This window comes from Moschus berezovskii, chromosome 10 (genome assembly GCF_049115385.1).
Source record: "Moschus berezovskii isolate FMDL1 chromosome 10, NW_MosBer_1.0, whole genome shotgun sequence".
In the NCBI taxonomy this organism is placed as follows: Eukaryota; Metazoa; Chordata; class Mammalia; order Artiodactyla; family Moschidae; genus Moschus; species Moschus berezovskii.
In genome coordinates this window covers 11,342,131-12,495,563 of record NC_142469.1, presented here as the reverse complement: position 1 = coordinate 12,495,563, position 1,153,433 = coordinate 11,342,131, and the positions used below count along the sequence as shown (strand labels likewise).

Genomic DNA, 1,153,433 nt, shown 5'->3' with positions numbered 1-1,153,433 from the left:
AGGTGCTCTGCAAAATTATTTTCAGTCTTAAAAGAAACTCTTTTTTTTTTTTTTTTCTAATTTTTTCAAAAACAATGTTAGGAATCTTTAGTTAAAAACAACCTTATCTTAAAATGGAGTAACTTTGGTTTTACGAGCAGCAAGCAAAGTACAGAAGCAAAAATGCATTACAGGAGCATTAAGTTCTACATTAGGTCACATCGTCTAATCTGAAATCACACCCATAATATCACTTTTCAGGATATCTGGGAAATAGTTATTTCCAAGGATGTCTGAACCATAGCTACTCTATTTTGACTTTTAATTGTAAAAAGGAAAAAAAAATTTTTAATAGCCAAAGCAGATTTCACCATTAATGACGTCAGTGTTTTTCTAGGTATGAGGAGATGCAAGAATTGGAACTCATAAAACCTTTTTCTGAAAAGATCTAACTATCTGAAGGCCTGTTCTGCCAGTTTTTTTTTTTTTTTTTTTCAGAGCACAGAGTGCCTCATTCCTGATTTTCACCCTGAAATTCTTTCAGGGGGTGTTGTAGGTCAGCAGCTTGCAATGGTCATGATGTAATTTAAAAGAAACTCTTTATCCGTATTTCTGTCTCTGTTTGTGCAGAAAACATCTTGAGGCTGCACCCAGACTTCGGCATAATGGTAAGGAAGAGACAGAAGTGAGATTGGTCTTGGGAAATACTCCCAGTGTGCCTCAATACTCTCTTCTATTGAACCTCCACAGCCCTTGATGGAAGTCATTTAAACTGCCAGTTTGCTGCCCAGCAATAATAAACAGCACATAAGGTGGTATGTAATGCAAATTCCACACTCGTTATACTGGCATACAGCCTGCTACAACCTATTCTTCTTGTCTTGTCTTCCATATCCTTCACTTCTGTCATAACAAGCCTCTCATTCCTCCCCAGATGACTTTTGCCTCTCCAGTGACTCAGTCGCCTTGAGTTTGAGCCAGTGCTGGGAGATGGTGAAGGACAGGGACACCAGCTGTGCTGCAGGCATTGGAGTCACAAAGACTGGACCTCCCTGCACATCGTCATTATCTCTGGTTTCTAATCTACACAAAATTTGAGATGCCATCGCTCTATGGTTCAGATCATATATCATCTTGATCCATTTCATTTCAATGGTATGAAAATTTCACGTCTTCAAGATCAGAAACTGGTTGGAGAGTTTTCATGTTCACTTAGTTCATTTCAGTTCAGTTCTGTTCAGTCACTCAGTTGTGTCTGACTCTTTGCGACCCCATGGACTGCAGCACGCCAGGCTTTCTGTCCATCACCAACTCCCAGAGTCTACTCAAACTCAAGTCCATTGAGTCAGTCAAGGGCTGTGGAGGTTCAATAGAAGAGAGGCACACTGGGAGTATTTCCCAAGACCAATCTCACTTCTGTCTCTTCCTTGCCATCCAACCATCTCATCCTCTGTCATCCCCTTCTCCTTCCACCTTCAATCTTTCCTAGCATCAGGGTCTTTTCCAATGAATCAGTTCTTCACATCAGGTGGCCAAAGTATTGGAGTTTCAGCTTCAACATCAGTCCTTCCAATGAACACCCAGGACTGATCTCCTTTAGAATGGACTGATTGGATCTCCTTGCAGTCCAAGGGACTCTCAAGAGTCTTCTCCAACACCACAGTTCAAAAGCATCAATTCTTCAGCATTCAGCTTTCTTTATAGTCCAACTCTCACATCCATACATGACTATTGGAAAAACCATAGCTTTGACAAGATGGATGGTTGTTGAGTAATGTCTCATCTTTTTAATATGCTGTCTAGGTTGGTCATAGCTTTTCTTCCAAGGAGCAAGTGTCTTTTAATTTCATGGCTGCATCACCATCTGCGGTGATTTTGGAGCCCAAGAAAATTAATCCTATCACTGTTTCCACTGTTTCCCCATCTATTTCCCATAAAGTGATGGGACCAGATGCCATGATCTTAGTTTTCTGAATGTAGAGCTTTAAGCCAACTTTTTCACTCTCCTCTTTCACCAAGAGGATTTTGAGTTCCTCTTCACTTTCTGCCATGAGGGTGGTGCCATCTGCGTATCTGAGGTTTTTGATATTTCTCCCAGCAATCTTGATTCCAGCTGTGCTTCATCCACCCTGGCATTTCATGTGGTGTACTCTGTATATAAGTTAAATAAGCAGGGTGAAAATACACACCCTTAATGTACTCTTTTCCCAGTTTGGAAAAGGAATCTGTTGTTCCATGTCCAGTTCTAACTTGCTTCTTGACCTGCATACAGATTTCTCAGGAGGCAGGTCAGGTGGTCTGGTATTCCCATATCTTGTCCGCGTATTCCTCATTAGATAAATGCCCAAGCCATGCTTAGCTATGACCTTTAAATTATTGGTCAGGTTTAGGGGTAAAAAACTGAACAATCTTGGGTGCCATTCTGATACTGTTTGGTTCGTGGAATAAAACATATATAAAATACAGACAATTGCAGGCTCCCAACCCCAGCCACTGGAGATGATGTCTATTTTTAGGGGATAAAAGGGCAGAAGTTGTGGTTTCTGATGAGACTATTCACATCCTCCTTGAGTGTTAATCCCATTAATTCTTATCAGGAGGCAAAGTTTCAAGTGAATCCTTAAACTAATAGAAGGGATTAGCCTGGAAAATGGAAATTAAGAGAGAAATTTGGACTTATTAGCAGTCCTTCATTTTTGTTTGCTTTATTTTTTTTCCTGATTTATTGATTTCTGCTTTTATCTCAATTTCTGTTGTAGTTTCTCTGTTTTGTTTAAATTTTTATTTATTTTTCATTTTTTGGCCATACTACATGTCACATGGGATCTCAGTTTCATGACTTGCATGCCCTGCATTGGAAGTGCAAAGTCTTAACCACTGGACCACCATGGAAGTCCCCATTAGCCCCATCTTACAGACAAGAGTGGAAACATCTCCATATTTACTATAAGATCCGGGATGTAAAACCTGGGCTTCTATACTCACAATCGCTCTTTGCCTGTGACTTTCTGATACATCATTTTAAAGTTATCGGGTTTCACAGTGGTTCACAGTATGAGTAATACCTGCAACATATAATCCTGGCAGGTTACCTCGTGAGCCAACCAACTTAATTACCTCAAAATCTGGCACATTTTAAGGCATTGTTAATACCTGCAACTCAATCTCATAGCTATGATTATATTACGGAAGAACATTTTATATCTTATTATAGTCTCCCTTTTTTAGTGAAAACATGCAAACATGTCACAGAAAAGAAATGGGTGCAGTGATCTTTGACATGTTTCAGAACAATAGCCATATTTTGATTAATATTATTTATTACAATAAGAAAATAATTATATAGCAGGGTGACAGCAAGTTCGGGATTTTCTTTAAAATATCCCATAAAAAACCTGCAAGCTCTACTTTTAAGTTCAGTTTTTATTATACCTTCTAACTCTGCCAGGCAGAATTAATTACTTATCTTTTTTGCTTCACAACGTTTAGTTAGTAATAGTAGTTAGTGTATTGTACTCTATCCTAATTTATATTTCTGTCTTCTCAGGACTATGAGCTTCTGGAAGAATATATGGTATATATCTGTGAAGAAAAGTACTTCAAACAAATATCAGCTTTGGATAGATAGATTATTTGTGATATTTGAAAATAAGTTATTTTTGTTTCTGTTTCTTTAAATTTTTTATTCTTTCTAATCAGTTCAGTTCAGTCACTCAGTTGTGTCTGACTCTTTGCGATCCCATGGACTGCAGACCCCATGGACTGCAGAAAGAAACTATTCTTTCTAATACTTTGTCTTTTGTTTTCCCCGGCAAGTATGTATCGGCTTTTTGTCAGTTATTGTTCTAGGCATGGGCTTCCCCAGTGACTCAGCAGTAGAGAATCTGCCTGCAAGTCAAGAGTCCCAGGAGATGCAGGTTCTATCCCTTGGTTGGGAAAATCACCTGGAGGAGGGCATGGCAACTCACTCCAGTATTTTTACCTCTAGAATACATGGGCAGAGGAGCCTGGAGGTCTACAGTCCATAGAGTCACAGAGTCAGACATGACTGAAGCAACTTAGCATGCGTGTACACACATTCTAAGCATTAGGTAATATATTGAGGGAAAAAGAGAACAGAATCCTTTTTCTCATGGAGCTTATATTCTCATGGGAGGAATCAGACAAAAAATGTAAAGAAGAAAAAGAGGAACGAAGAGGAAAAAAGGAGGAGGAAGAGAGAAGATGGAGAAGAAAGAAAAACAACAATAGTAATAGAGATCAGCAAAGTTTGTAGATAACTTGGAGGTGAAACAAGCTAATGAATGATTTCTAATGGGGAAAATCTTGTTAAAGAGGGAAGAACGCAGAGAAGGTATAACATATCTGTGTGCTGGGTCAGACTTCTAGCTGTGAAAATTTCGTTTTAGAAGAAAACAAAAGAAGTACCCGAAACCTCAAATCCAAGATGTGGAAAAACCTTTCTGCTGCTGTAGGTGGTGGATAGAGATCACTAGCATCTCAATCTCCCCCTGACAACTCACTGGCTGTCTTTTTCCCTGAAGAAATAGTGATGTAATACACAGCATGGTGACTGTAGTTAATACTACTACACTCTATATTAGAAAGTTGCTAAGAGAGTAGGTCTTGAAAGTTCTCATTGAAGGAAAACAAATTCTGTAACTATATATGGTGATGAATGTTAACTAGACAAATTGTGGTGTTCATTTTGCAAAATATATAAATATCAAATCGTTATGCTGTGTACCTGACAATAATATAATATATCAATTATATCTCAACAAAAAATCTATTGTCTGTAGACTTGCCAGAGAAGGTGGTAGCATGTATTTGAAGGTAAATATTTAAAATATGAAAGAGTGGGTAATTCATCGGGTCAATTTCTCATTTTTTGGCCAAGTCATGTGGCACACAGGATCTTAGCTCCCCAACCAGGGATTGAACCTGTGCCCCTGCAGTGGAAGCATGGAATCTTAACCACTAGACCACCAGGTAAGTCCCCATGGGTCAAATTTTTATACAGACAGGTTAGGATGTTTAGAACACAACTTTGAAGGGAAAGCAGAACATAGTTTGTCAGAAAGAAATAAATATGAAAAATGGGGAGTCTGTCAAAATGTAAGGATCATGTTGATTGGAGGAGTTTTTGCCCTGTCTCTTACATCTAGAATTATCATCAAAGCTACAACAAGGCTGATTTATGTTGAGGTTTGACAGAAAACAGAAAAATTCTGTAAAGCAATTATCCTTCAATAAAAAATAAAAAAAAAGAATCACCATCATCTTTAAAGTGACGAATGGCTTTTTCTTAACATTATTTAAAATGTAAATAAGTGATCTTTAGAATAATTTTTGTTCATTGGTGCCAAACAGTATGATATCATTAAAACCAGTGCACTCGCTCACAAATATAGTATTAAGATGTGATCCTTTGTCTTTCCTTCCAGGAAGATTTCCACACTACAGCACTCCAGCTTAGAGGTCAAAGGGAAGGGGAAAGAGAAGTCACATTGGATCATTTCATCCTTCTCAGGAAAAGTAGAAGATTGACTTGAGAAAAGGAAAAAAAAAGATGTCTGGAGGGGCAATGAAAAGTGTCACATAAACAAAATGGATTTTCATAATGTAGCTTACAGACATTCTCAATCCTTACTACTTAAAACAAAAGAAAAAAATCTTATTTTCTTCCTTATTAACAGTAATGCATAAGTAATACTCTTGCTACATCCCTGAAAATTTATTCATTTAATCTCAAAATACTTATTTATCTTGGGTCATAAGTATTGCTATTATTATTGTTTGTGTTATTTTTATTTGCAAATATGTACTACCAATCCACAACAGTAGCAAAAGTGGTTAGTGTTGAACCACCTAGATGAATACCAGAATTCTGATGAAATAAGATTTCAAATAAAGAGTAAAGATGATGAGGCCCCTTTAATACACTGGGAATAAGTCAAAAGTTGGATGTGACAAAAACATCTAATGTTCCAAGAAGATTGTTGCTCTTATCATCTATTCTGTACTGGGATCATGATGATGATAATCTATTACCTGTCCATCCAAGGAAGGTAATTGTTATATCTAATGATTGCTTTGGGGAAGAAAAGGGTGACTATTCTTAGGTGAAACTGATGCTTCTACCGTGATGCAGATCTGGGACTAGGAATTTAGTGGATGTGACAGTTCCTTTGCTGGAGAACACTGCTTTTTAGCCCTGGAGTCAGGAAGTAGTCAAAAGGATCGATCAGGTAACATCTGAGTTCCATATCTTTCACTCTGTGAAATAGAGAATTCAATTCCTTCTGTTTGGGAAGAAGACAATGTGATTTAGTCAACTGTGGAATAAAGAAATAATGAAACATTCAAGCCTGAAATAAGAGGACATGCATGCATGCTCAGTAGCTTCAGACATGCTCGACTCTTTGCGACCCTACGGACTATAGGACAGCTATAGATAAAAGTAAGATCCTTCCATGTAAAATCCTCCCGTATTCAGGAATAGACATCAATCAACCGTTTCCACCTCTTGGTTTTCCCTCTCGCTCATTCCCGGGGAGATGCCCTCCTTCTGTGGCCTGAAGAGCTGGACGCCTTCTTGAGATGTTACCTGCAGACCTGCCTTTCACAGGCTGCTTCAGACCCAGTCTACTCTCTCCTTATCAAGATCCCCAGATTTTCTTCTCTGTCATCATGATATCACACTGGGTTTTATGACCTGAATATCTCCCCGTTACCCTCAATTCACATGTTGAAGTCCTAACCCTAGTACCTAAGAATGTGACCTTGTTTGGAAATAAGTTTGCAAAGTGTTGGCAGATAATCGGGGTAAGATAAGATCATTAGAGTGGGCCCTAGTCCAACATGACAGTGGCCTTATAAATTGGGGAGATGTAGACACAGAAGTGAATCACAGAGAGAACACAGTGTGAAGATGCAAGAAGAAATTGGGTGGTGCCTCTACAAGTCAAAATAACCCAAAGATGGCCAGCAAACCACCAAAAGCTAAGAAAGAGGCATGGAACAGACATCAGACATTTGAGAAAAGCCTGTAACATGAATATAGAGACCCAAAGGTAAATATCAGGAAAGCAGAATTTGTGAAATGAACTCCAGAGACAATACAGGAACAGAGGAATGGATCAACAAATTCTACACTATTCACAGAAGAATCCTGGAAGATGTTGCTTCTGTAATAATGATAATAATAACAATACCCAGGTAGCTATAAAAGCAGGTATACTATTCTGTAAAATGAAAAGAAGTCTCAGAAATATAAAATACAGTAGCAGAAATAGAGCACAGCTAATAGACATAAAACATTGAAGACATTTTTCAAAAAGTAGGAACAAAGGATAAAATAGGAACAAAAGTGATGGAAAATAGGAGAATATATATTTAAGAAGCAGAGGCTCAATCAAGGAGTCCTAATATTTGACAGATCAGGGCTCTGGACAGCGAAACCAGAGTCAATGGGACAGAAAAGATAATCAACAGATCTGTCATACAGCCTTCCTGTTGAAGAATCCACCCAATTTCACGCTGAAATCACCAGCTGAATGTGAGGACAGAAGAAATACTTTTTATACATGCAGAGTCTCAAAACTTTATCTTCTTTATGTTTTCTTAAGAAATGGATTGAGAAAGTGCTCCACCAAAACTAGGGAGTAAACAGTAAAAGAGATGATGCAGGGTCGGAGGACAGAGGGTCTTAACAAAGGAAATGGGAGAAGGGAATTCCAAGCCTTCTGGTGGAGGGAGGTGCCAGGCCTTCAGCTGGACAACCCTGGGTTAGAGCAGGGGAACGGGGGGCCACGCCCTGGAAGTCTCCCCCAAACGATCACAGTGGACTGGTGAGATACCTGATGTGTCCATACTGAGATGAATCTTAGCTAGGAGATATTTTTTAATTGTTTATTTTTCACTGAAGGATAATTCCTTAGTGATGAATGCACAGAAGACTAAGCAAGCAAACAAAACCAAGTAAACAAATAAGCAACAGTAACAAACAAAAACACCCCTGTCAAATATAAACACTAGGAAAAGTAAATGAAAATTAAATATTACAAGGAAAGAAAATATAATTACATATGTACTATGTGAATGAACTGTAACAATGTATATATAATCACAATTTTGTTAAAAATAAATATTGACTTACTAAAAAACTATGATATAGCCATATTGTGAGAGTGAGGTAAGATGCACATATGTTTAAGAGATGTGGTTTAACAGATTTAAAATGCATTTTTAAAACATGTGGTTTAAGAGATTTAAAAATGTGCTTCTGTGTAGGATGCCAATTGATAGTATCTAAAAAATAATGATATACTATTTATAAGCCTGCTATTTAGAAATGGGAAGAAAAAATATTAGGATAAAGAGAGGAGCTCAGTCACTCAGTCATGTCTGACTCTTTGCGACCCCATGGATTGTGTCTGTGGGATTTTCCAGGCAAGAGTACTGGAGTGGGTTACCATTTCTTCCTCCAGGGGATCTTCCTGACCCAGGGATCGAACCCATGACTCCTGTATTTGCTGCATTGACAGGCGGATTCTTCACAGCTAAGCCACCAGGAAAGCTCAGAATAAACAGATACTATAGCTTAAAATGGTAGTGGATATAACCGGTAAGGAAAGATGAGGCAGGACACTGATATTTTTTGTTGGAAGCCTTGCAATTGTATTTCACTTCTAAAATGTATGCTCTTCTTTAGTCACTAAGTGGTGTCCACCTGTTTATGTCCCCCACAGACTGTAGCCCACCAGGCTCCTCTGTCCACAGGATTTCCCAGGCAAGAATACTGGAGTGGGTTGCCATTTCTTTCTCCAGGGGATCTTCCTGACCCAGGGATAGAATTCACATCTCCTGCATTGGCAGGCAGATTCTTTACCATTGAGCCACCTGGGAAGTCCTCTAAAACTTATGAAAGTGCAAGTGTTAGTCGCTCAGTCCTGTCCTATTCTATGCGACCCCATGGACTATAGCCTCCAGGCTCCTCTGTCCCTGGGGTTTCCAGGCAAAAATACCGGAGTGGGTTGCCATTCCCTTCTCCAGGGAGTCTTCCAATCCCAGGGATCGAACCGGGTTCTCCCACATTGGAGGCAGATTCTTTACTGTCTGAGCCACCAGTGTGTCTTTTTCGAACAATCAGGGAGGGAAGGAAAAAGGAAGGAAGGAAGGAAGAAGGGAGGGAGGAAAGGAGAGAGGGATGAAGCAGGAGGGCGGGAGGGAGTGAGAGAGAGAAAGAGGAAGAAAGGGAGAAGAAAAGAGAGAGAGTGATGGAGGGAATGAAAAGAAGAAAGAAGAATTCCGAGGGGGCAGACCCCACAAATCAGTAAGAAATGTATAAAAGACCCAAAACTCCAACAAAAGAAGATCAACAAAAGGCATGGAAAAAAGACGAGGCAGAGCAATGACAGCATATAATGGAATGATTACGAGTTTCACCCGCGCAGAATACATCAACTACTTGTGTGTGTTATGAGGATGCTGGGGTAGAGACGAAGGGGTGATCTTTTCCTCTTAGGAGCTGAAATCTCCAACTCTTCGTCATTACGGTGAGAATTCAACACCCAGCCTCACTTCCATTGACACGGGAGCACACCACCCAGGCTGATGACGGCTAGCTCGTGCTTCTGTACAAAGCGATTGGTTCAGGGATGGACACATCATTGACACAGATTGATACGGATGCTGCGGGAGCGTGTCTCTTTTTCCTCTGGTTTTCTTAGTTCTAACCTGGGGTTGCTGGGGATCATCTTTGCTGTCATGTGACTGAATCTTCCCGGAATACAGCAGACGTAGGGGAAACCGGAGGGTAGAAATAGTCTCAGATATGGGATGATATTGTACCAAGATTTTATCATGCTTGAACTTTTGTGTCAAGAAGTCCTTGGTTACCTCTGCCAATGTATCTCTTTTGTGCTTTGGCTAGTTTGGTCTGGCTTCTGCCCTCTGCCCGCTAGTGTCCTCAGCGTCTCGGAACCTTAGCCACATTCTCCAGCTCCTTATCCTTTGTCCCTGGTTTCATCACACCACCAACTGCAGGCACCCAAAATTCTCTTTCGTGAAAATGCACATTCAAAAAAATCTTCATAAACCTAGTTTTGAAAGCAAATTAACATATTACCTTATTTGGAGGTATCTGAATGTTGATATGGCATGAAATATAGGTGACTATTATGGTGTTCTTTTTCGTTTTCATTTTTTACAATATTTAATTTACTTATTTATTTCCTGGAGTATAGCTGATTAACAATATTGTATTAGTTTTAGGTGTACGACAAAAGTTATATATATATATATTTAAGATTCATTTCACTTATAGGTTATTACAAAGCATTCAGTATAGATCCCTGTGCTGTACAGTGGTCCTGTTGGTTGTCTGTTTTTTAATAATTTGTCTATGTTTGACAGTTCTGGGTCTTCATCACTTTTCTCTAGTTGTGGAAAGCAGGGGTACTGTCTAGTTGTGGTACATGGGCTTCTCATTGTGGTGACTTCTCTTGTTTCAGAGCACAGGCTCTAGGGCATGCAGACCTCAGTAGCTGTGGCTCGTGAGCTCAGGAATTGCAGCTCCTGGGCCCGAGAGCACAGGCTCAACAGCTGTGGTGCACGGCTTAGTTGCTCCAAAGTAAGTGGATCTTCCCAGACCAGGGATCTTCCGCATTGGCTGGCAGGTTTCTCACCACTGAGCCACCAGGGAAGCCCCGGTTATCTATTTTACATATAGTGCTGCATGAATATTCACCCCATACTCCTAAGTCACCCTTCCCCTGCTTTGTTATACATTTATATTTACAGTGATGACTTAATAGTTTGATGCACATGTCCATAGTGGAATGATTACTACAGTCAAGTTAATTAGCATATCTTCCCCCATACCATTTGTGTGTGTGTAGTGAGAGCACCTGCAATCTATCCTCTTAGTAAATTTCCACCTTAAATCCACTCTTAATAACCACAGCCATCTTGCTGAACACTGGATCTCTAGACTCTTTCATCCTTCATAAGTGGAACTTTGTGCCCTTTGACCAATCTCTCCCATTTTCCTCACCCCCCTGGTAATCACTGTTCTACTGTTTCCATGTATCTGACTTTTTCAGATTCCACATATAAGTGGGATCATGCAGTTTTTTTTTTTTTTTCTTTCTATGTCTGGCTTATTTCTCTTAGAGTATATCCGAGGGTGGAAGGGATAAAATTTGTCCACTGAACTGTGGTATATAATACCACAATTTCCCCAACAATCCACTGATGAACACATAGGTTATTTCCATATCTTGGCTATTATGAGTACTGCTGCAAAGAACCTAAGAGTGCAGATATATTTTTTCAAGATTCTGATTTAATTTTCTTTAACTATAAAGCCAGCAGAGGTATTGGTGGATGAAACTACAGCTATGTTGTTAGTTTTTAAAGAAACATTATACTGTTCTCCGTTGCAGCTGCACCAGTTTGCATTCCCACCAATAGCATGCAAGAGTTCCCTTTCTCCACACCCTCACCAACACTCTTTTTCCCATCCTTAGGATATTTTCACTGTCTGACAATCTATGTGATAATTAGTTAAGCTTCAGAAAAAATAAAGAAAGAAGTACACTTTAATTCTTCCAAACAACCTGAAATGTTAGCAAAAGCTGAGGCTACTGTTAAGTCATTGACCTTGTGGCTGAATTAAAGAACTTATTTCAGGCAATTATTTGTATCTTTTTAGAAACAAAACCATATGTTTAAAATGAGTAGGTAGTCAAATAATTGATTTTTTCTTTTCAAAATTCAGACACATGCCACGTATATATGTAACAGTACTTTTCAAATATTTCTCTCCTTGGTCATTTTCATCCCTCCTATCATCCTATCATTGATAGAAATTTTAAGCCAACTGGAGATAATTTGTTGTTTCACACTTTTTCTCCACCTCCTCTTTCTCCAGGGTGAGTACCTTGACTCTGAGCTGGCCATGGTGACTAGGCATGTGTGAGATGTTTTCTTTGGATTGTTATAATGTTTGTACAGATTGCTTTTCTGAATGAATTTTTCTTGCTGAAAAGCTAGCAGAAACTGTAGTTAAGGGAGCATTAATATATAAGGCACTTTGTGATCTCTGGACTCATCCTGTTAATCAAAAAGAAGTCACTGAATTGAGCCTCCTAAAAATTTTTAATTGGAAAGTTCTCAGAAGTCAGCTGTAATATAAATTCCCAAATGGAAAAACTGAAGATCAGCAAAACTGAAAATGCACTTAACTAGATAAATGCACTTGTGTTTATTTTGCACACCCTGATTATAATCATAAAATATCTGCCATAAATAGGGTGAAATTTTTGGTAACTTGGCACAATTGTACATATTTACTGCTGATGGAGTCTTTATTTAGATTTTATGAACTCTTCAAATTCTCAGTGACTTAGCCTGAAACAACACTCTCTTTGTGAATGAGTAGCTTTCTATTCACAAGTATAGCATTTTTGCAGAGTACTGTTGTCACACAATCTCCTTCCTGTGCCAGGTGAAGGTCAAGCTCAGGAACTTCCTGTTGTGGTTGCAGATATTACTGTGGAGCCTTCATCACAGGAAAGATAAAGGTCAACCTGGAGCTGAGCCAGCACACATGTTATGTGGAAGGAAATGTCAGAACGAGATGGAGGGCAGTGGAATTTATATCCATGATGTAGGGGTGACCCCATCACTCTTGAATGGTTCTGCAAATTGGCAATGAGGACATCTCTGTGTGTAATTAATGCAAATTCTTCAGCATGCAGTATTTGTGACAAGTTCAATTATGAAGCTTTCCATGTTTAAACTTTTCCAGAGTTTAAATTTAGTGGTAACTGCTCCTAACTCCTCACTCTTAGGATTCATGCTGCATCAGAATTGACCTTCAGAATTATGAGAGAAACAAGAAAATGAGATGTGTTTTCTTTGCAATTAACCTATACGCATAGAAAAGTTATCCTCCCCCCTTCTTCACTGTCTCATTTTGACATCTTGTTCTTTCTTTGCATCATAGAGATTTCTAATAATCAGCATTAGTGTTTTAAAATAGTAGCCCATATACTATTGAAATAAAAAATTATTTTTAGGGAAAATATTTCCCAGAGTCACTGAAAGAAGAATCGCAGAATATCAATTCTTAAGTGCAAACTGCTAGGATAGTTTTCTCTGATACCAAAGCAACCTAAGATAGATTACCATGCATCCTGCTCCCAGGGTCTCTGAGTATGGAGACTGTACTAATGTCTATAGAAGCCTCTTTCTTCTACTGGAGGATAATTGCTTTACAATGTTGTGTTGATTTCTGCCATACTACAATGTGAATCAGCCAGAAGTATTTACATATGTCCCCTGCCTCTTGAGCCTTGCTCCTACCTCTGCCTCCCAAGCCTCCAGGTCATCACAGAGCACCAGGCTAGGCTTGTGTTACATAGCAGCTTCCCACTATCCATTATACACATGGTGCTGTTTGTATATCAATGACACTTTCTCAACTTGTCCCAACCTTTCCTTTCCCTGCTGTGTCCACAAGACTATCCTCTATGCCTGTGGGTCTATTCCTGCTCTGCAGATAGGTTCATCAATACCATTTTTCTAGACTCCATACATATGCATTGACATGTGATATTAGTTTTTCTCTTTCTGACTTACTTTACTCTGTATAACAAGTTCTAGATTCATCCACCTCATTTTAACTGACTCAAATTAATTTCTTTTCACGGCTGAGTAATATTCCATTGTATATGTACAACAACTTCTTTATCCATTCATCTCTTGATGGACATCTAGGTTGCTTCCATGTCCTGACAAAGAAGACATACAGATAGCCAACAAACACATGAAAAGATGTTCAACATCGCTCATTATTAGAGAAATCCAAATCAAAACTATGATGTGGTATCACCTCAACAATAAAAATGGCCAGGCAGAATGGCCATCATCAAAAATTCTATAAGTTGTAAATGCTGGAGAGGATGTGGAGAAAAGGGAACCTTCTTGCGCTGTTGGTGGGAATGTAAATTGATGCAACCATGATGGAAAACAGTAAGGAGATTTCTTTAAAAACTATTAGTAAAACTACCATTGTAGTTACTGTTGTTCAGTCAATAATTCACATCAGACACTTTGAGATCCCATGGACTGTAGCACTCCAGGTTTATGTGTATTCCACTATCTCCCTGAGTTTGCTCAAACTCATGTCCACTGAGTCGGTGATACCATCCAACCATTTCATCCTCTGTCACCCCCTTCTCCTCTTACCCTTAATCTTTCCCAGCATCAGGGTCTTTTCCAATGAATTGGCCATCAGGTGGCCAAAGTATTGGAGCTTCAGCTTCAATATCAGTCTTTCTAATGAATATTCAGGGTTGATTTCCTTTAGGATGGACTGGTTTGATCTCATTGCAGTCCAAGGGACTCTCAAGAGTCTTCTCCACTACCACAGTTCAAAAGCATCAATTTTTGGTGCTCAGCCTTCTTTATGGTCCAACTCTCACATCCATACATGACTACTGGAAAAACCATAACTTTATTCGGATCTTCATCTGCTAAGTGATGTCTCTGACTTTCTGAACCTTCCTTTATTTCTAGCCTGATATTAATGATGTATTGTACCCCCCCTTGTGGAAGTGTCAAATTTCTTTATCCTACATTGATGAGTATAGCCTCATTAAGAACACAAAATGTTTAAATACTTCAGGAAGAGGAAAGCTATTTCTCAGCCAGCTTGACACTGTTGTGTGGAGACACCTCCTCAATCAGTAGAAATAGACCAGCAGTTATGTTTAACAAAAACTGCCAATCTGAAATTCTCTTCAAATTTCATATGCATTTACCTGCAGTTTATATTTTATCACATTTATAACACATACGTATGTTTATTGTGCATCTTCAGTGTGCTAGGCAGTATGTAGAAAGGAAGCATAGTTTTAGTCTTTGTAAGATTCTGGGGGCAAAAAAGGCTTTGCAAAATTGCATGTCACAAACATAATATGCATCTGTATAAATATGGTCACATGTGTTTAAAATATATAAATGCTACAATTCTACTTTTCTATTTTGGCACTTAAATTTTTTTTTCTTATTAAGTTGTTTTTGTTTAGTTTCTCAGTTGTGTCTGACTCTTTTGTGACCCAGTGGACTGTAGCCTGCCAGTCTCCTCTGTTCATGGGATTTCTCAGGCAAGAATACTCGACTAGGTTGCCATTTTCTTCTCCAGGGGATTTTCCCAACCCAGGGATTGAACCTGTGTCTCCTGCCTTGGTAGGCAGATTCTTTATCACTGAGCCACCAGGGAAGCCCCACTCTTATTAAGCAGACCCAGGTAGATACAGAGAACAGTATCAGACACATGAATCAAAATTTGAGACTCACTGCTTCCCAGACTCATACTTTTTCCGAAATGAGCTTGAATTTTAAAAAGAATTTTTAATGAAGGAGAAATGATGTTTTAACAGATGGCAGATGGGAACTTGTTCGAGGATTTTGAAATAGCATAAACTGTCCTATAAAGTATCTATAGAAAGAGAGACAGAAGGGGAAGGGAGTCTTGTTTTTTGACTAGCGCACGGGAAATAGGTGGGGGAAGTGATCACGGTTTTACAGGTAGCTGGGCTGCGGAGAGTGACGTGGACGCCAGACTGACTGGCAATTGAGGATAGAGTACCATTGAGAGCTGTAAAAGAGGAAGATCATTCTTTTGCCCAGCAAATGAGGAGTTAGCTGTTTTCTAAGGGAGAAGAGACAGAATACAGAAAGTGAAAAGAGGAGATTTAGCATATGGTGAACATTCAACCCCTAGAAAGCACTGCAGCAGCCCGCTCTAACTGCCCATTATCGGCTCAGCACCATCAGCCTCTGTACTGAGTGCAATGAGAAGCTGGTTTAACTGAAGACGCTCTTCTTTCCATAAACACACACCCATCAGCAGCCCCACGCAGGCATGCTTCAAGTCCACCTTGCTGTACTCACACTGGTCAAAAGGAGAGGCTGGCCCCAGACCTACGGAACTTGTAGTCTGGGGAGAGACAAGAAAATAAGTAAGCGAGCAAGCAAATATCTAATCAATTATGCTATTAATAGATGGTGTGAAAAGGAGATAATGTGCAGCAAGAGAGACTATTGGGAAATGTTGTAGGGGGTTATAAAACTGTTTTGGACAGCATTGTATTAATAGAAGGTGCCCTAGGGAGGAGATATTTGAGATTAGTCATGAGACCCAAGAAGTCTGCCATCAGAAGAGAGTGTTTCAGGTAGAAGGAACCTACCTTCTACCTTGAGGAAGGGAAGAGCTCAGTGTGCTTGAGAACTAAAATAGGCCAGTGTGGCTGGGGCAGGAACCCAAGAAAACGAAAGGAGAGACAAAGCTGGGCCTGATCGCAGTCCTGTAGGCTTTAACAAATTACTTTATTTTGTTCTAAGTGAAATGGGAATCATTAGAATGCTTTTAACAGGAGTGTGACATGTACAGACTTACATTTTAAAAGACTGCTCTGGCTACTGTAGTGAAAATAGCTGTAGTAAAGTAGGAAAGATTATACATAGACTTTATAATAACTTAGGCAAGAGTCATTAAAACAGTGGCAGCCGAGAAGAAGAGAATCGAGATAGTTTGTTGTTGAGTGGACAAGACTTGAAGATCGACTAGACATAAGTGCTGAGAAAGAAGGATCAGAAACAACCCCAGGGGAGTGGTAGTGCCACACAGGAAAAATTGTGGAATATATACAGCAAAAAAACTGGGGGTTGAATATTGTAGGCACTATATTTGAGATATATATGAAATTTGAGATGCCTGTAAGACATTCAGTTGGAGCTATCAAACAGCCGTCTGATATCACAATGAACATGTGAGTCTGGAGCTCAGGGGAGATGTCCAGTTACAGGCACACAGGTGGACTTTACCAACATGTATGCCATAGAGGAGACATTCATGCGGACATACACCTATTCTGTGGATGCGAAACACTCAGGGCATGTAAACGGGTATCAGTTGAGTTCAGATCAGTCGCTCAGTTGTGTCCGACTCTCTGCGACCCCATGAATCACAGCAAGCCAGGCCTCCTTGTCCATCACCAACTCCTGGAGTTCACTCAAACTCATGTCCATCGAGTCGGTGATGCATTCCAGCCATCTCATTCTCTGTCGTCCCCGTCTCTTCTCACCCCCAATCCCTCCCAGCATCAGAGTCTTTTCCAGTGAGTCAACTCATCGCATGAGGTGGCCAAAGTATTGGAGTTTCAGCTTTAGCATCAGTCCTTCCAATGAACACCCAGGATTGATCGTAAACGGGTTTATATCTTACCATAAAGTTAAATTTGCCATCTTTGCTATCTCAGGTCCCCTAAACTTTGGATTTTACTCTAGAATGGGTTTTAGTGCCTAACAGAATTTTGTGAAAATGTCAGGATACATTTAAAGATGGAAGGATTACTTTGTCTTGAAGACTATGCTCTGCCAGGCAAGAGGTGAAGAATCCAGTTAGGACTGTCTAACATGAAGTTCAATCTTTCCTCAGTTCTGCATTTGCTACCTTGCTTCTGCTGTTGGGCCCAAAGGATTTTTTCTTTATCCCTTTCACAGATGGTCGAGGGCATCTGCATTAAGTCACCAGTTAAAATCACTGCATTATATTATTCTTTTTGCCTTTTAGCTATTATGATAATAATCAAAATTAGCATTTGGAGTGATCATTTATAGCTTCAAATTGTTTTTAAAAACATGAACTAATTATTCCTCAGTACATTCTTGTGTAACAGAGTTTATGGATGTAAAGATGGGAGAGCAGGTAAATCGATACTGTTTTGACAGATGTTGTTTATTCAAACCAGCACTGAAATTGCTGGGTGAAATTTCTTAGCTGATAAGTACAATGCATTTACTTTTAAAAGAGTGGCAAAGAATGAATTCATGGCCATAGGAAAGTTATATTTCAGTTATTCTGAGAACTAAGACTGAATCCTAAATACATAATTATATGGATAAAATTACATATAATTACACATTCACTTAAACCTTTATAATGTTATCTTTATTATATATAACTGTACCTTTATATGGGCCTCCTAAGTGGCACTAGTGGTAAAGAACCTTCCTGACAGTGGTGGAGACATAAGAGATGAGAATTTGATCACTGGGTTGGGAAGATCCCCTGGAGGAGGATATTGCAGCCCACTGCAGAATTCTTGCTTGGAGAATCCCATGGACTGAGGAGCCTGGTGGGCTGCAGTCCATGGGGTCACAAAGGGTCAGACGCTATTGAAGTGACTTAACATGCACATACCTTAATATATGATATATAAAGTATAATTTTATATATAACTATATATATTGCCTCTTTATGAGTCTTGGAATGTCAACAATTTCACATAAAATACCGGAATAAACCTTTACATCTTCTTAATCAGAACTAAATAAACATAATTTAATGTTTTCTAGATACAGGATCATCATTATAAACATTCATTGTTTAACTGCCCTGCACTATGAGGCCCACGTCCCAGGAGCTGTAGATTTCCTTCTGGTTTCCCCACAAGAAGACAAAAATGGGGAGCACTCTTGCCTTCATCAGCTTTTGGCACTTTGCTCCATGATCTTGCCTGTAACTATTTTCCTAAATTCTCCTTCATTTAGTTATTTCTCATCAGTCTCATGCTCAAGCCAATGCCCAAGGAACTCTATTGGGTAAAAATCAGTAAATTTTAGGAAAATTTTTTTTTCCTACATTTAAATTCATTTTTTGTTAAGTTCCTTAGCTCTGTTGGAAAAGTGAGCTATAATCAGAATAATAGAAATCCACTGTATTTATACGTATACATGCATGAGGTATGCGTCATATATCCACAAAAAAATGATTCTAGATTACTAAATTCAGATGGCCATTTGGATTATTTTCCTGGTACCCCAAGCTAAGATGGTAATATAATAACTTCCTGGAAATAGTGAGCTCCATAGAGCCTTGAACATGGCTAATTTAAAATTTTGCTTGCAAATGACATGGATAGACCTAGAGATCACCATGCTGAGTGAAGTAAGTCAGACAGAGGTAGAGAAATATCATATGATATGCTTATACGCAGAATCTAAGGAAAAAAACTGATACAAATGAACTTATTTGCAAACCAGAAACAGGCTCACAGACTTAGAGAACAAACTTAGGGTTACCAGTAGGAAATAGTTGGGGGAGATACAGATGGGGAATTTGGGACTGATATGTACACACTGCTATATTTAAAATAGATAACCAATAAGTTCCTACTGTTTAGCACAGGGAACTCTGTTCAATGGTATGTAACAACCTAAACAAGAGCAGAATTTGAAAAAGAATAAATACATGCATAACTGAATTAATTTTCTGTACACGTGAAACTATTATAACATTGCTTACCAACTATACTCCAATCTAAAATAAAAAGTTAAAATTTTTGCAATATGGATTTCTTTCAGGAATGTATGATTTAATAACTTTAAAAAAATTGATACATGTTGCAGCACTGTTTACAATAGCTAGGATATGCAAGCAAACTTAATTGTCCATCGGCAGACAAATGGATAAGGAAGTTGTGGTACATATACACAATGGAATATTACTCAGACAGATTTGAGTCAATCCTAATGAGGTAGATGAAACTGGAGCATATTATACAGAGTGAAGTAAGCCAGAAGGAAAAACACCAATACAGTAGATTAACACATATATATGGAATTTAGAAAGCTGGTAATTATGATCCTACATACAAGACAGGAAAAGGGACACAAATATAAACAGACTTTTGGACTATGTGGAAGAAAGTGAAGGTAGGAAGATATGACAGAACAACATTGAAACATGTATATTACCATATGTAAAGTATATGACCAGTGCAAGCTCGATGTATGAAGCAGAGCACTCAAAGCTGGTGCTCTGGGACAACCCAGAGGGATGGGGTAGGGAGGAGGAGGGATGGGGTTCAGGATGGTGGGACACATGTGCACCCGTGGTTGATTCATATCAATGTATGACTAAAATCACCACAATATTGTAAAGTAATTAGCCTCCAACTAAAATAAATTAATTCAAAAAAATATTAATAGATAGAATTTACACCAGACCACCTTACCTGTCTCCTGAGAAACCTGTATGCAGGACAAGAAGCAATAGTTAGAACTGGACACGAAATAATGGACTGGTTCCAAATTGGGAAAGGAGTATGGTCAAGGCTATATATTATCACTTTGCTTCTTTAACTTACATACAGAATACATTGTACAAAATACTGGGCTGGGTGAATCATAAGCTGGAATAAAAATTGCCAAGAGAAATAACAACAACTTCAGATATACAGATGATACCACTTTAATTCCAGAAAGTGAAAAGGAACTAATTAACTCCTTCAGTTCAGTTCAGTTGCTCAGTCGTGTCCGACTCTTTGTAACCCCATGAATCACAGCACGCCAGACCTCCCTGTCCATCACCAACTCCCGGAGTTCACTCAAACCCATGTCCATCGAGTCAGTGATGCCATCCAGCCATCTCATTCTCTGTTGTCCCCGTCTCCTCCCACCCCCAACCCCTCCTAGCATCAGAGTCTTTTCCAGTAAGTCAGCTCTTCACATGAGGTGGCCAAAGTATTGGAGTTTCAGCTTCAGCATCAGTCCTTCCAATGAACACCCAGGACTGATCTCCTTTAGAATGGATTGATTGGATCTCCTTGCAGTCCAAGGGACTCTCAAGAGTCCTCCAGCACCACAGTTCAAAAGCATCAATTCTTTGGTGATCAGCTTTCTTCACAGTCCAACTCTCACATTCGTGGCATGACCACGGGAAAAACCATAGCCTTGACTAGATGGACCTTTGTTGGCAAAGCAATGTCTCTGCTTTTTAACATGCTATCCAGGTTGGTCATAACCTTCCTTCCAAGGAGCAAGCGCCCTTCAATTTCTTGATGAGGGTGAAAGAAGAGAGTGAAAAAGCTGGCTTAAAACTCAACATTCAAAGTAAAAAAAAGAAAAAAGAAATAAAAGAGATCAATAAAGATAAAAAATTACATAAAATGTGAAAAAAAAAATCCCTCAACATTCAAAAATGAAGAAAATGGAATACACTCTCATCACTTCATGGCAAATAGATGGGGAAACAATGGAAAGAGTGGCAGACTTTATTTTCTTGGGCTCCAAAATCACTGAGATGGTGAGTGCAGCCATGAAATGAAAAGACACCTGCTCCTTGAAAGGAAAGTTATGACAAACCTAGACAACATATTAAAAAGTAGAGACATCTCTTTGCTGACAAAGTTCAAATAGTCAAAGCTATGGTTTTTCCAGTAGTCATGTACAGATGTGAGAGTTGGTCCATAAAGAAGACTGAGTGCCGAAGAAGTGATGCTTTCAAATTTTGATGCTGGAGAAGACTCTTGAGAGTCCCTTGGACTGCAAGGAGATCAAACCAGTCAATCCTAATGGAAATCAACCTTGATTATTCCTTGGAAGGACTGATGCTAAAGCTGAAGCTCCAATACTTTGGCTACCTGATGCTAAGTGTCAACTCATTGGAAAGATTGAGGGCAAGAGGAGAAGAGGGTAACAGAATATGAGATGGTTGGATGGCGTCACTGACTCAATGGACATGAGGTTGTGCAAACTCTGGGAGGACAGTGAAGCCTGGTACACTACAGTTCATGGGGTTGCCAAGAGTCAGACACAAATTAGTGACTGAACACCAACATCCACATTAATAGATAAAAGGATAAAAATAATTTTATTATCTCAATAGATACCTATAAATATCTGAAATTCAACACGCCTAGAAAACTAGGAATAAAGGACAAAATCTTACAAAGGTTAGCTACTAAAAACTCTACAGAAAACATACTTAATAGTGAAATATTGAGGGCTTCTTCCTGAGGTTAGAAATAAGACAAAGATGTCCATTCTCACCATTTCAAAATAAAATAAGTCATTGGGAAGCCTTTTATCTGAAGGTGCATTCCATCAGAGAAGAGATCACAGTAAGAAATTACAAGGTATATAACAAAGTCCATTACCAGGAGAGAAAGGATTTATTCTCAAGAACAGGAAACTATACAGCAATATGAAACAAAGGTCAAAATAACTATGTTTAAAATTAAAAGGATAAAGCAAGTGTTCTTCAGAGAGAATAACAAAGAAATAGAATCCATGAAACAAGACAAAATATTTCATGCATGTATGTTTGTAGGTATGTTGTCTGTATCAATCTATCATCTTTCTCTCTCCCTCCATTCTTCAAGGTCTGTTTAAATCTAATGTCCGTGTCTTATTCCTTTGTTCCAGTAAATTGCCTCCATAAATCATTAAAAAATTAGGGAAACTATTTCAATATCCATACTGTTGGTATTGAAGTATTTAAAGTTAGATTTTTGTGAAATAATTAGTAAATGTAGTTTAGAAAGTTGAACATGTGTTATTAAATCTAAGAAATATTCAAATTTATATTCACAATTAGTTATTTTCAAATATTAATGAGATATAGCCATGAAATGTTTTAAAACTGAAATAATTGAATCTGACCAGTATAAGATTACTTTTTTTTTTACCTTAAACCTAAGCTAAAAACCTCATTGTCTTTTGGTGCAGGTTGAAAAGTACAGGTTGACTTTTTAATTGTACTTGTTTAAACATAAATATTAAGTTTCCCCATGAAAGAAACTAATAATACAATGAACAAATTTTGTAAACATGGCCAATACAGTATTTTGCATTTTTCTGATACCTGCCTCCCAAAATGTTTTATCTACTTTGACATTCTGCAGATCTACAAAGAAAGTTTGTAGGGTTAGCACCTTTCAGTTGTTGCAAAGGAATATAAATAAAATGTGTACAAGATTGTAAGAGTTTATTGTTTGTATACCAGAATGCTAAACTCTGGGTCATAACAATCTAGTAAATGTAGCTATAAAAATGAGTTAGGATGCAGACACTGACCTTTTAGCCAGAAAATGAATCACTTGATAGGCTCAGCAGTATAATGAACTTACGATTCAGAAAATTCACGAGGATACATTTTTATCTTATAATGCAGACAAGCGATAAATTTGGGCAATATGCTATATTTTACCTTTTGTTTCATTTTGGAAATTGTTACTGAGGGTGATTTATTGAAAATATTTAAGTTAAGTTTTTTTACACTAAGTGATGGATTTTTTTACTTGAAGAAACAAAGTATAGCTTAGTTGCTTTGTTTTGTATCCTGAAGACTTTTGTGTTGAGTAAAGCTGCTCTCACTGATCGCCGAAGAATTGATGCTTTTGAACTTGGTGTTGGAGAAGACTCTTGAGAGTCTCTTGGACTGCAAGGAGATCCAACCAGTCCATTCTAAAGGAGATCAATCCTGGGTGTTCATTGGAAGGACTGATGCTAAAGCTGAAACTGCAATACTTTGGCCACCTCATGCGACGAGTTGACTCCCTGGAAAAGACTGATGTTGGGAAAGGTTGGGGGCAGGAGGAGAAGGGGACGACAGAGAATGAGATGGCTGGATGGCAACACCGACTCTATGGACCTGAGTTTGAGTGAACTCCGGGAGTTGGTGATGGACAGGGAGGCCTGGCGTGCTGTGATTCATGGGGTTGCAGAGAGTCGGACACGACTGAGCGACTGAACTGAACTGAACTGAACTGAAAGCTGCTCTCAGATCCAGAAGAATAGAGCTAATCCCATGTGAGCTGACATCTGTGCTCTTCTATTTCCTCCCTGACACTTCATTTATGATTAGTGTTAACTTTTCAACCATGCAGAGTTGCTACATTATGGAAAAGACAGCCAACACTCATCCAGGGAGATGTGGGGGCCAGAGTTAGCTAGACTGTGGATATATTCCCAGGTTTGGGAAAGTTAGTCCAGTATTAGACTGAAGGAAGCAAGGATCTCCATGCATTAACAGCTGGTGCTGTGGTATCTGCCTGTATCACAGTAAAGAAAGAGAATTTATTTTAATTTTTTACCCATTTTGGAATGGTATTCTGGTAGGATTACTTCTAGATGTCTAGTATTGGCTGGGAAGGAAAGGGCATTTATTCTGGATCTGAGATTTGGGGTGATAACCAATCAGAGAACCCACACTCCTCATATTATTCAATTATCCCAAAGTTCACTGTCCACTTGTGCTAAGTCGTGTCTGACTCTTTATGACCCCATGGACTATAACCCACCAGGCTCCTCCGTCCATGGGATTCTCCAGGCAAGAATACTGGAGTGGGTTGCCATGCCCTCCTCCAGGGGATCTTCTTGACCCAGAGATTGAACCAACATCACCTGTGGCTACTTTATTGCAGGCAGATTACTGCTGAGCCCCTGAGGAAGCCACCTCACCCCTCACAAAACTTTCTGCTTTAATGATAATAATATTAATAGAAGTTATTATTTATTGAGCCTTGAATAGGAAAATTTTGTCTTAACCTAGTTGATTAAATGAAGCTAATGTGGACTTATTTCAGTTTAAGATATTTATGCTTTCATTTGGTTTTTGCATATATTTATAAAATATATTCATATTTCTGTTGCAAATATGTTTAAACGTCATATTTTTAAATTACTGTACAGTAGTTGTGCTATGCTTAGAAAATTTGGCCCTTTCTGCTCTATGTGGGTCCAGGCAAGTGTTGTTATCTGAGTTATATTTGAAACTGGTATCATTTATGATTAGTTTTGTATTACTGGGCCCACTGCCTTATCTAATGAAGATAATTGTGCCAGCTCTGCTGGGTTGTTATGACACATTTAGGACAATGTGTGACAAAGAACAATACACAACAGGCAGCTGTTAAAATTCTTTTTAACATTTTAACAAGGCCTTCTTTTCACAAGGAAAGTTTCTAGATATCAGGGGTTATATTCTCTTGGTAAAATTCCCAATACTGGAAAACATCTCAGAAGACTTCTGATAAATGCTGTTCAGCTTCTTGATTCTGAATGATCAGGTAAGAAGGATTCAGAATTTCGGAGCTTTCTGGTGCCACAGATAAAAGAGTCAGTAGAATGTAGGCTAATAAACTGGAAGATTCCATGGCATAATTTAGTAGCCTTTCAATGATCTCCTAGCTGTTCTTTGATAGTGGTGTTGTCCTGCCTTAACCAAATTTACTACTGACATAAAGTGGGGAAATTAAATTCCTGTGATTATCAACATCCTATTGCTTAGCATCAAAAGGCAGCTCTCTGGTGGGATTGGGTGTTATCATAGACCTTAGGCCTTAGAACAGGAAGGGCCATCACTTTTAGGGGAGCATCATGGAAACGTCTATTGACTGTGGAGGTGTCAGTAGGTATTTATAGATATTACTGTTTCTTTTGCAAGGCAGGCTCTCCCCCAATAGATACACATTCTTACTTTTCTTAAATTTTTTAAAAAAATAAGTGAAAACACAGACCACTGGGGTGGCATGGAAGGCAGTGTCACTGTCATATACTCAATTTCATCTCGGAAGAGATAGAAGACCTCCACGTTTCAATGTTGAGCGTCTTCTAATGGTTCTCTCCAGAATAAGCACTGTAGTTCCATTTTAGACCCAGTCATCAAATTCTCTTTGGAGTTTTGACCATTCTGTTAACTCAGAAAGGCTAATGTCTTTCTATTAGCTAATCTACAATTTATGCAGGAATTTTTTTTCTTGTGACTTTTTCAGCCACATAACTGGTAAACTGGGGTGATCCTTTGTGTTTATTTAGTTTTAAGGCTTTTCGTTCCTCTCTTTGCACCAACTTTTCTAGCATCATGTGCTTGATATAAACTTCAGATTTTAACTTCAAGATAAAATAAAAATCCTTTCCTTTGATAATTTCATAATATGTCATTGCTAAAATGGCTCATTATGGCTAGAAAAATTATATATACATATATCTATAATACATATATCTTTATATGTAATTTTCATATAAAGATATATGTATTATTCATATTTATCAGGGAGAAGGAGATGGCACCCCATTCCAGTACTCTTGCCTGGGAAAATCCCATGGACGGAGGAGCCTGGTGGGCTGCAGTCACTAAGAGTCAGACACAACTGAGCGACTTCACTTTCACTTTTCACTTTCATGCATTGGAGAAGGAAATGGCAACCCACTCCAATGTTCTTGCCTGGAGAATCCAAGAGATGGGGGAGCCTGGTGGGCTGCAGTCTACGGGGTCTCACAGAGTTGGACACGACTGAAGTGACTTAACAGCAGCAGCATCAGTTCAGTTCAGTTCAGTCGCTCAGTCGTGTCCGACTCTCCGCGACCCCGTGAATCACAGAATGCCAGGCCTCCCTGTCCATCACCAACTCCCGGAGTTCACTCAAACTCATGTCCACAGAGTCGGTGATGCCATCCAGCCATCTCATTCTCTGTCGTCCCCTTCTCCTCCCGCCCCCAATCCCTCCCAGCATCAGACTCTTTTCCAGTGAATCAGCTCGTTGCATGAAGCAGCAGTATATTTATCAGCAAATTCATATGAAAAGCAAGAAATGTGTTTAATAGCAAGCATTATATAGAAATGTTAACACCATGGGGTAGGAGACTGATTTCACTGACATTTTTAAGATAAAAATTATACATTATAGGAATTCTAACCTTCTCTATTTTACACAGGGAGAAACGGAGGGACCAGACTCTAATTTTTGTTTATGTACTCTCTTCCCAAGATTGATTTCAATTTCTAGGAATTCCGGAAAGAGATAAGGAAGAGAGAAAGCCAAAGACCTTCAGATTTTTCTCTCCTTTTCAATTTATTTTCCTTTGAATTTATTTTTGGAAAGTTGTACAGGTATGTTAGAAATTTAGCTTTGCTGATAGTTGAATGTGTTGCCGAGTCCTCTAAAGAGTGTCAAAATAATCTTTCATTTTGGTGACCCTTTAGTTTTATCTGCATCTCCTCTTTTCACCTCCAATTTTTTCTCATGTAGATCTTTTTGTTTTTCTGCCATCAACATACTTTACAGAAAAAGTTAAAAGGCAGTTTTTTTTTTTTAAATCAGTGTAGTACAGTCCATTAACTGCCTATGCAAATGCCATTCTTTCCTACTTCCTTAGGGGAAAACCCTGCATTTCCTCCAAGCGGTGATGTGTATCAGGTAAAGCCTCTCCTGGTCACAGCCTGCAGACCCAGTGGCCATGAGTGTTAACTGGGCAGGACTCCCAGCAGGCTCCTCACAGGGCTTACCTTGGAATGAGGCAGGCCCTTTGCCCACCCTCTTTCATCCCTCTTCCTGCCAGGAATGCAGATGGAATGGACGATAAGGTGTCCCCAAGCAAGGAGCGCATATTCTACTTGTAGAACAAAAAGGTATGAAGAGCCCTGGCCACCGGTAACCTGGACCTGCCAGACTCGAGACTCCCTACCTTCAGACCTCAGTCAAGTGAGAGAAATAAACCTTTGTCTTGTTTAGGCAATGTATTAGGATTTTCTATGTGAGCTGTCAAATCAAATCCTGTATATGCATAAGTATACATGTATACAGGATTTGATTTGGCTGCATATCAGAGAATATGCAAATATATCTCAAGTTTTTAAATGTCTATATTGAATAGAATGTATGTATGTGTGTATGATTTGTGCATAACATACACCTGCATATACATATATTCATTGTAGAAATTTGTCAGAATATGAAAGAGCATAACAAATTTATGTAGAAACCACTAATAACTCCATCACAGAGACCTACATTGTTAAAAATGTTTCCTTTTCCTTCCATTCTTATTTTTTAAGAAATTTTTTAGCAAAACTTTATTTACTCTATATCCTTTTATAGCCTGTCTTTTTTTCACTTACAGTTATATCATTAAATTTTGTTCCAAAATTTAATTTTAATAATCACACAGTTCTCTATTTTTTAGAGCCACTGCAATTCGTTTACCTAATCTCCAACTGTTGCATATATAATTGTCTCCAACTTTTTACTAGGCTAATTTTAAATCAATCTTTCCATACATTTATAATTATTTCTTTAGAATAAATTTATGAAAATGACATTGTTAATCATATTTTAAAGTGGCACAAGCATTTCTAAAATCCTTGGCAAATTTTGTCAAATGGTCTTCTATAAAGATCATTCTCTTCACCACTACTACAGAGTAGAGCCATTTAAAATATCTTGTGTAAGGAGGGAAGAAGATAGCCGAGGAATAGGACGGGGAGACCACTTTCGCTCCTGGGAAGGGAGGCTTAAAAAAGAGAGAAGTTTGCAAACACCAGGAAACACTCTCACTGGCGAGCCTGTGGTGAGCCTTGGAGCCTCAGAGGGCAACATAACTGGAAGAAAAAAGAAAGAAATAATTAAAACCCACAGATTATGTGCCCCTCGGTAACTCCCAGCGGAGAAACAGCACAGACGCCCACATCTGCCACTAGCAAGCAGGGGCTGGGCAGGGAGGAGCCTGCTGCATTGCTTAGAGGGAGGACCAGACCTGAATGCCTTGAGGGCAATCTGAGAGAGCTAACTAGAGACAGTTATCAGACTGTGGCAAGAGAACATTTCATGCAAAGATGGGCCCGATAAAGGACAGAAATGGTATGGACCTAACAGAAGCAGAAGATATTAAGAAGAGGTGGCAAGAATACACAGAAGAACTGTACAAAAAAGATCTTCACGACCAAGATAATCACAATGGCATGATCACTCACCTGGAACCAGACATCTTGGAATGTGAAGTCAAGTGGGCCTTAGAGAGCATCACTACGAACAAAGCTAGTGGAGGTGATGGAATTCCAATTGAGCTATTTCAAATCCTGAAAGATGATGCTGTGAAAGTGCTGCACTCAATATGCCAGCAAATTTGGAAAACTCAGCAATGGCCACAGGACTGGAAAAGGTCAGTCTTCATTCCAATCCCAAAGAAAGGGAATGCCAAAGAATGCTCAAACTACCGGACAATTGCACTCATCTCACACACTAGTAAAGTCATGCTTAAAATTCTCCAAGCTAGGCTTCAGCAATATGTGAATCATGAACTTCCAGATGTTCAAGCAGGTTTTAGAAAAGGCAGAGGCACCAGAGATCAAATTGCCAACATGCACTGGATCATGGAGAAAGCAAGAGATTTCCAGAAAAACATCTATTTCTGCTTCATTGACTATGCCAAAGTCTTTGACTGTGTGGATCACAATAAACTGTGGAACATTCTGAAAGAGATGGGAATCCCAGATCACCTGACCTGCCTCTTGAGAAACCTGTATGCAGGTCAGGAAGCAACAATTAGAACTGGACATGGAACAACAGACTGGTTCCAAATAGGAAAAGGAGTACGTCAAGGTTGTATATTGTCACCCTGCTTATTTAACTTATATGCAGAGTACATCATGAGGAACGCTGGGCTGGAAGAAGCACAAGCTGGAATCAAGATTGCTGGGAGAAATATCAATAACCTCAGATATGCAGATGACACCACCCTTATGGCAGAAAGTGAAGAGGAACTCAAAGTCCTTTTGATGAAAGTGAAAGAGGAGAGTGAAAAGGTTGGCTTGAAGCTCAACATTCAGAAAACGAAGATCATGGCATCTGGTCCCATCACTTCATGGGAAATAGATGGAAAAACAGTGGAAACAGTGTCAGACTTTATTTTTTTGGGCTCCAAAATCACTTCGGATGCTGATTGCAGCCATGAAATTAAAAGACGCTTGCTCCTTGGAAGGAAAGTTATGACCAGCCTAGATAGCATATTAAAAAGCAGAGACATTACTTTGCCAACCAAGGTCCGTCTAGTCAAGGCTATGGTTTTTCCCATGGTCATGTATGGATGTGAGAGTTGGACTGTGAAGAAAGATGATCACCGAAGAATTGATGCTTTTGAACTGTGGTGCTGGAGAAGACTCTTGAGAGTCCCTTGGACTGAAAGGAAATTATTGGCCACCTCATGCGACGAGTTGACTCACTGGAAGAGAGTCTGATGCTAAGAGGGATTGGGGGTAGGAGGAGACGGGGACGGCAGAGAATGAGATGGCTGGATGGCATCACCGACTCGATGGACATGAGTTTAAGTGAACTTCGGGAGTTGGTGATGGACAGGGAGGCCTGGCATGCTGTGGTTCATGGGGTCGCAAAGAGTCAGACATGACTAAGTGACTGAAGTGAACTGAACTGAACCCTGCGAAAAGGTGAATAGCCCTAACCTATGACTCGGCCAGAACCACTCACAGAACAAAGGACTGAGCAGAGCTAGCCGGCTGCAGATGGCCCATGCCCCACCGAGACAGGCAGGGGAGGGCAGCCAGAGCCGGAAGGGGGCAATCACAGCCCCAGAAAGGCATCATCTACCAAACTGCAAGCAAGCTTCATTGCTAACCAAGACTTCTTGGTTTTCTGGCCGGTTGACATCCGCCTGAAAAGGTGCGCCAGTTGTACACCCAGAAAACTGAGTGGCAGGGACCTGAGAGGTGATAAGTCTCAGTGACCGTGCTCGCCAAACACCTGGTCACCTAAGCTTCTCAGACCAGGGAAGGGCACAAAACGCAGGCCCAACCAAGTCTGTGCCTTTGTGGAGTACCCGAGTACCTGAACCTGAGCAGCTTAGACCTGGGATGTGCATACAACCCAGTGCCAGCCTCAGACAGTTCCCAACAGAGCAACCTAGAGCCTGTGCAGCATAGATCAGGACAGCACACAAGCCGTGAGCAGGGGCAAACCCAGTGTGGCCGCGACACTGCGAGCACTCCCCACAGATGCCAGTGATATTTATCTGCAGGGCACCTCCCTCCCCACAGCAGGACTGAACAAGTGAGCCTTAAAAAGTTTCCATCACCTTTCTAAATTCCATACATATGCGTTAGTGTATTGCATTTGTGTTTTTCTTTCATGTCAATGTATGGCAAAATCAACCAATATAATATTGTAAAATAATTAGCCTCCAATAAAAATTAAAAAATAAATAAATAAAAAGTTTCCATCACCTCCCCTTAGTGTCAGGGCAGAAATTAGACACTGAAGAGACCAGCAAATAGAAGGAGCTAAAACAGAGGGAACAACCTTGGAAGTGACAGATGGAGAAGTCTTGAGGCTACTGCAAGAATAATACTGAAAACCAAAGACAGGAGGCTTAAGTCCAAATCCTGAGAACACCAGAGATCTCCTGACTCCAGGGAACATTAATCAATAGGGGCTCATCAAACACCTCCTTACCTACACTGAAACCAAGCACCACCCAAGGATCAACAAGTTCCAGAGCAAGACACACCACGCAAATTCTCCAGTAACACAGGAAAATAGCCCTGAGCTTCAATATACAGGCTGCCCAAAGTCACTCCAAACCCATTGACATCTCATAACTTATTACTGGACATTTCATTGCACTCCAGAGAGAATAAATCCAGCTCCACCCACCAGAACACCGACACAAGCTTCCCTAACCAGGGAACCGTGACAAGCCACCCGTCCAACCTCACCCACAGGGAGGAAATGCCACAATAAAGAGAACTTCTGCCAGAAGACAGAAAAGCCATCCCAAACACAGCAATATGAGCAAGATGAAGAAGCAGAGAAATACCCAGCAAATAAAGGAACAGGATAAATGCCTAAAAACCCAAACAAAAGAGGAAGAGATAGGGAACTTACTTGATGAAGAATTCCAAGTAATGATAGTGAAAATGATCCAAAATCTTGAAAACAAATTGGAGTTACAGATAAATAACCTGGAGACAAATATTGAGAAGATGCAAGAAAGGTTTAATAAGGATCTAGAAGGAATAAAAAAGAGTCATTATACAATGAATAATGCAATAGATGAGATCAAAAACACTCTGGAGGGAACCAACAGTAGAATAACGGAGGCAGAAGATAGAATAAGTGAGTTAGAAGATAGAATGGTAAAAATAAATGAAACAGAGAGGAAAAAAGAAAAATGAATTAAAAGAAATGAGGACAATCTCAGAGACCTCTGTGACAATGTTAAATGCCCCAACATCCAAATCACAGGAGTCCCAGAAGAAGAAGACAAAAAGAAAGACCATGAGAAAATACTTGAGGAGATAATAGTTGAAAATTTCCCTAAAATAGGGAAGGAAATAATCACCCAAGTCCAAGAATCCCAGAGAGTCCCAAACAGGATAAACCCAAGGTGAAATACCCCAAGACACATAATAATCAAATTAACAAAGATCAAACATAAAGAACAAGTATTAAAAGCAACAAGAGAAAAGCAACAAATAACACACAAGGGGATCCCCATAAGGATAACAGCTGATCTTTCAATAGAAACTCTTCAGGCCAGGAGGTAATGGAAGGGCATACTTAAAGTGTTTAAAGAAAATAACCTACAACCCAGATTACTGTACCCAGCAAGGATCTCATACAAATATGAAGGAGAAATCAAAAGCTTTACAGACAAGCAAAAGCTGAGAGAATTCAGCATCACCAAACCAGCTCTCCAACAAATACTAAAGGACCTTCTCTAGACAGGAAACACAGAAAGACTGTATAAACTCAAACCCAAAACGATAAAGTAAATGGCAACAGGATCATGCTTATCAATAATTACCTTACATGTAAATGGGCTGAATGCCCCAACCAAAAGACAAAGCCTGGCTGAATGGATACAAAAACAAGACCCCTATATATGTTGTCTACAAGAGACCCACCTCAAAACGAGGGACACATACAGACTGAAAGTGAAGGGCTGGAAAAAGATATTCCACACAAATAGAGACCAAAAGAAAGCAGGAGTAGCAATACTCATATCAGATAAAATAGACTTTTAAAAAAAGGCTGTGAAAAGAGACAAAGAAGGACACTACATAATGATCAAAGGCTCAATCCAAGAAGATATAAAATTATAAATATATATGCACCCAATATAGGAGCACCACAGTATGTAAGACAATTACTAACAAGTATGAAAGGGGAAATTAACAATAACACAATAATAGTGGGAGACTTTAATACCCCACTCACACCTTTGGATAGATCAGCTAAATAGAAAATTAACAAGGAAACACAAATGATAAATGTTACAATAGACCAGTTAGACCTAATTGACATCTATAGGACATTTCACCCCAAAACAACGAATTTCACCTTCTTCTCACATTCACATGCAACCTTCTCCAGGATAGATCACATCCTGGGCCATAAAACTAGCCTTGGTAAATTCAAAAAAAATTGAAATCATTCCAAGTATCTTTTCTGACCACAATGCAGTAAGACTAGATCTCAGTTACAGGAGAAAAACTATTAAAAATTCCAACATATGGAGGCTAAACAACACGCTGCTGAATAACCAACAAATCATAGAAGAAATCAAAAAAGAAATCAAAATACACATAGAAACAAATGAAAATGAAAACACAACAATCCAAAACCTGTGGGACACTGTAAAAGCAGTGCTAAGGGGAAGGCTCTTAGCAAAACAGGCATACCTCAAGAAACAAGAAAAAAGTCAACTAAATAACCTGACTCTACATCTAAAGAAACTAGAAAAGGAAGAAATGAAGAACCGCAGGGTTAGTAGAAGGAAAGAAATCTTAAAAATTAGGGCAGAAATAAATGCAAAAGAAACAAAAGAGACCATAGCAAAAATCAACAAAACCAAAAGCTGGCTCTTTGAGAGGGTAAATAAAATTGACAAACCACTAGCCAGACTCATCAAGAAACAAAGGGAGAAAAACCAAATCAATAAAATTAGTAATGAAAATGGAGAGATCACAACAGACAACACAGAAATACAAAGGATCATAAGAGACTACTATCAGGAATTATATTCCAATAAAATGGACAACTTGGAAGAAATGGAAAAATTCTTAGAAAAATACAACTTTCTAAAATTGAACCAGGAAGAAATAGAAAATCTTAATAGACCCATCACAAGCACGGAAATTGAAACTGTAATCAGAAATCTTCTAGCAAACAAAAGCCCAGGTCCAGAAGGCTTCACAGCTGAATTCTACCAAAAATTTAGAGAAGAGCTAACACCTATCCTACTCAAACTCTTCCAGAAATTTTCTGAGGAAGGGAAACTTCCAAACTCATTCTATGAGGCCACTATCACCCTAATACCAAAACCTGACAAAGATGCCACAAAAAAAGAAAACTACATGCCAATGTCACTGATGGACATAGATGCAAAAATCCTTAACAAAATTCTAGCAATCAGAATCCAAAAACACATTAAGAAGATCATACATCATGATCAAATGGGCTTCATCCCAGGGATGCAAGGATTCTTCAATATCAACAAATCAATAATTATAACCCACCACATTAACAAAATGAAAAATAAAAACCATATGATTATAACAATAGATGCAGAGAAAGCCTTTGACAAAATTCAGCATCCATTTATGATAAAAAACCCTCCAGAAGGAGGGAATAGAAGGAACATTCCTCAATATAATAAAAGCTATATATGACAAAGCTACAGCAAACATTATCCTCAATGGTGAAAAATTGAAAGCGTTTCCCCTGAAGTCAGGAACAAGACAAGGGTGCCCACTCTCACCACTACTATTCAACATAGTTTTGGAAGTTTTGGCCACAGCAATCAGAGCAGAAAAAGACATGAAAGGAATCCAAATTGGAAAAGAAGAAGTAAAACTCTCACTCTTTGTAGATGACATGATCCTCTACACAGAAAACCCTAAAGACTCTACCAGAAAATTATAGCGGTAATCAATGAATTTAGTAAAGTTTCAGGATGTAAAATCAGCACACAGAAATCCCTTGCATTCTTATATACTAATAATGAGAAAATAGAAAGAGAAATTAAGGAAACTATTCCATTCACTGTTGCAATGAAAAGAATAAAATACTTAGGGATATATCTACCTAAAGAAACAAAATACCTATAAATAGAAAACCATAAAACACTGGTGAAAGAAATCAGAGAAGACACAAATAGATGGAGAAATATACCGTGTTCACAGATTGGAAGAGTCAATATTGTGAAAATGAATATATTACCCAAAGTAATTTATATGTTCAATTCAATCCCTATCAAGCTACCAACGGTATTTTTCACAGAGCTAGAACAAATAATTTCACAATTTGTATGGAAGTGCAGAAAACCGCGAATAGCCAAAGCAATCTTGAGAAAGAAGAATGGAACTCGGGGAATCAACCTGCCGGACTTCGGGCTCTATGACAAAGCCACAGTCATCAAGACAGTATGGTACTGGCATAAAGACAGAAATATAGATTAACGGAACAAAATAGAAAGCCCAGAGATAAATCCACGCACCTATGGACACCTTATCTTCGACAAAGGAGGCAAGAATATAAAATGGACAAAAGACAGTCTCTTTAACAAGTGGTGCTGGGAAAACTGGTCAGCCACTTGTAAAAGAATGAAACTAGAACACTCCCTAACACCATACACAAAAATAAACTCAAAATGGATTAAAGATCTACACATAAGACCAGAAACTATAAAACTCCTAGAAGAGAACATAGGCAAAATACTCTCTGACATAAATCAAAGCAGGATCCTTCATGACCCACCTCCAGGAATATTAGAAATAAAAGCAAAAATAAACAAATAGGGCCTAATTAAAATTAAAAGCTTCTGCACAGCAAAGAAAACTATAAACAAGGTGAAAAGACAGCCTTCAGAATAGGAGAAAATAATAGCAAATGAAGCAACTGACAAAGGATTCATCTCAAAAATATACAAGCAACTCCTGCAGCTTAATTCCAGAAAAATAAACGACCCAATCAAAAAATGGTCCAAAGAACTAAACAAACATTTCTCCAAAGAAGACATTCAGATGGCTAACAAATGCATGAAAAGATTCTCAACATCACTCATAATCAGGGAAATGCAAATCAAAACCACAGTGAGGTCCCGTTTCACACCAGTCAGAATGGCTGCTATCCAAACGACTACAAGCAATAAATGCTGGAGAGGGTGTGGAGAAAAGGGAACTCTCTTACACTGTTGGTGGGAATGCAAACTAGTACAGCCACTATGGAGAACAGTGTGGAGATTCCTTAAAATACTGGAAATAGAGCTGCCATACTACCCAGCAATCGCACTCCTGGGCATACACACCGAGGAAACCAGAACTGAAAGAGACACATGTACTCCGATGTTCATCGAAGCACTGTTTATAATAGCCAGGACATGGAAGCAACCTAGATGTCCTGCTGCAGATGAATGGATAAGAAAGCTTTGGTACATATATACAATGGAGTATTACTCAGCAATTAAAAAGAATACATTTGAATCAGTTCTAATGAGGTGGATGAAACTGGAGCCTATTATACAGAGTGAAGTAAGCCAGAAAGAAAAATACCAATACAGTATACTAATGCATATATATGGAATTTAGAAAGATGATAACGATAACCCTGTATACATGATAGCCAAAGAGACACAGATGTATAGAAGAGTCTTTTGGACTCTGTGGGAGAGGGCAAGGGTGGGGTGATTTGGGAGAATGGCATTGAAACATGTATATTATCATATGTGAAGCGAATCGCCAGTCCAGTTTTGATGCATGATGCAAGATGCTCAGGGCTGGTGTACTGGGATGACCCAGAGGGATGGGATGGGGAGGGAGGTGGGAGGGGGGTTCAAGATGGGGAACACATGTACACCTGGGGCAGATTCATGTCAATGTATGGCAAAACCAATACAATAATGTAAAGTAATTAGCCTCCAATTAAAATAAATAAATTTTAAAAAATATCTTGTGTAACTTGACTGATAAAAAGTGACTGCTCTTTTTAAAGTTGTGCTTATGTAATTACTAACGAAGTCAAATCTCAAAATCATCACTTTTTATTATCAGTTTATAAAAGTGCATTGTAGATTAAGAATTTTGACATTTTGGGTTGGATTTGCATTGTATTTTCTGACACAATACTGGCACCTGGTAAGTACTAACAGATGTTTCCTTTTTTTTCTTTGGAAAGAAAGCTGTTCTTTGAAATTTTATTCTCACATAACCATAATTACTTATTAATGAATATATGAGACTGTTGGAAACTGCACAACTTCTATTTTTTTCAGAGTATAGTTATTTTGGGTGGCTTCCCAGGTAGCACTGATGATAAAGAACCCACCTGCCAATGCAGGAGACATAAGAGATGCAGGTTCAACCCCTGGGTTAGGAAGATCCTCTGGAGGAGGGCATGGCAACCCTCTTCAGTATTCTTGCCTGGAGAATCCCTTGAACAGAGGAGCCTGGCGGGCTATGGTCCATAGGGTTGCAAAGAGGAGGCCATGACTAATGTGATTTAGCATATAGTTACTTCACAATGCTGTGTTAGTTTCTACTGTACAGCAAAATGAATTAGCTCTACATATATAAATATTGCCCTGAAGGAGGGCACTGCAATCCATTCCAGTATTCTTGCCTGGAGAATCCCAAGGACAGGTCATGGGGTCACACAGAGTTGAACATGACTGAAGCCACTGAGCACACACACGTGCATACACATATCCCCTATTTGGGGGGCATTTCTTTCCCATTTAAGTCACCACAGAACATCGAGTAGAGTTCCCTGTTCTATACAATAAGTTCTCATTAATTATCTATTTTACACACAAGATCAGTAGTGTATATATGCCAATCTCAGTCTCCCACCTCATCCCACCCCTCCTTTCCCCTTTGGGATCCATATGTTTGTTTTCTCCATCTGTGATTTGGGGCATTTTCTTTTAATATTTAAAGATAGGAACACAGGAAAGGGGAACATTTTGGTTTGCGGCAGAATATAAAAAAGAGAAATTCTGTTTTGGGTAAACTGTTTAGAATGTCGATAGGGCATCTAAGTTAGAGTTGTCCACTCAGCAGTCTCCAGGAAGGGGTTGAGCACTTATGGTGTATGGAGAAAATCTTAGAATCTCTGATTACGTTTATTTCTAATTTTTTATGAAAAGAATTAAAATTTACTAAATGTCATCATGGACGAGCACTGGGTTTCCTGGTTTGTCAGTGTTTCTTTCTTTCTTTTTTACTAGGACTGATTATACATAGTAAGATTCCCTGCATGTGGAGTAATTTTGCACTGAGATTGGGCTGACAGTGGCCCCTCACAAGTCTAATCAGGGCCCTGCCACACAGTAACATTATTGGATAAGTGGATTTACCAAACCTATTACTGAGTTTAATAAATATACCTCAGGGAACAGAAAAGAGGCTTAAAATATTAGTATAGAGATTACAGCTTGAAAATGATGTCTATAACATAAGCACCCATGCACACAAGAAATTGTCAGAGTAACACTTGTGGCTGGAGCTCTGTGTCAGCCACACTCCATGGTTATAAACAGTGACAGCCTGGTCAGATCTAATAGGGTCTGCTAAATGCATTCACATTTTCCACATTAAGTTTTCCTTTTTTTTAATTGGAGTATAATTGCCTCACAACATTGTGATGGCCTCTGCCATACATCAACATGAATCAGCCGTAGGCATACCTGTGTCCACCCCTTCCTGAACCCCCTTCCTCTCCCTCCCCCCAACCCCTCCAGGTTGTCACAGAGCCCCGGCTTTGGGTTCCATGAAGCATACATCAAACTCCCATGGCTGTCTATTTTACATATGGTAATGCACATATTTCAGTATTATTCTCTCAAATCATCCCACTCTTTCCTTCTCCCACTGTGTCCAAAATTCTGTTCTTTATGTTTGTGTCTCCTTTGGGGCACATAGGATCATTAGCATTGTCTTTCCAGATTCCATATAGGTATACACATGGAGTTTTGTAATAACATTAAGTGAGAAAATAACTGCCTTTTGAACTATAGAGAAAGTATATGAAAGTGAACATCTGGATGTCCTTCAATCATTGAGCAACCTGTGCTATTGACATACACATACATAAACACACTTATACACTCAAATGTACCACACATATTTCTCTTTTCCCCGTACACATCCAAGAAACTTGGAAATAGAATATTCCAAATACAAAAAAGATCTTCATGACCCAGATAATCACGATGGTGTGATCACTCACCTAGAGCCAGACATCCTGGAATATGAAGTCAAGTGGGCCTTAGGAAGCATCACTATGAACAAAGCTAGTGGAAGTGATGGAATTCCAGCTGAGCTATTTCAAATCCTGAAAGATGATGCTGTGAAAGTGCTGCACTCAATATGCCAGCAAATTTGGAAAACTCAGCAGTGGCCATAGGACTGGAAAAGGTCAGTTTTCATTCCAGTCCCAAAGAAAGGCAATGCCAAAGAATGCTCAAACTACCGCACAATTGCACTCATCTCACACGCTAGTAAAGTCATGCTCAAAATTCTCCAAGCCAGGCTTCAGCAATATGTGAATCATGAACTTCCAGATGTTCAAGCAGATTTTAGAAAAGGCAGAGGAACCAGTGATCAAATTGCCAACATGCACTGGATCATGGAGAAAGCAAGAGAGTTCCAGAAAAAACATCTATTTCTGCTTCATTGACTATGCCAAAGTCTTTGACTGTGTGGATCACAATAAACTGTGGAAAATTCTTAAAGAGAAGGAATACCAGACCACTTGACTGCCTCTTGAGAAATCTGTATACAAGTCAGGAAGCAACAGTTAGAACTGGATGTGAAACAACCAACTGGTTCCAAATAGGAAAAGGAGTATGTCAAGCCTGTGTATTGTCACCCTGCTTATTTAACTTATATGCAGAGTATATCATGAGAAACTCTGGGCTGGAAGAAGCACAGGCTGGAATCAAGATTTCTGGGAGAAATATCAATAACCTCAGATATGCAGATGACACCACCCTTATGGCAGAAAGTGAAGAAGAACTAAATAGCCTCTTGATGAAAGTGAAAGAGGAGAGTGATAAAGTTGTCTTAAAGCTCAACATTCAGAAAACAAAGATCATGGTCTCCAGTCCCATCACTTCATGTCAAATAGATGTGGAAACAGTGAAAACAGTGACTGACTTTATTTTCTTGGTCTCCAAAATCACTGCAGATGGTGATTGCAGCCATGAAATTAATAGATGTTTACTCCTTGGAAGGAAAGTTATGACTAACCTAGACAGCATATTAAAAAGCAGACACATTACTTTGCCAACAAGGTCTGTCTAGTCAAAGCTATGGTTTTCTCAGTGGTCATGTATGTATGTATGTGAGAGTTGGACTGTGAAGAAAGCTGAGCACCAAAGAATTGATACTTTTGAACTGTGGTGTTGGAGAATACTCTTGAGAGTCCCTTGAACTGCAAGGAGATCCAAACAGTCCATCCTAAGGGAGATCAGTCCTGGGTGTTCGTTGGAAGGACTGATGTTGAAGCTGAAACTCCCATACTTTGGCCACCTGATGCAGAGAGTTGAATCATTTGAAAAGACCCTGATGCTTGGAAAGATTGAAGGCAGGAGGAGAAAGGGATGACAGAGGATGAGAAGGTTGGATGGCATCACCGACTCAATGGACATGAGTTTGAGTAAACTCCGGGATTTGGTGACGGACAGGGAGGCCTGGCATGCTGCGGTTCATGGGGTCACAAAGAGTCAGTCATGACTGAGCAACTGAACTGAACTGAAATTGTATAAAAATATTTCATGTTATTTGGTATTTGAAACCCCTTGTTAAAAATATAAACAAGCTACACAGTCTAATGAGTTTCGAGCACAGTCAGATGAGATCAAGGAAAAGCATATTTAACAGTTGAGTATTTGCTTTTAATGATGGCCATGGCCAAATGGAAAATGCCTCCTGTAGATATAAAAATAAACTGAACTTAGAAACTTACCTGGAATCTAATTAAGCATAACAAAATATTAAGCCAAGATGTTAAAAAATAAGGCAGCATATTTAATAACATTGTACTCAATATATTTGGGCAGTTTTGATAAATAAAACTTAAAAGTACTGAAAAGTATTACTTTGAAAATTTTTATTTAATCTCAAGGTAAAATTATTCTATTTTTGGACAAGTGTCACAATGTATGCAACAGTTAATATATTAGTATAAAATGATCAATAAATATACATGTATTGGTATCGCATTGTCAAAAACTTATGGACATACGGGAACATTAAGTTCAGAAACCACTGATTCGGGAGACCACTGGCAATAAGAATGTGAGACTGTCCTTTTGAAGATAATTGGGTGATTAAAGTCATCAGGGTGTACATGTCAGACGAAAAAAGGATTAATCAGAGAGCTCCTGCCTCATGACCACTTAGAATCAGATTCTAGAGTAGAAGCCTAGAGGACACACAGTCCACAGAATTGACACTAGGAATGAGGGTGAAAAGATCTCCCCACATTCAGTTTTGCCCCCACCATCTCTCGTTGTATAAGTCTGAGCAATGAATTCCTTAGAAATTTAGACTCTGTATTCACAAAATATAAATGATACCTAATCCTTAGAATTACTCTGAGCATTTCTGAGACAACCTGTGCAGGATACTTCACCTCTCGCCTGGCACCCTGTAGGTGATCAACTGTGGCAGTGTTTCTCATGGCATCTTTACAAGTACATTTTCAGTAGCCTGTTTGCTCAATGTGATGTTTGTTGTTGGAGAAACTGGATAGCCTACTAATTATCAGAAAAGGCTGAATTTCATTTGGGAATAGGAGTCACTCCTATTTCTTTTGTTTTCATGACTCCAGCAATGTGAATTGGTATTTACTCCAGTTTTGAGGTTTTGTGATGGATGTGGTTCTGGCTGTTGGATAAGATTATAAAAGGCTCATATTACCTATGCTGCTCCTGCTGCTGCTAAGTCTCTTCAGTCGTGTCCAACTCTGTGCAACCCCATAGAAGACAGCTCACCAGGCTCCTCTGTTCCTGGGATTCTCCAGGCAACAACACTGGAGTGGGTTGCCATTTCACATTACCTATAGTGGGCTTCAAATAGCATTTATGTTTAATATCGTCTCTGACCCCAGTCCGTCTTGAATTTAAACCCTTTTATTAGATACCGCGTCCTCTTACCTTTCCCCTGTGCTGTTTATTAAATCACATTGCTTTATAAAAGCATCCCTGTGCACACTTATCTCACTGCTACGTCTCTCCATCCATCCCAATGTGCTCAAGATCCCACTTCTAGACCATCTGTTTCTGAGACACAACACTGTTACTGAACAGTGCTGCTTCCCTACCAGGAACTCTCAAAAACATCTTTTGTAGGCTTTCTAGTCTAAATACAGGGGCTGAGAAATTCATATTTTATCAACCTCCAAGGGTCCAAATGGCACTCAGAAAATGCAGCCTTCAACCGATCTTTGTCCCTAATTGTTGCTGTCAGTTAACTGTCAGAAGAAACAATGGCTTCACCTTTGGCTTTTCATCATACATCTAAAGGTCTGGGGACTTCCCTGGTGTTTCAGCGGTTCCCTACTGGCTCATGTTTCCACTACAAGGGGTGTGGGTTCAATCCCTGGTTGAGGAACTAAGATCCCACAAGCTGTACAGTGAGGCCAAAAAATAATAAACACATAGAAAATAAAATTAAAAAAATCTGCACCTGAACAAATAAAAGTCTGGATGAAGGCAATCAAGAGAATGAGGTTGAGGGTAATGGTAGCTGACCTGAGTTTCCACCCAAGTCTTCTTCCCTCAAGTCTTTCCCACCTCCTGGAAGCATCCTTTCCTTGGGACTCTTAGACACCTCTGTGGTTGGTACCTCTGTCTGCCTCCTCTGAAGCCCCAGGGCCTTGGCTGACATCCACACCTCAGGCCCCATGACATACAGAAGGGGAGCAGAAATCACCCATGGTAAGAGCTCTCTGTTGCTTTTTATTGAAATATAATTGATGTAGAACATCATGTAAGTTTACAGTCTATGAAGTATGGAATCAATACATTTATATATCATGATGTAGCAACCACTGCTAATACCGCATCATGTCCCATCATTGTCCTGTCTTTTTTGTGTGTGATTAAAACATTTAGGTCTAGTTTCTCAGAAACTTTGAGGTTGTTAGACACAATCACAGTGCTGTGTACTAGATCTTCAGAACATATTTATCTTCTAACTGCAAGTTTATACCCTTTGGCCAATATTTCCCCAGTTTCTCCACTCTCAGTCCCTGGTAACCACCATTCTATTGTGTTTCTGCAAATATAGTATGGTATCGCTCGTACGTGGAATCTAAAAATGCTCTATATTCTATGGCAGGAAAAAATATTTTTTAATTCTGTTTTTAAGATGTTCAAATGGAATGGCGTTTACTTATTTATCTTTTAAATATGCTACTAGTATTACATATTTTATTTATTTATATCTCTGTTTCTCCAAGATCTTAGGGCAAACTCTGTAAGATAGATTCAAGGGAAAGATGAGAGAAATGCTCATGTTGTTATACCCCCAAGGTAATTGTTCTTATACCTGGCTGCATATTATTATCATTTGGAAAAGGTTTTCATCTCTTTTACTGCTAATTGATTAAGCAATAAGTAAATTTTATTGAAGTATCATTGATTTATAAGATTAGTTTCAGGTATACAATGTAATGATTCAATATTTTATTGATTATACTCCATATAAAGTTATTACAAATTACTGGCTATATTTCCCTGTGCTGTACAATATATCTTTGTTACTTATTTTATCCATAATAGTTCATATCTCTCAGTTTCCTATACCAATCTTGCCCCCTGCCCCACCACCTTACCTCTCCCAACTGGTAATTACTAATTTGTTCTCTACATCGGAGTCCATTTCTATTTTTCTATATTCATTCGTTTTATTTCTTAGATTCTACATGTAAGTGAAAATATGCAGTGTTGTTTTTTTTTCTGCGTCTGATATTTCACTAAGCATAACACCCTCTACGTCCATTCATGCTGTTGTAAATGGCAAAATTGTATTTCTTTTTATCCTGAATATTATTACAGTATACAAATATATAATGCACCTATTTTATTCATTTCTCTGTTTCTGGACACTTAAGTAGTTTCCATAGCTCAGCTATTGTAAATAATGCTGCTATGAACACTGGGATTCATGTCAATGTACTAAAGATCCCTTTGTACCACATCCTCATCAATATTTGTTATTTGTAGACTTTTTGATGATAGCCATTTTAACAGATGTGAGATCATATCTCACTGTGTATTTCCCTGATGATTAGTAATGTGCGTTTTTTCATGTGCTTGTTGGTCACCTGTATAGTTTTTTTGGGAAAAAAAAATATCTATTAAAGGTCTTCTATCCATTTTAAATCAGTTTTTTTTATATTAAGCTAATTAAGGAGTCTTCTATCCTCTTTACTTGATTGGAATAGATATTAGTTCTTCTTAAATATTTGATAACATTCCCTTGTGAAGCAGTCCAGTCCTGGACTTTTGTTTGCTGGAATTTTTTTGGTCTGCTGCTGCTACTGCTAAGTCACTTCAGTCGTGTCTGACTCTGTGTGACCCCATAGACGGAAGCCCACCAGGCTCCCCCGTCCCTGGGATTCTCCAGGCAAGAACACTGGAGTGGGTTGCCATTTCCTTCTCCAATGTGTGAAAGTGAAAAGTGAAAGTGAAGTCGCTCAGTCGTGTCCGACCCTTAGCGACCCCACGGACTGCAGCCTACCAGGCTCCTCCATCCAAGGGATTTTCTAGGCAACAGTATTGGAGTGGTTGCCATTGCCTTCTCCATTGCCTTATTTTATTGGAATAGATATTAGTTCTTCTTAAATATTTGGTAGCATTCTCTTGTGAAGCAGTCCAGTCCTGGACTTTTGTTTGCTGGAATTTTTTTTGGTCACAACTTCAATATCATCACTAGTGACAGATCTGTTCAGACTGTCTATTTCCTTCTTGACTCCAACTTGCAAGGTTGTATGTTTCTAGAAATGTGTCCATTTCCTTTGCATTATCTAATCTGTTGGCATATAACTGTTTATAGTATTCTCTTATGGTTTTTGAGACCTCTATGGTATCAATTGTTATTTCTCCTCTTTCACTTCTTATTTTGTTTATTTGGGACATCTCTATCTTCTTCTTGATGATACTGGATAAAGGCTGATAAATTTTGTTTGTCTTTGCAAAAAACTGTTTTTTGGTTTCAATGATCATTTCTATTTTTGTCTCTATTTTAATTATTTTCTAATTTTTATTAATTGCTACCTTCTGCTTACTTTGAGCTTTGGTTATTCTTTTTTATAATCCCTTTAAATAGTAGGTTAGGTTGTTTTATGATATTTTTCTTATTTCTTGATGTATTGCTTCTCTCTTAGAAGCTTTTGCTTCACTTCATAGATTTTTGGACAGTGGTGTTCCCATTTTCATTTGTCTCAATGTATTTTTAAAATTTCCTCTTTGATTTCTTCTTTGATCATTTGGTTTTTTGGTAGAATGTTGTTTAGTCTCCATGTATTGATAGGTCTTTCCCTATAATTTTTAATAGTTTCTAATTTTGTGCTTCTGTGTTCAGAAAAAAATGCTAGTATAAGTTATATCCTCTTAAAGTTGTTGAGACTTGCTTTGTGGCTTAACGTGATCTATCTCAGAGAACGTGCTGAGAAAAAATGTGTATTCTGCTGTTTTTAGGTGGAATCCTATAGATATCTAAGTGCAACTTGTCTATTGTGTCATATTAAACCAATATTTCCTTAATGATTTTCTTTCTGGATGATTTGTCATTGATGTCAGTGGTGCATTAAAGTTCTGGACTATAATTGTTTTATTGTACATTTCTCTCTTAATGTCTGCTACTGCTTGCTCTATATATTTAGGAGTTCCAGCATTGGGTGCATATATGTTGATAAGTGTAATAACTTCTTGTTTTGATGTCTTTATCCATATATAATACCCTTCTTTGTTACAAACTTTCTTTTAAAGTCTACTTCATTGGATATAACTATCCATGTTTTATTATATTTTTCCATTTGCATGGAATAACTTTCCTTTCCCTCACTTTCAGTCTCTGTGTGTCTTTAGCTCTGAAGTGAGTCTCTTGTAAGCAGCCTATAGAGTTTTTAAATAAATCATCCACCCTATGTCTTGTGTTTGGAACATTTACTCAACTGACATTTAAAGTGATATTGATAAGCATGTACTTCTTCCTATTTTGTTCAGTTCAGTTCAGTTCAGTCCAGTCACTCAGTCATGTCACACTCTTTGCAACACCATGGATGCAGCACACCAGGTCTCCCTATCCATCACCAACTCCTAGAGTTTACTCAAACTCATGTCCGTTGAGTTGGTGATGCCATCCAACCATCTCATTTTTCTGTCATCCCCTTCTCCTGCCCCCAATCCCTCCCAGCATCAGAGTCTTTTCCAGTGAGTCAACTCTTCACATGAGGTGGCCAAAGTATTAGAGTTTCAGCTTTAGCATCAGTCCTTCCAATGAACACCCATGATTGATTTCCTTTAAAATGGACTTGTTGGATGTCCTTGCAGTCCAAGGGACTCTCAAGAGTCTTCAACACCACAGTTCAAAGGCATCAATTCTTTGGTGCTCAGCTTTCTTTATAGTCCAGCTTTCACATCCATACATGACTAATGGAAAAACCATAGCCTTGACTAGATGGACCTTCGTGTTTTCTTCACAAGAGAAATATAGATTTCTTACAGGTCCATATCAGTCCCACTGGATTTTAACCAGCTGAGTGGACTCCTCTTCCCTGGTATTGGATCCCAGGACTGGGTTTCCAACACGTGGCTCCAACCACTCACTCTCCAGGTGGTCACCAGGTTTGTGATCAACCTTTCCCTCTGAGCTCCTTCCTGTGCTCCCAGAGCCATGGGTCCTGACCTTGTCACGTCTCCTTTCTTACCTGGATCTGTTTGAATCTTTCTTACAGCCTTGATTGTACAGGAGTCTTTCTCCCAGTCTCCAGTTTGCTATCATTGAGCATTGCTCCATTTCTAGATGGAGATGTATTTCTGATATGTTTGTTAGGGGAGGTGAGCTCACCATCCTCCTATACTGCCCTATTGATCTCTCCAAGAAATTTTTCTTTAATTGTATGTTTTGAACCCTAAATTTAAGTTCCTGAAACTTACTGAAAGCAAATGTGTGTGGTGGGTCCCAAGAGCCCACCTGATACTTCATCCATGAGTGACAATCAGTGTTTCTGAACTGCATTCAAAAACCGTATTTTCCTCCTGCCCAAGAGCAAGGTCTATGCTTCTTTTCTCCTTGGTTCCTCTCTTTGCTTTTGTTGTTTAATTGCTAAGTTGTATCTGTTTCCTTGCAGTCTCATGGATTGTAGCACACCAGGCTCCTGTGTCTTTCACTATCTCCCAGTTTGCTTAAATTCAGGTCCACTGAGTCAGTGATGCTATCTAATCACCTCATCCTAAGTCACTCTCTTCTTTTGCCTTCAATTTTTCTGAGCATCAGGATCTTTTCCAATAAGTCAGCTTTTTGCATAAGGTGGCCAAACTATTGGAGCTCCAGCATCAGCATCAGTCCTTCCAATGAATATTCAGGGTTTATTTCTTTTAGAGTTGACTATTTTGATCTCTTTGCAGTCCAAGGGATTCTCAAAAGGATTCTCCAGCATCAAAATTCAAAAGCACTAATTCTTTAGTGCTCAGCCTTCTTTATGGTACAACTCTCACATCAGGACATGACTATTGGACAAACCATAGCTTTGACTAGATGGACCTTTGTCTGCAAATGATGACTCTGCTTCTTGATGTGCTGTCAGAGTTTGTCATAGCTTTCCTTCTAAGAAGTAAGCATCTTGTAATTTCATGGCAGCAGTCACTGTCTGCAGTTATTTTGGAGCCCAAGAAAATAAAAACCTTCAGCTTCCAGTTTTTCCCTTTCTATTTGCCATGTTGTGATGGAGGCCATGATCTTAGTTCTTTTTTTTTAATGTTGAATTTCAAACCAGCTTTTTCAATCTTCTCTTTCATCCTCATCATTCTCTTCATTTTCTACCATTAGAGTGGTATCATCTGCATATCTGAGGTGGTTGATATTTCCCCTGGCAATCTTGATTCCAGATTGTGATTCATCCAGCCTGGCATTTTGCAGGAAGTACTCTGTGTAGAAGATAAATAAGCGGGGTGACTATATACAGAGTTTTTGTACTCTTTTCCCAATTTTTAACCAGTCCCTTTTCCCATGTCTGGTCTAATTGTTTTTTCCTGACCTGCATGCAGGTTTCTCAGGAGATGGGTAAGATGGCCTGGTACTCCCATCTCTAAGAATTTTCAACTATTTCTTGTGATCCACACAGTCAAAGGCTTTAGTGTAGTCAATGAAGCAGAAGTAGATGTATTTCTGGAACTCCCTTGCTTTCTCCATGATGCAATGAATGTGGGCAATTTGATCTATGGTTCCTCTGCCTTTTCTAAATATAGCTTTACATCCTTTAGTTTTCAGTTCACATAATGCTGAAGCCTATCTTGAAGGATTTTGAGCATAATGGGAAATGTGTTCAATTGCATGGTAGTTTGAACATTATTTGGCATTGCCCTTCTTTGGGATTGTAATGAAAAATGAACTTTTCCAGTTCTGTGGCCACTGCTGAGTTTTCCAAATTTGCTGACATATTGATTTCAACACTCTAACAGCATCATCTTTTAGGATTTTAAATAGCTCAGCTGGAATTCTGTTACCTCCACTAGCTTTGCTCATGTTTCCACTTGACTTCACACTCTATGATCACATCTCATCATGATTATCCGGGTCATTAAGACTTTTTTGGATAGTTCTTCTGTGTATTTTTGCCACTTTTTCTTAATCTCTTCTGCTTCTGTTGGGTGTTTACCATTTTTCCCTTTAGTATGCCCATCCCTGAGTGAAATGTTCCCTTGATATCTCCAATTTTCTTGAAGGCAGCTTTAGTCTTACCCATTCTATTGTTTTCCTCTATTTCTTGCATTGTTAATTGAAGAAGGCCTATTTATTTCTCCTTGCTAGTCTCTGGAACTCTGCATTCAATTGAGTATGTCTTTCCTTTTCTCCCTTGCCTTTTGCTTCTCTTCTCTTCTCAGTTATTTGCAAGGCCGCCTCAGACAACCACTTTGCCCTCTTGCATTTCTTTGGGATGCTTTTGGTCACTGTCTCCTGAACAGTGTTACCAACCAATGCCCATATTTTTTCAGGCACTCTGTCTACCAGATCTTATCCCTTGAATCTATTTGTCACTTCTTCTGTGTAATCATAAAGGATTTGATTTGACCTATCCATCTTGAGTGGCCCTGCATGGCATGACTCATAGCTTCATTGATTCATGCCAGCCTCTTCGCCACGACAAGGATGTGATCCATGAAGGGGTTTCCTCTCTACAGTCTCCTTTTTGGAGCTTTTCCATAAGTGGTCTTCATACCTCTCCTCCCTCATTACCCATGACTGCATTAGTTAGAACAAGGAGATTAGTGTTAAGGTATAATTGTCATGACAAATTTAAAGTAAGAAGTCCAATTCTCTCTGCAGAAAATAAGAAAAGAGACGTCCCTTCTATAATTTATTTAGAGCACTTGCTTTAGTAAGTTCTTTCCATTCTGTAAGATTTTATAAATCCTTTTGAGTGCTAGATAGGCTTTTGGTCAGCTTTATGACACAGGAATGACTTTCTCAAGAACCATCCTTTGAAATGTAAAGATCAAGAGTCATACTGCCCAGTCTCTCCATCTTTGTGGGAAGGCTAGAGACTAATTTTGGGGGTGCCTGCCTCCAAGCTGCAAAACTGCCTCCTGTCACAAAGAGATGAGGAGATTATTTTTCCCCTGGATAAAACCAATTAGCTAACACAAATGGTCACCCTAGTAACCAGTTCAGGCAGGATGAAGTCGGTGTAACAAGCAATGCTGTCAAGCCCTCTTACTTAAGCACTAGTCATTGTTTATCTTGCACAAACATGGAGGATGCTATATTTGCTCTGAGGTATAAAGGGTGAGATTTCTGTCTTTGTATCTGTTTGTGGGCTGCCTGTGATGCACATCACACTCTGGTTTAATGCTTATTCCATAATGAGGCTGTTTCCTTTCTCCTCTTCCTCTGTGGGAAGGTTTTCTGGGTTGGGAAAAGATTTTGTTTTTAATTATATTTTCCTAACATAATCAGTGGGAGAAGGCAAAATCCCATGGATGGAGGAGCCTGGTAGGCTGCAGTCCGTGGGGTTGCTAAGGGTCGGACACGACTGAGCGACTTCTCTTTCACTTTTCACTTTCACACATTGGAGAAGGAAATGGCAACCCACTCCAGTGTTCTTGCCTGGAGAATCCCAGGGATGGGGGAGCCTGGTGGGCTTCCGTCTATGGGGTCACACAGAGTCGGACACGACTGAAGTGACTTAGCAGCAGCAGCAACATAATCAGTGAAGGGAAGACTCATGAAGTAAGGAAGAATATTTACAGTGAATAAGATAAATTTTACAGCTGGAAAAGTCCCTGACAAAGATGGCAGTGGAAATATGGAGAGTGGTCTATAATAGGGTATCAAGGAATGGATGGGAGCTGAAGTGTACACATGACCTAAGACACCTGAGAAGAACTGCTACCTTCAAAATAAAAGACAGTGTGTAACTTTTGTTCCTGTTCCATTGGTGCTGAGGTCTCAGAATGCTCTGTGGGCTTCTGGCTTTTCTAATTTTCTAAAGCAGGCAGATCTGGGTTGAAAGTGAGAAGCCAGATGAAGGAGTATGATTTCTGTCTTAAACCAAAGTTGTCAGAAGCAGTGCAAAAAGTCATAGCTTAATGGTATAACTTAATGACATACGTCATTAGGTCATAACTTAATGACTTGATATTAAGTCACAACTTAATCACATATTCTCTTTAAGAAAAAGAGAACTTCTAACAAGAAATTCAAGAAAACAACTAATGAAGAATTCAAGACAATTTGAACAAAATGTTCAGTTCAACTTGGAGAAGAAGGCTTTGGGGATCTGGACAGGAACTCTTTCACTACAATAAACAAAAGACTAGAGAGCTGTTCTGTTCCTGAGCCATCTGACAAACTGCTGCTTCTTCCGTAATTTCACTCCCTCTACAGTAGGCGACTGTCTGTCTCCCCGGGAGGCTGGCCTTTGGGCTACCCTAAATGGTGAATGCAGAGAATTCGGAGCAAGCAGCTTTCACGTACTCAGAAATCAGTGTTCATGTGGTTTTCACTCACTTCTACTTCCAGCAGCTCCTGGCACTTATATATAGGTAGGCTTTTGACCGACCCTGAAATCAATTCATCTGTAAAAATGTTCTAAGGGCTCTGCTGTCAATTAATGTGAAGAGACAGACTACACATCACCATTTAAGAACTGCAGACTGGGTTTGCATAAACAGCCTTATTCCTTGTTGATAAACAAGCTTTAATCTACCTTCTGTAGTTCCACAGGGAGCAAACTGCCTGTGTGTTGGCTCAGGAAACGTTTGAGCTCTGATGTTCAAGTCCTTCACAAGTCAGTACTTTCTGTTTTCTTCATGAGCTGGGACAAATATAAACAGTGTCTGAGTAGCATTTAGTTCCAGCATTTAAATATATCTGTTTAATATGCAATCACCTTGGCAGAAGGTATGGCTGTATAGCTTCCAGGGCTTCAGAGCATCTCATAAATAAAGGGAAGAACTTGAACATAGAATTGACTTACTCACTTCAGTGAGAACATGGCACACCTGGCCAGTTTATTATCCCTCAAGGTGATGTTCATTTTTTCATGATATTGTTACTAGATAGCACACAACTCTGCCTAAATGTCCATCATATACATTTTCAAATGACTTATCCTGGGACAGATTTTCATTTGTATAGTTTGTACATTATGATTCAGGTGTTGGAAGATATTCGGTGCTTAAAGAATGAGAGCTTGTGAGCTCATGAGTATGTATGACTCACTTTTGCCAATACTTATTCAAACAAATCCATCAAACAATCTGAGGTTATGTATGGGGACCCTGGAAATAGAGATTAAACAACAACAAAAAATAATCCTAATCTTTCATAAATCTACATCCTCTTTGAGCACAAAATTTCAAAACACATTACTCAAAGAATGTAACACAGTTGCCCAAATTCATTGCACTTGTTCTTAAACAGGAAAAGAGATGGAAAATACTTCAGGATGTGGCTAGAACATCAGCCGCTTTGACTAGTTCATACAATGTGGTCAGATGGACAGGAGACTGAAAGATCAGTCCAGCATGAGCAAAAATATGGAGATATGGGAGTGGGCATGGCTGATTCAGCAAGTTCTGCAGGAGAAATTTCCTATTGCAAACTGTATCACTTGGGATGAGTTACAAGTGTGGAGAAATCCTAATCATTGGAGGATTTTGTTTAAAATGGAATTGCATGTTTCTCACATAAAATCCCAGAGCTATGTGACCTGAGGGTGGTATAAACACTGACACCAAAACCCAGGATCTTTCTATCCTGTGGCTCTGCCATATAGTAACTCCACGTCAGAATCATCTGGTTGTACATGCTGGATTTTCCAGTTGTATTGGCATCATTCTAGCTGGAAGGGAGGAGGTAAAGAGACAAAAAAGAGACACTTCTGTTCTTAAAGACACTTCCTTCTTTTGAGGACAATTGCTGGAAATTGCGCACAGAAGTCCACTGGGTTCTCAAGGATTTCGTTGGGACACAAGGGAAACTAAAAAATGTGGTCTTCATTTCACACTGTCATGTGCTTAGTATGATAAGCACATGAAAAAAAAATAAAGATTTTCTTTCTGTTAAAAGTAGAAATAAATATAGGCATCAATAAGAATAAACTAGACATCAGTGCCACAGAGAATAATGTAGAGTAAAGTGGAGTATTTAGAATGACTCTAGATGAGGACTCTGCAAATGTTTTCTCTCAAGGACTAGAGAGCAAATATTTCAGGCTTTGTGAGTTTCTGATATAACTTCTCAACTCTGCCACAGACAGTAATGCAAAAGCAGCCATAGACAATAGGTAAGAAAATCACTGTGGCTGAGTTCCAAAAAAGCTCAATTTCCAAAAAGCATGAGGAGATCAAAACTTGGCCAATGTACTATATATATATATATTTTATTTCTGGTCTAGATTATAAACTTTTCTTGGAAACGCTGTGTACAGGACAATGTGAAGAAAGAACGTGCCATGGTGGAAGGATCTCTGAACTATTATTTGGAGACCTGGGGTCCAGTCCTAGTCTATCACAGGTTAGATTTGCAAATTTGAGGAAGCTATTTTGCCAGTATGGACCTAACAGAAGAAGAAAATATTAAGAAGAGGTGGCAAAAATACACAGACTTGTACAAAAAATGGTTTTAATGACCCAGGTAATCACAATGATGTGATCACTCACATAGAGTCAGACATCCAGGAGTGTAAGTCAAGTGGGCCATAGGAAGCATTGCTACAAACAAACCTAGTGGAGGTGATGGAATTCCAGGCAAGCTATTTAAAGTCTGAAATGATGATGCTGTTAAAGTGCTGCACTCAATACGTCAGCAAATTTGGAAAACTTAGCAGTGTCCACAGGACTGGAAAAGGTCAGTTTTCATTCCAATCCCAAAGAAGGGCAATGCCAAAGAATGCTCAAACTACCGCAAAATTGCTCTTATTTAACATGCTAGGAAGGAAGTGCTCAAAATCCTTTATGATAGGCTTCAGTAGTATATGAACTGAGAACTTCCAGATGTTCAAACTGGATTTAGAAAAGCCTGAGGAACCAGAGATCAAATTGCCAACATCTGATGGATCATAGAAGAAGCAAGGGAATTCCAGAAAAACATCTACCTCTGGTTCATTGAATATGCTAAAGCCTTTGACTGTGTGGGTCACAACAAACTGTGGAAAATTCTTTCAGAGATACCAGACCACCTTACCAACCTCCTGAGAAGCCTATATTCAGGTCAAGAAGCAACAGTTAGAACCAGACATGGAACAGCAAACTGGTTCAAAATTGGTAAAGGAGTACATCAAGGCTGCATATTGACACTCTGTTTATTTAAATTATTTGCAGAGTACATCATGTGAAATGCTGGGCTGAATGAAGTCCAAGATGGAATCAAGATTGCCGGGAGAAATATCAATAACCTCAGATATGCAGATGGCACCACCCTAATGGCAGAAAGCAAAGAGGAACTAAAGAGTCTCTTGATGAAAATGAAAGAGGAGAGTGAAAAAGCTGATGTGGAACTCAATATTCAAAAAATTAAGATTGTGGCATCTAGGCCTATACCTCATGGCATCATGGCAAAAATAGATGGTGAAAATGGAAACAGTGACAGTCTATTTTCTTGGGCTCCAAAATCACTGTGGATGGTGACTGCAGCCATGAAATTAAAAGACGCTAAAGGGTGGGATGATTTGGTTGAATGGCATTGAAACATGTATATTATCATATGTGAAACGAATCACCAGTCCAGGTTTGATACAGGATGCTCAGGGCTGGTGCACTGGGATGACCCAGAGGGATCGGATGGGGAGAGAGGTGGGAAGGTTGTTCAAGATGGGGAACACATGTACACCCATGGCAGATTCATGTCAATGTATGGCAAAACCAATACAATAATGTAATTCTGTTCAGTTCAGTTCAGTTCAGTCGCTCAGTCGTGTCCGACTCTCCGCGACCCCATGAATCACAGCACGCCAGGCCTCCCTGTCCATCACCAACTCCCGGAGTACACTCAAACTCATGTCCACAGAGTCGGTGATGCCTCCAATTAAAATTTAAAATTTTTTAATTTAATTTAATTAAAAAAAATAAATAAAAGACGCTTATTCCTTGGGAGAAAAGGTATGATAACCTAGACAGTGTATTAAAAAGCAGAGACATCACTCTGCTGACAAAAGTCCATATAGACAAAGCTATGGTTTTTCCACTATTCATGTATAGATGTGTGAGTTGGACCATAAAGAAGACTGAGTGCCGAAGAACTGATGGTTTTGAACTGTGGTGCTGAAGACTCTTGAGAGTCCCTTGGACAACAAGGAGATCAAAACAGTCAATCCTAAAGGAAATGAACACTTAATAGTCATTGGAATGACTGGTGCTGGAGCTGAAGTTCCAATACTTTGGCTACCTGATGCGAAGAGCCTCAACTTCTTGTAAAAGACCCTGATACTCGGAAAGGTTCAGGGCAGGAGGAGAAGGGGGCAACAGAGGATGAGATGGTTGGGAGGTATCACTGAACTCAATGGATAGGGTTTGAGCAAACTCTTGGAGATAGTGGACAGGGAAGTCTAGCGTGCTACAGTCCATGGGGTCGCAAAGAGCTGGACAAAACTGAGTGGCTGAACAACAAGTTTTGCCTCACAGAGGAACAGTGTCCTCATTTTTCAAATGAAGAGATTGAATAGAAAGTCTCTAAGTGAAAGTAAAAGCTGCTCAGTCATGTCCGACTCTTTGCAACCCCAAGGACTGTATAGTCCATGGAATTCTCCAGGCCAGAATACTAGAGTGGGTAGCCTTTCCTTTATCCAGGAGATCTTCCCAACCTAGGGATCGAACCCAGGTATCCCGCATTGTAGGCAGATTCTGTACCAGCTGAGCCACAAGGGAAAGTCTCTAAAGTGATTTTCAATTCCAAAAGATGAAGGAGACAGTGGAATTAAGATGTCTAGTTGGAAAAGCGTTGCCCCTGCACCAGTTTGTCTGATTGTGAAGATATGAATCTTGCAGCAAAAGTGGAAGAAATGGAAAAAACTGGTGATTAGTTAGATAACGTGATTAAGGTAAATCATGACATGCCTACCAGATTTTCAGCAGTGGGGCTGAGGGTTTGGTACCACATCAAAGACAGAAACAGAGGGAGATTCCAATTCAGTAAAAATGTCAGGAAGAATGATTCTTCCCCACTCAGATTTGTCTCCTCTTTGTCAGGTGCCAGCAAACTTTCTGCAAAGGGCCAAAGAGAAAATGTTTTAGGCTTTCCATGCCATATAGTCTCTGTCACAGTCAATTCTGCCCCCGTGCAGTGGCAGCAGATGTAGACAACATGTAAACAAGTGGGCATGGTTGTGTTACAATAAAACTGTATATATGAACTCTGAAATTTAAGCATCCTATAGTGTTCAAAGGTCACATAATATTATTCACTATTTAGTTTCTTTTTTATTTTTTAAATTAAGAAAGTATGATAACACATTTACAGGAGACTTGGAAAATATAAAACTTGACTATATATTACAATTATTTTTAGGTAGATAATTTAAGATTTTAATTGAAGTTTCAATATCAAACTCTCAAAATTTTATAGAATAAATAGACTAAAAAATGTAGAAGGATAGAGTATACCTGAAAAGCACTATGAAGCAATTTAATATAATTAAGATTTTATATAATTTCCACACAACAGCAGGATACAAGTTCTATTCAAGTTCCCATAGACTTTAAACCAAGAGACACTGAAACACATTCAGGAACATAAAACAAGGGGAAAAGATGTCATGATCTAAACGTATTGAAGTCACACAGAATTTGTTCTCTTATCACTGTGGAATTATGTTAGAAATTGATATCATAAGATATCTTAGAATAACCCACATATTTTCAAGGGCAATGTGACCTTTACCAAGAGAGATATTTGACTTAATCATTGAAAATCTCAATCAAGTTAAGACTGAAAAGGCACAGAGGGTGATTGCAGAGAAGAAAGCATTTAAAAGAAAAATAAATATCAATGTGAGAAATTAATATCAAACATACTTTAAAACCCCATATTTTTGGAAATTAAATGTTCACTTCTAAATGATGTGTATTTGTAAGAATCCTTAACAAGGAAAATTAGAAAATATTTGTAACAGAATAAAAATGAAAGGAGAATTTATCAGAATTTATTGCATGCAACTGAAACTGCTCAACGCAACTAAATACAGTGTGGAATCTTGAATAAGGTATGAAAACAAGTAATGGACACATAAAATTTTGTGAAATTTGAACAAAATCTGTACTTTAGTTAATAATACTATATCACATGTTAATTTTTTTTAACAGCAGAGTATTATTTTATATTCTCAGAATTGGGTTAGAAGTTTCAAGCCTAATTCAATTTTTTAAAAAGTCACTAAAATAATAAGCTTTCCAGACTTTTATCAGTAATGGTATTGCCTGAATAAATGGAACTATATCAAAGTTTTGCGTGAATATATATTAGAGATATAGCATTCGATTCATACTTAGTCAAACAGTGGAATCAACATATCATAATTTTTTAGCTAGGAAAAATTCATACATTTTCTAAAATATATATTATGCATTATATATATATATACACACACACAAAAGATTTATTACTATGCTTAATAAAGGCTTGAGAAAGAACAACAACAAAAAAAGAGACAGAAAACTGGCAAACATAAACTAAATGAAATGGTACAACTGAATATGAAATATAAAAAGTGAGACAAACTAGACAGAAGTAAAAAATCATCATATAGTTCAATTCAGTTCAGTTCAGTTGCTCAGTCGTGTTCGACTCTCTGCGACCCCATGAATCACAGCACGCCAGGCCTCCCTGTCCATTACCAACTCCCGGAGTTCACTCAAACTCACGTCCACAGAGTCGGTGATACCATCCAGCCATCTCATTCTCTGTCGTCCCCTTCTCCTCCCACCCCCAATCCCTCCCAGCATCAGACTCTTTTCCAGTAAGTCTGCTCATCACATGAGGTGGCCAAAGTATTGCAGTTTCAGCTTTAGCATCAGTCCTTCCAATGAACACCCAGGATTGATCTCCTTTAGAATGGACTGGTTGGATCTCCTTGCAGTATAAGGGACTCTCAAGAGTCTTCTCCAACACCACAGTTCAAAAGCATCAATTCTTTGGCGATCAGCTTTCTTCACAGTCCAACTCTCACATCCATACATGACCACGGGAAAAACCAGAGCCTTGACTAGATGGACCTTGGTTGGCAAAGTAATGTCTCTGCTTTTTAATATACTATCAAGGTTGGTCGTAACTTTCCTTCCAAGGAGTAAGCGTCTTTTAATTTCATGGCTGCAATCAGCATCCACAGTGATTTTGGAGCCCAAAAAAATAAAGTCTGACACTGTTTCCACTGTTTCCCCATCTATTTCCCATGAAGTGATGGGACCAGATGCCATGATCTTTGTTTTCTGAATGTTGAGCTTCAAGCCAACCTTTTCACTCTCCTCTTTCACTTTCATCAAGAGGCTTTTGAGTTCCTCTTCACTTTCTGCCATAAGGGTGGTGTCATCTGCATATCTGAGGTTATTGATATTTCTCCCAGTAATCTTAATTCCAGCTTGTGCTTCTTCCAGCCCAGCGTTCCTCATGATGTACTCTGCATATAAGTTAAATTATATATATATATATATATATATACACACACATATAGTTCAGGTGTTATTAAACATGGCTACTTATCAGAATCATATCTGGAGCTTTGCAGGAAAAAACAATATCTGGGCATTTATATTTTTCAAAAAATTCCAAGATAATTCTATTGTGCATCTGGATTTTAAAACGTAATTACAGGTTTTTCTATTAAATGGTAGTTTTAGTGTTAAATAATTCTATTATTTTCTTTTGACCAATCATCATACAACAGTAGTATTAAAAATATAAGTTACATAATCACAATAGTAAATAATGCTTAATAAGTTTTCACAATCAATATCCAGACAAAATATAAAAGATAATTACAATTGCAAGTCATAATGGAAACATGATTAACCTAACAGTGTAAATTAACTACTTACAATTTGGGGACTTAAGTAGAGTGATGTGATAAGCAGAAGTGCTTACATGCACACGTTTTCACCCACAAAGCCAGTCTATATCTTTTGGTTGGTGCATTTAATCCATTTATATTTAAAGTAATTATCAATATGTATGATCCTATTACTATTTTCTTAATTGTTTGGGGTTTATTTTTTTGTAAATCTTTTCCTTCTCTGGTGTTTCCTGCCTAGAGAATTAGCTTTAGCATTTGTTGTAAAGCTGGTTTTGTGGTGCTGAATTCTCTAAACTTTCACTTGTCTGTAAAGATTTTGATTTCTCTGTCAAATCTCAATAAGAGTCTTTCTGGGTATTCTTGGTTGTAGGTCCTTCACTTTCATCACTTTTAATATTTTGTGCCATTCTCTTCTGGTTTCTAGAGTTTCTGTTGAGAAATCATCTGATAACCTGACAGGAGTTCCCTTGTGCATTGTCATTTTCCTTTACTATTTTATCTTTGTCTTTAATTTTTGTCTGTTTGATTACTATGTGTCTCAATGTTTTCCTCCTTGGGTTTATCCTGCCTGGGACTCTCTGTGCTCCCTGGGCTTGGTTGACTGTTTCCTTGCTTATGTTAGGGAAATTTTCAGCTGTTACCTCTTCAAATATTTTCTTGGGCCTTTTGTGTCTTTTTTCTCCTTCTGGGCCCCCTATCATGCAAACGTTGGCATGTTTAATGTTGCTCCAGAGGTCTCTTCATTTTTTAATTCTTTTTTCTATATCCTGTCTTGGGGCACTGATTTCTACCATTCTGTCTTCTCTGTCACTTATCTGTTCTTCAACCTGTTATTCTGCTATTGATTCCTTCCAGTGTATTGTTCATCTCTGTCCTTTAGTTCTTGTAGGTCTTTGGTCGGAGAAGGCAATGGCAAGCCACTCCAGTACTCTTGCCTAGAAAATCCCATGGATGGAGGAGCCTGGTAGGCTGCAGTCCATGGGATCGCTATGAGTCGGACATGACTGAGCGGCTTCACTTTCACTTTTCACTTTCACACATTGGAGAAGGAAATGGCAACCCACTCCAGTGTTCTTGCCTGGAGAATCCCAGGGACGGGGGAGCCTGGTGGGCTGCCCTCTATGGGGTCGCACAGAGTCGGACATGACTGAAGTGACTTAGCAGCAGCAGCAACAGCAGGTTTTTGGTAAACATTTCTTGCATCTTCTCCATTCTTTTTCCAAGAACTTGGATGATCTTCAATATCATTATTCTAAATTTTTCTTGAAGGTTGCCTATCTCCATTTCATTTAGTTGTTTTTTCTGGAATTTCATCTTGTCCCTTCATCTAGGACACAATCCTCTGCATTTTCATTTTGCTTAACTTTTTGTGATGTGGTTTTCTTTCTGGCCCCTGCAGGACTGTAGATTTTCTTGCTTCTTCTGTTTTCCCTCTGGTGGATGAGGCTAGGAGGTGTCTGTAAACTTTCTGATGGGAGGGACTGGTGGTGGGAAAAACTAGGTCTTGCTCGGGTGGGCAAGGCTGAATTCACTAAAACTTTACTCTGATTTTCTCTTGATGGGTAACACTGCACTCCCTCCATGTTAGTTGTTTGGCCTGAGGCAACCCAGTCCTGGAATCTGCAGGTTAATGGTGAACACCAAGAGGGCTTATGCGGAAGAGCACCTCCCAGGACTGTTGCTTTCATTGCCCCTATTCCCACAGTGAGCCCCTGCTAACCCACACCTACACAGAAGACCCTCCAACACTAGCAGATTGATCTGGTTTTGTCCCCTGTGGGGTCACTGCTCCTTTTCCCTGGGCCCTGATGTGTGCAAGATTTTGTTTGTGCCCTCCAAGAGTAGAGTCTCTGTTTCCCCTGTGGAAAGTCGTGTGGAAGTCCTGCAATCAAATCTTGCTGGCCTTAAAAGTCAGATTCCACGAGGATTCCTATTCCCTTTGCCAGATTCCCAGGCAGGGAAATCTGACACAGGGATCAGATCCTTCAAAACAGTGGGAGAACTTCTTTGGTTTTATCATTCTCCAGTTTGTCGGTTTCCCACCTGGTGAGTATGGGATTTGATTTTATCATGGTTATGCACCTCCTATCATCTCATTGCATCTTCTCTTTTGTCTTTGGACATGAGGTATCTTTTTTTGGTGTGTTCTAGTATTCTCCTGTTGATGCTTGTCAACAATTATTTGCAATTTTAGTGTCCTTGCAGGAGATGAGCACATGCTCTTCCACTCTGCCATCATGAACCAACTCCCCCACAAGATATTACTTTTATATTCATTTTTTTCAATCATTAAAAAATGGACAACATATTTTTAGTTTGTAGGCTGTAGAAAAACATGCGATGGGACAAATTTGGTCTGTGGACCATAATTTGCTGACTCTTAGTCTATGTGTAAGCAATTCTCTAGATTTCTGATCTTTCTACAAAGTCTTGGTTTGGAGCTCTGGAAAGAGAAACTGGGCATGTATAGCTCTATCTCTTCTGTTCTCTTTGCTCTTAGAAGCTAGTGGTACACTCCAGTTTGCTCCCACCAAACTGGGGATGTAATACAGCACATAATAAAGCAAACTACTCTGGTTAAGACAAGGTACTTCTATTTATTTCATTTGCCTTCAGATATAAAATGCACTCTCCGACCCAGATTTACCTGCGTGCTTTCTGACCTGCAACAAATTGATATTACTGGATCCAGAATTTGAAAAGAAGAGAGCTATTTATCAGGCAACCTCAAAGAATTTGGAAGTTGACACATCTTCCTAGGGGACAACAAGTCATTGCTTCAGAGACTTGGTCACAGACAGTAGTGACTGGACAAATGCCTAGGACTTAGGAGTTACTGGGTAGATGACTGAATATGTGAATACAAAAGTGTGGGAATGTCCATCTTGATACTAGAAATAGGATTCTGAAATGGGGGTAGGGGACAGAGGTAGGTTGACTGTAACAAAAGAAAAGAAAAGAAAAAACTGGGGCTATCCTCCTTCAGCTCCAAAGCTTCCCATCAGCTGATGTACAGAATAATCAATGATTTTGACTCAAGCCATCAGGATCAATAAGGAAGCCTGGGACAATTAAGAACTTACTGGAAATCATTAGGCTCTTCCTGTTACAGAAACATGGATTTGACTTTAGAGACATGAACATAATCAATATATATTTTTTAAATTTTGAGGAGCTGTTTGAGAAAAAAAATCGTTAACTCGCTTTTACTAAAAAGCAAATTTTTGTACATCTCACGGGAGTGAAAATCTCTCAGTCATGTCCAACTCTTTGCAACCCATATATTCTCCATGCCAGAATATTGGAGTGGATAACCTTTCCCTTCTCCAGGAGATCTTCCCAACAGAGGGATTGAACCCAGGTCTCACACATTGCAGGTGGATTATTTACCAACTGAGCCACAAGGGAAGCTCTCAGAAGGAAAGAGGGAGAAAATTAATTAAAAGAGATTTATTTAAATTCTTAAGTAATGTGTATAAATACAACAGGCAAATTGACAGGAATTATTGGAACTCGTATGCAGATTTAAAACCAGTGCTAAAGGAGCCTGCATTTTAGTTTTGTAAGCAATCTGGTTTCTTGTTTTCACTCACCTTTTCTTCAGGTTTTCTTGCTCTTCTAGAGAAACTCGTCTAGAAAAGACAGGGGCCTGTGTCCCACTCCATGCAACTGTGCATGGTGTTCCCCTTACTTGGTACACACTTCACGTGGTTTGTCCAAATGCAGCCCTCTCTTCAACACAAAGTCCGAGTTTCACGTCCTTTAGGATGCATTCCTTGACTACCCAGCTGGCATTCATGTCTCCTTTCTCTAAACTCTTACAGCTCAAAAAATCTATTCTCTTTGTTCAGCAAGATGGATGCTGTGAACATTTAAGACCTACCCCCATTTGGAAAACATGAATCTTGACAAACTAGAGGGGAGTATTTTCTGAATGTGCAAACTTATTCTGTTGCACAGTATTTATAAAATCACTTAACATATGAGTAACTATAAATGGCATACTGTTAACAGTTACTATTTGTGTGATTGTGCCTAATTAAGACAGGTTGTGACTCATGTTCATTCTTCAGGATTTTGATGTAACTCCATCCCTTTTTCTATTGAAGGAAGCCTAGCTGAATATGAGTGAAGTGTGGTATTATGTGGTATTCCATGTATCTACTGCTGGGAAAGAAACCAGTCCAAATTTTGTAGCTTCAAACAACAAAATCGATTTTGCTCACAAATCTGCAATGTCGACATAGCTGTTGGGATGGGTCCACTTTGTGTCACTAGGGGTGGCTCAGCGGAGGGTTGAAGGGTCTACAACTAAGCTCATGGATGGAACACTGATGGCAAGCTGTTGCTGACAACTGGTCGGAAGAGTAGACTGAGCAAGGAGGTGAAAGCCTCACCTCCTTCCATGTGGGTCTCTCCATGCTGCTTGGGTTTCTCACAGGGGATAGCTGATTTCCAAGAGCAAACATCCCAAGGAAAGAAGGCGAGGGCACGGGGCACTTTTATGACCTTGCCTCAGAAGTCACATGAGTCCCTTCTCCATTGGTTGAGGCAGTCTCAGAAGCCTACTCGGGTCCAAGGGGAGGGAGCAGAATGTGGCCTCTTGATAGGGAGTAGCGAGATTCTAGAAGAAGATTGGTATAGGAGGTATTGCTACAGTTTTCTTTGGCGTGTATACCCTGTCACAATGTGTTTGTTTTGAACGAATGGATTTCAACCCGCTAGTATTTTAACCCCACTTTTGCTGGTTTATAATCCAGTGTTCTACATTTAATTTTATATTGGCCTTAAATTATTTTCTGCTGGTCTCAGCTGTATGTGGCTTATTCCCCAAAACCAGTTTAAAGAGCAAGGACCACATCTATAGTTTTTAACTGCTCACTAGGTTTGCTGAGATGCTGGACACCTGCTGCTGCTGCTGCTGAGTCACTTCAGTGGTGTCCGACTCTGTGTGACCCCTTAGACGGAAGCCCACCAGGCTCCCCCGTCCCTGGGATTCTCCAGGCAAGAACACTGGAGTGGGTTGCCATTTCCTTCTCCAATGTGTGAAAGTGAAAAGTGAAAGTGAAGTCGCTCAGTCATGTCTGACCGTTAGCAATCCCATGGACTGCAGCCTACCAGGCTCCTCCATCCATGGGATTTTCTAGGCAAGAGTACTGGAGTGGCTTGCCATTGCCTTCTCCGGCTGGACACCTAGGCAATTCAAAAATACTCATTGGAATGTGAACAGAGTTTTGTGCCATAAATTTTGTCTAAATAAAAACTGGTGCTTTAAGCAAAACCTGAAGAAGTAGTTAAAAAAAAAAAAGACTCTCCTACAGCCTTTCCCTCACCTCACTCACATCACACACTTGTCTCTTATACTCAGGAGTATAAAATGTTACAGAATTCAGAAAGCAATTATGATGGAGCAATGGTGGGGATCAAGCCGAGTGTGACTACACACCCTGAACCATTTGATAAATCCAGAAAGTTGGGCAGAGGGAAGCAGTTATGAAAGTCAGATGGTTTCTATCTCTGTCTTAAGCATCACTTTTTTTTACAAATTTAAAGAAATGCCATGCATTATTCTGCTCCCATCTTGAAACTCCTATATTCTAAATCTCTGTCATCCATGAGTATGTTTAATACCTTGGAATGATTGTATACCTTTGAGGAAAATTACTTTTTAAACATGTTATTATTTATTTCATCTGAGCAGGGTCTTTGTTGCAGAGCTCGGGCTCTTTGTCGTGTAGGCTTTGCTAGTTGCAATGGGCTCAGTTGCAGACTGAGGGCTTAGATGTGGCATGTGGGATCTTAGTTCCCTGACCGAGGAACAAATCTGAGCCCTCTGAATTGGGAGCACAGAGTCTTACCCACTGGACCATGAGAGAAGCTCCCAAAATTACTTTTAAAATGGAGATTAAAAATTCATAAGGCCTTGGTTAAAAAAAAGAAAAAGAAAAAAGTTTGGTTCAGGATGGTGGACTATAAGGATATGTCTTCATTTCTTCCTGTGAGAGTACCTAAATCACAACTAGCTGTTGAACAACCATTGACAGGAGGACGCTGGAACCCATCAAAAATAGGCACCCCACACCCAAAGATGAAGGAGAAGCCACAATGAGATGGCAAGAGGGGACAATCACGGTAAAATCAAATCCCATGCCCACCTGGCGGGTGACCCACAAACTGGAGAACAGTAATACCAAAGAAGTTCTCCCACTGTTGTGAAGGCACCGATCCCCATGTCACACCTCACCCCCAGTGTGGGGAGCTCACAAAGGGACTGGGAATCCTCAGGCAATCTGACTTTGAAGGCCAGTGGGATTTGAAATGTAGGACTTCCACAGGACTGGGGGAAACAGAGATGGCACCATTGTGTCATTATTGGTCAACAGAAGTAGTAGAGTTTTATATCACTAAAACTACCATTTAATTTTAAATAAGTGTAATCACCTTTTAAAATCTAAATGTACATTAGAATTATCTCGGGGTTGTTTGAAAAATGCAAATGCCCAGGTATTATTTTTTTCTAAAGCTTCAGATGTGATTCTAATGATCTGCCATGTTTAAAAACACCTGGACTGGATGGTGATCCTTTGCTTCTATCTAGCTTGTTTCACTCTTTCTGTTATATTCAGGTCTCTCATTCCATTTAGCTTACATTTTCCAATTTCTCTGTCTATTTTTTGTTGTTCTTTCTCAAGTCTTTATCAAATATAGTAAAAACTGTTTTGTATATAGTATATAAAATATATATTTTAGAAGACTTGCGAATTTTTGCCTAGCTAAAAAATTATAATATTTTTATTCCATGTGTTTGACATATGAATAGAATATTATATCTCTAATTCGTCTAGTCAAGGCTATGGTTTTTCCCGTGGTCATGTATGGATGTGAGATTTGGACTGTGAAGAAAGCTGATCGCCAAAGAATTGATGCTTTTGAACTGTGGTGTTGGAGAAGACTCTTGAGAGTCCCTTATACTGCAAGGAGATCCAACCAGTCCATTCTAAAGGAGATCAGTCCTGGGTGTTCATTGGAAGGACTGATGCTGAAGCTGAAACTGCAATACTTTGGCCACCTCATGCGACGAGTTGACTCACTGGAAAAGACTCTGATGCTGGGAAAGGTTGGGGGCGGGAGGAGAAGGGGACCACCGAGAATGAGATGGCTGGATGGCATCACCGACTCTGTGGACATGAGTTTGAGTGAACTCCGGGAGTTGGTGATGGACAGGGAGGCCTGGCGTGCTGTGATTCATGGGGTCGCGGAGAGTCGGACATGACTGAGCGACTGAACCGAACTGAACTGAACTGAATTTATATTCACTGAAAACGTTGATATATTTCCATTTATTCTGGCATCTACTATTACTGCCAAAATTCTAGAAAGCTTATTACTTTAGTCATTTTTTTAATTGAACAAGACTTGAAACTTCTAATCCAATTCTGAAAATACAAAGAATACTCTACTGTAAAAAAAACAAACAGGAAATTAACATGTGATACAGTATTATTAACTAGAGATTTTTTTCAAATTTCACAAAATTTAGTGCTAGAGCCATTATTTGTTTTCATACCTTATTCAAGATTCCATATAGTATTTGGTTCTACTGAGCAGCTTCAGGTGCATGCAATAAATTCCGATAAAATTTCTTTTCCTTTTTATTCTGTTATAAATACGTTCTAATTTTCCTTGTTAAGGTCTTCTATACACTTTTCATTTAAAAGTGGACATTTAATTTCTAAATACACGGAGTTTGTTAAGTATCTTTGATGTTAATTTCTCACTTTGATATTAATTTCTCATTTAAATGCTTTCTTCTTGGCAAGCACGCTCTATATATTTTCAGCCTTTTAACTTTATTGAGACTTTCAATGGCTAAGTCAAAGATCTCTTTTGGTAAAGGTCTCTTTTGCACTTGAAAATAGGTGGTTTTTCTCAAAAATCTCTTCATACTGATTTCTAACATAATTCCACAGTGATAAGAGAATGGACTCTATGATTTCAATACATTTAGACCATGACATTTTTGCACCTTGTTTTATGTTTCTGGATGTATTCCAGTGTCTTCTGGCTCATAGTGTGTGGAAATGAATAGAATTTGTATCCTGCAGTTGTGTAAAAATTGTATAAATGTTAATTATTTTGAGACTTCCCTGATAGTTCAGTTGGTAAAGAATCTGCCTGCAATGCAGGAGACCAGGGTTCGATCCCTGGGTTGGGAAGATCCCCTGGAGAAGGAAATGGCAACCCACTTTAGTATTCTTGCCTGGAAAATCTCATGGACAGAGGAGCCTGGTGGGCTACAGTCCATGAAGTCACAAGGGACAGACAGGGCTTACTGACAAAACCCCCCAAACTCAGCTGGTAAAGAATTTGCTTGCAATGAAGGAGACCCCGGTACAAGTCCTGGGTCAGGAAGATCCACTGGAGAAGCGATACTGGCCACCCACTCCAGTATTCCCTGGTGGTAAAGAATCCACCTACAATGCTGGAGGCCTGGGTTTGATCCTTGGGTTGGGAAGATCACCTGGAGAAGTGAAAGGCTACCCACTCCAGTATTCTGGCCTGGAGAATTCCATGAACTGTATAGTCCATGGGGTCGCAAAGAGTCAGACACGACTGAGTGACTTTCACACTTAATTATTTTGAATTGGTTCATAGTGTTTTTCAGGTCTACTATATTCTTCTACATTTTTGCTTATTCATTCTATTAATTTTTGAGAGTTTGATGTTGGAACTCCAACTAAAAATCTTAATTTATCTACTTAAAAAATAGTTGTAATATATAGGTGAAACTATATGTAAATTTGTTCCATATTTTCCAAATCTCCTGTAAATAAGCTATCATAATTTCACAACTTAAAAAATAAAAATGAGGAAAAAAATTAAAAAGCCTCGTGATGAAAGTGAAAGATGAGAGTGAAACCAGAGGGATGGGATGGGGAGGGAGGTGGGAGGGGTGTTCAAGATGGGGAACACATGTACACCAGGGGCAGATTCATGTCAATGCATGGCAAAACCATTACAATAATGTAAAGTAATTAGCCTCCAATTAAGATAAATAAATTAAAAAATAAAAAATAAAGCTTATATGCTGACACTCTAAAAAAAATAAAATAAAAAATAAAATAGCTGGCTTAACACTCAACATTCAGAAAACTAAGATCATGGCATCCAGTCCCATCACTTCATGGGAAATAGATGGGGAAACAGTGGGAGTATTGGCTAACTTTATTTTCTTTGGCTCCAAAATCACTGCAGATGGTAGTTGAAGCCATGAAATTAAAAGATACTTATTCCTTGGAATGAAAGTTATGACCAACCTAGATAGCATATTAAAAAGCAGAGACATTACTTTGTCAACAAAGGTCCATCTAGTCAAGGCTATGGTTTTTCCAGTAGTCATGTATGGATGTGAGAGTTGGACTGTGAAGAAAGCTGAGCACCAAAGAATTGATGCTTTTGAACTGTGGTGTTGGAGAAGACTCTTGAGAGTCCCTTGGACTGCAAGGAGATCCAACTAGTCCATCCTAAAGGAGATCAGTCCTGAGTGTTCATTGGAAGGACTGATGTTGAAGCTGAAGCTCCAATACTCTGGCCACCTGATGCGAAGAGCTGACTCATTTGAAAAGATCCTGATGCTGGGAAAGATTGAGGGCAGGAGGAGAAGGAGACAACAAAGGATGAGATGGTTGGATGGCACCACCGGCTCAATGGACATGGATTTGGGTAGACTCCGGGTGTTGGTGATGGACAGGGAAGCCTGGTATGCTGTGATTCATGCTGCGGTTCATGGAGTTGCAAAAAGTCAGACACGACTGAGCAACTGAATTGGAACTGACTTGTATAAAGTATGTACAAATATCTTTGAGTTATTGCAGACTTAGTTCCAGACCACCAGAATAAAGCAAATATTGAAGTAAAATTATCCAAACAAAATTTTGGAGGTATATAAAAGTTATGTTTACACTGTACTGTAGTCTATTAACTGTGTAGTAGCTTTATGCTTAAAAAACAATGTACATATCTTTAAAATACTTTATTTTGCAAAAATACTAACTGTCCTCTAAGATTTTAACATTATGTCTAAAAAACAATTTACATACCTTAATTTAAAAATATTTTTATTGTGAAAGAACAGTAACCACCATCTAAGCTTTCAGAGAGTAAGAATCTTCTTGTTGATGGAGGGTCTTGTTTTGATGTTGGTGGTTGCTGATTGATCAGGGTGGTGGTTACTGAAGTTTAGGGTAGCTGCAGCAATTGCTTAAAATAGGACAACAGTGAGGTTTATCACATTGGTTGATTCTATCTTTCATAAACAATTTCTCTGTAGTATGCAATACTGTTAGATAATAATTTACCTACAGTAGAACATCTTTCAAAATTGGAGTCAATCCTCTCAAACCCTGTTAGTGTTTTATCAACTAAGTTTATATGGTAATCTAAATACTTTTTCATCATTTCAATAATCTTCACAGCATCTCCACCAGGAGTAGATTCCCTCTCAAGGAACCAGTTTCTTTTCTCATCCAAAAGAAGCAACTCTTTATCCATTAAAATTTTGTAATGAGATTGCTGCAATTCAGTAGCATCTTCAGACTCCATTTCTAAGTTCTCTTGCTCTTTCCACCACATCTGCAGTTACTTCCTCTACTGAGGCCTTAAACTCCTTCAAAGGTTGGAATCAATTTTTTCAAACTTTTGTTAATGTTGATAGTTTGACCATGAATCATAAATGTTCTTAATGCCATCTAGAATGGTGAATCCTTTCCAGAAGGTTTTAAATCTATTTTTCCCAGATCCATCAGAGGAATCATTATATGTGACAGTTATAGGTTCATGAAATTCATTTTTTAAATCATAAGACTTGAAAGTCAAAATTACTCCTTGATCCATGGGCTGCCAAGTGGATGGTGTTCTAGCTGGCATATAAACAACATTCTCATTGTCCATCTCCATCAGAGCTCTTGAGTGAACAGGTGCATTATCAATGAGCAGGAATATTTTAAAAGAAATCTTCTTTTCTGGGAAGTAGTAGACTTAAAATATTCAGCAAACCATATTGTAGATGGACGTGCCATCATCTGGGCTTTGTTGCACCATTAATAGAGCACAGGCAGAGTGGCCTTAGCATAATTCTTAAGGACTGTAGAATTTTCACATGATAAATGAGCACTGGCTCCAAGTTAAAGTCACCAGTTACATTAGCACCTTACAGGACAGTCAGCCTGTCCTTTGAAGCTTTACAGCCAATCATCAATGCCTCCTTTATAGCTATAAAAGTCCTTGATGACATTTTCTTCTAGTTGAAAGCAGTTTCCTCTACATTGAAAATCTGTTGTCTGTGTAGTCACCTTTGTTAATTCTCTTAGCTACATCTTCTGGATGACTTGCTGAAGTCTCTACATTAGCACTTGCTAGTTCACCTTGCACTTTCTTTAAACTTCATTAACTAACATCTTTTTGCCTTTTCATACTGTTCATGGGGTTCTTAAGGCAAGAAAACTGAAGTGGTTTGTCATTCCCTTTGCCAGTGGACCACGTTTTGTCAGAACTCTCCACCATGACCCGTCCATCTTGGGTGGCCCTACATGGCATGGCTCATAGTTTCATTGAGTTAGACAAGGCTCTGGTCCATGTGATCAGTTTTGTTAGTTTTCTGTGATTGTGGTTTTCATTCTGTCTGCCCTCAGATGAATAAGGATAAGAGGCTGATGGAAGCTTCCTGATGGCAGAGACTGACTGAGGGGGAAACTAGGTCTTGTTCTGATGGGCGAGGCCATGCTCAGTAAATTTTAATCCAATTTTCTGTTGATGGTTGGGGCTGTGTTCCCTCCCTGTTGTTTGACCTGAGACCAAACTATAGTGGAGGTAGTGAAGATAATGGCAACCTCCTTCAAAAGGTCCCATGCCGCACTGCCGTACTTAGTGCCCCAACCCTGCAGCAGGCCACTGCCAATCTACGCTTCCACTGGAGACTCCTGGACACTGACTGGCAAGTCTAGATCAGCCTCTTGTGGGGTCACTGCTCCTTTCTCCTGGGTCCTGGTGCACACAAAGTTTTGTCTGTGCTCTCCAAGAGCCTGTTTCCCCAGTCCTGTGAAAGTTCTGTAATCAAATCCCACTGGCCTCCAAAGTCAAATTCCCTGGGGGTTCTCAGTTCCTTTGCCAGATCTCCAGATTGGGGAATTTGTTGTGGGTCCTAAAAGTTTCTTAACAGTGGGAGCATTTATTTGGTATAATTGTTGTGCAGTTTGTGGGTCGTCTGCTCAGCAACTCTGTGGTGGGGTTAATGGCAACTTCCTGCAAGAGGGCTTACACCACACTCTGTGTGACCCAGGTCTACTACAGCTAGAGCTTCTGCCCCTGCAGCAGGCCACTGCTGACCCACATCGCTGCAAGAGACACTCAAACACTCAAAGGCAGGCCTGCCCTTGTCTCTGTAGGGTCTCTGGGTCCTGGTGAGCACAATGTTTTGTTTGAGCCCTCTGAACATCTCTGGTGGGTATGGGATTTGATTCTAAACAGGATTTTGCCCCTCCTACCATCTTGCTGAGGTTTCTCCTTTGCCCTTGGACTTGGGGTATCTTCTTTTGTGTGTGGGGTCCAACATTCTCCTGTCAGTGGTTGTTCAGCAGTGAGTTGTAATTTTGGAGTTCTCACAGAGAAGATGAGAGCACATCCTTCTACTCCACTATCTTGATTCAAAAAACAAGTCCAAAATGCAGCACTAGGGTGCAATCTCAAAAATGACAGAATGACCTCTGTTCACTTCTAAGACAAACATACAGTATCACAGTAATCCAAGTCAATACCCCAACCATAAATGCTGAAGAAGCTGAAGTCGAATGGTTCTGTGAAGACCTACAAGACTTTATAGAACTAATACCCAAAAAAGATGCCCTTTTCTTCATAGGGACCGGAAATGCAAAAGTAGGAAGTCAAGCATTACTTGGAGTAACAGGCAAATATGGGATTGGAATACAAAATGAAGCAGGGCAAAGGCTAACAGAGTTTTTCCAAGAGAACACACTGGTCATAGCAAACATCCTCTTCTAACAACATAAGAGATGACTCTACACATGGACATCACCAGATGGTTGATAGCAAAAGCAGATTGATTATATTTTTTGCAGTCAAAGATGGAGAAGCTCTATACAGTCAGCAAAAACAAGACTGGGAGCTGACTGTGGCTCAGATCATGAACTCCTTTATTGTAAAATTCAGACTTAAACTAGAGAAAGTAGGGAAAACCACTAGACCACTCAGGAATGACCTAAATCAAATCCTTTATGAATAAATAGTGAAAGTGACAAATAGATTTAAGGGATTAGATCTGATAGACAGAGTCCCTGAAGAACTATGGATGGAGATTCATGACATTGTACAGGAGGCCATCCCCAAGGAAAAGAAATGCAAAAAGGCAAAATGGTTGTCTGAGGAGGCCTTACAAATAGCTGAGAAAAGAAGAGAAGGGAAAGGCAAAAGAGAAAAGGAAAGATATAGCCATTTGAATACAGAGCTCCAAACAATAGCAAGGAGAGATAAGAAAGCCTTTCTCAGTGATCAATGCAAAGAAATACATGAAAACAACTAGATGGGAAAGAATAGAGATCTCTTCAAGAAAATCAAAGATACCAAGAGAACATTTCATGCAAAGATGGGCACAAAAAGGACAGAAATGGTATGGACCTAACAGAAGAAGAAGATATTAAGAACAGGTGGCAAGAATACACGAAAGAACTATAAAAGATAAAAAAAGATTTTCATGACCCAGGTAACCACGATGGTGTGATCACTCACCTAGAGCCACACATCCTTGAATGTGGAGTCAAGCGGGCCTTACCAAACATCACTAGGAACAAAGCTAGTGGAGGTGATGGAATTCCAGTTGAACTATTTCAAATCCTAAAAGATGATGCTGTGAAAGTGTTGCACTCAATATGCCAGCAAATTTGGGAAACTCAGCAGTGGCCACAAGACTGGAAAAGGTCAGTTTTCATTCCAATCCCAAATAAAGGCAATGCCACAAAATGTTCAAACTACCACACAATTGCACTCATCTCACACGTGAGCAAAGTAATGCTCAAAATTCTCCAAGCCAGGCTTCAACAGTATGTGAACCGTGAACTTACAGATGTTCAGGCTGGATTTAGAAAAGGCAGAGGAATCAGAGATTATATTGCCAATGTGTGTTGGATCATAGAAAAAGCAAGAGAGTTCCAGAAAAATATCTACTTTTGCTTTATTGACTACTTTTGCTTTATTTGACCTTGTGGATCACAACAAACTGTAAAAGTCTTAAAGAGATGGGAATACCAGACCACCTTACCTGCCTACTGAGAAATCCATATGCAGGTCAAAAAACAACAGGTAGAACCAGACATAGAGCAACAGACTGGCTCCAAATAGGGAAAGGAGTACCTCAAGGCTGTGTATTGTCATCTTGTTTATTTAAATTATATGCAGAATGCATCATGAGAAATGCTGGGTTGGATGAAGCACCAGCTTCATCAAGATTTCCAGGAGAAAATCAATAACCTCAGATATGCAGATGACATCACTCTTATGGCAGAAAGTGAAGAACTAAAGACCCTCTTGATGAAAGTGACAAAGGAGAATGCAAAAGCTGGCTTAAAACTCAACATTCAAAAAAACAAAGATCATGGCATCCAGTACAATCACTTCATGGTAAATAGATGGGGAAACAATGGAAATGGTGACAGACTTCTTCTTGGGCTCCAAAATCACTGCAGATGGTGGCTTCAGTCATGAAATTAAAATACTCTTGCTACTTGGAAGGAAAGTTATGTCCAACCTAGATGGCATCTTAAAAAGCAGAGACATTACTTTGCCAACAAAGGTCATCTAGTCCATCTAGACAAATGTCCATCATAGTCAAAGACTATGGTTTTTCCAGTCGTCATGTATGGATGTGAGAGTTGGACTATAAAGAAAGCTGAGCACCTTAGAATTGATGCTTTTGAACTGTGGTGTTGGAGAAGACTCTTGAGAGTCCCATGGACTGCAAGGAGATAAGATCAGTCAATCCGAAAGGAAATCAGTCCTGAATATTCATTGGAAGGACTGAGGCTGAAGCTGAAACTCCAATACTTTGGCCACCTAATGAGAAGAACTGACTCCTTGGAAAAGAACTTGATGCTGGGAAAGACTGAAGGCAGGAGGAGAAGTGGATGACAGAGGATGAGATGGTTGGCTGGCATCACTGACTTGATGGACATGAGTTTGAGCAAGCTATGGGAGTTGGCGATGGACAGGGGAGCCTGGCGTGCTACAGTCCATGGGGTCGCAAAGAGTTGGACATGACTGAGCGACTGAACTGAACTGAATCAACATCTGCTAGCTCCAAAATTTTCTTCCATAATTTCCTCACCTTTCTCAACCTTTAGAGAAAGGGAGTTAGGGCCTGGTTCTGGATTAGGCTTTGGCTTAAGGGACTACTTTAGCTGTTCTGGTCTTCTATCCAGACACTAAAATTTTCTCTGTATCAGCAATATGACTGTTTCATTCCTCGGTTGTTTGGCACAAGAGGCCTAGCATTCTGTCTATCTTGTCTTTCGACCTGCTTTCTTCACTAAAATTAATCATTTCTGGTTTTGATTTCAAGTAAGAGATGTGTGCCTAACACTTTTCCTTTCACTTTAACACATGGGTTATTCAGTTCAGTTCAGTTCAGTTCAGTCGCTCAGTCGTGTCCGACTCTCCGCGACCCCATGAATCACAGCACGCCAGGCCTCCCTGTCCATCACCAACTCCCGGAGTTCACTCAAACTCATGTCCACAGAGTCGGTGATGCCATCCAGCCATCTCATTCTCCGTCGTCCCCTTCTCCTCCCGCCCTCAACCTTTCCCAGCATCAGAGTCTTTTCCAGTGAGTCAACTCGTCGCATGAGGTGGCCAAAGTATTGCAGTTTCAGCTTTAGCATCAGTCCCTCCAATGAACATCCAGGATTGATCTCCTCTAGAATGGACTGGTTGGATCTCCTTGCAGTATAAGGGACTCTCAAGAGTCTTCTCCAACACCACAGTTCAAAAGCATCGATTCTTCGGCGGTCAGCCTTCTTCACAGTCCAACTCTCACATCCATACATGACCACGGGAAAAACCATTGCCTTGACTAGACGGACCTTGGTTGGCAAAGTAATGTCTCTGCTTTTTAATATACTATCAAGGTTGGTCATAACTTTCCTTCCAAGGAGCAAGCGTCTTTTAATTTCATGGCTGCAATCAGCATCTGCAGTGATTTTGGAGCCCAAAAAAACAAAGTCTGACACTGTATTAGTTGGCCTAATTTCAGTATTGTGGTCTCCATACTGAACAGGGAAACAGGGAGCCCCAAGCAGAAACGAGCTGGGTTGGAGGGCTAACTTGGGAATGGGGCAGCCAGAACACAGGCAACGCTTATTGATTAAATTTGCTATCTCACATGGACACTCTTCATGGAACCACAAACAACTGCAGTAGTAACATCAAAGATCACCGATCACATATCACCATGATAAATATAATAAGAATGAGAAAGTTTGAGATATTGCCTAGATTACCAGAAACACAAAGTGAGCAATAGCTGCTGGAAAGATGGTGCCAATAGAATTGCTCCATGAAGATTTGCCACAAACTTTCAATTTGTGAAAAACACAATATCTGTAAAGCACCATAAAGACGTGCAGTAAAATGAGATGTGCCTATAATTGTACAAGAGGAAAATTTTTCCCTTCTTCCTTTCCAGATTATTTGGTTGGTCTAATGATTAAATTGACATAAGACTCATTGGAGAAGACCCTGAAAAAGATTGAGGGAAGGAAGAGAAGGGGATGACAGAGGATGAGATGGTTGGATGGCATCACCGACTCAATGGACATGAATCTGAGCAAACTCCAGGAGACAGTGGAGGACAGAAAAGCCTGGCATGCTGGGGTTCATGGGGTCACAAAGAGTCAGACATGACATAGTAACTGAATAAAAGTAACAAGACACATTAACGAGGCGGGGGAGAGAAGAAGCAAGTTTAATTTTGTAAATGTGGGAACTTGAAAGATACAAGACTCTCTGACAGTTAATTGTGGTTTATATATCATCCTGGGGCTTCCCCAGTGTCTCAGTGGTAAAAAACCCACCTGCCATGCAGGAATTACAGGAGACACAGGTTCAATCCCTGGATCAGGAAGATCTCTGGAGGAGGGCATGGCAACCCACTCCAGTATTCTTGCCTGGAAAATCCACTGACAGAGGATCTTGGCGGGCCACAATCTATAGGGTCGCAAAGACTCAGTTTAGTTTAGTTCAGTTGCTCAGTCATGTCTGACTCTTTGCGACCCCATGAATCACAGCACACCAGGCCTCCCTTTCCATCACCAACTCCCAGAGGTCACTCAAACTCACGTCCATTGAGTCGGTGATGTCATCCAGCCATCTCATTCTCTGTCATCCCCTTCTCCTTCTGCCCCCAATCCCTCCCAGCATCAGAGTCTTTTCCAGTGAGTCAGCTCTTCGCATGAGGTGGCCAAAGTATTGCAGTTTCAGCTTTAGCATCAGTCCTTCCAATGAATACCCAGGGCTGATCTGCTTTAGAATGGACTGGTTGGATCTCCTTGCAGTCCAAGGGACTCTCAAGAGTCTTCTCCAGCACCACAGTTCAAAAGCATCAGTTCTTTGGTGCTCAGCTTTCTTCACAGTCCAACTGTCACATTCATACATGACCACTGGAAAAATCATAGCCTTGACTAGACGGACCTTGGTTGGCAAAGTAATGTCTCTGCTATCTAGATTGGTCATAACTTTCTTTCCAAGGAGTAGCGTCTTAATTTCATGGCTGCAATCACCATCTGCAGTGATTTTGGAGCCCCAAACAACAAAGACTCAGACATGACTAAAGCAACTTACCATAGGCACACATACCATGATGAGCTACAGACAAGGGGTAGGGGTCTGGGTGGAAGGGAGGAAGACAATTCACAGGAAGAGGAAGATGAAACGATCACTAAACAGATGTTTCCCATCAGGTGTTGTGGGGAGAGAGAAAATTAGCCAAGATGGCTTGGTCAGTCTTACAGGCCTCACGTTTTGTAAATAAGGACTATGTAACAGCTGAGATCATTTATAGCACTGCGCATGTGCATCACGAGGTACTCATGTGGACACAGGCTACTTTTGTTGTATGAGCTCCACCCAAAAAAGTGGTGTCATTACTGCTGCCCCATGACTGTGTCCATTGGTCAGCCACGAGAGAAGAGAATATAGCGTGTCTGCTGCTATGACTGCTGCGTCAGCCAGGAAAGAAGACTGTTATGGCTGCTCTGCCAGCCAGGAGAGAGGTTGTGCTGTGTTAGTTTATGCCATGGCTGTTGTCCTGAGAGAATAAACATGTCTGCAGTTCCCACGGCTCCTCGAGTCATCTTCCAGCCTCTTAGTTCGCGCCTTACCTACCCTGGTTCAATGAACAGTGTGAACAGCAATGCAATTGGCATCATGAGCAGGCTCAGCTCAACTTTTTCTTACATAAAAAGTTTTCTCTGGTAATAGTTCTGTTCCCAGTCTAGGCTCCCTGTGTAAACTTTTTTAGGCAGTTAAAGAGGAGGCTAAAAAAAAAAAAAAAAAACTAAAAAATCTTTTCCTGAGCAGCATATTTTAGGGTCACTTTTTCTTCTCCTGTTCATAGTACATCTCAATCTGAGCATTTTTTAATACACAACTTCATGGTGTGCAGATTTCTAAGATAATGTTCACACCTTTGCTTAATTCCCTCTTTTGAGTATGGGTGGAACCTAGTGACTTGGACCTAAAAAAACAGAGTGTATTAAAGTGATAGGATGTCACTTCCATGATTTTATCACCAAAGACTCTGCTCAATATCATGATGAGATTTTATCTCCTGCTAGAAGGTTCTCTCTTGCTTTCTTGGATTTCTCACTTTGATGAAACAAGTTACTGCATTAAAGAGTTTCATATGCTAAGAAGCCAAATGTGGCCTCTGCCAAGAACCAGGAAAGAAGACTCTCTGTGCAAAACCCAGAAGGAAGGAGGAATTAATTCCTTTCGTCAAACTCACAAATAAGATTGGAAGTGGATTCTTCTCCAGGTGGGCAGCCTGTTCAACACCTTAATTAGAGCCTGTGAAGGACCCTAAAGTAGGGAAAGCAGCTAAGTTTCACCTAGTTTTCTGACCTGCAGGAATAGAAAGATAATGAATTTTGTCACTTGAAGCCACTAAATTTTAGAGTAATTAGTTACATAGCAGGCAATGGCAAGCCACTCCAGTGTTCTTGCCTGGAGAATCCCAGGGACGGGGGAGCCTGGTGGGCTTCTGTCTATGGGGTCACACAGAGTCGGACACGACTGAAGTGACTTAGCAGCAACAGTTACATAGCAATAGCTAAATAAAGATAATGAATACACTGTGATGACTATCACTTCAGTTCAGTTCAGTCGCTCAGTTGTGTCTGCCTATTTGCGACCCCATGAATCACAGCATGCCAGGCCTCCCTGTCTATCATCAACTCCTGGAGTTCACTCAAACTCATGTCCATCAAGTCTGTGATGCCATCCAGCCATCTCATTCTCTGTCGTCCCCGTCTCCTCCTGCCCACAATCCCTCCCAGCATCAGAGTCTTTTACAGTGAGTCAACTCGTCGCATGAGGTGGCCAAAGTATTGGAGTTTCAGCTTTAGCATCAGTCCTTCCAATGAACACCCAGGACTGATCTCCTTTAGAATGGACTGGTTGGATCTTCTTGCAGTACAAGGGACTCTCGTCTTCTCCAGCACCATGTTCAAAAGCATCAATTCTTCGGCAATCAGCTTTCTTCACAGTCCAACTCTCACATCCATACATGACCACGGGAAAAAACCATAGCCTTGACTAGGCAGACCTTTGTTAGAAAAGTAATATCTCTGCTTTTTAATATGCTATCTAGGTTGGTCATAACTTTCCTTCCAAGGAGTAAGCGTCTTTTAATTTCATGGCTGCAATCAGCATCTGCAGTGATTTTGGAGCCCCAAAAAATAAAGTCTGACACTGTTTCCACTGTTTCCCCATCTATTTCCCATGAAGAGATGGGACCAGATGCTATGATCTTCGTTTTCTGAATGTTGAGCTTGAAGCCAAACTTTTCACTCTCCTCTTTCACTTTCATCAAGAGGCTTTTGAGTTCCTCTTCACTTTCTGCCATAAGGGTGGTGTCATCTGCATATCTGAGGTTATTGATATTTCTTCCAGCAATCTTGATTCCAACTTGTGCTTCTTCCAGCCCAGTGTTCCTCATGATGTACTCTGCATATAAGTTAAATAAGCAGGGTGACAATATACAACCTTGACGTACTCCTTTTTCTATTTGGAACCAGTCTATTGGTCCATGTCCGGTTCTAACTGTTGCTTCCTGACCTGCATACAGGTTTCTCAAGACGCAGGTCAGGTGGTCTGGTATTCCCATCTCTTTCAGAATGTTCCAAAGTTTATTGTGATCCACACAGTCAAAGGCTTTGGCATCGTCAATGAAGCAGAAATAGATGCTCTTCTGGAACTCTCTTGCTTTCTCCATGATCCAGTGCATGTTGGCAATTTGATCTCTGGTGCCTCTGCCTTTTCTAAAACCTGCTTGAACATCTGGGTGTTCACGGTTCACATATTGCTGAAGCCTGGCTTGGAGAATTTTGAGCACGACTTTACTAGTGTGTGAGATGAGTGCAATTGTGCGGTAGTTTGAGCATTCTTTCCAATGCCTTTCTTTGGGATTGGAATGAAGACTGACCTTTTCCAATCCTGTGGCCACTGCTGAGTTTTCCAAATTTGCTGGCATATTGAGTGCAGCACTTTCACAGCATCATCTTTCAGGATTTGAAATAGCTCAATTGGAATTCCATCACCTCCATTAGCTTTGTTCGTAGTGATGCTCTCTAAGGCCCACTTGACTTCACATTCCAAGATGTCTGGCTCCAGGTGAGTGATCATGCCATCGTGATTATCTTCGTCCTGAAGATCTTTTTCGTACAGTTCTTCTGTGTATTCTTGCCACCTCTTCTTATTATCTTCTGCTTCTGTTAGGTCCATACCATTTCTGTCCTTTATCGAGCCCATCTTTGCATGAAATGTTCCCTTGATATCTCTAATTTTCTTGAAAAGATCTCTTATTTTTCCTATTCTGTTGTTTTCCTCTATTTCTTTGCATTGATTGCTGAGGAAGGCTTTCTTATCTCTCCTTGCTTTTCTTTGGAACTCTGCATTCAGATGCTTATATCTTTCCTTTTCTCCTTTGCTTTTCACTTCTCTTCTTTTCACAGCTATTTGTAAGGCCTCCTCAGACAGCCATTTTGCTTTTTTGCATTTCTTTTCCATAGGAATGGTCTTGGTCCCTGTCTCCTGTACAATGTCACGAACCTCCATCCAGAGTTCATCAGGCACTCTATCCATCAGATCTAGTCCCTTAAATCTATTTCTTACTTCCACTGTATAATTATAAGGGATTTGATTTAAGTCATATCTGAATTGTCTGGTGGTTTGCCCTACATTCTTCAATTTAAGTCTGAATTTGTCAATAAGGAGTTCATGATCTGAGCCACAGTCAGCTCCTGGTCTTGTTTTTGCTAACTGTATAGAGCTTCTCCATCTTTGGCTGCAAAGAGTATAATCAATCTGATTTCGGTGTTGACAATCTGGTGATGTCCATGTGTAGTCTTCTCTTGTGACTATAGCAAATCTTAATCCTAACTTCTATAAGAAAATGAAATGTAACTCTTTTGGAAAATATAACTACCCCAAATCAAGTTATTGATATGTAATTATATATTTATTTTATTTTTCATGACCGTTATTCTTTTCTTGAAATGGTCATCAATGAAAAGACTGGTATTGGAGGGAAAAGACAAAATATACTATGTTTAAAACCACTGGTTGCCAGTGTAAATTATTTCAAATTTCTTCAGTTGCTGAGTTTGGGTAAATGTTTTCAGTAGCATTTTCTTTTCACTCTACACTTAATGATACAAATTTATGTTTGACCTCAATGATAATTCTGTCAGTAAGTCTATATCGTAAACAAATGCTGGTTGACTAGAAAGCAATAAATGTAAGAACAAGAACAAAGGTGGTTTGGGGTTTAGGTAACTCGAGCAAATGAGCCATCCTGTGGGCACCAATGCAATGTGTAGGATCGTAGAGTCCATGTAGCAACAAAAATTTATATTTAGCATAAATTTCATTGCAAATCTCTTTGGAAATCCTCCTGCCAATCCCATGTTGGAGGAAAATCAGTTAAATGAATTCATTTCCTTCATTAAGAAATAATTGTCCCGTGATGTTAAAATGATGATTGTATAAAATGTCAATTAGTCATTATTTCTCTCAAAACTTTGGTCTCACAAATCAAATTTGAGTTTGTCAGTCTTACTTTGCTTCCTTTGGTGTGATGAAAGTTAGCGTGTAACATGACAAGTTGCTTATGGAGGAGTGGGAAGCCCTAAAAAGGCAGGAATAAGTTACTTTTCCATCAACAGATGACAGTAGCTTGCAGTGATCTTTGATCTTTGTTGTGTGTATGTTTTTAATAAATATGTACCCTTTTATGGATTAGAAACATTCATCCTGTGCTATTTGTACCAGATTCATGTTGTTTAACTGTTTTAGTCTATGAACTAGATGTTCCCGGGAGATACCTGTTATGAATGAGTTATTAAGATAACCTCATGGGAAAAATTTAAAAAGAATGATTGCTTTTCAATGATGACAGTTTGTTTAATGGTGCAATATTTTTCCTTACAGAACTTATTGCTTTCTGACTAAGGGTAAGGAGTGAACACAGGCAGAGCTGCAGCCTGACTGGTTATTTTCAGGTTGTAAAGGGTGGAAAATTGCTCCCGACATCACCTGTAACTGACAGTGGGAGTAAAGCTGCTGCTTTGGAATGGCTTATGACTTTTGGATTTTGTTTTCACAGAAACAATTTGGGCAGGAAAATATAAATCAATACAGAGAGTTTGCTCTAAGTATCTGGAATTTGGTACAAAAAATTTATGTGAAGAGGGATATGCTTTTGCAATACCAATGATTAAGTAGGCTCTTTTCCTTCAACTCTTACAAGAAACATTAATATTCATCTTTATAGTTATACAATTTATGGGATTTACTAATAACTGCTAATTTTGGGATTTTTGGAGAACATAAAATATGCACAAATATGAAACAAAAATGATGCACACTCCCACTGCTTAGAGAAAACACAATGTTATTTTCTGACATAAATGTGTGTATGTGTGTCCAGTTTTGTCTCTTACTGTTTAATTTTAAGTGAATAACCTAATCTCCCTGAGCTTTGGCTTCTCTATCTGTAAAATGATAACAGGATTTTCATAAGATTGTTGTGAAGATTAAATTTATGCACAAATAAAAGCTATTTTCTTATGGATATAGATTTTTATTCAAATTGATATTATGTTCCACACATGATTTTTAACGCATTAGAAGTATGTTAGGAAAATTACTACTAGTTCATGAAATAACCTTTTATGATATGATTTAAAAGAGCTAGATAGTATTTTGTCAAATGAATGGATCATAGTTTATTTTACAAATACCTTCTTGTTAAAGATGTAATTTTGTCATTATAAAAAACACCCACTCCTGTTTTGACTCCATATTTACCACAGCTCTGACTCTTTCTTTAAAATAAAGAGAGGAAGTGCTTTCTTAACATTTATTTATTTTTAATTGAAGGATAACTGCTTTAAAGTATTGTCTTGCTGTCCACCAAACATTTTTTTTATTTTATTGGAGGCAAATTACCTTACATTAATATATTGGTTGGTTTTGCCATACATTGACACAAATCTTTGACAAAGCAGGCAAGAATATAAAATGGACAAAAGACAGTCTCTTTAACAAGTGGCGCTGTGAAAACTGGTCAGCCACTTGTAAAAGAATGAAACTAGAACAATTCCTAACACCATACACCAAAATAAACTCAAAATGGATTAGAGAGCTAAATGTAAGGCCAGATTCTATAAAACTCCTAGAGGAGAACGTAGGCAAAACACTCTCTGACATAAATCACAGCAGGATCCTCCAAGACGCACCTCCCAGAATATTGGAAATAAAAGCAAAAATAAACAAATGGGACCTAATTAAAATCAAAAGCTTCTGCACAGCAAAGGAAACTATAAGCAAGGTGAAAAGACAGCCTTCAGAATGGGAGAAAATAATAGCAAATGAAGCAACAGATAAAGGATTAATCTCCAAAATATAGAAGCAGCTCCTGCAGCTCAATTCCAGAAAAGTAAATGACCCAATCAAAAAATGGGCCAAAGAACTAAACAGACATTTCTCCAAAGAAGACATAAAGATGGCTACCAAACATTAACATGAATCGACCGTACAAGAGGGGAGATTATTTAACCCAATGGTATTTATGATTTTAAAGATTCTGCAAATATTGTCCAGTTACTCACCAACCTATACTCCCATAGGAAATCTCTGAGACTTCCTTTTCCCCAAATCCAAATGATATAAAAAAATTAAAAAATCCCTCTTACTCTTCTAACTCCTTAAAAATCCAAACAAATACCAAAACCAAAACCTTGTAACAAAACCTTGTAACAAATTAAATATTTTAATTTACATTTGTTGTTACTAGGAAAGCTGATTTTTGTCTTTATTGCTTATTTCTATTTATTTTTGTTGTTTTGGTCTGAATGGTTACCCTAGAATGCTTTATTAGTTGCTTTAGATATAAGTTTAGAGACACTGATAAGGAAAGAAAAAATAATTATTTTCTGTATCTTTGACTAAGGGCACACAGCCAATGCCACAGCAACCTGCTACTCTGTTAAAACACAGGTAAATTAAGTTTAAGTTAATTTCAGCTTAACTGAAAATTTAGCTTAAAATTTAACTTAAAATTACCTTTAAGTTAACTTAAAATTTAATTTAAAATTTCAGCTTAACTAACAACTGACAAAGCTTATTAAATCGCTAATGTCTTTACTTATCTGTTTTAAAAACCAAATTATAAGTGAGATTTACTTGACTTGTGTCCACACAAGGGCTCTGAATGTTGTTAAACGTCACTTCTGGAGGAAACTTTTCTTTTTAGGGAAGATGCTTAATAGTAAATCTCATTTGATGATTAAATACCTTGGCTTTTAGGAATGTACCACTATTCCATGTGAAATAAAATGTAAAGAAAAATGTTATAGATGATATGATTAACTGCCTAGAAAATCCAAGAGAATACACAAACTATTAGCGTGACAAGTTGGCTGAATACAGAAATCACTGTATGCATTCATGGTAAGTTGCTTCAGTTGTGTCTGACTCTTTGTGACCCCATAGACTGTAGCCCACCAGGCTGCTCTGTCCAAGGGATTCTCCAGGCAAGAATACAGGAGTAGGTTGCCATTTACTTCTCCAGGTTACCTTCCCGACCCAGGGACTGAACCAGCATCTCTCACCTCTCCTGTACTGGCAGGTTCAGTTCATTCAGTTCAGTTCAGTCGCTCAGTCGTGTCCGACTCTCCGCGACCCCATGAATCACAGCACGCCAGGCCTCCCTGTCCATCACCAACTCCCGGAGTTCACTCAAACTCATGTCCGCAGAGTCGGTGATGCCATCCAGCCATCTCATTCTCGGTGGTCCCCTTCTCCTCCCGCCCCCAACCTTTCCCAGCATCAGAGTCTTTTCCAGTGAGTCAACTCGTCGCATGAGGTGGCCAAAGTATTGCAGTTTCAGCTTTAGCATCAGTCCTTCCAATGAACACCCAGGACTGATCTCCTTTAGAATGGACTGCTTGGATCTCCTTGCAGTATAAGGGACTCTCAAGAGTCTTATCCAGCACCACAGTTCAAAAGCATCGATTCTTCGGCGATCAGCTTTCTTCACAGTCCAACTCTCACATCCATACATGACCACGGGAAAAACCATAGCCTTGACTAGACAGACCTTTGTTGGCAAAGTAATGTCTCTGCTTTCTAAAATACTATCAAGGTTGGTCATAACTTTCCGTCCAAGAAGCAAGCGTCTTTTAATTTCATGGCTGCAATCAGCATCCGAAGTGATTTTGGAGCCCCCAAAAATAAAGTCTGACACTGTTTCCACTGTTTTTCCATCTATTTCCCATGAAGTGATGGGACCAGATGCCATGATCTTCGTTTTCTGAATGTTGAGCTTCAAGCCAACCTTTTCACTCTCCTCTTTCACTTTCATCAAGAGGCTTTTGAGTTCCTCTTCACTTTCTGCCATAAGGGTAGTGTCATCTGCATATCTGAGTTTATTGATATTTCTCCCAGCAATCTTGATTCCAGCTTGTGCTTCTTCCAGCCCAGCGTTCCTCATGATGTACTCTGCATAGAAGTTAAATAAGCAAGGTCACAATATACAACCTTGACGGACACCTTTTCCTATTTGGAACCAGTCTGTTGTTCCATGTCCAGTTCTGACTGTTGCTTCCTGACCTGCATACAGGTTTCTCAAGAGGCAGTTCAGGTGGTCTGGGATTCCCATCTCTTTCAGAATTTTCCACAGTTTATTGTGATCCACACAGTCAAAGGCTTTGGCATAGTCAATGAAGCAGAAATAGATGTTTTTCTGGAACTCTCTTGCTTTCTCCATGATCCAGCGGATGTTGGCAATTTGATCTCTGGTGCCTCTGCCTTTCTAAAACCTGCTTGAACATCTGGGAGTTCACAATTCACATACTGCTGAAGCCTCGCTTGGAGAATTTTTAGCATGACTTTACTAGTGTGTGAGACGAGTACAATTGTGCGGTAATTTGAGCATTCTTTGGCATTGCCTTTCTTTGGGATTGGAATGAAGACTGACCTCTTCCAGTCCTGTGGCCACTGCTGAGTTTTCCAAATCTGCTGGCATATTGAGTGCAGCACTTTCACAGCATCATCTTTCAAGATCCAGTTGTGGATGTGACAAGTGATAGAAGCAAGGTCTGGTGCTATAAAGAGCAATATTGCATAGGAACCTGGAATGTTAGGTCCATGAATCAAGGCAAATTGGAAGTGGTCAAACAGGAGATGGCAAGAGTGAACGTCGACATTCTAGGAATCAGTGAATTAAAATGGACTGGAATGGGTGAATTTAACTCGGATGACCATTATATCTACTACTGTGGGCAGGAATCCCTTAGAAGAAATGGAGTAGCCATCATGGTCAACAAAAGAGTCCGAAATGCTGTACTTGGATGCAATCTTAAGAACAACAGAATGATTTCTGTTCATTTCCAAGGCAAACCATTCAATATTAGAGTAATCCAGGCCTATGCCCCAACCAGTAATGCTGAAGAAGCCGAAGTTAATCGGTTCTATGAAGACCTACAAGACCTTTTAGAACTAACACCCAAAAAAGATGTCCTTTTCATTATAGGGGACTGGAATGCAAAAGTATGAAGTCAAGAAACACCTGGAGTAACAGGCAAATTTGGCCTTGGAGCACGGAATGAAGCAGGGCAAAGGCTAATAGAGTTTTGTCAAGAGAACGCACTGGTCATAGTAAACACCCTCTTCCAACAACACAAGAGAAGACTCTACACATGGACATCACCAGATGGTCAACACCGAAATCAGATTGATTATATTCTTTGCAACCAAAGATGGAGAAGCTGTATACAGTTAGCGAAAACAAGACCAGGAGCTGACTGTGGCTCAGATCATGAACTCCTTATTGCGAAATTCAGACTTAAATTGAAGAAAGTAGGGAAAACCACTAAACCATTCAGATATGACCTCAATCAAATCCCTTATGATTATACAGTGAAAGTGAGGAATAGATTTAAGGGACTAGATCTGATAGATAGAGTGCCTGATGAACTCTGGACGGAGGTTCGTGACATTGTACAGGAGACAGGGACCAAGACCATCCCCATGGAAAAGAAATGCAAAAGAGCGAAATGGCTGTCTGAGGAGGCCTTACAAATAGCTGTGAAAAGAAGAGAGGCGAAAAGCAAAGGAGAAAAGGAAAGATATAAGCATCTGAATGCAGAGTTCCAAAGAATAAGAAGGAGAGATAAGAAAGCCTTCCTCAGTGATCAATGCAAAGAAATAGAGGAAAAGGACAGAATAGGAAAAACAAGAGAGCTCTTCAAGAAAATTAGAGATTCCAAGGGAACATTTCATGCAAAGATGGGCTCGATAAAGGACAGAAATGGTATGGACATAACAGAAGCAGAAGATATTAAGAAGAGGTGGCAAGAATACACAGAAGAACTGTATAAAAAAGATCTTCACGACCAAGATAGTCACGATAACGTGATCACTGATCTAGAGCCAGACATCTTGGAATGTGAAGTCAAGCAGGCCTTAGAAAGCATCACTACGAACAAAGCTAGTGGAGGTGATGGAATTCCAGTTGAGCACTGGCAGGTAGCCTCTTTATTACTAGGGACAGAAATCACCACAAGAAATAAAATGCATTTCTATATACCGTCAAAACTAATTAGAATGAGTAATGTTAAAAGTTATTTTGATATATGAAAAAGCCCTAGGTAGTAACATTAAAATATAAACTGAGTCACATTAAACTTTTCAAGAGTTAGTTCAGCACACATCAATTTGAGCTAGGAAGCTTGGCTTTCCCTGGTGGTACAGTTGGTAAAGAATCTACCTGCCAATGCAAGAGACACAGGTTCCAATTCCTGGGTCAGGAATATCCCCTTGAGAAGGAAATGGCTACCCACTTTAGTATTCTTTCCTAGAAAATCCCAGGGACAGAGGAGCCTGGTGGGCTATAGTCCAGAGTGTTGCAAGAATCCGACCCGACTTGGTGACTAAACCAGCAACCACCACCAGCACCAAACCAGAAGTGGTTAAGAATGTTCTAACACCAGGAGCTAGGGAACAGATTTTTACAGAGAAAATATGGAAGTCAAGCCAGAAAATTGTTCTACTGACTGTGACTTAAGCAGTTACCTTATTTGGGAAAGTCTGGTTGGCTGTGATTGGTTTTTATTGTTTGATTTTCTCAGACTTCAGTGTGCTAAATCGGAGGTTTTGATTGCTTATGTAGCTACCAAGGTATTGGGGCTGCCTCAGTTTTACAGCCTCCTTCTTTAATTATGTTCACAGTATCTAGGGATAAATATAGCTAGTCATTTGGATCTATTATAGAGAAAATCGTAAACCTTTACTGATGATAGACCTTAATAAATAGAGAGAACTCTGTGTTCTCCCTGGTTTCACTCTTTGTTGTTGTTCAGTCACTAAGCCATTCCTGACTGTTGCAATCTCAGGGCCTGCAGCACACCCGGCTCCTGTGTCCTCCACTGTCTCCAAGAGTTTGCTCAAATTCATGCCCACTGAGTCAGTGATGTTATCTATCTTATCCTATGCCACCCCCTTTTCCTTTTGCTTTCAATCTTTCCCGACATCAGGGTCTTTCCAATGAGTCAGCTCTTCATATCAGGTGGCCAAAGTGTTTGAGCTTCACTTCCACTGACATTCAGGGTCGATTTCCTTTAGGATTGACTGGTTTGATCTCCTTGTAGTCCAAAGGACTCTCGTGAGCCTTCCCAGCACCACATTTCAAAAGCATCAATTCTTTGGTGCTCAACCTTCTTTATTGTCCAGCTCTCATATCTGTATATGACTACTGGAAAAACCATAGCTTTGACTATGTGGATCTTTGTTTGCCAAGTGATGTCTCTGCCTTTTTGATACACTATCTATGTTTGTCATAGTTTTCTTTCCAAGAAACAAGCATCTTGTAATTTCATGACTGTGGTCACTGTCCACAGTGATTTTGGAGCCCAAGAAAATAAAATCTGTCCCTGCTTCCTCTTTTTCCCTTCTATTTGCCATGAAGTGATGGGACCAGATGCCATGATTTTAGTATTTCGAATGTCGAGTTTCACACCAGCCTTTTCACTCTCCTCTTTCTCCTTCATTCACTTTCTGCCATTAGGATAGGGTCATCTGCATATCTAGGGTTATTGATATATCTCCTGGCAATCTTGATTGAGCTTCATCCAGCCTGGTATTTTGCATGATGTACTCTGTATATAAGTTAAATAAGCAGGGTGTAAATATACAGCCAGCCTTAATGTACTCCTTTCCCCATTTTAAACCAGTTTGTTGTTTCATGTCTGGCTCTAACTATTGCTTCTTGATCTGGATACAGGTTTTGCAGGAGGCAGGTAAGGTGGTCTCGTATTCCCAACTCTTTAAGAATTTTCCAGTTTGTTGTGACCCACACAATCAAAGGCTTTATCATAGTCAATAAAGAAGAAATAGATGTTTTTCTGGAATCCTATCGCTTTTTCTATGATCCAGCAGATGTACCAATTTAATCTCTTGTTCCTTTGCCTTTTCTATATCCAGCCTGTACACTTGGAGGCTCTTGGTTCATGAACTGCTGAAGCCTAACTTGAAGGATTTTGAACATTACCTTGCTAGCATGCAAAATGAGTGCAATTGTGCAGTAGTTAAACATTCTTTGGCATTGCCTTTATGTGGGACTAGAATGAAAACTGAACTTTTCCACTCCTGTGGCCACTGCTGAGTTTTCCCAATTTGCTGACATATTGAGTACAGCACCATAACAGCATCATCTTTTAGGATTCTATATCTTTAACCAAGACAATTTTAAAAGAGAAGGATGAGGATTGTTTATTTCCTTCAGATTAAAGAAAACATACAGTCCATACTAGATAAATAGGTCAAAATGAACAGATTGTTAAAATCTAGGAATAGGCTCATGTTTATAATAACTTGTTAAATGCTGAGTTTTCACTATGAATTAACTGAGAAAGTAATATATGGTGCTGGAAAAAAATCACTATATATGATAAATGATAGGATTCCATTTTCAACTTAGACTTTCTTTACCTCAAAATTGCAGGTATAGTAAAGGATCAAATATAAAAAAATAAATTCTAAAACTTTGTTTGACAATTTTTGTGACATAAAAATAACGAAGAGTTTCTTAAATAAAATACAATGTGCACAAACCATAAATGAAAATATTGATCAATTTCTCTATGTCAAAAGACATCACTGAATGTGAAAATAAATTACAGCTTTGGTGAAGATACCTGTAAACTATAGATGTGATAAAAGATTAGCTTCCCAAATATGTAAGGAACATCTACCTTCCCTTAAGAATAGGAACACATATATCTGTTATCTAGCTAGTTAACTAGCTACATACCTATGATTCAGAGAAGAATACTGAAAAACCAATAACTGAGGGTTGAAAATAAGTTCAACATCCGTCATTGTACAGTCAGGATACATTATTTATACCAAACATTTGAATAGGGAGATTTTAAAACAAAAATTTAACTCTTAAAGTGGTTAACTGAAAACAGAAGTTAGAAAGGACTCTAAGGGCATGGAAGTTACTAATGAAGAAAGCAGCTACCACCTCCAGGCTGAGGGAAAATGAACAAGAAAGGGACTTAGGCTACTCTGCCTCCCTTCTCTGTAAAGTTGCCAACGGGAAGAAATTTTCTGGGAAAGGGGGACTAGAACTGGCCTATAAGAGTGCCCAGCCAGGTGGTTGAGATGCTTGCCTAAGGGAAAGGGTAGGTTGGAGTCAGGCCCCCAGGCCATTGAAGTGAGTACACATCATCAGGACTCTTGCATACCAGTGTGCTGGCTGCTGTGCTAGACAAGAAAAGCACACTGCCCTGAGAGAGGGACATCCCTTCCTCTTGCTGTGGCTTTACACTCCCTCCAGGGACCTCTTCAGATAGAGCCATAAGAGGATGAAAATTTAGAGGGTACTGCTCCAGTACCATAGAGTAGGATAAAAAGGGTGGACTTGGAGCTGAGAATCAGTAAAATTGGTGCACTGGTAATCAGGAAAATGTACATAAAACAAGTGGTCACCACTAACAAAGCTTCAAGTGGTTACCACAAAGGTATGGTAACGATAGCAGTCATACCTTGCTGATGAGAATGTAATCAGTGAGGGTTTTTTAAAACCTAAAAGACTGTTCCTGGTTTGTTTTTGGCTGTGCTGGGCCTTGGTTTCTCTGTGGGCGCTCTCCAGTTGTGGTGCGTGGGTGTTTTCTTTATTGTGGCATCTTTATTGCATGGGCTTCTCATTGCGTGGCTTCTCTTGTTGCAGAGCACAGGCTCTAGGCCTACGTTCTTCAGTAGTCGCTGCACCCAGACTCAGTAGTTGTGGCTCGCAGGCTAGTAGTTACGGTGCATGGACTTAGTTGCTCTGTGGCATATGAAATCTTCCCAGACCAGGGATCAAACCCATGTCCCTTGCATTGGCAGGTGAATTCTTATTCACTGCACCACCAGGGAAATCTGGAATTTTTTTTTTTATGTATTTCTTATTGAATGAAAAAGTCCTTAAATTCTGTAGTGCTTTACAATTTTCGAAAGGTTCACAGACATGATTTCATATACTCCCATGATAATCTTTAAAGAATCTCCTGCTGTGTGTTGCCCCACTCCCCTTTCCTCTCCCCACTGGTAAGCACTAGTTTGTTCACTGTATCTATGGGTCTGTTTCATTTTTGTTTGATTCACTACTTCTGTTGTACTTCCTAGATTCCACATACAATATTTGTCTTTCTCTTCATAATACCCTGCAACTCAATCCATGTGGCTGCAAACAACAAAATGTCATTCTTTTTTATGGCTAAGCAATATTCCTTGATGTTCCATACACACACACACATATACAATGGAATGAAGAAGATGTAGTGTGTATATATATACACACAATGGAATATTAATACACATAATGGAATATATAATATTATATTCTATTGTGTATATATATATATAATCATATCTTTTTTATCCATTCATCTGTTGATGAAGCAATCTAGGTTGCTTCCATATGTTTACAATTGTAAATATTGCTGCTACAAACACTGGGGTACATGTATCTTTTTGAATCAATGTTCTTGTTTTTTTCAGATAAATACCTAAGAGTGGGATTACTGGGTCATATGGCAGTTCTATTTTTAGTTTTTTGAGAAGCCTCCACATTGTTTTCCACAGTGGCTGAACCAATTTGCATTCCTACCAACAGTGTTAGAGGGTTCCTTGTTCTCCACATCCTTGTCAGTATTTGTTGTTTGTCTTCTTTTTGATGATAGTCATTCTGACATATGTGAGGTGGTATCTCACTGTGGTTTTGATTTTCATTTCTCTGATGATTGAGCTGAGCATCTTTTAATGTGCCCATTGGCCATCTGCATATGCTTGTTGGAAAAATATCTACTCAGTTTTTCTGCCCATTTTCAAATACCCAGGTTGTTTGTTTGCTTGTTGCTGAGTTGTTTGTTTATGTATGTTTGATGTTAACCATTTATCAATCATATCATTTGCAAATATATTCTCCCATTCAACATATTGTATTTTCATTTGTCAATGGTTTCCTTTGCTGTGAAAAAGCTTTTACATTTAATTAGGTGCCATTTGTTTATTTTTGCTTTTGTTTCCTTTGTTTTAAGAAATGGATCCAAAAAAAATATTGGTGTAGTGTCAAAGAGTATACTGCCAATGTTTTTCTCTAGGAATTTTATAGTATTCAGGTCTTTAAGGCATATTGAGTTTATTTTTATATATGGTGTTAGAGAATGTTTTAATTTCATTCTTAACTCTCATTCTTTAACATGTATTGCCGCAATTACCCAGCACCACTTACTGGAAATACTGTCTATTCTTTCCTCCTTTGTTTTTGACTAGTTGGTCACAAGTGTGGGTTTATTTCTGAACTTTCTATCCTGTTCAACTGATCTATGTCTGTTTTTGTGCCAGTACCACACATTTTGATCTCTGTAGCTTTGTAGTATAGTCTGAAATTGGACAGCATGATTCCTCCAGCTTGATTCTTGTTTCTCAAGATTGTTTTGGTAGTTCAGGTTCTTTTGTGTTTCCATAAACATTTAAAAATTTTGTTTTCTAGTTCTGTGAAAAGTGTCATTGGTGATTTGCATTGAACTTGTAGATTCCTTGTACAATATGGTCATTTTAACAATATTGACTCTTTGAACCCCAAAACAGTGTATCGTACCATCTGTTTATGTCATCTTCAATTTTGGGGGGTGGGTTTGGCCCACCAGGTGGCTGGAAGGATCTTAGTTCCCCAACCAGACACTGAACCTAGGCCACTGGCAGTGGAATTGTGGAGACTTAACTGCTGGACTGTCAGGAAATTCTCTTCAATTTCTTTCATCAGCATCTCATAGTTTTCTGACCACAGGTCTTCTACTTCCCTAGGTAGGTTTCTGCCTAGGTATTTTATTCTTTTTGATGCAATGGTAAATGGAATTATTCCTTTAAATTAGGTAACTTTGAATAGTAATTGTCAGTCAAGCAAAGCTGAAGATGTGCAGATCTCATCACCTATAATTCCACTTTCAGGAACACACAATACAGAAGGCCTCCCACATATATACAAGAAGATGTGTATGATGGTATATATTTACAGATGTATCTTTGATGATGAAAAATTCAGCGGAAAAAAATGTACACAAGGGCATTACACAATAAATTGTGGCTTTTTCAGTATTTATGCAATAATTTGAAAGTATAAAATGTCTACAGATACACATATTGATAATTTTCAAAAACAATATGAGTTTAAAAAACACAAGTCACAGAAGCCATCTTTAACATGACATCATGTATATATATATTTTAAAGATGCAAACTAGTACTCTATATCGGAGATCAGTAAACTTTTCTGTAAAAGGCCAAACAGTAAATATTTTAGTGAATATATAGTCTTTGTTGCATATATGTTTATTTTTTCAACCCTTTAAAAATATAAAAACTATTCTAACTCATGGGCATACGTAACAGGCCATGGTTGGATTTGATACACAGAGTATATATTTTGTATACTTCTTCTCTGTTTTGTTTATGGAAATGTATGCATGTGTGTATTGCTAACCATCCTGTTTGTGACACCAGTTGTCCCACAGCTGTTCACACTGTCCATACTGTTCACTGAACCCAGGGTAGGCAAGACACGAGCTAAGAGACTGGAAGGAGATTTGAGGAGGCATGGGAACTGCAGGCATGTTTATTCTCTCCTGGCTGGCATGGCAGCCAAAACATAGCCTCTCTCCTGGCTGACGCAGCAGCCATAGCAGTAGCCATAACATAACCATAATGTAGCAATAAAATAGCTGTGGCATAGCCTCATAACCATGATACTACTCTAATGTGGCCCTAATGCTGTAGCAGCCAGGGCCCTTTGGTGAAGCTCTTATAGGCACACCACACAAAGCAGCTCATGACCTAGCGAGTACCTCGTAACAGAGTGAGTACCTCCTGACGTGCATGCACAGTGCTATCAGTGATCTCGGTTGTTACATAGTCATTATTTACAAAACATGGGCGAGAGGGCCTGAACACTCCATTTTGACTAATTTGCTCTCTCCCCACAGTGGGAAAGCTACATATACAGGTATACAGATATGTGAGAAGGCTACGTAACAACTTTACAATTGTGGCTACTTCTCAGAAAGGAGCAATAATATTGGATTAGTAGGTTGGAAGGACTGATGCTAAAGCTGAAACTCCAATATTTTGGCCACCTCATGCGACGAGTTGACTCACTGGAAAAGACTCTGATGCTGGGAGGGGTTTGGGGCAGGAGGAGAAGGGGATGATGGAGAATGAGATGGCTGTATGGCATCACCGACTCGATGGGCATGAATTTGAGTGAACTCCAGGAGTTGGTGTTGGACAGGGAGGCCTGGCGTGATGCAATTCATGGGGTGGCAAAGAGTCGGACATGACTGAGCGACTGAACTGAACTGAGGTTATGGTAGAATGTTAATATTTTCTAGTCTGGGGAAGCGAGTGCATGATATTTCTCCCTTATTTTGTACCTGTATTTTCTGCATATTTAGTGTGTATTTCATAATTAAACATAATCCAAAGAAACTATAAAGAAAACCATTCACGTACTGAGCTAACAGATTGGGACTAGTATATTGCAGGTATAATCTAGTTGAAATAGGCAATTGATAATTATTTTTCTATTAATTTTTTTATTATTTATATAACTATTAGAATTACAACTGAAAGTCGTGTCATTTTTACTGTTTGTAGTTGCTTTCCATAATATTTAATAAGTGATAAGGGAAAAACTACATAAGAAAACAAAATGTGAAGAAGATAAAAGTGAGGTCCAGAGATAAAAGAGAAAATTCTTTGAGACAGCTATGGCCCTTGTGATGAAAAAAGATAGAGAAGGTATAATAACAGAGTAAACAACCATTTAAAAAGATGAGCTTAAATGGAGGCATTATCTTCATAAATAATGCCCATATCATGCATTGGGGGATAAGAAAATTGTTTCTGTTCTTAAATCCTTGTGGAGAAGCACTAATACTTGAATTATAGAGTAAAACTCATGACAGATTTTATTTAACAGTGGTAGCTATTTGCATTTTAAAATATTTTGGAATCCAGTTGTTTGTTATTGGTTTGGTAATGATAAAATTCAGGTCACAGAGAGCCATGCTTTGCAGAAATGCCAAGGAGATTGTCATAGCTCCTTGTCAAATGGTTGGCATTCTTAGGTTTCTATTTCATTTTTGCTGAAGGTCACAGCACATCCTTAACTTATGAGGAGTGTAATGTAGTTTAACATTAAAAATGAGTGTCTTCTCTTAATTGTAACTTACCTAATATCATTGTATTATCTGCCAGGAAAGTAATTTTAAAAGCAATTTTTAAAATATGACCAAGCCAAAAATAGAGATCATTATGCAGAAGCTAGCACATGTTCAAGGAGGTCAAATGCTCTTTAGAAGTGTTAATTAAAAGTTGTAGCCCTCTAGAGAAGTAAATAAAAATAATTTTTCCTATAGAGCAGTAATCTTGACAGAGTAGAAGATTGTATTAGTGTGAACCTTAGTTCAAAGTCAAACGATGAGTCATTAACAGGGATGCATAGAAAAGTCAAGATTCTCCTTCCTCTTCCCTTGATAAGTTCCTGTACAACTAAGTCTCTAGGTGCTAATAACCAAGGAGACAGACAAACAAATAAAAAGACGATGAAGTCTAGATCTAACTATAGGACTTACATAATGATACAGGTCCTACTCTGGTTTAATCACCACTGTCCTAGCCCTCCAGGTTTGATTTCGCTGAGTATAGTTACTGCTAAGTACTCACAGGCATTCTCGGTTTATTACATGATACATGAGAAACATCTTTAGCCTTGGGGAAGAAACCTGCTCCAGAAATTTGACATTTGTTTTAGGTGATGAAACAGGTAATTACATCTACCGATGTAAATGAATTGCTCATCAAGGGTACATGTACAGTTATGTTCACAATAAAGTGAAAAGCATTGTGCATGAGGAAGTTTAACCATTTACACAAACACTTGAAAGATAGGTCTTCTAGAGCATTTAAAAATTCATATTTATTATATTTCAGGATGAGGGGGTAATTATTTTCAGGTTCTATGATATATGGACAATAATCCCTCAGCAAGATTATTAGCCAGATATGTAATTGATACACGGCAAAATTCCAGAATTAGTCATATGGAATAAAGGAATTATTAACCATACATTTTTGGTTGTAAATGGGACATCCCATTGTCAAGACTGACAAAGTGATCACCTGTTAGTGGTCATGAACAAGATCAATTGTTTATTAATATATTTATTTTAAATCAGTAGGTTCTGTTTAGAGGCTTCATTCAAGAATTTGTTTTCTTAAAAAGGTATTACCATTGCTCCAGCCAATTTAAAAACTTAATAAAATCCAACCAGCAAGTATAGGAAAATCATTCACATTAGAACACAATTTAGCAAATTTCCTCATGTAATTAATTTCATGGAATATTGCTGGGCTGGCTTCTTTCCTTTTCTACTGCTACTGAAAATACTAGACAGACAGGGCAGCAACCCTTAGTGCAGGGTTATAATAAGAAGTCAAATTAAGATAAAACAGCATTTAATTAAGATAAAGCAATGGTTTAGCTATGAATTTGGCAGCACCTCTTCCTCCGTGTTGCCAAAGTAATCTCATGAGTGTGTCTCTCAGCTTGTATACAAGAGCTAAATGTGGGTAGTACCCTTTCAGGCTTCCTTGAGGATCATGTGCTTTCCTCTTGTTCAGGCCATTTTCATGTTTACTCAATGCAATTGTTTCTAAACCTCTTGGGACCAGTAAAGTCCCATATTCACTATCTCAAACTCATAACTATGATATTTATCTAAAATCTAGACTCATGTGACAATGAACATTTCATGATTTTGCCACAGGATGAGGAACTTCTCATTCTGGGAAAGACTGAGGGCTGGAAGAGAAGAGGGCAACAGCAGAAGAGATGGTTGGATGGCATCATTGACTCAATGGACATGAGTATGAGCAAACTCCAGGAGATAGTGAAGGACAAGGAAGCCTGGTGTGCTGCAGTCCATGGGGTTGCAAAGAGTCAGACATGACTTAGCTACAGCACAACAACAACAACAACAATAGTTGATTTACAATATTGTGTTAGTTTTAGGTGTATAGAATTGTAATTCAGTTATATATATTATATAATGAATATATATATATAATTTTTCATTATAGCTTATTATAAGATATTGAATATAGTTCTCTGTGCTATAGAGTAAGTCTTTGTTACTTATCTATTTTATATATAGTTCAGTTCAGTTCAGTTCAGTTCAGTCGCTCAGTCGTGTCTGACTCTTTGCGACCCCATGAATCACAGCACGCCAGGCCTCCCTGTCCATCACCAACTCCCGGAGTTCACTCAGACTCATGTCCATCGAGTCGGTGATGCCATCCAGCCATCTCATTTTCTGTCATCCCCGTCTCCTCCAGCCCCCAATCACTCCTAGCATCAGAGTCTTTTCCAGTGAGTCAACTCGTCGCATGAGGTGGCCAAAGTATTGCAGTTTCAGCTTTAGCATCAGTCATTCCAATGAACACCCAGGATTGATCTCCTTTAGAATGGGCTGGTTGGATCTCCTTGCAGCCCAAGGGACTCTCAAGAGTCTTCTCCAGCACCATAGTTCAAAAGCATCAATTCTTCGGCGATCAGCTTTCTTCACAGTCCAACTCTCACATCCATAGATGACCAGGGGGAAAAAAAATAGCCTTGACTAGATGGACCTTGGTTGGCAAAGTAATGTCTCTGCTTTTTAATATACTATCTAGGTTGGTCATAACTTTCCTTCCAAGGAGTAAGCGTCTTTTAATTTCCTGGCTGCAATCAGCATCCGCAGTGATTTTGGAGCCCAAAAAAATAAAGTCTGACACTGTTTCCACTGTTTCCCATCTATTTCCCATGAAGAGATGGGACCAGATGCCATGATTTTTGTTTTCTGAATGTTGCGCTTCAAGCCAACCTTTTCACTCTCCTCTTTCACTTTCATCAAGAGGCTTTTGAGTTCCTCTTCACTTTCTGCCATAAGGGTGGTGTCATCTGCGTATCTGAGGTTATTGATACTTCTCCCAGCAATCTTGATTCCAGTTTGTGCTTCTTCCAGCTTAGCGTTCTTCATGATATACTCTGCATAGAAGTTAAATAAGCAGGGTGACAATATACAACCTTGACCTACACCTTTTCCTATTTGGAACCAGTCTGTTCTTCCATGTCCAGTTCTAACTGTTGCTTCCTGACCTGCATACAGGTTTCTCAAGATGCAGGTCAGGTGGTCTGGTATTCCCATCTCTTTCAGAATGTTCCACAGTTTATTGTGATCCACACAGTCAAAGGCTTTAGCATAGTTTATGAAGCAGAAATAGATGTTTTTCTGGAACTTTCTTGCTTTCTCCATGATCCAGCGGATGTTGGCAATTTGATCTCTGGTTCCTCTGCCTTTGATATACACTACTACATATATACACTACTATTATATGTAGTAGAGTGTATCAATCTTCTAACTTATTTCCTATCCTGCCTTTCTCCCTTGGTAACCATAAGTTTGTTTTCTAAGTCTGTGAGTCTGTTTCTGTTTTATACATAAGTTAATTTGTATCTTTTTAAGATTCCACATATAAGTGATATATGATATCTGTCTTTCTCTGACTTACTCACTTAGTATGATAATCTCTAAGTCCATTCATGGTGCTGCAACTGGTGTTATTTCATAATTTTTTATGGCTGAGTAGTATTCCATTGTTTGTGTGTATCTTCTTTTATTGTATATGTATCTTCTTTGTCCATGCATTCATTGATAGACTCCTAGGTCTTTCATGTCTTGGATATTATAAACAGTGCTGCTATGAACATTGGGGTACATATATCTTTCTGAATTAGAGTTTTCATATTTTCTGGATATATGCCCAGGAGTGGAATTGCTGGATCATATGGCAGCTCTATTTTTAGTTTTTTAAGGTATCTCCATATTGTTCTCCATAGTAGCTGTACACATTTGCATTTCCACAGTGTAGGTGGGGAAATTCTTATTTTTCACCTGAGGGCTTAGAGACCTTCAAATATCAGATTCATCACCTGCATATGGGAGCACGGAGAGAAGTAGAAATACCAATCAACTCCAGCAATTTACTACATTTTACTGATTTGAACATGCTCAAACTGTAGTCTGTGGATGATTAGAATACAGATTTGTTAAGACATTTGAAATTAAGTCCAGAGTCACTCTCTTTTCAGGAATGCCCTCTATGAGATACCTCATGGATGAATCTTGCATTAGTCAATGTTTCTGTAGTGACCAAAAAATCCTCAAAGATAGGTGGCTGTGACTCTGGTTCATATGTCTTCTCATTGCAGGACTGAGGCTGAGGAAATATCCAAATTTAGGACATGCTAGCTTTGTGGCCAAGAGGGAAAAGCAAGAGAGCCTGCAGGAGACTCATAACACCTCTTTAAACTTAGATGCTGCATAAAACCTTGCTACTCAGAGTTTGGTCTGATGACCACCTGTTGTGACATCACTTGGGAGTTTGTTAGGAATACAGTATCTTGGGCCCCTTCTAGACTTATGAATATGAACTTTCTTTTTAACAGGATGATCAATCTATCTGTAGACACATTAAAGTTTCAGAAATACTGAAATACATCACACCCCCTCACAATCATTGACCAAACTCAACATGGATCAGGGAAGTACACACCCACAGGGAGACACTGCAGGTCACATGACAGTGGGCAGGGATAAGGAATCTTTCAGGAAGCAAAACCTGGCACAAATAAGACAGTCTACATTTCTCAAGTTGCCATGTAAAACGAATGAGACTATTTCTTGAGGCAGTTCAACTGTTGAAGGTGTCTGCTCATCTGATTTTCATCCGTTGATCTGACTCACGTCTGTGGCAATGAAGAAAGCACCTACTCCCTAGTCCATGTAACTTTGATTCAATCAGTTAAATGCAACACATGTGTCCAGTCCACTCTCCTGGGACCCCTACTTGGTAGCCAAGTTATTCAGGTTGGGGAAACTAGAATTGAACCTGACCCTTTAATATTTGCCCAGCACAGAGAAGAGTGAAGCTATTTAATCCTTCTTTATCAGAATATAATACTTCTATAAGATGAGTTTTCACTAGGTTTATAGTGATTGTGTTTTTCTTGTGGGCTGTTAGTGTGTTTGCTCCATTTTTACATAAGTTTTCATATTGTATTCCTTCAATTTATCTATGGATTTATTAAACAAGCATGCATGTGGGGCAGAAGCACATCCAGGTCTGAGAAACCTGAAGCTTAGTATTCTGGAGGAGAGCATGGGAACCCACTCTAGTAATCTTGCCTGGAGAACCCCATGGAGAGAGGAGCCAGGAGGGCTACAGTCCATGGGGTCACAAAGAGTTGGACATGACGGAGCAACTAAGCACACAGCACACAAGCTTAATATAATTCTAGGAATCATTTTTAAGGGAAAAAATGCTATGAAATAATAGTTTCCCAAATGTCACAAAACTGTTCCAAAGGCTTTGAAAGTGAGCTATGAGAGTGAGGGCCTCTGGAAGTTAAGAATAATTAGTTCCACGGTAATTCTCCCACTGAACTTCGGATATGATGCATGAAAAATTGAAGAGCTGAAGTGTCACACAGTGTCAACACACTTATTTAAAAAGGTATCTCTGAAATGGTAACACAGAAAGAAAAAAGAGAATATGGGTAGAGAGGATTGAAAAACAGTTACCTTTAAGCTAAAATCAGGAGCTTGAGTGAAATGGGCAATTAAAGCTGGAGTAAGACCAATTTTCCTTCCTTCTATATGTTCCAGATAATGAATAAAAATTATAAACCAGACAGGACCATTAGAAAATTCAATAAAATACTAATTAAGAAAACAATAAAAATGTACTTGTGTGAATGTGTGTATATATATTCTCTTTTATCTTTCAGCCATTTAATGTTCTCGTATTGAGGCCAATGAATTTCCGGTGGATCATGTATTACCTGTACTTTATGCAATGCAATCCGTTCCTTAGAAAAAGTCCATCATTCTAATGTCATAGTTTCATTAAAGACACACATACAGTTGACCCTTGAACAGCAGGAGTTTGAAGTGTGCAGGGCCACATAATCATGATTTTTTTTCAATAATTTTATTCTACGTTACTACACAATCTGCAAAGGTTGAATCCATGGATGTAGAACCACAGATACAGAGAGTTGGTGCCCCTAGTCCCTTTGTTGTTTGAGAGTGAACGTGAAAGTTACTCAGTTTTGTCTGACTTTGTGACCCCCAAGGACTACATAGTCCATGGAATTCTCCAGGCCAGAACACTGGAGTGGGTAGCCTTTCCCTTCTCCAGAGGATCTTCCCAATCCAAGGATCAAACCTAGGTCTCCCGCATTGCAGGCAGATTCTTTCCCAGCTATATGATAGCAAAAGAGGTTTTGGAGGGTTGGCCAGCGAGGAAAAAGTGACTTTTGTCCTCAAGCTAGTAGCACCAATCTTTCCAGTTCATTTCCACAGATTCCACAAAGGAATATCTAAGGAGTTGAGACCGAAGGCACTGGAGAGCTTTGTTTGGTCTGCTAAGAGCTAATGCTACCAAAGGAAGAAGCCCATTGCACTTCCAATCTGAGCAGATCCTTCAATGTCCGATCTGTGTCCTCAAAAAACTCATGGTCACCAGCAGTGCTTCCATCCATATAATTTGGAAGCACAGCTATGACAAGGACTTGCTTTTAGGACTCTGGCCCCATATGGAAGCAGTCAAGAGACGCTGCTGGAGCGCGAGTTCCAACTCGTTCCTGAACGTGCTCCGAGCAAGTCTAGGTTCCCCATGACTACCAAGCTTGGGGTCTACACAGTAATGGCATGGATCACAAGTCCCTTGAAAGTCTATGATCTGACAGATTAGGTTAGTAGTTCTAATTCCCCACGCAATTACAAAATGTTCAAAGAGACAAGGAAAATTTGATCGAGAAAGGAAAGTTCTGTCCACACAGTTTGCCCACAGGTTTTTAATCACTCTCACTCACAGGCACACTGTAGAGTTAGTAAAGTAAAGCAGAAAACGTGTTTACAGCAGTCAGGCTAGTGCTCTGAGTGTTCTTAGCTTGTCCTGAAGATCCTGGACGAGCCCCACAGATAATAGCCTATGGTAAACAGTGTCAGATTCGTGATCTCTGAAGAAGAATATTTAGCTTCGGGACCAGGGACCAGGCTTGATCAGTCAAGAGCTTTTCTGTAGCAGAGTTTTATTAAGGTATAAAAAGAGACAGAGAAAGGTTCTGACAAAGACGTCAGAAGGGAAATGAAGTTTTTGAGGGTCAGATGTATTATATTTTTACTTCATTATAATTTGTTTTTTACTGTATTGGGGCTGTCTCCAGAGGAACAGAATAAATAGGGTGTATACATATTAGTATCAGTTCAGTTCAGTTCAGTCACTCAGTCATGTCTGACTCTCCGCGACCCCATGAATCACAGCACACCAGGCCTCCAGGTCCATCACCAACTCCCGGAGTTCACTCAAACTCATGTCCACAGAGTCAGTGATGCCATCCAGCCATCTCATTCTCTGTCGTCCCCTTCTCCTCCCGCCCCCAATCCTTCCCAGCATCAGAGTCTTTTCCAGTGAGTCAACTCGTCGCATAAGGTGGCCAAAGTATTGGAGTTTTCAACTTCAGCATCAGTCCTTCCAATGAACACCCAGGATTGATCTCCCTTAGAATGGACTGGTTGGATTTCCTTGCAGCCCAAGGGACTCTCAAGAGTCTTCTCCAACACCACAGTTCAAAAGCATCAATTCTTCAGTGATCAGCCTTCTTCACAGTCCAACTCTCACATCCATACATGACCACTAGAAAAACCATAGCCTTGACTAGATGGACCTTGGTTGGAAAAGTAATGTCTCTGCTTTTTAATATACTATCTAGGTTGGTCATAACTTTCCCTCCAAGGAGTAAGCGTCTTATAATTTCATGGCTGCAATCAGCATCCGCAGTGATTTTGGAGCCCAAAAAAATAAAATCTGACACTGTTTCCACTGTTTTTCTATTTCCCATGAAGTGATGGGACCAGATGCCATGATCTTTGTTTTCTGAATATTGAGCTTCAAGCCAACCTTTTCACTCTCCTCTTTCACTTTCATCAATAGGCCTTTGAGTTCCTCTTCACTTTCTGCCATAAGGGTGGTGTCATCTGCATATCTGAGATTATTGATATTTCTCCCGGCAATCCTGATTCCAGCTTGTGCTTCATCCAGTCCAGCATTTCTCATGATGTACTCTGCATATAAGTTAAATAAGCAGGGTGACAATATACAGCCTTGACATACTCCTTTTCCTATTTGGGACCAGGTATTCAGGCCTCAAGTGGTTGGATAACTTTCACTCACAGTGTGGAGGGCAATCTGTTTTAGTCAAAATTAATCCACCAATCTAAATGTTAATCTTACCTAAAACACACCCTCATAGAAACATCCAGTATAACAGTTTGATCAAATATTTGAGCACCATGGTCCAGACAAGCTGACATATAAAATTAACCAGCTCATTTACCACCATGACCATCAGCTGGAAAAAGACTTGAAAAAACTTATTTGTGACTCCAATTGCTATTTTCTACTCAGGTCTTTGAAGTTCTAAGAATTTTGTCTAAGTCCGGGACAATTTGGGTTCATTCTCATAATAGGGGGGAGATGTGTCTGGGAGACTCTTTTCTAGGAGCTTCCCTGATTGCTCAGTGGTTAAAGAATCTGGCTTCCAAACAGGAGATGCAGGTTCAGTCCCTTGGTTAGGAAGATTCCCTGGAAGGGGAAATTTTCCACTCCAGTTTGGAAAATCCCATAGACAGGGGAGATAGTGGGCTACAGTCCAGGGTGTCACAAAGAGTCAGACACAACTGAGAGACTAAGCATGCACACGCACAGACAACTACATAGAAAACTGTGTAAGTAGTAGGAGAGACTCTGAGAGCTGAGACTATTGTGGTATAAATTACAATCCTTTGTCCATATTGTTTTGAGAAGTTGAAGCCTCATTGTGTGGAGTCACCAAGGTGGGTGGGAAGGCATGTAAGAACAGTCTTCAAAAGAACCCTTGCAAAGTCTGAAAGGCATAATGTTCTTTAGAAACACATGGATTAAGATCAAAAATTGTTTTTCGACTCTGTAGTGTGTAGGGGGGCTTCCCAGTTGATGCTAGTGGTAAAGAATCCATCTGCCAATGCAGGAAACTAAGACATACAGATTCTATCTCTGGATCAGGAAGATCCCCTGGAGAAGGGCATGGCAACCCACTCCAGTATTCTTGCCTAGAGAATCCCATGGACAGAGGAGCCTGGCAGGCTACAGTCGGTCCATAGGGTTGCAAAGAATCAGACGTAGCTAAAGTGACTTAGCGCAAATGCACATGGTGGGTAGTAAGTGGCGCTAGTGGTAAAAATGAACTTGCCTGCCAATGCAGAGATGTAAGGCACACAGGTTTGATCCCTGGGTTGGGAAGATCCCCAGGAGGAGGGGACCCACAACAGTATTCTTGCCTGGAGAATCCCATGGACAGAGGAGCCTGGCAGGCTACAGTCTACAACATCCTGAAGAGTTGGACACAACTGAAGTGACTTAGCGCACACACATACGAGGTAGGAAGAGGCACAAGAGGAAGATTTTAACACATGCTTTGTTCTCCACCTCAAATTTTATGGAAACTTCTGACCATTTGATTTTTTAAAAATCCTTGTGTATCCTCCAATAAATTTTGTATGACATCTGAATACCTTTGTTATAATTTCTACATACCCTTTAAAAAGTAGACTCTATTTTTTAGGGTAGTCTTAAATTCACAGAAAAATTTAGCACACAGTACATTTACATTTATCTACTGCCTCCACATGTGCACAGCCTCCCCCATCATCAGTCCCCTGATTTTATATTTTTCAAAATATAAAATCATGGCACTTTTCAAGGACAGTAAGACAGCCAACCTTGTGGGCAGTGAGGCTCCTCAGGGATGGTCACTGGGTGCTTCCTCACTGCCATCTTCTGGTCTCTGCTAGGTAAGCTTTCCCCTGAACTTTGAGTCTGCAATTATCCAGATGAATCTTCCCAGTACTGTGAAGGAGACTACCATCTATAAGGGTTGTTGGGCATCAAGGGGATAGTTTAAAACCACTGCAATTAGCTCCTCTTTCATCAATATTCACATCCATCACAACCTGGGAGGTGTCATGATATCAGTCCATACACAACCATTTGAGGTGAACAGGGATCACTTTGCTTCCTCCAAGACAATACTCCAGGAAGATGGAACACTTCACAGCCAGCCCTCAAGAGAGTTTTAACCACCTTGATTTAGCTTTTCCTCCCAGGGGTGGTAATGAGACGCTACAGCTAGTGCCAAGGTGTTTCATTAAATACTGTTTCTTCATAATTTTTCAGAAGGTGCATCCTTAGCCTCTGCAGACCAAAACTCACACTTGCTTTTAACTTGAGGTTGTTTCTTTTTTTCCAAATCCCATTCTTTTCCTCTCTAACTTCTTTACCCTGCCTGTGGTTCTCTCCCCTCCACAGAATCATTTTCTTCCTCGTTTCCATTCCTCAATGGGCAGGACCTCATAGTTTTGTGGTGCATATGATAATCAGTGATATAATTATTATTATAATTATTGGGCTGGTTTATGGTAAGTGTCCATAGTTGTAAAAACCATTTACTAGGTGTTCACTCCGTGTCTGGTCCTGTAAAAGCACCTAAAAATACTCTCTCGTTGTGTGCCTCCATGTATGTGGGTGTTTGGTTGTTCAGCTGTGTCTGACTCTTTGCAACCCCATGGACTGTAGCCCACCAGGCTCCTCTGTTCATGGGATTTTTCCAGGCAAGAACACTGGAGTTGGTTGCCATGCCCTCCTCCAGGGATCTTCCAGACTCAGAGAACCCATGTCTCCTGCACTGCAGGCAGATCTTTTTCACTGTGACATCTGGGAAGCCCACTATCTCATTATCTCATTTAAATCCTTACATCAACCCTGAGGGGTAGTTACTATTATCTCCCTGACAGATGATGCAACCAGGGCACAGAGAAGCTTTTAAAAATTTAGTTATTTATCAACAATAATAGACACAGAACACGACATAAAAAACATCTTTTCATGCTGCGTGGATGGTGTCATTTTGTCTCCTCACTTCAATATCTTTTGACATGACTGCATGGATACATGCTGTGAGAAGAACACCCATGACTTCTGTTGACAGGTACCTGTTCAAGGCCATCCACACTGCTCTATGAAGGGACTTATGGTTACTGTTCTAACCTGGATTTCAGACCTCAGCAACAACAGTCTCTGTGCAACAGTGAATTCCATATCAGATAGAACTCTATTTAATAGCCTGAAATCACTTTCTTTCAATTGCAGGGGAAAGTCTCCATTCAAATAGAAGTTTCAGAGAGTTCACATTGCTTTAGATGGGTTGGAAAACACAGTTGGGTTTAAATGCTCACATGATGCCTTTCTTTCTATCACTATATAGTTTGATCTATAAAGCCACTTACTGGGAGCCACTCTGTCATAGTGATTAAGTGAGCAGGCTTTTGAGTTAGCCTGGCTCGTCCTAGGCCTGCTTCTTCACTGTCTGGGAAATGCATGTGGATTGCAGAACCTAAGTTTCAGTGTGTTCCTCTGTGAAGTGGGAAACATGACTGAACCAAACTCATAAAATCATATGAATTAAATAATATATGTAAAGCATTTAGTACAGTGCCTGATATATAGGAAGCACTCAAAATATACAAGAAACTATAATCATTAATGGGCCTCCCAGGAGGCACTAATGGTAAAAGAACCCTCCTGCCAATGCATGAGACTTAAGAGACATGGGTTCGATCCCTGGGTTGGGAAGATCCCCTGGAGGAGGGCATGGCAACCCACTCCAGTATTCTTGCCTGAAGAAACCCATGGACAGAGGAGCCTGGCAGGCAACAGTCCATAGGGTCACACAAGGTTGGACACAACTGAAGCTACTTAGCATGCGTCATCATTAATAATAATTATTATTATATTCATGAATAACATGATTAACAATAAATATGTGACTTCATTCCTTTATATGCAGCACAGTAGTTAAAAGTCTGGGCTCCAGAGCTGGGTCCACATTTTCTGTGACACAGAAAACCTCCTTCACTACCTGACACTTGGTATCCTCACCTGCATAATGAAGCCAATAAGAACACAGACTTTATATGGTAGTGAGACACTATTTTAATGAAATAATATACACAAAACACTTGCCCAAAAACTCGATAATGATTGCTATTGTTATTTTTATCTTTCCTTCTTGCAATACGTATCTGTGATGGTTTCCTCCTATAAATAAAGAAAAAATATACATGTATATCATTTATTTCAGCAAATAGCAAATGCGAAGCTTATCTTGTTATAGAAGTGCCCTTTTCCTAACAGGGGTTTAAGTCTCTGCACAGAAGAGTTCATGCTAACGTTGCCATGTGCCTAGACTGCCCCACATACAACTCTATGTAATATTTGCCCCTGATTGACAGCAGTGTGCATATCCTGTATGAATGCTCAGGAGATAAGTCATTTTGAGGGACTTGTATATTATTCATTCTTTTAACATACATATTGAGAATTAGCCTATTAGCACCGTTGTAGGTTCTGGGGCCACCACAGCACAGAAAGGGGATCCATTTCAAAGAAGGAAGTTTGGTGTATCATCAGTTCAGTTCAGTTCAATTCAGTCACTCAGTCGTGTCCGACACTTTGCAACCCCATGGACTGCAGCACGCCAGGCCTCCCTGTCCACCACCAACTCCCAGAGTTTACTCGAACTCATGTCCATTGAGTCGGTGATGCCATCCAACCAGCTCATCCTCTGTCATCCCCTTCCCCTCCCACCTTCAATCAAATAGTCCTTCCTATCAGGTGGCCAACCTATTGGAGTTTCAGCTTCAGCATCAGTCCTTCCAATGAATATTCAGGACTGATTTCCTTTAGGATAGACTGGTTGGATCTCTTTGCAGTCGAAGGAACTCTCAAGAGTATTCTCCAACACAAAAAGCAACTATGAAATGCATCAATTCTTTGGCGCTCAGCTTTCTTTATAGTTCAATTCCCACATCCATGCATGACTACTGGTAAAACCATAGCTGTGACTAGATGGACCTTCATTGGCAAAGTAATGGCTCTGCTTTTAAATATGCTGTATATAATGGTCATAACTTTTCTTCCAAGAAGCAAGTGTCTTTTAATTTCATGGCTGCAGTCACCATCTGCAGTGATTTTCAGTTCAGTTCATTTCAGCTGCTCAGTCATGTCCAACTCTTTGCGACCCCATGAACCGCAGCACACCAGGCCTCCCTGTCCATCACCAACTCCTGGAGCCTTCTAAACTCATGTCCATTGAGTCGGTGATGCCATCCAACCATCTCATCATCTGTTCCCTTCTTCTCCCACCTTCAATCTGTCCCAAAATCAGGGTCTTTTCAAATGAGTCAGCTCTTTACATCAGGCTGCCAAAGTATTGGAGTTTCAACTTCAACATCAGTCCTTCCAAAGAACACCCAGGACTGATTTCCTTTAGGATGGACTGGTTGGATCTCCCTGCAGTCCAAGGGACTCTCAAGAGTTTTCTCCAACACCACAGTTCAAAAGCATCAATTCTTTGGCACTCAGCTTTCTTTATAGTCCACCACTCACATCCATACCTGACCACTGAAAAAACCATAGCCTTGACTAGACAAAGCTTTGTTGACAAAGTAATGTCTCTGCTTTTTAATATGCTGTCTAGGTTTGTCATAACTTTCCTTCCAAGGAGTAAGCGTCTTTTAATTTCATGACTGCAATCACCATCTGCAGTGATTTTGGAGCCCCCCAAAATTAAGTCAGCCAATGTTTCCACTGTTTCTCCATCTATTTGCCATGAAGTGAAATGGATATCTGGGGAGGCCTTACAAATAGCTGTTAAAGAAAAGAAATTATAAGCAAAGGAGAAAAGGGAAAATATTTCCATTTGAATGCAGAGTTCCAAAGAAGAGCAAGGAGAGATAAGAAAGCCTTCCTCAGCGATCAATGCAAAGAAATAGAGGAAAACAATAGAATGGAAAAGACTAGAGATCCCTTCAAGAAAATTAGAGATACCAAGGGAATATTTCATGCAAAGATGGGCTCAATAAAGGACAGAAATGGTATGGACCTAACAGAAGCAGAAGACATTAAGAAGAGGTGGCAAGAATACATAGAAGAACTGCACAAAAAAGGATCTTCATGACCCAGATAATCTTGATGGCATGATCACTCACCTAGAGCCAGACATCCTGGAATGTGAAGTCAAGTGGGCCTTAGGAAGCATTCCTACAAGCAAAGCTAGTGGAGGTGATGGAATTCCAGCAGTGACTTTGGAGCCCTCAAAATAAAATCTCTCACTTTTTCCATTGTTTCCCCATTTATTTGCCATGAAGTGATGGAACCAGATGCCATGATCTTTGTTTTCTGAATGTGGAGTTTTAAGCCAACTTTTTCACTCTCCTCTTTCAGTTTCATCAAGAGGCTTTTTAGTTCTTCTTCACTTTCTGCCATAAGGGTGGTGTCATCTGCATATCTGAGGTTATTAATATTTCTCCCGGCAATCCTGATTCCAGCTTGTGCTTCATCCAGTCCAGCATTTCTCATGATGTACTCTGCATATAAGTTTAATAAGCAGGGTGACAATATACAGCCTTGACATACTCCTTTCCCTATCTAGAAACAGTCTGTCATTCCATGTCCAGTTCTAACTGTTGCTTCTTGACCTGCATACAGATTTCTCAGGAGGCAGGTCAGGTGGTCTGGTATTCCCATCTCTTTAAGAATGTTCCACAGATTTTTTGTGATCCACGCAGTCAAAGGCTTTGGCATAGTCAATAAAGCAGAAGTAGATGTTTTTCCAGAACTCTCTTGCTCTTTCGATGATCTGATGGATGTTGGCAATTGGATCTCTGGTTCCTCTGGCTTTTCTAAACCCAGCTTGAACATCTGGAAGTTCATGGTTCAGATACTGCTGAAACCTGACTTGGAGAATTTTGAATATTACTTTGCTAGTGTTTGAGATGAGTACAATTGTGTGGTAGTCTGAGCATTCTTTCGCATTGACTTTCTTTGGGATTGGGATGAAAACTGACTTTTTCCAGTCCTGTGGCCACTGCTGAGTTTTCCAAATTTGCTGGCATATTGAGTGCAGCACTTTCACAGCATCTTCTTTTAGAATTTGAAAGAGCTAAACTGGAATTCCTTCACCTCCACTAGCTTGTTTGTAGTGATGCTTCCTAAGGCCCACTTGACTTTGCATTCCAGGGTGTCTGGCTCTAGGTGAGTGATCACACCATCGTGGTTATCTGGGTAATGAAGATCTTTTGTGTTTAGTTCTTCTATGTATTCTTCCTGCCTCTTCTTAATATCTTCTTCTTCTGTTAGCTCCATACCATTTCCGTCCTTTATTGTGCCCATCTTGCATGAAATTGCTGTAACTTACTCTGGTAATTTGGGGTTGAGAACAAGCTGGTGAAGTATGAATGTGGAGAAAGGAGTCTGGAAAATGTCTGCTGATGAGACACTGAGATTGGGAAGTTCAGATATTGATAATGTGGGGATGCCTGAGGTGTTTTATCCTGAGTCATGAATGTCTGTCTCTGCTCCCTTTAGCAGCGAGATTTCTCTTTCCCTGTCTTATTACTGCAGTCCTGCTCCAGTCCTGCTTGTCTCCCTGTCCACCACCCATGACCGCGGCATTTATTAAACTTCTCAGTGTCTAGGATGTTTGCTAAATTGTGTCTCTCCTTTGATGTTTGTCTGATATTTTCATACGGGTCAGAGAAAGGACCTGGTTTATCCCTTTTTCCATTTTTAAGTTTGGTAATTATTGATTAGAGGTAATCAGATCCACTTTCTATGGTGTTTTTGTTTCTGTGATAGCCATCTGGCTAATTTATAAAGATCAATCTATGCTTAAAGTGCCCAATGATGACGTTCTCAGGGACTACATTTAGGTCATATGTACTGCCTCGTTTTATGAGGAATGAGGGTGGAGAGGAGAGATATTAGGTAATGAGAGCTTCATCTTGAGCAGATGTCTCTAAGCTTCTGACAAGTCAAGAATTAAAGAGGGCTTTTCTTTTTGTTACAGTTGTAAAAATCTAGGGTCAGCAAAAAACCTGCACAGAGATGCTCTATTTTTTAACTTGTTGTTTTATATTGGAATATAGCTGATTAACAATGTTTTGATAGCTTCAGGTGGACAGCAAAAGGGCTCAGGTATATATGTATACATGTATCCATTCTCCCCCAAACTCCCCGTCTATTCCAAGCTGGCACATGACATTGAGCAGAGCTCCCTGTGCTATAGAGGAAGACCTCATTGGCTATCAGTTTTAAATATTGCAGTGTGTACATGTCAACACCAAACTTCCTTACTATCCCTTCTCCTCACCCTTCCTCCCTGGCAAACATAAGTTAATTTTCCAAGTGTGTGAGTCTGTTCTGTTTTATACATAAGTCCATTCATATCATTTCTTTTTAGATTCTGCATATAAGGAATGCCATATGATATTTCTTCTCTGACTTACTTCAACTGCATGACAATTTCTAGGTCCATCAATATCTCTGCAGATGTGATTATTTCGTTCTTTCTAATAGGTGAATAATATTCATTGTATATATGTACCACATCTTCCTTATCCATTCCTCTGCCCATGGATATTTATGCTGCTTCCATGTCTTGGCTATTGTAAACAGCACTGCAATGAACATTGTGTTGCACGTATATTTTGTTTAATTTATTTTAATTGGAGGATAATTACTTATCAATATTGTGGTGGTTTTGATGTGAATCAGCAATGGGTGCAAATGTGTCTCCCCATACCAAAACCCCCTCCCACCTCTCTCCCTACCCAATCCCTCTGGGTTGACCCAGAGCACCAGAATTGAGTGCCCTGCTTCATGCATTGAACTTTCACTGTTCATCTATTTTAAGTATGGTATTATACATTTTTCAATGCTATTCTCTCAAATCATTCCACCCTCATCTTGTTCCACATAGTCCAAAACTCTGTTCTTTACACCTGTGTCTCTTTTGCTGTCTTTCATATAGGGTCACTGTTACCATCTTTCTAAATTCCATATATACGCGTTAATGTATTGTATTGGTGTTTCTCTTTCTGACTTACTTCACTATGAATAATAGGCTCCAGTTTCATCCACCTCATTAGAACTGACTCAAATGTGCTTTTTTTAATGGCTGAGTGATACCCCATCTGGAAAAGACTCTGATGCTAGGAAAGGTTGGGGGCGGGAGGAGAAGGGGATGACAGAGAATAAGATGGCTGGATGGCATCACCGACTCTGTGGACATGAGTTTGAGTGAACTCCGGGACTTGGTGATTGACAAGGAGGCCTGGCGTGTTGTGATTCATGGGGTCGCGGAGAGTCGGACACGACTGAGCGACTGAAATGAACGGAACTGAACTGAACTGAATACCCCATCTTGTATACGTACCACAGCTTTCTTATCCATTTGTCTGCTGATGGACATCTTAAGTTTCTTTCATGTCCTAGCTATTGTAAACAGTGCTGCAATGAACACTGGGATACACGTGTCTCTTTCAATTCTGGTTTCCTCAGTGTGTATGCCCAGCAGTGGTATTGCTGGGTCATATGGCAGTTCTATTTCCAGTTTTTTAAGGAAACTCCACACTGTTCTCCTTAGTGGCTGTACCAGTTTGCAGTCCCACCAACAGTGTAAGAGGGTTCCCTTTTCTCCACACCATCTCCAGCACTTATGGTTTGTAGACTTTTGGATAGCAGCCATTGTGACTGGTTTGAGATGGTACCTCATTTTGGTTTTTATTTGCATTTCTCTAATAATGAGTGATGTAGAGCATCTTTTCATGTGTTTATTAGCCATTTGTATGTCTTCTTTGGAGAAATGCCTGTTTAGTTCTTTGACCCACTTTTGATTGGGTTGTTTGTTTTTCTGGTATTGAGATGCATGATCTGCTAGTATATTTTGGAGACTAATTCTTTGTCAATTGCTTCATTTGCTATTATTTTCTCCCATTCTGAAGGCTGCCTTTTCACCTTGCTTATAGTTTCCTTCACTGTGCAAAAACTTTTAAGTTTAATTAGGTCTCATTTGTTTATTTTTGTTTTTATTTCCATTACTCTGGGAGGTGAGTCTTAGAGGATCTTCCTGTGATTTATAACCGAGAGTGTCCTGCCTATGTTTCCCTCTAAGAGTTTTATAGTTTCTGGTCTTACATTTAGATCTTTAATCCATTTTGAATTTATTTTTGCATATGGTATTAGAAAGTGTTCTAGTTTCATTCTTTTACAAGTGGTTGACCAGTTTTCCCAGCACCACTTGTTAAAGAGATTGTCTTTTCTCCATTGTATTTTTTTGCCTCCTTTGTCAAAGATAAGGTGTCCATAGGTGTATGGATTTATCTCTGGGCTTTCTATATTATTCCATTGATCTATATTTCTGTCTTTGTACCAGTATCATACTGTCTTGATGACTGTAGCTTTGTAGTATAGCCTGAAGTCAGGCAGGTTGATTCCTCCAGTTCCAATTTTCTTTCTCAAGATTGCTTTGGCTATTCAAGGTTTTTTGTGTTGCCATACAAATTGTGAAATTTTTTGTTCTAGTTTTGTGAAAAATATTGGTAGCTTGATAGGGATTGCATTGAATCTATAGACTGCTTTGGATATTATGTTCATTTTCACTATATTGATTCTTCTAATCCACAGACATGGTATATTTCTCCATCTATTTGTGTCCTCTTTGATTTCTTTCATCAGTGTTTCATAGTTTTCTCTATATAGGTCTATTGTTTCTTTTGGTAAATTTATTCCTAAGTATTTTATTCTTTTCATTGAAATGGTAAATGGGGTTTCTTCCTTAATTTCTTTTCCTGTTTTTTTCATTGTTAGTGTATAGAAATGCAAGGGGTTTCTGAGTATTAATTTTATATCCTGCATTTTTACTATATTTTATTTTTTTAATCATATTTTTCTCCAGATATATGCCCAGGAGTGAGATTGCAGGGTCATATGGTAGCTCTATTTTTAGCTCTTTAAAGAAACTCTATACTGTTCTTCATAGTTGCTGTACCAATTTACATTCCCATCAACAGTGTAGGAGGGTTCCCTTTTCTCCACACCTCCAGCATTTATTTGTGGAATTGTATGTGATAGCCATTCTGACTGGTGTGAGGTGACATAGAAATGCTGTTTCACTCACAAGACTTTTGGGTAAACTATGGCCTATCTTCCACCAATCTTATCATATTTATTCTGTCATCCAGCAGTGTCTGTTTCCCAAGTAATTTTTCATTCATTTCCTTATATCCTGGGGTATTGGGATATGATGTTCAAAGAGCAGCTTGATACTTTCTGAGAGAGTTAATAGCATCCCTGTTGGTCACTTGGATATGTTTAATGGCAAAAACAGTAATGCTGGATTGGTGTTTTTTTTTTCCTCAAGTTTGACCTAGTCAGCCCCTGTATTTCTACCTATCACACAAGGGATAAATCTCTTTTTATCTTTACCCATCTCTACTCCTTCTGATCTGGAATAATATCCTGAAAGGAAAATTTCAGTGTTTTTAACATTATGTGCATTTTTCTTGCCTCATTGCAAGCCCTCATAATTGAACATGGTGCATGCATGCATGTTTAGTCCTGTCCAACTCTTTGTGATGCCATGGACTGTAGACCACCAGGCTCCTCTCTCCATGTAATTTTCCAAGTAAGAATACTGGAGTGGGCTGATATTTCCTACTCCAGGGGATCTTCCCAACCCAGGGGCTGAACCCACATCAAATGCAATTCTTGCTTTGGAGGGCAGATTCTTTACCACCTGGAACATCCAATTGAATATGCTACCATTTCCAAATGTACAATAGGTCTTCATGAAGTTAATCTGCCTTATCTATAATCTTGACATCATTCCAGAGAACTCACAGAAATCTCACAGGAAGTAATCAAGACAAGAAGCTTAATTTGACAACAAAAATAAAATAAAAATGAGGTTGAATGACTGTATAATAAATATATTTATTTATTTAACACATACATACTTATTGTGTTAAATAAATAAATATATTTATATATATAAACACAACCAAGACTAGCCTGTTGTTTGTCATCAGATATTTTCAGCATGGATAAATCTGCCAACTCACTGAAAGTTTTATTTTAAAAAATGTAGTAAACTTAGGGTCTTGGGTTTGGGATTGGATGGGGTGGATGAAACCTTGGGAAGTACAGGATTCTTCTTTTGTTCTATCATTGACTCTGAGAGGTCAAGACTGGAGATGTTCCATCAGAACTGTAAAAATCCATTTGGTTCTCAAATTAAGATTTTGAGGGATCAAATTACTCAGTAAAATGATTTATTTGGGGTCTTGGATGAGAGAATTGACTGATAGCAAAAATATCTGTTTGGTATGTGATTTTTAAAAACCTTCACTTGTGACTAATATTTGTGTATTTTTATGTTATTTTTAGGGCAACGATTTAAGAATTTTTTTTTTAATAGTAGAGAATATAAGCTTCAAAAGCAAACATTTAAATGAAACTTCAAGATATCAGCAAAGCATTTTTCTGCCTGATATTTTGTCTCTACTCCTTTGCCCCAGGGGTTTGTAGACCCATCAGTTTGAAAGTCACTATACTAAGATTTAAATTTCTAACAGGCTACATAGACCAGTGGTCAAGAGGACAGGTCCTGAAGATAAATGAATTTAGGCTCTAATTTTATCTCCTAAGATTTATTAATCTTGTGAACTTGGGAAAGTTATTGAACTTTCCATGCCTCATTTTCCTTACTTCAGAAATGAAGATGATAATGTTATCAATGTCATAAGGTAGTAAGAATTAAATGAGACATTTTAAGTGTTCTTAGCCTTTTTAGGTGCCATGGAACCCTTTGGTGCAATTGAAGATAGGATTTTTCAATTCATAAAATAATGCATATAGAATTAAAAGAAAACAAATCATTTTGAAATAGCAAATATGAAAGATTGTGTGCCATAGTAATATTCATGGTTCTTTACACATTAAATAGAGACCTGATGACAAGTCTAATAACTCATAATTTCAATGTAGTAATGAGCATAAATATTTCAAAGTATCTGTTGTAAGTGTGATGAAAATATTTGTGATTTCTATTGAAATAATTGCTAAACTTCTGTTGAAAGAAATTCCAAATTTATGTTAAAGGCTAGTGAAAATAAAGATGTATTTTTCCCTTCAAATTTACAGACCCTTGAATTATATTGGATTACTATTTAAGAACCCTTGTATTAGAAAGTCTTAGCATAGTATCTTATAGGTTAGTGGCTTAAGATATGTCTGTTGTTGTCATAATTATTACCATCATCATTGCCACCACTGTCATCATTTCAGAAGGCAGGAACATATATTTGGAATTATTAATTTAGCAATAATGTTTGAAGTTTCGTAGGAGATACTGCAAATAGTTTAAAAGTTGAATATTCACTAATAATATGGAATAAAAAATGGCAGCATCAATTTGGATGTTTTCTTAAAATCAAAACACAAAGGATTTTAGAAATAACAATTACATGACTTGTAATCTCAAAAGCTTTTTTCATTTATATCTTGGGAAAAGTTTTCTTTCTTTTCAATTATAATTCTAGTATGTTATTCCCATCTCATTACTTATTTCCATATTTTGTCACTTTAAATAGGTAAATGATTTGACTTTGTAAACAATTGAAAGTTATATAAATCTCTTCAGAAGCTTCTCGAAGAGGCAGCAGTGGGATAATTCTATGGTGAATATTCAGTAAAACTTCCTAAATTCTTCCTAACCATCTCTTAACGCTTAACCCATTTATGGGTGTTACTCCCACCAGTAGATCCTTTCTTCCTGTGGTTCACAAGTCATAAACATATAGCTCAACAAATTCTTAACAAATTGAACTTACAAGCACCTTGATCAAGAAATAAAACATTACCTGAAGTCCCCTCATGATCTTCAGTTCTGCTGGCCATCAACAAAGTAACAAGCCCTGACTTTTAACATCTTAGATGAATTTTGTTTGTTGTGCTTTTAGAAACAGACAGAACTCTTTGAGTCTACTTTAATTCAGTCGACATCACGTTTCTGAGATTCACTCACACTAATTTATGTAAACATATCATATTTTGTCAACATATCATATTTTTTCCATTTTCTTTATACGCATTTGGATATTTTACAGGCATTTTGGATTAAGAATAGTGATGCTATGAATGTAAACTCCTGGGCCTTAGCTGAAGTCTGAGTGATTTCTGTTTGGTATTTACCTGCGAGTGGAATTATTGTGTCTGGTTGTATAAGCTAACACACAGAAGGAACTATCAAGTGAGAGTAACATAAATGACAGAGATCTTATCCCTAAGCAAATTTACTAAATAATTTTAATTGGAAGGTGACTGACAATTTCAAAAAGACCAGAGAGAGGTCAGGGCATCAAGGATTGCTTCTTAGGTCCTGTCTTCCCTTGTCCAACGTATCCCACTAGCCCAGCATAATAGATGAGAACTCCATTACATTTGCAGGGTCACCTCAAATGTTCAGTTCAGTTCAGTTCAGTTCAGTCCCTCAGTCGTGTCCGACTCTCTGCGACCCCATGAATCACAGCACGCCAGGCCTCCCTGTCCATCACCAACTCCCGGAGTTCACTCAAACTCATGTCCACAGAGTCGGTGATGCCAGCCAGCCATCTCATTCTCCGTCGTCCCCTTCTCCTTCCGCCCCCAACCTTTCCCAGCATCAGAGTCTTTTCCAGTGAGTCAACTCGTCGCATGAGGTGGCCAAAGTATTGCAGTTTCAGCTTTAGCATCAGTCCTTCCAATGAACACCCAGGATCGATCTCCCTTAGAATGGACTGGTTGGATCTCCTTGCAGTACAAGGGACTCTCAAGAGTCTTCTCCAACACCACAGTTCAAAAGCATCAATTCTTCGGGGATCAGCTTTCTTCACAGGTTGGGAGCATTTAAATTGTGAAGCCACAGAGCTATGTTGCTTAGGTGAGATTCTCCAGAGGGCCATTGCTCATGTATCTTGGGGTCTTTTTCTATAGGTAACCCTTAACTAGGGTATCCTACCAAGGGCATATCAGATTTAAGATCTCTTCTCCCAAATATTATTAACCTATTTATCTGGAGGTCTTATTATAAAGGATATTAGACTGGATGACCTCAAGAGCCTTTCTCCCAAGAGTTCTTCTTGGTAAGGGCATTGAATGGATTGAAACCCAGTTACTGTAACTCCCTTCTCTCAGCACGGGCAGCTTTAATAGTCAATGAAATTCAATCAATGAAATTTAAAAGTGGTTGTACTAATTTACTGCACCAACAGTACTGTGTGAACACACTCTGATGCTCTACATTCTCACCAACAGTTACAGTGCATTATCCTTTGCTAGTTTTTTTTTTCCTTTTCACCCTCATGGTAGGTATTTGGTGAAATCTCCATACACCTGAAGATTTCATTTCTGTGATGACTGATGAAATTGAATATCTTTTCATATATTCACTGGTTCTGTAAAAAAATTCAAGAATATCTACCCATTTTCTTTTTTAACAGTTTACTTATTTTTATTGGAGGATAATTGCTTTCCAATATTGTGTTGGCTTCTGCTATGCGACGAGTTGACTCACTGGAAAAGACTCTGATGCTGGGAAGGATTGGGGGCAGGAGGAGAAGGGGACGACAGAGAATGAGATGGCTGGACGGCATCACCAACTCTATGGATATGAGTTTGAGTGTACTCTGGGAGTTGGTGATGGACAGGGAGGCCTGGCGTGCTGTGATTCATGGGGTCTCAAAGAGTCGGACACGACTGAGCGACTGAACTGAACTGAACTGATACATCAACATGAATCTGTCAGAGTTATATATATATTCCCTACCTCTTTGACTGTGTGGATCACAACAAATTGTGGACATTTCTTAAAGAGATGGGATACTAGACAATCTTACCTGTCTCCCGAGAAACTTGTACACAGGTCAAGAAGGAACAGTTAGAACCAGACATGGAGCAACAGATTGGTTCCAAAATGGGAAAGGAGTACATCAAGGCTGTATATTTTTCACCCTGCTTATTTAACTTATGCACAGAGTACATCAAGCAAAATGCTGGGCTGGATGAATCACAAGCTGGAATCACAAGCTGGGAGAAATTTCAACAACCTCAGATATACAAATAACACCATTTTAATGGCAGGAAATGAAGAGGAACTAATGAACCTCTTGATAAGGATGAAAGAAGAGAGTGAAAAAGCTGGCTTAAAACTCAGCATTCAAAAACCTAAGATCATGGTATCTGGTTCCATCATTTTATAGCAAAGAGAAGGGTTAAAAATGGAAACAGTAACAGGTTTTATTTTCTTGGGCTCCAAAATCACTGTAGATGGTGACTGTGGTCATGAAATTAAAAGATACTTGTTCCTTGGAAGAAAATCTATGACAAACCTAGAGAACATGTTGAAAATCAGAGACATCATTTTATCAACAAAGGTCCAAATAGTCAAAGCTTTCGTTATTTCAGTAGTCACGTAGGGGATGTGAAAGTTGGACCATAAAGAAGCCTGAACACCAAAGGGAAATCAACACTGAATATTCATTGGTAGGACTGATGCTGAAGTTGAAGTTTCAGTATTTTGGCCACCTGTTGTGATGAGACAACTCATTGGAAAAGACCCTGATGCTAGGGAAGATTAACCGCAGGAGAATAATCAGGCTACAGAGGATGAGATGGTTGGATAACATCACCAACTCAATAAACATGGGTTTGAGCAAACTCCTGGAGATAATGAGGGACAGGAAAGCCTGGCACACTGCTGTCCATGGGGTTGCCAGAGTCAGGCAGGACTTAGGGACAGAACATCAATAATAATTCTTGAATCTCCCTCTAATCTCCCACCCAATCCCACCCATCTAGGTTGTCACAGATCACTGGGTTGATCTCCCCATGTCATATAGCAAATTCCCACTGGCTATCTATTTTACATAATGTAATGTATGTTTCCATGTTACTCTCTCAGTTCATCCCATCCTCTCCTTCCCCCAATGTGTCCACAATTCTGTTCTGCAAATATACCTATTTGCAGTATCATCTTTATAGATTCCATATATGTGTTCATATATGATATTTGTTTTCCCCCTTCTGACTTACTTCACTCTGTGTAATAGGCTCTAGGTTCATCCACCTCATTAAGACTGACTCAAATGCCTTCTTTTTTATGGCTGAGTAAAGCTGCTACTGCTGCTGCTAAGTCACGTCAGTCGTGTCCGACTCTGTGCGACCCCATAGACGGCAGCCCATCAGGCTCCCCTGTCCCTGGGATTCTCCAGGCAAGAACACTGGAGTGGGTTGCCATTTCCTTCTCCAATGGCTGAGTAATATTCCATTGTATATATACCACAGCTTCTTTATCCATTCAACTCTTCATAGACATCTATGTTGCTTCCATGCCCTAGCTATTGTAAATAATGCTACAATGAAAATTGGGGTACATGTGTCTCTTTTAACTATGGTTTTCTCAGGGTATATGCCCAGTAGTTAGATTGTTGGGTCATATGGCAGTTCTATTCCTAGTTTTGTAAAGAATCTCCATACTGTTCTCCACAGTGGCTGTATCAATTTACATTCCCACCAACAATGCAAGAGAGTTCCTTTTCTCCACACCCTCTTCAGCATTTATTGCTTGTATATTCTTTAATGATGGCCATTCTGAAAAGTGTGAGGTGATGCTTCATTGTAGTTTTGATTTGTATTTCTCTAGTAATGAGCGATGTTGAGCATATTTTCATGTGTTTATTAACCATCTGTATGTTTTCTTCAGAGCAATGTCTATTTAGATCTCCTGCCCAATTTTAGATTTTCTTTTCTTTCTCTCATCAAAGTTTTGCAGCTTTATACAAATATATAAATCTTGTAAGTTTTGTTAGATTTAGTCTTATGTACTTCATTTTTGGATTATTAATGTGAATGGTAGCATTATTTTAAATTCCAGTTTATCATTTCTGATATACAGGAAAGCAACCAACTTTTGTAGATAAGCTTTGTATCCAACAACATTTCTGTAATCACATATATTAATTACAAAGGTTTTTTTGTCAATTATGGAGGATTTTATACATAGACAATCATATCATTTGGAAAAAAAAAAAGACAGTGTTTTTCTGTGTTCCTGATCAGTATATATTGTATTTCCTTTTCTTGTCTTATTGCAATGGTTAGGACTTTCAGCACAGTTTGAATAGAAATGATGAGAGACAGCAACCATTCCTTCTCCCCATTTTCAGGAGATAGCATCGAATTTCTCATCCTAAGTATAATGTTACCTGTAGGGCTTTTTTGTAGATGTCTTTAGTTTGGTTTGAAGAAATCCCCCTCTATTCTTAGCTTGCTGAGAGTTTTTATTGTTACCAGATGTGATATTTTTCAAATACATTTTTGCATCAGTTGATATTATCTTATGTTTTTTCTACTTTAACCTGGTAATATCTTAAATTACATTGATTGATGTTTGAATGTTGAAACACTCATGTCTGGCTGGAATAAATCTCACTCGGTCTTTGTTGTATAATTTTTATTTACATTGCTTGATATTTTTTGCTAATATTTTGTTGAAGAGTTTTGCATATGGTGGCTCAGTGGGTAAAGCATCTGCTTGCCATGTGGGAGACCCAGGTTTGATCCCTGGGTCAGGAAGTTCCCCTGGAGAAGGAAATGGCAAGCCACACCAGTACTCTTGCCTGGAAAATTCTATGGATGGAGGAAGTGGGTACAGTCCATGGGTTGCAAAGAGTCATACACTACTGAGCATATTCACTTCTTCATACAAGTTATGGGTTTCAGTTTTCTTTTGTCTTTCTTGCTTTTTCTTTTTTTGTATTAAAGTAATGCTACTCTTGGTTGGCAACCAAGGTCCGTCTAGTCAAGGCTATGGTTTTTCCAGTGGTTATGTATGGATGTGAGAGTTGGACTGTGAAGAAGGCTGATCGCCGAAGAATTGATGCTTTTGAACTGTGGTGTTGGAGAAGACTCTTGAGAGTCCCTTGGGCTGCAAGGAGATCCAACCAGTCCATTCTAAAGGATATCAATCCTGGGTGTTCATTGGAAGGACTGATGCTAAAGCTGAAACTACAATACTTTGGCCACCTCATGCGACGAGTTGACTCACTGGAAAAGACTCTGATGCTGGGAAGGATTGGGGGCGGGAGGAGACGGGGACGACAGAGAATGAGATGGCTGGCTGGCATCACCAACTCGATGGACATGAGTTTGAGTGAACTCCAAGAGTTGCTGATGGACAGGGAGGCCTGGCATGCTGTGATTCATAGGGTCGCAAAGAATCAGACGCAACTGAGTGACTGAACTGAACTGAACTGAACTGAATGCTACTCTTACAGAATAGTTAGGAAGCATCTCTTCTGCTTCTATTTTCTAGGAGAGCCTGAAAGAGATTTCTTCCTTAAATGTTTATAAAAGCTATCAGCGAAACCATCTGGTCCTGGCATTTGATTCAACTTCTTAAGTAGACATGAAAAAATTGAAGTTTTTCTATTTGTCCTTATGAGTTTTCTGGTAATTTTATCTTTCAAAGAATTGGTCTATTTAATCTGAGTTATCAAATTCAGGGGCATGATGCTGCTTATAATATTTTACTTCCCTTTAATGTCTATGGGCTCAGAAGTGATGAACCTTTTATATTTATATTTTCTTGGCTAGTCTAGCTAGACATTTATGAATTTTATTGAACACTTCAAAGAACCAGCTTTTGATTTTGTTGATTTTTAAAATGATTTTCAGCTTTCAGTTTTACAAATTTCTCTGCTAATTATTTCTTCTCTTCTATTTGCTTTTAGTTTAAATTAGTCTTCCCTCTCATCAAAGTTTCCTAAGATTATAAATGTTTAGATCATTCTTCTTTTCTAATATTTACATTTAGCACTATACATTTTCTTCTAAGCATCGATTTTCTGTATTTCACAAATTTTGATGTTCTATCTTGTCACTTAAGTTCAAAATGTTGTAAAAAAATTTTTTTGAGACATTTCTTTGACCTACATGTTACTTATTAGTGTGTTATTTAGCTTAATTTACAAACATTTTTGGATTTTCAAGCTTTATGTTCAGTTAGTTCAGTCTTTCAGTCGTGTCCCATTCTTTGCGACCCCATAGACTGCAGCATTCCAGGCTTCCCTGTACATCACCAACTCCCAGAGCTTCCTCAAACTCATGTCCATTGAGTCGGTGATATCAACCAACCATCTCATCCCATGTCACCCCCTTCTCCTCCTGCCCCCAATCCCTCCCAGCCTCAGAGTCTTTTCCAGTGAGTCAACTCATCGTATGAGGTGGCCAAAGTATTGGAGATTCAGATTCAGCATCAGTCCTTCCAATGAATATTCAGGACTGATTTCCTTTAGGACTGATTCATTTGATCTCTTTGCAGTCCAAGGGACTCTCAATAGTCTTCTCCAACACCACAATTCAAAAGCTTCAATTCTTTTGTGCTCAGTTTTCTCTATAGTCCAACTCTCATATCCATACAAGACTACTGGAAAAACCATAGCTTTGACCAAACAGACCTTTGTTGGCAAAGTAATGTCTCTGCTTTTTAATACACTGTCTAGGTTGGTCATAACTTTTCTTCCAAAGCACAAGCGTATTTTAGTTTCAAAGCTGCAGTCACCATTTGCAGTGATTTTGAAGCCTAAGAAAATAAAGTCTGTCAGTTTCCACTGTTTCTCTATCTATTAAAAATGGAGTTATAGGACTGATGCCATGATCTTAGTTTTCTGAATGTTGAGTTTTTAGCCAACTTTTTCACTCTCCTCTTTCCCTTTCATCAAGATATTCTTTATTTCCTCTTCACTTTCTGCCATATGGGTGGTGTCATCTTCATATCTGAGGTTATTGATATTCCTCCCCGCAATCCTGATTACAGCTTGTGTTTCATCCAGCCTGGCATTTCTCATAATGTGCTCTGCATATAAGTTAAATAAGCAGGTGACAATATACAGCCTTGATATACCCCTTTCCCAATTTGGAACCAGTCTGTTGTTCCATGTCCAGTTCTAACTGTTGCTTTCTAACCTGCATACAGATTTCTCAAGAAGCAGGTAAGGTGGTTTGGTATTCCCATCTTGAAGAATTTTCCACACAGTAACCCAAACCAATGCCCCAACCACTAACGCTGAAGAAGCTGAAATGGAGTGGTTCTATGAAGACTTACAAGACCTTCTAGAACTAACACCCTCAAAATATTTCCTTTTCATTATAGGGGACTGGAATGCAAAAGTAGGAAGTCAGGAGATATTTGGAGTAGCAGGCAAATTTGGCCTTGGAGTACAAAATGAAACAGGGCAAAGGATAACAGTTTTTCCAAGAGATCGCTGGCAAGTTTGCACTGGTCATAGCAGACACACTCTTTCCAACAACACAAGAGAAGGCTCTACACATGGACATCGCCAGATGGTCAATACCGAAATCAGACTGATTATATTCTTTGCAGCCAAAGATGGAGAAGCTCTATACAATCAGTAAAAGCAAGACCGGGAGTGGACTGTGGCTCAGATCATGAACTCCTTATTGCCAAATTCAGACTTAAATTGAAGAAAGCAGGGAAAACCACTAGACCATTCAGATATGACCTAAATCAAATCCCTTACAATTAAACAGTGGAAGTGACAAACAGATTCAAGGGGTTAGATCTGATAGACAGAGTGCCTGAAAAGCTGTGGACAGAGGTTCAGGACATTGTACAGGAGGCACTGATCAGACCATCCCCAAGACAAAGAAATGCAAAAAGACAAAATGGTTGTCTGAAGAGTCCTTACAAATAGCTGAGAAAAGAAGAGAAGGGAAAGGCAAAGGAGAAGAGGAAAGATATACCCATTTGCAAACAGAGTTCCAAAGAATAGAAAGGAGAGACAAGAAAGGCTTCCTCAGAGATCAATGCAAAGAAATAGAGGAAAACAATAGAATGGGAAAGACTAGACATCACTTCAAGAAAATTAGAGATACCAAGGGAACATCTCATGCAAAGATGGGCACAATAAAGAACAGAAATGGCATGGACCTAACAAAAACAGAAGATATAAAGAAGAGGTAGCAAAAATAAACAGAGGAACTATGCAAAAAATTCTTTATGACCTAGATAACCACAATGATGTGATCATCACCTACAGCCAGACATCCTGGAATGTGAAGTCAAATGGGCTTTAGGAAGCTAGTAGAGGTGATGGAATTCCAGTTGAGCTATTTCAAATCCTAAAAGATGATGCTGTGAAAGTTCGGCACTCAAATTCCAGAAAATCTGGAAAATTCAGCAGTGACCACAGGACTGGAAAAGGTCAGTTTTCACTGCAATCCCAAAGAAGGATAATGCCAAAGAATGTTCAAACTACCACACAATCGCACTCATCTCACACACTAGCAAAGTAATGCTCAAAATTTTCCAAGCCAGTCTTCAACAGTACATGAACTATGAAATTCCTGATGATCAGGCTGGATTTAGAAAAGCCAGAGGAACTAGAGATCAAATTGCCAACATCCATTGGATCATAGAAAAAACTTTATATTATTGATTTCTAATTTAATTGCATTGAGGTTCTAGAACATATTTGCATGATTTCTATTCTCTTAAATTTCTTATGGTATAGTATGGCCCAGAACATTTCCTGTCTTTAGCCATATTTCATATCAGTTTGAGAAGAATGTATATTCTTCTCTTCTTTGATGGAATATTCTATAAATGTCAATTATGAACACATCTAGAGATAGAAAGTGCTATTAAGTTCAACTATATCCTTACTGATTTTTTGCCTGCTTATCTGTTGATTACTGAAAGAAGGATGTTGAAATCTCCAATTGTAATAGTGGATTTGTCTATTTTTCCTTGAAGTTCTATCAGACATTTTCTCATGTATTTTGGTGCTCTGTTGTTAGGTTTACCTGCATTTAGGACCATTCGGTTTTTTTACAAATTAATCCCCTTATCTTTATGTTAATGTCTCTTTATATCCCTGATTATTTTCTTTGTTCTGAGATTGGCTTAGTCTGAAATTAATATAGCTACTCAAGCTTTCTTTTGATTAATGTTAGCGTAGTTTATTTTTACTTTCAACATATTGCTTAACATAAGTGGGTTTCTTGTAGACAACAGATAGTTGGATCAGTTTTTTTAAAGTCTACTCTGGCATGATTTGGGAGAATGGCATTGAAACATGTATATTATCATATGTGAAACAAATCACCAGTCCAGTTTCGAGGCATGATACAGGATGCTCGGGGCTGGTGCATGGGGATGACCCAGAGGGAGGATAAGGAGAGGAGGGAGGTAGGAGGGGGGTTCAGGAAGAGGAACTCATGTACACCCGGGGTTGATTCATGTTACTGTATGGCAAAACCAACCAATATAACATTGTAAAATAATTAGCCTCCAATAAAAAATAAAAAAAGAAATACATAGTAAAGAATAAAAAAATAAAAAAAAAATAAAAGTCTACTCTGCCAGTCTCTGTCTTTTAATTGGTGTATTTAGACTACTCACATTCTGTATTTAGACCAAGTATAATGTCATGTATGGATGTGAGAGTTGGACTGTGAAGAAGGCTGATCGCCGAGGAATCGATGCTTTTGAACTGTGGTGTTGGAGAAGACTCTTGAGAGTCCCTTATACTGCAAGGAGATCCAACCAGTCCATTCTAAAGGAGATCAATCCTGGATGTTCATTGGAGGGACTGATGCTAAAGCTGAAACTGCAATACTTTGGTCACCTCATGCGACGAGTTGACTCACTGGAAAAGACTCTGATGCTGGGAAAGGTTGGGGGCGGGAGGAGAAGGGGACGATGGAGAATGAGATGGCTGGATGGCATCACCGACTCTGTGGACATGAGTTTGAGTGTACTCTGGGAGTTGGTGATGGACAGGGAGGCCTGGCGTGCTGTGATTCATGGGGTCACGGAGAGTCGGACACGACTGAGCGACTGAACTGAACTGACTGAACTGATAATTTGATTATGGATGTAATAGAATTATTATTTTCCACACTTGTAACTGTTTTCTCTTTGTTATTCTAGTTTTCTTTCTTTCCTTGTGGTGGTTTAGTCACCAAGTCGTATCCGACTCTTGCAACCCCAGGGACTATAGCCTGCCATGCTCCTCTGTCCATGGGATTCTCCAGGCAAGAATACTGGAGTGGATTCCATTTCCTTCTCTTTATTTTCTGCCATATCAAGTTTGGATTGAGCATTTTATACATGAGCCCATTTTTCTCCTCTCTTACCACATCAGTTACATTAAAAAAAATTCAGTGGCTGCCTTACAGTTTTCAATATACGTATACAACTCATCTAAGTCAACTTTCAAATATAGTTGTAACACTTCAGGTTAGCACAGGTAACTTATAGTAGAATATCCCCAGCTTCTCCCTCTCATCCCATAATGTATTGCTGCCCATTTCAGTTCAGTTCAGTTCAGTCACTCAGTCGTTCCGACTATTTGCAACCCCATGAATCACAGCACGCCAGGCCTCCCTGTCCATCACCAACTCCCGGAGTTCACTCAAACTCATGTCCATCGAGTTGGTGATGCCATCTATCTGCCATCTCATTCTCTGTCGTCCCCGTCTCCTCTTGTCCCCAATCCTTCCCAGCATCAGACTCTTTTCCAGTGAGTCAACCCGTCGCATGAGGTGGCCAAAGTATTGGAGTTTCAGCTTCAGCATCAGTCCTTCCAATGAACACCCAGGATTTCACATTCTTGAGTTTTTCCTATAACAAAGGCCTGCTCCTCAAGGAAAAAGACTTTATAAGCTCCTTATCCTACTTGGAAGAAGGGCATTGACCCAACTCCAGTCTGCTCTACCCTTCCTGTCTTACCTGAGGGGAGAAAAAAGAGTCAGGGACACTTGTGAAGGTCACTGCTCAGGGACACAAGCCCACTGTAAGACTGAGGTTTAATCACAACATTATAGACCCTCCCTCCAACCTACCACCTCAGCAAAACTCCAGGGAATAAATAGTGGACTATAGGCAACGAGCTACAAGCAACAGACTCCATTTAGGAGAAGTTCTTAAGGAAACAGACAAAAGAGGGAGGGGACGGGACAAAACCAAGGATATGAGTTTGAGTGAACTCCGGGAGTTGGTGATGGACAGGGAGGCCTGGCGTGCTGTGATTCATGGGGTCACGGAGAGTCGGACACGACTGAGCGACTGAATTGAACTGAACTGAACTGAACTGAAGACTTTGGAGCCTGCAACTACAGCAAAAGTTAAAGCCCAACACCTAACCTGCTTAACATAAAACCATAGTAAATTACCTGATACATTATGTTTGACTGTCAACAAAAAATTATAAGCCATACTAAAAAACAAGAAACAGAATAAAGAGACAAAGATCAGAATCAAACTCAAATAAGACAGATTTTGTAATTATCAGATACTTATTTAATGTCAGGATAATTACTATGCTAAGGATTTACTAGGAAAAAACTAGAAAATATGTAAGAACACATGGGCAAGGTTAGCAGAGAGATAGAAACTCTAAGAACTTATCAAAAGGAAATACCAAAAATCAGAAGTACTGTAACAAAAATGCAGAATACTTTTGATGGGCTCATCAGTAGATTGAACATGGCAGGGGAAAGAATCTGTGAGCTTAAAAATATGTCAATAGAAACTTCCAAAACAGAAATGCAAAGATAAAAAAGAATGAAAAACAGAACAGAATATTCAAGAACTGTGGGTCACTTTAAAAAGGTATAACATACACTATTATTAGAAGGAAATATCAGAATATCAGAAGGAAAAGAAAGAAAGAAACAGAGGAAAAGAAAGAAATGATTTGTGTTGTCACTTCAGTTGTGTCCAATTCTTTGCGACCCCCACGGACTTTAGCCTACCAGGCTCCTCTGCCCATGAAATTCTCCAAACATACTGGAGTGGCTAGCCATTCCCTTTTCCAGGGAATCCTTCCCAATCAGGGGTTGAACCTGGGTATCCTGAATTGCAATCAGATTCTTTTTTTTTTCTTTTTTTTTTTTATTGGAGGCTAATCCTGGGTGTTCATTGGAAGGACTGATGCTAAAACTGAAACTGCAATACTTTGGCCATTTCATGCGACGAGTTGACTCACTGGAAAAGACTCTGATGCTGGGAAAGGTTGGGGGCTGGAGGAGAAGGGGACGACAAGAATGAGATAGCTAGATGGCATCACCGACTCGATGGACATGAGTTTGAGTGAACTCCGGGAGTTGATGATGGACAGGGAGGCCTGGTGTGCTGTGATCATGGGGTCGCAGAGAGTGGGATACGACTGAGCGACTGAACTGAACTGAACTGAATTACTTTACAATATTATATTGGTTTGTTTTGCCATACATTGACATGAATCCTCCCCGGGTGTACATGTGTTCCTCTTCTTGAACCCCTCCTCCCACCTCCCTCCTCCTCTTATCCTCCCTCCGGGTCATCCCCATGCACCAGCCCCGAGCAACCTATATCATGCGTCGAACCTGGACTGGTGATTCATTTCACATATGATAATATACATGTTTCAATGCCATTTTCCCAAATCATCCCACCCTCACCTCTCCCACAGAGTCCCAAAGACTGTTCTATACACCTGTGTCTCTTTTGCTGTCTGGTATACAAGGTTATCATTACCATCTTTCTAAATTCCATATATATGCGTTAGTATACTGTATTGGTGTTTCTCTTTCTGGCTTACTTCACTCTGTATAATAGGCTCCAGTTTCATCCACCTCATTAGAACTGATTCAAATGTATTCTTTTTAATGGCTGAGTAACACTCCATTGTGTATATGTTCCAAAGCTTTCTTATCCATTCGTCTGCAGATAGACATCTAGGTTGCTTCCATGTCCTCACTATTATAAACAGTGCTGCAGTGAACATTGGAGTACATGTATCTCTTTCAATTCTGGTTTCCTCGGTGTGTGTGCCCAGGAATGCAATCAGATTCTTTACTGTCTGAGCAATGAGAATTTTCCAGCATTAGTAATATCAAACCACTGACGCAGGAAGCTCAGAGAACATGAAGCAAGGTAAAATTTAAAAATCTAGATTTTTCATATTCAAATTGCAGGAAACCAAAGACAAAGAGAAACTCTTAAAACAAGTAAAAAGTCAAGATGTTGGGAGAAATACTTAATTATAGTGAAGCAATGATATGAACTATCTTGAACTTCTTGTCAGGAAATACGTATCAAGGGGAGAGTAGAATGCAATATCTACAGTGTTGAAAGGAAGAAACAAAGCCTTTTGAAGCAAATAAAAACTGCCTATGAAAAATTTTAAAGGAAGTTCTTCCTGAAGGAAGAAAATAATATAGGTCAGGAAATATGGATCTACATAAAGAAAGGAAGAGCATAAAAATCTTTTAGATTTTAAATTTTTATTATTATTAATTGATCTAATCGATAACTGTTCAAAAGAATAGTATAGGGTGATATTAGTATATGGATTACTTTCCTCCTCCTTTCTCAGAAATGTAAGGGTGTTTTCTTTGAATCTTCCCAGTGAGAACCTGCTGGGGTTCCCGGAAGTAAAATTTGTGAACTTGTGTCAGGAATTCTCTTCAAGTTAGTCCACACTCAGTCTCCAGCAACTCACCAGAATTACCATTTAACTGCTTCTACCAAGTTATGGTTTCAGCTGCTTCTGCTCCAAGTGAATTGGCCTCATCTGTGATTTTCTATATTCACCTTATTTCTCCAGCTCTTGAGGTGGTGGTTTGCCCTGTGACATCAAACCTGTAATGGGTCCAGTAAAAGTTACTAATTTTCAGGTTGTTTGGCTTTTTTCTTGTTGTAAGAATCAGAGCAACTACTTCCAAGCTCTTCACATGTCAGAGCTGACACTGGAAGTTCAAAATCTTTTTTAAAATTAAAAATTATATCAAATTTTGTATTTTTTCAAACTTAGGGCCAAGTAGAATACCTTTTTTATAATTAAAAATATATAAAACTCTGTTTTATTCAACCTTAGGCCCAATATAAAATTTTCACAGAGATGCTTAGTTAAGATGATTTTAAGATGGATAAAACTGAACATACTTTTCAGTTCTGTCCCTCAGTCATGTCCAACTCTTTGTGACCCCATGGACTGCAGCACTCCAGGCTTTCAAGTCCATCACCAACTCCTGGAGCTTGCTCAAACTATGTCCATGGAGTCAGTGGTGCCATCCAACCATCTCATCCTCTGCCATCCCCTGCTCCTCCTGCCTTCAACCTTTCCCAGCATCAGGGTCTTTTCCAATGAGTCGGCTCTTTGCATTAGGTGACCAAAGTATTGGAGCTTCAGCTTCAGCATCAGTCCTTCCAATGACTAGTCAGGACTGATTTTCTTTAGGATTGACTAGTTTGATCTCCTTGCTGTCCAAGGGACTCTCAAGAGTCTTCTCCAAAGCCACAGTTCAGAAGCATCAATTCTTCTGCGCTCAGCTTTCTTTATAGTCCAACTCTCACATCCATACATGACTACTAGAAAAACCGTAGTTTTGATTAGACAGACCTCTGTCAGCAAAGTAATATCTCTGCTTTTTAATATGCTGTCTAGATTGGCCAAGGCACAAGTGACTTTTAATTTCAACATCTGCAAGGATTTTGGCGCCCAAGAAAATAAAGTTTGTCACTGTTTCCATTGTTTCCCCATCTATTTGCCATGAGGCAATGGGACTGAATGCTATGATCTTAGTTTTTTGAATGTTGAGTTTTAAGCCAGCTTTTTCACTCTCCTCTTTCACTTTCAAGAGGTTCTTTAATTCCTCTTCGTTTATGTAAGGCACTTATGTATTCCACTTATGGCATAATTTTCTGCCATAAGGGTGGTGTCATCTGTATATCTGAGTTTATTGATACTTCTCCCAGCAATCATGATTCCAGCTTGTGCTTCATCCAGCTTGGCATTTCACGTGATGTCTGCATGTAAGTTAAGTAAGCAGGGTGACAATATACAGCCTTGATATACCCCTTTCCCTATTTTGAACCAGTCTGTTGTTCCATGTCCAGTTCAAACTGTTGGTTCTTGATCTGCATAGGAGGTCATTTTTAGGAGGCAGGTAAGGTGGTGGTATTTCCATCTGTTTAAGAATTTTCCACAGTTTGTTGTGATCCACACAGTCAAAGGCTTTAGTATAGTCAATGAAGCAGATGTTTTTATGCAATTTTCTTGCCTTTTATATGATCCAACGAACGTTGGCAATTTGATCTCTGGCTCCTTTGGCTTTTCTAAATCCAGCTTGAACATCTGAAAGTCTTGGTTCAGATACTGTTGAAGCCTGACTTTTAGATCATAATGTAACTACCAACAAAATGTTAGGATTTAGAAGTAATTATACTTATCTTTAAAATAGACCATGCTTTCTACCTTTGGGGGTTGTATTTTAGGGGAGTGGGGTGGGGAAACAGTATATCATTACCAATTTTTTTTTCACATTCACCATGTAATTGTAAAATGTACATAATTTATTAAACCACATACTTTAAAGTAGTCAAATCTCAATCATTCAAAGCTGGTTTTACTTATAGATTGTCAGTAGCTATGCTTTCTCATATTTTGCTGGAGTGTCTGATTTGGGTCAGTGTTCTTACTCAAATAAGACTTCCTAAAGTGGTTGGGAGTGGGGAAAAAAGAGGAGGGGAAAAAAAAATCCAAGCCCTTTTTTCTCAGTTAAAAGCATCAGGTAAGCAGTGAGGAAGAAAATAGAAACTAATAAAGTGAAGTGTCCAGATTGTGGAAATGAGTTAGACTCTACCTTAGACTTGTTATTATCCCTAATTGAGTAGGGGATATAGAATTTAGGACTGGAAACAGTTCGGTGAATGTTATTAAGGAAAAGACCTTGCAAAGTACGAGATTCATTCTCTTCACCTTGTGAAAATTTTCACTCCATTCACAATGGCTAGCAGAGTTTTCAAAGACTTTAAATCATTTTCATCATCAGAAAATGTTATCCTATTCAAGATTTGACAGTCTTCTAAAAACCCACTTCTGTGACAATATGCCTCCACTAAAGAGGGAGGGTTATACATTAGCGTTTTGGTGTTATCTCTCAGTTCCTATGAGCTATATAATGAGGTCTTAAATTATTTTCCTGCAGATGATCAGGTGAATCTTTGGAGATTTGTTTCTGAAGAGCATAGTATAAACTAAGTTGGAAGGCAAATAAAATGCTTCTATAAGAATTAACACTTAATTGGCAAAGTATAGCTCTGTGATTTGCATTTACAAGAAAGTATAATTTAAAGCAATTTAGATGTTAGATTATGGTTACTGCTTTCAAAACACCCCAAAGTTTAATGGCATAAAATGATAGTAATTTTTACTGAGTTCAAGCTTGTACTACTCCCCACACAACAGGCCAATAAAATAACAGATGAGTTACTGGGTCAAGGAATAGAGACTTTATTCGGAAAATCAGCAGACCAAAAAGATGGTGGACTCATGTCCCAAAGAACCTTCTTGCCTGAGTTAGAATGCAGGCTCCTTTTATACTAAAAGAGGAAGGAGTAAAGCCAAACATTTCCTGATTCCAGTCAACCTCTGCAAGAAATGTGTTCATTCATCTTTCCAGGAGCCATTGACAGGTGGGTCTGGTCAGGATGTTTCCTGTGATCTTAACAAGGTATTCTAGCTCGTGCTTATTACCAAGGAGGAAGGGTTCACAGAGGTGGGCCATTTTAAGGCTATAGGCAATCTCCCTTTAGTGATAAACTCATACTAGAACACAAAGCTTCTTCTCTATTACATAATCTTTTATCTTTCATGGTTTTTGTAGGTCAGGGATTTGAAAAGGGCTCGCTAGGGTGAGTTTTCTCTTGAGGATTGCAGGAAGTGGTGATCAGATGCTGGCAGGAGCTGCAGCATTATCAAAGCATGCCTGGGGTCGGGGCTCACTCAGCTGGCACTTTAACGCTGGCTCCTTCCATGCAGGTCTCTGCAGTGGGCAGCTTGAGTGTCCTCATGGCACAGTCACTGGCTTCCCCCCAGAGTAAGCAACCATCTTAGAACCCAAACGCCCAAGGTGGAAGTTGCAGTGCCTGCTATAACTTCACCTTAAAATTTACAGTAATTCCCACTGTGCGCTGTTGGTCACCAGTAGTGTGATTCAGCACAGGAAGGTGCTAAGCAGGGCAAAATTGAAGGAAGCATGGCTCGCTGCTGCCTGAACTTCCATTGCTTGTTTTAATGAGCATGCAATAATTGAGTTTTAAATTTTTATTTATTTTTGTAATAATTCATTTTTCAAATGTGTTATTCAAAATTACTTCCCCTCAACAATCATTCCTTCGAAGCAAACCCATCACTATTATTCAATTTTCTTATACTTCTGCAATTATTTCATTTTTAAACAGTGCAGTAGCATAGTGGAGGGGATTTCCTTAGTAGCCTAACTGGTAAAGAATTTGTCTGCAAAGCAGGAGATTCCAGTTAGATTCCTGGGTGGGGAAGTTCCTCTGAAGATGGGATAGATTACCCACTCCAGTATTCTTGGTCTTCCCTGGTGGCTCAGAAGGTAAAGAATCCTCCTGCAATGCGGGAGACCTGGATTAGATCCCTGGGTTTTGAAGATCCCCTGGAGGAAGGCATGGCAACCCATTCCAGTGTTCTTGCCTGGAGAATCCCATGGACAGGGGAGCCTGGTGAGCTACAGTCCATGGGGTTGCAAAGAGTTGGACAGACTGAGCGACTAAGCACAGCACAGCAGCCTAATGGACTAAATTTTATTCTCATTTTTCTCTCATCAATATTATTCTTAAAAATAGAAGTAGAAAAATATTTCTTTGTAATATCAATATGAAAAACTTATTAGAGCCATTGACTAAAATCCAGTTCTGTGTCTATAGGAAAACAGTCCACATCTATATTTCCTAAGAGGTTATTCTGTGTGCAACAAGTTTCAAAGTCAGATACAATTGTGATATTCTGGGTCTTGCAAACGTAAACAGATTTTGTTTTATTTTCTAGTTGGATTCTTTCACAGCACTAATCTTTAATATGCTACATTCACTGCAGATTTCTAAGACGGGAATATAACATGGACCATTTTTCAAAGTTACACTACCATGGGACAGTTTCCCCTTAGGACATTTTGCATTGGTGTTTTGTGAAATATATTCTAGGAAGTGCTTAAATATCTTGTTTCACCTATGTGTTCTCTCCCTGTTTAAAGCAGTATTTGGGTTTAAATCATTTTGCATGCCTTCCTGTAATTCATTTCCCCTTGCCACAGCCAGCATAGTCTTTAAAGGAGATCAATCCTGGGTGTTCATTGGAAGGACTGATGCTAAAGCTGAAACTCCAATACTTTGGCCACCTTATGCGACAAGTTGACTCACTGGAAAAGACTCTGATGCTGGGAAAGGTTGGGGGCGCGAGGAGAAGGGGACGACCGAGAATGAGATGGCTGGCTGGCATCACCGACTCTGTGGACATGAGTTTGAGTGAACTCCGGGAGTTGGTGATGGACAGGGAGGCCTGGCGAGCTGTGATTCATGGGGTCGCAAAGAGTCGGACATGACTGAGCGACTGAACTGAACTGAACTGATCCCCCAAGTACATCCAAAAATTCAAATAAAATTCCAGTTTTGCTTATGGTTGAGTCCAGTCTCCTTCATGAGCACTTACATGGTCTGGCCCCTCCATGAGTGGGTGTGCCTCCTGTCTTTACTGGGGCACACTTGCCTTCCCTTGGTGTTTACTGCTTGCTATGCTTTTCCCACCACGGGATATTTCATTGGTTCCATCTTCTACCCTTTTAACAGTTCTGTGTATCTGATTCCAGCTAATCCTTCAGATCTACATTCAGGTGTTAATTGAAATTAACTCACCTGGAGCCAGACATCTTGGAATGTGAAGTCAAGTGGGCCTTAGAGAGCATCACTACGAACAAAGCTAGTGGAGGTGATGGAATTTCAATTGAGCTATTTCAAATCTTGAAAGATGATGCTGTGAAAGTGCTGCAGTCAATATGCCAGCAAATTTGGAAAACTCAGCAGTGGCCACAGGACTGGAAAAGGTCAGTCTTCATTCCAATCCCAAAGAAAGGCAATGCCAAAGAATGCTCAAACTACAGCACAATTGCACTCATCTCACACGCTAGTAAAGTCATGCTCAAAATTCTCCAAGTCAAGCTTCAGCAATATGTGAACTGTGAACTTCCAGATGTTCAAGCTGGTTTTAGAAAAGGCAGAGGCACCAGAGATCAAATTGCCAACATCTGCTGGATCATGCAGAAAGCAAGAGAGTTCCAGGAAAACATCTATATCTGCTTCATTGACTATGCCAAAGCCTTTGACTGTGTGGATCACAATAAACTGTGGAACATTCTGAAAGAAATGGGAATCCCAGACCACCTGACCTGCCTCTTGAGAAACATATATGTAGGTCAGGAAGCAACAGTTAGAACTGGTCATGGAACAGCAAACTGGTTCCAAATAGGAAAAGGAGTACGTCAAGGTTGTATATTGTCACCCTGCTTATTTAACTTCTATGCAGAGTACATCATGAGGAACGCTGGGCTGGAAGAAGCACAAGCTGGAATCAAGATGGCTTGGAGAAATATCAATAACCTCAGATATGCAGATGACACTACCCTTATGGCAGAAAGTGAAGAGGAACTCAAAAGCCTCTTGATGAAAGTGAAAGAGGAGAGTGAAAAGGTCTGCTTGAAGTTCAACATTCAGAAAACAAAGATCATGGCATCCGGTCCCATCACTTCATGGGAAATAGATGGGGAAACAGTGTCAGACTTTATTTTTTGGGGCTCCAAAATCACTGCAGATGCTGATTGCAGACATGAAATTAAAAGACACTTATTCCTTGGAAGGAAAGTTATGACCAACCTAGATAGCATATTAAGAAGCAGAGACATTACTTTGCCAACCAAGGTCTGCCTAGTCAAGGCTATGGTGTTTTCCCGTGGTCATGTATAGATGTGGGAGTTGGACTATGAAGAAAGCTGATCACCAAAGAATTGATGCTTTTGAACTGTGGTGTTGGAGAAGACTCTTGAGAGTTCCTTGGACTGCAAGGATATCCAACCAGTCCATTCTAGAGGAGATCAATCCTGGGTATTCATTGGAAGGACTGATGCTAAAGCTGAAACTGCAATACTTTGGCCACCTCATGCGACGAGTTGACTCACTGGAAAAGAGTCTGATGCTAGGAGGGATTGGGGGTGGAAGGAGACGGGGACGACAGAGAATGAGATGGCTGGATGGCATCACCAACTCGATATACATGAGTTTGAGTGAACTCCGGGAGTTGGTGATGGACACGGAGGCCTGGCGTGCTGTGATTCATGGAGTCATGGAGAGTCAGACACGACTGAGCGACTGAACTGAACTGAACTGAACAGTTCTGTGTGTCTGATTCCAGCTGATCCTTCAGATCTACATTCAGGTGTTAATTGAAATTTGCCTCACCAATCTTACTTGGTTAAATCTCCCAACTATAAGCATGTTCTACACTTTGAAGTACTTATCATATTGACAATTTTGTAATTATTTGTGTTATTATTTGATTACAGTCTGTTTCCCACAGTAAATTATATGCTCTCTTAGGGCAGGATTTTTGACCACTGTATTAGATGTTCCATCACTATTTGTAAGAGACTAAAGGGACTGCTATCAGTAATTCCCTTGTTCTTTCTGTCAACATTCTCATGTCAACATTCAGGCTTTTATCATTTCTTCCTTGAATTGCCGTTGACACCTCCTAGTAAATTTCCTTCATTCCAATTTATCTACTTTCTAGTTCTTATTGAGCACCACAATCAGACTCCTCTTCTGAAACTACAATAATCCATATGTTGCTCTTTTATGAAAGTGCTTTAAATGGCTCTCCAGGATTCAGAGAAGGATTTACAAACTCAGAAACCATCAGGTGAGGTCAAGTGGAAAACATTTGCTGCTGTTAAAACCTTCAGACCACCAGTTTATGACCTTGATTTATAAATGTCTAAATATGATGTCTAAATCCCTTAGCTTTATACTCAGGACTCAGAATTTGTTTTGAATTTCCGGTTCTAATCTGCTAAACTGATACATCAATCACTGCTGCTGCTGCTAAGTTACTTCAGTTGTGTCCAACTCTGTGTGACCCCATAGAAGGCAGCCCACCAGGCTCCCCTGTCCCTGGGATTCTCCAGGCAAGAACATTGGAGTTGGTTGCCATTTCCTTCTCCAATGCATGAAAATGAAAAGTGAAAGTGAAGTCGTTCAGTTGTGTCTGACTCTTAGCAACCCCATGGACTGCAGCCTACCAGACTCCTCCATCCATGGGATTTTTCAGGCAAGAGTACTGGAGTGGGGTGCATCAATCACAATTTCAGTCAGAAATCACCTCTTTGATTATCACCTCCTGAACAACTTTCACCCTAACTTCCACACAACTCTCTGGTCACCACATTCCTTAGGCTTAGAATCCTCTTCTTCCAGATATGTACCTTTCAGAGACTTCAAAAGCAGGAATGTTTATCTCCTAAATCACCGACCCCACCAAGGTTTATTTCTATCCCTTCATTGCTAGTTAGCACTAAGATATTAAGGCGCAACAAAAATATCACTACTATCTGCATTTCCTTGTCCAAAATGTCCTTATTTAGAGAATGCATAATAAATGTTTATCAATTATTTTCTTTAACATTCATCAGCAGCTGCAGTTAACAGGCGAAAAGGTAGCAAAAGCTCCTGGGAGCATTACTTGTTAAGCTGAGAATTTGTCATTTCTATTTATTTTCTTCTGTGAAGCCACCAAAGCAAATTTCTTCAATTTCCCCATTATTAACACCAACATGTATTCATTCAACTATGTTTAAGACACTATAAATATTAGAAAAATAAAAATAGTTTTTAGAATGAAAATACAGCCAAAGGGGGTGCCATCCTATCCCAAAGAAAACAATGGAGAAATTTTACTTATGTTACTTCTGCTGATTGCAGGGAAAAGAATGCATGAAATAAATTTGAGATAGAGCATTGTGAATGCTGCTTTTCTGGAATGTACAGAAAATATTGAACAGAGCAGCAAACAGATTTCCAAGGAAAGCACCGTGAAAATCTTGGGAATAATCCAGTAGTAAAGCATTTCTGAGCTGGGTTGGCAGTTCCATCAGTGATGGACTGGAATCTGAAAGGACCTGTGTGGTGGTGGGGAAGAAATGCATCCATAACAGAAAGTAAGGACTTCATAGCAGAGTCAGGACTTCGATGTTACTGTTGGATCCTAGAATTATTGACCTATTAAGCTTGCCATGAAGGAAAGGCTAATATATATTGCCCACTTTCATTTAATATACTCTTATTGTGCTTTGTTTTGAACAACCACAATCTCTTCATTTAAAGCAGAATCAAGAATAGTCTTATGAATAGAGGCAACAAGTTTTTGGAACTTTTTTTCTCGCTGGTCAGGTAGCATGGAGTCAGTCATTAGGAATCTTTTTTCACACCCAGAAGTAACCACATTAAAAGATCTCACCAGAGAAAATTCTTAAAATTGTGTGATATTTTGAAATGGAAATTTTATATTTCACTTCGGTAAATGGTGAGGCAGCATGTATATTGTATAAAGGATCTTCTATGTCTAGTGTTCTGTTTGTATGATTCATGTAAGCTTTATGGACAATACTATTCAAGTTATCATGTGTAATTAATGTTATTGATTTTAATGTAAATATACTACTTTATTGATTTTTGTGCCCAAAGGCAGCATCTATATTTTCCTGCATTGATGTAGACTACATTATGACTAATCTCCACATTTTCTCTTCACTAACCTCTAGTCGATTTTCCGTTCCTACGGCGTATTAACCAGATTGGCCCACTCAGCACCATTCCATCCCCTGCCACACTACAGAAACTAGTGGTTTGAATCACACCTGGAGACTCACTTGAAGCTGGGGTTCTGCATGTTTGTGGGTTCCTCCAAGCAGATAAACCCACAGAAAACTGGAGGCGGAAGTGAGCTATCAGAAGAAAGGGGCACCATAAAGGGAGGGGATTTCTGCTGGGCGATATGTTCCAGAAAAACCATGCAGTTCATATGCTGGAGCAGAACAGGTGTCAGGGGTGTCTTAGGTGGTAGAAGTGGCAATCACATCCTGTAGGCACTTGCAAATGATTTTAAAGCCTTTGGTTTCACATTGAGTGATATTGGAAACCATGGAAAATTTTGAATAGAGACATCATCTGACTTCATTTTAGAAGAACTGCTTGAGCTGATGTTGAAAACAGATTGTAATGCACCAGGGTGGTATGACCCATTTAGGAGGTCATCACAAAAATCCAAGAGGGAGGTGATGACGGCTCGAGTTGGATGTCAGCAGTGGAATGGGGTGGGGAAGGAAATGGCAACCCATCCCAGTATTCTTGTCTGGAGAATCTTGTGGATGGAGGAGCCTGCTGGGCTGCTGTCTGTAGGGTTGCACAAGAGTCAGGGACGACTAAAGCGACTTAGCATGCCTGCATGCATTAGAGAAGGAAACAGCACCCCACTCCAGTGTTCTTGCCTGGAGAATCCCAGGGACAGAGGAGCCTGGTGGGCTGCCTTCTATGGGGTCGCACAGAGTTGGACATGACTGAAGCGACCTAGCAGCAGCAGCAGCAGCAGGAGCAGTGGAATGGAGAGAATAGTCAAAGCCCAGATATATTTTGAAAGAATGCAGAAGGGTTCCTGGGTTTTCTCAACCCAGATGACTCTTCCACCGGAGAGTTGCTGAGTGTATCCAGGAGGGTGTACACACCCATGTCAAGTGCCCACCAGCTGACGAGGGGGTGGATTGAGAAACTGGCAATGTGGATGTTACAAGTGAGCAAGGTAAGAGTGGTTTGGGCATAAAAGACACATTGGAATATATTGAGAGATAATCGGAGGACAGTTGGAGGCAGTGTAGATAGTGCTGTCAAGGAATTTTTTAGAGCAGTATGGTGCTATCCGGCAACAGGTAGACAAAGAAAATCCTTAATTTTTCAGTATGGGATAAATAACAGTGCATTTTAGTGCTACTAGACAAGCAGAGAAAATGTACTGATGCAAGAGACACAGAAGAGAATTTCTAAAACCATGCACTCAAGGAGGAAAGAGAAGATGGGGTTTCGATGGATGTCCTGGCTTTGGATGGAGGAAGGGATAGCTCGTTCCTAGATGAGAAGGCAGAACCCATGGGTACAGATGCAGGAAGGGGCTAGAAGCTCTCTTCCAGTTGCTTCAATTTTGTCAATGGAAGGACTCAAGGGCCTTTGAGTTTGAGTGAGTTTGAGATGATTATTGGGTCAATTAATGAGTAGTTAGACAAGCAGTGATGTATTGCTCTCAGGTTAGTTTAGGCTGAGTCACATCTTTGCCCACTGTCTGGGCATGGATGGATGGAGAGCGGGGAGGGTGAGTAAGAGAATGGAATCTGAATTTTGCTAGGGGGACATTAGGCAGGAAGTGGGGCCCGGCACCAGGACCCGATTCAGGAAAACTGGGGCTCAGGAGATGTGGGGATGGCAACCATGGGTAGGATCTGGGAAACTATGAAAATGAAAGCGAAGTGTGGGGTGGTATTGGATAAAGAGAAGGGGCTCAGTTTTGTGTGTGTGTGTAGGATCCAAAGACCCCATCCCAGGGAAAGCTAGCTCCCAGCAGAGACCCTCGCTCCCATCCTACTTCTGTCTGCTTAGGTGCTAGCGGTGCTAAACTGACTCCCAGAAGCCCTTTGTTACCTGGAGCTTGAGAATCCTGTTGAAGCAAAGAGAAAACTGCAGAATTCAATTTATTTTTCATCTATCTAGATAATAGTGGAACCCTATAAATTATTTTAATGTTTTTCCACACAAGCATGTAAATTTAAGCAAATAACTGAACATTGGGCTTATTGCAGTATGGCCTCTGATATCTCAAAATAAGACAGTAATTTCTAAGTAAAGCAGATAGTAAAATGTTGTGATAATACGTTGCCTCTAAACAACTCAAATGTTTGTATACACTATAACATGTTATTCTGGGAGGCATGCATCATGGTAGCTGAGAATGCTGTGTGTTAGAGAGTTTAACATCTAAGATCACAAAAAGATGATTGACAGATCCAGACCCTGTTTCTGATTCAATGAACGTGTTCTATGCTGCTATGGGCCAGATACCCTGATGGGTGCCTTGTTTCAGCCTCTTTATCTCCAGCCTACTACTCATTCCAAAAAAGATCATCTCAACAAAGCTCCATCACCAAAAGGACTATTTTTGATTTATGCTAAATACTGTGAAACATTGCTCATGCCTTCCATTGACCAATATATTTCCATTATTTTCACCCTAAGTGATTTCAAATTAAATCTGCAAATATTTTCACAAAAAAGCTATAACTATTTCTTCTGCAGAATTGTAATTGCCTACATTCTGATTTTTTTTTAATATCATCTTCTGAAGAAGTCTTTTATAAAATGGAGACTGTTTTTGATTTGTCTTTCAAAGGAGAAAACTGCTGGTGTTTTTAGTGGTAAGGCAATTAATAGCAGTGAATTCATATCCTGCCATTCCTCCAATGAATACTCTGTTCTTGACTTCAGACTAACGTGTGCAACAGAAAAATCAGAGGCAATAAGAGAACTGTGCCAATTTTGCACCTGCATTCATCTTGGAGGCAGGTGTTTATAGCTACTATATATGGGTGTTCAGATAATATGGTGCATTTTGTCATAACTATGTCAGAGCAAGTAATCAGACTTAAGAAAGAGATCTGTGCTTAAAGAAAACTGTCTAAGTTGACAAAGTTGATCTCTATAAAGAGCTAATGGGTTTGACTCTTTAACTGCATACGTGGAGAACGTTATGAAGACAAAACTTCGAACAATGCCAGAGGCAGTGTAGGCAAAAGCTTCAATTATTTACCGTACTAGTGTTTTAAGATCAATATTCCTTTAATTTATACAGCTTGGAGCCAGGATAGGACTTTATATCTCAGTTTTTCACTTTACTGTCCATAGAGGTTTTTCTTTAAGAATATATGTGGCTATTTGAAAATCCCATCATGTGTGAGACTCGGTATGTGTGATAATAAAATATATATATTAAAAGTCTTTCTTTGGGGAACATGGTGCCAGAAATTGGTACACGTGTTATGCTCTAAGTTTATTGATCACGTTTTCTGATTTTCCTCTGCCTAGCCATGTTGCTTATCTGAAACTGGGTTTCTTAATAGAGTAGTGCAAAGTCCAATGGGCATAATTACTTTAATAAAGAGCTAACACAATAGAAAAATCCTATAGGAATTTTCCAAAGCCCATATTTTAAAATTGGTTTTCCTTTCAAAAATCTAAATAAACTAGAATCGAGTGATTGCATACCACCTTCCTTTAAATTTTTGTACCATTTTTATTTAGGTTTTGAATGAATAATGCTTTCATATATTTCAAAAATTAAAACAATATAAATGTATACATAGAAACACAGGGAACTCTGCTCCATGTTATTTGGCAGCCTGGATGGGAGGGGAGTTTCGGTGAGAATATTGTTGTTCAGTCACTCAGTTGTGTCCATCTCTTTGCATCTCCATAAACTATAACACACCAAGCTTCTCTGTCCTTCTATCTCCCAGAATTTGCTCTAACTCATGTCTACTAAGTTGGCAATGCCATCTAACAATCTCATCCTCTGTCATCTCCTTCTCCTCCTGCCTTCAATCTTTCCCAGCATCAGGGTCTTTTCCAATGAGACGGCTCTTTGCATCAGGTGGCCAAAGTATTGGAGCTTCAGCTTCAGCAACAGTCCTTCCAATGAATATTCAGGACTGATTTCCTTTAGGATTGACTACTGGTTTGATCTCCTTGCAGTCCAAGGGAAGAATGGATACCTGTATATGTATGGCTGAGTCCCTCCGCAGTCCACCTGAAACCATCACAACATTGTTAATCAGCTATACTCCAACGTAAAATAAAAAGGTTTTTAAAAAGATACACACAGAGAAGTTTTGCTACTATCTCTGTTTTCCTCCATCTACAATAAGGAATAGTTGCAAAAAAAAAAGAGAATGCATTTATTTCCTTGATACTATTTCTTAAGAATCTCTGTGTTCGCTGGGAAAGTAGCCATTCTTCTCAAAGGAAGATCTATTCCAAGTGAAGCCAAGTGAGGTGTGTTCTTGTTTGTTGTTTCATCAAGTAATTACAACAAATACTATGCAAACAAAAGCTATAGAAAGCATGTGTGTTTCTCTTTCCCTCTTGGTCTGCTTAAACACATGAGCATATCATCTCTAACAGTGGATGAGTCCATCACTCCATGGATTTTAAGCACAATAAAATCAGAGTATATACTGGTAAGTAGGAAAGGATTCCGTTGTTCAAAGGGAGAAATCAAGTCAGACAAAACAGCCCCTGCGGAACTGACTTCTTCAATAAAAATGACCAAGTTTTAAATAAATCTAATGTGTCTCTTCAACAGGACTCAAGGTGGTCTTTTGAGTTCATACAAACAGAAGAATTAGAAAGTGGGACAGCTTTATTTCAGATGACTTTTGATTACTGAATTTGAAAAAGCAGTCACTGAACAGCAAACACCAAAACCTGAATCAGGGAACTAGAAAAGCAGCTCAGGAAAGTCTCAGAGAAGAGAAAGAAAATAAATAAATAAATAAAGGACTAGGGTACAAAGAATGTGGAGAGTAGATACAGAAAGTCAAATATAGGCATGATGAAAAGTACCAAAATATTTCTCTAATGTAAATGAGTGTGATGGCCACCTGGACACCTGAACATTAATTATAAATTAGAAATGGAAAACATGTAAGCCTAAAATTGTTCAGTTCAGTTCAGTTGAGTTAGTCGCTCAGTCGTGTCCGACTCTTTGCGACCCCATGAATCACAGCACGCCAGGCCTCCCTTTCCATCACCAACTCCCAGAGTTCACTCAAACTCGTGTCCATCGAGTCGGTGATGCCTTCCAGCCATCTCATTCTCTGTCGTCCCCGTCTCCTCCTGCCTCCAATCGCTCCCAGCATCAGACTCTTTTCCAGTGAGTCAGCTCGTCACATGAGGTGGCCAAAGTATTGCAGTTTCATCTTTAGCATCAGTCCTTCCAGTGAACACCCAGGACTGACCTCCTTTAGAATGGACTGGTTGGATCCCCTTGCAGTCCAAGGGACTCTCAAGAGTCTTCTCCAACACCACAGTTCAAAAGCATCAATTCTTTGGCCATCAGCTTTCTTCACAGTCCAACTCTCACATCCATACGTGACCACTGGAAAAACCATAGCCTTGACTAGATGGACCTTGGTTGGCAAAGTAATGTCTCTACTTTTTAGTATGCTATCTAGGTTGGTCATAACTTTCCTTCCAAGGAGTAAGTGTCTTATAATTTCATGGCTGCAGTCAGCATCCGCAGTGATTTTGGAGCCCCAAAAAAATGAAGTCAGACGCTGTTTCCACTGTTTCCCCATCTATTTCCCATGAAGTGATGGAACCAGATACCATGATCTTTGTTTTCTGAATGTTGAGATTCAAGCCAACTTTTTCACTCTCCTCTTTCACTTTCATCAAGAGGCTTGTTAGCATAGCTTAAAAAGCCAAACATATAATGTACTGAATTAGAATACATGTACTATCCAAAAAGAAAATAATAATAATGATAATCTAGAATTTTTCATTTATTTTTTAAAAACATCTTATCCATTCATCTGCAGATGGACATCTAGGTTGCTTCCATGTCCTGGCTATTATAAACAGTGCTGCAATGAACATTGGAGTACATGTGTCTCTTTCAATTCTGGTTTCCTCGGTGTGTATGCCCAGGAGTGCGATCGCTGGATCATATGGCAGTTCTATTTCCAGTTTTCTGAGGAATCTCCACACTGTTCTCCATAGTGGCTGTACTAGTTTGCATTCCCACCAACAGTGTAAGAGGGTTCCCTTCTCTCCACACCCTCTCCAGCACTTATTGCATGTAGACTTTTGGATAGCAGCCATTCTGACTGGTGTGAAATGGTATCTCATTGTGGTTTTGATTTGCATTTCTCTGATGATGAGGGATGTTGAGCATTTTTTCATGTGTTTATTAGCCATCTTTATGTCTTCTTTGGAGAAATGTCTGTTTAGTTCTTTGGCCCATTTTTTGATTGGGTCACTTAGTTTTCTGGAATTAAGCTGCAGGAGCTGCTTGTATAATTTGGAGATTAATCCTTTATCAGTTGCTTCATTTGCTATTATTGTCTCCCATTCTGAAGGTTGTCTTCTCACCTTGCTTAGAGTTTCCTTTGCTGTGCAGAAGCTTTTGATTTTAATTAGGTCCCATTTGTTTATTTTTGCTTTTATTTCCAATATTCTGGGAGGTGGGTCTTGGAGGATCCTGCTGTGATTTATGTCGGAGAGTGTTTTGCCTACGTTCTCCTCTAGATGTCCATCTGCAGATGAATGAATAAGAAAGCTTTGGTACATATACACAATGGAGTATTTCTCAGCCATCAAAAAGAATGCATTTGAATCAGTTTTAATGAGGTGGATGAAATTGGAGCCAATTATACAGAGTGAAGTAAGCCAGAAAGAAGAACATCAATACCGTATATTAACGCATATATATGGAATTTAGAAAAATGGTAACCTGAACCCTGTATAAGAGACTGCAAAAGAGACATAGGCATTTAGAACAGTCTTTGGGACTCTGTGGGAGAGGGTGAAGGTGGAATGATTGGAGAGAATGGAATTGTAGCATGTATATTATCATAAGTGACCAGTCCAGGTTCGACGCATAAATTCTCCTCTGTTCACTTCTTTGCATTTGTGCTTTTTTAATAAAATTCTTTTTTAGATATAAAAAAAAAAATCTTAAAAAATTTCCAACTCTCAGAAGAGTTACCTGAATAGCATCACGAATTCTGGAATACCCTTCTCCCAAATTCAAGTTTTGCAATTGTTCTAATAATGTTCTTATAGCAAAAGTTTCCGGAGAAGGCAATGGCAAGCCACTCCAGTACTCTTGCCTGGAAAATCCCATGGATGGAGGGGCCTGGTAGGCTGCAGTCCATGGGGTCGCTACAAGTCAGACATGACTGAGCGACTTCGCTTTCACTTTTCACTTTCACACATTGGAGAAGGAAATGGCAACCCACTCCAGTGTTCTTGCCTGGAGAATCCCAGGGACGGGGGAGCCTGGTGGGCTGCCGTCTATGGGGTCAGAGTCGGACACGACTGAAGTGATTTAGCAGCAGCAGCAGCAGCAGCAAAAGGTTCCATTCAGGACCACAGATTGTATTCAGTTGTGACATCTCTCTAGATTCCTTCAGTCTAGAAGAAATCCTAGTCTACCTTACTTTCATGACTTTGTTATTTTTGAAGGTCATCTATTTTGTAGAAGCTTTCTAAATTTCTGTTTGTTACTTCCTCTTGATTATAACCATGTTATGATTTTATTTGCTGAAATAATAGAGAAATGATGCTGCATTCTTCTCATTATTGTTTTGGTTATTTTTTTTTTCTTTTAAGGACAGATTATTTCAACAAAATCTTGGAGATGGGCAGAAAGGAGGTAAAAATATATTAAAAATATACTAACCTTTCACTTTGCATGTGGTTATCAATAAACATAGCTTACTTTTTACCTTGATAGACAATACATGTTAAAATGTAATTAAAATTTGAAGGTGATATAGGTTAGCTGGATGCACAGCACCTGAAATAAAGACTACATTTCCCATGCCTCTGGGTAAGTAGGTGTGGCTATGGCACCAGAAATGAAAGGGAGAAAATGTCAGAAGAGAAAGAGACACAAGGATGAGCCTCCAAATCTGTGGACTAATTTCTCAAATTCTTGCTTAGCTCCAGAACTGCACGTGTTCGGAAGATGCCAGCATGCCCCAGGAGGAAAACAGCAGTTAGAAGGTTGAGAAAAGCAAAAACAAGCAGTTCAGAAATTTTAGCAGCTACCCTGATGCTGGAGAGATAGAGTTTGAAGTTTGATTCCCATCAGTTTAATGGTGTTTGGGAAACAACCCAGGTTTTCCATGGAATCCAGAAAGCAATGTTTAGGAATGAGATCCATGTCTCAGGAGTAAGGGCAGAACTAGAATGGACCTGCTTTATTTTGCAAAGCCTGATCAATTTAATTGTTTTCAGGAAAAAAAAAAAAAAAACAATACTTTTCAGAGGAAGATAACAGTTTTTTACTGGAAGCCAAGTGCACAAATAAATCAGTAGGAGGGAACAGCTCAGAAATAAACCCAAATAAGCATAATGTATTAAGAGTCTCTGATGCTGGGAAAGGTTGGGGGCGGGAGGAGAAGGGGACGACGGAGAATGAGATGGCTGGATGCCATCACCGACTCTGTGGACATGAGTTTGAGTGTACTCCGGGAGTTGGTGATGGACAGGGAGGCCTGGCGTGCTGTGATTCATGGGGTCGCGGAGAGTCGGACACGACTGAGCGACTGAACTGAACTGAACTGATTAGGTAATACTAGGTTTGATCACATTTAACTGGAGAAAGAAACAAAGCAAATTAAAACTCCTCACGATAGTTGCTGTTTAATAGTTCCACAATTTACCATCTACGAGTCTTTGTTGTGATTGTTCAATCACCCAGCCATGTCCAACTCTTGCGACCCCGTGGACTGTAGCACACCAGGCCTCTCTGTCCCTCATCATCTCAAGTGCATGTCCATTGCATAGGTGATGTCATCCAGCCATCTCATCCTCTAACACCTTCATCTCCTTCTGCCCTCAATCTTTCCCAGCATCAGGGACTTTTCCGATGAGTCAGCTGTTCTCATCAGATGAACAAAATATTGAAGTTTCAACTTCAGCATCAGTCCTTCCAATGAGTGTTCAGGGTTGATTTCCCTGAAGATTGAATGATTTGATCTCCTTGCTGTCCAAGGGACTCTCAAAAGTATTCTCCAGCACCAGAGTTCAAAGGCATCAATTCTTTAGCACTCTGCCTTCTTTATGGTCCAGCTCTCACAACTGTACGTGACCACTGGGAAGACCATAGCCTTGACTATATGGACCTTTGTCAGCAGAGTAATGCCTCTGCTTTTCAGCACACTGCCTAGGTTTGTCAGCTTTCCTGCCAAGAAGCAAACATCTTCCGATTTCATACAATAAAAAAATTTCTAGGCATATAATAAAAAAGAAATTGCAATTCATAGTCAAGAGGAAAATATGGTTAATAGAAACAGAACTGCAGATCACCCAGATGATAAAATTAGCATGATTAAAATGTTAGAAAATCTACATGGAAAATATGGCAATAATGAGAAGGAATTAAGAAAATTCAGGAAAAAGAACCAAATGGAAATCCCAGAACAAAAAAATTACAGTCTCTGAATAAAAATTTAATTGTATGATATTAATAGATTGTATATGAACCACTGTTTGGCAAAAAAATATATATATATTTCTACCTGACACTTTATATCAGGTAAAAATATGTAAAGGAAATACGTAATCTTTGTATAAAATTATAAAATATAATTATAAAATATTTAAAGCAAATCATGAAAGATTACACAAAATGTAGGTAATATTTATATTATCTCAAGGTGGGGAAGGCTATTCTCAACGTGGCACCAAACGTACAAGCAAGTTTTTAAAAAGTGAAAGATTTCATGGATAAAAATGTTTTTATTATAAAATTAATATCCCCTCAAGTTAAAATACAAAGTATAAAAAAAGGAAAAGCATTGGTAGCATATATATGTTACTGGTTTTATTGGACTGGAAAAAAATTTTGTTCAGGTTTTTGAAAAAACTTGAACAAACTTTTTGGCCAACCCAATATTATAAAAGTATCAATTAAAAAATCACATTTCAAATAGAAAAGGAGACAAGGAGCAGGGAAAAACTTGGTAAATGAAGACGTATAAATGGATAAGAAAGTATAAATGGAGTAGAAGCATGTGGGAAATGTCCCATCTTAACAATAGTGAAAGATGCCCCTGAAAACACAGGAGTTTCCATTGCATAGCTGTCAGGTTAGCAAGTTTATAATGTTTACAAGATTGGTTGACAGCAGTGTGGAGACTGGGCAAACACATAATGTGTTTAAATGCAGGATAGTTCAACCTTTCTAGAAGTCATTTGTGAAGCTACGCATGAATATCACTATAACTACAGCATTCTTAGACTTAACATTTTATTAATAATTCTAAAAATTTATGCAAAAGAAAGAAATATGTGAAGATAGATATTCAATAATAATCAAATGTGCATATTTATGGTTCAAAAAGAGAAACTCTAGTCCATTGGCATTTAAAGTGGTTATTGTTAAGTATATACTTCTTGCCATGTTGCTACTTGTTTTTGTAGTTCTTTTCTGTTCTCTTCTTTTTGTTTCTTTCCTTGTGGTTTGATGATTTTCTTTAGTGGTTTGCTTGCATTTCTTTCTCTCTAGTTTTTGTGTACCTATTTGTATTTGCAGGTTTTTGATTTGTGGTTAGCATGGGCTTCATATGTGTTTTGTAACTGTATCTACTCCTTTGAAACTGTCATTTAACTTCACACTTATTATAAAGATCATCTTTTACTCTCCTTTCACATATTTTTGTCTTAATGTTATATTTTATATATTAATGCCCACACTTCACTGTATTGTAGTTATACAATTGTAGTTGATTTTACAGTTTTTGTCTTTTAACCTTGTCCTAGCTTATTTAAATGAATGATCCACAGCCTTTACTATACATTTGCCTTTCCTAGTGGAGTTTTCCTCTCCAATAACTTCTTCCTTTTTGTAGTAACCTTTTGTTTTCTATCTAAAGAAGACCCTTTAATGTTTCTTTCAGGATAGGTTTAGTACTGATGAATTCTTTTGGCTTCCGTTTGAGAATTTCCTTCTCTCTCCTCCTATTTTAAATGATAATTATGCTTGGTAGGGTATCCTAGTTTGCAGGCTTTCTCTTTCAAGAGTGAATGTATCATGCTGCTGCCTTCTGACCTGCAAAATTTCTTCAGGAAAGTCTTAGTATTATGGTCGTGGGTTCCCTTGTAACTGACTTTTTTTTCTCTCTCTCTCTCTTTCTGCCTTTAACATTCTCTCTTTATTTTCCAATTTTGCCACTTTAGTTATGAAAAGGCTTGGTGTGGAACTGTTTGGGTTCATCCTGTTTGGAACCATCTGTGCTTCCTTGTACCTGGATATCAGTTTCCTTCTTCAGGTTCAAAGGGTTTCAGCCATAAATTCATCAAATGCTCTTTCGTCCCTTTTATATTCTTTGGGGATCCTATAATGCAAATATTGGTATGACTAGTGTTGTCTCAGAGGTCCCTGTAATTGCTTTCATTTTTGAAACTTTTCCTTTCTTCTGTTCTGATGATTGGGTGATTTCCATTATTCTGTCTTCCAGGTCATGTATGTATTCTTCTGTGCCACCTAGGACACAGTTGATGAGACTGACCCTTGCCAAGTCGTGCTTCACTGATGCAATGGGTAAAACCATTAGTAATTATAACATAGGAACAAGCTTCTTGCTATGATATCTCTAATATGTTAAGTGAAGAAAATCAGGTTTCAAAGCAAAATGCATAGTATGATCATATTGTGTTAATAATTAACATTGCACACATTCATACAGATGAGTACAGAACGAAATCTCAGGTTTGCTAGATATACAATAAAAAAAAATCTCTTGTGATTTGAACACCCACAGATGACCCTGTTTAATATTTTGAGCCTTATTATATGACTGAGCTATTTCACTTTCACTTTTCAGGTTTGCTAAGCAAAATAGAATTTAAAGATGGTTTCTGTAGACTTTTTAGGCGCTTCTTAGGTTCTGGCTATATGCCTTATTGTGAGCATATTGAGTAAAATAATCTTTAGAAAAATGAAGGTTACTGCCACATAACAATTATCATCACATTTGAGGGGCACTTTGGGTTAAATAGGTTTTAGTGGGTTGGTGTGCTTATTGCGTATAATGCTGTCAGAAGGGGAAAATGTGTCAGGGTTCCAATAACATTCTCAGGGATAAAAAGTATTGCAGGACAGGAACTTCTCATTCTGTTCTAGTCACTCTGTCCCTTTGGCAACCGTTTGCTCTTTGGGCCATTATGAGTCTCTGAATAAACAAGAGACAATCTGTGTTCATACTTTGAGTGGCAAGTTTAATTCAGACAGTCTGAAAATTTAAGAAAAAAGATTCCATCCACTCTCTCTGAGCTTTTTTTCTGCTCAAGTCAGCTAAAATTCTTCCAACTTTCCACAGCCACAGTGGGGCTCAAACTTGTGTACGCTGAGCTCTTCGGGCGCGATTCAGTGCCAGCATCCCATGGAACTCAGTCCTAAGCTGTCAAGAGCTCCTTTTAGAATCACATCTTTGGTTTCCTGGGTGATGTAGGCAACTGCACTCATGTGAGAACAATACATAACTTTGTTACCAGGAGTGTGAGCTGCTTGAGTTCTGTACAGGAAGGAAGAAAATCAGCACCTGCACTACTGGGAATTAAACTTGGAATATGGCATTTTGCACTGAAATATTAGAATAAATGCCCATAGGAACAATATAGTTAAAGCACAATGAGTGAATAAACCTCTTTCTTCTCTCCCCAGTTTGGAAAACTACAGGCCCCTTTCAGCTATTGGTGTTGATTTTTAAAAAATTGTTATTACAAGTCATCCTTAATTTGCACTGCTGTGCAGGAGTATTAAATGGCTGTGCAAGCTGACACCATGCATGGAAATCTAAATCACAGCTGAGAAAACTTATGATTGCTCTGTGACTATTAGAAATTGTCATTAAAATCTGTTACCTTTGGTCTTAAGTGCAGAGAGAGCTGTTTTTAAAGACTAAAACTAATATTTGCTTAATATACTGCTATTTAAAATGATATAAAGTGTTTATTTATTTAAAAAAAAAACTTATCAAGGGTAGGTTTAACAGTGATGCACTTACTGTTGTTGTACAACTGCCCTGGCCAATTATCACATTCCTTTTTAGGTCTGGATCAACTTCCCATTTGTATCCTTTCAATGTTGTGAAATATCTCCAAGAATTCTTTTAGTAAGACATTTTGCCAGCATCACTTCCTCTGAGACATCATCCTTCTTTTCCTCACCACCGTTTCCTCCTGTCTGTCAACAGCCTCACTTCCACCAGGCTTTCTGGCTGCAGGTCTGGAGCCTCCTCAGTGGTAGCTGTGCCAACATCCCCACAGTCAGTGAGACTCCATGTGAGTTCCAGTCAAATATCTCTCCCCATGTAATCACTTCTGGTTTCTCTGCTGTTCCTCCATTTGTGTTGATCAGCTCCCTCTTTGATGATCCATTTTGGGAACAAGTCACATGAAAGGAGCTGGAATCTTTACCACTGTAGGAACAAAAGGGATGGCACGATGTTACTGCAACTACCCTGATGCGTGTATGAATGAATGTGTGTTCAGTCACGTCCAACTCTGTATGATTCTATGGACTGTAGCCCACCACACTCCTCTGTCCATGGGATTTCCAAGGCAAGAATGCTGGAGCAGGTTACAATTTCCTTCTCCAACCCTGATGCATATATAGCCTGAAATATCATGCCATCTATAGGCTCATTCACCTCATTAGCAGCAGTAAAGTCAATAATTTTCATAATTTGAGAACCATTTACATGCAAACTCCTCCACTAATGAGAAGTTTCAGTAGTCGAGCCTACTACTAATAACCTAGAGTGGGAGACAAAAAGGTAACACAGGCATGTGTTTTCCTACCTGTGATCTGAATGGGCTCTGCAATGACAGGCTTTGAAAGAAGTGACATGACTGGCCATGATCATGAAGCATGCCTGTGGTCTCTTCTTTACTAGGTGATTTGTGGATGGCAGCTGGCAGCCAAGTGAGTGCTTCGTGCATTTGCTCACAGTGATGACAACAAGGTAACAGGAACTTGAACTGTGTGGTTGGGGTCTGCTGCTTTTTAAACGAAACTGTGATGACTAAAGTTCTTACAAAGTGAGAACAGCCAGTCCTGGATCAGAATTACATCCTCAAAACTTAGGTGAGAAGAGACATAGCTCTGTATGGAAAACTAGAGCCACTTCTGGATTTCTAGGGGCAAGACCCTTCTGAACTGTCGAACCTGAAGTTGTGGATTTACTAACAAATCACTTTGGTAATCCTAAAGACTCAGTTGCGTGAATGAACTGTCACATGTGTGAAACTTTTGAAATGTGATGATGGAGAAGACTCTTAAGAGTCCCTTGGACTGCAAAGAGACCCAAGCAATCTATCGTAAAGGAAATCAGTCCTGAATATTCATTGGAACGACTGTTGCTGAAGCTGAAACTCTAATACTTTGGCCACCTGATGTAGAGGGCTGACTCATTGGAAAAGATCCTGATGCTGGAAAAGACTGAAGGCAGTAGGAGAAGCAGATGACAGAGGGTGGATGGTTGGATGGCATCACCAACTTGATGAACATGAGTTTGAGCAACCTCTGGAAGATGGTGATGGACAGGGAGGCCTGGTGTGTTGCAGTCCATGGGGTTGCAAAGAGTCAGACATGTCTGAGTGAACTAAACAACAGAAATCGTGGAATACAGCTGATATGACCCAAAACTGACACTTAGAGTGAGCCTATTGGCAGAACTGTGGGCTTCCAATATGGTGCTACTGGTAAAGAACCCGCATGCCGAAGGAGACATGAGAGAAGTGGGTTCGGTCCTTGAGTCGGGAAGATCACCTGGAGGAGGGCATGGTAATGCACTCCAGGGGAGCCTGGCAGGCAACAGTCCATAGCGTCACAGAGTCAGACACAGCTGAAGTGACTTAGTAAGTATTGGCAGAATTGTAGAAAGGGGAAAAAGCTGCTTATCTCAGTGTAATCAGAAGGAAATGAGGAAAACTGGAAAAACTGTGGAGTGGTTCTGAACCTCATAAGAAAACTGGTTGTTGTTCAGTTGCAGTCGTGTCCGACTCTTTGCAATCCCATGGGCTGCAGCACACCAAGCTTCCCTGTCCTTCACCATCTCCTGGAGCTTGCTCAAACTCATGTCCATTGAGTCAGGGCTGCCATCCAACCATCTCATTCTCTGTTGCCCTCTTCTCCTCCTGCCTTCAGTCTTTCCCAGCATCAGGGCCTTTTCTAATGAGTCAGTTGATTGTATCAGGTGGTCAAAGTATTGAAGCTTCAGCTTTAGCATCAGATATAATATTATTAAGGATTGATTTTTTTTTTATGATTAACTGGTTTGACCTTGCAGTCCAATGGACTGTCAGGAGTCTTCATCAACACCACAGTTCAAAAACGTCAATTTGTCTGCACTCAGCCTCCTTTATGGTCCAAATCTCACATCAATACATGACTACCGGAAAAACCATAGTTTTGACTAGATGGCTCTTCATTGGCAAAGTAATGTCTCTGCTTTTTAATATGCTGTCTAGGTTGGTCATACCTTTCCTTCCAAGGCACAAATGTCTTTTAATTTCATGGCTGAAGTCACCTTCTGCAGTGATTTTGGAGCCCAAGAAAATAAAGTCTGTCACTGTTTCCATTGTTTTCCCATCTATTTGCCAGGAAGTGATGGGATGCTGCAATCATCTTCATTTTTTGAATGTTGAGATTAAAGCTAGCTTTTCACTCTCCTCTTTCACCTTTATCAATAGGCTCTTTATTTCTTCTTTGCTTTCTGCCATTAGGGTAGTGTCATCTGCATATCTGAGGTTATTGGTATTTCTCCTGGAATCTCGATGACAGCTTCTGCTTCATCCACCTGGCATTTTGCATAATGTACTCTGAATATCAGTTAAATAAACAGATGACAATATACAGCCTTGATGTACTCCTTTCCCAGTATGGAATCAGTCCATTGTTCCATGTCTAGTTCTAACTGTATCTTCTTGAAATTCATACAGGTTTCTCAGGAGACAGATAAGGTGGTCTGGTATTCTCATCTCTTTAAGAATATTCCACAGTTTGTTGTGATCCACATGGTCAAAGATTTGGATATAGTCAATAAAGCAGAAGTAGCTGTTTTCCTGGAATACTCTTGCTTGTTCTATGATCCAATGGATGTTTGCAATTTGATCTCTGGTTCCTCTGCATTTTCTAAATCCAGCTTGAACATCTGGAAGTTCACAGTTCACTGTTGAAGCCTAGTTTGGAGAATTTTGAGCATTACTTCGCTAGTGTGTGAAATGAGTGGAATTATGCAGTAGTTTGAACATTCCTTGGTATTGCCCTTCTTTGAGATTGCCACTGCTGAGATTTCCATATTTGCTGGCATATTGAATACAGAACTTTAACAGCATCAACTTTTAGGATTTTAAATAGCTCAGCTGGAATTCTATCACCTCCACTACTTCTGTTTGTAGTGATGCTTCCTAAGGCCCACTTGACTTCGCATTCCAGGATGTCTGGCTCTAGGTGAGTGATCACACCATCGTGATTATCTGGGTCATAAAGATCTTTTATGTACAGTTCTTCTGTGTATTCTTGCCACCTCTTCTTAGTATCTTCTGCTTCATTCCATTTCTATCCTTTATAAAGTGCCCATCTTTACTCTTATTTCAACAAGAGTTTCCCACAGGGCCCCCCGGTATTGAAGGAAGTAGATTACATTAACATTTTCTTCTTGTCTTTTCCTTTGTAGTACAGTGAATGCTTTTTCTGGGGTCTTTATATTATACCAAAATAAAAAATTTAAAAAATTAAATGGCTAACATACTATCTAAATAATTAAAGTAAAATTTGAAAGAAGAATAATTTCTAATAAATAGGGCAAGCATTGTGTAGTGAACAAGAAGATTTTTAAAAATGACTTGTGTTCAAGAAATCAATTAGCAAAAACATTTAAAACTTAGAATAGGAAAGAATTTGTCAAAATAGCTTTTAGGAAAGTAATGAGTATACTCAAGAATATTAAACACTCAAGATACCAGATCCTGATTTTGATGCATTTTGTGAATCAATTTTGGAGATGATAAAATGCAAGAATTCCATGAAGCATACAATTATTTGCAGCTTCATGAAAGGCAGGCAAAATAAAGGACAGATATGGTATGGACCTAACAAAAGCAGAAGATATTAAGAAGAGGTGGCAAGAATACACAGAAGAACTGTACAAAGAAGATCATAGTGACCCAGATAACCATGATGGTGTGATCACTCACCCACAGCCAGACGTCGTGGAATGTGAAGTCAAGCGGGCCTTAAGAAGCATCACTATGAACAAAGCTAGTGGGGGTGATGGAATTGCAGCTGAGCTATTTCAAATCCTAAAAGATGATGCTGTTAAAGTGCTGTGCTCAATATGCCAGCAAATATGGAAAACTCAACAGTGGCCACAGGACTGGATAAGGTCAGTTCTCATTCTAATTCCAAAGAAAGGCAATGCCAAAGAATGTTCAAACTACCACACAATTGCACTCATCTCACATATCAGCAAAGTAATGCTCAAAATTCTCCAAGCTAGGCTTCAACAGTACATGAACTGAGAACTTCCAGATGTTCAAGCTGGATTTAGAAAAGGCAAAGGAAACTTTATTTTCTTGGGCTTCAAAATCACTGCAGATGGTGATTGCAGCCATGAAATTAAAAGGCACTGTAGCTCAGACAGTAAAGAATCTGCCTGCAATGAAGAAGACCTGGGTTCAATCCCTGGGTCAGAAAGATCCTCTGGAGAAGGAATGGCAATCCACTCCAGTATTCTTGCCTAGAGAAACCCATGGACAGAGGAGCCTGGCAGGTCACAGTCCATGGGGTTGCAAAGAGTCAGACATGACTGAGTGACTAACACTACTACTGTGCCTTGGAAGAAAAGCCTTGACAAAACTAGACAACATAATAAAAAGCAGAGACATTACTTTGCCAACAAAGATCCATCTAGTCAAAGCTATGGTTTTTCCAGTAGTCATGTATGGATGTGAGAGTTGGACTATAAAGAAAGTTGAGTCCTGAAAAACTGACGCGTCTGTGTTGAAGAAGACTCTTGAGAGTCCCTTGGACTGCAAGGAGATCAATCCAGTCAAAGGTAAAGGAAATCAGTCCTGAGTATTCATTGGAAGGACTGATGCTGAAACTGCAGTTCCAATACTTTGGCCACCTGATGTGAAGAACTGACTCAGAAGACCCTTATGCTGGGAAAGGTTGAAGGCAGGAGAGGGGATAACAGAGGATGAGATGGTTGGATGGCATCACTGACTTGATGGACATGAGTTTGAGCAAGCTCCTGAAGTTGGTGATGGACAGGGAAGCCTGGCGTGCTGCAGTCTATGGGGCTGCAAAGAGTCAGACACGACTGAGTGACTGCACTGAACTAAAAGAAAGGTAAACACATGAAGTTAATATTAGGTGAGATGACTATAGAAAAATGGTGCTAGTGGTAAAGAACCCACCTGCTGATGCAGGAGACATAAGCGACGTGGGTTTGATCCCTGGGTCAGGAAGATCCCCTGGAGGAGGGCATGGCAACCCATTCCAATATTCTTGCCTGGAGGGCTACAGTCCATAGCAAGAGTCGGATATGGCTGAGTGACAGAAGAAGCTGAATTGTACATATAGGAGCAATAAGTAAAATACTGTGAGAACAGGTGAGAATAAATTCAATTTCATCTTCAACTTTGGTTCTTTCCCAAAGATATTACATTAGAAAATACACAGAATGTGCCTCTGCATCTGAGGTTTGCTGGAATAATTGATAGAGTGTCTTGTGAATTGGATTTATTTCCCAAAATGGGTTTAGCAGGCTTGGAGAAAGGGCAGCTGGGAGTACTGCAATCTGGCTGACAAACCAAACCCTTATGATGGATGTGAGTGGGTCCAGCTGGAGGGAGAAAGGAGGTGGTGGAGTGCCTTCCCAGTCACTATTAGATATGATCATAATTAGCATTTTTATTAGGGAATCTGAATAAGGAGTCAAATTAATGGAAAGGCTGAAAAATGAACTAGGAGCATAGTTTATAGCAGTGAGGAATATCATAAAATACAGGTAGGGGAAACTGAAGTATCATGAGAAAAATAAAAGAAAAAAAACAAATAGAAATCTAGTTCTGTAAGATGAATCATTTCCATAGAGAGTTTCATCTGAAGCTTAATTATAAAGTGCTCTGAAAATGGATAATAGTAACTAAAGTTACCTGCATAGACAATAAACTTGGGCATATGTTGCGATCAGGGTTTTGTCATCTGTAGTGAATTAATCATTCTGCCCACCTACACCCATATCTCATCTGTACTGAGAAAAGGCCGGGATGAAATGCCTGGATTGGAGCCTCTGTAGCCAGAACTTTGTATGTATTTTCACACACACATCCAAATGGGATTTGACAACAAATCTCATAAATATTCCCATTGATTATGAGCTAACACTGGACTTCTTTTATTAATGTAATCACAGATGTAGCAAATAATCATAGCATCATCCAAAGGCAAATAGAGGGTCTGTCCTGAACTCCCCCTCAGGTTGGGCCCTGAAGGAGGGGTCTTTTATAAGAGGAGTGACAGCAGACAAGCTCCTGAGGAATAGCTCCATGCCTTCCTCCTCTGTGTACCTCTGTGAGTTTTTTCGTTTCCTCCTCATACATCTGGATATCCAAAGAAAACACGATGCTGGCTGTTTTTAATATCTAAACTCCCTTTTGCAATACAGTTTCAATTCTCTGATTAATCGAGAACCTTCAATGGTAAAGGGATTTCAGTGCCTATACTTTAAGACCATAGATCTATTTTTCTAAAAGGGTGTTTTCTGAAGCTCTTGGTTGTCCAGGCAAGAACCAGCTTATTGTAGTTCTTACTTAATACCAAATACAAATTCCAAACATTTTTCTAACATTTAACATTTATATAGTTGCTCTTGTGTTCATTTTGATAGTGGAATGGGCAGACAACATTTTTAATTGAGCAGCAAATCTAATGTAGCCAGTGAAAACCAAATTAGAACTCATAAATTCACTTGAGAAGGCTTCCTGGGTTACAGCCCCCCTAGGTAAAAAGAGAAGCATTATGAGCAAACTGAATTAAGGGTGAACGTTTTCTTGGTCTTTAAGGAAAAAAATTTTCTTTAAATTTTATTTCATTTTTTGCCTTTCTGCTCTTAAGCCAGTTGAAATCACAGTTATAAGAACAATTCTGACAACTTTGTCCTAACAGCCAAGGCATTCAACCCACTCAAATCCATTCCGTCCTAGTGTGACACTTGTTCTATTTTTCAACCTCAGACTATGCGTCCACTCAACAGCCTGACAGATTCTTTTGTTGTCTCATTGTTGCCTCTAAACACACCATGCCCTTACTTCTCTTGAATAAAAGCATTTTGTGAGTGAAAATGGTATGAAAGTAAACGTTTAACTCTCTAAAATCTTTACCTTTACATCTCTACTGGAGATAAAAAACAAAATGAAAGCAACAAAGTGAAACAAAATAAAACCCCAAGGTAAACAATACAAACAATCAATGGCAAAAATAGAGAAAACAATCGCAAAACATCAGGAATTTTAAACTAAGGGTGCATTCAAATCAAGGGGGAAAATTAACACAAACCACAAAACAAAACTAAAATCTCTTATTGCTTATTTATGAATGCTTCTTTTGTGTGTAGTTACAACAAGCAGTTATCCTACTAGTTAAGCCATATAGATATTATACAAAGAAACAGATTATTGTATCAATCCTTATAACTTCCCAAGAGTACACTATCATTGTTCCTACTTTGCAGACAAGAAAGGAGACACAGAGAAGTTCAGAACTTGCCCAGAGACACAGAGGCTGAAAAGAAGGTGTCTAAGGATTCATGGGGTCGCGGAGAGTCGGACACGACTGAGCGACTGAACTGAACTGAACTGAAGGACCCACAGTCAACCAGCTGTTCCCACTCAGCGAGCGCCTTTTATTTCCCACTTTTGGTAACTCCATACTTAGGAACTTAAAAAAGAAACATATCCACTCATTTATTTTTTTCTCTGAAAGGGCTTTATTTTTAGCCTGAATAACGGGAAGTGAGTAAGACAAGAACATGTAGAGATCTGAACCATTGATTAATAAAAGAGTTTTCCCAAGTAATATGTTAACACTGAATCCATTTTAAACAAAATTGAACATATTACATTCCTGAGATACAACCTAGTGATTCCTGGATGGTACACCAGATAACTAAAATAGCTTCATCACTAATGTGTGATACATTTATCTATTCATTTTATTTTAATTTTTTAATTTTTCAAAAACAATTTTAGGAATCTTTAGTTAAAAACAACCTTATCTTAAAATGGAGTAACTTTGGTTTTACAAGCAGCAAGCAAAGTACAGAAGCAAAAATGCATTACAGGAGCATTAAGTTCTACATTAGGTCACAGCGTCTAATCTGAAATCACACCCGTAATATCATTTTTCAGGATATCTGGGAAATAGTTATTTCCCAGGATGTCTGAACCATAGCTACTCTATTTTGACTTTTAATTGTAAAAAAAAAAAAAAAAAATTTAATAGCCAAAGCAGATTTCACCATTAATGTCAGTGTTTTTCTAGGTATGAGAAGATGAAAGAATTGGAACTCATAAAACCTTTTTCTGAAAAGATCTAACTATCTGAAGGCCTGTTCTGCCAGTTTTTTTTTTTTTTTTTCAGAGCACAGAGTGCCTCATTCCTGATTTTCACCCTGAACTTCTTTCAGGGCGTGTTGAAGGTCAGTAGCTTGCAATGGTCATGATGTAATCTTTGTAGAGGCAGCTGGCAAGTACCAACAGTCAGCAGGGTCCCTTCATAGCCACATATCTGACCATGTGACACCATTTCAAGGCCATTGTGTCCCACAGTGCTGGGAAGGCTCATTCCCAGGTCTAGGGCAGTGATGGGCCACTCAGTGTGCTAAAATTGGACCAGGCCTTTCAAGTAGCAAAAGTCTCTGGACCACTGTCTTACTAGCCTCCTGGTCCAGGAAAATATTTCCTCTTCTTGCTTTTTCCCATACCCAGAGTCACATTATTACAATTATTGATCTCATATGGAACTGTCAGTTCAGCATTATATCACAGGCTCAGTGAAACAAGTGACATAGAAAATAATATAGCCATCAGTTCAGTTCAGTTCAGTTCAGTCGCTCAGTCGTGTCCGACTCTCCATGACCCCATGAATCACAGCACGCCAGGCCTCCCTGTCCATCACCAACTCCTGGAGTTCACTCAAACTCATGTCCACAGAGTCGGTGATGCCATCCAGCCATCTCATTCTCTGTCGTCCCCTTCTCCTCTAGCCCCCAACCTTTCCCAGCATCAGAGTCTTTTCCAGTGAGTCAACTCGTCGCATGAGGTGGCCAAAGTATTGCAGTTTCAGCTTCAGCATGAGTCCTTCCAATGAACACCCAGGATTGATCTCCTTTGGAATGGACTGGTTGGATCTCCTTGCAGTCCAAGGGAATCTCAAGAGTCTTCTCCAACACCACAGTTCAAAAGCATCAATTCTTCGGCGATCAGCTTTCTTCACAGTCCAACTCACATCCATACATGACCACGGGAAAAACCATAGCCTTGACTAGATGGACCTTGGTTGGAAAAGTAATGTCTCTGCTTTTTAATATACTATCAAGGTTGGTCATAACTTTCCTTCCAAGGAGTAAGCGTCTTTTAATTTGATGGCTGCAATCAGCATCTGCAGTGATTTTAGAGCCCAAAAAAATAAAGTCTGACACTGTTTCCACTGTTTTTCCATCTATTTCCCATGGAGTGATGGGACCAGATGCCATGATCTTAGTTTTCTGAATGTTGAGCTTCAAGCCAACCTTTCCACTCTCCTCTTTCATTTTCATCAAGAGGCTTTTGAGTTCCTCTTCACTTTCTGCCATAAGGGTAGTGTCATCTGCATATCTGAGGTTATTGATGTTTCTCCCAGCAATCTTGATTCCAGCTTGTGCTTTTTCCAGCCCAGCGTTCCTCATGATGTACTCTGCATATAAGTTAAATAAGTAAGGTGACAATACACAGCCTTAATGTATTTGGAACCAGTCTGTTGTTCCATGTACAGTTATAGTCTGGTGTTATTCTCCTGGTTGTACATTATGGAGCATCCGACCTTTATCTGAAGATTAGTTACTGAGATAAGCCTTAGAAACTAACCTAAAGTGTCCTTTTTAATAACTTAATTAAATCTTTTAGCAGTATCATGTAACAAGGAACTGTCTCATCAGTGAGTCTTAGTAAACACTAGACATTAACAAAACTAGAAACTTAATTTAACAATTTACAAAACTTAATATTCCGTGATTTTTCATTATGGAGGCCCTGTAGCCAGGGAGGCTTTAACCCATCAAATAAAAAATGAGGTTTGTCAGGGAGCTGGGAAAAGCCAAGCAGCCATTTTGGATTTTCCATAGTCCTGACTCTGATTTCCAGCTATTGTTTTTAATTTTCCAATTTAGACGCAGACTGTTGCCATGGTTTAAGGACATTAGGATGGCACAAGTCTAACAGAGTTTTTGTATAAGCAAAATGAGCTTTTACATGTCTACAAACCCAACATTTGGATTAATTTCTAAAACTAGCATAGGATCAGGCCTATGGTAGAAAAGCATTTGATTTATATGCAGAAATCCACTCATTTTTAAAGTAAGGTTCAGTGATGCAAAAGACTCAGTGGCAGTGCAGAGTGGGACTCCTCACTGCTGGGTGAAGCAAAGTGTTTGTGCTGTGTTCAACTTTCTAGTTCCAATTTAATTTCCTATAGCACCAGATGAGTGTTTATGCTGAGCTGCCCAGACTCTGCAGAGCAAGCAAATGATAGGGAACCTTAGTGGGGAGATATGCGAAGAGCTGACTCATTGGAAAAGACCCTGATGCTGAGAAAGATTGAAGGCAGGAGGAGAAGGGGACGACAGAGGATGAGATGGTTGGATGGCAACACCGGCTCAGTGGACATGGGTTTGAGCGAGCTCCGGGAGTTGGTGATGGACAGGGAGGCCTGGTGTGCTGCAGTCGATGGGGTCACAAAGAGTCAGCCACAACTGAGTGACTGAACTGACTGATATGCTAAATTGTGATTGACGGGAAGATTTCTTGCATTCTTTCTCATGGAGGGAAGAGGCAAATTGATTATGGACCTTCACGACCACTGTAAAAATCCTTTTTGCCAAATAAAGTAACATAATCATGGGAATGAGATCTTCCACATTAAGTCTCATCCACTCACAAAGGGAGGGGATACACAGAGTGCTTGCACAGACAAGCAGGGATCTTGGTGGGGCGAGTTTAGGATCTGGTTACCACAGAGGAAGAGAAGCTTCTGTGAAGTTTGTTTTGGCTACTTACAATAGAAGGGAAAATAACCCCACTGATTATTACATGTATCTGTTGACAATGTTGAACTTTCCCCAAAAGATCCCGGGAAACAGCTGTGGTCAAGATAGCTTAACCCCCAGATTTTTGTGTTTGGGAAACTGCTAGTGAAAAGACTCACTCTTCCCTGTATGACTTCAGTATACAGTTCAGGGATACTGCCTTTGTTTACCTATGATTAGACAGACAAAGACCTTCCAAATTGTCACTCTGCTTCGTAAATGATCGGCTAGCCTGCTTTGTCTCTACTAATCAATTGAAGCAAAATGCCCATGAATCTGATTTGATCAAATTTGGTTAAATTTCTCTCCTTCCCCCAGGCCCTTGAACTTTGGTCCACCATCAGCTGACAGTATCTGCAGCCATGAAATTTAAAAGACCCTTGCTCCTTGGAAGGAAAGCTATGACAAACCTAGACAGCATATTAAAAAGCAGACACTACTTTGCTGACAAAGGTCCATACAGTCACAGCTATGGTTTTTCCAGTAGTCATGTATGGATAAAGAAGGCTGAGCACTGAAGAACTGGTGCTTTTGCACTGTGGTGCTGGAGAAGACTCTTGAAAGTCCCTTTGACCACAAGAAGATCAAACCAGTCAATCCTAAAGGAAACCAACCCTGAATATTCATTGGAAGGACTGTTGCTGAAGCTGAAGCTCCAATACCTTGGCCACCTGATGCGAAGAGCCAACTTATTAGAAAAGACCCTGATGCTGGGAAAGATTGTGGGCAGGAGGAGAAGGAAGCAATAGAGGATGAGATGGTTGGATGGTATCACCAACTCACTGGACATGAGTTTGAGAAAACTCTGGGAGATAGTGAAGGACAAGGAAGCCTGGCATGCTGCAGTGCATGGGGTCACAAAGAGTCAGACATGACTTAGAGAATAAACGGTAACAACAGCCTGCATCAGGTCCCCTGCAAGAGTAGACCCACCCCCAGTAATGTATCCTCTGACCTTCTGTCCTCTCACTGGCATGTCGAGCCCATCTTGACATCCGTCCACTTTCCTGGAGCAGGCCCCCTCTGGTTAGCAGATCTGACAGGGAGGACATCCTCCCTACCACAGTAGCTCCTAGTCTTCTCTCTTGCAATAATCCTTCTGAATAAAGTCTCTCTTTAAATGAAGTGCCGGTGTGTGGGGTTTTTTTTGTTTTGTTTTTTAACATACATCTGTGCCTTTCAAAGGAATATTCTATTCAACTAATGCAATATTTTAAGCCATTGCTCTGAGAGCAGGACAATTAATCCTCCATCTCAGCTGCTGTGCACTGAGACAATGGTCCAAATGGGTCCCACGGAAATCTCCATGGAGTCATAGTCCCTTTCCTTGGAGCAGTTAATTAAAAATCACCCCTCTCAGACACCAGTGAATTTAATCTTGCCAGCTAAAATTAACACAACTGAAAGTAAGTAAGAATTTCAAGGAAGAAAACTTCAAGGAAAGGTCACAACAGTTTTAAATGTATGAGATTGCCATAGATGTTGGCAGTGTGGGAAGACTATTTTTACTTAGAGGCTGAGACAGGATGGAAGTTATCCTACCCCTCTTACTGAGTTGCACCCTGGCGTCCATAAGACAACAAGACCTCATAGCCTATCCAGAAACTATTAAAACCGCTGCATTTTCATTTGGAGCTTTTTAGATTTCTGATGAGGACAATTTCAAGTTATAGCTGGTTTTTAAAATTTTTCATAAAGCATAGTAGTTAACCATTATTACTTTAATAATCAACTCTACTATGAGACACAAATAAAAGATGTCAGTTACATTTACAAGGACCAACTTATTCTTTGATGTTAGGTAGGTCCAGGTTTTTAAAACTTGGATTAAGAAAGCCCTTTGGATTATTGAGGAAATTTAGACCTTCTCTGTCAAAGTCTAAGTATTCATTTCAAATTTTGAAAGCCCCATTTCTACCCAGGAGAGTTCACTTACCAGACTAAGAAATTTAAAAAGCAAAATAGAACTCAAAGCTTAAAACATATGGAGACAGGTAAGTTTTAAAATCTCTCCTGGGCTGAATTCTCAGTAATAAACATTTGATTTTTAGACTTGAATAATGTTATTTGCTATTCAACATCAATCATACAACATAGTTTATAAATGGAAAAGAAAGAAAAACAAATCAACTTAATGTATGTGTGATCTAAGACCTGATATATTTCTCTAACCACTAGCAAAACAGAAAATCTGCTTTATTTAAAATCTCTTTTTCTTTGTTGGCTTCCCTAAGGGCTCAGACCGTAAAGAGTCTGTCTGCAATGCAGGCACAGATTTGATCCCCGGGTTGGGAACATCCCTCCTTGCCTGGAAAATCCCATGGGTGGAGAAACCTGGCAGGTTTCAGTCCATGGGGTCAAAAAGAGTTGGACAGGACTGAGCCACTAACACTAACAGTTTTGTATGTTAGCATAAGCATAGTGGTAATTTGATAAAGGGTATAAGAAGACTGACTCAATGGGAATTAAGAGAGCCCATGTCAAGTCCTGTCGTCATAATCTCCACCTATTTCTTGTTCACATAGGAAGGCTTTCTTATCTCTCCTTGCTATTCTTTGTAACACTTCATTCAGATGGGTATATCTTTCCTTTTCTCTCTCCTTTGCCTTTCTCTTCTCTTCTTTCCTCAGCTATTTGTAAGGCCTCCTCAGACAAGCATTTTGCCTTTTTGTATTTCTTTTTTATTGGGGATAGTTTTGATCACTGCCTCCTGAACAGTGTTACATACCTCTGTCCATAGTCATTCAGGCATTCTGTCTATCAAACCTAACCCCTTGAATCTATTTGTCACTTTCACTGTACAATTGTTAAGGGATTTGATTTAGGTCATACCTGAATGGTATGAAGCACAAACTGGGATCAAGATTGTCAGGAGAAATATCAATAACCTCAGATATGCAGATGACAACACCCTTTTGACAGAAAGCAAAGAGGAACTAAAAAGCCTCTTGATGAAAGTGAAAGAGGAGAGTGAAAAAGCTGGCTTAAAACTCAACAAGAGCTTTAAAAGGTGTTTGCTATGACCAGTGTGTTCTTTTCACCAAACTCTGTTAGCCTTTGCCCTGCTTCATTTTGTACTCCAAGGCTAAATTTGCCTGTTACTCCAGGTATCTCTTGACTTCCTACTTTTGCATTCCACTCCCCGATGATGAAAAGGACATCCTTTTTTAGTGTTTGTTCTAGAAGATCTTGTGGGTCTTCATAGAACTGTTCAACTTCTGCTTCTTCAGCATTAGTGGTCGGGGCATAGACTTGGATTACTGTGACATTGAATGGTTTGCTTTGGAAAGGAACTGAAATAAAATACTGCATTTTGGATTCTTTTGTTGACTATGAGGTTTACTGCATTTCTTCTAATGGATTATTTTACACAGTAGTAGATATAATGGTCATCTGAATTAAATTCACTCATTCCTGTCCGTTTTGGTTCACTGACTCCTAAAATGTTGATCTTCACACCTGCCATCTCCTGTTTGACCACTTCTAATTTACCTTTATTCATGGACCTAACATTCCAGGTTCCTAAGCAATATTGTTCTTTATGTGGAAAAGCAGAGGAACCAGAGATCAAATTACCAACATCCTGTGGATCATAAAAAAAGCAAGAGTATTTCAGAAAAACATCTACTTCTGCTTCATTGACTATTATAAAGCCTTTGACTGTAGATCACAACAAACTGTGGAAAATTCTTAGAGAAATGAGAATATCAGACAACCTTACCTACCTCCTGAGAAACCTGTATGCAGGTAAAGAAGCAACAGGTAGAACTGGACACAGAACAACAGACTGGTTCCAAATCAGGAAAGGAGTACATCAAGTCTGTATATTGTCAACCTGCTTATTTAACTTTTATGCAGAGTACATTATACAAAATGCTGGACTGGATAAACCACAAGATGGAATCACAATTGTTGGGAGAAATACAAATAACCTCAGACATGCAGGTGACACCATCCTTATGGCAGAAAGTGAAGAAGAACTAAAGAGCATCTCAGTGAAGGTGAAAGAGGAGAGTGAAAAAGCTGGATTAAAACCCAGCATTCAAGATGGCGGAGGAATAGGACAGGGAAACTAGTTTCTTCCCCACAAATTCATCAAAAGACCATTCATATGCTGACCAACTTTCACAAAACAAATTCTGAACCCTGGCAGAAGACACCAGGAGCCCAGAAAGGCAGCCTGATCTCTTCAAAAGGAGGTATGACAAAATATAAAAGACAAAAACAGTGACAAAAGGTTTAGGGATGGAGGCTCGACCTAGGAAGGGAGTCGTGAAGGAGAAGTTTCCTCACAGTATGAAACCCTCTCACAGGCTTGTCTATGGGGAGTTTTGGAGTCTCAGAGGGCAGCATAACCAGGAGGGAAAAACAAAGAAAACCCAGAGAATACATGCCTAACTGCAAATACAAGCAGAGAAGGAGAAGTGGCCCAGATGAAAATGAAAACACAACAACCCAAAACCTATGGGATTCAGTAAAACAGCACTAAGAGGGAGGTTCATAGCAGTACAAACTTACCTCAAGAAACAAGAAAAACATCAAACAACCTAACCTTACACCTAAAGTAACTAGAAAAAGAAGAAAAGAAGAACCCCAAAGTTAGTAGAAGGAAAGAAATCCTAAAAATCAGAGAAGAAATAAAAAAGAAACAAAGGAGATGAAATCAACAAAACTAAAAGCTGGTTCTTTGAGAAGGTAAAGAAAACAGACAAACCATTAGCCAAACATGTCAAGAAAAAAAGGGAGAATAATTAAATCAATAAAATTAGAAAGGAAAATGGAGAGATCACAAGAGACAACACAGAAATACAAAGGATCATAAGAGACTATTATCAGTAATTATATGCCAATAAAATGGACAACTTGGAAGAAATGGATGAATTCTTAGAAAAGCATAACCTTCCAAAACGGAACCAGGAAGAAACAGAAAATCTTAACAGACCCATCACAAGCACAGAAATTGAAGGTGTAATGAAAAATCTTCCAACAAAAGCCCAGGACCAGATGGCTTCACAGGTGAATTCTACCAAAAATTTAGAGAAGACCTAAAACACCTATTCTACTCAAATTCTTCAAGAAAATTGCAGAGGAAAGTAAACTCCTCAACTCATTCTATGAGGCCACCTACACCCTAACACCAAAACCAAAGATGCCACCTGTGGCCAATATCACTGATGAATATAGATGCAAAATTCCTCAACAAAATTCTAGTAAACAGAATCCAACAACATATTAAAAATATCATACATCATGAACAAGTGGGCTTTATCCCAGGGATGCAAGGATTCTCCAATATTTGCAAATCAATCAATGTGATATACCACATTAACAAATTGAAAGATAAAAAATGTATGATTATTTTAAAAATGCAGAGAAAGCCTTTGACAAAATTCAACACCCATTTATGATAAAAAAAAAAAACTCTTCAAAAAGCAGGCATAGAATGAACATACTTCAACATAATAAAAGCCATATACAACAAACCCACAGCAAATATTATCCTCTGGTGAAAAATTGAAAGTATTTCCTCTAAAATCAGGAACAAGACAAGTGTGCCCACTCTCTCCACTACTATTCAACATCGTTTTGGAAGTCATAGTCATAGCAAGCAGAGAAGAAAAAGAAATAAAAGCAATTGAGATTAGAAAAGATGCTGTTTGCTTATGACATGATCCTCTACATAGAAAACCCTAAAAACAGCACCAGAAAATTACTAGAGCTAATCAATGAATATAGTAAAGTTGCAGGATATAAAATTAACACACAGTAATCCCTTGCATTCCTATACACTAGCACTGAGGAAACAGAGAAATTAAGGAAAAGATCCCATTCACCATTGCAATGAAAAGAATAAAATACTTAGGAATATATGTATCTAAAGAAACAAAAGACCTATATATAAAAAACTACAAAACACTGATGAAAGAAATCAAAGATGACAAAAATAGATGGAGAAATACATCATATTCATGGATTGGAAGAATCAATATAGTGAAAATGAGTATACTACTCAAAGCAATCTATAGATTTAATGCAATTCCTGTAAAGCTGCCAACAGTATTTTTCACAGAACTAAAACAAATAATTTCATAATTTGTATGGCAACACAAAAAACCTCGAATAGCCAAAGCAATATTCAGAAAGAAGAATGGAACTGGAGGAATCAACCTGCCTGACTTCAGGCTATACTACAAAGCTACAGCCATCAAGACAGTATGGTATTGGCACAAAGACAGAAATATAAATCAATGGAAAAAAATAGAAAGCTCAGAGATAAATTCACACACCTACTGACACCTTGTCTTTGACAAAAGAGGCAAGAATATACAATAGAGAAAAGACAATCTCTTTAAGAAGCAGTGCTGGAAAACTGGTCAATCACCTGTACAAGAAAGAAACTAGAACATTTTCTAACACCATACACAAAAATAAACTCAAAATGGATTAAATATCTAAATGTAAGACTGGAAATTATAAAACTATTAGAGGAAAATATAGGCAGGACACTCTCTGACATAAAACACAGCAAGATCCTCTATGACCCGCCTCCCAGAGTAATGGAAATAAAACTGAAAATAAACAAATAGGGCCTAATTAAACTTAAAAGCCTTTGCACAATGAAGGAAACTATAAGCAAGGTGAAAAGGTAACCTTCAGAATGGGAGAAAATAATAGCAAACAAAACAACTGACAAAGAATTAATTTCCAAAATATACAAACAGCTCATTCAGCTCAATACCAGAAAAATAAATGACCCAATCAAAAAGTGGGCCAAAGAACTAAACAGACATTTCTCCAAAGAAGACATACAGATGGCTAACAAACACATGAAAAGATGCTCAACATCACTCATTATTAGAGAAATACAAATCAAAACCTCTCACGCTGGTCAGAATGGCTGCCATCAAAAAGTCTACAAACAATAAATGCTGGAGAGGGTGTAGAGAAAAGCGAACCCTCCTACACTGTTGGTGGGAATGCAAACTAATACAGCCACTATGGAGAACAGTGTGGAGATTCCTTAAAAAACTGAAAACAGAACTGCCTTATGACCCAGCAATCCCACTTCTGAGTATACACACCAAGGAAACCAGAATTGAAAGAGACACATGTACCCCAATGTTCATCACAGCACTGTTTATAATAGCCAGGACATGGAAGCAACCTAGATGTCCATCAGCAGACAAATGGATAAGGAAGTTGTGGTACATATACACAATGGAATATTCAGTTCAGTTCAGTTCAGTCTCTCAGTCGTGTCTGACTCTCCTCAACCCCATGAATCACAGCACGCCAGGCCTCCCTGTCCATCACCAACTTATTACTCAGCTATAAAAAAGAACCCATATGAGTCAGTTCTAATGAGGTGGATGAAACTGGAGCCTATTATACAGAGTGAAGTGTTTCAGAAACAGCAACATCAACACAGTATACTAATGCATATATATGGAATTTAGAAAGATTATAACAATGATCCTACATGCAAGGCAGCAAAAGAGACACACATATAAAGAACAGACTTTTGGACTCTGTAGGAGAAGGCGAGGGTGGGATGATATGAGAGAATAGCATTGAAATATGTATATTACCATAAGGAAAATAGATGGCCAGAGCAAACTCAATGCATGAAGCTGGGTACTCAATTCTGGTGCTCTGGGACAATGAAGAGGGATGGATTAGGGAGGGAGGTGGGTGAGGAGTTCAGGATGCGGGGAAACATGTACATTCGTGGCTGATTTCTGTCAATGTATGGCGAAAGCCACCACAATATTGTAAAGTGATTAGCCTCCAATTAAAATAAATAAATAAAATTTCAAATTAAATTTAAATGCAGAAAATTAAAAAAAAAGAAACTCAGCATTCAAGAAACTAAGATCATGGCATCCAGTCCCATCACTTGATGGCAAATAGATGGGGAAATAATGGAACAGCGACAGAATTTATTTTCTTGGGTTTCACTGTTGATGGTAACTGCAGCCATGATTTTAAATGACACTTGCTCCTTGGAAGAAAAGCTATGACAAACCTAGATAACATATTAAAAATCAGAGATATTACTTTACCAGAAAAGGTCTGTATAGTGATAGCTATGGTTTTTCCAGTATTCATGTATGGATGTGAGAGTTGTTCCATAGAGAAGGTTGAGTGCCAAAGAATTAATGCTTTCTAACTGTGGTGTTGGAGAAGATCTTCAAGAGTCCCTTGGACTGCAATGAGATCAAACCAGTCAATCCTAAAGGAAACCAACCCTGAATATTCAATGGAAGCACTAATGCTGAAGCTGAAGCTCCAATAGTTTGGCCACCTGATGCGAAGAGCTAACTCATTGAAAAAGACCCTGATGTTGGGAAAGATTGAAGGCAGGAGGAGGAGGGAATGACAGAGGATGAAGTGGTTGGAAGGCATCACCAACTCAACAGACCTGAGTTTGAGCAAACTCCGGGAGATGGTGAAGGACAGGGAAGACTGACGTGCTGCAGTCCATGGGGTCACAAAGAGTCAGACATGACTGAGTGACAGAACAACAACCTATTTCTTCTTTCCTAGCCCATGTTTGAGGACAGGGTCACAAAGAGTCAGACATGACTGAGTGACAGAACAACAACCTATTTCTTCTTTCCTAGCCCATGTTTGAGGACACTGAATAACAACACTCAATCACAAAAGCTGATATGATGGGTTAATATGAAATTCTTATTATTAGGGTACTTATATATTTAAACATTTCTACAATTTACTGAATCTCATTAAACTTGTAGTATCAGATGAATATCTTGTAGATCAAAACATGGAAATTTTAACATAGTAGGATTTTGAGCACACTAGGACCAAAAAGGAACATAATTTGCTCCTCAAATGTAATTCAGGTACCATTTCAGAAGAAATAATAGGAGGAACCAACTTTGTCAAGATAATTCAATTACTAGAATATCAATACTATCAGTCTTTTTAAATTTTTTTTAAATTGTGGTAAAAGTAAAATAATATAGAATGTATAATTTTAACCATATTTAACTGTACAGTTCAGTGGCTCTAAGTACATGCACATTGTTGTGCAACTCTCACCACCATCCATATCCCAAATTTTTCACTTTCCTGAACTGAAACTCTGTCCCCATTAAACACTAGGTCCCCATCCCCACACCCTACCTCCCAATCCCTGGCATCTACCAATGTACTTTCTGACTCTATGAATTAGACTATTTTATGTACCTTGTATAAGTAGAATCAAACAGTATTTGTCTGCAGCTACATTCTATATTGGAATGCATTTTTAAGGTTAACCTAATATAAGTCCGACAAAGAGATTGCACCTCTGCCACCCCCACCCTCCCTCCACCCCCTTGCTAGCTAAATTATTGTTACCCAGTGTGGAACCATGATGTCAACATCATCACCGTTTAGAGTCAAGACACAGCCAGTCCCACCACCAATTCCTATGACCTGATCTCAGTGGGACCCACACTTGCGTTCAGTAAACCTTTCTTTACCTTTAAATGGCCACTGGATGCATCTTTCATGGTATCCTGAGCATGGTGCTTTTCTTGTCTCTTCCAACTTCATCTCCACTCTATTCTCTTTGCTCTTTGTTGCTGATTGCATATCAAGACTGAGATTCATTACATGATTTATTTACAGATTTTCTTTATCTCAAACTTTCTGCTTCTGTTCATCACATTCTTTGCCTTCACCCCAGAACAAGTGAATTCTTTATTCCATTCCCTCACTCACTCAGGCACCATGTATATATTAAATCATATTTCACTGGCTCCTATCCATTTGCCTATGGATATTGTCAAGCCATTATTTTTTTTCACCTTTTACTTCATGCAAAAACTCTGTCCTCTGCAGTTGGCTATTTCCCACCATCAGTGACTCTCAGCATCTCCACTGGTATCTAGTTTACAAGTCTTGAGAAAGAAAAGAAAGAGTAGCCCCTGAGATCCAAAAACACTCCACAACAGGGCCTTGCTTATAAGCTAGTCTGACTCTCATAGCAAGGCCATGCTGCTCTCTTGCTGGACGCAAACCATGTCAAAGAACATCAATATCAGAAAAAGTCACTCTAAGACCATCATAAATGGGATGGGGAAAAAAAGCACACAAAATGCCAAACATCCCTTCTTAACTAACGTGAGTGACTACAACTTCTTTACCAACTACATCTTTATCTATATAAAGTTATCTATATGGAGAACTACCTTCTAGTTTGCCATCCTTATAGATAACATTCATTGAGATACTCAGGGTGTGTGTGTGTGTGTGTGTATCTGTGTGGATTTCTTGGATCAAGTCACTGTAACACATCTCCTAACAAAGATGTCACATTTCCTCTCTACATGGAGAAAAACGCTTGATAGTGAGAAAGAAGAATGAAGCCAATAAGCAGAAAACTGGGGTTAGAAATGGAGTGTGTCCTGAGGCCTCCATTGGGATTCCTGGCCCCAAAAGTTCATGAGGCTTCATGCATCTCTGCCTTTGCAGGAGTTTGTGTATTCAGCTGTTCCTCAGATTCTGAGGATTCATTTGTTTATCTTATTTCCTAAGCTCAAGCTGGGTTTCTGTCCCATGGAATAGAAATATTCCAGATTGATATAGTTATTCACATTCTTCTGCTGGGCTGCTCCTCAGTCTTTGCAACCAGACCTTTATAAAGAAGATGACCCATGTGTCTGGCTGAGAATTATAGAGGAGGCTGTACTTCAAAGACAGACCCCACTGACTTTGACCCTGATGTGTAGTTTGGGTAATTATCATTGTCATGCATAGATAATATCTATACTAGATCTTTCTATGATCCTCCAGACATTTTTAATTCTGGAAAGATTTTCTAAATGAAAAGTTACTTTTTTTGATATGTACCACCCTTAGAAGATTTACATGAGATGAACATGATGGGAAAGTAAATGGTATATAAACTTCTGAAAAGGAAAAAGAGACATCAACATCTAGTTAGATAAATTACATTCTGACTTGAATTTCCACGTTTTTCTAAAGAAACACACTTACATTTAGGTTACAACACTGCACTTTGCAGAGATAGTAAACTGAAATCTTAGTAAATTAAAATGAATGAGATCACTAACAGGTTTCTTATTTTGTTACCAGAGTTCTCCCTCGTCATCTGGAAAAAGATCACTGGTGTTAGTTCTAACAAGTGACTCAATGCAGGGAAAGGGACAAGTCTTCATAATTAATTCTAGGCAATCTCTGTTTGTGATGAAAAATGGTGTTGCTGCAATCAATTGGTTCTTTCAAAATCTCATTATTTATAGACAAAGACTTACCAGAAAGAGCAAAAAAGAAAACTAGAAGAAAAGATACTTGATTTCTTGAACACAGTCAATGTTACATTTCAATTAAGGAGTAATAATTAGGTGAAAGAAACGTGGTTTCCTTTGATATTATATTCATATGTAACATGGTCCACTAGAGAGTCCTGAAGGGTAGCACTGATTTTAGGAATCATTTATTCAGGAAGTTTTTATTGAGCACTTGCCCTATTCCATGGGCTATTCTAGGTATTCACAATAAAGTGCCCTATCCTCAAGGAGATCACATTCTCAGGTGAACAACAATCTATCAAGAATCCACAATATGACTGGTCTTCATGTTTCTAGACAGTGCTTGTGAAAGTGATCAACATCTTTCTACACACATGAGAAAGTTACACAATCCAGATGGAAGTGCAAAAGCAGGTGTCACTCAGCAAATTTTACAGAGGAAGCAGGACACTTTGGGTATGCTCTTGCTCCTGAATAGCTGTTTTGCCACCATACTGAGGCTTGGTCACATGGGGTGAGGTCTTTCTTCTATTTATAAGGGAACGATATAATTCATTTTCCAAACTAGGAAACATTAGAAAGTAAAAGGAGGCACTGATAATAATTATGTCCTGGCAGCCTTCTTCAGATCCCTTATTCCCATGCACTCCCTCTTCTGGTGAGGTCTGAGACTTTAGACAGCCATCCTGAACCATCTGGCAAGATGCTGGAGCTTCCAAAAAAGCTGGTTGACTGTAGAGATACATAGGAGACTCCAGACAAACTGTCAGCAAGGAGCCCTCGATATTTTGACAGCCTTGTCCCCAGTTCTACAAGGGGGATGACGTTCTCTCCAAGAAAAGACCAATCTTTCCTGTTTTATCAGCTTCAAAAAAGGCTAAAGTAGAAGTTTGAATTTTGAGTCCCTGGGAGCCTGAAAATGATGAGTGAATTGTGTGAGAGCTCCCTACAGCACCCCTGCTGGGTAATTGAGCACATAACAAACTTCCTGAGGCTGCCACACCAGAGTGGGACAAGATGATATGACTTACAACAGCCATTCAGTTTCTAATATTTATGACATAATATGTAATGCTTCATAAAGGTTACACTTGTACTAGTCCAGGTAATAAAGCATGTAATCATTTTGCTTGACACATGTTAGTGCAGGAGATTAACAGCTCTGAATAGATTGCTATTATTTATTATGTTTTAACCTTGATTGCATTCCACTAGAAAAAAGACAAAATGGTTGTCTGACGAGACCTTACAAATAGCTGAGAAAAGAAGAGTAAAAGACAAAGGAGAAAAGGAAAGATATGCACATTTGAATACAGAGTTCCACAAGATAGCAAGGAGATATAAGAAAGGCTTCCTCAGCGATCAATGCAAAGAAATAGAGGAAAACAACAGAATGGGAAAGACTAGAGATCTCTTCAAGAAAATTAGAGATACCGAGGGAACATTACATGCAAAGATAAGCACAAAATAAAGGACAGAAATGGTATGGAGAAACAGAAGCAGAAGATACTAAGAAGAGGTGGCAAGAATACACAGAAGAACTGTACAAAAAAAATCTTCATGACTCAGATAACCACAATGGTGTGATCACTCATCTAGAGCCAGACATCCTAGAATGTGAAGTGGGCCTTAGGAAGCATCACTACAAACAAAGCTAGTGTAGGAATTCCACTTGAGCTATTTCAAATCCTAAAAAATGATGCTGTTAAAGTGCTGCACTCAATGTACCAGCAAATATGAAAATCTCAGCTGTGGTCACAGGGCTGAAAAAAGTCCATTTTCATTCCAATCCCATGGAAAGGCAATGCAAAAGAATGTTCAAACTACCACACAATTGCATTCATCTCACACATTAGCAAAGTAATGCTCAAAATTCTCCAAGCCAGACTTCAACAGTACATGAACTATGAATTTTCAGATGTTCAAGCTGGATTTAGAAAAGGCAGAGGAACCAGAGATCAAATTGCCAACATCCATTGGATCATTGAAAAAGCGAGATAATTCCAGAAAACATCTACTTTTGCTTTATTGACTACACCAAAGCCTTTGACTATGTGGATCACAACAAACTGTGGAAATACCAGATGGGAATACCTTGTAAGCCTGCCTCTTGAGAAATCTGTATGCAGGTCAAGAAACAAGAGTTAGAACTGGATATGGAACAACAGACTTGTTCCAAATCGGGAAAGGAGTACGTCACGACTGTATATTGTCACTCTGTTTATTTAAATTATATGCAGAGCACATCATGTGAAATGCTGGTGGAAGAAGCACAAGCTGGAATCAAGATTGCCAGGAGAAACATCAACAACCTCAGATACGCAGATGACACACACTTATGGCAGAAAGCAAAGAAGAATTAAAGAGTTTCTTGATGAAAGTGAAAGAGGAGAGTGAAAAACTTGGCTTAAAACTCAACATTCAGAAAACTAAGGTCATGGCATCTGGTCCCATTACTTCATGGCAAATACATAGGGAAACAATGGAAACACTGATAGATTTTATTTTGGGGGGGCTCCAAAATCACTGCATATGGTGATTGCAGCCATGAAATTAAAAAATGCTTGCTCCCTGGAAGAAAAGCTATGACCAATCTAGACAGCATATTAAAAAGCAGAGGCATTACTTTACCAACAAAGTCTGTCTAGTCAAAGCTTTTGTTTTTCCAGTAGTCATGTATGGATGTGAGTTTTGGACTATAAAGAAAACTGAGTGCTGAAGAACTGATGCTTTTGATCAATTGCTTTTGGTGCTGGAGAAGAATCTTGAGAGTCTTGAGAGTCCCTTGGACTGCAAGATCCAACCAGTCTATCCTAAAGGAATTCAGTCCTAAATGTTCATTGGAAGGACTGATGCTGAAGCTGAAACTCCAATACTTTGCCCACCTGATGCAAAGAACTGACTCTTTGGAAAAGACCCTGGTGCAGGAGGAGAAGGGGATGACAGAGGATGAGATAGTTGGATGGCATCACCGACTCGATGGACATGAGTTTTAGTAGGTTCCGGGAGCTTGTGATGGTGCTTCAGTCCATGGGACCACAAAGAGTTGGACACGACTGAGCAACTGAACTGAACTGAATTGAGGGACTTCCCAGGTAGTGTTAGTGGCAAAGAAAGAATCTGCCTGGCAATGCAGGAAACATAAGAGACTCAGATTCAATCCCTGGGTCAGGAAGTTCCCCTGGAGGAGGGCATGGAGACCCATTCCAGTATTCTTGCCTGGAGACTCCTATGGACAGAGGGGCCAGAGCTACAGTCCATGGGGTCACAAAGAGTCAGACATGACTGAGGTGACTTAGCATGCACGCACGTGCTCCACTAGTATAACTATTCAATAAGACAGCCTTTGTGCTTTAAGAAAGATCTATTATATTATTTAAACTCATACACATGTTTGTGAAAATCTGGGAGTGCGGAAAGGGTGGGAGAGATTTAGGGGGAAGCTTGCCTTATCTGGAGGTGAGGGGCTTCACTGGTAGCTCAGAAGATAAAGAATCTCTCTGCAAAGTGGGAGACCCGGGTTTGGTCCCTGGGTGGGGAAGATACCCTGGAGAAGGAAATAGCAATCCACTCCAGTATTCTTGCCTAGAGAATTCCATGGACAGACCACGGGGTTGCAAAGAGCTGGACATGACTGAATGACTAACACTTTCACACTTGCCTTATCTGGTGGCGGGGAGGGGGAGGTAGGGGGAAGCAGGTAACCATTCAGTAATTACCAACAACCAATTGCCTTCCTCAATCAGAAAAGTATGATGTGTTGAAGAACCTCCTCCAGCCTATGTTGAATGTTCTGCAAAGACAAATTATTTATTTTTATTTTTTTTATGTAATTAATTTATTTTTTATTGGAGGCAAATTATTTTACAATATTATATTGGTTGGTTTTGCCATACATTGATATGAATTTGCCCCGGGTTTACATAAGTTCCCCCTCCTGAACCCCCCTCCCACCTCCCTCCTCCCTTTATCCTCCCTCTGGGTCATCCCCGCATGCCAGCCCCGAGCATCCTATAACATGCATTGACCCTGAACTAGTGATTCGTTTCACATATGACAACATACGTGTTTCAATGCCATTCTCCCAAATCATCCCACCCTCACCCTCTCCCATAGAGTCCCAAAGACTGTTCTATACATCTGTGTCTCTTTTGCTGTCTCGTATACAGGGTGACAAATTATTTAAAATACACACTGATGAGTCAAGGAAGTTTGAAAATGAAAATGAAATGTTCACCCAACAGGTTATAAAGGCATTGTAAAGCACCAACTGGATGATGGTTTACAAAAGGTTTAGAAAAATGTCGATGACATGAAACAAAAGGGTAAAGAGATATACAAAATTAAAATTATGGATCACCCTTTCTATATGTCACTTTAGCTAATCAACATTATGTAATCTTGGGCTGGCTATTCATTGGCTGCAATAACTTAAGACTATCTTCACCTAGAGTGTTGTTACCATTGTGATTTAGACATTCTCCTTGAGATCAGCTTGCCTCCACCACACTTCACAAACACACATGTTCATCTCTCATCCAAATGTAACAGATCTAAAACATGTCACCTGACAAAGATACAGAGAATGCCCACCCTGAGCTCATCCCCTTCTGAGGACAGATTTCTTAGCCCCTCTGAAAAAAAGATAGGTTTATATTTGAAAAGATGTGATAATATTATGGACAGGTCATTTCATACAGTAAATCTGATTTCAGATCTCTTTATTAACATAAGATGAAGGATAAAGCAACACAGGAGACAATAATGTGAAGTGTAAAATAAGACATTTGTCTTGCTAAGGATCATCCCTTAACGTAGAATCTCAGTATTCTCCTGGCTCTAATAAAAAATTTCTTGTTTTTATTTTCTTTTACTTTTGAAATGTATGTATGCCTCAGTGCTCTTCAATCTGTCTTCTTCTATTTATATTATCACATTATGGAAAGAAAAGATGCCAAAGACATGCAGAGGCCAAGTCCACCCAATTTGATATTCTAAAATACAGAGGAAAAATAACTCCCGATGATGTGCGGATGAGAGGATTCCTGGTTCTGGGGCAGAAAACAGACTTCACCTGCTTCTCTGCCACTTATTTCACTGGGCTTGCTTAAAATATATAGTAAATGCATAGCTTTGCAAAGGCACAGCAAAGATTCAGAAAACGTGGATAAGCTGAGCTGGAGAGATTTCATGCCTACCTCTCTCTTTCCCCATGTTGTGAGCTTCCTCAGGGTTGTATTTATTTATTTAATTTTATCCCCAGTACTTAACAGAATGTTTGGCACATGAAAAGTTGGTGCTGAAAAATGTTTGAATGGATGAATATAAAATACGTAGAGATGAGAATTAATAAGAAAAATTGAGACAAGCAAAGGGACCAGTCAGTTTGCCATCCTTTACAGATACACGTTTTTGCTGGAGGTTACCGTGAACAGGAAGGTCTGGGTTCCCTCTCTTTCTCCTTCTCCTATTTATCATCATAGAAAAATAAAGCACATTTGCTATTCACTCTTGTTTTTGCCAATTGTCTGTTGCCTGAAGGTTCTGACTCCTGTTCCAAAAGAAAATATATTCTCTTGGTTTTGCTGTTTTTTGCTAGAAGGACTGTTTTTCCTACTCATGCTCAGTTGCTTCAGTTGGGTCTGACTCTTTGCAACCTTATGGACTATAGCCTGCCAAGCTCCTCTGTCCATGGAATTCTCCAGGCAAGAATAATGGAGAGGGTCTCCATGTCCTTCTCCAGGGGAGCTTTCCCACCCAGAGATCGAACCCGGGTCTTGTGTGTCTTCTGCATTGCAGGCAGATTCTTTACCACTGAGCAACTGGGGAATCACAATTACCTTGATCCCGATCTGAATGTGGCAGGTTCTCATGTTGGAGACTCAGGAGAGATCATGAACATATACATATACACTACACACACACACACACACACACATATTGAATTACTGAATAAACCTAGTTTTGCTCAAGGGTTCTCAGTGATCCATTTCCAGCTAAAATCTTCTTCCTATTTTTTCCATATACTTGTGTTAACAATGAGTCATATATCTGGTTTTTCTTCATCACTGGGGAACTTTATTGATGAGAACATCACCTTGAATTCTTTGAGTTAACCATCTTTGCAATTATTTCACTAAGAAAAAACATGACATTTATTTAACTATATTTTTGCTCATATTTTATGATTTCTTAAAAAAAACTTCATTGTAGGATAACTAGTGTATAACAAACTGCACATATTTAAGGTGTATTAGTTGGTTAAGGTTTGATGTATATATTCACAGGTGAGGCAACCATACTCAAGAGAATTAGCATACCTGTCACCCCAAATTGCTGTTTGATCTCCAAGCCCAGTATCTTCAAGGTCTTGGATCATTTTTGAAAGAAGTGAGGTAAAAGAGTGGATTCATTTTTTAAAGTTGTTCCCTCTGTCCTACTCCGTTCCTGGGGTATAAGTAAAACTCACGAGAGAAGCGTTATTTTTACCGTTTGTTGTTGTTGTCCAGTTACTAAGCAGTGTCCAACTCTTTGAGACCCCATGGACTGCAGCACACTAGGCTTCCCTGCCCTTCACAGTCTCCCAAAGTCGGTTCAAACCCATGTCCATTGAGTTGGTGATGCCATCCAACCATCTCATCCTCCGTTGTCCCCTTCTCCTCCCACCTTCAATCTTTCCCAGCATCAGAGTCTTTTCCAATGTGCTGGCTCTTCGCATCGAGCAACCAAATTATTGTAACTTCTGCATCAGTCCTTCCAATGAATATTCAGAGTTGATTTCCTTTAGGACAGACTAGTTTGATTCTTCTTGCAGTCCAAGGGATTCTCAAGAACTTTCCAGTACCACAATTCAAAAGCATCAATTCTTCAGCATTCAGCCTCTTTATGGCCCAATTTTCATATCCATACATGACAACTGGAAAAACCATAGCTTTGACTATATGGATCTTTTAATATGTTTAATAGGATTGAAGTCAGGAGGAGAAGGTGATGACAAAGGATGAGATGGTTGGATGGCATCACCGACTCAATGGACATGAGTTTGACAAGCTCTGGGAATTGGTGATGGACAGGGAGGCCTGGTGTGCAGCTGTTTATGGGGTAACAAAGAGTCGGACACAACTCAGTGACTGAACTGAACTGAACTAGGTTTTTCATAGCTCTCCTTCCAAGGAGCAAGTGTCTTTTAATTTCATGGCTGCAGTCACCATCAGCAGTGATTTTGGACCCCAAGAAAATAAAATCTGTTACTGCTTCCACTTTTTCCCCTTCTCTTTGCCATGAAGTGATGGGATCAGATGCCATGATCTTGGACTTTATTACTTCTTTTTTACAGCACTGCTGAGGGTTTCATTTGTTTCTTCATGTGGCAGAGAGAGCTGGTTTTCCCCTAATATCCATGTTTCTGCTTTTCCTTAATAAAAGCTACCCTGCATTGCAGCTGGACAGGAACATATCTTCTCAACTGACAACCAGGTTTCCCAGTTTTCCTTGCAGTTGGGTATGACCAGGCTCAGTCCCATGGGGTGTAGACAGAAGGAGTGCCCAAGAGTGTCTTCAAGGAAGGCATGTACGGCTCCTTTAGCCTCCCTACTGGCCAGATGCATTTCAGACCAGCAGACGGAAGTTGGAAGCTGAAGCTGGGAAAAGAAAAAAAAGAAAACACTATCTCAGCTTGGGACTTTTTTAGCAATTTGTAATGTGGGAGAAAAATAACTTTCTGTCTTCTTTAAGATACTGTTCCTTGGGGATTTCATTGTTGTTCTCGTTACCATATCCAAACATATTCTAATTAGTACCCTTCTATTTTATAAATAAGGAAAACTTGGACACAGAGTGGCTAAGTTAACAAAACTGCTTTGAACTATGTTATTATAATAATTATTTTTTTCCTGTAAAACTCAAGGATAAAGTCTACAATTTGAAATCATTCCAGTGAGAGTCATAGAATCTCAGACATCTATTTAGGAAAACGTTCCAGCAAGATTGGAAACTTGAAATGCTTGCATTGCTGCTTCTTTACAGGCTTCAATATAAATCCACAAAGTCTGTTCCTAAGAATTGTCCTTTGGACAAATACTTGGCTAGATATACTAGCATCATTTATTATATACAAAACATTAATATTCTTCTTATTTCTCTAGGCCTGTGCTGTTTTGCCTTCATGAGAGTGCAGTTAGAAACTTTTGTAGATTGACAAGAGTTGATTTGATATCATCGAGGAAATGGCCCCGGAATGATGGTTCCTTAATGCTCTGCCAGGAAAGACTGAGTGTTAAATATGTCATCATTTTATACTTTTTATACCCAGAAAGTCTCATCTGACATTATCTCAGTGCCACAGCTGCACTGATTTTCCTTGCTACCCTAACACCCCTCAGCATTTGGAGCTCCTTTATTAGAACGGTAGATATTATGTAATGAAGGTGGTTCTGAAAGACCATAACATAACAGACGTTTACTGCTGCTGAATTGAAATATCAGGTTCAGCAGATGAACATGTTGCCTAGCAACCGATACTGCAGGCTCCAGCGACTGCTCATGCCCACTGAGATTGACAAGGGAGTCATCGCAGGCTGTCTGTACCTTCCTGTTTAGCAATTCTGACAGTGAGACCAAAGCCCCTGAAGCGAAAGGGAGTGATTGAATATTCACATTTGAAGAAAGAAATATATATGTATATACCATTTATATACAAAATGCACTGTCTATAATACAGTTAGAAACTTTTCTTAAGGAAACACTATATTAATTGAGAGAGAACAGGAGTGAGAGAGAGAAAGCCTAGAGACGAAGGAAGTAGATTAGGATTTGAAAAAGATCAAGATGGAACAGGGACCTACCACGGCCTTTGGCTGTCCATCTTACACTGAAGTGCAGTTTATTCTGGCTGTGAGCCTTATCTGATGCATGCATGACTAGGCATGTCCAGGAAAATTTATCTTTGACTACAGCAACCATGAAATGACTTTTGAATATCTGAGCAGGTGGAGCGCTGTATTCTGTATGCTGGTTTATATGCAATCATAGCTATGACGTGTCTGTCCCAATTGTCCAGCAGTATAGCAGTGCACATTTTCATCCAACAGGAATGAGATTTTATTTTTTATTATCGTCCAAATAATTACTATGAATGATTTATTTTCTACACTGTTTCACAAACGGCATTTATTCTCTGAAGTTTGTGAAACATGTAAACATGAAGCACCATTTAAAATGTATTTCTTTGAAATAAATATAGGGTTTATTGTTTATGACAATCCTTTTGTAAAATGTTCAAGCAGGGAATTAAAACCTCTTTGGTTTTAGGGGAAAAGAAAAATTCACTTTAAGATGCTCCATATTTTGGAAGTAAATCATTGATTATAAATTCTATCTTATATCAAATAAAATTGAATTCATGTTTTGCTCTTTTGAAGTTAATATTTTTCACCTCATGGATATAACACACATAGCCCAACTAGAGTATTTTAAAAATACATATACCTTCTGGCCTAACCGGAATTTATCTCAGAATGTGTTTCTGAATTTTGAAAACATATAAGTTCAAAGATTCTCAATAGAGTACTGATAATAAGAACAAAAATTTGATAACTTAATGGTCTATTAATAGGATACTATTGACATAAATTATTGTATAACCATAAAATGTTGAATGAAGAATCTATTTTATATATACATATATGTATATGTATATATATGTGTGTATGTGTGTATATGTGTATGTATGTATGGGTGTATTACACGTATGTCTGTGTATATATGAGCTTCCCTTGTGTCTCAGCTGGTAAAGAATCTGCCTGCAATGCAGGAGACCTGGGTTCGATACCTGGTTGGGAAGAACCCCTGGAGAAGAAAAATGCTACTCACTCCAGTATTCTGGCCTAGAGAATTCCATGGGCTACAGTCCATGGGGTCACAAAGAGTCAGACACAACTGAGCAACTTTCACTATTATTCACTATGTGTGTATATATTAATATACATACACATACTTACAATCTAAAAATATACATTTTTGCAGGAAATATATTCAAAATGCATTGTTAAGACAAAATTTGACAAAGACAATATAAAGAGAAAAAGAATACATAAAATGTTTATATGCCTTTACAGCAGTTATTTTCAGAGAAATTTTTAGGGTACACTGAAAGGTGAGTAGGGGGCTGTATTTTGCTGTTTACCATAAACATTTATGCCTTTTAAAAAAGAATCACAAACATGTATTCCTTTTATAATAAAAAGTGCTAAAACATGCATTGCTTAGTACCAATACATTGTTTCATTTCTGCTTTGTGCAGACATATGCAAACTGAAAAAATTTTTTCATATCATTTCAGCACAGCATCTTTACAATCATCTTGTATTCAATAATCCTATTAGGGAAAAGATCTCAGAGCATGTCTCAAGGTCTTCCTTGGGTCTTATGTGTGTTTCTGGGGTCTTAAGTAAATTAACTCATGAACTTTCTGAATTACAGGCAATTATCTTTTAAAAAGTCTTGAGAAGAGTTAGGGGATTAGGAAGGAACACATGTAATACTGATCTCTTTCTTTGGAGCACCAAAGCCAGTAATATAATTACCTTCTGTTTAGTCTATTTCATTCCCCAGTAAAATAATGAAGCAAGCAACAATGAAGTGGCCCTGGAGCCTTGATGATCTCTTGTGCAAAGAGCGATTATTCAGGGATCTGCAGAGTCAATATTCTAATTGGGAGGAAACCCTGTGTCCGCCTTGGATGGTGTCTCCCCACTGACTGCTCCTATGGAAACAGAGCTCACACATCTATTAGAGAAAAGCCTTGGACGACTTCGGTGCTGGAATTTTGACTGCTTACAAGAATAGTCTGATTTTTTTGGTGGTTTCCTAACCCTGATCTAAAATGAGATGGTTGAAATACCATCAGTTTTTTTTTTTTTAAATTACAGCCAGAGCATCTAGTTTCTGGTTACCAAAGATCTTCCAGAGGGAATGTTAAAGTACATAAGCTCCTAAAGGTATGTGGTAGCCAGTCTGTGGCAGGCTAAAGGAGAAAAGTGTGAGCTATTTAAGAATTTGCACAAACTAACTCCAGTTTCTTTGTAATATCCAGGTTACCCCGTGGAAAATCAGAGTCACCCAATGTGAAATGAATGAATGAAGAATATAGCTGATTTATCCCATACTGTCCTCCAATGGGGATTACTTCATGCAGGCTTTCTTGAGTATGGAGAGGTCTGTATTAAGCCAAATGCTACAGTGGACTGTCCCCTCCCATACGCCATCAGCACTTCCTGACTACCTGTATTCATTGTGTATTTACTGTAGTAACTGACTTTTCCTCCCACACAGGTCCAGAAATTTTTCTTATAAACACCAAGTGTTGCTCTATCCAAGTCATCATTGCTGTGTAACAGACAACTCAAAACGTAGTGGTTCGAATCCATTACCATTGATGGTGGTCAGAGATTCTGTGGGTCAGGAACTTGGAAAGGGCACAGCAAGGGTGGCCTGTCCCTGCTCCTTGTCTGGGGCAGCATTTGAGGGGACTCAAGGGTTGGGGGGCACTGACTTGTTTGGAGGCTCTTTCACTCACATGTCTGTGCTGGGGGTCAAAGACCCACACAAGGCCCGGTGTGCCCACGATGTGGCCTCTCCATGTGACTTATTTTCTCAAGGCATGGGGGCCACAGAGAAGGCCAGCTCACATGGGCACTTGAGATTCTAAACTCAGGCCTCCAAGTACACAGCTGAGGCTCACAGTCCCTTTATGGCCCTGCCCCGAGTGTCACATGGGTCAACCCTACTGAGCACTGTTGGCCGAGGCAGCCACCAGCCTGCACAGATTTCCGGGATAGAGATGCAGACTCTGCTTCTGAGTTGGAGGAATAGCATGGGGTTTTGAGATTGTGTTGTAAATTACCACATTCTCATTTTCAGAGACATAGTGACATGTTTTGTTGCCCATGGAAGGTTTCTGAACACAAACAAATATCATCCACAACCAGACCTCTGAAGGCGTAATTATGGAGCATCTGCTCTTTGCCAGCCCTATATGAAAAACCTGCTATGTAATACCTCTACTTAACTGTAGCATTTTCAAATTGGACTCTGAAAAACATACCTTAGAGTGGATAGATTAGATTGGAATTTAGGGAGCCATTTTGTGTAACTTTCCATGTAATACAGAAATCCTGTCTGCACTGCCCTCCCCATCCTCAATTAAATTTCCCTTGAATCTCCCTGCCACAGGGAGCGCACTCATTTACGAGGAGAACTGCTCCACCACTATAAATACTGTGACTGTTTTCATTACATTGAAACACATCTTCATTTTCATCTTTGGTCTTGATTTTGCCTATTATGGCAATACCAATAAATATAGTACTCTCCTGTGTGATTGGTTCTTCTTAAACAACTGAGAAAACGGATATATTTGCTGTGAGCTTTCTTTTCTCCAAGCTAACTATCTTCAGAGCTTCAAGCTTTCAGTCAGATATCTGAATTTCAGGACATGTATGTTCTGAATTATCTTTCTCTGAGTGCTTTCTGCTTTGTCCATGTTCTTTCTAAAATGCAGTTCCAAAACTAAACAGCATCCACATTTGAGTTAATCAGTGAGAAAGCAGCTACAGCTGAAAATCTCCTCCTTTGATCTGGACAGTATATTTCTATGAATACAACCCAATATTGCATTTGTTATTTAAATTAGCCATATCCTGCAACCGGCTTAGCATTACTCATGCCAGACACTTCTGCCCAGTAATTGCTTGTGCAGTCCCAGAGTCAGAGGCTTGATTTGACATCTTAGGTTCATTTTTTCTACCTATATTACCTTAGACTAAACACTCAGCACCTCAGCCTTCTCATCTATAAAATTAAGATGGTAATAATATGGCTGTGACACTACATATAAAGTATTTAGTGCTGAACTTGGAACAAAATCTATAGTCTGTAGATATTAGCTAGTCAACCAAATCTAATTTACATAAATTGCTGTTAAATCAGCTCCCAGTCCTCCCAGAACACCTGTCTTGTGCAGGGTTTTGAATATGAAGTGACCAGGTGGATCAGTGGTAAAGAATCTGCCTGCCAATGCAGAAGACATGAGAGGCATGGGTTCGATCCCTGGGTTGAGAAGATCCTCTAGAGTAGGAAATGGCAACCCACTCCAGTATTCTTGCCTGGAAAAGTCCATGGACAGAGGAGCCTGACACGCTTAGTCAATGGGGTTGCAAAGAGTCAGACACAACTGAGCACACACTGACGTACCTTCAAATTATCCCTCTATATTCCATTGTGTTAGCTTGGAAATCAAACCAACTGGCATATATTTTATTCTTGTTCTGTGTTCTGTTGTCTTAGACATTTCCCCTGTTTTGTATCATTTGCTGACTTCTTTGCTGTATCTTCTCTGTCTTTGTCAAAGCCACTGATAAAATATTAAATGCACCGGGATGTTAGGGCAAAGAACCAAGGCACTGCAAACCATTCTCTCTTTCTCCTCTCCCCTCACCCCAAAAGCCCTCCTCACCCTGTAAGTGACCTTTCTGGAGTGTCCTGTCCAACCACCAATATCATCACCCAACAACCCGACCTCAACTGTATTATTCCTTCCAAGTCTGCATTCCTGAGGTTCTGAACAGTCCTGGTCCATCGCAGGCAGTCAGAAAAGAACCAAGCCATCACTGCAATCAAAGTAGAGTTCCCTACTCTACTCAATACTCTGCAATGACCTATATGGGAATAAAATCTAAAAAGGAATTCATGTGTGTGTATGTATAATGGATTCACTTTGCTGTACACCTGAAACTAACACAGTATTATAAATCAACTAGACTCCAATGGAAATCCAACTTTAAAAAGTGCTGTGGACACGTGAAAGAGACATCTATGAATACAGCCTTCGGGAGTAAGAGAGGACTTCTTGGTGGCGGTGATGTTAGGGCTGGGCCAGGGAATCAGGAGAGTTGTTCCTGATGTTGGTGCTGTTTATAGACAAGAGTCCAGTAACTCCAAACCCACAGGGACAGTCCTGTACTGGGGCTCTGAGGGGAAACGCTTGTTGCTTATATTCAGAAAACTTAGCCCTAGGTGATTAGAGTCGATAGAGGGAGTGTGTGTGCGTGTGTGTGTTTGTGCGTGTGTGTGTGTGTGACAGGAGGGAGGGAGAGAAGCAGGGAGGGAAGGAGAGCGTAGGAGATGAGGCTGGAATAGCAGAACTCGATTCTTCAGGGCTTTAGTTCAGTTCAGTTCAGTCGCTCAGTTGTGCCTGACTTCTTGCAACCCCATGGACTGCAGCACGCCAGGCCTCCCTGTCCATCACCAACTCCTGGGGTTCACTCAAACTCATGTCCACTGAGTCGGTGATGCCATCCAGCCATCTCATCCTCTGTCGGCCCCTTCTCCTGCCGCCTTAGAGTTGTGCTGAAAAGCTGGCCTCCCTCCAGTGGGCAGAGTGGCACCGCGGAAGGTTTCCTAAAGTATGACTGTGAAATAATCGGGCATTTGGTTTAGAAAGGTAACTGCAGACAGGAATGGGTAGAGAACCGAACCCGGGCAGTGGCAAAGGGAGAGGAGATAACGGAGCTGACTGATGCAAGAGGGTTTTGCAGGTGGAATCCACAGGGCCTGGCGGCCCACGGAAGCGGGGTGGGGAGCGCAGGCAGAGAGTGGCGCGGACCCCATGGGCCTCAGCAAGGGTAGGTGGGATGGGTGAAGGTGAGCGGCCACTGACCAAGGCAGCGGCTGGGGCTGGGAAAGACAGGGGCTTCAGTCCTGTTGCCTTGGGAGTCTGCGTCAGCAAAGGCAGACAGCAGTCAGGTGTTCAGGCCAGGGAGGAGGTGACTACCCATGGGCTCAGAGTGCCCAGCGTGGACCCGAGGAGCCCAGAAATTTAGTGCCTGGACGTCTTTGAGGATTACCTGGCCTGCTCAGGCCGGGCAGCAGACTCTTACGTGCTTATACAGATGTGAGCGCCTATGACATCATCTACAGGGGGTCCTTCTTTAGGATGTTAAGAGAAGACTAGAAGGAGGAGTTGAAAATAGCAGCCTCCACGCTAGGAAAGGAGAACTAAACACGGTGAAGTTCAACCCAGTGATGGGAAATCTCTAAATAGCAAAGCTTGGCACTCAGCTACATCCAAGACTAGATGTTTTTTTTTTGTTATGAAACTGGTGAAAGTCTTCTTTCAAATGGGGCAAAGGTAATTATTTCTTTTCCTCTGGGTTCTACTGATCCTATTCTACATTCCCTGCTGTTTTTGTCCCACACCAGAAAGTGCTCAGTGCCTGCACATTCATCTGTAATTGCTCAGATTTCAATCAGAACTGAGCCAGTATTGCATTCAGAGGCTCTTTATTTCAAAGGCCTTATGCTAGAGACATGCTTTCAGCTGTTGCTCACTCCTGGGCTTGCTTTCCCGCATGACTGGTCTCCTCTCCTCACCCCTCTGTCTTGACGACTCCTCTTTATTTTGCCCTTGGGAGCTTGGTATTCATTCCCTAGGGGAGTAACAAGGAGCTAAGGAATACTGAATAGAGAAAGTATTCCTCCTCCCTTTTCCCAGAAACAGATGAATTCCCAATTGTAATCAAATTGTGTTACCCCCACTGGCCTGACATTTGCAAGTTATAAGGCTCCCTGCATGATTTATTAAAACGTTTTACTCTCTCCTGTACTTGTGGGGTTTCACCATCTTCTTTGCTACCCTTGAGTTATAGATAAAGGCAGAAGTGTGCATGGACATCCTGCTGAGCAGACTGTAGGGGTGTGAGGGGTCCTGGTAAACAACCACACACACCTAAAGAGGAGCGTGCAGCTTTCTACTCTGGTTCTTGAGAATCATCAGTTCCACTTCTTTCTCTCTGAAATTATCATAAGCCATGCACTTAATAACCTGTTCCAGAATTCTGTGGAGACGGATACTAAGCACACTGATGTGTGGTTTTTGGAACTCCTGGGACTCTTGCCCATCTTGCCAAGCACATCCCTCAATGAATACACTCAGAAGCACCGAGTTCAGCGTTTCTCTGCACCATCCATCTGTTCCCCGAGGCTTGTGTCCATGCAGAGGGTGGGTGCTCTATCACCATCTTTTTGCCTCTCCTGAAAATGAAAAGTGAAAGTGAAACTCGATCAGTCCTCTTTGCGACCCCATGGACTATACAGTCCATGGAATTCTCCAGGCCTGAATACTGGAGTGGGTAGCCTTTGCCTTCTCCAGGGAATCTTCCAACCCAGGTCTCCCACATTGCGGGTGGATTCTTTACCAGCTGAACCACAAAGGAAGCCCAAGGATACTGCAGTGGATAGCCTATCCCTTCTCCAGCAGATCTTCCTGACTCAGGTACTAAACTGGGGTCTCCTGCATTGCAGGCAGATTCTTTACCAACTGAGCTATCAGGGAAGCCCTCTTGCCTGTCTTATGAAATCTAAATCCTGAAACTTCATATTAATCTTAGAAGTTATCTTTTAACTCTATGCTATGGAACAGAAAATGTTGGGGAGAAATGAGACGATCTTAAACTGTATAAAAAACATATAATGCAAAAGTTACATGTAATGGTCCGTATAGTCAAGGTTATGGTCTCCCTAGTGGTCACATGCAGCTGTGAAAGCTTAAAGAAAAAAGAATGCAGAATGCCAAAGAATTGATGCCTTCAAAATGTGGTGCTGGAAAAGACTCCTGAAAGTCCCTTGGACAGCAAGGAGATCAAACCAGTCAATCTTAAGGGAAATCAACCCTGAATACTTGTTGGAAGGACTAGTGATGAAGCTCTACTATTTTGGTCATCTGATGTGAACAGATGACTCATTGGAAAAGCCTTGATGCTGGTAAAGACTGAGGGCAGAAGGAGAAGAGGGCATCAGAGGATGAGATGGCTGGATGACATCACTGATGCAATGGACATGAACTTGTACAAACTTCGGGAGGTGGTGAGGGACAGGGAAGCCTGGCGAGCTGCAGGCCATGCGGCCAAAAAGAGCTGGACACCACTGGGCGACTGAACAACAACAGTGGGAAAGTTATTTGATCTGCTTATGCTAAATTTAATACTCTAAAGTTGTACTTTAGAGCAGAGATCCTTCTCTAAATCTGTTTTACTTAATGTTCTTTTAGAACATTATTATGTCAAACTATCAAGTTCCATCACCTCTCCTCACCCTTAAAGTCTCACCTGGATTTTACCTCTGCTGTAATTTTTTCTTGGAATCTTCTTAAGACCCTTACTAGCAGGGGTAAATGCATACACTCAAAGCCCATCAAAACTACCTGGATCTTTCTCTTCCTTACAAGTCAGAGAAGTCCAGTAGCAGCAAGAACTCTTATGGGTGTTCAAGTTGTCAGGGACCCAGGTGCCTCCTCTCCAGCTGCTCCTTTTACTCTTAGTATTTCGTTTCACAGCCCCTGATGCAGCTTCACACTTGTATTACAATCAGCAGAAAGGAGCCATGGGCAACCTGTCCTTTTCATGGGGATTTCTAGGAGCCCCAGGTGATATAGTAACTTGTCACATCACACGGCCACACAGCTGAGAAGAGGTTTGGGACACATACCCTTTGACCAAATAATACTGTAACCAATTAAAAATCTAGATTTTATTTAAGAAAGAAAAAGAAAGGGAATTCCTGGCAGGCAACCAGCTGTCTTTGCCATATTGTTGTTCCTGATCACTGCTGATGCTGATTGCAGCCATGAAATTAAAAGACGCTTACTCCTTGGAAGGAAAGTTATGACCAACTTAGATAGTATAATAAAAAGCAGAGACATTACTTTGCAAGCAAAGGTCCGTCTAGTCAAGGTTATGGTTTTTCCCGTGGTCATGTATGGATGTGAGAGTTGGACTGGGAAGAAAGCTGATCGCTGAAGAATTGATGCTTTTGAACTGTGGTGTTGGAGAAGACTCTTGAGAGTACCTTGGACTGCAAGGAGATCCAACCAGTCCATTCTAAAGGAGATCAATCCTGGGTGTTCATTGGAAGGACTGATGCTAAAGCTGAAACTCCAATACTTTGGCCACCTCATGCGAAGAGTTGACTCACTGGAAAAGACTCATGCTGGGAAGGATTGGGGGTGGGAGGAGAAGGGGACGACAGAGAATGAGATGGCTGGATGGCATCACCGACTCAATGGACATGAGTTTGTGTGAACTCCGGGTGTTGGTGATGGACAGGGAGGCCTGGCGTGCTGTGATTCATGGGGTCACAAAGCGTCAGTCACGACTGAGCGACTGAACTGAACTGAACGGAACGGAAAGTCGCCTTATACTTGTCAAGGGAAGTAAAGTTAAAGTCACTCAGTCGCGTCCGACTCTTTGCGACCCCATGGACTAGAGAGTCTGTGGAATTCTTCAGGCCAGAATACTGGAGTGGGTAGCCATCCCTTTCTCCAGGGGATCTTCCCAACCCAGGAATTGCACCCAGGTCTCCTGCATTGCAGGCGGATTCTTTACCAGCTGAGCTATGGAGGAAACCCTAAATAAATACATTTCTGTGAAGTGAAAGTCGTTCAGTTGTGTCTGGACCTTTTGGGACCCCATGGACTATAGAGTCGATGGAATTTTCCAGGCCCGCATGGCAGGCAGATTCTTTACCATCTGAGCCACCAGGGAAGCCCCTCTTGAGTGTAATTTTTTTTTTTTTTGTAGTCTTAGTCTCCTTTCCATAAGACATGCAGCTTTGTGGGTGCGTCTTAGCTCAGCATTGGATGTGTCATTCTCAGCTCTTCTCACAGCCCCTCACAGGAGTCAGGGATGTTGGGGGTGAGTGAGAGTCCCCTGATCTTTATATTAAGATTCCCATGATGGACTGTATGTGATGGGTAAGCTCCTGTTTGGATTTGGTAAACACTGGATAGCAAGTCATTAGAGAAGAGCAATTTTAACTCTCACCTAGGGGTTCTCCTGTGTCTCTAGGGAACTCCAGACCTTCCCTATGTAGAAATACAGAAACATGGAAACCTATGCTGGGCGTTCCTTCCATCACATGAAGTTGCCATGTGGGATGCACAGCCCGCATCTGACTGTTTCCTCCCCGCCGCTTCAGCTGTTCTCTGACACTCAGCATTTCTCCCTCTCCTTCCCCATTGTGTTAGAGGTCACAGTTCCTGAGTTCTCATGTCCCTCAACTCTGGGGCTGACATCTAGGCCACAGGTTCAGGACTTCCATGGCCGAATGTTCATGCAGTGCCCCTGCATTGAAAGCCTTTCCTTTGCATTGCAGACTGAGGACTGCTCCTCTGTTGACTGTCTCCAAAGATATCTAAAATTAACTAAGCTGCCAACTAAACTTTGCAGACCCTCACCCATCACTCTACTTTATGACCTTCTTCAGGTGTCATCTATCTGGTGACTGCCACCACCATCCCTGTGGCTGCAGAATCTAGACCTAAGGAAGCATCTCTGCAGCTTCCTCTTCCTCCCAACCCTAAGTTCTGTTAATCTTACTCCCTGAAATCCAATCACTCTTCTTTGTCTTTTCAGCCACGTGACAGTCACCTTTCACTTACTCGGCCACTTGCTAATGTGTTTTTCACGTCTACCCCTTACATAGCTTGTCTCTATGCCATACCCAGAGTAATGCCTTCAAAAGACAAATCAGAAGACAATCACTCTCATGTTTAAAATACTCGAAAGCGTTCCCCATTTTCTCTTGGGTCTAAAGACACAGTTCCACAGCACCATTTACCACACTCCATTCAGTGGAGGCTCAAATGCATCCTGAACACTCACGTATTCTTCAGCACATGTTCTCCTCTGGATATTTCATTCTGGTTTACCCTTGATCACAGAAACTTTACACACACTGCTCTCTCTCCCCTCAGCCTCCACCCAAGTCACAGGAACCAGCTCTTCAGCGTCACATCACTGCTCCATCATCACTACAGACATGCTCTTGGAGTCTGCAACAAGGTCTAATCCTGCTTTTCTTTGCTCTCAGGGCACTGATACTAGCCTTTCCCTTTTTCATGAAGCTTGTTTTAGGAATTCCCTTTTAACAGCAGTCTCCAACATGAAACTGCAAGCTCCCCAAGGTCTGGGACCATATCTGTTTTCTCCATTGTGTCATCAGTCCTTAGAACAGCTCCCGGCTCATAGGGGACATTCAATACCTGCTTGTTGGATGCATGGAGCTGCTCTAGTAAATCCTTTATAATGACAAGAATACACTCTGTAAGACCTATGCTGCTTTTGGATGACATGCAGGAGTTTAAGGCAATCTCCAAGCCAGTGGGCAGCATTGGTAGTGGAGGTTTAGATGGGACTGGGTGTCTACCTGTGGTTCATACTTGTCCACAGGAGTCTGATGGTAAACACAGCTGACTCTAAGCCAAATTGAGATGATTTTGGTCTCTTTCTGTGCCCCCTTTCTACCTTTCTGTCCCTTTTGCTTCCTGTTCTCAGATTCCTTGCTTTCTGTTAAAACTGGAATGCACCTGACACCAGACACTTCACTTATCTTCATCACCAGTCTCTGCTTTCTCTGCCATTTTTGCCCATTGGTATTGATCCTGTACCTTCCGAATTTCAGGCCCTGTTTTCAGGATCTGTCTTCTATTAAAACAAGTATAGTTCTGAGTGGGGTCATGTCATCCTTCCTTGCCCTCCCGTTTCCTAAGTTTTGTTCTAGGTGGGAGCAGGGCCCCTCACGGGCCAGAGCTACTGGACACTCATTGCGGGGGGTGTGTGAATGATGAGAAGTGAAAGTGACAGTTGTTCTGTCCTGTTGGACTCTTTGTGACGCAGTGGACTGTAGCCCATCAGGCTGTTCGTGTTCATGGGATTCTCCAGGCAAGAATACTGGGCGATGAAAAGGGTGGGTTCAGGATTAGACCCCCAGGACTCTGCCTGTCAAAGCGGCTGAGGGTGCCTGGTGCAGGACTTTTCCTACAAGAACATTTGGCCAAGTGGGAGCGTGAAATCCAGTGCATGCCCTGTGTGTGTGGGAGCCCTCACCCAGGGATGCAGTCACTGTGAGAGCCACAGGCCCTGCTGTGGCCTCTGCTCTGATCCCAGGGGGTGCTCAGCCGGGCTCCCTCCAGCCGTGACCTTCAGGCTGCTCCGGTTCTGTCCTCTCTGCCTTTCTCCACTGTCTGATTCCTCCCTTCAGCTCCTCTCCTGTCCTTGCTCATTCTTTCACCCACACCTCCCACATCCATGTTCTATCTTTTTCCCCACTTCTGATGCAATTTTGTTTTCTATTTCTTCCTGTAAATTTGTCTCCTAGTTTTTATTAAAGTCATATGTACACATTTCTCCAAAGAAGACATACAGATGGCCAACAGTCACATGAAAAGATGCTTAATATTGCTAATCATCATGTGCTTGTGTTAGTTGCTTTGACGTGTCCGACTCTTTGCAACCCCACAGACTGCAGCCCACCAGGCTCTGACATCCATGGGATTCTCCAGGCAAGAACAATTGAGTGGGTTGCAATTTCCTTTTCCAAAAGTAACTAAAGAAAGAAAGAAAGTGAAGTCGTTCAGTTGTGTCCAACTCTTTGCAACCCCATGGATGGTAGCCTACCAGGCTCCTCCATCCATGGCATTTCCTAGGCAAGAACACTGGAGTGGGTTGCCATTGCCTTCTCCATTGCTAATCATTAGCGAAGTGCAAATCAAAACAGCAATGAGATATTATCTCACACTGGTCAGTATGGCCAACATCAAAATAGCTATAAACAATATATTTTGAAGAAGGTGTAGAGAGAAGGAAACCTCCCTACACTGTTGCTGGGAATGTAAATTGGTGCATCCACTATGGAGAACAGTACAGAGGTTCCTTGAAAAACTAAAAATAGAGCTACCATGTGATTCAGCAATCCCCTTCCCAAACAGATGTCCAGAAAAACTGTAATTCGAAAAAACATAGGCGTTACATGTTCATAGCAGCATTATTTACAGTAGGCAAGACATGGAAACAACCTAAGTGTCCACTGATTGATGGATAAAGGAGATGTGGTATATACATGTACATATATGTACACAATGAATACTGTATACAGTGGAATACAATGGACTACAAATGACACTTAGGTTTTATATATTATATATATATGTAATATATACGCACAGGGGAATACTACTAAGCCATAAAAAGAATGGAATAATGTCACCTGCAGCAGCATGGATAGACCTAGAGATTATTATACTAAGTAAAGTCAGCCAGACAGAGAAGAACATATATCACATGATATCACTTATATGGGGAAAATAAAACATGATACATGAATGGATGTGTCAGATGTAACAGATGAATGGATAAAGAAGATGTGGGACATATATATAATTATTCAGCCATAAAAAGGAATGAAATTGGGTCACATGCAGTAATGTGGGTGAACCTACAGCCTGCCATACAGAGGAAAGTAAGTCAAAGAGAGAACAGCAAATATTATATGTTAACATGTATGTATAGAATCTAGAAAGTTTCTGCTGTTTGCAGGGCAGGGATGGAGACCCAGATGTAGAGAATGGACTTGCGGACACAGCGGGGGAAGGAGAGAGGGGCTGAATCCAGGGAGTGGCATTGACGTGTGTGCACTACCGCTGGCAAGACAGCTAGTAACAGGCTGCTCTGTAGCATGGAGCTTAGCTCAGTGCTCGGTGACAGCCTAGAGCGGTGGAGTGGGGTGGGGCTGAGATGAACTCAAGAGGGAGGGGACACATGTGTCCCCACAGCTGATTCACACTGTGGCGCAGCAGAAACTAGCACACACTGTAAAACAATGATTCTGCAATTAAAAAACTTTAAAAAATTAAAAATGATACAAACAACTTATTTATAAACAGAAATAGATTCACAGACATAGAAAATAAACTGACGGTTACCAAGAGGAAAGGAAGGAAGGGCTAAATTACGAGTTTAGGGTTAACAGAAACACACTACTGCATATTACATAAACAACAAGGACCTCCTGTGAAGCACAGACTCAATATCTTCCAATAATCTATAACGGAAGACAGTCTCATATATATACGAATCATTTTGATGCATATCTGAAACCAGCACATTAGAAATCGGCTATGTTTCAAAAGTCACACCTACACACACTGAAACGTCAGATGGTTCTGTAATCTTGTGAGAAACTGTAGCCTTTTCCCTGTATAACTCACTCTTCTGCTCCTCATTCAAGCGTAAGTTCAGCGCGTATGTGTGAGCCCTTTCTGCAAGCGGCATAGCATACCAGGCACTCTGGATACATTGGGCACAGAGGTCAGGCACTCAGCTGTGTCTGACTCTTTGCAACCCTATGGGCTGTAGCCCACCAGGCTCCTCTGTCCATCGAAATTTCCAGGCGAGAATACTCAGAGGAGATTGTCATTTCTTCCTCCAGGGGATCTTCCCGATGCAGGGGCTGAACTTTCTCCAGATACATTAGTATGCAAAAGAGTTGAAAGCCCCTGCCAGCATGGGACTTCTATTCTTTCAGATCAGGAGCACAGATGAAAAACAATACCAGTGATAAGCAAGTAAATTATATAGTATATACAGTGGTGGGCAGAGCTGTGGGGGAGAAAACAGAGCAAGGGGAGGGGACTCTGAGTGCGGGAGGGAGGTGAGGCTATTCCAAGATGAGCCTCATTGAGGAAGAGTCGAGGAGGTGAGAGGATAAGTTCAGTTCAGTCACTCAGTCGTGTCTGACTCTTTGTGATCCCGTGGACTGCAGCACGCCAGGCCTCCCTGTCCATCACCAACTCCCGGAGTCTACTCAAACTCATGTCCATTGAGTTGGTGATGCCATCCAGCCATCTCATCCTCTGTCATCCCCTTCTCCTCCCGCCCAAAATCTTTCCCAGCATCAGGGGCTTTTCCAGTGAGTCAGTTCTTCGCATCAGGTGGCCAAAGTGAGAGGTTAGCTTGCAGGTAGATATATGGGCTAAGTGTGACCCATTCAGACCAGACAAGGCAGCAAAACAAACCAGGCAGCAGAGCTGGTGCAAACAAGGGAAACTAGGAAGCCAGTGCAGCAGGGACCGAACAAGCAGAAGGCAGAGGAAGGGATGAGAACAGACACGTGAGGGAGGTGAAACCTCGGAGGGTGGTACAAGTCGGAACAGCAACTTAAAACTCTTGGAACAATTTCCTTTGTTATGATGCAGGTGCTGTAAAATAATAATCTGGTTAATTTTGATTTTTAGGTTTTAAATGATTATTTCTTTACTTCTCATTTCAGATGCCAGAGTTTAACTCTTTCAGGGGCTTCCCTGGTGACTCAGATGGTAAAGAATCTGCCTGCACTGCAGGAAACCTGGGTTCAATCCTTGGGTCAGGAAGATCCCCTGGAGAAGGGAATGGCAACCCACTCCAGTATTCTTGCCTGGAAAATCCCATGGACGGAAGAGCCTGGCGGGCTACAGTCCACGGGGTCACAAAGAGTCAGACAGGACTAATACTTTCACCTTTTTTAACTCTTTTACCTACCAATACCCACCACCAACATACATTTCACCCCCTCCCATTTTCCCAATATAGTTATGTTGTAATTTATTTAGACCCATATCAATGATTTCATTATTAAAACCATGTAAAATGCTCTTCACAGTTGAGCTATGTGGTACATTTTATCATTTGATTTCTGTGTAGGGTTGCTACCTCAGTGGTTTCTCTTTGAGTGGTTCCTGCATCCTGAGGGTCCCCAAGATCCTTTCAGGATGTCCAAGAGACAAAACTGCTCTAACAATGCCAAGACGTTATTTGCCTTTCCCACTGGGTTGATATTTGTATATTAATGCTGTAAATGCAACAGCAATAAAACTGCTAGTGATTTTTAGCTTAATTCTGTTTTTCTAACCTGCAAGGCATTCTCAATAGAAAAGCAAAACAAAAATTAGTAAAAGCAAAAATTGCACAAAGGCAGTTTCACATGAGAATGGCATTCATGAATCTGTAAAAATTAACTGTACTAAATCTTGACCCTGAGCACATGTTCTTTTAGTGTTGTATAGGGTAGAATCCCGAATTTCTAACCTGTAAGTCACTAGAAACTAAGATATAAACTGAATAAGCTACTTGATTTGGAAAGTAACACGTTTACTTGAAAGAATGAATTACAAATAGCTATCCTTGGGGATTTGGGAGACATTTTCTTGAAACTGAACAAAATGAGCCTACCACTTCAAGAAAACCGACTGACAGTATTTGTTGCCAATGGTAAAATTTTAGTGTTTAAGTGAAAACTAGAATTTTGAAAAACTCAAGTCTGCCACCACAAGCTTTATAGCTTCCCCAAACTTAAAGAATGGTGGTGATATGAATAAACGTGATTTTTTGATAGTATATAAATGAAGTGTTTTAACATTAGGAAGAACTTCATAACTTGTGCAATATTTTCTAAATGATCAGAGTATGATATTACAAAACCATTCAGTGTGCAAGAAACATTCAAAGTACAAGACACACCAATGCATTTAACGTAAGAGAATATGAATTTATAGCTATGATTTCAGATTCCACATTAAACTAACTTTTAAGATACTCTTGCTGCTGAGTTTTGGTATAGTATCAAAGGAGAATATCCAGAATAATCAGAAAAGACTCCTTCCTTTTCCAATCACACACCTTTGTGGCCTTGATGTTCTTCATCTACTTCAACCAAAGCCGTGTGTCAGAACACACTGAATGGGTGCACTGAAGGAATACAGAACAGATCTGAGAATCCAGCAGTTTTCTCTTCATCCAGGCAGTCAAGATATCTGCAAAATATCTAAAATACTGCTATTCTTCTCATTAAATTTTATTCAGTTTTAGAAAATAGATTGTTTCTAAAATATGTGACTTATGCTAACAGGTTATGGATTTATTATTTTTTAAAATTTTACTTTTTGGCATACAATATGCAGAATCTTAGTTCCCTGACCAGGGATCAAACCTGTGCCCCCTACATTAGAAGCACAGAGTTTTAACCATTGGGCCAATAATAAAATATTATTGTTATTTTTAAATAAATACAATTTGAAGTGATCACATTAGATTTCTAATCGGCATAGTTCAGAAATTTTAATAAAGAAACTATTTGGGGGATGGTCAGGAATTTTTAAGAGGTCCTGAGAACAAGAAGAACTGGGGAGCCAGTGTGTGTGAAGGACCCAGGGCTGGGTGTCCACTCTTCATAGCCCTGCAGCCTCTGCTAGTACCCCGAGAGCTTGACATGTCGGCTCTCCCCTGATGATGCGCTAAGGAACAGGTACTGTGAGATTATTTAAGAGGAACTGTTTTCATTTCAAGAAACCTGAAAATGATTTCTGTATGTGGCAGAATCATGATACAAGCCTCATCACTCTGGCAGCCACAGCTCCGGGGTTTGTATGGTTCCAGGTTGGTCAAACTCCCAGAACGCAGGTGAGGGTCAGCTCCATGGCTAAAGCAAAGCAGAGATCTGAACCAATTTTTCAGAACCGTTTTTTAACCTTTAAATTTTCTTAAACATCTCTCTTTCTGGAGTAGGTGATACTTCAGAAACAGTTTGCTGGTCAGAGTGTTTTCGTTCTTATTTTACGCTTTGAAATATTTGGGCAATGATCAGAGGGAAAGTGAGGTACCTGCTATGGCAAATTTCTGTTCTACAGTAAGTTGTGCAATCAGTGTTTGGGGATTTTAATGAAAACATTTTTTTTTTCTTTTGGAAATTGAAGAATTCAATTGGAGTTTACGCTGATCATCAAATGGTGGTGAAACCATCTCCATGAAACTCTAATTTCAATCATTTGATTGGAAGCAATTTACCAATAGAAAAACCTGTGAAAAGTTTTTTCAAACCTGTTCTAAAAAGTCTTTTAGAAAAATCTGTAGTTAGATAATATTTTTAAAGGGCAGCACTAGCTCTCATTGTTGGACAGTAAATGGCTGAAGGGAATTCTCTGCATTCCTTGAGCAGATCAAGGTCCAAGAAGCCTGCTCATGGATGGAATTTCAAATCAACACTGGCAGATTATTTTTCTTCCTGGGCAATGTTCTTTTTCTAAGAAATAAGAAATCCTTGTGTTTGTTTTTAGAAATAATAAATCAAGCTCAGAGGTCAACAAAACATGACTGCTGTGCTATTTGCAAATATTCCATTATGTCCGGAGAGCCTGGAGTCAGTCACTGAGGTGGAGGAGCTTTTCTAGAATGTTCCTGGATACGGTGTGGTGGACAAGGTAGACTCAGGTTTGGGGAGAAGTTGATGATGGCTGCAGTGACCCTTTGAGCTTCAGAGCTTGGCAAGACAGGTTATGCAGGGCTCAACTCATCAGGAACAGACTAGGTGAAAGCAATTACTTAAGTGAACACCATCAGCTTGTGTTAGAAGAATTGATTTGAGAAGCCAGATTCAACTTGTAATCAAATGGAGAACAGGCCTTTTAGAGATAAGGCAGAGGAAATAAACGAGCACACTTCACGGGGTCTGTGCTCCCTGTCACCAAGCGGTATTGGTGAGTCGTGGTTTTCTGTCACTTCCAATCCTTCCAGCCGATGTCCCCAAGCACCCTTTCAGCTTGCTGATCACATCAGGAAATGAGTTGGCTACCTGATTATCTGCTTTTTAATAACTTAGTTCCTAAATGCATTTGTTATCCTCGCCAGAAAAGAAAAAGATTTCTTTATTCTCAGGAAAAGGAGTAAATCATTGCTGCTAGTGGGTATCTGCACAGTCTTATCTTGTATATCAGCAGCCTTTTACTCTCTCTGAAGAAACACAACATTTTCACATCACTTCTCTGGTAAGATTATGTAACCAGATTATGTTACCAAAACAGCAATGGACTCATTGTTGTTCCCTGTAATGTGGTAGTGTGTGATGATGCTCTTAAAATGTTTGCAGTCCAGTTTGGGAGCATTCATAGTTTCACTTTCATTAAAAACAAAAATTCAGTAAAGGAAAAAACTGTATAAACTTCCAAGGGCCTTATCAAATAGTAAACTGAGGCATGTACTATGAACTTCTCTCCCAAGGCAAAAACAAGGCATAATTTTATATTACTTATAAGCCAAGGGCTGGTAATGAGATGGGATATTCCATGAAGAAAATTTATATTCCAGAAACTTCTGCAATGGAATAAAAAATCACATTGCCTCTTTAATGACAGGCATTTCCTCAATATGATCTTTATGTATTTTGAAAATATTCCTCAGAGTGTTTATTTTCTTGGGTTCCAAAACCCCTGTCGACAGTGCCTGCAGCCATGAAATTAAGACTCTTGTTCCTTGGGGAAAAAGCTATGACAAGTCTAGACAGCATATGAAAAAGTAGAGATATCACTTTGCTCAAAATGATCCATATAAGACTTGAATGGGCAGATTTAATTCAGATTACCATTATATCTACTCCTGTGGGCAAGAATCCCTTAGAAGAAATAGAGTAGCCATCATAGTCAAAAGAAGAGTCCAAAATGCAGTACTTGGGTGCAACCTCGAAAACAACAGAATGATCTCTGTTCATTTCCAAGGCAAACCATTCAGTAATTCAAGTCTATGCCCAATCCAGTAATGCCAAAGAAGCTGAAGTTGAATGGTTCTATGAAGACCTACAAGACCTTTTAGAACTAACACCTAAAAAATATGTCTGTTTCATCATAGGGGACTGGAATGCAAAAGTAGGAAGTCCACAGATACCTGGAGTAACAGGCAAATTTGGCCTTGGAGTACAGAATGAAGCAGGGCAAAAGCTAACAGAGTTTTGCCAAGAGAATACACTGGTCAAAGCAAACACCATCTTCCAACAATACAAGAGGAGATTCTACACATGGACATCACCAGATGGTCAATACTGCAATACTGAAATCAGATTGATTATATTCTTTGCAGGCAAAGATGGAGAAGCTCTATACAGTCAGCAAAAACAAGACCAAGAGCTGACTGTGGCTCAGATCATGAACTCCTTATTGCCAAATTCAGACATAAATTGAAGAAAATAGAGAAAACCACTAGACAATTCAGGTATGACCTAAATCAAATTCCTTACAATTAAACAGTGGAAGTGACAAACAGATTCAAGGGATTAGATCTGATAGACAGTGTGCCTGTAGAACTATGGACAGAGGTTCATGATATTGTACAGGAGGCAGTGATCAAGATCATCCCCAAGAAAAAGAAATGTAAAAAGACAAAATGGTTGTCTGAGGAGGCCTTACAAATAGCTGAGAAAAGAAGAGAAGTGAAAGGCAAAGGAGAAAAGGAAAGATATACCCATTTGACTGCAGAGTTCCAAAGAATAGCAAGGAGAGATAAGAAAGCCTTCCTCAGTGATCAGTGCAAAGAAATAAAGGAAAACAATAGAATGGGAAAGACTATAGATCTCTTCAAGAAAATTAGAGATACCAAGGGAACATTTCATGCAAAGATGGTCTCAATAAAGGACAGAAATGGTATGGACCTAATAGAAGCAGAACATATTAAGAAGAGGTAGCAAGAATTCACAGAAGAACTATACAAAAAAGATTTTCACGACACAGATCACAACAATGGTGTGATCACTCACCTAGAGCCAGACATCCTGGAATGTGAAGTCAAGTGGGCCTTAGAAAGCATCACTATGATAAAAACTAGAGAAGGTGATGGAATTCCAGTTGAGCTATTTCAAATCGTGGAAGATGATGCTGTGAAAGTGCTGCACTCAATATACCTGCAAATATGGAAAACACAGCAGTGGCCACAGGACTAGAAAAGGTAAGTTTTCATTCCAATCCCAGAGAAAAGTAATGCTAAAGAATGCTCAAACTACACACAATTGCACTCATCTCACATACTACCAAAGTAATGCTCAAAATTCTCCAAAGCAGGCTTCAACAGTACATGAGCTGTGAACTTCCAGATGTTCAAACTGGGTTTAGAAAAGGCAGAGGAACCAGAGATCAAATTGCCATCCACTGGATCACAGAAAAAGCAAGAGAGGTCCAGAAAAACATTTACTTCTGCTTTATTGACTATGCCAAAGCCTTCAACTGTGTGGATCACAAAAAACTGTGGAAAATTCTTAAAGAGATGGGAATACCAGACCACCTTACCTGCCTCCTGAGAAATCTGTATGCAGGTCAAGAAGCAACAGTTAGAACCAGACATGGAACAATGGACTGGTTCCAAACTGGGAAAGGAGTATGTCAAGGCTGTATATTGTCACCCTGCTTATTTAACTTATATGCAGAGTATATCACATGAAATGCCAGGCTGGATGAAGCACAAGCTGGAATCAAGAATGCCAGGAGAAATATCAGTAACCTCAGATACACAGATGACACCACCCTTATGGTAGAAAGTGAAGAAGAAATAAAGAGCCTATTGATGAAACTGATAGAGGAGAGTGAATTGTTGATTTAAAACTCAATATTCAGAAAATGAAGATCATGGCATTCGGTCCCATTACTTCATGGCAATGTTGAACAATGGAAACAGTGAGAGACTATTTTGGGGGGGCTCAAAATCACTGCAGATGGTGACTGCAGTCAGGAAATTAAAAGACGCTCACTCCTTGGAAGAAAAGCTATGACCAACATAGACAGCATGTTAAAAAGCAGAGACATTACTTTGCCGGCAAAGGTCTGTCTAGTCAAAGCTGTATTTTTTTCCAGTAGTCATGTTTGTATGTGAGAGTTGGACCATAAAGAAAGTTGAGTGCCGAAGAACTGATGCTTTTGAACTGTGGTGTTGGAGAAGGCTCTTGAGAGTCCCTTGGAGTACAAGGAGATCAAACCAGTCAGTCCTCAAGGAAATCATTCCTGAATGTTCATTGGAAGGACTGATGCTGAAGCTGAAGCTCCAATACTTTGACCACCTGATGGGAAGAACTGACCCCTTGGAAAAGACCCTAATTCTGGGAAAGAGTGAAGGCAGAAGGAAAAGGGGACAACAGAGGATGAGATGGTTGGATGGCATTACCAACTTGATGGACATGAGTTTGAGTAACCTCCGGGAGTTGGTGAAGGACAGGGAAGCCTGGTGTGCTGCAGTCCACGGAGTTGCAAAGCATTGGACATGACTGAGCGACTGAACCAAACTGATGGTTTTTCCAGTAGTCATGTATGGATGTGAGAGCTGGACCAGAAAGAAGGCTGAGCACTGAAGAATTGATGCTTTCAAATTTCAGTGCTCTAGAAGCTCTTGCAGAGAAGGCAATGGCAAGCCACACCAGTACTATTGCCTAGAAAATCCCATGGATGGAGGAGCCTGGTAGGCTGCAGTCCGTGGGGTCGCTAAGGGTTGGACACGACTGAGCGACTTCACTTTCACACATTGGAGAAGGAAATGGCAACCCACTCCATTGTTCTTGCCTGGAGAATCCCAGGGACGGGGAGTCTGGTGGGCTTCCGTCTATGGGGTCACACAGAGTCGCACATGACTGAAGTGACTTAGCTTAGCAGAAGACTCTTGAGAGGCCCTTGGACTGCAAAGAGATCAAAGCATCAATAATAAAGGAAATCAACACTGAATATTCATTGGAACGACTGATGCTGAAGCTCCGATACTTTGGCCACCTGATACGAAGAGTTGACTCATTGGAAAAGACCCTGATGCTCAGGAAGGTTGAAGGTAGGAGGAGAAGAGGGAGACAGAGGATGAGATGGCTGGATGGCATCACTGACTCAACGGGCGTGAGTGTGAGCAAACTCCAGGATACAATGAAGGATGGGGAAGCATGGTGCGCTGCTGTTCATGGGGTCATAAAGAGTCAGACATGACTTAATGACTGAAGAGCAGCAGCAGCAGTGTTCATAAATTGAATGTGTCAAATCCTTCTTGGGAATTAGAGACACTTCAAGTGAGAACTGACTCTAAAACATCCTCAGATTCAGCACACCCTTCCTCGGGTAGTATAGTTATTATTAGATCTAATTTGCTGTCCTCCTTTCTACATAAATAGAAAGCGATCATGTCCATGTACACATGGTCCCTCCTGTTTTCCTGTTGCTATTCTTTTTCTCCTCAGCCACATATTTTCCTGTCCAATGGACTGTTTTTTCATCTCTTGCACACATTTGTTCCTTTGGGCCATGGGGTATAGTAGTGTTTACTTTTGTAACCCAGTCAAGAGTTTAGACTAAATGAACTCTTGAAGGTAAGAAACTGTATTCTTAATCTTGATCAGTACTTTGGAAAAATATAAAAATGGACTTCAGGCAGATGGAAAACATTCAAGCATTAGTTTCTAGATACAATATTTCTGTGGTGCCGTAAATATGTCTCCCCAGTGAGTTTATACCATTTACTAGAGAACCAATTTTCTCTAGACACGGAGGTAAAATATCTGTATTGGAAGAGCAATTAAGATGTTTTATTTCTTGTTCACAGCCGCAACTAGCCCACAGCTGGAAGTTCCCTGGACACCAGCCCTCAAAAAGGACCTGTCGCTGAATATCCCGTTCAGTGTCTCGGTGTGTCCTCCATATTCCGTTACCTCCTTGTTTCGTGTCTTCCTGCCCTGCCCTTTGCCTTCAGGACACTAATAGTGCTGCTTGCCTTTCCTTTGGTGCAGCATTTCACAAGGACTAGATTCTTTGTGATTCCCGTGAGTCTTCATTCTCTGGGCTAGCAGAGAAGCTCATGTTTGTTTGCTCGTCCCAAAATGCATTCTACGTTTGCCTCTTCTATTTCTCCCAGCTTCGCTCTCAGTTCTCATCCTGATTGTCTATCTCTCTCCCTCTTTTCCTACCTCCCCTTGCCTCTTCGATTACCCCTCTCTTCCTCAACCAGCTCCTAAAGTTAACAGTCGTGTTTTGAATCCATGTGTTGCTGGAAAACACAGGTCACCATGCAAAGTGGCAAAGCAATATTCATTCTCTGATTAACATTTTTAAGGCCTTCTGGAAAAGGCTTTTTATACACTTTTGAATAGCAGGAAAATTTTGATATACAAAAATTCAAAACATCTAGGCTTATATAGGGGCTTTGCTGGTGGCTCAGATGGTAAAGAATTTGCTGGCCATGCAGGAGACCTTGGTTCGATCCCTGGGTTGGAAAGATCTCTTGGAGAAGGGAATGGCAACCCATTCCAGTATTCTTGCCTGGAGGATTCCATGCACAGTGGAGCCTGGTGGGCTGCAGTCTATGGGGTTGCAAAGAGTCAGACATGACGGAGCAACTAACACTTTCCTCCCCAACCTCCAACAGGCTTATATAAGTAAAACTTGAAACTTAGAAGAAAAAGGAGTCATTTCTACTTGACCTCTATTCCTGCATTTGTGGTGGTGAACAGGAAGTAGACTGGCTTGTTTAAGCTCCTTCACCCTGTACATAGCGAGCATTTTTGAGGAGGCTCTGGTCGGACTATGCAATTTTGCAAGATTATGATCTGTGACTAGATAGATGCCTGTGAATGCCTACTGGCTTTTCTTGGATGCATAGTTAAAAGAAGCAAGATGATTTCTTTTAATGATGAAGTCATTTTTAGAGATTTTTTCCTTTGACTGTCAAATAATAAATTCTGGGTGGGGGCGGGGGAAACAAAACCTACCATGCTAGAATTACAACATTGGAAGTTAATTACATGAATTCAGATTGGGTCAGAAAGGTCTCTGCACAGCTGCAGTGAAGTGAAGCATTGGAAATTATGGACAAGGGCTAGCATCTTGCTATATAAACACATGGTCTTCATGATGTTGATGTCAACAGGAAGACGTGCTCTGCCGCCTCTCAGGAAACACATCAGGTAAATGCTTAGGAAGGGTCTCTGCTTGGGCTCCTGAGAAATCTGGGTGCTATGTGCTTACTCACCGTTTCTTGACTGCTCCAAAATAGCACTTACACAATTACTTTTAAAAATCAAGATACAAAATAATCTCTAGAATATGATGGCCTTTTGATAACATCATATAAATTATTTTAAAAGCCTACATCCCGCCTTACAATTCAAGTATTAATATTTTGAAGAGTCTAATACAATTTTTTACAGGGTAGATGATCTGCTCAGTTCCAGGAACCATGCTGAAGACAAATGCCAGAGGCCTGCTAGGATGCCCTAAGATGGTTTTCTGTGAAGTCGTCTCTAATTTGCTACCAAGGATGGAGGTGGTCTCTTCCCCGAGGCCTTTCCATGGCCAGAGGAGAGAACCTGACCCACACTGAGGCTGCTGCCTCACCAGCTCAGTCGGATTCTGTCTCAGCTCTGGACAGTTTCAGAAGCATCTGGCAAGTGGGTTTCCCAGCCACTGAGGATGCAGCTGGGGAAACTGGGGACCGTGATTTGGATGGGAGAGCCTCAGTTCACAGTGTGAAAGGGTGTGCTTTATATTTACACCAGGACCCAGGTAGAAAAGTGAGTCCACTTTTCATCTGTCTGATAAATGACCAAAAGTGAAATTGTGCAAAGAAAGGGCTTGATCCAAAATATCCCATGGGCTGGGCCATTTGATGTGGCTGATCTGTCTGGAGCTTGGGTCTAAGGAACCCAGGAAATGAAGAGGAAAGGGAAAGGTACCCAAAAAGCGGCTGTACTCCAAGATCCAAAACAAAGAGGTAAGAAAAATCAGCTTCGTGATGGCCTAAGAGGGGAGGCCATTTGCTCAGAGCATTCTGTGGGATCATCTCTCTTTTTTAAGGAAGTCTGTCTGCGGAGATGATGAGACGGCTGGACTCAGAGATGAAGAGGCCTTGCCAGGAGTTCACTTTGTTCTTTCTTGTTTTTCTGAACTTTCATCTTTTGGTCTTGCTGTGCTGTCTGTGGGATCTTAGTTTCCCTGACCGGGGATAAACCTGAGTGCCGTACAGAGGCAGTGCAGAGTCTTGACACTGGACTACCAGGGAAATCCCTCCCTTTGTTCTTTACTCTGCTTTCCTGATCCTTAGGTCCCTGGGAAGTTTAGGCAGCAAAAGAATAATATATATGTTGTTGTTTAGTCACTAAGTCATGTCCGACTCTTTCTGACCCCATGGACTGTGGCCCACGAGGCTCCTCTGTCTATGGAATTCTCCAGATTAGAATTCTGGAGTGGGTTGCCATTTCCTGCTCCAGGGGATTGTCCCAAACCAGGGATCAAACCCATGTCTCTTATGTCTCCTGCATTGGCAAGCAGGTTATTTACCACTAGTGCCACCTGGGAAGCCCCATGAGTATATATATATATATACATATATATATATATATATGTCTATGTATAGAGATAGATAAATATGATCTGCTTTAGTAACTTGATAACACTAAGCAAAGCTCACTTTGAGGTAAAGCCCTGGGGTCTCATTCTCTCACCTTGTGCTGAAGCAGACCCAGTTTTGTGTTCTGGGGAAATTTCTGGCAGCTCTTACTCAGCATCTTTCTGATAGAAGAGGAGAGGTCTTCTGGATGGCCATGTCTCTGCTTGATTCTGCAGGCCTGCCCTTCATTCATTCCAAATACTTGCCAGTGAGTTTACCCTTGAACTTCCTACCCCCTGAACATTATTCAGTTTTCAGCAGAATAATTGGGAGCTTAGTCTCTGGGGTCAAACTCTGGCGACGTGTCCTGGCTCTGCCATTTGCTGCCTTGTGTTGTGTTGGATCCCAAAAGGGAATAACGATAGAACAGGCCTCCTAGGCTTATTTTGAGGATTAAATGAATATTTATGCATAAATTATTCACAAGCATTCAGAAAGAGCTTAAGATTATTACCAAAATCTTGGTTTTTGGAAAGTCATCTTCATGGGTGATTTTTGGAAGCAGAATAATGTTCTCATTTTTTTTTTTTTTATTCAACCAGATAATGGGGAAGCTTTGTAATTGCAGAACAATGTTGACTGTGAGAAACTGGTTTTAGTGATTGTACTTACATCTTAACTATTTACTTTTATTAGGATTCTCTAAAGGAAGATAACCAATAGGATGTGTGCATGTGTCTGTGGGTATAATTTTTTTAAAAGAGAGATTTGAGAAATTGATTCAGGTGATGGAGAGGGTTAGTGAGTCTGAATCTGCAGAGCAGGCAGCAGCTGGAGACTTGTGGAAGAGCTGGTGTTACAGCTCTAGTTCTGAAGCCATCTAGGGAAAGAATATTCCCTCTGTTGGGGAGCCTCAGTCTTTATCTCTGAAGGCCTCCCCTTATTTCATAAGGCCCACCCACATTACGGAGGGTAATCTGCTTTACTCAAAGTTGTATTGATTGGAATGTTGATCTTTTCCAAAATATACCTTCATCACGATAACCAGACTGGTGTTTGGCCAAATATCATGGTCTAGTCAAGTTGAGACATAAATTAATCATCACATTATCCTTCACAAAGAGACATGTCAGACACAGGAAGACAAATACTCTATGATATCACTTATGTGTAGAATCTAAAAAGTACAACAAACTAGTGATATAACAAAAAAGAAGCAGACCCATAGAGAACAGACCAGTGGTTACCAGTGGGGAGAGGGAAGGCGGACAGCAGGATAGGGGTCGGGGAATGGGAGGCACAAACTACTGGGGATAAGACAGGCTCAAGGGGAAGACAGCTGATATTTGGTAATAACTGTCAACGGAGTGTAATATTTAAAAAGTTTGTAAAAAATAATAAAAAATATTTTCACGATCTCCTACATATGTATATTGGTCTTCCCAGGTGGCACAAGGGTAAAGAATCTGCCTGCCAAAGCAGGAGAGAGGAGACATGGGTTTGATCCTTGGGTGGGGACGATTCCCCTGGAGAAGGAAATGGAAACCCATTCCAATATTCTTGCCTGGAGAATCCTATGGACAGGGGACCCTGTAGTTTACAGTTCACAGGGTCACAAAGAGTTGGCCACAACTGAGCATGCATGCATATACATATGTGTACATTTAAAATAAAACAGGGTTTGCATAAAGACAAAAGGTGGGGGTATGTGAGAATTATGTCTGTAGTGTTCAGGAAATTTATAAGGATGCTATTTATATAGAATTCACCTGCAGCATGAGGGTTCATGAGAAACACCTCTTGGCCTTTTGTGTTTATAGAGGAGATGTTGGCCTTTATCTTAGGGACACTGCAGAAAGAATTGCAGTTTCTATATTTGCACAGGTTGCTAGGGAGCTCAGAGCTGTCACTTGCTTGTAGTCCCAGAGAAGAGTCTAGAACCTTGAGGCATATATTTTAAGTGCTATCTCTGTGTCACCTTGATCGTCCTGCCTCGTGTTTTTTTACTTATGTATCAGTGTCTTTCCCAAAAGTTCGATAGCATAAATCCATCAAATTATTGTAATTCTCTTTCTTGGTCTGTCTGTTCTCAAAGATACTAAGTCCCTGAACATAGGGATCATGTTTTGTTCACTACTGAATCACCACTTCTTAGATGCTATGTTAGTATCTAGTCTGCAATGGACTCTAAGTATTTGTTGAATTAATATATTAATGTATATATATTTTATAAACTACCCACCCCAAATTCACTTCAGAATAAAGTGCAACATAATTACTACATAAAATTGCCTCTTTCAGTTCAGTTCGGTTCAGTTCAGTCGCTCAGTTGTGTCCGACTCTTTGCGACCCCATGAATCACAGCACGCCAGGCCTCCCTGTCCATCACCAACTCCCGGAGTTCACTCAAACTCATGTCCATCGAGTCGGTGATGCCATCCAGCCATCTCACTCTCTGTCCTCCCTTCTCCTCCTGCCCCCAATCTTTCCCATCTCTACTTAAAATTCTCAATGCATTTTAGGACTGAACTTCTAGATTTGACAGGAGAAAAAGAGAGCTCCTGGGTGATGCCAAGCATTCATGTGAAAAGATGACACAATAATCTTTGTGACTCTTTCGTGGAAAATTGATTATTAAAAGTGAGCAGGCTCTTCTTCCTGGAGTTTAGTGGCTTTGGTGAGAAGGAAGCTCTCAGCAGACTCTCTTCAAGAGGGCTTGAGACCTCAGACATTGGTAGTTGCCACCAGAAGAGTCATTTTCAAGATGAACTGCTGTCTTTTGGAGGGATGAGAAGTGCTTGATGCTTTGAGGTAATGAACGCTAGTGGATTAAGCTTGTGGATGTCTTAATAGTTTAGTTAGTTTTCAGGTGTCAGTGGTGAGTTTACCTGTGACCAGGAAGATCTTAACCCTCCCTCACCTGACCAAATTTCTGACAGGATTTTCCTGGACTCTAGGACCTTGACTTGCCTTATCCTGGAGCTCTTATTAAGAGAGAAATTGAAATTGTAAATTCCCTGCCTCTGTGAGATGCAGGTATTATTAAAAGCTTCTTGCAGGTTTTACAACCCAGGAATATCTTTCTCAAGTACCTGCACCAAGTCTATGAAAGTGATATTCCAGGAAGGTGACCCCTCCATCTCCCAGTCTGGAGGGAGGGGGTGCAGGAACATAGAATTACCAGGAGTCTGTGTCAAAGGAAAAGTTACCTCTTCATACTAAGCTGAGCAAGTCTGAATTTCTTATGGGTAAGGCCAAATAGCAATCTGCACCCATGTCCCAGCTCTATTTGAATTACAAACCAAAGTGCCTTCGTTTTGCATTTTAGAGCAATATTTCTGAACCAACACCTCAAAACCAGCAAGCTGTGTGGTTGAAAGAACAAGAAATCAAGATGACGCGATGATTGATGAATTTGCAATTAAAGAAGTGTTCTCACCTAGCTTTCACTTTGGAAAGCTTTTTGCTTAAAGAGCCACAGCTATTGTCAAATGAGAAAAATCCTTTAATTACTGCTGGTTGAACATGGACAAGTCTTGAACAGTTCTTCTCATTCCAGTGGGCTTAGTTTCTTTTGCTGTGACAGTGTTGAACTTCACCTGAACCCTATGCCTTTGGAAAACAGCATTGGTTAAGAAACTCCCCTGCCCTTCTGTGTTCTGAAAAATGCCCCACTGCCAAGAACCACCCTGCTGGCATCACTTAGATGAGATTCTGAGATGAACCTCTTGTTTACATATGACAAAAGTTAGACATAGATCATCCAAATTTCTATGCTTTGTCTTGGAGATTACTAACGGAACTGTCTGTGCCCATGGATCACACTGAATAAAATACTTGCTAATTTAACTTGAACAAACTTCAGTTAGATGTCCTGTTTTTCCTGTGCCCCTGAACTTTAGCCCATCCTTGAGTTTAAACAACTATGAGATTAACAGGTGGTGCTAGTGGTAAAGAATCTGCCTGCCAATGCAGGAGATGCAAGAGGCGTGGGTTTGATCCCTGGGTCGAAAAGATACCCTGGAGTAGGAAATGGCACCTCACTCCTGTATTCTTGCCTGGAAGATTCCATGGACAGAGGAGCCTGGTGGGCTACAGTCCACAGGGTTGAGAAGATTCGGACATGACTGACCATGAGCATGACCACGTGCAGGAGATTAAACGTCGAAGATGGAACAACCTCCCCTACCTGTCTGTCTGTCCCAGAATTGTCTGGTCACCAAGAAAGACACCCCCTGTTCAGTTGCCTGGTCCCCCCATCTGCTCATCTCACTCTCTGATCCAGTTCTTTCTTGTCTTGCTCAATCTTCCCTCCTGCATGATGTCTGGGATGCGCTGGATCTCACAGGTGGAGGGTTCCCCCTACGTCAGCAGTCCCTCGGTCCTACTGCAATAGTTTTTATAAATAGAGGCACTCCTTACCTACATCTGAACTTGTTTTATGACACTAAAAATATGACTGTCGTTTTCATCAGTTGCCAAAATTTCTTCAGCCTCCGTGTTCTTCTCGTTCTCTTTTTAAATAAATCTCCCTTCTGTTGTACTACACCGGTTACAGGTAACTACAGAAGTATCTCAGGAGGGAAAGGTGACTTTTTTCATCACTTAAAACTCTGTGTAGATTGACATGCCAGAGACATGTTTATCCCATGTTCTTCAATGAAGTGCTCCAACATGATAGAATTTCATGAATTAATTTTGACATAGATACCTCTGGAAAATTAAAACAAAGTTTTCATAAGAAGCTGAGAATGATTCAAAATTTACAAGCTGAATTTTCTGAAACAATGGCTACTGACTACACCTTTTTTAAAAAAAGTTCTTGCGATTGTGTATTTTTACCAAGTATCTGAATCCAGTCTGAAAACTCAGGTTGGATTCTCTCTTCTAACTCCTGTTGCATGTGTCCAGGTAAAACTAAACACATTTCAAGTGGGTTTGAGAAGTCAAGCAGGTGCAAGTAGAACCACACAATGGATTCTAGATCCAAATCTCTTTAAGACCATCTGTTATTTTGGATCAGCCATGCTTTTCTGCTCCCAGAAGCTCCCAGGCTCAGCATCCCCAGGGCACCTAACGCATGTTTTCAGTTCTTTGCCTCTGTGACGTGCCTGAAAAACATCTCCACTTATTATTATTTGATTTGGGAACTTAGTAATCTAGAAGAAAAAACTGGAAGCACTATGGAGTCACAGGAATGGTCCCAGAGCAGAAGTCAGAAGACCTGGGCCCTAGTATTAGGTTGTATTTATTTATGGTGATCTTAGGTCACCTGCTAAGGCGGTCAGCTGCTTCTGAGCTGTATCTTGGATAATTAATTCTTTCCCATTTGGTAATCTGAAGGACAAAATGATGATATGGGGGTTATAAGAGCTTCTTAATATTTAAATAATATAAATACTTGTTCCACATGCCATCTCATATTTATTTATTTGTTTATTTTTGGTGCACAAGGTCTTCATTGCTGCCTGTGGGATTTCTCTAGTTGCAGCGAGCGGGGACTCCTCTTCATTGTGATGGGAGGGCTTCTCACTGTGGGGGCTTCTCTTGTTGCAGAGTGCATGCTCTAGGTGCAAGGACTTCATGGGTTGTGGCCCACAGGTTCAGGAGTTGCAGCTGTGGGCTCTGGAGAGCCAGCTCAGTTGATACACAGGCTTAGTTACTCCGCAGCATGTGGAATCTTCCTGGGCCAGGGATAGAACCCTAAACAGAGTATAGACTTACAGAAATACACACACAGTAATTGTTCAGTAAACTTTTGGGGACATGTGACTTGAGACATATAACTGTAATCAATACTAAAATAAATTCCACAAATAATTCAACACATGTTTATTGTGTGCACATTATTGTCGTAGATCCCTTATGAGATACAAAAATGCATCAGACATGAATCCTGCCCTCCAGGCACTTACAGTCCATCAGAGAATATCAGAAATGTGTATAAGTAACAAGGTAGAAGATCTAGATCTTAAAAGTCCTAGGAGAGGTACAGAAACAATGCCATAGAGTTCACAGGAGAAATTATTTTCTAGCTTGGTAAATCACGAAAAAGTTTGTGAGGATAAAATATGAGGTGTAACTTGAAGTGAAAGTGTTAGTCGCTCAGCCGTGTCCAACTCTTTGTGACGCTATGGTCTGTAGCCCGGCTCCTCTGTCCAGGAATTTTCCAGGCAAGAATGCTGGAGTGGGTTGCCATTTCCTTCTCCAGGGGATCTTCCCCACCCAGGGATCAAACCCTGGTTTTCCATGTTGCAGGCAGAATCGTTACCATCTGAGCCGCCAGGGAAGCCCCATAAGTCAAATCTGGTCGTGAGGCAGGGACTATCCGGTCCAAGGGCACCAGGACCCTGGCAGGTGCTGAGTGGGCTTTGAGGGGCGTGCCCAGATTGTCGGGGGACCGCTGTACTCAGCACTGTGCCTGAGCCCATGTGCGTAAGTCCAGTGCACACTCAGAAGGCATGGGCTGCAAGAGGGCCGCCTTACGACTGTGATTCCGTGAGAGTGACTGATTTGCATTTTCTTCTTATAGATTAAAAAACAAACGAAAGCATCACTATGACTTGGCGTCCCTCTTAGAGTAACCAAAACACCTACCCTAACATGTTTAAGTATGCGATTTTTGGTTAGGTTTCATGTATTACTCTAGTATTTAGAGCTATCAGAACTAGGGGAAAATGGTGAAAAAAAGTAAGTTTTTGTTTTATGGCCTTGAATATCATGATTTTAGAAGAAATATTCGTCTAATATATTGAATTTATGTTTTAAACATATAGAATTTTCAAACCTATACTTGTGATTTTTTATTTTCCATCAAGATTTTACAGTTTGGAATGGAGAACTGTGTATATGAATTTTATTCCCTCTAGAGGGTACTAAGATGGAGCTGAGTGTTATGGATTTTATATACATATATGCACCTATGTACAGGTGCATATATGTACATGTATATGTATATATGCACACATGCATATGTGTGTGTGTTTATACATAATAGAGAAAGTGAGAGAAATTACTAAACATTATTCCTGTCACCAGAAAGTCACCTGATAAATTTAATAAGCATTAAATATTACAGTTACATTATAATTAGCATCAAGTTTATTTTATTAAAAAACAGTCCTTTGTTATGTTATATGCTTTTTAGCATAATGATGTCACTTCATTTTTAAAATCTGATCAAAAATATACTTCTCACGCCTGGAGCGCAGGAAGGGTGTCTGACAAGAGCTGGGTTTTAAGGCTCGGCTCAGAGGCGCGGCTGAAATTGAAGCACCTTGAAGTCTGCCTCGTGGCCCATGGGCTGGGGTTCCCTGGTCAATGGGAGCAGGAGCCTGTCACAGAAGACCATGCAGCGCAGGCTCAACCAGCAAGCTAATCTAAATAAACATCCGAGAAGCTTGGAAGCCCCCGATCTCCTCCCCACTCCCTTCATTTTTCCCTCAGACTGTAAAGCACAATCTCCTCATTCCCTAAAAGGATGAGGAAATTGCCCGAATCCTCCCCACCCCAGGGCTCCCAGGTTCCTCTGGTGCCACTTTGCAGGGTGGGGGGCATCACTGTGCAGCTCCAACGCCAGACAGAACACCAGGGAGCCTTCTGCAGTTGGCTCATCTCAGAGTCTTCACATCAGACAAAGCGTCTGCCAAGCACATCCACTCCCCTTTCCTTCCGCTGGAGGATGTACAGATAAATGAGTTTTCTAAAATCCCAAGTTAAGTTCATCTTCCCATATGCTATGAAGAATAGTAGTGCAAGTAGTTTCTTTTGGGGAACATGCAGTGAACTTCATTACTTATGACAAACATTGTCTCTGCATTATTTTTTTGTATGGCAACTTACTGTTTTCTACTAGCAGTTGCCGTTTTTGTTTGTTTTTTTTTTTGCCACGAGATAGAAAAAACATATTTACGTAAGAGTATGATGCCAGCAGATTTCTGACAAGCCCCATTTACATGGTACATTGTTCCAAAGGGTGTTTAAGTAGAAAATACAGAAGCACTATACAAACCTACTATTACACTGGAGAAATCATTAGCCTCAAAGGAGTAATAACGGTATGCTATTAAAACCATGAATACATTTTCAGTATCTGTAATGAAAAAAAAACTTTATAAATATGTAAATTTCTGTTCAACAAATCCAAAATAAAATGCACTAAAAAACTGATATGTAGACAAAAGTTTATTTACACCATACAACATTTTAAATATTTTATACACAGCTGCAGCAGAGAAAGCTACTCAGAGCTTTCTAGAGAAAACTGCAATAATAAAGATGTGAAATATATTATTCATATAAAAGTGAGATTATTACTTTATTGCATTTAAAGCAATGAAGAATGTAGCTCAACAAACATTCATTTAATGACAAAAACTTTGCTTTTATATTATAAAGTAAAAAGTGTAGTAATGGCCAAACAGACTGTTATAAACTTTAAAAACTGCATAAATATGTACATTGTGCTTCATGGTGAAGTTTTTTGAAAACTAAACCATATGAAGCGGTTACAACATGAATCGTTGCTTGAGGTTTATCTATAAAGATTACCTTACAAATCCATTCCACGGGTACTTACAACACAGGGCAGTCAGGACTGTACACCTGGGTCTCTCTCCACTCGCCTGACCAGGGAGAAGTTACCAAAGCAAACACCACTGACATTTGGCACGTGGAGGTGCTGACATAGGAGAGTCGCATTGTCTGGAGAGAAATGTCAGGCTTCCCAAGTCTTAAGTGTCAGTGCAAATACATTTTGTCTCCACCGCAGTCCATTTTGCTTCTGTTAAACTTCTGTTTGAAAGTCCCCCTCCTGCACGTCCAGAGGCAAACTCAGACATTTCTCCCACTCTGCTGGTCTCAGTTCCAAAGCATCTTTTGCCTCTGTGTCTAAGACATTGATTGTGGTGTAATGTTGGTATTCACTGGGGTTTTTGAAAGTGTCCCATGGATTCTTGTTTGGTGCTGGGTTTTCCTGTCAAGAAGAGAGGGGAAGGGAATCATTTATTTGATGACTTGGATGGCCGCTTGTTGAAATTTCCAGGAAGAGAGCCTGTTTTAAGTTTAATCCAGTTTATGTGATTCAGAGATGACTGGAAATTGTGGCCAGCTGCAGGAAATGGTTTTGATTTCAGTTTTCTTTCATTGAACAAACTGATGAACACCTTCTTTGAGTTACCCTAAAATGTTCCAGCAATCAAAGGAAGTGAATAGTAATATAGTAGGCAACGTAGATAATGTTTTGTTTGGGAGCATCTTGTGAAGTGTCGGGATGGCTATAGGTTCAGGTAGGAAGGAGCACTAAGTTACAACTAACATAAAATATAGGACACTTACATATTTTGGCAGAATCTTTCGTGTGATTAAAAAAAATTGAGGCTATGTCATAGGGAATGTTGTGTAATATTAAAAACTATAACCCAAACTAGCCTTATTTTATAAAATAAAATTTTAGATCCCTATCTTTGCTTAGTTTTTCTTCAAGGAATTACCCTTTATAGAATATGAAAATGCTATGTGTGATCTATTTTTTTTTCTGCTGTATGTTCTTCAAACTTTCCTATATACTTGTATGACACACTACCAAAAATCCTTTCAAAGAGCACAGCTTTTTGGAAGACATATCCAGCAATATAAGGGTTTTTTAAAAAATGTCTACAAGCCATTTCTTCTGAAGTTTCATAGTCCACACCATCTAATCACCTAAGATTTAAGATCTGCCTAATTATAACTCCACCAAGAACTTCAGTGTTGTAGGTGCTTGAGAAATGTATGAACAGACATCATTTGTGGTTTCTATATCCTGATACTGGCTAGAAGTTAGCACTAAAATTGCTTTACTTTAAATAAATGTCATTTAAAGATTTCTATAAAGTGAGGGGCTTTGAACAGGATTTACTAAACTGAGCAACATCAAAGACAAGAAGAGAATCATGACTGAAATCTCCTTAGAAAGAAGGAAACAGTTCATGGTAGTTGAATCCGTTTCTTACCCCTCCACCCACAAATTCTGGCCTTCAACTAACTAAAATCAATTGGCAGGGGGAATAGAAAACATGTACTTGAATAATTGTTTGGATTCCACTCAATAGATTACACATCATTCTCTAGTATAGTCAAAAGACACAGTTTATAGAAATATTTATAACTAGATTATTTTTCTTTTTTAAAAAATTGATTTATTTTTAACTGGAGGATAATTGCTTTACAATATTGTGCTGGTTTCTGCCATACATCAACATGAATCAGCCATAGGTATACATATGTCCCCTCCCTCTTAAACCTCCCTCTAGAACCTCCCACCCATCCCACCCCTCTAGGTCATCATGGAGCACCGGTTTGAGCTCCTTGCATCACACAGCAAATTCCCACTGGTTATCTATTTTACATATGGTAATGCATATATTTCCATGGTACTCTCTTAATTCATCTCATCGTCTCCTTCCCCCACCGTGTCTACAAGTCTGTTCTCTATATTTGCATCTCCATTGCTGCCAGCAAATAGGTTCATCAGTACCATCTTTCTAGATTACATATATATGTACATAAGTAGAAATTACATTATTAAAATTCTCAACATGTTAGCTATTTTCAGCACTTGTTAGCCTTAATCATGAGGACACATAAGAAAAAAAAATAGCTAATAGTAAAGATTTTAAAAAGGTAAAACTTTAGGGCATGTACAGGGGGTTAATACCCTAAAATCTCATGAATTACAGTCCTAGAACTCTCCCCTTCTCTCTCTCTTTTCTTTCCCCATCTCCCTCTTTGCTTCTTTTCAATCCATGTTTATTTATCAACTGCTCTATGCTGGCAACTTATTAGGCGCTCAGGAGAGAAAGGTGATACATCAAATATGGAAAAGCACACGGTCCACGAGGGAACATAGATTCAGAGCTCAGGACACACAGGGATACACTCCAGTTGCTCCATTCCATATGAATGTGATCTGGAACAACTGACTCCATTTCTCTGAACCTCAACTTTAATATTTGCAAAACAGGTATGCTTTGTTATTTGGGCCAAAGGACTTGGCAAAAGGTGCAGTTCATCACCTACTTTATGCAACTCTTTGCAACCTACTTTATGGGTTGCAAAGATAAGAAGAAAAAAAAAAACGTAGAGAAGCTGAGCATAATATTTGATTTCAATAAATACTCACTAGATAGTAATTATACTTGTTATAAAGGTGTCAATAGTTAAGTGGAGGTATAAAATATATAAACACACCTACAATCCAGAAAAATTACTGTGGGAGTTTGGAGGAGGGTGGAAATATAGCTTCCTTTTGTGGAAAGTACAGAGACTTTTTTGAGGAAAGTGACATTAGGCCTGGCAGAGAGAATGTGCTTTGTCAGGAAGACATATGAATGGCTGGAGGTCAGGTGGCTGGAAAAGTATGTGTACTAAGTTCAAATCCAGACAGTGTAGAAATGGGGCCTCTCAGAACACAGACCAATTTATTTCAGTTGGAGTGAAAAAGAATATTAGGAAAAAAAAAAACAAAAACAAGCAAAGATGACTGAAAGCCAGATGATAAGAGGCTTTGTCTGCCAGGCTACTTCTCAATTTGGAATTTATTTTGTAGGCAATGAGGAATGGTTGGACCTTCTGGGGCACTATAGGGATCAGAACCATCAGTCATCAGTGAAAGGGTTCATTGGTAGAAATTTTGCTGAATCAAGCCATGGAGTGGATTTATCCACCTTGGAGGGGGGCTGTCTTAAGGAGCTTTCAGGGAATCCTAGGTTTGACAGAAAGCTAATTAGTTCAATCATAAAAAAAGTCAAGATACATAAAGTGCTATTACTTAGCTTTAAAAATGACTTCCACAAATATTGTACATTAACGCATACATGTGGAATCTAAAAAAATGGTATAGATGATCTTATTTGCAAAGCAGAAAAAGAGACACAAATGTAGAGAACAAACATATGGATGCCACAGGGGAAGGGAGGGTGGGAAGAACTGAGATTAGAAGTGACATATATACACTATTGATATTATGTATAAAATAACCCATGAGAGCCTACTGTATAGGACAGGGGACTGTACTCAGTGCTCTGTGGTGACCAACATGGGAAGGAAATCTAAAAAAGAGGGGATAGGTATGTGTGTGTGTGTGTGTGCATAGCTGATTCACTTTTCTGTACAGCAGAAACTAACAACATTGTAAAGCAACTATACTCTAATAAATATAATTAAGTGTTTCATTGTGTTTAGAAAAAGTGTGATTTTCCTTTTATATTTTAAAGATCCAGCACTGAGGATACAGGAAATAAAAAGCCTAATTTTAAACTTTGCCAGGATGTCTTGTTTCTAATTTCAAAGAGTATTATTGCCAGTACATGGCTGATTGAATTTCTGAGTTAGCAGTATATTAATGAATGAGGTTCATCTCCTCTGGCATCCTACAGCACTCCCTGCTGAGCTGCGGGTCTCACCATGACTCACAAGCATGTGTGTGAACACCGCTGAGTGGAGAAGGACCACCACAGGCAGCAAGCAGGGCAGGAGGCCAGAAGCTGGGGATAGCGCCCCCGGGCCACCCATCTCCCTCTGTGGTCTGCGGGTGATGGACTGTCATGGAGAGACTGTGACCTGTTCAATGGTCCAAGGAATGATCAACCCTGGAACAGCCTATTGGGTTACTGAATTCAACAGGGAGAGCCACCTGGGCCAGGAAAGCTTCCAATGGAGGCCTGAATCTTGATACAAAATTCAGAGTTAGAATAAGTTCCTGAATTGATGCAGTTGTATTACATTCATTTGTTTGTTTTAGAGCTCAAGTGTAGAATGGAGATGTACTTAAACTGACGCATGTGTGATAAAAGACTAATAAATTATAAACTCAATATAAGCCAACATGCATGAGGCTTCCAAAAATGCTAATGTGGTCTTAGCCTGTATAAATAGAAACAGAAAGTTCATAGAATATGAGAATTCAGAGCCACCTGAAACATGCCTGTTTCCCCAGATTTCCTCGCCAGGGCAGACAGGTAAGTAAGACAGGTGGGTAAGTCCCTCCCGCCTCCATCCTTCCCTCTTTTCCCCCTTCACTGATCTTTTCTTCCCTCCCTCTCTTCTTTCTTTCCTTCTTCTAACCGTTTTTTCTGGGGGAAAAGCGAAAGACCCCTATGTTTATTCTATATGATGATGGGGCTGTTAACCACACCTATTCCTTGTAGGAGATTGAGGTGCTGTCCTGCCTAGAGGCAGGGAGATAGATAGAGTGGTCTTCTGGTTTCCCTTTAATTCCCCAGATTCTACATAATTACAGTCATCTGCATTGAAAGGCAGGTGTTGTGAGTTAGTAGCCAGAAAAAAAAAAAAAGGAAACAGACTTTATTGAGGTTTGTGTTTTGAAAATGTCTTTCTCCACCCAATTAGGCACTGTTTCATTAGCAACATGCCACTATGAATTATAGGATAATAAACTCACTCACATGTTCCTTATTAATCAAAACGGAATAAGGGTGTTTTTTTCCCTCTGTTCACATGTATTTAGGACAATAGTGAAGCAGCAATGACAACTATCCTCCCCACTCCTAACCTCCCAAATGATAAATATTTATAAATCTTTTCTAGAAAAGGTAGGCTGCTGCAGAGATGTGCTGTAATTAGGATGCTATTTTGGTTGTCAGGAAACTGAGATACAGATATTTGTGCCATTAATGATTTAATACCCAGACCATACAAGGGGAAATTACAATCATATTATAGCAGTCAGCCAGCTGTATCTGTTGCATAAGTCTTTCAAATTTGTAAGCATAACCTTCTCCTTTTAAAAAGAAAACAAAAACTTTCTTCAATTCAATGTTAGCTTTCAGGATTTCAAAATGAGTAGCTAATGAGTTTGGAGCTAATCTCAATGGTGCAATTTTCATTTTCCTGCTAACGAAAAATTGACAGTTTAATATTTGGTGGTGTGTGTGTGGGGGGGGTGGGTAGATGAGAAAGAAGCACTCACTGCTGCTGCTGCTGCTGCTAAGTCACTTCAGTCGTGTCCGACTCTGTGTGACCCCACAGATGGAAGCCCACCAGGCTCCCCCGTCCCTGGGATTCTCCAGGCAAGAACACTGGAGTGGGGTGCCATTTCCTTCTCCAATGTGTGAAAGTGAAAAGTGAAAGTGAAGTCGCTCAGTCGTGTCCGACCCTTAGCGACCCCATGGATTGCAGCCTACCAGGCTCCTCCATCCACGGGATTTTCTAGGCAAGAGTACTGGAGTGGCTTGCCATTGCCTTCTCCGAACCACTCACTACATACAGTGTTTTCTGTATGCTTTGTGTTGATGATTCCACATAATGCATGATTCTTGCTGTATGAAGGAAAATAGATTGATATACACAAACTGTTTAGAGACCAGTGAAGAGTTAAAGTCTAAAATACTTCTTATAACCTTCATTTAACAAATGCAGATTAAACTATTCTACATGTAAGAAATCAAGAGTGGCCATTTATTGATAACTCACCGTGTATGGCCATCATGCTTTTTAGTACTATGAGGAATACAAGCAAAACACAAAGACACATAAATTCTTCCTCTTGATAAGTGAATGGCATTAATTAGAAAGCCAGGACTAAGACTCACATGTGTATGAAAGAATTACTGACACGAGAAGGTGACCAGAAACACCTGAGGATGTGTATTTCAGAACACCAGAGGCTGGGAGGAGGACAGCCAGCCAGGGTCTGCAGATGTGTGAAGCTGAGAAAGAGCCACAGTTGGAGAGAAGAGTGGTCTGAGGGCCGGCCATCCCAGCTCTAATTCTCAGAGCTGAGTCAGAGAGTTAGCTAGTGACTGGCAAGGCCCCTCCTGCTTTGGCAAGTGTGAAGATTCAAGGGTCACATTATCAGGCTACTTTCTATGCTCAGTTTAGGTGAAAACTGAGCTTCAGAAATTGAGTTGGGTAACTTGCTCAAGCTCAGATAGTTCTTGGCTGAGCTTTCTACTATAGGTCTTCCTCAACTTACCATGAATGAATGGTAAGTTCATTCCCATGAATCTCATCATAATTGAAAATAACATAAGCTCAAAGTGCATTCAGTACACCTAATCTACCGACCACCATAGCTTAGCCCGGCTTTGTTGTTGTTTGGTCACTAGGTCATGTCCAGCTCTTTGCGAGCTCAGGGACTGCGGCACACTAGGCTTCCCTGTCCTTTGCCATCTCATGTAATTCATGGAACACTGCACTGAAAGTGAAAAACAGGGTGGCTGTCTGGGTAGAGAATGATTGTCAGTGTGTGGTTGTTCCTCCTTGTGGTCTCAGGGCTGACTGGGAGCTGTGGATCTCTGTTCCTCCCCAGCATCGTGGAAGAATACTGGACCATACATCACTAGCCAAGGAACACACCAAAATGCAAAATTTAAAGTGTGACTTCTTCTGAATGCACATTGCTTTTGCACTATCATAAAACTTAAATATCTTGTTGAACCATCATACTGGTTTCTAGACCCATGATCCAGAGCTATCACAAATAAGGACATAGCCTTCTCTGGAGCTCTGACCATGCCATGCACATAGTAGTTGCCAAATATCATTGTATTTGATTAAGTCCTATACTAGGATCATAGTTAGAAGGACTGAGTGAAGACAGTGGTCAAAACCAATGATCAGAGCCCCCAGAGCTGATGTGTATCCTGAAACTCTGGGGGAAAACCTACCTCTCGAGTTTCACGTAATAACTCTCTCTCTACAGATAGGCGTGCTTATTATCTATATGTTATATATCTATAATACATCTTATTTATATTATATAGGTTATATACATTACATGTTATGACCTTAAAATGCCAGGCATTCAAATGAAAATATTTAATCATCTCTCTGGAAATTTGAATTAACTGGCTTTTAGCTCTTATTATAAAAGGGCCAGGTGAATCCAGCACATTTTTTTTTATATATATATAATAAGGTCATTCCAATTAGACCTTATACTTGAGAACATTTGAAATATGAACAAAAAACTTTAAAATTCTGTTATTCCTAATTTGCCTCTGAGTACAATTCAAAGAACCATTGGGGGATTTTTTTTTTTTTCCATTCCTGTATTCCCAAGACAGCACCAGCACCAATGAAGTGATGTACACTCACCAGACTGCTTGTATTTGGTATATCCCGAAATCTGTCCAGAGTTTGAAATTTCTGATTGAGTTCCTGAAACAGCTCCATGTGCCTCTTCCTTGTATGCATAACCTTCTGCAAAAGAAAGCACGATGGCTCACATTTCTGATCTGATTTATGCATTAAAAAAAGAGATTTAATATTTTACTACACTAATAAGGGAAATCAAGTTTTGCAGGTACTAGGAGGTCCCAGAAGATGCCACAAAGCCAAATGAGCTACACCAAGCCCTTGTCTTATAGTCAGCACTTCTAGAACATGAAGAATTGGCTTTTTCTTCCACGTAGAAGATGAGCAAAAAATAGTTTTCTCTTGTCTGTGAATAAAAATGTAGCAGTCATTTCTGTGTAAGATTTTCATCATTTAAAGTTAAAGCTGTTTTACAAAAATTGCTACAATATAAAGAATGTTTAAAAATTTCAGACTGTAAAGCACCAGAGTCTCTCACTGTTTGTCATGGGAAATATTACTTTTTATGTTTCATTTCTATGAATACTAAAATCTTGGCTGGCTCTACTAAAGAGGGAGCAAAGTCCCAGGCTATGCCAATTAAGGCTAACTCAAAGCAATAAAGTGTCTGAAATATAATGTTAGAACTAAAAATCTTACACTTTCCCTGTGAATAATGATTGAGCTTCACAGAAGGAAAATCTGACCCAGAAGTTTCATATATTTGTTTACAAAATGGTACAGAATCTTAACAATTAGAATTCAGAGCATAAGTTGTGTGGTTGGTGAGCTTCTAAAACCATAGATACAAATACATTAATATTCTTCATCCCCAATTACATCCTTTCTTCCAACTTCATCACAACTCAACAAATAGAGTCAGAAATAAAAATGACCTAGAGGTAAGTATCATGAGCTGAATCTTTTTCTATTACAGTGCATTTAAAGGAGCACTAATAAAGGAGGACTGGGTAAAAATTCCCCTGTGTTTATAAGTGTCATTTCAAATGAGAAAATGCCTTCCTCAATTGTGATATTTAAAAGTTAAAAATATCAAAGTTTTGGTGGTTCTCCAAGATTATGCCTTCATGTTTATGTAAGATTTTATAGTCTTTTTAAGCATGGGCTTCATAACTCACCATTTGCTCTTGCAGACGGCATAGGTATACCATATTCATGTCTGAGCTATGATCTGAACATTTGGTCTATTGTTTTAATTACCAAATATTTTCAAAAGTAAGAATTTGTTTTGAAAAAAAAAATGCAACTTTGGGGAAAGAGTTATAATGCCCAATTAGAAAACTATCTCCTGGAGAACAAAAAAGGCAAAAGAAAAATGCAAATGGTATCTTTAACATTTTAAAAAGGCTTGTTGTTTAGGCAATAGCTAATTCTTCTGTTTTCACTAGCCTATTTTAATACGAGAGAATTCTGCCGTTTTAAGTGTTGCTCTACTGGATTATTTTCACCTTGGCTCCTCTGATTTCTAGGAGTTTGATGAATAAGGTGGGGAGGATGGGAACATGGCGTCATCACTCATGAAAGGAGCATAAACATAGCATGAAGCTGCAGGGTGATTAACTTCTCTTCAGTTTTGGGGAGAATACAAGAAACAGATCTGTAGGATTTACAGAGAAACACTGGGCATACATCACTTGACTAGTGATGGCTGATGCAGATTGCTGTGAGGCGAGGATTTGCAAAAGCAATGCAATGGAGGGATTTTGAGGACCAAGTAGCTGGCAAACAACGCCATGCATTCTATCCTGAGGGAGGCAAATATTCCCAGGCAGCATCTGGTCCTAAGACACTGTCTAAAATATGGGTCTGAGTCACAGTGAGTGCTTTAAAAAAAAAAAAAAAAAAAACTATAGTTGTCGGTATATTAACTTCGGCTTGAACTACCATATAGTGCTTTTCATGATAATGAATCTTATCACAGTCATTCTGTGTTAGGGTGCAGTAGGAGTGATGTCATAGTATCGACATTTCTCTAAGGAGATTTCATTCTGTCAGCTAATACATATTCATGACATCACATATTGAGATAGACACTGGAGTAAAAATACTGTGCAAAATCTGGTAGAGTCGCTGCCCTTTTATAGCTTGAACTATAATGGAGGACACACTTCAATCACATAGTTTAATTAGACTATGGTGAGGAAAAATAAGACATGCTGTTATAGGAGTAAGTGATTGGGGAATTTGCTAAGAGAAATCCAAATGACTCAGATTCCAAAATCTTTACGTATTAAAAATTTTTTTTTTTTTTTTAATTTGGCCATGCTACATGGCATGTGGTATCTTAGTTTCCTGACCAGGGATTGAAGCCATATCCCCTGCATTGGAAACATGGAGTCTTAACCACTGGACAGCCAGGGAAGTCCTACACATTCATTTTTAGGCTGCAAATTCTCAAATCAGTTATTCCTGCAGTTTGTTTGTTTTCTTTCTTCTGTTTTATAAAAGAGAAGCCCTACTGGAATTTTTAATCTTATGCCCAAATTCCCTTTCCTCAGGGAGATCATTCCTTTCCGAAAAAGACTCATTCTCTTGTAAGATGGTTGATATTATTGGTACCACTTGCCGGCTCTGAGGTGGCCCTGTTTTGAGTTGGTATGGGCTGTCTCTTTCCACTCTTGTTTTAGCTCATGAGAGGGGTCTGACTTTGCATTGGGAAACTGTCAATCAAGGTCCTAACCATCCCCTGCCAAGAGGTGAATTTTTACGTATCCTTCCAACAAAGTTCTCTTTTGTCTATCAGTCAAAGTCACTCTGTCTCTTGCAACCAGATATCTCTAACGGATAAAGCATGTTTAATAAAGCCAAGCATCAAATATATTCCATGGAAATGAGGATACTGATTGGAGTTTTAAAATCATATGCTCTGATGGAATGAGGAGCACCTTTTTCCGAACCGGGTGAATTTTGAAAAGTTGGATTGTTTTGACATTCTTGTATATATGGTGGGCGCCAATCTGATGTAACCAAAGAGTAGTTTTATGATGTTCTCCAGAAGCTCATAAAAGCTACTCTGAACAATAAAGCTCAAGGACCCTGAAATTAATATAAAATCAAATGAAAAATTTAGATGCTGAAATGTGGGCCCCTTCCTACCTAGAAAGATAACTGCAAAAACATCCTCAAGCCAGATCATCAGCCTAGTTTGAAACTGCCACCTTGTCACGGCCTGAAATCACCATAGCTAAGATGGCCTGCTGGTTCCGAGGAGTACCATATTACGGCTGCCAAGGGACAGCTCGTGCATCGGTCTCAGTCTCAGTGTGACCTTCCAGGCATGATTTTCTTGTTCAAAGACTAAAGTACATCTTTCAGCTTTTTTAGTGGGGAAAGATCCACTGACAGTAAAGCCAGCATCACAGTGAATGCTGGACGGTTTCTAACCCAGTGATGTTCAGGGATAAAAACTTAAGCTGCAGTTTTAGTTGTCACAGGTGATAAGGGATTTGTCTTATTTATTTGCCTAAATATTTAATTATTTGAAGCAATTACACCTTTGATGATTTTAATTACCTAATTAGAGAGTTTCATACTTATAAATCTTACTGATCCATTTTGATGGCTTTTTCTGAATTTTGCTTTTTTGCTGTTGTTGTTCTTGGGGTTTTTTTGTTTTTTTTCTTTCTGGACTTTTACTGACCTAAGAGTTTATCCATTTACCTTCTTCATTCTTTCATGAACCAAACACCTTGCGTCGCAAAGAAATTGAATTCTGTGACAAAATTGCAGCTTAAATAAGTGTATTATTTAAATAGTCAAATATATTTAATTGGCAACACCACATAAAAATCAGTTCCTTCAGTTATAATGCCTGTCAAATATTACAGGCATCTTTTGCAATAAAGACAAATACTGGACAAAACTCGCTTTCACTTAGATTATTATCACTCAGCCTTTTTTCAAAGCTGTGCTGCTATCCCATTCTAAAAGGACCAGCCACCTAACTGCACAAATGTAGTGTCTCCTGAATAACTTTTTTAATAGCACTTTTATCCTTCATTGTTATCTTTGTAACTCAAGGAAGGCAGTCTTTGTGGCCTTTTAATTGTTGAAATTAGGGGGGAACTGATATGCTGTCAAGCACTTTTATGAAATTTCAGATATTTGAGAAAACTTAGGATGTAAATAAACTTCATGTCTTGAGGTCCTACTATATCTCAGATGGGCTTCTTGATTAAATACTTGTCAAAGCTAGTAGTTATAGATCTGAACAAGCTTGGATTTGGATCTTAGTTCCACGGCTTTCCACTTGTATGGTAAGAGACAAAAAACTCAATCTCCTTTAGCCAGAGTTTCAGTTGTCAGAATAACCTTGTAAGGTTGCTTTGAAGATTTAAAAAGGGTTCTAAATCACTTATCACTGGAGCACACAGACAAGAGTCACTTAAGAAAAGGTAGCTGTTATTATCTTTCCTGATCCTCACAATAATGCTGGGAGGTAGTGGTCATTATCTCACTTGACTGATTAGGAGATTTAACTTGAGAGGTCAGTAAAGCTTGCAGCTCACACAGGTGGTGGGAAGCTGAATCCATTCTGAATCCAAGTGAATTCTCTCTGCATGCTGCTGTCTTAGGTGGACCCCATGGATTCAGGGAGCATCCTTTATCAGACTATCCAAGTTTGTGATGATGCCATCTCATTTTTCAGATGAAAAGGAGATTAAAAAATTGAGGGTGGATGAGAGGGCTTCTGCTGAGAGCTCATGAACTCTGTGGATATCAATCACCCTGCAATGGCCTCATAGCAAGCACTGCAATTTAGGCTTGAAGGCTATTCTCATCTTGTTCTCTGAACATCTTGTGGGCAGTGACTTTGAATCCCTGACACCCAGCACAGTGCTTGGCATTCAGCTGGTGCTCCACAGACAGGTACAGAATAAAGTAAAGGAATGAGGTGTCATAGATACACAGGTAGACAGACACACAAGGCCACCACCAACCTCGCCCTCTCTCCTCCTGTTTGAAGGTTTTTCTCTTCCAAATTCAGAGTCTAGAATCATAAAGTTGGAATCTCTTTAAGTTTGAATTACAGATAAGATAGGTATTACCACTGCACATATTAATTTTTTAGAAATGGAAGGAAATGATTAGAAAAAGTTGGAGAATCTCCCAGCTATAAACTTTAGACTCTGGGGCTGGGAAATCGTGTGCAGTTAGGAACTAGACACCACTTGGCCTTTCCCGTGGTCATGTATGAATGTGAGAGTTGGACTGTGAAGAAAGCTGATCGCTGAAGAATTGATGCTTTTGAACTGTGGTGTTGGAGAAGACTCTTGAGAGTCCCTTGGACTACAAGGAGATCTAACCAGTCCATTCTGAAGGAGATCAGTCCTGGGTGTTCACTGGAGGGACTGATGCTAAAGCTGAAACTGCAATACTTTGGCCACCTCATACGACAAGTTGACTCACTGGAAAAGACTCTGAAGCTGGGAGGGATTGGGGGCAGGAGGAGAAGGGGACAACAGAGAATGAGATGGCTGGATGGCATCACCGACTCGATGGACATGAGTTTGAGTGAACTCCGGGAGTTGGTGATGGACAGGGAGGCCTGGCGTGCTGTGATTCTTGGGGTCACAAAGAGTCGGACACAACTGAGCGACCGAACTGAACTGGCCTTATAGAGCTCTTCTGCCATTGTCCATATAATTAGTATAAAATTACGGTTATCTTTCTTCTTCTTGCTTCTCTGCATGTGAGTTTTTAATTCAGTTGCTGCTGCTGCTGCTGCTAAGTTGCTTCAGTTGTGTCCGACTCTGTGCGACCCCATAGACTGCAGCCCACTAGGCTCCTCTATTCCTGGGATTCTCCAGACAAGAACACTGGAGTGGGTTGCTATTTCCCTCTCCAATGCATGCATGCATGCAAAGTCGCTTCAGTCAGGTCTGACTCTGTGCGTTTCCATGGACAGCAGCCCTCTAGGCTCCTCGTCCACAGGATTCTCCAGGCAAGAGTACTGGAGTGGGTTGCCATTAATTCAGCGTGGGCTGTTGAATACTAGTCTGCAGTGGTGTTAAAACTCATGTGAAGGAAACAACACATACTACAGGAATTAAACTTGATTCTCAAAGTCATATTGTGGGAAGGGTACCTTTCTTTGGTCAGAGTCCCAATGTACCCGTAAGACAGAATCTGTTGACCCTTGAAATGCCTGGCATTACAGTGTCAAATATGTTTCTATTTGAATCAAATATGTACCCAGGGCTTAAAAGAAACCAGACAAAGGGTCTGAAAAAAATGAATGAGGTGTATATGCATATGTGTATATATATATACATACACATACATACAAATATACATACACATACATACAAATATATCTGAGTGACAGTTGCTGTCACTCAGAGTATACTTGCCTACAGACAAATAATTTTGCAACAGTAGTTTAAATTTAGTAAGCTAGAAGAGAAGGATATAGCCAAGTTTTCAGTGCACAAACTTTTCCTCCCAAAATATACTGATTGCATAACAGAAGGCACACACGGCTAGGGGCTGGGTCAAAGCAGGAAGGGGTCTTTTGTGAATAAGACATTTGTAAGAAATCATAAGCTTTCAATTTAGAAATTAATATAAATATTTTCTTTTATATCACAGCTTAGCTGTGTTCATAAATGATATAAAATCAGTATAAAATAATATTTTATCTTACTTGACTATGTTCCCCCAAATCTTTCAATAAAATCAAGTGCCCACTAAGAAAGGTCACAATTACTCTGGGTCTGTGCTGTCTTGTGCCCTCTGCCAAGTGGGAGAAGCGTGGATTGACTAGGTGTGGGGGCTCACCAGGAACTTCAAAGAAACATTCTAAGGTGTGTTTAAAGGCTGCATGGTTCCCATGGAAGAATGTGACAAGGTTTATCCCCACATTTTTGCAAGAGAAGATACAAAAAATACACCTCTCTCTATGTATTTTTAACATGGAAATGGTAAAAATATATATTACAGTTTCAGGAAGGAAGTTTGTAATTCTATTCCTAACAATTCTTTGAGCTTTGTCCTCAATCCAAGACAGACAGTTTAAATCACCTGCCAAATGTTTTTAATTTCACATCATCTGAGGCACCTTAATCCCCCAAGTATTAAAATGCAACTCATCCTAGCTAGATGTCTCCTTGGCTTCCCTGGATCTGTTTGTGGTACTAGCAGAAGTTCAGGTTCAGACCTGCAGAGCTGTCTTTCTTTGGCAGCCCTGCCCTGTGACCTTGACTCTTCAGTGTCCTTTTATCCTACCACCTCTGCTCTCCTGGGCTTCCCTGGTGGCTCAGAGGGTAAAGCATCTGCCTGCAATGTCGGAGACTCGGGTTCGATCCCCGGGTTGGGATAATTCCTTGCAGAAGGAAGTGGCAGCCCACTCCAGTACTCTTGCCTGGAAAATCCCGTGGATGGAGGAGCCTGGTGGGCTATAATCTGTGGAATCACAAAGGGTCGCACACAACTGAGCAGCTTCATTTCTGCTTTCCTACCACCTCTAGGAAGTGGATGGTCATTTCTTTTCAACTCCCTCCCTCACTTCTCCTTCCTATTACTGCCATATTCATCTTTCCATAGCTCAGATCAGAGCTAAAAAAAAAATCTTATTAAAAGTAAACAAAACAAAATACAACAGAAAAGACTCAGGGACTTTTGGTAAGAATTAGGTAAAACTTGTTCCTAAGGTATACAAGCCCTTCAGATGGTTTATCAATCGCCGCCTCTGTCTGTTCTTGTCTCCCATACTCTCCAGGTTACAGTGAATTTTGACATGCTTCTTGCTCACTAAACATGCAAGGGCAACCTCCATGCCTTTCCCCCTCTGGGGATTTCTATCTGACATTACTAGTTCCTTGAATTATATATGATGTGGATATCTTTGAAGTCTAATGTGGCTATCTTTGAGGTGTTGCCTCCATTGTGGTCCATTTTCTATACTGCTTTCTGCTCCAACTCAGATATAGTGTTTGACCATGTTTTATTAAAGCAGATCAGATTAAAAATTCAAATTTCCATCACTCACTCCACAAACACTTATTGGAGGGTTACGTATTATACCACCTCTCTGCTTAGAGTTGGGAATACAAATTCAGTAGATGGTTTGGTCATGAAACATAGGGTCAACACTACAGTACTTTCTGTATACTTTCTAGAAAGTAAGAATCTATATTCCACAATTTTATGACCAGTTAACTTGCTGTGTTCTTTGCTCAATGCTGTCTTGCAGATCAGGGCTATGAAACGGCTCCTCCTATGTATGACACTTACCCACAGGGTTTTTTGGATATGTGAGTTAAGAGAATGTTGTTATCATGTGTGGATTCTGGGGAGTGAGGCCTTCACCTGAAGGGAAGATGCCTTTAGGCATCCAGCAGGCAAAGTTTGTCTGGCAGTGGTTTAAATGTCTGAGTTGGCCCTTGTGTGGTAAAACTAGCAGGCTCAGGTGGGCATTATCAGAAAGTTTGACATCAACATGTTTAATTTATTCAGAATGAATTAAAACAGGGAGGAGACAACTTGGACTCATCCTCAAGGACTATCCAGAGAGAACAGATAAGATTGTATTAAAATTCATCAGCATTTAAATGCATCAATAATTTCTCTGAACACAGTCCATGAAACATCTGCTATATAATTGTAGTTGGACATATACTAACGGGGGTAGTATTAAACCATTCAAATCATACATTAAAGCCATTTCCTGGCAAAACTTCACACCAACAGAAGTCATGCAAGAACCAAAGTAATTAAAGAGCACAAGAAAATAGGCAGAGTTGCAGTGTCGTAACTTTTTGTTATCTTTTTGTTATCAGCAGATGTTTTGATAATATCCTGGTTGTATGTTGGAATCCAAAGCACAGGAAGAAAGATAAGCTTAAGGAGTCTGTTACCAGTTGCCACAGAGAAAATTTTAAAAAAGAACAGTTCTTCTAATTTTCCAAAGGACACAGATTTTTCAGTGCAGGCAATTACATAACTTTAGTTGGTTATACTGAGGCTTAATTTTAGATCTAGGTTTTTACTATATTTTATTAGGATGCCTAGTGGGTTACTCTCACTTCTTCCCTTCCCTACTAACACAACAACTAATTCCTTTCAGGAATATGTATATACACATATATATATATATATGTAGAAACATACACACACACATACATATATCAGGAACATATACATATACAGGATGATGCTCTCTTCTGGCTACCTGAAGAATTAACAGGAAAAAAACCCTAAAATATCCTTTCCTTAAAAGGTACTAAAGAATCTAAAAGTGAAAAGGTTTTGCTTATTTTCTCTTTGAATTTATAGTCTTGATACTTTTATCTTAAAATTTTAGTCTATAATGAAATATCCGTCCTGTGCCAGGTTAATATTGATGCAAGTGAGCCACATCATTACTAAAATTTGCCATATCATCACTGAGGTCAGATTCATCATCACTATTTTGTATCCTATACAAATTCTACTAAAATATGTCTTTAAAAAATCCAATTCTCCTTGGACTCTATTCAAGGTAAATGCTGGGCTTGTTCAACACTGTAGTAAACAGAAACTACTGTCTCCCTTTTGATACTTGATATGCATTGCTGGGTTACAATATTCATCTACATAAATGAAATGGTGGAATTATGAATTTCCATGTTCTGGGAGGCTTCTAAAATTTTAGGGTATCAGCTAAGAGTATTAAGTTCTATGTAGGCATCACAACAGTACAAAGATGCTGGAAAAATTGATAATGCTTTATATCCAATTATGTCAGCAGGCTATGAATCATATCCAATTATCAAGATGCATAAGTGCATTTTATGTGATGCTCAAACATCATTAATTTTGTGCTTAGCACAAGCTGCTCAAATGGTATGATTTCAGTAATTTCTAGCATCAATATTACAGCATCAATATAAATTCAATGCAAATTGGAAAATGAACATCTTCATCTTGTTTATATCTGTGAAATAGCATTTACCAAACAGAGGAGCACGTTGAAACAACACTTGCTATTGGAAAAATGAGGCTGTAATGTACCACAGGGAGCCTGAGTCTGGCAAGTCAGTCCCAAGGAAACCTAGCTATCCAGCCAAAGACCCCTCACAGCCGCTCTTCACATCATCACTGAAGTAGAACAAACATGACCATTTTAAATATGAAAAATATTTAGAATATCAAGAAACCAAAATTCCTACTTCCCAACAAACTGAGGGATTTAAACAAATTGACCAGCTTCAACTCTCACCATAAATAGCCCACATGTCTTAGCATTATGAAATGGAATCTTTAATTGTATGTAATATCTCAGACTCAGCAAACATGTAAAGCAATCAGAACTTACATTTTTTCTCTAAAACTAGTTATACATTACAGGTTTTAATGAAAAACATTTGACTTCTCGTTTTAATTAAAAAATGTAGAACTCTTACATAGCTGCACAGAATAATATGTTTAAGTAATTATACACCAATTTCAAATTCAAGTAATTAAAATTAAAACAAAAATAATTCTCAGACACTTACCTCAAAGTCAAGGTCTGAATATCGTGACTTTCTTCTCTGTTAGATATTTTTTAAAAAGAAGAAAAACCAAAAAAGTTATATTTAGTATTAAAATAAAAAGGATTATTTTCAATAAGATAATCCTGTTTCTTTGTGATATAAATATTTCCTTCACAAAAGAATCTCAACATTTTTATGATCTCAAACTATACCACCCACATTGTTCCATTTTCACTTTGGATTTCCTTTAAAATTGAAGAATATAAATTTATAATATATTTCTTATCTTGGCCTCAAGTCTAATTTTTTTCAATACAGAGAAATTTTTAAGGGAAAATTCACTTAAAAGGTTCAATCTTGAAGGAGACTTTAGGTCTACTACAGCAAAACTACTTTACAGACACAAAGGATTCAAAGCTGTGGAGGAAAAGCATCCAGTCATCTCAACACTTTCCAGCCATCACCCCCCAACCTTCATTTCTACCAAATTCTACCTAATCTTTTGTCTACAGGCCAAAATTCTCTATAGGTCTCATCCACAAATTTCTCCGTATTTGGTAATCTTCCCTGACAGCACAATCTTTCTCAGGGCTAGGCATGAAAGTATTTGCTCTTATTTTTCTTGCCTGCAGAATCCCCACGGACAGAGGAGCCTGACAGGATGCAGTCCATGGGGTTGTAGAGTTGCACATGACCGAGCGACTAAGCACAGCACAATAAAACAAGTAACAAACAGTCTACATCCCAGTAGAACACAGATGTAGACGCAAATACCTCACTATGCCTCAGAATCTGTTAAACACTTCCTCAATCTAGTTACATGGTTAAAATGAAATTAATGTGATTATTTAATATTAGTATAGGGCTGGGAATTCTTAACATTTTCTCTAAAGCATTCACTGAATTCTTAGAATTATTAGGTATAGAAGGAGCTATCTGATAAATATAGAAAGTGTCCACCAAATTACTGGAGCTCAAAAGTTTCCAATACAGGCTTTTTATTTGGTTTGAGAAAGGAATGTAAAACAGAGGAAATTAATAAATATTAAAAAGATGAACTATCCAGGCAGTAGGGAAGATATATAAAACTTTGGACAAACTTCTTTTTTTTTCTTTCCTCTTCTCCTATCCTAATAGCTATAGTGTGAAGTTCAATAACCTGAGGGAGTCATGTCCAAGATAAGGGAGAGATTCTTATAACTGTTGAATATTAGGAGAGAAAGAAAGGAACAAACGCAGTTCATTGGAAAATATGACTAAATTTCTGTAGCCAGACTTAAAATTGTCCCTATAGACCCTGAACCTTCCCTGATAACCAACTTTCCGAAGCTTGCTGCAGTAAACAGAAGGTGATATACCCAAAGAAAGATTATGGTTTAAAGAAAAAGGTTTAAAAGTTCTGAAATAATTTTATTTTGGTGGAGCTGCTTAAGATTGAGAATCAAATCCTTCAGTACGGTCAAAGAGAGGCAGAGAAGGAACTGCTTTATTCAAGGGAAAGTCACCCTTCTGACCCCGCTCTGCTCCGTGTCCCAGTTCTGGTGGCATCCTGGAAGGAGAAGTGTGTGGGGGAAGCCCTGTAACCCAGGCTTCCTTGGCCACCCTCTGCCGCTGTTATCAGCTGACCATGATATATGAGCCAGGCCTCAGTGCCCTGGATGTTAGACGAAAGGTCAGGGCATCCCTTCTGTTCTTGGGCGCTTTGCCTTCTCAGCACTGTGACTCACCAGGACACTTTTGTCACTGTACATTAAGCAAATTTCTTTTCTAATACAGCAAAATTCAAGCATGGAAACACTTAGTGTTAAGCAATAACTACAGAACATTAGTCACGCGCTTTGGGTTCCATTTGAAAATTAAATAGTGAGACCTGATGGAAAAGGTTCAATTATCCAGCAAAGAGGCCCGTCCACTGCATGGGCTGAGGGCTTCTCTGTTGCAAAGATCCTAACAGCCATATGTTGTCCTCCTGTTTCTGAATGCAAAGCTGTGTGGCCTAAAAACTGGAAATGCGGATGGATACATACTGCTATAGGCTCCAGATTTCAGGCCCAACAGCAAAAGATGGGAAACCAGAGGAGCAGCAGAGAGGGGTTCTCCCTCGAGAGCGGGTGCCGCTTATGCGGCTGTGAAATATGGAAAAGAAAATGGAGGTACACCCATAAATAAGTTTCTGTTTCATTTCATTAAAATAACATTCTAATGTAAAGGTATAACAGAACTAGAAACTTTGAGGGATTAGCCTAAGAAATGAGCACGTGAAGCAGATTTCAATTAAATAAGTCCAAAAGATAGTTGGGGGGTGATGGGGGGTGGGTAGGCTGGAAAATTCAGCAGTGAAGACTTGAAATTAGAGTTGAAAAAAAGTGGCAGAGTTTTAGAGTCCAAGGGTAATAAAATATGTCTAATATTGACCAAGTGTTTCAACCTTTTATAAAGTGCTTTCACGTTTGAACATGCTAGCTGGCCTGTGGGTTGGTTAGGAAAATATTATGCAGTTTCCCTGTTTATGAATGAGGAAAACTGAGGACCAGAGGAGTTCAAATAACTCTCCTGCTTTACCAGGGTAGTAATCGCATGAGCTAGGATTCCCACTCAGGTCTCTGACTGCAAAACGCGGTGTGTTTTCTCCACTGTCGCCCAGTGACTACCCCATGGTACAAGGTTCATAGCCAGTGTGGTTCATAGCCAAGATTCATGTGATAGTTCGCTGACTGTACCTGGAACTCAGCAAGAATAACATTATAGGATGCAGTCAACCCCAGGATGACAGCAGGAGGGCTGACATGCTTTGACAAGCATGAAGCAGAATAAAGCATATGAACTGTTACATGTCAATTATATCTTAAAAGAGAAAAAAGTCTGATGGCAATATACAATAATTTTGTCACATAAAATAACTTAAAATGACTCTAACATGGGATAGTTTATGAGCCAAGATGCAACAACACAGTGGCAGACTTCACTCCACGATGGGTCATTGAAAAATCAATTTTATCTTAAGGAAGTATTTGCATTGGAAAATCTGTGATGGAATGGAGGGACCAGAATGGTAACTTCTGTTCTTCACTTCCTCATGATAACACTCACCATCTCTCAGTCTGTCTTGCTGTGTATGGAAGAGTCTTTCAAAGCACTGAAGTCTGTGGAAACTGTGACTGCCTTACATGCTTATTCAAATATACCTCTGAGCTCTCAGAAAGTTATTATAAGGGAGGACAGTGGTTAGAAATAACTGTTACATGTTTAAAAGATGAGAATCAATGAAGAAAAGTGATCAAGTCAAAACAACTTTTCTGATAAGCTGATAACTGAATACTATATATAAATTTAAAATAAGTCAGGATGTGGCTGCATGCATAGTCAGTCATGTCTGATTCTTTGCAACCCCATGGATTGTAGCCTGCCAAACTCCTCTGTCCATGGGATCTTCCAGGCAACAATACTGGAGTGGGTTCCTATTTCTTACTCCAGGGGATCTTCCTGACCAGAGCTTGAAAAGTCAGGATGGTGCCAACATATTTTATGAAGATAAAAATACCCCTCTCTCTATAGCCCCACATTCCCAAATAACTTGATACAAATTGGCCTTTTTGCCATAGTAGATGATGTTTCTTCTATGCTGTTTCCTTTCCTTAATTTCCCACTTAGAACTCATCCCAGCTTGTATTCTGTCCTCAATATTCCATTAAAATTCTTACTGAGGTCTCAGAAGAGATCTATCTGGTCGATTTCCAAGGTTATTTTTCTCTCCTCATCTTCTTGGACTCTCAGAAGCTTTTGAGAGTTAATCACTTCCTCATTAAAGCACTCATCTGCTCAGCTTTTCCATTTATTTTCTTTCCCTCCCTCTTATGTGCTGCAGCTCAGCCAAGTCTCCATTGCTGGCTTTTTCTCATTGCCCTGCCTTCTAAATGTTGAGTTGCATAGTTGTCTTTTTCCTCACATTCTCTTTTGGATGAACTCATCCATTCCCATGGTTTTAAATACCATCTCTTAAGTTGCAAACACCTTTCATTCCCCTGTCTTCCCATCACAGGAAATGTTGCATATCTAGTTCGTTGAGTGAGACTCTTTGGCATCACTCTTCAGCCCTTCTTACTTCTCATCCTGCACATCAAATCCACGAGCATTGCCATCTGTTCTGTGTTGAAAACACGTCTTGATCTGCCCAGTCTTCTCCACCTCTGCTTCTCCTCCATAGTTATGGACATCCTTATCTCTCATTGGGATGGCCTCAGCGGTCTCCTAACTGCCCTACAGTTTTCTGTTCTACACCTTCTCCCATTACCACTGGATCCTAATCCTCTCTCTTCCACACTATCAAAGTGACGGATGAATGGATGGAGAAATGACCATGACAAATGCTTATCTGTCTCATTTGCTTCTCTTGTTTTACAAGGCTCTGAAGTCTTGTCTCTTCTTCCTACTCCAACTCCATAAGAAGCTTGCCCCTCACTTCACAAGTCTTCTAACCCCTGTGAGAACATTCCAAGCTCTTTCCTACCTCAGGGCCTCTTCACTTGCGGTTTCTTTTTCTTGAAACATCACCTGATCCCTTAGCACCTCACAAAACATGTTCCTTCTTAACTCCATTTTTCACTCTATGGAGGTTTGGAAGTCTTCTCAGGTCTCCTGATCTAAAGAAGCCTCTCTCTCTCTCTCTCACATTTCACGGTTATTGCCTGGCACACCACACCTTCAGATTATTAATTTGTTAACAGTTCACCTTATTTTGAGAGAAGGATAACTTAGGTATGGCATTGGGTTTTTTTTCTTTTTGCAGCTTGAGGCAGTTGTAAAATAACTTAATGTAGCTTTTTGCAACTGTGTATTCTATAGTATTTTTTTCATTTGATGAAATTTTAACTGTTAATGTTTATGGCATTGTGCTTTGTACCATTTATTAAATAAAAATTAAAAAAAAAAACACAGTTCACCTTCTGTCTCTTCCATAGGGATTATTCACCAAAGGGGCAGGATCCACATCTGTTTTGACCACTTTTATATCCCAAGCACCTGAGCCTAGAGGCTGGCACAGTAGTAGACAATCACAAAATTAATGATGAAAGATCGAAGGAGCTACGCTATGGAAGCCAAACAAATTCAAAAGAATGTGACTTGGTTTTTTGGTTTTATTTTTCTCAGGAAGACTCCAGGAAAATTTGTATAAGCAGGTGGACTATATACACAAAGAAAACATTTTGAATAGATCAGCTGACAGCCAAGTGGATCAAGACCATTTAGAGGAAGGCAGGCCTGTCACTAATAGAAGGAAACATTCTTTAGGATGAAGTCTGAGTAAGAAAATGCCCACCAGTATGGGGCTACTCAGGGGAATAGGATGTGCACAGAGGTGTCTCTGCACAGCAAAGTCTTATAGAATGATAAATAATTTCTCAAAGGGAATAATTCATTGTCTATCTTTGCAGATTAAGCTGGACAAGATACTAGAAGATTCATAGTGAGGAATAAATTCTGTGGACTAATAAATGCCAATATGACTGCCATTAAAAGTTTCCATTACAGACTGAGCAATGAACTCACTCAAGTGAGAAAGCTTTGATGTCATATCCATTCAAAATATCTGAGTAAATGAAACTTGAGAATCATTCATTTTGAAAAATTACTTATTGGAGCTAATTTTGCTTGCCTAATTTTGTGTGCCTGCATAAAAGACAAAATCCCTTAGCCCAGCAGCAAAAACAAAACACTGAAGAAGGAAAAGGTTTTCTTTCACCACAGCTACATGAGGGAAAAAAGTTTAAATAAGAAAAAGATGCTTCTGCCCAATGGTCAGTTCTATAATTGTTTCTGTTAGTGACGGAGTCTCTAGTTCCCAAGCATGGCCACAATATTTTGTCTAATATCCTGAATATTGAATTAATTATAGCAATCAAGTTTCTACAGCAATATTCAAGGTATAATGGTAATCAAATAATAATCGCACAACCTTACATCTAAAGTGCTCCTTATAATTTTCAAAGGATTTTTCACGTACATTATCCAATTTGATGTTCACTACAGCCATAAGGGAGGCACCTGTGATGTGACATTATAGCTAAAATGTTTTACATTTCAAAACCATTATATTGAGATCTCCAGAATTCACGTCCAGGGGAAAATTGGCATATAAAAGGATAGCACAGAACGCTGTCCCTTTTTACGCACTTATAAACTGAGAGAGATTTGGCTGACCATGTTTTGAGATACATCGTTAAATTTATATCTGAATGCTCAGAAAACCTGGAGAAGCAAAACTTTGTTTAAAACTGCAATTGTGTGATTGACTATCTAATTCTGTTTAGTTAAGAGAAAAGCTAAGGCCAGATATGTCAGGAGAAGAAGAGAAACCACTTAACGTGCTTACACTGGAGCAAAGCGTTTCACAGGAATTCAAGTGATGGAGGAGCTGAGAAGCCACATAAGGGGCCACAAGGGAACCCAGGGATTCACAGGAGAAGACACTGCCCTCCCTCCACAGGAACGGACAAGGGAGATGGCACAGCGACCTGTCCCCGGGGGCTGAGGATCTAGCCAAGGCTGGAGGCACCACAGCACTGCAGATGAAGACACAAGGTGCTGCCCGAAGCACAGCCAGGAGGAGAGACACCTTGGCCTCCTCTTCTAACCAGCCTGCAGCCTCACAGTGTTTCCTTGCGGCCAGTCCTCTCACCTAGCCAGCAGCCTGCGTCAACCCCCGAGAGACCCAGGGGGATGGGGAAAAGATAGACTCTGGAGCCACACCCACGTTGAGAAGACTTCTGAGTGAGGAAATGTGTCCTATTTAGATATACCAGCTACCAGCCACAGAGTAAAGAGCAGTGTGACCAAGAGTCCAAACAAATACTGACCTATCTTCTTACACTGATATATCTATAAGTTTTCAAAAAATAAATGGAACCACAACCCAAGGTTTAAACTACATCTCAGAGTCCTCAGTGGCTTGAGAATACAGATGCCTCCTTTCCCTCACTTGCTTCACAGCGCCTTGCAGTTACTGTCTGTCTACACACCATGCACTCTACACATTTTGCTCCTTAGCTGAAAGGGAAGGACTTACATCCTAATGACAACATCATCCTTCTCAGCTTTAAGGAAAGCAACTAGATGATATCCAGGCCTGAAGCCATCATGAGAAATTCTACCATGGGCATATTGCAATGAATCCGTAATTGTGGAAATCTAAAAATTTTCAGAATTGCTTAACAAGTCCATTCTGGGAATGGATACAGTTTGGAAAATGGCAGCTAACATATTTCGTGAAAGAAAGAAACCAGAGAGTATTAACAGGGGAGAGAAGTTGGGTATGCTTTTATGCAAAAAAAAAAAAAAAAAACTTGATGCATTTATGAAACTTTCTACATGGAATAATTGGGGGTTAGCTGCACAGGCTCCCCTGGAGGGCGGGGCCGGTTCTGCGGGCACTGCCTCGGGGCTGGGGAGCCGCCCTCTCGCTTCGGTGCCTCCTGCTTACTTGAATAAACACTTCCACCCACTCTTTGGCTTTGTTCTCGCTCCTTTGCCTCGTGCTGTTCCTCGCCTGCACTCTTCCTCAGCAACACTGTATTCTGTGCAGCACTGGCAGCTTTCACCCTCTTCTCTTTCTTCCCCCCACCACTTTCCACCTCGGCAAATTGCGAACTCCCACTCCTCTGGAGGCGACTTTCTGAATCACTGTGAACCTCTTTTCATGACACCCTTGAGAAGCTCCGGGGGCATCTGGCTGTCCTCTGCCGCCCCAGCTTCCCAGGCAAGAGGCCCCTGCGGCTGAGCCCTCCTTTCTCACTCCGGGAAGACTCAGGCTGCGCCAGGGCCTCAGGTCAGCCGGAGGGCCGCTCACTTTTGTCTTCATATGGTCTTCCAGGTCTCAAGACACATCCTGGCTACTGCTGCTCCCCATGCTCCATGTTGATGCTCTAGGCATCTTTCTGCTTCTCTAGCGTCAGAATATTATCTTCCCTGATGGTTGACTACAGACAGCGTGGCAGTTAACCACTCACTCTGCCCACAGAGGAAGTCACAGCGGACTGGACCTTCATGGCCGCAGTCCTGTTCCCACACTCTGCTAGCTGTACACATCTACGCTTCATCCCTTCCATGTCATTATTCCATATGATCAAGCGTCTGACCAGGGTTAAATGAACTTTATAAAGTGACTCTCATGCTAACAGTCAGGCACATGACTGTCTCTTTGAGTCAGTGTAAAATGGGTCAGGACAGAAAGATTCAGCTCCGAGATCCTCTGTGCACTTGCACGGTAACCTTGAACAAATGACTTAACTTCAAGAATTAGAACAACTTATGCATTGTACAGAGGTGTTGTGAAGATTAATTAACTCATATTTTAAGGTGATTTGATGATCAGCTAATGAAAGATGCTATATAAATGCTAATTTTATTATTCATTCCCACATCTATATATTCAGCTGCCTCCTAAAATGGTCACCCTAAGCAATTACTATTAAACTCTTTGAAAGAATGAAAATGAAAAACTGAATTTTCATTCTGAATCCTGAATTTTCTTCCTTTTCAAGATGTGAGGCTTGTGATTTCTAACTCATTTAAATGCAGATATTTGGCTGAATCATACTTATATATGATGCTTATATTTAATATAGAGATTTGGAAAAATTATCATGGAACAAGGCAGAACTTGGAAATCCAGTCTATTGTTCAAGCACACACAATCTACACAATATCAAACCCAGAAATGTTTTTAGGCTTTTAGACATAAAACATTTTTAGAACATGCAAAATATTGTAATGTTTCCATTCTAACCCCTCTAGCACAGTTTAAGGAGTCATTCTATGTAGAAGAACCTCAAATGGTCATTATGATTATTTATGCTGTTATGTTCTTATATTCATAATCACTAAAATTCTTTTAGAAACTTTTGTGACTTTGAATAAATGTTATGTAGTTTGCGTTTACGTGATCATTATTGTGATAGACCTGAGACGGTCAGGGATATGCAAGTTAGACCCAGTAGCTATTCTGCTAATTCAGAATGATAGAATGTGTTTGTCTTGAAGGAGCTCCAGCCACTCAGGACTGAACTTGGACTCACTGCCCCTATGCCTTTGGTTCCAAGGAATGATTTTCCTCAGAAACTGTATTTTGGTTAACACTGATTTGGAATTCAGGGATTTATCCTAGATCTCATCTGCATGCCTATTTTGGTCTAGAACTTCCTCAACCCAGTTGGGAATAACCTCAAAATTATACCACACAAATTATATAAACTTTCAGGATCTCTCTTCATCTTGACATAGTACAAGGCACAGCTTTGTGGGGAGAAGGGAGGGGTAATTTTCTCTGGGCACTTTTGAACTCTAGAACCTAAGATTATCAGCAAACATCTGATAGAAAGAGCAGGCAACCAATTATGGTGTATTGTGAAATAATTTGTTATGTTAAGACAATTGGAAATGCATATAAAATAATGCATGTATTGCACTATACTGAACATATGCAATATATCAGTAGTGTTGTTGTTGTTTAGTTGCTAAGTCATAATTAACTCTTTTGTGACACTGTGGACTGCAGCCCACCAGGCTCCTCTGTTCGTGGTATTTCCCAGGCAAGAATACTGGAGTGGGTTGCCATTTCCTTCTCCAGGAGATCTTCCTGACCCAGGGATTGAACTCGTGTCTCCTGCATTGCAGGCGTATTCTTTACCACTGAGCCATGAGGGAAGCCCATATCAATAGTGGGTTTATAGAAAAATTTCAAGGTAAAGAATATAAAAGTCACATACAAAACAGTAACAGGCTGTCTATCAAAGACTATTATACATGACTTGTCTTATTTGACTTAGATATTACTTGATTAATTGTTATAAATATGAGTGATATTGATACTCTTTGCATCGCTTTATGGGTAAGAAAGAAGCTGAGGGGAACTTGCTTTATTGCAAAAGTCATGTGGTTGGACCTCAGAGTCCTGACTCTTGGCCTGCTTAATTTATATGCCTCCCAAGAGTTCACAATTTAAGACCAAAACATTTAGTGGTCATAATTCTGCAAGAGCTAAAAGCAAAATACTTATTCTGAAAGATATCAATCTATGGTAATCATACGTTTATAATCAGTGTAATGGTAGACTTCATTGAGACATTCCAATTTTGTTATTTCAAGAGCTGCCCTCACACAAAAAGTCCAGACCTTGGTTAAAGTTTGTAATGTCATCCAGAAACTACTTCAACCATCAAAAACCTCTCGTACCCGAGAAACATCAGGAGGATATTTTGTTTGTTCAGGAATGCTCTTATTGGTTCCCATTATGAAAAATTATTACATAGAAGTATCTTTTTAAAATATAGAGGGTTTTGCTAGAAAAATGTAGTCTTGAGAAAGGGGATTCTGATGCTCTACTGGAAAAAAAAAGAATTTTAATCCCAACATACCAATACAAAAGCGTAAAAGCTAAAGCTAAGGGCACTGCACTTCTCCCCAGTGCAGTGCCCCATGAATCAGTTTATCTAGTTATCTATATCTATCTCTCATCTATCAATCAGTCTATCTACCAGTCTCTCTATTGATCTATCAACCTATTTATTGATCTATCTACTTATAAGTATCTATCAGTCTATGAATCTATCAATCAGACTATCATTCTATCTGTCTTTCAAATATTAAGGGAAGACTTGGTCCATTGCTTACTTCTAAAGAACTCATCGATATCGTTGATCCAGTTTCACTTCTTGATAATCCTGCATTTTCATCCAACTCAGAGGCCATGAAGTTCTTCACAGCTGTGCGAGGCTCAAAGGGCAAATTCTGCATATGTTCCTGGGGTGCGAGATGTTGCTCTAAGTTCATATTGAACTGGTCCATGACAGGAGGATTCATGTTGAATTCAGGATTTACTTTGTAGTGCAATAGCCTTTCATGGGGCAGGGTTTCCATGCCAATATTCATTTTGCTTTCTTCTTTCATTGATGGCTGGGTATTTACAGAACTTCTGGGCATCACAATATAGTCACTCTCCATCATTCTCTCTTGAGGATGGACTATGTCCATATCCGCCCCTCTCAAATTATCATCCGTACATAAGTACACAGTTCTCCGCAATTCACTGTTCTCTTTTTTCAAACATTGATTGCCCAGCTCATTCATACCCATGGGCATGTGTAGACCTGTGGGCTGTTGAATAATGACTTTCGAAATGACGTTTCCAGGCAATGTTGAATAGCTAAGTGCTTCAGTGTTTGTTCCTTTTTCTTCTTCATCATCATTCAGAGAAATCCTGGAGAGGGTGCCTGTTATTGTTGCTGCTCTGCAGGGACCAATATCCTTATGAAGAACTGTGAATTAGAACATAAAAGCAAAACAAGAAAGTTAATGCATGCTTATCATTTATTATTATATTCTGTTGTTCCTCATTTTACTAAATATTTCCCTTAATAAAATAAAAATTATCAAAAATCGCATTTCTATTTTTTGTACCCGGTCCAGATTAGTGAATCTTTCTATATTGATTGTGATATGCTCTGATTCTGATATGATAGATCTCAGGTGGCTAAAGTATATTTGAAAACTGATAAACAGATTTTCAAAAATCTCAGTGCCCTAACCTTAAATAACTCTGCCTTACTTTCACAGGACAGGAAGTTTCCCTGAGAAATTTTCTCTGTCAGTGTACTGCAAAGGGCTTTATAAAATTATGGATATATTCACAAGAGTTTGACGTTTTCTTCAAGGGTTCCCCTCTGAAGTATTCTACAAGTTCTAAATTAAAATACTTTAAAATAAAATTAAATTAAAATGAAAATACTTCTTGAAAGAGGTAATCAATGAGAATTTCATCCCACTGTGTCAGAAATACCTTCAAACTTTATGCATGTTGAGAACTAAAGAGTATTTATCTATGAAGTCCATATGGTCAAGTAGATACAGGGTTCAAATGTATTTATCATTTTCAGTCCCATGCAGGAAAAGCAAGGCCTTTTCTTTTTACAAGATCAATCCATCCATATGCTCCAATGCTCATGAGGGGGTATTAAAAGTGCCAACTGACTTTAAGCAGAAAAAACTGTATGAGCCTCTACAACTTTCATTTTAAGCCTGTGAAATAATGACTTAGAAAAGTTAAAGATGCATGATAGCTTGTAGTAAGAAAGAGAACAAAATGAAAACATAAACCCACATCAAAGAAAAAACCATCAACAGAATGGTTCAGAATTATTTATTAGAATATATTTTGGTTGTTTCTCTTTTCTGCCTCTCTGTAAAGAAGGAAGCCATATTTTATGTGTAATGGAGGCAGAGTGACTTGAAGTCTGCTTAGTTGTGACAGCTGTCAGTTTCAAAGTCTAAGAGAATGAATTTCTGAAGAAATATTCTTGGTGATGGCCGTGTTGAAAACAGACAGACGAGCACTGTGTGCATATTGGTTCAACATGGGCTCCCAGTGCTGCCTTATCAACAGGCAGAGCCATTTTCACTGAATGTTTCGTTAGGCATAGATAACTAAAGTATTTGGTTTATTATCTCCTCGTGAAAAGTCTCAGACATGTTCAGGGTTACCCATCATTATCAAGTTTTCAAATAGCATCCTAATTATTATGCATCAAAGCAAGGGTTGAAAATAGAAAATTCTGAATGTCTTTCCCTATTGCAAAGAAGAGATGATTTCAAATTATTTCAAGACAGGTATCATTCACGTAATATCTCTTATCTTCGAGTTACGGTATTTAATTTTGCACTAGGTTTCTCTTTCTTTTTATATATTAAAGATGTTATTCAATTATAGTCCAATAAAAATTTTTTAAAAGAACAGAAAAAAAGCAAAAAACAAAACAAACAAAGATGTTAAATCTACATCACATATTTTTATTAACCCACAATTTGGTGTGACTTTTTATATTTAACTATTCTATTTAAGAATTAGAATAATTCCATTTTAAAAAATTATTTCCAAACATCTTAATGTAATATATAGGTAATGAATTGGGATTGTCAGGAACAATTTACATAAAAATATTCAGAAATAAAGTATGTTAAATTAATGGATTGAGTAATATTCCAAAAAGAAGCCCTTAAAATAATTCCAAATTCTAGCAAGAATATTTTAAATCTTTAACTGTAAGCAAATATTAATTCAAAGTTTACAGCAATATAATTTAAAGGCTAGTTATGGAAACAGATTCTATTTTATTAAGTACATATAGATAATTTTTTAGTTTTGTGAGTGTGTCACAAACAAAGTGAATCTTGGTGCTGGATACCTGCATTTCCCCGGTGTCTCACTCAGTAAAGAATCTGCCTGCAGTCAAGGACACCCGGGTTCAACCCCTGGGTCGGGAAGATCTCCTGGAAAGGAAATGGCAATCCACTCCAGTATTCTTGCCTAGGAAATCCCATGGTCAGAGGAGCCAGGTAGGCTACACTCCATGGGGTAGCAAAGAGTTGGACACAACTGAGTGACTAACACTTTCAATTTCAATCTGGATTTGAATAACATATGTTTAGTTTCTATAAATATAATTTGTAGTTATAGTGGCACATTTTTGAGACAGCCATCTTTACTGAAAATTTGTATATCAAGTATTTGGGGAAATACAATTCTTCTTATGAAGGAGTGTTGACTCTATATGAGAAATGTAACTATTTCTTTGACATGCTCAAAATGTGGATATCCAAATTTTGAATATACAACATAAACAAATCGACACCACCTACACATGCAGACACGATGTTGAAGTGATCAGACTTTTGAGAGAAATAAATCAAGTAGTGAAAGGCAAAATGCAAACAAATCCAAAACAAAGCAAAAAGCACTTGAATATTTTGCATAATCAGATATATGCGCCACTCTTTGGGAAAGCAAATTTCAACAAAACTTGGAGAAAGATTACACAGAGACCAGGAATTGAGGCTTTGACACTGAATATACAACGTGGAAGGAAATCTTCAGAAAAACACAAGAGCAAGTTCTTTTTAAGCTCAGCTAAAAAAGGGCACAGACCGAAAGTGAAAACATTAAAAGATTTTTTTTTCTAATAAAATAATGGTACTCGCCTAATATTAAGAATACTAAATCTCTGGATACAATGAATCTGGGGAAATGCATATTTTAACAAAAGAGAACAAGATGAGTATCATTCCTTTATTTGTAAAGTTTGGAAGAAGACTTATTTAGAAGGCATTCTTATCAAAGTTTCAACGGCCAAACAATTTCAAATGGATACAATGCTAACATATAACTAGTAAGATAATAACAAATAGAGATAAATGCAAAGTCTAGTTTTTCTTTAAGGGAAAAAGAAAAAAAGCAGAACCTTTATATAATCATAGATTAGGAAGTCCCTGACAGCTACTACAAAAAGTTTTGGGGATTTTAAATGATAAGCAGTTGACATTAGTATTTTACCAGCTGCTATGAAGTCAGATGTGAATGTACATAACATTAATATAAGGAAAAGAGCCAACTCTGATAAATGCTGGCTAAAATGGGCACCACACTTAAAATTTGTGGTGTTGGAGAAGACTCTTAAGAGTCCCTTGGACTGCAAGGAGATCCAACCAGTCCATTCTAAGGGAGATCGATCCTGGGTGTTCACTGGAAGGACTGATGCTAAAGCTGAAACTCCAATACTTTGGCAACCTCGTGCGACGAGTTGACTCAATGGAAAAGAGTCTGATGCTGGGAAAGGTTGGGGGCGGGAGGAAAAGGGGACAACCGAGAATGAGATGGCTGGATGGCATCACCGACTCTGTGGACATGAGTTTGAGTGAACTCCGGGAGTTGGTGATGGACAGGGAGGCCTGGTGAGCTGTGATTCATGGGGTCACGGAGAGTCGGACACGACTGAGCGACTGAACTGAACTGAACTGAATTTTAAATGACTGACTCCAGAAGGCAGGATGTCTGCCTGGGAGGATGCTGAGCAATGAGTGAAGGAAAATAGTTTGCTTAATCTTAAAAAAAAAAAAAAAAAAAGACATGGATTGGGTTACATAATATCTGGATGAAGGTCTTATTCTCAAAGGCACCATTAGAACAAATGAATAAAAAATAAAAGAAAGTATATATTTTTTTCCCAGTACAAAGAAGCATTATTCATCTGCTTTTGGTGGTGTTCACAGGCTGTATGTTGTCACCCTGCTTATTTAACTTATATGCAGAGTACATCATGAGAAATGCTGGGCTGGATGAAGCACAAGCTGGAATCAAGATTGCCGGGAAAAATACCAATAACCTCAGATATGCAGATGACGCCCCCCTTATGGCAGAAAATGAAGAAGAATTAAAGAGCCTCTTGATGAAAGTGAAAGAGGAGAGTGAAAAAGTTGGCTTAAAGCTCAACACTCAGAAAACGAAGATCATGGCATCCAGTCCCATCACTTCATGGCAAATAGATGGGGAAACAGTGGAAACAGTGGCAGACTTTATTTTCTTGGACTCCAAAATCACTGCAGATGGTGACTGCAGCCATGAACTAAAAAGACACTTACTCCTTGGAAGGAAAGTTATTACCAACCTAGACAGCATGTTAAAAAGCAGAGACATTACTTTGCAAACAAAGGTCCATCTAGTCAAGGCTATGGTTTTTCCAGTGGTCATGTATGGATGTGAGAGTTGGACTGTAAAGAAAGCTGATCGCTGAAGAATTGATGCTATTGAACTGTGGTGCTGGAGAAGACTCTTGAGTGTCCCTTGGACTGCAAGGAGATCCAACCAGTCCATCCTAAAGGAAATTAGTCCTGAATGTTCATTGGAAGGACTGATGAAGCCGAAACTCCAGTACTTTGCCCATCTGATGCGAAGAACTGACTCACTGGAAAGGACCCTGATGCTGAGAAAGACTGAAGACAGGAGAAGAAGGGGACAACAGAGGATGAGATGGTTGGATGGCATTACTAACTCAATGGACATGAGTTTGAGTAAGCTCCAGGAATTGGTGATGGACAGGGAGGGCTGGTGTGCTGCAGTCCATGTGGTCGCAAAGAGTCGGACATGACTGAGCGACTGAACTGAACTGTCAGGCTGGAGGGCAGTTATTTGGGACATGGTCACCAGGATCCAGGTCTCTAAGCAGGGTGTGTGCATGCTCTGTCATGGTCCACTCTCGAATACAGCAATAAAGCTATAGTACACACACACACACACACAATGGTGTTTCATCCTTCCTACATGGATGATGAACCTGAGGCACAGACAGACATCAAACTGACTGGCCTTGCACCTGACAACCAGTGAGAGGTGGATGGAAGGCTTCCATCTCCAAGGCAGTGCCTTCCTGTGATCTGTGCTCCCAGTCAACCATTTTCACCTCCTTCCATTTCCCATTCATATTCTCTCTATCTGCTATTACAATGCTCCCAGCTGACTCAATTTGCCCCTGTATAGGAATATATGATGTGTAAACCACAGCACTTTCTTTAAAACAAACAGAAAAAAGATTCGACATTTAATGATTGCATTTTCAAAATTCAAATATTCTTACCTGATCGACAAGCAATGTCTACATCCTTTTCAAAATCTGTCTGTAATAAGAAATAATAAGACATAGAATCATCATTTAATGAAGACCTCAAGCTTATACTGACCAGATTATCTGAAGTTAACAATATCTGACTAGGCAATACCAGGATATTGTTAATATTTTGTGCAAAGGAAGTTTCTCAAGGAATAATCAAATTGCTTTCAAGAGTATTTTCTAGCGACCATATGTTGGATAAAATCAGTTGGAAATATGTTGTACAGTTTTAATAAGGCAATATTGTACCTATGGTCCTCTAACACCAGATATGAAAGAACAGAATTTTAAGGCAATTCCTTAATGAAATTAATTAAGGAATTTCAATTCCACAATGAAAATACTAGAATGTGAAATATTGTGAAGATACTTAAATAAATGTCCTTGTTATTTACATTTTTAAAAATTCACTTTGAATATATTGTTAATAATGTAATATCTTATAGCTTCGTCAAACCCTTAACAATCAAACTAGGGTTTTCTGATGATTCCTTTTTATGCAAATCTGACAAAAGACTTAGGGTTTAGGGATTAAAGTTGAAGATTAAACAATAATAATCTGGCCCAGAACTTGCTAGAGTTTAGTTCCATCCTCATATTTTCTCCAAACTTTTATTGTAAATGAATAGTTGTTTCTGTTCAGTTGCTAAGTTGTGTCCAACTCTTTGCAACCCCATAAACTTCAGCATGCCAGGCTTTCCTGCTTCACTATCTCCTGGAGTTTGCTCAAACTCATGTCCATTGAGTCAGTGATGCCACCCAACCATCTCATCCTCTGTCACCCTCTTTTCCTTCTGCCCTTAATCATTCCCAGCATCAGGGTCTTTTCCAATGAGTCAGCGCTTCACATCCGGTGGCCAAAATATTAGAGCTTCATCTTCAGCATTAGTCCTTCCCAGTGAATAATCAGGGTTGATTTCCTTTAGGATTGACTGTCACTATTTGATTAGTTTATTTTTAATGGTGAAATTATATTAGCCTGTTTTAATCAATATTTAGATTCAAGATAACAGTATTTATCTCTTTATTTTTAAAGAGAAATTACTCTTTCTCCTGTTTTAGTTACTAGCATATCATTTAGGCTATTTTTGTGTTGCTTAATACAAACACATTGATAATAAATCAGGTATATTATGAAGAAAACTCTATTAAGCCTTGAGGTTAATGACATACCTTAAAGCTCACTTCATTTCTAAAATATATGGAAGTGGTTATGTGTAAAGTATCCCTTATCTGAACAGCAGTCAGAACTCATGTACAGTGGTTGACTGTTCTGCTGGGAGCATGTTTGCCCTTCCTGCTTTTAGGGCAGTGGTCCTTGTCATGGATCTCCCCCCAGGCCAGGTCCCACCCCAAGGATCTTAGTTTCCTTGGTCTGCAGTGCAGCTCCTCTGAGGAGTTTGAAGGGCAGGCAAGGTGAGGACCATGCCAGGTCTACATTTCAGGCCAGAACTGCAGGTGCAGCATGTTTTGATCTGTAAACAAAATGATCCTACAGATACACTGCTAGCCCTAAATCTGTGTGCGGATGAACATACCCGCCCCTCCGCCCCCGGTGTTGCCCAGAAACCCCACACTCAAAACACCAGTCTGCCAGTAACGCATCCAGGACTCCCAACCAGTCCGGACACAACCATCATCTGGTATCGAAGCTCCAAGTCTGTGACTGATCTAGAATCAAACTCAGCAGAGAACCCTGACACTATTTTACTAGTAAGAATAATTGTTCATTCCCTTGAGAAACCATGACTGAATCAACACTCAGAGGGGAAGGTAAAGCTCACCATGATTTGAGCATGCCCGTTGGGAAACGAACCGGAAGAATCAGCATTGATTGGGTCCTGACAGTTTCTCAGTCGACATCTAAATGCATCCTGAACCTGTGAAAAAAGGACAAACGTTCATTTTCATCTCTCTTGGTAATTACCGAATACTGTCTATATTGGCAATTGACGGAGAAAACCGTTATTGCTGTTTTCATGATCGAACACACATTTTGTTTGCTGTTTTCTATGACCAGAGAATTCATCACTTGCCATCATCACAGACGGAGGTGCTGGGGACTCCTGAGCTGTGCCTATGGCTGTGTCTGGCTCAATACTAATCATTCTTGCCGGAGGGCAGGCTTATTTCCATTGCTACAAACAATATGCCTGTCTTTCAAGGGGGGATTTGCTATTTGGTATGGCATAATCTCCAAAATGGCTTTAAACATTGTGAAAAACGAGATGATCTGCTGGCCAAAACTGATTTGGGATTTTCCTTTTTTTGCCTTATGTAAGACATACTGGGGAGACCCTTTCTTGTCTCCCTTCAAGTACTATATGCCCTGATATCCCAAACAAACAAACATATAAACAACGACAGAAAAAGACAACAACAAAAAAAAAAAAAAAAAAGGAAAGAAACAAAAGCACTTTAGCAAAGCCAAACTTATTTACAACTGGATTCTGAGCAAAGAGCAAACACATCGAAAGGAAATGAAGATCGTTAAAGCCGTCATTAAACACCATGTGGGTTAACCGGAATAGCTGAAAGCAAACACACACATCAACGCAAGCTACTCTGATCCCCGGTGCCCCCTGGCCAGCCAGTCCTCTAGCTCCGTGACTCACCAGGTCCCTAACGATGGGAGGGCGTGAGCATAGGCTGAGTCAAGGGCAAGGTCATTTTATGAACATCTGGCTTTTCCAACCTCATACCATTAATATTTCCTCCTTGTTTATTATGATCTGTCTTTTGGGGTTATGAAACAAAGCATAGATGACGTGGCAGTCTACTTTGCCGAAGCACGTGGTAGAGACCACCCAGGGAAACACATAATGATGTCCAGTATTGAGAAGCACTGGTATAAAATATCCTGTCACCGTTTTGTTTGTGAGATGTGCAGAGCTTGTCTATTGGCTATTAAGCTATCTATTATCTATTAAGTTGTTTTCAGCTTCTCTCATCCATTTCATAAATTGTTAGCAGCCTCCTTCCTAAATGGCAAGACTTGGAAAGTGATATGAAGCTTAGTCACCACTGAGCCCTGGCTGAGCTCCATCATGAGAGCTCCACCCACATGGATTTTGCCCCTCAGGTTCTGATCCTCGTGATGCAACCACTGTGTGTGTGCTCACTCAATCGTGTCCAGTTCTCTGTGACCCCCAAGGACTGTGGCCCACTAGGCTCCTCTATCCGTGAAATTTTCCAGGCAAGAATACTGGAGTGGGTTGCCATTTCCTCCTCCAGGGGATTTTCCCGACCCAGGGATCAAGCCCCTGTCTCTTTGTGTCTCCTGCATTGCCAGGAGGATTCTTTACCACTGCACAACCTGGGAAGATGCTTACTTAATACATTGCTCTGTGTTATTATAAGGCTTCCCTAATAGTTCAGTCGGTAAAGACTCTGCCTGCAATGCAGGAAACTCGGGTTTGATTCCTGGGTCAGGAAGATCCCCTGAAGGAAGGCACGGCAACCCACTCCAGTATTCTCACTTGGAGAATCCCATGGACAGAGGAGCCTGGCAGTTGACAGTCCATGGGGTTGCAAGAGTCAGACATGACTTAGTGATTATATTCTAAGGTGTGTGCTAATCAAATCATTTTGAAAAGCAAACTGAGTCACTGGCAGTACCAGCTATGATTTCATAGATGTTTCAAACTTACATCTCCTGCATTGGCAGGTAGATTCTTTACCACTGCCCTACCTGGGAAGCCAATGTAACCCCTATAGCTGTGAATTAAAAAAGGTGGGGATGGGCTCCATATCCTCGGACTTCTCTTCTATTCTCTGATTCTAACTTTTCTTTCTTCAACCATTTTTAATTGAAATACAGTTCATTTACAATGCTGAGTTAGTTTCAGGTGTATTGTGGGGTGATTCAGTTATACATACATATGTGTATATGTGTGTGTTAATCGTTCAGTCATGTCCGACTGTTTGCGACCCCATGGATAGTAGCCTGCCAGGCTTCTCTGCCCAAGGAATTCTGCAGGCAAGAATACTGGAGTGGGTTGACATTTCCTTCTCCAGGGGATCTTCCCAATCCAGGAATTGAACCTGGGTCTCCTGTATTGCAGCCAGATTCTTTACTATCTAAACCTCAAGGAAGCCCGTATTCATATATACTTTTTCAGGGTCTTTTCCATTATAGATTATTACAAGATATTGAGTGTAGTTCTCTGTGCTATACAGCAGGTCCTTGTTTATCATTAATGTTTTATATATAGTAGTGTATATATATCGAATACCATTTCTGTCCTTTATCAAAATGGTATTCGATATATATACACTACTATATATAAAACATTAATGATGAAAAAGTGAAAGAAGAGAGTGAAAAGGTTGGCTTGAAGCTCAACATTCAGAAAACAAAGATCATGGCATCTGGTCCCATCACTTCATGGGAAATAGATGGAAAAACAGTGGAAACAGTGTCAGACTTTATTTTTTGGTGCTCCAAAATCACTGCAGATGCTGATTGCAGCCATGAAATTAAAAGACGCTTGCTCCTTGGAAGGAAAGTTATGACCAACCTTGATAGTATATTAAAAAGCAGAGACATTACTTTGCCAACCAAGGTCCGTCTAGTCAAGGCAATGGTTTTTCCCGTGGTCATGTATGGATGTGAGAGCTGGACTGTGAAGAAAGCTGATCGCCGAAGAATCGATGCTTTTGAACTGTGGTGTTGGAGAAGACTCTTGAGAGTCCCTTGGACTGCAAGGAGATCCAACCAGTCCATTCTAAAGGAGATCAATCCTGGGTGTTCATTGGAGGGACTGATGCTAAAGCTGAAACTGCAATACTTTGGTCACCTCATGCGACGAGTTGACTCACTGGAAAAGACTCTGATGCTGGGAAAGGTTGGGGGCGGGAGGAGAAGGGGACGACCGAGAATGAGATGGCTGGCTGGCATCACCGACTCTGTGGACATGAGTTTGAGTGAACTCCGGGAGTTGGTGATTTACAGGGAGGCCTGGCGTGCTGTGATTCATGGGGTCGCGGAGAGTTGGACACGACTGAGAGACTGAACTGAACTGAACTGATATATATCAAATAGGCTTTCTAGGTGGCGCTAGTGGTAAAGAACCAACCTGCCAATGCAGGAGACAGAAGAGACGCTGGTTTGATCCCTGCATTGGGAAGATCCCCTGGAGGAGGAAACGTCAACCCAGCCCAGTATTCTTGCCTGGAGAATCCTATGGACAGAGGAGCCTGGCGGGCTACAGTCCATAGGGTCGCACAGAGTCAGATATGACTGTAGTGGCTTAGCACGCACACATATTTTAATATTTCTAAATCTGGAATTTTCTGGAAAAAAAGAGCAAGGAGTTGCCTCATACAACCAGGTGAGGCAACTTCCCAGAGTTTCTTTCAGACACATCAACAGTAGTTTAGGCTCAGTGAAATTTAGCCTGGATGTGTTTTCCTGAAGAACTGGATAAACACTGGGAAATAAATTGTCCAGCTTCTCCTTTGAAGGAGACATCATGTGGACTAACTAGACTCTTTAGAAGTGAATACTTCTTAGATTAAGAAGTCATAGCTGTAGGTCACAAAAATACACAATTAATAATCTGAAAGATCATTACACACTAGGGTAATGAGTCTACTGTTAGATGATCTGTGTACTGTTTCACAAAAATCCATAAGAACAAAGAGGAGATGACAGCAAGCTGGAGTGATCCATGAGATTCCAGGATGTGAGAGCTGGTAGGTGACTGGTAACCAACCAAGCCTGTCCAGGTGCAGCCACTGAAAGGGGCGAGAGACGCCCGGCTCCCGGCGGCGCAGACGCGAGAGACGCCCGGCTCCCGGCGGCGCAGACGCGAGAGACGCCCGGCTCCCGGCGGCGCAGACGCGAGAGACGCCCGGCTCCCGGCGGCGCAGACGCGAGAGACGCCCGGCTCCCGGCGGCGCAGACGCGAGAGACGCCCGGCTCCCGGCGGCGCAGACGCGAGAGACGCCCGGCTCCCGGCGGCGCAGACGCGAGAGACGCCCGGCTCCCGGCGGCGCAGACGCGAGAGACGCCCGGCTCCCGGCGGCGCAGACGCGAGAGACGCCCGGCTCCCGGCGGCGCAGACGCGAGAGACGCCCGGCTCCCGGCGGCGCAGACGCGAGAGACGCCCGGCTCCCGGCGGCGCAGACGCGAGAGACGCCCGGCTCCCGGCGGCGCAGACGCGAGAGACGCCCGGCTCCCGGCGCAACCGACCACGTGCAGAATCGTGGCTGAGAGGAGCTGCCCCGCACCCAGGGTTAGGGCGGTGGCCGAGAGGAGCTGTACCACGTCCAGGAGGCGGTGGCTGCTTGGGCACCGGAGGGCCGAGAGGAGCTGATCCACATTCAAAGCAGGAGGGGCGGCCTTGAGGAGATACCCCTCGTCCAAGGTAAGGTACAGCGGCTGCGCCTTGCTGGAGCAGCTGGGAAGAGGTACTCCACGATCAAGTGGAATATAAGAATCCAGTGTTCTGGGGAGGAAGGAACAAGATGGCGGAGGGATAAGACGGCGAGACCACTTTCTCCCCCACAAATTCATCAAAAGAACATTTGAATGCGGAGTAAAGTCCACAAAACAACTTCTGAATACTGGCAGAGGACATCAGGCTCCCAGAAAAGCAGCCATTGTCTTCTAAAGGAAAGAGAAGAAATCCAGCTCCACCCACCAGAACACTGACACATGCCTCCCTAACCAGGGAACCCGGACAAGTCACCCGTCCAACCCCACACACAGCGAAGAAACTACATAATAAAGAGAACTCCACAAACTGCAAGAAGAGGGAAAGGCCACCCCAAGCAAAGCAATATAAGCAAGATGAAGAGGCAGAGAAATACCCAGCAAGTAAAGGAACAAGATAATTGCCCACCAACACAAACAAAAGAAGAAGATATAGGGAATCTACCTGATAAAGAATTTCAAATTTTGATGGTGAAAATGATTCAAAATCTTGAAAGCAAAATGGAGTTACAGATAAATAACCTGGAGAAAAGGATTGAGAAGTTGCAAGAAAGATTTAATAAGGACTTAGAAGAAATAAAAAAGAGTCAATATACAATGAATAATGCAATAGATGAGATCAGAAACACTCTGGAGGGAACAAACAATAGAATAACAGAGGCAGAAGACAGGATTAGCGAACTAGAAGATAAAATTGTAGAAATAAATGAAACAGAGAGGAAAAAAGAAAAACGAATTAAAAGAAATGAGGACAATATTAGAGCCCTCTGGGACAATGTTAAACGCTCCAACATTCGAATCATAGGAGTCCCAGAAGAAGAAGACAAAAAGAAAGACCATGAGAGAATACTTGAGGAGATAATAGTTGAAAACTTCCCTAAAATAGGGAAAGAAATAATCACCCAAGTCCAAGAAACCCAGAGAGTCCCCAACAGGATAAACCCAAGGCGAAATACTCCAAGACACATATTAATCAAATTAACAAAGATCAAACACAAAGAACAAATATTAAAAGCAGCAAGGGAAAAGCAGCAAATAACACATAAGGGGATTCCCATAAGGATAACAGCTGATCTTTCAACAGAAACTCTTCAGGCCAGAAGGGAGTGGCAAGACATACTTAAAGTGATGAAAGAAAATACCCTACAGCCCAGATTACTATACCCAGCAAGGATCCCATTCAAATATGAAGGAGAAATCAAAAGCTTTACAGACAAGCAAAAGCTGAGGGAATTCAGCATCACCAAACCAGCTCTCCAACAAATGCTAAAGGATCTTCTCTAGACAGGAAACACAGAAAGAGTGTATAAACTTGAACCCAAAGTAATAAAGAAAATGGCTACGGGATCGTACTTATCAATAATTACCTTAAACGTAAATGGGTTGAAATTTTCAAAAAGGCTAGGAAACAATTCTCATAGCCATCAATAGTTCAGTGTTGAGTTCATGAATAGTTTTTAAAGTTTGGGACAAACTGTAGTATTTGCTATTTGAAGTGCTATTTGTAATTGGCATATTACGATGTAACATTGGTCTTCATTTCCAACTTAAAACGCCTAAAAATGCCTAACAGGTTTTTAGATTTGTGAATTTTAGTTGAAATGTATTTTACGATGTTACTAAACCTGCAGAAATATTGAAATATTTCAGAGAACTTATTCACTGTACATTTAATTTATTTTATTTATAAAAGTTATGAACTGTAGAAAGTTTTACTTGTTGGGTCAAATGCTTGTTGCTTCAAATGCTTGTTGCATTTGAAGTGCTAGTTACAAGAAAATCAAATACCTTCAATGTATAAATGCTATTAAGTTTTTAAAGGACTCTGGAGTATAAGTAAGTTTGTTTAAAGAAATTTAGTCTATTCAACCTGAATCAGCTCTGTCAAACATTAATTAAAAGCCTCATTTTAAAAAAATTAAAAAAAAAAAAATTTGCATTTGGGGGACAGCACTAAGAAAGTATATATGTTTGTAGAAGAAAAATTCTAAGTATTAGCGTCAGAAAAATAGGTACTTGCTAATTTTCTGTTTGTGCCCCAAGGCAACTGTTAAAGAAGAACAATTTATAAAGGAAGATAAACAGTATGTTAGAAATGTTGCTTCCAGGGGCTGGTCACACGAGTGTTTTTCAAGTCTGCTTCTAAACACCAGCATATATAAAATATGAAAGTGGCCCCTGGTAAAACCAAAACGTTAATTTAACTCTTCTTCACCAGCCACTCTCAGGTCTTTGAAGTGCAGCTGTCAAAGATATTTTTGTCTGACAATGAAATATGGAAAAGCAACTCCTCTAAGTTTCTTTTCAAAATCCACTCTCTGATTGCTTGAAGGAAATATAAAAGAAATCTCTTTTTCATAACACACATACAAAAAATCAATACCTTAAACTACCAAACACTCAAATATGACAATGGATTAAGGGCACATCTATCCTGGAGAATGATGTCAGTTGCATGAGTCAGTCAATGCTAGTCACAAGAAATATAGAACAGAAAAGCATAAAAATTCTGCAGTAAATTCAAGGTCATTTTAATGGTCATCTATCAATAAATGCCATGATTTAAGTGTTAAATTCTCTGACACTTTTAGTGCCTCTGTTCCTTCTAATTCAGAAAGGAATTAGAAGAAATTCCTCTTAGCAGAAATTCCTCTGTTTGATTAAAAAAAAAAAAATCTTATGATTGCATTTAGGCAATCTAGATGAGCTAGCCTTAAATATTTATTGAATACTGACAGGGAAGAATAATTAAGACTAGATTTCACACCACATACTTTTATCACAGAAAAGAATGTTTCAAGCAAGATAGTACCTGGAAGATGCATCTGTAGTTATTTGGAAACATTTTGATAATTAAATGAATGTTCTATCAAGTAAGCAAAGAGACTTTTATCTTTGGTGAGTTAATTTAAATTGTTTTCATGAAGAACAACTAAAAGTTTTGAAAAAACAAGTCTCTGAGGACTTTAATTCCAAACAAGGAGAAAGCATAAAAACAAACAAAAGACAGAATTCAGATATGACTACTGCATGCTGAAATTAAAGTTTTCTGTGTCAAAAGTCATATTTACAAGACTGGACAACAATAGTCCTGACGTTTTTCCTGCTTTGTGATTAAGATGGAAGAAAAAGAATTTTTAGAAGATTCAGATATTCACTATTTAAGCAGAGTCTTCCCTGGTGGCTCAGATGGTAGAGAATCCACCTGCCAATGCAGGAGACCCAGGTTTGATCCCTGGGTTGGCAAGATCCCCTGAAGAGAATAGCAACCCACTCCAGTATTCTTGCCTGGAGAATCCCATGGACAGAGCGGGCTCCAGTCCATGGGGTCGCACAGAGTCTGACACAACTGAGTGACTTTAACTTCACTTCACTCCTTATGTTGACCATCTGTGGAGGACAAGTCACTTACTTTAGGTACCAATTTAAAGGTTCTTTTTAGATACTAAAATCATTATACCTCTGAGTTCTTCCAATATCAATCAATTTTTAAACTTATGTAGGACCAGTAAATATAATTCTTAAACAAAGCTGTCTAGAATAATTATTTAACACAAATTGCAGCACAGTTACTATCTAGATTTCAAAATGTCCTATTGTTATAATACTCTGCCACAGATATTTCACCTTAATTCACAGCCAGACAGAGGGTTAAAAAGCATCACTGGTGTAGCAAAGAAGAGATATGTGAATAGCCTTGGAATATTTAGGAGACTTTATGGAAAGCTGACATCATGTTGTGAAATAAAAAAAGAGGTGTCAAGAAACATCTTCAAATATATAGTGAGGTGACCACAGCAAGCTATCAGGTGTCTTCTGAGAGAACCCGCCAGGCACAACCAAAGTTACCTTGGCCAGATCTTTCTTGGGGTGGCTCTAAGATCTTCTGAGAAAGCTATCCCCCCTTTTCCTGTGGATGGGTTCCTAGGAAAGAACAGTGTTCAGAGGTCTGCAGGGTGTATCTCGCTCCTGCCCCTCCCCTGGGGACAGTGGTTCAGTTCATCTCAGCAGCAGCCAGCAAGAACATCTCTGCTGGTCCTTGCTCTGAAGACAGCAGGCAATGTCACCATGAAAGTCAGTGCCAGATTTAGAGTCTGCTGGGGAAGAACACGGAGCAATGCGTGGCGGAGCTGCGATTTAGAGGGAGCTCCGGGAGAGAGCTGCACTGTTGGAGACTGGCTCTGTATTTAGCCACAGACCCCAAATCTTCACCTTTTAAGAAGACAGCTTTACCTCAGGGTTGTCTTCCTTACTTTCCAATTTTCGAGGATCGTTTATTTGTTAGACTAGGAGAAGAGCTTAACTTTTTTTTTTCCTTTCTCAATCTAATATCAACTATTGTTTCTATTGATTCATAATTGAACAAATGGCTTTTAAATTACATTAAATTTCATATCATTTCACCAGTAAAAGAATGAGCATTGTCAGTTTCATGTGTATTATACGTTTGCAGAAGCACCATGAATAACTACACAAAATTTTAAAAAAAGTATTATTTGACCTCTCTGATAGGACAGGAAATGAACAAACATGGTTAATCATTTCCTATATGTTGAAGGAAAAATATGGACTCTGGTCTCAAATTTCAGTCCTAATGACTTTTTATTGGAACTCTCTAACACTCAAGGTGCTGGAGAAGACTCTTGAGAGTCCCTTGGACTGCAAGGAGATCAATGCTGGGTGTTCATTGGAAGGACTGATGCTAAAGCATCAGTCTCACCTCATGCGACGAGTTGACTCACTGGAAAAAACTCTGATGCTGGGAGGGATTGGGGGTGGGAGGAGACAGGGACGACAGAGAATGAGTTGGCTGGATGGCATCACCGACTCGATGGACATGAGTTTGGGTGAACTCCGGGAGTTGGTGATGGACAGGGAGGCCTGGCATGCTGTGATTCATGGGGTCGCAAAGAGTCAGAAACGACTGAGCAACTGAACTGAACTGAACTGAACACTCAAGGGATTGTCACTTAGTCTCAAAATTGTTGCAGAGTTTTACGTTTCCTTGTATCGGGTTTAAGGGTCACAGGAGCTGCCCTAGACAGCATTTCACATGTGTGATCTGAAAAAGTGTAACAGCATTTCTTCAGCACAGGAGAAAAAAAGGTAAGGGAGTCACACACCAGACACCTCCACCCACGCCTTCCTGGAAGATACTTTGAACTTCCTGCTGTCCATGTCAAGGCAGAAAACAAAAACTTTATTCATGAACTCTTACTTCTTACATTTATTTTAAACCTTTATTCCAGATGTACTCAACTTCTCCTCACCAGTTTAACACTGTTGCAAGCTGGGGCTCTGCGGTCTGAAAGGAGAGAGAAGGGAGCTAGAAAGCCGTGGCTGGATGCTACCTGGCAGACATGCCAGAGTTTGCCAATCTCTGCCATGACCTCTGGGTCTTAACTTGTTCACTCAAGCTCTCCTGTGAGTCAACCTGGTTTCACCCTCTTGTGAAGCTCTCTATATGGAGTTGGAAAACCACACATGTGGATCAGGATGGACAGAAATATTCATGACAGAGCTGAAATTATGCTCCAATCAGAAAAACCAAACTTGGAACAAAAAGTAAGACTAATGGTCTGCTGACTAAGAAACGGGATGACTCCTGAGTGTAGGGAGGCGGGTGATATCTGGGAGAAGCATATAGGGCTACACATGGTCCTTGCCTGCTTGTGTCTACGTGCCTGTTTAAAGGCGTCTCTGTGTTTCCTACCCTCTGTTCCAACTAAAATTCAGCTTTATTGTGGTACCTTTAGCCATTCTCCCATTTCCAGACACACATTCTGTCTTATTAAAAACTAGACAAACAAAATAAATCTTTAAATGCATTTTTCTTTTTTTTGGAAGCTTCAATTCAACCTGCCAAAGATGAAGCTCTTAGCAACCCACCTCACTCTCTTTAACCCAACTCCACTCCGAGCAAGAACCCTGACCCTCCCCACCCTGGGCTACTCACTCATTTTCTGAAATCTCTTCCTTGTGACATATAGTGGCATCTTTTCAAGGCCTCTGCTCACCATAAAGAGAAAGCTCTAAAACGCCACTTAGTGATGTGCCCTTAAATGTCGACGGTTCTGTTTTTCTCTTGGTGCCATGGTCAGAGCCATTAACAAAAAAAATTCATCCTGTTTTCCAGGATTATGTCATCACTTGCTTTATGCCTCCATGGGCCCCAGGTGGTCTCAGAGAAGCAACTCTCTGCAACTCACCACAAGCTTCATTTCTAGGAAGCCATACGCCCACAAGCCTCTCTCCATTTTCCTCCATGTGAAGCTTTCACTTTCTCCATCAGGACCCCTTCAGGTTCTGAAGCCTTCTATCATACACCACCGTCTTCCAAGACCACTGAAGCCCCTTCCCTCTTTGCACAGGGACTACAATGCGCCTTCTTTTGTGGTACACAGGTCCTACCTAATTTCCCTGCAAATCAATCTGGAAGAGTCATGCAACTCTCCATCTGAACTATATTATGTGCAATACACCTCTTTTCAAATTGCCATCAAGTTATTTCACCACTACTGGTTTCATTTTTCTTAAAAATGATGTATTTGGGAGAGAATATTCATTTTAACTGAGATAGTTACAGTGGCTTGTCTGCTTTGTATAGTCACTGTCATATGCTTGTAAATAACTTTGCTCATCTGTATTTTTATGAAAATGGGAAGTTGACAGAAAAAAAGAAACAGAGGGGCAACTGGGAGGGAGTGGGAGATACAGAAAGAAAGAAAATCCTGTTCACGTTATTTTAAGCATTTGCTACAAAATCGCTTCCCAGGTTTGGATGAAGCTTCTGGGACCTCATCTGGTGTAGCCCAGCCCTCCTGCCAGCAGCAGGGAAAGAAGAGAGAGGAGCTTGGCCCTGCCACTGAAGCTTCGGAGCGGCCCCAGCGTCCTCACACACTGACACAACAAAATGATCCATTTAGGCACTCTCTGTTCCCCCTTCCTTTCAGCGAGAGGGTTTTATTGTAGCTTTTTTCGTACCACAGTCTTGTTATTTCCCCCCTCTGCCATCAAGCTGTACGATTGTCTTAGATCCAGGCACAGCCAGAGACAGCAGCCATGAGAAGAATTTGCAGCACCAGGGAAGCGGTTTCCTAGCAACAGGAACTATTTAAAAGCGTTCACAGGCTCTGGTGTAGTTAGGATTTCCATAGCAATGCAGAGAATAGTAAACAGTGGGTATGTCGTTATGTGCTTAATGCAAATGAATTCTAATCAAGAAAGTACACGGAACTCTCCTCTGTGCTCTGTGGCGACCTAAATGGGAAGGGAATCTGAAAAAGAGGGGATACATGTAAACATACAGCTGATTCACTTTGTTGCACATCAGAAACCAACCCAACATTGTAAAGCAGCTCTACTCCAATAGAGATTAATACAAAACACTTAAGATGGAAAAAAATGACGGGAAATGAAGGAAACACCTATATTTTCTATTATATCCTTATTATTTTCTATTAGATCCTTATCCTTATCTTATTAGGTATGACACATTAGCTTTCAAGATGTAGGTTTTTTTTGAAAGTCATGTGTTGTGATCAGATGGTTTAATTTTTTAAAAATTCTCATTCCCTCTTTGCATTTTCTCTTTTGTCAGAGACATCTGCTAAAACAATTTAAAAGAGGAGCTTCAGAAGAAGAAACCATACTTCAAGAATACACATGTTATGAAATTTAAACATTAAGATTTCAGTCTGGAGTCACAATAAACTACTAGGCAAATAATCAATTTATTTTTTAGAAAAGTGAAATATAATTAAGTTGAGATCATACCAGAATGATCCTTTCTCCTTTCTCTCTTGACTTGGAATAGTTTAGAAAAATTGGACCCATTGAAAGCAGTGGTGCTTTAAAAATGAAGGAAGAGACCCCCCGTTAACATTTAAAATGCCAGTGTTTTTCAGTATCTTATTTCTTTTCTCCTTCTTAACCTGCAAAGCTCCCTTCCTCCCCTATGCACACCCACCTGCCTCAGAGAAGACTGCAGAAATAGACACCAGGAAAGCCTTTTGAATCATGCTGGATGAAACATTAAAGACTAAAAACAACCAAATTATGTTACCATGTACCAGAATACACAGAAACAGAAATATGTTTATTTGTATCCAGCCTCTCTCTAAATTGAAGGAACTATTCCTTAGTTTGTTCATATACTTTTTTGTTTGTTTGTTTTTTAAAATAGCTTTATTGGGATGAGATTTACATATTGTAAAGGTCACCCACGTAAGGTGTATAAAGGCTTTTAGTAACCACCCTAGAATCCAATTTGAAAATCTTTTCATCACCCCCAAAAGAAACCCAATACCCACCAACAGTCACCCCTTATTTTCTACCAACCCCCACCCCAGCTCTAGGCAACTACTGATGTCCTTTCTTACTATATACTTTTAGAAAGAAGACGTCCAGGGAATTCCCTGGCTGTCCAGTGGTTAGGACTTTGTGCTTTCATTAAGGGTCCAGGTTTGATGGCTGGTTGGGGAACTAAGACCTTATAAGCCATATGACATAGTCAAACAAATAGATTAATTAAAAAATTTAAAAAAATAAACATCTTGCATAGGTGCTGGCACATAACAAGAACACCATAAATTTTAAAGAAATAAAAAGACAAAGAGTACATACAAATTACTTTGAATTGTTGTGAAGGAAATGTTTTAAAGTGAAAAAAAAGCAGTAGATATAAAACTCCTATCAGATTATCAAGTAGAGTGATAGATTTGAGTCATTACCCAATATTTTACAGGTTGATATTGAGTTCATTTGCTCAGGTGTGTTTTTATGAAATGTTTGTTCACAGGAGACACAAAGGACAAGGAAAGGTGCCTTGTTCTCCTGGACTGTAGTTAATGCTAGGGCTGTGTGTGTCCACACACACAGCCAGATAGATCCATTGCTAGTGTCTGGCAATACACATTTAGAAGATCAAAAAAAAAAAAAAAGCTTCTATGAATTCAGTAAGATACCCTTATGATGCATTCTTTGGAATTTGCAAAATTTAAGAGGCTTTTTTGATTTTTCAGTAACAATTTCCGCTGAAGAATTCTGAAAGAGAGTTGCCTATAACTGAAATCTTCTCTGTGTATTTTAGCAATGTTACAGGGTATTTTTAAGGGTCAGTGCAAAACTACTGAATATGCAATTTATGATTTCAGTGTTAAAATGAGAGACATGACACTCTGCTATTAATTTATCAACAATAAAATTATTCAATTTAACTAATCATTGAAAATGCAACAACAGGGCCAAAAATCCATATTTTGCTTCCTATTAATACTGAAAATATATATTTACAGACACGTATTCTAACAGAAGTATTTCTACATGATTTAACTTAATTACTCTTAAGAGAGTCCCTTGGACAGTAAGGAGATCCAACCAGTCCATCCTAAATGAAATCGGTCCTGAATATTCATTGGAAGGACTGATGCTGAAGCTGAAACTCCAATACTTTGGCCACCTGATGTGAAGAACTGACTCCATAGAAAAGACTCTGATGCTGGGAAAAATTGAAGGTGGGAGGAGAAGGGGATGACAGAGGATGAGATGGTTGGATGGCATCACCAACTCAATAGACATGAGTCTGAGTAAACTCTGGGAGTTGGTGATAAACAGGGAAGCCTGGCATGCTGCAGTCCATGAGGTTGCAAAGAGTTGGACATGACTGAGCGACCGAAACTGAATTGAACTCTTAATTAATGTTTTTGATAATTTTTAATCCAATTAGCAAGTATGGAAAAGTTCTGGTGGAACTGAATTTTTGTGCCAAGTATTTTTCTTCATGTAAGCAGCACAAATTTGATAATCAGCCAACAAAATATCTGTCACTTTAAAACCTGAATATCTTGATCATAGCCTAAGGCTTTTTAGAGAGCTTATTCTTGAAGAAAAATAAAGACTTAATTTAGAGATGGGACATTTTCTCCTCTTTAACACCTAAAGTATTAATATCTTCTGAAAATCTTAAGGAGATAAATCATGTATCTTCCTTACAGCCCACATTGTTCATCCTGAATCATCAATCAAAAAAGTATCGTATCCACACACTTTGAACAATTTTGTTACATAAACATATTAAAGATAATATTAACACAGAAGACTCTCAGGACAGTGAGAGAATCAATTCCTAGGCAGATTGATAATAAGTCCAGGGTACCCAAGAAGGAGAAAGGGATCTGGAATTCTCAAGGAGGAGAAAAGGACAAACTTTTTTTCTCTCTATATTTGTCTTAGTCAAGTACACAACTCAGTTTAAACTGTACTGCTGCTGCTGCTAAGTCGCTTCAGTCGTGTCCGACTCTGTGCGACCCCAGAAGACGGCAGCCCACCAGGCTCCCCTGTCCCTGGGATTCTCCAGGCAAGAACACTGGAGTAGGTTGCCATTTCCTTCTCCAATGCATGAAAGCTTTACTAGGGATTATAAAACAACAATGTATCTGGCTGGAGGACAGTTTCTCCTTCCTGAAAACCTTCTGACTAATCCTGGTATCTTAGAATGTATTATGCAAGTGGGTCTGGTAGGATCTTTCTATTGTTAAATTCTAATCTTGATATCCTAAAATGTAAATTGTGGGAGTGGGTCTGGTAAAATTTTCACAAACGAGACATTCTTTTGATTCATTGTAATAACTAATTAAAAGGTATATAACTCCATTGCTAACACTAGCAAGGGGGTACTCTTTCTGCCCCCTTCTGATGTCTATGTCAGAAGCTTTCTCTGTCTCTTTCATACTTTAATAAAACTTTATTACACAAAAGCGCTGAGTGATCAAGCCTTATCTCTAGCCCCGGGTTGAATTCTTCTCCTCAGGAGGCCAAGAATCCCGGCATCTTTTCGTGGTTCGGCAACAAACTTTCAATAGTTATGGGCAGATAAGAACATTTTTATGCAACTTTGGTCTATGAAAAATTCAACACTTAAAAGGTTTTTATGCTGATATTCTAGGTAGTAATTGGTGATGTCCTGGCAATGGTGAGCTGGATCAGATCTTTTAAATGATGAAATTCCCTTTCCCCTTGCAATGTGAAGTCATTCTTCTGTTTTCCTCTTTTTCATCATACAATGTTCTTGGAATACACTTGTGGGTTTATGGCTGACATCTGTATTATACTAAAAGGAGCTCAGAAATGTTGTTCTCATCTAGTAAATGAGGTTAAAAACTTTGCTTACCTTTACACATCACTGTAAAAGCTATGGGATGTGTACTCGGATGCATGTGTCATTTTGCAATATGCACATCATAATAAAGTTCTCATGCAAGCTAGATAATACAAAATGACAGTGGATACCATCTTCTCAAAATTACTAACATGGCACTGTGTCACTGTGTTTTAGTCACCACCATCCCCAGAGTAAATGCTAAAATGACTCAGAAACCTTGTAAACACTGTGTCGGTGCTTGCAAGCACTCAGAATAATTTTTGCATCAGCTGGAAAACAATATTTTATCCCTAAACAATTTAAGTGTGAACTCCATCACTCATCTGGATAGATTTGGTACAAATCAGTCTAAGTTCATGAAGAATAACTTCCTTCTCTCAGTGCTACCAGCAAACCTCACCAGAACCTGGAGAAATGCTGTGATTACAGACCTACGGTCCTTGGGGACTGTCCATCACGCTCCACTGTGGCCATTTTTTAGAGGGGGTGTGTGTGTGTTTTCTAAGCATCAAATCCATATCAAAATCATCCCCTTTGAGTAATCTTAACCACACCTTAGTACAGAGACAAAAGAATTGCTCACTAATCTTCAACATTTTCTACCTAAAAAATTAGTTAAGTATGAGGAATGGGGTTACGCTGTGTGTAGAAGCACAAGTTAGGGAACAGCTTTAAGAAACAGCATCATATTATCTTTTACAGATAGGCCGCCCACCCTCTTACCTATACCTGTGATTGCATCATAGCCTCTCTTGGCAACTCTGCTGGTTTTTCCCCTTGCTTCATCCCATTTGTTTTAATCTGTCACTTTCAGAGTCCAAGGAGCACCCTTTGCCTTAACCTTTTCCTTTAGCGTTGACTCTCAAACAATTGTCTTTAGAGGAGACCAGCTTTAATCTCAAGATCCAGTTATTAAAAGGAAAGATCCTATTTATTAACACGGAAAATACTCTTCTAAGTACCATTCTTCATTCCTGCAAGAATGATCTTTCTCACCTCTCTTCGAAGAATGCAGTGGACCATGACTATCACAAAGCCTTGTAATGAATCAAACACGGCAAAAAGTATCTGAAACAGGATGGAGCGTTTGTCTGTCATGGCCAGAACTGCAGACATCCACGTCAGAGCCAGAAGGGGCAACACCACACAGGAGCTCCAGAGAGATGCCCTGTTGGAAGAGAAGAAGCAAAATTATGTAGCTGCACGTAAGCCTCAGGCCATAACCTAATCCCCGTTCAACAAAGCTTTCTTGTATGTGGCACCAATATATTAACTTGGAAGCCACAAAGCAGATTAAATTCCACAGTTTTACTTATTTTTTGATAAGCAATCCCACAATAGTTATAAAAGCAGTTGCAAATTACAAACATTTAAGTATGTTCTTAGTTCTAATGTTAGCAAATATGATTTATTTTCCATCATAGCATTTTCTCACATGCACAGTAAAAGATTTGTAACAAGAAGATGTAAATGATTGGGACTAACATGGCGTTACTGGCGGTGGTGGCTGATAAAGCTGTTGTTGAAACTACTCCACACTTGGCACATTTGAGCGTCAAACCGCTATGAGGCTCACTCATCTGACTGCAAACAAACAGAACACCCACAAAAAGAACAAAATATTGAATTGTCACCAAAAAAAAGTTGCTGCCATAAGTTAGCTTTTAAATATGATTTCATGTAGAAAAGCATATTTATCAAAGAGGAATTCTCTTGGTTGTGTTTAAAGATGCATTTACACTACACATTATTTTTGTAACATTAACCTCTTAATAATATGGGCCTTTATTACATGCAAAGCATATTTCGATCATTTATACCATAAATGGCCCTTGTATCTACAAGTCAAAGTTGCCCAACACAGAGTTAAACATAAGCATGTATTTGTGTGGACATACAGTGAAAACCCTTTATTCAGACCCTTGATAATCAAACAGGTAAGGATTCCTAGTTTCAAAGATTGTCAGTGTTATTTACAGGAGGAACATAATATCAATTAAAACCGTCTGAAATACACACAGGTATCTCAGAACTCCAACATAAGGAGATACATATTATAAGCTTTTAGTCCTATGAGGAAATGTAGCTTTTAACCCAACATATTTACATTTTGAAATTTTATTTAGCATCAATGTACTGCCTATATTTTAGGATGATCTGAAAACAGAGGCTGATAAATTTGACGAAATATTAGTTGATAGTAAATAGAGTGGTAGTTTAGCTTTAATAAGACACATTTAATATAGTCACTAAGTTCAAAACGTTCTTTCTGAACATTTTGTCACAGACTCAAACCTAATAGTTTTTAAATGGTATATTCAAGTCTAGAGGAATCTGAAGATAAATTCAGATTCAATCTACTATCTCATAGAAGCAAAGTCACACTATGTAGAAAAATGACATATTTTTCTTTAGAAAAGAGTATTTTGTAAACGAATGGTTTAACAGAACCTTACCCTCTTAGGAGAAATCAAAATAAAATTATTTGAATCAAACTTCAAAACACCTTGAAATAATTTTCTTTGGTCTTTCATCCATTAACTTGTGATGTTTATGTGTAAAATATAGGCTTTCCCTGTATTTCGACATTTTAGGAATCAGTGAACTAAAATGTATTGGAATGGGTGAATTAACTCAGATGACCATTTTATATACTACTGTGGGCAAGAATCCCTTAGAAGAAATGGAATGGCTCTCACAGTCAACAAAAGAGTCCGAAATTCTGTACTTGGGTGCAGTCTCAAAAATGACAGAATGATTTCTGTTTGTTTCCAAGGCAAACCATTCAGTATCACAGTAATCCAAGTCTACTCCCCAACCAGTAATGCCAAAGAAGCTGAAGTTGAATGGTCCTATGAAGACCTAGAAGACCTTCCAAACCTAACAGCAAAAGAAGATGTCCTTTTCATCATAGGGGACTGGAATACAAAAGTAGGAAGTCCACAGATACCTGGAGTAACAGGCAAATTTGGCCTTGGAGTACAGAATGAAGCAGGGCAAAAGCTAACAGAGTTTTGCCAAGAGAACACACTGGTCATAGCAAACATCCTCTTCCAATAATACAAGAGAGGACTCTAAACATGGACATCACTGGATGGTCAATACTGAAATCAGGCTGATTATATTCTCTGCAGCTGAAAATGGAGAAGCAACATACAGTCAGCAAAAACAAGACTGGGAGCTGGCTGTGGCTCAGATCGTGAACTCCTTCTAGCCAAATTCAGACTTAAATTGAAGAAAGTAGGGAAAACCACTAAACCATTCAAGTATGACCTAAATCAAATCCCTTATGTATGATTATACAGTGGAAGCGACAAATAGAATCAAAGGACTAGATTTGATAGACAGAGTGCCTGAAGAACGATGGACAGAGGTTCATGACATTTTACAGGAGGCAGTGATCTAGATCATCCCCATTAAAAAAGAAATGCAAAAAGGCAAAATGGTAAAATGGTTGTCTGAGGAGGTCTTACAAATAGCTGAGAAAAGAAGAGAAATGAAAGGCAAAGGAGAAAAGGAAAGATATACCCATTTGAATGCAGAGTTCCAAAGAATAGCAGGAGAGATAAGAAAGCCTTCCTAAGTGATCAATGCAAAGAAATAGAGGAAAACAATAGAATGGGAAAGACTAGAGATCTCTTCAAGAAAATTAGAGATACCAAGGGAATATTCATGCAAAGATGGGCAGAATAAAGGACAGAAATGGTCCGGACCTAATAGAAGCAGAAGATATTAAGAAGAGGTGGCAAGAATACACAGAAGATTTTCATGACCCAGATAACTATGATGGTGTGATCACTCACGCCAGACATCCTGGAGTGCAAAGTCAAGTGGGCCTTAGGAAGCATCACTATGAACAAAGTTAGTGGAGGTGATAGAATGCCAGTTGAGCTATATCAAATCCTAAAAGGTGATGCTGTGAAAGTACTTCACTCAATATACCAGCAAATTTGGAAAACTCAGCAGTGGCCACAGGACTGGAAAAAGTCAGTTTTCATTCCAATCTCAAAGAAAGGCAATGCCAAAGAATGTTCAAACTACCACAGTTGCACTCATTTCACACAATAGCAAAGTAATACTCAAAATTCTCCCAGTGAGGTTTCAATAGTATGTGAACCAAAAACTTACAGATGTTCAAGCTGGATTCAGAAAAGGCAGAGGAAGCAGAGATCAAATCACCATCATCTGTTGTATCATAAAAAAGCAAAAGAGTTCCAGAAGAACATCTACTTCTGCTTTATGGGCCAAAGCCTTTGACTGTGTGGATCACAGCACACTGTGGAAAATTTTTCAAGAGACGGGAATACCAGACCACCTGACCTGCCTCCTGAGAAACCTGTATGCAGGTCAGGAAGCAACAGTTAGAACTGAACATGAAACTATGGACTGGTTCCAAATTGGGGAAGCGGTATGTCAAGGCTGTATATTGTCACCCAGCTAATTCAACTTCTATGCAGAGTACATCATGAGAAACTCTGGACTGAATGAAGCACAAGCTGGAATCAAGACTGCTAGGAGAAATATCAGTAACCTCCGATATGCAGAAGACAACACAATTATGGCAGAAAGGGAAGAACTAAAGAGCCTCTTGATGAAAGTGAAAGAGGAGAGTGAAAATGTTGGCTTAAAACTCACATTCAGAAAATTAAGATCATGGCATCTGGTCCCATCACTTCATGGCAAATATATGGGGAAACAGTGGAAATAGTGACAGACTTTATTTTGTTGGGCTCCAAAATCACTGCAGTGGTGACTACAGCCATGAAATTTAAAGATGATTGCTTCTTGGAAGAAAAGTTATGACCAACCTAGACACCATATTAAAAAGCAGAGACATTACTTTGCCAACAATGGTCCATCTAGTCAAAGTTTTGGTTTTTCCAGTGGTCATGTATGGATATAAGAGTTGTACTATAAAGAAAGCTGAGCGCCAAATCATTGATGTTTTTGAACTGCGGTCTTGGAGAAGACTCTTGAGAGTCCCTTGGACTGCAAGGAGATCCAACCAGTCCATCCTAAAGGAAATCAGTCCTGAATATTCATTGGACGGACTGATGCAGAAGCTGAAACTCTAATACTTTGGCTACCTGATGTGATGAACAGGCTCATTTGAAAAGACCTGATGCTGGGAACGATTGAAGGCAAGAGGAGAAGGGGACAACAGAGGATGAGATGGTTGGATGGCATCACCAACTCAATGGACATGAGTTTGAGTAAATTCCAGGAGTTGGTGATGGACAGGGAGGCCTGGTGTGCTGCAGTCCATGGGGTCACAAAGAGTTGGACTAAACTGAACTCATCAAGTCTTCCCAGTAGGTTTTTTTTTTTTTTTAAAATATTGTGGTGGACCTGGAGTACCATGTTTAAACTAAAAATTGTAGAACAGAAAAACTGACAAGGGGCTCATAATTCAGAATGTCTGCTTTCTTTTAAAGAGGTGCCTTCGTTGGTGAATTAAACTTTGATAAGATGATAAATCTGAAAGTTATTATGTAAGCAGATTAATCAGTAGACCCCATGAGAAAGATCAAAACTCTCAGAGTTAGATGTAGGGGTGGAGAATATGACTCTAAACTATTCACTTTACTAATTCAACCTAGGGCAAAGGTACTAGCCACAAGTATCCAGACTTTTCCAAATAATAACTAATAACAGTCTACCCAGTTTGGCTCATGAATGCTTCAGTGGCCAGTGTGTGTGCATCTCTCCCAGGAGAATGCCTATACCAATATTCTTCACATTATACACTTCATAATAGTAGACAAGAAAGCTCCACTGCAGGAAAAAAGGAGAAAATGAAATATCTTATTTGAGATGTTCTAAAAGACACATGTCATTTTATCTTATTTTCACTCTTTTCCAAATATCACTTTATGTAAGACATGTTGATATTTGCAATAAATTTCCCCTTGGTAACTAACTATACTTTATGTATTAGAAAAAGTTATTCTAGTTTGGGTATTATACAACTTGTCAAAATATTGTATTATTGTTTTAATATGCATTCACCCATTCTTCTATCAATCTTTATTGAGCATAAACTATTTGCTTGGCAGTTTCTAATAACTGAAGATGAAAAGAAGAAAGGAGATAAAGAAGTAGGTAAAATGGGAGGAGGAATATGTTGATACAATAGAACATGTTGGTACTATATTTGATTCCAAATTATAGTTTCAAAAAAAGCACTTGGTATATACATATATATATACACACACACATATGCATATGTATTTATGTGTATATATATGAGTGTATATATATATATATATATTCTAATAACCCGAAATGGTTTATATTTATAATTAGAGAATCCATTAAATTAATCAGTTAGCTTCTTGACTAATGTTTCTTTAGATAATTCTGATTATCTGTTCTTCACTGAAGTCTGTGTTATTGGCCTCACTGCTTCTCTGGGAACTAAAAATTAGCTGCAAATGTTCAGATCTGAAAAATTCATTCAGTCACACACTGGCATAGAGAGCAAATTTCAATCTTTAAGCTAAAATAGCATTTTCTATTATAAAAAAATTTAAGCCTAGAATCATTAATTTATTAATAGTTTTTTCTGCTTTGTACAGTAACCAACATTCTGCTTTTTTAGCTTGTATTAACTTTATTTCTATTTCTCCAGTACTGGTCTTTGAACAAGGGAAAAAAACAAACCTGTTTGACTCAGTTTTCCCAGTAAAACAGATGCAACTTCTATGAAAATTTTAGAAACAGGGATTTTAAAATTAATGTGTAGACTGAAATGGATAATTTCTATATTCATAAGGATAATGTCATTTCTCCTAAACCCATGTTCTGCCTTACAAAGAGTTACATGAATCAAGCTGCATATTACATATAAAACAATCAAATGAGAAAAACGATACTGACTGACTTTAATAAATCCTTAGTATTATGCTTATTCTGATAATCTCATCTCTTTTTCTGACCTCAGTGTCATGAATGGTGGAATCATGGGTGCTTGCTTGACATAAGTTCAGGGTCCTTTACAAACAAGCTGTCCAGCTTGGCTTCTTCATCTCACCCATCATAATAAGAGTCACCAACGCTGAGTGAGTGCTTGCTTGCTATTTGCTAGATACTCTAGTGAATGCTTTATACACATTTTTTTTTCATATACTCTATCATGAGGCAAGAGTTACTACCTCCATTTTATAGGTAAGAAGACTGAGCTGCACAAAGATGAAATAACATGCCCAAAGACACACAGAGCTAAGAAATTGCAGAGCTAAATACTGAGCATGATTTTCTCTTTTACTTCCAAGCTTTATCTTAACCACTAACCCACTCCACCCTCAATTTCAGCAAGTAATTATACAACTTTACACCACTAGTGGCAGAAACGAGTTTCTATATCCAGTACCCAATATGAACAATTTATTCTAACATGATTAACCTAGGCAGAAGTACCTGTTGCTCCAATTCTAACCATACATCAGACTATCGATTAATAGTGTGAAAGTTTCAAGTTTAAATGGCATAGGAAGCTCAGTGTCTATGCAAGCTCAAGTCTGCCTGTTTAAAGTTGCTTTAGAGACTTATCTGAAATGAAAGAGGTCTACAGTTGGGAAGTGATTCCCCCTCAGAAAGGAACCACCAATTATGTGTTTATTACATTATTGCAGTTCTAATGTTTGATTTGAATGATATCCAACTTCATACTGAAAGCCATTAAACATAATCTTTTAATAGGGGAAAAAATGCCCAGCCTATCTTGTCTCTTAAATTATTACATAGATTATAAACACATGAACGACTTAAAATTCCCACTAGCCAGTGATAAAATACTATGACCATTAAGGATACCATAGATTATTAAAGAAATGAGAACATCTGGGGTAAGCTTTGAATGGGGGTACAGTTAAACAGAAAGGAGAAAGCTATACACTTTTTATAAGAAAAGATACAAAGGAAATTCAAAGACATTACTATTTCATTCAAGGTTTTACAAATTTATGAGTTAATGATATAACTTTAAAAAGCTGCTATCAACCTGCTTATGAAACGTTATTAAGTCATTAGATATGGTGATATTATAATAACAGTAAAATTAAAGGAGATACTCTGTAAAATTTTATAAGTGTTTAAAATGTGCAAGTGAAAATTGTGAGTAACTTTCTAGCAAGTTATAGTGAAAACACTGAATGAACGTATGATAAAATGTATGATAAAACTAGTGTTTCCTGATTATTTCGAGTGAAGAATTTTTCTGATATATACAATGAACAAATAAAATGCAATATTTTTGCCCTATTAAGGTTTGCTTGTCCTTATTCTGTCATGTCCCATACTGAAATTAGGTTCAATCTACCCTCCTGTCCTTTGTGACTAAAACTAGGAGGTCTTTGAAACTCTCACCCAAGAAAAATTATTTCAAGTCTAGCCTTAATATTTAATCTTCTTATCTTACAAACAGGCAATTCACATAAACAAATACAGATTTTCTTAATGGACTTTTTAATTATTTTCAGATTTTGCTGACACCTCTTAAGAACAGCCCATTGGAAGCTCGAATGGCATAGTCCAACATACACACCAGTTTCTCAAGAACAAAATCCAAGGCCCAGTCAAATGCAGTCGGTGATCTGGGACTGGTATGTGGGACGCGCTGTAAAGACCCTTCAAAATCCACCAATTGCAGCTTACCCGGCTCTGTGTTTGAGCTTTTTATCTAGGATCCCATCTCTTGAAACAAGTTTATTAAATACCAAAATGCCAATCACCATGTTGACCTGTCAGACAGAAACAAAGGTTGAAGGGAATCAGGTCCCTGATTGTTCCCGAGAACCCACTTTTATCCATTCACAACCTTGGCAGAATTATGTACTCACAATGGTAGTGACAGGAAGCACCTCTCAAATACTTCATAAGTGCATACAGGAAAATAGGGCAATTTAACAGTAGTGTTAGTGTCCATCCCTTAAAGGAGTCTCGTGACTTGGCTAGGTGGGTTACTTCAATGTTCTAAAGTACATTCAGCCCATTTAATGTCCATGCTTTGCAGTTGACGCTGAGGAAATTAATATTGCACGGCCTAACTTTTAAATTGCTTTATTATGCCAATCTAGCATTCTTCTCTCTGAATCATCCTTGAATAAAACAAATGGACTAATGAGCTTTACACTATGTCTGGGTGTCAGAAGATTATGTCTTGAAACGAGTAGCCAGGGTGAGTCCTGACAGGCGAAGGTGCCCGGAACTGGGAGAGCACAGCGCCTCAATTCTTTGGGCTGTGCAACTGTTTTCTCCCATGAGACTGGGGGCATTTTAATGCACCTTGCTTTTCTGGACAAAGGGGAAAGCTTATTCAGTTCACCAGCATCCTTTCTGATGGACACTTACACTAATTTTTATAATGTGCTCTATTGAACCAGTCTCAGCATCTCTAAGATTCTTCTATCCATTTAAAAGGTCTCTTGCATAACACAACTGAGATGCAATCACACATATTCATCTTTCTCAAGTCAAATTGTAAAAAGTTGTAGAAAGAGCTGTGGTCTAGGTGTAGCAGCTTTATTATAAGTGTGCTGGGTTCTCTAACCTACTGGCACTTCCTGATAAAGGAATCCAGTACAATGCTGAAACCAAGATAATCAAGGAAAAATACTTTCTCCTTTTTTGCCTTCCTGCCCCTTACCCTCCACGGTCAAAAGAATCTTCGTGCGACACCATTGCAAATGGTGAAGCCTGTACATTGCAACTAGGAGCTTGCGAAAAATCTGTTTTAAATGAAGCAGGATGACTAGTTGATAAAAAAGAAACCTCTACTTCTCCAATATACTTTGAGCAGATGGAATATAAAGCTAGAGTCTGCTTAATTATTGGTGTAAAGAAGATCCAAAGAAACTGTTAGGTAAAGAATTAGAAGGTGTCACTCTTCATAGCTTCCGAACAAGATACCATTTGACCAAGCGAAGGACTGACCCATCTTCGTATTGCTATTATTTGAACTAAAAAAACTGTATTCTGTGGATTCCGTTAATCTACAACTTAAATGTGAGAGAATTCATCACCGCTCCAAAGACCTTTTTTCTTTCAATTACACACATACTCATTGTTTCTTCACTTTAGGGTTATATGTATATTAATCTAGAAGCCTAGGGAAATAATTCAGTTGATTAAATACAAATTCAATGCAGTGGATAGAACAGTGTCTGATAGTTTTAGTTTTCCTATGCTCTTCTAACACTCATGCCTAAATTTTCTTGTAAATCACCAACAGTTTCTGCTCCCTTTTATAATTTAGAGGAGGAAGAACAAACTTTAAAGAAAGAAAAACCACATAGAGCTATTAAGAAAAATATGTCCACCTTCCAATTTATTGAATAAATCATTCAAGAATCGAAAAGGTAACTTTTCAACTAGAAATCTGATTATACAGTGAAATGCATCTTTGTATTTAATTCAGGTTGTTTCCGTTTTCTCTGACATTTTTCAAAGATTTATTAGAAAAGAAAGATTTGTAATCAATAAATTCAGAGACACAGAAGAAAGGCAAGTTAGTGGAAAATTTTCATGTTCCTATACATGAAATAATAATAATGCAAAGGAATTATTTTGTGATTCAAAATAATTTTGATTCAAAAAAGAAAAAAATGTAAAACTTCATGCATAAATACGTAGGGGTTCTTAACTAGAGGGGGGTGATTTGTACCCTCAGTGAACATTGCAAAATCTCTGGAGACATTTTCTGATTATTACAACTTAAAGGGTATCATTGCTATTTAGCAGGTAGATGGCAGTGGTGCTGATAAATATACAGGGCAGCCCCACAACAAAGAAATGTACAGTTCAAAACATCTGCAGCAGTGAGGAGGAGAAACTTTGACACATGAACATACACTCTCTTGTTGATATTTGGTCTCAGCCCCAGTTATTATTAAGAGATCTGAATATCATATTACGAAAATATAAAGGTGTAATCGTGTAAAGGTGAAATAATAATAAATGAGGAAATTCTACATGTTAACAAGGAAGAATTTACCGAAACTTACTCAAACTTCTTTACAAATGTGAAATTCCTGAAAGAGAAACCCCATACTCCCACGCTTAATATTCTTCAGGCTTCAAAAAAAGAATATTTTAGTATAATAAAGCACCGGATAGACGTCAACATTAAATTTTAAGTAATGATTCATCAAACTTTAAAATTTCTGCACGATCAATACGAAAGTGTCACTCTAATGGAAGCGGAGTAGACTTTCTTTGTTAAGAAAAACAATTAAGTTGATTTTGGTGTTTACCAGGACAACAGCGGCTGCAGGTCCCACAAAGGCGTAGAGAAGACCTCCTTCAAGAGAGAGCCAGCAACTGGAAAGAACATCAGACAAAAACTAACACCAATTAGTGACACGTATTAGATCACTAATGTGTGACACAAACAGTTTGGACTATGTGCTTAGTCTTGGGATTCTGGCATATTTCAAAGGTTCATAGTTTTTTAAAAAATACATGGAAGATATAGAACAAAGCTAAAATCAGTGCACTTCGTGAGTAACAAATACCATATACCTTTCACAGAAAAGAAACTTTGATTATGAGGCTTTACTATCAGGCAGTTAAAACATTTTAGACAAATTACTATTGCAGTGAGATTTTTTACAGTGACTTTCAGTACAAAGGTAACTATTAAGTTATGCAAAAGGCTGCTTTATATCCATTATGGAATTTTTCAAGTTTACTCTGAAGCAGGAACAGTGTGTTTTTAGAGACTTATACGTGCCATTTACCTGTTCTTCCTTGAGGTCATTGAGATAGTGGAAGATATTGGTTTAAAAGCCATCACTGCAGGGAACAGATAATCTACATTTTGCATGTTTTTTTTTTTCTTTCTTCCAATTTAACTTTTTCCCAGACTGCTAAAAAATCACTAATGATAAGCTTTTGAATGAAAATAAGTGTAGCTGTGTTTGTTTCAATTACTAGATTCCCCAAGAGTTTCAGGTTTTCATGGACAAAGACAGTAACCATTTAGGTACAAATGCTCATTCTATCACAGCAAAGGACTGTCAAGAGGTCTTCCGGATGCGGAGTCATGTCTACCACTTTATGCACCTCTCCTTGACCTCTGACCCTTTCATGTTAGTTCTCAGTCCCCTGAAACAGCATGCTGCCTCCAAAATGAACAGCAATCAACAATCAACAATACCTGGGGCTTCCTTGATGGCTCAGTGGTAAAGAGTCCACCTGCCAATGCAGGAGAGACAGGTTTGATCCCTGACCCAGGAAGATCGCACAGGCCACAGTGCCACTAAGCCTGTGCGCCACCACAATTAAGCCTGTCCTCAAGAGCCCGGGCGCTGCAACTATCGACCCCACATGCTGAAACTACTGAAGCCCTTGCTCCCTAGAGCCCACGTTATGAAACAAGAGAAGCCCCCTCAGTGAGAAGCACCACAACTTGAGATGAGCCCTTGCTCGCCACCACCAGAGAGAAGCCCGTGCAGCAACAAAGACCCTGCACAGCCAAAAAAACAAACAAACTTATTAAAAAGAGCACTTCACAATGCTGTTCTCTCCTCTTCTGAGAACTTTTTTATATTGGCTGTGGTGGTGGTTATATGACTCATGCATTTGATAACTCACAGGATTATATACATCCAATAGTGGATGCTACCATGTAAATCAGTGTGTGTATGTGTTTTCAAAGTCTGCATCTAGTTATTGCTCCTTGGTCTTAACAGCAAATTAATAAAATTCTCCTTTCCCACTTTGAGATCAACAATTTAATGTCTATTTTTAAAACAAAATACCTGGAGGAAAAGCCCTTAGGTACGATAGAACACTTCAGTTTGGCATCTCCAAGACTGCCACTAAACTTCTCCTGAAATTTTGTGTAAATTCATCTTCAAATTGATACTCTCTTGCTTCTACTGCATTCATTTTCAATCACACACTCCTTGAGAGCTGGAACTGTGCCATCTATAATCTTACTTCTTTCCATATCCCCACCACAGTGGCTTTCAAAGAGAGTCATGCTATTTTGAAAAATAATAGATTAAAGGTAACAGTGCTATAGGAAGACAGCTCTACAGCAGTTCCATGCTGTAGGTTTTATGAGAAAAACAAGTGCTCTGATGATATGAATTCTTGCAATTCTTTGGAGGTTTCCTTGGGGTGGCAGGTCCAGTGGTGTCTCTTGGCACACTTTCCACTTAGATGAACTCACCAAGGGCCTAATTAGCCCCAATTCCTATCTCAAACCTGAGGACAATTAAATAGGACATGTCCTTTTAAGACTTATACTTCTAACAAGATGCCATCCTTTTTCCCATTTCTAAGCTGTCTCCTCTACTTTAAAGAGCACATGAAGCAAAATATGAGAGTGCATGGCTTTACATTTGAAATATTAAATATAAACTTGACATATTCTCCCACAGAATGTTCTCAGTATTATAGGTCTGATTAGGATAGGCTGGTACCACATTCCCCTTTTACTTCCTTCTAATTTCTTCCATAGCCCAGGCATTCTATAATGTGGTCTACTGATCCCCTGGCCTTTGAATTTGAATACATATCTCCCTAATACAGCAACAAAACTTGAAGTAACATGACAAAATGTGGTTGCTGCCAGTATATATTATCATCTGTGAAATCAGAAGCTCAGATCAGAGTCCTGTTTTAATATGTAAATGTGTCAAGATTTATCTAGTTCTTTAAAAATGCATCTGAGATGGAACATGAAAAGAAAATATAGAAATAGTTTACAAATTATGATTCTACTCAATACTGGAATGACCTATATGGGACTAAAATCTAAAAAAAGATTGGAAATGTATATATATATATATAACTGATTCACTTTCTGTACAGCAGAAACTAATACAACATTGTAAATCAACTATATTCCAACAAAAATTAATTTCAAAGAAAGAAAGAAATTAAGACTCTGGTGTTACAAAGAAATGGGAAGTTGAAAGAATTCTAAACAGCCCTGCAGCATTTAATGCTGAACTTTTGTGCATTTAAGGCACATTACATCATTCCTCGTAATGTGACTTCAGCCACTGTTACTGACTCAGTGACAGAGTACAAGCCATCAGCAGTGCCAACCAAGATTAATGAAGCATATTTGACAGCTTACTTAATTATAAATAAGACTTATCACCGTGGACGGACTTACTAGTGATCAGTGCCGTATCCTTTTGTCCTGGTGAAGCCTACGGATGTGGCCACCACTAACGCTGGTAAACCTGCAAGGAAAGCATTGTCACATTTCACGCTCGGCTACCGTCAAGTGCACACGGGCTCAAGCAAAGCCAGGACCAATGGGAACACGGAGACTGGAGGAACTGCCCATGGATGGATCCCTTCATAAAGTATCATAAAATTTTTTTCAAGTACAAAAATATGAGCGTGATAGCTGGGTTTTTAAGTCAGTGCATTTCTCTGATGTTGCTAGGTTACCACTGCATTTGACATGGGTTTAAAAGAAACTCATAACAGAGATTTAGTACATCTTTTTAAGTTATTTTTTCCGTAGGGGATTACATTCCTATAAAGGAATTTATAGTTATAAAATCAGAAAGAAAAAAAAAAAGGATGTTCTGGGGTGATGGAATATCACATAAGTGGAATGTACAGTTGACCTCATATTGATCCACATCAAGCTGTACTTATAATAAGACAAAAAAAATATATCTCATCATTTAACTCTTTATGATTTACTTATACTACTAACAAGAATGTAGGAACAAGGTTAAGCGCCCTGAGGAATTGATCTTTAGGCTTCCTACCCATCCTCTTTTCACAATCCTGAATGAAGGTCAGAGATTTATGCCAATTTTTCTCCATGGTAGGTAACACTGCATGCCTTAGTCCCTCCCTGTGTTTGGTGAGTGGGATTCAGTCCGACCTAAGCTGCTAACATTTTTCCTTTCTGAAGTCCTAGAAGACCATGCCTTTTTTTTTTTCAGGGCCCATGCTTGTCTTTTTCTGATTGAAAAGTTCCTCTTCTGATCATCTACCTGGTAGAAAAATGTTAGCAGCTTAGGTCAGACTGAATCCCACTCACCAAACACAGGGAGTTTCTGTTGAACTTGAACAAGGTAAGCATGATTCATAGAAACGTAATGGAAAAGATGTCAGGTCAGAGTTGCTACAGGGATGCTGGTACTTGAATACCAAGAGGTACTTATATACACGGTCATGAATGTGCGCGCACACACACACACATATGTAAAATATCTCCTCCTCCCTTTTTCTTTTCTTCTTTCTTGTCCTTTTCCTTTTCAATATAGTTGACTTTTTTGATTGACTAGACCAAGTTTGTCAGAAAAAATCCTCCTCTGGGTCCTAAGCTGAAAAGCTAACAGTCTTCATTCCATATAATTTGGATTAATTTTTTTTCTAAATTATTATGTTGCACTTTGCCATCATGAAACTCATATGCCAGTATTCTGCTCACTCTCAGACTTCCTCACAGTCTAGAACCATTGGTTTAGCTTTTTCACTACCCAGAAAAGTTTCATATTAGCTGTAAACTTGGAGACCCTGTAAAGCTGTACACCCTTCTCCTCAAGATCACCGTTGGTAATGGTGCTAAATAAGCTAGCTAAGGTTCCTGTAAACTGCTATTCTTTATACTTCAAGGGAAGTCTTCATTTCTCTACATACTATAGTTCTTGGACCTAGTCAAACCCTGATTCAGTACCATTCCAGCTTTAGATGGTCTTTATCATGAAATTCAGACAAAAATTGTAACACAGTGTAAGAATATTGCATTCTCCAGTCTCTTCTTAATGGCTTTCCCACTTGCCTGTGCAGACACAACAGCCCCTGGCTGAAATCTGATGGATAATCTTTGTGCTGTTGCTCCTGTGTTTTTCTAGCATGAATTATTCTGACATGGTAATAAGTCCACTTGTTTGTGATTCTTCAGGCTCCCTCTAGCATTCGTTTGTTTTTGGTCCAAATTTCCTCATTTTTTTTAGTTCAAGTCTTTTGAAACTCAAAGGCAAACGTGAAAAAATCCTGAGCTTTTTCTAAAACTAGCTCTTTAATAAATTCTAATGAAACTAAATGAATTCACTAATTCCAGTTAAACTTCAGAATTGGCCCTTTGAAATGTATAGGTCCTCCAGATTCCCATTTCATAAGGCAATGTGAGAGGAACTTTTTCTAGTGAAAAATTAATTCATCTTCAGCCTGTCGGCAATTTTTGTGTTTCCTTTGAGAACTCCATGGACTAGCCATTTGGTTTCATTCATGGTCTAGATGGCTTTCTCTTGTGTCGTGAATAGCTCTTGAAATGGACTCTTCAAAGCTTTCTTGTGGGCAGTATAAGATTAGTGTATATAACAAGAACATCATGTTTTGAGCACTGAACTTCTTAAGACATTTTGCATTTTCAGAACCTCTAGTAAAGAATACTTTTGATTTCTTGCCTGTAGATACCTTAGGTCTCATTTACTACCACGTGGGCATTATTGATTACCAACTGACCAGCTACATGGCCATCCAGTATTCACTCCTTTTAAAAGTTCCACAACCTCAAAGAATGTTCCAATATGACTGGCATACTACATTTCCACTTCGGCATACTGAATTAGACACAAAGAAAAGTAGCCTGGGGATAATCACAGTTTCCAACTTCATTCATTACAGCAGTGTTCAAAGTCATTTTAACAAGAACACGAAATGGAATAGCAATATGCTTACCCCATCCAAGGCACAAAAAGCGTTTCCTTATAAGCCGTGTTCTAATTTTTCCAGTTACAGCCATATATGATTGCCAAGCTTCAGTCAAAACCCAGCAGAATGAAGCCAGGAAGAAAAAGTGCAAAAATGCTGTGGTGGTTGTACAGATGCTCTGTGGAAACAGAAAAGACTCAGCTCAACACAGGGGGGATCATGTGTCTTTCAGGGGGTTGCTAATCTCCAACTCATTGCTTTTACTTCAAATATCTACTTCTTTGTGACAGAGTAATTGTTTACAGAAATTAGAAACCCTGGAGTCTTTAAGCCGTACAGTATCTTACAGAGTAAAAGTTCTAATGTCATTTGTGCATTCAATATTTTATGACAAGAAGCCTGAATGTAAATTTAAACTCAAGGGAGATTAAAATTACTACTTTCCTTGATGTTTTTTTTCTCTTGAATCATAATTATGGGAATGGTACTTTTTTTAGTTTAATATAAGTTACAGACATCTTGCATAATTATTTTGGCTACACTGTTCATCCCTCCTTTTAAACCAATAAAGCTTTGCTGTTTTATCTACTGATGTTCGGATTATATTGCCACAGTCTCTCAAAAGAAAAAAATTACTTTGCTTTTATACAATGTGATATTCAAAGTATAAGAGCAAAGTACAAAATGAGATTTGGCTAATAGCCTAGAACAAAAATAACATGTATTTTAAAGTACTTAATACATTGTGTGTGTGTGCACAGTCGCTCAGTCATGTCTGACTCTTTGCATCGCCATGGACTGTAGCCCACCAGGCTCCTCTGTCCATGAAATTTTCCAGGCAAGAATACTGGACTGGGTTGCCATTTCCTTCTCTAGAGGATCTTCCTGACCCAGGGATCAAACCTCTGTCTCTTTGCGTCTCCTGCCTTGGCAGGTGGCTTCTACCATTGCACCACCTGGGAAGACACTTACTTAACACAATGCTCTGTGTTATTATACACTGCTCTGTGTTGTTATAAGTTGTGTCATAATCAAATCATTTTGAAAAACTAGTCACTGGCAGTACACAGCCATGATTTCATAGATATGTTTCTTTGTGTAACTTAATCAATTAAATGTGTCACCATTAGTTACTTATGACTCATCTGCAAAGATGAGTTGCTTCATTTGGTAAAGGCTGCTACTTACTTCATTACTGGTATAATTTCTTTGTGTAAATCTTGTTAAAATGCAAGTCTTTGTAAACTTTCCTTTGTCAGTTTCAGCCTTGGTTATTTCCAAAAATTGAAAAAAGGAAAACATGGAGCTACAAAAAAGATCCCTAAAAACTCATAACAAAGAATTTAAAGTATTAATACAATCCCACCCTTCTCCCTCCACTCTGATCCACTGTCTTTAATACCTTAGCTCAAATTATTAATATTTTTAAATCTTTAAAAATTCACCAGATGTTCAGTCCTTCTTATCCTACAGAAAGACCTTGATCATGTTTATCTCATCAGGTTGCTTTAATGAGGAGGGATAATATACAGATGCCGAGTAGGACCATACTAGGCACTCAGCAAGTGCTTAACCGCTTACGACCATAGTCATCATTATTTTAAGTAGAACAAAAAAAGGGTGTTATCAGTTTTCAGCCTGGGGTTCCTTATCTCACATGGTACTTAAATACACTTGGTGCTTAAGTTTATTCTTCTAAAACTAATAATTTTCAGTCTGAGAAAGTCATGGATTTCCAGCATCCTCTTCCTCATCAGTTTACTCCTGTTTCAGCCAGAATGTAGGAGCTTTACCCAACTCTGATTCCTTCTGTACTTGAGGCACTGAGACTCTTTCCAAGCTGAAGTTTAAACATCCGCAGGCTGATTACTTTGCTCATTCCTGATCTGCAGTCTCCTGCAGATTTGAACTTCAAAGATAACTTTTCCATTCAATTCCTGGACTAGTTACACATTCTAATTCACCTCTCATTTCCTTCCATCCTTTTGTCTCACCTCAGTAGTTTGTGTCTATTGATTTATAAACTATCAATACAGGGTTACCTAAAACAATGTAAAATGCTGAAGTATTTAAATGCTAAGTGCTAGATGCACGGAAATTTTGTAAGAAATAATAAAATGCTCAAGATCTCAACACAGAGACTTTTAATTTGCTCTCTCTATATTATGTTTATTACTTTGGGACTTCCTTTAATTCTGATACAAATTGACATACTACTAATAAAAATAATTTGGGGCTACTGACATTCATATTTTAATAATTCATGTCTCTCTGGACAAAGATATGGCCACAGCATGTAGGGAGAATAAATAGTAACTAGAGAAGCAAGCCCCTATGGGTGGTTGCATTCTACTATGGTCAGGTAAACATTCATAAATGACTAGAAAGTGCTCCAAGTATGGAGTTAAGCTGTCTCAACCTAAGCAAAGTGTATATGTGAACTGAGTTCTAAAATCAAGGGTGCAGCAAAAACCTATGATGCTGGGAGAGAGAAGTAGCTACATTCTGCTTCATTACCATATGAAGGGTCAGTATAAAGTCAGATACTGCACTTCAGGAAACACACATTGATCTTTCTACTGATGCATTCGCTAACTTGTCTTTTAAAGTACAACTTTTATAAACAGCAGTATTCAAGTAAAGTCTGTTATTTGCACATTTGTTACATCAGTTTCCACAAAGTGGCTATTCTAAGTTTGGTGCTCAGGATTTTTTAATTTCTTCTCTGGTAGAACCTAAGTCCCACCTCCATAACACACAGAGATCAACCATCCTTTGGATCCTGCAGTACTGGGATTTTTTCACTTATAAAGTCAAACTTTGATGTTCCTTTTCTATAAGTGTTGATATCTTGCCATCTGCTCACCTCTTCCTACCCAGACACACTAAGGTGACCTCTGCTCTCACACTGTTTTCTTATTCAGCCTGCGTGTCTGCTCTCAGCTCCACCACAAGTGGGAGTTCACAGCTCACCACTCCGAACACAAGACTCACTAGATCCTCCAGCTCTTCAAGTCAATTCTTCAACTCCTTGCCAAACCTCAATGTGGTCCCGCTCTACAAATGATGAGTGTTGCTGACAAATATTAGAAAACTTGGAAAGGTACTTAAATTGGCAAACTGATGGTGGTTTATACCTATAGACTTCACATACACTCTTCATCCCAAATCCATAGGAATGATAGAAAATGTTTCATAAAATAACTGGAAAGAAAAATACGTAAACAGTGGTAGACTAGCTACTACAAGGAGTGTCTGAAAAACAGAAAGCCAATGAAGGTAGGATGAATACCAGGGTTAAATCTACCCATTAGGAGCAGAGATTAAGACAAGGAAAGTAGGAGATTTAAGATATATGAATGGCACAGAATTTCAACACCTGCTGAAAAGTATTTTCAGAGGGGAGAAAAAGGGAATTCTGGGAAAAAGGAGCATTTAAAGAAATCTTATGGGCAAATTTCTCATAACATTAAAGATTCTTTAGCTGAACGATAGCTAATACACACACACACACACACACACGTACACACACCCTAAGATATATTGCAATGAAATTTGTGAACATTAAGGATAAAGAGAAAATCTTGAAAGCTGTCAGAATCAAAAGAAAGATCACTTACAAAAGGATAACAATCAAACTGACATCAGACTCCTTGTGAGCAACCCAGGATACCAGAAGACAACAGACTATCTTCAATATTTTAAGGGAAAATAACTTTGCTGAATTCAACACATAGCAAAACTATTATTTAAGGAGAGGTAGAAATAAAGACATTTTTAGAATGGTAAGGAACTTTGAAGTTTATTACCTTAAGAGTCTCTCTGAAAGAATTGCTAGACAATATAAACCAATAATAATAAGAAATCCAGAAGTGCAGAATGAGACAAAAGCTAGTCTCATGAATATCAATATTAAAATATATTAAGTCTACACAAATGCTTATTAAACAATAAAATATATATTGATAACATAGGCACTTGGACATAAAACTCAATTTATATCCAAAAATAAACTCCGTCTTATTTTATTTGCAGGAATATTTCAGATACTGATTAACTCTAGATTAGAAAAGCATGTTTGAACATCTATATTAATAATGTTAAGGTTACCACAAAAAGCAGACACAAATAATATATTTGCAAAATAGTAGAAAAATAGAACTAAGAAAAATTTATCAGTCCAATTAAAGGTAAGCAAAAGGACAACTAGAAAATATAATAAACAGAAAAATCAAATGATGATACAGAAATTTCCAATTACAGAAATCACAATAAGTGGGAATTATTTAAGTTCACTAGTTAAAAGTTAAGAACTTTTATCCCGGATAAAAAAAATCCAGTAATGAATTTATAAGAGACCTCAAATGCAATGACAGGAAGACTGAGAATAAAGAGATGAAAGAGCTATGTTAAGCAAATGCTAATATGCAAAAATCAGATGTCACGATGCTAATACTGAAAAGAGCATTAAAAGAGATGAAGGACTTTTCACACTGACAAAAGGAGCAAGCCATAAAGAAGTTTCCAAAGTAACATATTTCTAGGAAACTCATAAAAATCTTCCAAAGTATATGAAACAAATATACAAATATACTGAGAAAACTACAAGGATAAATGTCAAACTAAGTTTAAAATGAAAGACAACCTATAGCTCTCAGAAAGTCATGGAAAAAGTGAAGAAAAATAGTAATATGGAATACTATGACAATCATAAAAGTGATTAATCTTTTTTAATATTATAGATAAGAAAAAGAACATGTGCAATTCTTTAAAATACAAATAGGATATTTACAGAAGTTAACTAGTTCTAGGACAGAAAGGAGAATAAAATAAACTTAAGAAGTTTGATAACATATAGAACATTTTCACAAACTATAGCACAATGAATTTAGAAATTAACATTTAAATTCTGTACATCTTGGGGGGAAACTTTTAATGACTAATGATTTAAAGAGAAATTAATATCCAAATTATAAATTATTTAGGACTGAAAAACAAAAGAAAAACTTGTACAGTTTTTGTATGACAGTAATCAGGGTTATAAAAGCCTTAGATAGAAAACAATACAAAATGAAAATAAATAGACCACTTAAAGAAATCAGAAGGATTTAACAAAGGCAAAAGCAGAAATTATAAATGAAAAATCTTAAATATAGTAAAAATGATCCATAAAATCTAAGCTGATTTGAGAGTCTGATAAAGCAGCTAAATCTTTGGCTATTGTGATTTTTTTTGAGGGTAGAGGAGAATGAAAAATAAGTAACATTGGGTATATAAAAAGTTTTTTTAATTATCATAAAAGAACAGCAGGCACTGTATATATAAAATTGAAAACCTACGTAAGATGTACATTTTTCAAGGAAAACATACATGATCTAAATAGGACGGAGAGTAAAAGTGTGTTTACTAAAACAGGATGATTTCAATATTAAAAATGACTTCAATAAAATTTATTATACTAACAGATTAATGAATCCAAGTGATCATATCAATAAATGTGAAAGAATTTGATAAAATTCGATTTATCACTTAAAATATCTTCATTACATATTATGAATAAAGGAGAACATTTGTACTTCATAAATGTTATCTCTCCAAAACTTATGATGAAAATTGTACTTAACAGTGAAATATCAGAAGCATCACAAATAAAAGCAGTATGGCCAACATCACCTCAACAATTCTAAGTTGCTATATGAGGTCCTCACCAAAACAATACAAGAGAAAGCAATAGGAAAGGAAGAAATCATATTGTCATTATTTTATAAGTATGTCTCCTTATTAGAAAACCCAAGAGGATCAATTTTTTCAGGGTCGATGCATGTTACAGGATGCTCAGGGCTGGTGTGCGGGGATGACCCAGAGGGAGGATAAAGGGAGGAGGGAGGATAAAGGGAGGAGGGAGGTGGGAGGGAAGTTCAGGAAGGGGAACTCATGTACACCCGGGGCGGATTCATGTCAATGTATAGCAAAATCAACCAATATAATATTGTAAAATAATTAGCCTCCAATAAAAAAAAGGTAATAAAATAAAATAAACAATGGAAACAATAAGGAGAATCAAGAATGTGGCTGGAAATAAGATCAGCATACAAAAACTGTATTGTACAGTGAGATCAATACAGAAAACTAACTTCCTAACGCACCAACAATGTACACTGGAAAATGTAATATAAAATTTACAATGAATCATGAAAGATTCATATCTCTTCTCCTTCCCAAGCCACGTTGAAACGACCAAGTTTCAAGCCCCAGGAAAAAAGAGAATAGGCTGTGGATAGGAGTGCTGACATTCAGAAGATGCTGAGGGAAGAAGGGGTGACTGACTTAGAGTGGCAGAGAGAGTTACATCCTAAATGCTTGTAGGGGGCAGACAGTGGGGGTGGAAATTAAGATTGTAATGGAGCCAATTCGCTCTGAAGACCTTCTGTGGGTTTCACACTTACCCATAACACTTGTACTCCTCCAGAAGCAGAAGGAGGCCCTAGTTCTGCAGGGGACTGAAAAAGAGCCAGGCTGGCTGAAAAATCTACCTACAGAAGAGCTGAATCTATTTCCTTCCAGCTCGGGGCAGCCTAGTGTAGTCACAGTGAGGTTTAGTTTCTGGAAAATTCAGTGGTTGGGTTCTGAACTCAGACACCAGTTTCATTAGGGGTACAACAGATACAAATGTATGCATTAACTATTGGCTCCTCCCTCTAATTCTCCTTCATTTCTACTCTCAAATTGCCAGCAGGTCAGAGGTTAAATTTCTCCCCCAAAGGGGAAAAGTCTTCATACTCTGGCTCATCCTTGATTAACACACTACACAACCTTTCAAAAGGTCCATCTACCCTAGTAGAGAGCTTCAAGTCACTTTTGAGGACTTTGCTTTTATACATAAATATACAGTCAAGGATAATCAGATAGCTGAGGTTATCTTCCAACATGAGAGAAAGAAAAACAAAGCCAAGCAAAGGAAAAAAAAAAGTGAGGGGTGAGGAGAGATAATAGGGGCAACCAAAAAATAAAAACTTCTAAAACAACTTAAGTCATTCAGAAGCTGAGAAAAGATATTGCACTAAAAACCAAAATCACTAGGGAAAGATTATCAGATGAAAGAAAAATTCCTTATTCATATTAACAACTATAAAACACCTCAAATACATTTAACAAAATGTACAGGAGGTTTATATAGAAAATTATAACATTTAATTGAAGAACATTGAGTGTCAAAGAATTGATGCTTCTGAACTGTGGTGTTGGAGAAGACTCTTGAGAGTCCCTTGGACTGCAAGGAGATCCAACCAGTCCATTCTAAAGGAGACCAGTCCTGGGTGTTCATTGGAAGGACTGATGCTAAAGCTGAAACTCCAATACTTTGGCCACCTCATGGGAAGGGTTGACTCACTGGAAAAGACTGATGCTGGGAGGGATTGGGGGTAGGAGGAGAAGGGGACGACAGAGAATGAGATGGCTGGATGGCATCACCGACTCGATGGACATGAGTTTGAGTGAACTCTGGGGGTTGGTGATGGACAGGGAGGCCTGGCGTGCTATGATTCATAGGGTTGCAAAGAGTTGGACACGACTGAGCGACTGAACTGAACTGAAACAAGACATAAACATATGGAAAATATGTACATGAATTGGGAGCTTCAATGTCATGTAAATGTCAGTCTTCTCCAAATTGATAAATATGCTCAGTGCAATTCCCATAAAAATTTTTTAAGTTTGGCAAGTCAATTTTAAGTTATGGAGAAAACCAGATACAGAGAATTGTCTAGAAGTCTAAAACGAAAAATAAGCAGGATAGAGGTTTTCCTAAAGGCATAAAACAGAATAATATGTAGACAGATGTTCACGACCCCCACCAGGCACACAATGCTTTTGAGACACTAAATAACTTGACCAATGATTCATGGTTACTAAATGAGGAGGAGGGGTTAACACTGACCCCAGAGCTTGTGAAAATCGCTCAGTTGTGTCTGACTCTTTGTGGACCCATGAGCTGTAACCCACCAGGCTCCTCTGTCCATGGAATACTCCAAGCAAGAATACTGGAATGGGTAGCCATTCCCTTCTCCAGGGGTCCTTCCCGACCCAGGGATCAAATCCCAGTCTCCTGCATTGCAGGCAGATTCTTTACCATCAGAGCCCACAGGGAAGCCCCCAGAGTTTGTGCACTTCCTCAACTGCCATAACTACACTGCCTTTAGATGATATTTTTTGCTCATTAATAGCCTAATCCTCACAGTTTTTTCATTCTTTTCAGGCCTCAATTTCCCTCATAACTCTTATATCAGATGAGTTTGCCTTCAACATTGCTGATGAGGTACAGACCACCAACAGTACTGATACTCTTCATATTCCCTGGGACCCTTAGCTTCCTCTACACCCTCCTCCTTTCCAGAGCTGACGTAACAGAGCTAAGACAAAGTTTCACACACTGCTTCATTTACTGTAAAAATGAGGATACTGACAGCACCTACAATGTAGGATTGTTGCAAAGATTAAAATGATATGATCTATGTGAAGAGCTTGATACACAGTAACTACTCTGGAACTTACATTCCGTCAACTCTATATTCTCCCCCTTTAATTAGCTCCTATATGCTTATAAACATAGTCTCCTAGCCTACAAATCTGTTAAAACATTTACCTTCAACCAACACACTAATCAATCAACCTTCTTTTTATTGACTTTTTTTGCACTGGTTCTCATTGGTATGTTTTCTCTCTTTCCAACAGTCAAATTTCTTGAAAGGTTAATCTGTTTATCAATTTATGACCACCTCATGCATTTTCTTCCTGTCAGCCAGCATCAGCCCTGAATTGCCCTTCCACAAGAATTACCCACAACTTCCTAATTTCCAAAGCTCATGAATGAAATTTCTTTTTAGTTTGCCACGAACACTTCGGACCTCAACATTCTCATGTGTGAATCGTGAGATTTTTACTATGTGACCCTTAAAGGCTTCCCTAACTCTAAACTTCTACAGAACTATGAATACTCTCTAATGAAAGCTTTTATCAGGATACTTCTTCTTGAGCTAATTTAGTTCTTAATTAATGGTGGACATTTATGTTTTCCCAGTAAATTATTGGGACTTCCCTGGGGGCTCAGTAGTAAAGAATGCAGGTGGCACAAAAGATGTGGGTTTGATCCCTCGGTCAAGAAGTTTCCTTGGAGCAAGAAACATCCATTCACTCCAGTATTCTTGCCTGTGAAATCCTATGGACAGAGGAGCCTGGCAGGCTTCAGTCCATGGGGTCACTGAAGAGTTGGACACGACGGTGACTAAACAACAAATTATCCATTTCATATATATTTTCCAATGTCTTACTATCTGACTGTATATAATGTTCTCATAAGTTTAAAGAAATACCATTTGTTTATTTCTAAGATTGCATATCTGTTTCTTTGTTCTTACTAGGTTTATTAAAGACGTCTGTTTTAATATTTCAAACCTTAATGATTCTTTAATTCTAACTTGAAAAATATTTTACATTATTACAGTGATGAATTTTTCAAAGTGTGAAATATAATTATTTACTCTCTTCATTTGGCAGATCTTCAAAAATTCTAAGAACAAAATACTGTGTTTACCTTATTTCCAACATTCAAATAAATCAGAGAGAAGGGTGTTAACTCTGAAAAGTAAGTAATCTTAGAAAATTATTTTATAAATGTTTCAAAAAGCTAAAGAGAAAATGCTTTTGATGAGAGATACATGATATAATAAAACATCCATGGAATAGAGAATTCAGATAAACCTGATTTTCTTACAAACATGAAAAACAGAATATTAAGATGAAGCATTCCAGTAAAATACTTATAAACTCTCAAACACTATCAATATCTGTATACTTTAATTGAAGTATTTATGGAAAAATCAAGCATTATTGCAGTTATCACAACATTTTAGCAATCTTAGACAAAGTGAAATAATCCTTCTTATAAATAAATTCTTGTTTGAATTGTTTTAACTTTCCTGTATTCGCGCACGGAATTGTCCATAATAAATGAATTATAAATATGTGTATTTCGCTATTTCCAAGCAATAAAACATGTACAAGACACATACAATATAATTTCTGGATGCACCTATAACTCTTTCCATATGAATATTGCTATGGAAAGAAACTACAGCTCATCACCATCATGATTTTCAAAGACAGTTCTTTAGAGGCTACACTAATAATTTCCTATTTATAGTATTCAGAAAGTGATAGTTCTTAGATTAAATTGAATTATTGTGGGGTGAAATAAGATTATGGATAAAAAGGGATTTACAAAAAGGAAATATATAACCACATATACAGTAAGTACACAATAAAATTCTAGGTGCTAATAACAAGATCATAATTAAAGCTTAATCAAATACATGAATTGACTTTAATTTGGCAAAACCGACTTATTTGAAGATGTTTTACTACACTGTAAAAGATGAAGAGAAAACTAACTTGTCAAGAATCTTCTCTATCTTAAACATCAATTTTACAGCAATGCTACCAGGTCAATATTTATAATTAGTAAATGAAGCCCCAGGAGGTCGTGTCTGTAGTTACACAAGTAGCAGGTAAAGAAGCATGGGGTCTTTTCATGCAATACACTGCCTTGTGCTATGAAGTACCTGATTTCACTAACATTTATAAATATAAATATGGTTTTACCATATCATTTCAAGCCACCAAAAATTCTTTTTGAAATAAATGTATCGGTTTTAAATAAACAAATGTTACTAGAAACAAGATGATATTATGTGATTTGTCCTCACTGTTCAAATCACTATCAACTCAAACAGAAAAATGTACCATTTAAAAGTATAACTTTACAGTAACAAACTTTGGTGAGGACTTAGAAGAGGGAACCCTAGGACACTGCGGGTGGGAATGTAAATTGGTGCAGCCACTGTGGAAAACAGTATGGCAGTCTCTCAAAAACCTAAAAGTAGAGCTGTCCTATGATTCACCAACTCCACTCCTGGGTATATGTCCAAAGAAGATGAAAACACTAATTCTGAAAGATACACACACCCCAATATTCACTACAGCATTATCTATAATAGCCAAGATATGGAAGCAATCTAAGTGTCCATCAACAGATGAATGGATAAAAACTACTCAGCCATAAAAGCAAATGAAATGTTGCCATTTGCTATAACATGGATGGACCTGGGGTACCATGCTTAGTAAAATGTCAGATAGGTAAAGACAAATAATGTATATTACCACTTATGTGTGGAATCTAAAAAATAAAACTAAAGAATATATAAAACAAAACACAAACAGACTCACATATATAGAGAACAATCTTGTGATTAAAAGTGGGGATAGTGTTGGGGCAGAGGCAAGATAGAGGCTGGGGATTAAGAGTTAGGCAAGTTAGTTTACAAACTTAGGTAAACTACAAGGACATATTGTACAGCACTGGGAATACAGCCAGTATTTTTAAGTGGAGTGTAATCTATAAAAAGAATGAATCAGCATATTGTACTCCAGAAACTAATATAAATCAGCTAGATTTTAATAAAAAGAAAAAATTGTTGAGAGAGTAGATTTCATATTAAGTCCTCTATTAAAGAAAACAACAACAAAGAGACACAGGCAACTTTGGAAAGCGTTGGGTGTATCCACTACCCTGATGGTGCTGATGGTGTCATGAGTATTTGTGTATCTTTAAACTCTCATACTGTGCACTTTAAGTATGTACAGTGCTTTAGTTATCGATTAGATCTCAATAAAGCTGTTTAAAAAAACATAATTCTTGCTATACACATTTCATCGACACATATGCAAATATTGGATGGGATGAATCAATAAAACCAGTAAGCACCGTGGCCTTAAACATCATCATTTCACACAGTTAAATGAAAATTTTATAGTATTAAGGTCAATCAGAAACTTTCTGTTAGTGTCACTTTATTTGACCTCCTCATTCTATAGTTACTGTGACATCCTACATCAACAGCAATGTCACTTGTAAATAACAGACAAATGCCTCTTATAGACCCAAATACTTAGATTATGCATTGTTCTCCTTGGATGCAATAGAAAATATCAACAGAAGACATGTGATGGACTTTAGTTCTCTCCTGGAAACTCTTGGGTCACCATTAAAAGTTGTAATACTCAGTTAAAAGCAGTGGCACAAAACTATGATGAGGAAATATTGTATTACTATCTCTCTGATTCATCTTTTCTGACAAAATATTGAAGAACAGAAGACATTGTTAATAGAAGAAATTGCTAAATAGACATGTATCATATGCAATAGTTAATGAGTGCTGCTGCTGCAGCTGAGTCGCTTCAGTCGTGTCCGACTCTGTGCGACCCCATAGACGGCAGCCCACCAGGCTCCTCTGTCCCTGGGATTCTCCAGGCAAGAATACTGGATTGGGTTGCCATTTCCTCCTCCAATGAATGCATGCGACCCCACAGACGGCAACCCACCAGGCTCCTCTGTCCCTGGGATTCTCCAGGCAAGAATACTGGAGTGGGTTGCCATTTCCTTCTTCAGTTAATGAGTAAAGGAACCATATCAACATTTGCTAAACATGAATACCCCAAACAATGGTAACTCTTATTTCCTAGATTTATATAATTTCATATTAAAATAAAGCAGTACTATTAAAAAGAAAATCAATGCTAGATAGATGTCAGAGACACAAGCCTATTCCACAGATGTCAAAAATATGGATCTTGCAAAAAATATGCTCATAATTTGCAGACCTTGGAAAGTTTGTCACATATAACAGGGAAATCTGGTTCTTTGAAACAGGTCCTTTGGGAATCCAAACATTTGTACATCACACACAGCAGATGCTTCATTATATACTGTTATCTCCAGGCTTAGGAAATAAAAATTTTATTCAAAATAAAATTTAATTAGACCACTTACTAAATAAGGCCAAGAGTTCATCTAAAGCTTTATTAATAACTTGAAATCTTCAAAATGTGTTATAATCTCTAAGATATCTCTTAAAAATAACTTAAATTATGTTCTGCATCTGTAGAGGAAATCATTCATCAGTGAGTTAGCATTCTTTGGTGTAATTAAGCACCATATACAGTTGCTCGAAAAGGGGTAATAGTAACTCGAGTGTAAAGTTGCCTTCAGTGTATAATAGCAGAGCAAATAAAACGCTATAGCCTTGTTGCTAAGGTGTCTATGTTTTGAAAACATTTCTTTGATGACCTGGAAGGCAGAGGACAATGACAAGAAGACATTTTTATATCAAGAAGACATTTATTTATTTACTGCTTATCAAGTTTAATCAACAGTTTCTTTTGTGTTATAAGACTATTTCAATGTGGACTGAAAACAATTTTTGATCTAGATACACCATGGTGTGAAAGGGTTCCAGATTTTGGAAGCAGGCTAGTATTTATCAACCTTGAGTGGACTGTGTTATCACCTAGGGAGCTCTGAAAAAATATGCATCTATCAGTGCTATTCCCTAAGACTCTGAAGTAATCAGTTTGGGGTGTAACCTCACCATTTTAGAATTAAGGTCCCCCTTAAGATTCCAATGTGCCTCCAATATAGTCAATGACTCCAAACAAATGATCTTGCACGAATTACTCAACCTCTCAAAGCTTCAATCTTTCATCTGTCAGATAGAAGCGAAATATCCACTACACAGGTTTATAAAATTACATATAATAGATGCAAAGTGATTAGCTCTTTGTGGGTTCTGAAAAGGATTACTGATAATGACTATCCATGAGAATTCTCAACCCATTACAGTAACTTATCTAGTCTTCAGTTCAGTTCAGTCAGTTCAGTTCAGTCGCTCAGTCGTGTCCGACTCTTTGAGACCCCATGAGTCACAGCACGCCAGGCCTCCCTGTCCATCACCAACACCCGGAGTTCACTCAAACTCATGTTCATCGAGTTGGTGATGCCATCCAGCCATCTCATTCTCTGTCGTCCCCTTCTCCTCCCACCCCCAATCCCTCCCAGCATCAGATTCTTTTCCAGTGAGTCAACTCTTTGCATGAGGTGGCCAAAGTATTGGAGTTTCGGCTTTAGCATCAGTCCTTCCAATGGACAACCAGGACTGATCTCCTTTAGAATGGACTGGTTGGATCTCCTTGCAGTCCGAGGGACTCTCAAGAGTCTTCTCCAACACCACAGTTCAAAAGCATCGATTCTTCGGCGACCAGCTTTCTTCACAGTCCAACTCTCACATCCATACATTATCACGGGAAAAACCAGAGCCTTGACTAGACGGATCTTTGTTGGCAAAGTAATGTCTCTGCTTTTTAATATGCTATCTAGGTTGGTCATAACTTTCCTTCCAAGGAGTAAGCGTATTTTAATTTCCTGGCTGCAATCAGCATCTGCAGTGATATCTAGTCTTAGCTGGTTCCTAAAATTCTAGAAAGACTAACAAAAATGGACCCCTCTGCTATGCATTCATGTTTTAATTTATAATGCTATTAGAACTAATATACTTCTTTACAGAACCTCTTATGAAAAGAGAATCAAGCTCCTAACAATGACCAGTGTGGAAAACAAAAATGAGCAAAGCAGAGTAATGCTGTGCTTCGTGGTGTTGAGGAGGAAGGCACCTCCGCAAATACCTGAGGGAAAAGGCCTGATGCTGAACACCCCCCACAGCTAAGATATGCAGTTCACTCAGTCAGTTATGGGACTCTGGGAATGATGAGTTACAGAAATCCCAAAGAACTTCTCCACAGGACCAGGTTTGTGTGTGTGTGTTATTTATTTTTTATTTTTATTGGAGGCTAATTATTTTACAATATTATATTGGTTGGTTTTGCATACATTGACATGAATCCTCCCCGGGTGTACATGAGTTGTCCCTCCCGAACCCCCCTCCCACCTCCTTCCTCCCCTTATCCTCCCTCTGGGTCATCCCCGCATACCAGCCCCGAGCATCCTGTAACATGCATCAACCCTGAACTGGCGGTTCGTTTCACATATGATAACATACATGTTTCAATGCCACTCTCCCAAATCATCTCACCCTCACCCTCTCCCAGAGTCCCAAAGACTGTTCTATACATCTGTGTCTCTTTTGCTGTCTCGTATACAGGGTTATCATTTGCATCTTTCTAAATTATATATATATGCGTTAGTATATTGTATTGGTGTTTTTCTTTCTGGCTTACTTCACTCTGTATAATAGGCTCCAGTCTCATCCACCTCATTAGAACTGGTTCAAATGCACTCTTTTTAATGGCTGAGTAATACTCCATTGTGTATATGTACCAAAGCTTTCTTATCTATTCGTCTGCAGATGGACATCTAGGTTGCTTCCATGTCCTGGCTATATGGACACCTTATCTTTGACAAAGGAGGCAAGAATATAAAATGGAGAAAAGACAGTCTCTTTAACAAGCGGTGCTGGGAAAACTGGTCAGCCACTTGTAAAAGAATGAAACTAGAACACTTCCTAACACCATACTCCAAAATAAACTTAAAATGGATTAGAGAGCTAAATGTAAGACCAGAAACTATAAAACTCCTAGAGGAGAACGTAGGCAAAACACTCTCCGACATAAATTACAGGAGGATCCTCCAAGACCCACCTCCCAGAATATTGGAAATAAAAGCAAAAATAAACGAATGGGACCTAATTAAAATCAAAAGCTTCTGCACAGCAAAGGAAACTATAAGCAAGGTGAAAAGACAGCCTTCAGAATGGGAGAAAATAATAGCAAATGAAGCAACTGATAAAGGATTCATCTCCAAAATATAGAAGCAGCTCCTGCAGCTCAATTCCAGAAAAATAAATGACCCAATCAAAAAATGGGCCAAAGAACTAAACAGACATTTCTCCAAAGAAGACATAAAGATGGCTAACAAACACGTGAAAAAATGCTCAACATTCCTCATAATCAGAGAAATGCAAATCAAAACCACAATGAGATACCATTTCACACGGGACCAGTTTTGACCTTGAGATCGCACGGTTCCATCTCTGTTCACCTTTTAGATATCTATTTCCACATCTCTGAGCCATCCAGCTCCAGATATTTCAAGTCCAATACGTCTAAAAACAAACCCCTTCACCCTTCCTCTCTAGTTAGTTTCTCTTTCTGTGTTTGCTATCAGTGAAACAACACCCTCGTGCTCAAGTGAAAATCTAGATATCATTCTTATAATACCACCAATCCAAACAATCACCCATTCCTATTTGAATACATTTGATTGGGAAAACTTTCCCTTTCTTGCTTGCTTTTTGATTTTTTTTTTTCTCAGCTATTTTTAAAGTGTCCTCATACAACCACTTTCCCTTCTTACATTTCTTTTTCTTGGGGATGGTTTTGCTCCCTGCCTCCTGTACAATGTCACGAACCTCCATCCATAGGTCTTCAGGCACTCTGTCTACCAGATCTAATCCCTTGAATCTATTTGTCAACCTCCATAGTATAATCGAAAGGGATTTGACTTAGGAGTTCCAGAGAATAGCAAGGAAAGATAACAAGGCCTTCTTCAACATACAATGCTAAAAAAAAATAGAGGAAACCAGTAGAATGGGAAAGACTAAAAATCTCTTCAAGAAAGATATCAAGGTAGCATTTCATGCAAGGATGGGCACAATAAAGGACAGAAATGGTATGGACCTAACAGAAGCGGAAGAGATTAAGAAGACGTGGCAAGAATACACAGAACTATACAATAAAGGTCTTAATGACCCAGATATCCATGATGGTGTGGTCCCTCACCTAGAGCCAGATATCCTGAAGTGCCAAGTTAAGTAGGCCTTAGGACACGTTGCTACAAAAAAAAAGCTAGTGAGGGAGATGGAATTCTAGCTGAGCTATTTTAATCCTAAAAGATGATGCTGTTCAAGTATGCAATCAATATGTCAGCATATGTGGAAAACTCAGCAGAGGCCACAGGACTGGAAAAGGTGTTTTCATTCCAATCTCAAAGAAGGGCAATGACAAAGAATGCTCAACTACTGTGTGACTGTACTCATTTCACATGCTAGTGAAGTTATGCTCAATATTTTTCAAACTAGGCTTCAACAGTACATGAACGGAGAACTTCCAGATGCACAAACTGGATTTAGAAAAGGCAGAGGAACCAGAGATCAAATTGTAACATGCGTTGGATCATAGAACAAGCAAGAGAATTCCAGAAAAACATCTACTTCTGCTTCATCGACTAAGCTAAAGCCTTTAATTGTGTGGATCAAAAGAAACTGGAAAATTCTTAAAGAGATGGCAATATCAGACCATCTGAGAAATGTTATGCAGGTCAAAAAGTAATAGTTAGAACAGCTGACTGTTTCACAAATGGGAAAGGAGTACAACAAGAACATATATTATCACCCTGCTTATTTAACTTCTATGCAGAGTATACCATGCAAACCACCAAGCTGGATGAATCACAAGCTGGAATCAAGATTGCGGGGACAAATATCAACAACCTCAGATATGCAGATAGTATCAGTATGATGGCAGAAATTGAAGAGGAACTAAAGAAGCTCTTGATGAGGGTGAAAGAGGAAAGTGAAAAAGCGGGTTTAAAACTCAACATTAAAAAAAAAGACAAAGATCATGTCATCCAGTCCCATCACTTCATGGCAAATAGAAGGGGAGAAAGTGACAGATTTTATTTTCTTGGGATCCTAAGTCACTGTGGATGGTGACTCCAGCCATAAGATTAAAAGACACTTGCTTCTTAGGAAAAAAAAGCTATGACAAAACCAGACAGTGTATTAAAAAGCAGAGACATCACTTTGCCAACAAAGGCCCATATAATCAAAGCTGTGGTTTTTCCAGAAGTCATGTACCAATGTGAGAGTTGGACCATAAAGAAGGATGAGTGCAGAATTGATACCTTTGAACTGTGGTGCTAGAGAAGACTCTTGAGAGTCCCCTGGGCAGCAAGGAGATCAAACCAGTCAACCCTAAAGGAAATCAACCCCAAATATTCATTGGAAGGACTGATTCTGAAGCTGGAGCTCCAACACTTTGGTCACCTGATGCAAAGAGCCAACTCATTGGAAAAGACCCTGATGCTGGGAAAGACTGAAGGCAGGAGGAGAAGGTGGCAGCAGAGGATGAGATGGTGAAATAGCATTGCTGATTCAATGGACATGAATTTGAGTAAACTCCAGGAAACAGTGCAGAACAGAGGAGACTAGTGTGCTGCCGTACATGGGGCCACAGACGAGTCAGACACAAGCTAGTGACTGAACAACAGCAAAAATCTGAATACATGAAATAACAACATATTGACTCCACTGACCTCTTTCTCCAACCTTAGCTGGGGCCACTATGCACTCTCTCCTGAACTCCTAGTGATGGAGTGAGATTTCCCTGGAGAGAGCACTCTTCTGCTGGCTGCACCTCCAGCTCCTTCAGCAGCTCCAGAGTAACGTCAGCCAGATGTCCCTGTCCCCTCCCCTCAACAAATTAATCAAGGAAAGGTCTTAGGATATCCCGGGCCGGTACAAAGAGGAAAGATGAGGTTCAGTTCTCATTACCTTCATATTTGTTCGAAGGGGTTATGAAGACAAAATTTATTTTCACAATCAGAAATACTAAATTATGTGTGAATGTTATGTGAAGAATCCAATAGAGAGAGCAACTGTGAATCTGGCATGAGAGAAAACTGATTACATCAAGTTTGGGAAAAAATTGGACAGAAATGCAATCTGAAGCACATGAGAAGAACAAACCTTTGAGAAGGTACTGGTTTAAAACAGGGAAGAAGAAAGACTAAGTGAAATATAGAAAAGATGGCATATTTGCGGTGGGTAGGTAAGATCATTCCTCTCTGTGATGGCTGGCGGGTTCTTTCTGGAGGAGGGGTTGAGACAGTTGCTGAAGTTACAGAAGTAGGAAGAAGGTCAGAGGTTTGAGTTCATTCAAAGAGTCAAATTCTCTCTGTTGAAAACTGGAGAGTGAGATAACATGGAATTGCTAGACAGCTCTGAAGCCTCTATCCAGCTGAATGACCATGCATTTATCTGCTCATCTCCACCAGAAAACCAAAGAACTAGAGCATAGACCCCTGTCCGACTCTGAAACAAGAGTTCCAGCCCCCTGCAAAGGATTCTTCCTGGGTGTTTCACTGGGTTCCATCTTCCGTGGACCATCCAGTACACACAAGCTTCGGTTTCCTCCCCCTTGGACTTCCATTACCCTCCCTGTAGTGCCGTGCCCTCAGAAGACTGAACCTAGCTCCATGGAAACAACTCACACTACTGCCTGGATGGGCAAATCGAGGTTGCAGTTCACGGGTGGGGTATTCTGAAATCACGCTGTAGCAAATCCCTCATTCTGAAGCAGAACGAAGATGTGTCTCAAGCTGCTTCTTATCTTTTAATAAACAATTACTTTTGAAAGTTTGGAACCCTGCCAGGCTAGGTTCTCAGCTTCTCAGCATGTGGGACAGACGACTATGGTCAGAGTGCTGTAGAACAGACCGGACAAAAATAACAGCTGGCAGAACAAACTATTTCTAGTATCATTACTTTTATAAGAAATGACTAGTATTTACGGAACACATTCATATATTGGCAAAGAATAGTTTAGCCCAGACAAAACCAAGGCAATCTTTTCTTCTTCTTTACCATGTCTTAATAGGCTTTGCTGTTGAGAAATGTAGGGTCAAATATTTATTGAGGATCCAGTGTATGGAAAATCTTGTATTAGGCAAATTACAAGCATTTTATACAAGAACATAAACGCATAAATTATTTAAGCATAACATACACCTGCAAGCAGTTATTACACATGTGTGTGTTTAGAAGGATTACTAAAAGGAGCAAGATCAAGAGGCTAGTTCAGTTCAGTTCAGTTCAGTCGCTCAGTCGTGTCTGACTCTTTGCGACCCCATGAATCACAGCACGCCAGGCCTCTCTGTCCATCACCTACTCCCGGAGTTCACTCAAACTCATGTCTATCGAGTCGGTGATGCCATCCAGCCATCTCATTCTCTGTCGTCCCCTTCTCCTCCTGCCCGCAATCCCTCCAGGCATCAGAGTCTTTTCCAGTGAGTCAACTCATTGCATGAGATGGCCAAAGTATTGGAGTTTCTCAAGAGGGTAAGGACACTTCAAATACTGACTTTAAGTTGTTGGGTTTTTTTGTGTGTGAATAAAACACATTCTTAAAATCACTTAATTTCTTTTGTTAATACAGAATAATAGCTAAATTTTATGAGGACAATTCTCTTTTAAATCTGGAGCTCAAATGACACTAGCAAAAAGTTGATTGAAAAGAAGGAAGCAAAAACATTATTTTGTTTTATTTTCTGGGCATTAAAAATTAGCAGCATATTATATAATAGCCTCACATTTTGTTTAGAAATGGTGACAGCTGAATCACAATGTTTCTGGGTTGGCCAAAATTTTGTTATTAACCTCCTTTGGTTTCAATATGACATGTCATTCCTATACCATTTGCTTTTATCATATTTAAATTTTTTTTGTAAAAGCAAAAAAGTGTCAACAGGAAAAGAAGCAAAATTCAAAAGGCTTAATAGTAAAAAATAAGTTTCACTAAATATTTTAAGTATAGTTCTTTATTCTTATATCACGACTTTTAAATTATACAGTTTAAAGTAATGTGGATGAGCTGAGAAACTCCCTGTGTTTTTACTGGCAAGTAAGAGCACAAATGAGAGGGATCTGGGCTCAGGGATGAGGGGGAGAGTGTGAGGAGAGGGGAGGAGGAGTTGAAATGTGTTCCCAGGCTCCTCCAGAGAGCTATAATTTCATTCCCCTCATTCTGAGAGGGTGAAAACTGCTCCTCTCACCCCACCTCCGACCTTGCCTCCTTCTATTCTGCTGCATGCATTTCTGCCTTCTGAGGAGAGGCATGGCAGCAAAGTTAGTATTGGAGGAAGAAAGAGAGAAGAAAGAAAACGCAGTTATATCTGGCAAACTGTCCTCCTCCTTTGACTACAATGTCTTAATGCCAGGATTCCTCAAGATGAGAGATTTGCTTCAGAATCTACTCAACTCCAAGAAACCAAATATTATATAAATAATGGTATCATTTCAAATTCAGCTAATATTACATAAATAATATCTGTATTTTCTAAGTACCTACTTATTTGTCTTATTCAATTCAAAATGAATTGCCAAGTGTACGTTTCTAAGAGAAATCAGACTATGAGTCACATTCAGTTCTGAATTACAGGCTCTCAGTGCTCGAAACATTCTCTTGTAGTAAATGAAGCATTTTCAGAGGAATACACATTCTTTCAGGTTTCTAGGATCCCATTTAATCCATGACTATACGCAATAATGATTGTATCTCAGAATAACATAACACCTATGAATTGAAAATAATTTTCTCTTGTTTATTATTGCATGATCTGCTGGAAACATATTTTTATGGCAGTTTCATAGATTATAGCTTCCAAGGATCAGGGGATTTTCATTTTTTTTAATGCCCAGTGGAATATATGGCCCATAGATTTTATCTACTAATTATTTGCAATATTAAAAAGAGAATAGCCCTGTTATCAATAATTTTAAAATTATTGGTCTGAATATTTAATCTGTTCCTTGGTGGTGATTAAGCGTGAGCAGTTACCTATCATTACTTTGCGAGGGTGAAAAGCTTCCTTTGATACTTGTTCATTCCTCGCTTTCATAACAGAATCTCAAAAACAAAACAAAACAACAACAAAACATGTGGGCACATGGGGCTCCAGAATAAAGACTGAATTTTTCAATCCTTTGTTTGAAGGTTATATGATTAATCTTATAATCATAAGGTTATGATTCTTGCCAATGGAAGATAGATAAAAGTACTGTGGGAAAGTAGTATGGGAAGTGTGGAAAATGTCTTTTTTTCCCCCTCTTCCTTTTTGTTGTAAGATGGAAGGTTTATATCATGGCTAGAGCTGGAGCAGCCAGCTTAGGTATTGGGAGGAAGTTGCAATGACAGAAAATAGTCTGAAGGAATTTGGTCCCTAATGATAAGGAGATGCCTACACTTATGTTAAATATGGAATAAACTTTTATATCTTTTAAATCACTCTTGTTTTGGGTTTTCCCATAACTTAGAGCCAAATTTAAGTCTAAATATTACATTTGGTTGTTGCTGTTCAGTTGCTCAGTCATATCTGACTCTTTGTGAACCCATGGACTGCAGCACTCCAGGCTTCCCTGTCCTTCACCAACACCAAAAGCTTACTCAAACTAATGTCCATTGAGTCGGTGATGCCATCCAACCATCCACCCTCTGTCATCCCCTTCTCCTCCTGTCTTCATTCTTTCCCAGGATCAGGGTCTTTTATAACGAGTCAGTCCTTTGCATCAGGTGGCCAAAGTACTGGAGCTTCAGCTTCAGCATCAGTCCTTCCAATGAATATTCAGGACTGATTTCCTTTAGGATTGCCTAATTTGATCTCCTAGAAGTCCAAGGGGGTCTCAAGAGTCTTCTCCAACACCACTGTTCAAAAGCATCAGATCTTTGATGCTCAGCATTTTTTATGGTCTCACATCTACTCATGACTAGTGGAAAAACCACAGCTTTGACTATGCAGACTTTTGTTGGCAAAGTAATGTCTCTGCTTTTTAAAACACTGTCTAGCTTTGTCGTAGCTTTTCTTCCAAACAGCAAGCATCTTTTAATGATATTTGGTATCAATAAGTAAAAGACATATATTATCATGCTCTTAATTTATATAATACTATATATTGTGCTTAATGCAATCTGTGAACCAGTTGGAATGAATTTCACAAACTTGCCAAGCACGGAAGTAAATCCAAATATTTGCACCCCAGTTAATGTACTCTGAATCATATCATCCTTGACTCCACTAAATCTCCCTTTACTTAGCAATAAATTATATTTGTGAAGTTTGGTAGGCTTTACATAGTACATTAAAACCCAGTATCTGTACATGTACAGATGTAAGAGTTAGACCATAAAGAAGGTTGAGCACTGAAGAAGTTAATGTTTTTGAACTGTGGTATTGGAGAAGACTCTTGAAAGTCCCTTGGACAGCAAGGATATAAAATCAATCAATCCTAACGGAAATTAACCCAGAATATTCATTGGAAGGGCTGATGCTGAAGCTGAAGTTTCAATACTTTGACCACCTGGTGCAAAGAGATGACTCAATGGAGAAGACCCTGATGCTGGGATAGATTGAGGGCAGGAGGAGAAGGGAGCAACAAATGATGAGGTGTTTGGAAAGTATCACCGACTCAATGGACATGAATTTGAGCAAACTCTGGGAGATGGTGAAGGACAGGGAATCCTGGCTTGCTTCAGTCCACGGGAATGCAGAGTTGGACACGACTTAGCAACTGAACAACAACATCTCCTTTTATTCTTTCACTTCACAGAAAAAGAAGATATAAAAAAATCACTATAATTTTTATCGTTTTGAAAAATAAAACATGCCCAGTGAAACTGAATGACTTTCCCAAAGTCACACAGTAGGGGCTAAGCGAGGATCCAAAGCCATGGTTTTTTATTTATTCCAGATCTCATTTGCTTTCCTGGATCTGTTTCAGTTGGAAATGACCAATATCATCTATAATTTATACACTAGATCAGATCCTAGACATCTAAAACTTCTTCCTAAGCAAAATTCTCACCTTGTTATTCCCTGCCTTTCTAGCAGATGGAAGTCAAGATTCCTGGGCTTCATATTTTTCCTAGTGTGATACTGCCACCAGAATTTACACGTAGTTCCAAATTTAGTTCATAACTTGGGATGAATATTTTACCAACATATTTGAGACTGGGTTCTCTGTGGCAAAGAGAATAACATTTGTGCAGTCACATACACCAACTATTCCCCCATCTGCAGGACCAGTGACCCAAGTTCTTCCAGTGGGGTGACCAGTTGGCTTGGGCTATTGTAATGAGTTAGAGCAGCTGGGTAGGTGATCTTCATCACAGATCTCCAACCCAGAACTTGGTAGGTTCATAAGGAGGAAAGTTCTTACTTGCTTTAGCGTATAAAGGCAGAACTAGGACAAGTAGAGAATTTCTAAAAGGGTCAGGGAAGGATGAAGAAGAGCCATCCAGAAGATGTGGTTACAATGCAAGCTCCCTTAAGCTATTAGTTTAAACAGGATACTGCAGGAACTCAAAATGTATCAGTGTTCAGATTATTCAAAATCCAGAGATTATGATACTTGATACTTTTTTAACCCGATTTATTGCTAATGTGGATTACTCAAGCATGAAGACATCTCTTAGCTTTGCTTAAAATGTAGCACTTAGCACAAGTGTGACTCTGAAATCCGAACGAAATTTAACTACATTTTTAATCAGTTTCCATGTAATTGGTTCTTTAATATAATCACTTTACAGACGATAATGACATTAAGAAATTTTTGGAATCAAACACACGACAATGAAAAGGAGTAACTGCTGAGAAGGCAATGCGACTGGGCTTAGAACTCCAGTGTGAAACTAGAGCATGAGCACAGCTAGGAAAGCAAGAAAGTTGTTAGTGGCATAAAAGAGTTGTATTTACAAATATAACCTATACAACACCTTGAGAACAAAGCACCGAGTTAGGAGAAGGAGGGGGTAGCACTGCCCTACAACGTGGCAGGGCTATAGCAAGAAGCTACAATCTCACAGTGAGTAGGAATGAATGAGATGGGGAACTGGGAAACCTCACTGGATCTCCAAAGTCTACCACCTGTCTTTCTATGTTCCCAGGCACCATCCTCTAGGATAAGCACCACTGTGTTATCACAACTTGTTTAATTTTCTGTCCACCCCTAGCCACATGCACGTTAAGATGACAGGACCAAAGAGGGAGCTTCCGTTTGCTGTAATTTTATTGCTTTAATTTTATTTGCTGCAATTTTATTGCATCATGATTAGCCTAGAATCAAGCCTAACCTGTGTTAGGAAATAAAGGCCCCCAGTTGCAGAGTGAGTGAGTGAATCACGAATGAATGAGCACCTTCTCTCTTCACGCTGCTCCGTTTCTAGTTGCTAAGGTGCCCGGCTTCTCACTCTGGATGCAAACCTCCTGAAGCAGCTCTGTCTCTAGTTCCCTTCTCTATATGTTCTTGAGTCTAGCATACAGGTTCTCAGTTGATGAACCCGTGATGAGAAGACATTCTTAGCTTTCCCATAACTGAGAAGAGGCAGCATTTTCTATTCTATGTTTGAGAAAGACTGGTGACTTTGGATAAAGGCAAAAGGAAAGATAAGTGTTATTGGTCTTGCTTTTACAAAGAAACTATATGCTGGATGACAATACATCAACACATCACTGAGCTTACGGAGATAATATTATGATGGTGCTGGGTGATTACTGACACACTCCTGATTTCTATTCAATAAAAGAAAATTCATGGTGATTTACCAATCCCCACTCAAATAGCAACAAATATTTAGAATCAATGAAAACAGACTATATGAGGAATTGAAGAGCAGGAAAAAGCTCTGTGGTCAAAGAAAAAGCCTGATATAGATTACTCTGAGGTCAGGTGGACTATTTACTTGCAGCTCCACAAATGTGACCACAGCCCTAGGTCTGGTGCCTGTGTGGGCTGGTTGACTCTGTTTTACTCTCCCACCGCTTCACACACTCTGATACACTTAAACTTGATGGGCCCAGAGTAACTGTGAAGGAACTTATGTGTAGAAAAGTGTAAATCTAACCTGAGTTCTAGAAAAAAGATTAAAGTGACCTGGGAGCCTCTCCTTTTCAGTAGAAGGGCTACAAGCAAAGAGAAATAAAAGATGACCTGATCATTCAAATAGAAAAGTAACTCATCTTCTATCAGCCAGTCATCTCTATTAATCAGGAAAAAAGCAGACTATGGGCCTGTCACAATTGAACATCTTGCAGTTAATAATCAGTTCAGTTCAGTCACTCAGTGGTGATGGAATAAATAATGTAACTTTGTCTTAGGATCAGATATATTTGGAATAAGTATAATTTAGGAATATTGTATATTCATTAAATGTCTTTGTTTTAGTTTATTTTATTTCACTTTGAATGGCTGCTCTGGGCTTAGACTTTACAATGGTCCTTCAAGGAAGTATTATCACTTGTTATTATTATTACCATATACAGATGGGGATAGTGAGGACAGACAGGTTAATCAACAAGCTCAAAGTCCAGTAAAATGTAATGAGCTATGTTCAGATTCAAATCCAGACTCACAGAACTCCTTAGGCCAAGCTCTTAAACTTCCTCTGAAGTATTTGAAAATTAGGATTAATGTATGGTACACAACAGGCTTAGACACCAGAACATGCTATTAACTAGAATACTTCATTTGAAAACCATTTTAGAAAATAGACTAATAAATGCCATCAAAACTGACAATGCTGATAGAAAGAGCTACCCTTACTCTAAAGGCAGATAAACTGAGAAAAACAAAGAAATACTATACCTCCAAATATGCAACAAGTTAAAATAGGAGTATAATTCATTACCAACTTCTGAATAGTCAACTGTAGCATTCAGTATGGCAAAAATGGAATAGTATAAGAAACAACTGTTCTGACATACAAAGACTGACAAAATATAACTACCAAATAAGAAAAAAATTAACTTTCACTTGAGTTTAAAGTAGCTAAGATTTCAAATCAATAGACAGCTGGTTCCAAACTTACGGTTCAATTTACAATTTTTAAACTTTATGATGGCGTGAAAGTGATAGTATTCACTTCACTTTCAACCTTACTTCAAAGTTTGATTTTGATCTTTTTCTGGGCTAGGGACATGTGGTCCGATACTCTTCCATGATTTGGGCAGGGGCAGAGATCCACAGCTCCCAGTGAGACCCAAGGTCACGAAGGTGAACAACTGATCCAGTGACAACTATTCTGTTCCCAGACAGCCATTCTGCTTTTCATTTTCAGTACAGTATTCCAGAAATTACATGAGATACTCAGCACTTTATTATAAAAGACTTTTCATTACATGGTTTTGCTCAGCTGCTATAAATGTCTGAGCATGTGTAAATTCAGCTGGGCTAGACGATGATGGCCGGTAGTTTAGGTGTATTACCTGCACCTTCAGTTACAATATTTTCAATGTATGATGGGTTTTTTAGGACATTAGCCCATTTTAAGTCAAGGAAGACCTGCAGTTAAAACAGAAAGAAGACAGTTGCAGCATCTAAGATACCTATTCGTAATTTCATTTTAAGCTCCAGGAGCTGTACTTTGCACTCCCAGGTGAGTAGGAAAAGAGTCTAAGAAACAGACTGTCCCAGGGAGGAGAAGAGAGAACATTTGATTTAAAAAAATTCTTTGAAATCCTAATATCAGAGGATTGAGTTTACTTAATATGTTCAAGTCACGTGGATGATATATTTTTGTTTTGATTCAAAGTCTGGAGAAAACAAAGGAGGTTTTCTATGAAGATTTAATAATGCACTAAACAAAATTTTGAGGAGAAAACCTACAACATTAATAACCCAAGGATTAAAAGTTTGAGTTGGTTTGCTATTCAGTTATGAAAGTGGTAAAAATGTGGTCAAACTTGGAAATTAGAAGTGTATAAACCCCTTTCCTTTAAACTTACGGTTTGTCTAAAATGTTTTGCTTAGAAGAATATTATTGAAAGGAAAAAAACCAGAAAAGTCAAAATCATATAAAATCTGAAAGTCTACAGTGGAGCTGTAGCAGCATGTGAGCCCAGAGAACACTTACAGGGTGAGGAAACTGCGCTGAGGTCAAGGCCAATGTCCTTCAGAGAAGAAGCACACTTCATAGGCTACAATTAAGCTAACGATGTGCTTCCAGTGTATGACTAAAGCAAACACCAGAGTCTCGAAAAATAAAAGCTGTCATTCCTAGGCCTCCCATGAAACAAAGGTCATCTAGAGATAGGTCAGTTCTACGGATCGTTTTAAAAATAATACCTTTTATTGGGTAGGAGAGAAGACCTAGAATGAAAGTCAATGAAACAAAACAACCAAGAAACGCTGAAGAGAAAATGGACTCCAAAAGGATCAGATGATGTGAAAGGAAGTGAATAAAGCCACAACTTTGTGAAATGGAAAAACGCTGAGTGTAAGGTGCCTGGGATACCCATGGTGAGAAGGATCACCAAGGTCTTCCCACCCCATCCTGGACTAAATGTCAGACAGACTTCCTCTAACTGCAGGGAGGTCCACCTTCCTTTCCTTAGAGCATTCAACCTCCTCCGCCCCAGGGCTTCTCCAGTCCCTAACCCAGTGTTCAATAATCCTCTCACTTTTTGATTCAGCAGAGTTGAGTCGATCTCCTTGTCCTGTTGCAAGTGTCTTTTTCCTCTATTCAATAAAAAGTCTTCCCTGACATTTTTAATGTTTGTCCAATGCATTTATTTTTCTCTTTTTAAATTTATTCATTTTAATTTACAAGAGGAAGACACTTAGTGCCATGGACCGCCTAGTGCATAGTTTCATATGACTCACAGTAACTCCTGAGTGGTCTGAACTCACAGAAACTCCCCGAGGCCAAGTAACAAAACTGAACATACTTAATAAGTGAAGGAACAAGGTTTAAACCATGAGCTCTCTCTGTGGAAGGCCACAACTAATGGCAGGAAGGATACACATTAAAAAAAAGTAATTTGACAGAAATTTACTTTGAATGTATCTTTCCTGTTAAAAACAGTATCATAAATAAGCAAAACTAAAATGTCTATTTCAAGTACAACTCAGAAAGGACCCCTCCTGTTCATTTGCTTTGCTCCTTCTCCTGAACACCAGCTGATGCCTTTCCTTTTGAGTCCATCTTAAAGGATACATGAACCATCTCTTGCAAATGTGCAGTTCTCCTCTCATTTATGTTCAAACCCAACATCCATCCTCCCTCTCTCTGTACCAGCTTTAGCCACCTGACTGCTGAGCGTGGGGGAAGATGTCAGAGATTTTCCTTTGCCTTCCTCACACCCTAGTGATAGGAAATGAATGAACTTTAAGTAACTTAACCTTAAAAAGTATCCTCAAATAGAGTTTTCTTGAGGTAGAGGTTTCCATAAACTTTTTAAAGTGATCTATAGTATTTTATTAATAAAAAGCTGGCAGGAATTTATAGAGTCAAATTTCCTTAGTATTTATTGGGCTGGAATATATTGGTTCTGTCAATGTCACATAATGAGAAACGCTGGACTGGATGAAGCACAAGCTGGAATCAAGATTGCCGGGAGAAATATCAATAACCTCAGATATGCAGATGACACTACACTTATGGCAGAAAGTGAAGAAGAACTAAAGAGCCTGTTGATGAAAATAAAAGAGGAGATTGAAAAAGTCGGCTTAAAGCTCAACATTCAGAAAACTAAGATCATGGCATCTGGTCCCATCACTTCATGGCAAATAGATGCAGAAACAGTGAAAACAGTAGCTGACTTTATTTTTTTGGGCTCCAAAATCACTGCAGATGGTGACTGCAGCCATGAAATTAAAAGACGCTTACTCCTTGGAAGGAAAGTTATGACCAACCTACATGGTATATTAAAAAGCAGGGACGTTATTTTGTCAAAAAAGGTCCATGTAGTCAAGGCTAAGGTTTTTCCAGCAGTCATGTATGGACGTGAGAGTTGGATTATAAAGAAACCTGAGTGGTGAAGAATTAATTCTTTTGAACTGTGGTGTTGGAGAAGACCCTTGAGGGTCCCTTGGACTGCAAGGAGATCCAACCAGTCCATCCTAAAGGAGCTCAGTCCTGGGTGTTCATTGAAAGGACTGATGCTGAAGATGAAACTCCAATACTTTGGCTACCTGATGCAAAGAGCTGACTCTTTTGAAAAGACCTTGATGCTGGGAAAGATTGAGGGCAGGAGGAGAAGGGGATAACAGAGGATGAGATGGTTGGATGGCATCACAACTCAATGGACATGAGGTTGGGTAAACTCCAGGAGCTGATGATAGACAGGGAGGCCTGGCGTGCTACGGTTCATGGGCTCGCAAAGAATGGGACACAACTGAGTGACTAAACTGAACTGAACATCACATATTGACAAATAATCTCCATAATCTCTGTTGGGAACAACCATGATCTCCACTATCATCACCATAAAACTCAAAGTACCAAGTGTTGTTGACCAAACTTGTAGTTTTAATGGTTGATTCAGATGTGCATCAATCAGGTTGCATTTATCCCCAAGTAAAGGTCCAAAAAAGACAGGAGTTGGGCCAAATGTTGCTTCAATGTGGCAAGACAATAATCTAAGCCTGCGATAACCAGGTTTCCCAGGTAGTGCTAGTGGTAAAGAACCTGACTGCCAATGCAGGAGATTTAAGAGATGTGGGTTCAATCCTTTGGTTGGGAAGATCCCCTGGAGGAAGTGACGGCAGTCCACTCCAATATACTTACATAGAGAACCCCACGGACAGAGGGACCTGGCCAGCTACAGTCCACAGGGTTGCAAAGAGTCAGACATGACTAAAGTGATGAAGCATGCACACATGCATGATATAACCAAACTCTGATTTTAGTCTGTGGACATGCACATGATATCCTCAGAACAACTTTGTAAAAGGCAGCCACAAATTTTCACAGTGAAGAATGTATATGAATGGGTCAATTATAATACTAGTATGGGGTCTAATGAGCCCTGAGGTCCCATGAAATTGAAGACAAGTCGCAAGGTGGTTTCAGACTTTTCTCTTGAGGGTGCCATCAAGTATCATATCTTGGTCTCCTCTTCCTTATGAAGAAAGAGGGTAGGACATGTACAAGGAAAACACAATTCAAGTTTGTTTTTTTTAAAGCTTGGTAAGTAAGGGGAGTTATTTTTATTACTTTGAGAGTGGCCATCTGTTTTTGAGGAATTAAAGTGAGAATATGACCATTCACTTGACACGGAGTAATTTTCAGATAATAAATTTTCATCACCTTCTGTGCTGGAACATTAATTTGAGCTGAAAGATACTCTGTCTCATATTTCTCTGACATGTTGAGGTATCTAATTATTTTTAAGAAAGACATAAATTCCTATTTAAGCTTGAAAAATATTGCCGTGTCCCAAAATGTGCATTTGGGAGAAGTGGGGTAAGCAAGAAGAAATAAAATAAGTAAGAAAATAATGATGAGACTGGAAATAATGCTGAGTCTCTTGTTTGTAACATTATTATAGGAAATAAACATCTATGCTGGTTATTTAACATGATTAATCTTCATGAGTTCACTTAATTTCTTGAAATGTGTAGTGCAATTCTGTCAATTGTACTTATTACAGCTATTAACAATAATAACCCCATCTCACTTTGAGAATTCATCAACTTAGTTAACATGGATATTATGTTTGGTGGGAGTCACCAACAAAGCACAGTTTATCAGTTGGCTTAAATGCCAACAGAAATAGTGAGGGTAACACAGCAACTCAGACTAGCTGGAAGATATCATTAACACTCTACATATGCAAACATGATGCTCCTAGTCTATCCAATAGAAAACACATTCTCTGATCCCCCACCAAGACATCAACATGACTTCTGGCCAACATTTGGAATAGAACAAACAGCTGGAGAAAATAAATATAAGCACACAACTCTTCATTATTTTGCAGTTGATGATATAGTTTATAAATGATTGATTTTCCTTCTTTGACTCCTTGAAGAATGGTCTAGCACTGTCAACAGTAAAGGTAGAATATTGCACATCTTTAACAGTTCAGGGAGAAGGAAAAGGCAACCCATTTCAGTGTCCTTGCCTGGGGAATCCCATGGATGGGGGAGCCTGGTGGGCTGCTGTCCATGGGGTCAGAAAGAGTCGGGCATGACTGAGCGACTAACACACACTTAATAGTTCAGATCAAGTGTTATGGAGGTCTGCTCCCTGCCCTGTTGCTTGCATGAGGAAGCATCTTCTCCCAGGATGGAACAGCAACCATGGTGATGACCGCAATCACCTCTCTTCTCTCTCTGTTGAGTGGTTTAAGGAGTTAAACATTATTGTTTCCATATGTTATGCCTTCTCTCAGCCTTGGGGACAGGCTGCCCACTCTTAGATCACTCAGCCTCTGGTGAGAAAACTCAGGCCCTCTCTCTGACCTGCCAGTGTGTCCAGGAGACGGTGGGGGGAGCAGGATTACTAGTCACATAAGAATGAAAGCCAAGTTCCTCAGGCCAGTTTTACCTGCCTCAGTCCTGACCTATGGCTTCACCTGTTTCTCAGCCACAAGGCTCTGATAACTACTTCAGAAATCCTGACTAAAAAATACAGGAAAAGTCTGTGACTATTGATCACATGCAGCTCTAGTTGTTTTGTTTCTATTGTTGTTTGTTATTTATAGACTAGGTCTTGATTTCAAAGGTCTTTTCATCTCCTAACATGGATAATTGAAAGTTGGCTGCAGTTTTTAGTATCATCCAGCAGTCAAGCTGATTACTTTCCTTTTACCTCTATTTTCAAGTCTTGGCAGTGTCTGCCAGGTCAGCCAGAGCATGTATGCTGCAGTGATAAAGGGTTATAAGCAAAGGCACAGAAGAGGAGAAACAGTACATGAAAAACAGATCATGATTTTTATCAGTAACTATGTTCCCAGTGATGATCTGGATATGGTGACAGAATACAGAATAGAAGTTTTTGCACTCAAATTAGGATTTTTAAAAATATAAAATCTTCTTTAGTAAACAAAAGATCAGAAGTCATATATGTCAAATTCTTGTGCCTTCCAGGAAAAAACAAAGAACAACAAATCTAGGAACTGAATCATTATGTAACCCAGGCAGCATATCTCCTGAAGCGTTATCAAGAGAACAAATGTGAACATTTCCAGGCCCACTGCACAGGTTTTATTTCCATTATATAAGTACCATATGTGTAAGTCTTATTTTAAGAACTAGCAGTGCACTGCCCCAGTAGAATGACACGTGAAAGAGGGCCAATGTGGGAAGTGTCAGAGCGAGTTGCAGAGAACCCAAAGGCTGCAGCTCACCATCAAAGGCTCTATATTAGGTAAGAGGCAGCATTTAGTTGAATCACTATCACTTTCCCACCCCTCTGCCTGGCATGCTGAAATATCCCACTTCTATTTTTCTCCATCTGTCCTATTTACCTTGTAACTGCACAGCAAATTTAGGTACATCTAAATATATAATGCCTTCTGAAATACGTATTATGAAATGTGCATGTGTTGGTAAAAGATTTCAACTGTCAGAAAACATTTTATATCTCTGACTCTATCTCTGTCAAGGGGCCTGTTCTCTTTAGTTCAGATACATGCACAGAATTACCAACTGTGCACAGAAAAGATCACTGCCATCTACACTTTTTAAAAAGCTTTTCAATGAGCTATATCAATCATAGTGCAATCAGGAAAACAGAAAACTTTCTAGGTGTTTCAAACAGAAGTAATTCAATACAGGGGATTGGTGAAACATGGGCGAGATGAGCTGAGGAAACCAGCAGAGCACAGTGATGTGACCCAGAAGGGAGACGTGTGGGAAGCTGACATCATTACCATCCTCAGGGGACTCCTCAAAGCCTTAGACCTGGGCAAAGTGAAAGCTGCTCTGGGCTCTTCACGTTAGAAGCCCCCCCTCTGCTCCTCCCCAGTTATATTCCTTCCTGGCTGGAAAGAACTTTCCTACCTTCCAGAGAGAGAGAAAAAAAAAGACCTCTGAGTCAAGAAGACACACCTTCCCAGAGCTCAAGCTCTGCCCCTTCCTAGACCATGTTCTAGGCAAACAGGTCCTGGCGTTCCCATCCGAATGGACAAAGTTTGCCTCTAGGGCCGGAAGGGGCCTTTCGCCTGGGTCTGTTCTCCCTCAGATGGCACAGATCCCTGAAGCCAAGAGCAGGCAGTTATTTTCAGAGGGGAGTTGCTGGCAGTGTTCGGCAGGGTGAGCATGGGGTCTGTGGTATCCGTGTAAGTGCACCTGAAGCTCTTCACAGTGTGGACAGGAACCAAGAGAGGCAGGGTACAGGGTGGGCTGCAAGCTCACGGCCTGAGAGCTCTGAACCTGAACCTGGCCTTCCAGTTCCAGGTTCCTCTGAGGAACATAAAGCGTCAGTGTCAACGCGATCAGGGGATTAGTGGACACCTGTGGGCAGAAAATTCTTGGACTGGATTGGCTAGAGTAAGGCAAAATCTCCACTCATGGGATTCTCAGAGATCCTACATGTGGAGAAGAGGAAGGACAGACATAATCTGTTGTGTGTGGCAAGTAAATGCCCCACCCTAAGGAGCAAGGAAAAAAGGGATATTTATCCTGTGGGTTCCCAAGCAAATGATTTTATTTTTAAATCTGTCATCATACAGGTGTATTTGTCAAACAGGATGGTGGGAAATGCTTTGAGCTTGTATTTGCTTCAAATAACTTTTGATTATTTGACATATTTGGGGGCATTTTTTTGCAGCCTCACCCTGGGTCCTGCAAATGTTGGGACAAGCTGGCCAAAGTCCAGTGCTGGAGCCTTCCAGTGGGAGCTGAACACATGTGAGGGCTGAAGGGTGGGAAATGGGACAGCCCAATGACAGAATCCCAGAGGTGGTGCAGCCACTGTAAGCAGAGAAAGACTGTCTTCTCACCACCTCCTCTTTCTAATCCTCCTCCAGAGTGTCCCACGAGCCAGCCTGTCTAGGAGGCAGGAGGCAGTAGAGTGTGACAAGTACAGTGCCCTGAGATCTGGGTCAGAATAGAGTGGAACCAGGGGCAAGGAATGGAAGTGAGAGCTGACAAAAGATATTCCACAAAACAAGCAAATAAACTAGTGCATTCTGTTCAAGACTCCTTGATCTGCTTCAGAAGCCTTCTGAGACCAAAATGGATACTATGTACACATTCTTTCCAAGTCTGCATTGGAGCAGCCTCCGGGAGAGATCACATGCTAGGCCACAAAACAAATCTCAACAAATTCGAGAAATTTAATCAAGCATTGTTTTCTGGCTACAACAGTAGGAAACTCGAACTCAATTACAGAAAAAAGAGAAGAGCAAACATCTGCAGACTAAATATGCTACTAAAAAACAATCGGTCAAGGACAAAATCAGAAAAGAAACCACTTATATGTGGTATCTAAAAAATAAAATGTATATCGCAAAACAGAAACAGAGTCATAGAAAAAAACTACTGGTTACTAGCAGGGGAGAGAGCAGGAAGGGGCAAGATAGGAGTACAAAATTAAGAGATATAAACTACTGTGCATAAAGCAGATAAGCAAGAAGGATATATTGTATTAATACAACGCAGAAAATTACAGCCGTAATCTTACAATAATAATTTAATGGAGTATAACCTGTAAACATACGGAACTACTATGCTGTATGCCTGAAATAAATGTATGTTATAAATCAACTATGCTTCAATAAACAAAAAGAACAGTACAGACACACACATATATATACAGATATACACATACTGTGTCTTCTATATTTATTGCTTTCTAAACAAGGGAGAGAGTTGGGGTGACCTAGGGAACAATCTGCAACTTCTCACTGTACTTCTTGATAAGAAGCTTTCATTCCACTCCCACTATCTCTAGGAAATGTTTGCCATTAGGTTAGGGATTGCTGATTGCTATAGGATTACCTCATTGAAGAAACCACAATCTATACAAAATTGGGGAATTTCAGTAAACTTGGCTTCATAATAAAAAAATAAGGAAAATATTGTGAGTCACTCCATTCTGAATATTAAAAAATAAATGCAATTATTTAATTCTGATGGTACTAAGGAAGCTGAATTCATAAAAATAATTAAGGGAATGTAAAATAGAAGCAGCAGAGTCTTTGGGGGAAAATTATGTATTTCTACATTTGAATCCTAGTTCTGCTGCTTAACAGTGGGTATTGTATATCTTTCAATGAATTACTAAAGCTCCTTCTACTTCTTCAAATAGGGTTAATAACATCCACCTATTTAGTGACAGGGCTTCCCTGGTGGCTCAGAGGTTAAAGCGTCTGCCTCCAATGTGGGAGACCTGGGTTTGATCCCTGGGTCGGGAAGATCCCCTGGAGAAGGAGATGGTAACCCACTCCAGTATTCTTGCCTGGAGAATCCCATGGACGGAGGAGCCTGGTAGGCTACAGTCCACGGGGTCGCAAATAGTCGGACACGACTGAGCGACTGAACGGAACGGAATGAATTTAGTGACAAGTTATAATCCATGCGTGTAAGCACACATCTGTTATGTAGCAGACACACTCAAATGATGCTTATCAATATCTATGATGATAAGAATCACATTAATAATAGAGATCATTGATAGAATTCTGAGGTTTATTACAAGAAAGACACAGGCTAAAATAGCCTTCATTTCTATTTTCCAGAAAAGCAAACAAAGACATTCTCACAAAAATGTGAGAAACATTAAGAAGAGGATGACTAAGTTCCCTTTAGAAATCCATTTCTAGTGTTCAGTATTTTATTTCTTGTTGCTAATCTTAATGCTTCAGTCAAACTTTTTCTGTCTATACAATCAGTTTAGACTAAAGTGAAAGCTGAACATAAATGGAATATCTGCTATCATTCCAGTAAAGGTCATAAACTTTGGTTTAGAATTATCCTAGGGGAAGAAATACTAGATGTTTAGAAAATATATTTTGAGTAAAGGTCAGCCTTTTTAGGAGCTTGCTTTAGATATTTTCATGTTAACGTTAACATATCTTTGACAAAATTATATTACTTCCTTAATGAGTGTCACAGGATTTTGCCTGCGGCCCTGTTATATGTGGTAAACTCATAATGGCTAGAAAATTCCCTAGCTAGGGTTTTAGATTTTGCTATGAAATGTATTTACTTATTTGTTTGAAATAAAGACTGTTTTTATTACAACACTAGCTGGGTGTTCATTGAAAGGACTGATGCTGAAGCTGAAACTCCAATACTTTGGCTACCTCATGCGAAGAGTTGACTCACTGGAAAAGACTGTGATGCTGGGAGGGATTGGGGGCAGGAGGAGAAGGGGACGACAGAGAATGAGATGGCTGGATGGCATCACCGACTCAATGGACATGAGTTTGAGTGAACTCCGGGAGTTGGTGATAGACAGGGAGGCTTGGCGTGCTGTGATTCATGGGGTCGCAAGGAGTCGGACACGACTGAGCGACTAAACTGAACTGAATGCTTGTTGGAGAGTAAAAAGGAGATAGAGCTACATGAGTGCGTTTGAACATCACACACTTTTGAATTTAAGGAGCGTTAGTTGTATACTGATGAATAGAACTAAAAACTTACTCAAGTTAGTGAGTAGTCATCCACATCTGCAGGACAAACAAAACGTGAACTGAAGCCACTAGTGACCTACGCTTGGGGTGACCTACCTGTCTCCCCAGCTTTTTCCTCTGCATCTCCTGCCTTCAAGGGTTAATGTTTTGACAACTCCACCGCCAACCTTGTTACTAAGTATTTTAGAACCACCGCTGCAGCACTTCTGCTGGGTGTGATTGCTGCTTTCCTGTTTCTGTCACTCCCTTCTGTAATTAACCTTGCTATTTTTAGCCACAAAGCACAAATCTCGTGCCAGGCTCCTCCAGGATTCTATTTTCTATTTCAATGGCCTGTTCCTGTCTGATTTTCTCCTGGGAAAGGATCTGTAATCACTCAGTTATGTTAATGATCTTGCCCCATCATACCCTTTTCACTCTGATAATCTTCCACACAATTCATTCTCTGAATTTAGCAACTGGAACTGAATCGTTGACTTGCAGCCACAATTCTGGCCCTGAGGTGTGTGAGCATCAATAACTGGTGACAATTAAAGTGCCTACTAAGAAAATTCATAAAATTCCATACGGTTTTAACAGGCTTCTTTCCTGTTAACCAAGAAGATGAGGTCGTTTTGCAATGGCTGTATCTTGCACAACCATGCATCACGCAGCTGCTGACCTTCTGTAAATGAGGTACACAAAATGCAGGGCAATTCGTTACAGACAGAAGCATACCTGAATGCCAGACCCTGCTCTGGGCTTGGGCTGCAAAGCCCTGTTTGCAGTGGAGCCAACAGTGCATGGCCGGGGGTGATGGGGGAGGTTATGGGATAGAAAGGCACACCTGCATTTGTCACAGATCCTATGCTGAGGCCTGGGGTAAGGGGGCATCAAGCCCATGCACACCTGGCAGAAACTCTCTTTGGTGCCATGTGCATGTACGTATCAGTGAGTCACAAACAGGCTGTGTAAATGGGTGGCTGACAGAGCGGCAAAGAAGTCTGAGGCAGAGCTACAAAGCTTGAAACAAATCTATTCTTACTGAATTATGAAGGGGAACAGACAGTGAAAAACATCCCCTACCCCTTTTCTTTTTCCTTTTGGTAGAGAAATATAAAAGTGCTGCTGCTGCTAAGTCGCTTCAGTCGTGTCCGACTCTGTGTGACCCCATAGATGGCAGCCCACCAGGCTCCCCCGTCCCTGGGATTCTCCAGGCAAGATCACTGGAGTGGCTTGCCATTTCCTTCTCCAATGGATGAAAGTGGAAAGTGAAAGTGAAGTCGCTCAGTCGTGTCCGACTCTTAGCGACCCCATGAACTGCAGCCCACCAGGCTCCTCGGTCCAAGGGATTTTCCAGGCAAGAGTACTGGAGTGGGGTGCCATTGCCTTCTCTGATAAAAGTGCTAAGATGGAATTTTAGTGGTTTGACAACTTGGGCCTTGACAGGTTCACCCCTGTCTGAGGAATGGCAGCTCTGTGCGGGTTCTGGTGTCTGGAGGTATATTCAGGTGACTTAGGCTGTGATGTGTGTGGCAGCTGAGGTTCTAAAACACTGGCATCATCTGATTCTCTCCTTCCTCATTGATTGGTTTAAAATTCACACAATTGATGTCATACTCTTGGGGAGAAAACTGGGCTCTGTCTCGGGAGGGAAGTCAATGGTGGAGTGTCCTCATCTTCCTCAGGAGTCACAGGACAGACATGGTTCTCTCAAGCTATTTTAGTATTTCATTAGATACCTGCTTTTTTCTTTGCTTGTTGTTTGGGGAGGTTGCAAACAGACCACAAAGAGAATGAAGGTATGCTGGAGATGGTTTACACTGGGAGTATGGGTGCACATAGGGACGGAAGGCCATGGAGATGGTCAAACAGAGTGGGTTCAACTGCAGGACAGATGGCTCTGCTTGTAGCAACCATGGTGCCTCCACACAGTATGAAAAGTAACTTGATAGAAGACAATTTTTTTCTACCATCCCATGTACAGAGGTGCCATCATTATCAACAAAAATTGTGAATCAGGTCTTTAATTTCAAACAAACAAATGAACAACCCCAGTGGGAAAGGGAAAACCACAAACTTGCCCAGAAAGTACACCAGCATTTAAGCTAATGACTCCCTCGGGAAGACATATCTGCAAGAATTGTCGTTAGACTGCTGAAACTTAAGCCAATCCATCAAGATGTAATAATGGAAGAAGATTGGAGGGAACCGTCATTTCAGCCTATAGAGAATGGTAATAGTGAACCTGAAGGAAAGCAAACATTTTCAGTGGCAATGTAAAAGGTACTGTCAGGAACCACGTTGGATTGCTGCACACGGAGAATTCAAATATCCACCTTTGTTTTTTTTTTTAATGCTGTTTCAGAATGTTGCCATGTAATTTTAAAATAATTTACCCTAAACATTAGAAAACAAAATGATTGCACTGAGACTTCTGGAGATATACTTTTGGGTTTTGCAATTACAGATTCACACAGAAATTCAGGCAATCATTCAATTTACTTTGATCCACAAGACCACAGTTTGGTTTATTGGAGGAGAGACTGAGGCAAGTTTATATTCAGAGAGGAGTGTAAAGTGGAAGAGAGTGTGGGGTTGGGGTCCAGGTGACAGGATTAAGTCCTGACTCTCACATGTATTCCCTCTGTGACCTTGGCCTTTATGAGCCCCAGTCTCCTCAAGAGTGAAAAAATGGGGCAATTACACTGTCACTGAGTTGTTGTGGAGTTTCAATAAATCAACACTTGTGAAGGTACTTGGCTCGATGCCCACCACATAATCAGCTCATTTTTCTTTCCTACTGCAATAGTTTCTTCCACAAGAAATGGTGGTGAGCGCTGACGCAACTTATTTCATTTTTTAAACAGAATCCACATGTTAAAGTGTTCCCATTATCGCCTCTGCTCAGAGGAAACTTTAATCCACTTGGAGACTAGAGAGTTTGTGGCCCCTCCTCACCTAGTGTCCTCTCTACTCTGGGGCAAGTGTCCAAGGGCAGTCAGAGAGGACACAGCACAGCCTTGCTGGAAAGAGCCTGCACACGTGCACCACACGCCACACACACGGAAAACCACACTCACCACACACACACACACACCTCATGCCTCACACTATACACACCACATAGCACACACACCACAGACATACCACACACCCCCACACACACCACACACACACCACAGCCCCACACACATCACTCACCCCCACCCCTACACACACACCACACACACGCCTCATGCCTCACACTACACACACCACATAACACACACACCACAGACACACCACACACCCCCACATACACCACACACACACCACAGCCCCACACACATCACTCACCCCTACACACACACCACACACACGTCAAACCACACCCACACACCACACCCACACACCCACACACATGCCTCATGCCTCACACTACATACACCACATAACACACACACCACAGACACACCACACACACCCCCATAAACCACACACACATCACACCACACACACCACACACACATACACCACACACACCACACTCCCACACACATCACTCACCCCCACACACACACCACACACACGCCTCATGCCTCACACTATACACACCACATAACACACACACCACAGACACACCACACACCCCCACATACACCACACACACACCACAGCCCCACACACATCACTCACCCCTACACACACACCACACACACGTCAAACCACACCCACACACCACACCCACACACCCACACACACGCCTCATGCCTCACACTACATACACCACATAGCACACACACCACAGACACACCACACACCCCCACACACACCACACACACACCACAGCCCCACACTCATCACTCACCCCCACCCCTACACACACACCACACACACGCCTCATGCCTCACACTACACACACCACATAACACACACACCACAGACACACCACACACCCCCACATACACCACACACACACCACAGCCCCACACACATCACTCACCCCTACACACACACCACACACACGTCAAACCACACCCACACACCACACCCACACACCCACACACATGCCTCATGCCTCACACCACACACACCACACTCCCACACACATCACTCACCCCCACACACACACCACACACATGTCAAACCACACACACCACACACACATGCCTCATGCCTCACACTACACACACGTCACACCACACACACCACACACACATCTTATGCCTCACACTACACATACCATATACCACACACACCACACATGTCACACCACACACACCACACACATGACACACCACACAGACACACATTACATACATACACCACACACACCACACCCCCACACACATGCCTCACACCACACACACCACTCACACCCCACACACACCACACACACATCAAACCACACAAACCACACACACATGCCTCATGCCTCACACACCACATACCACACACACGACACACATGTCACACCACACACACCACACATACACCACACACCCCCACACATACCACAGGCACACCACACCCCACACATACACCACAACCCCCCAAACACACCACAGGCACACCACACACCCCCACACACACCACAGATACACCACACCCCCACACACACGACTCATATCACACACACGTCACACCACACACACCACACACATGTCAAACCACACACCACACACACACACCCCCACACACATGCCTCACACCACACACACACCACAAAACCTCCCCATATACATACCTCATACCACATACACTACACACCACACATGCACCTCACATACCATAAAACCCCCACATGCCACACACATCCCACAAACACCACACACACCTCAAACCACACAAACCAACACATATCCTGCACACTCACATACCACACAACTCCCCCACACCCCGTATCACACACACACACACACCATATACACCTCTCACCAACACAAGTACTGCACACACACATACTCAGAAACCACAGTCTTCAAAGCATTTTCATTTCTCTTTGAGAGCACCTAATGTTGCAAGGAGAGATAAGAAAACCTTCCTCAGTGATCAATGCTAAGAAATAGAGGAAAACAACAGAATAAGAAAAACAAGAGATCTCATCAAGAAAATTAGAGATATCAAGGGAACATTTCATGCAAAGATGGGCTCGATAAAGGACAGAAATGGTATGGACCTAACAGAAGCAGAAGATATTAAGAAGAGGTGGCAAGAATACACAGAAGAACTGTACAAAAAAGATCTTCACGACCAAGATAATCACTATGGCGAGATCACTCACCTGGAGCCAGACATCTTGGAATGTGAAGTCAAGTGGGCCTTAGAGAGCATCACTACGAACAAAGCTAGTGGAAGAGATGGGATTCCAGTTGAGCTATTTCAAATCCTGAAAGATGATGCTGTGAAAGTGCTACACTCAATATGCCAGCAAATTTGGAAAACTCAGCAGTGGCCACAGGACTGGAAAAGGTCAGTCTTCATTCCAATCCCAAAGAAAGGCAATGCCACAGAATGCTCAAACTACGGCACAATTGCACTCATCTCACACGCTAGTAAAGTCATGCTCAAAATTCTCCAAGCCAAGCTTCAGCAATATGTGAACTGTGAACTTCCAGATGTTCAAGCAGGTTTTAGAAAAGGCAGAGGCACCAGAGATCAAATTGCCAACATCCGCTGGATCATGGAGAAAGCAAGAGAGTTCCAGAAAAACATCTATTTCTGCTTCATTGACTATGCCAAAGTCTTTGACTGTGTGGATCACAATAAACTGTGGAACATTCTGAAAGAGATGGGAATACCAGACCATCTGACCTGCCTCTTGAGAAACCTGTATGCAGGTCAGGAAGCAGCAGTTAGAACTGGACATGGAACTACAGACTGGTTCCAAATAGGAAAAGGAGTACGTCAAGGCTGTATATTGTCACCTTGCTTATTTAACTTCTATGCAGAGTACATCATGAGGAACGCTGGGCTGGAAGAAGCACAGGCTGGAATCAAGATTGCTGGGAGAAATATCAATAACCTCAGATATGCAGATGACACTACCCTTATGGCAGAAAGTGAAGAGGAACTCAAAAGCCTCTTGATGAAAGTGAAAGAGGAGAGTGAAACAGTTGGCTTGAAGTTCAACATTCAGAAAACAAAGATCATGTCATCTGGTCCCATCACTTCATGGGAAAAAATGGGGAAACAGTGGAAACAGTGTCAGACTTCATTTTGGGGGGCTCCAAAATCACTGCAGATGCTGATTACAGCCATGAAATTACAAGACGCTTACTCCTTGGAAGGAAAGTTATGACCAACCTAGATAGCATATTAAAAAGCAGAGACATTACTTTGTCAACCAAGGTCCGTCTAGTCAAGGCTATGGTTTTTCCCGTGGTCATGTATGGATGTGAGAGTTGGACTGTGAAGAAAGCTGATCACCGAAGAATTGATGCTTTTGAACTGTGGAGCTGGAGAAGACTCTTGAGTCCCTTGGACTGCAAGGAGATCCAACCAGTCCATTCTAAAGGAGATCAATCCTGGGTGTTCATTAGAAGGACTGATGCTAAAGCTGAAACTCCAATACTTTGGTCACCTCATGTGACGAACTGACTCACTGGAAAAGACCCTGATGCTGGGAGGGATTGGGGGCAGGAGGAGAAGGGGACGACAGAGAATGAGATAGCTGGATGGCATCACTGACTCGATGGACATGAGTTTGAATGAACTCCAGGTGATGGACAGAGAGGCCTGGCATGCTGTGATTCATGGGGTCTCAAAGAGTCAGAAACGACTAAGTGACTGAACTGAACTGAACTGAATGTTCATGTATTATGAACAAAGCATTCTATGACATGAGTATAGGATCTAAAGCTGCAGACTTTGAAATGGTTGCTCACGTGCAATGACTGAACAGACTTTATAGAACCTGTGTTACATGGACTTGATAAACAGTAAGTTAAAGAAAAACGAGCAGCATGTTAGTCATGCCAACTTTAATCTTATCAGAGAGGTTAACAGAGTTGGTCACTAACACTACGCATGTGTAATAGTACAGGTATCATATGGTGATTTAATTCCTGAGAAGACTGTGAAGATTCTACAGGAACTCGATTCTACCTCCGTTTTTTGAGTTTCTGATTCCTTTTGCTTATAATAATTTACTCCCAAATGAACAGTAAAATGGATTCCATGGTGGATTTAAATATTAGGGTTTTGAAAACAAAACATATCTACATTTCAGTTTTGAAAAGGCTCCAACACAATTTCTCCAGGTTTAATACTTGCAGGGATAACAGCTGCCTCCTCCACTTGGATCCAAGGTTGTTCTTTGGCAGCCCTTTCTCTGGATTATTCTACCTCACCTGACAGTCCAGTCCCCTGCACTGGGGGTGTCTGGCACACACGGCCGTGGTGACAGCAGCTAAAAAGGGACAGGTCAGCAGCATCTCCTTGTCAGCTTGGGGTTCCCACAGTGCCATCAGAAATGAGCCCTTGTGATGAGGAGGAATTAGGATAAACAAGTAGGTGAGGAGATATTAAAGCGAAGGATTAAGAGAAAGGAAAAAGATGCCTAGTGTATGAGGGACAGTGAGATCAGGCAAATGTTAAAGAGAGATGGGAAAATATAAATGAAGGGAATATTTCTGAAAGGTGTCTAGAACTAGAAGGAAAAAACCATGATTAACAATGAAGAATATCAGGAAATGCTAACCAATGTCAGCCTTTCCTTGGAAAACCTTTTTTGTGTGTTTGCTTATTTATCTGCTCCCCCCTTTTGTTTAGCAGCCTGTCTTGCAGAAGCACTAGTGGAACGAGAGTGGGCCAGCGTAACAGGGAGCCCGTGACTCAGAGGCGGGAAACCGAGTCTGGGCACGAGCTGTATAAGGAAGCAGAAGCATGATTCCTTTGCCTCCTTTCATCAGCGAAGAATTTAATCAACGTCAAGCTCTTGATTTGCTTGGGACGACCAATGTTGGTGGTAGAACTAAGCCGGTGTCTGCCTCAAGATAACAGGCAAGCACATAGGCCCAAGTTCAGGAGAAGGTTCATGTAAGGAAGAGGTAAGAGGCAAGGCTGCACAGGGGAGGTGTGGATGGTGATGCAGAGTCTCAAAGCACAGAGAGAGGCTGGAAGGTACTGTCACCGGTGCTCCTGGGGGAGGAGACCGTCACATCAAAGTCCCACTTTAATAACCCAAGCGCTCGTCGACAGAGGAGTGGATAAAGAAGATGTGGAAAATATATACAATCGAACTCAACATAAAAAAGAATGAAATCTTGGTATCTGTGACAACATGGATGGACCTAGAAATTACATATTGAGTGAAGTAAATCAGTCAGAAAAAGACAACAAGATATCACTTATATGTGGAATCTAAAAAGTGATACAAATGAACTCACTTACAAAACAGAAAAAGACTCATACACATTAAAAAAAAAAACAACTTATGGTTAAAAAAGGAGAAAAATGGGAGAGGGCTATATTAGGCATTTGTAATTAACAATATATACACTACTATAAATAAAATAGGCAACCAAAAAGGACCTACTGTGTAGCACAGGGGGCTAGACTCAGTATTTTTTAATAATCTATAAGAGAAAATAATCTGAAAAATTTATATATTCATTTCATATATATAAAATGAATCACTTTGCTGAACACTTTAACATAGCATTGTAAATCAACTAATTTCAATTAAAAAAAAAAAGATTGGGGAGTGAGTGGACTGTGTGGAAGTAGGGCTGTGTTGAGGCTGTTGCAGGAAGACGGGTCTGTGGAGATGCAGGTAAAGGAGCCATGCCACAAATGAACTTATGAGAGGAGGTTCACATTCTCTTGACTCATCACTCACTCTCTAAAAGCAAAGTCACTTCTGCTTCCTTTGGTAGAATTTCTCTGTAGACTTCTTAATATTGGAAAATGGTACCACCATCTCAATCTCCATGGAATATTTTAACATTTATGCCTCTTGAACAAACAGACCTAAATGAAGAACCCATAAACGGTAAAACTTTCTGTATCTTATTACTCCCCAAGGTGTTAATTTTTTTATTGTCAACTTTAATCTTTTTTTTTTTCATTTTCAGTGAGTAACTATATTCTTAATGCTTTTTTCTCTGCAATTTCTTGCCAATTTCATTTATCAAATCCAACTTTTTATTTCCTTAGTGTTTTTCTTATAATTCTCCATTCTCTTGATTGGTTTTACACACCTACCACAAAGTCTTAATAATAATCCTTTTTTTCTTTTCTCCATGTTTTTAATGATTAAGAGTAAACTAAGTCACACTAAAAATTGGTACACACCCATGACTAGACATTTCAGGAAGCCCCTTTAGTCAGGTTAAGTGGCAAAGTTCAAATAAATCTAAATAAACCCAAGTTATTTTTGAAAGCAAGATACACAATGCCAAGAGAAAGTTCCACTTCAGTTTGCATTTCTGCTCCTTCAGAAAGATTCAGAGAAAGAGCCAGATGTTGAAAAGTCATAACCAGGACTCTTTGCCCAATTTCATATGATGCCAACTCGGTCTTCGCTGGGTAAGCTGTCTTCATTCTGACAGTTTGCAGCCCTCTCAAGTTGCCCGGGTAGGAATCATGATGCAGCTAGTTAAGCAGTTCAAGTCAGCTGACCTTTACCAAGACTACAACAAGGATCAATTATTTTCACTGCCCAATAGAGTCCAGAGAAAAGTTGGACTACACACATAGTGGAAAAATATGATGACTTTGCACAAATTATATGCCTAAAGGCAGTGGCCAGAGAAAAGAGGTGGAAAGTGGGAGCAAAATGGGGGCAGCCAAGGAAATCTCAGGACTCTATGTCAGGCCAGCACTGCCAGCTCAGGAGAGGGGGGATGGACCTTCAGTTCTGCTCTGCTGGACAAGGCTCCAAAGAGAAATCTTAAGAACAAAGGAGATTAGAGCTTCTTTGTCAACTATGGATAATAGAAGCAAAAGTAGTCTTGGGTAGAAGAAGCATCATGCCAGAGCCCCTTTTTGTGGAATAAACCAGTAGCCGATGAGTCACTGTTATTTTTCTTTTCAGGGAAGCGATTACAGATTCTAGGAAGTGTATCATGCTCTGGATTTTAGTAGGGGAATATATGTGAAGTTCAGCTGTTGCTTGACACCACTCTGCCTGAACATGCTTCCTTGGTCTACCAATGTCACAGTTGAAAACGTGAAGGCCTTACGCACTTGGACTGAGACTTCTTTGGGATATCTGTAAATCTCTTGGAATGTGCATCAAATTAAGGAGAGTTCAGTGAACATCGGTTTACTGAAAAGGATATTCATGGACCCAAAGCAAATTTACTGTCTATAGTTCCTACTTATAGTCACAGCTGCTAGCTACTGATTTTTTTTCATATGCCAACCAATGTGCAAAACCTTCTGAACAGAAGAAAACTGAGGTGTGAAGAGTTCAGCAACCTGCCCAAGTTCTTTTAGGCTCCACTACAAGAAACCAATACAAGGTCCAGCTTCTCTGGCAGGTCTTCCCTTGTAGGCTGGAGAAGCCCTGCTTCCTGTTGCACCTTGTCTGTCTGCACAGACACGGCAGTTCTTACACAAGTGGCTGGGTGGCATGATATTCATGCTCTGACCCCTGAAGAGAAGGCTGAAGCATGCACTGTCTAAGCGCCAGGACTTGCTAGCTCTTTGCTGATATCACTGGCAGATCAATCTTGATTTTCATTACAGTCTCATCTCTTGCTCAAAGCATTTTCTAATTGTGTCACTACCCCGTTACCAGACAAAAGCAAAAAAAGATATATCTTTTAATATGTCTCCTAGTCCCCCTGGCAATCTTCTAGAGAGTAAAGTTCCAATGATTTTTCCAGGTGCATCTCCCTTTGTCCTGTTTCTGACACCCTGTGTCTGAAACAGCCACCAGACTGCTAACCATAGTTCTCTTCCTGCCTTGTTTTTCTCCTCTGCACTTTTCCTCATTAGTCTACCTCAATCTATTTATTTTCTGTCTACCCTTTCTTTGCTGGCTCACAGAATTTTACCTGAACCACCCAGCTTCCATGTATCTTAAGAAGCTTTGAATTGCAATATCACTTTGCTTCTGTATTTTAAGCTACTTAAGGGCAGATACTGTGCTGTGTTCATTTTTCTCTCTCTTACATGGTTCTAATCTAGTGGGTGGGAAATATTAACATAATTATTACTAAAGCTTCCACCCCAAAAAGTCAGATTTAGTTTATGCAATTTATGGTCATCTGATAAATACTGGGCAGTTTAAACCTCAATCCCATTATTAATTCTTTTACATATTTTCCCACTGTTAATCCTTTTACATACTATGTGAGGTTTTATGTAGGCTGGGACTCTTTCATTGCTCTAGAATCTTGTGTCTATCATCCTTTCAGTCTCACAAAGGCCATCTCTTTATTTGGTTCTGGGAACAAGTATCAAGCAACTCACAGTGGGTGCATTTCTATGCTTAAACCTCTTTTTAAGTCAGATACTGACATCTATCCCCTTTTCCAAGTGATTCTCATCTTGTGCCCTTTTTTTGGGAAAACTGAAGGGGAAATGGAAGCAGGACCCTGTTGGGGGGTTGGGAGAGACAGATCAGCATCCCAAGCTTCTGAGCTCCTGGTACTCAGGCAGGGTCTTGGTGGATGCATGCTGTGAACAGCCCTTGACGACTTGTGATACCTGCTTGCTGAAGGCGAGTCCCCTCAGTGAGCCCCTATTGAGCTTTGTTTGTTCCCTTTCCCAAGAACACATCTGGATAGGGACCTGAATAAATTCACAAGGAAGCTAGCTTATCCTCACCATCAGGGAATTTGTGTTTTGATTCAGGGATATGATCTGCCATGCAGAACACAACAGTCACATTTCACCCTTGGTCATAGCTTTCCCTCATGTAGCTTTATCTGGCATCCAATACAGGGCAAGGCTTTTCTTATGCCTAAGAGTGGATTCTCACAAAAGGAACTCTCCCACACTGTGGGTGGGAATGTAAATTGGTGCAGCCACTATGGAGACAGCATGGAGGTTCTTTACAAAACTAAAAATAGAGCTACCACATGATCCAGCAATCACATTCCTGGGCATATATCCAGAGAAAAGCATAATTTGAAAAGATAGCGGCACCTCAATTTTTCACAGTAGCACTATTTACAAGAACCAAGTCATGGAAACGAGGTAAGTGTTCATCGACAGATGAATGGATAAGGAAGATGTGGTACATATATACAGTCAACCATTACTCAGCCATGGAAAGAGTGAAACGATGCCATTTGTAGCAACATGGAGGGACCCAGAGATTATTCTAATAAGTGAAGTAAATCAGACAGAGGAAGACAAACACCATATGATCTCTCTTATATGTGGAATCTAAAAAATGATAAAAATGAAAACAGTTGCAAAACAGAAACTCACAGATTTCAAAAACAAACTTATGGTCACCAAAGGGAATGGTAGGGGAGAGTAGAGATAAATTAGGAGCTTGGGATTAACAGATAAACACTACTGTATTTAAAAGAGGAAAACAACAGGACCTACTATATAGCACAGGGACCTATACTCAATATCTTGTAGTAAACTATAATGGGAAAGAAACTGAAAAAGATTATTTATATATACATATACATATATATACATCGGAGAAGGCGATGACACCCCACTCCAGTACTCTTGCCTGGAGAATTCTATGGATGGAGGAGCCTGGTGGGCTACAGTCCATGGGGTCACTAAGAGTCGGACACGACTGAGCAACTAAGGAAATGGCAACCCACTCCAGTGTTCTTGCCTGGAGAATCCCAGGGACGGGGGAGCCTGGTGGGCTGCAATCTATGGGGTTGCACAGAGTCAGACATGACTGAAACGACTTAGCAGCAGCAGCATATATATATGTATGTATGTATATATGCACGTGTGTGTAACTGAACGCTTGCTGTACACTTCAAAAAAAAAGGAGTGGATTCTCCTAAAATGAGCCTTTCTCTGTGGGCCTCTTTATGTGGCCCTCCCGGGACTTGCTCTCTCATCCAAAGCAATTCTGGAGGGCCACGGGTGGTTCCTGTTTAGCGGAGCTTGGAGCTGAGCAGCACAGGCATTCTGAGAAGATGCTACAGGGGCTTGTTGTTGCTAAGTCACGTCTAACTTCTTGTAAGCCCCTGGACAGAAGCCCACCAGGCTTCTCTGTCCATGGGATTCTCCAGGAAAGTATACTGGAGTGGGTTGCCATTTCTTTCTCCAGCGGATCTTCCCGACCCAGGGATCGAACCTGCATCTCCTGTGTCTCCTGCATTGGCAGGCTGGGTTTTTACCAGTGAGCCACCCAGAAAGCCTATAGGGGTGTGAACGCCTCCCAACCTGAGTTGGGCCTCTGGGGTCTGCAGAGGGGAGACCCCTCCATGCTGGTTGCAACTCTTCTATGTGAAGTACCCACAGCCACAACACATTCACTGTGGGTGCCACACTTTCAAGACACTCTTTCACCAGTTTCCTTCTTCAGTCCCCACATGCTCTATTACCTGTTTCTTGGTAAGCGAGTCAAAGCACTCATACTCTGAGAATCAGTATATGTGTCTGAAAGTGGGTTCACTGTTGGTTAGTTGCTAAGTCATGCCTGACTCTTTGCAACCCTATGGACTAGCCTGCCAGGCTCCTCTGTCCATGGGATTTCTCAGGCAAGAATACTGGATTGGGTTGCCATTTCCTCCTCCAGGGGACTGGCCCATCCCAGGCATCTAACCCGTGTTTCCTGTATTGGCAGGCGGATACTTTACCTCTGGGCCACCGGGGAAGCCCATATTCTCTTGTAAGTAGGTACCAGAGCCTGGTAGTAGATGCTGTTGGTCCCCCCGGGTGAGCAGAGAGGGCTAGACAAGCAGCAAAGCAGACCGGAGAAGGCCTGCCTTGGAGCCCACGCTCCAGTGGCCGAGGATGCTCTAAATTACTATCAATGCTCTTCTTTGGTCTGTAGCTTAATTAAATGCTACGAGGCTGCCTGAATTGCTTAAGTTCTCCAGGTAGCATTGTCCTTTCCACTGAGCTTCATATTAATTAATTGGCCTGCTGCTGTATTTCAGGAGGGGATTCAGAAACGCCAGTTACTAGGACATTTTAGTTTGATAGAAAGGAGATCCCACTGAGATTCTGTTTCTTTTTACGGAGAATTCTTTTTTTTTTCCCTTCCTTTTTTCCTCCATTTTCTTTCTTATACATTTTGGACTTTTCTTCTGGTAGTCACAGAAACATGCAATTTTATTTTGCCATTAAAGCCTTCTTGGATGTTTGCTGTTTGGACTTGCAGATAGCTTTGTCTTTGAGAACCAAGTTCAATACTCATTGTGTGCCAGTCATCATGCTGGGTTCTTGGGATGAGAGAGATTGATTAAAATCTGTTGCTTTCCAAGAAAATAACACAGACCCTTGGCTGGCACTTACTGTGTGCCAGGCACTCTTCTAAGTGCTTTTCACATATTAACTCATTTTGTCTTCACATTAATATTAAATAGATATTATTCCCATTAGAGATAGGTAAATGGATAGGTATGACAAGTTGACTCACTGGAAAAGACTCTGATGCTGGGAGGGATTGGGGGCGGGAGGAGACGGGGATGACAGAGAATGAGATGGCTAGATGGCATCACCAGCTTGATGGACATGAGTTTGAGTGAACTCCGGATGGACGGGGAGGCCTGGCGTGCTGTGATTCATGGGGTCGCAAAGAGTCGGACACGACTGAGTGACTGAACTGAACTGAACTAGGTAAATGGATGGATGCATAGACAGAAAGATAGATGGACAGATAGACAGACAAGGTAATTGGGCCTAGAGAGGTGAAAACACATGCCCAAGGTCATATAGCCATGGGTGATGAAGCCAGGATCCAAAACCAGGCATTCTGAGGCCAGAGTCCTCAATTTTAACTGTAAGACAATACTGCCTCTCAGGAAGACACAGAGAAACGGACATCTGTACAGCACTGACTTTGGTTTCTCAGTGGTGTGGGACCCCAAACAGGAGCAGAAGGGTCAGTTCTATCTGGCGAGGTCAGGAAAGGCTTTATAAGATTTGTGAGCTACAAATGTGAAGGGTTTTGTGGCTTTGCCCATGGAGATCCATAGGTGATCTGGCCTCGACCTCCTATTATAAGGAAGACCATTGCTCTGCAGAAGCAGAATTGGGAGCCACAGTGAAAACCAGGAATTCTTACTTTTAAAAGTCCCATATCTTGCCCTCCCTCCTTCTCTGGCCATCAGCTGGCCCCCGAGGAAGGAATCTCCTGCCCATCTCTAGGGGGTCTGGCCAGGAACCAGGGGCACAGACACCCCACAACCATGGGAGGCTGGTGACTGAAGCAGCAAGGGGCTTTCCTCTAATATATTTCTTCCTCCAATATATTTTTTCCTCCTTGGAGGTTTTGTGGGAGGACAAGACACAAAGAGGGAGTACTGGCTGCCAAGGGTAAGAAGATGAGACATGAAGGTGGTTTCAGTTTAATGTTAAGTGAAGAGATCCTTCCCAACCTCACATGCTGCCCTTTAATTCTGGGAACAGGGAAAACTTAGCTTCTTTCCTCAAGAGGGCTGCATTCTATAGGCATTGCGATTTTACTTTGTGGTCAGAGGGGTTCATATTCCAACAGAATTGGCTATGCTAGCAGGTATTAGGAGAAGGAAATGGCAACCCACTCCAGTGTTCTTGCCTGGAGAATCCCAGGGACGGGGGAAACTGGTGGGCTTCCGTCTATGGGGTCACACAGAGTCAGACACAACTGAAGTGACTTAGCAGCAGCAGCAGCAGCAGGTATTAACACTGACATTGGTAATGTCAGGATGAAGCCTTTTTATCACAAATTTCAAAATCAGTTGTTCTGGTATGCAGAGAAATATATATATATATATATATATAATAACTAAAAGATCGGAATCAAAGTCAAATTTTAAATGTAGGCAAGGGGACACTTTTTGAGAAACAGCTAGATAAATATACACATATATTTAAAATGCCATGTGAGGTGTCGAGGAATCAAGGAAGGGAAGTGATAAGTGAATTCTTGGAATAGAATTCTTGTTATAGGACTGTGAAAATCAGAACACTGCAATAAAAAGCTTCCATTTTCTTTCCCAAGAATTCCATGAAGTTCCTTACTTTGGGATCATATCTAAATGTGCTATTAGTGAGAGTTTAAATACAGTGAGTACTTTCCTCTATGCCAGGGGCTGCTAAGTATTTAATGTATCTCTTTGATTATCTTTAATCCTCCAACAACTCTCTAAGACACACAGTAGTAGTACCTCCATTTCACAGATGAGGAAATCGAGACCAAATCAGAGTAGGAAAGCAAAGATGCAGGAGTTTGAATCTGGAACCCACTCTTCATCAGAGTGCTGAGTTAGCTCTCATAGCTGACTATGAGCACATGCTTAATAAAGTTTGTAAATCTGGTTGTCATATCTTAAGCCCAAAAGAATTATAGATGCAAGAAGGTTGACACAGGATTTGTAAAATTTATGCTTATGATTAGCTGTAGATACTATTCTGCAAAAAAAAGATTGGATGCGGTAAAGAGCAGTGTGAGCGTGCATGCATGCTGAGTCGCTTCAGTCCTGTCCAGCTCTTTGCGACCATATGGTCTGTAGCCCACTGGGCTCCTCTGTCCTTGGGTTCTCCAGGAAAGAATACTGGAGTGGTTTTACATGCCCTCCTCCAGGGGCTCTTCCTGACCCACGGACCTAAATCACATCTCCTGAATCTCCTGTGTTGCAGGCAGATTCTTTACTACTGAGCCACCAGGGAAGCCCAAAGAGCAGTACAAGGCATCAAACAGTGAGGGGAACATAACTCATGAGATAACACAGGAATTGTAATATACCAATTGTCAAAACAATTTAATTCATCACTAATATTCTAATGTTTTGCATCATGAAGAATTTATCAAAGTTCACTAAATTCAAATGTGTGATGATTAACTCTTTTCTAAGACCTTGAAGTGAGGAAGAAGTAACAGTGAAGTTACTTGCTTTCTCATAAAAGCAACTAATCATAAGATATGAATAATTTTAATGCATGAATATATAAAACTGCCTTTCCAGAATTCCACAGGGTTGGAAAATGTTAAACATCAGCCATTTTTCCACAGTGTCTGCATGGTGCATTGACGCTGGAATTCTGTGAAAGTGGTTACGAATTTCGTATTGCAAAACCCAATTATTTGAAGAAACATCCTATTTTCCCTCAGAAACAAGTTCATCAAGCATCAATAAGAAAAAAAGACACAGTGTGTGCAGAGCAGGATATTAGTAAAATGTAGCATGAACGTCTCCAAGGATAGAACATTATTCACGTTACATGATAAACAGCCCTAACAGTAATCGTTAACATCCATCAAATTCCTGCCACATTCCAGATACGATTTAAGCACTTCATTGAGTTATTTCATTTAGTATTTAATACTACTACAGGTGAGTTCTATGATCACCTTCCTTTTACAGATTCTGAAGCTACAGAAAGGGTGACCACGTAAGTTGCCCCAGGTCTCACTCGTGCAGCCAATGAGCCAGACCACTGGCTTTGTTCTTAATCATCATTTCTTCCGTTTCCTAATGATAATGATGGGGATGATGATGGTGGTGATTAGGGGTGAGAGGAGCATTATACCCTGGAAGTCATGATTAGCAGACCACAAGTCTAAAGCGTGACTACCGTCCTACCCAAAACTCATACTGCGGCAGTTTCTGAGATGACAGCGACAAACCCCTATGAAGTCTTTTGGAAAAGCTTACACTCCAAATCCACAGTCCCACTTGAACCGAGCCAGCTCCATGACAGGCCACACAGTCTGATGTCCTCTCTCCATCAGTGCATAAAATGTGTTTATGCTGATACTGGACATGAAGGACAATGATCCATTCAGCTCACGAGAGGAACAGTGCAACCAGTTAAGAATAGTGTTCCAAAATCCATTTTGGGTACACAGATTGAACAGGGGTTAAGACTATAGTAATGATTTTGTATTCCTAAAGCATCCTATGAATAAGAAGACGCCAGAAGGCCAGAAGGTCCTTAGGTGGATAGACAATGAGGGGAAAGCAGTGCGTGAACTAATTCACATCATCTGCACATCAGCAATGAATTCATCCTCAGAAGAGCGCTATTGATCCCCCACTGGTGGCTGATGAAAAGACCTTGGAAAGTCTCCTATGGGCTCAAGAAGAGGAAAGGTTAAACATAGTATGTGGCTGTTGTTCAGTCACAAACTCATGTCCAACGCTTTGTGACCTCACAGACTATAGCACGCCAGGCTCCTCTGTCCTCCACTATTTCCTGGAGTTTGCTCAAACTCATATCCACTGAGTCAGTGAGGCCATTTAACCATTTCATCCTCTGGCTTTCTCCTTTGGCTTTCATCTTTCCCAGCATCAGGGTTTTTCCAATGAGTCCTCCCTTTGTACTAGATGGCCAAACTATTGGAGCTTAGCTGCAACATCAGTCCTTCCAATGAATAATCAGGGTTGATTTCCTTTAGGATTGACGGGTTGGATCTCCTAGCAGTCCAAGGGGCTCTCAAAAGTCTTCTCCAAAACTATAATTCAAAACCATCAGTTCTTCAGTGCTCAGCCTTCTTTATGACCTAATTCTCACATTCATACCTGACTACTAGAAAAACCATAGCTTTGACTACAGTGACCTTTATCAGCAAAGTGATGTCTCTGGTTTTTAATGTCTCTTCTTTTTATGACAAATGCTGTCTAGGTGTGTCATAGCTTTCCTCCCAAGGAGCAAGCATCTTTTAATTTTGTAGCTGAAGTCACCATCCATAGTGATTCTGGAGCCAAAGAAAAGAAAAATCTGTCACTGCTTCCACTTTTTCCCCTTCTATTAGTCATGAAGTGATGGGACCAGATGCCATAATCTTAGTTTTTATTTAATGTTGAGTTTCAAGTCAGCTTTTTCACTCTCCTCTTTCATCCTCAAGAGGCTCTTTAGTTCCTCTTTGCTTTCTGCCATTAGGTTGATATCATCTGTGTATCTGAGGTTGTTGATATTTCTCTGGCAATCTTGATTCTGGCTTGTGATTCACCCAGTGCAGCATTTTGCATGATGTACTCTGCATATATACAGCCTTATTGTACTCCTTTTCCAATTTTGAACCAGTCAATTGTTCAACATAAGACTCTTACTGTTGCTTCTTGACCTATGTACAGGTTTCTTATGAGAAGGTAAGGTGCTCTGGTACCCCCATTCCTTAAGAATTTTCCACAGTTTGTTGTGATCCACACAGTCAAAAGCTTTAGCACAGTCAATGAAGAAGTAGATATTTTCCTTGAACTCCCTTGCTTTCTCCATGATCCAATAAATGTTTGGCAATTTGATCTCTAGTTTCTTTGTCTTTTCTAAACCCAGCTTGTACATCTAAAAGTTCTAGGTTCAGGTACTACTGAAGCCTAGCTTGAAGTATTTTGAGCAAAATCTTACTAGCATGTAAAGTGAGCATAATTGTATAATTTGAATAATCTGTGGCATTGTCCTTCTTTGGGATTGGAATGAAAACTGACCTTTTCCAGTCCTGTGGTCACTGCTGAGTGGTCCAAATTTGCTGATATATTGAGTGCAGCACTTGAAAAGCATCATCTTTTAGGATTTGAAATAGCTCAGGAAGAATTCTATCACTGCCTCACCGCCACTAGCTTTGTTTGTAGTGATGCTTCCTACGGCCCACTTGACTTCACACTCTAGGATGTCTGGCTCTAGTCAAGTGATCACACCATTGTGGTTATCTGGGTCATCCACATCTTTTTTGTATGGTTCTTCTGTGTTTTCTCGCCACCTCTTCTTAATATCTTCTGTTTCTGTTAGGTGCTTACAGTATCTGTCCTTTATTGTGCCCATATTTGCATGAAAGGCTCCCTTGATATCTTGAATTTTTCTGAAGAGATCTCTAGTTTTTTCCCACTCTATTTTCCCCTCAATTTCTTTGCACTGTTCATTTAAGACTATTATTTCTCCTCGATATTCTCTGGAACTCTGCATTCAATTGAGTATATCTTTCCCTTTCTCCGTTGTCTTTTACTTCTTTTCTCAGCTTTTTGTAAAGCCTTCTCAACCACTTTAACACTGTGGGTGTCTTAGTCATGTCCAAATCTTTGGCATCCTAAGGACTGTAGCCTGCAAGGCTCCTCTCTCTGTGGGATTCTACAGGCAATAACACTGGAATGAGTTGCTAATTCCTCCTTCAGGGGATATTCTCAACCTAGGGACTGAGCCTGTGTCTCCTGTGTATTCTTCATTGAAAGCTGGATTCTTTACCACTGCGCCACCTAGGAAACCAAGGACAATCACTCTGCCTTCTTGCATTTCTATTTATTTGGGATGGTTTTCTTTGGGATGTTTTGCCTCCTATACAATGTTATGAAGTTCTGTACAGTAAGCCAAAACAAGACTGGGACCTGACTGTGTCTCAGATCATGAACTCCTTATAGCAAAATTCAGACCGAAATTGAAGAAAGTAGGGAAAACCACTAGACGTTTTAAGTATGACCTAAATCAAATCCCTTACAGTGGAAGTGACAAATAGATTCAAGGGATTGGATCTGAAGAACTATGTGTTTTTCAGAACTCTCTGAACTTCTTAGTGCCTGAAGAACTTTGGGTGGAGGTTTACAACACTATACAGGAGGCAGGGATCAAGACCATCCCCAAGAAAAAGAAATGCAAAAAGGCAAAATGGTCGTCTGAGGAGGCCTTACAAATAGATAACAAAAGAAGAGATGCTAAAGGCAAAGGAGAAAAGGAAAGATACACCAATTTGAATGCAAAGTTCCAAAGAATAGCAAGGAGAGATAAGAAAGACTTCTTCAGTGATCAACGGAAAGAAATAGAAAGATGATAATGATAACCCTGTATACGAGACAGCAAAAGAGACACAGACGTACAGAACAGTCTTTTGGACTCTGTGGGAGAGGGCGATGATGGGATGATTTGGGAGAATGGCATTGAAACAAATATATTATCATATGTGAAACGAATCACCAGTCCAGGTTCGATGTATGATACAGGATGCTTGGGGCTGGTGTACTGGGATGAACCAGAGGGATGGGATGGGGAGGGAGGTAGGAGGGGGGTTCAAGATGGGGAACACATGTACACCCAGGGCAGATTCATGTCAATGTATGGCAAAACCAATACAATAATGTAAAGTAATTAGCCTCCAATTAAAATAAATACATTTTAAAAAAAAAGAATATAAATGTAACCAGAACACCGCTGAAGACACACAGAGGAAATTTGCTTATTTTTATGACTATTTATGCACCCAGGATTAGGAAGAATTGACTTTTTTTGGCAATAATACAGAAAAAAAAATTAACCCTACATTAAACTGAGGAACAGTCATCTTCAATTTTAAAGAAGCCAAAGAGACCCATATTATGCATAGCATTTCCTCCAAAGAAGAGTTCTGCATATCCATGTTTGGACTAAACAAGTCATGGTTTGTATCAATTAATAATCATGTTGATGTATTTTGTGGGTGAGGTGTATTTAAATTTTGTTTTCAATGTCAAAAAAAAAAAAAAAGTAATGAAAACAATAGAATGGGAAAGACTAGAGATCCCTTCAAGAAAATTAGAGATACCAAGGGAACATTTCATGCAAGATGGGTGCAATAAAGGACAGAAACTGCAAGGACCTAACAGAAGCAGAAGATATTAAGAAGAGGTGGCAAGAAAACACAGAAGAACCATATGAAAAAGATACTAGTGACCCAGATAACCATGATTGTGTGATCACTCACCTAGAGCCAGACATCCTGGAACGTAAAGTGAAGTGGGCCTTAGGAAGCATCACTACAAAGCTAGTGGTGGCGATCCAATTCCAGCTGAGCTATTTTAAATTTTAAAAGATGAGGCACTTCAAGCACTGTACTCAATATATCAGCAAATTTGGAAAACTCAGCAGTGACCACAGGACTGGAAAAGGTCAGTTTTCATTCCAATCACAAAGAAAGGCAGTGCCAAAAAACGTTCGAATTACTGCACAATTCACTCATCTCACACGCTAGCAAAGTAATGCTCAAAATTCTCCAAGCTAGGCTTCAACAGTATGGGAACTGAGAACTTCCAGAAGTTCAAGTTGGAATTAGAAAAGGCAGAGTAACAAAAGATCAAATGGCCACCATCTGCTGGATCATCAAAAGAACAAGATACTTCCAGAAAAACATCTACTTCTACTTTATCGACTATGACAAAACCTTTGACTGTGTGGATCACAACAAGCTGTGGAAAATTCTTAAAGAGATGGGAATATCAGACCACCTGACCCGCCTCCTGGGGAATCTGTATGGAGGTCAAGAAGCAACAGTTAGAACTGGACATGGAACAACAGACTGCTTATTTAAAGTATATGAAGAGTATATCATGTGAGATGCCAGGTTGCATCGATGAGGCAGAAGATGGAATCAAGATTGCCGGGAGAAATATCAATAACCTCAGATATGCAGATGACACCATCCTTATGGCAGAAAGTGAAGAGGAACTAAAGAACCTTTTGATGAAAGTAAAAAAGGACAGTGAAAAAGCTGGCTTAAAACTCAGCATTCAAAAAACTAAGATCATGGCATCTTAGTGATGGGATGCCAGTCCCATCACTTCATGGCAAATAGATGGGGAAACAATGGAAACAGTGACAGACTTTATTTTTTTGGGCTCCAAAGTCACTGAAGATGGTGACTGCAGCCAGGAAATTAAAAGAAGCTTGCTCCTTGGAAGAAAAGCTAATGAAAACCTAGATAGCATATTAAAAAGCAGAGACATTACTTTGTCAACAAATGTGTGTCTGGTAGTCATGTATGGATGTGAGAGTTGAACCATAAAGAAAGCTGAGAAGCAAAGAATTTATGTTTTTGAACTGCGGTGTTGGAGAAAACTTTTGAAGAGTCTCTTGGACTACAAGATCAAACCAGTGAATCACAAAGGAAATTAGTTCTGAATATTCACTGGAAGGACTGATGCTGAAGCTGAAGCTCCAATACTTTGGCTACCTTATGCCAAGTGCCAACTCCTTGGAAAAGACCCTGATGCTGGGAAAGACTGAAGGCAGGAGAAGAAGGGGACAATAGATGAGATGGTTGCATGGCATCACTGACTTAATGGACATGAGTTTGTGTAAGCTCCGCGAGTTGGTGATATACAGGGAAGCCTGGCAAGTTGCAATCCATGTGGTCACAAAGATTCAGACACTGAATTGATATTGATACAATGTTGTGAACCTCCATCCATAATTCTTCAGGCCCTCTGCCTACTGGATCATCTGTTTGTCCCCTCCATTGTATAATCATAAGGAATTTATTTTAGGTCATCCCTGAATGTCCTAGTAATTTTCCCTATTTTCTTCAATTTAAACCTGAATTTTTCAAGAAGGAGATCATGGTGAGCCACAGTGAGTGCCACGTCTTGTTTTCGATAACTGTATAGAGCTTCTCCATTTTCATCTGCAAGAATATAAAATAATCTGTCTCATTTTTGTGCTCACCATTTGGGGATGTCCATTTGTAGAGTTGTCTCTTCTATTGTTGCGAAATGGTGTTTGCTATGACCAGTGTCATAGCTCTGTTAACATACAGAGCTCTGTAAAACTTTGCCCTGCTTCATTTTGTACTCCAAGGCAAAACTTGACTGCCATTTCGGGTTATCTTTTGACTTCCTACTTTTGCATTCCAATCTCCTATGATGAAAAGAACATCTTCTTTTGGTGTTAGTTCTAGAAGGCATTGTAGGTCTTCATAGAATCGGTCACATAATATGTATGTTAAAAAAAACAAAACTCTGGCCATCATTAAAATGTCTACAAATAACAAGTTGTAGAGAAAAGGAACTCTCCTATACTGTTTGTGGAAATATAAATTTGTGAAGCCACTATGGAGGTTCCTTAAGACACTAAAAATGAAGTTGCCATATGATCCAGAAATCCCACTTCTGGGCATACATCCAGACAAAACTATACTTTGAAAAGATACATGCACCCTTGTGTTCATAAGCACTATTCACAATATCAAAGACATGGAAGCAACCTAAACGTCCACTGACAGATGAATGGATAAAGAAGCTGTGATATATGTACCACTGAAGATAACTCAGCCATCAAAAGAATGAAATAATGCCATTTGCAGTAACACAGATAGACCTAGAGATTGTCATACTGAGGTAAGTCAGAAGGAGAAAGACAAACACCATATTGTGTCACTTATGTGTGGATTCTAAAATACAATGGTCAACAACAAAACAGAAGTGAACCCACAGACACAGAGAACAGGCTTGTGGTTGCCAAGAGGGAGGAAGGTGAGGGAGGGAGGGACTGGGGATTAGAAGACGCAGACTACTATATATATAGGATGGATAAATAACAAGGTCCTCCTGTATAGCATGAAGAACTGTATTCCATAACCTGTGATAAACCATATGAAAAATATGAAAAATAATATTCATATATTGAGTCATATAACTGAGTCACTTTGCTGTACAGAAGAAACTAATACAATGTAAATCAACCCTATTTCAATAAAATTGAAAAAACAAAGCTTTGACAATAATTCAACCATCTTCCTCTTTTACAGATACTCCCTTCCTCTCCACCTGCCTTGGAGTACTTTTATTTTGGATTAGGTCAAATGTGAACTAATATATGCCTGAGAGGTTGCTTACTAGCTTCTTTTTTAAACTTCTTTGAACGCCACCTGATCACAACCCTGATTTCATAAGATAGCTTATTTCTTTTCTTCTCCTCCATTTGGCCCTTTGCTAATTTCTAGCTTTTCATGTCCTTTGTGAACATACTTAAAATGATTCCAGTTTTCCACTTCCTGATGGTGTCCACTCTCTCTCCTAAGTATAAATGAAGACATTTTATGGAAATGAGGTGAATACCAGATGCTATAGAAATCTAGGGGAATCTTTTTCCAAATCACCATTATCTTTTTCTATGTTCTATCTACATTTTTTACCTTATGAAAATGTTCAGTGGCATGCAAAATTTGAATGAAGGGATATTTTATTATTTAATATAGTTCAGGGCCATGCAAAGGGCCACAACTAACACTTGATTACCACGGAGATGTTGCAATTCAAGTAAAAAGGAAGAATGGCTAGGTCTTATTTACTTGGATTTGGTGAAATGATACTGAAAGCAATCTTATAGCATATGTATTGAATATGCTTATCTCAATGTGATTTTTTGTATTCTTCTTTGTTCCATAAAGTATTGACCACTGAAACTCAGGAGAAATTATTCCATTAACCTCAAAACACTCAGAGGTCACTGTAAATAAGTATTTTCATATAATCGCATGTGCTGAGAAAATGTCTGCACATCTGCTGAATTTTGTAGTTTCACCTAGCCCTGGGCACTATTTGACTTACAATTATCATTTTTTATCTCAAAGGTCTTCTTTAACCACAAAATATCAAAGATAAAAGAAGGGATGAATCATGGCATATATTTTACAGGAAGAGATTTTCTGATTGAGTTTCACAGTGGTATCTAGATCATACAGACCACAAACTCAGGTCCGTCGCCTCCTTCCCCCAACCCTAAGAAACTAAAGTTTAAAAATCACCCTACACAGAGGCTACTGTTGGGAATTTTAGACCAATGAGGAATTATCATTACTTATATAGTAATATGTCTTCCTCCTCTCCCCCTCTTTTTATTTATCATGCAAATTTTAGTCTCCTGAGCACTTTTTTCCCTAAAGAATTGCAGTTGAAGTAAAGATGGATGAGAAAGCTATAAAGCAGTGACAACTCAAGATCTGAAACTTTTGAGATTTTGAACAAGGATTTTGAATTTGACCTATTCCATGTAGTGGTCAGTAGGATTCTGGACAGAGGCAATATTGGTCAGATCTCAATGTTCTTGGCATGCCAGGCATACATTGCAGCACTGGCTTGCCTACTAGAAGCATAGGATGGTTAGTCTCTAAAGCCCATGACAGCCCAAAATGCTCACTTTCTCTGTCAAGAAAAACTCTCCTCCAAATCAAAGAGGACTGTGTAGGATCTAATTAGGGAGTCCACTGAATGCACAATCTAAGTGGGGAGGAGGAGCATAGTGATATATTTCTAAGGCTTGGTTTCGTTCCTCAGTGAAGGGTTCCATTGAACTTTTACTGTGGCTCTTTCCAGACCCTCCTCAGTGAGTGCCACATGGCTTCAGTCCTGTCCGACTCTGTGCAACCCTATGGACTGCAGCCCGTCAGTCTACTCTGTCCGTGGGATTATCCAGGCAAGAATACTGGAATGGGCTGCCATTTCCTTTTCCAGGGGATCTTCCCGACCCAGGGATTAAACCTGGGTCTCTTACATCTACCTGTATTGACAGGCAGATTCTTTACCACTAGCGCCGCCTGGGAACCCTGCTCAGTAAGATGATGCAAAAAGTATTCCCCTTTCTTTTGCCTGATTGACTTCTTTCAGAGCGCCACCTCATCTGTCCAGTTGGATTTAACTCCACAGTTCTTTGCTTCATGGAATGAACATTGCAAGTCAGGTAAAAACGTTTAGCTACGCGTGACCTGGGGATGGAAGGGTAAAATCTCACAAAATTGGTTTGGCTTAGAACCCAAAGAGTTTTCCCAGAGGTGAAAGGTTTGTGTTCCAGCATCACAAACATTGATTTTTGTTTCTTTCTTCGAAGATATTTTAAAGTGCAACTTGGAACTGTGAACATTTCAGGGTATGGATAATGTTTTCATCTCCTTCACCTTGTTTTGCTCAAAATGCCCATTTCAGCTCCCTTTAGGTTTAAATAGAAATTTGAGAACCTGGGATGTCTCTATTCACAATTTTACTCCAATGTCTAAAGAGACCCACCAGCATCACACCTCCTAGCTGACTCCCACAGACACAGCTTAGAATCCAGAGCTGTCCTTCCTATTCTAATTCAATGCATCATCATCTGTATCACAGGGTAGCTGATAAGTGATGTGAATTTACCCCAGGAAGACATGGTTTTCCATAATCACAGTCCATATGGAGATAAAGGTTCATGTACCACGACCCTGACCTTTACCAGAAACAGAACCGCATCACATCTCAAGTCTCTGTAAAACCTTCCACAACTACCTGAGGCTGTCTTCTTGATTTTCCTCAGCATTAGTGATTGCACAGAGTCACACAAAAAACCCTTGAAAGTCACTGCATTATTTTTAAGTGTTTAACATGCAATATTTCCAAAATGGGCCACCAAAGAAAATGACCAAAACCATGGGGAGAAACAGCTTCTGATGCTGTTTACCCCCACACCTACTCACTTCCCAATTCTGTCTTCTACACGCTGACCCCAGCTGTTGGCCTGAGTCTTCAGATTCTTGGGTAACACAAACGGCCCAGACGAAGGATTTCCAGGTGTATAATAAAACCCACATGAAACTAAATTTTCCATTTTTCTAAACTGCAAGCATTTGCCTTTCTCATCATACTGGAGGTGGTCAATCAAATTGCAATTCTAAGTGGCCTCCTTTTCTTTTAGAGAGAACTGAATGTGGTAAATGGGATTTATACACGTTCCCATAGGCAAACTGAAACTTGAATTAGCAGAACCCTGGTGGCGCAGATGGTAAAGAATCTGCCTGCAATGCAGGAGAGCTGGGTTCAATCCCTGATTTGGGAAGATCCCCTGGAGGAGGAAATGGCAACCCACTCCAGTATTTTTGCCTGCAAGATTCTGTGGACAGAGGAGCCTGGCAGGCTACAGTCCATGGTGTCACGAAGATTTGGACACAACTGAGCAACTACATGCGTGAGGCATAGAAATGGGTTTTGACAGGAAAAAAAAATGTATTTATATGGTAATAAAGCAAACAATTATCAGGAATATAATAGAGGGGAAACCTGACTCACGAAATGACTGAAAATTATTTGCTCTGTGCCCAGATCATACCAGACGCAGGGGAACGGGTGAGGGTCCGGGCTGATGGTGAATCTTTCTGTCCACTCTTCTGCCCCCCAGGCACCCACCTCTCTAGCCGCTCAGCCTGGGGCTCATCTCTCACCTTCCGTGGCATAGGCCGCCCTTTCCTTACCCGTCTCTACTCTCTCTTGACTCAAGCTCCTGCCACACACTGCGGCCAGCTTGGTTTCTCTCGAGTTCACTTCACCCCTATATCTGTACCACGACACAGGGATCATCTGAACCTGGCTCCCCTCCTTCCCTCCAACACATGCTCTGGGTCCTGACTGCACTTTGATGCTGAGGAGTGATCACTGTTTACCCCACTCTGTCTTTCTTTCTTGTCAGGCAAATTGCCACGGATATATACCGACTGAAAGTGTTAGTCACTTTGTTGTGTCCAACTCTTTGCCACCCCATCAATGGTAGCCCGCTAGGCTCCTCTGTCTATGAAATTCTCCAGGCAAGAATACTGGAGTGGGTAGCCATTCCTTTCTTCAGGAGATCTTCCTGACTTGGGGATTGAACCCAGATCTCTTGCACTGCAGGCAAATACTTTACTGCCTGAGCTGCCAGGGAAGCCCCTTTGATATGCCAAGTCCTTTGCCAATACCATGTCCTCTGTGGAGCGTTCCTAACATCTATCTCCTCCCCACTCCCACTTGTGCGGTGCAGATTGACTTCCCATCTTCTCTCTTGAGCTAGACAACAGCCACACTGTGTCCTAATTATCTGCTGACCAGCCTGTCTCCTCCAGGGCAGGAAGTAAACCCACTTGTTTCTGCATACTTAGCACCTGACAGAAAGGAGAGCTAAAACAATAATTCTCAGCACATGCTCCAAGTTCAGATGGAAATTTCTACAACTGTTTGGACCAGATTTTCTTGTACCTATCTACTGGCCAGGATGTGTGTGTGTGTGTGTGTGTGTGTGTGTGTGTGTACCCAAACGCACGTGTGCATGCACATGGGCATCATTGCTTTTGGTTTATATCTATTTCTCTTTACTTCTTTTTATTCTTAATTTGCTCAGAAATATTTTTGTGAGTTACTTTTCACCTTTCAGATAAAAAGAGATGTGTGGTATCTGCAACCATAAGAAATGCTGCAATTTTGCTAATAAACAAGGAAAGATTCAGATCTTAAATATGTCAAGAATGAATTCATATTTAAGAAAGCAAGACCAAATAACAAGGCTGAAACAAATAGTCTTTCTTATGAATCTGAAACCCTAATTATAATATTCTATCCCAGTATTTAAGGATGTGGGTTTACCTGAGCTTTCATATAGAACAGAGATATTCAGCCATAGTAAGGAGAAGGGGTGAAGCTTGGGGAAGAGAGAGACACGGGGTGGGGACATGGTGGAGGAGAGAGACGAATTCATTTACATCCTTTCTGATCCGAAATAAGTTAGATAATATATTTTACATGATGCTTTGACTTTAAATAGAAAACTAAATTTCAGAATAAAATGCCATACTGCTACAGAATTAAGGGAAAGCTGATGCTATCTTGTTGATTTATATTCTATCCCAAATATTATTTATAAACAGAAAAAGAATCTGGATGAATACATTTTTTAAAAAGTTTATTTAACTTTTTGGACCTCTTGGCTTAATCTTGATCTGTGGTCTACAAAAGTCTCATCACTGTGTGGTTCTCTCTTTTCATTCACTGACCCATTCATTCACGAACGTACTAATAATGTAGCAAGCACTCGTGACCAAGCCACCCAACACAAAAGACAGAACCTTTAAAATACTTTTTATACAGAGGACCAGAGAGCCATCTGGTCCTCTACCAACTGACCCCCTTGACTCTTACCCTATGGTAACCAAATCTAAACACACGCTTACTGTGATCACCCTTTCCTTATTACTCAATTTAATTTTATTTCATATTAATACTTTCTCACATTTAATACCTCTCCTATGGGTAAAGGATACTCTTTCAGTTTTTATGACAACAATACTGAAGAATTCTTCCATTAATGACACAACTTGTAGCTTTTCTGATTTGAGGCAAATTACGCATGCCTTTGTGATAACTTAGCATTTGAAGGAGATTGCTGTCAACTGATCTACAGCCAATAAAGAGACTTCTCTCTGAGTCAGCCTTTCTTCTTGTCACTGTGTAGCCAACAGAGTGCTCCTCTACCATTAATTCATTTAACTGGTGAATGTATTGAACATTATGTACCCGAAACTCTAATCTGAAAAGTCTGGTGATCTAAAACCCAACTTTGACAAGAATTCACTGCTGGAAGTCTAACATCAAAACGTCAGCTACAGTGGAGGAACCGTGCTCATTAAGAGCAGCAGGCCCGTCACAGACTCCAAAAGCTGCCATAATCAAGCATACAATGCTGATGAGTCGAGGTGTATAGAAAAAGAATGTGTCTTTTATAACTTTGCATTCTCAAATACTGTCCCTTAATTAACAAAATTGCTCTCAAACCTTTAATTTTACATGCTACTTATCATATTTAGAGAAAGGATTCTATAGGACATTGAAGTGTGATGTAGCTTCTAAAACACATCTGTTCTTTGTAAATTTCAGAAGGAAGTTATTATATAGAGAATCCTATTTAATAAATGTAAAGTACCAAGGATATTATATAGTAACTAAATGAAACGTTTTAGTGATATAAATTTTACTTCTTGGACCATTTCTTAGTCCTTTCCCATAAAAATCACACAATACTACAAAATGATTATTCCTGTAAGCACAGCAATAATGATAATTCTGGATTTGGTTGGAGATATAAATGATTTAATGTTAGTACTGATTATTTTAGAAATGTCAAAGCTAATGCAAACTAAAGAAATATAAAACCTATTTGATAGCTGTGCATTTATGCAATTCAAATTCTGATAAAGGAGAGCCACTTGAAATATAACTAATGTTGAATGAATGATTATAAGTGTAAACTACTTTGTCAAAATGTACATATCAGCGTATTTCAAACTACAGGAACAACTATCACTTTTAAGATGAATTTTTCACATTTAAAGACATTTTTACATGATGGATCTTTTTAATATTTTTTTTTAATCCTCTTCAAATGAAATCTCAAGGAATACCTGCATTCAATGAAGACAATTTTTAATACCGCATTTTTCTCTGCATAATCTAACCAGTACCTCGGTGTTCTGCTGGAGTTAGACAACTATTCAGCTGTTTTTGGAGTTCCACAAACTTAAGCTTAACACTTGATTCTGTCTGAACAGCTGTATGACCTTTGGAAAGATTGCTAACATTTGTATGTTTCAGCATATTTATTTATATAAGGGGAGGGGATGAAAGAACCTATTTGAATGAATAATTGGAGGACAGAATGTGATGATTTATGAAAATGCTTAGCATGGTATGTCACAGAAAGTAAATGCTGAATACATATTGGGTGTGATAACAATACTTATGGTGATGATGATTATAACTAGCAGGAGTAGCAGACCAACTGCACATTCGAAATATTTGAACCAAAAGAACCTTTTGACCATCTGTTCATCTCCTTTTAGAAATGAAAACATCAAGACCCAGACAGCTTCAGTGACAGCCCCACCATGTCAGCCCTCGTGTGCTCTGTAGCGTGCTCTGTTAACTACCCAGCCGGCCCTCTGCCAGTCAAGGGTTTCCCTAGTGAATCAGTTGGTAAAGAATCTGTCTGCAATGCAGGAGACCACCTACAATGCAGGAGACCTGGGTTTGATCCCTGGGTCTGGAAGATCCCCTGGAGAGGGAAATGGCAACCCACTCCAGTATTCTTGCCTAGGAGATAGATGGAGGAGCCTGGCAGGCTACAGGTTATGGGCTCATGAGAGTGGGACATGACTTAGCAACTAAATGATCACCAATGCAGGGAAATCGCACTAATGTCAAGGTAACAATAGGCCTTGCTCTAATGAACAAAGAGAGATCACGTATGATGGAAGAGCAAAGTTAAATCACTCCATAGATTGCTCAGAAAATCAACAGAAAGTTTCTATCTTAAGAGCTGCTTCAGAGCTCAGAAAAAGAGGTCGCAAAGTCTGAGTAATAAAGGGCACAGCACCCCCAGGACAGGATTTGTCAATAGTTGCCACGGATGCCCATGATGCCCTGGTGTCTGAGAGCAAACCAGTCCTCTGGCTGCTCTAAAATGTGGGGTCATCTTGTCAAAATGGTGATGGCTTAGAGAGAAGTCTAATAGGAAAGCAATAAATTCAACTGGATATAATGTCATAACCATTCAATGTAATACACTGGGCCTGACTCGGACTTCCTACTTAACCAAAAGGAAGCAGGTTCTTTGAGAGTATAGCTCTTCTTCAGCTTATGATGGGGTTACCTCCTGAGAAACCCATCGTAAGTTTAAAATACCGTAAGTCAAAATGCATCTAATACACCTCACCTGCCAGTCATTATAGCTTAGCCTAGCCCACCTCGCACGTGCTCAGACACTTACATCAGCTTATAGCTGGGCAAAATCATCTAACAAGAAGCCTATTGTATAATAAAGTGTGAAATATCTTGTGTAATTTTTTAATACTGTACTGAAAGTGAAAAACAGAACGGCTGAATGAGTACATAATGGTTGTCAGCGTATCAACTGTTCACCCTCACGATCTTGGGACTGACTGGGAGCTCCCAGCATCATAAGAGATGACAGGACTGCACAGCACCAGCCCACAAAAAGATCAAAATGCAAAGTAGACTTTCTACTGATTGCACATGGCTTTCACATCATCTTAAAGTGGACAGATAGAAATTCAAAACTTTGTAGTTGTGGACTGTCAGTGCTTAGTTCAACACTCAGAAAACTAGGATACGGTCATTACTTTGGCTTTCAAACAATTCTATTCAGAACTTGGATTTAATACAGTTGGACATTATGAAAACATAAAAACAGAACCTCACATTTAAAAACATAAAAATTATATAACAAATCTTCAACTACTAATCCAAATGCTACCGCTGGACTATTCAAATTCTTGTTGTCTGATTTTTAATAAGATTCAAACAGTTGAAAAACATAACACAACCACACATAGATCTAAAAACACTCTAAATGCTTTCCAGGGTCAGTTATTTTTAAAAAAGGGAATCTTCACATCTTCATATTTTACAAATTGAGTGAGTTGATTATGCTTTTTGGTTTGTAAATAAATATTATACATTTCTGAGTATTTTAATAAAAATCAGAAAGAGACAACAATAGTGAATCAGGATTTATTTACTGATGAATCAACCATTACACAAAAGAGACATTATTATCCTCAGGCCATAATTTTCAGGGCTACTCTTAAGAGTTTACAGTCATCAAAGGGTGATGGCAACACTGCTCAGTGTTTTACTGCTCAGTGGCCAGACAGAGAGCATCAATGCTTATTGCAGCATGACCTGAGTTCCAAACCTAGTTAAAATTGCTTAATCTGAATCTCACTGAATATTAAATGGAACTAAAACCAATTTTTCAATTGTGCTAAGTAACTGATTTTATTAGAGCAATAGTTTTTTAACTATCCAGTGGCTTCTACATAAAATAAGCATTTTATTTGATATTTCAAGTTAAATTATTATATATAATTTATACATGTATACATATATAAATAAAATGTGGCTTTTACAAATAGTTTAATGGGAAAAGATTATTGACTAGCTTACTGTTGAATAAAATGTGACACTGAAACTGGTGAACAGATTAATAAGTGGACAAGTACAAATGACTCTTACGTTCTGTCACAAAAAATATTTTGTAGACTGAGATTAGCCTACTGTGCCAAGATCTCCAGAGAAAATAATGTGCATTGGCCCTCAGGGAGGGATGTTCTATCTATATCTCAGTAATGCTCCCAAAGACTCTGGGCTGTTCCCCCACTGTTGCAAAGTGTACACAGCACTGAAAAACTAAAATAAGTACCCTTGAATTAAAAATAAGCAAACATGCAAACACATTCAGATTATGCTTTCTTTTTTTTACCATTACAGTCAACACAAAACAAACCATTCACAGCCCTTTGACACACACAAATATCTAATTATATTCTTTATCTATCCAGTAAATATTTCAAGTTAGTCAGTAGCTCTGAACCATATTTTCCTTTTCAATTTCCTCTCTTTTTGAAATTATCAGGCAGAAAAATCAAACATAAAACTTATTGACATAAAAGTACTACTCTTTCAAAAAACTGTTTTTGTAAACTCTCTTTTTCTTAATATATTTTTTGAAAAATTCAAGCAAGTTGAAGTTATTTTTTTATGTACTTTTTTTTAAAATGTAATTTTTTTCAGTTACTAAGCATGTAAATAATAGGCCATGGAATGAAGCAGGGACTGAGGTAAACAAGCTGCATTTGCCTTGAAGGAATCATTTGTCTTCTGTAGAAAAGCAGGTTATTTCCAAAAGGGAGGGCAATCTGCTTACTTCAGTCCATCGTAGATTTGGGTTAAGCTAATTGAAAATGTGCTTCAGGACACATGAGGAGATAGCATTTGCAGAAAACAGAAAGAAAGGAAGTGACCAGGAGCAATTTCTTCTAAAATTAACCAATAAGCTCAGGTTTTTGAAATCTTGGACTACAAAATCATATTTGGGAGTTTTAAAAACATTTGGTCAAAATTATTTATTTTTGGAACGTATAATTTGGTAATATTCATCTACATGAGGGTTAAATTTAGAGATGTTTCATAAGTAGGTTAAGTTTTAATCAAATTTACAAATTTTCTTTTAAAGAAATATATCATGTTAGGCAGTTTTCTCCACTTGGAAAATGGGGGTTGTTGGAGGAATGAAATGTGAGAGAATTTTCAGTCATGCTAATGAGGATTTTCCTCATGAAGGCTGGGGAGGTGGTGAGGGATGCTATGTGTGGCTCCCTGCTCTAGAGACAACTGACTATCCCATCCGTGTCAATCATGCTTGTAACCTTACAGGGTCTGTTAGTAAACTATGTTCCCCTCTGGCTGCAGAGCAGCAACACTTGTGATGCTTCGTATGGCCCTCATTCTCTGATCTCAGCCCCACAGGCTCTTATTTAGACAATTTCATGGATCAGTCCCAGGACTCCCAGCTTTAGAAAGCTCAGTGAGTTAACTCCAATGAGCAACCAGGGTTGAGAACCACTGTCGAAGGCAATGTTTCAGTTTATTTGTTCCCGCTGAAAGGCTATTATTTGGACTTCAGCAAGAAACAGAAGGAGGGAGAAAGAGAGAGTAAGAAGGCTAATCATATTTTGGATAGTGATCTTACAAAGAGAGAAACCAAAGGAACCATGTTTCTTGAAAGTCATGATTGACTTTCCAGAAATTTAGTGCATCAATAGAACACAAAGTGAATAAAAAGTTGAGCATGCCTTTGGACCTCCAGTTTACAAACAAGTGGATATTTTTCTGACAACGAGGAAAAGATGATTCTTTTTCATGTTGGAAAGAACTCTCATCTCAGTCCATTGTTGTTATTTTATATCCTACCGGAGAGCTTGGTGAGTGAATGTGAGCTGTGATGCCTGCCATAAACAGGCACTTCTGAGAGAAGACCTAGGGAAAGGATGCTAGTAAGAGCTCATGCAGCAATCTGCGATAGAGGATGTAGCACCAAATGGGTTTTGTAGCAAAATATTCAAGTTATTGTATAAACCCCAAAGAAAGGGAAAGGGGGAAACATGCCTGTCAAGGTAGAAAGATGGTCTTAGGACAAAGAAGAATAGAAAATTAAAAAGGTGAAAGATATACTAAGAAGATACAGTAATAAAAATAGAAGTGAGAAAGAATATATTTTTCAGACTTACTGTTCAAGTTAAGACTGATCACACTGAGAGTTTTTAACACACGAAAGCAAAGCCCTGCTGGGCTTGAAATAGCCATGGTGGTTTCCAGGTATAAATTTCCTTAGTCTATGGATCACAGATATACTACTTGTATTTAACTTCTGTACTGCGAGTAAGATAAATTTCCCTAGAGAGATTTCCTCCTCACTTTGTAAATTGGTTTTTCCAAGAAATTTTAATTGGATATAGTTTTTGCATAATATCTGTCTTAGATTTGATTTAAAAAATGGGGAGAAGCAGTGAATAACGATAGCTGTGAATAATGATATGTCCATTCCTGATGAGCGCATTTCTGTGTCCAAGGATGTTGTTCCTGAGCCTTCAGTTTTGACTTCAGAGTTAAACTGGCTGCTATGAAAAATAAGGATATCAATGGAGTGGGAGGAATATTTTATTTACACAGGAGATATCTAAGTGAGGTTCACCTGGTCAGCATACAAATGGAGGAAGATGAGTTGTGTTTTTTTTTTTTTCTGTTTCTGATTATTTGCTTTGATCAACTATCTACCTCTCTGCTTACTCATTTGTAAAGTGAGGTGGTTTGAGAAAAGTTAATCATTAAGACATTACAGTTAACCCTTGAAGATGTGGGAGTGAGGGGTACTAACATTCCTCACTGCCCAGAACCTCCGGACAACTTACAGTCAGCCCTCTGAACACACAGTTCCTCCATATTGGGGATTCTTCATCTGCAGCTTCATCTTACTGTGCGTGGAGTAGTACTACAGTATTTACTACTGAAAAAAACTGCTTTATAGGTGGACTCAGGCAGTTCAACACATGTTCAAGGGGCAACTGTGTGTAAATTCCTGTGAGACACCACATCTACTGCCTTTACCATTCAGTGTACCCGGAACCTCACTTTCCCATGAAGCTTCAAGTTAATTAAAAAGCAGACAAGTGACCTGTCCACACTTTAACATGAACGTGGACCTTTGAGGCCTGCAGTTCTTGAATTTAGCCTTACCTGCTAAACATAAAGGTAACATACACAGGACGGACAAGTAGGCAACTACAAAGCAAGTATCTCTGCTGGATCGTGTGGAGTCCAGAACGTGCTGCACTGAGAGGACCTGAGAATGCTGCTGAAGAGAATCTGCCTCAACCCAGGACTCAGGCGATCACTCTGTGTCAAAATGCCAAAGTCCTTTAGGGGCCACTGTGCAAAAATGTCCCTTCTCATCATCATGATCTTGGAAAGAAAACTTGAAGTTTTTTGGAAACATAATTAAGTATCAATCTTAAGTGTCAGTCACTCAGTTGTGTCCAACTCTTTGCGACCCCATGGACTGTAGCCTCTGTCCATGGAATTCTCCAGGCAAGAATACTGGAGTGGGTTGCCATTCCCTTCTCTAGGGGATCATCCTGACCCAGGGTTCAAACCTTGGTCTCCCACATTGCAAGCAGATTCTTTACTATCTGAGCCACCAGGGAAGCACACTATCTTAAATACCTATCTGTCTTAAATATCTACCTTAAATATCTATCTTAAATATCTTAAATTCCCTGGTGGCTCAGTTGTAAAGAATCTGCCAATGCAGGAGACACAGGTTTTGATCCCAGGGTTGGGAAAATCCCCTGAAGAAGGAAATAGTAACCCACTCCAGTATTGCCTGGGAAATCACATGGACAGAGAAGCCTGGCAGGCTACAGGGGTCCATGTGGTCCTCAAGAGTCAGGCATGACTTAGCAACTAAATAACATCAGTCTTAAATTCAGCAGATGCATGAGAATGAGGATGTGTGTCCCTGACAGGTATCAGTAGTAGCATAAAGAGCACTCACTGAATCAGGGACACATGACTGCGTGAAGACATAGCCGCTTCCTTTCTTTGTCTTACAGTGAACTGAAGAAAGTCCCAGAAAAGTGATGCCCATAGCTTCCCAAGAGCTACTTTCCACTGAAGATAAATGATACTTGCAATTAACTCTAACTTTAGGCTCTACTTTTTAATAAATAGATTCATTATACTTCTTGAAACCTTTTCAGTCAACCAAATGGCTCCCTTTGGGGGAAATTTGACATCTGTATTAGAAAATGCTATGTGCAAAGTCTCAGATACACTTAAAACAGCCTCAGATATACTTAATTATTGGAATTTTCATGTGAGACTGTTGAAAAAAACTGAGGACCTGCCAATAAGCGATAATCTTTTTTTTTTTTGGAAAGATAGTTAGAAGCAATTAAAAAGAACATGTCTTGAAAACATCCTAATCACCCACAGAGAATATCATTTGTGTAAGGAAAGAACTGGTATTAATAAGAACAAGAATGAAAAAAAAAGAAAACTATAAAAGATTTCCTCCTCAAAATAAAAAATAAAACATCTTTCATATGCTTTTAAGTCTGCTTATCTTTTCTACTGAAGACTTCTGGTTTCTAAGGTACCAAAACTTTATATATGTCTAGGGAAAAAACTGAAATAAAATGAAGATTCAAGAATTAACACAATAATAAAATTATCCATGTTTCTTTAAGATAGTTCTATGACCCACAATGAAATTCTAAGGAAGAGCACTCTATTCTATTCACCAGAATTCATGTATCTTGGACCCCATCCAAAGTGTGATGACTTACAGACCAGAAAGAACTGGTTATGTCTGACCCTCTATTACAAATTATGTTACCTTTCCTCCTACGAAAGTTACTTTTCCCCCTATATATTCCTAGGAGATATGGAATGCCTTTGAAGACAAGGCATGCCAACATTGACTATAAATGCTTATAATCTATTAATACAGACCCTATAATTTAATCTCAATTGTGTGATAAACATTCAATGACACTATATTTTTCTAACACTAACAAATCAATGCCAATGTACATAAGGGATTCTCAGTTAATCTTGCTGCTGCTGCTGCTAAGTCACTTCAGTCATGTTCGACTCTCTGTGACCCCATAGACGGAAGCCGACCAGGTTCCCCCGTCCCTGGGATTCTCCAGGCAAGAACACCGGAGTGGGTTGCCATTTCCTTCTCCAATGTGTGAAAGTGAATCTTGGGGTCTTTCAATTCTGGTCATGTTTGACTGTATACTATAAAATATTCCTTTATTCAAAACCAATATAATATTAGAAAGCAATTCCTCCAGTTTAAATAAACTAAATTTCAAAAAACTGTGAGAATGCTTTGGCCTTCATTGGCAATTTTCAATATGAGTGATTCAAATAAATTCTACGTAATCTAAACCTGGGCTTCCCAGGTGGCGCTAGTGGTAAAGAACCCACTTGTCATGCCAGAGATGTAAAAAATGTGGGTTCAATCCCAAAGATCAAATGGAAGATCCCCTGGAGGAAGGCATGGCAACCCACTCCAGTATTCCTGCCTGGAGAATCCAGGATAGAGGAACTTGGCGGGTTACAGTCCATAGGGTCTCAAACAGTTGGACAGGACTGAAGAGACTTAGCATGCTTGCATGAAATATAAACCTATCATTAACGACCAATATAAAACATCATTATACATAATGACTTGGAAAATCATGCCATCACATGAAACATGGATTCACACATATGCATTTATTCTTTCAGGCTTTTGTCATTTTACATGACACCTGAACAGAAGTATAAAAAGGTTCTTGAATAAAACACTTGAATGATTTTATTGAGACTCCACAATTTTCTAAAAGATGAAAGAAACATATAGAAATTGGCCTATTTATATAATAATTGGAGTTATCCTGGCAGCTCAGACAATAAAGAATCTGCCTGTGATACGGGAGACCCGGGTTCAATCCCAGGGTCAGGAAGATCCCCTGGAGAAGAGAATGGCAATCCACTCCAGTATTCTTGCCTAGAGAACTCCATGGATGGATTCAGCAGGCACTGAATCTATATTTTGAGGTCAAAGTTATTTTCAGATCCACACAACTGATACTTCTTCATTCTCGATAAACTTTGATTCCAAAGGAATATCTTACAATTTTTTCATTTCTGCTAATATAACCTAAAAAAAGAGTCCGAAATGCAGTATTTGGATGCAATCTCAAAAATGACAGAATGATCTCTGTTCGTTTCCAAGGCAAACCAATCAATATCACAGTAATCCAAACCTATGCCCTGACCAGTAAATCCTGGAGAAGCTGAAGTTGAACGGTTCTATGAAGACCTACAAGACCTCCTAGAACTAACACCCAAAAAAGATGTCCTTTTCATCTTAGGGGACTGGAATGCAAAAGTAGGAAGTCAAGAAACACCTGGAGGTTTTCTTGAACAAACAGGCAAATTTGGCTTTGGGGTACAGAATGAAGACTAATAGTTTTGCCAAGAGAACACACTGGTGATAGAAAACACCCTCTTCCAATAACACAAGAGAAGACTCTACACATGGACATCACCAGATGGTCAATGCCAAAATCAGATTGATGATTTTCTTGCAGCCAAAGATTGAGAGGCTCTATACAGTCAGCAAAAACAAGACTGGGAGCTGACTGTGGCTCAGATCATGAATTCCTTATTGAAAAATTCAGACTTAAATAGAAGAAAGTAGGGAAAACCACTAGACCATTCAGGTATGACCTAAATCAAATTCCTCACTATTATACAGTGGAAATGACAAATAGATTCAATGGATGAGATCTGATAGACAGAGTGCCTGAACAGTTATGGATGGAGATTCATGATATTGTACAGGAGGCAGTGATCAAGACCATCCCCAAGAAAAAGAAATGCAGAAAGGTAAAATGACTGTCTGAGGAGGCCTACAAATAGCTGTGAAAAGAAGAGACCCGAAAGGCAAACGAGAAAAGGAAAGATATATCCATTTGAATGCAGAGTTCCAAAGAATAGCAAGGAGAGTTAAGAAAGCCTTCCTCAGTGATCAATGCAAATAGAGGAAAACAATAGAATGGGAAAGACTAGAGATCTCTTCAAGAAAATGAGAGATACCAAGGCAACATTTCATGCAAAGATGGGCTCAATAAAGTAAAAAAAAAGGTATGCACCTAACAGAAGCAGAAGATATTAAGAAGAGGTGGCAAGAATACACAGAAGTGAAGTGAAATAAAGCAAAGTGAAGTCACTCAGTCATGTCCGACTCTTTGCGACCCCATGGACTGTAGTGCACCAGGCCTCTCCATCCATGGAATTTTCCAGGCACGTGAACTGGAGTGGGTTGCCATTTCCTTCTCCAGGGAATCTTCCTGACCCAAGGACCGAACCCGGGTCTCCCGCATTGCAGGCAGACGCATTACCACCTGAGCCACCAGGGAAGCATATATGGAGGAACTATACAAAAAGATTATCATGACCGAGATAATCATGATGGTGTGATCACTCACCTAGAGCCAGACATCCTGGAATGTGAAGACACACAGGCCTTAGGAAGCATCACTACAAACAAAGCTAGTGGGGGTGATGGATTCAAGTTGAGCTATTTCAAATCCTGAAAGATGATGCTGTGAGAGTGCTGCACTCAATATGCCAGCAAATTTGGAAAACTCAGCCGTGGCCACGGGACTGAAAAAAGTCAGTTCCAATCCCAAAGAAAGGCAATGCCATATAATGTCCAAACTATCACAAAATAGCACTCATCTCACATGCTAGCAAAATAATGCTTAAAATTCTCCAAGTCAGGCATCAACAGAACGTGAACTGTGAACTTCCAGATGGTCAAGCTGGAATCAGAAAAGGCAGAGGAGCCAGAAATCAAATTGGCAACATCTGCTGGATCATTGAAAAAGTAAGAGAAACTTCAGAAAAACATCTACTTCTGCTTTACTGTCTATGTCAAAGCCTTTGAATGCATGGATCACAAGAAACTGTGGAATATTCTTAAAGAGATGGGAATACCAGACCACCTAATCTGCCTCCTGAGAAGTTTTATGCAGGTCAAGAAGCAATAGTTAGAACTGGACATAGAACAACTGGTTCCAAATCGAGAAAGGAGTACATCAAGGCTGTATATTGTCACCCTGCTTATTTAACTTATATGCAGAGTACATCATGAGAAATGTTGGACTGGATGAAGCACAAGCTGGAATCAAGATTGCTGGGAGAAATATCAATAACGTCAGGTATGCAGATGAAACCACACTTACGGCAGAGAGAGAAAAAGAACTAAAGTGCCTTTTGATGAAAGTGAAAGAGGAGAGTGGAAAGGCTGGCTTAAAACTCAACATTCAGAAAACTAAGACCATGGCATCTGGTCCCATCACTTCACGGCAAATAGACGGGGAAACAATGGAAACAGCGAGAGACTTTATTTTTGGGGTCCAAAATCACTGCAGATGCTGATTGCAGCCATGAAATTAAAAGACACTTGCTCCTTGGAAGTAAAGTTTTGACCAAACTAGACAGCATATTAAAAAGCAGACACATTACTTTGCCAACAAAGGTCCATCTAGTCATGGCTATGGCTTTTCCAGTGGTCACGTTGGATGTGAGAGTTGTACTATAAAGAAAGCTGATCGCTGAAGAATTGATGCTGTTGAACTGTGGTGTTGCAGAAGACTCCTGAGAGTCTCTTGGACAGCAAGGAGATCCAACCAGTCCATCCTGAAGGAAATTAATCCTGAATATCCTTTAGAAGTATTCATGCTGAAGCTGAAACTCCAATTACTTTGGCCACCTGATGGGAAGAACTGATCCATTGGAAAAGACCCTGATGCTGGGAAAGACTTAATGTGGGAGGAGGAGGGGACGACAGAGGATGAGATGGTTGGATGACATCACCGACCCTATGGACATGAGTTTGAGTAGACTCTGGGAGTTGGTGATGGACAGGGAAGCCTGGCATGCTGCAGTCCATTGGGTCGCAAAGAGTCATACACACCTGAGTGACTGAATTGAAATGAACTGAATAAAACCAAAAAAATCTACTGCAAACTGAAGTTATGGCATTTTTGAATTTCTATCAGTTCTAACAGCTTGAGACCTTTGTGTTACAAAAACATGCATTTCCCTGCAGGGTTTTGAAAAGTTTCCCAGCAACACCCATTAGGAAAGGCCACAGCTATAGATTAGTTTTGCTGCTACTATTTTCCTTTAAAAATAGACCATTTTCTATTCAGTACTGCATCTGCATATTATTATTCAAATACAAAAGTCTGTTGTAGAAGAATGTGAAAATGATGCAAAATCATCAAAATCAAGTGAACTGCTATGACTTTAAGACACAATTTTGTCCTTCACTGTATTTACTGACAATTACCATTAGGAAAGATTTTTGTTTAAGAAACTGAGGGCAGATTTGGTATGCAGGTAGACAATATTCCTAAATAAATTTTAGATTTAGGAACTGATTCAGACGTATAAGAAACAAAATGATTTGCATCTCTAGTGTGCTTATATATCATTACCAAGTTGTTAGGAAAATGCAATAGCAACTGCTAATGTCTACATTTTAATACCAGGACACAGGGAAATTAGAATATATGAATAAAACAGGCTAAGATGGAGTTTATAGAAATCACAATAAAAATGTTAGACAGAAAATCATTTTTGCTTCTATGTAGGAATCCTAGACCCTTTGAGCCATAAGGAAATGAAAGGCAGCTTCCATTTAACCCCTGCAAGCAGAGTCCAAACCCCCCCTTATTTCATCCTGGCCATCTAACCTACATCAAACATATACGCACATATTTCCATTTTGCTGTTAGTAAAACTGCTGCTGAGACAAGCTAGATTTGCCTAAGATCATCTCTTGATGAGTGACAGGGTTAAGATTTGGTACTGGAACCCCTTTTTGCTGTGCCAAGCTGACTGTGAAACGACATCTGGGAGAAGGTCTGAATACTAAGTAAGACAAAGCTAAAAGACTTATTTCTGCTCGCAATGAGTCAGGTCACTCCTTAGAGAAAGCCTGGTGAAACATATGGAAGTAAATGGCCTCACTATATAAAAACATAGACATGATGGACTATAGCCCACCAGGCTTCTCTGTCTATGGAATTTTCCAGTCAAGAATACTGGAATGGGTTGCCACTTACTATTCCAAGGAATCTTCCCGACTCAGGGATCAAACCCATGTCTCCCACATTGGCAGCCAGATTCTTCATCACTGAGCCACCTGGGAAGCCCATTACACACAAAACAATTCCCCTCAAATCTGCACTTATCCAGTCTGGTCTGCTACGTATTAAAAGAAAAGGATACTTTAAAATTTATTTTTAACTTTTCATATGTTCCTCCCTCACATCCTCTCTCCCTCTGTAATATAATTATCAAGAAAAATAAAACACCCTATAACTCAGCACAAAGTAGAGCACACGTACATACATACATTCATGAATATGATTTTATTTAAAAATAGACTTTATACAAAGTATCCCCAGGAAGAGATGGTTTGTGTTCTCAAGAATTTTAGTTTAGAAAGATTAAGTCTTTTTAACTTCTAGTTAATTTCTCTCCAGTTGCCAACTATAATTTTATAGTCAGGAAAATATGGATTATCATAACCTAAAAGTGAAAGATTACCCAGCTTAAAAAACTCTAGAACTTATTTTTATTCTCTGATATATTCAATGCCTTCTTATATCTGATTTCAGAAGCATATATAATATTTATATGTGTATGTAATATTTACATATTTGGACACTATTGAAAACAGAGAAGTAGGGAGAGAAATCTACCAATATATTCTTGTTAAACTTTTCAAGGTGAAACTAAATATGTCCCTGAACACAGGCACAGGAGAAATATTAATACATGCAGTCAGAGGGCTGACAAAGTTGGCTGCAACAAGGTTAGTCATTGAAGACGTCCATCTTTTACTTAAAATTATTCTCCATGTAGGCCCAGCTATTGTAGAGTCTCATTTGCTTGGAGCTTAGAACTTGCATTAATTTTCTGTGAAAGTACTGACTCACTTTCTTATTAAGAAAATTTGAAATGATATGATATTTTTGGCTTTGCCGAATTCCTTTGTCTTAATACCTAGTGCTTTCTCCAGGAAGGTCAAAGAGTTAATATTAATCTTCATGACATTGCTGTGACATAGTCTTATCCTTACCTGACACATGGTAAAGCTGAGGTCAGTAGAAGATTACACAGAATTGATCAACACTGGAGAAGTACAAACAGAAGAACTTCAGCCTTGCATTTCTTACCCAGTTTTGCATTTTCTTGTACAAGCTCTGAGACTAGTAATTCTGAACCAGGATGCTCATCAGAACCACATGCAGGGTATTTTCAGTCTATTCACACCATTCTTGAGGGCAAAGTCTGGGGAGGATTCGGGGACAGTGAAAACCCTCCATGTGGTTCTAAGTGCCTGAGCTCCTTCACCAGAGTTGACCGCCACTGCTGTGGTGGTAGTTCCCTAATACACGCACTTTGGTTCTTTGCGATTGACATGTACACTCTAGTATATTTAAAACGGATAATCAACAGAGACCTACTGCATAGCACAGGAAACTCTGCTCAAAATTCTGTGACAGCCGAAACGGGAAAAGAATTTGAAAAAGTAATAGACACATGTAGATATATAAAACTGCGTCTCCCTGCTGTGTATCTGAAACTAACAGAACTGTTAACCAACTATACTTCAATATAAAAGTTCAAAAAACATATTTCCCTTTATAAATCATCTTTTAAATGCTTATCCCGTTATGACAATTTAATAATTTCTACAGTGGGACCTTGGACTATATACTGTTTAGTCTTTAGATAAATGGTTGTGATTTCTAATATCTTTGACATATAAAGGTAATTTATTTTTTATTGACTTTGTAATATTCACTTTATTGAATGCATTAACTTTAATATTTTCAGTACTCCGCATAATTCTCAACCTTTTTCATTTCTATATACCTATGGATTCAACATGCAGACATTCCGTATGTCGACAAATTGTCCCTTTTGTGGCTCAGACTCAGTTGTGTCTGAGTCTTTTCCTAACTCAGTTGTGTCTGATTCTTTTGCGATCCCATGGACTGCAGCCCACCAGCTCCTCTGTCCATGGGATTCTTCCAGCAAAAAAACTGGAGTGGGCTGCCATTTCCTCCTTCAGAGGATCTTCCGAATCCAGGGATTGAACTCATGCCTCTTGATTCTCCTTCACTGGCGGGTGGATTCTTTATCATTAGTGCCACTTGGGAAGCCTGTCTCTTTAAAGCATTCTATGAAAAGGACTCCAAAATTATATCTTATTCATGTTCCCTTAAAGTTCCAAGAATAAGAAATAAGCATGGCTGGGTGGGATTACTCTTTATATTTAAAAATATAAAAAAGCAACTCTTCTCTATTAACAATATTTTCAACTCTGAAACTTGGTAGTTTTTCTACAATCCTCAAGAAGTTCTTTACTGATCTTAGAATTCTCTCTACCAGCAGAAATAATTGTCTCTTTTCTCTCCTTCCTTGTGAATACAATTCCATTTCTGAAAATGGAGCCTGAGCATTTTCTTCATGTTGCTAGCTATGGAGATTTCATTCAAATTCTCCTCTTTTCCAACAAAGAGGAACTCGGGTGCTCTTCATGGCTGGACTTGAGGCTGGGGAAGAGGCATAAACATACTCCAGCAATCTCCACTGTAGACTAATGACCACATCTCTATAAATAGTTATATTTGCCAACAGGCGTTAAGGATACTGTCTGAGTTGCCCTCCATGAATCCCCAAAGAATCTCATTTCCCCTTGAAGTGAAAGCTGAGCTCTATTATCACAAGATATTACACATAGGCATCCAGGGAAGAATGCACGCTGAAAATGCACTTTGCTCACAAAAATCACACCAGCTCCTTTGGAGACACAAATGCAGACCAGTCAACTCAATCTTGAATACAATCAGCAGACAAAAATGTAAAATAATTAACTTTCCCCCCATCTTTGGAACGCATTTTTGTCATTTGTTTTCAGTTGAGTTTATCACTGCTTGCAAGTTGTGAAAATATTTTGTTTACTTCAGATGGCATTTTTTACTTACAACCAATAGTTAATAAACCCCAGAATGAGAGGACTGCCGGATGCAGGACTGCCAATGATGCAAATGGGTGCAAGATGGAACCTACATACGTTTCAGGGAAAAAAAACATGTCCTTATTGAATAACAAAAAACATTTAACAAAGAAAACCTGGGAAATAACTATAAGCTTTTTAGCTGTAGGATTTAATGATCAAAGAAAATGCATCACTTTTTCTTGACCATATAGAAAGCAAAAGGAAAAATGATAACATAGAAATAGCTATGTTACATATTCCTATTTCTGTGTCTCTGAAACAGCCTCTCAGGGAAAAAGAGAAAAGGCTTTCTCATAGTAAAACACAATTTATACTCCACAAGGTCCTTCCTAGTATTTGGGAAAAAAATAGGCACATTCATGGGTTGCACTTTATTAGGAAAGAAGGAGCAGGCCCTATTAATGATACATGGGTAACTGTCTTATTTTACCTTTTGAATAACAACATTCATTATGTTTGCATTAATAAGCAAAGAGTGGCTATTTTCAAGTATGTGGATGCTGAGCAATTTAAAGGAAGTCAGATAGCAGAATATTACCTACACTTCAAATAAAAACCCAGTCAGTGAAATTTAAAATATCAATGGTTTCCAGACAGAATATTCACTTACTGGATTTTTAAGCTTATTCATTCATTGGAAATGAAGTCAAAAGTGGTGGTCTGCTTGGCACAGATTCTGTTTCTTGTGCTCTTTCCTTCCCCTCAATCTGAGAACTGCTTTGCTAGCATGCAAAACTGTGCCTCTCACTCGCTGGAGGGGAACAAGACGCTCACTCTCTAATTCTCTGCCAAGTCTTTTTGTGCCTAGTCATAAAAGGCATCAAGAGACAGGTTTGCACGCCTAAAGAGAAAGTGGTCTGTGAACTTTTGATCTGAGACACAATTTTGATTCAGCTGGTAATTAACAAGCTCAGGAAATGTAAAGAAGATAAATTCAGTCTGTAATTGCATATGTTTTGATGAAAACAGATGCCATCTTGGAAGGAAAATGCTCCACATTTTAAAGAAAACATATGTAGGAAGTAATCAAGCGAAAAGTCCCCAAAGAGTAAAGGATTAAAGAACAAAAGCAAGGGGAAAATTGCTTGGAGAAGAATATTTTCCCTAGAGCAGGACACAGATCCCCCGATGGATTCCTCTCAAATGTTTCTCCCGTTTAAACAGGAACATTACATCAGAGGCAAAACAACACTGCGGTTTATAACTCTATTTTCTTTCTCCACATCCTATCCAACTGGTCACAAAATCCCAATGACTCTACCTCATGAAGTCAGTCCGTACTCACTGCTCCTAATCCAGTAACGGTCACTGAAAGCAGATACCAGCTCCTCCCTACATTAGCCAGCGCTCAGTGCAATGCCAACGAAACCGCAAGCTTTTTTGCTGTTGTTGCTGAAACTGACATGTTGATTTTAAAATGTATCTGGATATTTAAAGTTTCTGGATTAGGCAAATCTAGGAAAGGATCTAGATTAGACAAACAATCTTGAAAAAACATGAAATTCGGGAACTCAAACTTTGATTTCCAGACTTACTATAATTTTATTTTCTACAAAGGTACCAAAGCAATTCAAAGGGAAAAAAAAAGTCCTTTCAACAGACAGTGCCAGACAGTTGGGTATCCATATGGAATAAAACTGGACTCCAACCCCTATATGTACAAAATAATATAAAAACATTATTTCGTTGTACCAAAGACCTACATAAAGCTATGACTATAAAGTTCACAGAAGATAATTTAGAAGAATATCTTTATGACCTAGAGGAGTGAACAAGGATCTCTTACAGAATACTCACAAAATAATAACCATGAAAGAAAAATGTGATAAACTAGACTTTACAACATTAAAAGCTACTTAGCAAAAGATGCCATTAGTAAAATACAAAGCCAAGCCACAGACTGAGAGAAAATAATATGCATCTATATATATCATATATGTGAAAAAATATACCCAGGTCTCCTGCAATGCAGGCAGATTTTTTACTATCTGAACCATCAGGAAAGAGCCAAAGTGAAAGTGTTAGTTGCTCAGTCATATCCGACTCTTGGGACCCCATGGACCACAGCCTTCCAATCTCCTCTGTCCATGGATTCTCCAGGCAATATACTAAAGTGGATATCCCCTCCCTTCTCCAGGGGATCTTCCCCACCTGGGGATCAGACCTTGGTCTTCTACACTGCAGGCAGATTCTTTACCATCTGAGCCACCAGGGAAGCCCATAAATGTGCGTCTGTGTATATATATATATATATATGACTCGTATTTAGAATACTTTAGTTTAAAAGCCCCTTACAAAGCAATAATAAAAAGACAATCCAATTTTAAAAAGGGAAGAAATACTTAGAGATTTCACAGAAGTGGTTCTAAAATGGCATAAAAGCACATGAAGAAGAGCTAAAAGCTCTTAATAAGCTACTACTTATTAAGATGTAAATTTAAATGTTCACGAGTGTGAATACGAACTATCTTGACTGCTGGAACAAATGTGAAATGGTACAACAATTTTTAAAAACTGTTTCACAGTTTTGTTTTGTTAAAAAAAAACCTCTAATTTATCAATATTCTGTGGTAAACTATATGAGAAAATAATATGACCCAGAGGGAGGATAAGGGGAGGAGGGAGGTGGGAGGGGGGTTTGGGAGGGGAAACTCATGTACACCCAGGGTGGATTCATGTCAATGTATGGCAAAACCAACCAATATAATATTGTAAAATAATTAGCCTCCAATAAAAAAAGAGAAAAAATAATAAATATATATTACAGTAAGAACAAAAAAAAATATACACCTGAAATTAACACAGCCTTGTAAATCAAATATACTTCAATAAAATTGAAAAAAAAAAACTATACTTCTTTTTAACTCAGCAATTCTACTCCTAGGTATTTAACCAAGAGAAATGAAAATACTTGTCTGTCCATAAAGTTTTATAGGAAATTTAAAGCAGCTTTATTTTAAAAAATTAAAAAAAAAACTAAAGCTGGAAATAATCCAAATGTCTCTTAATTGGAGAATGGATTAAAAAATCGTGGTACAGTTGTACAATAGAATAACACTCAGCAACATAAAAGAACTAACTCCTAATACACACAACATACAGCTCAGAGACACTAAGATGAGTGGAAAAGGGCTGAATGGAAGGTATTCATTGCTAGATTCCATTTACATGAACTTTCAAAACAGACAAAACTAAGGTATGATGACAGAAACCAGACCAATGGCAGCCTCTGGGCAGAGGTGGTTGGAGGCAGGCAGAGAGCGTTCCAGGTGGGGAGAATGTTTCCAGTCTTGACTGTGGTGTTGCTTCCTTGATGCGTGTCGGTAATAACACCCATTCCATCATTCACTGTACCTTTCCCTGTATGTACACTGCACCTCAAGTAAAAGCTTGCTGTCTGCCAGACACTGTCTCAGGTGCCACTTAATTTGATCCCCATAACATCCCATCCCCAACTCTGGAAGGGAGTGCTAGACCTCCTTTTCATCCATTGAGGAACATTCGAGAGGTGTCTGCTGTTTCATCGCGGGCGCTATGTTGGCATTGGTTACACAGCAGACGATGCCCCTTCCCTTCTTACGGAAAGATAAGAGGACCAGTCACGGTGATGGTGATGAAGAAAAATAATGAGCTCCTTCAAAAGAGCATCGAGCAACTGTACTACAGTGAAGGAAAAAAATAAATGAGCAAGAAGAAAACGTGAGAGTGTTCTGGTTTGAGGAGTGGCATTCTAGGGCAGGTCTCTGAACAGGTTAGATGTGAGCTGCAGCCCTCTGTCAGTTTGCTCAGCTGGTGCAGGAGTGAAAGGCTGAGAGAGGAGCAGGGACCCAGCCCTGAGACGGCAACAGAGCACGGCCAGGCCCGGCAGACAGAGGTGAATGCGTGTGAGCGGCCTGCGGGCCACTGGGCCAGGATTGGAAGAGAAGTGTCACTTCTTAGCTGAAGGACTTAAAGCAGACAAGTGTCACAGTCTGATCTACAGCTTTAAAACATCATGAGGCTGGTATGTGGAGAACGGTTAAGCAACTGGACAAAGGACACAGAGCCAGTGGGTGACAGAGCTTAAAAAGTTCACTTGAGGATGAAGGAAGCTTCCACTCCACCTGCCTCCAGCCAGGCAGCCTCCAGATGACCGTGGCCCTCACATCTGACTGCAGCCCCAGGACACAGGCTGAGCAGAGTGGTCCACTGAGTGAAAGTGGAAGTCACTCAGTCGTGTCTGACTCTGCGACCCCATGGACTATAGAGTCCATGGAATTCTCCAGGCCAGAATACTGGAGTGGGTAGCCTGTCCCTTCTCCAGGGGATCTTCCCAACCCAGCAATCAAACCAGGGTCTCCTGCACTGCAGGCAGATTCTTTACCAACTGAGCTATCAGGGAACCCGGGTCCACTTACGTCATGCCCAAATTTATTACTCAGAGGACGGCAAATAATTCTTTGTTTGTAGGGCCACTAAATTGGAGGGAATTTGTTTCACAGCAATTGATTAACCATTTCATCTATACAAAAGGTGCTCTTCCTTTGGTATACAGGATTCATATTGTAGCTTTCTTTCAGAAATTACAAAAATTTATAATAGAAGTTTCTAAACAGAGAAAAAGATGCTCATATTTTTAACAAAAAGAAAATAAGTATCTGCACGAGTAAAAAAGCCAGAAAACCAGAACTAATTTAGATTTTGTAAAAGTAATATATGTCATTCTTTTCTATTAGGAAAATTTATTTTAAAATACAAATAGAATTTAATTAACAATAAGAATGTAAAATAGACACCGACATGATTCATTCAAAATTCTTCATAGTCCTATGTGTCATCTACCACAGACACATCTAGAGAGATCAGCAAAAACTATGTGTATTGTAGTTTGACAGAGAACATATATCCAGGTCCTTATCATGAATATTTGTGAATTAAAATTTAATTTCACATATAATTTAATACTATATGTAATTAAAATGATCATTTTATCATACAGTTCTACTGCTTAAGCTAATGACTTTTTACATTATAGTTGAAACGTTAATCTTTCAGTTTGCTAGCAGCCTAGATAACTATAAATATTTTAATTTATACACTTTGAATGTCGTAAATCTTAAATTTCATAGTTAGGACCTAAATGCAACTCAGTCATATGCCTAATTCATTATTTTAAGGCTTAAGATTTTAAATGAGCCAACTAGCATCACAAAAGAAGTTTAATCTTCAAACACGTGCATGTTTTTCTGGTAAGAGGAATTAGTATTTGTGCTTTAGTTCTAAGTTTTGCTATAGCAATGCTTATGAGCTAATATACATAATAATTAATCAATTTTTAGGCTAGAGTGAGGACCAGAGGCTGAGAGGTGAAAAAAAAACATTTATGTTTGAATTCAGTGGGAATTAGCTGGACTCTGCCATCCCTCTTTCCTGCGTCAGCTGTTACCTTTATGTCCAAGACTGTCAGATAAGAGACATTCTTTAAAAGGGGTTTTACTATTTATTGCTGTACTGTAAGAAGCTTTCTTTTACAAAAAGCTAGCTTTGTTGCCTGATGCACTGGGCATTTGTTAGCTGCTTTCAGCTTCTTCAGTTCATAAAAGGTCCTGGTTGGCTGAGAGTGATTTGATTCACATTTTATTCTAATTTTGAATATACTGGTAACCAATAGTCACCATATGTGAAGAAACTCTGTGTTTAGTCATTGCTCCAAAGAAGGAATTCAAAGTGCTTTCCCCTCCTTTTTATCTCTGCAGAAGCCTTTTCAAAAACTGTCAAAAATCTCCTGTTCTAGTTCTGCAGGCTATAGAGACAAAACCTTGGGTGGAGATTCAGAACTGAATGTCATTTTTACATAAAAGCATTAGCCTAAAAATGGATTGGCCTCAGCTGACATTGTAGTTCTTCCATTTACTTGTACAGTAGATGCTTCTAGAAAACTCAAACTGCCCACAGTTGGCAAACAATGACTTTATGCCGAATCCAACCATATCCATGGCCTAATGCACATGTTGTAGCTTTTGAGCTACAACAGCTATGCTGAGGGTTGTGATGGAGGGGACATGGCTCACAAAGTCCCAAATATTGCCCTTTATCCTCCAGACTTACAACCCTTTGAATTAGATTCAGAATTATTTATGAAAGGAGTTCTCTTTGGATGCAAATTAGCATAACAGACTATTGAAAAATTTGTTATCATCTTATCTCAATGGACTTTCACTTTTGTGAGAATCTGATTTAAAATGGTTCATTTTAGGGGATCATTTTTTTTAGTACTTTAGGGTATATTCAGAATTCTCATAAACATTATCAGTCATAATTATACAACACAGTTCCCTTGTTGACATTAGACACATTTCTGACCATTTCACGTTTTGTACCAAGAAGAGGGAAAGTGAAAAAATCATACACTGGGATAAACTTGTAATTCATCTGCTGGTTTGATTCTAGGAGATAAAAACAGACAATCTTTAACCTTTTGTCGTACTCTTGGAAAATCATTCAATGTCTCAAATTCTCTCTTAGATAACTCAGCATCAAGTTAAAATATGACTTACGGTGATCATTAAAAAGACCATAAATAACAAATGTTGCCAAGGATGGGAGGAAAGGAATCCTTGTGCAGGGTTGGTGGGAATGCAAACTCCTGCAGCCATCATACAGAGCAGTATGGCGGTCCCTCAGGAAACTAAAAATAGAGTGACCATATGATCTGGCAATCCCACTCAATGGGCATATCTGGAGAAAAGATATAAGTGCCACAACGTTCATAGCAGCACTATTTCTAACAGCCAAGAGATGGAAGCAACCCCAGTGCTCGTCAACACACGACTCACCTAAGAAGAGGCAGTATATATACATATATATACACACACACACACAATTACAAAAGAATGCAATAATGAAAAAGCCATAAAAAGAATGAAATAATGCCATTTGCAACAACATGGATGGACTTAGGAGGATATTATGCTAAGTGAAACGTTACACAGAGAAAGACAAATACTGTATGATACCACTTATATGTGGAATCTAAAGAATAAAACAAACCAATGACTATAACAAAACAGATGCAGAGTCACAGACGTAGAAAACAAACTAGAGGTCACTACTGGACAAGGGATGAGGGAGGGGAAGAAAAGGGGAGAGTCACTTGAAGGTACATACAAACTACAATGCATAAATTTAACTACAAGGGTACATTATGCCACACAGGGAATACAGCCCATATTTTATAATAACTGTAAATGGAGGATAATCTTCAAAAATTGTGAATCAGTATGTTGAATGCCTGAAACTTCCCTAATAGTGTTTATCAACCATACTTAAAATAAGTTTCCAAGTAAACACACAAAAAAAACCCCAAAACTGACAGCAAACCATAGCACTATAAGCTGCCCCAATATTTTGCAAAATATTTTAGCTCTCTTTGGAGAGAGGACACTGTAGGAATGTGGAACCAAGTCATTTCTAAGATTATCTGAGACTTAATCACAATCTCTTTCCTACTGTCTTGCCATGCTCTAATCACTGGAAAACTTGGCATTGCTTATAGTAAATCATATGACATTTAAACCAAAAAGAGTAGATGAGATTCAGAATGTCAGGGAAATTATTTATTTATTTTCCATGTATGCAAGGCTACTACATCAAAAGAATATACAACCCAGTACTATCAGCCATGATATGCCTCCCCCTCCAAAAAAAAAAACAACCCGCAAAACTTATCAAAAACAAATGAAAAATTGAACAGAAAACAGGTAAAACCTGGAGTCAGTTCTCCTACTGTTGAGCCAGAAGGTTCTTAAAATGTGATTCAACTAATCATCTCTTATCAAAGAAAGGTCTCAGAACAAGCCTTTAGGGTTTCTCTCAACTTCTTTTTCTCATCATAAAACAACAATAACATAAAAACTGATCTAGGCTGAAATTATTCCAAATAAGCCCCCCAATGTACAAGTGACTTTACTGCTGTTATGTGACCCCTCATCTCACAGACAGAGCCATAGACAGCTTCATTCACTCAACATTTATTGATTCCATACCATGTTTAAACAAGTACTAATACTAGTGGTTTTAAAACTTAAAAGCAAAAAAAAAAAAAAACCATTCAAGAATCAAGACTTTGTGAGTGGGCAAAGTCGATCAGTAAATGAAAGTTATAGAATAATGTTGTTGGTGCTAAATACAGAGGTATATACCACATGCTAGGGCTTCCCTGGTGGCTCCTGCAGTGCAGGAAACCTGGGTTCAATCCCTAGGTCAGGAAGATGCCCTGTAGAAGGGATACCACTCCAGTATTCTTGCCTGGAGAACTCCATGGACAGAGGAGCTGGTCACAAAGAGATGGACATGACTGAGTGACTGACATGTTCACTTCCTTTCCACCACATGCTGTGGAGGTGTTGAAGCGCTACACAAGGATGCTTTACCAACTTCCAGAGGGCAGTAGGAGTTTATCAGGCAAAGTGAAAAGTAAGCACAGAGGCAAGGATGGGTCCCTAGCACACGGGCTAGGGTGCTCCTGGAAGCACAAAAATGGCCCCAGAGTGGGCCAGAGAGCAGATTTGGGAAACCAGATGCTCTGCTGGAGGCCACCTCAGCCTGGAGAGACATGAGTGCTTTCATAACTCATCAGCCCAGAAAGAGTGCCCTGTTTTATGTCCTACAAATCCAGTTTACATACTAGAAGCAGCTCTGAATGTGGGTGATGTTCAGAATGTGGGGTTAACCTCATGAGTCCTGCAGACCCACTGTAGAGCTAGGAGAAAGACTTAATTGGGTGGGTGCTTGCTTTTCCTTTACATTTAGGAACTTTTGAACAGTAATAAGCTAATACGAACAAAGGCTAAGTGAGCAGACCAAAGTAGGAAGAATGTTCTGGCATTTTAGAACTAGAAATCATGAAAGCCAGGTCTAAGATGGGATGGCTGGGATAGACACCAGTGATTGGCTGACTTGAGGAGTTTCTAGGTTATCTGGAAAATATTTTTGCACAACTGCCTAAGAATAAATGAGCAGAAATAGCTGGAGTATGTTTGACACTCCCAAAGCCCTGCCAGCACACATGTCTCCCTGATTATTTCTTGGGGAGTTTTGTCCAGCTCTGGAGATCGACCTAAGAACACAAATTGAATGTCAAAACTGGCTTCCTTGTCCTTCAAGATTATTTGCTTCCTGATACTACAACCATTTGAATCACTCCTTACTGTTAAATCATTCATCTTTCATCTCCTTCGCTTGTTCCAAACCCATTCTTCACATTGATTTTTTGCCCTATTTTGAAGTTGACTTCAATAATGTGGTCCTTGGCTCATACCACACAAAATTGGAACCATAGTCACGGGTCAAGAAGGTTGAAGTGGGTCAAGAGAGTCTCTCTAATCTCACTGCCTCCACTCTGTAAGCCCCACGCCATCAGGATACAATAAACCTGACTGCCAGGAGCCAGAGGAAATCAGGAAACTAACCTACTCTTCTGTTCCGTGGTCTAATGGTTTTCAGGAGCCCAGGAGAGTCCTGGTAGAGTGAGTAAGATATCTCAAAATGGACTCAAATGAATCACATGTAAGTTTACTACATCCAAATCCTTTTACAAACATCATAGCAAGTCAATAAATGGGATATAAAACAATCTAAATAAGTAGCTTTGACTTCAGCCACAGGGATCACAAACACATTTGAGACAAAATGGACCGGCATTTGGGACATTCCTGGCAGGAAGTGACTTCTATGAGTAAAAGTATGAAAAAGCACATTTCTTTTGAAGGATGAAAACATTATTTTACACGACTTCTCAAGTGAGAATATTCACATTTGTGGGCTCTCAGAGTTTCTTTAACTAAAAGCCAGAAACCAGATTGCCTTTAAAGCAAGTCATCAATCACTCAGAGCTTAAATCGGGCCTTTAGAAAATAGTCTTGATCACCATGTTGCCCTAGATTCTGTCTAGAGTCGGGGACCCTGATCCTTGTAAAACTAACCACAACTATTAGCTTCATCATAGCCTAACTGATGAATTCAAGTAAATCCATTTACTTAATATTCAATAAAGATCTATTAGATATTTACTGTACTCAGGTCCTATGTTGTCAGTGAATTTAAGAATGAATATAACCTATCCCTGCCCTAAGAAGTGGATAGCCTGGTTGGAAACAGGTAATAGAGTACAAGACAGTAGTCCTGCACCAGGAATCACAGAATCTCAGAGCTGGTGAACCTAAATGTGGAGGACAGTGAAGGACTTCCCAAAGGAGGAAGAGTATCAGAGGATGAGTACGAGTCAGATGAAGATGTTTTGGACATTGGATGGGGTGCGGGGGAGTAACAGTGTTCCAAGTGGGAGGAAGCAAGGAATAAGCGACCTCCATGATTCTGATGAACTATAAGCAGATTGGTATTGCTACTGTGATAAAACAAAAGTCAATAAAGTAGAGCAAAAATGGAAAGGTCAGACCAGGTCATGTTTAACATTTCTCAAGTTTGATAAACTGCAGAGCTATTTCTGAATATAATTTATTCCTGCGTCCTGATATATTAATGCAAGAAAATAAGTGACTAGAAACCTTCATAGATAAATAAAACATGCTCATTTCGTGTGTCTGAGCAGAGTCTGAAAATCACTGCTGTAGTAATTCAGACAATAACAAATGTTTGTCCAAGGCAGTGGAGTAGTCAGATTTCACTTTTAGCTCCATGACTTGTGTTACAAGGTAAAGAGTGGGTTAATGATGCTGGAAGCAGTAGACTAGTGAAAGTGATTTGCAGCTTATGGAGGCAAAAATCTGGATTTGAGAAACATGTGAGAGTATATCTGGCACAGGGCTGGTTTATTAGATTTACCAAGTGAGGGAGAAGGAGACAACTCTCGAGAGTTCCAGCATATGTAGCTGGGTTGGAGAGGACAGAAAACACACACAATTTATACTGTATAAAACACATACATTTGTGTATAATGTGTTTGAGTGTGGGGTGGAGACAAAAGGGGGAAATTCAATGGTGAACAGATAATTTGACACAAGGACATGTGACGCTCAGATGTATGTCCATGAGTCATCATCATCACCGTCCCTATGATCACAGCGACTGTTTGAGGAGTCTCACGAAGTGTCGCATACATACTGTCGTGTGATCTTGACAGCAACACTATAAGGGAGACACTGAGAAGAAGCTAAGGTGTAGGGAGGCTGAGCATTGAGCCCAAGATCACACAAATAGAAAGCAGGAGAGGGTAGGGTGCTTGGGTCCCTCTGGCTTAAAATGCCTGATCTTTACTTTTACCCCTAAGCGATGGATGTCTCCAGGGAAACCTGGAGAGCTCTGACCTTCAAGAGATGGGCAGACTGTTTCAGAGGGTATCAGGAGAGACAGATGGGTGGATGAAAACACACAGTCAATATTCCTTCCCAGAGGCCAGGCATGGAAGTAAATGTGTGAAGAATGTGGGTCTCTGGCCAAAGGCAGCCATGGGAGAAATGGCTGAATTAGGGAGTGCTTCACCCAATGAAAGTATTCGAATTCAAGACTTTATTTTAGAAAAACACAATTCTGACAACGCAAAGACATCTTCATTAGAATAATCACAGCGTTCTAGTTTGGCTGTTTTACTGATTATCTCTACACAAACTATATGACAAAAACATGACAACATTGATAAAGGTTAAGTAAGCACCGAATGTAGGAAGAAAACTGTGTACAGTTGGTGACTTTTAAAAACTGCTCCAACACAGTTTCTGTATGTTTTGCAAGACTGAATTAAAAGACATGGCCTATTATGTAATTCAGTAGTCCAAACAAAAAGAACTATGAGAGAAATTCCTTCCAAAGAGTGATAAAATGTGTCTGCATATCTGAAATAATTTGTGAAGTTTCTCTTGACCTGTCAATGAGAACTTTTGCTAAGTCTCCTAGATCTCCTGGGATTAAAGTTAGTATCTATCTTCACCCTCTAACACTTAACTATTATTTTTTAGAATAAGGATGTCTATTCAGGATGTCTGTAATTTATTTTATAACTTTGCCTTTTGATTTAGGTAGACCTATCCACAGTCAACACTTCAATTATGAGTTAAATACAAAAGATTGATCTTTACTGATGAACTAGTGTCTAGGCAATTATTATGGTGGATATATCAAAGGCTTCCCTTCGGTGAACATAAAGGTATTCACATATGCAGATGAGATATTATAGCTAAACATGTCTTAATCTAAATGGATTGCATGGAAGATTCCACTGGAGCCTATATCCTGTACCTTTTAGAGATGAGGCCCATAGTTTTCTCCCCAGTTGTACTGAGTCCAGACACTGGGTTAGGAGGACTCCTGATTGAAAGATGCTGACTAAAGGCACAGATGCTTGCTTCTAGAGTGTTGCTCTGTCCACCTGAAGTGAGCGTGCTTATAAGATGTGATCAAAGTATCTAAAATGACAGAGACCCACAGTTTCACGGTGTTTACAGAACAGGTTTTGCTCTTGATTTGCTAATAAATGTTTATCTAATAAATATCTGACTGTCTGATTGAAATTAGGCTTGGCTTGCTTTCATTATAACCTGGTAGTGAGTCTGTGGTTGTGGGGAGAAGCTCTCTCTCAGAATCTTCTTGGGTGTTCACTACTATCTAACTAAAAAAACAATTTTGCTGATTTTGGCTTCCATCAGTAAAAAGAATATTATGAAATGGTTAATATGATAAATCATCTCAAAGTGTTTTAGAAAAAGATAGGTATACATTTTTGTGATAAAAAAACTATTCTCTGAATATATGTTTCCAAAACACTAGGTCCAAAATAATCTACATGGCTCAACAGAAAACATTTGCATACTTTAAAGTACAAAGAAAATTCTAAAAATAAACAACATCTGAGTGATAAAAGAACATCCTGGTTGAAATTTAAAATGCACAAAGAAATCAAAGGGCAATGACATTTTATGAGATAGCTTGAAATACAATGAAGTCAGTTATAATTACATTTTATCACTGCATTTTAAGAAGAGATATAAGAAATTGCATTTGAGTCCTCTCTCTACTGCCAGCAATTGAATCTGTAGTTCAAAGATTTGAATACATCATATTTTAAACAATGGATCATTTCAGCTTGTTTCTATCCCAACTCAAAAGAAGGCAAAGATATTCGGTAGTGAGATAATTGAATCAGTTATAATTCAGAAAGCAATTCGGAGAAAAATCACAGTCTGACACTTCAAAACTATTCTGGACCTCAGCATCAAATACGTTTCTACACAAACTACCCATGACACCTCTGAGAGACAATACCAAAGAACCTGTTCATCAAGAAGCCCTCTCAGATGTTTCCAAGTATGGAATGTTAAAGCATTAGTAAGTGCTTACCAGGGAAATAAAAGATAGGAATTTGATCAATTACAAAATGCCCAGGGCAGTGATGGGATCCTATACACAACCTAAAAAATATACTGTACTCACTGGTCATATCTTACTTTTTAAAAATATTCTTTTGGAGTTTATACAGATCATAAGTTCATACAGATATTTCACTTTGCATGTTTTCTTTTCTTTTTTAATCATTGATCTCACAACAGTAAAGCTGGTACAGCTTTTCACAAATTGCTATTTCACATAAAAAATAAAGTGAGGTTGATTAAATTGAATTCAGCACGTGTATCACAATCAAATATACAATTATTTCCCCTGGAAATCCGATATTGTTGAGAGTGATTACGAATAAAATCCTAGTGTGTTACATTTTTCTTTCAAAGTCACTCCACAGTGGATTGTCCTAAGCTAGGAAGATCATTTACTCAGACTTAATAAAGCAAAATTAACATAGCATGAGAAAAAAACCAATAATTTTTCATTTTCTTCATCATCACCACCACTTACCACTCGCTACTCCCCACAAGCATAAACAACTGTAGGAACAGAAATCAGCACAGTCTGTCTGGAACAGAACCACCAGGATCCCAAAACCACATAGAATCTATTCTACAAAAACAAAACTATGCTGACTTTTTTTTTTTTAATACCAAGCCCAATGCCAGTCATGCTGCATAATCAGAAATGAAAAGTAAAATTAGACTTGTCTTATCTTGCCTTTGATGTTATAATAATCACAGATATCCAAAAGACATTCTAACTAAAAAAAACAAAACAGGACGTTGAGAAACTGGAAAAGCTCAAATGGGCAAGTAGAATGTAATTTCTCAAGGCTACTCTAGTTTCTAAGTATTACTATGATTTAGACCTATTCAACACAGCAGTCACTTGCCACATGTAGCCACTGAGCACCTAAAATTCACCTGGTTCAAACCGAAATGCACTATAAGTATAAAATACAAACCAGATTCTGAAGACTTTATAAAAAAATGTTTTAAAATATCATATTAACATTTGAAAAGTGTTACTTATATGTTAAAGTGGACATCTTTTAAATATACTGAGTTAAACACATTATTAAAATTGATTTAGCTTATTTATTTTTACTTATTTTAAAGTGACCACTAATGGATCACTATCAGATATGTAGCAGGCACGTGTGGCCAACACTGTATTTGTATTGTACAGCAGTGATCCAAAAGAAATAGACAATAACCATTACAACATGTAGAAAACCTCGTGGGAAATTCTACTAGTCAAACCATTTGGCTCAGAACTTGTAAAAACTTTGGCACATAGTATAAAACAGTTTTTACAGCATATTTCCTACGGAAGACCATGATGTTGGGAAATAAGAGTGTTTGGAGGGTAAAACATGACAGAAAGAGAGGCTTTGGTGGGAAAAATCCCAACTTCAACCACCAGCTAAAGCAAATTCTAGCTCAACTTTTTCTGGTGCCCAGATCCAGCAGGTGACTTCTGCTTCAGAGGGAAACTCTCCTTTTGTAGGGAGGTTCAAGGATGAAGAGTTAAAAGAATTATGACCAGGTGAGAACAAGTTTAGGAGTTCTTCTAAGATCCTGCTCAGGGAACAGTAAGAACAGTGGTGAGGTGGGTGATGATTGCCTGCTCAGTATTCTTGGGCTTCCCTGGTGGCTCAGCTGGTAAAGAATCCGCCTGCAATGCGGGAGACCTGGGCTCCATCCCTGGATTGGGAAGATCCCCAGGAGGAGGGAAAGGCTACCCACTACAGCATTCTGGCCTGGAGAATTCCATGGACTGTATAGTCCATGGGGTCGCAAAGAGTTGGCCACAACTGAGGACTTTCACTCCACCTCACTTCTGGGTCCCTGGGGGGCAGGGTATCTCCCACCCTACACCCGCATGCTACCCCTCACTGCCCTCTCTCCTTTCCTCCCCAGCTAGTTTGAGCCCACCCCACTCCCCTGTGCCACCCAGCGTCCCCTTGGCTGGCTGCTTCTCACACTTTTTTCTCCTCTCAGTTTCAACTGCACTTCCCTCTCTGGCCTTTCTGTCTGACTTTCCTTTTTCCATGCATTTCTTTGCAAACTTATATTAAAGAGTCAGAAGGGAGATCTGAAATATATTTTAATAGACTTTGCTTTTTCTTATCTCATCACAGGAAAGAAATAGGGGAAAAAAAAAAAACCTCTAAGCACTCAGATACATGAAAGGTGGATGCACCTTTTACTTCTGTAGGGCCCCTTACTGGACGCTTACTGCTGTTCCCTGTTTTGTTTCTGTCTGACCCTTCACTGTCTCCCAGTCTTCTTGCAGCCCAGACAGAATACGGGTCAAAACAAATCTTCATCAGAATCATTTAAGTAGTTTCCCAGGACTCTCAAGACCCAAAATCAGATCCTTTGGGTGGGAATCGGATTCTGAGGAGTGCAAGTTTAGTAAAATAATAAAACTATTCATAATTTTCTGATGTTGATGTCTGTCCTACAAATAACTAATATATTAAAAGAACCAATTGAAAAGTACATTGGAAGCTCCTAGAATGACAGGGTATAGGGGAAAAAATTCAATTATTGACCTTAGTATTTGAAAAAAATTAAGAACAGGCCCCAATTGACAAATATTATTAAAGCATTTTCAACATAATTTCTTTGAGATTAGAATCATTTAAGATTTCTATTATGGGTTTCTTGGAATGTATTTCAAAGTCATTTAGTAAAAAGACTGACAGTCATTCCTCAAAACACATGGTTATTTAACTCAAGTCATACATTTTTACATTCTGCTGAAAGTGATTATTCAGTTAAAGAACTATAATACTGTTTAAGTATAAAACTACTTTTTGATTAAGTTAAAATTTTTTGAAGGGCATAACATGTAGAGTCACTTTCACCTAATGCTCTTTTCAATTATTGTCAAAAAAAGCTTTTTGGTAGATTTTCAAGAGCTATGTTACACTTGCTAGCAATTTACAGTTGAATTTAGGAATCAAAATGTTAATAAATTAGGCCAAAACACAGAAAATCTTTTTATAATTAGGATAATGAATTAAAAATTCATGCTTTTGATGTTTCAAAGGTTTGAACTCATAGAGCTTTGATATAATGTTTAATAAACACATATTTCTACTATTATAAACAGCCTCTCAATCCCCAAGTAATTAAGTCAAGGGCATGTATTTCTGCACTGGAATACATAATACTTTTATTCAGACAAGATATTTTTACTTTTAAAAATAATTTTGTCAGAAATTCCCCATTTTATTAAGAAAAAACATTTAGATTATCAATAAGCAACTTTAGGTCACAACATAAACACAGAAAGAGAATCAAAATCATCACCAATCATACCTTATTATGTGTCTGAGTCTGTCCAACCAGGATGAGGATATTGGATGAGATGATAGACAGGCAGAAGTTAATTAGAATTATGGACCTCTCAGAGCGGATGTACCTACCCAGAGAGAGAAAGAATGCCCAACTTTAAAGTTCAAAAGAAAAATTCTCTATTATACAAATTGGCAGAATTCATCCAGAAAAACATACACTAAGCTGCAGGCTTTACATGAGAAAACATATAAAAAACAGCCGTTTTTAAGAAAGATTATGACAAAAACCACCACAATATTGTAAAATGATTAGGCTCCAATTAAATATAAATAAATTAATGTAAAAAAAGAAAGATTATTCTTTGAGACACAATTTTATAGTGACATGTAATATCCAAAAGACCTTTAAATTTTCTTTTCTTATAGACCTTAGTGTCGACAACATGGCATTTCTGACAGAAGCTAAATTGTACCTCTGTTATCACCGTACATTTTTTACTAGAAATAAAATTTTTTTTGAACTATGTAAATTAGTATAAGAACTTTTACTATATATGTATATATAATATGCTAATTATCACGAAAACTCATCAATGGGTAAAACTCTAGAACCAAAAAGAAAAAAAAATCCACCCCCTCACCATTTACTAGAAAGATGCCATTACTTTCATGAAACCACAAGCATTTTCATCCACTACGTCATTATCTCAAGTTTTTTTAAGGACTTAGGTTGTTACTCTTTACATTTTTCTTTTCCTGGGTAATTATTCCAAACCAAGAAAAAAGAAAAGGAATCTTTATTGCTAAAAACTAACCCAGTCCACAAATTATTCATCATTAGGCTAGAAAATTACTTGGCAAAAAAAAAAGAAAATTACTTGGCATCTGCCATATTTTACCCTTACGAAGAAGAGTTTATATACGGTCTGTCACATAATTTTTAAGTGCATCAAGAATGTAATTCGAGAAAACTGCTCAGAATCAAATGTTCTACCAGCTCTTTACCCTAACAGGGTAGCAGCTATTTTGCTTTCCTGTACCCAGTGGCAAATCACTGAGTGCCAGTTAAAAAAAAAAAAAAAAGATGTATTTGTTCTTGCTGTGTATTTGAGACTGTTCGATTTGTATTAGAACATGACATGAAATCACTGTCCACAGCAGGCGTGGGTTTCCCTGTGCAGGGTTACATGGGGGTGCGAGATTGGGAGACACTTTAGAAAGTAAAATCTATCAAAGTTCTTTCTCTCCGTTGTGAGGAATATGAAGGCAGAGGCCCTACATTCCACCACATAGTTCAGAAAAGAGTGCAGAACAGAAACAAGAGTAAAAATAAAATATTAAAAGCAATGCTGAATATAAGAGAAACTTCCTTTCTTCACAGAACATAGAAGGAGCCTAAGTTGACTCTCAATTAAAAAAGAAAAATGGGCTCAAGAGTAGCTTAATCTTGTCCCTGCATCATCAATATCTAAAAATATAATAAACCACACACTGGGATACTGAAAACAACATCAAATGTTAAGTTGCTTATTTTGTGGGTGGGATATGTATCACAAAAAGTTTAAGGACTGCATAAAACTGACCCTTTATGTGATATGAAAGGTTTCCATGATACCACAAGTACATAGATAATATTTAAAAGTTTTCATTGATATTATTTACTCAGTAAATAGAAGAATCATGGTAATAAGGACCTACACTGACCAACCTGCAGAGTTTTTCCATTTTCATTTCCATTGTAGTATTCTTGTCTTAAAATTGTATCAGTTATCTCAACTTTGAAAACTTTTTATAAAAATGTTTTATGTTTTAAACAAAATTTGTGAATGCATCATTTCAATATATGGGCTGAAAGGACATGCTCAGTTGCTCTTTGATGTAATAACATAACTAAACAGAATATATTTGTAGGTTGAGAGAATGTCACAGTGTATTCATTTTTTGATGAACATTTCTGATAAGCTATATGAGGCACCAACAAATTTCAAAGTAGTAATTATATATAAAATAATTCTGATATTCACACATTTTATACATCATTAGAAAAGCAAAAATTATAAATCTCTTATTAAAAAAAAAAAAGGCAGTTGGATCCTGAGCATTCATGCTATGAGCCACTTAATATCAATAGTTTTTGAATTTTGAAACTTCTATCAAATTATTAATATTACTTCAATTCTTCTACCTGTAGACATGAACTGATGGCCACTAACTGTTAGGAATTCAAATTTACGTTGTTTCTGGGTACTGTCTTTTATACTTCTAAGTGTCATGTCAAAATTGCGTAGACACTTTCAGTTGGTAATTCCTGGAAAACTCTTACAATAGGTAATTTTCCTGGATTTTCTGTAGTACAGAAAACTTTACTAGGGACAAATTAATCCCATACTTCTTGGATAAACTTTTTATATCATTTATACCAGCAGTGTTTGTGCTAGCATTCGCCATATGTGTTGAGGTGTGAAGAAAAGGTGGAACTGGTGGCTGAACTCTATGTAATGAGAAATGGAACTTAGTCCTGAATATCTCAGTGAGTATGAATTATGATGCTATCGATGAACTGTGATACTATTACCTAGTATCCTGGCCTGTAAACGCTGCCTCATTTCCTTAGAAGAACCTTTTAGGCAACTGTGGGAGAGAAAGGCTTCTTTCCAGTCTTTGCCTGTCTTGCTCTTGTATCATCAGGACAATGCCTGATCGACTGAGCCCCGAACCCAGGATTCTACTGTCTACTATGCCATGCCTAGACCAAGCATCTCTTTCATTTCATAAGACTGATCATAGATTATTAGATTGTCTTTCTTAGCATTTCACTACCCTTCATGGGAAGGCAGAACTTCTGTTACAAATCTGCACCAACAGACCGAGAATGGATACATACTTTAGTTTTGTATGAAGCATAAGAATTTTAATATCTTTGACAATATAATATCCTGGACAATTAACTTTTGTCTTCAAAAGAGCAAAAAATGTAACAGAAAATGTTTCCTTTTTTCCAAAAATAGATGTCAATCAAATGACCTTTCCTTAATAAATTATAATTAATTTTTGGACAGAATTGGTTTTTTATATTAAGTAAAAGATAAGTAAAATACTAGGGCTGGCATCTTTGCAATTTTAATATTTTAACTATTCAAATAATAATATGCAATTAACTATTTACTAATATAGCAATTGTTTTTAGAATATTTTTTACTAATAAAATGGATATAAAAATGTTTAACATTTAAAAATTTATTGGGAAGTTTCGTTACATACTAGCTAACAATATGTCAGTAGACATAATAAGCCTTACAAGTCTAATATTCTCATTAATTTAATAAGAACAAATTTTAGGAAAATACTACATTTTCACATAATATCAAGCAGATGCAATTTCATGTATTATAGAACAGTATTTTTCAATCACTTCCTCTTGTCTATGTATTTTTCTGACTTCTTTTTTCAGTTTGTCAAAATCTGACTTATTGGAAACATTCAACCAAGAAACCTTTTCTAAAACTTTATGGTATCTATTATGTTAATAATATTATAGAAGATTTTACTCATTGTCTGGGACACAGTGACTGTATGTGTTTAAAACAAGAATTTGTAGACCATATTTCTATAAGAGAGAAATTAATTCAACTGTATCAATTAAACTCTCAAACTCAATAGCAGTTGGGATAAATAGAAACCACACATAGACTGAATTTGGGGTATTAAGAATACTTGGGGATAAGCAACTTGTTGAAGACTACCATCATTTGAATTAAGTGTGTGTATGAGTATGCTTCGCTTATTTTCTTATCATAGGAAAATATAGGGAAGAAAATTAAGTAAACACTTACTTAGCACTTTTTAGTTCATTTATTATTTCAATCAAAGCAATTATAGTTGTTTTAAAGGTCCTTTTTTCAGTAAATCAAGAAAACATGAGACATATAATAGTTATCATATTCTCTGATTTAACTCTGAATAACAGCATTCCATTTGAAGTGTGTTAACTGATTACATACCTCCATAATGCTGCATAGACAACAGCGAGGGTGACCAAGGCCAAGCAAGAAAGGCCACTGCCTACGATTAGGGTAACTGAAGGGGTACTAGAGGATTCCATGATCTGCAAATTAAACAAAAGAAGCACACAAAAAAGAGAGAGGAAAAGAGGAGTTTTAAAATAAACTAAAATAACTTGTAAACTCAACCAAACTATCCTGACACTCAAAAATAGCCAATATAGTTGTTATAGTAACCAGATAATTACCCAGTAACCACTCTGTTCACATATTCTCAACCCCTAAAATGACTAATTCTAGCTACTCCCTCTCTCCCACTGTGAAGTAATGAAGGCCTTAAGAGTTTTCAGTGTTTGATTGTGGCATATACCCACTTATTGCTTTCTAAAATAAATCACTGAAGCTACAACTTGGTCAGCATTAATGTGTTAAATTTTCTCTAGCTGATATTTGAAGCAGTATTCATTTTTCTTCAACTAACAACAGTAGAGTTATTTCACAATATGTGTTTTTAGTGAAATGTACCTTGATCCTCTTATTTACAATGCATTATGTTATACAAATCTGATAACTAGATATTGACAAATGTTCAAACTTTCTGACTTTTGACAACTTTGCTTTAAGTCAAGTATCCTCTCATTTAATTTCAGTAGCTTGGCCTCCTAGAATACAGAGGCAAATCAAATTTCAGATATAAGACCTAGAATGTATTTTGAGATTCTTTTTTCTGTGAACAAAATATAGTTAATTTTCACAGTCAATATCATTCTCTAAATATATGACCTTGAAAAATAAAACCTTATATTTTTAAAAAAATGTATAAAGATCACAAGCAGTCACCTATTTGAGAGATTTCTTTCTTCAGGCACTAACATGGTACTAACTAGTAAAATCTACTACTTTTCATATTTTTAGTATTGGAAGTTTAAAGAAATATACTTTAAGATCAAGTGTGTTCCAAATCTTAGATATGCACAATGAATTTTGTAGATATTTTTGGTTATCAAAATAAGTAAGTGATGCATATTTAGGCCAGATTTAGACAGAAAGTCACATTTATCTTAATAATTATTTCTCACCATTTCAATTTCTGAAATAATTTTTCAAAATACCTTAGATGAGGATATTGTTTTTCTTTCAGACAGTTTATATAGCTGCTTGTTTCAGAAACTAGTTTTGCAAACCTATATACTTCTAAGGAATGATTTTACAGTTTCTGATAGTCCATACTTTCACAAAAACTTCATTTAATGTATTAAAAATAAATACCCAAGGACATCCCAGAAAACCTGTACTGAAAATATCCAATGCAGATATGCAATGTGTTTGGCTATAGTGTCTGGGGTCTTCATTCTACTAACAACAGTATCCTTACAAATTCCCCAGAACAGATTTTGAGTTCTAAAATAAAGGTTAAGCTGACAGTTATTTTTATTTGAAAGTTTGCAGCATATTAGCAATATGATTGGACTAAATACTTAAAACTATACTGCAGAAATTTCAAGTTAGAAGACATAAAATTGAGTAGAATTTAGTTATAGCACAGCAACTAGAATTCATTTCACCAAGCCACTGTAGCTAAGGAGGAGACGAACCCAATTTTGCCACCCTGCAACATTTTCCATTTCCCCATTTAAAATGCAGTTCCCTGGAGAAACACTCTCCACAACGTCCCTGCCTTTGCATTAAAGCCGTGTTTTCCCTTTGTTACTTACTATTTCTCTAGGTTGCTGAGCCAAAATGGCGAAGGTAGAGAGACGATCACATAAGCATTTCGTATGGGATGCATCGGTAAGCACAGTTTTACATCCCTGGGTGGACCACGTTCCCAAAGAATCGTTCCTGCAAAGTGTGGGGGGAAGATCGGGATAAATACGCCTGACGGCCAATTCCGTAAAGAAGAAAATGCAGTTTAATTGAGAGAATCGTCTACTGTAATTCCCGTACAGGAAAAAGGAAAAAAAAATCTACTTGTTGTTGAATAGGATGTAATTTAGATGCATCTCCAGTAAGGCAAAGCCAGAGTGTTTGGAGGAAGCAGGCGGGCGGCGGTGCAGCGTGCAGAGAGCTGTCCAGCGCCGGAGGTGCTGAAACCGGGACTGACTCTGTCCAGCCCTCTGCGAGGAACGGCGGCAGCAGCGGCGGCACAAGCAGCCGCCAGAGCGTTGGCAGCCACTTCCTATGCTCATCGGATCGTTTCAAACACTCAGAGTGTAAAGAGGCTTTTCACATTTCATACCAGCTCTGATTCCCGTCCCGTATTTTTGGATCGTGAATGTTGGCTTTTAAAACGAGGATTTCTCTGAAAAGCCTGCCTAAAAGGTTAGATAGCTCGTGTTGGGTGATAGAATCTTCTCCGCTGTTGGTTAGGGATTTTTTTTTCTCCCGTTAGAATTAGCTGCTGTGAAAATTTCACCCTGGAAATGGGAAGCAGCAACAGCAGCAGCGGCATCAGCTGGTTCCGACTCTCACTGCCTTTGCCTGGTATCCAGGGGAGGGGTGGGTCTCAGACATAAGCTTCCCACTCCACACTTCACTCAGCCCGAGCTCCTCTGAAGCCCTTGACATTGCTCCCCCCATCCCCACCCACCTCTCTTCCCGGGGTGGGGCATTAAGCATTAAGCTAACCTGGAGTCTGCTACAACGTTTAGCAGAATAACTCCACCTCAAAGTCTGGTAGGAAAGGGGAAAGAGGGCCTGCTTCAATGTTCCCTTTGGTGTAGCCATTCAAAATTCTAAAGCATATGGTTTATTTCCCACCCCAGCAGAACAATAAAAATGGTATCAACCTACAGCCTTCTTGAGGGGGGTAAAGATGGGGGAGAATCCTTCCACCCACTACTGAACTACTCCACAAGAAGAGGAAGAAAAGAAAAAAAAAAAAAAAAAGAAAGCTATGGAGTTCAACCAATCAACTTGATTATCATTACACGTGTTATATACTGAATGCACCAATTGTCACCTCCCCTCCCCCAGGCATGGAAACTCTGCAACGAGCAAACCTGTGTGCATGTGTGTGCTTGAATTTCAAACCAAGCTACTATCTATGTTAAAAAAGACTCTAAAACTCCAGAAGGAGAACACATGGCTTGATGTTAATTTTGATAAGGTACTTTTTATTTCACTTACTCCATATCTCTGAATGCCTAAAGCTATTGGGCCAAATATGAATGCAGTCTATTTCTGAGCTATTTCAATGACAGAGGTTTCAGTGTGATAGCTGGACCTCCAGGTTGAGTTGTAGAATATAATTCACACTATCCCTAGTTTGGTATTCTGTTTAACATTCATTAATTTTAATATTATTTGATATCATTAATATTCATGACTCAAAATACTGTTAGTTACAACTTTTTTTTAAAGAGAAAGAATGACTATACTTGGGAACAGGCACATAAAAATTGTAACTAAGTTTACCCAAGTACTTCTAAGTATTAGCCAGCTAATATGAGTCAGTTAAAAATTTGGTAGGTCTCTTTTCTTTCTCCTGATGTCGTAGAACCATGCAATATATGTGTGTGTATATATATATATAATTGACTGTCTCCTATATCTTATCTTCTTGTGACAAACAGTTAAGGCCAAATAAAGAATGTTTATCTCAGTAGATTAAAGTTTAAAGAAGAACGATACATTTAAGAGAAACTGACAATTTTTAAAGCATAACATTGCATTATTTATCCTGGATGGCAGCGTATTCATCCTGGAAAGCAGTGTTTCTGCTCTCAAGATGGAGTCCAATACTTACTCTTTTCACATTATGTAGCTATGACCAATAAACCAAAACAAAGTCTTAACCAGGAAAAAAACTTTACTGCAAATAAGACCTCATATGAGACAAACTGGCATGTTTATATTTAGGTAGCAAAAGCTTATTTACTCAAGAAAATGTTAGCTATCACTAACCTCTGACTGTCAGAAATAGTCTATGTTCAATATAATGCTGCTATACTCTGAAGATCATGTAAATTTTATATGACATCTTTAGAAAAGTAGGTCAATTTACTTTGCTCTGTACAATGATGTAGTGCTGACCTGATCCAGCCCCAGGCAAAACTGGGAAGTAAGTGACACTGGTTTCCATTTTTTAATCTTTCATTCCCCCCAAGCATGAAATGTTTCTAATCTCACTGGGCCCCTTTTGGTGGGTCCCCTCTTAAGGTTACATAACCTCTGTCCTTAGTTTTCTTTGGAATTATTATCCATATGTTGACTTTATCTAATTAAACTAAGATAATAAAAATGACTGAGTACAGTTTGATGTGTTCTCTTCAGTTTAACACAAGTCATAAAACACAAAATAATGCATCTGATGACAGAACACCAGAATATGATCAGATGGGTAGGAGTGAAAATTTTGATAGGTGAGGGGTAACTAGCAACTTCTATACTTGGTCACTTCCAAGAGTTGAGCAATAATAAGTGTGATGCCATCAGATGTTAAATTTTATATTGTTTCATAAAACCTCTTGATATTATAAAATCAGTAGCATACACATTACTATTATTACAAAAACCATAATATATGTCATCTGTATTTTCAAACACTTCATAGCTATTCCGATTGTACAAAATTCTTTGAAAGCATCGCACATGTGTCTGATTGATTTCAGGGAGACCTTGTAAAACAGACTGTTATGGTGGTAGAGATAATGTGAAGCAAAACAGCTTCCTTAGTCTGCACAGAACAAGGTTTTAAAACACGTGGACTATTCCAGCAGTCACATTATTCTTCTAATTTCAGAGATTTGCATGCCATGATTAATGGTATAACTGTGAATTATTCTTAGTTATTAAGTGTACCTTGTCATCAATGGGGCAAGCAAATACAATGAAATATGTATGAACATTAAAGATATAATAAGACTAACAGACTGAGGATGTCAGAAACAAACACAAAATGGCGATACTGAAAATCACATCTTTTCTTTTTATAGAGTCTTTTCTGGACACTAATTTTTTTTCAAATAGCTTTCAAAAATAACTAGGCCTGCAGAAATCTCATATAACCAGCACATTCTCTGATGGCTACACCTACATTCACCTATGTTAGCCATTAGCTGTCATCTGTACCTCTTTCCCTTCTTCCTATTATTATGCTGGATGAAAGAAGAAAAGAGTCTGTCTGTCCCAAGTACTCGAAAGTACATACTCACAAGCACAGAATTCTGTGAAAATATAAGACCCCAAATCTATTACTTCCCAGCTTACTATTTATTTGAGGCCTTTCTCAATTTTCTAAGAGTTTATACGATATTTCTCTGGATCTGAATTCATTGTTGGGTTCTTGATTTCATGGGAGAATTAAATTATATAGCATACAATTATATTCTTTGCATTTAAGATTAAAGATAAAGATTATCCATTCACTCCAATGAAAAGTTGTCAGTAAAAAACTTGATAGCAAAAACTTACAGTGACACATTTCAAAACTGTGTCAAGAAAACAAACTTGTATCTTTTGAAATACCAATACAGCTAAATATTCCTCTCAAAATCAGTCTTTTATAAACTGTTTATACTGCTTCATGGTACACATCAATGTGTAAAGCGTTTATCATGAATAAGTGATAAACTTTAGGAGGTTTATTATAAAACCTCAGGATTTTTATGGTCAATTTATTCAAAATCAAAATAGCTACAATATCATTTCTTAAAAAATTAATACATAACTTCTGAGTACACTGTCCTTAAAACTCATGTGCATTGAAACACGTGTTTCCCAATCAGAACAGTCATTAATGTCTAAGAAGTAGGTGAATCTGTATCACTTTTAATGTATATGGTACACTCAAATGAATAATATATATATGTCTCTTTGCATAAAGTATTCTCATAATACAGAAGTTTTGGAGTACAGATAAGGAAATGTTTGCAGTTTTGAGCAGAAACAGTCTTTGAGGGTAATCTAGTTTCCAGGACATTGGAAACACTGAGAAATTTGTTATCTCTAGCAATCATTACTCGGAGAAGGCAATGGCAAGCCACTCCAGTACTCTTGCCTGGAAAATCCTGGAGGAGCCTGGTAGGCTGCACTCCGTGGGTTCGCTAAGGGTCGGACACGACTGAGCAACTTCACTTTCACTTTTCACTTTCACACATGGAGAAGGAAATGGCAACCCACTCCAGTGTTCTTGCCTGGAGAATCCCAGGGACGGGGGAGCCTGGTGGCCTACCGTCTACGGAGTCACAAAGAGTCGGACACGACTCAAGTGACTTAGCAGCAGCAGCAGCAACCATTACTATGTCAGAACACAGTGAATCATAAAATTCGGAAGTTTTGTGAGAAGTAACCTTAGTGATCACCTGGTTTTCAACACTTATTGTATATTAAAGCAATTTGGAGGCCTTTAAAAATTAAAGTCTGAGGTGGGGCCTTGAATTATTTCTTTTCCCCAGATGATTCTAGTATACAGTCAGGGTTGAGAAGCACTGATCTATCCCAAACACTTACTTTTACAGATGAGGAAAGTGAAGTGCAGTGAATTTAGGAAGCTTGCTGAAGGCACAGTGAGACACAAGGTTGTCTTTCTCATTCCTAGAGATTTTTTTCAATACTAAATTTTAGATGTAATCTGTTTTAAACAGAATGTAATGAGCAGTCCTATGAAGTATAAGGTCTGCATGTCATGTTATCTACACTTGCAAATAACGTGGCCCTTGTGTAGTGGTTTTTACGAAGTATGACTTATCAGTGGATGAATTTAGCTAAAGACAGATTATCAAACTGTTGTGTTCATCTTTTTTTTTAAGTGAAATATACTATGACATGTAGCAAACACTGATTTTATACCAGTTTTTCATGACATAAAGCATCTTTCGTCTCTAGTGAGATCATTTACAGTTTGGGACAATATAAAATTTGAAATTCCAAATACTGAAAACATGATAATATGTAAAAGTAATAAGCTCCTTTTCCTTCTAAAAGTGATATCCACTGTATTTAGGTTCAGTAGGAGATGATTTAAGATTTCATAAATTATCATAATGGCTGCATATAGTATTATATACTTAGTATACACACAAATATGTAAATCATTTTTACCGTAAAAAGAACAAAAACAACAAAGCATTAGTATTTCATTCACTGTCATGAAATTTAGTAGTAAGTACTTAGCGACAAGAAGGAAGAGCACTTAGCATTCAATACTGAACCTGAAATCAGCAGTGACTCCTCCACACCTTAAATGCCACCAGAATACCAATTTTTACCTCACTTCAGTTCAATCGCTCAGTCGTGTCTGACTGTTTGTGACCCCATGGACTGCAGTATGCCAGGCTTCCCTGTCCATCACCAACTCCTGGAGCTTACTCAAACTCATGTGCATTGAGTCGGTGATGACATTCAACTATTTCATCCTCTGTTGTCCCCTTCTCCCCCAGTCTTCAATTTTTCCCAGCATCAGGATCTTTTCCAAGGCATCAGTTCTTTGCATCAAGTGGCCAAAGTATTGGAGTTTCAGCTTCAGCATCAGTCCTTCCAGTGAATATTCAGGACTGATTTCTCCAACACCACAGTTCAAAAGCATCAATTCTTCGGTGCTCAGCTTTCTTTATAGTTCAACTCTCACAACCATACATGAGCACTGGAAAAACCACAGCTTTGACTAGACAGAACTTTGGTGGCAAAGTAATGTGTCTGCTTTTTAATACGCTGTCTAGGTTGGTCATAACTTTTCTTCCAAGGAGCAAGTGTCTTTTAATTTCATGGCTGCAATCACCATCTGCAGTGATTTTGGAGTCCAAAAAAAATAAAGTCTCTCACTGTTTGCATTGTTTCCCCATCTATTTGCCATGAAGTGATAGGACCAGATGCCATGATCTTAAGTTTTCTGAATGTTGAGTTTTAAGCCAACTTTCTCACTCTCCTCTTCCACTTTCATCAAGAGGCTCTTTAGTTCTTTGCTTTCTATCATAAGGGTGGTGTCTTCTGCGTATCTGAGGATACTGATATTTTTCCCAGCAATCTTGATTCCAGCTTGTGCTTCATTCAGTCCATTTCTCATGATGTACTCCGCATAGAAGTTAAATGAGCAGGGTGACAATATACAGCCTTGGCATACTCCTTTCCCAGTTTGGAACCAGTCTGTTGTTCCATGTCCAGTTTTAACTGTTGCTTCTTGACCTGCATATAGGTTTCTCAGGAGGCAGGTCAGGTGGTCTGGTATTCTCATCTCCTTAAGAATGTTCCACCTAGATATGAACTAGTTCCAGGAACATGCTATGCTTAGATTTTCCCAACATTTCTCTATGCCTATTCATGCTCTCTGTCCAACACTAGAATATTAGTTGATAAATCCACATTACTTTATTTATAAAATTAACACTCTCCATCCCACAATAAAATATTAGTGCTTTTGAGAACTGTATGCTGTATGAATTTGAATCACTGACATATCGCTTTTCACCTAGTAAGGACTTAATAATAATTATTCGTTCAGTTAATTTAAAAATTATTTCTATTTCAAGGGATGGATTTTTAATACTTTTGAACCCAGACAGAATGTCTTAGCTCTAAATCATCTGCTATCCTTCAGCATATCGTAGAAATGCAATCTGAAGAGTATCAAGGAATCTGAATAGGTTTATCTATTTGCTTAAGGTTGTTAAACATCACCTGATGATAAATTCTGAAAGATTTGGCATCTGGCAGTGATTATGCTCAATCCAGCAGTAAGGCCTAGGCCTTCACTAACTAGTCAGTAAGTATTTAGTGAATGTTTTTCAAATACCAAAGTGGAAGACACATACAAAAAGCAACCTAACATTTTCTTTCCTAGGAAAGTTGACCTTCTGGTTGGGAAGACTATACCATCCAAGAATGTTTTCTATCTGATTAGTTTTATAAATTGTTCCAGAAAACACTTCCAGTACTGCCCTTCGATTTTAAGGCACTATCATTTTCTCTCCAGATAAATACCATTATTGGGCTCCCTGTTTCTTCCTTGCCATCTACCCTCAAGTTCAATTTCAACACAGCAACCAGAGAACCTACTGACACATGTGCACTCATGTCCCTCTGTTCAGAGCTCTCTCAATGGTTCTTCTCATCTCACATGGAGTGAAAGAAAAAGCCCATAAACTTGCTGTTTCCTCACCATGGCATTTTTGTGCTGTGAATTCTCAGGGCCCAGAATGCACTCCTCAAAGACAGTCATGTTGCTGATTCTCTCACATCACATAGGTCTCTGCCTTTATGTCATCCTTCCGGAGATGTCACTGACTATCCAACTTAACATAGTAACTCCCCCTCTGTAGTAGGCTAAAATTATCTCAACTCCCATACAGTTCTCATCAAGAAGTGGAGGTTTTCCTTCCTCTTGTTGTGAATTGCGCTAAGCCTGTGACTTGATTTGGTCAGAAAACTGCAGTGAAAGTGATCTGTTTGAGCTGAGTGCTCAAAAGCTCTTACAGTTTCCAGCCTCATCATCCTGAAAGTCTGCTTTCATGTGGGGTGGCACAGGCTAGCTTCACTGAGGGTGACAAACCAGCATCAACCACCAGGTATGTGAGTGAGCCCATATTGGGTCATCCACCCCTAAGCAGAGCTGTTAGTTTACTGTAGCCTTGTGAATGACACCAGATGAAACTGCAAAAGAACCAACTAGCTGAACTCAGTCAAAGAGCTGAATCATGGAATTATGAACAGCATGAAACTAAGCCACTAGGATCTGAGGTGGTGTGTGATACAGGAAATGATGCGTTACCCAATACTTTCCTACATGCCCTGCTCTTGACCTTATTATTAATCTACTGCTGCCTGTAGCACTTACTACATCTAACACATTTATGTATGTACTTTTTAATTTGCTTTTTCCTGTCTTTGCTTACTAGAATGCAAACTTCCAGAGAATAGTGATATCTATACATTCATTTCAGTCTTCTTAGATCCTAAACAGAGCTCGACACATAGCAGGTGCTCAATAAATATTTGTTGAATGAATACCTGGTGTAGATTTTGACCTAGAGTAGCTGGAGTTTCTGACCTCATCCCTTCACTTCTCAACAAATATTATTAATCTTCAAAGACATTCAAACACTGTGCTAGATTATTTTATGGCCGTACAGATTTTCACTTTGCCTTTTGAAGCTTGAGAGCTTCAGTGGTAATTATTTTGCAGGTGTAGTGTCAGTGCCATTTTGTCATAAAAGACACATTAAAATTAAGAATATGTTGCTCTTGAGGGTGACTGAATATCATTTACAAGAATGGTAGCACCAGTTTTATTTCCAGTAATGGCATTTGCTCATTTACTTCAGTTCAATTCAGTCGCTCAGTCGTATCTGACTCTCTGCGACCCCATGAATCACAGCACGCCAGGCCTCCCTGTCCATCACCAACTCCCGGACTTCACTCAAACTCATGTCCACAGAGTCGGTGATGCCATCCAGCCATCTCATTCTCTGTCGTCCCCTTCTCCTCCCGCTCCCAACCTTTCCCAGCATCAGAGTCTTTTCCAGTTAGTCAACTCATCGCATGAGGTGGCCAAAGTATTGCAGTTTCAGCTTTAGCATCAGTCCTTCCAATGAACACCCAGGATCCATCTACCTTAGAATGGACTGGTTGGATCTCCTTGCAGTCCAAGGGACTCTCAAGAGTCTTCTCCAACACCACAGTCCAAAAGCATCAATTCTTCGGCGATCAGCTTTCTTCACAGTCCAACTCTCACATCCATACATGACCACGGGAAAAACCATAGCCTTGACTAGACGGACCTTGGTTGGCAAAGTAATGTCTCTGCTTTTTAATATACTATCAAGGTTGGTAAAGGAGACAGGGACCAAGACCATCCCCATGGAAAAGAAATGCAAAAAAGCAAAATGGCTGTTTGAGGAGGGCTTACAAATAGCTGTGAAAAGAAGAGAAGCAAAAAGCAAAGGAGGAAAGGAAAAATATAAGCATCTGAATGCAGAGTTCCAAAGAATAGCAAGGAGAGATAAGAAAACCTTCCTCAGTGATTAATGCAAAGAAATAGAGGAAAACAACAGAAAAGGAAAAACTAGAGATCTCTTCAAGAAAGTTAGAGATTCCAAGGGAACATTTCATGCAAAGATGGGCCCGATAAAGGACAGAAATGGTATGGACCTAACAGAAGCAGAAGATATTAAGAAGAGGTGGCAAGAATACACAGAAGAACTGTACAAAAAAGATCTCCACGACCAAGATAGTCACGATAACGTGATCACTGACCTAGAGCCAGACATCTTGGAATGTGAAGTCAAGTGGGCCTTAGAAAGCATCACTACGAACAAAGCTAGTGGTGGTGATGGAATTCCAGTTGAGCTATTTCAAATCTTGAAAGATGATGCTGTGAAAGTGCTGCACTCAATATGCCAGCAAATTTGGAAAACTCAGCAGTGGCCACAGGACTGGAAAAGGTCAGTCTTCATTCCAATCCCCAAGAAAGGGAATGCCAAAGAATGCTCAAACTACCGCACAATTTCACTCATCTCACACGGTAGTAAAGTCATGCTCAAAATTCTCCAAGCTAGGCTTCAGCAATATGTAAACCTTGAACTCCCAGATGCTCAAGCAGGTTTTAGAAAAGGCAGAGGCACCAGAGATCAAATTGCCACCATCCTCTGGATCATGGAGAAAGCAAGAGAGTTCCAGAAGAGCATCTATTTATGCTTCATTGACTATGCCAAAGCCTTTGACTGTGTGGATCACAATAAACTGTGGAAAATTCTGAAAGAGATGGGAATCCCAGACCACCTGACCTGCCTCTTGAGAAACCTGTATGCAGGTCAGGAAGCAACAGTCAGAACTGTACATGGAACAACAGACTGGTTCCAAATAGGAAAAGGAGTACGTCAAGGCTGAATATTGTCACCTTGCTTATTTAACTTATATGCAGAGTATATCATGAGGAACGCTGGGCTGGAAGAAGCACAAGCTGGAATCAAGATTGCCGGGAGAAATATCAATCACCTCAGATATGCTGATGACACTACCCTTATGGCAGAAAGTGAAGAGGAGCTCAAAAGCCTCTTGATGAAAGTGAAAGAGGAGAGTGAAAAGGTTGGCTTGAAGCTCAACATTCAGAAAACAAAGATCATGGCATCTGGTCCCATCACTTCATGGGAAATAGATGGAAAAACAGTGGAAACAGTGTCAGACTTTATTTTTTGGGGCTCCAAAATCACTGCAGATGCTGATTGCAGCCATGAAATTAAAAGACGCTTGCTCCTTGGAAGGAAAGTTATGACCAACCTAGATAGTATATTAAAGAGCAGAGACACTACTTTGCTCATTTACTTAGTTATGTTTAAAACTGTGGTAAGAACAGTTAACACGTGAGGCACAGAATACGTAGCTGACAACAGCCAGAACGCCGCACACAGATCCCTGGAACTGAATCATCTTGGATAACTGAAACTTTACCCCACAGAACAGAAACTCTCTATTTCCTCCTCTCGCAGCTGCTGGCAACCACCATTTCCAAAGTATAAGCAACAAAAGCAAAAAAAAAAAAAAAAAAGACAAGTAGATGATATAAACAAACAAACAAAAATCTGCTTAACAAAGGAAGCAAGAGGGTGAAGTGGCAGCCAACAGAATGGGGAAAAATACTCTGGAACCACATAAATGCTAAGGAGTTAACATGTAAAATATATAAGGAACTCTTACAAATCCAGAGCAAAAAAGAAAAACAATTAAAAATGGGCAAAGTAGTATCTTTTTTGTTGTTTTGTAAACTGGAAGCACTGAGTATGGGAAGTAATACCATTAAGGGAATCAATCTACTGGCTTATAAATATGTATAAATATCTTCACCATGATGTATTAATAACTAAAGGTTAAAATATGCAAGGTGCCATCATTAATTAGTCAATAGGCAAATAAAAATAATCATGCTAATGAAAATAACAGCTAACATTTATTGCGGAAAAGGCAATGGCACCCCACTCTAGTACTCTTGCTTGGAAAATCCCATGGACGGAGGAGTCTGGAAGGCTGCAGCAACATTTATTGAGTGTCTATTCAATGTTAGGTGCTGTGGTGGATACTTTAAACACATTTACAAAAAAAACCGAAAATGAAATATCAAGGTTGATAGTATTGACAAACAGACTTAGTGCCTCCATTCAGGATCATGAGGACCCTGGAGACAGAAAAAAACCTACATTGGAAGGTACCTGCATATCTCCATCTGCCTAAGATCCATGTAACCATGGAGGCCTACCTTTGTCCTTATTATATATGTTTAAAATAAATAAATGTCCCCAAGAGATGGTGACATTCCTGAAGCCATCCAGCTGGTGCAGAGCTACAGCAGGAGCTAAGCCTGAGCCTGTATACCTTCAGAGCAGATTCCTAACCCTCAGTTCTCTCAGCGAGGTTAAGACAGGGGACTTTATATTTGTTTAGACAAATTTAAAAGAAAAAAAAAAAGAAGAGACAAGAGTATAAGCAATGGACAGAAGCAAAAAGAGAGAAAGAGAGTGAGGCCATTTGAGGGATATGGAGTTTTAATTTTGAATGGACCTAAAGGGGCCTGCTTTAATATATTTTAGTTTATTGATAAATTATGTATGGTATGTCTACTAAAATAGCAAAAAGACAATTTAGTTCTATCTATAACTAATTTAAGAAAGATTTCCAAAGTCATTCTAGGGTGTGGGTAAGGAAAGCTCCTAGAAATGATTGTTCTCTGCATTTCTTTCTAAAATACTTAAACATTCCTTGAACCACTGAGGGTGAGTTAATCTCAAAATCACAAAACAATTCATTTTATTTGGATATTTTCCTCCCTCAAAACACAAAACAAAACTGTTTTTCTAGGCTGGACCAGTTTTTAGTCTGATACAATCTACAACTGAGTGTACAACCGTGAAACAGGAGTATTACTGAAATAAAACGGAGCAGACTTAAACCTAAGTTCCTTCCCCACTAGTTCTCAGATAATCTGGACACAAAGCAGTGCTGTGTATCCAACTAAATTGCTCACTTCCTGAATCTAATGGCTTTTGTTTCTTTTTGAGGAGGATTAATCCCAAATATGTAAAATACACACATAAAAAAGACTAAATGTATATTTGACAAATTAATTACAGTAGTTGCTTCAGGGTGTTGAATTATAAGTATAATTTATTGCTTCTTTATACTTTTTTGTACCTTTGTATTTCTCCCATTACTATATTACCTCTATAATAAAAAATTCTTTTGTAATTCAAAAAATTTATGTTAAATAAGAACAAGTTAATATATAATTTGGAGAAGGAAATGGCAACCCACTCTAGTGTTCTTGCCTGGAGAATCCCAGGGATGGGGGAGCCTGGTGGGCTTCCATCTATGGGGTCACACAGAGTCGGACATGACTGAAGTGACTTAGCAGCAATATATAATTACCATAAGATTAATTCTTTCATAGGCTTTATTTGTAAAAATGAATATTTCTTTGTAAGTGCTTTTATAATTTGAACCAAAATAGTCCCCTTCAGTTCAGTTCAGTTCAGTTCAGTCGCTCAGTCGTGTCCGACTCTCTGCGACCCCATGAATCACAGCACGCCAGGCCTCCCTGACCATCACCAACTCCCGGAGTACACTCAAACTCATGTCCACAGAGGCGGTGATGCCATCCAGCCATCTCATTCTCTGTCGTCCCCTTCTCCTCCCGCCCCCAACCTTTCCCAGCATCAGAGTCTTTTCCAGTGAGTCAACTTGTCGCATGAGGTGGCCAAAGTATTGCAGTTTCAGCTTCAGCATCAGTCCCTCCAATGAACATCCAGGACTGATCTCCTTTAGAATGGACTGGTTGGATCTCCTTGCAGTATAAGGGACTCTCAAGAGTCTTCTCCAACACCACAGTTCAAAATTCTTCACAGTCCAACTCTCATATCCATACATGACCACGGGAAAAACCATTGCCTTGACTAGACGGACCTTGGTTGGCAAAGTAATGTCTCTGCTTTTTAATATACTATCCAGGTTGGTCATAACTTTCCTTCCAAGGAGCAAGCGTCTTTTAATAGTCCCCTTACCAGAAAGCTAAAAGGAAAACTTTAAGAAAAATCTATATATATAGCTTTCAATATGTACATTTATTAATATGTGACTCAGGAATATAAGAATTTCAATATTAAATGGATTATCCAAGTCTTTTATTCTCAAGTCATTTTGTAGTATATAAATATTTTCTCTTAAAGTAGCAGTACAATGAATTGAATTAATAATGACTGGGTTCATAAACCAATATTTAGTTTTATTACTTTTCACTATTTACCAAGGAGGTATAATATTATGTAAACTTTTGCTAAAGTTATATAAATAATCTATCTAGATTTATAGTGATAAAGCAGAGTTTGCAAATTGATATTTAACCACTGACTTACAATGGTCATCTTGAAGCTTTAGCCAGAACATCCATTTATTACTATTTTGCAGAACATACAGTAAAAATGAGACAACTTATAAGAGAGCATGCAGTCCTGCGCTTGCAAATGAAGATCTGCTGTTCATCCTGGAAATTTATGCTACATATTTTGGGATGAGATGATAAGTGTTGTGAATTCTTAGAGTTCCTAGCACCTTGAAGTCAAATCACCATACTGTTAACAAATTATCAACCAAAAACAGTTCATAAAACATTGCAAAAGGTACAATAGTTTTCTATATGTGGAAATCCTGGTTAAAAAAAAAAAATCAACAGCAGAATCACTGAGTAAGCGTCTAAGGCAGCTATTTGTATTACATAACTTTTTTTTTATCCTATTCTATTTGAGATTATAATTATGATATGGTTTGGCTGTGAACTTGTCTAGTCATGCTTTTGGCACTGGGTCACAGGTCAGCTGTTTTCCAAGTTAAAAACTGGAGCACATGCCTCCAATGTTAATCCAAATTGAAAGAGCAGTTCTCAAAAATTTACTGTTGAGACATGAAACTGAAGCACCACTTATGAGTGGGAGCTTAATTCACTCAAAATTCTGATGCATTAATTCTGGGACAAAGCGAGAAGTCTGTTTTTTAATATCAGAATTATCATTCCAAGAAATAGAAATTTTAATTATTAGGTTAATCATACATCAAAAATTATGATTCATCATTGACTGCCTACACAAAAATGAAAAAAAATGAGAATTCACTGAACATTATATATATATATATATATATATATATATATAGTCAAAGTGACTATCTGGGTGGTAAAATATTCTCAGAACTCTGAGAAAGGGAGCCCTGCATAATAGGGGACTGTTTCTCTGCTTACTTCCCCAGTGTATTATGTGAAATTAGAAATTACTGGAGTGGCAGAACAAATTATTAATATGTACAAACATGTGTCCATGAAATTACCTAGTCTCTGAAAAAACTGAATTCGATTAAAATATAAACTAAGAAATCAATCTGTTAACCTCAACCAAGTGGTTCCTGAAAAGTGAAAATGAAGTCGTTCATTAGTGTCCGACTCTGTGACCCATGGACTGTAGCCTACCAGGTTCCTCTGTCAATGGGATTTTCTAGGCAAGAATACTGGAGCGGGTTGCCATTGGTTCCTGGTCATACATTTATTCAAACAACACACTAATTTTGCGTCAGCCCCCAATTCCACTCATTTGCAACAATTGAATTCTTTACAAATAAATCAATATCTCAGCATTGCAGTGTTTTAAGTGAAAAATCTCACTCAATGAAAACTAAGCTGCAAACATTTTATGCCTGCTTTATGACAGAGATGAGTTCTTATACCAAATCAAACTTTGTAATAATGGCCTCAGTAAATATTCTTTTCATGTGTTCTTTTCCCCTTCTAATCAAGATTACACTTAGAATTTACTTGTGACCAGTTTCAAAAGAGCTTGCCATTTTCCTCCCTTCTATATCATTTATAGGCTTAATGGGAAAACCAATGTCCTTGTCCTGCATAGTTGCATTGTTTTTGGTTTTTAAAGTCACAGATGTGGCAACATGTTTTCTGACTTCAGCACCACCATAGTCTTGTTATCTGGAGGAAATTCTTAGCCTAAATTGGGACTCAGTATCCTCACTGATAAACAATTGCATGTTCTATCTATCTTTTGGGGATTGCTGTTGAAAACACAGAAGGTAATAGACATCCTTGTCCTCAGTCTCTTCGGTTGTGTCCACCTCTTTGTGACCCCATGGACCACAGCCTGCCAGACTCATTTGTCCTTGGGGTTTTCCCAGCAAGAATACTAAGGTGTGCCCTCCTCCAGAGGATCTTCTTGACCCAGGCTTCGAATCCGTATTTCCTGCATCTCCTGTATTGCAGGAGGATTCTTTACCATTGAGCCATTTATTTAGTGGCTATGTTGCCCAGGCATTATCATTGGGAACAAAAATACTTTTCTGAAAGTTAAATGCTTTATATAAATGTTGTGTATCATCGGGATGGTGACACGTATATTTTACCAACAAGAAAACCTTATCAGAGGAGTCATGTGACATGAACAAGATTATCCATCAAGGATTGTTGCTCTTGTCATGGTGTCATAAAGTTTCCAGGCTTCAGAGTCCTGGTTTGGAAGACCCAAAGTTAAAAAAATTAAAGTCATTAATGTCCTCCACGAAGAAGAAAAGAGATGCTATGAACTGATTTTTCATGAATTTTTTGATACTGTAAAGACCTTAAGAATTGAAGACAGAACCCTGAATTAGCAAATCTCTTTGTGATCACAGAATCACACAGTTCAGTTCAGTTCAGTTCAGTTCAGTCACTCAGTCGTGTCCAACTGTCTGTGACCCCATGAATCACAGCACGCCAGGCCTCCCTGTCCATCACCAACTCCCGGACTTCACTCAAACTCATGTCCACAGAGTTGGTGATACCATACAGCCATCTAACTCTCTGTCGTCCCCTTCTCCTCCCGCCCCCAACCTTTCCCAGCATCAGAGTCTTTTCCAGTGAGTCAACTCGTCACATGAGGTGGCCAAAGTATTGGAGTTTCAGCTTTAGCATCAGTCCTTCCAATGAACACCCAGGATTGATCTCCTTCAGAATGGACTGGTTGGATCTCCTTGCAGTACAAGGGACTCTCAAGAGTCTTCTCCAACACCACAGTTCAAAAGCATCAATTCTTCGGCGATCAGCTTTCTTCACAGTCCAACTCTTACATCCATACATGACCATGGGAAAAACCATTGCCTTGACTAGACGGACCTTGGTTGGCAAAGTAATGTCTCTGCTTTTTAATATGCTATCTAGACTGGTCATAACTTTCCTTCCAAGGAGTAAGCATCTTTTAATTTCATGGCTGCAATCAGCATCCGCAGTGATTTTGGAGCCCCCAAAAATGAAGTCTGACACTGTTTCCACTGTTTTTCCATCTATTTCCCATGAAGTGATGGGACCAGATGCCATGATCTTTGTTTTCTGAATGTTGAGCTTCAAGCCAACCTTTTCACTCTCCTCTTTCACTTTCATCAAGAGGCTTTTGAGCTCCTCTTCACTTTCTGCCATAAGGGTAGTGTCATCTGCATATCTGAGGTGATTGATATTTCTCCCGGCAATCTTGATTCCAGCTTGTGCTTCTTCCAGCCCAGCGTTCCTCATGATGTACTCTGCATATAAGTTAAATAAGCAAGGTGACAATATACAGCCTTGACACACTCCTTTTCCTATTTGGAACCAGTCTGTTGTTCCATGTACAGTTCTGACTGTTGCTTCCTGACCTGCATACAGGTTTCTCAAGAGGCAGGTCAGGTGGTCTGGGATTCCCATCTCTTTCAGAATGTTCCATAGTTTATTGTGATCCACACAGTCAAAGGCTTTGGCATAGTCAATGAAGCAGAAATAGATGTTTTTCTGGAACTCTCTTGCTTTCTCCATGATCCAGCGGATGTTGGCAATTTGATCTCTGGTGCCTCTGCCTTTTCTAAAAACCTGCTTGAACATCTGGGAGTTCACGGTTCACATATTGCTGAAGCCTGGCTTGGAGAATTTTGAGCATGACTTTACTAGCATGTGAGATGAGTGCAATCATGCGGTAGTTTGAGCATTCTTTGGCATTGCCTTTACACACAGGGAATAGCTAAATTACAAATTGTTTTTAAGTCTCGGGTGGCTAATGAAACAACAAGACAAAATATGTATACACAACCATGGAAAGAAGTCATGTCAAATCCTTAAATGAAATGCAAAGGATGTGATCTTTCTATCTCTTAAACATGGCCAAGAAATTATTAATGGAAACCTCCCACTCAAACTAGTCTCTCTGGAAATTATGAATATTTAAAACAAATGCCCTGATAAGTATGGTCAAGAAGAATAATGTGTAAAATTACAAAAATGTAGTAATTTCTACAAAATTCTGGCTTTATGGGAATTTGAAGATAGATCTCTTTTGTGTGAGGTCATAGATTACCCACCCGTCAAAAACAAAAGGATGTTAGAATAGAAGACTTCTACTGATGACCAGAGTTCTCAGGGAAAGCGTTGTTCCCAAAACATCCTGGATCACCCACCTGGCCAGGTATTTGCCAAGCTGACCACTCCTGACTGTGTGTCAATGTGACCAGAGAGAAGCGATGGAAGCCCATACTTAATTTCTCAGTCATAGCACAAGCAGAAAGGACGGTAAAGAGGCAGGAGTGGCTTTGTATGAATCATAGACAGGGAGGCCTGGCGTGCTGTGATTCATGGGGTCGCAGAAAGTCGGACACGACTGAGCGACTGAACTGAACTGAACTGAACTGAATGTGGCTTTTTAAAGTTCGGTGCTTAATGGTGCTTAATATGTAAGTTGATTTCTAAATTCCGACATAAAATGTGAAAGAATGGTATTTTATGAATTAATGGGTAGGTGAAATTAAGGCTTTTTCAGTGCTCATTTAAACACCATAAAATACTGACTTTTGTAATTTAGAGAATATGAAATTTTTCTTTAACCTCACTCATTTGTAAATTTATATAAAATGTTTTAATGCCTTTTTTGTGCTCTGTACAGTATAGGTTATAGAGATTTCAGAGACTGAAAGGTACACATTGTATAAAGTGAAGACAAATATGTAGCCTGTCCACTTGCACTCCCAGTTAAGAAAATTTCAAAACTCTGTAACCCAGTTAGAGTCTGTAATGGTGTGGCGAGTGAGCTGGTGATAAAGGGGAAGAAATGCATGAATTCATTTCTCCAAAGATTGGCATTTAAAGAAATATACTTAAATTGTATACGTACTTAAATGTACTTAAATGCATATACTTAAATAAGTGTGTACGATCTTTCTCTCTTGCTGTGATTCTGCTGGTACTATGGCTTCTTTATACATTAATAGATTGAGACATGAAAATTCATGGTTGAAGGACAAGCCCTGAACCCTCCATTGCATAATTAACATTTTAATGAGCAGTCAAGACCTTTCATGTTTTAGATCTCAACCATTTGTCTCCTGAGTGGAACTCAATCTGTTGAGCTCAGAGCATGAAGTGATTTTGTCTTTGTGAGATTTTTAAACAAAAGTAGATTACACAGGCTACTGTTTTAGATTGATACTGCTCTCTCCTTTGTCAGCAGAGATCACTTATATTCAAAGGGACCATGTTAGAATCCAACAACTAGTTTTCAGCTCTGGCTTCTTTTTTAATAGGTACAAAAAGGGTATCTGCCACACACATTTTGGAAGAGGCTAATTCGCCCAACTAAATGCAGTTCCCCTCATTTGCAAAGTGCAGTGGGCAACTGCTTTTTGGAAACCAGGCAACTTGAAGAGGAAGCATTGGGTGATGCTTGTAATTTATTTGTAAATCAAAGTTTGCCTCACACACTAAATGCACTAAAATTCTTCATTGGAAACAAGTCTGAAGGTCACTAAAAAGCTATTTGGCTTGAGGTTTCAGAATAAAAAGTAACTTAAAAATGTTCTAAAAAAACACATTTACTCCTAGATAAAATCTTTCAAAAACATTAAAACCAATCTCCTGTTTTCATTACTAGGCAAAAAAAATGTCATGAGAAAAATTCCTATGGGAAAGTTTCAAGCATCTGAAAAATGAAGCTTATAATAGGAAAGCCTTCTCTGTCATAATTAATATAACATCACTAATATAAAACTCAGGTTGCATCTCCTGTCTCATATCTCATTTCTGACTACTGCAGACCCATCACTATAATGCATGTTACACATATAGCACAATATTTGTTATATTATTATTCTTATTAGATAAAAGCCGCAGAATCTCAGGGAATTTTAACATTTATTTCTTAGTGACAAGCTCTAGTTATCTCTAAAGATGTGAACATTAACAATGCACATAAATATTGAAGTAGTTCAACCACTACTTTAAATTTTGCTTACTGATTCAGGCATAAAACCAAGGACACCATGCACATTTTACCCATGAGTTACATAATCTTTTAGCAAAGCTGCAGACTCCACGTGTATTCATTGTATCCTTCAGCTTTCCTTTTTTCCTTTGAACCACAGTCAAGGATATTAAAAGTTAAATAAATAAATAAAAACTTAAAGTATAAAATGTCTGCCATATTTAGTTGACTGATTTTATGAAGAATAGTTGTCACATGGTATCTGCCACTGAAGAAATATCATCTGGAGAAGACTTCAAGTTCTCCAAAGAGAATTTCAACATAATGCTCCACAATACAAACTACCTATTTTTGTAGCCAACTATCTAGGTTACATAGAAGACTCCAGGAAAGCAGAATTGTTCCTATTGAGGATGCAGTTGGGAAGACTGGTATGAAGACTGTTCATTCTCAGAATGGCACATAAAATTCACTTTGTACAATTTCCAACATTGCAATTCTAAAACAAAGAAACAAATTACCTACATTAAAACTTCTCTAACTCAGGCCATTATATGTATCTTCAATGTTCTAGGGTTTAACTGTGGCCACTCAGAGGGACAGTCACAGGTTCAAACACAGCCCTAGAAAGTATAATAAACAGTCTGGAGCAGTGGTTTTACATTAGTAAGGTGGTTTCTGTACACATGAGACAAATGCTGATAGAAATACTGTCACTTCTAAGTAAGAGTAATGGTATTCCATGAACCGGTTTGGGAAATATTTAAGAACCCAGTAAATGTAGAGAAAATCTGTTGTGAGTGTCCTTGCAAATTCCGTTAGACTTCAAGTGTATCTGCTAAGGGCGACCTCCGCCCCTTTCTGAGTTGTCTTCACTTAATTAGGCTTCTTTTGCTACCAGTCTTGCCAAACAAAGCCTCCTCCGAAGGCAACAGATTCTGTATGGAAAGTCAAGCCCTAAAGAAGAGGAAGGAGAGGGAGAACTTGCTTGTGGAATCCCATGTCTATATCCCAGGAGTTCAGCACGATTTCTTTCAGGTTCTGGGTACAGACATCTCATGGTAGCTTATTTATTCATATCCTTGTGAGTTCACTTTCTTCCATATCTGGTAAGAACTGTTCACTGCTATTCAGAGCCAAAATACCGATTAAATAGAGTCTTGTTCATACATCTACACTGGGACACCAGCTACCCAGGGCTGCGGTTTAAACAGAATGCTGACACAAATGGGGCTTTAGGGGTGGAAAAATATTACTAATGGATTCTGAGAATGGACTGTTATTTAAAATAAGAGCAAGCCCCACCTGTACAAGACTCAGTCTTGATGTTAATGGGTTCAAACATTCAAGGACAAATCCTTATGGACCATTTTGGACAGAAAAGTTCATATTAACAATGGCTGCTTCTTTTGCAATGTAATATTTGAAAGACTTTGATCTTTTTTTTTAAAATAAGGAGATAAGGTTTTTAAACACACACCAAAAGATATTATGTTAAGTGCAAAAAGAAGTGTCTCAGACCATCGCCTAATTATCAGAGGCACTGAATCCCTATTTGAAACTAAATACCTAGGTATTCCAGGGTTTACCTGGTGGCTCAGTTGGCAAAGAATCTGCCTGCATGCAGGAACGGAGAAGGCAATGGCAAGCCACTCCAGTAATCTTGCCTAAAAAATCCCATGGATGGAGGAGCCTGGTAGGCTGCAGTCCGTGGGGTCGCTATGGGTCGGACACGACTGAACGATTTCACTTTCACACATTGGAGAAGGAAATGGCAACCCACTCCAGTGTTCTTGCCTGGAGAATCCCAGGGACGGGGGAGCCTGGTGGGCTGCCGTCTATGGGGTCACACAGAGTCGGACACGACTGAAGTGACTTAGCAGCAGCAGCAGCATGCAGGAAATGCGCATTCGCTCCCTGGGTTGGGAAGATCCCCCGGAGAAGGGAATGGCTACCCACTCCAGTATTCTTGCCTGGAGAATGCCACGGACAGAGGAGCCTAGTGGGCTACAGTCCATGGGGCCACAAAGAGTCGGACATGACTGACTAACACTAAGTAACTAAGCTCTGTAGCTGCAAAGGGCATGTGGGGAAAAGGGTTAGCCTTTGAATTTCTTAAAATTAATTACTCTTCATTCTTCCAGATTCAAATCTCACTTTCAGATACTCCTCAGGAAAGACTCAAGGACAGAGAACTCTCTCCCACCCGACGGCTAAGGGAGCTGTGACGAGAAGCAAATTGGTTTTTGAATCAACCCAGCAGCACAAAGGACGATACATGCTAATGCCAAATCGCCCATGTCACCAGGCCTCTTTCAGGAAAATAGAAGGCCCTGTGGGGCCGATGCTGAGATCCACTCCTGTAGCTAACGGATGTTGGGTGACACCCTGACTCCTTTGCCTTTCCACCCGGCCACCATGAACAAACCACTGCCTTCCTGCTGCACCACACAGCCTTCCTCACCAGCCATGTTACTGGCTGGAGGTAATCTATTACTGCCACACTCAGGAGTAAGCGACAGGAAAAACAAACAGATGCTCAAGGCTGGGTTTTCCCAGTTTTATTCCGTGTATGCTCTATTGGTTCACAGAAACTTTTTTCCCATAAGTTTCAGCTGCAATCACTGAGCAGATGTCTTTTAGACAGTAGGGGTGAGGAGACCAGTCACTGTTGCAGACTGGCCTTGGACACCTTGCTAACAAGCCTTCGCAGGCTGCTTCCAGCACTCATGCAGAGTCTCAGAGGCTTTGTCTGTGCCGATGAGGACCGAGTCTCGGGAAAGACCCTTCTGGACACGTTATCTACAGCCACTCGGGACTCAGAGAAGCTGAGGGCTGGCTGGACTGGATCCAGAATGGATGAAAGGAGGTGTGAAGATTTATGCACCCCTCTTGTTCCAGGAAGAAGGACTGTGCTCCTTGAGTGCTTTGGCTTTTTCAATGAGGCCCTTCCTGGTTCCAGGACAAAACAGGCTGCGGCTTCCTTGTGAAGCTGGCTGTTCTGTGCTGTCCCAACTCTAAATGTGAGGACCTGCAGTTCCTCTGTTGACAGACAGCTGATTCCATCATCCCACTGAAGACCACTAAACATCAAAGCCCCTGGGATCCCTTTGGCCCTAAATATAAACACAGTCACATTCAGGACTTTCAGGTGGACTCTTCCTGGTTATTCTGTCCACACAGATTCTTTATACCTTGGGACTCCATGGAACCCTTCTAGGGTTTTCTAGGTTATTTTTCTATTGATGCAGAACTGGCACCCACAGGGGCCTCCTTTTATATGTGCTTGGAATTCCTTTGCTCAGAGTACTCCGTATCCCAAGGTTTTCCCTGTCCTCTGGTTCTTTCATGGCAGACATTCACGCAGCCCTGGGCTCACCGGGCATCACACACACTGTTGGCAAAGCTCACTCACCCCTGTGCCTCTGTCTGGACCGCTGCAGCAGGCGTGGATGACGGAGGGGGGTGCATCACCATAACCCCATCAAGCCCTGCTCTTCCCTCAACAAGGTGTTAAAATCCCTTCAAATCACTTAGCCTCGTGATTGGAACCTTGATCTTGAAACAGAGGAAGCAAATTTTCTCACTACTTCTGGGTATTCAAATGCAAATACCCCAGGCAGGAGTCTTTGAGGATGTAAAGCAGTCCTGTTCAGAGCTATTAGTGCCTCTCAATCAAGCCAATTCTTTGGCCTAGGGCCTCCCATCCATCCATCCACTTAAATAAAGTTTCCACTATTGTCAGGCATTTACAAGACTTTGGGGAAGGTGAGAAAGATACTCTGTCACCAAAATCACTATTAATACTTAAAGTAAGGTCAATATTTAGCAACAGCTTAAAAATATGATGGGCAGAATATACATTTATTTCTAATATAATATCCTTTGCCACTAGAATATTTTGCATATAATCTTTGCATTCTAGAAAGTCAAGACAGATAAATCAGTTCAGGAGATTTAAATTTATTTTAACAATCTAGGTCAACTGTGAAAAAGAATTAATGTGTAGGCAACATTCTGCTTGAGTATTATTGGGATCTAAGAAATTTATTTCAGTGTGTTGTAAAAGACAGCTACCCACACGTCTCCTCTAATAAGAAATGACAAAAATTTTGTTTAAATTGTGGGAGGAGGTCTTTAAATCAGTAATAAAAACCACCACTAATAAATCCTATGATGATTTTTTGCCTTTTTTGTACTTTTTTCCATAAGTCTTTAAAATGTTTAATGAGAGGATATATTAGGTCTCTTGTAGGTTTTATAATCCTTTGTTCAAGCAAAAAAAGCTTGAGTTTAGTCAGTATTTTCCTGAAAAGAAAATGCCTAACTTTTGAAAAAAATAGACATTTTATAAGATTAAAAACTTGAACAAAATGTATATATACATATATATATATACACACACACACACATACATGCATGCATGCATACACACACATGCCATTTCCTCTTCCAGGGAATCTTCCTGACCCAGGGATCAAACTTGTGTCTCCTGCACTGGCAGGCAGATTCTTTACCACTGAACCACCTGGGAAACCCTTGAAGCCAGGACTCAGAATAAAAAGAAATGGGAAGTATCAGAGTTTATTTGTTTTCTCCCTTTAGCATTTTATTTTGAAATAATTTTAGACACAAAAAATTGCAAAACAGTACACAGACTTCTTTTTTTCCCATACAATTCCTGTTTATCCTTCATCCTAATACGTTCATCTGACACAACCACATGAAATGAACCTGAATCATGAAATTAACATTAGAATGTACTATTTCTATGCTACCAGAACATACTGGTCTGCAAAGCTTATTCCGCATTCAGCGCTTGTCCCCCAGTGTCCTTCCTGTGATGGCCATCCCGTCCAGGGTTCAGCCCTGCATTTAGTTATCCTGTCTCCCTCATCTTTGGTCTGTGTCTGTTCTCATCCTTTGTCTTCCTTGACCGCTGTGAAGAGTACTGCCCACCAACTGTAGAATTTCCCTCAATTTAGATGTGTGCGCATTTTCTAAAGAGTAGGTTGAGGCTGTGCGTTTTTGACAGGAATGTCACAGAAGTGATGTTTTGTCTAATTTGCTACATCGGTTCAGAAAAGTACATGACGTATATAGGTCTCATTACTGGTGAAGTTAACTCCAATCACTTGGTTCAGGTTGCATCTACCAGATTCCCCCACTTTTTCCATTTGTAATTAAGAAACATCTTTTGAGACATGTATGCCCTCTTTTTGAAATTAAAACATGGGTGATTACAGGGCAACTTCTATAGGGAAAGGAAGCTTATTTCCTTCTTAACACCTAGCACGCCCCACAGTCATCTTTAGGGCTCACTAGAGAGTATTTGTCTTAATTTTAAACCTCAACAGATTTGGCAGTCAAGTCTATAGAGCTAATGTCACCAGTCTGGCTGTCGTTTCAGTCACTTTTTAGATTGATCTTTGCTAGAAATTCCTTCCACAAATACGGTGGAGCTCTGGAATAGAATCCATGGCTCAACAATATAAAGGTAGTCTCTTTGACCTAGCATGAATATAAAATAGATCTGAATCAGGAGGAACTCAGTACCTAGTAAAGCAGTCTGCTGACAGTGTTCAAGGGCTGCTGAGGACCCAGATCAGGTACCAGACATGGTCATTTATTATGAAGCTAACACTCCAATGAAATAATAGCCCCAACCGACAGCTGGCACGAAAAAGGGAATTGAAGATTTTCAAATCTACTGTGCGCATGCAGTCTTTGTGCCTTTGCTAATGCTGTCCTTCCTTCTTCTCCCCTCTGCGTTGGTCAGATGACATCTCCTCTGGGAAACCTTCCTTGACCTCTCACCTCAAGGATGCTGGGACTCTCCACGTCTGGAGAGCATTTATAGCAAATCACATGCTGTACAGTGGTTGTTTGCTGAAGCCTGTTTCACCCCTACTCAGTTTTCAGGTCCTTAGTACCAGAAACCGTATCATTCCACTTGGAACCACAATAAATAGCTTGGAACATATCAAGTGGTAAATATTGAGAAATTAACTACAAACTTCAAAATCATTGAAACAGCAAATCTTCTACTTTTGCTAGGAATGGGGTCTAAATTAAGCCTTATGATAAATATGGAAAAAAAGTAGTTCAAAAAATGCCATGAAACTTAAGGAACCATGCTGTGCAGCTACAGAATGTTCTGTTTGACGATGCTATAAAAAATTAACAGACTGAAACCTGACTTAAATAGAGGGGGTTGACCAGAAGAGGAACTCTCACACTTTGTGATGATATCAGAGTCCCACAGGAAAGAGAAAGTCTTTTCTTTCCTGGCAAGGACTCAGCCAACGCAAAGCCATGGACGATTTTGTTCATTCCAGCCCTCCGACCTTCCTTTTCCCTCTATAAAAGGGTTTCTTTCTCTTGCCATGAGGGAACTTGCACATGTCTCACCGTGGTGGCAGATCCTGAATTGCAATATGCTGCTGATCCTGAATAAATTCATCTTTGCTGGAGATATATTTGGCAGTCTGTTTATATTAGGTAAACAATTTCTTTACCCCAAAGTCAATATATAGTAAATGTTAACTTTTAAAAACAAACACAAAAATAATCCTGCATTTGTGCAAAGGTATTTAGAGATTGCCAGTCAAGGTTTCGGAGAAGGCAATGGCAAGCCACTCCAGTACTCTTGCTTAGAAAATCCCATGGATGGAGGAGCCTGGTGGGCTGCAGTCTATGGGGTCGCTACAAGTCAGACATGACTGAGCGACTTCACTTTCCTTTTTCACTTTCACACATTGGAGAAGGAAATGGCAACCCACTCCAGTGTTCTTGCCTGGAGAATCCCAGGGACAGGGGAGCCTGATGGGCTGCCGTCTATGGGGTCACACAGAGTCGGACACGACTGAAGTGACTTAGCAGCAGTAGCAGTAGCAGTCAAGGTTTGGTGAAACAATGCACACACCTGCCTCCCATTCACAACGATTAATTTGGAACAAACTTCCTGGAAACCAGACATAGGAATGTTACCCATGCTGCTGCTGCTGCTAAGTCACTTCAGTCGTGTCCAACTCTGTGCGACCCCATAGATGGCAGCCCACCAGGCTTCCCCATCCCTGGAATTCTCCAGGCAAGAAGACTGGAGTGGGTTGCCATTTCCTTCTCCAATGCATGACAGTGAAAAGTGAAAAGTGAAGCCGCTTAGTCGTGTCTGACTCTTAGCAACCCCATGGACTGCAGCCTACCAGGCTCCTCCGTCCATGGGATTCTCCAGGCACGAGGACCGGAGTGGGTTGCCACTGCCTTCTCCAATGTTACCCATAAGTAAATGCAATATGAGGATTAAAAGCAAAATGGCTCTCTACTTTGTTGGACTGTTCTCATTCCTAGATTAGTATATAGGGAAGAAAACTGTATGCGTTTGAGAGCTTTTTAAAAGGAGAATGGGAGTTATGAACAAACAGCCTAATTTGTTTACATATGCTCATTTTAATCTTGTGCTAAATATTCACATTCATCACAATATAAAGTGATTTCTCTGTGAAATGAATGCTAACCTATAACTTGGAGCTACTCAGGTATCTCACTAGATTCCTGGGTTAAAGTGGAACATTATTTCATCACACTAAGGAACATTTTTGTCAAGTTATGTGTCAACTCTGTTACACAAGATAATATAATTTTTTCCTCTCCTTTATAAATTTAAAGCTAAAATAATGTCTGCCACCTCCTACCACCAATCTGTTGCTGCAAAGAGGCATCTCAGACCCACAGGTCAATGAGACATTTCTAAAACCAGCAAGATGAAACACTGGTTCAGACTTGTAGATAAAGGTTACTTGCAAAGACCCTCAATCAAACACTGCCCACTCTTCTTTTCCAATCATTAAGTTTTCTTATCAAACTAGTGCTTTCATTGTTTGCATTGGCATCTGAAATATGGATAACTAGCCAATTAAATATTTCAAATATTCTGCCTACCAAATCAAGGAGAAGCGCAGTCAAGGAGTGTAATTTTACGAATGTTCATTAGTTTGGAGGAATAAAAAGGCTTATTTCAGTTTCTACTGGGGAGTCTTCCTTTTTCCCCTTCTTCAAATAAAACTTTTATGGAAACAGTTGTAAATGAGCCCTCTCTTGTTAGGCCACTTTTTGAAAAATTCATTGCTCCACATAAAGTGAGAATTCAGAATAGTGTGGTCTGAATTATTCTTAAATACAAAGTCTAGCATTTCTTCCATTTCAGGCTGAAGAATTCATGCACTGACTTTAATTTTTAAATGTAGCTACATGTGATTTATGCTTTCACCTGTTCAGCAAAATAACTGGAGGGCAATACTGGAAAAGGCCAGCATCAAGCACATTTCACAGGCAAATAAGCAACAAGTAGGATGAGTTTTAATTTTATTTTTTAAGATGTTTTATTATTCTCAGTGTGGTTACTTTGAACTTATTTGATTTTCTGAAAGTTTACTATGTTAATACTGGAAATTAATTGTTCTCCTACATCAGAATTTATACGTCAGAAAATATTAAGCTTCTCTTATATGTAAGAATAAAATAACTCCACTAAATAGAATAATAAAAGATGGTCTTGAGTTTCTCTCTCCTTCTCTTGATACATCTTTCCAGATTATGTAATTTCTGAACATGTATCCCCAAATCAAAAAATGCTGAGATATGTAACATGTGCAGCCAAGTTGTAATGCACACAGAATTGGTCTTACAAAATCACAAGATGGAAAGTGATATAATTTGGTGGCTAAGTATTTGGCTTTTTAAGTCATGTACTCATATAAGCAACAAATATTGCTCCAGGCTCAGCTGTAGATTAATAAACAAAGCAACATTCCTGCCCATACATTTGAGTAGGAAGAAGATGATACTATAAACTGATAAATACTTAGTATAATGTAAACCAGAGCAGGGTATGAAATTAAAAGACGCGTGCTCTTTGGAAAAGCTATGGTAAACCTAGAGAGCATGTTAAAAAGCAGAGAAATCACTTTGCTGACAAAGGTCCATCTAGTCAAAGATATGGGTTTTTCAGTAGTCATATATGGATGTGACAGTTGGACCATAAAGAAGGCTGAGCGCCAAAGAATTGATGCTTTCAAATTGTGTGATCAAACCAGTCAATCCTAAAGGAAATCAACCCTAAACATTCATTGGAAGGACTGATGCTGAAGCTGAAGCTCCAATATTTTGGCCACCTGATGGAAAGAGCCAAATCATTGGAAAAGACCCTGATGCTGGGAAAGATTGGAGGCCAGAGGAGAAGGGAACGACAGAGGATGAGATGTTTGGATGGCATCAGCACAGTCGACATGAGTTTGAGCAAACTCCGGGAGATAGTGAAGGACAGGGAAGCCTGGCATGCTGCAGTCCATGGGGTCGCAAAGAGTCAGACACGACTGAGTGACTGAACAACAAGAGCAGCGTAGGGACCCAGTCACTGACGGAGAGGTCCGGCCTCCACGTGGGTGAGACTGGTCTCTTTAACACAGTTCTCATTGTTTCTGATATGCCTACCTCGCAGGGTTGTTGTAACACATTAAATAACATACTCCAGGGAAATGTTTTGGCAGTACCTGGCACTTAGATGAACTAAAATGTATACATATATGATAGACTTACAGGATAAGGTTTGGCAGAAAACCCCAGATAATATCCCTTTTCACTTACAAACTGATGGACGGTCACCCAGGGCTATGTCAGGGACCCCAATCCCTTCTTTTTTATTACTTCATCATGTGTGACCTCTGGTCAGGGATCCAGCTCCGGGCAGACCATCTCTGTTGCAGCCAGCATGCAAAAATAAGCGGAATCAGAATTTTTCCTCTTTCCTGAAGGATATTTCCTCAGAGTCACATACATCACTTCTGCTTGTGTCTTGTTGACGAGAATGTGTTCAGATTTAGGTGAAAGTGAGGCTGGGACATGTAGAATTTTTGTTGTTGTTTGTTTTTAAACCATAATGTTGTGTTTGAGCTCAAAAGGAAATTGGCTATTTATCACAGAAAAAGGGGAGAACAAGGGTAACAGTTAAAATATCAAATATGGGGGGACTGTATTATTGAAAAAATATTTTACATAAGAGCCCAGGCAAGAGAAGCCTCTTCTGGAGCAGCTTGAGAACCTCCTAACATCTTACAGAGTAAAGAAATGTTGTAACAATGAGGACCACAGATGGTGTGAGTTAAATAACGCTTTCTTTCATGGGGTGGACATTAGCTAACTATTTGATTCAGTGTTTTTATAGTAAGTGCACTAAGCAATCACCCATTATACAATGATGCTTCATTGGCCTATTTCTAGTTGGGTTTGCTGTAAAAATTACACAAATTACTTCCGTTAACTTAAGGGATATTTCAAATGAAGAAAATATTTGAACATATAATATGAAAACATAAAATAAAATGAATCCAGCTTTATTATACTAGATTTTGCTGAATATTACATTAGGTACATGTTAACAAGCACATCATAATTTTTAGAAATTGAAAATTCTATAAAGTATATGACATTTACTATCTGCTTTTAGATGTTCTTAACTTTGTCCATTAGTACCAGAACTATAAAAGAAACTGGTGGTAATTTACAACAATTCCATAATTTTGCAGTCTTAGAAACTAGGGGTCAGGGAGGTTAAAAGTCTTGCTCAAGGAAAAAACAACTACGGTGGCAACTGGAGGGTGGTGTTCTGATTATTAGATTAGTTGTTTTGCAAAAATAATATATATAAACTAGAGAAAAAATAGACCAAACAGATAAATTTCATGAACCCAGTTCTTATCAGTTTCCTTAGAACACTTAATTCAAGAGCAGAGAGCACACAAGACATCCGTTTATCATACATATATACATATGCATGCATATATGCAGCTCAATTTCTTATGAATAGGTTGTTCAGATCTTTAAATACTTTGGGCTTTTCATAAGTAAGAATTTAACCATTTTCATTAGTACTGCAGGAAAAAAATATGATTTAAATGCCAACTAAAAAATATAATTTCCAGTGAAAATACTTTTGCCTCATGGGCAAGTATTTTGAGGGCTCTGGGCTTTTATATTGCACATAGAATATTTGGGCTTGAGAGCCAAGATAAGATGCAGAGAGGCTTTGGAAGTTTAAGTTAATGTGTCCAAGATGAAGGAAAGGCTTGTACTTAGTGCACTATTGGTCAGCCAGCCAGTCGGTCAACAGCATTTATTTAAACTGAGTATGTTTGGGGCACAGCTTTAGAATGTTTAAAAATATGAGAGTTCTGTTTCTCCTACCAGAACCATTAATTATTGTAAAGGTAACTGAGAAACTTCTCAAATGAAAAACCAGAGGCAAAATATATATACAATTAGCAGCAATCCTCTTAGCCTCTGTACGTAAGACCAGAGGGATCACTGGAATTTCTCATAAACAAAATTTTGGCAGTGAACTGAAGACAAGTAAACCATGAGATTGAAATGGATACATCTCACCAACAGAGACTTCCAGGTTTTCAGAATGAGGCTTAACGCTCAGTTTGTGCGGAGTTGTGTGCAGTGATACTGATAAGAGTGCTGGGTTAGAAGAAAGATGTGTGAGACATGAGGGGTCGGGGTCTGAGAGATCAAGGCAAGCGTGGGAAGTAGAAGGCACTGTCCCTGGAGAAGTGATCAGGGGCTAGTTGCTGAAGGAACTTAAGGGCCACATTTCTGACTGGCCACCTTCTAGATGGCTGGTCAACACTGAGAGGTTTCATAGGCAAAGGACATGACTTCCACCAACACCAATAACCTCCATAATTCCCAACATGTGCGCAGTCCTAGTATACTTAATCATGGGTAGAATAAAGGGAAGGATGAAGACAGAATATTGAAAAAAGTAAAAGCAAAGACAAGAGAAAGGGCTCTGTCATTGTTAGGACCCTAAAGTCAAGGTCTCCACTCAGTCCTAACAATGCCTCCTTTTGCTGATAAATGATGTTGAACAAAGTGTAGTTGTTCAAAATCTACTCAAATATAATAACAGTAAAACCACGGCACTAGACGATGCCCTTGTATTCTCCCAGATTACAGCATGACTTAAAATGGTTTCCACAATGTCTGCATAACACAGCGCTAATTTCACAAGAAATTTTTGATGAAATACATGTTTTCTTAACTGAGCTCCTCTCAGGCCTCTGCACTCATATCCTTCAGCGCTTGGGATCAATATGTTACATTACATGATCACTATCTGTCATGGTGTTAGTTTTCACATACTATTGGCTGTTATGATTATCCACTAGCAGCTGGGAAGACTAATTTATTACTTGGCTATTTTCATTGAAGGTCATGTAATTCCAACACTCTGTCAAAGCATTTTATCACATTCTACAAGCTCTGCCAAAGAAAGGTTTTCTTCTGGAACACCTCAGGTTTCTGTGGACCGTATCACTTTTTCAACCAGAAAAGTTAAACAAGTAGGTACTTACTTCCGGTGGCTGTCAATAAAGTATCTTATTTCTCAAATGCCTCTGCTCTCATATGCAGCTTTTTCTTAATTCAATTAGTTGTAAGAAATGGGGTTTATAAAAATTCAGCTATCTATGCCCTCAACACTTACCTATCAGTTGGAGACTACCTTAGTTTTAAATATTATATGAAATCTCGACTAGTAAAATCCACTGTATTATTTCAGTACATAGAATACTTTCAACTCTGCCTAATAAAAAGTCTATTGATATTGCAAGTGTAAATTTTGGCTCATAGGATTTTGAGACAAGCAGAGAAAGGATTTATCTATCTACCTATGTAAATAAATGGAATGGAAAGTATGAATTGGAATGTTGTAAAATTTAAGATAAGTGAAATAATGCAACTGGTTAAATGTCCATGTTCTAGATGAAAAAGAAAAAAAAGAGAATCCACTTCAGGATGTGAAAAAAGTATGGAAGTTCTTGGGATCTGTCATAGAAACTATAGAAAACTTTGCAATTAGACATTAGCTCAATCTCAGAATTCCTAATATTGAAAAGCAGAAGATGACTCAAAAGCATCAATTTCATGAGACAGCTTTCCCATAAATATTAGGATATTTATAAATAAAACATGGCCTCACTAGATTAAACATGTGTGAGTTAACATAAGCAATATATCCTCAAAATAAGCCCAAGTTTACCTTCTGAATATAGAACCCTCATGAACCTGGCCTCATCCTGGTGAACCAAGCTGGACTGTAAGAGTCATATCCTGCTGGCATACTTTGAATGAAGTTCAACACACAAAGACTGTTTGTATTCAAAAAACATACAACAGACAAACATATAATAGAATTCAGCTTTTTACATGGAAAAGATATTTAAGATGGTAGTGTCATATTTCTGGATACCTTATTTGTGTAATTTTAAATCAAAAGAAGATAATAGAAGATACATTGGTCCTGGGCATACCTGGGGAAAGCCATAATTTGAAAAAAAATACATGCACCCCAATGTTCATTGCACTAGTTACAATAGCCAAGACATGGAAGCAACCTAAATGTTCATCAATAGAGTAGAAGATATGGTACATAGATACAATGGAATACAATCAGCTATAAAAAGAACGAAATTATGCCATGCAGCAACATGGATGAACCAAGAGGTTGTCATGAGTAAAGTAAGCCAGACAAAGAAGGATAAATATCACATGATATCGCTTATACGTGAAATCCAAAGAAGGATACAAATGAACTACTTTACAAAACAGAAAGAGAGTCATTGGATTTGAGAGCGGTGGGAATATTATGAGGTGGCTGAAATAGTCTGGGGGAAGAGTAGGCTCTAAGCAGGAACTCTGGTATGTAAGGAATCTCATGGAAAGAGAGATACAGTATAGGGGGGACCTGATGCTGATGTTATCTGTGTAGCTATAATTCTAGAGTAGACAAGAGTGTGGTGATGCTGACAGTGATGGAGTTAAGAACACAGCATGTAAAGAAGGTAAAAGGGTCTACTTCTGATAGTTTAAATCAATAAAGGAAAGTTGTACAGAAAAGCATTAAGCCAAGAACAGATCTCCAGAAGACAGACATTTAACGGAGTTAGAAAACAAAACAAAACAAAAATTGTAGCAATCAAAGAAAATAAGAAGGAGGAAAGGATCAGAGAGAAAATACTATGAATGGGGCAAGAGACACAGAGATATAGACACAAAGGAGGCCGGGAAAAGGCAGTAGAGAATTTCAAGACCCAGTAGTCAACAGTTCATATGTGTCCCAGAGGAAGGTTCAGAAAGAAACAGCTGAGACAAGGTCCCGGGAGCTGGGCACTCTAAGGAGTCAGAGGAGGAAGCGAGATCCAGCCAGAGTGGGGACAGTGTGAAGGCAGCAGGCATAAGAACATCCTGGGAAAATACTCAGTAAAGCACTTTCAGAAACGGGGTGTTAGTTCACGAGGAGCCAGGGAAATGTTTTAAGATAACCGAGAAACAATGAAGGTGCTATTTATTGTTCATGTATTTCTTCAGAAGGAAAGAATGTGGAAGTGTGTGAAGAAATAGAGGGATTTATGGGGCAAAGTCCTGTGAGGAAAGACTCAGAGGAGGCAAAGCAGTGATCTCTGTGTTACAGCTACAAAGAGGCATGCTCTGAGAAGCATTTTTGTCATCTTACATCACGTAAACAAATATATGTATTTCTCATTTCTTCAGCACATCAATAACCATAGGAAAGCATGTGCTCAGTCCTTTAGAAACTACACAGATATTGGGTTCTAGCTTTGGCTTAGCAAAACTTCTCTTCCATTTCTTCACCTCCAACCGCTTTAAAAATTTCACTTCAGGCATATAGGAACTGGCTTCTTCTCATTTTCCCAAAGCCACCTGCTTGCAGATTTTGGGGATCTCCCAGGAGATGCAGCAAAGCAGTCTTTCAGAGGCTGCCATAGATCGATCCCCAGCTGCTCTTCTTAGATCACAATGGCCACTTGCTTTTCAGCAGTGGAATGCTTAGGTTTCCATTTTGAACAAACATTCTGAGTCAGAATTTTCAGTTGGATAAAAATTGCATTTAGACAGCATCTTTTTGGGAGCTTAGACTCTGAGACAACCTTTTTTTTTTCAGGTGTCATCAGACCTGTTCTCAGGCCTCTGCTCCTTTCTACTCCACACATGTCTCTCTTTAGTAATTTGATCTGTCAACGTGGGTTTAATTTCATTTGTATACTGATGACAACAGATTGATGTTATAAAATTAGCCTTAATGTTCTCTCTGCCACATCTGTGCTATATGCTTGCCAAACTAATGTCAAGGATAGGGTATCTAGAGATTGTCTTTAACTGATCACTACCAAAATAGTTGTTCTCATGAAATGCAGGCACATTCTTATTCCTTGGTTTCTCCTTCCCAGTTTCTTCAAACTTTATATAGTAAACCAATACTTTGAACATGAGAATACAAGGCCCAATTGAGTTTTCTCTTTTAATTTTTCTAATTAAAAATTAATTTCTGGTTTAAAAAAGAAAAAAAAAGCAGTATGCATAGAGCAGAAAACTGGTGACATCAAGTTTTAGCAATTTAAATATAAAAACAACACTTCATTCACATTTCAAAAAGCAAACATCAGGGGGTGAAGCCAAGATGGCAGAGTAGGCAGGCCCTAAGCTCACCTCCTCCCAGAAGCACATCAAAATTACAACTATTTGCAGAACAATTCTCTATGAGAAGGATTTGAAGACTACCAGAAAATGCTTCCCACAGCTAAAGACATAAAGGAGGAATAACACGAGATGGGCAGGAGGAGCAGAGAGAGGCATGGTGTAGTCATGTCTCATGCTCCTGGCAGCAGGCAACTGGCCAGTGGGAGGGGAATCACAGTGAAGAACCCCGAGGAGCGAGGAGTCAAGGCTTACACTGGGTTCCCCAGCTCAGAGGTCCAGCACCAGGAAGGTGAACCCCCAGGATGTCAGGCTTTGAAGGCCAGTGGGGCACGCATTCAGGAGAGCCAGAAGGTGATCGAAACCGTGACTCTGCTCTTAAAGGGCACAAGGAAAATTTCACATGCCCCAACTTCCACTGCTTGAAAGAAGCCTGGATCAGACCCATTCTCTGGTATTGGAGAGCCTTCCTGAAAGCTAGGAGGCAATAGAGACTCCTTCTGGAAACAACAATCCTAGTGGCAGTCGTTTCTGGGAGCTTGTTCTGGGAGCATGAGGACACTGACACTGGAAAAGACCATTCTGGAGTCCTCCCATTAGCCTACAGTTCTCCCTCCAGCAGGCCAGAACCAGCCCATGCCCTCTGGGGCCTACAGTAAGCTTCCGTGAGACTCAGCCTCATTAATCAGTGGGCTGGCAGGTATTACACAAGAGGCTCTGGCAACCAACTGGGCCAGGGGACGATCCAGGCTACCAGTGCACCCACAGTAGTCAGTACCACCAACAGAAGGGCCCCTGCAGCCAACATGAGGGGCATCCCTAGAGCAAAGTTCTGGTAACCAGAGGGAAGGGTGCTTCTGGGCCCCATCAGATGTCTCCTGCAAAGGGCCACTTCTCTAGGTTGAGAAATGTAACCAAGCTACCTTATACATAGAAATAAACCCAGAAAATCAGACAAAATGAGGAGAAAGAGTAACATGTTCTGAAGGAAAGAACAAGACAAAACTCCAGAAGAAGACCTAAGTGAAGTGGAGATAAGTAATCTACATGATAAAGAGTTCAAGTAATGATCATGAAGATGCCCAACAGACTCAGAAGAATGAATGAATACAGTGAGAATTTTTAACAGAGAGATAGGACTGATGCTAAAGCTGAAACTGCAATACTTTGGCCACCTCATGCGACGAGTTGACTCATTGGAAAAGACTCTGATGCTGGGAAAGTTTGAGGGTGGGAGGAGAAGGGGACGATAGAGAATGAGACGGCTGGATGGCATCACCGACTCTGTGGACATGAGTTTGAGTGAACTCCGGGAGTTGGTGATGGACAGGGAGGCCTGGCATGTTGTGATTCATGGGGTCACGGAGAGTCGGACACGACTGAGCGACTGAACTGAACTGAGAAAATATAAAGAAGAACCAGAGACTGAAAAATACAATAACTGAAATTTAAAAATACACTAGAAGGAATCAACAGTTGATTAGATGATACAGAGGAGTAGAAGAATTAACACTTACAACCATGAATACCCTACCTGGCAAGGCTATCAGTAATATTTGAAGGAAAGATAAATAGAAGCTAAAAGAATTCAGTACTACTAAACCAGCATTACCAACAAATGATAAAGGGTTTATCTAAGTAGAAAATAACAACTAGAAATATAAAATAACAACTAGAAATATAAAAATTATGAAAGGATTTTTCCAGTTGTTAAAAGCAAATGCACAGTAAAGGTAGTAGAACATTCACTTACAAAACTAGCAGGAAAGTTAAAAGACAAAAGTAGCAAAATCATCTATACACACAATAAGTAGTAAAGGCATTCACAAACCAAACAAAGATGTAAAACATTAACAACAAAGATAGTAATCAAATCACAAGAAGAAAGGGCAAAATAAGAAAAAAGAACAACAAAGAAAACCAGAAAAAAATAAATAAAAAGACAGTAAGTATGTACCTAGCAATAATTACTTTAAATATAACTGGACTAAATGTTCCAATCAAAATACATAGCATGGTTGTATAAATAAAGAAACAAGACTCATATATGCTGTTTACAAGACACTTCAGATCTAAAGACACATACAGCCTGAAAGAAAACAAACGGAAAAAGGTATTCTATGTAAAAATAGAGAAAAGTAGAGTAGCAATAGCTACATCAGACAAAATAGACTTTAAAACAAAGACTGTAACAGAAAACAGAGATCAACGCATAACTATGAAGGGATCAATCCAACAAGGTTTAACAACTGTAAATGTACATGCACCCAACACAGGAACGCCTAAATGCACAAAGCAACTGTTAACAGAGGTAAAGGGAGAAACTGACAGCAACCCAATGACAGTACTGCGTTTTAACACCCCACTTTCGTGAACAGACAGATCACCCAACAGAAGATAAGAAAGCTTTGGCCTGAAAGGACACATGAGACTCCGTGAGCTCCATGGATATATCTAAAACGTTCTATCCTAAAGCAGGAGAGCACACATTCTCCTTCAGGGCACCAAGAACATTCTCCAGGATATGTCACACGCTAGACCAGAAAACAAGGCTCAGTACATCCATGAGACTAAAATCATATCGGGTATCTTTTCTGATCACAATGCCATGAGACAAGAAATCACCTAAAGGAAAAAAAAACTGCAAATAACAAACATTCAGAGACCAAACAATATGCTGCTAAATAACCAAGAGGTCACTGAAGAAATCAAAGTAGAAATTTAAAAATACAAATGAAGATGAAAACACGATCAAAAATCTATTGGACGAGGCAAAAGCATTTGTTAAGAAGGAAGTTTACAGTGATTTAAGTTTACCTAAGGGAATGAGAAAAGTCTCAAAAAATAAATAAATAAATAAATAACCTCATCTTCCATCTAATGGAACCAGAGAAAGAAGAACAAAGTAGAAGGAGACAAATAATAATGATATGAGTGAGGATAAATGAAATAGAGATAAAAGATAACAAAAGAGAAGGTCAACAAAACCAAGAGCTGGTTCTTTGAAAAGATAAACAAAATCATGCCCATTGATGGATGAGCAGATAATGAAGATGTGGTAATTTATATGCAATAGAATATTATTCAGCCCTAGAAAAGGATAAAATCTAGCCAGTTGTGACAACATGTTTGGACTTACATTAAGTAGAGTAAGTCAGACAGAGAAAGACAATTACTTCATGATTTCACTTCAATGTTGAATGTTTAAAAAAAAAAACCCAAAGAACAAAACCAATGAACAAGTAAAAGAGAAACCAACTTACAATTACAGAGAACACACAGATAGTCACCAGAAGGGAAGGGAGTGTGGGCTATGAATTAAGAGGCACAAACTTCCAGTTATAAAACAGATAAGTCAAAACATAGGAATATTGTCAGTAATAGCGTAGTAACTTTGCATAGTGACAAACAGTAGCTAGACTTACTGTGATATTCATTTATAAAGTACAAAAATATTGAATCAATATGTTGGATGCCTGAAACTAGTACACTATTGTCAGTCTATTATATTTCAATGAAAATAAAGAAAGCAAATGCCAGGACTCATTGACTATATACCTTTCCATCTTAAACTGTCTTTTGATCAATATAGAAATGCTCAAAAACTTTAATAACAAAATAACTAACATTTGAATAAGGTTATAAAGATTTCCAAGGACACTGATGAATAATGCTCACTTTGACTTCATATGAAAACCTTGCAAGAGATATGTTATTTTTACCCTCACTTTACAGCCAAAAACATGGAGAATAGAAAGGTCAGATAACCTTCACAAGATCAACAATAAAGCAGGTCATTCAGTTCAGTTCAGTTCAGTCGCTCAGTTGTATCTGACTCTTTGCGACCCCATGAATCACAGCACGCCAGGCCTCCCTATCCATCACCAAATCCCAGAGTTCACTCAAACTCATGTCCATCAAGTCGGTGATGCCATCCAGCCATCTCATTCTCTGTCGTCCCCTTCTCCTCCTGCCCTCAATCCTTCCCAGCATCAGACTCTTTTCCAGTGAGTCAGCTCGTCGCATGAGGTGGCCAAAGTATTGGAGTTTCAGCTTTAGCATCAGTCCTTCCAATGAACACCCAGGATTGATCTCCTTTAGAATGGACTGGTTGGATTGATAAGGATCAAGTCCAGGATTTTCGGGTTCCAAGCTCGAGTTGCTTTTATAATTTCACGTTCTCTGCAAGCCATCTGTACAGTTTCTGAGAATGTTCATGGCTTCTATCAAACTCAGCTTTTAGAATATCAGAGGAGTTACCTTGGTAAGGCTGAACGTAAGGAAAAAAATTATCTTTTCCTGGTTTGAATAAGAAAGGTTAATGTTTATAGAACAATAACCTCATACCAGGAACACTATTAAGGGCTTTACATGAATTATTTAATCGTCACAATAATATTTTGCTATTATTATCCCCATCTGGTGGTTCAGATGGTAAAGAATTCACCTGCAATGCAGGTGACCTGAGTTCAATATCTCGCTCAGGAAGATCCCTGGAGAAGGAAATGGTAATCCACTCTGTTATTCTTGCCTGGGAAATCTCATGGACAGAGAAGCCTGGCGGGGTCTCAAAGAGGTGGAGAAGACTGAGTGAGCAACACTTTCACTTTCACCAATGCAGAAAGTGTGGCATTGACAATTTAACTTGCCCAAAACCATCCAGCTGACTTAATAAACAGGCTGATTCAATAAACAGGCTGATTCCAGAGTCTGTGTGGTTAACTTCTGTATATATTCCCTTTCAGCTGAAATACTTGGAATGCAGTTTCTCTACTAAGAAATCTTCTCTAGAATAGTAATGCAGCACCTAAGTAAGCATTGGCAGAGATGGACCAATCAATGGGAAAAAAAGTGAGGAAAAAAGTTCTTGGTGCAAGTCTCTCCCCTGCAGAGATATTTACTGACATACCCATTGCTGCTGGGGTATTTCTGCTTCACATCCATGGTAGCCTTAGTATTCTGGCAGAACCAATACTGGATCTGTCTTTAGTTACATACTCAGTTGCTTGAGGGTTCTCTTCATTTGCTCCAATGAGTCCAGATTTTGAGCTAGATTCTTATAAAATGATCAGACTTCTGTTTTTCGACAGAGGGTATGATTAGCATGCATAAAGTGGTATTTTGGTAACTGCTCTGAAGTAAATGTACTTGGATCACACCGTATTTAGGCACTACTGACCTATTTTTTCATTTATTCAAAATCTAAACTCCTTCTAGATAACTATAAGGCCCTATGTAATCCTACCCTGTTAATCACTCTAGACTTGTCTCACAACTTTCCCTGGTGATCTTATTTGAATTTTTTCTTTTAAGCCAAATCTATTCCCGTTTCAGAGACTTTCTAGTTAGTTGCTGCTGCCTTTGTCAGAGCTGAAGTAAACTCCCCAGTCCACAGGTGCTTACTTCATTCAAGCATCTGCTCAAAAGTCACTTCTTCCTAGAGTCCAGAGTCCTACCTCATTGCCTTATCTAAACACCACTCCACCTATCATTACATTACAAAGTCCTACCCCATTACAAGCGCTTTTCCTGTATCAGTTCAGTTCAGTTCAGTCACTCAGTTATGTCCGACTCTTTGCTGCTGCTGCTGCTGCTGAGTCACTTCAGTCGTGTCCGACTCTCTGTGACCCCATAGACGGAAGCCCACCAGGCTCCCCCATCCCTGGGATTCTCCAGGCGAGAACACTGGAGTGGGTTGCCATTTCCTTCTCCAATGTGTGAAAGTGAAAAGTGAAAGTGAAGTCACTCAGTCGTGTCCAACTCTTTGCGACCCCATGAATCACAGCACGCCAGGCCTCCCTGTCCATCACCAACTCTCGGAGTTCACTCAAACTCATGTCCATCGAGTCGGTGATGCCATCCAGCCATCTCATTCTCTGTCGTCCCCGTCTCCTCCTGCCCCCAATCCCTCCCAGCATCAGAGTCTTTTCCAGTGAGTCAACTCTTCACATGAGGTAGCCAAAGTATTGGAGTTTCAGCTTTAGCATCAGTCCTGTATACCACCAAGTAATAACAGTGTGTGTGTTCACTCTCATTTTTCTACACTAGAATATAAACTTGGGGGAGTAGGGGCCCTGTCAGATCATTGATCTCTGTAGTTACCAGCACTCTAAACAGTAATTGGTCTCCTGAAGGTGCTTGAGAACCAGGTTTTCCAGGCATTTCTCTAGATTCTGGACATAGCAAAGAACAATACTGACAAATCCCTGCTCTCACAGAGCTTCTACTCTGGTGGAGAAGACTGACTAAAAGTTAATGATTTGTTATGTCAGATAGCAATGAATTAATAAACTGAATACCTATAGTACGTGCCATGTTCAGAAACATGGAAGCAGAAAATAACATCCTACCTGACAAATTTACAACTATTCATACAAATATAAAAGAATAAAAGACTATGAAAAGACAAAGCAGTGATTAGGGAAGAGTAAGAATGTTAAGGAGTAAGAAGAGCAAAGTTCTGAATTAGGCAACGGAAGACGGGGTGAGTGGGTGTGAGCAAAGGGAGGAAAGGCTTTATGCACATGAGATTAATGTTTTCCAAAGTACTGCATGAATCCTTCTTTATTTTGGATTCTCTTATTTCCTCCCAGCCTTTCAACTGCCTAGACTCTCACCGTTGGTTGGCATTATACCCAAGTCAATAGAACACCCATACTTGATGCCATTATAATACGAAGGTTTAATTTATACCCAACTCCAAATTTTGGTGCCTCAATTGCAGATCCTCAATAAGATGAGAGAAGAGGATCAGGAGTCCTATATTTAGAGCAGATGAGTGGAAATGTAAATGTGTAAAAATCAGTGGAGATTTACATTGAGCAACTAATATACCAGTTATTATTTTTCCATGAAATAGCATGTCCAAGGATACATGTGTTTGTGCACACTTTCTTATCCTAAAGCCCAGAATTCAAGATTTTCATTTAAGTGTATAAGTGGGTAACTGAAAAATCCAACAGTGTAAAAAAAGTCCTTAGAATAATGATCATAAGAGAAGAACTTCTGTTAACCACTTTTATCCTACACACAAGAATAATAAATAAGATGTTGGTAAGAACTTTTGGAGGTGATAGATATTTTTATGGCATGGATTATGGTGATGGTTTTAAAGGTTTATACTTATCTCCAAAATCATCAAGTTGTCTACATTCAATATGTGCAGTTTTTTGTGTATGTCAATCATACCTCAATAAAGTAGTTTAAAAAAATAAAGCACATTGCTTTCAAAATTTAGGCCAAACTTAAATCTAGTTACACAATGTAATATGCATATATATGCAACATTATAAGCAATTACCATTTGTAAAATAAATGAGTTGGTATGTAACAACCAATACTGGAGTTGGTGATGGTCAGGGAAGCCTGGCATGTTGCAGTCCATGGGGTCGCAAAGAGTTGGACACGACTGAGTGACTGAACTGAAAATATATACATTTAAAAATAAAAATGCTAATATATTTTTGATTTGAAAAAGTAGCAAATAAACTAGTTGAATAATAGCATCATTGAATATGAAAATAGAGAATTAATATTAAGTTGGCCAGTAAAAGTTCAATTTACACCAAGACCAACTAGCATAATTGTCATCTTTTATCTTCTGTCTTGCATTCAAAGGACCCCAGTGTATACAGTATTAATATTAACAGTATGACAAAAGAGCAGAGGGTAAAGAGCAATTATTTCAAATTCTCATAGCAACCCAGCAGGACAGTAGCAGTGTCTCTGTTGCAGCTGAAATACTGGAGCTCTGAGAGATAAAATATTTGCTTGCATTCAAGTGCAGGTCTGTCTGATCGTAGAGTCTGAGCCTCTTTCATTCTCCCTCCCTGCCTTTCATTAGACAAACAATAACCATTCGCGAAAAACCAAGGATTTCTCTTTTTTTAAGAGAAAAGGCAGAAGTGATAGCAAATATGTATGAAGAATTTCACTTGTGGCAAAGCCTTCCCCATGACTAGGGTGCAGACAATGAGAATCTTTCTTATATGCCAAAATAAAATGTTTGGGTTTTATCATACGTAGAGGGTTGTTATTGATCAGTAGCACCACATCACATGTCTGTATCAGGGACAGTTCACAGGAGTTAGTGTTTGTGAGGTACTCAGAACAGAACTTGGAACCTAAAGCTGTGTAAGAATTAAAGAAATCCTTCATCTTGTGTTTTAACTATTTACTAGAGGAACTCTCCTACACATGTTACTTTTCCCTCTAGGAAATTTATCTAGCTAAATATAAAATAGTATGCCCACCTTCTGTAAACACTTTAATTAATCATGTGTTAATTTGTTTTTATTGATGTATCATTGACCTATGACATCATATTTTTCTCAGGGATACAATGCAATGACAGTATTTGTATATATTACAAAATGACCCCCACAGTAAGTCTTGAGTATTTTATTAACCAAAAGCAAGGGAACCACAGAAACCTCATTTGCTCTGCTTATCCATCATGCAAATGTTATGGACTGAATCTTTTACTCTCCAAATTCATATGTTGAAGTCCCAAACCCAAATGTCTCAGAGTTTTATTTGGAGAGGAAGACTTTCAATAGGTGACTAAGTCAAAATGAAGCCCTTATGGTGAGTCCCTGATCCAACAGAAGTAGAGCCCTTAGAGCACGAGTGAAGGACACCCAGAAAAGGCCACAAGAAGAGACAGTGAGAGATGGTCTGTCTACTGGAGGAGGAACCAAATCTGCTTACACCTGGATCTCAGGCTTGCAGCACCCGGAACTCTGAGAAAACTAGTGTTTGCATGTCTGAGCCACCCAGCTTGTGTCATTCTGTGATGGCAGCAAACACCAGCAACAGGGTTAACCTGCATGACGTTTTATGAGGATCAACATGATGGATCTATTACTACCTGGAATGTGAGTTAGGACTTTAGTTCCCACGACATTAGCAATGGAAAAGATCTTTGTTATGCGAAAGTTGAGGAGTTTACATGCTGGTGCTTACATTATACATGTCCTAAGAAGGGAATCTTCTGTTTAGCAGTGACTTGAGATTCTCTGGGCAGTGTGTAACTTTCATCAGAAGAATATTCATGTCTCCTTTGAAATCAATAACTGTTTCCCAAACTCCAAATTTCTAAAGATAAATAAGACCCTGTGATATGTTTATACTTTCGTGAAAAGTATTAAAGGGAGTTGGTTTAGACTGGTGTTTAGAAAGATGGTCAAGGCCAGGGAGAGAGACAGGGACTGTATGTTCAGCCAGCATTGGCACAGGGCAGCCTTATCTGGCCTTGTGTACGGAAAATCTCTTTGTGCACTGGTTGCTCCAAACAGAAACCAGTTGGTGAAAACCTGACTTCCCTGGATCCAAGAAGCATGAAGAAGGGATGGGAAGAAGAATGAGAGAAAGATAGGTGAGATCTGGGCTTTCAGCTGCTTCATGCTGTATGAAGACCAGCCAGTCTCTTAAATTTTGAGGACTACAGTGTGCCATTTGTATAGTTTTGAAACAGTTCCACTAACAAAACTGAAAACTGAAAAAGTCTGATGCTTCCAAGGACTCAGTGAAAAGCAGGTATGAGAGGGGAGGCGTGTCCCTTGATTCCCAGGACATCGGGATGTCTCTCTCTCCACCACTCAAGCAGAGTGGGACCAAGGCGCCTGCCGCACTAAGTTCTCCCCATAAAGAAGCACCCATCTCTGCGGTGGAATCCAAGCTTTTGTCCACAGGATGAATGAGAAACATTAACAGCTAACATTTAACATTAACAGTCGGTGGTCCCAGCACTTTACACGTAACAGCATGTTAAAGTCTCATGATCTTGTCAGAACATTATTACGATTACTCATTATATGATTGCTATTATGTATTATCATTACAATTCCCCGTTCAGAGATGAGAGAAAAAAAGTGCCCGAGGTCACACAGACAATAAGCACCGAGTTGGTCTCAGAACCAGGCAGTGTAGCCCCAGAGGCTCTGCTCTTAAATATCAAGCTGTATAGATTCTAAGAGGGGCTACCCAGGTGGCATTAGTGGTAAACAACACACCTGCCAATGCAAGAGATGTAAAGAGATGTGGGTTTGATCCCCGGGTCAGGAAGAACCCCTGAAGGAGGAGATAGCAACTCATTCCAGTGTTCTTGTCTGGAGAATCCCATGGACAGAGGAGCCTGGAGGGCTACCGTTTATGGGATCACAAAGAGTTGGACACGACTGAAGTAACTCAACATGCATGCAGACTCTGTTCTGTTCTGTTCAGTTGCTCAGTCGTGTCCGACTCTTTGCGACCCCGTGGACTGTAGCCTACCAGGCTTCTCCATCCATGGGATTCTCCAGGCAAGAATACTGGAGTGGGTTACCATTTCCTTCTCCAGGGGATCTTCCCGACCCAGGGATTGAACCTGGGTCTCCCACATTGGAGGCAGATGCTTTAACCTCTGAGCCACCAGTGCATGCAGACTCTAAGAATAGTAAAGTTCTATTAATGAGCATCCAAATCCCTCTAGTATGGCTGAGGGGTTACCCTAGCTAGTGATTAAGAGAGTTGATCACCATTACCTGGCTCTTAAAGAGTAGAACCAGATCTAGAAGCTAATACACTCCCACTCCCACTCCTTCTCCCACAACCAAAAGCTGTTTTGAGGCAACAGAGGATGGAACTCAATGCTAATTCACCTCTTTGCCTTAAGCTGACAAACTGTGCCCTTATCAAGAGGGAACCAGATGGGTATTAAGAAAGCCTGCCTATCTTCATTCTAGAACACCTGGAGAGGATGTAGTGACAGCATCCGGGCCCAGAGAGAAAGGCCTCCTCGGCAATGGTCCAACCCAGCCAGCACCCCCATCACCCCAGGCCCCCGTGGGAGACAGGATGGCGCACCGAGTGCTGTCACACGCAGCCCCACGCTCTCAGTGCAGGTATGCATGGAGACGCTAGTTCCCCCAAACCTGGGTTTAGCTTCCTTCCCTTTTTCTTCACCATCAGTCATATGCCTCATATGTCAAAGAAGTAAAAGGGAATCCACATTTCTTCTCTTGTAGACATTTACAGTGAATCCTTACAGCTTCCCTGGGGGCTCAGACGGTAAAGCGTCTGTCTGTAAAGCAGGAGACCCGGGTTCGATTGCTGGGTTGGGAAGATCCCCTGGAGGAGGAAATGGCAACCCACTCCAGTATTCTTGCCTGGAAAATCCCATGGACGGAGAAGCCTGTAGAGCTACAGTCCACGGGGTCGCAAAGAGTCGGACACGACTGAGCGACTTCACTCACATAGCGAGTCCTCAGGTAAATGGAGAAGCAAGAAGGAGAGAAATTCTAAAGTGGAATTCATTGGCTTGAAGATTTACAGAGAGAGTGAGAAGGAAGAGAAAGTCAGGGAGAAGAAAACATTCTGAAAATGCAATGAATACAGTGGACGGAGGAGACAGATAAGGGATGTACTGGGAGCTGGAAGGACAGTGAGCACCAGGGGTCAAGGACCAGAACACACTACAGATTGATCTCTTTCATTGGCTTTATTTTTCCCAGTCAGACTTCACCCAGGTTTCCCATGGGTCAAGTTCTGAAATAGTGTCATCTTAATTTATGCTATATTTCATAGTTCACATAGACCTTCTCTTTCCTTAATTCACAGAACAAATCTATGACATACTCAAAGTAGGTCATTATTTGACTTTCTAGGTAGAAAAGTAAGATCCAAAGGGTCAAGTAGTTTTACAAAGGTCACACAGCTGGTCTGCGGACCAGCCCAGGTATCCCGCAGCCCAGGTATTCCACCAAGCTCGGGTTCTCTTTTCCAAAGGAGGCTCCCTTGGGGTGGTGCTCTTCCATGTGGTCTCACAGTGTCAGGAAAGGTAACCAGCATCTCACTGTTTCCAACTGTCTCTGTCTCTGCTGATGCTGTATGTGATTGAGCTGAGAAGACAGAACTGAGAAAAAAGTACATAAACCGAAGTCCACCTGCATCTACCAACTGAGCTATTCCTTCATAAATTTCTCCTCTTCAGGACAACAAAGGTTAAGGGTCATAAAGTAAGAGAATACTTCATTCATTTCAGGTTTTTTTTTTTTTCTTTCTTGCTGGTAGGTACCTACCATCTTCCCATCAAGCTGCTTCATCACACTCCTGCCTACTCTGGGAGAAGAGGGAGCCACAGAAGTGGGGTTGCTGAGTCAAGGGGAGCAAATGGCCTATTCAAGGAATGCAGAAGGTAGGAGCAGGCAGAATGGTCTTACAATAACCTTGAAGAGTCAATTCAAGTCTTGATTTAAAAGTGAGAAGAAATCTAGTTTAAGGTAGCTTAACTTCATGGTTTGCTTGGACTCATGATATTGAAACATAACAAAAAGGATGATCATTAGCATCAATTCCCCATTTAAGTTCCATGGAAATAATAGCTTAGCCAAGGATGTTTCCTCCCCAAAATAATGAATTTGCAGCAAAAATCTTGCAGCTGGCAGTGAAAAGTTATAAGTATCTGTAGATAAAAGCTCTCAGTGGGTTGGGAACATGTCTGTCTTGTTCATAGTTGCTTCAGTCCTACCAATATTAGTGCAGAATATAATGAGCTCTAAATTTCAAAATATAAGCAAGATCTCATAAGTGGGAATCAGCACCGTACACAAAGAAATGGATAACCCAGCTTGGTCTTCTTTGAAATAAGAAAAACTAATCATTGAAAGACTTCAAGTTTTAGAATCATTTTACTGTTTCCTACTATATGGCTGGATGGCATCACCGACTCTGTGGACATGAGTTTGAGTGAACTCCGGGAGTTGGTGATGGACAGGGAGGCCTGGCGTGCTGTGATTCATGGGGTCACAGACAGTCGGACACGACTGAGCGACTGAACTGAACTGAACTGAACTATAGATGAGAGAGGACTTGCAGGTCAGAATTCCTGAGGCTCAAATGAAAGCTAAGGATTATTAGGTTGCCAGGACCATGCCTGTCAAGTTGCCCTTCTCTTGATCCTCACAACCTAGTATTAAATTTCCTACTATAGACTTAGATAAGGAATTCACTCACAGTAGTCCCAAGAGTACATGGAGATTACTTTCCAGGCAAAAAGGTGGGGTGGAAAAACCATTTAACTAGGAGCAGGAAGCCTAGATTCTTGTCTTAGTATCACCACCACTGACTGTATAAAAAAATAAAAAATTCTTAATATTTGGAGGCCAGTAGTATTTTATTTCAAGGGAGTAACAATATTTGTTGAGAGAATCACATCCAATTGAGTATATGAAAATATTCTGTAAATGCAAAAAGACGAATGGGTAAGAAAGCTTTGGTACATATACACAATGGAGTATTACTCAACCATTAAAAAGAATACATTTGAACCAGTTCTAATGAGGTGGATGAAACTAGAGCCTATTATACATAGTGAAGTAAGCCAGAAAGAAAAACACCAATAAAGTATACTAACACATATATATGGAATTTGCTGCTGCTGCTAAGTCACTTCAGTCGTGTCCAACCTGTGTGACCCCATAGATGGAAGCCCACCAGGCTCCCCCGTCCCTGGGATTCTCCAGGCAAGAACACTGGAGTGGGTTGCCATTTCCTTCTCCAATGTGTGAAAGTGGAAAGTGAAAAGTGAAAGTGAAGTCGCTCAGTCGTGTCCGACCCTTAGCGACCCCACGGACTGCAGCCTACCAGGCTCCTCCATCCATGGGATTTTCTAGGCAATAGTACTGGAGTGGCTTGCCATTGCCTTCTCCGATATATGGAATTTAGGAAGATGCAAATGATAACCCTGTATACGAGACAGCAAAAGAGACACAGATGTATAGAACAGTCTTTGGGACTCTGTGGGAGGGGGTGAGGGTGGGATGGTTTGGGAGAATGGCACTGAAACATGTATATTATCATATGTGAAACGAATCGCCAGTTCAGGGTCGATGCATGTTACAGGATGCTCGGGGCTGGTGTGCGGGGATGACCCAGAGGGAGGATAAGGGGAGGAGGGAGGTGGGAGGGTAGTTCGGGAGTGGGAACTCATGTACACCTGGGGCGGATTCATGTCAGTGTATGGCAAAACCAACCAATATACTATTGTAAAATAATTAGCCTCCAATAAAAATAAAAAATAAAAACAAAACAAAACACCATACAAACATAAAACACTATTATGATTATATTCTGCAAAGGACCTCTCTATCTTGAAATAGGAATAGATGCCATTAGTAAATAAGATTAAATAAGTTGTATGTATCTTACAAAGTAAAGAGACCAGAATTTTATTGATGAGCAGTCTAAGGTCAACGGCTGACTCACTTTAGCAGAAATTGGCCTAAATTATAATAGATGTGTCTATTTATAATTCTGAGAGATTCCCTAGGGAGACTCATATTGAATAAAATGGTATTTTTACTAGACAGAATTCTTTTCCACAGAAATTAATGTGAATATTAATATGAGCTACTCTGGTTATAGTCACTTTAATAATTCCACAACATTTCTAACAAAGCAATAATAATAGATGCTTATGACTTTTCTTGTGTGAAGTCAAGATAACTCCTGAAATCTTTCATTGCTGATGAAAAATCTTTAATATGAAACAGCTCCATTGTGGACAAATAGTAGAAAGAATTCTATACATAAAAAGTGCTGGTATAAAGGTAAGCACTAAAACATAGTCGGACCAATAATTTTTAGGTGAATATTTCCCAAAGGGACTGACCCTTTGGTGGTCAATAATGAACCATTCAAGTCTTGTGACTTCATGAGAGAGAAAAGATGTTCTTGATAAATTTGACAGTTTCTGGCATTCCTGTATTACCCCCCATTGTGGAACTGTAGCTATTCTTCCAAGGATTTTTAAAGTACACACAGGGCAGAAACCAAAACAACATTATAAAGCAATTATCGTCCAACTGAAAATTTTAAAAAAAATAAAGTACACACAGTTCTCCAGAACAAATGATGTTAACTTCAAAGAGCATCATTTCATGAGTGACCGTGAAGGAAGAATACAGACATTATTCCTGTTCCATTAAATTCAACAATTTACCTTTTACTGTAAAATACCACAGAACATTTGTGATATTATTTTTATCTTACTGTATGTACTTACTTATATTATGTATGAAGAAGCATTTAAAATTAAATTTCATTTATTTGTGAAGTTTAGTAAAGACAAATGGAGGCAAACGGTTTATTCAGAGGTGCACCTTCCAAATAAATTTTGTTATGTTTTTAAAAAAATTTAAAATGCTTAATCCCGACCACATAGATAATTTTAAATGAGTTTTATGATTTTTGTTTTTAATATGGTTTGGACATACAATGGCACCCCAAAATGTACCTGTTGTGAAACATTATGAATCATAAGAAGAGACTCTGGGAGGGAGAAATAATGAAAATGGCCTTCAAATATTTCATGGATAGTAATCCCCAGAGTAGAAGGCTTTTTTCTTTTCTTGGCCACATCTCGCAGCATGCAGAGTCTTAGTTCCCCAGCCAGGGATTGAACTTGTGACACTTGTAGTGGAAGTGCAGAGTCTGAGCCACTGGACCACCACGTAAGTCTACAGTAGAAGGCATTTCATGGAGAATGCTCCTTGTTCTATCAGGGTAGAAAGCAAAAAACAAGAAAAAAAAAAAACCTTACAGTTTCATGAAAATAATAATTCACTGAATCTGGACCTCACTCCCTTCTGCAGCCACAGCCAGAACAAGGCAATACTGATCACTTAGCCTTCCTGAGAAGAGAAGCAGAGAAAGACAGGAGTCTTACGAAAGAAATCACTTCTCAGCGGGACTGCTGAAAAGAACCAGTCTGAGCTCCTTTGGTTTACCACTTTGGTCATCACTTGGACAAGCCATAGAACAATTCATTTTCTGAATGACCCCAAACTACAGGGAATCCACAGCCTCCAGCCTCCTTGCTTTTTGCTGATGTCAGGACTGTCCTGGCACAAGGAGCTTGGTGAGCGGCCAGGCTGGCTCATTCCGGGTCTCTCACAGCTTTTCCCTTTCACATCTGCTGTGTGCTCCTCTCAAGAGCCTGCTCTGCAAAGCTGTGCAAGCTTCATAGAGAGGTGGGCTTGTGGGAGTGCCTACATGCAGAACATCTCCCTAGACAATGTTCTTCTCTGATTTGTGTGAAAAGTGTTTTTCATTCTGCTTTGAAACTGGCCAAGTTCCAGGAAACCAAACTCATCAGGTATCAGCTGCAAAGGGAACGTGAAGTCGCAATATGAAAATGTTATTGATGGCACATGACTGCCTAAACGTCGATGCTACATGAGTCATGTAATTTCAGTTGACAATCGTTTCGTTGTTGTTTTAATAGGTCACTCATTTGAAGAATGACTTGAATGCCCAAGGGAGCATCATACCCAGCTTCCTTTATCCGTCTGAACAGGCTCTCCCCAACTATCTCTGTAGAAGAAACCTCTGACAAGGCTAAGTGATTACCCTCTTCCCCTATCAACACACCTGCAAGCACATACACACACACACACAGATTTACTCTGTGTATTTTAAAATCTAGCATCCTGATTTCCTTTCTCTGTTTGATCACTTTGGTCCTTTTGGCCTATTATGATTTGATGTGTTTGTTACTAATAAAGGGACTTCTTCCACAAAGATATTTTTTTGGAAATATAAATCCAAAATGCATCAGCTGCCAGATTCTTGTATATGGCTGTCATTTAACATTTGGGAGTTCACAATATGCTAATTGCTTCTCAGATCATACAAAAGTCATCTGTATTCTTTGCATCCTAAGAGTTAATGGTAAGTAGGTTCTGCCTTTGAAAGATAAGGCACAGACACATATTTTATTTCTTTCAGTTACAGGAATAGAGCCCTAAATAGAGCCTCATGAAATAAGATCAACATATGCTTCTTGTAAAAGAAATGATAAGAACGAGTTAAGAGTTCAGGAAACTCTTCACTATTCAGGGGACATAGATAGAACAGAAGGAGATAAAACACAAGGAGAAATTCTCAGAGAGAGGATTCTGGAGCTTGTATCATTATGCCACGCTCTGTTCTGCACTGTGCTGAAAACATTCCTGCATCAGTTGAACCTGATGCCTTAGCTGCATAGCAGTTTTTCTTTCATGAATGACGTGGGAGGGTTTATACACTCTCCTACCAATCCTGTGGCCAAGGAGAGGTACTTTCAAACAATACATCAGTGAATAAAAAATCTGTAAATCTATAAGAAGAGTTTCCATGCTATATTCTTCTCTGTTCTGCATTTTGTCAATACTAGAGTTAGATGAGGCAAGTTACATGTACAACACAATCATAGATTTCTGAATTTTCATTAAACCCAATTTCCAAAATGGCTATACAATATATTTTCTGCCCTGTTTTCCCATACATGTTATTTTCCCCTAAAGAAGCATTTGGAGGCTAACTCCAATTTAGAAAAAAAAGAGAATTTATGTAATATTAAAAAATAAAACAATGAAGTGAGAATGTGAGTGCTTCAAGTTTATGTGTATGTAGTGAGTGAATGGCTCCTGTGCTTAATTTAAAAGAATGACTGTCATTCAGAAAACAATCTTTTCTCAAGACTGTGTATGAAAAAAATAATTTAAAACTTCCAAATCATACATTTAAAAATTCAATCTCAAGTATTCTTCAATGGCATCTGGTCCCATCACTTCATAGCAAATAGATGGGGAAACTGGAAATAGTGACAGACTTTATTTTCTTGGGCTCCAAAATCACTGCAGATGGTGACTGCAGCCATGAAATTAAAAGATGCTTGCTCCTTGGAAGAAAAGTTATGACCAACCTAGACAGCATATTAAAAAGCAGAGACATTACTTTGCCAACAAAGGTCTGTCTAGTCAAAGCTATGGTTTCTCCAGTGATCATGTATGGACGTGAGAGTTGGACTATAAAGAAAGCTGAGCGTCAAAGAATTGATGCTTTAAACTGTGGTGTTAGAGAAGACTCTTGAGAGTCCCTCGGACTGCAAGATCAAACCAGTCAATCCTAAAGGTAATGAGTCCTAAATATACATTGGAAGGACTGATGCTGAAGCTGAAGCTCTAATACTGTGGCCACCTGATGTGAAGAGCTGACTCATTGGAAAAGACCCTGACGCTGGGAAAGATTGAGGGCAGGTGGAGAAGGGGACGGCAGAGGATGAGATGGTTGGATGGCATCACCAACTCAATGGATATGAGTTTGAGTACTGGCAAGCCACTCCAGTACTCTTGCCTAGAAAATCCCATGGATGGAGGAGCATGGTAGGCTACAGTCCGTGGGGTCGCTAAGGTCGGACACGACTGAGCGAGTTCACTTCCACTTTTCACTTTCACACATTGGAGAAGGAAATGGCAACCCACTCCAGTGTTCTTGCCGGGAGAATCCCAGGGACAGGGGGGCCTGGTGGGCTTCCGTCTATGGGGTCACAGAGAGTCGGACACGACTGAAGTGACTTAGCAGCAGCAGCAGCAAGCTCCGGTAGCTGGTGATAGACAGGGAGGCCTGGCGTGCTGTAGTCCCTGGGGTTGCAAAGAGTCGGACACGACTGAGCAACTGAACTGACTGACGTTCTTCAAGTATCCCCAAAAATACATCCCATGTAAATTGTGAACTTAGAATGACAAGGGTATTTTTCAAAACACTTTCATTTACATTGTTTTCTCTTCCATCAGCAGTTATTCTTCTGGGTTCATATGAAAGCATTTTTTATCCTTTCTACAGATCCATGTATGCAGTTTTTAAAAGAAATCAATAAGATAGAAATATATCTTGAAAGGGCAAATTCTTCCAGTAAGGCAACAATGTCAGGCCAGTTTATAACGTTAAACATAAAAATAATGCTTCTTTGAACTTTACAAATATTTTAGGATGATAAATTCTATATGTGACAGAAAATTACAAAACTCCACGTGCAACTAAGGTACACTAGATTAATGATGTATTCAGTATAGGTTTTTTTTTCTTGTACATTATTTTTAATTTTTAACCATTTTTATTGATGGCAGTGGAAGCTATAATGGCAATAGTCATTTTTATTTGGGATGGAGGAAAGAAAGATTACATTTGCATTTTCCCAAGACCTATGAGAAGAGTTAAACTGCCACATTCATTTTCCTGTTTCTTGGAGCACGTAGGACATATACAAACAATGATGAACCTGACACTGAAAGCTGGCGGACAGGGACCCATTTCTTTGTAAAGGATGGACCTGTGCAGAGTCACTGGTTTCAATCACGGTTTGTTAAGGTTATCAGGATTCAGGAGCGCTTTGAAACTGCTGCATCCATTTCTTTATGGACAAACTGTCACGGCCACCAGCCTCAATTGTTATTTGATTTATGAAGAGTAAAATAGTGTTACTCCCTTTTGTCTACATACCCTAACATTTTCTAGAGTTATTGCACTAGCTTTTATTGAATTTATTTTTATTTCAACTGGAACAAGATGGCCATGTTAATTCATTTTCATAATTATTTTATCATAGCAGCATGGAGGGTGAAGGGCACAATTTTTTACATTATCTATATTCATAAGGCACAAGAAATAATATTAGGATGTTTACTTCCATAAAGTGAGTTTATTCAGACCTATGAAGTTTGTCTTCATTCTTATCTCTTCATATCTATTGTATTTCATCCCCCTCCAGCAAGTGCTCAGTCGCGTTCAATTCTTTTGGGACCCCATGGACTTTAGCCTGTCAGGCTCCTCTGTCCTTTTTCCCAGGCAAGAATACTGGAGGGTGTTGCCATTTCCTCCTCCAGGGGAATTTCCCAACCCAGGGAACGAATCCACATCTCCTGCATTGCCAGGCAGATTATGAGATACCTGGGAAGCCTGTAGTATTTCAGAAATATAAACATCTGTATCTCAAAGGATCAGAATTTAAGGATGTGAGTTAATGTTTAAGATTAAAATTTGGATCTACTTTCATTTTTCACACATATCATGTAAGTTCTTAATTGCAGATTGAGGAAGAAAAGAAATTAGTAATTTGACCGTGTCCTTTGAGCAGTAGCTGAAGGATTTTTAATGTAGAATACTTCTTTGGTAAGGAGCTCTGTACCAGAATTTTGAGTGTACAGCATTCAGCAATTTAAACTTACTGGAGCACTTCACAAATTGGAATTTCAATTTGAAAGAATGAAGGTCTCCTAAAAGTCCAAAGCACTCTAATAATTTTAAATTATTTTCTACTTCATAAGTTCAGAGTCCCTACTGCTTATAAAGAGGCACTTATAACGAAAAGAAAAGTACCACAATAATTTCAAATCACCATGTATGGTGTAGGACAATTTTAAGACTGAAGTACTTACAGGTTTTCCTGTTTCATTTCAAGACTTTCAATTTGAAAGTAAGTCAAGCAGTTTTTGTAATGTAACAATGCAAAATACACTCTGTGATTTCAAACTGAAACAAAATCTATGGCCAAAAAAAACGTGCACAAGGTTATGGAAAAATATAAACATATTGTGTATCCCCTGAAGTACAAAGGAAACTTAAACTGCCTTATAAATTAATTGGTATAAAACAGTGGGAATTTGGGAGGGCAACATTCATCTAACAGAAATGTCATGTTTTCAAGTGATAACTCAGAGGCAGCTACTGAATTTTATAATGAAGGACTAGAAGAACAAGATATGTATGCCAAGGTTGAACGCTGGATCCAGTGCTGCACTGGGATCAGCTCCTTCAGGCCCATGAGAATTGGTCACGCACACCTCTTCCTCATTCTGGGCTGTTATGTTGGTAGCTTGAAAGAAGTCATGGTAGCAATATTTACACCATGGAAGTTGACAAAGGCTACCAATGAGTCCCTTTTTCTCTGAAGAGGTAGTTGTTGGACCTGTATCAACACACCACTGGTGCATTACATCCAATTCATTTCTATGTTAGGCACTTTCAAGTGACAGGGGCAGGGACCCACGCAGATTGCCTCAGATAATAGAAAGGATAATAGTGGTGATGGAAAGAACAAGGGGGAAATGACTCTCAGCCAACTGAAGAGTCCCAGGCCAACTGGGACAAAGTGACCCAAAGAGTGAAGAATCAAGAACATCACACAGATAAGTGAAAGGTCCATAGCTAAGAATCCAGGGTCGCCTAGGAGCCTCAGCAGGTGTGTCTTAGCTTAGTTTTCCTCGGCTGGATTCCTGTTTCTGCATGCAACTCCATGCTCATCTCCCCTCGATACCTGGTTTCTTCAGATGCTACTTTGTAATTTTTCTCTATGTCATAATTCATGCTTACTCATGGTTTGAATTGCTCACATCTCTGTTTTACATGTCTCTTCAAGACCCCTCTTATCTTATGCGTGTGTCCAAGTGTGTCTGTCTTTTCATTTTATGTCCCTGCTTCCTTCCAAACACTTGATTAGTTCTGTATTTCCATGTCAAAATTACTGAGCTGGGAAATCTGTGAGCCAATTTATGCCATGAATATCCTCTTACTGGAGTCATGGAATTTTGTAGAATTGAATTGTTTATTGTATATCTTCTCTAGGTATTAATGGAAATATAATGCCCAGTAAAAATACCCCTACACAAGAGAAATTATCAATATTTTTGACTATAAAAATCTACTTGGCTAAAGAACTATAGTAAAATGTAAAGGCAATAAGATAGAAGAGATACAAAGATAGCACTCTGGACATTCAAAAGAGGGAAAATGTATTTCAGACTACATGAAGGCAGTTTTAAGGGAAATACTTTAAATGATATTTACTGATGGATAATTTGGAGTAGGAAATGGCAACCCACTCCAGTATTCTTGCCTGGTAAATTCCATGGACAGAGGAGCTTGGTGGGCTATGTCTCTGGGGTCACAAAGAGTCAGACATGACTGAGCACACACAGAGATGGATAATTATTAATAAAACAATGCTTCAGAAGATGGCATCCTAGGCAGAAGGAGGAATCTGTAGATTTTGGGGGTGAGTGCAATCCTCCATATGTCTGTCACATTTCTGCACACACTGGGAACAAATAACTGATGGAAATTTCTTCTGGAATCTGTTCCAAGATAGAGACAGAATCCCACTTTGGAGCAAGGGGTGGCGATTCCCGCTCTTCAGTGTAAACTACTGAAGCTTCCTAAGCTTGGGGTTGGTGTCTCCCCTGTAACACAACCCATCTTTACTGTCCCACTCCCTGTGCCAACCTATATGAAGTGGGGCTTGAGGAGTCAGCCCCCCAAAATGCTGATACTCCGAAATTTTTCTGCACTGAAAAATCAGGTTTTCTTTGTCTCTTTTCCAAAGTCTCAGGGAGTCCACCAGCATTTATGAAGCTACAGTAGGCCACCTTACTTGGCTGCAACTGGGAGGGAATCTTGGATTCATTACAGTTCTTGACAGAAGCGTGATGTATAGGCCATGTTCCACGTACAGACCGGAACCTACCTACGAATACAGGAGACCTGGAAAGAAACACTGGAAAATCTACCAGGAGCCCCTCTGCCTTTGACTGTCAGGGTGAGGTGTTTGTATTCAGTCAAGTAGTTGGTGCTGAGCCACTGAGAGGTTTTTGAGAGATAAGTGGTTTCAGAGACATATCTGAGAAAGGTTAGTCTGAGATCAGTGTACATATAGGACTGATTTGAGTGAGATAAGGAAGAATTAGGGAGTAGAGAAAAGAGACAGCTTAATGATGACACCCTTGTCTTTCAGGTTTCTACTGGACCTGTGGCAAGGTAAATAAAGAGGTGGCTTGACTTGAGGCTCAGGGCAGAAGCAGGGTTTACAAGAATTCATTCTCTATTGGCCAGACTTAAAAAGGAAGGAAGAACACAGAGTCAACCCTAGGAGAGGCTTAACAGAGCCGACATGTTAGTAGTAATTCTTCTTTTGCGAATCAAACCTAAGAAAATAATCTGAGGTTTACACAGAAAGATAGTACCTCAATATTACTTATTACAATGAAAGATTGAAAATAATTTAAATATTCAAGTTTAAAGAAGTGATAAGAGAATTATGTCATAACCATGCAACTAAAATATTTACTAAAATATTCAAACTAAAATATTTAGTGAAATATATTTCCTTAATGAAATATTTTAAAAACATTTTACACGTAAACTAGTTAAATATTAAAAGTATATTTATTTGATAATATATAGAAATAAAGGAAAAAATGGTATGATCTTGTATCTTAGTTGCTTAGTCGTGCCTGACTCTTTGTGACCCCATGGATTGTAGCCCTCCAGGCTACTCTGTCCATGGGGATTCTCCAGGCAAGAATACAGGAGTGGGTAGCCTTTCCCTCCTCCAGGTGATGCAGGTGGATTCTTTACTGTCTGAGCCACCAGGGAAACCCATGAATACTGGAGTGGGTAGCCAATCCCTTCTCCAGGGGATCTTCCCGAGCCAGGAATCTAACCAGGGCCTCCTGAATTGGAGGTGGATTCTTTACCAGCTGAGCTACCAGAGAAGTCCCTCAATTGTATAAAACTCTTCAAAAACTTCTGAGGGAATTTAGCTTCTAGATAATGAAAGTAAGAGTATTTTCAGCTCTACACATCTTTACAACTTAGATATTTTTATAATGTATTTTCAATACCTTTATAAGCTTAAAAAGTTATTTAAAGCAAAAACTGAGTTTATGAATTCAACCTGGGTGACTGTCAAAATGTAGTTTTATCTGTTAAAGAGGTATATTATAAAGGAAGAGTAACGAAGGAGGATATATATCATAAATAAAACATCAATAAACCCAAATGAACCATTTCATTTAAAATAATGAGAGTTTTACATATTATTTACTTTCCAGTAAATGACAGAAAATCCCTTTCTTTAGTTGTCTGGATTCTGCACCCTACCAGCTAAAGTATTTTCTGTGAGAAGGGCTTAGATAAAACATGGACGTGAACAAATGTCCCTTCTCCCATGTCCACCCTCAGGTCAGTCAGTTCAGTCGCTCACTCGTGTCTGACTCTTTGCGACCCGCCAAGACCCATGCTGTCTGACTGCAGCATGGCAGCCCTCCCTGTCCGTCACCAACTCCTGGAGTTCACTCAAACTCATGTCCATCGAGTCTGTGATGCCATACAGCCATCTCATCCTCTGTTGTCCCCTTCTCCTCCTGCCTTCAATCTTTCCTAGCATCAGGGTTTTTTCCAAGGAGTCAGTTCTTCACATCAGGTGGCCAAAGTATTGGAGTTTCAGCTTCAGCATCAGTCCTTCCAATGAATATTCCGGACTGATCTCCTTTAGAATGGACTGGTTGGATCTCCTTGCAGTCCAAGGGACTCTCAAGTGTCTTCTCCAACACCACAGTCCACCTGCACTTTCTGCTTTATCCTTTTTTCTCCTCCTGGCCACAAAACCCTCAGGGGTGCTCCCAGCATCGTTTCATTTGCCCCCATCCTGAGGCTTTCCCCTAGAAGTGCGGATTTACACGCTGTTCCACTCCATGACCTTTTTTTAAAATCTACTTCCAATTATTTTTTTTCAGTATTTCTGCCTCTCCTTTCCAGTCCTAGTCTCTGCTAGGTAATGACAATGAATAGTAATGAGTTAGAGAGAAAAAAAATCAATGCTATAAGATTAATGAACTATTGGAATATCTCTTCCATTTACCTACTTTCACTGTATGAAAATATATGTGTCCATAAACTTACAGTTACCAAAGGGGTGGGTGGATAAATTAGAGTTTGGGATTAGCACAGGCACACTACTATATAGACAAACTGTGCTGTGCTGTGCTGAGTCAGTCAGTCGCGTTCAAGTCTTTGTGACCCCATGGACTGTAGCCCTCCAGGCTCCTCTGTCCACGGGGATTCTCCAGGCAAGAACACTGGAAGAGGTTGCCATACTCTCCTCCAGGGGATCTTCCCAACCCAGGAACTGAACCCGGGTCTCCCGCATTGCAGGTGGATTCTTTACCATCTGAGCCACCAGGGAAAACCAAGAATACTGGAGTGGGTAGCCTATCCCTTCTCCAGGGGACCTTCCCCACCTGGGAATCAAACCAGGGTCTCCTGCACTGCAGGCAGGCTCTTCACCAGCTGAGCTACCAGGGAAGCCCATACAGAGGAACAACTGCATATGACATGATAATCTACAAGGACCTGCTGTACAGCACAGGGAACTGTACCTGTAGTAACCTGCAGTCTATAAGGGAGCGACGATATCTTGAACTGTAACTCAACATCTTATAATAACCTACAAGGGGAAAAAAATCTAAAAAGAATAGTTATATATGTATAACTGGATCACTTTCCTTTTCATCTAACACAATATTGTAAATCAACGATATTTCAATAAAAAATAAAAGAAAAAAAAGATAAAAATAAGTAAATAGGGTTTTCCTTGGTAAGCCAATGGCTGACTCCCTACTCCCAAATCAGAGGACCCAGCTTCAGTCCTTGGTCAGGGAACTAGATCCCACACGCAGTCGCTATGAGTTCACATGCCACAGCTGAAGATCCCTGTGCCATAACTAAGATCAAAGATCCTGAGCACCTCAGGTAAGACCTGGCACAGCCAAATAGATGAATAAACATTAAAAAATTAAATAAGACTCAAAAAAAGAAGATACATGTGTCCATCTTCAGCTCTGCCGCTTCCATCTTAGTCCAAGATGTACCTATTCTTCACTTTCTCCTGCACATAGTTTTCTTATTCCTGTCTTATCCACTAAGTGATCCATCGAAGTATAAATTATAAGTAAATAAAAAGTTAATTTAAAAACTAGATCGTTTATTCCCCTGTTTAAAAGATTACTTAGTGGCTTCCTGGTTTCCTTAGGAAAGAATCTGAATTGCTTTCCTGACCTGGAGGGCTAGATTTGGTTCATGCATTCCAGGCACACTCTGACGCTGTCTTCTCTCTCCTGTGGCGGGTTCCCCATCGTCCTGCAAACCACTGCACCCCATGGAGAGCTCCCTGACTGTAATGAGCACCATTTCTCTGCTGTTAAGTCCCTCTTGAGCTTGTTCACTTATTTATCTTTCTTTCCTCCAAAGTGGATCACGTTTGTGTGGGCCACCGTTGCCCACCAGAGGAAGGGCATGGCTAAACAGAGGTGGAGCTGTTCTATAATGGAAAAGACTTGAAATATCAATGGTTAAAGGAAAATAGATGTGTATCTCCTCTACTGTAAAAGGAATGTGGTTAAAAGTGATATGGAGGCTTAGGCGGTTGAGAGTGACATGGAGGTCCCATGATGATCTCATCAGGAGCCCAAGCTCCACATTTTCTGCTCTGCTATCCTCAGCACACAGTCTCCAACCTCAAGGGCACATCACAGTCCCGAAGGCGGCTATAACTCAAGCCATGAAGTATGGGACCTCCAAGAAGTCACAGGGGTTGTTCTTGCAGCTCATTGGCCAAACTGAGTCACATGGTCACATCTCTCTTCAAAGAGGACCCGGAAATGTAGTGTTAATTCTGTATGGCCATGTGCCAGAATCAAACATCAACTTGTCTTTGTAAACTTGCCAAAAGCCCCCTGATCATCACTAACAACCTTCCTGACTCCCAGTTAAGTAAAGATACCCACTCCAGTAAATACCCTATAGCGTCCCAACCAGTCGCTTAACACCAAACTTCCAGCAGGAATTTTCTTTGTCTTGACACTATAAAAATTGCCTATTAACCCATGAAAACGGTCAGCTTCCTCTGGTCTGTCAGGAGGTTGGCCCACTGTATTTGCAGGGTCCATTTTATCTCTGCTCTTTGTGCTTAATAAACTCACTCCCTTCTGGAAAAAAAAAAAAAAAAACTTGTCCATAACTAACGAAAAAGAAAATGGATCCAGGGTTGTAATCTTTCACATGGATACAGAGGTAGACCAGGCTGACTGATGTGAGCAAGGCTTCTCTCTACGTCTTGTCCAGGCTTGCTCCCTCAGTTGTTATAAGACAGCTGCTTAAAATCCCTTTGTTCACATTGAGAGAGAAACAGAGTGGGGGGAGAGAGCGAGGCATGCACCTCGGGCTGCTTTCTCAACAGACACAGGAAGCACCCTTCCTCTCCAGCCCAGGAAATATCTCCTCCAACCTCAGCAGTCATAACCAACAACTATATCCAGGGGAAGTGACTTAAAGCATTAGCGGGGACTAAGTCTTCTGCACCTTTCTGTAGAACCAGACGTTGAATTACCAAGGCTCGAAGCAAATGGACTGTGGCAGGCAGCTGAACAATGAGAACGGTTACCCAGGGGAGAAGAAGATGGTGAGCAGGCCATGGAGCTGCATGCATTTCTCAACATATCACACAATATATACATGATGAACAAGAATGTGTGTTATCTCTTATTTTTATTCCATTTATTTCTTTATTTTTTGTCCTCATTAATTAAAATCCTCTCAAGAACTACATTATTTAATATGAGAGCCACCAGCCACATGTGATTGCAGGAACTGATATGTGTTTTGCATGTAAGGTACATACTGGCTTTCAAAGACTTAGGGTGAAAAAAAGCAATGTAACTAAATATCTCCTCAGTAAATTTTACATTGATTGGGTATCAGTTCAGTTCAGTTCAGTTCAGTCTTTCAGTCGTGTCCAACTCTTTGCGACCCCATGAATCACAGCACGCCAGGCCTCCCTGTCCATCACCAACTCCCAGAGTTCACTCGACCTCATGTCCATCAAGTCGGTGATGACATCCAGCCATCTCATTCTCTGTCGTCCCCGTCTCCTCCCGCCCCCAACCCCTCCCAGCATCACAGTCTTTTCCAGTGAGTCAACTCGTCGCATGAGGTGGCCAAAGTATTGCCGTTTCAGCTTTAGCATCAGTCCTTCCAATGAACACCCAGGATTGATCTCCTTTAGAATGGACTGGTTGGATCTCCTTGTTAACTGTTACAATCTTAGATCTATTGGGTTAAATGAAAGTTATAATTAAAATTAATTTTACTTTTGAATGTAGTTACTAGGAAATGGTAAGTTACACAGGGGACTCATGTTGTTGAGCTGCTCAGTCGTGTCCGACTCTTTGTAACCCCATGGACTGCAGGGCACCAGGCTTTCCTGTCCTTCATCTCCCAGAGTTTGCTCAGGTTCCGGTCCACTGAGCGGGTGATGGTGGCTCATATTATATTTCAATTAGCATTCATCAAAAAAGGTTTTCAATTGTCTTCTAAGACCCTGTCTTACTTGAACTTTCCACCTGGACTTCTTCTACCTTCAAGCAAACCTGAGCTATTTGCAGCTGACAGGCTCTAATTCCATACCTAAAACCCACTCTCTACTCACTTTTCAAGCTCTTTGTGCCAAGGCCATGTCTTTCAGAAAGTGGTACCGGGATACCTTTCCAACTTTCTTCCCTTTCTCTGACTACCATCCAACTTACCTATGCAGGATTATGGCAGGGAACACCACTTACTATCTATTACAGTAGATTGTTTACATAGTTCAGCACCTATATAGATATCATGCTTTCTTTTCTGGGCAAAAGTTTGGCTTCTAAACCTTTGTATCGCCCCTTTAATCCCTTCCTTAGGCACACGGGCTTCAGTAGTTGCAGCTCAGGAACTCCAGAGGTTGGCTCAGCAGTTGTGGCACATGGGCTTAGCTGCCCCACGACATGTGGAATCTTCCTGAACCAGGGATCGAACCTATGTACCCTGCACTGGCAAGTGGATTCTTATCCAAGGAATCACCAAGGAAGGTACTGAGAGTCCTATTCTTGAAGAAAAGCAGTGAAAGTGTTAGTCGCTCAGTCATGGCTGACTTTTGGTGACCCTGTAGACTGTAACCCACCAGGCTCCTCTGTCCATGGGATTCTCCAGGTAAGAATACTGGAGTGGGTAGCCATTCCCTTCTCCAGGGGATCTCCCTGATCCAGGGATCAAACCCAGGTCTCCTGCATTACAGGAAGATTCTTTACCATCTGAGCCAGGAGGGAAGCCTGCACTTGAAGAAAGGCAAAGAAATTCGAGAGTGATGCTAACAAAAAACAAGGGCCTCGAGGGATTTTGAAAGTGATAAAGTACTAGTTATGTGGCTTAAAGGAAAAGTACTTCCTATGAAAGCTAAAAGTATGCAGTTAAGAATCCACATTATATGGAGCATATAGATCCAGATTTTCAGTCAAATGCCCTATTTTTCACATTCACTTGGACTGAAAATGGTTCAAGGGAAAGAAATCATATACTTGGCCTTGTTATAAAAATTTGGAAAATTGCTTTTGAGTGTCTCAAAGCAATTCAGTCTAAAATACTAGTAAAAACGTTCTGGGCCCCTTAAGAGCAAGGTAAAGAAAATCCATCCAAAGCTTCTCCTCTGGGTCAACTTTTGCTTATCAATGGTACTTAGAAATTGCCGTGTTCCCTGAAGTCTGAATGGTCTTCTTGAGCTGACTTTTTGATAGAATTATCAGGTTTCAGAAGTGCACCAGAGAGCCTTCTAACCAATTTGAAATTTTTATGCACTTAGTCAGGGACCCCAAGGCTGCTAAGACAGAATAGAAGCTGTGAGAAGGATGCAGCCCAAGGTCACGCTGTAAACTATCATCAAACCAGGCCATAGCTGCCAGGAAAAAGTTCATAAGCCACACTGCTCTAGACAAGTTTGAACCTCGCAGAGCTATAAATTGGAAACCAATAGTTCTAAAATATTATCCTTCATTGTATTTCCCCCAGATCTTTATATTTAAGTTCAAAGCTATCATCTGTAGCAGATACAACTGGTAAGGTCATTAATACCTATTGTATTGATTTTTTTTTTTCATTTATAGCACATATGTTTTGAGATAGCTTACAGCATTGTACAACATAAATTTAAAATAAATAAGAGAAACAGGCAAAGAAAATAAGGGTAGGCTCAGATCATGAACTCCTTATTGCCAAACTCAGACTTAAATTGAAGAAAGTAGGGAAAACCATTAGACCATTCAGATATGACCTAAATCAAATCCCTTATGATTATACAGTGGAAGTAAGAAATAGATTTAAGGGTCTAGATCTGATAGATAGAGTGCCTGATGAACTCTGGACGGAGGTTCGTGACATTGTACAGGAGACAGGGACCAAGACCATCCCCATGGAAAAGAAATGCAAAAGAGCAAAATGGCTGTCTGAGGAGGCCTTACAAATAGCTGTGAAAAGAAGAGAAGCAAAAAGCAAAGGAGGAAAGGAAAGATATAAGCATCTGAATGCAGAGTTCCAAAGAATATCAAGGAGAGATAAGAAAGCCTTCCTCAGCGATCAATGCAAAGAAATAGAGGAAAACAATAGAAAAGGAAAAATAAGAGATCTCTTCAAGAAAATTAGAGATTCCAAGGGAACATTTCATGCAAAGATGGGCTCGATAAAGGACAGAAATGGTATGGACCTAACAGAAGCAGAAGATATTAAGAAGAGGTGGCAAGAATACACAGAAGAACTGTACAAAAAAGATCTTCACGACCAAGATAATCACGATGGCGTGATCACTCACCTGGAACCAGACATCTTGGAATGTGAAGTCAAGTGGGCCTTAGAGAACATCACTACGAACAAAACTAGTGGAGGTGATGGAATTCCAACTGAGCCATTTCAAATCCTGAAAGATAATGCTGTGAAAGTGCTGCACTCAATATGCCAGAAAATTTGGAAAACTCAGCAATGGCCACAGGACTGGAAATGGTCAGTCTTCATTCCAATCCCAAAGAAAGGCAATGCCAAAGAATGCTCAAACTACCACACAATTGTACTCATCTCACACGCTAGTAAAGTCATGCTCAAAATTCTCCAAGCTAGGCTTCAGCAGTATGTGAACCGTGAACTTCCAGATGTTCAAGCAGGTTTTAGAAAAGGCAGAGGCACCAGAGATCAAATTGCCAACATCCGCTGGACCATGCAGAAAGCAAGAGAGTTCCAGAAAAACATCTATTTCTGCTTCATTGACTATGCCAAAGCCTTTGACTGTGTCGATCACAATAAACCGTGGAACATTCTGAAAGAGATGGGAATCCCAGACCACCTGACCTGCCTCTTGAGAAACCTGTATGCAGGTCAGGAAGCAACAGTTAGAACTCGACATGGAACAACAGACTGGTTCCAAATAGAAAAAGGAGTACGTCAAGTTTGTGTATTGTCACCCTGCTTATTTAACTTATATGCAGAGTACATCATGAGAAACACTGTGCTGGAAGAAGCACCAGCTGCAATCAAGATTGCTGGGAGAAATATCAATAACTTCAGATATGCAGATGACACCACCCTTATGGCAGAAAGTGAAGAGGAACTCAAAAGCCTTTTGATGAAAGTGAAAAAGGAGAGTGAAAAGGTTGGCTTGAAGCTCAACATTCAGAAAACGAAGATCATGGCATCTGGTCCCATCACTTCATGAGAAATAGATGGGGAAACAGTGGAAACAGTGTCAGACTTTATTTTTTTGGGCTCCAAAATCACTGCAGATGCTGACTGCAGCCATGAAATTAAAAGACGCTTGCTCCTTGGAAGGAAAGTTATGACCAGCCTAGACAGCATATTAAAAAGCAGAGACATTACTTTGCCAACAAAGGTCCGTCTAGTCAAGGCTATGGTTTTTCCCATGGTCATGTATGGATGTGAGAGTTGGACTGTGAAGAAAGATGATCACCGAAGAATTGATGCTTTTGAACTGTGTTGCTGGAGAAGACTCTTGAGAGTCCCTTATACTGCAAGGAGATCCAACCAGTCCATTCTAGAGGAGATCAATCCTGGGTGTTCATTGGAAGGACTTATGCTAAAACTGAAACTCCAATACTTTGGCCACCTCATGCAACGAGTTGACTCACTGGAAAAGAGTCTGATGCTAGGAGGGATTGGGGGTAGGAGGAGACGGGAATGACAGAGAATGAGATGGCTGGATGGCATCACGGACTCGATGGACATGAGTTTGAGTGAACTCCGGGAGTTGGTGATGGTCAGGGAGGCCTGGCGTGCTGTGGTTCATGGGGTCGCAAAGAGTTGGACACGACTAAGCGACTGAACTGAACTGAAACTATAGTAGACATCACATTGAGTACACTGTACATGCCAAGAAACCTGAAAGCGAAAGTCACTGAGTCCAGTCCGACTCTTTGCAACCCCATAGACTATACAGTCCATGGGATTCTCCAGCCAGAATACTCGAGTGGGTAGGGTAGCCTTTCCCTTCTTCAGGGTATCTTCCCAACCCAGGAATTGAACCGGGGTCTCCTGCATTGCAGGCAGATTCTTTACCAGCTTAACTACCAGGGAAGCCCCTAAGAAACCTAGATAGTTGCTAAATGTGGGTGACATCTCAAAAGAATCTGCATTTCTAGTAGTCAGTTGTAAAAGTGTATGAGGATTTATGGTAAGTGAACAATTTTTACCAGTCCATCCATCTGATCTTGTTTCTTCCACAATAGTATTTCCTTCCTTTTAAGGTATATTTGTACCCTGGACAGAATGTCTACAAAAGAACTGTCTTTCTTCCTGCATAAACTTAGATGGAAGTTTATTCACTACAGCAGGTATACATTACAATATTAGAAAAAGCCAGTGAAACTGAATTCCTTTGAAACATATCAAATTTTCATGCTAAATATCACAAAACAAAAACATCAAGTTGAGATGTTATCTTACAGTAAAATAATTAGTGATATGCTTTTTTAATAAATTTAATTTATAATTCAACTATGTATCAGTTCTTATAACCACTGTAGACTGAATTAGATACTGATTTTTCAAACAGAAAATTAAGATAGAGCAAAAGATATTCTGTCAATAATTCTGGTATCATATGAGCAATTCTGCAACTTTGCTCACAAAAACTTCATGAAATCAGATCTTGCAAAATTTGAAATTTCCGTTTGTGATTGATTTGCATCAAAATTAAATTTTAAGTTAGATATTTAATATGTCATAACCAATGAGGCACTGAATTATTAAAAGGATCTGACTGTCCTGGTGCAGAGAGATGCTACTGTGAAACCGGCAGATTGTTTCAATGGGGACCAGTTTTAAAGAACATGACTTTGTTGAGGAACATTTTCGTTTAAGCAACCCATGGTTCTCCATCATCATCACCATAACCTGGCTACTCAGACGGTGAAAATTTGGGTAGTTAGTATGCCCGAACATTAAATAGTCATTTAAGTTCATTTGTTGCATGTCCATAGATTTTGCTCACTAGAATTCTGCTTTTCCTTCCACATTTAATTATTCTGATTACTATAGTCGTCTTAGTCTGACACTGCATTTTAAGTGGTGAAATCGAACTTGACTTTTTCCCTGTTCTCTCCTACTTGGTGCCATGCTCTAACATTCCATTGACTAAACACCTTTCCTTGATGGTCACTTGGTTATAGTTTATTGGATTCTAAAGTGTGCAGCAAGTCAGAGTTTCAGGCCACATAGCGAGGTACAGACAATGTCAAATTTCCTGAATCTTTTAAGAACTGACTTGTAATATGAGTCTTGATTCTGCATCCCTGCTCCAGGGATGAAAGTAATCTTTAATACGAGCGGATTGTGCATTGTCCTGCACTCTGGAATGCAAGGTGATTCCAATCAAACTCCCTACCAGTTATTTCTCTGACCCTTCTTGGGCATACAGCAAAAACTCTGCTGCTGTGAGGACGTCATTGAGGTTGGCTTCGAACTTGAACCCTGTCAGCACTAGGCTACCCCGACCCCTTGCACTGGCAACTAAGAACTCTGAAGACTGCCTCAGACCCTCTGCCCAGCTCCTGTCCAGGCTGCCCAGCATTTCTATGGCACAGCCTTTGGACCTGCTGGGGGGCAGAAGAACCCTGGGCTCTGGTTATTGCATTGGACTTTCTTCAGGAATATGGCCCATGTCCCTTCGGTTCACAAACATATCTGAGGAGATGTATTCTCCTCCTAGCCTGGAAGAGCTTATTTAAAATCAGAGGAAACCAGAAAAGCCCAAATTACTAAATCTAGATGTTTGGTAAAGAAATCCAGGAAAAAAAAAAAAAACAGTCAACAATTCTAAACAAACGGATTGAGTTATACACACTGGAAGGATGGAGGCATGAAACAGAAAGGACAATTAGCTTTAGAAAAAGAAAACGTATGTCTTGTATATCTGAATTTTTGTCCTGAAATTTGTACCTTCTAAAAATTCATATCACATTATGTCATTTGTTTTCTAAAACCAGCAATGACCTTCTACCAAATATAGACTGAAGTTCCTACTCATACTGGTCCTCAGAATCCTCCTGACTTGGCCCAAAGCTACATTTTCAATCCATTCTCTCTGATTATAAGCTAGAAACACAATTATCTATTTGTCAATTTGCAAACATGTACAGAGCACAGTTCTACTTGAGCTGCTCTGTAGGTAATGCAACAAAATATGAAAAACTTGGAAAGAAGTAAGGTTCCCGCTTCTCTGAGAGTAATACTCTAAATAAATATGCAACAGAACAGAGAAGGTATGCCAAAAAAGAGAAAAGAGAATGTCATCAGATCAAGACTTGAGTATAAACTAATTGTTAAAATAAGCATCCCTCAAGAAAGAATTTCTTTCTTTAGTATATATATTTTATTGAAGAGCAGCTATTCAAGATGTATAATACTATATGACTTACAGGTAATTCAGTTCAGTTGCTCAGTTGTGTCCGAATCTTTGCGACCCCATGGACCACCGCACGCCGGGCCTCCCTGTCCATCACCAACTCCAAGAGTTTACTCAAACTCATGTCCATCGAGTCGGTGATGCCTTTCAACCATCTCATCTTCTGTCCTCACCGTCTCCTCCTGCCTTCACCCTTTCCCAGCATCAGGGTCTTTTCCAATGAGTCAATTCTTCACATCAGGTGGCCAAAGTATCAGAATTTCAACTTTAGCATCAGTCTTTCCAATGCATATTCAGGACTGATTTCCTTTAGGATAGACTGGTTGGATCTCCTTGCAGTGCAAGGGACACTCAAGAATTTTCTCCAACACCTCAGTTCAAAAGCATCAGTTTGTCGGTGCTCTTACAAGTATGCAACGTAGTGACTCACAGTTGCTAAAGGTGTTCCTCATTTGTAGCTATTATGAAATATCAGTGTATGCCCCATGTTGGGCCCTACGATATCCTCATAACTTATTTCGTACATAAGAATTTATATCTCTTAATTCCCTTCTCCTCTTCTGCTCTCCCCACTGATAACTACTAGCTTGTTTTCTGTATTTGTAAGTTTGCTACTTTTTCGTATTTTATTCACTAGTTTGTTGTATTTTTTAGATTCCACATGTAAGAGATCGCATGCATTATTTGTCTTTTTCTAACTTATTTCACTTAGCAAAATAGCCTCCAAGTCTATCCACGTTGTTGCAAATGGTAAAATTTTATTCTTTGTGTGGCTGGGTAATATTCCACTTCTGTATCCATTCATCTGTTGATGGGCACCTAGTTTGCTTCCATATCTTGGCTATAACAAATAATGCTACATTGAGGGTACACAAATCTTTCTGAATTACTGTTTGTTTTTTGTTTTGTCTTTTCGGATATATTCCCTAGAGTAGAAATGCTGAGTTGTATGGCAGTTCTATTTTTAGTTTTTTGAGAAATCTCCAAAGTATTTTCCACAGTGGCTGCATCAATTTATATTCCCACCAATAGTGTACTAGGATTCCCCTTTTTCCACATTTGTGTCAACATTTGTTATTTCTGTTCTTTTTAAAATTTATTTTTAATTGGAGGATGACTGGTTTGCAATGTTGCGTTGGTTTCTGCCATACAACAACGTGAATTAGCCTTAATATGCACATATCTCCTCCCTCTTGAACCTCTCTCCTGCCCCCTCACACCCTGCCTCTAGGGGTCACAGAGCATCAGGTTGAGCTTGCTTTGTTTTACAACACCTTGTAATGTCTCACTGTGGTTTTGATCTGCATTTCCCTGATGGTAAGCAATGTTGAGCATCCTTTCCTATGCCTATTGACTGCCTGCATCTCCTCTTTGGATAAATGTCTAGTCAGCTCTTCTGCCATTTTCTATTCAGGCTGTTTTTTGATATTGAGATGTATGAAGGTGAAGTGAAAGTTAGTCGCTCAGTCATATCTGCCTCTTTGCGACCCCATGGACTATAGCCCACTAGGCTCTCTGTCTGTGGACTCCTCCAGGCAAGAATACTGGAGTGGGTTGCCATTACCTTCTCCAGGGGATCTTCCCGACCCAGGGATCAAATCTGGGTCTCCGGCATTACAGGCAGATTCTTTAACGTCTGAGCCACTTTAGATATTAACCCCTTATTGGTCAAATTGCTTGAAAATATTTTCTCCCTGAGTGTAGATTATCTTTTTATTTTGTAGATTGTTTCCTTTGCTGTGCGAAAGCTTTTAGGTTTAATTAGGTTCCATTTGTTTACTCTTGCTTTTACCTTTGCTTTAGGAGGCTGATCAAAAAAAAAAAAAAAACATACTGCTTCGATTTATGTCAAAGAGTGTACTGCCTAGGTTTTCCTCTAGGAGTTTTATGATTTCCAGTCTTGCATTTAGGTCTTTAATCCATTTTATTTTTGTATGGTGTTAGAGAATGCTATAATCTCATTCTTTTAGACACAGCTGTCCAGTTTTCCCAGCACCACTTATGAAAAGACTGTCTCCTTTCCATTGTATATTCTTGCCTCCTTTGTCACAGGTAAACTGACAAGAAAGAATTTCTTAAATCTCACGTGAATCTGTGATCAGTGACAGAGCCTCGATGAAGCAGGCAGACAGGAGCAAATGCTGACTGAGAGCTGACTGTATTGCTCACATGGTGGTTCCCTGTCATCGCTACCAGCACAAGACAGGGCTGTCCCTATAATGCAGATGGAAGAGGTACCCAGGACATAATGGTGCAACCCCGGGATTTAATTTCTGTGAGCGTGTCTGCCTCTTTTGGCCACTGCTGCAGACCTCAGTGCAGTGAGTGGCACACAGAGGGACTCAACATGTGTTGGGGAATTACGTACTTCTGGTAATCTTTTAGTTATGATGTAACTCCTCGTGAGCATATACATCAGAGAATGGATGATGGATTAGTGAAGTATCATTTTAATTTTTATATTAAAATATTGGTTTGTGATGAATTTTAAGTTGAACAAATTTTCTAAAAACTGATGACCCCTACGGTTCAGTTCAGTTCAGTTCAATCGCTCAGTCGTGTCTGACTCTTTGCGACCCCATGAATCACAGCATGCCAGCCCTCCCTGTCCATCACCAACTCCCGGAGTTCACTCAAACTCATGTCCATCGAGTCGGTGATGCCATCCAGTCATCTCATTCTCTGTCGTCCCCTACTTCTCCTGCCTCCAATCCCTCCCAGCATCAGAGTCTTTTCCAGTGAGTCAATTTGTCACATGAGGTGGCCAAAGTATTGGAGTTTCAGCTTTAGCATCAGTCCTTCCAATGAACACCCAGGATTGATCTCCTTTAGAATGGACTGGTTGGATCTCCCTGCAGTCCAAGGTACTCTCAAGAGTCTTCTCCAACACCACAGTTCAAAAGCATCAATTCTTCCGTGATCAGCTTTCCTCACAGTCCAACTCTCACATCCACACATGACCACGGGAAAAACCATAGCCTTAACTAGACAGACCTTTGTTGGCAAAGTAATGTCTCTGCTTTTTAATATACTGTCTAGGCTGGTCATAACTTTCCTTCCAAGGAGCAAGCGTCTTTTAATTTCATGGCTGTAATCAGCATCCACAATGATTTTGGAGCCCAAAATATAAAGTCTGACACTGTTTCCACTGTTTCCCCATCTATTTCCCATGAAGTGATGGGACCAGATGCCATGATCTTCGTTTTCTGAATGTTGAGCTTCAAGCCAACCTTTCACTCTCCTCTTTTACTTTCATCAAGAGGCTTTTGAGTTCCTCTTCACTTTCTGCCATAAGGGTGGTGTCATCTGCATATCTGAGGTTATTGATATTTCTCCCGGCAATCTTGATTCCAGCTTGTGCTTCTCCCAGCCCAGCGTTCCTCATGATGTACTCTGCATAGAAGTTAAATAAGCAGGGTGACAATATACAACCTTGACGTACACCTTTTCCTATTTGGAACCAGTCTGTTGTTCCATGTCGAGTTCTAACTGTTGCTTCCTGACCTGCATACAGGTTTCTCAAGAGGCAGGTCAGGTGGTCTGGGATTCCCATCTCTTTCAGAATTTTCCACAGTTTATTGTGATCCACACAGTCAAAGGCTTTGGCATAGTCAATGAAGCAGAAATAGATGTTTTTCTGGAACTCTCTTGCTTTCTCCATGATCCAGCGGATGTTGGCAATTTGATCTCTGCCTTTTCTAAAACCTACTTGAACATCTGGAAGTTCACGGTTCACATATTGCTGAAGCCTGGCTTGGAGAATTTTGAGCATGACTTTACTAGCGTGTGAGATGAGTGCAGTTGTGCAGTAGTTTGAGCATTCTTTGATGACTCCTAGAAGTATTAATATTCAAGTTTGTGTACCTCTAGAGCTCAAAATAAGACCATGTGCCCACAGCAAGGTCGTTCTTACTGTGGGAATCTGAGAGGTCAATTGATCTTCCCTATTCAACATCCCTTCTCCAAGCTACCAGGTGGCGAGAGTGCTAAAGAACCCCCTTGCCTATGCAGGAAACCTGAGAGGTGCGGGTTCTATCCTTGGGTCAGGAAGATCCCTTGGATGAGGGCATGGCAACCCACTCCAGTCTTCTCGCCTGGAGAATCCCATAGAGAGAGGAACCTGGCAGGCTAGAGTCCACAGGGTCTCGTAAAGTCCAACATGACTGAAGCTACCTAGCACAGCACATAAAAAAGGAAGTGGATGAATAATTCCATTAAATATTTAATAACAAGCATACACATACACAGGGGCTTTCCAGGTAACTCAGTGGTAAAGAATCTGCCTGCTAATGCAGGAGACCTGGGTTGGATCCCTGGTCTGGGAAGATTCCCTGGAGGAGGGCATGGCAACCTACTCCAGTATTCTTGCCTGGAGAATCCCATGGTCAGAGGAGCCTGGTGGGCTAGAGTCCATGGGGTCGCAAAAAGTCGGACACAACTGAAGCAACTTAGCACAGCTCCAAGCTACAGAACCTTCCATTTTCATCATTTTTCACCCACAGACCAGGCTCTCCTAGTCTTCCCAAGGTTCACTTTATCCATATTCAGCTCGCATAGGAAGCACTGGCACACAGTTACCAGAGGGTGTTCTCCCCACAAGGTTACAGGTGGAAACTAAACTGTGCCTTGCTGAAAGATGACTAATATTACTGAGGACATAAGGTCAGCTTCCAAGTGCAATGAAAGTATTTGGTGCTCAGCAAATGGCAGCTATTATAAGTATCATTTCAGCAATTTGCTGGTATCGCTAATACTGCCTTTTAATTCAGTTCATTTTAATAAGCTTTTCAGATAGACTTCTTGACTCAAGGAATTAAAATTTAACTGCTCTGTGCCTGGTTTTTTTTTCAACTATAAAATACACATACAAATAATACATGCCCCATACATTTTTGTGAGGTTTAAATTGTTACATGTCTGTATGTATATATATATTTATATACATGGCTTCCCTGGTGGCTCAAATAGTAAAGAGTCTGTTAGAACAGGTCCTTATGCAATTACAAGCCTGGAATAAATATTAGCCATTATTATAAGTACCATTAACAATACTTCTAAAATTTAGAGAAGTGGCATGTGAGTAAAGATAAATATGAATAAGACAATTATAACAGTAAGACAAGGAACTACAGAGCTATGTGAAAGGACCAGAGGTAACTCAAAGAAATAAGGGATGACTTTTATTAGGGCTCATTGAAGGAGACTTCCTGGAAAAAGTGAAATGCGAGCTTGTTTTTGAAGGGTGATTACAGTTCACCTAGCAGATAACTGAAGGGGTTACAAGATGACAACACCAATCCAAGGAAGACACGTGGAGTCTAGGGGTCTAGGAGTAAGGCTGTGTGCGAGATGAGCTTGGGGGTATGACTGCTGGGGCAGAGGGTCGTGCCTGATGGCACAGAAGAGACATCTAAACCGCTTGTGTCCTACTAAACAGTTTGCATTTTATCTTGGAATTTTTAAGGTAAAGTGCCTAGACCTCTATCAGGCGTAGGAAATGGGTTTCAGGAAGACCACAGCCACCTAGAAATTAGGCACGATGTCTTGTGTTGTAGATGCATTGAAGTGGGGAGATGATACTTGGCTTTCATCAGCATTCAAAAGGGTCTGCATGACCAAAGTGACCACTGTTATCTGCTGAAGACAAAATTAAGGATTTTAAGCCGGATCACACATGGTTTTAGAAAGGTCCCTCTACTGGCAGCAAGAAAGAAGGCTGGTGAGAGATTTGAGGGATGAGTGAGAGCCTCTGAAGGGTCCAGGCAGAGATGAGGGCCTGCGGGAGGAGACAGTGGACATGCACCAGAGAAGATGGCCACGTTCACTTGGTTTTAAAAGGACTCATTCATCCTGCAAGAACCTGTGGATGCCTTAGATAGTCCAGTCACTGTGCTAACTGCCGCAATAGAAGATCCTAGTCTTCACAGAGCTTTGAAACTAAAAGAAACAGACAACGGAAAATCATCTCATTATTACTGGGATAGGTGCTTTGCCTAACCCTTAGATAGACATTTCCAGAGTTCAGGGACTATGTCTTAATCCTCTGTTTTCCAACAATGACTTGCCCATAGGAAATGCTTGATTAAAGCCTGTTTCATGGAATAAATATCTCAATTTATCCCTGTGTGGTGACCTGTTCTGAGGGTCATCCTTCCCAACAATAAACACATCCCCCCTTCATGGATTATAGCCTTATCGTGGTGATGGGGCTTGAATAACTCAATGCAGCTATGGCCCATAGAAGGGGAAAAAACAGAAACAGTCACAGATTTTCTTTTCTTGGGCTCCAAAGTCACTGCAAACTGAGACTTCAGCCATGAAATTAAAAGACACTTGTTCCTTGGAAGGAAAGCTATGGCAAACCTAGAAAGCATATTAAAAAGTAGAGACATTACTTTGCTGACAAAGATTCGTACAGTCAAAACCATAGATTTTCCAGTAATCATGTACAGATGTGAAAGTTAGACCATAAAGAAGTCTGAGAACTGAAGGATTGATGTTTTTTAATTGTGGTGCTGGAGAAGACTCTTGAGAGTCCCTTGGACAGCACGGAGATCAAACTAATCAGTCCTAAAGGAGATCAACACTGAATATTCACTGAAAGGACTGATGCTGAATCTGAAGCTCCAATACTTTAGCTACCTGAGCAAAGAGCAGACTTACTGGAAAAGACCTTGATGCTGGGAAAGATTGAAGACAAGAGAAGAAGGGGACGACAGAGGATGAGATGAGATGGTTAAATAGCATCACTGAATCAAGGAACATGATTCTCAGCAAACTCCAGGAGATGGGGAGGGACAGGGGAGACTGGTGTGCTGAAATTCAGGAGGTCACAGAGTCAGACACTTAGTGACTGAACAACAACAACACAAGCTTTCTAGCTGGTGCCCATACTTGCCTTCCTATCCTTTCGGGGCAGTGTTTTGCTTTGAGAAAAATATCTTTTGCTAACCTAAAATTTGCAAGTTATAAAATAATGAATTCATTTCTTCATTACATCATGAAATCATTTCAATGGCTGGATATGTGATTATATCTGCGTGCCTCCTTTCTACTTTGGGGAAAATATATAAGAGATAAAGAACTGAATTAGACATAACTTCTCCCTTCAAAGATCTCACAACCACATGTGGATGATTCTGCCTTTAAGTGAGACAGGTAATACTGAAGAAGGAACACGTTCATACCTGTCAGTTGTCTCATTAGGCACTTAGAAATACTGGTCTAGACTTTAGGAAACATTAGAAGAAGTCAGGGGTGAAACTAGAAATGGCTCAAATAATGCAATACTTGCTCTTAAGCTTACTTACTTACTCAAATAATGGAATACTCTCTCACTTTTATTGAAAGGGTTATGCAATATTTACAATTCAACCAGCCCCTTAATCTACCCTCAGGTGATGGGAATCTATTTAATCTGGGCTTAGGGTTGCTTCAAAGCAGTGGTTCCACTATTTCCCAAGTGAGTTGATTAGCATCTATAAGGCCAAACTAAAAATGCATCTCGTCTCTGACTCTTAATTTTTTTCAAACGGTTTGCATGGTTTCACTTGGTGATCTTCTGAATAATACTTGACCTTTTCAAACTTATGTCCATTTGTACTTTATTGAGCATTAATTATCCATCTCATGGCAACATGGGGAGTATCTGGTTGCAGGGGAGGTAGGAAACGTTGCTTGGTTAAAATAAAGAATTGGTTCTTTGAAACACTTTCTGATAAGAGCTAACACTTCTATTATTTTTGCTATGTCTGAAGTAATGCTAAAGGAAACGCTCCCCTACACTCGGGCTGCTGTCTGCGGAACAGATTACCTGAAGCTGTCTTGTGTTGACATGATGGGTAATGGTTAGGGTGTCTCTGCTCCTGTCTCTCTTTTGGAGATGGTTTAAAAAAAAAAAAAAATTGTTAACACGGTGAACTAAATGTCAGCCAAAATCAATGACTAGGAGGTGAAAGCAGAGTGAAGCAAATAAGCAAGCCAAAGAAACTGAATCTTCAGCAAGAGGGGCTCACCTGCCCCCTGCTGCCGTGGAACCACTGTTGAGACAGTGGGCATTACTGATGGGCTGGGGCAGGCTGCCCACCTCAGCTTATAGGATAGTTTCTTGGTGCAGAGTCTCATCAAACTGCAGAGCTTAAAAAAAAAAAGAACATCATGTATTCCCATGCAAAAATGTTATTAAAATAACATTCAAGTCTACTTATGAATTTCCCACACTTTGAAAACCACTTATTTCTACTTGTAAATTAAAATCACTTTCCCTTTATTTTATGAAATGTTGCTTCATTTTTTTACGTCCATTTTCTCAGCAACTTTAACAGTCATTGTGTCCTTGAACATATTCCTAATTCGCACCCTACTCTAAGCTTTCAGAGAGACAGAGATGTGTTGAATGTCTGTACTTATGTATTTAAAACCATCAATTGCCTTTATCTTGGAATGCTGTTAGTGGTCAAACTTAAAGTACCTTTTCTGATCATCTAGGTTGAAGCCTCTTTCGATTTAAATACATACTTAATGGTAAATAAAGGGACAAAAGTATACTGAAAACCTTAATGGAATCTAACTCCACACAAATCTTTTGATATAACCTTGAAAGTTATTTTCAAATATCTCATTTATAGAGGAAGTTTAGACCGAAACTTGGAGGCATAATTATTAAATATGTTGATTAAAAAGAGCTAATTTAAAAACACAAAAGAATGTTAATTATACAAAAATAAAACTTATCATGTAAATTATCGAAATAGCTTTCAGAAGTCTCACCTCTTCACGCGGCACACTTCCCTGTCACTCACTAGCTTAAAATTATTTACAGCAATGGTTCTCAGATTATTGCCTCTAGACCAGCACAATCATAATTACCTTGGCCACCAAAGACTCCCACCTCCTGTTTTCACAGCCTTCCACTGGGTATGGCTGGATCGAGTGACTTATTTCTCCCAAACAGAATATGTCGGATATAATGGGATGCCACTTCCAAGGTTAGGTTAGATAAACACAGTGGCTTTTATCTTGGGGCTGCTCTCTTGTTTGCTGGCTCTGAGGAAAACCAGTAACCATATTGTGAGGTGTTCTGTGGACAGTCTACATGATGAAGAATGAAAGGAAATCTTAATAACAAACAATGCAATCAAATAATTGGCCTAAGACCCCAGAAAAGATATTTTTCCAAAGAAGACATCCAGATGGCCAACACTGCTAATTATTAGAGAAATGCAAATGAAAATAACAATAAGATATCATCTCACACCTGTCAGAATGGCTATCATCAAAAAGTCTACAAATAACAAATGTTGGAGAAATTTGGAGAAAAGGGAATCCCTGTACACTCTTTATGAGGATGTTAATTGGTGCTTCCATTATGGAAAACAATATAAAGGTTCCTCAGAAAAAACCAAAAAGAGAACGCCACACGATCCAGCAATTCAACTCCTGAGTATGTGTCCAAAAATATTAAAGCACTAATTTGAAAAGATACATGCACGCCAATGTTCACAGCAGCAATATTTATAGCAGTTAAGACATGGAAGCTACCTGATTGCCCATCAGCAGGTGAATGGGTTAAGAAATGAACAATGGAATATTACATGACCAAGAAAAGAATGAAATTCTGCTATTTGCAACAATGTAGATGGACCTACGGAGAAGGCAATGGCAAGCCACTCCAGTACTGTTGCCTGGAAAATCCCATGGATGGAGGAGCCTGGTGGGCTGCAGTCCGTGGGGTCGCTGGGGGTCGGACACGACTGAGCGACTTCACTTTCACTTTTCCCTTTCACACATTGGAGAAGGAAATGGCAACCCACTCCAGTGTTCTTGCCTGGAGAATCCCAGGGACGGGGGAACCTGGTGGGCTTCCGTCTATGGGGTCACACAGAGTTGGACACGACTGAAGTGACTCAGCAGCAGCAGCAGCAGCAGCAGCAGCAGCAGATGGACCTATAATGTACTATGCTTAGTGAAATAAGTCAGACAAATACTGGATATCACTTATAGGTGGGAGATATAAACAGTACAGAATGTATATAAAAAAACCCAGATTCACAGAAAGAGAAAACAAACTTGCTACAAAAGGCAGAGTGAAAGAAACAGGGACAAATCAGGGGTACAGGGTTAATAGATAACAACTCAGTTGAGTTCAGTTCAGTTGCTGAGTTGTGTCTGACTCTTTGAGACCCCATGGACTGCAGCACCCCAGGCCTCCCTGTCTATCACAAACTTCCAGAGTTTACTGAAATTCATGTCCACAGAGTCGGTGAGGCCACCCAACCATCTCATCCTCTGTCATCCCCTTCTCCTCCCACCTTCAATCTTTCCCAGCATCAGGATCTTTTCAAATGAGTCAGCTCTTCGGATCAGGTGGCCAAAGTATTGCAGTTTCAGCTTCAGCATCAGTCCTCCCAATGAATATTCAGTACTGATGTCTTTTAGGATGGTATGGATGGATTTCCTTGGAATCCAAGGGACTCTCAAGAGTCTTCTCCAACACCACACTTCAAAAGCGTCAATTCTTCAGCGCTCTGCATTCTTTATAGTCCAACTCTCAAATCCATACATGACTACTGGAAAAACCATAGCTTTGACTAGATGAACCTTTGTTGGCAAAGTAATGTCTCTGATTTTTAATATGCTGGCTAGGTTAGTCTTAACTTTTCATTTCATGGCTGCAGTCACCATCTGCAGTGATTTTGGAGTCCCAAGATATAAAGTCACTGTTTCCCCATCTATTTGCCATGAAATGATGGGACCAGATGCCATGATCTTAGTTTTCTGAATGCAGAGTTTTAAGCCAACTTTTTCACTCTCCTCTTTCACTTTCATCAAGAGGCTTTTTAGTTCCTCTTCACTTTCTGCCATAAGGGTGGTGTCATCTGCATATCTGAGGTAATTGATACTTCTCCCAGCAATCTTGATTCCAGCTTGTGCTTCATCTAGCCCAGCATTCCTCATGGTGTACTCTGTGTATAAGTTAAATAAGCAGGGTGACAATATACAGCCTTGATGTACTCCTTTCCTGATTTGGAACCAGTCTGTTGTTCCATGTTAAGTTCTAACTGTTGCTTCTTGACCTACATACAGATTTCTTAGGAGGCAGGTCAGGTGGTCTGGTAATCCCATCTCTTTAAGAATTTTCCACAGTTTGTTGTGATTCACAGTCAAAGGCTTTGGCATAGTCAATAAAACAGAAGAAGATGTTCTTCTGGAACTCTCCAAAATAATTTCAGATGTTGACTGCAGCCATGAAATTAAAAGACGCTTACTCCTTGGGAGGAAAGTTATGACCAGCCTAGACAGCATATTAAAAAGCAGAGACATTACTTTGCCAACAGAGGTCCATCTAGTCAAGGCTATGGTTTTTCCAGTAGTCATGTATGGATGTGAGATTTGGACTGTAAAGAAAGCTGAGCACCAAAGAACTGATGCTTTTGAACTGTCGTGCTGGAGAAGTCTCTTGAGAGTCCCTTGGACTTCAAGGAGATCCAACCAGTCCATCCTAAAGGAAATCAGTCCTGAATATTCATTAGAAGGACTGATGTTGAAGCTGAAACTCCAATACTTTGGCCACCTGATGCAAAGAGCTGACTCATTTGAAAACACTCTGATGCTGGGAAAGATTGAGGGCAGGTGGAGAAGGGGATGACAGAGGATGAGATGGTTGGATGGCATCATCGACTTAATGGACATGAGTTTGGGTGAACTCCAGGAGTTGGTGATGGACAGGCCTGGCATGCTGTGGTGCATGGGATCACAAAGAGTCAGACAAGAACTGAACTGAACTGAACTTCCTTTTTCGATGATCCAGTGGATGTTGGCAATTTGATCTCTGGTTCCTCTGCCTTTTCTAAATCCAGGTTGAACATCTGGAAATTCATGGTTCACTTACTGTTGAAGCCTGGCTTGGAGAATTTTGAGCATTACTTTGTTAGCGGGTGAGATGAGTGCAATTGTGAGGTAGTTTGAACATTCTTTGGCATTGCCTTTCTTTGGGATTGGAATGAAAACCTTTTCTAGTCCTGTGGCCACTGCTGAGTTTTCCAAATTTGCTGGCATATTAAATGCAGCAGTTTCACAGCATCATCTTTTAGGATCTGAATAAGCTCAACTGGAATTCCATCACCTCCACTAGCTTTGTTCATAGTTATGCTTCCTAAGGCCCACTTGACTTCACATTCCAGGATGTCTGGCTCTAGGTGAGTGATCACGCCATCATGATTATCTGGTTTGTAAAGTTTTTTTTTTTTTGTATAGTACTGTGTATTCTTGCCACCTCTTCTTAATATCTTTTGCTTCTGTTAGGTCCATACCATTTCTGTCCTTTATTGTACCCATCTTTGCATGAAATGTTTCCTTGGTATCTCTAATTTTCTTGAAGAGATCTCTAGTCTTTCCCAATCTATTGATTTCCTCTATTTCTTTGCAGACGACTTTCTTATCTTTCCTTGTTATTCTTTGGAACTCTCATTCAAATGAGTATATCTTTCCTTTTTCTCCTTAGCTTTTCATTTGTCTTCTTTTCATAGCTATTTGTAAGGCCTCCTCAGACAATCATTTTGCCTTTTTGCATTTCTTTTTCTTTGGGGTTGTCTTGATCACTGCCTCCTGTATAATGTCATGAACCTCCATCCACAGTTCTTCAGGCACTCTATCAGATATAACCCCTTGAATCTCTTTGTCACTTCCAAACAGATACAAACTACTGTGTATAAAATACGTAAGCAATAAGGACACACTGAACAGCACAGGGAACTATACATGTTATCTTGTAATAACTTATGTGTGTGTGCTAAGTTGGAGTTTAGTCGTGTCTGAGTTTCTAATAGGCTTCTCTGTCCTTCGGATTCTCCTGGCAAGAGTACTGGAGTAGTTTGCTCTGCCTTCCTCCAGGGGATCTTCCCAACCCAGGGATTGAACCTGGGTTTCTCAAGTCTCCTGCATTGGCAGGCAGGTTCTTCACCACTAGTACTACCTGGGAAGCTTGTGATAACCTATAATAATCTGAAAAAATGCTGCATCAGTACATTGTACACCTGAAGCTAATATAACATTGTAAAGCAACTTTACTCCAACTGAAAAAAAGAAAAATGAGAAGGAAGTTTTGTACACCTGAAGCTAATATAACATTGTAAAGCAACTTTACTCCAACTGAAAAAAAGAAAAATGAGAAGGAAGTCTTGAAAGAAAAGAAGCAAGTCGTCCAGTCAAGCTTTCCTTTCCAGTAAGCCCACAGCACTGACTGACACTTGATTGCAATCCTCACTAAATTCTTCATCCACAAACCTGAGATAGTAAATGTTTGCTGTTCTCAGCCAGTCAGTTTTGCAATGGTTTGTGATGCAGCCATAGTTAATGAATATATCCTGAGACTTGTCAGATATGCAAATTCAAGGGTCTACTCCACACCTACTGAACCAAAAGTTATCGGGGTAGAGCTCAGCAGTCAATGTTTTAACAAGCCCTTTGAGTGATTTTAATGTGCTTTCAATGTGGAACCACTGCTTTACAGGAGAAAGCCTAAAATCCTTAGTGAAGCTCACAAGACCCTTTCTATGGGTTTTTTTTAAAAAAACTTTGTACCCTCATTATGTGTCATTCATCTCAAGAATTTTCCTCCCCAGTGAATTTCAGCAGCAACAACTGCAACTGAAGAAGTTTTAAAAGCCATTGACAGGCTTACTAGCTGATGAAAAATGTGCTAAGTAAATTGTACACATTATTCCATTAATTAATAATTATTAGAGCCATGATAGATACTACCTGAACACATACTACGTGTCTGGCCACTCTCTGCTGCTGCTGCAGCTGCTAAGTCGCTTCAGTCGTGTCCGATTCTGTGCGACCCCATAGACGGCAGCCCACCAGGCTCCTCCGTCCCTGGGATTCTCCAGGCAAGAACACTGTTATATCAAATCAGAATTTCCTAACCAAACCCTAAGAAACCTATAGGGTTATTATCCCTGTTTCATTAATTTTTAAAATTTAATTAATCCATTTGGCTGATCTGGGTCTTGCAGTGTGAGGGCTTTCTCTAGTTGGGGCTGGGGGGCCTACCCTACATCGTGGTGCACCGGCTTCTCATTGCACTGGTCTCTCTTGTGGAGCGCGGGATCTAGAATACTCAGGCTGTAGTAATTGTGGTGCCAGGACTCAGCGTTTGTGGCCCAGAGGCTCAGCTGCGTAGCAGAATGTGGGATCTTCCCAGCCCAGGGATCGAATCTGTGTCCCCTGCACTGACAGGCAGATCCTTAACCACGGGTCAACTAGGGAAGCCCTTCCCCTGTTTTAAAACTGAACAAAATATGTTTCATAGAGAATAGTAACGTGCCTAAGATCACGACGATAACTTACAGTGATGATCCGGCAGGAGTCTGACCGTAGCCTTTGCACATGGAGCCTCCCAGAGCATGCACTGACACTTCTGTGAGCTCCCTATATTCTCTCAAGTCCTGAGGCCCATTCCCTCTCGATGGCAAAGATATGGGCTCATTCATTTATGTTTATTGAAAGCTTATTATATGCCTGGAGATATTCCAGACATTATAAATTTAGCATGGGAAGAAAAGTACACAAACCATCAAACAAAAATTATTCCTTTAAAGCTTACATTCTAGTTGGGAATTGGGGGAGAGACCCTGAAAGGAAATACATGAAAAACAAATAGCTATTCTGGATGATTATTTTAAAATAGCAAACAATAAATCAGCGAAAGTGTATAAACAATCTGGTGGTGGCGGTGGAGGTAGGGTGTTCTAATATTAAAAATAATAACTTGGAAGGTTGACACCAAAATATAACATTGGAGCAGATTTCTGATGTAGGCAAGGGAGGCAGTTTCTGGCTTGGGTAGGTAAAGGATTTCCATGGATAAATAAGCAAGTCATGTGCAAAGGTCCTGAGGTAGAGATGTCTGCCACGTTGGGAGAACGCCAAGGAGACCTGAGCAACTGGACTTAAGGAACAGACAGCAGGAGAGGAGGACAGAGAGAGAAAGGCAGATGCCAAGAAGGGCCACATAACATATTGTAAGGAATTCTGGGTTTTCTCTGCTTGGGATGTGGGCCGTGGAAGGGTGCTGAGCAGAGGAGATGGCTCAGTTTAACGTACAATTCAGTAGATCACTTAGGCTGATGTGTTGGGACTAAACGGGTAAGGGCAAAAGCAAGAAGCACAGAGTAGGTAGAAACCTATTTCAGTAGTCTGGATCAAGGAAGCTTGGGTCCTTCAAGGATCATGAAAGCTTGGGTCATGATGACAGCAGTGGGATTCATAAGAAATGATCAAATTCTGGATACATTTTAAAGACAGCTGATAGTAATTACTAAATGATCTGATATGGAGCGGGAAAGAAAAAGGGTCAACTTTTCTGGTTTGAGCAACTTGAACAATAGAATTGGCTTTTACTGACATAGGGGAGAGTGTGTAAATTGTAGGTTTGAGGGAAAAGTTCAAAGCTATGGGTTTGTAATGTTAAATTTGTGAAGCACAGTAGCTATCAAAGAAATGTCCAAGTGGAAATCAGATATACAGAGACATTCGGAGGAACAGTTGATGATGCAGATATAAATCCAGGAGTCATCTGTTACTAAATAATATACAGTATTTAAAACCAGAAGAGTGGCTGAGGTTATTAAGAGAATGAATACAGATGATATCCTTGGGACTCTGAAAACAAATCATGTCTACTCAAATACAGCCCTTTCTCCCTGCCTCCTGTCCTTCCTAAACATAACATAGCAAACATCTACTATCTGCTTGGCAACCAGCTGGACCTGCTTGGTCCTGCTTGTTCATTTCTCTCCCCAACTACAACAAGAGCCCATTGAGCTGGAGCTCATTTATATCCACCTTTTCATTCCAGGTAACTGGAATATAATAAACCTTTATTACATGTTTTTCTGAACACGTTGTTAAGTACAATCAACACTACTAAGACTTAAGGTAAGAAAATGAAACACAAAAATTTAAAAAATCAGTTATAGTCTGTACATAAGATTATGACCATGGTTAAGATCCTGATGGCATGTAAAGGAAGGCCATTCATTTTTACTTTACAACCTCTAGGTTCTACTAAATGAGGGAAGGCTTTTATTAAAGTGGGTCAAAAAGTTATGGAAAGAATTTCAGGACAGTGAAGGAGATACATCAGAGGGAGTTGATTTATAGTTGCCTATGGGTGGCATCTGGTCCCATCACTTCATGGGAAATAGATGGAAAAACAGTGGAAACAGTGTCAGACTTTGTTTTTTGGGGCTCCAAAATCACTACAGATGCTGATTGCAGCCATGAAATTAAAAGACGCTTGCTCCTTGGAAGGAAAGTTATGACCAACCTTGATAGTATATTAAAAAGCAGAGACATTACTTTGCCAACCAAGGTCCGTCTAGTGAAGGCAATGGTTTTTCCTGTGGTCATGTATGGATGTGAGAGTTGAACTGTGAAGAAGGCTGATCGCCGAAGAATCGATGCTTTTGAACTGTGGTGCTGGAGAAGACTCTTGAGAGTCCCTTATACTGCAAGGAGATCCAACCAGTCCATTCTAAAGGAGATCAATCCTGGATGTTCATTGGAGGGACTGATGCTAAAGCTGAAACTGCAATACTTTGGTCACCTCATGCGACGAGTTGACTCACTGGAAAAGACTCTGATGCTGGGAAAGGTTGGGGGCGGGAGGAGAAGGGGATGACGGAGAATGAGATGGCTGGATGGCATCACCGACTCTGTGGACATGAGTTTGAGTGTTCTCCGGGAGTTGGTGATGGACAGGGAGGCCTGGGGTCGCGGAGAGTCGGACACGACTGAGCGACTGAACTGAACTGAACTGATGGGAATCTATATTTCAGATTCTCTGTCGAAGACTAAAGGATATTTTGGAACTTCAGACTTTAGACTAAAGCCATATTTCCTCAGTTTCCTTCACTTGCAAACAGGGAATAATTTCACAAGATGAGGGGGCTTGGAGCATGAGAGAAATAAGAGGAGATGAATAATGTAAGAAAACTGGAATTAGAAGTTTGGTTCTGACTTATTCAGATCTTCGAAAAGACTGAAAAATTGTGATAATCAAAAGATATTATAGTCTGTATTACTGTACTCTTTACTTTGGTGTTGGGAGAAAACGAGCTCACTCTGGAAAGTGCTCTCTGTTCACTTTGAAGTAGATGAGAAAAAGCAGAGTGGAAGCAAATGAAAAAAAATGATGTCTTCAAGCAGCTTTCAGAGAAAGCTGTCCTGACAGTTTAGTAATGTTGAAAAACCTATAGATAGGAATATTTCTTTCCCCATAAGATCATCCAATGAGTGGTATCAATAAGAAAAGCTTATTAGTAAGGTAAACTCAAAAAAATTTTCTTTTTCTTTCCCAACTTTTATAAAGCTTTATTTATAAGTGAAGCATTAATTCTTAGTTGTGATGTCTTTCAATTAGAATAATACTCACTATTTACTCTCTTCCTGAAACTGCTCAAGCCTTGTTTATATTGCTTTCTTTGACTAAACTTTAGCTGAGGGTAAGAAAATTAATACTTAATGTAATGTGTGTTTTTCAATCTAGGTTTAATCATCTTAAGTTTTATGGAATTAGAGCTATAGGAGATGGGATAAAGAAGATTCAATTATCCAAAGCTATTCAAACAATTCAATAAACATTAATCAATTTCATTTGGTACCCAAGGAATTTTATTAGGTGTTAAAGGAGATCAATCCTGGGTGTTCATTGGAAGGATTGATGCTAAAGCTGAAACTCAAATACTTTGGCCACCTCATGCGACGAGTTGACTCACTGGAAAAGAGTCTGATGCTAGGAGGGATTGGGGGTAGGAGGAGAAGGGGACGACAGAGAATGAGATGGCTGGATGGCATCACTGACTCGATGGACATGAGTTTGAGTGAACTCCGGGAGTTGGTGATGGATAGGGAGGCCTGGCGTGCTGTGGTTCATGGGGTCGCAAAGAGTCGGACACGACTGAGCGACTGAACTGAACTGAACTGAAGGGAAGAAAGAAATGAAGAAAACAACCCGTGTCTTCAAATTATTTACAATATAACACAGAGGAATCCAAGACTTAAATAGTGAATAAGAAAAGCATCATAAATGCTATTAGTTTTCATACCTATTTTACCTGTATGATAAAATTATGTATAAGATGGCATTAAAGAGGTTCAATTACTATTTGCTGGAAAAAAATGAATGATTTTGGAGAGTATTTCAGACAGGATGATTCTACTCCAAGTTAAAAAAAAAAACAAAACACTAGTTAAAAGAGGCCCAGACAAGAGAAATTTGTTAATAAACTGCACTGAGAAATAACTTCAGATATAGTTAGTGCTCTGGTTGAAGAATTCGGCAGCTCAGTGATTGCAGGACTCCAGTTATTCTTTGATATACCTGGGCTTTCCTCATGGACACAAGGTGGCTGCCATGACTCCAGCCATTGATCCCTAATCCAGAAACATTCAAAACCATGCATGGACAGGAAAAGAGAATCTTATCAGGAGGATTTATCTTTCTCTCTTTTTTTATCAGAGAGAAAATTTGTTAACAGAAGCTTGAGCCGCCTCCTCCTCAGCTACACAGACACACACACTCTTCCCTGCAATCCCTTGTCAGAATCAGATGGCCAAACCCAGAAATGAAATCTGAGAAAGAATATGTATGGCATTTGAGCTTTTGTTGTTAGACATGAGCTCCACCAAAAAAAAAAAAAGGGAGGGAAATTGCTGCTGGGTAGGAAGTCAATAGGGGATTCTCTCAGAAATGGCATAATAAAGTACAGTAGTTGCTTTGAACAATGTACAATATCCCTTCTTCTCCTTACTGCCCAGCCCCTCCCAAATGCACTCAGGGAGTATACAAGCTCCCACACATCCATGCACCCCAGGGCCTTGGTGCCTGGTGCTTGCAATATTTCACACCTCTGTACTTCTGTGGCCTACCTTTTTATATTTTTTGTGACCATTTAACAGTGTTTAACCAGTACTGTTCTTAACATTTTACAAATTTCAACTCATACAATTCTCACACCAACTCTATTAAGCAGAATTTTGCTACTGTCTTCTCTGCTTATAGACAAGGAAACAGGTTTAGTAAAGTTAAGTAACCTCCCCTCTTACACAGCTAATAAACGTGCAGGGCAGAATGTGAAGAATCAACTGGATGCAGGGTGGCAGCTTGACCACTTTGTTGGGCTACTTTCTCAGTGGCTTGAGGAGACCCGGTATCTGCTTTGATCTGAAACTGAGGCCTCCTGGAAGAGAGGCTGGTTATCTAGTGATAGCTAACAGACATGACGACGACACAGCTTAATCAGGAAGTAAGTTGTGCTGCCTAACATCCTGGGCTTTATTTATTCATTTGTAAAGTGAGGGAAAAAAATGTGACTTCTAAGATCACTTCCTTATTAAATATTCAACAATAGAATTGATAATTATTAACATGAGTAAGTTTGACAAAAGTTGAAAATCAGCCTTTATTTTCTTAGCAACGCTGGTCTTTCTAATATTTCCACTCTGTCTCTCTACTGTCCACGCAGCAACCTAAGGGATCTTTTAAAATTAAACCTATCATGTTGCATCTTTAGCTGAAGAGGTCCTGTTGGTGATGATGTAGAAACAGGAAACCCTCCTACACTGTTGGTGGGAACATAAATTGGTGCAGCCACTACAGAGAACAGTAGTTTCAGAAAACTAAAACCAGAACCACCACGTGATCCAGCAGTCCCACTCCAGGGCATGTATCCAAACAGAATTATAAAATCGAAAAGATACACGCACCCCTATGTTCATAGCAGCACTATTTACAATAGCCAAAATACTGAAGCAATCTAAAGTGTCTACCAACAGATGAATGGATAAAGATGATGTGCTAACATAGTATTACTCAACTATAAAAAAGTATGCAATTTTGCCATTTGCACAACATGGGTAGACTTGGAAGGCGTTTTTCTAAGTGAAACAAGTCAGACAGAGAAAGACAAATACTATATGATATCACTTCTGTACAGAACCTAGGAAGACAAACTTATGAATATAACAACAAAGAAATAGACTCGCAGAGAACAAACCAGTGGTTACCAATGTGGGGAAGGGTGGGGGAGGGGCAGTAAAGAGGTGGGAATCTAGAGGTACAAACTACTGTGTATAAAATGAATATGAGACAGGAACATATTGTACACAGAGAAACATCGCCAATATTTTATAGTAACTATAAATGGAGTATAACGTTAAAAGATTGTTGTCCACCTGAAACATGTAAGTCAACGTACTCCAATAATAATAAAAACAATGCTCACATGCACATACATACACAAACAAGTATCTTCACAGAAGGAAAAACCAACTGGTCATGTTGTTCCTTTAGCTAAAGGGACCATGTGACTTCTCATTGCTTTTAGAAAATATCCAAACCCCTTGCAATGTCCTAAAGACGCATGATCTGATGCCAGAGAAACCCGTTTCCTCACCTAAGTGAGACCTAAGTGTCACTCCCCACAGTGGCTGGTCCTGACCTGCTGTCTCAGCCCTGCCTGCTCCTCCAGCCTCTTTGCTAACACAGCCATTCTTCATCACACTAGCCTGCTTTCTCCTGCACAGAAGCTTTCCAGAATCATCTTGTTCATTGACTTGAGGGCACAGACAATGTCCATTCTTAGACCAACAGCTTGAGTAACAATGCCTTGTTGAAAAGGAGCCTCTCATTTCCGTGAGAGATAATGACAATATTTGGAGGCTTAATTGAGAACAAGTCCTCAATTACATATTTTTAAATTCAATCAATCAACATACATAAAAAGTATTAATGTCTCCCAATCATCTTTATATTTCTGTATATTTTTGACTTTCATTAAATTACATAAAAAAACATAAGGACATAGATAGTGTCAGATTGCCAAATTAGTGAAAAGGACTAGTTTGTCTTGAGGTTTTGGTCACGTTTCAGTATTCAAATGATTCAGTTCAGTTCAGTTCAGTTCAGTCGCTCAGTCGTGTCTGACTCTTGGCGACCCCTTGAATCACAGCACGCCAGGCCTCCCTGTCCATCACCAACTCCCAGAGTTCACTCAAACTCATGTCCATCGAGTCGGTGATGCCATCCAGCCATCTCATTCTCTGTTGTCCCCGTCTCCTCCCACCCCCAATCCCTCCTAGCATCAGACTCTTTTCCAGTGATTACTATCATGCAATTTCTCTCATTTGCAGCTTCTGAATGAAGAAACAAACTATTCTCCATCTTAATTATGCCTTCCTCTTCTCAGAAGCAGTTGAAAGTTTTGCAGTTTTTAGACATAGATTGGTCTATGAAAAATTTTTAACTCATAGTGATTATTTGTACTTAGCTACCATGGCTCAGAATCTGGTAAAGAATCTGCCTGTAACACAGGAGACCAGGGTTCAATCTCTGGATCAGGAAGATCCCCTGGAGAAGGGAATGGCTACCCACTCCAGTATTCTTTCCTGGAGAATCCCATGGACAGAGGAGCCTGGCCAGCTACAGTCCATGGAGTCGCACAGAGTCAGACACGACTGAGTGACACACTTTCACTTTTCTTCGTTCTTCAGAAACAGCTCCCTTATGAAATGACAGCATTACACTGACTGGGACTGATGGCTGCTCTCAACTCCCTACAATTTACTCCTGCATTGAATAATCCTTTAAAGACACTATTTCCATGAAAAAATGCTCAACATCCCTCATCATCAGAGAAATGCAAATCAAAACCACAATGAGATACCATTTCACACCAGTCAGAATGGCTGCTATCCAAAAGTCTACATGCAATAAGTGCTGGAGAGGGTGTGGAGAGAAGGGAACCCTCTTACACTGTTGGTGGGAATGCAAACTAGTACAGCCACTATGGAGAACAGTGTGGAGATTCCTCAGAAAACTGGAAATAGAACTGCCATATGATCCAGCGATCGCACTCCTGGGCATACACACCGAGGAAACCAGAATTGAAAGAGACACATGTACTCCAATGTTCATTGCAGCACTGTTTATAATAGCCAGGACATGGAAGCAACCTAGATGTCCATCTGCAGATGAATGGATAAGAAAGCTTTGGTACATATACACAATGGAGTATTTCTCAGCCATCAAAAAGAATGCATTTGAATCAGTTTTAATGAGGTGGATGAAATTGGAGCCAATTATACAGAGTGAAGTAAGCCAGAAAGAAGAACATCAATACCGTATATTAACGCATATATATGGAATTTAGAAAAATGGTAACCTGAACCCTGTATAAGAGACTGCAAAAGAGACATAGGCATTTAGAACAGTCTTTGGGACTCTGTGGGAGAGGGTGAAGGTGGAATGATTGGAGAGAATGGAATTGTAGCAGGTATATTATCATAAGTGACCAGTCCAGGTTCGACGCATAAATTTTCCTCTGTTCATTTCTTTGCATTTGTGCTTTTTTAATAAAATTCTTTTTAAAAAAAAAAAATAAAGACACTATTGGCTTCAATTTTATAATATTATAGAATTTATAACGTCCCTTGATAAAGGGCAAAATGTATGTACACTGAGGTATTAACACATGATGGCATAATGTCAAATTTTATATTTTGTTGGAATTTGATTTCTTGGACTCAAACAAAACACAGTGAACTGTTATTTCTATTTTGTCAGCTAGAAAGAGCCCACACCACCTCTCTGGTGGCCTGCACCAAAATGTAGGGGTTTCTCTTGTCTTCAAGTTAATGGAGGTAACATTTGGGGGACTGTGTCTGCAAGGACAACACTGCCAAGGCGTGAGACATTCAATTTCTTTCTTTCTCCCTTCCCCTTAGGGATACTGGACACATCCTTTCCAGGAGGCAGTTTGCCACAGTGGGTTACTAGCTACATGAAAATTGGCTCTCAAATCCAACTTAATAAATTAGCTCTTAGATTTCAGAACACTTGTAAAGACTGTTAAGAGTTTCAGGACTACTTAAATAATCAGATGCCGGCAAAATGCACTTTTAATGTTCTCTGTTCTCTCTATCACTTTGAAGCTGTCAAAGCTTCTACAATTTTAAAACCTTTACACTAGGCGTTCTTTACTTATAAGAATACGCCGTCTCAGCAAGGAGCAAGGGCCCTGATAAATGCAATGAAATTCAATACCTGTTGTCGGAATGAATGGATAAATGGACGGATGAGTGAAGACAGGTGGCCAGCTCACATACACTGTTCACTCCAGCTCAGGGAAAAATGAGCATCTAAGGTGAGTCCTCAGGAAAGTGAGTTGAAGGGTCTTTGACTTTTATACCTGCCTTCTAGAGTGGAGACTGCTGATAACACAGAAGCTCCTTACCACTTGCTGTGAGCTAAATTAGTGGTAGGTATAAGCTCTGGAGCCTTCCCAGGTGGCTCAGTAGTAAAGCATCCACCTGCCAAACAGGTGATGTGGGTTTGGTCCCTGGGTCACCAAGATCCCCTGGAGAAGGAAACGACAACCCACTCCAGGATCTGGGAAATCCAGATACTGGACTGCCTGGGAAATCCCTTGGACAGAGGAGCCTGGTGGGCTACAGCCCATGGGGTCACAGAAGAGTCAGACATGACTTAGCGACTAAACAACAACAAAAACAATCCTCTGAGCAAGCAGAGGGAGAGACTGGAGTTTTGACCTGAATTTGCCAGGTAGAGACGAAGTATACGGAGAGAGCCATGACAGCAGATGGAACAGCAGGGAGAAAAGTGTGAGTCAGCATGACTACCGTGGAAATACAGCTAGTTGACTGCTGGGATGCTGAGGCAGGTGCAGGAGGAAGAGACAGCAGGATGGAGCGGAGGCTGGACCACAGAGGCCTCCTAAACCACACCGAGGAGCCTGTTCATCATTTAAGGAGCAAGAGGGGAACCAGAGAAAGAGCAAACAGTATGGTGGAAAAATGGAGGACAGATTCAAAATCCAAAGACCAGGGGTCAAATCACGTGTCTTAGTGCACCTGTGGATCGTAAATGCAGGTCTCTCACCACCACAGAACGGGTAGGAACTGTCCTTAAACCCCAACATTGGTATATTAGGCAGCAACAGATAAACAAAGAATCATGTGCAAATGAAGCACACGTATAAAAGGTGACGATAAACTCACCAGAGACCAGTTTTGATGTGTGGATACAGTAGTCAGGGTTATCAGTAGGTCATTACAGCTCAATCTGTGTTATTAACATTTTGCAAGGCCTACTTTCACAATGTCTCTAATGCAGCTTATTATTATTATTTTTTTTATTGCAGTATAGTTGCCTTACAATGCTTGTCAGTTCTGGTTGGACAACAGAGAGAATCAGCCCCATGTATACATACAGCCCTCACCCCTTGAGCCTCCCTCCCACTCAGCTTCCGTCCCCCTACCCATCTCGGTCATCACAGAGCGCTGAGCTGAGCTGCCTGCGCGTTACACCAGGCTCTGGTATGGGACATTTGTCAATGTTGCTCTCTCAATTCATCCCACTCTCTCCTTCCCCGGCTCTGTCTACATGCCTATTCTTGCATCTGCATCTCTATTACTGCCCTGCAAATAGGTTCATTTACATCATTTCTGTAGATTTCACATATACATGTTATTACACGATATCTGTTTTGCTCTTGCTGACTTACTTTACTCTATATGACATCCACGTCTCTACAAATGACCCAGTTTCATTCCTTTTCAGGCCTGAGTAATACTCCACTGTGTATATGCACCACGCCTTCTCTGTCCATCCCTCTGTGGATGGACGCAGGGTGCTCCCATGTCTTGGCTCACTGGGGTGCATGTGTCTTCTGACCAAACTCCAGTGTTGGACTCTTCTTGGGGTGGGGGTCTGAGATAAGTCAATGACATCTCTCTGTTAGAATCCATTTGAAATTTCCCTATTTTCAGAGAGCCATGACTTGACTAATCCTTCTTGAGGACAAAGATACTGTGTTTTACGTCACTGAAAAGAGCTTTCCATTTCCGTGAAAGACAATCACGACTTTTGGATGCAAAGTGCCACTTCCTCTCTCCTTGACTGTTCCCTCCATTTACCTTTCAGCCTGCTTTTCTATATTCCTTGTCAGGCTTTAAAAAACTCCCCAACCTCCCTTTCCTCTTATTATTCCATCTGTTATCAACCTTGACAAAATGCCCCATACGATTTCCTGTACCACAACGCTATGTGTATCGAAGCAGGAGGAAGGCAGAGTCTTGGACAACTCTTTTTACCATTTCATAGAGCTTATAATTGAAGATCCAATTCAGTGCTGGGTTTCTTGGTTTTTTACCTTTTAGAGATAGTTCTTTCAGTATCTGGGAGGACACTGCAAGCAGATTTCACTTCCAGGGCTACATATTGTTGATTATGACTCTAAACTCAGCACCTGAATTTGTTTTATTGTCTTTTCCTCAAAACTACGGCTAAAATATATATTAGAAAATAAGTGTGATCATAAATTGTCTCAGTGCAGCTCCAGGACCCTCGGTTCAGCCAGAGATACATAAATGATCCCCTTTAAAATTTACTTAGACTTTACATATGATATTATGGTATAGTATTAAACACATAAACTCAATTTCTCTACTTGCTCACAACCTGTCTAGATATTAAAGTGGATACTATTGTAGAATAGTATATAAAATCAATGTAAAAGTGTCACTGAAAATAACTGTCTCAGTTGTGAAAGGTCAACTTTGATATCTATAAAACAAAACACATACTGAATTCTGCTTCTGAATTCAGGCACTTAACACTTGTAGCTTGAAAAACTGTGTAGCCGATACAACTTCCTCTCTGAGTGACTTGGGACATACAGAATTAGCTATTTGTTTTTGTGATCAGGGGCAAGTCACCAAATGCACCTGTAATTAACCACCTGTTCACCTAATTACAGAATCACAGATCAGGTATTCTGGAAAGCAATTCACTTTCTACATTTCAGATTAAAGATACAGATTTACATAATAGGAGAACATTTATCCCACTAATGGTTTCTAATAAATTCACACTCAATTTGCATTCAGGAGAGTCACATTTGGGACATGAATTTAAACTCTATGTTTCCAAGATTTCTCTCTGGTGGTAGCTGTGGAAGCTACAAAAAGTAATGGCTCCACCAGGTAAATCCATTTTTAAGAATTAAGCATGGAATAATGCCTGTATTTTTGACACACAAAAATAAGATTTAGAGCTTGAAAAGAAGTACAGTTACTCTTTCCTCACCCTAAAAGGCCAGCTTTAAAAAAGAAAAAGAAAATTTGCTCACTTTGGTCGGGCTCTTCCAAATAAATAATGTAAACAACTAGCCAAACTGTTCACGGTATCAGAAATATATGAACAAGGGCCCCTAACCAGAGATTAGCTTCATTCATTCATTCAGCAAACACTTAATGAATACCTGCTCCATACCAGGCACTGGTTTAAATGTAGCTATAAACTACATGAGCTTGCATGAGGGCAGGAACAAGTAATAAACAAAATTTGGACAGTATTTGGACAGTAAAGGTTAAGAAGAATAGAGAAAGTGAAAGAAGGGAGATAAGGAGCCGGTGTTGGGGCACGGATTCTTATCTCCGAAGTGTGGCAGAGAACGCCTCCCTGAGAAGGTGCTGTGTGAGAAACTGCTAACAGAAATGGGAGAGCAGGTCCTACAGCTTCCAGAGGGAAAACCATCCAGTCAGCGCAAAGGCTGCCCTGGAAGGTGCCAGTGTGCAGGGCAAAAGCAAGGAGGCCAGAGAGACATGGAGAACAAGGAAGAGAGAAATAGGAAGCCAGGAATAGGAGGAGACAAGGGAGGGGGTTCATGTCCAGCCTTGAGGGTCATAGCACAGACCAGACTTAATATTTCGGTGAACAGTCCGCGAGATGCTCTGTCAACTCATAGCAGGATGAAGGAAAATGTAGTTGTAAAGCTTTAGAAATTGAGAAATTGGGGTATTTGAACTGTGAGCAAACCTGAGTCCTTTGTTTTAAGACGATGAAATAAAAACTCAGAACAGGTGGGATTTACCCACATGTAATATAGTATATTAAAAAGCAGAGATGTTACTTTGCCAACCAAGGTCCGTCTAGTCAAGGCTATGGTTTTTCCCGTGGTCATGTATGGATGTGAGAGTTGGACTGTGAAGAAAGCTGATCGCCGAAGAATCGATGCTTTTGAACTGTGGTGCTGGAGAAGACTCTTGAGAGTCCCTTGGACTGCAAGGAGATCCAACCAGTCCATTCTAAAGGAGATCAATCCTGGATGTTCATTGGAGGGACTGATGCTAAAGCTGAAACTGCAATACTTTGGCCACCTCATGTGACGAGTTGACTCACTGGAAAAGACTCTGATGATGGGAAAGGTTGGGGGCGGGAGGAGAAGGGGACGACAGAGAATGAGATGGCTAGATGGCATCACCGACTCTATGGACATGAGTTTGAGTGAACTCCGGGAGTTGGTGATGGACAGAGAGGCCTGGTGTGCTGTGATTCATGGGGTCGTAAAGAGTCGGACATGACTGAGCAACTGAACTGAACTGAACTGAATCAGTCAAAACCTAGATTCTAATTAGACCACATATGCGGTTTGAGCCTCTTGAGAGTTCGGTTCAGGAAGGTGTGTGTCTTAGCTTCAAGGAGGCTCAAGATTTGAAGGTCAGTATCGATGAGTTTAGAATCAGCAACCTAAGCTGAACAATCACAGTAACAAAGTATTGAGGGGAGAGGGAATTCTCTAACATTATGCTTTGATCTTGCTTTTGGCAAGTACTTCCAAACTTATTGAAAGTTTTTAATCAGATCATGTTCCATGAGGAGATTTCAAATAGATTGATCTAAGTTAGATTGATCTATCCCTAAATTTTCTCTCCTGGACTTAACTCAGACTGGTCTCAAAAACTGTTCACAGGACAAATGACAGTGGTTTGTATGTGCAGCGTGCATCTGTCTTGTTCCCAGTTAAGTATGAGTGGCATGCGTAGCTGTGCAGAGCTTTCTGGGAGTGCTCCATGGCCATTTGGCTCAGTGTGTGCGGCTTAAAGCTAATTAAGTTGAGAGCGTGAGTTCCATCCCATGTGGGCATGTACCTTGGCCCCGTCACAGCTGTAGAATGCATCCCAAACCCTGGCCAGCTGTCTTGAAAATGCATGCCCTTGATCAGAAGGACAGAATCACACAAGTCAATCACTGTGGATGAAAAAAAGATTGCTCGGAGCACATGCCAAGCTGACAGTGGCAAGCAGCATCCTCGTAAAGCTCAGTGATCAGTCTTGAGTTGGAGGAAGCTGGAGACTTTCCTAGTTCATGACAACAAAGGCAGACGAGCAGCAGTGCTGTTTCTTGCTGTGGATGCATTCCCTCATGTGCGGGGGCCTCTGCTGAGAGTGTCTTTCTCAGTGGGTCTCTTTCTGTTGGAGTATGTGCATGCTCTAATCTGGGATGCGGGCAAGTAAGATTGCATATTTGTTTGTTTTCCTTGATGCTCTTCTTAAATGTCTGAGTCCAGTTACTATTTTCATGAATTATCCTATTTAATCTTATTTATGAGGCTCTTGGAGAAGGAAATGGCAACCCACTCCAGTGTTCTTGCCTGGAGAATCCCAGGGACGGGGGAGCCTGGTGGGCTTCCGTCTATGGGGTCACACAGAGTCGGACACGACTGAAGTGACTTAGCAGCAGTAGTAGCATGAGGCTCTTGAATTCAGAGTATAAAATTAATGATATAATATTACTAATTAGTATGTTGCTATGAAGCTTAAGAGTATTTCCACTAAGAATCTGAAAGGACAAGGTTTGAAAGAGATAAGATTCTAAAATGGCATATTCACTGAGTCATCTAGGTTATAGTACAGGAGGTAATATGTCATAGCGGCAAGAATATTCATTCTAGTTCTCGTCTGTGCTGTGCAGCTGACTGACTAACTTATGGTAAAAAGGGGGCATTTCATTTCTGTGGGTCTCAGTTAAAAAATTGCTTTAGATGAAGTGATCTTTGTTTCCTTCAAAATATGAAATATTTCTAGTTTGCTCACTTCATATTGAGAGTAAAGTGAAAATATATAAGTGAAGTCAAGATATACTAGTCATTATTAACACAATGGGCATTGGCCCTAGACAATCCTGTGATCTAGGCTTGTCTCTTAGTTAGTAGTTAACTGGGTGAGCTTGTGCAACTTACACAGCTTTGAAAATTTGTCTTCTCACCTGTAAAACAAGTATACAAATATAAAAATGCAGAAACCATTTTTGGGAGGATTAACTTAGGTAACGTACTTCAATAATTGAATGGAACATAAAAGTAAACAATGGAATCTACAATGATCTTTGCTCACATATTTCTACATACAGAACATAAATCATTTCATCATTAAGTAAGCTACAAATCAAAACAGTTCTTCACATAAAGACAACCGTATCTAATGGACGGGTCATAGTTGAGTTACAATGAAGATATACACACAATAAAATGCCTCACTGAAAGCAGAATGCCCTGAAGTTCTCATGTCAGCAGGTACTCTCGACACAGTAAAGAACAGGGCACAGAAGGACCAGACCTAATATCAGAGAATGGTACTGCCATGTTTGCCACTTGACCCGCTGCAGAGACAAGCCTTTGTGGCGCTGCTACCCGCCAGAGGGGCAGTGACCGAGGGGGCAGGGGTGCGGTGAGGGGAGGAAGCTGGCAGGACACTCCTTGGGGAAGCCTGGCTGCCTGTGAAACCAAGCATCTGCTGTGGAGAGAGGCTGAGGTGAAAGAGGCATGAAAAGGGGGTTGACAAGTTCCAAAATCATGACAGTCACGATATTCTGAGAGGCTGAACCTGGTAGGGAGCAGCTTTCACAACCACACGAGACACGAGGGGCACTTGTCCCATGATGAGTCATCTTCCTCAGGGCTGCTCAGGTTTCAAATAGAAATTCCTGGACTTGTAAACTCACAAATCAAGATCTGCTTGTTCTGCATAGTGCCATGCACTGGTTAATTTTAAATTAAAGTAACATTTTCCTCTAGAGTCTTCTGATGGGCGTAAAGCAATTTTTCTCCGTGAACATTTTGCCTCTTATAACCTTTGCTTTCCTTAGTCACTTGAATTACAATGTGAATTTCATCACAGAGCTCTCTCTTTCAGTCTTAATGGCAGTTTTACAAAGGAATATTCTTGTTCCTCATTATAATTCATTAACTTAGCATTTTATAAACTTAATGTTAATAAATCTCATTAATTTGGAATTCAAGGAAGAAAAAAAATAGCAACCTTCAGTGAAGAAGAATTCATAGTATACTGTAATTCACTTTAACCACCAGAGAGCCAGCCTCTTTTCCCCAAGAAAAGGTCTTATGAAATAATCAAGTAAGTTGTAGATGCGTGTGTGGAAGTCGGAGGTCGTTAAGGCAAACTTTAAATCTCACTCTCACTTGGGCACATTTCTGTATGAACACGTGAACACTGGCTGCCACTAAGTTTCTCAGTAAGCCATGATGATGCCATGATGGCAGCAGGTAAGGACAATTAGAGAGCTACACCTGAGCCCCAAACAGCTCTGGAAATTGGCAGCTGAATACACAGACACATGGAGACACATGGAGAACCCTGAAGTAGTTATACACAAAGTGCCCACAGCGAGTGTCTTCCAGCCACGCCTTTCCTGATGCTGAGACAACGTCGCTGAACAAAGCAGATGTGACAGAGACTGCCAGCTAGCTTCCAAAAGCCTTTCTTTCTTTCACCTTCCTGGGGATGCAACCAATTAGGACCCTATAGGGACTTCCCAGGACAGATCCCCTCCCAACCCCCATGTCCTCTGCTAGCCTTTTGTCCGTAGAAAAGATTTAGTCAAAGGATCAATTGAATCAGAGAAGTGAGACATGCAGAAAGGAAAACAGTCAGATTAAGACAGAATAATAATAGCTTTAGCCACTGAACAAAGTTAAGGACCTTCAGTTTCTCCTCAAGGGGTACAGACATTCTGAGCCATGTCCTTGAGTTGTTTTGCAGATTGTGAAGCCTCCATCAGGTGGGAGAAGTGAACTGAATACTGCCCCCAGACTGGACAGAAATAGAAGGCTGATGACCTTGACTCCTGATTACATCACCACCAACCAATCAGAAGAACGTCCAAAAGCTGACCACACATCTCACAACCCTTTCCCTCACCTTGTCTTTAAAAACCGTTCTTGAAAGCCTTTGGGGAGTTTGGGCCTTTTAAGCACTAGCTACCTGCACTCCCTCCCTGGTGACCACAGAAAATGCTGTGCTTTCCTTCACCAAGACCTGGCGTCACTAGATTGGGTTCAGTGAGCATGCTGTCAAATGAATCCAACTTTGGTTCAGTAAAAAGAACATCAGTTCAGTTCAGTCATGTCTGACTCTTTACGACTCCATGAATCACAGCACGCCAGGCATCCCTGTCCATCACCAACTCCCGGAGTTCACTCAAACTCACATCCATCGAGTCAGCGATGCCATCCAGCCATCTCATTCTCTGTCGTCCCCTTCTCCTCCCGCCCCCAATCCCTCCCAGCATCAGACTCTTTTCCAGTGAGTCAGCTCTTTGCATGAGGTGGCCAAAGTATTGGAGTTTCAGCTTTAGCATCAGTCCTTCCAATGAGTACACCATAAATTTCTAGCTTCTCCCTTGTAGCTGGGTATGGTCAATATTTTGTCATTATCTCTCATACATCATGCTATAATGTTACTTTATATTTATCATTGTTTTTGTGTACTTGTATGTATGTTTGTGTACTTTGTTTTTGTTTGTGTACTTTATTTAGGTTTGATGCATTTTTCACCAATAAAATGTACCTAGAAGTGGTGGGTACCACTTTCAGGCCTGGGTCATTAAAACCGCCCATGCTTGTTCTTCCCTGTTTTTCTCCACTTTCTGTTGCATCAAGTGGACCTGGTTCCAAAGCAGCTTCTGCAGATACATTGCTGATGGAAACACATCCTCCCCTGTGTTGCTGCATGACTGGCTAGAGGATGGTCATCCTGTTAGCCTCTTCATCTGTCTTCACCACGTGAACTTTCAACAGAAGGGGAAAGGGATCTATTGGGTCTGAGCCATGGTAAATTAAGGGATTCTTTCCTACAGCGACTAACATACTGAATCTAATATGGAGAATACTATTATTTGAGAAGCTGTTTTATTAAGTCTCTGATATTTATTTGTGTGTTTGTTTCAACTTACCATAGCATAAACTGATCATATAAACTAGAAAACTAACCAGAGGAAATATATGTTTACTGATTCAGTTTAGCATTTTATGAAATGACGATGTCTTAGCAAAGGATAAAACTACTGCATAGAACTTACTGGGCAGAGAGTAACACAGTTGAGAGAAGAACAAGTTGGTATAGAGACAAAGGAAAAGAATTCAGACATTTGTCAATTTTACATGAGTCCATGTGTGACACACAGAGAATACAAGAGTTATAAGGGATCATGGTGCTCAGTAGCTCAGTTTTGTCCGATGCTTTGCTATCTTGTAGACTGACTATAACCCACCAGGCTCCTCTGTCCAGGGGATTTTACAAGTGACAATATTGGAGTCAGTTGCCATTTCCTGCTCCTAGGGATCCTCCTGAGCCAGGGAACCCAGGTCTCTTGTGTCTCCTATACTGGCAAGCAAATTCTTTACCACTAGTCCACTGGGAAGCCCATAAGGGATTATATTGGTCATCTATTTTAATTTCACATTGGAGATGAAAAAAGACCTTACAAAAAAAGAAATATTACTGCATATGTGGTACTCAGTTCAGTTCAGTCACTCAGTCGTGTCCGACTTTCCGCAACCCCATGAATCACAGCACGCCAGGCCTCCCTGTCCATCACCAACTCCCGGAGTACACTCAAACTCACGTCCACAGAGGCGGAGATGCCATCCAGCCATCTCATTCTTCATCGTCCCCTTCTCCTCCCGCCCCCAACCTTACCCAGCATCAGAGTCTTTTCCAGTGAGTCAACTCGTCGCATGAGGTGGCCAAAGTATTGCAGTTTCAGTTTTAGCATCAGTCCCTCCAATGAACACCAAGGATTGATCTCCGTTAGAATGGACTGGTTGGATCTCCTTGCAGTCCAAGGGACTCTCAAGAGTCTTCTCCAACACCACAGTTCAAAAGCATCAATTCTTCGGTGATCAGCTTTCTTCACAGTCCAACTCTCACATCCATACATGACCACGGGAAAAACCATTGCCTTGACTAGACGGACCTTGGTTGGCAAAGTAATGTCTCTGCTTTTTAATATACTATCAAGGTTGGTCATAACTTTCCCTCCAAGGAGTAAGCGTCTTTTAATTTCATGGCTGCAATCAGCATCTGCAGTGAATTTGGAGCCCAAAAAAATAAAGTCTGATACTGTTTCCACTGTTTTTCCATCTATTTCCCATGAAGTGATGGGACCAGATGCCATGATCTTAGTTTTCTGAATGTTGAGCTTCAAGCCAACCTTTTCACTCTCCTTTTTCACTTTCATCAGGAGGCTTTTGAGTTCCTCTTCACTTTCTGCCATAAGGGTAGTGTCATCTGCATATCTGAGGTTATTGATATTTCTCCCAGCAATCTTGATTCCAGCTTGTGCTTCCTCCAGCCCAGCATTCCTCATGATGTACTCTGCATATAAGTTAAATAAGCAAGGTGACAATATACAACCTTGACGTACACCTTTTCCTATTTGGAACCAGTTTGTTGTTCCATGTCCAGTTCTAACTGTTGCTTCCTGACCTGCATACAGGTTTCTCAAGAGGCAGGTCAGGTGGTCTGGGATTCCCATCTCTTTCAGAATGTTCCACAGTTTATTGTGATCGACACAGTCAAAGGCTTTGGCATAGTCAATGAAGCAGAAATAGATGTTTTTCTGGAACTCTCTTGCTTTCTCCATGATCCAGCGGATGTTGGCAAGTTGATCTCTGGTGCCTCTGCCTTTTCTAAAACCTGCTTGAACATCTGGGAGTTCACGGTTTACATACTGCTGAAGCCTGGCTTGGAGAATTTTGAGAATGACTTTACTAGCATGTGAGATGAGTGCAACTGTGTGGTAGTTTGAGCATTCTTTGGCATTGCCTTTCTTTGGGATTGGAATGAAGACTGACCTCTTCCAGTCCTATGGCCACTGCTGAGTTTTCCAAATCTGCTGGCATATTGAGTGCAGCACTTTCACAGCATCATCTTTCAAGAGTTGAAATAGCTCAACTGGAATTCCATCACCTCCACTAGCTTTGTTAGTAGTGATATATAGAGAAAAAAAAATATGTTTTACTGGAAAATATATATTTTTAATTTATTGTTTTGTTGAAGGGTAATCATGATAGTGTGATCACTCACCTAGAGCCAGATATCCTGGAAAGTGAAGTCAAGTGGGCCTTAGAAAGCATCACTATGAACAAAACTGGTAGAGGTGATGGAATTCCAGTGGAGCTATTCCAGATCCTATAAGATGATGCTGTGAAAGTGCTGCACTCAATATGTCAGCAAATTTGGAAAACTCAGCAGTGGCCACAGGACTGGAAAAGGTCAGTTTTCTTTGCAATCCCAAAGAAAGGCAATGACAAAGAATTCTCAAACTAAATTGAACTCATTTCACACACTAGTAAAGTTAACACTCAAAATTCTCGAAGCCAGCCTTTGGCAATATGTGAACTGTGAACTTCCATATGTTCAAGCTGGTTTTAGAAAAGGCAGAAGAACAAGAGATCAAATTGCTAACATTCGCTGGATCATCAAAAAAGCAAGAGAGTTCCAGAAAAACATCTACTTCGGCTTTATTGACTATGCCAAAGCCTTTGACTGTGTGGATCACAATATTCTGTGGAAAATTCTGAAAGAGATGGGAATCCCAGACCACCTGACCTGCCTCTTGAGAAACCTGTATGCAGGTCAGGAAGCAACAGTTAGAACTGGACATGGAACAACAGACTGGTTCCAAATAGGAAAAGGAGTATGTCAAGGTTGTATATTGTCACCCTGCTTATTTAACTTATATGCAGAGTACATCATGAGAAACACGGGCTGGAAGAAGCACAAGCTGGAAACAAGATTACTGGTAGAAATATCAATAACATCAGATATGCATATGACACCACCCTTATGGCAGGCAGTGAAGAAGAACTAAAGAAAATCTTGACGAAAGTGAAAAAGTTGGTTTAATGAAAACTAAGATCATGGCATCTGTTCCCACCACTTCATGGCAAATAGATGGGAAATAGTGGAAACAGCGCTGACTTTATTTTTTTTTTTTTTGAGCTCCACAATCACTGCAGATGGTGACTGCAGCCATGAAATTAAAAGATGCTTACTCCTAGGAAGGAAAGTTATGACAGCATATGAACAAGCAGAGACATTACTTTTTTCAACAAAGGTCCATCTAGTCAAGGCTATGTTTGTTCGAGTAGTCATGTATAGATGTGAGAGTTGGACTATAAAGAAAGCTGAGCACTGAAGAATTGATGCTTTTGAAGTGTGGCGCTGAAGAAGACTCTTGAGAGTCGCTTGGACAGCAAGGAGATTCTACCAGCCCATCCTAAAGGAAATGAGTCCTGGCCAATATTTTGGCCACCTGTTGCAAAGAGCTGACTCATTTGCTGATGACCCTGATGCTGGGAAAGATTGAAGGCAGGAGGAGAAGGGGATGACAGAGGATTAGATGGCTGGATGACATCACCAACTCAATGGACATGGGTTTGAGTGGATTCCGGGAGTTGGTGATGGACAGGGAGGCCTGGTGTCCTATGGTTCATGGGGTTGGAAAGAGTCGGACACGACTGAGCAACTGAACTGAACTGAATTGCTTTACAGAATTTTGTTTTTTTTCTGTCAAACCTCTGCATTAATCAGCCATAGGTATACATATATCCCCTCCCTTTTGAACCTCCCTCCCATCTCCCTTGCCATCCCACCCCTCTCGGTTGATACAGAGCCTCTGTTTGAGTTTCCTGAGCCATACAGCAAATTCCCATTGGCCATCTGTTTTACCTAAAGTAATGAGAAGTTCCATGTTGCTTTTTCATGCGTCTCACCCTCTGCTCCCCCTCCCATGTCCATAAGTCTATTCTCTGTGTCTGTTTCTCCATTGCTGCCTGTAAATAAATTCTTCAGTGCCACTTTTCTAGATTCCATATATATGCATAGAAGATATATATATATATATATATATATTTAAATAGAAGGAAACTAACAGTGAGGAATTGAAAATGTTCTGTGAGGAACTGGAATCACTGGCCCTACAGAAGATATTATCTATTCACATTAGATAGTATGTTTATTACACAACCATAAACACCACAAAGAGCTGGGCATTGTTGAGGTAGAAAGATAAATAATTTCCTCTCAGTTCAGTTCAGTTCCGTCTCTCAGTTGTGTCCGACTCTTTGTGACCCCATGAATCACAGCACACCAGGCCTCCCTGTCCATCACCAACTCCCTGAGCTCACTCAAAAGCATGTCTGTTGAGTCGGTGATGCCATCCAGCCATCTCATCCTCTGTCATCCCCTTCTCCTCCTGCCCCCAATCCCTCCCAGCACTAAGTTTACATAAAAACAAAATAGGCTGTTACTTGAAGTTCTAAATGTAGGTCTATATGTAAAGCTTCTAAATCTAAAGGTTCTAAATGTAGTCTGGATATTAAAATAAATAAAGACAATTCAAATGACCCAGCAATCGCACTCCTGGGCATTCACATCGAGGAAACTAGAATTGAAAGAGACACATGTACTCCAATGTTCATCGCAGCACTGTTTATAATAGCCAGGACATGGAAGCAACCTAGATGTCCATCTGCAGATGAATGGATAAGAAAGCTGTGGTATATTTACACAATGGAGTATTACTCAGCAGTTAAAAAGAATACATTTGAATCAGTTCTAATGAGGTGGATGAAACTGGAGCCTATTATACAGAGTGAAGTAAGCCAGAAAGAAAAACACCAATACAATATATTAACGCACATATATGGAATTTAGAAAGATGATAACGATAACCCTGTATACGAGACAGCAAAAGAGACACAGATATATAGAACAGTCTTTGGGACTCTTTGGGAGAGGGTGAGGGTGGGATGATTTGGGAGAATGGCATTGAAACATGTATATTATCATATGTGAAATGAACCACCAGTCTAAGTTCGATGCATGATACAAGATGCTTGGGGCTAGTGTACTGGGATGAACCAGAGGGATGGGATGAGGAGGGAGGTGGGAAGGGGGTTCAAGATGGGGAACATATGTACACCTGGGGCAGATTCATGTCAATGTATGGCAAAACCAATACAATAATGTAATTAGCTTCCAATTAAAATAAATAAATTAGAAAAAAAAAACAAAGAGGAATCAAAATAAACAAAAAAGTTAAAGACTGAAGAATTCTTCATTATGAAGACAGAAAAGGATAGTAGGTAGGTTGTAAACAAAAGGAATACAGTTATGAAGGGAATTTTTAAAAGAAAATAGATGTGCTAAAGGAATTCCAAATGTATTGACTTATAGAAATCTAGAGAAAGTTTAATATTAAATATTAAATAAAAGAAGGCAATTACTTTCAAAAGAATAGGCTACATATTCTGTAGTGAAAAGCACTGTAATTATTTCCTGTGGACAGGCCACTACATAAAGAAGGACTTATTTGCAATTGTAAGTGATACATTCATAGAGAATATCTAATTTGGGGGAACTATCTATACAGACCAGGAGCTGACTGTGGCTCGGATCATGAACTCCTTATTGCCAAATTCATACTTAAATTGAAGAAAGTAGGGAAAACCACTAGACCATTCAGATATGACCTAAATCAAATCCCTTATGATTAAACAGTGAAAGTGAGAAATAGATTTAAGGGACTAGATCTGATAGATAGAGTGCCTGATGAACTATGGTCGGAGGTTCATGACATTGTACAGCAGTCAGGGATCAAGACCATCCCGATGGAAAAGAAATGCAAAAAAGCAAAACGGCTGTCTGGGGAGGCCTTACAAATAGCTGTGAAAAGAAGAGAAGTGAAAAGCAAAGAAGAAAAGGAAAGATATAAGCATCTGAATGCAGAGTTCCAAAGAATAGCAAGGTGAGATAAGAAAGCCTTCCTCAGTGATCAGTGCAAAGAAATAGAGGAAAACAAAAGAATAGGAAAGACTAGAGATCTCTTCAAGAAAATTAGAGATACGAAGGGAACATTTCATGCAAAGATGGGCTCGATAAAGGACAGAAATGGTATGGACCTAACAGAAGCAGAAGATATTAAGAAGAGGTGGCAAGAATACACAGAAGAACAGTACAAAAAAGAGCTTCACGACCAAGATAATCATGACGGTGTGATCACTCACCTAGAGCCAGACATCCTGGCATGTGAAGACAAGTGGACCTTAGAAAGCATCACTACTATGGGGGTGATGGCCAGTCCTGGTGTCTGAGTGATTCCCTGGGCCCAACAAAGGGACCAAGTTTCCAGAGCCTTGAAGACAAGGGTTAACACCCCAAAATATGGACTCATTTTCCACTCTACCTTCATTGGCCGAGCAGCTGCCAAGAACAAAGGTCGCATCTCCCGATACCTGGCAAACAAATGCAGTATTGCCTCATGAATCGATTGCTTCTCTGAGGTGCCCACCAGTGTTTTTGGGGAGAAGCTTCGAGAACAAGTTGAGGAGCGGCTGTCGTTCTATGAGACTGGAGAGATTCCCCGAAAGAATCTGGATGTCATGAAGGAAGCAGTAGTTCAGGCAGAGGAAGCGGCTGCTGAGATTACTAGGAAGCTCGAGAAACAGGAGAAGAAACGCTTGAAGAAGGAAAAGAAAAGGCTGGCTGCAATTGCCCTGGCTTCTTCAGAAAATAGCAGTGCCCCGGAGGAGTGTGAGGAGACAAGTGAAAGACCCAAAAGAAGAAAAAGCAAAAGCCCCAGGAGGCTCTTCAGGAGAATGGAATGGAAGACCCATCTGTCTCTTTTTCCAAACCCAAGAAAAAGAAATCTTTCTCCAAGGAAGAGCTAGTTAGTAGTGATCTTGAAGAGACAGCTGGTACTGGAAGTCTTCCCAAGAGGAAGAAATCTTTTCCCAAAGAGGAACCAGTTACTGACGCTGATGAGTCAGAAAACAAGAGGGTCCCCAAGAAAAAGCGGAAATTGTCTTCCAAGGAGGAGCCACTCAGCAGTGGACCCGAAGAGGCTGCTGCCAACAAGAACAGCGGCTCCAAGAAAAAGAAAAAACTCCGAAAGCTATCCCAGGAAAGTTAGAATGGACATCTTCTAATGGGGCATAATTTAACAGAGGTATTCCCCATCCCATTCCCTAGAGCCCAATAAAAATAAAAACAAAAAAAAAAAAAAAAAAGAAAGCATCACTACGAACAAAGCTAGTGGAGGTGATGGAATTCCAGTAGAGATATTTCAAATCTTGAAAGATGATGCTGTGAAAGTGCTGCACTCAATATGCCAGCAAATTTGGAAAACTCAGCAATGGTCACAGGACTGGAAAAGGTCAGTTTTCATTCCAATCCCAAAGAAAGGCAATGACAAAGAATTCTCAAACTACCGCACCATTGCACTCATCTCACATGCTAGTAAAGTCATGCTCAAAATTCTCGAAGCCAGCCTTCAGCAATATGTGAATCGTGAACTTCCAGATGTTCAAGCTGGTTTCAGAAAAGGAAGAGAAACCAGGATCAAATTGCTAACATTTGCTGGATCATCAAAAAAGCAAGAGAGTTCCAGGAAAACATCTATTTCTGCTTTATTGACTATGCCAAAGCCTTTGACTGTGTGGATCACAACATTCTGTGGAAAATTCTGAAAGGGATGGGAATACCAGACCACCTGACTTGCCTCTTGAGAAACCTGTATGCAGGTCAGGAAGCAACAGTTAGAACTGGACATGGAAAAACAGACTGGTTCCAAATAGGAAAAGGAGTATGTCAAGGCTGTATATTGTCACCCTGCTTATTTAACTTATATACAGAGTATATCATGAGAAACGCTGGGCTGGAAGAAGCACAAGCTGGAATCAAGATTGCTGGGAGAAATATCAATAAGCTCAGATATGCAGATGACACCACCCTTATGGCAGAAAGTGAAGATGAACTCAAAAGCCTCTTGATGAAAATGAAAGAGGAGAGTAAAAATGTTGGCTTGAAGCTCAACATTCAGAAAACTAAGATCATGGCATCTGGTCCCATCACTTCATGGGAAATAGATGGGGAAACAGTGTCAGACTTTATATTTTTGGCCTCCAAAATCACTGTGGATGCTGATTTCAGTTGAAATTAAAAGACGCTTACTCCTTGGAAGTAAAGTTATGACCAACCTAGATAGCATATGAAAAAGCAGAGACATTACTTTGCCAACAAAGGTCCATCTAGTCAGGCTATTGTTTTTCCAGTGGTCATGCTTAGATGTGAGAGTTGGGCTGTGAAGAAGGCTGAGTGCCGAAGAACTGATGCTTTTGAACTTGGTGTTGGAGAAGACTCTTGAGAGTCCCTTGGACTGCAAGGAGATCCAACCAGTCCGTTCTAAAGGAGATCAGTTCTGGGTGTTCATTGGAAGGACTGATGCTGAAGCTGAAACTCCAATACTTTGGCCACCTCATGCGAAGAGTTGACTCACTGGAAAAGACTCTGATTCTGGGAGGGATTGGGGGCAGAAGGAGAAGGGGATGACAGAGAATGAGATGGCTGGATGGCATCTCCGACTTGATGGACATGTGTCTGAGTGAACTCTGGGTGTTCGTGATGGACAGGGAGGCCTGGCGTGCTGTGACTCATGGGGTCACAAAGAGTCGGACACGACTGAGCGACTGAACTGAACCGAACTGATAGAAATATAATCCAGTCCATGAGGTTGCAAAGAGTCAGACATGACTTACCAACTGAACAACGATCATGGGTTATAACTCTTTTTCCCCAGAAATTATTTTATGATGATGTATCTTATGTTCTACTGTACATCTCCCTCATACGAACCTTCAATTGTGAACTTCCAAAAATGTGAACATCCTCTTGTATGTCAGCTATTGTACTGCACTGCTGTACTTTTCAAGGTACTGTGGTGCTGGTTTAGTTTCTAAGTCATGTCCCATTCTTGCGACCCCATGGTGTATAGTAGCCCACCAGGCTCTTCTGTTTATGGAATTTTCCAGGCAAGAATACTATACTGAATTGCTGCTTCCTTTCTCCAGGGGATATTCTCGACCCAGGGATCGAACCCAGCATCCTGCACGGCAGGCAGATTCTTTACCAACTGAGCTATAGATGTGAACTGTAAGTTTAAAATGTTTCTTTGTTTTTTGTGTTTGTTTTTTAATATATTATTTGTGTGAAAAGTATTATAAACCTATTATAACACGGTTTTATATGGGTGATTGTGTTAGTTGGGTATCCAGGCTAACTTCATTGGACTTATGAACAAATTGGCTTACAAATGAACTCTTGGAACTGAACTTGTTCATACATAGAGCGCTTACTGTAAGTTTTTATAGCAACAGTAGTTTACGTCGTATTTACAGTAATGCAGACATATTTTTATATGCATTCACATGCTTGTACACAGATACACATGCACACACATGGATAAAATATGCAAACATTTAAATATATATATATATAACCCTTGTGTATTCTCGGTTATGTCTGATTCTTTGCAACTCCTCCAGGCTCCTCTGTCCATGGGATTCCCCAGGCAAGAATACTGCAGTGGGTTGCCATTTCCTTCTCCAGGGATCTTCCCAACTCAGGGATCAAACCTGTGTCTCCAGCTTGGCAGGTGGATTCTTTACCACTGAGCCACCAGGGAAGCCTCTGTATATGCATACATACACATACACATATACTATGCTAACTAAGGGCATATTTCTGAAATTGTTTCTTTTCATTAAAGAATATGCTAGGAAAGGCATATCACAGTTATTATTCAATTTTGCTTCCTGTGATTTTCTTCCCTCTTCAGTGAAGACTAAATCAAAGTTATGTCTTGGTATATTTCCTTGTATTTCATTCCAATTACAGAGGGAATTACTTGCAGAGGGAACATTTTCTGTTTTACATTCAGTTTACTGCTGCAGACTAACCTGTGATGACTTTACCAAATTCAACATTTGGCAGTTTTTTCTTCTCTTAATTGTCCCTATCACCTCTTTTCCTGGTTATTATGGACCTTTTAATCCTGAAGCAGATTTTGACAATCATAAGTCAAAAACTACAAGCTGCTGAATTTTCTAAGTCAGACTCAAAATTGGTCCTTTGGTATCATTTAGACACTGCAAATTCCTAGTAATTAACATGCAGCAGCAGTGGCAAGATGATTTAAACTTGTTGGACTTTCCTATGCAAGGACACATTTTTTTTTTAATGACATCGAAACATAAATACCATGTAATCTGTACTTACAAAATTTATATGTAGAAATTCATTCTTTATCCTTGCTTAATATGACAGAACACTTATTTGGTTGAATTAAGAGAATTTTTGGAAGAATATCTACACTTTTGTTGGCATTAAATTAGCATATAAAGGACATTTTTATGGGCCTTATTGAAATCAATGCCAGTTGGTAAAAATCTGAATATACTTCACTTAAAAAGGCCTGATATAGTGTATCAAATCCTTTCCACATAAAATGTAGCTGTTATTTTTGCTTATAGTACTTGCATATGTTAGGCTACTTCTGGAAAAAACCAGAAGATAAGCCCATTATGGACAAAAAAAAAAAAAAAAAATCTCTAATTTAGCATAACCAGTTCTGCTACTTATTTGGAATTTATAAAGCTCCTTCCTATTTTGCCATCTGTTGATGATCCTTTATTTTGCTAAGAAGTATTTCAAGGTTCCTGTTAAATAAAGATCTCAATGTGTTGAAATTTATACCCCTCAGAATACACTGTAAAAAAAAAGATGATCTTTCGAGAAAACCAAAAACAACATTGTCAACTGGACTGTTTGTATGCCAAAGGTGCAGTTTACATTTAGAAACATGCACATTAAAATACATGTAATCCACCTTCTCTGCCTAAATGTATTCTATGGAAATGCTACTCTTAAAATTCTTTTGGTAACTAGCTTGTACTTCCTTATTGTCCATCTGCTCATGTATGCTCTTAAAATTAATTATTCTCCCATTATATTAGTTATGTGTAGAGATGCCCCCTCAATAAGAGAACCCACTTTACTATGTTCATTAGGGCAGAAAATGTCCTTGTTCTCAACTTGTGTCCTCCTGTCCTCTCCTCTCAAAGTTGTTAATGTTTGCTACTGTACTTTAAAAACTGCAGGAGGAATCCTATGCTGGACGTGGCACAGGAAGAGCTATGATAGTTAAAGAGAAGCAAAACGGTCTCGAGTTTCAATTGTGTTCTCACAATTCAGTTGGCCAGTAAGACTCACAAAGCTATCTGTCAACAATGTAGTATCTGGTGACCAGAATAAATCACAGTGCTCTAACAGATACAGAACTTTATGGTGATGAGAAAAAGTTTTCAAGAGCAAGTGGGACTAAGCCTGACCCCTCAGTGGCAAGTAGGAGTTGAAAATACGGGAGAAGTAGAGAACATAAATAGTGACAGCAATATGTGAAGGGAGTAGACGGTATGTAGGGAGAATGTTTATTTGAATGATATGCATGAGTTGGAGATAAGATGGTAGAGTAGAATGATTGCGCTTACCTCCTCTCGTGAAAGAAGAGCCTGGTGGGCTATAGTCCATGGAGTAGCAAACACTTGGACACGACTGAGCAACCAACTTTTCCTTTCCTCTCATGAAAACACCAAAATCACAACTAACTCCTGAAGAACCATTGACAAGAAAAAACTAGGACCTACCCAAAAAGATATTCTACATCCAAAGACAAGGAAGAAGACACAGCAAGACAGCGGAGGAGGCATATGCAATATAACCAAACTGCACATCCCCTGGGTGTGCAACCCAGAAGCTGGAAAATAAAGACATTACAGAGGTTCTCCCAAAGGAGTTACAGATCCATGCTCCACGTCAGGCTCCCCAGGCTAGGGCTCTGGCATTGGGGAGAGGAGCCCATCAGAGTACTAGGCATGGAAGGCTAGTAGGGTTTGATTACAGGAATTCCTGTGGAAACTATAGGAAACAAAAACTCCACCCTTGGAGGACACACACAAAGTCGTGTGCACATTAAGATCCAGGGAAAAAGGCAGTGATTTTATAGAAGCCTGGGCTAGCTCTACCTGTTGGTCCCGGAGGGTCTCCTGGGGAGGTGGAGGGGGAGGCAACTGTGGCTCACTGGTGGGGACAAGGACACTTGCGGTGAGGTACCAGGGAGTACTCTTTAGTATGAGCCCTCCTGGAAGCCACCATCTTGACAACTAGATCTGGCGCAACCCAACGGCCTGAAGGCTCCAAGGCTGTGATTCCTCAGGCCAAACAACTAACAGGGAGGCGCACAGCCCAACCTGTCAACAACTCAGGGCTGCCTAAAGTATTCCTGAGCCCACAGCTACCTCCAAACGTACCCCTTTACATAGCCCTGCCCAACTGAGGGACGAGACCCAATTCTACCCACCAGTGGGAAGGCACAAGTCCCTCTATCAGGAATACTGCACGAGCCTCTGGACCAGACTCACTCACTTGAGGGCAGACAGCATAAGCAAGAAGAGCTACAGGCCTACAGCCTGCAGAACACAGCTTGCAAACACAGATGTTAGACAAAATGAGATTGCAGAGAAATATGTTCCCCAAAAAGGAACATGATAAAACTCAAGAAGAATAAACCAAGTGAAGTGGAGACAGGCAATCTTCCTGAGAAAATAATTCAAAGTAGTAGTACTAAAGATGATCCAAGATCTCATAAAAAGAAGGCACAGACAGAAGATACAAGAAATATTTGACCAAGAGATAGAAGATGTAAAGAACAAACAAGACTGAATAGTACAGTAACTAAAATGAAAAATACACTAGAAGGACTAGCAGAATAAACAAGGCTGAAGAATGAATAAGTGAACTGGAAGACATAAGGGTGGAAACCATTGCTTGGAACAGATAAAGAAAAAAGAATGAAAAGAAATCAGGAGACTATAAGAGACCTCTGGGACAACATTAAAGGCATCAACATTCACATTTTAGAGGCCTCTTATAAGGAGATGAGAGAAAGGACTTGAGAAAATATCTGAAGACTTAATAGCTGGAAACTTCCCTAGCATGGGAAATGAAACAGTCACCTAAGCCCAGGAAGTGCAAACGGTTCCATAAAGACTCACAAGCTCCCCAACATCTTTGGCACCAGTTTTGTGGAAGATAATTTTTCCACAGATGGGGAGGGGGATGGTTCAGGTAGTTCCATGGCCTGGGGGTTGGAGACTCCTGCCAAACAGGATAAACACAATGAGGCACACACTGAGTCCTAAGGTAATTAAATTGGCAAAAGTTAAAGACAAAGAAGAAATATTAAAAATAAAAAGGGGGAAACCACAAATAACACAAAGGGAATCCACATAACACTATCAACTGATTTTTCAGCAGAAACTCTGCAGGCCAGAAGGGAGTGGCACAGTATATTTAAAGTGATGAAAGGCAAAAACCTATAATTAAGAATACTCTAATCTGCAAAGCTCTCATTCAGATTCAGTGGAGAAACCAGAAGCTTTATAGACAAGCATAAGCTAAGAGAATTCAGCACCACCAAACTAGCTTAACTACAAATGCTAAATGAATGTCTCTAGGTAGAAAAGAAAAGGCTGTGACTAGAAACTATAAGATTACAAATGGGAAATTTGTAATCTTAAAAAGTAAAGTCAAAATATACAGCAAAGGTATGAAATCATCCACATAGAAATATTATATCAAAACTGGCAATCATGAGAATAGGAGAATGTAAATGCAGGATATTAAAAATACATTCAAAATTAAGAGACCAGCAATTTAAAGCAATCTTGTATGTGTGTATATATATAGTTATAGAGAGACCAGAAATTTAAAACAATCTTGTGTGTATGTATATATATATATTTATATAGTTACTATACTATATCAAAATTTCATGGTAACTGAAAACCAAAAATCTACAAAAGATATATACAAAAAAAGAAACAGGATTACAAACTCAACATTAAAGATAGCCATCCAGTCACAGGAGAAAATAACAAAAAAATAAAACAAAGGAAGGGAAGAAAAAAGACCTTCAAAAACAAACCCCAAAAATGAATAAAATGGCAATAGGAACATACATATCAATATTTTCCTTAAGTGGCTTAAATGCTCCACCCAAAAGGTATACACTTGTTGGATGGGTACAAAAGCAAACCCATACATGTGCTGTCTACAAGAGACCCACTTCAGACCTAGAAATACATACATATGGAAAGTGAGGGGATGGAGAAAGATATTCCATGGAAACAGAAATCAAAAGGAAGCTGAAGCAGTAATACTCATATCAGACAAAATAGACTTTAAAGACTTTTATGAAACAAAGGACAGTACATAATGATCAAAGGATCAATCCAAAAGGAGATGTAACAATTATATATGCACCCAATATACAATCACCTTAACATTTAAGGAAAATGCTAATAACCATACAAGGGAAAAAAATCAGTAACAGTAATATTGAGGGACTTTCATCAATGGACAGATCATTCAGATAGAAAAGCAATAAGGGAACACAGGCATTAAATGACACATTACAGCACATGGACTTAATTGATATTTATAGAGCATTCCATCCAAAAGCAACAAAATACACAGTCTTCTCAAGTACACATGGAACATTCTCCAGGATTCAGCATTTTCTGGGACACAAAACAAGCCCTGGTAAGTTCTTTTTTGAACACAATAATGTGTATCAGATTAGAAATCAACTACAAGGAAAAAAAAAAACTAAAAACACAAACGTGGAGGTTAAACAATATGCTACTAAACAACTGATGGGATCATAAGAAATAAAAGAAGAAATTTAAAAAGTATCTAGGGACAAATGAAAATGAAAGCATGACAATCTAAAACCTATGGGATATAGCAAAAGCAGTTCTAAGAGGGAAATATTTAGCAATACAGTCTTACCTCAAGAACTAAGAAAAATCACAAATAAACAACCTAAATTTACACTTAAAGCAAGGAGAGAAGGAACTAGCAAATCCAAATTAGTAGAAGGAGAGAAGTAATAAAGATCAGAGCAGAAATAAATTAAATAGAGATAAAGAAAACAATAGAAAAGATCAATGAAACTAAAAGCTGATTCTTTGGAAAGAAATAAAACTGATAGACCTTTAGTGAGATTCATCAAGACAAAAAGTGAGAGGACTCAAACCAATAAAATCAGATATGAAAAAGAAGAAGTTACATCTGACACCACAGAAATACAAAGGATCATAAAAGATACTAAAAGCAACTAGATACCAACAAAATGGACAAACTAGTAGAAACAAATTTTTTAAGGTACAATCTCCCAAGACTGAATCAGAAAGAAATAGAAAATGTTGACAGACCAAATACAAGTACTGAAATTGAATCTGTGATTTTATTTTTTTAAGTAATTAATTTATTTTAATTGAAGGGTAGTTACTTTACAGTATTGTGGTGGTTTTTGCCATGCATTCACATGAATCAGCCACGGGTGTACATGTGTCCCCCGTCATGAACCCCCTCCCTGCCCCCTTCCCATCCCATCCCTCTGGGTTGCCCCGGGGCACCAGCTTTGAGTGCCCTGTTTCATGCATCAAACTTGGACTGGTCATCTATTTCACATATGGTAATATACATGTTTCAATGCTATTCTCTCAAATCATCCCTCCCTTGCCTTCTCCTACAGTCCAAAAGTCTGTTATTTATATCTGTGTCTCTTTTGCTGTCTCACATATAGGGTTGTCATTACCATCTTTCTAAATTCCATATATATGCATTAATATACTGTATTGGTGTTTTTCTTTCTGACTTACTTCACTCTGTATAATAGGCTCCAGTTTCATCCACCTCATTAGAACTGATTCAAACGCATTCTTTTAATAGCTGAGTAATATTCCATTGTGTATATGTACCACGGTTTTCTTATCCATTCATCCACTGATGGACATCTAGGTTGCTTCCATGTCCTGGCTATTAAAAACAGTGCTGCGATGAACATTGGGGAACACATATCTCTTTCAATTCTGGTTTCCTCAGTGTGTATGCCCGGTAGTGGGACTGTTGGGTCATATGGCAGTTCTATTTCTAGTTTTTAAAGAAATCTCCACACTGTTCTCCATAGTGGCTGTACTAGTTTGCATTCCCACCAAAGTGTAAGAGGGTTCCCTTTTCTCTTGAATCTGTAATTTTAAAACTCCCAGCAAACAAAAGTTCAGGGCCAGATGGCTTCACTGTTGAATTCTATCAAATATTTAGAGAAGAGTTAACACCTATACTTCTGTTCCAAAACACCTATCCTCAATTTCAAAAAATTCCAAAAAATTGCAGTTGAAGAAACACTTTCAAACTCAACCCATGAGATGACCATCACCCTGATGCCAAAACCAGACAATATCACCACACACATACAAAAACAAAATTACAGGCCAATATTACTGATGAACATAGACACAAAAATTCTCAACATGATACCAGCAAACCTAATCTAACAATACATTAAAGGATCATACACCCTGATCAAGTGTGATTTATTCCAGGGATACAAAGAGTCTTCAATATATGCAAATCAATCAATGTGAAAACACCACACTAACAAACTGAAGAATAAAAATCATATTATCATCCTAGTAAATATGATTCATATAATGATTCATCATTCATTTGATTCATTCACTATTGAATGAATCAGAAAAGCCTTTGATAAAATTCAACACCCATTTATGAAGAAAACTCTCCAGAAAGTGGGTATAGGGGGAGCATACCTCAACATAATAAAGGCCCTATACAACAGACCCACAGCTAACATCACACTCAATGGTGAAACGCTGAAATCATTTCCTCTGAGATCACTAAAAAGATAAAGATGTGCACTCTCACCACTTTTATTCAAGATAGTTTTGAAAGTCCTAGTACAACATTCAGAGAAGAAAAAGAAATAAATGGAATCCAATTGGAAAAAAAACTGTTACTGTTTTCAGATGTCATGATATTATAGATAAAAATTCTAAAGATGCTACCAGAAACGTCCTTCCATCAGTGAATCTGGTAAAGTTGTAGGCTACAAAATTAATATACACAAATCTGTTGCATTTCTCCACACTAAAAATTAAAGATCAGAAAGAGAAATTAGGAAACAATCCCATTTATCATCACATCAAAAGTAACTAAATGCCTAGGAATAAACCTACCTAAAAGGAGGCAAAAGACCTGTACTTCACAAACTGTAAGATTCTGATGAGAGAAATCAAAGATGACACAAACGGATAGGATGATACACTATGTACTTGGATTGGAAGAATTACTATTGTGAAAATGACTATACTACCCAAGGCAATCTACAGATTCAATGTAATCCCTATCAGGTTATTAATGCCATTTTTTTGCAGATTTAGAAAAAATATTAAAATTTGTATGGAAATACAGAAGACCCCAAACACCCAACACAATTTTGAGCAAGCAAAATGGAGCTGGAGGAATCAAACACTTTGACTTTAAACTGCCCTATAAAACTACAAGAATCAAAAAAGTGTGGTACTGGCACAAAGACAGACTTACTGATCAAAGGAATAGGAATAAAAAGCCTAGAAATAAGGCCATGCAATTATGGTCCATTCATCTATGAAAAAGGAGCCAAAAATATACATTGGAGAAAAGATAGTCTCTTCAATAAATGGTGCTAGGAAAATGCACAGCTACATGTAAAAAATGATATTAGAACATTCTCTAACTCTATACACAGAACTAAACTCAAAATGGATTAAAGATCTAAGCATAATGCTGGATGTTATAAAACTCTTAGAGGAAAATACAGGCAGAACACTGTTTGACATAAATTACAACAAGATCTTTTTTGATCCCCTTTCAAGAGTAATGAAAATAAAAACATAAACAAATGGGACCTAATTAAACTCAAAAGCTTTTGCACAGCAACTGAGCTATCGGGGAAGCCTTTGCATAGCAAAGAAAACCATAAACAAAACAGAAAGGCAACTTAGAGAATGGGAGAAAACATTTGCGAATGATGAGACTGACAAGGAATTAACCTCCAAAATATAAAAAGAAGTTCATACAGCTCAATATTGAAAAAACAAACAACCCAATCAAAAATGGGCAGAAGACTATATTATAAATAGATATTTCTACAAGGAAGACATACATTGACATGAATTCGCCCCATGTCAATGTATGGCAAAACCAACCAATATAATATTGTAAAATAAAAAAAAAAAAATAAGGAAAAAAAAAAAAACAAATCAGTTACTGAATGAACATGCAAGAAAAAAAAAAAAAGGAAGACATACAGATGGGCAGGAAGCACATAAAAAGATGCTTACATTGCTAATTACTACAGAAATCAAAGTCAATGTACAATGAGGTCTCACCTCATACTGGTCAGAATGACCATAATCAAGAAGTACGCAAACAAAAATTGCCGAAGAGGGTGTGAAGGAAAGAGAACCCTCCTATACTGATGGTGGAGCTATAAACTTGTCCAACCCCTATGGACAACAGTATGGCACTTCCTTTAAAAACTAAAAATAGACCTGCCACATGATCCAGCAATCACATTCCTGGGCCTATACCCAGACAACAGTGGATATGTAATTAAAAGATACATACACCCCAATGATCACTGCAGCACCATTAACAATAGCCAAGACATGGAAACAACACAACTGTCCATCGAAAAATGAATGGGTAAAGAAGGTGTGGTACGTATATACGCTGGAATATTGCTCAGCCACAAAAAGAATAAAACAATGCCATCTGTAGCAACATGGATAGACCTTGAGCTTATCATAATTTATGAAGTCAAACAGAGAAAGAGAAATATCCTATGATATCACCTGTATGCAGAATTTTTAAAAATATAGAGTGAACTTATATACAAAATAGAAATGACTCACACACATAGAAAACAAATTTGGTTTCTATGGTTATCAAAGGAGAAGGTGCTATGCAGGGGATTAAATCAGGAGTTTGGCATTGACATATATATACTCTATATATAAAACACACACATATATATACTATATATATATATAAACATATATATACTACTATATATAAGTATATAACATATATATATACTACTATATCAGTTCACTTCAGTCCAGTTCAGTCACTCAATTGTGTCCGACTCTTTGCAACCCCATGAATCACAGCACGCCAGGCCTCCCAGTCCATCACCAACTCCTGGAGTTCACTCAAATTCATGTCCATTGAGTCAGTGATGCCATCCAGCCATCTCATTCTCTGTCGTACCCTTCTCCTCCTGCCCCCAGTCCTGCTCAGTTCAGTTGCTCAGTCATGGCAAGGGCCTACTGTACAGCACAGGGAACTATACTCAATATTCTAGAATAACCTATATGGGAAAAGACTATGAAAAAGAACACATACATGTATGTGGATAAGTGAATCACTTTCACCTACACCTGAAACTAACATAACATTGCAAATCAGCTACACTCAAAGATAAAATAAAAAATAAAGCATAAGTGTGAATGACTTTTCAAATAGTCCCATTTTAAATTTTTGTGCTTCAACTGCAAAGACCCACATGGCACTATACTTATTGCTGTTGCACACACTATGAACTTATATTCAAATTTAAAGCTACTTTTTTCAATACCATTTGGTGCTAGGCATAATGAGGATATTCAGTGTCATTTCTCTACTCCATTTTAAATATAATTTCCAATATTAACTTTCAGTACTCTACTGTTTGACCTCCAAGATAATGCCATGATTTTTAATTAAATGTCTTATGCTTTAAGGCTATTGAGTTAAACACTCTTCTTTTTTCTGATTTTGAGCTAATTTACATTAGGTTTTAACTTTGAAATAATTAATGGCTATCTTCCAACACTTGAAATGCATGGCTTCTTTTCAGAAAATCCTCTGTTTTAATGATTCTTAATTCTCATCTGGAGATTTTCATAAAAATATAATTATAAATTGAGGGAAAATTAGCAAAAAACTATATCTTATATCTTTTGCTATTGAACAAAGAATAAAAACATGTTCCAGAAATAGACTGAGAGAGGCCTCTCAGTCTTCTTGAATAACTAGTGAAGAATGTATCTCAAGCAGAAGAAAGTGATACAGAAGGAAGGAGTAAATTTAGAAGGAAATAATGAGTAAAGAATTTGTTAATCAGATGTAAGTAATTTTAATAAGCATGACTTTTAAAAGAAAAATAACAATGGCTAAATTTGGAACGTATCAACATAAGGTAGATATAAAAGTCTAGAAAAAATAATGAGTAAGTCAGGATGGTGTGGCAGGAGTTAACATTACAAGTCTTTGCAATGTTCTGGAAAAGGGCTGAGATGCTGATCACAATACATCCTATTAAATCTAGTTTATAATTTACAAATAATGGGCAACCATTAAATGAAAAGAACGTATAATTACTAAAACCAGAGGTGGGGCAAAAAGGGATTACAAAGCTTCAAATTATCTAAAAGAAAGAAAAAGGAGAACAAGAAGTCAAGGGCATAGGACACTTCTAAATCTACTTCGTCCATTCAGGAAGCACCCTCTGCTTCCTTGGCAGGGTGTTGGTGTCAGTGGGTTATGTGAGCCTGTCAGAGGGCACATGAGCATTGAATGAATATGAGTTGTGAACCCCGCGGGCCCCGGTAGTCAAGACGACACACAGCAAGAATGATAACCAGGGATTTCTCATCATCTTTCAGGCCAACTAATCTCTAAAAAAACTGGTTACATAATTAGAGTAGATTACTTACTGGGAAGGGAAACCTGTATTTAGACAGAGTCTGGAAAAGGTATTCAAGTTGAGGATAGACCGTATTTCTACACTGAAAATGATCCTTAGTGAACATTTCTTTTTCTGATTTTATAGAATATAAAGACTCAGTGAATAGTAAAAGGCCATTGTTCCGTGAGACAATTCTCCTAGCATCTCACATGAACTGGCGATATTGACTGACATGGGACCAAGACTGGGAGTCTGAGCGATTATGGCAGGTGTAACTCAGGTAGCAATAACGTAGCAAGTGTGTAGCTGTTTAAGAATAAATTTATTTTACATTTCCAAATTGCGCTACGTTCCGGTCCCACCGACAGTTTTCTCAGACTCTTTTTGTTTAGTATTCTCTTCTTCCAATATTCCTTTCCCCTGTCCCCCAATACTCCTTATTCTTTTTCCAGTGCTACCCTCCAACCTCCATTCACTACCTTTTTCTCTTTCACTTTTGTTTTCAGCCCATTTGCATTATCTACAACCTAGTAGCTCAGTTGATAAAGAATCTGCCTGCAATGCAGGAGACCTGGGTTTCATCCCCGTGTCAGGAAGATCCCCTGGAGAAGGGAATGGCAACCCACTCCAGTACTCTTGCCTGGATATTCCATGGACAGAGGAGCCGGGCAGGCTATAGTCCATGGGATCACAAAGAGTCAGACATGACTGTGTGACTTTCACTAAAAGTTCTATTAGCTTCCAGAGGAGTTTATTTAATTCCACACACATGCTCTGAATTCCTACTTCCACTAGTTGACAGTATAAAGTAGAACTCGAGAGTTGCCTAGTTTCAAATATTTGTTACCTTACATACTAGCTGTGTGGGTTTGGCCAAATCACCTTGTGTATTTCAGATCAGGGCTTCCCTCGTGCCTCAGCAGTAAAGAATCTGTCTGCCAATGCAGGAGATGCAGGTTCGATCCCTGGGTCGGGAAGATCCCCTGGGGAAGGAAATGGCAACCCACTCAAGTACGCTTGCCTGGGAAATTCCATGGACGGAGGAGCCTGGTGTGCTATAGACCATGGGGTCGCAAAGAGTCAGACTCGACTTAGAGACTAAACAACAACAACATTTCAGATTAACTTCAGGTTAACTCAACTGTGACGATAATAATAATAATACCTATTTCATTAAGTTGTGAAGATTAAGTAAATTAATGCAGGTTAACAGTGTTGAACAATACCTGGCATACAGTCAGCATATACTATCTGTACTGTTTTAGTTTTTTGGTACACACAGGATTCAAATGTAGTTCCATGTTCATGGGGAATTTATAATCCACTGGTGTTCCAGAAAGCTAAATGATCTAGCCTAGGAGGAGGCTGGCTGAAACAGGCACTACATGGAGAAAAGAACTGGTCTTCTAAGTTCACTGCATCATTATTCACAACAGTCAAGAGAGGGAAGCAACTTAAATGTCCATCAGTAGGAGAATGGATAAAGACGATACAAAGTATTATTCATTCATGAGAAAAAACAAAATTCTGTCACTTGTGACAACATGGATGGCCCTTGCGTACATAATGCTAAGTGAAATAAATCAGAGAAAGACAAATACTATAAGACATCACTTACATTTGGTATCTAAGAGAGATGAGCTCATATAAACGGAGAGTAAATTGGTGGTTACCATGGTGGGAGGTGAGAAAAACGGGGTGATACTAGTCAAACAGTACAAATTTCTGATTAGAAGACTAATTCGTTCTGGGGGATCTATGCACAGCATTATGATTAAAGATAATACTGTGCTATATACTAGAAAGTCGCTGAGAGATTAGATCAAAAATGTTCTTATAACCATAAAAAGGTAATTATACAATGTGATGGAGGTGTTAGCTAACGCTACAGTGGTAACTGTATTGCAGTATATCTGTATCAAATCGACACTCTGTATATTTTCAAATTACATGACCTTATGTATCAGGTATATTTCAATATACTGGGGTGGGGGGAGACTTAGATGTGACCCAATTGACAGCAACCCAGAGTAGGAAGATAACTCAAGTTTATCCTTAGATTTTATGACTGTCAATTTGTGTTGTTGTTCAGTTGCTAAGTAGCGTCTGACTCGGCGACCACATGAACTGCAGTATGCCTGGCTTCCCTGTCCGTCATTATCGCCTGGAATTTGCTCAAATTATGTCCACTGAGTCAGTGATGCTATCTAACCACCTTATCCTCTGCTGCCCCTTTCTCCTTTTGATGAAAGTCAAGTATTGTAAAGCAGTAAGAATTGTGGAATTATGATTAATGTCAAACTGGGGCAGTAAGGCCCCCAAACTGGAGTAACTGAGCTCTTTGAAGATAGTCTGAAAATAAACAATTTAAACAGCATCAAACCTGCACACTGAAAAAAGGTGAGAGAAGCAAGTAGCACCATTCCATTTACATTTTTATTGTGTGGCTTGTTGAGAAAGCACTAAAAATAGATTGCTTGGCTTCAAGCCTGGATCAATGATTCTTGGAGCTTTTTTTTCCCCCTCTGGGGAAGAGGTAGGTTTATATCTGCTATGTAGTTTGCCAAAAAGCAGAAAAAGACTTTAGAAGAAATTCTATGATTATAGTTACTATCTGTTAAAGGCAAAGAGGGAACATTTTAAATTATCAGTATTATCCCTGCAGAATAAATAATTGTCTTCAAATCATGGACTACAGGATCCCCTAACAGCTTTCTTCATTTAAATGTAGGGTTTAAATTTTAATAAATGACTCTAAGCTGTGGATTATGTCATTTTGGCTTTGGGGAATTAAGTCTTTTAAGTAAAATTGATGTAGCAAAGATACAGAAATACATTTGACTTTCAAATAAAGGATAGTCCTCAGATACTTTTTCTTACAAGCAGACAGGTGACAGTGAGGACAAGCAGATGTGTTTTAAATACTGATAATAAGCACACAAAGTGTTCATAGGCAACTTGTGCTTTTCACAGATTGGGTGCAGCCTAGCTACAATGTCTCGCTGGAAACTGAGTAACTGGATTTTTTTTTTTTTTTTTTGCTAATGGAGAATTTGTCCATATGTGAACACATTATGCTGATGTTTAGCATTTGATTTCTTTTCTCCATAGGGAGACAGCTCTAGCATCTCTTTAGGGGGTGAGTATGAAGGAGACATTCAAAGGCACCTGTTTTTGAAAAACCATGCCAGAAGAAACACTGTTACCTTTGCTGTAATCTTGCCCTTGCCTCACACAAATTCCCAGGCACTGGAACACATCTGGAGCAAAATTTTAACATTTTTCTGTTGGTAGAAGCTGATGCCAAGGTGTTCACAGTATCAAGAAATTTTGGAATAAGAAATCACACCTAAATAGGAGGTTAATATATTCTGGAATAAAATATGTTCTATAGTGCAAACAAATAAAGGAAAAATGGTTGCTTTTTAAATATAAATACACATTAATTGGTTGATATTATACCCTCCATTTTATAACGGAACGTAGACACAGAAGGCTAAGTGATACGTCGCAAATCACGCAGTGATTAAGTAGAAACCGGATTAAAGCTACATTTGTAGTTTCAAACCTAGAAATAGCCAGGCTATCACAGTAAGAACGGATCACAGTAACTGAGTTCATGTATTTGAAGATACCGGGAAATTGTCTAAGACTCAGTTTCCTCACGTTCAAGAGGAAGCCACACATAATGACATAAATACAGAAGAGCATAACGTTTTCTTTTAGGATAAAGAAGAAAACAAAAATTATAGAAGTTTCCATTTAGGTGCAGGTATCAGTAGTTAGGTTGAAAGTGAGAGGAGAAGGGGACGACAGAGGATGAGACGGTTGGATGGCATCACCGACTCAACGGACATGAGTTTGAGCAAGCTCCAGGAGTTGGTGATGGACAGGGAGGCCTGGCGTGCTGCAGTCCATGGGGTCACAAAGAGTCGGACACGACTGAGCGACTGAAATGAACTGAACTGATCTGAATTGATCAGTAGTTAATTTCCAAAAGAAATACACTGTGTGATTTATCAAACACATTTTCTCTTAGCATTTTCAAGGCAACACTGTCTATCAAGACTTGAATATGACGATGAAGGTGGTAGTAATTACTGTGGGACAGACAGCATAAAGCAAAATTTAATGGCAGATTTAGGCATTATCTTGTATTAAGGCTTCAGACCTCAAAAACAATTTTATGTAGTGAATGGATCAGACTGACTTGTACAGGATCAAGTTTAACAGGAGTCAGAGATCAGAAATAGACTTATAAAGAGACAGAACATAGTTTAGGAACTGTCATGATAGAAACATGTAATTTTGAATCAGAGATTTGCAGACCGCCATGCACTCTTCATACAACAGATGGCAAAGAAGCCAGTTTGAAAATTGCAATTTAGGAATACCATCTTCAATGACAAATAACACCATTCGAAGGCAAGAGTTGTAAAATTTGCTTTGTTTCAATTTCATGTCAGCCAATACATGGATTAATCGCTAATATGCGGATGTCAAGCAGGAAATGATGCCAGGAACGTTATGTTATCACTTTCCCTCTAGTACTGAGCCAATTCATATTTACTGATTTGCCTAAAGTATGTTAAGGCAGAACCTGATTCAGTCTAAATAGAAATAATAATAAACAAAATGTGTCTTAGTGAGTTTGAAGTAAATGTTTTAACACTACTTCTAAGCTTTGGAATTTAGGATTGAGAATGGGAAGAAAATCTGTTTCTAACCTACTCTTCAGTTTGCAAAGGTCTGAGGCAGATGACTTTGGGCATCCTGTGAGTGACTTTTGATGAGTCTGTATGATAACCACATTTGGGCCTCAGAGATTGTTGGGCCATTAATGAACCGCCATGATGGTACCTAAACCCAATCTCAGAAGGAGACACGTGGAATATTTTATCTCTTAGCACTGAAGCACTGAAGCACAATTACTGTTTACTGTTTACTTAATGATAAATTAGGTGTTTTATCAGACAATGTTTCTAATGTACATTACTAGGTATGAAGAGCTCAAAATTTATATAGTCAACATTAAGCTATGGGTAAACATGAAACTCCTTTATGTATTTATGTTAGAATTGTTCTTGGTTTACTTTAACATGGGCCCCGTCTTTTCTCCAGCCCTACAGTTTTCTCAATCACTTCCAGATTAAAATAGTGTCCTTTGGGTGAATACAGTCAAATTCAAACATTTCCAGGATCTCTTTCCTGCTCAAGTCTCTCCCCAAATTCCCTTTCCTCCTACTCAAGTTTGATGTAAATATGTATCAGAAAAGTCCAAGGAATATTTTCATAAAAGGAACCTGTCAACAAATTGGTGACAGGCTGTGAGTCTGGTCTGGGCCACCTCTCTGTTGGCCAGTCCTCATCCCGTTTGTCCTGTGAGCGTATCCAGCTTCTGACTCCAGGGTGGCTCATTCGATGGCTCTGGGGCACCCAGCTCAGTGACAGTCTCCTGACCTCGTATCTCCCATCTCTCTACAGCCTGCTGGTGGCGTTAGGAGAGTGCATTAACAGGCAAGGTCCATTCTACCCAGGGAATAGGAGGCTAAACTTCCTTTGAGCTGAAATCCTGAAATTCGCTTTTAGGATTTCACACCCGCAGGTGGGAACGGGGAAGGCTAAACGTCTCACTTCTCCCCTCACACACGGTTCTCAAAATCTCTTCCCTCTCAAAATCTCTTCCCTCTCTCCAGTCTCTGACCAATCTCACCGCCCTGTGCTCGTCCCTAGGATTAATATCTTCCTAGCAGCAAACTCCAGTGAAACCACACTGCCTTATTTCCCCTGTGGAAGAAGCGAGTGTGGTCTGAGGTGATTAAGGCTCTCTGATTTTGGAGCTGAAGAGGTAACCACTATTGTCCTCAGCTTGGAGAGCCCATTGTGTAATCAGGGAAACTCATCTTTGAGGTGAAAGGTCAAACTCTACCGGAAGAGGAGGAAGGGAAGCTCGCGATGATCTGACCCCCTTCTGCTACAAACTACTATGTTAGCCCTTAGACCTCTGCACTCACAGTCCAGATTCTGAAACCCTCGCTGCGGAGTGCAGGCTGAAAGATGTGGACTGCCTTGTACCCGACTGTGGGACACAGCGCAAGCTTTTCATCATTGTGCTGTTTCCCCCGTTCACTGAAATAACATCAGATACACTCTGAAGACATGTCCTGAAGTCCAGGTAGGGATTCTGATACCACGGGTGCAGAAGGGATGAGATGGGAAGGGGAACCAGCAGAGCCAGCTGCCGTCAAGGTGAGAGGTGAGCCTTGTTGTTTTCAGAGAAGCTCTGGGGAGCTCCCAGAGTCACAGGAGAAATTAAATCAAGAGGGGCTGGTCAGGTCCCTCCTCCTATTTAGACACACATGGAATAATCGAGTTACCCTCTGAGAAGTCCCCAAGGAAAGTGACCGATCTGCCTGGGGAAGGCTGAGATGGTGTTTGAGAGCTGGAATGAGAACAGAGTGGAGATCAAGGGGAATCTGGGTTCCCACAATGTGGACGTGGGGCTCACACAGGGAAAGGGAGTCCCTCCAAGAGGGACGCCAGAAGGCAGCTCCTCGGTCTGCCTGCCTGTCCTCCCCGGGTCCTCGGAGGAAGCCTGACTTCCTGCTACAACTCTGCGGGTAATGCAGACCCTGCAAGGAGTCTTCCCAGCCAAGGGGAGACTATCCAGAGAATTCTCCTGTGTCAGATATCTGTATACAAGATAAACCTTCGTCTTTCTTCCATTAATATGGACTGACAACTGAGCACTTCCATTAATATGGACTGACAACTAAGCATGTGAAGAAAATTCACGGCAAAATGAAAAAAAAAAATACTAAGAAATACACATAGATTGGCAGACTCTTGAGGAAATAGAAACAATCTGGGGAAGAAAATAACTTCCCATTTTTCTAATTGTTTTCCCCAGGGGGATTTGATAGCATATTGCATACAGAGAAAAAGGATAGGCTTCTATGTAGAAAGAATGAATCAAAAAGTGAGGAAATATCCTTGCAAATTGAAATCATAATTGCTTAAATTTTTCAAAAAAATTAAAAGGAACTTCTCAATGATAGAATGAAGATACTGAACACTGAAGATAAAGAGCTAACATTAATTTATCATTTTCTATGAATTCATTCATACCAAACAACATTCCTACAAGGCAAGTATCATGGTTATTATCCTCATGTTATAGATGGAGAGTCACAGACAACACGGAGATTAAGTAACTAGCCCAAGGTCATAGAGCGAGTACGTGACAAAGACGAACATTCTAACTCTGGCAGTCTGTAGTGTAGAAAAAGATAAATATGTGGAAATTATAGCAAAGAAAAGTTAGCAGACATGGGAAGAGCTAGAAAATCCATCATCCTTCTTTTAGGAATGTTAGAAAGGATGCGATAATGAAGAGAAAATAATCCAAGAAATTTTCATTGAATTGAAAGATTATAATCGTTAGCTACATGAGAACAACTTTTGGAGGCCAAAACAATCAAACAAAGAACTAAAACACCTACCTGGGCACAAACTCTATGTAAAATATAAAGATACTGAGAAATGCTAAACATGACAGGGAGATGAAAGTCTCATCCACTAAAGAAAACAAACCAGAGTGCTCCCACGTGATGATACATGGTTTTGGGCAACTGTGACTTCAGATTTTATAGGGAGAATGACTTAACCCCAGAAGCTTATTTCTAGGCAAGTTCTCGGTCAAATGAAAATATAAAAGAAAGAGATCCTTGTATGGAAGCCAGGTCATGTAAGCCCTCTGCCAAAACTCTCGAGTTCCTATTTCACACCAGGTATTTCAGTCCTGACAAAGGCCCACAGGGCTCTCTATATTTTGCATCTTGTCGCCATCTCTGAACTCTCAATCCCCTTCTCTGATCAAACTGGCCGACTTGCTGCTCTGAGATGTGCTCTGATTCCAGGACTTTGCAGTCCCTCCTCTGAGAAGTCTCTTCTCCAAATATGTACACCGGGCTCACTCCTTCAAACCCGTGAGAACTAGACTCAAATGTCACCTTCTCAGAGCTTCCTTCCCCAGGTTCTGTATGTAGAATTACCTTTGCCTTACCTCTCCATTATTAATATTCTCCTCCTTGTTTAATCTTCCTTCATAGCATTTATTACATAGCACGTACAGCCTATTATAAAACCTACTGATCTTCCTTATTGTCTGCCTGCATACACTGGAATATAACTTTCAGACGTGTGTCTATTTAGTTCCCAGTTTAGTTCATTGCTGGGATCCCAGGTATCCAGAGCAGTAACAGACATATATGAGATGTTCAACATTCTTTTTCTGAATGAATGTTGAAAACACTGTACGAATATTATTAGAGAATTCCAGAGGTAGGAGATAAAAGTTTCCAAACCAGGCAGATAAGTATTGACTTAAGTGATACTTGTGTAAAACAAAACTTTTAACACTGTTATCCAATATCTATTACCTTCACTCTCTACTGAATATATAAAAATAAAAAATGGTAGTTAATTCTTAATTTCCCAGACTAGTGATGTTAGTCTATGTTCTGAAAATTTATTCATTTCTATGCAGACCATAACAGCTCATCAATCAAAACCCTAATTTAATTAAGATTAGCATAACCAACTATGAGGTGACACTTCTGTCCAGTAATCAGTCTGGTCGGCTGCCATTGCAAGAATATGTTAGTGACTTCAAATATAAAAACTCATGCTATATGACAAGTCTTTTAAACTTTAAAACATGGCTTTGCCACCACGTAGACTTGGTTTTAGCAGATAACTTGAGTACCTTATAACAAAATGAAAGAATAATGAGTTTCCCTGGAAAAAGTGGTTCCAAGACTGCATCTCTCTTTATTTTTAACTTATCTGCAGACTTCTGTAAAATTCATAGACGGCATACCCTGCGCTTTCTAGAAAAGTAGAAAAATAAACCTAAAGTTTGCAAACCAAATTTAAACAGATGCTAAAAGATAACCACACACACTTAGAGAAGCAAATTCATATTGAAATAGGGGTTTCTATTTCGTAGTAAAAATTCAGACTTCTATTTTCTTCCCATATTAATTCAACCAGTTCTTCTTTCTATTGAGTCACACAAGTAGCATCATCAGAGATTTGTTAAGCAATCATTTCTACTTGAGTGTTAAAAGTCTAGCAAAGTTTCAAGAAAAACTCTGACCTTCCACGTAATCATTACTGTTTCTTCTTGTAAGCAAGAGGATATTAGTGAAAAATACTATACCTCCCCATTCCCAGCCTCCTGTCTCCCTTCCTAATTCTTTGAAGATGCATAGGGTTGTTAGCCTACCTTGTTTTATCAGGTTTCTGATAGCAATCCAGTGGTGCAGATGTCAGTATCTGCCCTTTAGTGAAGTGAAAGTTGCTCAGTCATGTCCAACTCTTGGCAACCCCATGGACTATACAGTCCATGGAATTCTCCAGGCCAGAATATTGGAGTGGGTAGCCTTGCCCTTCTCCAGGGGATCTTCCCAACCCAGGGATCGAATCCACGTCTCCCACATTGCAGACGGATATTGGAGTGGGTAGCCTTGCCCTTCTCCAGGGGATCTTCCCAACCCAGGGATCGAATCCACGTCTCCCACATTGCAGACGGATTGTTTACCAGCTGAGCCACAAGGGAATCCCATCTACCCTTTAAAGATAGAGAAGTTAAGACTCGGGTGGAGACCATCTTGCCCAAGTCAGGTGGGATTTTAACCCAGGTCTTCTAACTTCAGAACCCGTGGTGTTCCCAAACTGTGACAGTGGCGCAGGGTCCTTGTCAACAACACAGTGTTTCCCAAACTTGAGAAAGCATCAGAATCTCCTGGAGGGCTGGCTATCGCACAGACCACTGAGTGCCACGGCTCGTCTCCCATTTAGAAGCTGGAGTTGAAGAGTATGAATCTCTAAGAGGTTTCCAGGTGCCGCTTCTGCTGACAGTCCAGGGACCACACTTTGAGAAGCACTGCAGGAAACAAAACATAACCTCCCACTTCTGGGTTCAGAGCTCCTGCTGCCATCCCACAAACCCAGTCCATGTGTCACTTTCTCCATCCCGCTTAATGGCAACGCCACTCATTCGTAGTTCTGACCCCAGCCTCTGAGGTCAGTCTGGAATCCCCTTCAGCCCACATACTGTGAATCCAGTCTTTCAAACATCCTATGGCCTCTGCTGCCACCATCCCGATAGGGACACCCAGGTCACTGAGACGGCCTCACGTTTGACCTCTCGGGGGATACCACCCACAGCCTGTTGTGAACTCAGTAACTCCAGCGAGATACATTTAAAATGAAAGTCTGTATCACTCTTGTGCTCCAGGCCCTGACATTTCCCCAGAGCCAAGCCCCAAGTCCCTGTGATGGCCCGGGAGGCCCTGGATGACGCAGCCTTCAGAGCTCCTGAAGCCTGCCCCGGGTCCGTCTCCCCGCGGTGCACTCCCGCCGCCCGGGACTCCTTGCTCTGCCTGGGCAAGCCTGCTGCATTCATACTTAATGCCTTTACCCCAGGGTCCCCCCCGCTGAAACGCTCTGCTCCAGATGACCACAGGAATACATTTCCTTACTGCCTTTGCGTCTGCTCCACTCGGCCGTCTCCATGAGGGCTATGATGACTGCCCTGCCCCAAGCTCCCCACCCTTTCAGCGTCTCCACGCCGTGTGTTGCCTTCTGTAATGCAGGCTGCGCAGGCGTGAGGTTTCTTACTGCCTCTCTACCCGTGCTAGACTAGGTGCCCTGGGAGGACTGAGATCTTTGTCTGTCTTGCTCACTGCTATGTTCCAAATCCCGACTAGGGTCTCACAGGAATCAGGCATAAATAAATACTGTTTAAGGAAATGAATGAATTTCAGTGGGAATTCCTATGTGTATTAATTTCTATACACTATAGGAAGGAATTCCTATTCACCTAACATGTCATCAGATTGATAAATTCCATGCTAACAATCTACTCTAGAATCAGCCCTCATCAATATTCTCTCGGAAGTAAGTTTTTAGCTCAGCTAGACACAGAAAATAAAATTATCAATAATTTGTGACTTCTATGTAAATCAGAGTTTTCTGTCACAGTGATTAACTGGCAAAAAGGCATCTGTATAGGGGCATGTGGACTCAAACTACTATTAATAACAAATGCCAGTTTTGAGAAGACTGTAATCTAAAGTATCAGAATATGTCCATTACAGCAGCAGCTCTAATTCTTTTTGAATAGAATAAAATATGAGCAAATTAAAGCTCAACTCATATTACTTTAGGGCATATTTATCATATACTCTTCATTTCAAGGCAAAAACAACATTAAAAAATTGTCACAAAAAAGTTTTATTATAGACAGACCAAATATAAACTTGATTATTAAATAATCACTTTGAAAACTTTGTATGGTAATATATTCCCATGTAAAATAAGTATATGCACATATTCAGGCATATTTTTTGATAAAACAGTGGTCTATTTATGGGTTTCTGGTACCAATCAGGTATCGAGAACATCTGGGACTGTAGTCTGACTCCCTAAACGACTAATACATCCTTCAGTCTGGGGTGATACCTTCTCCTGCAGAGGCTGGAAACCTGAAATGAAACATGTCAGAGAGGCCTGCAGGCAGGGCTGAGAGTCACTTAGCTTTCATCAATCACTCGCACTCACATGAGGGCTGAATTTAGAAGTGAGGGGAACAAGAAGAGCACCAGGTTCCAGGCAAGCAGTCTGTAGTGCAGACTGGTATCTGACTTTCCTGCAGGCAGCTTCTCGATCATATTAGAAGCATCGCTTACCCAAGTGGCTGGCTAAGTTCTGTGCTGAGTCCTTGAGGATCTCTTCTAGAAACTCAGCTGGTGGATTCAGTAAGCCATTTAATATCACATGTAACCTTGGGAAAGTGAACAGTTTCCTGGTAGTTTGGCTCTGACCAGAAAAGAATGCCAGGTCTGGTATCCAGTCATCAATGCTTGAGTTAGAAGAAGCTTCTGGCCTCCAAAAGTGTGAACCATACTAGAAATACACACTACCTGGAAGGTTCTCAATGCTCATTTAGTTCAACTGTTTCATTTTACACATAACAAAAGTGGGAGCCAACTGCTTTCTCAATGTGATTGATGACTAAGCCACAGCTAGATGTCAGGTGCCCCTGACTATCTGTTCAAAGTAATTCTTGCTATAATCACATAGACTTGGGCCCAAATTATTCATTATACTGCTACTGTGTGACTTTGTAAAATGCATATATTGGTAGAGGAGTCAGAAAAACAGGAAAGGAAAATCTGGATGTTGCAATCAGACCAATGCTGTTATCCTCACATGTCAAGAAACTTTATTCTAGAAATGAATGATTCAGCTTTGCACTGAAGACATCAGTAATTCCTAAAACAGGTGGTAGTGAAGGGGCATGCGTGAAGGGATGGTACACTCTTTCATAACCACTACATCATAAGTTCCTGAACTTAATTTTAATCTAATTCAATGAAACACATCATACTCAAAAACAAGAAGACAACTGTTACAGGGCGTTGGAAACATCTTGGGTGATAACAAAAAGAAATCTGAAAAGCAAGTTGTTCTTGATTTATCACTCTTATTTCTGAACTGGTTGAGATAATTAAATTTTAAACTAATGTTTATTCCTGAAGTATTACCTATTGCCTGTGAGAGTTTGGCTTACTGTAATATGGCTGTGATATTACTTATTAGAGTTGATGATTTAGATGACAAAGGTGTATCTTCTCTCTTCCTGCTTTCTAAAGACAGAAACAGAAATTAATCTATGCCATGGTCTGGGAATCAGAAAAACATCAGGAATGTATGCTTTGGAGGAATAATATATCTACACTTTACCAAGGGATTATACACTTCAACAGTACTGGAGACGATAAATATAATGGAATTCTACACACCCCTACCAACAGTTGTAGAAATATATCTATTGACATGGAACTATATTAATGGAACAAATAACTGAGAAAGCAGGGCACAAAACTGTACGTAAACACAAATCCATTTTTGTAACTATATTTTCCATGTATCTGTAGCCATATCTAGATTAACATCCTGGCTAAATTTAGAAGTTTTGAGACTGTGCATCAGCATAGGTGATGGGACTACAGGTAATTTTTTGTCTGAATTTTTTCCAATTTCTTTCAGACACTATATATTGCTTTTGGAATAAGAAACAAATAGTTGGAGGTGGGGAAGGAGATTTAGAAAAGGCAGAGGAACCAAAGTGCCAATCTGTTAGATCACAGCAAAGGCAAGAGAATTTTTTTAAAAATCTACTTTTTCACTGACTACACTAAAGACTTTCACTGTGTGGATCACAACAAACTGTGGGAAATTGTTCAAGACATGGTAATGCCAGACCACCTTACTTGTCTCCTGAGAAACCTGTATGCAGGACAAGAAACAATAGTCAGAACCAGACATGGAACAATGGACTTGTTCAAAAATGGGAAGAGTATGTCAAGGCTGTATATTGTCACCCTGCTTATTTAACTTACATGCAAAGTACATCAAGAGAAATGCCGGGCAGGATGAAGCATAAGCTGGAATCAAGATTGCTAGGAAAAATACCAACAACCTCAGATATGCAAATGATACGACTTTAATGGTAGAAAGCAAACAGGAATTAAAGAGCCTCTTGATGAGGGTGAAAAAGGAGAGTGAAAAAACTGGCTTAAAACTCAGCATTCAAAAACCTAAGATCATGGCATCCGGTCCCATCACTTCATGGTAAATAGATGGGGAAAAAGTGGAATCTGATAGATTTTATTGTCTTGGGCTCCAAAATCACTGTGGATGGTGACTGCAGCCATGAAATGAAGACGTTTGCTCTTCGGAAGAAAAGCTATGACAAACCCAGACAGTGCCTTAAAAAGCAGAGATATCACTTTGCCAACAGAGGTCCATATGTTCAAGCATTGGCTTTTCCAGGAGTCGTTTATGGATGTGAGAGTTGAATCATAAAGAAGGTTGAGTGCTAAAGAACTGATCAGCTTTGAACTGTGGCGCTAGAGAAGACTCTCAAGAATCCCTTGGACAGCAAGGAGATCAAAGAAATCAATCCTAAAGGAAATCACCCTGATATCATTAGAAGCATTGATGGTGAAGCTAAAGCTCCAATACTTTGACTGCTTGATGCAAAGAGGTGACTCATTGGAAAAGACCCTGATGCTGGGGAAGATGGAGGGAAGGAGGAGAAGGGGACGAGAGAGGATGAGATGGCTGGATGGCATCACCGACTCAATGGACATGAGTTTGAGCAAGCTCTGGGAGATGGTGAAGGACAGGGAAGCCTGGTGTGCTGCAGTCCGTGGGGTCGCAAAGAGTGGGACATCACTTGGTGACTGAACAACCACAACCACAACAGTTGGAGGCAGAGGGTGTACCACGGGCTTTGACTTACGAGGTCAGCACAGCCCAGCTGGAGCGAAGGGGCAGCTGGCCAGGAGCGCGTCAGCTGAAGGCCAGGCCCTCAGCGCCCCTTGAAACGGTAATGCGGCTGCACATCGGTCAGGCGTGTTAGAGCAATTGGCCTGCCTGCTCCTGTAATGTGCCCGAGGAGTTCTGCCGCCTGCCCAACAACCGTCTGTCCGTTAATGAAAGCTGTCTTCTGAAAACCATATTCCCTTGTTTGTTTGCTTATTTGCCCTGGCAACAAAGTTTGTTTCTTTAATTGTCCATTTATTTTTAAATTACATTTTGTTGGAGTCTAGTTGATTTATAATGTTGTGTTAGTTTCAGGTGTACAGCAGAGTGAATCCGTCTTTTTTGACATTCTTTTCTTGTATAGGTCATTACAGAGTGTTGAGCAGAGGTCCACATTTTTAGATTCCACATATCAAATGATGGAATCTGGCTGGAAAGCAATATCATGTGATATTTCCCTATCTGAGCTACTTTACTCATTATGACAGTCTCTAGGTTCCTCCACGTCACTTCAGATGGCATTATACCTTTATCTCACTTGAGAGATGTTACCCCTAAGGAACACTATGGCTCTCAGAAACCCCACCTTCCTCATACTACCTGGTACAAAACACTGTCTCTAGCTTTTACCGCAATCAGTGAAGCCATGATTCACAATCCCCATTTTCTCCTGTCCCCTCCTACAGTTTGTTTGGTCTCATCACAGAAGCAACCAGCTGCACCCACTGGGGCCTCTCCCGCCCTCTACAGGACCTGTGGTTTCCCCCCTGCACACGTGAAGTCTATCTCTCTGTTCCAGGGTACCTGTCAACATCCTATCGGTTCTGTTCTTCTGGAGAACCCTGACTGACACATCCACACCCACCTTGACTTAGATGTAGTAAGAGCTGGGTAATATTCAAGGATTTTGGAGCCAGAGAAAGGAGAGCAAAACTGTGGTCTTGAACAAGCTCATCACTTTTCCAAGTCTCAGGGTCTCTACCCTTGAAATGATGCTAGTAGTCCTCACCTAAGGGTTGTTGATCCTGGAGAAGGAAATGGCAACCCACTCCAGTGTTCTTGCCTGGAGAATTCCATGGACAGAGGAGCCTCGCAGGCTACAGTCTATGGGGTCGCAAAGCATCAGACATGACTAAGCATGCAGAGGCTGTCATAAGGATTTAAGTGAAATACTTAGGACAAAGCCTGGGACAGAGGACAATCCCTTGAACCCAGGAAGTAGTGGCTTAAAAAGAAAAAAAGAGAGCCATGTTGAGGTGCTATAGGGATGCTCCATTTTTCCTTCCAAAATGTCACTGTTTGGGCCCCTCACTCTCCTAGGCACCAGAAATCTGGAGGATTTATATGCTAGTGTTACACTAGGGGCCTAAGAGACCAAGTAATGCAAATGTCTGTTTTAAGATGCACTTGAAAGAGCTTCCTTGCTACATAAATTCCAATACCCAGGCTGACTCAGGTGACATGATTAATGACTATCTAAATCAGATCTAAAGTAAGTCATTGAATTATTTGAGACTGCAAAACAATATTAGGAAAAGCTGTACAGATAAAAACTAATCTCACTGTAGCTCAGAAAAAGGCTTTGACTACATCACTTAGTAGAACAAAATAATTGACTAATGGCCTTAATCATGTAAGTTTACCCTCTCATTTTCATGCCAGGAAATGTTGCAACAGTTAATATAAATTTCAGAACTAGGTAATATGTAAACATATTTAGTCATTTTGTATAAATATTTACAATCTATTGAAGTGAAAACTTGCTTTCTCATTTAATTTACTCAGAATTATAAAGAAACTGGAGTTATGTATTTTATTGCGGTTATTAATTATAACTTTCTCTTATCTTAGCTTTTTTAGAACTTGAATTTTTGTTAGTTTGTAAAATCACGTAAGTATTAGAAAAGTATTTCTCTGGGAAGTAACTGAAAGGGGGTATATACGTATGTGAATGCTATGTGCATGATACATGAAATATACACACAGACATGGGTAAACAGATATGCATATGAATAAGATGAATATTTTATGGTATTAACGTATGGAAACATGGAAAAATAGGAAGGAGCTCCATACTTAAATTGTTACCAGTGCTCTCATTTATCTAGTATTAGAGTCCTAGAAGGTTTTAGCCAGAGACTACACTTCTCAGCCTTATGGCTTCCTGGTGGGACACATAGTTTTGAGTGAGTTTTGGTCTAGTCAGTGGGATGCAATGGTCAGAGAGGAAGCAATCAGACCAATAGCTCCATCACATTCCATAAAGAAAAGTGTTTACCATCTACCTCTTTTCTTTCCCTTTCTGATATTCTGCTGGGTTAAATGGAGTTTCAGTCTTTGGTGCAGAGATGGAAGGCAAGCCAAGGACGACAAAGTGGTACCCCCAGTCTGGGGGTGGTCCTCAGGTGAACTCCTGGACCAAGGCAGCTACTCGCTCTGGCCTGCCTGCCCATTCACAGACTCTTAGGAACAGACAAGGTAACTTCTTCCTTGCTTGAACCCCTGCACTTTTGTTCTGTTTGTTCTGAACTTACTCTATTTCCTAAACATCACGGAGCCTGCCTTAATCAGGAGATCCCCAAACCAAGTGATGAGATCATTGCTGACTCTGAGAGGGTCCCACGCCCCTGGGATCTAGAACTGGTTACTGTGTGGCCATTGCAAGGGACCCGCTCCCCAGCACACACCGAGAGGCCCCCCAGGTGGAAGGTGACTCTGTCACTGAAGCTGTTGCAGACGGGCCTTTGGAACTGATGCTTCTTATGTGCTCAGTGGTTCTGCTTCTTCTGCTGTTCATGAGTTGGACATAAAATGCCATTTTCATTAAAAACTCTTCATTGCATCAGCTGCAATTATCTTGGTTCACAGAAAACTCAACCCAAACTGAGTAAACAAAGGGTCAAAAATGTTGAGCTATTTAGCTGAAGAATCCACTATTAATGGAAAGTGCAGGGGTGGCTTGAGGCAGACACTCATGAAGTTACCAAGGATATGCTCACATTCTTCCCTTTTCTCCATACTGTTTCCTACAGGGCAGTTTTATCCCAATGCTGGCTCCCCGAGGTCACAGGATGGTTGCAGACAGAAACCTGGGCTCCATTCCATCTTACTCAGGTCACAGAAAAGGGAGGCGTGTTGTTGCAGAAAAAGCCATGAGGTGCAGTTTTACAGACAACGCTAGGTCCGGCCCTCATAGCACATTGGTCAGTTAGCTTTGATTCGGCTAGTCAGCGTATACCATTGCCTTGGTCAGGAATGAGGCCAGACTTACACAAAACCCATAGCTTTATCTGGCTGATGAGTGGTTTTCCTAAAGACAGTGCGATATTCGTCCCAGAAGGAGTGAGAAAACACACTGGGCAGCAATGCAGCACTTAAGGTATTTCAGCCCCAGCGTGTGTATCTGGAAGCTCCCTAAGTGACTGTAATGTGCCTAAGTGAGATATGATTCTAATAATGCTTCTGTGTGGAGAATATCCTATTTGTTGATAAAAGGTATCAATATTTTATATTACAATATTATTTCCTAAAAATAATATTATTTCATAAAGATATTAAATCATCAAAAAAACCAAATCCATTTGATACTCTGAATAATGATAAAAAGCATAATGCATTTTCAAGAAAATTTTGCTAAATATATTCAATTTTTGTGAGGTTGAATGTCCCACAAATGGAAAGTTTAATGAAGCATATTCCACAGAGAAGCTGAAGAGCAAGATTTCAAAATGTTCATTGTATGTACACTGAAGATAACAAGTATCAACATTAAGAAGCTTGTTAATTTTTCTGCTTTCTTTGTATACCCCAGGTACTATCAATGGCCTGAAAATTGGGTACTAAACATTTATAGTTTACCACTTTTGATGGCTTTTGTATTATTATCCAAATAAATGGGGCTTTAAAATTATCGTAACTTTAAAAAAAATTATTTTCTACCATTTTAATAAGAAAAAGGGAAATGATAAGGATGAAAGAGTTGTTTAAAGAAAAGTGTTAGTGACATGATTACATCAGTTCAGTTCAGTTCAGTTCAGTCACTCAGTCGTGTCCGACTCTTTGCGACCCCATGAATCACAGCATGCCAGGCCTCCCTGTCCATCACCAACTCCTGGAGTTCACTCAAACTCATGTCCATCGAGTCAGTGATGCCATCCAGCCATCTCATTCTCTGTTGTCCCCGTCTCCTCCCACCCCCAATCCCTCCCAGCATCAGACTCTTTTCCAGTGAGTCAACTCGTCGCATGAGGTGGCCAAAGTATTGCAGTTTTGGCTTCATCATTAGTCCTTCCAATGAACACCGAGGATTGATCTCCTTTAGAATGGACTGGTTGGACCTCCTTGCAGTCATACTCGGTATCAAAATAAATTCTATAATAATAAGATTTCATCAACACAATGTATTTTTAAACTTCTAAGTTCTATAGCAATTTCCTATGTAAATTATGGTGACTTAACAAAGTCACATCACAGGGTACAATGTTTAATATTCTGTGACAAACCATAATGAAAAAGGATATAAAAATAATGTATATATATATATATATATGACTGAGTCACTTTGCTATAAATAAGACATTGTAAATCAATGTCTTTTTGTTTGGTTGCTAAGTTGTGTCCAACTCTTTTGTGACCCCATGGACTGTAGCCTGCCAGGCTCCTCTGTCCAAGGGATTCCCCAGGCAAGAATATTGGAGTGGGTTGCCATTTCCTTCTCCAGGGGATCCTTCTTCTTGACCCAGGGATCGAACCTGTGTCTCCAGCATTGGAAGACAGATTCTTTACTACTGAGCTACCTGGGAAGCCCATATATCAATAAAGTTTTTAAAAAGTTATAATGACTTTTTTCCATTTTCAACACAGAGTGACTTGGCCATCATAAATTATTCACTGCTACTAAGGATATATATCCAAAATATGGTATATTCCATCTTCAGCTCAATATGTGGAATGTTTTGATCTCATTGTTTAGCATGGGAGCTATTCCAGAGTTCATACCATAGCCTAAAATAAGTAGAAACAGTTCATGATTTTTTAAAAAATAAGGCAATCCTAGTATCACTGTGCCATTTCCATTCTGAATGTACCATGGCTGTTATAAACAACAGTAACAATAACACCGTAAGACAGCAACCTTGCACACAGAAACGACCTCAGAAACTAGGCTAGGTACACTAAGCCTAGCAAATACTAGTTAATCTCATCACCTTCTTGCCCCTACTAGATCACCAAAGCAGAGCTCCAACAGTCACTCACCTGCCACCCCGAATTCAGGGAGCGGGAGCAGGGAATTTGCCATCAGACAATCTGGAATGAAGCTCAACTCTTCCCTTGCCAGTTGGGCAAGTCACCTAATCCTGAGAAAGCTCCATTTTCTCTTCTGTTAAATAAGGCTAATAATTCTTACCCCATGATGCGAAAATTAGATAATGAATATGACACCCAATAGTACGCTTTTTGGTAATCAACATTAGCTATGATTACTTTATTATTCACTTTATTGAGTTATCACATGTCTAGCACAGGCACATACTGAAGTACAAAGGAAACTGAGGGTCTGGGATGGGTAGGGCTGGAGACAATATTGATTCTCACCGGCCCTCGGCCACTGATTTTGGAAGCATACCCAAACAGTCGTCAGCAGAAAAGGACTTCTCCACCCCTCTTTAAAACACAAAAGACACTCTTCCTTCTTCCCTACTGATTTCATTAACGAAATATAACAGAAGAAATCCAACCTTGGCTAAATCATGTCATCAAACTGGCTCTTAATTTGTTTACGCAAAGAGAAATAAAATCCCAGAATCTTACACACAGGCCTCTGTGGTGGGTTATTTTATTAAAGCACCGATCTAATAATGTCATCCTCTAACTGAATTCCCTCCAGCGGCCTTCCATTGCCCTTGGACATGGTCAACCAGGAGATGCTGTGCAGCCTGAGTGCCCAAGATGCTCCCTGTGGCTTCATAATGACCCACAGCACCCGTCCCACAACATTTACTCTTTACTGAGTTTCCCAGCTCAGAACATACATTATGCAATCAGCTCCAAATGAGGCTCAATTTCTTCTCTACCACGCTCCATCCCCACCACACACACAGCTAGCATCTCAGATCGCTGAGGGCACCAAACCCTGTCCTGCCTGAAGGCCTACCTGCACTTCGCCAAATCCTTCCCAGGATAATTCTCATCTATCATCAGACCTCAGTTTGACTTTATGTCCTCAAAAAGACCCTTGGATTTCCCCAAACTAAACTGTGACCTCCACTGCATTCTCCTCTCTCTTCTCATCTTGTTTATACTGTCCCTGCCCTTAACACAATCTCCCACCTCGGTCTGTCTGTCTGTCTGTCTATCTATCTATCTCTCTCTCTCACACACACACATCAGATGTTGAGGGCATGTCTTCCTCATTTCTATGCTGTATGCTCAAAAGTTTAGTTGTTTTGCGTGTGCTATTTGATTTCCAACTCCTCAAATCCACTGCATAGACCTTCGTATCCTCATTTCAAAGACGAGACTCGAGAAAAACGAGAAGTTCACCAGATACAGATGGAGCTGACATTAGACTTCATGTCCCGGCCACACACGCTGACGTGCTGATCTGATACTCTAGGTACACGCTCAGTTTTCCTACACTCACTGTTCCCAATCTCAGGTGTGTAAGAATCACAAGGTCAGGGAATCTCTTGGCCAGGTTTGGCATTTACAGTCCTTCCTAAAAGAAGGAGATATAACAGCCTCTGTGATTTGGAGCTAAGATTCCTAATCTTTTCCACTGACTCATTCCTTCAGTTAAGTTCAGTTCATTTCAGTTCAGTTCAGTCGCTTAGTCATGTCCAAATCTTTGCGACTCCACAGACTGCAGCACTCCAGGCCTCCCTGTCCATCATCAACTCCTAGAGTTCACTCGAGTCAGTGATGCCATCCAACCATCTCATCCTCTGTCGTCCCCTTCTCCTCCTGACTTCAATCTTTCCCAGTATCAGGGTGTTTTCCAAGGAGTCAGTTCTTTGCATCAGGTGGCCAAAGTGTTGGAGTTTCAGCTTCAACATCAGTCCTTCCAATGAATATTCAGGACTGAATTCCTTTAGGATGGACTGGTTGGATCTCCTTGAAGTCCAAAGTCAAGAGACTTCTCTAGCACCACAGTTCAAAAGCATCAGTTATTCGGTGCTCAGCTTTCTTTATAGTCCAAATCTCACATCCATACGTGACTACTGGAAAAACCATAGCCTTGACTAGATGGACCTTTGTTGGCAAAGTCATGTCTCTGCTTTTTAATACGCTGTCTAGGCTGGTCATAACTTTTCTTCCAAGGAGTAAATGTCGTTTAATTTCATGGCTGCAGTCACCATCTGCAGTGAGTTTGGAGCCCCCCCAAAATAAAGCCTGTCACTTTTTCCACTGTTTCCCCATCTATTTGCCATGAAGTGATGGGACCAGATGCAATGATCTTAGTTTTCTGAATGTTGAGCTTTAAGCCAACTTTTTACTCCTTGGTCTACACAGTCAAGCCAATGTCTTCTTCGTTGGCTAATGCTTTTTAGCTCTATGATATTTTTTAAACAATAGCATATATTTTGTAACTGCTAGTAATCCATACACTCCTGGTTAACTTCTTACAATGACAAAGCTAATATAATCTAAGACGGGCATAAGTAAGAAGGAAAACTCTTTTACTCCTGGAACCCTGCATAATGCTTTGCACACATTAGATACAATGAATATTGGTTAAGTGAATAATTTTCAAGTATTCTAACGTATATTTAATGTGATAGATTAAAATAATGTAGGTTTGAATGTGATCTTTTTATATTCATTCAATGTACTTTAAAAAGAAACATCAATTTTAAGAAAGCTGGATTTTAAAAATTTGCTTTTTAAAAAACTCATATCTAAGCAGAAATGTATTTAAGGTTTTGCTATTTAAAAGAGCCTAGTTAATAAGCAAAAAACACTTAAACACACTGTGTAATTTTCCTGTAGAAGTTTAACAAAGATTAGTCATGTTGTATTGTTTTGCTATTTATGAAGATCATCAAAGATTTATTTAGATATTGTTTGATGAAGATAATTATTGAACAGATTCATGAATAATAGTAGCATGAAGATCTTTGAGGAATTAATACAAGTTTTGAGAGACTGGAGAATTGGGCCAGATTTATGTTCACATGAGTTTACATGACTGTATCTAAACTGCTTCCACTTTGTTTCTTTCTGATAGGAAGTTTTTATCCTGGCCATGCACAGAGGCCACAGATACAGGGTAAGGATCCTTCTTGGGGCACTTTAAGCGCACTGAAATCCTGACAGGACCTCCTTCAGCTCTGCAGACCACTCAGTTACTCTTTTTCATGGCCGTTGGCATGCCAGTCATTTTTACACTACTGCATAGTGCAGTGTGAACAGATAACTCACGCTGAATGTTTTCCAGCCGCACTGGTGTGTGCTCAGTTGTGTCTGACTCTCTGCAAACCCATGGACTATAGCCCACAAGACTCCTCTGTCCATGGAATTTTCCCGGCAAGAAATATTGGAGAGGATTGCCCTTTCCTGCTCCAGAGGATCTTTCTGATCCAGGGACCAAACCCACTTCTCTCGCATCTCCTGCACGGGCAGGCAGATTGTTTACCACTAGCACCACCTGGGAAGCTCACAAGAGTCCCTTGAAGAAAGTGCCTTTTCTGGCTTTCCAATATAGAATACTACTAAAGCCTCTGGAAAACAGCTGAATCCATTGAATTCTCCTGGGGAACAAATAGATCTGACCAGTGACGATAACTGAAACAAGCTGACTGAGGCACAAAAGATTTCACTGACTTAGATACTCTTCAAGCAGTGATTGACTTCCTCTCGGGAGGGAGGGGAAAATAGAAACGCATTTTCTCACATCTTTGGTGCTGTTGGGTCAGGAAAAATAAGGCCCAATAAAAGTAACATGTGGCAGAACCATGACTCTACGTCAGCCTGTTGGGCTTTGCATACCGTCATCCAATTAAATGTAATTTACACTTCTTTACAACTGTATGACTCAAACTACACGGCTAGAAGGGCACACCTCAGCCAGGTGATGAGGACAACGGAAAATGTCAAAATGTGAAATGGAAACGATGTCAACACATGTAAAAAAGAAACAAAATTATTATCAGATTTGATAATACTGTTATGAAATAATGTCCTTCAGGTTATTGCTATTTTTGACACAAAACTTAACTTTTACAGATGTCTTTGGTTCTCATAGCCTGGTTAAGAAAAATCCTTCTGGGAATCACGGTTACCTGTTTTTACTTTAACAAGACTATTTCCATGTTCTCTAGCGAAGTTTGCTTCATTCTGTATTTATTGATTTCATAGTATTTTAACAACTGAGGAAAAAAATAGTGAAGAAAAAACATATATTAAAAGTGGATGATTTTCTGCAAGTGGGAAGGAAAACCAGTGCATGGCAAGAGTCTGACGGATGGTAAAATCAACCTTAGATTATTTTAGCTACTGTGCTGAGGCACATACAGGGAGATGTGAGCTTTCAGTTCAGTTCAGTTCAGTCACTCAGTCGTGTCCAACTCTTTGCAACCCCATGAATCACAGCACGCCAGGCCTCCCTGTCCATCACCAACTCCCGGAGTTCACTCAAACTCATGTTCATCGAGCTGGTGATGCCATCCCTCACAATCCAGAGTGCAGAAATTATACCAACTATACAGCCATTCCACTTACCACTGCTGTTAATATCAACTGACTTCCTACTTCACTTATTTAAGGATCAGTTCTTAAGCCATTTTCTATAAACCACAGCATTAAAGCAAACTCACCTTCCAAATGTTATCAGAACCATAGAAAACTCATCTGGTGTGATATTCAGCTTCTCCCAATAAGAAGGTACTTTATTTTCATTTTTTAAAATTAATCGTACTGGAGTATAGTTGCTTTACAATGTTGTGTTAGTTCCTACTGTACAGCAGAGTGAGTCAATCATACAAATACATATTTCTCCTTTTTTGGGGATTTCTTTCCCATTCTGGTCACGACAGAGCATTAAATAGAGTTCCCTGTGCTATACAGTATGTTTTCATTAGTTATCTACTTTATACATAGTATCAATAGTGTCTATAAGTCAATCCCATATTGTATTATTAATGCATATATGTGGAATCTAAATGGAATAGATGATCCTATTTGCAAAGAAGAAATAGAGACACAGATGTAGAGAACAAATTATGGAAACCAAGGGGGAGAGGGGAAGGGTGGGAGGAATTAGGAGACAGTGAAGAAGGTATTTTAAAAGAAAAATATCTTTTAGATAAAAATGGATGGATAATGAAACAAAATATACATATTTGCAAAAATTCTTTGAGCAGGCAATAAATAACTTGTTTAAATATGAATTTTTGTAGAAATTTCCAGGAAAGTAAATTACCAGAAAATGGGTTAGAAAATGGGTAGATAAAATATTGAAATATTGAGTTACTGGGGAAGTTGTACTAAAATAAATATTATGTTTTCAGTGTTATCTTTTAGTTCCTTATTACAAGTGTGTTTGGTTAGGAGTTGCCATGTATTTTCTTTATTATATTATAGAAAAGGGGAGAATATTCTTCACACAGTAATTTTATTACGTTTATAGATTTTTATATCAAAGGCTTCAAGAAATCTAATAAAAACAAACAAAAAATCTCAAATGAAAATTTAACAACAAGCAAAATTTATGTTCTGTCTTAAGACCTTTAACAAATTAAAATATGAAGTTTCAGGGAATATCAGATACAAATAAAAATTTCAATTTCATAACATATTATTATCTAGTGCCTGCATTTTCATGTGTAATATTAATGACAGGACCCATGAACACCTTGAGAGATAGGTCCGAATTGTTAATTAGTTTGCCCACAAGTTCTCCCCCTGTTACCACTTGGCGACTGTTAAACACAAATGCTCCTGCCTTAATATACACTGCTTTATAATTATAAATACATTTTGCAGACGTTCACTTGGAAATAGAGATGACAAAGAGCTTTTCTGAATGCAAGTGTAAGAAGACCCATGCAGTTTTCTTCTTTGTTATTTTCACAGTTCATTACAGGGTGGAACTAAGGATGGCAGCTACAGGAAAGACAGAGTCTTTAATCCACTTTGTGAAGTTGCTCAGTCGTGTCAGACTCTTTGCGATCCACTTTAGGAGCTCAGAAAATACTTTTAAAAGTTAGAGAAATGCCATAGATTTATCATAATTAGCAAATATCCAAGGGTTCATTGCTAAATGAGATTTTTTTTTTTTTTCTTAACCATGTATTAAGAAAATGTGATTATGGAGACAGAAGGTCAGGGCTTTTACTTGATTGACAAGGGGCACACTCCAGTTATGTTGTGTATAATTAAATCTATAAAAGTAACCTGTTTAAGGTGGAGAAGGCAATGGCAAGCCACTCCAGTACTCTTGCCTAGAAAATCCCATGGATGGAGGAGCCTGGTAGGCTGCAGTCCGTGGGGTCGCTATGGGTCGGACACGACTGAGTGACTTCACTTTCACTTTTCACTTTCACACATTGGAGAAGGAAATGGCAACCCACTCTAGTGTTCTTGTCTGGAGAATCCCAGGGACAGGGGAGCCTGGTGGGCTTCCGTCTATGGGGTCACACAGAGTCGGACACGACTGAAGTGACTTAGCAGCAGCAGCAGCAACCTGTTTAAGGTAGTCATCAAAGCAGAGCTATATAAAAGTTTTTTGATACCTACTTTGTTTAATAAAAATTAGCTTCTCTTGATATACTCTGTGTGTGTGTTCAGTATCTCCGTTGTGTCTGACTCTTTGCAACCCTATGGACCATAGCCCACCAGGCTCCTGTGTCCATGGGATTTTCCCTGCAAGAATACTAGAGTGGGTTGCCATTTCCTCCTCCAGAGGATCCTCCTGACCCAGGGATCAGACCCATGTCTCCTGCATTGCAGTTGGGTTCTTCACCACTTAGTTACTTGGAAGCTCCCTTGACATATTGGCATGATCTAAATTCCATTTCAATAAATAATGTAACACTTTCATAGTTATGACTTATTTATTTCAACTGAATGAAATATAATTTTAGTATACCAGAAATATTTGGACTCTTCTAAAGATCAGTGTACCTGAATTTCATATTTTATGCTCAAACATGAATTGTGCCATTTTCCTTACAGAGGTCAGCAGCTTTTTTATTTGTTAGTTGTTTTGAAGACAATATCTGAGCACTTTGTAATTTTCGTTTTGAGAATACCATGGAAATGAATTCAGTCTAAGCATATTTTCCCTGTTGGAATTTTTGTCAGGAGAACAAATATACAATATAACATAATGCTTTTTTTTTTTTTAAGTAAAAAATACAAGAGGAAAAGAACAATAGAAGAATGAAATGAATTACACTTTGGGTTCTATGGGTTGTCTATTCTTATGGAGAAATTTGAATACATGTAATCATAAGAATAAGCTTCAGTATAAAATGAAAAACTGCACAGTGATAATTTATTCATGAACCGACACGAAGCATATCAAAAAAGGTTACGAGTTTCTTTGAAAGAGGTCAGCTATATCTGGACTCTCATTACAAGTCCAATCTGTTCCGTAAATCAGATGTGGCACCAGGTAGCGTCTTTTCTACCAAGTAATCATTGCAAAATTACAGAAGCTCTCTTTTCCCTTTGGGCTCCACCAGGCTACCTTATTCGTCCCACTGTTCAGTGATCCGTAACTTAATACCACCTTATACTTAGGTGAGCCCCTCCACTCGTGTTAGCACAGGGAACTTAGCCTCAATCACGGAGCGAGAGACCTCTGATCCCTAACACCAGATATTCAGATGTCTACTTCTTAAAACCTAAAACACATCATAGACACAAGTTTGGATATCTTGCAATGAAATTCAGATATACATGAAAAACATGGAACATATACAAAAACACACAATATTTGTAATATCTTTGGAGGTTCATTCTAAGGTGCTCACCACACTGACTTATTTAACCTTATTTTTCTAAATTTTAGGACAGGTGCATCTCTTATGTTTGGGATCAATTAATATAGTTCACTCCAGCATATTAAATGATTCTAATGTGAAGGCTTCAAGTTGACTGACTGGGAAAATTTTGTACTTAAGTGTTTTCAAGATGGAGAGTCTTAATATGTTATATTAGGAAAAAATATAATATTCACGCTGGAGTAGGTTGTCTGGGTTCAAATCCCATTCTACCGTCACTAGCTTAGTGATATTGTAAAAGCTTTTTAATTCTCTGTGCTTCATTTTCTATTGTATAAAATGGAGATGGTACTACTTTATCAGGCTTTATGAGATTAAACATATTTATATAAAAGTAACACTTAGAAAACAGAGAATGAGATGGCTGGATGGCATCACCGACTCTGTGGACATGAGTTTGCGTGAACTCCGGGAGTTGGTGATAGACAGAGAGGCCTGGTGTGATGTGATTCATGGGGTCACAGAGAGTCGGACACGACTGAGCGACTAAACTGAACTGAACACTTAGAAAAGTATCCTGCACCTAGGAAGTACCATATAAATGTTTCTTGGAAGTATGGTAAATAGAAGTTTGAGCCTATTCTTTCATAGTCTCTTAAAAGAAAGCTATAAACAGCATGAAGACCCAAAGCACAGTTCACCTCCAACTCCTGTGTTTCCCTCTCCATTCCATTTTTCTGTGGCGTACCTTTGTGATACTGATGGTATCCAACATTTGCAATTCAAAACAAGCGGATAAAATTGTTTTAAGAAAAAATACACAAAAATTAATTTTGCTGTAAAGAGCTATAATACATACACCTATATGTATAACCCCCAGTGAACCAAATTATTCATTTAAGTAATTTTTCCACACTGTAAGCATTTTAGATTTCTTGAGGGGCGTTGTTACATGTGATCATATCCAAGCTTTCCAAACAAAGTAGGAGATGAAATCTCATTTAGAAATTTAGAAACTACTCTATCTTCTGCACCAACTTTAAGAGCATATTAGTGGTTTCTACACTTCTGGGGGTGCTTGCCCAGGTCGGCAGCTGGGACTTCACAAGCCTCCTTCTCTCTCCCTCCCTCCTTCCTTCTTTTTATTTTTTTTTCTTTCATTAAATATACACTTTTTCTAAGAAGGAAATTGATCTTGAAGTCTTCTGAAATTTAACAGTATTTATCTCTGAAATTATGATACCAATATCTTTTGAAAAAGTTCAAGCAATTGGAAGAGTATCAAGGCCTTATGTTACTTGAAATTAGAAATCAGTGTAATCAAGGAGACATCTGTTTATGTTCCACTGGCCCATACACCACAAAGCGTTTATTTTAGGAGAAAGGCAACTGTTTTACTTGAATAAAAGCTCCCCCAGTTATTAAAATATTGGATAATTTAGCTTTGGCTTTCTTTCTTCTTCCTTCCTTCCTTAAAATGAAAGCAACTTTTCTTAGGAATCTAAGTCACACACACAAAATAGTAGTTTAGAGAAGCAGGCATTTTTCTTCTTTCATGTTAGATGCTGAAATTCATAGCTGTGAACACCATTGTTTCTCTGGTTATCACTCCACGTACAAAGGACATGATATACACTGCAGTAAATTGGATATACCTCTTAACTGTACAACAGAATAAGCAGAAGCATAAAATACACAGTTATTTGTTGGAGGTTATCCGTGCCTCAGCAAACAAATAACTTTTTGAGATTTATTCTGAAGACATTATTTTCTCAGGGAACACTTTATGATCTGAAACAAATTTTTTGTTTGTTTTTATTTTCTAGCTATTCTACATCCAGTTATAGCCCTTCAGGTGAATAATGAATATGTGTTTTTCACAGAATATAAAGGACAAAAGCGATCAACCCCCAAAATAAGGAAGATTGAAGGAAAACATTAACATATGAGATACATTTAAGAATTATAGATGTAAAAAGAATGATTTACAGGGAATTCTGCATCACAGTGGAGGGAAACTCATCCACACATATTCCTCTGCAAATGAGTATTTCTAATAAAAGTTAAAATGATATCTAGAGGGAGATCAGTAGTTGTTTATTATTTTATAGGAGATACTCTTTCTTTATTTATTCAGGTATAAATGACTTATGTATCTAAATTTAATAACAAAGTTTATAAAATTGACTTTAAAAGAATTATCTTCATTTGGAACGACTCCATTTTTTCCTTCCTTGTTCTTTATGGATATTAATTCAAGAGCCACAAATATTCACATAAACAAAGGACTAAGACATTCCATATTCCATGTGTAGATCTCTGTGGCTGATGATTTACTTAGTTCAGTTTACACAATACTGGGCGAGGACTAAAGCAGACCAGCCCTTGGATGTTCTCACTCAGAGTATGGCCTTGCATTGAATAGTGATGAAGACTGCATTTCTGCGAAAGGAAATATATTTTCATCGCAAACCCCAATTGGGAAGCACAAATGTGTTCAGAGTGCATACATTTTGGGGAGGACTAATGAATGAGCACCAAGTGGTGGTTGAAAGTATGGCAAGATGAAAAATGAAGGTCACCCTTTGGGGAACATGTTGGAAAGGAGCAGGGCCTCCCTTGGAAACTAAGGCTAAAAGTTTTACTGAAACTTTGCTCTAATGCAGAAGCAAAAAAGAGACTTTTTGCTAAGGGTCCATACTTGCCATATACTGATATAAGGGAATCAGAACTAGATGTAGGTTTCAGCAGAATCTGAAAGCATAGTTTAGGTTCTGCCAGAATAGAAGCTGTCACCCTCTGGCAGTTTGACTGTATGGTATCATCAGTACCTTGAGTTAAACTGTAACAAGGGCTCAGAATCCTGTGACAACAGAATTTTAGACTACATAATTCTTCGCCATCGGGGACTCTCTTGTGAGTTGCAGGGTATTCAGCAGCATCCCTGTCTTCCACCCACTAGATGCCAGTGCACCCTACTCCTGTGTGACACTGTCAGACGTCCACTGGGTGGACCTTCACACCCTCAGCTGTGAGCCTCTGGAACTGATGCTGATAGCAACACTGCACACAATATGTTTATAGATGTAGGAATTTAAAATTAAGTTAATTACAGATTCCCAAAAACTAGTTCTTAGAGAGTGCACTGGTGAAGTGCCCTAATGAAGTTTTCACTGAAATGAGATTAAATGAGAAAAATATAAGACAGCATGGTGACTTTCTATCCTAAGTAAACGTAACTGCACTTTTTTCATTAACAATTTAAAGTTATCATTTTACATGAAAATTGTCCTTTCTTTAATGTTCTTATCATAATAACGTATAATTTTATTTGGATTTTATTCTAGTAAAATAAGAAACTAACAGTTATTTGTTGGGAGCCAGTAATATCCCAAGCTGCTGCTGCTGCTGCTATGTCACTTCAGTCGTGTCCGACTCTGTGCGACCCCATAGACGGCAGCCCACCAGGCTCCCCCATCCCTTGGATTCTCCAGGCAAGTACACTGGAGTGGGTTGCCATTTCCTTCTCCAATGTGTGAAAGTGAAAAGTGAAAGTGAAGTCACTCAGTCGTGTCTGACTCGTAGCGACCCCATGGACTGCAGCCCACCAGGCTCCTCCATTCACGGGATTTTCTAGGCAAGAGTACTGGAGTGGCTTGCCATTGCCTTTCAAGCTAATACCTCCTACGTATGATTATGTATCTCATGATGGGAAGGTATCTCATGATGTGCTTCAGCCAGTCTCAAAAAATTCTTGTGTCTTCCTAGAGTCCCAAGTGAATAACTTTTGAACTTGGTGGTTCATTTTAGTCATGATTCTGGTACTTAAAGTAGTAAAACTCAGGTAAGCTGTATTCCTAATTTAATTAAAGTTTTACTTGTGTGTTCATGTGTGTGAACAACACAGAATAAAATAAAAGGCTGGGGGAAAATAACTGAGATAGTAGAAGTAGTTTATTCAAGTCAGAAATTATTCATTTGGCAGTTTAAGAAAATAACCTGTTTTACCTAAATGATCCAACTGTGTAAATAAGGCCACAAAATATCTGTTTCATTGCTAACATAATTATGCTTTTTATTTTTATATGGATTATTAGAACTACTTCATTCAAAATAACTCATAAATGTTTAAATCTATTTTCTAGGTTCTTTGGAGGGAAGACTACACTTTCTAGCTATAGTGAATATAATTGTGTATTAAAATAATTCTGGGAAACAGTTTCAAAATACTTGGTAGTATATGCAGCAGCCTATGAGATACATACTTATATCTCAGGGACAAACTGTTTCAAGCACACAGACAGGACGGGTTAGGTATATTACATTGATTTCCATAGGAAATGCTTCTTATTGAACAATTCTACGTATCACGAAAAAGATACAACATGTTTTCCGCAAAAGATTAGTTATTTCATTCATGATCTAGCAGTTATTTTAAAAAAAATGCATTCTTTAAGTAAAATCATTTGACTTAAAGCTGTTCATTGAGTAATACTGTCATTCATTTGAAATGTTTAAACCCATAGAATCATTTATATTGTTCTTATTAATTTGACCATTCTATAGAACTTAACCTGAATCATAGATATTCTAATCTCATGATGTGGTGATACTGACATGACCCATCTAAAAGTTATTCAACATTCTCAAAGATAAAAGAAAATAGAATGCAACATTTACTTCCTCTTACTAGTTAAAGCTTTTAAAGTGAAATTGCATTCTTAGTGTCCTCTTTTAATCTAATACTAGAGGACATCAGTATTTATATACTGCAAAAATTCAAACGGCTAACTCACAGAGAGAGCTTGTGAGTTTCTTGGACTCAGTGCAAATTCCATTTGGATTCCTGACAGATCTTGCATTTCACTAAACATGTCACTTGAAATGCAATATGTACTGTGGTTAAAACACAGAACAGAACCTCTGCGTCTCTGAACGGTTCCCTATGATGAAATGAGGCTCTTACAGAGATCAGAAAGGTATTACCCTCTTCTATGGCAAAGATGAGATTTAATATGTTTGAACAGAGTGTACCAGTGACTTTCAAAACTGGGTAGCAGCTATGACAACAAAGTCATAGGAGTGGAAATGATCAGAACAATATTTTTACAAAGGAGAAAGTTAAGCACAAACAATAAGCAAAGTTATATGGCTGGAGCTTAGGAAAGTATCAGATTTTAAGTCAAAAAGCTGAGAGTTTAAGTACTTAAGGCAGTGGGAAAGCTAATATTTAGAGTTTTAATAAATTATAAGCATTTTCGTGGCATCAAATAGTTAACATAATAGCTAATGTTCCTCTTATTCTAGGGGTAAGCTGTGTGTGTGTATAGACGCATAGAATAGGTGATGATATAATAGGTGATGACCACGGAAGTAGAAGAAGTTCTCTTCTTTTCTGAGCAGAAGAACATCATCAGAAATTAAAGCAAGCTCACAGACCTCCAGGATTTGTGCTGGTTTTACATCCTGATGTGAGTCAGGACGTAAACATCACATATTAAACACGTAAATATCGTCCCATTAAAAAAAAATTAAATGTCTGACTATAGCAGTTTACAGTGAAAAGTTAGGAAGCCTAAAATATTAATTTATGACCTAGAGAGACTTTCTAGACTTTGTCACATTAGAAATATTTCAAATGAGGTCTTTAAAAAGTTCCAGACACAATGAAGATGTGGTACATGTATACAATGAAATATTATTCAGCCATTAAAAGGAATGAAATAATGTCACTCAAAGCAACATGGATGGACCTAGAGACTATCATATAAAGTGAAGTAAGTCATAAAAGGAAGACAAATATCATATAATATCGTTTATATGTGGAATCTAGAAAAAGGGGACAGATGAACTTATTTGCAAAACAGAAATAGAGTCACAGATGTAGAAAACAAACTTGCAGTTACCAAGGTGGGGAAGGGGTGTGGAATGAATTGAAAGATTGGGATTAACATATATACACTATTGATACTATGTTTAAAATAGATAACTAATAGATACCAGCTGTGTATAGCACAGGGCACTCTATTCAATGCTTTATGGTAACCTAAATGGGAAGGAAATCTTAAAAAAAGAGTGACTATCTAATTTTCTCTGCTGTACAACAGAAACCAACCATTGTAAATCATCCATACTCCAATAAAAAGTAATTTAAAAAAATAAATAAAAATGAAAATTTCCAGAAAGAAGTGTTAAATTCCACTAAAAAGTGCAGTCAGTCACAGAAAATTCAGACAAAACAATGAATACAAATATTGATGTTTTTAAATAATCTGTAGAGGTGTTCTCGGAGAAGGCAATGGCAAGCCACTCCAGTACTCTTGCCTAGAAAATCCCATGGACAGAGGAGCCTGGTAGGCTGCAGTCCGTGGGGTCGCTAAGGGTCGGACTCGACTGAGTGACTTCACTTTCACTTTTCACACATTGGAGAAGGAAATGGCAACCCACTCCAGTGTTCTTGCCTGGAGAATCCCAGGGACAGGGGAGCCTGGTGGGCTTCCGTCTGTGGGGTCACACAGAGTCGGACACGACTGAAGTGACTTAGCAGCAGCAGCAGAGGTGTTCTAGGTATCCTGAACTTTATTGTATATTATTGTTCATTATTTATATCTATTCCATGTCTACACAATACTAAAAAATAAATTGTCTGAACTAGTGTCATATGGGACATATAACAAAGGAAAAAACAATACTCAATGTAACAGTACAAACAAGGGAAAATTTGTGGGGGGATGGGGGAGTGGAGGGTGAACCATCCCAGGTTATTGAAATATTAAAGTAATAAATTGCAGTGGGCATCTGTTTGCCAGGTTTGGGGAACCACTTTGTCTTTCATGAGTCCAGAATTCATAAACTAAAAAGTGAAAACAATACTAAAGAATGACACTTTTTTCCAGATAGTCAAAGCTATTGAAACATTTCAGTAAACTAAAAATCTTACTGCTAAAACCTATTTTTTTAGCTTGGACTTTAAATTTATTCATTAATCAGTCTTCTCTGACTGATCATATTAACTATCATCATTTTCACTAGCTAGATATGTTGATTGTGACTCTGAGCAAACTTACTAACTACCCACCCCCGCAACATCACATATAAGCTATTGTCAACCATGCCTCTCAAGGACCTCGCCCCTGTGCCTCTGCAGGGCAACACTCAACCTTCATAAAATTTAATTCAGAACTCTTTGCCAAAAGCCTTCCATGACCAAACCTTGCACTCTTACTGCCATTTTTAAATTAGAAATTGCAAAACCAATTCAGTACATCTACTGTTTTTCTGCTTATTCTTGGCATTTAATCCAGATTTTCTTGATTGTTAGAACAGAGTGAGTGCTATATGTGAAAAGCAGCTTGCAGAAAACCACAGGTCATTCAAAAACACAGAGTTTATTAATTCTGACTTGGATAATTAGAACAAAGGCATACACACTAAAGAGGGAGTAATGAAACATCCCTGTGCTTAACAAAAGCCTGATGTGTAAGGCTGGACTGATGCCTTCTGAGACACCCACAGCTTTGGTTTGCTTCATGTAGCTCACTCATGTCGAGGCAGCTTGGGATCTGCATCATTGTAAGCCCTCCTAAAAGTGTGTTTACACCTGCATCTTGAAATTCTCTAAATTAGTTTTCTGCCTCACACAGGAGTGATCCAGGCTTTGGTGATGCTGGGAGGGATTAGGGGCAAGAGGAGAAGGGGACGGCAGAGAATGAGATGGCTTGATGGCATCACTGACTTGATGGACGTGAGTTTGAGTGAACTCCGGGAGTTGGTGATAGACAGGAAGGCCTGGCATGCTGTGATTCATGGGGTCTCAAAGAGTCAGACATGACTGAGCGACTGAACTGAACTGAACTGCAAATGGGCAGGTATCCAAACAGAGCCCTTAAACCACATTATCTGACTAGAAATTTAGATTTTTCAATGTACATAAGCCATTTACTTAAAAAAGAAACTATGATCTTATGTTCTATATAGTCAATCATGAATATCTGATTTATATAGAAGAAAGAAAGTGTATTGAAGGAATAGTGAAAGCCAACATCTGATAATCAGGTTATAAACACAGAATGGTACATTATTTTCAGTATCTGCTGAGTATTTCAATTTTTCCTCTTCTGGGTACCAACTTAACTTGGATGTTTACATCCAGATGCTAAACATTAGCATCTGTGGGTTAGTCTACTAACTAATTTGGGATTTATGCTCAATCAGAACATAGTCTAGACTAATAAACACCAGTACTAGCACCTTTGTTAACAAACACAGTAGCAACTAATAAAAAGAAGAGTTTTGAAAAGAAAAATCTTCATCTTTAATCATTTAAATATTTATTAGGTCAGACATGAGCAAATCATCAATTTGGATGTCAAAGTAAACCATATCAATTACACTTCCCTCCACAAGAGAACAAGGGCCCTCAGAGAGAAGGTGAGGCATAGACCGTCTGCTGTGGAGCTTAGAAGCATCCTCCACTGTTCTAGTCCCTCTGCGCTGTATCCAGGTGGTCACCAGGTTCTGCTGGTTTTCGGTCACGGATACTCCTCCTACCTGTCCACACCTCCTCATCCCCTTCTGCTGTCCAAACTCCTTCGTGTCTCGCCTGGATTTCTATGGGGCTCTGAAAAAGTTTCCTGCCTGCTATCTTGGTTCCTCTGGTTCAGTTTCTTTCTCCATCACTATCTAACTTAAGAAAATAAAGAAGGTTTTCTTGTATATTTCTCTGGTTTAAATATTTTTTGGTGTGATTTTCTGTAGCTTTGAAGAAGTTGCGAGGCAAACACAGCTCTCCCCTCTATTTTTCTGACCACCCTTAATTCTTGGGTCTGCTTATATCCTATACTTAGGCTTCAAGCACCCCGGAGAGGCTGGATGCTCCAATGCCACCATCCACAGCCTTACACATGTTGCTGTCTCTGTTTTGTAAACTTTCTTCCTCTGCTCCCCATTCAACTCTTCCCTACTTAATAGGCTAACACCTTCAGGAAACAATTCAGACATCACCCCCTCTGAGAGATCATCCCAGGATCTCCGAATCCTACGGGTTCTGTATGCACATTTCTGCTTAAAAATTGTATCCATGTGTTCACTTTTCTGTTTTTATCACTAATGATTACTTCTTGAAGGAAGGGTACATGATTAAGTAGATATGAGTTGGGGCAAAATCTGTGTCTTTAACAAAAGTTCTCCAATACCAATGGTTCTCAACCAGAAATTATTCTGCACCTCCCCATCCTTGGGAGGACTTGGCAACATGTGAAGTCAAGTGGGCCTTAGGAAGCAGCCCTACAAACAAAGCCAGTGGAGGTGACGGGATTCTAGTTGAGCTATTTCAAATCCTAAAATATGATGCTTGGAAAGTGCTGCATGTAATATGCCAGGAAATTTAGAAAACTCAGCAGGAGCCACAGGACTGGAAAAGTTCTGTTTTCATTCCAATCCCAAAGAAAGGCAATGCCAAAGAATACTCAAACTACTGCACAGTTGCACTCATCTCACATTCTAGAAAAGTAATGCTCAAAATTCTCCAAGCCAGGCATCAACAGTATGTGAACTATGAACTTTCAGATGTTCAAACTGGATTTAGAAAAAGGCAGAGGAACCAGAGATCAAATTGCCAAAATACACTGGATCATCGAAAAAGCAAGAGAGTTCCAGAAAAACATCTAATTCTGCTTTATTGACTACACCAAAGCCTTTGACTGTGTGGATCACAACAAACTGTGGAAAATTCTTAAAGACATGGGAATACCAGACCACTTGACCTGCCTCCTGAGAAATCTGTGTGCAGGTCAAGAAGCAAGAGTTAGAACTGGACATGGAACAACAGACTGGTTCCAATCGGGAAAGGAGTACATCAAGGCTGCATATTGTCACCCTGCTTATTTAACTTATATGCAGAGTACATTATGAGAAATGCTGGCCTGGATGAAATAAAAACTGGAACCAAGATTGCCATGATAAATATCAATAACCTCAGATATGCAGATGACACCACCCTTATGGCAGAAAACAGAGAGGAAGTAAAAGAACCTCTGGATGAAGGTGAAAGAGGACAGTGAAAAAGCTGGCTTAAAGCATTAGAAGGACTGATGCTGAAGCTGAAACTCCAATACTTTGGCCACTGATGCAAAGAACTGACTCATTTGAAAAGACCGTGATGCTGGGAAAGATTGAAGGCAGGAGAAGAAGGAGAGGACAGAGGATGAGATGGTTGGATGGAATCACCAACTCAATGGAAATGAGTTTGAGTAAACTCTGGGAGTTGGTGATGAACAGGGAAGTCTGGCGTGCTGCAGTCCAGGGGGTCGCAAAGAGTTCAACACAACTGAGCGACTGAACTGAACTGGAGATATTTTTGTTTGTCACAGTTAATGAGGAGTGAAGGGCTCCCTGTGTCTTGTGGGTAGAGTCCAAGACACCACTAAAGATCCCCTAGTCCAGGGTGAGAGAAGCTGCTTATTGGGAGAGAGAGTGCTCGAGGGGTGCAGCGCCATCACAGCCTGGATCGCATCCTGAGCAGGTAGGAGGAGGTGAGGTGCATTCTTGAAAGACGCAGCTGAAGTGGACACGACTGAAAATGCCTCTTCAGTTAACCATTAAGCTTTAACCAGGAGCACTGTTTCTCCAATAATGCTGGATAAATGAGGTGTCGGTAAATCATTAATTTGCTTAATGCTCGCAACAGAGGCTCAAAAAAGTTCCCAACGTTCCCAGGTATACTGCAAGGGAGATACTAGTTCAAACAAAAATGATCTAACTGTTCATTCATTGATTCTTTCAGCAAAAATTCCTTTTGATGTCCATTTATTGAGTACAATTGACATATATCAGAAAAAAACTCTAAATAGTCCACTTTCTTTATAAAGTTAATGATCGTGCTTAAGTTCAGGGTGCATTTCAATAAATATCCTGTGTTAATAATTTTTTACATGTTTAATGACAGTTTTAACTGATTTCTGTCCTGTTGGCATCTTATAGTACTATTTATTTTTTTTTAAATCCCTTACTTTCAACAGAAAGTATGAAATTTCAGATGGAAATCTGCAGATGACTTAACTGAGCATTGTAAACTTCAGAGAGCAATACAATGCTTGATACAATGCTTGACAGAACTTCCAATAATTAACCCTTTCTCTCCATAAAGTGAACTTATCATTCCCTGGCATTTCAAGACAACTGTAAGCCTCCTTGTCTAAACCTGTAATATCAAAACATAAGAATCATTTCTTTCACCAACTGTGGCTGATTTACCATTTAGCAGAACAAATTAAGAACTTATCAGTAATTATGAAAATAATTTCCTTATTTTATTGAAATGCTTTGCAGCCACAGCAGCTTAGCACATTATTATTCTGGGTGGCGTAGGTGTTGTTGAAAGGCAGTGTGAAAATAAGAGTCTGAACTATGAATTCTTCCCATGAACACCGAATACAAAGTGTTGTATTTTCTGTGGCAAAAAAGAATGCATTTCTCTCTTGAGCTAGATGATCTATCAACACTGAAATAATATTTTATTCTTTATATGTCATAAAACTTACATTGTTTAACATATCTATTTAGACAAAGGAATAACCTGCACAGATTTACTATAAAATTGAACACTTCAGTTTCAACTTGGTAAGTATTTATTAAATGCTTTCTCTGCCTAGGAACTGTTCTAGTTGCTGAAAAAGCAGAAATGGCATGTTATAGCAATGGGATTCTCAGAAACCAGGGATGAGGAGAGGTCTCCTAAGAAAGTGCCTGAAACTGCAGAAAATGTACTTTCTTGTCCTTAGTTTTTGAAAGGTATCTTATATTTCAGGAACTTGTCATCTGTACACAAAGCAGGTTGAAAAGATCTGTCAGGATCAGACCTACGTTTAGCCGAGGCATAGATGCCTTTTAATTACAGTGATTACTCAAAGGAGAGCTGCTCAGCTGTGACTTACACTCATGCATGGTCTGAGGTCATTTCAGAGGTGTCATATTTCCTGAGCTGCAACACAGGCTAACTGTCCATAAGTTGCTTTCCAACTCGACTTACACTGTTTACATAGTTTCGTTTATTTTCCCAGCATCAGCTCAGCATGTAACAGCTATTTAAGAACCAGATACTCTATTTTCCACACGTTTCTACCGTGAGACGGTGTATGGTAATGGATTTAGAACAGTTACGCTAAATTCTACCTTGTAAAATTCTACCTCAGCTGTCTTGTCCTAAAACTTTAAGTTGACAAAGATTAAAGAACCTAAATCAGGTTCCCTCTGTAGGCAGCAGATATGGAGGAAGACTAGGCCTGTTCTCTGACTTAGCGGCGGCCACTATGATCTTGGAAATGGTTTAAAATATACTCGCTCGGAAGACTCCCTTCAATGCTACTGTTATTCTCTTCCCACTCTCCATTATGCCCCCAAAAAGCCCAGCACTGGGTTTCAAAACCTAACTATATTCTCAAATATGGTTTAATAAAACCTAGTAAACTAAACCACACTTTTAACGACTACAACCGCTCCGACTAGTAAGACAGAACAATACCACCCAGTTTGAGTTAGCCTTCTGAGTAAGCCACCTTAGAAGAGTGCTCTTATGACACTGGTGACAATTCAGGGCAATGCAACTTGCCCAGTTCTTGCCAAAGCCCAGTAGTATAAACAGTGTTAAAAAGTGATCACCTAACAACAGACACACAGAAACAGCTGCTTTGTAGAAAGCACAGAGCGGCCAGAAAATCTGTGTATTTTATATTGATAATGCAGTGTCTTAATCTTATATTTAAGGTATTAACCTTGTTCATTATAGATTTCCAAATTGCTTTCCTTTCTACAGGCCACATTTATACATATTTTTAAATGAGTTCTTTTGTTTTCCATCTTTTCAAGGTAAGGCAACTTCAATAAAAACTCAAAATGACTCCAAATAAAATTTTAAACTATTGTGGTCACAGTTGTTACTTGATTTATACCTCTTAAGTGTACTTACATCCATTATATCAAACAAATAAAAATGATTAGAGTAGGTTTAACATTTTAATGAAAATCATAACTACTACATATATTCTTATCCTGTTGTTTCTCCTCAGTGTTCCCCACAGTTCAATCAACAACTGTGTATTTATTATGAAATCTGAAAATTATTTTCCCTTGATGTCACATTCCCTAATGTTCACTCATACCTATATTTCAGATAATTTGGAAGAGAATATTATTTTAAAATTTTAAAGATATTAACAGATATATACTGAGTGTCTTGGTTAATGGGGTGTAAGGAGAGATGACATTACCTATCTTTAATTACTGAATGTCTTTAACACAGAAGTTGGCAAACAATTACTAACTATAGTACAATTGAACAGCTCTGAGATTTAAATTTTTTAAATTAAATAGAAAATTAAGAAATGTCCAGCCTGTTGTTTACAGGATACATAAGTAGGGGAAAATTTTGATTAAGTCATGCAAACAGCTGGGAAAAAAGTGGGGTTCTAAAATTATCTAATACAGATAACTGGTAATTTAAACCTGGACCTTTTCAGAAATAGAACCACCGACATCAGTGAATTAAGAGAGGTTCAGTAGTGGCCTGTCCTTACCAGCCAGCTCCCTGTTAATCCCAGGAGTATTTTAACCTATTTAAACCTAATTTTTAAAATCCTGTCACAAGTAATTCCTGGAATCATCCCAGGGCCCTTAATAGCAGTATAAACTGGAGAGAAATGTTGGATGAATTCCCAATTTTGCTGTTATTGATTTTTAAAACAGTTTAAGTAAACACTTTGAAAACTGACTTCAGTGACTGTGAGGGTGGCTGGGAGAAGAAGGAGCCATGGGTAAGGGGCAGAACGAGAGTTTCCATGGTACAGACAAGTCTCTGGGCAGCATCGCTTGGCTTTACTTCATCTAGGCTATTTTTTTTTTTCACTTTCTGTCCTATAATGCTACCCAAGGTATCTTGACATCTTAAAAGACTATTTTTCCAGATACATGAGGCCCATTGTTGAGACATGGGAGTATGCATAGTTAACCTTCCCTGCCAGAATAGCCCACTAACTAACCAGTAGACCAGACAGCTCACCCACCCCTCCACAAAACTTTACTGAGCTTCTGCCACGTTTAAGTCACTGAACCAAGCATGTTAGAGCAGTTTTTCTGTTGATTCTCATGACCACCCTATGAAATAATCAATATTATGCTCATTTTAACTTTTTAATCATCTGGGTTTTAGAAAGATTTATTTTTATTATCATATTTTCCCTCAATTATTGATTAAAAAGTTGAAGTTAATTTTCAGTTTCATATCCTCAAATAGGTAGACAGTTTTCCCGATAAACTGAGAGCCCCTCATGGCTATAATACTTTCAATGGACTTTAAAGAGGAATATTGTGCAATATTTGGAGTACGCAGTGGCAACCCACTCCAGTATTCTTGCCTGGAAAATTCCTTGGACAGAGGAACCTGGAGGGCTACAGTCCATGGGGTTGCAGAGTGAGACACAGCTGAGCACACACGTACTGTGCAACATTCTTCCTTCAAAAACTGCAGTCTTTCGAGTGGGTCTGAAAAAAGCATATAGGCCTGAAAAGACTAGCAAGGGGGGCACTCTCTGCCTCCCCCTGATGTCTGTCTCAGAAGCTTTCTGTGTCCCTTTCGTACTGTAACAAAACTCTGCTGCACATACACACACACACACGATTGCAGTCTTTCGAGTGGGTCTGAGAAAAGCATATAGGCCTTGAAAAGACTAGCGAGGGGGGCACTCTCTGCCTCCCCCTGATGTCTGTGTCAGAAGCTTTCTGTGTCCCTTTTCGTACTGTAACAAAACTCTGCTGCACATACACACACACACACACACACACAATTGCAGTCTTTCGAGATCATTATTCATGTGATAAATAATTGACTGTAGAAAATTGTAAATCTAGAAACCATCTGCAATATTTTGGATCCAGAATGCCTATGGATGAGGTCAAGGAGTTTTTCATTTCTAAATTTTAGTGGCAAGTAGAAAATGAATTGATTCTGCCCCTTTAGTAATTTTTGAAAATTTTTCAACTGTTTCAATTTCAGAAAATATTTAAATTTAATAGCTTATGTCTACTGCTTCTAAGGCATCACACAATTTATAGTTGGGATAACCACTGTGGTAGGGCCAGAGGGACAGACATTTAGACCAGAGATAGAGTGTAGTTGAAGAAAAGCCACTCATCATCAATGTCACAGCTATTCAGGTAAACTAGAAAAGCATCTGGCCAAACCTGAAGACCCAGGGATAGATGCTGAAGTGCTACCTTGGAAACTTGTTAAATAAGTATTGTATAGCAAATGGTGGCATCTTGGAATAAGTCAAAGGAATAGAAACAAATCAACTGAATTAAATGACACTCTCTACTCTCTTATCTTGATAAAAGCCACCATGACATTTTTACGTTTTAACACACTATATAATTTATTTATATATTATGTTCTTATCACCCCTACTTCACCCATCCTCCCATTTAAGTTCCATGTTTCAGGTATTTCTGTCTGTTCGCTAATACATGTGTCAGGCACCTTGAGCATCAGAACAAATAATAGGGTCTCAAGAAATATTCGTCATATGAATTAATGAATTTACTCAGCACTCTTTGCAAATCTTTTTGCTATGCATAAAATCTAAAAAGGTGAATGAGACACACTTCCAGTCCTCTAGATACTCAGCTCTAAGGAAATATTAAATTGCTATAATGAGGCAGAAAATATAGAGTTACCAAGAGCAGACAGAAAATACTTCAGGCAGTGCTTCCCAACAAACATGCAAGGGGAAAAGGTGAGCTGAACAGGGATTATAGGTGTGATAAGGCATTGATTTAGAGTTCCAATTTCCAGCAGTAAGTTCTTTTTCAGATCAGTCCTTCCATGTGAATACTGATAGAAATGCTAGAATACATGAGGAAAAAAATATGACAATGATCCAGCCTTCATGTTTAATTGCTTGTGTTGACATTACCCGGATAACTCGGGTAACCTAAAGACTGAATTGAAATCCTGGGTAGTAATATCACCAAGTGCTCAGAAGAGCCAAAAACAAATCATCCTTGGAAGATGATACCTTAATAATAGGTATCAATCCTCACAAATAATATTTTTAAGAACAGATAGCATAATATAACCTAGCACATTTGGAAATAAGGTCCTATGAGTAAAAATTAAGAGGATAAAAAAAAGCAGAATAGACCCACAAAAATTCAAATATAGAAATCACTAATCACCAATTATGAAACTGTACTTACTAAGTTAAAATAAAACATAAGTTTAAAAATACCTGCATAAGCTAGGAAAGTCTAAAAAGTAATCTAAAAGATAAAAATGGAAATTCTAGAAATGAAGAATGGCAATAACTTAAAATTCTGTGGATAAATAAATAACAAATCAGACAGAAGTGAAGACAGAGATAGTAAACTAAATTGTAAAGATAAATTTTTTCCAAAATACACTACTGAGAGAAAAAAGAAACCAGAGCAGAAGATCAGGAAGAGAGTTTATGATACATGGAAAACAGGAAACAACACTATTAAAAGCTCTAGATACAATGAAACATTATACATGAATGTTTTTGAAATGAACAATGATGGAGAATTCTCCAGGACTAACAGAGTAATGGTCCCCTCACCCTTGGGCACCTTAACCTGCCTCAGCTTGCAAACATTTCATTTGTTTGTCCCATTGTGTTGAGTAATTAATTTTTCTGTGTGCCAAGACATGAAAAATGCTGGAGAACATTTTTGGGAGCAGGAGTTGGCATTTTTTTTTTTTTTTGAAAAGGATCAGATAGTAAGTATTTTAGGATTTGTGGGCCACATGATTTCCATTGCAATGACTCAAGGCAACAGATGTAGGACAAAAGCAGCCATAAACAATACGTAAACAAACAGACATGGCTGTGTTCCAATAAAACTATACTGAAATGGCTATCAGTCCAGATTGATCCCACACGCTGCAGGCTATGCTTTCTTGAACTTATCCTATGCGTGTTCAGTTGTGTCTGACTCTTTGTGACCGACTGGACTGTAGCCCACCTGGCTCCTCTGTCCATGGAATCTTCCAGGCAGGAATACTGGAGAACGATGCCATTTCCTACTGGTGAGGATCTTCCTAACTCAGGGATCCAGTCCATGTCTGCTGTGTCTCCTGCATTGGCAAATGGATTCTTTACCACCAGCACCACCTGGGAGGCCCAGGGTATACTTTGCCAACCCGCATTTTAGAGGATCAAGGATTGCAGTGAAGAATATGTGGTGTGATTTCACTCCCAATTATCAGTCCTGATAGACAGAATGCCTGAAGAACTACGGATGGAGGTTCATAACATTGTACAGGAGGTAGTGATGAAAGGCATCCTTAAGAAAAAGAAATGCAAAAAGACAAAATGGTTGTCTGAAGAGGCCTTACAAATACCTGAGTAAAGAAGAGCAAAAGGCAAAGGAGAAAAGGAAAGACATACTTATCTGAATGCAGAGTTACAAAGGATACCAAGGAGAGATAAGAACGACTTCCTATGTAATCAATGCAAAGAAATAGAGAAAAACAATGGAATGGGAAAGATCTTCTAATTCGCCAAAATGGACAAATTTAATTCAGAAGACCATTATATCTACTACTGTGGGCAAGAACCCCTTAGAAGAAATGGAGTAGCCCTCATACACAAGAAATGCAGTACTTGGATGCAATCTCAAAAACAACAAAATGATCTCTGTCTGTTTCCAAGACAAACCATTTAATATCACAGTAATCCAAGTTGATGCCACAACCACTAATGCTGAAGAAACTGAAGTTGAATGGTTCTGCGGCTGCTGCCAAGTCACTTCAATTGTGTCCGACTCTGTGCGACCCCATAGACGGCAGTCCACCAGACTCCTCCCTCTCTGGGATTCTCCAGGCAAGAACACTGGAATCGGTTGTCATTTCCTTCTCCAACCCATGAAAGTGAAAAGTGAAAGTGAAGTCGCTCAGTCATGTCTGACTCTTTGCGATCCCACGGACTGCAGCCTACCAGGCTCCTCTGTCCATGGGATTTTCCAGGCAAGAGTACTGGAGTGGAGTGCCATTGCCTTCTCCATGAATGTTTCTATGAAGATTTAAAAGACCTTCTAGAACTAAGACCAAAAAAAAAGAATGTCCTTTTTATCACAGGTGACTGGGATGCAAAAGTAGGAAGTCAAGAGATACCTGGAGTAACAGGCAGGTTTGTCCTTGGAGAACAAAGTGAACCAGAGCAAAGGCTAACAGAGTTTTGCCAAGAGAATGAACTGGTCACAGCAAATACCCTCTACCAACAACACAAGACATGACTCTAAATGTGAACACCACCAGACGGTCAATACCAAAATCAGACTGATTATATTCATTGAAGACGAAGATGGAGAAGTTCTATACAGCCAGCAAAAACAAGACCAGGAGCTGACTGTGTCTTAGATAATGAACTAGCAAACGACAGCCAGAGCTAGAAGGCATCAGGCAATTTCGGCCCCAGAGACCAGCATCCTACATCAAACTGTGAGCAGGCTCCCAGTTGCTAACCATGTCTTCCTGATATCCTGGAGAGTTGACATCTGTCAGGAGGGTCGCAGGCTGAGATCAGCTCCCAAGAGGAGGCACAAGGCACACTTGAGATGGCGCTTTAGCGGTGCACCCAGGAGATCAAGTGGCCAGAACCAGGGAGGTGATTAAGACATACCGTCCACCAGGGACAGTGCACTCGCCAAGCACCTGGTCACATGAGCTCCTTGGACCTGCAAAGGGCACAAAATGCACACCTAACCAAGTCTGTGCCGTTGCAGAGAACCCGAGAACCTGAACCTGAGCAGCTTAGACCCGGGAAGTGCATGAAACACAGGGCCTGCTTTCGACAGTGTCCTGCTGAGCACCCTGGAGCCTGAGCAGTGTAGACCCAGAAAGCACACACTGCTATGAATTGAGGCACCCCAGAGTGGTCCACAAACTGCAAGCACTATCCACACATGCCAGTCGTAACTTGTTGCTGAGTTCCTCCCTCCCCACAACACAACTGAACAAGTGAGCCTAAATAAGTGACCACCTTCGTCCCCTTGTGTCAGGGTGGAATTTAGACACTGAAGAGACCCGCAAACAGAAGAAGCCAAAATAAACAAAGAGGGAAACACTCTGCAAGTGACAGCTGCAACAGATTAAAACCCTGTAGTTAACACTGACTAAGCATTAGAAGGGGCCTATAGACCTTGAAGATCCCCTGGAATAGGGAACGGTACCCACTCCAATATTCTGACCTGGAGAATTCCATGGACTGTATAGTCCATGGGGTCAGAAAGAGTCTGACATGACTGAGCGACTTTCACTATAGACCTTGAGAACAAGTATAAGCTAGAACAAGGAACTATCTGAAACTGAATTGACCCACACTTCCCACAACAGCTCCAGAGAACTTCCTAGATATATTTTTACTGTTATCATACTTTTTAATGTTTTTTTAACTTTAAGTTCTTTATTATATTTAATCTTCATTTTTATAACCTACTATTAAAGTTATGACCAACCTTGATAGTATATTGAAAAGCAGAGACATTACTTTGCCAACCAAGGTCCGTCTAGTCAAGGCTATGGTTTTTCCCATGGTCATGTATGGATGTGAGAGCTGGACTGTGAAGAAAGCTGATTGCCGAAGAATCGATGCTTTTGAACTGTGGTGTTGGAGAAGACTCTTGAGAGTCCCTTATACTGCAAGGAGATCCAACCAGTCCATTCTAAAGGAGATCAATCCTGGGTGTTCATTGGAGGGACTGATGCTAAAGCTGAAACTGCAATACTTTGGTCACCTCATGCGACTAGTTGACTCACTGGAAAAGACTCTGATGCTGGGAAAGGTTGGGGGGCGGGAGGAGAAGGGGACGACGGAGAATGAGATGGCTGGATGGCATCACCGACTCTGTGGACATGAGTTTGAGTGTACTCCGGGAGTTGGTGATGGACAGGGAGGCCTGGCGTGCTGTGATTCATGGGGTCGTGGAGAGTCGGACACGACTGAGCGACTGAACTGAACTGATTAAAGGTCAGTCTTCATTCCAATCCAAAGGCAATGCAAAAGAATGTTCAAACTACCGCACAATTGCACTCATCTCACACGCTAGTAAAGTCATGCTCAAAATTCTCCAAGCTAGGCTTCAGCAATACGTGAACCGTGAACTTCCAGATGTTCAAGCAAGTTTTAGAAAACCTGAGGCACCAGAGATCAAATTGTCAACATCCGCTGGATCATGAAGAAAGCAAGAGAGTTCCAGAAAAACATCTATTTCTGCTTCATTGACTATGCCAAAGCCTTTGACTGTGTGGATCATAATAAACTGTGGAAAATTCTGAAAGAGATGGGAATACGAGACCACCTGACCTGACTCTTGAGAAACCTGTATGCAGGTCAGGAAGCAACAGTTAGAACTGGACATGAAACAACAGACTGGTTCCAAATAGGAAAAGGAGTACGTCAAGGCTGTATATTGTCACCCTGCTTATTTAACTTCTATGCAGAGTACATCATAAGGAACACTGGGCTGGAAGAAGCACAAGCTGGAATCAAGATTTCTGGGAGAAATATCAATAACCTCAGATATGCAGATGACACCACCCTTCTGGCAGAAAGTGAAGAGGAACTCAAAAGCCTCTTAATGAAAGTGAAAGAGGAGAGTGAAAAGTTTGGCTTGAAGCTCAACATTCGAAAACAAAGATAATGGCATCTGGTCCCATCACTTCATGGGAAATAGATGGGGAAACAGTGGAAACAGTGTCAGACTTTATTTTTTTGGGTTCCAAAATCACTGCGGATGCTGATTGCAGCCATGAAATTAAAAGACGCATACTCTTAGGAAGGAAAGTTATGACCAACCTAGATAGCATATTAAAAAGCAGAGACATTACTTTGCCGATAAAGGTCTGTCTAGTCAAGGCTATGGTTTTTCCCGTGGTCATGTATGGATGTGAGAGTTGGACTGTGAAGAAAGCTGATCACCGAAGAATTGATGCTTTTGAACTGTGTTGCTGGAGAAGACTCTTGAGAGTCCCTTGGACTGCAAGGAGATCCAACCAGTCCATTCTGAAGGAGATCAATCCTGGGTGTTCATTGGAAGGAGAGATGCTAAAGCTGAAACTCCAATACTTTGGCCACTTCATGCAACGAGTTGACTCACTGGAAAAGACTCTGATTCTGGGAGGGATTGGGGGCAGGAGGAGAAGGGGACGACAGAGAATGAGATGGCTGGATGGCATCACCGACTTGATGGACATGAGTTTCAGTGAACTCTGGGAGTTGGTGATGGACAGGGAGGCCTGGCGTGCTGTGATTCATGGGGTCGCCAAGAGTCAGACACGACTGTGCGACTAAACTGAACTGAACTACTACCTTGCAAAAAAAAAAGACCCTATTTTTAGAGAAAATTTCATATATATTTATTTTATAATTTTTGTGATTGATTTTTTTTTGTATTTTTAATAGTTTTTTTTTTTTATGAGAGTCTAGCATCTACTCTAGAATTTTAATCTTTGCTTTTTGGTATTTGTTATCAATTTTGTACCTTAAAGAATCTAATCTTCAACATCCATTTTCACTTAGGGGTGATATTACTGGCTTGATCGCTCTCTCCCCTTTTAACTCTCCCTTTTTCCCCCAGGTCACCTCTATCTCCTCCCTCCATCTTCTCTTCTCTACTTAAATCTGTGAATCTCTGGGTGTTCTGGGCTGTGGAGAACACTTAGGGAACTGATTACTGGCTGAACCTGTCTCTGTCCTTTTGATTCCCCCTCTTCTCCTCCTGGCCACCTGTGTCTCACTCCTCTCTCTTCTCTTCTCTGTGTAACTCCACGAACCTCTCTGAGGGGTCCAGACTGCGGAGAGCACACAGGGAAGTGATTACTGGCTGGCTTGCTCTCTCCCCTTTTGATTCACCCTCCTCTCCTCCTGGTCACCTCTGTCTCTTCATCCGTCTTCCCTTCTCCATGTAACTCTGTGCACCTCTCTGGGTGTCCCTGGCTGTGGAGAATTGTTTCACCAGTAGCCTAGATGTTTTAACATCTGTGCTGAATGGATGGAGAAGTCTTGAAGCTATTGTATGAATAGGACTGAAAACCAGATGCAGGAGGCTTAACTCCAGAATTTGGGAACATCAGAGAACTCCTGATTCCAGGGAACATTAATAGACAAGAGCTTACCCAAAATAAACTTCAAATCCACAATGAAACCAAGCTCCACCGAAGAGCCAACAAATGCCAGAGCAAGATATACCATGCTAATTCTCCACCAAAGCAGGAACACAGGACTGAGCATTAAAAAGACAGGTTGCTCAAAGCCATGCCAAACCCATAGATACCCCAAAACTCACTACTGGACAGTTCATTGAACTTCAAAGGAAAAGATCCAGTCCCACCCACCAGAACATAGATGCAAGCTCCCATAACCAGGAAACCTTGACAAGCCACTCATCCAACCCCACCAACAGGGAGCAGGCTCCACAATAAGGAGGAACCACGAACTACCAGCCTACAGAAAGGGTACCCCAAACACAGCAATGTAAACAAAATGAAAAGGCAGAGAAATATTCATCAGGTAAAGGAACACAATAAATGCTCAGCAAACCATACAAAAGAGGAGGAGATAGGGAGTCTACCTGAAAAAGAATTCAGAATAATGATAGTACAGATGATCCAAAATCCTGAAAACAAAATGGAGTTACAGATAAATAGACTAGAGACAAGGACTGAGAAGATGCAAGAAATATTAAACAAAGACCTAGAAGAAATAGAGTCAATCAATAATGAATAATGCAATAAATGAGAACAAAAGCACTGTGGAGGGAACCAATAGAAGAATAACAGAGGCAGAAGACGGGATAAGTGAGGTGGAAGATGGAATGCTGGAAATAAATGAAGCAGAGAGGAAGAAAGAAAAAAGGATTAAAAGAAATGAGGACAACCTCAGAGACCTCTGGGAGAATGTTAAATACCTCAACATTCGAATCATAGGAGCCCCAGAAGAAAAAGACAAAAAGAAAGGGCATGAGAAAATACTTTAGGCAATAATAGTTGAAAACGTCCATAAAATGGGGAAGGAAATAGCCACCCAAGTCCAAAAAACTCAGAGTTAATCAAACTAATGAAAATAAAACACAAAGAGAAAATATTAAAAGCAGCAAGGGAAAAGCAACAAGTAACACACAAGAGGATCTCCTTTCAATAAAAACTCTTCAACCAGAAGGGAATGGCAGGACATAAGGAAGTGATGAAAGAGGAAATCCAGATTACTATACTGAGCAAGGATCTCATTCAAATATAAAGGAGAAATAAAAAGCTTTACAGACAAGCAAATGCTGAGAGAATTCAGCACCATCAAATCAGCTCTTCAACAAATGCTAAAGGATCTTCTCTAGACAGGAAACACAGATTTATAAACTTGAACCCTAAACAACAAAGTAAATGGCAACAGGATCATACTTATCAATAATTACCTTAAATGTAAATGGGTTGAATACCCCAACCAAAAGACAAAGACTGGCTGAATGGATACAAAAACAAGACCCCTGTATATTCTGTCTACAAGAGACACACCTCAAACCAAGGGACACATACAGACTGAAAGTGAAGGACTGGAAAAAGATATTTCATGCAAATGGAGACCCAAAGAAAGCAGGAGTAACAATACTCATATCAGATAAACTAGACTTTGAAATAGAGGCTGTGAAAAGAGACAAAGAAGGACACTACATAATGATCAAAGGATCAATCCAAGAAGATATAACAATTACAAATATACATGTACCCAACACAGGAGCACCTCAGGATGTAAGGCAAATGCTAACAAGTATGAAAGGGGAAATTAACAATAACACTATAATAGTGCAAGACTGTAATACCCTACTCACACCTATGGATAGATCAACCAAACAGGAAATTAGCAAGGAAACACAAACTTTAAAAGATACAATGGACCAGTTACACCTAATTGATATCTATATGACATTTCACCCCAAAGCAATGAATTTCACCTTTTTCTCAAGTGCACACAGAAAATTCTCCAGGACAGATCACACCTTGGGCTATAAATCTAGCCTTGGTAAATTCAAAACACCAAAATCATTTCAAGCATCTTTGCTGATCACAATGTGGTGAGATTAGATGTCAACTGGAGTGCTGTGATTCATGGGGTCGCAAAGAGTCAGACATGACTGAGCTACTGAACTGAACTGAAAGGAAAAAAAAAACTATTAAAAATAAAAACATATGGAGGGTAATCAACACGCTTCTGAATAACCAAAAAATCTTGGAAGAAATAAAAAAAGGAAATAAAAATATGCATAGAAACAAATGAAAATGAAAACAGGACAACCCAAAATCTATGGGATTCAGTAAAAGCAGTGCTAAGGAGAAGGTTCATAGCAATTCAAGCTTACCTCAAGAAACAAGAGAAAAATCAAATAAATAATCTAACTTTACACCTAAAGCAACTAGAAAAGAAGAAATAAAGAACCCCAGGGTTAGCAGAAGGAAAGAAATCATAAAAATTAGAGTAGGAATAAATGAAAAAACAAAGAAAGGAGACTATAGCAAAAATCAACAAAACTAAACGCTGGTTCTTTGAGAAGATAAATAAAATAGACTAACCATTAGCCAGACTCATCAAGAAAAAAAGTGAGAAGAATCAAATAAACAAAATTAGAAATGAAAATGGAAAACTCACAACAGACACACAGAAATGCAAAGGATCATGAGACTACTATCAGCAACTATATGCCAATAAATTGGACAACTTGGAAGAAATGGACGAATTCTTAGAAAAGTATAACCTTCCCAAATAAAACCAGGAAGAAACAGAAAATCTTAACAGACCTGTCACAAGCATGGAAATCGAAACTATAATAAAAAATCTTCCAACAAATAAAAGCCCAGGAACAGACAGCTTCACAGGTGAATTCTACCAAAAATTGACAGAAGAGCTAACACCAATTCGACTCAAACTCTTCTGGAAAATTGCAGAGGAAGGTAAACTCCCAAACTCATTCTATGAGGACACCATCAACCTAATACCAAAACCTGACAAATATGCCCCCAGAAAAGAAAACTACAGGCCAATATCACTGATGAACTTAGATGCAAAAATCCTCAACAAAATTCTAGCAAATCGAATCCAACAACACATTAAAAAGATCATACATCATGACCAAGTGGGCTTTATTCCAGGGATACAACAATTCTTCAATATTGGCAAATCAATCAATGTGATAGAGCACATTAACAAATTTAAAGATAAAAGCCATATAATTATCTCAATAGATGCAGAGAAAGCCTTTGACAAAATTAAAAATCCCATTTATGATAAAAACTCACCAGAAAGCAGGCATAGAAAGAACAAACCTCAACATAATAAAAGCCATATATGATAAATCCACAGCAAACATTATCTTCAATGGTGAAAAATTGAAAGCATTTCCCCTAAAGCCAGGAACAAGACAAGGGTGCCCACTCTCACCACTACAATTAACATAGTTTTGGAAGTTTTAGCCACAGCAGCCATAGAAGAAAAATAAATTAAAGGAATCCAGATTGGAAATAAGAAATAAAACTCTCACTGTTTGTAGATGACATGACTCTCTACTTAGAAAACCCTAAAGACTCCACCAGAAAATTACTAGAGCTAATCAATGAATATAGTAGAATTGCAAGATACAGAATTAAGACACGGAAATCCCTTGCATTCCTATACACTAGTAATGAGAAAACAGAAAGAGCAATTAAGGAAACGATCTCATTCACCATTGTGATGAAAAGAATAAAATACTTAGGAATAAATCTACCTGAAGAACCAAAAGACCTAACGAAAGAAAACTGTAAAACACGATGGAAGAATTCAAAGAGGACACGAATAGATGGAGAAATAAACCATGCTCATGGATTGGAAGAATCAATATAGTGAAAATGAGTATAGTAACACCTAAGCAATCTACAGATTCAATGCAATCCCTATCAAGCTACCAATGGTAATTTTTCACAGAACTAGAACATATAATTTCATAATTTGTATGGAAATACAAAAAACCTCAAATAGCCAAAGCAATCTTGAGAAAGAAGAATGGAACTGGAGGAATCAAGCTGCCTGACTTCAGACTACACTAAAAAGCTACGGTCATCAAGCCAGTATGGTACTGGCACAAAGACAGAAATATAGATCAATGGAACAAAATAGAAAACCCAGAGATAAATCCACATACCTATGGACACCTTATCTTTGACAAAGGAGGCAAAAATATACAATGGAGAAAAGACAATCTTTTCAACAAGTGGTGCTGGGAAAACTAGTCAACCACCTGTAAAAGAATGAAACTAGAACAATTTCTAACACCATACACAAAAATAAACTCAAAATGGATTAAAGATCTAAATGTAGGATCAGAAACTATAAAAATCCTAGAAGAAAACAGAGGCAAAAATACCCTATGATATAAACCACAGAAAGATCCTCTATGACCCACCTCCCAGAGAAACGGAAATAAAAGCAAAAATAAACATATGGGAACTAATTAACCTTAAAAGCTTTTACAAAATGAAGGGAACTATAGGCAAGGTGAAAAGACAGCCTTTGAAATGGAAGAAAATAATAGCAAATAAAGCAACTGACAAAGAATTAATCTCAAAAATATACAAGCAGCTCCTGCAGCTCAATACTAGAAAAATGAAAGACCCAATCAAAAAATGGGCCAAAGAACTAAACAGACATTTCTCCAAATAAGACATACAGAATGGTAACAAACACATGAAAATATGCTTAACATCACTCATGATCAGAGAAATGCAAATCAAACCCCCAATGAGGTACCCTCTCACACTGGTCAAATGGATGCTATCAAAAAGTCTACAAACAGTAAATACTGGAGAGGATGTGAGAAAAGGGAACCCTCTTACACTGTTTGTGGGAATGCAAACTAGTACAGCCACTGTGGAGAACAGTGTGGAGATTTCTTATAAAACTGGGAGTGTATGCTGGGCATACACACTGAGGAAACCAGAAGTGAAAGAGACACATGTACCCTAATGTTCATTGCAGTACTGTTTATAACAGCCATGACATGGAAGCAATCTAGATGTCCATCAGCAGACGAATGGATAAGAAAGTTGTGGTAAATATACAGAATGGAATATTACTCAGCTATAAAAAAAGAACATGTTTTAGTCAATTCTAACGAGGTGGACGAAACTGGAGCCTATCATACAGAGTGAAGTAAATCAGAAAGAGAAACATCAATACAGTATACTAATGCATATATATGCGATTTAGAAAGATGATAATGATAACCCTATACTCAAGACAGCAAAAGACACATATAAAGAATAATATTTTTGACTCTGTGGGAGAAGGTGAGGGTGGGATGATTTGAGAGAATAGCATTGAAACATGTATATTACCATATGTGAAACACATGACCTGTCCAAGTTCTATGCATGAAACAGGGCACTAAAAGCCGGTGCACTGGGAAAACACAGAGGGATGGGGAAGGAGGTGGGAGAGGGGTTTCAGGACGGGGGACACATGCACACCCATGGCTGATTCATGTCAATGTATGGCAAAAACCACCACAATACTGTAAAGTAATCGGCCTCCAATTAAAATAAATTAATTAATTTTTAAAAAAATTCTCCAAGCTAGGCTTCAAAATTTTGTGAACTGAGAACTTCCAGATGTTCAAACTTCATTTGGAAAAGGCAGGGGAACCAGAGATCATATGGATATCATCCGTTGGATCATAGAAAAATCAAGAGAATTCCAGGAAAGCACCTATTTCTGCTTCATTGTCCATACTAAAGCCTTTGACTGCGTGGATCTCAACAAACTGTGAAAAATTCTTCAACAGACAAGAATACTATACCACTTTAATAACCTCCTGAGAAATCTGTATGTAGGTCAAGAAGAAACAGTAAAAGCTGGACATGGAACAAGGGACTGGTTCCAAATTGGGAAAGGAATATGTCAAGATTGTATATTGTCACCCTGCTTACTTAACTTCTATGCAGAGTACATCATGAGAAATGCTGGGCTGGATGAAGCAGAAGCTGGAATCAAGATGGCCAGGAGAAATATCAATAACCTCAGATATTCAGATGATACTACCCTTTTGGCAGAAAGCAAAGAGGAACTAAAGAGCCTCGTGATGAAAGTGAAAGAGGAGAGTGAAAAAGCTGGCTTAAAATTCAACATTCAGAAAACTAAGTTCACCGCATCCAGTCCCATCACTTCATGGCAAATAGATGGGGAAACAATGAAAACAGTGACAGACTTTATTTTCTTGGGCTCCAAAATCACTGCAGATAGTGACTGCAGCTGTGAAATTGAAAGACGCTTGCTTCTTGGAAGAAAAGTTATGACAAACCTAGACAGCATATTAAAAAGCAGAGACATTACTTTGCTGACAAAGATCCAAAGATCAAAGCTATGGTTTTTCTAGTAGTCACAAATAGATGTGAGAGTTGGACCATGATGAAGGCTGAGCATTGAAGAATTGTTTTGAACTTTGGTGTTGGAGAAGACTCTTGAGAGTCTGTTGACCTGGAAGGATATCAGACTGGTCAATTCTAAAGGAAATCATTCTGAATAGTCATTGGAGGGACTGATACTGAAGCTGGCTCTTTGGCCACCTGATGTGAAGAACTGACTCCTTCGAAAAGACCCTGATGCTGGGAAAGACTGAAGGCATGAGGAGAAGGGGGTGACAGAGTATTAGATGGTTAGGTGGTATCACTGACCTGATGGACACAAGTTTGAGCAAGCTTTGGGAGTTTGTGATGGACAGGGAAGCCTGGTGTGCCACAGTGCATCGAGTCGCAAAGATTCAGACATGAATGAGTAACTGAACTGAACTTATCAGTCCTCAGAATGCATGTTAAAGCAGAATGCAATATATCTTGAGCTTTATAGCTCACAATAATGGACATAATGGGTTGTTAATAGTATTAGATACTTATGTAAATTTTATCAGTTAAAAATGATACTTTATGCACTAACAAATCCAAAAATATGCTTTAGGAAACTAGATTAAATTGCTTAGAGCTTATGATATAATTTAAAACCTTCTAATTTTTTTTAATTTTAAAGGATGAAACAGAAAAAAAACTCCTAAATAAAGGTGAAACAATATAATTTTAAATTATAATGGGCTTATGAGCAAACACACAACTGTGGATACATGGAACTTCAAAAAGTAATGTACAGTCTAAGAAAAGCAAAAATAAAGAAAGTATCACTTAATTTCATACCAATGAATCTTTAATTATATTGGTAGTTTCTCAGAAAATGAGCTTTTTCTATTGCTTTTTGCAGTGCTTTTAGAATGGTATTTGTGTTCTGTGAAGAGAGGCAAAAACTTTATCAGTTATAAATCTGAACACCAGTTACTATTATGAATTTGGGCATGGTTGTTATTGACCATGGTAATATATTTAATTTTTTAAAGATTGGTTAAATTTTAATTTATAACACTCATGTTTTGATAATGTAAGCATCTAATAATCTTATTTCTGTTACCATGTGAACATTTAAGGGGAAAAAGCACACTGGTTTTATTTTACTAGAGAACTGATCATTGAACCTGAATAGATAACGGTAAATTCCATAAAATTCTGACATCTTGAGACACAAGTAATGATAATATAACTGCTTCTTCAGTTGATCCATATGGGCCCTGAATATATCCACTGAGGCAGAATTACATCAGGTGCCATTCAGAACTAGCTATTTCTTCCAATTTGAACTGCAGAGAAGCAGACATGTACTCAGACACTGTCCAGAAAAATTTAACAAACTGACACCTAGGATTTACATTGGATATATTAGAAATTGTGAATAACAAAGTCAATTTGGAATACTGAATGTCAGACATTCATTATACACTCATGTAATTTCTTTCCAAAGTACTGACTTCTATGAGGAACTCAGTTAAATTTTAACTAGTTTTCAAAGACAAATCTATCCAAAAGAGTAATAATGCTTCTTGAAGTTAAATAGTTTTAAAAATCCTGTCTCTGGTTAATTGTAAAAGAAATTCTAGAAGTACTGATCTACTGGAATCATGACTGTAAGTATGTAGAATATTTTGAAAATAGATTTTCTTTTTTTCATTGCTTCTGAAGAAAATGTTTCAGTTAGATAACTGCAAGGTTGTAAAAGATGCTTCCCTTTTACCACAAGACCTACATTTACTGTTTGACACAGCAGTTCTTGTTCTTGTTTTCTTCCAGTTTTACTGACATACAATTGACATGCAGCACTATGTAAGTTTAAGTACAGCATAATCATTTAGCTTTCATACACCATGAAATAATTATCACAGTAAGTCTGGTGAACATCCATCATCTCATACAGGTACAAAACTAAACAAATAGAAAATAATTTTTCCCTTGTGATGAGAACTCTCAGGATCTGAACTCTTAGCAACTTTCATAATAACATCTAGCAATGTTGATTACATTGATCACGTTCTACATTATATCCCTGGAACTTACTGACCGCATACACTGGCAATGTTGTGCCTTCTGACTGCCTTCATTCAATTCACCTTCTCCACACTCCCATCTTTGGTAACCACAAATCTGATGCCTTTCTTGTATAATTGCGTTTGTCTGTTGGTTGGATTTTGAAGTATAATTGATCTCTTTTCTTTCTTAACTAATTTATAAATTTTCTCCAATAAGATCACTTCGTTCTTCCTTTTGTTCCCTTATAATAAAATTGTAAGCCACTGCTATTATTAAGTTCTGCCTTTATCAGTTTTTCCCAAGTCTATCTGTCAGTTCAAAGAGAGCAATTTGAATAGAGCACATGAAGTATGCCTTATCATTCAGTTATTTTCCAGAGGATAAAGGTTGGTTGAAGAAGGCCTTCTTGTCTCTCCTGCTATTCTCTGAAACTCTGCATTTAGTTTGGCATACTTTTCCCTTCCTCCCATACTTTTCACTTCTCTTCTTTCCACTGATATTTTTAAAGCCTCCTTAGACAATCAGAAAGGGTAAGACTAGAGATCTCTTCAAGAAAAGTAGAAATATCAAAGGACCATTTCATCTGAAGATGGGCACAATAAAGGACAGAAATAATAAAGACCTACTAGAATCAGATGAGATCAAGAAGAGACGGAAAGAAATCACAGAAGAACTGCACGAAAAAAGACCTTAATGACTCAGATAACCATGATGGTACAGTCTCTCATTTAGAGCCAGGCATTCTGGAGTGTGAAGTCATCTGGGCCTTAGGAAGCACTGATGCCAGTAAAGCTAGTGGAGGTGATAGAATTCCAGCAGAGCTATTTAAAGTCTTAAAGGATGATGCTATTAAAGTGTTGCATTCAATATGTCAGTAAATTTGGAAAACCCAGCAGTGACCACAGGACTAGTAAAGGTCAACCCTCATCACAGTTCCCAGGAAGGGCAGTACTAACTAATGTTCAAGCCACCAGATAATTGCATTCATCTATCATGTTAATAAGATTATGCAAAATCCTCCAAGCTAGGCTTCAGCATTACTTGAACTGAGAACTTCCAGATGTTCAAGCTGGGTTTAGAAAAGGCAGAGGAACCAGAGATCAAATTGTCAACATTTGCTGGATTGTAGAAAAAGCAAGGGAATTCGAGATAAACATCTACCTCTGTTTCAAGGACTACGCTAAAGTCTTTGACTCTGTGTATCATAATAAACTGTGGAAAACTCTTAAAGAGATGGGAATACCAGACCATCTTACCTGTCTCCTGAGAAACCTGCATGCAGGTCAAGAAGCAACAGTTATAACTTTACATGGAAAAACTGACTGGTTCAGAACTGAGAAAGAAGTATAACAGGGCTGTTTATGGTCACCCAGTGTATTTAACTTATACCCAGAATACATCCTGTGAAATGCTGGGCTAACGAGTTACAAGCTGGAATCAAGATTGCTGGGAGAAATATCAACAGCCTCAGATATGTGGATGATACCATTCTAGTGGCAGACAGTGAAAAGGAACTAAAGAGTCTCTTGATGAGGGTGAAGGAGGAGAGTGAAAAAGCCAGCTTAAAACTCAGTATTTAAAAAGCTAAGATCATGGCATCCTGTCCCATCACTTCATGGCAAATACAAAGGGAAAAGGTGGAAATAGTAACGGATTTACTCTTCTTGGGCTCTAAAATCACTGCAGATGGTTATTGCAGCCATGAAATTAGAAGACAATTACTTCTTGGCAGGAAAGCTATGACAAACCTAGACAATGTGCTAAAAAAGACATCACTTTGCTGACAAAGGTCTGTACAGCCGAGGCTATGGTCTTTCCAGTGATGTACAGATGTGAAAGTTGGACAATAAAGAAGGCAGAGCACTGAAGAATTGAGGCTTTCAATTTGTGGTGTTAGAGAAGACTCTTGAGTGTCCCTTGGAAACAAGATCAAACCATTGAATCTAAACGGAATCAACACTGAATACACTTTGGAAGGACTGATGCTGAAGCTGAAGCTCCAATACTTTGGCCACCTGATGTGAATCGCTGACTCAATGGAAAAGACTCTGATGCTGAGAAGGCAGAAGGAAGAGGGTGATAGAGGATGTGATGGTTCGATGGTATCACCAATTTAATGGACATGAACTTGGGCAAACTCTGGAAGATGATGAGGGACATGGAAGCCTGGCATGCTGCAGTCCACTGGGTCGTGGAGTTGGTCATGACTTGGAGACTGAACAACAACAAAGGTGGGTTATCCAATAGTAGCCATGTTTTGTATAATTGCTTTGAACTTCTAAGAGCTAGCACATCTTTCTTGAAGTGTATTTCCTGACAGTATATGTTTCCCTAACAACACAGGTATGTCTGTCACCTGAAGATCAAGAACAGGGATAACAAGCTCCCTGCAATGATGGGATTTGGCTAAAGTGTTAGTTTTCTATTTTCTAGGAATCATATTGTGAGATCAATGAAATGATGGCTTACAATATGAATAAAAGAAAAAGATTTCACGGATATTAAGAAATAAGGATAGCAAAAGCAAAAGAGAAGAACACTTCATTTACATGACTTTGAGATAAAACAAGCCAGTGTCAGTTTCAGTCAAGATGTGACTATTGCTACTTGCAACTCCAATAAATCAATTTGAAATGTAGAGAAGTAAAAGTCTAGGCTGCAAAAGCTTTTGGCTTCAACTATAAGGCAAGAAAATAAGTTATAAATGGATTTATGAACTTGTTTATCAATCGTTAACAAGTTACAATCAAAAGTCATGCAATTAAAACTCTGGAGAGGGAGATCAAGATTTCTGACTAGGAAAGTGTGGAACTTACCTCCTTCCAGAACACATCAAGAATACATCTACATGTGGAGAAATTCTCACTGAAACTAGCAGAAAGGCTCCTGCACCACCAAGGCTGTAAGAACGATTCCCATATAATCAGGAAGGATGGGAAGAGAAGAAAATGTGTGGGGACCTGGACCCCTAGGAGGGGACTCAAAGGAAAAGGAAGACTACACAGATGGAGATCCCTCCCTTGGGAGTGAGCAATGTGAACCATATGTTGGGCACCAACCATGGGGTCAAACTGTAGTAAGATTGGTTGGAGCGCCAGTGGGAATAACAGGAGAACTATGGGAAGCCTGGATTCTGCTTATGAGGAGTGTGAACATGCTTGCCTACTCCCCAAAAAGAGCAGAGAGCATCGACTGAAACTCTGGATTTGCTGGTTAGCTTCCCACGACCACCCTTACATGTGTCCCAGTCTAAGCTGAATGATCACTCTGGATCCTCATGCTTCCTGATGCAGGTGATCCTTCCCATTTCTGTGAGGAGTACTGCTGTGGTCAAACAGAGAACTTGGCAATAAGGCACAAAGGCAGCTCATACTTGAAGAAGCATCTGAGCAGGGCAGAGGCAGGTGTTACTGACACTCACAACAGGCAGTGCACCAGAAGCAGCCTGGGGCACTTATGGCCAGGGCCACCATACCCCATGTCTAGATCTGTGTTGAGCATCCACAGCAGTGGCTTTTGTTTGAGCACCTCTGGGGTGATAGTACCAGGGCTGGGGGAGAATATACATTTAGAGAAAACAAAGCCAGCTTAGATTTGCCCACAAGGGCTTTTCCTCTAATAACTTGGGACTTGTCCCTGTCCCTGATAGAGTGGTAGTGGCCACTGAGCCCAGGAGAAGCCCCACCTCACACCTTGCTCTAGCCCTAGGCCCTCAATCTCCAGCCCCATCTCCTACCAAGGTGGTGAAGTGGCTCAGTCGTGTCCGACTCTTTGCGACCCCATGGACTGTAGCCTACAAGACTCCTCTGTCCATGGAGTTTTCCAGGCAAGAATACTGGAGTAGCTTGCCATTTCCTTCTCCAGGGGATCTTCCCAACTAAGGAACTGGACCCAGCTCTCCTGTATTGTAGGAAGACTCTTTTACCATCTGAGCCACCAGGGAAGTCTCAAGGTGGTCAATTCAGTTCAGTTCAGTTCAGTCGCTCAGTCACGTCCGACTCTTTGCGACCCCATGAATCACAGCATGCCAGGCCTCACTGTCCATCACCAACTCCCAGAGTTCACTCAAACTCATGTACATCGAGTCAGTGATGCCATCCAGCCATCTCATTCTCAGTCGTCCCCTTCTCCTCCTGCCCACAATCCTTCCCAGCATTAGAGTCTTTTCCAGTAAGTCAACTCTTCACATGAGGTGGCCAAAGTATTGGAGTTTCAGCTTTAGCGTTAGTCCTTCCAGTGAACACCCAGGACTAATCTCTTTTAGAATGGACTGGTTGGATCTCCTTGTAGTCCAAGGGACTCTCAAGAGTCTTCTCCAGCACCACAGTTCAAAAGCATCAATTCTTTGGCGATTAGCTTTCTTCACAGTCCAACTCTCACATCCATACATGACAACTGGAAAAACCACAGCCTTGACTAGACGGACCTTGGTTGGCAAACTAATGTCTCTGCTTTTTAATATGCTATTTAGGTTGGTTATAACTTTCCTTCCAAGGAGTAAGCGTCTTTTAATTTCAAGGCTGCAATCAGCATCCGCAGTGATTTTGGAGCCCAAAAAATAAAGTCTGACACTGTTTCCACTGTTTCCCTATCTATTTCCCATGAAGTGATGGGACCAGATGCCATGATCTTAGTTTTCAAATGTTGAGCTTCAAGCCAACCTTTTCACTATCCTCTTTTACTTTCATCAAGAGGCTTTTGAGTTCCTCTTCACTTTCTGCCATAAGGGTGGTGTTATCTGCATATCTGAGGTTATTGATATTTCTCCCGGCAATCTTGATTCCAGCTTGTGCTTCTTCCAGCCCAGCGTTCCTCATGAACCTCATGATGTACTCTGCATATAAGTTAAATAAGCAAGGTGACAATACACAGCCTTGACATACTCCTTTTCCTATTTGGAACCAGTCTGTTGTTCCATGTCCAGATCTAACTGTTGCTTCCTGACCTGTAGACACCAGCAAACCCCAAGGAAAAATATGACTTTTATTCACATCAAATTCAGCCCTTCCACCAAGGCCACTGGGCACATGCAGACTGTACAGGAAATCTCCCACATAAGGACACACCTTCATCACTGTAATAGGTAATGATTTTACCCACACGGGGATAGAGAAAGTTAAGCAAAATGAAAAGGCAGAGGAACTACTCTCAACTGTTAGAAAAAGAGAAAAACCCCTGGGATGGGGGGAAACACAGAAGTTAAAATTTATCAGACGAAGAGTTCAAAGCATTAGGAATGCTAACTGAATTAGGGAAAATATAGATTAACACAGGGAAATTATAACAAAGATCTAGAAAATATGAACACGAACTTATCAGAATTGAAGAATATGATAACTAAAATGAAAAACACATTAGACAGTATTAGCAGACTAAGTGACATAGAAACACACTTACATGAACTGGAAGACAGAATAATGGGAATCACCAAATAAGAACAGCATAAAGAGAAAAGATAATTGACAACAGTTTAAAGGATCTCTGAGACAACACTAAGCACACCAATATTTGCATTATAGGGGCCCCAGAAGGAGAAGCTAGACCCGGGGGGAGGGGGATAGGGGTGTGTCTGTCAAAAATGTATTCCATGAAATTATGGGTGAAAATTTCCCAAAGCTGAGGAATCAAATAGATATCCAGGCACAGGAATCATAGAGGGTCCCAAAGCACATAAAACCCAGCAGGCCCAGATCAAGACATATCATAATTAAAATGGCAAAAGTTACAGAGAATTCTTGAGGCAGGAAAAGTAAAACAAAGAGCCATACACAAGGTAACCCCCAAAAGACCACAAACTGATTTTTCTGCAAACATGTTGCAAGCCGAAAAGGAGTACTTAAAGGGAAATATTTGTAACCCAGGATAATTTACCCAGCAAGACTATCATTTAGAATAGAAGGAGTGATAAAAAAAATACCTCTCATTCAAGCACAACTTAAAAGTTGTTATCGATACTAAACCTACCTAAAAGAAATGTTAAAGGGTCTTTTATAAGTGGTAAAGAAAAGGTTATAGCACAAAGTAAATATATATATATATATGTATATATATATATAGAAAGGAAAAATCCTACTGTAAAAGTAAGTATATGGTATAGGCTGACGTTCAACCACTTAAATAAGCTAGTACAAAGATGAAAAGGAATAAAGAATAAAAGCAACTATAACAATAATAATTAGTATAGGATAAACATGAAGAAATAAAACATGTAAATAAAATGTGAGGAACAGGAGTTAAAAATGTAGATCTTTTAGAATGTGTTTAAACTTGAAGGACAGGTAAGGACTACCTGTTTAAAATAAGTAGACACAGTTATAACATATATGAACTTCATGGTAACCACAAATCAAAAAATGTACAATAGATATACAAGAACTGTATGAGAAAAAAAAAAAGCATACCGCAACAGAAAATCATTAATCCACAAAGGAAGAAACTTAAATGAATAAAAGTACAGAGAAAAAAGAAACACAATCAAAGAAACAAGTAATACATGTCAATAAGTAAGTAGTTACCAACAATTATATAAATTTCAACAGACATTGCTCTAATCAGAATACATAAGGTGGATGATTGGGTTAAAAAGACAAGACCCATCTATATGCTGCTTACAAGAGGCTAACCGAAAATCTGAAGACATACACAGAATGAAAGTGAGAGGATTGAAAACATATTTCAGGTAAATGGAAATGATTTAAATAGAGATGGCTGTACTCCTATCTTATAGACAAAATACTTTATAAGAAACTCAAAACAGACAAAGAAGAGCATTAATAATAATAAAGTGATCAATAAAAGAAGAGAAGGTTATATTCATTACCATATATGCACACAATACAGGCACACCTAAAGATAAGAAGCAAATATTAAAAGACTTAGAGAAATTTACAATAGCACAATAAAAAAAAAATAGGGGACTTTAGCATCCCAGTGACATCAATGGACAGACAGGTTATCCAGGGAGAAAATCAGTAAGGTAACAATGGTCTTAAATGACACAACAGACCAATTGAACTTAATAGATATGTATAGGACTTTACAACCAAAACCAGCAGGATACACATTCTTCTCAAGTGCCCATGGAATATTCTCCAAAATAGACCATGTTAGACCACAAAACAAGTCTCAAAAAACTATACAGAGTGAAGTGAGTCAGAAAGAGAAAGATAAAAACAGTATTCTAACACATATATACGGACTTCCCTTGTGGCTTAGCTGGTAAAGAATCTGCCTGTGATTATACAGTGGAAGTGAGAAATAGATTTAAGGGACTAGATCTGATAGATAGAGTGCCTGATGAATTACGGATGGAGGTTCGTGACGTTGTACAGGAGACACGGACCAAGACCATCCCCATGGAAAAGAAATGCAAAAAAGCAAAATGGCTGTCTGAGGAGGCCTTACAAATAGCTGTGAAAAGCAAAGGAGAAAAGGAAAGATATAAGCATCTGAATGCAGAGTTCCAAAGAATAGCAAGAAGAGATAAGAAAGCCTTCCTCAGCAATCAATGCAAAGAAACAGAGGAAAACAAAAGAACAGAAAAGACTAGAGATCTCTTCAAGAAAATTAGAGATACCAAGAGAACATTTCATGCAAAGACGGGCTCGATAAAGGACAGAAATGGTATGGACCTAACAGAAGCAGAAGATATTAAGAAGAGGTGGCAAGAATACACAGAAGAACAGTACGAAAAAGATCTTCATGTCCAAGATAATCATGATGGCGTGATTACTCACCTAGAGCCAGACATCTTGGAATGTGAAGTCAAGTGGGCCTTAGAAAGCATCACTACGAACAAAGCCAGTGGAGGTGATGGGATTCCAGTTGAGCTATTTCAAATCCTGAAAGATGATGCTGTGAAAGTGCTGCACTCAATATGCCAGCAAATTTGGAAAACTCAGTAGTGGTCACAGGACTGGAAAAGGTCAGTCTTCATTCCAATCCCAAAGAAAGGCAATGTCAAAGAATGCTCAAACCACTGCACAATTGCACTCATCTCACATGCTGGTAAAGTCATGCTCAAAATTCTCCAAGCCAGGCTTCAGCAATACGTGAACCATGAACTTCCAGATGTTCAAGCAGGTTTTAGAATAGGCAGAGGCACCAGAGATCAAATTGCCAACATCCACTGGATCATGGAGAAAGCAAGAGAGTTCCAGAAAAACATCTATTTCTGCTTCATTGACTATGCCAAAGCCTTTGACTGTGTCAATCACAATAAACTGTGAAAAATTCTGAAAGAGATGGGAAAAGGAGACCACCTGACCTGCCTCTTGAGAAACCTGTATGCAGGTCAGGAAGCAACAGTTAGAACTGGACATGGAACAACAGACTGGTTCCAAATAGGAAAAGGAGTACGTCAAGGCTGTATATTGTCACCTTGCTTATTTAACTTCTATGCAGAGTACATCATGAGGAACGCTGGGCTGGAAGAAGCACAAGCTGGAATCAAGATGGCCGGGAGAAATATCAATAACCTCAGATATGCAGATGACACCACCCTTATGGCAGAAAGTGAAGAGGAACTCAAAAGGCTCTTGATGAAAGTGAAGGAGGAGAGTGAAAAGGTTGGCTTGAAGCTCAACATTCAGAAAACGAAGATCATGGCATCTGGTCCCATCACTTCCTGAGAAATAGATGGGAAACAATGGAAACAGTGTCCGACTTTATTTTTTGGGCTCCAAAATCACTGCGGATGCTGATTGCAGCCATGAAATTAAAAGACACTTACTCCTTGGAAGGAAAGTTATGACCAACCTAGATAGCATATTAAAAAGCAGAGACATTACTTTGCCAACCAAGGTCCGTCTAGTCAAGGCTATGGTTTTTCCTATGGTCATGTATGGATGTGAGAGTTGGACTGTGAAGAAAGCTGATCGCTGAAGAATTGATGCTTTTGAACTGTGGTGTTAGAGAAGACTCTTGAGAGTCCCTTGGACTGCAAGGAGATCCAATCAGTCCATTCTAAGGGAGATCGATCCTGGGTGTTCATTGGAAGGACTGATATTGAAGCTGAAACTCCAATACTTTGGCCACCTCATGCGAAGAGTTGACTCACTGGAAAAGACTCTGATGCTGGGAGGGATTGGGGGCGGGAGGAGAAGAGGACAACAGAGAGTGAGGTGGCTGGATTGCATCACCGACTCGATGGACATGAGTTTGATTGAACTCCAGGAGCTGGTGATGGACAGGGAGGACTGGCGTGCTGTGATCCCTGGGGTCGCAAAGAGTCGGACACGACTGAGTGACTGAATTGAACTGAACACAAATATACAGAATCCAGAAATATGGTACTGAATAATTCATTTACAGGGCAACAGTGGAGAAACAGACACAGAGAATAGACTTATGGACGTGGGGTGAGGGGAGGAGAGAGTGATGTATGGAAAGAGTAACATGGAAACTTACATTACCATGTGTAAAATAGATAGCCAACGGGAATTTGCTAACAAGGGCTCTGTATCAACCTAGAGGGTTGGGATGGGGTGAGAGATGGGAGGGAAGTTGAAAAGGGAGGGTATATATGTATACCTATGGCTGATTCATATTTAGGTTTGACAAGAAGCAGCAAAATTCTGTAAAGCAATTATCCTTCAATAAAAAATAAGTTAATTATATAAAAAATTGGAGTATATAGAAATTATATTGTCTTTTCCACAAAGAACATAATACAAAACTAGAATTTGACCACAGAAAGAAAAGTAGCAAAGAATGAAAATATGGAGATTAAACAACATGCTACTAATAAAAGCAGTGGTTCAATGAAGAAATCGAGGTGAAATCAGAAAACATGCAAAGACAAATGGAAATGGAAACACGGTTTCCCAAAACTATGACATGCACAAAAGCAATTCTAAGAGGGAACTTGATAGCTGGCCTTCCTCAGAGGCTTATTTGGTGGCTCAGCACTAAAGAATCTGCCTGCCAGTGCAGAATGAAATGGTAATCCACGCTAGTATTCTTGTCTGGAAAATCCCATGGACAGAGAAGCCTGGCAGGCTACAGTTCAGAGGGTCATAAAAGAGTCAGATATGTCTTAGCTACTAAGCAACAAAAACACCTACCTCAACAAACAAACAAACAAAAATCCCTCAAATAGACACGGTCCTCTACACGGAAAACCATAAAGACTCTACCAGAAAACTACTAGAGCTAATCAATGAATATAGTAAAGTTGCAGGATATAAAATCAACACAGAAATCACTTGCATTCCTATACACTAATAATGAGAAAATAGAAATAGAAATTAAGGAAACTATTCAATTCACTGTTGCAATGAAAATAATTAAATACTTAGGAATGTATCTACCTAAAGAAACAAAAGACTTGTACATAGAAAACTGTAAAACACTAGTGAAAGTAATCAAAGAGGACACTAATAGATGGAGAAATATACCGTGTTCGTGGATTGGAAGAATAAATATTGTAAAAATGAGTATACTACCCAAAGTAATCTATACATTCAATGCAATACCTATCAAGCTACCAATGATATTTTTCACAGAACTAGAACAAATAATCTCATAATTTGTATGGAAATACAAAAAACCTGGAATAGCCAAAGCAATCTTGAGGAAGAAAAATGGAACTGGGGGAATTATCCTGCCAGACTTCAGGCTCTACTACAAAGCCACAGTCATCAAGACAGTATGGTACTGGCATAAAGACAGAAATATAGATCAATGGAACAAAATAGAAAGCCCAGAGATAAACCCATGCACCTATGGACACCTTATCTTTGACAAAGGAGGCAAGAATATAAAATGGAGAAAAGACAGTCACTTCAACAAGTGGTGCTGGGAAAACTGGTCAGCCACGTGTAAAAGAATGAAACTAGAACAAACACTACCTAACACCATACACCAAAATAAACTCAAAATGGATTAGAGAGCTAAATGTAAGACCAGAAACTATAAAACTCCTAGAGGAGAACGTAGGCAAAACACTCTCCGACATAAATCACAGCAGGATCCTCCAAGACCCACCTCCCAGAATATTGGAAATAAAAGCAAAAATAAACAAATGGGACCTAATCAAAATCAAAAACTTTTGCACAGCAAAGGAAACTATAAGCAAGGTGAAAAGACAGCCTTCAGAATGGGAGAAATTAATAGCAAATGAAACAACTGACAAAGAATTAATCTCCAAAATATACAAGCAGCTCCTGCAGCTCAATTCCAGAAAAATAAACCACCCAATCAAAAAATGGGCCAAAGAACTAAACAGACATTTCTCCAAAGAAGACATAAAGATGGCTAACAAACACATGAAAAAATGCTCAACATCCCTCATAATCAGAGAGCTGCAAATCAAAACCACAATGAGATACCATTTCACACCAGTCAGAATGGCTGCTATCCAAAAGTCTACATGCAATAAATGCTGGAGAGGGTGTGGAGAGAAAGGAACCCTCTTACACTGTTGGTGGGAATGCAAACTAGTACAGCCACTATGGAGAACAGTGCGGAGATTCCTTAAAAAACTGGAAATAGAACTGCCATATGATCCAGCAATTGCACTCCTGGGCTTACACACCGAGGAAATCAAAATTGAAAGAGACACATATACTCCAATGTTCATTGCAGCACTGTTTATAATAGCCAGGACATGGAAGCAACCTAGATGTCTATCTGCAGATGAATGGATAAGAAAGCTCTTGTACATATACACACTGGAGTATTTTTCAGCCATCAAAAAGAATGCATTTGAATCAGTTCTAATGAGGTGGATGAAATTGGAGCCTATTATACACAGTGAAGTAAGCCAGAAAGAAAAACATCAATACGGTATACTAACGCATATATATGGAATTTAGAAAGATGATAACGATAACCCTGTATACGAGACAGCAAAAGAGACATAAGTGCATAGAACAGTCTTTGGGACTCTGTGGGAGAGGGTGAAGGTGGGATGATTTGGGAGAATGGCATTGTAGCATGTATATTATCATATGTGAAATGAATCACCAGTCCAGGTTCGACACATGATACAGGATGCTTGGGGCTGGTGCACGGGGATGACCTGGAGGGAGGATATGGGTTCAAGAGGGGGAACACATGTACAACCGGGGCAGATTCGTGTCAGTGTATGGCAAAACCAACCAATATATTAATGTAAAATAATTTGCCTCCAATAAAAAAATTAAAATTAAAAAAAAAACATTTTAATTCATATACATCAAAAAAAAATCCCTCAAATATATAACCTAACCTATCACTTAAAAGAAGTAGAAAAATAAGAACAAACAAAGCCCAAAGTCAGTAGAAAAGAAAAACAATTTAAGGATCAGAGAGAAATTTAAAAAAATAGAGACAAAAAAGAAGAAATAAAAATCAATGAATCCAAGAGTTTGTTTTATTAAAGGATTAAAAAATATGAGAAATTTTTAGCTATCTCACCAAGAAGAAATGAGAAAGGAATCAAATAAACAAAGTAATATATAAGAGAGGAAGTGTAAACAATACTGCAAAAATACAAAAAATTATGAGAACAAATGCCAACAAATCAGACAACATAGAAGGAATGAACAAATTTCCAGAGACAAACACTTACCAAGAGTGAAACAAGAAGAAACAGGTTGCACAGACCAATTACCAATAATGAAATTAAATTTGTAGGTAAAAAAAAAATTCCCAGCCAAAAAAAAAAAATCTAGATCTGGACATCTTCACAGGTGAATTCTAACACACGTATAAAGAACTAATACTCATCCTTCTCAAAGTATTCCAGAAAAACTGAAGAGCATAGAACACTCTCCAATTCATTCTATGAGGCCACTTCACATCAAAACCAGGCAAAGATACTACAAAATCAGAAACTTAAAGACTAATACATGCAATAAATATAGATGTAAAAATCCTGAGCAAAACATTAGTAAGCCAAATTCAACAATATATAAAAAGTATGATACACCATGATCAATTTTGGATTTATTCCAGGATCATAGGACAGTTCAATATTCACAAATCAACCGATGTGATAGACAACATCAACAAAAGGAAGGGTAAAAATTACATGATTATTTCAATAGACACAGAAAAATCATTTGACAAACTTCAGAATCCATTCATGATAAAAACTCATAGTGGATACAAAGGGAACATATCTCAACATAATAAGGGCAAGTTACGTTAAACCCACAGGTAACATACTCAGTGATGAAAAGCCTTTCCCCTAAAATTAGGAATAAGAGAAGGATACCTACTCTTACAATATCTATTTAACACAGTAATGGAAATCCTAATTACTGCATGAGAGAAGGAAAGGACGTAAGAGACATGTAAATTGGAAGAAAAGAGGTAAAGCTGTCAACTATTTGCTGATGTTATGATGATATACATAGAGAGCCCTAATGTTTCCACCAAAAAATCTATAAGCATTAATAAACAAATTCAGTAAAGTTGCAGGATAGAAGGCTATAGTGAACTATTTAAAAGAGGAAGCAATAAAACAATTCCATTTAAATTATACTCAAAAAGAAATAAACTTAGCACCTAGACTCTGAAAACTACAATATATTGATTAAGGAAAATAAAAATGATACAAAGAAATGGAAGTGTACTTTATGTTCTTGGATTGGAAGTATTGTTAAAATTGCCACAGTAGCCAATGAAATCTACAGATTAAAGGCCATACATATCAAAATCAAATTTTTCACAGAAATAGAACAAATAATCCTAAAATTCATATTGAACAACAAAAAAATCCTGAACTGCCAAAAGAATCTTGAGAAAAAACAGCAAAGCTAAAGTTATCATGGTCTCTGAATTCAGATGATAATGCAAACGAACAGTAGTCAGAACAGCATGATACTGACACAAAAAACAGACGCATAGAGTAACGGAGCAGAACAGAGGGCCAGGAGACAAACTCAGGAGCCCATGGAAAATTAACACACAACAAAGGAGTAAACATACGCAGTGGAGAAGAGACAGGTGCTTCAATAACTGTTGCTTTGAAAACTCGACAGCTAAGTGTAAAAATGTGAAACTAGAACATTTTATCATACCATGCATAAAAATAAACTCACAATGCGTTAAGACCCAACTGTAAGGCCTGAAGCCATAAAACTCCTGGAAAAGAACACAGGTGTAACACTCTGACATAAATTATAGCAATAGTTTTTTGATCTGTCCACTAAGGAAAAAGAAACAAACAGGAAAATAAATAAATGTGACCTATTAATAATTAAGCTTAAATGTGTTTGGGCAGTAAAGGAAACAACTGACAAAACAAAATGACAACCTATGGAATGGGAGAAAATATTTGCAAATGATATGACTGATAAGGTGTCCATTTCTAAAATATATAAACAACTCACACAACTCTATTTTTAAAAGCTAACAATTTAAAAATGAGTAGAAGACCTGGATAGACACTTTTCTAAAAAAACAAAAGATGGCCAATAGTCACATAACATTGCTAATTATTAGAAAAATGAAAATCAAAACTATAATATGGTATCAACTCACACCTCTCAAAATGGTTATCATCAAAAAGTCTACAAATAACAAAATACCGGTAAGGATGTAGAGGAAAGGAAATCCTAATACACTGTTGTCGAAATGTAAGATGGTACAGAAACTATGGAAAACAGCATGGAAGTTCCTTCAAAACCTAAAAATAAGACTACCTCAGATACCACAATTCCACTCCTAGATATGTATCAAAAAAAAAACAAAACCCAAATTCCTTTTTTAAATTAATTAATTAATTAACTTTTATTTAATAAATGGTACAAAGCACAATGCCAAAAACATTAACAGTTAAAATTTCACCAAATGTAAAAATACTGTAGAATACACAGTTGTAAAAAGCTACATTATTTTACAACTGCCTCAGGCTGCAAAAAGAAAAAAAACCCAATGCCATACCTAAGTTATCCCTCTCTCAAAATAATGCTATTTATGTTATAAACCATGAGCACCCCATCAAAAGACGGGAACCACTTTTGTTAATTCATATATATATATATATATGACTGTATCATTTTGCTATACACCTGAAACAAACACAACACTGTAAATAAAATATAGTACAATATAAAATAAAAATAAGTAACAGAACTTTGGGGCTTTACACAGAGTTAGAGTTCCTATCAGAGGGACAATAGCACCACGGCCATACTGAATCCTCATGAAGGAGGCACACGAATGACTGGATTACAAGAGTTACAGGAATGAGAGCTGCTCACTTCCCAGAAACTACAGCTCACAGAAAGCCAACAAAGGCACGAGATACAGACCATTCATTTATGAATGTGTAAAACTCAAGAAAGTCCACATCACTCCTACAACATGTTGAAAGTGCTTCAGAATTCACACAATACTAATTTTCTTTTGGTTCTGGTTAAATTATATATACCAGTTTACTAATTTGAAGACACATGTACCACAAATGTTCATAGCAACAATATAAATAATAGCCAAGACATAGAAGCAACCTACATACACATCAAGAGCCTGCCTGATGGTTCAGTGGTAAAGAGACACACGTTTGATCCCTGGGTTGGCAAGATCCCCTGGAGAAGAAAATGGAAACCCACTCCAGTATTCTTGTCTGGGAAATCGCATGGACAGAGGAGCCTGGTGGGATACAGTCCATGGGGTTGCAAAGAGTGGGACATGACTTAGCAACTAAACAACAGCAACAGGTTCATTGACAGACGAATGGATAAAGAGGATGTGAACAATGAAATACTGAAATATTACTCAGCCATGAAAAAGAACGAAATTTGCCATTCGCAACAATGTGAGTGGACCTAGAAGGCATTATGCGTAGTGAAATTAGTCAAAGAATTGTTTTCATTTATATATGAAATATAAAAAATAAATCCAATTATATGCATATAACTGAGACTCACAGATGCAGAGAACTAGTGGTTACCAGTGAGAAGAGGGATGAGAGTTCCACAAGACTGTGGTACACGATATAGAGATACAAACTATTGTGTACAAAATAATAAGTAACAAGGACATTGTGTACAATACAGGGAAATATTGCCATTATTTTATAATAAATTTTAATTGAGTACAGTCTATTAAAATGTTATATCATTATGCTATACTACTGAAACTAATATAATACCATAAATCAACTGAAATAAAATAAAGAAAAAATGAATTTCTAAAACATTTTCTGAGAACAAACATAATATTTCACAGACCTGTTAGTAACAAATGGTGTTGCTGAGAACAGGATAAATATTATAGCTTCAGATGAAAGGAAGACTTATGGATTTTCTAGGGAATGTTATCAACACAAGATTCAATACCCAAAAATCTAAATTTGGAGTAGCCCCCAAAATGTGCAAATTATCAATCACACAAGTGTAAAAAGAAACATTTTTGTAACTAAAATAAGCCTTTTTGTGATGTGAGCAAACTATTTTCAAGTTATTCCTTGGGTCAGCTACAAAGAAGCAAGTGCCTTTTAATTTCATGGCTGTAGTCACCATCTTCAGTGATTTTGGAGCCCAAAAATAAAGTCTGTCACTGTTTCCATTGTTTCCACATCTATTTGCCATGAAGTGATGGGACCGGATGCCATGATCTTAGTTTTCTGAATGTTGAGTTTTAAGCCAACTTTTTTCACTCTTCTCTTTCAATTTCATCAAGAGGCTCTTTAGTTCTTCAGTTTCTGCCATAAGGGTGGTGTCATCTCATGTGCGTACCTGAGGTTATTGATATTTCTCCCAGCAATCTTGATTCCAGCTTGTGCTTCATCCAGCCTGGCATTGTGCATGATGTACTCTGCATATAAGTTAGATAACAGGGTGACAATATACAGCCTTGACATATTCATTTTCCTATTTCGAACCAGTCTGTTGCTCCACATCCAGTTCTAAATGTTCCATCTTGACCGGCAAACTGAATTCTCAGGAGGCAGGTAAGGTGGACTGGTATTCCCATCTCTCTAAGAATTTTCCACAGTCTGTTGTGATCCACACAGTCAAAGGCTTTGGCATAGCCAATAGGGCAAAAGTAGATGCTTTTCTTGAACTCTCTTGCTTTTTCGATGACTCAGCAGATGTTGGCAATTTGATCTCTGGTGCCTCTGCCTTTTCTAAATCCAGCTTGAACATCTGGAAGTTCACAGTTCATGTAATGTTGAAGCCTGGCTTGGAGAATTTTGAGCATTACTTTGCTAGTGTGTGCGATGAGTGCAACTGAGTGGTAGTTTCAACATTCTTTGGCATTACCTTTCTTAGGGGTTGGAATGAAAACTGACCTTTCCAGTCCTGTGGCCACTGCTGAGTTTTACAAATCTGCTAGCATATTGAGTGCAGCACTATCATAGCATCATCTTTTAGGATTTGAAATAGCTCAACTGTAATTCCATCACCTTCACCAGCTTTGTTCGTAGTGATGCTTCTTAAGGCTCACTTGACTTCCATTCCAGGATGTCTGGCTCTAGGTGAGTGATCACACTGTCGTGGTTATCTGGGTCATGAAGATCTTTTTTGTTTAGTTCTTCTGTGTAGTCTTGTTACCTCTTCTTAATATCTTCCGCTTATATTAGGTCCATACCATTTCTGTCCTTTATTGAACCCATCTTTGCATGAAATGTTCTCTTGGTGTCTCTAATTTTCTTGACGAGATCTCTAGTCTTTCCCATTCTATTGTTTTCCTCTATTTCTTTGCATTGATCACTGAGGAAGGCTTTATCTCTTGGAACTCTGCATTCAGATGGGTATATCTTTTCTTTTCTCCTTTGCCTTTAGCTTCTCTTCTTTTCTCAGCTATTTGTAAGGCCTTCTCAGACAACCATTTTGCCTTTTTGCATTTCTTTTTCTTGGGGATGTTGTTGATCACTGCCTCCTGTACAATGTCACAAACCTCCGTCCATAGTTCTTCAGGCACTCTATCTATCAGACCTAATCCCTTGAATCTATTTCTCACTTCCACTGTATAGTCATAAGGGATTTGATTTAGGTCATGCCTGAGGGGTTGAGTGGTTTTCCCTACCTTCTTCATCCCACTTTCTTATCATAAGACAAAAAAGTTTGCAACTACATGATGGTGACAGATGGCTTGGAGTTAAAGAATATACTTCTAAGCAGGAGACATGGGTTCGATTTCTGTGCATGGAAGATCCCTTGGAGAAGGAAATTGCAACCCACTCCAGTATTCTTGCTTGGGAAATTCCATGGATAGAGGAGCTTGGTGGTCTACCTTCTATGGGGTCACAAAAGAGTCACACATTACTTAGCGACTAAAAAACAAAACAACACTGGTGACAGATGGTAACTAGACTTATGATGGTGGTCATTTATCAGTGTAAACAAATATGGAATAATTACATTTCATACCTGAAACTAACATAATGTTAAATGTCAAATACATCTTAATAAAAATTTAAGGTAATTTGATTACTTACACCAAAATTTTAAAAATGACTTCTAATTTCAACTCTGCTACTATTGAACTCTTCAACTCTGCTAATCTTGAAAACATCATTTAGATAAATCCTTTTCTGATAAAAAAAAAAACAAGAGCCATATCTCTTCATTATTAACCATGCTCGGTGTCTTATACTCAAAGTTAACATCACTGCATCGATAAAACTATTGTGATGTGAACATGATCAAAATAGAAGAACAGATGTGAAGAAACAAAAAAAAACTTGTCTTAACCTTCATTGTTTCAAACTCACGCAGAAAAACAATTTAATGATGAAGCAGTCTGGTGAAAAGTATGACAGGATGGAATTTCTGTCACAGAGGAAAGATTTTTGATCACTCTTCTGATACATCAAGGAAACATGAACTGCACTGATCTCTGGAGATAAGATGATTTGAAAGGCAGCTAACACATCTCCTCTCACTGAATAGTTTTCTTCAAGGACAGCTACAAACTTGAAGTTTGTAAAACCAAGACATGTTCTTTGTGATGGATAAGGGTCAGCAGATGTTAGAGAAAGTAGAATGTGATTGATTTGTAAATTCAGTGCTGACCTCAAGCACCAATAGTTCCATAAATTAAACTTAACACCTTAGAAAAACTGAGAAAGCAAACCAAGAGAAACACAAAATAAGGGAATGTCACTTTTTCTATAATATTCATGTAAGTCCCAAAGGTCTTTTGGAATAGCCAATGCCTTCTACTTGGGTCAATACAGAAACACATTCTATCCACTAAAAAGATAATGAAACTAAACAAAAGTTGGTTATTATTCATGGAGACGTGCAAATGCCTGTAATCATGTGTGTAAGATGGCATGCTTTTCTTGAGTAGAAAACAATTAGTTTTTTGTGTAGACTTTTATATTTCCCTTGGCTATACAACATACTAAACGTGACTTAGAATATACTATGAACACCTTCTCCGGCAATTGGTAAAAAGGAAATCTTGCAAAAATTTTACTACAATGGATTTCTTCATGTGGTTTTAAAAAGCAAAAAAAAAAAAAAAATCACATCAATGAGAGCATCCAACTCATGTTATTACCAGGGCAATTTGAGACTCTCTTTATGCACTAAGGTTCCTAGGAAAAGAGGATCCTAGAATATTTGAATCTGAAGAAAACAAACAAACAAACCATGATTCATACCATTGACAAGAAATTAAATAAAAGAAAAAACATGATTGATGTCATTGATTTTTCACACACATAAATACTATTTTAACTTACATCACTATCCTAAGAATTAGCACATTTCCAATAGGTTTGCTTTTTACCTAGAAATCTAAGAATATCCCTCTTCTAAACTCTCCAATAACTACAAATAGGAGACAAGCAACATCATAAAACCCTGAATACACATCCAATTCAGGGGTAAGAACACTGGGGAAATTCTTAGAATATATAGAATGTGGTGCTTTAACAGCATACACTTGGTGGCACTACTTTTTGAGACTGATTGACATTAATCTCCCCTCCATGCAAAGCAAAGAAAAAGAAGATTGTATAATCTGACTACTACACTAAAAGAAACTCAGACGAGTACTTAAAGTTTGGGAGTCTAATTAAGCCTTAATCATGGATTTTTCTGCTCTTTGAGACCTTAAAATCTCATAGCATTACCAATGAGATTAAGATGATTTTGACCAGATATATAGCAATTACTTGTACAAACAAAGCAATACATGGAAGAATGATTCATCCTTATTTATTGAAATTATTTTCTTTTGTCTTCATGAATTCATAAAATATAGAAAAAGAAAATTAAGTGACACTTACATTCTCATAAGAAAACAATCTGAATGGCCATATAAATATTGCATTACTCTGATAATAGATTCAAGGTCATGTAAGTAATGTATTGGCTAAATGACCATAGAGATTGCTATTTTATTCTGCAATGCTAAGCGGAATCACTAGGACAAAATGTTGAAATAGCATTTGAGTTACTATAATTTTAAAACAGTAAAGCTTTTTTAAAACCTCATGGAATTGACATCGCAGTGTGCCTTACACTTTAGGTAATGCAGTCCTATCTTGGGATATAACCTGATGGCATCATCACACACACACAAACACATTCATCATGCTGTCTTGCAGCTTCAAAACGGAGGCTCTTCTCAATGAGTGTAACTCCATCCCACTAATTTATTATATTCCTGTGGACTAGAAGGCAGCTGAAATAACTTTACATGCTTTGAATATTTAGTCCAAAGTAATGTAAGGAAACATCCATCACTTACGTTTTTGAATCATCCCATAACACACAATAGGGATTCAAAGTACCCTAAAAGTAAGAAGAGAAAGAATAAATGTATCTTGAGTAGCTATATTAAAAAACTGAAGTTCCCTGTGAAATGCAAACAGAATGGCACATTTCTTATCTTGCAGTAAGATACTTTAAAGATTCCATCTCTGTTTTGCATAAAAATTTGCATGTCCTTCCTCATAGGTTTAATGGCTCATTTTATGAAATTTTACTCAAGAAAACTTATATCCATTCCAAATATCGTAACCCATATTTCATTTGTTTTAATTATAAGTGAAAGTTTCATTTACAACAAAGTCTATACTTTTATATTTATACTTTTCTTTCATAGACAACATGGTTTATACTTTTATGATTTCTATTTCATTTTTTTCTCTAAATTACTAACTGCTGGATTATTTCCTTTAAGAAATACAGTAGTTAAATCACAGTAAAACATTCTATATTAGGCACTGCCCTGTCATGTCCTATTCCATTTCGGGGGGGTGTAGCTTCTAAAAGCAAGACCATTTCCAGAGAGTCTGTGGACTTGCAATATTTTCTTAACCAACAGAACAAAGTTCTATAGAATCACATCTAATAAAGCTATGGGGGAAACACGCTAAATTTTTATTTAGTTTAATAATTATGTACTGAGTAGCCATGATGACCTTCAGGATGACACAATGAGTTTTCTACACTGGATAATGCACCAGGCACACAGTTTTGAAGAGCTCTGATTGTTGGAATGTTTTACTTTTTGTTTTTCTCTCACATTCATGGGGCCTTATTGTTCCCTTTGAAACTAAACTAGTAATTTTTCTTCTCTGTGATATCTTTAGCTATCCACAGATCCTCTTGTCTTTTCTATTAAACATACTCTGTTGCTTTCAAGTTCTCTCACTCTCCTGACACTCATCTTCTGGAGTGCTTACTTTACAGTGTGACTAGGAAAACATCCACCTGTGCTGCATGCACGGGACAAAGCGGAATTTTGCCTCTCCAGTGCCATATTCCTAATAACCCACACCAACAGTGTATGGGATATTTTGGTAGTTTTCTCCTAAGCTTGACACATTGAAGTCTCTCAGGAAAGATTTCTGAATCCTGATCTTGGCATTCCACACACTCACTATTGCTTCTAAACTTTGGGTCACTGAAGGATAAAGACACATCATATCTATGGGCTCATCCACCAAGTCATTGATATCAAAATGATTAATAAGCCAAGCCAGGTGAAAATTCCAGTCCTGAAACAGACTACAAGCACGTTCCTGCAGGTGGACAAGCTCCCTTGGTGATTGCCAGCTATGAACTTGCCCTCAGTCTTGTTTCCAAATAGATAATTACTAGGGTAGATCTGGCAAAGCAATATCTTCAAAGTCCAGGCAAGTTCTTTGGGAAACACTGCCTCTCTAAAGTACTGTTCACTATGTCCATTCTAGAATTCTATTAGAAAAAGAAAAAAACCCCACAACTTTGGCTCATTATTCTAAAATTGGTGAAATCTATCCCTTGGACTGCAAGGAATCCAATCAGTCCATCCTAAAGGAAATCGGTCCTGAATATTCCTTGGAAGGACTGATGCTGAACCTGAAACTCTAATACTTTGACCACCTGATGCAAATAACTGACTCAATGGAAAAGACCCTGATGCTGGGAAAGACTGAAGGCAGGAGGAGAAGGGGACGACAGAGGATGTGATGGCTGGATGGTATCACTGACTCAATGGACATGAGTTTGAGTAAACTCCAGGAGTTGGTGATGGACAGGGAAGTCTGACGTGCTACAGTCCATGGGGTCCCAAAGAGTTGGACATGACTGAGCGACCGAACTGAACTATCCCAATTTTATTAGCATTTTTTAATTGGGACATTTGACTAACTCCCATATGTTAGCACTGTTACCATTCTTCAGAATCTCTCATAGACCAGATCTCTAAGGTATCTTTCTTCTAATCAGACACTCAGACCTATAAACCATGCTCTCAGAGCACAAAAAACATTCCCGTCCTTAAAATGGGTTATAGTCTTATAGAGATTAATGAGGAACATGTGGAATGTTCATATAACAATAGAGACATGCTCAAAAGAAATATCGCTAGTCATAATTTATATTTTAGGGGACAAATGATGGACTGAGCATCATGGCCTGTGTTACAGCAAGTTCCATGGAAGAAGTGGGTCCTGATCCAGTCATTATGTGAGGCAGAGATATGTAGATGTTCATGAGATGAAGAGGTGATGGCATTTCAAATTTGTTTCTTTCTCTGTCCTTTGAGACCCTTTCTAGTTTTACTTGAAATTCTCACATGGTTTCTGACTTCCTAACAAGTCCTCAGCAGAAATACAATATCGTATCATAAAGTTATTTTATATACATCTAGAGTTCTGTTCAAAAGAACTCAAGGCAATTTATAGAAGTTGCCTTTTCTACTCTTACCCATACCTCTGTCAAATCTTGGTTTCACCCCTACCTTCCTCACTCACACCCCTTAGAGCTCATGCTTTTCTCTCTCTCTGTCCTTTGGAACATTTAGAAACAATCCACTTGAGAATTATTATAGGTTCTGATATGCTCCGCTCCATCTTGCTTGTTATTGTACATTCCGGGACATACACAAAAGACAAATACTCCTCCGTGAATGCTCATTCCAGAACAGTCACCCTGTGGGGCTGTGGGCTGAGGTCAATTACATAAACATCTGAAGTTTATAGAAATATGCAGAACAAGCAGATTAGAGGATCTTCGTACCTCAACAGACCAGTCACTTAAGGAATAAGAATGTGAGATGGTAAAACCAATGATGAATGAATTCTAAACATGAAAAAAAAATGGCTAAAAGAAACCACTTGTAAAATATTTGTTATAATTTTAAGATACTTTTCTCAAAGGCACTCTGCTATAAGATCTGTTATGAGGAATTTATGGAAAATCAATAACAGGAAATGGTGAGCCTGACAGAACAGAGGACCATAATATAATGGCAGAAGCGAGGGGAAAATAGTCAGGCTGTGAACTAACTCACAGAAGTGGATTTAAGAAATTCATGAAACTAAAAAAACAAAGACTGTCTGGTAAATGAGCCAAATGGGCTAGAAATTAATCTATGCTGCTGCTGCTAAGTCGCTTCAGTCGTGTCCGACCCTGTGCGACCCCGTAGACGCCAGCCTGCCAGGCTCCCCCTTCCCTGGGATTCTCCAGGCAAGAACACTGGAGTGGGTTGCCATTTCCTTCTCCAATGTGTGAAAGTGAAGTTGCTCAGTCATGTCTGACTTGTAGCGACCCCGTGGACTACAGCCTATCAGGCTCCTCCGTCCATGGGATTTTCTAGGCAAAAGTACTGGAGTGGCTTGCCATTGCCTTCTCCGAGAAATTAATCTATAGAGCAGTCAATATAGTTGACACTTAAAATATTAAAACTGAAAATATTTGAAAACTTTTTGAAAGAATATCCTGTTCTTAAAAACAAATTTTTGGCCAAAAAAGTGTCTCCTGACTCCATTCAAAACTGCAAAGTTGAACAGTACAGTTGAGTTAATAAACATTACCACTCACCCAGTTTCAAGTACTTGAAAAGTGTACCAAGAGTCACATTTTCTAGTTACCATAGATGTTCTAAACACATCATTTGTACTATCTTATATAGTCTTTGCTCTTTTCTTTTACTTCTTTCCTCTGTCTCAACGTCAAGCAAGTCAATATAGAGCATCCTTGACTGATGGTGACCGGGTTACATTCTGATAAACCCATTGCAAGTTGAAAATACTGTAAGTTGACAATGTATTTCATAAATCTAACCTATCGAACATCATTGCTTAACCTAGTCTACCTTAAATGTGCTCACAACACATTAGCCAAAATTTGGGCAAAATCATCTCACGCAAAGCCTGCTGTATTGAAAACAAAATCAAGATGCTTTTATGGGTACAGAATGGCTGTACAGAATGGGTACAAATGGCTGTACACAGTTGTTCAACCTCATGATAGTGTGGTCGTTTGGGAGCTGTGGACCACCGTTCAACATCACAACAGAGCAACTGAATATCTCTAGCCCAGAAAAAGGTTGAAATTGAAAATCCTAAGTGTGGTTCCTACTGGATGCACCCACCATCACATCCCACCATCAAAAGGTGAAAAATCATGATTGAGGAGATATCTGTATATCTATTTAACAGTATAATACGTCACTGGCTTTGTCCGTGTTTCTATGCATGGGCCTCTTTTCCTTTGGTCTTACGTAACTTCCCTAGTTTCTCGTTTGTAAAATGGGGAATTTAGACATCTTTTCTACCTCGTAGAATTATCCTAGAATGACATTTATAAATTATTTCCTTTTCTTTTTGAAAATTCTCATCCAAGTCTTTTTTTTTCCACCTATGTAGTATTTTCAGTGTATCTCACAATGGTAAATCACTCTCACAAAGAGAAATCAGGAGAGAGCCAAGATGACGAACACGTGCATCGACTCATGCAAAAAATCACTTAGCAAATATCTGTTACATTCCAGATAACTTGCAGGCACTGGGGACACAGCACTGAACAAAACAAAGCCTTTGCCTCACATACTTACCTATAATGAAGGGGGCAGGGAGAGAGACAAAGAAGAACCCAAGTAAATACATAATATGCTAGGTGGCAATATGTGCTGTGTTGAAAAGTAGATCACACTGAGTAGGAAAGACCGGGAAGTGAATGGATTACAATTTTGTATATTGAGAAGGCTTAACCAATAAGGCTTGCCAACAAAGGTCTGTCTAGTCAAGGCTCTGGTTTTTCCAGTAGTCATGTATGGATGTGAGAGTTGGATAAAAAGAAAGCTGAGTGCCAAAGAGTTGATGCTTTTGAACTGTGGTGTTGGAGAAGACTCTTGAGAGCCCCTTGGACTGCAAGGAGACCCAACCAGCCCATCCTAAAGGAAATCAGTCCTGAATATTCATTGGAAGGACTAATGTTGAAGCTGAAACTCCAATACTTTGGCCACCTGATGTGAAGAACTGACTCATTTGAAAAGACCCAGATGCTGGGAAAGATTGAAGGCAGGAGGAGAAGGGGACGACAGAGGATGAGATGGTTGGACGGCATCACCAACTCAATGGACACGAGTTTGAGTAAGCTCTGGGAGTTGGTGATGGACAGGGAGGCCTGGCGTGCTGCAATCCATGGGGTTCCAAAGAGTTGGACACGACTGAGCGACTGAACTGAACCAATATTTGAACAAATACCTGAAGGAACTTGTTTACAGAAAAGATAATAGTCATAATAAACATGAATTTTGACCAAGTTATTCCAAGTTTTCCTTGGAGTTTTTAAGTTCTGAATAAATTAAATTTACATGAAATCTTAATTATGTTCTTGTTGCCTAAAATTTTCAAGGTATTTTCTCTGGACTTACTCTAGAATCACCTGGGATGCTGATTTAAAAAGTAGGTTCTTTGGCTTCAGGAACTTTGAGATTGGGGCTTAACCTAGGAGCAGGCATTCTAACAACTACTCCCTCCACTACTCATAATTTTTAACCCACATTACATTTGTAGAATCATGGACATAAAACAGGGGCTTTCCAGTTGGCTCAAGTGGTAAAGAATCTGCCTGCCAATGCAGGAGCCACAGGAGATGCAGGTTTAGTTCGTTTCTGGGTCGGGAAGAGCTCCTGGAAAGGAAAAAGCAACCCACTTCAGTATCCTTGCTGGGATAATCCCATGGACAGAGGAGCCTGATAGGCTACAGTCCATTGAGGCTGCAGAAGAGCCGAACATGACTGATGTGATGACTGAGCATGCACGCACGCATGCACACACAGACACACACAAGAAATAACATGGCTACTTCACTCTCTGCTTTGCTTTGAAGTGTTCAAATGTTTAGACCTCATATTTCACAGTAAATTCCTAATCTGGAAACCTCTTAACTGTCCTGTACCTTTCATAGCCCTCTTGAAACAAAAATGTCCTCTCATCTGTAGAGGAAAAGCAAGCTTGTAGACAAAGCTTCTAAGGATGTGGAGAAGGGCAGTGACCTCCTTGTCACTGTTCCAACAATTCCAAGGCTCGGGATCATAAGTTCCAGGGCAAGTTCTTCTGTCGCATCTTCCCATGATTGAGCGCATCGAGTTCTCATACATGGAGAAGAAAGAGACTGTTCAACTGACATTACAAAGCCTCTATTTCTGAAATTTTATATGTAAAGGCATTACATTAAAAACACCTGGATTTTGCTAAACTTATCCTCCACTTCCATCCCACTTTTAATTGTAATTGTTAAATAACTGTACAAACTGATTTTGGGAATTCCTAAGAACATTCCCCAAACACCTGATCTGACCCACCAAAGACTAGTTTATATCTTGCCTATAATTCAAATACTTTTTGAGAAGAGCCACATCTTAAAACACTCAGGAATGCATTCTTAGGGAAGCAGAATTCTAGTAGAGGTAAATCTTTCCACACTCATATCTCTGACAGGTCACTAAAACGGATCAGTGAGCAGAAGCCCTTTCTGGAGCCCTTTCTGTATATCTTTTAACAAATAAACATCTTTATAAACCCTGAAAGTATAATATACCACCTAAGGGGATGATGCCATTGAAAATAATATGCAGCTCAATAACAGGAAACCATTTGTTGCATGCTCTCCACACTTCTTAAGGCTTTCAAGAATATCTTAGTATTTGTAAATGATACTTAAAAACAGCTGTCTGGGTTCAGCTCTCATTTTTTGATAGGACAACTGAGATACACGTGGAGTCCAAAGAACCTCACTGAGAATGCAACACTGTGTTATTGCTTAAAAGGACATGGAGACATAGAATTTTTCCATTTATTTGCATGAGTTTTATAGAAAGCAAAGCATTGAGAATCAGTGAAATCAAGAAGATGGAAAAGAAAGTGCTGTCTTTAGGTAAAGCAGAATGATATATAGGGCAGTGAAGTGAGAAATGCGGAATATGGTTCTATCAGGATAAGTCACGTCCTCCAGGAGCTGGCAGCTCTTCAGTTAGCACATGGGGAGGGCACGCATCTAATTCAGCTTCTGCTATCTAGATACTCAGGAATCCACATTAACCAGATGACACTGACTTTGTGGATGTGGTAACAGCTTGCTTCTCTGATTCCTTAGCTATATCACCAATCACAGAATGTACATTATTTCCTGACACATATTTTTCTATTGAAATAGAGGAAGTAGTAAAAGTAGAACCAGTATCAGAAATTATTTTCATGTATATCTTTCAAAGAAAATCACTGTCTCCACATTTATGTCTTAGAGTAGTCTTCCTCATATGTGATTGCTAACTAGATTCCATATAGATATAGCAGACAGCTTTGCCTTCTTCTTTTAAATCCAAAAGGATGTAACAGTGTGTCCCAGTAGTATTTTCATGGGGTCCTGGCAGAGACGAGAGCTGGCTGGGCTGTTTTGGACAGTTTCAATGTATCAGCTGCAAGCAGAGAAGTTTCCTCAGCTGCTTTAAGAGCACAACACATCTACAAATGTCAGAGTTGTTCTTGGCATCCTCCAATTGTCCCTAACATCCTCAGTTCAGTTCAGTTCAGTCGCTCAGTCGTGTCCGACTCTCCGCGACCCCATGAATCACAGCACGCCAGGCCTCCCTGTCCATCACCAACTCCCGGAGTACACTCAAACTCATGTCCACAGAGTCGGTGATGGCATCCAGCCATCTCATTCTCCGTCGTCCCCTTCTCCTCCCGCCCCCAACCTTTCCCAGCATCAGAGTCTTTTCCAGTGAGTCAACTCGTCGCATGAGGTGGCCAAAGTATTGCAGTTTCAGCTTTAGCATCAGTCCCTCCAATGAACACCCAGGATTGAGCTCCTTTAGAATGGACTGGTTGGATCTCCTTGCAGTATAAGGGACTCTCAAGAGTCTTCTCCAACACCACAGTTCAAAAGCATCGATTCTTCGGCGATCAGCTTTCTTCACAGTCCAACTCTCACATCCATACATGACCACGGGAAAAACCATTGCCTTGACTAGAAGGACCTTGGTTGGCAAAGTAATGTCTCTGCTTTTTAATATACTATCAAGGTTGGTCATAACTTTCCTTCCAAGGAGCAAGCGTCTTTTAATTTCATGGCTGCAATCAGCATCTGCAGTGATTTTGGAGCCCAAAAAAATAAAGTCTGACACTGTTTCCACTACTACCAGCTTAAAGTGGCCATTATCATTGTCTGGCATGATAATCAGCAGGCCAAAATGTAATCTGTAGTTGCTGACTGACTTTCACTGAGAAATATATGATTATTACTGTAGTTTAACTGTTAAGGTACACACATATATATATATTATTTCCATAATAAAAACTTGATTTTGCAATGTTCCAATGCAAACACAGGTTATTAGTTTTTTATTGCTGCTACTACGAATTAACACCCTCTTATGGCAACTCCAGTGTTCTTGCCTGGAGAATCCCAGGGACGGGGGAGCCTGATGGGCTTCCGTCTATGGGGTCACACAGAGTTGGACACGACTGAAGTGACTTAGCAGCAGCAGCAGCATAGAACAAGACAAATTTATTATCTCACAGTTTCTCTGTGTCAGGAGTCTTTGTGAACTTCGCTGGATTTCTGCTCAAGTGATTCACAAGGCTGGAATGCTAACAGGATTCGAGTCCTTTCTGGATATGGGGATGAATCTGCATCTAGGTTCATTCAGGTCTCAGCATAATTGAGCTCCTGTAGTTGTAGGACTGAGGTTTGTGCTTTCTTCTTTGTTGACAACCAGGGTTGTTTTTAGCTTTGTAGAGTCTGCCCATATTCCTTGGCTTTTGGTCCTATTCCTTCATCTTCAAAGTCAGCGATGGCAGGTTGAGTCCTTATTACCTTGCATCTCTCTGACCATAGCTGAGAAAGACTTGCCAGTTTTAACGGTTCATGTGAATTGGACCAATTCACATAATTTAGGATATCTGCCCCATCTCAGTGTTCTTACCCTTAATCACATCTGCAAATTCCCTTCTGACCTATAATATATTCAAGTTATGGGGGCTAGGATGTGGGCATCCTGGTGGGGGCACATTCTCTTTACCATACAGGGGGTGATTATATATGCAGTCCAGGGACTGAATCTGGCTTGCTACCTACTTCGGTAAATTGTATTTTGTTGTAACAGAACCACACCCATTTTTACATACTGTCTATGGTTGCTGTCACACTACAACAGCATAACAGAGTAGATGTGACAGGACCATTGTAACTCATATGCCCAAAATGCCTGACTCAGCTGAAAATATTTGCTCCAACAACAGCATAATTAGTCTAAAACCTTTCTGAAGAATAACGATGTTGCATTATGAATAAAAATAAACTGAATTTGAGATGTAAGTGGGAAGAACGCTTACTCAAGTTTAGGAATTTAGGATATAACCAAAAAAGCTGTAGCAAGAGAATAATTTCTATCTCAATTTTAGCCGCTGGCAGAACCATCAATCTGCTTGTCTAGTTAGCATTTCTAGACTCTCCCATTAAAACTACCAAGAGTTTTGAGCAGGAAAACATCAGAAATCTCTTCCAACTGGACACAAGCTAGGGTAGAAAAGTAACTTAAAAAGTAAAGGGATACAACTATCCCTCTGTGGAAGTTACAATCGCATAGATTGAATGCATTCTTGAAGCTTTGCCAAGTGATTTTTAATTCCTTGGATTGTTATTGGCCTGTGCTATTCATGAAAACACCCACTAAACAATGTGGGGATTTCTCTTTATTGTTTCTCATGGTTCCTAATAGTAAAAAGCATATTCATCACAGTTTTCCATTGTGTTTTCCACTATGATTTACAAAGGGCATGGCTCATGACTAATTTTAGTTTATAAACATAAAACAAACTCCTCAATTTGTTAGGTAGATCCTATTAGTACACAAGCAAATATGGCAAAGAAAATAAAACCTACAAGCCCGATTCCCATGAGATCATTTGTAAATATGATCAGTTTGAGAACTACAAATAAACCCAGTAGATTTTTCTTAATACTGAAAGATAGCAGGTTTACCCTACCTAGACCATGAAAGCTGTTACTCAGGGAAAGAAAGAAAAGGAAACAGAAAAATTGACTGCAGAGACTGCAGGCTAGTATTGGTTAATCTATCCCTCTACCAGAAATGGAACTCTATTAAGAAAGTTTGTTTGGAAAAAGGAGACTGATGGACTGCAAAGCTGATAGAGCACAAGATAACTAAAATTTTTCTATCTTTAAAGATAAGGATGTTATATATCTTGGAAAGTCAGCAGGCCCAGATCAGTCAGGACCAAGGCATCCTAATGATGGGTGTATGTATGTGTGTGTGTGTTTCCTAATGTGTACACTTACAGACCTACTCGACTCCCCTTATTTAGGTCCCAATAATTACTTTCAATAAATGTATTAACTTTCCTTGCACATTACAGAGTCTAACAATACTTAAGTAATATAACATGGAAAACAAAATTACTTTTCTCAGAAAAGCAAATTTGGTATTTCTAATAATCAAGCAATTTCTGTGTTCAAGTGCTAAAGACCACAAAACTGGACTCTGCAAATTATAATAATAAAGTTATGAGCCTAGAAAACTGAACTAAAAATAGTATTTTAGTCTTTAAAGACTTATGAGCTGGTTAAAACTGCAAATGGCTTTGCCAAATACAATATGGAATTTCAAGATTCTATGTTCTTTTAACTAGTCCTGCCAGTTCCCAAGGGTCTCATTATACATAACAGACTTTAAATGCTATTTGTTAAAAAGCCTGTTTCTTTTTTTAAAGAACACTTTTTTTTTTCTTAAACAAACACTAACAGGCTTTTCCCTAGACTCATTAGAACTATTAATTTTCATTCTTCCTTTTCCTGCACATGGTATACGCAAAAGATAAAATTGTAAGTCATTGTTCTCTTCTGAGCTTAGTAAAGTGCAGCAGATAAATTCGCTGTAAGAAAACAGGTGAAAGCAGACAGTCTTGATATTAGCAAGATGTCATATTTGAAACAGGTCAACTTTGAAGGCATTACCAGTGATAATATATCTGCGTCAATATAGTTATAATGAAATTTGTGTTTGTTGTAATCCACTTTAATTTTCATGTTTGAGATGCATCTTTTCTTCACATTTTAGTGAAGAATACTTTATGCTAGCTTAGGCTCTTTTGACTATCTCTCCAATGAAAATAAAATAAAATCAGAACATACTTTATAAGACGTTCAATAAACCAGTCATATACTCCTTCCCTCAGTGAACAATCAAGTCTTTCAGACAGTCCCATCTGCACGGTGAGTATGAACACAACAAGCAGGGAGACTTTAAGCAGGAGAGCATGAAGAGGTGTGTGAGGGAGGGATTTATAAAGTGGAGGAAAGACAAGCAATGAGGCAGCAAGAGCGTCTCCGCCACGAGGCCTGGAGTCAGGCGGCCTCCGAGGACACACACAGGTGTGCTGCGCTGACTGGGATGGACAAGGGTGGCAACGCCTCGCGGCATCTCTTCTCCAGAGTAAACGTCTCTTCTTCTCCCTCAGCCCCTCTGTGTAACAGATTTGCCTATATTACCTCAGATCCAGATCTTTGGCAGTGGGACAGTATTGTTTTGGGAATCTGGTCACCTCACTCACTCAAAATACTGAAAGAACCAATTCTCAGTGACTTGGTAATCAGCTCATCATGCTTAAACTCTGACTCACTGCCACTCCAGAATCTAGCTAGGGCTTCATAAAATGTATTGACCATATACTCTAGTTTCTGTATGTAGAAAATAACTTTTTATATGCGCTGTATCGTTTTGAAATTGAATTGACAAAATATGCTGCCAGAAAAGTGTGACTCAAAGCTTAAATATGTTCATTTCAAACAGTTCTATTCAATTGAAATAATGAGACTGTTTTATCAACACTATTTTAAAGTTAATCTGTCTTCAATTTATGAGAAAAATGCCATTTAATTAACATGTTCTTTGAATTCTCAATAGTGATCTAATCTTTATTTAGGAAAGTTTTGTGAATAGTCATTTAGAGAAGTGTTTTCTCCCTAAGAAACAGGGAGCAATGCAGGCAATTAATATCTCTTAATATTCCACACCAATGTTTATAAATCAATAGACATTACCATGATAAAAATATATACACAAATAAATATGTAAATAAATATTTTATAATACATGTTGAACAAGCAAAGAAACAATTTCCTTATTCAAAAGTAATGTTGAAAGTATCTCTTCGTTTTCAGTTCAGTAGTGATATTAGAGCCATTATAAGTTATGAAGAAGTACATATAATAGAAATAAAACACATTGTCAAATTTAGACAGAACCAGTATGGACACATTTTGGTAAAAGTGGGAAAAGACCTGATAGTTAAAATATTAACCATAATGTTTAAAAATCAGTGCTGAGAGATGTGAAGTTTTCATTAAACAATCTAGGAAGCCAGAACAGCTTTTTAAAAACAGGTTTATAGAAAAGATGATTGTTATTTTTTAATAAAATGTATCTGAGTTCTTTAATATCAGAAATTATAAAATACTGGGAAAAGTACAGGTTTTATGACTAAAGGATGTGGGAATAAATTCCATTATGTCATTCACTTCGGGAAAATGACAATCACTTTGCTTTTTCATTAACTGTATGTAACACCCAAGTTCATGGAGAATTCGCGAGGAATAATAAAGAACTATGCATGTGCAGCAGAGGAGGCGGTCTGACTGGAACACAGGCATTGTAAAGCACAGCTAGGAAAGCTGAATAGGAATCACCTTCTTTGCCCCTTAAATCAATGAGTTAGGCATTTGAGGTGAATGTATAAAGGATAAGTATGTGGTTTAACTCTCCATATATGGCCTAAACAAGGTCTGAATAATTTCAGTTGCAGCTGGATGAATTCTTGTCATTCTGGACGGAAGATTTGGGTTTTGATCACTGCAGCACCCAGGTAGTTACAAGCAGCCGCCTCTGATCCTGAGTGTAGAACTTTAAAGACCCACTCCACCCACTCTCCAACCCTGGGGTACCCTGCAGGACAGCACTCCCCTTTGCATTAGGTCTGCAGCTTCTGTTGCTGCCTGCATCTTACACTGTGGTCTTCCTCACCAGGTGGCGAGATTGGCTCCCATCCTGACATCCCCCGTTGCCTAGCTTAGAGCCCAATAAAGATGCAGGCACTGACAAACTATTAAGTGCTATATTGGAGAAACTGAGATTTCTACTATGAACAAAAACATAGGATAATATGCCATCTTGTTTCTATATAACACATATCTTCATAACAGATAAATGCATTTGTAACTCTGAAGAGTTTAGAAAATGTGTTCTGGTCTTATTAGTCAACAGAACGATCTCTTTAAAACGTCAATTCTATAAGAAACTCAAAGCTAAATGAATGATACTTACATTAGCCAAATGAGCTAGCTCTATCTCCAGGTATGAATCAGTTGTTTTGGGTTCAGGCCTTATGGTGACCACGATGATTTTGGAATTGACAACAGTGTAATTTCTGAAACAGAATAATTATGATTAAAAGGAGAAAGGATTTAAAAGGAATATTAATTCGTATGCTCAGTACATGTTGTGATGACATTTTTAATAAATGTACCTAGGCAAAGACATAGAAACTGTACAAACAATTTTAAAACATGATCCTGAAGAAGTATTCATGGAAAGATACAGTTGATTTCTTGTTATAAATATACCCTACCTAGAACTAGAAAGCTTTAGAGGGAAAAAGCTATTGCTGACTGTTATCATTTTAAATGCAGGAAAGATAGAAAAGCAATAGCGCTGACAAGCTTTCGATTACTTAAATCTGATTCACCTGTGAGATAGATGTATTGTGAATTCAAACCTTCAGGCAATCTTTAAACGAATATAATCCATTTATCTCAAGGTGGACTTAATAGTTTTGCTATCCAGGAGACCAGATACTTTTCTTGCAAAGTGCTGTCTTGGCATTTTTTAAAACTTTTTCAAAATTCATTAAGATGAATGACTGGTAAGTAGTGTAGAATGAAAACAAGTAGAATTTAAATGTCAATAAACGTTACTAATTACTGACCATGATTCATTTCAACAAAAGAGATTTTCAGGCCACTTCTTTATCTCAATATGCTAGATATAAGGAACACATTTTCATTTTGAAATATCTCACCAATATAGTTCACTCACAAAGAAGTTTTCAAAATAATTATATTTATAAGCTACATAAAAATACCTATAAGTATAAACCTATAAAACTGAACCAGATGTTTCTCGCACATGTTTTTATATTATATAGAAATTTAAAGATTTTATTATATTTGAGCTATTTGAAGATGTATATATTGCTTCCTTCTTGATTTGAAATAAAGCACCTGTTCTTCCATAGATCATTTACTATTCTGGGGAACTCATAACAGGTATCAAGACAAACTTACTTAATTTTTCCATCATTTTTTGTTGTATAAGGCAATATTTATAGTTAATAAAATTCATCAGTTTTAAGTCAGTAGTCAAAAGCTTTCGGTAACTGAACCAGCAAATCCAGACAACCATCTAGTTTCCTTAAGACTCTTTATACTTGATCCTTTCCCATCTCTATGGATCCAGGAAACCACAGACAGGTTGTCACTATAATTATGCCTTTTGAGAATTTCATTAAATAAAATCATACAGTACATACACATGTGTGTTTGATTTAATTCACGTACCATAATGTCCGAGATGTACCCATCCTGTTCTCTTTATAGCCAAGTAGCATTTCATGGCATGCAATTTCTGATCTACTCATCATTTCAATGCACAACATTTAGGATGCTTCTGATTTTTAGCTTTTATGATTTTGAGTAGCTGTTCCACATTTGCCTATTATGAATAACTGGCATGCATACATTCTGGATGACACATATTTTCACATGTCTTGAGTATGAGTAGAATTGCTTGCTCATGTAGTAAAAGCATGTTTAATTTTTTTAAGTTACTGCCAAATGGTTTTCTAAAATGTTTGTATCATCAAAGTCATATAATTCCAATATTGTAGAATCATGTTGAACCTCACATTCTTTGTGAAAATGGTTTCTCTAATGAGATAATCTTTGCCACAAGATTTCACCAGAAAAAAAAAAAAAAGTGTACCACACTTGGAGGAATATTTAGTTGCAGAGAGACTATAAACATATTCTGAGCGGGATAACATTTTAACCCATCTCTCATGTATTTAGCAATGTCAAACAGCAAAATTCTTAAACACTCAGGAAGTTTCATGGTATCCAGTCTAACAACAAATAGTAAAAAAAAAAAAAAACCAACAAAGTAATTTGTTTTTAATATTCTTTAGAGGAGTGTGTTTGCAAACAAAGAAGGCTGGTTCACTGTTATTTATTTCATTTAATATTAATGAATCAACTGAAGATAAGATATATTGAGAAGGATATAGAAGTAAACTCTAAATGCCAAACTTCCTTTGCAAACTGACTTTTTCCTGTTTTTCCATAAGCAGAAGTGATCAGAAGTGATCAAAGGAGAGTAGATGGAATTAATTGCAAGTTGATGCTAGGTGATTAATTATATTAGCAGATCTGACAGGATTCCCAGAAACAATACATACATATATATCTCCTCATACATATGTGTGTTTGTATGTGTGTGTGTGTAAAACAGTTGGAGTTGCGGAAAATGTTCGTGTGTCACCACCAAAAAGAAAAAAAAAAATAAAACAAAATAAGGACATTTCTCCCACAGGACAGTCCTAGGACACAGACACAAGTTTCCTTTTCAGGAATGAATATATTTCAGTTCAGGGAGTTTGCCTGAAAGAAAAATATTTACACACTACTCAAATTGAGTGTACTCCTTTATTCTGGTCTTGTTTATAATCCTGTTTTCCTGCTATAAATAAAACCAAAAGATTATAAAATGCTAATTTTAACAACTGTTAAATTGATATTATACAGAAACTGTATTATTTTAGATGTATAAGTGAATAATTTATTGGAATATACAGATGTGAGGATTCCAAATTGGAATTTACACTTTGTTAAGATATTGATGAAGTTCTCTTTGTCTTTGGGCTTGTGGAGATTTTAGCCTCAGGAAACTAGGCTATGGAGAACCAAGTGACTTAGATAAGTGACTTTCTGTAGGGTATTTAGTCTGTTGCTCAATCAGCCTGCTGGAGAAGGTTCCTAGAAGATTAATTCCACCTTATGGTGTTTGGTAAGTATGTGCGTATGTGTTAGGGTTAACTTATATGCATAGTACATCATGAGAAACGCTGGGCTGGATGAAGCACAAGCTGAAATCAAGACTGCCAGCAGAAATATCAATAACCTCAGATATGCAGATGACATCACCCTTATGACAGAAAGTGAAGAAGAACTAAAAAGCCTCTTGATGAAAGTGAAAGAGGAGAGTGAAAAGTTGGCTTAAAGTTCAACATTCAGAAAACTAAGATCGTGGCATCTGGTCCCATCACTTCATGGCAAATAGATGGGGAAACAGTGTCAGACTTTATTTTCTTGGGCTCCAATTCACTGCAGATGGTGACTACAGCCATGAAATTAAAAGACGCTTACTCCTTGGAAGGAAAGTTATGACCAGCCTAGACAGCATATTAAAAAGCAGAGACATTACTTTGTCAGCAAAGGTTCATCTAGCCAAGGCTATGGTTTTTCCACTGGTCATGTATGGATGTGAAAGTTGGACTATAAAGAAAGCTGAGCACCGAAGAACTGGTGCTTTTGAACTGTGGTGTTGGAGAAGACTCTTGAGAGTCCCTTGGACTGCAAGGAGATCTAACGAGTCCATCCTAAAGGAGATCAATCCTGGGTGTTTATTGGAAGGACTGATATTGAAGCTGAAACTCCAATACTTTGGCCACCTGAGGCAAAGAGGTGACTCATTTGAAAAGACCCTGATGCTGGGAAAGATTGAGAGCAGGAGGAGAAGGGGACGACAGGGGATGAGATGGCTGGATGACATCACCAACTCAATGGACATGAGTTTGAGTAAACTCTGGGAGTTGGTGATGGGCAGGGAGACCTGGCGTGCTGCAGTTCATGGGGTCACAAAGAGTCAGATATGACTGAGTGACTGAACTAAAGTGTGTATGTGTAGCAGAGAGAGCAACTGTGTGTTCATGTGTGTAATAATTTAGAATGCATTTGGGAAGGGATATGCATTAATATATTTATGCAGTTGGATGTTCTTATCACACTTATGTGAGCACCCCTTCACTTTGTGTCACTAATATGCACTAGCTGTATCACAGCACCCATTAATACTATGCATATCTCCTTCCATAAGATTTTAGTACAAGGAGGACAATATTAGCATCCAGCATTTATGGATCCTGAGTACATTATGTTTGGCACATTTTAGTGATAACACATATTTGAATGACATTGATAATATACCAAAAAAATATTAAACTTTTGACCAAGTTTTAAAATATAATGTCAGTATCACAGTATCCAAATATTTAGTGAAGGAAAAGCAAGCAAATACACATTATGCAATAGTTCCTTTTAAAAAATATGCCGTGTACAAAATTACTTTAATTTATTCCATCAACTTATTCTAATTTGCATAAGTGAATAGCTGGCTCCTTGTGTGTCATGTCAGACTTTGTGATCTACTAATGCTTCCTGGCTGGGTTCACATTTGTATTCACTGCTAGAAAAGCAGATCTTACAGCTAAATGGATTTCATGACTAAAGTAATAAAGTTCTTTCTTGTCCTTGAGATTTGTGCTAGTCAGAACCTAAAACATTTTAAAATGTGTAGAGTTCTTTATTCAAAGAAGGCTCAAGTTATTCTTCACATTTTTAAAAAGGCTTAAAGTGCATAGGGTACATGAACCATATCTTAAAGCGAGTAAAAAAGTGATGACAAAATACAATGCAGCTCTTTACAAGAGACTCACTTTAGGTATAAGGTCATAGACAGGCATAGTTAAAGATGGAAAATGATACTCCTTAGAGATGGTAATAAACAGAGAACAGGAATTGATATATTTCTATTGACAAAACAGACTTTAAGCAAAAATTATAATAAGAGACAAAGAAGAACACTAGTTAATGATAAAAGGGTCAATTCACCCAGAGAATATATAACAATTACAATATATGTACCTAAAAACAAGTTTTCACACTGTTGGAAAAGTTCTAGGGCCCACAACAGATTCCCCAACCTAGGGATCTGGCAAAGGGACTGAGAACCCCCAGGGAATTTGACTTTGGAGGCCAGTGGGATTTGATTACAGAACTCCCACAGCACTGGGGAAACAGAATCTTGGAGGGCACAAACAAAACCTGTGCACACCAGGACCCTGGAGAAAGGAGCAGTGACCCCACAAGAAACTGAGCAAGACTTGCCTGTGAGCATCCAGTAGTCTCTGGTGGAGGCGGGGGCTGACAGTGGCCTGCCACAGGGTCAGGGGCACTGAACACAACAGTCCTGTGGGTTGTGGGGAGTGCTGGCATAAATCCTTTTGAAGGAGGTCACCTATCATAGTTTGGTCTCAGGCCTAACTATCGGGAGGGAACACAGCCCTGCCCATCAACAGAAAATTGGACTGAAGATTTATTGAGCATACCCTCCCCCATCAGAGCAAGACCCAGATTCACTAGCCAGTCCCTCCCATCAGGAAGTTTCCACAAGCCTCTTATCCTTATCCTTCAGAGGGCAGACAGAATAAAAACCACAGTCACAGAAAACTGACCAAACTGATCACATTGATCACAGCATGTCTAACTCAAAGTAACTACGAACCATACTGTGTAGGGCCATCCAAAATGAACAGGTCATGGCGGAGAGTTCTGACAAAGCATGGTCCACTAGAGAATGGAATGCCAAACCACTTCAGTATTCTTCCCTTGAGAACCACATGAACAGTATTGGTAGGTAGTTAGAATAGGAAAAAGGAGTCCAAATCGGCAGTAGTTAAAAGACACAGGGAAAAGCATGTGAAAAGGGAACAAAAGAAAATCCATGGACTTGAATGAGAAACTCAGGTGAAACAAACACACCCCCTTCCTGGCTAACCCTAATGTGCATAGAGCAAGTGATGCGGGGGTGGGGGGAACTTATAAAAGAGGGAGCCAAGTCAGTTTGAGGCCTCTCCTTTGGGGTTGACCAGCCCTCACTACTTGGGGGTGTACAATCCCTTGTTTGCCGAGTAAAGCTCTGAGCCGTAAAAAAGCTGTAACACTGGTCCACCATTTCAAATCTTTGTTGCAGTGCAACAGAACTGAGGAAATTAAACCACTCACCTGACAATATAAAAAGGCAAAAGGATATGACACTGAAAGATGAACTCCCCAGGCCAGTAGGTGCCCAATATGCTACTAGAGAAGAGTGGAGAAATAACTCCAGAAAGAATGAAGAAACAGAGCCAAAGTGAAACAACACCCAGTTGTGGATGGGATGGGTGATGGAAGCAAGGTCCGATGCTGTAAAGAGCAATATTGCATATGAACCTGGAATGTTAGGTCCATGAATCAGGGTAAATTGGAAGTGGTCAAACAGGAGATAGCAAGAGTGAACATTCTAGGAATTCTAGGAACATTCTAGGAATGTTCACGTTCGACATTCTAGGAATCAGTGAACTAAAATGGACCAGAATGGGTGAATTTAATTCAGATGAAAAGTATATCTACTACTGTGGGCAAGAAGCCCTTAGAAGAAATGGAGTGGCCCTCATAGTCAACGTAAGAGTCCAAAAGGCAGTACTTGGGTTCACTCTCAAAAATGACAGAATGATCTCCGTTTCCAAGGCAAACCATTCAAAATCACAGTGATACAAGGCTATGCCCAAACCACTAAAGTCAAAGAAGATGAAGTTGAACAGTTCTATGAAGACCTACAAGACCTTCTGCAACTAACATCAAAAAAAGATGTCCTTTTCATCATAGGGGACTGGAATGCAAAAGTAGGAAGTCAAGAGACACCTGGAGAAACAGGCAACTTTGGTGTTAGAGTATGAAATGAAGCAAGGCAAAGGCTAACAGAGTTTTGCCAAGAGAACACACTGGTCATAGAAAACACCCTCTTCCAACTACACGAGACAGCTCTACACATGGACATCACCAGATGGTCAATACTGAAATCAGACTGATTGTATTCTTTACAGCTGAGGATGGAGAAGCTTTATAACATCAGCAAAAATAAGACTGGGAGCTGACTGTGACTCATATAATGAACTCCTTACTGTAAAATTCAGATTTCAACTGAAGAAAGTAGGGAAAACCACTAGACCATTCAGCCATGACCTAAATCAAATCCCTTATGATTTTACAGTGGAAGTGAGAAATAGATTCAAAGGATTAGATCTGAGAGATAGAGTGCCTGATAAACTATGGATGGACGTTCATAACACTGTACAGAAGGCTGTGATCAAAATCATTCCCAAGAAAAAGAAATGAAAAAAGGCAAAACGGATGTCTGAGGAGGCCTTACAAAGTGCTGAGTAAAGGAGAAGGGCAAAAGGCAAAGGAGAAAAGGAAAGATATACTCATTTGAATGCAGGGTTCCACAGAACAGCAGGAGAGGTAAGAAAGTATTCCTCAGTGATCAATGCAAAGAAATAGAGGAAAAGATTAAAATGGAAAAGACTAGAGATCCCTTCAAAGAAATTAGAGATACCAAAGGAACATTTCATTCAAAGATGGACACAATAAAGCACAGAAATGGTATGGACCTAACAGAAGCAGAAGATATTAAGAGGTAGCAAGAATACACAGAAGAACTATACAAAAAAGATCTTAATGATCCAGATTTCCATGATGGTGTAATCACTCACCTAGAGCCACATATACTGGAATGTGAATCAAGTGGGTCTTAGAAAGCATCACTACGAACAAAGCTAGTGGAAGTGATGGAATTTCAGTTGAGCTATTTCCAATTCTAAAAGATGATGCTGTGAAAGTGTTGCACTCAGTATGCCAGCAAACTTGGAAAACTCAACAGTGGTCACAGAACTGGAATAAGGCAGTTTTCATTCCAAACCCAAAGAAAGGTAATGTCAAAGAATGCTCAAACTCCTGCAAATTGTACTCATCTCACATGCTAGCAAAGTGATGCTCAAAATTATCCAAGCCAGGCTTCAACAGCATGTGATCCAAGAACTTCCAGATGTTCAAGCTAGATTTACAAAAGGCAGAGGAACCAGAGATCAAATTGCCAACATCCATTGTATCACAGAAAAAAAACAAGAGAATTCCAGAAAAATATCAACTTCTGTTCTACTGACTATGGCAAAGCCTTTGACTGTGTGGATCACAACAAACTGTGAAAAATTCTTATATAGATGGGAATACCAGACTACCTTACCTGCCTCCTGAGAAATCTTTATGCAGGTCAAGAAGCAACAGTTAGAACCAGATATTGAACAATGGACTGGTTCAAAATTGGGAAAGGAGTATGTCAAGTCTGTATATTATCACCCTGCTTATTTAACTTATATGCAGAGTATATCATGAGAAATGTCAGGCTGGATGAATCACAAGCTAGAATCAAGATTGCCAGGAGAAATATCATAACCTCAGATATGCAGATGAACCATCCTTATGGCAGAAACTGAAGAGAAACTAATGAGCCTCTTGACGAAAGTAAAAGATGAGGGTGAAAAAGTTGGCTCAAAACTCAACATTCAGAAAACTAAGATCATGGCATCTGGTCTCATCACTTCAAGTAAAATAGATGGAGAAACAATGGAAACAGTGAGAGACTTTATTTTCTTGGGTTTCAAAATCGATGTGGATGGTGACTGCAGCTGTGAAATTAAAAGATGCTTCCTCCTTGGAAGAAAAGTTATGACAAATCTAGACAGCATATTAAAAAGCAGAGACATTATTTGGCCCACAAAAGTCCATACAGTCAAAGCTATGATTTTCCAGTAGTCATGTATGGATGTGAGAGCTGGACAATAAAAAAGGCTGGGCAATGAAGAACTGATGCCTTCCAACTGTGGTGCTGGAGAAGATTCTTGAGAGTCGCTTGGACAGCAGGAGATCAAACCAGTGCATCCTAAAGGAAATTAGTCCTAAATATTCATTGGAAAGACTGATGCTGAAACTGAAGCTCCGATACTTTAGCCACCTGATGCAAAGAGTTGACTGATTAGAAAAGACCCTGATGCTGGGAAAGATTGAGGGCAGGCAGACAAGGACAGAGGAAGAGATAGTTCTACGGCATCACCGACTCAATGGACATGAGTATGAGCAAGCTCTGAGACGGTGAAGGACAAGGAAGCCTGGCATACTGCAGTCCATCAGATTACAGAGTAGGACACGACTGAGTGACTGTACAACAACAATAATTGAAAGAACAAAAACTACATGATCATCTCAACTGACGCAGAAAATTCAGTTGAAAATTTCAGTATTGTATCATGATAAAAAACTGGAAATATAACTGCCATATGACCCAGCAATCCCAATGCCGGGCATACACACCAAGGAAACCAGAACTGAAAGAGACACATGTACCCCAATGTTCATCACAGCACTATTTACAACAGCCAGGACATGGAAGCAGTAAAAGTTAAAATAGACATATGATACTACACCAGACTTAAAAATATTAAAGAAAATAACTGACAGAGTGAAAAGTCAAGTATGTAATAAGACAGAATATTTATAAGCTATATATATATGATAAAGGCTTATTATTGAGAATATATAAATAAATTCTAAAGTGAAAACAAAGAATAAGACAGAAATGGACAAGAGACGTAGATATCTCTATGAAGGTTACATGTGAAAGATCAATAAGTATATTTCAAAGGTACTCAACCATCACTAATTATCATGGAAAGGCAAATCAAAACCACAAAGAAATATTACTTCACATTCATTAGGATGGCCACTGTCAACAAAACAGAAAATCACAAGCGGTGAGTAGGTTGTGGAGAAACTGGAAGCCTTCTGCACTGTTGGTGAGAACGTGAAATGGTGCAGCTGATATGCAAAACAGTACACAGATTCTTCAAAACTCAAAAGTTTAATTACCATATGATCTAGAAATCCCACTCCTAGTTATATATCCTAAAAAGCTGAAAACAGGACCCTGAATAGATACTGATACACCCATGTTCGCTGCTACTATTCACAGTAGCCAAGAGGTGGAGGCAACCTAAATGCCTATTGACAGATGAATGGATAAAGAAAGTAAGTTAATACAAATGATGGACTATTATACAGCCTTAGAAAAGAAGGAATTTCTGTCCTATGTTACAACACAGATAAGCTTTGAGGACATCATGCCCAGTGAAATAAGCCAGTAACAAAAAGACAGATATTATATGATTTCACTTATACAAGGTTATCTAAAATAGTCAAATTCTCAGAAGCAGAAAGTAGAATGGTGGTTTTAGGGGTTGGCAACTCCAGTGCTCTTGCCTGGAGAATCCCAGGGACGGGGGAGCCGAGTGGGCTGCCGTCTCTGGGGTCGCACAGAGTCGGACATGACTGAAGTGACTTAGCAGCAGCAGCAAGAGGAGGTAAAAGGGGAGTTGCTGTTTAAGAAATATGCAAAGTGAAAAAATTCTAGAAATCTGTTGCACAATAGGTATCATAGAGTCAACACTACTATTCTGTACACTTTACAGTGGCTAAGATGGTAAATGTTGTGTGTTTTTTACTACATTTTGGGCTTCCCAGGTGACACTAGTGGTAAAGAACTCGTCTGCCAATGCAGGATACATAAGAGAGGTGGATTCGATCCTGGGTTGGGAAGATTCCCTTGAGAAGGGAATGGCAAGCCACTCCAGTATTCTTGCCTGGAGAATCCTATGGACAGAGGAACCTGGTGGGCTACAGCCTATGGGGTCACAAAGAGTCAGACACGACCGAAGTGACTTAGCACTAAAAACATGTAATGCAGTGTTACAAAACAAATATCAGTAGAAGGGATTGTGGAACTAATCGTGCAAATAAAATATAGCCAGATAAGATACAGTAAAAAGGAGTTAATGATTTAATAAACATATTAAAATTACTGTAGCCTCTGTCTATTTTTAAAAGTATAGTTCGTGCAGCCTCTAACCTGAAAGTTTTCATAATTGTTTTAATGAGCTTTTCAATTAAAATACAACCAAAATAAAATAGGTGATTTCATATATTCCAGGAAATGGAGACTGCATCAAAATCATTAAGCTAAATATATTTACTTTTTTAAAAATTTAGCTTTATATTGAAGTATAGCTGATTTACAATGTCATGTTAGGTCAGGTATACAGCACAGCGATTCAGTTATACATATAAATACACCAATTAATTTTCAGATTCTTTTCCCATATAGACTGGTACAGAGTACATTGTATATCTTCCTGTGTAATATAGTAGGTCCTTGCTGATTATTAACTTTATATGACATAGTGTGTATATCTTAATCCCAAACTCCTAATTTATTTCTCTTCCCCTTTCCTCTTTGGTTACTATAAATTTGTTTTCTATGTCTGTCAGTCTGTTTCTGTTTTCTAAATAAGTTCATCCCTATCACTTTTTTATATTCCAAATATAAGTGATATCGTATGATATTTGTCTTTGACTTATTTTACTTAGTATGACACTCTCACTTATGTTTAATACTAAAATCAGCTGATGGCTGCTAAAAGTAGTTGGGCTAATTTAGAACTTGGAAAACAAATGGTGATTTCAAGTTAGGTAACACTTAGATCCACAATGAAGCTAAAGGATCAGAGGTTCAAATTAACTTTAAAAAAGTGTGCCCAAATTAAACTCATTTAAAAAAATATATACCGACTTTGTAATATTACAATAGTTTATAGTATTAGTCATACAAATTTGTTACCCCATGGATAATTTTAATTTCTAATGTCCTCACCATAGGACATTATAAAAAGATACAGACTATTACAAAACTACAGTATTTCACTGCAAACTCAGAATGAAGAGGCAAAGTTTAAAATCTGGTCCTCGAACTGAAGAAAACATGTTCTTGGTCCAGCTCAGTATTTCAGATCGATTACGTTCAAGATGTATTGGTATAAATGTGATTATGTTTTAGTTTTTCTATTATTTACAGTATTTTCTGGTTCATTGCTATTCCTGTTTGCTTTTAATTCCTGTAATATTAGGAACTCAAATGGGCTCTATTTCCTGAATATGAAAAAGTTACATCATTTATCTTTTATTAGGTTGGTGTACTTGACAGCAAATTTAGGTGATTTTGCATTATTGAAATTTTTGTTTCCTTTTTGAAAAAATAGTTTTCATGTTACTGGCTAATGAAAATGTTAGTTTGTTTTTGGTTTATCCATATTTTTCCTAGCACTTTAATACTATAGTGTAATTTGCATATAATTTTAATTAGGCCCTTTATAATGAATGTTAATAGCTGCGTTTATGTACATTTTTTTCTTTTTTTTAAAGCAGGACTACATCTTCCATCTGGAGGGGGACATGGCAACCCACTCCAGTACTCTTGCCGGGAGAATCCCATGGACAGAGGAGCCTGGTGGGCTACAGTCTATGGGGTCACAAAGAGTCAGACGTGACCAAGCGACTAACCACAGCACAGCATGCCTATACATTCTACGAGGAAAAGTACACATTACTCCCACACTCAAAAGTACTGTAATTTTCCTATACAGCTGGGACTTGGCTTTATTAGATGAATTAGAAAATGGGTTGAATATAACTGTTTCTTGAACTCTTTGGCTTGAATGCATGCTTGATATACTTTTCTTCCTTAGAGATAATTTCTATTAGATAATCATGCATTTTTACAGGCTCCTGGATTTACCAAACTGTCCTACTAAAATGTACTGCAGTTAAACCCTCAACAGGGTAAGAAGTCACCAGGCTGTGGGTGGTTATTAGTTCCCCAATGTGCACAGAGCCTGTGTGGATGCTCTCAGCACCCACAAAGGACCCTTGACCTTTGCTGGTCAGCTTTCAGCGATCAGTCTCAAAAGCGGTCATGAAGGGTAGGAAGAGTCTAGCCCTTGGTGTCAATAGCTTTGGTTGGGGCCACCAAATTGACCCCGAACACTTTGAGGTACCCCTGCACAGCTACCTCCCCCTGGGCCTTTCAAGTTTTTCTGCAGAAGATACACATGTATCCAAAGGAATGTAGAAATCTGTACTACTCAAAGAAATAGATATGTGAGCATCCAGAGGCAGCAAGACAGTGAAAGATAATGGTTTTGGAAAACCAATGACTAGATGGATTAGAACCCATCTACCTTTGGGACATAATATCTTGGGCTCAGGTCTCTTGTTGGCAGAATCAGATTCTGGACAGAACTAACCTTTAAAGGGCCCATGGCACTGGCTCTATGCTTTTTACTGTGAGATATTATTCTGAAGACTACAATTGGCAGGCTTACTTAGTTTGGACTTCAGTAGAGCACATTTCCTTCGGATAAAGTCACAATCTGAATCCACTTGATTGTAAAAGGAAAAACAATCCAACAGTAAAATTGAGGTTGCAGTTTGAAGAAGAGTTGAAGGCATATTAGGGCAAGAGAAGAAAAACAAATATCTAAATGAAAGAGTCAACATGCAAAGTTATTGCTGTCTTTATATTAAGGGAAAATTCTAAATGATATCTATTCGAAACATTATCAAGTTCTTCTTGGTCTGCACCAGGCAATTATGCAAAGTATTGTTTTAAAAATACTGTATCAAAATATTGGGGAAGGAAATAAAATTCCTGGAGATTTAACTGCAAGCCTAACATTATTCTGTGTATGGGAAACTTGGCTCCAAAATATTCAACAGATAATTATTAGTTAAATGATCACAGAAGAAAATGTGTCACGAATATCTGATAAATAATAACTAAACATATAGAGTAAATTTGTGTATTTTTCATGTTGAATAAGAAGATATGTCTTTTTCTATTGGATTCAGATCGCACTGTAAATTTTACAGTGAAGCAACAAAATATATGTATTTTATTTCTTTGTTCCTAAAATATTTTAATAGCATAAAAAGAAGGCAGAAAGAGGAAGAATTGATGCCTTCGAACTGTGGTGTGGGAGAAGACTCCTGGAAGTCCCTTGAACTGCAAAGAGATCAAACCAGTCAATGTTAAGGGAGATCAACCCTGAATACTCTTTGGAAGGACTCATGCTGAAACTGAAGCTCCAATATTTTGGTGCAAAGAGCCAACTCATTGGAAAAGACCCTGCTGTTGGAAAAGTTTGAGGGTAGAAGGAGAAGCAGTCATCAGAGGATGAGATGGCTGGATGGCATCACTGATGCAATGGACATGAACGGGCAAACTCCGGGAGATGATGAGGGACAGGGAGGCCTGGTGTGCTGCAGTCCATGGGGTCACAGACTTGGACACGACTGGGTGACTGAACAACAACATAAACGCTAAATTTCTTTGTACCTCAATTTTTAAAAAACTGGCTTTTTATATAGAAGATTTTATTGTATAAGACAATTATTCCAGTAAATATTTCTTGTACAGTTATTATTTATAATAATAAATATAATGCACTGTTCTGGGAGTTCTGAGAATAGAGGAGATTTAAAAGAATTAAGACAGTTGGGTGAGGAGGGATGTTGCACAGTGAATATTTGTCGAGTGACTATATAACAAAGGCATCAGTCTTGTCTTCTGAAAGGCTTCTTCTACCCACTAGACTTTCTGAAACAATTTTTTTGAAAGAAAAAAACAAAACAAAACTGAGATTGCTTAGTGGTTTCATCATTGTACAGTGTGAAATGAAAGAAAATGAGGAGGAAATGCTAATATTTCACCTTTCAAACAGTGTTTAAACAAACTTTTCATCCTAAGCATTCTATGGTCATTATTTCTAATGGAGCTAAAGGTGAATACTGTCTTCCTATAGTTGTTTACCTAATTACTTTATCCTCAGGAAGTGTAAGTGGGTATTCATAGTCACAATTCTTATAAAAAGGTTATTAAGAACTTCAAATAAATGTGCCAGAACACTAAACTTCTACAATTTTACTGAAATAAAGACAAGGAATTTTTGAAGTTAAAAAGAACCTTTGAGTTCAACTGCACGATTTACACATAGACAGTCAGTGACTTGCCCAGAGGCTAATCTGAATCTCTGTCACAGGTCATGCCAGTGGAGTACAGTTCTGGACTTTTTCAGTTTATGCATTAAACCGTCCACAATGTTGCCATTAATCCTCCCACAAGTGACCACTGCTTCTTCCATGATGTAAAAAATGTTGAAAGTTGTTTTTTTTTTTTTTTTTTGCAAAAGGCCAATATCCCTAGATAAATTTCCAATTCCCTTCACTCTATGAATTTATGAAACTTAGACTAATCTGCCTTTGTGTAGGTGCATGAGTTCTATGGTGTTATTCAAAATAAGATCAACCATAATGCAACTCTGTTTAACAAGTAGCTGTGAAACGAATTCACAGTCTAAAGCATTACACACTGAGTATTTCATTTGCATTCACTATGTCCCTCTGCAGCAAACAGAATGAATGTTGCATATAAAGGTGCTTCTATTTTAAAGCTGAACTGAAGCAGATGATGACTGAGTGACTGAAAAGCTTACAAATTTCTTGTTATGTTCAACTGAAATTAAAACCCAAATCATCTGATTTTCAGTTAGTGCCTAACCTAGAATTCTTGCAAGATTAGCTTTATACAAACAAACTGCCAATGGAAATAAGGGGCTAACTTTGAGTATCTTTTAACTTTCTCTTCAAATAAATATCATACACAGGGATAATGTAGTGGCAGTGTAACTTCAAATCAGTTTTAGCTGTGAGTAACTGTACAGACCAATATTTTTAATAAAACCCGTGGAAAAGCTGAAAGTGACAGAATTAGCTTTGAAAAGGTATTAGTAGAACCAAACGAACCACAAACCTATTTAAATTCAGGAAGCCCAATTTCCATCCAGAGAAGAACAGAGTTCAAGAAAGCTAGATTTCTGAGTTGTCTCTGTGGTTGAATCCTCCCCTTGGATGACACACCAATGTTATCAATTTGCTCCATGTAGATTTTCTCCAAATATTCTTGAACAGTCACTGCAACTGTTGTTTCTTTCTTGGGAGGTCTTTTCCTACTGGACTGAACTCTAATTGTGTTTATTTATCAGCCCATTTTGGTATAATGTACACATCAATTTGCAGTCTCTCCCCTTGAAAAACTTAGTGCTTTACTCACGAGGGAGTAGGAAGTGCTCAAAGCCCTGGGGCTGTATTTAACTAAAATACAGTTTTGTCTCAGTTCTCCACTGCGAGCTATGGTGAAGGAAAGAGGTCATCAAGAGTGAGGACAGCATCATCCAGAGATATGGACACCTTGCTTTCTGTGCTCATAAGTGCTCAGTCGTTCAGTCCTGTCAGACTCTGTGACCCCATGGACTGCAGCCCACCAGGCTCCTCTGTCCATGGGGATTCTCCAGGCAAGAGTACTGGAGTGGATTGCCATGCTCTCCTCCAGGGGATCTTCCTGACCCAGGGACTGAGCCCACTGTCTTTTGCATTTCCTAAATAGCAGCCAAATTGTTTACCATTGCACCACCTGGGGAGCCCATGCTTGTGTTTCTGTCTTTTTTTTTTCTGTGAAAGTGAAGTGAAAGTGAAAGTCGTTCAGTCGTGTCTGACTCTTTGTGACCCCATGGACTATACAGTTCATGGAATTCTCCAGGCCAGAATATTGGAGTGGGTAGCCTTTCCCTTCTCCAGGGGATCTTCGTAACCCAGGGATCAAACCCAGGTCGCCCACATTGCAGGTGGATTCTTTACCAGCTGAGCCACAAGGGAAGCCCAAGAATACTGGAGTGGGTAGCCTATCCCTTCGCCAGCAAATCTTCCAGAGTCAGGAATCAAACCGGGGTCTCCTGCATTGCAGGCAGATTCTTTACCAACCTGGTAAACCAGTTAAGACAGCATAGCAAACAAAGTAATGTTGATAGAATTACTATTTGTAATTCTTTCTTTTTAATGTCTGGGAGGAAAGAAATCAATGGATTTCTTCCAAAATTACTTCTCTAATTGAACAACAGCATTTTTTCTTAATGTAACTGTAATTGGATATTTATTTAGAAGCAAATTGAGATCTTGTGCCGATGAACAAAATGTGTGTTCTCACTGCTTTAATTTCATGTCATGCTGGTGAACAGTACCATTAAGTACAAATAAAGCAAGAAGACAGATTAATTTTAAAATGATCCATTCTATTATAGAGCCTTGAGGTTTTCTTTTTCTTACTTTTTCCCCCTCAGTCAAGGCAAGTCAGAATTACAGGGCTATAATCAGGAAACAAAATTGTCTTTCCTACTTGTTTAGCAATGCCATGATATGCTAATAAACTGTTCATTAAATTGGTATTTTCTATTTCATTTAAGAAAAGCCCTTTGTATTACCAAAGCTTGTTTGACTATTTTCATAGAATGAGCTATAATCACATTTTTGGAATAATTTACAGAGATTACAACAGCTTATTACTTTGTAGCTTACCTCAGAGTGGGCAAAATTAGATCTAAGTTTTTGTACAGGACTGCTCCGAGAACAAAGACTGATGATTCATCTAATTCTAGAAAGAATAAAATTTAAACATATTAGCAAAACAGCAAGAAAAATACTATGTCCTATAAAACTTTTAATCTCCTAATTACAAGGGGATTCCAGTATTTACCGATGCAAAGCCAGGAATAAGAAATGCCTTCTTAACCGTGCCAGGCAACTGAGCCCACATACTGTATATGTTAATCATGACCCCAGAAGATATGTTTTCAGTGGGTTTTGTGTCACGAAGCAACCTTCCTTCAAGCTGAGACAAGAAGTGGCTGTAGTTACAGCAAAAAAGCTTCAATTTCCAGTGATGTGGGGAGACAGTTTATGCTCTATGGAGTTCCCAGTTACAATGTCAGACTTCCAAGGTAAGAATTGAGACCACGGTGCTACTACTGAAAAGGGTCACTCAGTTTAAGAGGCTACCTAAGATGTTCTTAAAACTCAATTCTTTTCTTAGATTTGTTTTTATATATCAATTTTTAAAGTGAGGTAGAAACAATTTATTTTGCCTGAAATAGAGAACACAACCTATTTCAATACCTAAACTTAAAATATTGTGCCACATGCTTTACACTGGGGTAAGACTGTCAACACGGAAAATATGAACATGTCATCAGCAGGTCTATAATTTGCATTTGTGTTTTTTTTTTTTTTTACATTTTAATATATCTTTTACTCAAGTAAATTAAGATTTAGGTGACACCGAATAGAGTTTTCTATAGTTACAAAATGAGTTCAAGGTCATAATTACAATCTAAAGTGCTAGTGTAGTATTAAACTGAACTCACATTTTTTGCTCAAGGCCTAAATCGCTTCACATATTTACCTTTTGATGACACAGGAGTGAAGATGCTTTTTGGAATGACTACCCTGTCTTCTGAGTTTCTTGCCCAGTCAACCATTCCCTTCCGCCCTTTCATTGGGAAGTTGATGTCTGTTAGAACAGAGGCCGCAGGAAGCTTCTGAATGCTAGCCACTATTAAAAAAGAAGCAATGATGTCAACTAAAATCTTTCAGTGTTATAAAAATTGGCCAAATTAAGCCTTTCAGTATAGTCAAAAGAAAATTTCTAGTCCAAATTATGTTTATCAGATCTATAAAACATACTTATTCCTTCATATTAGATGATGCTCATTAAGGCTGTAACTTTTTCGTATTAATTTGGTTTCTGTTGCTCTCAGTGGGGATCATACAATGATGGTCAGTGGTGCACAGTCAGAGCACAAAAAGTGCAGACATACTGGTTGTTTAGGATGGGCCTTTCTAGTGGTTACAAGCCCACGCCGTATTTTTTGTTAAATATTTTGATTAACACACTTGACTTACAGACTGACATTTTCATTTAAATCTGTACTTTGTCTTCAGAAACAAGTTTTCTGTGCTCACCTCTGAACATTGCCATTGGAACAATTATTTCACGGATTGGATGGGGTACCATGAACATGAAAAACAAGCATATTGCTCTGGGAGACAGAACTGCCAGAATTCAAATAACCAAGCACCAATAATGCCAAAACCACAGAGACAATATAAAATGCAGAATTATTTAAAAATAGAATAGCAGTAACAAACAGTTCTCAAAATGTACACCCATAATTGAAGGTAATAAATGTAATAAATATGTGAAAAGAGAATTCTGTGTTTATTCAATGAATGAATAATATGTCTGGCAATGCCTTGGTTGGTTGTTGGTGGCGGTTTAGTCGCTAAGTCATGTCCAACTCTTGCGATCCCATGGACTATAGCCTGCCAGGTTCCTCTGTCCATAGGATTCTCCAGGCAAGAATACTGGAGTGGGTTGCCATTTCCTTCTCCAGGGGATATTCCCGACCAAGGAATTGAACCCAGGTCTCCTATATGGTAGGCAGATTCTTTACCAACTGAGCTATGCCTTAATATATTTTTATTATATATATACATCAATATACAACTATATGTAACAAAACTATGATAGTAAATACTCAAGCACTTGTTGATTATATATATTTTCAATGATTACTTAATTTGTAACTTCTACTTAGGTCCATACTTGACTTACATTAAAGTTTCAGATGTCCTATGTATGATTTAAATGGAAAGATAGTGGGGAAACACTAAAAGTTATCAGAACAGAAAAGCTGTAGTAAGAAACCATTAGGCTCCTCATTAATGTATTTCATTTGAAAGAAACTTGTAATTTAAACAAGAGGGGATGAAAATTATGAATTTAACAATATTAGTTATATAAATATATTACTTCACCACTGGCTTAGTTGCAAATTAAATTGGTTATGTATTACTATACTTTATGAAAGCTCTTTCAGACTATTATACACATCCATTATCAGCACAGAATAGAATTTCATTTGGCCTGTAATTTGACATAATAATGTTAAAAAAGGATTTTGTAACTAAATGTTGAAGGAAAAGGGTGCTGGGTAACATAAATTGTTATGGATGTGAAATGTTGTTTTGAGATAGCATCTGTAATTATTTAAGTATCTTTAATAATTCAAACAACATAGTCTTTATGGTCCAGAAGTCAACCCAGTTTATCTGTCCTAAAGGGTCCAAAGACTCCAATGCATGTAGATGGACAGACCAGCATGCTCTTTCTTAAGGGTCCTCCAGGCTTCATTCAATATGCAAAGCTAAGTGCATCTACTTCCAAATTCCTTGATTCTAACTTTGGTTGTTTTGGTGTTGAGAGGAAATTTATTTCACTTTGCTGCTCTAAAAACTGGAGAACAGTGTGGAGATTCCTTAAAAAACTGGAAATAGAACTGCCATACGACCCAGCAATCATACTCCTGGGCATACACACCGAGGAAACCAGAATTGAAAGAAACACATGTACTCCAACGTTCATTGCAGCACTGTTTATAATAGCCAGGACATGGAAGCAACCTAGATGTCCATCTGCAGACGAATGGATAAGAAAGCTTTGGTACATATACACAATGAAGTATTATTCAGCCATCAAAAAGAATATATTTGAATCAGTTCTAATGAGGTGGATGAAACTGGAGCCTATTATACATAGTGAAGTAAGCCAGAAAGAAAAACACCAATACAGTATACTAATGAATATATATGGAATTTAGAAAGATGGTAACCTTAACCCTGTATATGAGACAGCAAAAGAGACACAGATTTATAGAACAGTCTTTGGGACTCTGTGGGAGAAGATGAGGGTGGGATGATTTGGGAGAATGGCATTGAAACATGTATATTATCATATGTGAAATGAATCACCAGTCCAGGCTCGATGCATGATACAGGATGCTTGGGGCTGGTGCACTGGGATGAACCAGAGGGATGGGATGGGGAGGAAGGTGGGAGGGGGGTTCAAGATGGGAAACGCATGTACACCCGGGGCAGATTCATGTCAATGTATGGCAAAACCAACCAATATAATATTGTAAAGTAATTAGCCTCCAATAAAAAAAAATAAAAAAAAAAATAAAAACTGATGAAAAGTAATAAAGCCTTTTCTGATTTCTGGTTTCTATTATAAAGTAAAACAAGTGATAGACTGTTGGATTCTGAGGTCTAATAATTCCTATGGCTTCTATATACATTGAAAAGAAAACAAAACAGAAAAAAAAACAATCAAAAAGAAATAGATGTCATATAGAAGAAGCTTATTCTGTGCCAATTGTATATCACTTAATCCTGAACAAATGTGGGTTTAATACATTATTCTTAAATATATAAAAATGAGATAATTATACATGCATGCATCTCACTTTATGAAGTGCATTTATTCTTCAGTTGGAGGTATATTGGGTGTTAAATGACAACCATATATATTTGATTGACTTCTGATTCTAGACTACAGGAATATAAAAATCACTTAGAATCACTTATCTAACTTCTGTAAGAAGTCCTTTAAATTGTGCAGTATTGAGCATCAGTTCAGTTCAGTTCAGTCGCTTAGTCGTGTCCGACTCTCCGCGACCCCATAAATCACAGCACGCCAGGCCTCCCTGTCCATCACCAACTCCCGGAGTTCACTCAAACTCATGTCCATCGAGTCGGTGATGCCATCCAGCCATCTCATTCTCTGTCGTCCCCTTCTCCTCCCGCCCCCAATCCCTCCCAGCATCAGTCTTTTCCAGTGAGTCAACTCATCGCATGAGGTGGCCAAAGTATTGGAGTTTCAGCTTTAGCGTAAGTCCTTCCAATGAACACCCAGGATTGATCTCTTTTAGAATGGACTGGTTGGATTTCCTTGCAGTCCAAGAGTCTTCATCAGGAAGTGTATAAAAACAAACATGTATTCATTATTTTATAGAAATGTAGTTCATATAGTAAGATGGCATTTTAGATAAATGCATTATAAAAAGAGATATGACTTCATACACTTACAAGACTCAAACGCAGCCTTCAATTACCAGTATACAAGTTCTTTAAAATATGCAGTATTTAAACGTGCACATTTTTACCTTAAACCTACGTAGGAAGATGCTTAAGGTGACACTGTCGCTCTCTATGACGGTGCCGTGATTAACAAGAAAGCCTATTTCCGTACAACAAAAGTGATTTAAAGACAGCGTTTATTTTTCCCTTCTTTCAGCCCCTGTCACAGACACTGGGACCAACCCAGTCCTCAATTCCTTCCCTTTTTCACTCAGTTTCTCTAAAACCTTCACCTAAAATTTAAACGCAATTAGTCTTTAGGGAACTAGGGAGCTCAAAAGAGGTAAGATAAAAAACAAATGCCTTATATATATACAGAGAAAACCATAGTTTGAAAAGATACATGCACCCCAATGTTCATAGCAGAACTATTCACAACAGTCAAGACATGGAAATATCTTATATGCCCATGGATAAAGAAAACATGGTACCTTTGTACAATGCAATATTACTCAGCTATAAAAATGAATAAAATAATGCCATTGCAGCAACATGGATGGACCTAAAGATCATCATACTAAGTCAGCCAAAGACAAATACTGTATGATAGCACTTAAACGTGAAATCTAAAAAATAACACAAATTAACTTATTTTTACAAACGAGAAATAGATTCACAGACATAGAAAACAAACTGACAGTTATCAAAGGGGAGGGTGGTGGGGGAAGGATAAACTAGGACGTTGGGATTTACAGGCATAAAATACTAATAGATACTCAACAAGGACCTACAGTATAGCACAGGGAGCTATATTCAATATTTTATAATAACTGATGAGGAAAAGAGTATTTGACTCACAGTGTTGTATACCAGAAACTAACATGACATTGTAAATCAACTATAGTCAATGATGTCTTAAGACATGTCTAGAGTATATACGTGTCCAGTGTTGCCAAAGAGCATCAGTGCAGACCATGAGGGCACAACCTGCACGCTTTGCTTCCATAAGTTGCTGCATAAATCCAGTCGTGAGGATTCAAATACTATAGTGTCTTTCCTCAAAAACTGAGAAAATGTCTTTCTTACAGAAGATTAAAGTGGTTAGAAAAAAATCTCAAAGAACACAATGACCCTGACCACATAGGCAAGTCTTGAATGCTCCAAGAATTACCCTAAATTCACTGTATCATGTCTTCACTACAACACTAGGCCTTATTTCTTATGCAGTAAAAATAGGTGACTCATCATGGATAAACCTTGGAGCAAACCCAGCTGACTTTCATTCTGCATTTTTACTGCTTTCATTTTGCATTTGGATATACAGCATAAAATCCTCTGAGAGCACCATGTCTGTTATTGGCCAAGCTCTCAGAGGATTCAGGTTTGGTATAGATCTTTGCCCATCAGAAAGCATAAGGGAATTTTTACAAAGGATCTAAAAGCACACGAGTCATTCTTCTGTTTTGTTTTTTGTAATCACTGAGCTCTGCTTTGGTTCATCAAAGCAGATAGGGTGCCTCTAACTTGTTCCTGAGAAAAATCATGAGGTTTTAGCCCTTTGTCCTTATTGACTAAGGTCCTGGAAAATGGGGATTCTGTCTGATTCATCTTTGTAATGTGTGTAGTCCACTATAATTTGAATCAGCTGCATTATGAATAAGAAAAAAAATAAGGAATAAATTAGGAGCTTGGGCTTAACATATACACACTACTACGTATAAAACAGGGGTCTTCTTAGGTGGCTCAATGGTAAAGAATCTGCCTGCCAATACAGAAGACACAGGAGACATGAGTTTGATCCCTGGGTCGGGCGGATCCCTTGGAGGAGAAAATGTCAACCCACTCCAGTATTCTTGCCAGGAAAATACAATGGACAGAGGAGCCTGGTGGGCAACTATCCATGGGATCACAAATACATACATATAAACTCGATAAACAGCAAAGACCTATAAGGGAAAGAATCTGAAAAATTATATACATATATACACAGACACACACATATATGTGTGTATGTACACACACACACACACATGAACTACTTGGTTGTATACCTGAAACTAACACAACATTGTAAATCAACTATACTTCAATTGAAAAAAATACACAATGAGCAAAAATAAGGCACCTGGAAAGAAAATGCTAGGGACTGGAAGTATACAGATAAATGCTGCAGGAATGAACAGAATGGGCAAACGAGAGCCAGCGGAGGAAAGGGGCAGTTTACTAGAGTCAGATAAGCATAGACTCTGGATCTGGGCCTGGATTCAAATTCTGGATATTTTAGGCTAACTATGATGTCCTGGACTTTTACGGCCAGTCCCAGTTCATTTCTGTTATTTTATACGATTATGATTAACACAACCCATCACTCTCAAAAGTCTCATTTTAGAGGATAAATTTCAAGTTCATTTTACATGATGTGTGACCCGGGGCAAATTGTCTAACCTCTCTGTGCCTCCATTTCCCCTTCTGTACCATGGGAATAATAATATTATTTATCTCATTGGAATGTTGGAGGATGAAATAAACAAGTATATGTCAAGCAGTGAAAACTGGGTGTCGAATCAGTACCTGAAGCATGACGTCCTATGGAACTGTTGGCTATTCTAGTAGGTTTCCTCAAAATTATTTCCAAGGGAACTAGGGAACTACCTCATTGTACTTCCATAGTATGATAAAGTATTTGAATTTTGCATTAAACATTCCTTTTTGCTTGTCCTTCAGTGACCTTATGCATGAAATTACATCGTCAAAACTTAATGTTGAATATATTCAGACCAAAGGCAGGAACTGCACTTAAAATAAATACAGGTCATTCTTCAGTACTTTAATGCATCAACTTTAATGTTCCACCTCGGGAGTGGGTAATAGTCCCCTTTAAATTCATCCTTTCCCTTCCTTCCTGCCTCCATCTATCCCTTTCTTTCTCCCTTCCTTCATTCCTTTATTCTATTAGCTTCTGACAGAGGCAAGGCATTGCCTTCTCTGGTTATTTGGTTACACAAGGTCAGTCACATTAAAAATCTATCTCCTCCATTGAGAAGGGAAACAACTGTGTTGTGGATGACAAATTCAGTATTTCTGTTGCAGTCATGGCCACTGCCTGCACAAAGAACTTCAAAAGCACTACTTGTAGGCAGTGACCTAAGTGCTGAATGCAATGACTCATGTCCTGTAATGAGCAGAGGAAACTCCCCAGGGAAGGCACGTCATAACCATAAATACAAGTGGAGGGGCATACAGAAGCTCTTCATGGGATGCCCTAAAAGCTGTCTTTCTCACTGCCTCCTACTATTGATGCTTCCAATATATTTAAAATTCGCACTATATTTCATGTTGATTCAGAGGGAACAACTTACAAACTGGATCCTGACTCACTGGTATTAGAAAATTGGCCAGTTATCCAAATGCAAGTGCTTGTGGAAAACATCACTCAACATTACTGGATGGTCACCTGCACAGTTTCAAAGTCCCGTACATAACACTTGGGAGGGAGGGAATGGTGCATTGCATAAGTGTGTTAGAAAGCAACTCAACCATAATGGAAAAAAATATGAAAAGAAAATGTAGATATATAACTGGATCACCTTTGACATGGCAGAAATTAACACAAGACTGAAAATCAACGGTACTTCAATAAAATAAATTAAGAAAAAAGTACGTGACTCAGTTTTGCTCAGGAGTCCATAGCAAGCACATGGGAGCTGAGTAGAGCCTATTATGTAGTGTGACCTCCATGGCACTTAGCAGCTTAAGAAGCCATTGCTTTTATACTTCTATGGCAATGCTGAGTGGCTTGTAAAATACTGAGGGTATTTGGGAGGGAAGGGAAGGACAGCTGACTTTTATTGCACTCTTGCCATGGTCTTGGCACTTGCCACTGTTTCTGAACTGACTCAGCATGTATTCATATTTATTATGTATTTCCTCTGTGTTAGGCCCTGTTCCTAGTACAGCACTTGGCTCAGATGCCTTAAACATGATACACTATTTAATATTTAAAACAACTCTAAGAGGTACTGGTGTTATCAGTATCCTTATTGTTATTATCTGTGCTTTCAGTTTAAATCAGTAAGAGGGCTCTAAGTGGTCACATTGTGATTCAAATCTCGGTTTGCCTATTCAGAAGCATAGGATTTTGCACTGTGTGGTGCAGTTTGTATGTAACACATAACAGCAAATTTACTTTGACTTACTGTAATATTTTTGTGCTAAATACAAAAGACAGACATAATGATTCAATTAGAGAAAATAAAACTATCTTATTTGCCCAACAGAAGATCAAAACTAGATATCACTGAAGAACCATGGTTAGCAAAAGGGGGTGCAGATACTATACATACACATAGTTTAATTCATCCATCATAATCTTCATGGTCTAATATCTTGATGAACAATCACATTTCAGGTTTCTTCAACAGTGTTTATAGGAAACAGACATTCAAATGGACAGGGTTTTTGGTTTCCCTTCTCCCCATCCAACTTCCCTCATTTATGCTGTCTCCTTCCCAAAGGCTGGGACTGGAGCGTTAAGAGTCTTGCGGAAAGAACAGGCAACCTTAGAGCAGACTGCAGCCTCCGTTTCCCGGGAAATAGGGCTGGTGGGCGGGGCGTCTGCAAGAACAGGGTGCTGAGCGCTGAGAGCATCGATCAGTTCGGCCTCCACCATCCCCGCTACAGGGGGTAACACCCCCACATGCCAAAGCAGCACACAGAGATTTAGGTGAGAAACATCGTTCCTATTAAGGAGTTCACCGATTTGTTTGAAGAGAGAATGCAGGACCCTCTGATATTTAGAAATAGACAAACTCAACAGGCAAGGCTGAGAAACTGGCAAGTCAAAGATCGTATGCAACCTTCTACTTTCTAAAGACCTGCTCTCTATATAATGAAACTTTAATTAACAGTTTTGTATATTCCTTTCTGGCATTAAAAAATAAAAGCTTGTAAATTAATTGTGGATTATCAGCTTCAGGTTCTATTTTTTTTTACCCATTAGCCATTTCAAAGCGTGGGAATCTCTGTACTGCAGGACACTTTTCTGATTTCTGCTCTTGATCTTCTGGCCGAGCTTCAGTGATCTCTGCAGAGGCTCCCCTCAGCTTCCTCTCAGATACTACTCCTCGGCATGTATTCCTGCTGATACACATGGTGCACCTCCATCCAGACCAACACATCACCTTTTTCAAGCTGAATTCTCTTAACCAGGGGCTGGCGGACTACACCCCACAGGCTGGATCTGACCTCGCAGTTATTTGTGTATGATCTGTGAGCTAAAAATGGTTTTCAGATATTTAAGTAGTTGAAATAATCAAAAGAAGAATCGTATTTTTTGGCACATGAAAATTAAATAAAATTCAAATCTCAGTGTTCACAAATGAAGCTTTATTGGGATACAGCCACACCATTCATCCACATGAAGCCAAGGCTACTCTCAGGCCACAGTAATGGACTTGGACAGTTATAGCAGAGACTGTACTGTCCACAAAACCTGAAATATTTAGTACCTGGCCCTTTGTCTGCCTACCCCTGTTGCAGACAAATGTTGGAGAAGCTATTATTAAATACTATAATCTTTCTTTAAAGAGAAATATATTATAAAAGCATCTTAATTTCTGTACTTTTTCTGTTAACTACTGCATGTTCTTTCTGACTGCTGTTTTCTTTCTATGCTATGCAAAATTTAATGAGGGAAATTTTAAGCTGATTATACCAGTTTTATTTCAGTTTTTAAAAAGGGTATGTTTTGTGTACTTTTATAAAGAAGCACTTATAAATGGTGATCTTCTCTATACAAGTAGTTCATGATTTCATCCCTAACATAAATAGAAAATAAAATATGATATGCAGAGAATTTTTGCATGTATACCTGAATTTCAAAGCCAAATCGATAAAGAAAATGCTTTAGGAAATAAATTTCCCCTCTTCTCCAAAACTGTGAAATGAAGAGCAGTATTCTTACATAGGAAGGACCTTTCGATGATAATAAACCAAGAGCAGAGAAATAGGCTTGCTTGTGTATGCATCATTGTGTGTGTATGTGTGTGTGTGTGATGTATTGTTTTGAGATCTATGGGTATTTAAACCTTACTAGAAGAGTAAGAATCAGGTACCCATACAGGCAGGAAACAGCAACTGAAGTCCAGAATCCCAGGGCTTCCCAGATAGTGAATCATCCATCCCCAGAACAGTAACAGCATTGCCAGGTGCCAAGACTTGACAAGTGAATGATCATTGTGGACTGGAGTTCTCTTTGGAAATTCATTCCTCTAGCAAACTTCGGTTGAGCCCTGAGAGTATTCCAGGAACTGTCCCACCACTGAGGAACTAGCAAGTGAGCAAGAGATGCCCAGTTTTTGCCTTTAACAAGCTTGCAGTCTAGTGGGAAACACACATTTGGTAAGTGAAGAAACAATTCGGATGATTCGAGGTATGACAGGTGGTGTGAAAGAAAGAACCGATGAGATGGCATATGGTCAGTTTGCCAAAGATGACCTCTTTGAAGAGGTAGAACGTAAGCTGAGATCTGATGGATGAGCATAAGTGAGAGGAAGAAGAAAAAGTCAGAGCAGACTCAAAGCCTGGAAAAGGGCCATGATATCCAAGAGCATCAGAACAGCAGTGTCTGGGTATGAGGTGAGAAAACTACAATGCCCTTGAAAAAGAGTAACATTTTTAATAGAGCATAAAGGTTTAAGTAGAGAAGTAATCAAAGAAAAGGTTGAAAATGAAATTTTGGACTAAGTGACCTGAGATCTACAGCATATCAAATTTAGAATTTGGAGATATGAACTGGATGTCTTCTAGTAAGAAGTAATAGTTGATAATTCAAACATGGATAAGTTCCCCCAAAGAGAGAATACAATGAACAGATTTGTTCATTCAACAGATATTAACTGAATATCTATCACATGCCAAGCACAGTTCTGGGCACCAGAAATACACCAGTGAACAAAACAATCCAAGCCCCTTCCCTCATGTCACCAGCATGGTATCAGAGTAAAGACAGAAGGGAACAGACGAGAAAACCAGACCAAATGTCAGTAAAAGTAAGTGATCTTCAGGAGAATGGTGAGTGGGTAGGGACCTTTCCTAAATACAAGAAGCTTTGTGGTCAGGTGGCTTCTCTGCAGACATTAAGGAGATGGCAGAAAAGAGGCTGCGATGTGTAATTTAGGAAAGATTCACTCTTAGAGGGTAAAAAGAAGCAAACAAGGAAAGATACCAAAAATAAATGGAGAGCAAAAAAAGAAAAAATAAATAAACCACAATAGTAAAGTAGCTGAAAAACAGAAGGATGCATTTTAATAATGACATGTGTGATAAGTCACTTCAGTTGTGTCTGACTCTGTGCAACCCCATGGACTGTAGCCTGCCAGGTTCCTCTGTACATGGAATTCTCCAGGCAAGAATACTGGAGTGTGTTGCCATGCCTTCCTCGAGGGGATCTTCCCAACCCAGGGATCGAACTTCAATCTCTTATGTCTCCTGCATCGGCAGGTGGGTTCAGAACTAGTGATAACCTGGGAAGCCCTTAACAATGACTGACTGGCTTTATAAAGAGACAAAGCCTTTATAAAGATTATCGAAAAGGGTCACTGATTTAAAAAAATGAGAACCATACTCTAAAATTAGGTTCCAGTCATCCTCTACTGCAGAGCTAATCAGTTTTTAGACAGGACCAAACAAGCAAATATTTTCAGCTTTGAGGGCAAGCAAACTTACAACTACCCAACTCTTCTAGTAAGTGGTGGAAGGTGCCACAGACAATTCATAAATGAATGGTCATGCAAGAAAACACTGTATTTAACTGTAGAAGAAAAAATATCTGATGTGACCAACATAGTGGCTCTTTCATTTAGTAAACAGTGTTTTGGGTCAAAACTCTCAATTTGCTGCCACCAAGCACTTCTTCATCTCCACAGAAAGTGCTGCCAGGTACGCAGATATTCAAATAAAAAACCCAAGGGTTGTTCCAGTTTTCCTTCACTTCCTAAAACCATATATCAACACTTCCTCTCAATATTATCTCTAGAAAGTGTCTTAAGTCACCTCTCTTCCCTCTGTCTCCATTCCAGATCCCTCTTGAAGCCTCCAGAATCTCACCTGTAAAACTCTCACTGTTTGCAGATGATATGATCCTCTACATAGAAAAGCCTAAAGATACCACCAGAAAATTACTAGAGCTAATCAATGAATAAAGTAAAGTTGTAGGATATAAAATTAACACACAGAAATCCTTTGCATTCCTATATACTAATAATGAGAAAATAGAGAAATTAAGGAAACTATCCCAATAACCATTGTGATGAAAATAATAAAATACTTAGGAATAAATCTATCTAAAGAAACAAAAACCCTATATATAGAAAACCATAAAACACTGATGGAAGAAATCAAAGATGATACAGAAGGAGAAATATACCATGTACATGGATCAGAAGAATCAATATAGTGAAAATGAGTATACTAATCAAAGCAATCTATAGATTCAATGCAATCCCTATCAAGCTACCAATGGTAATTTTTCACAGAACTAGAAAAAACAAATTCATAATTTGTATGGAAATAAAAAAAAAAAACCTCGAATAGTCAAAGCAATCTTGAGAAAGAAGACTAGAACTGGAGGAATCAACCTGCCTGACTTCAGACTATACTACAAAGGTACAGTCATCAAGACGGTATGGTACTGGACCAAAGACAGAAATATAGATCAATGGAACAAAATAGAAAACCCAGAGATAAATCCACACACCTATCGACACCTTATCTTTGACAAAGGAGGCAAAAATATACAATGGAGAAAAGACAATCTCTTTAACAAGTGGTGCTGGGAAAACTGGTCAACCACCTGTAAAAGAATGAAACTAGAACACTTTATAACACCATACACAAAAATAAACTCAAAATGGATTAAAGATCTAAATGTAGGACCAGAAACTACAAAACTCTTAGAGGAAAACAGAGGCAAAACACTCTGACATAAATCACAGCAAGATCCTTTATGACCCACTTCTCAGAGTAATAGAAATAAAATAAAAAATAAACAAATGGGACCTAATTAAAATTAAAAGCTTCTGCACAGCAAAGGAAACTATAATCTGAAAAGACAGCCTTCAGAATGGGAGAAAATAATAGCAAACAAAGCAACTGACAAAGAATTAATCTCAAAAACATACAAGCAGCATTACCAAAAAATAAATGAACCAATCAAAAAATGGGCCAAAGAACTAAACAGATATTTCTGCATATAAGACATACAGATGGATAACAAACACATGAAGAGAGGCTCAACATCACTCATGATCAGAGAAATGCAAATCAAAACCACAATAAGGTACCATCTCACGCTGGTCAGAATGGCTCCTATTAAAAAGTCTACAAGCAATAAATTCTGGAGAGGGTGTGGAGAAAAGGGAACCCTCTTACAATGTTGGTGGGAATGCAAACTAGTACAGCCACTATGGAGAACAGTGAGGAGATTTCTTAAAAAACTGGAAATAGAACTTCCATAGAAGATAGCAATCCCACTCCTGGGCATACACACCGAGGAAACCAGAAAGAGATACACGTACCACAATGTTCATCACAGCACTGTTTATAATAGCCAGGACGTGGAAGCAACCTAGATGTCCATCAGCAGACGAATTTTAAGAAAGCTGTGGTACATATACACAATGGAATACTACTCAGCTATTAAAAAGAATGCGTTTGAATCTGTTCTAATGAGGTGGATGAAACTGGAGCCTGTTATACAGAGTGAAGTAAGCCAGAAAGAAAAACACCAATACAGTATACTAATGCATATATATGGAATTTAGAAAGATGGTACTGATAACCCTATATGCAAGACAGCAAAAGAGACACAGATACATAGAACAGTCTTTCGGACTCTGTGGGAGAAGGTGAGGGTAGGGTGATTTGAGAGAATAGCATTGAAACATGTATATTATTATATGTGAAACAAATTGCCAGTCCAAGTTTGGTACCTGAAGCAGGGCATTCAAAGCCGGTGCACTGAGACAACCCGGAGGGATGGGGTGGGGAGGAGGAGGGACGGGGTTCGGGATGGAGGACACATATGCACCCATGGCTGATTCGTGTCAGTGTATGGCAAAAACCACTAAAATATTGTAAAGTAATTAGCCTCCAATAAAATAAATAAATTTTATAAAAAAGAAAGAAAAATGTAAATCAGACCGTGTTGTTCTCATACTGGGAGTAATTCAATGGCTCACCAGTGCTTTTAGAGTAAACCCACACCTACCCGATGGTCTTCACATATCTGGCGCCTGCCTGTTTGTGAGTCGTGACTAAAGCACCATCCACTCCTCCCCCCTGGTTGGCTGCACACCATTTTTTGTCTCAGCCACAGGGCTCTCCCTCTCCACCTAGAAGAGTCTTTCTACTCTTATCCTTGAATCTCTGCTAAATTGTGCTTTCCTTAGCTCAGTCTACCTGAACCACCCCATGTAAAGAGGTTCAACTCCCCCGTTTCCTCTCTATCATATAACTTATTTATTTTTTATGGCTCTATTAACAGGTGACCTGGAGAAGGAAACGGCAACCCACTCCAGTATTCTTGCCTGGAGAATTCCATGGACAGGGGAGCCTGGTGGGCTACGGTCCATGGGATCGCAAAGAGTTGGAAACAACTGAGCACACAGCACATTAACAGGTAAATATTATTCAGTTTTACATTGATTCATTATCTGCCTCCCACAGTAGACTATAAGCTCCAAAAGAAAAGGAAGTTTCCATTTTACTGCTGTGTACCAGGAACCTAACATTTAGTAGTTTTGACACAACTCTCCATGTTTTTAATGAATGAGGTGTTCCAAAGGCTCACTAGCATGCACTGGAGTTTACTGTGATATCTTTGGGCCGTGAAGACAAATATACTTGGTTTTCTAATTACTTTGTGATCTTTAGCAAGTCATTTAATTGCTCTTGCTTTTGACCATCTGTAAAAAATCAATAACCTTTCATGAGGATTAAGCCAAAGAGAGGTATCACTTTGCAACCTTTTGGCTAAGATCAAGTCAAGCCAAAGACAGCTAATTTTTTTATACACAGTAGGACATGTCATATGCCAATTTCCTTCTATCCTTCACCTCAACCATTCTGTACCTTGTGTAAAATACTGTGGAAGATCCAAATTTTTAAAAGAAAATAACTCTTATATAGAAAGAAACTACAATAAATGCTGGAGAGGCTGTGGAGAAAAGGGAACCCTCCTACACTGTTGATGGGAATACACATATTTACAACGTGTGCATATATATATATATATAAAACATATTTGAAACTAATATAACATTGTACAAAAACTAAACTCTGTTAAAGTTATTTTTCTTAAATGAATACATAAGTTCTATATTTGTGAACATCATTTCTTTCTCTTCAACATCCAAAAAAACATTTTGCTTTTTGGATCATGAAATCAAAAACCCAAAAATAATCCCTAAACAACAATGTACTTTTATTCCCCTCTTGCATGCATGCACAAACACATAAAAATGTACACTCTGAGATTGAGTGCTCTATTTCACTACAATAATCTATGTTATTAAAAACAGCACACAAACCAATTACAGTTTTGTTTTACCTATGCAGTCTAAATTATACTGCTCAATAATATATTTACTTTGCAATTAATAGATATTTTAGAAGTAAATATTATATACTTTAATATACTATGATATTTTTGAAATATTAAGGAGTCTTGGAATAAGTTTTAAAGATGCTTATCCTCTTTTATAAAAACTAGCTGATCACTGAAGAATTGATGCTTTTGAACTGTGGTGCTGGAGAAGACTCTTGAGAGTCCCTTGGACTGCAAGGAGATTCTAAAGGAGATCAATCCTGGGTGTTCATTGGAAGGACTGATGCTAAAGCTGAAACTCCAATACTCTGGCCACCTCAAGCGACGAGTTGACTCACTAGAAAAGACTCTGAAGCTGGGAAGAATTGGGGGTGGGAGGAGAAGGGGACGACAGAGAATGAGATGGCTGGATGGCATCACCGACTCGATGGACATGAGTTTGAGTGAACTCCGGGAGTTGGTGATGGACAGAAAGGCCTCGCATGCTGTGATTCATGGTGTTGCAAAGAGTCGGACACGACTGAGTGACTGAACTGAACTGAACTGAATGTATTTTAGGGAACGTAAAAGAAAAAAATGAAGGAGTTAGGGAAAGTTAAAAGAGAATTAATCAGGCAATGAATCTAGGGAAAGCAAATGGAGATTGTCTAGAAAAAAAGGAGGTAGAGATTAATATTTCAAATAATGAAGCCCAGATCCTTCAAAAGGAGGAAGGTTCATAATTCTAAAAATAATAAAGCAGCTCAAATGGATATCAAAGTTGATCATTAAAATGTTTTGTAGTGGCAAAGAAAATGTTTCAGTGTCTTTATCTTAACTATATCTCCTTTTTAATGATTTCTATGTATCAAGCTTTATTTCATTTCAGAACATATATTTGGATATATAAGCTATTGTCCAATATAAATCATTCCTTCGTGAATTGTTAAGTCCCTATTATAACATCCTACTTTGTGGTTATCAACTACAATTTGAACAAAATACTGTTCAGCATAGAAAGTTATGTGGTTTTCAAAGCCTGTTACTATTGGGTTTTCAATTCAGTGTAACTTTTCTTTAAAAGTATCTTTAGTCTTTGATGTAACTTTAAAGGAAAAATAAACACTAATTTTCCCCTAAGCCCAGAATATCTTAGAACATATACACACAAGCACATTCCTTCACATCTGCTCTCTCATATTCATATGCCACAGACCAAAACAGAAGATAAAATTAAACAGAACACATTAAACTAGCCACATAAGTCATTACTTAACATTTCTAAAGTTAAAGTTCTTCACATGAAAAATTTAAGTGAATAACTAATACAAAAAATACTTTTTGACTATTCAAAGATATCATTTAAGGATAAATGAGAACTAATTCACTTATGAAAGCAGGAGGATTTAACACTACAGAATTATTTAATGCATCTACAGAGATAGTTTATACAATTTTGCAAACAACAGGTGACGGATTATATGTTAAGGGACAGAAATTATAAAATTAGAGCTGAAGAGATTCTCCTCTATAAATCATTTAGAAGAGCTAGGATTTGACTAATGAGAAATAAATACACGGAAAAGAGGAGCTTCTTAAGATAGCGAAGTGCAAGTACCACTGAAATGTTTGTGGGCTATTAATGGCATTCCACTACAGAAGACAGCCCTGGAACAAACACACTTCCAAACAGACAGACACGACACCAGTGTCTTTCCAGATTTAGTTATTGCATAAACTGTAAATCTAGGATCTGGTTGCCTTGAGAAGTAAATAGCATGTGTACTCTTGAGAATAAAAACAACTACAACCATTCATCTGTCAGTGGACATTTAGGTTGTTTTCATGTCCTGGCTATTGTAAGTAGTATGCAATGAACAGCGAGGTACATATGTGCTTATGTACTGTGGTTTTCTGAGGGTATATGTGGGATTGTTGGGTCATATGGTAGTTCTATCTTTAGTTTTTAAAGGAACTAACAAAGCGCCTGGAATCTGGAGAAGGCAATGGCAAGCCACTCCAGTACTCTTGCCTAGAAAATCCCATGGATGGAGGAGCCTGGTGGGCTGCAGTCCATGGGGTCGCTAAGGGTCGGACATGACTGAGCAACTTCACTTTCACTTTTTACTTTCACACATTGGAGAAGGAAATGGCAACCCACTCCAGTGTTCTTGCCTGGAGAATCCCAGGGATGGCGGAGCCTGGTGGGCTGCCGTCTATGGGGTCACACAGAGTCGGACACGACTGAAGTGACTTAGCAGTAGCTTAGTAGCAACACAACACTGTAAAGCAACTATATTACAAAATTTGTTCACAAAACAAAACAACAATCAAAAGTTTAGAGTCTTAAAGAGTATGTAGGTTGTGGAGCAATTAACCTTCAATTAAAAACAAAAAAAAAAGAGTACTTAGGAAGGTTAGAAGCTCCCTAGAGGAGCAGACCGTGCCTCTGGGAATGGAGTGACCTAACCAAAGTCACACACTCCATCAGTATCAGAGCCCACACCCTGCCCTATCTTGTCCACTCCCACTTACTAAGGGCCTAAGGGCCTATGATATGCCAGATGATGTGCATACATGTGTGTGTACACATATATCTGTATATATATAGATGTGTGTGTATCTGTGTCTACATCTATATCTCTAATCTTTATTGTAACTCTTCAGAAAAGAGACCATCACTTCTGCTTTTGGAAGGAGCACCCTGAGGATTTGGAGATGAAATGACATAGAGAAACTCAGCTAACTGTGACACAGCTGAGATTTGCAGTCGGTCAGGCTCCAAAGCCAGCAAGTTTTAGGTACAAAACAGCATCCCAGCACTCACTGAAATACAGAACATCAGTCTTTAATTTGGGTCAGAGTTTTCTCTCGACTCAGATGACAGCCTTTTTATTTTTGGAACTCAGTGAAGGAAACAATGGAGACGAGGAACAATTTAGTACATAATTCTTGGTCTGATCAAGTAAAATATTTGGAAAGGTGAAACCATAAAAATAAAAAATTAAAAAAGCGATAAAAGGCATTAGCACTTCTTTTCATTGGTTACTGTTGCAGAGGCAAACCAGTATTGCCATAGAGATAAGCAATTATTGCTATAGAGACAGTTAAAATAAGACTGTTTTTCATATTCACACAAATTCATAGTAACATCCTTCTAATTTGGTTGAACAGCAAAATCAGAAAGATGGCCTGTGCGTGACAATTTTAGGGATTTCAAATCCTTATTGCATAAACCAATAGAGACCAGACATACACAAATGTTGCTTTTAGTTAGCTTTAGGTTTTCTATTTCTATTCCAGTCTATAAATGAGCCTATCAGACTCTGACATTACTGTTTCAAACAGAAAAATGAAGTCAGAAAAGAATACATATATTCTTTTTCAAGTTCTTTCCCATTTAGTTATTGCAGAATGTTGAGCAGAGTTCCCTGCGCTCCACAGCAGGTCCTTGTTGGTTACCTATTTTACATACATCAGTGTGCACAGGTCTTCTTTTACAGGCAAAGTCTCAGGGCACTAGTATGCCATTCTGTCTCCAGCATGGCCCTGTGCTAATCTGGAAGGCTTTTCCTGACTGGAATCTTCCCCCTGATCTCCAACTGATGGGTTGAAGCAAAGCACTGATCCCTCTGGGCAAAGCTCTTCACAACTTCCAGAGGGCACAACCCACGTTCTTTACAGAGAACAGTTAAAATTCAAATCCAGAATGTTTCTGGTTAGGTCTAGGTGCCAACACGTGTGAAACCCAAGAAATCTCAGTCTCGTTCTCACCAGAGATCTTAATTTCTGAAACTGTGGCTTTCTATCTCAGGGAGGCTGTTACCATCTGTGTCTAACACACAAAGAGGTAGCCCTAGCAAACACTTCACATCATCCCTGTAACATGCCTTTCACACCTTCAACTATTTTAAAACAAAATTTATTGAAGTGTAGTTGATTTACAATGCTGTACTAATTTCTTCTGTACAATAAAGTGACTCAGTTTTACCTACATATGTATGCATATGTATGTGTGTATATATATACACACACATATATATTCATATTCTTTTCCATTAGAGATGATCACACTAAGCGAAGTAAGTCAAAGACAAATATCACATGATGTCACTTATATGTGGAATCTAATATACAGCACAAACCATTCTTTAAGCTTTAAACTCTTTCACAGACACGTGCAGTGATGCTAGAAGCCAGCGTGTCCTCTGCTTTTCCTGCTCCAGCTTCTATAATGCCGAGCATCCCTGTGAGCCTATATGTTGTACATTCCCAACTTAGCTCTGTGTGACCTCATTAGACTTTTTCAGACAATGAGCATTTTCCAAGTAAATACAGAAAACCAAAAGAAATGACAGGACTAGGCCAAAGATTTGGTCTTTATCTGGGCATTCTCTCCTGGACAGTTACTGAAGGGATGGAGAATGAATGAATGACAAATAAGCTTATGAAATTTTCCCCAGCCAAGATATGTTATAAAAGATTCAGAAAAAAAGCATTATTCAAGCATCCTTTAAAATGTGCAATCAGACAAACAATTTTGAATTTTCTAATAATATAGAAATATATGAAAAATGATACAATAAAAGAATACAAACGTTAGGACTCATTTTACTTTGATGCATAATAAAGACTCTATGAGTAAGATTCCCCTAGAGTCATATCAAAGGCTACAGTGGAGTTCTTTACATAAGAGAAGTAGGTTAGAATGTGTTTGGCTGAGCAAGATAATGCAACCAATCCTTAACTTTCAGTTACTAAGATGCCAAGGGATAAAAATGCGTCTACTCTGAAAGGGAAAAACTGATGAGCTCACACTGCGTGGGTGCCCTTAACGCTCTGGCAGCAAGGGTGCATCGGGAGCATTTGTGAAAGAGTTAATTTGGGAAACACTCATACTAAGGATGCTTTACCAAAACATTTCCTGGAAAGCCTGAGGAATAAAAGTAGAAACAAGCAAACAAAAACATTTTCCTATGCATTTTTCTTAAATGGCACCCTGAAAAGAGTTCCTTAGAATAACAGTCACTTTCTGGCTAGGGAATTTTCACTAAAATGTGTAGTCAGATAATGTATGTAAGAGGTACTATAAGAAAGGGGACATGCCAAAGTAGCAACATGCTGACTCTCTATTCTTTCTTTTTGAATATATACATTCTTGTCCATACTCTTTTGGAGTAGGGAAGGGATGGCTTGGGAGTTTGGGATTAGTACATACAAACTGTCATATATAGGATGGATAAACAAGGCCCTACTATATATCTCAAGTAACTATATTCAATATCATGTAATAAGCCGTAATAGAAAAGATTCTATTCTTTCTTAATGGTAAATTAAACCAGGATAAAGAATAGGTATGAAAAACTGAGACAGTGTATTAAAAAGCAGAGACATCACTTCGATGACAAAGGTCCATATAGACAAAGCTATGGTTTTTCCAGCAGTCATACGTGGATGTGAGAGTTGGAATACAAAGAAAGCTGAGCACTGAAGAATTGATGCTTTTGAATTGTGGTGCTGGAGAAGACTCTTTTTTTTTTTTTAATTTTGGAATATTTTATATTTTCAAAGTATTTAGGAATTCTTTAATTAGAAAAATAAAGGCAATGGGATTATCTATCAGGTTCTAAAAGTACCCATGAATGAAATGACTCACATCCCCTCTTAAAAAAAAACACAACAAAACCTTAAATCACATTGTTGATAAGTTCTCTTACAGTAAGAAATAAGACCAACCTACACTAGGTACAAAATCCTGAAATTCTGAGCATGAAAATAATTTACTGATTAGACATCAGGTTTATTCAAGCATAAGGCCTACTAAAGATAGAATGAACACAGCTCATGGAGTAGGGAAAAAACCCCATCCAGCACTTGCTTTGTCTCAGATTTCCTGGGGACAGAATGTATGCATTCTGTACTTACAGCTTCACTCTACAGCAGCCACGTGTACTTGGTATTAACTTGAATATGGTATGAGAAACTTTCTGTACACTCAACTTGGCAAGTATCATTAGTGATGCAACTTTCAGAAACAGTCTTAGGCACAAGAAATAGCACTGCCTGCAGTGAGAGTCTCTGATAAAGAGAAGAATATCATTAAATATAATCTTACAAATAGGAAGGAAAATACATGTAATTTTTGCCAATGGATTGCCTGCCATATCAGGAAAAATGTTACAATTAGATTTTCTTTCCATGAGATTAAAACCCTAATTTAATCGATACCCAACTTTTAATTGATCCTCAGGTTATCTTGTATTTAAAATTGGAACAAGAAAATCAATTTACCCTAAGTGGAATTTAGGGAAGAAATGCAGGCCTAATAATATGGAAAAATGCCAATTAAACATTTTCAGTCGGATTTTATTAAAAAAAAAAAAAAGCAGCAGATCAACATTACAATTCAAGAACCTAATCTAAATATGCACTTGACAATGAAGCACATCCGAACATGGAGTGAAAAAGTTTTTCCAAAAAACCATCAAACGTATCATCTCCAAATACCCAAATTAATCACTTCTGGAGAAGACACTTGAGAGTCCCATGGACAACAAGGAGATCAGTCAATCTTAAAGGAAAGGAGTCAGTCTTAAAGGAAATCAACCCTGAATATTCATTGGAAGGACTGATGCTGAAGCTGAAGCTCTAATACTTTGGCCACCTGATGTGAAGAGTTGACTCACTGGAAAAGACCCTGAGGCCGGGAAAGATTGAAGGCAGGAGGAGAAGGGGTGACAGAGGATGAGATGGCTGGATGGCATCACTGACTCAATGGACATGAGTTTGAGCAAACTAAGGGAGAGACTGAAGGACAGAGAAGCCTTTCCTGCTGCAGTCCATGGGGTCGCAAAGAGTTGCACATGACTTAGCCACTGAACAACAACAAAAGTAACAAAAGCTATTAAGATCAGGAGACCACATGAGAGATTTATAGCACAGCAGTAGTTAGGATTAGAGCTAAGAGTTGGCACAGTACAGGGACACTGGAGAAAAAGTTTAGGATATCTGGGTTACTTGAAATGAGAAAGAACAGTTATTAACAAGGTTTCCTAGTTTGGGTTTTTTCAGGGACAAGAAACATTATTTAAAAAGAGACACAGATGTATAGAACAGTCTTTTGGACTCTGTGGGAGAGGGTGAGGGTGGGATGGTTTGAGAGAATGGCATTGAAACATGTATATTATCATATGTGAAATGAATTGCCAGTCCAGGTTCGATGCATGATACAGGATGCTCGGGGCTGTTGTACTGGGATGAACCAGAGGGATGGGAAGGGGAGGGTGGTGGGAGGGGGGTTCAAGATGGGGAACTCGTGTACACCCGGGGCAGATTCATGTCAATATAATGCAAAACCAATACAATAATGTAAAGTAATTAGCCTCCAATTAAAGTAAATAAATTTTAAAAAATAATAATAAAAGAAAAAGAAAAAAAATGACTTCATGAGTATGGATGTATAAAACAGATCAGATAGATAAACCTGGAACTATGTAACTATGATGTAACTATTTTCACCCCAGTTAACTTATAAAAGAATACAGATCTACTGTTAATTTGAAACACAATCACATGATAAGAGTTTTCTGTGTTAAGGTCCAGGGTTATAATTATGAGAGTATTACTACTAAAAAATAATATTTTTTCATTGAAGAGAAAAAAAGTGCCTTGAAAAGAACTTTCCAACTCAGATAATAAACTTATTTATTTTTTATGTTCCAAAAAGCTTTCAAAAATTACAAAGTACTTGAAGTAAGATGGACTGACAAGTTTATAGCTGGACTTAGTTGATTCATAAGTGTTCTTTCATTCTTGAGGTCCCGTGACTTTATAAACAGAAGAGAAAAATACCAAAATGGTAGGGAAGGTGGAATTTATTTAATATGTTAACTGGCAACTCAATCTGACAGCTTTAAAAAGTCATGTTAAGGAACAGTTTCATTCTAGATTTTGACCAAGGATTCAGAGGTTGTAATGATGACAGAATGCTGATGGCTTCAACAGGTAAAGCTACTTAAGCTGTAAGAGCAAGTATCTGTGTTGGCCTCAGGAAGCAAGAATAATTAAAAAAGAAAGAGCATGGAGACTAAAAAACCTCTGTTATATACCTGAAATCTGCTGAGAGAGTGGATCCTAAAAGTTCTCATCACACACATACACACAAATTGTAACTGCGGTTACGAATGTTAACTGAAATGACTATCTTAATGAGTTCATCATAAATATATATATCAAATCATTATGTTGTATACCTACAGCTGATACAATGTTATATGTCAACTGTATCTCAATGAAAAGAATTTAGGGGAAAATAAACCAAACAACTTATTTTCGATCCTAAACTGTAGAGACATTTACATGGTCACTGAAGTAAGTTTTAGACGTTTGTTTATAGTATGCAGATTTGGAAATCAACGTGTCTTATTTTTGTTGTTGGGTTCTTGGAGACATAATGGAGACATTTCCTTGACTGTCTCTTTCACACCCTATTTCTAACTGTCAGGACACTTGGTCATATCAACCATTGAAATACTGGCAGCATCTGACATCTTCCATTATTTCCACTGGCCTTGGGTCCAAAGCACAGAGCTCTCCTGCCTGGCCTATTACAATAATTACCCTCCCATCTCCACGTGTCCACTCATAACCTCGACTGTCTCCATAAGTCAGAAGGGTCTCTTCAGGACAGGCATCAATCTGGTCTGGTTTTTCGGCTCAGATTCTTAAGTGGTTTTGCATCTAGTTCAGACTTACGGTCAAAAGTCCTCCGTGGTCTGGTCCTCAGCCCCTTTCTGACTCCAGCTCCTCCACAGCCCCTCTGTCAGCCGCCTCACCATCACTGGCCTCCTTCAGGCCTCTAAGGTGTCGAGCACAAGGACACATCAGTAGGCCTATACTTCTTCCTTCTGCTGGAAATGTTGTCACCACAGGTCACCACGCCTCACACACTCAGGGCATCTCTGTTCAATTAGCATTTCACCATCCACCCCCACCTCTCTCCCCTTTCTGACCCCTCCGGATGGATTCCTTTACTTGTCTTCGTATCTCTTAGTATCACTGGGCATGTTAGACGGTGCTTGACTGACTTCTGTCTCTGCTATAAAACACAAGTTCCACAGAACAACAGCTTCATCTGGTCTGTTCACTGAGAAATCCCCAGAACCTAGAACAGAACCTGACACTCTCCTAAAGCCAATTAAATCCACGAGTTATTACCAGACTAGTATACTGACACTAGGGAGCATCTGAAAGGGTTTTGGTTGGGTTGAAAGGAGAGGTAGGCCTTTTCTGCCACTAGAAGGATCAAGTATGACCTTTTCTCAGCAGCCTCCCCAGACACTCACCCCCAACCATTTGGAATAACTGGAGCATAGAAAATGCAATAAGGTAATTCCTATTAAACAAGAAATTATGCAAAGAACTCAATGCTGCATATCATTCCAAACCATAGCTTTAAAAACAATGTTTGAACTATCTATTTTCTCAAGGAAACTGGTGCATTAGTATCAATAAAAAAAAAGACAAGTATTTTTAGTTCGTTCTTTCTGACCTAAAGAAACACATACCACATGCTTCACATGTCTAGCAAGAAAAAGTGTAGTGAACCAGGCAGATGAGGTAGAATCTGACGCTTTCAGACTTACGTCTAGCTGACTTAACCAACATCAGGTGCTACAGATAAACAACCAAAAAGATGTTAAATTACGTATTTTTCAGGCTTGGTGTCAACTGACTACAGGCGTCTGTTTTTTCAAAGAAAGAAAGCTAAACAAGTGATGGAGATGCACAAACAACAAACAGAAGCAGTGACAGGTAAATAAACCTAGAAAGAGAAGCTACTTTATTTTTATAATTACATCATCAGATTGAAGGTGGGTTTCTCAATGGAAGAGCAAGATATTCTACTAAAGAAATGATTAAACTTACTTGTGAGTATAAGAAGTAACACAGATTTGATATTGATGAGATAGCATTGTGGAGAGAAAGGAGATGCCAAAATTGTATTATGCCATTCTTGAGACTGAATTTGGATTCAATCTCAGAAAATCAAGTGTGAATATTCATTATGAAAAGCCCAGTGTTTCATATTTCTAAACCAAGAACAGACAACGATATCTACCTTGGAAAAGTGTCTTAACATTAATGTTTTAAAGGCATTGGCCTTACTGGATTAACAAGGGAAAATGGAAACTATACTTTCCAGAATATTCTCTCTCTTAGGGTATATATAGGAATGACTTCTGAAATTCCTTAATAAAGCTAATAATTATAATATATATTTTGAGACTTTTTTAGCCTAATAATATTCCTTTTTTATTTGATATTGCCAACTTTGAATAGTTTTGAAGGAACAGCTTTGAGACAGCGGTAAGCAACATTGATCTGTGCAAAGCAAATCCTGAGAGATAACTGTATCAGAATGTTAAGGGTGAATCCATTTCCAAGCTGAAGAGCTTGGAAATATAGATCTTGTTCATTGGGTATGCACTTTTCCTGTAGAACTTTTATGTTACACCATCAGCTATCATGCAAGATGTTTCCTAACTCTACTGTTCTGAACTTTATTAGCAATTCATATTGACTACAGTATTCATTTTGACATGTTCTCTGTCTCCTATTAATTACAGGACATTGATTTTCTACTGTCTTATTCTGGAACATTTTATACTGACTATCTCTGATTATTCTTATTCTGACACCAGTGACCATTCTTTGTTTTTTCATTTTCCCTGTCAACATTGATTTCTGTTCAATAACTTCCACGATTTCCTTCCAAGATAATGTGTAAATCTTATCTGAACATAAAGTATATTTCATAACCTGGTTTATTACTATACATACTTTTCCAGGTGACAATATATTCTAGAGATCTCTCCATAGTCATACATAGAGATATTTTTTAATTTGGATACATTAAAATATAACATTAGTTTCTTTTTTTATTTTTTTTTATTTTTATTTATTTTTTTTTTATTTCTAAAAAAGAATTTTATTAAAAAAGCACAAATGCAAAGAAATGAACAGAGGAAAATTTATGCGTCGAACCTGGACTGGTCACTTATGATAATATACATGCTACAATTCCATTCTCTCCAATCATCCCACCTTCACCCTCTCCCACAGAGTCCCAAAGACTGTTCTAAATGCCTATGTCTCTTTTGCAGTCTCTTATACAGGGTTCAGGTTACCATTTTTCTAAATTCCATATATATGCGTTAATATACGGTATTGATGTTCTTCTTTCTGGCTTACTTCACTCTGTATAATTGGCTCCAATTTCATCCACCTCATTAAAACTGATTCAAATGCATTCTTTTTGATGGCTGAGAAATACTCCATTGTGTATATGTACCAAAGCTTTCTTATCCATTCATCTGCAGATGGACATCTAGGTTGCTTCCATGTCCTGGCTATTATAAACAGTGCTGCAATGAACATTGGAGTACATGTGTCTCTTTCAATTCTGGTTTCCTCGGTGTGTATGCCCAGGAGTGCGATCGCTGGATCGCACTGGAAATAGAACTGCCATAAAATATAACATTAGTTTCAAGTGCACAACATAATGATTCAATACTTTTATATTTAGTGAAATGATGACCACAATAAGTACAGTTAACATCAATCACCACACATAGTAAGTCAGTAGTACACTTTTCCTGGAGAATCCCGTGGAGTAAGGAGCATGGAGGCCTACTCTCCATAGGGTTACAAAGAGTCGGACATGGCCGAAGCAACTCAGCACACACATGCACACACAGGCAACATCTTCCTTCTTACCCACTTCTTCCTGTTCTGAGAATTGAAAAAGCTTCTTTGGCCTCATCTATCACTTCTCTGCAGTAGACTAGCAAGCGCATATCATAACTGTTACCTCTCTACCAAAGAATAAGACTGTTAAGTAGAAAGTTAGGCATGAGCAAGGAGGGGCAGCCTCAAAGATTCAAGCTGATCTTTAAACCGCATCTTAGACAGGTCCCAAATGAGGAACGCTGGGCTGGAAGAAGCACGGGCTGGAATCAAGATTGCTGGGAGAAATATCAATAAGCTCAGATATGCAGATGACACCACCGTTAAGGCAGAAAGTGAAGAGGAACTCAAAAGCCTCTTGATGAAAGTGAAAAAGGAGAGTGAAAAGGTTGGCTTGAAGCTCAACATTCAGACAACAAAGATCATGGCATCTGGTCCCATCACTTCATGGGAAATAGATGGGGAAACAGTGGAAACAGTATCAGACTTCATTTTGGGGGGCTCCAAAATCACTGCGGATGCTGATTGCAGCCATGAAATTAAAAGACGTTTACTCCTTGGAAGGAAAGTTATGACCAACCTAGATAGTATATTAAAAAACAGAGACACTACTTTGCCAACAAAAGTCCGTCTAGTCAAGGCTATGGTTTTTCCCGTGGTCATGTATGGATGTGAGAGTTGGACTGTGAAGAAAGCTGATCGCTGAAGAATTGATGCTTTTGAACTGTGGTGCTGGAGAAGACTCTTGAGAGTCCCTTGGACTGCAAGGAGATTCTAAAGGAGATCAATCCTGGGTGTTCATTGGAAGGACTGATGCTAAAGCTGAAACTCCAATACTTTGGCCACCTCATGCGACGAGTTGACTCACTGGAAAAGACTCTGATGCTGGGAGGGATTGGGGGTGGGAGGAGAAGGGGACAACAGAGAATGAGATGGCTGGATGGCATCACCGCCTCGATGGACATGAGTTTGAGTGAACTCCGGGAGTTGGCGACGGACAGGGAGGCCTGGCGTGCTGTGATTCATGGGGTTGCAAAGAGTTGGACACAACTGAGCAACTGAACTGAACTGAACTAAATGCAGCCCAGGAAAGCTCACAGATAGGCTACAAAATAACCAGAGACTTTTCCAACTCAGGCACATGTGCCCTAGGCTCACAATGGATACAATGTAACCACAGGGGCTTCTCCAACTCCTGGACACGTGCCCTTGATCTGCTGTGTTCTCCAGTGACCTTAGACAGCCAGGAGCCCATTAAGCATTCATAAATATTCTATATATACATATATCTGATATAACAGATTGAATTATGGGAAAAGCATGCACAATAGAGCCTGTTGTTATGTAGCTTGCAACTGTCAATCCAAACGGTCAGTCCACACCTGCCTAGATGAATATGTGAAAGCCCTTTCTAGAAAACCCCGATACCTCATCCTTCTGAAGCCAGTGCCTCTCTTGGCTTGGCCCATGTCTCCCTTGAGGTGTTCTTTCTCTTCTTTCCTTAATAAACTTGTTTTTGCCACATGTAAGACCTCAGATTCTTCACGTCCTTTCCACAAGCCAAGATCCACAAAGCAGGATCCTCTTTGACCCTCCTAAAACTGGTAACAAGACCACACTTTATTTTTCACTGGAGGTACATTTGCATTTAAAAATTAATATGTGAAAGACACTCTCAAATATTTGTTGAATGAATAGGATCCCAGTTTCTTCCTTCTTTATGACACCTCATTCAATTATGGAATGCCATCGTTTCTACCTTCAGAGTCTCAAACTGGTGACCACGTTTTGGGTTCTATTCTATCATCAACTCTTCATTATCTCCTGCATGGAGATATTATAAAAATATTATAAAAAAGATTATAAAACAGCTTCTCGTCTCCCAGTCATTCTCAATTTCAACAAATTCTATTGCTGCTGTAACTGGTGTCTCTCTGGGGCATGACTCTCACATCTGGCCGAGCCTCAGGAGCTCCCCATGCTTTTCAGAACCAGAAACAGTCTTACACCAGGTCTCAGCAGGCCTCTTCAACTTGGTCTCATTTCCTTTACTTCCCTACATGGGTGTCTTTATCAAAACAGACCACTTAGCCTCTAAACACTATCTCAACTTTGAGAACTTGATTCTGTTTTAGCTAGAAGAACATTCTGGAATGTCACCACCTCCTTACCACTCACTGTCCCTCAGATTGCTGCCCTGTCAACAATCCAGTCATCCTTCACAGTATACTCTAAATGATTCTTTCTTTAAGGAAATTTTCCAGTTCTTCACGTGGAACAGCATCTCCAGGAATGAATCTCTGTAATGTTTGGTTTACATGACACCACATACCAATGTATACTTGGTATTTTGTTCACCTATGAAATCCTTTTAGGTGCATAACTAGACTGCAGTATCCTTGCAGACTAGAAGATCATTCATACACTTAAATGACGTGGATCACTGGGGAAAGATTTTGCTTAAGAGATAAATTCTCGTTTTTAACTGAACACAGTTATTAGCCTGCAACATGCCTCACATCACTGACCACTGAATTCTGTCTGGTGAACACAATTCAGGTTTTAAGTCCAAAATTAAAACAAGTAATTTCTAAATAATAGCGTATTCTTACTAACAAATAAGGCACACACAAGGTGCTCCTTGAAGTGATTATGGAAATGACTGAAAACATAACAGAACGCCATAAAACAGCCTGCAGTGACCTTAGGCAGATCTAGAGCAGCTGGAACACTGGCACTTGCCTTCTCACTCTGGTCAGGTGAGACTGCACCCGTCCTGTTCTGTCTGGGACTGCAAACAACGCGCACATCTCCTGCCCGCTGACTGGCTTTATGCTACTGCCTCCAAAAGTCTAAACATTTCTGAGTCATGAGTTTGACTTTCATCCCCAAATTCTGTTTGTACTATAAATATGCAAATACTCCAAGGATGGACAGTTTCAAGAGAGAATGGTTAATAAGGCACAGGGGACCTGAGGCTGAAGTATGAGAAGAGGTTTGATTTGACAAGAGGCATCTCAGGAAAAGTGATGAAACATGGGGCTGAAAGGAACAGAGGAGAAAATGTCTGAAGAGAAAGGGTAAGAAGTCAGTTTAAACTCTTCAAGGCATATTTTTCTTGAATAAAAATAACTTTAATGCAAATAATAGTAAGATATAGCCACACTGATGTAATTGACAATAATAATATTTTTTAAAATATATTTAAAAATTCAGATTTTTACTCAAAAAAAATCAATCACATACCTATTCGGTATATTCAGAACATATACAGTATATTTAGAATACAACAGTTTGATAAACTGAGGCATACTGAAATTTAAGTCTCTCTGTAGACATCAATGTTTCATATTCAGTCATTCATTCAGTAATTATATAAGCTATTTAATAGTGTTTACAAAGAGTCGGACACGACTGAGCGACTGGACTGAACTAAACTAAGTGCTCACTAAATTTTATTAATTAAAACTTATCATTTGTCTATTTGAATGTCTTACTCACACGTGACATACAAAAAATATTCAATTACCTTATAAATTCATTGCCTTGTTTAACATCTTTCTTCATAGAATATTTTTCCCAAGTCTCGTGTTAATAAACTTCTTGAGGTCACAAGTCTTTTGAGAAAGTGATCAGAGCAATGGACCTGTTCCCTCCCACAACGAACATGCTACATTTATACGAAAAATTTCATAGATTTTTAGCATGTAAGAGCACTTCAGTTATTAAAAATTGATACAGGTAGGGACACTTTTCAGATAAAAGGAGCTTCAAAAGTTTTCATGTGAATTATTTCAGAAGAAAGTCTAAATCTTTCTAAGACATGTCAGTCATTTTCCTGCCATCTTAATCGATTACAGGAACTTTTATCCTGATAAACAGTGCTGCTCCCACAGGCAGTATCGGCTTCACCCTGCTAGTTTCTTTCAGAGCTTCTTTTTCATCATCTCAGCTATTCCATTTGCTATGTATGTGATCCTAACAGCACCATCTCTGCTCCTAAACCCTTCTACCTAAACCAGGAACCAGGAAAAACAGAAATACTGAACCTATATTTAAAGTTAAAATAAACTAAGCTATCAGCAAGATTCTGAGACTCTTAATCATATGGTCTTTCTCTTTTTTTTCCTCAAGAGCTTATCTCTATTCCCAGAAAAATGAGGAGGCTGTGCATACTGGCTTTATTTAAAATAAAAAATAATTCATGTCAATGTATGGCAAAACCAATACAATAATGTAAAGTAATTAGCCTCCAATTAAAATAAATTAAAATAATAATAATAAAAAAATTCTAATCTCTGAAAACATGATGATCTTTTAAAGTTCTTTGTGGAGTCTTACTCTAACACATTAAATAAGAACAGCCAGAAGGAATAAGCAAACTTTATTAGTTACTACTTTATTTTTCACTAACATGCTGTGTGTGTGTGTGTGTGTGTTTGGGGGCCTGCAGGCATGTGTGTGTAAGTTCCATGTTGAATAATTAATATTTGGACTTTGGATATAAAATGAATGCTAATTCACACATTTCACAATTTGTCACTGCAAATTCTTCTCTCTGGGTGTCCTTGTCCTAAAACAGTGAACATACCAGACAAGACGGTATAGTCATGTTTTATATGTACTAGTATCAAATATGATAACATGAAGAATATGAATAGTAAGTAATTATTATTGGTGTCACCCAATTTGATATAAATGGGTTGTGATGGCTAATTTTATGTGTCAACTTGACTGGGCTAAGGGATGACCAGGTCAAACATTTCTGGGTGTGTCTGTGACTGTATTTCTGAAACAGACTAGTATTTGAATTGGCAAACTAAGTATAGCCCTCCCTTACCAATGCAGGTGGGCATCATACCATCCACTGAGGGTCTGAATAGAACAAAAAGGCAGAGGAAGGGAGAATATGCTTTCTGTTTAAGTGGGGACATTCATCATCTCCTATCCTTAGACTCCAGCACTCCTGATTCCCAGGTCTCTAAATTCAAACTGGGACTTACACCATTGGCTTTCTTGGCTTTCAAGCCTTCAGGTTTGGACTAGAACAACACCATCATCTTTCCTGGCCTCCAGCTTGCATAGGAAGATCTCAGAACTTCTCAACCACTGAAATTGCATGAACCAGTCACCCAAAATAAATCAATTTCCATGTATCTACATATATCCTACTGATTCTGTTTCTCTGGAGAATTCTCACTAATATATGGATATTCTTTGGAAAAGTCTTAAATATTATTGAGGATAACCTTCTTCTGGTCATCAAACAACAGTAAGTCAGTTCCCGTGCTAGTATTTGCAACAATAACAATGAATAAACTCTCTTCTGGCTAGTGTAACAATTGGAGGATATATATGCACAGGACATAACCTTTTCTTATATGGACAGTCAGTGCTGAATAAGCGAGCAGAAGGCCAGACAACCACACTATCCTTACACAAGGCTGAAGGCAATATAGGATGATATTGGTTTTATTTGCAACATTAAACTGTTTTGAGTTATCACTCTTGATATACTTCTTTAATAATGATAAAGGAAGTAGGCGAATCTAGGTAAAGCTTAATTTTAATACAAAAAATACACAAAGTTTTCAAAAATCTATTTGGGAAGTCAAAAGAAAGGTAAAGATGAATAAACATCTGCAACTGATGGCTATTTTTGGAACTGTTGTTGTAAACAATACAAGTAACACAGGGAATTTGACATGCTACTATTCAAACAGCCTAGTTACTAGACTCTGAGACTGGCTCTGTTTTTTAAAGTTTTCTTCCAAACACATTCTGAATCAGTGCCATGTTTTGATATGATAATACTTTTAGTCAGTAATGCATTTTAGAATTAGATATTAACATTTACAAAAATCAAGAAAACAATAGCTCTTTGCTTTTACCCTTTAGTTGTTTTTTTTTTTCTTTGTAAATTATTTTGCAAATTGTCCAATTTTGCATAGCACCCTTTCTGGTTCCTTCCTCCCCCAAAAGTCACAGTCCCTTAGATGAGTGGTTTCATCTCGAGCGATCGGCAACCCCAAAATCTCTCGAGGGTTTTCCTTTCATAGGCCCCAAATTCACAGCCCAACATGGCACCCCCTTTCCCCAGAGACATTACTTTTCCTCTCTGCCCAGACACTTTTGAATGGATATTTAGTTTGAATTTTCTCTGATTTCTGAATTCATCCTACTGAAAAGATACTATTTTCAGTCTTTTCTTTTTTTTCTCATTGCCCATAGCAAAGACTGCTCCCTTCATTCCTGAACTAGCACAAGGTGTTAGACATCCCCTCTGGGGAGAAGTCTGGGGTTTCCACCACCTCTGGAAAGTGGACTAAGACATAAGTCTAACTCATAAGACATAAGTCTAAGCCCGGACTCGATTCAAGGGTCAGGAAGATCCCCTGGAGGAGGAAATGGCACCCCACTCCAGTATTCTTGCCTGGAAAATCCCATGGACAGAGGAACCTGGTGGGCTACAGTTCAAGGTATCACAGAGTCAGGCGTGACTGAGCAACTAACACTTTCAGTTTCTTTCTAACTCATAAGACCTCAAGCTGCATAAAGATGGCTTAAGGGCAGGGAGCCCTCTCCAGACCTTTGAGTACTCCACTACACAGGTTCTTCTCAACTGAAGAAAACTTCCAGTAGTCAGCCATCCATTACCTGTTACAAGTTGAGGCTACCGTGCTGGAAGATATCTCAGAGTCAAATGAGTCCCTGTTGTTCTAAAGGATCTTCAAGTATAGAATGAACCACCACGCCATAACCATAAGGAAGTTATGTTCTATATCAGTTGAACTCCCCTGAGTTAATCCCTCTACCAAGTTAGGTCTCTTTCTGATCTGCAAACTAAAACTTACATTCCGTGTGAATACGAATGTGAAATAAGATATCTGGATTGAAGTACATCATTACCTACATTCAGGGGTCTTTATGTGAAGACTGCAAAAACATGACAAATGAAAGAAAACGAGAGTCCCAGTAACATAGTGAGAGGAATCTTTAAAGAAACAAAACAGTAAACAGTGCTGCGATGAACACTGGGGTACATGTGTCTCTTTCAATTCTGGTTTCCTCGGTGTGTATGCCCAGCAGTGGGATTGCTGGGTCATATGGCAGTTCTATTTCCAGTTTTTAAAGGAATCTTTACAATAGCCAGGACATGGAAGCAACCTGGATGTCCATCGGCAGACAAATGGATAAGAAAGCTGTGGTATGCATACACAATGGAGTATTACTCAGCCATTAAAAATAAAACATTTGAATGAGTTCTAATGAGGTGGATGAAACTGGAGCCTATTATACAGAGTGAAGTAAGCCAGAAAGAAAAACAACAATACAGTATACTAACACATATATATATGGAATTTAGAAAGATGATAATGATAACCCTGTATATGACACAGTTAAAGGGACACAGATGTATAGAACAGTATTTTGGACTCTATGGGAAAGGGTGAGGGTGGGATGATTTGAGAGAATAGCACTGAAACATGTATATTATCATGTGTGAAACAGATCGCCAGTCCAGGTTCGATGCATTAGACAGGATGCTCGGGGCTGGTGGACTGGGATGACCCAGAGGGATGGGATGAGGAGGGAAGTGGGAGGGGGGTTCAAGATGGGGAACACATGTACACCCAGGGCGGATTTATGTCCATGTATGGCAAAACCAATACAATAATGTAAAGTAATTAGTCTCCAATTAAAGAAAAGAAACAAACAGAACTGTAAACCTGTATTCACTCAACGCATATACTATTTAGGAAGGATATTTCTTTGCTGCTTTTGCAATTTTTCTTTTAACCACAAAGAGACATGTGCCATTCAGTTAACATAACTGCTGGAGGCAACAGCAGCAAATGGACCTGTGGTTTTGCTTCTCTGTGCAATGTCTCCTTATGAGAGACAGCATTATAGGCAGCTAAAGGAGGAAGGATGCTTCCATTTTACCTATGCTAACATTACAGATCTACTACAGAGGGATCCGAGAGACACACGGTGTCCAAGGACTCACTCAAGAAAACTTCAGCGGCAGCAGCACGTGACAATGACTCCTAAAGGTCTCTCAAATGTCGTCCCACCCCCATGGAGATTGAGCACTCCCTTGGGACACCCAGCAAGAAAGTGGCTCCGCATCTTTGAAAACAGTGTTCAGAAACCCACGAAGGTTTATTCTTTATATAATCACATAGCATACACTATATATTTTCAACATGAGATTGGACAGTAATAAATGCTTGGTATATTTTTGTGCAGATAAATACAAGTAGGCCTATGTAACTGTATACACACACATATGTGTGCAAGTGTGTGTGTGTATGTGTGTATAACACATATGCTGTTTGGCCCATCGAAAAAACCAGACACGAAGTATCCATAATACATTATCCACATTACTCAAACATATGAGCAATAGGTATGACACTTAGAAATATATGGCTCAGATACCTGCAATGCTTTTTTAAAATTTCAGTAAGATTTTGGGAAACATCCTATTTCTTACCTACATTTCCAGTCATTAAGTATGAATTCTGAAAGTCCATCATCCCCATTCCAACAATGTGTATAAAATCTTCAATCACCTGCATTAACTCTATCGAGCCTGGATAAATCTACAAAAATAAGCAAAGGTTAGATGGAATAAAAAAATCTACAAAACAGAAAACATAACTCGAGTTAAAAAATGACACAATGAAACCATAAATCAGCTCTGATTTATTTGAAGATGCTTCTACAACTAGCAAAGCTATAATTATTTTTTTTTTACTTCTTAAATTTATGTTTATTAATTTTATTTATTAATTTTTAAAAACCATCTAATAGTTGTATTTCTTGAACTAGTAGTTGAGAATGACAGCAAACATCACACAGCAAGAACTCTGGAGATGATATGATACCGTGATTGACACTTCATAAATCTAAGAGACTCAAGACGCCTAACACATTGTACACTTAGAAGGAGCATGTCTTCACTTTTGACGGGCTCCTTTCCTCACTTAATTACAACACAGAACAACCACCGAAATTTGAGGGCTTGTTACATTTTCTTTTTTTTAACTTAGGATATACATGACGAACACCGAGAGAAAAAAAAACCAATTATCAATACCATCACAAATATTTACATACTGTGAATTTCACTGCAAAATAACTATCTTGGGAGAGACACATTTATAATAATTATAATAGATATTGTATCAATAATAATGTTGGCAATACTTGCAAGATCATAACAGCTCTAATGCAGGTATTTTCCACGTACATACACAAGATACCCAACACCAGACACTTCACAACACTGGAAACAGATGTGTGTTTGCTAACAGATGACCTGATTCTGGCAATAGCTCCTAACGAGTGGAATGTGAGGTTCATTTGAAAAGACACATGAATTTTAGCATGTGTAACCCATCATGCTGAAGAATTCAGCCCACATTATATAACCATATTAAACCAGAAAGTCTTTTGAAGTTAGGTTCATGTCTTTTAGTCATTCAGCTTCACTGAAGCTTCTAGCCATAAAAAAGTTAAGTGGATTAGAGAGTCTTAGTGGCTTCCTATTTGCAAAGGGTTGTGCAGAAGGGGAGGACACACTCTGATTAGCAGAAAGATACATTGGCCAGGGTGGCCAGTAGAACGGTATGTATATTTTACAGGAGCTGTGGCTGCACCAATCCAAAAATCAGACACTTCAAATGCATCATAGACTTACATATAGCTAAGAACATGAATAATGGCTGTTAGTTCAAAATGTATGGCATAGATAGCTGCAATGTTTTTAATTACGGGAAGATTTGCGGAGAAACGCTATTTCATTCCTACAGTTACAGTCATAAACTATGAATTCTGACAGTTCATCATTCCCATTCCAAAAATGTACAGGACATTTCCATCAACTCCAAACTTCCTCCTGCTACTGTGTTTTTTCTTCTGTTTTCGTGTAGGTGTATGTGTCTATGAGTAGTATGTGTAAATACACATTAAATAGAAGAGGCTTGATTCTCCCTGTTGAAAATAGAGAGGAGACTCCTTCTGTAATTAACCCCATGCTCCCCTCCCTTTTCTTAGGAGCATTTACTTTAGAAAATGTTGTTGTTCAGTTGCTAAGTTGTGTCTGACACTTTGCAACCCCATGGACTGCAGCACACCAGGCTTCCCTGTACTTCACTATGTCTCGGGGCTTGATCAAATTCATGTCCACTGAATCGGTGACGCTGTCTAACCATCTCATCCTGTTGCCCTCTTTTGCCTTCAGTCTTTCCCAGCATCAGGATCTTTTCCAGTGAGTCAGCTCTTCATCTCAGATGGCCAAAAGCACTGGAGTATTAGAAAATGAGTAACTGTTAAATCCTTTCTATGTCTTCTTTGAAATGTATGTAAACATTTTTGAAAGCTAAATAGCTTCTTTCCAGCTTAAAGAACCAGGGATGTCTCTCAGTGGAAAGTGGTCATCAAGAAGGCAGGGCTCTATCTTGCATTGCTGTCGGGGGTGGGGAGGATCCTAATTCAGAGTTGCAAAACTGTCTGCAGGCATTAAGTATAAGGGCTTATTTTTTATTTAGATAAAGTCAATTAAATAACAAGATGGTCATCCCAATATCAAGTGAATTTCGCATGAACTGCCTGTGACAAATGGTGTTATCAAGTGCTCTTAAGCAAGAACTAGTTCCTGTTTATCTTGGGGACAGAGTGTAATGACTTGCATCCGGCTTGGCTGTTTGAAAGGGTGAAGTTACTCTGTGTCTCTTAGTGAACTGTCAGTGATGCACACCACATTCTGGCTTAATGCTTGTTCAATAATAAAACTGCTTTCTTTCTCATCTACCTTTGGGGAGAGGTTTTCTAGGGTGGTGACAGATTTAGTTTTGTTTATATCTTCCAAGCATATTGCAAATATCATAGAACAAGGGCTGATTTTTTTTCTTTTTCCTGTAAAGGGTCAGAGAACAGCTCTGTGGGTCATGGGATGTCTGCTGTTCCAACATCCAGCTGTGTCCTTGCTGTACCAGAGCAGCCATAGATCCTGTGACTATGCTCCCAAACTATTTACAAAATAGGTGTCAGGCTGGGTTTGGACCAACGGTCACAGTTCGCACACTCCTGTAGAGACACATGAGCTTTCAGTATAACAAAGAAATACCAATCACAATATCATGATTGAAAATGACCCGTCCATTCCAACTACTATCTTGGTCTATAAAACGGTGCTATGTAAAATGCAGCCTTTTCCCCCCATACTTTAGTATCCTGAGGTTTTGGGCTTCCCTCTTGGCTCAGATAGTAAAGAATCCACCTGCATGAAGGAGATGTAGGTGGATCCCTTGGTTGTGAAGATCCCCTGGAGAAGGGAATGGCAAGTCATTCCAATATTCTTGTCTGGAGAATTCCATAGACAGAGGAGCCTTGCAGGTTATAGCGCAGAGGGTTGGACATGACTGAGTGACTAACACATACACTGTGCTTTTAATAGGATGCTTTAGCCAAACATAATTTGGTCCTTCATAACTGGGGCTGATGTGCCATAAACAAATTCTGAAATGATAGTTTATTGTCCAGAAGTGTGAATTCTTGATGGCAAAACCCTTCTGACTTCAATATTCACCATTTTATGTAGCTAGTTTTCCAACTGCACCCAGAGCTATGTTTTATTGAGCTATTCCTCTAAAATAGATAAACGATTCTCTTTGTAGATTTTAAACAGCTCTTATTTTCAAAGAGTTCACCCTTAGTGACAAAAACCTGAAGATTCTTTTATTACATGGGTGCGTTTATGACAACAATGCTACAAAATAGCTGATTTATTTCAAATAGTTGTTTCAAAGAAGCATTAAAGATAATCACAACTGAAAATATATTTAAAAGATAAGAATATAGCTAATCAAAATCACAAATAAATAGGGAGATTATGAAGTCAGGATTTTCCATTGACAAAAGGTTCTGCCACTGTTCATTGATTGTTCAAGTTGTGATCTCATAGTAAATAATACCATCTGATGAACTGTAATCTTGTTTTAAATAGGGTAGTATACATTTGATCTAAATATATCCATAGTGAATAGTTGCCAGCTTTCTGACGCACTCAGCCTTTGCAGTGTATTCTACCGAGAGACACCGTTTTCTCACAGTGAGTGAAGGAGATTCTCCTCTAGAAGGAAGCCAAGGGCAAGTATATAATTCAAAGTAGTAGGAAAGATAGATTTAGGGTCTTAGCCTAAGCAGTGATTTTCTTTTCTTTGCTACAGCCAGAAGCACAGCACGTGTACCTGATAAGGAGGTGGACCATGCTGGACTATTTTTAGAGCTCCTATGATAATAGAGACAGTGAGCTTTACTGCTGAGGGCCCAGAGCATGACTACAAAAGGAAAAGCAGAGAGAAGAGCCCCCCAGAACCTTAGTAAATACTCTCAGTTTCAATACTGCATTGCCGTCTTGGATTTTTTAACAAGGGAGAAGTATCAACAGAAAACTTAAAGACTTTTAACATTCAGTTAAGCTAAATTTCCACAGGGTTTTTAAAAATATGCTTATTCTCCCCTTGTTAACTTCTAACCCACTTTTTCTGTGTTTAAGAAAAAATATTATTAACCATGCGTCAGTCACTATGGCACAAATGGCATTTTTAAAATAATAACTAAACCGGTAAGGCTATTTGCTACAGTTATAATGCTTAGCAGAAAGAGAAAAAAGCAGAATACATTTTTTAAAATAAGAATTCATTTTTACAACTCTTGGCGTTGAATCAAAACACACATCTTCATACATAATTCAGATTACACATAACATTGCAGCAAATACAAATGATTTAACTAGTTAGTACCCCACAGTTTAGTTTGCAATGTCTCCTTTTAGATTTGTTGTTTTCCCTATAATCTGTAGACAGGAAAGAAAATGATGGCTGAGCTGCATAGTCATTATCTGTTAAAACTTTAAAGCTAGATATTAAACCTACACCATTTTTTCACATTTTAAATATCATTCATTCCATAGATTGTTATGATAAAAGAGGTTACTTGTTTTCTCTAAAATTAGTATGAAATAAACTAGAATGACTTAAATTTTTCACTTTATGCTCTTGGAATAGCAAGCCGTTCCTTTTTTCACAGATTAAGAAGCTTCATTTAGCCACTTTCACTTTAAGTTCTGAAATAACCCGATCTTACCTGCTGTGCATCTTCCCATTTTTCCTTGTTGTCTTCATCGAGAAGGTTGCTAACTATTTGAAAGAAGTTCTGTAAATTAAATTAGAAGAAAGATTTAATGTTACATGAGGGAGTATACTTGCTGACAACATCTATCTGGACTGATAATGCGCTGAAGGTCTAAACACTTTGCCATATTGCTCGATGACACCAACATACTATCCTAGAAGATCTCTGAGGATCCCTCATGATCCTGGGATTTCCAGTGACCTTCCTACATATATCCACCTCGGAAGACATCAGAGTAGGTACAACAGTTCTTTTCTCTCACAGTTATTTGTCCCTGATTCTGCTGTCTCATGCCACCATATGATTATTCCTTACAAAGAAGCCCTCTTTGCGAGTGCCTGTGAGACAGCCCGTGTTTGTCTTATTCAAGTGGCCCACTTCCCTGGGACCCACGTTTGCCTCTCACAAGGCTGTGTCAAAGGGCATGACAGTGAAGGCACAGCTGAGGAGCAAAGCGTTCCTCAGTGGACCCTGGCTCTGCCCTTTTTCTGGCTATATTATTTTAACGGTTACAACTATGTATTGTAAAGATGGCACGCGACTTTTCAAGTTCCTGGTATAGAAAGCACTCAGTAAATCTTGGCTATTTTCAAATCCTTGCTTTTGATTCCCCTGTCCCTTGCAGCAAGTCAGAACCAAGGAAGGAACGGTCACGTGGTCCTGGGGATGTTCCAAATCCTTGCCCTCCCCCATGTCCCTGATGACCCGCTGGAAACCCACTGATGGCATCGTTTCCTGGGAGTGCACACCATGAGTTTCAGCGTCCCCTTCCCAGGCAGGCAGGCACCTTGCAGGGTTCACTTTCTGTGTCACACACCCACATGGGTGGCGTTAGTGCCTGGCGCCTACACAAGGGGTGGTTACCGAGGATGGACCTCCCCATTCTCTCGTCCTCTCTCTGTCCTCAAAACACAGCGGCCAGGAGAGGAAAACCAGGGTGCCAGTGGCAGGGATCACGGGAGGCCCAGTAAGTGTACAGCGACCCTGCGACATCTGTGTAAAGCGACACAGATGGTGGTCCTTGCTGCTGTCCTAGGAGCCCACCTCTTCCAACTAGTCTGTCTGGAGTTAGCAGGAACACTGTCTCACTGATCTACTCAATACATTCGCTAGGGTGAGGTCTCCCTTTGCAGGGTGGGGAGTGAGAGTCAGAACTTTTTTACCTCCTTACCCCTCCTCCCTCTCCAGCTGGCTTTTCAAAATAGGCCTTTATTCGAATTCTAAATAAATTCACCTGGGTGTTTTTAGAAGGAAAACAAAGCTGCCCCATTTCCTCCTGTGCTCTGAATCTGTTAGTATCTATATTTAATTGCCCTATTTGTGCTATTTATTTTAATAGTTCCTGCCAATCACATGGTTGAAACATGTTTCGAGTCACAACCTCAATAAAAGTTACAGAATATTTTATGTAACTCTTGGGAAAAGAAAAAAAACACAAATCGGCAAGTCTGTGTGAGACCGGTTTTCTAATTCATTTAACCTTTTTGTACTACCAGCCATTTTTTCCACTTAAAATGTCCTAGTTGGAGTGATAACATTTTAAGAGCTTTGTCCATTGAGCTGTAACTCTACATAGGAGCAGAAAGAATTAACCTTCAGAGTTCTCAGATTGCCTGTGGCTGGTGAACTCAGCAGGTGATGTGATGCTAATGAGACAAAGTTGCAGACTGAATCCCTGTTCACACCAGCGAGCAGAGCTGAGGTCCATGACCGGCACTGTGTCCAGGCCCCTGCCAGCTCCCACACAAAATTCATGCCGCTCCTAAAGAGGGTGCCACGCGAATGGGAAGCAATTTGTGCAAATGCATCTCCATTTCTGGGAAAGCATTTCACAGAGCGTGTTTTACTAACAGGGGGTCAGCGACTCTGTGCTGTACGCCAAGGCCAGCATGAGTACACGTTCCTTGATCAAAATGATAAATTCAGTTAGGTTTTTCAAAATCACCAGACAGCATAACGTAAAAAACACAAATTTTTAAAATATACATTCAAGCGAGCAGAGAGTCTATGAAAGGCTGCTGGACCACTCTCCAAGGCCAGTAAATCGTACTCAACTTTATCGGTAAGGGGAAATAGCACAGAATAAAGCTCTCCTCCCATCTTCTGTGGCTTAGATTTGGAAATGGCTAGTTGTGGGGCCATGCAGGTCACAGGGGCTAAGTCAGAACATCCCAGGTGAGGGGGTGGGTAGGCATTCATGGGGATACTGAACTTTTCCTGTTTCTTACTCTATCTTCCTCACATGCAATGCCTTTTTCACAGCAGGTGGTTAATAGGAAATTACAGAGTTTCAAAGTCAGTATACCTGCGTTTCTCCAAGACTCAAGCATCATTCCTTTGAGTTGACCTTGCTCTATTCTGTCTCACAAACAGAATAGAAGATGTATATGTATGGAATCTGGAAAACTGGGGAGAGACAGACATAGAGAATGGATATGTGAACGCAGGAAGGGAAAGGGGGAATGAGTTGAGAGAGTGGTGTTCACATATATACACTACCAGGTGTAAAATATGAAACAGCAAGTGGGAACCTACTGTCTAACACAGGGATCAGCTCTGTGCTCTGTGATGGCCTAGATGGGTGGGAAAGGGAAGTGAAGCGAGGTCCATAATGGAGGGGATATATGTACACATATGGTGGATTCTTGTATCTCAGTTGGTAAAGAATCTGCCTGCTGTGCAGGAGACCCAGGTTCGATCCCTGGATTGGGAAGATCCCCTGGAGAAGGAAATGGCAACCCACTCCAGTATCCTTGCCTGGAAAATCTCATGGACAGAGGAGCATGGTGGACTGCAGTCCATGGGGTTGCAGAGTCGGGCATAACTGAGGGACTAACACTTACTTACTTACTTATGGCTGATTCATGTTGTTGTACAGCAGAAACCAACACAACATTATAAATCAAGTATACCTCAATTTAAAAAATACATAAAGGAAAAATGTATTTCAATATATCAATTCACCTTGACCTCTGCTCAAAGACCAGTCTGAGAGAACAAGGCAAAACCAAACAGAACAGAATTCTAAAGAGGGGACTCATAACACTGAGGTCACTGGATTGAATTTTTGAGAAAAATATAAAGAAACTTCCACAGCAGCAGATGCGCTTCTTGTAGTTTTTTTTTAAGAGTGCTTCTAACTGTGGTCAGATTGCTCTTTTGATGAATTATGGATCAAGTCCCTTAGCCCCGGAACTTCGTCTGACAGTGGGTTTCTGTTTTGTTTTGATCAAGCTCTGATCTCTATGACTTACACCAATTTTAAAATTGAGAGTCCTTCGCAGAGTCTGAGTTTGGAGCTTGAACTAGCTGACCTAGTTTAAAACTCCCCTGTTACTTATTACTTGTATGGTTCTGGGCTAACGTGGCCCACCACCGCTTGCCTTCTCTGTAAGGCAGGGATGCCAACAGCTGCTGTGTAGAGCACTTGCGAAGCTCAGAGCTCATTCTCCACGCAATTATCAGACATAAGCTAAATACTCAATATACAGAAGCTTTATGATTTTATTCCCTTGGTGCCATCTTTTTTATGACTGCTGCATGATTTGTCTTTACAGACACATTATGGCCCATGATTTGTTCAGCAGAAAACTCTCCTTCCTGTCCTCCCCTGGGAGGGGTTTCAGAGCTGTGATGGTGAGACACCCACTGCGTGGCAGGCCCTGTGCCAAACAGCATGACCACTGAGTTCAGGAGGCAGGACTCTGCTTGTCCTGGGCAGGAAGTATTCCAAAAATCAGCACAAGGAATGCACGTCACAAAGAGAAGCGCCAATGTCCCTGCCACATTCAAAGTGCAAGTCCTAGATTTAGCCACATGAGACTAAAAGGACACTCAGTTTCATGGAAAGCAGTAGCTAATTCTTTGGTCTGTGCCTGTCTGGCTTCCACTTGACAGATTTCTTAGGGACTATCTTTGGTTTTCTATAAATATACTGAAGCACATCTCAGCACATGGCTTGAGCTGAATTCCTTAGAGAAAGAGAGCTGTAGATGAGGCTCATGATCTGAGATATCTGAGCCACAGGGAGCATGTTCTCCTCCCCTCAACTCAGCAGCAGATGCCTGGGTGCTGAGATGCAGAGACGGGCCCCAAGGAGTAAGAGTGAGTTAGCAGAATGGAAAGCTTTCATGGACTGTGGTGATCCGACTAGAAATATAAGGGGATTGTAAGAAAAGCTTCAAAGACAAGCAGAGATGCAGGGACACTCCACTAGGATTGAGATAAACACCCCAGGACAGTCGTCTATCCCCAGTCCAAAGAGCAGCTGCAGGTCAAGTGTGATCCAGCCCCTTCCTGACTCTTCACCTCCTCTTGAGCTATGCTGTCCCCAGCTCTCTCTACCCCAGGCTCAGCAGACTTCTCAGCGCATCCCAAACATGATTTTACCCAGCTTCTGGACCCATACAATGTGGCTCCCTTTCTTCAACCATTTTGCTGTCCATTTGTTTACTCGAAGAGCCGTTTTCTCTTTTTTTTTCTCCTTACCATCCACACATAGATTTACATGCCATTTCCTCAAAAAGGCTTTCAGATCACCACCACTCCCTAAAGCACATGAGGTTTGCACAGGTTCTTTATTCATTTATTTTTCTGATTAGTGACCATTTTTATCTTTCACTTACCAATATTGTCATCCTTCATGACTGGCAAAAAATTCATGGAAGAAGGAAACAGCCAGTCCATGGAAGTAATCACCTACAAGAATGCGATGTGAAGAAAAGGGTCCTATCTACCAGAAGGGCCCCTTGTTCTCTGTTCTGGAAGCTGGTGTTCCCTGACACCTGGAGAATCAGTATGACAGTCTCTGACTCTGTCTCTGCACCCAGGCATGAGCACCCCAGCAAAACCACCATGAGCTCACCCAGCAACAGGTAAGAGCCCCTTCACCCTAATGTCAGGCAGGCAGCAAGCAGTCGGAAGCACCACATACAGGGCAGCAGACATGATGAGCTGCAATTTTATTGTGTAGGTTTTTTTGTGCGATATATCACAATTCGTAATTATGATGCATTTGTGTGATGATCAGCGTAGGGCTTTTTCTTGACCAGACTATCATTTAGTTCAGATTATTTCTATTTTGCTCACTCTCATGCCCCCAGCATACAGCACAAGGCACAGGAAAATATAAATACTCAAATATTTCAAATTGACTGGCTTCATTCCTACAGTGTAAAGACCCTGGGATGAGCACTGGGAGAATAAAGATTGTGGATAAACGGTCCCCTCCCCAATGTGCTGCCTCCTTTTCAATTCAACACCATCCTCTGCTCTATACCCAGGGCTCTTGTATGTCCAGGGAAGGAGATAAGAGTGCTTAGTTTTACAAGTAAGTAAGCTGGGTTTTCCTGATTAAATATGGGATCAAACTCTTCCTATTTCAATGGCATCTTAAAATTAATTTTTCTTGGAATGTAGTTGCTTTAAAATGTTGTGTTAGTTTCCGCTGTATAATAGAGTGCATCACCCACACGTATACATATATACCCGCTTCCTTGTATTTTCTTCCAATTTAAGTTACAATAGAGCATTGACTAGAGCTCCCTGTGCTATACAGTCAGTTCTCATTAGTTATCTATTTTATCCATAATATCAATACTATATATATATCAATCCCAAATTCCCAATTCTTCCCACCTCCCACTTGGTATCCATAAGTTTGTCCTCTACAGTTATGTCTCTATTTCTCCTTTGCAATGAGATAATCTATACCATTTTTCTAGATTTATTAATATATGCATTAATAATACACACTACTATTTATAAGCTGGGCTTCTCTTGTGGCCCAGATGGTAAAGAATCTGCCTGCAATGCAGGAGACCAAGGTTCAATCCCTGGATAACCAACAAGGAGCTACTGTATAGCAGAGGGAACTCTAGTCAATATCCTGTAATAACCAACAAGGGAAAAGAATCTGAAAAAAAAAAGAATAAGTATATATGTATAACTGAATCACTTTGCTGTATACCTGAAACTAACACAACATTGTAAATCAGCTATACACATTCTTTGAAAATGTCATTTTAAGTCTCAAGGCCATTGTGAGCACAGACATCCACTTTTGGGCTCCAAAATCACTGTAGATGGTGACGGCAGCCATGAAATTAAAAGACGCTTGCTCCTTGGAAGGAAAGTTATGACCAACCTAGACAGCATATTAAAAAACAGAGACATTACTTTGCCAACAAAGGTCCGTTCAGTCAAGGCTATAGTTTTTCCAGTGGTCATGTATAGATGTGAGAGTTGGACTATGAAGAAAGCTGATCGCCGAAGAATTGATGCTTTTGAACTGTGGTGTTGGAGAAGACTCTTGAGAGTCCCTTGGACTGCAAGGAGATCCAACCAGTCCATCCTGAAGGGAATCAGTTCTGAATATTCATTGGAAGGACTGATGCTTAAGCTGAAACTCCAATACTTGGGCCACCTGATGTGAAGAGCTGACTCATTTGAAAAGATCCTAATTCTGGGAAAGATTGAAGGCGGGAGGAGAAGAGGATGACAGAGGATGAGATGGTTGGATGGCATCACTGACTCGACGGATACAAGTTTGAGTGAACTCCGGGAGCTGGTGATGGACAGGGAGGCCGGGCGTGCTGCAGTCCATGGGGTCGCAAAGAGTCGGACACGACTGAACGACTGAACTGAACTGAACTGAGGACCTCACACGTGGAGAATACAGAAGAGGATGTGTGGCCTTTACTCTTTCCCGGGAAGGAGCCACCTCTCTCACACACACCTCACTCTTTGTCTAATACTGTAGGCCTCGCCCCCAGACTATATCATTGCACATCCCTGGTGAAGTGAGGGCTGCCTTGTTTAGCAGCAGAAGGGCATCAGGAGAGAGAGAAAAATACACTGCAGGTAGCAAAGCCGGGGGCTTTGAGGAGGAAGAAGGCTGGAGAGAGGAATGTCCCTGGGAGAGTTTACAGCCCAAGGGAGAGGCTATGAGGGTAGAAGGGGACCGTGGATGTGGGATGGGCGTGTGGAAAGACGCAGGGGACACTTGTGAAGTAGAAATGCATGCACTCTTTCCAGAATACTTCCTGCATACCTGCTATGTACGTGTCCCAGTTCCGAGTGCTGGGAAAACAACAGTGAGCAAGACACTAGCAGGTCCCGGCCCTCATGGCCCTTACACAGCACTGTATAAGGAAAGGAAACTTATAGCAAGTAATCATTGAAAACATGGCTTAAGGTGATGACACAAAAATAAAGCAGTGCATGGGGCCAGGGAGTCACTGGGCAGGGAGATGTGTGCATGTGTATGCTTATGTACATGTGTGTATGGATGGTGAGGGTGTGTGCTGTGCTAAGTTGCTTCTATCTTATCTGAGTCTTTTGTGAGTCCATGGACTGTAACCTGTCGCACTCCTGTGTCCCTGGCAGTCTCCAGGCAAGAATACTGGAGTGGGCTGCCATTTCCTCCTCCAGGGGATCTTCCCGACTCAGGGACTGAACCCGTGTCTCTTAGTCTCCTGCACTGGCAGCCAGGTTCTTTCCCTCTACACCACCTGGTGTGTATATGTAGGTATTTGTGTATATGTGTGTCTGTGTGTATATGAGTGTGTGTATCAGTGTGTATGTGTGGGTGTTTGTGTATATGTGTGTCTGTGTACATTAGTGTGTATATGAGTGTGTATATGAATGTGTATGTATGGGTGTTTGTGTATATGTGTGTGAGTGTGTCTATGTGGGTGTTTGTCTATATGTGTGTCTGTGTGTGTATGAGCATGTGTATGAGTGTGCATGTGTGGTTGTTTGTGTATATGTGTGTATATGTGTGTCTGTGTGTATGAATGTGCATGTGAGGGTGCTTGTGTATACATATGTCTGTGTGTGTATGAGTGTGTCTGTGTGGGTGTTTGTGTATATGTGTGTCTGTGTGTGTGTGTGTCTATGTGGGTGTTTGTGTATACGTGTGTGTATGTGTATGAGTGTGTCTGTGTGGGTGTTTGTGTATATGTGTGTCTGTGTGTGTGTGTGTCTATGTGGGTGTTTGTGTATACGTGTGTGTATGTGTATGAGTGTGCATGTGAGGGTGTTTGTGTATATGTGTGTACATGTGTGTCTGTGAGTGTGGGTGTTTGTGTATATGTGTGTCTATGTGTATATGAGTGTGTGTATGAGTGTGTCTGTGTGTGTTTGTGTATATGTGTCTGTGAGTGTGCATATGAGGGTGTTTGTGTATACATGTGTCTGTGTGTGTGTGTGAGTGTGTATGTGTACACATTCATAGATGTGTGTGTACAGTGTCTGTATGTGTGTGCGTGTGAAAGGCTCCATTAGGTTGAAGAGTCAGCAGGAAAGACCTTTCTGAGGAGATGATGTGTGAGCTGAAAACAGGGTGAGGAAGGTGCCAGGCTTAGGATGGTCCGGGGAAACGACAGGCAGGGGGGCAACCAGCGGCGTTTGAGGCAGAGAGGAAGCAGCCACAGCAGCGCGACCTTCAGTAGGAGCTCAGGGGTGGAGGAGGACTGCTGCCAGCACAGGATGAGGGAGAGGCAGGGGTTAGCTCAGAGGGGCCCAGATCCCATCGGAGTCTTGTCACACAGGTTTCAGGAAAACGCAAAATCTAACAGTGGCAAACAGGGGACAGGAGAGTGAGAAGGGAAATGAGGGGTCCAGGAAGGAGCCTGTGCCGTCCGCGGAGGCCGGGGGCGGTGGCTTCATTAGGGGGACAAGGCGATGTGGCGATGCCCCCTTGATCAGGGGGACAGGTGCCCAGCAGGCAGAGGGCAGCAACGCCGGGCCCAGGCGCGGGCCCATTGAGGACGGGCAGCCCCACGCGCCCACGGCAGACCCCGTGGGGCGTGCCCGGCCCGGGCAGCTCCACTGCAGCGGCGCGTGAGGCTCCGGGGTGGAGCTCAGAGCACCTGTCCAGCCTCTGCCGCTGCATAAGCCTGAAGCTCAGAATCTGTGCCTCCCGAGTCCGAGTGGAAATCTGGAGCCTTTCGCAGAAAAATAAAATAACATTACCAGGAATAGAGCCGAATGGGATAAAATCAGGTTTCAAACACTGGAGATAAAGCAGACAGGAAGAGGCCCAGGTGAGGGAGGTGAGGGACGAGGCTGCGGGAGGAGAGAAGACTCTACGCTGGGGAAACTAATCCAGATGAGACAGGCCAAGCCTGCAGCAAGGTAAGCATCCAAAGAGACTTCAGGCTGCAGTGCACTGGTCTCCTGGGAAGGTGCATGGCACACACCTCTCTAGGCTAAAGGGGAACTCTCCCAGTCCTGCAAGATTTCCTGTGGTGGGCTCAAACTGGTCTGCCTCCTGATCCTTACGTTGAAGCTTTCAACCCTGCAAACATCAGAAAGCAACTGTATTTGAAGGCAGGGCCTTTGAACAGGTGATTAAGTGAAAATAAGGCTGGGTCCTAACCCAGTCTGACAGGCGGGCTTCTGAGAAGAGGCACTGAGGACACACAGAAACATCAGGGGTGACGCACGCAGAGAAGAGTGCCCTGTGAGGCCACCGGGAAAGGGCAGCCAGCTGCACATTGAGGAGAGAGGCCTCAGGGGAAAGCACACGTGTCCATACTTTGATATTGGCCTTCTAGCCTGGAGAACTGCGAGGCAACACACTCCTGTTGCTCAAGCCATCCAGTTCATGGTATTTATTATGGCGGCCCCGACACATTCACCAATAATTTCGTGAGAGGAAAATTTGATAATAAATGAAATCACAAGAAAAGACTATCTGTACACTGTGCTTGTGCAAATGCCAACATTTTCTTGCATCTGAAGGAAATAACAAGGGATTCCAAAAGGGCAAGACTGCTTATCAGATGCCTCATCATTTTTTCTTGAGCTCCACCAAAGCCGTTCATGTACCCCACATGACATGTACAGTTGATAAGTGGCACTCCACAAACACCAAACTTTCCTGAGTTTCTCTCAGCTTGCAGCCTTCTACCAAATTCTGTGCACAGTAGGATTTACTTGTGTTGATGGGTGAAGCAAGATGCAGTCCTTAATGTCTCCCCCATTTAAGGCAGGTATTCAGCATTGAATTTCTTCTTTCCTTCTTTATAATAGGGGAACACCCTCAACACTATCTAGAGAGAACTCTGAGTTGCATGACTTCTCTTTACCCTAGAGAAAGAATAGGGGACCTTCTCAGGCTTCAAGCATTGAAAACAGCATCTGTTGTGACTCAGATTGATTGTCAGCTGGACTCAGCCTGGCTCCCACAGGGCCAGGAATCCTGGCTACTGATTCAAGCCATCCTCTCATCCACTTGCTGGTTAACTATGAAATGGTCTTGTGGTGTCAGCCTTTCGGACTAATTCTTTTCTGACTCCCATACTTCTTGACACATTCCCTGCCCTTCTCCTGTGCTAAGTAGGGAAAGAAAAGAAGAAAACGCAGCAACCCATTCTTGCTTAGGTAGTGCTGTGAGGAAAACTTGACCTTCCTTTGTTCCCAGGAGAGACAGCAAAATATGTGTGGTCCATGCAGCGGCAGCAGACACGTGTGGTCCATAGATGCTTCAGGTTTTGCTCCATCAGAATCTCACCTTCCCAATCATAAGGGTCAGCAGTTTCTTGAACTTTTACTGTGTGCCATGTGCAAAATTAAAAGATGCTTACTCTTTGGGAGAAAATTTATGACCAACCTAGACAGTATATTAAAAAGCAGAGACATTACTTTGCCAACAAAGGTCCATCTAGTCAAGGCTATAGTTTTTCCAGTGGTCATGTATGGACGTGAGAGTTGGACTATAAAGAAAGCTTAGCACCAATGAATTGATGCTTTTGAACTGTGGTGTTGGTGAAGACTCTTGAGAGTCCCTTGGACTGCAAGGAGATCCAACCAGTCCATCCTAAAGGAAATCAGTCCTGAATATTCATTGGAAGGACTGATGCTGAAGCTGAAACTCCAATACTTTGACCACCTGATGCGAAGAGCTGACTCATTAGAAAAGACTCTGATGCTGGGAAAGATTGAAGGCAGGAGAAGGGGATGACAGAGGATGAGATGGTTGGATGGCATCACTGAGTCAATGGACATGAGCTTGAGTGAACTCCGGGAGTTGGTGATGGACAGGGAGGCCTGGCGTGCTGCAGTCCATGGGGTCGCAAAGAGTTGGACATGACTAAGTGACTGAACTGAACTGATGTGCTATATAACTTTTAAACAGTGATTTAACCCTCACATCAGCACTATGCATGGGTACCACCATTCCACATGATGGAAGAGAAGATGGTGGCACACAGAGATCCAGTCACCTGTCCAGCATCAGACAGGGGACAAGTAGCAGAGCCATGACCAGAAGCTCAGGACTCTGCCCACAGAGCAAGCGCTCTGAGTCATCATCCCCTACTACCTTCCCTATGTCCCTAGGAAATTATTAATTTACACTAATTATTATTTATTATTATTAATTATAGGAAACAATTAAATATATCAAATATTGTAGTTATTGATCAATTACAGGAAATTATTAATCTTCCTGGTTGCACAATGTTCTTTGAGCAGAGGACCTCAAGGTATCAGGTGAGGTCTTGGATATTAGCATTATAGTACCATCCCAAACCTAAAGAGTCCTTACTAGATCCTATTTGGTCAAGAAAATTAGGCTAATCATTACATGAGGGCCTTGTCACAGTCATAGATGCATCCCCATCTGTCAATCCACTCTTGTGTAGACAGAAAACAAAAGGGTCTCACAATGAAAGCAGAGAGAAATGATACTTAAGGATACTCGCCTAATTCTTGATGGGTACCATGAGAGAGATCCAACATACCTGCTTTCTCATCAAGTGCTTTAGGAGAGAAGATGCTTGCTGCTATGTCGCCTCAGTGCAGTTCAGTTCAGTCACTCAGTCGTGTCCGACTCTTTGCAATCCCAGGGATCACAGTACGCCAGGCCTCCCTGTCCATCACCAACTCCCGGAGTTCACTGAAACTCACCTCCATCGAGTCGGTGATGCCATCCAGCCATCTCATTCTCTGTCGTCCCCTTCTGCTCCTTCCCACAGTCCCTCCCAGCATCAGAGTCTTTTCCAGTGAGTCAACACTTCGCATGAGGTGGCCAAAGTATTGGAGATTCAGCTTCAACATCAGTCCTTCCAATGAACACCCAGGATTGATCTCCTTCAGAATGGACTGGTTGGATCGCCTTGCAGTCCAAGGGACTCTCAAGAATCTTCTCCAACACCACAGTTCAGAAGCATCAATTCTTTGGCGATCAGCTTTCTTCACAGTCCAACTCTCATATCCATACATGACCACTGGAAAAACCATAGCCTTGACTAGACGGACCTTGGTTGGCAAAGTAATGTCTCTGCTTTTTAATGTGCTATCTAGGTTGGTCATAACTTTCCTTCCAAAGAGTAAGCGTCTTTTAATTTCATGGCTGCAATCAGCATCTGCAGTGATTTTTGGAGCCCAAAAAAATAAAGTCTGACACTGTTTCCACTGTTTCCCCATCTATTTCCCATGAAGTGATGGGACCAGATGCCATGATCTTTGTTTTCTGAATGTTGAGCTTCAAGCCAACCTTTTCACTCTCTTCTTTCACCTTCATCAAGAGGCTCTTTAGTTCCTCTTCACTTTCTGCCATAAGGGTGGTATCATCTGCATATTTGAGCTTATTGATATTTCTCCCAGCAATCTTGATTCCAGCCTGTGCTTCTTCCAGCCCAGTGTTCCTCATGGTGTACTCTGCATATAAGTTAAATAAGCAGGGTGACAATATACAACCTTGACGTACTCCTTTTCCTATTTGGAACCAGTCTGTTGTTCCATGTCCAGTTCTAACTGTTGCTTCCTGACCTGCATACAGGTTTCTCAAGAGGCAGGTCAGGTGGTCTGGTATTCCCATCTCTTTTTGAATGTTCCACAGTTTGTTGTGATCCACACAGTCAAAGTCTTTGGCATAGTCAGTGAAGCAGAAATAGATGTTTTTTCTGGAACTCTCTTGCTTTTTCCATGATCCAGTGGATGTTGGCAATTTGATCTCTGGTGCCTCTGCCTTTTCTAAAACCAGCTTGAACATCTGGAAGTTCACGGTTCACGTATTGGTGAAGCCTGGCTTGGAGAATTTTGAGCATGACTTTACTAGCGTGTGAGATGAGTGCAATTGTGCGGTGGTTTGAGCATTCTTTGGCATTGCCTTTCTTTGGGATTGGAAAGTTCCAGTCACTTCAGTCGTGTCCAACTCTGTTCGACCCCATAGGCAGCAGCCCACCAGGCTCCCTGTCTCTGGGATTCTCCAGGCAAGAACACCGGAGTGGGTTGCCATTTTCTTCTCCAATGCACGAAAGTGAAAAGTGAAAGTGAATTTGCTCAGTCGTGTCTGACTCTTTGTGACCCCATGGACTAAAGCCTGCCACCCTCCTCCATCCATGAGATTCTCCAGGCAAAAGTGGGGTGCCATTGCCTTCTCTGGAGAAGATGCTTACCTTATCCAAAACCATCAACTCTATTGAGAATTTAATTTCTTTCTTTTTTGGTTGTGTTGGATCTTCCTTGCCGCACTAGGGCTTATTCTAGGTGCAGTGAGTAGGGGCTACTCTTTATTGTAGTGTGTGGACTTCAGCTTCTCATTGTGGTGGCTTCCCCTAAGCACAGAACTTCTTCTTTTGTTCTCTGGTGCTTTGGCTCAGTTGCAGCTCTCAGGCTCTAGAGCATGGGTTAGTTGCTCTGGGGTATGTGGTGTCTTCTGGACAAGGGATGGAACCCATGTCCTCTGCACTGGCAGGCAGCGTCTTTACCCCTGAGTCACCAGGGAAGCCCTTGATGTGATTTCTTGACCTCCTAATTTGGAGAATTTTCCTAAGAATATGGTTTGCATTTAAGAAACAAATTGGAAGTGGAAGTTTGTGGCCTCCTATTTAAGTTATTGGAAAAATGAATTTTCCAGCCTCAGGAGTATGTTGGGCAAACAAGTGATTTTTAAATATTGAGGGAAGAACCTGTTTGAGGGTCCGGATCAACTTTTCATAACACGATAGAAAAGAATAGAAAATACAAGAGTGCATTACCTACAGAATAGGTAAATATTTTGCAAAAGTCTATTTTACAGTTATATACTGATGTTAACTGTGTGTCTTACAGTAGGTCACAGTCAAAAACATTTGGAAAACACTGAATTGGGCCAATACAAGTTTCGTCAGGGAACAAAAAGATCCTTGAAAAGAGACAAGTCCTCATATTCATCAAGTTTGAGGGCTATCATACACGAGGAATCTCTGTGGATACTCCATGTGTGTATTCTTTCCAATTTTTCTTTCTTTACTCCCCATGATAAGCCGCCTCAGGGGCCTGCCTTTCATTCCATTAAGCAGATCTTGCCTCCTTTTCTGATCCAATATTGCTGAAACATGCTTGCTTTCTTTTCTCTGAACCTCTAGATCAGTGATGTGGCCAAGTCTTCGTCGACTCACGAATCCCCCTTCTCTACCTAAGCCAGACCTCCTTTCAGAATCAGCACTCAGGTTTAGTACTTTGTTTATAGAGAATCACATCCAAACTCTTCTCTAGCCTTGGTTCCCCTGCCTTCACGACTGACATTGGCAACGTGAATCTTTTTTTCACAAAACTTGGTCTTCTGAATGTTCCACATGCATACCATTACTATGTCTTTTTTTTTAAACTTTTCGGCCACACCCTGTGGCAAGTGGGATCTCAGTGCCCATATCAGGGATTCAACCATGTCCTCTGCATTTGAAGCATTGAGTCTTAACCACCAGACTGCCAGGGGAGTCCCAATTTCTAACCTTTTATTGGAGTTTGATGATTGTTTCTGCCCTAGCTTTCTTCTCCAAATTCTATGTCAAGGTCTAAGGTTCTTTTTTTATTGCTCCAGGTCAGACTCTATGTTTTGAGAGTTCCTGGAAGGGAGACACTGTAATCTCTCTTCCTCATTACTGGCCTAGCCTCATTCCTAAATTATCTTTTCCTTCAGTAATGTTGTAAGCAGCTTGAGAGCAAGGCCTTTCTTTTACATTGAGAGCTACAACACCGGTACTAATGGCCTTACAGAGTACCTGCTGTCTGCCACATGATTCGCAAATGGGTTGTTACATATATAATCTGCATTTTTTTCTAAGCCTCTCAACAACCCTGAAAAATAGATATCACTGGGCTTCATTATTCATGGATTTCATACTTGCAAGTTCAATTACTCACTAAAATTAATTTCTAACTCACAAATCAAAGTTCATAGCTTCAAGAGCAGGCACAGAGTGGTGAGTTTGAGTCACCCCATGCACACACACCCAGCTCAGGTCACAGGACCATGCTCTGAGTTTTGGTCTCAGCCCACATAATGTAAACAAATGTGTTTCAGGGTCGATTTAATGCCCAGGTTTTTTTCTCATATATTTTGTGCTTTTTGATGGTAATTTCACTGTTGAAAATGGCTCTCAGGATAGTGTTTGAGGATTATCTAGCATTCCTAAATTCAAGAAAGCTCTGGTATGCCTTAGAGAGAAAATATGTGTATTAGATAAGCTTTGTTCAGGCATGATATGTAACAATAATGATGTTTTATATAAACACATATATAACAATGAATATACGATAATAACATACATATGGTTATATACACATAACAATAAGTCAAACAAGGTCATGTATTAATTGATTGATGAAATTATACTATCAGATTCTTGTAGTAATCCATCCTGTATTTTCCCTGCTTGTAAATGATGCAGTATTCTTTCACTCATAGAATATAACTGCCATGACTAACGGGAATAGACGCTACTATTATTTATTCTTTAGATATGAAGAAATAAGGTACAGAAAGATTACACAATGCATCTGAAAACATCAACATAGTTATTGGACACATGTCAAGGTGCATGTCTGATTCAACTCGGTCAGCTCCATAGTTCCAGGTGTGGGTGGTGGAAAGTCAACCTGCACTGACAGAATGCGACTTGGTATGAATTTTCCCAGGGGTGAAAAAACAAGTAAAGGGATAAACCTTCTCTTTTTTCCTTTCTTTCTCTTAATTGGAAGCTTAGAGTACTTTTCTTGTTTGTAAAGCAAATTCTTCAAATATTACTATATTATTCATATTCACTAATTACTTGAACAAATATTTGTATGTCTACTATGCTCCAAGTGCCACCTTAAGCCCAAGTGCCACCTTAAACTTCTCAACAAGTTTAAAATTTACGCTGAAAGGAGGCCTGGAAACAAATAATTTCACTATTATGTGAAACACCTGCTCTAATAGGAGTATTTTTGTTGTTGTTTATTAGTCACCAAGTTGTGTCTTAGTACCAACGAAAAGACTCTTTGTGACCCAATGGACTGTAGCCTGCCAGGATTCTCTGTCCATTGGGTATTTACAAGGTTTCAAAAGGCAAGACAATTAGGAAAACACTGAATTCTGCCTGAGATCTGAAGAGAAGATTTTTGGACTAGAAATGCTTTTTGATCTGCATCTTGAAGGAATCTGGATCAGATTAAAAACAGGAAGACTAAACTACAGCAGAGAACCAATAAGAGCAGAAATATGGACATAAGGCCAAACCTCAGGGTTTGGAAAGAATATGCCTGAAGGGAAAAGGCTTTTGGAATAATTTTCTACTAACCAGTTTCCCAAAATAAAACTATTACTATGCTCTATCCTAGGAAATGGCAACCCACTCCAGTGTTCTTGCCTGGAGAATCCCAGGGACGGGGGAGCCTGGTGGGCTTCCGTCTATGGGGGCACACAGAGTCGGACACGACTGAAGTGACTTAGCAGCAGCAGCAGCATCCTTCCAAGACATAAAGGCACACCTTATTTTCCCCCTAATTTCAACATATTGTGGCTATTCTATCTCACTTTCATCAATGTATCAATGGAGATAGAAGATTGATCAATGTATTAATCTTTTACTGAATCTAGCATTAGTAGGCATTTTACATAAAAAGCCTTGCACAGAACTACACTTAAAAGAATGTATTCTCTCTAAAGAGTTTTACTTAACATCTCTTTGGTCTTTGCTCTTTCCCCAGTTTAAAAAAAAAAAAGGATAAAAATTCAGTGGTGTCTATATAATTATTAATTTTGCTGTTAATTCAACAAATATTTGTTACACATCTTATATAGTCAAGAATCTGCCAAATGCTATTCGGATAAGGGGGACTTGGAGTGAGGCTAGGATCCAAAGATTGATCAGGACTATTTCTTCTTTTGCAAAGATTCACACATGACTGCTAATAACTCAAGATGTACAGGAGGAAACGTGCTTCTGGCATTCAGAGGCCCAGAGTACTGAGAGATCAATTTAGAAGATGGAGACAGACTAAACCAGTCTGAAAGTACAGAGGAAGCTAAGGCCTGGAGCCAAGAAACCCAGCACATCCAGGAGGCAGGAAGTGGGTTGATTTAGCTCTAGTCTGTGAAGGGAGAGAGTGGTCCATGCTCATGGCTGGAGAGACAGGTGACAGGTACTGTGGATACACTAGAAGGCAAGACACAGGCTTTTTGGATTGTCCTTCAGGCAGCCTTGGAGCCCAGGTGAAGGGTTCTGACTTAATCATGACATAATCATGACCATCCTAGGACAGTCAATGGGGCTTCCCTGGTGGCTCAGCAGTTAAAGAATCAGCCTGCCAATGCAGGAGATTCAGGTTCAATCTGTGGGTTGAGAAGATCCCTGGAGAAAGAAACGGCAACCCACTCCAGTATTCTTGCCTGGGAAATCCCATGGACAGAGGAGCCTAGTGGGCTACAGTCCACAGGGTCACAAAGAGTCAGAACTGACTTAGCAAGTAAACAACCAGGACAGTGCACATGATGAGTAGGGATGTAGGGAGAGACCTGAGGGAGTATGGAAGGAAAGAGGCCAAGGAAATAAGGCAGGCTGGGGTCACTGAAAGAAGGCAAAGTCAGGGTAACAGCAGTGGGAAGAAAGAGGAAAGACAGATGGAAGAGGCACAGTGTTGGCTGACCCATCAGGAAAGGAAGAGAAGGGAGAAGTCCAGATGATATTACAGGAGCAGCTTAAGGACCAGTAATTCTACCAAGGTGAAAATGCAAGAGAACATGGCACTTACGATGAATTTAGTTTATGTCATATGAAGTCTGTTGAGCCAAGCCAATCACAAGTGCCCAGAGTGCCAGGGAGTAAAGGCATAGGAGGTGCTGGGTAAGGCTGTCATCAAGCAAAGACAACAAATACATCTGAAAGATTTGTGTAAAATGGTCTGTGGAAGGTAGAAGAAAAGAGGTGCAAAGTCCCCTGGGATTTGAGAGATGAGAAAGGTCATTTTCAGATGAAGTCTGGGGCTTGCAGGACTGGCCTTCAGAAAGACTTGCAGCAACTGTGCCTGGAGTGTGACAGGCAGAGATGAAGAAGGACTTCCAGAAGAAGAAGGCTTCCAGGTGCCTGGAAAGACATCAGCCAAGACAGCAGAGTAGAAAAACACAGCTCCTTTATGTGCGAAATGACCAGGACAGCAGCCTGCTGAGATTCTGTGTGCATGCCGAGGACTAACTACTGAGTAGGACAGAAGCTCAGGATGGTGTTTCTGACCAAGATAAAGCAAAACAATCACATTGCTCTATTTAAGTCAAACCAGCTCATGTCCATGACAAAGCCTCTGGTTACACTAACCATTCATGGAGTCCGTGCCCTCCAATGAGAAGTCCATTCACAACATGACCCCAACACAACCTGGGAACTATAATTTAAGTACGATTAAAACCTTAAAGTCCTACATTCTCGATGGTACAGACAGGCCCAAGAGCTCAATGAGTGCAGCTTTCTGCCTGATGTTTCCACTGTGAACACAGGAATCTGACATTTCTCTAAATTACAACTTGCACTTTATGTCAAGGAGTTCACATGTAATTTTTACAATGTAAATGCTAATGGAGAAGGAAATGGCAACCCTTTCCAGTGTTCTTGCCTGGAGAATCCCAGGGATGGGGGAGCCTGGTGGGCTTCCGTCTATGGGGTCGCACAGAGTCGGACACGACTGAAGCGACTTATTAGCAGCAGCAGCAAATGCTAATGGATAGAAGTATTTCAGAACTAAGGAGAAAAGTTGTACTTGGCTTACTTTATGATATTTTTAAAACTGGAAAACCGTTTCCTTCTTTGTAAATCAGCAAATTGTTAGTTGATTAGTCATGTCTGACTCTATGCAACCCCATGAACTGTAGCCTGCCAGGCTCCTCTGTCCATGGAATTCTCCAGGCAGCAATAGTAGAATGGGTAGCCATTCCTTTCTCCAGATCTTCCTGACCCAGGGATCAAACCCCATCTCACTGGAAAAGACCCTGATGCTGGAAAAGATTGAGGGTAGGAGAAGAAGAGGGTGACAGAGGATGAGATGGCTGGATGGCATCACCGACTCAATGGACATGAGTTTGAGCACACTCTGGGAGACAGTTAAGGACAGGGAAGCCTGGTGTGCTCCAGTCCATGACTTAGCCACTGAATAGCAAAAACAAAGTAATAAAAGTTTTGGGAGTTCCCTGTTAGTCCAGTGTGTTAGGAACAAGTACTTTCACTGCAGGGGCCTGGGTTTAATCTTTGGTCATGGAGCTAAGTTCCTGCAAGCACTGTAGTGCAGCCAAATAAAAAAAGAATCGAAATGCTCAAATGACTACTCCTCCTCCCAGCAATGTGTTTTTACAGTTAGAAATGTACTCCTGGGCACAGGTGATATAATATTATGTATACCACAGCCCCACTAATTATTATTGCAGCTACTATGAGCAGAATATTTATATAATTTAAGTACTATATGAATCTCTATACAAATTAGGGCATAGGTATTATTTATGAATAATTCCATGATACCAAAAAGCATTCTATTCTTCTTTCCCTTCAATCTCTGGTCAAAACAAAGCAAAACAACAAACAAACAAACAAACAAAAACAATGAAAAAGCTCCCCCTCTGCATTCTCTAAGTGAAATGCAAATAAAACTCCCAAAGGAAGAGTGGGCTGGAAGAAAATTACCTGATGTGGGAGTTTTGCCAAACTTTCATGTTAATGAACTTCATGCAGAGATACAGAAGAACATTATGCTGGAAACACAAAAACTAACTCAAAAACCAACTCAGTATTCTTGGCAGGGGTACATCTTACCCTACAGCACAAGAAAACTTAAGCCGAAATCCAAACTAGTGTTGCATCAAATATGCTTTGTTTGCCATTCAACAAGCTTGGTCTTAATGGCAAAGACAATTCTAAAACTGGATGAGTACTTAAACTGTACTATGGAAAAAAATGATGTCGTTCTAGAAGTTTCCCACAACAAGACAAACAGGCTATTGAGGTGTTACTGAACTTATTTTCCTATCCAGAACAATTCTCTACTCGCCCGGCATTTTCAGGCAATAATTCCACAAAATTAAGTATGGCCTTCCCCCTTCTAATAGCAAAACTCCAAACAAAACTTAAACCGTGTCTTCTTTGCATGCTACAGTCAATGTACTTTCATTATGCTTAATGTACTTTTAATAGTCTCCTATGGCAAGATGGTGTTATTAAGTGTGGGAATAAAAGATCCATGCTACAACCTTAAATTTGCTATAGTGTCTTTTAGCCGATGGCTCAAATCACTTCACACGCATTCTTAATCACTCTCTCCTTGAGGTGCATTATGTGTGTTGAGGACACTGAAGGGTAGAATGACTAGGAATTGGGGTCACTTCCAGAGCCCACACTGCACACAGCTTGGATACTTCCCCAACAGGAGGGAGCATGCCCCACTCCAGACCAGGAATCCTCCAAGGTGGCTGTACTGGCTTCTCAGGCCCCTAAGTGATCCCAAGCTCACTTGGTATTCCTTCATGGAATTGCTTCCCTTACCTGGACGCCATCAGAGGCAGGGATGTAACTTGCCCTTTTAAAGGTGTCCGTCACATTCCTGAGGATTTCTACTGACATCAGAAGATCGCCCGCATAGAAGTTTTTCCTCTGAGTTAAATCCAGCAGTGTCTTGGTGACCTGGGACATCCCATCACCTGCCAGCATTCTCTGCCCCTTTGCAAGGTGTTCTTTGATCTGTGGTGGTCAACAGAACAGAATAAACATCAGAATCTTCATTACTGTTTCTCCACATAGCTTCATCAGACAAATGTGTTTAAAACTGCAGAGCTGACTTTCCAATAGCACTGCAAAACTTGGGAAGGTTTCAAAACTAAGTTGCATGTTTCCCACCCTCGCAAGGATAAACTGCCAGAATCTGTGTCCACATTTTGGCAGGCTTGATGGACTTGCCTTTTCTAGTTTTCAGAAAACATAATTTAGCGTTTTGCAGGAAGCATGTATTAATTTAGGGTTTTAACTGAAATAAAAATAAAAAATAGCTTTGTACATGGTAAACATGGGAGGTTGTTCATTGAGGTGTGAGCAGAGATGGGAGACTATAAACACGTCAAAATATCCTTTTGTACTTAAGAAGCTGAGTTTAATGATTTTTGCCTTACTTCTTGAAGTAAACAGATCTTTTATGTAGCAGCAAAAAAAGTTTTCACAATGACATTTAGCTTAAGACAGACATTTAGTTAAACATTAGAGGTCTACTATGATGAACATGACTGAACACTAAATTAAGTTAGCTTTATTTTAAAAAGGAATAAACAGCAACAAAATAAAAATCTCTCAGCTAGGTTTTTAGCAGCAGAATGAATCATTGAGATGCAAGACTTAAATTAGTTTGATGACCAGAGAAATACATTGTCAATTTTCATATTTGCTCATCATCCAGTCCAAGGGAAGAAAAGTATCTTATCACTTGGAGGAATGTTACAGTAAAAGAAGGTAACCTGATAGCAAGGGTACACTATATGTTCACTTATTGAATAGAAGGCTAATCTTTATCATCCCATTGTTAAATTTGTGATAACTTTAACTCATCAAAAGGTCATGAAATACTTAGGAACTAACACACCAGAGAAAGACTGGCCTAGAAAGGTTCAAGTGTAATACTATAACCATCAATTTCCCATCAAGAAAAGTGTTAACAAATCCTTTGCGGTACAGCAATCAATCTGAATTAATCTCAGAGTTAGGAATTTTCTTTAAAATGTATTTTTAAAAGTGCTTCCTTGACACTTCAGACATTTAAATTTTCCTTAGTCTCTAAAACTCTGTCTAAATATATTTTGGGAAAACAAAAATCTTCAGAGACATGCTCTGTTATTTGTGTTACATTAAAAACATGTAACTGGAGTCTATTTCTTCCCATTTTCTTCTTCATCCCCTGGTCTCCCCTCAGTGCCAGCCATCAACACCTGACCCAGAGAAAGGATGGTCCAGCAATGATCGGGCAGTTGCTTATCTCTGTGGTCTCAATGCTCGTTGCTATGGAGCGATACTTAATCTAAGATGTAGACACGGTGTTGGCCAATCAGAAAGAACGCTGATGCTCCAGGAGAAGCAGGCTGGGGTACCAGGATGATGTGTGCTCCCAGGTTGAACTCCAGGCCTGCCTCTGAACGAGTGATAACTCAGAAATTTTCTCTTCAGGTTACGTGTGCCATAATGTCATATTGTTTGCACTGGACATGCCACCCATTCTCTCTCTCTCTCTATTTTTTTTAATCACTCAGGTAGTCCTGGTTCTTCTAAATATATAAACTGAGTTAATCACCTCCTTCTGTGTGTTCTTAACTCATACATCTATCACACTGAATTAAATATAGTCATTTGCTTATATGTCTTCTGTCCCCGTTATCTTTCTGAACTTTAAGGGTAGGATTTCTGCCTTGTTCATAGGCTGAGAATATAGCACAATAAAAGTATGCTAGAGTGAACTCAGCTATGATATTCCAACTATATCTTTATGATGGAATATGATGGAATGGGCTTTGAAGCCAGGGTTGCCTAGGCTTTTATGTAAACATTTCAACTTACTATTTATACAACTGAAGTCATCGGAGACTCAGTTTGTCATGTCTCTTCTCAGCCTTGAAAAATAAGCCTATACGGTTTCAAGTTTTAAACATATATATTTTTTAAATTAAAATAAACCCACACAAGCCTACATAGTCAGCACAGCTATAGCATACAGAAAAGCTTCCGGTTCATCGTGTTCTGAGTGCCGTACGTGATCTAGTTCCTGGAGACTCTAACACTTTTCGTCTGATTCACTGTGTTCTGGTCACTCTGGTCTTTTTCATCTTACTAAATTTTATTTTATTTTTATTTTTTTATTTTTTATTTATTTTATTGGAGGCTAATTACTTTACAATATTATATTGGTTGGTTTTGCCATACATTGACATGAATCCGCTCCGGGTGTACATGTGTTCCCCTTCGTAAACCCCCCACCCACCTCCCTACTCCCCACATCCTCCCTCTGGTTCATCCCTGTGCACCAGCCCCAAGCATCCTGTATCATGCATCAAACCTGGACTGGTGATTCGTTTCACATATGATAATATACATGTTTCAACGCCATTCTCCCAAATCATCCCACCCTCACCCTCTCCCACAGAGTACAAAAGATTGTTATATACATCTGTGTCTCTTTGGCTGTCTCATATACAGGGTTAAGGTTACCATCTTTCTAAATTCCATATATATGCGTTAGTATACTGTATTGATGTTTTTCTTTCTGGCTTGCTTCACTCTGTATAATAGGCTCCAGTTTCATCCATCTCATTAGAACTGATTCAAATGTATTCTTTTTAATTGCTGAGTTATACTCCATTGTGCATATGTACCAAAGCTTTCTTATCCAGTCATCTGCAGATGGACATCTAGGTTGCTTCCATGTCCTGGCTATTATAAACAGTGCTGCAATGAACAGGCTATTATAAACAGTGCTGCAATGAACATTGGAGTACATGTGTCTCTTTCAATTCTGGTTTCCTCGGTGTGTATGCACAGGAGTGGGATTGCTGGATCATATGGCAGTTCCATTTCCAGTTTTTTAAGGAATCTCCACACTGTTTTCCATAGTAGCTGCACTAGTTTGCATTCCCACCAACACTGTAAGAGGGTTCCCTTTTCTCCACACCCTCTCCAGCATTTATTGCATGTAGACTTTTGGATAGCAGCCATTCTGACTGGTGTGAAATGGTATCTCATTGTGGTTTTGATTTGCATTTCTCTGATTATGAGGGATGTTGAGCATTTTTTCATGTGTTTGTTAGCCATCTGTATGTCTTCTTTGGAGAAATGTCTGTTTAGTTCTTTGGCCCATTTTTTGATTGGGTGGTTTATTTTTCTGGAATTGAGCTGCAGGAGCTGCTTGTATATTTTGGAGATTAATTCTTTGTCAATTGTTTCATTTGCTATTATTTTCTCCCATTCTGAAGGCTGTCTTTTCACCTTGCATAGAGTTTCCTTTGCTGTGCAGAAGCCTTTAATTTTAATTAGGTCCCATTTTTTTTATTTTTGCTTTTATTTCCAATATTCTGGGAGGTGGGTCATGGAGGATCCTGTGTGATTTATGTTGGAGTGTTTTGCCTATATTCTCCTCTAGGAGTTTTATAGTTTCTGGTCTTATATTTAGATCTTTAATCCATTTTGAGTTTATTTTTGTGTATGGTGTTAGGAAGTGTTCTAGTTTCATTCTTTTACAAGTGGCTGACCAGTTTTCCCAGCACCACTTGTTAAAGAGACTGTCTTTTCTCCATTTTATATTCTTGCCTCCTTTGTCAAAGATAAGGTGTTTATAGGGGCGTGGATTTATCTCTGGGCTTTCTATTTTGTTCCATTGATCTATATTTCTGTCTTTATGCCAGTACCATACTGTCTTGATGACTGTGGCTTTGTAGTAGAGCCTGAAGTCCGGCAGGTTGATTCCCCCAGTTCCATTCTTCTTCCTCAAAATTGCTTTGGCTATTCGAGGTTTTTTGTATTTCCATACAAATTGTGAGATTATTTGTTCTAGCTCTGTGAAAAATATCATTGGTAGTTTGATAGGGATTGCATTGAATGTATAGATTACTTTGGGTAGTATAGTCATTTTCACAATATTTATTCTTCCAGTCCACGAACACGGTATATTTCTCCATCTATTTATGTCCTCTTTGATTACTTTCATTAGTGTTTTATAGTTTTCTATGTACAAGTCTTTTGTTTCTTTAGGTAGATATATTCCTAAGTATTTTATTCTTTTTGTTGCAACAGTGAATGGAATAGTTTCCTTAATTTCTCTATTTTCTCATTATTAGTGTATAGGAATGCAAGGGATTTCTGTGTGTTGATTTTATATCCTGCAACTTTACTCATTGATTTATTGAATAACTTTATTTAAACTTTATTTTAGTTTATTTAAAGTTATTCAACTTTACTGATTGAATAAATGATTTACTCATTTATTCATTGATTAACTAGTAGTTTTCTGGTGGAGTCTTATAGGGTTTTCTGTGTAGAGGATCATGTCATCATCGAACAGTGGGAGAGTTACTTCTTCTTTTCTAATTTGTATTCCTTTTATGTCTTTTTCTGCTCTGATTGCTGTGACCAAAACTTCCAGAACTATGTTGAAGAGTAGTGGTGAGAGTGGGCACCCTTGTCTTGTTCCTGACTTTAGGGGAAATGCTTTCAGTTTTTCACCATTGCATCTTCCTCAATTTTAAATACATGCTTGTCTCAGGGTCTTTGCCCTGCTTTTCCTTTTGTTTGGGATAGTCTTCCCCAGAAATCCACATGTGTTCTTGTCATTTCCTCAGAGAAGTCTTACCTGACTTCCTATCTAAAAGGCATCCTTGTCATTCTCAATTATCTCACCCTTTTATTTATTTAGGTATTAATTTAGCTTTTCAAAAAATATCTTACCTTCTTTGTGCTAACCTTACCTGCCATTGTGCATCTATCTTACGTCTCATTTATTTTTCTGCTTCCCACATTAGAACAGAAGCCATGTGAAAGAAGAGATTTCTGTGTATTATGTTTACAGTTATACTCCCAGTACCTAGTGGACTTAATATGTTGGACAAATTAGTAAATGAATTATTGAATAATTTCTTCTAAGCTCATTAAGTCTTGGGATTAAGTTGTTCTTGTTTAATCGCTAAGTCATGTCTGACTCTTTGTGATCCCATGGACTGCAGCACGCCAAGCTTCTCTGTCTTCCACTATCTCCTGAAGTTTCCTCAAATTCATACCAATTGAGTCCAGGATGCTATCTAACCATCTCATCCTCTGCTGCCCCCTTCTCCTTTAACCTTCAATTTTTCCCGTATCAGATTTTATTTTATTTTTTTCCAATGAGTTGGCTCTTCATGTCAGGTGGCAAAAGGACTGGAATTTTAGTTTTAGCATCATTCCTTTCAATGAATATTCAGGGTTGTTTTCCTTTATGATTCACTAGTTTGATCTCCTTACAGTCCCAGGAACTCTCAAGAGTCTCTCCAGCATCACAATTCAAAAGCATCAATTCTCTGGTACTCAGACTTCTTTATGGTCTAATTCTCACGTCTGTACATGAATACTGGAAAAACCATAGCTTTGACTAGATGGACCTTCTTTGGCAAAGGGATATCTCCATTTTTTAATATGTTGTCTAGGTTTGTCACAGCTTTCCTTCCAAGCAACAAATGTCTTTTAATTTCTGTGGGATTAAGTTAGGCACACATGGAAAGTTGTCCTAAGCTGTTTCAGAGCATCAGTTCAGTTCAGTCGCTCAGTCTTGTCCGACTCTTTGAGACCCCATGAATCACAGCACGCCAGGTCTCCCTGTCCATCACCAACTCCCGGAGTTCACTCAAACTCACCTCCATCGAGTTGGTGATGCCTTCCAGCCATCGCATTCTCTGTCATCCCCTTCTCCTCCTGCCCCCAATCCCTCCCAGCATCACAGTCTTTTCCAGTGAGTCAACTCTTGCCATGAGATGGCCAAAGTATTGGATTTTCAGCTTTAGCATCAGTCCTTCCAATGAACACCCAGGAGTGATCTCCTTTAGAATGGACACATTGGATCTCCTTGCAGTGCAAGGGACTCTCAAGAGTCTTCTCCAACACCACAGTTCAAAAACATCAGTTCTATGGCAATCAGTTTTCTTCACAGTCCAACTCTCACATCCATATATGACCACTGGAAAAACCATAGCCTTGACTAGACAGATCTTTGTTGGCAAAGTAATGTCTCTGCTTTTTAATATTCAATCTAGGTTGGTAATAACTTTCTTTCCAAGGAGTAAGCGTCTTTTAATTTCATGACTGCAATCAGCATCCACAGTGATTTTGGAGCCCCCCCAAAAAATAAAGTCTGACACTGTTTCCCCATCTATTTCCCATGAAGTGATGGGACCAGATGCCATGATCTTCGTTTTCTGAATGTTGAGCTTCAACCCAACTTATTCACTCTCCTCTTTCACTTTCATCAAGAGGTTCCTCTTCACTTTCTGCCATAGGAGTGGTGTCATCTCCATATCTGAGGTTATTGATACTTCTCCCAGCAATCTTGATTCCAGCCTGTGCTTCTTCCAGCCAAGTGTTCCTCATGATGTACTCTGCATATAAGTTAAATAAGCAGGGTGACAATATACAACCTTGACGTACTCCTTTTCCTATTTGGAACAAGTCCATTGTTCCATGCCCAGTTCTAACTGTTGCTTCTTGACCTGCATACAGGTTTCTCAAGAGGCAGGTCAGGTGGTCTGGTATTCCCATCTCTTTCAGAATGTTCCACAGTTTATTGTGATCCACATAGTCAAAGGCTTTGGCACAGTCAATGAAGCAGAAGTAGATATTTTTCTGGAACTCTCTGGCTTTTTCCATGATCCAGCGGATGTTGGCAATTTGATCTCAGTTCCTCTGCCTTTTCTAAAACCAGCTTGAACATCTGGACGCTCACGGTTCACGTATTGCTGAAACCTGGCTTGGAGAATTTTGAGCATGACTCTACTAGCGTGTGAGGTAAGTGCAATTTGCGGTTGTTTGAGCAATCTTTGGCATTGCCTTCCTTTGGGATTGGAATGAAAACTGACCTTTTCCAGTCCTGTGGCCACTGCTGAGTTTTCCAAATTTTCTGGCATATTCCATGCAGCACTTTCTCAGCATCATCTTTCAAGATTTGAATTATCTCTACTGTAATTCCATCACCTCCACTAGCTTTGTTTGTAGTGATGCTTTCAAAGGCCCACTTGACTTCACATTCTAAGATGTCTGGCTCTAGGTGAGTGATCACACCATTGTGGTTATCTTTGTTGTGAAGATCTTTTTTCGTACATTTCTTCTGTGTATTCTTGCCACCTCTTCTTAATATCTTCTGCTTCTGTTAGATCTATACCATTTCTGCCCTTTATCGAGCCCATCTTTGCATGAAATGTTCCCTAGATAGCTCTAATTTTTTTGAAGAGATCTCTTGTCTTTCCTATTCTGTTGTTTTCCTCTATTTCTTTGCATTGATCCCTGAGGAAGGCTTCCTTATCTCTCTTTGCTATTCTTTGGAACTCTGCATTCAGATGCTTATATCTTTCCTTTACTCCTTTGCTTTTCGCTTCTCTTCTTTTCACACCTATTTGTAAGGCCTCCTCAGACAGCAATTTTGCTTTTTTGCATTTCTTTTCCATGGGGATGGTCTTGGTCCCTGTCTCTCGTACAATGTCATGAACCTCCGTCCATAGTTCATCAGGCACTCTATCAGATCTAGTCCCTTAAATCTATTTCTCACTTCCACTGTATAGTCATAAGGGATTTGATTTAGGTCATACCTGAATGGTCCAGAAAGAATGAAGGAATGGAGCCAAAGCAAAAACAATACCCAGTTGTGGGTGTGACCGGTGATAGAAGCAAGGTCTGATGATGTAAAGAGCAATATTGCACAGGAACCTGGAATGTTAGGTCCATGAATCAAGGCAAATTGGAGGTGGTCAAACAGGAGATGGCAAGAGTGACCATAGACATTCTAGGAATCAGTGAACTAAAATGGACTGGAATGGGTGATTTTAACTCAGATGACCATTATATCTACTACTGTGGGCAGGAATCTCTTAGAAGAAATGGAGTAGCCATCATGGTCAACAAAAGAGTCCAAAATGCAGTACTTGGATGCAATCTCAAAAATGACAGAATGATCTCTGTTCGTTTCCAAGGCAAACCATTCAATATTACAGTAATCGAAGCCTACGCCTCAACCAGTAATGCTGAAGAAGCCGAAGTTGAGCGGTTCTATGAAGACCTACAAGACCTTTTAGAACTAACACCCAAAAAAGATGTCCTTTTCATTATAGGGGACTCGAATGCAAAAGTAGGAAGGCTAGAAACACCTGGAGTAACAGGCAAATTTGGCCTTGGAGCATGGAGTGAAGCAGGGAAAAGGCTAATAGAGTTTTGCCAAGAGAACGCACTGGTCATAGCAAACACCCTCTTTCAACAACACAAGAGAAGACTCTACACATGGACATCACCAGATGGTCAACACTGAAATCACATTGATTATATTTTTTGCAGCCAAAGATGGAGAAGCTCTATACAGTTAGCAAAAACAAGACCAGGAGCTGACTTTGGCTCAGATCATGAACTCCTTATTGCCAAATTCAGACTTAAATTGAAGAAAGTTTCAGAGCATAGTCCATAGAAAACACTAGTATCATATAGCATAAGATAAATAAACTCCCTGACCTGCAGAGACAGTGGAGCTCCTGGACTCAAAAGTATCTGCTTCAGTAGGTGGAGTGTGAAATGGTGAAGAAAATGAAGCTAATAAAGTCTACCCTAAATAATGCAGACCTCAATTCTCAGTTTGGTGCTTGCAGTACAAATCACATCTGAGGTGCTCAAAGCCAAGGAACACTTAGAGAGTTCTCCACTAGGAACGTGGTGCAGCAGTGGTTGCCAAGGTAAACATCTGAATACCCAACTCAGCTGCCCATCTATTATTTTGTCAACCCCCTCCTATGCCTTGGAGGAGGAAATGGCAACCCACCCCAATATTCTTGCCTGGAAAACTACATTCATGGAGGCACCTGGTGGTCTAAAGTCCATGGCGTCACAAACAGTCAGACCCGGCTGAGTGACTGAGCATGAGCACCTGTACTGGTGAGGCTCTGACTCATACTGACATAATGCATCCTTCCCCTCAGACAAAAGCAGCACAACATTGACTTGATCTTGAGGAATGCAACATTCAGCCGTGTTTTCTGTTTGCAATAAAAATAATACAGAGGGCTTTGGATGTCTCAACTAATCAGAGCTAGGAAAGGCAGACTTTCATGTCTGGGTCAGTACCAAATTTGGCCCAGTCAGTAGAAATTAGTCATTGCCAGCTGACAGCTGCTTAGCAGGCTTATGTAGAATGAGCTGTTCTCAGTCCTGATCTTTGAGACAGATGACCAGACCACAAACCAGCTTTCACAACTGGTACTAATTAGCATCCTTCCTGACATTGTCTATGTATGGAAGGCATCCAGGACAAATACCTTGTAATATCTGTACACAGTAGCATAGGCTACTGGTAGCCTTTATAAAGGGTATTTGGGTAAGACACATTCAGAATGTATTTATGTGAAAAACAATTACAGTTTCTTGACCTTCCTTCCATAACACAAGAGTTCCTACCTTGGGCCTACCCTTTCACCACTTTTTTTTCCCAGGATGATGAATCCATGTTTATCTCCTGGACTGTTTTTCTCTTTTCTGGATCATGAAGAAATAGAGTTCAAAGTGGGCTTGCTCACCTCATCTTTCTCTGTTTCACACTGTTCCTCACTTGCATCTTCTGTTCTCATCTCCATGATATAACCCTTTGGTTAAAACCTCAATGATTCTGAATCCCACCCATTCTTCAGTTTTCATTCTTTTTCAGTATTTCCCTCTCTCAAAATATAGCCTGACTTCAGTACCTTATTTATATACCAATACCTTATCTTGTTTGGAGAAAGGCATGGCAATCTACCCCAGTATTCTTGCCTGGAGAATCCCATGGACAGAGGAATTTGGTAGGCTACAGTCCATAGGGTTGCAGGAGTGAAACACAACTGAGCAATACACACACACACACTCCTCATCTTGCAATTTCCTTTCAACTAATCTTCTTTGTTTGTCTTCAAAGTCAAAATCAGAAGTATGAAATCTGACTTGAATCTCACAATTCTTTAAGCTGCAAATTAAACTCAACAGTTACCTACTAAGCATTCTCTCTGGAAATCTTATGAGCATACTATGTTTAAAGAACAGTTGGATTCATCAAACCTGAATTTAAATGTGGTCTGAGGGCTTCCCTGGTGGCTCAGTGGTAAAGAATCTGCCTACCAATGAGGGAGAAATGGGGCAGGTCCCTGATCGGGGAAAATCCCACGTGATTCACAGCAACCACTGAGTCTGTGCTCTGGAGTCCAGGAGCCGTGACTACTGAGCCGACCTGCTCCAAAGACTGAAGCCCATGAGCCCTGGAACCCCTGCTCCACAACAAAGAGGAGCTGCCACGATGAGAGGCTCTCATACCACGACCAGAGGTCAGCCCCCACTCACCTTAGCTAGAGAGCAAAACCCGAACAGCAAGGAAGAGCCAGCACAGCCAAAAACAAACAAACAAATTAACGAATCATTTGATTTGTCTGCTAAAACAACCAAATATCATTAGTTGCTAGGGTGGGCTAATACAAAGAGATTAAATATGGACACAGTGACTGTTTTCCCTTCTTATCTTCAATTTCTAATTTCTCTAAATACTAGCTATGTTATGCTTCTCATATCCATCCTTTTTACCTGTGGGCAAGATAGAATCTGGTACAGGCTTCAAGACCTATCATCACACTCTTAACGATACTCTCCTGACTGGCTTAACTGAGTGAGTCCTTCCCCAAGCTAATCATCCTACCTTTCACATCTCTGAACAAGTTGCTTCTCTTCTAGGGGGGAAAAAAAGTCCACCAAAAAATCCATCCATTTTCATATTAAATCAAATATGCCATTTATTATTTAACTTACAAGGCCAAACAAATATAATCCTGACAATTTCAATCTTTTATCTATCTCATTTTATTCATCCAACCCTATTCTCCTATTATTTCTATCCAGTGAGTTATCATTTCAGTCTTTACCTCTTTATTGCTTGTTAATAATTCAATCTACTTTAATCTTAAATTCTTCATATTAGTCTTTACTTTTATTATTGTTGATTTTTAAAACCAGCAATACATTTAATCTAATCTATTTATTCACTATTGCTTCTCAACTATTGATTCTTAAATTCTCGTCTTCTTTCAGAGCATATTTTCCTTTTATCTAATCTTTTAGTAAGGTTCTATGAATGGTAACTCGTTCAATCTCTGATGTACTTTATATAAACATTATACTCATTTTCAATTGATCTTTTATGTGAGAATGTTTTTATTTCCCTTTTAGCATTTTTGTAATGTGAGGCGCCGGCTCCAGCGGTGCAGACGCAAGAGACGCCGGCTCGGCGCAACCGACCACACACAGAAGCGTGGCCGAGAGGAGCTACCCCACATCCAAGGTAAGGTACAGCGGCTGCACTTTGCTGGAGCAGCTCTGAAGAGATATTCCACGACCAAGATAAGAGAAACCCAAATAAGACGATAGGTATTGCAAGGGGGCATTTGAGGGCAGACACATTGAAATCATAATCCCGTAAAACTAGTTGATCTGATCTGAACTGAATGTGATTCCATGTCTCTCTTGCTGCAAGTTACACAGTGAATCTTTTGCAGATTACCAGTCTTTTCTTAGTGGTAGTTTTCAGTATGTTTCATTTTGTTTTTAGTACAATGCAGATGAAGTTTCTATGGACTTGCATATATTTATTCACAATTCTTTTATATCTGTCTTCAGATGTATAGATCAGTCTTTGGGACTCTGTGGGAGAGGGTGAGGGTGGGATGATTTGGGAGAATGTCATTGAAACACGTATGTTGTCATATGTGAAATGAATCACTAGTTCAGGGTCAACACATTGGAAAATTCTTAAGTATTAATTCATAATGCAATCTCTATGTACTCTACTTCTGGACTACATTTCCATTATATTATATACATGTCTATTAAATACACACTAAACTGTCTCATTTTACTCTTATTTTTCTAAGTTCTCTATTACTATTTTCATTTCTGTATATATTCTGGCTTCTGAGTGATCTTTTTCCAAACTAACTTCTGATCACTAATTCTTTCTTCAACTATATCTAACTGGTTCTTTATTCTGCTCATTAGTTTCAATGAGATTATTTTCCACTTATAGAAGTTCTAGATCATTTTTTCACCGTGTTGCATTTTTTACCTGTGCCTTCTGTTCTTTTGTTGCTCAAATTATTTTAAACAAATACATTATCATTTCTTTCATATTTTCTAATATTTCTACTTGCATCACTAATTCCCTTGATTCTTGTGTTTGCTAACTCTCCCTCATGATATTTGAAATTATTGTCAACTCATATTCATTGAGGTGTGTTTATCCTTTGGGACCCTCATGATGTTGGTTTGTGACAGAGTTGTTAGGGACTAGCTTTGAGTGTGTTTCTCTGAGGGTGAGTGCAATTCAATGAGATTGTATCACTTTATGTTAATCTCCATGTTAATTCCTTCTATTTATAGTTCACCTAGCCTTTCAGTTTCTGAAAGGTAATTTCTTCCCTCTTCTTCCTAAAACCTTGTATAAGCTTATTTTTTTTCAGACACAACCTAGATCTATAGAGTTTGTTTCATCCATGAAGCCAGAGCAGTCAAGATAGTGCCAACTTGTTGCAGGGAGCTTGGTTCAGCTTGTTCCATGACTTGGCCTTGTGCAGGCCAGCTTGCTCCACGACTCATGTGGAAGGTGCTCTTGTCACCAGATCTAACAAAGCTTTAGAAACTCAACCTCCAGTACCCGGGAACCATGTATAATCAGAAACCCTCCCAGGCTGCTGAAGTATCAACTTCCCCCAGGACTCTCACATTCATTTCTTCTTTCCTTCACTCTTGATATCTAAATATTTCTGTCTTTATTTTGAGCTCAGCTATCATGAACCTTTTTAAAATAGTCTTGATGTAGTTTATGCAGAACCTCAGCGTGATCTGTGAAGTTTTATGTTGGTCTACCCCACTGTTCCTCTACTGCCGTGTGTCCCTAATGCCAAACAGAATGAACTACTCACCATTCCCAAAGAAAGCTCAGGGATCCTGCTGTTACTCCCTGAATTATGCACTTCTATGAAATGGCAACCCACTCCAGTGTTCTTGCCTGGAGAATCCCAGGGACGGGGGAGCCTGGTGGGCTTCCGTCTATGGGGTCGCACAGAGTCGGACACGACTGAAGTGACTTAGCAGTAGCAGCAGCATGACTTTAAATGTTTTCCCCAAATCCTTTTGTTAAATTGTTATCTTTTTTTTCTCCTTCCTGAATTCTTTTCAGATAACTGCAATCATGATATGATCTGTACTTTCAAACCTCATAGAAGTAATCTTGCTCTATCTTACAATATTATAGTGTTTGTGTTCTTATCTCATCCATTCTATTAGACTGTAAACTCCAAAGGGCCTGCAGTTTCTTTTTCAATTTGTTTACCCTGTAATTTCCAGCACATTGTCTGAGGCACAAAGGTATCTTCTCAAAGTGCTTGTTAAATGAAACCGAAACCATAGAAGAATTTTCTTTTTTCCTTCTGAAACTGTGATCTTCAAAAGTTGACAAGGTAAAGACATAGCTGTCCATGATTATCCAAAACAAAGAAGTATGTGATAATTGGGAATATTTTCATTTCCTTACAGAACTGCCTTTTAAGAGCTATCCAATCAATATAAATAGGCAAATTTAAAATTTTTACAGTTGTTAAATTTCTACAGTTGGAAACCTTGTGAAAAATAATAACAACAATTACCACAAAATATAATAGCATTTATTAAATGCCTATTTTATGTCAAACATGGGACTAAGCGTTTTACCTGAATTATCTCATTTGAGTTTTAAAACAACTGGAGGTGCTATAATTACCCACATTTAACAGATGAAGGCACAGAGACATGCTGTGGTGAGATGCCTTACTCAGGGTTGCACAGCTCTTAAACTGTCCCAAGATTTGAGCTCAGGCAGTTGGATTCCAGACTGCATACACTTAACCATCCCACACTTAACTCAGGTTAAGTCAAAATGCTTTAATAGTTAGCAGTCATCCTCAAACATGGTAGTTTTGACACTAAATCTTTTTCACATGAAAAAAGAATATAAAAATAAAGAGGCTTGGCAAGCAACTTTCCAGGCCGCTAAGATGCTGTCCATTATTAAGTAGTGGTCGTTAATTTGAAATGCAGTATGGAGGTGTTCCTAAAGTCATTTACCAATCTCTATAAAAGATTTTATAGATATTGGGGTGGCAGCTGCGTGGTGCTGGAGTAGCAGCTGCGTGGCACTGGAGTGACTTTGAGGACATACCCCACATCAAAGGGAATAGGAGAAGCCCCAGCAAAATGGTACAAGGGGCGAAATTACGTTTAGAATCAAACCCCATACCAGCCAGAGACGCTCAGAGGGCTCAAACATAGCTTGTGTACCCCAGGACCCAGAGATCCCAGAGACTGAGACAGAACTGTGTCTGAGTGTCTCTTGAGGAGGTACAGGTTAGCAGTGGCCTGCTGCAGGGGCAGGGACTCTGGGTGGAGCAGACTTGGATGTGGCATAGCCCTCTTGGAGGAGATCGCCATTAACCCTGCCACAGAGCCACCAGAACTTATGCAGGACTGGGAAACAGACTCTTGGAGGGCACAAACAGAACCTTGTGCACCAGGACCCAGGAGAAAGGAGCAGTGACCCCACACGAGACCGACCCAGACTTGCCTGTGAGTGTCCAGGAGTCTCCAGTGGAGGTGTGGGTCTGCGGTGGCCTGCTGAAGGCTTGGGAGCACTGACTGGGACCTTTTGAAGGAGGTCACCATTATCCTCATTCAGTTCTGTTCAGTCGCTCAGTCGTGTCTGACTCTTTGCGACCCCATGAATCACAGCACGCCAGCCCTCCCTGTCCATCACCAACTCCCAGAGCTCACTCAAACTCATGTCCATCGAGTTGGTGATGCCATCCAGCCATCTCATTCTCTGTCGTCCCCGTCTCCTCCCACCCCCAATCCCTCCCAGCATCAGAGTCTTTTCCAGTGAGTCAACTCGTTGCATGAGGTGGCCAAAGTATTGGAGTTTCAGCTTTAGCATCAGTCCTACCATAGTTTGGCCTCAGGACAAATAACAGGGAGGGAACACAGCCCCACCCTTCAACAGAAAATTGGATTAAAGATTTACTGAGCATGGCCCCGCCCATTAGAACAAGACCCAATTTCCCCCTCAATCAGTCCCTACCATCAGAAGCTTCGATAAGTCTCTTATCCTTCCCCATCCAGGGCAAGTGAAGTTGCTCAGTAGTCTCTGACTCTTTGGGACCTCATGGACTGTAGCCTACCAGGCTCCTCTGTCCATGGGATTTTCCAGGCAAGAGTTCTGGAGTGGTTTGCCATTTCCTTCTCCAGGACATCTTCCTGACCCAGGGATTGAACCCAGGTCTCCCACATTGTAGGCAGATGCTTTACCGTCAGAGCCACCCGGGAGGGCAGACAGAATGAAAACCATAATCACAGAAAACTGACCAATATAATCACTTGGACCACAGCCTTGTCTAACTCAATGAAACTATTGGCCATGCTGTGTGGGGCCACCCAAAACTGAAAGGTCATGGTGGAGAGGTCTGACAATGTGGTCCACTGGCGAAGGGAATGGCAAACCACTTCAGGACTCTTTCCTTGAGAACCCCATGAACAGTATGAAATGCAAAAAAGATAGGACACTGAAAGATGAACTCCCCAGGTCGGTAGGTACCCAATATGCTACTGGAGATCAGTGGAGAAACAACTTGAGAAAGAATGAAGAGACAGAGCCAAAGCAAAATCAGCACCCAGTTGTGGATTGGACATGATGAAGCAAGGTCCGATGCTGTAAAGAGCAATCTTGCATAGGAACCTGGAATGTTAGGTCCATGAATCAAGGCAAATTGGAAGTGGTCAAACAGGAGTAAATGTCGACATTCTAGGAATCAGTGAGCTAAGATGGACTGGAATGGGTGAATTTAACTCAGATGACCATTATATCTACTACTGTGGGCAGGAATCTCTTAGAAGAGATGGAATAGACATCATAGTAAAAAAAAGAGTCTGAAATGCAGTACTTGGACACAATCTCAAAAATGACAAAATGATCTCTGTTCTTTTCCAAGGCAAACCATTTAATAGCAAAGTAATGCAAGTCTATGCCTCAAAAAGTAATGCTGAAGAAGCTAAATTTGAACAGTCCTATGAAAACCTATGGAGAAGGCAATGGCACCCCACTCCAGTACACTTGCCTGGAAAATCCCATGGATGGAGGAGCCTGGTGGGCTACAATCCATGGGGTCGCTAAGAGTCGGACACGACTGAAGCAACTTAGCAGCAGACTTAGGAGCAGCAGCAGCATGAAAACCTAAAATGCCTTCTAGAACTAACACCCAAAAAAGATGTCCTTTTCATTATAGGGGACTAGAATGCAAAAGTAGGAATTCAAGAAATACTTGGAGTAACAGGAAAATTTGGCCTTGGAGTACAGAATGAAGCAGGGCAAAGGCTAATAGAGTTTTGCCAAGAGAATGCACTGGTCATAGCAAACACCCTCTTCCAACAACACAAAAGAATACTGTACACATGGACATCACCAGATGATCAATACTGAAATCAGATTGATTATATTCTTTGCAGCCAAAGATGGAGAAGCTCTATACAGTCAGCAAAAACAAGACCGGGAGCTGACTGTGGCTTAGATCATGAACTCCTTATTGCCAAATTCAGACTTAAAGTGAAGAAAGTAGGGAAAACCATTAAACCATTCAGGTATGTCCTTAATCAAATCCCTTTCAGTTATACAGTGGAAGTGGTAAATTGATTCAAGGGATTAGATCTAATAGACAGAGTGCCTGAAGAACTATGTACAGAGGTTCCTGACATTGTACAGGAGGCAGTGATCAAGACCATCCCCAAGAAAAAGAAATTCATAAAGGCAAAATGGCTGTCCGAGGAGGCCTTACAAACAGCTGAGATGACCCAGAGGGAGGATAAAGGGAGGAGGGAGGTGGGAGGGGGGTTCAGGAAGGGGAACTCATGTACACTCGGGGCGGATTCATGTCAATGTATGGCAAAACCAACCAATATAATATTGTAAAATAATTAGCCTCCAATAAAAAAAAAGAAAAAAAAATGAATTTAATGATAAAAAAAAGGAAAAGAAAAGGCAAAGGAGAAAAGGAAAGACATACCCATTTGAATGCAGAGTTTCAAAGAATAGCAAGGGTAGATAAAGCCTTCCTCAGTGATCAATGCGAAGAAACAGAGGAAAACAATAGAATGGGAAAAACCTCTTCAAGAAAACTAGAGATACCAAGGGAACATTTCATGCAAAGATGGGCTTGATAAAGGACAGAAATGGCATGGGACTAACAGAAGCAGAAGACATAAAGAAGAGGTGGCAAGGATACACAGAAGAACTATACAAAAAAGAATTTAATGACCCAGATAATCATTGGGTCATTGTGATTGTGTGTGATTGGTGTGATTACTCACCTAGAGCTAGACATCTGGGATGCGAAGTCAAGTGGGCCTTAGGAAGCATCACTACGAACAAAGCTAGTGGAGGTGATGGAATTCCAGTTGAGCTATTTCAAATCCTAAAAGATGATGCTGTGAAAGTGCTGCACTCAATATGCCAGCAAATTTGGAAAACTCAGCAGTGGTCTTAGGACTGGAAAAGGTCAGTTTTCATTCAAATCCCAAAGAAAGGCAATGCCAAAGAATGCTCAAACTACCACACAATTGCACTCATCTCATACGCTAGTAAAGTAATGCTCAAAATACTCCAAGCCAGGCTTCAACAGTACATGAACCATGAACTTCCAGATGTTCAAGTTGGATTTAGAAAAGGCAGAGGAAACAGAGAACAAATTGCCAACATTCATTGGATCATCAAACAAGCAATCAGTTCAGTTCAGTCGCTCAGTCGTGTCCGACTCTTTGCAATAGTATTCCAGAAAAACATCAACTTCTGCTTTATTGGTGATGCCAAAGCCTTTGACTGTGTGGACCACAGAAACTCTAGAAAATTCAGGAGATGGGAATACCAGACCACCTGACTTGCCTCCTGAGAAACCTATATGCAGGTCAAGAAGCAACAGTTAGAACTGGACATGGAACAGACTAGTTTCAAAAAGGAAAAGGAGTACGTCAATGCTGTATATTGTCACCCTGCTTATTTAACTTCTATGCAGAGTACATCATGAGGAACGCTGGGCTGGAAGAAGCACATGCTGGAATCAAGATTACTGGGAGAAATATCAATTACCTCAGATATGCAGATGATACCACCTTTATGGAAAAAAGAAAAGAAGAACTAAAGAGCCTCTTGATGAAAGTGAAAGAGGAGAGTGAAAAACTTGGCTTAAAACTCAACATTCAGAAAACTAAGATCATGGCATCTGGTCCCATCACTTCATGGCAAATAGATGGGGAAACAATGGAAACAGTGATAGACTTTATTTTGGGGGGCTCCAAAATCACTGCAGATGGTGACTACAGCTATGAAATTAAAAGATGCTTGCTCCTTGGAAGTAAAATTATAACTAACCTAGACAGCATATTAAAAAGTAGAGATATTACTTTGCCAACAAAGATCTGTCTAGTCATGGCTATGGTTTTCCAGTAGTCATGTATTGATGTGAGCATTGGACTATAAAGAAAGCTGAGCACTGAAGAATTGATGCTCTTGAACTGTGGAGTCCCTTGCACTGCCAGGAGATCCAACTGGCCTGTGCTAAAGGAGATCAGTCCTGAATATTCATTGGAAGGATTGATGCTGAAGCTGAAACTCCAGTACATTGGCCACCTGATGTGAAGAACTGACTCACTGGAAAAACCCTGATGCTGGGAAAGATTGAAGGCGGTATTAAAAGGGGCAATAGAGGATGAGATGGTTGAATGGCATCACTGACTCAATGGACATGAGTTTGGATAAACTCCGGGAGTTGGTGATGGATAGGGAGGCCTGGAGTGCTGCCGTCCATGGGGTCACAAAGAGTCAGACACGACTGAGTGACCGATCTCAACTCAACTCATCAAAGATGTTGTTTGTAGTTTTATTCAAGTGGAGAGAAAAAGCCCCCATGGGTACATGAAGACTTCTATTTCCCTTGGCCTGTATTTTTTAATTCTCTTCATTTAGTCACAGAAGTAGTTTAGAAATAGTTATAATTTTAATACTTCTTGTAAAGTTACAATTATCAGTGATTATATCTGCACACATTGCAGTACTTTGTGTGCACTTTTGCTCCAAAGGACAAGCCTTAAAAGTTTCTGTGTCATTCACATTTAATAGTGTTGACAAGAGCAGCAGTGAAGGGAAAACATACAAACAAACACAAAACCTGAAGTCTGAAGATAGTAGCTCTTTATAGTTCCGGGTTAAGCCTCCTTGCTATTCATGTAGGGAGATGTGGTGAGGGTCATGGTTTAAGGAGTAGGTGTGTTCCTGAAATAGCCTTTTTCTTGTACTTTATGCCTCCTACTGCCAGTCACAGTTGCCTCTATTGTGTGAATCCTAAAAAAAGGTTTATCGTAGTCGCTCTGTGCAAATGACACACTTTATAGTCATATATTTATATATTATTTTCAGCATCAACTCCTACAGTCCATCTGTAAGGTATATTAAAGGTTCTTGCAGCTCTAAGTGTCTTCAATTAAAAGATAATTATACAAGAAACTTCTTTTCCTAAAGCAATGGTCTAAATATGTACCTTTTGCTTCAGTTCATAACTGCCCACTTTTAAGACAAAAATCACTCCCTAGATGATGGTCTTAAATTGTTTAGAGATCTAGCTGATGTCTACATGAAAGACAGAGATCATCCTGTGTAAAAAAGAGGGTATCTCTTTTGTTTTAGTTACATGAATACTTCTTAAGTTTCTCTGTATTTGATACAAAAACACATATTCATCTTAGGGTTCAGTTCAGTTCAGTCGCTCAGTCGTGTCCGACTCTTTGCAAACCCATGAATCACAGCACGCCAGGCCTCCTTGTCCATCACCAACTCCCGGAGCTCACTCAAACTCATGTCCACCGAGTCGGTGATGCCATCCAGCCATCTCATTCTCTGTCGTCCCCGTCTCCTCCCACCCCCAATCCCTCCCAGCATCAGTCCTTTCCAGTGAGTCAACTCGTTGCATGAGGTGGCCGAAGTATTGGAGTTTCAGTTTTAGCATCAGTCCTTCCAATGAACACCCAGGATTGATCTCCTCTAGAATGGACTGATTGGATCTCCTTGCAGTACAAGGGACTCTCAAGAGTCTTCTCCAGCACCACAGTTCAAAAGCATCAATTCTTCGGCAATCAGCTTTCTTCAGTTCAAATTTGAAGAGACAATTGTCTAGTGACAACATGATGGGGAGATTTAGCTAAATATTCCCCAGCGTAAATTCCATGCTGTCCAGAACCCAGGATGGACAGCAGTTGACCATAGTGCATCAAGTACCCCAATTTTTTGCCTCAGGAATTTCTGAAGTGAGAGAGAAGATGCCATGAATTTGAAGATTGCAAGGTACAATTATGAGAACAAACTGAGTCTTGAAAACAGAGCCAGGTATATATCCACTGCCTATTACTCTGTAGAACCTGGACGTTTACAAAGTAAGAATAAGAGCACAATAAACTTACCTCCTTGTAAAAAAAATAGAAATAGTCTTAATTTCTAGTCAAAATGAAGAATTACCATTCCTGGGCAAAGGCCATTGGTAGGTGGAATTTCTTAACACCAAACAAATCTAGAATGATTATTATATTCTGAGCCAGCACTAGGGCCTGTGCATGAGCTCAAAGCACTGCAGTGGTCACAGACGGGGACCCAGACTTTCAGAGACCTGCCCAAGGGGATGCAGGGCAGTAACTGATCTTCCTTCCTGAAGGCTTTTTCAACTCTGTTTCTGTTACTGGAGCTTCCTAGTTCTAGAGACACTGCACCAGTCGGAATGGGACAGATTATGCTGTGACAACAACTCCAAAATCTCAGTGCCTAAAGGCAAAGTGATCTATTTCTCAGTCACACTACATACTCAACTCAGATCATCAGGGAGGCTCTGTTTATCCTGGTCACTCCAGGGCCTGGGATGACAGTGGATGAAGAAGTTTGCACTGGCAAGGACATTGTCAGGCTTGGAATAACAAAGGTCACCTCCACATACAAGCAGTTGGCTGGAACTAGTCACATGTGTATGCCTAACTTCAAGGGAGTGAAGAAGCACGATCCTTCCATGTGCCCCGCAGAGGAGACCTAGGGATCACTTCACATAGCATGTCTTGTGATGGTACAGAGCCAGCCAGCACTCACTTAACTACTCTCTATTCAGCCACCAAAACTGCAACCCTAGGCAAAATCTACCACAGTGCATCTTAAATTTTAATGTGTGTATGAATCACAAAGGCAGATTTTCAAAGTGCAGGTCTGGGACAAGGTCTCAGAATCTGTATTTCTAACAAGCTCCCAGGTGCTGCTTCTACTTACAGTTCTGGGAAAACACGCTAGTTCTACCACACGCATTCACTGTGCTCGCATCCAAGCAACTCAACGTTGCTATAGAAAAGTTATGTCTATTCTGGCCACCTGTACCCTGAGTTCTTCATGTAACCTCTGACAACCCCTAAGCCTACCTGCTTCAAGCTGTTCATAATGTTTATCACCCTGCCTTCTCGTTTCAGAAAAGGACATAACGTCAGTCACGTGTGCTCACTCAACCTTAATAAAGGGTCCCGTCCTCGCTCTTCTGGATTTTGCAGTGAGCTCCACAGCTTGCCGTCCTGCCCCTTCAGTCTATCCTCAAGAGCCCTATGACTCTCTTTCATTATTGAATCACATCACTCCTTACTGTCAATGGCTTCCACTGCCCTTAGAATAAACTCCATACTCTCAGCAAAGGTATTTAAGGCATGGAAAAAATTATTATTTTTATTAAAATTTATTAAAATAATAATAAAATTATTATTATTAGTTCTCCAACTTCATCTCATGGCACTCTCTTCATGCTCACTACCTCTGGCTACTGGATCAAGTTCCGCTTCCTTAAAGACCTCAAGGTTTTCCCACATGCTATTCTCCCCAGAGGGCTGCCCAGGTGGCACACTGGTAAAAAATCCACCCGCCAATGCAGGAGAGGGAAGAGATGCAGGTTCGATCCTGGGGTCGGGAAGATGCTCTGGAATAGGAGACTGGAATTCCAGTATTGTCTAGAAAATTCCATGGACACTCTCCCCAGCAGAATGTGCACTCGTGTCCTGAAAAACTCATTCTCTGCACTCTTGGTATGCCTGAATCTATCTCATCTTTCAAGTCGCAGTTGTAATGTCATTTTCTCAAAGATACGCCACGCCTTTCTTATCTCAGTCAGTCCCCAAACCATCTTCGCTGGGTTGGCACTTTGCTGAGCTCCTCTGACACAGCCCGGCCTGGCTATTTGCTGTCTTTCCTGGTCTTTCTTTTGTATTTGCTGTGCGCCACAGTCACGCTGCATCCTCACGCTGTGCCGCACCTCGATAAGTTTCAGGGTGTCTTTGTAGAGTAACTTAATGGGTACTTGAATGGATGCATGAACAATTAAAGAATAGAGTATGCTTTCCTTTACAATATTTTCCTTTAGCATCAGCCTAAACAGGCAGCTCTGTACAGGTTTATTCTACTAAATCATTCCATGGATAAATTTCAAGTCAGCAGATTTCAATCCCTAAAGACTAACTCTAACATTTCTTCACGAAGCCACTAAATTCATAACTGGGGAGAAGCTTCAAATTCTCCTGGGATTTACAGATCTGATCAATAATATGTTACAAGTTTTTAGAAAAGAGGAAATAAAGTATAATTTTAGAAGTATTTAATTTTACATCTATTTAATACACTCCCTTACTATTTCCTAGGAAACACTATCATATGTGCCTAAAATATTTTTATATTTTATTAATATAATACAGTGACAAATTATTATTTTAGTAGAGTATAGAATATATACAGAGTGTATATTCCTGTAAGGCCAATGTATTTGCCACTATAACTAGAAAAAAATTAATAGAATATAAAAATCATTTTCTTTAGAGCTTCAGAAATTTATGGAAGAGATAAGTTACATTTCAAGAAAGAAGAGATCCTTTTTGAGATAGGAAAACAATTTCAGCCACTTGTCTCCCCTCTTTGGAATGTCTGCTAAATTTTGGCAAGAAATGAGGGGCAGGTGCGGCCCAGGCAGAGGCTCTCTAGGGTAGAAAGAGAAACTAATGCTTTTTGGTTGCTCAGGGCTGGAGAACTATAATGGGAATTGTAGGGTCCCTAAAAAGTCTAACTGGGACTTTTCCCAATGAAACATTTGCTGGATTTTTGGCATGTGCAGAAAGCTGAGGAGTAAGGATAAACACTTCTAAAAGGTGGAGTGCACTTTTCTGCATCCTTGTAAGTACGCCTTTTTTCCTAAATCTGAAGGAGGAGTCCAGTTTAAAGCAACCAGCTGTCTCCCACTCACGACATCTGATGCATTTGAAGTTGCCTGGACAGAAAGCTTGGACCCTCTGAAGGGTAGAGCTGAATCTTCCACAGTTTCTCAGGGCTGATGGGATATCCACACATAAGTTCTCTGTCTAAAGTGTGTAACACACACAGTGGAGAAAGGAGACTAAGGGGATACAGTCTTAAGAAAACTGTGAAACTTCTTGACCCAGATCAATCCTTGGCTGCATTAAAATTTCAGTTCCTCATTATATTTGAATAACCAAGGAAAACAGGAATGCTTTTTGGTCGACCTCAATATCGTCCCCAAATCTTACATTTGTTTTACACAATGCCTGAGATTTAGTAAAAAATGACTAGATATGACTGATGAAATAAAACAAGTCCTTCACAGATTACCCAAACAATAGATTTCGCTAATAAGAAATGTAAAATGATTGGTTAAAATTTTTAAAAATAGAGAAGAAAAGAAGAACAAAGTAAAATCTGTCCATCCTTTGATAGGGAATTCTCATAGATGTGAAATGTTACAAAAGAAAAATAAAAAACTTAAAATGTATACTATAGACCAAGAGTTAGTGAACTACATACAGCCTGTGGGCCAAAGCCAGCACATTGCCTGTTTTTGTAAGAGTTTTACTGGAACTCAGCCACGTTCACTAATTGTTCTTATGCTACAAAACCAGAGTTGAGTATTTAGAACAGAGACCATATGGAATACAAAGCCTAAAATATTCTCTATCTTGTCCTTGAAATACATTGTAAACTTTGACATATGAATTGCTTAAAATAACAAGATTTAATTAACATCTTCCTTCTGATTTTTTTTTTTTTTCCAGTCAGCTCGCTCAGGGCAGATAGAATTCAATAAATGTTAGCTATTATCATTTGATGAACACTCAGGAAACTCATCATTTTATTCAAGACCTCATGTTAAAATTTTTGGGATTGTGAAGTTGAACTCAGATAACAAAACCCTTAACATGTGGCTTTGAATAAAATTAAGAGCCTTCTGTCCATTTTAAAGGTAGTAATGTTTTTCAATTTTTCCTTGGCATTGTTGGATTATGCAATAATTATCTGAGCTCTGGAAGTAAGGACTCCGACAAACTTGGCAGAAACTTGAAACTTCTTGAAACTTGGCATCAAAAATAAAAAGGCAGTCACATGCTATGTCTTGAGTACTTAAAAGGAGAGAAAGAATGTGAACATCCATTTTTATACATGTAAATATAAATACATGTATATGAATGCCAAATTAATGTAATTAGTAATAATAATAACATACAGTTACTACACGTATTCTGTAGACTGGTAATAACTCCATGTTATTGGCCTTGAGTGAACTTTCCATTGGTATTTTTAAGAACCCTCACATGGTTGTAATGTTCAGCCAGGATTAAAAAACTATTGATCTAACTTCTCCCAGAATTACTCCCATTGTTTGCTGTGTTCCAGCCACATAATACTGCAAAAAAAAAAAAACCCAAACACTGGTAGAACAAATTCATCTTCTTTCAGGCTCACTCACCCTTATTTAATTAGTGAAGTGAAGTCAAGTCGCTCAGTCATGTCCGACTCTTTGCGATCCCATGGACTGTAGCCTACGAAGCTCCTCTATCCATGGGATTTTCCAGACAACATTACTGGAGTGGGTTGCCATTTCCTTCTCCAGGAGATCTTCCTGACCCAGGGATTGAACTCAGATCTCCCACATTGTAGGCAGATGCTTTCCTGTCTGAGCCACGAGGGATGTCCCTTAATTAGTGAATATTCAAAAATTAAAATCAGGCTAGTTCCCCTGGTTGGCTGGACCATAGCATGAGGTTATTTGTTCCAAAATTACTCACTCAAAAAACAATAAGACTTGTCTACATTTTTTGGCTCAAAAAATATAAACAAAACTATGGGACCTATTGTTTTCATCTTTGACTGTAAATAAGCTGTAGTCATCAAATGTATTATTCTTTTTTAGGCTGTGGTGGATATTTGTGCAATGAGGTGGTAGCCAACAAAGTATGATATGTAAGAAGTTTTGTTGCAATGGAGCAAAATTCACCTGGAAGGCAGGGAAAATAGATTAATATAAAGCAAATGTTATGATGTGATTTCTTTTGTACCATAACTCCCACTCAGCTTCTATGAAACGAAAGGATTCAAGCTACCTTAAGACATGATGATAAGCTCACAATGAATCACAGTGGCCAGTGTCAATGTCCATGCTAGTAGTTTTGAAACATCCTCTACAGGACTGTGATCATCTTGGAGTGATAAAGACTGTTACTTCAGATCAGAAGGTTAATGGGTGATGTACTTCACTGGAACAGAGGGAGCAACTGGTGAAATTCAAGACCCCCTTTCCTGGAGTAACCATTACTCCTTAAAAAGAAACCACTAAAAACAAATATATTAATACATATATATGGAATTTAGAAAAATGGTATCGATGAACCTATTTGCAGGGAAGGAATGGAGACACGGATGCAAAGAACAGACTTTTGAACACAGTGCATAGGGAAAGAGTGGGGTGAATGGAAAGAGCAGCAGCAACAAAAATGCACTATCAGGTTTAAGAGGCATAGCTGGTGAGGAGTTTCTGTGTTGGTGGGTGCTCTGTGATGAGCTGAAGGGATGGAAGAAGGGGAGGGGAAGGAGGGTCTGGAGGCAGGGGATGGATACGTAATTATGGCTGTTTTGAGCAGAAAATCAACACAACATGGTAAAAAATTAAAATAAAAAGAGGAGTCCACTAAGCTGAGTGATGTGAATGAACACTCTTCCCTCGAGGACCTGAGAGATGTTCACGATGGGCAGATGGCAACTTCCAGTTCACAGTGACTCCCAGTTCACACTGCCCAAGATCCTTGCCAGACCAGAGATCACTGCCTTCTTCGTGGACTTTTCCAGGAGAGATTTGTTACCCCCCTTTCTATTTTCACATTTGAAGAATCAGTAGACTAAAATGGAAAAGAATGGGCACATTTAATTCAGATGAGCATTACATCTACTACTGTGGGGAAGAGTCTCTCAGAAGAAATGGAGTAGCCCTCATAATCAACAAAAGAGCCCAAAATGCAGTACTTGGCTGCATTCTCAAAAACAACAGAATGATGTCTGTTTCCAAGGCAAACCATTCAATATCACAGTACTCCAAGTCTATGCACCAAGTACTAATTCTAAAGAAGCTGAACAGTTCTAAGAAGACCTAAAAGACCTTCTAGAACTAAGATAAAAAATGGATGTCCTTTTCATCATAGTGGACTGGATGTGAAAGTAGGAACTCAAGAGATTCCTGGACTTACAGGCAAGTTTGGCCTTGGAGTACAAAATGAAGCAGGTCAAAGGCTAACAGAGTTTTGCCAAGAGAATGCACTGGTCATAGCAAACACCCTCTTCCAACAACACAAGACTCTAAAAATGAACATCACCAGATGGTAAAAACCAAAATCAGACTAATTATATTCTTTGCAGCTAAAGATGGAGAAGCTCTATACAGTTAGCAAAAACAAGACCAGGAGCTGACTGTGGCTCAGACAATGAACTCCTTATTGACAAATTCAGACTTAAATTAAAGAAGGTAGTGTAAACCAGGAGACCATTCAGGTATGACCTAAGTCAAATCCCTTACGATTATACAGCGGAAGTGACAAATAGATTCAAGGGATTAGATATGGTAAAGTTCCTGAAGAACTATGCACAGAAGTTTGTGACACTGTACAGGATGCAGAGATCAAAATCATCCCCGAAAGGAGAAATGCCAAAGGCAAAATAGTTGTCTGAGGAGGTCTTACAAATAGATGAGAAAAGGAGAGACGCTAAAGGTGAAGGAGAAAAGGAAAGATATAAGCATCTGAATGCAGAGTTCCAAAGAGTAGCAAGGAGAGATAAGAAAGTCTTCCTCAGTGGTCAATACAAAGAAATAGAGGAAAACAATAGAATGGGAAAGACTAGAAATCTCTTCAAGAAAATTAGAGATACCAAGGGAACATTTCATGCAAAGATGGACACATTAAAGGACAGAAATGGTGTGGACCTAACAGAAGCAGAAGATATTAAGAAGAGGTGGCAAGAATACACAGAAGAAATGTAAAAAAAAATATCTTCACGACCCAGATAACCACGATGGTGCTCACCTAGAGCCAGACATCCTGGAGTGCCAAGTCAAGTGGGCCTTAGGAAGCATCACTACAAACAAAGTTAGTGGAGGTGATGGAACTCCAGTGCTGCACTCTAATATGCCAGCACATTTGGAAAGCTCAGCAGTAGCCACACGACTGGAAAAGGTCAGTTTTCATTCCAATTCCAAAGAAAGGCAACACCAAAGAATGTTCAAACTTCTGCACAATTGCACTCATCTCACACACTAGCAAAGTAATGCTCAAAATTCTCCAAGCCAGGCATTAACAGTATGTGAACCAAGAAATTCCAGATGTTCACACTAGATTAGGAAAAGGCAGAGGAACCAGAGATCAAATTGCCAACATCTACTGGATCATCCAAAAAGCAAGAGAATTCCAGAAAAACATCTACTTCTGCTTCATTGGCTACGCTAAAGCTGTTGACTGTGTGGATCACAACAAACTGTGGAAATTCTTCAAGAGATGGTAATACCAGACCGCCATACCTCCATCCTGAGAAATATGTATACAGGTCTAGAAGCAACAGTTAAAACTGGCCATGGAACAACAGACTGGCTCCAAATTGGGAAAGGAGTACATCAAGGCTGTATAATGTCACCCTGCTTATTTAACTTATATGCAGAGTACATCATGAGAAATGCCAGGCTGAATGAAGCACAAGCTGGAATCAAGATTGCCAGGAGAAATATCAATAACCTCAGATATGCAGATGACACCTCCCATATGTCTGAAATTGAGGAAGAAGTAAAGAGCCTCTTGATGAAAGTGAAAGAAGAGAGTGAAAAAGCTGACTTAAAACTCAGCATTCAAAAAACAAATATCATGGCATGTGGTCCCATCACTTCATAGCAAATAGATGGGGAAACAATGGAAACAGTGAGAGATTTTATTTTCCTGGACTCCAAAATCACTGCAGATGGTGATTGCAGCCATGAAATTAAAAGACCCTTGCTTCTTGGAAGAAAAGCTATGACCAACCTAGACAATATATTAAAAAGTAGAGACATTACTTTGCCGACAAAGGTCTGTCTAGTCAAAGCTATGCTTTTTGCAGCAGTCTTGTATGGTTGTGAGAGTTGGACTATAATAAAGAATTGATGCTTTTGAACTGTGGTGTTGGAGAAGACTCTTGAGAGTCCCTTGGACTGCAAGGAGATTCGATCAGTCCATCCTAAAGTAAATCAGTCCTGGGTGTTGATTGGAAGGACTTATGCTGAAGCTCAAACTCCAATATTTTGGCCACCTGATGCAAAAAACAGACTCCTTGATGCTGATGCTGGGAAAGATTGAAGGCAGGAGGAGAAGGGGACAACAGAGGATGAGATGGCTAGATGACATCACTGACTCAATGGACATGAGTCTGTGCAAACTCCAGGAGTTGGTGATCACAGGGAAGCCTGGAGTGCTGTAGTCCATGGTTCATAAAGATTTGGACACAACTGAGAGACTGAACTGAACTTCTGTTTTCACAACTCTGTGTTGTGTGCTTATCATGTGTAATAAACTGAGGGACTAGTGAACAGAGTGTCAGCACTGTTGGGTGAATCTCCCACCTTCATTCCCCTGAACCCTTCGAGATCCAGCAAGTCCATTCTCCCCTTCAGCCTCTCGGTCTCTGTTGTGCTCTATCGCTCCCAACGGAAGATGGGTGGGAACACTCCATCCATCTCTACCATTCTCTTTCTCCTAATAAATAGTCATAAATGTAGAGCTAAACAGAAGAAATAAAGTCCTTAAACCACAAATCAAGCTTCTTGTCATCCCTTACCACAAAGTCAACCTCTTCTGTGACTAGACACATTATTGCTCCAGCTTCTATATTTATTCACTCTTAAATGACAGCTTGAAAAATAGAAAGCAGAGGTTATAAGGCAGAATGACTTTAAAGGAAACAGTGATACCAATTCTTTCTATTTTCATGAATATAGAGGAATATCTGTGAGCTTTTTCAGTCCCCAGTCACATACTCCTCTCCATGGAAGGAGTGACTTTTCTGCCTGATGGATTTATGAGATGACATTGGCGTGTCTGACCCAACTCCCTTTATTCTAGAACTGCTAGTTCTATGTCATCTGTCATTTCGGGTGTGTGTATGTGTAAGTATGAACGTAAATGTGAATAAGCAGTGAAAGGGAGAGAATGAGAGAAACAGAGAGAGAGGAAGAGAGAGAAAGACTTATCTTGATTGTTCAGTTGTTCAGTTCAGTTCAGTTCAGTCGCTCAGTCGTGTCCGACTCTCCGCGACCCCATGAATCACAGCACACCAGGCCTCCCTGTCCATCACCAACTCCCGGAGTTCACTCAAACTCATGTCCACAGAGTCGGTGATGCCATCCAGCCATCTCATTCTCTGTCGTCCCCTTCTCCTCCCACCCCCAACCCTTCCCAGCATCAGAGTCTTTTCCAGTGTGTCAACTCGTCGCATGAGGTGGCCAAAGTATTGCAGTTTCAGCTTTAGCATAAGAAAGACTAAATGGTCTGTTTAATTGTGGGGTGGGGAACTGTCCCACTTAGCCTGAAATATCAACCATTTTCTTCAAATAATAAGTATTAAAAAAAAAAAAAGCAGTAATCTTAATGTCCCTGGCCCCTTGCCTAGTTCTCAATAGGTTCTGAAATTATTTCTTTCTTGCTGGGTATAAAATTCAAAAAGTATCCTAGAGTATAAAATTAAATATTAACATATGGAAAAAAAACATGAATTCTCAAAAAATCCCACTATATTAAACACTTTTTTCCTTTATTCTCACTTTTTAAAATGTGTTCATTTGTCACTTTTTTAATAAGCAGCAGTTGGATCACGGTGTTCAATTTTGTATCTTACAAAGTTTCCAAAAAGACTTCATGAAGTTGCGCTTATTGAAATTCTTCTTCAATGACCAAATTATTTCATAAAGTAAAAGTGTAAATCACTCCACATTTCTAGATGGTTTTGGACTAGGAAAATTGCAGGTAAGGGATAATACTATTAATTTCATGTGGTTAAAATTCACAAACATGAAATCGTGTGTATCACCTTCTTAGAACCCTCCAGATGGTACATCCCATTTCTGATAAGAAAAGTTGCAGTCATTTATGGAATACCTAGAACACATTTAGCACTGTGTTGGACACTAGAGAAATAAAACTTAATAGAAATGATTTCTGCCCTCAAAGAATTCAATAAATGTTCAACATGACAGATGAATAAGTTCATATATTAAACTAATTAACAATTCCTTTTTACCTCAACTGGTTTATAAGAGGTCACAGAATATACTCAACTAATGTTTGTTGATAATATGTCATTTCAAACTTAGTCTTCATATAATTTTACAAAATGAGTATATAAAATATTGTAATCTAAGTGTGTGTGTACATATATTGTGATCTATATGTGAAAAGTTGGAAAATATAGATCTACTTATTTTAAATAAGTCTCTGCAGTGGGTGACAATTAACATTTAATGAGTTTCACAAATGTAGAGCAGCAAGAAATTAAATACCCCAAGAGAAATAGGGCATGACATTGTGAAACAACAAACTCTACTAGATGAGAAGATGCAGAATCATCAAAAGCAATTTCAGAAGTTTGGGGAATCAGAACTATTCTACACTGAAGTACTACCTAGCTTTGTTACTCAGACAAAGTATGTGAAGCCATAAGCGTACAAGCATGCAAAGAAAAGGATTTAATTCCCATCTCCAAGTGACCTTTCAGAGTACACATGATGAGCTCCATGTATTAGGTAAACACTCTTTAAGGCATCTGTTGGTGCTATACTTCCCTGAATTTGTAAAGAAGACCACAGTCCCCAGCCAAGTACTAAATGAGTGTTTGTATGCATGTATAACTGTGTGTATGTTTCTGTATATGCATATAAACTGAATTCACGTGCAAAAACACATATGACATCAATCCTATCCACCCATCTATCCATTCAGTTATCCATCTGCCTACCTTTCTGTCTATCCATTCATCTGTATTTGTCTGTAATTTTCTCACATGTACATTTCAAGTTAAGTTCAAAAATTTTATTCTTAATTTTTTAACTCAACCCGTTTTCTGTACCTGTAGATAATAATACCTCATAGTTACATAACACATTGCAAACATCTCACATACAGTATCTCATCTATTCTTACTCAAAACCTCCAGAGATGCTAAGATGATGCTATCAATTTCATCTTGCCAACAGCAAACCAAGACTTGAGTGAGATCACATGACTTTTCCAAAGGACACACAATCAGAAAATGGTGCCTATAGCACCAGATACTAGGGCAGAGGATTTAAAATCAAAGACTCAGAAGGGAGCATGACTTCCAGAAACGAGGTTAAGCTTTGAACAATTGCACCTGGGATGCAGCTTTCACTCTTGCCTCACTTAACTGGACTGCTCCCAGAATCTTCAATTTCCTTCCATGGGACTGAGGCAGGGATGCCCATATTGCAGGTGGTGGTGGGGACTGGAATTAATCTGTTAAAGTACCCAGCCGAGTTTGCTTGGTCATCTGTGGGAGCTGAATGCCCTGAGGCTGTTTCTTATTCTACAAAAGCGAGCACTTGATTTCTGCCTGCAAGTGAGCAGGGGCGCAGACACATGGGCTGTCCAATCACTAACTGAATGATTTCTACGTGACTCACAACATGAGACCATCTCTCCTATTTCACAGTGGGTTGCTATTTCTCTCCATTAGCAGGGGACCTGCACTCACAGAAAGCAAGTACATTTAAGTATTACTGTACAAAACGATGAATTTAAAAAACAAACATTTTATGCCAAAGTGATATTATTCATTCTTAACAAATTTGTAAGACTTGACCTATGGTTTACTTAATCGATACAATTATTCTCATTTATTACCATGAATAAACAAGAACTAAATATGAATATTAAGTAAACAAAGTATTTCTAAAATAAGGCAAAATAAAATTCATTTAAAACTAAATTCATAAGAAAATCTTTGGTTATACTTAATTCTGAAATATTTTACTTTTGACACAAGTAAAGCTCAGTGAGGTTAAATATCACCAAATACTTATATGCACATAAGTATATATTATTAAATATAAGTATTTGTGTATAACTGTATAATGTGTATATATATAATAACATGTATCAGTCATGTCTGATTCTTTGTGACTCCATGTACTGTAGCCCGCCAGGCTCCTCTACCCCTGGGGATTCTCCAGGCAAGAATACAGGAGTGGGTTGCCATGCCCCGTCCAGGAGATCTTCCCAACCCAGGAACTGAACCCAGGTGTCCCACATGGCAGACAGATTCTTTACTATCTGAGCCACTGGGGAAGCCCAGGTATATACATAAATGTATATACACACAACAACAGAAATAAGGCTCTATGTAGCCAAATAAACCATCAACTCGATTACTGATTTGGAAAGTAAACATACTAAACAGCATTTGGTTTTCAGATATTTTTAAAATGTGCTCTTTTGGTTTTCTGATAATGAGTCAAATACATTCACTTCATTAATAAGGGTTCTACAAGCTACTTCCCCAACCACAAGTGAGAATGTTCTTTAGTTTTTTGTTTTTTTTTTAAATCATGCTTACTTGTGAGCAACAGTAAGAAAATGAAAGAAAATATAAGCACAACAAAACTTCAGGGCTCTTAACTGCACAGCACCCCTCCAATGTTGGGTTCTCCAAGGCTCCACCTTGTATTTTGTTCTGAGCCCCATAATGTTTGTTCACTTAGGAAGCTCTCTCGACTGTCAGGATGAATGACAACAGTCTCTGAAAATGACAATGACTTGCACTAGTAAAAGACCTAGGAACACTTAACTGTGCTCAAAATATTCATACAGTATATTCTGAATAATTCAATGATGTGTGGGAGAAGAGGGGCTATTTCTAGAAATTTGTCCATGTCATCTTCTTTGAGCAACAAATTTTCTCTGATAAAATAACACTGTCTTTTTTTTTTGGTGTCTTAATGTCAAAACGCAGTGAAATTTTTGACACCTATATGATACAGCTTTATTATTTCCTGAGTACTAAAATATTAAAGAACTTAATTTTAAAATGTATGGTATTTTGAAATCAGTCTTATGCACTCCCTGGCGTGCTGTGATTCATGGGGTCGCGGAGAGTCGGACACGACTGAGTGACTGAACTGCACTGAACTAGGTAACTGATTTGTGCCAGTCATGATACCTATAGTTTAACTCATATAGATAAACCCCAGTAACAGATTTTATTCAGGACTTTCCCCCAATAGACAAGGAATCCATTCATTTAAATAGCAGGATCCATAAAATCCCAAACCCTCGGAATAAAACAGTTTAGCACTGATTTATAAAAGTTAGCTTTCTAGCACAGCCTTTTTTACTTCAGGTGTTATTTTCAGAGAGTTTACCGATTTGATTGTATAACAGCAGACTAAACTCTCACACAGAGATCATTAACAGGAATTAAACAGAGCAAGTACTAAAGCTGGTTTTGCACCTACTGAATGCTGCAAGTGTCTGTACTCATTTGATATGCATCTTGCAAAGCTCGGCTGTTCCCAGAAGGCCACTCCATGAAGACTGAGCGAGCAGCGTCTGCTAGCGGTGCCTGCGAGTCACAAAAACAGAGAGCTTTACGACAGGGAGGCTTGGAGGCAGGCTGAAATCCTGGGTTTGTACATTTTCATGCTCTAAACATGCATGTAAATTGTTCCTTTGATTATTTTCACAATGCATATTACTCACACTGAGAAACCATTGAATCGGCAAGATTTTCCAGATCTCTTCATAGGCTCCACTTAGGAAGCCCTTTACTAAAATTGCTTTATTAACTGCTTATTAGACAGACTTATTTTTAGATATAGGACAAAACACGACAGAAGAAACAACAGGCTGCTGTTGGTGGGTGGTCATCGTCTGGGTTTGAGGGTCATCCTACATTACCTGTGGCATTCATTGGGCACTGATTGAAAGCCAAGTCGCCTGCTGGAGTCCTCTTCCACACCATCGACATCAGATAATCCTCTGGGCATATTTCATAAGGTGCTGCAATTTAAAACAAAGGGACTTGAACACCCGTGGTGTTTATTTTTTAAATGCTGGCAATAAGCAATCCTGAAATGCAGCTCTCTGACTGAAGATAGCTGACTTTTTAAATTTTTTTTAAGTGTGGTGTTTATTGAAATGTTAGAGATGTCTTCAGAAACAAAACACTACTAGCTTTCATTTCATTCTCTCAAAACCCTCACAGAATATAAGCATTTTCCAAAGAAGGCTTAGGCTTTAAAAAAAAAAAGTCATTTGAACATGCCTATTGTGGGGAAGACAGCAAACTAACCAAGATGGCGTGGTCAGGCTCTCTCAGCCCATGTTTTGTAAATAATGACTATGTAACAGTTGAGGTGATTTATAGCACTGCCCATGGGCATCACGAGTTACCCGCTCATTCACAGGCTACTTTGTGAGGTTCACCTGTATATGCTTCACCAGGAAAAGCCCAGAAGGGTTGTGTGCAGTTATGTTGTGTTATGTATGTCTGCTGCTGTGGCTGTGGTGTCAGTCAGGAGAAATTAAACGTGTCTGCAGTTCCTATGGATCCTCACATTTTCTTCCAGCCTCTTGGCTCACACCTTGCCTACCATGGGTTCTGTGAACAGTATGAACAGTGAGACAGTTGGTGTCATGAACAGGATCAGCAATACAGCTGGTGTAGTCAACAGGATACCCAGATGGTAGAGGAGCCTGAGGCTCCACAGAAGAGGTGGCAGGATACCCAGCAGGTAGAAGAGCCTGAGGCTCCACTGGATGGAGGGAGCCAGTGGCCACGATCCTCTCGGCTTGGGTTCCAGTGGAAGACTGAGAGGCAGTGGACAGTTCACTGGCTAGCACTGAAAAGGCGTTACAGCAATGAGTTCCCATTTGCTGAACAAGGCTCAAGGACTGCTGCTGGACCCTTGGGGCAGATTTTCTTGACTACCCTGAAGGTGAATATGGATAGTGCTCCCTATGATGCTGCGTCGGTGTGCAATGTGCAGAATTACTTGGAAGAACTAGAGCAACATATATTGGCGTTAGAGCAAGAACCCGGTGGCCCTGAAGAACCCAGCATCTCTGACGTTAAGGCGGTAAGTGATGGTGATAATGCTATGAGACCACGGGTCCCGCTTGGCAGCAAGGCCTGTTGCCCAGCAGAAGGTGAAGCATGAGCAGCCTGCTGCCCGGGTTGGCATCCTCAAGGGGCCCCCAACATGACTGAGTTCACAACATACCGACTATATACTCAAGCGGAGTTGGTTGACTTGGGTATGCCATTTCGGCAAAGGTGAGAGGAAGCCTTGGCAGCATGGCTCTTGCGAAGTTGGGACACAGGTGGACAGTATCTTCTGTTCTGGGGATGGGGCAGAACGGCTGACATCTATCACCACTCACCCCTCGCCGAGACAAAGGCTGAAGAATAGTAGGCGGGTCACGCAGGGGGCGCCTAACCCAGCGCACACCCTCATGGAATGGATTAACACTGCCATCTGCACCCTGTGGGTGAACGTGGGAGAGCCCCAGGATCCCGGGAGTAAACCGCGTAAGTACGCTGCGTTGGCCCAAGTGGAGAGAGAACTGGGCATGAGGCAGTCGATATGTAACCCAAATGCCTGAGGCCCAGATGATGAGCGCTTCACTGGCGGCACTCAAGACGCCATTTTGAACAGTGCCCTGACCTCTTCTGGATCCCTGACTGCTATTCCTGCACCCTGTGTGGGGCGCCCCATCTACAAGGTGGCTCGCTTGGAAGCGGTAGGGGGATGGCATGCTAGACGCCATTTTGAAAATGTGAAGACCCTGAAGGGGGTCCTGAGCTAGCAGGGGTTCCATCAGGTATGCAGATACCAATGTGGGCTGATTTGTGACGAAGCATACCGTAAGGGCTGTGTCCTATGGTGTATAATGTAAATTTAGGCTGTGTGTCCCATGCGGTAGATTCAGTAGAACAGCCGTATTGCTAATCCTGTTGGGGACACCACTTGTCTCTCTGTTCACACTGCTGAAGGCAAGGCATGAGCTAAGAGGCTGGAAAGTCTCTCCCCACAACAGTGTATAAAGGCTGTGCCCATGATATGCTACTAACCTCTGACTCTCTTGCAGATTTAGAACACTGTGAAAGCACTTGGAATCTTGTGGGTGAGCTGTGAATGCCCTCCTTGAAAAGGTGGGCCTGGTGCCTGTGGGGTTTTCTGGGTCCTTAATAAAAAAAAAAAAAAAATAGGGGTAGAGTTGCCCCTGTGGAGGCTTTCCTGCAATTTCACAAGGACAGATGGTGGACTGGACTGGCCACGCAAGATAAAGGCACTCCACATATGGTGGGTGGTTCTTCTAGCCCCATGAGGGCAAGGACTGCAACATGAGTTCCTGACAATACCTGGCATTGGGTTTTGCTATGTATTGGGGATGTAACTGTTTGTTGTTGTAGCTAATGCTACTGCAAGAGGTAACTCCAAGAGTCAGTGTTACTCACCAAGGGAATATCACAGAAGATGGACTGCATATAGAATGTAAGGTGAGAGAGCCTGAAGGGGTGGACTGTGGGAGCAGGCAAATTAGCTAAGATGGTGTGCTCAGGCTTTCTTGCCCCACGTGTTATAAATAATGAGATCCATTTGTAACCGCTGAGATCCTTTATAGCACTGCGCATGTGCGTCAGGAGGTTTAGGCTATAGCTGAGCTCGCTTAAAGCACTGCGCATGTGCGTCATGAGTTACCCACTTGGTCACGGGCTACTTTGTGTTAGCCCATATATGCTTCACCTGGAAAAGCCCAGAAAGGTTCTGTGTGGTTACGTTGTGTTATGTCTGCTGCTAAGGCTGCAGTTCCAGCCAGGAGAGAATAAATGTGTCTTCAGTTCCTACAGTTCCTCGCATTTTCTTCCAGCCTCTTAGCTCGCGCCTTGCCTACCATGAGTTCAGTGAACAGTGTGAACAGCGAGACAATTGGTGTCATGAACAGTATCCGCAATACACCTAAAAACTGAACATTATATCATATTCAAACGTATAGTCTTTCCAATACTCATAATTATTCATAAAGTTCTGGGATGTTACACAATAAAATGATTTCTAATAAACTGAAAGTCATATCAGAATTATTAACTGTAGGTGTCAACAGTAAATAAACATAAAGGACTAACATATAACTTTGTTTTTCTTCATATAAGAGCAATAATGGCAATCACACTACATCATATAAAAATAAATGAATTATTTTCTTTTCCTTTAAAAGCTCAATTTGATTACTGAGCCAAGAAAGATAAAGGGAATTTCAAGAATAACAGATGCATACTAGAAATATGAAAGAATTTGTGAAAGAAAGAAGCATATGTTGTACTAAACCTGACACCTTACTCCTAGAAAGAGCAATTGTCACTTTTTCAGACACACCTACTGTTCTGCTCCCACACAGCATTGACATTTATATGTTCATATATTTGTCCTCACAACTTGCCTGGGATGTTAGGTCCTTTCTACCTTACACGTAAAGGTGTATCTGGCACAGAGATGTCGTCCAATGTTGAATGAATACATGAATGCCTATATATGAGTGTGATATTGGTGAGAAATTTCTTGTTCTGAGGACAATATACTATTTAAGTCATTCACAATAAACTGTGGAAAATTCTGAAAGAGATGGGAATACCAGACCACCTGACCTGCCTCTTGAGAAACCTGTATGCACGTCAGGAAGCAACGGTTAGAACTGGACATGGAATAACAGATTGGTTCCACAAGGCTATGGTTTTTCCAGTGGTCATGTATGAAGGTGAGAGTTGGTCTATAAAGAAAACTGAGCACCGAAGAATTGATGCTTTTGAACTGTGGTGTTGGAGAAGACTCTTGAGAGTTCCTTGGACTGCAAGGAGATCCAATGAGTCCATCCTAAGGGAGATCAGTCCTGGGTGTTCATTGGTGGGTCTGATGTTGAAACTGAAACTCCAATACTTTGGCCACCTGATGCGAAGAGCTAACTCATTTGAAAAGACCCTGATGCTGGGAAAGTTTGAGGGTAGGAGGAGAAGGTGACAACAGAGGATGAGATGGTTGGATGGCATCACTAACTTGATGGACTTGGGTTTGGGTGGATTCTGGGAGTTGGTGATGTACAGGGAGGCCTGGCGTGCTGTGGTTCATGGGGTCACAAAGAGATACAACTGAGCGACTGAACTGAACAGAATCTAGATACTAATTCTACTTCAAAGTTTAGGACATTGTTAGGACCCATTAGAGTTATTAGTAGATGAAGAATGCACTTTGAGACATTGCCATCTTGAAATAATACTTTCTTGAAATAATAATTCACTGAGATGAGTGGTTTAAATGTGGGCATTTAGAACTGAGAGTGACATTGAAGAGCACCTAATCTATCTCCTTGTTCTTTATGGTTGGGGCACCAAGGCCCCCAAAGAAGAGGTTTGTCTAAGTGATGGGACTGGTAGAGGTATCAGCAGGACTGATTCTAGAATTCTGACTCATGCACACTCTCTTTGCTACCTTGATAATTTCCCTCATATTGAGTTTATATGTGTGTGTATAACATACACATAATCTAGATTCTCATTAAAAACCCACAGGCACCTGTCTCCGAGTCATGAAATCTTTGTTTGGTGGGTGGTTTAGCTGTTGATCCAACCTTCACCAGCCCCATATTCATAAATGCACTGCCCTCACCCACCAGTGATCTCCTAACAGCCAAACCCAACACACTCACTTTGGTCATCATTCACAGAACCTTACCTATGGCACTTGTTCCTTTGACATCTCCTTCTTACCTGGAAACACTTTTTTAAAGGTCTTAGAAGGCTCTTTTCTCTCAAGCACTTGTACCATTCTTTCTCCCTGTCTCATTCACTGCATTTTTGCAGAATCATCCACACCTTACATTTTCCTTATGTTAAAAGCTTTCTTTAGGCAATTTCAAACTATTAATAACAGTAACATTATTGAGCCCTTACTAACCGTCTTACATGAATGGACTCATTTAATTTCCCCAACAACTTTATAGGATAGAGACTATTAGCTGCATTGATCAAATGGGAAAACAAGCTCAGAGAGGTGAATTGATTTTTTATTCCAAATATAGATATATTTATTACATGTAAGATGCAAGATGTAAAGTGCTTCTATTCAGCATCTTTCCTCTTCAATGTAATTTTTTTACTTTTTTTAAAAATTCATTTTAATTGGAGGCTAATCACTTTACAATATTGTAGTAGTTTTTGCCATACATTGACATGAACATTCAATGCAATTTTTATACCACATCAATAAAGTAATCTCTAAAATGGAGAGTAATCCTATAACGTGCTGCATGAAATTTTCCAAGGTTTTCCAGTCATCTGACAGGATAAAGAAAACTGTTCTGGCTGTGACAGAAAAGGCCCTTCCAGCAAGCCCTAGCCTCACTCTCCAATTACAATTCATATTTATTCTCCCATGAAACAGCCAGCCACATAGAATCATAATCTTCCAGATACTCCATAAAAATCCACATTTCCTTGGCTTTGCAGAAGCTATATCCTTTACTTAAAATACTCACATCCCTCCTTGTTTTTTGTTAATATTCCTGTTTATCTTTAAAACACATCTTAAATTGTGGATCCTCTGGGAAGCCTCCTCAGTACCTCAGTCACTGGATGTGCAAGTATTATAGCTCTTTTCACAGTGGATGGAAAGCACCTGGTTACAGGTGTAAACCTTCTCAACCCCAAAATTTTGCCTTTTAGGAGACTAATTATGTTTTATTTATTTATCTTTCACCTGCTGTAATGAACTGTCATGATGTCTAGCATGTAGTAAAGATTCAAAACATGTTTGTTGAGTAAATCAGTTTTACTGAGGAAACAATATAAGACTAGAGCCATACAGTAGAACTTTCTGCAATGATAAAGGAGAATTTCACTGTCCAATATGGTGGCTTCTAGTCAATATGGCCATTGAGCACTTGGAGTGTGGCAAGTAAGACTGAGAACTGAGTTTAAAATATATCTAATTTTTATTAATGTAAGTTAAAATTTTAGTATCTACCATCCTCGACAACACTGTAACAGATAATAATTGTGTTTCTGTAAATGTCAACCCAAACTACTATAGAACATGAAAAGGAAAATTATGTGTTAAAAGGCACAGAGTGCATCATGTCCAGTTTATTCTATAGTTGAATTCTATATAAAGCTAGTCTATTTTAAGAAAGCTATAGCAGTGACCAAGCTAACATTACCATGACATTTGACTATTCTTTTTGCTTATCTGTATACCCAGCTTCTGCTCAACATCACCTAATTAACTCTTCCTTTGTAATCTTTCACTTCATTTGTACCTTTTTACTATTTTCAGACCCAAATTTTCATCAGTTCCATTGATGAAATTTGAAATACATTTCATGAAACTTGTTGCTATAGCTTTTAGATTTTTTTCCTGATTCAGTCTTGACATAAGTCAGTGATAGAGCCATCTGCACCCTGATTTCTTCATTTCCAGGTAAGGTTTCTGAAAATTTCTCACATCCATTGTTATTTCCAAGAGCGCCCTGCCCCAGTCCACCTTGGGAGTAAGAAAATCTGGTAATTACAAGTGCTAACCGATATCTCAGCTGGTAAAGAGTCTGCCTGCAATGTGGGAGAACTGGGTTCCATCCCTGGGTTGGGAAGATCCCCTGGAGAAGGGAAAGGCTACCCACTCCAGTATTCTGGCCTGAAGACTTTCACTTTCCCCACTAGATGGCAAGAGTGGGCCCACAGGGTGAAACAGTTACCCAGCTCACACCTGGAACTGATGAAGTTCAAAATCAAGGTGGGCTAGGATCAGTGCTCAATTTTTTTAAAAAGTTACCTTACTTGGGAGAAACTTCTTCTCTCCATAACAGTGCAACACTGAGCAATTTAAGGAGCATCAGTTACAAGGCTCTACAGCCTTGCTCCTTCTCAGCTCCTCTGCTTCCACTCTCACTGGCCCCTGGAGACTTCTCCAGCTTCAGGAGGACCCCACTCTAGAACCTGTGCACCTCTTCTTTCTGCCCAGGACACCGCCCCACTTACTTCCCTAAACCTCCTCCTGGCTCCTCTCCACTGCCTTCAAGCTCCTCTGTAGCCCCCCTCCTCAGAGACGGCCGGCCTGCCTGCCCTACGCATCCAGTCCTCCCTCTGCCCTTGCGTTCTCCAAGACACTCCTAACCATATACGTCTGCATGATTTTCTGATTTATATATTATTTTTTGCCTCTTCCTGCTAGAATGTGAGCACAATGAAGAAAAGGATTTTTGTTTCATCCTTAGGACACATAGCACTACAGGTCTGCTAAAAGATAGTGGATAACTACTCCCTGGAGGCTCAGTTGGTAAAGAAACCGCCTGCAGTGCAGGATACCCCAGTTTTATTCCTGGGTCGGGAAGATCCGCTGAAGAAGGGATGGGCTTCCCACTCCAGTATTCTTGTGGCTTCCTTCCAGTATTTCACAATGCTTCCCTTGTGGCTCAGCTGGAAAAGAATCTGGCTGCAAAGCAGGAGACCTGGGTTCGATTCCTGGGTTGGGACGATCCTCTGGAGAAGGGAAAGGCTACCCACTCCAGTATTTTGGCCTGGAGAATTCCATGGACTTTATAGTCCATGGGTTCACAAAGAGTCGGAAACTACTGAGTGACTTTCACTTTCACAACTATACACACACATGTATTTTTAACCCAAAGCTACCAAACATGCTCAAAAGGTCTATTTCTCCATTACTCCAGTGCCTAAGATGACAGAGAATGAGGATGATTTTGCAAAGTACTGAGGACTCTGTGTGTGTGTGTGTGTCTGTGTGTGTGTGAAATAGGTCAGTAGTAATAATAAATTTCATTTAGAAGCAATAAGAGTGAGCAGTAAGCTACTACACTTTTCCTAAAAATTAGCCAAAATGGATTTCCATGGTACTGGATAATTACAAAAATTGATCTTGTATGGCTATGCCTGACTTAGTAAGAGTCCCGGGGACCCTATTCAGAATCCTCTGATATGATCTTCATATAGCCTAACTGGTGAAAGATAAAGCTGATTAAAAAGCTATGTTTCCAACCACACCACTCACTAAGTACTAATTCCCATTTGCCTGGTGACAATCACAAGTGGGTACTTTAGCCAGTTCAAAAACAAAAACAAAAAAATCACAGTAACTTTATAAACCCAGAGAAATCAACAAACTTTATTCTCTGCCCCGCAAATTCATGAAGCTTAGGATTCATCATGCTTTTTGTACTCAGTTTCTACTCAGTACACAAGTGATAAGAAAGGAAGTTGCCAGGGGAATCAGAGATTCAAAGTTGCAAATTGGTCCAGGATTCTCAGCTTTTTAGAAGGAATGCCAAATCCCTCAGCTGTTTTAAATATTTCATCAAAAGTTATTTGGTATCTTTGAAGATTAAATCTTTAAAAAATTTAGTTCAGAAAATAGCTTTATTGTGGCTCATACCTAAAGCAGAACAGTGTAGATAGTAAAATGACATTTTATTTTCTTCCATCTTAGGTTGAGGAAGGTCCCAAGAGTGAGAATCTTTCTGGGGTCGCCTCAGTGTCAGGAATGGAACTCATTCATTCTATAAATATTTGAGCCCCTATCATGTCCCAGTCTCCTTGATAAATACTGCACATACACAAAAACAAAAAAGAACAGTCAGGGCTTCTCAACTCCATGATAGTGAAGGACACATAAGTAGAGAAACTGTAAAGGAGTTGGGCGCCCACTATGATTTGGGGAGTCCTGGCTGCTCTAGGAGTACATCAGGGGAGGACTTCCCGAAGGACGATCAAGTGGAGGTGTGAAGGACAAGGAAGTGCCTGCCAGCCGGTGAGTATGAGGAAGTGTGCCTTGGGAACCCTGTGCAGCAGGATCAGAGGGGAAGGAAGAGCCTGGTTCATCCAAATCTTGGACAACCTTTCAGGATGACCAGGAGAACTGGGGATGGTCAGAGGCGGGTTATTGCAGGAGGGGGACGGAGTGAAGTGAAGAGCTAAAATAGGGCTTTGAGCTTCAGGGGAGGGACACGTCATGTTTTGAAAGCCTTCCGGGCAGTTTGGAGAGTGGGTCGAGGGAGAGCAAGACTGAAGTCAAGCAGGCCTGTGACAATCAAAATGGTGTAACGAGGGAAGTAGGGCTGGGGGATCACAGGAAGTGGCCAGGGAAGTGGGTGGATTCCAACCCGCTTAGGAGGATGGCAGGCTCTGCTCCACGGCTCGTGTAGGACGTGAGAGAGAGCAAAGATGGAACTTGGGTTTCCAGGAAGAAAGTCTGAAGTGCTCTGCCCTGAGTTACAGAACACGGGGAGGATACGGCTTAGGAGAGATGCTGAAAATAGTTTTGATGTGGAGTTATCTAAGCGCATCCTGGCATCAAAAAGCTGGCTGGTGTATGAAACTAAAGTGCAGGAGAGAAAGAAAAGCTGGAAATAGAGATTTGTGTTTTTTGTTTTTTTTTTTTGTTTAATGCTACCTGTGTGCATTTTGTAAATTATGAAACACATAATTAGTTCAGGGCATGGTTCTGTGCTCAAAATAAAAAACATTTTATTGTGTAGCAATGTGAACCACTTGCTTTTTTAGGCCTCAGCAAAATGGAACCACGACTCTGTTTTATCAGCTGAAAAATCCCACTGTTTACTCTCACTAGTGTAAAGATATAAAAACCCATCTGTAAGATGCAACTGTACTTGAAGGCCCAAGTACACAGTTAGCATGCTCCCTTAAAACAAGGTAGCAATTACCTAGTGATTAGCTGTTAATCTGTCTATTCAAACTGATTTTCTGTCTCTTAAAAATAGCAAAAATTATACAGGACTTAAATCAATTTGATGTGGAAAATTAGTTTTCCCCACTTATGCTAGAATTTCAGCATTAAAGAGAAATTGATTCTACACTGTAGCGCTTATGCAGAAAACAGAAGAAAAAGTATGCATGATGCACGACCCCACATTTCAAATCTGACTTGCTGGCAGTTCTTTAATTCTAATGTTTCAGGAACCCCCTATGCTGGGGATGCAGCAGTAAATGAGATCAATTCCGACTCTGTGCTCACACTGCTCTAATTCAGCAGTGGAACCAACACATATGAAGACTTATATGTGAGGTCTGCTGAGGTCTGAGGGAAGAAGAGGGGTATTTATCAAATGTGTTTCTTAAGAGCCTTTCTTATATGGAGAATGACTATTATCATTCTCAAGCTGACACAACGGCAATATTTACACATCCCTATGAATCAGGCAGTCTTCCAAGTGCATTAAATATTTTTAATGCAAATAATTGTCATAACAACCCTCAAAGTGGCTGCACTTATTTTCGTCTCTGTGATCATAGGGAAAACAAGGCAGAGAGAGATCGCTCTGTGAGGAGGCAGTACACCTCAGTCCATCAAACAGCTCTTTCAGCCTACACGGCTTAGAAGTCTGACTTTTTAACTTGTTAAACTTGTCTCTAACAAAGACACAATATTTGTATTGATAGTGATTAATTACTTCCCCAGTCCTCCCCCTGGGAATGGAGGAGAATGTCAGTCGATATGAGCGCAGACTCCATCCTCCTTCCTGACACCTCCCTGCTCCAGATATTACACAGCTGTGTGTGTGCAGAGTAACTCAGAGCATGGGGACAGGCAGCGAGAGAGAAAGCACCTCTGGCACAGAAGACATGTGTCCCTGAGGCGCACAACTTCACCGCAAACGGGCTCCAGTGACACCCCAGTTCTTCCTGCACCAGGGCTGTACAGCTAGGTGCCCTGCCTAAACCATTCTTCCTTGTCCGCAACATCTAGCTAATTGCCCTATGTTTCTATTTTATTTTTGTTGAAACAAGAGTTGGGTAAGGGAATGTGAAATGCATTACCTGTATTTTTGTTATGAGTAGATTTCAGAAATAATCCCTCCTTACATATGAAGTGTGAATACAATTAAGTCCTACAATTTTACTAAGGTGATATTGCAACTTCAACAATGTGGCTGAGGGTGAGAACCATTTTCAATTCTTTGCTAGTTCTGTCACTTATATTCACTTACTTATACTCAAGGCCAGTGCAACCTATTGGGTCATCCGCAGCATCACCACCAACACCTGGGAGCTTGTTAGAAGTGCAGATTCCCAGGCCTGGACCAGACCTACTGAATCAGAACCTTGGAACAGAGGACCGGTCCATGAATCTCCATCTTAGCAAGCTCTCTGGGTGATTATTCTGTCCACTAAAGTTTGAGGTGCATGTATCTTTTTGAATTATAGCTTTGTTTGGATATATGCACAGGAGTGGGATTGCTGGATCATGTGGTAGCTCTATTTTTATTTGTTTTGAGGAAACTCGATACTGTTTTCCACAGTGGGTGCACCAATTTACATTCCCACCAACAATGTGGAAGTGTTCTCTCTTCTTCACACTCTCTCCATCATTTGTTATTTGTACTAATAGAATTTTTAACTATGGCCATTTTGACAGGTGTAAAGTGGTATCTCACTGTACATTTCTCTAATAATTAGTAATGTTGAGCATCTTGTCATATGTCTGTGGGCCATATGTATGTCTCCTTTGGAGAAATGTCTATTTAAGTCTTCTGCTCATTTTTTTATTGGGTTTTATTTTTTTGTTACTGAGTTGTATGAGCTGTTTGAACATTTTTGAAATTAAGCCCTTGCTTCCTTTGTTGAATACTAATTGTCTGTTAGGTGTATGGGTTTATTCCCAGGCTCTCTATTCTGTTCCATTGATCCATATGTCTGTTTTTGTGCCTATATCATGTTGTTTTGATTACTGTGGACTTGTAGTATTATCTGAATTCTGGGAGGGTTATGCCTCCTGTTTTTAAATTTTTTCTCAGGATTGCTTTGGCAATTCTGGGTCTTTTAAAGTCCCATATACATTTTAGGAATATTTGTTCTAGTTCTGTGAAAAAATGCCATGGTAATTTGATAGGAATACATTAAATCTATAGATTGCTTTGGGTAGCATGGTCATTTTAACAATATTAATTCTTCCAGTCTAAGAGGATGGGATATCTTTCCATTTCTTTGAATCATCTTCAATTTCCTTTATTAATATTTTATAGTTCTTAGCATATTTTTTCACCTCCTAGGTCAGATTTACTCCTAAGTGTTTTTTTATGCAATTTTAAAAGGGATTTGTCAACCAAAGTTTGAAGAGAACAGTTCTGGACAATTCAGAGAGGCACTCAGAGAAGATAAAAGCTTATAGAAAGCAAGTGTGGTGATGTTTTCTTCCTACTAAAAGAAAGTTACTCAGAAACCAAATAAGTGGCTCTGAATATCTAGAGTTCTGAATCACAATAACTGCTCCATCTCTGTTTAAGTTGCTGTTACAAAGTTTTTCTCAGCACATTCCACCTTCAGACTTTGCTCATCATTTGTAGACAAAGCAATGGTGACTCCAAGAAGAACATTTTATGTATAAATTAGGTGTAACATCTGCCTGTGAATGGCAGGTTCCAATTTAGCAACTAATGACTAAAGATTCATGGATCCTAGAACTGGGCTCTGGGAAGAGCAAGCCGTTCCCTGGCACAGAGCAAAGAGGCCTTGGGAAGGCTAGGCTAACATAGGCGAATCATCAGTAACTCTGCTTTCTGAATGATATTAGCCAGGGGAAAACTGGGGGAGAGAAAACCAACCAAACAAAAGACTAAAAATAGTATGTTTTCACATTGTATCAATATAACAAAATTATTCCACTAGTTTAAGCCAAAAAGCTTGGGTATATAATGAGACTGAGATCAATAAAATCATTATTTGGTGAGTTTGATCAATTTAAAATTTGGGCAACTTAATTATCTCCCCTGTAGCTCCTTTATTCCTTAACTAGCAGTAGTCTTTAAAATAATAATATAATATTTTTCTCATTCTCTTTCTTATGAAGACAGGAACATTGATGATGCTCTTTTTAATACTTTTATTTGATCTATTCACCAGGAAAGAAATATCCTAATCTTGTTAGGAAAATATTTTATGTTTTCCATTTTTAGTAGATGTCATAAGAGCTTTTGATTAAATCCAGATAATTAATCATTATTTTAATTAATTACCCAAAGATGTACATATATTATACTTTTCTTTCTTGACAACAGAGGGTCTCTTGGCAAACTTGATTAATTTGTTTTGTATCCAAATTAGGTTAAGCATAAAAATAAATACTAATTTACTTGTTTCCAGCAAGAGGAATAAAATTAAGAATGAACAGTACTATAAATAGTACTAGAAAAAGCATATTATTTCAAGAGAAACCTTCAGCTTTGACAAAACAAGAAAAAAATGACTTAGCAACTGTTAAGATAATTTGAAAGTTTTCTCAATTTATATTGCCAATGTGCAAATTAGGAGCAATCTAGTAGAAGAAATTAGAAAACCTACACTCCTAATTATAAAAGGAATATATAATGACCATAGAGAAACAACTGCTCTGAGTTGAAAAGCCAGTATATTGTGTAAATCAAGTCCACTGTGGAAAACTGAGTTATTTATTATCCCTGCCTTTTTGAAAAAAATAATCTGGAGATGACATTGATGTGCATGGAAAAGTTAAAGGATAAATATTAAAAGAAACCCACTTTTATTTTGATAAAATTTCTATACAGAGGCAGAAGTGTTGTTGAAATTAATAGTCATATGTTAATGGACAGTGTGATTTGTATGAAGGTGAAAGATCAGGATATATTTTCAAAAGCTTGGTACATATGATTATCTTTTTACCCCTGTACAAGCATTAATTTGTGAATTGTTTAGCTAACTCAATAATTCATTTTAATTTAAAAAATTTATTTACATACTTGGAGATGATTTAAATCATAGCTTTGAATAGGGAAAAATGAAAGCATCAAGGTTAATGTCAAAAATATATATTTATATAATCTAAAAAGTGTTTAGAGTTTTATATAATTTTCAATCTCCCTGAAATCATGAAAGCCAGCAAATAAACCTAGCAAACAAGGTATAATATCTTTTTTTGTAAATAAATATGTAAAATGTTTTCCAAACAGCAGGTGGCAATCTTTATAAATCTGGTTGCAAGCAGAACCATCTTATATCTGTATTTGCAGTTGAAAGTCAGTGTTAAAGGACTGGTTAAGAACCTTGGCATGCTCAGACTAGTTTAGATAACTTCAAATATTAAAAAGGATCTTATTTAATTATGCTTACTGTTCCAGTGAAATTTCTCCCTGGGCAAAATAAATGCCTTTGTTTAATGCTTCTTAATTTTTATGAAGCACAGGAGAAATTTCACAGTGCTAATTGGTGTAGGTATCCTTCTCAACAGAATCCTCCATGTTGGTTACTTCTTATCATTCAGGATTCATATGGCTTTAAGAATGAACAAAACTAATTTTAGATTTTCTAAAGCTCTAAAAAGAACACAACTGACTTATTGTTGCCCTCAGAGTCTAGTTTCTGTTGCTATTATCGCTGAACCATGAAAAGTCTTTAGAATTCTAAATATGGAGAAATACAAAGTTTTGATCCCAGATAACTCTTAGAATTCATTGAGCTTTTCTAAATTGAAGTAGTCATGTTAGATAAGAGACAGAAACCCATAGTTTTCTGAACTGAAAAGGAATCTCAAACAGGTGCAGTCATCACACCCAGCAGGACCAGACAGCCAGAGCTGGCGAGCTTGCCCACAATTAACAGTGGCAGCATCAACTCTAATTGGGTCTTTGAATCTCTAAGTTCAGAGTTTTATACACAGCAGTGAAATCCTAAAATTCCATGCTATTAGCTTTTCAGGCATGTTTACAAAATTTTGCAAATGATATCATTCTAAATTCCTAATTTTTACTTATTTATTGAGTCTTGAGTATTAACAGTATTTTATGAAATGTACACACTCATAAGAAAGAGTCTTTGTTCTACATGAACTTTAAGATATATGTGATTTATAATATGGTCAATTTCTGACATTTACTGTATACTTTGCTTATGTGTAAAATCCTCTAATGTAGCAATACTACCAGGCTTTCTCTACGAATTAAGACCTGATGTTGTCATTTTAAAGTTATTTCCTCATATGGATTTTCTTTTGCAGTTGGAATGGGGCAGGTAAACCGAGGTGTCCGAGGTCATACATCAGGATGGATTAACAGTGAAATTTACAAGTTTCTGAGTTTCAGCCTTATATTTGTATTTTCTCGTGCATATATTCTTTACTAAAGTAATCTAAGGCAACTTGTTCTCTCAGTAAACAAATATTTCATAAAGATAGTTACAAAAATGATACCCCAAACTATTAGTAATTTCAAACATGTCTGCCCATGTTATTGTTCAATATGTCTACTCATTTTGTAGCAAACAATTTAAAAACACACAGAAAACAGTCTATGACACAGAAACAGAGGAAACCTCATACATTAGGGAAAGAAGTGAATCACCACTTATCAACAGCAATACTTTAACTGAGGAAACATTATCTTTAACCAACGGCAATATTTTTCATCTTTTTTTTTTTTGAGGGACCAGCGTATCTCCCCAGGGACACTCTGAGCACACTCACCAGGACAGCGCTGCTCACTGCATCTCCGCACTTCCTCGCCTGTCCCTTCGCAAGGCTGCCCAGTCACGGCCGCGCCCTGGCAGGTCCTCATCCTTCTCTCCCAGCCTCCGTCACAGGACCTGGAGCATCCACTCCAATGACCCCACTGATTCCACTGCCCATTGGCTGAAAGAAACATGCCACCACGGTCAACAGCAGTAGTACAGTGCTCACCGCTTTGCTATTCAAAAATCTGAGGACCACGACTGTTCAGGTTTCATTAATCTACCACCACGAATAAAGTATACACAAATATTTGACTTTCTGGCCAGATTTAGAGCACTGTGATGAACAGAAGCTTCTATAGGTTTGTCAGGAAACCTATTTGTAGAAATGGACATTGAGTTTTAAAAGAGCACAAGTTCAGCTCCAGACTTCATCGATTTACATCAACATTTAATATAATCTAATTAATTTGATCTAATTTAAGAAGCTGCTGAATTTTGTTGCCCGCATACAGTGGAATGAGCTCTGGTACCATTGGCTTCATTGAGTAGAAATGTGTAATGATCGGTTTATCCCATGGCTGTCGTGCATGGCTCTGTCACAGAACCTTATGGCAGGCATCCTTTAAATGCAATCCTCAGGCCTCACCTGTGCACTCGGGGTTGTAACACTCTCTGCTCTCTGCCCAAGGCCCCCTGCACTCCGAGCCCCCATGCGCAGCCGCAGTGCACAGTCGGCTCCTCTGCTGGGTCCCATTCGAGCAGGTCACTGAGCACTGGCTCCAGGAGCTCCACTCCTGCCACTGTCCATCGACTGCAAGGCAGAAACAGAGACGGTATGAGGAGGTTTCCAGGAGAGAAGGCTGCACAAGAAGGAGACGCAGCTCTTTACTGCGCTTTTCAGATTCTGCACTTGTGACAAATTAAGGTTCTTTAGTGAACTTGTGTAGTGACCTTGTGTACAGCAAGGGTATCAGAGCCCTTTATCCAACATTTGCTTCCTGTGTCACATTTTTAGTAACTCTGACAATAATTCACACTTTTTATGATTATTATATTTGTTATGGTGGTCTATGATCAGTGATCTTTGATGTGAACGTTGTCATTGCCTTGGGGCACCAGGCACATACCAGACAGGGAACTCAACAGATAAGTGTTTTGCATGTGTTCTGACTGCTCCACCCGGCAGCTGATCTCTTTTTTCTCTCCCTCTCTTTGGGCCTCCCTATTCCCTGAGACCCAACAGTAATGAAATCAGGCCAATTTATAACCCTACAAAGGCCTTGAAGCATTCAAGTGAAAGGAAAAGTCACACATTTCTCACTTGAAAACAAAACCCAGAAATTAAAGCTTAGTGAGGAAGGCGTGTTGAAAGCTGAGACAGGCCAAAAGTCAGACCTCATGACAGTCAGCCAAATTGTGGATGTAAAGGAACTCTTGAAGGAAATTAAATGCGCTACTGTTGTGAACACTGGAATGAACAAAGTCTTCCTGCTCATACAGACAAAGTTTGACCGGTCTGGAGAGAAGATCTAACCAACCACACCACTCCCATATGCAGAAGTCTCATCCAGACCTAACAGGGCCCTGAAATGAAGTTGCCCAGTCATGTCTGACTCTTTGTGACCCCATGGACTGTAGCCTACCATGTTCCTCTGTCCATGGAATTTTCCAGGTGAGAGTACTGGAGTGGGTTGCCATTTCCTTCTCCAGGGGATCTTCCGACCCGGGGATTGAACCCGGGTCTCCCACATTGCAGGCAGACACTTTACCCTCTGAGCCACCAGGAAGCCCAAACAACCTTCCATTCTATGAGGGCTGAGAGAGGTGAGGAAGCTGCAGATGAAAAGTCTGAAGCTGGCAGAAATTGGCTCATGAAGTTGAAGTAAAGAAGCTGTCTCTGTAACATCAAAGTGCAAGGTGCAGCAACGAGTGCTGATATAGAAGCTGAAGCAAGTTATCCAGAAGATGTGGCTAAGATAATTCACGAAGGTGGCTACCCTAAACAACAGATTTTCACTGTATACAAACAGCCTTTGATTGGAAGAAGATGCTGTCTAAGACTTCCATATTTGGAGAGGAGAAGTAAATGCCCAGATTCAATACTTCAAAGGACATGCTGACACTCTTGCTAGGGGCTAATGTAGCTTTTAGCTTGAAGCCAATGCTCATTCACCATTCTGAAAATCCCAGGACCCTTAAAGTATGCTAAATCTCCTCTCTCTGTGTTCTATTAATGGAACAACAAAGCCTGCATGACAGGACATCTGTTTACAACACGGTTTACTGAATATTTTAAGCCCACTGTTGACCTACTGCTCAGAAAAAAGATTTTTTTCAAAACATTCCTGCTTATTGACAATGCACTTGGTCACCCAAGAACTCTGATGGGGACGATGAGACTAATGTTGCTTTTTCATGCCTGCTAACATAATGTCCATTCTTATGGATGGAGATCAAGGAGATATTTTGACCTTTAAGTCCTATTATTTAAGAAACACATTTTGTAAGCCTATGGGCACCAGATATAGTGATTCCTCTGATGGATCTGGGCAGTGAAGAAGAAACCTTCTGGAAAGGATTCACCATTCTAGATGCCATTAAGAATATTCATGATTCAGGGGAAGTGCTCCAAATAACAACACTAACAGAAGTTTAGAGAAAACTGATTGCAACTTTCATTGACTTGAAGGGGTTCGAGACTTAAGTGGAGGAAGTAACTGCAGATGTGGAAACAGCAAGAGAATTAGAATTATATGGGGAGCATTAAGATGTGACTGCTGCTGCTGCTGCTAAGTCGATTCAGTCGTGTCCGACTCTGTGCGACCCCATAGATGGCAGCCCACCCGTCCCTGGGATTCTCCAGGCAAGAACAATGGAGTAGGTTGCCATTTCCTTCTCCAATGCATGAAAGTGAAAAGTGAAAGGGAAGTCGCTCAGTCGTGTCCAACTCTTAGCGACCCCATGGACTGTCGCCTACTAGGCTCCTCTGTCCATGGGATTCTCCAGGCAAGAATACTGGAGTGGGTTGCCATTGCCTTCTCGCAAGATGTGACTGAATTACTGCAATTTCATGATAAAACTTGAAGGGTTGAGGAATTGGTTGTTATAGATAAGTAAAGAAAGTTTCTTGAAGTGGAATCTACTCCTGGTGAAGATGCTGTGAAGATTATTGGATGACAGCAAAGGATTTAGAAAATGACATAAACGTAGCTGATAAAGCAGAACGGAAGTTTGAAAGCACTGACGTCAATCTTGAAAGTAGTTCTATTATAGGCAAAATGCTATCAGGATTACATGCTACAGAGAAATATTTCATGAAATGAAGAATCAGCCAATGCGGAGAACTTTTCTGTCCCATTTTAAGAAATCGCCACTTCCATCTGAGCCCTCAGCAACAACCACCTTGACCAGTCAGGATCCACCAACATGTGGGCAAGACCCTCTACCAGCAAAAAGATTACAGTTTCCTGAAGGCTCAGATGATGGTTAGCATTTTTTAACAATAAAGTATTTTAAAATTAAGGTAGGTACATTGCTTTTAATACATAATGTTATTATTGCACACTTAAGAGACTACAGTATAATGTAAACATAATTTTTATGTGCACTGGGGAACCAAAAAGTTGGTATGACTTACTTTATTGTGATAGTCCCTTTTTTGAGGTGATCTGGAACTGAACCTGTGATATTTCTGAGGTATGACTGTACAAGCTGAAACCAACCTTGAAGATGAATGCCAACCAAGAGACTCTAAATGAATGCAATTAGATGATATTACCCTCCAAACAACTATTACCTCATTCTTCATTTCTATTTACTTTTATGTGTCTATTATTTCTTTTTATTGATTTGTTTCTTCAAATATATTTATTGACCACTTAAAAAGACAAGACTTTGATTTTGGAGATGGGTACAGGTAGCAATGAATATAATAAATAATGATAATTACAGAGCTCATATTTTAGAAAAGGACTCCCTAGAACAAGTTAAACAGTTAGTTACATGCCAAATAAATTAATTCTATAGCATTGCTGCAAAGGATGATTTCAGACAGAGTGAGACAAGAGTTTGCAGGGTCTCAGGAGTCCTCCCTGACAAACAAGCTTTCAAGTACACTTGAAGGATAATAGGAAGTCCCTAGGAAAGTGCTTATTCCATGAAGATACACAGAGGTGCTAGGCAGGATGAAGGAGGGGCATTGTGAGCATCACCCAGACAGCCAGGTGAATAACCACCAGGGAGGTCAGGGAAGAGACAGGGGCCAGATTTCAAACTTTTTGTCAGCTGTGTTATGGATTTTAGCTCTTTGCTCCAATAGTTAGGCAGTCATTGGAGGATTTCAATGGGACTTGGATCGTATCTGGCGCAGGACAGAGAAAGAGCATCAGGAGAGCAGAGGAGGGTCTGAGCTGGAGGAGGAAACCTACCAGGGTGGCATCCTGGGGAGATCAGGGACATGAGGGAAGGGCTCTGAGTGGAGAGAGGGCCAAGGAGACACCCAGGTGTCCAGGCTGGGATGGAATGCAGATGGTTGAGCCTTTCTTTGGAAGTTCAAATTGAGATGCATTTATTTATTCACTAATTCAAATGACTATTGAGAATCTTTCAGTCACCAGACACTGTGAGAGGTGTTATAAGAAATACTAGAATTTGAATTCCAACCCCTCAAAAATCTTTTAGAACTCATGAAAAGAATTACTCTATGCACACAAATAAGTAAATAAAAGCTGAAAAGCAATACCAAGTTAACACAGCAATAAAAACTTTCAGAAAACTCATCACATCTACTCTGTTAGACTAGTATGGTAAGATTTGGATGGCTTAGACAAAGGAGAAGCGTTCATGCAGGTATAATCCCATAGGCCACAAACGACAAGTGAGCAAAGGAATCAGGCAAAATATTTACCTGAAGGTATTAACTAGCATATAAGTGTTAAAAATGCATCAGGATATTACTGTCCACTTTTTTCCAATGTCATTCCATTGCTTTTCATCTATTTCATAAATCCAAAGTTATAAACTAATGCTTCTGTGAAGACCCACCCTGGCAGAATAGGAATGACTACTTTCAACCTAATTTCAGATCATGCAGGGAGCTATTAAAAAGAAAGTTATTTAATATATATCTAGTGGTACTGTGTGATGAAAAAAAATCATAATAGGCCAATTTAATCATCCCATTCATGTCATTTAGCATCTCACTTTTAGCACCTGACACAGTCTTATTGACTATATAATTCATTTGCCAGACAAAAAAGAAGTCTAGTGAATCCATTTCCTCTAGATGTTGGCTTTGAAGATGAGTGTGTTTTCCATTTCAGAATTTTGCTTTTCTAAGATAACTATTATTAAGTTTGCATTCAGAGGAGAAAGGTTTTAAAAAAATAAGATTCATACCTGCACTGTAGATACCATCTATTTGGCCAAAAAATGTACAGGTATTCCAGTTACTGAGAACATTCAGAAAGCAACACAGAAACAAAGATGAATTAAGTGATACCAATCAGTTCAGTGCTTAAGTGCCTAGAATAAAGGAATATCTGATATCCTTTAGAATTCTGCTTTAAAGTAAAATATTTAGTAGTTTTTAGGAATGTAACAGTTCACAATCACTACACAGAAGAGTATAAGTGTCTACAGCTAGGAAGATGTACATTTAGGAATCATGGGAAATAGATGGGAAAACAGTGGAAACAATGTCAGACTTTATTTTTTCGGGCTCCAAAATCACTGTGGATGCTGATTGCAGCCATGAAATTAAAAGACGCTTACTCCTTGGAAGGAAAGTTATGACCAACCTAGATAGTATATTAAAAAGCAGAGACATTACTTTGCCAACCAAGGTCCGTCTAGTCAAGGCTATGGTTTTTCCCGTGGTCATGTATGGATGTGAGAGTTGGACTGTGAAGAAAGCTGATCGCTGAAGAATTGATGCTTTTGAACTGTGGTGCTGGAGAAGACTCTTGAGACTACAAGGAGATCCAACCAGTCCATTCTAAAGAAGATCAATCCTGGGTGTTCTTTGGAAGGACTGATGCTAAAGCTGAAACTCCAATACTTTGGCCACCTCATGCGACGAGTTGACTCACTGGAAAAGAGTCTGATGCTGGGAAGGATTCGGGGCGGGAGGAGAAGGGGACGACAGAGAATGAGATGGCTGGATGGACTTAAGTTTGAGTGAATTCCGGGAGTTGGTGATGGACAGGGAGGCCTGGCGTGCTGTGATTCATGGGGTCTCAAAGAGTCGGACATGACTGAGTGACTGAACTGAACTGAACTGAACTGAGATAGAGAAAGACTCAGAGTAGATAATTCAGCAGGGGGCTATATTATGGGTGAGGAGAGAAAGTATCTTGCTGAAGACATATTAGATGTATTAGAAAAACAGATTATTTGTGAAGTGTTTTGCTCAGTAGAATTTTTTTTTGAAAGAAGACTTTGCATAATCATTGTTAAAATTTTTTTAAACATTTTTAATCCATACATTTGTAATATTAGTTCAGTCCTTCTGTCAAAGTACACATTTTATGTTGTGGCTAAAGTTTAAGAATGAGTTAAATTAGACATTTGCGGGAATTTTGAACTTTGACACCACTATAAACATCAGCAAAACATACACTTTATATAGGAAATTTTGTTTATAAATCAGTTACATAAAACAAATAATAAGGAAAATGTATCAAGTGTAAGGTTTTGATGTTTCATTTTACACTGAGAACTAGAAGTCTCTTTTTGTTAATATTTCCTGCCCATTAGGAAAGATTGGCTATGACAAAGGAACTGATTATACTTTCTTAAAAAGAAGAAAAGACCAGTATTCCCTTAGTGTGTTATATAGTGTCATAAGTCAAATTTCCATTTCCAGTGGGAAAATGGAAAATTGAGAAGTTAGAAAGAGAGGGGTATGTGAATTTAATTTAAAGGATTACATAATTGACCAATATGTACACGAAAGAATTTCTTTTAGTGTCAAATGCGGAACATTTATTTTGTCATCTTGGAATTTAAAACAAAAATCATTATGTCTAAGGTGGTGGAAAAGGTCAGTTTTCATTCCAATTCCAAAGAAGGGCAATGCCAAAGAATGCTCAAACTACTGCACAATTGCACCCATTTCACTGGCTAGCAAAGGAATGCTCAAAATCCTTCAAGTTAGGCTTAAGCTGTATGTGAACTGAGAAATTCTAGATGTACAAGCTGGATTTAGAAAAGGCAGAGGGACCAGAGATCAAATTGCAAACATCTGTTGGATCACCGAAAAAGCTAGAGAATTAAAAAAAAAAAAAAATCTGCTTCATTCACAATGCTAAAGTCTTTGTGTAGATCACAACAAACTGAACAATTCTTAAAGAGACAGGAATACCAGACCACCTTAACTGTCTCCTGTGAAACCTGTCTGTAGGTCAAGAAGCAACAGTTACAACTATACATGGAACAATGTACTGGTTCAAAATTGGCAAAGAAGTATGTCAGGCTTACAGTGTCATAGTGCTTTTAACTTATATGCAGAGTACATCATGCAAAATGCCAGGATGGATGAAGCACAAGTTGGAATCAAGATTGGCAGGAGAAATATCAACAACCTCACATATGCAGATGATACCACCCTTATGGCAGAAAGTAAAGAGGAACTAAAGAATCCCTTGATGAAGGTAAAAGAAGAGAGTGAAAAAGCTGGCTTAAAACTCAGCATTCAAAAAATGAAGATCACGGAATCCAGAATCCAGTCCCATCACTTCATGGAAAATAGATGGGGAAACAATGGAAAGAGTGACAGACTTTCTTTATTTTCTTGGGCTCCAAAATCACTGCAGATGGTGACTGCAGCCATTAAAGACATGAACTCCTTGGAAGAAAAGCAATGACAAACCTAGTCAGTGTGTTAAAAAGCAGAGACATGACTTTGCCCACAAAGGTCCGTATAGTCAAAGCTATGGTTTTCCAGTAGTCATGTACGGATGTGAGAGTTGGACTATAAAGAAAGCTGAGCGGTGAAGAATTGATGCGTTTGAACTGTGGTGTTGGATAAGACTCTTGAGAGTCCCTTGGACTGCAAGGCGATCCAACCAGTCCATCCTAAAGGAGATCAGTCCTGAATATTAATTGGAAAGTGATGCTGAAGCTGAAAACCAATATTTTGGCCATTTGATGCAAAGAACTGACTCACTGGAAAAGACTCTGATGCTGGGAAAGATTGAAGGCAGGAGAAGGGGAACAGAGGATGAGATGGTTGGATAGCATCACCAACTCAATGGACATGAGTCTGAGCAAACTGCAGGAGTTGGTGATGGATAGGGAAGCCTCAAGTGCTGCAGTCCATGGGTCGCAAAGAGTTGGACACAACTGAGTGACTGAACAAGAATAAGGGTATGGGGGAGGGGATAAATTAGGAGTTTGGGATTAAGATATACATACTATTATATATATAACAGATAAGCAAGAAGGACCTACTGTAGAGCAAAGGGAACTATACTTCCCTGGTGGTGCAGTGGCATGAACCTGTCTGCCAGTGCAGGAGACTCGAGACACAATGTGGGTTAGTTCTCTGGGTCAGGAAGGTGCCCTGGAGGAGGAAATGGCAACCTGCTTCAGTATTCTTGCCTGGGAAATCCCATGGACAGAGGAGTCTGGCAGGCTACAGTTCACAGGGACACAAAAGAGTTGGGCATGACTTAGTGACTAAACAACAGCCATGATAACCAACAAGAGGGAAGAATCTGAAAAAACACTGGTATATATGTACACACAACTGAATCACTTGCTGTACACCTGAAATAAACTAAATCAACTATACTCCAATAAAACTTTTTTTAAGAAAAGAGTATCACAATACCATGAAAATATCTGAACCAAGAAGAAAAAAAGAAACGTCTTTCAGAAATGATAGTGTTATTTCACTAAATAAAAAAAAAGTTGAGGTTTTTGAGAGGTGGAAATTAAGAGCTCTGTTTTGGACATTTAAGCATTTCCCAATCCGACATGTACATTACACTTCAGGGATAAATGTTGAGATACTTGAAAACCAATTATCATAGGATACACCTTAGGTTTCTGTTTCAAAACCACTTAGCTAGGTACCACACAAGCCATGAACAGACTTTTTTCTTCTTATCTGATGCTTGCTGGAGAATCGCTGAAGCTGCCTCTCCCAGATGCATTTAGGTTTGTTCTCCACCCAGGTGAGCTCAGACCAAAGAGACCATCAAAGCACTCCCCACTCCATCTCCACTTACTCAGATGGGACTGTCCTACACACTTACAGGGAGAAACCCCAGACGCTGCAAACCCACGAGGGTGCAAACACCTCAAAGCTTTCTTTCTAGAAATCTGTGTATGCTGCTGCTGCTGCTAAGTCGCTTCAGTCGTGTCCGACTCTGCGACCCCATGGACAGCAGCCCACCAGGTTCCCCTGTCCACAGGATTCTCCAGGCAAGAATACTGGAGTGGGTTGCCATTTCCTTCTCCAAAATCTGTGCCTATTGCAAGCTAATTAGCATCTTTTCATTCTGTCAGAAAAGTGTTCCTGATGATTTGGGGAAATGTTAAATGTCCAAAACGGGCTTCCCAGGTGGCTCTTGTGGTCCAGAATCCACCTGCCAATGCAGGAGACACAGAACCCTGGGTTCAATCCCTGGATGGGGAAGATCCCCTGGAGAAGGAAATGGGAACCTAGTCCAGTATTCTTGCCTGCAGAATCCTATGGACAGAGGAGCCTGATGGACTACAGTCAATGGAGTCGTATAGAGTCAGATACGACTGAAGTAGCTTAGCACGCACGCATGCATGCAAACATTCCAAAACTGGTCTTGCAGGCTGTGAACACCCTCCTGAGAATCCACACTGTGACTGGCCTGGTTCTCCTAGACTCATGGAGAATTGTGCTGATGAAGACCCACCACACTCTACTCTCGTGGAACCCACAGTCTGAGGGGCTGTGGTGGAGACAGATGACGGCAAACAAGGAAACAAAGGAGAAACAAGAGTCTCAGCAGGAAGAGTTTTGAAGGCAGAATGACCACAGGAGAGCTGAGTTCCCATCACTAGGAGGAGCCAGAGACCTGAGCTCTGCGGAAGGCTCCACCCAAGAGGGGCTTGAGGGCAGGAAGGCTTTGTGCATTTCAGGAAAGAGACAAGTCGGGGGCTCATGAAGAGGGGGACACAGCAGGAGGGGGGCCCTGAAGGAAATGGAAGCCAGATCTTGGGGGGTCCAGCAGGTACAGGACCAAAAGGCTCAGATACCACGAGAGGACGTTATAGTTGGGAAGAAACGTGGCGTCATTCACATTTGAGTCCTTCTATTTTGTGGATCTGTGCAGACTGGGCTGCAGAGGGGCAGGACTGGGCATGGCAGATGTTAGTGGACTAGACTAAAGGCCAGACAGGGGTAAACGGTGGGACCTGTTACTGAACTGGGTTAGAGTGGTTTTCAAACAGGTCAGCAGCATACAACCCTGAAATAAGAATGTTTTTCTGGATCATGTTGAATCTGCAGTGCCATTATAGACATAATACAGGAATCCTGCATTGAATAGACTTTGTTTAAAGTTGTCTCTCCCAAATTTCCTCCCTCCCTCTTTCCTTCTTATTTTTTTCTTTCATGGAACACTATTTGACATCACATTATAAGGCATAATTTCTTCTGTGAAAAGTCAACATTTTCTTGGGCTTTTCATTTTCTCTTCATTTCTATCATCAGCATTTGCAGTTGGGCTTTTTCAGTGTCACTTTTCAATTTAAAAACTCCAAATGCCTATCACTTATGAACCATCGTACAAAGGCGTCTAAGGATGGAGAATGGGAGGCCATATTTTAAAGCTTGGAAGATGCTAAGATCAGCCAGTCCTACCTTCACATAAGTACTTCCTTATAAAACAGTGCCACTCTGCAGACACAAAGATTTTTTTCAGTAATGTGACACAGGATGACATTTTCTGGACACAGAAAAATTAAAATTACCATGTTTAAATTGTTAGATTCCTTGGTTTTACTTTGTTATATAAGTTTCCTTCTGCAGTTGTGTTCACTTGGAAGAAAAATCTGTCTCCCATATGCAGGGGACAAGTTAGTTCCTATGATATAGTTTATTTTACTTTATAACTTTAAATTTTTTATTTAAGCATAATTGATTTAAATGTTGTGCTAATTTCTTCTTAAACAAAGTGATTCACTTATACACAGATACACATCCTTTATTATATTCTTTTCCATTATGATTTATTAAAGGATATTGAATATAGTTCCCAGTGACTATGATACATTTTAATGAAAACAGTATGCTTCAGTCTATTTTCTTATCTTGATAATAACTAGTGACACTCTAGAATTGGCTGGGTAACAATAAACACAAGTTAAAGCCATGAGTATTTTGAACACTAAAACCATCATTTCAACAACTATTCTGGGTTGATTATTGCCAGCTGACTAAGTTACCAATAGGGAAGAGTTGGGGGAGAAAAGCTGACTTTTAGGCTATCTGACTTAGGAATGGCAAAGTTGGAGAGCCTTGATTTTTATTGAATTGAGAGTTACTCAGGAAATGGGAAAGACTCCTTTGGAATACAAGACTGAAATATGAAAGAACTATATGCTGAAGAGCCTAAACTTATGGTTTCTATCTGCCATTTTTATATAAATCACAAGAAAGGAGACATCAAAATGAAATACCCTTTTAAAATATTAGAATTAAGGATAGAAGTAAGTTATCATGGTAAGACTAAGGATTAAAAAAAGTAAGTTAAGATGAATTTTAAATGAGAAATATATTAAATTGTAAAAGAAAGCAATCCAGAATTAAGACAGACACAATGATTTTTTAAAAAAATTTCATAAGCTAAGCACTGAAAGATCACCAGAATAGTGCTTAAAAATCTGAAATGACACAAAATGAATACAATTGCCATATAATAGACTGGAAGGTTAGATTATAAAATATAAATTAATTAAAGACCAGGTTAATGAGGTATCATTTGTGTTGTAAATTATAACATCTTCACGCTGAGAGATCAGGGACCTCTGAGTCAGGTAGGGCAAAGTCTCAGCATCTTTCCACTCACTGTCTCCCCAGGAGCTCCCTGCAGAGGGACAGTGGGAGGTCACCCTCCAAACAGATGCCGAAGAATCAAAATACTAGCACCGCAGGAGACCGAAGCCTTGTGCTCACGGTAACGTACGTTTGGGTCCAGCTCTATTCCTCAGGATCTACCATCGGGTAGTTTTTTCCTTCTTCTTGGAGTTTATTAGAGTCTGCAAATGTATCTGGAAAGTACAACCAAATCAGATCTCTCTAGAAAGGTTTTGGATCCTAAGGAATGGATTTCTCAAATGCAGGACAGCTCAGTCCCATAGACTGACACTTCGCCTTAGAAAAATCCTGCCCAAAGAATCTCAGTCCCATAGACTGACACTTCCTTCTCCTTAGAAAAATCCTGCCCAAAGAATCTCTTTTGAGTATCTGGTTAAGCCTGTCCATAAGAAGCAAAGCTCAAAAACGATCATAATATCCTGAATTTATTTCACCAAATCCCTCGGTTTTCAAGTAATATTCTTATCTAAATCATGATAAATACCCTCAACTTTATGTTATTTTATACTTTTCAAGATTCTTTAACCTAACTTTAAACACAGAACATTCCTAAGATATGAAGGGTAATGAATACTGGCTCTACTTTACAAATGAAAGTGGGGAATAGAAAAGAGGAAGAAGTTGCCGAAGTAAATATTTACAATTAAGGACTGGGATGAAACCTTCATCCATGTCTTGTGAATTCCAGACCACTGAACCATATTCATTTATTCAGACATAGTTCTTATATATAAATGAAAACTTGTCAATAATTCCTTATTTCAGTCTCCCATCTGTCACCCACATATTATTTACCCCTGCCTATCTTCGATATTATTTGTACTTTACTTCATAAATATACATCAGAAAGAGAATTGTCAAAACTGAAACAAGTAGCGCTAAACTTGAATCACTTTTTCCTCCAGTCTTCAAACATGGACAAAGGTAAATAATTATTACTATTAATATAAAGCCAAATACTATGAAGGAAATTATAATGACCCTTGAGACTTTGAAGTAAACACTTAAACATTTATTTTCCCCAAATAATTTAATTTTGAAAAAGATAAGGTAGATTTTATTTTGCAGATACACATCTATATAATGTTAAGGGAGGACCTACATAGGAAATGCAAACATTTCATAATGTCTGTTAATTTTCTCCAGCTGAATATTAATCAAAATCACTAAAAACAGAAACATCTAAAGTGATCCAGTCACCATGGAGGAGGGGTCACCGTCTAGGGGACACCGTCTAGGGGCCTGACAAACTTAGCCAAACTTCAGTGCTATTGGCAGCCTTCTGGGTGTCATAATGATGTGTTATCTCTTGTTGGACCTAAAACCATCACAAAGCACATGAACATCAGTCAAGGTCACTTTGAGACCGTGATCAAAATGAGGTATACCAAAGCCACTTCATGGACAAGGACAGGTCCAAGTGGAACACACAATGTTGCAATCTCCTCTCTCAGTTAAGATGAGCGACACACCAACTCATCTGGTCTTCACTTGTCCTAGATATTTACTAAGATACTAAATCCTAGGGTTTCCCCCCTCACCCTGACACCATCAAATGTGAAGCAAAGTCCTACTTTTATAAACTTTCTGTGAAATCACCCAGCACAAGCCCAAACCATTGATAAGTCTTTCCTAACACCCTCTTGGGCTTCCCTGATAGCTCACTAGTAAATAATCTCTCTGCCAATGCAGGAGACTTGGGTTTGATCCCTGGGTCAGGAATATCCCCTGGAGAAGGAAATGGAAACCCACTCCAGTAGTCTTGCCTGGGAAATCCCATGGACAGAGGAGCCTGGTGGGCTACAGCCTATAGGATCACAAAAGAGTTGGACATGACTTAGCGACTTAACAGCAACAACAACACCCTCTTACTAAAATGCCCTGCAATTCCCTACGCTAATTTCCCCTCAGTGTGGAGACTGACAAACCCAACTTGTTCAACTACAAGTGTCATCCTGATGGACTCTCACTGGAGCACACAGATGTGATAATAATACTAATATTTATTAATAGCATTTGCTAGTTTGCTAACTACAAAGTTCTCTCCTTTAGAGCATCTCATGTGGCCTTCTCATGAAGAGGGTGTTATTATTCTGTCCTCAATGTGCCGCTGAAGAAACTAAGACCAGAGGAGCAACACAGATATGAAATGTGATATCTAAATTCAAATATGTTTTCACTCGCAAAAGCCAAAGATCTTTCCACTACAACACATTAATGTATTTTTAAATAAGAACAGAAATGCCCTTAAAACATCCGGATGAGCATTAGAAATTTGGATATGTATAGGTTGAAAAAATCTACTTAATAGTTATTGATTGGATACGACCAGGTACAAAGTTGCACAGAGTTGCACAGAAATACAAGAGCACTTCCTTGTTTTCAACTATATCAACTAAAATTGTGAACTTGATGCTCAATTAGCGACTGCAATAAAATTTTGGAGAAAACAGAAAACACAGGTTGAACTTCCAGAAATTCTGGGTATGGTGAGGTAATAGAAACAGATCACAAAAGACCACTGAACACACAAATACATACAAACATCCTTCCATAGTGTGACACTTGATTGGCAGATGAGAAAAGAGGCTCCTCTGTGTATGGGGTTTCTCCAGGCCAGAATACTGGAGTGGGTTGCCATGCCCTCGTCCAGGAGATCTTCCCAACCCAGGGGTCAAACCTATGTATCTTATGTCTCCTGCACTAGCAGGTGGGTTCTTGACCACCAGCACACCTGGGAAGCCCCTAAGAAACACATGTGCTGTGCTAAGGCACTTCAGCTTTGTCTGACTCTGCGGCCCTATGGGATGTAGCCCACCAGGCTCCTCTGTCTATGTTCTCCAGGCAAGAATACTGGAGTGGGTTACTGTGTCCTCCACCAGGAAGAAACACATATCATCCCTATAATGAAGTAGATGCTATGTAGGAATGATGAGTGTTGTTCACAGTAAATAATGAAATGTGTTTTATTTATGCAAATTCTTATCAGTTCAGTTCATTCGCTCAGTCGTGTCCGACTCTTTGTGACCCCATGGACTGCAGGACGCCAGGCTTCCCTGTCCATCACCAACTCCCAGAGCTCACTCAAACTCATGTTTATAGGGTCAGTGATGCTATCCAACCATCTTATCCGCTGTTGTCCCCTTCTTCTCCTGCCTTCAATCTTTCCCAGCATCAGGGTCTTTTCAAATGAGTCAGTTCTTTGCATCAACTGGCCAAAGGATAGGGGTTTCAGCTTCAGCATCAGTCTTTCCAATGAATATTCAAGACTGATTTCCTTTAGGATTGACTGGTTGGATTTCCTTGCAGTCCAAGGGACTCTCAAGAGTCTTCTCCAACACCACAGTTCAAAAGCATCAATTCTTCGAGGCTCAGCTTTCTTTATAGTTCACCTCTCACATCAATACATGACTACTGGAAAAACCATAGCCTTGACTAGATAGATCTTTGTTGGCAAAGTAATGTCTCTGTTTTTTAATATGCTGTCTAGGTTGGTCATAACTTTTCTTCCAAGGAGAAAGCATCTTTTAATTTCATGGCTGCAGTCACCATCTACAGTGATTTTGGAGCCCAAAAAATAAAGTCTGTCACTGTTTCCATTGTTTCCCCATCTATTTGCCATAAAGTGATGGAACCAGATGCCATGATCTTAGTTTTCTGAATGTTGAGTTTTAAGCCAATGTTTTCACTGTCCTCTTTGAGTTTCATCAAGAAGCTCTTTATTTCTTCTTCGCTTTCTGTCATAAGGGTGGTGTCACCTGCATATCTGACGTTATTGATATTTCTCCCAGAAATCTTGATTCCCTACTGATATACATGACATCCTATTCTTATCTGATACTTTCCTTAGTCAATGTCCAACTTTCTCCCATTCCTTTTAAGCAAAGGTAAATCACTTGCCTCCTTGCCATACAAGGAGAGACAGAAGGAAGGAAAAGTTAGATCTGGTATTTCCTAGTTTGAGTCGTTAGTAACTGATTTGTGTACTATATCTAAACAGTGACTGGTGTTGGTTGGGGCCAGAAATATACAGAGCAATATGCGCATGACCCTACACTAAAACATCACTGACCGTGATCAGAACTTGCATTATCAAATCTTGCAGAAGTGGTGAGCAGAGACCCAATTTTTTGTTTTGAATGTTTCCCCTGCTTTCCTCTGCTCCATGGTCCATGTCAGCCTAAGCAAGGAGAACCAAGTGTGGGTCTTGCCCACACTCTTCATCACGGACACATTTCCTATCATAGTTTTTTTCTTTAAGAGGATATCTTAGGAATCTCATGTAGGATGGCTATAAGAAATGTAGGTTGAAATAACTTCATATTCAAATTACTACCTTCTATGGAGAAGGCATATGCAGAATTGCCTAGAGAATCCCATGGACGGAGGAGCCTGGTAGGCTGCAGTCCATGGGGTCACTAAGTCGGACACGACTGAGTGACCTCACTTTCACTTTTCACTTCCACGCATTGGAGAAGGAAATGGCAACCCACTCCAGTGTTCTTGCCTGGAGAATCCCAGGGACGGGGGAGCCTGGTAGGCTGCCGTCTATGGGGTCGCACAGACTCGGACACGACTGAAGCGACTTAGCAGCAGCAGCAGCAGCATTAAGACTAGAGCATTTATTTGTGTTTTCAGAATTGCATTCTATTTTTCACATGTGTGGGCTTCCCTTGTGGCTCAGCTGATAAAGAACCCACCTGTACTGCAGGAGACCTCGGTTCATTCCCTGGGTTGGGAAGATCCCCTGGAGAAGGGAAAGGCAACCAGTATTCTGGCCCGGAGAATTCCATGGACTGTGTAGTCCACGGGGTGGCAAAGAGTCAGACACGACTGAGTGACTTTCACTTTCATTTTTCACATGCTTGTTTCTAAAACCTCAGAAGACATTGCAAATTTCTAGAGATCAGGGATTCTACATTATTCTCAGTAGTGTCTTACATCTAGTTGATAGTTAATAATGCTTTATATTCAGTGAAGATCCCTGAAATTAGCCATAAGATAATTAGTTCTAATTCTTCTACATCTAAGATACCCAACTGTAATTATCTTAGAGTGATTTCAGAAATAGTATAATACAGGTAAAACACTACTAGCTTGAAAACACACATGGTTATTACGTGAGTGATATTTGGTGTACGTGCTTGCAGAGAAGCCAGTGGGGCAAAGCTCCCATCTGTGGAATTATGACTGAACACTTCTAAGTCATAACTGTATCAACTTAGAAAAATGAATTTTCTTATCTGAATTCTAACCACTTAGCATCTCTATGTACTCATATCTAAGCTTTTCATGTCTAGATAAATTTATGGAAAATGGACTATGGAAAACCTGGCTGACAACATTTTATTGATCAGTGCTATTTTATCTTTGTACTTATGGGGCTCAACTGAGGTAAAGAATTAATTAAAAACAAATATATCAAAAGAGATTCCATAGTTAGCTATTTGGCGAAGGCAATGGCACCCCACGCCAGTACTCTTGCCTGGAAAATCCCATGGACGGAGGAGCCTGGTAGGCTGCAGTCCATGAGGTCGTTGAGAGTCGGACACAACTGAGCGACTTCACTTTCACTTTTCACTTTAACGCATGGGAGAAGGAAATGGCAATCCACTCCAGTGTTCTTGCCTGGAGAATCCCAGGGATGGGGGAGCCTGGTGGGAGACTGTCTATGGGGTTGCACAGTTGGACACAACTGAAGCAACTTAGCAGCAGCAGCAGTTGGCTATTATTCTTTACTTCCCAGTGTTGTCTATTTTTTTCACATTCCATAGAAAAATGAGTGAACTCTGACTACCTATAAATATCACAGCTTGGTTGTTAAAAAATTATAAAATTTGCATAAATTAAATCTTTGGGAAAAAGGCAGAGCATAAATATACATGCTTATGTCTGGTGTGCCTATCTGTATATTTACATAAAGATGGATATAAGAACTTAAATAGATTTTCTGGGAATGATTTGAAAATAAGGAATCATTATTTTTGATACCTTAGTATTCATAATACCTGAATACTGAATCATATAGCTGTATTCATAATTCATAGAATTCATGAAATTCTAAAAGTAAAAAGTATATTACTCAATATAACTGCTACATATTTACATGTATACTCCCAAGTGTAGGAACCCTAGTCTTTGTCTGAATTAAAAGGGAACAATTAAGCTTATTAGATGACTGTTTCTTCTCTGAATTTTGAGTGTTTTTCATATCCTCAGATGTTTTAGATTCTTAAAATTTCCAGAAGAACTTTAAAATATTGTATTATAAGATAAGATATTAATATGGGAAATTTAGAGGGCAAATGGGACTCAATGTGAGCTAAGTAATGTGTCTGGAGTTCACTACCGGGATCCCAGCTGTTGATTGCATGGAGAATATGTGACTGCATGGGCCAGTGAGAAACTCTCCAAAATAGAAAATGCTTCTTATTAATGCTGGTCTGTGCGTTTTTGCTAGACTTTGCCATTTGCCAGTCATACCTGTCTCTTCCTCGAAGAAGTGTCTTTGCTTTCCTGGGAGATTCTATCACTGTTTGTGTTCATTTTCTCCCATAAATTGCAAACCCTTTCAAGGTAGAGATCAGCCTTTTTCATTTTGTAGGTATTTGTTTTATGTGTGAATGTTTCAGCATAACAGCATTAGGAAGACTTTTCTCTGGAGCAACGGGGGAAATTATCAAAAGGTAAAACAGAATTGAAACATTTTAAAGGAAAGGAAAAAAATGTAAATACACTTGAACAGATTTTACAGTCCTCATAATCACATAGGATTATATATCACTTATGATCTAACCATTTTGAATATCTGGCAGTGAATGCAGAAAGTCTGATTTTCTAGCAAATATCTGTAATCCTCATATGGAAGGACCATCTCTATACCAGACTCTAGTTACAACGTGGAAGCAATAGTCCATTCAAGTCTTTGGGACATTTTACAATTTTTCCAGGGGAGAAATCCATGTATAGGATAAAAGTCTTAGTGTGAATCATTAATATGCATATTTATAGAATTGCAATAAAGGTGAGCATCCCCTGGTACACAGTATTAATTATTAATACTTCATAATTAATGAAATATTAATATACATAACTGCATACAATAGAATCAAGGAAGGTAGCTGGTTTTATTTAAGCAAGAATCAATAAAGAAAAGGCTCATTTTCCAATGTGGCTAAATGAAGGTTGCACTCTTAAAATCTCTTAGGTATATTGGGGACCATATACAAATATCAGAAACACAAAGTTCACCAAATGCAGAACAGGCTCACCTGGGCAGAGGGCGATATTACACGGCTTATGATGCGTCTCCGGCCCTTCGCACGGCCTCCCCCCATACTGGGGCGGAGTGCACGACCGCGTTCTGGTTCTCTGGCCTCGACCACAGGTGAATGAGCACAGACTCCACGGAGACCACTCCTCCCACACTCCATGGACTGCAATAAAGCAAAGAAGCTTCAACAACAGAAACCGAGACGCGAGGTCAAAGATTACTTTTTTAAAATACATAACTAAGAAAAAAAAACTCATCAAATAGACAAGTATGAAGATATTTTAAAAATTCAATTGAATTACTCTTATTTGCCACAAAATGTAAGTTAACTCAAAAATCATTAAAATAATATAAACTTGGATGTACCTTTGTTTTTGAACAATTACTTATGTCATATAGTTTATTTTGTTTTTTTTTAATGGAAATGTACCCCTCTCTGTCATGGTAAAACAGTCATGAGTTACTTCATATCTATGTAAAACTAAATTTCTTAAAGTAACCTTCCGGAGTTAAAGCTGTATTTAAATAGAGAGGGTCAACTTAATTTTTTCAACATTTAAAGTTTCAGGATTAATAAATTTTATAGTGTCAGAGAATTGAAGGTACATATTTTAAACAGATTTTTAACTTCACATTTTAGAATATGTATTTTTGCCATTTAAAATCTGTGGGTGATTAAAGTCAGTGTTTTTTGAATAAGAGGTAAATTTCAAAAACTCTATTTATTTGCCTAAGAGTCCCCTCTTTCCCTAGGTTTAAAATGAGGGACAAATATGAAGAACTATTTCTAATAGCCAGGAAACCAGAAGACACCTTTCCTCCTCCAATAACTAAATGACACTGGTAATTCTACTACTGAGTAAAACTTCTTGAAAAAACAAATGATTTAATTAAGATTATGCTTCATATAACTATCAATACATCAGTACTTCAAATATGCAATTATGATTAATTCAGACTTGATTGGAAATACTAACATAATTTGTATTCCTCCATAATGACCACTTCACATAAATATTGATAGCTTTTGCCAAAAGTCCATTATGGTTCAAATTTTAGGTCCCTTCCTTGAACTGTCAAATCACCAATTCCATCCCAGTTTTTAACATTTGGGGCAGTAAACAGTAGCACTCCATGTATAATACATGTATTATATCCACTCCATGGATAATACAAATCAAAATAAACCAGGCAAAATGTGCTCTTCAGGACAAAAGTTCTTGTCTTGATATTGAAAGTCTATATTACTCTTGAAAGTCCAAGAGCAAATGCTTGATATAACACCTACAGACATGAATAGGGGGAATAGAAATTTATAATTAAATGACAAAAAAAAAAGATTCTCATTTTCTCCTCAACATTGGTTGGGGCAAGTAGAAGTGACAGAGAATTATTCAAGTAAATATAGTACATCTAGAATCTTCTTTACGAATCTGCTGACCAAATTGTTATTTTATAAACACAAATACAATACCTTTAATTATGAGATACTCTGTTCTATTTATACTATTTATTTGCCCCAACTTGTGAAAATGTGCTCAAATATTGGGACAATTAGCCAAATTTAGGCAATATTCAATGAAATATTCTTTAAGATACTGTGAAACTAGCTGGTAAATATATTTCAAATATACTGTATAGAAAAAGAAAGAGTGAGAGAAATTAAGATGTTTGCATTTTTCCCATTTAAGTTTAGGAACACCAGAAATAATTCGTATCCATTGGTATAAGAATAAAGAGTAAATATTTAAAGTCTAAGGAAAAAAATATACAAATACCTATATTTACATATAGGAATATATGATTATAGCAAAATATTTTAAAGTAACATATACATTTTGTTATGTAAAATGTATACCTTTAAGCAATGTTTGCATTTATGTTTAGTGACCAAGTTTCTCAATTTAAAAAATACCATTTCTCCCTTATTTTCTGTATAAGATGTTAATGGGCTTTATAGTATTTTTATCTCTCATTCTGTTCATTTTCTCTTCTATCAAACTGCATTGTTCCAAAAGCAGTGAACAATCTCAGAAGAAAAAGCTGCTAAACTGGCAGGTTTTTCTCTAAAATCTTACAGAAATGTTAATTAATCTTGATGACTTACTTAAATTATGAATCTAGAATCCTCTGAAAAGTAATCTTACCTCCTACTTTTTAAGTCTTTATTGTTTCATGGTGAAATTTCATGACTCCTCCACATCATTTTTAAAAAGCAAAAATACTTGTTTTTTATTTGAAAAGGACATAAAATTATCAATAATTTTTATTTATGATACTATTGAATTAGGAAATTAGGGCACAATTTTTTAATAAATTTTATAAATTCTCTTCATAAGATTTAGGATAAAGGTTAAATATTTTCATTTTATTGGGAATTCATTATATAAACTTTTCAGAAAGTATGAAAAGTGATCTAGTTCATTTGAAAATGATCTAGTTCATTTGAAAAATACGCCTAGATACAAACCAAATTAATCTGTTTTTACAGTTTCCTCTTAAGACATCAGCTGTGATATTTCTATTTCACCTCTATTCTACCTAGAGATGAAATTATATTACTACCAGATTTTGAAGTAAGTATACAAATTATGTTGTAATCTAGATTGGGATGTATAAGATAACTCTGCTAAGTGAAAGTTTTCCTTTTTTTTCCCTTAAGAAAATAAATGGATATGAAAACTATGACTTTAAAAAAAATTCAAAACCATTCCTTAGCTTAAATAAACATTTATTCTAAAATACTGCAGTACATATAGAGTAGATTAGTAGTTCTCAACCAGGGACCACATTGCCTCCCCAGGGAACATCTGGGAACATCAGAGACATATTTGGTTGTCACAGCCTCAGGGGAAGAAGGAAGTCTCCTGGCATCTGAAGGGTAGGGGTCAGGGACGCTGCCAGACATTCCCACACCTTCAGGCCAGCTCCCCACAATAAAGATTTATCCACATCAAAATGTTGATAGTACCAAGGTTTCAGAAACCCTGGAAGAGGTCATAAAACTGTAAGTCAGAAAAAAGAAAAAGAAAGAAAGTCGCCCAATCATGTTCCATTCTTTGCTACCTCATGGACTGTAGCCTACCAGGCTCCTCCATCCATGGGTTGCCAAAACCAGGTCAGTAAATACACAATCTCACGTAGCTCTCTAATTTTCTCAATTTACTTTCTGTTTCTCTCTAGCATTTTCTTCTCTGAGCAATAAAAGTTTCTAAGAAACTATGATGTCAAGGCAAAAATTTTATAAAAGGCTGGATATTTTAGGATTCATATTAGAAATAACACATGATTATGCAATTTAATTTTAAAAAACTCTTTAAATGTGAATAATGTGGGTGAATGGTAACTAACATATAACACTGTTGATTAACCTTTAATAGCACAAATAAATATATGCTCTAGTTCTACCATTCCTTTCCACTTTTATGAAAAGTGACATTTAACATTCAATTTTTCCTTGTGTCATTTTCATTAACTAAATGGCAAATGCACTTCTTTATACACAGTGTGACAAGTAGGTTATTTATTTCTGAGGTAACTTTCTTCTTGAGAATAAGCTACTATTTCAGAAAAATATTTACAGTATTCAAAGTACTATTTCAGATTTTAAATTAATTCTTCTTTTACTGTTTTCATTGTATGTTATATAAAAACATACACATTTACCAGCGTGGCAAATAAGTGAACAAAATGTTGAACACAAAATATTTCATCACAAGCACAGTCACCATCTGAAGCATATCACAATTTCCTGTAGTGGGATAACTATTCCACATTTAAAAAATAATAAAGCTGCTAAATTATTATTCATGCTTGGAAAATTAGAAAGAAATCAACAAAACTCTTCTCAAGATCTTTGATTCAGTATCAGAACTATAACAGTGGTTAGATGATTAAAAGATACAGATTTCTTATCATTCTTACTATTTAGAAAGACAAACGTCTATGTATGTGGAGGTGAAGAGGAACTAATAATTAGTATGTACTTCAGTAGGCATCACAGCAGGAGGTTTAGGAAAATGAGGTGAAGCTTGACCATCATAGAATATGACTGTTTTCTGGACCTGAGATGCAGAGTGAAAGGGAGAGCACGCTAGCCCCACGACAGATGGTCTCCATGCCCAGAGAGGCGTGAATCAGCATCGTCTGGCAGGAAGATGGAGGTTTTCATTTGCCAACAAGGTGCATGTTTATGGCTAGTGTCTGGAAAGTAAGCTCTGAATGGAGAACTGTGGGGAACGCCTTAGCCCCACTCAGACCTGCACTTAGGGATCTGTTTGCCATTAGATTTTATTCCTGTACATCAAAAGGATCTTGACTCTTCAAAAGGATGCTGACAAGGTAAGTGTATAGGTCAAGTACAACCTAATTCTCTGTTGACAGTTCTCTCCTTGTCCAGTACAGAGCACCTGATCAGAGGCCCATAACGTAAACACTGTTAAGTAGGGGCCAGATTGAAGTACTAGTGCAGACAGTGCACTGTGCACTTAACCTACACTCAACAGAAAATCCACTAGCATTTCCTCATGAGGTCCTTTCACCTACAAAATTTAGAAATATTATAATTCCTAAAATGCCCATCTCCTTACTATTTGCTTTTCTGCTCTGGCCTAATCTATTAGAGCTCATTTTGCTCTGGGACTCCAGTTTTTGTCTTTTTTTTTTTTTTTTTTTTTTATTGTCTTGCCCATCCACAACTTCCTTAAGCATTTTTTCCTCTCTTTTTATTTTTCATTTGATGTTCCTTCTCATCTAGTCTGATTCTCTCTAATGCTTATTGACTTTCCTTTTTTTTAGTGGAATTATTGCTCTTTTCCTGCTAATTCTACCTTCCATTCCTCATAGATTTCTGCTGTTTATCTTTTTTTTTTAATTGAAGTAGAGTTGATTTACAGTGTTTCAGGTGTACAGCAGTGATTCAATTATATATGTGTGCATGTATATATCTATTCTTTTTCCTGTTATTCTGCTCTGTTTATTTAGCTATTTTTTACTTTTTGTTTTTGGCTGCATCGTGGGGGATGTGGGCTTTTAGTTCGGTGACTAGGCATCAAATCCACTGCCTCCTGCAATGGAAGTGCGGAGTCTTAACCACTGGATCGCCAGGGAAGTCCCACTGTTTATCTTTTAATTCTACTGCTATGTGCCTCCCAAGCCCCTGACAAAGGGATCTCCCAGCTCACTGAAGCATTTCTTCTCCAAGACTGCTCACTACTTTCTTCCCTTTTTACTTTTACCAGTGTGTCTTTCCTTTTATTGTGATAAAAATATACCAAATGGAAAATTTATCTTCGGATCCTTTCTAAGTATACAATTCAGCAGTATTAAATATATTCATATTGTTGGGAAACAAAAGTCTCCAGAAAATTTTCATTCTGCAAATCAAAACTCTGTCCCTAATAAATAACTCCTCCTCCAACTTGTTTTTGAATGGGTTTCCCTTGCCCCTTCTGGGAAATCGGGACTATCCCTGCCCTGGGCCACCCACTCAGTACTTTAGCTTTTAGCAACTGCAGAATCAGCCTTCTCTGGAAGTGGAAATCGCCAGAAGCCTTAAGCATGTTTCACCAGATGAAAGGCAGCACAATGCCAGGCCCTTTCTTTGTGCCCATTTCACTCCAGAGGATCTAGATGGGCTGCCAATGCAAGTCCATCGTCAACTGCAGGGGACAATGAATTTGCATCACCCATCCGTCAGATGGCTGAGCATAAATATAAACCTGGATATTCACAGGATTATGTGCTTTGGAATTCCTGAAAGAATCCTGTTGGTACTCATTTTACATGAAAGTCAGAGGTCTGAGAAGAAGAAATGCTTATAATATGCATATGTGCACTGCCTGACAAAAAATGAAGCAACATGGAAAAATCGGATCCGAGGTGGGTAAGCTCTTATGCTATAAAGAAGACCATTTTGTCCGTCAGTGACTTAGAGTTTACAAAGCAGAGGCTGGCTTTGATGAGGGCAGTCATTTGAATGAAATAAACTAATGGAAAGTCCTTTGGTCAGGGGCACGTTTTTCCTGATGGGGTTAAATAAGTGGTAGGAAAATAGCTGACTGCCTAAAAGGTTGTATCAACCACTGCCTAAACAGTGCCTACTGATCACATTCCAGGATGCTGGCAAATTTCACTGTTCATCCAACATTCAATTGGACTTTTCCACCTTTTAAAATAAGACTTTGAACCTTAAATACCATGAAAAACAGATACAGAAATATCAAGCTCATAGTATCAAGTGGGTAGGGAGTCACTTATATAATTGCTTGACTGCTCTGAAAGCAGAAAGAAGCACATACATAATAAAATTTCACAGCTGAAAACAAATTATTCACTCTTATTAAAATGCCTATACCCAGCTCATATGAAAATAACACATTGTTCCAAATGCGTAGCATGACACAATTAAATAACATCCACAGTTGTAGTTGCTGCTAACACTACCTGGACAGAGGGCAGTGTTATTGCAAACCCTTGATTCTCTTAATGGGCCGCTGCAGTGTGTCCCGTAAGGTGATACACAAGTTCTGGTTCGCACCTGCGACCCCTGACCACAAGTAACTGAGCATGTGCTCCACTGGGACCACTCTTCCACGCCAGATTCACCTGTGAGCAAGACAACAAATAAACATGAAATACCGTCTTGAATATTCATCCAGTAAGCATTATACCAAAGTGACATTATGACATGCAAGAATAATTTCAATGTAAAAACATGACAGTACATCAAAGCCATACAGAAACATTTCAGAGGAAAAGAAGTGTAAATAGAGATACTATTACACTGATGCAAGGTTCACATTAGCTATAACCTTGTTAGCAAGACTCTGCTTCACAAATACACTGGGCCATGGTTGCTATGAATGGACCAGTCAGTGTTTTTCAACACGGAATGAATGATTGTTGGAGCGATTCTTTTCAAACCAGTCTAAGGCTCTGCACTTGCTTGGAAGAGAAAGCAAAATGCATGGCTAAACTTACTCTGACTTTGGTGAGCAGACACATTGATGCATCCTTCCCCAATTCTTTGTTACATAACCTCCTTTCTAATGTTGAATTAGGTAGGGCCCTGGGAGTTTGGGCATATCTAATTTTTATTGTGTTGAACACTGACACTTATTTATAATTTATTCCTAGTTCAATTCCGAGCTTTTCATCCTATAACAGCTATTCATTTGTGATAATTTGTTTTAAAATGTTTTGCTCACAATTTTCCTCAAAATGAATTTTAATTGAAATAAAAGGAAATTCCTCTATGATTTCTATTAATTTAACCTGGAACTAATTTTTACTAAAAACTAGGATTTTAAAAAGTCATTGAATGTCTGAATTCATTAATTTTCTTGTAGTAGGAATCACCCTGAAACTATGTCTCCCTTCTATTATTATCCAAAGTCATGTCCCAAGGAAATGTAAAATCAAGAATTTCTAAGACAATCTCAGTGAGCTCCTGTTGATAATTATATTCTGGTCATGGTGTTCAGAATAGATTTTTGAAAACTGATTTGAAAAGTTGTAGTTGCTTTTCTCCAAATACAAAGTCAGGCCATTTACCTACTGAAAGATACTAGTTAAGTTTAGACTTTGTTGAAACGTACTTTTCCATCGTTTGGCAAAGTGTTTCTGAAAGCTTTGTATCACTGATTATATAAACCAAGGAGCAATTTATATTTTATAGGTTTTGTTTAGAATTTGCCTTGGGAATAGAATTCAAAGGATAGAATATGATAATCCATTTGTCCACCTTCTGTGGAAAGGTTAGTAAATGACTTAGAAATGACTTGCAGTGTAACTCAAGGCAGCTGATCCACAGGCGGGGACTCTAGGACAGAAGGAGATTGGATCAGAATGTAACTCAGTGTTCTGATTTCTTCACTGAGAAGTTATTTTTTTCCAAGAAAAAGAGAATCAGCTAAAATAAAACACGCATTTGACAAAGAAGTTCAAGTTACATTCTGTTGTGAGCTTCTTATCTCAAGGCCCAGGACAATTAGGTCACAGACAAGCATGGGTCCACCAACCACACTTTGAGTAGAACTGTTCAGAAACATTTATTCTTATATTGGTCTGCATTATGCACCCAGAGGTATAAATAACAGAATGAATTTATAACTGGATGTATGTCATAAAGGTACAGTGGTAACTGGGATGACATTTTATATTAAGTAGGACATCTTTTCAGAGCTGTGATCAATGTTTGTCTTGGTCATACTCTAATCATCACCCTTGATTATTCCAGTGTTTTTTGCCTCTACCAATTTATATATTAATAGTCCATAAAATATTATTGAATGACATTTGAATAATATTTAAAGCTATGACTAATAGTTTATGCATTTACATTAAAGAATATTCTATCAAGGTTGAAAATCATTATTTTAGAAACCAAATCATATAACAATAGTTAAAAATATCTATACATGTATATATACATGCATATATATGTATATAGTAATGAAAATTTAAACTTAAATTTGGGAAAAATATAATGCAATTCTTTTCTTGTGATAGTTGAACCAGTGTTTATGGTAAGACTAAGTGAAGTAGAAATATCATGGTTGAATATTATTAATTAAAAGCCAGAAAACTTTGAACATTGTGAATTCTATAATAAGTCAGTGATAAAAGTTATGAATACAATTAGTTCTATTTTTCCACAAAAGCACTGCATTGTTATAATGGCAGGAAAAAATGTTTTAATTAAAGTAAGCAATGAATCAGGATCACAAACTACTTTTAAGTGCATTTTTGTACAAATATTTGAAAATTCAGGTTGCTTCTGTATGTATGAAGCTACAATGTTGTTGAACAAGCTAGACAGTGATGCCTAGGTTGGAGGGATTGATAATTACTCTTCAGAATTGGCTAATTCACTTTCTTTCAAACTGATGGTTCCTATTGTTGATCGAAACCAAAATAAATAAATGAATAACATATATATGGGCTTTCAATTTACTAATCAAATCTTGCCATTAAAATATTGGTCAACCTATGAAAATGACCTTGTTATCTCTCCATCTATAATTTCAAGTAATACTTCCATGCAATAGTTATATTTTCCATTCTGCCATGGCCTCTTCCCAGAAAGGCATGAAGGCTGTTCTAGTCAGGTACTTTGGGGCTTTGTGAGAAATACTTTCCAGCAAAATTATTTTATAAAAAATTCACTGATATTAAAATAGCAAAGTATAACAACACAATGTATACTCTTTTTAATATATGTGTCTTTGGAGATAGCACAAACTACTACAATTTGGTTCCTTAACTTGTAATTGAAGACATATTACACATCATGTAAAAGGATTCAGTTCTACGGAACTTTTAAGGCTCTTTATTCTGACACAAAACATTAAAGGAAACTAGAAAAGCACTGCAATTAGAGTCAGAAGACCTGTGTTTGATGGAAATCTAATGCATATTAGCTCTGAGACCTTGAGAAAGTTACTTTACTTCTCTGATTCTCTCAGATGAGTAATACATTCACCTCAAAACCTATTTGTGAGAATTAAATGAGATAATGTATGAGAGTGCATTTTAAGCTATAAACAAAATATTAATATAAAATGTTGCTGGTATGTAAAAATCATGAAATTAGAAATATATTTTCAATTTTATTTTTCTATTTTAAGTAACATGCTACGTATTAGTGTATTATATTTTCTCCACTGGAAAAAAAGACTAATTTCCTAAACATTTCTATAAGATCATTTTATAACTATGATGTTAAAAATGCATCATTGAGTATAATTAAAATGGCTTAAGCCATTTTGTTGGCATTTAATTTAGATGTCTATATATCTTATCACAGCATTTCATTTCATTCAAACATTGTACATATATCCCCAAACTAACCTATCTCAAGTACCTAATTGACTAAAATGATCAAGTAATTTTGATAAAGTAATGCAACCTTACTAAATATTACTCTTCTAAAAAATTTAATTATTATTTCATAAAAAGGGCTGACGGATCATACTGGTTGACGAGGCCAGGTTACTCATTTTGAAAGGAATTCTTAAATTTTAAGGTCTGATAGCTGCTGCTTTGTTTTCCCTCAGGACTAATATACAAATATATTGTATTTTATTATTCAGTTTTACATCTATTTTATTATTCCTTCTTTTTAAATTAATGTTTAAAAAAATAAAAAACAAAACAAAAAATTAATTAATGTTAGCAAATGCTTATCATTGTTTATATGTAACACATTTATTGTGTTTTATAAATAGAAAAGTTTTAATGGTAAATTAGATGTTTTATAAATAAAAGTTAACTTTCATAAAATTTTATTGTGTGATACTTAGCTGTATTTATTCCAACTACCTAAACACCTAGAGAAAGTATAACTCAAAAAATATTTAAGGGAAAAAAAATCCTCTCCTTTTAGCTTTACAACTGTGAGTGTCAAATTATGCATTTTAAAAACTAATAATACAATTTTCTAGTCTTTTATCAGTATTATAGTAATTTAAATTTAAAATCAGTCTTATACCTGTATTTATAGTTGCTTGTCCTATCTTTGGATTAAAATGAAATAAGAAATATATACTATTTATAAATTCAAGCATCCCATCAATATTTTCAGAAGTTTAATTCTGAAGTTCATTGACATTTCCAACTTATTGTTCACAGCATGGAGAAACAGTTTTAAAGCTCTTCATGGATCTATATAATAAGCATTTCATCTATTTTACCAAATCATGTGTTACTATATAGTAGATACAAAACAATGCCTGGAAAATAATGAGTAAATTAAAACAGAAATTAGTAATAAATCACTAAGAAAACATAATGTTCCTTGTGATTTGACTTTGCAAAAAGGTTTTTGGCTGAAAACTCTGAATTTTCTTGGTATGTGTCAGGCAAATCCAAAAATTGAGTTTATATAAAAACTCCTGCTACATTCTTGGAAAATTAAAACTGTGGTTCATCATTTTATTAATAAGTGACCCTAGTTTTAGGAATTTTAGTAAGCGAGTGTCTGCCACTTCTTTTGCAAAAAGTCAGGACACCTCTAATCTTAGGAGGCTGAGTAGTCAGCCCATGCTCTATGCTTTATTTAGAGACAAACACTCCCTAATCTTTGGTCAGTAGTTGAATTTTTGATCCCTGTAAGGGAGAAAAATACATTTAGAAATTTGAAAATTTGCCAAAACCTGGTCATGCACATTTGCTTTTGCACAATCAAACAGTAAAAATATAAATAACCTTTTCTTAAACAAGAAGCTTCACAAAAAGCAATCCAGATAAGCAAGCTTTCTTCATTTCTGGATTTGGCTGTAACATGTCGTTTTAAAAAGCTACAAATATGTCCTTAATTGTAGAATTTATTCTAAATGTTCTTCCTGTTCTGAGAATTCATTGACCTGTTTGCCACTAATATATTCAAGTCTACGACTACTAACCCATTACAATTCATTAAGAATACTTTCATTTTTAAGTTGTAGATAAAAATCTAGTGTTCTGAATAAATATTATCTGAAGAATATATGTACTAAAGGAAATACTCATTTTTCAAGAGAATTTAATCAAAATTTGTCTGAATGTTATGTCAAAGTTGATCATGTACTTGAAACTTTCTGTAATAATGGTAAAACACATCATCTAGTTTGGGACATATAAGACTTTGTGAAAAGTTAAGTCGCTCAGTCGTGTCCGACTCTTAGCGACCCCATGGACTGCAGCCTACCAGGCTCCTCCGTCCATGGGATTTTCCAGGCAAGAGTACTGGAGTAGGTTGCCATCGCCTTCTCCGAGATAAAACTGTTAGTTTGCAATTTCCTGAAATAAAAGTGATGGCTGAAATAGGTCACAAAACAGTTTAATCATATTTTCATCTAAGAACATTCTACATGCAGTGCAAAGAGGTGGAACTATAGCGCACTTATTATGATGAACCAAAAGCGGAATGTATTTGGGGGGATGTATTTAAGAATAATCTAATTTATTTAAAATTAAAATGCTATAAACTAAAAAAGTTATTTTTATTGATATTAAATTATTTTGAGTGTTTTACAGCTATGAATAAAGACTGTCAACTTTTTATTATTTAGCTCATATAAGAAAACTCTTCAAATTAATAATATTAAATTTTAAAAAATTCTAATTGTTATACATTTTAACAATCAATTAATATTTATATGATGCAAGACATTTGAAAAAATACTAAATATATTAAACATTAAATTTCATCATCTAAAGTCCTACTTCAAATTTTAATTTCTGAAAAGTATAAATAATCAATTGTTGATGAAATAACTTTGTTGACTTTCTGTAAAAGTTTAATGATACATTTTAATTAGTTAATTAACATAAGTAATAATATGTAAATCTTAACTGTCTCACGCTGAAAGCAAAATAAGTCTTACACATTTTTGTGCACTTTCAATTCACAGCTACTTCATTTATGGACTTTAACTGGTGACAAAAAAAAATGGCTCAAAAAAAAATATCAGCTCCAAAAACTGACAAATGTGCAGCAAAAGATTATGAAAACATGCAGTGGTTTCATTAAATTAACAACAATAAATAGAAAAATGTAACTAACGTATTACCAGTTTGTGCCATAAATTTAGCAGCATCAGCTTGTTCCTGAGGGACCCTTTTTTCATGAACAGATCGAGGTCGCTGACTTTTAATTGTATGATCTCCCATCATTCCAAATTCTAAAGACAGAATAAAGGTATATGAAAGCTCGTGTGTAGACATTTCTCACAAATCACATCACTGTCTCATGCAATATGTTCCTACACAGATCTAGAAGATACTGATTGATTCCATGATTCTAAATTTTCTAGGCTCATCTGCTTGGAATATTTCTAAACTCCAGTCAAAAAAAATCTATAAACAAGAACAAGATTTCAAGAGACAATAATAACAGTCAGTGAAATGAAACATCAGGTTTTAAGTCAGCTTAATTAACAGAAGTAGTGTATTCTTGTCTGATCATGTTTTGAAGCAATGCATCAAAAAAATACAACCACAGTGCTAACTTGTTCTTCAGAGAGAGAATCCTGACTGCAAAGCAGTTGCTGCTTTGCTGAAGAGTGATCACCCCCACAGGTTTTTTCAGCTCTTTCTTAGGGAGTGAGTAATCCTGTAACCTAGCTCATCTAAGGCAAACATTCACTTGATGAACTATTTTTCCAAAGATGAAGTTGACCTTGGTGTCCTCCAAAGCTTATAGAAAATGGTAGCTTAAATAATTCTCATCCTCTCCTGCCTTGTCCCCACATAATACACCATCTCTTTTCTAAGCACTTTTAAAAGCTATGTTTAAGAAAGAGAATGACTCCAGGTTTTTTCATTTAATCCTTTCAATGTATACCTCCTAAGAAAGGAAGAAAAATCTGGGCATAACTCAGAGACAGATGGGGGAGGAAAAAAAATAAGCTGAACAAAAGAATAGATTCCACATAATATATATTTTTAATCTATATGCTTAGAACTCTGTAAGAGTTCCATACTTTTCACTGCTACTGTAAAATAATATTTGTAGCCTTTCGGGCTCCTCTGTCCATGGGACATTCCCAGGCAAGAATACTGCAGTGGGTTGCTATTTCCTCCCACCGCGGGATCTTCCTGATCCAGGGATTGAACTGGCGTCTCCTGCATTCGCAGGCAGATTCTTTACCTCTGAGCCACTGAAAATAATTTTAATAAAAACAAAGCCTCATGAATGGCGTGTCTTGTTCTGGCTCACTGGAGTGCAGGTATTGGGAGGGCATTGCTGAGGGCCAGGAGTCAGTGGTGTTCAATGTTACAAGAAAATTGCTGGGCCTTTAAGGCCAGGTCTCTTATACATGACACAGATGATTGGGTAATATATGTTCTAATGATAGTGCAGCTATATTGCTAGAACTAATAATGTCAACATTTAGGAATGGGTAATTTCACCAGCTTATTGTTTTGGCTTTTCCCATCCATCTTTAAATAATCTTCTGCTAAAATATTACACTGTACTTTGTGCAATTAAGCAGTGCATTTTTGTATGCACAGCTCTGATCTTTTGTGTGAAGAGAAAACATTAGCACGTGTTTTGTCCAGCCTGGCAGCTTTCCTCATAAGTATTAAAAGTATGGCACCTGACAGATTGATTTATCAAAAATCTTTGCCAGACACTTTACACAAGTGAACATCCCATGAGAAATTTGAGAAATTTAAATGTGCATTTTTGTCAGTTTAGATAGAATCCAAGGCAGGAAATTGAAATTTTCATACAATGTCAGTTGGTTTAATCTTGTAAAATCCATCACTGTTTTCCATTGCTGCCAACAACCTTTCAGTCCATTTGTTTATGTGCAGTGTAGGTTCTGCCTAAATCATGCTTCATTCTGCTAATACGAAGCATCTAATCATATATCATTTAATGATTCTGGAAAGTGACTACTTTGAAAATTTATATCTAGATTCAACCACTACCCAACATATAATTGAAATTTCTCTGGATCTGAAATAGCAAAGGAAATTTAGTAGTAATTTCTATTAACAGTATGCTTTACCTTCTGTCCCCTTGAATTTATCATTTAAATTGTGTGTGTGTGTGTGTGTGTCTATCACTTAGGGCATCTGAATCAGAGTGCAGGTTCACAGAAATCATCTGGAGGCTCTGACACCTACACTAAGGCAGTTTGGACACCCAGAGAGTGCCCAAAAAGAAATTATCCCATGCCTACAACATCCTAACTACTAGGTAACTTTATTACCTGCTTTAAAGAAGGCAATTCTTCAACTCAGTGGCAGTATGATAATAGCCTGCAATTTGTTTTCTAAGGAAAAACAGTTTACTGTACTGGGACAATGATCCTGAAATTTAGGAGTCTGAGGATATAGGCTGACACTGCTGAGATCATTTTAAAAGTGTCATATTCAATTTTTAATAATTCTGAAGTTTAAAAATGAGTTTACTTATTTTTTTAAAAATAGGCATTAGTTATTTCAGTGAATATGTCATATTATTAGCTGGAGTGCGATTGAAGTCTCCCAAATATATTTATATTACAAAATAGATTACTATATTCTTCAACTAGTCACTTCTACTTATTAATCACCAATGTTATAAAATATTAGTGCTGATGCCTTATCATGGATCACAGTATTTAAAAAATTCTTCAATCATATATGGACTTTATTACATATATGTAATAATTTTTATACAACCAAGAGTTTAAATGAAAGTTTTATTATTGCAATCAAAACAACTTATCTAAAATACTTTAAAAATTAAAACTATTATGAGGTCTTGATGTAACCAAATTCCTTATAAGACAGATGACATGTTAGCAATTTATTTATTTTTCTCAGATGGAAAAGCAACACTATGGTGGTATTTTTTTTAATGTTCTAGACTGACTGTTTCAGAACTAAAATAATCCCAATTTGTAAGTGGCATATGTAAACTCTTATCTAATTAAATGACTTTCTCTTGCCAATGTTTATGTGCCGAGTGTTTGGAAAAAAATAAACATCTTTGTTTAAGTGTTATTATCAATGGTGAGGTTTAACAACAAATGTTATGGCTCCATCCATATCTCACAATGGGATACTTTCAAAATATTGGTGTTCTCTTTCAAGACGATATTATCTTCTTGACTTCTTATGAAAATAAAGGCCAATTAAATCATCCAAACCGTAAAAATAACAAGCTATTATGTCTGCCATTATTCTCTTACTTGGTGAATGTGAGTGAAGGTAAACCTTTAGTGTGTTATACTTTCTGAATAAGTAAGTTCTTTGTGATTGTCGATTCATATTCAAATGATTCAAAGATCATATACTACATTAGTTACACAAGAAAATAGCATAGCCAAATAAAAAGATGATTTGCTTTGGTGAAAGCAATGAAAAGCAAGTTATGGAATCAGATGAAGTCATGTATTGCATAATATTGTGTATATACATATGGTATATGGCTTATGAAAATACAGGGTTATTTCCTATATCTTTATGCTGATGCCATCAATGAAGGGGTCGATAAACAACTGTGTTCATGTATAAAACTCATATGGCTTCCATGTTTAGGCACATTTTTTCATACAATCTCTTTCACTACACTTCGAAAAAAAGCAGTAACCTCTGGAGGTTAGATACAAATTTGTTGCTTTAAATATAGTTCTATGTCTTTTATTCCCCCACCCAGGACTTATAAGTAGATAACTAAAAAACAAATATACTTGAAAACTGACTCTTGGTGTTCAATTTTCAGTTATGAATTTTTTTCTGGAAATCTACGGTTATAATAAAGTGAAGTCCTCAATAAGTTAAAACACACATAATTCATTATTTTACCATGTGTTTATCCTTCAGTGTATGGACAAGTAGAACATCAGATTATTTAATAAAAGTTGTTACTGCCACCTAGCTTGCAATATAAATATTAACTTCACATTGTCAGATAGCTTTCCCTCACCTTTGCACAGAAACAATTCTAGCTCACTATTGCTTCTCAAGAAACTCAAAGTTATGCTCTACTTTTATGCTATAGCCCCATTGCACGACTTTTGATCATGGAAATGGTCAGGCCAATACACCCTTTCTCTTAATTTCCTTCCCCTGAAACACCTGTTTCTCCAGGCATTCTTGCAACAAAGCCTCCTCGAGTCCCACCTCCAATGGCACCACCGCCATGAACTAACCAACCAATCAGCATCAGCTTCTGTCTGCCTTAACTTCTGTTTTATATCAAAAATGGATTTTCAATTATTAGATTAGGTGTCTCATTCCCCCAACTAGATTATAAACTTCTATGAAAAGGAAGTACACTTTATGAGATTTAACATCACCTCCTGCTTTACATCCGTTCCGTCGCTCAGTCGTGTCCGACTCTTTGCGACCCCGTGGACTGTAGCCTACCAGGCTTCTCCGTCCATGGGATTCTCCAGGCAAGAATACTGGAGTGGGTTACCGTTTCCTTCTCCAGGGGATCTTCCCGACCCAGGGATCGAACTCATGTCTCCCGCATTGGAGGCAGACGCTTTAACCTCTGAGCCACCAGGGACATAGCTAGGTTCAATAGTTATTCTATAAATAAATTTTATTCTATTAATTGCTTCTTCAAAATGCAAATTTTTAGATGCTGAGAATCATTTCTTTACTATTCTTTGGTGAACAGTTCAATGGGTAAAAAATAAAATTCTTATAAAGTACTTAAAAGTTAGGTATGTATGATTATGACAGTCAACAGTTCTTTTGTCAACAGCATTTACTATATATTTTAATGTATAAGTATATTCAGGTTATGAAAATAATTAAAATATTACTTTAGGACTTCAATCTCAGTGTCCTAAAATAAAGCTTAATGTTTTAAAATACCACTTAATTTTTTAAATTATTTACTATGTTAAGTATTAAAATCAGAAAGACAAGTAAGAAATAGTCTCTGATACTTTCACACCCAAGAAAAGCCACTAAACATGACCTGAGCCTTTCAAGTACATAAAATTACTTATCTTAATTGAAATACTTAGCTACACTTATATGTTATTAAATTTGTCTATTTTTACACTTATTGGAAATAGAGTTGGCACAGTTATTTTTCATGCAAATAAATTCTTTTGTGTGCATAAGATTTCATGGAGTTCTCCAGGTAGCGACAAGGAGCCAGATTATCAGTCATTATAATACCTTTCTGACCCAAGGATTGAATCTATGTCTCCTGCCTCTCCGACACTGTAGGAGATTCTTCACCTTTGAGTCACTGGGGAAGCCCCAATTTTAAATATACTAATACTTTAATTTCCCTGAAGAACCAAACAGGAATAGAATAAGTGAATAAATGTCAATTTCCAAAGAATTAATTCAAGAATGACCATTACATAATAAATATCAGGAAATATTTAAATAAAATACATTTTTAGAGGATCACAAAATTAATGCTAATATTTAAAATAAGTTAATTTCTATTAAGAAATACTAGAAATCTGAGCAAACCATTATTAAATATTAAAGATTACTTGATATCCTTTCCTTCAAATTACTTCTTGATTTCATTGCCATAATCAGATACTTGGTTATAGGAACAAGCTCAGCTCAGCTCAGTCGCTCAGTCGTGTCCGACTCTCCGCGACCCCATGAATCACGGCTCGCCAGGCCTCCCTGTCCATCACCAACTCCCGGAGTACACTCAAACTCATGTCCACAGAGTCGGTGATGCCATCCAGCCATCTCATTCTCCTTCGTCCCCTTCTCCTCCCGCCCCCAACCTTTCCCAGCATCAGAGTCTTTTCCAGTGAGTCAGCTCATCGCATGAGGTGGCCAAAGTATTGCAGTTTCAGCTTTAGCATCAGTCCCTCCAATGAACACCCAGGATTGATCTCCTTAGAATGGACTGGTTGGATCTCCTTGCAGTATAAGGGACTCTCAAGAGTCTTCTCCAACACCACAGTTCAAAAGCATCAATTCTTTGGCGATCAGCTTTCTTCACAGTCCAACTCTCACATCCATACATGACCACGGGAAAAACCATTGCCTTGACTAGACGGACCTTGGTTGGCAAAGTAATGTCTCTGCTTTTTAATATACTATCAAGGTTGGTATAGGAACCAAGATGCTATTTATTATAAGAATAAAATACAATCTTGCTTTTGAAAATACTCCCACAGAAATACTATTTTAGACATTGGCCATGACTCTGTTAAGTAAATGGGTGATTTTATGGCACTTCTAAATTGGACAAAAGATAGTATAATCAAAGCGTAAACTGTCAGTATGTTCATAGAAAAATTAAGATTGATCAGGTGTTTTAAGTTGTTAAATTACAAAACCCAAACTATTTTATAGAAACAATTATCAAGTGTATTTAGCATCTACACTCTGAGACAACAATGGTATATTCTAATTTACTACATTTCCAAATACAAGCTTTGAAATAATTATACATAACAGCAGATATTTTAATCTCTTCTCAAACATGTATTCAAAAATTATATTAAAAAGCATCTTATCTAGAATGATTCCAGGACATTTGGGTTATAAACCTTTATATCATTATTTTTATACTAACTCTGACTTACTTCTGGGAAATGTTAGTAAATTGGGTGCACCATTCTATGTAAGAAATAATCAATGTTTGGAATCATGTCAGAATTATTTGTTACTATTTAGTATATATGATCCAATTGAATTTTATGATCTCATCTCTTTCTGAGATAACTATTGAATTTTTATGAACTATCAGTAATGATTTGCCTGAAAAATACTTTATTTGTTACAGATGAGTAAAATAAATATAGTATGTATGTTAGTCGCTCAGTCGTGTTTGACTCTTTGTGACCCCATTGACTATAGCCTGCCAGACTCCTCCATCCATGGGGTTTTACAGGCAAGAATTCTGGAGTGGACTGCCATTTCCTTCTCCAGGGGATCTTTCCAACCCAGGGATAGAACCCGGGTCTCCCACACTGCAGGCAGACTCTTTACCATCTGAACCATAGTAAAGCTTAAAATACATATAGAAACACATAAATAATAAAAGCAATTCTACTTCCAAAAGCAAACCAGTCATATTCATCTCTTCTTGTTGACCTGCATCAGAATTTAACATTTTAGCACATCAGTGGCAAAATAAGATACTATGCTGTGAGTTCCAGCACGCTTGTAGGGAACTAAAACCCTCACACTGTAAAATTAATCTTATTGTTAATGTAACGCAATAAGATCTTAGGGAATCTGAATGAAAAGAAAGTGAACTGGGTAGTCCCTGGATGAACCATTTCTATATTATCCTAAAAATAATAACAGGGCTGGCTTGCTTTCTGCCAAGCTCTCTGACATGAGAGGGAATCAGGCACACAGAAAGCCTTTTTCAGGTCTTATGAAGAACCCTGGAAAGTATCTCTGTCTAATAAAACGAGAAACTCTTGTAGGATTTTAGAGGCAATGAGTGAGAAATCATGTTTTGATTTGCATTTAGGTAGATTACGGTAACTGAAGAATAGAGAGCAGACTGTAGGGAAACAGAATTAGAAACTATGAAGAGTGGCTGCAATTGTCCATATATAACCATCTGTGATTGGGTAGAGGGTCAGTTTCGATGAATAGGTTTATGGCAGCTCTTAGGGTAGAGGTGGAAACAGTGTCAGACTTTATTTTTTTGGGGCTCCAAAATCACTGCGGATGCTGATTGCAGCCATGAAATTAAAAGACGCTTACTCCTTGGAAGGAAAGTTATGACCAACCTAGATAGTATATTAAAAAGCAGAGACATTACTTTGCCAACCAAGGTCCATCTAGTCAAGGCTATGGTTTTTCCAGTGGTCATGTATGGATGTGAGAGTTGGACTGTGAAGAAAGCTGATCGCCGAAGAATCGATGCTTTTGAACTGTGGTGTTGGAGAAGACTCTTGAGAGTCCCTTGGACTGCAAGGAGATCCAACCAGTCCATTCTAAGGAGATCAATCCTGGGTGTTCATTGGAAGGACTGATGCTAAAGCTGAAACTCCAATACTTTGGCCACCTCATGCGAAGAGTTGACTCACTGGAAAAGACTCTGAAGCTGGGAAAGATTGGGGGCGGGAGGAGAAGGGGACGACAGAGAGTGAGATGGCTGGATGGCATCACTGACTCGATGGACATGAGTTTGAGTGAACTCCAGGAGTTGGTGATGGACAGGGAGGCCTGGTGTGCTGTGATTCGTGGGGTCGCGAAGAGTTGGACACGACTGAGCGACTGAACTGAACTGAAGGGTAGAGGAGCAGATAGATGGATAAGAACATTTGATAAGAACCAGAAGGACACACAGAACGCTGGCCAGTCCCAGCTTACTGCAGGCTGAGTACATCTTTGGGTCCAAATCATCGGCAATTAGAGCACATTTCAGTGCCCCAAAAGTTTACAGGAAAAGTGTTTTATAGAAATAAAATTAGAAATGAAAATGGAGATATCACAACTGACAACACAGAAATACAAAGGATTATTAGAGAATACTATCAGGAATTATATGGCAATAAAATGAATAACCTGGAAGAAATGGACAAATTCCTAGAAAAATACAACTTTCCAAAACTGAACCAGGAAGAAATAGAAAATCTGAACAGACCCATCACAAGCGCGGAAATTGAAACTGTAATCAAAATCTCCCAGCAAACAAAAGCCCAGGTCCAGACAGCTTCACAGCTGAATTCTACCAAAAATTTAGTGAAGAGCTAACACCTATTCTACTCAAACTCTTCCAGAAAATTGCTGGGGAAGGGAAACTTCCAAACTCATTCTATGAGGCCACCATCACCCTAATCCCAAAACCTGGTAAAGACCCCACAAAAAAAGAAAACTACAGGCCAATATCACTGATGAACATAGATGCAAAAATCCTTAACAAAATTCTAGCAATCAGAATCCAACAGCATATTAAGAAGATCATACATCATGACCAAGTGGGCTTTATCCCAGGAATGCAAGGATTCTTCAATATCCGCAAATCAGTCAACGTAATACACCACATTAACAAACTGAAAAATAAAACTCATATGATTATCTCAATAGATGCAGAGAAAGCCTTTGACAAAATTCAACATCCATTTATGATAAAAACCCTCCAGAAAGTGGGAATAGAAGGGACATACCTCAAAATAATATATATGACAAACCCACAGCAAACATTATCCTCAATGGTGAAAAACTGAAAGCATTTCCCGTAAAGTCAGGAACAAGACAAGGGTGCCCACTCTCACCACTACTATTCAACATAGTTCTGGAAGTTTTGGCTACAGCAATCAGAGCAGAAAAAGACATAAAAGGAATCCAAATTGGAAAAGAAGAAGTAAAACTTTCACTGTTCGCTGATGATATGATCCTCTACACAGAAAACCCTAGAGACTCTACCAGAAAACTACTAGAGCTAATCAATGATTACAGTAACGTTGCAGGATATAAAATCAACACACAGAAATCCCTTGCATTCCTATACACTAATAATGAGAAAATAGAAAGAGAAATTAAGGAAACTATTCCATTCACTGTTGCAACGAAAAGAATTAAATACTTAGGAATATATCTACCTAAAGAAACAAAAGACTTGTACATAGAAAACTATAAAACACTACTGAAAGCAATCAAAGAGGACACTAATAGATGGAGAAATATACCATGTTCATGGATTGGAAGAATAAATATTGTGAAAATGAGTATACTACCCAAAGTAATTTATACATTCAATGCAATCCCTATCAAGCTACCAAAGATATTTTTCACAGAACTAGAACAAATAATCTCACAATTTGTATGGAAATACAAAAAACCTCGAATAGCCAAAGCAATCTTGAGGAAGAAAAATGGAACTGGGGGAATTAACCTGCCGGACTTCAGGCTCTACTACAAAGCCATAGTCATCAAGACAGTATGGTACTGGCATAAAGACAGAAATATAGATCAATGGAACAAAATAGAAAGCCCAGAGATAAATCCACGCATCTATGGACACCTCATCTTTGACTAAGGAGGCAAGAATATAAAATGGAGAAAAGACAGTCTCTTTAACAAGTGGTGCTGGGAAAACTGGTCAGCCACGTGTAAAAGAATGAAACTAGAACACTTCCTAACACCATACACCAAAATAAACTCAAAATGGATTAGAGAGCTAAATGTAAGACCAGAAACTATAAAACTCCTAGAGGAGAACGTAGGCAAAACACTCTCCGACATAAATCACAGCAGGATCCTCCAAGACCCACCTCCCAGAATATTGGAAATAAAAGCAAAAATAAAAAAATGGGACCTAATTAAAATCAAAAGCTTCTGCACAGCAAAGGAAACTATTAGTAAGGTGAAAAGACAGCCTTCAGAATGGGAGAAAATAATAGCAAATGAAGCAACTGATAAAGGATTAATCTCCAAATTATACAAGCAGCTCCTGCAGCTCAATTCCAGAAAAATAAATGACCCAATCAAAAAATGGGCCAAAGAACTAAACAGACATTTCTCCAAAGAAGACATAAAGATGGCTAACAAACACATGAAAAAATGCTCAACATCCCTCATAATCAGAGAGATGCAAATCAAAACCACAATGAGATACCATTTCACACCAGCCAGAATGGCTGCTATCCAAAAGTCTACATGCAATAAATGCTGGAGAGGATGTGGAGAGAAAGGAACCCTCTTACACTGTTGGTGGGAATGCAAACTAGTACAGCCACTATGGAGAACAGTATGGAGATTCCTCAAAAAATTGGAAATAGAACTGCCATATGATCCAGCAATCGCACTCCTGGGCATACACACCGAGGAAACCAGAATTGAAAGAGACACGTGTACTCCAATGTTCATTGCAGCACTGTTTATAATAGCCAGGACATGGAAGCAACCTAAATGTCCATCTGCAGACGAATGGATAAGAAAGCTTTGGTACATATACACAATGGAGTATTATTCAGCCATTAAAAAGAATCCATTTGAATCAGTTCTAATGAGGTGGATGAAACTGGAGCCTATTATACAGAGTGAAGTAAGCCAGAAAGAAAAACACCAATACAGCATACTAATGCATATATATGGAATTTAGAAAGATGCAAATGATAACCCTGTATACGAGACAGCAAAAGAGACACAGATGTATAGAACAGTCTTTGGGACTCTGTGGGAGAGGGTGAGGGTGGGATGATTTGGGAGAATGGCATTGAAACACATATGTTGTCATATGTGAAACGAGTCACTAGTTCAGGGTCAATACATGTTATAGGATGCTCGGGGCTGGCATGCGGGGATGACCCAGAGGGAGGATAAAGGGAGGAGGGAGGTGGGAGGGGGGTTCAGGAGGGGGAACTTATGTAAACCCGGGGTGAATTCATGTCAATGTATGGCAAAACCAACCAATATAATATTGTAAAATAATTTGCCTCCAATAAAAAATAAATTAATTTAAAAAAAAAAAAAGAAAAGTTTATGTTTACAAAAGTCACACATTTTAGTATAATATTTTTGATAGATGCTACCTTTGTGTACATACATATGTATTATACATATTATATAATGTATGTATTATATATTATGTATTTGTATAAAATGTTTAATAAAAATAATTCCTTCATGATTTTTAAATTAAAAATCATATCCATTTTGGACTTTTCAACTTGCTAATTTCAATCTCATTTACCATAACAGCATACATGCATGTGTGATCAGTCACTTCGGTCGCATCCGATTCTTTGCCACCCTTTGGACTAGAGCCTGCCAGGCTCGTTTGTCCATAGAACTGTCCAGGGAAGAATAATGGAGTGGGTTGTCATTCCCTTCCCCCAGGGATCTCCCCAACTCAGGTATCCAACCCGAGTCTCCTGCGTCTCCTGCATTGTGGGAGGGTTCTTTACTGCTGAGCTACCAGGGAAGCCTGCTATAACAGTAGAGCACAGAATAATTTAACTGAAAGAAATATCACCCTATACATATTTACTGAAAGAAATGATTGAATAAGATACTCCATGAAAATAATTAGTGCATTCAACATTCCAACTGAAAGTTAAAGATGAGGTAAGTGGTTGCTTGACCAAAACAGTTCAACATATATACATCGTGGGTAATCCATGAAATGACTGTTGTTGTTTTTTCTCATAAGCACTGATAATTCAGAAACATCTTTATTGCACTTAAATTGCATTCACTTGATTCACATGATCTCAAAGTTGTACCTGGAAGTAAGAAAAGAGAATTTCCTCTGATATTTATGCTTTTTGACCTATCTATTTTGTTCCTACATACTGTATTTTTTAGAGAATCTATAAATATTGAAGTAAATAGATCTTTTCATGTTTTACCATTTATCTACTGCTATATTGCTACATTTTATTACATAATATTTTAGTTTAAAGCATTATTGTATACAGTTACTGAAAGAATATTAAAACTGACTTATTTAATGAAAATGGTTCACTAAGACATACATAGCGTGTTTATAATTATTTCTAAAACTAACTATAATACTAATCTGTTAATGCAGTAGCTTACTTTTAAGGGATATGTGAACATGTGAATAATATTTTCAGAATTTTTCTAGGATAAAAATTATCCTTATAATCAATTAACATATATTCAAACCTGTTTCCATAGGTTGTCCTTATTAGTACTGAAGCCCAAGAGGCATTTGATAAAGCGAACTAAAAACGATCTGCAGTATCAAAGAAGTGCTTCATATACCTACAGAGAAGGAAGACCACTGAAACTCAGGTGGAAGCTACAACTGAATGTCACAGTGGACAAGTGAATGGGCAACCAGCATAAGAAGCTTCTGTTTGAGCATCACACCTGAGCTTCTCTTAACCTGCTTCCTCCTCTTGCAAAATGGGATCTAGGAACAGGTTTCTAAGGTCTTCTGAAGCTCTAAAACGGCATCATTTTCTCATGTCAGAAGTTGGCAAATGGACCTGTGGGCCATCTCTCAGCAGACCCAGAGGCTTAGGGGCTGTGCCAGCTTGCCTGGGGTGCCTAGAACAACCAGGCCCAGAGTCTAAGGAAAACATGGAGCTGGAGTTGCTTCCACACCTTTTCTCAACTCACTCAGTGTGGAACAGAGACAGGCCTGGGACCTGGAATGCTTTGCTGCAATGCTTACACCTGGACACACCTCTCTTGGGTAACAAAACACAAAGAAACTGTATGGGACTAAAAGTAACTGTGTGCATGCACATTTAAGGCAAATTCTGGACCCAAAAGATACAAAGAGATGGAAAAACCCAACTGCTGCTTTTGAAGAGCCTGGAGCAAAAACCAGGTATCAGAAGCAAAAACAGGGTACCACACATGCCCCTGCATGCAGCACCACCTAAGGGGTGGGCAAAGCACCTAAGCCCCTCTCTGGGTGGACTCCTGGACACACCCCTTCCCTCACCTCATATAAGGAAAAAGCTGACTCCCCCACCAGCCTTCTGAGCAGGCGAGGAAACTGTTGGTTTTTCTCCCTCCCCTCTGCCTCAGCAGGGGCCCCTATAAAGTATGACTGAATTTCTTGTCTGGCCTCTAACAAATTCCTTTAAGGAAGCCAAAAGTCCTGGACAGTAACAGAACAGGTTTCTGGGTGAATGAGTTCAGTGGTTCAGTCTTGTCTGACTATTTGCAACCCCATGGACTGCAGCACACTAGGCGTCCCTCTCCTTCATCATCTTCCAGAGTTTGCTGAAACTCATGTAAATCAAGTCGGTGATGCCATTCAACCATCTCATCCTCTGTTGTCCCCTTCTCCTGAATTCAATCTTTCCCAACATCAGGGACTTTTCTAATTAGTCAGTTCTTTGCATAATGTGGCCAAAGTATTAAAGCTTCAGCTTCAGCATCAGTTCTTCCAGTGAATATTCAGGACTGATTTCCTTTAGGATGGACTGGTTGGAACTCCAAGCTGTCCAAGGGACTCTCAAGAGTCTTCTCCAACACCACAGTTCAAAAGCATCAATACTTCGGCTCTCAGCTTTGTTTATGGTCCAACTCTCACATCTGTACAGGACTATTGGAAAAACCATAGCCTTTACTAGACAGACCTTTGTTGGCAAAGTAACATCGCTGCTTTTTAATATGCTGTCTAGGTTGGTCATACATTTTCTTCCAAGAAGCAAGCGTCTTTTAATTTCATGGCTGCAGTCACCATCTGCAGTGATTTTGGAGCCCAAGAAAATTCAGTCTGTCACTGTTTCCATTGTTTCCCATCTATTTGCCATGAGGTGATGGGACTGGATGACACGATTTTAGTTTTCTGAATGTTGAGCTTTAAGCCAACTTTTTCACTCTCCTCTTTCACTTTCATCAAGAAGCTCTTTAGGTATTCTTCACTTTCTGCCATAAGGGTAGTGTCATCTGCATATCTGAGGTTATTGATATTTCTCCCAGCAATCTTGATTCCAGCTTGTGCTTCATTCAGTCCAGTATTTCTCATGATGTACTCTGCATATAAGTTAAATAAGCAGGGTGACAATATGTAGCCTTGACGTACTCCTTTACCTATTTGGAACCAGTTTGTTGTTCCATGTCCATTTCTAACTGCTGCTTCTTGATCTGCATACAGATTTCTCAAGAGGCAGGTCAGGTGGTCTGGTATTCCCATCTCTTTAAGAACTCTCCACAGTTTCTTGTGATCCACACAGTCAAAGGCTTTGGCATAGTCAACAAAGAAGAAATAGATGTTTTTCTGGAACTCTCTTGCTTTTTCAATGATCCAGCAGATGTTGGCAATTTGATCTCTGGTTCCTCTGCCTTTTCTAAATCCAGCTCGAACATCTGGAAGTTCACGTTTCACGTACTGTTGAAGCCTGGCTTGGAGAATTTTGAGCATTACTTTGCTACCTTGTGAGATAAGCGCAGTTGTGCAGAAGTTTGAGCATTTTTTGGCATTGTCTTTCTTTGGGATTGGAATGAAAGCTGACTTTTTCCAGTACTAAGTCCACTACTGAGTTTTCCAAATTTGCTGGCATATTCCATGCAGCACTTTCACAGTATCATCTTTCAGGACTTGAAATAGCTCAAATCGAATTCCATCACCTCCACTAGCTTTGTTCATAGTGATGCTTCCTAAGGCCCACTTGACTTTACAAAGATGTCTGGCTCTAGGTGAGTGATCACACCATCGTGATTATCTGGGTCGTGAAGATCTTTTTTCTATAGTCCTTCTGTGTATTCTTAGCACCTCTTCTTAATACCTTCTGCTTCTGTTAGGTCCATACCATTTCTGTCCTTTATCGAGCCCATCTTTGCATGAAATGTTCCCTTGGTGTCTCTAATTTTCTTGAAGTGATCTCTAGTCTTTCCAATTCTATTGTTTTCCTCTATTTCTTTGCATTGATCACTGAGGAAGGCTTTCTTCTCTCTCATTGCTATTTTTTGGAACTCTGCATTCAAATAGGTATACAGTTTTTCTTTTTTTTCTTTGCCTTTCACTTCTCTTCTTTTCACAGCTATTTGTAAGGCCTCCTCAGACTGCCATTTTGCCTTTTTTTTTTTTTCTTATGGATGGTCTTGATCACTGCCTCCTGTACAATGCCACAAACCTCTGTCCATAGTCCTTCAGGCACTCTGTCTATCAGATCTAATCCCTTGAATCTATTTCTCACTTCCACTGTATAATCATTAAGGGATTTGGTTTAGGTCATACCTGAATTGATCGAGTGGTTTTCCCTAAATTCTTCATTTAAGTTTGAATTTTGCAATAAGGAGTTCATGATCTGAGCCAAATCAGCTCCAGTTTTGTTTTCTCTGACTGTATACACCTTTTCCATCTCTGGCTGCAAAGAAAATAATCAACCAGAGTTTTGTATTGACCATCTGGTGATGTCCATGTGTAGAGTCGTCTCCTGTGTTGTTGGAAGAGGTGTTTGCTATAAGCAGTGTGTTCTCTTGGCAAAACTCTGTTAGCCTTTGCCCTGCTTCATTCTGTACTCCAAGGTCAGACTTGCTAGTTTCTCCAGGTATCTCTTGACTTCCTACTTTTGCACTCCAGTTCCCTAGGATGAACAGGACATCTTTTTTGGTGTTAGTTCTAGAAGGTCTTCTAGTTCTTCATAGAACCTTTTAACTTCAGCTTCTATAGCATTAGTAGTTGGGGCATAGACTTGGATTACTGTGATACTGAATGGTTTGCCTTGGAATCAAACAAGATCATTCTGTCGTTTTTAAGATTGCATCCAAGTACTGCATTTCAGACTCTTTTGTTGACTATGATGACTACTCCATTTCTTCTAAGGGCTTCTTGCCCACAGTAGTAGATATAATGGTCATCTGAATTAAATTCACCCATTCTGCTCCATTTTAGTTCACTGATTCCTAAAATGTCAATGTTCACTCTTGTCATCTCCTGTTTGACCACCTCCAACTTACCTTGATTCATGGACCTAATATTTCAGGTTCCTATGAAATACTGTTCCTTACAGCATCAGACTTTGCTTCCATCACCAGTCACATCCACAACTGGGCTCTGTTCTTGCTTTGGCTCAGCCTCTTTCTTCTTTCTGGAGCTATTTCTCCACTCTTCTCCAGTAGTATATTGGGTACCTACTGTCCTGGGGACTTCATCTTTCCATGTGATAACTTTTTGCCTTTTCATACTGTTCACAGTCTTCTCAAAGCAAGAATACTTAAATGGTTTGCCATTCCCTTCCGCAGTGAACCACATTTTGTCAGAACTCTCCACCATGACCCATCCATCTTGGATGGCCTTATACAGCGAGGCTCATAGTTTCATTGAGTTAAACAAGGCTGTGATCCAAATTATCAGTTTGGTTAATTTTCTGTAACTGTGGTTTCCATTCTGTCTGCCCTTTGATGGATAAGTATAAGAGACTTGTGGAAGCTTCCTGATGGGAGGTACTGGCTGTCAGGGAATGGATCTTGCTCTGATGGGCAGGGCCATGCTCAGTAAATCTTTAACCCAATTTTCTGTTGATGAGTGGGGCTGTGTTCCCTCCCTGTAGTTTGGCTTCAGGCCAAACTATGGTAGGGGTAATGGTGCTAATGGCAGCTCCTTCAAAAGGTCTTATGTCAGGACTGTCGTATTAAGTGCCCGACTCCACAGCAGCGCACGGTTGACCCACACCTCCGCCGCAGACTCCTGGATGCTCACAGGCAAGTCTGGCTCAGTCTCTTGTGGGGTCCCTGGGTCCTGGTGCACACAAGGTTTGGTTGAGCCCTCCAAGTGTCTCTGGTGCACATGGGGTTTGACTGGAAACGTGATTTCACGCCTCCCACAGTCTTGTTGGGGCTTCTCCTTTCTCCATGGGTGCGTGTCTGAGCACTAAAGCAAGGTTTACTTTGCATGTGAGGCTTCAGATTATGAAGTGTGGAAAGCTGTAGCCAGCATCCTCCTTGGAGACGGATTTCTTTTTTTTAGAAGATAATATGTTTTCAAAGGCTTCTGAGCTTTTATACATTCCATTCATTTAATAAACATTAAATTGGCACTTATTATATTCCAGTCAGGACTCTAGACACTGGTGATACAGACATGAACTGAACAGACAAGAATTTGGTTTTTTCAGAGACAATTTTATAGTTATTCCTAGTCTGATATACAAGACTTATAAATCTTACATAAATATTAAATTTATTAGCCAGTCCTTGAACAGCTTTATTATAAGTGGTCAAAAATACATTAGTCAGATTAATAACTTTTAATATCATTCTTTCATTCATAAACTGCTTCAGATAAAGGGAATTTAAGTAATATCTCATCCGTATCATTCGATGGAAGTTGATTAAGAGATCACTGAGATGAAAACTTGACACAAAAGCCAGGTTACAGTGTCCAAAATCATGCTGTGGTGTCACTGGCTTCTCTTCTATTATCTTAGAGCTTTCTTTCCTTTTAATTTTAATTGATTTTGTTATACACGGATCTAGTCTCTATGTGCACTATGAGAAAATGCTTGCTTCCTCATTCCATTCACTATTGCCTACCAGGCTCCTCTGTCCACGGGATTTTCCAGGCAAGAATACTGGAGTGGGGTGCCATCACCTTCTCCAATTGTCATATTATACCTCTTAAAGGCTTTTATTTTTGTAAACTACCCCAAAAGACATAAATATACTTTCATTATAGCATGCCTTTCTATTTTCACGTGGTCATACGTTTACATTTATGCAGCCGTTAAAGGCTTGCTCTCAGAGGAAGGAGACATAGACATTGTTTTGATGTGTGATAATGTCACCTTCCCTCCCAAATATACTTCGCAACTAATAGTGCAGAGAGGGAAAATGTTAGATTCTTTTTTTTTTTTTTGGTCTACTGTCTTTCAACATACATCTCTCTTCAACCTGAGTAGTGCTTTTCCTTGTCCAATTTTGCTTGATATGAATACTGGTTTTGCTGCTTTGTTAACACCTTTGTCTGCTACATCTTTTTCCATATATTTTCTACTCTTCAGTATCATTTTGCTTTAAGCATATATCTTACATAAAACATGTATTCAGTTCAGTTCAGTCCAGTCGCTCAGTCGTGTCCGACTCTTTGCGATCCCATGAATCACAGCACTCCAGGCCTCCCTGTCCATCACCAACTCCCAGAGTTCACTCAAACTCATGTCCATCAAGTCGTGTATAGTTTTATTTTGAAAATTACATTGATCCTCTTCCTTTTAGTCAGAAAGAAAATCACCTTAATTTATCATATTTATCATAATACTGGACTTATTTCTTCTATCTTAAGATTTTTTGTTAGCATATTTTCTTGTTTTTTCATTTTTCCCCTATTTAGTTTTTTTGGATTGATAGCAATTTTCACTGTAATAGTTTTTATTTAGATATCCTTAATTTATTGGTGTTCACCAATTTTATCACATGTACTTAAATAAAGCTTTAAATCTATCAATATCTATAGTTAATCAGCGCTTGTACTCTTTCCCAAACCAAGACAAGAATTTTAATTGTGTCATCCATGTTCCTCTGTCTTGACACTCATGTATCATTATTTTCTATATTCATTTCAAAATTATGGTGCACTGTTCTTCAATAATTAGACTTGACTATTAGTCTCAACTTAATCTAACTCTCAGTATCAGTTTCTTTGTTGATCTCCTTTCTTTGATTTGCTTAATTCTGTTCAAGGACATCCTTTAACAGAGAATGGTCTAACATTGACCCATCCGGCTGTCACATTTGAATGCTGGCTTTACTAAGCCTAGCAACTTAAGGTCAAGGATTTTTATCATAGTTCCTTAGGCAGGGATTGAACCCGGACCCTGGCAGTGAAAGCGCCGAGTCCTAACCACTGGAGCACCAGGGAATTCCCGAGGTTGAGAATCTCTTTTCTTCAGTGAACACTGATGATAACTTGTACATAGAATGCGGGCATCCTTTGTTTCCTGTGAGATGTCTACTGGTAAAATGGCAACCCACTCCAGGTTTCTCACCTGGAGAATTCCATGGACAGGGGAGCCTGGTGGGCTACAGCCCATGGGGTCGCAAAGAGTTGGACATGACGAGAGAGTAACACATACAAGAGAATCTGCTTTTCTTTCAGGAAGTTTCTTTGGGGATTTTTCCTTTTATCATTGGAGTTCTGAAATTTTACCAGTACATGTCTAGATATGGGTCTTTCTCACCCAGCTTACTTGGAACTCTGTTCCCTTTCCATACAAGGACCAGCTGAGCACACTCAGCAATTCTCTCTCAAGCCAGCTTCTCCTTTTCTTGATTTCCATCCATATCTGGTGTGGAGGTTTGAAGGTGCTGCAAGCTGCCATCTGCTTGCATCCCAGCCTCTCTGTATCCCTTAAGAACATCCTCTAAGAAAACTGAACCTTGATTTCTATTAAGGTTAAGTGCAAACCATATTACTTTCCATGTCATTCTCTGAATAATTCTCTCTCTTACTTACATACAGTGTCACTCAAAAGAGTGTCCTCTGATTCCCCACTCTCCCCTAGCCCAATAATGTCAGGCAATCTGACTTCAAGCCTCCTTCCCTGGATGCAACCGCTCTCTGGAAAGGCAGTTGCTCAGAAACTGTCACATTCATCTTGATTCCTCCAGCATTTGACACCCTCCCACCCTGCCCCATCCCACAACTTTTCCTAAAACGTTCCCCCCTTGGTTTGCAAAGCTGACGATTTGACTCTCTTCCTCCTCCTGACTGCTTTCTGTTCCCTTCACTGCCTTAGTGAATCTTCATCCTCTAAAGCTGTCTTCCCCTCAACATTCTCTCCTTGAGAAATCCCACCCATTCCTACAGACGCGGGTATCACTTTTGTGAAACAACCATCGGTCTCCCACTCCTCTGGGCTGGTCCACACCTTGAGGCCACCCCCACCATGCCGCCTATTTACAGTGATGGAAAGTTAGGATATGTGAAGACTATCTTATTACCACCTTGGTGAGAGCTGGTCCTAGATGTGCATTCCACATTTATGTTTGAATAAACGTATAGTGCTCAGGATAAATCATTTGTGAATAAATAAAGAGCAAAATAAAAATAAAAGTTGACTAGAAATAATGCAGAAAATTTTCTTAGATTTATCAAAAATTTCTTGATGAACTAGTTTGATTATGTAAAGATAAGCCCTAAGGTGAAATCTGGAAAACCAACAGTGATAAAAGAGAGAGGTTAGTTTGCATATTAACAAGTAGTAATTTGAACTTTACTGAGGCTCCCAGGGAGACAAGGTGAGGCTTTCTGGGTAAAACAGAGGAAGGAGGTGAGGTTAAAAAGAGAGGATTAAGGAGTAAAGGGAGAACCATCCAGAAAATGCTTGAAAATTGAGACCGCAGGAGGAAACTGTCAGATTCCACATGGAAATAATATCAGAAGCAATTTTAATAACAGTGATATTTAAGTATAAAGGTACACACTGTGAAATAAAATCCTTCTACACTACAACTAACTTTTATTAAAAGCCTATACCTTATATTAGTAATATTTAAAAAGAGGTGATTACAGAAATTAAAGTTTGATTTCACACTGAGGTTGGCAAGGGGCAGAATAAAGAACAGCCCCACCTACAAAATACAAAGCAATGGTCAATAATATAGCTAAAATACATGTAAGATTGAACAAACAGGAACACACATAACCCCTCCCTCAAAACATCCTTAGGGATATCGAGAGTATAATGAATTTATAGTTGCAAATTATGCAGGAGATCAAGCCAAGTGTTTGCTTAAAAATTACACTAAAGATAGCATTTGAAAGGATGGAGAATTCGGAAACATATTGATGGTAACTTCAGGATTACAACCTGACATTCTTATATTGGGCTCTGGGTGGCTCATGCTATAATATCCATTATACACAGTCTCTCAGCTGATTTTGTACTTTCTGGACCAAATGCAAACACCACCCTGATCTAGAAGGAAGTCTAAACTTGTTGACTAGTCATTGCTGGGTTCTACTGAACTGGGGGCTAAATGGCCAATTGGCCAATGATCGGCAGAGGGAATTAAGGATGGCATCTATTATGTGTTAAATTCTTCCTGATTTTGGTTTTGGGCTTTTTCTTCTTCCCTTACCCCAACCTTCACAGGGCACAAGAGTTCTGGTTAGCTAATTATTGCAAACTGCTCCAACAAGACTTAAGTGGAAGATGTAATCAAAATTTTGCTTCTCAGAAGGAAAAACAATGTCATCTTTGTGGTGTAGATTTAAGTTTTTAAATGTTTTCCAATTAATTATAATATCTTTTCAAATCTATGTATTATATAAGTTATTGTTCCTTTGCCAGAAGTCTATATTAGGATATGTCTTCTAGGCTGGCATACACCTGGCGTAACAAATTATTTTTAAGTGAATATGCTGGGGTTTTTGATGACTAAAGTCTGATGAGTCAACATTGTAAAAAAGCTGTACCAAATCTCAATTTAAACTTTCGTTGCATTTTTTAAAGTATAGAATTCAGAACTTTTGGTCCACTTTATATTCAGATGTGGCCATTAGTGTTTTTAAGAGAAATACTGATAAAGTATAATACGTGGAAAGAATAGCGCTCAGAATGACAAAAAACAGTGAGAATTGTCTCAAAAATTATAGTCTCATTTTGGAAATAAATTTTGAGTGCCTAATGGATAAGGTGCTTTAGAGACGAGAAACAGTCTAACTTCACTATAGAACTATAAGGGCTCTAAATGTGATAAAAACAGATTTTTTTTCTTTTTTAATTTTTTTTTTTATTTTACAATATTATATTGGTTGGTTTTGCCATACATTGATATAAAAAAAAATGTGTATACTTGGGAAAAAATTCAGGAAGAAACAGTGATTTTCTTTGAATATTTGGAAATTCATGTGCAGAAGAATTAAAAATAAATGAACAATTAAGAAAGAATACAGGGGAAAGGGTCAAATCCATGGGAAGACTTTTCTGACAACTGGGAGTCCGTGAAAAGGAGTGAGTGTCCACATGAAGTACCAAACTGTTGACTAGTGGAGGTGCTTAACTAGTGGAATGATGAGTCAGTATTCCATAGGGATGTATCTCTGATTCCTAGAATCTATGATTCTCCCCATTCCACAACACTGTATTTGATCGATTTTCAACTGTCCTGTGTCCATCCAAACCATGCTCCAAACTTGTCAAGGTCTCCTGAGCTCCACTATCACCACGCAGGTCCACACCCTACTAGCTTCTCGCACTGGGACCACTGCAATGACTGTCTAACTGCCTCTTCTCCACCGCCACTTCTGCTCACCATGCAGTCTCCTCATGGCAGAAAGGCAGACCTTTTAAAAGGTAAAACAGATAATGTAAATGTCCTCTCTAAATTTGTTTCATATTTTTCCAACTCTTAGAATAAAATCTAAACTCCTTACTCTGGGTCTTACTAATAGCCCTGTGTAATCTGCCCAGCCTACATCTCAAAAACCATTTCACATTCTTCTCCCTATGATTAACCGTATTCCAGCCATACTGACCTTCTTTTATCACCTAAAACATACACTGGTTTCTTTAATTGGGAAACTCTTCTGATCTTTACATGGTTGTTTCATTCCTGTCATTCTTCAGTTCAGTTCAGAAGCTCAGTCATATCCAACTCTTTGCAAACCCATGGACTGCAGCATGACAGGCTTCCTTGTCCATCACAAACTCTGAGAGCTTGTTCAAACTCATGTGCATGGAGTCGGTGATGCCATCCAACCATCTCATCCTCTGATGCCCCCTTCTCCTCATGCCTTCAACCTTTCCCAGCATCAGGGTCTTTTCCAATAAGTCAGTTCTTCACATCAGGTGGCCAAAGTACTGGAGTTTCAGCTTCAGCATCAGTCCTTCCAATGAACACCCAGGACTGATCTCCCTTAGGATGGACTGGTTGGATCTCCTTGCAGTCCAATGGACTCTCAAGAGTCTTCTCCAACACCACAGTTCAAAGGCATCAATTCTTTGGTGCTCAGTTTTCTTTATAGTCCAACTCTCACATCCATACATGACTACTGGAAAAAACATAGCTTTGACTAGATTGACCTTTGTCAGCAATGAAATGTCTTTGCTTTTTAATATGCTGTCTAGGTTCATCATAGCTTTTCTTCCAAGGAGCAAGCATCTTTTAATTTCATGGCTGCAGTCACCATCTGCAGTGATTTTGGAGACCAAAAAAACAAAGTCTGTCACTATTTCCATAGTTTCCCTATCTATTTGACATGAAGTGATGGGACCGGATGCCAAGATCTTCGATTTTTGAATGTTGAGTTTTAAGCCAGCTTTTTCACTCTCCTCTTTCACTTTCATCAAGAGGCTCTTTAGTTCTTCTTCGCTTTCTGCCATAAGAGTGGTGTCATCTAATTTACATTTCTCCCGGCAATCTTGATTCCTGCTTGTACTTCATCCAGCCCAGCATTTCACATGATGTACTCTGCATATAAGTTAAATAAGCAGGGTGACAATATACAGCCTTGACATACTCCTTTCCCGATTTGAAACCAGTCTGTTTTTCCATGTCCAGTTCTAACTTCTTTTTCTAACCTCCAGTTCTAACTGCTGCTTCTTGACCTGCATACAGATTTCTTAGGAGGCAGGTAAGGTGGTCTGATATTCCAGTCTCTTGAAGAATTTTCCACAGTGTGTTGTGATCCATACAATCAAAGGCTTTGTCGTAGTCAATAAATCAGTAGTAGATGTTTTTCTGGAACTCTCTCACTTTTTCGATGATCCAACGGTTGTTGGCAATCTGGTCTCTGGTTCCTCTGCCTTTTCCAAATCCAGCTTGAACAACTGGAAGTTCAGGGTTCACATACTGTTGAAGCCTGGCTTGGAGAACTTTGAGCATCAGTTTGCTAGTGTGTAAGGTGAGTGCAATTGTGTGGTATTTTGAACATTCTTTTGGCACTGCCTTTCTTTGTGATTGGAATGAAAACTGACCTTTTCCAGTTTGTCATTCTTAGTTAAAATCTCACCATTTTCCAAGAGGCTCTCCTTGATCACCAATACAAACATAGTCACTCTCTAACACCTAATTTTAATTCTTCACTGAACTTTCATTATCTGCGCTGTGTTTATTTCTGCTTCATTTTGTTTAATAACTGTATCCAACAATCCACTAAAATTACTTCATAAGACTAGGAGTCTTGTCTGTCTTTTCCAGCACTGTATCATGTGCCTTGTGAGTGACTTCAAAGTATGTTGCAATGGTGAGACAGGAAAACAAAGAAAGGAAAGAAAGCTATTATTATTGAATATCATGATCTTAATCTTACTGCACTCTGGGTGACATCCTCTAAATCTATTTTCTGTTATGTTGCTCTGTATTTCTTCTTTATTATTTCAAATCTTTTAGAAAAATCACTTTAAACATATCTGTTTTGTGGCCTATTTAAGGATTTTGCTTGTGTGTTTTCTCATTCAGAGTGTGCTCCTTGCATTACATCTGCTGATTCTCCTGCATGGTTTTTGCTTTCTCCTGTATTTTATTTTGTATGATTCTGTGTTATTTCTACTGAGGGCTCATCTTGCACAGCACTTTCCTCCTCCATGAAACTCATATAATCCTCACTGTAAAAATATCCTTCATAGCCATAAATTTCTCAGCTGTAGGTTGCTATATCACAAAACCACAAACGTGTATCATACACTTGCATGGCCTGTGCTAGATTTTGCTTTTTTTGTTGGGGTAGGGGTACCTTTCTTCTTCCCACCAAGGCTCTTGAGGAAGGCAAGCTTCTTTCTCACTCTTTCCTGTGGCCATTGAATAAAATTTCTCTAAACTCCCTTTGATAGAAAAGGGAATTCGGTGAGGCCTCCAGCTTCACATAGTTGTTTTCTTTCCCCAAGCCTATGCAGGCTGAGTATACTCTCCTCTCCATGTAGCAACACTGAAGTCATAAATTCTTAACCATCTAGAGCTTACAACGGCCCAAAACACTCAAAAGTCCCAACTGACCCTATTACCTCGTTTTTCTCTTTTTATTATTGCTGCTGTATTTTATGGATACCTATATTTTTTTAAATTTTCAGGATGGCTCATGTTTGTTATCCTAACATTTATTCAGTATTTCTTATGCGTTTTCATCAGGGCTGGGATCCATCCACAATAGATCATTCTGCCATATTGTTCAAATTCTTTCCAACAAGTTAGCTACTATATTTAGGTGCTATCATGAGTTAAGTTCTATTATTATTTCCCTTTTAGATACTGAAATAATGAAGTTTCAAGAGGTTACTTGACTTGTCCATCATTATACAGTTGAAGGTGTTTTGGGTCTGGGATTCAAAAAGTCACATATAATTGATGACCACAGCAGGCTCTCAAGTATAAGGCCATATAGTTAATATAAACCCTTTCAACCTTAAAATTAATTTGATACTCTTGCACTTTGAATGGCTTATTTTGCTAAATTGGAATATGTGGTTTCATGGTGTTAATCATGGTGGAATACATAATCAGGCTAATGTTTGCTCAGAGCTTTTATAATCTCAGCTACAGATCCCTTCCAATTGCTTTGTGGATTTTCCATGATACACCATGGGAAGGAAAATAAGTCAAGTTAACAGTTTCACAATGTGAACTGATTTTAAGATGCCTCCCCAAAAGTGTAATCTTATAGTGTCATTAACATGAGTTTGGATATAATAGAAATATTTTAATGATAAGTAATATATCATACTGCTCCTTTCCTAAAATTTTCACCCTTCACAATATTAGTCTTTTTAATTTGTGTCTAACAAAATTTTCTTTTTTGAGCATGAATAAAGAGATGCATTTATATTTTCAATGAAGAATTTAGAAGTGTGAGTACTAGACCACATTAGATTCACTCTGGAAGAGGCAGATAAAAAAAAAAAATCAGAGGAATTTATATATTCAATATTTAAGTTATTGAGAGTGGAAAGGCTTTAGTTTTGGTTCTTCTACAGACTGTAAAGGTTTTCTGACTCCAATTTTAATACGAGAATAAAATTCTCACAACAGTACTCAATTCTTCTTAGTAAATGGCTGAGAAAGAACTGAACTCTTTTACCAGACAAGCAGTCTGTTAATCACTTGTAAAGGTCAGGACTGAGCCACACAAGAACTTGATTTTTCACTTGTGACAATGCTCTATGTTCTTTTCATACCCTATGGTTTCAGAGAACCAGAATTTCCCACTACCTCAAAACACTAGGTTAACCTCAAAAACAAATCTGAAAAAAATATTCTTTCAGACATTAAAACACATGAAATATGAACAACTACCAAATGATGTTTGACATTTAAGAATGACCTTTGTGCAGCAAATAAAGCCATTTTCCAAAAAGCCAGCATTCAAACATTCCCAGAAACACATTTGCAAATGAAAAGACATCACCAGCTAAAAAAGTAATTACTAGCCATAAACCTTTTTTTTTTTCCAAACACCACTGAAATTAGTGAAGTTAAATGCTCAGATTGAGTAGAAATTCTCCATCAGTTCTCATGCCACTTCTGCAACACTGCTGAATCAGATTTGGCAATTTCACTGAATGAACATTTCCCTTTTCCTAAACCACCTTCTCTTGCAGCCTCCTCTGAAGATGGAGAACATGTTTTGCTGGTATCCAGAGAGTCTCAGTGAATTTACTGACTTACAGATTTAAAGTAGCTTCATGGTTGACTGTCTTGACCTCAGGTTTTGAGGTCAAAATCTCACAGTGTTTCCATAAAAGGCAATCTCCAGGCTTCCTGGAGCAGATTGTCTGGAAAAGTGTAGACAGAAGCATTTTGGTCCTACCTTAAGACCAATCAGTAAGTGATATCAATAAATACATTAACACAATTATCATAAAAAGATTATATGAAATTAATTTCAGAGTCCACATACATATGTTAATGTTTTCTTTATCCAGTGCTTAAATGAGGATAGCAACATTTCTTTGGCATTTACTATATCACTACCATTGGTGGAAAGATGGAATTTGTTACCTCTTTTATATTTAAGAATTATGACACCCTCATGGCTACCCACTCCAGTGTTCTCGCCAGGAGAATCCCAGGGACGGCAGAGCCTTGTGGGCTGCTGTCTATGGGGTCGCACAGAGTCAGACAGGACTGAAGCAACTTAGCAGCAGCACCCATGTAGAGATGAGAAATCAAATGATAATGTAATAGCATCACTTGCAGTATAAAAAGTGGACATTCAAAATCAGGTGTGACTATGTTCAAAGCCTATGTTCTGTTCTTAAGTATTAAACTAAAACAGAGGGCACAGTATACATCCCCTGAGTAAAAGCAATTCAAGTTCATTATGATAGATAAAGATGTCAGAAAAAATATTATGTTTATTCCTATTCCACCACCAAAAAATTCTTACCACCATTATTTCCAAGTTTTAAAAGCTCTTTTGGGGAGAGGCATGTGTAATAAGATGTTATGAGGTTTTCTTGAGAACTTGTACCAGAGGCAAATTAACAGTGCAAAGATTTCACTGTTGAGAATACATTCACTGAATTAAAATTTCCAATATCTCCCACAGACACAAGAACAGATTTACCATTGAAAGTAAGAGTATTGAGTATTGACAATGGTTTGTTTTGTTTTGTTTTTCCAAAAGGAGAAAAAGAGGGCTCTGGAGAGTCACTGGCTTCCCTGGTGGCACAGAGGTTAAAGCGTCTGCCTCCAGTGCGGGAGACCCGGTTCGATCCCTGTGTTGGGAAGACCCCTGGAGAAGGAAATGGAACCCACTCTAGTACACTTGCCTGGAGAATCCCACGGACAGAGGAGCCTGGTGGGCTACAGTCCACGGGGTCGCAAAGAATCGGACACGACTGAGCGACTTCACTTCACTTCACTTCACTGGAAAGTCACTAATAAATTTAGGTGCGACTGAAACCTTTCCTGATTGGACATTCACTTAAATCATCAGGCTCTCTTATCAGCTGGGTGCTCTCAGATAAAGAGGAGGAAGCATCAGTGGAAGAAGCTTCCCTGAGACCACATCAACCACAAATGCAGAGTGGATTAGATTTTGCAGCTGAGGGAGGGGAATGAGGATCTGGATAACCTCAGGCTTTAAGGATAAGATTTAGAAGGAATGGAAATGGTACACTCAGCAATCAGGAAGTCACAACACAGAAGTACTTTTGAGAATTTTATGACTTTGCTTTGAGCTTAAGGAGAGAGTGAAACTTCTTAGTGGAAATGCTAGCAGACAAACTAAGGAAGTCAATATGTGGATATAGGTTTATTGACTTTTTGCTGTGATAAAGGTTGGGTGAGGTCTACAAAGCAAAGAAGGACCAGGATCTGCTTTTGGAGAGAGCCTACATTGGGGTTTGGAAGAGGAAAGTGGAACACTGAAATAAGATTATGAGAAACAGTGAAAGGAGACAGAAAAGAGAGTGTTTCATCCAGAGAAGCCCAGCCTTCAATTAATAAAAGGGAGTTGAGAAGGTTACTGGATTTGAATATTAGATAATCACTGGTGATCTTCAAGAATCAAATAATTTCCAAAAAAGATAAAAGAAAAATAACTTGATTAGAAACAGAAATATCAGAATTGAATACTGATCAATAATAGAATCTCAATCTCTTTTTGAGATTCTAATGAATGCAGTGAATAAATAAAGTATGCATAAAAATTAAAAGGGGAAGCGATAACTAACATTGATTTTAATATTAAGGAGACTATTATACTTGTAAATATTAATATTACAATTTCATTGAAATTAACAATTTTCAGAAAAATTGAGCAATGTTAATTCAAGAAGCAGGAAAAATATTTAATTGTCCAATAAACACAGAGGACAGAAAATGTTGTTAAAGGACTATATGCAAATAAGGACCAGTTTCATATACAATGGGAAGAGGCAGGTTTTAAATTTTTATAACGAAATTATTTCCTAATATAGACAAAATGTTATAGAACTTGCAAAAGATTTAAAACTACCTAATTTGTTTTATAAAGTTAGGGTAACAAAGGTATTAACATATAACAAATATGGTTAAAAATAAAAAACATGAAGCAAAACAATTTATTTTAAAACCCTAAATAAAACACTAGGATGAAATTGATGGTACATGAGTGGAAAAATCTCTCATAACTCGGTAGGGTCCATTCGAACAATTAATTATGTATCAATATTGGAAAACCTTTGGGAAAAAGTATATGTGAAACAGATCTAGAAAAGCCTAAAATTCATCAACTTCTCGTAATTAAAATTCTTTTAAAACTAGAATAAAACAAAGATTGTTGCCCACCCTCCAGTTTTCCAGTGATCAAGTCATTAGCCAAGGCAGTCAGTGACACAGCACACCTGGAAAGGAATTCAGGATGAAAAACAGGATAAGGCTCTCTGTACTTTGAAAAAACAAGCCCCTTAGATAGTTAGGATGTATTTCTCAGTAACAAAATCGAGTGAGCCTAGGCTTGCATCTTCCCATACATAGAGGAGCACTGAAACTATTAACTGAGATACCTGCTCCTCATGACCAGCAGTCGGAGAAGGCAATGGCACCCCACTCCAGTACTCTTGCCTGGAAAATCCCATGGACAGAGGAGCCTGGTGGGCTGCAGTCCATGGGGTCACTCAGTCAGGCACGACTGAGCGACCTCACTTTCACTTTTCACTTTCATGCATTGGAGAAGGAAATGGCAACCCACTCCAGTGTTCTAGCCTGGAGAATCCCAGGGACGGCAGAGCCTGGTGGGCTGCCGTCTATGGGGTTGCACAGAGTCGGACACGACTGAAGCGACTCAGCAACAGCAGCAGCAGCATGGCTAGCAGTAATCTTTCCCTGTGATGTATGCTTGGCTTCATGTGCCTTCTTCTCCAAGATCATACAGACACTGGTCTCTCCCCTTATCTCTGGAGGAGCAGCTCCTCTAAGTTACTGACCAGCTGTCTCCCAGTCTATAGGCCTCAGTAAGGTGACTGAATAGAACTAAAGCTCATAGCTCATAGCTCTCACATTGTGTGATTTTGTTTTGTTGTGCTATTTCAGTCAAAACTGAGAATCTTCAACCAGATAAGGAAAAATAACTACAAAAATATCAAGTCAATTGTTCTATCATATTTAGAAATGAGACTCCAGAGGCACCCTCATAAGTAAAAAGCACAAAACAAGGATGCTCATAATAACAATGACTATTTTGCATTCAGTTCAGTTCAGTTCAGTCGCTCAGTTGTGTACGATTCTTTGTGACCCCATGAACCACAGTAGGCCAGGCCTCCCTGTCCATCACCAACTCCCGGAGTCCACTCAAACCCATGTCCATCGAATTGGTGATGCCATCCAACTGTCTCATTCTCTGTCATCCCCTTCTCCTCCTGCCCTCAATATTTCCCAGCACCAGGGTCTTTTCAAATGAGTCAGGTCTTCGCATCAGGTGGCCAAAGTATTGGAGTTTCAGCTTCAACATCAGTCTTTCCAATGAACACCCGGGACTGATCTCCTTTAGGATGGACTGGTTGGATCTCCTTGCAGTCCAAGGGACTCTCAAGAGTCTTCTCCAACACCACAGCTCAAAAGCATCAATTTTTCGGCATCGATTATTCGGCCATCCATTCTTTCTTTATAGTCCAACTCTCACTTCCATACATGACCACTGGAAAAACCAAAGCCTTGACTAGAAGGACCTTTGTTGGCAAAGCAATGTCTCTGCTTTTTTGCACTGGTTTGGAAGTATTAATAGAATCAGCATAACTAGACTCAAAACATTTATACACCACACAATAATGGAAAAAGAAACTGTCTTTATTTGCAGACAAAATTCTTTACTTAGAAAGACTAATTTTAAAACTAGTAGAATTAATAATATTTCATTATGTCTGCATATGTGATAAAAATATCCAAAATAATAGTCTTACTACAATAAAAAATAATAAAGTAGAAATATTTATTAAAATATACTAAAAATAAATTATAACACAAGTAATTAATTTAACAATAAATATGCAGAGGCTATCTGAAGCAAAACTACAAACGCCAATCAGAATTATAGAGTGTGCTAGACATAGTGCTTCATAATATGATAATGTGACATATTTATTTCTTACAATTACCCTTTGTATATTATTCCTGAGAGGATTATAAAGATGAATAGACATGCCTAATATCTCAGAGTTAAGTGGAAGGATGAAGAGAATGGAGGTAAACAAAAGGGGGGAAAGATAAAGTAGAGATTACAAAGGCAAATATACATGAACATAATAGATTTTATTGTAAAAGACTTTCTGAACACAGTATTTGGTTTATCATAAACATAATTAATATAATCTAAGGTTTAACAACAAACCAGTGAACATATTTGTGGTGCTATTACATGAACACACAATTAACAGACAAAAATGATAATAACTAATATACATGCTGACTCTATTAGCAACCTAGATACAATAAATTGTAAGAACAAAAAGTTATTTTAATGTATTAGATTAGAAAAAATTAAATGTTAGACAATCCTTTTAAGAGTTCATTTCACAAAATGAGCACTCAAAGAATGCTATTGGAATCCAAATTATTTTCACCTTTGTCTTTAGCAATGTGGCAATTTTTACCAGGGACATTAATACTGTCAATATTTTGTATTGACCGGGCAATTCCATTTTTCTGAATATACCTGATTAAAAATATTGGAGACGTTGTCAAACATTATGATCAAATTTTTTAAAATTTCTAATAGCAAGCAATTAGAAACTAAGGAATTAGTAATTAATGAAATTAATGTAGCAAGTAAAAACTATTTCCAAGAAATTTTAGTCGCAAAGGAAAATGATCTTGCTATATTTATAAGCACAGTACAAAAACAAACAAAAACTTAAATAAAAAGCCCCAAGGACAAAAATAGGCCTATACTTATCTCTGTGACATTATAAACAATTTCTGTGTATCTTTATAATCGACTGTCTTTTCCAAGTGATCCACAATGATTATATGTTATTTCTATAAGTCAGGAAGGGAGCATTTAAAAAAAAATTTGCTTTCAGCACAATTTCTCTAGAATATACAGAGGGAAACTAAATTCATGTATTTAAGGAGGGTAGGTGGGGAGAAAATGGAGACTGTGATCAAGTTTGTGCCTCCTATAACTGAAAAGAAAGGAGGAAATTGGGACAACAGCCAGAGGAAAGAATAGAGTCTGAATATTTGGGAAACTTTTTAACCTAATTTATAAAACTCATTTACAGATTGAAGACAATCAAAGGACTGCTGTGAAGCCAGGAGCCATGGGGAGGCTCTCCATCCCTCTTAGAGCTGAGCAGTGATGACGTGCAGGATGGAGGTCATGGACCAGCCTGCAGCAGGTGTCTCTGAAGTGGGACACCTGTAATTATTTGCTTGACCAGCCAAGCAGAAGAAAAAGCCTGCTGGAGGCCTCATTGATTAGTGATTAAAAGAGATGGCAGCATATTTTGCCACAAATGTATCCATTCCCAAGTAGCCTTATAGCTTAAGTCCATAATAAAGGAAGAGTTTTTGCTCAATCCTTATGGACAGTAAATTATAAGATCTCATGCAGTAAGAAACAGGATGAACTTCGTATCCATTATTCTTAATGTCAGAGTCTTGGGAAGCAGCTTTGTGGAGTTTAGGTCAGCTGTCAGAAAGGGTAACAGTAGCATTAATAACACAAGCCTAAGGACTAACAAGGGTTTCCCTGGTGGTTCAGCAGTAAAGAATCTGCCTGCAATACACGAGACGCAGGAGACACAGATTCGATCCCTAGTTTAGGAAGATCCCCCGGAGGAGGGCAAGGCAACCCACTTCAGTGTTCTTGCCAGGGAAGTCTCACAGACAGAGGAGCCTCTGTCAGTGGTGAAATTAGGATTTAGCTAAAATACAGACTATTCTGCAAGCAGTGAACGATGACGTAGATGCATGTGTATGGACTTGGAAGGACCTCCAAAGCACACTGTGAAGTGAATAATGTCAGACAATTTGCACCTGACTCCATTTATTCAAAACTTCACTAAAATCTGAGTGAACTTGTGCGCGTGCTTGTGAGCATGTGTAAATGTCTCAAAAGAATCACACCAACTATTAACATTGGTGACTTCTAGGTCACTGATTGGTATTGAGATCAGATGGGGAAATATTAAGGTACGTGGTGAATATACTCTCGTACTGTTGGGGTTTTTACAATAAATGTTACAATACAAATTTTACAATAAATACTAACATTCAAGGATTTACTAGGATGCTATGCTATGCTATGCTAAGTCACTTCAGTCGTGTCCGACTCTGTGTGACCCCACAGACGGAAGCCCACCAGGCTCCCCCATCCCTGGGATTCTCCAGGCAAGAACACTGGAGTGGGTTGCCATTTCCTTCTCCAATGTGTGAAAGTGAAAAGTGAAAGTGAAGTCGCTCAGTCATGTCCGACCCTTAGCGACCCCATGGACTGCAGCCTACCAGGCTCCTCCACCCATGGGATTTTCTAGGCAGTAGTACTGGAGTGGCTTGCCATTGCCTTCTCCGTTACTAGGATAATAGCATTTAAAAACTGTCACTGAACAGGTTTTGAAAAAAGTCCATGGATTACATAAAAAAGGTCAAATACAGGAAAACTGAGAAATGTTCTAATATTTGTAATTCTACATAAAAGAATGGGACATTGAGCACCTCACAGACAATTAATTGTAAGCTGGAGGTGGCTCTGGATTGCAGGGACATACAGGAAACATCTAAAAGCTGAGCATTAGGGAACTTAACTGAAGAGAAAGGGTCTCACACAAGGAGGCCACAGTGCAGATTCACTCTTCATCTCTACAACACTCCCCTCGTTTCAGCAATGATGTGGGTATTTCTTTCAAGTTGACCAACTCATTGCTCCAGTGAAAGTAGAAAGAAATTTTGGTCCCACTGAGTCCTGTGTCAGTTCCACAGACATGGTTGTATGCATTATTTTGTTTTTAGCATAGGTGTACTTATATGGACATTCTCATACAGTTCTTTGCAAAATACGATTCTCAGAATGAATACTTTCATGCCTATTTTGGCACTTTTTAAACATTTTTATTGGAGTACAGTTGATTACAACGTTGTGATGATTTCAGATGTATAGCAAAGTGAATCAAACATATACATATATCCACTCCGTTTTAGATTCTTTTACAAAATATTGAGTAGAGTTCCCTGTGGGTACGTTTCTTAATGTTAGTAATTAGACCAGGATGACATGAGGTTTATCAGAGATCGTGTGATGCTGAAATCACTAAACCAGAAATGTGAGCTCACATAGAAGAATGTGACACTCCCGTCACATCTGTCTAAAAGGTCCTGCCACTTAAATTTTGTTCTAACTCCTTTCATTTTCAAATGTTTAGAAGAAACAAACTGATACCATGTTTTTAAAAGTTTACATTGCCAGGGAAATATCTCTTACAGTTTTTTAAATGTCTCTCAGTACCAAAATCAGATCTATTTATGTTGGGGAGCCCCAGGAACAAAGATTTGTAACAAGTACCTGGTGATTCTGCAGCCCATCTCTACTTCCAAAGAATCACCAGCTCCTGAAAATCATTTATCTGCACCACACACTGTTTATAAAATGATTTTGTTTGGTTTATGTCTGATATCTGTGAATTAAACCTTTTACTTAAATGTCCGATATCTGGCAATTAAACCTTCTTCTATGAAAAAATAAAATCTTTAGACTAAATATACCCTTTTCCAGTCCCTAGTGTCTCTACTAGTTCCTAAATGCCTTTCTTCTTTCTTACTAGTTTCACTAATTAGTTTACCTGTTAGAACTTGTGATTGCCAAGGGGCAGGGGGAGGGGGAGGGATGGAGTGGGAGTTTGGGATTAGCAGATGCAGAGTAGTACACAGTAGTGTATAGAATGGAAACAGCATGATCTTACTGTACAACACAGGAAGCTATATTCAATACCCTGTTATAAGCCACAATGAAAAGGAATACATATATGTGTATATACATACATATATATATTAAATTACAACACAATTGCACTTATTTCAGATGCTAGCAAGATAATACACTAAATCCTTCAAGCTAGGCTTCAGTAATACTTGAACCAATAACTTCAAAAGGTACAAGCTGGATTTAGAAAAGGCAGAGGAACCAGAGATCAAATTGCCAACATACGCTGAATCACAGAAATAGCAAAGGAATTTCAAAAAATAATCTACTTCTGTTTCATTGACCATGCTAAAGCCTTTGACCATGTGGATCACAACAAACTGTGAAATATTCTTAATGAGATGGGAATACCAGACCACACTGCCTGCCTCCTGAGAAACCTATAAGCAGGACAACAGTTAGAACCTTATACAAACAATGGACTGGTTCAAAATTGGGAAAAGAGTATGTCAAGGCTGTATATTGTCACCCTGCTTATTAAACTTATATGCAGTATACATTTTGCAAAATGTCAGGCTAGATAAATCACAAGCTGGAATGAATTGCTGGGAAAAATATCAACAATCTCTAATTTGCAGATGGCACAGCTTTAATGGCAGAAAGTAAAAGGAACTTGATGAAGATGAAGGAGGAGATTGAAAAAGGTGGATTAAACCTCAACATTCAAGAAACAAAGATCATGGCATCCAGTTCTATCACTTCATGGCAAATAGATGGGGAAAAAGTGGAAACAGTGTCAGATTTCATTTATGTGGCCCTCAAAATCAATGAGGACAGTGACTGCAGCCAAGAAATTAAAAGAGCTTGCTTCTGGGAAGAACAGCTACAGCAAACCTAGACAGTGTATTAAAAAGCAGAGACATCACTTTGCCCACAAAGGTCCATCCAGTCAAAGCTATGGTTTTTCCAGTAGTCATGTATGGACATGAGAGTTAAACCGTAAAGCTGCACGCCGAAGTATTGATGTGAGAGTCCTTGGACCGCAAGGAGATCAAACCAGTCAGTTCTAAAGGAAATCAACCTTGAATATTCATTGGAAGGACTGAGGCTGAAGCTCCAATCCTTTGGCTAACTGATGCGAAGAGCTGACTCAGTGGAAAAGACCTTGATGCTGGGAAATACTGAGGGCAGAGGAGAAGGGGGCGACAGAGGACGAGATGGTTGGATGGCATCACTGACTCAATGGATACGAGTTTCAGCAAATTCTGGGAGATAGAGAAGGACAGGGAAGACTGGCACACTGCCGTTCATGGGGTCGCAAAGAATCAGACAGGACTTAGCGACCGAACAACAACCATAACTATATGTATATATCCCATGTGGCACCAGTGGTAAAGAGCCCGCCTGCCAATGCAGCAGGAGAAGCAAGACACGTGGGCACAACCCCTGCGTTGGGAAGATCCCCTGGAGGAGGACAGGGCAATTCATTCCAGGATTCTTGCCTGGAGAATCCCCATGGACAGAGGAGCCTAGTGAGCTATAGTCCATAGAGTCACACAGAGTTGGACATGACTGTAGCTACTACATGCATGTGCTTAGTCACTCAGCCATGTCAGTAATTCATATATATATGAATATATGAGTTACTTTGCTATACAAAGAAATTGACACATTTTAAATCAAGTATGCATAATAAAATTAATTATTTTTTTAACATGTTAGCATCAAGACTTGAAATTTCTCACACCTACATATGATGTGGCTATTCCATTTCATGACTCAAACCTAATGCCTGCCTTTCAGACTGAGCTTGGTAGTTCAGTTCAGTTCAGTCACTCAGTTGTGTCCGGCTCTTTGCCACGCCATGAACTGCAGCATGCCAGGCCTCCCTGTCCATCCCACCCAAACCCATGTCCAGTGAGTTGGTGATGCCATCCAACCATCTCATCCTCTGTCATCCCCTTCTCCTGCCCTCAATCTTACCCTGCATCAGGGTTTTTTCCAAGGAGTCAGTTCTTCGCATCAGGTGGCCAAAGTATTGGAGTTTTAGCTTCAACATCAGTCCTTCCAATGAACACCCGGGACTGATCTCCTTTAGGATGGACTGGCTGGATCTCCTTGCAGTCCAAGGGACTCTCAAGAGTCTTCTCCAGCACCACAGTTCAAAAGCATCAATTCTTCACCGCTCAGCTTTCTTTATAGTCCAACTCTCACATCCGTACATGACTACTAGAAAACCATAGCCTTGACTAGATAGAAATTTGTTGACAAAGTAATGTTTCTGCTTTTTAATATGCTGTCTAGGTTGGTCATAACTTTCCTTCCAAGGAGTAAGCATCTTTTAATTTCATGGCTGCAATCACCACCTGCATTGATTTTGGAGCCTCCCCCCCAAAATAAAGTCAAACACTGTTTCCACTGTTTCCCCATCTATTTTTTCATGAAGTGATGGGACCAGATGCCATGCTCTTAGTTTTCTGAATGCTGAGCTTTAAGCCAACTTTTTCACTATCCTCTTTCACTTTCATCAAGATGCTCTTTAGTTCTTCTCCACTTTCTGCCATGAGGGTGGTGTCATCTGCATAGCTGAGGTTACTGATATTTCTCCTGGAAACCTTGATTCCAGCTTGTGCTAAAAGCTGAAACTAAATAATTTGGTTTGATTCATCTAAAGGGCCTTGGGAGATTACCAGAAATTCTTCAGATTGAATAAGTGAGTAAGATTTAGTTATGGCTCCTAAGGTTTTATAATTATTGCAATTGTTATCAGTATTACAGGCAGTATTATCATTTTATCAAGTTTCAGATAGTAGCACTATACTTTCAGGTATCTTAATTAAGTAGGACTTTCTATTAAAAAATATTAGTAGGCATTGGGTGGTTAGCTTTTTTATAATGATTAAATTTGATCTCTAGAATAATAAATACAGGAGATCAGTCCTGGGTGTACACTGGAAGGACTGATGCTAAAGCTGAAACCAATACTTTGGCCACCTGAAGCGAAGAATTGACTCACTGGAAAAGACTCTGATGCTGGGAGGGATTGGGGCAGGAGGAGAAGGGGATGACAGAGGATGAGATGGCTGGATGGCATCACCGAATCGATGGACATGAGTTTGAGTGAACTCTGGGAGTTGGTGATGGACAGGGAGGCCTGGCGTGCTGTGATTCATGGGGTCGCAAAGAGTCGGACACGACTGAGCGACTGAACTGAACTGAACTGAATGAAGCAAATAATTATGTCTTGGATAGGTTATAATGTTTTTAAAATATCAAGATCAAATTTGTACCATTGTTCCACTCATCATACAAAGAAAACATACAGATGATGAACAAAAACATGAAAAAATGCTCATCACTCATTATTAGAGAAATGCAAGTCAAAACTACAACTGAGGTATCACTTTACACAGTTCAGAATGGCCATCATCAAAAAATCTACAAAAAATAAATGCTGGAGAGGATGTGGACAAAAGGGAACCCTCTTGCACTGTTGGTAATAATGTAAATTGATACAACCATGATAGAAAACGGTAAGGAGATTCCTTAAAAAGCTAGGAATAAAACTACCATGTAACCCAGCAATCCTCCTACTTGGCATACACTCTGAGAAAACAGTAATTTAAAAAGGCACATGTACCCCAATGTTCATTGCAGCACTATTTACTAAGACATGGAAGCAACCACCAACAGATTAATGGGTAAGAAGATGTGGTACGTCTACACAATGGAATATTCAGTTCATTTCAGTCGCTCAGTCGTGTCCGACTCTCCGTGACCCCATGAATCACAGCACGCCAGGCCTCCCTATCCATCACCAACTCCCGGAGTTCACTCAAACTCACATCTACAGAGTCGATGATGCCATCCAGCCATCTAATTTCTGTCGTCACCTTCTCCTCCCGCCCCCAATCTTTCCCAGCATCAGACTCTTTTCCAGTGAGTCAACTCATCGCATGAGGTGGCCAAAGTATTACTCAGCCATAAAAAGGAATGAATTTGAGTCAGTTGAACTGAGCTGGATGAATCTAGAGCCTGTTATTCAGAGTGAAGTAAGTCAGATAGAGAAAAACAAATATTGTACATTAATGCAATATATATGGAGTCTAGAAAAAATGGCACTGATGAACCTTCTTGAAGGGCAGGAATGGAGATGCAGATGTAGAGAATGGATTTGCAGACACAGCAGGGGAAGGAGAGGATGGAAGGAACTGAGAGAGTAGCACTGAAATATATATATTCAGTTCAGTTCAGTTCAGTCACTCAGTTGTGTCTGACTCTCCGCGACCCCATGAATCACAGCACGCCAGGCCTCCCTGTCCATCACCAACTCCCGGAGTTCACTCAAACTCATGTCCACAGAGTACCATGTGTAAAACAGATTGCTAGCAGGAAGCTTCTTTCTAAGGAGCTCAGCCTGGTACACTGTGATGACCTAGAGGGGTTAGATGGGGTGGGGTGGAAGCGAGGCTCAAGAGGGAGGGGAGATAAGTATACTTATAGACGATTCCCACTCTTGTATGGCAGAAAAAAATTATTACAAAGCCCAAAATATTATAAAGTATTTTAAAACAATAATATAAAAATATTATAAATCAACAAAATATTATACATTTATAATAAAATTATCCTCCAATTAAAAATTAATAAAAAGATTCAGTACTTTTTTGATAGCTGTTCATTACAACATAGATCATTTTGGCTATTTCTCAATTTTAAGTAATAAGATATTTAGAGACACAATACTCTTAAACGTCATCATCATTCTCATTATTATAACCTTGAAGCTTTTTAACTTCAGAATATTAGATCTGCTATGTACTGTCATCTTTCACCACTGACTGTTACTTCGAAAGTTATTCTCTCGCCAGACAATTCATCTCCTTTCCACAAAGACCGTTTTTAATGTTGGATCACTGGGCCTATTGATAGGAAGCTTGTCAGAACTGGAAATCATGGGCCAATTAGTTTTCCTTAATCTTTATCCCAGATTAAATTATATGCCCTAGATTTCTAAAGAAGTCCAAATTTAAAAAGTGTACAATCATAAATACACTCATACATATCAGAACATATGGATTGATGTGCTGTGCTAAAGTTCCTTCCATTGTGTTCAGCTCTTTGAGACTCTATGGACTGTAGCCCGCCAGGCTCCTCTGCCCATGGGACTCTCCAGGCAAAAATACTGTAGTGGGTTGCCATGCCCTCCTCCAGGGTATCTTCCCAACCCAGGGACCAAATGTATATCTCACATCTCCTGCATTGGCAGGCGGATTCTTTACCACTAATGCCATCTGGGAAGCCCCATATGGATTGGTGCTTGTTTCTTCATTCCGTATTCAGACAGCTTTCACAGGCAGCAGAGATCTTGCAAAGAAGTTCACCCGGATATTAAACGATGTAAAATGTACATCGAAAGCATATTACATGAGGCCAGCTGTTGTCATTATTCAGTCACCATGTCGTGTCTGACCCTTTGTGACCCCATGAAATGCAGGATGCCAGGCTTCCCTGTCCTTCACTATCTCCCGGAGTTTGCACAAACTCATGTCCATTGGGTCAGGGGTGCTATCCAACCATCTCCTCCTTTTTAACCCTATTCTCCTCCTGCCCTTAATCTTTCTCAGCATCAGGGTCTTTTCAAATTAGTCATTTCTTCGCATCAGGTGGCCAAAGTATTGGAACTTCAGCCTTAGTCCTTCCAATGAATATTCAACGTTGATTTCCTTTAGGATGGGCTGGTTTGATCTCCTTGCAGTCCAAAGGACTCTCAAGTCTTCTCCAACACCACAATTCAAAAGCATCACTTCTTTGGTGCTCAGTCTTATTTATAGCCCAACTCTCACATCCATACATGTCTACTAGAAAAACCATAGCTTTGACTAGATGGACCTTTGCTGGCAAAGTGATGTCTCTGCTTTTTAATTCATTGTCTAGGTTTGTCATAGTTTTTCTTCCAAAGAGTGTGTGTCTTCTGATTTCATGGTTGCAGTCACTGTCTGCAGTGATTTTGAAGCCCAAGGAAATAAAGTAAGGCAGTCAGAGAGACTGAAATCATGTTGCCTGAGTCCTTCATTCTACTCAGTCACATAGAGGGTAAGTTGAGAGTTCTAGTGCCAAGATCACTAGGTGGAACGTTTCTTCAGTTTATCAGCCAAATGCAAAAAGAAGCATATAATTATATTTGGAATTTCTTTCACATTTATAGAAAATAATAGAGTTAGTCCCTGTGATGCCTTATCTAAACAAGATTATAGGCTTTTTCATTGCTTTTTAAAATATTATCATACAACCAAGTATATTAATCACAATTTGGCGCTGAAACTCAATGAACAGTATCTTATCTGCTGACTTTTTCTTTAGATTATTTTATTCTACATGTAAGTTTAGGGGCATTTCTGAATTTTTTTCTGGTGTAGTATGTAGAAGGACAGTGGGCAAAATTATTTGACTTTTTCACAGTGAATAAAACAAACAGTCTCCAGGCTACATAAGAGACGACATGCTAGTTATTTCTTGCTTAACAAAAGATAAATTAAAATAATTTGACACTGCCATATGTTAACAATCATATTCTAGACAGAAAAATAATTACTACAGATGGTTTGATTTAGTGTCCTACAGAGGTTGAGGGAATAAACTCTCTGTTGTTAGTACAGTTTTTGGTGTAATAACAGACACACTATTCAGTGAATAAAATATCCAAAGTACATGTGGCTCTTCCTGTCATTTTGAATCAGAGGTGGCAAAATGAATAATGCCTAATTACTTGGAGACTAGCTTCAGAGTATAGATAGAAAACATGTGGTACAAAATGTGGATTCTATAGACACCAGGATGATGTTACTAAAAACCTGATGCTGTAAGATATAAAAGGTGTGTTGAGAATCATCTTTACTCCGTCATGTCCACTTTATGACATTTCTTATGCTGAACTCATGCATTAAAAATAATATGTTTCTTACCTTTAGGACATATAAAGGAAAGTGAAGTTGCTCAGTTGTGTCCGACTCTTTGCAACCCCATGGACTGTAGCCTACTAGACTCCTTCATCCATGGGATTTTCCAGGCAAGAGTACTGGAGTGAGCTGATATTTCCTCAAGTTAATATTAAATATTATCAATATAGTGGGCTTCCCAGGTGGTGGCTAGTGGTAAACAACCCACTTGCAAATGTAGGAGGCAAAGAGACACAGGTTCAACTCCTGGGTTGGGAAGATGCCCTGGAGGAAAGCATGCCAACCCACTCCAGTATTTTTGCCTGGAGAACCCCATGGACAGAGGAGCCTGGAGGGCTGTGGTCCATAGGGCCTCAAAGGGTCAGACAAGACTTAAATGACTTAGCATGCATGAATTATTAATGTGGTACCACTTCTCTCATTTTATAAAATATTTAAAATATTTTTAAAATGTTTAAAATGTTAAATATTTTTGAAGAAAAAAAACCACTTAACCATAATACTGTCATTCTAATTCAACACATTATTTTGGCTTTTGTGACTTGCCTTCCAAGCTTTGTCCTTTGGAATGTCATAGCAGTGGGTGGTGGTGGTAGTGGTTTAGTGGCTAATTGGCATCCGACTCTTGCATATCATGGACTGCAGTCCGCCAGACTCCTCTGTCCATGGGATTTACCAGTCTAGAATACTGTCATTTCCTTCTCCATGTAACAGTGGAGAAATAAATAAGTAAATCCACAGATGACAGTGTTGGCAGGAGCCTTGTGTCTGTTCTAGGAACAAGTGCTGCCTCTTCCGTGATGGATGTGTTTCCACTGGGAATCCTCCTGACGAATCCTGGCACATCGTAGCCTCAGCACTGATCTGCACTGCTGGCAGCCAGGTGCACACACTGTTAGTGTGTGAGGCCCATACTGCTGAGGCCACGCACAACCTCTTTCCTTGTCACCATGGCCACTTCAGTCATAAGCCACTTTGGCAATGAAAGGAATGGCTGGGGATGGAGACTGAAGTTCACAGAATGAGCCACTCGATCCGCTTGTTTATTAAAATTCATCTCCTCTGAGTTCACCCTTTAGTGAGCCTTCCAGTGAGAAACACATGCCTTCACACTCGTCTGTCTTGAGAGGTCTACCCATGTACCTGGTCCACAGACTTTCTTGTGACCAATTATTCAGGTACATTCCTCCCAAGTCCCTGATAACCTAGCCAGGAATTTAGCCATGATCTGTGGTTCTCAATTGACTTGTACTTCTGATTATATAGCAGTAAGTATCAAACACACTTAAGAACATCCTCAGAAATGGGATTACAGGGCTGAAGGTAATAGGTAATGAATTCGAGTTATTATTTTCACACTACCATCAATTTTTTCACTGCCACCAAACAACATGTGAGCATATTCATTTGACTGCCATCTTATTGGTAATTATTATATATTTTTAAAATTGACCAAACCATTGTATGCCAGGCACTGTGTTCAATGTTTCACCTTTTAAATTTCCTTTATTACTTTCAAGACAAAATATCAAGTTTCATTTTTTGCTGTTTACCCTCAGCATAGTGTTCATGTCTTCTTAGTCACCTGTTGAACTCTTGTTTTAACAATATTAATTCACTGGAGTCTTTAAACAGTGTATTTTAAATAGTGTTACAAATGTTTCACATTGTTTAGTCAAAGGTTTAAAAATATAATTTTTCACAAAAATATACAAATTATACTTCAGTTCAGTTCAGTCGCTCAGTCGTGTCCGACTCTTTGCGACCCCATGAATCACAGCACGCCAGGCCTCCCTGTCCATCACCAACTCACAGAGTTCACACAAAGCCATGTCCATCGAGTTGGTGATGCCATCCAGCCATCTCATTCTCTGTCGTCCCGGTCTCCTCCCACCCCCAATCCCTCCTAGCATCAGATTCTTTTCCAGTGAGTCAACGCGTCGCATGAGGTGGCCAAAATATTGGACTTTCAGCTTTAGCATCAGTCCTTCCAATGAACACCCAGGATTGATCTCCTTTAGAATGGACTGGTTGGATCTCCTTGCAGTCCAAGGGGCTCTCAAGAGTCTTCTCCAGCACCACAGTTCAAAAGCATCAATTCTTCCGCGATCAGCTTTCTTCACAGGACAACTCTCACATCCATACATGACCACGGGAAAAACCATAGCCTTGACTAGGTGGACCTTGGTTGACAAAGTAATGTCTCTGCTTTTTAATATGCTATCTAGGTTGGTCATAACTTTCCTTCCAAGGAGTAAGTGTCTTTTAATTTCATGGCCGCAATCAGCATCTGCAGTGATTTTGGAGCCCCCAAAAATAAAGTCTGACACTGTTTCCACTGTTTCCCCATCTATTTTCCATGAAGTGATGGGACCAGATGCCATGATCTTTGTTTTCTGAATGTTGAGCTTCAAGCCAACCTTTTCACTCTCCTCTTTCACTTTCATCAAGAGGCTTTTGAGTTCCTCTTCACTTTCTGCCATAAGGGTGGTGTCATCTGCATATCTGAGGTCATTGATATTTCTCCCGGCAATCTTGATTCCAGCTTGTGCTTCTTCCAGCCCAGCGTTCCTCATGATGTACTCTGCATATAAGTTAAATAAGCAGCGTGACAATATACAGCCTTGATCTACTCCTTTTCCTATTTGGAACCAGTCCAAAAGGACAGAAATGGTATGGACCTAACAGAAGCAGAAGATATTAAGAAGAGGTGGCAAGAATACACAGAAGAACTGTACAAAAAAGATCTTCACGACCAAGATAATCACGATGGCGTGATCACTCACCTAGAGCCAGACATCTTGGAATGTGAAGTCAAGTGGGCCTTAGAGAGCATCATTACAAACAAAGCTAGTGGAAGTGATAGAATTCCAGTTGAGCTATTTCAAATCCTGAAAGATGATGCTGTGAAAGTGCTGCACTCAATATGCCAGCAAATTTGGAAAACTCAGCAGTGGCCACAGGACTGGAAAAGTTCAGTCTTCATTCCAATCCCAAAGAAAGGGAATGCCAAAGAATGCTCAAACTACCACACAATTGCACTCATCTCACACTCGTAAAGTCATGCTCAAAATTCTCCAAGCCAGGCTTCAGCAATATGTGAACCATAAACTTCCAGATGCTCAAGCAGGTTTTAGAAAAGGCAGAGGCACCAGAGATCAAATTGCCAACATCCGCTGGATCATGGAGAAAGCAAGAGAGTTCCAGAAAAACATCTATTTCTGCTTCATTTGGAACAACAAATTATACTTACAACTATATAATTATAAAATATAAATATACAATTTATTTAAAAGGGAATCATTTATAACTTCTCCTTTCTAAGATAATGTGTTGTCCTGTGCTTACTTGCTCCATCCTGTCCAATCTTTGCAATCCCCTGGACTGTAACCCGCCAGCCTCCTCTGGTTATGGGGATTCTCCAGGCAAGAATACGGGGGTGGATTACCATGTACTTCTCCAAGGGATGTTCCCAACCAGGGGATCAAACCCAGGGCTCTTGCATTGCAGGTGGGTTCTTTACCAACTGAGCCACCAGGGAAGCCCTTGTAGCAGATTAAAATTTAGGAAAATATTTTTTGAGACATATTTGATCCTATCATTGTTATTTTTTAAAATTTATATTTTACATTTTTTTTTTTTTTACATTTGGCCTATAGTTTGCTTCCTGCTGCTGCTAAGTCACTTCAGTCGTGTCTGACCCTGCGTGACCCCATAGACGGCAGCCCACCAGGCTCCCCCGTCCCTGGGATTCTCCAGGCAAGAACACTGGAGTGGGTTGCCATTTCCTTCTCCAATGTGTGAAAGTGAAAGTGAAGTCGCTCAGTCGTGTCCGACCCTTAGCGACCCCACGGACTGCAGCCTACCAGGCTCCTCCACCCATGGGATTTCCTAGGCAATAGTACTGGAGTGGCTTGCCATTGCCTTCTCCTGATACAAAAATGGCAGAAGCATTTATCTAAGGAATTTTGCTGCACTCAACTTCTTTTCCAAAAGGCTTTTAATATTAAGTTGTAGTAAATATTTTTAGAGTAGTCTTATTTTTACAGAAAAGTTGGGAAGACAGAACACAGGGTTCTTACCGACACAGACCCAGTTTGCTCTGCCATTAAAATCTTTCATTACTATGGTACATCTATGACCACTAATGAACCAATGTTGCTATTAATACATTATCAATAACATTATTAATACATTATTAATAAGTCCATGTTTCTCAGATTGCCTTAGATTTTAACGTCTTCTTTTCTGTTCCAAAATCCTAACCAGGACACCACATTTGTTTTAGATGTCAAATCTCCTAAGGGTCCTGTTGTTATGATAGTTTCACAGACTTTCCTTTTTTTTTTTTTTTATGACATTAACAGCTCTGAAGAGTTCTTATCAGGTATTTTATAGAATGCTTCTCAATTAGCATTTATTTGCCTGACATTTTTCTTACGAATAGACTGGAGTTACAGAACTTGGGGAGGAAGGCCGGAGGTGAAGCGCCATTCTCAACATATCATACCAAGGGTCCAGGCCATGAAAGTGCCTGGTCAGTGCTGGAGCTGACCATGGCCACCCAGCTGGGGCAGTGCTGACTGGTCCCTCATCTTCATCATGAAGTTATTCCCCTCTCCTTTACATACTATGCTCTGGAAGAAAATCGCTGTGTGCTGTCCACACCTAAGGAGTAGGGAGTCATGCTCTAGCTCTATTCTTTTTAAAATAAGCGCCCAAAGTAACTTTTCTCTCAAAACAAATACTCTGGGGCTTTGCTATAATGTTTTTCTTCATTTCTTGCAGTAGATATGTTAAATATCAAGTGCCAATGTTTCACAATGACATTATCTTCACTCCTTTTCCTTCTGCAATCCTTTCTTTTCAGTGTTTAACCATGCTTCCACCAGCAACACACACCAGTTTAGATCACTTGGTGGGCTTATTGCTAAATGTGTCCTAACCTGGGAAAAGCAAAGCTGAGATTAAAATCTAAAACATCAAAGAAGCCGGGAGAAAAATTTAAGTCAAAGGTTGATCTGGGAATCCAGGTGAGGTACCTGGAGCAGCAGCTGGGTGAGACCAGGGGACCAGGAGATTTATTGACTTTCAGATAAATTAGGTTTTTTTTTGCCTTGTTCATTTGTTTATTTAAAGCTATTGGCTCTGATTCCACAAATCATATGTTATAAACCATTTTCCTTATTGTTGAGGGCAGCAACAAAACCAAGGTGCCTAGCCCAGCAGACAGGTATTTTTTATCTCTGATGATCAGATGGGATCAAGTGACAATTTAGAACACAACTTTTCTTTAAAATTCTTAATAAAACATCAGATATTCAATCCTTATATACATTGTCATTCCCTTTCCTGATTATATCCTTTCCCCATGTATTCTATGCTTTCCAAGCAAGAAATAGGTTTGTGTCTGCAAAACTTCACATCTACAAGATTTTACCTTTGCAAGTAGGATTAATTAAGGCAGGGTGACAGCTGGGAGAAGTTATAGTCAATTAAAAAGAGAAGAATTGGTTCTTGACGAAAGGGAAATTCATGTCATAATTTTCTGCTTGCTCCATAACTTTAGAATTGCAACTGTTTAAAAAAGTAGTTTCTCTCTCTCGCTGATCTCTAAGGACAATCTTTTTCTTTAAAGGCCAATGAATTGTCTGAATTTATTTTATTAATGCCACCGGCTTGCTGTTATATATTATATTAATTTGCATATTTTATCCACTAAAATATAAAATACATAAATATTTTATAGATACACATAAAGAATTTTTGAAAAGAGAATTTTCTACATCATTTTACGGTAATTTCTGACCATGGTCCCAGGGTAATGTGGATTTTTCATCCGGTCTTCTTTCTATAAAATGTGTATCAAGATATAAGGTACTTTAAAAAACTATTTTAAATTCTCCAGTTCTAAGGGAATTATAGCTTTCAAGGGTTACTTGTACCTGAATCCCTATCCTTCTCTTTCTCTTACCCATCATTAAGACTTTATGTTCCCCTTAAAAAAAGCTTCCACTTCCATTAATCTTTTCTATCCACAGAAAGGCTGTCCTAACCTTATTTCTGACTCGTGTCTTTATACCAGAACTTTAAGTTCCCCATGAAACTGCTGCCCATACAAAGATTTACCACTGTTTTCATTTCGCTCCATAATTGCCTTTAATAACAGGTGACATATTTTGTTTTTAAAAGGTATAACTTTGATTCTTTATACAGCTTTTTTTTTGTCTGCTAGTGTAGTACAGTTTTATTATAATATAAACTGTTTCTTCAAGAATATACACATTGATGACCATTCAGCAAAGAAATGGCATCACAACATTCCTGGCTTACCACTTCACCCCCAGTGTGTTCAGAGCTCACTTACCTGCTGTGGGTCTTGGATATGTTGTGCTTGTAACAAGTTTCTTGGTTACTTTATTCACCAGGAGATACTGGGAAACACTAATCTGAATACTTAGCATACTGTGTAATACATTCATTCTCTACCAATATCTTAAGACTTCATTAATCCTTAGAGAAATCTAATATTTTCTATATGAGAAATTCAGTTTAATCCTCTTAAATGATCTAGTGCAACAAATATTCCTCCCCTCCTATAGAACACATGGCAGATCTATGGGGTAGACCACAGACTTGTTCAATTTCATCCTTCTGGTACATTCTAGAAACCCAGACTAATAAAGATGACTTCTTAAGCATCACAAAATTTTGCAAAATTCTGGACACTAAATACACATTCCATAAAACTTGTAAAAATAAAACAAAGAAAAGTTCAAATGCAAAAGACATTATATTTCAAATCAGTGTGACTCATTACAAATATTTAAACAGGAAGTGTAGTCTGCACATATTGAACTTAGGAAGAAAATCATTCTCAGCAGAATCAGCTTGTGAAGTCAATGAAATATTTTCTGAATTAAGAAAATGGGGATGAAAGTACAGCTACATCTGGGAAAGGACTATTATGCTAATGATTATTATATGTTTCAGAAGGGAACATCTTCCAGAGTTTTTGTTTCCTGTGTTTAAAAAATATGTTTAATGTCACTTCAGTTATTTTTCCCACTAACTCCCTTTACCTATGAGATCCAGGTTTTGACAACAGTGTTGTTGTTTATTTGCAAAATGATCCTTTTTGATAAACTAAAGATGAAGTCCGTTAGGATTCAACAAATGATGATGGACTTCTGTCTAATTATTTACACAATAAAACACTGAAATACGAAACATATTAATTCACATAGCAGTTGAATTAATTGCTATTTGAAGTAACAAATTAAGCTTCTATCTTAACTCTTATGATTTGAAGTGAAATGTTTATGCCAAAATGACTGGGGTACACCACATGTTCCTCAGACTCATTTAAATTTTTGAGATCAGAATGAGTTAGTGTTTTGACGGAGTGATCTAAATAATTACCTCATCTGCATTTCACAGGCATTAATGCAATTTTTTTTCATACTAACCAATCCATCTGTGTATACAACATGAGTTCACAAGGTAATTATCTACCTTTTGACATGCCCCTTTGGGCAAGGGAGGAAGATAAAGGAAGCACATGAGTCTTTTGAGGGCTCATGTTGTAATTCTCACCACTTGAAAGTCATCTGCCTTTTATTTACTCAAATTCTCTACCTAAGGAGGCACAGTCTGTCAAGAAGTTAATGATACAAAATTTGTAACTCATGCAGCACAGAGAATCCTTCCCCAGAAGAGACATTCTAGAAGTTAACTGTTGCATCAGGAAAATATGACGAAGTTCATAAGATATGTCCCATTTTTATGTCCCAAGATATCATTCAGAATTCTAAAACAGAGACATATTTTGCTTTCATTCTTTAATGTAGGACAGTAAGAGAATGTGCCATATTCCTCTGGGGGGTGTTTCATGACTCTCTGATTCAGTGGGTACTCCCTGGTAAGCAACGGGTCAGGCGGTAACTGTGTTTAATCCACGGGGAAAATGAAGGAATTAGAAAAAGAGTTCAAAAGAAAGGCTAGTTTACAGTATTATTCAAAAGAGTGTCTTCAATTTGGGGACTTTATTGGAATATTTTTTATACTTAGGCTTAATTTTATATTACAAAAATATGTCATTTAAAAATCACATATTTTATTTATACTTAAAGACGCTTGCTCCTTGGAAGAAAACTTATGACCAACCTAGACAGCATATTAAAAAGCAGAAACACTACTTTGCTATCGAAGGTCCATCTAGTCAAAGTGATGGTTTTTCCAGTAGTCAGGTATGGATGTGAGAGTTGGACTATGAAGAAAGCTGAGTGCCAAAGAATTGATGCTTTTGAACAGTGCTGTTGGAGAAGACTCTTGAGAGTCCCTTGGACTGCAAGGAGATCCAACCTGTCCATCCTAAAGGAAATCAGCCCTGAATATTCACTGGAAGTGAACTTTACTGATGCTGAAGCTGAAACTCCAATACTTTGGTGTTTCACATCGCAATACCTGATGCAAAGAAGTGACTCGTTTGAAAAGACCCTGATGTTGGGAAAGACTGAAGGCAGGAGGAGAAGGGGAAGACAGAGGATGAGACGGTTGGATGGCATCACCGATTCAATGGACATGGGTTTGGGTAAACTCTGGGAGTTGGCGATGGACAGGGAGGCCTGGCATGCTGCAGTCCGTGGGGTCGCAAAGAGTCAGACAGACTGAACTGAACTGATATTATCTATACCTGTCTAAGGAAATCTTATGCTTTTCAAACAAAATTGTATGCTTTTCAAACTTCTGGAGTCACCTATTTGGGTGTGGGTCTAAGTTTCAGATGAAGGAAGATTTTAAGTTCTTGAATAGAGTTCCGATGGCTCAGTGGGTAAGGAATCCACCTACAATGCAGGACACACAGGAGAAGCAACTTCGATTCCTGGGTTGGGAAAACTCCCTGGAGAAGGAAATGACAACCCATTCCGGTATTCTTGCCTGAAAAATCCCATGGACACAGACCGGCAGGTCACAGTTCAAAGGGTCGCAAAGAGGGAGACACAACTGAGCGCCTAAGCGTGCGTGCATGCAAAGTTAGAATTAGAAGGTGTTTTTAAAATCCAACGTGATTTCCTGGAGACTTTGTATTTATAAAAGCTACACATCAGCATAAATATTAAATACACAGGACTTAACTTTTAACTTAGATTTGGAAATAAAATTAGAATCCAGTAAACACATACTTTTGAGATGAAACGTGCTCACTTCATACTAGCATACTCAGTTAACTTTACTTCTGTTTTCTCCCTTATTCCCTTCTTCAACTGTCCTTTTCCTTTTGTATTTTTAAAACATTCATAGTAATGAAACAGGAAGCATAACAGGTGGGAGGTAGGGAAGAGCTGCTTGCCCTGGAGGGGGATTTCTTCTTTTAAATCAGTAGATACGAACCATCATTTTAAATACTAAGGAAAAACACTAGCTTTCATATACATAATTTCTTTATATTTGACTTAGACAAAGGTCTTTAAAAACAGAAAAAATGCACCATCAATTTCATTCCTAGTGAACTAAAATTTTATTAACGGTATCATTCTCTGGTTATTTAAGTAGTAGAAGCAGTTCAACAGGGCAGCTACTTTATTTCACTCATACAGTGAAGGTAAACAACTCTTTTTCTGAGTGATAAATTGGTCCTTATTTCTCATGCATTTTCAAGCCAAAACAGATCTTTCTCTAACAAACTGCCAATCTGAGACCCAAAGGTTTTATTTCATTTTGTTTTCTAATTGGTAATAATGGAAATGTCTTCCTTCCATTATTATTGACAATTTCAAAGAATACCCTGAGTCTAATGTAGAAGTGCTTTCAAGGATTGTAGACGTCTAAAGAATAGATCAGAAATAGGTATTGGAGGGGTAGCTAAGAAATAAAATCTTCCTCGGGGGTAGGAAGAAACTGAGAGGCTGGGAATTGCAGACTTGAGGCTTTTACGAATATACCATCTTATTCGACATGAAGTACTACTCACATTGTATCATTCAACACATTATTATCTTAGTTTCTTCTTTTCAATGGACTTTTCAGGTATACAATTTACCAAACTGTCTGTGTAAGTTGCTCTGAGCATTTATTTGCTGAGATGGGCTCATTTCACAGCAACAAGAAGTTATTTATGGAAACTTGCTTGCAGTTGCATAGTCTTTGTCAGGCAATCTTTGTTGGTACTTGATCAACATTTGCCCAATATTTGTTGCACACACACTATGTGCCAGGTGTTCTGAGAGGTTTGAGAAACAGAACACACACATGATCCCTGCCCTCAGAGTTTATAGTCCAGTGAGGAGGGTGACGGGAATACATAGATTATTGAATACCAATTTTGACCAGTGGCATAAAGGAAATAACACCCACATAGAGACCTGAAATACCAAGAAGTGACACCAGAAAGGACAGAAGGAAATGGAGGATGAGGAGGGGGAGGCATTCGAGAAGTGAGAACACACACCAGGCCTGGAAGGCTTCAGTCTGTTCAGGGATCTGATGGGGTTGGGGCTTTGGTGAGGAAGGCGAGATCGTAGATTCCTCCTTGCACCCGTGATGTAAAAATTTGGATCTTACTCCAGACACTGAAGAGCCTGTGGGGAATTTTAAGCAGGGAAAGGACACATTACACTGTATATCTTTGGAGTGTCACTTGGTGGCCGAGTGGAAATGTGATTCCAGTGAGACAATAGTGTGGGAGAAGCGTCAGAAATGCACTTATCAATGCAGCAACCATCAACCACATGTGGCTGTTATACTTAAGTTTAACTGAAACTAAATTCGTTGGATCATCAAAAAAGCAAGAGAGTTCCAGAAAAACATCTACTTCTGCTTTATTGACTATGCCAAAGCCTTTGACTATGTGGATCACAACAAACTGTGGAAAATTCTGAAAGAGATGGCAATACGAGAACACCTGGACCGCCTCCTGAGAAATTTGTATGAAGGTCAAGAAGCAACAGTTAGAACTGATCATGGAACAACAGACTGGTTCCAAATAGGAAAAGGAGTACGTCACGGCTGTGTATTGTCACCCTGCTTATTTAACTTATATGCAGAGTACATCATGAGGAATGCTGGGTTGGACAAAGTACAAGCTGGAATCAAGATTGCCGGGAGAAATATCAATAACCTCAGATATGCAGATGACACCACCCTTATGGCAGAAAGTGAAGAGGAACTAAAGAGCCTCTTGATGAAAGTGAAAGAGGAGAGTGAAAATGTTGGCTTACAGCTCAACATTCAGAAAACTAAGGTCATGGCATCCAGTCCCATCACTTCATGGCAAATAGATGGGAAAACAATGGAAACAGTGACAGACGTTATTTTGGGGGGCTCCAAAATCACTGCAGATGGTGACTGAAGCCATGAAATTAAAAGATGCTTGCTCCTTGTAAGAGAAGTTATGACCAACCTAGACAGTTTATTAAAAAGCAGAGACTACTTTGCCAACAATGGTCCGTCTAGTCAAGGCTATGGTTTTTCCAGTAGTAATGTATGGATGTCAGAGTTGGACTATAAAGAAAGCTGAGCACAGAAGAATTGATGATTTTGAACTGTAGTGTTGGAGAAGACTCTTGAGAGTCCCTTGGACTGCAAGGAGATCCAACCAGTCCATCCTAAAGGAAATCAACCCTGAGTATTCATTGGAAGGACTGATGCCGAAGTTGAAATTCTAATACTTCGGCCACCTGATGCGAAGAACTGACTCATTGGAAAAGACCCTGATTCTGGGAAAGGCTGAAGGCAGGAGGAGAAGGAGGTGACAGAGGATGTGATGGTTGGATGGCATCACTGACTCAATGGACATGTGTTTGAGTAAGCTCCTTGGAGTTAGTGATGGACAGGGAGGCCTGGCGTGCTGCAGACCATGGAGTCGCAGAGTTGGACACAACTGAGCAACTGAACTGAACTAAACTAAGATTTAAAGCACGGGTCCTCATTTGTCACATGCTGGCCATCAACCTGGACGGCAGAGATGGAGAACACTCCTGTCCGTGCAGAACCTTCTCCAGGCAGGGACATTCAGGGACCACATCCACGTCTTCCCAGGCTCCATCCTCAGCTCTCCAACTTCCATGGAACCTGCCGGTGGTAAGACCCCGATGGACGTCACCACCCTCACTCTCTGCTTCCACACGCTGCCACTTCCATACCCCCTCCTATGCCTCCTGCCTCATCAGTTCTTTCCTCTTCTCTTCCCTGTTCCAGACACAGCTTTCCAACAGTCTATTGTAAGCTTCCTAGAGCTGCTATGATGGCAGTGTAAATTCAAGATGTCCATTTGTTGTTGTTGTTGTTTATTCACTAAGTCATGTCCAATTCTTTGGCACCCCCTGGACTGTAGCCTGGCAGGCTCCTCTGTCCATGGGATTTTCCAGGCAAGAATATTGGAGTGGGTGGCCATTTCCTTCTCCAGGATATCTTCCTGACCCAGGGATCAAACCTGGGTCACCTGTATTGGCAGGTGGACTCTTTACCACTGAGCCACTTGGAAAGATGTCCAAAATCATATTTTTCCCCATGACCATTAACTCCTGATCTATTTTATTAATGGCACTACCAATTTCCAAGCCACCAGATGAAAGTGCTCTGCATTCCTTTCTCAGGCAGCCATTCAATCATACATAATCTACTTTCATGATTTCTCTTACATACTTCTCATTTCCAATATTGCCTAATTAATTCTTGTCTGGGCTAATTTAAAATTTCCCTAATAAAATTCATTACAAATCAGCATTGGAAGATTCATCTTCTTGAATTAAAGTCTCAAAGAACTCCTTGATCAAAGATACCCTTCTTCCAGTACAGCTTTGAAAATAATGTTAGACTTCCAATTTTACTGTTTTGACCTCTTTTCAACAGCTTGTTTCCTGTTGCAGGAACTTGCCCCATGCATTCCACCCTCAGACTCCATTCACTTTATCCCTTTTCCATCCACTAAACATCTCCCCTCCACTTATGACTATCCAAACTTGCCTTTAAGATCCATCGTATAACAAATGCAACATAACTTGCTCTCTGAAGTCATTCTTTAGAGTAAAAACCTGATATTCACTCTGTTTAATCTCCAGTAAAATTTTAATTTCATTGTCTTGAATTTAAAAAATTTCACCCACCATTACAGAGTTTATTAATATACTATGTTTGATAATTTCTAAGCTCAAGAATAGTGTAGACATATCTGAAGCAACATCTAGCACACATTGCACTGAATTAAGTAAAATATACACACAGCTCCACATTCATTACATATTTCACTGTGGCTCTCAAGCAATACTCTCCCTTGATTTATCCAGGTATCATAAAAGTCTAACATCCTTGTAAAAACTGCTCAAGTATAGTGTCGATGAGCAGCACTGATAAGCATCAAGATATGCTGACATCTTGATGAACTAAGTGCCTTATTGTTTCCTTAGGACTTTACTAAAAGAAGGGATTAAAGAACAAATACCTTCATCATTTACATCGTAACACATGCAGAAAACATCACTGAAGTTTTATTACTTGCATATTCCTTCAAATAAATCACTTGGACAATTTTGGAATTCATAATTAGCTGATGGTCATGTGTAAATAAGCTTCCCAACTGGTGCTAGTGGTAAGGAATCCACCTGCCAATGCAGGAGATGCCAGAGATGCGAGTTCAACCCCTGGGTCAGGAAGATACCCTTGGTAGGAAATGGCAACCTACTCCAGTATTCTTCCCTGAAAATCCATAGACAGAGGAGCCAGAGGAGTCCATGGGGTGGCAAAGAGTCCGACATAACCGAGCATACATGCACACACGTGTAGACAGACAGATAGATGGACAGATAGATACAAAAGAAAATGGGCAGTTTGCTCCATGATGTTGGGTTAATCTTGCTAATAATATTAGTGCCATCAGCACTGCTCATTTAGATGCCAGGGATATTTATTTGTTGTCAGCTGGAGCACCAACCAGTGTAGCCTTGAAGGTAGACACCATATACCTGGTTCTATTAGGTACTGCTGGATAAACTCATAGTCTCTGGTCAATTAGCTGCAATCAAAATCAGGAGTCCAATGTGGATACAACTTTATAAGACTCACTCTCAACATGCTACTTTTTGTTGTTGCTGTTATAACTTAAATTAGGCATGGAAATCAAAATACTGACTTGAAATAAAGTCTCAATTTCAATATTTGGATAAGCAGAATAATGTTGATTTATTTAGTCACTACAGGTCATTAGTCACATCACCAAAGCATTTTTGTTAAAATTTATACACTAACAAATCCTAGTTTTGTTCCACTATTTTACCTACCCTATTTGAGCTTATCTTCTCCTGATATCTACCTTACCAGTCTTGCCTTTAGTCATTCTAACATTAAAAAACATCTATACCTAAAAGAAAATACATTAGTGAATATAATTTTTATGTTTTTTACTTTCTATTCATTTGGGCCCATTAATGGATTTCACGTTAAATGTAAAACATTAATTTGATAAGAAATTGAGGGAGTAATAAAAAGTTTCCAAATAATCTCTGAACATGCACACTCCTGTTTCCACACCTCCCCATATGCTCTTCTCTCAAACTTAGATGCTCTTCAACCCAGAGATCTGCAGAGTCCTCCCAGGACGAGCTCCACTACCAATTCCTCCAAGTGACCATCACTGACCATCTACATAATACTAAGAACCTCAGTTTCTCTCTAACTCCTTACTGTGTAAATTTTTCTTCACAGCTCTTATCATATCTTTTGTAACAATTTATCAGTTTGCTTGTTACTAACTTTCCACTTAGAATACAGGTAGAGGTCAGAAGCTTTATTCTTTATCATGTATCTGACAACCAACATGTGTGTTTGACACCTGACAAATAAACATAAACTGAATAAATAAGGAGAAAAAATGATTTAATCTTTGGACAATGCAAATCTACATGATATCTACCTGTTCCAGAGTCAGAAAATTTATGTTCTTGAATGGATTAAACTATTAATTATGGAGTGGATCATTTTATACTATTACCATATCTCTTATAAACACATGGAAACAATTATTTAACTGTATTATTAAGTCAAGGCTGTATATTGTCACCCTGCTTATTTAACTTACATTCAGAGTACATCCCTGATATCTCACTTGGTAAAGAATCCACCTGCAATGCAGGAGACCCCGATTCGATTCCTCGGTCAGGAAGATCCTCTGGAGAAGGGATAGGCTACCCACTCCAGTATTCTTGGGCTTCTCTTATGGCTCAGATGGTAAAGAATCCACCTGCAATGTGGGAGACCTGGGTTCGATCCCTGGGTTGGGACGATCCTCTGGAGAAGGGAAAGGGTACGCACTCCAGTATTCTGGCCTGGAGAATTCCATGGACTGTATAGTCTATGGGATTGCAAAGCATCGGACATGACTGAGCGACTTTCACTTCACTTCACTTCAGAGTACATCATATGAAATGCCAGGGTGGATGAAACACAAGCTGAAATCAGGAATGCTAGGAGAAATATCAATAACCTCAGATATGTAGATGACAAACACCCTAATGAGAGAAGTAAAGAGGAACTAAAGAGCTTCTTGATGAAGGTGAAAGGGGAGAGTGAAAAAGCTAGCTTAAAATTCAACAGTCAGAAAGCTAAGATCATGGCATCTGGCCCCAACATTTCATGGAAAATTGATGCAGAAAAAAATGGAAACAGCGACAGACTTTTTTCTTGGACTCCAAAATCACTGTGGACAGTGACTGCAGCCATGAAATTAAAAGAACTGGAAGAAAAGCTATGAAAAACTAAGCATATTAAAAAGAAGAAACATCACTTTCCCGACAAAAGCCTGTAGAGTCCAAGCTATGGTTTTTCCAGTAGTCACGTACAGATGTGAGAACTGGGCTATAAATAAGGCTGAGCACCGAAGAATTGATGCTTTCAAACTGTGGGGCTGGAGAAGACTCTTGAGAGACCCTTGGACTGTAAGAAGATCAAACCAGTCAATCCTAAAGGAAATCAAACCTGGATATTTATTAGAAAGACTGATGCTGAAGCTCTAATATTTTGTCCGCCTGATGCAAAGAGCCAACTCATTGGTAAAGACTCTGATGCTTAGAAAGATTGAGAGAAGGAGAAGAAGAGGGCAACAGAGGATGAGATGGTTGGATGGCATCATCGACTCAATGAACATGAGCTTGAGCAAACTCTGGAAGATGGTGAAGGACAGGGAAGCCTGGCGTGCTGCAGTCCATGGAGTCGCAAAGAGTCAGACACGACTGAGAGACTGAACAACAACAAGCCTACTTTTGTCACGAATCTCCTGTACATACTTGAGAAGTGTGGTTATGCGTGCTTTGCAAAAGTATTTTCTTCCTACCCCGTATTCTGTCTCCTCTTTTTGCACCTCATTGGTTACTGAACACCATCAAATTCTGATCTTCCACTGTCAATCTCACATTGTTCCTCTACCCCCAAATTCCCACCTACATCTTCGGTTTTAAAACATTTTCTTTGAGAGACTACAGTTCTGTGTGAGAGACAGAAAGGCACTGTTCTTTCCTTCAGGAAGCAGAGCTCTTGGGAAGGGGGCCAGAGAGAAAAGGGAAAATGCAGGTTTGTCACCCACCAGGTGGGGGAGCAGAGATTTCAATTTCTATGATTACTCATGCTAACTAACTTTGAAGTTTTCCACATTATGCTGTCTATTCAAACACTGGTGAATATAAGCTCCACCTTCAGTGACAGTGCAGGGCTACCACTAAATTTTGGCTTTTACATAAAAATCTCTGTTGATATACTTGAGGTGTTTTTGTGAAGACAATCTCCTCATAAGAGAATGGTAAAATAAATTACATAAGATAATGTTGGAAATATCACCACATTTTTCATTTTAATTAAAATAGACATTGAATAAAGAGCTTAGGAAAATGAGAGCTGCTGATGTTAAACAGTTCAGTTCAGTTCAGTCGCTCAGTCATGTCCGACTCTTTGAGACCCCATGAATCACAGTCGTCAGGCCTCTCTGTCCATCACCAACTCCTGGAGTTCACTCAAACTCAGGTCCATCGAGTCGGTGATGCCATCCAGCCATCTCATTCTCTGTCGTCCTCGTCTCCTCCCACCCCCAATCCTTCCTAGCATCAGGCTCTTATCCAGTGAGTCAACTCGTAACATGAGGTGGCCAAAGTATTGGAGTTTCAGCTTTAGCATCAGTCCTTCCAATGAACACCAGGATTGATCTCCTTTAGAATGGACTGGTTGGATCTCTTAGCAGTCCAAGGGACTCTCAAGAGTCTTCTTCAACACCACAGTTCAAAAGCATCCATTGTTTGGTGATCAGCTTTCTTCACAGTCCAACTCTCACATCCATACATGACCACGGGAAAAACCATAGCCTTAACTAGACGGACCTTGGTTGGCAAACTAATGTCTCTGCTTTTTAATATGCTATCTAGGTTGGTCATAACTTTCCTTCCAAGGAGTAAGCGTCTTTTAATTTCCTGGCTGCAGTCAGCATCTGCAGTGATTTTGGAGCCCCAAAAAATAAAGTCTGACACTGTTTCCACTGTTTCCCCATCTATTTCCCATGAAGTGATGGGACCAGATGCCATGATCTTCATTTTCTGAATGTTGAGCTTCAAGCCAACCTTTCCACTCTCCTCTTTCACTTTCATCAGGAGGCTTTTGAGTTCCTCTTCACTTTCTGCCATAAGGGTGGTGTCATCTGCATATCTGAGGTTATTGATACTTCTCCCGGCAATCTTGATTCCAGTTTGTGCTTCTTCCAGCCCAGCATTCCTCATGATGTACTCTGCATATAAGTTAAATAAGCAGGGTGACAATATACAACCTTGACGTACTCCTTTTCCTATTTGGAACCAGTCTGTTGTTCCATGTCCAGTTCTAACTGTTGCTTCCTGACCTGCATACAGGTTTCTCAAGAGGCAGGTCAGGTCGTCTGGTATTCCCATCTCTTTCAGAATGTTCCACAGTTTATTGTGATCCACACAGTCAAAGGCTTTCGCATAGTCAATACCAGGTACCTAATACCTGGATTTTTGCCAGGGCACTAAATCATTGTTTGGCAATAAAAGAATAGACATAAAAAATCTAATTATTTAAGTAATCTTTTAAAGCTAGTTGTGTTGGCTGATGCTCATAAAAACATTTAAGAAATTGGTTTGAACTCTTGTGGAAAATGGGCAAAGAATAAGAACAGGCAGTTCAAAAAGGAAAAATACCAATGAACAGACGACTATAATGCTCACCTACAAATAACTTACAAATGAAAATTAAAACCCTGAGATATATTTATTCAGCTAATAGATTCCTTATGTTTTTATTTTTGAAAGAGTGAGAAATACTTACATATTCTACCCAGGTTATTATGACTTCTGTAAGACAGTTTGAAAATATATATGATAAGACTTAAAATTGTATAACTTTGACTTAACATAGTCTTTAGAAATTTACTCCAAAGGAATAATCAGACAAGTGTGTGAATACATGCACACGTGTGTGTGTACATATATATGTATATTAAGAACCATATAAAGCATACTAGAAATGTACTGAAATAAAATTTAACACAGGTTATAGGGATGATGATGCTTACAATTATTCACTGAAAAGACATTCAACAGCTAATTTTGATTTGAGAAAAGTAGGTCACACAAGAGTAGATACAGATACTACATTTTCAATACAAAAACTATGATCACATTTCTGTGATAAAAGATATGTTATATACATTCAGAAGCTATAAGCTAACACAAATCAGTGGTTATATCTGGATGGTATGATGATAGCTGATTTCAATTCTATTTCTTTTTCCTGTTTCAGTTTGCTTAATTTGGATGAATTTTTTAAAGATAAATTTAAAGGTACTTCGAAAAATTGCCTAAAAATAACAAGATATTTTGGTTGGAGATAGTATGTTAAACAATGAACTGTTAAACTCACTGTTTGGAAAGAAACTGTGGATAGTTCCAACTATGATTTTGGAAAGCTATTATTAAAGGAGAAAAAGACAGTGTCTATGTGACACAGTCCATATTTCTGACCAGTGGTCCATTTTACTTTCCAGGAAGAGAAAGGTTATCACACTTCAGGGTTATCATGGCCCAAGCCATGTCTGATGGAAGAAAACCATATGGAGGACAAAGAACAGCCATTAAGCAATGAATACAGTTCTTCTGGTTTACGAGAAACACTAGTAACTCAGAGAGACTGTGAGGGAACGATGCCAAGTAGGTAGACTAGCACTAGCAAGGCTAACACCAGGGTTTGACAGCAACAGCAGTCCAAGTGCTCTGAGCTATAGCCTCACAGACAGGTGACGGTGCAGGCGAAGGCTGGGCCGCGCTTCTAGGTGATGTGTAAGCTCTATATCTTATTGGACAGCACTGCTCTGCTTAACTTACTGAACTAGAATGTGTCCAACACTTCAGTGGGTTAAACAGTGACAGAAACTGTTCCCCCAATTTACGAGGTGCAGATTTTCGCTTTCTTGGACTCCTCACTTTCCCCTGAGTTCCACATCCCAACAATTATCCTGTCTCATCTTGTGTTGTGACTTTCATTTGATCTCTCAAAAATTCTCCTTACTTATTTTCATATTCATCAGTTCAAGCTTTATTGACACAGGCCAGGATTCTGACTCCAGGATTCTAAATGTGATGACAATTTCTTCCTTCCAATCTGTTTTTTAAGGTTCTCACTGAATCCTTTTGACCTATTTGATTTCAGCATCTCCCGCTCCAAAGCCTACAAAGGGTCCTGTGACCTGTGTCATGAAGCACACATTCTGAAGCCTGGTATTTGATATGATCTGCAGTCAAACTGCCTGACTTCTGATTATTTCATCAAATTGCAGTGATCTCAAACACCTTCTGACACCCTTCAATAATCTCCACTACTATCAGCTCTGAGATGTCCTAAGTCCTCCACTCATATCATTCAAACTCTGTTTCTCAAGATCCCAAAAGAAATGCCTGTCCACTGCAGGCCTCCGAGGCATCATTATCTGCTCAATAGACTAAGGCATTGTACATGGCTTGCATATTATAGTTCCTCTATGCTTGTCCTGAATTGCGCTTTAAATTGGTTATGATTAATTACCATTTTCTATGTTCCATTTACTTCTATTCAATGAGATTGCAAACCCTCTGAGATCAGGCACCGTGGTCTTCACATAGGGTACGAGGACTCCCAGGTGGGAAAGGAAGCCTTTGAAAAAACATCTTCAGATGATTAAATTCCCCACATCTGGAAAGCATGTCCTTGATAACCCCGCCTTTTCAAAAAGGCGTATCTTCACAAAGCAAACCACCGGCGTCTCTGTCCCTCTCGGGCTGCCCCTGTATTTAATGAAAGCCCTAAGCTGGCCTTAGCCATCCCGTGACATACTCTCTGTCCTCTCTCTGCAGACTCGTCTTCTTAGACACAGACTAAGTCCTTGATCTCCTGGTGATTTCACCGCTCTGCCTGGAGCCTGGATCTGCTTCCCTCCACCCTCTGCGGTGTCTCATTGTTCAGATTTCTATGCTGTCAGAGAAAGTCCCAACTCTCATTCAAGTTCGGGTCAACCCACTATTGTCTTAGGACATAGTGGCACTGGTCGCGATGTACATGCAGCGGCTCATTTCTGTGATGCTGGGCTCTGTGTCTCTTCCCGGATCCCGGGCCCCATAGCACAGAAACTGTCTGTCTTGTCCACTGCTTCATCCCTGCATCCACCAAGGTCCCCAGCATGAAGGAAGAACTCAGAGTAAAGAAAAGGCTGGTGTGATTCCTAAAATTACATCTGCCTTAGACTTAGATGAACTTTGAAGATCATGAAAACCACACTGAATAAGAGATTCAAATGCAGCACTTGAGTTCCAGTCAAATCGTCTTTGAATTCTGCCACTCTTACTCACAATACCTCACTGAATAAATATCCATTAACAGAACACCAATTGAAGCAGTATGCTTAACTTCTTGTTTGAATACAAGCCTCATTAATTCTAACTGCAATTAAATAAATGCAATGTCTATGCTATTGAAACATACATTACCATAGGTAAAATTAGACAGCCAGTGGAAATTTGCTGTATTACACAGGGAACTCAAATCCAGTGCTCTGTGATAAGCTAGACGGGTGCGACGGGGTGGGTGGTGGGAGGGAGATTCAAGAGGGAGGGGACACATATATATCAATGGCTGGGTCATGTTGGTATATGGCAGAAACCAGCACAATACTGTAAAGTGATTATCCTAGAATTAAAAACAATTTTTTTTAAAATGAAATGTCTACATTTTTAAAGGTATCTTGCCTCAGTTTTTCCATCTGTATACTATGGTGATTCTTCTAGAAAGCAGCTTGGGGACAGCTTATCAGAAGTACAGGTTATAAAGTTATCTAATTTCTTTATCCCTTTATAATTTTGAGAAGAAGGTTTTTGATCTTTCTTTTAATCATTTGCCTGAAAGAAAGATAAACATTATAACATGTCAACTAAGAATTAAGGATAATGATTCCTCACATATGCCTTTCTATATGAACAGTTTCGGAGCATCTCAGAAAGACACATTTACCATCCTAAACATTTTCTTGCTCTGAAGGCTGGTTTTTCACACCTAACTCACAAAACCAGTAGTAGAAGCAATAGTTAATGGGACTATATTCTTTCTTACCAAATTAATCTTCCAAGGAAATAAACTTTAGGGGCCCCTTTGGTATTCCATTATTTCAAAAAGTCTTTTTAGGTGTTGTTTAAACATGTTTACAGTAAAAGCAATGAAGAGGAGGAAATCTATATTGCCACAGAAAACACCAGATGTAATTTGTACAAACTAGCATAGTCCATGAGGTCCATGGGATCGCAGACGGACACAACTTTGTGACTGAGTAACAATAAAAAGCATAGTTGAGGTTCCTTATGTCGCAGGATAAGGAATAAGAAGCCTACAGATCATTGAAAAGAGGGGGTAAGCCTATCTACAGAGAAAATTCAATTCAGATAGAGAACATAAAGGATATTATCACAGAATAGAATAAGGTGATGCAACGTGAAAGAAGGGTAACGTTCTTTTAAGACTGGAAATAATCTATTTTTTAAAAATCACAACACAGCATTAGCATTCTACTGCTCATTTTATACAATAAAATGGGAACCTACAGCTGTTCGGATGGAAGAACAGTACCACATTTACATGGAAAACTCCCAACAGGAAATGAGACTTCAGTATCCTGTGGCTTAAATGTTACACATGAAAGAATAATAACTATTATTTGCATGCAAACTACATGCATTACCTATATTGAATCACTACTTCAAAAGATTTTTCTGAAACACCTCAGGACTCTACAATCTAAATATATTTTTCCCTTGTGGTAATGGAGCAATTACTGATAATATCCATAATTTTCTGGGAAATAAGATCCATATTATGTCCCAGGTTTAGAAACAGCATTAGAGGAATATTTATGAAATTAATGGGAATGTAACATTTCTAAGTCAAAGTCAAATAATCTGTAAGAGAACATTAAAGATTTTTAATGGATCCAGTTTATCAACACTTAAGAGAATACAATAGTGTACGGAAAAGGATTCATAGATTTCACACAAGCAATTATGAATGGATTATCATAATCACAGACCTGCATACATAAAATTGGGATGTAACTTGTCTAGCAAAATAAAAACCATAATTATAGTAATACTTAAATATACCTCAAATGATTTTGTTTATTCCAGGATGGAGCAGATGAAGATGATAATCATTTTTACCATTTTAAACTGAAACACAAAGATAAAGGAAGCGAATTCTTGTTTTATTCATTTATCAAAATTGCTAATTAAAAACTATCTATCAAAAGAGAGAGCTACTTTCCAAAACACAAATCAGAATGTTCCACAATGAACTCTAATCTCCAAGAGATCCCATGACATCATATCTAAACTTTGAGACTAAAATCTAACCCTTTGTTCAGACTGCGGTGTTGCCTTTTAATAAGATTTATGTCATGACTTATCCCCAAACAGTTAGGCACACTAACTGGAAAATTGCATGAAGAAAAGAAATGTGTCATAGAACAGAGCCTTATGGACCCAAGCTCACTTAGGAAGTATTTCCTGAAGGAGACATCATTCACCATTCAACATATACTAGCCAAGCACTTACTTGGTGCCCAAATGTGCAGATCACTGAGCAAAACAAACACTGTCCTTGCTCTCAAGGAGCTGTTATAGGGAAGAACAAATCTGACTCCATATTCTATCTGTTCCTTTTACTTTAACCCTTGCACTCTGTTGCCTGACCACTGCACCTTTTGTAAAAGAATGTTGCCTATAGCCTGAAATACACAGGATAGCCCATTCTTAAGGCTCTGACCTTTAAAGGTATAATACTTTTCCATTCATATAAAGATAAAATGTTTCAGAACAGAGAATAATATTTGTCTTGGAGGTTTGTTTACAGGAATATTGTGGCCTGACCTACACAGGACAATTGCAAGAACAAAGGATTCCTATACCAAGAAGCTTACAAATAACCAGCCACTGCCTACCCACTCCCCAGCCCCTTTTAGTATAAAAGACTGAATTAACCTGGGTAATTTGGTTCTTTGGGACACTAGTCCACCATCTCCTTGGTCTTCTCGCTATTCCTAGGCTCTACAACTCATCTCCCAATTTATTGGCCTGTTGTGTGCAAATAGAACAATTTTGGACTTGGTAACTCGATCCTGGGTGTTCATTGGAAGGACTGATGCTAAAGCTGAAACTGCAATACTTTGGCCACCTCATGCGACGAGTTGACTCATTGGAAAAGACTCTGATGCTGGGAAGGGTTGGGGGCGGGAGGAGAAGGGGACGACCGAGAATCAGATGGCTGGATGGCATCACCGACTCTGTGGACATGAGTTTGAGTGAACTCCGGGAGTTGGTGATGGACAGGGAGGCCTGGCGTGCTGTGATTCATGGGGTCGCGGAGAGTCGGACACGACTGAGCGACTGAACTGAACTGAACTGAACTGCTACTGCTAAATGTTTCCAACAAGTAACAGAGAAATTGGAATAATATGTGTTAGGTGCTCTGATACATGAACTGTGGGATGTCAGGGATACATTTCTGAAGGCAGGCATCATGGCAAGTTGGACCCTGGAGAATGTGAAAGACCTTGACAGGTAAAGGTGGGGTGCTTAGTGAGAATGATAGAATGCTGTATTAGTGGAATTAACAGAATGCAAAGGAACAGGATTTGAGTGGAGAGATGAGATCTCAGCTGAGACTGCAAGGATGGGCCTTGCAGTACACACTGTAGCACACATTTTTCTACAAACAAGGAGCCTATATTAAAAGCCAGATGTATGTGTCTTCTGATGTATCTTCACAAAAGCAATAGAAATCATGAATACTGGGTAGTATCATTGAAATAAAGGCATCTTCACAAATATGAAGGTAATTTAGGTAATTAATACAGGCAATTCTTTCCTAAAAGGTCATATTTACTAGAAGGTTAATCTAATAATTTTAATAATGATAGCCAGGTTGGTTTTTGAGAGAAATCACTCTGCAATGTAGAGAAAAGGGAGCAAGGAGGTAGAATTTGTGATTTTTAGTCATAAAACTGTAGATTTGACAATGAATATGTAAAAATATCCCCCATGCATACTTTTCAGGACTCCTTTCAAAGAACTTTTAAAAGCTGAGGCTACAGTAGTGCTGGGCAACTTTCCCCCAACTCAGTCCCCAGGCAGTAGGGTGCCAGCCCACAAGCCCTAACAGTACCCTTCCTGATGAAAATGGGAAATCAGATTCTCCTCATATTTTCTAACCAATAAAAGTTAGGAAAATAAACCACAAAGATTTTTTTTTATTATTTAAAAAATTATTTTCATTATTAATGACATTTATTTTTCTCTAATTTTACATGAAATTTTAAAACATTCTATGTTCATTGTTCATTGCAGATAACTGGAAGAACACAAAAGTATAAAGTAAGAAAATATCAATTGCTTTTCATCATCAACCCCTCAGAGATAACCACCACTAGTATTTTGATGTATCTTCTTGTTAATGTCTCACAAACTTGACAAAGATAGTATTGGACTATTGATTAGCTTTATATTCCTTTGTCTTTTTACCTTTTAAGGTAAGGTCTAAATTTTTATGATTAAAAATAAAAAGATCAACAACAATGCCTAAAATATTACAGGCAGCCAATATTTGTTGAAAAAATATATGCATGAACTATATTAACTTTTTCCAGGGGATGATGGCTCTTTTGATTTTCATTTTCCTGTAAATATGCTGTAAAAAACGCCCCGCCTTCTATTTGAATTGCTAAGTCCCCTCTGGTGCCTTCTTTAAATATCTTCTTTATACAATACACACTCTTGAAAAAGCATTGATTTGGTAGCTACTTATACTCTAGTATGAATTAGCAGAGTTTTGTGGTTCCCTCACGACAGGGTATCTATCTAGCAAGCCTGAAATGAGAGTGTTGTTAGATAGCGTGGGAAGAGTGGCTTTGGAGGATGGGGTAGCAAAAAAGATAATTTAATGCAATGGAAGCTTTGACTGTATAAATATTTTAAGAAATTTAAGGGAAAAAATTGACTTTCAATGTCTTCTTTTTTAAAGTGATAACATTATGTAATAGTACAAGAAACAAGAAGGGATGATGCAGGCCATATTTACTCTATAACTTATGGCCAAGATTCGATTAAGTTGCAGGAGTTGTTATCAGTGGGGTGTCCTATCCTTCTGAGTCAACGCCACAGCCAGAACCCAGTCATATCCTCCTCTTAACCCCAGGGAGTGGCTGTGTAAATCTGGAAGTCAAAAGTCAGGACCTCTGTCATGCTAAACCTCTTGGTTATATAACCGTATCCCATGACTGAGAAATCTCTCCTCTTTATATAGTTTCAAGCAGTCTGATCATAGCTAACTACTTACTATAAAGGTGCAACAACTGTACATGGCCATTTTATAGGAACTAGTTTGCACCTCAAAATTTGTGATGCTGTCATCTAGACATGCTTTGAATAAAACTGTCCTGGATCAGCGTGCCAGTGGGAAGAGTGAAAAGCCTCAGTATCTGCTTTGGCTCAATTGGCCTAAATTTTATTGAACATAAGAATTAACTAGTATCCCAAGATTACTTGGATGGTGCATGAGCTATAATTTTTCAAGGCCTAATCAGAGTTTGAATTCAGAAAAGATGCACATTGAAAGACTGACCCTATGATTTATCCTTCTAATAATTATTTTATATATACTGTAATTTTATTTGAATCACCCAAAGTTAGCATGTAGGAAATTTAAATGAAACAGTAAAGTAGAAACAGTAAAGAACCAAAAACTCTAAAAAGGAATTATACCTAAAGCATGAGAATTCAACAGTCATTAGTGTTTCACTGTGAGTTTTTACAGACACTCGACTTTTGCAAATTTTGAGACAAACTCTGAGATCATGATGACTAGTCTAAAGAGATTTCAGAACCAGTACTTAAGATTTGCACATTCAGTTGGTTGGCAATTTACTTGTTATCCATTTGCATAATGTGTAGCTCATATTTTTACCAGTCAGATCAGTTTTTAAGGAAAAAAGTATCTTCCTGTTGATATTTCTTAGCACATAAATTTCTAAAGTACATCAGAAAACCAAAGGCTATTGACACCAGGCTCTTTTAATATTTGGAAATAGCAGATTCATAGAGACAGAAATATAAAGACAGGAAGCAAGTGACTGAATGTGGAGGTCCCTGAGTAAGAAGTTCACCCATCAGCAGTGTCCCTCTGTGAGTTCTCTCCTTCTCCTCTCGCCACCACTTTGCCTGTTGCTCTTTTCTTTTTTAAAAAATTATTTATTTTTAATTGAAGGAATATTGCTTTACAGAATTTTGCTGTTTTCTGTCAAACTTCAACATGAATCAGCCACAGCTATACATATATCCCTTCCCTTTTGAACCTCCACCCCTCTCCCTCCCCATCCCACCCCGCTAGGTTGATACAGAGCCCCTGTTTGAGTTTCCCGAGCCACACAGCAAATTCCCATTGGCTATCTAGTCACCTGCTGCTTTCTAATCTTGACTTTAAACAAGTCAGCTACAAAAAAGAAACTGTTTAATTTAGATGAGTCCAAAAGGTTCTGACAGGTTTACATTTCAAGAATATACTGGATCTTAATTTTACTGTCATTAAGTATTAATTTTACTGTCCTTAATTTTATATATGTATAATTAGGCATTAGTGGTAAATAACCCACCTGCCAATGCAGGAGACATAAGAGACACAGGTTTGATCCCTGGGAAGATCCCCTAGAGGAGGAAATGGCAATCCACTTCAGTATTCTTGCCTGGAGAACCCCATGGACAGAGGAGCTTGGTGGGCTTCAATCCATTTGGGTCACATATTTTGAGGTGCAAACTAGTTCCATTAAGGAAAACGTTCAGTGTATAAGTTTTGTGAACTCATATCTTATTTAATCCTTAATTCATATCTTATTTAATCCTTATCTATGTATTCTTGTATTATTATAGGCCATCTTGCTGAATAGGAAACTGAGTTTTAATCTAAACACTGTATGTAGCTCTATAGCAATTACAGCTAAAGTAGATGAAAGTGAATTTGAATACTATACTTTCAGTTCAGTTCAGTTCAGTTCAGTCGCTCAGTCGTGTCCGACTCTCCGCGACCCCATGAATCACAGCATGCCAGGCCTCCCTGTCCATCACCAACTCCCGGAGTACACTCAAACTCATGTCCACAGAGTCGGTGATGCCATCCAGCCATCTCATTCTCTGTCGTCCCCTTCTCCTCCCGCCCCCAACCTTTCCCAGCATCAGAGTCTTTTCCAGTGAGTCAACTCGTCGCATGAGGTGGCCAAAGTATTGCAGTTTCAGCTTTAGCATCAGTCCCTCCAATGAACATCCAGGATTGATCTCCTCTAGAATGGACTGGTTGGATCTCCTTGCAGTATAAGGGACTCTCAAGAGTCTTCTCCAGCACCACAGTTCAAAAGCATCGATCCTTCGGCAGTCAGCCTTCTTCACAGTCCAACTCTCACATCCATACATGACCACGGGAAAAACCATTGCCTTGACTAGACGGACCTTGGTTGGCAAAGTAATGTCTCTGCTTTTTAATATACTATCAAGGTTGGTCATAACTTTCCTTCCAAGGAGCAAGCGTCTTTTAATTTCATGGCTGCAATCAGCATCTGCAGTGATTTTGGAGCCCAAAAAAACAAAGTCTGACACTGTTTCCACTGTTTTTCCATCTATTTCCCATGAAGTGATGGGACCAGATGCCATGCTCAACTGGAATTCCATCACCTCCACTAGCTTTGTTCATAGTGATGCTTTCTAAGGCCCATTTGACTTCACATTCCAAGATGTCTGGCTCTAGGTCAGTGATCACGTTATCGTGACTATCTTGGTCGTGAAGATCTTTTTTGTACAGTTCTTCTGTGTATTCCTGCCACCTCTTCTTAATATCTTCTGCTTCTGTTAGGTCCATACCATTTCTGTCCTTTATCGAGCCCATCTTTGCATGAAATGTTCCCTTGGAATCTCTAATTTTCTTGAAGAGCTCTCTTGTTTTTCCTATTCTGTTGTTTTCCTCTATTTCTTTGCATTGATCACTGAGGAAGGCTTTCTTATCTCTCCTTGCTATTCTTTGGAACTCTGCATTCAGATGCTTATATCTTTCCTTTTCTCCTTTGTTTTTCGCCTCTCTTCTTTTCACAGCTATTTGTAAGGCCTTCTCAGACAGCCATTTCGCTCTTTTGCATTTCTTTTCCATGGGGATGGTCTTGGTCCCTGTCTCCTGCACAATGTCACGAACCTCCGTCCAGAGTTCATCAGGCACTCTATCAATCATATCTAGTCCCTTAAATCTATTTCTCACTTCCACTGTATAATCATAAGGGATTTGATTGAGGTCATATCTGAATGGTCTAGTGGTTTTCCCTACTTTCTTCAATTTAAGTCTGAACTTCGCAATAAGGAGTTCATGATCTGAGCCACAGTCAGCTCCTGGTCTTGTTTTCGCTAACTGTATACAGCTTCTCCATCTTTGGTTGCAAAGAATATAATCAATCTGATTTCGGTGTTGACCATCTGGTGATGTCCATGTGTAGAGTCTTCTCTTGTGTTTTTGGAAGAGGGTGTTTGCTATGACTAGTGCATTCTCTTGACAAAACTCTATTAGCCTTTGCCCTGCTTCATTCCGTGCTCCAAGGCCAAATTTGCCAGTTACTCCAGGTGTTTCTTGACTTCCTACTTTTGCATTCCAGTCCCCTATAATGAAAAGGACATCTTTTTTGGGTGTTAGTTCTAAAAGGTCTTGTAGGTCTTCATAGAACCGATTAACTTCGGCTTCTTCAGCATTACTGGTTGGGGCATAGGCCTGGATTACTGTAATATTGAATGGTTTGCCTTGGAAACGAACAGAAATCATCCTGTCATTTTTAAGATTGCATCCAAGTACTGCATTTCAGACTCTTTTGTTGACCATGATGGCTACTCCATTTCTTCTAAGGGATTCCTGCCCACTATATTATACTTTAAGCCTCACCAATTTAGAGGATATTATCATCTGCCATTGTGCCCCTTTTACAATAATTATATTAATACCTGCATGGAATTCTCATAGGATACATCTTTAAAATAGTATTCTGAACCATAACTTTTAGTATGCCAATAGATATAGTTAAAATTGCTACAAATCGCTAATCATAAGATTAATATACCTATCAGTTAAGTTCAGTTCAGTCACTCAGTCGTGTCCGACTCTTTGCGACCCCTTGAATCACAGCACGCCAGGCTTCCCTGTCCATCACCAAATCCCGGAGTTCACTCAAACTCAGGTCCATCGAGTCGGTGATGCCATCCAGCCATCTCATTCTCTGTCGTCCCCATCTCCTCCCACCCCCAATCCTTCCTAGCATCAAACTCTTTTCCAGTGAGTCAACTCGTCGCATGAGGTGGCCAAAGTATTGGAGTTTCAGCTTTAGCATCAGTCCTTCCAATGAACACCCAGGATTGATCTCCTTTAGAATGGACTGGTTGGATCTCCTTGCAGTCCAAGGGACTCTCAAGAGTCTTCTCCAGCACCACAGTTCAAAAGCATCAATTCTTCGGTGATCAGCTTTCTTCACAGTCCAGAACTTTATTAAGATTTGTGCATTTTAGTGACATGGCATGATATATACAAACATGCATTGTGCTCTTAATATGCTTGACTTCAGTTAACTGGCTTTCTTTTGCAGCTGGCTTTAGTCATCAATATTTGACTTCTGTACTGGCTATGTGATCATAACGGAGGGCCCTCTCTCAACTCTGTCTCTCTGATGGTATGCTGCTGCTAAGTGACTTCAGTCGTGTCCGACTCTGTGTGACCCCATAAACAGAAGCCCACCAGGGTCCCCCGTCCCTGGGATTCTCCAGGCAAGAACACTGGAGTGGGTTGCCATTTCCTTCTCCATCTGATGGTATAAGAGTCTCTTATTTCATTTTATAGGTGCCATGGTAGACACCTACATTTTTAGTTCTCTGTTATATACAGTATATACTCCTATATACCCATTCTCCAGGTGAAAATTCTCCTACTTCCTCTGGGGAACCACATTTACTCCTGCTTTAGTCCATGTCGTCTGGGTAACGTTGATGCTAACTGTCCTCCTCGGGGTTGTGGAGAGGATGGAGGCCTGGATCCTGGCCCTTCCATCAGAGACTCCTTGCTGGTGATGATAAGCTCAGGGATGGAGATGAATCTCAGGCTGAGACAACGAAACCCTCCTTGAAACTTTCAAAGAGGTCACTGGGAAGATGCAAGCTTAGGTGTTTTCTGCCAGGGATGCCAGCCAGAGTGGTGGAAACCTGCTTTGTCACCAATTGGAAGAGATTCACTAAGAATGAAGCCAATCAAATGGAAATCAGAGGAGAGAGACGGAGAGTCAGATTTCTGAGCACTGGTCCCAGTCAGTAAATAAACAAATCCGCTCTCTTGTTGAAACCATTTTAAGTAACTCATGCAAATGAAAGCATCCTGACTAAAACTGAAGTGGTCACAGAATACATACATTTATACACTTTTGTACCCTGGATTTATCAAGACTACAAACATCTCATAAAAGTAATTAAAGGATTATCCATTATTCTACATTTTCTTCTTTAGTTATCTTCCAAACTTTCTTTAATATAAACAGCATAGAAAAAAATATCTAAAACATGAAGGACTTCCTATAGTTTGTCTTATGTCTATAAATTTGTATATAATTACTAGGTAACTATTTTTTTGCAATTTTTCAACAATCCATCAAAATCATTGCAAACACTACACCCTCGGCAAAATTATTTAACTTTTTTAGACAAAAGTTAAATCCCAGGGACGGGGGAGCCTGGTGGGCTTCCGTCTATGGGGTCACACAGAGTCGGACACGACTGAAGTGACTTAGCAGCAGCAGCAGACAAAATAAACAGATACACATTATTTAATCTTCTGTACGAGGTAGCTGTATATAAACACAGTTTTAATTAAGTTCCTTGAAATTTTATATCTCTCTTGTCATAATAGAAGAGGCAGTTAAAATCCTCTGAACTTAAATCAGGATAAAAATATTGAAACATTTTCAAATAAGCACAAGGATCAAAGAATATAAAACTATTATTTAAAAAGTTACTCTTCAGAGGAATGGATAAAGAGGATATATAGATTCATACAGTGAAATACTACTCAGGCATTAAAATGAATGAAATAATGCATCTGCAGCGTCATGGATGGACCTAGAGAGTATCAGACTGAGTGTAGTAAGTCAGGCAGAGAAGCAGAAATACATGACACGCTTCATGAGTGGAATCTGAAAATAAAGGATACAAATGAGCTACTTACAATCCAGAAACAGACTCACAAACTCACAAAATGAATTTATGGTTGCTGGGGCAAAGGATAGTTAGGGATTTGGGGTAGGTCATGTCCACACTGCTATATTTAAAATGGATAACCAACAAAGACCTATAGTACATGGAACTCTGCTCAATGTTATGTGCCACCCTGGGTGGGAAGGGGCTTTGGCAGAGACTGCATACATGTGTATCTATGGTTGAGTCCCTTCCCTGTTAGCCTGAAACTACCACAACATTGTTAATTGGCTATGCCCCAATACAAAATGGTTTTGGTGTTAAAAAAATTAAAATTAAAAAGAAAAAGTTAATCTAAAAATTTCTCTTGAATATATTAAAATCCAAAAGGAGTAAAATAAAAGAAATTTTGAGTTTTAATATAATGAGAAGTTATAGCAACGGGAATTATAGCTATCGTGGAACAGTTGACATGATCCTATGTGAAATTAGACATTGAAATTCCACTAAATATCATAGCCATTTCTTCATTTCCTAATGATGCTAGCCATACATGGCCTGATCTTGATTAGGTATTTGAATTGTGAAATAAAATTACTTGATCCCAATTTTTAAAAAAGGAAGGAACTTTAGAGTGATAGATCAGATTAACTGAGTTATCAATTTTGCAAAAAAATTTACCTTTGTGATGATAATTCTAGGTAATATCTAACATGGTCTACAACCAGAACTGTTATATATTAGTTGTAAACTATATTTTCCCCTTTCCTCTCTTACTATATATCAATGTAAAATGCATGTCAACCAATGAATTGCAAGGAAGGAAATATCATTTTATCTTCACTTCTTCAGAAGGAATATTCAGATACATCTAATGAGGTAAAATTCATTAAAACTGGGGCTATGCTGGGAACAGAGGCCACTTAGGCATCTCCATTTGGAAACACCTTCCCCCCACTGCCTTCAATGAAATCATGATCAGTGAAGAAATATCAGTTAAAAAAAAGATGAAGGGCTTTTTATGGGGATAAAAGAGTCTTATGTGGACAGGAAATATTTTTTTATCTCCAAATTATGAGATTATGCTATGGCTTGTTTACAGATTGTCTTGAATCTAAATAAATAATAAATTTTAAATAATAATAAAATTTAAATAATAGTCCCTAATCCTTTATTTTGAATTTATGTATTATGCTTCAACATATTTTTCTCAATGGTGGCAACTTTCTGTGTAGACATATAACTGTTCTCAAATGCTGCCACCTAAAGGTTAAAGTTGGGCACAGCCTAATAATGCCTAGAAACCAAAAAAGTATCTTTCTTTACCTAAGTACACAGAAATCCAATCACTTCATTATAGACAAGTACTAACTTACACATACATTTATCTATATGAATGCTTCTGAAGAGAATTATAGAAGTAAAATATTAAATAATTAATGAGTATTTTATAATGGCCTTACCAAAAAAAGGAAAAACAAAATTTTAAGAATGACTTAAAATATGTACCAAAATAGTATTACTGCTACTACTAATAAAAATTAATGTTTTGCAAGTCATTTTACAAATGAAAAAGTCTGAAGTATGTTTTCTGATTAAACATGTAAGGTTACCTTATAAATAAATGAGACCCATTTTTGTGATGGCTACAAATTGATATTTCAAATTTTTAGAAAAGATCAGAAAAAATCATTTATGCAAACTAGTTAAAACCATCAATAAAAAGCAACCTTAGCCATATGCAAAAATATTGAACACACTCTGAAAATATTTTGCAGAAGACAAATGCCCAGGTCAAACCCAAATGACATCCAGAGAAAGACAATACTGAAATTTAACTGTTAACCTATGTAATGATTTTATAATGGTGCTTTTGGTAACCCACAAGAAGAATGATAATACAACACAGTATTCTTACACAATGGTATATGTCAATTATACCTCAATAAAATCTGGAAAAATTATGTAAACTTACAATTAAATTATATCAAACATAAAATAAAAGAAACAACAAAGCAAAATAAATATTTTGCAATGTTTACTCATGATTTCTCATAAGGACTAACATTATCTGGAAAATTTTGGCTAGCAAAAATGTATTCTAGCAATAGATTGGTGATGTTAATAATTTCCTGGAAGAAAAATAAGTTATACACCTGTTGACACCATCAAAAACCATTTGGTATGATTATTTACCAAAATCTTCTCCAATAATTTCAAGTCCCAGGCACTATCTATGAAGATATTACCTAGTGTCACCTTTAGAAATAAATAAAATATTGTTTTATATCTCTGTCTTATGAGTTTAGTTAAGACAAGTTTATTTATCAAGGATTGATCATCTCCTGGTAGAATAAGTTCAGCTTCAGAGCTCATAAATGCTCTGCAGACTCCACCAAGGGAATATGACACCAAAGAGCAAGTCACCTTTCGGTTGGATGTCTTTTTAGCTGTGAGTCATTGTGTGTATGTGACAGCCATTTTGAGACAAGAAGCTCCTTGAAGGCAGAGATTGTCCACTTGGTTCATTCAACTTCTAAGCTCTGGTACACTCCATACACACTTATTGATTGATTGGATAAATAAATATACTGTTTATATTCAATAATTAAGTTTTTAACTATATCATATATGGATGGAAATAATTTTCAAATATAAAATTTGTATCAAAAATAACTTTTACTAAGCTTCAGTTGAGTTTATGCTTTAGCACTGAATATTAATGGAAAACATCGATAAATTACTTTCCACATACAGCATATGGACAATAACAGTGCTTGCACTTTTCTTGGGCAAACTTGATATACATTATTAGCAAATTCTTCTTTCCCCCACTCCTATTTTTATTCTTTTAAAAATTAAAACTGCTTGCCTAATAGTCTCAGAAAAATTTTCACTTATTGACATCAAAATAATTTACTTCAAATAAGCTATTTTTTCTTAAATATGATTAAAATAGTGTCAACAGAGTTAATACTTAAAATACTTTAACCCTTTGAAACCCAGAAGGTATAGACTCAAATCCCCCTTTTCTGTTATCTCAACAAAATACTCAATTTCCTTAAATCTTAAAACAGCAATAATAATACCGTAACCCACAGGAAGGTCGTGTCAGCACAATGACTGAAGCAAAATAAAATCTGAATAAATAGCAGGCATTGATCAGGAAGAAGAAGAATGTCTGGAAACTGACTCGGGCTCTTTCTCATATTCTAAGTGGACCTAGGCCCTTGTTGCTAGATGAGGTCCTAAAACATGTCATCAGCTGGGGAAACTACTTGTTTTAAGTGCAATGGCTCATTTTCAAGCTTCCCATTGAACTCTAACAAAAGTGTCACCTGGTTTAGGCCAAGTATTGATAAGAAAGAGAGCTAAGACCCATTTTTTTTTAAAACAGTTTTGCTTTGGAGAAAGAAGGAAAGAGAACACTTGTGCCCACATTGATACTTGTCATCAAGGCACTGCTCTGAATCAGGACAAGCTCTCCGAACAACCAGGCTCTTACTGGCAACATGAGTCATCATGGGGCCAAGACTGTTCTCAGTGAACACCTTGGCTCCACTAAAGATAATGTTCAGTCATCAACATACTTTACTCATGACTCTTTAATTCACATTTCTGAAGAGCACATATACTCTGTGAATCATGATCACCAAGCCATGACACATTTGCATGGATGGACTGATTAACTGAACGATTTAATTAAAAATTCCATGAAAGTCACTAAAAGTTATTTAATATACAGCCATCAATGTTATGTTAACAACATAACATAGTCATCATGTTAATAACTAATGAACTGTGACTTCATCTGAATCTCATGTATGGAATTCTGCTTGGATCTGGCTGTATACATATATGTCACTAAAATATTAATTCTGGCCTTCTCAATCTTCCTAAAATCATGTTGTTTTTGTTTTAGGTACATAAAGAGCATGTTCAAGTTTGCCTAAATATGAAGCTTAACATACCAATTCATAGAAAGCTAATTCAGGGCACAAACAAATTTTTATTTATTATTAACTTTCTAAGAGGCTGGGTGTAATCCGGACTAAATGCTCCATGAGGTAGGAATTTTAAAAAGCATATTTAAGAGTCTACATTTAAATAATCCATAATCCATAACTCATAGTTTTGAAAAAATTATAGTCATGAGTCAAGCTTAGAAACTTGAGTGCTACCTGAAAGAGCAATAATATGTCATGAGGTTGTAACATGTTATTTCCCAGAAGGTTATATTTTAAGAAAACAGTTACAATAGTAATATTTATGTGAATTCATACATTTTCATTCTTGTCAAAAGCACCTATATAAAACAGAAAAACTTATTATAGGGAATATTATCCCATCCTATTAGAAAACCCTGACATTAACAACAATGTCACCCGACATAAAACATATGCACAGGCAGCATTTCTGAAAGTGAAACCTCAGAGTTGGTACCTACTGTGATGCATGGTTTGTTAGCACCCAGAGATCTTCAGTCTGGAATCATCATATTTATACTGCTGAATAACCAATATAATTTTAAGCTTTCATTTAATATCTAGGATTTTCTGAGTTATGTTAATGAGCTTGGAATAAAGAAAGAAGACATGATAAACTTTTATAAAATAAAATAATCTTTCAGTTCAGTTCAGTTCAGTCGCTCAGTCGTGTCTGACTCTTTGCGATCCCATGAATCACAGCACGCCAAGCCTCCCTGTCTATCACCAACTCCCAGAGTTCACTCACACTCACGTCCATCGAGTCGGTGATGCCATCCAGCCATCTCATTCTCTGTCATCCCCTTCTCCTCCCACCCCCAATCCCTCCCAGCATCAGAGTCTTTTCTTCGCATGAGGTGGCCAAAGTACTGGAGTTTCAGCTTTAGCATCAGTCCTTCCAATGAACACCTAGGACTGATTCTCCTTCAGAATGGAGTGGTTGGAGCTCCTTGCAGTCCAAGGGACTCTCAAGAGTCTTCTCCAACACCACAGTTCAAAAGCATCAATTCTTTGGTGATCAGCTTTCTTCACAGTCCAACTCTCACATCCATACATGACCACTGGAAAAACCATAGCCTTGACTAGACAGACCTTGGTTGGCAAAGTAATGCCTCTGCTTTTTAATGTGCTATCTAGGTTGGTCATAACTTTCCTTCCAAGGAGTAAGCATCTTTTAATTTCATGGCTGCAATCAGCATCTTCAGGGATTTTGGAGCCCCCCAAAATAAAGTCTGACACTGTTTCCACTGTTTCCTTAGAGAAATGTAATACAGCATTTTGAATATTTAATAAATTTCCTAGTATCATGAAGTTATGATTCCTTCACACTCCCCTCCCTAAGATTGAATATTTTATTAATGCTGATTCTTTGGTGAAAACACTTAGATCTTGTAAGATCTTACGCTTTTCACTGCTGGGATTTAGAGTTAAAAATTTAGGGTCGAATCTTGCGTAGTATTACTTCAATGTCATTGAAAATAACAGTTGAAAGCATTGGGTTATCATGACATTGCCCTCAGGGCAAACAGAACCCACCTGCTCCCATTTCTCATCCTCACTTATTTAATCCTTCCTGCTGATGCACTGACTCTTGTCTTATCACTGGCACTTACAGCACTCACATCTGTTATCCTAAATGTTGCCCCAGTTATTTCTTCTCCAGGGATTAATGGCATTACATCCAGAGGATTTTCATTAGCTTTCCAGGAGAAAAAATACATGAAATACAGCTGTAATCCAAACTACAATCTTACAGAGAGTAGCCAAACCTAAATCAGACTGTGTTTACCTGCTGTTCAGAAATTATTTGCATCCATTTTCTTTGCTGAGACTGGTTCAGAATTAAACAAAGCTAATGCATTTATCGTACTACATATTAATACATTTTAAGACATCTTGAAGGATTTTTCATAATTTTAGTCATTGCAAACTCTTCATTTGTAAAGGGCTAACTCAGTTCTTTTGATTTCCAGCAATGCCATTTTGCAAAAGCCCGCATGTCTTCCAGGAGCTAAGGACACAGAGAAACATGTAGTTGTGGGTCTGTTGAAACTAGAGAAGGATCAGTCTGTGGCCATTAGGTAAGTGCATTTATGAATCCAAACACCCAAATATTCAATTCATTTCTCTCCTAATTCCCTTTCTTTAGGAATATATACACATATCACTATAATTAATATTCATTTATTATATATATATATATATATAGTGCTTGTGTTTGTCTGTGTTGTGAATTGATTCGAGGATATTTGAGCTTCCTCAGTCAAGAATCAAACACATTAAAATTCTAATTGTGGTGCTAGAACTTGGGAAAATGTTTCCAAATGGGTCACCAATTCAGAACCAATGTGTCTTTCCTGTCAGAGCAGCTAAGCACCACAAAGTCCATTGGAAGTCATATTTTGGGTTACATTTAAGAGCAAATATAGCCACATAAACCACAGCTTGACTACAGTTTTTTTTTTTTTCAATTGCAAGGAGTATATCCTTAATTCAATGACAAGGTAAAATAAACCACCAAATTAATAAAAAACTCATCCTCAATGTGACCAAAACTTTTGATGTATACAAAACAGTAAACACTGACAAAGCCTAATCTGGACACTCACAAAATGCTATATGTAGGTGAATAAAAAAAATGAAGCTTAAAACATATGATAGAATTTTGATGCAAAGAATTGATTGTTCTTCTATTTCTTGTTCTTCTCATATATTTATTTATTTATTTTGTAATCATTTTTTATTGGAGGCAAATTATTTTATAATATTATATTGGTTGGTTTTGCCATACATTGACATGAATTCGCCCAGGGTTTACATAAGTTCCCCCTCCTGAACCCCCCTCCCACCTCCCTCCTCCCTTTATCCTCCCTCTGGGTCATCCCCGCATGCCAGCCCCGAGCATCCTATAACATGCATTGACCCTGAACTAGTGATTCATTTCACATATGACAACATACGTGTTTCAATGACATTCTCCCAAATCATCCCACCCTCACCCTCTCCCACAGAGTCCCAAAGACTGATCTATACATCTGTGTCTCTTTTGCTATCTCGTATACAGGGTTATTATTTGCATCTTTCTAAATTCCATATATATGCATTAGTATGCTGTATTGGTGTTTTTCTTTCTGGCTTACTTCACTCTGTATAATAGGCTCCAGTTTCATCCACCTCATTAGAACTGATTCAAATGTATTCTTTTTAATGGCTGAATAATACTCCATTGTGTATATGTACCAAAGCTTTCTTATCCATTCATCTGCAGATGGACATCTAGGTTGCTTCCATGTCCTGGCTATTATAAACAGTGCTGCAATGAACATTGGAGTACACGTGTCTCTTTCAATTCTGGTTTCCTCGGTGTGTATCTCCCAGAATATTGGAAATAAAAGCAAAAATAAACAAATGGGACCTAATTAAAATCAAAAGCTTCTGCACAGCAAAGGAAACTATAAGCAAGGTGAAAAGACAGCCTTCAGAATGGGAGAAAATAATAGCAAATGAAGCAACTGATAAAGGATTAATCTCCAAAATATACAAGCAGCTCCTGCAGCTCAATTCCAGAAAAACAAATGACCCAATCAAAAAATGGGCCAAAGAACTAAACAGACATTTCTCCAAAGAAGACATACAGATGGCTAACAAACACATGAAAAAATGCTCAACATCCCTCATAATCAGAGAGATGCAAATCAAAACCACAATGAGATACCATTTCACACCTGTCAGAATGGCTGCTATCCAAAAGTCTACATGCAATAAATGCTGGAGAGGATGTGGAGAGAAAGGAACCCTCTTACACTGTTGGTGGGAATGCAAACTAGTACAGCCACTATGGAGAACAGTGTGGAGATTCCTCAAAAAACTGGAAATAGAACTGCCATATTTATTTTTTAAAAATCCCTTTTCTAGTTGTTTCTTCTGTTCAAACTGTACCTTTCTGACAATTGCTTTTACCTTCCCCGTAATTTTTCTTTTTTCCTGTCAGTACTTCAACTTAGCTATTGCATTATTTAAAGTATGTAACAGGTGGCTAAGTTAGCTCACAGTATTTCCACAGGCAACAAATGCTACCTAAGCCTGGCATGCACTTAGCTTCAAAGAGGCTCTCATTTCCTGCAACCGAACCGGAGGCACTGACTGCTACAAATACAGTACATATTGCCTTATCTGAATTATAGTAAGCTTTCCAACTACTATCCAAGTGTCAGAGCCACATACATAAGGATAGTCATAGCTTTTTTAAACCATTTTTTGAAGTACAGTTAATTTACAATGTCATGTCAGTTTCAGGTGTACAGCATAGTGATTCAGTTATATACATACATATATATAAATCCCTTTTCAGGTCTTTTTCAGTATAGGTTTTAGTAGACTGAATACAGTTCCCTGTGCTACACAGTATGTCCTTCTTAATCTGTTTTACAAATACTAGTGTATATATGTTAATCCCAAATTCCTAATTTATCTCTTTGGTTTACACAGCTTTTATTTATATGGAAAGTACAGGAAGAGAAAATGAATTTACCAAGTGTAATTAAAATTATACAAAGTACTTATAATCATTGAAAATAATTTAATTTGTTATAAAAAACCTTCGCGCAAATTTAAGCATCAGAGATGAACTTAGGTAGGAAGACACATGCTTAGTCGTTCAGTCATGTCTGACTCTTTGTGACCCCATAGGCTGTAGCCCACCGGGCTCCTCTGTCCAAAGTATCCTCCAGGCAAGAATACTGGGGTGGGTTGCCATTTCCTTCTCCATAGGAAGACACAGACCTTGTCAAAAGAAGAAACAGATTAACTCAAGTGAAGTACTATTTACTCCACAAAAACGTTCTGTCTTGCTTCCAGGTAGATGTCAGGGTGATAAAAGTTAATCTGACCAGAGGGTAATGTGGAGTCCCACTGAGTATGACATATGTCTGATATGGCTGCACACGTACCGAATATTGGAATTTACTGCTTGCAAGGTTAAGGGGATAACAGGGGCTGTGTAAACCTGATGGGAACTCACCACCCTACAGGGCTCAGTTGTGGGCTCAGCTACACAAGCCCACTGTATTTTCATGCTGGTTTTAGATTTCTATGTTAAATTTCCAAATATTTAAATGATTTTTAAATTTATTTTTAATTGGAGGATAACTTCTTTCCAGTGTCGTGTTGGCTTCTGCCATACAACAGTGTGACTCAGCCATGAGTATAAACATATCCCCTCCCTCAAGCACAGCTATTGTTGAAAGTTGCCTATGAGTGACCAGTCGGATTTTTAGAGTCAGTCCCCAAAATCCACTCTACAGTACCCATTTGGTGGTATATTTAATGGTTATTTCTCATGGGAAACTCAAGGCAATGATACCACTGGTTTCAGACACAGGATATATACAGTAAAAGTCCTGTGGGTACTTACATCAATGACAATGGGCTTGCCTTACCTGGCAGAAGAATATTGTGGTTTCTTTCAAAGCTCTGTGTGTGTGTGTGTGTCTCTTACATAAAGTTGGATTTTAAAATAGTTCTTTATGATTTTCCATATGCAAGAGTGATTTCAGAACTCTAAATAAATTGAAAACATAGATGTTTTTTCCTATCTTCTGTATATTAGAAATGTTACTTTTGCTTTTATATTGTTCAGTTCAGTTCAGTCGCTCAGTCGAGTCCAACTCTCCGTGACCCCATGAATAACAGCACGCCAGGCCTCCCTGTCCATCAAAACTCCCAGAGTTCACTCAAACTCATGTCCATCGAGTCGGTGATGCCATCCAGCCATCTCATTCTCTGTCGTCCCCGTCTCCTCCCACCCCCAATCCTTCCTAGCATCAGACTCTTTTCCAGTGAGTCAACTCGTCGCATGAGGTGGCCAAAGTATTGGAGTTTCAGCTTTAGCATCAGTCCTTCCAATGAACACCCAGGACTAATCTCTTTTAGAATGGACTGGTTGGATCTCCCTGAAGTCCAAGGGACTCTCAAGAGTCTTCTCCAGCACCACAGTTCAAAAGCATCAATTCTTCGGCGATCAGCTTTCTTCACAGTCCAACTCTCACATCCATACATGACCACAGGAAAAATAGCCTTGACTAGACAGACCTTGGTTGACCAAGTAATGTCTCTGCTTTTTAATACGCTATCTAGGTTGGTCATAACTTTCCTTCCAAGGAGTAAGCGTCTTTTAATTTCTTGGCCACAGTCAGCATCTGCAGTGATTTTTGAGTCCCAAAAAATAAAGTCTGACACTGTTTCCACTGTTTCCCCATCTATTTCCCATGAAGTGATGGGACCAGATGCCATGATCTTTGTTTTCTGAATGTTGAGCTTCAAGCCAACCTTTTCACTCTCCTCCTTCACTTTCATCAAGAGGCTTTTGAGTTCCTCTTCACTTTCTGCCATAAGGGTGGTGTCATCTGCATATCTGAGGTTATTGATACTTCTCCCGGCAATCTTGATTCCAGCTTGTGCTTCTTCCAGCCCAGCGTTCCTCATGATGTACTCTGCATATAAGTTAAATAAGCAGGGTGACAATATACAACCTTGACGTACTCCTTTTCCTATTTGGAACCAGTCTGTTGTTCCATGTCCAGTTCTAACTGTTGCTTCCTGACCTGCATACAGGTTTCTCAAAAGGCAGGTCAGGTGGTCTGGTATTCCCATCTCTTTCAGAATGTTCCACAGTTTATTGTGATCCACACAGTCAAAGGCTTTCGCATAGTCAATGAAGCAGATAGATGTTTTTCTGGAACTCTCTTGCTTTCTCCATGATCCAGCAGATGTTGGCAATTTGATCTCTGGTTCCTCTGCCTTTTCTAAAACCTGCTTGAACATCTGGATGTTCACGGTTCACATATTGCTGAAGCCTGGCTTGGAGAATTTTTAGCATGACTTTACTAGCATGTGAGATGAGTGCAATTGTGCGGTAGTTTGAGCATTCTTTGGCATTGCCTTTCTTTGGGATTGGAATGAAGACACCTTTTTCAGTCCTGTGGCCACTGCTGAGTTTTCCAAATTTGCTGGCATATTGAGTGCAGCACTTTCACAGCATCATCTTTCAGGATTTCCAATAGCTCAATTGGAATTCCATCACCTCCACTAGCTTTGTTCATAGTGATGCTATCTAAGGTCCACTTGACTTCACATTCCATGATGTCTGGCTCCAGGTGAGTGATCACACCATAGTGATTATCTTCATCGTGAAGATCTTTTTTGTACAGTTCTTTTGTGTATTCTTGCCACCTCTTCTTAATATCTTCTGCTTCTGTTAGGTCCATACCATTTCTGTCCTTTATCGAGGCCATCTTTGCATGAAATGTTCCCTTGATATCTCTAATTTTCTTGAAAAGATCTCTTGTTTTTCCTATTCTGTTGTTTTCCTCTATTTCTTTGCATTGATCACTGAGGAAGGCTTTCTTATCTCTCCTTGCTATTCTATGGAACTCTGCATTCATATGCTTATATCTTTCCTTTTCTCCTTTGCTTTTCGCTTCTCTTCTTTTCACAGCTATTTGTAAGGCCTCCTTAGACTGCCAGTTTGCTTTTTTGCATTTCTTTTCCATGGGGATGGTCTTGGTTCCTGTCTCCTGTACAATGTCACGAACCTCCTTCCAGAGTTCATCAGGCACTCTATCTATCAGATCTAGTCCCTTAAATCTATTTCTCACTTCCACTGTATAATCATAAGGGATTTGATTTAGGTCATATCTGAATGGTCTAGTGGTTTTCTGTACTTTCTTCAATTTAAGTCTGAATTTGGCAATAAGGAGTTCATGATCTGAGCCACAGTCAGCTCCTGGCCTTCATTTTGCTAACTGTATAGAGCTTCTCCATCTTTGGCTGCAAAGAATATAATCAATCTGATTTCGGTACCCATAAATTGAATGATCTAGCTGACTTGACTATACAAACATTGTTTACTAGGTTTTACTGTCAGCTTTTACTCTGTGCATCATAAATGCTCAATTTGATCTTTGATTTTCCTGCATGATTTCTCTCCTTGTTTCCAGTCTAGAAAATTCAAGCTTCTATAGATATAATTATCACTCTAAATTTGAAGTATGCATATGGCATACTCAAAAGCAACCAAGGGTACTCCTTAAAATTTCTATTGCAGAAAATCTCTCCGAATAATTTTAACTGTAGTTTTAATCATAGTTAAAATGATAAATATATAAAGAACTCTATATGTCAACTATAGGCTTTTCACATTTCTGAAATGACTATGAATGTGAGGGTGTTTTTCCTACTCCTATATTTAGGAAGGAAATGATAGATGGAATTAGTAATTGCAATGATAAATGCAGAATAATTGAAATGCAAGCATCTTGTAATTAGCTTCTCTCTGATGTACTTTAGCTTCCAGTTGACTGCTGAGAAGGATAAAATCTTTGAGGTTAAACTCATTACATTGGAATCTTCTGGAAATGATTCATTTTGCTTTGAGAGGCATCAGGAAAGTCAAAACATAGAGTTTTAGAGCTGGATGGGATGCTGAGATGAAGTTAAAATGTATGTGCCTGTGCACATGTGTATGCGCGCGTGCACACCCCCCTCCGCCCCCCACACACCACTATCTGCCAGTCTTGTCTCCAGAGTTAAATTCAGGATATAAAACACTTCATGGTTACTGCCCTTCCAGGAGTCTGTATTTTTGGATTGCAAAGCTGCATGTCATCTCACATCTGGCATATGCTGACACAGAAATATTGCACAAATGTGTATCATAATATTTATTCAAAACATCTCAGAGAATGATAATAGTAGTTATCAAGGTTATGACAATTCCTTAACTAGATTTTCCAAAATAAACCTAAACATAGCAGCACTTTATGCTCCCTTCAAAGCAGGCATTTGGGGAGCAAGGGAAAATAAACATGTATTTTAAATGTGTGTTGTGAAACTACTGAATAACTGCTGAAGCCAATTCTGTGGTTTTGGCTTACAAATTATATTCTGCATAAAATGCTACGTGGTCCCCACATAGGAACCTCATCCTAGAAGCAACAGCATGGGAAAGGGACCAGTGCCAAACCTGGAAGGGACTCATCCCTCTGAAGAGAGGGTCCTGGAGCTGGACCCAGATCTCTTCCCTGTGTAGGAGATAACAGGACTCCACCCTGTCCCCATTCTGGAAATAGAGGGGAAGAAGGGAGGCAGAGTGCCTGTGGGGAGGTCCTGCAAAACACTGATGCTGTTGCAAAGAGGTCACGGTGTAAAGGAAGTAGCTGTTATCTGACCAGTAAATCTGGCCAGATTTACTCATCTGACTCAGACCCTTTGGACAGAAGAAAACCAGAGGGAGACAGCAGGTAGGGTGAGTGGAGGGGGCAGGATGGGCAGGACTGTCACGCTCAGCATCTAGCAAAGGAAGATGCCCAGGGTCCATGTGGACACCCAGAAGGCCGAGGACCGGGGTCATTGGCTGGATGCAGGCGCCTCTGTGGCTGGAGGGCGACAGTGCCCCATGAGGGGTGCGGGGTCACGTCCCTGCCTCACCAGGGGACTGAGCCGCAGGAAGGCCCTGCAGGACCTTCCCACGAGACACCAGCACTGTTTCCTCCCATCAAGGAGCAGATGAACTCTCAGAGTGTGATGGGCTAAGAAAAGGCAGGCCCATCCCTTCCACACCACCCCAGGCTCCGCATTTGGGCCCAAGTTTGTGCTTCAGAAAGAAGAGAAAATGAAACCAAATCTGAGAACTGAACCGCGCTTTTAATGACCAGATTCACAGGAAAAGCTAGCAACATCTCCAAAACGTTGTTAGGGGCCAGGAAAGGGTCTGAGGGCAATTAAAAAGATTAAAGAACTTAAAACCACCTATTTTATTTTGAATTTCCTGCTGAGTTAAATGCCTCTAGAAACTGGGATTTCAGCAAGACTCAGGTTACTTTTGGTCTCTCTTCTATTCTGTTCCGTTCTGTTTTACTCTATTCTGTTTTGTTCTAGTCTTTTAATCAACATTTGAAGAGGCAGCCGAAACCAGAGGTAGAGGTAACTTTGCAGACCAAGGTTTATGGGAGGCAGGCAAGTCTGTCAATCCTTTGAATCATTCAATAGGCCAAATATCAAAAAGAACTTAGGGTATATTGTTTACTTTTTCAACTGGAGTTAGACCCTAAGAAGACTAAGAAAAATAGTCTTGCTCTAAACAACACCTCATTCAGGCAGTACCCGCTGTATTTATCATCTAGTGAATTAATAACCTAACGACAACCAACTATCTTCAGAAAACTAATGTTTCAAACCTCAGGGCCTGAGCAATGAGACCGAAATAAAATCTACTGCATTTTTACTCAGAACAGATGAACCAGCCAGTAGCTTGAGCAGAGAAGCCATCTTTACACAGTTAACTCTTCAGTTGTACTAATTAGGATTAACGAACAGAAGCACAAAAAGACTCCAACTAATAGTGGCTTAAAGAAAAAAGAAGACGTTACTTTGCCCTTAGTTTGGGGTATCTTTGTCAGCTTTCTGCTCCACTATCTTTAGGGATGGTGTGACTCTCATACTCTCCTCGTCCGTGGGGGAGTTGTGAGTTCCAAGCAGCTGGGCAGACAGAGGCAGAAAAGCACACAGCTTCCTTTAAGGCTGAAAACAGTACCCTCTCCCTCCATGTCTTTGCTCAGAACTGAGGCACAGTGCTGCCTCTTCCTGGTGGCCAGGGCTCAGCTGAAGGTTCTACTATGGTAGAAGGAGACAGCGTCTAGGGGCCAAGTAGCAACCAGTAGTTGCTAACACACATACACCACTTTTACAACAAACTTAACTAGACACAGTTAAAATCATATATAGGGACTAAGTAACTATAAATTCTGGGCAGTCCAAATAAGTATTACAAGCCCTGGTACTAAGCTTTTATTCACACTAGAGCCCTTATATCCATACTATTGGCTTTTAACCTGACCAAATAATTTTGATTATATGGAATAAAGGCCACAATTCAAGAGAAGCAACCAACTGTGAGAAAGAACAGGAGATGAAAAAGGAAGAATTACCAAATTATAATGAGCATTGGTAGCCTGAAAGCAAATGTAATTAAGAAAAAGAGACAATGAAGTTCATCACGAACTTTCAAAAACTGCTGGGCTATTTTATAGAAAGCAGGGTTGAATGTGATATAGTTTTGGAGTGGCTCAGTTAAGCTAATTTCTGTGCTTACAGACAACAATAACCAGGCATGCCAAAAATTCAGCTATTCAGAAAAATCCCTTCTCCAGTATAAGCAAGATATCTGAGCATTTCACCTTAATGTGTCCCCGTGTGCATTCTTAGGAGTGTTCATCAATAAACAGTTTTTATGTTTTTGGACATACAAATTTTTTAAATGTCTGAGATTGTAAATTAATTGCATTACACTTAAGGAAGATTAAAAATTGTATTGAATGTCAGTAACTAGGATTCATGAGTTTGAGTAATCTCCAGGAGTTGGTGATGGACAGGGAGGTCTGGCGTGCTGCAGTCCATGGGGTTGCAAAGAGTCAGACACGACTAAGTGACAACTGAATTAAACTGAACTAGGATTCATAACATTATAATAGATGTATTCATTTTATCCCAAAATGACATTATAACTTATTCTAATTGCTAATATACCTTAAACTTGTCAATAGGCAACGAGAAACACTACAGACCATTCTTATTTTATAAATATAAGGTAGTTTTAATAGCAAACATCTTTTAACATTAACTTAAAAGAGGATTTCTATTAATGTATTTCATTTCATTGAATACCTGTTATCATTTCTTCTCATCCATACTGATAAAACTGGATTTATGAGTATCTAAAATATCTGAAAATCTAAATAGATGGCAAATACATTGTGTCAATTCATGAAAAGAAAATGACTCCTCTATTTGCACGTCCTTTATGGAATGTCTTGTGGGAAAATGTAGACAATTGGGAGACATTTGGAGCTTAAAATGCTGCAAAATATGCACCAAACTTACAATTTGAAAACTGCAATAAAAATGAAAAATATATAATTATTAACTTCAGGGAAGACAAAAAGTATTGAATAGAAGGAAAAGTAATCAAGCTGTAAATAGCATCTACATAGTCATAATAATATATACATGTGACACTAACCTACACCAGAATTATGACCTATCCTATAGAGAATCTTGGGAGGAAAGGGGTACCTATCCTAGTCTTCTGTAGTGAAAAGTTAAGAAATCATTTCTAAACCTGCAAATCAAGAGGAAGCAATGCAAATATGCCCTACAAAGACTTTATGGTAAAGACTGAGTGGATCATCCAAGAAGTGGTGGCCTTAATGGTAAGGGGAGGGAGAAGGATTCTTATTGTCTAAACAAGCTTTTAAATATGTTTGTCTTTTAAACTAAAGGCAAAAACTAAAGGAAGTGGTTGTTGTTCCGTCACTCAGTCCTGTCTGACTCTTTGTGACCCCATGGACTGTAGCACTCCAGGCTTCCCTGTCTATCACTTTCTAGGAGTTTGCTCAAACTCATGTGCCCTGAGTCAATGATGCCATCCAACTATCTCATCCTCTGTCATCCCCTTCTCCTCCTGCCTTCAATCTTTCCCAGCATCAGAATCTTTTCCAATGAGTCAGCTCTTCAGCTCAAGTGGCCAAAGTACTGGAGCTTCAGCTTCAGCATCAGTCCTTCCAATGAATATTCAGAGTTGATTTCCTTTAAGATCAACTGGTTGGGTATCCTTCTAGTCCAAGGGACTCTCAAGAGTCTTCTCCACCACCACAGCTCAAAAGCATCAATTCTTCGGCACTCAGCCTTCTAATGGTCCAACTGTCACATCCATACATGACTACTGGAAAAACCATAGCTTTGACTATATGCACCTATGTCAGCAAAGTAATGCTTTTGCTTTTTAATATAGTGTCTAGTTTGCATAGCTTTTATTCCAAGGAGCAAGGGTCTTTTAATTTCATGGCTACAGTCACTGTCCACAGTCATTTTGGAGCCCAAGAAAATGAAGTCTGTCAATTTTTCTACTTTTTCCCCATCTATTTGCCATGAAGTGATGGGACAGGATGCCGTGATCTTAACTTTTTGAATGTTGAATTCTAAACCAACTTTTCACTCTCCTGTTTCACCTTCATCAACAGCCTCTTGATGAGATGAAATATAGGGAGCAAACTTTAACACATAGAAGCCAGGTGATCTTGGCTAAGGTAGCTGGGGCAGACATGGGCACCTGTTGATGCTTTCCTTGACATACAGCAAGTTACTCAATCTCTCTAACATTGGTGTCCCACCCCCCAGATGTAAACTGGGATGATACCGTCTTCATGGAATCATGTTAAAAATGAAAGGAGGTTATGTTGCTAAAGAGTTAGCACTGCTTGCTGTCCAGTAAACACACAGGGTCTTGTTTAGTTTCATCCGCTTTCTCCTGAGTTGTTATCATTGGTAGAGGATAAGACACAATATTATTGAACACCAGGATGAAACAATGACTGTTCTCATTTCATTCATGGTGTCTACAGGCTAAATGCATGCATGCATGCTAAGTGGCTTCAGTTATGTCTGACTCTTTGTGACCCTATGGACTATAGTCTGCCAGGTTCCTGTCCATGGGATTCTCCAGGTAAGAATACTGGAATGAGTTGCCATGCCTCTTGCAGGGAATCTTCCTGACCCAGGGATCAAATTCGCATCTCTTACATCTTCTGCATTGGCAGGCAGGTTCTTTACCGCTAGCACCACCTGGGCAATTACATAGTGTCACTTCTGCTTTATTTAATTGGTCACACAAATCAGTCCTGATTCATTGCAGAGGGGGCCACACACGGAGTAACAAGCAGGAGGCTGGTTACTGTGGGTTTCTAGGGAAAAATTCATCACCTATAGGGATTTATACTTCCCTGGTGTCTCAGACAGTAAAGCGTCTACCTACAATGTGGGAGACCTGGGTTCAATCCCTGGCTCGGGAAGATCTCCTGGAGAAGGAAATGGCAACCCACTCCAGTAGACTTGCCTGAAAATCCCATGAACAGAGGTACCTGTTAGGCTACAGTCTACGGGGTCGCAAAGAGTCGGCCACCACTGAGCAAGTTCACTTCTTCACTTCATAGGGATTTATGGGAGAAAAGCATAGAACAATAGCTTCCAAACTATGTTGGGAACCATCCATTGACTGGACAAGCAGAAACATTTAAAATGTCTTTCTTATTTTATAATTTCCAATTAGGCTCATTTGTCTGTAAGTTTTTTGTCAAACATTCTAAAACCCATAGTAAACCTTTGTCCTGATATCAAGGTATAAATTCCTTACAAACATGTAAATCAAGTCATATTTGAGCATTAACAGAGAGTTTTGCTTTTGATATGGAAGAGTAAGTTCTCAGTTCAGTTCAGTTCAGTCGCTCAGTCGTGTCCGTCTCTTTGTGACCCCATGAATCACAGCACGCCAGGCCTCCCTGTCCATCACCAACTCCCGGAGTTCACTCAAACCCATGTCCATTGAGTTGGTGATGCTATCCAACCATCTCATCCTCTGTCATCCCCTTCTTCTGCCCTCAATCTCTCCCAGGATAAGGGTCTTTTCCAATGAGTCAGCTCTTCGCATGAGGCAGTCAAAGTATTGGAGTCTCAGCTTCAACATCAGTCCTTCCAATGAACACCCAGGAATGATCTTTTAGTGACTGGTTTTCTTCTAAAACCTAAAATGCATATCTTCTCAAAGATGTAAATCAGAACCCTAATCCCCAGCATCCGGCCGGGCCATGGGTGTGTGTGGCTCCTTGCCACGCTTTCCGTCCAGAGTACGGCTCCACAGTGGAGCACTTGGTTGTGCTCTGGGCAGAGGCTGTCCACGGACCGGATTGACTTGGGACTCTGTTTCCTGAATTTCCCACACAGGTTTTACCACCTGGTGGACAGAGCTCTCCAAAACAAACAGGCCTCCCGCCTCCCAGCTTTTAGCTCTGTGTTGAACCCTGGCAACAGAGATGGACCATGGACTTATCATCAGTGGAGGCAAATACCAGTGCTCCTTAGAAGGCTCTACATTTGCCAAGTCCTTGCTACCAGAGGTCAAGTTCCAACTACAGCAATCAGATAAAAACCCCAAATCTAAAGAGGTGGCATTGAAAGAAACCAGGGAAAAGGAAATAGTAGCAACTGACATGCTGAGCTTTATTTCTCAGCCATGGACATACCCTGGGAACCCCACTCTTATCTTATAGTAAGAAGTCTTTTTAGCCATTCAAAAAATGAAATAAAATTACAGTGCTATGGTATGTTCAAAAATAACAGTGCTCTGCATAGGGTACTCTGCTCAATGTCATGCGGCAGTCTGGATTGGAAGGAAGGTTGGGGAAGAATACACGCATGTACAGGTATGGCTGAGTCCCTTTGCTGTCTACCTGAAATAATTACAACACTGTTAATCAACAATCAACTATACTCCATATTGGAGAAACACTGTGTAATTGTTACTAATAAAGTACATTTTTAATATTTAGTAAAACAATGAAGCCTATAATGTTACCTTTTTTCCATTGCTCTTTGCAGAATAGTTTGTCATCATCTAACACCCTGTTACAAAATTATTTTGTTTAATAATGGTGCATATTGGAGAATAAAAATATCTGATCATCTCATATAGAAAGGCAATACACTTTTAGCATCGTACATTTATTTTAAGAAATCGTTAATAATCTAAAGGCTTTAAACTAAAAATTAGAAATGCTTTTAGTTGTCAGACTTTTTTTTTTTTTTTGGTTTTCTTTTTTATTTAAGTATTGGAATTTTAATTTTATGGTCACATATCCTATGTTCTGGTAGACTCTCATTCAGATAGTAGGCATGAAGTTATCTGAAGATACATAAAGCTATATCTGCTCTTTGACAGTAGTGGCTTAGTCTCTAAGTCGAGTCCAACTCTTGTTACCCCATGGACTATAGTCCACCAGGCTCCTCTGTCCATGGGATTCCCCAGGTAAGAATACTGGAGTGAATCGTCATGTTCTCCTCCAGAAGACCTTCCCGACCCAAGGGTCAAACCCATATCTCTTGCAGAGAAGGCAGATTCTCTATCACTGAGTGAGTTAAAAGATCCTTTATCTGCTATTTCTAAGTATCTAAAATTAGAGTTCTTATTGTCTTTAAACAGCCTAGTCGACAGTCACTTTGGTTATAGATATTTAAAGACATTCAGAATTTGTATCTACTAAAACACAGGGGTCAAAGAGTTAAACAGAAGACCTAAACTTTCTTAAAGGAAATAATTAATAATGAAACACAAAGCAAAAGACAGGAACTCAAGGGAAGTTTTTGTGTCAAAATAAGTTTGGAAGTAGGTTCCTTCTGTACCCAAGCTGCCCTGCTTGGGTCTAGCTCCCCAGGCAGAGACAGGAGAAGTAAGAAGCAATATTCAGGTGGAGGGTACAGGGAATGGTTCCCGGGGCATGTTCAGCAAGAGCCAGGATGCCCTCCTTGGATACCCTGCCCTGAAGGAGAAATGCATCCAGCTGGGGAGAGCCTGAGTCTGCATCTGTGGGGACGTGATGCTGGAGGGCAGAAACTGGGTCACGTTCAGATCAAAAAGGCAAAGCAACCAACAGAGAGAGAAATGCGCCCCGCCTTCAAAGCTGGAGAGAAAGAAGTTGAATATACAGTGGATAAGAGGTGGCAGTTGAGACTCTAAATCTGCAAAACCCTGGCACAGACTGTACATTATTTTTCTACATAGCCAAACCCTTTTCCAGGATGAAAATAATTCCTGATGGGCGAGTCCTCTTTGCACCACCCAGCCCAGCTCTAAAAACTGAGTTCTTGAACTTGTAAAAATGAAAACTAAATAGAGAAAAAAAATATTTCCAGAAAACCAGCAGCCATGAGCAGAGGTCTGCAGAGATTGCTCAAGAGAAGGAAACAATAAGTGCTATAGAGGGACTGTTGACAGAGTGTGTGTCCACAGACTCTTTCATCATACCAAGACAGAAAACCTTTAGAATGAGTCTTGATGGGAAGAAGCAGCTGTCCTTATATAGATCACTACAAAACAAACACAGCAAGAAACGAGCAGATGGTGCAGAATTAAGAATCAGGATGATTAATAAAAGGTCTGTAAAGGACGAGGTTGAAGAAAATTCCCTTTGCACATGCGTGGTTAAGGATTTCAGCAGACTGAAAGTAAACACCACAGCTTTACTCTCTGTAATCTATGCTATTCTTATCCATGTTTCAGTGAACTCTCTAATAAACTGTACACATTATGTTCCACGTGTAATTTCAGTCATTCTCACATCATTTACCTCGTATTTTGCAAATCCAAGTTAGAACAATCTCTTCAGGTTGTGTTAAATAAAGACATAAAACAGATTCCAGGTTCACAAATACTGAGAACATTCCCAAACTTAGCATATAGCATTGCTGTACTCCTCACAGAGCTATTAATTATGTTTCTTTACTCAAAATAGTAACAGAAATATTTCAGATTTTAGTTAGTATCCCCATTGCCCACATGTTTGTCTGTGTAATAACATCTTTGATTTCATAGTTTCTCCAATAACAAAATCCAGCTTGTATTTTTACTTACAAAGATAAGAATCACTACAGAATGAAAAAGGTTATAGAGTGTTTTGCAAACAATTGAATGAAACCCCTAATTTATTTCAAATTTATAGTTATTAAATATTGGTTTTCAAAGTCTTGGTATTCAAAATATTGGTATTCAAAATCTGAAAACAATACAGGTTATGAAATCTCTACTCAATTATAACATAAGTTAATTGCATTTTTCCCAAATGCATTTGTCTTTTTATTTACTTGTGGTGATTCTGTCAGAAATTATTGTACAAAGATATATCATAATTTGTTCTGCTTTGGCTTGTCATGATTGAAGCAAAGATTAAAAGTTTACCCATGGGTAAAGATAAATTATATACACTAATGAATTAGAGTTTCAGGAGAAAAAAAATCTAGGCTCTAGAAGGTACAGACAGCAAAGGATACATGATTTCAGGGATGAATGTAAATACTGATCCTGGTCAAATTGATCCCATCTGCACTGAGGACATTTTTGTTGCTTAGTGATTACACACAGCTCATCATTTAATATTCTAGTCACAAAGGCAACATGGTTTCCATTCCTGGCATTTTACTCAATGAGCCTAAGAAGTAACTCATTATTCCATACTCAGAGCCAGCATTTTCTACTTGACACACAATTTTAACAAAATTAACAGGAGAGGAGGATGGTATTAACTCATTTCCAGCTAAATTAGTTCTCCCATCTCTGACAGCCTGCATTGTCACCATGTGCATCAGTGAAAGCTACAGGGTTTTAGTTAAAGGAAAAAATCAGCACTTAAAAGACACGAGATCATGCTTAGGTAGCATTTTTTGCAGCGGGATACCATTAAAAAGATCCCACTAATGATGTTGACATAAATCCTAAAAGGTGGATCTTTTTTTTAGATGAACATGTCTAATCAAGCCAAAATGCATTTATTTACCTGAAAGAAAACAATTTCAGATGACCTTAATGAGTTTTTTGTCAGCAACTCAAATGTTTATCCACAACTCATTTAGTCAACAACTCTTTAAAAACACACAAGCTATTGGGTATATACTAACACAGTTTTCTACAAATTATATAAAATAATTTGAGCATTTTAATCAGAGATCCGTTACCATAATTCTTCTATTTTTCTATATTAGGCTAACTTAATGTATTCAACATATACTAATTTAACTACTTCAGTTCAGTTCAGTCACTCAGTCATGTCTGACTCTTTGCAACCCCATGAATCACAGCACGCCAGGCCTCCCTGTCCATCACCAACTCCAGGAGTTCACTCAAACCACCTCCAACGAGTGGGTGATGCCATCGTCCCCTTCTCCTCCTGCCCCCAATCCCTCCCAGCATCAGAGTCTTTTCCAGTGAGTCAACTCTTCGTATGAGGTGGCCAAAGTATTGGAGCTTCAGCTTTAGCATCAGTCCTTCCGATGAACACCTAGGACTGATCTCCTTTAGAATGGAGATCTGGTTGGATCTCCTTAAAAGAATCTTAAATCCCTGTACAAAGTACTTTTATCTATGGAGAACTTACTAATTAAATATAAAACACACAAAGTACAAATATGATTTTTCAAATATAGAGTTTAAGACTGTAACAAAATAGCTAGCTAATAAATCTAGACACTCGTGATTAGAACTTTTTTGTAAATCCCTGGTCTTTGAATATGATTTTTAATTTCAATTTTTTAAAAAACAAGAAACACAAACCATCAGTTTATTTACAAACTGGAATAGTAGCCACTGGTTTAATGCTAAAGGACTTAAAAATCTACTGTAATAGATTATAATAATCAATGTTAAAATGAATAATAAATAAGAGATTTTATATATGTGTTCTGCCCTATTCAGGTAAGAAAAGCAAACTCGCTCATTATACAATGCAAAAAAAAATAGCTTATGTTTTTATTAATCAGTCAACAGTACTAAGAAGAGGATAAACTCTCTCCACGAGAGAGTATGTGCTTGTATGTGCTATGCTAAAACTTTCCAAAGTCATTTTACCTACCAATCAGAGGAAAAAAATTCAAAAATATATTTGAGGATCACCCACATACACTATGATAAACTTCTGTCATTAATGAAGGTCTATTTTTTTAAATGCAAGGTGTTTTACTTATTATTTAAAATTATCCATTAGTTTATTTTTGGCTGTGTTGGGCCTTTGTAGCTGCCTGTGGGCTTTTCACTAGTTGCGGTGAGCAGGGGCTACCCTTCGTTCGGTGTGCAGGCTTCTCTGGCTTCTGTAGCTGTGACATGTGGTTCCTTGGCTATAGAGCACAGGATCAATAGTTGGGACACACAGGCTTAGTTGCTTCACGGCATGTGGGATCTTCCTGAATCAGGGTTCAAACCCATGTCTCCTGCATTGGCAGGTGAATTCTTTACCACTGAGACACCAGGGAAGCTGGCAGATATTTTAAAATGCCACAGTCCTTGTAGCATAATTGTCTCTGAAATATAATGACCATTAAAAATTACATGTGGTGTTGGGAGAATCATTTGACGATGTATTGCAGAACATTAAATACTAAATAGGGACCTCAAGGTTAAGAGCACTAAAATAACTTCAGAGTTTTAGAATTTCCTTCACCAAAACCAAATATTGAAACACAAAGGGTCATACAAAGAAAAAAATAACCAACGCACCCAGACAAGAAACTAGGCCGACATAATACAATAATCTTCAAAAATTAGCAAGCAAAACAGGGAGAGAGAGAACACACAGACGAAGAACACCAGGAAGGGGTGAAGAAGGCAGCGGGGAGAGACAGACAGAGACAGAGAAGGAGTAAAACCAGCCCTGCACAGGCGCTCTGGAGAGGGGTTCTGATATCAGCACTGGTACCTTCCTCTGCCTCTGAGTCACCAGTGAGTCACACACAACCTTGATCTAATGGTGCTTAATCTGCAGGGAAGCAAACTTGAACTGCCATCCCTTCAGGACTTCCCTGTAGCTCAAAAGGTAAAGAATCTGCCTGCCATGCAGGAGACCCGTGTTCTATCCCTGGGTTGGAAAGATCCCCTGGAGAAGACAACGGCAACCCACTCCAGTATTCTTGTCTGGAGAATCCCATGGACAGATCCATCTCCTAAAGTAAACCTAGAGGGACAGGGTGAGGAGGGAAGCGGGAGTGGGGTTCAGGATGGGGGGACACATGTATACCTATGGCTGATTCATGTTGATGAATGGCAAAAATCATCATGATAATGTAAAGTTATTATCCTCCAATTAAAATAAATTAATTAATGAAAAAATAAAAATAAAGTTATTCTTTTCACTCCAAAAAAAGAAAAGAAAAGCAGGAATAAAAAAGTGGGACCTACTTAAGCTTGAAAGCTTTTGTACACCAAAGGAAAGCATTGACACAATGGAAAGACAACCTACTGAATGGGAGAAAATATTTGCAAATGATATGACTGATAATGGGTTGATATCCAAAATATATGAACAGCTCATATAACTCAGCATCCAAAAAAACAAAAAATCCAATACAAATGGGCTAAAGAACTAAAGAACTGAACAGACATTTTTCCAAAGAGGAAATGCAGTTGGCCAATGGGCATATGAAATCAACAGGCATATGCTAATCATCAGAGAAATGCAAATCAAAACCACACTGAAATATTACTTCACACCTGTCATAATGGCTGTCATCAAATAAACAAACAAAAAACACAAAAATAAAAAAATGTCAGCAAGGATGTGTAGAAAAGGGAATTTCCTACATTATTGGTAGGAATGTAAATTGGCACAGCCATTGTGAAAAACATTATGTAGGTTTCTCAAAACACTAAACTACCATATGACTTAGCAATTTCACTTCTGAGTATGTATTCTTAAAAAAAAAAAAACACTCATTAGAAAAAAAAAGCAAAAACAAAAAACATGCACCCCTATTTTCAAAGCAACATTACATAAAATTGTGAAGGTATGCAAACAACCTGAGTACCCATCAACAGATGAATGGATAAGGAAGAAGTTGTGTATTTATACAATGGAATAATACTGTAATCTAGTGAATAAAACAACAACAAAAGACGACAGACTCACAGATATAGAGAACAAAATAATGCTTATCAGTGGATTACAAGGGGTTACCACAATATAGAAGTGGGGGAGTGTGAGTAACAAGCTATTGTGTGTAAGATGAGCTTAAGGATATATTGTACAGCATGGGGAATATACCTAATATTTTGTTGTAACTGCAAATGGAAGCAATCTTTAAAATTGAATATATGTCTTTTTAATTTAAGGTACATATAACTAAAATAAGGGGATAAGAAAATCAAAGGCATAGCCCTTGATCTGCAGCTCTGAAAGAAAATTTAACTGAAGTCAGATATAGTAGGAAGAGAGTAAACATGTCCTCTATGTTTTATCAGAGCAGAGAACATCTCTGTAGAATTCCCAATATGGCAAATAAAGACAGAAGGACCAAGTGTTTAACAACAAAGAAAAATAACTCATGGAACAAAATGGAATTCCTCATAATTATCTCATGGTATAAAATAACATTGAGAATGAGAATTCTGAAAAAAATGAGCTCAAAGATGAGATGAATAGGGTACTTAAGATTAAAATGTCTATAAAAAACTTGATCACACAAATCAAGAATCACAATTCTACCACTACATAACAATACACACAATTTAGGAACAGTAGAAATAAAACTGATTAAAGATCAAATAATTGATATTTAGGAAACAATGAGGTTTATATAGCGAATGCTGACTTTTTTTAATGCAAGGAATTAAAATGATTAAAGTAAAACAAATATGGAAGCAAGGCTATATTTGCAAGGGAATTTTACATAAAGATCAATAATATTTGTGCAGTAATGAAAAAGTGAAAGTGTTAGTGGCTCAGTGATCTTCAACTCTTTGCGACCCCATGAGCTGTAGCCCACCAGGCTCCCCTGTCTAGGGAATTCTCCAGGCAAGAATTCTGGAGTGGGTTGTCATTCCCTTTTGCAGGGGATCTTCCCGACCCAGGGATAGAACCCAGGTCTCCTGTACTGCAGACAGATTCTTTATCATTTGAACCACCAGGGAAGCCCGGATGCCCACAATGCAAGAGTAGATGCATTTTAGCAAACCTGCAATATAAAATAGTCCCCTCAATGAAGAAGTGAATCTATACATTAAAGAATACACTGTGTTTCAAATAAATTTAATACAGAAAGGTAGTGGTGGTGGTTTAGTCGCTAAGTCGTGTCTGACTCTTGCAACCCCATGAACTGTATCCCACCAGTCTCCTCTGTCCATGGGATTTTCCATGCAAGAACAGTGGAGTGGATTGCCATTTCCTTCTCCAGGGGATCGTCCCAACCCAGGAATCGAACCCAGGTCTCCTGCATTGCAGGCAGATTCTTTACCAACTGAGCTATGAGGGAAGTCCTTAATATAGAATAGTCAAGGTCAAAGCATGGCCCAGTCAACCAACTGACTCTACAGTCCTGTATTCACCCTTAAACAATTTCTCGTTAAACCTCATGCTGTCAGCAAGTATTTCCAACTTTCAATTCAAGAGAAAGTAAAGCAATGTCTACAATGTTCTAGGGTAACAAAAGTGAAACCTGAGAATTCTATAACCAGTAACAATATTATTTATGTAAAAAGGCAGTAAGCAGACACTATTCTTAAACAGGAAAACATTGAGATAATGCAATGCTCAGAAGCCCTTGTTGAGAAAGCAAAAAAGAAACAGACAATAAAAGGTAGACCATTAATACATCCAATTAGGAGGTAAATGAAAATTAACAGCAAAGAACTGAAAACCTATGGGAAAAGTACTGGTGAGGCAAACAAATCCAGTTATGCACAGATCAGATCACTCCATGGATCTGAGGTTATGGAACAAACGATGAGAAAGGTAAAAACGAGCTGTTATATGCTCATTAACATATATATATATGTAGAAATATACATATATATGTGTATATATGTTAAAACAAGTGGGAATAGATTCATCTTTTAATAGAGCATTGAGAGAGTTAAAATGGGAGTGGATATTGGATTGGCCAAAAAAGTTTGTTCAGGTTTTCCTGTAACAGCTCATGCAAAATCCCAAACATGCTTTTTGGCCAACCTAACAGTTTGGAAAACATGACTCTAACTTAAAAAAGTTATACATCCTTTTGCCTCCTCTCCTGTCTTCTTCTCCTTTGCCATTTCCTCCTTCCCTGATCTCCTCCCCACTCCCTCTGCCCGCTCTCTTTAACTTTACCGGCATATTTTAACTGGCCACATTGTAGTGTAGAATTGTTAAAGGAAGCACACTGACTAAAACCACCCACCCTGGCCAGGCACCATAGTCACCATTTGCATGAGCTGTTTTACGAAAGGAAATCCTGGTAAGGAACACAGAACCAATAAGCCACCACCAATCAGAAGAGTTCGGGAAAGGTCAAAAGAAGACACCACATGTCCGATCACCTCCCAGAATCCTCCTCACTGGCGTCCATCTTGGCTGAACAAGGCCTGCACCACCAGGAAGGACTCTGAGTCAGAATGATTGGCTAAAGACAACCCGGAGACTAATCCTGTCACCGTAAAACCCGAGACTGCAAGCCAAGTGGCAGAGCTATTCTCCTGGATTACCCTCCTGCTCTCCACCCGGGTGCCCTTTCCCAATAAAGCCTTTTGCTTTGTCAGCTCCTGTGTCTCCTCGGACAATTCATTTCCAAGTGTTAGACATGAGCCCTGGAAGGGTTCCCCTTCCTGCAACAGAATCATCTATTGAACACTAAAATTTTTCAATTTCATGTCAGTGTATTTTTCTTCTATGAAATTCAAATGAAACTAAAGTTGAGTTTTTAACTTAAAAAACTATCTATACTAGGCTTCCCATGTTATAAAAATATTTCCATGTTTTCATCCATCTATCCATCCACCCATGCAGCCAGATGTTTGGCTGTATTTCTGGCACAGAGAGGAAATTGGTGAATTGAAAGATGGGCTGGTGGTCAGTTCATGTTAAAAATGATTATTTTAGAGTGGTAGAATTTAATTTTTCATCTTTGATTTTCAGTATTGCTTGTATTCTTTAAGCATGTATAATTATGGCCCAAATTTTTTTTCTTTAAAATCTGGAAGCAAATGTGTCAGGTAATTTTCAGTTCAGTTCAGTTCAGTCGCTCAGTCATGTCCACCCCTTTGCGACCCCATGAATCACAGCATGCCAGGCCTCCCTGTCCATCACCAACTCCCGGAGTTCACTCAAACTCATGTCCATCAAGTCGGTGATGCCATCCAGCCATCTCATTCTCTGTCGTCCCCTTCTCTTCCTGCCCCCAATCCCTCCCACAATCAGAGTCTTTTCCAGTGAGTCAACTCTTCGTATGAGGTGGCCAAAGTATTGGAGTTTCAGCTTTAGCATCAGTCCTTCCAATCAACACCCAGGACTGATCTCCTTTAGAATGGACTGGTTGGATCTCCCAGTCCAAGGGACTCTCAGAGTCTTCTCCAACACCACAGTTCAAAAGCATCAATTCTTCAGTGATCAGCTTTCTTCACAGTCCAACTCTCACAGCCATACATGACCACGGGAAAAACCATAGTCTTGACTAGACGGATCTTGGTTGGCAAAGTAATGTCTCTGCTTTTTAATATGCTATCTAGGTTGGTCATAACTTTCCTTCCAAGGAGTAAGCATCTTTTAATTTTCAGTAGCTGACTCCTAATGGAAGATCAGTGACAGGTTTGACTTGGATAATGTGTGTGTTTACAGCTTAGCTACTCATCCTTTGATATTTCCTCTTCTAAGGAAGAGATCATTTTAAATTTTATCAAACCATTGTAAAAACTGTAAGTCTGAATTTAACTGTGCAATTTAGCTGCCAGTGCCTGCATTCTGGTCATTCCTTAGACTCTACTGCAAAATCCCCAGACACAGATTCTAAAATGATGTTAACAAAAATATGTCATAAAGTACTTCCACTGGGAAATATTTAATTTAAGGACATTGATGTTTTCCAAAAGCTCCTTTTCATGATTCAAGAACCATTTTTTACTTATAAAACATTAAAGCAAATATCATTCCTTTTCAAAAACTTCCTGATAAAAACGCAAATATTTAATTCACCACAACAAGCCTGACAGAGCATTAATATTTTAAGAAATTAATGAACCTTAGAGAACAGTCCTCCATTTTACATCTAAAAAGATTAAGTCAGGTTATGGCCTTTTTATTTACCGGGAAAATACATCAAAAATTGGGTTAGCCTTTGAACAGTCAACGTTCAAAATTCAACAGAAAATTCAAAGATGCTAATATCACCTCAGAAAAAAGTTTTTTAATGTTATTATATGTATAATAATTGTTACATTTTATTAAACTTTGGTAGTATTGATCATGGAAAGAGTAATAACTATTAGGGTGAAATAAATTTCAGCAAAACAAAAGCATTTTAACATTATTTTGTTCCTCAGATTTTTTCCTTTTCCCTGTTGATTTCAAAACTGCGAGTCTATAAACCACAAAAACAAGCATATTTTAGTAGAATTATGTAAAACATGGTAGAAAAAATGTTTTGAGTCAGAAAGAAAAGACTCTTCAAAAATAAAAATGGCATATTTGGCAGCTAGTTTCTTGGATTAATGCAAAACAGTAGCCATTATGTTGTTTCTATGACTTTTTACTCCTAAGAGTTAAACTTGACTTTCTACCTGTCTTCCTAGTTAGTACGTCTTAAGAGTAAAAATTAACATTTTCCATCCTTTTATCTTTCAGATGAAAGCATTTATTGTTGTTAATGGGAATAATAACATGTCCTTTGTTCATACAGTATTTAGTAAAGTGCAAGATAAAGTCAAGAGACCCTGGGGAGTGAATATCCAGCCTTGAAGATTTATGCTTTTTCTTTTACTTCTCTTTATTGCTTTTTTAAAATGTTGTTTTTTAAATAGTTATCACTGTGTTGTTTTATGTTTTAATTGCCCTAGTTCTTTTTAACGTATAAACGATTTTCAATTCTATTCAAAACCATTTAATTTTATAATACAGTTAATAAATTTCAGCTCTTTCATTTTTAAAAAGTATTTTATTTTGAGATCTTTTTTGGACTTATTTTGTGGTAATATTATTCAAGTTCTTAAATTTTTACTTTGTTAATACCTCTTTTCTTATCTTCTTTCTTCTTCTCCTTTGCAAATGTCATCCTCTACTGGTTCCTGTTGAACTTGTCTTTTACATTTCAGTTATGCCTCTTGATTTCATATGCTTTAAAAGTGGCCAATTTGGAACAGGATTGCCAGCCTACAACTAGACAAAGTCTACACCACCAGCAGGAGATTCGAACTTTCTTCTACAAGGATTCGAACTTTCTTCTACAAGGATTCGAACTTTCTTCTAGAAGCACCTAAAATTAGCTCATCAAAAAGTTATATCCCTGGGTACTGGGAAGAATGATAGAGCAAACATTCCCAGGACAGTAACTGCTGTTCACATATAAATGGTAAATTTGACCTTTTAAATGGCGCTGCCTCTGACATTCTACATAATCAAGTCGCCATATAAGAAGCTATACATTCTGAAGTTCATGATTTCAGATAAACTTGGAACAAATGTGCTACAACGCTAAGGTGGAAAGGGGCAGATTAATATATACAACTTCACCTGACCTTCCTGAGAAGCAGGGTGATGACTAATTCCTATGAGAAAATGACATAAGAGGTTCTTGTATTTCTATCATAGGATGGACATAAAGATCATATTTCTAACTTGCATCACTCTGTTCACAACTCGTCACAGCAAGGGAGAGAGAGACTCTCAGATCACGTGTCCATTTAACCTTTTCTTGTCTGTTGACTTCTCAGAACTGACAGTGAGTCTAGACCCACTTTTACAGTAGTCTTTGCCTTGACTTACTTTTGTTCCATAGGCATGGCTCAGATGGTAAACAGTCTGCCTGCAATGCTGGAGAACCAGGTTCGATCCCTGGGCCAGGAAGATCCACCGGAGAAGGAAATGGCAATCCACTCCAATATTCTTGTTTGGAGAATTCCAAGGACAGAGGCACCTGGCAGACTACAGTCCATGCGGTCGCAAAGAGTCGGACACAACTGAGTGACTAACACTTTTGTTACAATTATCTGTTCAAATTCTGTACATCTCTCTAAGCTGTTTCAAACAGATTTTGGAATATAGTATCGTTAAAAAAGAAAGCACACACAGACCCATGAAATCATCACCAAATAGCCCTTTAAATTGGTTGAAGCATCTTTTCCACTCCGCTTATCATAATAACAGATATAGAGAGGTGAAACCACTTACACAGAAGTCAGTGTGTAAGTAACAGATCCAGGACGCTAAAATTAGGACCCTGATTCCTATTTAATGAATGAGCCATTCCAGTAGTTCATTTGACTATTTTAATTTTCTTAACTAAACAGTTTACCACATCAAAGAAATATACTGTTGTTTGCTGTTACAACCAAACTGAATAGGTAGTATTTGCCAGAGGTAATGGTGGAATGAGAAATGGGGACAATGAAGTAAATCCAGTTGAGTTCAGGAATTAAAGCTGCTGTTGTTAGTGTTTGCTTCCTTCAATACTTCATCAAAAGCAAAAAAAGAAAGGGAGGCAAATTGTAGCATGTGTTATGTGTTGTGTTAGTCGCTCAGTCATGTCCGACTCTTTGCAATCCCATGGACTACAGCCCACCAGGATCCTCTCTGTGGAATTTTCTAGGCAAGGATACTGGAGTAGGTTGCTATCTCCTTCTCCAGTTGCTGCATATGCCCCCCAGAACTACACTTCTGCATCTGGTGTGGTAAAGAGATGAGCTACAAGGAGAGAGGGGACCAGGAATGGGGCAGGCTGCTTGTTCCGACAACAAATTACCACGACAGAGCTGATGTCACTTTCTCTGTTTTGATGGGATTTAGGAAAATGAGCCTGCTAACACAGGAAGGTTCTAAAAACCATGTTTACTGCAGCATCTACGAATTGCCAGACTGACAGACTGACTGACATCCTGGTAACAGTCTGCAGAGACCCTGGCATCCCTTTACCTATCATAGTTCATAGCTCAGGTTGGCATTTCTCTGTATATATTTATTTTTTTCTGACTACTGCTTTTTCCCTCTGATTATTTTTTTTTCACATAAAAGTGAAAATGTAGGTTTTGAAAATTCAAAATCCAGAATGAAAGCAATGACTGTCAGAATGGCCTTGGAGGTTAACATGGATGGGAGATCCTACAGGTCAGCTTGACATACTGTTTGGTAGTTGCTACGACAAATAGCTATTAAACCTGGTTAAATCCTCAGACAGCAGCAGCCTCCTTAAAGAGCATGAGTGGGAATCCTAATGCAAGAGTGGCTCTAAATGAAAAATCCACTCAGATGAAGCTGGGCCTTCAGAAGCCATGCAACACACTCCAGGTCACCGAAGCAATTTTTCGAATGAGAAAGAGTATAATCCCACTGTGGAAGGCTATCTTTAAGCTCATATTTATTTCCTGGGCTAGGACCATAAGCGATCCCTGAATGATATGAGTCAGTTTTCAGCCTATTTCAAGTTTTCAAGAAGAGCAAACGAAACTTTTTATTGTTACCCTTCTTTCTTTAAAGGACATGCACTTCAAAGAAATTCTGGAACTTCTCTACCTTATATTGCACAGATTACAGATTAATTTTACCATATTATTTCTTAAAATAATCGAATATTTGCACAAATAGCATACACATGCTATATATAAAGTGACTATATTATATAAAAGTTAACTTAAGGCAAAAATATATCAACTATTACTGACTTTTACAACCTTTGGTGTTTAAATTATAGTTTGAATTATTAGCATCTTTATTCATTCTTATACTCTGACACATCTCATGGTGCATCACATAACAAACGGAGTGGTCCTAAGAACCAAAATTGTTAATTAATTCCCACACCCCAGAAAAGCTTCATAGCCAGCAAGTTAGTTACAGGACAAAGATCTTTTTGTTTTTCATGTTGTTCCTGTTTTCTGGTGTGTATGATTCTAGGAAGCCATGCATTTCCTTTCTGTCCAAGGGTCTGAGCAGGAAAGAGCTGGTGAGGTGGCAGGGTCAGTGGTTGGATTGATGAGTGCAGAGTTGCAGAGAGGAAAGCTAAACAGTTTTTCAATTCCTCTAAATTAGGGTCCTCACAAAGAAGCTTCCTCTTTCTGAGACACATGGACTTTGAACACCCCGAGTTCACAATCAAATGAAAACGAACTTTGAAGTTATACACAACAAATCTCTGTGTTCACTCTCACTCCACACATCCTCTTTCACAGACATTTTACTCTTGAAATAAGGTCTATGGAGATGAGGAAAAAGATTATGCATTGTTAACTGTTATTCTTTAAAACAGATTTAGAAAAACAATTCTTCCCCAGGAGGCTAAACAGTTATCAGCACCTACAACTCGTAAGAATTGCCAAGGACCCGATGTGAGAATGTAACTTGGAATGTCCAGTTAAAGATGCAGAAGTAAGGCTGTGCTTTCTGAAACTAACCAACAAGAACACAAATACAGGGAAGAAAAACGTGTCTTGGTGAAGCTAGAAAATGGCCACAGTCTTGAACCACAATCTAGAAAGATGAGCAGCAAATTAGAGAAGTAAAAACTGGTCCAGGTCCAAGGAAGAAGTAGAGTGAGTCCCTGCCCCTGCAGCTCTCAGGCAGCACTGGCCAGCCTGGCTTCCCTCATCTGGAGAGGAGACAGAGGTGTGTGGGCACATAGAAGGGAAATCCCTGAGCCCTCATCACAGGGCAGGAGGCCAGACGGGAGAACACTCATCTGTGCCAACTCCAACACTAGGCAGGCCTTTGACTGGTCATGCGGAGGAGAAAAGTCACCTCTGCACCTGTGTTTCAGTGCATTAGCAAAATGCAAGGTGAGATGCCCAGGACGGGCGATACTTAATGACTCACCGGGAGCCTGCCCGCAGCACCACTAGCCAAGAGCACACTCTCCCTGCAGGGTAGGGGCTGGAGAGGTGCAGCCCCGGCAGGAAGGAGCTAATAATGCCCCACCAGCCCACCTCCCCCACCGCAAAAACTACAAAATTGCCAGGCCGGAGAAAAGAAACAATCTCCACAAAATGATGAGAAATATTCTGGAAGAAAATTGATCTCAACCAAAATCAAATTTTACAAATGCCACAAGAAAAACAGAGAAAAGGACATGGAAGACTAAAAAGACAGATGAAGAAGCTATGGCAGGAAACTTATGCTGTAAAATAGACAAAAAAACTATAAAAGACTCCTTGAAATCCAAGAAATTGCAGAAGTTTATGACCTCTCTAATACATGAGGGAGAAAAAAAAAAAGAACAGGAGACAAAATATGAGCTGGAAGAGCCAGAGTAAAAAGAAAAAAAATGGTAATAGGATTATACCTCATGCTATGTGGGGTGTGATTCGGTTTCTTAATAGCTCATTTAGACAATTTTCATTTACATTTAGGATAGTTATTTTTTTCCTATGATAATTGAAAAAGAAACATAACACACATTTCTTTCTTATGAAAATAAGAGAACAAGGAAGCACTGCACATCATTTGCATATATTTTATCTAAAAATAAGCTCCATGGGAAGATCAATCACTTCAAATCACCGAGCAACATCCTAAACTGATTCCACTGATATCAATTCAAGATGAATCACAAAATTAGTGTCAGACAGTAATAGTAAGTCCGTGTTTCTGCCTGCTCTGTGTAGCCTGGCAAGACCCAGCCCTGTCCCCAGAAAGCAGCAGGTGGGTACATGGAAAACATCTCATACATCACCGTATTTTAGCAGACCCAACAGCAAGCATCTTATCTTGAAATCCTTTTGTATAAGGTCAAAGTATTTTATGTATATCTAAAACTTACTTTTAAAAATAAAAAATATAAAAGGTTTAAGGTAGTCTGATGATATCATTCTGTAACTAGTGTTGACAAAAATTTTTGAAGTTTCTTTTAAAATTCTCCGCTACTAGGTATGCTAAATATTCTGAGAGTTGAAGTTATATAAATAAATATATTAAAAAAAATTAAATAGCCTAGATGTTGGTTTTTTCAACTGAAATATTTTCAATCTAACCATATAGTAATGCTTAGTTTGAGGAAAAAAAAAACATTTATGCCCAATTTCTCCAAATCTTAAAGGCTTCAGGTCTGACCCAGATCTTCAAAACAGAATCTTGAACTTCATTTTATAAACAGTATTTCACAAGCCCTTCTGATTCCGGACATGATGTTAGTATTATTTTACTTTAGTGACTCATCAGATTGAAGCGAGAGGCTACCCATAAATATATCCTTCTACGGTCCCTCCACACTGAACAGATGGAGTATCCATGAATAAATTCAGCAAACTTAACTCAGAAAATAAAAGACTGCAGAAACACTGGCTGAAGTATTTTCCTGAAGGAGTTCAACTTGGCTGCAATCTTCTAGACTTCTGGTCCTCCACATAAGGTGGCTACTTTTTAATTTGTTGTGTTTTATAACTTTTGAAATCAGATACACTAGTTACAGAATGGAACCATCAGACTACCCTGAAACCTTTGTATTATCGATTTTTAAAAGTAAATTTCATGTATAGGTAAACATAAACTCTTAAGCACAGTGCCATTTATTTGCCCCAAATCCGGAGACTTCGAAGTTCATGTGATTATTCATACAGGGTTGGTTATTTGTGTTGATCTGCACCTCGGCCTGGTTGAAATCTGACCCCTGTACATTATGAATGAAAGGCAGCAGAACCTGGGGACGTCAGAGCCTGCTGTGAGAGCCTGTGACTGCGTATGCTACAGAAGGGAGCTAGACAGAGCTGCACAGAATGATGTCAAAGAATTTATTAGTCTCTGTGTATGTGTTACTTTTCTTTGTATGGCACAATTATATGGATTTATAAAAAGGAGATAGTTCCCAGATTATCAGAGTCATTTGTATTTATTGATTGATTCTTACTAAATGCTTGCATATAATCACTTTTCTTGGTGATGAGGGTATTGCAGAGATCGAAAAAGATAAAACTCCTGCTCACATGAAGCTTACACTCGGGTTCAAAGGAAAAGGTCTTCCTCTTGACTGGTTATAATACCAAATAAATTAACATTTTTTTCTCATTTTTTAAAATAATTTATAATTCCAGAAAAAAATTGCTTTAATTTTTTGATGTAATAACTATACCTTTTCTTCCAACTAACCAGAATTAAATCATGTTTAAGTTATGAATATTTTAGCAGAGTAATTGTCAAAAAACTAGTTATTTTTTCATTTTTAATAAATTTGCAATAATATTAATAAATTACTGTTTTAATAAATTAAATAATATTTACACAGTGACACACTGATTTCAGGAAAATAGAAAGATGATAAAAATTCTGAGTTCAAATACATTTTCGTGTAAAAATGCTTAACCAGCTAAAATAATAATGACTATTTTTCCTTTAACTACTTGAAAATATAAATATAATAATACTTTAGTCCAACGTTTAGATTTCAACTTTTGGACTTGATCAAAACCACAATGTGAATGACTCGATATATTGTGCTGCTTTGGCAGTAAAAGGCCTTCAAAGTACCAATAACATAATTTTTATTTTTTTCAAACTTCATAAACCTGAATTTATTTTTAGATCCTGTTTAACAAAATTTAAATAATAGTTGCAAATATGCTCTAATTCATTAATTAAAAAAGAATGAGTCAAAAGTTGAGATTTTGGCATGTATATCATTACCTACTGAAAACTCGAATGGCAAATAATAGAACATCTTTCATCTTTGGCTTTCGGGAGGTGTTCCTTTTGTTTTTCAGTCAAAGTCTGACTCTTTGACTCTTTGCGACCCCATGGATTGCAGCACGCCAGGCTTCCGGGTCCTTCACCGTCTCCTGGAGTTTGCTCAAATTCATGGTCACTGAGTCGGTGATGCCCTCCAACCATCTCATCCTCTGTCATCCCCTTCTTCTCCTGCCCTCAGTCTTTCCCAGAATCAGGTGTTCCTACAGGGGGTCTTTTTTTTGGCACACTTATAACGTAAATTTAATAACTATAATATTTTCAAGTTTTTGTTTCCATACTCATTAAAGTTTTTTAGTTTATGTATACTTCTTTAACATTATTTTTAATAAAATGTTTTGCATTCTATCAACTTGTTTCATTTATAAAATAATTGAGATTTTTCTTAAACTTATTCATCATGAAATGTTACATAGAACAGGATCAAGAAACATTACAATATCTTAGATTTTTATATTGCCTACATATACCCTTCCCTGTACAAAATGGAGATGGCTATTTTGGTTTAAAATTAAAAGCCTTTGAAATAAACATGGCTTTTTTAAAAGTCATGTTTTAAAACTTACATTTTTATAAGTTTTAAGGAATATAAGGAGACATCTTTATATTCCTTAAGTGTGGGCTGAATGAATTTCTGAGCACTCTGCTGGAAACTGTACCCAGGAAGGTACATGGCAAGCAGATGCTAGCAGGTCAATATTGGAGGATCATCAATATAAGAAATCCAGAAATCAGGCGGGACAAAAATAACGTGCTGCTGACCAAAAAGACAACGTTCTTTGAATTCATTTTCCAGGTATATAAATGGATTTGTAAATAGTCTGTCCACTTCTATCTACCCACTGCCCCTTTATTTTTAATCAGTAATGCAAATATGACCATGGCTAAGACTTAATTTGTGTCTCTGAGCAAAGAGTTAAAGTTTCACACAGAACTCAAACCTTAGGTTGATCGCATTAGTACCATATTAACCAATTGAATCACTAGTCAAAGTTTTAACAAGAAAAATCAAGAAGCTAATTTTTTAAACTGTAAAACAGTGTGCTTTGCTTTCATTTAATTTGCTGTTTCAGGAGCAGACCTTAATCTTATTCAACTAGGTAACTAATTTGTACTAATATTTTGTTGATATGATACACTGAGAGATATTTTACTGTATCTTTAATTTTGGACTTTGGGTGTGGAGGCAAAGCGATGTGGGAAACTCAGAGATGCATCAGAAGACTCCTCTCACCATGGAAATTAAAGATTGGCTGAAGAGGTAAAATACCTAAATGATTACAAAACAAAGTATAAATATTATGCATATTTATTAAACACTGTAATGATAGTGACTTTTAAATAAATGGTAGCTTAATCAGCATTATACTTTATTGATGTTCTTATACTTTATTCATGAAGCATAAATAGTTATTTTAATAACTGAGTTGGATTTAGATGTAACACCATTATTTTAAAATACTTTCTGGAGACTTCCCTGGAGGTCTAAGACTCTGCACTCCTAATGTAGGGGGCCTGGGTTCTACCCCTGGTCAGGGAGCTAGATGCCACGTGCCTCAACTAAGACTGGGCAAAGCCAAACAAACAAATCTTTTAAGAACAAAATAAAATGCTTTCGAATGTCCTCAGTCTTTTTTTAACAAATACTGTTATGTCAAATAACTTTAAGGGTTCTAATGTTAATTCTATTCAATCCTATTGGTTCTGTTGTTGTTCAGTCACTCAGTCGTGTCTGACTCTTTGTGACCCCAGGGACTACAGTACACCAGGCCTGCCTGTCCTGCACCATCTCCTGGAGCCTGCTCAAACTCATGTCCATTGAGTCGGTGATGCCATCCAACCATCTCATCCTCTGTCCTCTCATCCTCATCCTCTCATCCTCTTCTCCTCCTGGCTTCTATCTTTCCAGCATCAGGGTATCTTCCAATGAGTCGACCCTTAGCATCAGGTGGCCAAAGTATTGGAGTTTCAGCTTCAACATCAGTCCTTCCAATGAATATTCAGAACTGATTTCCTTTAGGACTGACTGGTTGGATCTCCTTGCAGTCCAAGGGACTCTCAAGAGTCTTCTCCAACACCACAGTTCAAAAGCATCAATTCTTGGGCGCTCAGCCTTCTTTATGGCCCAATTTTCACATCCATACATGACTACTGGAAAAACCATACTTTGACTGGACAGACATTTGTCAGCAAAGTAATGTCTCTGCTTTTTAATCTGCTGTCTAGGTTGTTCATAACTTTTCTTCTAAGGAGACAGCATCTTTTAATTTCACAGCTTCAGTCACCATCCACAGTGATTTTGGAGCCCAAGAAAATAAAGTCTCTCAATGTTTCCACTGTTTTCCCACCTACTTGCCATGAAGTGATGGGACTAGATACCATGATCTTTGTTTTTTGAATGCTAGGTTTCAAGCCCGCTTTTTCACTCTCCTCTTTCACTTTCATCAAAAGGCTCTTTACTTTAGTTCCTCTCCACTTTCTGCCATAAGGGTGGTTTCATCTGCATATCTGAGGTTATTGATATTTCTCCTGGCAATCTTGATTCCAGCTTGTTCTTCATCCAGCCCGGTATTTCCCATGATGTACTCTGCATATAAGTTAAATAAGCAGGGTGACAATATACAGCCTTGACATACTCCTTTCCCAATTTTGAACTTTCCATTGTTCTATGTCCAGTTCCCACCAGATAGACCATAACCCACCAGCCTCCTCTGTCCACAGAATTTTCCAAGCAAGAATACTGGAGTGGGTTGCCATGACCTCTTCCAGGGGATCTTCCCAATTTGGGGATTGAACCCAGGTCTCTTATGTCTCCTGCATTGGCAGGCAGGTTCTTTACCTTTAGCACCACCTGGGAAGCATTCAGGGTTGATTACCTTTAGGATTGACTGGTTTGATTTCCTTGCTGCCCAAGGAACTCTCAAAAGTATTCTCCAGAACCACAGTTCAAAAGCATCAATTCTTCGGTGCTCAGCCTTCATTATGGTCCAACTCTCACACCAATATATGACTACAGGAAAAACCAAAGCTTTGCCTATATGGACCTTTGTTGGCCAACTGATATCTCTGCTTTTTAATATGTTGCCTAGATTTGTCATAGCTTTTCTTCCAAGGAGCAAGCATTGGATACTAAGTCCAATTTAGACTATACACTTTAAAGTATGCACAGGTTACTAAAATGAAATGCTCTGATTTAAACTCCTTAATATTAGGTGACAAACAAGAACAAGGTAGCCACGAAGTTCATATTCAGTCACTGCCCATGATCCTGTTAGCAATGTCATCACTGGCTCTCCAGTCCATCTGGGCTTAGATCACAGTAGGAACAGTCAAAAGTGATCTGTAAGAGGCCTTGGCATTCTAATGATGGATGGATGGAAATATTCCTTCGGGGCAGGGGACATAATTTACAACATAATTAGTTTAAGTTAGGTTATTTTCATAATTTTTGAAGTACAGCTTTTCATTTCACTTGACTTTTTCCCTCTTCTGAACACTATCCCCCCTTGACTGCCCAACTCCATCTCTCCTGGTCCGCTTCCCACATTGGATGACTTTCTCAACTAAAAGCTTTCCCAGGGATGCACACTTGACCATCTGCTCCCCAGAGCCCCATGGGCTGTCTCCAGGATATCTCACTCATGACCTTATTTAATGACTCTGAAACCTTAACAAGACAGACTGCTGTGTCCCACAGACAGAAACTCACAGTTTTGAGTAATCTGACGAATACAACCCAGGCTTCTCTGTTGGGTTCTGCCCTCATTTTCTCAATTGCTCAATGACCTTTCACCTAAATAGTCCACACAAATTTGCAATTCTTCGAGGTCAACTTGCCTAAAATCACTGAAACAAGGCTTTCCTCTGTCTTGTCCACTTTAACATTCATTATTCACCTCAATGAGAAAGCAGCCTTGGGGTCACAGTGCCATTTTGCTTCTATGCTCACAGCTGGTTCATCACTGTGGTTCTTATCTTGTCTCTACAACTCTTCCAAGTGTATCCTTTCTCTATACTCCTTTTAGGTTGGGCAGTCCATTACTGGCATTTTCAGGACTATGGTATTTTCAAGTATCATTTCTGGCCACGTAGGCACAAAGATTGTCAATGAAATTACAGAAAGTTCAAGAATGGAATTCACTTTGCTTTTCCAAATTTTTATACACCAGTTGCTTTAATTTAAACTAAAAGACATCACTGTTGTCTCTAAAAGCAAATTACATGTAGATGTGAGAGCTGGAACAGGAAGTCCAAGTTCTATTAATACAGATTGCTTTAAGACATTGCCTCTGTGGATAGAATTGAAAGATCTAGGTTACTGAAAAAGTTGGCTGACATTATAAATTCCAAATCTGAATATGAAACTTTTCTTACTTTGAGTATTTCTGCTTCTCCCCCCGCCTGCCCCCACTTTATCTAGCATTTAAATGTCCACTGGACAGTAAAAGGCAAGGTATTTCCAGGTCTGATACCATCATAGATCTTAAAAAGTCAAAAGTAATACTTGTTAATGGAGACTATTAACTGGCTCTGGTTATGAAATAATTATGATTCACAAGAAATCAAAACTTTCCTTCAAACCAGCCTCATATATCACTAGTCTGTTCAAAGGTGAAAGTTTAGACAGCTCATACTACATCTGCTGTGATAGTAAAATCTTAGTAGTTTACTGCGCTTCTTAATCAAGGTATAATTCTACTCACTATGGATAATTTTGTAAACTCAGTAAGTCTAAAGAGCAGATGCAACTATTTCAAATATTCATTCTTGTCATTATGTTCTATTTCATATGAGATTATTTCATCTTCTAATAATAGCAAATTCCATTCAGAACATGCTCTAATCAATGTGCAAAACAGTACTATATATAGTACTTTTGTGATAGTCATTTAGATATGAATGTGGCAAAATTAATAACAACCTGAAATCTGACTTCTAAGTGAGCTCTTTTGACTATACTTCAATTCAAAAGCAGACCCCAAGAAATAAGTGCCTGAAGTTACTAAGTGTATTTATTTGTCAATAAAAAAAATGCTTTCTGTTTTATATTCATCAAAAACAGGACATGCTAAGCTGATTCAGTCACATCCAACTCTTTGCGATCGATGGACTGTAGCCCATTAGTCTCCTCTATCCATGGGATTCTCCAGGCAAGAATATTGGAGTGGGTTGCCATTTCCTTCTCAAGGGGATCTTCCCAGGGATTGAAGCCACGTCTCTCAGGTCTCCTGCATTGGCAGGTAGGTTATTTACCACTAGTGCCACCTAGGAGAAGGCAATGGCAAGGCACTCCAGTACTCTTGCCTAAAAAATCCCATGGACGGAGGAGCCTGGTAGGCTGCAGTCCATGGGGTCGCTACGAGTCAGACATGACCGAGTGACTTCACTTTCACTTTTTACTTTCACACACTGGAGAAGGAAATGGCAACCCACTCCAGTGTTCTTGCCTGGAGAATCCCAGGGACGGGGGAGCCTGGTGGGCTGCCGTCTATGGGGTCACACAGAGACGGACACGACTGAAGTGACTTAGCAGTAGCAGTAGCAGCCACCTAGGAAGCCCCAAAACAGTATATTAGATATTAATACAGTTCTACAAATGAGAGTCCCTTATACTGCAAGGAGATCCAACCAGTCCATTCTAAAGGAGATCAATCCTGGATGTTCATTGGAGGGACTGATGCTAAAGCTGAAACTGCAATACTTTGGCCACCTCATGCGACGAGTTGACTCACTGGAAAAGACTCTGATGCTGGGAAAGGTTGGGGGCGGGAGGAGAAGGGGACGACGGAGAATGAGATGGCTGGATGGCATCATCAACTCTGTGGACATGAGTCTGAGTGTACTCCGGGAGCTGGTGATGGACAGGGAGGCCTGGCGTGCTGTGATTCATGGGGTCGCGGAGAGTCGGACACGACTTAGTGACTGAACTGAACTGAACTGAACAAATGTATGTTGAATAATTAGTATTTTCTCTTCCTCACAACTTATTAACTTCTAACAAGAAGGCACTGCTAAGCATGATGATTTTGGTATGTTGATCTTCACTTTGAATCAACACAGGTCAAAGAATGTATCCGACACATGACACACCAAAACACTCAAATGAACAAAATTAATACATTTTTGAAAGTAGACATGTCCTTATTATGTTCTTTCTAAAAATTTAAATTAGTTCTAAATTAAGGAGAATACTAGTCCCATCACTTCATGGCAAATAGATGGGGAAACAATGGAAACAGTGACAGATTTTTATTTTTGGGGGTTCCAAAATCACTGCATATGACGACTGCAGCCATTAAATTAAAAGACGCTTGCTCCTTGGAAGAAAAGTTATGACCAACCTGCTGCTGCTGCTGCTGCTGCTAAGTCACCTCAGTCGTGTCCGACTCTGTGTGACCCCATAGACGGCAGCCCATCAGGCTCCCCCGCCCCTGGGATTCTACAGGCAAGAACACTGGAGACAGCAGATTAAAAAGCAAAGACATTACTTTGCCAACTAAGTCCACCTAGTCAAGGCTATGGTTTTTCCAGTGGTCATGTATGGATGTGAGAGCCGGACTGTAAAGAAAGCTGAATGCCAAAGAATTGATGCTTTTGAACTATGGTGCTGGAGAAGACTCTTGACAGTCCCTTGGACCGCAAGGAGATCCAACCAGTCCATCCTAAAGGAGATCAGTCCTGAATATTCATTGGAAGGACTGATTTTGAAGCTGAAACTTCAATACTTTGGCCACCTGATGAGAAGAACTGACTCATTTGAAAAGACCCTGATGCTGGGAAAGATTGAAGGCCAGAAGAGAAGGGGATGACAGAAGATGAGATGGTTGGATGGCATCAATGACTCAATGGACATGTGTTTGAGTAAACTCTGGAGTTGGTGATGGACAGGGAAGCCTGGCATGCTGCAGTCCAGGGGGTCACAAAGAGTCGGACATGACTAAGCAACTGAACTGAACTGAAGAATACCAAATTTTCCTCCCCTCCCTCTACTAATGCTAAAATAATATAGAATATTGTATTAAAGATCCAAGTACTTTTATACAACACCTCACCCTATCTCAAGTCCTTCATTCTCTTGACTGTGTGTCATAAATTTTTCTACTCTTTTTATATGCCAGAAACTGATAGGACTGAATTTTGCTTGGGTACCACCACAACACTATAGCAGTTATTTAAAAGGAACGTGGATTAAAGCTTCTCTGTTCTACCTGAGATGCAGACAATGTGAGGGATCAATGAAAGGGATAGCATGGACCTTGGGGCTGCACATTTACGGATGGAACATTTTTTAACTGAATGAAAGACTCTTTACATTCTGCAGTGCTTTGCTTCCCTGGTAGCCCAGCTGGTAAAGAATCTGCCTACAATGCAGGAGACCCCGGTTGGATTCCTGGGCTGCAAAGATCTGCTAGAGAAGGGGTTGGCTACCCACTCCAGCATTCGTGGGCTTCCCTGGTGACTCATGGTAAATAATCTGCCTGCAATGTGGGAGACCTGGGTTCCATCCTTGGGTTGGGAAGATCCCCTGGAGGAGAGCATGGCAATCCACTCCAGTATTCTGGCCTGGACAGTTCCATGTTCTGTATATTCAGTCCATGGAGTCCCAAAGATTTGGCTATGACTGAGTGACATTTACTTTGTAATTTTCAAAAGCTTCACAAACGTGATTTCATATATTCCATCATAACCCTTTCCTTTTTTTAATCCCTTACTTCTCTGTTGTCCCTCTCCTCTTCTGTCTCCCCACTGGTAACCACTAGTTTGTTCTCTATATCTGTGAGTCTGCTTTTTTTTTTTATTCACTAGTTTGCCCTGTCTTTTTGATTCTACACATATATGGCACCATACAGTATTTGTCTTTTTCTGTGTGACTTATTAATATTTTACTAGGCACAATGTTCTCCAAGTTCATCAGTGTTGTGTCATTGTCTTTTATGGCCGAGTATATACCACATCTTCTTCATCCACCTGTTAATGGAAATTAGGTTGTTTCTATACTTTGACAGTTGTACACAGTGCTACCACAAACACTGCGGTGCCTGTATCTTTACAACTTAGTGTATTTGTTTTATTCGGATATATACTCGGGAATGGGACTGATAGATCATATGGTAATTATATTTTTCATTTTTTGAGAAACCTCCATACTGTTTTCCATAGCAGATGCACCAATACCACTGACAGTATATAGGAGTTCCATTTCCTCCACATCCATGGAGCCAACACGTGTAGGATTTTTTGATAGGAGCCATGTTGACAGATGTGAGGTTTTCATTTGCATTCCTCTGATGATTAGTGATGTTGAGAATCTTTTTGTTTGCCTATTGACCATCTGCATTCCTCTTTGGAAAAGGATCTATTCAGTTCTTCTGCCCATTTTTAAATAAACTGTGAGTTTTTTTCTGTTGAGTTGTATGACCTTTCTATATATGTTGCATATTAATCTCTTTTCAGTCATACCATTTACAAATAGCTTCTCCCATTCAGTAGGTTGTCTTTTCATTTTGTTGATGGTGTCCTTCATTTTTAAAACGTTATACAGCTAAGGTAGTAGGCAATCTCTTTCTGTGGAACTCAATATTTTTAATTTCCCTTTCTATCTTGTAAACTCAAACTCCAATCACACAGTGAGCTCACGGAGAAGACCAGTGCAGCCCCCACTTCAGCTGCAGAATTAGGTCTGACTGTCTAACTCTCTATTGATAACCACACAAAGAGCAAGCCTCGGAACCAACACTATTATTTGATTCCTGACTTCCCTGGTGGCTCAGACGGTAAAAGCATCTGCCTACAATATGGGAGACCTGGGTTCTATCCTTCGGTTGGGAAGATCCCCTGGAGGAGGCAATGGCAACCCACTCCAGTACTCTTGCCTGGAAAATCCCATGGACAGAGGAGCCTGTCAGGCTACAGTCCATGGGGTTGCAAAGAGCTGGACACAACTGAGCGACTTCATTTAACACTTAAGGTTTTAGTCATTGTTGAAATTCTCCTGATTTTTGGGTATTAGTAAAATATTTTAGCTACACTGTTTTATTCCTATTTTGTTGTTCATTTGAATCAATGTGAAGCCACTGATTTAATTTTTGTTTAAACACATTTTCAACCACTTCCTCCCACAGGCCAGCACACATTTTAGGCTCAGAATCAACATGCTCCACTAAAGGTGTGCTTTTACAGGCCAGTGAATGCTTTATTTCAGTCGGAAAATATTCTACATATTTGCGGCAGGGCTATCTCTAAATTGCAGAAGCACAATTAAAAGTTCTTAAATTGAAGCTTACTTTTGGATGTCTAAATAAATTTTGCATTGTGCATGCTTTTCTTTCTTCTTTGAACAAAGTGGTGGAACATCTTCCAGTGTCAAACAACTTGCTGGCTTATTAAGACTGCATTTTACTGATTAAATTATGTTATCCAGGAAGCTCAGAACTAAGTACAATTATGAATATAATTAGCTTAATATGTATACCACCTAGGTAGCCAAACTGAATAGCAGGAAGCACCTGCCTCGTGTACTTTGTATAAGTTAAAAAACAGACTAAATTAAGTACATTTTTTAAAAACAAAAATATATTTCATTCATACTACACTTGCTAATAAATAAATAATGAATGTCACTGTTTGCTACTTAATATACTCTGTGCTTTTTATCCATTTTAGAGGTGGTCCAGCCTCAGGGGATTAAAGCCTCCTGGTAAAGGCTGCTGTTAATCAATGAGACCAGGATTGCACAAAAGGTTACATCTGTGGAAAGTGCTCCGAAGATCTGAATGAAGCCTTGGAGTGGGTGCCCTTGCAGGCAGATGTAACTGACACGCAAAGGTTCGTGGCGAGTAGGAGGCTCTCGGGGATTGAAAGGTCACTGTGGCGGGACCACAGAAAAGGAGGCTGGAGTGCATAGAGTGCTTCATGCTGCACTACCAAAGAGGATGCATTACTTTCGTGAAGATATATGTCCATTTCTGACAATATTGTAGATTACATGAGCAAAATATTCATCCGTGAAATGCCTCGGAACAAACACCCCTGTAAACCCTGGGTCCTGAGCACAGGCTCCTCCACTCAGGCTGCGCTGCATCCACGCCTTCCTGTCTACTCCTGATCAGAGTCCTGGAAGTCTCCCCTCTCTCCTGCATCATCGATTTTTCTCTCTCTCCACTTTTCTCCATCTACAAACATGCACCACCTGAGTAATACCCTCTTTCACCCCCACTTCCCTCTCTAGCTAATGGTCCCATGCTTTGCTCTGTTAAAAGAATCTTTCTTTCTTCTCCTCTCCTGCACTCAGCAATCAGCCTCGAACACCCCTCCTGCTCTAACACTAAGGTCAGGTCACACCCTCTTCTCCACATTCTCAGCTGCTGGTTCTCTTGTCAACGCACCACTGCCCGCGCTTCCAGGACACCTCTCTCCTGGGCTTCCTTCTAACACGGGGCCTGCTCAGTTTCAGTCCTGTTCCCTGTGCCTTAAAAACAGCTCCAGAGGCAGACCCCCCCCCTCCACCTCCGCAGCTCACTCCAGTCAAACCGCCGCCTGCCATCTGGGCACTATGAGGGCCCCCAGCAGACCTTCTCACTGTGTCTTTGCTCAATCCCAGCGGATCTCGACACAGCGAGCAGGTAAATCCCTTTAAAGCAGACCAGAGGCCACCATTTCTGCTTTCGAAGCCCGTCCTCCCGGGAGATGATGCCCACTTCCTTCCAGTGCCTCCGCAGCCTGGCCCTGTCCTGGTTCTGCGCTCACCTTCTCCTGAAGCGCACTCCGCTCCAGCCATGCTCTCTGTGTTTCCTGGTCCTCAAGCACGTGGGGGCTGTGGCTCTAATGTTCCCTCTGCCTTGGGCGTCCTCCCACATAACTTCCCTACTCAGTCCCCCACTCTCTTCAAGTCTCTCTCTCAGTATAATTTTCAAACTGTAATTCCTGTTGTGGCTAACACTCTCCACTCTGCTATTTTCTCCTCTGTTAAATCTGTCCCATTGGACAAGGTCTGTGGGTTACCTACTCCCTTTAAGTACAGTCTTGGCCCTACTAGAATGCAAACTCTCCAAGGACAGAGGATTTTGTCTGTTTTGCTCATTTCTGAGCTTGTGACACACAGGAGCATACCTGGAACACAGTGGGCATTCAGTAACTATGCTGAACATGTAAATAGATGGGAGATTTCCTTGTGAGAGAAAAACTGCTGGCACAAACACAGGGAGGAAACACCAGCAGTGTGAACTGTTAGTGCTGAAAAGTTACTGTAAGTGGTGGCCATATAAAGTTCTGCTTCTTAATCTACGGGGAGCGAAAAACGTATTAATTTCATTATTCCATTTTATTTACATATAATACATATTACATATGTATGAATTCCCATATATATAAAATCCTGTTTTATATGTATGAAAATCCTATACTGTATAGATATGTGAAGTATTACACAATGTGAATTCTAAAGTGATCTTGAATACCTGTGGAGTGCCTAGGAAAAAACAACAAATGCAAACTGTCCCTCAAAGACAGTTCCACAGCAAATGTCAGACAACTGACAGGAGAAAATGTGCAAAATTATATGCTCACAGTGCACATTTACAAAATACCCAAGCAGTAAAGCCACCATGAGCATAATTCATCAAAAATAACCAAATAAAAATCCGACCATAATTAGGCCACAGGAGGTTCAGACTATAGAACCAACTGGATGTCCATCACAAAACAAACACATCTAATATTAAGAGGGTAAGTTAATATTTATAACAAACTTGGACCAGGGCTTAATACATAAGTACTATGCAAATATTTGTTACATAAACTTAAATACATGTTATCCTCACTACCTTATCAATCACCTGGACTTTTTAAAAATTTATTTTTAATTGGGGAAATACTACTTAAAAAAACACATTTAAAAGCAAAACATACAAAACAATGAATGAAAATATGTGAAGGTAATAAGAAAAGAGAAATGTTAGAAAAAAACACAAAAATAAGCAATGAAAATGATTTCCGTTATATTTATAAATATAACTGTATACTTGAAATCTGTAAAGTTTATTTGATGTAAATTATATCTCAATAAAGGTGACTTTAAAGAAAGTTATAGAACGGAAAAATTGCCATTGAAATAAAGATGCAGAGAACAGTGTAAACTGTAGGTTAATCATTATATGAAAAGTAGTGAATTAGAAATGAAGTTAAAGATGCGACTTGATTCTTCAAAGAAACCAAAAGAAATGGAAATATAAAGAAAGGTTAGGAGACATGGAGAGCACATACGTCCTGTCCAGCTCTAATATGACTTTCACAGAGATTGGTACAATGAAAGATGGGTCATATTCAAAGTGAAAAAGGATAAAAGTCTTATAAACAATGAAAGACATGAAACCTTAAATGTCGGAAGAATCAAGTCCACAGCAAGTCAGCCAATTATAAAGAATCCCACATGTAGGCACACAACGCCAAAACTTTGACACAATAGGACAAAGAGAAAAAACTGTCAAAGAAAAAAATTCTATGAAGGAATATCTATTAGACAAGAAAGAAACAACAGAAATCTGAAGATAGTGGAGTCAAACCTTCTTTTTCCAGAGAAAATAACAAAATCAAATACCACACTAAATTGTCATATAAGAATGAGGGAATCATTATGAGTTTTTTAAAATATAAAAACCAAGAAAGTTTACCAGTAACAGAAACTCATTTGGAACTTCTAATGATAGAAAGCAGCAGTGATTACTTAGTTTACGAATATCATTTCTTATTTTATGACATGACCCCTTATTCAAAACATCTTTTCAAACTTTTCCTCACATCATCAAACAGAGCACATCAAGCATGAATGGTTTTACATGAAGATTGCTAGTCACTGACATGGTTATTAACCAAAGTATGAGTAGTTCTCAGAAAAATCATCCCATAAACAACTGGAAATAATATCCATGAGAGAAAAAACTGTCCATCATTATTTATAATGAAGGCCTTTAAAAAAACACAGAACAAGAACATAGAAAGGTAAACATGTTTTCTTCCACATTATCATGGAATAGAGTCAGAATTGCTATATTTTTGAGGTAAATTCTTCCTCCATCTTCTTTTCCAACATAAAAGTAATACTTCAATGTGTAAAAACATATGAAAAGTACCCGCACTTCTTGACTTGTTCCATTTTTCTCTATGCCCAGTTTTTCAGAATCATGATCATATTGAATTTTGTGCTCTAAACCTTTCAGTGAACATTAAGAGTGCTTTTTAGTTGCTCCATGATATTCTACCAAGCAGACAAATGAAACCTGTCTGCCTCTGCCCCTTAGGAAACCTCTTTAGTTGCCGTGAATTACCTAAGGGTTGCAATCATTTTGGTGTCTAAAACATTTTGTGCTTAATGTTTATTTCTTCCAGTCAGATTCCTAGAAGTGGAATGACTTATTCTTTAGCTTGGAAACCAATACAGCTTTCCTGTCCGATGTAAAAGGAAATGATGCTTCCAAAGACTCTTCACTAAGTGGAAACATAGTCTCTTTGAATTATTACTAACTCCAGTGAGCAGAAGGTGATTTAATTCAGGGTCTAAAATGAAATGCCTCATAAAATGCTTGGATGACTATTTATATTTCTCAATATCACTTATAGAGCTTTACAGTCCAAGGCTCTAAAACTGAAACTTTACACAGAACCTTTTAAAATTGTGTTTGTCTATGACGAGCTATTCCTTTGGCACATCCATGGGGATCTGGTTCAAAGAGAGATCAAATGGACCTTGCATGGCAGCTTTCGAATTTTAACAAGAAAAAACTGCTAAACAATAGGAATATTACTTTTCAGAGGATACAATAACTCTATTTCAAGACAGTTCTTAAACTATTCTTATTTGACAGTGCACCTCAAATATATCAAACAATAGTTATTTCAAACAGAACAAAATGTCAGAAAAGATGGAAGTACTCAAAAAGAAGCCACATCCTCTAATATCAGAAAGATCTCACCAGGCTGCTGGTGACCACTGTGTCCTGATAAATTCTCGAACTGTATACATCAAGTTATAAATAATTACTTCTTTTACCCCTAACTTCTCTTTTTATCCTTCTCCTTAACTTTATTATTCATAGATTTGGGGATGATGAAATTAGTTACATAAAAAGCTGTCTGTTAAATTGTGCCTAATATATTAGGAACACACTTGAGATCAGCCTCGCATCTCTTCATTTCCTTAAGGCCATCAGCGGTGCTTTTCCTCATCTCACAGGCATATACATCTCTAGGCAGAGCCAGGAGAGCAACTTCCTAATGGCACAGAATCTGAAGTTACACTTGGTAGATTCCCGAGTTCTCTAAAGTTGAACAAGTAACATGAACTCCTGGTACTTCACGTTCTCTATCTGTAAACGTGAACAATAATAGTGCTGAGCATCTATGGGCTAATATTTGTCTTAAGAGTATAAGACACGTATACAAAGTACAGTCTTCATTTTAACTAGTAATACCAATATCTTTCCAATTATCCAATTGCATTATGGAACTAAATTATTTTGCTTCTTAATAAGATACATGTCATAAATTTATAAATAATTTTACTAATGCAACAAAAGTTTAAATCACTACAGCTTTGCTATTAATTAAATTATTTAAATTAATTAATTTAAATTCACTAAAATTATCAATCTTAGCCTAAGATTTCTCAATTTATACAACACAATACTGGATTTTGTCAAGATTTTAAAAATAAGAAGCAGATTACACATATATATAGTTCATATCAACCACACAAGGGCTTCCAAGAACTTCCAGATGTACAAGCTGGGTTTAGAAAAGACAAAGGAACCAGAGATCAAATTGACAACATTTATTGGATCACAAAGAAAGCAAGAAAATTCCAGGAAAAACATCTACTTCCGCTTCAATGGCTATGCCAAAGTCTTTGACTGTGTGAATCACAACAAACTGTGGACAATACTTAAAGAGATGGGAATACCAGAACACCTTACCTGTCTCCTGAGAAACCTGTATACAGGTCAAGAAGCAACAGTTAGAGCCAACACAGAACAACAGACTGGTTCAAGGAGTACGACAAGTATGGGGTACTTGTCAAGACAAGAAAGGAGTATGACAAGGCTGAATATTGTCACCCTGCTTATTTAACTTATATGTAGAGTACATCGGTGGAATGCTGGGCTGGATGAAGCACAAGCTGGAATCAAGATTGCCAGGAGAAATATCAATAACCTCAGATAATGCAGATGACCACCCTTATGGCAGCAAGTCAAGAGGAACTAAAGAACCTGTTGATGAAGGTGATAGAAGAGAGGAAAAAGTTGGCTAAAAAAACAAAAACAAAAAAACTATAAAAAAAAGTCTTCTCCAACACCACAAAAAAAAAAATATTTTGAATGAATAAATGCAGCTATTAAATGTGCTATTAGATGATGACTAATTTTCTAATATTTTGACAAAATCTGCATCTAATAAATACATATTGAAAACTAAAAAAAAAAAAAAACTCAACATTCAAAAAACTAAGATCATGGCATCTGTTCCCACCACTTCATGGCAAGAAAAGGGGAAAAAGTAGAAACAGTAACAAACTTTATTTTCTTGGGCTCCAAAATCACTGTGGATGGTGACTGCAGTCGTGAAATTAAAAGATGCTTGCTCCTTGGAAGAAAAGCTATGACAAACTTAGCATATTAAAGCAGAGACATCACTTGCCAACAAAGGTCCATAGAGCCAAAGCTAGCGTTTTTCCAGTAGTCATGTATGTATGTGAGAGCTGGACCATGAAGAAAGCTAAACACTGAAGAATTGATGCCTTTGAACTGCGGTGTTAGAGAAGACTCTTGGCAGTCCCTTGAACTGCAAGGAGCTCAGACCAGTCCATCTTAAAGGAAATCACCCCTGAATATTCTTTGGATAGACTGATACTGAAGCTCCAATATTTTCTTCACCTGATGCGAAAAACTGACTCAACGGGAAAAACCCTGGTGCTGGGAAAGATTGAGGGCAGGAGGAGAAGGGAACGACAGAGGATGAGATGGCTGGATGGCATCACCGACTCAACGGACATGAATCTGAGCAAACTCCAGGAGACAGAGAAGGAAAGGGGAGCCTGGCATGCTGCAGGCCATGGAGTCTCAAAGAGAGGCTGAACAACAATTACAAAAAATTTTTATAGAGACAAATAGTAAACAGATGAGGTCATTAACTCATGCCATCGAAAATGTATATCAAGCACCAAAATGAGGCCACTTCCAATATATGACAACAGTATTGAGTAATATTTGTATCTAAGTAATAATATTTTATCTACTATTCTAAGTATTATTCTAAGTTTTACATGAATATTGCTTAGTCAATTTAATAAATATTTCAGAGCATTTTATTGGGGGTGGGAGGAGACGGGGACGACAGAGAATGAGATGGCTGGATGGCATCACCAACTTGATGGACATGAGTTTGAGTGAACTCCGGGAGTTGGTGATGGACAGGGAGACCTGGCGTGCTGTGATTCATGGGGTCGCAAAGAGTCGGACACGACTGAGCGACTGAACTGAACTGAACTGAACCATGGCAAGGTTAGACAAGTAAAACAAAGTCTCTGACTTTTGGGGGCTTACCTACTGAAAGGGGGATGAAATAAATATACAAACACAACATAATATAAATGCCACAAGGCAGGGTAAAAACAAATAACTAGGAGATTCAATTATTTATTTGTTCAATTAATAGAGCATTCACTATAACCTCTTTTTAAGGTATTTGAAGTTGTATAAGAGAGAAAAATTATACACGTTGAGATATATATAGCTACAATAAAAGTAACTGGGTTAAATTAAGTCAACATAAAGGCAAGTAGTGGGTACAAGGTAGATCAGCTTTCTGTGTAGGGCCTTGAATGCCAGTCAAAGCAGAAGGTCATGGAAGCTACTCTGAAGGAAAATTATACAATCGATCTGAATCTTTAACAAGTCTAGCCTAGCAGAGATGTAGAATGGCTCAGGATAGGAAAAGAAATGATGCAGAATCAATTATAATGGTATTTATTACAATAGCTCAGGCTAAACGTGATAAAAGATGGAAGGTGATATCAGGGGGAAAAAACAAGTAATGACTTTGAAAACCAATCAAGGAGGAAAATTCCATAGCACAAAGCAAACAAGAAGCAAAAGGGAATGAGAAAATGAAGGTTTTCTCTGTAACTTCAAAGCTTGTATCTATCAACAGGGTAAAAAAGGAAGGGGAAATCAATTTATATGGGGACATAGTGAGTTCTGCCTTGGGACTTTGGGCTTTGAGGTGTCCAGCGTTACCTCCTGGCAGAGATACCCAGAAGCAGCTATATAGACATGGGAGATGTGAGTACTGCATGTAGATATTCAGAAGACATTGCCCTAGAGGGACTGCTGCTGCTGCTGCTGCTAAGTCGCTTCAGTCGTGTCCGACTCTGTGCGACCCCCTAGACGGCGGCCCACCAGGCTCCCCCGTCCCTGGGATTCTCCAGGCAAGAACACTGGAGTGGACTGCCATTATCTTCTCCAATGCATGAAAGTGAAAAGTGAAAGTGAATTTGCTCAGTGTTGTCCACCTCTTTGTGACCCCATGGACTGCAGCCCACCAGGCTCCTCCGTCTATGGGATTTTCCAGGCAAGAGTACCGGAGTGGGTTGCCACTGCCTTCTCTGCCTAGAGGGACTGCTTAAACTCAATTTATGGGCGTGAGTGAATATACCACGATGGAAGGTTACAGACAGAGCAGTTGTCTGAGGATGCAATCTGACTGCAAGAAAGGGAAAGGCAGGGGAACAAAGGAGACGGAGTGGAGGGGAAGTGCACGGTGGCGCAGAGGAGAGAGCGCGTGCAGAGTGGAAGGTGGTCAGGCGAGAGGAGAAGAGGCAGAAGCATTCAGGCAGCGAGAGGGTTGTGGCAGTGGGAATGATCGGTTTTAATGGAGAGAAGCTGGCGAAAGCCAGATTTAAAGCGTGGGGGGGGGGGGGGTGAGTGTCATGGACCCACGCATGTAATTGACAATAAGCAGCTAGTTACACATGAAGCAAGGTATGCCCCATTGCTTTCAGATATCAAGGTGAGAAAAATGAAAGAAATCTTTATACTCTGAAGGCTGGATAATTTCTTTAGTGGAATAAACAATACTCTACTCATTCAACCATCATTACTATAACAGATGACAGCTGTGAAATTCCAGGATAAAGAAGCATCTGCCACGTGCTTTGTTCCTTTTAAGTCAAATGTTTTATATACTGAAACATGTACTTATCAATCTTTTATAGAAACACTGTTGATTTATTTGAAATACATCTTTCCTCGGAGAGCTGGCTTTCTTTACGAATCTGAAAGAGAGAAAGTCTGGAAGATTAAATAAAGAATAGAGAGACCTTCTCGTCCTCGAATTTTCCATCTTTCAAAATTCAGTATTGGCAAAATATTGCAGCATTTCTTTGGGTCTATCAGTTGGGGATATGAAGACTGGCTTGTTTATTCTGGAATGGTAGATGATGAGAGCTGCAAGTAAACTGGAGAAGGAAATGGCAACCCACTCCAGTGTTCTTGCCTGGAGAATCCCAGGGACGGGGGAGCCTGGTGGGCTTCCGTCTGGGGTCACACAGAGTCGGACACGACTGAAGTGACTTAGCAGCATCAGTTGGGGATATGAAGACTGGCTTGTTTATTCTGGAATGGTAGATGATGAGAGCTGCAAGTAAATAAGTAAACTGACATTTTATGGGAAGAAAATGAGGTCCAAAAAAATCTGAGGGTCCAAGGTCACAAAGCTAGCAGGTGAAAGCCAGGACTTGAATTTGTTTTCTTCTCCCAAGAAAGGTTTTGTGCTAGTTACACAAATTTTAAATGCTCCTCCTCCTCAGTCTTCCCCTCCAAAGCAAGCTGTTTCATTTCTCCAGTAGCATATTCTTAGATCACCGAAGCTTGGGCAGAGGGTCAGGGAGAGGAAAGAGGAAGGAGAAACACTGGAGCGCCTACCCTGTGCCATGCTGGGTGCTCGGTGCGTATGTCTGTGTTTACGTGTCTCCCGCTCCCTCACCTCTCACTTGGGGAGGTGGGCACCAGCTTCCAATTTTACATAAAACAGTGGTGACATTAAGGTGTGAACCAGTAAGCTGTTTGTGCGGAATTCCACTCACACTGCAGCAAGGATGTGCAGATGGAGAGTCTCAGGGCCCAGGGAACCAGACCTGGGATTTGCATTCTTCCGCCTTTAAAGTCTTTGTTCTGTTCTGTGCCCTTCCCACCTAACTTAGCAAAGGAGAAGGAATGGGTCCCAGTTGCTAGAAGAAAAGCTACTGTATTCCTCAAAAAAATAGTAACTCAGTCACTCACTTTCTTTTCTACCTCCTTTCAACTCCAGCCAAAGATACAAACCATGACACTAAACATTCAAATGACAAGTCCACAGTCATTTTGCAGTAATAAGCAGGTTGTTGTTGAGTCACTCAGTTGTGTCCAACTCTTTGGCAACCCCATGGACTGTAGCCCACTAGGCTCCTCCATCCATGGGGATTCTCCAGGTAAGGTCACTGAAGTGGGTTGCCATTTCCTTCTCCAAATAAGCAGGTCGATTCAGTTCAGTTCAGTCACTCAGTCGTATCTGACTCTTTGCGACCCCATGAATCGCAGCACGCCAGGCCTCCCTGTCCATCACCAACTCCTGGAGTTTACCCATGGCAACCCACTCCAGTACTTTTGCCTGGAAAATCCCATGGACGGAGAAGCCTGGTAGGCTGCGGTCCATGGGGTTGCTAACAGTCGGACATGACTGAGCGACTTCACTTTCACTTTTCACTTTCATGCATTGGAGAAGGCAATGGAAACCCACTCCAGTACTCTTGCCTGGAGAATCCCAGGGACGGAGAAGCCTGGTGGGCTGCCGTCTATGGGATCACACGACTGAAGTGACTTAGCAGCAGCAGCAGCATGTCTATTGAGTCAGTGTTGCCATCCAGCCATCTCATCCTATGTCATCCCCTTCTCCTCCTGCCCCAATCCTTCCCGGCATCAGGGTCTTTTCCAATGAGTCAACCCTTCTCATGAGGTGGCCAAAGTATTGGAATTTCAGCCTCAGCATCAGTCCTTCCAATGAAAACCCAGGACTGATCTCCTTTAGGATGGACTGGTTGGATCTCCTTACAGTCCAAGAGACTCGCAGGAGTCTTCTCCAACACCACAGTTCAAAAGTTATCAATTCTTCGGCGCTCAGCTTTCTTCATAGTCCAACCCTCACATCCATACATGACCACTGGAAAAACCATAGCCTTGACTAGACAGACCTTTGTTGGCAAAGTAATGCCTCTGCTTTTTAATATGCTGTCTAGGTTGGTAGATGGCAACAAAAATGGGTGAAACCAGATTATTCTTTTTTTCCAAAGTTCTATCATAAGCTCTTTTTAACTGACTCTCTGCTACTCACAAATGCACTTGGCTTGAAATACAATCATAACTACGATTTTATTTTTTTTAAGTTTTTATTTGAGTATAGTTTTCTTCACAATGTTGTGTTAGTTTCTGTTGCATAACAACATAAATCAACTATATGTATATATATAACCCCTCTTTTATTACGCAACCATAAAAAGGAATCAAATTGTGCTGCATTTGCAGAGACATGGATGGACCTAGTGATTGTTAAACAGAGTGAAGTAAGTCAGAAAGGGAAAAACAAATATTATATATTAACTCATATATGTGGAATCTAGAAAAACGGTACAGATGAACCTATTTTCAAAGTGGAAACAGAGACAGAGATGTAGAGAACAAACATGTGGATACCAAGGTAGGGTGGGAAGGCATTCAGGATGAATTGGGAGATTGGAATTGACATATACAAACTACTATGTATAAAATGGGGCTTCCCAGGTGGCACAGTAGGTAAAGAATCAACCAGGGCAGGAGATGCAGGAGACGCAGGTTCGATCCCTGGGTCGGGAAGATCTCCTGGAGTAGGACAGAGCAAATCACTCCAGTACCCTTGCCTGGAAAATCCCACGAACAGAGGAGCCTGGCAGGCTTCACGCCACAGGGTCGCAAAGACTCAGGCATGACTGAGCACGCATGCACATGTATGAGAGAGATAACTAAGGAGAACCTCCTTTATGGTACATAGTTACAATTTACTGACAGCTTACCACAGACCGCAGGCATGACCCCAGAAACCTGGCAAAGATATTTTAACTGAAACTTGTAACCATCTTAAGAATTATCAGAAGACCCACTTTGCAGAGGCATTTTGGGTGTTGCTGGGTGTTTTGCTAGGTATTTTCTACACACAAGACCCGTATGCTTTAACTCAACAGCCTCCATCTCACATTCCAGCAGCAGCCTACATTCAACACTCTTTTTATACTATACAGTGGTACCAGCTGGAGGCGCATAGCGAGAAAAAACTAGCCAGAAGAATAAAAGTAATGCCTTAAGGAAACAAAGGTGAAATACAGCATCGCAGATCTTATACATACAAGGGCAAGTAGAAAGAATAAACACCTTTCCACCATTTGTTATCTCATAACTGATTAAATAAACCCTTGATCCTTGGCATTTATATCAAGATAGTTACTGAGTCTTTTCTTCCACTCATTTATTCCACAAATTCATGTAAAATGTCCACAATGGCCAAGAACCTGGGGCTCCTGCAGGGGTTAGCCTCCGAGGAACACAGAGGTGAGGAAAACAAGTTTTTGCTGTTCAGAAATGTTTAGTCTAGCAGGGAGGAATGTATGTAAGATAAGGATATTTTATAAAAGATATAAAAAGTATGTTGTGACAATTACAGAAGTTATCGTAACAAGTCTCTTCTGGTTAGGAAATCATCTCTGTGTAATTCTCGAATGATATTTGAGAGAATAGCACTTGGTGAATTCACAGTGGAGGAATGAGTTGCCAACAAGAAATGTAGAAGGACATGGAAGGGCGGTATTCAACAGAGCTTTGAGTTTAGACAGGGCCATGGGCGTCATGAGAGGCCTGGCTGAGGGGTGCGGGCTTGGGGCTCTTGTAGGGAGCTGGAGCTGATGCCCAAGCCCCTGAAGGCGGCGTACAGGGAAGGGCATGGAACACAGGACTAAAGGGGGTACAGGCAGTGCCAGCGCTCTCTACAAGCAACTTACAAACACTTTCCATTTAGGTTTGGGTCTGTTTTCTTTTCCTCATTCGCTGTAGCCTTTGTGCAATTCATGAATAACTTCAAAGCCAAGAAGGGAGAAACAACCGAAACTTTCCTATAACAGAAAAGGTAGCTTGGAATCCATGAATGTTTAGAGGAAAATAAATGATGTATTTGTGTCATCAATAAGAATTTGCAAACCAAGCTAATTAGGAGAAAAAAGAGCTTTCCTCTTTAATCCGGTTGTCATTAATACTACAGGAACTACTTTTGCACTCCTGTAGAGCTAACTGCAAATCAATTTTATATAATTAGATATTAATACTGTTATGTTTTCTAATAACTCCCCATTTAACACTGTCAAAACTCAGTACAGATTCTTAATCATTTTCATGATAATAAATAATTGTAATTTTATTCCAATAAGTGTTGGGTACTTATTTTAAAGTAAATATTTCTAGGTTCATTTAAGATTGAAATATATCTCAGTATATTTAAGAGTGCTTAAATTAGTGATTCAAAGTCAATTTAACTTTGTTTGCTAATTTAAAAATAGCATTTATTTTCCTGTATCAAGTAAATTTTTATATTTTCATGGAGAGGCTGTATGCACTGCATTCAATATTACTTGATCATTGTGAACTGTGAACTCCCAGATGTTCAAGCAGATTTTAGAAAAGGCAGAGGCACCAGAGATCAAATTGCCAGCATCTGCTGGATCATGGAAAAAGCAAGAGTTCCAGAAAAACATCTATTTCTGCTTCATTGACTATGCCAAAGCCTTTGACTGTGTGCATCACAAGAAACTGTGGAACACTCTGAAAGAGATGGGAATACCAGACCACCTGACCTGCCTCTTGAGAAACCTGTATGCAGGTCAGGAAGCAACAGTTAGAACTGGACATGGAACAACAGACTGGTTCCAAATAGGAAAAGGAGTGCGTCAAGGTTGTATATTGTCACCTTGGTTATTTAACTTATATGCAGAGTACATCATGAGGAATGCTGGGCTGGAAGAAGCACAAGCTGGAATCAAGATTGCCGGGAGAAATATCAATAACCTCAGATATGCAGATGACACCACCCTTATGGCAGAAAGTGAAGAGGAACTCAAAAGCCTCTTGATCAAAGTGAAAGAGGAGAGTGAAAAGGTTGGCTTGAAGCTCAACATTCAGAAAACTAAGATCATGGCATCTGGTCCCATCACTTCATGGGAAACAGATGGGGAAACAGTGGAAACAGTGTCAGACTTTCTTTTTGGGGGCTCCAAAATCACTGTGGATGCTGATTGCAGCCATGAAATTAAAAGATGCTTACTCCTTGGAAGGAAAGTTATGACCAACCTAGATATTATATTAAAAAGCAGAGACATTACTTTGCCAACAAAGGTCCATCTAGTCAAGGCTATGGTTTTTCCAGTGGTCATATATGGATGTGAGAGTCGGACTGTAAAGAGAGCTGAGAGTCGAAGAATTGATGCTTTTGAACTGTGGTGCTGGAGAAGACTCTTGAGAGTCCCTTGGACTGCAAGGAGATCCAACCAGTCCATTCTAAAGGAGTCTCGGTCGCAAAGAGTCAGACACGACTGAGCGACTGAACTGAACTGAACTGATCTTTGTCTCGATCCTGTCCTTCTTCCAGGGATGGATCCTTGTTCTTCAGGAACTTTCAAAGCTAAAATCAGAAGAAAAGATGTTGGAAGACACCTCCCCCTGTCTGCCTACACTGTTGAGGGTTTCCTTTCAAGACACACAGTTTTATCACAACTAGTTTTAAACCAAAAGCACATATGCTCCAAAAAATAGGAAAGGAAGCTGAAATACCAGGAATAGATCCTATTTTAAAGGCTTTTTAACTTTTTAAAATTGCAATGTCAAAAGGCAATTGTCTCTTATTACCATATTCTTTTTAAAAATATTTTGTTCCAAAGTACTTTTATAGTTTAAATTTATGACATATTGGACCATTACTATTTCCGAGAAACTGCAAAAGATTTTAGAAGTTCTTTATTCTGAGGAGAATAATTTGCCCCTGAAAGCTTAATACTGCACTACAAGAAACTATATAAAATGATTCTGAGTCTGGTAAATAAATCTATCAATGTGAGTGTGATAAATATGTGTAATATTACAACATTTTTAAAAAGCATCAGATATAATGTATATCAACCAAATTCTAACAATTTTTTGGAAATATGTAAAGCAATATTAAAGTTTTGTGGAAGATTTTTGGCTGTGTATCTTTCAGTTCAGTTCAGTCGCTCAGTCGTGTCCGACTCTTTGCGACCCTATGAATCACAGCCCGCCAGGCCTCTCTGTCCATCACCAACTCCCGGAGTTCATTCAAACTCATGTCCATGGAGTCGGTGATGCCATCCAGCCATCTCATTCTCTGTCGTCCCCGTCTCCTCCCGCCCGCAATCCCTCCCAGCATCAGAGTCTTTTCCAGTGAGTCTACTCTTCGCATGAGATGGCCAAAGTATTGGAGTTTCAGATTTAGCATCAGTCCTTCTAATGAACACCCAGGATTGATCTCCTTTAGAATGAACTGGTTGGATCTCCTTAACATATGTCTATTTTGTGCAATTATATATGCAAAAAAGTTTAAGGGCAGTGACTATTTTCTTTGCCTGAGTTTCATAGTTCAAGAAGAGTTTTCAGGGAACCATTATCTTAAGCATGGATGACACGCACATATATTCTCATGTAAGTCACATGTGGGTATCATGAAAGTTGAAAGTGGAAAGCACTAACACTTTTTGTGGATTAACAAAAAGTACACTAAGTAAATTAATATTTCTTTTGGGAAGTTGATAAGAAGCATCTCCTAACTCAATTAAATTAGACAGACTGCTGTTGTTTCACTTTTTCATATAAATTAGACTATGTCAGTTGACTGACAAATTTAGCCTGTTGGCTAATATGCCAATGTTATAATTAGCTTATATAAAGCGTCAAACTATATAAGGTCCATCTTTTGAGATACAGTATTTAGTTTGTGAAGACGATAAATAAAGACAGAAAGTAAGAAACAAAATTTAATTCCTGACTTAAATTCCGTATTGAACAATTAAAGAATCTGAGTAACACTCTGAAGGACTGGCTAACGGGTATAAAAAAAGCATCCCTGTTTTTCTCCAGTAGTCATGTATGGATGTGAGAGTTGGACTATAAAGAAAGCTGAATGCTGAAGAATTGATGCTTTTGAACTGTGGTGTTGGAGAAGACTCTTGAGAGTCCCTTGGACTGCAAGGAGATCCAACCAGTCCATCCTAAAAGAGATCAGTCCTGGGTGTTCATTGGAAGGAATGATGTTGAAGCTGAAACTCCAATACTTTGGCCACCTGATGAGAAGAACTGACTCATTTGAAAAGACCCTGATGCTGGGAAGGATTGACAGTGTAAGGAGAAAGGGACACAGAGGGTGAGATGGTTGGATGGCATCACTGACGCAAAGGACATGAGTTTGAGTAAACCCCAGGAGTTGGTGATGGACAGGGAGGCCTGGTGTGCTGCAGTCCATGGGGTCGCAAAGAGTTGGACATGACTGAGCGACTGAACTCAACTCAACTGAACTGAATTCATGGCAAGTCAAATTCTTTCCAGCATCTGGTTCCTTCATGTGTTAGGTTAATGTGAGCCTGTATACCTGCTACAAGGTGATATTAGGTCCACCAGCTGGTGTTTTTGGAAGCCTAATTATAGCTGTGACTAACATATTTAGCTGACACTACATAGCACGATTTAGCACAGTGGGTACAAAAGCTGTGTGTGTGCTGTATTCAGGACACTAAGAACCTTTAGATTCCGTGGGCTCAGTCCTTAAAGAACACTAGGTAGCAATCGTTGTCCGTGGCCTGGTGTGGGCAAGGTTCACAGTTAAGCACCCAACAAATGACTCTTTGTGATGTGAATAAGCCTTCATGTGCTGCACAGGGAACTGACTTGGGTAGACATTCAGAAATAGGAATTCAGGCAGACTAATCTACCCTCATCATATTTAATAATGTAAATATTCTATTATCCCTAAGGCTTTCTTCTGCCCACAGGATAAATTTCAAGTCTACTATGCTGGCATTTAAGGCTTTTTCTACCTGGGTCCCAGACACATATACCTTCGCTCATATGAGGTCACTGCAATAGTCAGGTTCATCTGCTAATCTCCCCGTGTCTCCCAAACCACTTTGTTGTTCAGTTGTTAGGTTGTGTCCAACTCTTTGTGACCACATGAACTCCAGCACGCCAGGCTTCCCTGTCCTTCACCATCTCCCAGAGCTTGCTCAAACTCATGTCCATTGAGTCAGTGATGCATCCAACCATCTCATCCTCTGTCGTCCATTTCCCCTCTTGCCCTCAAACCACTTTACACATTGCACACTCCTACTTTTATTCATGCCTTTCCCTTTGCAGCTCTTGGCACCTGTTCAAATCCCAGGTTTGACTGGCCAAATAATTCTAAGTTTTCCATTAAATAGTATATTTACTACAACTGAAAATGATTTCATCTTCACCAAATTCTTAGAGTGTTTATTGACTCAATCACTCAAAAATATTTATATGTTTAATAATAAATCAGTCTTGTGTACGGGCTCCCCTTGTGGCTCAGCTGGTAAAGAATCCGCCTGCAATGCAGGGTTCAATCCCTGGGTTGGGACGATCCCCTGGAGAAGGGAATGGCTACCCACTCCAGGATTCTGGCCTGGAGAATTCCATGGACTGTACAGTCCATGGGGTCACAAAGAGTCGGACACGGCTGAGCGGCTCGCCCTTTCTTTTCACTTTGTGTATGTGTGATTCTGTCCGTCATCATCTACTTCTGTATCTGCAGCATATCACACTTGTCCCACAACATCTTGAAAAGTACCTGGTCCATTCTGATGATCCATAAGTAACTGCTAAAAAAATAATTGATTTGGCATGATGGAGAGATGTAAGAGTAAGAAAAACTTATAATTTTTATAATAAAAAACATGAAATACAAACCTTAGTCGGATCCACATGATTTATACCATACATAAACTTAGTACATTGGTTTGTTTACACACAGATGTAGAAAATTCAAAAGGTTTCCAACACACAGAAAATGCAACTGCCTATGAATTAAAATTTTCTTATCATTATTATTTTACAGATATGAATGTAGTTGAAAAGAATGGAAGTAGAATTAGATGTTAAGTTGTATTAAGATTGGATATAGCAATATATTCTGACATCAAAAAAATTATTGACCGTGTAAGGTTAAGTGGAATTGTTTGTTTTTAATCAATTTTGTAAATCTTTTTTAATATTTAAAATAACTTCCATAAAAAAAGGGTGAGAAAATACAAAATGAATCCACATTGCTATTTCTGTTAAATAACTTTAAAAAACATAGTTGAAATTCCTAAAGCCTATGTGTTGAAAAGCACATTTTAAAATATCATTCCATCAGTCTACTATCTACTTGCGTACAAGCTTGGAGAAACACATTGCTATTCTTTTTTCCTAACGTGATCTCTCTAGCAAACATTGTCTATCATTTTAACTTTTAAAGACACTCTGGTAATCCATTTTCCTATTGTTCTCTCTCTTGTCTCTTTCCTTTCTACCCCAACATGTTTCATATTTAGTTTTTCATAACATTTTTCTATCTTTTCTTAATTTTTATTCACATTTAACCTCATTATGATCTAATCATTGCTTATCTTACCACCAGATACTTTGCACTTTTCTTATCAACTCAGGTGTATTGTGCAAGCAGGGAAAATTCTCAAAATTGTCTACCTCAAACCACTTTCCCTAAAAGGAGGAAACGGAGGCCTGGCAAGATCCGTCCCCTTTCTCAGAATCAAAACGTTAGTGAGAGTGTGACCTAGAAATGAGTCTCCCCACTCTCAGAGCCCCACCTGCCCCACGAAGCAGAACCCAGTCCTTTTTGGATGAGCACGTGTTTTGTTTGGGAGGGGCCCACAATAAGTAACTAAAGGTCTTGTCATTGCTGTGTTCAGGGCACTGATTCTAAATGGGCTGGTGTTTTTGACAGTGTGATAGTTTTCAGAAGCATTTAGGGGACAAGCCGAATTACAGACATTACTCCACCCTACCCTAAGGGCATGACATGGCTCACTCCTCCCAGGAAGCAGTCTACACTATTAGCCAGGAGTTAGGTGCATGTCAACCACTGATCCTTTGAGTAATTTTCCATTTATGCCCAACATGAGGTAATCATAGCAATAACAACAGAATGAAAATGAAACTGGCACAATTCTAGAAAAAAAAAGTCAGATGCTAACATCTTCAGACATCCATGAGGAAGTAAACACTCCTGAATCATGTGGTAAAACCAGGAACCCACAAAATTCTTTTACTCCAAAGCTTAGAGCACTTTTGCATAAAAAATAAAAATGAACTTTTCACTAAATTATGTATGCTAAAATATGAATTTTTTGACATTAAATTTTCAGAGCTGTGGAAAGAATTGTCTTGATTTGCATAATAGCCTTGTGTTATGATTCAGCTTCAAACATTGGAGGGAAAAGAAGCAGAGATTAATATGTTTTTAACAGAGATGAAAATGTATAAGTCAAAAAGAGCACCATAGGAAATGTATTTTTCACTAATAATCAATAGTTTTGACACTGATATTGGGAATATATTTTTAAAATGAAGGAAACCCAAAATTAGCATTTGACCTTTGGGGCTGTGAATTCATTTCTTGTTTTTTTATGCTATTTTATCTTAGATGAGAAAAAAAAATTTAAGTGTATAAAGAAATAAGCTTATGCTGTCAGAAGTTATATTTAAAATATGCCCTAAAATATATTTTAATTTAAAAATCCATATTAGCAATGATCAATCAGCACTATCTGTTATTTAGATGATATTTATAATATTTGCCTGGGCAAATTATGTTTCACCATCAAAAGATTTATAGTAAATATGTTGGCATGCAAACAGCATTTGGTATTCAGATTCTTCAAATAATTTGTATGCTTCAGCAATTCAGAGAGAGGCTATACCTACACAGCTTAATTATTGTGTTACTTAAACATTAATTATACTTATCATTTAGGTTCACTTGAAAGAAAAACACTCTGTAGGTAAATAGTCATTCTATCCTAATATGCTCCTGCTTGCATTTCAAGGATGAGCCATCCAAAAGGAGTGAACAATATAGGGTGAATGAGTCCTCATCAGTTTCTGCTTTCCAACGCATTTCCCGTGGAACATTTATTTTCTCAGCAGGTTCTGTGCATTTACACTGTTCTTAATGCTTGAGAACAAGTCATAATATATGACTAGGTTTTCTAAGCCAATACCATCTTTCTAAATCAGGTTATGGGTCAGAATTTTCAATTAACTTTATTTACACTTTAGTGCAATTTCAAACTTCAGTGCAGATTTCAAACTTTTAGTGGGCACAAGATCATCTTTGGTGCTCTAAAATACACAGGTCCTTGAGACCCATCCCAAGGCGAGCTGACTGAGCAGATATGGACCAGCATTCAGGAAGCTCTGTTGCAGGTGGTCCTCCAACCACACTTGGAAAAAACAACAACTGCTGTAGCTGATTCTCTAGAGCAGCTATGCCAGAACCTTCTTTCATTCTATGCATTCATTCTATCCCTCTCTCCCCTTGTCTCTTTCCTGTTTTTTGCCCTTTCCTCTGCCCTCTTCCTTCCAGCTGATATCCACATTGAATGGATACAAAATGCACTTTTTGTGAGTTACCTAGTATAGTATCTAATGGATGGTAAGGCATTCTGAGGTAAATTATGAAATATACAAATATTGAACCTGGAGTCTAACGATATATCCCATTTTATCCATTCCTAGTATACAGTATTTTGGGGTAACTGTTCAGAGAAAGAAAGAAAAAAAACCATCTGCATAGTATTGAAAAAGGATTAGATTAAAAAAAAAAATCCTAAGTGTAGCCAATGTACAGTTAGGGATAGCAAGCAAAAAGTTTTGAGAAGCAAGGTGGTTTTCTCTTGCCAGAGGTATATAGATAACAGTGCTACGGGACTGAAACCAGTTTCAGAGGTATTATCTGAAATAGAAGCTCAATCTCAACTTTGTGTCCAGCTGACAAGGTGACAGATGACATCACCAAAACAAGCACTGCTCCCTTTGATTGATCTGGCTGGACTCTTGACACTGCTAAATGCCAGGTCAGAAACTACCATACTGGAATCCCTGGAAACCTGATTTAATTTTATTAAATTAAAAACACTGTAATGGCTTCAGTTTTTTCAGAGATAAAAAGAAAAGAAAATCAGATCCAACTGACCTTGAAATAGTCTTACTGAAATAATTTTACAAATATTTTAGAGTTTTCTTAAGGTACAACAAAGTTATCATGACTAGGTGTTAAAGGAAATGCAAGCTGAAATTTACATACTTATATGTTTTTTTTTTTACTCTCAGTCCTGGAAATTCTTTCAACTATTAATTAATGATACATTTAACTCACTGAGCTGTGTAAGTGGTTCCACTTATAACGTGGCACAGTGTCCTAGATAAAAAGCTCTAGTTGTTTTTTTAAAACGTTTCACTATTTCTGAGTTCTTACTTAAGTGAAATACAGGTAAACAGTTCAAAAATTAATTTGGAAAAACTCTGTCTACAGCCTACGGATAACTGAGATGCTACTGTCTGGACATTATTACCATACTGTCTTAATTTTTATTGTGTAATTTATGCTCAAATGGCAAACAGAGACTACATCACTAATCACTGTTGTGTTAATAGAAATTAATATTTATTTCAATTTGATAAGAAAAAATCCAATATAACCATCATCTAACTTTATCTAAAACTAAAACTGGGTTTTATTTGAGATATTTTGTAACATGTTTAAGCAAATTTAGCAATTCATGCTAAAGAGTTCTTTTAAAACATTCAAAAGGACTAAGTTGTGTTATATCTTTGACGTTAGAAATATAACTTTACATAACCTCTTCTTGATCCTTTCTGGTGCAGGTAGTAAAGCCTTAAAATATGTATATCTTTAAATATATTGGAATTTATTTTAAATAACTAATAAGACAACTGCATAATGATATGGATACTTAACCACTGCAATGCTACAAAGTATATTCTAAATGTGCAATAACATATTCCAAAAAGGAAATACTATGCAGATAACTCTGATTTATAAGTGCAAAACTGGTCATAATATACTATCAATAAGATTTCTGATTATAATTTGTATATTCTTATATGTTATATGGTCACATTTTTTAAAAATACACACATAATATATATTTATATACCTGTTTGTATGAATATTTAAGAAACTAACTAGATATATATAATATTCAAAATATATTCTAATATATTAATTGTGATTGTCTGCGGGAAGTGAAATTCTAAGTACTTTTTCTTCTTAATTCAGGTTGCTTGCTGATTTATAATTCTACAATAAACCTGAATATTTTGTAAGTAAACAGTAATGAGAATATTATGTAAATTTTAGAATAGCAGATCTCTAGACTACTATGGACGGAGAAGGCAATGGCAAGCCACTCCAGTACTATTGCCTAGAAAATCCCATGGATGGAGGAGCCTGGTAGGCTGCAGTCTGTGGGGTCGCTAAGGGTCGGACACGACTGAGCGACTTCACTTTCACTTTTCACTTTCACACATTGGAGAAGGAAATGGCAACCCACTCCAGTGTTCTTGCCTGGAAAATCCCAGGGATGGGGGACCCTTGTGGGCTTCTGTCTATGGGGTCACACAGAGTCGGACACGACTGAAGTGACGCAGCAGCAGCAGCAGCAGACTACTATGGAACCAATAAAATAATACAAAAGATTTTAACAACACAGACAATTCTGTTTGGCAATATATTAATACACAGAACACTAAACTGTATATATGCTAAGATTCCAACTTAGTGTTATAAATTTATCTGAAATGGAACACAGAAAGGTAATACCAATGATTTATAGGTTCTGGAATTGTAAGGGCTTTTTCTTGATATTTTAAATGTTACTAGTGTAATAGTTTTTTAATAAATCTGAACTCAGATGCATAAATCCAGACATAATCTATAATATGAAACGCCTATCCTTAAGTTCAGACATTGAGAACCTAATTATTCTGAATTTCTGATAAACAGGTAAGGTCCTTACTGACTAAAAAGAAGAACGTGGGCTGCAATTACATAAGTCAGTGTTCAGACTGAAAGTACTATAATCATGAGGACATTTTATTCATATTGTGCTTACAGGAAATGCCACAAGGTCTGTATTTTTTGTTAAAGACAAAAACAAATCCCCAGGAGTTAAAACATAATCCATCTTAACTTTAATACTTTAATTTTAGCAAATCATGAACACTGATTTTGCAAACACACTTATAATCCTAAAACTACACAGGAAATATAATGTAATGAATGTAAGTGTGTAAAATAATTACCATGGTCATCATTCATTCATTAACACCTATAATCACAGCCCCCCTGCCGAGCTCTGGCACGTAACTGCCTTATGCAGTCACGTAAGACTTGGTTTCTGCAGTTGAGATGGGACCTGGTTGGTGAGGGTAAGCTCCAAACACCTCCTCAATGGCTATAGATAATCTTTTATCTCTGGTCTCTAGGAGGCAGTAGGTGAGAATTTCAGAATGTGGGAGTTTCCCTTTCATGGGTTAAGGTAAAATAAGATGGAAGTTGCGCCATATTAGGCTTTCTTAACCATTCAATCACATCATTACAAGACAGTTTAATTCAGTAAATCCAATAAAATTAGACTGAGAAAAGAAACAGCTACCAGGTGAACGATCAACATTTGGGAGAGAGTAAGAGTTTCTAAAATGTTCACATTCTGTTCTGTAGAGTATACAGTCAGTATAAATTCATTTTAAGTTGGCATTTTTCAGAATTACGGTCTACACATTTTAACAGAACACGAGAAACCAGAGAATAGTCAGAGATAAATCATGAAAGATGAAAAAAAAACAAAACAAGAGCTACAGTTAATATTAACCGAATTTGAATGACTGGACTGTAAACTAAAAAATTAGAAATTATATTTTAAAATACTAGTTTAAAATATTTAATTCTGTTGTCACCATTACAACAAACGCTTTGTCCCTAATTACTTCAAATTCATCATTTAAATTGTAGAAAAACTAATTTTTATTCAATCTCTTTCATCAATTTATTTTATAGAGATATGTCATTGGAGGAATATGGCAAAACTGTCCTCACCAAGGAGCTCTGATTGAAGACAAACTATTATTAAATAAATCAATATTTAGTAACCACTTACACTGTGCTAAGCATTGTGAATGTAAAGGTGAATACAGACCCTGACCTGAGGAAATAGCGTGATAGGAAAGTGAAAGTTTTAAAAATACTTTCAATATGAGACATGTACTATTACTGAAAATTTGCAATGCACAGTAAAAAGTATAAAAGCAACACAGAACCAGTTACTAATTCTCCATGTAATAATTAGAGAAAGCAGGTGGTACAGTGGGAGTGACATTTGGGAGATAATTTGCAAGATAAGCATGACCTTCTCAAGTTGAAAAGTGTGAAACAGCATTCTAGACAGAGAGCAACAGCATTATCCAGGGCCGGAAGGTACGAGTGTGTGTGATATTTTGGAAGCCTTCTGGTGTGGTTCTAAAAGGTTGTGCAAAAGTTAGACTGTATTAAGATTAAGAAAGTCCAGGATATTCATTATGTAGGTAATCGGGACCCACTGATGATAGCTCCAGAATGGCGGGTCCAACTACATTTTCAGCTCCTAACAAAGAGGAAAAAAATCAGAAAAGTAGGAGAAGGTACTGGATAATCCATATTCTTCAAACTGGAAGAGGGTAGTATTTCATGAAGGAATGTTGGCGAAAAGTGCAGAGAGTGATAACAAAGTCAGAAAGGCCATGGATTTGGGCTTCAGAAGCATGGCAGCTGTACAGGGTGACTGGCACCTGAGTGTGTGGACTGGAGGAATACATACAACTGACGTGCTGCCACAGATGTCCACTCCAGGATTCTTGGGCTTCCCTGGTGGCTCAGCTGGTAAAGAATCTGCCTGCAGTGTGGGAGACCTGGGTGCGATCCCTCGGTTGGGAAGATCCCCTGGAGGAGGGAAAGGCTGCCCACTCCAGTATCCTGGCCTGGAGAATTCCACGGACTGTATAGACCATGCGGTCGCAAAGAGTCAGACACGACTGAGACTCTCACTTTCATAGATAGCCACTAGTATTTCCACACATTTCTAATCAAATAAAAAGCAAGCACTAAGCAACCCAGCAGTTGTTTGAGAAAGAAGCTGAGATAGAGGAAAACACTGTGGTTTGAGATGAACAAAAATAAAAACCAGGATAGTGCAGGTTGACAGGAAGAAGGCAGTGGGAGAGTAAAGGGCCACATCCCAGACAAGGGAAGGGATGCGAGGGAAGCACAGGCCGGTGATCTGGAAGGGGACACCACGAAGTGCAGGAGGGAAGCTGGAGGAAGGCATGGATGGACCTGCTGGGCGCGGGACACAGGTTGGTGGGGCTCGTGTCTCACAGCGGGTTTCTCAGTGAGTCCGCTGAACAAGCTGTCAGGGCTGCTGCTGCTGCTGCTAAGTCACTTCAGTTGTGTCCGACTCTGTGTGACCCCATAGACGGAAGCCCACCTGGCTCCCCCATCCCTGGGATTCTCCAGGCAGTAGGGCTGAAAAAAGGGGTACCTGTGAAATGGCCACCTTGGAGAATGAAAACAGAATGCAAACTTGGACAGGGAAAGGGACAGCTGCTGCTGCTGCTGCTGAGTCGCTTCAGTTGTGTCTGACTCTGTGTGACCCACAGACGGAAGCCCACCAGGCTCCCCCGTCCCTGGGATTCTCCAGGCAAGAACACTGGAGTGGGTTGCCACTTCCTTCTCCAATGTGTGAAAGTGAAAAGTGAAAGTGAAGTCACTCAGTCGTGTCTGACTCTTCGCGACCCCATGGGCTGCAGCCCACCAGGCTCCTCTGCCCATGGGATTTTCCAGGCAAGAGTACTGGAGTGCGTTGCCATTGCCTTCTCCAAAGGGAGAGCTGAATAACCTGCAAGTCCAGTGAATAAGAGTCGACAAATTATAATGGAGGCCAGAAGGAGGCATTGGAGTCTCAGGTAAGTGGACATCTGATAGGAGTCTTTGGCATCAGAGGCTTTCAGCTGGTCAAGAAGAATTAGAAGAGCATTCCAACAGGGGAGAGAAAGAGAAAGAAAGGCGGGAGGCAAGCGTGCGGTGTACACAGGCAAAATAACTTGGAGGCAGCTATTAACAGGCACACCTGCGAATGAAAGGTAGGTAGTAGAATAATATAAAGAAAGGAAAAGAGGATTTGGCCAGGAAAAATCCTGAGGAACAGGGGCCACTGACGCCATTAGAAAGGTAAGTCCAGTTAGACGGAGAGGACCCTGACTTCTTTAATGCCATATAAAGAAGTTTGACATTCATTCTGCAGCAAATAGGGACAGAGATTTTACATAAAGAGACTGAGTTAAACAAAGGATTTTTAAAAGGTAACTCTAGTAGGAATGTGGAACCCAGATAGGATTGGTGGAGATCGGGTTTATAACCACCTCGTAGCAAAATGTAGTCCCCAGCTATTTACACCAATAAATTTGAAAATCTCTAACATTATCTGCACAAAATTGATTCCTTAACCAAATGATTAGTTCAGTTAGATTTATATTTCGCCTAACCATCTTTTTCTGTAAATATATATCACTATGATTATTGTGATACTCTGCTACCATACACAAGATTAATGAACTTCAGAAATTCAATATTAAGATTTTATACTCCTTTTCAATATTTATTAAGTTTCCCATTCTCTAAGCAAATCTATTCAAAACTATTGCTTCTCCATTACAAGCTGATACAATTTGAAGCTTGAAACATAAAGAGAAATTAGCCAAGCATTATTGTCCTTCTTCTTCTGAGTCTGCAGTATGATACATCCAATTATCACCGTGTTTGTCTCCCAAATAGTTCTCTTGTTTCCAAGAGTACAGTAAAATTAATAGACCTACTCAATGGAAAGAGTTAGACTGTATTCAAAATTCAGTTACTGTTGTATTTCTGTGTGTATTTGTGTTTTTGCCTTTTTGGAAGAGGAAATAGCCCAAGGTTTGGAAATTTGAATACATGTCTGAGTTCTACAAAATTCAGCTTTGTGTCTTTAGATGCATCAGTTAAAATTATTGGATTTCAATTTCTTCACGTGAAAGATAAAGAAGTTGGATTATTTCTTTTTCATACCTAAGAACAGAAGATGCTATTCATTTTTGCTTTTCCTATCTGCTTCATTTTCTATCTGCTGTAGTTCAGACATGTCTGGACATATTTGTCAGGTGAGGGGGACAGACCGGAGAAGAGTAGATTTATCCATTCCATGTGCACCTCTTTCTTTGGCTTAACAAGGAAGGCGCAAGTATTGTGCTCCTGGCTGAGAGGTATTGGGGAGGTCAAACATGAGGAGGGCAGGGCAGAGACATTGTTGGATCTGAAGTCTGTTTGAAGTCCTAAACTGAAGAACAGTGATGCTAACACAGCCTCCAGGCATAAAGCATGACTCTGAGCAGGGACGAGAACACTTCTGTAAAGAAGAGAGTTTCTGATGAACTTGTGTTCTGTGAATGCCCAGCAATAACACAGGACAAAGGTGACTGAGATTCCCATCATGCACACGGGCAACAGCAGGTAAAATGTGGACCACAGTCCGCCAGGCTCCTCTGTCCATGGGACTCTCCAGGCAAGAACACCAGAGTGGGCGGCCACGCCCTCCTCCAGGGGATCTTCCCAACCCAGGGATAACCCATGTCATTTACGTCTCCAGCATTTGGCAGGTGGGTTCTTTACCATTAGGGCCATCTGGGAAGCCCAACTTAGCACATGCAGGAGCGGGAAAAAAGCAAAGGGAGCTCTGGCTATTATCTCAGGAGCAGCACAGAGTCCTTCTGTCTCAGAATCAAGTGTTCGCACCAGGCAGCTGGCAAAGTGGAGGCAGGTCTCCCTGGTCCTGGGAGCCCTGGGCTCTGAAGTGGGCTGCTTGCTCCTTCTTGCCCAGCAGCTGCCCGTTAGACACATTTCCCTCTTCCCTGTGCTCCGAACACAGTGGTTTGTACACATCTGGAGCAATGATACTCTTCTTTTTGTACAATAATTTTACATGCACTGGTCTTAAGTAGATTTTTTTTTTCATTTTTATATCTGTGATAATATTTTATAAGAGAACTTCTAAACTTAAAAATGAAAACCAAATACAAAACAGCTACGGTAAGCACACAGGAAAGCAAGGGAATTCTCTCCCAAATATTCTTGGGTAAGAGCCAAATGACTTCTTATTTTATTATTAAGTTATCAAGTATAGTTAATTTAGAGTGTTATATTAGTGTAAAGTGTATAGCAGGCTCAGAATATATATATATTATATATATATATATATGTTCATACACACATATATATTCTTCTTCAGACTATTTTCTATTATAGGTTACTACAAGACATTGACTATAGTTCCCTGTCTTGATATATACCTGTTTTACATACAGAAGTGCATATATGCTATCATAATTACTAACTTTTAAACTAGCTCATTCAAAGGCAGAATCCAGCTAATTTTTAAAATTCTGCAGGAACTCGAGATTTAACTCTCTGACCTGTCATTAGCAGTTGATCTAACTGATCCATACCCTCCTTCCCGTGACATTCTCATCAGTGAAATTCATCGATAAGATGCCTCAACCCTCTCTGTGTTTCTCCCCGCCCCCCACTGCCACCTACTTCTCTGACTTCGGTGTGCTTCCAGGCTCACTCCCCCTGCCTCTTCCGCCCTCTGTCCTCCAGTCCAGAAGACTCCATTCCATCCAGGCTGACGATTCACAAGTTCACATATACAATTGGGACTCGCTTAACACTCCTGGTGTCATGTTCCAACCACAGACCCAACATCTCTCTGTGAATGTCCAAAGGCACCCCAGGTTTCATAGGTCCCAAAATGAACTGTTCATTTCTCTCTTCCATATTTGGCCAAAACTCTTCCCACACCTTAACTGCTGAGTTCAACCACCTAGCGTTCCTCGAGTGGTCCTTTTCCTCACATTGGAACTTATCCATCCATATGGCCACGCGCTGAAATACCTATGGAACCGAAAGACTCCTCAAATCCTCACCATCCCCCTAGTCCAAGACATCATGATATCCTCCTGAGCTGCTGAAACTGCTTCCCAACTTGTCTCTCTGCATCTACGTTGCCTTGTGACAATCCATTCTCTGTGCTCAACAGCTTGATCTTTTAAAGACATAAATCAGATCTTGTCAATCTGATGGCCAAACTCTTCAGGGTTTCATTTCAAATGACATAAAATCCCAACTGCTCTCGACAGCAAGGCCACTTCCTCTCTAAAACCCGCTTACCCATTCCCCACACTGGCTGCCTCCACTGTCTGATGAAATCAGTCCTACTCCCCAGGGTCTGGAGTCACTGTGCTCTCTTCCAGACCTTCATGTTGCTTTCCCCTTCCTACATTTCTCCAATTAAATCTCACCACCAAGGAGAGAAGGCGTTTAGTAACTTTCTAACCATCTTGCACACAGACTGTTGTAACAGCCTTCCCAGCCTACAGCCTCTATTGGCTCACCTGCTCTAGTTTTCTCTATGGCGCTAACCACCACCTGGAATTGCATTATACACTCTTTTTCACACTACCTGTTTTGTCTACAGATTGTAAACTAAGAATAGGAGATTTGCCTTTTTCTTTTCCTTTATATGAACAGCACGTGGAGCAATGCTGGCATTTAGTAAACACTTGATGGTATTTGTTATATTCACAGGGAATTCTTCCCTCTACAACTGCTTCACTCCCCACCCCCCTGTCTTGGTAAGTGGTACCGCTTCCTAGTCTTCCACCAGGACCAGAAACCTGAAAGTCATCTTGGGCTCTGTCTCACTATTCAAATCCAAGGAGCCACTTGTTTCTGGAGATTTTTCTTCCTAAATACTTTTCTTCTCCCTTCTCCATGGCACTGCCTTAGTGGAATGGTGGCTATGCCGGGAGTTTATGTGTATTTGGGTTTTATATTTTATTATCTGCTTTGGGATTTTGTAACCATTTCCTAACTCAGTGGTCCCGAACCATTTTGGCAGCAGGGATTGGTTTTGTGGAAGACAGTCTTTCCAAGGATGGGGTTGGGGTGATGGTTCAGACAGTAATGCCAGCAATGGGAGCAGCAGATGAAGCTTCTCTTGCTAGGCTAGTGCTCGTCTCCTGCTATGTGGCCCTGTCTCTAACAGGCCAAGGACTGCTGCTGGTCCATAACCCAGGGTTGAGGACCCCTGTCAGAACCAGTCTCCCTTACATGTAAAATGGCACACCTTTCCCCTCCGTTTGTGCTGTGCTCAGGCACTCAGCCATGTTCGACTCTTTGAGACCTCATGGACGATAGCCCGCCAGGATCCTCTGTCCATGGCATTTTCCAGGCAAGAACGCTGTCATGGGTGGCCATTTCCTATTCCCGGGGATCTTCCTGACCCAGGGATCGAACCAGGATCTCTTGCATCTCCTGCACTGGCAGGAGGATTCTTTACCACTGCGCCACCTGGGAACCCCCTATTATGTAAGCTTGTCCAATTACCTTTCTTGCCTTAAATCCTCCTGTCTTCCCACAGCCCAGAGGGTTAAATCACAGCAGTCAGGTGGGTATATAAGACGTTCACTCAGCCCTGCCAGGACCCTACCTCTGCCTGTTGTCCTTCCACAGTTGAAGTTTAAGGCTAATGCACTTAACCATTCCTGACCAATTTATGGCATTTCACCCATCAATGTATTTTTTTTATTGAAATAGAGATTTACAATGTTTGTTAGTTTCAGGCGTACAGTAAAATGATTCTGTTATGTATATATATATATATATATATATATATATGTACACATGTAGGTATACATATGTGAAAGCTGCTCAGTTGTGTCCGACTCTTTGCAACCCCATGGCACCAGGTTCCTCTGTCCATGAAATTCTCCAAGCCAGAATGCTGGAGTGGGTAGCTATTCCCCTCTCCAGGGGATCTTCCCAACCCAGGAATCAAACCCAGGTCTCCTGCAGAGTAGGAGGATTATTTACCATCTGAGCCACCAAGGAAGCCCGAGAATACTGGAGTGGGTAGCCTATCTCTTCTCCAGAGGAATCAAACCAGGGTCTCCTGCGTTGCAAGTGGATCCTTCAACAGTTAAGCTACCAGGGAAGCCCATGTATACATGCGTGTGTGTTAGTATGATAATATCTAGGTCCAACCATGTTTCTTTAAGTGGCCAATTTTCACTTTTTGTGGCTGAGTAATGTTCCATTGTATACAGGTACCACGTCTTCTTTATCCATTCATGTGTCATCACTCATTAACATTTTTACAAGAACATTCTTTCCACTGAGAAGATCCTGTTCAGAATAACTTGCTCCTCCTAAAAAACTCCTTTGCTTAAAGTTTTGAAAGCATAATTTTGAGTTCCTTTCCTCAGGAAGCTTCTCCTTCCTCTCCAGGCTGAGTCACCCTCTCATCAGCATCGTCTCTACATTTTGAATGTGTTCCCACTGCTGCACTCTGTATTCAGGGTTCCAATTCACTAGTTTAAATATTTGGTTTCCCTACCCATCTCAGAATCCTTCGAGGGTGGGGACAATGTTTTATTCATCTTTTAATCCTCTACATGAAGACAGAGAACAGACTCAAAGCATAAAACCTTGTGAATACACGCATATTTGCCAAATGTAATAAAAATATACTTCCTCAAGATTTATATCATGTATAGGTTCATTGTTTTTCAATAAACCATCCATTTTAATGAGTTTATTTTAAATTTTACTTAAAATGTTCAGCCTTGACTTGAAAAACAAGTCTGTCGTTGAGGAAGGGGCAGCAGTAAAGATGTTTTTTAATCTTAAAAGTGCATCTTATAGAGAACTGCTTCCAACTAGAAAGGGAACAGTGGCAATGTCACACTGAGAAAGGACAAATAGGTGGAAGGAAGCCTGATGGGCATAGAAAAGCAGAGAGGCACATCCATTGGTGACAGGTTAGAACCCATCAAACTGAAATGCTTTTAAGTGGCTCAATGATAAATCAAATGCTATTACATGGTTTCAGCTCTCAGCTTAAGGCCTATGGTCCAACAGAGATGAAAAGAACATGACTGAAGAGAAATACAAATGTGAGGAGCATCCTTGGCCAAAGGAAGGCTGCTTGCCCCTAGAAGCCACAGTGGTAGGAGCACCCAGTGAGATGACCATATCACGAGTGCAGGACCTGGAAGCCTTGAGGTCAAGGTCAGAGACTTCACAAACAGAAGTCAAGCCCTTCACCACTCAGAACCTCTACCCCCGCATCTGTCAAAAGGGAAAGTGAATCCTAGGGGTTTTGCAGCCGGACCCGGTGCCCTCCCGCCAGTGGATGGATGGCTTCCAGGTTTCAGGGGCAGCAGGAAGCCCTTTGTTGCTTTGCTGAAAATGGTGTCCTGATGCCAATCTCCACCTTCTGAGATCAAATGGGGAACAGCCCCAGAAAGCTTCCCCTTGAAGCTCTAGGAAGGATGGAATGCTTCCATATGTGGTTTGTTTTCCCCAATGTGCCTGTTTGTACGTCTGTCTCCTCCTCCCCATAACCAGAAGCTTCTATCTCAGTGTTTGAAGATGCTAGACACCCAAGCCATGTGTGTGGGATGAATGGAATCACGAATGACAGATAAAAGCAGCCATCATCACGGCTCATTCATTTCTGAGAAAGTCTCACTTCAGCTGCCAGACAGACCTTCAGATGAGGACAGGTGGACATTCTCGGTATAGAATATATCCCCTAAAAACCCTTGAAAATTAGGGAAAAAAATACTCTTCGTGTCTCTTAAAATATTTTTAAATAGCTCTTATCACCTGTGAGATTCCTTTCTCTTAGTTTACAAAGGAGAATGTACAGCAGAGACACAAGCTTATATAAAATGTGTATGTTTTGTTTTCCTGTAATAATTTTCTCCACAGAGGCTACCCGTTTATAAGCACCTAAGAAATTGCACCCCGTGGTCTGGCAAACTCATTCTACTTTATTTTATTTCCAAAAAGAATTATGCCTAAGTTGTTATAAATAGGCAAAGGTATTGCCTGGACTGACTGTATCAGAAGATATAGAAGCAAACATTTCATTTCACAGTTCTCTGAATCTGGGCCATGATAGTACGACTGTCACCAAGACAGCAGAGACAGATGGAGTGAACCTCCAAGATGGGCCAAGCATATTCCCAGAAGATCCACATTCAGAAAGTGCTTAAGCTAGGCTTTTGGAGAAAACAGGACATTCCCAGAAATCACTTGGAAAGACTGGTGGCAAAATGACTAAAGACAACTGGACAAATCTAGACACCTCAAAAGAAGAGCAAAGAAAATGGGAACACTTGTACCCCAGAACAGTAGTAAAGAGTGGAGAAGCTGTCAAGCAGAAGAGGATTTAGACTTGCAATCTAAGAATGCAGTGCTTCAACAACAACCACACTGGAGGCAAATGGTATTTCTGCAGATTCCAGTCAATAGAGTATAAGAAAATAATATTCTGATAAATGGTAAAACACAGAATAGAATATGGAATATCTTGGACTGAAATGAAGTTCTGTCTGGATGCCAAATGGTATTATATATGTGTGTGTGTGTGTGTGTGTGTGTGTATTCCAATTCAATGGACATGAACTTGGGCAAACTCTGGGAGATGGTGAGGGACAGGGAAGCCTGGCATGCTGCAGTCCAAGGGGTCACGAAGAGTCAGACACAATTTGGTGACTGAACAAATACATGTGTTTGTGTGTGTGTGTGTGTGTGCACACGCCACGCTCAGTTGTTCAGTTGTGTCTGACTTTTTGCAACCCCCTGGACTGCAGCCTGTTAGGTTCCTCTGTCCATGCAATTTCCCAGGCAAGAATACTGGAGTGGGTTACCATTTCCTACTCCAGACTCCACAAGGATCAAACCTGTGCCTCTTGCATCTCCTGCATTGGCAGATGGATTCTTTACCTCTGTGCCACCTGGGAATATATATATATATATATATATATATATAATATCTATGCTACATTCGTTATTGTTCAGTCACTAAGTCTTGTCCAACTCTTTGCAACCCCATGGACTGTATGGAGCACACCAAGCTCCTCAGTCCTCCACTGTCTCCCAAAATTTGCTCAAATTCATGTCCACTGAGTCGGTGATGCAATCCAACCATCTCATCCTCAGCTGCCCTCTTCTCCTCTTGCCCTCAATCTTTCCCAGCATCAGCGTCTTTGCAGTGAGTCAGCTCTCCACAACAGGTGGCCAAAATATTGGAGCTGCAGTTTCAGCAACATTCCTTCCAATGAATATTCAAGGTTGATTTCCTTTAGGATTGACTGGTTGGATCTCCTTGCAGTCCAATCTCAAGAGTCTTCTCCAGCACCACAATTTGAAAGTATCAATTCTTTGGTGCTCAGCCTTATTTATGGTCCAACTCTTACATCCATACACAACTACTGGAAAAACCATAGCATTGACTGTTGCTGCTGCTGCTAAGTCACTTCAGTTGTGTCCGATTCTGTGCGACCCCATAGACGGCAGCCGACCAGGCTCCGCCATCCCTGGGATTAACTAGACAGACCTTTATCATGAAGTGATAGTCTCTTGTTTTTATTATGCTACACAATCATCATTATTACAATAAGGAATGATGATATTAAAAATTTATGAAATCTAACCAAGTAGCAGGGGGAAGTTCTGAACACAAATCTATCTGGCTCAAAAGCTTCTTTTTTTCTCCTTTCACAAGCATTATTCTTAAGCATAGGCTTATTTTCACTTGGCAGCAAAAACAGAAGTGATTCACAAAAATGGAACCTGAAATTCTAGGAGCCCATGATTACAACTTTATATAAAATCATCAACACACACTGAGTATGAAGACTTCAAGCCAGTCTCGTTCACAGCCGGGTAAAAAGGAAAAAAAAAAAAAAAACGGTTCTTAAGCAATAATTATTAAGAGTTTTTGGACTCTATTCAAAATCTAAAGAAAGAGACAGACTTTCTCTTCAGACACTTTGCATTATAATTCAAGGTGTTCTTGGACACCTTCAAGCTCACTCACAAGCGTTTTCTGTTTATTTATTCCTTAGCTTAACCTTTTCCCAAGGACTTACGACAATTTCAGCTTTTAGATTCCCCATAAATATTCAACCTTTAAAAATTAAAATTGACTGAGGAAAAATTCTGATGTTTTGATTTGAAGAAAAACATTGATTTAACCTCTAGCTAGCTAAGAGCACCTTAAGATTTGCATTTCTATCACTGTATACTTGCATCTGATTATTTTAAGAAATATATAACTGCTCCTGTTTCTCAGAGCATCCTCTAGCTTCTTGAACGCCTTATCGATCTGTATTTTAAAAGAATCTATCTCATTTATCTTAGCATTCTGTGACTTTCTATACTACATACCGTGTTTTGTTTCAAGATACATATATTTTTTTTTCCTTCAGGACTATTTCATCTGACTTTAGTTTATAAAAGAAGACTTTAACTTCCTATTTTTATCTCTCTTTTTTCAAAATGCCATGGACCAGTTACAAGTCTTAAGATGTTGTAAGTCTTACCACACCAGTTACAAGTCTTAATACTGTTGAAGTGATGAGTCCCCAGTGCATGTGCATGAAAGCCCAGGTAACAGCGAACATCCCTGAGCTCACCTGATGGTTCAGGGACTGAGGTTCTCAATGCTACACACATGTTCACTTTCACGTTCCTGGAAGTGTTACTGAAAAGACTAGCCACTTGGCTTCACCTGGGTACTTCTGACTTTAGTCAATATTTTACATAATTACAAAGCTGGCAAAAATAATGATGGTCAAGAGTAATAAAGTTTATGAAAAATATCATATTTGATATTATGCTATTTTTCATAAACTTTATGAAAAGCTTATAACCTTCCCCAGGAAATCAATTGAGAATGTTCTTGTTGATATATGGAAATTGAAGGAAGATACATAATATTCTGCCATCTAAGGACTCCAACAGTGCCTGGTATTAAACGTTTAAATTATCTGAGAAGAGTTAACACTCAAATACATGACTCACTCAAGCTGGATTTACGTGATGGGTCTCCAACACTCCTGCGAACCTTCCTGCACACAGACCTCTTGGGGAGGACTATCTATCGGACAAGGTTTCCAATCCATGATTCAGAGTCTTCCTGAACTGTGCTCCTAACCAGCGTATTGTTCTTCACTGAAACTCTCACTGCCTTCAAAACTACAAAGGGAACAAAGCCACTAAAAGAGACAACCGGATGGTAGAGGTGCTAACTGCTGTGTGTTGGGTGAACTACTTAATTTCTTTAGGGCTCACCCCATATGTAAGGTGGGAATGACAATAGTACTTGCTTATAGGGTTGCTGTGAATAGTAAATAGATGAGCATATAAACTGGTATGTGGTCTGAGGTCAATGTGCTGGAGCTATTACCACAGCATCAATTTCTTTCCCAGGTAGCATCTCATTCTGCAGAAGAGTAAAACATAAATGCCTGCATTTCAAAATGACTGTACAGCTTTCATAATTCTTATTTTTCATTGATCTATGTTTATATGTTACTATAAATACACACATAGTTTCAAAACACGAGTTAATATCACACAGCTCTCCCTTAAGGGATTATACTTTGATTCATCTTTTCGCTGGCTAGAGTTTTGAATCCTTTCCAAATTTAAATGATACATAAAATCTGCTAATATACAGAAGCAATTTTTACCATTGAGGGTCTCCAATGTTGGACTGGCTATACTGTATAAAGTAAAAAACAGGACATTTGAGCTGAAATACTGCTTCTCACATACAATTCCCATACTGTGATTTTTAACACAGAGTCCTAATGACACAGGTTTACATGCATCTTGAGAAAGTAGCAGTGGAAAAATTCACTCTGTCCTGGATGCAAAGGTGGTAAATAACACACTAACTGCAAACAGTTTCCAGATTTAAAACATGAAAGATTGTTTTCAATGATGAGTGAGATTGTAACTAATACAAACTGGTTGGTAAAAGGGTGGTATTTGTATCCAATTAAATTTTAAAGGACAGAGTATAACCTTGAAGAAAATTATGACTATCCTAAGAATAAATTCATGCATAAAGCTAAGAAAGCAATTCACAGTGGACTATGGAGACAAAGGAACAACCTATGGTTGTAAATACAGTTGACCCTTGAACAACACTGGGGTTAGTGATGCTCATCTTTCATGCAGCCAAAAATCCAAGTATAAATATAGTCAGCCCTCCGTATACATGGTTTCTCCGTATCCACGGTTACACATCCCAGCACTCAATCAACCCTGTGTAGCAATGCCGTCTTTGCCATTAAACAAAAAATTCACCTATAAGCGGACCCATTCGTCCACCCCATGTTGTTCAGGGGTCAATTGTGGTGCATAAAAATAGACACACACACAGAGAATACAAAAGACACAGACTAATTCACCTGGTAAAACACTGAGTGTAGACAAGATGTGTGACCTGTGGGTTGCTAGAATTATAATAACAGGCAGCGAATTTTAAAGATCAAAACCCTAACCTCCGATGGGGCTGGGATGCTGGCAGGGGCAGTAAGAGCCTGAAGACCCACTAGGCAGGCTCCAGCCGCCTCCCTCTGTTCTATCACAGCTGTGTGCCCATGAGATCTTCTTTTAGGTTTATCAAGGCTCCCAAACTGATTTGAATCATAAAACCAAATTTTTTCCCACGGAAAAATTTACCAGAAATAATTTCAAATGTTTGATCACGAAAAATGAGGCGGAAAAATAAACAAAAGAAAAGCAGTCAGTGTCTAAAATGACCAGGAATAAATACATTCCCTGGAGGTAAATGACTGCATTGGCTGAGAGTTTCTTTCCTGGTTCTTCTCGGCCTGTGGGTAGTGACCTTGTCAGGAAGCGGGGAGCCCAGGCCTTTGCTCAGCTCTCTGAACGTGAGCACTCTGTCTGGGTGATAAGCACTCTTCTTAGTAAGGTAGGGAAAAGTGTACCTGGAGCAGGACTGCAGCCATCAACCAGGGTAAGCGCCGACAGGGCCCCAATACGGATTACATGATGGCATCTCTTCCTTCATCCCTCATCCCGGTCTTGCAGCTCCTAAATAACAAGGAGGCATATAGCCAAACAGGGAGAGAGATGCTTCACCTGGGATACATCTCAGCTATCGCGAGGGTCTGGGGGTGGGGGCACCGGAAAGAGCTGTCCATTGCTGATAGAATACGTGTCATCGGAATGTAAGTGTCATTGTTTCTGCTCAACGTGAGACACATTTACAGTGAACTGCTTCTGCTGAGGGGTTTAACCAGTGAGAGGAAATGGTGATTGTGCAGAACAAATGGAGCTGCCAGGACATCACATGGGAGCATTCAGATGGGAGGGTGGAGGGCTTCAGAACTACGGAGACCATCACTGTGTAGCTCACAGAGAAAGAAAACGAAGGGTTACTCAGGTTCTACACCACTCAACAAAAGACTAGGCACTTACTGTAACTTAGCATTGAGAGCCCTGAAGCAAGCCCAGGCATCCGAGCTCCCAGGACAGGGGCCACACTGGCCACCGTAAGGACCAAAGTCCACTCCCTTCTCAAGAAGAGAAAAGGAGAAGGGGACAGATAGAGTCACAGCCAGTTAGCACACTTCTCCAAAGAAGACATACAGATGGCTAACAAACACATGAAAAGATGCTCAACATACTCATGATCAGAGAAATGCAAATCAAAACCACAGTGAGGTACCATTTCACGTCAGTCAGAATGGCTGACATCAAAAAGTCTACAAACAATAAATGCTAGAGTGTGTGTGGAGAAAAGGGAACCCTCTTACACTGTTGGTGGGAATGCAAACTAGTGCAGCCACTATGGAGAACAGTGTGGAGATTCCTTATAAAACTGGAAATAGAACTGCCATACGACCCAGCTATTGCACTGCTGGGCATACACACCAAGGAAACCAGAATTGAAAGAGACACATGTACTCCAATGTTCACCGCAGCACTGTTTATAATAGCCAGGACATGGAAGCAACCTAGATGTCCATCTGATGACGAATGGATAAGAAAGCTGTGGTATATATACACAATGGAGTATTCAGTTCAGTTCAGTTCAGTTCAGTCGCTCAGTTGTGTCCGACTCTTTGCGACCCCATAAATCACAGCATGCCAGGCCTCCCTGTCCAGCCATTAAAAAGAATATATTTGAATCAGTTCTAATAAGGTGGATGAAATTGGAACCGATTATACAGAGTGAAGTAAGCCAGAAAGAAAAACACCAATACAGTATCAGTTCAGTTCAGTCACTCAGTCGTGTCTGACTCTTTGAGACCCCATGAATCACAGCACACCAGGCCTCCCTGTCCATCACCAACTCCTGGATTTCACTCAAACTAATGTCCATCAAGTCGGTGATGCCATCCAGCCATCTCATTCTCTGTCATCCCCTTCTCCTCCTGCCCCCAATCCCTCCCAGCATCAGAGTCTTTTCCAGTGAGTCAACTCTTCGCATGAGGTGGCCAAAGTATTAGAGTTTCAGCTTTAGCATCAGTCCTTCCAATGAACACCCAGGACTGATCTCCTTCAGAATGGACTGGTTGGATCTCCTTGCAGTCCAAGGGACTCTTAAGAGTCTTCTCCAACACCACAGTTCAAAAGCATCAATTCTTCTGTGCTCAGCTTTCTTCACAGTCCAACTCTCACATCCATACATGACCACTGGAAAAACCATAGCCTTGACTACACGGACCTTTGTTGGCAAAGTAATGTCTCTGTTTTTTAATATACTAACCCGTATATATGGAATTTAGAAAGATGCTAACGATGACTCTATATGTGAGACAGCAAAAGAGACACAGATGTATAGAACAGTCTTTTGGACTCTGTGGGAGAGGGCGAGGGTGGGATGATTTGGGAGAATAGCATTGAAACGTATATTATCATATGTGAAACAAATCGCCAGTCCAGGTTCAACGCATGAGACAGGATACTTGGGGCTGGTGCACTGGGATGACCCTGAGGGATGGGATGGGGAGGGAGGTGGGAGGGGATTCAGAATGGGGAACACATGTACACCTGTGGCAGATTCACATCAATGTATGGCAAAAACCACCACAATATGGTAAAGTAATTAGCCTCCAATTAAAATAATAATTAATTAAAAAGAAAACACCAATAGCCAAGGTGTTATTATAAAGTATGGAACAAAGTCACTGGTTCCCACAAATATGCTTACCTTAAAAACTTTTTTTTGGTAAAATAATGTTTACTCAAACTCCAGAATACTCCATGTAACACTTCTACTCAAGACTCTAGAGTCTAGAGGTAATAAAGTAGGAAAACGATGGTCATCTTGCTACCAAATTCTCTCTTTTTTTTAAACTGGAGTGCAGTTGCTTTACTGTCTGAGCCAAGGTTGTGTTAGTTTTTACAGTAAAGTGAATCATTTATATGTGCACATATATGCCTTTTCTTTTTAGATTTTCTTCCCACCGAAGTCATCGCAGAGCATTGAGTAGAGTCCCCCGTGCTCCACAGCAGGCTTCGGGTTTCTATTTTATACGGAGTAGTGTATCTGTGTCAGCCCCGCTCTCCTAGCTTACACCACCCCCTCCCTCTTTGGTGTCCATATGTATGGTCTCTATTGCTGCTTTGTAAATGGGGTCGCCTATACCATTTTTCTAGATTTCACATATACACTTAATATACGACATTTGCTTTTCTCTTTCTTATTTACTTCACTCTGTATGACAGTATTTGCAGGAACTTGATGGACTCAGGGGCTTCCCTGGTGGCTCAGAGATTAAAGCGTCTGCCTCCAATGCGGGAGACCCGGGTTCGATCCCTGGATCAGGAAGATCCCCTGCAGAAGGAAATGGTAACCCACTGCAGTATTCTTGCCTGGAGAATCCCATGGACGGAGAAGCCTGGAAGGCTACAGTCCACGGGGTCACAAAGAGTCGGACACGACTGAGCAACTGAACGGAATGGAATGGATGGACTTAGAGACCAAATTCTTTCTTAACACAGGCTCTTTCTCTGGCCAAGCTACAGGTTATGCTGGCCCTGCTCTAGTGGACCACTTTTTTCCAGCCCTTTTGCATTGATTTTTCAGACTTTGGACTTTGATTTCATTCCTAGAACTTGTCTTTCTGGCTTTCCAAACCATAATTTGGATTTGCTGACAAACAATATTATAATACCCTTGGCTTGTATTATCACATTTAAGTGACTTCTAATTGGCGTGGTTTAAACTATATATAAAAAAATTTTCCAAAATGTAACTTGAATATTTTGTTCATCAAAGTCTCACATTTTTTAAATATAAAAAAATATATATTTACCTTCAGAAAACCTTTTTAGGTCATAAATGTGATCACACTCTTGCTTATGTGGAAAACGAGGCACAGTTTCCTCATTTAAAGTCATCCAGCTTGTCTTCTAACTCAGAGAATCTGTCTATACTATATAGCATTCAGTCTTTCTCAGTAGGAAATTAAATTATAGTCAATTTTCACAGAAACAACAGCAAACAAAGGAATGGAAAAGGGAACAGCTTTCTTTATATTTTATATTGTACATACTCATCACACTCATATTGTATATATTTATAATTTGTACACAGAATTTTCACTCTTTTTAAATCAACACTTTCTAATTGTCACCTGCAGTCATGAATCACAATATGAATATGTATGCATATGAACACAATGTGGAAAAGATAGAAATAAAAGTTCATTTTAGAATCATGATACTGACAATTTTAACTCTTCCCTTGCAGTAAAGCCTATTGAACATTAGATGAAGCTATTACCAAGGAAACTTAGACAGTAGAGATATAAGTTGCCATTTAAGGATCCAAGGTTTTTTTTTTTCCTTTTATCAGGCATGAAAAGTAAAAGTGAAAGACTTAGTTGCTCAGACATGTCACACTCTTTGCAACCCCATGGACTGTGGCTCCTCTGTCCATGGACTTCTCCAGACAAGAATACTGGAGGGGTTAGCCATTCCCTTCTATAGGAGATCTTCCAGACCCAGGAACCTAACCCCAGTCCCTGGCATTGCAGGCAGATTCTTTACCATCTGAGCCAAGTGAATTCCAATATAAGCTCATTAATGCTGAATTATTTCACTAAATAAATAGTGCTGATGAAGGTATAAGAGAATCAGAATGTCTTGCATTCCTCCCAACGGTGGTTATTGACCATAATTAAATCCAGCCACTTCCATTGTCTGCTCACCTAAACAACTTTAATCACAACGTGTGGCAGCTATTAATATCTAGAAAACTTTGACATTCAAATAAATAAAATGGACACTATTAAACTCTGGAAGAAAAAAAAAAGAAAAGGACATGCACTATTTCAATACTAAGAATTCTCTCTGCTTTGCTGATATGAAGCTGCCTACATTATAACACAGATGATGTATAACTCAAATGAGTGCCTACAAGGAGGTAAATCAAAGAAGCTAGGAAAACCATTTTTCTCATGTGCTAGTGAGCAGGCCAGAAATGCATTTCTACCTCTAAAGCACCTTGCAACATAATGGAAACCAGGTGAAGCTAAGTTTAAAGCTCATATAAAAGTATTCAATAGCTTTCTATTTGCTGAAGAAATTGATATCCTTGACAAGTGACATTTCTGAGATGTAGACGATTGCCAAAGGAAAAAAAAAATTAAATCCATCACAGAGTCCATTACTGAGAAGTAATAAATGTGTATGTGGATATAAAAGGAAATCAATACCCAGAAAAACTGGAGGAATTATATGGAAATTTAATTTCTCTAAATAAATACATGGTATAATTATAACAGAATAATGAGGGATAATTCAATTTTGAACAAAGTTAATAAAGAGCCCAACCAAGCACTTAGCAGAAGCCTATTCAAATATCACTAACATCTTATCAAGAACATCTATTTCCAGTGACTGAGAGGAATGAACGGTCAGTGGTCAGATGAAGCTGGTGGCATTTCTACTTGACTAGCGTAAGACTTAGGCTCAAGTCTGTCTTTGCAGGGTTTCCTCTGACATTCACCCAGTGCCAGAACAATGACTAAGCATTATATGAACACGTCATAACAGCTGCCTAACTGCAGGCAGGGGAGATCTTCTAAAACAAAGTGGGCCAGGGCCTGACATCCCTCCCTGCCTCTGACTGCCCCTGCCTCTTGGTCCCCCTGAAGAAACCCTCCAAGTTCAACTTGAGTAGACTGCCTCCTCTGAAGTCTCCCCTGCCCTCTGGGACAAACTGGTCACTTATTCTTTGGCACCTACCCTATACCTTGAACATAGACAAAATCCTAGAAACTGACTTTATCATACTTAAGGAGGCAATGTAGCGTAGACCAAGGAGCATGGATTTTCGGTTCAGAAGGTTTGAGTCAGAATCTTGGCTATGCAGTGTTGTGACCCTCAGTAATGCATCTGACCTCTGAAAGCCTCAGTTTTATCATCTGTAAAATGGGAATAATAAGCGCAACCCAAAGGGTTAAACAAGGAACTGCATTTCAATAGTTAATTATCGTTCCTGGCACATAAGTGGTACTCAGTGGGTAGTAAATACAACTGGATAGTAAATACAAGTTGGCAGCAGGAATAAGGATAGTCGTTTATATGATGCCCCCTCCCTTACAAAACGGAACCATTTCTTCCCTGCAGAGATAATGTGCACTTCACTGCTGACCTTCAAGCTGAGCAACATGCCAACACGTGGTGTCTCTGTTTACGAATGAGTACACCTGACCAACACTATTTGGCCCACTTGCTCTGAGATCAGCTCCCCGCACCTCCTTTCTTCTGCTTAGAGCTCCTGTGGGTGTGAAACTCCATTTCCCTTCCTCACCAGCCTTTAGGCTTTGGCTAAGCTTGAGCTTCCCGGGTGGTGCAGTGGGAAAGAATCCACCTGCCAATGGCAGGAGTTACGGGTTCAATCCCTGGGTCAGGAAGATCCCCTGGGGTAGGAAATGGCAACCTACTCCAGTATTCTTGCCTGAAAAATTCCATGAACAGAGGAGCTTAGTGGGCTATAGTCCATAGGATCCGCAAAGATTCTGACACAATGGAATGACTGAGCACAGCAGCAATCTTGGCTGGTGGGAGACAATGGTTTAACAAAGTACCTCTGCTTCCTGGGACCAGTCACCGCATCTCGGCTTTTTGCCCCTGCAGGGCAGGCAGACAGTGTCTGCTGCTTGCCAACCTGTTTGCTTCACTTTCCCCTCCTGTTCTTGTTGCTCTCCCATCTAATTTTAGCCATTCTATTTTAAATGCTCCATATTAAATTTCCTCTATTGATTTATCTGGCACAAATATTTCTTCCTGGCTGAACCTAGTTTTGTTTTGTTTTGTTTTTTTTCCCTGAATGGAAATGATATTTAGTCTTGGGGGTCCACAAAGCTTAAGTGGAAATAATAAAATATTTACTCAGCCTATTTCACAAGGTCCTCATGTGGGATCCAGGAAAATGCTGCCCATAAAAGTATTTTGAAACTATCAATCAGTTGCACAAATGTAACATTTTGCTCTTAATATTTTCAGTTGCAAAGGAAAAGCTTAGCTTCACTGATCTATAGCGGCAATCTTCCAAATGATACTGATAACTTCCAATGACATCATGCTTGTAATTTGCACAGTTGAATAAAGGGGAGGATGAAGTCCAAGAGATAACTGCATTTGGCATACCAGAACTCCTGTGAGCTCATAAGTCAGAAGACACTGAAACAAACAGTGAAAATCATGGTTTTGCGGAAGACAAGGAATTATTTGGAAGACAGCCACCTTAGAGATTTGCTCCAAGTCTTAATTTTGCAGATGAGCAATCTCATTAAACTCCACAAGAATTCAGGCAATGTCAGGTTACAGTATCTGCTTATTTGAGAACAACACAAAAACAAAGGCAAAACATAAATGCAGATAGGAAAGATTTGCTTGCTGCTCCTGCTGCTGCTAAGTCACTTCAGTCGTGTCCGACTCTGTGTGACCCCATAGACAGAAGCCCACCAGGCTCCCCCATCCCTGGGATTCTCCAGGCAAGAACACTGGCGTGGGTTGCCATTTCCTTCTCCAATGTGTGAAAGTGAAAAGTGAAAGTGAAGTCGCTCAGTCGGGTCCGACCCTTAGCGACCCCACAGACTGCAGCCTACCAGGCTCCTCCATCCATGGGATTTTCTAGGCAATAGTACTGGAGTGGTTTGTCATTGCCTTCTCCGAAAGGTTTGCTTAGGAAGTCCAATTTTCAAGCAAAGTTTTGAGTTCTGAACCAAGGTATGTTAGTTTAAGCAACTATCTGAAACACAATAAAATAATTTAAAAAAACAATCATTAAGACATGCTAAGTAATGTTTTTTAAACTGCATACGTATAAAATTTAAATGAAGTCTGTAGTTAATGGTAGTGTACCAATGTCACTGTCCTTGTTTTGGTAATATAGTCTAATTATATAAGATGTCATCATTAAAGGAGCTTGGAACTCTGTATTATTTTTAAAGCTTCTTTTAAAACCAAAACTATTTAATTCAAAATAGTTTTTTTTTTTTATTTTTAAGGTTCTTTGTATGCCAAGGGGAATGTATCACACAAGAAAAAATTCATTAAAATTTGAAGTGCAAAGTTTGCAGCCTTAAAAGGACTATCTGGATGAAATTAGAGATACAGTTCTTACTCTGCTACACAACCAAGCTACTTATACGTTTTTTGAAGCACTCCACAAACACATACCATCAAGTCATTAAGCGTGGTACTTTGTCACATTTTCCTTCTTAGGTCTTTTATCATTCGGGAGACGTCCTACCTTCTTTAATGAACCATCCTTCAGTTGCTCATGAGATTCAAGTAATTTAAACTTCTGTGTTTGAAGTTTACTCACTTCCCCCAGGAACAACCAAGGACAACTAGTCACCAAATACCCTAACTCACTTCTTAAAATGTCAAACAGACCACCAACCTATCAGTCAAACGTGAGGTTCTGACCATTTCCCACTGATATTTACCTCTTGGTTCGTATGGAAGGTTTGTTTGAAGACTAGGAAAAGAAAACATCTGGACAAATAGCACCACTCCATTCTCAACTATGTGGATGATTGGGGACAGACTCTTAGGGAGGGTCCACCCTGGGTCCAGAGATGCCCGCAGTCACTCGGAAGGATGCCTGGAGTCCGGCTCCAATGGGGAACATGGTGAAGTGATTTCTTACAACCATCCTGACTTTCCTCCAGATGAAAAACCTACAGCATCCTTTTCTTTGTACAATGAAACCCTTCAACCTCAAAGACATTACTTTCAAAGAAACAAACATATTCTTCAGGAAAACTGCTCTACAGGATATGAAAGTGTCTGCCCTTGGGCTTTATCTCCTTCCAAAATGTTACTTTCCCACACAGCACAGCTTGGGCAAGCAGCAGGGAGAGTGAGAAACCAGCAGTTTCCCTCTCATCCCCTTCCTCAGATTCAGAGTTGCAGAGGGTTCACCACATCCAGCATCATTGCTGCTGTGTGGCTGGAAACTTTCTTACCTCAATCACTCTATGTTTAGTATCTGTGATTAGCTCAGATGAATTTGGTACAGTACTTGACATGCAAGATGCCTTTTGCTTCCTGAAAACTAGGCAGTCAGAGATAGATCTATTATTCAGAAATACCTGGGCCCTGGCTCCGCTTTCTCCACCCTGATGAGTGATCCTGATTTTAGTGTAAGACCAGGTTTGCCATGTGCTGTCGAGGAGTCCCTCCCCTGGCCCCCCACCATGTGTCAGTGCAATTCTTGTGCAACATCCACATTATCCCTGAGAGTCAGTGGGATGCACATCAAGAAGGGAACCCTCCACGGCTTCAGAGATCCCCTATTGCTCAGGCAGCATCACATGGCTGATGTGGGGATTCCAGGAAGTGGGCCTTTTGGGGGGCGGTGCATGTTTGTGGGAAGGGAAAAGGGAGGGAGGTAACTTTGCTCTATCTAGCTGTAAGCACACTTTGTTTCCACTGGGATTGCCTTTGCCTTGTCTAACACACAAACACATATATAATGTGTATACACATGCACTGTGTGTGGATCAATATAGAAAAATTTTTTTAAATCTTGACAGTAAAATTGAGCATGTGATCTCTTCTCACCTGTCCCCAACCCCCCACCATAACCACTGAAGCCCTCAGAGATAGTTTCAGCTGCTCTCATCTGTACCACTGTCTCCTTTCTTCTCTGCAGGCTCATCTACATTGGAAGTCTCCCATTTTTTATGCCAGTCCCTAGGACTTGGCTCGTGGTTCAGACGGGAGACCAGGGTTCGATCCCTGGGTCGGGAAGATACCCTGGAGAAGGAAATGGCAACCCACTCCAGTACTCTGGAAAATCCCATGGACAGAGGAGCCTAGTGGGCTACAGTCCATGGGGTCACAAAGAGTCGGACACGACTGAGTGACTTCATGTTCTTTCTTTTTTTCTTTGGAAACCTGAGCAATCATGATCACACAGTTTTGACGAAGTCCAAACCAGAAGTGCCTTCTGTGTTCCACCAGATGGCAGTCCCGCATCAGGGAAAAGCGGGGGTGGTGGTGGTGGTGGTTGTATTTTGGATACAGAAGTATGCAATTCTGGTATTTTCTGTGATGGGAAATACCGACGAGTATACAGGTTGGTTCAGTACAAAATGAAGTGCAGGTGTTTTGTACAAACTCATCACAAGTGTTCTGTAAAAACACAAAAGCAAACCATGCGAATTCCCAAATTAAAAATATTTTGATGACTAACCTAAACTTCTGGTACACGACACAGGGTTGAAAACAAAACCCACAAAACATAGGATATGTTCAAGTATGTGGTTATAGTCACTGTCTGGATTTGGTTAGTATCCTAAATATACTTCTGCTTCATAGATACAAACTGCTTCAACTTTTTCATTTGGAAAGTGTTATGACGACATATTGCATAGCGCTAAGTTAGAACGCCGGCACATGTATGAGCAAGCAACAAGGAATTGTCTTTCTGTGGCGATAGAGGGATTCTTTAAAAATCTAGTTTTACCCAGCCACATGGGTGAATGAAACCTTTCCATTTGTCTCTCACAGCAACCTTTACCAAGGACCAGACAAGACAGTTCTCATCCATTCCTGGGGAATCCAGTCCAGAATCGAACGCATCTCTCGTGCCAGTAGCCTGGCTCTGCTCCAAGACCGTGTCACTCTCTGGCAGTAAGTGATGCTAATGAAATAGCATCTACTTCAGAATGCCTGATGTGATGTCCATGACGGGCTAAAGGGCCAGCTCCACAGATAAGAATGGGCAGGCTCACGCTTGCAGCCTTCTACCTGCAGGAACTGAACATGGCACTGGACCCGACAGGCTCCCTGGGTGCGTTGCTTTCATGATGTGCTAAGCCGACTGGATCCAGGTGGTCTGGCATTACCCTGTTTATCAAGACAACATTTTTCAGGATGTTGTGGATATCAGCTAAATCAACGTTTAGTCTCAGCTTCCAAGAGGGTATTTTTTAAGCAAACTATTGTCCATTTATGTGCATGAGTCTTCTGGATCTTCATCTACTCTTAGCTTGAAGTCAGCTGCAAACCCCTGTGACAGATGGTTCAAAATCTTTTCTGTGGATCAGTGTTAACATATCATGCTTATCTTTAGTCATTTTCTTACTTCCCGAAGAGATTATTTAATTGTTCCCTATTCCCTTTGGTCCCACCAGCAGTTTCCCAGTGTTAAAGAAGCTTGTGTTTCTTTTTTGTAGCCATTTGCCACCATTTTTCACATGTCCAGAGACACTTTTCCCTTGATCTTATGCCTCTTATCATGGATTACTTATTTATCCTATTTATCAGTGGTAGTGTAATATGTTTGTACTTTTGTTTCCTAATATATATTTATCTTGAAGGATCCAAGTGTAGAGATATTTAGAGAAGGGAAATTGTTTGGAAAAAGAAGCATTTTTATATTTCTCCCAGAACTTTGAGTCAGGCATATTTCTCTGTTTAGGTTATTAACAACCAAAATGTTAATTTCTATGGAAAATGTTATTTGCAGCATTGCACAAGCGAACTAAAGCTAATTAATTTAACACAAATTCTATGAGCAATGGTAAAAGTACTCGACCACTATGCTTTTGGAGACAACACACCCTTTTATGCACCATTACAGTGCATGGTTTAATCTGCCCTGCACATACAGAAAGGCATAAAAATGGAGTTTATCAAAACCTACATTTACAATTGAATTACATCATATCACAAAAGCAAATTTCACATACTAAAGATTCAATCTTAACAAAAGAAAATGTAGGTCTGCTAGGCTGTTTTGAAAGATTATCTATAATCAAGTAGCTAAATGGGTCACAATGTAACATTTTATATATTTTTCCTAACCCAAAGGCCCTGTAGAAAACTGACCTAATTAAGGCTCTGTAGAGAGCTTTTAATTTTTCCACTACTGTGAGTTTTACTTAGTTATGAAATGAAGCTTACTGATTTCTTTTTGATTATTTCCTATAAAAATCTTCAATAAAATCAAAGTAGATGAATAGCTTTAGAAGCAAAGGTGATACGCAACAGACTCCAGCCTTTCATTGTGAGGAACCATTGTAATCGGCAGCATCATTTTCCTTAGATTTGTTTACTTTCCATTACTCATCACTGCTGCTTTTAATTGGACCAAGCTAGCTTCCTTTAGACTCCCCTCCAGAGTGATGTTGGCAGAAATGATTGGCAGTTCCTTCTCCCACACGGTGCCATCCTGAAATTGCAAATGTCAGTTAACAGGCTTCTTTCTCTCTCCAATGTTTAAGAGTGGGAGTCTGTATTTAGCAGAAAGTAGTCTGGGTGCACATATTTCTGAATAAATGCATGTGAATCTATGCATTCAAATTCTGGAATCAAGGGCTTAAAGGAAGCCAGAAAGGTCAACCACTCCATCCATGCCCTGCGTTCCCATCTGTCATCTATTTGTCAGCCACTCCAGGCCAGTGAAACTATAGCCTACTTTCAAAAATCATTACATGTAACCCCTTCTCAGTTATTTGTAGTAGAGGATTAAGAAGAGCAGTACTGACTTAATTTTGCAAAGCATTTTTTCTTTATACCAGGACTTTTTGCATTAAGGATCTTATTAGATTTTATGGCCAGGAAAAAAGTGGCAATTCTTAGTCCCTTGCCTCCTTATTTTTTGTATCCAATTAAAATTGAGGGACTATTAGCAGTGAAATGGCCAATAAGTGGTGGGAGTGTGATAAGCAGAAGCTATCAAGGTAACAGAGAGTCTGTGTTTGGCCCAACATCTGGCTCCTAACTGAACCTGTGCTCACCATGTACTAAAGCATGTAAGGGAGCCTCAGCCATGCTGGAGTGACACAGCACAATCCCACCCTGATTTCCAAATCCTTATTTATCACACCACTAAAAAAAAAAACTAAACTAAATCTATTATTAAATAAATGCTATATGAATAAAATCTTTTTATAATAAATCAGCTAGATGTTTCTTTTAAGGAAAGAAAGAAGAAAAGAAAAAAAAATATTTTGGCAGCCAAGGTGCCTTAGTTCAGAATGAACTAAGGTTAACAGAAGAGGAAGCTCCCCAAGTTTAGGTCATAATTAGCGGTGTCTCAAGGAGAGAAATCCGTGACCAGGGTGGATAAAAAGCAAGGAGACATACAGAAAGGAGCCTTGCTATCTTTGCCGTCCTGTACGATATCAGGGAGAAGCCTTGATCAGTGACTGTTATTTTATTTGAAACGGTTCCCACTTCATGGCAGCAACAGTTCTGAGTGCTTTATATACAGTAAGTCGTTTAATCTCGGGCCCAAGGATGAGGATGAAGTTCAGGGGCTTCCTGCCGCTGTCGGAGGACACGTGCGCAGAGGACCGCAGGCCCGGCCTTACCCTCGCTGCTGCTTCCTGAAAGCAGGCACTGTCGGCCAGCATGCCCCGTGGCCGTCTCCAGGGGCCTGCAGCGGCCGGGGCCCATAAACGGCCTGTGAGGTGCAGGGTCGGCCTCACTCTCTGCCCCTGAAGCGGGGTCGTGTCCCTCAGGTCACACACATGTAGAAAGGCAGGAACGCCCCCCTCCGGTCCTCACTCTTTTCGGCTCCTATTGCTCTTCCCTCACCCCCCTCCCCCATCCCAGGTCAGGAGCCACTAGAAAATGCAGGCTGGAGCTTAAATGGATGAAGGAAGGCAAAAAAAAAGAAAAACACAATTTTTCTTCCCCCTGAGCAATTAGCTTGTGAGAGGCATGGATAAGGGTTTGTGGGATTTATCTCATTTAATCCTCGTAAGAAAGGTTCTTATTCCCACTTTACAGGCAAGGCCGTGTTAGTCATGAGCCTTTCTTTCCCACCCCCTAGACTTCCCTGTCTCCTGCCCAATCATTCTCTTAAAAAACTGAAATGTCTCTTGCCTATAAAAAAAATATGCTCCTTTCCAGAACTCCTCTTCCCAAAACCTTACAAGATGAGGGCATATTTATAGAGCAGGATTTTGCTTAGGGGCCGGAATATATTTGTTGAATCCTGAACAGGTTTCTGCTAGAAATGTGTTTACTGCTATAATAAATACACTTGTTGATAAAATGTTTCTGTTGTAACTTTCACGTGGGTGAAAAATGTTTCAAAACAATATATTTAGGGAGCCAATTGGGATACATTCCCAGGGTGCCTATTGTATTTCACATCTTCAGAAACGTTTCTGAGAAACAAATGTGTCCTGGAAGCATGACCTTTTTCTGAACAGAATAATCATTGGAAAAGAAAATAGCAATAAACATAAAAAGGCCACATTCCACTGCATGTCCTGTCTCCATAATCCTTTTCCTGTAATTAAAAGCATCTGAAAACCTGCTACAAAATAACTACAAAAGCAAAATTGGAAAATTAATTCCACCTGAGGTTGTTACAACTAAATTCACCTGTTCCAGGAAGGGATCCTGAGAATACTGACACCAAGATGTTCAATCAAAACTTCAGTGATTTTACAGCCTCCCCACCCCACAAGAAAAAGGAAGCATGACAAAGCAGAAGATTCAACATTGGTCTGCCTAAGAAAGGCATTAAAATATACAGACAGATTGTTAGAATTCTGAACCCAATTCTCATCCTGTTCCCTACCCTTCTTCTGTTCCTTTAATACGACCTATGACTTAGCAGATGATAATACAAGGTATCACAGGGACACCTCACTTATTCAGGAATACCTTATTTCATACAAGGTCATCTTCCAGAAAAGTAAAAATTTAACAATAGGCTTCACCAACTTAAAAAAAAAAAGAAACCTGAAATATATTAGACACCATTCAGTTCTCTTTAGAGAGACTCCATCACATACGGTTTTACAAATTTACCTGTAGTTCAGGTGAAAAGGCGCCACTTTGTCTTCCCTTCTTATCTCTTTGAGTTCATATGTGAACAGCCCACCATCCAACCCTTTAGGTTCCTAAGCCCTCTTAGGCTTCCCATCTTTATGTCTTGCTGCTTCTTTAATAAACCCAAATTGTCACATCACACTTCTGGTTAGACACTGTCTAACCCAGCAGGACCCCACAGAACCTTCCCAGGACAGACTCCTCCTCCATAACTCCTGCTTTAGCTCCTCTATCAAGTAAACAGATAAAGGTGTCTGGTGCACACTTCTGAGTAGTTTTACAAATGTAAAGACCCCCCACCAAACAGAAGAACTTAATTTCTTGACCATGAGCATGTAGCCCCCGTACCTGTTAGAGCCTAAGGATTGATGATGTTAACCCCTGTGACCCCACTCTGTTACCTCACCATCAACCAACCATCAGCTGTGCATGAGCGGATCATACATATCCTGCAACCCCTTCCCCCACTTGGCCTTTAAAATGCTTCCTGGAAGCCCAACTGGGAATTCAGGTGTTTGGAGCACTAGCTCTCTGTTCTTGCTGGGTGCCTGCAATAAATGCTACACTTTCTTCACTACAACCCAGTGTCAGTAGACTGGCTTTATTGTGCATGGGAGAGTGGACCCGAGTTTGGCTCTATAACAATATCGCCTTCCATGAGAAATCTTCCCTGACCCTCCAAATCTGGGCTCCAGGTTATTCATGAGTTCTCACAAGCACCATGGACTTTCCAGGAAAGAACTGACCACACAATCCTTATAACTGCCTGTTTACTCCTCGGAACATTTCACTGAACACCAAGCAGACCAGGAAAGGATTAATTTCTATCTTATACACTTTCAAACCTCCAGAGTTAGTACACTGCCCAATGCATGGATATTCAACAAATGCTTGTTGAATGAATGAACACACCAATGAAATAAGCTACCTCACTATGCACTAATATTGGCTTCTATCAAGGTTTGTGAACTGGACAGGTTGGTATTGGTCTATCTGATATGTTCTAATTCAGAAAGTTGGGAGTGTTTAGGATGGCATCAATTATGTGAGCACAAATCCTAATTCCATCACATATGAACTGGGAAACTTTGGGAAAATTGGTCTGTTTCTTCAAACCTCAATTTCCTTCTCGGTTAAATGAGAAGTCATATTGAACCCACAGCTTGCTATTGTGAAAAGAATGAGATAATTTATGCAAATTTTAATAAGTTACGAATAGCTACTTATGTCTTGCCTGCAATTACAATTACTAACTAATATAGGGCTATCTTTGCCTACACTATCCTGAGCTGCCTTAGTTTTATTCTAATATTTTAAATGTCTTGACTTTTCCCATTAGAGTAACTGACAGTATAGCTTCTCTCAGAATTGATTACTTGTGCGGTAATTCATTACTGGCACTTCTGTTCTTTTTTTTAAATCACATGTCCCAGCTATTTCTTTTTATGCTGAGCATCTTCAATTCCAAATTTGCATCCTGAATTCCACACTTTCTCACAAAATCCAGCCCATAATTGCATGAGATTCCTGGGTACTTCAAGTTAAGAGCCATATCATTACCTCAAAAGTCTGCATTGAAAATGACGTGTCACGTTTCCAGAAACCTGCTCCCTTGATGGTTTCACAAGCCCTTCCTGTGTTCAGGTTCAAAACCTCAGAAACACTTCTGGTGCCCTTGGGCATACATCCAGCTGTAAGACTTTCAGTTTCAGCCCTCTCCTGATGGCCTTACTACTCAACTGCCTGGGGAGTCACCACACTCTCCTCACTGATCCACCTCAGTGGGCTTTCACAACTCTAGTTTCTCCCACAAAGCGAGTGGAACACTTTCCATTTCTTGGTACAGCTCTCCTCACAGGAACCCTCTGCTTATAAATAGAAGCGAGCATAAGCAAAGCTGTTAGAGATTTTCCAGGCCCTCAGAAGGGCCACACTCCATTCCTAAGCACTCAGGATCCCAGGCAATCTAATCCACGGTGCCTGCGAAACAACCTCTTCTCTTTCAAGTTCCGTTTACTTTTTTCTGTGCTTCAACCTTCCCCTTGCCTGCCAGTCTGATGCTGAGGGTCTTGGAGACCCCTTCCCTACATATGTTATCTAGCCAAACACAACAAGGGCGCACCATCTCCATCTCCTTTTGCTGTTAAATTTCTCTTCGTGGCACTGGAAACTACATGATATGAATAATCTGTTTACTTGCTCCTTATCTGTCTCTCCTTGTTAGAATGTAAGTTCCCTGAGCACAGGGACTTTGTTTCACTCACTGTTGTATTCTCGGAACTCGGAGTCAGTGTGGACACTCAATACTTTCTGGATGAATGGATGCACATGGCTATTGTCACATGAGGCATTAAAATACAATAGCTGCTGTACTTAAATCTCTTTAAATATGTGACAAATCTCTTCATCTTTTGAGTTGTTGTTCAGTCGCTCAGTTATGTCTGACTCTTCGCAACCTCATGGGCTGCAGCACGCCAGGCTTCCCTGTCCTTCACCATCTCCCAGAGCTTGCTCAAACTCATGTCCACTGAGTCAGTGATGCCATCCAACCATCTCATCTTCTGTCATCTCTTTCTCCTCCTGTCTTTTATCTTCCCCAGCATCAGGATCTTTTCCAGTGAGTTGGCTCTTTGCATGAGGTGGCCAAAGTATTGAAGCTTCAGTATCAGTCCTTCCAAGACATATTCAGGGTTGATTTCCTTTAGGATGGACTGGTTGGATCTCCTTGCAGTCCAAGGGACTCTCAAGAGTCTTCTCCAACAACACAGTTCAAAAGTATCGATTCTTCAGCACTTAGCCTTCTTTATGGTCCAACTCTCACATCCATACATGACCAGTGGAAAAACCATAGCTTTGATTATACGGACCATTTTTGAGTTAAATCTTTTTAAATGAATCATTTATTTAAATCATTGATTCCACTTATTTAAATAAATGTTTAGAATATAATCTACATATGAGCATAGGCACATGTCTTATTTATATATCCTTCAATACTCAGCATGGTCTTAGCACATTATAGATGTTCAATAAATGGTGAATTCAGTCAAATCATACACAGACCTTCATTTTTTAATATTTTATGACTGCTCACTTTTCAATCCCTTAAGGAAAAGTATTTTCCGCACTCTGCTTATTCTGTTTTTGAAGTCACCAAAATCTGCCATGTGGAAACTGAAACAGTTTGATAATTAAAGTAAAAGTTTACATAGCAAAAGTATAAGTTAAATATTTAAGATAATTCATTACAATCTACTCATGGCCATGTTCTTCACTTGATCAATGTAAAAGAGCTTTTACTCGGCATCTGTGGACTAAGAGAAAGAAATGTGCTGTTCCAGCCACACTGAAAGGATCAACTCTCTAAATGCAGAGCAATGGTAAGACCTCCAACAGGAGCAATCATCTTTTCGGTGCCTAATAAGGAAGTCGTACAAAAATATTTACTGAATGAAGTCCCCAGTGTAAAAGCAATGAGTCAAGGATATGAAGCTGGGCGTCTCTGCCTCCAGGAAAGACTCAGCTCCCCATGAGGCCCCCGCCCCACACCCTTCCTTAGGGGTCACAGCATGCGGGCTCCAGAAGTAGGCTCATCTCAACTTCTCTGAACTCAGTTTTCTCTTATTAGCAACTAATAGGTTGGTGATATTTGGTAAGTACTTTTCTAGTTATAATAAAATGAGACCCAAAGAATAACATTATAGTTTCAAAATGGCGTGAATAAACTTCGTTCCTTTTCTAAAGATGTTCTATAATTTTATGAAGACAGGATTATTTATAATTCAAAACAATTTTAATTAAATACTCATATTATATTCATATATATCATATATTCACCAACCAGAAATGAATTAATAGCTGCTCCCTTTGAGGGCCTTTTTTAAAATGCTGCTTGGCAGTCTATGTGACTTGATTCTTAGAATTCAGCCTATCGACTTTGTTGGGTCACTTACTCTTATGGTAAAATTAACACTTTCACATTATACATGTTTCTTTCAACATCTTCAACCCTAATTTAAACTATTTGAATTATAGTCTATACAAGGCTATTATGGCATTTTGCAAACTTGAATTTATTTTTTTATTTTATAGAGGAGAAATTTCTTTGCATATTTTTAAAAATTCTGAGCTATTTACATAAATTTGATGTGTTCAATGTCATAGAAATAAACCAATGTCTTCTGAATTTTCATTAGAATAGTCTTCAAATACATGCTCACTAATTCTGAGGAACTAAGGTGAATAATTACCCAAACAAAATTCTTTTTGAAAAACAAGGAGGGCAAGTCTGAGTAACAGGAAGAGCAAAACATGAGCCTTCCTTGTCAATTACCAAAAGCCCATCTGAGTAACAGGTTCTCTCACAGAGAAAAAATTACTTATTCCATCTAGATTGCTTGTGGGTATGGTATGAGCAGTTATGAATCAAGTAAAAAATATAAAGTTTGCCAATTGTTCTATCAAAATTTTAGTTCCTCTTTTTCGTGGCACACATTCTAGATTGCAGATGCTAATGAGAAGCAGAAAGGCAAAAGATAACACATAGAGTGATTAGAGGAGGGTCGACACACTCCCAACCTTAGAAGCTGAGACAGAGACATGCATCACCAAAGTTACAATATCAGTGATTCTGGCAACCACTTATCAGACAGTGAGTGTTCCTGTTCCCTTAATGTATTCCTTCCAGAGTGCCTGTCTTACTGGCCAAAGAATCAATAAGAGCCCTGGGATAAAAATGAGAATGAAGTCTCAGAATCCAATTACTGAGGTTTGTGTATAAAACAGCAGAAAACAAAATATGCAGATTTCTTTCTCTCATTCTATTAGGATGATAAAGACAGTAGTTGTCTGTTCACAATGAAGACAGCCAGAGTAATTCAAACTACTGAATGCACAAAGAAATGCCATGCCATATTTTTAATGAATGAGCTTCAGTTAATTTCAATAGGAAGTCATTAAAAATTTAAGGCATTTTCTCAAGGGTGAATTCTCAGCTTTTTCCATCCAGACTTAGAATACAAAGAGTTTACAAATTACTTCTTACCTGATGGATAGCTATACTTTCAAATTTCTTTAATAAAATCTATTTCAAACATTATTATCGGAACTTCATTTCCTAAACACGGCAAGGAAAAAAATACTGTTATGTGTTATTTGTTTTCATAAAATTTAGAACTTAATTTTGAATATTTAATACTTTCAAGAACAATAAACTGAGATTATACTAGATAAAAATTCATATCAATATATTTCAAATGTGTTATGAACCTCTATGTTTGAGTACTTAATGTAGATTGAAATGTCTTTTGTAAGTTTAATTATGCCATATATCAAGTGAATTTGTTTTACAAACAAAGGCTTGCAATCAGAATGGGAACAAAAAATTGACATTTGTGCTTTGTAGATATTTTATCCGAATAAATGCTTTTTAAGTTTTGACAATGAATACACATATTTCTTCTTCATCTTCTCTAACCTAAGGGAGATTTACACAGTCACTAAGAAATAATGGAGAAGGCAATGGCAAGCCACTCCAGTACTGTTGCCTGGAAAATCCCATGGATGGAGGAGCCTTGTAGGCTGCAGTCCGTGGGGTCGCTAAGGGTCGGACCCGACTGAGCGACTTCACTTTCACTTTTCACTTTCACACATTGGAGAAGGAAATGGCAACCCACTCCAGTGTTCTTGCCTGGAGAATCCCAGGGATGGCGGAGCCTGGTGGGCTTCCGTCTATGGGGTCACACAGAGTCGGATATGACTGAAGTGACTTAGCAGCAGCAGCTAAGAAATAAACTGAATTACTGGCATACCTTAGAGATTCAGTGCAGGCTCAGTTCTTGACCACCACAATAAAGCAAATATCACAATAAAGAAAGCCTTTTTGGAATGTCTGTCTTTTCTTGTGTATCTGGTAAATTTTTACTCATTCTTCTATACAGGCACACCATATATATACATATATATATATATATACCTTTTTTTTGACAGGAAATAGCATTTATTGGTGAGCATGATTTAGGAGGGGACAGCGCTGATGCTCTGCTGAGTGCAGGGCCCGCCATTTGTCCAGGGGACCACGATTAGGGATGTATCTGACCCCACATCCAACCAGGATGAGCAGCTTTTCTGCCACCATGTTTTCAAATTCATCCATGTTAAACTGAGTAAATCCCCAGAAGATGTAGATCTTCTGGCACCCTGGGAACTTGAACTCGGCCTGGTGGAGGGCTTGGATCACATGCTCTTTGTTCTGCAGCCTAGTGCAGACGGGCATTATCACTTGGCCAATGTGGACAATGGCCACTGTGCCCTGGGGCTTTCCAAAGGCGCTACGCGTATCTGTCTGGAGTCTATCAGCTCCCGCACAAGACAACATCCTGTTGATGCGGATAACGTGGAAGGGGTGGAGCCGCACTCGGATGTGAAAACCATCTTTGCCTCCGCTTTTCCCCTTGTGCTTGTTGGCATAGGAACGGGCAGCCTCCAGGGCTTCAGGGGAGAGCTGCTCATGCTCATGTGTCTCCGCGGGCCACAGAGCGGGGACTCATCCTCTTCGGCCTTCTTACGCCCCAAGTCGAAGATGCGGATCTCAGCATCCAGGACACCTCGGCAGAAGCGGGACGTTGCGTACAACTTGTTCTTACAGTACTGGTAACATCGGGCGGGGCGGCGGCCCATGGCGACACAAGGATCTTCAGCGACATGCTGTAGGGGAAAAGCACACCCTAGAGATACTGAGGGCATGGTTCCTCACCACTGTAATAAGGTGGACGTTGCAATAATGTGAATCACAGTGAATTTTTGATTTGCCAGTGCATATAAAACTTATGCTTACACTATGCTGTAGTCTATTAAGTGTGCATTATGTCTGAAAGACGATATGCATACCCAAATGTTAAAGTATTTTATTGCTAAAAAATGCTAACCATCACCTGCAATCTTGTTGCTGGTGCAGGGTCTTGCCCTGAGGTTGATGACTGCTGACCAATTAGGGTGGTTGGCTCCTGAAGGGTGGGGCGGCTGCAACAATTCCTTAAACTGAGACAGTGATGAAGTTTGCAGCATCTTTTCCTTTCAGGAATGATTTCTCTGTAGCAAGCAGTGCTGTTTGATAGCATTTTACATACAGGAGAAGTTCCTTGAAGTCAATCCTCTCAAACCCTGGCATTGCTTTATCAACTAAATTGATGCAATATTCTAAATTCTTTGCCATCATTTCAGCAATCTTTACAGCATCTTCACTAGGAATCATTTTCTGTGCTCATCCATAAGAAGCAACTCCTCAAATGTTAAAGTTTTACCATGAAATTGCAGCAGTTCAGTCAACACCTCAGGCTCCACTTCTAACCCTAGGTTTTTTCCATTTCCATGACACCTGCAGTGACTTCCTCCACAAAGCTTTGGACCCCTCAGTCATCCATGAGGATTGAAATCAAAGTCCCTGTTAATGTTGATATTTGGACCTCTTCCTGTGAATCACAAATGTTTTTTAATGGCACCTAGAATGGTGAATCTTTTCCAGAATATTTTCAATTGATTTTACCCAAATATATTATAGGAATCACTGTCTAAGGTAGCTATAGACTTAAACAAGCATTATTTAATAAAATCTGAAAGTCAAAATGACTCCTTGATCCACGGGCTATAGAATATAGAATAGATGTTGTGTCTCCAAGCATGAAAACATTCCTTTCGTCCATCTCTGTTGGAGCTCTCTGGGGACCAGGCACATTGTCAATGAGAAGCAACATTTTGAAAGAAATCTTTTTCCTTGGCAGTAGATCTCACCAGTGGCCTTAAAATATTCAGTAATCCACGTTGTAAACAGATGTGTTTTCATGAAGACTTGTTACATTAACAGAGTTCAGGCAGAGTAGACTCAGCATAGTTCTCAAGGGCCCCAGGATTCTCAGAATTGGTGAGTGAACACTGGCTTCAACTTAAAATACCAGCCTTATTAGCCCCTGACGAGAGAGTCAGCCTGTTCTTTGAAGCTTTGAAGCTAGGCAGCGTCTTCTCTTCTCCTGCCATGAAAGTCCTAGATGGCGTCATCTTCCAATACAAGACTGTTTCATCTAAATGGAAAATCTGTTGTTTAGGGTCGCCACCTCCATTGATGATCTTAGTTAGATCTCCTGGGTGACTTGCTGTTTCATCTTACACTTCTGTGTTATGGAGATGGCTTCCTTCCTTCCACCCTAGGAACCAACCTCTGCTAGCTTCAGACTCTTCTTTTGCAACATCCTCAGCTCTTTTAGACTTCATAGAATTAAAAAGAGTTTGCTCTGGATTAGGCTTAAGGGAATGTTGTAGCTGATTTGATCTTCTATCCAGAACACTAAACCTTTCTCCATGTCGGCAATAAGGTAGTTTGCTTTCTTATCCTTTGTGTGTCCACTAGGGTTGCACTTTTAATTTCCTTTAAGACTTTTTCTTTACATTCAAAGCTTGGCTAACCGTTTGGCACAAGAGGCCTTGCTCTCGGCCAGTCTTGGCTTACAGCACGTCTTCCTCACTAAGCTGAATCATTTCTAGCTTTTGATTTAAAGTGAGAGACATGCAACTCTTGCTTTCAACTGAACATTTATAGGGTAATTAATTGTCCTAATACAATATTGTTGCATCCCACAGACAGGGAAAGAAACAGGAAATAGTCAGTGGAGCAGTCAGAACAGGCATGATGTTTATCATTTAAATTCACCATCTTATATGGGCACAGTTTGTTGTGCCCCAAAATGATTACCATAGTAACAAAAAGAATCACTGATCACAGATTGCCATAACCAATAATAAAAATGTTGGAAATATAGAATTACCAATATGCAACAAAGATGCAAAGTGAGACTATGCTTTTGGAAAACCAGTGCTGACAGACTTGCTAAATAAGGGGTTGTGAAGGTTTCTTAAACATGTAAAAAACACATTATTTACAAAGTGCAATAAAACAGGCTTTGTCTGTATTGTAGTAGAAATTCAGCTTTATCTCTACAAAAAGGAGTTTTAGTGTGAGGCAGAGATTCTGAAATACACCAAGCATGATATTTTAATACAGATTCTCTTGTCCAAGGTTACATGTGCTGCAGCTCGGGACAGGCTGCCCCTAAATGTGCCAAAGTGGCATATTGATTATTTTGAACTAAGATCATAGGAGAGCCAGCTGGAACAAAAAGAACACTCTGGCCCTCCTTTGTCCCCATGAGAGCAGGAAACAAATCTCCCATGGGAAGGTGCCCTACCTTTGGCAGTGGATAGAGGGCATCCTTATTGACAGAAAGAAGTAATTCAAGGTCCCAAAAGCTGTCTAAACAAATTGTGTTCCCTCTTCATTTATCTGCTACCCCAAGGAAGACCTCTTAGTTTCATCAAATATTCACAGCTACTTGATTCTTCGTCTAAAAGGTATATCAACAACCTGATGCAATCACTTCTTAGCTCCCTTACCTATAGGGCCTCCACATTTATACAAATTAAATTTGTTTTTCTACCATTAATCCGTCTATGTCAATCTGATTATTAGATTAGCCAAAAGACCTCAGAAGGGTAGACGAACACCCCTCCCTCAAAATACAACACAAGCTTCACAGTGGAACTGCTGTATCTACTAACACTTTATAATTTCATTTCCTTTTCTTTATTGTCAAAACCTAGAAAATAACCTTTGACATACAAAATGTAACAGCCGTGATTTTTATCATACATGTGCATAGTACACATTTTTAAGTTTAATAATTTTTAATTTAAAGAACCGCAGATATTTTTCAACAAAAAGTTTTATTACACTATTATTTTAAAGGTAAAGATTATGCACAACTTTTCCCCTGGAAATCTTTTAAATTGCAACTTCCCAAAGTGTAGCTAAATCAGTATTGTAATGTTATTTATTCTAATTCATAAAATTTAAAAGATGGGCCAACATATTGATTATTTCAACATCAGTGATGTGAAGATACTAAAACAAATAATTTATGCTTCTAGAAACATACAATTAAGGAGCAAAAAATAAATAACTTTTAAAAAAGCACTTTTTTCAGAGAATATAGACTATTAGAATGTAATTCATCCAGCATTGGAAAATATGACCATGTGTAGTCAGAATGTCCATGAGAAACCTAAAGAAGCAATTTATGGTGGGAACCATGGATTATAAACCAGTGCATTACAAATGAATTATTGTTCCTTAATCAGATTTCATCAAGTTGATCTCTCCATCAGTGGCTGATTTATGTATTTATGACTCACAATTCTGTATATTTGCCTCATTAATAAACTATAACTTTTTTCTATAGACAATTTTCTATTGATATATCTCTTTTGGAGGTTGTTCAAGTAGGAGTAGTGGGTAATGGTTGCAGCTAATAGTGAAGGATCTAAAGAGAAGTTGGACAAGAAATAATAAAAATATTTTTTAAATGACTACTGACTGGGATCCTTTCATAAACTTGTTAACAATAATCTTTAAGGGAAATGGTTCATTAAAACAATCAAGAAAAAATAAATCAATTAAGTATATAATTATCTTCCAAATAGCTTTTTCTAAGAAGGCTTAGAAATTACATCAAAGTGAAATAATGTTATTTTTGTTCATTAGGTGGCAAATTGTCTATATGATCCATAATTCCAGGTCTAGAAGTAATGCAGTACCAAAAATCCATGTATTTCTATATGTAGAGCTATTGTGTGTATGAACTGGTGTAGACTCTGTAAAACAGTGCTCAATATGTGTATACTCCTGTGAAAAGTTCATACTACATAGGAAGCAGCTAGTACAGTAACCCCAGGAAAAGGTTTAGCCAAAAGCTCATTTAATAGAAAACATAAAAAACTGAAAATAAATCATCTGAGCATTCAATAGAATAAGCTAAAAAAGAATTCAAGACATGTAAGGAAGAGAAACAACTGAGGGAAAATGTAATTAAATGAAACAGAACCTGAGAACAAAAAAAATTGATATGGTCAATAAAAATAATTTCCTGTATTTTGAAGTAGAACCCAAAATATATCTGATATAATTGAACAAAAATAACATAATAGCTCATATAATATAAAAAGGCAAAATAGATATGTCTCTATATAAACTTTTTATTTTAAAATATGTTATCATTAAAATATTCACTATATTTGAAAACATGAGTGAAACAATATGTTTCTAGAAATTTCTTAATATTTAGGAACACACAACTTGCCAAAATTGACCAAAGAATAAAAATAGGTGTCTCATCCAGAAGCATTTTGCAAAGATTATTTTTCTAAAATTTCAACTAATAGATAATCCTTATATACATTGGTCCATAATACAGAAAAAAGTCCAAAATTATCCAATTTTATGAAACTACTATTTCTTGATCTTAGGATGATATAAAGCATCTCATGTAAAGAAAATTATAAGCTTGTCAAACTTATAACTAAAGATGAATTAAAAAGGACAAGAACCTTGCAGGGGTTGATACTGATAACACACTGTGAACTATGCAGCATGATTGACCCAACCTTCTGCTGCAGTCATATATTTAAAATGTTTATATATCATAGACAAGAAAGTTTTTTTCAATAATGCCGCAAATTTAGAAAATCTACTAATGTTATTTCATCACATAAATGAAATGGTCAAAGTTAACAGATGAAGAAAATATATTTGATAAACCTTAATGCCTATTCATGACTAAAAGCACCATAAAAATACTAGGAGTAAAGTTACTTCCTTAGTCTATGAAAGATAGTTCTCCCTCTTCCTCAAGAAGACAAATCTAAAGTAAAGATCCTCTCTGACTGATGTAACTTTACTAGTATTCAGTAAGAATCAATGCGTGAGTGCCTGGTATCACTTCTGCTGTTCAACACTGTCCTAGAACTCCCTCTCAGAAGGACAAAACTATGATGAAAGTAAAGAAATGGAATGAGAGTCACAGAGCAGAGCCAAAGTTGACATGCTCTGCAGAAAACAGGTATTTATGATCATTGTATGAGCCCAGAGAAGCTACCAACTCTTAGAATGAGTAAGAGACTTCAAAAGTTGCTGGATATCAGGTCAGCATGCGAAATTTAGTAACATTACATTAAACCAGCACTAAATCTGGAAGGAAAGTTATAACCAACCTAGACAGCATATTAAAAAGCAGAGACATTACTTTGCCAACAAAGGTCCGTCTAGTCAAGGCTATGGTTTTTCCAGTGGTCATGTATGGATGTGAGAGTTGGACTATAAAGAAACCTGCTGCTGCTGCTATGTCGCTTCAGTTGTGTCTGACTCTGTGCGACCCCATAGAAGGCAGCCCACCAGGCTCCCCCGTCCCTGGGATTCTCCAGGCAAGAACACTGGAGTGGTTTGCCATTTCCTTCTCCAATGTATGAAAGTGAAAGTGAAGTCGCTCAGACGTGTCCGACTCTTTGCGACCCCATGGACTGCAGCCTACTAGGCTCCTCCGCCCATGGGATTTTCCAGGCAAGAGTGCTGGAGTGGGCTGCCATTGCCTTCTGAGCACCAAAGAATTGATGCTTTTGAACTGTGGTATTGGAGAAGACTCTTGAGAGTCCCTTGGACTGCAAGGAGTTCCAACCAGTCCATCCTAAAGGAGATCAGTCCTGGGTGTTTGGAAGGACTGATGCTGAAGCTGAAACTCCAATACTTTGGCCACCTCATGTGAAGAGCTGACTCATTTGAAAAGACCCTGATGCTGGGAGGGATTGGGGGCAGGAGGAGAAGGAGACGACAGAGGATGAGATGGCTGGATGGCATCACCGACTTGATGGATATGAGTTTGGGTGAACTCCGGGAGCTGGTGATGGACAGGGAGGCGTTGATGGACAGGGAGGCCTGGCGTGCTGTGCAGTTCATGGGGTTGCAAAGAGTTGGACACAACTGAGCGACTGAACTGACCTGAATCAAATAGAAATTTTAGTAGAGAAATGCCGAAGAGTAAAATTTTGTCAGATAAAATGGGATAAAATTTACCAACCTGTGATACATCTTGGAAAGGAAATTATACATTTTTATTTAAGAAAATAAAGGAAGATATGATTGAATTAGGCATCGTAGTATGTTGACATATTTAAAAATGAATTAATCAATGAACTCTGTTCTAATCAAAATCCCATCAGGATTTATTTAGAGAACTTCTTTTTTCCTGATGCAAGGAAAACATTATTAAAGCAAAGAATGGAATAGAATTTTATTTATTTATTTGGCCATGCTGTGCAGCATATGGCATCTTACTTCCCCAACCAGGGATCGAACCCATGCTTTCTGAATTGAAAGCACAGTGTCTTAACCACTGGACAACCAGGGAAGTCTCGGAACATAATTTTAAAGGAAGTTTTTAAGGGGCCTCCATCTCTAGCACCTTGCTTCTTACATCTTCCTTGAGGAAGCGTGCGAGATTACTTCGACCTTTACCAGTGCTGCTGCTTTGGCTGCTCTTGGTAAAGTCATCTTCCTTTCTGATTCTGGTTCTTCAGGAGTCATATATATTTCTTTACTCTTTTTTCATTTTGAATAATGATCTTAATATGTTTGGCATCCTACAATGTTGCAGCTCAGTTATCATATTTTGTATCTCTTTTTTTCTAACTGAATCTTGATTTTCTCTAAAATGCTGACATGTTTTGACTTTTACATGCTCTAGAACTTTATTCAATAAAAGTGAAAGGTATTTTGCAGGCAAGCCTTTTCAAGAACATTAAATATTGATTAAAAGAACTGTATGGGAGAACAATTGTACACATAAATTTTATAAAGCCCAATTTCTGCTCATATCTAAAAATATTATTTTTAAAAAAGGAAGAGAGACAACTAAGGAAAACTAACTTTTTTTTTTCCAAAAACAAGCAAATAACATGAAATAATCCTTAGTAATCAATCCTCAGGTGCATTTCTATTAAAACAAGAAACAAGACATGAATACTTGCTATCTCTGCTAATAAAATCTCATTAACATTTAAAATGTGCATCCCAAACATCCAGTAATTCTTGCACCAGGAAGAAATCCTTTAACAGGTGGGTACATTAAAATGTTTCTTTGTAATAAGGAACATAAAAAAGCAATATAAAAGTCCACCAATATGACACAAAAGAATAAAATAAGTAGTTCATTTCTATTAATCTTTAAAATACAACAGTTAAATGCAGATTTCTCTCTTAAACATGTGTGTGTGTATCAAAAAGTTCATCTGAGTGTCATAATATTAATAAAGTAAAACAACGTGAACAACTACATACAGGTATGTTTTATAGAAACATAAAAACTTAGGCTAAAGTTTAAATTATGACAGAATTTAGTGAGTTACCTGAAATCTAAGATCTGTGTCCCTCTCCTGGAAATCAGAGACTGTAATGTGAGAGTCACAGAGGATTAAATGTGATATTACAAGCAAACCACTTATGAAAGTTTCTGACACTCTGATAAGGTTTCAGAAAAGCACAGGTGCTATTATTATTGCTACTATAATTCTTATTTTATTATTTATATCTGTAAGTCATATTATTTGATCATTTTATTGGATTCCAATTATCAGTGACCATATGATAATATCATTTAACTTCATTTATAATATTGCATTTAAAATATAATATGTTTATAATTTATTTAATTGCTTTCTTGTTTAGGTGAAAGGTTAGAATGCATTCTTACCTTTTTTACTTCTGTTTACTTTTCAAATAATTTTGGGGTCACATCTATTACTTGTTATATGTTTACTCATACTTGGGCTTATGATGCAGTGGATTTATTTTGACTGACGCTTAGGCTTCATCTGTGTAATACCAATTTAATTATTGTGCCATAGTAGGTTTTAACACTGAGATCACGTTGCTCATTATTACTTTTTTTTTTTTAACAAAACATAGATGTATTTCTCACTTGTTTGCTCTTCCATATAAACTTCAGGATTACTTTTACAAGTTCTTAAACAATAAATCAAAAAAAAAAAAAAACAGAGGAAAGGAAGGATGACAAAAAAGTAGAGAGAAGGTTAAAAAGAAAAAGGAGGGGAGAATGGGAAAGAGGGCAAAGATAAAAATGCTGCAATAATATCCAGGGTTCGGCTTCCCAGGAGGCACAGTGGTAAAAATACATCCGTCAATGCAGGAGACTCGGAATACACAGATTTGATCCCTGGGTCAGGAAGATCCCCTGGAGAAGGAAATGGCAACCCACTACAGAATCCTTGCCTGGAAAAGTCTGTAGATAGACAGTCCAGGTGGGACTGCAGCCTATGGGGTCACAAAGAGTAAGACACAACTGAGTGACTAAGCACACACCAAAAACATAGGGTAGTTTGGAGAGCGGCGATAGTCGTACAATACTCAGTTTAACCAGCAAGGGACATGGCAAATCTCTCTATGATATTTAAATAGATTTACATATTTTAGCTTAAAGTAGATTTTAAATGTGGTGCTATGGCTTAAATCACTGGATGAATGGTGAGAATAAAAATCTGTCATTCTTTAAATATCACTTGATATATTGCACATCACTCATATGTGGAATCTAAAATATGACACAAATGAACTTATCTTTGAAACAGAAACAGACTCACAGGCACAGAAAACAGTCTTGTGGTTGCCAGTGGAGAGAGGAGTGGATGAGAGTCGGATTGGGAGTCTGTGATTAGTGGATGCAAACTAGGACATACAGAATAGATAAACAAGAAGACCTTACTCCATAGCACAGGGAACCATCTGCAACGTCCTGTGAAAAACCATAGTGAAAAAGAGTGTGTATGTATACATAACTGAATCAAATACTCTGCTGCACAGTAAAATTATACAATACTGCAAATCACCTAAACTTCAGAAAAACAAATTAAAAAATAAATAGGTCCTTTTTATACAAAAGTATTAGGCAATAAAATGTTCACACACAATATTTCCCAGGTAACCACAAATTGACTTACATATTATCTAGCTGGCCTCATAAAAACATTTCCCATCTTTCCATTACTATTTTGGAAGATGGGCAAGTATGTTGATAAGGAGAAAAATCTGACAGTAAAACAGATTAACAGTTTCATATTTAAAAAAACTTAAGATTTAATCTGAGGAAAAACAAGTTGCATTCACCCACCAGAAAACAGAACCTACAAGAAGAGTAAAAAGAAAATAAACAGGCTACTTAACACCAACTGCAGTCTATACAATAAAACAGACCATACATTGACATGAATCAGCCACGGGCGCACATATGTCTCCCATCCTGAACCCCTCCCCACCTCCCGCCCCATCCCATCCCTCAGGGTTGTCCCAGTGCACCAGCTTTGAGTGCCCTGTATGGCAAAAACCACTATAATATTGTAATTAGCCTCCAATTAAAATTAATTAATTAATATAAAAAATAAAACAGAAAATGTATGGCTGAACCATACACAATGTGGTCAAAGAAGCATAGTAACGCTGTGGACTCCTTGAAGAAAACCTACTCAATATTCTCTAATAATCTATATGGGGAAAGAATCTGAAAAAGAACGGATATATCTATATGTATAACTGAATCACTTTGCTGTGCCCTGAAGCTAACGGCAACACTGTAAATCCATCACTCTATTGTTGTGCTTCCCTGGTAGCTCAGTTGTAAAGAAGCTGCCAGCAATGCTGGAGACCCCAGTTCGATTCCTGGGTCGGGAAGATCCGCTGGAGAAGGAATAGGCTGCCCACTCCAGTATTCTTGGGCTTCCCTGGTAGCTCAGCTGGTAAAGAATCCACTGACAGTGTGGGAGACGTGGGTTCAATCCTGAGTTGGGAAGATCGCCTGGAGAAGGGGTGGGTGCTACCCACCCCAGTATTCTGGCCTGGAGAATTTCATGGGCAGAGGAGCCTGGCAGGCTACAGTCCATCAGACACGACTGAGTGACTGTCACGTTCACAGTTGTTATTTAGCCGCTAAGTTGTGTCCAACTCTTTGGCGACCCCCTGGACTCTAGCCCGCCAGGTGCTCTTCTGTCCATACTTCAATATAAAATAAAAACTAAAATAAAAAAAAGAAACCCAAGCAATGTCCCCGCAGGTACTCAGAGGGGCTGCCAGGGATACTGAAGGACTGCCCAGACCACGGTAGACGTGGAGAAGATACATCAGTGGATGCAGAATCCAATTCAGGCCCAAGGGAGCACGCACCAGAGACTGTGGGCAGACAGAGCCTACCTCCAGGAGGCGCCAACTAAGTCCTGGTTGAGTCAAAAGATGGAACCGAATAGGGAAGTTTAGGGTGTCTGTGTAAAGCCACAAATCCGACTGGGAGGAAGGGAGACCTGTCCTGAAAGGCATGGAGCTAAGCTGGCTGCAGGAACCTCCCCAGAACTTGCTGCTCTGAGCAGCAACCTCAGGACCACCAGGCAGGAGCCAGAACACTGGGGGAGGTTGCTGGAAAGGAAACCTGGTGAACTGCCTTCTTTTTTCCCAACATGGAAAGAGCCCAAGCTATTTAGCTAGAAGACAAGGTAAAAAAAAAAACAAAGCTGATATACTTTTTAAATTATGTTTGGCAAAAAGAAAAACGAGAGCATTTGAATAGTTTCCCTTGCTTCCCCTCCATATTATACATCTAACTGCAACTGGCAAATGTATTCAGGGAACCGAATACAGTGCTCTCACAGCGTCAGTGTGTGGGCTCCAACTGGACGCCGAATTTTGTTAGATTTCATACCCAGTTAGGTCTTACTGAGGGGAATATTACAGCAAATGGCACAGTCTTCCCTCACTGGAATGCAATCAATAAAAGAGTCAAGCCCACCTGCACTGCAGCTGCTACTTCACAGACTCTTTGCCAGAAGCCACTATTTAATAGAGCCGTGGGTACGTTATGTTTGTGGTTTTCCTTCTGACAAAAAGTAAGATGAGTTGGACTGAAAGTCTGCCTTGACTTGTTTTTACAGTTTTTATTGTTTTTTTTTTGTTTGTTTGTTTGTTTTTTAGGAAATGATACTTGGTAGCGTCATTTTATTTAGTTCTCTTCGAAGAAATCCTTTGATATTTTATGAATTACTTATCTCATTCTAACAAGGCTGAACATGGAAAATTAACCTCCTATACATTCCTAATTAGTTTTTAATGAATTTTAGTTTCTCTGTTAGGAAAAGATCTATCCAACTAACTACTCGGAATTTAATCTCCATTACTGAAGCGTATGACAGCCATCCCGAGGGGAAAAATGTCCTTGAGGTGTGTGTGAGTGAGTGAGTGAGCGAGAGAGTGGGAAAGAGAGTCATTCTTAGAAATAACTAAAATACCTAATTTTTTCCCTTCAACTTTGATGGCATATGGAGCCAGGATCATTTACAACTAATGAATGACTTCATTATGAAACACTGAGAAAAACAAAAATTATGATATTCAGATATACTGAATTGCTTGCTTCTGCTTACGCCCTATGCTTTAATCAAGATTTAATACAAAAAAATGGAACTAACTAGCTAATTACATAATTAAATTGAATTTTCCAACTTAAAAACACATTGGCTAGAAGGAAACCAATAGAACACATAGTGTAGTAAAAGGAATAATTTCAAGAAAATTAAGACATTAGTTAATGAACAAGCATTCATGGGGTTTTTCTAGGCTAAATTTTATAATGTATGGTAATGCAATGATATAATTTCTGCTATTAACATTCATTTTCTTCAACTATAGCCCTTGTTTTTTACTTCTCAATTGACCTACTTTCTTTGACTTTTCTGGAAAGAAAAGTTAGTTTTTACATATAGAGAGAATTTTCATTAGCACAAGACATAATCTATGTTTGAACTGTATTTGAGTTTAAGAAATACTGGATATGTGTTTTGGAAATATCTTGTACACAAAATAATCAATTTGATTTAAAGACTTCATGAGGACGGTTTACATGACATTCAGTTCAGTTCAGTCGCTCAGTTGTGTCCAACTCTCTGCGACCCCATGAATCACAGCACGCCAGGCCTCCCTGTCCATCACCAACTCCCGGAACTCACCCAAACTCATGTCCATCGAGTCGGTGATGCCATCCAGCCATCTCATTCTCTGTCATCCCCGTCTCCTCCCACCCCCAATCCCTCCCAGCATCAGACTCTTTTCCAGTGAGTCAACTCATCGCATGAGGTGGCCAAAGTATTGGAGTTTCAGCTTTAAGGCCATGTCAAAAGTGAAATGTAAAAGTAGTCTGGAATAAGGAAAGCAGTGGCCAAATATTTCACACACTATACTAAAAATAAAAAGAGGCCAGACTACAATTAATACAGACAATGGAGAAAAAGGATTTGCCAAGAATGTTAGTTAATGAGGAGCACATGCTTTTTTAGGCAAAGATAGGTGAATTATCTTTTAAGAACCGAATAGAATACCTAAAAAAAAGTTCAGAGTAATATATAAATCTTTTCTACTCATAAATAAATAGAAAATTAAATATTTTGGAATATATTGATTACATTTTCATTTTGTCTCAAATATATGGAAAATAAATGCTTTTATTGAATAGATATGTACTCTAAATATACATTATAAATAATAATAGTTCACAAGCCATCAAAAACCACATATTTAAATTACCCAGATTGTGTGTGATTTAGTGTCTGTTATTTTCTCAGCTGGTAAGGAAAATGTCAAGGTAAGCTGACACTTTATCATGGGGAGCCTCTCTCAACTGAATGATCTTTCTGGCTTTGTAAGCCACAAGAGTTCATGGTCTAGAATTTCATATTCTGGGTACCAAGCATATTTAAATAACTTCAAAATTATGTGTGTTTGCAGGCATGTATATGTAAAACTGTCAGTCTCAGAAATCTCTCATTTGAGGTAAAAAAAACTGGTTGAAATTCAAAATGAATGAGTCAATGTAGCTACCCTAAGCAGCTTTTAGGATTAGTAGAGGCATGGCCAAACAAGCAAATAAATGACTCATTATCCTATAGGCAAAATAACATATATGTCATAAAGCTCAAAACAGTTCTGAATACACACAATGGAAGGAACACTTAATCATTCATTCCGTATGAGGAAATGAGTTACAACTGAAAGTTTTTTAACAATAAAAGTGACACAATGAAATTCGCTCTCAGTACTGATTTTGTCACAGCTGCGTTCCTGTAAGTGGATGCCTATCAGCAAACAAGGGATAAGGAGTGAAAGAGAGAAAGCTGGCGCTCCAATAATGAAGGAGTTGAAAATGCCAGCGGCGATCAGAGTAGTTTGACAGGGATGCTGGGATGCTGCTGCTGCTGGCGATGGCTGGACTGACCACTTACTGAGTGCTTCATGTGTATCAAGAACTTGCTAAGAGTTACTATCCATTACCATGAGCCTTAGAATAATTAAATAGCCCTCCTCGGGTCACATTCATGTATAATCAGAGACCAGAATGGAAAGGTGGGTCTGCAAAGCTCCACAGCCCACATATGTAATCTTTCACCATGATACTTTCTGTTACTTCTAGCAGAGGGACACATTCTAAAAACCAGGAAGACATAATAAGGAGTTTCTCATCCAAGCTGCAAGTGAAATCAAGCAGCAAGTAGCATAAATATTGTAAACAAATAACAAAATCAGTAACTTTAGAGGTCAGTAGTAATGCTGGAGAGCATATCCATGAGTAGTAACCATGGCAACCAGACTGTACACGACTAAAATGGTGGTAAGATTCCAAGTAGTTTTCAGAGAGATAAGGAGATGTGGTATTATTTTGAAGGGAAGGAAAGGAAGACTAAAAGAAAGTTATTTTATTATTATTTTTTGCTTTTGATTATTATAATAGGAAATTCTCAAGCATCTTTAGAGTTCGCAGAAAAAGAGCTGTAAAAAGCGAGGCAGAAACTTGAGGAGCATATAGGGAAATGAAGGGGCACAGAACTAGAGAATGGAAACTGCTTGTGAATAAAAGCCCTGGTAGATAAGCTGGCAAAACCCAAGGATTTAGAAACTCTAGGTATTTTATTTTCAAATCAGTGGTCAGGTAGATAAAGAATCTTAGATTAAGAATCAGTCAGACCAATAGATGGAGATCAGGAAACTACCAAGATTCAGACACTAACTTCAGAGGTTCCACTTAGCAAATAGAGAGTGCCCAAGAATGATTTTTTTTCAAAGTACAGACAAACGGAGCGTCCATACAGAGATGCAGGGGGTGACCAAATCACAATCATGGGGGAATCGGGCGATGCTCACACATCTGGGCAGGTCAGGGTCCTGGTTAAGAGAGATTCTGCTCTGGAAGAGGCTGTGCTCCTTCTGATGCAGAACAGAAAGGCAGGGAAGGAGGACTGCACACAAATCTGTGACCAAACTGGAGGGAAGCTGACGGCATTCTTAACACTCTGTTGTTTCTAAAAGCGCAGGGTCGCAGGCATCCGGGAGTGTGCAGAAGGCGTGAAGACATGAGAAGAGCCAGGAGGTGTGTCCCAGCCATCCTGGGGACAGAATGAGAGCCCCAAGCGTGAGAAATGGAGCTCAAAGCGGAAAGCACGTGCACTGTGATTAAATGTCCATTATCACACTGCGAGGAACACCGTACCCACATAATCATAATCACTCCTGAAAGTAAAAGTGTCCTCCGCACAGCAGTGTGTGTGCAACTATTAGAAGATTGGGGGTTTGGGAATAAACAGTCAGTGTTCCTTGCGGCAACTTCTTCCAACATTAGATACAAACGTGTGAGAAACAAGACTGCCCTGAACTCCCATCTGGTTCCTGTGCAGGGTGGTTAGCCCATGCAGACCTGGAGAGATTTGTCTGGTATTGAAAATGGCCTGCAGGAAAGCAAACACCTACACGACATCCTAACAAACAGATTTCCTTTTTTTTAAAGACTTTAAATTATTTTTAATTGAAATATAGTTGATTCACAATGTTGTGTTAGCTTCAGGTGTATAGCGAAATAAATTTCAGTTTATGTATTTTATATATTATATATATATATATAGGCTTCTCTTGTGGCTCAGCTGGTAAAGAAACTGCCTGCAATGCAGGAAACCTTGGTTCAGTCCCTGGGTTGGGAAGATCCCCTGGAGAAGGGAAAGGCTACCCACTCCAGTATTCTGGCCTGGAGAATTCCACAGACTGTACAGCCCATGGGGTTGCAGAGTCGGACACGACTGAGCAACTTTCACTTCACTTTGTGTGTGTGTGTGTGTGTGTGCATGTATGTTTTAGTCTCTCAGTTGTGTCCAACTCTTTGCAACCTCAAAGACTGTAGCCCACAATGTTCCTCTGTCCATAGGGTTCTTCAGGCAAGAATACTGGAGTGGGTTGCCATTTCCTTCTCCAAGGGATCTTCCCAACCCAAGTATCGAATCTGGGTCTCCTCCACTGCAGGCAGATTCTTTACCGTCTGAGCCAAATTATATATATAATATATTAAAAAGCAGAGACATTACTTTGCCAACCAAGGTCCGTCTAGTCAAGACTATGATTTTTCCTGTGGTCATGTATGGATGTGAGAGTTGGACTGTGAAGAAAGCTGATCGCCGAAGAATTGATGCTTTTGAACTGTGGTGTTGGAGAAGACTCTTGAAAGTCCCTTGGACTGCAAGGAGATCCAACCAGTCCGTTCTAAGGGAGATCGATCCTGGGTGTTCATTGGAAGGACTGATGCTAAAGCTGAAACTCCAATACTTTGGCCACCTCATGCGACGAGTTGACTCACTGGAAAAGACTCTGATGCTGGGAAAGGTTGGGGGCGGGAGGAGAAGGGGACGACGGAGAACGAGATGGCTGGATGGCATTACCGACTCTGTGGACATGAGTTTGAGTGAACTCCGGGAGTTGGTGATGGACAGGGAGGCCTGGCGTGCTGTGATTCATGGGGTCGCGGAGAGTCAGACACGACTGAGCGACTGAACTGAACTGAACTGATATATATATATATATAATAATGAATCTATAGACTGAACTATATATATATATACACATAGTATTTCGTAGATTCTTTTCTGATAAGTTATTGCAAGATATTGAGTGGCATTCCCATGCTGTATAGCAGATCCTTGTTGATCATCTATTTATGTATAGCAGTGTGTATATATTACTCTGAAACCCCTAATTTATCCCTCCCACCTTTTCCTTTTAGGAACCATAAGCTTGCTCTCCATGTCTCTATTTCTGTTTTGTAAATATGCAACCCACCATCACTCCAGCAAATAGATTTCCTAAACAATGAGCCCGAGCACTGAGTTCCCACTTTGTGCCTGTACCTGAGCACTCGCCTGCTTCCACAAGCCCAGCTTTTGGTGCTGCCTCTGTGCCAACTGTTCCCCCTGGACTGCAAGTGTCCTGTATGCTCTTGAAATATTATCCTATTAAATTGTTTTAGTTCTTAACTCTCATACCCATGGGGTAGATAGGAAGGAAGCAGCGTTATTTAATTATAAAGTAACTCTCCCCTTAACCAAATGCTTTAAATTATACCAGGGCAATTTTTTCATTGGTGGCATTTAAACGAAAGTTATATACAGCTGTCTCCTCAGCAGGAGTACTCTGTCCCCTACCCTTAATTTGACCTGAAGAGATTTTCCAGAGCAGAGTTAGTCAGCACGCCCATCAACCAGAACTCTAGACTTGGAAGACACATCTATATGTGTTTTCCTAAAAGCTCTAACAGGGCCTGGGAAAAGGCAGAGGGGATTTTACCCTACTTGAGAATTACCTTCCTTGAATGTGCTCTTATACGAAAAGCATTTTATTTTCATGGAAATTTAAACAAAGGGACCATGTCTACAGCAGAAGGCTGACACAAACAATAAAACACCATTTATCAGAAAGCAGGGTGTCTTAAGAGGCAATGTTCCAAAGCAAAAGGACTCAGTGAATTTTTCAGAAAAGACATTTCCCCTGTGGCTGCAACCTGCCCATTTCAGACGAGCAGAGCGCTCAGCCCCTGCTCTCCTCTCTTCTATCATAAAGATTTTGAATCTCCCCTCACTCTTGTGGTTTTGCCTCCTTCCTTAAATCCCGAGCACTCAGCTTTCTCTGGGCGGCTCTGTTTTCCCTTCAGACTCCTACCATCTTCATTCATCTTTGAATGACCACCACCCATGGGGCCCCCCGCTGATGTTTCCTTCTTTCAGGTCTGTGTATCCTGGGCAGGCGAGGGCAGGTGACCTTACCATCTAATTCTCCAAGAAAGACCTAGATGGACCATCGCATCTATCATGAGCTCATTCCTAGAATACCCCCACCTCAATCAGTGACCCTACAGTTTCTCATCCTTCTCTCCAAGGTAAAAAAATACAGACACCCTTCTTGTTTAATGGGGCCCAAGCTGCCCACACCCCGGCCCACACCCCCTCCCCAGGGCGCGTCTCAGGGAAACTCATCAAAGGCAGCACATTTATGTCTTATTTGTCCTGCTCCTTCCTTCACAGGTTTTTTTTCATAGCGTGCATCTATTTATTATTTCTAAATATATTCTATTCTATTGGAGCACAGTTGACTGACAGCGTCCTGCTAGTTTCAGTGTACAGCATCGTGATTCGGTTACATGTGCTCAGTCTCTCAGTCCCTCTTTGCGACCCCACGGACTGGAGCCTGGCCAGCTCCTCTGCACATGGGATTCTCCAGGTGGGAATACTGGACTGGGTTGCCATTTCCTCCTCCAGGGGATCTTCCAGACCTGGGGTATTCAGTTATACACATCTTATATCTATTCTTTTTCAGACTCTTTTCCATTATAGGTTATTGCAAGATATTGAATATAGTTCCCTGTTCTAATCAGTAGGACCTTATTATTTATCTGTTTTATGTATAATAATGTGTATATATTAATCCCAAACTCCTAACTTACGCTTCACTTCCCCTTTGTAACCGTAAATGTGTTTGTACATCTTTATACATAATCACATTAGCAAACAACCCGAGGAAATCTCACCCTCCATCCTCACAATGTGCTTGAACCTGCTGTCCACTCACTTGTCCACTTAAGGACCCCCAACCCTCAGATCCATTCTTGTCGTGCCCACAAGCCAGCTCTGCACCGACTCCCTTGTACCAGATGCAAAGGAACTTATAGGTCTGTTCCACCACAAGCCTGTGCAGGAGCACGGCACACACAAACTCCTGAGCGCACACACATCCTGTCTTCTGAGGACTGCGCCTTTGATGCTGTCACACCAACTTGTCTCGTGTCCTGTGACACCTTCAAGGCCTCATCTCTGTGGCTGGAGGTTCCCGTTAGTGCTGTCAGCCTGTGAGGTCAGCCCTCGTTTCTCACCCAGGCTCCTAGCCCTTCCATCAGGAAGACAGATCAGCGCTCTGCACCCACAGCGAACACCCACACATGTCACATGTCTACAGTCATGAAACTTCCCAAGTGCTGTTTGTCTAACGGCCCTCCTCCTATTCCCAGCACATAACGTTCCACACGGAAGCTCCCTCCTAAATGAGGGTCTCTTCTAGATTTCCTTATGAGCTGTTGGAGCTCAGGACCCATATTTTCTATCTCATACACTTCTTACTCCTCAGGTCCCCTTTGCAGACTGCACAACAAGGAAGAACGAATCTGACTCTGCTGGGTCTGTGTCTTTTACTTTTACCTTTGTGTTCTCTTGTTTTCACTATAAGTTAATCACTAAAGGCTGGTTGTCTATAGCTTAAAGCATACATAATGGGCTACCTCCAGGAACCCTGCCTCCCATGCAATGAGCATTAACCTAAATATCTTTGTTTAGCTCACAGGAAACGTTCTGACCAGGCCCACCTGTGAATGGCTGCAGAAAAGAAGAAATTAACACTTCCCCTCTGAAGTCAGCAGGAACCAGGAAACATTTGCAATCACTTACCAACTTGTTTCTGCTTTGCCTCCTCACCTCCCACCTCTTTGTTCTATTAAAAACAAACAAAACAAAAGCAACAACTAGCATCCACAGCCAGGGAATATAGTTCTTTGGGATATTAGTCCACTTGTCTATTTCTTGTCCCAATAACTTCTCTCTCAATTTATTGCCTGTTGTGTGGCAAGCAGTAGGAGCTTGGACTTGGTAAAAATAGTGAATATTCATAAAAATTTGCGAACCACTTGAATAGTACTATGTTAAGTGCCAAGAAGAGAAGACAAAACACGGAGCATAGTTGGTGAGTCTCCCAGCACGGATGCAGCTCTGGGGATGGTGCAGACCTGTGCAGAGCCTGCTGTGAGAGGGAACAGGAGGGCAAACTCTTTCTCCTGCCTTCTCAGTTAGAGCTGGTCTCTGTCATCACCTTTAATTTAGATTCCCTTCCCCTTAACCCCCGACTTCTTGGTCCTTAAGATTCTTTTCTGCTATCCAGTTGGCTGGCAGGAAAGATGAAAAATGTCTGCATTCCCTAATCCAACATGGGGATAACAGTGTTTGTTCTGCCTTAGTCATGATTAACGTGAAGATCAAATATGAATTGTACTTGAAAGCAGTTTGTAATGTTTTATCCTTGGTTTTAATCTCTGACTTTCAGAGAAAAGTAAAGCTTGCTTCCTAAGTCATGGACCCAAACCACAATGTGACACTAAGCTTTCCCTCTAGGGACTTGCTCTTTTATAAAATTCACACCTCCTCTGGATTTATATTCACTTCATATTTTCATCTGTTACCTCAAATAATATACCTTCTCTGGATACCAAAGTCCTTCTATTTAAAGTGATTTAACTTCTAAATCTCATTTTAAAATGACCTTGTGCTTTTAAAACTTGCCTCTCTGACAGTCTAACCAAAATTTCCAACTTGTTACTCTTCTAAGACCTCCAACCAAATCTGATATGTTGCCTTAGGGAAACGCCAGCCCCTCCAATCAGCACCACGAAGCTTTGCTTTTGTCCATGACATACTACCCAGTTAGGAAACAACGACTTTACGTTCACTCTCCTACTCTCAGTTGGTTACGGAGATTATTTTTTAGAATGCTTCTTTTTTTTTTCTTTATATATATATATCCTTATATATAATATATATATATTTCTTTATATATAATATATCCTTATTTAATCTTTTTTATTACTTGACCTACTGTTAAGACAATCGATAACAAAAAGAAGAGAGTGTATTAGCAAGCACAGTGTAATCAGATGAGTAGCCAGGAAACAATACAAAATGGTCCTTTGTCCACTGTAATTTCTAGAGAAGTAGATCTCATAAACTCACTTACCAAGTCCAGAAATAATGACTTCTGAAGCCTTAAATATCCACGGAGACAAATGATGCCAATCGTAATCTCTCATATATACTCAAACTGCACAAAGATAAAGCTTTAAATGTGATCATTTTAAATTCAGATCTAAATTTTCTTAGATTAATACTACAAGGGAGTAAACAGCAAAGCCAAATGACTTAAGAGCAAAACTCATTTAAACAGCACTGTATGTATCTAAATATCATAAACATGATAACATAATCTGTCAAACTGTGGAAGTTGGTGGCATTCTAACCAATTTAGTTAAGTACAGTTTTGCCATATAAACAAAGATCAAATCAAACTTTAAGTTAATAAGAATAGAATTTTTATTTTTAATCTTTTCAATATAAAAAACAATGAAAATAAAATACACATAACAAAATCCTCATTTAATACAGATTATTTTGAGAAGTAAAAAGTTTGTAATAAGGTAGCTTTCTATCCCACACCAAAAGGTAAATAAAATATTTTCCCCAGATTTATACTCCAAACTTGGGCTTCCTAGGTGGCACTAGTGGTAAACAATTTGCTGCCAATACAGTCAGTGAAGTTGCTCAGTCCTGTCCAACTATTTGCAATCCGATGGACTGTAGCCCACAGGCGCCGCCATCCATGGAATTTTCCAGGCAAGAGTACTGGAGTGGGTTGCCATTTCCTTTTCCAGGGGATCTTCCCGACCTGGGGATCAAACCCAAGTCTCCCTCATTTCAGGCAGACACTTTACCATCTGAGCTAGCAGGGAAGCTCCATACAGGAGACTAAGAAATGCAGATTCAGTCCCTGGGAAATGGCAACCCACTCCAGTATTCTTGCCTGAGAAATTCCATGAACAGAGGAGACTGGTGGGCTACAGTCCACAGGGTTGCAAAGAGTTGGACATGACTGGGTGTGTGAGCAAGAAACTCCAAACTTAGTATAAGCTAAAAACTGTTCAAGTCTATGAAAAAAAAAAAAAGACCGATTTAAATTACCTGGGAAAGGATAAGGAAGAGATTAATAATCAGAGATAGTTGCATACAGATGGGAAAAAAAAAAAAAAAACACTTGCAGTCACTTCCAAATATAACCTTACATATTATACAAAAGTATTACTGCCAGTCACTCAATCATGTCCAACTCTTTGAGACCCCATGGACTGTAGCCTCTGTCCATGGAATTCCCCAGGCGAGAATACTGGAGTGGGTTGCCATTCCCTTCTCCAGGGGATCTTCCCAACCCAGGGATCAAACGCCAGTCTCTGGCTTTGCAGACAGATTCTTTACAATCTGAGTGACCAGGGAAGCCCGATTATATAAATCACAATGCAAATAAAAGTGCCTAAATTATGGAACTGTGACATTTTGTTTAAAAATAACATTAATAAAAATAAACAGTTAGATACCATCGGTGCACAAAGACTAATGTAATGTTGGTAGGGCTGGGAAATACTGAAATACAGTTAAGACTCAAAACACAAAAAAAGTTTGCTAGAGAAATAAAATGGTAGATAAGAAAGCAGAACTTTTCAGCAGGATGGCCTTTTAGACCAATTTGAAACACAGACATATTCTGAAAGTGAAAGTCGCTCAGTCGTGTCCAACTCTTTGCGACCCCATGGACAATACAGCCCATGGAACTCTCCAGGCCAGAATACTTCCCAACCCAGGGATTGAACCCAGGTCTCCTGCATTGAAGGCAGATTCTTTACCAGCTGAGCCCCCCAACCCACCATAAATCCTAGTTGATGTAAAAAGATGGGGGGAGGTTAAAGCAAAGTAAAAACCTCTTTCCAAATCTCCTGTCCCAGTGAATTTAGGGGATAAAGTTCCCAACACTGAACTCTGTCCACCTGTCATATTTCCCTTTAGCAATCCCACCTCCCTTTCTCTGTTATCACATTTTGTCTGTCTCTCCCCAGCAAACCCTGGCTTCTGGAATCAGTGCTTAAAAAGCATATGAGATTACTAACCCAGAGTCAACTGAAGGATGTACATTAACCAAAAGCTCTAAGTTAACTACCAAGAGTGCAAACCTCAAATTCTTATTCTGAGTCCAGCATCTGATGATCAATATTTGGCTCTAACTAGATAAATGCAGGTGTAATCAGAATTTATGAGCTGAGTCACATATAGTTAAATCAGAACCCAATATTTGCAGTTTATGATTTGGTGTGAAACACAAAAGACAGGAATAGACAGCCACACTTCAAATGCTTTTAGAATTGGAGAGGAAACATTAAGAACAAGATAAAAACAAAACTAGGCAAATTAGCTTGACAAATAAAAATTCTTGTTAAAAAAAAAGCAAACATATCATATCCATCTGATAATTAGCAAAACTGCACATTTTTCTGCCCTTAAATTAGTTTAAACTAATATTAGTTTAGATATCTTTCTACTACACTAAAATTTTTCTACATGTGTTTTTCCTGATTCTCAGAGCTTAATGAGACATTATTTATTCTATAAAGAAATACAAATATAGCCATATATATGGCCACAGTCTAAAATATGCTTATGATAGTATGAAACTTCAGTCACTTTAAAGATCCTGCACTATTACATCATAGGTCTATGGTAACCCACGTGGTGCAGGGTCTGATCTCACCAGAAAGCACGGCTGGCAGGGCCCAGGGTGAATACTAACACTGCACACAGAGATGTAGAAACAGCAAAGACTCTGTAGAACTCTTCCTACTTATTTTACTTTGTAGGCACACTCAGTTAATGTTCCCAAATAAAAAGAGTGCTGTAAATGCAACTTTAATGGAAACAAATAAGAAGCTGTGATGCCAGCGGCCATCTATACCTGCAAAGAGGGACAGAGCCCATCTGCATGGAGAATCTGGATGGGGAGAGGTAGGCAGGGAGGCACAGGAGACAGACTTCAGACAGACAGGGACACAAAACTGCTGTGCTGCTGGCGATTTCATTTGAGGACGTCTGAGCTCAGGCTGAGAACACATTCCAACCTCCGCGGGTCCAGCCTGACACACTTCAACAGGCCACACGCAACCAGGGTGGCAGCCGGTGAACAATTCATCAGCAGGGCAGTTTCGCCAGAACTGTCTTCCCACTTCAACAAATTCTCCATTTTCTGACCAATGCCTCAGGATAGCAGCTGAACCCTTTATACTCCTTCTCTGGTTCTCCATGCACCAGTCTCCTGCCTGTCCTCAGGCTGGACCGGTTCCATGGCATCAGCTACCCTGAGATGTTCCCACTTGTCCAGAGATGCTAAAACAGATCCTTTGCTAAAAGACTCCTTACAAGTCTTCAGCTTTCTCGGCACACTTCCCAGGAGGATCCTTCTAGAGTTGTCTTGGGGCAATGCCCCACAAATTCACATCTGTCTTGACCTTGAAAGTGGCTGCTCTAGGTGCCCCACGATCAATTTCCCCAACGTTCCTTTCTTCCCCAACACTGGTTGCCCATTCACTATTGACACAGACTTCCATTTCCCCTTGACCAATCACAAAGAAGTTATTCCCTTCATGACCCTGCTGAATAACAATCTCTCCAGCAATAAAGGAAACTGGAAATGGCATCAAAATGATCGCTTCTCTCACTATCATCAAGATGCGAAAACAACACATTCTTTCAAAAGCTTTAGCTAAAGCAGCCATTGTCTTGTAACCTTCTGGTCCAACCTTCCTAACATAGATGCGGCATCTTGCTTAGTGTAGACTTCAGCGTGGATGGCACCTTGTCGCCTCCAGCCCCTCACCACTGGGTTGGCTGGAGGGAGAGAGACTTCATCCTTCCTTGAGTCTGCACAAGAGCTTGCTTTCTGCAGATTCTGGATCCGTTTTGCCTCCTTCTTCTCCAACTTCTCAAAGTATTCCCTGAGGAATGCTGTGGCCTCTCAGGCCGTGCAGTGCACAACTGCATGATGGAGTTTTTGAACAGGGCCTGGATGTGTGCTTCTGGTCTCAGAGCTCACATTCCCAGGGGCTCGCTCTTCCTCAGCAGAGGTGCCACCAGGAGCCAGGGCTCTCTTCCATCCCAGCGGTGGCCAATGGAGCGCCCTCTCCTGGCCTGTCTCCACTTGGTGAGCATCATTGATATTTGTGTGTATGGATTCTGTTCTCCCCATGAATCATGGATGGTGCATGAATACTGGATATTAATTTGCTTCTCGTTTTGCCCATCACTAAAAGGTTTTGCAGGTATGTACCAGATTTACTCATTTCACTATAATTTAACCAGGGAAAACCAATAAATCACATATGTATAGCATATGCTTGACTCTTGGGGCAAAAATATCAGAGGTTCATCTTGAACTTGACCTGCAAAGTTCCAGAGAGCCAGACAACTGGACCTATCTTCCCATTTCTATATTTCTCTTTATTTAGACTGTATATTCTGACACTCCTTCATGTATACCTTCCTATATCAGGAATATTCTACTATAACTGAAAAGTCTTTTGAGGGCTAAGTCAATTCTTAAAATTCCAAAAAACCTTTTTAGCCAAAGAAACCTTTTTTGGGCTAAGTCAATTCTTAAAATTCCTTATTAAGCTAATTCCCTATGCCAGTTTTAATTTCTTATAATACTTATAAGGCATAGTTTGTGATTTATTTATATATTACCTACAGATCACCTCAATTTTTCAAGTACACATTTTTATCCAATTACATAGGTTCCTGAAAGCTAGAACTTTTGTTATAAATGTATGAATTTTCTATGCTATCTGGCATAGGCTGATGTGAGATGAACAGTCAGCTAATGATAAATGAATTAACACAGAATTATAGGAAGTACATAATTAGCACCTAGTTATTCATGTCGCTACATCACATCCTTAGGGCCATAATGTTACACACACAGAGGATTGACAGTGGTGTCACACACAAAGTTTGTACTCAAAATATATACACTTAATACATACTTATATACTTATTAGCAATACTTAATAATAGAATGTGAAGTTGCTGAGTCATGTCCGACTCTTTGTGACCCCATGGACTGTAGCCCACCAGGCTCCTCCATCCATGGAATTTTCTAGGCAAGAGTAGTAGAGTGGGTTGCCATTTCCTTCTCCAGGGGATCTTACCAACCCAGGGATCGAACCCTGGTCTCCCACATTGCACGCAGACGCTTTACCATCTGAGCCACCAGGAAATCCCAATAATAGAATATATATTACTTAAAAAAATAATTGCAATATGTTCTCCCTTAAATTCTCTCTGTACTTGAAACAGATTTTTCCAGTAGTGAATGGACTCCAATTTTGACAATGGCTACAAACAGATGTGGTAAAGAACCCTCCTGCCAATGCAGGAGACATAAGAGAAGTGGGTTCGATCCCTGTGTCAGGAAGATCTGCAGCAGAAGGAAATGGCAACCCACTCGTATTCTTCCCTGGAGAATTCCACAGTCAGAGGAGCCTGGTGGGCCATGGTCCATAGAGTCGCAAACAGCTGGACACAACTGAAGGACTCAGCACACACACAGCGCAAACAGATGGGGGAGTACGAATAGGATATATTTTTCTTTTTAAAACTATCAGCTTTTCCTAGTTCTCTACAGGTTGTACTTTAAATGATTTCAGTGCAAAATGCTTCCTTGATGTGGGGGAAATTTTAATAAGCCTTTTGGTTATGTAAATGTGTTATAATACCTAGGAGACAGGCATTTTGCATAATAATATGTTTTAAATAGGTTTCTTCCTTTCTCCATGAATTTACACGTCTGCCGTTTTATCATTTTATTTTATTTAACATGGAGGCTGAGCTGTGACTGGGCAAAAGGGAAGTGAGATGGGGACTCATTTTCCTCTGCTTAGTGTTGGCAGATTAAGGTCAACGCAGCAGGGGGTGGGCATGGGGTCGGGGTGTGCACAGACTGGGGGCAACCTGGTTAAGGACAGTCTTATCGACAGAGGATGAAGTGGCCTCTGAAATACAGAAGACGACTCAGCAAGGAGTGCCCAGCAAGGGACAAGTGTTGTCCTACGCAGCCTGAGAGCAGCGATACGCAGCCTGGAGTTGGAGTCATTCTTGCCTATGAGGCGCTTTCTGGAAGTCCTTTGAGACAGCAGAGCTTGGATCCAGCTATGCTCTGAGTCATGGGCTTGGTGAGACAGCTATCCAGGAGAGAAACAGCCACCCCGGGAGAGAAAGGCTGCACCTGAGGGGCAAGGGAAGCTTCCAGAAGAAAGGGTCAGCTCTCAGTAACCCAGCGCAGATGGGTGGGATAGGGTAGAACTCCAATTCCCAGAAATACATGGGGAATGGAGCCTGGTAAAGGCCACACTTCGTGCAGCCAGGCCTGCTGCAATTTAGACAGTGGCTGTTCAGGCATTATAGACTGAAGGCTGCAACTTCAGTTACATGCTTTGAAACTGTACATTTTTCTGGCCCATATTATACACATCATCCACCAACCCATACCTCCCTTTAGTCAGCTCCTGCACCCCCAGTCTCTCCCTTTGTCAATGGTGAGTAAGAAAATACATTGAAAGAAAGCCTGAATGAATCATCCTCATGATTTATTTACAGATACCATACAGCACTCTGATTGCAAGATCCCTATATTATCCATTATAAATATTTCAAGGCAATCACACTCCAAGGGTTCTTTAAATATGGGTCCAAACTAACAAAACAGCTTATAAAAAGAAAGGCAGAGGTGAATGGAAGTCTCCCAGAACAAAGAAAATTGTTAAATGCCAGAGAGGAAAAAAATGCTATGGCCAAAGTTCTATGCAGAGTTAAAAATTAATTGACAAGGTATCTGTTCATATATATCTGCTGTAGTGCAAATACACAGAAGAATTATATCTGATAACACAGACAAATAAAGGTGAATGTAATCTATGCATTCATTTATTTATAGGCTGTAAACAATGGGAATGGGTCTTTCCTGGTGACTCAGTGGTAAAGAAACTGCTTGCCAATGCTGGAGACTCGGGTTTGATCCCTGGGTTGGGAAGATCCCCTGGAGAAGGAAATGGCAACTATTCCAGTATTCTTACCTGGGAAATCCCATGGACAAAGAAGCCTGGCAGGTTACAAAAGATAGAGACACAACTTAGCTGCTAAACAACAGCAGCAGACACTGGGAAAGCAAAGGCACTCCTCTTGTGGCAATGCTGTTGCTGCTAAGTCACTTCAGTTGTGTCCGACTCTGTGCGACCCCATAGATGGCAACCCACCAGGCTCCCCCATCCCTGGGATTCTCCAGGCAAGAACACTGGAGTGGGTTGCCATTGCCTTCTCCGCTTGTGGCAATAAATAACACATATGCCCTATTTTGATTGTCTTTCTTCCACAAATCCCTCTGATCCTCAGTCACGTAGGCTGAAACTGTGTACTCAATATTGCATAGTTCAGAAACATATAAAACCTTTTATAGCAATTCAGTGATCACAAGACTGGTATTTAATGAAAGACCCTTGTTTAATACAAACTTCAATATAAAATATTCTGAAACTCCCTACTTGCTTTTAGAGCAATAGTTTTTATTCTTACCACAAAACATGTGGATATTGATGTTTATGGCAGCAATGTTAACTGCTGAACTTCAGTAAAGCCAGTTTCATGATACGTATGTTGAAGTTTTAATGTAATTTTTTTTCAGTGAGTAGCATGGCACAAAATAGAAATTCAATCAAATATTCTGGCTACCAAAGAGATATTTTATGTGGGTTACCAATTAATCAAGAAGTAGAGCACACTATTATAGTCAATTCTTCAATTTTGATAAACAGTTTCATTGTTTATGAAAATGATTGTGCTCCAGGAGCTTATATTACTATACCTTCATATATGTCTATCAATGTCCTTACAGATGTTCAGAAATACTATACCAGGTATCGAAGGCTTTACCCTAAGTTGACTATTCTGACTTATTTTTCAGTAGTCACAAAATTTGACTTAGAATGCTTTATATTCTGCAACTATGCAACTATCATTGCTGCAAATGTTAGCAGTATTTCTTTTTTCCTGACAGCCAGTGTTACTGGACAGATTCACACAGACATAAAACTTAATCATGATATAGGTATTTGCAACCACTTTTATTCAGTGTTACAAGACTAGACTAATTTGCATGCAGTATTGCCAACGAAATGCTAATATTGCTAATGACAATTTTTACCAAATGATAATATGAATACTGTGGGTATTTTGTTGCCAAGAAAACGCTCAGCTACATAATTTTATTTCTAGGTTTCACAATCTCCCATGAACTATTCACAGATTCTTTCATTTCACACATTAAAAAAAAAAAAAAATTAACATTCTTACCTACTCTGACTACTGCCAAATGTGCAAATGCCATTGGCTAAAATGGTTCCATTTATAGTACTTAGATGAATTACGCTAAAGTATATGGAAATGGTGTATTAGTTTCTGAGTTGATTCTAGGAAAGTCCTTCTGTCACTTGAAAATGCATAGGTTCAAATGAATGAAAAGAATAATTGATTAAAAAGCATGTCATCAGACAGCAACACATTCTTAATGAATTGCTCCATAACCACAAACTCTCCCTTGAATACAAACACTATATAAATGCTTGCCTTTGAGTGACTTCACTACTTTTGCTGCTCACTGCACATGTATGGATGATTCATTACCCTGAGAAGCAAGGGAGAGGCTCACATTCTCACAGGACTATTTTTCTGTCCACATGGCCAGAGTCTTCATTTAGACAGGTTATTTTACACCAAAAGCATTTTTTCACATATAAAATACAGATTAATATATAAATTCATGCATCACATGTGATTGGATAATTTAATTCACAGAAGGTAATTTAATGTTCTGTTTCCATGGGCCTCCCTGCCTCCTGTCCTGTCCAGCGGAGCCCCATGTAAGCCACCCTAGTACATGCTGCCATAACAAGACAGTGACTTATAGCAGCTGTGAGATGACTTGGAGCCTGCTGCTTTCATGACCCATATATTCTGTCCAATAGACACAACAGCCCAATGACAAAGCAAGCTCAGTAATCCACGGGGGAAAACAACTGGACCACTGGACTAACAGCATAGAGTGGAATATTAGAGGATGTGAAAGTCAAACTATCTTCAAGAATAATAAAACTAAAATGTGTTTAAAACGATTAGATAAAGTCAAAAAACTTTACTAAGGAAATAAAATGGAAGTTTTTGGAGAGTCTGGAAAACCTTAAAGGTGAAAAAAAAAAAAGAAGAAAGAACAGGGATAAATAATAAAATGCTCTACTAGAAACAGAAGAGTGAAAAAGGAGAACATTTTCACCTCAAAGAAAGACAAGGCTGAAGGGCCACTGAGACAACATCCATGTCCCAAGACCCTGTAGGGTGAGCTGTATTAAAATACCAGAAATTGAATTCTAATTACAACTGAGTATCACATGTCCTGTTAAGTAAACTCCACTTTCATTGATTATATAAAAATCACAAGCATTTCTATAAGCATTTCAAGATAAAGTTACATAAAGGGTTCCTCTAAATTATTAAAGAGACAGTAACAATCATAATTCAGAGTCCCTTGGACTGGATGAAGCACAAACTGGAATCAAGATTGCAGGGAGAAATACCAATAACCTCAGATATGCAGATGACACCACCTTTAAGGCAGAAAGCTAAGAAGAACTAAAAAGCCTCTTGATGAAAGTGAAAGAGTTGGCTTGAAGCTCAACATTCAGAAAACTAAGATCATGGCATCATTTCATGGGAAATAGATGGAAAAACAGTGGAAACAGTGACAGACTTTATGTTTTGGGGCTCCAAAATCACTGCAGATGGTGACTGCAGCCATGAATTAAAAGACGCTTGCTCCTTGGAAGAAAAGTTATGACCAACCCAGACAGCATATTAAAACGCAGAGACATTACTTTGCTAACAAAGGTCCGTCTAATCAAAGCTATGGTTTTTCCCGTGGTCATGTATGGATGTGAGAGTTGGACTATAAAGAAAGCTGATTGCCGAAGAATTGATGCTTTTAAACTGTGATGTTGGAGAAGACTCTTGAGAGTCCCTTGGACTGCAGGGAGATCCAACCAGTCCATCCCAAAGGAAATCAGTCCTGGGTGTTCATTGGAAGGACTGATGCTGAAGCTAAAACTCCAAAACTTTGGCTACCTGATGAAAAGAACTGACTCCTTGGAAAAGACCCTGATGCTGGGAAAGATTGAAGGCAGGAGGAGAGGGGATGACAGAGAATGAGATGGCTGGATTTCATCACCAACTCAGTGGATATGAGTTTGAATAGACCCTGGGAGGTGGTGATGGACAGGGAGGCCTGATGTGCTGCGGCCCATGGGGTCGCAAAGAGTAGAAAGGACTGAGCCACTGAACTGAACTGAACAATCATAATAAAAACACATAAGTTGGAAATGAACAAGGAAATGAATAAGAGGTATCCAGAAAATACAAAAATCACATGGTACCTTAAAAATTACATTAGGAAACATTTACATTATGTTTCCTTAAACTATTTAAATTGATATTATCTAATACTGGCAAAGCTATATCAGATATTCTCAGGTTTTATGAAGGTTAATGTATAGTATCAATTTTTAAAAAAGAAAAAGATTATAAATATATATATCTGTGATTGAGAAATCACCTTACAGGAATGCATCAGTAAGAAAATTTGTACCGAGTTATTAACTACAATAAACTTTACAATAAATATGCCCATCAATAGAGGAATGACTGACAAATGCTATGCTGTCAGTAACTGTGACATCACTATCATCAATATCATCTTTCTTACAAACTGTAATAAACAGACATAGAAGCAGAGCTTCATTATATTGTCAGGTGCAAAAGGCCAGCTGCAACACGAAAGAAATAATAAACTCTCACTGGGTAGAAAAGAGTAACTAGATAAATGCATATGTATATGTATATATTTGTATGTATACATATATGTATATATTTACATATATGCATAAACATTTATACGTATAGGGATGTTCTAAATTCATTTCTGAATATATATAGGTATAAGACGTAAGATATATAGGTGGATATATACATGTGTGTATGTGTATATATAAATATGTAAGTTTTATACAAGTATAGAAAAATGACATATATATATATATGTATATGATTTACAAAAATCCTATAGAAGGATAGAAGGATACATACTGATTTTTAAAGTTTATTTTTTTCAACTTCACAAAAATATTTTATCTATTTTTTGATGTTTATAACAGCTTTATTCATAATCATCAAAACTTGGATGCAACCAAGATGTCTTTTTCAAAATTTTATATTGGAGTATAGTTGATTAACAATGTTGTATTAGTTTCAGGTATACAACAAAGTGATTCAGCTATACAAATATATGTATCTGTTCTTTTTCAAATTATTTTCCCATGTAAGTTATAACAGAGTATTGAGTACAATTCTTTATATAGTTAAGAAACACATAACACAGAATGGACTATCTTAACTTCTATTAAGTATGCAGTTCAGCAGTGTTAAGTATATTCACATGGTTGTGAAATTGCTCTAGAACTTTTTCATCTTGCAAATCTGAAATTCTATGCTTAATGTTAACTCTAACAGTAAACAACAGTTCCCCTCTTCCTATCCTCTTCCCATTATACCAACTCAATTTTCAAACAAGAAACCCTATTTCTGAGAACGAAGTGTATAGTGTTTTTATTTTTCTCTTCTCCCTCTGTCAGAGTCAGGTCCCAGGGGATGCAGGAAAACCATCTGATTTGTTGTTACATGTCCATCACCTGTGACTGGAAGGACCTGAGTCTTCATTAGGACACTTAGGTTGAGATTCACTATATGAACACTGTACTCAGTCAGCACTGAAGAGTCCATAGTACACACTGAACCCGAAGCCCTTTTACATCACGAAGAAGCTACTCACTAGCCATGATCTGTGTTAAGACTGGGAAAAAAACACCCAAGTAATTCATTTTCTAGTATTTCTCCAAAAGCCTGCTGCAAGGCAATAGCAGGGAAAGAAATTGTTGACTTGTAACTACTATTTCAGAAAAAGTGTTGCTGTATTATTTTCTTCACATGTTAGGTGAAATTCTTCATACTAGATATATGCATATTCAGCCCTGTCACTAAACTTTCAACAAAGGAATCTGTTTAAAATCTTTATGAGCTTTTTCACGTTGCCCTGCTTACCAAAGCAGTACCACCCATGAATGACGATGGGAGAGTTTACACACTTAGGTAAAATACCATAAGGAAAATAATGCAAAGAAGATGGGAAAGATTTTTAAAGAGCATTTCATCAGAAGCAATGGAGAAGGACATGGCAACCCACTCCAATATTCTTGCATAGAGAATCCTGTGGACAGAGGAGCCTGGTGGGCTGCTGTCCACCAGGTCGCACAGTCAGACACGACTGAAACGACTTAGCAGCAGCAGCAGAAGCAAATATATTTAGGCTGTGAGGAATTAGCAACATGAAGTCACGATGCTCCCTCAAGAAGCCAGTTTGCTGCGGTAGCCCTTCTCAGCTGGGATCAAAAAAGGGACATGCCATGGTGTGTAGGAAGGCCAGGCTGCTTGTGTTCAAACGCCAGCACCACTCCGTGCTAGCTGTGTGACCTGCGTGACCTTGTGAAGCTGCCTTTATCTCCTCTGCCTCAGTTTCATAATCTGCATCATGTAGATAAAAATAGTATTTCTCAGAAAACCAAACTAGTTCATTTTTGCTGACAATTCAGTTCAGCTCTCCAATTCCTTCAGCTAAACTTCAGATTATTGCTGCATGACGGAATGGGAAGGCCAGGGCTGGAGCATATAAAAAACAACAACCAGCATACTCTGCAATTATGCTTCAGGTTCTACAAACTCACTCTTCGTTAAGAGTGTAAGAGAAATGGAAGACAAGGTTGTGTTCCAAATTCAATTTTATATATTAAAAAAAATTACTTCTGTCCTTCTACAAATACACTGAAGCTAGTTTTCCAAAACACATAAACACAAGTAACTACTACATTCTAATAACACATGATCTTATAAAAGGATAACACTGCAACTATTGCATACATGCTTTTAAAACAAAAGCTCATGTAAAAATGGATGCCGACATCGGGGTCCATACAAGACCACGGTTCCCTGAGGTTAATGGTAAAAGCTGATTTTTAAAAGATTTTATTATTTTATTTTAGGTCATCTTTAGTTGATCTTCATCATCTTTCTTCAAAAGATATTTTATCTCTATTTTTTCTGTTTGTTTTTGTTTATGTTTTTATTGAGGTATACTTGATCTATACCTCAAGTATATATCAAGTATTGAGGTATACTTGATCTATACTTGTTAGTCACTCAGTCATGTCTGACTCTTTGCGACTCCAGACTATAGCCTGACAGGCTCCTCTGTCCATGGGATTTCTCAGGCAAGAATACTGGAGTGGGCAGTCATTCACTTATCCAGGGAATCTCCCCAACCCATTGATCAAACCCGGGTCTCCTTCACTGCAGACAGATTCTTTACCATCTCGGTGTACAGCAGAGTGATTCAGTTATACATACATATATAGAAATTTTTTTCAGGTTCTTTTCCATTATAGGTTATTACGAAATATTAAGTAGATTTCTCCATGCTATACAGTAAGTCCTTGTTAGATATCTGTTTTATTTACAATAGTGTGTATATATTAGGAGTATGGGTTTAACATACACAAGTTGATTTTTAAAATGTCTTTATTATCTAACTTTTAAGAATGCTTTCGATGTTGCTATTTGTTTTCTCTTTATCACTTTATGGACTTATGTACCCAGAGCCCTTTGAAAAGCTTGCCCAAACATTTAACACTGTATATAACTAACTCTGAATACTCATTGGAAAGACTGATGCTGAAGCTCCAATATTTTGGCCACCTGATGCGAACAGCTGACTCACTGGAAAAGACCGTGATGCTAGGAAGACTGACAGCAAAAGGAGAAGATGGCAACAGAGGATAAGATGGTTGGATGGCATCATCAATGCAATGGACTTGAACTTGGGAAAACTCCAAGAGATGGTGAAGGAAGGGAAGTCTGGTGTGCTAGAGTTTGTGGGGTCGCAAACAGTCAGGAACAACTTGGGGACTGAACAACATGATTATAAGTAGTACAGACTCCCACTCACTAAAATATACCCTGAGATCTGTTTTGAAAAGAATTCTTTATTGATCAGCAGAAAGAGGTAGAAACAGAAACCATTATATGTGCCCCGTCAAGTGTACAACATCTGATAAAATGGAGATGTTAGCAAGCTGCGTGAGGATCTCCTGTTCCTGGATACTGGAATTCGCCTCCTATGGTTGTACTTGTGTTGATGAATACTGTTGTTCACTTGAAAATGTTAAATCAGCATCTCCCTTAACAAGCTACAAACTTTGGCTACCAGTAGTCTAAAAAGCTGAATAAAAGCAAAGCAAACTACAGTAAGTCCCCTACATACAAAAGTGTTTTGTTCCGATAGCACATTTCTAGACCCAATTTGTTCCCATCTCCAACAAAGTTAGACTAGGTATCCAACTAGCACAATCAGCTAAATAGTACTGTACCTATATTATAGGTTTGTAACACTTTCACACAAATAATACATTAAAAAAACACAAAAAGTAAGGAAAACATTTTTAATCTTACAGTACATATCTTAAAAAGTAAAGAAGTACAGTACAACAGCGGCTTACAGGGCCTGGTATCGAGTAAACAGGCAAGAAGAGATGCTGATTGAAGAAGGGAGAGGAAGTGGGAAATGGCAGAGCTGAAGGACTGTCAGCTGCAACTGCAAGCTGCAATTGAACTCATGCCCGACACTGACAGCACAAGTTCTGGTTCCTTGCTGGATTCAATTCTATCTAACCTTTGGCAAAAATGATCCAATGATACCTGGGTAGCAGCTCTTTTTGTCCTTGGCATGATGACATGGTAGCACTGGTTTGCACTCTGAGCGGCTGTTGCAACCTTCATGTACTGTTCTGTGTTCAGGTCCAGTGCCTCAAAAACGAACAGCACCTCCTCAAGTAAAGAAAACCCCCTGCCATTTCCTGCATCCTGAATCTCTTCAGTTCTTCGGTCACCTCTTCTTCCTCATGTCTCTCTTCATCTTTTCTCTGGGCCTCCAATTCCATTGGGTCTTCATCAGTAAGCTCCTTGTGTGCACAGCAAGGAGTTCAGGGAAGTTTTCCTCTTGTAGTTCTGGCTCCAGCTTCTCGCTGAGGCTCTGTGAGTTGCTCAAGACCTCTTAGGCTTCGTCACCCACCTTCTCAAATCCACAAAAATTGTGCACAAACTGCGGACAAAGATTCTCCCAAACCCCATTCACGGTGATGGCCATAAGCTGACACCAAGCAAAGTTGTTTTTTATCAACTTGTAGACGTTATAGTCCTTCCAAGTGAAAGTGAAAGCCACTTAGTCATGTCTGACTCTGCGTCCCCATGGACTGTAACCCATCAGGCTTCTCCGACCATAGGATTTTCTAGACAAGAGTATTGGATTGGGTTGCCATTTCCTTCTCCATGGGATCTTCCCGACCCAGGGATTGAACACATGTCTCCTGCATTGCAGGCAGACACTTTACCATTTGAACCACCAGGGAAGCCTATACCCCTTCCAAAGTTGTTGCAAAGTTGCTCCTGATTCATCACTCACTTTTACTACCTGACAAAAAGTGTGACATGAATAATATATCTCCAAAGTCACTGTAACTCCCTGGTACACAGGTTGGATAGGCAATATGGTATTCTGTGGCAGACGCACCACTGTGAGGTTTGCCATGGAGCAGCAAAGAGGTGCTGAACAGGGTGTCCTTCTCCAAGCAGCACTTCTCTGCCTTAAATATAAAGTTGTGCAAAAGCAAATCCTGGAAAATGGCTCGCAAAACCCCGACTTTGGGGTGACTCTTCCACACAACAGGAAAAGAGTCCTTGGCTATATTTTCACGGCTCCTGGATTCTCTGAATGATAAACTAAAAGAGCCTTCAGCTTCACATTGTGGAAGCCTTGTTACTAAATTATAGAGTTAGCATATCCTTTGCCGTTTTCAGCCCGGCGTCAACTTTTCCTCCTTACTGATGTAAGCGGTCTAGCATCTTCTTCCAGCCCAGTCCTGTCTCAGCCACATTTGAAACCTGCTCAGGTAAATATGTGCCTTCATCAATAATTTCTCAAAGCACTTCAGGGTGCTCTCTAGCAGCTACCAAATCTTCACTCGCTGCCTTGCCATTTACCTTTACATTGTGAAGGTTGGCTCAAGGCTTGAACAGATGAAGCCAGCCACGGCTGGCATTAAAAGACGCTCTGATGCTTCACCGTGTTTCTTCTTCAAGTCTTCACGAAGGCTTTCAGCTTTCTCTTAAATCAGCATTAAGCTGAGTAGGACTGGAGACTGACGCTGACCCTGCATCTATGCACTGAAAAGTTTCTGCATCTCCTCCGTCACTTCTCAAAGCTTCTTTTATATTATTGTCAACATCACTGGCACAGCAGACTTCACATGTTCCATGATTGCGTCCTTGTTCTTTAGAATCTTGCCAGTGGTTGAATGATTGATGTTATAAGAACAAGCAACAACTACCATCTTTTTGTCTCACTCCACTCTGTCAATCATTTTCACTTTTGTTTCCAAGCGCTTCTTAGCAGCACCAGCTACATCACCAGTGCTTTTAGACTTGCTTCCATACGTCCTGGGCTTGAAATAAAGATATTGTACTACTGTACTCTATACAGTAACACGCAGTAAAGTACACAAAAGCACAGCCACTTCTTATAGAGGATGCACAACATGACAATGCATGCCAGAGATGTGAACTAATTTACATGATTAGACATGCACATACATGTTCTTATCTCTGAAAGTTTGCAACTTGGAGGTTCGTATGTAGGAGAATTACTGTATTTAAAACAAGCAGGGGATATAACAAAACAAAATGACCACTGATATTTTAAACTCTCCAACAAGTAACAAGGTATGGCATGAGATCTATTAATAATTAACCTACAATTTGAATATGTAACATATGTTATATATTTTAGTCCTCTGATCTTTGAAAAATAAGTCAGAGTTAAGGACAATTCACATTCCTGGACAACTAACCATTCCATATGTCTTTTTTTCCTAGAACTTCAACATCTGCCTGCCTCACCTGCAGCTGAGTTTATAATCACAAATTATAAATAAGCAGAAAAGAGTTTCCAAGGGCTCTTATCTGTGTATCTACCATGCACATGCACACTTACCTACAGACTCGGATTCTTTCTTATTTACTTTAAAAAAATTTTTTATTGGAGGCTAATTATTTTACAATATTTAATTGATTGGTTTTGCCATACATTGACATGAATCCACCCCGGGTGTACATGAGTTCCCCTTCCTGAAGCCCCCTCCCACCTCCCTCCTCCCCTTATCTTCCCTCTGGGTCATCCCCGTGCACTAGCCCCGAGCATCCTGTATCATGCGTTGAACATGGACGGGTGCTTTGTTTCACATATGATAATATACATGTTTCAATGCCATTCTACCAAATCATAAACTGTTCTATATACCTCTGTCTCTTTTGCTGTCTTGTATACAGGGTTATCATTTCCATCTTTCTAAATTCCATATATATGAGTTAGTATACTGTATTGGTGTTTTTCTTTCTGTCTTACTTCACTATGTATAATAGGCTCCAGTTTCATCCACTTCATTAGAACTGATTCAAATGCATTCTTCTTAATGGCTAAGTAATACTCCATTGTGTATATGTACCAAAGCTTTCTTATCCATTCATCTGCAGATGGACATCTAGGTTGCTTCCATGTCCTGGCTATTATAAACAGTGCTTCGATGAACATTGGAGTACATGTGTCTCTTTCAATTCTGGTTTCCTCGGTGTGTATGCCCAGGAGTGCGATTGCTGGATCATATGACAGTTCTATTTCCAGTTTTTTAAGGAATCTCCACACTGTTCTCCATAGTGGCTGTACTAGTTTGCATTCCCACTCCTGCAAGCTCCTAACAGAAGAAGAGCTCCCCAGTTGTACGCCAGGATCCATTCTCTTCCCATCTATTTAAAAATAAGCTTTTATCCTCTTGACTCATTATATCATCAAGCTGTTCTTCTCTACAGGAAAATTCTCATCAAAATGATAAAGCATGCTCAACATTCTCCCACCTTAAAAACAAATCAAAACAAAACTCCTGCATGACTCTACATATTTTGCCAATATTCAGCTCAGTGTCCCTTAGCAACAAAATGCTCAGAAGGAGTTGTTTCTTCCAATCACTCTCTTCCTATTCATTCTTCAAGCTAATCCGCTCAGGTAATGCAGATTTCTGTCCTTCTGTGATTCATCTCATTCAAGATATATGCAACAAAGAAGGAAAAAGGGACATTTTCAGGGGTGTCACCCCAGACTTCATAAAGATGGTTCCTGTTGCATATACTGGCTATGTGTCTTCTGGAAAAGTGAAACGATATTTGGGATTCACTTACAAGTGGAATTAATTTTTTTTTCATTACTATAGTCACCTATACTATAAGAACTCTTATGGCAGAAAGTGAAGAAGAACTAGAGAGCCTCTTGATGAAAGTGAAAGAGGAGAGTGAAAAAGTTGGCTTGAAGCTCAACATTCAGAAAACTAAGATCATGACATCCGGTCCCATCACTTCATGGGAAATAGGTGGGTAAACAGTGGAAATAGTGACAGACTTTATTTTGGGGGGCTCCAAAATCACTGCAAATGGTGACTGCAGCCATGAAATTAAAGACGCTTACTCCTTGGAAGGAAAGTTATGACCAACCCAGACAGCATATTTAAAAGCAGAGACATTATTTTGCCGACAAAGGTCCATCCTAGTCAAAGCTATGGTTTTTCCAGTAGTCATGTATAGATGTGAGAGTTGGACTATAAAGAAAGCTGAGAGCCAAAGAATTGATGCTTTTCAAATGTGGTGTTGGAGAAGACTCTTGAGAGTCCCTTGGACCACAAGGAGATCCAACCAGTCCATCCTAAAGGAGATCAGTCCCGAATTATTCATTGGAAAGCCTGATGCTGAAGCTGAAACTCCGATAGTTCAGCCATCTGATGCAAAGAATTGACTCATTTGAAAAGACCCTATGCTGGGAAAGATTGAGGGCAGGAGGAGAAGGGGGTGACAGAGGATGAGATGGTTGGATGGCATCCCCAACTCGATGGACATGAGTGTGGGTAGACTCTGGGAATTGGTGACGGACAGGAGGCCTGGCGTGCTGTGGTCCGTGGACTCGCAAAGAGTCAGCCATGACTGAGCAACTGAACTGAACTGATAATCACTTAATTGTAAGGTAATACTTGGGTTGTAAAGATAAATTTCATTTTTTCCTGAAAGAAGTATCAAATAATTGTTAAAACATTTCCTCTTTATTTTATCTATTACAAAATCTACATATTAAATAATCACTTTGTTTAAAAAATATTGCACGGAAGAGAAGAACACATAGTGAGGTCATAACTGACCCACCATAATGCTAAGTCATTTGTCAGGGATTTGTCCTCATTTTACTGACCAACAGCAGAATGTGAAATGTTACCTCACATCCATTCCCTTTTCTTCTCTTTCTTTTCCCCGTGGAGGCGCAAAGCTTGTTTACTGCCAATAATTTATTTCTTGTTCATCACCATTTTCTCAGAACCTTAAGTACCCATGAATGGTTCCATGCTGCTCAAGTAATATTTTCAGTAATTTTTCTTTGGGTTTTACTGAGATACAGTTGACATATATAACACTGTGTAAAGGTGTGTTGCATAATGATTTGACTTAAATAGATCATGAAATGATTATCCCAATAAGTTTAGTGACCATTCATCATCTCATAAAGATATGAAATTAAACAAAAATTGTATTTTCCTTGTCATGTGGTCTCTTAGGATTTACTCTATTAAAAACTTTCACATACAACATACAACAGTGTTAATGATATTAATCATGGTGTACAATGAATTCCTTTCCCTTTCTTGACTGAGTACAGCACAGTACACACTTAGTTTTCTATCTTAGGAAGAATTCTTTTCTGTCTCCTTGGCTGTATCCTCTCAATATCTCCAAATGTTAACTTTGGACAGACCCAGCTCATAGTTCTCACAGTTCTTCTCTATTTAGAGTCATTTTCTTCTTAACATCGTACAATTACATTTTAAATTTTAATCTTAACGATGCACTGACATTGGCAATAGCATTGCCATGGCAATGTCAAAGAAGGTTCAAACTCCTGCAAAACTGCACTCATCTAATATGCTAGCAAAGTAATGTTCAAAATTCTCCAAGCTAGGCTTAACAGTATGTGAACTGAGAACTTCCAGATAGTCAAGCTGGATTTAGAAAAGGCAGATGAACCAGAGATCAAATTGCCAACATCCCTTGAATCACAGTAAAAGCAAGAGAATTCCAGAAAAACGTCTACTTCTGCTTCATTGACTATGCTAAAGTCTTTGACTGTGTGGATCACGACAAACTGTGGAAAATTCTTTAAGAGATGGGAAGGAATATCAGACCACTTACCTGCCTGCTAAGAAACCTGTATGCAGGTCAAGAAGAAGTAAATGTTAGAACAGGACATGGAAAAATGGACTGGTTCCAAATTGGAAAAGGAGTACGTCACAGCTGTATATTGTCACCCTACTTATTTAACTTATATGCAAAGTACATCATGAGGAATGCTGGGCTGGATGAAGCACAAGCTGGAATCAAGATTGCCAGGAGAAATATCAATAACCTCAGATATGCAGATGACACCACCCTTATGGCAGAAAGTGAAGAGGAACTACAAGCCTCTTGATGAAAGTGAAAGAGGAGAGCGAAAAAGTTGGCTTAAAACTCAACATTCAGAAAACTAAGATCATGGCATCTGGTCCCATCACTTCATGGCAAATAGAAGGGGAAACAATGGAAACAGTGAGAGACTTTATTTTCTTTGGCTCCAAAATCACTGCAGGTGGTGACTGCAGCCATGAAATTAAAAGACGCTTACTCCTTGGAAGAAAAGCTATGACCATCCTAGACAGCATATAAAAAAGCAAAGACATTACTTTGCCAACAAAGGTCCATCTAGTCAAACCTACGGTTTTTCCAGGAGTCATGTATAGATGTGAGAGTTGGACTATAAAGAAAGCTGAGTGCAAAAGAATTGATGCTTTTGAACTGTGGTGTTGGAGAAGACTTTTGAGAGTCCCTTGGACTGCAAGGAGCTCCAACCAGTCCATCCTAAAGGAAATCAGTCCTGAATATTTATTGGCAGGACTGATGCTAAAGCTGAAACTCCAATACTTTGTCCAACTGATGCAAAGAACTGACTCATTTGAAAAGATCCTGATGATGGAAAAGATTGAAGGCGGGAGTAGGGGATGACAGAGGATGAGATGGTTGGACGGCATCCCCGACTTTCATGCCAAGATGAACTCAATAAAGGATAGAAATGGTATTGGCCTAACAGAAGCAGAAGATATTAAAAAAAGGTGGCAAGAACACACAAGAGAACTAAACAAAAAAGATCTTCATGACCCAGATAATCACAATGGTGTGATCCCTCTAGAGCCAGACATCCTGGAATGTGAAGTCAAGTGGGCCTTAGGAAGCATCACTACGAACATAGCTAATGGAGGTGATGGAACCCCACCTGAGCTATTTCAAATCCTAAAAGATGATGCTGTGAAAGTGCTGCATGGAATATGCCACCAAAGTTGGAAAACTCAGTAGTGGCCATAGGACTGGAAAAGGTCAGTTTTCATTCTAATCCCAAAGAAGGATAATGCCAAAGAATGTTCAAACTACCACACAATTGCACTCATCTCACACGCTAGCAAAGTAATGCTCAAAATTCTCTAAGCTAGGCTTCAACAGTACTTGAACCGTGAACTTTCAGATGTTCAAGCTGGATTTAGATATGGCAGAGGAACCAGAGATCAAATTGCCCAACAATCGTTGGATCATCGAAAAAGCACGAGAGTTCTGGAAAAACATCTACTTCTGCTTTATTCACTATGCCAAAACCTTTGACTGTGTGGATTACAACAATCAGTGGAAAATTCTGAAAGAGATGGGAATACCAGACCATCTGACCTGCCTCCTGATAAATCTATGCACGTTAGGAAGCAACAGTTAGAACTGTACATGGAACAACAGATTGGCTCCAAATAGGGAAAGGTGCATGTCAAGGCTGTATATAGTCACCCTGCTTATTTAACTTATATGCAGAGGACATCATGAGAAACGCTGGGCTGGATGAAACACAAGCTGGAATCCTCGGTTAAGTTTACTCTTAGGTACTTTTTATTTTGATGGATACAAATTTAAACAAGATTATTAATTTTTTTTACTTTCTCTTCCTGGTGAAAAAGTATACAACTGACTTAAGCATGGGGAGAACATGCAGCATCACTAATAATGAAATAGATAAAAATTGTATTGATAGTATTTTTCTACTAAAAAACAAGTTACAAAATATTCAGTACTATGAAGGATAGGGGGAGCTGGTTCCTATTTGAAACAGGTCTTCTACTTTATTCATAACTCCTAATACAGTAATTCCAGTTATGAACAATAATAACCTGAGACTTACATAAAGATTTAGGTATTAAAAACAGCCATTGTTACATTATAAAGAAATGTTGGAAAACATCAGTAATTTTTTTTTAAATTAAACAAATTATGATATAGTCACAGGCTAGAGTATATCATAACCACATGTAGCATTTCCTGTTACATAGAAGAAAGCTCATTATGTCTTATTGAGGGAAATATTCTTATTGAAAGATATGAGACATTAAAATGCTACACATGACTAACTCAAGTATGCTTTTTAAAAAGATAGACTAACAGAAAGCTGAAACTCCAATACTTTGGCCACCTCATGAGACGAGTTGACTCACTGGAAAAGACTCTGATGCTGGGAAAGGTTGGGGGCGGGAGGAGAAGGGGACGACGGAGAATGAGATGGCTGGATGGCATCACCGACTCTGTGGACATGAGTTTGAGTGTACTCCGGGAGTTGGTGATGGACAGGGAGGCCTGGCGTGCTGTGATTCATGGGGTCGCGGAGAGTCGGACACGACTGAGCGACTGAACTGAACTGAACTGAACAAAAAATACAACAACTATTAGCAGTCAGTGATTTTGGGTGTTGGGACTACTTTTCAAACAAGCATAGTTTAATATATTTTTATTTTCATGGAGATATTCAAAGTGACCTATACCATAAATTTTTTTATGAATTATTTTTCAACTTCCTGTTACTGATAATAAGGACAATAATCACTCTTGAATTCATTATTATCATGTTATCAAATATAATTAGTTTCATTTTGTTATAAAACATTGATAAGCTATTTAAAGTCATATCATTCTCCATCCATAATAAAAATTTCGAAGCCAATAATTGTAGTAAACTATTTTTAGAGGAAGAGGAGAATTCAGTAGCTGTTGTATTATAAAAATTTTTAAATCTTTTCACTTAAATGCTTTCATCAAAACTGAAGCATTCATCTATTTTAAGACAGAAGGGCAAGGGCAAAAAACAGGTTTCCAGAGTTTGCCCCTAATATGGGATTATGCTATATCTAGTTCTTTTTCTCCATAAATTAAATCCAGTCTAATGCCTTAAGCCTCCATTGAATAGCTGTTTCAAGCAAGGCATGGTGATAGGATAACACTTAGTATCCAGGCTAGAAATCTTCCCAGAGAATAAATTTTAAGGTGGAATTTTTTCCTCCCAATTTTGTTACATAATTTCAAAGCTTAGCATGCTGAGAAAAAACAATCAATTAAATTAAGCTAAAATTTAGTTTCCAATGTATTTTATTTTTCCAATATATTTTAATATAGGCACAATCACACTGTTCAACCATTGTAACCTTCTCAGTTCTTTCCAAATTAATAGATGCATTTCTATTTTTAGTTTGTAAACTCATGTTCACCTGTTTTCTTCTCTGTCATATACATTTGCTGTTGTTCAGTCACCAAATCGTGTCCAGCTTTTTGCTATACTGTGGACTGAAGCATGCCATGCTTCCCTGTCCTTTACACAGCCTATAACTGTAAGGCAATTTAATCAATTTCTCAGATGCTAACAAATCATCATTGTACCCTCCATCATAGAAAAGTAAAATTGTGTTAGATACTCTCAGCAGGCTTTTAGAAACTGGGGTAAGCCTAATTTTTTCATGTCAGACATGTCTTAGATTTAACTATATATTTTTTTTATAGTTTAATTAATAACCTCAATTCTAGAACTTGATCATTCATTCTTTCAAATAACTTTGTATCACATGCTGCTGTTGCTGCTGCTGCTAAGTCACTTCAGTCGTGTCTGACTCTGTGTGACCCCATAGACGGAAGCCCACCAGGCTCCCCCGTCCCTGGGATTCTCCAGGCAAGAACACTGGAGTGGGTATGTGTGTACTAAACATGACATGCAGAGCAGTAAATTAGACAGAAGAGATTACTTCCTGAAAGTATCAGGCTAGAAGGGGAAAAAAAAAGAGCAAATATTCCCAGGTATGTTGTGTCATAGAGATAGTTAGTTCAGTCGCTCAGTCGTGTCCGACTCTTTGCGACCCCATGTGAATCACAGCATGCCAGGCCTCCCTGTCCATCACCAACTCCCGGAGTTCACTCAAACTCACCTCCATCAGGTCGGTGATGCCATCCAGCCATCTCATTCTCTGATGTCCCCGTCTCCTCCTGTCCCCAATCCCTCCCAGCTTCAGAGTCTTTTCCAGTGAGTCAATTCTTCGCATGAGATGGCCAAAGTATTGGAGCTTCAGCTTTAGCATCAGTCCTTCCAATGAATACCCAGGACTGATCTCCTTTAGAATGGACTGGCTGGATCTCCTTGCAGTCCAAGGGACTCTCAAGAGTCTTCTCCAGCACCACAGTTCAAACGCATCAATTCTTCGGCGATCAGCTTTCTTCACAGTCCAACTAGCTCCTAACTAGTGACCCTAGGCAGATACACATCAGTCTCAGGCAAGAGGTGAAGTCGACAGTATCCAAAGCAAAGAGAACTGTAAAGACCATGAGGCAGAAAAAATCACCATGGATTTTTAGTACCTGACATGAGTCCCAGATGGTTTAAGCACATTATTGTGAATGAGGTAGAAGTCAACAAGATTGAGGATGCAGATATACAGGTTTTTCTAAGTTTTTACCTGCAATGGGAAACTAAGAACAGTAATTAGGAGTACCATGGGCAGTGAGATATTCATCAGTTTTTGAGATTTTTCTTGAGCTTTAGCATTAGCATTAGCCATTTTCATAGTAGTATTGACCTTGTGTGATTTCTGTATTTTATCACTTCACTCAGTCGAGTACTAAATGTCCCAGAAGCCCTGGTTAAACTCCATCAATAGGATAAGAAATAGGAGGCCTCTCATGTGGCCTGATCAACGGGCCTAATCTGAACCAAATCCTGGACTCTCCTTCTCAAATCGTTCCTATAAACACTTCCAAGATGAAGAGCTGACTATTCCTCCAAATGTTTTGCTAAAAGGGCAATCCAGTGTCCTCCTCAGTCCTCCCTGGTTGTCTTTCAGTGATAACTATGCCTCTGGCTAGACTGCTCAGGAGCCTCCTCTCCACGGAATGTCCTTGTCATCTGTATACATCCACCTGTTCGCATTTTAAATTACCATCCTCCAGTATCTGGGACACTCCTCAGTGTTCTTACAGAATGTTCTTATAGAATCCACGTTTTTCTTCTACATTACCATTACCCTGATATGCATTTAAATATCGATATGGTGCTTTCAAAATTTCATGTCAAATTCAGTGTCTTCTTGTATCTACTCCTTTTGCACATTCCCAAGACTGAAACCACATCTTTAGGAGAAGAGGCAGGAAGGACCTCTAGCTCTCAACGCATTTTGATCTTTTGCCCTCTGAATTTTCAAAAGCCTCAGAACTCCATTACCATGAACTTTTTCGGTATTCTTGATAAGTTATAGCATTACTAAGTATTACTTTTTCCAAAGGTACCCCCAGCATGGGTAAACTCCAGTCAGGATAAAGGGGAAAGATGCCAAATTTCAATATGAATGCCTACCTATGAATAGGTAGTAAGAACTTGACAGAAGATAATCTGCGGGTTTGCAGCGCTCAAAACACAAAAACAGAAAAGAAACATTCAAAAATGAAATGCTCTGAAGCACACTGGGAGAGAGCAGAGGATGCCTTCAGTCCTGTCCGTCTTCATTCTACTTTCCTCTGATACCAGCTGTCGCTAATAGTCCTTTCTTGCTCAAGTCTTGTGAGAAACTTCTGCCCACTCTAAAATTTATTTAACTAGTTTTCTGGTACTAAATATTTCTACAAACCTCGTTTTATTTTCAGGTTCATATTTATATATCTATTTGTGATCTCACCTTCTTCCATGAAAATCCCATGGGTAGAAGAGCCTGTAGACTGCAGTCTATGGGAGTCCCAAAGAGTCAGACACGACTTAGCACCTGAGCATGCACGCACATACACTTCTTCCATGAAGAATTTGAGAAAGTTCCCTCTCTGTTTACTGATTAGCACTCTTGCATCTTCAAAGCAAAATTCTCATAAGGATGGCGAGTAGTGGTTCTCAGAGTATGGACCCAGACCAACAGCAAGTCATGTATTTCTGATATGATATCAGGAACATAAATTTGGTCCAGTCCCAGGTTCAATCAGAAACACTGGGGTGGGGTCCTGTAACTTGTACTTTGGGTGATTCTGATGCTCTCCAAAGTTGGAAAACTATCAATAATTTTCCTTAACCCTGATGGCACATTAAAAACATCTGGGCTATTTATTTATTCTTGGTTTCACTGTGTCTTCGTCACTACCCACAGGCTTTCTCTAGACGCGGTGAGCAGAGGCTGCTCTTCCTCACGGTGCATGAACTTCTCATTGTGGCAGCTCCTGTTGTGAAGCAAAGGCTCCAGGGCAGGTGGGCCTCATTAGTTGTGGCACACAGGCTTAGTAGTTGTAACATGAGGTGCTCTGCACACGGAATCTTCCTGGACCAGCATTCGAACCCACATCCGCTGAGTTGGCAGGCAGAGTTCCATCCACTGTATCACCAAGGAAGTCCCCTGGGCTCTTTCAAATAAGACCTTTGCCTGGGACTCACCACAGGCCATGCGAATCCCAATATGACAGCACCCCAGGTTTCCCCAAGACTCTGATACACAGCGAGGGTGGAGTCTCGCCTCTGCTTCAGCCCTGTCCCCCACAGAGCTCCTGCACTCCAGCCTGAATCCTGTCCCCCTCAGAGACACACTCTGTGAATCCTCCTGGACCCCCTGACCCCAGTCCTGCAGACCTCTTCTCCATCTGCCTGTCACGCACTGCCTCTCCAGTCCCACACCACATTCCTAGCAATTGTCCTGTGATAGGACAGTATTTATTCATCTCTGAATTTCAAATTGTTATAGCTTTTATAACTCAAAACAACTTCCTTTAAAAATAGTTCCATGTTTAAATACTTTCAAACAATTAAAATTTTAAAACTAGCAAATTGTGTTTTTAAAGTACCAATTATGTAATAAGGAATTATTTCACTATTATAAGGCCTAATACTCATATTAATTGATGTACAAAATACATCTATAAGGAGATAAGCTAAATATACCTATGAAGTTAGTACTGCATGTTTTTTTACACTATTAAAAAACAAAGTCTTAGAAAACAACCTGAAAGTACAGAATAGATATGAGTATATATGCACATATGGCAAGGTACATTGATATGCATTTAAGTTTTCAATGAACACTATTTATTCAAGTCTATTACTTTTATAAACTGATCAATATCTGCATATAGTGATAATGTGATCCACACATCTGTAAATTGGGAATATCCAAATATACCTCATTTCTTTTTAATTCTTGGGATTAAATCTAATTTTACATTGTAAAAGTGACTAAAATTGTAAAAGTGAATAAAATACGTTGTTTTACTATAAATGAAAATAACTTAATTTAGGCATATGTCAGTGTAAGCTATAAACTATGCTTCTGACTAAAACATGAATAAGCCAAAAAGTTCATAAGAATCACGAGTTTGATCATTAGTGTTACTTCATATTATATTAGAAATTGCATTTACTTAAGGATATCATTTTTTAAAACATTTATGTTCTGCTCTTGAAGCTTCTTAATAAAAGAATCGGTACTATAGATAATATTGTAACGTCATAGTTTGAAATTTTAGGCTTTTGCTTTTTTCAGAAGTTCTTTTTGTGTGACTGGTCTGTATTCATCTTGACATCTTGAAATGCAACTTAAGTTATGCATTAAAGTATAAGTACGTTATAGCTGATGCTATTTTCTTGAAGCATAATGCATAATCCTTATAGAAGACTCAAACAGAAATAATGTAAACCCTAGTGAAGCCATGCGATTTTTTTCACTAAATAGTTGACTGATAGTAAATCGGTACCATGAGAATTAAGATATCTATGGGAAAACACTCTTTTAAGGAAAAAGAAAGATTAGTTATGAGGTTACTGATCAAATATTCACTTATTTACATGTCTATCTTATCATCACTATTATTATCAAGTCTCTCTCATCTTCAGCAGACTTGGAAGAAGGGACTTCTACATCATTTGTAATTCTTTCTGATACTTTCTTAAACTTGCTCAAACAACACATCTAACTTACTTTTTACTTGGCTGTAATCCAGACAAACCATTAATTCCTTCTTGTTTTCTTCCTAAAGATTTTTTTTCCCCTTATTTATGTGACTAATTAAGATTTTTCTTCTTCCTTTCTGAACATTACCCTGCAGATCTGTGATTGACATCAAAGCAATGTGCTGTCTCAATCTGTGGATTAACATCTAGGGAAAAAACTAAAGCAGCTTCATGACTAATGGAAACAAGGACTCTCATGCATCAAGGAAAGCAATATATAATTAAAAAGTCCCATTTAATCCATTAGTTTTAGCACCTTCTACTTCCCCTTGTAACTGAGCTATTGAAGATTATGGAATCTACCCTTGAGTATTACCTCCTTCTTTCCAGCTCTCCTCCTGGAAAGGTGAGAGCCCAACAAGGACCAAAAGAAGGGAGAAAACGGAAGAACGAGAGAGGACTGCATAAGCACAGTCCTTCATCAGCCAAGAGGCAATGGCGTGTAGTGTTCCTCTGGGTGGCGGGGAGCATTTCAACACTGATGGACACTGATGTGCCCATGTTTCATTCTTCCTTTTGGCTCCACAGTGCCTCTGTATTGGATGTTTGCTAGATGTGGGTCATAACACCAACATCTTAAAATGCAACTTTCTAAAGGAAAGAGACATTACAGTGTTTAAATTCTATACAGCAGCACAGACATATATATATAGAAACAAAATGCTACTCCTCTTGTGGGATTAATTTCATTCTTTTTCCTGATACGTCATCAACCTCTTATCATGGATCATTCCAGAAGTTTAGGGAATGGGAATGACTTGTACAAGATCAAGATTCATTTTTTATGGTTAAAAAGCTACTAAAATTTTAAGTATAAAATTACTGTACATTTAATTGAATGTAAGAATTTAGATATGTACCTGATTCAGCTTTGAAAAGATATTAAGTGCCAGGCATTTATAAAGATAAATAAGACACTGGCCCTGTTTCCCCAAACTTTACTGTTTAATCATAGAAGGAGACAAGTAGACAAATGGAATAGGATACAGTCTTATTTCCAAATACCAATTGCCTTATTCTTCAAGCATCCTTCTGCTACTAGAATATAAACTTCTCTAAGGCAAAGGCGATTTCTTATTCATCTTTGTATTCCCAGAACCAAGGAGACGACTTTTACCAGTTCATAACTTGGCACAATGGATTTTTGGCTTCTAGAAGTGGGATCCATACTATAAGAATAAAGAGGAAAAAAATGTGTATTTGTAAATGGAGAATCAATAAAGCAAGGAGAAAAGCCATTATCTGACTATGCTTCCCTCAGCATGGCACTGATGTTAACTGCTCTGAAAAGTGCTACCATATCAGCAATAGTAATTGCAAGAACTACAGTTGAACAATAATGGAAACTTTGGCCCTGATTCTGTAAATAGTGCGGGAAATAGATTCTCAGGGATTCTTATACCTTCCATAAGCTAGCTCAGGGCCCTTCACTGCCTGCCCCAGAGCACAGAAGCCCCGTAAAAATTCAGGCTCTGGATCTCCAGAAGCCAGAGACATCCCTCCAGGCTCGGCTTTATGTCAGTCACTCAGATCCGCCCCCCGCATGCAGTTTTCATCTGCAGTGTCCACCCCAATCTCGAGCACTGTATAAGGTACTCTGCATTGGAGGTTACTTGGTTGAGAAATCCGATGGTGTATGTTTCCTTAAAATAACCAAGGTTCCTAAGAGAAAGAGTCCTAACAATAAATAACAGAAGCTCATGGATTCATTGATACCTCGATACGGATTCCTAGGGTGAATTAAGCATTTATAAAGGATTTTAAGTTCAAGATGACACTTTCCAAAGGGACATTATATTTTCCTGATGACTTGTCCAAGAGGTTCCAGGGACTGACCTCTAGACTGAGCATCATCAACACCAAGGCTTCTAACAAGGGGAGCTTCCAGGGCAGCTCTGCCATCCAAGGGTGTGGCCAGGGCAGGGCAACCAAGCTGACGGACAAGAATTCCTGTGGGAAGACTAATACTCCCATTAATGCTTTAAAAAAAAAAACTTGATTACAATCCAAAAATGTTCTCAATTTACTTCTAGTTTAATGTTTGAATTACTCTATCTTTATGTCTTCTTGGCCTACATCAGAGTGGCTTAGCTTAGTATGTTTCTCCCTAGTGGAAAGGAAAAAGGTTCATCAATGTCTCTTAATGGGGAAAAAATAATAGTACACTGCGGAATTCTGGTTTCAGTAGAAACTTCTGATAGTTCTTTGTCTCACTGGGAGCTACACAGTATTTTGCTCATTTAAGTCAGAGCTGCACAGCACTGTTTAGTGGTTAGGTTCAGGGCCCTGGGGTCAAGTTACCCTGTTGACTCCTGCTCTGTCTCCTGCTGACCATGCCAATTTGAGCTTCAGTTTCCTCACCCGAGAAATGGGGCAACAACAGTCCCTATGTGCTAGGGATGCTGTCGAAAACAAATGACATGAATTACATACATAATTTAGAAGAATGCCTGGCACACAGTGCTGTGTTTATATTTGTGCATTTGTGTGTGTTTGCAAAGCAAACTATTTTGAAAAGCAAAGTAGACTCTATGTTGTCTGCAAATTCAGCGGCTGCAAAAAAGATGCCTTCATGGTTTCAGAAAGGTTTTTTTTTTTTTTTTCAGTCCCATATTGCTAGACTGGAAGAGGAGGGTTTTGTGGTATTCACAGACAGCCAAGCACTCAATGTGCATACAGAAATCCAGATTCAGAAAGATGTACTACAATATTGTCCAATATCATCGGGACACAGAGTGGGAAGTACGGTTCTGAGAGCTACCAGACAGCAGCAAATATGTTATCAAGCTGCAAAGGAAATCAAAATGTACTTTAAAATGTCCCTTTGGTGTACCCTGTCAATATTTTATTTTTCAAAGAACACAGCCTATCTTCTAGAAATTTCATTAATGTGTTAAACCATCAAAATGTCAATTTGAGTGAAACTTACAAGCCAAAAGCCATTCTCACAGAAGAGTTGGAAAAATCAAATCAAGTAAAATTCAATAAAAATGCCCAGATAAAATCAAAAGAAAGAAATTTATATTAAGCTTCTGACAAATACATGCCTGATTATTTCATTCTCAGAAACTATTAAAAGTTCAACAGTCCTCTTGGCGAAGGAGCTCAGCTTCACTCGGAGAATTGTTTTTTTGTCATCTGATTGAAATGACAACCATTTTGTCACCAAGAAAGATGTGGTAGCAACTAGTTGGATGCAGTGCACTTAAGGGAATTCACAGAAACCACTCCTAGCATCAATTTCTAGGTTTTTCACATTAGATTTTTTATTTTCAAGGAATGTCTAGAGAACTAAAAGCCCCAATGTTCCTTGTAAGACAAATCTTATGACCCTTAAAAGTAAACTGAGAAAGTCCCAATGAAAGAAAATACAGAATTATAGTAAGTCCTTATAATTAAAAACCATACCCTAGCCTAAAAAAGTGGGTTTTGGGAAAAGGGGGTTAAATTACAATGTGCCAACACAGACTTCTGTCTGTACTTCTTTTTTGTTGTCTCAAATTTTATGGAACAGTATTGAAAATAATTTGGAAAGTCTATTTAAAAACAATCCAATCAGGAAAGAGCATCCTGCTGATTACATCGTGTTACAATTTTTTAATAACCTTTAATGTTGGGAGGGATTGGGGGCGGGAGGAGACGGGGACGACAGAGAATGAGATGGCTGGATGGCATCACCGACTCGATGGACATGATTTTGAGTGAACTCCGGGAGTTGGTGATGGACAGGGAGGCCTGGCGTGCTGCGATTGATGGGGTCGCAGAGAGTCGGACACGACTGAGCGACTGAACTGAACTGAACTGAATATTCTTTTTTAAAAAAAATTATGTATTTTCTTTGGCTGCACCGGGTCTTCATTGCTGTGGGTGGGTTTTCTCTAGCTGTGGTGAGCGGGGAATACTCTGCAGCTGCAGAACATGTGTTTCTCTTTCTGGTGGCTTCCCCATGCTGTTGAGCAGGGGATAGAGGGTGCTTGGCTTCAGCAGTTGTGGAGTGTGGGCTTAGCTGCCCAGCAGCAGCATGTGGAATCTTCCCAGAGGAGGGCACGAATCTGTGTCTCCTGAATGGGCAAGCCAATTCTTAACCACTGGACCACCAGGGAAGTCCAAATTTAACATTCTGATAACCTTTGATAATTATATTAAATGATATATGCTTCTTTAACCTAAAGGATTTTTAAATTTTTTTGTTTTATTGGAGTATAGTTGACTTACAATGTTGTGTTAATTTCAGGTGTACCGAAACATGATTCAGTTATCCAAATACATGGATCTGTTTTTTTTTTTCAGGGGCTTCCCCAGTGGCTCAGTGGTAAAGAATCCACCTACAATGTAGGAGACCCAGGTTCGATCCCTGGGTTGGGAAGATCCCCTGGAGAAGGGAATGGCAACCCACTCCAGTATTCTTGCCTGGAGAATCCCATGGACAGAAGAGTCTGGAGGGCTACAGTCCAAGGGGTCCGAAAGAGTTGGACATGACTAAAGTGCCTGAGTATGCATGCATGCACATATTTGTTATCAAGATTTTTCATTTCTAATCTTAAATCAGTTTTCCAGGAGTTAGCAACTCTGTCATTACTGGCATTCTGGGCAACAAATAACAAGCCTAGACAACAGTTCCAGGACTCTGAATACTGTAATGAAGAATCATGGAATATCCAAGCTGAAAGGGGGCTGGACATCAGGGTTCACAAGCTCAAGCCCTGCAGAGGCCGTTACCTGGATATATGACAACAGGCAGGACTTAAGGTAACCTACGGGGAGCATTTCTGGTTGATGATATTACAACTCCAACAGGTATGTGGGCTTTACCAAATAAGTCTTCAAGGGACTTCAAAAGATCTCCAGTTTCAAATGCTAACCTAGTCCAGTAAGAAAACTAAGGCCCACAGAGTGTGAAGGGTCCACAGGCACAAAGTACCACACCGGGGTCAGAACTCAGCTTCCCTGAATTCCACCCCAGCGCTCTCTCTGCTTTATCCTCTTCTTCTGCTAAAAGCAACGTATTCTGATCCATTTTTAACACATGCAAACCACAGCAGGTCTAATGAGAAGACAAAGAGGTCCAGAATCATATACAATAGGAAGTCAAAGGCAGTCCTCAGAAATCCCACAGCTCTAGGAATTTTCTCATAAATATTTTGGATCTTCCATATTCCGTATCTTGAAATAGACAAACCCCCCAAGTACAAGAGTTTCCTTGCCCTGTCCACATGGTCCATCTAAATGCAGCCCAGCGGTCTCAATTCCTAGGAGTCCAGACTGAGCTTCAAAACAGATGGCTGGAAACCATGCAGAACATTTCTGCAATGACACAGCTCATTTGTTTTTCTCTGCATAGAAATGACCTCTATCTTTCTGTTCATGGAGTAATGGATAATATACCAGACCAGGAATCAAGAGGATGACTGCAGAACTGGTTTTACAACTGACTGTGTGCACATTCTGAACAAGACCCTTAACCTTTTTGATTCTAATTTCCTTCTAAGTTGAATAGGTAGATAAAATAATCTATAAAGTCTTTTTCTATATGCATCTTTTCTTTTTATGTGGGTGTACATAACTTTGGGTGAAAAATATTCACTCAGATAACAACAAAGAAAAAATCTTTCTAGCAAATAATCCTTACTACTGCTGCTGCTGCTAAGTCACTTCAGTCCTGTTCGACTTTGTGCAACCCCACAGACAGCAGTTCACCAGGCTCCTCTGTCCCTGGGATTCTCCAGGCAAGAACACTGGAGTAGGTTGCCATTTCCTTCTCCAATGCATGAATCCATGCTAAATCACTTCAGTCGTGTCCGACTCTGTGCGACCCCATGGACAGCAGCCCACCAGGCTCCTCTGTCCACAGGATTCTCCAAGCAAGAACACTGGAGTGAGTTGCCATTTCCCTCTCCAATAATCCTCACTAGAGCAAATCTAATCTAGACAGCATCCCTCCAACACTTACCCTAAATCAACAATCGCCTTCTACCCACAGGTGTTATCAAATTATTTAGTCAATAATATGAATAGCTTCCTAGCTGCCAAAACCACAGGCCTCTGTCATAGTCTTGATCTTTCTTAGACTTCTGCAAAATTTGACAAATGCTATTCATCCTCCAGTTTTTCTTTATTTCCATCTTTATGACTGTGACAACACTCCTGGAATCTATTTCCTTAATTAATTTACTTTCAGACTCTCAGCTTCTTTCTGTCAGCCCTCAACTTAAACTTCTGTCAAATCTTCCCCTTCTCACTCTGTGCTGGCGACAGACTCACCCCTCCTCAGCTTCAGCACTGCCATCTGGAGTTACTAATAATTCTCAGATCCGAGCCCCACACTCTGTCCTCTCTCCTGAGAGATCCTCCCAACTGCCCCCTAAATGCTGTTCAGTTGCTCAGTCATGTCTGACTCCTTGTGACCCCATGAACCACAGCACACCAGGCATCCCTGTCCATCACCAATTCCCGGAGTCCACCCAAACCCATGTCCATCAAGTCGGTGATGCCATCCAACAATCTCACTCTCTGTGGTCCCCTTCTTCTCCTGCCCCCAATCTTTCCTAGCATCAGAGTCTTTTCAAATGAGTCAGTTTTCGCATCAGGTGACCAAAGGACTGGAGTTTCAGTTTCAACATCAGTCCTTCCAATGAACACCCAGGACTGATCTCTAGGATGCTGCACAGCCAACTGTAAACCTGCCATCTTGAAAACGGGTCTTTGGTATGCATCCTCCACATGACCCAAGCTAAATCTACGGCATCATTCTCAAGTTGTCTTGTTCTTACTTCTGACCTCTAATTGCTCACCAATTCCTTTCAATTTGTGACAAAAAAGTTGAAAAACACCCCTTCTGGGCACTGTCTCCTGACTTTGTTCTTATCTTCAACATGTGGATAGCTACAATAACCTCCTAAATAATTTCTATCATTCTAGTTTTTCTCCTGTCTAATCCATCAACTGAACTCCTGAATTATCATTCTAACACAAAAATCTGATCCTGCCATTCCCACTGCCTTAAAAATTTAGGAATCTAAACTCCATGAAATAAATCCTAAAATTCTCAGTGCATCCTATGTGTCTGTGCAGTCGCTCAGTTGTGTCTGATTCTTTGTGGCCCCATGGACTGTAGCCTTCCAGGCTCCTCTGTCCATGGAATTTTCCAGGCAAGAATACTGGAGTGGGTTGCCATTTCCTACTCCAGAGCATCTTCTGGACCCAGGAATTGAACCTGTGTCTCTGCATTTCCTGTGTTGGCAGGCAGATTCTTTATCACTTTGCCACCTGGAAAGATAATGCATCCTATATATCATCCTTCAGATTCTAGACTGAGCCCCCATTTTGCTTCCTCCTGTTTCTCCAGTGGGTAGAGGGGCACAACTTTACTCATTGTGAAATTTGTGATGCATGATTCTGTTACACTTCCCTTGAATGTCACAGCCCTCTGCCTAGAATACTCCAACCCCTTCCTAATCTATGAAGCTTTCTTAAGCTCCCCAAAGCAATTGATGGCACAATTCTCTGACTCCAGCAGCACAACCAGGAGATCTGACAAATATAAATATATTGATGGAAACTAAAGATTGAGGGAAGGAGGAGAAGAGGGAGACCAAAGATGAGATCGTTGGATGGCATCAGTGATTCAGTGGACATGAATTTGAGCAAACCTCGAAGGACAGGGAAGCCTGGGATGCTACAGTCCATGGGGTTGCAAAGAAAGGGATACAGCTTAGTGACTCAACGACAATAGGTCAGATTATTACACATTAAGGTGGCATCATCAGTGCTGGGATGTATGGTGGCAGCACACGGCTGTGTGGCAACCCTTGTAATGACTGTATTTCTGTCCGGCGTACAGGCCATGTCTCACTGTGGTGTGTGCTCTCTCAACTAACAAAGTGCCTATGCACCTTCACCATGAACTAAAGAAAATTGGTTCCTGAATAGTTTCTTCCCAATGACCAAAGTTAAAAAATAGAGATAAATGGGAAAGACTCATTCCTAAGAACTCATAAAGAACTGTGAGTTTTTAAAACTGCAAGTTAAAAAAAAAATCACCTTTTAAATAAAATCTATGCATCTTTGTTATATACTCTAGCCTGAATCTGTCATGATCATAAATCTAAAAAACAAAGGGAGACACAAAGTCAGTAATCAGTTCTCTTCTTTTGACATGTGAAAGTTCAAATCAAAATTTTATAGTTATTTATGTACCTATTTTTTTACTCCTAATACACAATTTTGTGCATGTATATGTGTTTAAAGACGTGTTGGTATCCAGGAAGTAGAAAAGCTTGTTTTTACCATGAGCAAGAATTATTAAATTAGACACTTTTTCCCAGGACAATGATCTACAGTTGACCGATATTTAGGCCATTCCTAAAAGTCAATAAAAGTCCACTGAACCTCTAATTTAATTTCATATTCCTCATTTTGCAGTTAAAATCTGTTTCTAGTCAGGAATTTGGAATCCATGCTGACTAAAAAGAATCAGTGTATGACATCTGAACTTCTTAATGTGATTCCAGGACATCTGTACAGTTCTTGAAAGTATTTTTCAAGACTTCAGTGTTTACTTGACCAGAACATAATAAGCAAAATATAAAATAATCAACCTGATTAAAACAACCTTTCCACTTACATTATTTCCTGAATACTTCACGTGCAGAAACTTAACTACATTTTAACATCCAGGTCAAGGTTTGTCAACCTTGGCACTACTGGGCTGTATATCTTTTTGATGTAGAGGGCTGTCTTCTGCATTGTACAATGGTTAGCACATCCCTAAGTGGTACTGCTGCTGCTGCTGAGTCACTTCAGTCGTGTCCGACTCTGTGTGACCCCATAGACAGAAGCCCACCAGGCTCCCCCGTCCCTGGGATTCTCCAGGCAAGAACACTGGAGTGGGTTGCCATGACATTAAATGTCAGTACCTCCTCTCCCAGGTGTGACATTCAAAGATGTCTCCAAACATTGCCAAATGTTTCCTAGAAGGCAAAATGCTCTCCAGTTGAGAATCATTGCTTCAGGTAGTGAGCAAATTGGCTTCTTTTGGTATCCACCATATAGCACCTCATTTAGCACTTAATAGGTATTGGTTAATACCTTAAACACCTTAAATTGGTAAGTGTGAATTACACTTAAGACTCTATGTCATACTCTATCTCAGCAGTCCTATAATTATACATGTCTTAGCCCCAGTGATTATCCATGGCTTCCCTAGTGGCTCAGAGGATAAAAAAATCTGCAATGCAAGAGATCTGGGCTCAATCTCTGGGTCAGAAAGATCCCCTGGAGAAGGGAATGGCAACCCACTCCAGTATTCTAGACTGGAAAATTCCATGGACAGAAGAGCCTGGTGGGCTACAGTCTGTGGGGTCGCAAAGAGTTGGACATGACTGAGTGACTCACACTTTCACTTCACTTTAGCCCCAAGGAATATCCAGTGTATATGTACTGATGAAAAATGAGCAACCCCTGCCCCCCACTCCTGGGAACAGGTTAAAAACCAACAACATTTGACTTCCTTATGTGTAAGGATGCTGTGTAATTTTTTATCTGAGCGAGAACACCATTTACCATTATTCCTCTTCAGAGATTACAAACTCCTTGTGCAACTGGGAAATAACACTGCCTTCTGAGAGTTAAACCGTCAAACCATCACTGAGCAGATAAGACAGAAGTCATAGAAAGTCACCCTAAAGGTGTCAGATGTCTCCAAGACAGGTAGACCTTGTCTGTAACTTCAATGGATGTATTAACATCGATGGACGATACCAGGGAAGAGAGAGCTGCTGAAGCTGGAGAAACATCTTGAAGGTAAACATAGGGTCAGAGCAATCTGTAGACCGACTACATGTAATGGATCTCTCTGCAAGTCACATCTTCATATTATGTTTTTACAAGTAAACTACACAGGGAGGCAAATTATCAGAAGTTTGCTTGTTAAGCATAAAATCAGAACAAAGAAGTTGTTTGTGCAACAGAAAGCTTAATATCTGCAAACACTCTTATTTGAGTATTGCCTTGGGCACAGGCAAAAGTTCGCCAGATGAATGTCACTGAAGAGAGCCCTCCAAAGACCACGGGTGCCCCCAAAGCACGGCGCCCTCTGGGCCTTTCGTACACGTGATTTCTTTCTTGGGACTTCTATTTTTCCTTGCTTTTTAAAACTGCTTGCTTGTTTTCTTGGCTCATTTCTAAATGAACATCATCATATGCAAAAATTAAATATAGACAAGGTGGGGTCACTCCTTATATTATCTTTTAGGAAAGAAGGAACTGATTTCTATTTGAGATGTTACACACTGTATCATATTATGGGGCAATTTCTAATCACTATTTTTCAAAATAAAGAGCTGTTTGGGAACACACACCAGCCTGAAATGACGTCAAGCAGTGACTTTGAGACACAGAAAGAACCTGATAGAAGCAAATAAAACATGAGGGAAAAAATTTTAACACAAGTCATTATTCAAGGCAGTATAACCTCATCTTTGAATAGTAATAACATTCTGGGCACCTACAAACATATATCTCAGGATCAATTTTTTAAATCCCCACACTATGCAAATTTATATCTGTGGTTTGCACTGAAATTATACATAGATTCAAAGAGTGCTGTATTTCAAATAATTTGGTAGGAAGCAATCACACTGTCAATCTACATTATATAACTCACAAAATAACCCTGGTGATGATAACGAACACACAGCTCTGCACAAGATGCATATAAAAATTGCAATTTCATAAAATATGAGTGGAGAAATTATAATAAAATTTTATTGTATAGCCACACTAATAAATATGATCAGCTAAAGAGATGCTTAATCTATATTTCTAAAAGTTTATTCAAGTTGTCCTTCTCTTTCCCATTTAAAGAGTTTCACAGTGGAAAGGGAGAATTTATCTAATATTAGGGGTTGGCACCTCTTTGAGCTCATGGATCAATTTAATGTATGGCCTTCCCTTCTGTTTTGCTTCGATGACTTAGAGACCAGAGCACTTTATTTTACAAGCATGCTGCTGCTTCTTTACAAGCATACATACATATATTTTAAATATACATATTAAATGATAAGAGATGTATGCATGGTAAGTTGCTTTAGTTGTGTCTGACTCTATGCAACCCTATGAACTGTAGCCTGTCAGGCTCCTCTGTCAATGGGATTATCCAGGCCAGACTACTGGAGTGGGTTTCCAGGTCCTCTTAAGGGAATCTTCCCAATCCAGGGATTGAACCCATGTCTCCTATGTCTCCTGCATTGGCAGGTGTGTTCTTTACCACTAGCAACACCTGGGAAGCCCCAGTGATAGAGACACATATCAGTACAGTTCAGTTCAGTTGCTCAGTCGTGTCTGATTCTTTGCAGCCCCATGGACTGCAGCACGCCAGGCTTCCCTGTCCATCACCAACTCCCAGAGTCCACCCAAACTCATGTCCATTGAGTCAGTGATGCCACCCAACCATTTCATCCTCTGTCGTCCCCTTCTCCTCATGCCTTCGATTTTTCCCAGTATCAGGGTATTTTCCAATGAGTCAGTTCTTCTCATCAGGTGGCCAAAGTACTGGAGTTTCAGCTTCAGCAACAGTCCTTCCAATGAACACTCAGGACTGATTTCCTTTAGGATTGACTGGTTTGATCTCCTTGCAGTCCAAGGGACTCTCAACAGTCTTCTCCAGCACCACAGTTTGAAAGTATCAATTCTTAGGTGCTCAGCTTTCTTTATAGTCCAGCTCTCACATCTATACATGACAATTGGAAAAACCATAGCCTTGACTAAATGGACATTTTTGGCAAAGTAATATCTTTGCTTTTTAATATGCTGTCTAGGTTGGTCATAGCTTTTCTTCCAAGGAGCAAGCGTCTTAATTTCATGGCTGCAGTCAGCATCTGCAGTGATTTTGGAGACCCATAAAATAAAGTCTGCCACTGTTTCCCCCATCTATTTGCCATGAAGTGATGGGACTAGATGCTATATTAGTTATATATATATATAAATGGGTTCAGAAAACAATTCAGACATTGACTGCAGCCATGAAATTAAAAGATGCTTGCTCCTTGGAAGAAAAGCTATGACAATCTTAGAGAGCATATTAAAAAGCAGAGGCATTAATTTGCCTACAAAGGTTTGTACAGTCAAAGCTATGGTTTTTCCAGTAGTCATGTATAGATGTGAGAGTTGGACTACAAAGAAGGCTGAGCACCTTTATTGATACTTTAAAACTGTGGTGCTGGAGAAGACTTTTGAGAGTCCCTTGGACTGCAAGGAGATCAAACCAGTCAATCCTAAAGGAAATCAACCCTGAACATTTGTTGGAAGGACTGACGCTGAAGCTGAAGCTCCAACACTTTAGCTACATGATACAAAGAGTCGACTCATCGGAAAAGATCCTGATGCTGGGAAAGATTAAGGGCAGGAGGACACAGGGGAGGCAGAGGATGAGATAGCTGGATAGCATCATCAGCTCAATGAACACAAGTCTGAGCAAACTCTGCGAGACACTGAAAGACAGAGAAGCCTGGTGTGCTCCAGTCCATGGCGTTGCAAAGAGTCAAACATGACTGAGCAACTGAACAGCAAAGTATAAAAGATCTATATATAGGTATATACATCTGTATCTATATCTGTAGATACCTACTAAGATTGAGGTGGTAATTCAGGTAGATGCTTCACCTAATTTAAAGAAGAGTTAACTTTCAGAAAGCTTGAACACATTATAATGACCAAGACATGAAAATGACTGCTACAAAGGAAAACATCATTCTCATTTGTGCAGTGTGAGCTTTGTCTACACTGGTTGACATGACAATTCTAAGAACCCCGAGAAACAAAATATTCAGTGGATGTCTAACTGCCCTGCTCACTCTGCAAAGTAACATCAGGAACAGCATCCCTTCCACCCCTCTCCTCTTCATGTGCTGGGCAGGCTCTAAAACAGGTGCATATGCTTGATCAATCCTTTACCTTGTACTTTTCCACACCTACACAAGTCTCAGGGCACAGGGAAGTTTAATTCAAGCTCAGTGAACACAAGTGCAGAGATGATAACTATGCCTGTGAGAGCCCTCCTTCCTTCAAGGTGGTGAATGCACACAAGCCCTGGGCCAGCCTCTCCACCTTCTTCGCACTTTGCCTTATGGTTACTCTGCGTGCAATCTTAGCACAAGCACACAAACTCACACATATAATTTATGTATGAATCTTTAGGTGTCTCTAATGTCCTTCTCAGGGAGTTGGTGATGGACAGGGAGGCCTGGAGTGCTGTGATTCATGAGGTCACAAAGAGTCGGACACGACTGAGCAACTGAACTAAACTGAACTGAACTGAATGTCCTTCTTTCCTGTTTATCTAGGCACATTTCATCTTTGAAAGATACCAGTTCATCAGTGTAAATGTAGGGTTCCTAAGGAACCCTAGGAAAAAAAATGCTAACTGAAAGACTTCATATCTGTCAGAGTGGTGGTCTAACTTCTGAAATCAGTTTCTTTTTTTAATATCCAAATCATAGAATTCGTAGCCAAAATACATCTAGGGATCATAATAGAGACATAAGAGCTATCTTGTCGATTTTATTCAGTTAATTATTCTCTCCCTCTCCCTCTTACTGCAGGCAGTTTGTCCTTGGGGAGAACTATTTATAAACCTGTGTGTTTTCCCTTTACCTACACGGTCCAATATGCCTCAACTAGCTATCGCATATTAACTGTATATAAATTTAACTTAAATTGAAATTCAGTTATTAGGTTACACTAATCATGTGAAAAGTACTCAACAGCCACTTGGGCCTATGAATTTGAAGCACATATAAAGAATACTGTCCAACATCATAGAGAGACAGAAGCATTGAATGACACCAAGGACAGGGACTCAGAAACAAACTAAGTCAGGAATGCAAAAAGACTTTAAGTCTGTATTTCCTTTGCTGCCATAATAAATTTATTTCCCAACTATTTCTTCATTCTTTTCACCAGTTATTTTATACAGACTGTGTCCCTGCTCAATCGCTCAGTCGTGTCTGACTATTTTGAGTCCTCATGGACTGTAGCCCACCAGGTTCCTCTGCCCATGGATTATCCTGGTAAGAATAGTGGAGCGGGTTGCCATTTCCTCCTCCAGGGGATCTTCCTAACCCAGGGATCGAACTCACTTCTCCTGTGGCTCCTGCCTTGGCAGGAAAGCTTCTTTACCACTGAATCACCTGGGAAATCCTTTATACAGCTCACAGGATAGGAAATTTCTACAAAACATTCTCTTAAACACTAATACATAATTAGTATTCTGTATTATATACAAATACAGCACATATTCTCGTTCTGGGTTTGCCAAACTCTAAGGAAATACATGGTAACTACCTGACATTGAGGACCACTGGCCCCTGTTGACACTACTCAGCTCTACTGTCTTAAATGATGTGCCATTAAGTGGGCATGGCTATGTTCTCATAAAATATAATTTATAAACCAGGCACGGGTTAGATTGCCCACAGACCACATTTTCCCAGCTCTGGCTCTAGCTGATGGATAAGCACTTATATAATAGGTAAACAATTCTATATAGATGCAAGATACACTGTGGTAAATGCTACTGCGTGTTCAGTATCTTTAGGAAACACAGAGTTGAGAGACAAATTTTGATTGAATGAACTGGAAAAGATTTCCCAGAGGAGGGGAGATGCAAAATGGGTCTTGAAAGATGAACATGAGCCCAGTGAGTAAATATGAAAAGAAGGGGATTTCAGGAGGAGGAAACAACTTGCAGAAAGGCTTGACAGCACAGGACTTGCTCAGTGAGTTGGCGGCAGGTCACTGTAACTGGAACAGACAGAGGCACTGGGACACATTCTAGTGGGAGGCCATCAGGCTGTCTAAGGCTATTCCAGGATGTTCTTTCCTAGCATCAACAGGAAGCAGGGTTTCACTAAGTGGTTTATGGCTCAGCTGTATCGTCTCTGTTGTTTATTAAAGTGTATAGTTGTGGGCCCCAAGCCCTCAAAATGTCAATTTAGTGGATTTGTAGTGCTGCTTAGAAAGTTCTATTCTGAGCAAGCCCTGCTGATTTTTAACATGTGAGAACCACTGACATACATGGTTAGTTAAAATATCTTTAAAAGCAATTCCTAAATCATTTACCACAGGCTGAACAACTCTAACATTTAAAATGGGCTGAGCATTAAATACAAGCTGAAGAGTCTTAGAATTATTATTGAGCTTGTTTCCGGCCTTCATCCTCCCTTCAAGTGGGAGTCAGTTCACTCTTCACTGTTTAAAGGCATTTCAAGAAGTCTGTCCTCGAGCTAACTCATTTCAATTCACTGCATGAGCCTGTGTTCACTGTATTACTTCACTCCACAGATGAATTTTTATACTTTAGCTATTCCCTGTCTCAGTTTTCTGAACTGAAATAACTCCTTAAAATGACTCTCACTTGCATCCCTTACCCATATTTTCTTGATCAACTGATTTGTCCAATGGAATTCTTCCATAAAACATTCTTGAGACATATTACTGGAATACATGTACCATGGCAGAAATATACTATGCTTTTTATTAATTCACAAAATCATAAGAAAAATACAGGCAAATTCCATAGCTTCATTAAAGATAGCTAGTGATGTGAAGACCTCTCTAATCAATAAAATTCCATCAAATCCTTTAAAAAAAGAACAGCTTCTTCTAGCCTTCTCTTGGTACAAGAGCTCTTTTGGACCCAGGTGTCTTCCAGGTAGAATCACTTTTCCCTAAAAGCATCACCCTGCTTATCTATGGTAAAACTCATTTTATCTTACTCACTCGGGAAAACTTTCTATAAAATAAATTTCATTTTAATCATTTTGAACATTTAAGACATTTATAGACCAAAATTTGTTATGATGGTGTAGCATTCTAAAATCTATCATTTTTAATGCAAAGGCTTTCATTTGAATTGGAGAAACTAACATCTGCAACTGGGGGTCTAAATTTGGAATTATTATAAAATACAGTGAATTATGTATAAATCTACTGCTATAAGGACCTTCTTAGGAGCTATGCATACTTAACATTTAAAACCGTTGATACAGCAGAATTAAGACCTTTCCTTAAAGATGGTCCTTTATTGAAAGACTGTTCAGGCAAATTGAAGCATTTATAAATATGTTCTAAAACATAGTGGCACTTTTTAAAAAAGAAGGTCCTTTCAAACAAAACATTTATGGGGAGAACTTGAAAACTGCTGAATATCCCACATAGAGAGATAAGCACCTAAGTGAGAAGTCAATAAAGACTATCACCAGTCTCTTCATAGAAATAAAGAACATGAGAAAATTAATCCTATAATAAAGAAAAACATTTGAATCTTAAGTTTACAGGCTCAGAGAAAGTAAATCACTTCCAAAAGTCAGAGCTTATCTCTAGGAAACAGGAGGGTAAATTATTTTGCTTAGATGCAGACTCTTCACAAACATCCCAAATAGTCTAGCAGACTTCCCAGCAAGAGTTAAAAGCAGGGATGAGCTTGAAAAAGTTTAACAACTGGTTCTCCTGGGAAGTGAGGAAGTAGGAAGCTAGGATTTGCAGTGCCTTCCAATTTCTGTGGTATAAATATTCCTAGCGGGTGATTTCAAGCCAGCAGCATGAGGTCACTGAAAGTAGAGTCAGAAGAAATGCCAGCTCTGTAAGCTGGTACAGAATGGCTCCACTGCACCTCTAGAAAAGAAACGAAGACTAAGCTCTGATACTAATTTTAGCATGTCCCAATGAATATGGAAAAAGGAGTGTGCATTATAAGACCAGTAAAACACAGGTCCACAATTGAAGGGGGTTTTTAATATCTCCAGGATTCTTTCATGAGCATGAACACACTAAATCGCTCAAGTAGTTGATCAGATAGAATAATAGTAGTTCAAATCTACTAGATTGTACTTACACATACAGTACTTTTGAATATATACATATGTATACACACACATATATGTGTATGTTTGAAAGTGAAAGTCGCTCGGTTGTGTCTGATTCTTTGTGACCCCATGGATTATACAGTCCGTAGAATTCTCCAGGCCAGAATACTGGAGTGGGTAGCCTTTCCCTTCTCTGGGGAAATCTTCCCAACCCAGGGATCAAACCCAGTTCACCTGCATTACAGGCAGGTTCTTTACCAGCTGAGCCACAAGGGAAGTCTAAGAATACTGGAGTGGGTAGCCTATCCCTTCTCCAGCAGATCTTCCTGACTCAGGAATCAAACCGGGGTCTCCTGCATGGCAGGTGGATTCTTTACCAACTGAGCTATCAGGGAAGCCCTATATGTACATGTATGACCTGTTTTTTGGTTTTTTTTTTTTTTTCTTTTTTTAGTTGCTAAGTCCTATCCCACTTTTTGTGACCCCATGGACTGTAGCCCATCAGGGTCCTCTGTCCATGGGATTTTCAGGGCAAGAATACTGGAGTGTGTTACCATTTTCTTCTCCATGTATATTAATACATATTACATATTCAAACAGAGAAGGCAATGGCAAGTCACTCCAGTACTCTTGCCTAGAAAATCCCATGGACGGAGGAGCCTGGTAGGCTGCAGTCCATGGGGTCGCTACAAGTCAGACACAACTGAGTGACTTCACTTTCACTTTTCACTTTCACACACTGGAGAAGGAAATGGCAACCCACTCCAGTGTTCTTGCCTGGAGAATCCCAGGGATGGGGGAGCCTGGTGGGCTGCCATCTATGGGGTCGCACAGAGTCAGACACAACTGAAGTGACTTAGCAGTAGCATATATTCAAACAAAATAAACAATGAAGATTTACCCTACAGCTTAATGGAAGCTTCCCTGGTGGGGTAGCTCAGATGGTAAAGCATCTTCCTGCAATGCTGGAGACCTGGGTTCAATCCCTGGGTCGGGAAGATCCCTTGGAGAAGGAAATAGCAACAAACTCCAGTATTCTTGCCTGGAAAATTCCATGGACAGAGGAGCCTGGTAGGCTACAGTCCACAGGGTTGTAAAGAGTCAGACACGACTGAGCAACTTCACTTTTCACTTTAATGGAAGCAGATGACTAGATTAATTCCAGGTGTTCCCAAGGCATTTTTATAGCAGAATGGTGGTATGATCACTGGAAAAAGCAGATTTTAAAATCAGAAAGACGAATTGAAATGCCCTAATTATCAATTGTGATTTGTGCAACCCTGAACTCATTTGACCTAGTTGTACCTATGAGTTCCTGTATTTAATTTAGATAATGCCAATTCTGATGGCATTATGTAGTAAAATACTTGGCACTAAGAGCTCATGGGGCTTCCCTGGTGGTTCAGAGGTTAAAGCATCTGCCTGGAATGCGGGAGACCCAGGTTCAATCCCTGTGTCGGGAAGATCCGCTGGAGAAGGAAATGGCAACCAACTCCAGTACTCTTGCTTGGAGAATCCCATGAAGCGAGAAGCCTAGTGGGCTACAGTCTATGGGGTCACTAAGAGTGGGACACAACTCAGCGATTTCACTTTCGTTTTCACTAAGAGCTCATAAAGGTTTAATGCCTAAACTGTCAACAAGCCCCAACAAACACAGACATCAACACACACACTCCAGGAAAGAGTACTTAATCTCTATGTTGTCTGCCATTATTCATTTCTGCTTTTACTTTTGGATGCTTTGTTATGTCAAATAGCTTCCTTTTTTATTGTACCATTTGAGTTTATTTATTTTCTGTCAGATGTAGCCAATACTGTCCTAATAGAGACCAATAGGAATAAAACGGATGATTTATAGGATCCTGGTGAGACTTATCACTATACACATAAAGCACTGAGTGAAATGCCTAAAATGCCTTATACTAGGTGCCCACACATTTACCAAAAACTTCTGTCCTTCCTTTATACGTTTGGAAGGATTAGTGGCAGAAAAAGGCAGGGCCCTAGCACAGGTACACCACGTATTAGTCCCATGACCTTCTCCAACCCCTCAGTTGTTAAATTATTTAAAAGAATCCAGTACTACTGACTGCAAAATATGATTGTGAGAAATAAGCAAGAAAAAGCAAGTGAAAAGGTCTTCTAGATTGTTGGTGCTTGACAAACATCAGTAAACTCACTTCTTCAAGGCTGCCCTTACATAGATGGGGCACAGAAGCTGGATAAAAATACGACAGGCTCAAGGATGTACCTTACAACACTGGGAGTATAGCCAGTGTTGTGTAATCACTGCAAATGGAAAACAACCATTAAAAATAGCATAAAGATTAAAACAAGATTTTTAAAGAAGAATCAATAAAATTGCATATGTATATAACTAAACATACACAGAAATAGAAAACAATGAAAAGCAAACGTGGGATAAAAAATTCTGCAGAGCTACCAACTAGAGGCTGATAGAGACAACTACAATTCCTGGTAATTCACTCAAGTCTCTCATGCATTCCTATGCAGAGGACGTAAGGTTTATTAATATTAAAGCACATTCAATTATTTTATCAGTTTACAGCTTTCGCATAACTTTAATGATGATAACAATTTTGTACAATTTATTATGCACTTTGTATGCTTTAACTCATTTGATTCCTTACATTTTCAAATGTGACATAGGTCATATTAAGCTTATTAATATAACAAGATAATATTTTACATATTAACCTTATTTTACAATTCCTGAGAACTTACTTTCCAAGGATTACATAGCTGGAAGTGTCAAAGAAACAGAAAGGATTTCGGATCTAACTCCAAAGTCTATATATTTTCAAACATTGACTACAGTATAATAGAAGACATTTTAAAATTCAAAAAACCAATGTTTTCATAGTTCCCCATGTCTTAGAAATAACTCATTGTTATTCCTAAGACATGCCATACATCAAAATATAAAATATATCTCCCACAAGCCTGCGTTTTACAGACTTCTCAGTATTTTCCCTTTATCCTGATTGCACATACATTTTAAATTGAAACACCCTCCAAACAATTTTTCAACATGCCAACTGTACTGTGGGACACTGAACATTCCATCAAGCTGGGTTTTCCTATCTGATCATTATTTTTCATTGCTATTTTCCAGAATATGTACCAGGGAAAATAAACAAATGAACCTAAGTGTGGTTAGTACACACCTGTGCCTCACACCCACCACCACCAACTGGTGATAAAACTTTTGTGTAAACACTGACAACTGTGCCACATGACTTAGACAGAATGAAAAATATCACGTTTAATAAGTTTTAGACAAAAAGGTCTTTCTATAATTGAAATTCTACTTAAGTGTTTTAGATATAGCCTCTCTTCTATCTTATTATCTTCTTTGGAATTAAAGAAAAAAGTTGCCTAGATTGCACTGATGAATGCTCAATTTTTTTGAAAATAATAAAGCATAAACAATAATTTTTTTTTCAAATTTGAAGGACTGTATCAGAAATTAGAGCCTTAAGTATAGATTAAAACCACACAGGCACTCAAGTATTTTACAGATGTTCCCAAGCAACTGTTTATACTATATAGATAAGAATAAAAGTACAAATTGTTTAGACTGTATGTAACCAAAGAATACTCTTTTAAACATCACTTAGCAAGTAGTTACTGCCCTTTGAATGAACAGAAATCATTCCATAATGATCATTCCACTGAAAACATATTATTCATATTTTATATGTATAATATATATTATATATCTCTTTAAAAATAATATAAAAGTTTTAATGCATTAAATGGATATACATAAATTTTACTGGGATTAGAGACATGAATTTCAACTTTCTAGATGTAAAAACACAATTGTAACTTCAGTTTAGGTTAGATACGTGAATACCTAGATGGAAAGCAGTTGCCTTTGTTAGCCCTGGACTGATCCAGCTGAAGACACCTGGTGGTAGCTTATAGCACAGAAGGCAAAAGTAGGCAGTCTCTTTACACAAGGGTGGCAATGGAAGACTCACAACAGGTAATGAAAGCAGAAGTCAAGCTGGCAAAGCAAATGCTAAAGTAGAGATGAGACGTTTCTATGTGATCCAGAAAGCAACAGATAGAGACGGAGACACAGACACACACAAGGTGCAGAGAGAGACAGGAAGGCAGAAACAGAGCAGTGACTCTGGACAAAACGCCTTCAGGAGCCCATCTGGGAGTGACTGGTTATCATATAAAATGTACTTAATAATTAAAAAAACATGAACTCCTAGGGTACCAGGGAAGGGAACTGGAATCTCCCAGGTATGAGGGCACAGTGTTTCAGCGGGAGAAGGGAGAACAGTATCTGGCTTTATGACCCAGAACAACATTCTCTGAATGATTTGTTCACAAAAATTGAAAACTGTGGAGAAGTGCCCAGTCCGTTTACCTCTGAGCCTTTCTGTTTCCATCGAGGTGTCGTTTTGTTATTGCTGTTTACACCACATGTTGTCTATAATTAGACCGTAAACCTGAATTTGATTGGAGAGAAAAGGCTGAGAAGTACAAAGTATCTGCTGATTCAAAATATAACCTTCAGATACTTTTGGTACAAGGTAGCCTTAATAATCCAAAAACAAGAACAATTTAAAAAAAATTCTGCCAGTGTTTGAAAGCCAAAGGTATTTAAGCTCATACAATAAACTAACCAAAATCTATAGAGTTCCAAAACTAATTCATAAAAAAAAAAAATTTTCTCGTTCTTCAGCAAAACCCATCAGTATTTAATAACATTTAATTTAAAAACATACAAATTGTGAACTCTGAAAGTTAAAGCTGGCAAACTGCTTCCAAGGAAGAAAGCGGTATTTTTAACTAGTATTAAGTGACTATTCCAAATAAGTGATTAAAGTTGAGAAGTGTTATTATCCAAGTAAATCGGAAAAAGCAAAATCCATTCAACTAGTCTAAACATCCAAAGTCACAATTTACTGAACTTCCATGTTTTTCTGTTTCTTCTTGCCTCTCTAGTTCTCCTTTTCCCCGAGTCCTTCCGCCTATATTTCTACCTCTTTGTCTCTATCCATCCTCATTTTTGTCCTCTCATTTTTATCCCTATTTTCCTTCTCCTCCTGAAATTCTGAGTCATTCAGTCTAATATTAAGAATATAGATTGCTAGTGATTTTGAACAGGTAAAATAGAATATGCCCCAGGCAAAAATTCACATTTGCATTCTAGTGTTAGAAGTAGAGCTATTAAAATGCAAAAAAAATACCAGTTAAAAAATGAATTTTAAATAGTAACTACTGAAATGCCTGTGGTGAAGATCAAGACCAAAATTGCTAATATAGCTGTGCCCTTGAAACTGAGCAAGACCCTAAGAGGCCTTGCTGGTGACAAATCTTTGAGTCCCTTTGCAGAAACCAAGACCCTAGCCCAGGTGGAGGTTGCTGATTACATGTTAACCCCAAGCAGATAGACTCCAGACTGGCTGAAACCAGAAACATCACCCTGTTACCTCATCACCAACCGACAAATTTATGATTACCGAAGAGTATAGCAGTGGGGAGAGGGTAAATTAGGAGTTTGGTATTGACAGGTACACATTAATACACATAAAACAGGCAAACAACAAGGACATGCTGTATAGCACAGGATCTTATAATAACCAATAATGGAAAAGAATCTGGAAAAGATTTTATATATATATATGTATCATATGTATATATATCATATATATGTATGTATAATTGAATCATTTTGCTGTACACCTGGAATCAACACATTGTATACTAACTATAATTCAATATAAAAAATTATAGCTTTGTAGAAAGAAAGTCTAGGACCTGCAACCCTTGCCCCAAATCTTGCCATTACAAACCCTTCCCTGAAACCCACTGGGGAGTTCAGGTCTTCTGAGCAGTGTCTGTCCTTCTCCTTGCTTGGTGCCCTTCAATAAATGCTGTACTTTTTCCTTCCCCACAACTCCGTGTCATGCCTTGCTACATAGCCAATGAGCAGACCCAAGTTCAATTCAGTAACACCCTTAGCCTTCTGGGTCTCAGTCACCAGAAACTGCTACCTCTTTAAAACCTTTAAAAAAAACTTTTTTTTTTTAACCTCTGCTGAACTCAGACAAGTTGCAAAATAATGATACTCCACATATAAATTAAGCCTCTGTTCAACATCTATTTCATAAAAAATCTTGTGCACTTAGAAAGTCAATGAATGTATTAAAAATATTTTGGTCTCAATTATTTTTGGAAGTCTAATTCATACTTTTAAAGGACATTTACCCCGGAGTTATTTGTTTCCATAGCATAATACTTATGCCAAGGACAGACAAAAACTTTGAGATAGAGTCACATTAAAACTATTGATAAATTGGAAGACTGGGATAGACATATACACACTGCTATATATAAAATAGATAACTAATAAGAAGCACCTTTATATCACAGGGAACTCTATGCAATACTCTGTAATGGCCTAGATGGGAAAAGAAGGTAAAAAAAGAGTGGATATATGTATATGTATAACTGATTCACTTTGCTGTACAGCAGAAACTAACACAACGTTGCAAATAATTTATATATTTCAATTATAAAAAACTACACCTTTCCAAAGTAATGTATTATTGTAAGTCAACTATACTTACATAAAGAAAAATAAAAATTAACAAAACAAACAAAAAATACGCCTTCTCAACAAATCAGCCTTCTCAACAAATCACGTTTCCCTTAAAAGCCACTCCTTCCAACTCCATCTCATTAAGTAAGGTATTTTCCCAGCATTTAGTTCACCACGAAAAAAGAACATTCGTGCCAATAAGGGACAAGAAGCATATTTCTTGGGGTGATGGGATGAGTCACTGTGCAGAGATAAGTTGGGTGGTGACTAGTGCCATGGCTGTGAACTAATCAGAAAGGCTGCAGTGGATGAAAGCGGCGCTGGGCCACAAGCACTCTGGACAGGAAGAGTTAACAGCTGACCCAACAGCAAGGTCAGCCTCATTCTGCTGGAGCCAAAATCTCATTGGCTTTGCTAGGCTGGCTGAGCCCCAGATAAAAACCAGAGGCTGGCAGAGGCACCAGTGCAGGAAGTCAGTTGTGGGGAATAGTAGAAAGTGCACTTAGCTCTTATTTCAATTTGAATTGAGACTTCAGAGGGTTTGCATCTCTATGATACTCATTATTTGCTAATTTTGTAAATTCTGTTTGATTTCCTATGAACTAATCAAAAAACTAATGTAAAATAGAAATCATCTTGTGTTGTTTATAAAAAAACTGTCTTGTGAAAGAGAGATTTGAAATTATAAACAGTTTACCAGTCTTCTGGAGAGGAAAGGAGTCCAAGACAAAGAAAACGCTTGAATAGGTGTAAAAGAAGGAGAGAGAAATGCAAGCAGTTCACAGACTTGGCGGAAGGAAGGAAACAAGGCCCTGAGTTGTAGATCTGGGATCTGGAAAGTTAATGATCATATCAACTGTCTTCATTCACGAGGATGAAGAGACCTGGCCTGGGTGGGAAACAAAGAATGTACAGCTCAGATGGAGGGTCCTGGGGTTAATTCACAGCAGTGTGAGGGGTCAGAATGAAGAGCAGGAAAGAGAACAGTGAACTTTCTCACCAAAGTCTTTCATTTATTTCAAGAAATAGAAGGGAAGGAGGAAAGACAAGGGGGTCCCAGAAAGGAAACTACGCAGGGGGGTGGGGTGAGACCTCAGGAAGATTTAAAACGATCGGTGCACACGTCTGGGAGTTCAATTTCCATGAAGCCCAGCCAGCTGAACCTAAGGTAGGGGAGGGATGGGAAGCCTGCAGGCAGAGCCATCCCCTACCTAATCTAAGGCTCTGAAAGGAGGGTAGAAGCCAGGGATGCCCTCTGATCATTAGCAGCTCCTGTAAAACAATGGCCTACAACCAACGGGAGTCCCCAGCCCCTACTGGGGCCTGTCAGGAACTGGGCCACAGCGGAGGTGTGGGTGAGAAGCTGGTTATCTCTTGCATTACCGCCTGAGGTCCGCCTTCTGTCAGATGACTCATTAGATTCTCCTAGTGGCGTAAACCCCTACTGTGAACCACACAGGCATGAGACTCTAATCCCTGCTGATCTGAGGGGGGATGCTAGTGCAAGGCAATGGCTGCAAATACCAGCACAACACTGAAATGTTTGAATCATCCCCAAAACATCCCACACCCCCAGTCCTTGAAAAACTACCTTCCAGGAAACCAGTCCCTGGGGCCAAAAAGGATGGGGACCGCTGGCCTACAGGAAGATCCCTACAGATGCACCTTCGGGGGTAGGGTGGTGCACCAGCACTCTTCCCCCAGCCAGCCTTTCAAATTCCTTGTGGCAGCAAGAAAGAAGATTCTGCCTTGAACTAGAAACATCGTAACAGTGGTGCACACGTGGAAAACAAAAGCTGGTTCTTCTTTAAACAAAAGCAAAAGCACATCCACCATCAGCACATCCACCATCCGGAGAAGAGCCAGATAAACCCAAATAACAGATGGCACTAATCGCTAGAATGCTACACTCAATACAAACGGGAGTAACAAGAGCAGAGACTCAGAACCACTCAGGATAAAAGGTGCTGCAGACACAACAGGCTGGACACCATGAGCCAGGGGGCAAAAAAAATGGAAACCACAAAAAGAATTTGGGTGGAAAGGGGCTTGCATGGGATGAGGGTGCTCCGATTCTTCTGATAAGAGTGTAGGTTAAAGGTTGTATTTGAAACACTTGAACAAACACGACCTACATCTTTGATTCTGATCTCTCAGCATTCACCCGCCCCTGTTAGCGCAGGATGATGGAGAAGTTGACAGCTAGAGTCTTGGCGCCAGACTAGCTCTGTGCATATTTGCTGTAGGACATCAAGTAAGTGACTCCACCACCAGTGGTCCTGGGTTCTATGCTTAGAAAATATAGACAATAAGAATATCCCTTTTATATGTTTTTTTTTGTGAGGCCTGGGGCAGCAAGCTTCCAAAGCATTAAGCACAGAGTCCATCACTCAGGAAGTATTCGGTAAGTGTTAATATGTGTCAGTTATTTTTTACTATGGTTTTTATTATTATTAAGGTAAGGCTATGGTTTTTCCAGTGGTCATGGATGGATATCAGAGTTGGACTGTGAAGAAAGCTGATCACCGAATAATCGATGCTTTTGAACTGTAGTGCTGGAGAAGACTCTTGAGAGTCCCTTGGACTGCAAGGAGATCCAACCAGTCGATTCTAAAGGAGATCAGTCCTGGGTGTTCATTGGAAGGACTGATGCTAAAGCTAAAACTCCAATACTTTGGCCACCTCATGCGAAGAGTTGACTCACTGGAAAAGACTCTGATGCTGGGAGGGATTGGGGGTGGGAGGAGAAGGGGACGACAGAGAATGAGATGGCTGGATGGCATCACCGACTCGATGGACATGGGTTTGGATGAACTCCGGGAGTTGGTGATGGACAGGGAGACCTGGTGTGCTGTGATTCATGGGGTCGCAAAGAATCGGACACGACTGAGTGACTGAACTGAGCTGATGGTAAGATTTGAGATAACAGGGCATAAACAAGCATTAAAATAAGGGGCAGGAAGAACTTAGTGGTTTTTAGCTTCTTAGGGAACAAATAGCATAATAATCTTCACTGAAAGGAAAACCAATTTACCCGAAGTATTAATAGTTCTTTAAGAAAAATCGTATATTTAGGTCACTTCTATAAGCAGAAACTTCCATTTGCCTACGTAGTCTGATATAAACAACATATCCCAGTTTAGTATTTTAATATAGGGGTTGTGTCCATGATGAAAATGATATACCCCCTCCAAAATATCACACTATTTTGAGAAAATAGATGTTTTCTCCTCTTGGCATAGCCAACCACACACCCTCCAGGTCCATAGGCTCTGTACTCTCAGCCGAAATGCTGAGGCCCATTTTAAACACTGAAAGTTTCTGCAGCTTGAGAAAGCTAATAAAAAGCCTCCTGATTCTACTAAAAAATTCATTAGTGAGAAAGCATGCACTTAGTATTCAAGTAACCTGATTGTTATGTAAAATTATTTTCTTAAATCTGATGCATATTTGCATGGGATGAAAGCAACATGTCATATAATTATTATAATTTTTGCAAAGTTAGATTAATTTAAAACAGTGTGATAGGGCTTCACACACATTTTACATCTTACAAAAGGCATTAGAATACGATTAGTATGCAGTACTTCCACCTCAACTGGAAAAGAAAGGAATCAGTGTGACCAATGGGAATGCGAGTCCCTATTAACAGGCAGACACAGCAGCGGGGCTAATGTGTTGGCATCTCATCTTGGATTTAATTATTGAAATAACATCTCATTTGCTTCAAGGTATTACAATTATCTCCTGTTTTAAATTGAAAAGTATTCCAGAATGAATGCGATTAATGAAGCAAAGGGTTCAAAACGTTCAGAGCAGTGAGCTTTAAAGCAGAACCACCTACATTTTAAACAAATCCCCACTCAAGGAGTGCCTGAGAAATGCATTTTCTTTCATTCCAGCCCCAGTGTATGTGCCCCTAAGTGAGGCAGAACACTTTTTTCTTATTTCACTGCTATTAAGCAAAAAAAATTAGGTACAGACTGGTAATAGGCACTGATATGAGCCAAGATCTTTAAAAAAATAAAAAGCTCACTTTCAGAAGTTAACCCACCAGTTATGAAACATTTGCTTAATTTTTTGTAAGATAAAACTATTTTAAAAATGAGAACAAGTGAAGCTTCAAATGTGACATATATCAAGAGTCAGCCATTATCTTTTCCTTACTCTTGAAATAATTCAAAATATTTTTTAAAATATTCAGCACAGGTGTCGTGGTTAAGATCTTTTAAGAGGCAGAACTCTTTCATTGGAAGTACCTATTTTTTGTATTTTAAAAACTTACTGGGAGATGATCCAAACTTCTGCTGATTTTATGGACTGTTCATGTCCATGAACTGAGCCCTTTAGAAATGCTGGTGGAGAATGTCTTTCTTTCACGTGTGCACACCCGGCAGTGCCCTTGAGGCAGGCTGGGGCCGTGCACTGGGGACGCTGCAGTACTGTACCTGGATAAATGTCTCCTCAGTCAACAGAACACAAAGAAACTAAAAAGGACTAAAAACAACTGTGCACTTGTGCAGTCCCAGCAAATTATGGGCTGCTGCTGCTGCTAAGTCACTTCAGTCGTGTCCGACTCTGTGTGACCCCATAGACAGAAGCCCATCAGGCTCCCCCATCCCCGGGATTCTCCAGGCAAGAACACTGGCATGGGTTGCCATTTCCTTCTCCAATGTGTGAAAGTGAAAAGTGAAAGTGAAGTGGCTCAGTCGTGTCCGACCCTTAGCGACCCCACGGACTGCAGCCTACCAGGCTCCTCCATCCATGGGATTTTCTAGGCAAGAGTACTGGAGTGGCTTGCCATTGCCTTCTCCGAAATTATGGGCAACAAGATACAAAACAGTCCCCCCAAAAATCCAGCTGTCACTTCTGAAAAGCGGGGACAGAAACAGGGTATTGGGAGCAAAGGCAGGGTACTATGTGTTTGGCCCTGCACTCAACACCACTGACCCCTGGAAACACTCCTACCCTCACCCCGACAAGGAACCCACTCACCTCACCCTGGGGAGACAGCAAGGGAACCTGCTACTCATTTTTACTGCCCCTCTGCTGGGTGGCTCAGGTGGTAAAGAATCCACCTGCAATGCAAGAGGCCTGGGTTCGATCCCTGGGTTGGGAGGATCCCCTGGAAAAGGGAATGGTTACCCACTCCAGTATTCTTGCCTGGAGAATTCCATGGACAGAGGAGCCTGGGGGCTACCGTCCGTGGGATAGCAAAGAGTCAGACACAACTGAGTGACTTTCACTCACTGCTGCAGCGGGGGTCCCAATAAAAGCTTGCCTGAATTTCTTGTCTGGCCACTTAGCAACTTCTACTGACTTAGGAAAACCATGAATCCTGGGTGTTGTCACTCTGACCAGGGTGCAAGTGGGGCTGGGGGTCAGGGTCAGAATAATTTCTTACAGATCGCAATACTGCTAGAATTCCTCCTAAAAATAACTCACCTAACCTTATTCTCCCATTTATTAGTTAATACAATTATAATGACTTGCTGAATTTATTTTGAATAAGAACAAAGGTTATTTCTTAATAATTTATAAGAATAATTACTTCATCTCATACTTACATGAAATTATATTCTAATTTTTAGCCTATTTGATTGGATTATATTAATTGAACATGTAAACTACAACAACTGATATAAGGGTAAATATAAACTCATTTTCAGAGTGTAGTTTTTTATAATAACAAATTATATATACCTGAAAATCATCTCTTATAAACATACACACACATATATATACATACACATGCATGCACAAATACACACATGATTTTACTTCACATTAACAGAAAAATATTTAACCAAAGGAGTTTCTTAAGGCATTTGGATATACAATACAGATGCAATGCTAAGAAGGAAAATATCTACAGAGCACAATTAATCCAAAAAGATGTAATTTAAACTCTATTTCAGCTTTGTTTCAAGGCTAATATCAATATAATCCATCAGATGGTCAATTCAAATAGGCCACACAGAAACAAAAAGAGACCTGTTTGTCACTGGTCTAGTCATTGTCAGCAAAATCCTTTATTCAAAACAAGCTTAATTATAACTGAATTACTTATGGGTGGATATATAACAACATGTATGCATTAAAATGATTACATATCCGTGGAATAATCATAATGTCAAATAAATTTTTATTCATCCCAGGACTTGTTCTCAGAACTTGTATATCTCATCTTGTTCCATGATAAACGATATCATTACCCGTATTTACAAAGATGTGGCAATGAGCACACAGAGACGCTCAGTAACTTGCTGAAGGTCACAGAGGTAGGAAGTGGCAGTCCAGGCTGTGAACACCCCCCCGCCTGGCTCAGAGCGCCATCCACACAAACACAGCCACACAAACACACAGACGGACATCTGCTCTGTACACACACAGCCCCTGCCTTGTTCACAATCAGCTTCTCTTTCTTATGGGCTAGGTAAGCAAAAGTTTAAACTCACCAAGTTAAATTGTTTTCCTGCGTTAATCACACTGCTGTATCTCTAACTTCAGCCCATTGATATTTTTGAAGTATGTGGCAACTCTCAAATCAGAGGAAAGTTCAAAGTTTAGAAACTCAGAGATTCAAATTATGCCTATGCTCAGAACACCAAGAACAAGGAAATTATAATGACTTATGAGAGTCCCTTGGACTGCAAGGAGATCCAACCAGTCCATTCTAAAGGAGATCAGTCCTGGGTGTTCATTGGAAGGACTGATGCTAAAGCTGAAACTCCAATACTTTGGCCACCTCATGCGACGAGTTGACTCACTGGAAAAGACTCTGATGCTGGGAGGGATTGGGGGCAGGAGGAGAAGGGGACAACAGAGAATGAGATGGCTGGATGGCATCACCGACTCGATGGACATGGGTTTGGGTGAACTCCGGGAGTTGGTGATGTACAGGGTGGCCTGGCGTGCTGTGATTCATGGGGTCGCAAAGAGTCGAACATGACTGAGTGACTGAAGTGAACTGATGCTAAGTGTTTTATATATTTTCTTTCTTTCAACTTTGCGATTACAAATTAGGTTTTACTGTTCACATTTTATTGACAAGAAAGTAGCTTTCAAGGCAATGAACCATCTGTCTAAAGGCATCAGCCAGTTAGAGTATTCCTGATCCGTCTCCACAAAGCCCTCCTGTCTCCTGTGTCCTCCTCTGCTTGGCTTTCACTCCGAAGAATGCCCTCGATGCGTGGGCTCCCTCGCTGCCAGGCCTCCTGTTGGGCTGGCCAGCTGGGGTTATCTCCTCTCTGCTCCCCAATCCCCTGTCCTTACTGGGTCAGAATTCTGGCAGTGGTTTCCTCCTATAAGCCCCAGCTTCCATCCAGTGACCTTCCCTCTGCCTTTCATGACTGCAGGTGGTAACAGCTTCCCTCCAGCCAGATGCCTCCAAAGCCTCAACTAGACCTCGACTTTTAGATTTCTATGTCCATCTCTGTGTTTGTCCATTGTAGCAAAAATTCTGCTAAGTCACTTTACAGAGAATTTCCCATCCTCAGTATCTGATCACCTTGACATCTGACCAAGTTCCTCACCCCTAGATCCGCCAGGTGATATCTGATCACTCTAGCCCACCTTCATCAAAAATCTTGCTGGGTCAGTTGAGCCAAACATTCCCCTTCCTCCACTTAGTAAGTTTCCATCGACTCACCCCACCCTGGTCAAGAAATCTCCACTGTCCATATTGTATTCAGAGTTAAATCCAGCTCTCTTCTGGGGACCCTCTTCCTCTATTTCAACAGTTCCTGAATAAAAGCTGGTTTTGCTGCCATAACTACTGTCCAGTTTCTTTCCCTTTAAAACTAGTCCCTGAGTGAGCGCTTCCTATCTCAGGCTGGTCAACTCAAACCTTTCCACCTCTAAATGGCCCCTTCCTTAAACTTTCTTCCATGAAAACTTCACGTATGCATCTGCTTCCTGGAAGACTTAGAGAGACCTAGAATCATATACCCAGACTCCACCACGGCTCTTCAAACAAACACACACATTTTGGAGAAAGAAAGAGGAGGACACTGATACTAGTTTTCTCTCTTTCGAGACCACTGCAGTGCTGCTTGACATCAAAATGACCCTGGAGAAGAGGGAGGCTTCAGAAGGTAAGTCAGCCCTCTGAAATACCAGAGGGTACTCCATATGGAATATATATGGAATTTAGAAAGATGCAAATGATAACCCTGTATACAAGACAGCAAAAGGGACGCAGATGTATAGAACAGTCTTTGGGACTCTGTGGGAGAGGGTGAGGGTGGGATGGTTTGGGAGAATGGCATTGAAACATGTATATTATCATATGTGAAACGAATCGCCAGTCCAGGGTCGATGCATGATACAGGATGCTCGGGGCTGGTGTGCGGGGATGACCCAGAGGGAGGATAAGGGGAGGAGGGGTGTGGGAGGGGGGAACTCATGTACACCCGGTGCAGATTCATGTCAATGTATGGCAAAACCAACCAATATAATATTGTAAAATAATTAGCCTCCAATAAAAATTAAAAAAAAAATATAGCCCAGTAACTATTTCTAAATGTATTTTAAATGTATTTTTTAAACTCTTCATACTAGTATAATATACTGATAAATACATGTAAAAGATATAGTGTATGGTATCACTAAATTACTAAAATGTTACAGCTTTCAGTGACTGGTTTTTATTTTTTCATTTTAATTCAAGACAAAAGTATACTTCTTGTTATAGGACTTTATTTTTTAATGGAATTTAAAACTTTCACTTTTAAAAGGAGCCCTTTGCCACAAAGTGAGGCTTCCACATGGCAAAATATTTTTACCAAATCAAAGCACAAATATATACAGTTGAGGACTCTCAATTAACTGCACATTCTGAAACTTTGGTTGTTTGCGTCTTCGTTATTTAAAGCAAGCCTGTATACTCTGTTTCTTTACTTGGAATGCCCTTGAAGTGAAAGAATTTGGTTCTCATGAATTTAGTCAAGATGCAAAAATGTCAAATCGTTTAGAGATGGGTCTATAAACTGCGACCTCAATAGACTTCTATAATCTAAAAATTATTGACAGAAATATTTTCTAAAAAGAGTGAAAAGCTTTAAAGTAGGTGAATTCAAATTTGGTTCTGTTAAAAATAGCTGCTTCCTAGAGCATGCTGTTCTCATCTTAACTTTTAATGAACTCTTGAAAGCTCACTTGAGAATGACAATCAGGTTAGCATTATTCTCTAAATGCCCCAAATTTAAAAACAGAGCAAAATTTTTACAACAACAAAGATATATGATACGTGAGGTTAATAAGCCTTGATACTTGATACCATACTTCCCTCAGTATTCCGGGGTTATCTTTCTTATATTTTATTAAAAAAAAAAAATTTGGACTACCTGTAAATTAAATGCAGACAAATGGAAAACAGTATGGCGAGTCCTCAAAAGATTAAACAGAATCACAATTTTCCTCTAAGTTTTAAACACTGTAGTGTGTGCTCATCGCCTTCATTGTTATATCGTAATTTTTTCTGATTATAAAACTAATACATTGTAAAATGTACCACATGCATATTGTAAAATATTTCAAGTATTCAAGCAACTATAAAACATTTCATTTAGAAAACTGAGGACTGATATTTTAAAACTTAAAAAAATAAATAAAACTACCTTATGATCCAGCAATACCATTTCTGGGTATATAACCAAATGGGATGAAAACAGGTTATTGAAAAGATATTTGTACTTCCATGTTCACTGCAGCATCATTCACAGCAATCAAATATGGAAACAACCCAAGTGTCCACCAACAGATGAATGGATAAAAAGTCCCTCAGTTATAGACATAACTGCTCTGAGGTTATGTGAAATGAATAATAATGCTAATTTCTTACACTTCAATTATGATTCTGGCCATTATGACTATATGATGATGCTCTCAAAATTTCAAAGTTACAGTTATTTGAAGTCCTACAAAATAGCGGTAGTATATAAAAAAGACTGTATAAATCGTATTTAAGTATGCTTTTCTTATTAATTTTTAGCTAATTAGGGGCGTCCCTGGTGGCTCAGACAGTACAGAATTCGCCTGCAATGCAGGAGACCTGGGTTCAGTCCCTGGGTTGGGAAGACTCCCTGGAGAAAGCAATGGCTACCCACTGCAGTATTCTTGCCTGGAGAGTCCCATGGACAGAGGAGCCTGGTGGGCTACAGTCTGTGGGGTCGCAAAGAGTCAGACATGACTAAGTGACTAATACTTTCACTTTTCTTATAGGAGAACAAAATATTGATTATGAACCATAAATCATTGATTCTGAGTATCAAAACTGAACTTGTTTTGGAATCTACAAAATTTGACTTTTTTCCAGAATTTTATCATGAACTTTTCAAACATACAGCAAATTTGAAAGATTTTTCCAGTAAAGAGCTGCAGCTGTACCTTAACTCTACCATCACTATACTTGTTTTATTGATATCAAGCCCTATCAATCTTTCCCAACAAATACCAAACATATCATTTTTATGCCTTTCAAAATAAACTAAAAATATCAAATTATAAATATGATGGTTTACTGTGTGTGTGTATGTATGCTCAGTTGTGTCTGACTCTGCAATCCCACGGACTAGCCCATCAGACTTCTCTGTCCATGGGATTTTCCAGGCAAGAATACTGGAGTGGGTTTTCATTTCCTTCTCCAGGGGATCTTCTCTACCCAGGGATTATAACTGCATCTCCGGCATTGGCAGGTGGGTTCCTTACCACTGAAACACCTAGGAATCCCCAATGATGATTTTTTTACATTTATTTAATTATTTGAATTATTTTCAAAATCCATGCTTTACTAGAAGGCACTTTCAATAATATTGCTACAAGTTCAACTTATACATATTAAAAAAAAAACACTCATCTATTGTAAGTACTCTGTGAAATAATGGTCAAAAGGACACAAATGGTATACCAGTTCTAACTACACATAAATGTATCCAGAATTCTTACATATTTTATATTTCAGCCAAGTGCATCAGACAATTTCCAAAACAGAAACACTATTAGGAAAACAGAAACCACTCTGAGTCGTTAATACTTTTACCTTGGCTGATTAGCTAGAGTCTCTCAGCTTCGTACACATTAATGGTTCAGAAATATTAAGAGACTCTTAACCCTGAACACTAAAGAAGCTCATCAGTGTTCCCTTTGGGCCCTCAGATCCCTCCCTAGCCTATTCCTGTGCTAGGCTGGGTTATGGGGGGCAGTGGTGGAAGGAGTGAGTATCCCCACAACAGGCTGCCTCTCAACAAGCAAGTCCTTAAGGAGTTTAAAAATAATTGGATGAATCGAGTAAATGTACTCAAAGACTTATATATAAAGTACATTGTGAGGACTGAACGACAACTTACAGCTGCTTACAAACCAGAGTCAATCCTCCCCAGCCTCTTTTGTTTCTCCCAGGTTGGAACAAAATTAACACAAACTAAAAACCTCAAGTGTGTAGGAACACCACCTCTATCTTTAAAGTGTGACTAGGACAATGGCAATGGCAATGGCAAGCCACTCCAGTACTATTGCCTAGAAAATCCCATGGATGGAGGAGCCTGGTAGGCTGTAGTCCATGGGGTCGCTAAGGGTCGGACACGACTGAGCGACTTCACTTTCACTTTTCACTTTCACACATTGGAGAAGGAAATGGCAACCCACTCCAGTGTTCTTGCCTGGAGAATCCCAGGGACGGGGGGGCCTGGTGGGCTTACGTCTATGGGGTCACACAGAGTCGGACACGACTGAAGTGACTTAGCAGCAGCAGCAGCAGCAGGACAATGTATGAAAGTGGAACAGGTGGATTTTCCTGGTGTCATGAGTTTATGGCATTTGATCTGGGAAACCTACGATTTCCTTTCTTTCTTTGTTTTTTTTTTTTTGAGGCAGAACAATAATGAACAGCCAATTTAAGTGGCTTTTACAGCACAGGAAAAAAATGAGTTGCCAATCAAGAACTCAGAACCAAGATGTGGTTAAAAGAGAGAGAAAAGTGAAAGTCGCTCAGTCATGTGGGACACTTTGCAACACCATGGACTGTACTGGAATTCCAGTCCATGGAATTCTCCAGGCCAGAATACTGGAGTGAGTAGCCTTTCCCTTCTCCAAGGGATCTTCCCAACCCAGGGATCGAGCCCAGGTTTGCCACACTGCAGGTGGATTCTTTATCAGTGGAACCACAAGGGAAGCCCCTCCAAAGCCATAATTTACACAAATTGATACATCAGTCTAAAATTAGCCTGAAGTGTCTGCAAATTTTACAGCATTAATTCAAAGAATAAGTTTCCCCAGCTGTATTAAATAGGGAAGAGCTTGTGTCCATTCTTATTATGGAACTCGATTCTTCAGTATTTGTGGTCCAAAATACATAGTGTGTAAGGAGATTATTTCATTATAGGCAAATCTTTTCTTTTAAAACAATATTTTTAATATTGATCTGTTTTTCTGGAGGGGAAAAAACTACAGAATAGGTCAAGATTTCTATGTTGAACTGCACTGCTGCTGCTAAGTCACTTCAGTCATGTCCAACTCTGTGCAACCCCATAGATAGACGGCTGCCCACCAGGCTCCCCCGTCCCTGGGATTCTCCAGGCAAGAACACTGGAGTGGGTTGCCAGGAGTGGGTTGCCATTTCCTTCTCCAATGTGTGAAAGTGAAAAGTGAAAGTGAAGTCGCTCAGTCGTGTCCGACCCTTAGCGACCCCATGGACTGCAGCCTACCAGGCTCTTCCATCCATGGGATTTTCTAGGCAATAGTACTGCATTGGCTTGCCATGAACTGCACTAGATAGGCATAAAAGTCACCTGGGAAGCTTAGCACAAATTATATATGTGCCCGGATCTACTCCTATGCCTGTGTCCATCTTGCTGCTTTGTTTTACCGGAGTCACAAAGGCTGATCACATCACCATATCCTCCATGGATCTTTCCCTAATCCACAGATTGGAATAAACACCAATGCTATTTGCCTTCCTACCAGCCTCTCTCTCTAGTATATTTTTATGCCATTATTAATAACCACATTCTCTCTATATTACCGGTTTAATGCCCCTGTGCCCATTACTAACACTCAGAAAGGTACAATGTTGCTTTATGTTTATCTCGTGGTATGATGTTCAATGATCAGTTCAGTTCAGTCGCTCAGTCGTGTCCGACTCTTTGCGACCCAATGACTCACAGCACGCCAGGCCTCCCTGTCCATCACCAACTCCCGGAGTTCACTCAGACTCATGTCCACCGAGTCGGTGATGCCATCCAGCCATCTCATTCTCTGTCGTCCCCGTCTCCTCCCGCCCCCAATCCCTCCCAGCATCAGAGTCTTTTCCAGTGAGTCAACTCGTCGCATGAGGTGGCCAAAGTATTGGAGTTTCAGCTTTAGCATCAGTGATATCATTGAAATAAACAGGAAGATTGAAAAAATAAAATAACAAATGATCTAAGATGATTAAACAAAATAGAATGATTAATAAGAAAACCTTATCTATGAATCAAAGTATTCCATTTCTTGTGAAAAATTCAATTCACCATGGTATAAATTTTTTACAATCTGGTCTTTTCTCATTAATAGCAATTCTTTGTATTATAATCTACCACATTCTTAAAGGATTAGTATCACATTTCAACTTTGTATATGATTTGCTTTTTCTGTTTTGTTCACCCTTCCAGTATTTCTCACCTCCAGTCACATAAAAGCTTTAAGTTCAAAACTGTTCTACATTAGAAGGCAATTCAGTAAAATTAAAATATAATTAGTATTCCATTGGTTAGTTATAAACACAACACAATTATAATTATGTCATCATTATAATATTATACTATAATTTAACTGTAATAGCTATAATAACTTGCACTTAGTAATCTACATATATGTATGTGTGTGTGTGTGAATCTATATACCCATTTGACCTTTACAGTAACCTTAAGCAGTAGGTATTATTCCAATTTTACAGATGAAGAAACTCAAGTTTACTTTACAAACAACATGCACAACATTATCTGAATACTAACTGGTGAAGCCACAATTCAACCTCAAGTTCCTCTGATTACAAATTACACAAACTTGAAAATATTCAACAGCAAAGAAGTGTAACATGTCTGGGAATCAGGGCAATACGGAAAATGCTGCAAGTGTCTGTTAAACAAATAGCTAGGTAATTCCACTAGGATGATGGGGATTATTAATCAAATAACCAGTATCATTTATTAGAATGGCCAAAATGCAGAACAGTGACACCACCAAATGCTAGTGAGGAATGGAGCAACAGGAACTCTCATTCATCACTGGTGGGAGTGCAAATGGTATAGCCACAGTGAAGAACACTTTGGCAGCTTCTTAAGAAACTAAATATAGTCCTACCACACTGTCCAACAATCCTACTCCTTGGTATTTATGCAAAGGAGCTGAAATTTTATGCCAACCCAAAAACCTGCACACAGATATTTACAGCAGACTCATTCTTAATTGCCAAAGCTTGGAAGCACCCAAGATGTCCTCCGGTAGATAAACAGATAAAGAAAGTGTGGTCCATCAAGACACTGGGATATTATTCAGTGCTAAAAAGCAATGAGGGCTGCACCAGTAGCTCAGCGGTAAAGAACCTGCCTGCAGTGCAGGAGACGTGGGTTCGATCCCTGGGTTGGGAAGATCCCCTGAGAAGAAACTGGCAACCCACTCCAGTATTCCTGCCTGGGAAATCCCATGGACAGAGGCTCCTGGTGTGCTATAGTCAATGGGATTGCAAAAGAGTCGGACATGACTTAGAAACTAAAAATGACAAAAAGAAATGACACATAAAACAAACTTCAGTTCAGTTCAGTTCAATCCAGTTCAGTCACTCAGTCGTGTCCGACTCTTTGCGACCCCATGAATCACAGCACACCAGGCCTCCCTGTCCATCACCAACTCCCGGAGTTCACTCAATCTCATGTCCATCGGGTCAGTGATGCCATCCAGCCATCTCATTCTCTGTCGTCCCTGTCTCCTCCCGCCCCTAATCCCTCCCAGCATCAGAGTCTTTTCCAGTGAGTGAACTCTTCGCATGAGGTGGCCAAAGTATTGGAGTTTCAGCTTTAGCATCAGTCCTTCCAATGAACACCCAGGATTGATCTCCTTTAGAATAGACTGGTTGGATCTCCTTGCAATCCAAGGGACTCTCAAGAGTCTTCTCCAGCACCACAGTTCAAAAGCATCAATTCTTTGACGATCAGCTTTCTTCACAGTCCAACTCTCACATCCATACATGACCACGGGTAAAACCATAGCCTTGACTAGACGGACCTTGGTTGGCAAAGTAATGTCTCTACTTTTTAATATGCTATCTAGGTTGGTCATGACTTTCCTTCCAAGGAGTAAACGTCTTTTAATTTCATGGCTGCAATCAGCATCTGCAGTGATTTCGGAGCCCCAAAAAATAAAGTCTGACACTGCTTCTACTGTTTCCCCATCTATTTCCCATGAAGTGATGGGACCAGATGCCATGATCTTTGTTTCCTGAATGTTGAGCTTCAAGCCAACCTTTTCACTCTCCTTTTTCACTTTCATCAAGAGGCTTTTGAGTTCCTCTTCACTTTCTGCCATAAGGGTGGTGTTATCTGCATATCTGAGGTTATTGATATTTCTCCCGGCAATCTTGATTCCAGTTTGTGCTTCTTCCAGCCCAGCGTTCCTCATGATGTACTCTGCATATAAGTTAAATAAGCAGGGTGACAATATACAACCTTGACGCACTCCTTTTCCTATATGGAACCAGTCTGTTGTTCCATGTCCAGTTCTAACTGTTGCTTCCTGACCTGCATACAGGTTTCTCAAGAGGCAGGTCAGGTGGTCTGGTATTCCCATCTCTTGAAGAATTTTCCACAGTTTATTGTGATCCACACAGTCAAAAGCTTTGGCATACTAAGAGAAGGAAGCTAATCAGAAAAGGCTATATGCTCTATAATCCCAATTATATGACATCCTAGACAGGGAAAAACTATGAAGACAGTTAAGAAACAACAACAATTTCCAGGGCTGGCCGGGGCAGACTTGAATAGACAAAGCACAGAGGATTATTAGGGCAGTAAAAATAATCGCTATGATACAATAATAATGGATAATTGTCATTATACATTTGTCTAACCAAAAAGTGTATGACACCATGAGTGAACTGTAATCTAAACTACTGCAACTAAACAAAATCAACAAACATTGACTTTGGGTGAATATGATGCATCAAAGTAGGTTCATCAATTGTAACAAACGTGCCCCTCTGGTGCGGGATACTTATAAAGGGGGTTATGCCTCTGAGGGCAGTAGAAATGAAGGAAATTTCCATGTCGTTCTCTCAGTTTTGTTGTAAACCTAAAACTGCTCTAAAAATAAAAGTCTTAAGAAATAATAATAGTTAAAAAAACCCACAGATGAGTCAACAACAAAGAATGTTATCATGAGGGACTTAGCCTTCTAAAATTAAGATAAATGAGAAGAAAAAAAGCAAACCAGCACAGAAAGGTATTTCATGTGTTTTTAAGAGAGCAAATAATGTAGCTAAACACCATTCTGCATGCTCAAAGAGAAAAAGTCAGTCATTTAACACTTGAACTAATATAAGTAAGAATATCAATGCAGATGATGAAAAGCAGATTGTATGTAAAAATTTTTAACTTTAAAAATAACAGTCCTTACTGTCAGAGGTCCATTCTGAAATGAACCATGAAACAACTGGTTAATTAAAATGAAACAACAATTTTACGAAATTTACCTGTGTCAACATAAATATAAAAATGATGATCCACCAAATAGAATAGTATTAATTTTTAGGTTTAAGTACTGAAAGCTGTATTCTTAACATAAAATCATGGTTGGACGTTTTGATCTCAGGCTTGATCCGTCCCGTGCTCAGTCCCTCAGAGAGCATCTTCATAGGATTCTTTATGTCATCTGAAGCCTTTTTATTATTCTCCCACTGACTAAGCTGACAGGTGATAATTCTCCAAAATAAGAAGCACCATACTATGATGGCATCAATTTACAGGAGAATGAGCTGCCCTTTAATTAATCAAAACAATCTGCGGTTTTCTAGACTTTCTTTAAAGCTCAAGTAAAGTTAACTACATTTTGGCTAAATGTGCTTCATACCAATCTTCTATAATGTACAAATAAATGGCTAATTTTCTCAACAAAGGGACTATACACTTTAATATCTCTAAAACTGTTTAATGTTCAACTCTTTGGAGCCAGATTGGAAATTGTCCCTTAATTACTTATAATCATTAGAACTAAAATTACATGTTTATGATTCAGAAATTTTCATGTAACGTGGAACATTTGATTCTCATCATTTTAAACATTTTAAAATGAAGCTCAGGAGATTTGCTTTTTGTCAGAACAATAAGATATCAAATTCCAGGAGCTTCTTTATTCTGTTTCATTAATTCAGTTGTGGTTTGTACTTTACTTTTAAATGAGGTGGTAAAAAATTTCATAACTTTCACTTCTGGATTTTCTTTTTTTTTAGGATATAAAATTGACAAAAGTCAATCTTCAAAAAATATAGCAAAGTATAAAAAATTTAAAACCCCAAATTCAGAGACCATATTATTAATATCATGGTATATGTCCTTTTTCTAATGCAGGAAAAACTATTTACTTTTAATTTCAAAAACAGACAGCTGATTTCACAGTGACACAATAATTTTTGAGGAAAAAAAAAACACATGCTTTCCCTAAAGAGAAAATGATAAATTTTAGAAGTTCCCTTTGAGTGTTGGGTTGCTCTAAAAGTTAATTTAGGCTTTTCCATACAATGTTGCAGAACCCAACATTAAGACTCAAGGTTATAAAGCTTACTATAAACCACTGACAACAGAATTTCAGAGAAGTTTTACCCATGTAGGAAGATGAAAGCCTTCAGAGGAGAAGAGGAGACTCAGTTCAACAGACCCGGTCAAGTGACTACCACTTTGACCTCAGGCAGATATCGTAGGGGCCGAGAGCAGCCACAACAGGAATTCCAAAGGTGCAGCACAGAGTCGGACACGACTGAAGCGACTTAGCAGCAGCAGCAGCAACAGACGCCAAGAACACCTGAGCCAACAGCTCCTTCTCCCACCCCATTTAATGTGCTACAGGCTGATTTCTGCTTCTATAGGATCCAAAACGCTGGGAAATGATGCAAAGACTATTTGGACTCTCAGAGGTCTTCATCGGTGCTGACCGAGATGCCAGCAGTCTGAGCCCCTCAGACTAGCAGAGGTGACAAACAGTCAGAGCCACAGAGAGCAGACTGGGAGTTCCAGCTGCTGTGGACTTTGGCAGCAGGGGGTAAGCTCTGCCCAGACACCAGACCTCTCCAGTCCCAGTATCTAGAAGACCAAGAGACACAGAGATTGCATGCAATTCAGGAGACCCATTCACATCCCCAGAACACCTATCTGCAGCCTTTCTTTCACGTGCTGATACCTTCCTGGAAAATAAAGGAAAGGAGTCTCATGAAAGATGGGGAATTTAGTCAGAAGAGATCTTTCACTGAAAGTTTAGGTTTGTTCCCATCTGCTCCCCTTCCCAGCCTCCTGCACCCATCAGTGACAGAGGAGCACAGGAATATCTACTGAGAAAGAGGGACAAGGTTTTCTTGCAAGCAGTCTCAGCCTCAGTGAGTCAAAATCATATCTGACACGCCATAATAGCACTTCCCAGACACGATTTTAGGACTGCAAGATATTTACCAATATAGTCATTTCTTTAAAAGCTGTGTCATTTCTCCACCTTCGAGCAGTTACCTGTGCTAGACACTGGCCACATGTGGCAATTTACTTGTAAATTAAAACCAAGCAGAATTAAAACTTCAGTTTCTGAGTCACACTGGGCACACTTCAAGTGACCAATAGTCACACGTAGCCAGGGGCTGCCTTACTGGCTGGCTCAGATAGAGGATCATCACAACACATCGAATGGACAGCACCACAACGGACTATGGAATTAAAAGACGCTTACTCCTTGGAAGGAAAGTTATGACCAAACTAGACAGCACATTAAAAGCAGAGACATTACTTTGCCAACAAAGGTCCGTCTAGTCAAGGCTATGGTTTTTCCAGTGGGCATGTATGGATGTGAGATTTGAACTATAAAGAAACCTAAGCGCCGAAGAATTGATGCTTTTGAACTATGGTGTTGGAGAAAACTCTCGAGAGTCCCTTGGACTGCAGGGAGATCAAACCAGCTCATCCTAAAGGAGATCAGTCCTGGGTGTTCATTGGATGGACTGATGTTGAGGCTGAAACTCCAATACTTTTGGCCACCTGATGCGAAGCAGTGACTCATTTGAAAAGACCCTGATGCTCGGAATGATTGAGGGTGGGAGGAGAAGGGGATGACAGAGGATGAGATGGTTGGATGGCATCACCAACTCAATGGACATGAGTTTGGGTAAACTCCAGGAGTTGGTGATGGACAGGGAGGTCTGGCGTGCTGCAGTCCATGAGGTCGCAAAGAGTCGGACACAAATGAGCAACTGAACTGAACTGAACAACAGACTATACTATGCCTGCTGCCTGATAACAGGAGATAGAAAATAACCCAAGATAGAAAAGAAGTATTCCTGATTTTAATTTTTGAATGTTTAAACACATGGGCACATAGAAGTCCCAGATGTACCCACAACATTGAGGAAAAGAGGGCTTAAGGAGACTGATGCGTTCTCTAAAGACAGAAACTGTGGTCTGGGGAGGAAGAAGATTCCAATTCAGGGATCTGGAGATGCAGCGGAAGTAGGCAATTGCTGGGATTTTGAAAAGCACAAAGGATGTACTATCTTTCCCTGATGTAGCTTGGGAGCAGTCAAATGACTGCCAACTATGAAAAGGGAGAGGGCACCAGACCTGAAGAGGCTGATCTGACACAAACACAGCATGCCCCTGAGGTTATCTATGGGAAACATAATCGAGGGCCATATGGCATGACGGCCATCTCAGCAGACCTCTGTGTGCGCAGGCAGAGGATTGAAAACAAGATGGATAAGGCCCCACACACATCTTCCCTCCATCCCACTTCCATAACAATATCTTAACACCAGCAACCTCAAACTTGGATAAATCTCAGGGAGCTGAGAGGCAAGGGTTGGATTAGACAGTCACTGAAGTTGGGTTTCTGCCATTCTAATTGATGGTGATTCCAAATGGGTCTATATGTCTTACCACCCAAGCTGAGAAATGATACCCATACCCTTCATACTTCTTTACAAATAGGGTTTAATATGTCAATTCACCAGGCCCCTGGCATTATGCCTTGTGCAAAAAAAAAAAAAGGCCATTTTGTCAACAGTGCCAAATTCACAAATGATACTTTTGAATGCTTTCCAAATTTGGGGGTAGGTGCCATGTGTTCCTGGTGATTAATGTGCATCTAATTTGTCGATTAGTATAGAACATCCAGTCCTGCTGATATCATAAGTTCAGGATGAAAAAAAAATTATTTTAGCAGTTCACAGGCACAAATATACATGAAAATAAAAACCAATGTACATAATTGGAAAAAACACTAAAGAGTAGAGGGTATCATGTATTACTAAATTTTAATCAAATCCAAAGCTGTTCCTAAGGAATCAGGAGTGACTGTGCTATGTTCTAGTTAACTGATTAATATTATAAAACATGGAAGATTCTAGCACTGTCTTTTCAATATTTTCTTAAATGTTGAAGACTATCTGTAAAATACTGCAATGTTCTTCTCATGAGACTTATGACATACAGGGTATGTTTCAATAGATGGCCAAACCCCAAGCCTGGTAATTCATTTCATTTACTCCCTGTGTTACACAATTCATTTTCATAAGCTGAAGCCCTACAGTTGGAATTATAGGGACATATGAGGAAAAATGCAGTCAATGAACTATATCACCCATTAAACTCACAACAGAGTGGAGATTTTTATTAAGAAAAATCTGATCTCCAGCAATTTCCCACTATTATTGCCTTCCTTAAACTCAGTTACCTTTAAAATTGAACATGCTGTCTGTTTACAGCTTCTAAATTTCCTTGATTCCATGAAGCTGAGCAGTCACAGAACCAACCAACAACTTTTTTTTTTTCTGTATGTGGTTTTAGATATGTCATCTCAAGAGCCCTTTTGAAAATATTATTTCACTGTTGACATTTTTAAGAAGGGAATGCTCTCTGCACGAGTAGCCTCCACTTTCATTTTGCTTTACAGCCCCCTTTGCAGTAGGAAAAATCATGTTCCAACATCTCAAAGGAGCAGTGAGAGTGAAAAGGCAAACTTTTTAAAACAATGATATTGAGTTTCAAAATTCTATCAATTTCAAATTCTAGTAACACATACAGCAATGAAATGTCTGATAAATTCCAACAGACGATATTGGTCTCAAACAACCACCACAGAATATCCCTAAGGTTTCCCTTGCTAGTTTGAGTTCAGCATTAGTTAAGGATCATTGCTGATGAATGTGTGTTTCATGGGCTTTTGGGTAGCTGCAGCACAAGTTTAGGTAACCTCTGGCATATTTCAGGTATTTTATAACCAGAAATGATATAACATATGGAACATTTCAATGAAGTGCCTAACTTCTTTAAAAAAAAAAAAAAAAGCAGTTGAAGTTTAGTGGCATGAACAGCATTTGAGAAGCATGGATCACATTTTTTCAATATCTAAGCTTACAGTAGTACTATTCTTTGCTTTTTTTTTTTTTCCGCTGCAATTTTAAATGTGGAAGAAAGCAGATTTCATTACTCTAAACACCAAATTAACATCCTAGGGAATAATCAAAGTAGTTACTCTATATGTAAACAGCATTTTAAATGACATCAAAGTTAACGGACTCTAAAAAAAACTGATTTCAAGAGATTTTGCATCGTTACTTGAAACATTAGGAAATGTTTACCCTATTTTAAGTTTCCTAGGGAATATATTTGAAATTATTCTAGGAATAAATATTAAAATCCTCTTTCTTTCATAGTTATCAATTCAGTTCAGTTCAGTTCAGTCGCTCAGTCATGTCCGACTCTGCGACCCCATGAATCACAGCACACCAGGCCTCCCTGTCCATCACCAACTCCCAGAGTTCACTCAAACTCAGTGATAGTGTGGTCTAAATATTGGAATTAATGCATCATAGATTTTGTATATGTGAGTGTGTACATACACAGGTGTGTAATTGTGTACATACAGCAATGTTTTCTCAGTCCTCTATATGCTATCATTTGTGCATTAAGATCTAGCTTCTTTCATTGAATTCATTAGTATCTGTTAGAAAAAGATACTGCATTTGAAATTTGTAAGCAATCCAGATACGTATTTTAAATGAGGGTGAAATTTACTTAGATATTTATAAATTGTGGTCCTTTTAATTAAGATCTAGGATAGTACTCACTCTCAGACATAGAAATTGGCATTTTAATAAATGCTTGCTATTATTATTTCCTGTCAACATTAGACCCTATTGTAGCTGTCTATGTGGTGAAATAATCTGTGATTTAAAATATGTACTAACGAATTTATTGGGGCTTCCCCGGTGGCTCAGAGGTTAAAGCGTCTGCCTACAATGTGGGAGACCCGGGTTCGATCCCTGGATTGGGAAGATCCCCTGGAGAAGGAAATGGTAACCCACTCCAGTATTCTTGCCCGGAGAATCCCATGGATGGAGAAGCCTGGTAGGCTACAGTCCACGGTGTCGCAAAGATTCAGACATGACTGAGTGACTTCACTTTCCCTTTCACAAATTTATTAATGACATGAAATATGAATTTAAGAAAATTATATATATACATTTTAGTGTTCTTGATTCCGTTTATTTTATTTTTTAAAAATTTTAATTAGAGGTTAATTACTTTACAATATTGCATTGGTTTTGCCATACATTGACATAATCTGCCCCGGGTGTACATTATATTAATGTCTTTCCAATGACTGCCATCATACCTAAGACTACTGGATATGAAAGTAACAAAGAATCAATGCTTTTCAAATCCGTTACACTTGGGTGGGTGCATATTTAATACCTTAAATTTAAATACATGATCTTCAGTCTGGGAAGTCCACTAACTGAGACAGTCGGAGGAAACGAAATTTCCACCAGTGTACACAAGCTTCTGAGAGTCACAGACACATAAATTTTAAAATTTCCCCTAGAGGAATAAAACTCAGACACTGAATATTCATCTATCAATTGACCAAATGCAAGCTCCTTGCTCCGAGGCTCTGGAAGGTTCCTGCAGCTGTGCCTTAGGTGCTTGCAAAGTCAGCAGCTATTTTCAGAGAGAAGAGAGCAAACATGATAAGAAACCCACCACAATGCCTACCACAATTCAGGCAGTATTCAAGAAAAACAGTCACGTCCTCTATACAACACATTCCATTTTAAGATCCATTCAAGTATTCAACAGACACCCCTACAACTAAAATGGGCACATGATTACATCTAAACCTATGAGTATTTTAATCTACTTTGTCCTAAAGTCTACAGCAATAATAAATGAATGAAAATCAGTGAAAAGAATTTTTGGCAAATATTTATCAAGACCTTAAAAGATGTAAAATAATGTGGCATTTTTGAAGCATCTACTTGTCTAGAAAAAAATATTCTCTTCATTTAATAAAATGATTATTGCTACTCTTTTTCAATTGTTTGAGTAGTTTACTCCTTTCATTAAGAAAATTATAACCCAGAGGTAGAGATCAAGATGGTGTAACAGAAGGATGTGGAGCTTATCTCCTCCCCAAAATACTCAAAAATACATCTACATGTGAAACAACTCTCACAGAATACCCACTGAATGCTGGCAGATCTCATACAATCAACGCTGCAAGAAAGATCACCACATAACCAAGTAGGATGAAAGAAAAAAGTAAAATAAAGCATAACCCAGAGTGGCTTCTTTACGAAATGAATAGGAAAACAGACATAAAATAATCAAACATGGTGAAAATATGAAAGAAGGGAACTGTCATATTTGAGGTGCCCATTGTATGCTACATACCAAATAGAATTATCAGTAGTTTAATCTGTGTAAATGTATTTAGTTCCTACACAAGGGAGTTCCTATCCAAGCACATATTATTAAAGTTAGGCTTGGGGGTCAAGCTCAATCTCGGAAAACCAGTCAAATGAATCAAACTGAAGCTTTTCTAAATCAAAGATCTACATTCATCCATAACCCCAAGCGAACCGATGATTTAACATTATTCAGGGCTGAGAAATGCAAACTTTTCTTCTAAGTTTTTCTATATATTTAAAACATAAAGGAATTTGATTTTGTTTATGGAAAGCATACCAGTGGGCAGAAACATTCATTCTAATGGCAGCAAACCTGTTATTATGTCACCCAAAAAGGAGTCCTTTCAAGATTTAAATTTTTAGAGGAGGAAACTTGTAGCCCCTAAATATATGTTAAGCTATGTTTCCATGCTTCAAAAACACAGAAACTAACAAAGGGGCATTATAATATCTCTAAACCTTTCAGGGACAAACCTCCCACACACACACCAGAATTGCAGTTAGCCCCACACATTGCTCCCAGCAGCTCAGTAGCACATAAAGGCTAAGATTTGCACCCACACTAATTATTCACTTCTTCTCAGATTGTACTATCCAGGAACTCAGGGAGGAAAGGCAAGGCTGCCTCTCCCTGGCTGAGAAGGGCGTTTCTGTCACACCCACGAAAGCCTACCCTCATCAACACACTGGACAAGGACTCAGGATTGATCTCTAGAAAGTCGATGGTGCAGGTGTGTGTGTGATCAGACTCTCAGTTGTGTCCGAACATTTGCAACCCCATGGACTGTAGCCCACCAGGTTCCTCTGCCCATGGAATTTTCCAGGCAAGAATACTGGAGTGGATTGCCATTTCCTCCTCCAGGGATCTTCCCCACCCAGAGATCAAACATGCATCTCTAGCATCTCCTGCATTGGCAAAAGAATTCTTTACCACTGCACCACCTGGAAAGCTGATGGTGCAGGAGCTGTAAGTATAAGGACCAGGAATGTCAAAGGACATGAGAAGAGGCCATCAAAATGCTGTCCATAGGCTGGCCAGGATGTCAGGGGTCTGTGTTTGCAGGAGGATTCATTGTGTGCTTAAAATATAATTCACTGCCCTTTGATAAACAGGCATTGTTCACAAACATGTTTAGTAAAAATTCCCTCAATACTGCAAGATTATGACTTCACATTATAACCAAGCAGGACCCTATGGGCCTTCCCAGGACAGACCTCTCCCGACATGTCCTCTGCCTGCAGAAGAGTTGAAGTCTCCCGGGCCCCGCCTGAGTCAAAAGTCGTGCCTCCATACTTAATGACTGAAAGGATGTGAACAGGTCGTGACAAGAGCAGCAGTCAGATCAGGAGAACAGATAACAATGCAAACAGGACATCAGCCAAATGCAGCCACAGAAGCTTTGGTTCCTCCGTGAAGTACACAGATAATAGTACGTGATGCACATTTCCTTGGTTGTTTTACAGATGTGAAAACCTCACCAATGGAAGAAGTTAACGACTTGACCATGAGCTCGTAGCCCCCAGACTTAATGGAGCCTGATGTTAACCCCTGTGACATCACCCTGTTACCTCACCATCTACCAATCAGAGAATTGTGCATAGCTGATCACATGCCCTGCAAATAGTTTCCTTCAACTGGCCTGTAAATGTGCTTTGCTGAAACCCATCAGAGTTTGGATTTTTTGAGCCATAGGTGCCCCAAGCTCCTTTTCTGGTGCCCTATAATAAACGCCGCACTTTGCTTCACCACAAGCCCATGTCAGTAGACTGGCTTTACTGGGCACTCTGGCAAGTGAACCCAATTTGGTTGGGTAACAATACCACCTATGAATTTCTTTTTGTATCTTTATCTTTTAACCCCCATCATCAAAAAAAAGAAAAGGCAACACAGTAAACCAAATAAAAGCTATAACAGTGTCACCTTCTTTTTCATAGAGTTTCAGTTAGTAGTGTGCATGTGTGTGTGCTCAGTTGTGTCGGACTCTTTGCAACCCTATGGCTCCTCTGTCCATGGAATTTTCCAGGAAAGAATACGGGATTCGGTTGCTATTTCCTACACTAGGGATCTTCCCAACTCAGGGATGGAACTGCATCTCTGTCTCCTGCACTCACACAGGCTGATTCTTTACCCCTGGGCCACCTCGGAAGCCCCTCTACTATGGTAAAGAGAGTTTAGTTAATGGTAATGTTAAAAATTCACATAGACATGTACCCAGGTAATCAAATAGTAATCTGCATTATTATTCAAGACTTTATTGTAGGGTATTTGATACCTATGCTGGTTAATCCTGGTTTGCTCTCCCCCACCATTTCATTACCTGCCTTTCTCTGCTCTGCTTTGTAGTCAATGAACAGCAGCACACAGGGTCCCTGAGCCTCCAGCAGACCACTGCAGCAGCCAGTCAGGAGGCGGCAACAGGAGACTGAAAGTCCAGGTTTCCATTTCTAGGTGAGTCCACCTTTGCCTCAGCCTCCCAGGCTCTGGGGCTAGGACTTATGCCATTGACCCCACCAGACCTGGGGTGGTGTTGACAACTTCCCTCTGTGCTAGACTGAGCACTTCACTTGAACCCTGACCACACCTCCCTTTCTTAAACTGCATCAGGAAAAATCTCTGAGGGTGTCTTTTGTGTCTGCACACAAAGTGATAGAAGAAAACAAACAACAATTAAGATAATGGGAAATCATCAATAAAAGGATTACATAACCACGGAGAAAAGCTTGTGTTTCTGTGTTAGTTGCTAAGTCATGGCTGACTCTGTGACCCCATGGACTCTAGCCCGACAGGCTCCTCTGTCCATGGAATTTTCCAGGCAAGAATACTGGCGTGGGTAATCATTCCTTTCTCCAGGGTATCTTCCCAACCCAGGGATCACAGCCAGGTCTCCCACATTGCAGGCATATTCTTTATCATATGAGCCACCAGGGAAACTGGAAAAAAACTTAGACTTCAGTAATAAACTCCAATCAGGTTCTTCAGTCCATTTATAAAGGTAGGTTGCAAATCTGATTTCAAACTTTCAGAGGCCGGAAGAAATTTCAGCTTTTGGTTCCCTTTCTTTGCAGGATCTTCTGTCTTCTTTTTTTTTTTTTCATTATCTTTAAATTGAAGTTTAGTTAATTTACAATATTGTGTTAGCTTCAAGTATACAGCAGTGATTAGTTATGCACGTATATGTTCTTTTTCAAATTCTTTTCCATTATAGGTTATTATTAAGTATAGTTCCTGATGCTATACAGCAGTTCTTCATTGTAAATTAGGATTTTGAGACTAACATATATTCATTACTGCCTATCTCTGGAGTAGGAAAAGGCAACCTACTTCAATATTCTTGCCTGGGAAATTTCATGAACAGAGGAACAGGGAGGGCTACAGTCCACGGGGTCACAATGGGTCAAATTTGCATAAATAAGATACGTCAGTGGCAATCAGTTAAGACCACTGTCTCTTTCTAAGACAGTCCTGCCTCTATCACACTGGGTGACAATATAATGACCACAGGCAATCTGAGATCCAGCTATGATGAAGATAATTAAAGGATTCATTTCGTTTCGGTCTTCTGGGATCTATGCAGGTACTCAGAAGAATCAATATATTATCATTTCCTTCCTCAGAAATGGATTCCTGGAATCCTCCTACTGGTTACTTTCCAGGCACTGTGACACAAAGGTCTTATCACAATCAAAGCATCTCCCACCGTGCCTAGCAATGGAAGGATGTGGCTAGTGGAGGAGAAAAAAGATTTGGAATTGTACAGAGCATGATATGACTTCGGTGGAAAATTATTCCAATCATCAGGCCTATAAAACTCTAAGTGGAGAATTTGGTTCTCATCAATGCCTAGTCAAACAGAAGTTCTCTGCTATCAGCAATAAACCTGATAAACAACCATACTTCCTCTTTTATGGACGGGAATTGTATGAAATAGAATTTATCATAACCCCAGGGTTTTCAGAGCACAAACCTGAAGCAGTACTGCAAACAGCACGTCTGACGTTGTGCAAAGTTGCATGTTTTATTCATCTTAGCTATCAATAATAAAATACATGCTAGAGGGAAGATTGAATTAAGTTTCTATTTTTCTCGGGGGGATAAATATAAAATCAATGTCTTATGAAGAGGAGATTAAAAAGCATGCAGTCAAAAATTTTGGAAAAAAATGTTTTAAAAATCTATCTCAGTCATTTAACTTCTGAAATGATTAAAGTATTGTTCTGAATTTCATGACATTTGTGGCATTTATCAGTTTTCTTAAATCTGCATTTTGTTATGAATTTGTTTCCTTGTCTCAAATATTCACATTCATATCTGTAGTTTTTTAGTCTTTCTTTTAAAGAGACTTCAAAATTAATTAAGGATGCAAATGCCACAAAACCCATTTTGCTCTGTTTCTTATTTCTCCCTGCCATGGTAAAGCTAAGATCACCAGTTACATTAAATTACCCCTAATATTAAAAATTATGTGTATTTTTGTTAAGAGGAAGTGTATATTTCCTTGCATTAGTGTCTAATCCACAATGGTACATTAATAAAGGAATACTGAATTCAGATCAGTAATAATAACTATATTTTTAAAAAATTTTAAGAATGAATATATAATACGCAGGAGAGAAAAACTAAGTTACAAAATTCCATGAAATTAAACATGGAAAGTTATATTTGGGGCACCCCTCTATTCAACACCCACCACATAGTTTATATGTTTGTTGCGAGTTATTAGAGACATAAATTTAGGACAGGCCCTCAAAGAAAACCAAGACAGAAACACAAGATGCATTTCTGCAATCTTACAGTGAAACCTATGACTGAACAAAAATCAGTGCAAAGGACAGGCTAAGCTGTGAGCCTAAATGAATGTGAAATAGCCTGGGATTTGGGGAAGAACAAACGAGTGAGTGAGGTGGGTGCCCTCCTTCTAACAGAAATCCAGCAGGAGTAGAAAGATAAGCATCATGACTCAGAGTAGGTATCTTAGGCGCTGTACCTCCACTGAGTCTTTCAGGCTTGGGTGACTACCAAGAATTACACCCAATTCACCCAACTGGGTGACTACCAAGAATTACACCCAATAGATGGATGAGAGAAAATTATTCTCTCTTACAGAATGGAATACTTAAATTTAAAGAGAAAGTAAAATCTTCAAAAGTTAGATGAAATCTTCAATTAACCTTACTGATCGTAGCATAAGGTCACAGAAGAGATCAAAAGCCTTAAAATCAAGTCACCTTCATACCTATTCAGCTCCTGCACTTTTCTGATAGCGAGCAAGTTCCTTGACATAAATGTTATCATCTGCAAAATAATGGGGCTGCAGTTGAATTTCTTAGGTTCTTTCTCTATCTAAAAGCCAAGCCTAACAACAAGGTCCTATGACTGGTGCTGGATCTAAAGAGCCACAGCTTTACTGACTTAATTTTCTTTGACAAGTTACTCAATCTCCCCTTGACTCAACTTCCTTAAGGGCCAGAGATAACAATATCTTCTTCTCTTTCTAATGTATTTGACAGGAATGGTGAAAAATTACACTGTTCTTAAACTAAAAGAACACACTAAACTTAGTGTGCCATAGTGAATACTGCACCTCAGAAGGTCACTTTAAAAATGCTAGTTTTTAGGGGAAAATATGCTTGGGGACTTTCAGGTATTTTACATGTGAAATCGAAGTATATTAAAGCACATTTGTTAGCACTCATAACACTCTCTCATGGAACTTACCAAATTGCTAGTTATATAAAGTACATTCAAGTTATTAATATGTATTCAACGTCTTCTCCTCTGAAAGGTAAGATACACAGTCAGTTGTTCCCTGTTGTTCTTTAGTCGCTCAGTTGTGTTCTACTCTTCACAAGAGCATGGACTGCAGCACGCCAGGTCTCCCTGTCCTTCACCACCTCCGGGAGCTTACTCAAACTCAGGTCCACCGAGTCGGTGATGCCATCCAACCATCTCATCCTCTGTCATCCCCTTCTCCTCCCGCCTTCAATCCTTCCCAGCATCAGGGTCTTTTCCAATGAGTCAGCCCTTCACATCAGGTGGCCAAAGTGGTATATGGTAAGTATCTAAAGTGTTTTTACAAACATACATGGTTGAAGATGCATGTTACATTTGAAGGCCTTCAGAAAGAGAAATAGAACAATCTTCCACAATAATTCATCAAACATTTTTTAAAAAAATTTTTATCTCTGCAAATTGTGGCACAGAAATGTTAGATTTCCACATTGTACACAGGATTCTCAACTATTTGAATATCAGCTTTAGGCTTATGTGTGTGTGTGTGTGTGTGTGTGTGTGTGTGTGTGCCCAGTCGTGTCTAACTCCATGCAGCTCCATGGACTGTAGCCCTCCGGGCTCCTCTGTTCATGGAATTTTCCTGGCAAGATTACTGGAGCGGGCTGCCATTTCCTACTCCAGGGGATCTTATGACTATGGGATCAAACTCACGTCTCTCATATCTCCTTCATTGGCAGGCAGATTCTTTACCACTGTGCCACCTAGGAAGACCATCATCTATCCTAATGATGTCTTTAATTACATCTGAATTCTGCAAAAGTCCCTTCACCTTGCCCCGAATTTCCAATTTTATGGATCCTAAGGTCCATCTAGTCAAGGCTATGGTTTTTCCAGTGGTCATGTATGGATGTGACAGTTGGACTGTGAAGAAAGCTGAGTGCCAAAGAATTGATGCTTTTGAACTGTGGTGCTGGAGAAGACTCTTGAGAGTCCCTTGGACTGCTAGGAGATCCAACCAGTCCATCCTAAAAGAGGTCAATCCTCAGTGTTCATTGGAAGGACTTATGCTAAAGCTGAAACTCCAATACTTTGGCCACCTCATGCGATGAGCTGACTCACTGGAAAAGAGTCTGATGCAAGGAGGGATTGGGGGTAGGAGGAGAAGGGGACGGCAGAGAATGAGATGGCTGGATGGCATCACCGACTCGATGGACATGAGTTTGAGTGAACTCCGGGAGTTGGTGATGGACAGGGAGGCCTGGCGTGCTGTGGTTCATGGGGTCGCAAAGAGTCAGACACGACTAAGCGACTGGACTGAACTGAACTGAATATCTTCCTTTCTCTTGGTTTATATATCATTTCACTCAGAAGCTTCCTGAGAAAGAATACTGGGGGGCAAATTTTTTCAAATACTTGGCCTTAGGGTGTCTTTAGGCAAACATTATGTGGGATTGACCACTTAGTTGACTATAGAATTCTCAGTGGAAAACCATTACACTTGAAAAATTTGAAGGAATTTATCTTGTACACAGTTTAGAACGTCTCCATGAAATGACATTCTTCTTTATTCACTTGATGACACAGAATTCTTCGTCTATGTGAATTTATTTTTTAAATCTTTTTTAAAAATTTATTTTTGTTGAAGAATAGTTGATTTACAATGCTGTATTAGTTTAGGGTGTACAGAAAAGTGATTCAGTTATACATACATATATTTTTTCAAATTCTGTTACCTTATACAAAATATTAATTAGAGTTACCTGTGCTAAACAATGAATCTTTACTGGTTATCTATTAGTACATAGTAGGTATATCTGTTAATCCAAAATCCTAATTTATCTCATGCACACACACCCATCCCCTTTGATAACCATAAGTTAATTTTCTATGTCTCTGGATTTGTTTCTGCTAAATTAATCTGAATTTTTAAGATTCCACATATAAGCACCATCATGTGATATTTATCTTTCTCTGTCTGACTTATTTTTTTGTTGTTATTCAGTTACTCAGTCGTATCTGACTCTTTGTGACCCCATGGACTTGCAGAACAGCAGGTTTCCCTGTCCTTCACCATCTGGAGTTTGCTTAAACTCAGGTCTGTCAAGTCAGTGATGTCATCCATCCGTCCTGTCCTGTCATCCCCTTCTCCTCCCGCCTTCAACCTTTCCCAGGATCAGGGTCTTTTCCAACGAGTCAGTTCTTCATATCAGGTACCCAAAGTATTGGAGTTTCAGCTTCAGCATCAGTCCTTCCAATGAGTACTCTGGGTTTACTTCCTTTAGGATTGACTGTTGGATCTCCTTGCAGTCCAAGGGACTCTCAACAGTCTTCTCCAGCACCACAGTTCAAAAGCATCAAATCTTCAGTGCTCAGCCTTCTTTAGGGTCCAACTCTCACATCCATGCATGACTACTGGAACAACCACAGATTTGACTACAGGCACCTTTGTCAGCAAAGTGATGACTAAGTTTGTCGTAGATTTTCTTCCAAAGATCAATTAAGTCTTTTAATTTCATGGCTGCAGTCACTGTCCACAGTGATTTTGGAGCCCAAGAAAATAGTCTATTTCCATTTTTTCCCCATTTATTTGCCATGCAGTGATGGGACCGGATGCCACGATGTTAGTTTTTTGAATGTTGAGTTTTAAGTCAGCTTTATCTACTCTTCTCTTTCACCTTATTTTGCTTAGTATGTTAATATCTTGGTCCACCCATGTTGTTGTAAATGGTATTATTTCATTCCGTTTTTATGGCTGAGTAACATTCTATTGTATTTAAATATCACATCATCTTTATCCATTCATCTGTCAGTGGACATCTCAGCTGCTCCCGTCTATTGGCTATTTTGTAAATAGTGTTGCTATGAACACTGGGGTGCAAGTATCTTTTTGATTTTAGATTTCTCCAGACATATGCCAGAGGAGTGGGATTGTAAGTCATAGTTTATTAACTAAAAATGAAATAACATTTGAATATTCTATTGTCTCTACTGTTTATATGCCAGTTGTTTCTCTGTTATGCTTTCTTTTTTCCTGGAAATTTTTAAAATCTTGCTTTTATTCCCAATGCTCAGAAATTAATAATGATGCACATATCACCCACATCCTTCCAATCACTGTCCTGTGAAATTGAGCCTAAATCTAGATATCATGTCCTGTACTCTTTATTTCTGAAAAACTTAATCATCAATTACATACTTATCTATTTATGTATTTTTTGTCCATGATATTTTTCTGTTTTTGGAATTCCCATCAGTCATTGTTTCTTATAGATTGACCGCTTATTTTTTTAATTCTTTCAGTTCTAACTATCCATCTTTCTACTTTTCCTACTTTCTATTATCTTATTTTTATACTACCTTATATTTTGAACTTCTATTTTGCTTCTCATAACTTTAATTTCTGAGAGACTTTCAGATTTGTTGATTTTTTTATGATTATTTTAGAGAAACAATATATTCTTCCATTCTCTCAGGATAATAATTTATAGCTTTTCTGAAGCTTTCTTTTGCTCTCTGAAAAGTCTTCATATTCTGTGTCCCTTCCTTTTTATTTGGATTTGTAACACTAGAGGTTTTCCTTAACTCACTAAGGAGTAAAGCACTGAATAAGTGGTATGTCACTGCAGCTTGTGTCCAAACAACGGGGTTCACAAGATGCACATCGAGCTTTTCCACCAGAGTTGAAGGTCCATGTTCAAGTGCGTGAAGGTCTTTTGTCTGAGCTGGTTCAGTTCCTGCTCAGTTTCCCTGAACGGTGTACAAGTGTGAGAATCTGGGGTCTTGTGCAGACTGAAGCACCATCTCTTTCTTGACAAATTTTCATTCTCTGTTTTGCTGAGCACATCACCCCACCCCACCCCACAACTGTGAGACCAAATTCAAACACTCCCTGGTTCCATACTTGTGTATTTTTAAAATACACAAAAGTATAGGCTCCGATTTTAAAAGAAAGATTATTTTCAAAAAGGACATTTTATGATTATTTTAATGACAAGAATTGACATAAAATTAAATTATATGGTATACAGCATCAGTTCTACTCCAAAAGAAGATCTATTTACGTGTGATTGTCTACTATTTTAAACACGTCCTCAAAATTTTTCTGAAAAATTACCCTTTATTCATATTACAATCTTTCATAATTGCAATTTATACCATATTGCTCTCATTTTCCTCCCAATGGAATCAAGTCCCTCTTAATAAAGGCTATATTAAAAGAGTAAGCCCTCATTAAAAGTAGGCCAGACATCTCAATTCAGATTTCAATGACCCCATTATACAATGCAGAATTAAATCTTAAGAAAGGGCCATATTCTGCATTTCTTAAGTATTGGGAGGTCTAAAGAATACATCTTTTGTCCCTTTTTTGTCCCTGAGCTAAAAGGCTATTATTAAAAAAATCAGATTGAGTTTTTTTGTCTTTTTTTCTAACTGACTTTGAATGAACTGAAATAAACAATGCAGTGTAATTAAAAATAAGATTTGCAAAGGAAAAAGTCATTGCAGAGGCTCAAGAACAAACCAGATTAATAACTAAGACAGACTGGTAGACAAACCAAGTACATTAAATCCAGAGTGACAGAGAAAACCGGAGGGAAGACGTGAGAGCTATCAGGGAACTACTGGAAGAATACAAATTATTGTAAGACACTAGGAAAAAGATCAAGAAAAAGCCTGCAATTGAACATTCCAGAGCTAGATTTCTCCCACATCTGTGTCAGCACATATTGCAAAATTTTAAAGTCACAGAAAAATCTAGATTTTTCAGCTCTTCTTGATAGTATGAGATCAGTCAACATTCATCCCATTTCCAACCAGGGATCAAACCTGCATCCCCTGTATTGAAAGGTGGATTCTTAACCACTGGACCACCAGAGAAGTCCCATCAAGCCATTATTTCGAATATGAATATTTACCCAATACAAAGAAATGCACACTCACTGCAGAAATTGTTAAAAATATAGAATGTGTAAAGGAAAAATACTCATAATTTCACAATCTAAAATAATCACTATGCTGTTCGCTTTTAATACACATGTATTTTTGTTAACTTGCTTGCTAAAATTTAATAGCAATTATACAAACAGAATTTACCATGTCAGTAAAAATATTTGAAATAATTTTTTTCTATGACTGTCTCATATTACCTTATATTGTGTCATAATGTATTGCTCAAGGTTTGGGGACTGTGTTTCTAATAGAGCATATTATAAATATTGCCATCATAAAAATATTTACTAGCATCTCAGGTTATTTTTGTAGACATATAATGGGAGTAAGAATTATGAACCAATTTGTTTGAAACTACACAGGTAAACCAACTTACATGATTTTAGCCGTGTATATCTTAAGTCATAATCTAACCAGCATTGGTTAGTTTTGTTTTAAATATTTAATTATTTGGCTTTTGGAAATCACTGAATCAGCTACTCATGTGTCATCTGTCATTTATTTTATTTATGGTATTTAGTATATTCAGTATTCTTGCCTGGAGAATCCCAGGGACAAGAGAGCCTGGTGGGCTGTTGTCTATGGGGTCGCACAGAGTTGGACACGACTGAAGCGACTTAGCAGCAGCAGCAACATATTCTAATCTTGAGGAGTCAAATATACTTTATTTTGTTAATGGTTTCTTCCTTTGCTTTCTATGGTTAAATGTCCCAATGCCACTAAAACCAGAGAGTCAACAAATTTGTTGAAGAATTATAACTGTTTATTTGTTCTTTTTGAAAAAAAATTATTAATACTTCTGAAACTTTATTTGGTATACGATGGAGAGCTTCCATACTACCTTTTTGTTGTGGCCATTAAATTTAGAGTGTATGGCATGACTGAAAGTTAACAAAATAAATAAAAATATTATAGCAATTTATTATTCTGAATTTATTTTCTTAGGCTTAATTTCTATCATCAGGCTACCCTTATTGTTATCTTCATTTATGTAATAGGTTTTGTCTTTAAGGATATTCCCAATTTGGAGTAAAACAAAAATAAGATTACATTGAGTATAACAGGCTGCATTAATTGAATACCTTAAGTATTCTTTGATCATCCAAGTGTCTGAAATATCACTGTTACAAGATTCTTGTAAACGATGGTCAAAAGCCAGTAGAGTATATGTACCACATCTGGGTTCAGGAAAGAGAACTTTACCTGTCACGCACTGAGTAGAAAGACACCCATCCACACCTGGTTCCCCAAGCACAGTGCCCAGCAGTTTCATCCCTGGATCCTTGGTTTCACGGTAAGACCTGACAGAGGAACTGTCCTTGCTGGGCTGACAAAATCTCCCCGGCACCTGCTTGTATTTGATCTGCCGCCTCCAAAAGCCCTTCTTTACTATTCATGCCTATTTCCTCCTTACCTGGAACCCAACACTTCAAAACCGTGTCACACTAGGGAAAACATCTGACAGTATCTAAATCTGAAATGGATAGCTACAGAATCTCTCCTGTATTAAATGGAAAAACGTTCTACAGTGCACTAACCTAGTATCTAGTCCAATGGCAGTCTGATTGCTATGACTGTTGTAATAATTATTATTACTTACCTGGCAATATGCTACTGGGGAAGAATGGAGAAATAGCTCCAGAAAGAATGAAGAGGAGGGGCCAAAGCAGAAATGACACTCAGGTGTGGATGTGCCTGGTGGTGAAAGCAAGTCTGACGCTGTAAAGAACAACACTGCATAGGAACCTGGACTGTTAGAGTCTATGAATCAAGGTAAATGGGACATGGTCAAGCAGGAGATGGCAGGAGTGGAAATCGACAATTTAGGTATAAGTGAACTAAGATGGAAGGAAATGAGTAAATTTGATTCAGATGATCATTTTATCCACTAGTGTGGGCAAGAATCCCTTAGAAGAAATGGATAGTCGTAGCCCTCACAGTCAACAAAAGAGTTTGAAACGCAGTACTTGGATGGAATCTCAAACACAACAGAATGATCTCAGTTTGTTTCCAAGGCAAAGCATTCAACATCACAGTAATCCAAGTCTATGCCCAACCACTAAAAAAAAAGCTGAAGTTGAACGGTTCTATGAAGACCTACAAGACCTTCTAGAATTAACACCAAAAAAAAAAAAAAAAGATGTCCTTTTCATCGTGGGGAAATGGAGTGAAAAAGTAGGAAGTCAAGAGATACCTGGAGTAACAGGCACGTTTGGCCTTGGAGTACAAAATGAAGCAGGGCAAAGGCTAACAGAGTTTTGCCAAGAGAACACACTGGTCATAGCAAGCACCATCTTCCAACACCATGAGAGACGACTCTACACATGTACATCACCAAGTGGTCAATATCACAACCAGACTGATTATATTCCTTGCAGCTGATGATGGAGAAGCCCTACAAAGGCAGCAAAAATAAGACCTGGAGCTGACTGTGACTCAGATCATGAGATACTTATTGTAAAATTCAGGCTTAAATTGAAAAAAGTACAGCGAATCACTAGGTCTGTCATGTATGACCTAAATCAAATTCCTTATGATTATATAGTGAAGATGGCAAACAGATTCAGGGATTAGATCCGGTAGACAGAATGCATAAAGAACTATAGAAGGAGGTTCATAACACTGTACATGAGGCAATGACCAAAATCATCTCCAAGAAAAAGAAACGCAAGAAGGCAAAGTGGCTGTCTGAGGAAACCTTACAAATAGCTGAGAAAAGAAGAGAAGTAAAAGGCAAAGGAGAGAGGGAAAGATATACCCAACTGAATGCTGAGTTCCAAAGAATAGAAAGGAGAGATAAGAAAGCCTTCTTAAGTGAACAATGCAAAGAAACAGAGGAAAACAATAGAATGGAAAAGATTAGAGATCTCTTTATACTTAAAATCATAAAAGAAGATGCTGTTAAAATGCTGCACTCAATATGCCAGCAAATTTGGAAAACTCAGCAACGGCCACAGGACTGGAAAAGGTCAGTTTTCATTCCAATCCCCAAACAGGTAATGCTAAAGAATGCTCAAACTACTGTACAATCGCACTCATTTCACAACCTAGCAAGGTAATGTTGCAAATCCTTCAAGCTAGGCTTCAACAGGACACGAACCAAGACCTTCAGATGTTCAAGCTGGATTTTAAAAAGGCAGAGATATCAGAGACCAAATTGCCAATATCCGTTGAACCATTGAAAAATGCAAGGGAATTCCAGCAAAATATTTGCTTCTGCTTCATTCACTATGCTAAAACCTTTGACTGTGTGGATCACAACAAACTGTGCAAAATTCTTAAAGAGATGGGAATACTAGACCACCTTACCCACCTCTTGAGAGGGTCTGTATGAAGGTCAAGAAGCAACCGTTAGAACCAGACAGAACAATGAACTGGTTCCAAATTGGGAAAGGAGTACATCAAGGCTATATATTGTCCCCCTATTTATTTAACTGATATTCAGAGTACATCATGGGAAACACCGGGCTGGATGAATCTCAAGCTGGAGTCAAGATTGCCGGGAGAAACATCAATAACCTCAGATGTGCAGATGACAACACCCTAATGACAGAAAGTGAAGAAGACTAAAGAGCCACTTGATGAAGGTGAAAGAGGAGAGTGACAAAGTTGGCTTAAAGCTCAACATTCAAAAAACCAAGAACGTGGCATCTGGTCCCATCATTTCATTGCAAATAGAAGGGGAAAAAGTGGAAACAGTGACAGACTTTATTTTCCTGGGCTCCAAAATCACTGTGGACAGTGACTGCAATCATGAAATCACTGAGTCAGAATCACAGACTCAAAAGACATGAGTTTGAGCAAACTCTGGAAGATAATGTAAACTGTAAGCCTGGCTTGCTGCAGTCCATCGGGGTCGCAAAGAGTTGGACACAACTTAGTGACTGAACAACAACAACCTGCCTAGAGGCCAGTCTGAATTTAGTCCGGCTCTGTAATAAATACTCTGATACCACAGTTAAAAAGGAAAAAGGTGAAAAGAGAAATAATACTTCTTGAGAAAGTCATTTTTAATTGAAAGTAGTGATGAATAGTAACCATCTTTACTCTGAAAACTAGTTAAGTATATTTATATGTTGAGTGTTTAATACTGTTTTATAATTAGATTAATAATGACTCAAAAGTCAGTACTGATGCAAATTTTCTTACAAGTTTCTGATGGTTACTTTTATGTGTCACCTTAACTAGGCCACAGGTTGACCAAATATTTGAATAAACATTGTTCTGGGTGTGTCCTTGAGGGTGTAGCTGGGTGAGAGTAACATTTGAATATACAGATCCAGTAAAAAGCCATGGCCTTCCTCAGTGTTGCTGGGCTGCACCCAATCCACTGAAAGCCTGATTAGAAAGAAAAGGCAGAGTAAATCTTCTCACTCTGCCTGACTGTCTCTAAACTGAAACAGTCTTCTGCCCTAGGACTCAGACTGGTACTGGAACTTACACCATCTGCTCTCCTGCTGGTAGACCATGCATCCTGGGACTAACCCTCCTAACTATATGAGCCAATTCCTTATACATATGCACACACATGCACAAATGAAAATATACAATAGGGCAAATCTCTCTATATATACATGTATATATAATAGAATGAGCAAACAAACACTAATGGTGCTGTTGCTCTGAAGAACCCACACGAACACAGAGTGAATAATAGCAACATGAAAGTTTTTTTAAATACTTAGATAAGATGTGTAATTATTTTTTCTGCATGCTCAGCTGCCCAGTTGGGTCCAACTCTTTCAGCCCTAAGGACTGTACCCTGCCAGGCTCTTCTGCCCATGGGATTATCCCAGCAAGAATACTGGAGTGGGTTGCCATTTCTTCCTCCAGGGGATCTTCCCAATCCCAGGATCTAACCCAGATCTCCTGTGGCTCTGGCTAGGCAGGTGGATTCTTTACCATGAGAGAGTTCTTGAGTGTGCTTATACATGTAGTAGTCATGAAATGTGCTTTTTTAAATCAATATAAATGTCCCATTGGAATTTTCTCATTTAAGTGCCAACAGATTGCATTATACTTAAAATATTTTCTACAAAAAGTCCTTTGGAAATGCATTTCTTCATTGTTAAAACTATGCATACCAAGTATACCACAGATGTTTCTTACTTCGTGTTAGCATTCTGCCCATGCACTGATGAACTGTATTGTCACGTGAGCATCGCTCTCAGACTAGGGAATAGACTGGTGTCACTGGAAGAGTTCAGGTTCTGGGTACAGACAATCTTTGGCTGTAACTCCAGACCCACCTTTGGGATTTAGGGATTCACTTACTTCCGGAATGGCTCATTTTCCCTTCAGAATTATGGAAACAGCATTAGCCCTAAGTCCGTCTATGGGGTCACACAGAGTCGGACACGACTGAAGTGACTTAGCAGCAGCAGCAGCAGCATACAGTGACTAGAAACCTTCAGGTACTATGTAGACAATATGTGCCACATTACATGGCATTATTAGCATCACAGTTTTCTATTACCTCCAATCTGAAAATTCAGATGACCAATATTATTAGAATTTTTAGAAATTAAGTTAATCAATCAATCATCAAAACAGCTTTAAAAGATCCTCTGATAAATTAAAGAATCTTTAGTAGCAACTATTATGATGATCATTTCAGCCCGATTAGAAATTTTTTCCCCTTCATCCAAATATCCAGGTATCTTTTAAAAGGGCTGCATAGCTATAAATTCAACTTTATTAAAAGATGCTAACTTTAGTAACTAATTTTACTTTAACTAATGTATTAAAGATATTAACTTATTACAAATCAAAAGATTTTGGAAAAGTTTGATGTTCTAGAATAGTGAAACAATTCATAGAAAGAATTTGTTTTAGAGGGAAAAAAAAATAAAACAAAGAAGTATAGTTTTAAAAATGTCCTAATAAGTTTCCAACTTTATCACCCAGACAACTTGTATTTAATTTCTGTTAAAAAAATAACGTCATAGAATTTGAACAGAATTTAACTTTATTTAGATAACAGATTAAGAAAGCAGTAGAGATTAAAATAGCGTTACTCCAAGGTATAGTTTAGAGATTTCAAAGGCAGCTATGGAACTCATTTTAACTATCACATGTAGGCAAGAAAAGTTGCAAAGGTAATAAATAAGAAAACATTGTTTTCAAGAAAGCATTGTTCCATAACTAGAATCTCTTTCCTTTTTGGGTGATTTTAAAGCATCGTATTGAAATCACTCTTTCTCTGCATGCTATTTCCACATATTACAGTAAACTGATCCCTTACATTCTATCTAAATTATGGGATAAAACTCTGAGTTCTCGGATGGTAACCCTACAATTTTGAAATAGAAAATATATTTAGCAATATCTAACTTAATTGCCAAGTTTTATTTATTTATATATATTTATATTTTTATAAATATGAATTCTATAAATCCACATAAGATATTTACAAGTTATATGTATATAAAATATTCATATTTTGTTGATGTTATTCACCTGTATTCACCTGTTAGTAGCTATCTGAATGTATGCTTCAAGTGAAGGGTAAACTAACTATGAGACCAGTTTCAAATGATTTCATTCAGGCCCCCTGGCTCCTGATCCCCAGGCTTAGAAATTAATTTCTACCCTATTGGGTTGGCCTTGTGATTCCATTCAGAGTGGCCTATAGACTTCAGGATGAAAGATGAGGCACTCAGCCGCACTTCAGACACAGTCCAGGATGTGCCACAGAGCCTGCTCCCACAGTACACAGCAGAGCCTGTGCTCAGACCCTCGCTTCAGAACTTGCCTTCCTGTACCCTGTCTGCTGTCGGCCTTTCGCTGCCCTCCCTGCTTGGTGTGTGTAGGTCTGTTTTTACTGCCTCCATCCTTCCTTATTGTTCTCTTTTTTCCTGTTTCCCAATGTATTGTTTTTTCCAGCTTTACTGTGGTATAATTAATAAAATAAAAAGTGTACATATTTAAGACATAGAATGGGCTTCCCCTGTGGCTCAGATGATAAAGAGCCCACCTCCAATGCAGGAGACCCGGGTTTGATCCCTGGGCCGGGAAGATCCCTGGAGGAGGGCCTGGCAACCCACTCCAGTATTCTTGCCTGGAGACTCCCATGGACAGAGGAGCCTGGTGGGCTACAGTCCATGGGGTCGCAAAGAGTCAGACACAACTGAGCAACCACCACACAGGCACACAAGGCATAGAGTATCCTTTTTCACATATGTGCGTGTGTGCTCAGTCGTGTCCAGCTCTTTGCAACCCCACAGACTGCAATCCGCCAGGTTCCTCTGTTCTTGGATTTTCCCAGCAAGAATAGTGGAATGAGTTGCCATTTCTTCCTCCAGGGAATCTTCCAGGGATCGAACCCCCGTCTCCTGTGTCTCCTACATTGTAGGCGGGATCTTTACAACTGAGCCACTTGGGAATCGCTGCTTCACATATGCATACCTTGTGAAATGATGGCCACATCAAGATAGTTAACATAGCCTTCACCTCACATAGTTGCAAATTCTTTGTGAGTGATGAGAACACATAGGATCAAGCCTCTTAGAAAATTTCAAATATATAAAATCATATTAATAACTGCAGTTACTATGCTGCACAGTAGATCTTTAGATTACATAACCAAAACATAATTTGGGACCAAAATCTCCCCACTCCACCTCCTAGAAACTGGCAACCAGCATTCTGCTCTCAGCTTTTAGATGCTCCATATTTTTTGTTGCATTTCACATGTGAGAGCTTACATATTTGTCTCTATGTAGTCTATCTCATTTAGCAAAATGCCTTGCAAGTTCATCCATGTTGCTGCAGATTTACTTCTTTTTTAAGGCTGAATATATGCATGCTTCCCCAGTGGCTCAGAGGTAAAGAATTTCTCTGTAATGCAGGAGGCACAGGAAAGGCAGGTTTGATCCCTAGGTTAGGGGGTCAGGAAGATCCCCTAGAGAAGGAAATGGCAACCCACTTCAAAATTCTTGCTTGTAGAATCCCATGGACAGAGGAGCTTGGCAGGCTACAGTCCACTGGGTCACAAAGAATCGGACACGACTGAAGCGACTGAGTCTACACGTACACACATACATACACACACATATATATAAATCTCACATTTTTCTTATATATTCACCTATCAACAAACATTTAGGCTGTTTCCATATCCTGGATATTGTAAATATTGCTGCAATTAACATGATGATGCAGATAAGTTTTCAAGATACTAATTTCATTTATTTTAGATAGATACCCACAACTGTGAATGCTGGATTACATGACAGTTTGAACTTTAATTTTTTGAGGAACTGCCATACTGTTTTCCATAATAGCTACACTAATGTACATTCCTACTAACAGTGGAAAAAAGGTTCCCTTTTCTCCACATCATTGCCAACAAACTATCTTAAAGAGAAATTAAAAAAGAGTCCCATTCAGCGCAGTGAACAATAAGCATAAAGTATTTAGGAATAAACTTAACCAAAGAGCTGAAGGAATTAAAGAAGAAACAAATAAATGAATGTCTTTACATTTATCTCTGTCTTCTTTAACTCCTTCGTTAGTATTTTATAATTTTCAGTGTACTAGTCTTTCAACTCTTTGAACGTTTCATGGATTACAAAATTAGCATTGTTAAAATGTCATACTCCACATAGTGGTCTACAAGTTCAATGCAATCCTTATCAGAATCTAAATGACAGTCTTTACAGAAACAGAAACAAACAATCTTCAGTTTCATGTGGAACCACACAAGACCCGAATAGCCAGAGAAATCTTGAGGAACAACAAAGCTGGAGGCATGATACAAAATACATTACATAGCTATAGTAATCAAATCAATATGGTACTGGCATAAAGATAGAGACCAATGGAACAGGATACAGAGCCCAGAAATAACAGCACACATCTACAGTCAACTGTTCCTAGACAAGGCGCCAAGAATGAAAAATAGGGAAAGAATAGTCTCTTCAGTAACTAGTGTTGGGAAAACTGCACAGCCACCTGCCAAAAAATGAAATTTTATTCTTATCTCCCACTATATAGAAAAATCAACACATAAATGGTCTTAAATATAAGACCTGAAACCATAACACAGAAAAAAAATATAAGGAAAAAGCTTCTTGACATTTGCCTGGGCAATGATTTTTTTTTTTTTTTCAGCAATGACGCTAAAAACACAGGCAGCAAAAGCAAAAATAGGCAACTGGGATTGCATCAGGCTAAAAATCTTCTGCACAGCAAAGCAAACAACTGACAGAATGAAAAGGTAACCTACAGAATGGGAGAAAATATTTGCAAACTAAGATGTCTGATAAGGAGTCAATAAGCAAAATATATAAGGAACTCAAACAACTCAATAGCAAAAATAAATAACCCAATTTAGAAACATGGGTTTTGGACATGAATGGGGTCGCAGTGTCGGACGCGACTGAGCAACTGAACTGAACTGAGACTTTTCTAAAAAGAAATTCAATAGGAATTTCCCCGGCAGTCTAGCGGTTAAAATTTCACCATCCAGTGCAGGGGGTGCAGGTTCAATCCTGGTTGGGGGAGCTAACACCCCACCTGACTCACAGCCAAAAAATGAAAAAACAGAAACAATACTGTAACAAATTCAATAAAGACTTTAAAAGAAACATAGACAAATGACTCAGTATATGTAAAGATTTTTCCTTTTGTTGCATTATATTTTCCTCCTAAATTTATCTACCAACAAAACACCTATGAAAACTCAATGTTAGCATTCACCGTTCTCAATATTTTCTCTTATAGGACAAATAACTGAATTCAGGTATTTTTTTTTCTTTTGATGATGTCTTTCTTTTGAGTGTGTCCTGAAGTTGCTTTTTGTTTACTTGTTTCTCCTCAATAATGTTGACCTCTTTGCTTATCAGAGCCACTGTGATCAGTATAGAATAAGATTTCAAACAGAAGGTTACAGTAACAGTGAAAGGTAAAAGTAACTATTTCCGCCAATAAAAATGGAAACAGAAGTGATACTCCAAGCCCATAACAAATGTACAAACTTTCCCTTTCCTCTGCTTGGGTACAAGAATCTCCATGTCCCAAAGGGGTTCAGTTCAGTTCAGTCGTTCAGTTGTGTCCGACTCTCCACGACCCCATGAATCACAGCACGCCAGGCCTCCCTGTCCATCACCAACTCCCGGAGTTCACCCGAACTCATGTCCACAGAGTCAGTGATGCCATCCAGCCATCTCATTCTCTGTCGTCCCCTTCTCCTCCCGCCCCCAACCTTTCCCAGCATCAGAGTCCAGTGAGTCAACTCGTCGCATGAGGTGGCCAAAGTATTGGAGTTTCAGCTTTAGCATCAGTCCTTCCAATGAACACCCAGGATTGATCTCCTTTAGAATGGACTGGTTAGATCTCCTTGCAGTACAAGGGACTCTCAAGAGTCTTCTCCAACACCACAGTTCAAAAGCATCAATTCTTCGGAGATCAGCTTTCTTCACAGTCCAACTCTCACATCCATACATGACCACGGGAAAAACCATAGCCTTGACTAGATGGGGGGTACAGAGTCACAATAAAGGAATCTGAATCCTAATATCACCTCCTGAAGGAAAGCCACCCACAAATCAGGAACACCTTCATTGAACTGTTCTGTGAGCAAGAAGTAAATTTCTGTTGTGTTCAGCTAATAAAACTTTGGAGTTTGCTACAACAGCAAACATTATCCAACTAACATACTATCAGTCTCTTTTTTGGCCTAGACTTGAACATATTCATAGTAATCTAACAAATATTTAATTTTATGCAAGTGCCTTCTTTACAATTTGAATGTTGAAATCCCAGCATAAATATTCACAAGATGATTCATAGAAAAGGTGAAAATCTAAACAATAAATAAACTGGAATAAAATTTTAAAAGAAAGGAGATTAGAAAACTCATTCACTTGCATTTATGTGCATAATACTAAAACATCTGTCAGGTAAGTCACTGGAGAGTTTAATAGCCTTTTGGAATTTTTATTATATTTGTTTTATTTGTTATTAGCATTATTGTTATAATTGACATATTCTGATTTTCTGAATTCTGGAATTAATGGAGTGTTAAGATTGTTAGACTACTGACAACCCTGCACATTAAAAAATCATACTAAAGTTCAGGAGTATGAGAAATGCTAACAAAGGTAGATTAGAAAGTGGCTATTAGACTCAATAGGGAGGAACCCTGAAAACAAAGATCCGAATCTGGATGTCACTCCCCAATGTCACACATTTCACTCTACCTAGTTTTCTTCTGATCACATCCACATTCCATACTCCAAATGAATGCAATTGTTTTTTTAACCACCATTTTTCATTCTATACACCTGTCATTAACCTGTTCTACAGCAGGGATCACAGATCCAAAAGCTTACAGTGTGTAGTGGTCTAGCCCAGGACTTCAGGTTATACTTCATGGATAGCAGTGAGTTTGTGATGAAATGCGGGAGACTGCACTCTTTCTCGGAGAAGGCAATGGCAGCCCACTCCAGTACTCTTGCCTGGAAAATCCCATGGGCAGAGGAGCCTGGTAGGCTACAGTCCATGGGGTCGCTAAGAGTCAGACTCAACTGACCGACTTCACTTTCACTTTCACTTTTCACTTTCATGCTTTGGAGAAGGAAATGGCAACCCACTCCAGTGTTCTTGCCTGGAGAATCCCAGGGACAGGGGAGCCTGGTGGGCTGCCGTCTATGGGGTCGAACAGAGTCGGACACGACTGAAGCGACAGCAGCAGCAGCACTCTTTCTACAAGGAGCAGCTACCAGGCTGCAAGCAATGCTTGGTGGAAATGCCCATCTAGCGATTCTGAATCTTCTGATTTTTTTCCAGAAAGATTAACAATTCAGAGCTACACATGACATTAACCTTTGAGACACTGCAAAGCAGCCAAAATACATGGTAAGCTAAAGATTCTAACTGCCTGTGAATGAATGAGGGTGTATTTTTAATTGTTAAAGATAAAGCAAAGCAATGTTTTTGCTCCTCATTCAGGGGCAAAGACACTTTGGTCTCTCTTTTGATTCAGCGTGACCTAAAGAGAGAGATGGCATTTTCCATGATGATTTTTATTAATGAAAGATTTTCCATGAACAGGGGAGCCTGGTGGTCCATGAGGCCGAAAAGAGTCAGACATGACTGAGCTACTGAGCACACACACATCAGTACTGTTAACTTTTTCAGTGTTATACACCTGATGACATAACATTTTTTTCCACATAACTGAATAAAAATTTGGATGTATCTTTTTTTGCAGTCCCCTCTATTATGACTTGAAATTACATTTTAAATTCCTATGACTCCATGTATATCAATAAATTCTGAATGTTCCATTGAAACATTCGGGTGGGGAAAAAACACAAAAGGAAAAAGTAGTGACATCCCATAAAAAATTCTGAGCTAGTGTCTGCAGTGACAAGAAGAAAATTACTTTAGAAAGTAATTATTCAGAAAACTGAGAGTTATCAAAGATTTGTATTGGACCAAAAGCCAGTAGAAATGCACTGAGGACAGCAAATATTTCACCAGTTAAGAAAAGAATTCTATATGCAGTATAAAAAATAGACTTTCAGTTTTATATATAGTCTTTGATCTGTTGTGAACTTCTTAAGAAATGCAAATGTCTGAATAAAAGAAAGGACAGAATCTTGCCATATAAAGAAAACACTCTTGCCAAAAATTAATATACGGTGTACTTCCTATTCATGTACTCTCTTTGCCAAAAAAGAAATGATGAGCACTAAATAGGAATTATTTAAAATTTCCGGAGTCAAACACAAAATTCACTTAAAACAAACAATATTCTGAAATGGTTCTGTCCTGAGTAACTGCATCATTTTTTTTGCAAATTGAATTAGGGACTCGGAATTTTTTTAAAAGTACCCTTTTAAGGAGGCTATGTGTATTTAAATGCAGGATTACTAGACTGGAAATCCTTGGTTGCCTGACTCCTTATATGCACAGAAGAAATGTATAATTAATTCAACAAATATACATTAAAAAGCACATTGTACGCATCACTATACCAAGAGCTATGGAGAACATAAAAGCAGTAAGATACTGTACTTGTCCTGGGGGATTTTACAGTCTGTTCTGTGGGAACAGAATACTACAGAAATATTAGAAAACAAAACAAGTGCCTAATAATGTAGCTTGAAAGAGATTCAGAACATAAGCAGGTGCTTAAACCACAGTTCTTTGGCTGTGAGTTAGCATTATGACAGTTTCACTACTGCATTAGCATTCCAGAAAGACAATACCATCCATAAAAATGGCACACTTTCCTTTAGGAAACAAACAAACAACAAAATGTTGGAAGATAACTTTAAAGGAAAGTATTCTGTAGGTCAAAACATTTTGAATAAACAAATACAAGGTTCTTTTAATATACAAATGATAAAATGGGACAAAGGAAGTAAAGCATTTTGGGGGGGTAAATGGAAAACAAAATGATGAGTTGGATAAGAGAATGGACCTTAATTCTATATACATCAGAAATGATGATAAATCTAACCAGAAAAAAACAAAACTAAAGAAAATCATCAAAGAGCAGAAGTGACATTTATAAACGATGAGTTTGTCAACTACTACTTATCTGGGGATTGGGTGACTGGAAGGGCCCAAACAACAAAGAGAGGACTTTTCCTAAGCTCCCCTCAGGGAGAAGCGGGGACCCCCACCTGGGTAAGAGGCTCCATCACCCAGGGCTTCCACTCTCTGCATCTTATAGGCAGATTTTAGCCTCTTACTTCACTTTGGTTTCATTTTCTCTTTGAATTATCGCATTTATTTCACTCAACTTTATTTCTCAGCTCTAACTACTACTTTTAGATTTTAAACCCAGTTGCAGTTTTTGGTTTTTTTCCCTCCTTGCTTTTGATCCTTTAGACAGCCTATCTTAAATCTTCTGTGTACCTGTTTCTTTCACTACATTTTATTCTGGTTACTGGCTTTAAGCCTGAATTTAAATTTCATAGCGATAATTTATTATTCACCTCCTTTGCTTTCTCATCTTTGAATTGACTACCAGTGAGACATAAGCTTAGATGAAGCAATGTCAACGTATCAATCAGACGAAGGAGCTTATCTTACTCCACACTACCCTGTACTTTGCAATCATGGCTTCAGAAGAAAATGTTGAATTTTCTGCGACAATACCAACTGTTTGTAACTGCCAAATAAAAAATGTTGTTCCCCATCTGGTTCTCGAAGAAGGAAGTCACTGGTCACTGCAGTCACAGACCTTCCAAATCACCTGAAAGGACTTCAGAGAGGAGATCCAGAGTAAGGCACACTGTGCTCTGGGAAAACTGGCAGAACAGGTCTTCAGACAGCTGGATATTTTCAGAATATTTTATGAGAACAATTTCTTGCCTCTTCTCATGTCTCAGTTAGTTCAGTTCAGTTGCTCAGTCGTGTCCGACTCTTAGCGACCCTATGAACCACAACACGAAAGGCCTCCCTGTCCATCACCAACTCCCGGAGTTCACTCAAACTCATGTCCATCGAGTCGGTGATGCCATCCAGCCACCTCATTCTCTGTCATCCCCATCTCCTCCCGCCCCCAATCGCTCCCAGCATCAGATTCTTTTCCAGTGAGTCAACTCGCCGCATGAGGTGGCCAAAGTATTGCAGTTTCAGCTTTAGCATCAGTCCTTCCAATGAACACCAAGGATTGATCTCCTTTAGAATGGACTGGTTGGATCTCCTTGCAGTACAAGGGACTCTCAAGAGTCTTCTCCAGCACCACAGTTCAAAAGCATCAATTCTTCGGTGATCAGCTTTCTTCACAGTCCAACTCTCACATCCATACATGACCACTGGAAAAACCATAGCCTTGACTAGACAGACCTTTGTTGGCAAAGTAATGTCTCTGTTTTTAATATGCTATCTAGGTTGGTCATAACTTTCCTTCCAAGGAGTAAGCGTCTTTTAATTTCATGACTGCAATCAGCATCTGCAGTGATTTTGGAGCCCCAAAAAATAAAGTCTGACACTGTTTCCACTGTTTCCCCATCTATTTCACATGAAGTGATGGGACCAGATGCCATGATCTTCGTTTTCTGAATGTTGAGCTTCAAGCTAACCTTTTCACTCTCCTCTTTTACTTTCATCAAGAGGCCTTTGAGTTCCTCTTCACTTGCTGCCATAAGGGTGGTATCATCTGCATATCTGAGGTTATTGATATTTCTGCCGGCAATCTTGATTCCAGCTTGTGCTACTTCCAGCCCAGCGTTCCTCATGATGTACTCTGCATATAAGTTAAATAAGCAGGGTGACAATATACAACCTTGACGTATTCCTTTTCCTAATAGGAACCAGTCTATTGTTCCATGTCCAGTTCTAACTACATACAAGTTTCTCAAGAGGCAGGTCAGGTGGTCTGGTATTCCCATCTCTTTCAGAATTTGCCACAGTAAGCACTAAAATCATTAATGATAACACTGGCTCTTTGTGACTAGCAACAAGCCTCTGCCAAAATGTGTGGTTGACTGCAGACACCCTATTCACCAAAATCACATGTAACTCTGATTTCCACCCCTGCCCACACCACCGGAACTGCACCCCCTCTATGAAGCAAATCCTCAGAGCTACCTGAAAGGTTCTCTCCCGGGCTACAGTCCTCAGTTCAGTTAAGTCGCTCAGTCGCGTCCAACTCTTTGCAACCCCACAGACAGCATCACGCCAGGTCTCCCTGTCCATCACCAACTCCCAGAGTTTACCAAACTCATGTCCATTGAGTCGGTAATGCCATCTAACCATCTCATCCTCTGTTATCCCCTTCTCCTCAGGCCTTCAATCTTTCCCAGCATCACAGTCTTTTCAAATGAGTCAGTTCTTCGCATGAGGTGGCCAAAGTATTAGAGTTTCAGCTTCAGTATCAGTCCTTCCAATGAATATTCAGGACATTTATAAACAAAAATATCCTTTACCATTTACTGGTTTGATCTCCTTGTTGTCCAAGGGGTTCTCTCTCAAGAGGCTTCAGAGCCCTGATTAACTAATCTCTTGCCCTCAGGGAGTGATTCACCTCCCCTGCTTGGAGTTTGGGGAAGGGGCTGGTGTTAGCTACAGAAGCTTCTAATCTTGCAATCACACTTTCTCCAGGCAACTACCCCCCTGAGGTTACCTAAGAGTCACGTAATTAACATAAAAAAACCCCATCTTTTCATGATCTAATCACAGAAATTCTAAGGGTTTTAGGAGCTCCAACAACACAAGAGAAGACTCTACACATGGACATCACCAGATGGTCAACAGCAAAATCAGATTGATTATATTCTTTGCAGCCAAAGGTGAAGAAGCTCTATACACTCAGCAAAAACAAGACGGGGAGCTGACTGTGGCTCAGATCATGAACTCCTTATTGCCAAATTCAGACTTAAATTGAAGAAAGTAGGGAAAACCACTGTACCATTCAGGTATGACCTAAATCAAATCCCTTATGATTATATAGTCAAAGAGACAAATAGATTCAAGGGATTAGATCTGATAGAGTGCCTGAAGAACTATGGATAGAAGTTCGTGACATTATACAGGAGGCAAGGATCAAGACCATCCCTGTTGGGCAGTTAGAATAGGAAAAAGGAGTCCAGAATGGGAGTGGCTAAAAAACAAAGGGAAAAGCCCACAAAAACAGAACAAAGGAAGGAGTGAGGAGGTCTTCACTCCAAGGACATGAGTGAGGACCTCAGGAAGAACAAACAGCACTCCTAGATAGCCCAATTTACATAGGCAGGACCAGATGTGGGGAAAAACATAAAAAGAGGAGCCAAAGGGCCAGGCATCTCTCTCACGCGCGATCACATGTTCTCTCTCTCTCTATCGTGTCTCTCTTTTTTTTAATTGGAGGCAAATTACTTTACATTAATATATTGGTTGGTTTTGCCATACACTGACACGAATCTGCCCCAGGTGTACATGTGGTCCCACTCTTGAACCCCCCTCCCACCTCCCTCTTCCCCATATCCTCCCTCCAGGTCATCCCCGTGCACCAGCCCCAAGCATCCTGTATCATGTGTCGAACCTGGACTGGTGATTCATTTCACATATGATAATATACATGCTACAATGCCATTCTCCCAAATCATCCCACCTTCACCCCCTCCCACAGAGTCCCAAAGACTGTTCTATACACCTATGTCTCTTTTGCTGTCTCATGTCTCTTCCTGTCCCTTGGATCGGCATGCCCTCACACCTCTAGGATGTATTTTCCTTTATTTTCTAAATAAAACTGATCTGTCTGAGAGCTATAACACAGACTGTCCGAGAGCTGTGATGTGCCAAGGGCTTTAACATCCATCACTTCAAATTTTTGTTGTGACGAGAAAGAACCGAGGAGATTACACACCCCTGACAGTCCCCAAGAAAAAGAAACGCAAAAAGGCAAAATGGTTGTCAGAGGAGGCCTACAAAAAGCTAAGAAAAGAAGAGAAGCTAAAGGCAAAGGAGAAAAGGAAAGAGATATCCATTAGAATGCAGAGTTCCAAAGAATAGCAAGGAGAGATAAGAAAGCCTTCCTCAGTGATCAATGCAAAAAAAAATAGAGAAAGACAATAGAATGGGAAAGACTAGAGATCTCTTCAAGAAAATTAGGGATACCAAGGAAACATTTCATGCAAAGATGGGCTCAATAAAGGACAGAAATGGTAGGGACCTAGGAGATCAGTCCTAGGTGTTCAATGGAAGGACTGATCCTAAAGCTGAAACTCCAATAACTTGGCCACCTCATGTGAAGAGTTGACTCACTGGAAAAGACTCTGATGCTGGGAGGGATTGGGGGCAGGAGGAGAAGGGGACGACAGAGAATGAGATGGCTGGATGGCATCACCGACTTGATGGAGGTGGGTTTGAGTGAACTCTGGGAGCTGGGAGTTTTTGATGGACAGGGAGGCCTGGCGTGCTGTGATTCATGGGGTCACAAAGAGTCAGACACGACTGAGTGACTGAACTGAACTGAACAGAAGCAGAAGATATTAAGAAGAGGTGACAAGAATACACAGAAGAACTAAACAAAAAAATTTTCATGATGCAGATAATCTCGACGTTGTGATCACTCACAAAGAGCCAGACATCCTGGAATGTGAAGTCAAGTGGGCCTTAGGAAGCATCACAACAAACAAAGCTAGTGGAGGTTACGGAATTCCACTTGAACTATTTCAAATCCTACAAGCTGATGCTGTGAAAGTTTTGCATTCAATATGCCAGCAATTTTGCAAAACTCAGCAGTGGCCACAGGACTGGGAAAAGGTCAGTTTTCATTCCAATCTCAAAGAAAGGCAATATTAATAATGTTCAAACTAATGCATAATTGCAATAATCTCACATGTTAGCAAAGTAATGCTCAAAATTCTCCAAGCCAGGCTTCAACAGTACGTGAACCATGAACTTCCAGATGTTCAAGGTGGATTTAGAAAAGGCAGAGGAACCAGAAATGAAATTGCCAACATCTGCTGGATCACTGCAAAACCAAGAGAGTTGGAAAAAAACACCTACTTCTGCTTTATCAACTACACCAAAGCCTTTGACTGTGTGGATCACAAAAACCTAAGGAAAATTCTGAAAGAGATGGGAATACCAGACCACCTGACATACCTCCTGAGAAATCTGTATGCAAGTCAAGAAGTAACAGTTAAAACTACACATGGAACAAAAGACTGGTTCCAAATAGGGAAAGGAGTACGTCAAGGCTGTATATTGTCACCCAGCTTATTTAACTTACATGCAGAGTACATCATGAAAAATGCTGGGCTGGATGAAGCACAAGCTGGAACCAAAATTGCTGGGAGAAATATCAATAACCTCAGATATGCAGATGACACCACCCTTATGGCAGAAAGCAAAGAATAACTAAAGAGACTCTTTCTGAAAGTGAAAGAGGAGAGTGAAAAAGTTGGGTTAAAACTCAATAGTCAAAAAACTAAGATCATAGCATCCAATTCCATCATTTCATGGCAAATAAGACGGGGAAACAATGGAAACGGTGACAGACTTTATTTTAGGGGTATCCCAAATCATTGCAGATGGTGACTGCAGCCATGAAATTAAAAGATGCCTGCTCCTTGGAAGAAAAGCTATGACCAACCCAGATGGCACATTAAAAAGCAGAGACACTACTTTGCCGACAAAAGTCCATCTAGTTAAAGCTATGGTTTTTCGAGTAGTCATGTACGGATATGAGAGTTGGAATATAAAGAAAGCTGAGCACCAAACAATTGATGCTTTTGAACTGTGGTGTTGGAGAAGACTCTTGAGAGTCCCTTGGACTGCAAGGAGATCCAACCAGTCCATCTTAAAGGAAATCAGTCCTGAATATTCACTTGAACGACTGAGGCTGAAGCTGAAACTCCAAAACTTTGGCCACCTGATGAGAAGAACTGACTCACTGAAAGAAACCCTGAGGCTGAGAAAGACTAAAGGTGGGAGGAAAAGGGGACGACAGAGGATGAGATGATTGGACAGCATCACCGAGTCAGTGAACATGCATTTGAATAAGCTCTGGGAGTTGGTTATAGACAGGAAAGCCTGGTGTGCTGCAGTCCACAGGGTCACAAAGTGCTGAGGGACTGAGCTGAAATGGGAGCTCTGTGTCAGGAACTGTGTCTAAGAAAAAAATAAATATTTTTCATTATAAATTATAATATCACACCTTCCTAATATGAATACTTGCACTATGATTCTGGAGTACTAAAATCTACATTTCTCAGACTTTTCTGTGTGTAGAGGTTTTGGTTTAATTTAGTTTCACATTATTAGACAGCTGTATACAGTATTTGAAAGAGAGGTTCTCTCTGCCATAAGGATGCCCATGAGAGCATCTGCCTTCAGGGCCGTGGTCCCTCAGTGATGGTTGCTGAGAGACAGCACCAAGCTTCAGATTATGGCTTTAGCAATCACTGCACAGTTTTGAGCCAATATCTGATCTAGTAATTTCCTATTCTCTTACTCATACCAAAGGGGATTATCTTGAGTTAGCTTATACTCTACAGTATTTATCAGCTTAAAAACACATTTATAATTTCTTAAGATTATTTGGATCATCTCTGTGGTTCTTCTGAGCCTTGGGCAGTTCCAGTTTCAGCTGGATAGTCACACACCTAAGCCCATTGTGGGGGTGGTGGGGAAGGCTTGGTACCCGAGGGATCCCCAGCGTGGCTGGATCCTCTCTCCTATGGTCTCGAATTTTGCAGGAGGCTAGTTCTAATTACAAGCATTTTCAATGCCCCACAGGTCAAAGCAAATCACACAGCATAGGTGATGAAAACACAGCAACAATATCTCGCAGCTTCTCCCATATAGCATCTGTTTCCCTAACTCATGAATCTGGGCTGCCCACAATGCGATGTTTTTTCTGACAAATAAAATATGGCAGAAATAACATGCTGCTTAGAATCCTAGGCATAAAAATGCCGTGGGCACACAAGCCTTTCTGTGTTCCCAATTTCTTGATTACAAGCAATATGCTTCATTGAGCCTTATTGACCTTCCCCTGAGTTCCAAGAGGCAGGCTCAGACACTTGTTAATCACAGAATGGAGGGTATGCCAAACAAAAGGAGGAGCAGTAAGGAAACAATAGTGCAGCCTTGGATGCAACCTCAAAACGACAGAATGATCTCTGTTCGTTCCCAAGGCAAACCATTCAATATCACGGTAATCCAAGTCTATGCCCCGACCAGTAATGCCGAAGAAGCCGAAGTTGAATGGTTCTATGAAGACCTACAAGACCTTCTAGAATTAACACCCAAAAAAGATGTCCTTTTCATCATCAGTTCAGTTCAGTTCAGTCGCTCAGTCGCGTCCGACTCTCCGCGACCCCATGAACCACAGCACGCCAGGCCTCCCTGTCTATCACCAACTCCCAGAGTACACTCAAACTCATGTCCACAGAGTCAGTGATGCCATCCAGCCATCTCATTCTCCGTCGTCTCCTTCTCCTCCCGCCCCCAACCTTTCCCAGCATCAGAGTCTTTTCCAGTGAGTCAACTCACCGCATGAGGTGGCCAAAGTATTGCAGTTTCAGCTTTAGCATCAGTCCCTCCAATGAACACCCAGGATTGATCTCCTTTAGAATGGACTGGTTGGATCTCCTTGCAGTATAAGGGACTCTCAAGAGTCTTCTCCAACACCACAGTTCAAAAGCATCGATTCTTCGGCTATCAGCTTTCTTCACAGTCCAGCTCTCACATCCATACATGACCACGGGAAAAACCATTGCCTTGACTAGACGGACCTTTATTGCCAAAGTAATGTCTCTGCTTTTTAATATACTATCAAGGTTGGTCATAACGTTCCTTCCAAGGAGCAAGCGTCTTTTAATTTCATGGCTGCAATCAGCATCTGCAGTGATTTTGGAGCCCCAGAAAATAAAGTCTGACACTGTTTCCACTGTTTTTCCATCTATTTCCCATGAAATGATGGGACCAGATGCCATGATCTTAGTTTTCTGAATGTTGAGCTTCAAGCCAACCTTTTCACTCTCCTCTTTCACTTTCATCAAGAGGCTCTTTAGTTCCTCTTCACTCTCTGCCATAAGGGTAGTGTTATCTGCATATCTGAGGTTATTGATATTTCTCCCAGCAATCTTGATTCCAGCTTGTGCTTCTTCCAGCCCAGCGTTCCTCATGATGTACTCTGCATATAAGTTAAATAAGCAAGGTGACAATATACAACCTTTTCATCATAGGGGACTAGAATGTAAAGTAGGAAGTCAAGAGGTACCTGGTGTAATAGGCAAATTTGACTTTGGAGTACAGAATGAAGCAGGGCAAAGGCTAATAAGAGTTTTCCAAGAAAATGCACTGGTCATAGCAAATAGCCTCTTCCAACAACGCAAGAGAAGACTCTACACATGGACATCACCAGATGGTTAATACGGAAATCAGACTGATTATATTCTTTGCAGCCAGTGATGAAGAAGCTCTATACAGTCAGCAAAACAAAAAAGACTGGGAGCTGACTGTGGCTCAGATCATGAACTCCTTATTGCCAAATTCAGACTGAAATTGAATAAAGTAGGGAAAACTACTAGACCATTCAGATATGACCTAAATCATATCCCTTACAATTGCACGGTGGAAGTGACAAATAGATTCAAGAGATTAGATCAGATAGACAGAGTGCCTGAAGAACTATGGATGGAGGTTTGTAACATTGTACAGGAGGCAGTGATCAAGACAATCCCCAAGAGAAAGAAATGCAAAAAGTCAAAATGGTTGTCAGAGGAGGCCTTACAAATAATTGAGAAAAGACAAGTGAAAGGTTAAAGGAGAAAAGGAATATTAAACTCATTTGAATGCATAGTTACAAAGAAGGGAAAGGAGAGATAAGAAAGCCTTCCTCAGTGACCAGTGCAAAGAAATAGAGGAAAACAACAGGATGGGAAAGACTAGAGATCTCTTCAAGAAAATTAGAGATACCAAGGGAACATTTCATGCAAAGATGCACTCAATAAAGGACAGAAATGGGATGGACATAACAGAAGCAGAAGATATTAAGAAGAGGTGGCAAGAATACACTGAAGAACTATAGAAAAAAGATCTTCATGACCCAGATAACCATGATGATGTGATCACTCACCTAGAGCCAGACATCCTGGAATGTGAAGTCAAGTTGTCCTTAGGAAGCATCACTATGAACAAAACTAATGGAGGTGATGGAATTCAAGTTGAGCTATTTCAAAAAGATGATGCTGTGAAAGTTTTGCACTCAATATGCCAGCAAATTTGGAAAACTCAGCAGTGGCCACAGGACTAGAAAAGGTCACTTTTCATTCCAATCCCAAAGAAAGGCAACGCCAAAGAATGCTCAAACTACCGCACAATTGCACTCATCTCACATGCTAGCAAAGTAATGCTCAAAATTCTCCAAGCCAGGCTTCAGCAGTACATGAATCATGAACTTCCAGTAATTCAAGCTGGATTTAGAAAAGGCAGAGGAACCAGAGATCAAATTGCCAACATCCATTGGCTCATCAAAAAAGTGAGAGAGTTCCAGAAAATCATCTACTTCTGCTTTACAGACTATACCAAAGTCTTTGACTATGTGGATAACAACAAACAAATTCTTAAAGAGCTGAGAATACCAAACCACCTGACCTGCCTCCTGAGAAATCTGTATGTAGGTCAAGAAGCAACAGATAGAATTGGATATCAAACAACAGACTGGTTCCAAATTGGGAAAGGAGTACGTCAATGCTGTAAAATGTCATCCTGCTTATTTAACTTATATGCAGAGTACATCATGAGGAACGCTGGGCTGGAAGAAGCACAAGCTGGAATCAAGATTGCCAGGAGAAATATCAATAACCTCAGATATGCAGATGACACCACCCTTATGGCAGAAAGTGAAGAGGAACTAAAGAGCCTCTTGATGAAAATAGAAGAGTAGAGTGAAAATGTTGGCTTAAAACTCAACATTCAGAAAACTAAGATCATGGCATCTGGTCCCATCACTTCATGGCAAATAGATGGGGAAACAATGGAAACAGTGACAGAGTTTATTTTACTGGGCTCCAAAATCACTGCAGATGGTGACTGCAGCCATGAAATTAAAAAATGCTTGCTCCTTGGAAGAAAAGCTAAGACCAACCTAGACAGCATATTAAAAAGCAGAGACATTACTTTGCCAACCAAGGTCAGTATAGTCAAAGCTATGGTTTTTCCAATAGTCATGTATGGATGTGAGAGTTGGACTATAAAGAAAGCTGATTGCCAAAGAATTGATGCTTTTGAACTGTAATGTTGGAGAAGACTCTTGAGAGTCCCTTGGACTGCAAGGAGATCAAAGCAGTCAATCCTAAAGGAAATCAGTCCTGAATATTCAGTGGAAGGACTGATGGTGAAGCTGAAAGTCCAATACTTTGGACACCTGAACCGAAGAGCTGACGCACTGGAAAAGACCCTGATGCTGGGAAAGATTGAAGGTGGGAAGAGAAAGGGATGGCAGAAGATGAGATGGTTGGATGGCAGCACTGATGCGATGGACATAGGTTTGAATAAGCTCCAGGAGTTGGTGATGGACAGGGAGGCCTGGCATGCTGTGATTCATGAGTCGGACACGACTGAGCGACTGAAATGAACTAGGGCAGGGTGCTGGTTCCCCCTCAAGGGCTACATGTAACGGTGTCTTTGAGCTATTTCACCGATACAAAGCCCCCACCAGGTTGGAGAAGATAACTGTTTCCTCCCCACAAGCATACAGACGTTGAGCAGTTGGAATCAGAAGTTTGAGGACGAGTACTCCAACTTACCTCACTGTTAATGAATCAGAACCATGTCCATAAGCTGCTCACTCCCTCCTCTTTGGACCGTTGCTATAAAATTCCTCCCTACCCTCTCCAGGAGGGGACACACAGTTTTTAGGGTATTAGCCCGCGTGGCCCCCTTTGTCTGGCAAAGCAATAAAGCTACTCTTTTCTACTTCATCACCCCATACTGTATCCTGGAGATTTAATGTGGAGTCAGGGTACAGAGGCTGCCTTTGGTTTCAGCTTTCCCAATTGCTCTTTTGGGGCCCAGAGAATCATGCTGTGATGAAATGCGGTCCCATCTACGAGAGACTGAGGGCACATGGGGGAGAGTGGATGTGGGAAAGCCACCTTAGTTCCTCCAACTCCTCGGGACATCTGAGGAGAGCTGTTGTGCCCTTAGGTTAGCTGTGTAACCATCCAACCTTCTCAAGCCATTTATGCTTAAATTGCTAGTTATTTAACTGAACTTCTTGCAACTTTTATCATAATATATATGTATTTCAGCAACGAAGTATGTCTTCTGGGATTGGAAAGTTTTAACATTACTATACAGTACTTTCTTCTATCCTCTTTGTACTTGTCGGGGGAAAAAAAAAAAGAGAAACACATGGAAGCAAATGAAATCGATCCATAATCCTAGTAGAAGTAAGACAATAACATCTATGTGTGTTTCTATATAGTCTACACACATAGCCATAATTTAAAAACAACCTCTGGCATTATAGTTACAATTTTTTATCTTTTGTCACTTAACATTATATTATGGGTCATTTTTCCATTATTACATTTTCAAAACCATGAATTTGATTATTCATATTCATACAATATATAACTGAATTAATCATCTATTTATTATTGGGCATGTGAATTTTTCCAGGTAATGACAAGTATATAAAATACAGAAGACTATTACTTAAAGGGTTCTGTGAAAATTCAGCTATATTCTTAGAATGACAAATTATTGGTTTAAATCTAATGGTACATACTGCCAAAATCCCTTTTATATATTTTTTACTAATGGTAGTCTAAGAAAAGTCACCTATGACTTCGCTGTTATTACCAGTATTATCTTCTTTAACATTTTTTTATTTGACAGATTAAAAAAACTGGTATCCTAAATGGCATCCTAATTACTGTATCAGTCATATTTCATTATGGTGTTCTGTATTCTTATATATTTACTGCCCATTAGGATTTAGTGTTTTATTTCCTATTCATATCCTTTATTCTGTTATTACAGTATTTTTTGTCTATATTAATTTAAAATAATGCTGTCCAAGCAGAGTGAAAAGCAAACATTTGATTTAAAAGAGAGCTATTTATGCGGAGAAGGCAATGGCAAGCCACTCCAGTACTCTTGCCTAGAAAATCCCATGGATGGAGGAGCCTGGTAGGCTGCAGTCCGTGGGGTCGCTAAGGGTCAGACACGACTGAGCGACTTCACTTTCACTTTTCACTTTCCACTTTCACACATTGGAGAAGGAAATGGCAACCCACTCCAGTGTTCTTGCCTGGAGAATCCCAGGGACGGGGGAGCCTGGTGGGCTTCCGTCTATGGGGTCACACAGAGTCAGACACGACTGAAGTGACTTAGCAGCAGCAGCAGCATTTATGCGGTAAGGACATTAAACTATATATTTAAAATATCTTCCCCATTTGGAAATTTGGCTTTCAGGTTTGATTATAACATATTCTGATATGTATTAGTTTTCTTTTCCTTTTTTTCACTTTTTCGTGGCCAACTTTATTAAAATTTTCTTTGCATTTTCTTCTATTTTTTCTAATATTAAATATCCTGAGATTAAATATAAATATTTTCTTTCAAAGTTTGAAGTTATTGTTTTACATTTAACACAGTGACCTATTTACTCCATCTATACATTTTTTCCATTAGCATAAGATTTGAGCGGAGATTTTAAACTTGTAGTTTTCCAAATAGCCTAGCCCTGAAACACTATAGGCTGAATCTTTGATTGAATGTGTATCTGTTGGCAGTGCTTCTCTTACTGAATATTAAATTTCCATATACATTAGGGTTTTAGAGCTTTATATTAAATATCACTGATAAATTTTAATTGTTGGGTGAATACTGACACTTTTTACTTATAACTTTACAATTACATGATAATTAAATTCTCTTCAGAGCTCTGTCAATAAGAAGAATGTTATTAGAATAAAACATTTGTAAAGTTTCCATTTTAAAATCCACCAAATTAGTAATTTGACTTTGGAAAAATTAACATTTTCATAATTCTTAGTTATATCACCTAAGAAAAGAGCATAGTTTTAAATTTAAAATATTGTATTTTCTCCAAAGTGGCATACTTTTTCTTCAAATTTTCCTAATAAACTTTTATTAAGGTTGTCTGTAGTTACGTTATGAAATTTTGCTATTGCTGCTCTTTATCAAGTTGATTTCTTTTAAATTTGATTTGGAAGACCTATTAATTATAAGAATTGTTTGATTCTCTAAGGTTGTATGGGCTTCCCTCATAGCTCAGTTGGTAGATGCAAAATTCATATTGTCAGAGTTTCTAAAGTTTGCTTTATGAGTTGTTGCCTTGAGTTAAACAGAGGAGGTACCACTCTGACTATGAGCAGATAAGAATCTATGAATTAGCATTTTCACATTTAAATTCAATTTCAGTAGAAGTGTGAAACCTCCAAGCAGTTTGATATGTTTCCCCTTAAATGTGTACTATGAAATGCTTGTTTTCATCATACGATGAGCAATCACTGTAAAACGTAGCAAATTCCCAATTTAAGTAATTTTTAAGCCATTCTAGAATTACAAATCAAACTATACCTTGATTTCAGCTAACAAAACCAAGTTTGATATTCCTATTTTACTTATATTACCTTTCCCTCAAAGTAAAAAAAAAAAAAAATCAGTTCTATATGGAACACTGTCATTTGTTACAAGGTTCAGTTCAGTTCAGTCGCTCAGTCCTGTCTGACTCTTTGCGACTCCATGAATCCCCATAATAAAAACCCAATACAAAACCCCAATTTTATAGTGTGACTATAAAATAATCCACTAGAACCAGATAAACACTCTTAACTCTACAGGTTGTACTACTGGCAGCAGAGGGCCAGCTTCACATTTATAGAATACTAAAAATAATCAATCATTAATTTGCATATGACAACTTCTTTTCCAAAAAGTATAAACCACACTTCCTTTTAAATTACCTCATTATTTTGACCTTTAGCCTAACAAAATCCCATTTGACCTTTAGCCTAACAAAATCCCATGACTTTTATATCAAGATATTTTATCATTATTCTTAGGGTAATTATACTTACGGACTTCAAAAAACAGTTTTGACATTCACAAGTCTTCAAAAATTAAAAGAAAAATGAAAATAGCTAATGACAAAATTAATAATGTTAAGATAAAATCTACACTTGTTACTTTACTTATAGCGAATTAATAACTCATTCTTTCCCTTGAAATACCTTTATAGCCTGAAAAATAATGAGCACTTACAAAATCATAATATGTTACTTTCTGGAGCCCCTGACCAAAGAGAGACCGCTGTTCTTCCTGAGAGAACAGTGACAGGTACAGATACCCGCCAAAAATGGTGACAAACAGGGCAGGTGGGCACAAACAAAGACCTACGTGTTCACTTCTCTACCACAGAGGAACAGGCACATAGACACACAAAATCTTTAGGGAGTGACCTCCAAAATACAGGTCTAGGAGTCAGAACCTCTATTTTGGCAGTGGTCACACACCTAACATCAATGTATAAAGCAGCTGTACATAAGCTGTTGAGTATGAAAAGAACCATGACTCCATGCCCTGATGAAGGCATTTAAATTAAAAAATGCTTTGAACATTGTGCTAAAGCATCAAAACATTTCTCCAGGCAGATTCAGGTCTGTTAGTCTATGACTCTAGAACTCATCTATGAGACATGTCAATAATGAAGAACATGAGACTCAAAGAAGTGTCTCATTTAAGATGGGAATAAATGAAGCCTAATATAAATATATAAAAAAGCCTTTGACTGTGTGGATCAAAATAAACTGTGGAAAATTCTTCAAGAGATGGGAATACCAGACCACCTGACCTGCCTCTTGAGAAACCTGTATGCAGGTCAGGAAGCAACAGTCAGAACTGTACATGGAACAACAGACTGGTTCCAAATAGGAAAAGGAATACGTTAAGGCCGTATATTGTCACCTTGCTTATTTAACTTATATGCAGAGTACATCATGAGGAACGCTGGGCTGGAAGAAGCACAAGCTGGAATCAAGATTGCTGGGAGAAATATCAGTAATCTCAGATATGCAGATGATACCACCCTTATGGCAGAAAGTGAAGAGGAACTCAAAAGCTTCTTGATGAAAGTAAAAGAGGAGAGTGAAAAGGTTGGCTTGAAGCTCAACATTCAGAAAACAAAGATCATGGCATCTGGTCCCATCACTTCATGGGAAATAGATGGAAAAACAGTGGAAGCAGTGTCAGACTTTATTTTTTGGGGCTCCAAAATCACTGCAGATGCTGATTGCAGCCATGAAATTAAAAGACACTTACTCCTTGGAAGGAAAGTTATGATCAACCTTGATAATATATTAAAAAGCAGAGACATTACTTTGCCAACAAAGATCCGTCTAGTCAAGGCTATGGTTTTTCCCGTGGTCATGTATGGATGTGAGAGTTGGACTGTGAAGAAAGCTGATCGCCGAAGAATTGATGCTTTTGAACTGTGGTTTTGGAGAAGATTCTTGAGAGTCCCTTGTACCGCAAGGAGATCCAACCAGTCCATTCTAAGGGAGATCGATCCTGGGTGTTCATTGGAAGGACTGATGCTAAAGCTGAAACTCCAATACTCTGGCCACCTCATGCGACGAACTGACTCACTGGAAAAGACTCTGATGCTGGGAAGGGTTGGGGGAGGGAGGAGAAGGGGATGACCGAGAATTAGATGGCTGGATGGCATCACCGACTCTGTGGACATGAGTTTGAGTGAACTCCAGGAGTTGGTGATGGACAGGGAGGCCTGGCGTGCTGTGATTCATGGGGTCGCGGAGAGTCGGACACGACTGAGTGACTGAACTGAACTGATAAATATATTCTGAAATACATATATCAATAATTAAAGATAATTATTAATGATATTAAACCTTAGAATGCATCTATTCATCTGTTGAAGTTAGATAAACTTTCAAGAGATACTGAACCATTAAACTTGGGAATACAGAAATTAGACACTAATATATTGATGCTTCTGTGATATAAATTTATATCAGTATGGCTGCGGCTTATAATATCAAATTATACTTTATGTAATATACTTAATGTATCCATTGATATTAACTGCCACTCCAAAGATTAAAGATGAACTACTGGAATTATTTCATCAAGTATTACATTAAAAATATTTACAGTTACTTATTTGAATTGATTCAGAATTTAAAATGAATTCAAACAAAACAGACATATGATATTAACTCGCAAAAGTTCCAGCCATCATCACAATGATGGTTTTGATGGTGACAACTAAACATTACTGTGCAATTATTAGAGTACATGTGTGCATGCTTGGTCACATCTGACTCTTTGTGACTCCATGAACTAGAGCCCAACAGGTTTCTCTGTCCATGGGATTCTCTAGGCAAGAATACTGGAACCTGTAGCCATTCCCTTCTCCAGGGGATCTTCCAGACCCAGGGATTGAGCCTGTGTCTCCTGAACTGGCAGACAGATTCTTTACCACTGAGCCACCTGGGAAACCCATTATAGCATATGGTTCTTGGCTAAGCCTCAATGCAGTTTTGGGCTACAGCTACTGTTATGTTTTGATTTTGTTTTTTCCCTCCAGAGGTATACAAGTTGTACTAAGATATTATAATTTTGATTCAGGAGAAATTCTTCTGAGAAAAATATTTTGGACTACAGTTAAAGGCTGCAGGAGAGCTGCATTTTTCCAAACCTTTCCTCAATCCTTGAACCCCAATGAAATGAAACATACATACAGGGCAAAACTGACTCCATTTTCATCAAAGAAAAGAAACCACCATAACCCCCAAACACCAGCCACAGAGAACCTACAAATACCATGAAGTGGGGAGTGAAGATACAGATACTTCACTCCTCACCCTCCAGCAGGACACAGAGTTCCCTAGATCCTGACCGAGCCAGAGGGCTGAGCTGATGCCTGGTCAAAGTGAAAGGGGTAAGATCCTATGATTTAAATGATCCCATCTGATCCACACACTAGGCATCTGAACACAAAAAAATGAGAGACAGACCCTCAACCAACCATTGAAAAGGAACTGAATAAAATTACTAAGAATTAAACAAAATTACTAAGACTGTGAATTCTGATTCTGCTTCAGTAACTCACTTGCAACCACACTCTCTCCACCCCCAAAATCAATCACTAGTCCCCTTCCTATGAAACTTTTCAGCAAGTATCTGGGGGCAGTGAAGTGTGGAGCGGTGATGAAGACTTACTGCCCTGGTGCAGACTAGAATTCTGCCTGATGAGTCCAACATTAATTATCACACACAACCACTGGTCCTCAACTTTCTCATTTGGGTCAGAGAAACATGAAAACACTAGAAGGACAAGATATACTATTCTAAACACCAAGCACATCTTACATATTTTCATACTGCTCAAATAAATACAGTTTTGAGAATGCTGGTCCACCAGTTTTATGAACTGATGATATTACAAAATATAAAAAATGCAATTAAGGTTATTCTATTTTTCAAATGTAGAACACACTAGGGGATTTAAAATAAATTGGGGCAAATGAGAACACTGATCATTAACAAAATGACAAATATCACTCAGCATATTTTGTTCCATTTACAAATAATCCTTTTATCCCATGAATGGAACGTCTATGTTCAAATTCTGCTGACAGGGTGATTTTCCTATTGACTCTCATGCTTTTAGTGAAAATTAAATTTCACAGAAACTGCCTCAGTGCAGATGTTTTAGTTGGGTTACTTGTAATTTATAGATAATGTAACTCTAAAGATCACAATCTGTGGTGTGCTAAAATGCAATAGTTGAATCATCTAGCTTTCACTTAATACTGAAGTTTCTAAACGAAGGCACAGCAGAAGGCCAAGGACTCAGTTCAGCTCTTTGTATTTAATTCTGGTTGAAATCAAGGCAATGCGCTCCTTGATAGCTGGAAATTTTTATTTTAAAATTATTTCTATTCAAAAGCCTTTAACAACTTCCAAAGAAAGAAGGAAAACATTTCAAATAGGCAACACTGAATCGTATCTTCTTTAAAGGCAAATGCGTCTTTCAAAAATAACTCTCAGTTCTTATATATAGGCAGAACACATACAGATATTAATGGCAGATTTTAGCAAACGTAGGCCATTTAACGAGCATAAGAGTAGCCGCATAGGTTTGGCTGGATAATTTAATTCTATCAACCTCAAACTGAAAACTCCGAAAATATAAAGATTTATTCAAATATGAAAATGTGATATAGGTTTATGCATAATTTACTGTGCAAATTTTTGGTAAATCAAACTTCTAATTTCTAAAAAGAAAAAAAATGTGATTCCAAAATCAAGAACTACTTTCAATAGCATTTCAAAATACAAAACTGATGGGGAAATGGTAGAGTTCTAGGTATAAATTATGTAAAGAATACAAACTATATTGTATAAAAAACACCATTAAAATTATTTTCTAGAATCTAAATAGTATACTTCATATTTATAAAGCTCCAAAAAATTGGAATAACAGAGGTAAGTTAAAAGAAAATATAAATTGTTTAAAATTTTTCTTATCCATTTTAGTTTTTTATTATTTTGAATAAATTGTTGAAAACTGATAAAATGATCATAATAAAAATTTCTTGTTTATTTGACAAACAGGATTATATCATATATGGGAAGAAACTTATAACATCTTCTTTCATGATATAAATAACACCAATTCTTAGAATCTCAGGTGTTAACTTTTTTCTCTTTACATTTTTCCCCTTAAAGTGACTAGTAGATCTAAAATAGTTATTTTTTTACTTTATGAAAGAGTGCTATTAAAGAAAGGCAACAAGCACTATTTTCATGATTCCCTTATAATAAAATTAATGTATATGCATAAGATACTTTCAACAAGACTAAAAATGATATTTTTATATATGACACATTGTAGTATAAACTTTCTATAATGAATGGATTTTATATACTAACATTATTTGAACAGTACTTTTGCAGTTTCTGTATAGTGTCACAAGTATAAAACCTTTAACCTAATTCAGTGACCCTTAAAACATGTTGTTTAAGACATACTGAAATTCTGATTTGCATTTCTCTAATAATTAGTGATGCTGAGCATCTTTTCATGTGCTTATTGGCCACCTGAATATTTTCTTTGAATAACTGTCTGTTAAGGTGTTCTGCCCAATTTTTGTACGGCAGAAACCCACGCAACATTTTAAAGCAATTTTCCACCAATTAAAAAATAAATTTAAAAGAAATAATGACAGAAAAAATATATTTTGACTATTCTCGGCTCTTTTTGCCTTGCATTGCACCATTTTTATTTTAAACATTAGATTTTAAAATGTTTTGAGAAAAAGCACAATTTCTTAAATGCATGTGCTATAATAAAAACTTCAAAATCCTCACCAAAAATTCTTTTCCCCTATGACTTAGCATCATGTTTTTGTCTTTCACCAATTGGCTGCCCTTTATGACTTCCACTGATCTTGCCCTAGACTCTAGACTTAACCTTGGTTCTGTAAGTTATTGCCAATTTTGATAATATGAAATAAATTATTCTTCTGAAAATTAACTTAGAGTACTTTCTCCAATTATTTAATATTTTCACCAAAATTATTAAGCACAAATTACATGCAAAGAACCATTCTAAGCTTCCCAGATTAACTGATTAATTGATTTATGTGGTAAATCCCATAGCTATTAAGTGACTGAGCTACAATATGAAAGTCTATTTGCTTTTTCACAGAACAAGGCCAATTTAATTATCTACCAAAACCACAGACTCATCATTTTTGAACCATACTGTGACTGAACTTGAATCAGCTCCCCTTTGCAAATTACTAACCTGTCCTAAAGCCACAACCATCAAAACTCAAGCCTTTTCTTTCCCTCTGGTACTTTATTTGAAAAATGTATCACCTCATGTCATTTTAAATCTTTCAAAATGATCATACAGTCTTCACAATTTTTTTTTGTTTTTTGGTTTTGCTTCATCTTTGCCTTTGAGCTTCCCTGGTGGCTCAGACAGTAAAGACTCTGCCTGCAATGCAGGAGACCAGGGTTCGATCCCCGGTCAGGAAGATCCCCTGGAGAAGGGAAAGGCAACGCACTCCACTCCAGGCATGCAGGACCCAAGCTCCCCATCCAGGGACTGAACCTTTTTCCCCTCCATTGGAAGTACAATCTCAACCACTGCACCGCCAGGAAAATCCCCAGAGGAAGGCCATGTCGATCTTTTCTTTCTGACCTCCTACAGTGTTTGCTTCTTCTCAACAGTGGCAAAAATCTTAAATACTCCTCTCATCTGTGATATATTAAGTGCACTCCCTACTTCTGTTACATGGCTCTGATTTCAAGGCCAAGAACATGATATATGCAATAAATACCTGCTTACCCTTATGTGAGACCTTACCTAGAGACACTTCTTAGAAAGCAAAGTTTCAAAACAGATATCTTGTACATAAGATAATTCAACTCAGCAGACCACCTTGAGATATTACATATATGCAAATAATTACGTACTTGTGAACTATGATATACAAACTACATATAATCTTATTTTTGAAAAACTGTCTTAGGGAAGGAAAACTCCAAGGATCCTTTCTCTTTTTAAAGCAAATCCCTATAGGAAAAGGAAGCAAGAATTAATAGTAGTTAATTCTTCCTAGTGTTTGTGAGTGCATGGGAGATCAGTGTAAAAGACGGTCACTGCTGTGTTAACTCTCATGACTCCAGCTGTTAACCAGATGCTCAAAACAAGCAAATTGCCCTGACATGTTTTTCTAAATTCTTTTTCTTAATCTGCTAAATTATCCAAATGCTAGAATATTTTTAATTATGCACCTGAAGTCCTGCTACAAAATTTGCATGATATAAGAATTCAGAAGTAATTTAAATATACTTTTTTAAATCATGTAGTATAAAAATAATTAGTATTGGATCTGACAGGATATAAGATATATTAATGCTGTATAAGACTGTAATATTATAAAATTCATTAAGAAACACAGAATAAAAAGTTATGGGGGAATGTGTTTTCCTAGCACATACAAATGTGAAAGAAACTCAAGGAAATATAAATGGTAAAAAGTAAATGAAGAGAAAATGGAAATCAACCTTAAATCTTCTGATGTGTCTGAACTTTTCAGAGAATTATTTTTCAGTTATCATTTCCCTTTTGTTTTGTGACTGGCATTTACCTACATAAACTCTGTGAATTCCCCTTTTTAGAATAAATGGAATAACTGTTCTTTTTAAGAAGAAAAATAACTTTATTTTGATTACTTCCTCTCAGGAAACTCTTACATCCCCAAGATGCTGAATCACTATCATTCAGAAGGAAAAGTTAGCATCAGCTTGATTTTCAGTATTTGAATATTATCACAGCTAAGAAAATTCCACAAAGGATGATTTTAGTCAGACTGGATCAGGATTTATTCTTTTTTCTAGTAGGATAGTATTCATTTTCAATGCCCAAGCATATGAAAGTTGAGAATGTCAAAAGAACATATCAAAATTAATTTAAAGACAAAGATTAAATATTCTCGGAGCAAGGAACTGAACTTTTCACCTTTGTTTCTTTTTATAAATATTCTGTATTTTCTAGTAATAGAGACGTTTAATATAACTATAACCTATTTTTGTCTAATATAAATGACATTTTCTCAACTTAAAATCATTAACTTATACAAGAAAAGATAATTGTCATTCTAATTTTATTTTGATCTTCTACAATAATTACAGAAAAGATTAAGCACCTCATTGTGTTAATATGGTACTAAGTAAAGTTCAAGGTAATTAAGCTGTAGTTTTTACCAACCATACACTTGAAACCTAAGAAATTCATATTTTATAGAAAACTATTAAAACAGACTATACTTAAATCTAAATGAACTTTTTTATTGTTGTCCAGCCCCTCATCCTGTTTGACTCTTTGCGACCCCAAGGGCTGCAGCCCACTGGGCTTCCCTATGGGGAAGCCTTTACTATTCTCCAGAGTTTGCTCAACCTCAGGTTCGCTGAGTCAATGATTGCAAATACAAACATTGAAAGTTGTATATTTATGAGTAGAAAGAGTTTCATAAGCATTGGCTGTCTCAGAGCAAGTCAAAATCAATACTCCTATTTTCATCACTTGAGGTTTCCTGAGAGAGTTGAGATTGAAGGGTTCTGTGAATAATGGACTCAGCTGGAGAAGAAAGCTCCTTTGCTAGGGAGTCTCTGACACAGGCGATAGCTTGGGAAAGACTGAGGGCTAGCAGCATTAGCAGATGAGAGGCTACCCAAACACAGGAGGAAATGGACTTTGGAGGAGTTAAAATAAAATGTTATTCTCTTTAAAAAAACATCCTATAATTCAAGGATTGTAAGAGTTAAGCACTTTTGCAATTATTCAAAATGTTAAATTGTAGTCATCTGCACAGAGTGAAAGTATATTGTAAGGATTAAAAGAGGAATTATTTCAGCTCTTCCCCTTCTCAGTGTGATCCTGGCAGGTCATTCACTCAGCCCTGCTGTGTCCCAGACACCTCATCTGGAAACTCGAGGCAGTAATAACAATACATATCTCACAGTAGTCTTAGAACCTTGAAAGAGTTGAGATCTAAAATTATACTGGACACACAGTATTCATTACTACTATAATTAGAAAATAAACACACAAATAGATTAAAAAATTTACAAAAAAACAAATTTAAAAATTATATAAGCTTGGTGGACTATTGTTCCATTCGGATTTTCTTCAAAATATCCATTATGCATGCTACCTTTCTATTAATGGATTTCTAAAGTATACACCCCCTACTGAAGTCAGGCTAACTGAAAACTTTACATTTAGTGGCTAGGTTTCACAATGCCAGATGTAGGAAGCTCTAAGTCAAAATAAATACTTAAGGTTAAATCTGTATTAAGGTTCATTTAAAAAAATCTGAATATAGTTTTACTGATTCAGTTTGCTATACTTGTTCAAAAGTACAAAACTGAATGTTTTTAAAAACTTTTTACCAAGTGTTGCTGCTGCTGCTGCTAAGTCACTTCAGTCGTGTCCGACTCTGTGTGACCCCATAGACGGCAGCCCATCAGGCTCCCCCGTCCCTGGGATTCTCCAGGCAAGAACACTGGAGTGGGTTGCCATTTCCTTCTCCAATGTGTGAAAGTGAAAAGGGAAAGTGAAGTAGCTCAGTCATGTCTGACTCGTAGCGACCCCATGGACTGCAGCCTACCAGGCTCCTCCGTCCATGGGATTTAGGTTTGCCCAAACTCTTTACAAGTTGATAAATTATTGTAAATCGGCATTTTACCTCGCAAATTTGATGTGTAATCCCATCAGAACAATTGCATGTCTAGCTACCAGATCACATTTGACCTTGGAAATATTTCGAGCTGTGACCTAAAGAAAACAGATTCCAAACTGTCATCTTTTCAGGACGGATACAAAAATACTTCATGAAATTATGAAGCCCTCTCCACATGTTTCTTTCTATATTTTACTCTATTTCAAAATCCACCTTGATGCAAAATTTACCTAGTTTGTATTCCTCAAAGATTAATCCATTTAATTTCAATTACTTGATATGGCATAGAAATCTTTGCTTATTTACACGTAGCCTTTTTCCCCTTGAGAAAATAAGTAGTTCTGTAAAATTACAATTTCTCCCACAGTATTTTTGGCACTGGGGATAAGGTTTTGGGCAAGCGTTCATCTACCCATTCTCCTCCAATGCTAACTCTCGACACAAAAGGGAAGAAAGGATGTGTTTATTTTCAGGCTGTTTCTTTGACCAACATGGAGTGGAAAGCTTATTATGAAGTGATTCACTGTACTTCTGATCTTCATCTACAGAAGAGGAAAGCTAGACCTGAACACAATTGAAGTCATACTTAAACTTACAATGGGTAGCTGAAAACTTAAAGCTTGATTACCTAAAAACCAGCATTAAGAGAACTGACCACGTCTGCATTTTTCATGCATCTGTCTTAACAGTGTTGGTTTTTTTGTGTGTGTGTACAGAATACATTTTTTAAAAAGAAATGGCATAGAGATGATCTCTCTTTCACAGACACAGAAAATGTGATTTACAAATATGAAGCAAGTTGCCAAAGGTCACCAAGCTGGCAGAAGGCAGGGCTGGGAATCAAACTAAAAGGTTTGACTGTGCAGCTCAAATTGTCACTGCTTCCACTGACATCGAAAAGAAAAAGAAGAGCCAAGGGAACAGGGTTCTCCCAAGGACAAATCAGTCTTGTCTGCAAGTAAGTCCAACAATCCATCCAACCATCTATGATATTTATTATTGCAGGACAGGGCCATTATTTCACATGCACATATGCCAATGAACTAATGAATTGAATCAAATTTACAAGTTAATACCATAAATAACAATAATATTTTTGGATACCACTGTTCATTTTCTTAATGGGTTTCATATATGGTACAGTTTTACTTGCCACAGAATCCTATGAGTTTCAGTCATCCAATTTTATTTTTTATAACTGAGTAAACTGGAGCTCAGACTGACTTGCCTCAGTTATGGCAAATCTCATCCAAAAGGCAGTTATTCAGTCTTTTAAGAGCTCTTCCAAATACAAAGGATTCTAGAGAGTTAAAAATATTAGTATCTAATGCCACATCGCTAATTCTCTTGTTTATAAAGGCAAAAGTTTCAGAAAACCGAAAGTTAAAAGGTATGATCTTTTGAAAAATATAGTATGGATTTATATTTTATTGATATTTTCTTACAGTAAGCCTTAGAATAAATGTTAAGAAGCAGGCAGCAAGCAAGGTATTTTTCTAGGAGATCTGACTCTGCTGAGAGGAAAAAAGGGATTCAATGCAGACCAGGAGGTAATTACAGCTTGCTTCATTTTTAACATGCAAGCCAGTTGTGAGAAAGAAATCAGAATACTGATTTTAACTCGACTTAACCAATAAAATGGGAATTCATTTAAGCCATAATGTTATGAGGAAAGGACTCACCCAAGATACAAAAATATTTTCAGGAAAACACCCAGAAGTTGAAGCTGCTTAAGCAGACAAAATACAGTCCACAATGCTTTCTGATACTGATTTAGAGTAGACCCGGGTCTTTGAGAGAAAATTATCTGGGGCAATCACCATTTGTCAAACAATCTGTGAATATCACTGGCTAGTCTGTTTTAAGAGGAAAATGATGATGTGGGGAACAGAGTGATTCACTTCTGAAGTAAGGAAGAAAGGAGAAGAGATATGGCAGCTTAATTCAGACTACTTTTCTCAGGAACGTGAAGATTCAGAGGGAAGAAAGGATTAAAGATACAGTGCGTTCCAGACTGAATGACCCAGAAGGCATTTTAGTTTCTTGGAGATCAATTAAATAAATTACTTTTTATTACAAATCAAAGTTTTATTTGTTGCACTAAAGAAAAAGCTTAAGCAGGATTTCTAAAGGGTTCCAAAACCATCCAATTAATGAAAGTTCATATTTATTGAGCCTCTATTAAACAGTCCAGGAATCATGTTAATTTATGTTAATTACCTCAATCTCTCAGTAATCTCACACTGACAAAGAAACTGAGGTTTAGAGAAATATGTAATATTCTCCATTAGAAGTTGAGAAAATGAGATTTGAACCCAGGAAGTCTGACTCTTAAATCACTATGAAATGTTGACTTGAAGCAATTTTCATTTTATATTAAATTCTATATGGAAATATCTAAATTAATGGCTGTCAGATGTGTGGGATCTAATATGGAACAAGTTCCAAAGGAAGAAAATAATCAATGATTAAAGAGAATTTGAAAGTGTTCATTTGTTATGCCATGATACATGTGAATTTCCCAGAAATGGAAAAGTGTATACTTTTATGAATTGACATTTGTTTTCAACCTTTAGAAACCTGCTTGGCAAATGATTTTTACTCTTAAATCCTAAGTAAAAAAAAAAAAAGAAAATTCCGATAGTTAAGATCCACAAATACTGATCTGAATGTATTTATTAAAAAGGCTCCAAGTGAATTTTCAAAATATCAACTTAAATGTTAAAAGCTTACCTTGCAAAAGGCATCTTTATTCTTTGCCATTCCTGTGATCTTCTCAATAGTGACACTAGTTAGATTTATATCTAGTAAATATTTAGTTAGTAAATGCAGAGTAGCAGGGAATATATCCTTAAGCTATTGAAAAAATGTTCATCTTTTCAAATCACATTGCATATAATACCTGTGAATGTTTAATGTCACAGATTCATGCATACGTGACTGTGTACGTGTGTGTGTCCCAAATATCAGAAATAAAATACATGGGAAAGAAAAAAATTGATAATTCACTGCATACCTAAATTTTCTTCAGAACACAATATAAAATGAAAAAAACAGAATATATTTGTGTCCAATTTTTTTTAACTTCTCAGCTGCTACGTGTTCTGTATGCCCCCATTGGAGTCCTGGAATGTGTCTCTTATAAGTAACGAGCATATTATAATGAAAAACTTGAGGACAGAAGAGTCAGGGAAATAATACAATAATATAATAATAATAATGCAGGCCAGAACAGTAAGATTTTCCCAAGTACCACCAACATTCACTCCTGCAAAGCAGCATTCAGAGGCATGTTTCAAGTTCACAGCAGCCCACTGCTCCCTCCCACCTCTCCTGGAAAGGAAGAACGCTTCTCCAAGTGGCAAAAGCCCACCTACTCACAGGGGAGGTTAATTACTGCTACATAATTAACCTCACAAGAAAATTGTTAAGATTAATGAGGCAGTGCTGACTAAGTGTTTATAAGCTCCCCTTGAACGACCATGGAAATATTTGTTTACCACAAACATCTACATGTATGTTGATAACAGATTCTGTGCAAATTGTTGCAGTACAGGATCTTAGTCAACACCTATACATCATGGCCTATGTATCTGGAGGGAAAAGATGTACCCAAGGAGCAAGAGAGAGAGGGGGAAGGAGGAATGAAGATAAAGAAGGGAGGATGAAGGGCAGGTATCAGGCCACGTTTTCACCTGTCAGTAAGAACCACCAGACCACAAGGAATGTCTGCTACCCAGTTCTTTGACAATCCTGACTCAGCAAAAGACCATGAACCCTCTAATCTGGGTAAGTTTGAACATATATAAAAATCCAATAGCTTTTAAGTGTATGTCAAAAGAATGGTCTCTTGTTGTCTAAACATACAATAGTGAGTGAAGTTGCTCAGTCGTGTCCGACTCTTTGCGACCCCATGGACTGTAGCCTACCAGGCTCCTCCATCCATGGGGTTTTCCAGGCAAGAGTACTGGAGTGGGTTGCCATTTCCTTCTCCAGGGATTGAACCCGGGTCTCCCGTATTGTATGCAGACGCTTTACTGTCTGAACTACCAGGGAAGTCCAATCATACAATGACTGTAGTTAATTTACTATTAATTTTAATTAGGCTAGAACAATTAAATATTGATAAATTAATACCTAAAATGAGGTCCAGAGTGTCATTAGCAATAAACTGAAATTCAGCTATCCCAGAATACACTGTATAATATTCAGGTAGGCGAGATCCTCCCCACAAAATATCACAGACCTGTCTGGCTACCAAATCTTCCCAGCTGAATTACACAACAGGTCATCAGTGTGCCCTGTAACCTTTTAAAACCATCAGTTAATGCCACTGTGCCCCAGTCCTCCCTAACTGGACATTCTATTATTAGCTAGAATATGCTAGGTTAGGCTGTAGTAACAAGGACAAATCCGAATACCCAGTGTCTCAAAACAGAAAAAGAACTTCCTAGCTCAGCCTTCAGGACCGTCACAGATCAGCAGGCCACGGGAGGGAGCTCCTCTCAGCTCACACGTTTAAGGACACAGGCTGCCAGGGGAGGCCCTTCTCTCTGGCACAGGACCCCTGCCAGAGGCAGAGAGACCACTCCGGTGATCTTAGTCCAGCAATGAAATAACCCAACTCAGAAGCAAGGAGTAACACTTCTGCTCACCACTCATTGGCCAGAGCCAGTCACATGACCCCATCCAGGCACAGCTGGCCCAGAAATCAATACCAACCCATGCCCAGAGAGAGGGAAGGCTGACACTACTGGAAGAACATAATAACACCCCAGTGCCCATGCATGTCTATGGAATGGATGCTAAAATGATTTTGGTGGTTGTTTTAATAACCTGCTTCTGTTGCGGATATCCATTTTACGTGAACAAAGGAACTCCAAAAATTTTTTATGCCCTAATAACTCTAGTTGATCACCGAAGAACTGACGCTTTTGAACTGTGGTGCTGGAGGAGACTCTTGACAGTCCCTTGGATGCAAGGAGATCCAACCAGTCCATTCTAAAGGAGATCGATCCTGGGTGTTCATTGGAAGGACTGATGCTAAAGCTGAAACTGCAATACTTTGGCCACCTCATGCGACTAGTTGACTCACTGGAAAAGACTCTGATGCTGGGAAGGATTGGGGGCGGGAGGAGAAGGGGATGACAGAGAATGAGATGGCTGGATGGCATCACCGACTCAATGGACATGAGTCTGAGTGAACTTCGGGAGTTGGTGATGGACAGGGAGGCCTGGCGTGCTGTGATTCATGGGGTCGCAAAGAGTCGGTCACGACTGAGCGACTGAACTGAACTGAACTCTAGTTTATTCCAAGAAGTTTGACAATCTGCAGCTGAACGGTTTGGGGAGTAACTAAACAATCAGGAAGAGAATCAGAATGAGTAACACCCAAAAACAGTACATTTATAAAGATTTAACATTAGGGTTTCTAATTATTCATTAGTTAAAGGTCCAAAAGGATCCTAATGCAGTATTTGTATTTATCTGGGTAAACTCCAGTCTGTGAGCAAGGGGTATAATTTCAATAAGCGAATTTGCAGGTTTGGAAAACTCAGGTGGAAGAGGCACAGAATCCAGATGATGAGACAAGAAGATCAATTCAGGTACTAGTCCCGAAACACGACATGCAGCCCCAGGACAAACTGACCCCAGAGAGATCCCAAGGGAAGTATTCACAGGACAGGCAGTAGGGACGGGTCATGAGCAGGTCTCTTATTCCACAAGTGTAGAAGGGGGGTGTCTCACCTCTGGAGGTGGATTAGGCAAGCCCTGGACTTCCTGCTCACTTTACCAAAGCAGTTCTATTTTTAATAAATGTTTTTATATATTGACTTTCTAAATAAAAAATAATAAAATGGAAAAAAATTCCATTGCTAAGGGGAAAAAATAGCTGTATTAATTCATATCCTATACATACTTATTTCTTTTGCATTAATCAGTTCTTGAACTTCTAGTCAGCCATATCGCTGTGGTTTCTCTCCCCTCAGGATGCAGAGACCAGTGGCAAGTACATGTAATATTTATTACTGCCTAGAATTCACTTTTGCCCTTTATCACCAACTGGACACCAAAATATGGTGATAATAAGAAAATTCCAGGAAAACCACTAGACAGAGGGAAGCCATACATTTTTAAGAGAACAGACTGTTAGTATATTACAAGCTAAGGAAGGCAATTAAAGTGCTCTCAGTGGTACAAATGGAACCAACAACCATGCTTCACCGGCATTTACTTCATTGTAGTTGGAAGTAAAGCCGATTGAAAAGGCTGCATTTGGTTAATATCTCCGGCACCACTTAAAAAATATACATAGTTCGCCCTCTAAGTTACAAAAACCAAGGCCAGCCAAAGAGAGCCGACCGCAGGCTGACATTTCTGTAGAGGAAGCTGACCTCTCTGGGAAGCCAAAATAAACTGAAATTTCTCAGCCCACAATGCAGCAGCAGATCGTTGAAAATCCGCCAGATTTATGTGGAAAGATTATATAAAGTAAACAGATTTCTATCTTCTCAAGGTGCCCTCTTTTCCACATTACAATTAGTATGAGGAGCCAGCATTAGGAAAAATATTTCCAAAAGCATTCAGTGTATAATAAATATTTGTTATGTATCACCTATTCAGAAAAATCATAAAGCTGTATATCAACAGAAGGTCAGAAAAAAATAAAGGTTAGCCCATTTGTTTCTTTGGAAATCATTTTCCTTTTTCCTTCTCAGGACTCTTCTGTGATGTGAAAGGCAACCTAAACACAAAAAAGAGTTAAGAACTACAATTTTCTTAATGAAATTATAAGGGTAAACTTAGTTGCCTTGGTTTCTTTTTGCAATGAAATGAAAGAAAAAAAAAATAAAGCTCTGTGTTAGTCTTGTTTTTTTGTTTTTGTCTTTGGAGGAGGAAATGTGAACCCACTCTAGTACTCTTGCCTGGAAAATTCCATGGACAGAGGAGCCTAGTGGGCTGCAGTTCATGGGGTCACCAAGAGTTGGACACGACTGAGCACACATGCCCTTGAGATGTATAATGAAATCAACAAGCAGAAGGATTCTTACATTAGCAACTGAAATTCTGTTTTCATTTTATATTTCCACTATTATAATGATGTAAAGTGAAAACTAAATATTAACCTGCCACGAGTTTTTACATTTTATACGTAAGCCTTGAAATGACACAAAACTTTCTTTAAATATCCAGGCCAGTTCAAATGTTTTATGGTCACATCATCACTGAAAAATTGTATGTGAATGTACACGTTATGTGATTTCAAAACAAGCTAAATAGTCAACAAGTCAGCATGTACATATAGAAAAACTATTGGAGGAGTTCCTAAACTCAGTGGAGTTGTGAAGATGAACATGTACTGATCCTGAGTTAGTATCAAGTGTAAAATAAACCATGTCAACTGAGTTTCTTAAAAAATGGCCGGTTTTCACTTTGATTAGCTCAACTCTTTCAAGTGAAGTGAAAGTTGCTCAGTCGTGTCCAACTCTTTGTGAACCCATGGATTGTAACCCTTCAGGCTCCCCTGTCCATGGAATTCTCCAGGGAAGAATACTGGAGGGGCTTGCCATTCCCCTCTCCAGGGGATCTTCTCGAACCAGTGACAAACCCGGGTCTCCTGCATTGCAGGTGGATTCTTTCCTCTCTGAGCCTCCAGGGAAGCCTAGCTCAATACTTTCAGTTAGTAGGGTTAGCCAAACTGCAACTCTGCAAATGGCTAATTATTACATAAGACTGTTAGCACATTAAAAGGAATGATTTCAGACCAATCTCAACATAATTAGTTAACAAAGTTACATACTCCTGTACCAGTAAATGTCCCAGTAAGAAACAGACGATGTCTTCGGGGAAAGTAATTTGAGGAGAAAGTAAGGCATGGATAAAGCCTGGAGAAACCAGAGAGACAGAGTACAGTCCTAGGGTGAGAATCAGGGTGTGGGCCTCAGGAGTGAGAGAAGAGAGTGGTTTCCAGAGAGTCCAGGGAAGCCCACCCACAAGACCTTCAAAACAGGAGAGGGTTCTGATCTGTTTCCCACCTTTAATAGCATTTCTCATTGTGCAATAGGATAACTAAAAAATAGAACATGTTATTTCTTTAAAACACAGATTGCCCTAGAGAATGATAATAAAACGAAAATCCAAGATAGACTTTGGTAAATCATCTTTCTAAATCTAGAAAGGCTCTGCATTTGAAACACACTGCTCTTTAAACTTAATATGCTTAGACTGAAAATCAATCGATTTTTGAAACTTACATCACATTTGTTTAAATAATATACACCAAATAGGAAAAAAAAAAAACTAATGAATGAAAGTTCTGATTTGTAAAGACTAGTCTATATTCAGTCGGAGAAGGCAATGGCACCCCACTCTAGTACTCTTGCCTGGAAAATCCCATGGATGGAGGAGCCTGGTAGGCTGCAATCCATGGGCTTGCTAAGAGTCGGACATGACTAAGTGACTTCACTTTCACTTTTCACTTTCATGCATTGGAGAAGGAAATGGCAACCCACTCCAGTGTTCTTGCCTGAAGAATCCCAGGGATGGGGGGAGCCTGGTGGGCTGCTGTCTCTGGGGTCGCACAGAGTCAGACATGACTGAAGCGACTTAGCGGCAGCAGCAGCAGTCTATATTCAGTAGTAGAGCAATATACTCTGATTTTTGTTCTGGCTGGATACCAGGTAATTTTTTTTTTTAATAATTAGATCTATCCAACCATCCTAAATGACTGTGTCTCTTTTACATTATAGAAATGGCATTAAATATAAACTCCAAGAACACTTATGTTCAGTTGAAATAATGTTCCCATGATACATCTGCAGATTGGAATTCCTTTAGTCAGGTAAGATTTGGGTGAGATGATGCTGAGAGGCCCTTATGAACCTGAGAATTTGTGATTCAGATTCAGGTGTTCCAGAAACAGAGAGAAACTCATAGCTCTAAAATTCTGTAGTTTTTCATTTGGACCAGTCTGTAGTAAAATAATGAAAAAGGAAAGCCATGGTCTTTAAGGTATAATCGGCCCATGTGGATGGAGCGAGTAATAGGTGCCTCACACAGTTACTGCTCAAGTAGAGCAATCTGTGCCACAGACCTCCGTGAACTGGGAAGTGCTTTCTCAAGGTCAGCTTTCCTTACAGTCTTTTAATTCATAAGATGTTTAACAAAACACTCCACATCTTTATCTTCTTAAAACTGATATGTAGATGAAGTTTTCTCTTTAAAAATAGTTATTAGAAAACAAATTATCTTTATTTATATATGTGGTACAGATATTAATTTTTAATAAATTTTTAATCAAATCCTTAAAAATTATTTTTAAATGGAGGAACACTGGTAGAAATGTCATGAAATAGACACTCTATACCATTGACCCAGAAAAGCAAATATTTCTGTGTGCCATTTCTATCTTTTTAACATATTCATTGCTAAAAAGTAATTCACCGAGGTAGACTCTGGTTAGGTCCACAATTGTTTTAATGCTTTTGATTATATCTCAGTGCATGTAAATTGCATCCTCCACACTGTAATCTGGTTCCATCAGTGTTTCAATGTCTTCCATGCACATATTTGCTGTTTTCCCAAACAATTCTCAGTCTTTTAAGAATCTTGCTATCTAGAAGTAATTTGAGAATATAATATCCAAGATTAGGTTAGCAGATAAATTATTTCACTTAATATGGGAGAAACTAAGCAGTAACCATTTTGCCTTCATATTTTATAAAACGCTCTAAGCATAAGGGATGTGTCATAAGGGGAAAATGCATATCAGCAAACGTGTCCAATTTCAGAAAAGATTCCTATTTAAGGAATTATTTTTGAGAGAAATAGCTCCACACTAATGTATTTACTACGCATTTGTTACTTGTGGCACTTTCTGTGCAAACTAGAAACATATGACTTTATTAAGAATATCTTATTAATAATAAGAAGAAATATATTAACCTTTAATAGGTAAGTATTAGCTAGGTCATCCTCTGCATGTGAGCAAAATTCCTGAATGACGGTTGAAAGATAATTGAAAATAGAGCATTTAGCATTTAATTGAGCACAGAACATTTAGCATTTTATGCAGTCTTATAGATGGCATTCTGTAATTCTACTTTAAGAAAACATGAGAATCTTCAAATGAGTTCTAACAAATTTTTCAATTTGTTTTCAATATCTGAATATGTAAGACTTTGGAGGACTCTGAGGGCTTATTAGTCTATAACAACTAAACACAATTCAGTGAAAAAAATTCCAAGACGGTTCTACTTCTTTAGAAAAGATTTAATATAGATTTAATTGTTTCAGGATAATTCCTTTTCAAAAGAGAACTCAAAACATGAATTTAACTTTGCATAATGCAGCAAAGAGTAAAACACTTGGAAACTCCTTAGTTTACATTTAGATTTTACAGACTTTAAAAAGGATCAGCAATGATATCCAGAGGACAGCTTCCCAGCCCCGGGATGACTCATATTCACTGGCTTGATCTATTTGATGTATTCGTCATGCCTCCATCAACACAAAGGTACCCAGATGCAACCTTTTCTTTACATAATACAAACATTCAGTCGACTAATGACCCTTTGTTAAATGCCCTAAAATCCTAAACAAGTTCAAATAATTATATGGCAATCTACTTCATTAGTTATTATCATTCTATCATTTATAGCCAAAAGATAAGAATAAAAAAGAGGTTTCAAAAACTGAATTGAGGGCCTAACAAAACTTGAGGATTAGACCAAGTGTCTTCCATATGCAATCTCATCTAATTCCACACTTCGCTACAGTACAGTCAAGCTCAGTGAAGCACTGTCCCTTGTCAAGGATGCTATGAGGTGGCTGAGTCACTCTCAGGACCCAAGGGCATCTCATACCAAAATACACCTTTCATTTCAGTGTGATACACTTAGAAAAATTGAATACCTCTCTGATCTGTACTAGTTAATTGAATTGGTAAGAAATTTCCACAGGGCTGACAGCAACTAAAATATTCAAGCCATTAATTTCATTAGTTTTTTGGGATAATTTTTTTTTTGACTACATAATGTCATATCCTGTTCTCTTGTACCCTGAGGAAAAGCATTTCTAACAACCCGAGAAGGGAAGCGGGGACACAGAACAGGTTCTCAGGTGAAGGTGTGGATTCAAACCCAGCTCATGGTATTTCAAAAAAGTAACAAATGCTGATTTTGGAAGAAATTATGATTTCAGATCCAAGGGCCAGATGACTTGATCTGAATTTGTAGGTAATACAGATCAAACTGACTCTAAGGAACCCTGTATTTATTAAAGTATTTAGTTTAACAATAAAATCACTTCTATTAGGAAATGAAGAATAGGAATACATGAAGTTGGAATCTAAATAAATGAAATTCCCATCTCAGTTTTGAAGAAAATTAATGTGTAGCACATTTATCTGCAACTAACACTAAAATCGAAATGACACACATGTGTACACAAACATTTTTCTATTGATATTTTAATTTACTGCCTCCCAAAAAAGGTGCCATATAATGAGTTTTCATTAATACTACATATCTGAGCCACGCCCTAAATTGCTTGACAAAATTCTAAAATGGCAAAAGTAAAAATTAGGGCCTGTTACATGGCCAGGCCTAAAATTTCAGTAGTATTCTACTATTACTATATGTATAGATCATAATCAGGAATAAGTAACAGAAGCTCTAAACAACATGCAAATATTCTTCCTCTTTCTTGGAAAGACTGCATATGTTTCTCTTCAAACTGTGGAAAAAATTTGGAAAATTTCATTTCTGGAGAAGAACTGCTATAGCCAGAAGAAAAAAACATAGATAAAAATGAAGAAAATTAAAAAAACAGGTAAAAATTGGCAAATTTTCTTACTACTGTTTTTGTAGACAGCTATATATAGAAAGTTATATTTATCACTAATCTATTATAATAAATGCATATGGAAATAACACTATTTGTCAATGACTCCATTCTTCTTGTGCTTTTAAAAATGTTATTAAACAATACTTTGAGATAAAGAGCTGGCTAAATAACACCTTAATCGTACTGGAAATGTTACAAATGGCATTAACCTCAATTTATTGGTATATTCCTTATTTAAATTTTTTGTTTGTCTCATTTAACATTCATTTCAACCAATCTTTATTGAAGCTCTGTTTAGACTGTGCTAGACAACTGGAAGACCAAGTCTGTACACTTGAAGAACTCACAAGACTAGCAGAGGAAGATGGAAAAATAAATGGAAATTTCAATGCCATATGATTGATGCCAGAACAAAAGTACAGTGTGTGCAAAGGGCTATGGGTCCAGCCAGGAGAAGGGTAAACTGACAAGATAACACTGACTCAGAAGATCTCTGTACGTTCTGATACAGAGTGGGATCACAGCATTCACAAAGGAAGTAAGAGCCAGGAGGCTAAAGAAGCAAGGGAAAGGTGACTAGAAGAGTGATGAGGGCCAAAAAACCAAAAGTAGAAAGAAATGAAAACACTTGAAAATGAAGAGACACACAAAGTGCTCTGGATTTGTGCCTACAAGTTCAAACACACACACACACACACACACACACATACACAGGCTAGACTTTACACAGGCACATGGTGAGACTTCCTTTGGGTGGTTGATTATCAAGGATTAGCAGCGGCAGAATGAAAAGACAAGGAAGTGTGTGTGTTCAGATTTCCTGGAATCTATACAGGGATCCCAACTCCCTGCACATAAGTAGCGCCATTGATGTTAAGTAGGAAACAAAGCTTCCATTAAGGCTTCTTACGTGATTTAGACACCCTGGTATGCAATTTATCTCTCTTAACTTCTAATTATTTAAGTGAAATAGTAAGAAATAAGATTATATATCATCTTTTATACTTTAGCTATATAGTCCAGGATCATCTGTGGTAAAAGAAAGCTATAAAACATATGAAAGACCTCATGAATAATACCAGTCTCGCTGATACTCACATCTGAAAACCAGGTAAACAGCAATGTTATTTTAGTTTTCTTTTAAAAACAGGTATATATACTGTACATAAACAGTTCTTTAACTTTCAAGTTCTTAACATTTTCAAGATTTTCAAGTTCTTAACAGTTCTTAACATTTTCAAGAGAGTCCATTTTGCTGATTTACTAGACTTTCAAAATTAAACATAAAAATTAGGAAATGACAGCTAAGTTTTTATAATCATATGGCACCCTCAAATATGTGAAATGTGATCTTAAATAAGAAAATATTTAAATATACTAAAATTTCACACTTTAATGAAGCATCATTTAACAATTTACTTTTATAATATATTCAAGGTAACACCTATAATTGTCAGTGTTGTCATTTCAAACAGTAATAGTCTTCTTACTGTTTTCTGGCTATGAAATTCTTAAGTACACGAATGTTTGTTAACAAACATCTTAGTAGAAATCCTATCTCAAAACTGACATGCCATTGCTGGGAGCCCATAGTTTTCTCAAATACTAACGAAATGTGATAACTCCAATTGACAGATACAAAATATTCAGTATTCAGCATATCTTTTACCATCACTAGCAGCATTACATAAAAAATTCTGAAACTGTATCCACTGAGCGTACAGACCATTCTGTCAAATTTGTGCCACCTCTGTGACGTAATACACTGGAAAATACTTCTTTCTGTGTCAGTACTGATAACAACAATTAAAATGGGAGGCAAAAACTATGGAGGATGAACTTGTAAATATTCCCCTTATGATTTACAGGATAGTTTACTTTCCACAGAAAGCAGAAATCATAAAGTAATATACAAGTGGGACTTTTAAAATCCCATTTTAGAAGTTGAGATTCAGTTCAGTTCAGTCGCTCAGTCGTGTCCGACTCCTTGCAACCCCATGAATCAGAAGTTGAGATTACATATTACCAAATAAAAGGAAGACATTTTGGAATTAAATTATATATGAGTAGCACCACTGTATGTAATTATTGCATATAGCCCTCAAGCCCTGTGAATATCATCATGTGGTAGTTTATTCAAAATAGTATTAAACAATTCTTTCATAAGATTTTACATATCATTTGTATTGACTAAGATTTAATGTACTTTTTGCATAATTTGACTAAACTAAGCATCTGCAGATTTTCACATTCTTTTCCTACAATGTAACAGGGCCTGAAAGGCCTTCTTTGAATGAATTAAGGAGTACTATATACATATTTTATAGGGATTACTTACAAATGCATCAGCAACAATTATGTCATCAGGAATTACTTATCCTTACCTTTCTGACTCAGAACACCTAAGCAATTCAAGAGCACAAATTTAGAAGACAGAGGATATAGATTGTGCAATTTTACTGATACAGCACATACTCTTCCCCTATTATATAAACTTTTCCTCTTCAGCTCTATTAACATGTTAACGATTTTAAAACAATCACTGATTTCTCTATGGAGGCATTTCTTTATCATCTCACCAGCTAATTAGCCAAAAGAAGTGTACAGCATCCCCCAGGGTTCAAACATCTAATGTCTAAAATCATTCTTAGTCATTTACTGAAACGAATGGCCTTCTAGTCCAACTTCTATAAATCTCAGCCCTTTTCTAACCCACACCTCATGATCATGACAAGCAAAATCTCTAAAAATCATACTCAGTGAACACACAACAACTTTGTTTTTGTCACTTGCTACCATTCACAAAAAAAAGGGGGGTTGTATATATACCAAGATTCTTTTCCCACTGTCATCAGCAGTCAATTTGATGATAAAATTTTAACCACTGAAGATACAAATTGTCTCCATTTTATCAGAACAGCAATAAAACAGACAAGCAAAACCTAGATGCTGGTGTTAACTGTCTTATTAGCCAGCTTATAACATCACACTTTCCTCATGTACTATAGCTTCTTATTCTAAGGGACACTAATCGGTTTTAAATGGTGTTAAATACCATCCCTGCAGTTGCAAGTGCTTCTCTGGGATTTTTACTAGAGAAAAAGAACCCCTGTAATTTAAAACCACTTTGCTTTCTTCAGTCACAGCTGTTAGGGAAACACTGACCTGTAGAAATCTTAAAGGTTTTTCACCCCTCTCCCAGCGCCATTAGTCTGAATTTATTTTCTAAGGCTTCTTTGCCCCGAGTGCCATGGCTTTTCCATAATTCCCATCCCCCAAAAGGCTTTCAGCAGAAAAATCAAGGCTTTTTGCTGGTTAAGCCGTTTTCTCTCTCTTTCCCCACCACCCCACCCCCTTACAAAACCTTGGCTACACTTAAAATTCTCCAACAACGTGTCAATTTTATGTTGGCCACAAAGACAACTTCTGTTGGGGGAGGAGAGTAAGGAGGGACTGGAGCTTGGCTGTCCCTTTCCACAGACAGGGATCTTTGTGGCAATCAGAAAACATTTCCTGCATAAAAATTCAACATGCACTCTGGGTGCAGGGTTGGGGAGCAAGAGAGCATAGATACCAGCCAGCCATGCCCTCAAATGAACAGAATGCATCCCCTAACCTTCCAAAGGGGCAGGCCGTTTTCTCAAAATGTGCCAGCTTTCCAGCCTTATTAAATGTAATTCACAGTCTCAGATCCTGGGGCAGCTTCCCCATTAGTCTGGGTGAAGCTATAAATCACTCCTGTACTTTCCCCTTTTCTTCTGCATTTCCGCTGCACAGCTTTCCATCTAGCTTAGCTCTGACAAGCTCAAGAGGGGACCAAGAAGACAGAACCAAAAGTCATGCTAACAGGGTACCAGGTCTTGCAGGACCTGTCTGTGTTCATTTGTAACCTCACAGTCTGCACTTCCAGCGGGCTTCCGATGACCACAGAGCCTGCATCGGACTCACTGTGCAAAGCAGCTTTGACACAATGCTGGGTCTCTGGGGGAGGGGCACCCTTGCCATCCCATGTGGGGGTGTTATTTGGTCCACACCGACATGCCATTGAATCTGTCACCTCTCAGTAGCTACGCCCCAAAATCCAACCCGGAAAGAGGCCACAGATGAGACAGTGGGCTGAAGCCCCAGCGAGAAGCCTACAGATCCACTCCTAGGTCTGTGAGTATCTCCATCTCCCCCAGGGGCTGCAGCCTAAGAAAGCAATAAAGCATCACCCCCGCCCCACCGCACCTCCACCTCAAACTGACTCCACTTTTTGCACCTATTTTCCCCTGAACATTCCCACTGGCATCTAAGGGTAGGTTGCTGAGCACCACCCCACCCTGCCACCCGTCTAAAACCTTGAAAGTAAAACTAGCTTGAGAGACCAATGAGGCCCACAAATCAATCCAGAGGTGACCCAGGGACATGGCAAGGGTCCGGCCGGCCGTGGGACACAGCACGTTTCCGCCCCGTCGCCCCCCGCCCCCGCCCCGACACCCCTTCTCAGCTGACCTTACCTTCTTTGGGCGGTCGCTTGGCCTCCCTGGTAAGATTGCAGACCTGGGTGGTTTGCAGCTCTTGGGTCAGGCAGCCCTCGGTCTGCTCATTCAGGGGTAACACCACGTTATTTAACAAAACCAGCGCCTGGTCGTCAAGTCCCCACTCTCCCAAGTGCTGAGGGCAGGTGCACTTGGTATACATAATCCCGCAGGACTCCGTTCTCCCATTTTCTGACTTCAAGCAGCTCTCCAACCAAGTGCATAACACATGGCAACCAAACTGGCTCGGGCTCACCTTGTTCAACACCAAAAACTCAAAAAAAGATTTCTGATCTTCTTCCCCTTTTTTCTGTAATCCTGGGAAATTGGTTGGAAAGACCCGACGTATCTGAATAAAATTTTTGTCATACTGTAGAAAAACGAAAGCATTCTTGGATTCGCAGAGTTGCATTATAGAATGATTCTTTCTTAAAAGATCCTTGATTTTTTCATGGGAAAAATGATCAAACTGATAAGCCAGGAGGGAAAAGTTAGAGCAGCTAAGGTCCTTTTTGGAAAATTTCAGGTAAATGCTATATTTGGTTGGATCTGGATTTTCCAGCGTCCAAGTGCAGTTTGTAAAGTTTTTGGGAAACATTTCACTTACAGAATATGATCCATAAATGACTCCCTTCACCAAAGTTGAACACCAGAAGTCTTGGGCAGCATTAAATCCAAACATAACCAGGAGATAGGTGGAAAATATATAAATCAGCAGGTTACGAACAGCCTTCATCCTATGTCATTTGGCCTGTAAAAATGGCAATGAAAGTAAAATGCAAGTAGAAGTCTACGCGCATTGATAAAAAGAAACTCCTTCCAATATTACAGCCAGCTGTTTTCAAGATTTCAGTAAAAAAGCCTTTTTAAAAAAAGGGCAGGTAATTTTTTTATAATGCCAGAAAACTGTTGCTGTGTGAACAGCGCCCTCACGTGGTCCTTCGCAATGGCCAAATTCTCTACATTCAATTTTAAAAATAATATTCAATAGATTACTAATAGGAACGCTCTTATCTACCAAGATTTCCTTTAAGTGCATTATGATTCCATTGAAAGAAGAGGAAAACTCTGCTTTTTAAATAACAACCTAAATTTTAATTTCTGAGATATTTGTAAGCAACCTAGACAAACCTTTTCTCCCCCTCAGCTCTCTGCCTGCAGTAAACAACATCACACAAAATCTGATAATCTGAGAACAGCTGTCGTCATATTATTTCTTTTCTTTTAAATGTGAAAAGCACGTATGACAAATGATAGCCTCAATTTTAAAGGCACAAATGATAATTTGTTGCAGCTGAAACACCATCGCCCAAATGCTCCTACTAGTCTTTGCAGGGGCCACTATGTGAATTGATGAGAAATTCCCATGCAAAACTACAGGCATTCATGTAGATTAAGAGAATTTGTAACTATCATCCAAGAAAGGGCAGATACAGAAGGAAGACTTGCTTTTGGACATCATCACTGAGAACCACAATTTAAGGCAGTCATTTCAATGTGACATGCCTCCTGGGATACATAAAGTAGACCATTGTATTAGTATCTGTTTCCAAAGGCGGTACTAGTGAATAATCCCAGAACCACAGTAACTGAACTGGTTTTAGTCTTTTTTTTTTTTTTTTTAATTAGGGCTATTTTACCTAGAGTTATCTACTATAATTTAACATTTACACATGGTAGATATAAGAATTAGCATTGTCTCTTCTAGCAGATTTCAATTACTGAATTGTTGCTACCTCTCCAATAACAGCTCCAAAGCTCTTTTCTTTTCCCCCTCTATTTTTTTTAGCCTGGCCTTACATAATACAGTAATTCTTGGTTATATTTACCTCTGTAAGTTGTTATCCAAAAGTAACTTGAATATTTTTCAGCTTTAACCTTTAAGAAGTTATTTCTTAGAATAAATGACACTGCTTTTTTGCTTAGCCTTTGAGCTGAGAAAAGTGATGCCAAGTTAATTTTAAAAGTCTTTAGGCTGCAGTCTCTTCCACTGTTCTGTAAACAGAGACAGACATACAGACATATAGATAGTTAAGAGTTTTCATGTCTTTGCCTGGGTCTTCTCTGAACCAAAGGATAAAACCCTCTTCCTCCCCATTGCATAACACACACCAAAGCATGCACACAAAATCCAGTGATGAAGTCCCTGAAGATAGATCTGCAATCCCCAGATCATGATTCCAATTCTATGTCTTCATAAAAGCAAAAACAACTCCAATTCTAAATCTCCATATAGCAGCAGTTTAAAATAACATCAGAATTGCTGGGACTATGAAGACAGTGTTCTCTGATTCAAACATACAGCTCAATGAATAATGCATTTTCTTCTTGAGAAAATAAAGCCAATGAGGATGTAAAGGTTAAAAAACAGGGAAAGTTATAGGAAATTCTAGAAATAATTCCCCCTTTTTCCCCCTGCTGTAGCACTTTGCAGGCAATGCAGGTCTGCGCAGTGTTCTTCAGGATAGAGTGTAGGCGTTGAGAGCCAATGTGACAGTGAGTGTCTAAATTAGGAATTCCATCCATGAAAGGGGGCTTCATATTATAATCACTAACTCAAAAAGAGGTCGTATTTCTTTTCCCAATGAAACCTGGTACTTTTGCTTCCATCTATTTGACAGTGCATGTCTGCATTGCTGTGCTCATCAAGGATGAGAAATAGTGGATAAACGGCTCTGATTTCACTCTTCGAGCCTGCTCAAGAAAGCCCCCTCAATATAACGCTCTTTATTTCGATCACTGGTATATTCCTTCGTGTATGGAGTCTTTTATTCTACATAATCACAAATGGATCGCCGAACTCTGTCACCCCCACCACCACCCCCATCCCCCGCCAGTCCCCGACTGCAGGGCCACTTCCAACAATTATATCTTTCTCTTTAAGAAAGAACCGGGTTGCGGGTGTGTAAGGGGCCCGGCCACCGAGGATTCAAGGATGTGCCATTTATTTATTTATTTGTCTCCTGCTGAGAGGCAAACTGGCGTTTAGTTTAGCTCCCCTCAAAACTGATTTTCTGGGTGACACTTTAGTCGAACATAGACGGCGCCATCACTCCACTGATTTTTTTTTCTTTCTCCCCCAATAGAAGACCCACGGCCTCCCCTTATCTTAACTTCCTTTTAACCTAACATTTCCCCGCACAAAATGACCCCGATCACACGCAACCGCCAGATGTTCCAGGTCTCTCAGCCTATCCCTCCTGACCGAGCACATCTCTGGAAAACGAGACTTGCCTAACTTTTCAACTGCGGCGTTTAAGTCAATGGAGACCGTCAGGTCTGCTCGCAGCCCCTCCATCCGCCAGCAACAGCCTTGCCTTTCCCGATCCTTCCTCCGCAAACCCCCCCACCCGGGGTGGGGGAAGCTGGTGGCTGGCGACCCTGGCGGAGGGAAGGTGACCCCCGGACCCCCGTCCTTACCTTCCTCTTGGAACGCTCGGGGCGCCTAAGGCAGCAGCGCAGGCACGCGTCCCAGCAACAGCGACGGAGAGACGCCCCTTCGGTCCCGAGCCCCGGAGCCCATCTTTCCCCGGCTGAGCTTAGAAAATCAGGATGGATTTTTTTTTTTTTAACGCGCACATAAGAGAAGCAAAAGAACGCGGGGATCGGGGGTAGGGGGAGAGAGAATCAAAGAGGGGAGGGCTGGGGGAATAAAAGCCCCCCAGGAACCCGGAGCCTACGCCGTAGCCAAGTGGATCCAACCTCCCACCGAGGCGCCGGCGGGAGCGGGGAGAGCCCCCCGAAGACAGACGCTAAGGAATTTAAAAAAAAAAAAAAAAAGGAAGTGGCTTCACAGCCACTGGAGCTGTTTTTCCAGACCTGCCCCCCAAGCAAAGCAATCGGCCAGGAAGCCAAGGAAGCGCGCCGAGCAGAGGCGGCGGCGCAGCCGATGCGCCGGGGCGGCGGGTTCACTCCGCGGGCGACCGCGGCCGCCTCGGGAGGCTGGGGCTCCTGCCTTCCCCTCTCCCCGTTCTCCTCCCGCCCCTCCGTCTCCTCCCGCCCCCCAGCCCGCAGGTACTGAGGAGCGGAGGGGCGAAGAAAAAAAAAGAGCCTTGGCTGGGGATGCTGGTGATGTTGGAGAGCCGTGTGAATGCCCGGCGAGGAGGGAGGCGAGAGGGGAGCCAGATAGTAAAGCTCTGTGTCGGGCGTGCGCGCGCGGCGCTCGCTCTCCCGGGCGCGCGGCGGCCGGAGCGCGCGGCCCCCCAGGCGCGCGCCGGGCCCTGCGTGTGCTCGGCGGGGACGGAGAGCGCGCGCGCCCCGGGCGCGTGCTGGGCCCCGCGCGTGCTCGGCGGCGCGCGCGTGCAGCGCGGTGCGCCCGGAGGCGGCCGGGGGCCGGCGTGGAGCTCGGCCTGGCGGGGCGCGGGCGGCGGGAGGGGCGCGCGCGGGAGGCCGGCGGGCGGCGCGCCAACCCCTGGGCCGCGGTGCCCCTCACGTCACCGCTGCTTGCAGCCCGCACTTCCCGGGAGCGCGGCTGTCTGCGCCTGGGAGGTCTGTGCACCTGCAGTTCCCAGCGCCGCTGTCGGCGGGGACTGACTGCCCCAGGGAGGCCAGGCCCGGGCTGCTGAGCGCGGGAAGGCGACCCGCGGGGTTGGGGGCGAAACTGCCGCACTAGGTCGCCTTTCTCTCTCTCGCTTTTTTTTTTTTTTTTTCCCAGCGCCGACCTGTCGCATCTTTTCCTTTCCGCACCTGGACTCGGAGGGATGGATCTCCCACCGCGGAGGGGGCAGGTCTCACCCCCCGCAAACGGCGCGCTTACCCTGGAGGAACAATACTAGTTTTGTTTTGTTTTTTCTTTTTTTCCCCCTGCGAGGCTGCAAGTAACATCTTACTTGTTCTGGCTGATACGGCGGCCGAGGTTGGGGGTCTGAGTTGCCTTCTGCATGGCGATGGGATCGTGCTTATGGGGTCGAAACTTTTGTTTTCTTAATGCAACCAGTTCTTTTTCGAGTTTCCCTAGTAACAGTTTGGGCACGGGGGTGCCAAGGAGGGAAGGACTGGAGGAGGAGAAGCTACCAGATTCTCGATGTAGCAGGGAAAGAGGGGTAAATGTCTACCACTCCCCAGCTTGGTGTTCTTGCCTCCTGGACAGTTGGCTGACAAGTATTTGATGAACTAGCTTCCAGTACGTGCAGCAAAAGGTTATTTGCCTACCGGGTATGCCTCTACTTGTAAACGGCAGTTGGTGCTTTGCAAAAACAGGTGATAAAATAGTACGTTGATGTACGGGAAGAGACCATGCTAGGGTAATTCATACAACGTGTGGAGTCTTCCTCTGGGTGAGTTGCTTGAGCGGCAGATGAAGTTGAATAAAACACATTTCCATCATTTTCTCTCCTTACTTCTGCATTTTTATTTCTTCCTCATGTTGTTCCTCACCCCTGGGTCGATTGGATAGCCGGGAACATCATTTTAAAAGAGGATTGTAGTGAAAACAGGAAGGTGTCCACGATCTGTTCACAGGAGTAGTCTGAAATGTTAAAACTGGTCATTTACTGCTTAATACAAATTAATAGTGTGACCCTCTTTAAGGCTTTTTCTTTTGGGACAAGTGTTCAGAGGAACACTCTGTAAGGGAAACAGTTAATCATTCCCCATCCAGCCGACTTTAACCGTGTTCCAGGAAAATTCACTGCTGAGAGCTGCCTGGGTGGCGTTTTGGTTTTGTGTCGTTTTGGGTTCGTTTCAATATTTTATTCATTTAAGAGAATGTGAAAGGAAAATAAGGTTTATGTCCGGGGCATAATCCAAAACAATGTGTCTTCAGTAAACACATTTTTTAAAATTTAAAAATAAATTTCATTTATTTTAACTTCCACAGAGATTGTGATTATGATATTGCAAGACATTTTGGTCAAGTCTGTTATTTTGCCAGAAATGAAAAATACAGAGACTAATGGCATGCAAAATAAATGGAGAAAAGGAGAATGTTGCATGTGATTTGTACATAAAAAGGAACCAATGTGTGGTTTAAATATACTTCTACTTTGCAACTAGAGGTTTCTCACATTATCTTGAATAGTGATTTAGTCGTTTCTTTCAAAATCTTGTGGGTCTCACGACAGTGACATAAGAATAACAGCCAAAAGGAACAATTTTAAAAGGCTTAATCCTGAAGGGAAAGGAGCACTCACTCCCAGGGTCATTTATATTCCAGAGCAATGCGGGGCTGGGTTAGGGAGAAAGCCACCCTTAATAAAGCACTTCACCCTTCACACCGTTTCCCATAACCTTCATAAATTGCAGGCTACAGAGCCGGCCTGATGATCATCCTGCTGAGGTATATTTATAGCAGATGATTTGTGGATGATAAATATGCCAAGCAAGTGGCGGGCTCCAGTAACCCTAAGCTGGTCTGATTTGCTCAGGGAGTCAGAATCAAGAATCACAAAAAGAACGGTAGGTGGAGAAATCTGGTCTCTGGTCCCTGACAACAGCACAGTCCCGAGAGAAGCCGAGGGAGAACCACCCTGCTCCCGTCTGCAGAGTTCCACCAGGTGACGGCACTGCTTATACACGGACTCCAGCCCCAACCACAAAAAAGGAGCGCAACAGTTGAGACTCTGTGTCCTGTTTCCCTCTTGAGATTGGACTATTTCATACTTTAATGCAATTTAAATTCACCGTTTCAAAGAATAATCATCAGCCTTCTCGTGGCCTTTCACAAGTCCGTGTGTGTGTGTGTAAACACACACACATATATTACATATCAGTTCAGTTCAGTTCAGTCGCTCAGTCGTGTCCGACTCTCCGCGACCCAATGAATCACAGCATGCCAGGCCTCCCTGTCCATCACCAACTCCCGGAGTTCATTCAAACTCATGTCCATCGAGTCGGTGATGCCATCCAGCCATCTCATTCTCTGTCATCCCCTTCTCGTCCCGCCCCCAACCTTTCCCAGCATCAGAGTCTTTTCCAGTGAGTCAACTCGTCGCATGAAGTGGCCAAAGTATTGCAGTTTCAGCTTTAGCATCAGTCCTTCCAATGAACACCCAGGATCGATCTCCCTTAGAATGGACTGGTTGGATCTCCTTGCGGTACAAGGGACTCTCAAGAGTCTTCTCCAGCACCACAGTTCAAAAGCATCAATTCTTCCGCGATCAGCTTTCTTGACAGTCCAACTCTCACATCCGTACATGACCACGCATGATATATACACGTGAATATATGCACATATTGTTTGTGAGTGTACATATGCACATATATAAATATGTAATACATACATATGTATTTCAGCTGTTACACGTATATTTGTTTGGGAGGGTGATTTCACTACATTGCAGTATATTTCTCTTTGGTTAAGTACTCTAGCTTCCCAGGTGGCTCAGTGGTAAAGAATCTGCCTGCCGATGCAGGAGACATAAGAGACACAGTTTCAGTCCCTGGGTCGGGAAGATCCCCTGGAGGAGGAAATGGCAACCACTCCAGTATTTTTGCCTGTAAAATTCCATAGACAGAGAAACCTAGTGGGCTACAACCCATGGGGTAGCAAAGAGTCAGACATGACTGAGCAAGCACTCAAAGTACTCTTACCTCAAAACTGCGAGATTAATGTATAAAGTAATTTTTATTTAAGTAACCCAGATAACCACAATGGTGTGGCGATTCACCTATACCTGGACATTCTAGAGTGTGAAGTCAAGTGGGCTTAGGAAGAATTACTATGAACACAGGATTGTTGGTATCTAAACCTAGCTTGAAGGATTTTGAGCATTATGTTGCTAGCATGTGAAATGACCGCAATTGTACAGTAGTGTGAACATTCTTTGACATTGTCGTTCTTTGGGATTGGAATGAAAACTGACCTTTTCCCGTCCTTGGTCACTGCTGAGTTCTTCAAATTTGCTGACATATTGAGTACAGCACATTAACATCATCATATTTAGGATTTGAAATAGCTCAGCTGGAATTCTATCACCTCCGCTAGCTTTGTTCGTAGTAATGCTAAGTTCACTTGACTTCACTCAAGGATGCCCGACTCTAGGTGAATGACCACACTGTCATGGTTATTTGGGTCATTAAGACCTTTTTTGTATAGTTCTTCGGTGTATTCTTGTCACCTCTTCTTAATCTCTTCCTCTTCTGTTGTTGCTGCTGCTGCTGCTAAGTCGCTTCAGTCGTGTCCGACTCTGTGCGACCCTACAGATGGCAGCCCACCAGGCTCCGCCGTCCCTGGAATTCTCCAGGCAAGAACACTGGAGTGGGTTGCCATTTCCTTCTCCAATCCTCTTCTGTTAGGACCATACCATTTCTAGCCTTTATTGTGCTCATCCTCGCATGAAATTTTCCCTTAGTATTTCCAATTTTCTTGAAAAGATCTCTAGTCTTTTTCATTCTATTATTTTCCTCTATTTCTTTGCATTTTTCATTTAAGAAAGCCTTTTAAAAATAATTTATTTTAATTGAAGGCTAATTACTTTACAATATTGTGGTGGTTTTTGCCATACATCGTCATGAATCAGCCACGGGTGCACATGTGTCCCACCATCCTGAACCCCATCCCTCCTCCTCCCCACCCCATCCCTCTGGGTTATCCCAGAGCACCAGCTTTGGGTGCTCTGCTTCATGCTCTGAACTTGCACTGGTCATCTGTTTTACAAAGGGTGATATACATGTTTCAATGTTATTCTCTCATATCATCCCACCATCACCTTCTCCCACACAGTCCAAAAGTCTGTTCTTTACATCTGTGTTTCTTTTGCTGTCTTGCATATAGGGTCATCAATGCCATGTTTCTAAATTCCACATATATGCATTAATATACTGTGTTGGTGTTTCTCTTTTTGGCTTACTTCACTCTGTATAATAGGCTCCAGTTTCATCTGCCTCAGTAAAACTGTCTCAAATGTGTTCTTTTTTACTCCACTGTGTATCTGTACCATAACTTCCTTATCCGTTTGTCTACCAATGGACGTCTAGGTTGCTTCTATGTCCTGGCTACTGTAAACAGTGCTGTGGTGAACATTGGGGTACACATATCTCTTTCAATTCTTGTTTCCTCGGTGTCTATGCTCAGCAGTGGGATTGCTGGGTTGTAGGGCAGTTGTATTTCCAGGTTTTTAAGGAATCTCCACTCTGTTCTCCATAGTGGCTGTACCAATTTGCATTCCCACCAACAGTGTGAGAGGTTTCCTTTTTCTCCTCACCCTCTCCAGCATTTATTGTTTGTAGACTTTTTAACAGCAGCCATTCTGACTGGCGTGAGATGGTACCTCATGGTACCCCAATGTTCATCGCAGCACTATTGACAATAGCCAGGACATGGAAGTAAACTAGATGCCCATCGGCAGACGAATTAATAAGAAAGCTGTGGTACATATACACAATGGAATATTACTCAGCTATTAAAAAGAATGCATTTGTATCAGTTCTAATGAGGTGGATGAAACTGGAGTCTATTAAACAGAGTGAAGTAAGTCAGAAAGAAAAATATCAACACAGTATACTAATGCCTATATATGGAATTTAGAAAGATGGTAATGATGACCCTATATGTGAGACAGCAAAAGAGACACAGATGTAAAGAACAGTCTTTTGGACTCTGTGGGAGAAGACGAGAGTGTGATGATTTGAGAGAATAGCATTGAAACGTGTATATTATCATATGTGAAACAAATCACCGGTCCAGGTTTAATGCATGAGACAGGATGCTCAGGGCCGGTGAACTGGGATGACCCTGAGGGATGGGATTGGGAGGGAGGTGGGAGGGGTTTCTGGATGGGGAACACATGTACACCCATGGCTGATTCATGTCAATGTATGGCAAAAACCACTACAATATTGTAAAGTAATTAGCTTCCAATTAAAATATATAAATTAATTTATTTAAAAAAAAAAGATACCAAGTATTTGCTGTTTCCATTTGCAAAGTTTGGGGATAGCTTGTTATGTAATAAGAGATAACTGATGCATAAGTCTATAGATTTCATGCCCATTACTATAGTAATTTATTTAAAACCTTCAGCTCTTGCTTATATTTTCCTGGCAGAATGTACTGTAAAACTGCCTTCCTGAGCCAGCATCCATGAAGCAGAATATTGGTGAAGAAATCCACACCCTTAGGCACCCTAATGTCCCTGTATATTCACTGGGTTCAAATGGCCTCACCCCATGGACTGTTACTCTATCATAACTTAAGATTTGTATGCTGACTTGCCCATTACACCCCCATATGAGTATTTTGCTTTGTCAATAAAGGTCCGTCTAGTCAAGGCTATGGTTTTTCCAGTATGATAGTTGGACTATAAAGAAAGCTGAGCACTGAAGAATTGACTCTTTTGAACTGTGGTGTTGGAAAAGACTCTTGAGAGTCCCTTGGACTGCAAGGAGATCCAATCAGCCCATCCTAAAGGAAATCAGTCCTGGGTGTTCAATGAAAGGACTGATGTTGAAGCTGAAGCTCCAATAATTTGGCCACCTGATGTGAAGAAATGACTCATTTGAAAAGTCCCTGATGCTGGGAAAGATTGAAGGCAGGAGAAGGGGACGACAGAGGATGAGATGGTTGGCTGGCATCACCGACTCGATGCACATGGTTTGGGTGGACTCAGGGAGTTGGTGATGGACAGGGAGGCCTGGTGTGCTGCAGTTCATGGGGTCGCAAAGAGTCGGACACAACTGAGAGACTGAACTGAACTGATGAATATTTTGTAATTTTTACTTGATCGTTGAAACATAAAACTTCAGTTCAATACATCAACTCTGATAATTTTCTCCATTCTTCACTGATCAAGAGATATGGGTGGCTGGGAATGCCCTCATCTTACAGAGTATATGAATTTTGGGGGGGAATTATTTAACCCATGCATGCGTGAATGCTCAGTCACTCAGTTATGTCTGACTCTGTGTAACCCCATGGAAAGAGGAGCCTGACAGGCTATAGTCCATGGAATTTTCCAGGGAAGAATACTGGAGTTGGTTGCCATTCCACTCCAGGAAATTTTCCTGATACAGGATTGAAGCTGTGTCTCCTACATTAGCAGGCAGATTCTTTACCTTGTGCCATCTGGGAAGCCTGTATTCAACCCATAAAACGTTTCAAAGGCATATATCTCAAATCTAACTAATTCTGCATTCAGTTCAGTTCAGTTCAGTCGCTCAGTCGTGTCCGACTCTCCGCGACCCCATGAATCACAGCACGCCAGGCCTCCCTGTCCATCACCAACTCCCGGAGTACACTCAAACTCATGTCCACAGAGTCGGTGATGCCATCCAGCCATCTCATTCTCCGTCGTCCCCTTCTCCTCCCGCCCCCAACCTTTCCCAGCATCAGAGTCTTTTCCAGTGAGTCAACTCGTCGCATGAGGTGGCCAAAGTATTGCAGTTTCAGCTTTAGCATCAGTCCCTCCAATGAACATCCAGGATTGATCTCCTCTAGAATGGACTGGTTGGATCTCCTTGCAGTATAAGGGACTCTCAAGAGTCTTCTCCAACACCACAGTTCAAAAGCATCGATTCTTCGGCGGTCAGCCTTCTTCACAGTCCAACTCTCACATCCATACATGACCACGGGAAAAACCATTGCCTTGACTAGACGGACCTTGGTTGGCAAAGTAATGTCTCTGCTTTTTAATATACTATCCAGGTTGGTCATAACTTTCCTTCCAAGGAGCAAGCGTCTTTTAATTTCATGGCTGCAATCAGCATCTGCAGTGATTTTGGAGCCCAAAAAAACAAAGTCTGACACTGTTTCCACTGTTTTTCCATCTATTTCCCATGAAGTGATGGGACCAGATGCCATGATCTTTGTTTTCTGAATGTTGAGCTTCAAGCCAACCTTTTCACTCTCCTCTTTCACTTTCATCAAGAGGCTTTTGAGTTCCTCTTCACTTTCTGCCATAAGGGTAGTGTCATCTGCATATCTGAGGTTATTGATATTTCTCCTGGCAATCTTGATTCCAGCTGGTGCTTCTTCCAGCCCAGCGTTCCTCATGATGTACTCTGCATATAAGTTAAATAAGCAAGGTGACAATATACAACCTTGACGTACACCTTTTCCTATTTGGAACCAGTCTGTTCTTCCATGTCCAGTTCTAACAGTTGCTTCCTGACCTGCATACAGGTTTCTCAAGAGGCAGGTCAGGTGGTCTGGCATTCCCATCTCTTTCAGAATGTTCCACAGTTTATTGTGATCCACACAGTCAAAGGCTTTGGCATAGTCAATAAAGCAGAAATAGATGTTTTTCTGAAACTCTCTTGCTTTCTCCATGATCCAGCGGATGTTGGCAATTTGATCTCTGGTGCCTCTGCCTTTTCTAAAACCTGCTTGAACATCTGGGAGTTCACGGTTTACATACTGCTGAATTCTGGCTTGGAGAATTTTGAGCATGACTTTACTAGCGTGTGAGATGAGTGCAATTGTGCGGTAGTTTGAGCATTCTTTGGCATTGCCTTTCTTTGGGATTGGAATGAAGACTGACCTCTTCCAGTCCTGTGGCCACTGCTGAGTTTTCCAAATCTGCTGGCATATTGAGTGCAGCACTTTCACAGCATCATCTTTCAAGACTTGAAATAGCTCAACTGGAATTCCATCACCTCCACTAGCTTTGTTCGTAGTGATGCTTTCTAAGGCCCACTGGACTTCACATTCCAAGATGTCTGGCTCTAGGTCAGTGATCACGTTATCGTGACTATCTTGGTCATGAAGATCTTTTTTGTACAGTTCTTCTGTGTATTCCTGCCACCTCTTCTTAATATCTTCTGCTTCTGTTAGGTCCATACCATTTCTGTCCTTTATCAAGCCCATCTTTGCATGAAATGTTCCCTTGGAATCTCTAATTTTCTTGAAGAGGTCTCTTGTTTTTCCTATTCTGTTGTTTTCCTCTATTTCTTTGCATTGATCACTGAGGAAGTCTTTCTTATGTCTCCTTGCTATTCTTTGGAACTCTGCATTCAGATGCTATATTCACTTACATTTTTATTTTCCAAAGTATGTTATTTTTACTCAGTTGACTGCCATTTCATTCTCCAGTAGTAAGCTTCTGCTGCTGCTAAGTCACTTCAGTCGTGTCCGACTCTGTGTGACCTCCTAGGCGGAAGCCCACCAGGCTCCCCCTTCCCTGGAATTCTCCAGGCAAGAACACTGGAGTGGGTTGCCATTTCCTTCTCCAATGTGTGAAAGTGAAGTCGCTCAGTCATGTCCGACCCTTATCGACCCCACGGACTGTGGCCTACCAGGCTCCTCCATCCATGGGATTTTCTAGGCAAGAGTACTGGAGTGACTTGCCATTGACTTCTTGTATCAAATACTCTTCATTAATCCACTTTCAATCAATTATGCTCAAGGCAAAATGTGTTCTTCTAAAACATAATTTAAAATAGTCTTTTTGTTTAAACCCTAGTTGTTTTCCATGGTACATATATTCAGTTCAGTTAAGTTCAGTCGCTACTCGTGTCCGACATTTTTCAACCTCATGAATCACACCCCACCAGGCCTCCCTGTCCATCACCAACTCCCAGAGTTCTCTCAAACTAACATCCATCGAGTCGGTGATGCCATGCAGCCATCTCATTCTCTGTCGTCCCCTTCTCCTCCCGCCCCCAATCCCTCCCAGCATCAGAGTCTTTTCCAGTGAGTCAACTCGTCGCATGAGGTGGCCAAAGTATTGGAGTTTCAGCTTTAGCATCAGTTCTTCCAATGAACACCCAGGACTGATCTCCTTTAAAATGGACTGGTTGGATTTCCTTGCAACCCAAGGGACTCTCAAGAGTCTTCTCCAACACCACAGTTCAAAAGCATCAATTCTTTGGTGCTCAGCTTTCTTCACAGTCCAACCCTCACGTCCATACATGACCACTGGAAAAACCATAGCCTTGACTAGACGGACCTTGGTTGGCAAAATAATGTCTCTGCTTTTAATATGCTATCTAGGTTGGTCATAACTTTCCTTCCAAGTAGTAAGCATCTTTTCATTTCATGGCTGCAATCAGCATCCGCAGTGATTTTGGAGCCCAAAAAATAAAGTTTGACAGTGTTTCCACTGTTTCCCCATCTATTTCACATGAAGTGATGGGACCAAATGCCATGATCCTAGTTTTCTGAATGTTGAGCTTTAAGCCAACCTTTTCACTCTCCTCTTTCACTTTCATCAAGAGGCTTTTTAGTTCCTCTTCTCTTTCTGCCATGAGGATGGTGTCAGCTGCATATGTGAGGTTATTGATATTTCTCCCGGCAATCTTGATTCCAGTCTGTGCTAATTCCAGTCCAGCGTTCCTTATGGTGTACTCTGCATATAAGTTAAATAAGCAGGGTGAAAATATACAGCCTTGACGTACTCCCCTTCCTCTTTAGAAGAACCAGTCTGTTGTTCTATGTCCAGTTCTGACTGTTGCTTCCTGACCTGCATATAGGTTTCTCAAGAGGCAGGTCAGGTGGTCTGGTATTCCCATTTTCCACAGTTTATTGTGATCCACACAGTCAAAGGCTTTGGCATAGTCAATGAAGCAGAAATAGATGTTTTTCTGGAACTCTCTTGCTTTTTCCATGATCCAGCGGATGTTGGCAATTCGATATCTGGTTCCTCTGCCTTTTCTAAAACCTGCTTGAACAGCTGAAAGTTCAGGGTTCACATATTGCTGAAGCCTGGCTTGGAGAATTTTGAGCATGACTTTACTAGCGTGTGAGATGAGTGCAATTGTGCGGTAGTTTGAGCATTCTTTGGCATTGCCTTTCTTTGAGATTGGAATGAGAACTGACATTTTCCAGTCCTGTGGCCACTGCTGAGTTTTCCAAATTTGCTGGCATATTGAGTGCAGCACTTTCACAGCATCATCTTTCAGGATTTGAAATAGCTCATCTGGAATTCCATCACCTCCACTAGCTTTTTTCATAGTGATGCTTCCTAAGACCTACTTGACTTCACGTTCTAAGATGTCTAGCATAACACCATCGTGATTATCTTGGTTGTGAAGATCTTTTTTGTACAGTTCTTCTGTGTATTCTTGCCACCTCTTCTTAATATCTTCTGCTTCTGTTCAGTTCAGTTCAGTTCAGTTCAGTCGCGCAGTCGTGTCCGACTCTTTGCAACCCCAAAAATCACAGCACGCCAGGCCTCCCGGTCCATCACCAAATCCCGGAGTTCACTCAAACTCATGTCCATTGAGTCGGTGATGCCATCCAGCCATCTCATTCTCTGTCATCCCTGTCTCCTCCCACCCCCAACCCCTCCTAGCATCAGACTCTTTTCCATGAGTCAACTCGTCGCATGAGGTGGCCAAAGTATTGGAGTTTCAGCTTTAGCATCAATCCTTCCAATACTGCTTCTATTAGGTCCATACAATTTCTGTCCTTTATCAGGCCCATCTTTGCATGAAATGTTCCCTTGGTATCTCTAATTTTCTTGTACAGATCTCTAGTCTTTCCTATTCTGTTGTTTTCCTCTATTTCTTTGCACTGATCGCTGAGGAAGGCTTTCTTATCTCTTCTTGCTATTCTTTGGAACTCTGCACTCAGATGCTTATATATTTCCTTTTCTCCTTTGCTTTTCACTTCTCTTCTTTTCACAGCTATTTGTGAGGCCTCCTCAGACAACCATTTTGCTTTCTTGCATTTCTTTTCCATGGGGATGGTCTTGGTCCCTGTCTCCTGTACAATGTCAGGAACCTCCATCCATACTTCATCAGGCACTCTGTCTATCAGATCTAGTCCCTTAAATCTATTTCTCACTTCCACTGTATAATCATAAGGGATTTGATTTAGGTCATATCTGAGTGGTCTATTTTTTTCCCCTACTTTTGTCATTTTAAGTCTGAATTTGGCAATAAGGAGTTCATGATCTGAGCCACAGTCAGCTCCTCATCTTGTTTTTTCTGACTGTATAGAGCCTCCCTATATTTGCCTGAAAAGAATATATTCAATCTGATTTCGGTGTTGACCATCTGGTGATGTCCATGTGTAGAGTTTTCTCTTGTGTTATTGGAAGAGAGTGTTTGCTATGACCAGTGCGTTCTCTTGGCAAAACTCTATTAACCTTTGCCCTGCTTCATTCCATGCTCCAAGGCCAAATTTGCCTGTTACTCCAGGTGTTTCTTAACTTCCTACCTTTGCAGTCCAGTCCCCTATAATGAAAAGGACATCTTTTTTGGGTGTTAGTTCTAAAAGGTCTTGTAGGTCTTCATAGAACCGATTAACTTCGGCTTCTTCAGCATTACTGGTTGGGGCATAGGCCTGGATTACTGTAATATTGAATGGTTTGCCTTGGAAACGAACAGAGATCATCTGTCGTTTTTGAGATTGCATCCAAGTACTGCATTTCTGACTATTTTGTTGACCATGATGGCTATTCCATTTTTCTAAGGGATTCCTGCCCACAGTAGTAGATATAAGGGTCATCTGAGTTAAATTCACCCATTCCAGTCCATTTTAGTTCACTGATTCCTAGAATGTCGACGTTCACTCTTGCCATCTCCTGTTTGACCACTTCCAATTTACCTTGATTCATGGACCTAAGATTCCACGTTCCTATGCAATATTGCTCTTTACAGCATTGGACCTTTCTTCTATCACCAGTCACATCCACAACTGGGTATTATTTTCGCTTTGTCTCCATCCCTTCATTCTTTCTGGATTTATTTCTCCACTGATCTCCAGTAGCATATTGGGCACCTAACGACCTGGGGAGTATCTCATTCAGTATCCTATCATTTTGCCTTTTGATACTGTTCATGGGGTTTCCAAGGCAAGAATACTGAAGTGGTTTGCCATTCCCTTCTCCAGTGGACCACATTCTGTCAGGCCTCTCCACCATGACCCGCCTGTCTTGGGTGGCCCCACATGGCATGGCTTAGTTTCACTGATTTGGACAAGGCTGTGGTCCGTGTGATCAGACTGACTAGTTTTCTGTGATATTAGATAAGTCCAAACCCTTAATCACAGCCTACAGGCCTCACATCATGTGACTCCTGTTTCCCTTTCATCCTGCTTACTTATGTTGCCCACACTACTTAATCTTCCAGTGTCTCAAAGACACCAAGCTTTTCCATCCCTTATGGCCTTCCCGCATAAGAAATGGACTTCCCATCCCTTGATGTGTGGCAAAATTTTATTGGCCTGTCCTATTTTCATCCTTCAGGTTTCATCTGAAAATCACCTCTTTAGAGAAGCATTTTTTTTTAATCACCCAATCTATGGTTTCTTTCTTTCCAAGATACTTATTTGTCTGTTTCTTAGTATTTGCTAATTTAGGCAGAATACCAAAGAATTGATGCCTTCGAACTGTGGTGCTGGAGAAGACTCCTGAACGTCCTTTGGACATCAAGGAGATCAAAACAATCAATCTTAAGGGAGATCAACCCTGAATATTCACTGGAAGGACTGATGCTGAAGCTGAAACTTCAGTATTTTTGTCATCTGATGCGAACAGATGACTCATTTTAAAAGTTCCTGATGCTGGGAAAGATTGAGAGGAAGGAGAAGAGGGTGTCAGAGGATGAGATGGCTGGATGGTATCACCAATGCAATGAACATGTTCTCGGACAAACTCCGGGAGATGGTGATGGACAGGGAGGCCTGGCGTGCTGCAGTCCATGGGGTCACAAAGAGTCAGACACCATTGGGTGACTGAATAACAACAACAATAATTTTTAATTATTTAATGGTTCTTTGATTTTTTTATTAACCTACAAGCTCCGTGATTGTATACTCTTCCCTAACACAGCACAAGGCACACAGTAATCACAGTAGTATCTAGTGATTGCTAGATACAGTGAATTCCCTACATCTGATCCTTTGAACTTTCAAAGATGAGAACATGCCTTCTCATGTCAGATCACACAAGTGAATCCACATGGCTGGTGTATATTGTCATGTATTGACAATACACTTGTGCTTTTGTGTATTTTACCATATAGTACTACATAAAGTACAGTAGTTGGAGAAGGCAATGGCAAGCCACTCCAGTACTCTTGCCTAGAAAATCGCATGGACAGAGGAGCCTGGTAGGCTGCAGTTCATGGGGTCGCTACTAGTCGGACACGACTGAGCGACTTCACTTTCACTTTTCACTTTCACACATTGGAGAAGGAAATGGCAACCCACTCCAGTGTTCTTGCCTGGAGAATCCCACGGACGGCGGAGCCTGGTCGGCTGCCATCTATGGGGTCGCACAGAGTCGGACACGACTGAAGCGACTTAGCAGCAGCAGCAGCAGCAGCAAAGTACAGTAGTAGAGCATCTTAAATTCATGCCCGGATGTCTGGAAGCGGGCGTAAAGGCAGTGGTGATGTACTTGGCACTGCTAAGAACTACCAAGTGATAACAATGGAAACAAAAGTGAAAATAATAGAATGGGGCGAGGCAAAAAGATGGTAGCTGTCACTCCTCCTTGTAACATGAATTGTTCAGTGATTCTAAAAAGCAAGGACAAGATTATGGAACATATGAAGCTTGTTGTGCTAATGATGTCAGCAATAATATTGAAGAAGTGTGGAAAAATGATGGAGGCGATAGAGAAGCTTCTCTGTGTGTGGGTGCAGGATCAGCATCAGCAATGAGTCGCACTCAGCTGAATGCCGATTCAAGAGAAAGCCGAAAGACTTTACAAAGACGCGAAGAACTAACACAGCAAAGAATCAGAGGGCTCGTCTTTTAATGAGCCAGCTGTGGCTGGTTTCGTCTGTTCAAGCCTGGAGCCAACCTTCACAATGTGAAAGTCAGGGGTGAGGAATCGAGTGCAGATTTGACAGCTGCCTGAGAATTTCCTGAACTGCTTCAAGAAATTACTGATGAAGGTGAATATTTACCTGAACGGGTTTTTAGTATAGATGAGATAGGACCAAATGGGAAGAGGAGAGAAGGTTAATGCCAGGCTATAAAGCAGCGAAGAGTAGGCTAAATCTGTTGTTTGGTGACAATGCTTACAGTGATATGAAGCTGAAATCTCACTTAGTTTAATGAATGGCAAGGCGGTGAATGCAGATTCGGGAGCTGCAGAGGAATTTCCTGAAATGCTTCCTGAAATTATTAATGAAGGCACATATTTACATGAGTAAGCGTTTAATCTGGATGAGGCAGGACTATACTGGAAGAGAATGCGAGACCAAAGTTATATCAAGAAGGAAGAAAAGTTGATGCCAGGCTAGAAGCAGCAAAGGATAAGCTAACTCTGTGGCTTGGTGGCAATGCTTCCATGATATGAAGCCGAAGACTCTCTTAGTTTATCATTCTGAGAACCCAAGAGCCCTTAAAACATAGCCAAAGACTCTCTTCCTGTTGTGTGTAAGAGTAACCCCAAAGTCAGCTTTACATGGGCCATTTTCCAGGACTTGTTTTTTCAGCACTTTATCCTTTAGGTAGAGAAATATTTCTTGAAGAAAGACATCCTAATCAACATTCTTCCATTGCTTAACAATGCTGCAGGCCACACTCCTTTCATGGACAATTTTCATCCCAGTATCAAAGTAGTATATCTACCACCGAATACTATGTTGCTCATCCAACCTGTGGACCAGGGAGTTACAGCGAATTTCAGAAATACTATTCTCATCACACTCTTTGTCAGGCAGTAAAGGTGAGTGACAAATCAGGAATAGTATTGTGACAATTTTGGAAAAAATATAAAGGTCAAAAAATTGCTTGGTGTGAGGATATGGCCATCACCATGAATGGGATTTGGAAGAAACTTTGCCTGCAGGTTATTCATGATTTTTACGGATTTGAGAAAGTGGGTGAGGAGTCCAAAGAGATCTTCAGCAACTCAGTGAGACTCAGTGAGACTCAGTGAGAAGTTAGAGTCAGCCTCAGCTCTCTCTGACTTTGTTGAACTCCTTGCTGTGCACACAAGGAGCTTACTGATGAAGACCCCATGAAATTGGAGGCCCAGAGAAAGGATGCAGAAGAACAGGAGGAAGAAGAGGTGACTTAAGAGATTCAGGATGCAGGAAATGGCAAGAGAATTTTCTTTATTTGATGGGGTATTGTTAGTTTTTGAGGCATAGGGTCAGAACACAGAACAGTACAGAAATTTTGCACCAGCCACTCAGAATGCAATCCAGGTCTACCGTGTCATCAATGATAAGAAAAAAGGAGTGACAACCCAGGCATTACTGGATCTTTCTCCCCCCCACCCAAGAGAGTCGATAGAATTGACTCCAGCAAGGAACCAGAACCTGTGCCATCAACCTCAGGCATGAGTGAATTTGCAGCTTGCCTTCCGTCTTCTAGTGAGGATATTTCAGCTCCAATATCTCCCTTCTCCTCTCCCTCCTCCAGTCGGTATCTCTTCTTGCCTGTTCACTGGATGCCAGTCCCTGTATGCCAGCTGTTGTACTGTACTACTGTACTTTACCAGGTACTGTACTGTCAAATTAAAAATGTTTTATTTTTTGTACTTGCTTTTGTGTGTTATTTGTGGGAAAAGTATAGTAAACATATTACAGTACAGTGCTATATAGCCAGTTGTGTTAGTTGGGTACCTAGGCTAACTTTGTTGGACTTACACATAGATTGGACTTACAAACATGCTCTCAGAATGAAAATTGTTCATTTGTAGGGGGCTTATTTTATTAAGTGAATGAGTTGGTTGGAACTGGCAACATGATAAATCCCACAGGTTGATATTAACTGCACCCACTGGAGTATTTTCTGTTTTAATAGCCTTGTAGCATATATATGTGTCACAGCTTGGCTAGAATTCTCTCTTCCCTGCACTTTATTTCTTGCAGTCACTTCTCATGTGCCTTGTCTCCAGACTCTCCATCTATACGGCTGCTTTCAGTTGACTTTCAGTTTGCCACATTTCTTGGATGCCCTGATTTTAAAAATTGCTCCATGCTTTAACTTTCCCATGTATAATAAGGCTGTTTATTAAGTTTAAATGAATAAACATTTACTGAGCATCTCCTTCACCAACCTCTGTAGTTGCAGGATGAATAATATCTCATGTTCTACCATTTGCAGAGAAGACAGCTTTAAAGATCCTGAAACAAATCAATCATTGATCTATTTAACACATAATCACTAAGCACGTACTCCCCTTAAGGCATGTTTTAATATGTTTGGGAGTCGGAGGTGGTTAAGAGTCCCGCCACTGCAATGATTGTTTCTGTTGGTAGAGGTAACCAGTGAATAACTGCTGCTGCTGCTAAGTCACTTCAGTCGTGTCCGACTCTGTGCGACCCCACGGACGGCAGCCCACCAGGCTCTGCCATCCCTGGGATTCTCCAGGCAAGAACACTGGAGTGGGCTGCCATTTCCTTCTCCAACGTGTGAAAGTGAAAAGTGAAAGTGAAGTTGCTCAGTCTTGTCCGACTAGTAGCGACCCCATGGACTGTAGCCCACCAGGCTCCTCTGTCCATGGGATTTTCTAGGCAAGAGTACTGGAGTGGCTTGCCATTGCCTTCTCCAGTGAATAACTAGCCACACTTAATTATATGTTGAAAATGCATCGAATGTCTCAGAGGACAAAGAAAGCACCTTCTCAAAGGTGAGGAGCACGTGTGGTGGTGAGGGTGGTGGTGGCGTATGACCAGGCAGAGAACAGTTTTCTGAGGGAGTGGCATTTAATCAGAGATCTGAAGGAGAGTGAGAGGTGACTAGTCATCTTCACCAAGGGGAACAGAGGGTGCAAATACACTGAGGTGTGTGGGAGCAGAACAGGTTCAGTTCAGTTCAGTCGCTCAGTCGTGTCTGACTCTTTGCGACCCCATGAATCACAGCATGCCCTGCCTTCCTGTCCATCACCAAATCCTGGAGTTCACTCAAACTCATGTCCATCGAGTCGGTGATGCCATCCAGCCATCTCATTCTCTGTCGTTCCCTTCTCCTCCTGCCCCCAATCCTTCCCAGCATCAGACTCTTTTCCAGTGAGTCAGCTCGTCGCATGAGGTGGCCAAAATATTGGAGTTTCAGCTTTAGCGTCAGTCCTTCCAGTGAACACCAAGGTTCAGGAACAGAAAATAAAAGTGTGGACAGTGAAAACCAAACAACAAAGAAAGGGGTCATGGCAGTAGATGCTGTTGATAAAGATGAGGGTAAAAATCAGTAGGTGTTTGTCCGATATCAATACTGATTGAAGAATTGTAAACAGAGAAGTAACTCATTCATATTGACGTTTTTAATAGTTCCTTGTCACCTCAACTTGAGCACTTTGAGGAGGGTAAGAATGGACATGAGGAAACAACTTGGGAGGCTACTTCATGACAATGGTGGCTTGGGTAAAGATGGAGAGAAGGAGACGTATCCAAGAGACATTTGGAGGTAAAATCAATAAAATTTGTCAATGATTATATGCAGCAAGAATGACAATTTAGATAAGGGCAAATTTGCTGGTTCATATTCAGCGACAGTTTGATCAATGCATTTGCGTTTGTTTTTGTTTATTTATACAATTGAGTATTTTATAATATGTGTGTGTCTGCGCGTTTCTATGAGCGATAGGGCAGGGCGGCCCACATGTGGTTTAATAACAGTCACTTCTTTTCCTCATAAAGACAGTCTGAGGAGGGCTCGGCTGGCGGGGAGTCTTTCCTCTGGGCCCTGCAGTGCCGACTGGGATAGACTGTTGGCCGGTATCGAGAGACGCTGCTTCCACGATGGCGCACTCGGTAACAGGCATTTGGTGTTGGCTGGAGGTCGGGGTTCAGCAGGCGCGTTGGCAGAAGGTGTCAGTGCCTCTTCTCATTGGCCCCCTCAAGGCTGCTCGATCTTCCAGGCATCATTGCAGCGGTCTTCCCTGAGACAGGAAACAAAAACTGCCGGGATCTCAAGGCCTATATCTGAAAACATCACATCCAACATTATTCTCCTAATCAAAGCAGTCACTAAGCCTGCCCAGATTCAAGGTGCCTGTGGAACTGGTGCGGGGGATGGATAGGAGGAATGCCTTGGCTTAATCACCTCTCAGTTGGGTCGGGAAGATCCCCTTGAGAAGGAAATGGTAACCCACTCCAGTATTCTTGCTTGGAGAATCCCATGGACGGAGAAGCCTGGTAGGCTACAGTCCACAGGGTCGCAAAGAGTCGGACACGACTGAGCGACTGAATGGAATGGAATGGAAGTGGAAGGAGTGTTAAAGAATATGGGATTTGTGGTGCCCACTCTGTTTACTGACATCTTGTTGGTGGATAATATCATTCAACATGTTCCACACTCAGTGACATCTGTACATCTGATGTGCCTGTCAAGTCAATGGACTGCGTTAAATTGACCAAGTTCAAATAGAGTGTCCAATAAGATACCACTAGAAGCTTCTCCCCTTTAAAATATAAATTTCTGGACAGCAGGGATACTGTCTTATGCTTTGATGAGTATCACCTGATTATTGGTTGTTGCTAGCCCACTAACTAGGGTTTCCCTGATGACTCAGTGGTAAAGAATCTGCCTGTCTACGCAAGAGACTAGGGTTTGATCCCTGGATGGGGTAGATCCTGTGGAGAAGGGAATGACAACCCACTCCAGAAATCTTGCCTGGGAAGTTCCATGGACAGAGGAGACTGGTCAGACACAGTTTAGCGACCAAACACCACCACCACCCAACTAACTGACATTCTTTTAGTTGTTATAGAATGCTTTTTAACCAAACGACCCATGCTTATCTTTCCTTTCTCCAAGAATATGTCAGATTATGCCAAAAACATTGTAATCACAAGCATAGGCATTATTCTAATGACATTCCTCTCCTGTAACATCCCAAGAAGTAACCATTAGATTAACAATATTGTTTCTTGGTATATCCAGGTTGGTTCCTATTTGTCACCATTTAATTTTCTATACAGACCACCTATTCAATAATTTATTATGTAATTTTTCCAGGTATCAATATTGAATTTATTAAACTATGATTTCTGGAAATTAGTTCTTTTTTCCTTTTAAAATAGAGTCAATATGTACCATTTAAAGATGTATTCTTCCTGTGCCTATTTTTACTTTCCAGTTCAGTACAGTTCAGTCTCTCAGTCATGTCCAACTCTTTGCGACCCCATGGACTGCAGCACGCCAGGCTTCCCTGTCCATCACTAACTCCTGGAGCTCGCTCAGACTCATGTCTATCAAGTCGATGATGCCATCCAACCATCTCATCCTCTGTCGTCCCCTTCTCCTCCTGCCTTCACTCTTTCCCAGCATCAGGGTCTTTTCCAATGAGTCAGTTCTTCACCTCAGGTAGCCAAAGTATTGGAGTTTCAGCTTCAGCATCAGTCCTTCTAATGAATATTCAAGAATGATTTCCTTTAGGATGGTCTGGTTGGATCTCCTTGCAGTCCAAGGGACTCTCAACAGTCTTCTCCAACACCACAGTTCAAAATTATCAAATCTTCGGCGCTCAGCTTTCTTTATAGTCCAACTCTCACATCCACACATGACTACTGGGAAGTCTAGCTTTGACTAGAAGGACTTTTGTTGGCAAAGTAATGTCTCTACTTTTTAATATGCTGTCTAGTTTGGTAATACCTTTTATTCGAAGAAGCAAGCATCTTTTAATTTCATGGCTGTGGTCACCATCTACAGTGATTTTGGAGCTCAAGAAAATAGTCTCTCACTGTTTCCATTGTTTCCCCATCTATTTGCCATGAAGATCTTTTTTTTTACAGTTCTTCTGTGTATTCTTGCCACCTCTTCTTAATATCTTCTGCTTCTGTTAGGTCCATACCATTTCTGTCCTTTATTGTGCCCATCTTTGCATGAAATGTTCACTTGGTATCTCTAATTTTCTTGAAAAGATCTCTAGTCTTTCCCATTCTATTATTTTCCTCTATTTCTTTACATTGATCACTGAGGAATACTTTCCAGGATTCTTCAAAAATCACTGAAAATGCTTTCATATGAAGACTTATTCTTTCTTTATACTGTGATGTAATTTTTCTAAACTAGGACATTTGAGTCAATATAAAGAATTTAAGGATCCTTTGAATATTTTCTTGATTTCTTGAGTATCATTTCACTCAAATATTGTACCATACTTTCAGGGTGAAAAATCATTTTCTTTTTAGTGGGAGATAAAAATCAAGGAAGAGATTTAATAATGCTGCTTTTCCTCTATCTCCATTATCATTAAACATTCTCGGCTGTGAAGGCAGTATCTTCTTCAGACTTTTTATTATTACACATTTGAACATTTTGTTTCTTTTATCTTTCTTTATGTGGTCATTTTTTTCTCATCCTTACAAAATTTTAAGTTATTTTGTCCTAGTGATGCAACTGACTATCTCATTTAATTTTGGCCTTACTGAACCAGAGTTACATAGATTACCCATTGGTGCCAATTTATTTTATTAATACATTTTTCTTTCAAAGTATTGTTGATTTACAACATTGTGTTAGTTTCAGGTGTATAGCGTAATGATTCATTTGTGCATATACATATATGTGGAATATCTAGATATTCCTTTTTAGATTCTTTTCCCTTATAGTTTATTACAAAATATTGAGTATAGTTTCCTGTGCTGTACACTAAGTCCTTTTTGGAATTTTCTTAATACTTTAAAAACATTTTTCCTGGAAGATAAAATGATCTATTAAAAATTTCATTGTCTTTTGGAGGGAGATTTGTTTACTGAAACCTCTTGTGCATTACCTGCATTTTAATACTGTATAGAATTTGACAGTTCCAACTTACAGAGAAGGAATTACCTCACCTAGGTTGTTCTTTGATTTTGCTTTTGTAATTTAAGTCTCAGGAAAATCTGCCATTTCCATATCAACACTGTCTCTCTATGATCTTAGTTGCTCTACTAAGGTAAAAATTGGTAAACAACTCCTTCTAAAATTCTCTTTACAAAACCTACCTAACCTGCTTAATTGATGCTTTCAGTGTCAACATCTGGAAGAATTTCTTTACATCCCAGAGTCTGCTCAGCAGTTTGTTTTCCAGATTGCAGGCAGGGCACCCAGGTGACATGTTAATCTTTAGAACACTAACTATAAACGAATTATTCAGCAACTTAAAAAGACAAACAAAATACAAATATGGTATCAGTTATCTAAATGCATCTTCATATTTTCTTTTTAGGAAAGGGAATAAGATGCACCATGGATTTTATTAATCTTTTTTATCTGTGCCTCTCTTGAATCACATTGAATTAGAATTAGTAAAACTCAATCTTCCAAAAGGATATATAAGAATGCAGATTCCTACCAATGTATTAAGTTTTCTAATAGGCTAAAAATGAAGTAACCTCACTGAGTATATTACCCTCTGAATTACTGAACATGTCAAACATAGGAAGAATTTGATGCTTCACACATTCAACTCTGTTTTAATTTACTCAAAATTTCATGGTGTCCATATGTCAGAAACTCCAGTAACAACAGAGTATATACTGAGTCTCAGTTTTGTTTTCAAGAAATTAACTTATAAACTAGAAAGAAAATCTAGATTAAGCACAAGTATTAGCAATGATAAATCATTCAGTTTATCCACTCTCCATTTTTCTACAGAAAACCCTATGGAATTATAAGAGATTATGGATTTTCATAAGTGTAAGCAACACCAGAAACAATTTACTCCTGTGTTTCTGAAACTTGCCCCATCATCAGTGTCAATGAGGGTTTTCATTAAAATGTACACTCCCAAGATCTTACTCAAGGATTCTGATTCTCAAGATTATCCAGAGTTAAATTTTTGACCTCAAACTCAAGTGATTCTTATGATCAGACAGTTCAGTTCAGTCACTTAGTCATATTCCACTCTCTGTGACCTCATGGACTGCAGCACGCCAGGCTTCCCTGTCCATCACCAACTCCCAGAGCTTGCTCAAACTCATGTCCATTGAGTCAGTAATGCCATCCAACCATCTCATCCTCTGTCGTCCCCTTCTCCTCCTGTCTTCAATCATTCCCATCATCAGGATATTTTGCACTATCATCAGGATATTTTGCACTGAGTCAGTTCTTCGAATCAGGTGGCCAGTGTAAGGGAGCTTCAGCTTCAGCATCAGTCCTTCCAATGAATATTCAGGACTGATTTCCTTTAGGATGTGGACTGATTGGATCTCCTTGCAGTCCAAGGGACTCTCAAGAGTATTCTCCAACACCACATTTCAAAAGCATCAATTCTTTGGTGCTCAGCTTTCTTTATAGTCCAACTCTCACATCCATACATGAGTAGTGGAAAAACCATAGCTTTGACTAGACAGACTTATTAGCAAAGTAATGTCTCTGCTTTTTAATATATTGTCTAGGTTGGTCATAGCTTTTCTTCCAAGGAGCAAGCATCTTTTAATTTCATGGCTGCAGTCACCGTCCACAGTGATTTCAGAACCCAAGAAAATGAAGTCTGTCACTGTTTCCATTGTTTCCCCCTCTATTTGCCATAAAACGATGAGACCAATGCCATGATCTTTGCTTTTTTGAATGTTGAGTTTTAAGCCCGCCTTTTCACTCCTCTTTCACTTTTATCAAGAGGTTTTTTAGTTCCTCTTCACTTTCTGCCATTAGGGTGGTGTCATCTGCATATCTGAGGTTATTGATATTTCTCCCAGCAATCTTGATTCAAGCTTGAGCTCCATCCAATCTGGCATTTCACATGATGTACTCTGCATAAAAGTTAAATAATCAGGGTGATAATATACAGCCTTGATGTACTCCTTTCCCAATTTGGAACTAGTCCATTGTTCTACGTCTGGTTCTAACTGTTGCTTAGTGATCTGCATACAGATTTCTCAGGAGGTGAGTAAGGTGGTCTGGTATTCTCATCCCATGAAGAATTTTCCACAGTTAGTTGTGATCCACACAGTCAATAGCTTTGGCATAGTCAATTAAGCAGAAGTAGATGTTTTTCTGGAATTCTCTTGCTTTTTTGATGATCCAGTGGATGTTGGCAATTTGATTTCTGGTTCCTCTGCCTTTTCTGAATCCAACTTGAACATCTGGAAGTTCTTAGATCACACACTGTTGAAGTCTAGCTTAGAATTTTGAGCATTACTTTGCTAGCGAGTGTGATGAGTGCAATTGTGTGGTAGTTTTAACTTTCCTTGGCATTGCCTTTCTTTGGGATTGGAATGAAAACTGTCCTTTTCCAGTCCTGTGGCCACTGCTGAGTTTATCAGACAAGTTTGGGACATAACAGCATAGTTCAAGGTCCTCACTTTACAGATGAGGAAACAGACACAGATTTTAACAGTGAACTGCCCAGTGTTACCCAACTGGGCAATAACCAAGCTGAGATGGGAAGATGGTTATTCATGGCCTCTTACTCTTTCCCATTTCTAAAATCATTTCTGTTTTGACATTTTTATCTCAATTCCTGAAACATGATTATTCATCCAGTTCTCCTAAGTAGATTTTTATCAGTATATAATATTATTTGAACAAAAATTATACCATATTATATTCTATTACTTGATGCTAGGATATAGGCACTGCTTATCTTGTTGCACTGGGACCTGCATTATAGCTGATGAGAGTGGACAACCTTCATATGGCAGGAAGCCATCTGGTGACCCCTTTTAACCGAGCCTGGACAGAGAGTTGCTTAAATACCTTGTAACCACTGAGAGCTTTGATGGTGCACTTTGAAATTAATTAAAATTATTGATGGAAATCATGGAAGTAGAAGAAGACTGTTCTTAAAACTAATAAATTTCTTAATGCGTCCATTTAAGAAGAATACCTATCATGTCTTTGTTCCTGAAATATACTTGCTGTATTTGAAATTATCAAAAAGATCATCATAAACTACAGGGCAAGATAACCAAATGCATTAGTGCTATAGTATGGGTTTTGAGACAGACCAGTGTTTGAACTCTGACTTGACTTCCTAGTGACTGTTTAGGTACAGGCAAGTCACTGCACATCTGAGTCTTAGTGTTTTCAAAAATCAGTTATTAAAATACCACTTATTTCACATCATTGTCTTGTAGATTTGTGATGACATGGGAAGTGCTAAATATGGTGGAGGAAAGGAGAAGGGTTTCACTTATAAGAATACATAATTATTATAATTATGACTTATATAATTGTAATAAATTACTATTATAATAAATTGGAGAAGTAAATGGCAACCCACTCCATTATCCTTGCCTGGAAAATTCCATGGACTGAGGAGCCAGGCCTGCTACAGTCCATGGGATCGTTAAGAGTCCAACACAACTGAGCAACTTAACTAACTTAGCTTATTGTAATAAATGGTAAGGATTAGCACTATTTACAAGCATATTGTATAACTCTGAGTAATCTATACTGATGCACTCATGCTGAGTCAAGCAGTGGTGATATAAGTCTGAGAACAAGAGTTTCCTGTTCTTAGGGCCAAGGAGAGGTTAGACTCAGAACACCAGGGATGGGACCAAGCAGGCAGGAAGAGGAGTCCACATGGAATATTGTATGGGTCCCCAGTTATATTTTATTTAGACAATAAGCTGGGCTTGTTGTATCAAATATTCCAAGCACTTGACAGAGAAAATTTAAATTGAGCTAATATCATACCCATTTTGTGTTATGGTTTAACTGTTAAAATGTAATTGTTTAAGATTATTTGGCTATACTTATTTTTTTTCCTTGAAAAACAGAATGAAGTACATATATAGAAAAATATTTGAATTATTTTTCTAGAGATGGTAACATTCAGGTAATAAACTTTGCATCTGAATTAGTATCAATAAATCCTAAACATATTTAAATTCTTTTCAAAAATATTACTTATATGATAGGATATGAATTATGTTTTCATAGTTCTAAATATCTAAACATAAATCCATATATCATACATGGATATTGTATTCAGTTGTGTGCTTGCTCAGTCGCTCAGTCATGTCTGACTCTTTGTGACCCCATAAACTGTAGCCTGCCAGGCTCCTCTGTCCATGGAATTCTGCAGGCAGAAATGCTGTAGTGCGTTGCCATTTCCACCTCAGGGGATCTTCCCAACCCAGGGATTGAACCTGTATTTCTTGCATCTCATGAATTGGCAGGTGGATTCTTTACCATTGAGTCACCTGGGAAGCCCATTTAATTATTAGTGACATATAAAACTAGCATTCAGATATATTCCTATTTATGTTGAATATTTTTATATAATCAGACTTGGTTAATGAATAATAGTTCAGAAACAATGTTAGCACTTTAAACTTAAATTTAGTTTTATTTCTGTGAAAATAAGAGAAATAAAATATCAAGATATCTATTAAAATTCTTCTACAGGTAAGAAAATGATACTGGACTCTTTTAACCTACTTTTCATTTCTGATTATTTAATTATTCAATAAAGCCCAATTTTCAAGTTTGCATAAGAATGGATTCAAGACATATGTTAGCTAACAATTTTTATATTTTTCAATCTATGTGATTAAAAAGTTTGTTGAAAGAGACTTTGAAAGTAAAGTTCTGGTCTGAGATGAGCATTTCCAGCTAATGTCAAGCTATTCATAACCTCCTGAAAAACTTTCAGAGAATGTGACTTTGGTAGTCAAATTGAGTGCTTCCATAATAAAACCCAAGTGATTGGAAAATTAAATTTCCATAGCTTGCTTACAGTAAAATGTAGATTCTAATAATCATTGAAAAATTAATCTATATGAATTAAAATTTAATATTAAACTCTAGCTGTTTTTAGATATGACTTTTAGAAGATGTTAGATGGTGTTAAGTGCCCACTGTTATGTGCTACTAAATAGTGACACTTTCAAGCAATTACTAGGTGTGTTAATTGATATAACCACCAATATTTTCAGTTTATAAAAGTTGTTAAATGTATCAATTAATTTAATGTAAAAAGAAAAAAGGACTCATTGACACTTTGTAAAGAATATTTTAGAAATTGTCAGTCAAATACTTCTTATACTTCTAAATCTCCGTAAATAATCACCATGTAACCATGACATTAAATTCTTATATCATTGCCTGTGGAGTTCATAAGATTTCAGAGTTTCACTGAAATGCAATAGGAATTTTAGAATCAGGTTATCTCCCTTGTTACATAAATAAAATTAATGTTGAGATCTGAATAGCATATCTGATCTAGTATATTGCAGCAGAAGACATTTTGTTCTTCTTTGTAGTTTCATGTCTGTTGGAATGTGGACTGGAGACAGATTTTAGGTTTCAGTTCAGTTCAGTTCAGTTCAGTCTCTCAGTCATGTCCGACCTTTGCAACCCCGTGAATTGCAGCATGCCAGGCCACCCTGTCCATCACCAATCCCCGGAGTACACCCAAACCCATGTGCATCAAGTTGGTGATGCCATCCAGCCATCTCATCCTCTGTCATCCCCTTCTCCTCTTGCCCTCGATCTTTCCCAACACCAGGGTCTTTTCACATGAGTCAGCTTTTTGCATCATGTGGCCAAAGTATTGGAGTTTCAGCTTCAACATCAGTCCTTCCAATGAACACCCAGGACTGATCTCCTTTAGGATGGACTGGTTGGATCTCCTTGCGGTACAAGGGACTCTCAACAGTCTTCTCCAACACCACAGTTCAAAAGCATCAATTCTTCAGCAATCAGCTTTCTTCACAGTCCAACTCTCACATCCATACATGACCACGGAAAAACTATAGCCTTGACTAGACACACCTTTGTTGGCAAAGTAATGTCTCTGCTTTTTAATTTTAGGCTTAACAGACCTCAGTTTTTATTAAATTCCTAAAACGTGTTTGCTATTTTCAGTATTTTAATTTATGCTTTCTTTTCAGCACAGGTATTTTATTTCCACTTTTTCTCAGCTTGTTTAGCTATAAATTTATGTAAGAGATATAGTTATCAGATAAAAGAGCACTTGAAACCTGTGTATGAGAAGGAAATATTTGAATAAATCCCCTAGAAATGAGAAAGAGCTAGTTGGCTTAAGTAATCTGGTAAATAAGGTAGCTGGAGCTTTAATGACGGCTAGGGAAATTGATAGGTGAGAGATGGGTGAGTGATAGACAGATGAGAGACAGATGGCAGGCAGATTGATACATACGTTCATACATGTAGACAGACAGACGACAAGTAGATGATAGACGTAGATAGCGAGCTAGATCAGATGTCATTAGGAGTCTTCTATGGCTCCTGTTATCTTTAAAGAATACTTCAAAAACCCAATTTCCATCTGTGAAGTGATTATATACCACAAACCACCCAACAAACAATTTGACGTTACACATTCATGAGGAGGGCATGGCAACCCACTCCGGTATCTTGCCTGGAGAATCCCCATGAAGAGAGGAACCATGGGGTTGCAAAGAGTTGGACATGACTGAGCAACTAAGTGCAGCACATTATACATTCATATTCCTAAAATTTATTTTAATTATATAGCCATCTTTCTCTCATCTTCTATCCTTTTTTTCCTCCTCTCCAGAAACAATGACCAAAAAAATTGTTTTCAATTATATCTCCGTACCCTTATTTTCAAGTTTTACCTCTAAGTATCTCACCAATGTATTTTTCCAAATACTAATAAAAATATTTCCTACATTAGCAATGCTGTGGTATCAGGTATAAAGACTATTTCAATCTTATATAGTTAATTCAATATGAACATTAGAATTGGTATTGCTGATTATATTTTGCATATTGTATTGGCTAAGAGGGTGAATTCTGAAGAAAAGGATACTGGGTCTAGTTTGTAGTTCTAACTCTTATTTGAGTTTCTTGACATCCCCTGAATTCCAGTTTCTTCATCAATAAATGAGGAGAGTAATGCTCAACTTAATACAGTTGTTGTAGAATTAATAGTAAAGAGTGTTAAATACCAATTACTATCCTCAGTGTATCAAAGGTACTCAGTTGCCTCAAATATAGAATGGAGATAATAATAGTATCTACTTCAGAAACATTTTGTGAGGAAAGAGTGAAAAAAATTGCAACTAAAATACTCAGGACAGTAAGTATTAATAGCACAGGGCATGGTAGTGAGCAATATATTTTATTGCTATTGCTATTAGGGATAACTCAATATCATTTTTATACATACTATAGATTTAATATGTACAGCAATTAATTGAAACAGTAATCATTCATGATTTATATTATTTAAATAGTACTTTCATACATAATATTAAATCAGTTTATTATTGTCCAACCTATAAATAAGTCATTCTACTGGGTTAAAAATTTCAAACTCATTCATTAGCATGTATTTAATAGACAATATGACATAATTATGATAGATCAGTTGATAAAGAATTATGCAGGAGACCCCGGTTTGATTCCTGGGTCAGGAAGATCCACTGGAGAAGGGATAGGCTACCCCCTCCAGTATTCTCAGGCTTCCCTTGTGGCTCAGCTGGTAAAGAATCTGCCTGCCATGCGGGAGACGTGGGTTTGATCCCTGGGTTGGAAAGATCTCCTAGAGAAGGGAAAGGCTACCCACTCCAATACTCTGGCCTGGAGAAGTCCATGGACTAAGTCCATGGGGTTGCAAAGAATCAGACATGACTGAGCGACTTTCACTCACTAACTCACTCACAGACTTTCCATTTCACAGTTCTTAATGTGATGAAAGTGAAAGAGGAGAGTGAAAAGGTTGGCTTGAAGCTCAACATTCAGAAAACAAAGATCATGGCATCTGGTCCCATCGCTTCATGGGAAATAGAAAAACAGTGGAAACAGTGTCAGACTTTATTTTTTTGGGCTCCAAAAATCACTGCAGTTGCTGATTGCAGCCATGAAATTAAAAGACGCTTACTCCTTGGAAGGAAAGTTATGACCAACCTTGATAATATATTAAAAAACAGAGACATTACTTTGCCAACAAAGGTCCGTCTAGTCAAGGCTATGGATTTTCCCGTGGTCATGTATGGATGTGAGAGTTGGACTGTGAAGAAAGCTGATCGCCGAAGAATTGATGCTTTTGAACTGTGGTGTTGGAGAAGACTCGAGAGTCCCTTGTACCGCAAGGAGATCCAACCAGTCCTTTCTAAGGGAGATCGATCCTGGGTGTTCATTGAAAGGACTGATACTAAAGGTGAAACTGCAATACTTTGGCCACCTCATGTGACGAGTTGACTCACTGGAAAAGACTCTGATGCTGGGAGTGTTTGGGGAGGGGAGGGGAAGGGGATGACCGAGGATGAGACGGCTGGATGGCATCACCGACTCTGTGGACATGAGTCTGAGTGAACTCCGGGAGTTGGTGATGGACAGGGAGGCCTGGCGTGCTGTGATTCATGGGGTCGCGGAGAGTCGGACACGACTGAGCGACTGAACTGAACTGAACTGAAGTGAACTGAACTGAATGTCCAAACCATTATTTAGTATTAAGTTTCATGTTAAGAAAAAAAGATAATATATGACTCTTATTATCTACTCAAATATTTATAACAGAATGATAATATTATTGGTATAGTCTTTATAAATTGATGTTTCTTATGTATACATATGTGTGTGTGTTTATCAAGGCTAATATAGGGAGCAATAAAATAGAAAATATATATCAATCATGATAATAAATTATATCAAAATCGTTAACTTAAGAAAGTTTAGGTGGTTTGCTTATTTAACTTATATACAGAGTACATCATGAGGAATGTTGGACTGGAAGAAGCACAAGCTGGAATCAAGATTGCCAGGAGAAATATCAATAACCTCAGATATGCAGATGACACCACCCATATGGCAGAAAGTGAAGAAGAACTAAAAAGCCTCTTGTTGAAAGTGAAAAAGGAGATGTAAAGGTTGGCTTGAAGTTCAACATTCAGAAAACAAAGATCATGGCATCTGGTCCCATCACTTCATGTGAAATAGATGGGGAAACAGTGGAAACACTGTCAGACTTTATTTTTTTTGGGCTCCAAAAATCACTGCAGATGCTGATTCCAGCCATGAAATTGAAAGATGCTTACTCCTTAGAAGGAAAGTTATGACCAACCTAGATAGCACATTAAAAAGCAGAGGCATTACTTTGCCAACCAAGGTCCGTCTAGTCAAGGCTATGGTTTTTCCCGTGTTCATGTATGGATGGGAGATTTGGACTGTGAAGAAAGCTGATCGCCAAAGAATTGATGCTTTTGAACTGTGGTGTTGGAGAAGACTCTTGAGAGTCCCTTGGACTGCAAGGAGATCCAACCAGTCCATTCTAAAGGAGCTCGATCCTGTGTGTTCATTGGAAGGAGTGATGCTAAAGCTGAAATTCCAATATTTTGACCACCTCATGCGATGAGTTGACTCACTGGAAAAGAGTCTGATGCTGGGAGGAATTGGGGGCGGGAGGAGAAGGGGACGACGGAGAATGAGATGGCTGGATGGCATCTCCACCTCTGTGGACATGAGTTTGAGTGAATTCCGGGAACTGGTGATGGACAGGGAGGCCTGGCGTGCTGTGGTTCATGGGGTGGCAAAGAGTCGGACACGTTTGAGCAACTGAACTGAACTGAACTGAAAGGTATAATGGAGGAAATTCAGGCAAGTCTAGAATCTGCCAAATAGTCATCAGAAAGAAAAATAACTTTAATGGTATAAAAGAGATTTCTAACTAAATCCCTTGGCTAGGTTTATACTCAGTTGCTTAGTTTAGCTTTACAAGTAATAACCTGGAAATATTTTGTAAAGGTCTTTGCTTATTAAAAAGATTTGCGATTATAGCAACAACACAATCTCATTCTAGATAACATCCACATAAATAAGTACAATGCTCTCCCTGTTGCCTCCTAGCCTTGGATTTAAAATAATTTTTTTTTTAAACGCATAGCTTTATTCTCTTAGCTAAGTTCATATCCGCCTGGTTTCAAGCCAATTTTTAATTGAATTCAGTTAGTTTAACTGCTCCTCAGAGATGTCCATAAAATGTGCTTTCCCAGATTTCCTAGCAGAAACCCCATTATCTCTGTTCAGCATTCCCAAGCAGACAGCAAAATTGCCATCAAGCTCTATCTTGCTCAACAACGACTCTTTAATGTGGTCACCTCATGGGCTTTGTGTTTCAATTATAATTTAGAATGAATTAAAACTCAATTAAATGGATAGAATGCTCTCTTACTACCCCAATGGAAATCCATTTCAGAATGTTCTATCTCTTTAAGGTAGTTCAGGATAAAGTAGGTTATATTATATATCCTTAATTTTATGTCATCAATCTTACTCTCCTTTATAATTTAATCCTCCATTTTCATTCATCAACTGAATAAAATCCAGTCAAAAGTTTAAGACATATACTCTGCATAGATAAAACATCAAAAATTTACATTGAAGATAGTATTTGAAAATATAGGACTTTTATTTCAATATTGGAGTATGTCAAGGCTGTATATTGTCACCTTGGTTATTTAAGTTGTATGCAGACTACATCATCAGAAATGCTGGACTGGATGAAGCACAAGCTGGAATCAAGATTGCCAGGAGAAATATCAATAACCTCAGATATGCAGATGACACTACACTTAAGGCAGAAAGTGAAGAACTAAAGGGCCTCTTGATGAAACTGAAAGAGGAGAGTGAAAAGTTGGCTTAAAACTCAACATTCAGAAAACTAAGATCATGGCATCTGGTCTCATCACTTCATGGGAAATAGATGAGGAAACAATGGAAACTGACAGATTTTATTTTGAGGGGGCTCCAAAATCACAGCAGATGGTGACTTCAGCCATGAAAAATTAAAAGACTCTTACTCCTTGGAAGGAAAGTTATGACCAACCTAGATAGCATATTAAAAAGCAGAGACATTACTTTGCCAACAAAGGTCCGTCTAGTCAAAGCTATGGTTTTTCCCATAGTCATGTATGGATGTGAGAGTTGGACTATAAAGAAAGCTGAGTGCAAAAGAATTGATGCTTTTGAACTGCAGTGTTGGAGAAGACTCTTGCGAGTCCCTTGGACTGCAAGGAGATCCAACCAGTCCATCCTAAAGGAGATCAGTGCTGAATATTCATTAGAAGAACTGATGCTGAAGCTGAAACACCAGTTCTTTGACCACCTGATGTGAAGATCTGACTCATTTGAAAAGACCCTGATGCTGGGAAGATTGAAAGCAGGAGGAGAAGGGGACAACAGAGGATGAGATGGTTGGATAACATCACTGACTCAATGGGCATGAATCTGAGTAAACTCCAGGAGTTGGTGATGGACAGGGAGGCCTGGCATGCTGCAGCCCATGGGCTTGCAGAGTCAGACATGACTGAATGACTGAACTGAGTGACTGTAGCCCAGATTTTAGAATCAAGTTGTTCATGGAAGTGAGTAGAGTTATTTGTTACAGAGTGAAGGGGCTTCCCTGGTGGCTCAGAAAGTAAAGAACCTGTTTGTACTGCGGAAGATCTGGGTTTAATCCCAGGGTTGGGAAGATCCCCTGAGGAGGATCTTCATGGCCACCTACTCCGGTATTCTTGCCTGGAGAATCCCCATGGACAGAGGATTCTTGGGAGTCATATTATGGTATTTCAACATATTATAAAAGTATCTCATAGAATGAATTCTAAGTTGTAAAATCATTAATAGTAACATAATGCAAAGGTACAGAGATATACATTTTATGTTAAAGTACATTTCCATGTATTAAATCATTTATGTCAACCCTGAGAAAGACTGGTATTTTTATTCTCATTTCATATTTCACGAGTTGGCATAGTGTGGGCTGTGGGCTAAATCTGGTCAGCCACTTGTATGTGTAAATAAAATTTAACTGGATCACAGCCGTGTCCAATCATTTACTATTTTAATGGCTGCTTTGAAGCTACAAAGACTGAGTTAAATAGTCATGACAGAGAAGAATAGCCCACAAAACCTAAAATATTTACTCTCTGATCCTTTACAGAAATAATTTGTCCAACCTATTATAAATGCCTAAACTGAAATGCAAAGTTTGACTAACGTTACAAATTTATATAGTCAGTTCAGTCGCTCAGTCATGTCCAACTGTGACCCCGTGAATTGCAGAACGCCGGGCCTCCCTGTCCATCACCAACTCCTGGAGTTTACCCAAACTCATGTCCATTGAGTCGGTGATGCCATCCAGCCATCTCATCCTCTGTTGTCCCCTTCTCCTCCCGCCCCCAATCCCTCCCAGCATCAGGGTCTTTTCAAATGAGTCAACTCTTCGCATGAGGTGGCCAAAGTATTGGAGTTTCAGCTTTAGCATCAGTCCTTCCAATGAACACCCAGGATTGATCTCCTTTAGAATGGACTGGTTGGATCTCCCTGCAGCCTAAGGGACTCTCAAGAGTCTTCTCCAACACCACAGTTCAAAAGCATCAATTCTTCGGTGATCAGCTTTCTTCACAGTCCAACTCTCACATCCATACATGACCACGGGAAAAAACATAGCCTTGACTAGACGGACCTTGGTTGGCAAAGTAATGTCTCTGCTTTTTAATATGCTATCTAGGTTGATCATAACTTTCCTTCCAAGGAGTAAGCGTCTTTTAATTTCATGGTTGCACTCAGCATCCACAGTGATTTTGGAGCCCAAAATATAAAGTGGAACACTGTTTCCCCTGTTTCCCCATCTATTTCCCATGAAGTGATGGGACCAGATGCCATGATCTTAGTTTTCTGAATGTTGAGATTTAAGCCAACTTTTTCACTCTCCTCTTTCACTTTCATCAAGAGGCTCTTTAGTTCCTCTTTACTTTCTCCCATAAAGGTGGTGTCATCTGCATATTTAGGTTATTGATATTTCTCCTGGCAATCTTGACTGTAGCTTGTGCTTCTTCCAGCCCAGTGTTTCTCATGATATACTCCACATATAAGTTAAATAAGCAGGGTGACAGTATACAGCCTTGATGTACTCCTTTTCCTATTTGGAAACAGTCTGTTGTTCCATGTCTAGTTCTAACTGTTGCTTCCTGACCTGCATATAGATTTCTCAAGAGGCAGGTCAGGTGGTCTGATATTCCCATCTCTTTTAGAATCATCCACAGTTTATTGTGATCCACACAGTCAAAGGCTTTGGCATAGTCACTAAAGCAGAAATAGATGTTTTTCTGGAACTCTCTTGCTTTTTCCATGATCCAGCAGATGTTGGCAATTTGATCTCTGGTTCCTGTGCCTTTTCTAAAACCAGCTTGAGCATCTGGAAGTTCACAGTTCTCGTATTGCTGAAGTCTGGCTTGGAGAATTTTGAGCGTGATTTTACTAGCGTGTGAGATGAGTGCAATTGTGCAGTAGTTTGAGCATTCTTTGGCATTGCCTTTCTTTGGTATTGGGATGAAGACTGACCATTTCCGGTCCTGTGGCCACTGCTGAGTTTTCCAAATTTGCTGGCATATTGAGTGCAGCACTTTCACAGCATCATCTTTCAGGATTTGAAATAGCTCACCTGGAATTCCATCACTTCCACTAGCTTTGTTTGTAGTGATGCTTTCTAAGGCCCATTTGACTTTCTAATTGAATACAAATGTGTAATAACTTAAATGAAAATCCAACTCTTTGAATCCAAGTCCTGGTTCATTTTCTCCTTAACATCATGTGACTATTAGTCTAAAACACCTGTCTCAACAATGAAAAACCATGAGTTATATTTTTATTTGGTATGCTGTTTTAGTGTATAACTACTTAAATATCTGGACTCTACAAGGAGTAGAAATGAGGTGAGAGGGGAAACCAAGACAACAGGAATCACATTCCCTAACTCGTGAATCAGTGCCCAGGAGCAGGCAGTACGAGGTTATACAAAGTTTGCTGTAGGGAATGCAATTTCAGAAGCCCAAACTTAGGAATGAGGTACTCAGACAGAAGACTATTGATGGAAGATGGAGTCAGAGGGAACTCTGAAGACAAACAATGAAGTTCCAAACAAACAAACAGAAATATTCTGGATTCCAGGGCACTGCTGTGCCATCTGGTCGAACAGCTGCTTTTTAAACTCTTTGAACACTTGGAGGCTCTCCTCTGGTTATTTTGATAGATTTTACTGTGCTAATAATAGCTGTCTGAGTTTTTGTCATAGAACTCACTTCATCATTTCAGCAATTACTATGATAATTAAATACATTTACTTTCTTATTCCAATTTCTGTGCACGGCTTGACAATTTTAATGAATTTTACTGCCTTTAAAGTTCAGGTTTTTTTAATGTCATTTTTCTTAACTATAAGCTACATTTTGTGTTAGCCCATTGCTTTCTTATACTTATTCAATTGTTTTCTTTCAGTTCAGTTCAGTTCAGTCGCTCAGTCGTGTTCGACTCTCTGCGACCCCATGAATCACAGCACGTCAGGCCTCCCTGTCTATCACCAACTCCTGGAGTTCACTCAAACTCATGTCCACAGAGTCGGTGATGCCATCCAGCCATCTCATTCTCTGTCATCCCCTTCTCGTCCCGCCCCCAACCTTTCCCAGCATCAGATTCTTTTCCAGTGAGTCAACTTGTCGCATGAGGTGGCCAAAGTATTGCAGTTTCAGCTTTAGCATCAGTCCTTCCAATGAACACCCAGGATTGATCTCATTTAGAATGGACTGGTTGGATCTCCTTGCAGTCCAAGGGACTCTCAAGAGTCTTCTCCAACACCACAGTTCAAAAGCATCTTTCTCTTTTGGACTAATACGTTCTGTTATTGTTTTTTTTTTTTTGCTCCAAGTTCACTTGATTTAATATACATCAATACAGACCTCATATATGTTTGAATCACTTTGGCTTGTAAATTAAGTCCTTTGCAAAAACTAAGAGTTCTGGACCCCACTCCCACTTGCATAATACTAACAGACAAATAAGCCCCTTAATTTGTATGTTCATATTATATATATGATATACAAATAATATATATCATTTAATAAGAAACATAATTTTGTTAAGACTATGATCAGTTTGAAGAAGAAAATATTGAGAACTAAATCTGGTAAAATTTGTATTTATTATTATTCACATTGTTGCCTATGCATATGTTAGGTACATTTGCACAATTGTATCATCCTGTGTATAATATTTTATATTTTTAATTAAAAATATTTTGTAATACATTAATAAAGTGAGTGATGTAAAGAGATATACTTTTTGAATTTCAAAGCAATAAAGGGGAGAAACTAGCACTACATTGTAAAACAATTTATAGAAAATTTCAAAATCATATAATATATGGCAAAGAATAATAAGGGTAAATGGTAAACAGCAAAGTCAGAAAACAAAAAGTAATTTCCAGGTAAGGATTAACTCTGGATAAGAGGAAAAAAGAAAAGGATAATGATAAGAGGGATTTAAAACTGTATCTAAGTTTTATTTCTTTGTAAGATAACCTGTGGAATGTATTGAAAAAATTTGACACATTAAATCTGACTTTAGTTGGATTTTGAACAAAGTTTTGAACTGTGCAAATTCACTTATATGTAGGTTTTTCCCGATAGTAAATTCTTTAGTACTACACAACCCATTGTGGTTACAGAGGAACTGATATTTGGTAGCCAACTACAAATTATATTTCAATTCTCAGTTGCCTGGAGAGAAAAAAGCCCCTAGTCATGGCATTGTTCAGGGTTAACTATGTTTTTATTAGTCTGTTTTTACGCCAGTGCCAGACAGTGTTGATTACTACAGCTTTGTAATAAAGTTTAAAATCAGAAAGTGTGATGCCTCCATTTTTGTCTTTCCTTCTCAAGGTCATTTTGGGTTTTTAGAGTCTCTATTGATTCCATATGAATTTTAATTTTTTTTCTGTTTCTGTGAAAAATGTCTGGGATTTTGATAAGGAGTATGTTGAATCTGCAGATTTTTGGGGGTAATATAAACTTAACAGGAATAATTCTTCCATGAATATATTTTTCAATGTACTGAGGTCTTCAGTTTTTTTCATCATCTTATAATCTTCAATGTACAGCTCTTTCACCTTCCTGGTTATATTTATTCCTCAGTATTTATTCCTTTTAATGCTATTAAAAATTGGATTATTTTAATCTCTGATGCACCATTGTTGTGCATTAAAATGCAACAGAGTTTTGTACATTGATTTTGTATCCTTCAAATTACTGAATTTATTTATTTGTTCTAACTCATTTGTTGGATTTTTTAGATTTTCTGTATATAAGATCGTGTCTACAAACCAGTAATTTTACTTCTTCCTTTCTAATTTAGATATCTTTATTTGCTTTTATTGCCTGATTACTCTGGCTAGGAATTTGAGTACTATGTTCAGTAGAATTGGCAAGAATGAGCATCTTTACCTTATTTCTAATATAGAGGAAAAGCTTTTAGTTTTTCACAGTTGAATGTTTTGTTATCTGTGACTTGTCATATGTCTTTTATTATGTTGAGATTCACTGCTTTTGAATCAATTTATTGAGAGGTTTTATCACTCAAAGATGATGAATTTTGTGAAATAATTTTCTTTATTATTTCAGATGATCATGTGATTTCTATCCTTTATTCTGTTAATGTGGTGGATCACAATGTTTGATTTGCATTATATTGACACATCATCCTGTGTCCAGGGATAATAACACTTGATCATGATGTGTGATCTGTTGAATTCAGTTGGATTCAGTATGATTCTGTTGAATTCAGTTGCTTAGTATTTTATTGACAATTTTTGCATCTATATAAAATGGATATTAATAATGTTATTTTCTTTAGTGTTTTAGGCTGACTTTGATATCAGTGTAATGCTGGCCTTAACAAATGGGTATGAAAGTGTTTCCTTGCTTTAAATGTTTTGGAAGAGTTTGAAAAGAATTGATATTACTTCCTACTTAACTATTTGGTAGACCTCACCAGCGAAGCCACCTGGTCCTAGGCTTTTCTTTTTTCCTTTGTTAGGAGAATTCTGATTACAGATTCAATTTACATACTCCCTATTGGAGTGTCCAGATTCTCCATTTTTTCTTGATTCAATCTTTGTGGTTGTATGTGTCTAGGAACTTATCTATTTTTCTCCAGGTTATACAATTTGTGTCATATAATTTTTCATAATAGTCTCTTATAATCCTTGGAAATTCTACATTGTCAGTTATAGTAACTCTGCTTCATTTTTTATTTCGATTCTTCTCTCTCTTCCCCCTTTATTAGTTTGGCTAAAGTTTTGCCCAAGCAGTAATGCTGAAGAAGCTGAAGTTCAATGATTCTATGAAGACCTATAAAAGCTTCTAGAACTAACACCCAAAAAAGATGTCCTTTTTATCACAGGGGACTGGAATGAAAAAGTAGGAAGTCAAGAGATACCTGGAGTAACAGGCAAATTTGGCCTTGGAGTACAAAATGAAATAGGGCAAAGGATAACAGAGTTTTGCCAAGAAAACACACTGGTCATAGCAAACACCCTTTTGCAACAACACAAGAAAAGACTCTACACATGGACATCACCAGATGGTCAATACCAAAATCAGGTTGATTATACTCTTTGCAACTAAAGATGGAGCAGTTCTATACAGGCAGCCAAAAAAAGACCAGGAGCTGACTGTGGCTCAGATCGTGAACTCCTATTGCAGAATTCAGACTGAAATTGAAAAAACTAGGGAAAAACCATTAGATCACTCAGGTATGACCTAAATAAAATCCCTTATGATTATACACTGGAAGTGACAAATAGATTGAAGGCATTAGATCTGATAGACAGGGTGCCTAAAGAACTTTGGATGGAGGTTTGTGACATTGTACAGGAGGCAGAGATCAAGACCATCCCCAAGGAAAAGAAATGCAAAAAGGCAAAATGATTGTCTGAGGAGGTCTTACAAATAGCTGAGAAAAGAAGAGAAGCTAAAGGCAAAGGAGAAAAGGAAAGATATAAGCATCTGAATGCAGAGTTCCAAAGAAGAGCAAGGAGAGATAAGAAAGCATTCCTCAGTGATCAATGCAAAGAAATAGAGGGAAACAGTAGAATGGGAAACAATAGAGATCTCTTCAAAAGAATTAGAGACAAGGGAACATTTCATGCAAAGATGGGCACAATAAAGGACAAAAATAGTATGGACCTAACAGAAGCAGAAGATATTCAGAAGAGGTGGCAAGAATACACAGAAGAATTATACAAATAAGATCTTCATGACCCAGATAACCATGATGGTGGGATCACTCACCTAGAGCCATACATCCTGAAATGCAAAGTCAAGTGGACCTTAGGAAGCATCACTACGAACAAAGCTAGTGGAGGTGATGGAATTCCAGTTGAGCTATTTCAAATCCTGAAAGATGATGCTGTGAAATTGCTGCACTCAATATGCCAGCAAATTTGGAAAACTCAGCAGTGGCCACAGGACTGGAAAAGGTCAGTTTTCATTCCAATCCCAAAGAAAGGCAACGCGAAAAAATGTTCAAACTACTGCACAATTGCACTGATGACACATGCTAGTAAAGTAATGCTCAAAATTCTCCAAGTTAGGCCTCAGCAGTCTGTGAACTGTGAATTTCCAGATGTTAAAGATTTAGATGTTCTGGATTTACAAAAGGGAGAGGAATCAGAGATCAAATTGCCAATACCTGTTGAATCACAGAAAAGGCAAGAGAGTTCCAGAAAAACATCTATTTCTGATTTATTTACTACACAAAAACCTCTGACTGTGTGGATCACAACAAACTGTGGAAAATTCTTCATGAGATGGGAATACCAGACCACCTTCCCTGCTTCCTGAGAAGTCTGTATGCAGGTCAGGAAGCAACACTTAGAACTCGTCATGTAACAACAGACTGGTTCCAAATTGGGAAAAGAGTACGTCAAGGCTGTATATTGTCACCCTGCTTATTTAACTTATATGCAGAGTACATCATGCTAAATGCTAGGTTGGATGAGGCACAAGCTGGAAGGAATATGATTCCCGCCCCCCCAAAAAAAAGATTGCTGGGGGAAATATCAATAACCTCAGCTATGCAAATGAAAGCACCCTTATGGCAGAAAGTGAAGAACTAAAGAGCCTCTTGATGAAAGTGAAAGAGGAGAATGAAAATACTGGCTTAAAACTCAACATTCAAAAAAACAAAGATCATGGTATCTGATCCCATCACTTCATGACAAAAAGCTTCCCTGGTGGCTCAGAGGTTAAAGCGTCTGCCTCCAATGCGGGAGACCTGGGTTCGATTCCTGGGTTGGGAAGATCCCCTGGAGAAGGAAACGGTAACCCACTCCAGTATTCTTGCCTGGAGAATCCCGTGGATGGAGAAGCCTGGTAGGCCACAGTCCACGGGGTCGCATAGAGTCGGACAGGACTGAGTGACGGAACGGAACTATGGAAACAGTGACAAACTATTTTCTTGGGCTTCAGTTCAGTTCAGTCACTCAGTCGTGTCCGACTCTTTGCGACCCCATGAATCACAGCACGCCAGGCCTCCCTATCCATCACCAACTCCCAGAGTGCACTCAAACTCAACTCCATCGAGTTGGTGATGCCATCCAGCCATCTCATTCTCTGTCATCCCCTTCTCCTCCTGTCCCCAATCCTTCCCAGCATCAGAATCTTTTCCAGTGAGTCAACTCTTCGCATGAGGTGGCCAAAGTATTGGAGTTTCAGCTTTAGCATCAGTCCTTCCAATGAACACCCAGCACTGATCTCCTTTATTTATTTTCTTTTTTTGAATTATTAATTTATTTATTTTAATTGGAGGCTAATTACTTTACATTATTGTATCGGTTTTGCCATACACTGACATGAATCTGCCCCGGGTGTACATGTATTCCCCATCTTGAACCCCCCTCCCACCTCCCTCCCCATCCCATCCCTCTATTGCACCACCTGAGAAGCACAATATAGATACACGTATGCACTGCTATGTACAAATAGTAGTTGCCTAATGAGAACCTACTGTGTAGCACAGGAAACTCTACTCAATGTTCTGTGGTGACCTAAATGAGAAAGAAATTTAAAAAG

The 1,153,433-nt window shown here is 39.3% G+C and overlaps 2 protein-coding genes and 1 pseudogene across 4 annotated transcripts; all 3 read right to left on the bottom strand.

The window, feature by feature from the left end:
• Positions 1-218,513: 218,513 nt before the first annotated feature.
• Positions 218,514-1,111,986, bottom strand: ADGRB3 (adhesion G protein-coupled receptor B3). 3 transcript variants are annotated; one of them, XM_055433831.2, is made up of 32 exons: positions 1,111,296-1,111,986; positions 1,109,705-1,109,870; positions 1,107,855-1,108,626; positions 768,472-768,582; positions 762,362-762,523; positions 755,916-756,080; positions 737,209-737,373; positions 736,576-736,740; positions 720,980-721,081; positions 720,538-720,644; positions 686,327-686,521; positions 665,499-665,567; positions 660,841-660,949; positions 625,494-625,643; positions 624,611-624,686; positions 607,593-607,695; positions 594,222-594,265; positions 393,565-393,691; positions 391,850-391,953; positions 387,871-387,973; positions 287,620-287,770; positions 285,083-285,152; positions 282,204-282,270; positions 279,607-279,692; positions 272,437-272,535; positions 271,948-272,119; positions 255,136-255,231; positions 253,319-253,358; positions 247,530-248,173; positions 236,886-236,921; positions 226,408-226,512; positions 218,514-219,283 (listed from the first exon to the last, which is right to left on the bottom strand). In XM_055433831.2, exons 3-32 carry the CDS (start codon positions 1,108,609-1,108,611, stop codon positions 219,095-219,097), a joined length of 4,569 nt encoding a protein of 1,522 aa, XP_055289806.1. In that variant the 5' UTR covers positions 1,108,612-1,108,626; positions 1,109,705-1,109,870; positions 1,111,296-1,111,986; the 3' UTR covers positions 218,514-219,094. The 3 variants fall into 3 exon arrangements, with proteins under 3 accessions (XP_055289806.1, XP_088696614.1, XP_088696615.1); XM_088840488.1 differs by lacking the exon at positions 1,111,296-1,111,986 and having other exon boundaries at positions 1,109,705-1,109,944; XM_088840489.1 differs by lacking the exons at positions 1,107,855-1,108,626; positions 1,109,705-1,109,870; positions 1,111,296-1,111,986 and having other exon boundaries at positions 762,456-762,523; positions 768,472-768,576.
• On the bottom strand, positions 946,800-949,913 carry LOC129561292 (large ribosomal subunit protein uL16-like). Its single transcript, XM_088840490.1, has 2 exons — positions 947,624-949,913; positions 946,800-947,522 (listed from the first exon to the last, which is right to left on the bottom strand). Exons 1-2 carry the CDS (start codon positions 947,762-947,764, stop codon positions 947,019-947,021), a joined length of 645 nt encoding a protein of 214 aa, XP_088696616.1. The 5' UTR covers positions 947,765-949,913; the 3' UTR covers positions 946,800-947,018.
• On the bottom strand, positions 970,974-972,641 carry LOC129561290 (cAMP-dependent protein kinase type I-alpha regulatory subunit pseudogene; annotated as a pseudogene).
• Positions 1,111,987-1,153,433: the final 41,447 nt, after the last annotated feature.

Bases quoted from the DNA above. Each gene is read 5' to 3' on its own strand.
- LOC129561292 (XM_088840490.1), bottom strand. From the start codon at position 947,764: ATGCCCTCAGTATCTCTAGGGTGTGCTTTTCCCCTACAGCATGTCGCT. The intron at 947,523-947,623 runs GTCCTGGATGCT...GAGCATGAGCAG, and splicing joins CGTCCCGCTTCTGCCGAGGT to CTCTCCCCTGAAGCCCTGGA.
- ADGRB3 (XM_055433831.2), bottom strand. From the start codon at position 1,108,611: ATGAAGGCTGTTCGTAACCTGCTGATTTATATATTTTCCACCTATCTC. The intron at 624,687-625,493 runs GTAAATATGTGA...TATTCTTTCTAG, and splicing joins CACTCCTGTGTCATCAAAAG to AATTAGATGAATCATCAGTC. The intron at 272,536-279,606 runs GTAAGCTGCAAT...GTTTGTTTGCAG, and splicing joins AAGCTCAAACACAGAGCCGG to TCAGATGAGTGAGCCTCATA.